This window comes from Orcinus orca, chromosome 2, assembly GCF_937001465.1.
Source record: "Orcinus orca chromosome 2, mOrcOrc1.1, whole genome shotgun sequence".
Classification (NCBI taxonomy): Eukaryota; Metazoa; Chordata; class Mammalia; order Artiodactyla; family Delphinidae; genus Orcinus; species Orcinus orca.
The window spans coordinates 55,514,425-56,667,857 of record NC_064560.1 but is presented as its reverse complement, the minus strand read 5'-3'; the positions used below and the strand labels follow the sequence as shown (position 1 = coordinate 56,667,857).

General features: G+C 46.7%; 10 protein-coding genes, 2 long non-coding RNA genes, 1 other non-coding gene and 1 pseudogene across 42 annotated transcripts; 7 read left to right on the top strand and 7 right to left on the bottom strand.

Annotated features, from left to right (window-relative positions):
- Nucleotides 1–23,814: 23,814 nt before the first annotated feature.
- LOC125963434 (uncharacterized) lies at nt 23,815–26,517 on the bottom strand. The gene is made up of 3 exons (XR_007475421.1): nt 26,410–26,517; nt 25,570–25,661; nt 23,815–24,621 (listed from the first exon to the last, which is right to left on the bottom strand). It is a non-coding gene; the product is annotated as an uncharacterized LOC125963434 (long non-coding RNA).
- Nucleotides 26,518–53,697: 27,180 nt separating this feature from the next.
- Nucleotides 53,698–99,040, bottom strand: KLF13 (KLF transcription factor 13). The gene is made up of 2 exons (XM_004278350.4): nt 98,086–99,040; nt 53,698–59,595 (listed from the first exon to the last, which is right to left on the bottom strand). Exons 1-2 carry the CDS (start codon nt 98,678–98,680, stop codon nt 59,306–59,308), a joined length of 885 nt encoding a protein of 294 aa, XP_004278398.1. The 5' UTR covers nt 98,681–99,040; the 3' UTR covers nt 53,698–59,305.
- On the top strand, nt 64,210–68,070 carry LOC117196017 (uncharacterized). The gene is made up of 2 exons (XR_007475426.1): nt 64,210–64,601; nt 66,007–68,070. It is a non-coding gene; the product is annotated as an uncharacterized LOC117196017 (long non-coding RNA).
- Nucleotides 99,041–251,352: 152,312 nt separating the features above from the next.
- TRPM1 (transient receptor potential cation channel subfamily M member 1) lies at nt 251,353–358,002 on the top strand. 6 transcript variants are annotated; one of them, XM_033402992.2, is made up of 27 exons: nt 251,353–251,437; nt 275,597–275,676; nt 284,351–284,546; nt 287,103–287,316; nt 287,945–288,069; nt 289,162–289,333; nt 293,106–293,280; nt 293,714–293,837; nt 295,197–295,269; nt 295,940–296,040; nt 303,134–303,307; nt 304,400–304,534; nt 305,280–305,330; nt 308,149–308,289; nt 309,174–309,203; nt 314,945–315,237; nt 317,643–317,871; nt 328,673–328,795; nt 329,341–329,472; nt 331,523–331,651; nt 333,991–334,242; nt 335,336–335,528; nt 337,086–337,106; nt 337,875–338,019; nt 339,482–339,684; nt 340,625–340,757; nt 355,877–358,002. In XM_033402992.2, the coding sequence occupies exons 3-27, from the start codon at nt 284,544–284,546 to the stop codon at nt 357,132–357,134; spliced, it is 4,629 nt and encodes a 1,542-aa protein (XP_033258883.2). In that variant the 5' UTR covers nt 251,353–251,437; nt 275,597–275,676; nt 284,351–284,543; the 3' UTR covers nt 357,135–358,002. The 6 variants fall into 6 exon arrangements, 5 of the variants coding, with proteins under 5 accessions (XP_033258883.2, XP_033258884.2, XP_049561618.1 ...); XM_033402993.2 differs by having other exon boundaries at nt 251,354–251,437; nt 335,336–335,510; XR_004475994.2 differs by lacking the exons at nt 251,353–251,437; nt 275,597–275,676 and adding an exon at nt 352,714–352,927 and having other exon boundaries at nt 284,410–284,546; nt 355,877–356,016.
- On the top strand, nt 309,210–314,938 carry LOC101289740 (palmitoyl-protein thioesterase ABHD10, mitochondrial-like). Its single transcript, XM_033402999.2, has one exon. It carries the CDS (start codon nt 312,706–312,708, stop codon nt 313,585–313,587), a length of 882 nt encoding a protein of 293 aa, XP_033258890.1. The 5' UTR covers nt 309,210–312,705; the 3' UTR covers nt 313,588–314,938.
- Nucleotides 358,003–367,384: 9,382 nt separating the features above from the next.
- On the top strand, nt 367,385–411,796 carry MTMR10 (myotubularin related protein 10). Of its 4 annotated transcripts, XR_004475997.2 has the most exons (17): nt 367,385–367,719; nt 368,261–368,321; nt 378,810–378,946; nt 380,732–380,804; nt 381,588–381,730; nt 388,040–388,130; nt 394,296–394,479; nt 396,421–396,508; nt 396,590–396,678; nt 399,061–399,191; nt 400,308–400,377; nt 400,974–401,044; nt 404,760–404,929; nt 406,053–406,223; nt 407,465–407,647; nt 408,731–409,425; nt 411,326–411,796. XR_004475997.2 is itself a non-coding variant. In XM_004278354.4 (16 exons), exons 1-16 carry the CDS (start codon nt 367,660–367,662, stop codon nt 409,325–409,327), a joined length of 2,319 nt encoding a protein of 772 aa, XP_004278402.1. In that variant the 5' UTR covers nt 367,386–367,659; the 3' UTR covers nt 409,328–411,796. The 4 variants fall into 4 exon arrangements, 3 of the variants coding, with proteins under 3 accessions (XP_033258903.1, XP_004278402.1, XP_033258904.1); XM_004278354.4 differs by having other exon boundaries at nt 367,386–367,719; nt 408,731–411,796; XM_033403012.2 differs by lacking the exons at nt 381,588–381,730; nt 388,040–388,130 and having other exon boundaries at nt 408,731–411,796.
- Nucleotides 411,797–413,128: 1,332 nt separating this feature from the next.
- On the bottom strand, nt 413,129–441,611 carry FAN1 (FANCD2 and FANCI associated nuclease 1). 9 transcript variants are annotated; one of them, XM_033403002.2, is made up of 14 exons: nt 441,485–441,605; nt 439,263–440,669; nt 436,594–436,734; nt 433,735–433,936; nt 431,960–432,193; nt 427,285–427,416; nt 426,543–426,651; nt 425,333–425,452; nt 421,837–422,001; nt 421,242–421,389; nt 417,502–417,605; nt 416,772–416,966; nt 416,034–416,162; nt 413,129–413,371 (listed from the first exon to the last, which is right to left on the bottom strand). In XM_033403002.2, exons 2-14 carry the CDS (start codon nt 440,515–440,517, stop codon nt 413,234–413,236), a joined length of 3,072 nt encoding a protein of 1,023 aa, XP_033258893.1. In that variant the 5' UTR covers nt 440,518–440,669; nt 441,485–441,605; the 3' UTR covers nt 413,129–413,233. The 9 variants fall into 9 exon arrangements, 8 of the variants coding, with proteins under 8 accessions (XP_033258893.1, XP_004278403.1, XP_033258892.1 ...); XM_004278355.4 differs by having other exon boundaries at nt 441,354–441,489; XM_033403001.2 differs by lacking the exon at nt 441,485–441,605 and adding an exon at nt 441,147–441,209.
- Nucleotides 441,612–452,655: 11,044 nt separating this feature from the next.
- MPHOSPH10 (M-phase phosphoprotein 10) lies at nt 452,656–468,757 on the bottom strand. Its single transcript, XM_004278356.3, has 11 exons — nt 468,599–468,757; nt 466,067–466,745; nt 465,365–465,519; nt 464,667–464,838; nt 462,450–462,591; nt 461,523–461,590; nt 459,940–460,077; nt 457,347–457,457; nt 454,492–454,599; nt 453,250–453,480; nt 452,656–452,890 (listed from the first exon to the last, which is right to left on the bottom strand). The coding sequence occupies exons 1-11, from the start codon at nt 468,685–468,687 to the stop codon at nt 452,741–452,743; spliced, it is 2,043 nt and encodes a 680-aa protein (XP_004278404.1). The 5' UTR covers nt 468,688–468,757; the 3' UTR covers nt 452,656–452,740.
- Nucleotides 468,758–469,182: 425 nt separating this feature from the next.
- MCEE (methylmalonyl-CoA epimerase) lies at nt 469,183–505,107 on the top strand. Of its 5 annotated transcripts, none has more exons than XM_049705716.1 (3): nt 469,183–469,281; nt 477,902–478,239; nt 504,264–505,106. In XM_049705716.1, the coding sequence occupies exons 1-3, from the start codon at nt 469,242–469,244 to the stop codon at nt 504,510–504,512; spliced, it is 627 nt and encodes a 208-aa protein (XP_049561673.1). In that variant the 5' UTR covers nt 469,183–469,241; the 3' UTR covers nt 504,513–505,106. The 5 variants fall into 5 exon arrangements, with proteins under 5 accessions (XP_049561673.1, XP_004278405.1, XP_049561674.1 ...); XM_004278357.3 differs by lacking the exon at nt 504,264–505,106 and adding an exon at nt 494,816–495,252; XM_049705717.1 differs by lacking the exon at nt 469,183–469,281 and adding an exon at nt 469,293–469,711.
- A 3,625-nt stretch (nt 505,108–508,732) lies between these two features.
- Nucleotides 508,733–712,878, top strand: APBA2 (amyloid beta precursor protein binding family A member 2). 7 transcript variants are annotated; one of them, XM_049705675.1, is made up of 16 exons: nt 509,422–509,627; nt 545,273–545,388; nt 586,238–586,364; nt 598,428–598,481; nt 649,569–650,559; nt 666,853–666,933; nt 667,997–668,033; nt 686,642–686,787; nt 687,520–687,555; nt 689,551–689,637; nt 695,370–695,555; nt 699,251–699,430; nt 700,288–700,500; nt 701,986–702,105; nt 708,824–708,964; nt 711,735–712,878. In XM_049705675.1, exons 5-16 carry the CDS (start codon nt 649,609–649,611, stop codon nt 711,804–711,806), a joined length of 2,250 nt encoding a protein of 749 aa, XP_049561632.1. In that variant the 5' UTR covers nt 509,422–509,627; nt 545,273–545,388; nt 586,238–586,364; nt 598,428–598,481; nt 649,569–649,608; the 3' UTR covers nt 711,807–712,878. The 7 variants fall into 7 exon arrangements, with proteins under 7 accessions (XP_049561631.1, XP_049561633.1, XP_012391644.2 ...); XM_049705674.1 differs by lacking the exons at nt 509,422–509,627; nt 586,238–586,364 and adding an exon at nt 508,733–509,215; XM_033403017.2 differs by lacking the exon at nt 586,238–586,364.
- Nucleotides 523,892–524,207, top strand: LOC117196020 (NADH dehydrogenase [ubiquinone] 1 alpha subcomplex subunit 1-like; annotated as a pseudogene).
- Nucleotides 712,879–713,812: 934 nt separating the features above from the next.
- ENTREP2 (endosomal transmembrane epsin interactor 2) lies at nt 713,813–1,077,195 on the bottom strand. 4 transcript variants are annotated; one of them, XM_004278359.3, is made up of 11 exons: nt 1,076,826–1,077,195; nt 887,489–887,545; nt 813,696–813,806; nt 779,155–779,289; nt 745,635–745,742; nt 736,653–736,813; nt 735,982–736,117; nt 729,418–729,493; nt 719,639–719,860; nt 717,893–717,967; nt 713,813–716,825 (listed from the first exon to the last, which is right to left on the bottom strand). In XM_004278359.3, the coding sequence occupies exons 1-11, from the start codon at nt 1,077,042–1,077,044 to the stop codon at nt 716,503–716,505; spliced, it is 1,623 nt and encodes a 540-aa protein (XP_004278407.1). In that variant the 5' UTR covers nt 1,077,045–1,077,195; the 3' UTR covers nt 713,813–716,502. The 4 variants fall into 4 exon arrangements, with proteins under 4 accessions (XP_004278407.1, XP_049561654.1, XP_049561653.1 ...); XM_049705697.1 differs by lacking the exon at nt 1,076,826–1,077,195 and adding an exon at nt 1,069,998–1,070,151; XM_049705696.1 differs by lacking the exon at nt 779,155–779,289.
- On the bottom strand, nt 815,935–817,541 carry NSMCE3 (NSE3 homolog, SMC5-SMC6 complex component). Its single transcript, XM_004278360.4, has one exon. The coding sequence runs from the start codon at nt 817,419–817,421 to the stop codon at nt 816,582–816,584; it is 840 nt and encodes a 279-aa protein (XP_004278408.1). The 5' UTR covers nt 817,422–817,541; the 3' UTR covers nt 815,935–816,581.
- On the bottom strand, nt 943,799–943,905 carry LOC117196029 (U6 spliceosomal RNA). Its single transcript, XR_004476010.1, has one exon. It is a non-coding gene; the product is annotated as a U6 spliceosomal RNA (small nuclear RNA).
- Nucleotides 1,077,196–1,153,433: the final 76,238 nt, after the last annotated feature.

Genomic DNA, 1,153,433 nt, shown 5'->3' with positions numbered 1-1,153,433 from the left:
TTCATCAGGCTGCACAAGAACTATTAGAAACTGCTGTGTTTTTCACATGTGGGTCAAGAGGTCCCCTAATGTCCTTCTATGACTTTGTGGAGCCCTTTGTGGAGCGGGGTAAAGGAAGTGGATTGGGGGCACTGGGGAAAAGGAAGATGGCCAGTCCCGATGCTAGAAAGGCCGTGAGCCCCACCAGGGTGCAGGTCCTGGACGTGGGCTGCGCAGCTGCCCTGCCTGTGAGCGACCTTCCCATCCAATCTGGTCTGGCCAAACTTCCCCTTCTGGGAAGGTCGAATGTCTCTAAGTGACAGCAAGTTTCCAGAAGAATCCCAGATACTTATAAACTCCGGTGGAGTTTATTTCAGTCATTTGCTTCACACTTCCTGCATCTGCGTCACCTGGGTGTATGATTTTTTTTTAAATAATATATTGTGAAAGGAAGGCGTTTTTAAGGTTATTCTGTTAGTAGATTTTATGCTATGTTATGTTGGTATTTTACAAGCCAAGTTTAAACTGTACTATAGAAATTATTTTTATATTATTTTCAGAATATGCCACAGAGCAATATTTTGCACCCTTTTATTGCCACCGGGTTGTCTCCTTGGAGGGCTACCTTTAGGTGGAGTGGGGCTCCGCTGGCCTGTGGGGGTGAAACACTTTGTGCTGTTTGTTCAGATCCCCTCTGAAAGTGGAACAGTGTTAATGTCTCTTCTTTTTCCGTGGAAAGCTCGATTTGTTTTCTGTTCCTGGATTTGGGTACTCCATTTTTCCTCTTAAATGAATACTTTCTATTCACTAAGTTACTGTGGACTTTTTCTTCCCTATCACCACCCAGTGGCTCCAGTGGCATTCCGAAAATTTGGGATCTGTTACTTTACAAACTTCATGTTTTCCAAACCGATTTGATTTATTAATCCTGGTAGTTTACAGTCAGGAATTTAGTGCCTCAAGATAGCAGGGGACACACCTTGAGGCGTGAAATCCTCTGGGCAGCACCCACCGTCTCCGGGGGTGGGCGGGGTGGGGTCGTGGTTACGTGGCTCTCACCCCCTCCCTTAGCGACAACAAACTTATTTTGCAATTTACTCTACTTTGCAGAAATAAAATTAACGGATGAAAATATATTTCACGTTAGTGAAGAAAAAAGGGCTGTATCCATCAGTGGTGGGAAATTTGTGAAAGAAAAGAAAAGGCTTTGCCAAACCCATGTGTTCCATTCTCTGTGTTTTTTATGTTTACTAAGAGAAGTAGAGAGAAGCGCGTTTGGGAGGGTTTCTTTCTTTAGGACACGATTCGGTTTTCCTCCTTGCGGTGTGGACTTTACAGATTAAGTTCCTCGAGTACTTCTTTCTTTTTTTCTCCCGATGCTTCTAATAAATAAGGAGGAAACGTGTGCTGTGGCCGAGCGGGCCCTGCCTTGTCAGACCTCGGCCACTGGGATGCTGCCTCTGTCCAGAGTCTGGTTCTGCTGTCACCTGAGCGCAGGCACATCCGGGAAAGGGCCCCACAGTGGCTGGCACCCCTGGCACCAGGGAGCAGGCACCCCCTTCCAAAAAGCCTTAAAGCGGTGGCTCTCTGGAGACCTCCGGGTCCCACCTTGCTCTTCAGTCCTAACTATACTGTAAACTCTTTGCTGCTGGAACTGGCCCGCTCTGGTGTGGGGCTCCAGGGCGGTGAGGGGTGCCCAGCTTCATTCTTGCTTCAGCCACGTCCCCACGTCCACTCTCCAGCGAGGGTCCAGTGGGTCTGCTGACATGGGGGTGTGTCCAGGGTGCTTCATCCCAGGGAGACCCAGAGGGCACTCATGACGACCAGGGGCCCCCATACTCCCCCCAGGAGGCCCGGAGGCTGCAGGGAGACCTCCTAGGCACCCCGCTTGGGAAGAGTTTCATGATTGCTCCCAGCAGTGTGTGAAATGGTCTGTTTGCAGTGATGTGGGTAGCTTTGTTTCCCCAAACCAGTCCTTCCTCCGCACTCCACCCCCAGCAGAGAAGAGAGAGGGGGCTACCCTGCACGGACCTCTCAGGAATAAGTGCGTGTGTAGTCTGTGCAGTGTCAAGATGCCGTGCTCCCGCTCTCCCCCCCACGCTGACTTAACACAGATGTCACCACAGGGACAGCGTGGAAGCCAGAATCTCCAAACAAGGTGAGCAATGTTACTATTTCCATTTATTTTGCAAAATATTTTGCTGAAATTTTCATTTTTGCTCTTTGATGCTTGAAAAAAAAAAAGGAGTCCCACCAACTCTAATTATGTATACAAAAAATGATGTCCATTGCTGATCCTTTTTTATTCCTCCAAGAGAGCATCTCAAGAACACACACACACACACACACACACACACACACACACACACACACACACACAGTTCTTTAACGTAAGATGAGGAGTACCACTGGCTTTTTAAATATAGGCTGAATATGTTCAAGACCAAAGCAACCCATTATTTTAAAGAGGCTAAATTAGTGGAGCCAGCTCCTTACAAAGAGCACTCCCACCCCTGTACTTCTCCAACCTCTGCCCCAGGCACACAGGCCTGCCTCAGGGCCTTTGCACATGCCCTTTGGCCTGGAATGTCCTCCCCCCCCCACACACACACACCCTCAGCCACGTGGCTCACCCGTCACTACCTGCCAGTCACTACCTGTTCCAGTGTCACCTCTCAAGGAGACCCTCCCTGACTTCTTTATTTAATAAGCCAACACATCCCACCCTCCCCACGGCCTCCCTGTACGTGTTCCTCTTGTGCATTGATCACCATCTGAGCGCCGCATGTGAATTATTCATTCATTGTATGCCTCCCTCCAGCCCCCACAGAATGTAAACTCCACTCAGGCAGGAATTTTGGTATGTTTTGCTGTACTCCTGGTGCCTACAACAGCGCCTGACACATATTAGGTGGTGGATAAATACTTGTTGAAAAAAGAGAATGAAATCAATAATTTGATAGCTATTAAGAGGCCTAAAAATATCGGTTTCAGCCTTTATCAAATCAAGATTCTACTCTTACCCCTAAATGGGGAGAATTGTAGCTAATACAGCAGCCTGGCTACTTCTCCAGCCTGTGGTTCACAGCAGTCAGATGTGGCAGTGAGCACCAGACCTGATGGTGGCAGGTCTCCCCAGTAAATGCCCGCCCCGGGGCCCTCCCTCACAGTGGTGTCACAGGGACTCCACTGTCTACAGAGGGCCCTCTGGGAAAGGCTGAGGTGGGGACAGTTTCCTCCAGGGCAGCTCTCGTGATCACGCCCCCTCCATGAGGTCATCATGGGCCTGGACCATTCTGGAGAGTCCCTTATAATGGGTCCTTAGGACGCTGTGCCTTTGCAGTGGCTCCAGGGAGACAGGCCTTCCTTCCTAGAGCAAACTCGGTGGCCGCCAATGACCCAGCCCAGAAAAGGGAGTCACCGCTAGCAGGACCCGTTCTTGTGTCACCAAAAGCAGGCCTTCAGGGAAGGGGAGCTGGTCACACAGGTGAGAGGGGACTGCATTGACCAAGTTGGAGGCCCCCGGTCACCCCCTCAGTCATGGGTGGGTGTGTGCTGCAGGGGCAGAGCCTGGACATCACAGAGCCAAACAACACAGCGTCCTCAGCCCCGGGCACCTGGAGACCCTCCAGCCCACCAAAGGGGGAGGGACGCTTCCTCCTCTGGACTTCCTGCCCTTGTGGGATGACCTTCCCAACTACCTAACCTTGCTCCTTACTTCTAGGTCATTTGGCCAAATGTGTTTTCCTCTAAGAGTTGTTGGCAAAACACTGTTACATGCTTCTTATAGGACCCTTGTCCTACTGTGGCCTGGTTAAAAGCCTTTGTCCTTCTCTTCATCCCCTTCCGTGGTTTTTTTTTTTTTTTTGCGGTACGCGGGCCTCTCACTGTTGTGGCCTCTCCTGTTGCGGAGCACAGGCTCCGGACGCACAGGCTCAGCGGCCATGGCTCACGGGCCCAGCTGCTCCGCGGCATGTGGGATCTTCCCGGACCGGGGCACGAACCCGTGTCCCCTGCATCGGCAGGCAGACTCTCAACCACGCGCCACCAGGGAAGCCCCCCTTCCGTGGCTTTGATATCATTTCTCTGGATGCCATGTTTTAGGGTCCCCCATTTGGGGAGGGGGATATGAGCTCCCTCGTAGCACCCCCCAGCAGACAGTGAGTGGGCCCACACGTGTGTGTCCCTTTGCTTGAACTGCCAAATAAACAAGGTCCCTTTCATTGCTGCCCTGACCGACAGTGGGGGAGAGGACAGGCTTTCCAGGGCTATCCCCTTTGCCCTCGCATACTTTTCTCCAAGGCAGGAGCCCTGCGGCCTGTCCAGAGCTTTCCACTTGCCGGTAATGGAATCCAAACACCTGCCTTGGGGTGATGACTTGGCAGGTAGGTGGGAGCAAGCAGTTTGTCTCCACTAACTTATGATCAGAACTAGTAAAGCCACCGTGAGCAGGGTTGGAGATGGGCCGTGGCAGAGCCAGTCACCATTCAACACCCCGAGGAAGCCCCCAGACCCTCCACCACCCACGGAGCCCTTAGAGCTGCAGGGGACTTCCCTGAGTCTGCGCTCGGAGCCTGAACCCTCAGCTTTGAGCGGTGGGTCTCATTTAACTGATGGGTGTTGAGGTGTACTTGCTTGGTTCCTTCCAACATGCATTGGCAAGTGAATGTAGTTCCTCTGTTTCTTTCCCTTTTTTTTTTTCTTTTACTGGTTCAGTTGACTGATTTGGGGATGAGATATGTTACTTTGTTTCCCCGGTTAGTTGGTACCATGGACAAAGGAAAACAGTGTGGATTGGGATTCCTTGACTGTGGCACTAATGAAGTTTAGGGCCAGATCATCCTTTTTTGTAGGGGACGGTCCTGTGTGTATTGTAAGATGTGCAGCAATGTCCTTGGCTGACCTCTACCCACTGGATGCCAGTAGCTCCCTCCCCCTAGATGTGACAATCAGAACGTCTCCAGACATCGCCAAATATCCCCAAGGTGGTGGGTGGAGGGGAAGAGTCATTGGTGTAGGTTAATTCTTCCGGCTGTCTTTCAGTCCAAAAAAGCGATAACCATTTGTTCTACTCAAGCTCTGTCCGCTGGGATGATTTCCCTTCCCCTCTGTCTTCCAGGGACACTTGACATTGGGGCTGTCATGCCCTCAGCCTGTTCTCAGCTGGAGCCAGTGCATCATGGAGAACCATCTGAAAGCACGCCTCCTTGGCCATCTGGTCACTGGGAACTTCCCAGAAGGTGTCGATTGAGGGAGAGAGGAGGCCACAAGAAAGAGGACGTGTCACAGGGTCTAAGCCATCTGTTCATGCAACTGATGTGCGCCTTCTGGGTTGTCTCAGGCTCTCACGCACCGTCTCCACGAGTTAACAGTTTGCAGCCGAGTAGACCCGACTTCTTGGGAGGGCGGGACAGATCACACCCAGTCCATGATGCACTGAGCTCAGGTCTGCAGTCCACTGATGTCCCCGTCAGCCATTCAGTCCCCACCGGGACCCAGTGGTAGCCAGGAGCTGTTTCTTGGAGATGAGAATACTCACATGCAGAGGAGGGCCTGGCTTTGTCCAGAACCCTGGCACTCTGCTCGGTGGTCTGCCCCCTGGGCTCTCTGCAGCATTGCTGTTGGTCACGAACACTGAGTGCCACTGGGTCTATTAGGAGATGAGGTCGGGGAGCCCCACTCATACCTGGTGGCCTTACAGGTTCGTTGGTAAAGGCTTTGGGAGGGCACAGCCAAATGGCCGATAGGTTGCCTTCGAAATCCAAAAAATTTCTGCAAACGTCGTCCCTCCTTTTTTAGGTATAACGACATCTCTTTCACTTTGTTGGGCTGTCCTGAAACACTCCATGGTCTCCCCGAAGCTTTGTCAAGGTGATGGGCCCCCGAATGTTTGTGGGGGGTTTTCTCCCTCTTTTGTGTGTCAGGAAGGCAGGTGTGATTTGCACGAGGATGTCAATGGTGGCTCCAGCGTGGCGTTCTGCAGGGCCTCTGCCAGCTGTGCTGTGGCAGAGAGCAGGAAGGTGGCACAAGCCCCAGGCGCCCCCAGGCATGAACAAACTGTTTCTGGTGGTCCTTGCAGATGGACAGGGAGAACCAAAGGTGCCCATCAGCGCCCACGCTGTGGAACGATAAGGGGATGCCTTAGGAACGCACTCAAGTCATTGATAGCCCCACGAATCGCTGCGATGCCCCCAGGATGAAAATTAATCACCTTTGATTTATTCTCCTGGTAGGGAGGGGAAATGCCAGGACTTTCACTTTTGTCCCATGTCTACCAAAGTAGCATCCACACCAAGGGGGGAGAGCCGACGTGGAGGCTCAGCCAGCAGCCGAGTATAACCTTTCCAACCGCGCACTGGGAACTGGGGAGATGACCACAGACCCGCCAGTGCCCTGGACACCCACACTTGGGATAAAACTCTTTTTATCCCCTGACCTCCACAAGCCCCCACTTTGACCGTGGGTCCACAGGGCTGTTTGTTTGTTTGTTTTTGCGGTACACAGGCCTCTCACTGTTGTGGCCTCTCCCGCTGCAGAGCACAGGCTCCGGACGCGCAGGCTCAGCGGCCATGGCTCACGGGCCCAGCCGCTCCGCGGCATGTGGGATCCTCCCGGACCGGGACACGAACCCACGTCCCCCGCATCGGCAGGCGGACTCTCAACCACTGCGCCACCAGGGAAGCCCCACGGGGCTGTTTTTAAGTCACCAGAAATGAGTGACAACCCAGAGCCAGTGCTGAGTACCCTGAATTGTCAGAGTGTCCCCATCCCCCATCCCCCGTGGTTAAAGGGGAAGAGTCATTTGTCAGAACACGTCTGTCTGTCTGTCCCCGCTCACAGTGGCCCTTGGGAAAGGTCTCAGGCCCCTTGGAGAAGGTCTGCAGGGGACGTGCAGTGTCAGCTGGGTGATACGGCAGGGCTTTCGCGGGCAAGCCAAGGGGCTCTAGAACCGTGAAGTGGCTCAGACCTGCCAAGTCCATCAACGGCTGTGACTCTACAGTGTGACTACTTGAGCAAGGCATTTTGCCTTCCAACCAGAAGTGATTTTTAATAACATTAATTTTAGTGAGACGTATTTTATGTACAGCCAAAGGCACAAATATCAAACATACAGTTGGGTGTGTTTTGACGGACGTCTCACCACCAGCACAGTAAACACGCAAACCCCACCCCCGACCTAGTGCGCCCCACCCCCTAAAGCAGCCCTTATCCAGACCGCTCTAGATTTGCTCTGTCCTCACAAACGTACAAAGCGAATCAAAAGATGTACTGTTTGGTGCCAGTTCTCCTTTGTTCCACAGGTTTGGGGATTCACCCATATGGGTGTGGGCATCAGTCATTTGTAAGCTTTTTATTGTAGGGCGGTATGACCGTACCACGATTTGTGTATCCATTTTCCTGTTAATGGACAGGTTACCTCCAGTTTGGGGCTATTATGAGTAAAGCCACTATGAGCCTTTGTGAACAGTTTGTGGACATAAGGTTTCATTTCTTCTGGATACATACAAAAGAAGCGAAATTGGCAGCTCACAGAATGAGTGCATAGTTCACTTTATTAGAAATTTCCAAACAGTGTTCCAAAGAGGCCGTATGGTTTTCCAATCCCACCAGCAAATGGTTTTGGTTACCTGAGACACCAGCATACCCTGTCCATCTTTTCTGGAGCCCGTGCAGTAGCCCCCATGGCCTCCCAACAACGCCCCTCCCTGGAGCAGCCCGGGTGGATGTGGACTCCCGGCGCACACAGGGTTTTACAAGCCTGCATCGGGCACGTGCGCAGAAGCGCGGGGCTGGGCAGGCCCCGTGGTGTGTTTGCACAGACCCAAGCCATCTGTCTCTCCTGCTTCCCGACCCCACCTCCTGCCCCCTTTCTCTTGGAGGCTGAGCTCCGTCTGCCCTCTGCCCTGGTCAGACTCATGCACGTGCATCTCCTTGGTTGGGTGTTTGGCTCCTGGACATCAGGACTTTGGTCTGATTTGCCTCAATGCCCAGGCGGCCCAGTCCATGGGTGTGACTGGCACTTTTTCCCTCCTTATGGAAGAGGAGCCTCCCTTTTGTGCCCAGGTGAGCCCAGCAAGAAGCCTCCCAGGGCATGGGAGTGACTATGTGCTCTGCATTTCCCAGGGAGCGGCTGGGAGCACGACACTGGGGCTCAGCTCGGCTCCAAGCGGGGATCTCTGGGTAAGGAGGACCTCTCAGGGGCTGCAGACAGCGCCATTGGCCCCAAGCTCCGTGCTTGTCCCGGACTTGCCCACAGAGGGGAAGCTGGGGGTTTCAGGGAGGCCTGTGTCCAGCAGCTGGTGGCGCTGGCCAGTCCTAGAGGTAGGGGGCCAAGAAGACTATCCTCTCTGGCCTCTTCACCTCCACCTGTCAATCACACACCCCGCACGTGGGCCCCAAAAGCAAGTCCCCGCCCCGGCCCAGGCTGCCCCCTGGGAAGACAGCATGTCCCTCCCTGCACTACATTCAGCTGTCCCTGCCCTCTGTCCCCCTCCTGTCCAAGCTGAACACACATGACTTGTACAGTGCTGTCTGCACTTTCGACCAAGGGCCAGCACCCGGACCCATTCTGGCAGGACAGGTGCCTTAGAACGAGCGCTGGGGTCGTGGCCAAGGCACTCTGGCAGAGGGATGGGGACAGTCCTGCCTTCCCAGGGCCCCCTCTACCATGGCAGAGCCCAGACATCCATCAGATCCAAATGTGTGGTCTGAATGCTTGAACTTCCAGATCCAGTAAAAACAGCGCAGTTGCTGGGATGAGGGCTCACTATGGGAACTGGGTCGGGAGTGGCCATGCCTCGTGCCTTCTGCCTCTGGAAAGCCCGGCAGGCTGAGGAGGGGGCCGGGGAGGGGAGGACAGTGAGCCCCAAGGACAAGCAAGCGACTCAGAGGACGGCATGGGTGTGAACACACAAGGGGCCAAACTGCTTCCTGCCTGTCAGTCCAAGGATTAGCTTCCACTGGGGCTCCTGTTCTTTTGGAAAATAGCTAGCCACGATCAGTGACACAAGAGGGAAAGCCACGTAATGCCCACCACAGAAGGAAGGATCCCCAGGCAGGATGGTGCAGGCCGAACCACAGCCAGGGGAGGTGAACGCAAAAGCTGATAGCTAAGTCCACTTTTGGAGCAGACAGGGTCCCCTGGGGAAGGGCTGGACCACAACGCACAGCAGGAAGAGCAGAGAGGCTGCTGCCTGCAATGCTGGAGTGAGCGCTGGACCCTCCCGGGGTGGGCACCCAGCAGGCACTGGCCGGTGGGCCAGCTCGTCTACACCGCAGGCTCCAGAGGTTTTGGGATTTGTGAGGAAGGAGAGATCTTGTTGCTGGACCCAAGAGGATGTTGTGTGGACAAGTGAATGTGGGTGAGGAGGCTGCCACCCTGAGGGGCAGCACTCAGCTGCTATTACCCATGGCTGGCCCTGGAGTCCCCCTGCTGTTTCTCCCTTCTCCACCTGGAAGCTTCTGTCTAAGGCGGACCTCGGAGATATTGCGGGGTCAGTTCCCGACCATCACAAAAAAGTGAATATCGCAATAAAGAGAGTCACATTATTTTTTTGGTTTCCCAGTGCATATAAAAGTTATGTTCCCATGCTGGAGAGGGTGTGGAGAAAAGGGAACTCTCCTACACTGTTGGTGGGAAGGTAAATTGATACAGTCATTATGGAGAACAGTATGGAGTTCTCCATACAGTATGGAGGTTCCTTAGAAAATTAAAAATAAAGTTGCCGTATGATCCAGCAATCCCACTCCTGGACATGTATCCAGAGAAAACCATAATTCGAAAAGATTCATGCACCCCTATGTTCATAGCAGCACTATTTACAACAGCCAGGTCATGGAAGCAAACTAAATGTCCATCGACAGATGAATGGGTAAAGAAGAAGTGGTATATATATACACAATGAAATATTACCAAAGGGGAAAGCGGGGAGGGATAAATTAGGAGTTTGGGGTTAACATATACACACTACTATATGTAAAATAAATAAACAACAAGGACCTACTGTATAACACAGGGAACTATACTCAATATCTTGTAATAACCTATAATGGAAAAGAATCTGAGAGAGAATATATATATGAATATATATGAGATATGATATATATATGAATATATACGAGATGAATATATATTCATACATATGAATATATGAGAGAATATATATATATGTGTATATATATAAAACACTGAGTCACTTTGTTGTACACCTGAAACTAACACAATGTTGTAATTAACTATACTTCAATTAAAAAATCATTAGGGCTTCCTTGGTGGCGCAGTGGTTGAGAGTCCGCCTGCCGATGCAGGGGACGCGGGTTTGTGCCCCGGTCCGGGAAGATCCCACATGCTGCGGAGCAGCTGGACCCGTGAGCCATGGCCGCTGGGCCCGCGTGTCCGGAGCCTGTGCTCCACGGCGGGAGAGGCCACAGCAGTGAGAGGGCCGCGTACAGCAAAAACAAACAAACAAACAAACAAACAAAAATACTTTATTGCTAAAAAATGCTAACCATAATCTGAGCCCTCAGCAATAGCAACATCAAAGATCCCTGATCACAAGTCATCATAATAATATAATAATGAAAAATTTGAAATATTGCCAGAATTACCAAAATGTGACAGAGACACTAAGCTAGCAAATGCTGTTGGGAAAACAGTGCGTATGTACTAGCTCAACAAAAAATGCAATAAAGTGCAGTGCCGTCAGAGGTCTGCTGTCCTGTGATGACCACGACACATGTCCAGTCACTGTGTCCACCCTGTGAGGTGGGCCAACAGCAGTGTTACTAACGGGATGTCAGAGCCAGAGGATGCCACATGTTCTGGTCACAACAAATACTAACGTCAAGGAAACTGTGTCTGGAGGTGTGTTTGGTTGATGGTTGGTGGCTCCTGTGCTTATAAAAAAAGGCTTTGCTGCGTTTGCAGGACTTTTGGCTTTGTCCTTAGTTAGGGTGGGCGAAGCTGCTTTTAAGTTGTAAACAGAGACCTATATTATGATAAGAAAATGCAGAGAGTTATTTTTTTTCCTTCCACTCAGTCTTGGAGGGCTTTTAATTGCTTTTTGTTTTCTGTGGATAGATTTGAAGCCTGTAAAAGAAGAAAGCTAAAGGTCCTGGGAAATGTAAATTACACTGACCCAAACCGGGGGCTAACATGACCTTTGGATCTGGGACTAACTCTTAATCTGTTGAATAATCATTTTAAACTTCTACAGTGGTAAACATATTAATCCTGCCCTTCATACGCAGCCCAGCTGGAGACTACATGTGATTTTTGTGTTTGCTTCTGGGGCAGAGGGAAGGTAACCGGCCTGCCTCTCCGGGGACAGACCAGGCCAGGGTGCATTGGAGGCACAGCCAGCCCAGCGCTGCCCCCTGGTGGCCAGGGCCGCCACGCGGGGCCTGAGGCTCCCGGGAGGCGGTGAAGGATGGTCCCCCAGGCCGAGTCTGCTCTCCTGAGATGTCAGGAGCTCCACAACAGGGTTTTCATCGTGTTGTTTCCTTTACACTGTGGGGCGGGGGAGGACACGACAAAATACTCCGCAAATTGATTTTAGTAAACCAACCAATTCTCCTTTCAAATCTAATACCTTGACCCATTGATTCTGTAGGTCTAGATTTTGCTACAGTTGGTGATCCGTGATCTGAAATATGTAACCGACTCTGGTGCACCCAACAGTAACTAAATCAGCAGTTTGGACTCAACACAACATTTTGTTTATGATGAAATAAAGCCCAGTCTCTTTGCCACCGACAACAGTTAGGGAAATGCCTAATCCATTCATTCCCTGCTGAGAAATAGAAATGAATAATGATATCAAACACATCCACTTCAAAAACAACTTGTTATTTAAAAATAATCAACTCCTTCAGTTAGATTTTTTTGATACCATGTGTTGAAAAAAATCCCTTTCTGGATGCCTCAAAGAGAGATGCAATAGATATAATCAGAAAACACTGCCTCCAGAGGAAAAATGCTTTAAAAGTGGTTTTAATGGTCTCAGGATTACAGCCCCTTTGCATATATATATATATATATATATATATATATATTTTTTTTTTTTTTTTTTTTTTTTTTTGGCTGTGTTGGGTCTTCGTTTCTGTGCAAGGGCTTTCTCTAGTTGCGGCAAGCGGGGGCCACTCTTCATCGCGGTGCGTGGGCCTCTCACTGTCGCGGCCTCTCTTGCTGGGAGCACAGGCTCCAGACGTGCAGGCTCAGTAGTTGTGGCTCACGGGCCCAGTTGCTCCGTGGCATGTGGGATCTTCCCAGACCAGGACTGGAACCTGTGTCCACTGCATTGGCAGGCAGATTCTCAACCACTGCGCCACCAGGGAAGCCCCCTTCGCATATTTTTTGAAGGCACCTCTCCATCACCAAGAATCCCCCAAAAAAGCTAGGGCCCTTTCCCACTTGGTTAATGCTTGTGATTATTCCCTGCTGCAGGGTTTGTGATTCTGGTAGCCACATGGCAGGTGCTTTGTGACCATGGATGAAAGCCATCGGGCACCCACTGCTGCGGGTGTGCTGAACCCCTGGATGCCGAATGGTGGACAGTGAAAACAGTGGGTAAGGAGAGGGCAGAGGGCCCCCGGGCAGAACGTGGCTGGGAGGAATGCTTGTGGGTGATCCCCGTCCCCCAAAAGCGGTCAGGTTAATAGTTGCAAGGATCCTTTGTCTTTGCCTTCTGTTATAGACAGAATGTTTGCATCCCCCTCAAAATTCATATGTTGAAATTCTATGCCCCAATATGATGGTTTTTAGAGGTGGCACTTTTGGGGGTGATTAGGTCATGAGGGGGGAGGCTTGTGATGTGATTAGTGTCCTTAAGGAGAGGCCAGAGAGCTGCTTCTTCCCCCCCCCCACCCACTCTGCCCTGTGGGGCACAGCAAGGAGATAGATAGCTGTCTGCAAACCCGGAAGCAGGTCTTTAACAGGAACCAGATCTGCTGGCAGCTCATCACCAGGAACACAGCCGTGGAAGGCTTCCCGGTGCCCAGACTCAACCCGGGCGCTCGGGTTCCTGAGGGCAAGGCCTATGGTCCTGCTCCCCCCACTCCCCTCCCCGCTCTCCCCCTTGGCTTGGCCTGGAGCTGAGAAAGTGCTCAGTGAACCTCTGCTGGGGGAGAAGCACAGAGAGGGTAAAGGAACCAGAAGCCCGGCCAGGGGCAGATGGAACACCTGGGGTGGGTGCCTTTCAGGAGCACTGGAGCCAAGGCCCAGGAAGCCCAGGGCGGGAGCGGGCGGGAAGGCAAGCTGGGCAGAATGAAGACCAGTAGGGCTGGGAGGACTGATGCTGGGAGAGGACCCACCAAGAGCCACCCCCCAGCAGGGCAGAGGTCCTGCAGGAAGAGGCCCGCACAACACCTCCCAGTCAGCTGCTTCGTGGAGGAAAAGTGAGCCTCAGACAGAAAGGTCTGGGTAGGGTGGGCAGATTTCAAAAGAAAAAGTAAAATACAGGATGCCCAGTTAAATTTGAATTTCTGATAAACAATGAATACAATTTTTAGTATAAGTATGTCCTGTGCAATATTGACAACATACTTACACTAAAAACAATTTTCCATTGATTTTCCATTCAAATTCAACTGGTGTAGGAGTCCATTCAGGCTACTAGAAGAGAATACCATAGCCTGGGTGGTTTATAAACAACGGGTGTTTATTTCTCACAGTTCTGGAGGCTGGGAAATCCCACCATCAAGGGGCTGGCAGATTCGTGTGTGGTGAGAGCCCACTTCCTGATTCATAGACAGCCAAATTCTCCCTGGCCTCTGCAGCCCTGGAACACGGAGGCTACTCCCTTCCAGCTGTGGGAATTTGCCTACTCAAGTCTGAGAAATAGGCCGATGGGCAGAACAGAGCAGCAGGGTCTGAGAAAGGGCTCCGAGGCCTCTGCAATGAGAGCAGCAGCAGGTGGGGAACAGCATGGATGTGGGTGTGAGGCTGGCGCATCTTGACGGCCCTGCTGGCCCCCGAGAGCAAACGCTGCCGGTGTCAGGCCCGGCAGGGCGGCCACAAGCCGGGCTCTGATGCAGCCTCCCAGAAGGAAGAGGAAATGAGTGTACGGGAGGCCTTGGCTGGGCACAGCGAGTGCCTGTGTGTGGGTGCCTATCCGTGCCTGGCAGTGTGTCTGCAGCGGGGAGGTGTCTGTGGGTCCGTCTGTGGGTCTCCTGTGCACACATCGTGCCCACGGCAGGGGAATCTTTCTTCCTCCAGAGCTGTCCCCACAATTCTGCCCACGGGGGCCTAAGGAAGGGGAAACAGGCCTGCTCTGTTGCAGGCTGAGATCCTGGTGCCACCCGTCTCTTGCTGGAAGGCGTCCTGCGGGGGTTTCCCTCTGGTCCAGGGGTGCCCGTCGCCTCCATCTGCAGCAGCCTGGGGTCCGCCATGGGCAGGGGTCACTGGGGTGGGAAGGTTTGAGGTGAGTCACTCTTAGCTCCGGCCCAGACGGCTCCTCGGGCCAAATCGGCTGCTGGCCTTGCCTTGCGGGGCAGGAGTCTGGGTTTGTCTGGAAGCCTGGGTAAATAAACAGGAAATTCCCAAGCAGCTCATGAAAATGACTTTGCATCCTGTAGGGTGAAGATGCAGAGTCTTTTGGAAAAACAGGACTCATTCACACTTTCTTCCTGGGCTCACTTTTCCCCAAAGAGATGTTTTGAGAAAGTTGTGAATGGATTTTAAACACGTATGATAGAAGGACGTGGAAAGCAGACTTAAAAGGGATGCAATCCTGATTTAGGTAAAGAAAACAGTGATGCTGGGAGTTGGGGTCTGGCCACCCATACCCCGAGGCAGCAGCTACCAGCCTGCAGAGAGCGTGTGTTGTCGGGTGTCGGGGTTGCGTGAGCCCGGACAAGGATGCCCGGGCGAGCGCTTCGACACCCATGGGAGCTGACTGTGCCCATATCAAAGTCAACATCAAAAGCAGAACCCTGCTTTCCGGCGGCAGACACGGGCCGTTGTGTGAGTGGACGACCCTAGACTGAAACCTGTGCTGTTTAGCGAGCGGTAGTTGTTTCTTTGGTTACAAGCACACCTTTGTCATTTGTCTTCCCCCGATTTTGAGTGCCTTTGCGGGACAGAATCCTCGGGGCAGAAGCACTGAGTCAGGTGCGTGCAAACACATGGCGAATGATGCTGCTGGTGCCGCGGGGCGTGGAGGTGGGCAGAGCCAGGAGTGGCCGGGCACCAGCCACGCAGCCACCAACCTCAGCCGCATACCCCAGCAGGGACCAGAGGAGCGGGGCCAGAGTGCCAGGAGAGGTGACAAGGGCCACCTGCACCCACACCACCTGGGGGGATGGTTGCTGGAGACACACTCAGCATCTGGATGAGGCTGTGCTGACGCCCACTGCTCTCTCCTCACCCAGGATCAGGCTGAGGGGACCGAAAGGGGCACGGCTTCCATCTCCCTACTGACCCGCCGGCCCGAGGAACAGGAGGCAGCCGGAGAGGGCAAGCTGCTCTGGGACTAGGGTGGGAAGAGTGGAATTCTCCTGCACTTAGAAGCTATGCACAGTCAATGTGGAGCCCAGTTCAAACGTGAAGGCTCAGCCTTGGTCTTTTTCCCCTTGAGATCTGGTTCATCCTTCCCAAAGTTGGCCCCATGACTGACCCTGTCTTCTGTGTCTCACATTCTATACCCCTGCCTAGGCCAAGCCACCCAGGACGGGCGGGTGGCCACGAATGGGATTCCTAGGCCATTGGGGTCTGAGACCCATCTGCAGAGCTAGAAGGTAGCGGAAGCTTCCAGCCAGGACCCAGAGTGCCCTCTGCTGTCTCGGGGTCTGTGGGTGGGCTCCTCCCGAATAGTTACCCACCAGGGTTCTTGGCCTCCTTAATCTATAGAAATTGATAAGAGGCCACACAAGGAATTCAGGCAAGGCTTTGCTGGGACCCTTGCTGCAGCAGTGGGGAGCGGGAACAAGTAATAGGTGTCCTTACTTGCTCAGGGGTGGTGGGGGAAGGGCTGGCTCCTTATATGGGGTGAGGGTAGAGGGGTGTGTCCAGGGGTTGGGCCGGAGGGTTGGCTTAGGTGGTCTGCCCACCCCTTTGGTGGTGTTGTGTGCAGGGGGCATGCACAGTGCCCTGCTTTTGCTCCTCAGAAGTGGCGGTTGGGTTTTTTGGTCTCTTTGTATCTTGTTGTCCATAATTTGGCCCAACTGCACATGCATGCAGTTATTTTTAGTCCCTTATAGTTTCTTTGCATTTTGTTGCTTGAGGAGACATTTGTCGCAAGTATTGCAACAAAGGGTGCCAGGTCCCAGGTCCCAGCCTGTCTCCCAGTGACTCAGGCCAAGCTCCCTCCACTCCTGAATTCACTGCTGGGTGTGGGCTGGTGCCACAGACAGAGCCTGGGTCTGACACACTGTGTGGTATAGCAGCCCCATTCCGATACTGGGGGGTTCAGGCCCCACGTGGATAATCAGACCCTTCATCTGGGCCCCTCCACCCAGGGTTCTGTCTTCACAGGGCACTGTCTGGAGGCCGCTTAGAGAGGACACGATGACAGCTCTTGGACCTCACGAAGACGCTGCTGTTTCCCACCCTGTGGACCTGAAACCTCCTCCTACACAACAGGAGTCTCTGGTCACATTTGAAGAGCGAGGGGTTGGATGGAGGAACAATCTGCTCCTTTAGAACTTGCAAACATTCATACAGAGGATGTCCTCTGACCAAGATGGAATCAGACTAGACCTCAATGCCGAAAACACAACAGGAAAATCTATAAACACTGGAAATTACACAACGCACTTCTAAATAATCTATGCATCAAAGAGGAAGTCTCACATGAAAATTTAAAATACATGGAAATGAATGAAAATCGTGATGGTTAATTTTATGCATCACTCTGACTGGGCCACAGGATGCTCCTATCTCTGGTTAAATGTTACTTCTGAATGTATCTGCTAGGGTGTTTTCGGAAGAGATTAATAGCATTTGAATTGGGACACTGAGCAAAGCAGATGGTCCTCCCCAATTTGGGTGGGCATCATAGAACAAAGAGGCAGAGGAAGATTGGATTGGCTCTCCACCTGACTGCGTGAGCTAGGGTGTTGATCTCTTCCTGCCTTCCGTGCTGCTGGTCCCCAGACCTTCAGCCTTGGACTAGAGCTCTCAGCTCTTGGACCTTTAAACTACTTTACCAACTTTCCTGGCTCTCTAACTTATAGATGGGTGATCATTGAACTTCTCGGCCTTTGTAATTGCACGAGTCAATACTTTACAACAAATCTCTCCCTATGTGTGTGTGTGTGTGTGTGTGTGTGTGTGTGTGAGAGAGAGAGAGAGAATATATTTTTTAGATGTGATTAATATTTAAATCAGTAGACTTTGAGTACAGCAGATTACCCTCCATAATATGGGTGGGCCTCATCCAATCAGTTGAAGGCCCTTTTGTTGTTGAGATGTCACACCATATACAAAAATTAACTCACAATGAATCATAGAACTAAATGAAACACCTAAGACTATAAAACTCTCAGAAGAAAATAGAAATAAATCTTCATTACCTTGGGTTAGGCTAGATATGACACCAAAAGCAGAGACAACAAAAGAAAAACATAAATTGGACTTTATCAAAATTAAATAATTTTATGCTCCAAAGGATACGAAAAAGTAAGAAGACAACCCACAGCATGGGAGGGAAAAAAACTGCACATAGTATATCTGATAAGGGACTTGCATTTAGAATACATAAAGAATTATGACATCTCAACAGCAAAATTCAAATAACCCAGTTAAAAATGGGCAAAGGATCGGAATAGATATTTCAACAAAGAAGACATAAAAAGATGCTCAACATCATTAACCATTAGGGAAATACAAATCAAATCCACAATTAGATATCACCTCACACTTACTAGACTAGATCTGACTAGAGTGAAAGTCAGATCACGACAAGCGTCGGCAAGGATGTGGAGACATCAGAGCCCTCATACACTGCTGGCATGAATGTAAAATGACGCCGCCACTTTGTAAAATAGTCCGGCAGTTTTTTAAATGGTTAAGGATACTTTTAAATGGCTCAACAATTCCACTCCTAGGTCTATTCCCAAAACATATGCCGACACAAATACTTATACACTGATGTTCATAACAGCCTTATTCATAGTAGGCAGGCAAACTAAATGTCCATCAACTGAAGAATGGATAAATAAAATCTGGTATATCCATACAATAGAACATTATTTGGCAATAAAAATAAAGTACCGATACAGGCTGCGAAATCAGCAGCAGTGATTCTGAATCAACTCCCACTTCTCCTTACAACACTGTAAAGCTTTGTTCAGAAACATCCATTGTCATGTGAACTTTCCTCTCTCTCTCTTTTTTTTTTTTTTTTTTTTTTGCGGTACGCCGGCCTCTCACTGTTGTGGCCTCTCCCGTCGCGGAGCACAGGCTCCGGACGCACAGGCTCAGCGGCCATGACTCACGGGCCCAGCCGCTCCGCGGCATGTGGGATCTTCCCGGACCGGGGCACGAACCCGTGTCCCCTGCATCGGCAGGCGGACTCTCAACCACTGCGCCACCAGGGAAGCCCCCCTCACTTTTTCTAATGGAAGAGTTTATTTAGGGACCAGGAGCCTTTTGGGGGGATGGGTGAGTGGGTGGAGTAGAGGGAACGCCAAGACAGATGCCGCTTCCCGGGTGCCCTGGACTGGGTTTGAGCTCTTAGCGTTGAGAGTGAGGGCAGGAGCTGAGGAATAGAAGTTTCTGGAGCAATCTAGAAAAATGTCTGAGCCATGGGGTTATAGCCAGAGGTCACCTAACCTTTGAGGACAAAGTCTTGGAGGTCAGACTGGGACCCAGGAGGAGTTCTGCTTGGTCCAGGTGGCAAAGTGTGACTTAGAACTGATGGACCCCATCAGTCTTTCCACTGCTATGGGAAGACAGGCCATTTTCTGCAGAGCTCTATGTCCTTGGCAACGGAGCGGGGTGCGTGTGCATGCGTGTGTGTGTGTGTGTGTGTGTGTGTGTGTGCTCGCGCACAGTGTCTTCATAATTTGGGTATAATTTAGGTATAAGAAGGACTTGCCTATTATTTCATGGTCATAGGCTGGTGACCCGTGAGCCATATCTACATCAAATTTTAATTTTAATTTTTTTTTGGCCGTGCCGCGTAGCATGCGGGATCTTAGTTCCCCAATCAGGGATCGAACCTGTGCTCCCTGCGGTGGAAGCGTGGAGTCAACCACTGGACCGCCGGGGAAGTCCCTCAAATTTTATTTTTAAAAAGACCACTTTCCTTCCCAGCATTCAAGAAATATTTATAAAAAAGGTTTATATATTGGGTCATCAAGAAAACCTCAATAAATACCAAACGGTAGAAAGTGTACAGAAGTCCTAAAACCTCAGTGCAATAAATGTTCAAGTTAATAACTACAGTTTAGTCTATAAAATGCACTGTGTACAAATCATATCTCAACCTTAAAAATCTACCCACTTGAAACTGAAAATTAAAACCCTTTCCTAAATAAATGTTGGGTCACAGAAGAAATGGAAACTGCAACTAACATAGACTGGAATGATGAGAAAACTGCCCAGCCAAACTCCCAGGACGTGGCCACCGCCTGCTCTCATCACCAAGTGAGAAGCAATGAATAGAAAAGAGAAATATGATGTGAGGACTGTATTTTTAAAGGCACGCACAAGGATAAAAACAAAAGTAAATGAGTTAGAAGAGAAAAAAAATTGAGTCTTGGTAAATAATATGAAGGCCTATTCTAAGAACAGATTCATCCTGCAGACCAGGGCGTAGGGACCGGCATCCTCCTCTCAGCTGTGGGCCTCCAGCTGGGGCTCTCGAAGCCCCATCCCTTTCTGCAACTGCTCCGGGGTCAGCTGGGGTCCTTTGAGGTTGAGTGTAAATGAGAACACCCTGGACTGGGCCCCGTGGGACAGAAGTCCCAGATACCAGTTTGTCCCCCTTACTAAGTCAGCCTAATTAATTAAATTCGTCCTGTCTAATTTAACTGCCTAGTAACTCTGGATAACCAGCCTGGGTCATTTGTTCTTTGCAGAGCTCACCTCCTGAATTCTGTTCCCTCCAGTGTAAGGGCACAGAATGAGGGAACAGAGTGGCCCCACAGATCCTGGCAGACTGTGACACCCCTCCTCCATCCCCCACCCTCCCCCCTGCCCACCCCCAGTCTAGCCTAGGTGGCTCTGGCCAAAGAAGGGTTTCTGTCCTTGTAGAATGCCTCCTGGGGGCAGGTGGGGGCTGGGGGGGGAGCGTCTTCCAAACACCGCCCCCTGCTGAGCCCCAGGGGAATGTGTTTCGAAGATTCAAGAGCAAAATAAATGTCCTTGTGAAGCCACTAAGTTGGGGGATGGTTTGCTACACGACCACAGTGACTGGGAAAGTGCACGGATGTGGACATTGAAGATGAGTACAGTCTGAATCTCCTGCTGTGTGAAGATGTAAGTGCCTTGGACTGACGCATTTATGCTTCAAAAAAAAAACCGTTGCTGTTGGGATGACAGTTTATACCCCCGATACGATGTACGTACAGTGGCTGGGGAAGAGCCTGGCGCACAGCAGGTGCTCAAGCAGTGAACTGGAGCGGCCATCGCCATCGTCACCTGCGCCTCTCCCAGTGCAGGTAAGTACTCAGCAAGTGCTATTACGTGGGAATGAGCTGCCCCATCGCTGGAGCCACTGAAAAGACATCACGCTAGCGTCCCTTGCTTTTTCTTTCAGCCATGCACCTCTTTCTATTAAAGGCTGGTCTTTGCAAACTGGTCTCCAGCCAGCTTCCAGGTTTAAAAATAGGTTCTGGGTGAAGCTGAGGCTGGTGCGCTGGCTAGTGGGGGGGAGGGGGGCGTGCTAGGGGAGGGGAGCTGCTCGGTGGGGCCAGGGCTGCCGGGGGAGGGAGTCCGCAGAGGGCCGGGGGGGGTACGGGGACACGGGGGGCGCGGGGGCGGGGGCGCCAGGGGGCCTGGGGGCGCGGGGGGCGCACGGGGGCGGAGGCGCGCGGGCAGGGGGCACGGGCGTCTCCCAGTCGGCCCGCAGACGCCGCCTCCCTGGCACTTAACCGCCACCTCGGCGCCGCGCTCTCTCTGACTCGCGCTTTTCGTTTGCTCCGCGGGGCGTTTCCGGGACCGGAGAGGTCGGCGAGGTCAGCGCAGGCCCCTGGCTGCCTCTGCCTGAGGGCGGCCGCGTGTGCCACAGAAGGGGCGACTGAGCGAGCGGCGAGGTTCAGAGTATCCCCAGGCGTCTGCACCCCCAGCCTGCGCCCACAAAGCCGGCAGCGGGGCGGGAGGAGGCGTCTGAGTGCCTTTGACTCGCCCAGTGGCGTAAGGCATCGACAGTTCTGCTGAAGTGGAGTCGGTGCGCAGGTGAAACTCCCTGGGCGCCAGGGGCCAGGATGGACCCCGCCTGCCCTCCAGGAGCCCCCGGTCTGTCGGGAGGCAGGCGAGCACAGACGTGGTTCCCAGATGAAGCTACAAGCGCAGGCTGCCGGAGAGTCCAGGCTGGGGTCCGCACGCTGGGAAATGTCTTCCAGGAGCCACAATCCGAAACGGTGTGAAGGGATTGGTATGACCGCACCCATCCAAGAGGGCAGCGAGGCCCCACGGCAGGAACAGGACAGAAAGGCCAGGGACAGCAAAGATCCAGGGGAGAGGATTCTGGAGGGTGCTCGGTTTGGTTAGAGTTTACGGGCGAGGGGACGTTGGGTGGGCAAGATTAACTGGCATCGACCATTAAGACCTTAGCTCATATCAGCACCCCATCAGCCAGCCAGGAATATTTGATAGCGAAGAAGGAAGGCAGGGGTGCAAATCCCGAGAGACTGAAAGGATGAGCAGACTGGGGCCATCTCAGAGCAAAGCAGGGGCTTGTATTGGCCAAGAGACTGTTAAGGTGTATTCGTCAGGAGCCCTATGCCGCAGCAACAAACAGCCCCAGATCTTAGAGTCCGAGCACGGCAAAGGTTTATTTCTCACACACTTCAGATCTGCGCAACTCTTGGAGACACGATCAACCAAGTGGCAGGTGGCCCTCCAAGCTGCACCCATGCTGTGGCTCTGTCTCCGCTCGAGACCTCCTATCTGGTCATCGTGTACAGAAGAGGGAGAGTCTTGGAGAATCATGCCTCCCCCTGGATGTCACAGACAGCATTCCACTTACAGTGCATGGCCACACCAGTCACGTGACCCCTGACTGTGAGGGACTTAATAATGTCACTTCCCAAGGAACTGGAAGCAGAGGGAAACCAGGTAGGTTCAGCACCAGAGTCTCCGTCCAAAGGGCCTGAGAGCCCCAAGGACCAACTCTGCCTACACTCTGTTTTGGCAGGAAGCTGTCTCGCTCCCCAAGGCCTGTCTGAGTCATCTGTCAGCGGCATAAGTACACAACCTTCTGATTGGCTTGTTGGATGTCACATTAACAAAGTTTTGTGTAAAGTCCCTAGGATTAGCTGAATCCACCCTCAGACAGACCACCCCTCTCCTCTCCGGGTGAGGTCCCTGCTGGAAACACAAGCACCAGGATAGGATGGTGAGCAACGAATTTAGCAGGGGCGTACACTGCAGAGGTTCACGGCTGTCTGCCCGACTTCCTCTTCCCTCCTGCCCTCACAGGAGTGGGCACATGACCCCGGACTGGCCAAGCTCTGCCTCCCTGGCACAGGGGTACGTCTGGACTGGGAATACAAGCAAGGGGACCAATCAGAGTGGCCTCAAGGGCTTGAGTTCTTTTCTGTGAGGCTCTGGCTTGTCTGAATGGAGCTATTGATGGTCAGCTCGCCACTCTGACCATGAGGAGGAGCTGGCCCCAGGAAGAATTGAAAAGGGTGGGGGAAAAATAGAATTACAGAGAGAGAGCGAGAGAAAGAGAGGTTGACATAGTGACTAGGGATGCAATGTGAGCTCCTCGATCCAGCTATGCCTGAAGCTAGTAATGCAGTTACACAGCCAATTAAATTCCTCTTTTTGTTTAAGCAAGTTTGAACTGTACCTTCAAGCAATTACAAATGAAAAAAAAAAATCCTTATACAATTACTCAATGGCCTTTGGCCCCAAACCCTAACACAGAATCTTCTTAGCTGGGCTGTACTGCTAGGATCCCTGCTTCTGCTGAAGCTAGGGTCCTAGGGCCCTCCTTTTCCCTAAGGCCAAGCTGTTAGTGAACAAAGCAAGTTACGTGGCCTGGGTGTGGGAGCAGGAAAGGCCCAGGCCTTCCTACTGGGGCTGTGTTTATCCTGGGGATGTCCCGCTCATGCCCAATCTCCCTCTTTCTCTTCAGTGTCATGTCCTGTGGTTCCAGGAGTCAGGACCTGATGGAAGTGGGGTGCCCCCAGGACAGCTAGAGAGCCCCAGCTCTTCGGATATAGGGGGCACAAAGGCCAGCTGAGCAAGTCGCCTCTTCTCCCCCAGGGGAAGCACCTGGGGACCAGTACCCCACAGCAAGGTCGGTGGCTGGCGAGGGACAGGGTTTGGGGAGCAGAGACCCTTTCCAGTGATCGGGTGGAGGAGTTCCCAGAAGGTCACGGGAGATCACAGCCACCCACATGCGGGCTCGTGGGCTCGGAGCTCGCACAACTTCTGTCTCAGGCTTCGTTCCAGGCCTATGGGATCCCGCTCCTCTGACCCATTCTTTCCACAACCGCCCTTTGCACAAGGCTCTGAAGTCTGGTGGCCTGTCCTGGCTGCCTCAGACCTGCAGCCTTAGCCCCCAGCCCCTGCAGAAGACCAGGTTCCAAGACCTAACCATGGAGCCCAAGGTCTAGGAGGTACAGTGGCCAGATACAGGACACTTTTGCAACACTAGGGCCATGCTGATACTAAAAATGTATTCGTTGTTTATTTGAAATTCAAGCATAACTGGACGGCCTATATTTTTATTTGCTAAGCGTGGCAACAGTAGTGGGAGGAAGCCCCGGCAGGGAGCGGGGCTGAGGTAGAAAAGGATCCCAGGCTTGCCTCCTGCCAGCTCTGTTTCCCCAGGCTGCACCCCGGCCTGCCCCCACCCCACAGATACTCGGGCTCTGAAGCAGCCCTTAGGCCAGCATCACTCTCCCTTACATGGGGAGCTGGAGATAGCTGCAGGGGCACCCAGAGCAAACCCCAGCATGAAGGAAGACAGCTGCCCCACCGACATCCCCCGCCCCGGTCACCTGCCGGGCCCCTCTGACAGGCAGATCCTCTTCCATGGGGGCGACAGCCCTGGGCCATGACCGTGTGAAACCTCACAGCAGCCCTAGGGGTATTAAATGGCTGAGTGTATCTCTAACCTGGCCCAGTGACTGTGTTTCCGTGGAGCTGGGGCTCTCTAGCAATCCTGGGGGCACCCCACTTCCATCAGGTCCTGACTCCTGGAATCTTGCCCTTGTCCACAGTCCATGTCAGGACCCAGGGGGGAACCAGCACCTCACGGATGGCTGGGAACCAGGGCTGGTAACCACACGTCTGGCTGAGCTGGGCAGGGCAGCCTGCACTCTGCGGCCCCCGTACTGCGCCTCTTCATGGTTGCTTAATCCACCGCAGCAGGCTTGAGTCAGTGGTCCCTGCGATGGGACCTGAGCTCTGGGAGGGTGGCGGCTGGATATCTAGTTCCATCACTGCCTGCAGAGCCCTGTAAGAATGTGTCCATCACAAAGGGCTCCGTGAACACTCTCCCAGACGGGCATCACTGTCACCTGGTGTGGAATAAAGGGGCGTCTCAGCCACGAGGAGGGCGCAGCAACCCTGGGCCACGCTTCTCTGAACCAGCCTCTTGGGTCCCTACCCCTGCGCCCGCGCACACACGGGGCCGCACCTGGGTGAACTGACACCTCGCCCACCTTTAACTCCTCCTGCCCTCTGCGGTGGGTGGGGCTGCCGGGCCTCTGGTCCTCATGGGAATTCGTGGGAATTAGTAAGAAGCACCTCTGCCCTGAGCACCTCCTTTCCTGCGAGGTGTGATAAACGGGCTCCTCCGAGCTGTGAACGGAGCTGGCCGTGCTTCCATCATTATCACCATCACCCATATTTAGAGGAAATGGGGGCTCGCTCGGAGGGGTGGTGAGTGCCGTATGTTGCCACGTGGACACCTGTCTTTGGGGACGTGGCCTCGAGTTCCTCCTACCTGGACGCCCCTCCTCAAACACTTGGCCCCCTAGGAAACCCCAAGTCTGGCGTAGCACTCCGAGACCTGCCATGTGGGCAGGGCCAAACCTTCCTGCCCTCAGGCCCAAAGCGTGCGCACCCCTGACTGCGTGGAGTGCAGGTGCCCGGGGACTGGGTGCGGGACTCTGGGGCCCCACAAACACAACTCCTTCCTTTTCAGTGCCTGCCAAGCATCAACTGTGACCCACTGATGTGTTGGACACAGCTCGGTGCAAGGCAGCCAGCAGAAGACGGAGCAGATCGCACACTGAGTACATCACGCTTAGGGTGAGTGACGTTGTTTCCTAAAATTTGCATCAGTTACAGATACACATATATGTTTGTGTGCGAGCATCTATACAGAAAATGCGTGTGTATCACAGGTGGGGTGAATGTGGGGTGAGTGTTTTTTCTGAAAATTGTCTCCATTAGAGATAAATGTTTGTATTTTGTATACACATGTACACACATTATACACCCATGCGTATATACACGTGTACCGTCGTGTGTGTATGGGGTTGCCATGTGAATTGCATCGTCTCCCGTGAGCCACAGCCAACGAAGTTGGAGAAACTCTTTTGTATTCTGTTTACTTAAAGAGAAAGAAAAACAAGTCAAAGTTCCCTTGACTTCTCAGGAAACAGGCAGCACATGCTTTTAGTGCAGGCTCTGAAGGTTAAGGGGGGAAGCCTGTGTCCCCAGCCGCCACAGGCACTGGAAGGCATGTTGGCGTCGCCCGTGGACATCCAGGAAAGCACTTGGACCTAGGAGGCAGGAAACCTTGGCTCCGAGACCGTGGCCGATACTCCAGCTTCCTGGATCCTCCATGTTTCTTACCTGCCTGTGTCTTGACGCTGATTTGAGCCTAAGCATGGTATCACACGTGAAGGTCCTTACCTGTGGCCCTAAGGAGACCCTCCTTCCTTCTCATTCTCACAAGCAGAGGTTTTTAACTTGCAGAGAAAACCCAAGTCATCCCCGACATGCACTACAGTGACAAAGGCCTCTTAGAACCAACCCCACCCCCCTTGCACGCAACTCACAAAGGAACAAGACAGAAACTTAAAATAAGCAACAACAACACACACGGAACCCGCCCAGTCCCTCAGCCAGCGAGCGTAAGATACACACAGGAAGGAAGTGGCTGGGGGATTCAAAGAGGCCGAGCTGCGATGTCTCAGGAAAGGAATATTTTCCAACCAGCCTGCCCCATCTGTGGTTGGGAACAAGGTTTCAGACGTAGCCTTGTCCAGTGCCCCCTCCTGGACCCCCCACTGGCAGTCTAGACACAACAGTGAGGCCAGATCCACACAGGAAGGCACCCAGCGGGCCCAGCAAACCTGTTCCCACTGGTCCTCGGGCAGGCAGGCGTGGGCGGCTGCGCAGTCTGAAGGGCTGAGGGAAGACCTCCAAGGAGCTGGTTTCTCCGTGTGCTCCCTGCGACTGACTCACCCACAAACCTGTTTTTGATTTCTCATCAAAACCAGCTTCAGGCCCCGACAGGTCCAGCCCCCTGGAGGGTGTCACTCCCTAGCAGAATCCCTTCGACACCCCTGCGACCCGGGAGGGCACCCCTGCAGGACCCGGCTCTGAGCCTGTCCTGCCTCTGCCACCGCCCACCCAGGTCCGGGCTCAGTGGGTGACCAGCACCCTATTTGTCTATTCTCTTTGTTCTCTGCCCTTCCTCTCTGCCTTCCATCCGAGAGCCCATTCCCATCCCCAGCGCCCAGCTCAAGGCCACTTCCTCTGCGCACCCTCCCTGACTCTCCCTTGCTTGGACCAATCTGGCGTTTTACCATCACGGCAGCCGTACGTCCAGCTGTGTGAGCCTGAGCAGGTTGATGAACTAACTCCCTGAGCCTCCTTCCCCGTCTGTAGGACGGGGATAATCAAGTTGCCAGCTGGGGCGAGATCATGGCAGCAAGGCACTGAGCCTGTGAGTGGTGCCCCAGGGCTCCATCAATGTCAGGTCCAGCAGTCATGAGGATAACTGGCCTTCCATCCTCCGGCAGGCGTAATCTCTCTGCAGTAGGACTCATTGGCCCTCCCTCCATTTTCCCTTAGTGCCTATAGAATCGTCCCTGCATACAGCAGGTGCTCAAAAAAGAAAGGTGAGGGGCAGTGTCTCCTAGCTGTCTGGGTCCTGGAGACCCTGCAGGGCGGGAGGCAGCTAAGAGCCGGAGGGTGGCAAACAGCACCCCTTGTGGGAGGGGCAGGAGCAGCTGGGGTGGCCACACCTCAGCTGCTGGGGGCCAACGTCCACTGCCTGGCGCCCGAGACATTGGTCAGCGCCGGCCCTCCTCCAACCAGGCAGGGACCACGCTGCGTCCATACCCAGGGCTTGGGAAGACCTCGCAGGTTGAGCACCCAGTGTGGGTGTGCCTCTGAGTTGACGTTCCCTGGGCCCCTTGAAGTTTCTAGAATCCAAGCCCCCAGGCTGGATGGGCATCCCCACCCCTGACCTTCAGCAGGAAGAAACCAAGCACACTCGCCCACAGAGGCCAGAGCTGACCAGGTGCCTGCAGGGTCAGAGGCTGGCTTCTCCTTTTCCTCCTCCAGAGGCCAGCGAAGGAAGGAATATGAAAGGCTGGCGTTCCGGGGCCCTGCAGTGGGCTCAGGCAGAGGGTGATGGTGTTGAGGTCACTTCGAATTTCCAGGTGGAGGCTCTGTTCCTCAAGTTAAAACAAACACTTTGTTCTTGAGAATTTCAGGACAGAGAATTGTTGAGGGTTTCTGGCTTTAACCAAATGAATGGGCTGTTCTCAGGCCTGTGAAATAGAGAGGCCCGAAGGACCAAGGCCGAGAGGGTGCCAGGACCTGAGCAGACCAGCAAGGCTGGCCTTGGACCTTTTGGCCCAGCACCAGGGCCCGAGAAGAGGGGTGAAAGAAGGGTTTTGGAGGGGAGTCTCAGTGGGGTGGACCCAGGGGATCATGTTTCCCTGGTGATCAAAGGTGAGGACCTAGTCACCCCACTGGGCACGAGCCACAGCCCAGGGCCTGAAATCTAGAGTCGTGCTGGGGCTCACCCGGCCCTCCCATCGAGCGGCTTCTCGGCCCCGGTTCTTCTGGACGTCACGCAGGGTCCCCTGATCCACTAGCTCTCCTCTCTCCCCTGTAATCTCCTCTCTCCTCTGGCTTCCTCCCTCCCCAGCTCCTGCCTGAGAAAAGAGGCAGCAGAGAGAAATTCTGAGACCTCTGCCTGCCTGCCCTGTGCTCAGAACCTTCTCTCCTGGCCCATCTGGGGTACAGTGCACCCTCCATGGGTACACCTGGGATGGAGTTGCAGATTTACCGGGTTTACCCTCCCTCCCGAAACTACCAACACAACCAGACAAACTTGTGAACAACAGGACATCAGGTGAGGAAGGATGGCAGTCCCTGGGAGGTGGGAAACAGATGGGTGAGTCCTGTGATGGCCTGCTCCCTTCCTGAGAGGTTTATGGGCTACAGAGCAGACAGGGGGGTTCCTGGACAAACAGAGAAGGCTCCCCAAGTTCAAGAGATGGAGCTGGACATCCAGGGAGATAAAGGCAATTAGGGTCTTCAGGACAGAGGACCCCTAAGGAGACTGCTGCCAGGAGAGAGCCCTGGTGATCTGCTGAGGGTTCCCCGGGGCACTCACATGCGTCTGTGAAGAGCGCCGTAAGTGGGGAGAGACTAGTGCCCGGTGCCCACATGGGGCTCCACCAGCCAGACCAGAACCTCAGATTCACTGAGTATCGGGATAGGGCTCAGGGGTTAACCCAGACTCTTCAGTCTGGACTGAGCACAGCTCCAAACTCACCCAACAAATCACAAAAGCAAGACCAGAAACAATCAAACAATTTCTAAGTAACTTACTTGTATCTCAGAAAAAAACTCAAGAATATTTCTCAGAATACAAAAATATCAAGCCTCCAACCTGGTAAAATCCACAACACCTGGCATCCAATTAAAATGGACTTGCTATGGACTTCCCTGGTGGCGCAGTGGTTAAAAGACTGCCTGCCAATGCAGGGGACACGGGTTCGATCCCTGGTCCAAGAAGATCCCACATGCCACAGAGCAACTAAGCCCGTGCACCACAACTACTGAGCCCGCGTGCCTAGAGCTCGTGTTCTGCAACAAGAGAAGCCCCCGCTCACCACAACTAGAGAAAGTGCAGCAATGAAGACTCAACACAGCCAAAAAATAAATAAAATTTTTTTAAAAATGGACTTGCCAAAAAACAATTAAAAATTAAAAAAATAAATAGATAAACCAAGGGAAAAAATGTAAAAACAAACAAACAAAAAATAGAATGACCTTGCCTACGAAGAAGCAGGAAAACACGTTCCTAAGGAGGAGAGCTGGGCCTGATCGGCTGGCCAGAGCGGCTTGTGTGGGTCTCCCGTTGCAGAGCACAGGCTCCAGACACGCAGGCTCAGCAGCCATGGCTCACGGGCCCAGCCGCTCCGCACCATGTGGGATCTTCCCGGACCGGGGCACGAACCCATGTCCCCTGCATCGGCAGGCGGACTCTCAACCACTGCGCCACCAGGGAAGCCCCCTATAATATGTTTTGAAACCAGGAAGTGTGAGGTTTCCAGCTTTGTTTTTCTTTCTCAATAGTGTTTTGGCTATTCAGGGCCCTTAGAGATTCCAAAGGAATCTTAGTATGTTTTTTTTTTCTATTTCTGAAAAATATGCCATTAACATTTTGATAGTGAGTGCATTAATCTGTAGATTGCTTTGAGTAATATGGACATATTAGCAATATTAAGTCTTCTAATTCATGAACACAGGATGTCTTTCCATTTATTTATGCCTTTAATTTCTTTCAGCAGTGTTTTGTAGTTTTCAGTGTACAGTCTTTCATCTTCTTGGTTAGGTTTATTCCTAAGTATTTTATTATTTTTGATGCATTGGAAATAGTATTGTTTTCTTAATTTCCTTTCAAGGTTGCTCACTGTTAGTGTATAGAAATGCAACTGATCTGTGTGTGTTGGTTTTGTATCCTGCCACTTTGCTGTATTCATTTATTTTATTAGGTCTAACAGGGTTGGGGTTTGTGTGTGTGTGTGTGTGTGTGTGTGTGTGTAGTATCTTTTTTTTTTTTTTTATAAATTTATTTATTTATTTATTTGGCTGTGTCGGGTCTTCGTTGCTGTGCACAGGCTTTCTCTAGTTGCGGTGAGCATTGCGGTGCACGCGGGCTTCTCATTGCTGTGGCCCCTCCCATTTTGGAGCACGGGCTCCAGGCATGCAGGCCTCAGTAGTTGAGGCATGCGGGCTTCAGTAGTTGTGGAGCACGGGCTCAGTTGCTCCGCGGCATGTGGGATCCTCCCGGACCAGGGCTCAAACCCATGTCCCCTGCACTGGCAGGCGGATTCTCAACCACCGAGCCACCAGGGAAGTCCCTGTGTGTAGTATCTTTAGCGTTTTCTACATATAAGATCATGTCATCTGCAAATAAAGATAATTTTACTTCTTCCTTTCCAATTTGGATGCCTTTTATTTCTTTTTCTTGCCCAGTTTCCCTAGCTAGAACCTCCAGTACAATGTTGAATAAATGTGACAGAAGTAGTCTTGTTCCTCATCTGAGGGGGAAGCATCCAGTCTTTCACTAAGTATGATGCTAGCTGCGGCAGTTTCACAGATGCCTTTATTGGGTGGAGGCAGGTCCCTTCTGCTCTTAGTTTGTGAGTATTTTTATCATGCAGGGGTGTTGGATTTTGGCAAATGATTTTTGAAATGTTCATGTGATTTTTGTTTTTTATTCAACTGACCTATTGTATTATATAAATTTTCAGATGCTAAATCAGCCCTGCGTCTCTGGATAGTTTCTTGGTCATGATACGTAGTTCTTTTTATTTGTGGCTGGATTTGGTTTGCTCTTATTTTCTGGAGGACTTTTGCATCCATATTCATAAAAGATATTAGTCTATCAGTTTCTTTTCTTGTGATGTCCTGTCTGGTTTTGGTACAAGGATAATACTGAACTCATAATAAATTGGAAAGTGTTCCCTCCTCTTCTATTTTTTAAAGTGTGTGAAGAATTGGTATTAATTCTCCTTTAAATGTTTGCAAGGTGCTAGGGTCTGAATGTTTGTGCCCCCCCCACCCAGTTCACATGTTGGAATCCTTACTCCCCATGTAATGATGTTAGAAGGTGGGGACTTTGAGGGGTGCGTAGGTCATGAGGATGGGGCCCTCATCAGTGGGAAAGTTTATACAAGAGGACCCACAAAGAATCCTCGCCCCTTCCACCATGTGAAGATACAATGAGAAGTCTGCAACCTGGAAGAGGGCCCTCACCCAACCATGCTGGCACCCCAGTCTCAGACTTCCAGCCTTCAACTATGATAAATAAATTTCTGTTGTTTATAAACCACCCAGCCTGTGGTATTTTGCTGTGGTAGCCTGAACAGTTTAGGACTGTAGAATTCAGCACTGAAGCAATCTGGGCGTGGGATTTTCTTCATGGGTAGTTTATATTATTATTATTGTTATTATTAATTTAATCTCTTTCTTATAGTTATATTCAGATGATCTATTTCTTCTTGAGTCAGTTTTGGTAATTGGTGTCTTTCTAGGAATTTGTCGATTTCATCTAATTTACCTAATTTGTTGACATACAGTCGTTCATAGTATTCCTTTATAATCCTTTTTATTTCCATAAAGTTGGTAGTACTGTCCCCTCTTTCATTTCTGATTGTAGTAATTTGAATCTTCTCTCCTTTTTGTTCTTAGTCAATCTAGCTAAAGGTTTGTCAATTTTGTTGATCTTTTCAAAGAACCAGCTTTTGGTTTCACTGAATTTGTCTATTGTTTTTATATTCTCTGTTTCATTAATTTCTGTTCTGGTCTTTATTTATTTTCTTCCTTCTGCCCACTCTAGGTTTATTTCACTCTCCTTTTTTCAGTGTTTTTAGATGGAAGGTTAGATGACTGATTTAGAGGTCTTTCTTCTTTCTTAATATAGGCATTTAAAGCTATCAATGTTCCTCTAAGCACTGCTTAAGCTGAATCCTCATAGTTTCTGAGCTCCTCTTAGACACATTTTGGACATCCTGGATGATGCCACACAACTCTTAACTTTCTCTCATGTTTTTCATCTTTTTGTCTTTTTGCCCTAGTCTGGGAAGTTCCTTTGACTCTATTTTCCAGCCCTTCTCCTGATATTTGTTTTGTTTTGACAATCATATTTTTAATCTCTCTGAACTTTTTCTTGTTCCCTGATTTTTCCTTTCTCTAGCTTCCTGTTCTTGTTTTGTGAATGCAATGCCTCCTCAAATATCTCTGAGATGTTAATTATGATTTTTAAGTTCTGCTCATTGCCTTTATTATCTCTATCTTCCCAGGACAGCTGTTACTTGGTTCATCCAGGTCCTTCTCTCACGGCGACTGTTTTCCTTGGTTGCCAGTTTGCATGTACAGAGGAGAGACAGACTGAGGCGTGCGGACAGCGGGCAAAGCTCTCCTCTGCTGTCTGGGTCTGTTTCCTCAGCTGGCCTCGCCCCTTCCTGGGAAGGCTGGCTCCAGTTCTGTCCACAGAGTGACTCATAGCCGGCAGCCTTCAGTGGAGGGTGCTGGACCTCCTCACCCCACAGAGACCTGGTGAATGAGGGTGGTACTAAGCCTGCTTCCAAGGTCACTTCCGAAGGCAAACCCAGCACTGCTAGCCACGTGGTGGAGCCTGGGTTCAAGGCAAGCAGAGTGCTCACCCCACTGTTCTGTGGACAATTCCCTCCACCAACGCTCCCCTCCCCCCCTCCCCCCCCCAGCAAAGCCCCTGGCCCATCCTGTTCACAAACTGCAGACTCTGAGCTCACAGCCTCTCCGGGTGCTGGGAGGGTAGCATCTCTACCCAAGCTGCCTCTTGTACACATACTGAGCTGCAGTCTCCTCCTCCTTGGTTTATACATCAGTATAATCATGCCTGTTTTTTATTTTCTGGAAGTATATCTGTCAGGAGTCCTCCCACCCTCTTCTCGTATCTGCTTGGCATTGTGCTAAGTTGCCATTTCCAGGGGGGTTGGAGAGGGGAGGGAAGTAAAAGGGTGCTCAGTCTGCCCCTGGACACCTGAGCTGGCTCAGTTCTCTCATGTGTCTGTAAGTCCCAGACACATGCCATTGTCACCATAGTCATGATAACAGGGCTGTGTGTAGGAGGCCTCATCCCTGACAAGACCAGAGTCATCCCACAGTAAACAGCCTGAGCTTAGCTACGGTGCTCCAGTGCAGTGAGATCACGTATAACCATTGGCTGACGTGTTGTGCGAGAACTGTAATTGACTCCAAATGCTCTGAGAGGGGTGTAGCGGTTAGGACTGTCTTTAGCTGTGGGTGAAAGATACCCTAAAACAACAGTGACTTAAACAAGACAGAAGTTACTCCACGTGGGAGGAGGAAGGTCTGCTAGGGAGGGTGCGGCATGTTGAGGCTCAGGCTCCACCCCTCCCAGGCTCGGCTGTGTGCGGCTTCCATTCCCAAGATTACCTCATGGTCCATGGTGACTGCTCCAGCTCCAGCCATCATGTGTACATTCCTGCCAGCAGAAGGAGAAAGAGGGATGAAGGGCTTGCCCACTCTTTTTAAAACTACTTCCTGGAAAATAAAATAAAAAGAAATAAAAATTAAAAACTATTTCCTGGAATAGAAGTTCCTCATGGTGCTGCCACTCACACTCCATTGGCCAGAACTGGTCCAGCTAGCAGTGTGCCACGCTCAAAACCAAGGGTACCACTATTAAGGGAGGAGAAGATATGATGGGGCCCGCTGAGGGAGCCCAGGCAGGCACCACGTACCTCCCCAGCAGTCTGCGTGTCCTGGGTACTCGGGAATAGCCACTGTCCATGGCTCAGGTGGTCTGGTCGCTCCTCACCTCCTTTGCTATGGTCTGAGCATTGTGTCCCCCCAGTGTTGGGAATCTGTACACTCAGTGCAATGGTGTGTTGGTGGGTGCTTAGGTCATGAAGGTGGAGCCTTCCTTAGAGATTATTCATTCGAGATTATAAGAGACCCAGAGCTCCTTAGCCTCTCCATTCCGCCTCGTGAGGACACAGTGAGAAGTCTGCCACCCAGAAGAGGGCCCTCACCCAACCCTACAGATACCCTGATCTGAGACTTCCAGCCATCAGACAGTGAGAAATATATTTCTTTCTTTTTTTTTTTTTTAACGTCTTTATTGGGGTATAATTGCTTCACAATGTTAGTTTCTACTTTATAACAAAGGGAATCAGCTATACATATGAGAAATACATTTCTGTTGTTCGTAAACCACCCAGTCTGTGGTACTTTGTTACAGCAGCCGGAATGCATGATGACACCCTTTTCTGGGCCTCCCATTCTCTGTCTAGAGACAAGAATTCTGGGCCCAGAGTTTTCGTTCCATTACTTGCCGGGCACCCAGTTTCATTGTAGCCTTGGCTTTGAATTCGTCACCCAGCCTTACCAAGCCCGGAGTGAAGGATCTTCCCCAGGGTGGTTACTGGCAGAAGAAGCACTAAAAGAATCAGGGACTTCTGTGTCCCCAGACGTCATGGGGGACATGACTGTTGGAGTTGGCAACAGCGCTGTGCAGAGAAAGCAAACGGAAAACAGCCTGCAGCCGCCCTTCCTCCCGTCCTTGGGTCCTTTGCGCTGCGCCTCGGTTCTGCTGGAAGCAGCTGGGCTTCCAGGGCCCTGAGAAAGAAGGGACAGTTCACGGGGATCCTGGCCCAACCCCCCGGCCCGAACCCCCAGTGCAAACTTTTCCCAAAGTAGCTTCCCCACATTTCGTGTCCCATGTTCGGATGAAGCCTCAGACACCGGCGTGGGCTGGGCCAGAGCAGCTTCCTCCTCCCGGGAAGACCTGCCCCATAGAGAATTCCAGACTACAAGCTGTCTGGTGCCTGAATCCCCAGCTCTACCCTGAGCTTCCTGACGTCGGGGAACAGCTCCCCATCCACGGTGGCAGTCGGGAACTTGTGCTCACTGGCGGGAGGAGGGGAGCGCTGGGTCCTGCCTGGTTGGGGGATGGGGGCTGGATTCAGCCCCCTCTCCTCCTGCATTGAGCCTTCACACCTCCCCTGACTGGAGCTGCCTTTCCAGGGCCTTTGTCCTCTGGGTCCACCTGGGGTACCTGGGCCCAAAGTCTCGGCCCAGCATCACCTCCATGGCCAGTGATCCCCGCCCCCTGCACACTTTTAAGCAGCACCTCTGTGGGGCAGGTCCTGGCCTGGCTCCCTGTCTCACCTCAACCTCTTCCTCTCAGAGGATGGCAGAGGCCTGCCTCCCTGCTCTGGGGTCTCTTCCGTGGAGAGGCCAAGGGCCTGCCCAGGGTCCAGAGTTTGGGGACAGGCAGAGCCAGGAGGGGAACCGCATCTTGGTCCTTCTCTGCCCTGCCTGCCGGCTTCAAGCAAGACGGTCCTGAGGGTGCCTCCAGGAAACTGCCCACGCAGAGAGCTCCAGGTTGCATCCTGGATGTACGGCATCCTCCCCGCTATGGCGGACACCAGTGCCGCTCTCCCGTCTCCCACCCCTCCTCTGGGGCAAATCGCATTTTCCAATCAGCAGATCTCCTACAGAGCAGGCTCTTCTTGCACCCAGGCTTGGCCCTCCTCCTGCACAGAGGTGGGGCTGTGTTCCCTGCTCCTGATCCGGGCAGGGTGCCACCTCGGGGTAAGTGAGGCCAGGTCACAAAGGATGAGATGGTCTCTACCTGCCTCTCTTGGGACCGTCCCCTTTGAAAGGCAGCCTCCCTGCTGTGAGGAAACCAAAGCTGCCCCGAGGCCATCTGGAGCCTCCTCGTGACCGTCCCAGAGGCACGTGAGGTGGTGACTCTTCAGATGACTCCAGCCCTGAGCCTGGTGTCCCCTCCCACCGCGGCCGCTGACGTCACCCTCCTTGCTGGGTTTGATGTGGAAACTCGGCTTCTGCGCACCAGTGCCAAATCAAATCTCGGAGACAGAGTTCAGGTGAAGTAGAAAAGAACAGCTTTACTGCTTTGCCAGGCAAAGGGGGGACACGGTGGGCTCGTGCCTTCAAAACTGTGTGTCCCAAGCCCAGGGGGATTTGATGAGTCTTAGAGCAATGGTTCAAGGGAGGGGTTGCTGACAAGGAACAGGGTGTGTGCAGGGCCTGCACTCCTTTAACCTGGCCTCAGGTGGTCTCCTGATGTGTTTCTGTGGTTCTCGAGTTTATCAAACTGTGACCTCCTCTCTGGAATGAAGAATGCTTCATCAGATAGTTAACATCTTCCTTTTGTTGGGGTTTAAGTCTGCAGAAGAGCTCAAAGATATTGTTACGTGTATCCCTTGAGGGGGACCCAGGACCCTTTCCCAAGGCTGCGCTGCTGCTTCTTGGTTATTTCTCCCTTGTCTCTGCATCCCCTCCCTTCCCTGATTAGCAACCGTTTGAATCTGCCCTTTGGAACTCACGGAAGGTCATGGGGGCTGGAGCCTATTCCCTACAAACAAGAAACAGGGGACACAGAAAGGCTTCCATGCCCAGGAACCCCACAGGGTCCTGCTATGTTAAATGTTCTTTTCCAAATCCTGACCTTCAACATCCAGGAGCACAATAAAATGATCTAAGCTGCTGCATTTGGGGGTAACTCGTCATCACCAGCAGCAGTAACAGAAATGGCATCTTTCTCTTACAGAAACGTAACATCTCTTGCTCTCTGGTTACATCTTCCTGCCCACCCACCATGCCCCCCACCCCAGAATCACATGTGGCCATGTGACTAGCTTTGGACAATCAGCCTGAGTGGAAATAATGTGTGACCGCATTTAATTGCTGGCCTTGACTCTGTCCCTCTTCTGAAGGCACGAGTGACAGTGCCATCTCTGTGGGTCACATCGAACATGCAACAGGAACAAAACCCAAGCCTTTTATTTTCAACTGCTGAGATTTGGGGGTCATTTGTTACTATGCCATATCATGTCCTGACCGATACACACTGTGTTCTGAACACTGTGCCTGGCTCAGAGGAGCTCGTTGCTTACGGTCTGAACACCTGCATGAGGACAGCAGTGTCCAGTGTCCTGTCCCCCACCTGTCCCATCTCACAGCTCTCACATCAGACTCAGGGAAGCCACTCTCAACTCAGAGCTCGCCCATTTCCACTTTTCCACCGCCAGCAGAACATGCTGCTGGGCTCACCCCAGCTCCAGTCCGGCCCCCAGAGGCAGCGGCCTGAGGCACAGGGCCCTCTGGGTTCAGGGAGCAGAGTGGCCTAAGAAACCAGAGGAAGGATGGAGACCTGGGAGCCTGACAACTGAGGTCAGGTTCCTGCAGTGCCCTCCAGCGGTGTGGCCAAGGGCAAGTCCTCCACCTCCAAGCCTCAGTTTTCTCATTTGTAAAATGGGCACGATAATGTCAGTGTGTCAGTCTATAACAGAACACCCCAGTGTACACAGGGTGTTATACGATACCATGTTATGCATAGAGTGACTTATAAACATTTATTTCTCACAGTTCTGGAGACTGGAAGTCCAAGATCGAGATCCTGGCAGATTCAGTGTGTGATGAAAGCCCCCTTTTTGGTTCACAGACAGGTGTCTTCACTGGTGAAAGGGGCGAGGGCTCCACCTTCATGACCTTATCACCTCCCAGGGGCCCCACCTCCTCATACTTTCATATTGAGGGTTAGAATTTCAACATATGAATTTAGAGAGGACACAAACACTCAGTCCAGAGTACATAGCCTTTCCCTCCCAGGGTATTAGGAGGATTAAATTCCCCTGGGAAGGCCTCGCCCAGGCCCCTGCACTGGGCGGCACCCAGCCAGTCCTGGTCCCCGCTCCCGAGGGAGAGGTGTGGGCCCCAGCCAGCTGCCCTCAGAGCAGGCGGCCCATCAGTCCTTACCTCCTGGAGCCCATGCCCTGCTTCACTCAGGCAGCCTGGATGGGCCGCCTGGTGCGGGTGAGCAGAGCTCTCAAATAGCTCTTCTTCCCTGCAGTGACGGGGAGGTCAGTAAGGTGATGGCAGCGGCACGCTGTCAGGTGCTCAGGCCCAAATCTCATCTTCCCTCTTTCTCTCACAGGCCACGTCCACCAAACCCAGCCATTGGTCCCTCCACAGTGTGGCCGGCATCCAACCACTGTCAGTCACACACACACACACACACACACACACACACACACCACTTACCCTGCTCCAGGACCCGCCTCCTGCCTGGTCTTCCTGACTAACCCCACCCCCCTTCACCCTGCACACAGCAGAGTGAGCCAGTTTAAACCCACGTTGGGGCTCCTGGCATGTTTCCCAACATCAAGCCGTTCTTCAATGCTCAGCGGATGACTGGATGTCCTGCAAATTTGTTAGGGAACTGTTGACGGAAACCACCTGCCATGGCCAGGCCCGCTTGCCTGACTTGTCTCACAACAGGTCATGAGCACGGTGCTGCCACCGGGAGGAATTTGGGAGGGCCCAAAAGAGGGAGGAGACAACCAACCTCCCAGAGTCCTTTGTGCTGGAATCCATCTTGGCTGAGAGATGCGCGCACCACCAGGAAGGACCCTGAATCACCAAATATGGGCCACGCAAGATGATTGGCCAGAGACAACCCGGAAACTAACCCCATCACCATGAAACCCGAGACTGCGAGCCACGTGGAGAGCAGTCCTCCTGGGTTCCCTTACCCTCTGCTCTCTGCCCGGGCGCCCCTTCCCAATGAAGTCTCCTGCTTTGTCAGCACGTGTCTCCTCGGACAATTCAATTCCGAGTGCTCGACAAGAGTCCACTCTCAGGCCCTGGAAGGGGTCTTCCTGCAACAAATTTACTTCCATTCTGACGTCATCTACCGGGAGAAGCACAAGATCCCACAGGTTAGGGGCTCACTCCCACAGGAGAGCCCCCACTGCAGACTCCAGTCCCAAGCCCAGGCTGTCATCTGTGCTTCTGACCACCTGGCTGTAAATTGGAGGTTCCCAAGACCCACTCTTCAGGTTCAATTAATGTGCTAGAGCAGCTCACGGAACTCAGAGGAACATCTACCTACAAGCACCAGCTTAATATAACTGGTGTATAAAGGCTACAGATGACGAGGTACATCGGGCAAGGGTCTGAGTGCAGAAGCTTCTGTCCCCATGGAACTGGGGTGCATCACAACCTGGTCTGTGGACATGCTCACCAACCCCTGAGCTCATCCCATCTGCTCGTTCATGAGTTTTTATGGAACTTAATCTGCAGCCCCAACTCCCTTGGGCGGGGTTGGGGGGCGGTCAGCGGATGGGGCTGAAACTTCCAACCTTCATTAGCATAAACTCCTGCTCAGGAGGGATCCTTAGGAAGAACAGAAGACGCTCTTATCACTTGGGAAATTCCAAGGGTTTAGGAGCTCTGCTCTAGGAATCAGGGACAGGATCAGATACATTACTTGTTATCCCACAGGGCCCGTCCCCCTCTGCCCTCCTCCCACCCACACGCCAGGGTCCTCCACCTCCTGAGCTTGCCTTTGCCCTTCTCTGCCTGGAAACTCTGCCCGGGTATCTGCCAGGCTCCCTAGCTCACCTTGTTCAGGTCCTTGTTTAAAGGTCACCTGTTGAAGGAAGCCTTCCTGATCAGCCCCTTGACAGCTGCAGAGCCCCTCCACTCGGGGACCCCTTCCCTCCATCATTGTTTTCTATTCATCCCGGTCACCACCTGACACATGTGCTTAGGTGTTTACTGCCCCTCCCCCAATTAAAATACCAGCATGAAAGTGAAGGAGGCCCTCACGCCAGCGATGCCTGGGAGAAAATGTACGTGAGGACGCCCCTTTCCCATGCAGGAGCGCCAGGCAGAGGGAGGGGAGGGTGAGGACGGCCTGCGAGAGTAGGACCAGCCCTGGCAGCTTACTGCGAACTGCTCACTGCGGCCTCTGTGGGTCCAGGCCACACTGATGCAAGCCTGGGGGTCCGAGTCACCCTCCCCATGGGCAGCAGAGTGGAACGAAAGGGGTCACTAAAGCTGCGAAGGTCATCCAGGAAAAGGGCCTTGGAGAGGACGAGACACTGAGGTGTGAGGCCCAGAGCCAGGCTCTCAGCTCATCCCTGCCTGGCGGGCTGGCCAGGCCAGGCCTGAGGCCTGAAGAGCTCCTGGGCCGCAGGACCCTGCCTCACAGTGGCCGGTGCCTCTCGGCCGTGTGGCAAGCCCACCGCAGCCCCCCAACCCAGGCCAGCCAGCTGTGACTCAGAGCGCACCCGTTGTCAGGCATCCAGTCCACACACAGCGGTTAGCGCAGTTTTCAGCACCTTGGACCCGGTCTGGGAATAAAGGGAGTAGGCCTGGGCCTGGAGCCAGAGCAGTGGGTGTCCAGGATCCCCTGGGGCTAGCCCAGCACCTGCACAGGCCCGATTCTCTGGTGGTTTGGCACAGTGCGGACTCCAGAAAATGCAGGGTTGCAGGTACCCCGCCAGGTGAGTTTTCCTCCCCAGGCCCAGCTCCTCAGGAGCTGCTGGGCTGAGGACCCCTTTCCATTTCCAGAGGGAGCCCTGACCCGCAGAGGATTGGGTAAGCACAGCGGCCGAAGGGCTTGCTGCCACCTCCTGCAGGGCAGCCTGCACACAGGAAGGGACACACAGGATGCTTGGGCCAGGGTGGGGCTGAGCCTCCCCCAGCAGTGTCTCTGGGGAAACCTCCCTGAAGATGCAGCCCTGCTCAGCCGGGTGGATCAAAGGGCCAAGTGAGCGAGCATCTTGTAGGCACCGGGGCTGGCCCTGCGCTTCCCGGACCTGGCTTCAGCACCCTTCCTCCCACGGGGAGCCTGTTGCTGCCCTGGGCAGGAGGGGACATGGCCGCTGTGGCGAGGTCCCGTCCTCCTGCTTCGCAGCTTCCTAAGCCTTGGCTTCCTGCCTGGTCTCTCCAGGGCCTGGGGACCTCGGGCTACTGACCTGGCGCTGCGACCCCTGGGCAAAGGTGGCTCGGAGGGGCTTGGGCTGGGCCCAGGGGACGTGGAGCAGGTATGACCTTGCTCCAGGGGTATTCCTGGTACCTTTGTGGGAACGGGGGAAGCAGCACCCAGCACGTCCCCAGAACAGGCGCTGGATGGGAGCCAGGATGCGGGCTGGCCCTGCAGCCGGCAGCTCCCTGCTGTCCATCCCACCTCCCGGCCGCACACACCAATGGCAGCGGCTGGCTTTGTGTTGGGTGTTTCTCCCCCTCCCCATGTCACATGTCCACGAGCCCATGTTTGGTCATTCTTGCCCACGCAGCCCTGAGGCTTGTTCCCTCGGGGAGATGGCCGTGCCTCTAGGATTGGGCTCCCACACTTGTAGGGGCGGGAGGCATGGAAAACAACATCGTTACCACCCCACCAGAGCACGACGTGCTTCTTGGTGGGACCTGTCCAGGCAAAGGCCTTATTTTGGCAAATCACCGGGTAGCCATCGGAGCGGAGCCCAAGCGCAGACGTGTGTGCGGCAGGCTCCTTATTAGGTTAATTAGGACCCCGCGGCCCCGATACTGCACAAAACTAAGATGATCTCGGCACTAGCCGAGACGGCAGATCCAAGGTGGTGTTTTCCTTGGGAGGAGTCTTGCCAAAAGTCCTCCTGAGGCAGGAGGGAGACAGACGGAAGAGGGGGTGGGGACCCCAGGAAGAGCCGAGGAGTCTGCAGACCCCACACTGGCCCCCAAACTCTGCCCCCCACTTCCTCATCTGTAAAGTTCATCCCTTTACATGTATGATGTGCCAGGAACTGCTGGCCACTGGGTTTGGTCCATAATAAAGCGGCTAATCAAATCGGCTTCAAGCTGTACACAGATTAGCTCATTTAATCCTGGCAACAAACCTGTCCTTTTTTCAGATGGAGAAACCGAGGTCCTAGGATGTCAGTGACTGCCTAGCTGTCAGAGCCAGGAACCCAGAAGTAGCCCCTGCCCTAAAGGGGAACCAGGCCCAGGAATGTTCCAGAACAGACAAGGGTGTGGGATGTGGGATGTGGCCCACAGGGCGGCCCCAGCGCCCCTCCCTGGAGGGCCGGGCTCTCAGCCGGCAGCCACCGTGGCGTCCCCAAGGGAGGGGAGGCGCCACGCCTTGGGCCCTGCTCATTAGGCCGGGCAGGCCCATGGGCGTGGTCGCAGCTCGCTTGGTTCCTGTCTGGTAATTACACTGGGCGTGGCCTGGACCCAGTGCCGGGTGGCCTACCTGCCCACCAAGCACACCTCTGCCCCACCTGACCTCACGGCCCTGGCTTCCCTCAACACCCTCCCCGACCCTGGGCAATTTGTCAATTTCAATCCCTGTGGGAAACGAACCCAGGGCTGTCCCTGCAGCAGTGTCAAAGGAAAAACATGGACTGGAGGAAGGAGGAGGCCCAGTGAGCTCCCCCCCTCCACCGCCCGCCACCCGGTGGTGCGGGGGCAGGGGGAGGGGGAAGGGTGACACTGGCCAAGTGAGCCCAGAAGCCTGTTTTCTCAATCCGTCAAGGATGCTTCCAACACGTTCCTTATTCATACGTGCACTCAGTGAACATGTATTCTTCACTTACTCTTGTATCAGACACTGTCCCAGGCACCAAGGAGGCATCTCCTGGACACTCAACAGTCTTATGGAGGAGACAAGGAACATCAAACCAAAAAAAAGAAATGGCAGTGAGGAGAGAAGGAAAAGAGGATGCAGGGTCCTTCAGCCTTGGGGGTCAGGGGGCTCTGCGGAGGAGAGGAAAGATGAGAAGGAGCTGGTGGGCCCAAGGTCGGGGAGACCTCCAGCGGCACGGACTCTGGGCGGGAGCCCTCCGTGGCTTGAGGAACAGACCGGAGGCCAGAGAGGCTGGATGGCCATGGTGGGGGGGGCGGGGGGCAAGCAGGAAGAGCAGACGGCCAGAGAGGGCGGCAGGGCCAGCGTGCAGAGCTGGGGTTTATCCTGAGTGTGATGGAAAAGCATTGGTGGGATTAAGCAGGAGTGACATTTTTGAATAGCGCCTCTGGCTGCGGTGGGGATAGACTTGGGACAAAGCCACAGTGGACAGATGGCGGGTCGTGGGGCAGCCCAGATCAGCCTGGGCCTGATGCTGAAAACTTAGCCTCTGTGCACCAGTGCCGAATTGAATCTCGGAGACAGAGTTTGGGGTGAAGTAGAAAAGAATAGCTTTATTGCTGGGCTAGGCAAAGGGGGACACAGTGGGCTGGTGCCTCAAAAACTGTGTGTCCCCACCCAGAGGGATTTGGTGAGGAGTTTTATAGCAGGGGTTCAAGGGTGGGGTTGCTGATAAGGATCAGGGTGGGTGCAGGGCCTCCTTTAATCTGGCCTCAGGTGGTCTCCTCCCTTGTCTCTGTATCCCATCCTTTCCCTGATTAGAAACTGTTCGAATCTGCCCTTTGGGACTCAGGGAAGGTCATGGAGGCTGGAGTCTATTCCCTACAAACAAGAAACAGGGGACACAGAAAGGTTTCTGTGCCCAGGAGCCCACAGGGTCCTGCTCAGTTTCAGGACCCTCCTCAGCCCCCATGTGCCAGAGCAGTGAGTGGAATTCTCTTCACTCCATTCCAATTCTATGGGAGATTTTTTTCTATCCTCAAAGGGTACGTGTTATGAACAAAATGGAGAGTTTATTTAAAATTTTTTAAATATTCGGTTGAACAGAGTCACAGGTATAAAGGCCTAGTTCTTCCTTGAGCTTTTAAATTCAAGTTATGTTCTCATTTTACATGTAAGCTTGGCAAATTTGAGCCATCATTTTGCGGGGGAGGGGCTTTGATTTGTGTTTGCCCATCCACATATTTTGTTAATTAAACCCCTTTAAACACATTGCATTACATCTGTACATTTAATTTTTAATTTGATGTTTTAGTATTTCAATATCCTCAATAACAAAAACCCCTCTCAAGTACTATTTTATAAATCTAATACGTTAAGTGCAGTGACTCACATTTTCTGAGTGTTTCAATATTGCATAAGAACTTAGATTTCAAGTTAAAAATGTCAAGACTAAATTACTCAATTATGTCCTTAAATTCTAATTCCAAGGCTGGCCAGACCAGATCATCTTAAATATGAAAGCTGCAAAAAGACCAAATGCATCTGCTTAACAATGTTAAAACTGTGGGTTAGCTTCTTGTCGACATTTGGATGGACAATTCTACAGTTTTGTCATCCAAAACAATATCAGAGTTACCTTTGCAAGGAATGTTGGGTTGCGTTCTTGGCTGCCAGAATGTTTAATGTCCGGAGAGGCCCTGCCCGGTGCCCACCTGCCCGCAGGCTGTGCGAGTTTGCTCTGCCATTCTCTTCTCCCATCCTGGAGAGGGTGAGTCCTCCCAGTTAAGTCCCTAGACACGGATGACCCATCACCTAATTCCTGCCTCTATTCACAGAAGTTTGCAGTCTCCACCTTGGGGGCTCCACACTTAACTGGTCCAGGTACCCCTTCACTCAGTTCTGGATTCCTTTTCAGCTCTTCCTCTCCGTCAGCAGAGCCAGCAGGTGTTGAAAATGCATCTGGCTCTCTCTCTCCCAACCCAGTGACACAGGACTGTGGCTGCTTGGCCACATGGGGCACTGTGCCCCAGACATCTTCTCCTAACCAGAGTGTACGGGCCTCAAGCAGGCTGTGCTGCCCACTAGCCCCAGCCCACCCCAGCCAGATGTCTGGCAGCATAGACAGGACAACAGGCGTGTCCCAGCACCCCCAGGTGTCCAGAGTACCCATGTGTGTGGAAAGCAAGTCTCACCCACCAGCCATGGGCACCCGCCCAGAGCCAGCCTCCAGGCAACAACCTCACCCACCGAGCCGGCCCAGTGCATTCAAAGACAAACAATAACAAGTGTTGGCAAGGATGTGGCATAATTGGAATTCTCATACACTGCTGGTGGAAGTGGAAAATGGTGCAGATGGCAACAGTATGGCAATTCCTCAAATGGCTAAACATGGATTTAGCTATGACCCAGCGATTCCACTCCTAGGTGTAGTCCCAAAAGAAATGGACACATGTTCACACAAAAACTTGTACACAGATGCTCATAGACGCATCATTCACCATAGCCCAAAGGTAGAAACAACCCAAATGTCTGTCAATTGATGAATGGATTAAAAAAAAAGTGGTATGTACATACAATTATTATTATTCAGCCATAAAAAGGAATGAAGAACTGATACATGTTAGAACATGGATGAACCTTGAATACATTTTGTTAAGTGTAAGAAGCTAAACACAGAAGGCCATATATATTTATATATTTTTTAAATTAATTAATTAATTAATTTTTGGCTGCATTGGGTCTTCGTTGCTGCGCGTGGGCTTTCTCTAGTTGCGGCGAGCAGGGGCTGCTCTTCATTGCTGTGTGCGGGCTTCTCATTGCGGTGGCTTCTCTTGTTGCAGAGCACAGGCTCTAGGTGCACGGCCTTCAGTAGTTGTGGCATGTGGGCTTCAGTAGTTGTGCCTCCTGGGCTCTAGAGCGTCTCAGTAGTTGTGGTGCATGGGCTTAGCTGCTCCACGGCACGTGGGATCTTCCTGGACCAGGGCTCGAACCTGTGTCCTCTGCATTGGCAGGCAGATTCTTAACCCCTGTGCCACCAGGGAAGTCCCCTGGGCCCTCTCTTTAGACAGGTTCAGGGAAGGCCAGTCTCTTGAGCATTGAGTGGAGGCTTGCACGGCGTGAGGTCAGAAAGTGTGAAGGCCCCGGGCAGGCCCACTTGCTGTGTCGCCAGAAACTGCAGGGGGCGCCCAGGCAAAGCCCTGGGAGCGAGGCAGGTGCCAGGTCAGGCGGGGTCCAGCGCTGCCGTGAGTGGGAAGGGGGTCATCTGCAGGTTCTCATCGGAAAAGGACCTGTCCCTCTGCCTCTGGATGTGCGAGACTCCCCGGTCTGTATGTGGCCTGTCAATGACTCTTGGCCCAGGCCCAACCTGACCCATGTCTGGGGCCCGTGCAGAGCCCGTACTGTTGAAATGACCAGACTCTTCTTTGAATTTCCAAAACATCGCCTGCCCAAGCCACTCTGCTTTGTGGCCCGTGTACGGGTCCTCCCCAAGATATCCCTGGGGGTCCTCTGGACACTATGGCCCCAAGGGGCTCCAGAATGGAGGAAGGCCCCTCACGGGATGAAGCAGAGCATCAACGGCCCCAAAGGACAGGCATCAGGGGGTGGAAGAGATAGTGCGTCTGGGACACCCTGCAGGCCTCGGCGGGGAGCTGGGCACCACTTGAGCTGGTGGAGCCCAGGGGATTGTGGTCCAGGGAAGCCAGGACCAGGGAAGCCTGGGCGATTCTGGTTACAAAGAGCTGGTGGGGTCGTGGGGAGAGGGCTGGGGCCTCGGTCAGGACCGACGGGCAGCCAGTCACGTGGCCTGCTGAGCCTCAGAACCACCCCCTCTCCCGCCCCCGGAAGCATGGTCTCCTTCCCTCTCTCGGGGATTCTCTTCAGCATTAGATGAGCTCCTGTGAGTAAAAGCACCTTGAAATTACAAAGTGCAAAGAACAACGCAAGAGAGGGTTACCGTCATTATTACCCAAGACTATGGCATCGTTTTTCTATCATATAATTAGTGTGTGTGTGTGGTGTGTGTTCTGGAGTGGCTTCAACATATCCTCAGAGCCAGAAGGCTGAGAGACATTGAGGGGGTTAGAAATACAAGCTGCAGGAGCACCCGCCTGCAGTCCGGAGGGTTGGGGGCGGCGGGACTAGGCCGCCCGCCCTGTCCAGGAAGTGGGCGGGGCGAGGGAGGCCGGGGGCTGGGCGCTCCGGGGTGGGAGGGGACACCGGGCGCGGGCGGGGATGCGGTGGGCGGTGGAGACGCAGCGCCGGGGGTGTCTCCCCGGGAGCCCCGCGGAGCTGCGAGGGCAGAGCCTCGGGAGCTTGCCGCGGAGACCGGCGGTCCGGCTCGCAGGGAGCGCCCTGCTGTCACCGGTGCCGACTGTTCCACACCCGCCCGCACACGCGGGAATCCCGAGCCTTCCTGGTTTCTCCAGAAAACCCCTCTGGGAGCAGATCGTGAATTCCAGGAACTTCCTGAAGGCTTGGGAAGCGAGAGAGGCCCCCCGCCCCTCCCTCCCAGCCCTTTTCTCACTCCGTCCCTTCCACTAGGAGCCCCTGCCGGCCTGGACAGGGCAGTGACCCACGGCCCCCCTCCGCACAGCCCCCCATAGAGTTCCTCCACAGCCCCACCCCATAGTCCCATCTCCCAGCCCCAGAGCCCCTCCACCCCCTTCACAGCCGCCGCAACCCCCAAAGCCCCCACCTGGTAGAGAAGGCTCATCGTGCCTGTTTCAGCAGCCCGGTAAGGGTCAGGGCAGGTGCTTCTGGCTGAGGGACCGTGGGCACTGCCTGGGGACAGGGATGCCAGGAGAGGCTGGAAGACCACCCAGTGTGGCCGGGGTCTCAGAGGAGCATGAGATTTGAGTAAAGAAGGCTGTTCCAGCTCAGGGAGCAGATCAGGAGGAAAGGGAAGATAAATCCAAGGACAATGCAGAAGGACAGAAAAAGTGTAAGGAGACGTCAGGGGTACAGAAGGTTGCTTCAGTAAGTCTACCTTCAACTAGTATGAAACAAAAAAGGAGAGAACATGGAGGGAGGAAAGTTAGCAATAAACTAAAAGAAGAAAACATTTCCAGTCCTAAAGAGTCTTCAGACGGAATGGTCTACGGAATGCAGGATGAAGGAAAAATGACCTGCCCTTAGAAATATCTGCATGAAAGTCCGGGACAACAGTGTAAGAAAAGGTTGAAAGATTCCAAAGAGGGTCAAAGCAAAATGTTCGCTGCAAAGGAGTGAGAATCACACTGGCACCAGACTTCCTGTGGGTAGCAATGGGTGTTACGAAGACAGTAATTTTGAACCTAGTTTTCCATACGGGCAGACCTCGGAGAGACTGAGGGTTCAGACCAGACCACCGCAGTAAAGCAAATACTGCAATAAAGTGAGTCACACAAATTTTGGGGCTTCCCAATGTATATAAAACTTACGTTTATACTGTAGTCTATTAAGTGTGTGATAGCATTGTCTTAGTTAAAAATACTTTATTGCTAAAAAATGCTGTCCTCTGGCAACACAGTGTTGCCACAGACCTTCAACTTGTAAAAGACAAAATATCTTCGAGGTGCAATAAAGCGAGGTCTGCCTGTACTTGGCCAAATTATCAGTCACGTATGGGACAGAATGAAGATATTTTCACACCTTCAAGGATTCAATAAAACACACACCTCCCATGCATTCTTTCTTGGACAGTTACTTGATGTTTTTCAGCAAAATGAGAAAGAAAACTAAGAGAAAAACATGTTATTTGGACTCTAGAATGACCCTCCTGGGGGCGGTAAGGGGAGTCTCAGGGTTGACAGCTCTGCAGGCGGGAGCAGGGAGCGGGCTGGGGAGAAGCTTTGGGAACAAAGAAATTGAGGCTCTGGGAGAGGCACTTGATTAGTTTACTAACAAGAAGGAAGAAAGGAATTTAAAAGCTACAGGGAAAAACATGTATACTACAAATGAAGTTTCAAATGTAAGGCAAACTAAAATGAGATAGGATTTTAAGCTACTGAGGGAGTGTGTTCACCCAACTGGCCCTGGATGCTAAAAATATCTTCCTGGAGTGGTCCGAAGTGAGGGTGACTGTAGGTTCACAGAGAAGACTTAGCCTTCATATCAGGAAGTCCATTAATCACAAGACCCAAGGACGGATAAGCATTCCACTGAGGCTTCGGGGAATAACCAGCAAGATATTTAAAAACAGAAATGATAAAAAAAAAGGACTAGCCCTGGAGTGGTGGAACTTTGCGGGGGGAAGGTCAGGGGTGGGAGGGGGAGGAAAGAGACATTTTATCACTGCGTTTCGGGGGGAATTATTTGGTTGTTTAATCTTGTTCATACGTATTACTTTGATTAAAATTCGTAAATGTCAAACATGAAACCCGTGATCAAATTACTTCCAAAGTCCACAAAGTTCATGACTGGACAATCCCTATAGTAAACACAGTTCGCTGTTTTACTTTGTAAAGTATTTTCATTGGCACTTTCTCAATTAGTTTTACAACCCATGTATACAGAGCATGCATCCTTTACCCTATTGTATACAAGAAGGGGAAAAAAACCAGTTTCAAATATTTACCTAAGGGCACGGTGCCAGCGGGGGCAGCGTGGGTGGGTGGCCGAAGAATAACAATAATTATAACAGTTCCCCACCCCTACCCCCCAAGTGGATGCTTCCAGGTACCAGAGCAGGTAACTGGGACCCCTCCCTGCACTCAGGGCCACATCCCTCTGTAGTCTCAGATCAATGAATCTTTCTCTTGTTTCAGAGGCTTCCCAGCAAAGAGCTCGGCCCCCTCCTCCCCTCCGGCCAGAGCAGTTCTATTTTTATTTCTGGTCATTGCATATGGCTTATGTCCCAGCCGGTGACTGTGCTCTGGGTGCCAGGCTCCTTGGCAGCGGCCCTAATTCGGGAGCAGAGATCTACCCAGTGCAGGGACAGCCTGCAGGCCTGCCTGGAGGAGCCCAGATGATTCACGCCAGCCCCATCCTTGGACGATGTAAAATTGTCCAGCGTTTCACACCTGAAGCAAATATGGAGAAAGAGACAACCCCGGAGGTCCCACTACCTAGTTCTAATCCTAAGTAAATGCTATGTTAAAGGTACTGGTGAAAGCCTCTTGGGCGTTTCTGAGCCACCCCACCCTGTCCTCCCTGCATCCTCTGTACTCCTGGCCAGTGGGTACCGATGCTCGAGGAACAGGGTCATTGCTCCACGTGTTTCCCGGCTCTACAAGCACGATGCTATGGAAGCCTTCCTGTTTGCAGCTTGCTTTCTTTGTGCAGCACCGTTTTTGGATATCGTAAGGGTAATGCCCTCAGTTCTGCATGGCGCCATTGCACGGATGTGCAGGCAGCCATTGGGCATGTCCTTTCTCACGTGGGCGCACATGGGGGCCTTTGGGCGTGTCCGGGTTTTGCTCTCCCCGAAGGCACTGCCATGAATGCTGGTGGACACCTCCTGGGGGTGGGGATGGGATGCTCCCCAGCTTAGCTTGGGCAAGCTTTTAGCCTCACACAAGTGCTATTGTGATTTTAATTCCAAACATTATACCTGAGTTTTGAAAATTCAGAGAATTAACCAAAATAAGTAGGCAAAAATAATCTATTTTTCACTACCTAAAAACTGCTTGACTTTTATGTCTTTTACCAGTATTTTTTCTGTGCATATAAATATGTAATTACAATTATATAGCTGTAGAGAACATTTTTTTAAAAGTTTTTTTAAAAATTTATTTAATTAATTTATTTATTTTTGGCTGCATTGGGTCTTTGTTGCTGCGCGCGGGCTTTCTCTAGTTGCGGTGAGCGGGGGCTCGTTGCGGTGCGTGTGCTTCTTATTGCGGTGGCTTCTCTTGTTGTGGAGCACGGGCTCTAGGCACCTGGGCTTCAGGAGTTGTGGCTCCTGGGCTCTAGAGCGCAGGCTCAGTAGTTGTGGCGTACGGGCTTAGTTGCTCCACGGCATGTGGGATCTTCCCAGACCAGGGCTCGAACCCGTGTCCCCTGCTGGCAGGTGGATTCTTAACCACTGCACCACAGGGAAGCCCTAGAGAACATTTTTTAAAATTAAAATGTGTGGAATTCCCTGGCAGTCCAGTGGTTAGGACTCTGTGCTTTCACTGCCAAGGGCCCCGGTTCAATCCATGGTCGGGGAACTAAGATTCCACAAGCCGAGTGACGCAGCCAAAAAAAAAAGAAAAAAAAAGTCGTTTTATTTTGCATGTTGTTTTATAACCTGCCTTTTCACTTAATAATACAGTGAATATTGGGCATATTGGACATCACATAGCTCATTTAACTAACCCCCTATTCCTATTGATACTATTTTAAACATTTTGGTAATTTTAACAGATAACTTTAACTTTTTTATTATTTATTATTATTCATTTTTATTTATTATTGTTATTTATTATTATTTAATATTTGCTGCATTCATAATATATGTAATGGAAGTGTGAGTTTCGACCCCCACCCCAGTGAGGGCTCATCATGGCCGACGCTTGCTGTGTGTGCCTCCCCAGCCCGTGTACCCCACCGCCGAGAATTTGAGGGGTGCACTTCCACTGCAGTCAAAGGCCACACACTAGCAGCTTTGTTCTCAGAGTGGACGGTTCACATAAGAAATTCCCCAGACTGTGGCTGGGAGAGAGCTGCGGAGCCCTGGATGAGCCACCCTCCAGGCTGGGTCCACACAGTTAACACTCTGGAACGTGCTTACGGTTAGAAAGAGCAGGACAAGCGAGGGGAGTAGCTTCCGCTCATCAGGGCCCGAGCTCAGTACCTATTTTCCCGAAGGAGTAATGGATCACTAAGCAGTAGCCCTTGTGTGACTTGTGCATGTGTTGACAACACTTCCTGGGAGGTCCAAGGGGAAGCCTGTTGATTATGCAAATCATATTGGTATTCATTGTTGGTACTCACCCAGGACTCCAGTGGAATTCACAAATAACTCGTTGCCCCACTGTTTGATGCTGGGGATGGAAGACACTGTGACGGGGGCAGGGGCTATAGGCTAAGCCCAGAGCACCACTTCTCTGGGCCTCTCTCTCCCGTGAATGTGGGTGACCACGATGTGAAACTAACAAGGGCCCTGTGCTTCCGGCACCGTCTCCATCAACACCTGCCGGTCCTGGGGCCGCTGCTGCAGGTTGTCTGTTCCACGAGGCTGCAGCCGGGTGCTGTCACTGGGTCAAGATGCTTTCCACTTGGAAAGCCTTCGGAGTGGTGCTAATGGCTGAAAGTTTATCATAGATAGAGGGGGCTTGACTGGGGGCACTGAGCCACCCACGTCCCCAGAATAAGTTACACAGTCTAACCTGTTACTCAAGGCCCTCTGCCGCGAGCCCAGCTCACCGAAGGCCAGCCCACACCCCAACAGGACTGCCAAGGCCATGGGGAGATAGTTGCCGATTTCCCCTTGAAAAATACTGCAGCCCCCCCTTTGCCTCCTGATCAGGCTCCCCTGCAGAAGGCAGATCCTTGCCACCCCCCTCCCCGCCCCCCGCAGCGGGGCGCTCACGGCCTGCGGGCCAGTGCCATGCGATGGGAAATGCTCAGCCAGCCTCTGCCCTCTGGGAGGACACGCCCTGCACCAGATGCCACCCCACTACCTGTGCAAAGGCAGCTCACTGGTCATCCCCATCACGGGAGACCTGAAGCAGGCCAGGCTGGCCCGGCAGGGGTCTCCCCCTTATTCGGTAATAGGGGTCTGTCCCAGCCGGGAGCAGCACATGCCCACTGTCAGCTCTGGTCAGGGACTTGCTGTCGTCCTGCTGGCCTGCTGGCTGTTTTGAATTCTGTTAACCAATACATTGCCCAGTGCACCCCACGCCTCTGTGCAAACTCTCCCCGCGCCCTCAGCTCTGCACCTAACTGCCTTCAGTTTGACCTTTTAATCTGACACCTGGTCACTGCCCAGGGCTGAGGTCCTGTCTCCACAGACCCTCCCCCACACTGCTTACGTGCTCTGTTTGTGGACACGCACGAGTAAATCTGCTTTTCAAGCACCGGGAAAACCTATTGTTTATTTTCTTCCTTCTACACCACTGGGGGCCTCTCTGGGTCTCTACGGATCCCAGGTTCCTGAAATGGAGGCTTCCTGAACGCCAGGCACCACCCCCATCTTTTGGAAAGGAACCCCAGCAGAGCCCTCGACCTCTTTCAAACCTTTGCCGTGACATCAGGACGAATGGCTGTTTTTTCCCCATCAATGTTTTTGAAGCTTTTGGGCTCTCAGCACACAATTATTTATGGAAGCGGCTCCATCTCGCGTGCTGCTGTCCGGGGAGTTCTGAGCAACCAGGAACCGTCTCCAAGAAGGCGCAATCACGGCCGTCCTGGGAACACGCTCCCACCAAGACCGGGCTGGCTCCACACGTCTCGGCACCAGAAAGACTTTTGTTTGAAAACGTATGCTTGTTTCCCTGACAGTTCAGTGTGTGCCGGGGGCCATTCCCTTCCCACCCCTCCTCCTCGTCTGTAACGCAGAAAACAAGCTCTCATCAGGAAACGCCTGCCGGTGTGGATGGAGCTTTAGGAAAAAGCATCTCTCGTCCACTGCAAGGCCTTCCGTTGTTGCTATTTTACGTTTCTTCATGGTTTTCACGTAGCCTATGTATGAAGAGGTGATGAGAATCACAGTCCTGGGTCTGTGCCTGGTAGAGCTGCGACCGTGGGGCGGAAGCACAGCCGTGGTCCGGGCCCTCTCCCTGCCCTGCCCGTCTCGGACAGGCCCTGCTTCGGAGAGCGGCTGGGGCAGTTCATGACCATGGGAGATTTCAGTGGACTCTGGCATCAACGGATGCTGTCCCTCCCCCCAGATCCCGGGGACCCCTGGCCCTGTCTCCACAGTGCCAGCCTGACCCCCGTGGCAGAGCAGTTCGGGGTCAGTCTCCAAGGCTGACCTGGGGGACCTAGGTGGGCTGCATCTAGGGCATTTTCTGGACAAGTGCTATGCCCTGCACGGGAACCTGCCTTTCTTTTCAGCGCTCCTGGGGATTAAGGCTGATAAGCTTTCTGTGGGGTGGGAGGGGGAATGTGATGATCCGAGGGCCCCGGGGTAGAGCCAGAAGAGCACTGACCCCCTGCAAAGCCTTCTCCCTCTCCCAGTGTTAAGGCCTGCCAGTTCCAGGCTGGTGTGCGCCCCTCAGCCAACCACATCCAACTGCCTGAGCTGGGTCATTTCAGTTCCCTCCCCTCCCAGAGCCTCTCCAACGCCCATCAAAGGACCGGCTCTGGCAAATAATGAATCATAAATTTTATTTCAAAATGTAAACGTCACTAAACATGCATACACGTTAAAACAATAAAATTTACAATTTAGTTAATTTTTTTTTTTTGCATAGGACATCATTACAATATAGAATCTATGCCTTACAAAATACATACAAAGTTTTATCCGAGCAAGCCAAGGCCAGATTGGGAACTGTACAACTGTAATACTTCACTGTAGTGATCCAGGAAAGACGAAACATGGCCTTCGGAAGCATGGTGTGGTGCTGGTTAAAAAAAACAACAAAGAAAGTTCCTATGGAAAAGGAAAACGTGTGCTCGATGGAAATGGTCTTGGACCCCTGGATTCTACCTTGGGATTTTGGCAAACAATTCCAGAGAAGCTCCATCGATGGCTTTGGGAGGAGGAGGGGCCCCTTGTGCAGAGACCCGGCGTGCACCCGGCCCACCCACACAGCAACTCCCGGCCCCGTGGGAGCCACAGCGGCCCGCGCCCGACAACCCACAGCTGCTCGGGAGAGCGACGCCTCCAGCCCGCAGGGTCCTCGGCACTTGGCACAAGGGACTCTCCAAGGTGAGGCGAGGGAGCGAAGCCTCCCACCCACACCCAGACAGGCACCCTGACCCAGGAATGGACGCCTCCCCCCAGGTGTCTGAGCCACACTGGGAAGTGGCCCCCTGCTCCATGGAAGGCAGGCTGGGGAGGGAGGCATCTGGCCTCAGACAGGCGGCCCTGGGCTGAGTGGGAGAGACGGCCTTCACCCAGACCTGTGGTTGCCGGGCAGGCATTCAGCTTGGTTTCCAAACGAGCACGTGCAGCAGCCTGTCGCCATGTCACTAGGAAGACGTCCCGAGCCCTGAGAGAAAGCTGCTTACGCGGCCCCGCCGACCCCCATGCATCCTGTGTCCCCCACAGGGAGTGCATGATGCGCAGGGCAAGGGAAGCCACTTTCTCCCATCCTGTTCATCTTTAAATAAAAGGAGTAAGGTTTTAAAGCTGCATGAGAAGGGGAGAGGCTGGGTGGGGTCGGGGGAACACTGCAAGTCCAATACCTCGATGGGGGTCAGTAGAAACCAAGTGTGGCCCCAGGCTCACGCCTCCCACCGAGTCCAACTCTTCTAACTGATGAGAGACAGAGTAGCAGGTGGGGGAAGGGCCTCTCCCTAAACGGTGTTCAGGCATTAATCAGTAGTAAGTTGGACTGTGCATCCGAATTCTGGTACAAAATTCTCTGGGATGTGTCTGGGACAAACCTTTGAAAACTCAGCCTCAGAATCGGGAAAATCAGTTACAGGACCTGGCTTTTCCCAGGGTGATCCTGAATTCAAAAAGGGTCAGCCCACACCCTTGATTTTAGCTTTGGAAAATATGGTCACCAGAATCGCACGTGGAATCTTTGGACAGAAAGATGTGGGTGACCTGCAAAGCATTTCTTACCGGCTACAACGTGATGGATATAACAGGCCCTTCAAACCTTCCAGCACTCAGTCTTTAAATGACTTTGGAAAAAGGGTTTGAAAAAAAAAAAAGTGATAGCTGTCAGAAGTCAAAAACATCAGGTAGCCTTGTAAACACAGCCGAAACCAGGAGTTGAGAAATGAGGGGACGCTATTGCTCAGATCACGCTTCCCTGTTCGGTGGCCCTCTCGTTTGCTGAGCTCTAGGGGCGAGTCCCTGGGGCGTGCGTGGACGCTGGCAGCCACCTTAGCACCTGCTTCTGGCAAGAAAAGCGGCCAGTCTTCTGGAGACACTGGGCTGGGGGGAGGGGAGGAGACTTGGAGACCCCGCTTCTGCCGCACTTCACTTGGACCCCAGAAAGCCACCAGCCCTGTCTGTGTGTCCCCAGAGGAGGGCTGGGGGCCACCTGTGGCCCAGCTGTCTGTCCCCACCTCCGAATCACCTTCCCTGGTCTGAGCTGTGACCCAGGGCATGGGGAGGTCTGGGGACCCCAGTGCTGCTGAAGTTTGCACCTGGAGGCTGCACCCTGGCGAATCCTGCACCTGCCCGGATGCGTGGCCTCAGAATAAAGGGGGATCGTCGTGCACCCCGAGTGCCGTGGGTGGGGTGCAGCAGGATGTAGGTAGGGCACCTCCAGGACCACATTCCCATCGAGGGCATCACTGCCCATTCCTACATAGCACCCAACAGGAGAGGACCCCAGGGCCCTTCGTGGAAGGGGCTGCGTTTTTCCCGATGGCTGTAGAATAGGGTAGGTGTATGGGGAGCTGACAACCCTAACATGGCTGACGCAAAGAGGGCTTCCTTGTTCGGGACATGGGCTGAACACCAGCCCCCTGCTTGAGTCCAGGGTCACTTGTAGGCCTTTTTGGAGGGAAACTCTCCCTTCACTCAGGCAACCTTTGTTTTGAGATCTCTGCCCCCTTGGCCTTGCAAGCACTGGAGTCGGCCACAAAAGAAAGGTTTGAGTTTTCGCTACTGTTTCTAGGAGTCCTGGGGGTTCCTCACTCACACTGAAGCCAGCAAGCATGGCCATAAACCAGAAAAATGAAAGACCCTGAAACAAACCCAGGCCGGGAAGACAATTCTACATCTTAGAAAAAAATACAGGCTGTTCAGCAGGGTCGCCAACCGTGTAACTGCTTTCCGTGGGGGTCTGAGCGAGTGCGGCCTTCCGGGGCCTGCCACCGCACGTTTCTTTTCCACACGCACTCCACGTGTCGCGATGATGAGATGCTAGCAAGAGCCCATTCGAACTTAGCCTGAGATACATGGATTTTTCCCACCCTTCAAGTGAGATGAATTTTAGCCCCAGATGAGTCAGGTTGCCTGCTGGCTGGAACCCCAGGCCGAGTGCTTGGGGCTGCCGGGCGGGAGTTCCCTCCAGGTGACCCGAGGCAGAAGTACGGTGGCCTGTCTCCCGACCAGGCCCACTTCAGAAGGACCGCAACCTGCCATCAGACGAGAACTACTTTGGGAACGAAGACACACTCATCTGCCGAAAAGAGCCAACGCCTGCATATTTCTGTTTTAAGGCAATGTCACCCTTCCATCTATCAGACGGAACAGCCCTGGGTCACTTAGAGGAAACATTAAATTAAATTAAGTGCTCTCTTTGGAAACAGCAAACGCCCGCTCTCCCTCCCCCACCCCCCCACCCCGCCTCTAAAACAAACCACTCTTCTTTTATTCCACGATGACTGGGTTTAGAGTCCTTTTGCCCCCTTCCTATATGCAGAGAGCAGGGGGGTCAGAAACCCTTGTTGCTCCGCGATGCTGCGGGCAGGTCACAGGAAGCGCGGCCCCTCGGGGCACGTGGCTTCTCCCTGCCTTCAGGGACCCGTGCGGGGCGAGCACACCAAAGGACTTTGGAATAAAATTCCTGAACCTGGAATGTGAGTTCCTGAGACATGAAGTGTATTCGGAGTGTGGCGTTCTCTGCCCCACCCAGAAACAACTTTGGGAGGGACCTCCGAGGGCCCTTCCGGGCCTCACTTTGGAACCGGGCGTGAAGAGCTCTCACCCCAGGTGCTCAGGGCGCGGCTCCGTCCAGGTGGCCAGCACGTCCCGTTCTCTCTCCTGGACCAAATGCGAGCAGGGCTGTCACACAACCCAACGAGAGCCAGGGTGGGGCCACCCCCTCACCCCACGCCATTCCCGCCTGGTTCCCACCCATAGCAAGAGCAACGCTCCCGCACAGCTCAGGAGCTACCACGCTACTCAGAAGCCACCACCACACCACTGGCTGATCCCAGCTGACACACAGCAGAGTTAGAGATGGCAACCAGAGCGCTGCAGACAGCAGCCTGCCTGCCCCTGGCTGCTAGGGACGGAGGGTGCCCATCTGCTCTGGAGCCGCCCAGGGGCTACGAGCACCAGCTGGGCCTGGGTCTCCGGGGTTCCTCTGTGCTGCATCCCTCACCGTGACTGGCTCGGGGTGGAAGCAGAATGACCACAACCAAGGCACTCTGGGCTCAGGGAAGCCCCTCTACGGCCCTCTGAGGTCCCAAGGATCATCCCTCCTCATCGAAATGAACAGAGGTCTCTGCAAGATACCCCAAGTCCTTCCCAAACCCACACTCCCTGCCCCAACACACACACACACACACACACACACACACACTCACACTCACACTCACACACACTGTCCTGGGGACTTGTATTTACAGGCCCCGACTCCCTGGAGGAAGGGAAGGGAGGTGACTGGGCAGGTGGTGGCTTCAGCTCTCCACTGAGGAGTGCGCTGGAGCCCGGCCTGACCCACCTGCCCAGGTCAGAGCTCCGGGAGAGACGTCCCCGGCTCTCTGCCCGCCCCCGTCAGCACGGAAAGGCTGGCGGTGGGGCCCTGCACCCTACTGCCCCACAGGCCGGGGCCTCCCAGGTAGGAGGGGAAGGGAGGAGTCCAGGGGACACAGGGCTCATGGAGAAGCTGAGGGTTCGCTAATTCTGAGCTGGGGACACGGTGGGTCTGAAAAAAGCGTTTCCCACAACTTCCGTCCGGTGTTCCCCAGGGAGGCAAGAGAATGCACGTTCTCCGACTGCATTTCCCATGACATCCGCCTCGCCACCCCCCAACGTTCCAAGTCACAATGTTCCGGTCTCTTGCTACGGAACAGTCTCTGTGAAGAGCCGAGCGCGGCCACAGCAAGCCACACACACAGAGCGTCTGGCCGGGTGGCCCCGCTTTACCCATCGTGTCAAACAAAGGCATCCCAAGAGCAGGGCCGGTCGGGGAGAATGTGGGAACTGGACGCACCAATGACACCTTCGGACACCCTTGTAGGAGGCCAGTCAGAAAACGTGGTGTAATAGTGGAAGGTCCTGGGGCCTTCTGTGGGGACACAGCAGCGGGCGGGGGCCCTGGCCGTGTGGACATCAGATGGTGCGGCCGGCTGCCCAACACGGGTTTGCATCTCTGCTTCCGGCGCTCCGAGGGGGACCTGGGCAGGGTCCCGGAGGCGAGGACCCCTACAGTCTCCCTGGGGAGTCCTCCCCTTACCCATCACGGCTTAAGGCGTCCCTCTGAGCCGTCTGCATTCTGAGCCCACTGCCAGCTGGGGCGAGGCTGAAGCTGGGCAGGGGGCAGGAAGAGGGAGCCGCGGGCCCTGCTTAGGGGGTCTGCCCTGAAAGCACAAGGTCGGTGACCACGGCTCCAAACTAACCGACCGGCCTATCCGCCGCCTGCGCTGAGCTTCACCTGCACTGCCTTGCCCCCAGTGTGTGCCCAAACCTAAAAGGAAATTCCAGAGTGCAAATCTATGTACAGAGTAAGGCGGCAGGAAGGGGGTGTCCTCACTGACCTCGTGGAACATGTCCATCCCTGAGAAAGGGGGGTTCAACACCGCTGAATCACCTTCGTGGGTATGTCTCTTGTGCAATCGTGGATGGTGTTTTTTGGAATTTTTTCGTTGATTTTTTACAAATTTGACACCTGAGGTGAAGAAAATCGTTTTTTTTGTTGTCATTGACTTCATAAAGTTCTCTCTCTTCTGATTACAAAAGGAAACGACACGGAATCACGGGAGGAAGTGAGAGCATCTGCTCATGGCTATGGTAAGGAGGAGGGGCCGCGGGGCTGGGCGGGGCCTAGGGTGGGCGTGGCAAGGAAGGGCGTGGCTTGCCGCGGGCCCCGCCCCCCACCCCGCCCCGCCGCCGGCGCTCAGGGCGAGCTGGCCGGGCTGATGGTGGGGCTGCTGGCGTCCGAGCGGCTGTAGTCGCTGAGTGAGCCGGTCCGCGAGCCCCCGCCGCGCCGCTGCAGCATCCCTGGGTGGAAGTTGGCGTGGCGGCGCGCGTGCTTGGTCAGGTGGTCGCTGCGCATGAAGCGCTTGTCGCAGATGGGGCAGCTGAACTTCTTCTCGCCCGTGTGCGTGCGGTAGTGCCGCGCCAGCTCGTCAGAGCGCGCGAACTTCTTGTTGCAGTCCTGCCAGCTGCAGGCGAAGGGGCGCTCCCCTGTGGGCGACACGGCAGAGGGAGGGTCAGTCACAGCCCACACCCAAGCCTGCCCCTCCCTCCCTGCGCACCTCCCTCGGTGCCCCGTCTCTGACAGCCTCGGCGACAAATCCTTCAGGGTACAGGTGTGGGTGCCAGCGCCCTCCTGTCCGCAGGGTGGATGTAAGCAGACATCTCCCGAGAGGAAATGGCAGCATGCCAGGTGCTGCGGCCCCCTCAAGTACCCGGCACGGCGTGCCACGCAACACCCTCTGCAGGGTCAGCTGTCCCTAGGCGGTGGCGGGGAGCACAGGCCGGTCCCTGGGCTCTAAGAAGGGAAACTAGGAGGAGAGGGTGGAGGGGTCAGGGAGAGCTCGCAGGCCTGCAACTTTGGCCACACCACCCTGGCCCCACCAGGAGCCCTACTCCAGAGGCCCCAAGCCCTGCAGGGCCTGCAGACAATTTGCTGACGCCAGCGCCCAGCCACCATTCAGATGGTCCACAGTCTCCTCATCTGTAACATGAATGGGTCAGGATGGACTATTTCCAGGGCCTGACAGTCTGTGACCGAGATGTCTGTTTACCGCAACAGGCTCCAACTAGAGTCTGCAGCTCCTCCTCTCAGAGATCTTCCAACATGGCCAACAGGCAGCACAGGAGGCTGCGGGGTGACACCTAGCAGGGGGAGGTAAGGAAGGCTGGCTACGGTCAGCACCTCGTCCCTCCCTCCCATCCCCTGCTCAGGGCAAGGGGCAGGCCAGCCTTTACCCAGGCAAACTCTGAACCACGCACACACACAAAAGACATCAGTTGCACAGGGAGAACCAGCAGGGGGTTCTAGCACCCCAGAATGCAGCCCTCTGGCACTGGGGCTGGCCACACCGTACATTTTCCTGCCCCGTTTCTCCCCCTCCCTCCCGGACTCTGGCCCTGAAGCTGAGAGCCAGCCCTTGAAGCTGGTCCACCAGTGCCTCAGCAGAGGAAATCGACACCGCCCACTCCAAATGAGCCCATCAACCTTAAATATAAACAGACACCCAAAGATGGCCAGACATCCAAGGAAAAACCAGTGGCATGAAAGGGAAAGGCCAAGAGCAACAAAACCACTGACTCCAGAGGAAAAAAGAGTAAAGCCGGGAAACAGAAGAGAATATTAAGCTAAAAATTCTAATTAGCATTCTCAAAGAAATTTCAGATAAAATTTTATGCATAAAGCAAACAGGATAAAAAGGAAGTTCAGAGAACAAAAAATAGTGTTTAGAAGTTGAGAGTGTTGCTGCCCAAACAAAAATTCCATAGAAAAGCTGGAAACGTACTCAAGGAAATATCCCAGAAAAAGAGAACCAAAAAAACAGCTCTAGAAAACGTGAATGCTGCAGTGTTCTCTGTCTCCTAGCAATGCTGAGGCTGAGAGCTGTGTGTGGCTCTGTTTGCTCTCCTTATTGATTTTCTGTTATGGGGGGGCAGGGTGGGGCGGGGTGGTTTCACAATCAAGCAAGAGAGCAAACCATCACTTCCCATCTGTTACCAACAGTACGAGCTAGACGTTCAGCGTCACGGAACCAATCCTGTGGGTACGACATCTAACTAACAGAAGACACTGAGGAAAAGAACAAAAAAATGGAGAAGAGGAAATTACCAAAGAAACAATAGAACAGTATCTGTCAGAGTAAAAAAAGGAGACAGGAAACTAACATGGAAAGGGTTATTAGCACAGAGGTGGGCCGAGGAGTGAGGAAAGGCTCCTGCTGTGAGAATACCTGCAGTGTCAGAACACTAGGTAACAAGAGATCCCAAAACTTACTGGAGAGAAAGGGGAGAAGCAGGTCGTCCGGGAGGGAGCAAGGCTGCGACACACACCAGACTTCTCGTAAGTTACACTAGCTGCTAGATGACAGAGAAACACAGCCTCCCAAGTTTACCTTGCACACTCTAGCAAAATTAAGAAGAAACTGAGAAGCCAGGGAAGTAAGCGAACAATGAAGGGTCATCCCAGGACAAGAGTGAGGGAGACTTGGTGGGCCACTGGAGCTGTGGGCCAGGAATCACAGAGGGAGGGTTACAAGAAGAAAGGGAGTTCCATGTACCATAGAGCATGATCAAGAGGCTGAACACATTTCAGGACACGGCCAAGGCACATACTATTCTTTGGTTAAAGGGAAAAAAGAGAGGCAATTAGTAACTCCAGGAAAAATAGAAGACATGTAAGAAAATTGTCTAAATTAGAAGCAAACTAAAATGCCACATGATTACGAGCAACGAAGGAAGAGCTCGGAGCCAAACACTGTTTTAGGGGCTTTTTGTGTATTATTTGTCCTTCACAACAACCCCATGAGGTGGCAGAAGGGAATGCAGTTCCAAACAGAGGCCCTGGCATACGGAAGCAACATTCACACAGTCGTGATCATGTGAACCCCAGCACTACTTGTCAGTGTTTAGAAACGATCTTATAGACAAAGCCCATACCACTGATTCGTGGCCCCAGGAGAGAATGTGGGTTTAAGGGAGAGGTAGGAATACACCCATGTGCAGTCAAAGGAAATCTCTAAATGAGGTTAAAAGCTATAAGGATAACCAACAAAAGAATTAAAAACAATCATATAACCATCAATTCGGAAGGAGGTGGGGGAGGGGTAGGAATGAGGTAATTCCTTGAATTTCAGGGTAGGGAGGTAACGGATGGCATCTAAAGTTGATAAAATGAGAAACAGTAATAAAATCATACAGTTTTATTTATGGCAGTAACCACCGAGACAACTAAAATCAGAGCAGTATTGATCTCTAGAGAATAAGGCTGGACTGGGAAGAGGATTTTTTTGCTGCTGCAAACTCTTTTGTGTTATGTGTCTTTTAAAAAAATCATATGCATTTATGTCTTTGATAACAATAAAAAGGAATGCAGAAAAGTAATTCTTTAAATATCTAGCCCAACACCAAGTCAGAATTTTAAAACTGTTAATCGGTTCTGGGGGCGGGGGGAAGAATCAATACAAAGTTTGAGAAATACCGCACACTAATCCCACCCTAGGAGATTCACAGCGCAGTTATCATTTAAGTGTTTGGAAAGGTCCAGCACGAAATACAGTGGCGTCCTTTCACGTGACCGGCGCTGCACTCAAGACTTTGGTGCACCAGGTCCAACAGATGAGGCTCAGCTCCTCTCTCCGTGGTGTACTGATGCGTGGCCTCAGACAAAGGCCTCACTGCCTGCAGGGGGGGGTAAATAGTGGCCCCACCAAAGATACGTCCAAGTCCTGACCCCTGGAACCTGTCAATGTGACCTTATTTGGGAAAAAGGTCTTTGCAGATACAATTAAGGTAGGGATCATGAGATGAGATCACAAACATTAGAAGAAAAGGGGGAAGGACTCCAGGGAGTGATGTACCCGTAAGCCAGGGGACTCGGAGTCTGGGGCAGCCACCAGACACTGGGAGGGGGGACTAACGCTGCCAACACTTTGACTTCACACTTCAGCGCTCCAAAACAGTGAGAGAGCATACTTCTGTTGTTCTAAGCCACCCAGTTTGTGGTTAATTGGTTACAAAAGCCACAGGAAATGAACACAGTGCCCCATCCTCACAGTGGGGTCCACGTGGGGACTCTACAGGGTTGCACACAACCAGCCCTTGGCACTGCGCCTGGTACAGGCCCAGTGCTTACTCCCGAGATGTTATTTTTGCTCTTATCTATTATTCTTGTCAACTAGGTCTCCTCGGATTTGGGCCTGCCGGGAGGGGCAGGGGGTGGGGGTGCTGGGCACAGAACCAACCCAAAGCCACACTCAGCCTTGCTTCCTAATGAACCCTGTGTCCTCACTGGGAGGCTTGTCCTTTTCAGGGTCCTTCTGCTGCAACCCTGGGAGGCGCGTTAGATGTATATAATTAGAGACGGGATGCATGACCCCAGGGCGGCAGCGAAAGGCAGCATCCAACAGGATGGGATGTTGGTGCCCGGCAGCCCGGTGGCGGGTGGGGAAAGCCCAGCATCACTACTCGGCCGGCACGCAGCCCTTGGCCTACTGGGGCATCAGCAGCACGACACTTTTATGGAGCACAAAAGCAGTGCCCAGCCCTGGGAACGTGGGTGTGATGTCGACAGACAGGGCTCTCCCTGGTCCGTCCTCTATTCTTCTGTCAGCCCGTTCCAGGTGGCCAATAAGCTGGTCCACAGACAGACGGATAAAGCGTTCAGAAGTTATGATGCAGGCTGGCGAGGAGCACCACCGGCTTTCGCTTGGTTGGCCTCTGAGTGGTGACATTCAAGCGGCACCGGGGAGGCTGACCAGGGTCAGCGGGAGAACTGCGAACGGATGGGGCAAAGGCAGCCTGTACAGGGGGACAGAGACCAGAGACCTCCACAACAGCACTGCTCACCCTTTTAGTAAGGAACCCGGGGAGCTTTTGTTCACCTGGGTTATGCCCATTGACATTTATCATAGAAATTAAAACAAAAACATTTAAACTCAAGCACATATTCCAGTAGCTGTCAGAAGGATGATGTCATCACACATCATGCAGCCTCTGGAACATTCCACTGTATTCTTTTGAGAAAATAAAGGACAAATAATGCTATTGTTGAGAAAATAGTTCTGACCTCAACTGGAGGGTCCGGAGTCCCTGCAGGTGTCTCTGGGCCTCACTTTGAAAACCGCCACTGCCGCTCAGGGACTCACCCCAGGTGGCACGTGGCTGAGCTGAGCTAGGGGAGGGGCGGTTGCACCCAGAGCGGGGCAGGGGCCAGCAGGTCCGGGACCGGCGGGGCGTGCACCCGTGCACCAAACAAAGCCGAGCCTCTTCCTGGCCAGGCTCAAGTTCCGCACCTGCCTCCTCCTGGGATGCGACCGGGAAACAGCAGCGGTACCGCGGGGCTGCCACTGGAGGGAGCTAGGCCCAGCGCACAAGGGACCCAGACCCCAGACCCCTGAAGGGGGCCCAGGCCTCCTGCAGCCTCCCTGGAGCCTAAGCCTGGGGTGCGCACAGGTCGCTCTGCCCGTCCCCCCCCTTCAGAAGCCAGGAGGGCGGCAGGTGTGTGGGCGTAGGGGGCACTGGGACAGGATGGCGAGAGGGCCTAGTGAGGGAAGGAGGAAGGGGGCTGGATGCACAGGGAGGAGGGAGGGCCAGGGTCACTGTAGGCGGCGCTGGGGACCCGGGGGCTGGAGGGTGGGTACCCGCCAGTAGGTGCTAGGCCCCAAGGAGCCAGGACTGAGGGGTGTGGGTAACGGTGGGGGCAGGTCGAAGACCTGCTGGTGCTGGTCGTTGGGGGCGCAGTGTGGGGAGGAGCTGGGGCGCCGGGCCTGGGGGTATGTAGTGGCGGGAGGTGGATAGTTGGGGGCGGGCACAGGCAGGTAGCGGGTCGTGCGGGCGGGCCGGGGGCAGGCAGGGCGGGGGTTACATAAATGTTCCCTGGCACCCTGCGAGGCGGCCGAGAGCAGTTGCCTCATCTTATCAGGGAACAGGGCGTCCCACACTCTTGCCCAAGCCGCAAGCCTGGGCGGGAACAGTATGTTCTCTCCGAGAAGCCACAAGAGGCTCCTCGCGGAGCCACCCCCCTTGGCCCCGCCCCAGGCCCGCCCCCCGCAGGTGCAGCTGGGCTCACTAGTGCGCATGCTCCGGCTCAGACCGCCTCCTGCTCGCCCTCCGTCAAGGGCGTGTTCCCCGTGACCTCCCTCGCCCCAGCCAGCCTCGGCCAAACTGCCAGCCTCCACGGGGTGAAGGGAGGTGCTGGCTCCAACAGCACCTACAAAAAAGACCATCGTGGCTCTTTTCTGTCTGTGAGCCTCTGGTGGGCAGTCAGGGGCGGGGAGTTGGGGCGTGTGTGTGCCCTGAGCCAGGACCAGAGCAACATCTGCAGAACAGGGCCCCTTCTGGGCAGTGAGTGCCGGGCTCTACTGGCCCGGGCTCGGGGAAGCCTGGCTGAGCTTCCCTCCGTGGAAGGGAGAAGTGGGGGAGAGGCATCTCTGACCAGGGGCCCTGGGACAGAAAAGCAGATGGTGCAGGGGTACCCAGGCCTGCAAGAGCAGAACTCAGTGAGCACAAGGCATCTGTGCAGGTGTGTGTCTGGGGGGATGATGGTGAGAGGCAGGGCTGGTCCAGAGAGTCAGAGGGTGGCACGGGGAGAGGCCTCCACAGAGAAACAGCTGCTCCCGGGCTCCCAGGCCCCAGCTACTCGCTGCTAGCAAGAGGCCTGTCATTCATCAATGGATAGCTCCAATCTGTGGTCGCCAGCATAGGGCTGCTTCCAGCTCCCAACCTCAAAACGGCCACGTTCTTCACTCCTGGGAGGCCCGCTCTCCCTCCCACTCTGAGGCATCTCGGCAGATGGCCGACCACTGGGGCCGACCAACCACCAGCCTCTAAGGAAAGCCAAGCTGGTTGGGGTCAGCAGAAAGGCCTGTCCTCCGAGGGGGAGGCTGACTTTCCTATTTTCTTTAGGACATTCGACTACTCTGCCGGTGGTTTACAGACCCACATGGAGCCGACACACAGATGCCCCATCTCCTGGGAAGTCCAGGCTGCAAGCTCTTACCCACCATTGTACAGGTGAGGGAGGTGAGGCCCAGGAAAGAGAGTTGCCACTCAGTGGGGTCCCCCTCACCCTAGGACTCAGCAGGCAGAAGAGGCGATTTTGGCATGGAAGCAGCCTCTGCAGGGGTCAGCGCCTGCCCCTCCCCGACTCCTGCACTCCTACTCATTTGTCATGGCCGCATCTCACAGTAACGGTGAGGGTTAAGTGGGAGAACACACAGGTGCTCAGAGGAGATATGCTGTTATCACTGGTGGGGCTCCTGGGAGCGTCCCCAGCCAGACACCAGCCAGTGCTCATCTCTGCTGAAACAGCCTGGCCCTGGCCTTGCCCCTGCCCTGGGTGCTCTCCTCCACCGCTGCTGTGGTGCACGCGTGTGGCTCATCACACGCTCCTGTGTACTCTCGCACATGCCAGGGCTGGCAGGACATGAAAGGAGGCGGCACCTGGCTGGAGACTGCTACACACAGCCTGGGGGCACGGGTTAAACAAGAAAATCCGCCTTATGCAGATGCGTGTGTCTCCACGTTTGTACAATGGATGCAGGTGTATTTTTAAAAGTAGACATTTTGGGTTGTTGCTTTGCCTTGCTTTGTTTTGGAATAGGATAACTTGATCCTAAAATTCATTCAGAAAAACAAACACAGAGAAACAGCCAGAAAAATGCTGAAGAAGAAGAATGAGGTGGGGGGACTGGACCACCAGATACAACATGCCGTTGCACAAGCTGCTGACCGGCAGTGGAGCACAGCGGAAATGCCTGGACCAGATTCTAAGATCATAGGAACTGTGTAGCAGAAAGCAGTGACACCTAAGGCAAGGCAGAAGGGCAGTGTCCAAAAATGTCTTAGGACAACTAGGTAACAACCAGTCCATGCTTCACACCTTAAACCAGGCTAAGTTCTGAAGGGGTCGAAGATTTAAATGGGAAAAGTGAAACCACAGATGTTCTAGGGGAAAACCTGAGAACATTCCTTTAAAATGCTAAGATAGAAGTTCTTTCTACGAATCAAAGTCTAAAACCCATAAGTGAAAAGATTGATAAATTTGACAACAAAGTATAAAATATGTCTCCACAGAGAAAGTCACAAGGAAAGGCAAAAAAATAAATAACAAACTGAGAAAAATATATCTGCAGCTCTTGTTACAAAGGGCTAATCTCCAATACAGGAAGAGTTCACAGAAATTAAAAGGAAAACATAATACTCAATAGAAAAATAGGCAAGGGCTGTGGCTGACAGTTCATAAACAGGAGGTACAATGACTCCTGAACATCTGACAAGATGCTCAACATCGCCCATCAGGAGACAAATATAAATGAACCCCCAGAGACACCTGACTTTTCACCTGTCAGGGCGCTGAGACGGTGGGAACAGGTACTCCCACACTTTGCTGATGGAAGTACAAACTGCCACAATGTCTACGGAGGCTGACTTGGCAATAACTATCCAAGTGACAGATGTGCGTATCCTCTGAACTCACAACTCGGGGGAGCTATCTTACAGACACACCTGCACGCCTGCAAGATGGGATGTGTGCCTGACTACGCGGGGCGGTGCAGCAAAAGCCTCAAAACAATTCATGCCCTTCCAGGGCCCGTTACCTAAATTGAACAGACACCCGTAAGACACAATCCTGTGAAGAAGGAGTGGAACACGTTCTGAACTGAGACGGAAAGGTCTCTGAGGGACAGCGCTGAGTGAGAAAAGCAAGGTCCTGAGCAGAACGCGCGGTCAGGAGGCTGAGTACTGCGTGCACACCCATGCACGTCTGCCTGTGTCTGCAGAGGTGCTCTGGGGGGGCATCTGAGAACCTGGAGCCGAGGATGGTGGGGGCAGAGAGCTGAGCGCACAGAGGGCAAGGGGGACTTGGAGAACTTTCCTTGGGAGATGACTTAAACCCCCGGATTTTGAAACACACAGTGCATTTACCTATTCAAAAAATTAAAAACAAATCTGTAGCAAACTAGGAAACAGTAGCCACAAATAACACAAATTGAAAAGCGGGTGTTAAATGAACAACGCTCGCATTCCTGGCCAGGCTGTTTCCACAGCACATCCCAAATCCCACTGCCACAGATACCAGTCCAAGGGCTCCCCTTAGAACCTGGCAGGGGGGTGGGCCTGAGAGCATGAGAAACTCAGGAACAGCAATTAAGTCCAATCTACTTTTCTAGAAAGAGTTCCCAGGGCAGGACCCCAGGGCTCCAGAGCCCCTGGTCCCACTGCAAACGGGGTTGGAAGGCATTCCCTTATAAAGAGTTTGACAGACCTGGCCTGACTTAAAAGACCACGGTGACGCATTCTAACAACAGCAGACCCAGGGCTGTAATCATGCACTGGAGGTCCCCCAGGCTCCTGTCATAAAAGTCGCTCTGTTCACCCTCCCACAACTGACTGACCCTTTGGAACCAGCCCAGGTGGACGGGGCAGGCGCCAGCTGCCACCCTTCCTCCCCTTGCAGCCCAGGCGAATTCACCCCACTGTCAGGACGCAGACCCCAAATTCCAGGCAGGAGAATCGGTGTCCTCGGCCAGAGCTCGGTGAAGAGGTAGGAACTGGGGGTCCTGTTCAGGCTACTGGGAAAGGGTTTCCTCTCGGACCATAAAAAGCCAGGATGAGGGCAGGGTGTGCGCGGGGCAGGGGGAGCGGGCACAGCGTGGAAGAGCCTCTGGGGCCTTGTGGGACTGGGACATCGGGGGTGGCATAGTCACCGGCGGCCACACAGAGAGGTCCGAAGAGACTCACACCGGAGCCAGACCGCAGGCCAAGCCCCTGGCCAACCTGGCCACCCCCGCCCCAAAGAAGCCGACTCTTCAAGGTCAGCCGGGGCCCCTGGGAGAGGGCCTGGTCCGGTGGGCCACGCGACCCCCTTCCTGTGCCACTCACCACGGACACAGCAGCGCCCCGCTCTCACCCGCTTCTCCACACAGCCTGTGCAACCACTCTGGCCCCACTTCCTCTTCCTGGGCCCCCTCCCCCAGCCCTCAGTTCCTCGCCGCTGTGCCTGCCGGGTAGGCCTGGATGGCAGGGACCCCACGGCGCACAGGCGTGTACTCTCGAGGTGCGCTACTTGGGACCCCACCCACCCCAAGACGCAGGCAGGGGTCAGGACGGACCATCTCAGAGACGGGAACTGAGGTCGAAAGTCAGAGTGACCTCCCCCAGCTCACACAAGGCGTGGCTGGCCCGCGTCCAGCTTTCCTCCTTTCCCACCGTGGACCGGGCTCGGCTGTGGCCAGCTGCCCATGCTGACCTCGGCCACAACGTCCCAGGTGAGAGCAGGAGAGGAAACCCTGGAGGCCACTGGCCCATCACCCAGATGGGGCCCAGAGGCCGGCACCTGCCGCCGAGACCACCCTCCCCACTCATCCCAGAATGCCCCCCCCGGCTCCCCAGGGAGGAGCCAGCAGCCCCCAAGCCTGGGCAGGGGTGTCCCTGCCTGCACCCAACGTGTGCCAAGTGCCGGGCGGCTCTCTCCTGAGAGGCTGGCCTGTCTGCAAGGACTGGGCGCCCAGAGGCAGCACCCTCAAAACCAGAGCCCGGCACCCCGCCTCCAGGCCCAGCACCTACACCTGGCCTGTTCCAGGTACAAGAAGCAAGCCCTGTCTCCCTCAGGGAAAGAGTCACGAGGCTCAAACAAACAGAGCCAAACGATGGGCTTTTCAGAGTTGACTTCATAAAGCAAATAAATCAGAATAAAAATAAATAAGCCACTATACTATAGTCCTAAAATGCCTTTGGTTTTTGAGGGAGCTGATGCAAAAAAAAAAAACCTCAGTCACTGACCTACTTTTGCTACAACAGTTGAAGATGCAGAAGACCTACCCCAGACACCCAGGAAGGAGCCCAGGAAAGCTCCCGGGCCCCACCCTCAGCAGCCCAGGTCACCAGATCCACCAGTGCCCGGCTAGCCTCGGCCACTTGGAGCAGTTTACACCCAGTTTTGTTTGTGGAGAGCAGATGCTGGAGCAGTAGGCCGGAGGCCTTGCCCTGCAGCAAATCTGGGTGCTGTTCCGTGCATCCCGGGCTGCACACACGGCGCAGGGGGGCCACCCACCACCCCGCGCTCTCTCCACCTGAAGAGATCCGCACTGCCCACTTTGACGGGGAACAGCACTCTCGGGGGCCTTCCAGATCAGGGGACAAAGGCCGGCCCCTCCCCTGTCACAGGCCTGGCTAGGGCCTGCCCTTCTCCTCACATCCTACCTGGTCCTCCACCTGTGCTTATGCCCTCCTCCGGCCCAGCCTGGAGCAGATGTCCAAGGGAGCTGACCCTGGGGACACGGGCCAGGAAGGAAAGCAGAAGCCATTCTGAAATCCTCACCCCTGCAGTGCCCCCAGAAACCTCAGGGCTGGAGCGACCCCTTCCTCTACAGGTTCGCAGGGGACTAATGCCTAGGGAGGGCCAGTGAAAGCTTCCTCCTCCCCCCGGGACCCCGAGATGGTGCTCCTTGGAGTCGCCCCCAAGGTCACCGGAACCAGGTTTCACGTGCTGGGTGGGGCGGGTGAGCATGGAGCCGGCCGGCTGTCTCTCTGATGTTCTCGCAAACCACAGGCTGGGGTCCACTTACACACGCAGTTCCATTCCCACGGGCCAACCAGGAACACAGACCACAGAGCGGCTGAGCCCCACTGTCCTGTGCACATGGGAGACACACGTGCTGCAGAGCTATAACTGCAGGAAGGGCGCACGGTTATCTTGGGTGATCTAGGGAAGACGGGACTCACACACGTCCTTTCTGAATTCCTATAGTTTTCAACTGCACTGTTTTTTGCAGTCAGAAAGAATGCAATACACCAGTGACGTATACATACGCGTCCATACATATCTATATACGTATACAGATATTACAGACTTCTGTTACAGAATAACAGTCTCACTAAACTCCAGCTCAGCTGAATGGGCCTGCTTCCATGGAAGCCAGCACCCCTGGCCTCTGCTGAGGGAGCAGCGCTCATTTACACGCACGGGCGCACATGCTTGCAAAGGTCAAAAGGACCACATGCCAGGAATTTCAGAAAGGTGTTTTCCCTGTGCTTGCTAAGGGTTACAAAACACATTGGAAAATTTCCGTTCCCAAGGTCCCCTTTCAAATGGCAATAAGAAAATACCAATGGTTTCTGCCAGCAGGTGGCCAGCAGCCACTCCAGAAAAGGGCTCTGGAGTCTGGCTCTGTGTCACACACACACACACACACACACACACACACACACACACACACACACACACACACACACACACACACACACACACACACACACACACACGACTGGCTCACAACCCCATGCTTCTCCTAAAGGGACATGCAGGGAGAGGCATATCGGCTCCCACCCCAAAAGCTTCCAGATCCCGGACTACTACCCACAAGGGACTTTCTCCAGGTGATTGAACGCCCTGAGCGACTCGTGAGCTGAACCCAAAGAACAGACACATGTTTCCACTTCTTTCCTCTCTGTTTGATGGTCACTTCACTAAGTGCCTCCAGAGAGAAGTTGCGAGCATCTTCCCCGAGCTGAGGGGAGCGACTCGGTCAAGGCCCCGGCCCCCTTGACTGCAGTCTTGGGGGGAACATCCCCTGCCCGGGAATCTGTGATCTGCTGCACACTAGCCCTGGCAGCCGCTGACAGCCTGGGAGGGACATTTCAGGCCTTTCAGGCTATCTCATCAGAGATTTTCTCAAACACCCCAGAAAGGCAAGGACATGAGTCTGGAATCCAAAACTAAAGATCCAGGTTTATTGACTTGATAAAAATGTTCTTCACGTGAGGCTGATCAAAAGCAAAGGGAACTCGTGTCGAAAATATATAAAGAACTCTTAAATCTCAACAGTAAGTGAACATTTGATTGTAGCACTGAACAAAAGACCCAAACTCAACTGAAGATGTACAGATGGCAAACACCATGTGAAAAACGCTCAATATCATTTACCATCAAGGAAATGCAGGTAAAACCATGAAATGGCACTACACACAAGTGAGAGTGGCTAGAATCCAAAAAACTGACCGTGCTGAACGCTGGTGGAGTAGCTGAAACTCTCATTTGCTGCTGGCGACAATGCAATGTGGGACAGTCATTTTATAAGACGGTTTGACAGTTTCTCATGAGGTTAAACACAGACTCACTAGACAAGGCAGCAATCCCACCCTAGGCATTCGCCACGGGAAAAGACCCTTTATTCACAATCGGCCAACACTGGAAGTCGGCATTTTCTGCAGGTGAGTGGATGAACACGAGCTGCATCCACACAGCGGAGCACAATTCAACCATAAAAAGAAAGGAACCACTGATTCCTGCACACACAGACGGATGCACCTTAAATGCGTCTTGCGAAGTCGAAAAAGCTAGACCCCAAAATCTGTACCTTGTGTGACTATTCAGATGACCTCACACCACAGGTAAAAACCAAGGACAGAACACACACCAGGGGTTCTAGGGGTTGAAGGATTGGGAAGTGGTTGACCACACAGGGGCATTTTTAGGGCGATGGAACTGTTGTGCCTGGTGCTGGGATGGTGGATACAAGACCCTGCATTTGTCAAAACCCATAAGCTGTACTTCACCATGAATGCGCTTGAATATTTGCAAATGTTTAGTCTGTAAAGGCGGCTGGGGATCCCGGGATGGAAGGCAGACTGGGACGGCAGACTCTGGCCCTATTACAAACACATGGCATGGCCTCCGGGGGTGGGGGATTGGGCAGGGACAAGGAGCCGTCAGGAGGAACTGCACTTGAACAAAGCTCTAGCTTCTCACGAGAGAATCCAGGGTAGACCATCCCCGAAATGCTTCACACGTATGCTGGGGCTGAACAAACAGGTGAACGCACGGTGGGTGGTGGGAGCCTGTGTCTCGCTGTTGGAGAGGGTGGTTATAGCTGAACCAGGGGGAGGCCAGTGAGCCCTTCCTGGGGGGCTGCCCTGGTGTCTGAGATGTCATGAACTCATGAGACAGTGTGAACCCATGCTTAGACCCGAGTGCACACAGAGGGATAAATGAGTAACGGTATAAAGGCTACGACTCATCCATGTTTCCTGGCTCTGTCCACCGGGAAGGGCTAGAAGCAGCAATACCCTGGGAGCAAGGAGCACCACAGCACCCAGATCTTGGTTTCTAAATACCACTTTCCAGTAGAAGGAAACAGGGATCTGTGGAGGAATGGCTCATTCTAGGACTAGAGCCGGAAACACACAAGACCAGCCTGAAGCAGCTTGTGAGGCCAGAAAGTGAGGAAGTGCACAGAAGCCAACATGTGGGGGGCAGCTCCAAGGGACACAGGAGCTAACCTGACCCAGTCCCTGCCCAAGGCTGGAACGTTTGAGCAACAAAGTAAGTATCAGCAGTAAGTCACGTGGGTACCACTCTCCTACTGATACGAAGTGATGAGAAGAGCACTTCACCTCTGTGGTAGTTTCCCCCCAAAGCCATAAACCCAGTCTCACCCCAAGACAAACACAAGAGAAATACAAATTGAGGGACATTCTACACAATCCCTGGCTACCATCTCTCACAACTGTCAAGGTCAGGGGAAACAGGAAAGTCTGGGAACCTGTCCCAGCCAAGAGAAGCCTAAAGAGAGCTGACAGCTATAGTTCAAATAGTGAACTATGGAAAACCCATTGCACTCACATTTTGTGATCATGACAGCAGTGACCATGTGGCTTATTTCTGAGCAATAAGTCAGTACTTCTTAGATACTGCAAAGGGCGGGCTAGTACAGTGCCACTTGGGTAAAAAAGCAAATGCTGGTGAAAGTAAGTGATTTCCGAGGTTCCTCAGATGTGTTAGCACTGGCTCACACAGTGGCCACCTTTGCCAGCCAGACACTTCCCTGCTCAACACTTGCCCATTCCAAGGACAAATGTGTAGGAGCTGCTTGGCGACTGTGGCAGAAACAGCTAAGTGCCCACTGGCCCAGCACCCACTGTCCGGGTCTTCTTTTTCTTTCTTTTTGTTTTTTGTTTTTTGTTTTTTTTGTATTTTAGAGTCTTCTCTTTCCAGACAACATGACTTTAGCTTTTGCAGCAGCATTGCACCAGGTTAAAATGCTTCCTGCCCGACTCCCTTGCAGCTATGATGGGCCTTGAAAACTGATTCTGGCCAATGAGTTCTGGATGAACCACGAGGTGTATTTTCATGATGAGGGGGGCTATATCAACTCTGCTTTTCATGCTTCCTCAGGGCACGTCCTCCCCACCCAGAGCCAGTCCCCCCTGCCTAGGTGAGTCCTCCCAGCCCGGAGTGAGTTCCAACGTTGCAGGACCAGCAGAGTCATGCGATCACCACCCTCTGGGGCAGCCCTCTCCTCTCCCCACAAAGTTGCCTTCTTGTTTGCCCTAAGAAGACTGCTGGCTGGGTGGGGCTCTGGCTGTCCTTCCTGGATAACATCTCTAGACAAAAGGAGGGCCCTGGCTGGTGGGCTGGACAACACAGCCCGAGAGGCAGCAGTGGCACCTGCGATGGGAAGGGGCTTTCCCTCCCAGCACTGCGGCAGGTACACCCCCAGGCAGCTCCCGGCTTCTGGGCAGCACTCTGAGTCACCACCGACCATCAGACATCTGAGAAGAGCCTCTGACGTGGGCGGGCGGGCCAGAGCGCCAAACAGGCCAGCAGAAAGAGGCAGCCCAGGGGATGCAGAGGGGCGGAGATGAAACTTCCAGAGCTGTCACTCATGCTCAGAGGTAAGATATGGTGTCTGTGAAGCAAGAACAGGATGCTCCTTAAAGAGAGGAGACCCAGAAACTGGGTCTGAAAGCAAGGACACAGCAGGGGGATACGGCAGAGACTCAAATCTCAATCTCAGGGTTGCAAAGAGAACACTGAGAAAGTCTCACAGAAAAAGAGTTAAAGACAAATAAATGGATGACAAGAGAGCAAAAGTAAGAAAATGGAAGGATCCAGGTAAAGGAGCCCAGAGAGCCCAAGGACACAGAGGTGGGCCGTCATCCAGGGCGGGCAATGACGAGGCCACATTCAGGACCGGAACCTGGGCCAGGCAGCCCCGATTGAGACCACGCCCACAGTTCCAAGGAGAGAGGAGCACATCAGGTACCGAGGTCAGGAGTCAGGTGGCCGTGTCCTGGGAGCTGCCTGCTCCCCGTGATGCGGCTCTGACGGTGGGTGGGCATAGGGACAGGCGGGGGACCCTCTCCACTCCCCAGCTCCGTGGTCCCCGGTGGGGGGAGGAGCGTGCTTTGGGCTTCGACTGTCTTTATTCCACGTTACTCGGCGCTACTCTAGCCTGAGACACGTTAGACTTTGGTTTCCGAATGGGGGCGCTCTGACACGTTAGGGGGTGTCCGGCGTCCCCTGCAGAGAACGGAGGGCGGCGGGGCTGCGGGGTGCTGCTCGCAGGCTCTGCTCTCTTGTCCAGCAGGCCTGGCCAGGAGGCCACCCTGCTCGCTGGACCTTACCCTTCCCCCGGTCCCCGAGGCCCACTCGCTGCTCCCCAGGCTGGGCTTTGGTCAGTGGCTCCGGGCCTGCCCTCTTGAGGCCAGGGTGGTGGCCTGCAGGCCGGGCTGGGGCCCTGGGCCCCGGTTGGGGAGCGGGCCTGGCCGAGCCAAGCGCCACGTTGGACCCCAGACTCTCCACGTCTCCTTGGCCCTGGAGGCTGGGGAGTTGCAGCCTCCAGGGGTCCGAGAGCCAGGAAGGGCCATGGGGGAGTGGGAGCGTTCCCAGAAACAGCCTGGTTTCTGTTTAAAAGGAGAAACAGAAGAGTCCTCCTTCTCTTCCTCACGTCCGTGCCCCAAGGGTGTAGGGTCCCCGCTGAGAGGGCCTGGGGGTCCCCGCGGCAGGCCCCGGGCCGCCCCCACTCCCGGCCAGATGGCTGTGGGAACTCTGGCCACAGACACCGCCGCCCCCCTTCCTGGCGCTATTCTTGGTGTGTGTCTCCCTTTGGGGGGAGGGCGAGGGTGGAAATGATCAGAAGCTAAAATTAGCAAACGGCGAACAATTGAGGCCAGGAATCTGAGGTCGGCTGAGGATAACGATTTGTTTTCTGTGGCCCTGAGGTGGTTTGAGCAATAAAGGGAATTGAAAATGAAAACAAATCTGGAAGCTGCCCAACCCCTGCCAGGACCAGGCCAGACACGGGGCAGCTCGGGGTGGGCCAGCCAGATGGCAGGGACTCTGCCCAGCAGGGCCCCTCCCGGGGCTCCCCTCCTCCCTCCCACGGGGACTTCCTGCTGCCGCCCTTCGAGCGGGCCTTCTCCCCCACGGCCTTGGTGACTTCCCTGGCACTAGCCTGGCTGACTTCTTCTCCCGTGGAGGCGCGGGGGGGTGGGGCGGGGGCGGCGGGTGTGGGCGGCGGGCCTCAGCGGGTGTAAACCCCCCGTGGTTGTGTCGTGAAGCCAGGCCTCCGAGCTCCTGCCTAGTTCCACGGGGACTCGCCTTTTCACCTGACCCAGTAAAACTGTCTGGGGACAGACCCGGAACTCAGGCCCAACGAGGGTCTCGCCAGGTCACACGGCGGAGTGAGGCGGGGGGGAGGCAGAGGCCCTGAGCACACAGGGCGTGGCTAGGAGGCGGGCACTTTGACTCCCGACCGCCCCCAGGGGGGCCGGCCGCACGGTGGCCGCAGATGGACAAAGGGAGGGCAGCCGGCTCATCGGCACTAGGCGGTCAGGGAGCTGCACTCCCCTAGAGGTCGCACCCAGCGGTCCTGGGACCTGGAAGCAACGTCCCCCTTCCTTCTAAGGGCACTCGGCTTGGCCCTTCGATGCACAGCCTTTGCTAAAGCCCCCAGGGGCCTGGAACGCAGAGGCCACGAGGAGGCCCTGGCCCCGAGGATGGGGCTTCGTCCCCAAGACACAGCGACTGCCCTCGGAGACCCTTCCACGGGGCCAGCCCAGGGCCAGGAGCTGGAGCCACCGTGTGTGACTCCATTGTCACACGTGCACTCATCTCAGTCACCGAAGCTGCCGCAGGGTGCATGCCAGCCCACACCTAGCCAGGAGGGCCCAGACCCACACTCCCCCGGGAGGGGGGGGGCCGGCCAAGGCTGCATTTACATCTCCAGAAGCGCTGACCAGGGCCTGGCCGGCCACCGCCCTGGCCACCAGAGCCATATGTTCAGAGCAGAGAGCCAGGGGGTCTTGAGGGGTGGAATCGGAGTCCAGGCAGAGAGTCCCCGGCGGACGCCAGCGCTGAGGAGAGATGGAAAGCTCTGGGCGTGGCCTGAGCCCCAGAGATGAGCAAAGCTTCTGCGGCCGCCTTCCCAGGGCCAAGAGACAGTGGCGTCTGAGGCCAAACCACACGCCCTCCAGCCCTGAGGGCCGGGAGGTGCGGTGTACGACAGGGCAGTCTGAGCGTCCTGGGGTAAAGAGCGGGTCTGGGGCCTTCCCAGCCAGCCAAGTCCTGCAAAGCCCTTTGTCGACTTAAGAAAAATATATATGCACAACGCGAGAGCTCCAAGTTAAGCTGTATTTGGGGCAAAATGAAGACTGCAGCCCAGGAGACAGCGTTTCAGATAGCTCTGAGAAACTGCTCCGAGGAGGGGAGGGGAGGGGAGAGGAGGGGCCAGGATACACAGGAATTTTGCAACAAAGAGCAGGTAATTGGGAACGTCAAAAAGTTTTGTTAAATAAAGAAAACCAGGTATCTCAAGTTAAGGAATTTAGCGCTTTTCTGGGTGTGGGAAGACGCTGGGCTCACTGAAATCCTTCCTTTGATGTGCACCTCAGCTATCTGGGGCCTGTATTTTCACATCCTGAGTTTCCTCAGGGCTCACCGCAGGGAGTGGCTGCAGTCTGATGACTGCTAGAAGGCAGGTATTCTTTTCAGCCCTGAGTTTTCTCAGGGCTCACCGGCTCTCCTTGGAGAGTTGCAATCATTGGTGACTGTGACATCCTTTGTTTATTGATATGGCAGGAAATATTCCATTTATAAATATTCCATTCCATTTATAAATATTCCATTTATCACCCTGGACACCTAACAACACCCTTCCTGCCAGGGTGCCGGCTGGGTGCTCTCACACACATTCTTCCTTTCTAGAAGGCAATTTGCCCCGAAATGCACATTCCCTTGCTGGCTCCCAGGACAATCACAAGGACAAGCCCAACCTGGGTGACAGAAGAGCAAGTCACAGGAGGTGTCACAGCTCCTCAACCCAGGGCCCGGTTAGGACACCAGGGATGAACAGATGAGGACGCACTGGGCAACCGTGAAAGGCCAGGTCCAAGAGCCAGTAGGCACTTTGGAGATGTGACCATGACAGAACGTTACAGTGAGTGGGAAAGGGCCAAACGTAAAATGACCGTGTGGGACGATACCACGTTTAATGTTAAAATAGACACGGGCTGACCTGTTAACGTAGTAGCTCGTGGGATTAAAGTTATTGCTTTTCCTCCTTGTTAAGTTTTCTCTCAATACTTTCCTGTCTCCCAAATCCTTTCACGAACATGCTTGACTTTTTAAATCAGAAATAAAAACAAATGCAATGCACTGAAATTGCAGTCTTCCAGTAAAGTCAACTTCTTACGAGAAATAGGAACACTCTCACATCTAACCTGGTCCCAGAGCACCAAGAGCGAGTCATAACATGGGTGGAGCACACATTTTCCAACTGTTGATGGGACCCAACTCAGAAGCTGCCACCCGGTCCAGGGATGGTGGATTTGGGTCATCTGAAAAGGCATGTCATTGCCAGGGACACTATGGAGCTCTCCGCGTGGCTGTCCACCCTCCTGGTGTCCTTAGTCTTGCCATCACTATTCATGTTCTTGCAGAAAGGTCCTCAAAGCTGGGCTCCCCACCAGCACCCTGGCTTCTGGCCCGGCTTGCGGGGCATCTCAGAACCTGGTGGGCCTCGCCTGTTGCACTGGCCCGGACCACCCCTGAGGCCCTCCTAGAAGGCTGTCCCCACACCAAAGCCACCCTGTGGGCCCCCTGAAGTCAGCCAGGAGGCTTCTTTACACGTCCAACTGCTTTCTCTAAACACGAGTGGGTGAAGACAGGACCTAAGGGGGGCACTCTGCCTGAAACCTCACATACATCCCCCGAGACCTGTAATGAGATGAAGCTCACAGACGTCCACGCGTGGAAGAGCCTGGGCCACCTATGGGACGACCCTCCCCCACACTAGGATCACTGGGTCCCCATGCCCACTCCCCGCTGTGACTCAGGCAGACCCTTCCCCTCTGGCCTGCAACTTGCATACCGGCTTCAAAACAGAGGCCACAGGCCAGACCACTCTGAAAGCTCGGGGACCCTGGGACCCTCTGAAGGGCTTCACACAGTAGGGAAGAGCCACACCATCCAGAGGAACGGCCACAACTCCCGTGACGGCTTCTCCCAGGACTTGGTGGCTTCGGCAACTCCCCTAGTGCTCCTGGTTCATCCAAGGCCACACGGCCGACTGCTGATTCTGCCGCCGGCTTTATGGGATTCTAGGGACGCTCGACCTTGTCTGCTTTAGTTAATTCACACCCAACCTCACACGGGCTGAGAGGCGCCGGAAGCTGTGACCCGCAGGGAGCCCCACAGGCCCAAGACAGGGTCGGGAAGCAGCCTGGAGGGACTGAAGCCCCCTCCTGCCACCCGCGCTTCTGACTCCCATCCTCCCGCTGGGCCCCCATCTCCTCCTCAGCCACCTGGTGGGCACCCCCGCAGGCTCACGCGGCAAGAGGCCAGGGCAAGCATCAGAGGGGAGGTGGCTAACCAGGGCTGACAGGCTGACACCGGCCAGGCCCAGAGACGGGGTCCAGGGCTGGGCAAGCACAAGGCAAGCACACCCGAAATCCCCGGCCCCCTGGACGACGGCCGCTCAACCGACCGGAGGGCTACTCCTCCCACCGCGGCCCCACGGGCACACACTTCCCACGGGGGCCGGGCAGGAGCTGCTCTGGGAACAGAGTGCCCGGGTCAAGACCGTGGGTGGGTCCCTGAAGAGCTCGGGGCAGCAGCACTTCCATGGGTCCCGGGACGCCCCCAGTGGAATGACAGTCGCACAGTGTGATGCTACAAAGCCCCTGTGGGTGGGCGGTAGGCCCCCACTCCCCCCAACAGCTGCACTTCAGTTCCAGACAGAACACAGGCCTCCACAAACAGCCCACGGTGGCCACCACGGCTGCAAAGCAGAGCCCAAGGCGTGGAGGCTGGCGAGCAGTCATGTCTGGACAGGTGGCTGTGCGGCTGTGACCTCGCGACCAGGCCCGGGTGCCAGGAGGGCTTCCGGGGCTGAACACTGGTGAACTGTCCCCCAAGGGTGAGGACAGGGCCAAGCAACTGCTCTGGGAGGTACAACTGGGTGCCACATAATCTCTCTTTTTTGAGCTTTTCTGAAATTTCCCAAATCATTTACAGTTAACGTATCATTTTCAATAACGTGTGCACGTGTGCCATGCGTGGCCCTCCTCCTCCCAGAGAGCACTAGGGCTGGGCTGACACAGCCAGACCCTTGGGTTCTGCTGTCACTTTAGCGCAAAGCCAAGTCGGAGAGGGTAGCAGGGGCCACCAGCCACTCCGGTGTGCTTCGCCGAATCCTCTTCTCTTCCCTCGCGTGGGCAGCCTGACATCCTGCCAAGTCCTGTGCGCTTTTCTTCACTTTCCTCACCAGCAGAGAAACCCAGGGTTTGGGTCTTGCCTTCAGAAGTAGACAAGGGGTGCCCAGCAAGAGGAGGAGGAAGCCACCAGAGCCGAGGCTGACCGCGGGGAGCCGTCAGGAAAGCCGGGCTGCAAGCACTCGAGCATGAGAAGGGCTGCTAGGAACACACCTTCCCTCCTCCTGGGCGGGGGCTGTGCATTCCCCCAAAGATGCCCATGGAGGGGAGGGGCACACATGCAGTCCTGAGGCCCAGAAGCCGGGGGACACGAAGAGCACCATGACACCCACTTCTCCTTTCTTCTTCCCCTGGCCTCCTGAGTCATGCCGCTCCGCCCCCCCTTCTCTCCCCTCCCTTGGTGCCCCCAGCCAGACCCTGCTGGTAAGGAGCCCGCACAGGACTCCCCTTCCCACCATCCCTCACGACCCCTGGATGCCCACAGTCTGGGCCTGGCTCTCATCACCAAGGCAACATCCCTCCAGCCCAGACCTGCCTCCAGAGGGGCCCCTCTGACTTGCCCTTTGCCCCCCACCCCCCAGTGGCTGGGCGGTGCCTCTCTGCTCCCACCCCCTAGCCCCCCTCCCTTACAGGAAACTGGCTCGTAGCTTTGGAAAGACCCCCCCCTTCCCCTCTCCCCACCCACAAGCACCAAGAATGGCGCTTCTCAAACCTCCGCCAGTCCAGCGTGGCCTCGGCACAGGAGCCAGCACTCTGGTGACCCAGGTCTCCCAAGTGGTCCCCAGGCTCGGCTGCAGGAGCCTTCTCCTCGGGAGCCTTGGTGCTGCCAGAGAAGCTCTGGGGGGATGCCTGTGATGCCAGGGAGACACAGCCCCAGCTCTGTGCCTCTCTGAGCGGTTTCTTAGCCCCCAGGCACTCCCACCTCCTGAGTGTGGCCCCACCACAGCCCTGGCTGAAGGCCAACGGGCAGGGCCCCTGCCCTGCCGGCCACCCAACCCGCTGCTCCTGTAGGTACCTCCCCGATGGCAGGGGCTGTGGCGCGGTGGGCGGGGAAGCCGGCGCCGCAGGGCCACCAGCCCACCTATGGACTGACCACATGGGCCGACGACCGGGGGCCCGGGACATCCTTGTCTGGGAACTGAAAGGTTCGGAGAACAGGTGATGCTTTCATTTCTTCTTCAATTGAAGGTGATGCCTTTGAAAGAGGAGGCATGGAAGTGAGCCGCTGTGACAATGTGGGCATCACCTCATGGGAGCCCCTCCCTAGAGCAGAGGCTGGGGTGAGGGTGGCAGGGTTCACCCCTGGCCTGGAAGCCCCCGAGGCCGAGGTCCAGGTAGGAAGAGGGAGAAGGAAGAGGTGGCAGTGGGGCTCCAGCAGGACCGGGCCCGGGGAGATGAGTGGAGCCAGGCTGCAGCTGGGGAAGGTGGCCCAGGGGTGACCGAATGTGGACGGTGGCATGGGGAGGAGTCCTGAGCACGTCCATCTTACTTCTCACCAAGGGGTTGGGGACCAGCCCGGGAGGAAAGGCAGCTGGTGCTAAGGAGGCGCTCTGAGCTGAGAGAGGGAGGGAGAGAGAGAGGGGGAGAGAGGGGGAGAGAGAGAGAGAGAGAGAGAGAGAGAGAGAGAGAGAGAGAGAGAGAGAGAGAGAGAGAGAGAGAGAGGGAGGGAGAGAGAGAGTGTGTGTGTGTGTGTGTGTGTGTGTGTGTGTGGCGGCGGGGTGGGGTGGGGTCAGGAAAAGGAAGAGGATACTTTCTGCAACCACAGATGGGTGATCTTCACAGAAGCAGTGGAGCCCAGCTCATCGACCTGGTGTCCTGTGTGGAAGGTCGGGTTCCTGTGGGGACACACAGGCTGGAGGCTCACCCGGGTGCTGGGCGGCGGGGGCCTTTGCCAGGACTGGGGCTTGTGGGCACACTCGGGGGCTCGGGACGGCACAAGGAAAGCCTGTCCTCCGACGCCCTTCCCCTAGAACTGGGATCAGAGTCGGTGACCACTGACTTCACCCACAGGGTAGGAGAGGCGACGAGCCAGTGGGGGCTGAGGCCCACCCAGGAGGGCTCCCGGTCATACATGGGAAGGTACGGATAAAACACGGAGACCTGCCACCAGCCAGCTGAGCGGGTGCCCTGGGTCAGCGGTGTCCTGTGTTGGGAGGCGCCCACCCGCACCTGCTGCAGGGACTCAGCTCGGCCTCACAGCAGCGACAACCCCAGACCAGGTGGGTGCTGCCCAGCGGGGACATCAGGCCCCCCACTGTCGCCGGTGAAGGGGCGGGGGCAGCAGGAGCGGCTCAGCTCTCCGCCTTTTGAGACCCCACCCACTCCTCACCCTCACTCAGTGCCTCCTTTCACCCCAGGGTGCCCTCACCAAACGCTGTGCACAGGGCCCCACGGTGGGAGAGGCGCAGGCCTCCCAGGCCCAGGGCAGCTCACAGGGACAGGGCCGCATGGCGCTGGCCGTGCAACACCAAGTCCTCTAGGGACAGAAATGCCAGCCACAGGCAGGGTCTCGGCGGCACTCAGGGGACCGTGAAGAACCCCCCACCGTCCCCTGCCCCAGCACTGTCCAGGCACCCCACAAACACAGCTGCACACGCAGGTCCGTGTGGGCCACTGGCCAGGCCAGCCCCCAGCCCTGGCCCTGTCACCTTGACCCGCAGCCCTTCTCTCTCCTCGACAGCCCAGTGCTCCTGGGCCGGGCTGCAGCGGGGGCCGGGACCTCAACGCCCGGGAGCGTGTGGCCTCACGTGCCTCCTGGCTGGCCGACCCTGCCCCCTGGTGTGGCCCGGGTCGCATCACTGCCTCCTCGACCACAAGCCTGTGAAAGGCCCAAGAGGAAGCACCTGCCCCAGACCACAGGCCCCAACTCCCCGGCCTGGCCCCAAGCGTCGGGGCACCCAGCCTGCGGCCTCGGGCGCTGGACCTCGGCCCGCCGTGTAGAGGCAGGACCCTGCCCCAGCCTTGGGGCAGCCGGCACTATCCTCCAGGAGCGCAGAGGGGCCCTGACCACAGCCCCTCCCGCCCCACCCCTGCCGGCCATCCTGCCGGCTCCTTACTGCCCTGGAATCCACTGAGATGTGCTGACAGAAAGGTTCTACTGCTTTTAGGGAAAAAAATCTGTAAGCCTCAGAACCAGGACTCATTCTCCACATTCTTAGGACAGATCCTGTGACCCCGGCGTTTGGCCTCAAGGAGGAGTGTTGAAGGACAGCCCAGGCCTCCCGGAGCTCTCCCTTCTAACGGGTGGAAACATGCCCCTCAGGCCAGGCTCCGGAGCAGGGGGTGACCCCCCCATGAGCCAGGCCCACATCGGTGGGGCAGGGGCAGGCCACCCCAAATACCAAGCACCCAGCTGCGGCCAGTTCCCAGCCTGCTCCCAGCGGCCCAGCTGGACTTACGGGACACGTCTGTGCTACGGCCCCGGCCTGAAAATGGGGGCGAGGGCAGTGAAGAAGACGCTCAGGAAACCACTCTGCTGACCCCCAGCCCCGGGGCAGGAGTGGGGGGGGTGTGGACCAGATGTCAGGACAAACCGGGTTCCCCGTTTGCACAGGAGGGAGGGGCGCGAGGCCTGCCTCTGGGGCAGGAGTAACAGGCTCCGACCTGACCTCGCAGGCACCAGGCACAGTGGGCAAGGAGGGGCCCCTGAGGGACAACTCTGCCCCCAAGGAAGATGGAAAAGCAGACGGAACCTGGACCAAGAGATGCCAGTCCCGGCCTGGGAGCCAAGGCGCCCTCGGGCCATCCGCCCCAGGCTTTGCAAGACTCCATCCTCCAAGGGGTCAGCAGCGGCCACCGTTGGAGCCTGCAAACCAGAGAGCATCCCATGACCTGGCTGGCCGGCTCTTAACAGCTCTGGGCCATGTGAGCAAAAAACCCTCCCTGGTCATTTCCTGTGCTTGGAAATCGTACCCTAACACATGAATCCCGGTCGGCATCACTGCGGCCCAGAGTGCTGCCGGCACAGGTGGGCACATGTGAGGGCAGAAGCGCCTTCCCGCTGTGGTCCCCACACAAGGCTGGACCCCATTCGCGCCTCCTTGCCTTCTCAAGCAGGTGAGCATCCTGAGGGCAGGAGTGGGGAGGGGCTCAGGTGTCGCTGGGCGTGGCAGGGCAGGGTGAGGCCTTGCAGGTACAAAGCTACGGGAGTGCTGGGTGCGCCGGGGCTCAGGGGTCTCTCCACACTGAGGGCCGGGTCACTCCAGCCCACACGAGCAGGGGAGGAACACAGGTCCTCAGCACCCTCCTCCGTCCGAGCAAACCCCTGGAACAGCCCCTGCCCCGCTGGGGCACTCACAAATGTCCTCTGAAACGAGATGCCAGGACAGAGGAAGGACGGCCACGCTGGTGCCCAGGTGTCACCTCAGGATACAGGCCCTCAGCTCTCATACTCCTTCAATGTCGTCCCGTCAGACCACACAGGAAGCATCTTAATGCCAAACGCACTTATGCGAGGGTGAAAACCTAGCAGGAAAGGGGCACGAACTGTGGTTCCACAGCTGAAAAGCCAGCCTCAGGAGTGCTTTCATGCTTCCCTCTAGGAAACAATTCTCGTATCTGAAAACATAAAGCTGTGGCCCAAAAAAGAGAGAAGAAAGGGGGAATAAATCCACAGACGGCCCGAAGCTCCTGAGAGCAACTACCCCTGCAAACAAGAGGTGGGAAGCTACTGAGACCAGCAGCCCAGGAGGCCGTCAAACAGCGCCTGTCAGTCCTGAGCGGGATCCCCTGGCCCCGGGGACGGTGCCCTCTACCTGAAGGGGCCGCTTCCACTGCAAACAAGATCTCTAGCCTTCCGACCGAAGAGGCTGCCAGTCACGAAAGCCTCCCCAAGGTGGGCACCCCTCCCAACGACGGCCGGCTTCTGGAAGCCCCACCCAGAGTGCCCCATCCATCCGGGTGGGGTCATCTGGCAGGAATGGCATAGCCACTCATCACCATGAGACGGCAGAGACCAGTGACGCCCAGCAGAGAGGAGGTGGAGGGCACCACCCCTACTTCTACCCCAGGCCGCGGGCACACCCAGAGCTGCTCTGGGGATAGGGGCCTGGGCTGTCACCTCAAGGTTCCAGTTCAGGGACTTCCCTGGCGGCACAGTGGTTAAGAATCCTCCTGCCAACACAGGGGACATGGGTTCGAGCCCTGGTCTGGGAAGATCCCACAGGCCTCGGAGCAACTAAGCCCCACAAGCTGTGCGCCACAACTACTGAGTCTGCGCTCTAGAGCCCACAAGCCACAACTACTGTGGCCCGCACACCTAGAGCCCATGCTCCACAACAAGAGAAGCCACTCCAATGAGAAGCCCGCGCACTGCAACGAAGAGTAGCCCCTGTTCGCTGCAACTAGGCAAAGCCCGCGCGCAGCAACGAAGACCCAACACAGCCAAAAATTAATTAATTAATTTAAAAAAAAAGGTTCCAGTTCAGCGGCTTCTGTCTTTAAAGAGTGTGGCCAGGGCCAAGCGGCTGGTACCTGGTAACAAATGAGGCTCACCTGCATGGGCACCACTCCCTAGCCTAAGCACAGCCTCTGGGCAGCAGGCTTCCATAGCAACAGGCCTTGGGAGCCACACTGTCTGCACTGCCTTTCTGTGGCCCAGGATAGACTGGCACTTGCCAGGCAGGAGCTGAGGCTGGGACACAGCTCACCCACATGCAGAGCCACAGGGCAGCTCCAGGAGGCCCTGAGACATGAGCTGGCACCTGCTTCAAAAAAGTAGTTCTGAATCATCTGTTTCTTTCCAAAAGAGAAGTCAGCAAAACTGTCCATTCTGAAATTCTGCTCCCACAGGTTAAACAGACACACACACTCATATACACACATGCACACAACACACACTACACATACACCACACACAAACACACACCTCCCAATGGGTGCCTTACACACAGTCTCAGAGGACAGAGGTCAGCGTGCCCAGCCTGCTTCACAGCTGAGAACCTGGAACCAGGCTCCCTCTGTTCTCCCTCCAAGGCCAGGCATCCTCAGCAATGCTGTACTTTGCCTCTGTTTAAATGACTGTGCACAATCAGACAAAAAGGCCTTTCTCTGATAAAAACAAAACACCGAGAGGCTCCTGACCAAGGTTACTAAGACACAGCACACGTGGAGTCAAGCTTCCATGAGCCCGGGATGAGGCACAGCAACAGCACGGGACTCTAAGTCCAAAGTCCAGACGGTCAGGACTTACAAAGGGCACAGGGCACCAGGCACCAGACAGAACCTCTGACACCCTGCCCCGGTGACCCCAACAGACCCCTCCGCAGGGAACTGCTTCCCACGCAGCTACCCGCGTGGGGTCGACAGGGAGGCCGGAGTGGGGGCCCAGGGGGCAGCCCTGTCTGTGCCGAGGGTAGGGAGCCAAGGGGCCTGCACACCCCCCGTGAAGACGGGCCCCTGGACACAAACCTGCCGTGCCTCTGCAGACGGCCTCCTGGGTCGGCTCCACTCATGGTAAAATCGGTGAGGTCAGCTTTCTTGCAGACTCACCTGGCACCTCCTCGGTGGGGACAGACGCCTCTGCAGGAGCTAATTCACAGGTGGATGGAGCAGGGCAGCCCAAGGCAGCCCCAGGTAAAGGGCAAGGCCTGCCGCCAAGTCTCACCCACAGAGAGGTGCTCCCGTCCTGGCCCGGACCCTCTCAGGCACTCCCACTGAGATGGGACACCAGCCCAGCCACCGACGAGAGCAGTTACAGCTTAACATCAAACACCAAAGTGTCACCTTGTACCAAGGTATAAACTAGTTCATACCGTGGCCTCCCAGGAGGACCTGGCATGTGGTGGGGAGGGCGTTGCTTGGGCTCAGACAGACTTCTGGGCGCTTGTTATGGGGCTCTGAACACCCTGAGATGAGAGAGGCATCTCCCCAAAACTCGACGGAGCGTCATCAACCTCCAAGCCCACACAATCCCGGGGCAGTGTTTACGCAAGCACTCCCGCGCCGGGATCCTGCCAGCGCCCCGGCCTGCAACCGTGCCAGCTGTCAGCAGTGGGGGCCCTTTGTGCCACCCCCGCCCTGCCACGCCAGGGCCTCTCCACAGCTGAAAAGAAAATGCCCATGAATCACTGCAAGAAACATGCCTCCTGTAAAGGGAATATAAACGTTTATTAAGAAATTCTAGGAACCAGGTCAGGCATCTTGGTATCTTAGTCACTCCAGCTAATTAAAGAAAAAAAAAATCAAAATAGAAGCCCATCCTAGGAACATGAGACAACGAGAGCTTCTCTTGCCACAAGTACTTTGAGCCGCGGCTCAGCCGGTTGCCAAGGGGACCCAGTGTTTACCTCTCCCTCTGCTGTGTAGGAGGATGCTGACCTACCAGGAACAGCTAGGCCACTGCCTCTAACACCCCACAGGAAGGGCCGCCAGGGTGTCCCCAGGGGCCCAGACGACGGAGGAGGAAGCCACAGCCCCACCCCAGACCTCTGCCCATCGGTCTCCGGTCTCCGGGGCTGAGCCAGGCCACAGAACAAAGGAGAGGCGTCTCCAGGCCTCCCCAGCCTCCTGGGCCCTGCTCCCCAGCACAGGGACCCTCCCCTGTGCCGAGGACTGGAAACCCCTGAGGGCAGGTTAAAAATGTGCTTAGACCCCAGGTGTGAGGAGAGGAGGAGGGAGCGGGGTGGAGGGAGAAGGGGAGGAGGAAATGTGAGGACCAGGCTGCACCCTCCACTGGGCAGCCACAGAGCTCGGCTCAGACCCCCATGCCAGGCTGCTGGCCCCGATCGAGGGCACAATGGCCCCAGAACAAGTACCCCACTGAGGCCTGGGAATTCACAACCTCCAGCTCGACTCCAGGATGCCCGCTCCACCCTAAGGCCAGCGCTGCCCCTATAGCCTCAGCTGGACACACACTGCGCCTTCCTCCTGGCTCCTGCAGGGCAAGCCTCGGCATGACAAGCCCCCTGCCTGCCGCAGCAGGAGCCACCTGGCCAGAGGCCTCCCGATGGGCTTCCTTCCACAGAAACAACTGTCCTGAGCTTTGGTACGCATGCCCGCACACACACACGTGCACACACGTGTCTGCCTCCCGAGGCCCCGTGCAGTGCTGAACACGTGACGGGAGGAGCTGAATATGGGAAGGAGTTAAAACACTTGGTTCGTAAGTCAGGGAGACGAGCAGGGAAAGGGAGAGAAAGGGTGACGTTTTCCAAAGGCTAAAGTGAGTGAACTTAAGACTGACGCAACCTGTCCAAAGCAGGATGCTAGCACGGAACACCCAGCCCAGTATCAGGGAAGGACAGCTTCAAATCAGCACCTGTAAGAAGCCAAGGCTGAATTTCCTGCAAACCCCAGAGGCCTGCCAGTAACTTAGGGCAACCACCCTGATCGCCAATACGACATCACGAGGCCTATGCTGTGAACGCTCGGGGCCCCACCTCGAAGAGGGCTCGGAGAAAATACTAAAAGACATTTCATCATCATAAAAGATGGCATCCTGCAAAGGCCCTCAGACTCTCCCAGGGGAATACCCCCAGTGCCTTAGGCCAAGCAACAAGGCAACTTTATTTTTGAAAATTTTCTGGCTGTGCCGCACAGCATGTGGGATCTTACTTCCCCAACCAGGGATCGAACCCATGCCCCCTGCAATGGAAGTGCAGAGCCCTAACCACTGGACTGCCAGGGAATTCCCAAGGCAACTTTTGAAAACAGGATTTGCCATGCAAGCCGCCCAGAGAGGGCACTCTGGAAAAGACAAGGAAACCTGGGGAACCACCCTTGGCACCCAGGGCTGCAGGAGCTGGAGTCCCTGGGGGCCTCCTAACGCCACAACGCCTGTGCTCAGTGACAAAAATGGCAACTGATGAACAAACATGGGGAAATCCTTCCAGAGTGGGACTCGGGTAAGACCTCAGTGATGGGTGGAGGGGACCTGTGGACGGCGTCTACACCGCCTGAGCCCCACTGCCCTGCCATGCTCACTCAGCATGCCCAGTGGGAAAGGACCACCCACAGCCAGTGGGCAAACCAGAGTGGCCGGTTGGGGATGGAGGACAATGGTTAGAAGTTAGGGAAGCACGTGGGACTGCCCATCACGCAGTGATAGTATCAGTGGCAACTACGTGACTCATTCCCACTCACTGTCCCTCCTCCAGTGAAAACCTGTGAGGTTTGTTGCGGATAAGGGAGCACCCACGGTGCCAACCCCCCACCTCCCAGACCCTCTCCCTGATCTCAGACTTGGTTTTGAGCAACTCAGCCAGCCAAAGGCCCAGGCAAAATACCACTCCCCACCAAAGACACGCCTGGGCCCCTGGGGCCCCGCTCCGCCCCTCCTAGTGGGCTGAGGCTCGTGTGCGCCTTTTCTGGTTCCTCTCTTTCCCAACACTTTCTTGCAAAAACCTCTAGTTTTGATCTGCCATTAACTGTAGCTTCTTCCTCTGGCCCCCAAACAAGTTCTCTATCCTTTTTTTTTTTTTTTTTTTTAGTGAGCATTTATACAACAAAAGTGAGTTAAAAACAAGTGAAAAGCTCAGAGAAGGAATTTACAGGAGAAGGAAATTCCTGTACTGCTCCCACTGGAGGAGAATGACCTTGGGTCAACTTAACCCAAGGGCATGAGGAGCCCCATCCGGGCCCCAGGTCCCTGCCTGGCTGCCCAGCCAGCACCCTGCTGGGGCCCCTCCCCGGGTGGGGGCAGGAAGCCCCCTGAGCTCCTGAGACCGCTTCACCCTCTTTCACACCTGAGCTTCCTTCCCACTGGCCACGTCTGCAGGACAAAGGCCGGCGCCAGAAGCCCCTTCCGAGGCAGGAGCCTGACACAGGCAGAGCCACGCGCTCTCTGGTGAGTGACTGCCAACTAGCAAAGCTCTGCCACCACGCGCCCTGGGCTCTGGCTCCAGGAGCCAGGCCTGGGCCCTGTGCTCCGGGACCACGGGTCGCCCATCTGTGCAGGCAGGCCACGCCCCTGTGGCAGCAGCGCAGGGACATTTAAACTGAGGCATCAAGTCTCAGCACTTTTCCGAACAGGTCACCTTGGGACAGACTGGCCAATGGCCACAGAGTGCGGCCAAGTTCCTGGTTAGCAAGTGTTTTTTGCGTGATGAACTTCAAAAAAGGAGAACAATAAACAGATCCCCACCTCCACCCCCCGCACACACATCACAGTTAAAACCTGGAGCGTGCCCCGTGCTGTGCGTTCAGAACAATGTCAGCGCAGATGCCGCTCTGGGCCAGGCCGCCCGCACCACACACACGAGGCCCATGGCAAACGGGGAGGATGCCCCAGCCCACCCGGCTCAGCAGGGGACCGGGAGCAGGTGGAGGACACGGCAGAGCCCAGCCACCAGAGGAGCGAGGGGACGCAGCCCCCTCACTGCAGGGTCTCTACGCTGAGGGGGGAGGGTGGGCCCCGACGTGTAAAACTGAGCGTGGAACTGGGAGTCACAGGTCCCACAGAAACACGCTCCAGGCTCGGATGCTCAGGCCAGCCACAACACACAGGGTACCGCGCGCGCGCGCGCGTGCGTGCGTGGCAGAACTCGGGGTTGGGTGAGGAGTCCTTCTGTCCTACGTTAAGTGCCTCGTGTCAAATCACTGCCTGCAGGGTAGAAAGTTAGAGTTCCAGCCTCCATTGTATTGGCCCAGGGCAGTGGCCAAGGCCTTCTGAGCCCAGTGCTCGGCTCTGGGGGCCTCTGTCCCCACTGCCCCATCCCAGCCACACCGCAGCAGCTGCTTCTGACCCGCCAGGCTAGGCGAACACTCAGAAGGTTGTTCCCATCTTGACGGGACACTGACTTCTCAAGAAAATAATCCCATTTGGGGCTGTGAAAGGAAAGGAAAACAGGCTCAGGTGTGTGGACTTAGATCCGTATTTGGGTTTTTTCTGGAAAGCATGTTGAGACCCACCAGGAAATTAAGTGTGTCACCGGCTGCAGGCCCCGCCCGCCCAGGCCTGGGAGACAGGTCACCAGCAGGCACAGAGCCGAGGTGTGGGTGGGCTGACTGAGAAGAACATGCCCACGAACACCTCCTGAGCTGCTCCAAATACCATCTGGAAACATCTGATCCAACGTAAAATCAGGGGATCCGGTTTGTTTGGGGGAAGGAGCTCCTAAGACTCTCCTGAGCTGCACTTTTACTTTAAAAAGACTTCCAACAACAAACCTGAAAAACCCAGCACCTGTCCAGTCAAGGACATTGGAGGATGAACAGAAGCCTGGCAGGTGGACTGGGCAGAAGGGGCTAAATAAAGGTGAGCAGACGGCACCCCAGCACGGTACCTGGCTCCGCGAAGGACCAGCAGCACCCTACCCTGGCCCTCTGGAAAGCCACGGTCTCAGAGTGTCACTTACTGTCAAAAAAGAACAGCCCTGTACAGCAGAGAAGCCTGGCAGACACCCCTTCACCCGCGATCCAGCACTGTGGTGCACAGAGGGCCCAGCATCACCTGCGTTGTAGTTTTGACCAAAGATTGTTTAAAGTGGATCTAATCATGAGGAAACAATGAGACCAATGCAGATTGTGGGATCGTTCCATACGTCAACTGGCCTGGATCCCTGAAATGCCAATGCACCAAAGACCAAAAGATGGGGGGGCACACTAGTGTCTCTTAGTGTCAGATTGAGGGATACTAAAGAATTAGGACAACCAAATGCAATGTGTGATTAACCGCATCCCGGCTCCTGTATGGGCCACCTGGGAGGGTCACTAGAGAAGCTCAATATGGACTGTATGTTAGATAACGTGTAATATTTAGAGAGATGAGAGGCAGGGGAGGGAGAAAACATAATATTTAGAGAGGGAAGGTGGGAAAGAGGGAAGAAAGGATTTTTTAAAAGGGTGACAGAATATTAACTAATGACTCGAGAAGAAGAGTATTTGAATGTTCATCCTACAACCCCTTAACGTTTCAGAAGTAATGAGAATTACCTGGAGACAGGCACGCGGGCACACCCACACCCCGAAGCCGGGGAGGCTCCACCCTCATCTGCTGTGCAACCTCCAGCATATTTCTTAACCCATCTGAGCCTGAGTGTCCTTATCTAAAAACTAGTAATAATTGCAGTGCCTGTTCCATAGGGTCCTTGTGAAGATGAAACAGTGTACTGGAAAGTACTGCAAAGGGAAGGCCCAGCCCCTGGCAAGCCACGTGGATGTGCACGACACAGCGTGAGCACTGAGTGCGTCATTCTACAAGTTTTTATTTTAAAAACTATTTTTACTGCCTTCTTAGGGCACAAACCAGACACACCTTAACAGTGCCCTGAGAGCTCCAGATCTCTGTTGGGAAGGTCAGGTGTCACGGAGCGCAGGCCCCGGGCACGGCAGGGAGGACCTTGCAGCCTCTGCAGATGCCCTGGGTCTGCTCCAGTGCTGTGGGGTTTTGTGGGGTTTCTCAAGTTATATATTTAAACACACATGCGTGCGTGTGAATAACCCTTTGGTTTGCTTCCTCCCTTGCTTTTAGGCACCAGCAACGTATCTTACCCTTGCCCTTTTGATATGCCACGTCTAGGAATCAAACAACCACCGGGATTCAGGATTCAGCCTGTCAGAGCAGGCAGGCCCTGAGAGCGTGGGGGCCGCCACGAGTGGACTCAGCAGCACCTTCTCTGAAGGGGCAGAGCCCCCAACCCTGTTGGTTCCAGAGGCTTGAAGCCACACACACAGGGCCTCTGGCTAAGTGAAGCGTGGTCCTAATCAGATGCTCACACAGGAGGGAGGGCCTCAAATCCGCTTTCAGCCAGGGGAGCGGGGAGCAAATGGCATCACATCGGTGCCCCCCACACCCGCCCAGTGCAGGCCATGCCAGGAGGCCGCCGGGGGCACACCTGACTGCGGCAGGGGCTGCGGGCCACCGGGTAAGCTGAGTCAGGATGGCAGGACAGCCGGTCGTGAGGGATGCAAGAGTAACAATGGTTTTGTTGAGTTTGTTTCAAATGTTCTCAATATGATGCTTTCACGTGTACAAAAGGAGAACTGGGAGAAGTTTAAAAAAAAAAAAAAAAAAAAGTCAGCCAGAGACACAGCAGGAAACTTAGCACCGGGGAGACCAAGATCTGTCAGCCTGTTTCCTTTCAAAACATAATGTGTCCTTTAAGTCAACAGAGTAGCTCTACCACACATTTAAATGCTGCCTATGCCCCCGTCACTACCACCACCAGGTCTCAATCCCACACGAACGCCAGCTGGACACCAGGACACGCACCAGAGTCTACTGCTGCATGGCTTCTAACAGCACACAAACAAGAAGAGCAGCGCAGCTGTGCTTCCAGCAGGTAAGAGACTGGGTAAGTGACAATACAGCCACACAGCCGCACCCTGGAGTACTATGCAGCCAGGAAAAAGAACGAAGCTGCCTCACTGAGCAAATACACAGGACAAAAGCCTCGGTGGAATGTGTTTGGTGGATCCTACATGTGTGTTTTTAAATCACCTACTCCATGGATGCACGTGCTTGCGTGTATACACAAAAGTCCATTAGAAGGGTCTGGAAAGGGATGCACCAGTAAAGGGCAACAGTGGTTAGCTGGGGGAGGGGAGGGTTGCACATTCTGTCTACACACTTCTGCACTGTTTGAAGAGTTTCACAACTAGGCCCACTGGCAGCCTGCGACTGTGGGCGAGCAGGGGCGGGAGCTGCTGGCCTGGCCGTGTCCTAGACAAAGTGCTGGCCTTCTGCCAGCTTGGTTTGCTCTGGGCGAAGGAGATCCTGGCCAGCCACCCTCCACTCTGACAGGCTGCCTTTCCAACGCAGCTGCCCAGGGGAGCACCTGCCAGGGGTCCGGGCGGGCAGTGTGCTTGGAAACCATGTTCTAAAGCCAGAGTTTGGGTTGGGGGAGGGGACCTAAATCCTTGCCCCAGTAATCTCACTGGGGATCAAATCCCTCGTTCAGTGGGTCAGGGTAAATTTCAAAGAAATCCTGCCCCAAATTATCACAGGAAATGGCTGAGACAGTGAAGTCTCACTCTACTTTCCACCCCACCCCACACAGGGCCAGGTGGCTAGGAACATCTCTCTGGGGCTGCAGGAGGGAGGGGCTGTGTCCAGCACAGTGCCCACCTTCCTGGCCAGGCCCCCAGAGCTGCTGAGACGGGCCCAGCCCAGGGTGCAAGGAGAGGTTTTCGCCACTAGCGCTGGAGGGAAAACAGGGCACAGAGGCATTGTGAAAACAATCCTTTGTGGGAACAAATAGGTAGGAATGTATTTGTGATATGTCTGCCTAGAAAGACTGCGGCCACTCTGCTTGGTGCTCACCAAGCACCCCCTGCCCCCCGCCCCATCCTGGACAACAGGCAGGAACCTCCTCCAACATGTGCGACCTGGACAGCTGCAGGGGGCGGGGGGGGGAGTCTGCCCTCAGAGGGGTCCAGAGCTTCCCTTCTCTAAGTCCTTGAATTTTCAAATCAGAGCCCTTCAGCCTCCAAGAAAATCTGTTCCTGGTCTAGGCAGTCCCCAAAGCGAGTCTTAGCAAACCTCCCAGGTCTGGGCTGGGAAGCTACGAACAAGCAAATAACAAGGGGCTCAAGTTGCAAAGACGTTTGTGTCTCTGTTTTGTTTTATCATGAGCTTGCTATAACATCAACAGTTACCTAAATGTGACAGAGGGTCATGAGTTCCTAGGATGACCATTGGGGGACCACACAGCCACAGAGCTAACCAGGACAAGCAGCAGCTCTTTGCGTGCAGTCGGTTAGGGGTGGGGGTGGGAGATCAGAGCAGAGCCAGGAAGCCCAGGTGCCCCCAGAGTCAAAGATGCCCCTAGGGGACTTCCCTAGCAGCCCAGAGATTGAGACTTCACCTTCCAATGCAGGGGGTGAGGGTTCAATTCCTGGTTGGGGAGCTAAGATCCCACATGCTCCGCAGCCAAAAAAAACAAAACATAGAACAGAAGCAATACCGTAGCAAATTCAATAAAGACTTTAAAAATGGTCCACATCAAAAAAAAAAAAAAAAAAAACCATGACCCTAGGAACTCTCAAAGTAATTTCACGTACACACATCCTCGTTTCCCGCACACCTTCCAGGTGGTCAAGGGAGACATCACCAAGCTGCAGGGAGACCTGGGAACCAGTCCCTGGTCACAAAGCTAGGCAGAGCAAGGTGCCAACTGCCTCCTTGGCTACAGGTCATTTTGGTATTCACTCCCCACCATACAATCGCTATGGGAGTAGGGGGGGTCCCTAATGAAAGGCCTGGCATGACCTGAGCCACTGCCTGCAGAGACCACCCCTCCCACCACAGAACACTCTGGGAGCCCACAAACCAGGGGCTGTTGCTCGGGTCTTCCCAGGGTCACCTCTCGGTCACCCCCTGCAGCCAACTTGCCTTTCCTCTCCCTTCTGTGGGCTACCTCTGTCCCCTCTATGAACACCAGTGACTTATGCTCTGCACACCTGGGCTTAGCCTGGAAATAGGCTTCCTGGAGGTGCCCTGGACCAGAGGTAGATTCTTGGTTCATAAGCAGATTCACCTGGGGGACCCCTTAAACTGCAGTCAACATCTGGTACCTGGAAATCTGCATTTCCGAAGGCCCCAAGGGAACCCTGTGCACTCCTGACTTGGAGGTCTACAACTGCTCTGGAGGTGGGGCTCCAGAGTTTCTGCACACCTGGAGGTTGGGGCCGGCTTCCTGCTCTAAGAACAGACACAGTACTTTGCAGGCAAAGTACGGATCCATCCTCTTCTGGCTGCCTTGGGCTTACAGGCACCCCAGAGAGGCTGGCTTCCACCCCACTGTGAAGGCGCGGGTTCCCAGCGCCCCTGACTCAAGCATCTAGCCATCCTGCCCTGTGCTGCGCAGGGCACATGGACCCTGGACCAGGGGGGCTGAGGCAACCCGGAAGGCATCCCCCGGCGGAGGCCCGGGCGAGCCCCGCCCCGGGCCAGTCCCTCCGCAATTCGCGAAGCTGGCTACCGGGTGCTGCCGGGTGGAAGGCCACAGTAAAAGAGGCTGCAGAAAGGTTTTCCAATCAAGTTCCCTACCCAGTACTGGCCTCGCCTCAACGAGGTACTCAACCCCAGCCGCACCCCAAACCCTGGCCCCGCCCGGGTACTCGGGGTCCACCAGGCTCCAAACCTCGCTTCGCCCCTCCCCCACGACCACACCCACTCTTGCAGTAACGTCCCCACCCCCCTCATGAGTCCACACAGCCCGAACTCTGACTCAGACAGCCTAGAAACGGCCCGCCTTCACCCGCGACCCCACCACCTGCCACGTGGTTTGAGCGGCCACAGCGTGGGACCAGAAATGCGGGGACAGCCTCGGGGGGGAAGAGGTCGTGAGATCCACGGTACCTGACACCCGCAGACCTTGGGCCGACTCAGTTCCAAATGTACCGGGAGAAACAGCCTTTCAGCTCTAGGTTCTTGAAGACTACTGCGGTTTTTAAATCAGTCATGTAATCAGTTTGTGAGTTATTTTACAAATGAGAAGATGAAACCTTTGATCACGAAGTTAATAGTATAAAGGCTTAAAAACTGTCCCAAAGGTGGAAGACCTAAGTGTCCAGAAGAGTTCGCGTAAGCTCAGATGAAATACACGATTCTTTAAACCAAACTGGGAAAGAAAGGTTGTTTACCCATTAAAAGGTTGTTTCCACTTTTGTGTTTAAAAAACAAAAAACCACCACAGAGGAATCAATGACAAAGTCCCGGACTCGCGCGAAGGGAAATGCTGCCCTGGGGTCGGGGGCGGGCGGCGGTCCGCGGATCCCAGGCTGCCGGCTCCGGCCGCCCGCCCCCGTGCAGGTGCTGCCTGCCCGCATCCGGCCCCGGCAGGTGAGAGCACGGCGGGGAGGAGGGCGGCGCAGACCCACGGGCAGGAGGCAGGGCGCTCCTTTCGAGAGAAAGCGCAGCGGGCCCCACGAGCCCCTCGGGTCCGGCGCGCCCCCGCCGGCCGGATGGGCGGGGCTCCCACAAAGAGCCGCGAGAGAGGACCCGGGACCGCCCCCCGCGTCGGCCGCCGCTGGCTCTGGTTTCGACAAATTAAACCTTAGAGCGCTGGAAAAATTACAGGAAGAGAAGAGCGAAGAATGTGCCGAGTGGCTGGAGGCAGCCCTGTCCCCGCGTGAACTCCGCCCGCCGCGCGCCCGGGCCGGCCCCTCCCCACCCGAGCGCGCGCCCGGCCGGCGGGGGAGGGGCCGGGCGAGGACACCCCTCCCCCGCGGCTCCCGGGCCGCCCACCTCCCCCGGCCGCAACCGCGGCCCCCACCCAGCTAGCCGGCACCTGCCCTTGCGCCCCCCGGCCTGGGCGGGGTCCCCGCCTCCGGCCCCGGCCCTGATGACGACAATCGCCCCCGCGGCCCCGCCCGAGCGCGCCCGGGGAGGGGGCGTGCCCGGCGGGGGCGCGGTCGCCGGGCGGGCGCCGGCTCCCAGCGCCGGGACCCGCCTCGCGCGGTGCGCGGGGTGTCGCACGCAGCCCCAAGCGGCTCGGACAGGGGCGAGGCCCCTACCGTTCCCGGCCCGACCTCCCCTCGCTACCCGCCGGCGGCTCCGGGGGCGTGGCCGGGCAACTCGCACTGGCCCCGGGCCGCCCCACTGACCTGTGTGAGTTCTCAGGTGCGCCTTGAGGTGCGAGGATTTCCCGTAAACTTTCTCGCAGCCCGCGTAGTGGCACTTGTGCTTTCTCTGCGGGGACTCGAGGTCGGCGCGACTTCGACCCCGCCGGCCCCTTTGTCTGAGGCCGGGCTCGCCGCTCCCCGCGGGCCCCGGCTCTCGCTCCGGCTCCAGCCCCGCCTCGGGCTCGGGCTCGGGCTCGGGCTCGCTCCACGCCGGGCTGAGGGGCGCGGCCGCCGCGCCACTGGCGCCGGGGGAGGTGGGCTCGGAGGCGGGTGGTGGCGCGGGCGGCAGGCGGCAGGGGGTCCTCGCCTTCCGGGCCGCGGCGCCCTCTCTGCGCTCCGCGGGGGCGGGCGCTGGCGCTTGTTGGTTAAGGTCCGCCAGGATCCGCGCCACTACGAAGAGCGAGGCGCTGTCCTTGCCGTCGCGGCGCTCTTCGACGCGGGGCAGCGTGGCGGCGACAGCGGCCGCGCCCTCGGGTCCGGGCTGCGGCCCCTCCCGCGGCCCGTGCACAACCGCGCGGCTCGACATGGACACGAGGCACTCGGCGGCGAAGTGGTCCACATAGGCGGCGGCTGCCATGCTGCGGGCTCCGGCCGGCGGGCGGGCGGCACTGCTGGTCGCTGCGAGTCGTCAGCGGCGCATCCGCACCCACGGCCTCCGGAGAGCTGGCGGGGGGCGGGGGCGCGGCGCGCCCTCTCCGCGGGCTGGGCTGGGCGCGCAGCCGCCTCTGCCGTCACCCGCGCGGCTCCGCGTCTGCGAGGCGCCCGCCTGGCTGGGCACCGAAGAGTGAGCGCATGGGGGGCGCGGGCGAGTTGGGTCCCCGCGGGGCGTCAGGGGAGGCCTGCCCTAAGGATGCCGAGTGGCGACGTTAGGGACGACCGCGCCAAGTCGCGGCCGCAGCCTCGCCGCGCATTGTGGCAGGCGGGACAGCCGCCGCGCGCGCCGCGGCTCGGTGTGGGCGGCCCGGCCCCGGGGGTGGGCGGGGCCGGGGCCACATCTGGACCCGACGTCAGCCCCCAGCCACATCCTGGCGGCGCAGGTTACAGGCGGCGGCGGCGGCAGCGGAGAGCTGCGCACGCGGAGGGGGCGGGGATTCCGGAGCGCGCATCGGCGGGATGGAGCGGTCACGCGCCCACGCCTGGGGAGGAGGCGTGGCCGAGGACAAGGGCGGACGCCATTGGCCCTCAGGTTCGCGGCAGGGCCAATCCGTACAGAGAGAGGCGCCCACCCGGCCTCGGGGCGTGCGCGTGCCGATGGGCGTGCCCCCTTGGCCGGCGGGAGGAGGGGCGGAAATTGGAGCCCGGAGCCGGGCACGCTGACGCACGACGTCCGAGGGCGGCGGGCTGGGGCGGGGCCGCGCCCCCTCCTTTCTGCGGCGGGGACCCCGCGGGGTATTTTCCTGTCGGAGCTTTTGTACCGTGACAGCCTTGAACCCCGGCGCGGAGACGAGCGCTCTGAAGGGCGCCCCTTTGTCCCTCTAGCCCCGCCTGTGCTGGGCGCGGTGGAGAGCTCGCCTTGCGGGGCTCGCCTCCGCTTCTCCCTTTCCTCTCCGGAGTGAGGTGCCCGGCGAGGAGGCGTGTCCGCTCCAGCCGGCGCGGAACAACCTCGCCGCACCCCGCCGAAGCCGGGTTCTTGGGCGGCCTCGCCGCGAGAAAGATCGCTCGCCCTCTGCACGCTCCTCCCCTGCTGAGTCCGGCGCTCGGCCCTGCCCGGCCGGGAGCGGGGTCTCGGGTGGGGAGCGGCCACTCCCGCCGGAGGGACCCGGAGCTCCCCGACCGTCCGGCGGCCGGGGATCGAGCCGCGCCGCGCTGCCCTTGAGCCCGGGTCATCCGGAGCCCGGCTGGCCCCAAGCTGGTGGTTAGCCTGGCAGCACGGGTGATGTGTCCACCGCGTCTTGCGTTCGCAGGAGTGAACTACGTGCCGGGGCGTCGGCGCCGCCGCTTAGGGAACGCAGGGCCCCTTCCTCCGCCTCCCCTCCCCAGGCCCGCTGCCAACTTTTCCCGGCTGCCCCTCTCCCACCTCGGCCTGGGAGGCTTCAAAAGCCACCGGCTGCGAGGGCCCCGCCCACCGCGCCTCACCCACCCACTGTCGGGCCTGGCGGAGGAAATGCTCCCTGCCCCGCCCCGCCCACTTGCCCTTGGCCCTCACCGGCGCCCTCACCCTCACTCTTCTCTAGGCCCCGCCCCCCCGCCGTTCTGCTACAGGCCTAGGCCATCACCATAGAGGGTAGAGACCGGAACCGATCGCAGCAAGCCCCTGACCCGGGGAGACTGGCCGGCGTCTGCAGCTCTTAATGGACGTTCAAACATGTCAGCTGCCCGCGGGGAGCCTGGAGAGGGAGGGCAGCCCAGGCACTGGATCCCTGCGGACCGGAGAAGAGGGGTGGGTGGGACAAAGTCATTCTGCGCACAAAATTAATAGCAGCCATTCTCACAGAATTAATTTGGGGCCTGGGTAGAAAAATCTCTTTCCAGGTCACTAAGGAGGAACGGAGACAGGCATTCTACGTTGCATGTCATGGTGACCTGTAAACTGGTGTGGACGTTTGGGCGCCCTGGGTATCTGTGACTAAAACCCTAAAGTTCCTTCTCACTGGTGGAGTCCGTGCCCCCGGGAAGACCACACGGCATGCTATTTGGGGGGGGGGGGCTCTGTACCAGACAGCTGGGTCAGGTTCCTCTAAGATGGTCTCCTATTGGCAGGAAGTAGTCATTCTTCTCCCAGGCAGATTGTGTTGATGACATTTAAGAGATTTGTGTTCTGACCAAATAATGATTCAGAATGTTCCTGCAGTCTCACCACATGTCACAATCAGTCACTTCATTAAGGATGGAGCTGGCCCTACGTTGACTTACCAGCCACCCATCCCCTCCCCATCCCTCTCCAGCCAGCAGTATTCTGCCCAAGTCTTCGAGGTACCACATCTCTCCACTTTCTCCATGATCCCTCAGGACACCCCAGCCTAGGACACACACCTAGGAGTAGGCACCCTTCTAGACATTAGGCTTTGACCATTGACAAGACACCTGCCCTGGGTGAGGGGAGGCAGGCCTGGGTCAAGGGTCATCTGCACTGACACATACCTCACGCCCCATCCACAGCCTGAAACAGCCCACAGGCCTCCGCCTGGATGCAGCCTCCCTGAGGATTTTGGCTGTGCCCCTGTGGCATTCTGGAGGCAAAACTCAGCCCCTTGGTTTATTTCTCAGGCCTTTAATGATTGTTCATGGGGACTTCCCTGGTGGTCCAGTGGTTAAGACTCCACGCTGCCAATGCAGGGGGCCCGGGTTCGATATCTGGTCAGGGAGCTAGAGCCCACATGCATGCCGCAACTAAGGAGCCCGCCTGCTGCAACTAAGACCCGGTGCGACCAAATAAATGAATAAATGTTTTACAAAATAAAATAAAATAAATAAATGATTGTTTATGGAAGGAGGCCCCAGGGCCCAGCAGACTACCCCAATCCCACATGGGAGTATCTTCCAGATACATATAGTTGTCTTCCCCAGAGGAAAATCTCACCATAGCCACGGGCCCGTGTTTTCCTTGCTTAAGAGGATTTTGACAGAGGTGGCTTCTGTACGTATGAGGTGGGTGAGGATCTAGTGTCAGATGGAAGGAACAGGATAAACAAAAGCAGGGTAGGGAGGATCAGCCCAGAGAAAGTGAATGGGGATGTGTCTGGAGTGAAGAGGCTGGACTGGAAAGGGGGCTGAGGTTTCCGCTGGAGGTGGTGGATTGACAGTATGTGTTGACTCTGACTTTTGGAGCCTCCTGACACAGGAGTAAGTTTGCTTGCTCTAAGGCAGAAATTGGCAAGAATGGGGCAAGCAAGGGAAGAAGTAACTGCAACAGGGTTGTTGAAGCTAAAATACTCAGCAGTCCTGAGAAAACGAAATCTTGAAATGGTAGCCAGGAAGGAAAACCAAGAACAAACTCTGGAGTCCCCCGAAGGTTCACCAATGGATGGCACTAGGCACCTCTGGATGCAGGCGTGAATGGAGGCTAAGATAATAGCTGGCATAAAGTCTGCTTAAGAAGCGCCCAGATCCTCTCACCAGATCTGTGCTGCCTTCCCCATCCTGATAAAAGACTAGATGTCTGTCATCTAAAGAAGGTAAAAGGACACATCTTGGGCCGAGAGATACCATTCACAATTAAGGGCAGAGGTTCCATAATAGGAACAGAGGGGTTAAATGAACCTATAGGTGTTAGATGCTGAGAACATGCCCCATCCCCTCTTCTGGGTTTTCAGAATGGCCGCAGCCAGGAGGCTGAAAGGGTCTTTCCTGGGGCATTAGACCAGGCTGAGGGGAACACCTAAACTTTCTGACACCTGTGGTTGCCCAAGGGAGCAGCCAGACCACCCTAGAGGGAAGGGCGCAAGTAATGAGCCCCAACGTGTGCAGAGCTTCTAATCGGGGTGTCACAGGCAGCCGAAGCTGACCCAGCATCTCAGGAAAGCCTGTGTCATGAAACCTAAAGCCCAATAGATTTTTTTAAATCAACTTGGAGGAAACAGAGACTATGCAGAGAGAAGTACATGGCAACGTAGTCATCAATAATGTCATCAGAGAAAATATGGCAACCCATGAAGCGAGGCCACATATAAAGAAACATTCGGAGAACAAACAAAAAGTGTTCTTGGAAATTTAAAGTAGCAGAAATGAAAAAAAAAAAACCCTCCAGAGAGGGATTGGAAGATAAAGTTGAGGAAATCTCTATGAAAGAAGAACAAAAGGAACCCCAAAAATGGGAAGCAGGAGAGAAAAAAATAAAGGGGGACCATCCAGAAAGTCCATCGATCAAATAATAGGAACCCCAAAAGAGTGATCAGAGAAACACGGGTGGCAGGGGGTGGAAGTGGGGGGAATCATCATTTAATTCATCCTTAAAAAAATCTCTAAAACTCAGGGGCATGCACTGAAAGGGCCCACAGGGAGCTCAACGGGAAAAAATAGTTCTACCCCAAGGCACATCACTGTTGAAGTTCAGAATAATGGGGACCAAAGTGTCCTGACATTAGAAGTAGGTCACACAGAGATGGTCAGGAGCCAGAAGGTGAGAGGCAAAGCCTTGAGAATCTAAAGGAAAATTATTCTCCAGTCTTTACCCAGTGAAAATATTAACCAAGTACTTTGAGATGAATTAGATCTGAAAACTTTTACCCATGGGTTCTTTCTCATGGTAGGATGCTACCAGAGATAATTCTTCACCAAAATAAAGAAGCCAATGGAGAAAGAGGGAGGCATGTGATCCAGGAAGGAGGCATTCAATGCAGAAGGGAGGGGAGGGGTGCAGAGGGCCACCAGGCCAGGCTGGAGCAGGTCAAATGCTCCATGGACACTTCTTCAGGAGGTGAAATAGACAGGATCCCTGTACCCATCAGGAGAAGCTGGGCCCAAAGTACAAACCACCTGCAAATCTCAAAGTTTTTTTTCTGGACTTCCCTGGTGGCGCAGTGGTTGAGAGCCCGCCTGCCGATGCAGGGGACACGGGTTCGTGCCCCGATCCGGGAAGATCCCACATGCTGCGGAGCGGCTGGGGCTGAGATCCATGGCCGCTGAGACTGCGTGTCCGGAGCCTGTGCCCTGCAACGGGAGAGGCCACAGCAGTGAGAGGCCCGCGTACCGCAAAAAAAAAAGGTTTTTTTCTGGCCGTGCTACACATCCATCGTGAGTTGCCTGGGGACGCCCAGGTCGATGGAGCAGCCTCTGTCTAGAACATGCCGGTCGCCATGGTAGAGGGACCCAGAGGTGTCCCTCATGCTTTCTTTCACACAAGATACACTGTCCCTCTCCCCAGGTGGGAAAACTTTTAAATCCTGACCTAGGGGCCAGAGACAGGGAAATCGGAGATGAGAAGGAAAACAGGGATTCGAGGCCAAGGGAGGTAGCATCCTGCTCGAGATCGAGGACCTCTGTAGGCGGCTCCACCCCACTCCCAGCTCCAATACACAATCTCAACATTCAGTGATGGAGAGGGACAGAATGACACAACAAACAGCCCAATTCAGAAAGGGGAGGAGGGGGAGATCCCAGCAGACAGTGTCCATTAGCAATTCTGAGACCCTGCTGGGGGGATTTTGCCCCTCATCCTGGAGTGACTGGGTGAATAGTCCCAGTCTCATTCCCTGGGAGTCCCAGCCACCCAATTGTTCTACGGGCCCTGCTCCACCTTGCGGGGTTCCTCCTCCACCATCATCCTCCTTGGCTGTATGTTGCGGGAGAGGGGTCATGGGAATATGCCCTCCTTGGAGGCTGAGCGGTTTCCCCAGCCCACTTTCAGCCTGTAGAAGGTTAGAGATGAAGGGTCATCTTAGGGAGATGAAGGGTCATCTTAGGTTCCAGCCACAAACTGTATTAGTGCTTGTACATGGTTTATTTTGCCCTACTATTTCCTCAACACTCTAGTTAATGTCTTACCTAATCTGTTCGATTCCAGCTTGCTTCATTGTCAGTGGCCACTCTCAAGGGCCTCACAAGACATATTTGTCTCAACTGAATTGCAGCTTCTTTCAGCCTCTTGGTCTTTGATGGTAGAGGAACACCCTCAAGTCTCTTTAGTCTCTGAAACTTCTAAGTTATCCCAGGTGACAATGTATCCCACGTTCTACCGCTGGCTATGTGATGACCATCCTTCCAACCTCCACAATCAGTGTCCTCACTGCCCACTGGACCAGCCTTTATGCCAATGTCACATGCCTTGTTTTCCATTGCAGCCATGCCCCACTCCTGGTTACCATTTTCTGTACCAGTCAGGAGCAGCTAAGTTATGCTTCAGTAACAAATAGTTCCAAAACCCAGTGGCTTCAAATACCATAAGTTTAGTTCTTAGTACCTGGAGGGTTGGCTGAGCACTCTGCTCTGTGGCGTGATCATTCCCACCCCAGCATCCAGATGGACAGAGCAATCCCTCTCTGGAACACTGACAGTCACCACAGCAGAGGGAAGAAGGAAGGTCTGGCAATTAAATGCTTGGCCCAGAAATGACGCACATCGCTTGTGCTCTTAGCTAGTCACATGGACCATCCTGCCCACAGGGAGCCAGGGGCAGCCCCACGATGTCCCCAGAAGGCAAGGAGCTGAGCTGTGCCAAAAGCGTTAATGGTTTACACGAAACCTGATGTGACCTGAGAGGCTATTGAGAAAACTAGCCAAGAGTTTGGGGATGGATTAATGGTAAGGAGATAGAAAACTAAGCAAACGGAAGATAATCAAGAGCTCCAGAGAGAACAAAAGAAAGTCCATTGTCACTGACCACTTGGTTCAGCTGCAGAGAGTATTTCCATAATGATCATTGTAAACAAGGAACATTGATCTAATGGAGGAACCAGGCCCCCAGAGATGTCCACGTGGGCAGAGGCGGTGGGAGGAAAGGGAGCCAAGTCCACACCTACATCTCGGAGATCAACCAACATCACCCCAGACCAAAACCTTGGGAGGCGGCAGTGTGATTGTGTGTGATGGCAGAATTCCACTGTGGCCCCCCACCTCCCCACCCCTGGTGTCCACACCTCCTCCCAGTCAGCCCAACACCAGCCCAGGTGTTTCTGTGAAGGGCTTTTGCAGATGTGAATTCAGTGCCACATCAGTTGACCTTAAGATGGGGAAGATTATCTGAGTGGGCCTGACCCAATCACATGAGCCCTTTCATCTGGGTCTAGGGTTGGAGACAGGGAGGTCAGGGAGATTGGAAGCAGGAGTGGGGTTTGAGGCACGGGAGATTCTCTGTTGCTGGCTTTGAAGGTAGAAGGGCCTCATGGCAAGGAACATGGGGGGCTGGGAGTGGCCTCCAGCTGACAGCAGACTGTCAGGAACAGAGGACCTCAGTCCTACAACCACAAAGAACAGAATCCTGCCACAGCCACCTGAGCTTGGAACAGGGCCTCAGGCCCCAGAGGAGAACATGGGCTCAGGCAATACCTTGGTTTTGGCCTGAGACAGAAAACCCAGCTGCACCATGCCCAGACTTCTGACCTACAGAACCGCAGGTCATAAATGTGTGTTTCCAGCTAAGCTTGCAGCAATTTATTATGCAGCAAAAGGAAACAAATGCATATACCGTTTGAGTTGTGGAAACGATCAGGTAAAAGAGGCAAGTAGGATTGTCCCTGGGGAGGGGGAAGGAGGGAAGGGAAGGGATTAGAGATGGTTATGTTTCCTAACCTTGCAGCTTTAAGCTATCTGCATGTAGAACTTTGATGTAAGGAAAAACTAAAATTGAAAGATCATGTCAGAGACTACCAGCCTCCCAATTACTTTCAATGGAATGTTTGTGTCCTCCCCAGATTCATATGTTGAAACCTAACACCCAATGATGCTATTAGGAGGTGGGCCTTTGTGAGGTGATTAGGTCATAAGGGTGGGACCCTCATGAATGGGATTAGTGTCCCTATAAAGGACCCCCACAGAGCTCCCTCACCCCTTCTGCGTGTGGGGACATAGTGAGAAGACAGCCACCTATGAACCAGGTCCTCATCAGACATCGAACATGCTTGGTACCTTGATCTTGGACTTCCAGCCTCCAGAGCTGTGAGAAATAAGTATTTGCTGTTTATAAGCCGCCCAGTCTATGGTTCTGTTACAGCAGCCCAAACGGACTAAGACATCAACAAAATCCATCGCCTCTTTCCACAGCAGTGAGCAACCATACTTCCCACACACCTGTGCAGTTAGGTGTGACCAGGTAATTAGGTCCCCAGGGCAGGACTATGAGCAGAGGGGCTGTGCGTTTTTAAGAGAGTGAATCTCTCTCCTGCATCTTCTCGTTTCCTTTCTGCTTGCTGGATGCTTATGTAAACAAAGCCCTAGGGGATGATGGAGTCACAAAATAGAGGAGGCTGGAACCCAGAAATCTGGCCCAGGGTGCTCGCAGATGGTCACTGTGTTTGAGCCATAATAATCCAGGGCCTACCTGTTACTGCAGCTTAGCCTACTTTCACTAATACAAAGGAGGGAGGGGGTGGAGGGGATGGAAGGAAAACAACAGAAGAAGGCACATGAGGAGAGGGCTTGGTGGCATGTGGAGTGAGGTCTGTGCTTTGTGCTATAGTGTTCTTCTCTGGGGCTGGCTTCCTGGTGGCAGCCAGGGTTGCCAGCTCTGGGCATCATCCTTCCTCCTTCCCAGGGAGTCACTGATGGCTTGCCATGCTAATAGGAGAACAAGCCATTCTCTGTTGTATGACATGGGGGTGGAGCAGAAAACCTTTTCCACGTCCTGTCTCCCAGTGGTCCTGGAGTGCAGAATAATTCATCAGGGTCCAAATGATGAAAGCCAGCTTCACATCTGGTGCACGTTTACATGGGGAAAGATTAAAACCAGAAATGCTTCTGAGACCCAGCCATCCAAAGACTTAAGAGATATTTACAGGGTCGGCAACACATGTATGAGGGAAGCATGTTAAAATGATGGATAGTCCCTTCCAGGTTTGCTGGAGCAGATGGCTCCCACTCCTGAGCTCAAGTGACGTGGGACCCCCCCCCCCCCCACTTCACGATGATCTGGGAGGGTCTCTGGTCTCAATGGTAATTGTCTGTTCTTTTGTGAACCGCCTCCTCTGCCCCGACAATAAACCCCTAGTAGTCTGCCATTCGTAACTCGTAATCCCCTCCCTGGTGGATGCTCTGGGCCAGATGTTGCATTTTATCCTTTGGAGTTGACTCTCAGATTCTTTCCCAGCACCGGTCAAGGACAATAAGTCCCAACCTTCAGGTAACGCTTCATAGCTCCCCTGACACGTTGACACACGTGGAAAAGGCACAAGAAAGGGGCCACTCCTTCCCACTCGACAGGTGAGAAAACCGAGCCTCAGTCAGGCAGAGAGAATTCCCCAAGGCCATACCTAGCAAGATGCAGAGGACGGGTTCTTTGGCCTCGCCATGGTGCCTGCATCCCCAACCTCTGGGAAGCTAGCTAATGAATGTGGGGATTTATCAGATCCATTAAATAAGAGCCAGGTTAGTCCATTCTGGGCTCTCATGGGGATCCTGTCTAATAAGTATTCCCGTTAATGGGAATGGGTGGATTTGCCATGAACGATGTAGGATAAAGACTCTAATTCTTGGCTGTTTGCATGTAGGACTTAGTGAAGAACTGAAGGATGATTGACAGGACACAAGGCAAGCAGTATTCTTCTTGTCAGTGATGAAGGGAGTTAGAAAGTGGGGCTGGGTCATGCCCAGTCAGGTGGGCACTTCGGTTTGGGCACCGGGGGTGTGCGGTCACCTTCCGGATCACATCCTCGTGCATTCACTTGGTTTTCTGGGCTTGGGCTTCCTATGTAGGATGGTACATTGAGAGAGTCAGTAGCTATTAGACCTGATTTTACAGTTCAACTAGTGGATTTAAAATTTTTTCCAAATGTAGTATGAGTTGGTTCTTTCTACTCGAGGCTCTTTGAACCGGAGCTTTCTGACTTGGGATTTGGTCTTTGGTATGAAACTTCTTTCGCATGTAAAGCAGAGAACTGCACAACCAGGGCTATTGATGTTCCAGGGAGAAAAAAAAAAAAAAGTAATGTTTTCCCCCAAGGAAAAGGAAAGGAGAAGTTGAAAATGAATTAGTTTTAATCACATTTCAGGTAACTTGAGAGCAGCCAAGAGGCTGCCATCTCTAACCAGAAGTCATTTCCTGAAAGTCCAGAAATAGTTCCCACTGCAACGGCTGACGGAGGCCCTTTGAGTGGTTTGCATTGGCTCTGGTGGGTCACCAGGAGGCAAGTCCTCCAAAGGCTCCTCTCCAAGGGGACAAGGATGCCCCTGGCTCTGGGCTAGCCACTGGACAGTGCTCTGTGACATTCAGTGCCTCGGGGCATGCAGCCCCTCAGGAAATGGGTCCTCAGTGAATGTGCCGTGTCCTTGAAGTCTCCCCTTAAAGACCTTTATCCACCCACGTGTCATTATGAAGCAGTAACTCCCAGGCTGGGAGAGCCTGACTCAGGGACTGCAGCCCAGACTCCTGGGTGGGGAGAGGGAGGGAGCCAGGCTCATCTGAACCTTCCCAGTGATGCACACAATTCTACCTACAGTTTCAGCCTGCCTGGGACACAGTGGCAAATGGGAGGGACCTGGGGATCCCCTGAGGCTGCCAAGCTAAAGGGGAGCTCACTCTTCAAGTCAGAAATTGTTGCAATAGCACAAGGCAGTTTAAAATATTGTTGCAGTTTTTAAAAATGGCTGCAAACCTTTTGATAATGCTCGCATTGACTCTGGGCAGCTGGCGACTGCTTCAACCCATAGAGCCCCGCGCAAGGGGAGTGGTGTGACCTCTGGTCCTAAAAGGCAGCAGCCTCCCCAGGCTGTCCTGCAGTGCACCCATCACAGGCTCCCTCTTGGAGCCCTGAGCTTCCATGTAAGACTTGCAACCACCCTGATCTGGAAGCCAGCCTGTGGGTGAAGAAGCATCTTGCAGCTGTTTCTCAGGTCTTGCCACCTCCAGACCTCCCAGCTGAGGCCCAAGTATCAGTGGAGCAGAAATAAACCATCCCTTCTGGGCCCCCGTCAAAATTCCTGATCCACAGAACAATGGTTGTTGCTCTAGGCTATTACATTTAGGGTTAAACCAAGAAATGACTGACCTAGTCTGGATCAAAGAAAAGGGATGTCTTTTGATCCTGGGGAGGGAGAGACCAAGATGGTGGGCTTGGGTCTGAGGTCTGGACTCTACGTGTGAGCTGAGGGATTTTCAAGGGACTTGACCTATTCTGTTTGACTTAGAGACTGACTTGAGACTCCCCTCACGGCTCAGGGAGAGACCCCAAGTGGCGAGACCCTCAGACCCTCCTCTGAGAGGCTGGGTGGAGACTGTTATGGGGACCCATCTCCATGACACACCTCTATCTGGCACATGACCCATTTGGGGTCTTTGCAGCAGCCTCGTCTTCAGGAAGGTGATTGGGACTATGGCTGTCCCAGGCCTAGCCCCTGTGACACACTCTAAAACTCCAGGCTTCAAAAGCATCCTTTTTTTAAAAAAAAAATTATTTTATTTATTTATTTACTTGGTTGCCCCGGGTCTTAGTTGCCGCCGGCAGGCTCCTTAGTTGCGGCATGCATGTGGAATCTAGTTCCCTGACCAGGGATTGAACCCAGGTCCCCTGCATTGGGAGCTTGACTGTGCCACCAGGGAAGTCCCTTCAATAGCATCCTTACTGTAACATTATTTAATTTGAAAAATATTCAAAAGCTTAAAAAGTAAAAATTGTTATTAATCTCCATTCTCTCCAGGAAATGAATCCCTTCTTTGTTCTTTTCTGTCATCTTTTCCATCTAGAGACCAGTTTTCTCTATTTACTCATTGTGACAATCATTGTTAATTGTTTCCTGTCTTACTCTGCTACTGCTGCATAACAAAGTGCCCCGCGACTCAGTGGCTCAAGATAGCAATAAACATTTACTATCACTCACAGTTTCTATGGATTTGGAAGTGGCTAAGCTGGGGGGATTCTCGCTTGGGGGCTTTCTCACAAGATTATAGTCCTGACGTCAGCTGGGACTACAGTCATCTAAAGCAGGGGTCCCCAACCCCCAGGCCACAGACAAGTACAGGTCCACGGCCTGTTAGGAACCGGGCTTCACAGTAGGAAGTGAGAGGCAGGTGAGTGAGCGAAGCTTCATCTGCCTCTCCCTATGACTCCCCATGACTCGCATTACCTCCAGAACCATCCCTGCCACCCGCCATCCATGAAAAAATTGTCTTCCACGAAACCAGTCCCTGGCGCCAAAACATTTGGGGACCACTGATCTAAAGGCCTAATGGGGGCTGGAGAATCTGCCTCAACATGGTTCACTCACAGGGCTGGCAAGTCGGTCCTGGCTATCCACTGGGCGCTCAGACAGGGCCGTGGGGCTGGGCCCATGGACCCTCTCCAAAGTGGGTCCGGTGGGCTGGCTTCCAAGAGCGAGTGTCCCAAGAGATGGAGATGGAAGGGCACAGCATTTTTTTTTTTTTTTTTTTTTTGCAGTACGTGGGCCTCTCACTGTCGTGGCCTCTCCCGTTGTGGAACACAGGCTCCGGACGCGCAGGCTCAGCGGCCATGGCTCACGGGACCAGCCGCTCCGCGACACGTGGGATCCTCCCGGACCGGGGCACGAACCCGTGTCCCCTGCATCGGCAGGCGGACTCTCAACCACTGCGCCACCAGGGAAGCCCTGGGCACAGCATTTTAAAAACCTGGCACCCAGAAGTCACATGGCAGTACTTACTTCCACAGTACTCTCTGGGCTGGGGCAGTCACAAGGTTCCCTGCTTCAGGGAGGACACCTCTTGATGGGCGAGTAGCAAGTTTCTAGAAGAGTGTATGGGATGGGATGTATTTCTGTGGCATTCTTTAGGAAATAAAACCTGCCATAGGGAGTGAGGGTGCCAGAGGCCTTTCCATGCAGAAGTGGGATGGTGTCTAATTCTACAGCAGTTCATAAGGACATTGGGGAGGTCTGAAAAGCCACAGCCCTATCTCCCTTCCCTCCTCCCGGGAAACCGAAGCTCTTTTTGAGAAAAAGAGGTGTTATTTTCTTTTAAAGATAAACTATAATTTTATGTGTCAAGGTGAGATACGTCTCCACTTCAAACTGTGGTCACTGTGGAATCTGGCCCCAGCGGGAGAGAGGCTCCAGCAGTCCGACGGTGAGTTCCTGAGATGGTACCCAAGGCCACTTCCCAGAGGGAATGCTGAGAAAGCCCCCCACAGAGCCCTGCTGCACCCTGGATGTGTCTCCCAGGGCCTTTGCAGGAGAGACAGGAGAAAATGTAATCTCTGGTCTTCCCAGCCTCCCTCGGAGGATCCCAATGGGATCTTAGGGGGCCCATGGAGATATGGCATCCCAGAAACCCCAGGACAGGGAGAGGTGGACCCTTGTCACCTTCTGCTAGCCGTGTGTGCCGGGGCTTCCTGTGGGAAGGCCTGGAGGGATAAGGCCTGGGGAAGCACGACAGTGGGACATGTGGACAGCAGAGCTGCCTGGCCGTCCTCTGGGTCCTTCCTTCTGTGGGCACTGCGGCTGCTTCTCTCCACCTGCTGTGCACAGAGTCTCCAGGGAACAGAGCCCCAGGAGGAGGCCTGATGGATGGAGGGACAGTCCTGCTGGTGGGTGGTTCACACAGCAGGCCTCCTGAGGGCCCTGGTCAGCAGGGCAGCTGCCCCACTGAGTATCTCGGATCCACCCTGCTGCAGGGGGAGCATGGGGAGAAGCGTGTAGCTGGAGCCAGGGGGCTTCCTAGATGCAGCCAGCAGAGGGGGAGGGGGGGTCTGGTTTGGAGACCCAGCTGGACCACCTCTACCACCTGGCGTCCGCATCCTAAAGTCAGAAGCATCCTCCTCCATCAGAGGATAAACACCCCAGTGTTAGAAAGGGCTCCAGATGATGCCCCACCCATGGGAGACAGCCACCAGTGGTAGCAGAAGGGGCAGGAGGGCAGGGTGTGGGTGGAACCACGCCTGGACTGTCCCAGACACCCTCAAACTCGGGGGCACCACAGAGGGTCAAATGGCTCTTGCTTTTCTCCCCAACACTTTACTTTGAAAGTTTTCACCCTGAAAGAGGAATGCATCGAACACCCTTTATGCAGATTCACCAGTTGTTGAGTTTTTGCCATGCTTCCCTTTATTTCTCTTTCCGTATATCTTTCTGTATCTATTTTTTCCTGAATTGTTTGAAAGTATGTTGTTAACATCATGACACCTTACTCCTAAATATTTCCAAAAATGAGGACTTGCTCCTTGAGAAGCCACAAAGCCATCATTGCATCTAAGAGGTTCATCGTCCTTTTATGACAGTTACATAATATGCAAACCATATTTAAATTTTTTGCAAAGGCTTTTAAGCTCTTTTTCTAGCCACACATCTCTTCTTTATCAATCAAACTGAGAAAGCCACACTCTCACTCAAACACGCCCTACCTTAGGTATCTCTACGGAGCCTGCCCACCTTGACACTGGGTGGGGGGTGGTGAGGGAGTCACCAGGGACCAGGATATCTCACTGTCCCCCTGCTATCCTGGTCTGGCCCTGAAGGGATGGAGCTGAGCCCTGACAAAGGCACCATGGGTTTTCCTGCCTTTAAGCGGCTTGGTCTTTAGACCAAGGCTTTAGACTGTAGACCTGGGCTATCTCAAGCCACAGGGCTGCCCTCAGGCCCCCAGGCATCTGTAGCCTTGTCCCCACCTGGTCACCATCTCACGCCTTCTTATAAAGATAGAGAAGAACACCCATCCCCTCCCTCAAACTGCCTTCCAGAAGGAAGGGGATTATGTCTGGAAGAAATCACTAGTCTACATTTGTCCACTCACAGATGACACCAAGCACTATTCTCTGGTCCCCACCATGGCCCCATGGTATGGGCTGAATATTTGTGTTCCCCTCAATCCATTTGTTGGAGCTCCAACCCCCAATGTATTAAGAGATGGGAGGTAATTAGGTTTAGAGGAGGTCATGAGTAGGACCCCCATGATGGGATTAGTGCCCTTATCAGGAGTGGAAGAGACACCAGAGCTTCTTCTCTCCACCCAGTAAGGACACAGCAAGAAGCTGGTTGTCTGCAAGCCAGGAAGAGAGTTCTCACCAGATATTGAATCTGTCGGCATCTTGATCTTGGATTCCCAGCCTCCAGAACTTTGAGAAGTACATGTCTGTTGTCTGAGTCACCCAGCCTACAGGATTTTGTTACAGCAACCAGAGCTGACTGAGGCAGCCTGTGAGGAGGGGATAACTTTCCCACTGCACAGGGGAAGCCCTCTCTGAGAGGCGTAGGGGCCATACCAAGTCACACCCAGGGCCTAGGTTGCAGCCCTGTCCGGATTCCAAGCCCAGCTGATCAGTTGGAAATGCTTTGGGCTGCAAGTAACAGAACCCAGTCAACAGTCTCTTAAATAAACAGGGATCTCCCATCAGAAGATGACAGGGCTGGAGAAGTGCTCAGGGTGCCCATGGGGGCCCAGCATCTTCTCCCTACCCCTTCACCATCTTTAAATGTTGGCGTTTTGCTCTAGAAACACTGGCCACAGCTCCAGGTCTGCAACTGGAGCTAGAAGCTGAATCGGGGGGCTGGGGGGAAACACAGAAGAACACGACCTATACCCTCTGTAAGAAGCAGCAGCTTTCCCAGAAGACTTCTGCTTTATCTTAGCTCACCATGCCAGTCTCTGAGTAGATTGATGAAGCAATTCTCTGGGGCATGTCCCGTGTCGCCTCACCCCCCAACCCACCCAGCACCTGTTAACAGAGCCTGCTTTCTGACTCGGGGTGTTTGCCAAGTCGGGACTGTCCAGGAAGTCATTGAAATTCACAGTGCCCTGTAAGGTTTCATAGGATCCCTAGCAAGTGAGCATGCTCTGGTGTGTGGTGTTTGTTTTCCTAGTGGGAAGGGGCAGAAGACGGGGTGTTTCTAATTCCATACCTCTGGCCCATCTCTAAAATGTTCCAGGGTTTTCAAGGTGAGGGTTGATGGCCTGTTTGTTGGAGGGATTTTCAAGTGCGCCATGGGCTTGGTCAAGGTGGCAGTGACCCCACGGAGCCTCCTTGCAGGCGGGAAGGGGGATCCCCTGGAGGTCCTTCTTCCTCCAGCCATGCATCATGGCTCTACCTTCTCCTGCTAAGATAAATGATGTCACACAGGATCACTGTAAAGTGGTTGGCCCTGGCAAGGGCTCAGTTCCTGGTCCAGTGGCCAGGCTGCCCTAAATGCCGCCCTTGCACTGTGACACTGAGTCTTGGGGTGACCAGGCCCCTCCCAATACTCCCACTTAGCCAGCCAGCCCTCTCTCCTCCAGGCCCAGCCTACCTGCAGCCTCTCCTTACAGCCTCCCCCCAACATGCCTCCTTTTTCGCCTGTGCTCCTCTCTGGCCCCCATTTCTCCTCCTGAGGCCCGGGCTCAGCCCTAACTTCCCCAGCTGATGAGAGTTATCTTGCCCGTGGCCGCACCTTTTTGTCATTAGCTGTGCTGGGCTCAGGCCTTCACAGGGGGCTGTGCTCCTGGGCTCCTCCAGCAGGACCCCCCACCTGCCCCCCCGGGGATCATAGGCACCCTCCACCTTCCTTGGGCCTCTGGTCAGTTTTGGACTTTGGGAAGTCCCAGAAGGAAATCACAGGGAGAGAGGAGGAGGGGCCCTCCCCTGGGGTCACCCTTGGGAGCAGGTCATGGCTTTGAAGGCACCCCTTTCCACTCAGCTGTTTCCCGGTTCCAGGTACTGCCTGCCTGCCCCATGAGGACCCTGGATGGTAATGGCCCCTCGCCTGCTCTTACTTCCCCGAGGGGATGCCCTGTCCCTGTGATTTCCCTACTTGCTAGCATCCTTGTCAAGGCCACATGCGCTCCCCCAGGCATGTGGGCGCATTTGCATCTGTGGCCAGCCCGACCCTTGCCCCTCCAGGTTAGCTGGAAACACATACAGGGTTAAATGTTTCTCCCGAAAGCCGGGGTAACTGCAGTGTTCCCCACTGGAATACAGTTGTAAAGTGGATCTAGTTCCACAAATACTGGCTGATTGTAGGTATTGAGGTGTGGCTTCTGGGCTTAGTACCCAGGGCACCAGATCGCAGATGCTCACAGCCAGGACAGGAGGCCCTGAGTCAGGAGAAGGCAGCCGAGCTCTGGGGAGCCTCCGGGAGGAGTTTCCAGGGAAGGTGAGGCATGTGCAGGGGGCTGGGTGGGTGGGCTACCGGGTTTGCGGGTCCACCAAGGAAGAGAGGGTGTTGGGGTGCAATGGCAAAGGCAGCCCAGGACCAATGAGGCGTGCTCAGGGGCCGGGAAGTCTGACCGGCTGGAGAAGAGCCCTCCGAGAGGCAGGTGCCGCCTGCTGATGGCAGGGCCCTAGGAGCTTGTCAAGGGCAGAGGGTCATATGTTGGGGAGTCCCCGACACAGGCAGGGGCCCACGAGGGGCTCCAAGGGGAGTGCACAGGTTGGCCGAGGCAGCTGGATGCCCTAAGGAAGGATTGGGTAAGGGAGGAAGGGAGAAGCTTCAGATGTTCAGGAAAGAAAAAGAGGAGGAGGGGCCTGAAGACTTGGGGCAGCTGAGAGGATCATATGTTGAGGAGCTGGGTCCGCGGCTCTGCTGTGTGACACTGGGCTGGCTAGTGAACCTCTCTGAGCCTGCTTCCCCAGCTAAAAAAGCTGCTTTGTGGGTGGGGCATCAAATAATGCAATGCTCCAGGGGCTTCCCTGGTGGCGCAGTGGTTGAGAGTCCGCCTGCCCATGCAGGGGACACGGGTTCGTGCCCCGGTCGGGGAAGATCCCACATGCTGCGGAGCGGCTGGGCCCGTGAGCCGTGGCCGCTGAGCCTGCGCGTCCGGAGTCTGCGCTCCGCAACGGGAGAGGCCACAGCAGTGAGAGGCCCGCGTACTGCAAAAAAAAAAAAAAAAATGCAATGCTCCAGCCTGGGTGTGGCACCCACCACGTAGCAGGTGCGTGTCCCCAGGCAGTGGTTTTCCCTCCTTCGAGTCTAGTGTCACTGTTGGTGACCTGGAGACCTCACTTCACCAGGCAAGGTCAGCCCCTCCCCCGGCCCCGGGCCTCTGGGTCTGACCCGGGCCGTGTCCCTTGCAAGGGCCGTGCTCGCCCCGCGGAGCCCGGAGGCCCCTGGGCGGCGGCTCAGGGAGCAGACGCAGGCAGCTGCTGCTGGCCCCGCAATGTGGCTTTTGTCAGCCGGGGTGGCTGTGGAGCTCAGGATGACCTGGGCTGGGGAACAATTCCCCAGGCTCGCCCGAGCACGGCTGCAAGCTCTCAACAAAGCCATTGGGCGTGGGGCGCAGTGCGGCCTTGGGCCCCACTTTTGTGATGCAGATGTGGCAGGAGGGGCCCAGCCTGCTCCCCCAGCCAGCCCCATCCCAGCCACTTTGTGATGCAGATGCAGCAAGGCCTCCGGCACTTGCAGGGCGTTCCTGCCTGTCCCCACCACCCTCCCCAGCCAGGCTTAATGACTGTTACCCGGCACTGGCCTGGCCCGGCCCTGGCCCTCCGGGACTCTCAGTTCAGCAGGAGATGCCAGGACCAGAGAAAAGAAGTGGAGGCAGAGGACCACCTTGAATTGCACAACCAGCTGGGAAGGATGAGACCAGGCTCCTACGTGCAGACGGCACTCAGGCCACGCTGGCCAGGCCAGAGGACAGCGTCTGGGGTGGACAGCCTCGTAGGCAGAGGTACAGCAAGTGCCAAGGCCCCGATGTGGCTGGCCAGCTGCAGGAGGAGACTGGCTGGTGGGAGGAAGGCTCCTCCCTGGACTCCTGGGCTTCTGAAGGAAAGGGCCTGATCCCCACACAGTCGGGCACCCTTCCGGCCCCACCACACATTAGCCTGGAGGGTGAGTTAGCAATTTCTCTGAGCCTTTGTTTCGTCGTCTGGAAAACGAGGATAGGAGTAGCCTCTATCACAGGGTTCTGTTGAAATGAAATTAGATAATCCAGAAAAAATATTGAGTTCAGTGCCCAGCACATAACAGGTACGCAATGGCTGATAGCGATGGACAGACATTTGGCAATATTTATCAAACTTAGAGATGCATACACCCATTTCCCTATAATGCTACTTCTAGGAATTTATCCTACAAATGTCCTCACATGTACAAAATGACACACATTCAAGGTTATTCTTCACAGATCTGTTTGCAGCAGCCAGAGATTGGAAATGACCCAACTGTCCATCTCCAGGGGTTGGTCACGTGGATTATGACCTGTCCACTCATGTAACAGTCCTCTTTTTCTGGGTGGGCGGGGGGGAGCGGCCTGTGGCGTGGCTTGAGGGATTTTAGTTCCTGGACCAGGGATTGAACCTGGGCCCGGGCAGTGAAAGCACCGAGTCCTAACCACTGGACCGCCAGGGAATTCCCATTAACAGTCCTCTTCAGCTGAAACAAGAATGAGCATGCCCTTGTGTACTGGTACAGGGGACCTGATCGCACAGGAGCTGCAAGGGGTAAACATGGCCCTGCGCAACAAAGTCAGTGCCCTAGGAAAGGAGTGAGGCCCAGCATCCCAGGGGCCTGGGGTCCACTGGCCCGGGGAGGGGGAGGGTGTGCCAGGAAGGGTGGCATGCAGGGCCAGGGTAGTGGACACACACACGCCTGGAGGTAGAGATTCTCTCCTGCAGAAAGGAACTGTCTTGGGGCAAGGTGGTGGCTCACAACACTGTGGGGATGGGGTGATGCAACCGGCCACCATGGCAACAACAGGCAGTTGTAATTTTCAGAAGGTGGGCAGTGCCCCGAGCACAGCAAGAAGCTACAGGCCCCCAGCAGGACTGCCTCTGGGAGGTGCCTTAGTCACCCTGGGTGTGCACGTGGCCACAGCAGTGTGACTCCCCGTCTGTAAAATGAGGATCTGACCCGTGAGGCCTCTGCACCTCGGGGCCTGGGAGGAGAGATGGAGGGAAAGGCTGGGAGCATGCGGTAGAGCAGGCACAGGGCTCCACTGATGCAAAGGCTGTTAGCCTCCCACGGCCGGCCAAGAGGGACGGCCTCATCCCTTTTCTGTTCCCTGTCGCCCTCATCAGAGAGGGCTGCGTGCACCCCTAAATTTCTGTCACCAAAGCATCTTCCAGATAAGTTAATTACGACTAGAGAAAAGAAAGAAGGCAGACTGCGTTTCCTTTGGGCACGGGGCTTCCCAGCCATGCTGCCCACAGGGGCTGCTGCCTGAACCCAGGAGTGAGTCCCCGCCAGTCCGTCCACCTGCTTTCCAAGCCCCTTGCCCCCACCCGAGCCCTTCCAGTCTTTTTTATCAGGTTTATTTATTTTTTGCAGTGCACACGGGCTTTCTCTAGTTGCCGTGAGCCAGGGCTACCCTTCTTTGCTCTACGCGGGCTTCTCATTGTGGTGGCTTCTCTTGTTGTGGAGCACGGGCTCCAAGCACACGGGCTTCAGTAGTTGTGGCGCACGGGCTTAGTTGCTCTGTGCCGTGTGGGATCTTCCCAGACCAGGGCTCAAACCCATGTCCCCTGCATTGGCAGGTGGATTCTTAACCACTGCGCCACCAGAGGAGTCCAACCCTTCCAGCTTTGAACCTGCTTGCAAAGTCATCCTACCACCCCTGGCTCCCCAGGAAGGCCCCATCCCACCCCGACTGCTGGTCTCGCCCCTTGGCCTGAAGTCAATCTCCCTTGGGACAACACCAGCTATGAGGGAGGTGAGGGTGGGGGTCTGATTCTGGTGCTCAGCATCTCCCAGGCCTGACCCTTCTGGGAAGGACTGAAGGGGATCTCTGACCTCTGGACGTGGCGACCCCGGTCCAGTGGGCAGCCCTTCCTTTGTCCACATGGGACCAGGACACACAGGGCTCTTTCCACTGTGGAGACACCGTGTAGATGGATACAGGGGCAGGAACAGGCAAGGATATTGGGGGTGTCCTGTCTGCTTCCCTCCTCCTGCAGGTTCTCCAGGGGGTGCCCTGCCCCCTCCGCCCCTGCCTGGTTAGACCAGGCTGGCTCCAGGCATCGGCCTCCCTGTCCCTGCTTCTCCATGGCTGTCTCACTGACACCCCACAACCTGGGCATCAGCCCTGTCAAGAGCCTCTACCCTTACACCCCAGCCTGCTCCACTCACACAGGCACCAGGGGCTGGAATGAGGAGGGGCTTAGAGTGCCAGCTCTGTCCTGGGGTGGCAGGGAGGGTGGGGCACAGCTGGCGTGCAACAGCTACTACGCTTATCACGAATAACGGGGAAAATCCACGCAATGTTCTAGGTCAAATTACATCTTGTGCAGACGGATTTGCAGGACGCCCTCTTGGGTCTTATTCACTCTCAGCTGGCGGGGGGATGGGTCTGGAGACACCCCTCCCCCAAGGTGTGAACTGATGCTCCTTTGTCTTTCACAGACATCTGTGCTAGTAGTGTGTGATCCCCATCACCACGGGAATAGTTTTATCTTCTGCAGAGGGAGTTTTTGGGGGGAGAGTGGTTTGAATGGCAAGGCTTTGGAGGAGCCTGAGGTCCTCTGCCCCTCCCTCTCCCCCAGGTGGAGTCAGACCCCGACGCCCCTCTCCCAGCCAGGTGGGCCCTGGTGAGGCTCGGGGCTCTGGGCTGTTGGCATCACCGCTGCCGGGGTAGGGGTGATTCCTGCGGGCTTGGCTTGGGGTCAGGGCTGCCCACAGTCGTGTTTGGGGTGTGATCCCTTTACGCTGTACAAGCACAAAATCATCCCCCCATAGTCTTGAACTAACCAAGAAGATCTGCCCCAGCCAAATGACAGAAATACTGTGAGAAGCGAAGCATCTGTCATTTAGAGATAAGAGTCTATTTTAGGTTGAACCTGTTTAAAGATTATGTTCCTTTCATTCGAAATGCCACCTGGCAGTGCCAGCCTACGGGCACTTTGCAGCTTTGGGGACGAGTGTTCGATCTCTCCGGGCCTCAGTGGCCCTGTCTGAGAGTCCAGGGGCTGGGCTCAGACCCTCACCTTCCACCTGGGCCCTGAGGGCATAGACACCTGCCCCTTCCCGCCCAGGCCCTGAGGACAAGAGATGCTCCACCCCAAGGCCCTGAGAGCAAGAGGCACCCCCCCACCCCCGCCAGGCCCTGAGGGCATGCTGGCTTCTCTAGACAATGGCTGTGGGGCGCAAACAGGGTGCCAGAGGTTCCCTCCCTGCTATGAGAGTGGAAGCCCGGGGAACCTACAGCAACAAGGTCCAGAAACAAGCATGCTCGTCTCATCTCTGGGCCAGGGACCAAGCAGGGACCGCCCTGAGGCCTGTGCTCCTACTGCCCCCTGCCTTCCCAGCACAGGCCCCAGTGACTCCTTCCAGGGGTCTCCACGGCACAGATGACAACACTGGCTCTGAGAGGCGGCCTGGGCCTCCCGTTCCCACTTCCAACCTGCTGGCCTCACCCCCTTCCCCTGGCCCGCAGCTTCTCCATGGCCACACCCCAGGGAGGACCTAGGGAATCCCGTTCTGCAGAAGCTCATCCCGGAGCTGGACCCTTGCTGGGTCAGGGAGGGATGAGGGACCCTCCAGCCTGGCCTGGACAGATGGCACACCTGGGCGTATGTTTCTGCTCTGGGGCCTTCTCTGCCCACACCCTCTCCCAGCGACCCGCACACTGGGGCTGCTTCTGTTCATTTGCCCTCCGGCCTTCCTCCCAGGCTGTCACTTCTTCAGCAGAGGGCTCATGGCATCCGGAGAGGGCGTGCCTGCTCCCTCCGTCCCCCAGTATCCCTGCCCCGCCCCCAGGCACACAGAAAAGTCTGGACTGGTCAGGGGATGGATTTCCCCAATCCAGAAGCATCTCTCCACTTACCTCACCTTGATTAGGGGGGTCGCTATGGTGTTGGGGGTGTAGGGGGGGCCCTCAGGGCTGGGGCCTTTCTCTACTGGTCTGGGAAAGTCTGTCTCAGCCACCAGTCCCATGTAATCATCCACAGAACTGAAATGAGTTAAACTCTTTGGGAGAGGCAGGCCCAGGTAGAAAGGCCTTTTTTTGCATTTTTTAAAAAGCCTGATAAAAATCCAATCCAATAAACATCTGAGGGTGCTGCTTCTTCAATTAAGTTTGACATGTTACGATGTCATTCGAAAAGTAGAACCGAAACAGACGTCCCCCTGCATTTCTTTCCTAAACATTTCAGTGAATGAAAAGCCATTTTCTTGTGAGGTCTTTTATGGAGAACGCTGGGCTCTGGACCCTCCCTCCAGAAGGCCTGATCTGATGGGGACGCACTCAGGCCTGATAAGATCTCAGGCAGTGGGTCTGGTCCTATTAAGGCCCTGCGGACTCATCTCCAGCAGGCAGGGGACAGTCGGTGCCCACTGAACCAGGGACAGCTCTTTTTCTCAGATCCAGGACAAGTTTCTCAGGCATGACGCATCTCCCCTCCCCTTGAATGCTCTACTCAAAGAGGACAGCCAGGCAAGTGGGGAGGGGGACAATGTGGGTAGCTCACCAGCACTGCCCTTGACCTCTAAGGGAAGAAATGAGGAGGGGTCTTCCCTCCCAGGGTGCTCCCGAGAGCCGGGCTGGCTGGACATCCAGGCCCCGGCTGTGACCCGGCACCCAGACCTGCCCCACACGGGTAGGACACCGACTAGGGCGGGACGGGAGCAGAGCAGGCACTGTCCCCGCTGGGCACACACTTCACCCACACCCGGCCTTGTCATTGAGGAACCCTCACAGTCAGCGCTCTCCCCGGTCCAGAGGGGAGAAAACCCGGGGCCCGAGGAGACCTCCGCCTCTGCCCCAGTGCCAGCTCTGGAAACTCAGACCTCTCCTGAGACCCCAGCCAGGCCCGGCCAGTGCTGTGGAGTCAGCATTGAGGGCCTCCAAGAACCAAATTTTTTTTTTTTTAAAAGAGATGAAAATAGACTTGCCAACTTGTTTGTTTTTCATTTTTGGCCGCGCGGCTTGTGGGGGTCTTAGCTCCCCAACCAGGGATCGAACCCAACCCCTCGGCAGTGAAACACGAAATCCTAACCACTATGTGGCCAGGGAATTCCCTGCCAACTTCTTATGTTGTCAATTAAAGGCGTTATGGCAAAAACAGCCTCTACCTACCATGAAGATTTCATTGAAAAAGAATGTTTTTACATCTGAAAAAAATATTTAAAAAAATAGATACATTCAGCTTTATACAAATTGACCAGGCTGCCCTCGTTTTCTCATTTTACCTGAGACCAGGGGGCTCTGAGTCGGCCTGGCGGGGTGGCTTGGTGGTGCCAGGGCACCGTGCAGGCCCTGCTAGCTGGGGACGGACAGCCAGGTCTCTGCTGAGGTTGCCCACTCCCCGGACACAGCCCTCCAGGGTCCCAGGGGTCCTGGGAAGCAGCGAGGCCAGCCCAGGTGTTTTCTGGACAGCATCTGGCCTGGGGCTCGGAGGACTGAGCAGGGCGCATCCTCCCTCCCCAGCCTGGCATCTCTGGCCTCCAGGGCTGGCACTGCCGGCCGGCCAGGGCTGCCCCAAACACGCGGCCTGTGCTCTGAGCCAGCTGCCAAACAAAGGAGCACTGTGAGCCTCCGCCTGGCGGGTGAGCACATGACGGCAGAGGGTGGGCGGTGGGCTGGACGGCTGCGCCCCGCCGCCTTCCTCCTGGCCAGGGCTCCCCGTCCTTGCATCTGACCCCACAAAGCAGGAGCCCGGCCAGACAGGGTTTGGGGGGTTGCGGGGACAGAAGAAAACACAGAGTTGTTATACCCTAGGGGAGGCCTCTCGTCCAGGGTCTTTGAGCTGGGGTCCTCCTGGGGCCTGCCCAGCACCTGGGCCTGGACTTCATCCCAGCCTTGTCCTTTGCCCTCTGTCACCGACACCTTCTCCAAGAGAGGACCTCAGGGTCCAGCATCCTCAGAGCCATGGCCCCGGGCAAGGGTGCACTGTGGGCCCGAGCCTGCCCCCAGCCCAGGGCCCCCGACACTCATCCTCCCTTCCCAGGGCATGGGGTCTCTGACATGGGGCCCCCAGCCTGTGCCACACTTGGCAGCCAGGAAGAAAACAGAGCCCCAGCGCCCCAGCTGTGACCCCAGGAGTGCGGCTTCCACACGAAACAGAGAAGAGCAAGACCGCTCTGCCCACGTCTGCCGACTCCTGCAGGGAGCCCCCAGATCTGCTCGGGGCTCTCACCATCTGAAAAACAAACCAACCCCAAATACCCCGACCAAAAAGCAGAGGGTCTTCCAGACCCCAGCGTGTGCACGTCCACCACGGCATCCCTCTCCTTCCCAAACTCCGAATGACAAGGGAACGGTTGGTGTATTGAAACATCTTCTACACCATGGAATATTCCACTGTTGAAAAAATACTTACAAAAGACCCCAAACCAATATGAAAAGCATAGAGACCCCAGCTATTTCTCTGAAGACCCCATCTTGGTGAAGGGACCATCACCCTCCTCCTGGCCTAGAAACTCCCCAGGGTCCTCCCTCCCCTTGTTTTCTGCATCCCTCTGTCACATACCATATGGGGGCCAGTGCCCCCCTCAGAGCCCCAAGAGGACCCTGTTCCAGAGTCCTCCTCCAGCTGGGCCCCTCCCCAAGGTGGACACGCCCACCCAGAGGCCACACCCCTTGAAAGCAGAACCTGGGACCTGCAAGTTCCCTGCCAATTGTCCCCACCTGCTTCCCGGGCTTTCGAGAGTAGGTGCGAAGGGAGCAGGTGGGCTGGCCAGGCTGCTTCCCTGGGCCGACCTGGGCATCTAGGACACTCCCTTTGGGCCTGGCCTGGTGGTTGTATGTCAAGGTGAGTGGATAGAAGGTATTTCATCAATGGTGTGTCCGGCTTGACTGGTCACTTTCCCACGCTGGGACGCTGGGCAGCTGGCCTCGCTCAGTGCTCTGCCCGGCAGGCATGCAGGACACCTTGGCCAGTGGCTTTCAGATCGGTCCCCTCCCTGGGCACTGCTGCCTGAGCTGTGGGTTGCACTCGCCAGCCCTCCTCCCCTGATGCTGACATGAGGCCAGACCTTGCTCCTTCCAGAGGCTCTGCGCACAGAAGGAGCAGCTCCAGCCTGGATACTTGGGGCCGGATCCCGCCCCTGCACCCACCTCCTCCCTCCCCATGCACCCTGGGCACGTTGACCCCATGCCCTTGCACGCAGTCCTCCAGGTTTTAGAAGTGACCTCCCTCTTGGTCCCCCACTCTCTTCTCCCCACTCCTGGAGAGCACAGGGGCTGCCTACCCATCCAATTTGAGGCCAATTTTGATTCGGGTTCCCCTCTTCTCCCCGATGATTTGGGGATCAGTCCTGAGGGTTATGGCCAGCCTTCCTAACCCTCATCCCCTTTCCTGTCCTGCCAATAAGATGGGAGCACAAGTCTGATGGGAGTCCCCGGGGAAGGCTTCCTCTCTGATAAGCTAGCCTCACCGATGTTGCCATGTCGGGATGTCACCTCTTTTACCAGCTGAGGGTGAAGCTATACCTTGAGGAGGGTCGAGCCTGGCATAAGGTGGCCATGGCTGTCCTTGCCTCTCCCTGGACTTCCTGCCACGAAGTGGTCATCTCCGGACTCTCTGTCCAGCTTGAGCCTGGGTCTTTGTCACTTGCAGCCCAATGCACGCCCTGCAGGTAGCCCTGCCCCCTCCCAGGATCAGCCCCTCATGTGGTGTTCAGCCCTCACAGTACATCCCTGAGGGCAAAGGTCATCTCTTGCCCATTGCCACGCCATGCCCTCACCCACCCCTGCCCCCGCGTGCTGGCTGCAGGCCAGACGCCTCCAGCGGTGTTCGAAAGACTTTGCTGGGACAACACGTTTCTTGTAAAAATGTCCACGGGTGAACCTGCCTGTTTTGTTGGGCAACATCCTCAAGATCCATGTGGTATTAGATTTCTGAGCTGGGAAAACATTTCTCTCTCCCTAGAGATTAATTAGCAGCTTCTATTACAGGCCTGCAGTCTCTATGCACAGTTCCAAAATCTAAATATTTCTGAAAACCAAAATTTTTCCTGTAAATTAGTGGCTGACTCATTTGGTGGCAAAACCTGCCCTGGTCAGATATAAGGATTGTCCAAGTCTTAGAGTGAATATTTACCCATTTCACCGCAGAAACATAAATGCACTTGATAACGCGTTGCTGCCTTGAGTCTTGTAAGGGTGTTGACGTGCAGTATATGCACTTTATTCCTGGTCTAAAATGCAAATGTTCTGAATTCAGAAAAACCTCTTCCCCCAAGGGCTTCTGGTAAGGACTCAACGGACTGTGGTAAATAGCAGGAACTTTGTAACATGTTTATTTTCCTTTTTTGCCCTGGCTGCCAAGAAGGTCAGATTTAAATAATTAAACTTATTCACAACAATTAACCTTTGTCTAAAGTTTCTTAGTAGAATTATCCTGTCTTCTTATAACTTGCCTTTAAAAAATGATCTGTGCCATACAGCTTTCTTGAATTTGTGAATTTGATTTGAACTTTACCTGCGTCACATTATCATCATTTAAGCAAAATGAGTATAAACTTATCACAAATGAGTGAATCCAGAGGACAGAGGGGCCCTAAGTGTCCCTGTCTGCCATCCTGCCACCTGGGGGGTAGAGATGGGGGTGGGGCTGACACGATTATGGATCGTGTCTCCGTGCCTCGCTGCACGCCCAGGGGAAACAAGAGGCACTCCCCTGCCACCCCTGTGACCTCCATCCTGGTGGCTTTTCAGTCAGTGCATCCACTCTTGACAAACAACCAGCCACCACCCAGATGCAGGGACAGCCCACTTCAAGTCAGTGCTGATAACTCGCTTGCCCGTTTGCATCGTTGACAGACTTCTCCCCAGTTCTTCCATCAGATCCATCTTACTAGAAAACCTCAACAATAATGTCTGCACAAGTCATACATAGGGAGTCAATTTTAATATAAAATTATTTGTGAGGATATATAGAGGATAGAGTACATATGCTTATTATAATAATAAGGGTGACAATTGCTAAATGATGAGGATTATGGGTGATTCTTTTATTTTTCTGACTTGCCATTCTGAATTTTCAACGATGAATAAGTATTACTTTTGTAATAACAATAAAGAATACAAGTTTGTCCTTAATCCCCTTTGCAAATACTATTACAGAGCAGTTTCTCAGGGCATGGCAACATTTTTCTAACCAAAAGCTTCACTGGATCTTCATAAGACACTTCCATGTGGATAAGCCAGAAATTTATCTTAAAATGCAATCCAACTGCACAAAAATTACTCCAGTTGGATTTCTGACTCTGTCTCCTTCCCTGGGTAACATTTAAAAAGCTATTTAGAGCTTTGTCTACATGACATCAAAGCAGTCAGATAAGTCAATCATTCCAGTAGAAATAAACAGATTTTCACTTCTAAATATGACAGAGCGCTGGCAGCAGCCTAGCCCTCCTGCTGCAAATAAGTTGAAAACTGGGGAAAAAACCCCAAAACCAAAAAATATATAAAACGACTGTTTGCAGACATTGGACAACAGGCAGTGAGGGAATGTGGTCCCTCAGAGAAGCTAAACAAACACCACGAACCCATAATCTACCTGGCTTCTTGCCTGCTGGCATTTACTGGAGCCCAGCGCAGAGAGGAGACCCCAGCAGAGAACAGCAGCCCCATTGAGCTGAGGAGACAAAGACTGGAGTTTGGGGAGGCTCAGGAAGCTGGAATTTGTGAGGTAGAGGTCTGCATGGAGAGATCCAGGCAGAAAAGGAATTCAGAAATCTGCACAGCATCCTTCTGTGTCTGTGGATGGGCACCACTGTGGACCTGCACAAGGGGGGATGGGCTGGACCAAGACAAGCACAAGATGCTGAAGGTATCACAGTCCTGAGTGCTCACTGGGTGGGAGGTGCTCCAGTTCAGACCAGCCAGAGCGGGTAGTCCTCACTGAATCCTGCATTATTTCAACAAAGACCCCAGAAAGGCCACACCTTAAGAATAAGGCTGAACAATGGAAAACAGTATGGAGGTTCCTCAAAAAACTAAAAATAGAGCGGCCATATGATCCAGCAAACCCAATCCTGGGCATATATATCCAGACAAAACTGTAATTCAAAAAGATCCACGCAGGGCTTCCCTGGTGGCGCAGTGGTTGAGAGTCTGCCTGCCAATGCAGGGGAGACGGGTTCGAGCCCTGGTCTGGGAGGATCCCGCGTGCCGTGGGGCAACTGGGCCCATGAGCCACAACTACTGAGCCTGCGTGTCTGGAGCCTGTGCTCCGCAACAGGAGAGGCCATGATAGTGAGAGGCCCGTGCAGCGCGATGAAGGGTGGCCCCTGCTTGCCACAATTAGAGAAAGCCCTCGCACAGAAACGAAGACCCAACACAGCAAAATAAATAAATAAATTAAAACAAAAAAAAGATCCATGCACCCCTATGTTCACGGCAGCACTATTCACAATAGCCAAGACATGGAAACAACGTAAATGTCCATTGACAGAGGAATGGATAAAGAAGATGTGGAACATATATACAATGGAATATTACTCAGCCATAAAAAAGAAGGAAATAATGCCATTTGCAGCAACTTGGATGGACCTAGAGATTATCATACTAAGTGAAGTAAGTCAGACAGAGGAAGATGAATATCATATGATATCACTTATATGTGGAATCTAAAAAATGATACAAATGAACTTATCTATGAAACAGAAAGAGAATCATGGGCATACAGCACAGACTTGTGGTTGCCAAGGGGGAGGGGTTTGGGGGAGGGATGGAGTGGGAGGTTGGGATAAGCAGATGCAAACTCTTATATATAGACTGGATAAACAACAAGGTCCTGCTGTATAGCACAGGGAACTGTATTCAATATCCTGTGATAAACCATAATGGAAAAGAATATAAAAAAGAATATATATGTATATGTACATGTGTGTATATATATATATATATATATGTATAACTGAATCACTTTGCTGTACAGCAGAAATTAACACAACATTGTAAACCAACTAGGCTTCAATAAAACAACAACAAAAAAATAGGGTTAAGATGGCCATAGATAAGGTTTAACAAAGTTTCCAGACATATTTTGAGAGGTTCAAATTGATCCACAGAGGAATTAAGTGCTTGTCAGAACAAAATGCAACACTCTGTAAGTGAAGACAATGAAATCCAGACTTTAACAGTATAATATTCTCAAGTCCAGCATTCAATAAAAATTTCTGGACATGCCAAAAATGGTAGAGAAATGTAACCCATACCAAAATGTAACCCATACCAAACTCAAATAAATTCTTGACCAAAACATCGTATTCAAAATGCTAAATGTAAAGACAGATGAAAAACTCTTGAAAGCAGCCAGAGAAAAATGACACAAGTCAAGGCACAGGGGTTTGAATGACAGTGGATTTCTTATCAAAAACCATGGAAGATAGAAGATCATGGCACAACATTTTTAAAGTACTGAAAAAACAAACAAATGAACAAACACCTCAACACTGTCCCCCAAGATTCTATACCCAGTGAAAATATCCTACAGGAATGAAGGTGAAATAAAGACATTGTAAGATAAAGAAAAACCAAGAAAATGTGTTGCCAGTAGACCTGCCCTAGAAAATATTCTAAAAAACGTTTTTAGATGTGAGGGAAATGATGCCAGAGGGAAACTGGGAACTTCAGGAACTAAGGAAGTACAGAGTGGCAAATATCTGAGTAGACATAACAGGCTACTTTTATCCCCTTAAATTCTGAAAGTACAAAGCGTAACACTGTCAGATGGGATTTTCCATGTATGTAAATATAATGTATATGACAACTACAGTGTAGAGGAGGATATGGAGACTAACGCATGCTAAGATTTAAAAATTTCTCTTGAAGTGATAAAATATGAACTCTATGTAGATTTTGAAAAGTTAAGAATGTGTATTGTAATACGTAGTGCAACCACTTTTTTTAAAGTACAAAGAGTAAAAAACTCAAGAATTAAAATGGAATACTAAAGAATATTTATTTATTTTTAAGAATCAATTTTATTTATTTTTGGTTGCATTGGGTCTTCATTGCTGCACACAGGTTTTCTCTAGTTGTGGCGAGCGGGGGCTACTCTTCAATGTGGTGTGGGGGCTTCTCATTGCGGTGGCTTCTCTTGTTGTGGAGCACGGGCTCTAGGCGCGTGGACTTCAGTAGTTGTGGCACACAGGCTCAGCAGTTGTGGTTCACGGGCTTAGTTGCTCCATGGCATGTGGGATCTTCCCGGACCAGGGATCGAACCCATGTCCTCTGCATTGGCAGGCTGATTCTTAACCACTGCGCCACCAGGGAAGTCCCACTAAAGAATATTTAAATAATCTAAATGAAAGAAGAAAAAAGGGAAATACCAGAACAAAAAATAATGGGAAGAAACAGAAAATAAATAATGAAATGGTGAACTATATCCAAATGAGTCAAAAATTACTTTAAATGTAAATGATGTAAACACAGAAATTAAAAGAGGTTATCAAAATGGAATAAAAAACAAGAACCCTTGTTTTTTATATGCAGTTTGTAATAAACCCAAAGGTAGGGATTCAGTAAATGTTTAGTAGAATTCACCAATGAAACTCTCTGGATCTGGAGATCCTTTTTCAAAAAAATTTAACTGCAAATTCCATTTTTTCAAATGACAAAACCCGGGTTCTGATAGTTTGTAGTTTTCAAAGGCTTGATTCATTTCATCTAAGTTATCAAATTTATTTGCATAGAGTTGTTCATAGAATTCCCTTATTGTCTTTTTAATATCTGTGGGGTGTGTCATGATATCCCCTCTCTAAGTACTGATGTAGGTAATTTGTACTTTCTTTTTTCTTTGTCAATCTGGCTTGCAGCTAATTAATTTTATTGAGCTTTTCAAATAACAATTTTTCTGTTCTACACAACCCCTTACAGTTGGGATTTTGATAGAGATTGTGATGAACCTGAAGATCAATTTGGAGAGTACTGCTATCTTAATAATATCGTCTTCCAGTCAATGAACATGTGATATCTCCCCACTTATTCAGGTCTTCTTTAATTTCTTTCAATGATGTTTTGTAGTTTTTAGTGAAAAAGTACTGCACTTGGATTGTTAAAATTAATCCTAAGTATTTTATTTTTTTGATGCAATCATAAGTTGAATTGCTTTATTAATTTCATTTTCAGATTGCTCATTGCTAGTGTATAAGAATGCAATTGATTTTCTATATCAATCTTGTATCCTGCAACCTTGTTGAGATCATTTGTTAGTTGTGAGAGTTTTTTTTTTTTTTTAGTGGATTCTTTATGATTTTCTGAATACTAGATCATGCCATATGCAAATAGAGATAGTTTTACTTCTTCCTTATCAATCTGGATGTCTTTTATTTCTTTTTCTTGCCTAATTCCCCTGGCTAGAAGCTCCAGCATAATGTTAAATAGAAGTGGTCAGAGTAGACATCCTTCTGCTCTTCATCTTAGGAGGAAAGCATTCAGTCTTCCATAATTAAATGTGACGTTTGCTGTGGGTTTTTCACAGATGCTCTTTGTTAGTTGAGAATGTTCCTTATGTTCCTAGTCTGTTGAGTGTGTTTTTTTTAAGTTATGAAAGAGTGTTGAATTTTATCAAATGATTTTTCTCCATCTTTTGAGATGTCCATGTGGTTTTGTCTTTTATTCTATTAATATAGTTTGTTACTATATTATTATTTATTAATACATGTTATTTTCATATGTTGAACCAATCTTGCATTCCTGGGATAAATACTACTTTGTCGTGGTGTATAATTCTTTTTACATTTTGCTACCTTTGGCTTTTTAGTATTTTGTTAAGAATTTTTGCATCTATATTCCTGAGGGATATTGGTCTCTATTTTTCTTTTCCAATAATACTTCTGGTTTTGGCAGGTGAGAATTCTACCACTGAACCACCAATGCTGTCTCTGGTTTTGGAATCAGGGTAATCTTGGCCTTATAGAATGAGTTGGGAAGTGTGCCCACCCCTTCTAATTTATGGACATGTATGTGAAGGATTCCTACTAATTTTCTTTAAACATTTGGTAGAATTCATCACTGAAGCCATGTAGTTCTAGGTTCTTCTTCGTGGGAAGTTTTGTGATTACTATTCAATCTCTTCACTTGTTATACGTATGTCTATTCAGATTTTCTATTTCTTCTTGAGTTGTTTTCAATAGTTTGTGTCTTTCTAGAAGCTTGTCCATTTCACCTAGATTATTTAATTTGTTGGCGTGCAGTTGTTCATAGTATTCCCTTATAACCCTTTCTATTTCTGAATAGAAATTCCATTTCAGTAGTAATATCTCCTCTTTTATTTCTAATTTAGTCATTTAATTCCTCTTTCTATCTTTCTTTTTATGGGGGACAACTGGCCTATTTAAAAGTTTGATAATTTTGTTGATATTTTCAAAGAATTTAACTTGTGGTTTCACTGATTTTCTGTATTGTTTTTCTTACTCTCTATTTAATTTATTTCAGCTCTAATCTTTATTATATCCTTCCTCTGCCTGATTTGTGTTTAGTTATCTCCACTTTTTCTAGTTTCTTAAGGTGGAAGTTTAGGTTCTTATTTGACATCTTTCTTTTTTTTAAATATAGGTACTTACAGCTATAAATTTCCCTCTAAGCTGTGATTTCATGACATCCATAAGTTTTGGTATAATTTGCTTTCATTTGATTCATCTCAAAGTATTTTCTAATCTCCTTTGTGATTTCTTTTTGGACCCTTTGGTTATTTAAGAGTGTTTTGCTTTGTTTCCATATATTTGCACATGTATCAAATTTTCTTCCAAATGATTTTTGGAAAATGTGCAAAGGCAATTCCATGAAAAAAAGTAGGTTTTTGAACAAATAATAATGTAACGATTGGGCATTCATGTACAAAAATAAACCTCAATCTAACCTTTGCATGTTGTAAAAAATGTATTCAAAGTTGATCATAAATCTAAATGTAAAACTATAAGCTTTTTAGAAGTAAATATAGCAGAGAGTTCTTAGACATGACATCAAAAGCATAATCTACTTAAAAAATGTAAACTGGAGTTCACCAAAAGTTAACACTTTTACTCTACATAAGGTACTATTAAAATAATGAAAAGGCAAGCTACAGACTTAGAGATAATATTTGTAAGTGACAGATCTGACATATATCCAGAATATATAAAGCAATCCCTCAAACTCAACACTAAGAAACAACCCGGTTTTTTTAACTGAGCAATACCAAGTGTGGGTGAGGATGCAGTCATTGCTGGTGGGACTGTAAAGTGGTTCAGCCACAGTCTAGCAGGTTCATATATATTTAAGTATTTACATTTACTATATGACCCAGCAATCCCACTCCTAAGAATTTTCCCTGGAGAAGTAAAAACTTAGGTTTACGCCTGTACACAAAATGTTACAGCAGCTCTTTTCTTAATCACCCAAAACTGGAAACAACCAAATATACTTCAGTGGATGAATGGATAAGCATTCTTACAATGGAATACTTCCCAGCAATAAAAAGGCCAGATTACAGATACATGCAACCACATTGATGAACCACAAAGGTATTAATCTGGGGGAAAGAAGCCAGTGCAAACAAGTTACATACTGTGTGATTCTATTTATATGACATTCTAGAAATGACAAAAATATGTGGCAGGAGCACAGACTAGGGGTTTCCTAGATTTAGGTGTGGGCAGAGATTCTGACCACAGAAGGCAGCATAAAGGAATCTGGGGGGACGTGAAACTGTTCTGTATCCTGGAGGTGGTGGTTAAGCGAATCTACACATGTATTAACACGCACAGGACTGTACTCCAAGAAAAGAAAAGATCGTTTTACTGTGTGTTAGTGTTAACAATATAAATCTGAAAAACAAATACTGGATGGTCTTAACAGAAGATGAAACGTGCAGAAGAAAAGGTAGTGAGCTTGAAGACCAGAAACTACCCTGAAGCACAGAGAGAAAAACAGCTGAGGGACATGAACACACTCACCTGTACGGCAATATCAGGGAGTGAAAGTTACCTCTAATTGGAATCCTCAGAGAGGGCGTGGGCAGATAAGATATATGAAGAAATAGTGATGGAAAATGTTCCCCATTTAATGAAAAATATAAACACACAAATCTAAAGCATGCAATGGAACCTAAGAAGAATCAATACGAAGAAAATCACAGCAAAGGTCATTTCATTCAAATCACTAAAAAGGTGTGATGAGAAAATCTTAAAATCGACCAGGAGTAAAAGACACATTATGTACAGAGAACAAAGTTAATAATGCACATGAGAAACAATGCAGGGCAGAAGACAGTCAAATGAATGTCTTTAAAGTGCTCGGGGCCAGGGAAGTGTTAATGTTTTGGCGTAGAACAAATTTCTTCAGAAGAGAGTTGACAGTTTACAACAATAATATCAATGTGTTATGAGATTTATTACTTATGTAGAAGTAATGTATCTGATAACAAAGGATGGAAGGGGGAGATGAAAGTCCATGATTTTAAGGTTTACATCTTATTTGAGCAAGTAGAATATTACTTGAAAAGTTAACAATGGACATTATAAATCTAAAGTCACTAGTAAAAGGATAAAGATAATAGGTATAGTTAATGAGCCAATAGAAGAGATTAAATGGAATAGTTAGAAATACAAATCTAAAAAAAGGAAAGAAAAAACGAACAGGTGGACAAAAAGAAGACAATAGCAAGATGGAGAATTTAAAGCCAACCGTAACTATAATTTTAAAGAAGAAACTAAATTAAAAGGCAGAGAGGGCTTCCCTGGTGGCGCAGTGGTTGAGAGTCCGCCTGTCGATGCAGGGGACACGGGTTCGTGCCCCGGTCCGGGAAGATCCCACATGCTGCGGAGCAGCTGGGCCCGTGAGCCATGGCCGCTGAGCCTGCGCGTCCGGAGCCTGTGCTCCGCAACGGGAGAGGCCACAACAGTGAGAGGCCCGCGTACTGCAGGAAAAGAAAAAAAAAAAAAAAAAAAAAGGCAGAGAATGTTGTACTGAATTTTTAAAAAGACCCAAATAATATTGTTATCTATAAGAGATATACTTTTAATATAAACTCCAGAGAGGTAAACAGTGAAAGGATGGAAAAATACGTATTATGCAAACACTAATCATAGGTAATTTGAATTGCTTCCTTAATACCAGATAAGGTAGACTTCAGAAAATTAGTACCAGATAAGGAAGAACATTTCGTATTAATAAAGATATCCATTCATCAAAAAGACATAATCATCTACTATGGATGAACTGTGTCCCACCCCCAATATATACATTGAAGCCTTAACCCCCAATGTGACTATATCAGGAGATTGTCTTTAGGGGGCAATTAAGTTTCAGTGAGGTCATAAGGGTGGAGCCCTAATCCAATAGGACCTTATAAGAAGGGGAAGAGACCAGAACTCTGTCTCTGTCTGGCACATAAAGAGCCTAGGGGAAGACTACCAAGGAGAGAGACTTTGCCAGAAACCAAACCCTGTTGAACCTTATCTAGCCTCCAGACTTTCTAGCCTCCAGAATTAATGTCTGTTGTTTAAGCCACCCAGTCTATGATATTTATGACGCAGGCCCAGCCAACTAAGGCAGCATCTTAAATGCATATGCACATAATAAGAGAGCTTCAAAACACACCAGGCAAAAATGCATGGAACTGAAAAGAGAGATAGACAAGCCTCTTATTATAGTGGGAGATTTCAACACAAGATGCCCAGAAAAGCATTAAGGATACAGAAGACTTGAACAGTGCTATTGACCTACTTGGCCTAATTGACCTTTAATCACACAACTGTAGAAGGCACGTTATTTTCATGTGCACAAGTGGCATTCACCAAACAGGCCATGTGTTGGGTCATAAACCAGATCTCAGTACACTTAAAAGGGTTGGGAAAAGTACAGTAGTACAGTACTCTGACCACAGTGAAATTCAACTGGAAATCAATGGCCTGAAGGTGTCTGGATAATCACCACATACTTGTAAGTTACACAAGATACTCCTAAAAATTCCATGGGTCAAAGAAGAAATAACAGGGAGGATTAGAAAGTCTTTTGGACGGTATGATAGTGAAAACACAACCTATCAAAAATCTCAGGATACAGTTAAATAGTGTTTTGAGGGAAACTGAGGGCTTTAAATTCTTGTATTAGAAAGGAGACAGGTGGGTGACACCTGTATCCATGACACTTTGGGAGGGGGCAAAGATGACACAGGATGGGCCATGTGGCAGAGTGAGGGGTTAGGCATGGGGTCCTGAGCAAACAGAGGGAACCAGACAGGTGAGTCAGTGCCTGGTGGGGGGCTGGGGGGTTGGGGCCTGAGCCCCTTGAGTCTGAAGATGGAATCATGCTTTCTGGAGTTCACTGCCACCCAAATGCCCAGAGAAGCCGACGGGCAGTTTGGCTGGTGCTGGCAGAGGAGGCTGGAGCTGACGGGGGTGGGGTTTGGTGGGTGGCTGAGACCTGGTGGTGCAGGGGCTCAGACACCTAGCCAGCCCAAGTCTGTCTGAAGCCTCACAGCCTCCTTCCTGGAACTGACTGCCTGGGCTTTCGCATCCCATCTCTCTGAGCGGGGGCAGGCCGGGCTGCTGTTCTGACCTTGCAGTGAAATCTGAATAATTGATGCTCCAGTCTAATGTTTCACCCAATTGTCATAAGGCAAGAAACACAAGCCCAGTGTGCAGGGAACAGGGCCCAGGACAAAGGCCGTTTTCATCGCCCCCGTTCCCCGGCCTCAGGTCTGGGGGGGGCGGGGGCGTTTCTCCCCAGCACATGATCTGTGACAGGCGTCCTGTGTTCTCTCACCTCCCGGGGGAGCAGAGGGAGGGATGATTGGGGAGGAGGCTCCCCAAGGACAGCGGAGCGGGACTGACTCCCTGCCCCCACCCCCTCCTGGCATGTGTCATCCGGAGCGTGTGCCCAGCTGTTGCTGGCTACCCGCTTGGCACCGCCTTCTCTGCTCAGAGCTGCTGCACGGCTGGCCCTACAAACACAGAGCTCTCACCCAAACAAACAGCGTAGATGGGGCCCCAGGGGCCTGCGGGCTCTGCGTGCTGGGCGGCGGGTACACGGGGAAGGGGGTGGGGAGGACGTCCTAAGGACTCCCTGAGCTCCAGGCAGAGTCCAACCCTGTCTGGATTTCTGGCACTGGGGGGCTACGTATCATCTGTCACACCCTGAGGGAAACACCCACAGTCGATGAACTACAAACACACAGTTCCGTGAGCAGGGAGTAGGTGACAGTCAGACCGCTTCTGAGTAGGCACCCACTGCCGTGACAGCATGTCTGGGCGGGAGCGGGGGTTGCATGGGGGTGTCGACGCCAATCTGGTCACCGTTGGAGCTGCAGGAACAGGACTGGTGGGGTGGGATGCGGCTGGCTTTCCTGCAAGGTTTCCCAAATCAGTCATCCGTACTGTCCTGGAATGGCCCAGGAATCCTTGGTGAGCTCGAGTGAAGCCCACTCTCCCCAGGTGAAGAGCACTGGGCCCTGGAGTCATTTTCGTAGGTTTGGGGCTCAGAGAATTAAGAGGGTCCACACCTTTTCCAGACGAAGAAGGGAACATCCTGGAAAGAAGATGAGGTTCTCGGGCCAGGTGTGGGGACCTTGCTGGCGGCATCTGGCAGCTTGCAGACCGAGCCTGGGTTTCTGGTGGTGAGAATGGGCATGGGACTTGAAGATTGCGGGGCAGAGCTGAGAGCAGGCCCAGCGCAGAACCAAAGCGCAGGCCCTTTGTTCAAAAAGGCACGAGGGCTTCCCTGGTGGCGCAGTGGTTGAGAGTCCGCCTGCCGATGCGGGGGACGCGGGTTCGTGTCCCGGTCCGCGAAGATCCCACATGCCACGGAGCGGCTGGGCCCGTGAGCCATGGCCGCTGAGCCTGCGCGTCCAGAGTCTGCGCTCCGCAGCGGGAGAGGCCACAGCAGTGAGAGGCCCGCGTACCGCAAAAAAAAAAAAAAAAAAAAAAAAAAAAAAGGCACGGGACGGGGTAGGGGGGAGCGTTATCCTTTCTTCCAGGTCTCTCAACCCGTCATGGGTTTTTAACATTTTCTCTTTACTATTGTACTCCTTTGGACTTTGCACTCTTGGAGTGAGTGCAGACCCTCAGGGCTGCCCAGGCAGGCTCTGCCCTGCACATCTGTGTGTGGGGTGTGTGTGCCTGACCCTCCCCGTACCCCATCCGGGCCCCCCAGAGAGTGGGCAGCTGAGAACCCCCACTGACTTCCCTTACAAAATGCAGATTCAAGGATAAAACTATGAAGAATTTCAAGGGACTTCCCTGGTGGTGCAGTTGTTAAGAATCCGCCTGCCAAGGCAGGGGACACGGGTTCGAGCCCTGGTCCAGGAAGATCCCACATGCTGCGGAGCAACTAAGCCCGTGCGCCACGACTACTGCGCCTGCGCTCTAGAGCCCGTGAGCCACAGCTATTGAGCCCACGTGCCACAACTACTGAAGCCCACACGCCTAGAGGCCGTGCTCTGCAACAAGAGAAGCCACCACGATGAGAAGCCCGCGCACCGCAACGAAGAGTGGCCCCCGCTCACCGCAACTAGAGAAAGCCCGCACACAGCAGCAACAAAGACCAAACGCAGCCAAAAATAAAAATAAATAAATAAAATAATTGGAATCTTCTTAAAACAATAAAAGAATTTCTAAAGGGTGACTGCAGAGCCTTAAATCCTAAGCATGGCCCCTTCTGAGCGCTGGGCCTGTGCAGAGGTGGCACCCTCCCAGCTGGCTGTGTCTGCTGGGGCCTTTCTAAGACTAAGAGTGCTGGGCGCCCTGCTTGGGAGGCTGCTGGGTCTGGGTCAAGCCTTCACCCCAGGCAGCCCGAGGCAGCCACACCAGCGTGGAGAGTCAAGTCCACACCAGCGTGGAGAGTCAAGTTCAAGGCGGAGGGAAAGCCGTGCTGAACTGGAAACGGGATGGGAGCACACACCAGGGAGCTCTGTCCAGATCCTTTCTGGAGAGCCCCCATCCCACAGACCCCCTGGGAAAACAACCACCCAAGATGATGGCCCCCGGGGCCAAAGACCTGCTGACACAGTGGGTACAGAAGCCAGCCCCCTTCCCCGTCTGGGGCAGTTGCAGAGGCCCCAGGGTGACTGTAGGGCCTGCTGAGGCCTCAGGTGCCATGACATCCTGGGTCCTTCACCCCTCTGCCCAGTCCTGCCCTCTTCCCTTCTTTACACTTTCGGGGTACGTCTCCCAGTAAGAAGACTTTACATGGGATCACTTGCCAATGCCTGGCACAGATGGCTCGGGCGCAGGCGGTGGGTGGAACAAGCCACAGCCCAGGGGCCGCAGCCTTTTCACCAAGGGTGAGCCAAGACGCAGTCCAGGGAACGGGACCTGCTGGCTGCCTGGGAGGGGTGTGAGGGACACAGGGGCAGGGGGCAGGCTGCTCTGAGACCACTGGTTGTGGAAGAGAGACATGACAGACCAATTCAGCCCGAAACGTGAAGGCCAGCGGGCCTCCCTGGAGCATCTCAGGAATTCTGATCTGGTGGGTGGTGAGGTTTGGGGGATAAAGGAGAGGATGAATGAGGCTCAGGAGTTCCTCCTACGAGTGGTGGAGCTCTCGGCCTTGGAGCGAGACTTCTGCAAGGTCAGGGCTGTGGCGGGAGAGGTCTGGGTACATACAGAGGAGAACCTGAACTGCAGATCCCTTGAGCACGCAGGACTGTGTGAGCGATCCCTCCCTTGCAGGAGGAAGTGCTCACCCCCACTCCCATCCTGCTAGAGGCCCACCCCGCCTGGCAGGTGTCTCACCAGACAATGGCTCCCTGGGGACCTACCTCCACCCTCCCTCCCTCTGGCAACCTGACTGCAGCATTAAATCCCAGTGCAGCCCGACTGGGGAGGCGTGGACCTGCTGAGGGAGGGGAGAATTTGTTAATTTTAGTTTTTTTATTGTGGTAAAACACACATATAGCATAAAGTTACCATCTTAACCACCTTGAAGTGTAAAATTCAGCCGTGTGAAGTACATTCACACTGCTGTGAAACTATCATTACCATCCTCTCCAGAACCCCTTTCATCTTGCAAAACGGAACCTCTGTCTCCATGAAACACAGGCCCCTCATTGCCCTCCCCATCCCCACCCGCCCCCACCCCCCACCCCCCACCCCCACCCCCCGTCCGCAGCTCCAGGAAACCACCGTCTACTTTCCGCTATAAATTCGACTGCTCTGGGGACCTCACATAAGTGGAATCATCCATTGTTTGTCCTTTCATGTCTGGCTTATCTCTGCTAAGCATAATGTCTTCCAGGTTCATCCGTGTTGGAGCAGGTGTCAGAATGGGCGGGGAGGGGCTTTATGCCAAAGTCATGTAGGCTCAGGTGGGACCTGGCAGGACTGGGTCCTGAGGATGCAGGGGTGAGGAGGGCAGAACGCGGATAAGGAGAGCCGTCCATGCGGGTACACTGAGATTCGCACTTCGTGCCCTAGCAAGGACCCCAGGAGACAGTGCTACACTGTGCCCTGGGATGGCTCCTGGAAGGCGTGGAGGGAAGACGGCTCACATGGCTCTGCGCATGGGACCAAAGGCTCAGAGTGAGGCTGGAAAACCCAGGAGGGGCTGACAGACCCAAAGTGACAAGCAGGGCGCTGGTGAGGGGCACAGCGCATTGCTGTGTGCATTCCCTGTGGGTCAGGGCTGGTGGTGGAAGTTGCTGCAGGGACCCCACAGCGATGGGAACGAGAGGGTCTCAGTGGAACAGAGGACAGATGGTGGGGTCAGAAGCAAGGGGAAGGCAGTGACCTCAGTGACTCCAAGATCAGAGCAGCAGCTGGGGGCCTGCCGAGCAGGACCCACAGAGGCGAGCGGGATGGGCAGTCAACGAGGGTACTGCTTAATTTATAGAGTAAGTAACACTGGGGATGGACAATCAGGGGGCCGGGAGCAGCCACACCACGATGCCTGAGCCAGTAGTCAGACCTGGAGCCCAGCCTGAAGGACAGGCCAGCTCTGTGCAGGAGGCCCTGCCACCCCACAGCAGGTGTAGGCAGTGGCGACTCCCGGTCTTTCACTGGGGGACCACGCCCAGGAGGAGGGGAACACGGGAGACTTTTTAGGACTGTTGGACACAGGCTCCGAATTGATACTAACGAATGGAGACTGGGGGGGCTCACCACGGCCCCCTTGTGGGGAGGAGCAGGTGGGGTCAGGGCTCAGGTCAGGCTCCCGGCGGTCCCCTGCGTCGTTTCCCCACATCCTGATCGGATCGTTGAGATGCAGCTTCTTGGTGGTCAGCAGAACCTCCATGTGGGTTCCTTAATCTCGCGGGCAAGAGCTATCAGAGTGGGGAGGGCCAAGGGGAAGCGTCTGAAACCGCCCCCTCCCCTGGCCAGGATAGGAGATCAAAAATAGTACCACGTCCCAAGGGGGATGGCAGAGATGAGTGCCACTCTCGAAAAAATCCAGTAATTCAGGGGTGGTGGCCCCTGTCATATCCCCATTAGTTCACAGGTGTGGAGCTACAAAAAACTAGATCTATGATGGTAGATTATCACGAAGTTATGGACTAAGTTGTGTCCCCCCCCATCCCCACCCCCAACTTCCTATGTTGGAGCCCTAACCACCCACGTGACTGTGTTTGGAGATGCGCCCTTTAAGGAGGGAGTCAAGGTCGAACGAGGACTGGTATTTTTTTTTTTTTAAAGATGTCGGGGGTAGGAGTTTATTAATTAATTTATTTATTTTTGCTGTGTTGGGTCTTCGTTTCTGTGCGAGGGCTTTCTCTAGTTGTGGCAAGCGGGGGCCACTCTTCATCGTGGTGCACGGGCCTCTCACTATCGCGGCCTCTCTTTTTGCGGAGCACAGGCTCCAGACACTCAGGCTCAGTAGTTGTGGCTCACGGGCCTAGTTGCTCCGCGGCATGTGGGATCCTCCCAGACCAGGGCTCGAACCCGTGTCCCCTGCATTAGCAGGCAGATTCTCAACCACTGCGCCACCAGGGAAGCCCCTGGTATTTTTATAAGAGGAAAAGACACCAGTGATTTCTCTCCCTCTGCGCATACTCAGAGCAGGGCCATGCAGGGACCCAGTGAGAAGGCAGCTGTCTACAACCCAAGGAGCCTCAGGGGAAACCAACCCCAACAGCACCTTAAACTTGGACTTCCAGCCTCCAGAATGAGAGAAAACAAATTTCTCTTGTTTAAGCCGAGAGTCTGTGCTGTTCCGTTAGAGCAGCCCAAGCTTTCTATTCCATGAAAGCCCAACTTCTTTAAGCAGCAGCAGGTCAGAGGACCGGTCTAGCATAGAGATGAACACTGTTCAAGTGCCTGGGAATGTGGTCCTTTCCATCCCTGCGAGAAGAGGCTCAGAAACACTTTGCATTTGTGTTGGGTGGACAGCAGCACACATTTATCCAAAGGGGCCTGGGCTGTCTGGTCATCTCATGAACGGACTATTCATGTACACTGAGTTCTTCTTACAAACGGCTTGTCCTCCAAGCTCATCACAAATAGAGTCCGTTGTTTTTGGCTAATCTAAAAAACGGATAAAAATCACTCATGCCGGGGGTGGGTGGGAGTTGGCAGAGGGGGGAGGCGTGCTGGGACTGCAGGAAGGGCGAAGGGGTCCAGGCAGTCTGCTCACTAGAGGCAGCGACGGGAAAGCATCCCCAGGTCGGGAGAGAGGAAGGGGTGCTGGAGATGGTCCCCGTGTGAGGGCCTGAACACACAGCACCAGTGGCAGGCGGCGGGGAGGCCTGTCTGGCAGGGGAGCAGGGGCCTGGTTACAGATGGGAACACTTTGCAGATCCACCAGGCAGACCCCAGGGGGACTGGGGACAGATTTGGATGGGGAAGCATTGAACGTGATAGCTGGGCCGAGCCCCACGCTCTTACAGCCAGTAGAAATGGGGCCCCGCCTGTGTGGGCCCCAGAGCCTGATCTCGGAGCACCGGCCCCACGCGGAGGGTCCCTATAGGACTCAGCTTGTACAGTGGCAACCAGGACCCATGCCAGGCGCCCCATGAGAGCACAGCCTGGAGCTCATTGCTGACGCTGAGACGTTCCTGAGGTCCCAGGACCTGTGCTCTGTTGGGCCCCTCTGTCATCAGCCTGGCTTTGTCCCTGCTGCCTATAAATGCGCAGATGGGAACTGCAGCCCCTCTCCTCCACAAGCCCTCACGTGACAAGCCCCAAGCAGCGTGGATGTGATGGATGGGCTGGGCCCACACAGCCTCAGACACTCACGCTGAGCATTCCCGCCCGGCCCCGCCCAGGTCTCCCAGCCTCCTTGCCCCACCTGTTTGTGGCCTGGGCCTTCGGGAGTGGGGGGACCAGCCTCTCCTTCACCGCCCTCCCCCACCACTCTGCAGGTGGCTCAGAGCAGCTAGGAGCCTGGCAGCCTGGGACTCATCAAGCCATGGCATCTTCCGGTGGGGAATTCCAGAGCCAGACATTAGGATAATGAAACTGTTTCTACCTTGTTCCTTTGGGAACGAAGCAGGAGGTGCGACGAGCATGGGGTGCGGTGAAGTGGCTGGCCCTGCGGGGAGCCCACCCACCTGCCTCAGCCTCCAGGCCTCAGGGCTCTGAGAAGCAGGGGTGATGAGGCTGACCGAGGAGGAGTTCCTCCACCACTCCTTCTCCACCTGCTCTGGGACCCTGTCCCCGAATGGGCCCCCCCGACAGGAGGTGCCCGGGGAGAAGGGATCGCAGTGCATTCACATCACCTGTGGCTGTGGCAGCCCCGGGGGCGACGTGGCCGTTGGTCCTCTGCACCCCACCTGCGACGCTCTTGGGATCCCCTCTCGCGTGTGCCCCCACTTCCTGCCAGGCCTCTAGCTGCCACCCCACCTCATAAGGTGCAGTGAGGATAGGATGAGAAACCCATCCAGCCCTCTTAAACCCCACCTGTGAGGGCACTGGGAAGGCCTGGCCTCCTGTCTAGTGGGGTCCTTGGGGCCTCGTGGCCACCAGGGGCCAAGAGAGACCAAGGAGGCAGTGGCTGACGGAGGGCAGTTCTAAACGCTCGGCAGCCCTGCAAGGGGAGGGCTCCAGGCCCCAGCGCCCCTGGACCAGGCCCTGCACCCAGGATGCCTTTCTGTTGTTTGTTTTAGAGGGAGATCTTTTGAAATTTAGAGTAAACATTAAAAGAATGAATAGATGCATGTTTCCTTAATGTCAGCTTTTACTCTTTTTGTTTTGCAAATTTCTTAATTTAATTTAATTTTGTTTTGGCCGCTCTGCACAGCTTGCAGGATCTCAGTTCCTCAACCAGGGATTGAACCTGGGCCATGGCAGTGAAAGCGCTGAATCCTAACAACGAGACCACCAGGGAACTCCCGGCTTTTACTCTTTCACACATTGGCGTCGAGTTCATTTTATCCAAAAGATTCAGGGGTTCTGCCCAGCATTTTCTCTGTAGTGTCCTGGACACTTAAGGCTCAGAGTGGCCACATCCTGGAAAGATGTCCCAGACCACCGGGGCAACGAGCCCACGTGGCCTGAGCAGCCCTGGGAAGAACAGCCCGAGGGAGGAGGGAGAGCCCCGGGTGGGAGGGATGCCTCACACACCCCAGGTTTGCAGGGGAGGCTCCCTGTCCCGGGTGGCCCTGGAGACAGAATTAGGGTCTCTGGGGGGAGTAGCAGGGCCTTTGCATCTGCACGAAGGGCAGGGCTGAGGCCCACAGATGCACAAGGGACACAGGACCGGCAGCAGAGAAGGGTGACCCTCATGGGTCCCCAGTCCAGCGGTCAGGGCAGCGGGGGAGGGTCCTCTCCTCCCTCCGAGAGCACATGATTCGGGACTGTGGGGTCACCTCGCCCACCACCCTTCTAAGGTATCCAGATTCTATCAGGCCTGGGAGGCAGTTCCCGCTCTGGAGGCTGAGGATGGGGTCTGGGTCTGGGTCCAAATCCCTGTTCCTTGGCTGACCGGCCTCAGGAGCTGGACGGACGCTGGGGTAACTTCTGCAAACTGAAGCTTCCTGGTTTAGAAAATGGGATCAGGATCCGCACGTACACCCCAGGGTTTCGTGAGGAGGAAGCAGGATAACAAAACCATGGCTCTCAGCCACTGCCTGGAGGAGGGCTCTGTCTGAGCAGAGCTGCCGGGCCCGGGAGCCCAGCCGGAGGCCTGGCCAAAGAGGTGCGGCCCGGGCAGGCTTCGCAGTGCAGCACGGCACAGCGCTTGGGCTCCGAGGGACCGTCTGACGGGGTTGCAGCTTGCGGTGAGGGGGCAGGGCAGGGCCTGCATGTCCTCCCAGAGCAGAGGGAGCTCCAGGGCGTCCGCAGAGCCTCCTCCAGACTGGTCCTGAACCCCAAAGGGTGTCCTTCCTTCGGCGGGGAGCTGCGTGAGGCCCCTCTGCGTGCACACAGGTTCCTAGACAGAGCCAAAGCTCTGGCCGCCACATGTGGCTCTGAGCTCCCCCACCAGTGAGGGCAGGGCCTGGGGCCGTGGGGCATGTCTGGAAGCTACCAGAGTGAGCTGGTGTCCAGAGCTCAGGAGGGAAGGGGCCCTGGGGCAGGATGCACGGGACTCCTGACCCCCCGGCCACACCCAGGCGGGCGGCCTCACCGTCCGGATCCTGCCTGGACTTCTACCAAAAGCCACACCCTCCCAAGCACTGCGGTTTAATTTTAATTTTTCTTTCCATTGCCAGGAACAGCCCAGCCCTCTGCGGAGGTCTCCTGAGACTGCCCTTTACGGCGGCAAGTGCAAAGTCCTCGGCCTGGCAGCCAGCTCTCTTACCGGAACCTGGGCCTGCCCAGCTCTGCCAAACCGAATGGGCTGCAGCTCCTGGAAGGCAGAGCCCCGGTGCGGGCAGATCACAGGTGCGGCTCCAGCCTCTCGAGCCGTGCCCACCGCTATGGAGTCCGCAGGGCCTGTAGGCCGTTTCATCCTCCAAACTGGCCTTGGTATTGTTAGTAGCTCCATTTTGCAGTTGGGGTTTCTGAAGCTGAAGCAGAAAACTAGGAAGGCTGGAGCTGGGATTGAAACCTGGACCACCAGGGCCATGCTGGCGGGTGAAGCCGGTGAGCAGCCCACCAGTTCCTTGTTCTCAGGCCAGCCCGGCCACATCTGGGCCTCCTGACTGAGCTTTATGACCTGGAGGTCGACGCGCCTGTGTTTGCAGCTCTTCACCCTCCCACCCCCCACGGCAGATGCCAGGGCCAGGCAGGCGGTAATGCTTTAATATCCTTGAATCAGACCATCACCAGGAGGAGCCGGTCCAGGCCTCAGCCTTGTGCCGTCACAGAGGGCAAAGCATCTGGTCCATTCTAGAACCTTCTTGCCTGCCTCTTTCCCATGACCCCAAGGCCTGCGTCAGTTCCAGCCCCGCCCAGGGGGACACCTCAGACAGCCATCTGCTGCGTGCACAGCTTTTGCCCCTGTGCTGAACCGTCAGCCTGAGACGTGCCTCGACCTCAGCCAGGTCACAAGTTCATTTTCTCAGCAGCCTGCTCTCCCAAGAAGTAAGGACCTTTGAGTTCTTAAATGTGCTCTATTTCTGAAGATCGACTCGCAAGACTTAAATGGTTTTAGTGTCTTCTGGGAGAGCTAAACCAGCTTCCAGCCCGCACCAAGTTCACATCCCAACAGAAGACCCCTGCCCCGTGAGGAGTCCACTAACAACCACCCTGGAGCTTTCCAGCACCGCTGGGTGGGAACTCAGACTCATCTTGCGATTTCGAGAGTGCCCGGCCCTGTTCTGACCGTGCACGGGAATACAAGGGCACAGGTCATCTACAGCCAGGAGGAGAGAATGTCAACGTGAAATCAAGGGCCACTGAGTTAAACTGACAGCCGTTGTGCCGGGTGGTCTGTGGGCTCTATTCCTGCCCGTGGTGCCCCCTCAGTGTTTCAAGGGAACTACAACTCCCAGACGCCCTTGCAGCCATTTTGGGTTAGGAGCTGCCAATGGGAGGCCCTGGAAGGTGACAAAGTGGGAGGCAGACAGGAGCCGGCTTGCTGCTGGCTGCAGCTCCGATGGTGGCGGTGGGTGATGCTTCCTTGCAGTGACCTTGACAGTGGCCCCAGGAGCTTGAGCCACAGAGATGATGGGGGCTGGGGGTCACTGCTCAGGGGCCGAGGTGGCACCTCCAGAAGCTCAAATCCAGGTGCTGGGCAGGAGCAGCTTCCGGATTTCCGAGTGACACACGCTCGTCACCTATTTGCTCCTCTGGCCTTTCCAACACCTTCGTCACCAATTCCCACCACTAAATCCCTTCTGCTGAAAATAACTGGAGTGGTTTCTGTTTTCCGGGCTGGAAATGAACTGGCGGTGGAGCTGTCTGCTGGTTAAGTGCTTCCAGGTCTGGACATGAAGCCAGCTCTTTTCTGGCTCTCCCAGCTGTCTCCACACCTCAAGCCAGTCCTCTTTCCTGTCGCCCCTGCCTGGGCCCTGAGCCGTCTCCTCTCCCCACCCCCGCATGGGGCCCTGGGTCAGGGGAGGAACATGCTGTGCTTGGGGACAGTCTGGGACTGCCTTCCTCAGTCATTCCGAGGCTGAGGCTCCAGTGTTTATTCTTGTCCAGCTTCCCGGGAATTCTAGAGTTCTCCCGACTTCAGCATCATTATTCCAGTCTTCTTTCGAGGATCTCTGAGCCCTAGTTTCTAGGGAATCCCACGTCCATCCCCTGCTCAGGCTCCTCTTCCCCAGCTCTCCCTTCCCCCTTCTCCCTTACAGCTGACTTCTGATTAAAATACCAAGATTGGGGGCTTCCCTGCTGGCGCAGTGGTTGAGAGTCCGCCTGCCGATGCAGGGGACGTGGGTTCGTGCCCCGGTCTGGGAGGATCCCACAAGCCGCGGAGCGGCTGGGCCCGTGAGCCGTGGCCGCTGAGCCTGCGCGTCCGGAGCCTGTGCTCCGCAACGGGAGAGGCCACAACAGTGAGAGGCCCGTGTACCGCAAAAAAAAAAAAAGCCAAGATTGCAGTGTGGCCCTGAGAGCGGCCCCTTGGTCTCATGGAGGACAGAGTTCTCTGGAAGGTGGCGTGGAGATGAGTCACCTTTTTCACGTTCCCAGAGGACACCACCTGACAGACCGCAATGTCTCTGCTGCACAGAGTCCACCTCCCCAAACAATTCTCTATTATTCTCGGGATTCCGTGAGCCGCAACAGTCACCTAGCCTTGACTGGGATCGCCGTTTTTGACAGTGTTCACTTGGCAGTGGGGCTGAGCTGGCAGGGCCAAGAAGGCTTGCCCACCGCTCAGCTCTTGGTGGTCTCCACGTGGCCTGTCTGCGTGGGTAGGGCTTCCTCACAGCATGGCAGCCTCGGGGTGGCCCAGCTTCTCAGGTGGTGTGAAAAGGTGTGTGTGTGCCCTGGCAAGGGCAGGGGAGGGTGCTGAGGGAGAGGGCAGGATTGCAGGTGAAGCGTAAAGGTGTCATTTCCTCAGCTTATGATCCAGCATCGGGGCCCACACTGCAGTCTCGGGGGCCCAACTAATGCACATGCCTGGGACAGCGCTCTCTGAGCTTCCCCATGGGCTCCTGTGCACCATTACATGTCTGGCAGGAGCAGTGGGGCCCAGAAGGTGACCAGCAAGCGAGACAGTGCCCTGGAGGGGAGGAGGCCACAGGGACAACAGCCGCAGGAGGTGACAAAGACTTTCTCCCCGACCAAAGCCCAGCCAGCCGCTCTGACTGGGCTTTAACTGTGGCCCATAGAAACTGCAGACTCTCAGCACAGGTTTGTTTTTTTTGTTTGTTTGTTTGTGGTTTTTTTGTGGTACGCGGGCCTCTCACTGCTGTGGCCTCTCCCGTTGCGGAGCACAGGCTCTGGACGCGCAGGCTCAGCGGCCATGGCTCACGGGCCCAGCCACTCCGTGGCATGTGGGATCTTCCCGGACCGGGACACGAACCCGTGTCCCCTGCATCGGCAGGCGGACTCTCAACCACTGCGCCACCGGGGAAGCCCTCTCAGCACAGTTTTGTCTGCTCTCCCCACCGTCACACACACTAAGAGACTTGACCAAACCTCAGCTCAAGGCTGCAAGCCTAGGATGAGACCTCAAGTTCCTGCCTGAGAAAACTCAGTGCCCCCAGGAGAATCGGTCTGTCCCGGTCAAACCCTGGTGATAGACAGAGAGGCCCCTACCCGCTGTGAGAGCAGTTACTTCACAATGATTGTCTCTGCCCTTTGAGATGTCCACCTCCCACCACCCAGGACTTTCCCCTCCAGGATGTGGGAGCTGTCTCTCGAGAATGCAAACGTTCAGGAAGTCACCTCACCCTGCCAGCCCTCTGTCTGGGAGGGTAAGCGTCCCATTCGGTGGGTGGGCACCTTGCTCTAACTTGCACCGCTGCCTCTAGTCCTAAAGACACAAGAAATTCCTTTCTCGCCCGGAGATGCACCAGCTAACAAACCCAGTGGCCTGGGCCCTTGCCCCAACACACTCCAGCCTTTAAAAAATCTGCCCTTCGTTTCTCCGAAGTTGAGTTCCCTTTGCACTGGGCCCTCTTGCCTTCTGCAATAGTTATTCCTGAACAAAGCCTACCCCCCGCCTTGGCTTTGGCTGGGTCTGGCTTTGCTTATCTTTGCCAGGGGTGGGGGGAGTGAGGGGTGCTGGGGTCTCACTCTCACTGTTCCCTGCACGCATCCTGTGGGTGTCCGCTGCTCCCCTCTTTAAGTAGTCTCTGCAAGGATTGGTGACACATAAAAGAATGTTGCTTTGTCACGGGTGACGGTCACGGAACTGAAGGCGACGCGATGGGCGTGCTGGTGGGATGGGCGCTTTCCTGGCACAGGCCAGGGAAGCGCAGCGAGGCCCAGGGCGCAGTGCCCTCGTGCTCTTACAAAATGCTCCTGGAATTAAAATGCAATTTTTCCTTTTCCTTTTTTTTTTTTTTTTCGCAGAGAGAAAACTTTTTCAGGACCGGACTCCACCCCTCCAGGCCTGAATCTGTCATGAAGCAGGCGTTTGATAAGAGTCTCCTGAACTGGCATGGTTTTCCCGGGTCTGTAGCTCGGGGCGTGAGTTTAGATCAGGGCCACCTTCACGCACGCACGGCAGCCGGACTCGGGGCCAAGCTGCTGGAGACCTGGGTGGGCAAGCCCCCTCCCCTCACCACCTCTGACCCCCAGGCTTCAGACTGAAGGTGTCCAGTGGAGAGGGGACCTGGGGCAGAGGGCAGGGAGTCAATCCGATCAAACTCGGCCGGGAACCTGGGGGGCCACCACTCTTGGGGACTGTAAGCTTAAATGACTGTGGACATGAGATGTTAATATGGAAACATAAATGCCAACCCCACCAGAGTGAGCCTCTGTGGTGGGGGGAGCATAGACAGCTCAGGGGAGGGAAGGCCCCCGGGTGCGTGTGCGTGCGTGTGTGTGCGCCCCTGTGCACGTGTGTGCATTTCCGTGTATGTTCATGTTGGGGTGTGCGCGGTGCAGCTTCTGCATGGTGGGTGGCCACCAGGTCTCAGGGGTCTGGGCAGGGCTGAGAAAGGAGCGGTACCTGCAGGCATTGGCCTTGGGAACGGGGACAGCTGTTCTGGCATCACTGAGAGGTCAGAAGGTGACACGAGGGGCCCTGGGGGCTGGGGTCTTCTGGTGCCTGGCTCTTCCCTGGGAGGCTGGGGTTCACCTCCTGGTCCTGACAGAGGCTGGGCCCTCAACACGCCTGCAGCACCCACCCCCACCCCAGTGTCCCCGATTCCTGAAACGTTGTCTCCTGCAGAGAACAGAGTGGATCCAAGCCTGGGGTGGAGGGTGGTAGTGGGCAGGGGGATGAACCAGAAGGCCTCCTTCTGGAAGGAGGGGAGCCAGTGCTGGGCCTGTGATCGGCAGCCCGGCCTGGTGACCCCAACAACCTATAGATCCCCAGGATAAAAGATGGGGGGCCCTACCACCGATGACGAGCACAAAAAAGGGGCCTCTGCGGACGTGCCAGCAGCTCCTTCCCAGACCTTCTGTCTTCTGGGGCACCCTCTGCAGCCGCCTCTGTCCACCTCCCCACCAGCAGGGTCTGTCCTGTCTCCTGGGGGCCCAGTTCTGCTCTCAAGAGTAGCGGCCTCGGGTCCCCAGTGCACCCAGGCGCCCCGTGGTGAAAGGTCAGCAGCACCCCTGGGGCTGCCCTGCCGCCCACCCCTCTCCGGCCTCAGCCAGAGGACAGAGCCCACGTCCCGTGGTCCACACTCTTCCCCATCAGGCGGGGGTCTTTGGGGACTTGAAAAGCGGTACCACCCTGGCAAACCTTCTCTCCTCGCCTTTAAGGTAAACAAAACTGCCACGCGCGCAGCGATATGAAGGCTGAAGCCTCGGGCCCAACTGCAGCTGTTTTTCTCTTCTTGTGGTTTCTCCTTGGGGTTAAGCAATGTTTCATTTCTCGGCATAACGACCAACCCAGGCCTCTCTCCGCAGTATCAACACGTCTGATGGGTGGGGGGACTGGGGGGCTGGGAGGGGGCTCCGTGCCAGCCCTTGGGTCCCTGGGCTCCGTCCTGGCCTGTTCATAGCGAAGGAATGAGAGACCCCAGTGTCCTCCTAAGGCACTGGGCAGAGGGGGAGGCTGCTGAGCAGGGTTCTAGAAAGATTAAGACATGGTGAACGCCAATCACAGCGGCCAGCGCTCTCGGGAGAGACATTTATCACCTACTGCATGGTACCAGCGTCTCCGTTAGAGAAGGCACCCTGGCTCTGGGCTGGCACCCCCTTTCCTCGACCAGGCTGGGCTGCCCAGGGCCCCCATTCCGGTTTCCTGGAAATCAGCCCTGCCCTGTTTCCTCTTCTCATCCCTCACCGCACGCCCGGCCCCGGGGGGCCCCCAGGGAGGCAGGCCCTCCAGGTGTCAGGTGCTCACCACCTGTGGACTCATTTCTGAGACTGCGGAGGTCACCACAGGGCGGCTGGAAGTTGTGGAGAGGGCCCAGCACCCAGGGCTGATGAGCTTCCCGGCACCCTTCGAGGGCTTCCCTGCACACCTGCATCCATGCCGGCCCTCAGGGGCTCCCACACCAGGAGAGGGTGTCCTCTTTGCCCGGGAGGCAGCTCCTGACCTCGACCCAGGCCTTCCTGCCGGCTCCCTGGGGCTGCCCTACCCACCCCGCAGGTCTCCAGGGTTCTCTAGGTCTTCCAGCTCCGCGACCAGACCTCTCCCTGCCTGGCTGTGGCCCCAGGGCCACACTGCGATGGACCCCAGCATCCTGGCCCACGCCAGGTGTTGTTCAGGGTGGCTGTGCTCTGAGTGATTCCACTTTCCTAGCTCTCCCTACAGTGGGCGGCCCTGGGAACCTAACCACAGTCTCTGGGGAGTCTTTGGCCTCCTGATAGAAGCAGAGCCACGCAGCTGGACAGCCCCATCCCCTCCCTGACTCCTCGATTGTGGGCCCGATCTGGAGTCCTCGCTGGTGGGAGAGACAGGCCTGGAGGATGCTCTGAAAGAGGGAGCCTGGACCACTGCCACAGCAACCTGCCGGGGCCTCCTGCTACGAGGCAAACAGCTTCCCTAAGCCTCTGCCAGGTTGTCTGCCTCTCGCAGGGGATGCATTCCTGACTGCTCAGAGCACCTGGAGTGCAGAGGAGGGGGCCAGCATCCTCTGACCCCTGCTCCCCTGTTCCCATGGCCTCAAGAGTGCAAGTTCCTCAGCGAGGGTGCACGCAACCCACCGGCTGTGATCTGAGCGGTGTCTTCTCTGAGCCTGTGCGGGCCTCCAGAAGCCCCTTTGCCACTCTCTCCCTGTCAACCCCTCTGGCCCAGAGTCTGCAAAGAGGGAGAGAGAAGGTGGGGTCTGGTGGGTCTGCAGCAGTCAGCTGGGCTGGAGTCTTCAGTATCAGTTCTTTGTAACCAGCCAGGGTGCAGAGCACTTCCTGAAATGTGCGGTTCTCCTCCCCCAGTGTCACATAGGGTCACCCACAGGACTTGTTTCCCTGCGGTGCTCTGAGACCCCACCCTAGTGCTCTGTCCAGGACAGGGCGCCCCTGCTGGAGGCCTGGGGACTGTACAAGGGGCTCCCTGAAGCTGCCACCACAAGCTCGGGACCTCACAGCCCCCTTCTCCCTCCTTCTCAAAGCCCAGAGTTTCTGGGTCTCACTCCTCAGGGTCTTCTTCTGCATCCTAAGCCTACAGCTAAATTTAAGCCTCAAGCTGCCACATGCAGGGTTCCTGAAGGTAGCCATGGGACGGGGCCCAGAGAGAGGCTGCCCGGGAGCCCAGGTGCTGCCCCAGTAGAACGCCCGACCAGCCGGGGAGGGTCTGCTGGGAAGACGCCACCTGGGCCATCATCTTCCATCCCACCCGTGACTGGGAGATGGAACCAGAGGAGAGAACAGCTCAGAAACCTGCTACAACAGTGGGGTTTCGGTTCAGCCAGCGTTTGGGGAACCTCGGCTCCGTGCCAGGACAGTGGCGCCAAGAGGAACGGGAGCCAGATGCCACGGGACAGAACTGATTCCTAGATCTCCAGCCTGCCTGAGGGCAGGGGGAAGTTCTGGAGGCCTGGAGAGGGCGGGAAGCTGTGCTGGGTGGGGGGAGGGAGAAGGAGCGGTGCAGAAAGGGTGGCTGCAGCTCGGAGGGTGCAGGGCAGGAATCTGAGCATTACGTCGTATAAAGGAACCCTTTCAGGTCCCCAGCCGAGGGTGACAGGCACAGGCCAGAGGTCCGGGAAGATTTCACCAGTGGTGCTGGCAGCATTTGAAGGCGGGATTGCCATGGCCTTCTAGGGGGATTCACGTGGGCCTTTCTGAGTGAAGGAGTCAATGTGGGGTAAGTGAAGAGATCCTGGGAGGACAGTCACCTTATAAGTAGAAATGCAGTCCCCGGTTCTCGACCTCGCTGGGTGAGGGATGCCGCCAACACTATAGAATGAGCTGCGGGATAAACATTTCCACAGTCCCCAAGGTCTTCGTGCTTAGGCCAGGTTTTCTAGAGCAAGAGAAATTCTGCAAACAAAAAAAAAAAGCCTATGCACGATTTAGGTCTTTTGTAAATAACCAATTCTAGCTGGCTTTACACAAAAAGAGGAACTTAAGGCAAGAAAGTCACACTGGAGTTTCTAAGAGCCCAAGGGCAGGGTGCGGCAGCCTCGGGAACCTCGGCCTGGGGCATCTCGGGATACAGGGTCTCCTCACCCCTTCAGAGGGGCTCTCTCTGCAGGGCGTGGTCTGCCCAGACCCCACTGTACAAAATGACGGCCCCCAGATCTCCCTCAAGTTTACGTCTCTGCAAAATGAGCTGGGGTCTCCTGGGGCCAGTTCCATCCTCCCGAGGAGGGGCTCTGGTGGTCCTGGCTTGGGTCTGGCTCCTGTCTCCTGGGCCAATCAGTGGGGCTGGTGTGGTGGCAAAGTCACACCGGGGACACTACTGTCTTTACAAGCAGAACTATTTTACCCCCCAAACAAAATCCTACCTGAAACTAAATATGCCGGGGGCATCCCTGGTGACGGCAGGCAGAGGGCACCAGGGCGCTCAGCGTCTGCTGTGCTCACCTCCTTCCCTCCATGAACCCCAAACAAACCTTCAGAGCCCATTTGAGAAATAAACAGGTCTTCCCTCCCTCAACACAGAGCTTACTCTCCTCCCCCAGGCTGCTGTCACCTCTCCTCCTCAACAGTGCACACCTCCTGGGTCCCAGGGGGTACCCCAGCCTCCCCGGGGGTCTGCTCTGGGTGGCAAATGGAGGGGCTGGTGGTGAGCAGGGTCAAGGATGTGCCTAGCACGCTGGCTGATGGCTCCTCCATCCCTGCCCCTTCCAGAAGCCTCCTTCTGCCTGGACTCCTGCAAGGCCTAGGGGCCCAGAGCTTGCCCCTCCCTGGGCCAGCTGCACAGACCACAGTCAGGGGTCCCCTGGTTTCCCACCGCCACTGGCCCATGCAGGTCCTCTCATGAACCAGCAGTCTGACGGAGGAAACAACTTGCAGAGAAGCGAAAGGAAAATAAGGCAAACGGTACCAGCTCTTCTGCTATGTGTCAGGTCACTTACATTATCCAATGAATCCCTACAATAACGCACATCTTTATGAACGACTAGACCAGAGCCTGGAGCAGATCAAGTCCCCAAGGTCGCATAGCTGGTAGATGGCTGAGCAGATGCTCACGACTCTAAAGCCCTCACTTCCTGCAGTACCGCGTCCGGAGTGGCATGAGCTGTCCGTGCCCAGTGGAGACCCGGAGCCCTGGGTCCCATCCACAGTCACCTCGTGCACACGGTGAGTGCGTCGTCCGGATTAGTTGACTCTAACCATGTCTCTCCCTGCTTGGAATCCTACAAGAGCCCCCGTGCTGTGCAAACATGCCGCACGCCTAGGTAGGGAGGTTGGGCCGCTGTCTGCCACATCTGTGCTGCTCGTCAAGAGCCTGCCTACAGCTTCACAGATGAGTCAGTTCTGCACGTGACACACCCGTCCTGCCCGGTGCCTTGCACTGCGCTCATCCTTCTCCCCCACCCCGATGAATGAACTCCCCCAAGACCATACTTCCTGGCATCTCCAGACACCTGCAGCTCCCTCTTCCCAGAGGGCCCTTCCCTCTCTGCAACCACGGCTGCACCCTCAGTCCCCTGAGCTTGCTGTGCTATCCGGGCCTGTTACAGGCCAAATGGGCTGTGATGGACTGAATTGTTTCCTCCCCCCAAATTCAGAGGTTGAGGTCCCAACCCCCAGTACCTCAGAATGTGATCGTATTTAGACATGGGGCCTTTAAAGAAGAAATTAAGGTTAAATGAGGTCACCACAGTGGGCCTTATCCAATCTGACCAGCGTCCTTATGAAAAGGAGAGATTAGGACACAGACACGTGCAGAGGGACGACCACGTGAGGACACGGGGAGGAGATGGGCCATCTTCTCCAAGAAGCCAAGAAAACCAACCCTGCTGACACTTTACTCTTGGACTTCCGGCCTCCAAAATTGTGACAAAATTAATTTCTGTTGTTTAATTCACCGAGTCTGCAGCCCTGGCAGACTCATCCTACACAGAGAGGTGTTTAGAAGGTCTGTGTGCAGGGCCCCGGGCACACAGGGTGGGGAGGGGCTCTGGGCCCAGTCTCAGAGAAGGCGGTGGAAACTGTTCAAACACGGGTGGGTAGGGGGTTGCTCGGGGTGCCTGGGAAAATTGTGTCACCCTTCTTGGCCTCAACACTGCTCATCTCACAGAGCTGGGGTCACATCCAAGACAATGCCGGGGAAAGCCCTGCAAAGTCTGCAAATCACCTTTCAAACGTTCGTTCCTCTTTCTCCTGTTACAGCAACCGCCCAAGTTAGCAAAATGCACAGAATACGACCCCGAAACACAAGAGGTGGCCGGTGCCCTGATTCGTGAGTCCTGCAAAGACACGTGTCACGGCTGCCACTCCTCGGGGTCACACCAGCGGGGGGCCCTCCTGACTCTTCAGACCCAGCGGCAGAGCTGCTCTGCTCCCCCGGCGAGCCTGGGCGCCTGCAGTGGGCCAGGCAAAGGGCGCACAGAGACCACCAAGATCTGGTCCTACCCCCAGAGGGACTCTGGCTTGGAAGGCATCTAGGGTGATCAGCCTTCTGGTTTGCTGGGACTGAGAGGGTTCCTGGGGCTCAGGACTTCTGAAAGAAAGTGCCAGGCAAATGCATAGAAAACTCCAGAAGCAGCTGGCCTGGAAGAATGGTGAGCAGCCTGCTGAAGACATAGCTTTGGCACCAGCAGGAACCCACATCTCTGGGGCCGGTGTTGTCCTGAGGATGCCCTGCAGGCGTGTGTGTTGCTGCTTCTCCTACGAGCGCAGGGGTCCAGAGGTGGGCGTGGGAGGGGACTCCTCAAAGTGTAACACCAAATAACCCCCTCGCCGAGTGCTTGCTGCCCACCCCTGCAACTTGCAGCATCATTGGTTTGCTAGCCTCGGTCCCCGGGGGGGTGGGGCAACCCTCCCCGAGTACAGAAGACCAGAGTCCCACTGAGTGGGCAGTGGAGACTGACACCGGCTGTGTTGGAATCCTCAGGCTCCTTCACCAACAGGCGAAGAAGGGGGACCTTCTACTGCCTGGAGTTATCCATCCTGATCCCAAGGGGAGGCTGGGAGCTGCTACGCACAGAGGCAGGAAGAACTGGTCTGGGAGTCACGGGAGGCTCTGGGGCGCCTCTCAGGGCCCCCTGTCCAACCGTAGAGTCAGGCAGAAGGTCCAACCACAACCAAAGCGGGAGACAAGCCTTCCCAGCTGAAGCTGAGTGAGCCCCCAGGTGAAGGGCTCCATCAGCTGCGGTGTGGACCTGGGCGGCCCTGGAGCCTGGGGGGTCCTGGCCACCAAAGGGCCTCAGGACTAGTTATGGAAACGAAAACCAGCTGCCATGGGACATGCTCTTTCTTGTTTGCTGTGTATAGACTATTTTCCGTCCTCCTTTTCCTAGTTTTAAAATTTTGGTAAACTTTTTATTGAACTATAACATAAATACAGAAAAGTACACAAACACCAAGTGTACAGCCAGGGGCACACAGGTGAAGACATCTGTGTATCCACACCCAGATCAAGACACGAATGTGGGGGAGGGATAAATTAGGAGTTTGGGATTAACAGATACGCACTACCGTATATAAAATAGATAAACAAGGATCTACTGCATAGTACAGAGAACTACACTCAGTATTTTGTAATAACCTATAAGGGAAAGAATCTGAAAAAAAATAGATATATGTGTATGTATAACTGAATCACTTTGCTATACACCTGAAACCAACACAACATTGTAAATCAACTATACTTCAATAAAAATCAATTAATTAGTTTAAAAAAGACAGAACATGGCCAGCACCCAGACGCTTCCCTGAGGGCCCACTCCCCAAAAGGTAACTACTGCTACCAAAGGGTTTTGCCTATTTTGAACTTCATATGCATGAACTCGTGCAGTCTATACTCTAAGGTAGGAGCTGGCTTTCACTCAACTCAGTGTGTATAAGATTCATCGACGTTGTGTGTCGTATGTAGATTGCCCACACTGCTTGCTGTGAAGGTTCTTTTTGTGCAGATACAAGCATTTGCTTATCTCTTCTACTGGTGTTGGTTATTTGGGTGGTTTCCCGTGTTTGGTTATTGCCAAGTGCTGCTTACATGTCTTTTGGTGACATACATAAGCGTTTCTGTTGCATACGTTCCTAGGAGTGGAGCTGCTGGGTGGTAGGTGTGTCTGTACTCAGCTTCGGTGATAAACACCTGTTTTCCAAAGTGATGATGCCAAGTTCTACTCCTCCCAGGAGTGTGTGAGCTCTGCTTTTTCCAGACCCTCCGCAATGCTCAGGAATCTGCCTTTTTCATTCTAGCCTGTTTGATGTGCGGGTGTTTATTTGTTTTTGTTTTTTTTTTTTCACTTCTCTCTCTCTTCTTTCTTGCACAGCTTTATTGAGATATAATGTATCCATTTAAAGTATCCAATTAAATAGATTTTAGTTTCTTCGTACAGTTATACAGTCACCACCACAATTTTAGAACATTATCGTCACCCCAAAAGAAGTCCCAAACCCTTTAGCTATCACCCCCAACATCCTATGCCTCCCAGTGCCTGGCAACCACGAATCTATTTTGTCTCTATAGACTTGCCTATTCTGGACATTTCCTATAAAAAGAATTATATAATATGTGGTCTTTTGTGACTAGTTTCTTTCAATTAGCTTGGTATTTTCAAGGTTCATCCATGCTATATCATGTATTAGTACTTAATTTCTTTTTATGGCCAAGAAATATTCCATTGCATGCGTAGACTGCGTTTTGTTTATCCAGTCACCATTTTCAAACATTTGAGCTGTGCCCACTTTTTGACTCTTATGGATAAAGCTGCTCGAAATTCATATGCAAATTGTTGTGTAGACATATATTTTTGTTTCTCTTGGGTAGATACTGAAGAGCAGAATTGCTGGGTCAAAGGGTAACTCTATATTTAACTTTTGAGGAACTTCCAGACTCTTTTCCAAAGTGTCTGCATCATTTAGCATTCCCACTGGCAAGGTATATGAGTTCTGATTTCTCTGCATTCCCACCAGACATCCTCATGTGTGAAGGGGCATTTCTTTTGGTTTTGATGTTTTATTTTTTTAAAATAATACTCTTTCTTTCTTTCTTTCTTTTGATGTTGGAGTTTATTAATTAATTAATTTATTTTTGCTGTGCTGGGTCTTCGTTTCTGTGCGAGGGCTTTCTCTAGTTGTGGCAAGTGGGGGCCACTCTTCATTGCGGTGCACGGGCCTCTCACTATCACGGCCTCTCTTGTTGTGGAGCACAGGCTGCAGACACGCAGGCTCCGTAGTTGTGGCTCACGGGCCTAGTTGCTCTATGGCATGTGGGATCTTCCCAGACCAGGGCTCGAACCCATGTCCCCTGCACTGGTAGGCAGATTCTTAACCACTGCACCACTAGGGAAGCCCTGCTGTTTTCATTGGTGTTTCCTTGACGACTTGTGAAGTTGAGCACTTTCTCATATGTTTATTGGCCACTAGGACACACTCTTGTAAAATGCACCCCCCCAAGCCTTCAACCACTTTTCCCTGTTGGATCGTCTGCCATCTTCTGTTGATTTCTAGGAGTTCTTTATGTCTTCTGGCTATGAGTCTTTCGTCAAATATATGTGTTGCAAACATCTTCTCACAGCTGTGACTTGCCTTTTCACTCTCTCATGGAATCTTTTGAACAGAAGTTCTTCATTTTAATATAGTCAGCCTGCTTTATCCATTTCCCCTTCCTTTCTTCCCTTCCTCCTCATCTTCTTCTTCATCTTCATCTTCCTCTTTGTAATCTCTTCAGGGAACTGCCATGCCCCCAGTCCTTGTAGACATCCATTTTACCATATGACCAAGCACCGTGGCACTGTCCGATTCCAAGCCTAACTTTCAATGGTGCTCCTCCCAGGCAGCCCTGGGCAATGACTGAGTACCACCAATATGGTGCGATGAAGTGTTCCATTGTCCACCTGCAGTGAGCCCATCCCTGTATTCAAGCTCAAACAGGTGACTAACCCCATCACAGACCCCACTTGGAGGGCTTGGCTGAATCAGCCTGGGTACAGTCAGAAAAACGGAAACCACTCTAGGTAGTTGCCACAGAGGAAAGTAAGACGAAGAACTGGTTACAAAGGCGTGGAAGGACGGAAGCGTGAAAGGGAGAAAGAGAGGACCAGCAAACCCAAGGCAGAAGGGATGGTATCAGGTATAAAAAGCACTAGTACCGCAGCCACAATATTTGTTTTTGAACTGAACTTGACTCCTACGATGGAATCTCTTTAGCTCCTATATACCTGAAAATTTACCAATAACTCTTGGGAATTCTTTCCACAGTAAGAGCATTCTTAACCAATGAACGTGCTCACAGCAAACACGTGAAAAGATTTCCCTCTGAAGTTTCTCCATCCTTTAATATGCCGAGCATCCCCCAGCTCTGGCATCCCCCAGATGATGGCAAGAAGCAAAAATCATGCCTCACAATGTGACAGATGGCACACACCGCCTTCAAAAAGTAGTTAAGGGTGATGTTCAATTACGAAGGAGTGGAGTTGTGGGTGGCGAAAGGAGCCAGATTTGTTCTGTCTGAGAGAAGATGCTGGGTGTAAGTTTCACCGGCCTGGTGAGCTGCAGTGCGTCCAGTTACAGAACCACATGCCAGGCACTTAGCTGTCTTGGGGTGACTACGTGTGCTGTTTTGAACAGCTCTAGGCAAAGTGAATAGATTCAATGTTATTATCTCCAGTTTGGTTCACAGTGAGAGTACAAGGGGCTGAAACAGTGACAGAAAAAAACAAATATGTCTAACAGACATGTATTAGGAAGCCACATTCATGAAATAATCTATGGTTTCAAATCATTCAATATTCTATGCAATGAATATGACCACTAGAGCAGGGGTCTGGGTAGCAGGAGCCAAAACACTTCCGTTTGGACATCACACTCACACTGCTCTGTGAAAGGAAGCTGCAAGGACTCAGTGTGCTTCTAGACACTACAGTCTTGGATGTGGAGCCAGAAATATGGCAGAATATATACTTGTAGAAATTAGAATTTTTAAAAAACACATTGCTTTGTTTGCTAAAAAATTAGAATTTAAAAACAATTTAAAAGAAGCACTAATACCCTCAGTCTAGAGCCCAGAGCTTGCACCTTCTGTTGCCCTACTGGAGAGGCTGGGGCTGGGGGAGAAGCTGGGGCTAGGGGAGAAGCAGGGGCTTGGGGAGAAGCTGGGGCTGGTGGGAGAAACTGGAGCTGGGGGAGAAGCAGGGGCTGGGGGAGAAGCTGGGGCTGGGGGAGAAGCTGGGGCTGGGGGGAGAAGCTGGGGCTTGGGGAGAAGCAGGGGCTGGGGGAGAAGCTGGGGCTGGGGGGAGAAGCTGGGGCTTGGGGAGAAGCAGGGGCTGGGGGAGAAGCTGGGGCTTGGGGAGAAGCTGGGGCTGGGGGAGAAGCTGGGGCTTGGGGAGAAGCTGGGGCTGGGGGAGAAGCTGGGGACGTTGGTCCTGGGTCTGGGTGGAGGCCCCTTCATGGCCAGGGCTGCAATTCCTGTGAAGGTGCTGCCTCTGCCAGGGGTCCTGGGGTCCATAATCACCTGACCACTGCTGCTACTACTGCTGTCCTATCCAAGCAGACACTTCCTCTTCCCTCTTGCCTCTGAGCTCCAGCTGGGCCTCCTAGAAGGACCAACACAGATGCAGTGGGCATGGAGCCCAGGGCAGAGCTCAGAACACACTTGCCAGCACTGCCCACCTGTGCCCATGGGTCCGCTCTCAGCTGCGTGAAGTGCTGCTCTCCGGAGGGGCTGGGGCGCCATCCACACCCCTCTACGTGGTGCCTTAGCTCATCCTCTGTGTGGGGTTCATGGACAGCTTTCTGCGGAAGGCTTTGCTAAGCACACAACACTGCAGTGCCTTGAGGCTGCTGGTTTCTGCACATCTTCCTCACTGGAGACAGTTTCCTGAGGGCAGAGGATGTACCCTATTTGCACCTGGGCCGTAAACCTTGTGTTTGTTGAATGAATGATTGAATCCGGAATGAAGGAATGAGAGGTCTGCGCTTGGGAAAACTGGAGGTAGGTTGGGGTTTCTTTTTTCTCTGCATAGTATCTTCTTTCCATACTCCCAAGATCATAGATTCCCCAGCACAGCCCTCCCTGCCCCAGTGTGTCCTCCACGTCTGGACCTGCGCCTGGTATTTGAGGATGTGTGATTGGCACTGTGTTGTCAAGGGGCTATTCCTGAGCCTTGTGGCATAAAACACAGCTGGCTATTTCTAGCCAGGACTATTTATAGAGAATTTATGGAAAATAGTTATTTGTTTGAACAAATTTGGAAAATTCGGGTTTAAGCACCTTAAACATGATTTTTTACTCTCTGAGATTTTCTCAGTATTTTAATACGCTGATGTGACACTCCAGGAAGGGCACAAGTTAGCTGACACTCCAGGAAGGGCACAAGTTAGCTTCAAACTTGTGTAATCAAAAAAAAAAAAACACAACCCTTCATTTTAGGAATATCTAAGCAGAGTTTGGTAGTTGGTAAAAATCTGACTTTATTTTTATTCTTTTAATTTAATTTTTATTTTGTATTAGTTTATAGTTGATTTATAGTTGATTTACAATGCTGTGTTAGTTTCAGGTGTACAGAAAAGTGATTCAGTTATATGTATACATGTATCTATTCTTTTTCAGATTCCTTTCCCATATGGGTTATTACAGAATATTGAGTAGAGTTCCCTGTGCTATTCGGTAGGTCCTTGTTTTTTATCTATTTTATATACAGTAGTGTGTATATGTTAATCCCAAACTCCTAATTTATCCCTCCCCCCCCTTCCCCTTTGGTAGCCATAAGTTTGTTTTCTAAGTCTGTGAGTCTATTTCTGTTTTGTAAATAAGTTCATTTGTATCATATTTTAGATTCCACATATAAGTGATATCGTATGATATTTGTCTTTCTCTTTCTGACTTACTTCACTTAGTATGATAATATCTAGGTCCATCCACGTTGCTGCAAATGGCATTCTTGCTTTCTTTTTGTTATGACTGAGTAATATTCCATTGTATTGGGTTGGCCAAAAAGTTCATTCAAGTTTTTCCATAACATCTTATGGAAAAACCCAAACGAGATTTTTGGTCAACCCAATATATATATACTACATCTTCTTTACCCATTCATCTGTTGATGGACATTTAGGTTGCTTCCATGTCCTGGCTATTGTAAATAGTGCTACTATCGATGCATTGAGGTGCATAGATCATTTTGAATTATGTTTTTCTCCAGATATGTGCTCAGGAATAGGACTGCAGGATCATAAGTGGTTCTATTTTTAGATTTTTAAGAAACCTCCAGGGACTTCCCTGGTGGCGCAGTGGTTAAGAATCCACCTGCCAGTACAAGGGACAGGGGTTCGAGCCCTGGTCTGGGAAGATCCCACATGCCACGGAGCAACTAAGCCAGTGCGCGACAACTACTGAGCCTGTGCCCTAGAGCCTGCGAGCCACAACTACTGAAGCTTGGGCACCTATAGCCCATGCTTCACGACAAGAGAAGCCACTGCAATGAGAAGCCCGTGCACCTCAACCAAGAGTAGCCCCCACTCGCCACAACTAGAAAAAGCCCGCACACAGCAATGAAGACCCAACGCAGCCCAAAATAAATAAATAAATAAATAAATTTATAAAAACACAACCCCCCCAAAAAAAACTTATTAAAAAAAAAAAAGAAACCTCCGTACTGTTCTCCATAGTGGCTGCACCAATTTACATTCCCACCAACAGTGTAGGAGGGCTCCCTTCTCTACACACCCTCTCCAGCATTTATTGTAATCTGACTTTAAATATATTTATTTTGAAAACTCTTCGAATAGACAACATGTGCACACGGTATGCAATTCAATAGACACAAACAGAATATTATCCAGCCATAAAAAAAGAAGGAAATCTTGTCATTTGTGACAACACGGAGGGACCTTAAGGGCATTATGCTAAGTAAAGTAAGTCACACAGAGAAAGATGAATGCCTTATGATCTCATACGTGAAATCTAAAAAAAAAACCCCAAACAAACTAAATTCATAGAAACAGAGAACAGATTGGTGGTTGGCAGAGGCAGGGTGCGGGGTGTGTGTAAAATGGGTGAAGGGAGTCAAAAGGTACAGCTTCACTTATAACATGAATAAATCCTGGGGGTGTAATGTAAAGCATGGTGACTATAGTTGGTAATGCTGTGGTGTGTATTTGAAAGTTGCTAAGAGACTAGATCTTGAAAGTTTTCATCACAAGAAAAAAGTTGTAACTACGTATAGTGATGGATGTTATCTAGACTCGTGGTGATCATTTTGTGATATATACAAATATCGAATCATTATGTTGTTCACCTGAAACTAATATAATGTTATATGCCAATTATATCTCAGTTTTTTGGGGTTTTTTTTATATCTCAGTTTTGAAATAAAGAGAAAAAAAAATAGACTGTTTCTAAAACAGTACGGAGAGAAACCCACATCTCAGGACTGGCTCCATGAGCCTGAGACTTGAGGTTGTCTATTGCCACGGGGCCCAACTTCTGCTCCAAGGGAGCAGGTTGCATGGTCCTCTCTCTCAGGATCTGAGATGGGTGTGGGTGCAGGTGGCCACCCTGCCGTCGTGGCCCCAGGCTGCCTGAGTGGCCTCGGTCCTGGGCATGGGATGGAGCTGAGAACTGGAGAACGAGGCCCGGACCTTGGAGGTACTGGACACACCAGTCGTTGCAGGAAAAGAGGGAAGCGAAGGCCATTGCCTGGTGCTCACTTCTTGGCGTCCTCTAAGCTCTGTCTCACCGGATACGCACAGAAGGAGCACACTCAGATGTGTCAGCGCCGCAGCCCCACAGGTGCAGTGTTGGCCAGAATCAGAGGGAAGAAGCACCGCCACCCAAATGAGGACCAATGGGTCCAGCATCCGGACCTCGGAACCCGCACACTGGGCTCTGCTGGATTTCACAACTACATCCATTCAGGGGGTGGACAGGCCACACGAGACCTTCCAGAAGGGGACAGTACAGCAAAGACTGTATTGAAAGACGGACGTGCCTTTGGACCAAGGCCTCTACCAATTTAGGGCTGGGAAGCTGCAAACACCTCGGGTTGCGGGGCCTGATGGTGCTGCTGGAGAACTGATCACAACCGGCAAGGAGAGACAGGAGAGTGCCTGCCGGCCCCTGGAACTAGATCGAACACAGGAGCCTGGCTCAGAGCTGGCCATGCAGGCTTGGGGTGGGGAGAAAAAGGGTGTGGGTGTTTCTGGGTCACTTACCATCAGACCCCTCACATGGGAAGGCAGGGACGCACACCCAGTTAGAAGCCTTGCAGTAGCCCAGGACTTGGAGTGGAGACTGCCCACCATAATTTCCTTCTCTCCTGGCTGGTGGATCACAGGGCAGACGCTGTCATTGCTTTTTTACTGCATGGGGAGTTTGGCAGACCCAACACGAATGGGGCACTTTGAGGGGTCACCCCTGACCTGCCAAGATTTGGGGGAGGGTGGTTCTAGACAGCTTTGGTTGTGGTATCATTTATTTATCACCGTATAATAAACCACCTCGAAACAGCATAAAATTAAAAGTATTGGTAATTTTGCTGCTGAATCTGGGACTTCTGTCCCAGGGCTTCTGCCAGTAGCTGCCTGTGGGAACGCCAAGTCTTCCAGTTTTTCTAGTCAGTCTAGAAAACCAATTTTCTTAAATATGGAAACTTCTCACTTTTAGCTAATTTTAAAACTACAGGGGCTACACAAGAGCAGCCCAGGGGCAGCCAGCTTGTGCCTCTGCCTTGCCTTGCAAGGTCAATTTGGAATGGCCCAGGGCAGGTAAGGCATTCCAGAAGCTTCTCTACTCAGCACACTGTTTGGTGCCTTGCCTGGGGTGTTCAGAGCCAGGCGTGGGTGAAAGGTGAAGTGGTGAAGGAGTGAGGAGAAAGGCTTCCCAGAGAGACCCCACTTGTTTTCTTGAGATCCAGGCAGTGGCTGAAGGCAGGAAGGTGGAGGATTACTGAAGACCATCTTCACCTCCTTAGTCTGACCTCCCTCTGGTCCTAAAACTACATTCTCTAGATGCTATCTCTTTCCCTCCAAAGCAAAAGGGAGCATGCACTAAGATTTAGCAACCCCTCACACTCTAGTGAGAATAATATCTCCACACTGCATCTGACCATGAGTAGGTAGTGAAGTTGTGTAGCAAAGAGGGAAGAATGCTGTCTGAGAAGGGCCAAGGGAGCTTCAGTGAACAGACAGTGTGGAGCCCAGAAAGGAAGATGCAAGATGAACCGTTCGACAATATTCCTTTTACAAGGACACAATTGAATTTTACATTTTTATGGGGTGAACCAACAGCCCCCCATCATTGGTCTATTAAAGTCCTAACCCCCAGGATCTCAGAATGTGATTGTATTTGGAGATTGGGACTTTAAAGAGGTAATTAAGGTGAAACAAAGTCACTCAGGTGAGCCCTTATCTCCTGTGACTAGTGTCCTTGTAAGAAAAGGAGATTAGAACACAGACGTAGAGGGAAGACCATGTGAGGGTTCAGGGAGGAGGTGCTCGCCTGCATTCTAAGGAGAGAGAAGCAGAACACAGCCCTGCTAGCACCGTGATGTTGCACAACTTAAAAGTTGAGTGTTATGTTTTATGTGGTGGACAAATTTGAGGACTTAAGCCGGGGACCCAGCATTTCAGATAATCTAAGGAACTGCTCCAAAGAGGCAGGGGCAGGAGGTGGGGTGGAAACCAGGATGTATAGGAGTTTTTGCAACAAAGACCAAGTCTCAGAACATCAAAAGATTACTGTTAATTAAAGAAAACCAGCATCTCAAGCTAAGGAATTTAGTGCTTGTCTGTGTGTGGGAAGATGCAAGAGTCTGGGCTCACTGACATCATTCCTTTGATGTGCACCTCAGCTCTCTGGGGCCAGTATCCTCTGCTTTCTCATCCTGAACCCCCTCAGGGTGCACTGTTAGGGGTGGCTGCAGTTTCTGATGGTTTGATGGTGGGCATTCTCTTTCCATCCTGAGTTCCCTCAGGGCTCAGCATCTGGGTGGCTATAATGTGATGGCTTGATGGCTGCAACATCGTGTGTCCATTGATACAGCAGGTGGTATTTTTCACTCACAGCCTTTTGCACCCACTGGCTAGATTCCCACATTGTAACAATAGGGCTTCACTCCTTTGGAGGACATATCGCATGGTCTCACTGAATCAAAATTCTCCCAAGGAAGGGTCATATTCTAAAAAATTGGTGTTGCCAACATGCGTGTGCTCTGACAGCAGTTCTGAGGGAAGAGCTCAGCACCCCGAACCTGAATCTCTCTCACCTAACCGCAGGTAAGGGACATTTGTCTTTTCCTGACCATGACCCAAATCTCCTCCTGCACCGGCAGGGAGTGCCCCATGGTGGGAGTTTGGTGGGAGGTGACTTCTGAAGCCAAAGTAGCAAGACCGTCCTTCCTCACAAGCCCACCCACCCAGCAGGGCACACGGGCCTGTGACCCGGGGGACGCTCCCGCATGAGGCCTGGGCTCCCCGTGAGAGGCGACATCATGAAGGGATGCCTAGACTTGGTACCCAGCCGGGCAGTGGGCTGCCCCAGATGGTAGGGCAGCAGCACCACCCTGACTGGCCCGGTCTGCAGTTCGGCTGCGCACGTGTGCCTACTCCACGCTCCCTTGGTTCCTGGGTGTTTTCCAAGCTTGGTTCTGCAGCCTTGCTTCCTGGTGTCCTTCTAGTAAAGGCCCTTTCTGCTGAGTCATGCCAGTTGTTCTGCGTTGCCTGCTGCCAGGCTCTAGCTATTGGTCTGGTGCCCAGGAGGGGAGGTGGGGCTGGTCCCCCGGAAGCTGGCATGATCTTAAAAGGCACTTGTGTGGTGCATGCAGTCTTCAAGCAACGGACGGGGACTCTGTCTTCGGCGAGTGGGAGCGAAACCCGAGGGAGCCCTGGAGGAGTTCAGGGGACTCTGGGGGCTCCAGGCTGTCCAGTCCCAATCTCCCCATCCCAGTTGTCAGCCCCTGCCCTTTCTGATCTGGGCCTTGATGTTTGCTGGCCTGTGCAGGAAGGAGACGAATTATACACCAAAGTAGCTGCTGAACCTGCCTAGTACAGACCTGGGGGTTTATCTGAGGGGCCAAAAGTGTAAGCAGGTTAGAGAGATCCACTGATATGAGAGCATTTGGCCATCACACAGAACTCAACATCCTGGAATGCGTCCTAGAATGATTCCTTCTGGAATGGCTCTGGGAAGCTTGAGAAAAGCAGTGAATGGCCTAGTTTTTAAAGAGAATGGCAGTGGGAAAGCAATGCCAGAACTTGCAAAGCAGACTGTGGAGGAAAGATCAAATCTCAGGGAAGGAGCCTGCAAGACCACAGACATAGAAAACAATCTTGGGGTTACCGAAGGGGAAAGGTGGGAAGGGATAACATAGGTGTATGGGATTAACAGATACACACTACTATGCATAAAATAGATAAGCAACAAGGACCTACGGTATAGCACAGGGAACTATATTCAATATCTTGTAATAACCTATAAAGGAAAAGAATCTGAAAAAGAATATATATATATATATATATATATATATATAATGAAATCACTTTGCTGTACATCTAAAACTAACACAACATTGTAAGTCAACTATACTTCAATAAAAAACCAAACTAAACAAAAAAGAATTGGTCAACTCTATGAGACTGGAAAACCCAGTATCTGACTCTGCTCCTTGGAAGGTCTGGAGGACACTTACCAAGATGGTAAGGAATTCACTGGTGGGGGGAGGTGCTGGCCACATTAAGAAGCTCGGTGGAGGCTGTCTTCGGCAGGGCAGCCAGGGCTGGTGGTAGGAGGTGTGATCACAGAACAGGGCTCCTAGAAGCAGTGGGGGTGACAGACCCCTGGAACAGCAAGGACCAGCAGCAGCCCGTAACTGCAGCACTTGTTTCTTCAAGTGGGTGTGATGACCATAATTATTATAATGGGCTACAAGGTCAGAATGAGGGGGAAGGGGGTGACGTTCTACTTTCAGAGGTCCATGCAATGGAGATGGCTTATAGCACAAGGTGTTCCTAGGGGCAAAACAGACGGGCAACCATCTAAGGTACTGCTGAACAGGCATAATCAAAAGTGTCAAAAATGGATTCACAAAAAAATGTCTATCAGCTGGATAAAGAAAATGTGGCATATCCATACACAGAAATATTATTTGACCATAAAAAGGAATGTCACACTGTCACATGCTACACAATGGGAAAGACACCTGTCATGAAAGGTTGCATATTGTATAATTCCATTTGTATCAAATGCCCAGTATTCTGGCAAATACAGAGAGAAGTAGGTTAATCATTGCTGGGGGTGGTAAAGGGGGTGAACTGAGTCTGTCTGCCAACAGGTACAGGGTTTCTTCCAGGGGTGATGGAAATGTTCTGGAATCAGATAGTGGCAATGGTTGCACAACCTTGTGAATTACTAAAAACCACTAAGTTGTACACTTTAAAACAGTGACTTGGATGTTGTATGGATTATATCTCAAGAAGAAAAGAGATGTATTCACAGAAGGCTATGGAAAGTCATGGTCTTCTGCCCATTTTCCAGACCTGAGCTGGTTTTCACATATAGACCCCATCAACTGAAGAGTAGGCTGAGTCCCACAGTGAGTGTAGACAGCAGTGATTCCTTCAGTCCTTCTCTGAAAGGGCCTGTGGCCGTCTCTTTGGGAACTGCGTCCTGGGAAAGGGGATTAACCAGGTTTGCAAGGGTGGTGGGATATGGTCCGGGGTGATACTGCTACTTGTAGTGCCATCAGGCCCTCCTGTTAGGGTGAGGGCACATGGGAGTTAGGTAACGAATGGATTCCTGCTCAAATCCATCACAGTGTGTTCCCTGGGCCCAGGGAACCGTCTGCTAATGTCCCGAGTTCTTGAATGTTTGACTAGAATGAACTCACTCAACAGTGAGCAGAACCCACAAATTGTTCCTTGTCCTGTAGAATAGGGGCTATGTGGGAAGGCCAAGTGGCAGCCCTGGAACTGGCCCCCTCTAGGTAAGATACTAATTCAGAGACAATACTACATTGGGGGTGAGGTGGAAAGGAGGATTATCAGAGAGTAGTGCCACTCAAAAACTTCAAGGTGGTGGCGCCCATCACCACCCCAGTTTAATTCACTAGTGTTTAATTTAATTGACTAGAATTTAAATCACTAGTATCTTCCCTGCAAAGACCACCCAGGTCAGGTGGGTGACAGTGGGCTACCACAAACTGACCATGCAATAGTCCAACTGCAGCCACTGTCCCCTATTGGAGTTTCTTTATTAAACCAGATTAATATAGCCTTCACTCCACGGCCCGTAGCTATTGACCTGATGAATTTCATCTTTTCCATACCCATCAGAAGGAGGACCAACTCGTATTCACGTGTGGTGAACAAAAGTAAACACTAGTTTCAGGGGTAGGATGTAATGATTCAACATATGTATATATTATCAAATAATCACCATGGTAAGTTAGTTAACATCCGTCATCACACAGAGTTACCAATTTTTTTTCTTGTGATGAGAACTTTTAAGATCTACTCTCTTAACAATTTTCAAATACACCACACAGCGTGATTAACTACAGTCACCATGCAGTACATCATATCCCCAGGACTTACTTATTTCGTAACTGGAATTTTGTACTTTTTGACCCCCTTCACCCATCTCACCCACCATTTCACACTTCACCCATGAATTCTTAATATATAAAAATCTGAACTCAATATGTTTATGCTCCACCCAGCAGAACAAGGACCTTGGACACTTGAACTACATGTAACTCATGCTTGACATGTGTGTTTTCCTGTCTAGAACTTTAATTCTATTCTGATTTCCCCAATCCCACCAGGTATTATTCACACTGCTGGTAAAACCAATGGTTGTATTTATTTACCCTTACATGTCCTTTCTTCCACCTCAAGCCTCCATCTGAGATCTCTTTCATTCTCTTGAAATACATTTTTCAGAACTCCCTTCAATAAGAGTCATCTGGTAATAAACTCCATGAGTCTTTTTTTTTTTTTTTTTTTTGTGTACGCGGGCCTCTCACTGTTGTGGTCTCTCCCGTTACGGAGCACAGGCTCCGGACACGCCGGCCCAGCAACCATGGCTCACGGGCCCAGCCGCTCCGCGGCATGTGGGATCTTCCCGGACCGGGGCACGAACCCGTGTCGCCTGAATCGGCAGACGGACTCTCAATCACTGCACCACCAAGGAAGCCCTCACCTTCATTTTTGAAAGATTTTTCCCCTGAGTAGAAAATAATTAGTTTAGACAATTGTCCTATGAAATTCTTTTTCCAGAGTAAATCTTACATAGTTGTCCAAAAAGTAAGGCAGAGACAGAGAGACAGAGACAGAGACAGAGAGACAGAGAGCGTGCTCCTGGTTGAAGCAGGGATGGGAGGTCCAGAACCTTCTTTGCTCAACCTGCCCCTCATCTCAATCAGCCTTGAGCACCTCCTGGAAATGCCAGAGAGCCCCAGGATACAGTTTGCAAATTATTAACCTAAAAACTTACAAATCAACATAAACTCTCCATTGCTTAGACACTAAGAAAATCCAAAGGCCAGCACTGGTTGTGTCCATCCTGCCCTGTTCAGGGAAAAGACTCCCTGCATCTGAGGCAGGGGCTCTTCTGACTTGAAGAAGCATTGTGCTGTGGGGCATAAATGAATTCTTACATCCGTGGCAACCACAGGGGGCCATGAAGGTTGCACACTACTCAAAGGCTTCCTTCTGAGGAGGCAAGTGGGTGTGAAGTCTAGTGCATGACCTACTCTTCTGACTGGTCCTGGATTAGATTAGGTCCCCTCTCTTCTAATTCACATGAAGGTTCTATACAAGCCAACCGTGGCCCTATGACCAGGATGAAATGTCATGATCACCACTCCTGCCTTTCTGAGCTCAGGGCCCATACTCACTGGGCGCTATAGACTTCACTGTAATTCTGACCCCGGGAAGGGGTGCCCTGGGTGGGGAACATAAGTGTTCAGACCTAGAAGGGAAACTTCCCATGCGCAAGTGAATTGGTGTCTGACTTATAGCCTTTATGTGTGCATGTGGGTGGGGGTGGGAGATTGACATCCCTGGACCCAGCAGGATTCCAGGAACTGAGGACCAGCCTTTGGCCCTGAAACCCCTGGAAGGCCCTTGGGAAATGCACCCAGGCCTTCAGTCGAGGTCTCCCGCCCATCCTGGTATCAGTGTGCCCTCCACTGCTGGCTGGGAGCCAGTCTTAACTTCCTGTCCACCCCATCTTCCACTGACCCAGTGATAAAGCCTGGGATGAAACCCAGCCAACCAAAGAACGAGGCCGCCAGCAGCGTCTAATGCTCCCCTGGTCCCCGGGCCTGTGGTGATGGGAAAACACACATTGTTTGGGGGCGTTGCGGATACAGTACAGATTATTTTTAGCAAATTGTTCTGACTTAGTGAAAAACCTGAAAGATAGTGTTGATAATCATCCTTATTTTGGTGCCACAGATGGCACTGCTATAATTAGCTGCTTGTTTCTGGGTGATTCTGCTGTTCCCATGAGAAGACACCTTGGCTGGTGCAGAAATACATCCCTGAAGGTTGTCTTTATTTTTCAGTTTGGGGCTTGATCTTTCACTCTTGACCCTTAAGTATTAACAACACTTGTGAGAAAAAGTAAATTATTCACACGTCTCTGAAGCTAATATTAGCCTGAGCAAAAATGAGAGGGTTGGGACCTCTTTGTTATCTGATCCTAGTGACAACTGGGAATTATGCCCTGCTGCCTGCCCTCCTCCTCTGAGGTACTTCCTGGGCCCCCAGCCAAGCCAGGCTCCTTTACCTCCTTCCACCCTGCACTCTCTTTCATATCAGCGTTTGTCATTTGTAATTGCAGATTTATCTGTGAGGTACTTGGACTAATGCCTGTCCCCTCCGCAGGACCATAAGCTCCACAGGGAAGAGACTGGAGCTCTGTGTGCTGTTCCCAGAGCCTAGGACGGGGACATCAGTGAAATGCCACTGCCAGAGTCAGGAGCGTGGGGAACCCACAGCCCCCAGCTCTCTTCACTGTCCCCCACCTGTGGGCTCACGGCACGGGCCTCTCTGTGCAGTGACAAGCAGTTAACAGAGCCACCCATCTTCGGGCAGAGGCATCATGGGATTTTCATGTGGAATGTGAATAAGATAAGGCTGAAAAGGGTGAAGCAGATGTGAGCTGATGATCCTACTACAGCAAGTCCCCTACATACGAACAAGTTCCCATCCGAGAGCGCATTCGTAAGTCCAATTTGTTCGTAAGTCCAACAAAGTTAGCCTAGGTATCCACCTCACACAATCGGCTATATAGTATTGTACTATAATAGGTTTATAATACTTTTCACACAAATAATACATAAAAAACAAGCCAACACAAAAAATACAGAAAACATTTTTAATCTTACAGTACAGTACCTTGAAAAGTACAGTGGTATGGTACAGCAGCTGGCATACGGGGGCACGTTTGCAACTTTGAAAGTTCGAAACTTGAAGGTTCGTATGTAGGGGACTTACTGTATTAAAATGAGGTATGGGGCAGGGGGAGAAAGAGAATTGGAATTCCAGTAAGAGCGTCAGTTTCCTGGGAGCTGGTGTCTCTTTCAAGAGCTGGTCACAGCCACAGCCCGATCCTTCACAGATCTTTCTCTGGCAACAGGCCTCTGTCTTTTGCTAACTCCTTTCATAACCATTGCACCCTGAGTTGGGGTCAGCACCATTGTCTAAAGCAGGATCAGTGTAAGCAAGTAATAGATTTTCTCGAGAACATCTTATGAGATGAATCATCTGAACCTTTCCCTTTCCCCTGCCTAGTAGGAAGGATGGGCACTTTCCTCTGGATATGGTGGTCCTGCTTTGGCATTGCCTTCAATCCCATACATTTATTAAGAAGCATCATAGTGTCCAGTGCGGAACCATGACTAACTCTTAGGCAACCCACATGGTAGCAAAACTGTGATGTGGTAAAACCAGTTTCTGGAAAGCACAGAGCCTCCCATACAGCAGGTATCCAATCAGTGCATCTCCCATTACCGTCCGTGGAAGCAACCTCTAAGACAGCGCTCAGGATCGTGCCCCCTGGTGCTCATACCCTCATGCAGAATCCTCCCACACCGTGCCAGGGCCAATAGAACAGGGCAGAAGTGATGGTGTGACATTAGGTCATAAAAGGCACTGCAGCTTCCTCTGTGGTTGAGCACTCTGTCTGTCTCTGTCTCTGTGTCTCTGTCTCTGTGTCTCTCTCTGGGATCACTTGCTCTTGGAGAAGCCAGGCTGTGAGCAGCCCTTTGGAGATGCCCACGTGGTGAGGAGCTGAGGCCTCCCGCCAGCAGCCCCTTGAGCGAGCAGATCCTCCAGCACCAGTCAAGCCTCCAGAGATCACTGCCAGGGCAACCTCATGAGGGTACTTGAACTACAACACCCAGGGGGCTGCTCCCAGATTCCTCACCCTCAGAACCTGTGTGCCATAATGCTGTTCAGGTGTGTGGTCATCGTTTGTCACACAGAGAAGGTAACTCATACACTAGCCGACTGCGCCTCTGTCTCCTGGCTCTGCTGAGTCAGCTGGGAGCTCCGTTGTCTCTTAGCAGTGTACCCACCTTCCTTCTCCCCACTTCTCTCTCCTCACCAGCCGCCCCCTCCCACTATAGCTCTCTGACCCTGGCTCAGCATTGACCATGACAGAGGGAAGGTCAAGGATCCAGGGAAACCAGGGAACCTTATGGTCCTGACCCCTGGCCTGAGAAGGAAACTTGACCTTGCTCCCCTCTCCACACATGGCTCAGCCCCATTTCCTAACTCTTCCCAACACTGGAACTCTTCTCCCCTGCATCCTTCTCATCTCACTGCAGGGGAGCCATGTCACCACTTACTTTCTTCAAACTGCCTGAGGACCATCACTCTCCTTGTCCAGTCCTGACCTCTTCCCTGCGTCCCAGCACCAGTGGCCCGTATTCCTCGAAGGCAATATTCCACCAACAAATCCAACTGCCGTAATTTGATGAGAGCTCCTGCAGAAAAGGGAAGGGAAGGTCTCCCACTGGCTGCTCAGGTCCGGGACTGCTCTACCCTGGGCACCGAGCAGACAGAGACCACTTCCATTGGATAAATGTCCCAATTTCCCAGTCTCCTGCACCCTCCTGCTGCTGACCCCTCCCCACTCCTGTCCCCACACCCGGTTCTGTAACACACCAGCTAAGACAGTGGGCCAGCTATGGGAGCCTCCTTCTCCTTTTCGGATTAAATTTTCTTTTCTTTTTTTCTTAATTTTTTGGCCACGCCACGTGGCATGCGGGTTCTAGTTCCCTGACCAGGGATCGAACCCGCACCGTCTGCAGTGGAAGCGCAGAGTCTTAACCACCGGACCACCAGGGAAGTCCCAAGTTTTCAAGTCCCAGTTTTGAAAAACTGATCCCCACGTGTAGTGCACAGTCCGAATAGTTTAGGCTCGTGATGAAATGCAGCTGTCCTTTGCCTCTCTCTCATCCCATAGTCCCACTCCCTAGGGACCACGGCTTTTCTTCTTTTTTATTTGCTTCTGAAAAAATGATATGTGCTTTTAAAAAATGTATTATACCTTGAAATTGTTTTTGACTCTCTATTATAATTGTGGAGGATTTGACACTTGTACTCCACTGTGCTCCCACTTTCCTCCCTTACCCATCATCCTAACGTATCTTTAGATCATAATTTTTGCTTAAATTAATAGTCAGTGTTTACATTACCAGGACTATTGCTCATTGCAGAGCCAAACAGCATATGACCAGTATGTTCCTTTCTTATAATCCGCCCCTCCCACCACACTGGAGGTAAGTGCCTCCTTTCATTATTTTCAATGTCCTGATGGCTAACTTTCCCCCAAATGCTTCCATATTTCTGTCAAACTCCTATCAACTGTTGTTTCAAACGCTCTCACACATCAGGTAATCTAGCAGCTCTTCCTTCCCTGGAGGCCTCCCTCCCAGGCCGTCTGACTTGGTGCTCAGATCTGAACAGTTGCTCTCTTGGTCTGTGGTACAAACTATTACCTTGGGGCTTCTCTTGGCCTCTCTGTTGAGCTAGGTGCCCTACTTCCTGTGCCCCATGTCCTCCTCTTTCTTGGTTTACATGCTTGTTTTGCTGGAGCACATCCTCTAGTATCTCTCTAAGAAAGGATATACAGAAAGTAAAAATGTAAAGATGTTGCACACCTAGCAATACTTTTATACTCCCTCATCCTTGAAAGATAATTTGACTAGATGTAGAAATCTAGGTTGAAAATACTTTAAAAATTTCAAAGGCATCATTGTATTGTCTGTATCTTCCACCGTTGTGAAGTCTAATGCCATTGTAATACTTAAACCTTTGTGTGTATCAAGCTGTACCCGCCCCGCTCCCAACCTACCAGTTTGTAGGATTTTCCCTTTATTCCTGATGTTTCAGGTTTCATAATAACACAGCGTGGTGTGGAATTTTAAGAGCTCCTGGTCCTGGCACTTGATGAGCTCTCTCTAGCTGGAGGCTCCCACCCTTCAGTTGGCAATTTTCTTGTATTGTTTCTTTGCAAATGTCTCTCCTTTGTTTTCTCTGTTCTCTCCTTTTGCAACTCCAATTAGTAGGACACTGAATCGTCTGGACCAACCTTCTAGCTGTCTTTTTTTCCTTATTGTCAATCTCTGTCTTTTTCTAGAGGTTTCCTCCACCCTACCTTCTACCCCATCTATTAGGAATCCTCTTTCATGGGCTTTGATGACCCCTTCCTTACAGAATATTGATCTTGTCTCTTGGATGCAAATATCCTTGAAAATATTATGATAGTTTCATTAAGAGCTTCTCTTCTGCTGCCTTCTCTCTAATTCCTCTGAGTGCATTTTTTCTGTTTGCTTCATGCTGGCAGGTTCATTCACATATTCAGGGATCCTGGGCAACCTGTTCATAGTCAAGAGAGCAACACTAAAGTGCTCTTTGAAGATTTGTTGGGAGGAGGGAGTTTTAAGCTGGTGGGTAAAGCAGATTTCTTTGTTGAGCAACCTCATAGGTAAGCATTTGCAGGTCTCTTCTCTAGGGACATGTGCCCTCCCTGGAGTGCAGAGGTCATGCTGCTCTCTTCCTGGGGTAGAGTTGGGAAGGTGCTTTTGTGAGTGCTCTTAGTGTGAATTCTTTCTTCTTATACCCCAGCTCTTTTCAGTCCAGAATCCCAGCCCACCTTCTTCTGTCCCTGGGGTCCCTGAGCCCAGAGCCACCCTTCTCCAATTTCTCCAAAGAACAAACTTCCAGGTTTGTCTGGAGGTTGCAGTGGAGGAACACTGGGGTCCCACTGGCTTCCTAGACAGAGTTTGGATCAACTCCTTTTCTTGCCTTGACCACCCCTATGTCATCCCACCTCCTGTAGAGCCAGCTGCATCCCCCTGCCCAGGCTCCTGGGTTCCAGAGTGGACGAGTGGAAGGGCCTGATTCTTGGCAGTAGACCCCACCCCCACCCCCGTAGGTGCTCAGGTCCCAGCGTCCTCCTCTCGGCCCCACCTCTCTCGCATGTCAATCTACTCATCAGGAAAATGGACGTAACTGTGGTTCCCTCCCCCGAGGTTGCTGCGAGGTAGAAATGAGGTCACGGTGGTACCATCACCACGATGGCAGCCCCTTGGGCAAGCTCTGTTCCCCAGTGCACATTCTGTTTTTCCCACACAGGCCCAGGAAGAGGAGCCACACCCAGGGATGATGTGGAGTACTCGAGCTGAGTGCACCGAGCCAGGGAACGCTGTCCCCTCCACACATCCCGCCCCTGCCCATCCACGCAGCTGAGTGTGCCAAGAAAGGATGCTGCACTGGCTGTTTCACAGCCTCCCCAAAGGCTGCTGTCGGCCCCCTCCCTCCATACCCACGGACAGAAACACGCGCAAATGCAAAATAACAACGGTAATAACGTGAGCCGGCAGCTGAGACCTGTACGGCTAATGACAGTTTGAAAGAAGGATGAGCGGGCTCTAGGCCATCTACCCACCTACTTTTCAAATTACCTTCTCCAACCTTCGAAATGATGTCTGACTTTAGTAGGAAAAATGTGTGTGTTCACCACGCAAGGGAAGGTGAGCCTCGCAGAGCAGCCCTTGCTCTGTGCTTTTGGCGGTTTAACCTGTCTGCTGCAGAAGGCCCCTGGAAGAGGGCGGGCCCAGGGGGCGGCAGCAGGAAATGCTGAGGGGTTGTCGCAGGGCCTGGGCCTGCTGCTGTGACCCAGGTTGGCCCACCTCCTACCCCTCGCCAGGGCTGTCGGGGCAGGAAGCCTTGCCTGGAGCCTCCGATGCCTGGAGGTCTGGCCAGACACATGGACAGGCCCATCTCATTCCCACAGCTGTGCCCCTCGAATAGCATGTGGTCACGGTGGGTACACATATTTCAAATGTATTACAGAAAAGCCATTAAGCTTTGGGGTGGTTCATTTAACGACCTGGATATTGTCAGATGCTAATTTAGGAAAATACAAGCTTAATGTACATCGTGTGGTAGAAGAAAAGCATTTGTTAGTTGCAGTGTCCTTCTCCTAAGGGGAAGGTGTGGTGGGTCTGAGACAGGCTGGGACCTGGGACCTGGGACCCTTTGCTTCAGTGCTTGCACCTGGACAAGCGTCTGTCTCCTTTACAAACAAAATACAAAGAAACTATAAGGGACTAAAAATAACTGCATGCATGCGCAGTTGGGGCAAATTCTGGACAACAACATACAAAAAGACCAAAAACCCAACTGCCACTTCTGAAGGGTCAGGAGCAAAAGCAGGGCACTGCATATGCTCCCTGCACACACCACCACCAAGGGGATGGGCAGACCACCTAAGCCAACCCTCCAACCTGAGCCCTGGACCCGCCCCTACCCTCACCCCATATAAGGAACCAGCTCGCCCCGCTTCGGGGAGCGGACAAGCAAGGGAGCATGTTGTTTGTCCTCGCTCCCCACTGCTGCAACAGGGGCCCCAGTAAGGCCTTGCCTGAATTTTTGTCTGACCTCTGATCAATTTCTATTGATTAAGCAGGCCAAGAACCCTGGTCGGTAGCAGGTCTTTGCTCCCCAGCCAGGGGAATGAGTGGGGGAAGAAGGAGAAGTGGGGTGAGAGGGTGGAAATCTAAGGGAAGGTCCCTGAAGCCACTGGGACCCTGCCTAGGGTGAGAGGAAAGGGAGCTGCAGGGAAGGGCACCTTCTGGAAGGGATTCCTGGGCTGACTTGCTGCACCCTGGGGATGCAGAGTCCTCATGAGCACTCTTATGAATTAATTCCTGGAGGGGCAGGGAGTGGAAAAAGGCCGAATCCTGTTCTGAGTTGGCCCCATAAGAGCCCCACACTCAGGGTGCTGCCTCCGTCTCAGAGCTCCACCTGTGAAGTGGACAGCAGCCTTCCTGGCATATCAGTATGAACCCACTTTGCATCTCAAGTGGACCCTGGCTCTGGCCATCAGATCTGGGGACCCAGGAGCGATGCTCCAGGTAACTGCTGGGGTTTGGGCTGGTAAGAAAATAAGTCAATTGCAAAAGTGTCTGCAAGTCTGGCCGGTCCTTCCTGCTGGGGCTCTGACTGTGCTGTGTGTTGCCTTTCCAGGGCAGGTGATATGGACACCCGCCCCCCACCCCTCACCCCATCCCCCACACCCCACCCCAGCAGCAAGGCAGACCCCACTTCCGGCCCACAGCAGACAATAGGGGAGCTGGGGCAGGCGGCCTCCCAAAGGCAAGGCTTTGATGGATAAAAATCTGAAAACGCACTTCATGCCAGAGTGAAACTTTAAAACAAGATGAAGGAGAAGAGAGTGGGAAACGGGTCTCCCACCACCTACCCCAGACCCCAGACCCCTTCTGTAGATGCCTTAGTCCTTTCAGGCTGCTGTAACAGAGTGCAGAGACTGGGTGGCTGAGAAACCATAGCATTTTATCTCACACAGCTCTGGAGGCAGGAGATCAGGGTGTCAGTGTGCTTGGGATCTGGTGAGGGCTCTCTTCCAATGGCAGATGGTGGCCTTTTCTGTGTCCTCGTGTTGTGGAAAGAGAGTGAGAGAGCTCTCTGGAGCCCCTTTTATAAGGGCACTAATCCCATTCATGAGAGCTCCACCCTCATGACCTAATCACCTCCCATCAGCCCCACCTCATAATAGCATCGTCACAGTGGTGGTTTAGGATTTCAATATATGAATTTGGGTGGAGAACAAACATTTAGCCTGTAACACCAATAAACATCAGAGGAACCCATGACACCAGTTTCCATGTTTTATGTATCCTTCCAGGAATTAATTTCTATGCTTCTACACACAGACACACACACACAGACACACACACACACACACAAATGAAAGGATTCTACACACACTCTCTCTAGCTTCCTCTTTTTCATGAAGTATACTGTTATATACTTTGAGGGTTGCTATATATCATAGACCTACATACACACCTTTTTAAAAACATGACTGATAATTCCATATTAGGGATGTGCTATAATTTAATTAATATTATTATTGCTAGTATTTAGGTTGTTTCCACCCTTTTACAATCATAAGCAATGCTCCCATGAGCCTTGTGATAAACATCCTTGCACATGCATGTGAGAACACATACAGGACAAAGTCCGAAAATGGGATTGCTGGGCTGGAGCACACACATGTCTGTGGTTCTGACACACGTGCCCAAATCCCCCACAGGGTTTGTCCTTCTGGCGCAGTGGTTATCAAATGTTCTCAAACTTGGCCAATCTGATTTAGGTCTAAAGTAAGTTTCCACAGATGTTTCAGCCTGCATCTCTCTTACTGTAAGTGAGATTAAGCCTCTTTTCAAATGTTTAGAAGCATTTTCCTTTCCTGCGAAGGATTTCTATCCATTTTCCAATTCAGTTCTTGGGTGTTTTCCTTACTGATTTATAGCAGCCCTGTGCCTGTGACATAAATCGCATATATTATTATGCAGATGATACTGTTTTCATATCATAGACATAAAGATACCTTGTTGTTTTAATGACTGCATGATAATTCCATTTTAGGGATGGGCCATAATTTTATTCTCAGTAGATCTTTTGTCTTTTTACTTTAATCAGATGCTTTCTGCCAGGCAGAAATATTTGGTTTTTATCTGGTATCAATTATGCTATTTATGGCCTGGGGTTTTGTAACATAAGCCTCCAGTCCTGGGAGCCCCTTTTAAGGCATCGTGGTGGCCAATGCATCTCCATGAAGCAGTGTCCCCAAGATGAGAAAGTTGCCACCTAAAAAGGTGTCTGACCCACATGGCAGTGTCCCCAGACACGGCCCCACCCCCTCCCATCACAAGTGTGACCCTCTCAGAGCAGGGGCCCGGGGCCAGCTTCAAGCACTCCTGCAGCCAGGGAGGAAAGGCCCAAGGCAGAGTTTTGGGTGGGAGGCCAGGTGGGGGGGGTCCCACACACTCTTCTCCAAGGCTGGAAGTGCCCGAGGCTGCCCCAGCTTCCTGCCGCCTGGTCTTTCCTGCCCAGCTTTCTTCATCCTGGAGAAACACGGTCCCCTGGGCCATCTTTGGCCCACGGGACACTGCCAAACATAGCAGTGAGCGGCTACTTTGTGCCAGGACCTGCCCTCCGGGTTGGGACTATGCTGCCCGCTGCGGAGGTCAGAGCTGCCCAGAACCCCAGGAGGGAAAGCCAACCAGAGGCAGGAGGCAGCAGGTGAGGCAGGACTCGAGGACCAGAGCCGGGGCTGCTTCCCATCGCGGACTTGGTGCGGAGACCCTGCCAAGCCGAGCGGGACGCCCCCGCACCCCCGGGGGGCAGTGCCCGCCCAGGACCCCAGCGACCCTGACGCCTTCGGGGCACCGGCCAGGCTCTGCGGGCTGGCGGGCTAGGGCTCCGGTTCTGACTTAACGCTGATTCTCGGTTTTCTCATCTATAAAAAGCGGGTGATGCTACGGCAGCCCCTGACGTCGGTGAGGAGTGACCCACGCGAATCCTCGGATCAGTGAGCGCTGCTCAGTGAGTGTAGATGGAGGGCCGCGAGCTGGGGCCACCCACCGGCCCAGTCAGGCACCACACACACGTACACACTCACTCATCCGGAATCACATGTCCCTGGCATTTTACTATGTAATCCTTACTGCAATGCTTCGCAGATGGGGTACATCTCAGTCACAGATTTTAGCACGCCCTGCACCTCCAGGATTTACCTGGACCACAAGGTCCCGATACGCCCCCTCTCCTGGGGGATGCTGTAGGATTTGGAGTAAAAAGTCAAATCGCACCTGTTAGCCCCGGAAAGGTGAGTCCCTCGCCCCGCTCCCAGAGGTGGTGGCAGGCATAGGTATATCAGGTACTTGACAAATGCTGGCTTCCTTGGGACTGCCACTGCTTTCCCTGCAGAACCGCCCAACTGCATAGGATGCTGGAGTGCTCGTGCAGTGACCACCGTGTTCGCTGGGAGGCGGGGTGGGAGCGGGCTGGGGCTGCCCCACAGGTGTCCCGCCAATCTCTCTGAGGCCCCAGCAAAGAGTTTTGCATTTAGAAGGTCAGGAAATGGTCCTTCTCACTGGGCTGCCTTGAATTATTTCAGCTGCACCAAGGTATTTCAAAGTCAGACCAAATAAACATTTGCATCTAAAAAAGGCAAAACAGGGTCATTTGAAATAGAGAAGAAAGCTTTCCCGTATCCGGAGGGTGAGGCCAGACTTTCCAGAGAAGCTGTGCTGGGTTTGCTTTGGTTTTGTGTGTTTGCCAAGGCACGGAGCTCCTCTTGATTCAGGAGGAAAGTATTTTCTTTTAAATAAAATGTGAGCCGACCTAAGTTTCCTTCCCTGATTTGCTCAGTGGCTACCCCGGCCCCCTGCAGCTGTCGGGACCGAATATTTAAAGGGTTTGCTTTTCCTGAGACGGCAACCATGACCCACTGGGCGTTATCAAGCAGTCAGGCCAGGACGAGGAGGAAGGGCTGCTCCCAGGCTCCCACTCGGCATCCCCCGCACGGGGTCAGACGCGACCCTCACCTGCCTCCTCCCTCTTCACGTTGGGCCCCGTGCCCAGGAGACACAGCCCCTCTTTTCCTGAAGAGTCTGGACCGAAACCAGTGTGGGAATCACCTTTATTTCTTTTCTTCTAGCAATTATTCCCGCCCTCCCCCGGCTTAAACGCATCTTCTCAGTTAAACCTGAAGGGAGGGGACGTCTGCTACTACGTTCCGTGTGCTGCCTCCATCCCCACCCGCCGTAGCATTTCCACCAATCGCCGAGCTCCTGGATGGCAACAGGGACAGAACACACCCTGGCCTCACCTGAGGTACAGATGCTCTCACACAGGTAGGTGCTGGCGTCTAAGCAGTCCACCCTCTGACCCTCACAGCATTCCTGTCTCAGAGGAGCGTCTAGACAGACCCCGGCCCCTCCCTCTCCTCCCTCTCCTCCAGGACCCCTTGCTCATTCATTCATTCAACCCTGCAGACACTGGGCTCAAGACGGCTCATTCATCACATCCAGGTACGTCCCCCTCCTCAGATCCTGTGAAACAGCAGAATAAATATAAAAACAAATACTTAGAAGCCCTGGAAAACTAGAAAAAGCACCGCCGGCAGACCAAGATGTGAGGGAATTTCCAGAAGAGAGAAAGCAGATGAGGTCAGATTAGTGGTGAAACCCAACATCGCCGAGGACCCACAAGGCTGGACCCCCGTCTGGAAGTGAGGGCGCAGCGGCCGCGGAGAAGCAGCCAGACACGGACATCTATGGGGAGAGTTACCTGAAGGGCCACCCAGGCAGCTGAGCCGGTGCCCCGCTTGCCCCTGGGATAAAGTCAGAGGGCAGCTTTAAAACACAACCGGGACCTGCAAGAGGCACCCCAGAGAGAGAGCAGGGCCGCTGCCCCATAACTGCAGTAAGATGAGACAGTATCCCCAAATCAGAGGCCCGTGGAGGCGCTCTGCCCTTGCACATCCCCGCCCGGTGTCAGGGGTGCAGGCTTGCTGTGACCGGAGTGGACAGTCCCTTACAGAGGGGATGTTTACTTGTGCGATCCATCAAGACCACAGTCCTCACACACGCTATGTTCACGACCCTCTTGCCAGCTTAAAAAGGCTTGAGGGCCCCGTAGAGGTTTTACTTCTCTGGAGCAAACTTATTGATATTTACTGTAATAGAAGTGAAAATGAAGGAAAATTTTAAATATTTATGCATGTATTTAAACATGGTAATGAAGCCATCACACATGAACACAGATAACGTTTCTGAAAATAGCTCTTTTTCTAAAAATAGTTTTTTTAGTAAGAAGAGTGACACTGTTTTATATTTTTGTAAATCTCGCCAATGTCTGGCTTAACGGACAGCTGGATTTTCATATGTGTTTCTGATTTCAATCTGTTATGACACTGGAAAACTGCTGAACACTCATGAGAGAAAAATGTCTTTGTATTCCTATTAAATAGTTCTGAGTCTGTGGACCCCCCCGAAAGAGTCTCAGGAACCCTCGGAGGTCCACAGACCACACTTTGAGAACCACTGTCCTGAGACTCACTTACAAATGGGATGACGACCAAGAGTCCCCACACATTTGAAGAAGATTCTCTTGTGATGAATTCTTTCAATTCCTCTAAAAAGTATTAACTCACGTAGGCAGGTAAGTAAGTAGAGGTGATGGGTACTTAGATGGATGAACAAGGACTGAGCAGGCAGAGCTCTGGGTCACGAGGCTTCTCCGGGGTCCCCTGCGTGGCACCCAGGAGTGGGTGGGGGGTGGACCCTGGAGGAGGGGCGCCGCCCAGAGCCAGGCCCTGACATCTGGCATCGCTACTCTCCTTCCTTCTCTGCGATTCGCTCCAGCAGGTCCTGGAGCCCAAGTCCTCCCAGCAGATACAGTCAGTCGGTGAACCGTGATCTCATCGAAAGATGCACAGCTTTCGGGAGGGTCCAGGATCGATGAACCTAGATTAGTGGGAAGAGCGGCCCTAGGCGCTGTTGGGGGAAAGAGGGCTGGCTGACAGAAGGCCGGGGGTGGGGGTCAGGCACAAGGAGGGTGCGGCATCCTGAGCCCTGGACCCCTTAGACCTAGAAGGCAGATGCACCTTTCACCCATTTCAACCTTTCCTCCAGGGCTGGCCTAGGGCCCGGGAAGGAGGCAGGGGGGCGGTCTCCGGCCTCCGTCTTCCTCCCGCTCACCCCGCCTCCTCCCCCCTCCCGCCCCTCCCAATCCTCCTCCCCTTCTCCTCTCCCTTCCTCTTCCTTTCTTTCTCCCCCCCTGCGGCCCACTTGCTCCCGTCCTTCCCCTCCCCTCCCCCTCCTGTCCCTCCCCACCCTCCTCCGGCCCCCCTCCTTTATCCTCCTCTCCCCTCCCCCGTTCCCCTCCCGCGGCTCCGGCTCTCCGCCCCCCCTCCCCGGCGGCAGAGGCGGGCGGGGCGGCCCCGGGTTCGGGCATCGCCTGGCGGCTCGCACCTGCTCGGCGGCCGCGTGGATCTCCGCGGGCGGGCTGGCGGGAAAGTGGGTCAGCGCGGGGCCGCGGCGGCTGCTGCTGTGCTTGGGGGACGCCCGGGGACCGGAGGCCTCTGCCGGGAGAGAGCGGGAGGCGGCCGCGTGCGACGCCGAGGATACGGGGCCGCTGCGCCCCTTCCGCCCCGGAGTGCGCGCGGGGCCGGTGGAGTGCGACGGCCGCCGCAGCCGCCTCCCTCCGCGGTGCCTGGCCCGCAGCGTCCAGCACGCCCTCATGTCTTCCGACCCTGCCGGTCCTAGGGCCCCCGCTCCGGGACGTGGTCCCCGCCACCCCACCCTGCCCCCTAGTGCCAGCCCCGGGCCTGCGCAGCCTGGAGCCCAGCCCTGGAGCGCTCTCCCGTGAGCATCTCTCCGACGCCCCCAGACCCTGGCTCTTCCGCCCGGGTGTTCTGGGCCTGGGTCTGCCCCCCGGGAAGCCCCCGAGAGCACCGATGCCAGGCGGCCCTCTCGTCTCTCCTCCCCGGGCGGTCCTCCTGCCCGTAGCCCCGCAGAGCGCTGCCCAGCCGCCAGCACCCCGGCAGCCCTGGTGCGGCTGCCCCGTAGGCTGTGCCCCTGGCCCCGCTGCAGATCCAGGTCACTGTCTTGGGGCAAGGACCGGTCACGGGACCGTGGAGGTGACCCGGCCCTCCAGCCAGCAGACCCCGGGTCTACCCCCAGCAATCTCCCACCCTCGGCAAACAGGCAGTGTCAAGGCCCTGCTGCGTCCTTGTAGGGCCGCCTGGTCCTGTACTCCCCGTGAACTACGCAGGTAGGCCTCGGGGCTCTACCGTCTCCTAACACACTCTGAGCTCTCCCACCTTGGAGCTCCTCCTGGAGTCCTGGAAAGCCCTACCTACCCCTTGGTCACCTGACCAATGGGTCACATTAGCCCAGAACCTTCCCAAAGCCTCTCACCAGAATGCTGTTCCTTCCCCAGGTTTGCATCCTCTCCCACAGTTTGCATCCTTCAGTAACCATGTGGGTCCAGGAGGCTGGCTTCTGAACGCCCAGTGGAGCTGAGCTGGAAGGGTCAGGGTCTGCCACAGGCTCCTGGTGTGAGAAGACTTTGCTGTGGGAAGCCTGCATTAACCGCATCACCGAGATCGTGCCTGTCCTCTGTATTCAGCACCCGGCCACGGTCGAGACTGGGAAGACCCCTCATTAGTCTGGACCCAGGTCCCTGGAGCTCACCCGACTGGCCAACATTTGGTACCTCCCCTCCCACCCCAGGCTCTTAGGGCTGACATTAGCTCACGAGCCCTCCGCAAGTCCACGTAAAGGGACAGTTGGACACTTGGAAGCCGCCCACCCACACCAGGAGGGGTGAGGGCAGGGGGAAGGTGTGGGAAGAAAGAGAGTTGAGACAGGAAACTGGTTAAAAAACATTCTTCAGCACCTGGAGAAGCTCTAGTAAAGCAGTCAGGGGCTGCTCTGCTGGGCATCCGGGCTTCAGGTCAGCCAGCGCTGCAGTTGAGGGCCCACCCCGTCCCCTTCCTAGCTCTCCCTGTGGGGAAGGGGGGGCAGACGTGTTCCCCAGACTGCGCCAGGCAGGCCCTCAGCCAGGTCGACCAAGCATGGGTGCTCCAGAGTGAAAAGGACCTCAAACCCATCGGGCCCCAGACTCCCAAGCTCCTCACCCTCCCACCTGCAGACCCTTTGTTTTGAAAACTTTCACATGTTAAATAAATGGCAGTTAAATAGGAAAGAATCTGCATAACTTCTGACTGTGACCCTTACGGAGTTGGGCGGAGGGGATGCATCCACAGATTACACACAGGCAGATTACACACCCGCAGGGCTGGATTTGAACACCCGGTTTGCCACAAGAGCTGCCAGTTCATGCCACTTCCTACCCTTGGCGACAATGCGGCCTCAGAGCCCTAGCCCTGCCAGCTGGCTCTCAGGCGCTAGGACTTCAGACAAATCATCAAAACAAACGCAGAGCCTTGCGGATCTCTCGGTAAACACCATTCAGGAAAAGCCAGGCGGGCCCTGGCCATTTGGTTACAAGAAAGATTTCGATTCAGTTTAGCTTTGTTTTTGTTTGACTTTTTGGTCACAGGCTTGGTTATCACCTTTGGGAATCTTCCTTCCCATAAACTCCGGCGGAGTTCTGAGGTTCAGAAGTTCTCAGGGAAACCGACACTGGTTAATAAGGCTTGGAAGGGGCTTTTTTCATGAAGTAATCCTCCTTTAATGTCTATTTACAGCTGGGCTCCACGTAGCAACAACCTCTGATTAAATGCCCAGTGTATCCTGGGGCAAGAGACGAATAATTGCAGTGCTTCATTTTCCCATGTGAAGATTAATGAAAGCTTTGCTCATTTTGTTAGTGTGGGAAAGAGGCAATGTTGGTATCTGGGCTTGAAAACTTTTCGGTATTGCTGTCCTGACACAGTGTGGTGCAGTGTGGGTTCTCCCTGTCATGGTTACTATACACCTTTGAGAACAGAACAAGCTTTTGGTGCCAGACCGTACGGTGGGGCATGGAAAGAGGTGTTCCCAGCCTGCCTTATATGTAATGTTACACACTTACGTGGCAGAACATATTTCTTTCCCAAACACTAGATAAGTAATACACTCCATAAATGAAGATCATTTGTCATTAAAGATCTCAGCATTACTAATGTCTTAGACCTGCCACAAGGCTTTTCTCAAGCAAGAGAAGAAAATATGCCTACCTGTATAGCTTCTCATGGAACTTTCCTGCTCCGACCATGTGGGGGGGGATGGAAATGGCCTGATCTAGGAGTCAGAAGTCTGTTCAGGGATGAATTTGGCTATGACCTGCCTGCATTACGCTGCTGTGGAAGTCACTGTCCTTCTCTGGGTCTCAACTGCATTATATGTTAATAGAAGAGTAATCTCCCTTCCTTCCTCCCTCCTTCCCTTCCCTTCCTTCTTTTCCTTTTTTCTTTTTTTATTATGGAAATTTTCCATTTCAAACATAACCAAAAGTAGAGAGAATAGTAAGATGAGCCCTCATGTACCCCTCACCAGCTTCAGCAGTTACCATCACAGAAACCACCTTGTTTCATCTTTGCTTCCATTCACCCCACCCCCAGCTTATTTTGAAACAAATCCCTAAACATCAGTAATTTCATCCGTAAACATTTCAGAATTATATGACCTATCTATTGCTGCTGTCGAGTTGCTTGAAACAGCAATACTCTATTACGTCAAGATGCTGTGGGTTGACAGTTTGGGCTGGGACCAGCTGGACAGTTCTTCTGTTGGTTCTGTCTGGCTGTCTCACGTGAATGCATTTAACTGGTGACTTGGCTGTAGCCAGCCAGTCTTTGATGGCCTTGTCTGGCAGCTGGTCAGGGTGCCTCCGTTGTCTACAAGGCCCCTCCAGCAGGCTAGCTCAGGCTTGCTGTCATGGTGGCAGCGTTTCATGAGTTTCCAGTGGCAAGAGAAGGCAAGCCCCAAGGAACAGCTACTTTCCAAGTCTCTGCTGGTGCCATGTTTGCTAATGTCCCATTTGCCACAAGTCGTGTAGCCCAGCCCAGAATCAACATGGGAGGGGGAGAGAAATGTACAAGGACATAGAAGCAGGGAGAGTAATTCACTGGGGGCTATTACTGCAGCAATCTACCTTAGGGATATATTCCTCAAACATAAGCCCTCCCCCCTTTAACATAACCACAATTCCATTATCAAAGCTTACCAAATTAACTGCAAATCTTTAATATGGACGGTATCCACTGTATCTAGATTCCCCCATTGTCACATAAATGTGGAGAAATGGGAATCTTTGTGCAGCCACAGTGGGAAACAGAATAAAACGGGGGTCAGTATTGTTTGTGTGTAACCGTTAAGTTTTATATGAGTGTATCCACTCTTTTACAGTGTGAAATATATTTCTTTATCATCAAATAAGTTCTAGAAACCTTGGATTGGTTAATCCCAAAGGCTCCTTTGGGCACCAAGATTCTGCAGTTGTGTGTGCAATGTTTACAGAAACATGCCCGTGGCTTTAGGAACAAGCCCATCTCTTCCAATGGTGAGGTTCTCAGGCAGCTCACCTTCCCTGGCGCTCACTGTCTCTAGGGCAGGGGACAGTGAAAGCGACAAGATCTGAAGAGTGCTGCTTTCTGCTATGATGATCCTTTCTGGCCAGTGGTTTTATCGTAGCATCTGGGTACATCTGCTTCCAGAAGTTCCCTCGCCTTCTGCTGATCCAGAGCTGCTACTGAAGCTACCGTCTGAGCATCTCCAGAAAGCCCTGGGTGCCCAGCAGGGTCCACCCTCAGAAACCCCACTGGAGCTCTGCAGTGTCCTACTGACTCATCTGAGGTCTTTTTGGGATTCTGCAGGGCTACGCTGGCTAGGCCAAATCATTCAGGGAGGCTGAGTCACTTCCATGGGAGTATCTGCACATGGGACCCTCAAAACCCTTAAAGCACAAGGGCTGCCTGACCCCACACCCTTGCCTTACTTGCACCAGATGTGTCGGGAGACCAGGACACCCAAGGAGGAACTGGAAGGGGCTCAGCCTTCGTGCTTTCCTGTGGTTGGTTCAGGGTGGGCACGTGACCCGGAGGCCCAGGAGAGGAGCGTTTCCAGGAGAGGTTTCCCTCTGTCATGAGACAAGTGCACCACTTCCTTCCTGCTGGGGTCCTGGGGAGTGTGGAGTGTTGAGGATGCGGCCCCTGTGATCCATGGAGGAGAATTTGGACTATGCTGGGTGGGCCAGGGAGATGATGGGGAAGGCATGGCAGAGCCTCGGCAGTCACCCACAATCTCTCTCTCAAGCTTCTCGTGAAGGGCCTCCCCCACCGACACCACCCACAACCAGATGCTCTGAGCCTTGCAGCCAGTGGTGTCTGGCTGAGAGTCTCCTGCTCTTTGTTTGTGGAAGAGACACAGGCAGGGACCACGTGGGAGGTCTCTGGTAGGCCCCATGTGTTCCCGTGTTCCCACTTCGGGAGCTCCAAAAGTTGGTGGGCTTTGGTGCCTGCCTGGCACAGGTGCAGAGGAAGGATGCCCCATCCACTGCAGACCCATCGCAGTGGGAGTGAGCAAGGGTGGTGGCAGGCTGCACATTTTGTAATAAGCAAAGGGGAAGGGGCTCTCCAGAAACCAGGGCAGTTGTAACACTTCCAAGGACCTCCGGCTTTGGTCTGAGTAAGCACACCCCATTGTGATTTTATTGTCATTTGTTGTCACTTGAGCAGTCCCTTTAAGATTTCACCAACTTTAATTCTCTCAGGTGCTGTCATCTGTGCAGTAATACGGCTCGAGTACTCGCAAGTTCAGTTGAAATATACAATTTTCTCAGATGCAATATAGGAATTATTCTCTAAAATGTAACCGCACTATCTTAGGTCTGAACAGCCATTTAGCCAGGGCGGATCCGGATTCTGTGGGGTCTGAAGATTATATACTTGTGAGCCTCCTTTATGAGTTAAATGTTGCAAATACAAAATTAGGTATAGAAGTGAATATTTAGAATGAGAAAATAAATCACAACTAATTAGAAACTTTAAAGTGCTGAAAAATGCCACAAACCCTGTAAATCCAGAAATATAACATAACACTAAAAAAAATTAACTTCCTGACATAATTATATAATACTTGTTTTTCTGCATTTTTGGCTAGACTCTGATCACCTTTTTATAATCACCTTCTTACTGTATAATCACCTTCTTTTGTCATTTTTTAAATAAGGTGTATAAAAGACAATTTTTTGATGGCACAGGGGTCAGCAAACCTTTCCTGTAAAGGACCTAACAGTAAATATATTAGGCTTCATGGCCATGGGGTCTCTGTCACAGCTACTCAGCTCTGCCACTGCAGCATGAAAGCAGCCCTGGATGATGTGCAAACAAACAAGCATGGCTATGTTCTAATAAAACTTTATTTACAAAAACAGATGCCAACCTGGGAAGTGACATCAGCGAGATGGTAGACTAGGAAGCCACAGACACGATGACTCAACAACAATATATAGTCCATAAAGTCCTTACGAGGACTCCAGAAACCGGTTAAGAGGTCACAACATCCCAGGAAACTGAAAGCTAAGAAGAGCTGCACTGAAACAGGTAAGAAAAGCCATTTCATTTAAACCGCATCAGCCCTTCCCCCAAGCAGGCACAGCTCACCATCAGGAGAAAGTGTCCAACTCCCAGCTTCTCCCTTGAGAGGAAAAGAGTGGAACATACATCCAACATTCCAGCTTCTCAGTGGGCTGCCCAAGAGACTGGTTTCTGTCTTGCCTGTCCCAGAGTGTGGACGCCTGGGGGCCACTGAAAACAACAGAGATCTCATGGCTTGTGGTGACACCAGAGTGCCTCCCCTACCACACACAGACACTAACACAGCTTGCTGTGATCAGGAGAAAGTGCCTAGCTCATGGCTTCTCCCTTGGGAGGGAAAGAGGACAATGAAACAAGGGTCCGACATTCCAGCTTTTGGGGGGGGCGCTGCCCAAGGAACTGGTTTCCGTTTTTCCTGACTCAGAGCACTGATGGAACTAGCAGACCTTAGATGCCTGGGGCCGCAGAGAACAAAAGAAAGCTCAGTGGCTTGATGCAGCGCCAGAGAACTTGTAGTACTACAAGCAGACACCAGAGGGAGCTAAAGACTACAAGCTCCTGAGAAAGAAATCAGCAAACCTGTCTAGTTAGGAAATTACACAAACCCAGAGAGAACACATCCCCACAAAAGGTGTGAGAGGCCCTCAGAAGCTCTAGCCAGGCTTATTGGTGAAGGTCTTCCCCTGTACAAAGCCAGTCCATAAAGACTTGGAAGAGTGACTTTTTCAATTGCACAAAAGACAACAAAAAGTATCAAGAAATCAGAAAGAAGAAATAGGAAAACATGGCCCAACCAAAGGGACAAAATAAATCTCCAAAACCAAACTTAAAGAAACAGAGATCTATTAATTACCTGAAAAAAATCCAAATAATGATCTTAAAAAGAACACAAATAGACAGCTAAACAAAATCAGAAAAACAATGCATGAACAAAATGAGGATATCAATAAAGAGAAGCTATTAAAAGGAGCCAAACAGAATTTCCAGAACTGAAGAATATAATAACTGAATTGCAAAAGTCACTGGAGGGGATCAACAACAGACTTGGTCAAGCAGAAGAAAGAATTAGCAAACTCTAAGACAGGTCATTTGAAATTATTGAGTCAGGGGAACAAAAAGAAAAAAGAATGAAGAAAAGTGAACAAGCCTAAGGAACATATGCAACACCATCAAGTGGTCCAATATTCACATTATGAAAGTCCCAGAAGGAAAAGAGGGGAAAGGGCAGAAAGATTATTTAAAGAAACAATGGCCAAAAACTTCCTACATCTGAGGAAGGAAATGAACATCCAAATTCAAACATCTCAAAAGACTCCAACGAGGATAAGTCCAAAGATGTCCACACAAGACACATTATAATCAAACTGTTAAAAGTCAGAGACATAGAGAGAATCTTTTGGGCCTCTCACTGCTGTGGCCTCTCCCGTTGCAGAGCACAGGCTCCGGACGCGCAGGCTCAGCGGCCATGGCTCACGGGCCTAGCCACTCTGCGGCATGTGGTATCTTCCCGGACTGGGACACGAACCCATGTCCCCTGCATCAGCAGGCGGACTCTCAACCACTGTGCCACCAGGGAAGCCCAGAGAGAGAATCTTGAAAGCAGCAAGAGGGACTCATCACACACAAGGGAGCTCCTAAAAAATTATCAACAGATTTCTCAGCAGAAATATTACAGCCAGATGGGAGTGGGATGACATATTCAAAGTGCTGAAAAAGAAAAACCTGCCAACAAAGAATACTATATCAGGAAAAACTTTCCTTCAAAAATGAAGGAAAAATAAAAACTTTGCTGGATAAACAAAAGCTGAAGGAGTTCATCACCACTAGAGCTGCCTTACAAGAAATGCTAAAGGGAGTCCTCCAAGATGAAACAAAAGGATACTAGATAGCAACACAAAAGCATACAAAATTATAAAGCTCTCTGCTAAAGGAAAGTATATAAACAAATACAGAAGTATGTAATACTATAATGGTGGTGTGTAAATTACTTTTAATTCAGTTGTAGATTTTAAAAGATAAAGGCATAAAAAATAACTATCACAATAAAACTTGTCAATGGATTCAAAATATAAAAAGATGTAATTTGTGACATCTATAACATAAAGCAAGAGGGAGAGATGTAAAGAAGTAGAGTTTTTGTGTGCGATTGAAGTTAAGTTGTTATCAGTTTGAAACAGATTGTTGTTACTATAAGATGTTTTATGTAATCCGCATCACAAACACAAAGAAAACACCTATAGAAGATGCATGAAAGAGAATGAGAAAGGGATCCAAGCATGCCACTATAAGAAATCAACAAAACATAATAGGAAGTTAGCTATAAGACATACAGAAAACTATGAAAAAATGGCATTAGTAAATCCATTGATGTCAGTAACTAATTTAAATGTAAATGGATTAAACTGCCCAATCAAGAGAATGGCCGAATGGATTAAAAAACAAGATCCAGTTATATTGTCTACATAAGACTCACTTGATATGAGGACATACATAGGCTGAAAGTGAAAGGATGGAAAAAGATATTCCATCCAATAGTAACCAAAAGAGAGCAGGATTGGCCATACTTATATAAGACTAAATAGAATTTAAGTCAAAACTATCACTAGAGATAAAAAGACATTATTTAATGATAAAAGGGTTAATTCATCAAAAGATATAACAATTATAAACATATATGCATCTAACAGCAGAACACCCAAATACACAAAGCTAACACTGACAGAATTAAAGAGAGAAACAGACAGTAACACAATATTAGTAGGCGATTTCAGGACCCCACTTTTATTAATGAATAGATCAACCAAACAAAAGCTCATTAAGGAAATACTTGAACAGTACTTTAGACAAATTAGAGCTAGCAGACATATACAGAACACCCCCACTCAACAATAACAGAATACACATTCTTCTCAAGTGAAAGTGGAACATTCTCCAAGAAAGATCACATGCTAGGTCACAAACCAAGTCTTAACAAATTTAGGAAGATTGAAATCATACCAAGTGTCTTTCCAACCACCACAGAATAAAACTAGAATTCAAAAGCAGGAAGATAAATAGAAAATTCACAAATATGTGGAAATTTAAAAACACACTCTTGAACAACCAATGTGTCATAGAATAATTCACAAGAGAAATTAGAAAGTTAGAAATCCCTTGAGACAAATGAAAATGAAAACACAACATACCTAAACTTTTGGGATGCAGCAAAAGCAATACTAAGAAGGAAGTTTATAGTCGTAAAATGCCTATATTAAAGGAGAAGAAAGATCTTACATCAACAACTTAATTTTAAACCACAAGGAAAAAAAGAAGAAGAACAAACTAGACCCAAAGTCCCAAAGTTAGCAGAAGGAAAGGAATAATAAAGATTAGAGATGAAATAAATGAAATAGAGAATAAAAACATAGAAAAAAAATTGAGTTGATTTTTGAAAAGACCACAAAATTGATAAACCCTTAGCTAGACTAAGAAAAAGAGAGCGAGAAGACTCAAATAACAAATTTCAGAAATGAGAGGAGATATTACAACTGATGCCACAGAAATAAAAAGGATTATGAGACTATTATGAACAATTATATACCAACTAGTTGGATAACCTGGAAGAAAGTGCTAACTTGCAGACACAAGCAATCTACTGACATGGAGTCATGAAGAAATAAAAAATCTGAATAGAGTTATAACTAGTAAGGAGATTGAATCAGTAATCAAACACCAACAAAGAAATGTCCTGGATCAGATGGCTTCCCTGGTAAAAGAGTAAAGAAGAATTTACACCAATCTCTCTCAAACAAACACTTCCAAAACTCAAAGAGGACAAAACACATCCAAAATCATTTTACAAGGCCAGCATTAAGAGAACTACAAATCAATATACCTGATGAATATTGATACAAAAATCCTCAACAAAATACTAGTAAACTGAATTCAACAGCACATTAAAAGGAATATACACCATGACCAAGTAGGATTTGTCCCTGGGATGCAATACGGTCCAACATATGAACATCAATTAATGCATACACAACATTAACAGAATAAAGGACAAAAATCGCTCAATCATCTTGACTGATGCAGACAAAGCATTTGACAAAAAGAATAAAAAACAAAATAAAATTAGAAAGATAAAAAAATATATTAGGAAAAATAAAAATAGAATTGAAACAACTGCAACAAGGTAAAATAAAACCACAAAAGAAAAAATGGGAGGGGGAACAAGCAAAAAGGAGAGAACAATAAGAAAGTATAAAGAATAAAATAAAATTAGAAAAGTAAAAGATTTATTAGAAAAAATAAAAATATAAATGAATCAACAACAATGAATCAACAGGGTAAAACAATCTAAAAGAAAAAAAGAAAAAAAAAAAAGGTCCTGGCTATGGGGGGCAGAGTTTAGCAGGGCTGGAACTTAGGCAGCGGTGGGGTTTAGGGTGGGGTGGAGCTTAGGTGGGGCAACTTTCAAGCGTGGGGCGGGGCCTCTGCTTAGGACCTGCGTGGAAGGGGAGAGACAGCACATCCAAAGGGGGGCCTCTGGAGTGTGGAGTTCCAGAGTTTGGAGGTAAGGCCCTGGGTGAGGGTGTGGGGCGGGGCTTGGGTTCTTTATAACAGGAGGGAGGCTCTGAGGGCAGAGGATCAGGCCCGGGAGCCCAATAGGCTCCCTGGTGCCTAAGTGGACAGGGAAAGCATTGGCCGCGTTCCCTTCCATTCCTCCATGCCTTTCCCTCACCGTCTCCCCCAGGGTCTCCCCTGTCCCCGCTGGACCCCTAACTGTGGTGGGTCCCACTGGGTGTAGGAACTCCTCCCTTCGCCCAGCCACCCCTCAGGGACTCCAGTCCCATCCTGCCTCCACTTCTCCTCCCCCTCATTCCCCCCACACCCCACGTCCTTCCTACCTGGTCGCAGGGTGCTCCCCTTAGGTGTCCGTGGTCCCCCACCAGTGCCTGGTAGGGGGCCTAGTTGTGCAAAGACGTGAAACGTCCTCCTAGACCATCATCTTGACTCCGCCCCCATTTCACTATTTCGGTGGTGAATGTTTCCTACTGTTTCAACTGGAGTCATTGGACATTGTCAGGAGGAGATACATCTGAGACAAAAACATAATCTGATACTATGTGACATATAAAGAGTGTAACTTCACACAGATGTCCCCGCAGATTGTAATAGTGCTTGCTACAAGTATGCCCTGTGTGCACAGAACTTATGATACACGCCTGGCTTGCAGAGACGGGTGGCTGGGAGAGGCGGGGGTCTCAGTGGACACTTGCGATGACTTGCCTGCTCCGTCTGGGCTGGGGACTCAGGCAGGAGGACTCCACATCCTTGGATCTGCTACACCCAATTCTCCACCCTCAAGCCTCCTGCTTGCCCTGAGCTGGCCTTTCCCCAGGGCCAGGCTGGGCGGCCCTTCCCCTCTGCTCACCTGGAAGGAGCCAGCTCCTGTCCTCTTTCTTGTCCACTCAGAGGGGTGGAGGGAGGCGCCTACAGCAGGCAGCCCCCACAAACCACCTTCTGGGGGTTCAAGTCCTCTCTTGTGGATTTCATGAGGCGGAGAGTCCCAACGGACCTGTGGGTGGTGGTGAGGGTTGGAGAAGCTCAGGTGAGCAGCAATGGAAGGGATACCAGGCAGCCTGGAACCCCAGCCAGGAGGGCTCAGCTCCCACTGCCCCCCTGGCCTGACAGAAGTATGCCTGGATGAGCTCACAATCCCTTTGAACAGCCGAGTTCTCCCTGAACATCTTTTTGATCCATATCTTGGGGTGATTTCTCCTCCTTGGGGGACTCACAGAGAGGAAATGGTATGAAGAGCCAGCAACCTGGGCACCCACGGTACCTCGTGGAGGCTTGGTTTTCTGGAAGCAGCGAGGGCCCTCAGTGGTGTTAGGGTGTTAGCGCAAGGTAAGGACAGAGAAGCCATGCCCCTCCTGGGCCTCTGGGTCAGGTTTGTGTGGTACCTTTGAGGTGGGCTCTGAGCCCCCTGCTCCCTGAATCCAAGTCTCCTGCACCCAGCTTCCTATGGAAACTCACCGAGGCAGAGAAACTCACTGCTGGGGCCCTTAAGCCTGCGGGGTTCCATCCCTTTGGTGGGATCGAGGGCTTCGGGGGATCGAGGTGCTCTGTCTCCCACCCACACCCTGCCCATCTTGTGGGGGCCTGAGCAGCAGGCAGATGGGGCCGTGTCTTCCTAACCCCTGAGCCGGCCATTCAGGGCACCTCTGTCCAAAGCAGCCGTTACAGTCAGGGGGCTTTCGTCCCTCTGGGCAGGCGGTCGGAGCAGCTGGGGCCGCACGGAGCCCTGCTTCCGGCCACGGAGGCGGAGGGGAGGACCAGGCACCGGACTTTCTCTCCCTCCCTGCATCTGCCCTGGGACCACCACAGTGTTAAGGGAGCTCGGGTCCCATCACCACGCTGGCTGCTATTATGGAAAAGGAGGTTTGCAGTGGGGGCGGCAGGGGGTGACTTGCACTGCACACTGTCACAAACCAGGCCGTTGATGAGCAGTGGCCCTGGTGTGTTCTGTGACAGGATGAGGCCCTCGGGGTGCTCCCCAAAAATCCCCGGTAGACTCCAAGCGCCCCGAGGGCAGGGTGGGTTTTAAGTCTCTCTTGCTCATCTTTGTTTCTCGGATACCCAGTGGGCCCTTAAGAAGCGTTTGTCGACTGACTCTATGTTATTCTGGACACAAGGTAGAATTTGTTGTAAAAGATGAGTTAAGCGTACTTACTTCATTCCTACGTGGCCATTTCTGCTGTTAGTGGGTTCTGGAATCCAGCTCTTACATAATTTAATGTCTGGTCAAGAGGAAAAGACTCACAACCCGCAGTCTTTAGGTGATGAGCTTCTCCCGAGGGCCAAAGTCCCCGTAACCGGTGAGCCCAGGCCACATCTCCATCCTGGGCCAGGTGACAGTCTTCCAGGCCACCTCCCTTCTCCTGTCCAAAGGAGAAGCCAGGCAAGGACCCTGCCAGGGGCCGGGGCTGCAAGGATTTGCAGGGGGTGTGAGTATATGGAAGGTCTGAGAGCCAGCAGGGTCTTCATGGGTGGGCCCACGATGAACAGGCTGACAGATGTCCCTTTCTAGGGTCGTATGAAAGCTGTGTGGTCGGGAGGGGGCCATCCTGAGAGCTAGGGAGGTGACAAGACTCCAGGCAGGCTGGTGGCCTGGCTCTGCCTCTCTCTGGATAGGTGACACTAGCAAGTTGTTCAGTTGCACTGGGCCTTTGTTTTCTCATGTGTAGAATGGGGATAATAATAGTGTGTACTTCGTAGCCTTACGGCAAGGTTTGAATAAATGAATTCATATATGTAAAATGCTTCAGCAGTGCCTGATCCGTGATGGGCATGATGTCAGTGCTGGCTTTGCTCTCTGGCAGAAGACGTCAACCCCCAGCCAGTGGCGCCACATTTCTGATGGGTAGCCAGCGTCGCGTCACACTGCTCACGGCTGGACAGACCCATGGGTGACTGACCCAGAGTGACAGGGCCCAAACCCAAACTTTGGGAGTCATCTCTGACCCACAGGTGAGCCTCAGAGGTGGTGGAGCGTTGGGGAAAGTGGGAGAGGGCAAGAGAGGCGGCGGGACAGCTCCCAGCCAGCCTTCCTGAAGGTTCCGCTGTGCGCCAGTGAGGAGCGGCTGGGAGGTTGCCCACCGCATCAGACACAGTCCAGACAGCACTCAGCCCAGAACCCGTGTGTGGGAGGGAGGGTGTGGGGCCTGGGCGGTGGGGGGTGGGGGTGGGGGGAGCCCTGGGCTAGAGCCAGGATGCAGGCCAGGGAAATGAGGATGGGGCAGAGTGACATCACTGGGCCTCCCTGCTGGGGGGGACCCCTGGTTCTGAAGGGGATGGGGACTCAGGTGGCAGGGACAGCACTGCCTGGGCTGAGCCCATATGAGAAGTGGCCCTGGACACGCAGCCGGGCGGCAGGGGCTGGTGACACAGCAGCCGGGCTCTGAAACATTCCCATTATATGACACAGAGCAGGTCATATCAGCACAGATCGAGGTTGACAGATTTAGGAAGTCAGAGGGTCCAACCTGCTGCTCCTGGGAGCGGAAGCCGAGGCCCAGGCGAAAGCACCCAGCAGGGCCCGACCTGCAGAGACTCGGAGGGGCTGGAGGACGTCCCCTGGACGTGGACTGGCCTCTTTGCTGCGTCAGGTCCATTCCCAGGCCTCTTCTTCCACCAGGAGGCTCTGCATGAACTCTTTCCAGTTGAAATACTGGCTGGTTCTTGCAGGCAAGAAACCTCCAGGGCTGAGTCTGACTGTTGTCAGAAAGTGGCTGACAGGCCCCACCTGCTGGCGACAGGCGTGGGGAGGGGAGGCCCTCGGTGACTTGGAGACTCGGTGACTCGCAGCACCGGCCTGCCAGGCTGATAGCTGGAGCCGGGGGTGGTCGTGAGCAGGGCACCTCCTCACCCAGAGCTCCGTGGGCCCATTGCTTCTTCCCCTTCAAATCCCCTCTTACATAAATGAACTTATCTACAAAACAGAAACAGACTCACAGACATAAAGAACAGACTTGTGGTTGCCAAGGGGGAAAGGGAGTGGGGGAGGGATGGATTGGGAGTTTGGGATTAGCAGATGCAAACTAGTATATAAAGGGTGGATGAACAACAAGGTCCTCCTGTATAGCACAGGGAACTATATTCAATATCCCTGTGATAAACATAATGGAAGAGAATATGCAAAAGAAAATATATATGTATGACTGAATCACTTTGCCGTACAGCAGAAATTAACACTACATTGTCAATCAACTATACTTCAATAAAATAAATTTTAAAAATAAATCTCCTTATTTCACTCATTACAGAAGCCACACACACATTCACATACCTGGACACAAATGTAAAAGAGAAACCAAGGCCAATTTTTGCTCCACGTTAACTGCTGGTAAGTTATGAACTTCCTTAATGGAAAGAAAACTCTGAGAAGCCGCGAGCTTGTGTTTTGCTTCTGACTGTTTCTAGGTGAGCGTGATGCAGTGGAAGAGGCCCAGGGAAGTGGGCGGGTGGGATGGGCGGGGGTCGGGCCCCCACTCTGGTCAGAGCCACCAGACTGCCACCTGGTGCTCGGGGTCTTGGCCAGCAAAGGGGAGGGGGCTGCTGGCAGCCGATGACATTCCCTCCACAGTTTCTGCCCCGGACCCTGTACCCACCTCCCCAGGGCCAGGAGCCCGAGGCGGCCGGTTAGAGAGCTGTCCTAAACCCAGCAGCTCTCCCAGCCCTCCAGGCCAGGGGAGCCCAGCACCCACGACGACGAGCTGGGACTAGGATGTCACAGACGTGGGTCTGGAGCAAGCAGGGTGGGGCGTGAGGGATGAGAAAGGCAGAGGCTGGCCGTGGAGGGGAGGCTGAGGCCCAGTCCCCCCTCACTTGGAGTAGCTTTACAGAAGAAGCTTCTGGGCAAGGCTGTGTTCAGGGCGTGGATGCCCAGAGTCCCCCTCCTCTTGTAACTCAGGAAATCATGCAGGAGCTGGGGAGAATCCCCCATCCAGGGGAGGCCCCCCCCGGCTGTTTCCTGAGGACGCCAGGCAGGCAGGCTGACACCTGGGTTTTCTCTGCTGGAGGAGTTTTTACAGCTGAGACAGGAGCTGGTGTCTTGGCCCAAAGGTCGGGGTCTAGAGGAAGAGATGGAAAGGGGTGCGTGGTGACTGGGAGGCAGAGACGAGCTGGGAGAGTGAGGCGGATGGGAAAGGGGTCTTCCTTCAGTGTGGCCATGAGACACAATGCCAGCTCCCGGCCCTCCGTGAGGACGGCAGGAAAACACGCCCGCCCGCCCATTGCTCAGTATGAGAGTGTAGAGATGGGATAAAGTACAGAGAATGACTTCAAAGGTGCAGGGCGAGCCCTGAGGTCACCCCTGGGTGGCTCCCCACATCTCGATGGTGTTTAAAATGCTCGTGAGAAGTCCCTGGACCCTTGAAGGCCACTTGCGTGCACTCCAGAAGCAGGTGCATTTTTCCAGGCTAAAGAGAAGTAAGTTCAATGAGAGGCTGGGCCCTCGAGGGGACCACTCGAGCAGCATCACGGTGGTTGATGTAGGAGCAGGAGATGAATCCCGAGGACCTGCTAACCGAGGGGGGTGGGGGGGGATCATATTATCACTTGCATCTCTGGCTCATTTCAAGATTCCCTCTTTGCCTTTGTCTTTCAACAGGTTGATTGTGATGTGTCTTTGCATGGGTTTCTTTGAGTTTATCCTATTTGGAACTTACTGAGTTTCTTGGATTTATATATTTTCTTTCATCATCTAGTCTTCAAATGTGCTGATTCTTTCTTTTCCCTGCTCAAAATTCATTTTATATCTCTCTAGTGAAATTTTCATTTCAGTTATTATATTTTTCAGCTCCAGAATTTCTTTTCGGATCCTTTTTATAATTTCTATCTCTTTATCTCTTTGGATCCTTTTTATAATTTCTATCTCTTTATCAATACACTCATTTTGTTCATATGTTGTTTTCCTGTCTTTGTGCATTTATTTCTTCCTTTAGTTCTTTGAGCACCTTTAAAGTCTTCACCTAGTTAGTTCACCATCTGGACTTACTCAGGGACAGTTTACATTGATTTATTTTGTTCCTTTTGATGATCCATACTTTCCTGTTTCTTTGTAAACCTTGTGACTTCTTTTGTTCAAAAGTAGACACTTTGTTCTTATAATGTGGTAAATCTAGAAATCAATACCTCCCCCTTCTCCAGGGTGTGTGTGTGTGTGTGTGTGTGTGTGTGTGTGTGTGTGTGTATTTTATTGTTGTAGGGTATCTCTTTGCTGGGAATTAGCCCCAGATAAAAGCTTAAGATTTTCTCAAGTCTTTTCTGAGATTGTGCCTTCCCCTGCACGTGCATGGTGACTTTCTAACACCCATATGCAGTTGTTTTTGAATGTTCTAATCCTTAAATTTCTGGATCCCAAAGGGGAAAAAGAGAAAAGAAGAAAAAATCAAATTCTGATCCTTTAAATTCCGTGGAAACCGCATCAGCTGGTGGGGGTGGAAACAAAAGCAATCAAAGGCAGGCGTCAGCCATCAGAACACAGAACCCTGAAATTTAGAAGACAAAGTCTTTATTGCCCACCTGGGCGCCGGCAAGCCACATCAGGAATTTGGGCACAGTGGCCTGCCACAGGCCTGGGGGGTGGGGGAACGGGTAGCTGATACCCACACTGAAGGCTGAAATTAGCCACAGTTTACCAGCCAAGCTTTCCCTGGGAGCCCCACATGTTCAGATAGACTCCAGGGTGTTGTCCCAGACTAGTCGTTTCAGAACTGTTTCTGCTAGCACAATTGTCAACTAGGGGAGAGATGGGTTCTTGGTGCTCCCTACTCTACCATCTTCCTCGAATTCATTTGAGTTTTTTTTTTAATAACTTCTATTTCTTTGGCTTCGATTTTCCACTTTTTATTTGTTTCAAGAGAATTTGTAATTAATTGTGAAATCATTTTTATGGTGGTTGCCGTAAAATCTTTGTCAAATAAATCCAACATCTGATTCATCTCAGTGTGCGCCTCAGTTGATTGCTTTTCTCATTTAAATTGCAATTTTCTTGGTGGTTAGTGTGATGTGTATTTTCTGTTGTAGCCTCAACATTTTGGCTATTATGTTAAGGAACTCTGGGTCCTATTTCGAGTTTTTATCTTAGTAGGCCGTCACCCTGTTTAGGTTTAGTAATGCAGGTATGACCTACTTTTGTGGGCTGTGTTCTAATGACAATCAAAATTTCCAAGTCTTTGTCATGCATCATGCTTTTTTTAGTCTGTTTGGTTTATCTCATGCAACTGGGGCTCCTACTGGTCCCTACTGGTGATCCTTGAGAAGGAAGAAGGAAATTCCTCAGACCAGACTCCCTGGTGCCTCTAGGTGGGGGAGGGTAGTCTCCAGCCCACAGGGCAGAGTGCTTCCTGGGCTAGGCGTTTGGAGTGGCAGGAGAGCAGTTCCCTTAACCTGGATTCCCCCTAGATAGTGCTGCCCACTGCCCATCTGTCTCAGTCTCAGGGGCACACGAAGACTTCCCAACCAGCCACTTGTTAGGGTGGCTTCTCTGGCCTTATGCCGCCTGGCTGCATGCTGTCCAGGTGTGAGAGGGGAGTCCTGGACCTGGCAGGGAAGAGGGTCACTTCATCTGACTGCTTACTGACCACAGAGCTTCTGATCAACCCCCCTCGCCAGTCCTGCTGGGCTTGCCTGGTGTGGCTGGTGGGACTTCCATTCAAACAAGGGGAGGAAAGATTCCACCTGGGCCATTTCCTGTTGCTAGATTGGTGGTCAGGAAACACTGGTCCTAGGTCATTTTTTTCATTAGGGTGGGGGGGGTTATATGATATCCCACCTCCATGTTGTTCGTCCAGTCCTGGGGCCCCTGACCAGTTTGCCTTCATCGTACAGCTGTTCAGAGTTCTTGTTTGATTGTCTTTCGTGTTATTTCCAGGACTTATGATTGTATTTCATAGGGAAGAGTAGAAAGAGACAAGTATAAATCATCTTGTCTGGACAAGAAGTCTGGGTCTGATGATTGCTATAAGCTACTAAGTTTTGGGGTAATTTGTTGCATATCCAGAGTAACTGGGACACTCTTTAAGAAAAAAAAAATCAACATGTCACACTTTTGTAAATTGAGTCAACAAAAGCATGTGAACGTGTGGCTAGAGCCCTTCCCAGGACCTTGGGAGTGTCCTGGACAAGTGAGGGTGTTACCAACCAGGGCCCTTGGCCCCCTTAATCAATAGAAATTGATCAGAGACCAGACAAGAAATTCAGGCAAGTCTTTCCTGGGACCCCTGCTGCAGCAGGGGGGAGTGAGAACAAACAACACATTCCCTTGCTGGCTCCCCGAAAGGGGCCGGTGGGGGGTGGGTGGGGGGGATGAGCTGGTTCCTTATATGGGGTAAAGGGTAGGGGCGGGTCTAGGGGTTGGGCTGGAGAGGGGGGCTTAGGTGGTTTGCCCACCCTTTGGTGGTGGTGTGTGCACGGGGCATGCACGCTACCCTGTTTTTTCACCCTACACCGTGTTTCTGCTCCCGGCTCTTCAGAAGTGGCAGTTGGGTTTTTGGTTTTTGTATGTTGTCGTCCAGAATTTGTCCCAACTGCACATACACGCAGTTATTTTTACTTTTGATCAATTTACTTATTTTATTTATTTATTTTTGACTGTGTTGGGTGTTCGTTGCTGCACGCGGGCTTTCTCTAGTTGAGGCGAGCGGGGTCTATTCTTTGTTGCAGTGCGTGGGCTTATTGCCGTGGCTTCTCATTGCAGAGCACGGGCTCTAGGCTCGCGGGCTTCAGTAGTTGCAGCACGCGGGCTCAGTAGTTGTGGCTCACAGGCTCTAGAGCACAGGCTCAGTAGTTGCAGCACACGGGCTTAGTTGCTCCACGGCATGTGGGATCTTCCCAGACCAGGGATCGAACCCGTGTCCCCTGCATTGGCAGGTGGATTCTCAACTACTGCGCCACCAGGGAAGCCCCATGCACACAGTTATTTTCAGTCCCTTATAGTTTCTTTGTATTTTGTTGCTGGAGGAGAGGTGTGTCCAGGTGCAAGCACTGCAGCAAAGGGTCCAAGGTCCCAGCCTGTCTCATTTGGTTCTGGATGGGAAGTTCCACCAGCTTCCTGGGGGACCACTGTCTGCCCCTAATCTTTGAAGAGCAGCAGTGGGCCATTCTCCCCAGGGCCCTTGTGAGGATGTATAGGTAATATATAGGGGGGTCCTCGGCACATGCAATGTAATGATGCTTGACAAGTTATTGCCCTCACCTTTGCTCTGTGCAGTTTTTAAGTCTCTCAGTTACATTTGTAATTAAGTATTTTATGTATGGAGTACATTTTGAGACTCTCAGGTAATTCCCTACTTGCTCTAGGCAGGCAGAAGGGGAGAGGAAGAAATGAAGAAAGACACAACAAAAAGGAAGTAGGGCATTTATCAGGAAGGCAAAGGAGTCCCTCCCCCAACCCCATCCCTAGCAGACCTTCCTTTACATCTCATTGGACGGAAAGGATTCTCCCACATCACCCTGCAAGGGAAGTGGGCACATGCTGCCCCAAACAAAGCTCCATGCTGTGTGTACAAAGAGGAGGAGAAAGACTAGGAAAGTCCTTAGCAGTGTTTGTGTAGTTGGCTTTGACAGCTTCCCTCAGGGCCTAATGACTCAGTCAGTCCCGAATCCTCATGGCCAAGGTGTCATGTAGCATGTCATGTAGCATGCCTGCTACTCAAGCATGGTCGAAGGACCAGCGGCATGAACATCCCCAGGAGTTTATTGGGAATTGAGTGTGCAGATCCCCGGGATAATACATGCGCATTACAGACTGATGTGAGCTGGTCCACCTCATTTTTTCTATTCTGAAGGACATCGTGGGGAGGTCATGCCATCCTGGGTTCCACACAGATCTCAAATTGGAAGCCCCCAGCTCTGGCTGTCCTGGTCATCTAGAGTCAACAGGGCTTCCGATGATCCCCATCTGAATCTGCCTTGTTGGGGCAGTAGAGTGTAGATGGTATGGTATAGGAACTAGGTGAAGACAGCGGGTGTAGATGGTAGGGTACAGGCAGTAGGTGTAGACAGTGGGGTGTCACTGTGGAGGCCAACAGAGTGGAATAAATGCTGAGAACACGGATAGGGTGCTAATGCTGGGCTGCATACTTTACTGTCATCACATTTGCAGCTCATGATTATAAGCATAATTATTAATAATTCAATAATAAATGAATTGTTCCCCTTTATGTAACCAGCTGAATAAGCTTGTTTGCTAAAAAAGAGACAACAGGCCCCCAATGGAGTCACTTGTGCTAAGCTCCCATTGAGACAGGCTGGGACTTGGGACCTGGGACCCTTTGCTGCAGTGCTGCAATGCTTGCACCTGGACAAACACCTCCTCAAGCAACAAAATACAAACTATAAAGAACAAAAAAATAACTACATGCATGCACAGTTGGGGCGAATTATGGACAAGATACAAAAAGACCAAAAAGCCAGCTGCCGCTTCTGAAGAGCCCAGAGCAAAAGCAGGGGGTCAGGAGCAAAAGCAGGGTACTGTGCGTGCCCCCTGCACACACCACCACCAAAGGGGTGGTCAGACCACCTAAGCCACCCCTGGACACACCCCTACCCTCACCCCATATAAGGAACAAGCTTGCCCCCTTCAGGGAACAAGCAAGGGAACCTGTTGCTAGTTCTCACCCCACCCCCCCACCCCCTTCTGCAGGAGGGGCCCCAATAAAGCCTTGCTTGAATTTCTTGTCTGGCGTCTGACCAGTTTCTATTGATTAATGAGGCCAAGAACTCTGGCTGGTAACACTGTCACCAAAACAAGACTTAATACCTAACTTAATTACAGTTTCAACTTCTCCCAGGAGTGGAATCTTAAACTAGTCCATCAGAAATTACCCGGCTGGAAATGTAAGGTAGATAGCTAGTGGGAAGCAGCTGCATAGCACAGGGAGATCAGCTCAGTGCTTTGTGACCACCTAGAGGGGTAGGATAGGGAGGGTGGGACGGATATGCAAGAGGGAGGGGATATGGGGATATTCATATGCATATAGCTGACTCACTTTGTTATACAGCAGAAACTAACACAACATTGTCAAGCAATTATACTCCAATAAAGATGCTAAAAAAAAAAAAAGAAAGAAAGAAATCACCTGGTTGGTACTAGCGAGGTCATCATCAGCCTGCTGGACCCCTGTCCCCCCCCTCCAAAAGAAGGTGACTTTGCCACAAACAATCCACTCTTTGCTGGTAACTTCCTTGTCCCGCCCCCTTCTGCCTATAAAAATCTTTCATTTTGTACAGGGAGCTCCATTCTGTCTGCTAGATGGGATGCTGCCCCGATTTATGAATTGTTGAACAAAGCCAGTTAGGTCTTTAAAATTTCCTCAGTTGACTTTGTTTTTTAACAGAACGTTGTGTGTAATTGGAAAGCTGGCGCATTGCGCAAGGTAATATTGGTGGAGACTGCAGCCCAGCACTGCTTCCAGGAAGAGGGTAATTACTCTCTCTTTGTTCTCAATGCCAACCTGAAAAATCTGTGGGGCTCATTGATGACTATACGATTTCAGACCCAGGTATCCCTCTTCTAGGTCCTCAGTGTCACCCCCAATAACATCCCAATGCGCTGAGTGAGGGGCCCAGCTCAAGGATTGGAACTCGCTGGCCGTCTGCTGGCCGTGGTCCAGGGTCCTTCTTGGGACAGTGTGAGCACGGCCTGCGGAGCATCAGTGCCGGCCCCCAGCCCGATTAAGCTCTGGAGCGGAGACCTACAGCTCGGTCCCTGGACCTCTCCAAACCTCTCCACGTGGGGGCACAATCCCACCCGCGGCTCTGACTACTCCGGAGGGGCAGGCAGGGCTTGCAGGACTGGCCCACTGCACAGCGTCCCCAAGTCTAGGACCAGTCACGGCATCCGCTCAGAGGATGGCCACCTCTGCTTCTCCTTGGGACACTTGCAGCCATGTTTCTTTTCTCTCTTTCTCTCTGGATTTTATGCCTTCACAAATGTGATAACATTTCTAAAGTTCCGAGTTGGTGAGGTTTAAGATATTTGCAGACACGCTTCAAAAAACCAGTGCTTAAAGAAACTGGAGTTCGTCCAGGTCGTGGCTTCGGTCAAATGCTCATCTCGAGAAACCCAGATTTTATTTGCCCATCTGATAAGAAAAACAATGGGCAATCTCTAGGTCCGTCCATGTTGCTGCAAATGACATTATTTCATTCTTTTTTATGGCTGAGTAGTATTCCATTGTGTATATATATACCACATCTTCTTTATCCATTCCTCTGTCGATGGACACTTAGGTTGCTTCCATGTCTTGGCTATTGTGACTAGTGCTGCTATGAACATTGGGGTGCATGTATCTTTTCAAATTCTGGTTTTCTCCAGATATACGCCCAGGAGTGGGATTGCTGGTGAAGTGATAAATTAGGAGATTGGGATTAACATATACACACTACTATATATAAAATAAATAACTAACAAGGACCTACTGTATAGCACAGGGAACTCTACTCAATATTCTGTAATAACCTGTATGGGAAAATAATCTGAGAAAGAGTGGATATATGTGTAGGTATAACTGAACCACTTTGCTGCACACCTGAAACTAACAGAACATTGTAAATCAACTATACTCCAATAAAAATTAAAAAAAAATAAAAAACAACAACAAAACACAATGGGCAATATGTCAACAGCCAGATTTTTTAAGGAGTTTGTTCAAATTATACTGTCTTAAAAATGAGCTTTTCTGCTCTCTTATTAATGGAGAGGACACAATTATTAGGACCTTGCACAGTTAAAAGTGGGTGTCTTCATGGATTTTGCATACAAACATGTGTGTGTGTGTGTGTGTGTGTGTGTTAACTATGCAGCCCTCAGGAAGGAGCAGGGACCATTCAGTCACTGCAAGTATCACCAGGCAGCATGATGGCCCTGAACTTCCTTACTCGGTGGGACCCTCAGCTCCTTCCTGGCACCCATGAGACCCCCCAGAGACATGGACCACCTTTCAGACTCTCTGTCCATTTCCCAGCACATCAGGGACTCAGCAAACTCTCATTGAGGGCAGAGATGAAGAGAAGGACTGGTTTCTATTTGTCAAAAACAAATTCTGGGGCAGTACATTCGCTGCATCAAAGTCACCCCGACCGGGAGGGCCATGCACACAGAGGTGGGTTTTCCCTGGGGCAAGAGAAGCTCAGACTCAGGCCCCTCACTTTTATGGCCCCTGCCAAGGCCCTGTACCTACTTCTGCCCTTGTAAGTTTGTAATAGTTTCTTCAAGAGGTTGCCCCAAATTGTACAAGCTTTGGGCCTTGCTAAACGCAGACATGCCCTTATAGATGCACCTAGAAACACAGGGAAGGGAGGCTGTGAACCTGCCGGGATCCAATTGGCTGCAGACCGGATTCCACTGAAAGTGGCTGCTGGGGTCCCACCCACTGCGGTCCTCTGCCTCAGTGTGGGCGGGGAAGACGGAGCACCTTGACAATGGCACCCTGCAGCACCCCTATCTGTGGGTGAGACAGTGAGAAAAGCAGGTGATATGGGTTGGCCTAGAACAACTCCACTACAGCAAACAGGTTCCCAAAGCCCCTGTCCGGGACCTTCCTGTCCCACCATGTGCCCACCAGGACTAACAGCTGCCTTGTCATCTTGTTCCCTCCATGAAAAAGGAGGGGTTTGTCCACAATGCTTTCCATGCTTTGTGGCAACAGATGATAAATGAAAACATCAGCCTTGTGGATTAGTATGGGCAGGAAAATATGATGTGGTGTGTGGCACGGCATGGCATGATGTCTGGTGTATGGTGTGGTCTATAATATAGTATGGTGTGGTATGGTGTGATATGTGAAATGACATGACATTCTTTTTTTGTTTGTTTGTTTTTTGCAGTACGCGGGCCTCTCACTGTTGTGGCCTCTCCCATTGCGGAGCACAGGCTCCAGACGCGCAGGCTCAGCGGCCATGGCTCACGGGTCCAGCCGCTCCGCGGCGTGTGGGATCCTCCCGGACCGGGGCACGAACCCGCGTCCCCTGCATCGGCAGGCGGCCTCTCAACCACTGCGCCACCAGGGAAGCCCCGACATGACATTCTTGAACTCGGAGTTTTTAGGGTGTTGGTGATATCAGCCCACGTAGCCTTTCCTCTGGGATTCACCTCTGGTGCTCGTCGACCCTGGAATCCAGAGTGACAAGAGGGGTCTGCCTACACTGCCCACCCTGCCCCTGGGTCTTCTGTCAGATGGTGTTATGAGTTGGAAGGTGTCCCCTCCAAAATTCCTCTGTGGAAGTTCTCATGTTACCCCAGGATCTCAGAATGTGACCTCCTTTAGTAGGAGGGTCTTTGCAGAGGTAGTCAAGTTAAAACAAGGATGTCATTTTACCCTCACAGCCACCCGTTGGGCCCATGAGAGGATGAGGGGCCCCAGCTCAGAGTTCTGTCCACAGCTTCGCCTCCGCTGCTCCCAGGGGTCTCTCAGCCCCCTTTGCTTCCTTTCCTGTCTCATTCATAAGAGTCAGCCCTGCCCACACTATATCGTCATTGGCTCCAGGGACACTCTTAAATTCACCTTGCTCTTCCCCATTGCTTTCCCACCCATACCCAGCAAATGTGCTCAGGCCTTTGCAAATGTCAGACACTCAACAAATGGATGTTGGAAACAGCAGAATGGGTGACCGTGGCCCCCATTTGTCACCGTAAAACCTCAATCACGGCAGCCAGACCTCAGGCCTTACGTGACGGAGTTTCCTGCAGTTTACAAGGGACTGAGGGCCGCTAGGGCTTTTGCAGCTGTGGGAAATAAACACGCCCAAAGTCCCACGGCCGCCACGTGGCCGGGCCAGCACTGAGCCCAGATCTCCCGGCACGGAGCAGGCAGTCTCGGGGAGAGGGCAGGGCCACCTGTCTTGTCCTGCGATACAGGGGCAGATGGGGGGCCAGATGGGCCATAGAGAGGACAAAAGCCACCCCGGGCTGCTCTCCCAATACAGGTGATCACCCCAGCTTCTGTGTACGGGCTCAGCTCCGGCCTGGCTCCACAGGCTTGCCTTTAATCCTGATTTAGGACGCTTCCTAATGCAGGACGCTTAAGCCCGGGAATGGGGCAGGAGTAATAACATTTGGGCTTAGTGTGAAGTTAATTCTTTCCACTCTTTGGGGTCTGGAGATCGCGGAGAGCGTGGGTTTCTCAGGCACATGTAAGGACATGAGCTCTCCCGGGCTCTGTGTTTGCAGTAGGTTCCCACCCAGTCTGCTCCCACCCGGGGAGGAGCCCTCCTCCCCACAACCTTGACCTTTCTTTGGGTGCTGCTATGAGGAGACATTTTTCTTCATTGGCCCCAAACAGCAAAGCCTTTCTGTGTCCTGATAAACCAGGGGGCACACTTTTAAGAGGCAGACGAGTCTATAGAAAGAGGGGGAAGGAAGGAGAGAGACGGAGAGGCAGAAAGAGAAAACAGCAGAGAGATAGAAGGACAGAGAGAGGAAGAGATTTACACACACAGTCAGGGCAAACATAATGTTCTTAGTGAAAACCAGAGGCTCCTGCAGCCCTGACACCCAGACTTGATGAATAGATGAAGATACAGCTGAGTGCCAGGCCCACCTAGAGCAGACATTACTGATCCATTGCAGAGTTCTTTATTCCTGGCTTGTTTCAGGTGTCTTCCAACCCAGAGACCCGGCAACCACAACCCTATATATTTGGCAAGAAACTCTATCAGAGCAGTCATTTTATTCTGTATTTGGTAAATATTTATTTTTTTGGAGGTGGGGGGAAAGTCTGTGAATGGGAGTCTTTTTTTTTTTTAATTGAAGTATAGTTGGTTTACTATAGGATGTGTTAATTTCTGGTGTACAGCAAAGCGATTCAGTTATATGTACCTATATATTCTTTTTCATATTCTTTTCCATTATAGGTTATTACAAGATACTGAATATAGTTCCCTGTGCTATACAGTAGGACCTTGTTGTCTATTTTATATATAGTAGTTTGTATTTGTTAATCCCAAACTCCTAATTTATCCCTCCCTCCCTTTCCACTTTGGTAACCATAAGCTTGTTTTCTATGTCTGTGAGTCTGTTTCTATTTGGTAAATAAGTTCATTTGTATCATTTTTTTTTAGATTTCACATATAAGTGATACCATATGATATTTGTCTTCTTCTGTCTGACTTACTTCACTTAGTATGATAATCTCTAGGCCCATCCATGTTGCTGCAAATGGCATTATTTCATCCCTTTTTATGGCTGTGTAGTATTCCATTGTATATATGTACCACATCTTCTTTATCCATTTATCTGTTGATGGACATTTAGGCTGTTTCCATATCTTGGCTATTGTAAATAATGCTTCTATGAACATTGGGGTCCATGTATCTTTTTGAACTAGTTTTCTCTGGGGATATGCCCAAGAGTGGGATTGCTGGATAACACAGCAACTCTAGTTTTAGTTTCTTCAGGAACCTCCATACTGTTCTCCATAGTGGCTGCACCAATTTACATTCCCACCAACAGAGCAGGAGGGTTCCCTTTTCTCCACACCCTCTCCAGCATTTATTGTTTGTAGACTCTTTAATGATGGCCTTTCTGACTGCTGTGAGGTGAGACCTCATTGTGGTTTGGATTTGCATTTCTCTAATAATTAGCGATGTTGAGCATCTTTTCATGTGCCTGTTTGGCATTCTGTAGGTCTTCTTTGGAGAAATGTCTACTTAGGTCTTCTGCATTCCTGGTAAATATTTACATTTACTGTCCCACTGGCAGAAGGTAAGCTCCTTCGGGGTGGGGATCTTGTCTTTAGGAATGAAACTGACCTAGAAGTTTCTAAACAGTGGATGATGTCAATCATTAGGGCTCATTCTTTCTGAATCAACCCCTCCTGCTCCCACTCCAAGTTCAGCAGCTCTGCCCACAGAGTCCTGGAGCTGAAAGATGGACCCCCCCCCTCCCCCTGCCTGCAACCACCAGGGAAATATCCAGATTTCCTTCATCAGTGACTCATGGCAAAATCTCCCCAGTGAGCTGGGGTGAGAGCCTCCCGGTGTCACCGGGAGACAGGTTTGCAGGCAGGGAAAGTGTCAGAGGGGGAAGGAGGGAGGGAAAAACTCATGTTTCCACAGATGCAGCTGTGGGATCGGTCCTTCTGTACCAAGTACAGGTTTGATTCTCTTCAGACCAGTGTTAGCGTAAAATAACTTTATTGTTGAACGCTAAGAGTCTAAAGGTAGTAGGATTGTATCTGGTATGTGTGTTAAATCATTAATAATCAGAGCTTTTGATTAACCAGAACTCCCAATTGGGATGGCTAGTGAGGATTGATTCGGCAACTATGCCTCTAACTGCACCTGAGAACTTCAAAATCATCCATCCCCCTTTTTTTTTTTTTTTTTTTTTTTTTTTTTTTGCGGTACGCGGGCCTCTCACTGTTGTGGCCTCTCCTATTGCAGAGCACAGGTTCCGGACGCGCAGGCTCAGCGGTCATGGCTCACGAGCCCAGCCACTCTGTAGCATGTGGGATCTTCCCGGACCGGGGCACGAACCCACGTCCCCTGCATCAGCAGGCAGACTCTCAATCACTGCGCCACCAGAGAAGCCCTCGTCCATCCCCTTTAACCACCAGACAAGGTCCCTTACACCAGGTGGCCTCCATTCAAATTCCTTCTGCCTCAAGCCTGTTTTTTTTTTCCCCCATTCCATCTCAGCTGAGAACTCAATTAGCACCTGTCAGATCAGTAAACACAGGATGTTGCAGCCATCAAGCCATCACATTATAGCCACCCGGAAGGTGAGCCTTGAGGGAGCTCAGGATGGAAATAGGATGCCCACCATCTAGCAGTCAGACACTGCAGTCACCCCCAACGGTGCACCCGAGGGGCTTCAGGATGAGAAAACGCAGGATACTGGCCCCAGATAGCTGAGGTGCACATCAAAGGAATGATTTCAGTGAGCCCAAATTCTTGCATCTTCCCACACATAGAAAAGCCCTAAATTCCTTAACTTGAGATATCTGGTTTTCTTTAATTAACAGTAATCTTTTGATGTTCCAGCTACCTGATTCTGTTGCAAAAACTCCTATATATCCTGGTTCCCCACTTTGGAACAGTTTCTCAGAGTTATCTGAGATGCTGCGTCCCGGGCTTAGGTCCTCAGATTTGTCCACCAAATAAAACTTAACTCTCAACTTTCAGGTTGTGCATTGTTTTTCAGTCAACACAGCTTAGGGATAAACTGTTACTTTTAACTCTAAATAAACATGTTACACATCATCCCCTTTTCTTATCTGCCTGAGCTCACCTAGAACAAACATGATTAGGAGTCATTTCTGTCTTTACCTCCTTGATTGTAGGGCTGGGATGCGGGCGTTGCTTCCTGATGCCACAGACAGATCGGACAGTTGCCTCTCTCTTCAGCCAGCCTTTGGGAAACTCCACCCAAACTCCACGTCTTTGCTGCTCCAGGGTTACTTGGAACATTCCGGGGTATCACTGAGCTATTCAAACTCAGCAGCCTGCCCACAGCCCCTACCTCTTCACCATCCCAGCCTTCTATTTTGCAAACAACACAAGGGAAGGATGTCAGCGGGTCAGTGTTGACACTTTGGAGACCAGTCGTGGAGAACAGGCAGCAGCCAATGCTGTGCTCGATGGCTCCAAAGTAGATGTGCAGGACCCGGCAGGCGGCCGCCCTCACTGCCCCTTCATAAAGAGTGTGACTGTCCCTCATAAAGATACCCCATCCTCTTATCCAGACACACTGTTCCAGACACCATGACCTAACCTATGCGTGTCCAGCTGGCCGAGCTGAAAGCAGGCAGCTGCTCCCTGACCACCTGGGCTGGGAAAGGGAGGGTCCAACCCCTCGGCCTCCTGAGCAGGGACCAGAGCCTCCAGGAGGGCACCCTTCTCAACACATGGATGGGAGTGGATAGAGAACAAAACCCCACAATTGTCCCCCCATGGCTGCTGAGTGTACTTCCACGTCCCCGGAACTTCACCGGCCTGGGGAGGTATAAATTGGGAGTTTGGGTTTAGAAGATACAAACTACTATATATAAAATAAACAACAAGGACTTACTGTATAGCCCAGGGAACAACTATATTCAATAGCTTGTAATGACCTATAATGGAAAAGAATCTGAAAAAGAATATATGTGTGTGTGTATGTGTGTGTGTGTGTGTGTGTGTGTGCATGCGTGTATAACTGAATCCCTTTGCTGTACACCTGAAACGAATACAACTTTGTAACTCAAATATACTTCAATTAAAAAAACCAAAGAAACATGAAAAAAACGAGACCCAAATGTTCAACCAAAGGCAAGGATGCGGGGTCCGGAGAAACAAATCACGGGTCATGTGATGGACAGATTCTGACGGACAGTCCCCTCACTGCTCAGACCTGTGGGGCTGTCAGTCAGGATGCTTCCCTGAGCAGCTGCCCCTTCGCCCACATGGGGATTCCAGGCTCAGAGGCCACGGTCTGGCTGCTGTGCCAAGGACAAGGCGAGGAAGAGAGATGGGGAGAGAAGATGTGATCAGGGGAGCGTGGAGGCTCCTCCTCCATCGTCCTTCTCGCCTGCTTCCTTCAACTAGAAGAAATGTGCCACACGCAGGGCGCACCCCTTCCTTTTCCTTGAAAGCAAGAGAAACTACCATTTAAGCAAAAGAGGAAGCAGCCGGGCATCTTGGAGCGGGTTTTGTTTGTTCTTCAGACACTCTGCTCAGTAGTGGCCCTGGAAGGAAGTTGAACAAAGGAGGCGCCGTCACGAGGGGGAAGGCTTCGGGAAAGGTGGGCGGCAAATTGGATGGGGGCCGAGAAGGACATGGGAGAAAAAAGACTTTAAACCCTGACCCCTTCTCTCAAAAAAGAAAAGTACGTTAAAAAAAAGTGCAATGTATAATCCTATACGTATATAATTATTTTTCATGACATAAATAATACCGTAACATGCTCTATTTGTATAAAATCAAGCAACACACAAAAAAGCAAAAATCCACCTTAATTATCCTCCCCACGTGGGTGCCCCAGTCCCCCTCCCTGGACCTGCTCCTCTCAGCTGCTTTTTGGCCTCTTGCCGTACATTCAGGGCCGACAGACGGTGTGTAAACACATGGGAGGATGCAGTCTGGGAAGACAGTATCAAACACTTGTCCTGTATCCACTTAAAACTGTAGCTGGGATGTCTTTCCATAGCCCCACCTCACTCTGCAGCACCTGCCTACTATCTCAGAGTATGGATGTACCATCGTCTACTTACCAACCCCCTACCAATAAATACCTAAGTAGTTTGCAGGTTCAGTGAGAACCAGCAATGTTTCAATGAGAATTTTACTCACAGCTTTGTGTCCACGTGTGCACGTCTCTTGGCGGTAGATGGCCAAGAAGTGGATTTTGAATATTCATAGAAGCGGCCATTTGCTTTCCGTACCAAGTAAATTTCTTTGCCCATTTAAGTTTTTTTCTTCTCCAGAAATTTTTCTTTTTTCGGTACGCGGGCGTCTCACTGTTGTGGCGTCTCCCGTTGCGGAGCACAGCCTCCGGACACGCAGGCTTAGCGGCCATGGTTCACGGGCCAAGCCGCTCCGCAGCATGTGGGATCTTCCCGGACCGGGGCACGAACCCGCGTCCCCTGCATCAGCAGGTGGACTCTCAACCACTGCGCCACCAGGCAAGCCCTGCAGAAATTTTATAAAAGAAAATAAGTAGCACCTGAAATCTCAAAACTCTGAGATAATAAACATTACCATTTTTTATACATACACACGCGCACACACAAAGACACCCACATCTACATGAGTGGGCCTCACCAGCATGCATTATTATAAAAAACTTAAGTGTAAGGTCGGATCTTAACAAACGGCACCGCGAAACAGAGGAAAGCTTCAAGTGAGCTTTATTAGGGAGCGCTCCCGGGCGAGGTTCACTGGTCCGAAAGGGGCCCGAGAAGTCGCACCCGGGCGAGGGTTGGGCAAGACTTTATAGGGGAAGAAGGGAAAGGGGTGTGGTGAATCTGGGAGGGCGCAGGGTATTCCTTATTTGGTGGTCTTTTCGGGTATCCTGGGGAACCGTTAGTCCTGCCCCTCGAAAGGCGGGAAGGCTGGGCCGGGTTCAAAGTCCCCAGGTCAGTTCCTGGAACTGGGTGGTCCGGAGAATTTCGGTCTGATGCAACCTGTGAATCTGATTGTGTTCACCTGCCTCGGGCCAGTTGGCCTTACATTAAGTACTCTTTGAATGCAGTCATTTTCCTTTTGACTTTCTCTCTCTTTCAACTCCCCACCTCCCTCAGGCACTGATCTTTTTAATCTAATATGGACTTCTGGTTAAACATGGTGGACTGAAAATATGCATTAACCTCTGCTCCCTCCCCAAACCCCACTAAAATGACAGTAAATGGATGACAAAGGCATTATCCCTAAAAGACAAAGAGATCAGCAGAATACCGGACAGCACTCGAGAAATGCCCAGGACATTTGGGAAGCTGGAAAGCAGCTGGGTTGACCGCTATCCTTGATTCAGCAGGGCTGGGGGAGCTGAAACCTAGCTGCCTTCAGTGGGAGGCCCACAGCTGATTTGCCCCTGATGACCCCAGACATTTCAATATTGAGGGGCATCTGAAATCCTTTGGGAAAATATGAAATCAGAAGCAGTTTTAAGTCAGCCCAAAAAGCAATTTAATCTCCAGGGGGTCTCCTTCACCCCTCAAGTGACTTCCCTCCCCTCTCCTGGTAGGAGATGAAGTTGCTGTCTGCTGGGGTTGAATCATAAGGCCCGTGGATGTGGGAACCCCATGCACAGCCCAGGGAATGAATTCCACTCTAGACACAGGGCACAAGTGGACGCGAAATGCTTGGGACCACTCCTCCCCGGGAAACTTAACAGCCAAGCTTATCCTCCCAAGTCAGAGGCTGGGGGGTTTCTCTCTGCAAGAATTACTTTATAGAAAAGATACACAGATGCTGGTGTTACCAAGGCTGTTGCCCCAGAATCACACCCCTGCCTTCCCTCAGACGGAAACCAATTACTCTTATCTAAGTTTTGGGAGAAAGCTACAAAAAGAAAAAAACAAGAACTGGTTAGAACCAACTAGGCCCAAGATAGAAGGAGACTTGACATCCAGGGGACGTTGAGCCTCATTACATGTGCATTGTAATTCATTAGCTAAATGATACACCCATCAGCCCTTGACTGTTGACAGTTGCCATGACAACAACCAGAAATTCCCCTACAAGGGGAGTTGCCTCAGTTCCGGGACCAAACCACAACCGTGTTCTCAGATAACTCATGAATATTCCTCAAACTCTTTCCAAATCCCTCCCTTTTACCCCAACCCTCCTATAGATTTGATGCCTCCCACCCACCCCCCCTCCCCCACAATTGGGTTGAGCAGTTGATTTGCGAACTAGGTTCCCACTTCTCCATCCTTTGACCATTGAATAAAGCTTGTGCTATTCCAGTCTCAGCATCAGTTTCATCACTGGCTGCATGAATCTGATCAGAAAAAGAAGATAAGGGATGGCGAAGATGAGGGATCTTGGCCCGGCCTAGGATCCCAGTGTGGGTTCAGTCGACCAATTTGGTAACACTAGCAAGTCCCAAATACCAGGTCCACGCCAGCCCCCTCTTCACTGAACTCAGCAGTCAGGCATGCTCTCCAAGCTCTTATTCCTAAAAAGAACATTTGAGAAGAGCCCATCACAGGAAGAACAGAAACCAAACCAAATCAAATGAAAAAGAACTCAGAAGAAACAGAAGCAAGGCAAGGAGCAGGAGAAAAAAAATTTCTTTTAATACAATATCTTCAGAGAGACAAGTGAGTATTGCATCTGTGGTACCAGATGTTATTTTTTAAATGTAATTTATTTATTTATTTCTGGCCGCACTGCATGGTTTGCAGGATCTTAGTTCCCTGACCAGGGATCAAACCTGTGCCCTCTGCAGTGGAAGCATGGAGTCCTAACCACTGGACCACCAAGGAATTCCCCAAAAGTGTAATTTAGGGAGTGAACAACAGCTCTTGGAAATTAATAACTCAATAGCTAAATTCAATTTTAAGGATGGCAGGAAAAGCTGGGGACATTTCCAGAAGATAGGATCGAAAGACAAAGTGAAGGACGTTAGGAGATAAAAAGATTAAAAAAAAAAATCAGAGCATCAATCTAGAAGGCCCAACATCTGAAGAATAGGAGGTCCAGAAAGAAAAAGCAGAGAAAATGAGGGAATGGGGGGGGGCGGTGGGAATTCAAGAAATAATAATTGTGTGGCTGGACCACACTGGCTGCAATTTGCCACCTCCCCTTTCTGCATGACTGAGCTGTAGCCTACTCACAAGGAATGCACCCAAACCAGATAAGTTCCCTGCCATCTTGTACCCTTGCCTCCATGTGATAGGAAATTGAAGAATGCCTTTTTGCTGATGCAGAGATGGTTAATGCTGCTCAAGGAATAATGGTCAAGAGACCCTGGGGGTAGGGAAAAATCCTGGCTCCTTTCAGACTAGATGTGCTTCTCCCTTAGTAGTCAGATTCTGTATTTAGCTTTGGCCCCTTTAAATTCCCCTGTACCCCTTTCCATGGTGCATTGTGTAACAGGGAATGCTTCCAGATCCCTGTCTGCCCATCCTACCTGTATGTAAATTACATGCAATAAACTTCATAATTGTACTGTATGGAGTGCCTGCTTTTTTTTTTTTTTTTTGGCTGCCTTGGGTCTTCGTTGCTGCACGCGGGCTTTCTCTAGTTGTGGTGAGCGGGGGCTGCTCTTCATTGCAGACCATGGGCTTCTCACTGTGGTGGCTTCTCTTGTTGCAGAGCACGGGCTCTAGGTGTGTGGGTTTCAGTACTTGTGGCGCATGGGCTCAGTAGTTGTGGCTCGCAGGCTCTAGAGCGCAGGCTTAGTAGTTGCGGCGCACGGGCTTAGTTGCTACGAGGCATGTGGGATCTTCCCGGACCAGGGCACGAACCTGTGTCCCCTGCATTGGCAGGTGGATTCTTAATCACTGCGCCACCAGGAAAGTCTCGTCTGCTTTGTTTTTTGGTCTCAAAGTTCTTTCTCAGTTCTGAGGATATTATTCAATATCCTTTGAACAATAACGTTTCCTAGAACTGAATAACATGATTTTCCAGATTGAATGAGCCCATTGTTTCCTCCATAATTTTTTAAAAAAATACCATACCAAGGTACATCATACTGAGATTTCAGTACACAGGAGATAAAGTAATAACCTCCAAATAGGAAAAAGAAAATCACATTCAAAAGATCATGAATCTTTTGGCAAGGTACTTCTCAACAGAACATTGGGAGCTAAATATAATGGAGCAATGCCCTCAGTATTTTGAGGAAAATGATTTCCAGGCTAACATTTTATACCCAGCCACAGTATCAACCAGATATGAAGGTAGAATAAAAACATTTTCAGTTAGGCAATATCTCAAAAAATTATACCTCATATATCCTTTAACAAAAAGCTATTGAGCACCAAGTGAGGAGGCAAACCAAGAAAGAGGAAAACATGGGCTCTAGGAAGCATGATCTCACACAGGAACAAAGTGGAGGGACAGAGCGCCTGAGTGCCAGCCCAGAATGAACAGGCAATTGACACAGGATGTACATAAAAGGCCGTGTCGCCAGGTTAACAGGGGAGAAAGCGCATACCCAGGGCTCAGAGGAAGGAGCTGTGACCCAAGGGGCTGGGCCTTTGTTCTGATCTTGCTTCCAGACCCTGGAGTTTGGGTTCCGCCCTCTGGAGGCTCAGCCTGCAGCTGTGGGCTGTCTGCCCCGCTTTGCCCATTTCTGCTCTGCCCACCCAAATCCCTCCCATGTGACCACCCTTTGCAGCCATCACTTTCTCAAAGTGGATTTACTTTCAATCGCCATTTGCTAAATCTGCCCCCTCTAAACCTTGGGGGGAATGTAGGGATTAAGCCTGATTACAGATGTTATAGAAGGGCCTGCCTGGGAGCACCGGAGCGGGAGTGGCTGGAACTGGCACCCGCTCCGCCTGGGCTGTCCCAGCTGCCCCGCGGGGGCTCCAGGCTCTGGATCCCTTTGCCCGGCCGTGCAGGGCCACCACGGGGGCTGTGCCTCCACCCATCCAGGGATGCGGGAGGCATGCTCATGGGTTCCTTGAAGAAGACGAGCAGCTCCTTCAAAAGGGGTTCACTCAAGAGCTCCACGTCGGGGTCACAGAAGGTGAGTGAGCCGGAGGGCAGCCTGCGCGCAGGGGGACCACAGGACGGGGGATGTGGGTTTCCTGCTGTACCGCTTTGCAGCGCCCACAGAGGATGGGGATGGGGGCCCACGTCTAAAGCTTCTGCATCAGAACCACTTCTCGGGAGGGGGCCTCACACTTCCTGCCACTGTACCCGACACCCATACCCTCTAGGCCTGCCCCACCTTGCACACGCTCCCCACGGCACACGGGGAGGCGCTGGGAGTGTGAGCCGTGCAAGTGTGGAGTCTCACACCGTGATGCTGCCCCCTTAGCTCTTGCTGTCATGCCTCCCATTTCACCTTCATTCTTCATCACATGTTTGTGCGAGAATCATGTGGACTTGGGGAACCCTCAAGTGACCATCAGAGACACCTCAGAGGCCCCGGGAAGGGCTAGGTGGCTCCCAGGACTCAGAGCAGGCTGAGGGGAAGGGGCTGTGAAGCCCCCGTCCCTGGGCCCCGGACAGGGCCTTGCAAAGAGGTGTGCTGATTTGAACACCTACATGTGCTTTTCCCAGGTGGCCGGACTGGGGGCCCTGGGCACCCAGGGCTGCCTTAAATACCCTCTGAGTGCAGGGGGCCTGGACAGGCCACCACCTCACCCTGCTGCCCTGACTACCACTCAGAGGGGTGGTGAGATCCAGCCAGGGGCCCAGCCTGGGCCACCCTGGAGGCCTCTGGACACCTCCTTATCTCCCCAGGCTCAGGGGGGATCTCTGCTTCTTCTGGGGGGTGCCCACTGAGGGCAGAGGTAGGGGAGGCAGCGGAGGTGCTCGAAGTGCACGAGCAGGGGCACACCCTGTGTGGGCAGAGGGGACAAATTTCTCCCACGAGCTCTCACTAGCACCACGTGCAGGTGGTGCTCCAGGAGCTGGGACCCGAGCCGGGAAAGGTCACTCACCTGGGCTGGAAGCCGAGGGGTCACCACACAGCTCACCAGGCTTCAGAGTCCCAGCTGTAACTGGGTGGGCAGGTGTGGGCAAGTCTCTCACATCCCATGAGCCTGAAAATACAAACGGAACAAATGAAAGGCTTTCTTTTTTTAATAAAGAGTTAAAACTGCTTCAGAAATAGGAAGGACCCATCCCTGGGGGGCTCCGTGGGGCATCTATCTGCTTTTGTGCATGTATGAGTCAGCGTTCTTTTTAGGGACAGCGCACACCCATGTCTTGTGCAAATCAAAATCTGCAAACCCACCGCAGCACTTGGCAGGAACCAGAGACTCAGGTGCAGCCTGGGGCCACGTGACCCCCTCCTCCCTAAACCAACCCGTCCACACAGCTCTTGATGATAAAGTCTGAAAAGGAGCGGGCTTTTGTTTTTCTTGAAAGTGACGTCTCCTGTTGACCTGTGCCAGGTGTTCTGCCTCATGCTGGTGATGGCATGGGAGCTGGGGAGGCCCCAAGTTGTAATAGGCGGGTTCTGGGCACAGGAATTCGACAAGATGGGAGGGGGGGGAAGCACTTAAATTTTGCTCAAGACTGAAAAACAGCACCTCACTTATATACACACACTCACGACCTTTGCTGCAGGACTATACACTGCCAGTTACAAGTCTAAGAACAAAGATCTCCGCCACGGCCCCCCACCCCACTTCCGAGGAGACAAACTCCTCGAAAAGCAGAGAAAGTCTTAATGGCATCCTTTGCCCCGTTTATAACAGCCCTCAAGCTGAGAAGCAAAATTGCTGATAGAAAAGTGAATGACGACACCTATGGCTTTGAAGGAAGCTGCTCTTTAAGGCGGGGCCAGGAAACAGCCACAAAGTCACACAGGCAGAAAGCGCACGGTGCTCATTCTGCTCTCTCACATACTTGGCCCTACTTTGACATCACTAGCTTGCTGCCAGTTCCCTATTTCCTAACCAGAAGCCACATCCCTCTGCCCAGTGTTCACTGAAACACACTAGCTGTCCCCATGGGAAAAAAACCAACACAAGGTACAGCGTGTACAAGCCTCCCTGGGGTCATCTCGGCCGGACCTCTCATTGTCAAAGGCAGATCTGACCCTTTGTCCACGTCTGGTCAGCTCTTCCCGCCTCTGAGGCTCTTCCTTTGCTCTTAGACAGACAGGGATGGCCAGCGTGCAGTCCCGGGGCCATGAACAAAACCCAGTGGACTTTGGAGCCCCTGGAGCTCCATCCTCAGCTCCATCCTCAGAAGGTCCCCCTTCCAGAAAAAGCCTCGAGTATTTATGTGGGAGATAGAAAATGTGCCTGTGATTCTTTGTCTTCACTTTGATCCCTGTCTACATTTTATTTAGCTAAAAGATGCAGACAACGTTTAGAGCCCACAGCCAAGGTCCTAAAGACAACTAAATAATAGTACAGCCCATCAATTATACCCTAGAGTCGACCTTGAAAAATTGTGGCTCCTGTACTCAAGGAAACGTACCCAAATGCTCGTGTCAGCATCGCGTGCTGCAGAAAATCAGAGAGAACCAAACGATCCATCTAGGAGAGTGAGGATCAGCCCCTGTTTATTCAAACAATGGAATACTCTACAACTCTTGAAATGAATAAGCAAGCCACTTGTCTCGACATGGATGCATTGAATAAAAAAGCGAACCCTGAAAGTGCACTCTTTACAGAAATTCTAGAACACAGGAAAATTCCACATAAATCCATATATTTCTTCAGGGTGGAGGTGGTTAGCTGTATCTGTAATGTACTCTCTCTCTCCCCCTCCTTCCTTCCCTCCGTCCTTTTAAAGCGGAAAAAAAAAAAAATACGAAGCACATATGGAAAGTCAAAGCATCTGTAACAGGACTGTGGGTCCTCACTTATCTGTTGTATTAGTCATGTCTCTGATTTTGAAATCAAAGGCATGTTTTCATGAGTTTTAAAAACTGTTCTAATACTTTTAAAGGAGGCCACGGGGAGAGTGAGGGTAAACCCAAGTGTCCTGACCTGGGGCTGCCCCAGCTGACCCCACAGAAGATGAATTCTGAGTGATGACAAAGCACATTACAAAGTCAGGCTGAGAAGGGACTCCTGTAAACTCGCCCTGAGTTTTCTGAGCTTCCTTCTTCCGGTCAGTGTGCTTTGCTGGCCCCCTAGCTTCAGGCTGGGGTCACGGCCATCGGTGTCACCTCCTGCAGCCCCGCCACCCCTCCCCGCGGAGCAGCAGCGGCAGGAGGTGTGTGTCCAGGTCAGGGACAGGGCTCCTACCTCAATAACCTTTGGCACTAGGACCAGATCCAGCTCCCCAACCTTTGGCACTAGGACCAGATCCAGCTCCTCGTGCCAACCCCACTTCTCAGAGGGCCTTGCTGGAACCTAGGGTGTCATGTACACCCACATAGCCTGCATCTGGAATCCACTTGAATGCAGAATTCCACACGTAAATCCAAAACAATCCCCATTCTGGAGCGGGAGGGGACCCCGGCTCCCCACTCCTTGGTAAAGGCCCTGAAGGTACCAGACCCATCCCAAACTCACCCGTCCCTCTACGGCTTCCCCGTCACACACAGAGCAAAAACTGAAATCTGAGGGTGGTGAACGGCCACTTGTGGTCTTGTTAAATTTTCAATCCATTATAGACCGGTACCTTCATAGAATGCAATAAAAATGAATTACTAAAAAATGAAATTTTACAAAGATATACAAAACTGAAGCCTTAAGGTTTGTAAAAAAGTTATTAAATTTAACAAACGTCCATTGATTCCTTCAAATTGCTGACCGACGCTGCTCTCGCCTTCTGCCCTAATGGTCTGCAGCCCATGCTGGGAGCACAGTTTGAGTCCAAGTGTCCAGGAGACCACACGTTCCATTTAATCCCCGCCCCCACCCCGGGGAGCAGGGACTCTGGTCCCCTTTCAGGCTGAGAAAGAGTCGCAGAGCGGAGCCGAGCCAGGGGAGCCTCAAGCCGGCCCCGTCTTTCCCCAGGCGCTGCGGTGCCTGACCCGCCAGCCTCTGAGCTGGACAGGGGGGCTTGGGGGGGCTCCCGGGCCGAGGAACAGGCCCCAGACCCCGTGCCCACACCTGAGCAGAGTTCCCCAGGCAGCAGGCAACCTGTGGGAGAAGGGGCACAGGGCCTGGGTGAGGTAGGGGTGCCACAGGGGGCCCCAGCCTGCGGAGAAGCCAGCCAGCCAGCAGATGCTCCCTTCACCCACGTGACGATGGGTATTCCTGGGGACAGTGTGTCCAGCGCGTCTCTGGGGCCAGTCGGTTTGCCCCACCTGCCGGCAGGTCTCAGCTTCTCCTTTGCTTGGATTCCTCCCTGTTGTGCAGCCCCTACCTTTAGCCCAGGGGCAGAAAGATCACGGGTCTGGTTCTTCCACTCTGAGAGGCCCAGACCAGGTCGGGGAGGGGGGAGGAGGGCAGGGAATGGGCTTTGGGGTCACTGGCTCAAAGGACACTGCCCCCTGCAGGACCAGAGAAGGGGCGAGGGAAGGAACTGCCAGGGAGACAGGGAGACACGAGACCAGAGGTGGTGGGTTGGGCTGCGGGCTCTGTGTTTGAGGAGGTTGGCGGGGAGGACGATGGAGGAGAAGCAGGTCTGAAGCTGCCTGGTAGCACCCAGGGGCTCAGGGCTGATGCTGCGTCCAGGCTGGGCTGAGGGGCACCCCTGGGCTGCTCAGGAGTCGAGACCTGGCCAGAGCCCCCCGTGGCTGCTGCATCATGCATCTAGCCCCTCCCCCCCGCCGTGACTGCTGCATCGTCCATCTAGCCTGCAGCTCTTGCTTCCGGCAAATACTCAGGGGGAGCTGCGTGACCCTGGGCAGGTTCTGCCCCTACCCCGCCCCAGGGTAAAGGGGATGCCAGGGGGAGAGACCCTTGGAAGGCGGCCCTGTGAATTCCGTGGAGGACTGTGGCCAGGAGAGTCGGGAAACATTCGGTTGTTTTGTTCAGTCAGCCTGAGGGTGAAGGACAGGCATCGCAGGCTTGAGTAAAAATCTCTGATGCGTTGGGAGTGGCTGTACGTAACGAGATGTCCTCTTGCTTCAGAACCCCCGGGGGACCCTCTAAAGCCTAACACCAAGTAAACCCTGGAGACAGCAGCCCCAGGGCGTGCTGAGCCCCAAACTAGAGGGACCACAGAGTCCCCTGTTAGAGATTCACAGCGCACACCAGCATATTAAAGGTTCTGATAAGTCTTGCAAGAAAGAAACTTCCATTTAACTCAACATGCCCTACAGAAACCATTTTCACGTCACTATTTTTGGAGCCCAGGCCTGAAACACCATGCTAGGCTACAGGAAAGGCAGGAGTTGGCTCCTGGGGGTGAAATACAGAATCCCCCTCACTCCTGATTCCTGCACAACCTTCATCCACCCAGGCCCCGGGGTGCGGCCGTCATGGAATGCCGAAATGTTTGTGAAAGAAAGGAGGAGAAGAAAAAGATTTTGCCACCAAAAGTCACTATCGAAATGTTGAAGTTCACCAGCAGAATATTTTTAAGTTGTAGCTGACACACTTGGCAGGATGTCAGAAGGAAAGAGGATTTGAAAGGTGCACACAACTGGCCACTGCAGCCACTGCACCCCGAGGGCTCCGTGCGGCTCCCAGTTCACGCGCAAAGGCGCGAAGACAGCATCCGGTTCTCAGACCCCCTCCAGTTACACACAGCAAGTGATTGCTGAATGCCTTGCAAAAACTCGGTTTCTTAAAAACAGCCAGAGACCCTCCCTCCTTAATCTGATCTGGAATGCTGTTTTCTCAGGGATTTACATGACGTCACTGGGGGATGCAGCCAGACGGGGCTCCTCAGAGACCAGGGTAACTCTTTTGGCTGCGGGCAGTTCTGAAAGCCACCTTCTCTCACCCACCCCCAACCCCAAAGCCATCAGGGGTCTCTGGTCTTGCTCTGTCCATTCCTGTGTTTCCCAGTGTCACCCAGAGAGTCCCCGAAAGCCACAGTGGCACCCCAGGCAGCCAGCAACCTGGAAGTTTTCATGTCCTCCGGAGTGGGCCAGAGCCCTGGTGGGAGGGTCTCTCCCAGCTCCTCTCTGGCTCCTCTTTTCCTTCTCCTTCACCCCAGGTTTTGCATCCTGCCTGGTCTCCCCAGCCCTCACCCAGGTCCCAGCACCTGCCCCCTTCCACCCTCAGGTCCCTCCCAGGCAGAATGGTGATGCTTGTGGTTAGGCTGATCCAGTGTTTTCCCAGCATCCTGACGTGTGACATTTTCCTGTAAAGGGTCCAGCCGTATCTCAGCCCTCGGGGTGTGCATGTGCGGGGTGTGGGAGCTTGTTCTATTTCTAGGTGTGGTGTACAGGGAATCTGCGGGCTGCCCAGGGCCACGGCAGACCCCTGGTGTTCAACCCCGGGTGCCCGGCTCCTAGCAAGCCCTGGAGGTGATCAGGCCACCCAGCCGTTTTATAGCCGGCAGAACTGAGGCCACCCTGGGCGCTGTCTGCATGCTGGTCAACCAGACAGCCGCACCCCTGCTCCTCAAAGGTTTCTGGGGGAGGACTAAATACAATTGCTCCCGGAGGTGGCACGATGAGCATCCTGGAACAGCATCAAGCCAATGGGAGCTCTCCTTCTCTGGCCTGGATGCCGGGCTTCTGTAACTTGCAGGAGGACAACACCCACCAGCTGCTCTTTCATCTTTCTGTTCTCCCATGGGGGAGGGGCAAGCTTCCCCCATTCCCAGAACAAGGCCACTCCTGCATGGTGAGAGGCCCACAGGCACCTGACAGCCCCTCTTGGCTGACTCGTTTGTTCCTGGGGACTTCGATCTCCATGATGGAGAAGGAGCCTTCCCCCCTACGCCACGTGGGGCGCCGCTCAGTCAGAGCAGCCACCCCGAGGTCCACAGCTGGAGGGTTTTCCTGGGACCTCATCGCTCACCCCAGGCTTATTAGCACAATTTCATTCTTTCATCTGCGTTTCAAAAGGTCCAGAGGCCAGGGCCCTGCTGTCCTTAGGCCTATGGTTCTGATCCATTTCATTGGAAGATCTTTGAATGGGAAAGTCATCTTGTGGCTTTGTCCCTTCGTGAGACCCCTGGGCTTAGCCTGACCTGTCTCCCTTCCATCCAAAGACACACTGAGCAGCTCTTGGGGAAGGCTGAGGATGCAGTGGCAGCCCTGGTGACCTCCGACCCTCCCCTTGCTCCCTGGTCCGTGTTGCATTTCTTCCATTGCACACAGCAGATCAGAAGCCACAAACCAGGGCTTCCCTGGTGGCACAACGGTTAAGAATCTGCCTGTCAATGCAGGGGACACAGGTTTGAGCCCTGGGCCAGGAAGATCCCACATGCCGCGGAGCAACTAAGCCCGTGCGCCACAACCGCTGAGCCTGAGCTCTAGAGCCTGCGAGCCGCAACGACTGAAGCCTGCACGCCTAGAGCCCGTGCTCCGCAACAAGAGAAGCCACTGCAGTGAGGGGCTGCGAGCCATGGCAAGGAGTGGCCCCACTCGCCGTAACTAGAGAAAACCCACGCGCAGCAACGAAGACCCAATGCAGCCAAAAATAAATAAATATATTTTAAAAAAAAAGAAGCCACAAACCAAGCCCTTCACCAAACCTGCCATCCCTAGAAGGCAGCTCAGCTGCCCCCCACCTCCCTGGGGCCTCGGCTCTCTTCAAAATTCCCTCCCCAGGAGTTTTTCGGCAGCTAAGCAAATTCATGGCTTCTCCACATCAAGTCCATCTGTGTCTTGGGACACGCTTCCTCTTGTGAATGCAAGTAAATGTCTGGAAAAGGTGCGACTGACCCTGAGAGGTATCACACCATCTAACAGTGGGCTTTGCTGACATCCTTGATCATCAGCTCTGGGGCAACACCAGCACCCAATCTGAGAGCAGGCTGGAGTGCTAGAAAAGAGCCAGGGGGAGGGGGGAGGCCCCAGTCCAAATCCCAGTTTTGCTGTTTGGCCACAGGGAAGCCACTCAACCCCTGTGGGCTTCAGTTTCCTCATCAGTAAGATGAGTTGGTTCTGCATGTACCTTTTCACTAGAAAATTCCTTCCTTTCTACATGTTTTATGCCATGAAAAACGAAAAAAACCCAAACAAACTTGTAACAGGTCACAGGTTTAATTTTTAGAACACTGGCTGACAGGCAAACCAAATCCCATGATGATCCGCTAGGAAGTTGTTGGTAGAAATGTGACATGGTTCTTTGTTCTCTGCAAACCCACCGTGGTGTTTTAGTAAAGCCAGGTGCCCGCCATCATTCCCCAGCAAGCACATCTGAGCCCTGCTGCATGCTGTGGGGTTCCTCTTGGAGCTCAGGGGCCACTGATGGCAAATCAGAAAACACCACCACTGTCAGGGGCAGACATCCGGCAGAGTCAGCCTGAAGATGTGCACCACGAAGGGCCGGAACATGAGGACAGGGGCTGCAATTCTTCGTTGGTCCCAGGGAAGGAGACATTGAGCAGAGGTCAAGGAGGGGAGGGAAGGAGCCATCCAGACGCCTGTAGGAAGAGCATTCAGGCAGAGGGAACAGCCAGTGCAAAGGTCCTGGAGCAGGAGGGTGTCTGGTGAGTTGGAGGAGAGTGGAGAGGGAAAGAACTGGGGTGGGGGGCGTGGGGAGCAGCAGGAAACAGAGAAGGCCCTGGAGGCCCTCAGCTCTGGAGGCCACCGCACAGAAATTTACTGCAGTTGGCTTTTACCTGTTATGAAGGGTTTTGATTCAATAGTAAAAGGGAGATTGTCCAGGAAGGCTGAGATTTGGGATTTGTTGCAGGGGGGAGAGGTTGAGCTAATTGTCTCTGGATTAGACTGGATTTCCCTTGCCACAGGCTTGGAAGAAATGCTGGCTTGAACAATGCAGTGCTTCAGATGCTTTCTAATTTTACCTGATGCTGTGACATGTATTTCACGGTGGAAGACAGTCCCTGTGTTCATAGGGCAAGCATGACAGGGGCTGGCAGGGTGAGGGGAAACACACAGGGTAACAGAGCCAACGTCGCAGTGGCTGGGGCGTCCTGCTCCCCTGAAACCCCAGAGTCCACGTCAGCGCCTTCCCGGCCCCCTGCTGCCCGTCCCCCTCACCCCACATGCAGAGGAAGCAGCACAAGCCCCCCCCCCCGCCCTCCCTGAGCTAAAGCCCACCAGCCACATTTTGCTTTGCTCCTACACGCTCAGACTGAAAAGTATACGCAGGTGGAATCATCTTTACTCAAACAGGATTACATAATTCTCATCACTGCAACTTTAGTGGTCCATTTACTCTTTCAGGGAGCATCCCTATAAACCAGTAGATTTAGAGCTAACTCTCTCGCATTTCTGGGTACCTGTAATGAGGACTTTCTTTCCCCCCCGCCCCTTCCCTGCCCACGTAGCTATGCATGTGTAACACGGCTTCATTATCACTGTGCTCCAATGAGCAGGCAGTAGAGTCTGTGCACATAGAATGTGTACACATATCTTGGGTTTTTGTCAGTGTTTGCTTCTAAAGATGGGATCAAAATTAACACGTTTCTCTGTATTTTGGGACATAGATGATTTAAGATTCTTGAAACCAGGCCAATCCCTTCATTTGAGGAAACCGAGGCCCAGAAAGGGGTGACCTGCTAGACTTGAATGGGCCTCCCTTGCCCCGCAAGACCCTGTCCCCCTCCCCCCTCCCCCCTCAGCGCTTCTGCCCACATGGCGCCCCGCGGCTCCGCCCACTGGTCCTGCGGTCTGAGGGCCTTGCACGCGCTGCTCCCTCCCCCGGGCTTCCTCCCCCGGGCTGCCCTCCCCAGATGCCTCACTCATTCACTCCTTCAGGCCACCCCGTCTGCAGCAGCCACCCCCCTTAATTTTCCCTCTTTACATGACGGATCCGCTTGTTTATTCATGCTCAGTCTGACTAGAGTAACAGCTCCAGAGAGCAGAGCTCCGTCCACCTTGGTGTCCCAGCTCCGCAAAACTGCAGCCCGAGTGAGTGAGAGGGTTTCCTTGGGCCTGGAGGGCCCTGTCGGGGACGAGCCCGCCGTGGGGTCAGCGTTTCCCTTGTGCTCCTTGGCATTCTTTTCCTTCATTTCCTTTCTGCAGCCAGATTCCCACCATCCGCCTCTCCAGCCCCTCTGTGGTTAGAGAGACTCTCTGGTACCAAAAGCGAACAAAATACATCTGCACTTGAATCCCCCTGCCCACTGCGAGGTGTTCGAACTATAGATGCCAGAGGTCTCCCCTGGGAGGGGTGCTGCAGCCAGCCACGCCTCCTTCCCTAGGGTCTCCTATCCCCCCAGGCCCTCGGAAGAAAATGCGCTTTTTAACACCGGTAGTCGTGGTTAATAGCAAAGGGGGTCTCTCTGGCTGGAGATCTGAGGGGCGCTCATTTTGCTGGGTAGCCGGTGGCCGTTCTAATACAGAATTAGGGCTCGTTGGGTAGTAACAAAGAAATTGACTCTACCTGGCTGGTTACCAACTGGGACCGGGCAAGTCCCAAACGCCACCGAAGTGCTGGGTCAGCCAGCTGAGCGCGGTGTCGTGGCGGATGGCCTTAGGCTTGGCCGAGAAGCCCCCGCTGCATCCTCCGCTGGTCCTGCGGATGCGCTAAGCGCGCCTTTCTGCTCTTGGACCCTGCGGATGCGTCTGTAGCCTCGGCAGAACCCGGTGCGCTTTTCTTGGGTTCCTGGAGCGGCTCCTCAGGGCCGTGGGAAAGGGCGCGGGACATCCTGGCGAGATGGAGGCCCCTCGCTGGGAGGTCAGAGGTAGAGGAGCCGCTCTGGGGCCACGGAGACCGTGGGAGGAAGGGTGTGCGCTCAAGGGGCCAGGCAGCCCTGGGGGTCATGGACTCGCCTGCAGCCCGCCCCCTTGGGCTGCAGGATCCCCAACAATCCCGAGACAGGGGGCTGAGGGTGACTTTCAAGGGTAATCCGCGTAATGGCCCAGGAAGTGGGGTGGCAGCTGGTGCGGCTAATGCTCCTTAATATCTGCTTTCATGTGATTAATGGCTGTGGATAAATCCTTGAACCCGGCAAAGCGGGCCGACGGCTAAGCCTGGCCGAGAGCATCACTTTGGGTTATGTTGGGAGCGGGGAGTATTTCAGCGATTTAACATTTTAACGCAACGGTTTGAGGACAGTAGCCATTTCTATTTAGTAGAAATACTAAAAGCCAAATAATAAAAGAGGTGAGGACCTGAACTCATGGAGAGGGCAGAAGGGACAGGAGGGAGTCTGCTGCTGGGGCTTGAAAACGGCCGGAGCCCCAAGTGCCTTTTCACTGCTCCTCCCGCGGGGCTCGCGTGTCTCCTGCTGCCCCTGGACCACTCTAGGCTGCACCAGTGATAACACCACGAGTGTTCTGCCACTATATCGTCTACGCATCTTTTCTCAGTATGTGGTCCCATCTGCTTCTCACCAGGGGTAAACAGCAGGATCAGTGCAGACAGGTCAGGTGCCAGGAGGGGCATTAGTCAGGTCCACAGATGCACCAGGCATTAACCCTTCAGTTGCCAGTTCATGGAGAGGTGCCCAGGGTCCCAGGGGAGGCACTAGGGCACCTGGGCAGCTCTGGGCAATGGCTATTTCCTGACCTATATGGAGGCATCCTGATATTTTCCCATCTGGAAGTGCATCCCTGCTGAAGACCAGCCCTGCCTGTAACATGGAGGAGGCAGGTGCTTGCTTCCCAAATTACAGGTGAGAAAACTGAGGCTCAGAGAGCTCTGGAACCTGCAAATGTCCCCACCAGAGCCAAGCACTGGCTGAATTCGACATGTTCTTTCCCCTCTGCCAAGTTGGCCTGCTGCTGGAACTGAGGGTCATTGCCCCAAGGCGGCTCTCCCTCATTCTCCAATGTTCCATAACCTCTGGGCCAGGAGAGGCACAACACACAGGTGTCAGATGTCCCCGCCCACCTGTCCTCAGGGGAGGAGCCCTTGTCTCTCTCCCAAGAACAGCGGGCTGCGCGGAGACAGCTGCCTCTGCCTGGGGCACCCAGCGGCTGCTCTCCCTGAGCGCACCCTCCCTCCTCATCCTTCCTGGTTCTCGGTGGTGGTGGGGGAGGGGCATTCCTGCGGCACCTCTTCACTCCCCACAAGCAGCCAATTTCCATGCCAGCGTCTAGGGCCGCCCTCAGAGCGACCACAGACAGCTGACAGATACCCGGGCTCTCCTGAGCATGTGCTAAAGTTGTAAGTCAGCATTGTTCTTTATACCCGTGACTTTTACCCTATACACCCAACCTCCATTCCCATTTATAAGACCCCGCTGATCAATGGTATGAGGTTGAGCCATTGACAAATTGCCATTTGTATGGGTCAAAACCAGCCAACCAGCAGCAATATTCTGTTCTTTCAGGGAGTTGTCAAATTAGAGCCAGCTAGAGCTCTGTGGAGGTCAGGTGGGCTCTGGAGGCGGCCAGGTGGGGGCAGCAGAGAGCTGAGCCGGCACAGCCAGGGTCCACAGGTGGGGCTGGGGCCAGAGCCAGGGCCAGAGAATGATCTGTCAGGGGCCCACCAGATGACCCAAAGTGAGAGGGCCACACTGCCTGGGAGCCCTTGGCTGGACAGAGCTGGAGGGTGAGCACAAGGGTGGCACCGTTACTGGGGCCTTGCACCAGCCGCTCGGGATAGGCCCTCCTGCCCAGTGTAGGCCAGCTCACCTGCAAAGCCCCCCTCCCCATCCTACCCCCACTCCCTGACCCCAGTCCACAGTGGAGAGATGACCTGGCCAAGAGCAGCGCCACACAAGGCTGGGGAGGCTGACCCACACACAGCTCCCGGTGACTGAGACCCTGAGCCCAGTTTGGGCTTGTGTGTTTCCCGCAGGATTCCTTTCCACTCCTGCTGGTGCCCAAGGAAGCCCCACGCGAGCGACATGGGGGCCTCAACACTGGACGCAGCCTCCTTTGGTTTGAAGCCAGAGGGGCTTTTGTCAGGATTGGCTACAAGATTTGCTGGGTCCAGTGCAAAAGAAAAACACTGGCTTTTTGTTCAAAACTGATTCGAATTTCAAGACATCAGGAGCAGAGCATAAGACCAAGGGCAGAGTCCTTCTGCGGGCAGGTTGGGGTCACAGGTTGGGGTTCATTGTATTTGTATGGGTCTATTTTGGGGCTCTCTATTCTGTTCCATTGATCTATTTGTCTATTTTTTTCTGCACTAATACCACACTATCTTAATTATTGGAGCTTTATAGTAAGACTTGAAGTCAGTCCTCTGGCTTTTTTCTTGTTCAGTTTTGTGTTAGCTATTCTGATCTTTTGCCTTTCCATATATACTTTAGAATCAGTTTGTCAATATCCAAAACATACCTTACTTTGGGGGATTTTTAATTTCTCACCGTTAGTTATGACGTTAGCTGTAGAGTTTCTGTAAGTTATCTTTATTAAGTTGAGAAAGTTTTCCTCTGTTCCTAGTTGTTAAGAGTTTTTATGATTTACAGATATTGGATTTTGTCAAATGTATTTACTGCATCTGTTGATATAATCATGTGATTTTTCCTTCTTAACTTGTTGATGTGATGGATGACACGAATGTTGAGCATGAAGGAAGGTATCCTTGAATACCTGGAATAAATCCCACTTAGTCATGATGTTTAACTGTTTTTATACATTATTGGATTCAAGTTGCTAATATTTTGCTGAGGAATTTTTCATCTATTTTCATGAGAGAAATATTGCTGTAATTTTCTTGTAATGTCTTTGTCTAGTTTGGGGATTAGGATGATGCTGGCCTTGTAGAATAAGTTAGAAAGTGCTCCCTTTGCTTCTATTTTCTGGAAGAGATTGTAGAGAACTGATATAGTTTCTTCCTTAAATGTGTTGTATAAATCACTAGTGAACTCATCTAGTTTCCTGGTGCTTTCTGTATTGGTAGCTTATTAACTACTGGCTCAGTTTTTTAGTAGATATGAACCTATTCAGGTTATCTATTTCTCCTGTGTGAGTTTTGATAGATGGTATCATTCAAGGAATTGATTCATTTCATCTAGGTTATCAAATTTGTGTACATAAAGTTGTTCACAGTATTCTTTTATTACCCTTTGAATGTCCATGAGGTCAGTAGTGATAGCTTCTCTTTGATAATGATATTAATAACCATGTCTTCTTTTTTCTTGGTTAGCCTGGCTAGAGGTTTATCAATGTTATTAATCTTTTCAAAAAGTTAGCTTTTGGTTTCATTTATTTTCTCTGTTGATTCTGTGTTTTTCATTTCATTGATGTCTGCTCAGATTTTTATTATTTCTTTTCTTGTGCTTGTATTAGATTTAATTTGTTCTTCTTTCTCTAGTCTCCTAAGGCAGAAGCTTAGCCTGTTAATTTTAGGTATTCCTTCTTTTTAGTAAATGCATCAAGGCTATATATTTCCACCTAAGCACTACTTTTGCTGCATCCCACAAATTTTGATTAGATGTTTTTACCTCAAAATATTTTAAAATTTCTTTTGAGATTTCTTCTTTGACCCATGTGTTATTTAGAAGTGTGTTATTTAATCTCTGAATATTTGGGGATTTTCCAGCTATGTTTCTATTACTTATCTCTAGTTTAATTCCATTGTGGTCTGAGAACATATTTCGTCTGATTGCTAGTCCTTTCAATTTGTTGAGGTGTGTTTTACATCCCCAGATGTGGTCTATCTTGGTGAATGTTCCACGTGAGTTTGAGAAGAATGTATAATCTGCTGTTGTTGGGTGAAGTATTCTATAAATGACAACTAGGTCCAGTTTACTGATGGTGCTATTCAGCTCAACTATATCCTTATTGATTGTCTGCCTATTGGATCTGTAAATTATTTATAGAGGTCTGCTGAAGTGGATTAGTCTATTTCACCTTGCAGTTCTATCCGTTTTGCCTCACTTATTTTGACTCTCTGTTGTTAGGTGCACAGTCATTAAGAATTGTTATGTCTTCCTGGAGAATTTTCCTCTTTACACGATGTATTGCCCTTTTTATCTCTGATAAATTTCCTTTTCCTGAAGTCTGCTTTGTCTGGAATTAATATAGCCAGTCCAGCTTCCTTTTGATCTGTGCTAGCATGGTAGAGTCTTTCCTCACATTTTTACTTTTTGATTTTTTATGTTTAAGGTGGGTTTCATGTAGACCTAATATAGTTGTGCCTTGTTTTTATTATACATTCTGACATTTCTGTCTTTTAATTGGTGGGTTTAGACCAACCACTTTTAAAGTGATTATTAATATAGTCAGATTAATATCTACCATATTAGTAACTCTTTTCTATTAATTGCATTTGTCCTTCTTTGTTTTTAAAACTTTCCCTCTTTTTCTTCCTTCTCTGGTATTAATTGATCATTTTATATGATTCAATTTTCTCTCATCTCTTAACTTATCAATTATACTTCTTTATAAAATTTTTAAGCAGTTGCCCTAAAGTTTGCAATATACATTTGCAACTAATCTAAGTCCACTTTAATAACACTGTGTCACTTCATGGGTAGTGGGTAATATAACAGAGTATTCCCATTTCCTGTCTTCTATTCCTTATAACATTCTGTCATTCATTTCTCTTACCTATAAGCTATAATCACCCAATACATTGTTACTATTATTTTAAAATAGTTAGCTATTAGATTAATTGATAATAAAAATAAAAAGGTTTATTTTACTTTCATGTATACCTTCTCTAACATTCTTCCTTTCTTTATGTAGATCTGAGTTTCTGACCCATATCTTTTTCTTCACCTGAAGAATTTCTTCTAGCATTTTTTTCTACTGGTGACAAATTCCCTCAATTTTTTGTCTGAGAGAGTATTTATTTCTCTATTTCTATAGGATAATTTCTCTGGATACAGAATTCTAGGTTATTGGGGTTTTTTTCAGTACTTTATTTCACTCCATTCTCTTCTTGCTTGCATGGTTTCTGATGTGATTCTGATATAATTCTTATCCTTCTTCCTCTATAGGTAAGGTGTTTTTTTATTCTCTTGCTTCTGTCAAGATTTTCTCTTTGTCTTTGGTTTTCTGCTGTTTGAATATGATATGGCTAGGTGCTGATTTTTTGATATTTATTGTGCTTGGCGTTCTCCAAGTTTCCTGGATCTGTGGTTTGAGGTCTGTCATTAATTTTAGAAAATGCTCAGCCATTATTACCTCAAATATTTCTTCTGCTCCTTTTTTTCTTCTCCCTCTGGTATTCCCATTATGTATCTGGTATTCCTTTTGTAATTGTTCTATAGTTCTTAGATATTATATTTCTTTTTTTTCATTCTTTTTCCTCTTTGCATTTCAGTTTTGGAAGTTTCTATTGATATCTTCAAACTCACTGATTCTTTTCTCAGCCATGTTCAGTCTACTGGTGAGCCCATCAAAGGCATTGTTCATTGCTGTTAAAGTGCTTTTGATTTGATTTGATTTCCTTTTGATTCTTTTTTAGAGTTTCCATCTCTCTGCTTACATTACCCCTCTTTTTGCATGTTGTTCTTTTTTTTCCACTAGAGCCCTTAGTATGTAATCATAATTATTTTAAATTCCTAGTCTGCTGATTCCAAAATCTCTGCTGTATCTGAGTCCAGTTCTGTTGTTTGTGTTGTCTCTTCAGACTGTTTTTCCTTGTCTGCTAGCTTGCTGTGTAATTTTTTGTTGAAAGCCAGACATGTTATATTGGATAATAAGAACTGAGGTAAATATAACTTTAGTTTGACGGTTTATATTTATCTGGCTAGGAGTTACACTGTGTTTACTGTTTACTGTATCTGTAGGTGTCTAAGGCTTTACTTTCCTCTAGTGTCTTTCTTTTTTTGCTCTCCCTGTTGTCTTTGAGTTCCCTTGAAACTCCTTAGAGTCTGAGCCTTGCGGTTCACTCGGCTGTAACCCTATTATTATATAGGAGCCATGTTGTGGTGGTAAGGTATGAGGGGCAGAGAAGCATCCTATCAACCTAAGATCAGGTCTCAGTCTTTTAGTGAGCCTGTGCCCCTGGGCTCTGACCTTCACAAGTGCTTCTCAGCGTTTTTTCTCCTACTTACACGAGAGAAGAAGACTGGAGGGGTTTGGAGTTGGGTATTTTCCTTTCCCCACATCGTTTAGGTTCTGACTAAGTAGTTTCCCTTGAGGGCAGATGGGGAACAGAAGGCCCCAGGCATGTTTCAAAATGGATATGTTTCCTCTCCTGCTGCCAGAAGCATGGGGAGATTTTTCTCTGATCTTCACCATGAGAGCCTCATGGGGGTTCCTGGAGGTAATACTCACAAAATTGGGGGGGCCTCCTAAGACTGGGCCCCCTGGAGTTTTTAACTCTCAAGCTGGTCCAGTCTGCTTCCAGCAATTTGTCAATTACAGTTTAAGGTTTCCTAGCCTTTCCTGGGTGGTGGAGAGGGCAAGCTGGGGGACATGGGGGAGTCTGAAGTTGCATGTGTCAAATAAATTTGAACCAGGTCATCTCTGAGAGTCTGTGCACTTTGGATCAGTGACCCTACCTGCATAGATTTCATAATGGATGAAACTACCGGTAAATCATTCCCCCCAGCCATCCAAACTTAGCCTCAGAGCTTTTGCCCTTAGAGATGAGACTGTTTAGCTAAATTTATCTCTGGTCACTTTCATGGCTTTAGAAGGCTGTGATTCTCTGTACTTTCCTGTCTCTCCAGTTTTCTGGGTGTTACTTCCTATGACCTTGATTCTCTTATGGATTTAAGAAGATTTTTCTTGTTGTAAGAGTGGGAGTGATTGGGACTTCCCTGGTGGCACAGTGGTTAAGAATCCGCCTGCCATTGCAGGGGACATGGGTTCGATCCCTGGTCTGGGAAGATCCCACATGCCACAGAACAACTAAGCCCGTGCGCCGCAACTACTGAGCCTGTGCTCTAGAGCCTGTGAGCCACAACTACTGAGCCATCAGGCCACAACTACTGAAGCCCGTGTGCCTAGAGCCTATGCTCTGCTACAAGAGAAGCCACCACAATGAGAAGCCTGTGCACTGCAACAAAGAGTAGCTCCCACTCGCTGCAACTAGAGAAAGCCCATGTGCAGCAACAAAGACCCAATGCAGCCAAAAATAAAACATTAAAAAAGAAAAAAGAGTGATGACTTTCAACATCTTTACATATCCAAGCAGAAAACAGAAGTAATTTTCAAGTATTTAAATTCTGTATCTATTTTAAATCCCATGCGATATTACTGTTATTATTTTATATAATTGTTATCCATGTAAATGTACACACACATGTACTATTTTCATTGTTCTTTATTCCTTTCTGCTCCATACTTCCATCTGTGATATTTTTAGCTCTCTCTGAAGAAAGCCCTTTGTAATTCTTTTAATATGTGCTTGTTATCTATAAGCCCTCTGTTATTCTTTGCCTGAAAAAGATTATATTTTCTTTTCATTGTTGAAGGATATTTTTCTGGGCATAAAATTCTAGGTTGGCAATTGTTTCCTCTCAGCACTCCGAATAGATCATTTCATTCTCTTCTGACTTTCTTTATTTCTGTGGAGAAATCAGCTGCCTTTTTTAGTAGCTATCTGCTCTGTTGAAGCTAATCTGATTTTTTCTCTGCAAACTCTTAAGGCTTTCTCTTTGGTTTTCAGCAATTTCGCTATAGTATGTCTAGATACACATTTCTCTGTATTTATTCTGCTTGGAGTTTATTGGGATTCACAAGTTGTGGATTAATATCTTTCATCAGTTTGGAAAATTCTCCGCCACTATCTTTTCAGATGTTGTTTCTACTCTGTTTTTCTCTACTCCTTCTGGGATTCCATATAAACACTGTGAGAACTTTTTTATTGAATTCTCTGTCTTTTATCCTTTCTTCTATGTTTTCCTTACTTTTCTCTCTCCTACTCCATTCTGAATAATTTCTTTTGATTTGGCTTCCAATGCATTACTTCTCCCTTTAGTTGGTCTAATATATTGTTAATCCAATCCATAGATTCTTAACTCCAGTTACTAAATTTTTCAGTTCTAAAATTTCTAGTTGGCTGCCTTTCTAAGCTGTTAAGGTATTTTTTATCGTTTTACACTTTCTGCAAAAATTTTAAACTTTGTCTTGATCATGTAAGGATTATTGCATTAAAGTCTGTATCTGGTAATTCATGGAACCCCTGGAGTTCTTTTCTATTGTCTGTTGTTTCTTCTGGTTCTTTTTCATGTTGTCATGTATCCCAAAGTGTCTGCTTATGTTTGGCTGTGTGTCAAATAAATTATATTTGAGAAATCATTTGTAGAAATAATTTGAGGCTTAGGATGATGCTATTTTCTTTCAGAGAGGATTTTCTTTCTTTCTTTTTTTTTTTTTTTTTGCGGTATGCGGGCCTCCCACTGCTGTGGCCTCTCCCGCTGCGGAGCACAGGCTCCGAACGCGCAGGCCCAGCGGCCACGGCTCACGGGCCCAGCCGCTCTGCGGCATGTGGGATCCTCGCGGCATGTGGGATCCTCCCAGACCAGGGCACAAACCCGCGTCCCCCGTATCGGCAGGCAGACTCTCAACAACTGCGCCACCAGGGAAGCCCAAAAAGGAAGGAAATTCTGACACATGCTACAACACAGATGAGCCTTGAGGATATTATGCTAAGTGAAATAAGCCAGATACAAAAAGAAAAATATTGTGTGATTCCACTTAAATGAGGTACCAGAGCCCTCAAAGTCATAGAGACAGAAGGTAGAATAGAAATTGCCAGGGGGTATGGGGGAGGGGAGAGTGAGTGAAAAAGTTCTGGAGTTGGATAGTGGTGATGGTTACACAACAAGTGAAAGTACTTAATGCCATGAAACTGTACACTCTAAAATAGTTAAAATTATAATTTTTATGTTGTATATAGTTTACCACAATAAAAAAGTTTTAAGTTAATTAATTTAGAGTGTTTTATAGGTGTGTAAAAAAATGTTGGCTGTTATTAGCTATTCTGAGATGGGGACAAAGAGGAGGAGCAGATGATATTTCATCATTAAAGAGCCTCGGGGCTGTTTGGACATGTCATGGAGAAGCCACCCACTTCTCCTGTTTCCAGGTTAGAGTCTAGCCCATCCCCTGCAGTTTCCCAGACTACTAGGTCAGGCAACTTCCCACTTCCCCATGCCCCACGATGACCTGACACTAGGGCCATGGTTTCCAGAGTGGCAGAGCAGAACCCTCAGAAATATTTCCATTTCTAAACCTATACTCACATTTACTTGCACACACGTAAAAATCTTTATGTTAAATGCCCTGGCCAGCAGGGCATTTAACACTCAGGGGAATACCTACCAGGCCCATGGGGACTCCTGGGCTATGATGATGTCCCGCCTGGGGTCGGGGAGCTCACATCTGGCAGGGACCATCGGCCTGTGCACAATCGTTCCCATCCAAGGCGGAATGGAAGATGCTAGGGAGCCAAGGACAGCACAGCCCCCAGGCTGGACCATCCAGGAAAGAGTGCGTCCTGCTGGAGATGCTGCCCCCGCGTAGAGCCTGGCACAGAAAGTGGGGCCCACTCTTCACAACATGCTGGATAAAACGTCAAAGTCCAGGAAAGAGGAGGGAAGAAGGGCGGTCTGTAGATCCCTGCAGGGAAAGGGCAGAGTCAGCTGGTTTGATGGGGGTGAGAGCAGGACCACAGAGGTGGGTTTGCACAGAATGCTGAGCACAACCAGTGGTCCTGCAGAGTGCCCTCCAGTGGCCACAGGACAGTCACCAGAGCACCCTCTGTCCCTGGCTGTCTCCAGGTCCTGTCTGGCAGGGGGCTCAGGGGGCAGATCCTGGAGTCTGAGAGGGCAGGAGTCCGCCTCCTCTTCCCCATGATTTAGCTGGGACACTTCTGTCAGGTACCATTCCCTAACTGGAGGTGGGTGAAAGTGTGTCACAGTGGGAGTGATTCGGACAGAACCCACATTGGGAGTTGATCCCACCTCACCAAAGCCAAGGGAGGTTTCAATAGGGACCATCAGCCTCCCATCTCCATGGACCTCAGGGAGGCAGTTTGCTTCAATACAGAACAGTCATCAGCCCCTCAGACGGTTAAGCTCCTGGTACCTGAGGGTGAGGCTTCCCAAACCCTTCCTTGTGACACTTTGGATCTGAGAGACATTTGCTGGTACTTCAGAAGAAAAGGGGGGATTCAGGGTCAAACTAGTTTGGGAAATGCTGGGTTACCTAAAAGCAAAGAGGTTTCTTCATTGTAGGACTTGTCAGAGCCTTTCACATCCTAACATGTGAATCTCTAAGAGGAAAATACAGTATGCAGAGTGGCCCCAGTTAGTTCACATGGGATCATTTTTTGAGAACATCCAAGCTCTGAGGAGCCCAGTTTAGAAATTTAGAGATTTTATTTTATTTTATTTCTGGGCAGGCTCAATTCTCTAAGAGCAGCATCTCTGAGTTAGGAGCCCCTCAGAGCAGATGACATTCCTCTTCATCCCAGTGACTTAAAAAAAAAAAAGTTTAATTGGTACCTTGGGAGGAGGGAACTGGGCATGACGGGAAGGAGAAACCTCAGCTAACGAAGTTTCCCAGCACTAGGGGAAATTTGGGACTCGTTGCTAACAATCTCTTTAGCCAGCGTGTTTGTCATTTGCTTGCTTTCTGAATCAACTGGGAAAGAAATGACCTGAAAAAGGTAGAATGATTCAGCCCTGAGAAAGAAGGAAATCCTGCCCCCCCCTTTTTTTTGACAACTCAGATGGACCTTGAGGGCATTATACTAAGTGAACTAAGTCAGACAGAGAAAGACAAATACTGTATTATATCACTTATACATGGATTCTTTAAAAGTTAAGCTTTTTTAGGCTCTCAGAGAAACAGTGATGATTACTAGGGGCTAGGTGGTGGGGAAAATGGGGAGAAGCTGGTCGAAGGGTACAAAGTTTCAGTTTAAGATGAACAAATGTGAGTATCTAATGAACAGCATGGTGATGATAGTAAAATACTGTGTCATACACCTGCATGTTAGGAAGAGAGTAGATCTTAAATGTTCTCACCACAAGAAAAGAAATGGTGACAGGGTGGAGATGGTAGCTAATACTATGGTGGTAAACATTTTGCAGTTTATCAATGTATCAGATCGACCCTAGTACACCTAAAACTTACACAATGTTGTGTGTCAATCATATCTCAATAAAGCTGGAAAAAAAATAAATGTAATATGAGACCTTGGAACAGAAAAAGAACATTAGATAAAAAACTAAGGAAATCTGAATAAAGCATAATCTTTAGTTAGTAATAATATGTCAATGTTGGCTTATTAACAATATACCATAGTATATATGCTACCATAGTAATGTATACCACATATGCACATTTATATCATAGTATAAATGGACCATAATAGTATGCTAATATTATTAGAAGAGTACAGGGGAGACGGAAACTCTCTATACTGTCTTCTCAATTTTTCTGTAAATCTAAAACTGTTTTTAAAAATAAAGTCTATTAAAAATTTTTTTTTTGAAGTAGAATGCTAGAATCTTTCCTGCTGTTTCCAGAACTGGCCCTTACCCACTGTAGCTCTGTGCTCTCACACTGGCCACCTCCCTCCAGAGCAGTCCTGCCTGCTCAGAGACTTCAGGAGACTTTTTTTCAAGAGATTACAAATCAAAGACTTGTTCCTAATTAAAATAAGATTCAAGCGACAAGAGTACTCAATGCCCAGAACATTTTGTTTAAAGCTTTACTGAGATTTACAGGATGTTCCTAAATTTTTGTTTTGGTGCTTTTTTTTTTTTCATTGGTTATTGCAACAAAATTGGGTAAAATCCAAATTTTAGTAGCTGTGAAGCGTCACTCAGAAGAGATGAGGCTGGTAGGAGATTATCTTGAACACCATTACGAGCTCTCCCTTTCCAATGAGACGTGAGGTGTGAGACAAATAACTTATGCTAAAAGGATCACTGGGAGATAAAAGGGGAACCTGGAGCTTCAGGAAGCCAGCTGTGCCTTCTCACAGATGGGTCCTGAAAGGTGCCTCAGAACACGGACACCCGTGACAAAGGAGAGCCCTGTGTGTAGAACGTGTCTGTGCTCTGAGGCATCTTTCAGGGCCCATCTGTGAGAAGGCACAGCTGGCTTCCTGAAGCTCCAGCTTCTCCTTTTATCTCCCAGAGATTCTGTGCTGATGCAGGCCGCTGCTATATACAAAGTCAGACAGAGGCAAAATGACTTCTTGTATGGTTCCTGCCCAAAGCTCTCCTCAGAAACACAGACATCTCAAAGGAAGACAAGGTCACACTGACTTCCACATAATTGGACCCACATTTTGGGAGACTCGCCATCACTCCAGAGTGAAGATTAAAGAAGTATTAGCCACGGCGTTTGGAATTTTGAATAAGTGCCCTCCTCGCTCCCACCAGAGGGCAGAAGATTACATTCAGACGTGTAGCGACTCCAACACTGTGATGCGGTGGGGCTTCTTACACGTGGGTGGTGGGCTTGCAGATGAACCAGATGTCAGGAACTTGGTAAGAAAGAAAACCAGCTAGGAAAATGCTCACTCCTTGGCACTTCCAGAAGCTCCAGCCTTGACCAGGCCAGCCCGCAGCAGCAGAAGGCACATTCCCTCTTTGCCCAGACTGGCCACCCCAGATCCTGACATTCACACCGTTGTGAGACTCCTACAAAGCTTTGAGACAGTTGGTCATTTCCACCGCAAAATCACCGGCTTTCTTTTCACTGTAGAGATTATTCTGGAAACTAAAATGTAGTCAACGTTTGGCAGGGTTTTTCTGCCCATGGACTTGTGATCCCAGGACACTTCATCTGCCAACATTACAACATAACCCACTGAGAAGCCAAAAATAAATAAATAAAAGAGAAGAGAAAAAGAAAAAATGAAAAGAAAGCTCCCGTGATCAAACAGGAAGCGGTTGTCCACTTGGGATCCTCCCGTTGGTCCTTCCATGGGAGGCTCTCTGGGCCTGTGTCCTGCACTGCAGAGTGGCCGGCACTCCAGCTTCCGCCAGCCTGGAGCTGCGTGCAGAGGAGGAGGGCGATGCGAAAAGGCTGCTGCCAATATTCAGCTACTGACCAGCCAGGCATCCTTTGGAGAGTGACCGACACATTTTGGCCAACTTGGTCCTTGAGGTTCACCGGGAAGACCCTCTGCCTGTCAGACAGAGAGAGGGGAGCTTCCCAGGCCTGCAGACCAAATGTTTGAGGATCTTCTTTCCCCCAAGTGGCAAAAGTTACCTTGTTCTTTGGGCAGTCGGTGGAGGATTTCCAGAGCAGTGGAGGCAAAGTTTATGATGATCAAAGGCATTGATGGGCCTATGAGTCTCTGCTTGATCTAGTTATCCATTTATTTATTTATTTATTTATTTATTTATTATTATTATTATTTTTTGCGGTACGTGGGCCTCTCACTGTTGTGGCCTCTCCCGTTGCGGAGCACAGGCTCTGGACGCGCAGACTCAGTGGCCATGGCTCACGGGCCCAGCCGCTCAGCAGCATGTAGGATCTTCCCGGACCGGGGCACGAACCCATGTCCCCTGCATCGGCAGGCGGACTCTCAACCACTGCGCCACCAGGGAAGCCCTATTTATTTTTATGATTATCCTTGATCACAACACCAAAGATTTTCATTTCTGCTCTAGCCTTCCTCATGTGTAGAGGCATTGTTGGATGAAACATGAGTTTAATTTACAAAGCAAATGTATTTGTTTAATATATCTATCACTTTAGCTTCTTTATTTCGGAGATTCTGCTGATGGAGTCACTCACAAGTCAACACCATCTGGTTTTAAACTTTATGTAAAAAATTCAGAAATATGGAAAGTGGATGCTCACCCCTGCAGCCGATCCCAGGAGTAGTATAGTTTGCCACACAGATATAAGTCCTACCTCAAATGAGACTTTGAGAAGGAAGGTATTTGGAACAGGGCCTCCAGGTCAGGATTCACAAACCTTTTGCTTGGCCAGTGCTGGCCCGAGCCCTTGGCACTCCCCTGGGCTCTCCTACCTGCCCTCACGTCCCAGCCTGGTCTTCTCCTTTCCCTCCCTCCCCATCACCTGTCCTAGCCTGGGATCCATGCTCCAGTCCACAGGGCCTGCTGGCCTGCCTGCAGACCTCCTGTATCCCACCTCCAGCTCTTTGCCTAAAGCGCCTCCTTTCAAATCTGCCACCTGGACTTGCACCCAAACTACATGCCCAGATGAAGCAACCCCCCCTTCTTTTAACAAGTTCTCTCTCCTTTCATATTTTCCTGTGGCTTGGCAAGTGTGATTAGAAAGAATCCCATGGCCTGCCTTGTATTCCAGTGTGTCGGTGTCAGTGCCATCTCCCCCATTAGCCTGTGAACCTTGGGAGCCATGTCTGAGCCATTCCCACTGCACAGCATAGAAGAGGCTATGTCAGTGGTGAATTGAGTCAAGTGGACAGAAAATAGCAAGGAAGCAAGAGGCCAAGGCTAGTAAGTAAAGTTAAGAGACGTATGTGACAAACTGGGGGAAATTATCTGCCACTTTATCATAGTCACAAGCTTGCCATCTTTAATATATATGAACAAGATTTAAACACAGAGGAAAGAACCCTATAAAATGACCAGGGGATGTGGAAAGTTCACAGAAACAGAATGCAGGCGGCCCTTAAACATGGAAAGATGCCCAGACTTACTCATACTAATATAAATGCACATTAAAACTACACCGAGGGCTTCCCTGGTGGCGCAGTGGTTAAGAATCCGCCTACCAACGCAGGGGACATGGGTTCGAGCCCTGGTCTGGGAAGATCCCACATGCCGCGGAGCAACTAAGCCCATGCGCCACAACTACTGAGCCCACGTGCCACAACTACTGAAGCCTGCGCGCCTAGAGCCTGTACTCCGCAACAAGAGAAGCCACTGCAATGAGAAGCCCACGCAACGAAGAGTAGCCCCCACTGGCCTCAAAAAGAGAAAGCCCGAGCACAGCAATGAAGATCCAATGCAGCCAAAAATAAATAAATAAAAATAATTTAAAAAAAACTACATTGACCTACAGACATCTAGTAGAATACTCCACCCAACAGCAAGAGAATACACATTCTTCTCAAGTTCACATGGAACATTCACCAGGATAGACTATATGCTAAGCCTATGTAAGTTTAAAAGGATTGAAATCATACAAAGTATGTTCTCAACCACAGTGGAATTAAATTAGAAATCAATGACAGAGAGAAATATGAGAAATTCACAAACATGTGGACCTTAAACTATATACTCCTAAGCAACCAGTGGGCTAAAGATGTCACATGAAAAATTAGAAACTACTTTAAGATGAAGAAAAGTGAAAGCACAACATACTAAAACTTATGGGATGCAGCTAAAGCAGTGCTCGGGGGAAACTGATAGCTGTGGACACCTATATTAATAATGAAAGACCTCAAACCAATAATCCAACCTTCAGCTTTGGAAAACTAGAAAAAGAAGAGCAAACTAAACCTGAATCAAGTAGAAGAAAGGAAATAAGACTAGAGTAGAAAGAAATAAAATACAGAATAGAAAAAACAGTTGAAGAAATCAATGAAACCAAAAGTTGGTTTTTTGAAAAGATCAACAAAATTGATAAATCAGCTAGACTAACCAAGAAAAAAGGGAGAAGACTCAAGTTAGTAAAATCAAGAATGAAAGACAGGATACCACTACTGCTTTTCTAGAAATAAAAAGGATTTTAAGGGAATACCATGAACAGCTACATGCCAACAAATAAAAAACCCAGATGTAATGGACAAATTCCTGAAAAGACACAAATTATTGAAACTGGCTCAAGAAGAAATAGAAATATCTGAATAGATCTATAAAAAGTAAAGAGATTGAACTATTAATTTTAAAATTTCCCACAAAGAAAACCCCAGGCTCAGATGGTTTCGCTTGTAAATTCCACCAAACTTGTAAAGAAGAATTAATACCAATCTTTCACCAGCTCTTACAGAAAATAGAAGAGAGAGGACATTCCCCAAGTCATTCTATGAAGCCAGGATTACCCTGATACAAAAACCAGACAAGAGCATCACAAGAAAAGAAAACTATAGACCAAAACTCTACTGAGACACCATTTCTGAATAAGATTGGCAAAAAACCCAAAAGTTTAACAGCACATTGTGTAGACAAGGCTGCAGGGAAACAGAACTCTCGTAAAATGCTGGTGGAAATGCAAGATGGTACAACCTCCATGAAGGGGAATTTTGCAATATTAGCAAAATTACATGTGCATTTACCCTTAATCCCGGTAATCTCACTGTTACGAAACTAGAGATGACTGGCAAAATGCAAAAGGAACGTGACAAGGCTTTTTGTTGCTATGTGATTTCTAAAGACCAAAACCCACCTAAGTGTCCATCTGGTTGCATCAATTTTTCATCCATTCACTCAAGGATCTGGGCTACGCAGCTACAAAAAGAAATGCGATACGGCTAAGCAATCCCCAGGAAAAGTGGAGAAGTGCAAAAAAAGCAAGGTGGCAATAAGTGTGTAAAGTCCTCTACCATTTCTGTGAAAAAGATACATGTATCTATATAGACACAGAATTAATATTATATACTAATACTCAAAAGCAGACAGATTAAAACAAAAAAAATGTTTTAAAGTTTAATCTTGGGGAGATACTAAAGTTTACTACGGGGGAGATAGAAATAGTAGCCAGACACTTCCAAATAAATCTTGTTTGCAGTTTTGACTTGGGAACTGTTTATATTATATATTTATATATACATAAACTTCATAGTTCTGACTACTGAAAAGACCTAGAAACAATTCAATTCAGAAGCGGATACTGGTTTCTAAATACCACTTCCCACTAAAAAGAACCATGGCTCCTTGGAGGAATAGCCAAGTCCAGGTCTAGGGGAAGAAATGTACAAGATGAGCCCGATAGCAAGGAACTTCTCAGATGCTCCTGGTGTCATGCCAGAAGGATTCAGGAGCCCATGTGAAATTGGGACAATTCACAACAGTAAGGAAACAGTAAAGGAAATTAGTGTTGTGGATTGAAACGCATCAAGTATGTTTCAAGTTCAACGCATGAACTATGAATTCACAGCTGACACTCTGGAAAAAGAAACATGTTAGTCACCTTGGGAGGGTGCCAGGGAACAAACTCATTACTCTGGAAATGGAAACCTTTTCCCTGCCTTTCCTGTGTGAACGGTGTTAACCGACGTAGTCAGGGGAAGCTTCTTGTAGATGAATTCTACAAGAATAGAATAAACGAGGCTAATAAACAAGACAGGGATGGTGGAATGACGTCACCATCTTGCAAGTCCTAGTGATGTCCAGGCTGTAGACCATCGCCATCAAGGTCCGCTGACCTCACAGAAGGGAGAAAAGCGACATTAGGTGGAAGGACAGACACCACCCGTGAATCTTGCCAGGAAGTCCTCCCTGGACCGGAACAGGCTTTGAGATCTCACTGTTGGTAGGGAAATGCAGGGGACAGAGGACCAAGAGAAAAACATCATGGGCTTGTCTCCGATTCTCCTTGGAGGGAACCCAAACCAAGACCCCCCCAGACAGAGTGTGGGCGCTGCCTCCACCCGGGGCGCCCCTGCCGCCTTCTCAGGGGTCCACACTGCAGGGACGCACGGTCACTGTCCCCATTCCCCTCACCAGCTGTGACCCTGTGACCACAGGCAAGCTGCTCACTTCCTCAGAGCCTCAGTGTCCTCATTCTTCACCCAGGAGAAGAAGTACGCCCACCTCTGAGGCTGGGTGACGACTGAGTGGATTAATTCACAGACTGCAGACCTGGTACCACGTAACTACCTGCCCAGTGCTTCTTTCCTGTCGCTGGTCTTGGTGCCGTTGTCATTGGCTCGGACGGCTCCCTGGACACGTAATAATCCTCACACACGAAGAGCCCGTCCACAGCTCTAGAACGTCGTTCCCAAGCACCTTGCCGTACAAGGAAGAGACCCCCCAAGAATGGGGATGCTGCCCAGGATCCCCTGCCCCCTGCAGCCCTGGCTCAGAGCCTGCCAACAGGAATATAATGGGAGCCACAGCAGTGAGCCCCAAGAGGTCTTCGCAAATCTTCTAGTAGTCACTTTTTTAAAAAGTAAATGGAAGCAGGTGAAAAAAAATAATAATACATTTTATTCAGAAAAAAATCAGATTGCAAATTTTTTTTATAGAGAAAAAATCACATATATTTTTATTAACATAACCTGTTAGCATATTATATTCCTTTCTGGTCCTTTTTCCTCAAAGTATATTTTTACAGTTAGAGTCAAACAGTACATAAAATTGACTCCTACTTTCCTCCTAGGATGAATCATATTGAAATTTAACATATTGAAATAAAATATATTAAAATACTAATGATATATATTTAAAATAATACATTATTTTCAACCCCAAACATCCAAAATATCATTTCAACATGTAATCAGTAAAAAATATTATCACCAGTCTTGGCCATCCCATGTTTTTTATGCTCAGAGCACATCTCAGTGTGCACCGGCTGCATTTCAAGTGCTTGGTCACCAGGCAGACGGGGCTCAGGCCACCATGTTGCATGTGGCAGTCCCAGGGTGCCGGCCCCAGGAAGGAAGGGTGCTGGCTTGCAGAGGTCTGGGGATCGCATTCTCTCTGTGTTATCTGACCCTGAGAAGGGGTCTATGTGACCATTAACAGTCGTGTTCACTGGCTGGAGAGGCACTTACTGGCCAGCTGGGATGGGGCTGTCCTTGGCACTGACCACGTGGCTTCATGCTTTGTAGCCATGGTGGGGTCCCTCCCGTGGGGCCTCCCTGGCTGCTCCCAGTCTGATTCCTGATGTCCCAGGAATGCCCTGCATCAATAATTCTGCCTTGGCCATGCAGTCAGACCTACAGCCACTTACAGCATCCCCTCTGCCCCCGAGGGACTCCTGCTAAAAGCCGTGAGTCTATCAGGCCTGCAGAGCCATCAACAGTTTATAAGGCAGACAACTCTGCTGCCGGGCCAGAGCAGTGGCTGGGCAGGCGGACACTGCCAGGCTCACCCCCAGGCTGTGCACCTGCAAAGCACGGTGGAAGTCACACTTCATCCCCCGCAACCCCCATGCACCCACTCTGCTGGGGCAAGGTTGTCAACCTTTGGTGGGCACAGACCTGAGAGAAGCTGCTGAAAGCAAAGGATGGACCCCCTCCCTAGAAAATGGCCCAGCCCCCCTGCCCAATCCTGCATCCACGTCCAGAATTCAGAGGCTCCCCGAGCCCCTGGGCATCCCCCCGGTGTGGGTACGAACTCCTGCAGCTTGCGGTGGGGACTGGTCCCAGGCTCAGGCTGCAGCCCCTGGGCTCTATGGGATGAACACGACAGCCGGGGCCAGTCAATCTCCTCCCCGCTTCACAGGCTCTCTGGGCAAGCAGCCACGTGACTCACATGAGCCTCAGTCTCCTCATCTGTAAAGTGGGAACTGCCCTAACGGCCCTTGGGTCCAACCTGTCTGCACCTCTGTCCCTTCCTGTGATGAGGGAGGCAGCCCAGGCCGAGGAGACTTACAGGTGGGAGGCTGGGGTGGGTGACTCCCCTGCGTGGAGGGTCATGTAAGGGAGAATTTCAGGGTTTGGATTTCTTCTTTCCTGTCAGGCTGAGAAAGCTCACTGATCACTGGCTTAACCATGCGTTATAGCAAACCCCAAAAGCTCTCCTTAGGGCGGTTTTGGGGGGACTATGGATACAGGTCACTCGGGCTGCTGATGGAGTAGGGACCGTGGGTCTTAGGGGCGCCTAGACAAGGATGACAGTCACATGGGGCTCACGCTGCCCTCGCACTGGAGTTCACCTCAACCTCTGGTCCAGCTTCAGATGATCTGAAAAGGATTAGTGATGATTAGTGCCATGTGCTGCCTTCCCACAGCTCCCCAGGGCTGGGCACCGCCCGCCTGATGAGGGGCTTCTGAAAGAACCATTTTGTCCAATTGTCTCAATTATGCAAATAGTGCTGACATTTCTAGCTGAAGGGCTGGTTGGGGGAGGGTCACTTCAAAGGGAAAGCTCTCGCTCCCCTCCCCTCCCCCCAGATCCCAAGGCTGCTTTTGTGGGATCCCCCATTGAGCAGCCTGGCGTGGGTTTGGCCGTGGTTTCCTTTCCAGGCCTGGGAGCAAGGTCACGAGACCGTAGCCTCATGGGGATCATGAGGGATCAGCATAGGGGCTCACATGCTCTTCCTGCGGATGTTTCCTCTTAAAGGGTGGGCCCTCCTCAGCCATCCTCCTGCTTGGCCAGAGGAGGAGGCCGAAGGAGGCCGGCTGCACCCTCTCCACCCCGCTGCTGCGGCAGGTAAGCTCCGATGTGGGTAAGCTCAGGCTGGCTGGACAAGGTCATGTGGGAATGACCAACGAATCCATGCTCCCTGAGGGGACAGGCCCCTTGTAGCTGACCATCACCAGGCTTCAGCACCTAAATGCAGGTGCCGGGGGTCTGCTGAGAAGCCCCCAGCTCCAGGGCTCAGCGTCCTGGCCTCTCAGTCCCTAGCACCTCCACCCTTGCTTCCCGGAGAATGTGAGTCTTCCCGAGAGCCTCCGAGAGCGCTGAAGTTCCTGGCGTTTATCAGCCAATATTTTAACCGTTAGTTAAATCCTCAGGGGAAAGACTGATTCGGCTGTGAAGAGAGGTGGAGATTCCTTCTCACTGCCATGGGTAGTGGGAGCTGGTTTGTGGAAGGCAGTTCCGCAGTAGGTGCCCAAGTCCAACAGTTTCATGTCTAGGGATCCATCCTAAGGCAATAATCCTAAAGGAGTAATGTAAATATAAGACAACATTCTAGAGCGTCGTTCGCTACAGTCAGACATAGGAAACAATCCAAATGCCCCAAATCGAGGATTGGGCACGTAAATCATGGTCTATCCACAGGATGAAATGTAATGTAGTCACTTTTTAAATGACAGAGAGGAATGCATAACGACAATGTAGGATGATCACATGTCTCATTACACACATACACACAGACACGTCTAATCTATTTATAGGAAAAAGCCGAGGAATACATTGAAATGTTAGCCAATATTTTAGATGGAGGCTGTATGCGTGATGTTTATTTATTCCTTTGTACATTTCTTTTTCCTTTACTTTAACAATATTCTATAACAAATACATTTTCCTTTTGTTACCAGAAGTTGTATCTTTTTTTTTTTTTTTAACCTTAGCAAATATAAGCAGAAATAGTGGGGATGTGGGAAAGGATGAAAATATTCACGGGAATTGTTCCTGGTTGACCAGGGATAGGAGATGAGAATAAAACAGGGGAGAGAGGTCGGGAGAAAAAAGACAAGACAAATTTGCTCTGTCTGAATCAAGTATTTAGGGAGGAATTAAGAAGGGAGATAGGCCTCTCTGGGAGTGGACTTGAATAATATGGGCTTGATTTTTGGGAAGGGTTGTCTTTGGGAATGTTCGCCAAATTACATTTTGCAAACCATCACGCAGCAGTTTTAATTCGTGGCGTTTGCAGTGATATTTGTAGCATAAAGTGGTCGCTCCCTGCCGTGTATTTTATGCCCCAGAAACTATAATTGGAAACATCAATGAATGTTGAGGGTGTTCCTGTCATTGTTTATGTTTTATTGGTTATTTTCCAGGAAAAGTCTGGGATGTTGTTTGGTTTGGCTCTTTGCAACCTCCTTTATTTGCTTTGCAAAGTTGATAAGTACAAGACACAGAATGACGCTCCGGGATCTTAAGTGGTTAGTCGTCATTCTGAACTAAGTGAAAACAAAACAGACTTTCTATTAACTTACAATCCTCTCAACTTGGAGCGTTAGGTATTTTTAGAAAATTCTCTTTTGCTTTGTTTGAAAATGTTTTCAAGATGTCCTATAATTCTGTATGTGTGTGTGTGTGTGTGTGTGTGTGTGTGTGTGTGTGTGTGTGTGTAAGTTCTGGACCTGGGAACATAGAAGCCCTCAACCAGGGGACTAATTGCACCTAGTCTCTGACCTAGAGATTAATGGGGTTCAACATCTTAACACCTCCATTAAAAAGACAGTCTCTGATTCACTGTTATAGAGCAGAAACTAACACAACATTGTAAAACAGTTATACTCCAGTAAAGATGTTAAAAAAAACAAAAAGAGTCACCAGGGATACGTTGAGACATAGAAGGATCTTACCTGCCCCTCTTTCTCTAGCTTTAATGTTAGACTCAGCAGTCAGTGAATGAATGACAGCATCCGTTGGGAGCAACCAGGGTCCAGGAAACGGCTGGTGCACACGTCACACACAGCAGCAAGTTTCCTAGGCTCCCATAGAAAGCACCTACTAGAATTTATCTTTCCGTTTTCCAGAAACTGTGTCTTCAATTGCTATCCAAGGAGGGGGGAAGAATGCATTTATTATGCTAGAGATGCTTAAAGAAAACTAGCTAATGTCAGCCCACAGAACTCCCGTCCGCAGCTGCTGGGGCCTTCTTGTTGCTGGGTGCCTCCCCGCCACTGCTTCTGGCTGTCACCCCCCTGGTCTGCCTTCTCCATGAACGTGGGGAGGACAGAGTGTCCCATTTCTGTTCCCCAAGGGTTGGTCATGCTTGATATGCCCCAAGGTAAAGGTAATGCTGGATTAGCGGATGGCCTCTCTCCATGGACCATGGCCTCTGTGGAGACAGGGCATCAGAGCGGGCAAATTCATCAGGCATGGTGAGGTAGAAAGCATGCCGGCCAGAGAGCATGACAACAGCATCCTATTTTGTTTGTTACTCGTTGTAAAAGTGATATATGAATCTGTAAAGTTGTACAACCATGTGGAAGAGCCAAGTATAGGTCCTGCTTCACACACTTCTCCTAATCCACTCCCCACTGCTGACCACGCTTGGTGGTTTGATGTCTGTCATTCTGGACTAGGGCTGCCCGATCACCTGGGGCACAGATATCATTTTACATTGTAGAGCAGCTGCATCCAAAAGAGGTGAAGCAATGTCAAAATAAGTGAAATTAATATAAAAACATATTTAACTCAATATATCCCCAATATGATCATTTCAAGATGTAGCCAACATAAAAAGCACATTAGTGAGATACTTTGTGTCGTTTTTTGAATACAAAGTCTTCAAAATCCAGCCAAACATCTTTTCTTTTTGAGGTCTAATGTTAGACATAGCAAATGGTAGTTTGCTGTTTTAAACTCACAGCGCATCTCAACTCAGACCGGGCTGGATTTCAGATGCCCAATAAGCCACACGTAGCCAATGGCTACCACGTCGGATTCCAGACGTTTACATCTCAAGGTTGGTTCTCGCACAGCTGGATGGTACCAGAAAGGTCTTACTACAACTTTTTTTCGGTTCATAATAGAGACAGTTACACTTTAGAACTTAGAGTTCTATTTTAGTCTTTTTAATAAGTGCATGATACGGTCCATCGTAATGGGTTCAACCAGTCCCCGATGTAGATGAATAAAAAATTGGTGCTTTCCAGTTTTTCACTCAGTTCAAAAGATACTGCAACGAACACCCATATATGGCCTTGTACACGTCAAGGTATTTCCAGATAACAGGTCCCTGGAAGCGGGTGTGCTGGTCAAAGGGTGTGTGACTGGACTGACAGATGCTGTCCCACTCCCTTCCAAAGACGTGCTGCCAGAGGTCTGCGAGAGGGACGCCGGCTCTCAGCCAAACTGGCCACCCACTGGCCTTGGGATTTGGACCTCAGTCCCCTTAAAACCGAAGTAAAACCTAAGGGTTGGCCTAAACACTCCTGAGTTCCTGAATGCCCAGCTCCGTGGCTGTCATGGTGGTGGTTCCAGCCCATCCGTTTGGCGCGTAGAGTGGTATGTGGGTGAGAGGTGCCCGTGTCACCTTCAGCAGGGCTGGCTTGGAGGGCAGGTGAGCAAACAAGCTCCGCACCACCTTGACTGAGGTCAGAAGACAACACTCAGCGAAGACCCTAACTCTGTTATTTGTACAATTACGATTACACTAATTCTTATTGATACGGGATCACGTATTAAGTGTTGTCACAGCGAAGAGGCAGCGGGGCAAGGGACAGCCCAGGCACGCAGTCTTCTCAGCTGCCAGCCTCGGGCATGCCTCCTGAGGGCATGGCATCCCGTACCCTTCCCCACCCCGGGGGCCCCAGTTCACACCACAGTCCCTGAGGGAATAGGAGTGCTGGCTACCCAGGAGCCGACACCTCACAGGTCTACGGGCTGGGTCTGTGTTCACGCATGCCACCCATGCTCTGGGCATCCTCACAGGTCCCGAGAACCCTGGGAGAGGAAGCCCGGGGGACAGGAACCTGGAGGGGTTTGAAGGACTGAAAGCACCCCTGAAAAGGAGAGGGCATCCCCCACCGGGGCCAGGTGGGCACAGGGGGACTGGCCTGGTCCTGCCACCCTCTCTTCCATGGGCACAGGACTGCACCCTCCCCACCACTGAAAACCAGATCGTGATCTCAGGCAACTACAGGGAGTCCCTGTTAACAGCACCTTCCCGACTCACCTGCCCTTCTAAGCAAGTTGTCCGGGTGATGCTGGCCAAGCCAGGAAGGGGCACTGGGGAGGGACCCCCAAGATCCCTGTTTTCATCCCCAGGCTCCCAGGCAACCAGGGAGGGGCTGGTGAATGGGAGGAAGGGAAGCTTGAACCAAGCATCCATCCCCTGCTACGTGATTCTTTTTCTCTCTCCTCCTTTTGTTTATTCTTTTAAAATATTTTATCATGAAATACAGTATTTATAAGAAGTGTATATCTGCATAGAGTTTAAAGAAGAATAACAAAGCAAGTCTTGTGTATTACCACTCGGACCCCCCTGGTTCTCCTCTCCTGTCCCACAAACACCCTGACTTTTGTGATGCTCACCCCTTTACTTTTCTTTTCTCTCTTGTTTTGCTTTGAGGTTGACATGGTTTTAAGTTTAAAAAATAATTTATTGAGATGAAATTCATATAACATCAAATTAACCACTTTAAACTGAACAGCTCAGTGGTATTTAGTACATTCACAATGTTGTGCCGTCTCCACCACCTCTATCTAGCTGATCAGAACATTTCCATCACTACAAATTAAAATGCTGAACCCATTAAGTGACTTCTTCCCATTCCCGTTTCCCCCACCCTCTTGGAAACCACCAGTTTGTGTTCTGTCTCTATGGATTTATCTATTCTAGTTAATCATTAATCTAAGTGGAATCATAAGGTGAATTACTGTGTCTGGCTTCTCTCCCTCAACATAACATTTTCAAGGTTCATGCACATTGTAGCCTGTATCAGTACTTCGTTCCTTTTTGTGGCTGAATACTAATCCCATTGTATGTATGTACCACAGTTGGCTTATCCATTCATTTCCTGAATGGCTTTTGAGCCATTTCCACCTTTTGGTTATTGTGAATAGTGCTACTCCGAACACGAGTGTACATGTACTTCTTTGAGTACCTGTTTTCAATTCTTTGGGGTATCTACCTAGCAGTGAAACCACTGGGTCATATGGTAATTCTACATTTAACTTTTTAAGGAACTGCCAACCTCTTTTCCAAAGCAGCCGTATCATTTTAACGTTTCTACCAGCAATGTATGAGGGTTCCAATTTCTCCACATACTTGACAATACTAATTACAGTTGACCCTTGAACAATGTGGGGGGTTAGAGGTGCCAACCCCCCAGCACAGTCGAAAATCCACATACTGCTATCTCTGCCTCAAAAACAAAGACATTGATAAATGATTCACCCAAGGGCAGGAAATGAAGAAGTCTGGCTAGAATCAGGACTCAAACCCTAGTTCTTTTGATTCCACACATTATGATCTACAATCAGACACAAACTTTTCCCCACATGCAGTTAAAGATCTGTAAAGTGAAAATACAGATACTGTATTCATTGAGAAAATCCTCACGTAAGTGGACCCGTGCAGTTCAAACCAGTGTTGTTCAATGGTCAGCTATACTTCCTTTTGTTTTGGGAAGCTCTTTTATTATGGCCATCCTGGTAGGGGTGAAATGGTACTTAATGGTTTTGATTTGCACTTCCCTGATGACTAGTGATGTTGAGCATCTTTTCATGTGTTTGGCCATTTGTACATCTGCCTTGGATAAATATCTATTCAAGTCCTTCACCCATTTTTAAAATTGGATTGTTTCTCTTTTTGTTTTTGAGTTGTGAGACATTTTTTTTTTTTTTTTTTTTTTTTTTTTGCGGTACGCGGGCCTCTCACTGCTGTGGCCTCTCCCGTTGCGGAGCACAGGCTCCGGACACGCAGGCTCAGCGGCCATGGCTCACGGGCCCAGCCGCTCCGCGGCATGCGGGATCTTCCCGGATCGGGGCACGAACCCGTGTCCCCTGCATCGGCAGGCGGTCTCTCAACCACTGCGTCACCAGGGAAGCCCGTGAGACTTTTTAATATGTTCTGGATACTAGACCCTTGCCAAATATATGATTTGCAAATATTTTTCTCTCATTCTGTAGGTTGTCTTTCACTCTCTTGATAGTGTCCTTTGAAGCACAAACATTTAAATTTTGATGAAATCCAGTTTATCTATTTCTTCAATTATTGTATTATACCAAAAGCATGAGTCTATGAATCCGTTGCTAAAACCAAGGTCGTGAAGATTTACCCCTATGTTTTTTTCTAAGAGTGTGATGGTTTTAGCTCTTACATTTAGGACTGGTCTGTTTTGAGTTAATTTTTGTATATAGTATGAGATAGGAGTCCAAATCCATCCTTTTCCATATGGATATCCAATTTTCCCAGCACCATTTGTTGAAAAGACTTTCCTTTTTGCTGGACTTGCAGTGACCATCCTCCAGGCCAGCAGTCCCTAGCCTCTTTGTGTCACAGGAACCCAGGGTGGCTCTCAGGCCCGTCTCCGCCCCCGTCCCCATGCCCCCAGGAACGTGCCTTCTGGGTTGTGAGCCCAGGTCCACGCAACATGGACCTCACCACTGCCATCCAGCAGCCATGTGGCCAGCAGGAGGGTCAGCCTGCCAGGGTCACTAGCCACTGTTGTGGGCCAGGTGCCAGCCATGTTGGAGTCTGAGGGAGAAGGACCAACGCGCCCTCTATAGGCACTCCTCAGAATACGCTCCCCTGATTTGAACTGCATGGGAGAAATTTGATAAGAACTCTACGATCAAAAAGCATGACTATATATAAGGCCTGGCACTGCCCTACATGCTGGCATGTCATTGTCAACCCTCACACAACCACCCAGGGGACTCCCAGCCCCAGGACTCTGAGCTGATCAGAAATGACCTTTGCACAATATTGCAAGGTCACAAAGCAAGCAACAACACAGCCTGCCTTTAAAATACTGATATTGTGTTCACCAAGGATTTTTTTTGCATTGATTTTATTTTTTTAATGTTGTGTGAAATGTTATTTACCTTAATCACTGAATTTGCGGTGCCCCAACATGAGTGCCTGACTGGCCTCACCCTAACCCCGGCCCCTGCCCATCAGCCGAGAAAGGTCCAAGAGCATTTCACCCACTCAGCAGATTCTGAGTGAGCCCGGATTTCTTCCCCGGGGTCCAGAGGCAGGCCTACCCTCAGAAGCATATCCTCTGACCTGTCTCTCCTACACTGGAACATGCAGTTCCTTGAGAGGAAAGACAAACGGAGGGGCAGGAAGCTGAGCGCAGCACGGGCAGTGGGGCTCAAAAGCTTGTTAAAATACAGAGTCCTCGGCCCCAATTCTGCTTCCAGGGCCTGGAGTGGAGCCCGGATATCTGCAGGTTTTTTTTTTTAACATCTTTATTAGAGTTATATCCGACATAAGCAGATGTCATAAGTAGATATCATATGCATAAGCTGATGTGAGTTGGTCCCACGAGGCCTTCATTCCAGGATATCAATGCTGTGTTAGCTTCTGCTTTATAACAAAGTGAATCAGTTATACATATACATATGTCTCCATATCTCTTCCCTCTTGCGTCTCCCTCCCACCCTCCCTATCCCACCCCTCTAGGTGGTCACAAAGCACCAAGCTGATCTCCCTGTGCTATGCGGCTGCTTCCCACTAGCCATCTATTTTATGTTTGGTCGTGTATATATGTCCATGCCACTCTCTCACTTCGTCCCAGCTTACCCTTCCCCCTCCCCGTGTCCTCAAGTCCATTCTCTACATCTACGTCTTTACTCCCGTCTTGCCCCTAGGTTTTTCATGACCATTTTTTCTTTTTTTTTTTTTTAGATTCCATATATATGTGTTAGCATACGGTATTTGTTTTTCTCTTTCTGACTTACTCACTCTGTATGACAGACTCTAGGTCCATCCACCTCACTACAAATAACTCAATTTTGTTTCTTTTTATGGCTGAGTAATATTCCATTGTATATATGTGCCACATCTTCTTTATCCATTCATCTGTTGATGGACACTTAGGTTGCTTCCATGTCCTGGCTATTGTAAATAGAGCTGCAATGAACATTTTGGTACATGACTCTTTTTGAATTATGGTTTTCTCAGGGTATATGCCCAGTAGTGGGATTGCTGGGTCGTATGGTAGTTCTACTTTAAGTTTTTTAAGGACCCTCCGTACTGTTCTCCATAGTGGTTGTATCAATTTACATCCCCACCAACAGTGCAAGAGTGTTCCCTTTTCTCCACACCCTCTCCAGCATTTATTGTTTGTAGATTTTTTGATGATGGCCATTCTGACCGGTGTGAGATGATATCTCATTGTAGTTTTGATTTTCTGCCGTTTTTTAATTTTTATTTTCAATTGTGGTCAAGTACACATAACGTAAAATTTAGCATTGTAACTGTTTTTCAGGGTACAGTTCGTTGGCATTAGGTACATTCACATTGCTGTGCAACCACCACTACCATCCATTTCCAGAGCTTTTTCATCTTCCCAAACTGAAACTCTGCCCCCATTAAACACTAACTTCCCATTTCCCCTCCCCCAGCCCCTGGCAGCCACCTTTCTACTTTCTGTCTCTCTGAATTAGACAACTGTAGGGACCTCATATAAGTGAAATTAGACAGTATTTGTCCTTTTGTGACTGGTTTATTTCACTTCACATAAAGTCCTCAAGGTTCATGCATAGTGTAGCTGGTGTCAGAATTTCCTTCCTTTTTTAAGGCTAAATAATATTCCCTTGTATGGATAGACCACACTTCCATCCACTGATAGACACTTGGGTGGCATCCTCCTTTTAGCTATTGTGAATCACGCTGCTATGAACATGGCTGTACAAATATCTCTTCAAGACCCTGCTTTCAATTCTTTTGGGTATATACTCAGGGGTGGAATTACTGGGTCATATGATAATTCTGTATTTAATTTAATTCTATATTTAAATTTTGAGGAACCATCACACTGTTTCCCACAGCAAACGCACCATTTTTAAATCCTACCAATAGTGCACAAGTGTTCCAATTTCTCCATGTCCTCACCAACACTTGTTATTTTCTGGGTTTTTTTTTTTTTCTTTTGATAGTAGCCATCCAAATGCTGTAAACTGGTATCTCACTGTGCATTTCTCTAATGATTAGTGATGCTGAGTATGTTTTCATGTACCTGTTGGCCGTTCGTATATCTTCTTTGGAAAATGTTTATTCAAGTCCTTTGCCCTATTTATTTAGTTATTTATTTAGTTAGTTATATTTTGGCTGCATTTGGTCTTCATTGCTGTGCGCAGGCTTTCTCTAGTTGCGGCGAGTGGGGGCTACTCTCCATTGCAGTGTACAGGCTTCCCATTGAGGTGGCTTCTCTTGTTGCGGAGCATGGGCTCTAGGCATGTGGGCTTCAGTAGTTGTGGCTCGCGGGCTCTAGAGTGCAGGCTCAGTAGTTGTGGTGCACAGGTTTAGTTTCTCCGTGGCACATGGGATCTTCCCAGACCAGGGCTCGAACCCGTGTCCCCTGCATTGGCAGGTAGATTCTTAACCACTATGCCACCAGGGAAGTCCCTTTTGCCCTTTTTTAAATCAGGTTGTTTATTTTTGTTGTTGTTGAGTTGTAGGAGTTCTTTATATATTCTGGATATTAATCCCTTATCAGATATATGATGTGTAAATATTTCCTCACATCCCATAATTGCCAAATATCTGCATCTTTAACAACCTCCCCCATAATACACTTTAAGGAACACTGGCCCAGACTCTGAGGACACCTTTCCAGAAGCAAGTTTCTGGGCCAGGTTGTACGTAGGGGCAGGGGAAGGTACCATCAGGAGGGCTGGCTCCACTCAGCACCTGCTAACCCATTCCAGGAGAGGGGTGGACCCTGGCCTGAATACACACTACCTAGATACGGGTCTCTGGCTCTGGAAGAAGAAGGCTGTAAGGGTGGCGCAGGTTCTGGTGCTCAGAAATTGGTGGCTTCCCCCATTCACAGAACAAGGCATGTCCCAGGGCACGACCTCATTCAAAAGTGTGATCCCAAAAAGCAGGGGTTGTCCCTGAGTCCATCCTATGATGGGGAAGGAAGACCACCCACAGCTGTAAAGCACAGCTTGTGTTGAGGAGTGTCTGCCTGGCTTAGCTTTGTGCAACCCTGTAAATGGGGAGCAGAGACATCTGACCCCCAGGCAGGGGTGTGACCTGCAGGAGCTCTCTGCTCAGATTCCAGACCTGGGGCTAAAATGATGGGGCGGGGTCTCCCTGAAGGGCCACAGTGGGGAGTCGCAGCCAAACCACCCAGAAGCGACCTGCTGGACCTGGGGCCAGGGCCTCCTACAGTGGTGGGGTGAGAGAGTAGAGTGTGGGGCGGGAAGGAAGGATTGTGGGTTTTAATCCTCTGTGCACGTGAAGATGGGTGGTTTGTGCCAGCGCTCTGGAGAGCTCCCAGGCACGTAGGTGCTGCCCCAGGTGGGGCCTGCAGGTGCCCCCAGCGGCCAGGCAAGGGCAGGGCGGGGTGTGTGGTGACCCACTGCCCCCTGCAGCTCTGCAGGACATCAGTCAGAGTCCCCACGTCCCCAGGGCGGTCCAGAGCAGCCGGAAGTCAAGGTTTTCACAAAGGACTCTCCCTCTCGGTTAATAACAACAGCTAATTCTTCTCTTAATACAAGGTCAAACCAAGTCCACGTGTGGGCCAAGTGCAGCTGTGGGATGAGAGCATGAGGCGTCTGCTCTAAATAGACACATGAAGACAGCGGTTTCTTTCAGCTAAATTGGTCCACAAATCAGTCATTCCACTGTGGCATTTGCTGTTAATTTTGGCCCACGAAACAGGGCTGCTGAGTAAACAGAGACTCGCCCAGCAGCAAACCAGCTCTTAGGTTCCCAAACCACTTCCTGAGGCCGAGGCCCGGCTGCCCTGTTGCCTCGGTCCCACCCTCCCCTCCCCAGCTCCCCTGTCCCCCCATCCCAGCCCTGCCTTCTCCAGGGTGTCCCCCTGCAGCCTGCCCTACCCTCCTGCACCCTCCCCAGAGGCCCCTCCCCGTCTACGTGGACATGTTCCAGAACGTCCTGGTGCCCCTGCTTCCTGGGGGACCTCTCCCGGGGGTGAGGCTGGCTGTCTACACTTCCTCAGGCCTTTGCCCTAAAGCCGCATAAAAATCCAGAGGACGATCGAGCATCCTGTGTCCACCCCCCGGATCGTACAAAGGTTACCTCGGTCATGTTTGTAGCAGATACTTCCTTCTTTTTTTCCTTTCTTTAAGCAAACAAACAGGGCTTCCCTGGTGGCGCAGTGGTTGAGAGTCCGCCTGCCGATGCAGGGGACGCGGGTTCGTGCTCTGGTCTGGGAAGATCCCACATGCCGCGGAGCGGCTGGGCCCGTGAGCCATGGCCGCTGAGCCTGCGCGTCCGGAGCCTGTGCTCCGCAACGGGAGAGGCCACAGCAGTGAGAGGCCCACGTACCGCAAAACAAACAAACAAGCTGTCAGGGCCCGTTCCCACGCCCATCAGCCCACTCCTCTCTCACTTCCCTCCCACACCTTCCGGCCCATCGTGGGCACACGGTCCCTGGTAGACAGCACTCCGAGGCCCCCGAGACGCTGTGTCTGTCCTCCGCCTCCCCGGCCTTGCATCCTCAGCCCCCTCCACTGCTCCTGGGGGCTCAGGGCCACCGCCTTCCTCTCTTCTTCCTGCAGTCTCTCCATCAGCAAGCAATCCCAGTGACTCTCACTGTCTAGCATTATCTAGATATCGCCTGTGCGCTGAGTCCCATTCGTGCCACCAGCTGCTACACGACACCTCTGCCCTCCCTGCAGGTCCAGTGGGCGCCTGGAGCCTACAGTGTCCACTGCTGGGAGCTGGCTCTCCTCCTCAGGCTGGGCCTGCGTGGCCCCCTCCACAAATCACACCACCAGCCGCCCGCTCCGCCAGCCAGAAACCCAGGGTCGTGCTTGGGCTCCTCCCCTCCCTCCATCCTCACGGGCAGCAGGTCCCTTCCCCGCCTGCCAGCCACACCGAGTATCTCCTGTCCGCCCACCCACTCCCAGCCTAGCCCCGGCCTCCAACCTCTCTGGCCTGGACAACACTCCGGTCTTCCCACGGGTGCCCTGCCCCCCTTTGCCCATATATAATCCAGTCTCACCAGCTCATGTCACTCCCTGCTCACCAGTCACTGTGGCCTAAAGGCCCTGCAGAATGAGCCCCACCTGCCTCCCCAGTCACCAGTTATTCCACATTCCCAGCCCAAGCCCCTCAGCCATCCCCCCAACCCCGCAGCTCTTCCCACTACACACTGTTCCCTCAGTACACACTGTTCCCTCCCCCTAGAATTCTCTGCCAGTCTTTCCGTTCTCAGTTGAAATGTGGAACGTGTTTGGCAAAGACTTCCCAATGCAACAAGGCCCCGGCCCCATGTGCACACCCCGTACTCTTTCGTACCCTCTTCTCTTGTCCTTTCCTACTGTTCCCCAATCTGCAGTGCTCTGGCTTATTTGCTGCCTTGTTCGTTGGCCATGAGCTGTTACCTGACAGCAATGGAAGCCTGGCTCACCTCCACCCCAGCCGGTGGCCCTGCACGCAGCCTCACACTGGCCACACAACGGGCCCCGACAGAACACCGGGTGTACGAAGATACGGCAGGTTGGTCTGTGCCTGCTCTTGCCTTACCAAGAGAAGCCCCCACTCAAACGCTCCTCTTGTGCTGGGTCCTCTCCTGCCGCTCCACAGCCCAGCCCCCTCCTACTCAGATGCGGGGTGGCACAAGGCATCTGCCCTCTCCCCCCAAACCCCGTTCCCTCGCCTTTCTGCTCCTTGGTACCACCCCTCCCCCTCCGCTCTCCAAACCTGTCCTCACTGTACTGCTTGCCACCTGCTGCTCCACCCAGCCCACCACGCCCCGGCCCCAAGCGTCTTCCACCCACCTCTCCAAATCCTGCCCACCCTTTGAGACTTAACTCCCTGCACTTACCCACCCCCTGAACTCCCAGCCCCTGGTGGTCTCTGAACCACCAGTTGAAGCCTTGCTGACACACCACCTGTTTCTGTTTGCATCTTACTACCCTGTGATAGAAATGCAGTCGTCCCCCCTCATCCGTGATTTTGTTTTCTGCAGTTTCAGTTACTTGAGATCAACCCAGTCTGAAAATATTAAATGGAAAACTTTAGAAATAAACAAGTCTTGAGTTGCCATGCTGTTCTGAGTAGCAGGATGAAATCTCACGCTGTCCTGACCCATCCCATCCAGCAACTCCAGCCAAGGATGTGGTCTGATGCTGACATCCAGCCACAGACACCATCACGGCTGCATGATCCAGGGTCACCTGGAGCAGGCGATCCTCCTTCTGACTTGTGGTCGGAAGGTCCTTAGCAGCCTAATGCTATGTCGCAGTGTCTGTGTCATTCACCTCACTGCATCTCATCGCATAGGCATTTTATCATCTCACGTCATCATCAGAAGAAGGGTGAGTACACCACAGGAAGATATTTTGAGGGAGAGAAGGCACGTTCACATAACTTTCATTACAATATATCGTTATAATTGTTCTATTTTATTTTTACTTATCGTTGTTAATCTCTTACTGTGTCTAATTTAAAAATTAAGCTTTATCATAGGTATGTATGCATAGGAAAAAACATAGTATATACAGAATTCGGTACCATCTGGGTTTTGGGCATCCACGGGGGGTCTTGGAACGTATGAGGATTTCCATTTAAATGTAGTATTTCCCAAATATTGTACAAGTGTTATCCCAGCCGAAGCTCAGAAGTATGCAAGGCAGTGCCCCCTTCAGAGCAGGGAAAGTCTCAGCTCAGTGGAGTGGGCAGTGCCCCCGCGGTCCCTCACTCAGCCTCGTGCACTGTCTCGGTTGGGATCCTAATCCCCAGGGCAGATGTTCCCGTTATCTTGCCCCCAAACCCAGGTTGGACCATCCCTGCATGGCTGGGACTGGGGCCAGGACTCTCTATGGAGCCACAAAAGCGGCCTCGGGTCCTTGACATGCCCTCGTTGGGGAGGGCCTCTGTGACCCTGGGCTGTCACTGCCACTCTCCCAGGAGACAAGGGAGCCCCCAAGATCAGCATTGCTGCCAGGTGGGTGGGGTCAGCCACTAGACACCTCGGGTCACAGGTCAAAGGTTGCACCGTGATGCTCCCCCTGGCAGCTGCAGGAGAGAGCCCAGGATGGGGGGGGGTGTGTGTCTAGTGGCTGTGGGTAGCCCACTGTGGTTTCTCCAAGATCTGACTCTGCCCGGCCACTCCATGTGCCTGTCCACCCACCCTGCCACAAGCCCGGGACACACACGCATTGTGTGCACAGCACATAATACACAGCACACGCGCCATGTGCATAATACACAAACACACACCACACACACACCCATCACACGTGTACCCACATCACACCACGCACGAATGCATCACACAGGTATACACACATCACACATCAAGCCGGGCCTCAAGGAGGTGCAGGAAAGGATGCTGGCTCCCCAGTGAGGTGGGCAGGGATTTCCCCCTCCGCTCCAGGAAGCCAGCCCTGCTGCCTGCGCGCTTCAGCACGTGCTGTGTCCACCCCTCACCTGACATTTCCAGGCGGTGGACGGAGCTTGCACTGAAGTGTTTCTCTGGGAAGTCCCCACAGCACTCAGCACCTTGCACAAGAGACATCTTCAACAAAGGGATACAGATGAATTGGGGTTCAGCAAATGAAAAAAGACACCACTTTATGATGAGAGTTGCGGGACTACGGAGAACATTTTTCTTTAAAAAAAATTGTTTTATTTTACTTTTTCACTTCAGGCAACAGTTTTCCATTTTGAAATAGGTAGTACGTTTACATCATTCAGATTTTTAAAGGGAAAAACGTAGATCCACAACTGCAAACTGCACACAGATGTTTGTGGCATCTTTATTCATAACCGCCAAAACTCAGAAGCAACCACCTTCAGAGGGTGGATGGGTAAATAAACTGTGGCACATCCAGACAATGGAATATTATTCAGCACTAAAAAAAAAGTGTTATCACCCATAGAAAGGCGTGGAGGAAGCTTAAATGCATTAAAGCTAAGTGAAAGAAGCCAATCTGAAAAGGCTTCATACTGGATGAGTCCAACTACATGACATTCTGGAAAAGGTGAAACTACAGAGACAATAAAAAGCTCAGTGGTTGCCGGGGGTTAGGACGGAGGGAGGGAGGGATGAATAGGTGGAGCACAGAGGATTTTTAGGGCAGTGAAAATACTTTGTATGATATTATAATGATGGCTAAATGTCATTATAATTTGTCCAACCCATAGAATGTATGATGCCAAGAGTGAAGTAACGTATACTATGGACTTCGGGTGATGGTGATGTGTCAGTGTAAGTTTGACCTTGGTAATAAGTGCACCATGCTGGTGGAGAATGTTGATAATGAGGGAGGGTCAGGGAGTATGTGGGAAATCTGTACCTCCCCCTCAATTTTGTTGTGAAACTAGAACTGCTCTAAAAAAAATAAAGTGTTTATTTAGTCTTTTTTTTTTAATTGGAGTATAGTTGATTTACAACGTTGTGTTAGTTTCAGGTGTACAGCAAAGTGATTCTATATATAATACATATATATAATATATTAATATATAGAATATATATAATATATTAATATATATATAATATATATATATTATATATTCTTTTTTTTTTTTTTGGGCAGTGCCATGCAGCTTGCAAGATCTTAGTTCTCTGACCAGGGATTGAACCCCGGCCCAGGCAGTGAAAGCGCCGAGTCCTAACCCCTGGATCACCAGGGAATTCCCATGTATTCTTTTTCAATTTATTTTCCTTTATAGGTTATTACAAGATATCGAGTATAGTTCCCTGTGCCATACAGTAGGTCCTTGTTGGTTATCTATTTTATATATAGTAGTGTGTTTATGGTCATCCAAAACTCCAAATTTATCCCTCCCCCCGCTTTCCCCTTTGGTAACCATAAATTTGCTTTCTATGTCTGTGAGTCTGTTTCTGTTCTGTAAATAAGTTCATTTGTATAATTTTTTTAGATTCCACATATAAGCGATCTCATATGATATTTGTCTTTCTCTGTCTGGCTTACTTAACTTAGTATGATAAAAACATTAAGTCTTTTAAAAATTGAGAAAGGCGGGTTTCCCTGGTGGTGCAGTGGTTAAGAACCGCCTGCCAGTACAGGGGACATGGGTTCGATCCCTGGTCGGGGAAGATCCCACATGCCGCGGAGCAACTAAGCCCGTGCGCCACAACTACCAAGCCTGCGCTCTAGAGCCCACGAGCCACAACTACTGAGCCTGTGCTCCAACACCACAGAAACCTGCGTGCCTAGAGCCCGTGCTCCGCAGCAAGAGAAGCCACCACAAGAGAAGCCTGCGCACTGCAACGAAGACCCAACGCAGCCAAAAATAAATAAATAAATAAATCTAAAAAAAAAAAAAAAAAATTGAGAAAGGCACCCAGGCTATGGGCATCTCCTTCCCACCCAGGTCCCCGAGGCCTCAAGAGCTCCCCCTGGGGGAACGAGTGTCAGCTGCTCCTGGGGGGATCCTTCCCAGTATGTGGTGCCTATTTTCCAGCAAGTGTACTTGCATATTTACATTTCTCCCCTCTAACAGAATGATGATACTCTAGAAATTAACCCATGACGTGCTTTTTCACTTGCTATAGCTCAGTGATCTTTTTCTATTGACAGAGAACGTCTGATTCTTTTTTTTTTTTTTAGAGTTTCAGAAAATTGACAACTGTTCTATGATTCAGGTAACAATCCCCTACTGATAAACAGCAGGTGACTCCAAGCCTTTTGATATCATAAGCAGTGACGCAGTAAATAACCCTGGACATGCGTCATTTGTTCAGGCATATCTGTAGAATAAAATCCTAAAAATGGCACGTCAAAAGGTATAAGCTTCATAATTGTGACAAATTATTGCCAAATTACCCTCGATGGAGAATGTACCTATTTCCAGCCCCAGCAGTGGTGTTATATGAATACGTATTTCCTCACAACCTCCAATATTTTTTTTTCTTGGAAAATACTTTAATTCTCCCAAAGAGCCATTCCAAAAAAAAAAAAAACCAAAATACATGAAGGAGAGATATACACTAAGATAGAAAAAACTTAGTAGCTACGTAGGACATCAAAAACTGATCCATTCTAGAAGATGCTACATTAAGTCCTTTTTAAAATGATTAATATAATACCTTTTAAATAATTCAGAGATAAAAGTTCCAATTTTAAAAAGAAGAGGACAAATCAGATAGGATAGTTAGAACTTACGGGGTGATTTCACCAATTAGACAAAAGAAAAAATTGTCCAGTCTTCCTGCAGTCATCAGAGGCCTGCTCAACAGGTGAACATGAACATCTGCTCAGAGATACTCAGGATATTGGTCAAATTAATAGAAACAAAGCATTCACATAGTAAAGAAAATATATCACTAAGATCGAAGACTGGATATGCTTATGCTAATTGGCTTTCACCATGTATTTTCTTCACTAACAGCCACTTCTCATGGATATAGTTTGTAATCATAACAATAAATTATTTTATAAAACAACAAATCCCAATTGCATGTTAATATTGTTCAACTCCTCTTAGAATGGTTCACTTAGGAAATGTCCAAGTATATAATCGTGCTGTCAGACCTCAGAGTGACCTGAAAATTCTTCCCGTCACACTCATCCCAGGAACCCTTTGCCTTTTGCCTTTTTGTCTTAATATATCATTATCATGTTATAGTGAATATTGCTATTTAATTTTCCATAAATAAACATTCTAAACTTTTGTATATGATATGAGAATAGTTTTCTGGTTGGCAAGAAAATAGTAATAGTAATTTTGCTCAAAAATATAGGTGCTTATAATCAAACAATGGGATTTATGGTACACACTTCAAAAATGCTGAAGATCAAAGAGTATAGCAACTGTGAATATACTTAAGGATTATCATTTAGTTAGTTTATATTATTCTACCAGTTCAATATACAAATTGTAACCTTCTAATTGCTAGTTCCAAAGACTCACATTGGACATAAAGAATCTTCAACAGCTGTCAAAATTCTCTACTTTTTCTTTCCTATAAATGTCTCAATTGGGAAAGAGAAACACAAAAAGAACTATATGGTTTTCATTAAAATAGGAAAAATAGAAATTAGGGAACACTGCATCCTTTACAGCATCCTGGGTCCCTAGAATCCTCGTGGAAATACACAGTTGCCAGTGATACTAACCAAACAGAATGACGGTTTTTTCCAGGGATAAGTAGCACCTACTTTATACTTCTGGAAGGAGGGGAGTGTTATAGCTTCTTGACTTCTCCCACTGCTTGAGATTCTGGAAAGGGTTTGCCAACTACCTGATATATGTATACAAGGTACATCTAGCATGGAGGAATTTACTGAGAGGTAGGTGAGTTATAGGTCAAATCTCAAGCTTCCCTGAGCATTTGTCCAGAACTAGGCCCCAGACTTCCTGGAAGGCTCCCTCAACATATGTTCAACCACACTTGTATTTGGGAGGTTCTTATATTGAACATGGTCTAAGGACCACAGTTACAAATCCATTTCTCCACAGTCTACTCCTTGATCCTTAATGAGTTATTTAGCCAGTAACCATGAGGTATATATTTTTGTATATTTTGTAACTGGGGATCATAAATCCCCAGACATATATAGGTATGATTTTATGGAACACAATCTGTTCTTTTTGAGCATCATCATGGACTTAGGGTTTTTTACAGATTCAACTAGTTCTAGTTATTATAATCATGGTCTTCTTTTTCATATTTAAATTATCAAAATTCAGTCAATAAAAGGTCTTTGAAGTTGGCATCTTTGTCAGTACTTCTAAACATCTTGGAAAGTATTCTTGCTTTCTCACAACAATAATATATTCTAGACCAGTCTTATTTATTCTGGCTGCAAACATAAATGCAGTGTTCTCCAAACAATTCTGGCTCATTTTAGTTGACAATAGTATCTGCAGAAGGCCAACAAACAAGATATTTAAACTCAGAGAGCCTTAGTTTCCTCTCTACAATGAGTATTTTAGAACACACTGAGCACGCTGAAAATGTTTTCTAAATACTATTACCCATTATACAGAACCAGGGCTCCTTGGAGAAATGGCTCACTTTAAGCCTGGGTGAAGAAGTGAACAAGACAGGCATATAGTATCTTGTAACAGAAAGAAAATAAGTACTCAAAACAATGTGCTACCTAGAAAAAAATTTAACAAAAGAAGTGATTCAGTGTACAAAAGACTTGTACACTTGAAATTATAAAACATTGTTGAAAGAAATTAAAGTAAGAAGATTTAAACAAATGGAAAGATAGCCTATGTTCACAAATTGAAATGCTTAACATAATTAAAATGGCAATATTCCCCAAACTGATGAAGTGATTCAGCACAATCCCCATCTAAATCCTAGCTGCTTTTTTTTTCCTCCCAGAAATCAACAAGCAGAGCCTCATATTCATATGGAAATACAAGGGACCCAGGAAAACCAAAACAATCTTGCTCCCTCTGCTATATTTTGGAAGAGTTTGAGAAAGATAGGTGTTAGCTCTTCTCTAAAAGTTTGATAGTATTTGCCTGTGAAGCCATCTGGTCCTGGACTTTTGTTTGTTGGAAGATTTTTAACACAATTTCAATTTCAGTGTTTGTGATTGGTCTGTTCATATTTTCTATTTCTTCCTGGTTCACTCTTGGAGGGTTGTGCTTTTCTAAGAATTTGTGCATTTCTTCCAAGTTGTCCATTTTATTGGCATAGAGTTGCTTGTAGTAATCTCTCATGAACCTTTGTATTTCTGCAGTGTCAGTTGTTACTTCTTTTTCATTTCTAATTCTATTGATTTGAGTCTTCTCCCTTTTTTTCTTGATGAGTCTGGCTAATGTTTTATCAATTTTGTTTATCTTCTCAAAGAACCAGCTTTTAGTTTTATTGATCTTTACTATTGTTTCCTTCATTTCTTTTTCATTTATTTCTGATCTGATCTTTATGATTTCTTTCTTTCTGCTAACTTTGGGTTTTTTTGTTCTTCTTTCTCTAATTGCTTTAGGTGTGAGGTTAGGCAGTTTATTTGAGATGTTTCATGTTTCTTGAGGTAGGACTGCATTGCTATAAACTTCCCTCTTAGAACTGCTTTTGCTGCATCCCATAGGTTTTGGATTGTTGTGTTATCATTGTCATTTGTTTCTAGGTATTTTTTTATTTCTTCAGTGATCTCTTGGTTATTTAGTAGTGCATTGTTTAGCCTCCATGTGTTTGTATTTTTTACAGATTTTTTTCCTGTAACTGATATCTAGTCTCATAGTGTTGTGGTTGGAAAAGATACTTGATACAATTTCAATTTTCTTAAATTTACAAAGGCTTGATTGGTGACCCAAGATATGATCTATCCTGGAGAATGTTCCATGAGCACTTGAGAAGAAAGTGTATTCTGTTGCTTTTGGATGGAATGTCCTATAAATATCAATTAAGTCCATCTTGTTTAATGTGTCATTTAAGGCTTGTGTTTCCTTATTTATTTTCATTTTGGGTGATCTGTCCACTGGTGAAAGTGGGGTGTTACAGTTCCCTACTATTATTGTGTTACTGTCGATTTCTCCTTTTATGGCTGTTAGCATTAGCCTTATGTATTGAGGTTCTCCTCTGTTGGGTGCATAAATATTTACAATTGTTATATTTTCTTCTTGGATTGATCCCTTGATCATTATGTAGTGTCCTTCTTTGTCTCCTGTAATAGTCTTTATTTTAAAGTCTATTTTGTCTGATATGGGAACTGCTACGCCTGCTTTCTTTTGATTTCCATTTGCATGGAATATCTTTTTCCATCCCCTCACTTTCAATATGCATGTGTCTTTAGGTCTGAAGTGGGTCTCTTGTAGACAGCAAATATATGGGTCTTGTTTTTGTATCCATTCAGCCAGTCTATGTCTGTTGGTTGGAGCATTTAATTCATTTACATTTAAGGTAGTTATTGATATGTATGCTCCTATTACCATTTTCTTAATTGTTTTGAGTTTGTTTTTGTAGGTCTTTTCCTTCTCTTGTGTTTCCTGACAAGAGAAGTTCCTTTAACATTTGTTGTAAAGCTGGTTTGGTGCTGCTGAATTCCCTTAGCTTTTGCTTGTCTGTAAAGGTTTTAATTTCTCTAACAAAACTGAATGAGATCCTTGCTGGGTAGAGTCATCTTGGTAGTAGGTTTTTCCCTTTCATCACTTTAAATATGTCCTGCCAGTCCCTTCTGGCTTGCAGAGTTTCTGCTGAAAGATCAGCTCTTAACATTATGGGGACTCCCTTGTGCGTTACTGTTGTTTTTCCCTTGCTGCTTTTAATATGTTTTCTTTGTGTTTAATTTTTGAAAGTTTGATAAATATGTGTCTTGGCATGTTTCTCCTTGGATTTATCCTGTATGGGACTCTCTGCGCTTCCTGGACTTGACTATCTCCTTTCCCATATTAGGGAAGTTTTCAACTATAATCTCTTCAAATATTTTCTCAGACCCTTTTTTTTTCTCTTCTTCTTCTGGGACCCCTATAATTCGAATGTTGGTGCCTTTAATGTTGTCCCAGAGGTCTCTGAGACTGTCTCAATTCTTTTCATTCTTTTTTCTTTATTCTGTTTTGTGGTAGTTATTTCCACTATTTTATTGTCCAGGTCACTTATCCGTTCTTCTGCCTCAGTTATTCTGCTATTGATTCCTTCTAGTAAATTTTTAATTTCATTTATTGTGTTGTTCATCATTGTTTGTTTGCTCTTTAGTTCTTCTAGATCCTTGTTAAATGTTTCTTGTATTTTCTCCATTCTGTTTCCAAGATTTTGGATCATCTTTACTATCATTACTCTGAATTCTTTTTCAGGTAGGTTGCCTATTTTGTCTTCATTTGTTTGGTCTGGTGGGTTTTTACCTTGCTCCTTCATCTGCTGTGTATTTCTCTGTCTTCTCATTTTGCTTAACTTACTGTGTTTGGGGTCTCCTTTTTGCAGGCTGCAGGTTCGTATTTCCCGTTGCTTTTGGTGTCTGCCCCCAGTGGGTAAGTTTGGTTCAGTGGTTTGTGTAGTCTTCCTGGTGGAGGGGACTGGTTCCTGTGTTCTGGTGGATGAGGCTGGATCTTGTCTTTCTGGTGGGCAGGACTGCGTCCAGTGGTGTGTTTTGGGGTGTTTGTGAACTTATTATGATTTTAGGCTGCCTCTCTGCTAACGGGTGGGGTTGTGTTCCTGTCTTGCTAGTTGCTTGGTATAGGGTGCCCATCACTGTAGCTTGCTGGTTGTTGAGTGGAGCTGGGTGCTGGTGTTGAGATGGAGATCTCTGGGAGAGCTTTCCCTGTTTGATATTACGTGGGGCTGAGAGGTGTCTGGTGGACCAATGTCCTGAACTCGGCGCTCCCACCTCAGAGGCTCAGCCCTGAGACCAGTCTGGAGCACCAAGACCCTGTCAGCCACTTGGCTCAGAAGAAAAGGGAGAAAAAGAAAGAAAGAGAGAAAGAGAGAAAGAGAGAGAGAGAGAGAGAGAGAGAGAGAGAAAGAAAGAGAGGAAGGAAGGAAGGAAGGAAGGAAGGAAGGAAGGAAGGAACGAAGGAAGAAAGAAAGAAAGAAAGAAAGAAAGAAAGGTATTAAAATACAAAATAAAAAAAATTAAGAATAAAAAAATTAAAAAGTATTTAAAAAAAGAAAGAAGAGAGCAACCAAACCAAAAAACAAATCCACCAATGATAACAAGTGCTAAAAACTATACTAAAAAAACAAAAACAAAAAACCGGACAGACAGAACCCTAGGACAAATGGTAAAAGTAAAGTTATACAGACAAAATCATACAAAGAAGCATACACATACACACTCACAAAAAGAGAAAAAGGAAAAAATACATATTTTTCTTTTAAAATAAAGGAAGAGGGCAACCAAATCAATAAACAAATCTACCAGTGATAATAAGCTCTAAATACTAAACTAAAATAAACATAAAACCAAAAACAAATTAGATGCAGAAAGCAAACCCCAAGTCTATAGTTGCTCCCAAAGTCCACCGCCTCAATTTTGGGATGATTCGTTGTCTATACAGGTATTCCAGAGATGCAGGGTACATCAAGTTGATTGTGGAGATTTAATCCGCTGCTCCTGAGGCTGCTGGGAGAAATTTCCCTTTCTCTTCTTTGTTCGCACAGCTCCTGGGGTTCAGCTTTGGATTTGGCCCTGCCTCTGCATGTAGGTCGTCTGAGGGCATCTTTTGGGAAGTCTGAGGTCTTCTGCCAGTGTTCAGTAGGTGTTCTATAGGAATTGTTCCACATGTAGGTATACTTCTGATGTATTTGTGGGGAGAAAGGTGATCTCCACCTCTTACTCCTCCGCCATCTTGAAGGTCCTTCTGCTGATATTATCAGTGTTGGGTGGGGATGAAGCGACAATCTGCCAAAATCTGAACCATCCTTGCCAGGTTTGGGGTTTCTGTAGAGATGTTACCTCTACCAGGTCTGACTGCCATAGCGCAGGAAAATAGTGCAGTCATTCCTCCTAGCGTAGAATGTACTTCAGAAGAAGATGTTTAAGGGGTCACTGGCCCCTCGCTGTCTCCCTGGAGGCAGCCCTACAACAGTTGCCGCAGTCAGAGCACCACCCCGAGGTGGGGTACATCAAGCCTGCCCTCAGCTCTCGGATCCCACCTCCAATATTTTTAATTCTAAAAATAACATTCAGTGAATCTGAGCACCAGTTAGAAAAATTACCTGTAAATTAATTAATTAATAAAAAATGACTATGGTGTGTGGGGAGCCTGAAAGTCTGGAGAAGATGGGGTCTTGAGAGCAAATCAAAGACCTGACCCTAGACTGGCCGACTTTGTCAGCTTCTCCGGTAACTCACGTCCACACCAGGCTCCGTGGGGCACTGGCTTACTCCAGGGGCATCATTGTTCTCCCTTTGCAGACTCTGACTAGCATACAAAACCCAGGTTGTAGCCCTATGGAAACCATGAATACATACTTCTGAGCCATTTCTCTTAAAAGAAACCAGAGCTAAGATCCTGAAAGACTTGTGTCCACCATTCTTGGACGTGTCTATTCAGATGTTTTGGACAGACTTCCTGTTACTACTCATTTTATAAAAGCAAAAGAATGAACTCTGAAGATGGCTTGGGAATATCTTGGTCTAATTTCCACTTTTTTTCTCTTCCAGGGACAGAAATCTTGGATAGAAAAAACCTTTTGCAAACGAGAATGTATCTTTGTAATTCCCAGCACTAAAGATCCTAACAGGTAAGTTGGAAGCCATAATTAAGACATTATTCAAACTTGCACTTCTCTGCCAGTTGCCAGCAACTATTCTGGTGTTTGGGGGAGGGAGAGAAGAAGTCAAGGACAGCTAGAACTTATGCCCCATGTGAGTCATTAACCAGGGAGTCACCTGGGCTATAAGTTCCTCTGTCAAGATGCAGACAGCCTCAGGGGAGAGGCGCTGTCCTCCATTCACTCATGTGAGTTTTCACAAGCAGATGGGCCCACACTTTCCTTTTAGACTTAGTGAGATCAAGGAGCTGAGGGCTTTAGACAGATTTCCAGGGTATCTTCTGGCCTTTTTGTTAGAGTTCCTAATGTTATAACACACTGGGAAGAGAAGGGCAAACTAAACCTGAAAGAAAGAAAAGGGAGGAAATAATAGAGAATAGAATGGGAGTTAATGAAATAGAAAATCTTAAAACGATAGAGAAAAATCAATGAAATCAAAAGCTGTTTCTTGGAAAAGAGCCACAAAATTGACAAACCTTTAGCTAGATTGATGAAGAAAGAGAGAAGACTTAATTCTAAATCTAAAATCTTAATTCTAGAATCAGAAATGAAGAGACATTGCTACCAATCTTACAGAAATAGAAGTGAGTGTAAAGGAACACTATGACCTGTATACCAATGACAATAAATTAGATAACTTAGATGAAATGGACAAATTCCTAGAAAGACACAAACTGCCAAAATGATTCAAGAAGAAATACATAATCTGAAGAAACCTATAAGAAGTGAAGAGGCAGGATTAGTCATCAAAAATTACCTACAGGGGCTTCCCTGGTGGCACAGTGGTTGAGAGTCCGCCTGCTGATGCAGGGGACATGGGTTCGTGCCCCAGTCCGGGAGGATCCCACATGCTGCGGAGCGGCTGGGCCCGTGAGCCATGGCCGCTGGGCCTGCACGTCCGGAGCCTGTGCTCCGCAACGGGAGAGGCCACAACAGTGAGAGGCCCACGTACCACCAAAAAAAAAAAAAAAAAAAAATTACCTACAAAGAAAAGCTTAGGTCCAGAGGGCTTCACAGTTGAATTTTACCAAATATTTAAAGAAGAACTGATACCAATTCTTCCCAAGCTCTTTCAAAAAATAGAAGATGAGAGAGCACTTCCCAACTCATTTTATGAGGCCAGTACTACCTTGATATTAAAACCAGACAAAGACAGCACAAGAAAGGGCAATTACAGATTAATATCTCTTGTGAATATGGATGCAGAAATCTTGAACAAATACTATCAAACCAAATCCAAAAACATATAAAAAGAATTACACATCATAACCAACTGGGATTTATCCCAGGAATGCAAGGTTGTTTTCACAGCAGAAAATCAATTAATGCAACACATCAAATTCATAGAATAAAAAACAAAAATCACATGATCACCTCAACTGACACCAAGAAAGTGTTTGACAAAATCCAACACCTTTTTACGATTTAAAAAAAAAACAGAAAACTAGGACTAGAAGAGAACTTTCTCAACCTGATAAAGAGCTTCTGTGAAAAATCCACGGCTAACATCATACTTAGTGGTGAAAGATCGGATGCTTGCCCCTAACATCAGAGACAAGACAAGGATGTTCAGTCTTACCACTTCTATTAAAATTTTACTAGAGGTTCTAACCAAGGCAATTAGGTAAGAGAAAGAAATAAAAGGCACCCGTATTGGAAAGGAAGAAATAAAACTATTTCTATCAGCAGATGACATAATCTTGTATATAGAAAATCCTAAGGAATCACTAAAAAACTATTATAACTACTAAAGAAGTTCAGCAAGTTTGCAGCATACAAAATCAATATACAAAAATCATATATATTTCTATAAGCTTGCAATGAACAATATGAAAATGAAACTAACAGAACAATTCCATACACAATAGTATCAAAAAGAATTAGACACTTAGGGATAAACTTAACAAAAGAATTACAAAATTTATATCTGAGGGGCTTCTCTGGTGGTCCAGTGGTTAGGACTCACTGCTGTGGGCCCAGGCTCAATCACTGGTTGGAGAACTAAGATCCCACAAGCTGCGTGGCACGACCAAAAAAAAATAATAATAACAAAACTTATATCTGAAAACTATAAAACATTGTTGAAAGAAATTAATGACAATCTAAATAATTGGGAAAACATTCCATGTTCATGGATTGGAAGACTTAACATAGTTAAGATGGCAATATTCCCAAAATGACCTACAGATTCAAAGCAATCTCTATCAGAATTCCAGCTGACTTCTTTCTAGAAATTGACAAACTGATTGATATGGAATTGCAAGGGACACAGGATAGCCAAAATAATCTAATAAAAAAAGAACAAAGTAGGAGGACTCACTTTACATGATTTCAAAACTTACTACAGACCTACGCTAATCAAAGTAGTATGGTACTGGAGTAAGGGTAGACATACAGACCAATGGAATAGAACTGAGAGTCCAGAAAGAAACCCATTCATCTATAACCAACTGATATTTCAGCAAGGTTGCCTAAACCAATGGGGAAAGATTAGTCTCTTCATCAAATGGTGCTGAACACCTGGACATCAAAGGAATGGATTTAAGTCCCTACATAACACGATATAAAAAAATTAACTCAAAATCGATCAAATATCAGATGTCAGAGATAAAACTATAAAACTCTTAAACAAAAACATAGGAGTAAATCTTCATGACCTTGGATTTGGCAAATAATTCTTTGAAATGACACCAAAAGTATGAGCAGCAAAAGCAGCAAAACAAATATTCTTTCTTTCTTTCTTTCCTTTTCTTTCTTTCTTTCTTTCTTTACATCTTTATTGGAGTATAATTGCTTTACAATGGTGTGTTAGTTTCTGCTTTATAACAAAGTGAATCAGTTATACATATACATATGTTCCCATATCTCTTCCCTCTTGTGTCTCCCTCCCTATCCCACCCTCCAGGCGGTCACAAAGCACCAAGCTGATCTCCCTGTGCTATGTGGCTGCTTCCCACTAGCTATCTACCTTATGTTTGGTAGTGTATATATGTCCATGCCTCTCTCTCGCTTTGTCACAGCTTACCCTTACCCCTCCCCATATACTCAAGTCCATTCTCTAGTAGGTCTGTGTCTTTATTCCTGTCTTACCCCTAGGTTCTTCATGACATTTTTTTCCCCTTAAATTCCATATATATGTGTTAGCATATGGTATTTGTCTTTCTTTTTCTGAATTACTTCACTCTGTATGACAGACTCTAGGTCTATCCACCTCATTACAAACAGCTCAATTTTGTTTCTTTTTATGGCTGAGTAATATTCCATTGTATATATGTGCCACATCTTCTTTATCCATTCAGCTGTGGATGGACCCTTAGGTTGCTTCCATGTCCTGGCTATTGTAAATAGAGCTGCAATGAACATTTTGGTACCTGACTCTTTTTGAATTATGGTTTTCTCAGGGTATATGTCCAGTAGTGGGATTACTAGGTCATATGGTAGTTCTATTTGTAGTTTTTTAAGGACCCTCCGTACTGTTCTCCATAGTGGCTGTATCAATTTACATCCCCACCAACAGTGCAAGAGCGTTCCCTTTGCTCCACACCCTCTCCAGCATTTATTGTTTCTAGATTTTTTGATGATGGCCATTCTGACTGGTGTGAGATGATATCTCATTGTAGTTTTGATTTGCATTTCTCTAATGATTAATGAAGTTGAGCATTCTTTCATGTGTTTGTTGGCAGTCTGTATGTCTTCTTTGGAGAAATGTCTATTTAGGTCTTCTGCCCATTTTTGGATTGGGTTGTTTGTTTTTTTGTTATTGAGCTGCATGAGCTGCTTATAAATTTTGGAGATTAATCCTTTGTCAGTTGCTTCATTTGCAAATATTTTCTCCCATTGATTTGAGTCTTCTCCCTTTTCTTCTTGATGAGTCTGGCTAATGGTTTATTAATTTTGTTTATCTTCTCAAAGAACCAGCTTTTAGTTTTATTGATCTTTGCTATCGTTTCCTTCGTTTCTTTTTCATTTATTTCTGATCTGATTTTTATGATTTCATTCCTTCTGCTAACTTTTGGGGAGTTTTTGTTCTTCTTTCTCTAATTGCTTTAGGTGCAAGGGTAGGTTGTTTATTCGAGATGTTTCCTGTTTCTTAAGGTAGGATTGTATTGCTATAAACTTCCCTCTTAGAACTGCTTTTGCTGCATCCCATAGATTTTGGGTTGTCGTGTCTCCATTGTCATTTGTTTCTAGATATTTTTTTATTTCCTCTTGATTTCTTCAGTGATCACTTCGTTATTAAGTAGTGTATTGTTTAGCCTCCATGTGTTTGTATTTTTTACAGATCCTTTCCTGTAATTGATATCTAGTCTCATAGCGTTGTGGTCGGAAAAGATACTTGAAACTATTTCAATTTTCTTAAATTTACCAAGGCTTGACTTGTGACCCAAGATATGATCTATCCTGGAGAATGTTCCATGAGCACTTGAGAAAAATGTGTATTCTGCTGTTTTTGGATGGAATGTCCTATAAATATCAATTAAGTCCATCTTGTTTAATGTATCATTTAAAGCTTGTGTTTCCTTATTTATTTTCATTTTGGATGATCTGTCCATTGGTGAAAGTGGGGTGTTAAAGTCCCCTACTATGAATGTGTTACTGTCGATTTCCCCTTTTATGGCTATTAGTATTTGCCATATGTATTGAGGTGCTCCTATGTTGGGTGCATAAATATTTACAATTGTTATATCTTCTTCTTGGATCGATCCCTTGATCATTATGTAGTGTCATTCTTTGTCTCTTCTAATATTCTTTATTTTAAAGTCTATTTTGTCTGATATGAGAATTGCTACTCCAGCTTTCTTTTGTTTTCCATTTGCATGAAATATCTTTTTCCATTCCCTTACTTTCAGTCTGTATGTGTCTCTAGGTCTGAAGTGGGTCTCTTGTAGACAGCAAATATATGGGTCTTGTTTTTGTATCCATTCAGCCAATCTGTGTCTTTTGGTGGGAGCATTTAGTCCATTTACATTTAAGGTAATTATCGATATGCATGTTCCTATTCCCATTTTCTTAATTGTTTTGGGTTCGTTATTGTAGGTCTTTCCCTTCTCTTGTGTTTCTTGCCTAGAGAAGTTCCTTTAGCAGTTGCTGTAAAGCTGGTTTGGTGGTGCTGAACTCTCTCAGCTTTTGCTTGTTTGTAAAGGTTTTAATTTCTCCATCAAATCTGAATGAGATCCTTGCTGGGTAGAGTAATCTTGGTTGTAGGTTTTTCTCCTTCATCACCATAAATATGTCCTGCCAGTCCCTTCTGGCTTGCAGAGTTTCTGCTGAAAGATCAGCTCTTAACATTATGGGGATTCCCTTGTGTGTTATTGTTGTTTTTCCCTTGATGCTTTTAATATGTTTTCTTTGTGTTTAAGTTTTGAAAGTTTGATTAATATGTGTCTTGGCATATTTCTCCTTGGATTTATCCTATATGGGACTCTCTGTGCTTCCTGGACTTGATTAATTATTTCCTTTCCCATATTAAGGAAGTTTTCAACTATAATCTCTTCAAATATTTCCTCAGTCCCTTTCTTTTTCTCTTCTTCTTCTGGAACCCCTATAATTCGAATGTTGGTGTGTTTAATGTTGTCCCAGAGGTCTCTCAGACTATCCTCAGTTCTTTTCATTCTTTTTTCTTTATTCTGCTCTGCAGTAGTTATTTCCACTATTTTATCTTCCAGGTCACTTATCCGTTCTTCTGCCTCAGTTATTCTGCTATTGATCCCATCTAGAGTAATTTTAATTTCATTTATTGTGTTGTTCATCATTGTTTGTTTGCTCTTTAGTTCTTCTAGGTCCTTGTTAAATGTTTCTTGCATTTTGTCTATTCTATTTCCACAGTTTTGGATCAGCTTTACTATCATTATTCTGCATTCTTTTTCAGGTAGACTGCCTATTTCCTCTTCACTTGTTAGGTCTGGTGGGTTTTTATCTTGCTCCTTCATCTGCTGTGTGTTTTTCTGTCTTCTCATTTTGCTTATCTTACTGTGTTTGGGGTCTCCTTTTTGCAGGCTGCAGGTTCGTAGTTCCCGTTGGTTTTGGTGTCTGTCCGCAGTGGCTAAGGTTGGTTCAGTGGGTTGCGTAGGCTTCCTGGTGGAGGGGACTAGTGCCTGTGTTCTTGTGGATAAGGCTGGATCTTGTCTTTCTGGTGGGCAGGTCCACGTCTGGTGGTGTGTTTTTGGGTGTCTGTGGACTTATTATGATTTTAGGCAGCCTCTCTGCTAATGGGTGGGGTTGTGTTCCTGTCTTGCTAGTTGTTTGGCATAGGGTGTCCAGCACTGTAGCTTGCTGGTCGTTGAGTGAAGCTGGGTGCTGGTGTTGAGATGGAGATCTCTGGGAGATTTTTGCCGTTTGATATTATGTGGAGCTGGGAGGTCTCTTGTGGACCAGTGTCCTGAAGTTGGCTCTCCCCCCTCAGAGGCACAGCACTGACTCCTGACTGCAGCACCAAGAGCCTTTCATCCACACAGCTCAGAATAAAAGGGAGAAAAAGTAGAAAGAAAGAATTAGTAGAAGAAGAAAGAAAGAAAGAAAGAAGGGAGGGAGGGAGGGAGGGAGGGAGGAAGGAAGGAGGGAGGGAAGGAAGGAAAAAAAGAAGATAAAGTAAAATAAAGTAAGATAAAATATAATAAAGTTATTAAAATTAAAAGATAATTATTAAGAAAAAAGAAAACGGATGGTTAGAACCCTAGGACAAATGGTGGAAGCAAAGCTATAGACATACTCTCACACAGAAGCATACACATACACACTCACAAAAAGAGGAAAAGGGGAAAAAATCATAAATCTTGCTCTCAAAGTCCACCTCCTCAATTGGGGATGATTCGTTGTCTATTCCTGTATTCCACAGATGCAGGGTACATCAAGTTGATTGTGGAGCTTTAATCCGCTGCTTCTGAGGCTACTGGGAGAGATTTCCCTTTCTCGTCTTTGTTCTCATAGCTCCCAGGGCCTCAGCTTTGGATTTGGCCCCGCCTCTGCGTGTAGGTCGCTGGAAGGCGTCTGTTCTTCGCTCAGACAGGACGGGGTTAAAGGAGCCGCTGCTTCCGGGGCTCTGGCTCACTCAGGCCGGGTGGGGGGGGGGAGGGAGGGGCACGTAGTGCGAGGCGAGCGTGCGAGGGTAGTGCGTGGCGAGCCTCCGAGGGAGGGGCACGGAGTGCGGGGTGGACCTGCGGCGGCAGAGGCCGGCGTGACGTTGCACCAGCCTGAGGCGCGCCGTGCGTTCTTCTGGGGGAGTTGTTCCTGGATCCCGGGACCCTGGCAGTGGCGGGCTGCACAGGCTCCCCGGAAGCGGAGTGTGGATAGTGACCTGTGCTCGCACACAGGCTTGGTGGCGGCAGCAGCAGCCTTAGCGTCTCCTGCCCGTCTCTGGGGCCCGCGGTTTTAGCCGCGGCTCGCGCCCGTCTCTGGAGCTCCTTTAAGCACCGCTCTGAATCCCCTCTCCTCGCGCACCAGGAAACAAAGAGGGAAGAAAAAGTCTCTTGCCTCTTCGGCAGGTCCAGACTTTTCCCCGGAGTCCCTCCCGGCTAGCCGTGGCGCACTAACCGCCTGCAGGCTGTGCTCACGCCGCCAACCCCAGTCCTCTCCCTGCGCTCCAACCGAAGCTGGAGCCTCAGCTCCCAGCCCCGCCCGCCCCGGCGGGTGAGCAGACAAGCCTCTCGGGCTGGTGAGTGCCGGTCGGCCCTGGTCCTCTGTGCGGGAATCTCCCCGCTTTGCCCTCCGCACCCCTGTTGCTGTGCTCTCCTCCGCGGCACCGAAGCTTTCCCCCTGCGCCACCCGCAGTCTCTGCCCGCGAAGGGGCTTCCTAGTGTGTGGATACCTTTCCTCCTCCTCGGCTCCCTCCCACTGGTGCAGGTCCCGTCCCTATCCTTTTGTCTCTGTTTATTCTGTTTTCTTTTGCCCTACCCAGGTACGTGGGGGGTTTCTTGCCTTTTGGGAGGTCTGAGGTCTTCCGCCAGCGTTCAGTAGGTGTTCTGTAGGAGTTGTTCCACGTGCAGATGTATTTCTGGTGTATCTGTGGGGAGGAAGGTGATCTCCGCGTCTTACCCTGCCGCCATCTTCCCGGAAGCCCCCCTCTTCTGAATAACTAGGCTTTAAAATGCTTAGGCCCTGGATTCTACCTCACCCAGTTTCTGACTAAAACTGAAGTGGATTTAGCCCCTACCTGGCTTCCGAATAACTAGGCTTTAAAATGCTTAGGCCCTGGATTCTACCTCAGCCAGTTTCTGACTAAAACTGAAGTAAATATACTTTCAATGTTACTTGTGTAGAGAAATGTTTTACATTTCTCCAGCAACAGAATAATCCAATAATATTGAAAAATCATTGCAGGTCAACTCTGCATGGGGGAGCGTGATTGTCCTTTGTCACAGAATATTCAGTGATTGATGGCCATAGTCATGTTGTCAGGACACCAGAAAGACTAAAAATGTGTTCAGTAGGGAAGGGCAACCATCCAATGTGTTTAGAATAGTCTGGTATTTATACTTTTCTGGTATGGAAATAGATATGCATTGATTATCTGGAAAAGGACATCATAAGTGGCATTTCTGTCTCCAGTAAAGCTGGATAAGGAAGGTGTTAGGCTGCTTCTGTTCAGGTTAACTCATCTTAAGGAGGAAAATGTTATAGAAAGACTGAGCTTTGCCTTTGTTTTCAGGTGTTGCTGTGGCCAGCTCACCAACCAGCATATCCCCCCTCTGCCGAGTGTAACAGCCAGCAAAAATGGAGAGGAGAACAAGCAGGTGGAGACTCAGCCCGAAAAATGGTCTGTTGGCAAGCACACCCAGAGCTACCCAACAGATTCCTACGGGATTCTCGAATTCCAGGGTGGCGGATACTCCAATAAAGCCATGGTAAGAGGGGCCTTGGGAAGGGATGCCACTGAGCCGCAGCTTCCACCAGAGGCCCCGCCTCCCGGACTGCAGACACCTGGGTCTTCTTTCAGGGGTGTGGCTCTATCTTCCTAGAGTTTTCAATGCAAAGACAGAAAATATATCCACACAGTCGAGTTTTTAGCCATGAGATTTGGAAACTGGGCACTATGATAGAGAACACGGAGTATCCTTTAAATCCGTACCAAGATTGTGAATTCATACATCACAGTCCAGCCCCACTCTACAAAGATACCACCCCATCTCCAGTGATGAGAGACGAATTATGTTGTTTGTTTTTTAGGGTTGTTTGGGACTTTGTTTTGTTTTTTCTCACAGTGGACATTTACCACCCCCCTTACATGGGTTAGGAGTTTCTGGAAATATTTCCCTCTGAAGTCCACACACAGCCTCTCTGGGCTTGCATTCAGCTGGCCCAAGAAGACGGAGGCCTTTCACATTTGCATGTAAACAGGGAATGCCCTCTGCCTTTCTCATGAGCCCTGCCAAGAGGGGAGGCGTCAGCACTGTGATCCCTTTCAGCTCATTCTGAATAATGCTCTCACGTGCCCAGTGAGACCATTTTTGCAATTTCATTCTATTTCACTGGCCCAACATCATTGTTCAAATAAAATTCAGTTGTGTTCCAAAGACCACAACGTAAGGTCTTCTGGAAGGGCACCCTGCCTACTGGCCTGGACACAAAGAGGCTGTTCACAGGGGCCAAGGCATCTGCTCATTAACCTCTTCTTCACCTTGAGGGGAAGGTCCAGCCCCGAGGTTGGCTGTTGATCCCCATTCCCAGCACCCACTCCCTCCTCATCGTCCTGGCCAACCTCTGGATCCACATTCTAGCTGAGCCAGCTATGGAATTTTTAAAAAAATTTTTTATTGGAGTATAGTTGATTTACACTATTGCGTTAGTTTCTGCTGTACAGAAAAGTGAATCAGTTATACACAGACATACATCCACTCTTTTTAAGATTCTTTTCCCATATAGTCATTACAGAGTGTTGAGTAGAGTTCCCTGTGCTATGCAGTAGGTCCTTATTATCAATAGTTATCTATTTTTTATATAGTAGTGTGTGTATGTAAATCCCAATCTTCCAATTTATCCCTCCCCCGCCTTTCCCCCCTGGTAGCCATAAGTTTGTTTTCTACGCCTGTGACTCTATTTCTGTAAATAAGTCCATTTGTACCATTTTTTTTAGATTCCACATATAAGTGATGTCATATGATATGTGTCTTTCTCTGTCTGACTTATTTCACGCAGTATGACAATCTCTAGGTCCATCCATGTTGCTGCAAATGGCATTTTTTCATTCTTTTTTATGGCTGAGTAATATTCCACGTATGTATATGCATGTGTGTGTGTGTGTGTGTGTGTGTGTACCACATCTTCTTTATCCATTCATCTGTTCACAGCAGACAGGTTGTTTCCATGTCTTGGCTACTGTAAATAGTGCTACAATGAACTTTGGGGTGCATGTATCTTTCCAGCTTTGGAATTGATGCTTTCAAGATTAGGGTTGCCATTGGATAAAGTGAACAATATTCTATTTTGGAACATGTTTGCTTTTGATTGCATCTAAAGTGTATATAATTTCAGGTAATTCTGAACTGTGATTTACCTGTGATTTACATAGCCCAACAATGACTAATTGTTAAGAAGTTTTACCTAAAAGTACATAAATTCATAAGTTGCTCTAAATTTTGTGTAAACCTGGCAGGTATATTTCCTAGAAGTTTCAAAAGAGCAAAAAGTATCCAGAGATAAAATCAAACAGGAGTAATTTCTGTGTTCCTAAGAATGCTAGACACATTGAAGAAGTATTTCAAATTTTGTTTAGAACTATAAATGGTCTTTGCTTTCAAATTTTAAAATGTTTCCTTTAAACTCCAGTTTTATTTTCTACAAATATGTTTCTACAAATTTCCTACGAATTTGTTAATTTGGAGACATTTGCGCATATATGCATGTGTGTGACTGCACATAATTTTTGATGAACTCATTAAATAACTAAAATAAGTCTTTGCTAATATTACTGTATTTCATTATTGGAAATTTTCAGGATTCCTTTTACTCTCAGTATTAACTATTGTCATTATAGAAGTTCTGATACGATGAAAATTAGCTGGGAACTTTGATAAAATAAATCATCCTAAGGCAATGAAAAAAAAAGATTAAGGTTGCTAGGTAAAATATAAGACCCCCAGATATATTTGAATTTCAGTTAAATAACGGATGAATTTTTAGTATAAATGCATCCCAAATATTGCAGGAGCCATAATTATACTAAAACATTGTGCATATAAAATTCAAGTTTACCTGTGCATTCTCTATTTTTATTTGCTATATCTGGGAACCCTCCAGAGTTCCCTTCCATCGTTTGGCCACAGACTCACACAGAGGGCCCCAGAACCCCATGGGAGAGAAAGCCAGGCGGCTGTTGCTTGGACAGGAACAGTAGCCTTGTTCCGCGTGACACAAGAGTCAAATCGAAGAACGAGTGTTGAGGGTCACACCCTCTTTTGCAGTATATCCGGGTCTCCTATGACACGAAGCCAGACTCACTGCTTCATCTCATGGTGAGAGACTGGCAGCTGGAACTCCCCAAGCTCTTAATATCCGTGCACGGAGGCCTCCAGAACTTTGAGATGCAGCCCAAGCTGAAGCAGGTCTTTGGGAAAGGTCTGATCAAGGCTGCTGTGACCACTGGGGCCTGGATCTTCACTGGGGGCATCAGCACAGGTAAGTGCAGGTTGTATCCCTTGCTGCAAATGTACAAACCCAGAGCTCATCGTGGTTCCCAAAGAGCTTTTGGATAATTATCATTAAAAACCAGAAGATACTGCATTCTGATAATATTTATGGCAGAATGAAATCTTTATTCGGTAGCTCGTTTTTATTTCAGTATGATCATGATAATGGTCAACATTTCTGGCACCTACTATGTGTCATTCCTTGAAGTGAGCCCTGTACAAGCCTCATTTTCACTGAGGCCCCTGACAATCCTTTCCCGATCACATGAGGGAGGTCACCAAGGCCCAGAGAGGTTGAGGAACATGGCAGGCCATCTGACTCTCAACTTTAGCTGAACGCAGCCAAGGCCTGCCAGAGAGACCCCTCATACTTCCATCCTTAGGTCTTGGAAACTTGTAAAGACAATTCCTGCACAGTTGCTTTGGTTTTGGTTTTGGTTTTCCCTTTTCTAGGAGCTAATGCAGGATGACTAGCTATTATGAGCTCAGACTTTCAGTGTCTTAACCCTGTTCTGTAGGAAATGTGGAGTGGTTCAGAGCTGGGGTCCCTGAAGTTCATGAATAGTGGTTTGATGGGAGGTAAGGGGCCTACAGATATGACTTATGGCCTCTCACAGGTGTCATCAGCCACGTGGGGGATGCCTTGAAAGACCACTCCTCCAAGTCCAGAGGCCGGGTTTGTGCTATAGGAATTGCTCCCTGGGGCATCGTGGAGAATAAAGAAGATCTGGTTGGAAGGGATGTAAGTATTTTCTCCCCGGAAATGGGCAATTTTCAAAAATCAAAGTCTTTGTTTTAACTAGATTTCACCTGCAGGTGTAGGAGATAATAAAGCAAGGTCCCATATAGCCTTTATCTTTTCCCCAAAAGTAAAAACTTGCAAAACTATGATACAAGATCAAAACCAGGATAATTGATGTCAGTCTAGTCAAGATGCAGAACATCTGCTAGGAGCCCTCATGTTGCCCTTTTCATTCATTCGTTTTTTTATTGAAGTATAGTTGATTTACCATGTTGTGTTAATTTCTGCTGTTGCATATATATATGCGTATATATATGTATATATACGCATATATATACACACATATACATTGTATACGTGTGTGTATATATATATACACACACACACATTGTTTTTTTTCATATTCTTTTCCATTATGGTTTATCATAGGACACTGAATATACTTCCCTGTGCTATACCGTAAGACCTTGTTGTTTCATGTTGCCCTTCAATATCCATACCCGATTCCCTCCTGCTTCCACTCCTGCCTTAACCCCGGGAGCCACTCATCTGCCCTTCATCCTACAGTTGTATCATTTCAAGAATGTTATGTAAATGGGATCGTACAGTATGTAACCTTTGAGGGCTGGCTTTTTACTTGCCACTTAATTCTCTGGAAATCCATCCAAATGGTTGCATGTATCAACAGTTTACTCCTTTTTATTGTTGAGTGGGGTCCCACCGTATGGATGTACCATTTATCTGTTGAAGCCTATCTGGGTTGTTTCCAGTTTGGCTACTGCAAATGAAGCTGCCATAAACTTTTGTGTACAGGATTTTGTATTAATGTAAGTTTTCCTCTCCTGCAGTAAGTGCCCGGGAGTGTACTTGCTGGGTCATCATGATCTGTTGGGTTGTCATGATCTAAAATAATTTTTTCTAATTTGATATAAAACTTTACAGAAAAAATCCTTCAATAGAGAGGCTAGGGAAGAGAGAGTAGGTTGAAGTGCACAATTAGGTGAAGCTGTCGCTCCACATCCATATATTCTTGCTTCCCCTGTCTTACTGTCCAAGTTTTGCAGCTCTGACTTGTGCTGTGTATTTCGTCAGGTGACACGGGTGTACCAGACTATGTCCAACCCCCTGAGTAAGCTGTCTGTGCTCAACAACTCGCACACACACTTCATCCTGGCTGACAATGGCACCCTGGGCAAGTATGGTGCCGAGGTGATGCTGAGAAGGCAGCTGGAGAAGCACATCTCTCTGCAGAAGATCAACACAAGTAAGTTCTGGCCACGGCCACTGGGCTGCCGCTGCTGCCCTGAAAACCAGGCTGGAAGAGAGAGCACCCGAGGGTATTTAGAGCCTTCACCTTGACTCTTCTGTGACCATCAGGAGATGACTTAGCAAGACCCTTTCCCTTAGCCACCTACCAAGTCACTGAGCTGGGCTGTGATGCTTTGTCTCAAGTTCACGAGGAGAGTGGACCCGAGAAACAGCCCCACAGCCGTTTTCACGGTGGTGGCATCTCCCGCCACGTTGCCAGTGGTTTTCATTCCTTATAATGATTATAGTTAGTTTTTTAAATTTTATTGGAGTATAGCTGATTTATAATGAATGCTGTGTTAATTTCTTCTGTACAGCAAAGTGACTAAGTTATACATATATATATTCTTTTTCACATTCTTTCCATTATGTTTTATTCCAGGATATCGAATATAGTTCCCTGTGCTATACTGTAGGACCTTGTTGTTTATCCATCCTATTGATAATGGTTTGCCTCTGCTAATCCCAAACTTTTTAAATGTCTGAACAGGAAACACATTGGTCACTCAAAGGCTTGGTATGATTCCTTCTATCAACTACATGCTCTGAGTTCATTAAATTAAATATCTCAGTAGCTCTGGGTCTCTCACCAGAGATGGGCCAGGTGGGGAGGCCTCTGGAGAGGCCTGCAGGAGCTGGCTGCTCCCAACAGGGCGCCCCCCACCCCATGCTGGTCCAGGAGGATGCTGAGGTCAAGCTAGAGAGAAAGGAATGGACCTCAGTCAGATGAAACGATCATAACAACTGGTTAGAATTAAAATAGCTGGTGTCACCTCTTGGGGCACTGAGTTCATAACTCAGTGATTCTTACTGTCAAGCAATTGCTGAATGATCTTAAAGAGTATTTTGTTGTAACCATTACTGGTAAGATTGCGAAAGACAGTCTAGGCCTGGGAAATGGTCATTTTAAAGCATAATTAAAGGGTCTGTGAGACTGCCACGTGGTTAGAATGACGGTCTGCCATGACAAGTGGTGGGTTTCTGGGTATCAGCTCCCTGGCTGATGGTTCGCACATTTTCACTGTCTTGGCCGTGTGCGCGTTCACACCGACCAGCCTCCCCTGGCCGTGTGACCTGTGGGCTTCCCTTTGTCATCCTTTGCCTAGGGTTCTGAGTGGGGCAGGGACAGCAAAGGGGTGCTCAGTTGTCACCTCCCACGGCACGGAGTTTCAGGGGTCCAGCCTGAACCACGAAGAACCAGTTCTCCTCTGTTTCTAGAAAAGAAGGTGATTTGGCCACCAGAGTCCCGAAGATCTCAAATGTCAAGCCTTGCTGGGGTTGGGAATCTCAAGGGCAGGGTCCATGTCATCTTGGTCTATTTCTCCAGCATCTCTTGGCCAGGCGCCTGCCTGGCACAAAGCAGACCGTCAACGCATAGCTGCTGAAATGAACCTAACTGAGATTATTCTGGTAGGAGATGGCAGAGTTGTTCAAAATATTTAAGAGCTCCTGACTGTAGAAATGCATCGTGGAAGCAAACCAGAAACTCTGAATTTCCCCACTTGAAGTTCTTAGACCTTCTCCTAACTGTGCTGGCAGATTTTATCCAAAGGCCTTCAGAATTGTGAGACCAAGGACACATCTCCTATTCACCATCTATTAATGTTGATCAAATAACTCCCATCACAACTAACGGACACCTGGTGAAACATGCTCAGAATATAATCTGTTTTAGCCAGTTTGGGGTAAAATTATGAAATAGGCAAGTTTGTCTTGATGCCAAAATATTGGCTCTCTGTACACCGATGCCGAAATAGATATGGAAAGAGTTTTGGAGGAGAATTGAAAGAGTAGCTTTATTCTTTGCCAGGCAAAGAGGAAACACAGCGGGCTAGTGCCTCAAGAACTGTGCCCCCTTCCTGGGGAATAGGGAGAGGTTTTATAGCCCAGGGCTTGTGGTCGGGGGTAGGTGATAAGGCTCAAAGTAATGAAGATCTTGCATTTCTTTTCTTCTGCAAATTTACAGCCAAAGCGGTTGTCAGGCAGCTCAGCAACCAGGTCTAGTGTCCCTGAAGTTATTGGCCCATGATCTTCTTTCTGAAATGAAGAGTGCTACAAGGGAGTGTAGGGGGAGAAGAAATGCCAAGTGCAGAGTGCAATTCACATGGAGTCAGAGAGTAATTATTTTTATGAAGGATAAGTCTAGCTACAAGTGTTTGTTAGTAGTAACAGCTAAAAAAATAACCAAGATCACTTAACTCTTTCAGGCCTGTTTATGCTGTTTCCCCAGCCTGTTCATTGTTTCTTTGTTTTCCTTTTCTATCAGAAAAGTCTTATTTCTATGTTGGCTGCAACAGCCTCTGCTGCTCCTTCGCTCCCACTATCTCCCCCTGCCCTGGAATCCTGGGTTCTTGGGATGCTCTTGCCACCTCCTGCTTCCCAGAGCCCTCCCTTCGGGTTCTGCCACCAAAAGTCAGCTTGTCCTACCGTGTTCCCAAAGAGTCCTGTCATCTCATAGAGACAGAGGGAGGACTCTGGGTACAAGGTATTAACTGGTGGGCTAATGATGGTCTACAGATTTGCCCTCCTGGATAACTCACTGCCTATTCCAGCCCCTGGAGGCTGAATCAACACCTACTACGACACTGCATATTTACACACCACTTGAGGTTGACAAGGACCTTGATAGCTGAACAGTTTCTTATACTTTATATCTATTGCTCTTTTAGGAGGTAGAGGAGGCCCTGTGGTGATTCACCTGTTACGGATGGTTCCCTGCTCTTCAGGGTGGCCTGGTGATTGGCCCCATGTCATAAGGCTAATACTTGTGAGGCCAGGCATTGAACGGAGTTCTCCTATCGCTGGTCCAGACACCTTTTGCTGTGTCATTCTTGAAGGGACAGCCATCCAGGGTGGGAACTTCACCTGGGGCAAGGCAGCAGGGAGGTATTCTTTTAGCAAGAAGAGCCTCCCGTGTTTCTCACATCTCACCTTGAAGTAGTCCGTAAGCCAGTTGAGTGATACATGGAGTTGAACCACATGTTTTGGAAAGTTTGTAATTTAAAGGCTCTGCTTCTTCCAGTAAGGCTATAATATGGGGTTTGAATAAAAGAATGTAAACAGTCATCACATCCTGAGTTCCTTCAAGTCTCCTGGTGAACACTAACTCCATATAAGCATACTTCCAGGCCTAAAGGTTTTCCTCTTCACCATGTTTCAGGAATTAGAGTGAGTGCTCTTGAGACAGGCTGGGACCTGGGACTCTTTGCTGGGACCTGGGACCCTTTGCTGCAGTGCTACAATGCTTGCACATGGACACACCTCTCCAGGAGCAACAAAATACTAAGAAACTGTATGGGACTGAAAATAACTGCTTTCATGCGGGCAGTTGGGGCAAATTCTGGACCTAAAAGATACAAAGAGACCAAAAAATCCCACAGCCACTTTTGAAGAGCCTGGAGCAAAAACAGGGTGTCCGGAGCAAAAACAGGGTACTGCGCATGCCCCCTGCACACAACACACCTAAGCCACCCCTCCAGCCTGACCCATGGACACGCCCCCCTCACCCCATATAAGGAACAAGCTTGCCCCCCCTCGGGGAGCAAGGGAGCCTGTTGTTTGTTCCCACTTCCCGCTGCTGCAGCAGGTGCCCCAATAAAGCCTTGCCTGAATTTCTTGTCTGGCTTCTGGTCAATTTCTATTGATTGGGGAAGGCCAAGAACCCTGGTCGGTAACTCTTGGATGGGGCCATGACCGTGGTCTGAAGGTGGATGTGGTGTGTGTTGCAGGACTGGGGCAGGGTGTGCCCGTCGTGGGCCTCGTGGTGGAAGGGGGCCCGAACGTGGTTTCCATGGTCCTGGAGTATCTCCGAGAAGAGCCTCCGGTCCCCGTGGTGGTCTGCGACGGCAGTGGCCGGGCCTCGGACATCCTGTCTTTTGCACACAAGTACTCTGAAGAAGGAGGGTAAGATTTCTGATATGTTACAAAAGGTGGGGTTTTGAATGCCTTCTTGTTAGGCCCAGAGGAAATCGTGATCCATCTAGCTGTTCCAAAAATGTAAAAGAAGGAAGACTTACTAGCCCTCCTCTCCCACTTCCCAAGGTCAGCAAGTGAGGGAACTCTGAGGAGCGTGGTGTTTCTTACGGATTCTTTCTCAGGAGGGAAAATGCTCTCTCCCAACTGCATTTTCCCTTGTAAGTTTTTCAACAAGCCTGGAATTTAGGACAAGTGTGAACACAGTTTTTGACTATAGTCCTTTTGGGTCTGCTATCCTGGGATATCCTCCAATGATAAAGTTTCAAATCAAAGGTACCAGACGGGCATAGAGATGTCTGATTTATTCACGTACAGATTTCACCTGTGTTGTTTTCTTCTCTTTCCCGTTTCCTTCGAACAGGATAATCAATGACTCCCTCAGAGACCAGCTTCTAGTTACCATTCAGAAAACATTTAATTACAACAAGACACAATCGCATCAGCTCTTTGCGATGATCATGGAGTGCATGAAAAAGAAAGAACTTGTAAGTGTCTTGAGTTGACTTCCCAAGTGCTCCACAGAGAGAATTATGTTTCCTTTCTAATTCTGCCCATGTGTGCAGGATGGAGTAGTTCCTATTTCCATTCACCCTTTTCCAAGAGGCATTTTACAGATCCTGACCCAACTGGTGGTTCTGTCCATGTGCGGGAAGCAGGCTAAGCATAGGCAGATTCTCTTCGGAAGAGGGACACGGGTGCTTCAGATCTTGTAAATGTCAGGGCACTTCAGGCCACATCCCACAATTCTGAGGCTCATGATATCAATCAGATTCAAAGCATCAAGGAGTGACATGTGCCATGCTTTCAGGTGTACTTACAAAATTCTACCAAATACACTCATTTTCTCCCACTCTTTGCCTCCTTAGTTACGCTTATAAGGAAGAGGCACTCTTGTCGCACAGAAGACAGCCTCTTCGAAATTCTAAATCTACAGGTTTCCTACAGATATATCAAATCTGAGTAGAGATGACTTTGTCATCTTCAGGAGCCATTTAGATATTGACATGTACATCCTGCATGAGCTCCCTCAGCTCCAGATGGGGTAAAGAATAAAATATGATCCAGGCAAGGATTCAAAATCAGGACGAGCAATGCTGTTCTCTCTGAATCAGAAGCACCTGGTGCAAAATCATGTTGCTCTCGGGATTGCTGCATTAGCGTCAGACTCTGTGGTCCTTTTTATTTATTTAGTCATTCATTTATTTTAATATCTTTATTGGAGTATAATTGCTTTAGTGTTGTGTTAGTTTCTGCTGTATAACAAAGTGAATCAGCTATATGTATACATATATCCCCATATCCCCTCCCTCTTGCGTCTCCCTCCCACCTTCCCTATCCCACCGCTCTCGGTGATCACAAAGCACTGAGCTGATCTCCCTGTGCTATGCAGCTGCTTCCCACTAGCTATCTGTTTTACATTTGGTAGTGTATATATGTCCATGCTCCTGTCTCACTTTGTCCCAGCTAATCCTCGCCCCTCCCCATGTCCTCAAGTCCATTCTCTACGTCTGTGTCTTTATTCCTGTCCTGCCTCTAGGTTCATCAGAACCATTATTTTTTAGATTCCATATATATGTGTTAGCATATGGTATTTGTTTTTCTCTTTCTGACTTACTTCGCTCTGAATGACAGACTCTCGGTCCATCCACCTCACTACAAATAACTCAATTTCATTTCTTTTTATGGCTGAGTAATATTCCATTGTATACATGTGCCACATCTTCTTTATCCATTCATCTGTCATGCCAGATCTTGTTTGTGGTCCTTTTTAAGCAACTCCCCAATTCTCCCTCTTGTTTTCCACTTTGCTTTACTCAGTCTTTTCACGATTAATCTGTTTTCAGGTCACTGTGTTTAGAATGGGTTCCGAGGGTCAGCAAGACATCGAAATGGCAATTTTAACCGCCCTGCTGAAAGGTGAGCTCTCAGGAAACAGCCACTCCTGTCCTTTCGTGCTGGCCTCCCCGGAGCTCTGCTTGTGGCTGGGAAACCCCTCCCCCCTCCTCCCGCCGGGAACTGTGTCTGCTGGGGATGGAACCCCGAGCCCGTCAGGCTGCCTAGAAATTATCTCAGGATAAAGCCGTGGTAAAACGATCGGGCTCGAAATGGGTTTCTTGGGAGGGGGACTTTTCTTGACGGGCCAATGGACCATGATGGGCTGAAGTCAAGAACCAGTTTCTGTCTGTAACTAGCTCATTACAGGTTTGAACTCACAGAGGGTAAGCGTGAAATTATTTTTCATTTGCGATCCCTGCATCTCGCAGTGCTCTGTCCAGTTTCCCCGGCCCACTCCTAACGACAGCTGCCACCTGGCTGCGCATGGGGTCACCTCTCTGCTCCACTGGGAAGGGGAGGGGGCTGGAGGAAAGGGGCGGGGGTCACCATCAGGCTGGCTGCTTGGTAGTGCTGAGCTGGTCCTCGGCTTTGGGGCCTGAGTGATCCCTCAGGGGCCAGAGAAAAGGCAGCCGTGCTTATTTCCAGGCTGATGCTGAGCCAGCCTGGGGAAGCCTGTGTTCCCCACCCAGCCCCTGTCACCCCCAGGCGACCCAGGCATGGAGTGAGTAGTGCCCCGTCTCTTGCCTTCCAGGCACAAATGCATCGGCTCGGGACCAGCTGAGCTTGGCGCTGGCCTGGAACCGCGTGGACATAGCTCGGAGCCAGATCTTCGTCTTTGGGCCCCGCTGGCCGGTGAAACTAAGTGTTTTTCAATTCATACCATTTGTCATGACTTTGTACAGAGGATGCATTAATATGTTCTCCCTTGTGTCGTGGATCTCAGGAAGTTATCTGGGCTTTCTGATGACCCGATGTCTAATCTTTAGGATTATTAGGAAATGTTGCTGTTTCATTTCAAAGAACCAGCAAGAAGAGCTCCTAGCACTAACTTCAGATTCAAACCAGTGCTCTTGAAGAAAGAGCACTAAATATTTTATCATTGCTGGTGAACATGGGTTTTTACCCTTTTAAAGAAAAAGAAGAAAGAAAATAGCTCATTAAAATGAAATACAATGATTGCATTGAAAGCATTAATTTTTCAAATTATGTTCCATGAAACCCCGGAGGCCTAGGGGACTCTGTGAGTGTGACCTTTGTGTATAGTCTTTGGGATGTGGGGTGTGTGTGTGTGATTTGGTGTATTGTGTGTGTGTATCTGTGTGTAGCACGTGTGTAGGTTGTTAAATGTGTGTGTGGATGTGTGGTGTGTGATTGTGCTATGGTTTACCGTGCATGTGGTGTATGTCCGTGGGATCTGTGTGTGTGTGTGGTTGTACGTGGGTGTGGTGTGGTGTGTGTGGGGTGATGAGCAGCTTTTAGCCTCCCACTCCTTCAATCAAAGCAGCTTCTTTACAGACTTGTGGTTGCCAAGGGGGAGGGGTGTGGGGAGGGATGGATTGGGAGGTTGGGATTAGCAGATGCCAACTATTATATATAGAATGGATGGACAACAAGGTCCTACTGTATAGCAAGGGGAACTATATTCAATATCCTGGGGTAAACCATAATGGAAAAGAATATGAAAAAGAGTGTGTGTGTATATATATATATATATATATATATATATATATATATATATATATGTTTATAACTGTATAGCAGAAATTACCATTGTAAGTCAACTATACTTCAATTTTTAAAAATTATTTTTTTAAAAAAAGCAGCTTCTTGGATGGGTTTTGTAGATTGGGACTCAGGGTAAATTTTTGTTTGCAGAACAGGCTCTGCTGCTTCAAAAGGAGTTTGGAATATCTAGAGGGTTCATGTTGGACTTTAAAAACCATATTTCTCAAAACCGGCCTGGTATATCCCTGCAAAAGGCATTTCATTTTTCACACTCACCCTTTATTTAATTAGCGTGAAGAATTTAAGGAATCAGATGAGTGTATTAAAGGAATAAGATACAGGGTTGGGGGGTGTGGTTTGTGCCTGTTGTTTACTGAACTACGCAAATTAAGAAGAATAGCACAACACCTTAAATATTTTAATTCCTTTTGAATCTCCTGGTTTTAACACTCTTGGTAAAGGACTTGAGAGCAAAGTGAATTGCTCCATGAATGGTTATGAGGCAGCTTGCTGTGGCAGAGAATCTAAGAGATTCCAGAAAGGATTGCAAAAAAGGGCTCTGTCATGAGCTCCCAAGACCAGCTACTCAGTAAGAGGGATCCCGGCTTTTGTTTGCTTTTTTTTCTTTTCGAGCGGCAGCTTTCTGAGGACGAGGTCCTGAGTCAGCCACACAGAGAGGGCCAGGCTTTCAAGATTACAGAAAGGACCTGACCCAGGGAACGGGCCACACACGCAGGCCCTACCTGGCCTGAAGCAACGGCCTTCGTCCGTCTTCTTGTTACAAAAGCAATAAGTAATTTCCAGAAAGCGTAGAAAATACAGACAGGCAAGATGAAAGAAACAATCACTCATGACTGCCCCCCATAGAAAAATTCAGCAATACCATGTGTGTTTTATGATTTCATTTTTTCACTCTTATGTTGGCATTAAATATTCTCCAACCTCCTTTTTCATGTCGCTTAGTGTTTTTTGCTTTCTGTTATCCAGTGGACGCATAAGTAAGGTTTGAAAAGCAAATAACAGAGCAGAGTACCATGAAAAACAGAGCCCTCACACCCCACCTCCCACAGGCACTCAACTGTCCCCGTGTTCTGTTTTCCTGACGGTGGCCTCTGTTCGTTGACATAACACGTTTTATCACTTTCTCGATTAATCACGTGTAGATGTGTCTTTCAATTCTCCACTTGGAAAGAGAAGGCAGTAGCTCGCTTGCCCTGCCTGCTTTGCCCCTCCTGCGTTTGATGGCTGTATGTTTAATTCTCTTATTGGTTATCATGATAGCTTTGAAACATCAACTTGCTTCATCAACGTTAGGCTCCCACGTTGTAAAGTGAGGAAATTAGTGGCTCTACACATCACCTTCCTTTCCCTACACCGTCAATGTTCCTACTTGGGTCAACCTCATCTTCTACATGATGGAGATGGTTGATGTTTACACCTCGTTCTGTAATCCTCACTCAGGTCTGTTTATGTCTCACTCTTTAATCATCACATTTTCATAGTGGTCCTTTTTATTTTTATTTTTTTACCTGGATTTTTATTTTTATTTTTTAAGTGGGTATTTGCTTCCAGTTCTTGACTGAGAACAATGAATTATGTTGCTGTGTACATTTATGGGCAGGTCTTATGTGGACGTATGTTTCCATTTCTCTTCAGTCGATAGCTAGGAATGGATTTGCCAGGTACATGGAAAATGTATGTTTACCTTTTTAAGAAACTGCGTGTCTGTTTTCCAAGGCAGCTGTAGCATTTTGTCCCTCAATAAAGGAGGGACAAGCTTCAAATAAATTTCTAATATAATTCTTATTTAAGACATGCATATTTTTTCTTTTTTAAAAAATTGAAGTATAGTTGATTTACAATGTTGTGTTAGTTTCAGGTGTACAGCACATATATAATTCAGTTATTATGTATATAATCTTTTTCAGATTCTTATCCATTAGAGCTTATTATAAGATATTGAATCTCGTTCCCTGTGCTATACAGTAGGTCCTCATTGTTTATATTTTTTAATTGAGATATAATTGACGTATGATGTATTAGTTTCAGGTGTACAAAGATTCGATATTTGTATAAATTATGAAATGATCACTACAATAAGTCTAGTGAACATCCATCACCACACACAGTTACAGTGTTTTCTCTTGTAATAAGAACTTTTAAGATCTACTCTCTTAGCACCTTTCAAATACACAATACAGTATTATTAGCTGTAGTCACCATGCTGTACATTGCATCCCAAGACATTTATTGTATAACTGGATGTTTGTATCTTTTCACTATCTTCATCCACTTCACCCACCCCCACCCCGCATACTAGGCCTTTATGTTGATTCTAAAAATGGAGAAAACAGAAGACTTTACTGTGATTCTGTACGGATTGTTCACTGCTGAACCTAACATTATGGCTGAACTCAAAGAGAAAGAAAGGTAGCCCTGGGTCAATCACCTGGGCCACACAAAGGAAAATACAACAAGCATCAAGGTTTCTACAGTCCATCCATTGTTTAAAATTATGGGACCTTTGAGTTTCCTTCATATTTGGACCATGACTTATTTGAATAGCTAGATGTTTGCTTTCCCTTGCATTTCCAAATTGATTCTCTTTTTTCTTCATAGCATATGCCTCACATCATTAAGATGATCTATTCTTTTAATTATTACTGTCCACTGAGTGCAGTTCCCTTTCTTCTTGTAGAATCTTTCAAAGCCTCGTGTTTCTCTGGATGCTCTCAAAGTTTGCTGTGCAGCTGACCACATCAGACACCCCTGCAGTGTGTTGTCAGACAGGCTCAGTTCTTCCCACATTCCACGTCTTCCTCTCTCTCAGATTTCTTTTTCATTTCGCTGCAGTAGATCTTCAAGTAATTTTTTTCATGAACATGTGTGGGAAGATAACCATTCTCTGTCTTTACACGTCTGAAAACACTCTGCCACACACCAGGCTCATGGTTGCCATGTGATCCTCCTCCAATTAAGATGAACCACTGTCTTTTCTCAGATGTAGTTTGAGGTCTGCTCTTTATCTTCAGTGTTTAGAAATTTCAGAAGGACATGTGTTCTATTTCAAACAAATGAGAATGAAATGTACAGAGACAGCAAACTCAAGGACTCATATGGCCACTCATGTGCCATTCATTCTGCTTGGCTGTCAGAGGCCCCTTTATGATAAAGACCTAAGTCTTTCCCCAGCTCTGTGAAATTTTCTTCTACCGCTTCTTTGAGTATTTCAGCCTTCATTTTCTCTCTTTCTCTTCCTCTGGAATTCCTATAAGTTAAGCAAATGTTGGTCCCCTTGGCCTGATCCTCCATTTTATCATTTCTGTCTCTCTATCATTTTGCTGTGGGTTTTTGGAAATCGCAACTTTTTCCTTAGCATTTTTTTGTGCTATTTTTTAAAATGTAGGCAATCCTTTTTTTTTTTTTTTTTTTTTTTTGCGGTACGCAGGCCTCTCACTGTTGTGGCCTCTCCCGTTGCGGAGCACAGGCTCCAGACGCACAGGCTCAGCGGCCATGACTCACGGGCCCAGCCGCTCCGCGGCATGTGGGATCTTCCTGGACCGGGGCACAAACCCGTGTCCCCTGCATCGGCAGGTGGACTCTCAACCACTGCGCCACCGGGGAAGCCCAGGCAATCCTATTTTTGATGTCTGAGAAAGCTTTCTTGTTTTCTGATGCTTCCATTTTCATGTCAGCCTGTTTTCATCTCATGAATGCAATATCTGAGGATACAAACTGTACTTTTTTTAAGTCCTCTCCTGTTCCCTGCATTATCTCTATTTTCTCCCTGGTCAGCTGTTACCATTGTTCATTTTGTCCTTTTCTGTTGCAGGTCCTTGCTTGCCTATCCCCATTTCAGAGTGAGGGATGGGACAGAATAATTAGTAGAAGGAGCCTATTTTACAAATAGGTTTTTCTCCTCCCTGGGAGGACTGACCAAGAGTTCCCCATTTAGGAGGGGGTTGTCTACTGAACAGCTTTTCTTTGTTCTCTGCAGATTGGAGCAGGCTGGTGTGGCGCTGGACCTCCCTATGCAGGCCCTCCCTTTTCTTTTTTTAACATCTTTATTGGAGTATAATTGCTTTACAATGGTGTGTTAGCTTCTGCTTTATAACAAAGTGAATCAGCTATACATATACATATATCCCCATATTGCCTCCCTCTTGCGTCTCCCTCCCACCCTCCCCATCCCACCCCTCTAAGTGGTCACAAAACACCGAGCTAATCTCTCTGTGCTACGCAGCTGCTTCCCACTAGCAATCTATTTTATATTTGGTAGTGTATATATGTCAATGCCACTCTCACTTTGTCCCAGCTTACCCTTCCCCCCCCCATGTCCTCAAGTCCATTCTCTACATCTGCATCTTTATTCCTGTCTTGTCCCTAGGTTCTTCATAATCTTTTTTTTTTTTTTAGATTCCATATATATGGTTAGCATACGGTATTTGTTTTTCTCTTTCTGGCTGACTTCACTCTGTATGACAGACTCTAGGTCCATCCACTTCACTACAAATAACTCAATTTTGTTTCTTTTTATGGCTGAGTAATATTCCATTTGTATATATGTGCCACATCTTCTTTATCCATTCATCTGTCGATGGACACTTAAGTTGCTTCCATGTCCTGGCTATTGTAAATAGAGCTGCAGTGAACATTGTGGTACATGACTCTTTCTGAATTATGGTTTTCTCAGGGTATATGCCCAGTAGTGGGATTGCTGGGTCATATGGTAGTTCTATTTTTAGTTTTTCAAGGAACCTCCATACTGTTCTCCAAATTGGCTGTATCAATTTACATTCCCACCAACAGTGCAAGGACCCGCCCAATTCTTCAGCAGACATTCTTCCGGGTTCTGCCTGGGGTGAAGCCCAGGAGTAGAGTTGCTCTGCACCTACCCACTGGGGAGGGGGCGTGACATACGAGAGGGGATGGGTGGTCTCCTGCTCTGTAGACAGTCCTTTACTAATCACCATGCTTTCTACCCACCATTTACTCTCCCTCTTTGGAAATCTGGTCCCACCTCCACTATTACCCCCACATTACTCATCCTGGGCTTCAGCTGCCTCACCACAGCTTTAACTACCCAACAGCATTTCCAGAAACATCTTAATGGCTCTGGTCTGCCTCTTCTCCCTGAAATGAATTTTTCTTTTCCATAGTCCTCTGTTTCCTGCTATCATTTCCATGGGAAGAGAGGGAAAGCAGGAAACACGAGATCAAGACCACAACCTGGAACCAAAAGTCCTTCTTTGTCTCCCCCACAATCAAGTATACGGTCTCTCAGGTCTTCCTTTAATAGTTGAAGTTCTCCATCAACTATGTGCCTATGACTCTGTAGTCTTTCTAGAATTCTTTTTTTTTTCAATTTATTTATTTAATATATTTATTTTTGGCTGCGTTGGGTCTTCACTGCTGCCCATGGGCTTTCTCTCGTTGCGGCGAGCGGGGGCCACTCTTCGTTGTGGTGTGCGGGCTTCTCATTGTGGTGGCTTCTCTTTAATGCAGAGCACGGGCTCTAGGCGCACGGGCTCTAGGCGCACGGGCTTCAGTAGTTGTGGCACCCAGGCTCAGTAGTTGTGGCTCACAGGTTCTAGAGCGCAGGCTCAGTAGCTGTGGCACATAGGCTTAGTCGCTCCGTGGCATGTGGGATCTTCCCGGACCAGGGCTCAAACCCGTGTCCCCTGCATTGGCAGGTGGGTTCTTAACCACTGCACCACCAGGGAAGCCCTGACCCCTTCACAATTGTCTTCTCTGGTCTTCATCAGCTGTCACAGACACTTCTCTTTGGCGCCTTTAAACTTACCTCTCAGCACCCTTTCCTTCGGGCAAAAACACGCTCAGTCAAAACTTCAGCCACTTTAAGTACATGAGTGCACTTCATCAAGCATATAAGTAACAGACGGTCACGAAATCAGGAGCTTCTCCATCAGGCAGCCAGGCCTGCAACAGCTGAGTATGTGTGCGTGTGTGTAGTCACAAGTATGTGTGCCTGCGTGCATGTCTGTGCATGGGTGCTCATGTTTGCACAAGTGTGTGTGCATGTGTATCTGTGTGTGCACCTGTGTGTGCATGTGCACCTGTATGTGGGTGCATGTGTACCTATGTATGTGCATGTGTGTGCGAGCGTGTGCATGTAGAGGGGAGGGGTGGTCTGTGCACTTGTCCTGGGACATGGGTTGGCTTTAATCCCTTTCCCAACTCTGCCTGCTGTGGACTGCAGCCCCTGGGAAGCCTGGCCCCCCCAACGGATAGCAAGGCCATGGAGAAGGAGAAGAAGCCACCCACAGGGACCACCAAGGGGGGCAGAGGAAAAGGAAAAGGCAAGAAGAAAGGGAAGGTGAAAGAGGAGGTGGAGGAAGAAACTGACCCCCGGAAGCTCGAGCTGCTGAACTGGGTACGTGGGACGTGTCTGCTCCCGTTTCCCAGGCTCCTGGGGACCTTGGAGCCAGTCACCCTCCTCCAGGGAAGGGGGCAGTTCTTGCTGCCTCTGCCGCAGCCCCACCCGGGGCCCCGAGCCCAGGAGGCAGTGATGAAGCATTGATGGGACAGTGTCAGTATTTCAAGTGGCTGGCAGGATGTCACAAACGCCAAATGGTCCTGCTTTGGGGGAGAATGAAGTCACTCACAGGGGAGGCCCGGGCCACCTTGCCCCCCAGTGCCTTTCTCCGCCTGCAGACATTTGGATGTTTGTTGCGTGGAAACACGGGAAACAAATCAATCGTGAATAAATGCAGCTCAGGGACAAAAGATGGAGCCTGTGATAGGGATGCATGGGTAACTGCAGTCGGCTGGGCTGGGAGGCTGAGACACGCAGCACCTGTGGTTCTGGCCTTGCTGCTGTCAGGACACAGCAAGACAGGGCGCTGGGCCTCTGCGGTGCCCTGTGAATGGCATCATCGCAGTCACTCACCCTGGTGGCCCGTGGCATGCCCACAGGGGGTAGTTCTCAGTTAAGGAAACATTCTCCCCAGCAAAACCTCACGTTACATTGAACGCCGCAGGTTCCACCATTGTTGAAGGGTAGAGACACAAATGATAACTAATAGTAGATAAAATGTTACAGTCTACCACCTCAAAAAAACATTGTATATGGAGATCCGAGCTTGGAGACTCAAGCACTGATTGCAGTTTTATTTTGAATTTCCTTCTCATGTTTACATTACAAGAAAAGCTAATCAACTCTATTTTAATTTTTTTAAAAAACCTGATAACTAGAGAGCCACCAGTTTGGCTGTCATTTTGAACATTTTTCACTTTGTGTTAAATGTATCCATCTGTGATGCTTTGATATGACACCTAGGGACAAACTGAGAAGGAAGGAGGGGGCAATGGGGCATGTTTACTCAGGACAAAAGGTAAAGAGAGCCTTGTTCAGGATGCTCTGGGTCTGGGGGCCTGAAGAGGCTTTCTGAGAGCTTCCAGGGTCCCCTGCCCAGTGTCCCTGTCCCTGCTGAGGCACTCACGCCCCTCTCCGGGGCTCGCACAGGTGAACGCTCTGGAGCAGGCCATGTTGGACGCGCTGGTCTTAGATCGAGTAGACTTTGTGAAGCTCCTGATTGAAAATGGAGTCAACATGCAGCATTTTCTCACCATCCCGAGGCTGGAAGAGCTTTATAACACCGTGAGTGGTCCAGGAGGAGGGAGGGCGGAGGGGAGCTAGCCCTGGGGGTGCAAGAATGCACTTGGAGGAGCATCCCCATCAGAACACGGCTTCAGCGGGAGGTCCATCATTTAAGGACGACTGCTCTCACCTGACACGCGGGCTCGGTGGATGGTCCCATCTTCACCCACCGCCACCATGCTAGCCAGCACCCCCGTCTGTAGCATTAACTCAGGGGTGGTGCACAAGGACAAGTTTATACAAAGAGTCCAGCCCCCGGAGTCATTAGCAGAGTGAAAAGATCCCGGGGTGAGCAGTCATTTGTTCCTGGGGACTCCCACGTTTTAAGAGGCTTCAGTGAAAAATGGAAAACTGAGTTTGCACAGCAAGGAGCTCCTGATATTAGAATGAAAGTGTTTGGATGAAATCCTCTTGGCTTTTATTATTACCATGTGAATTTTGAGAATGTACATTTCCTTCCCCATTCTAAAATTTTAAGTAGCACAAGTGGTCCTGGGTGGTTGCTTGCTGAAGCTTGATGAACTGTTAAGAAAATATAGTACGTCCTAAGATGCTCTTTAAAATAATTCAATAAAAGGTATTTAACATATTTTTGAACATGTGGGATACTTCTTACCCATGACCAGTCCTAGTCCTGTCTTGTAAAAGACACAGGACTTCATTAATTCTATAAAGTAGAGTTGGATTTTACTCCAAAAGTTGAACAGAAAAACATATTTAATATGGCTGAATGTTTCTCTTTCAGAGACTGGGTCCACCGAACACACTTCATTTGCTGGTGAGGGATGTAAAAAAGGTCAGTCTGCTCTTTCATAGTCCTTTACCTGTTGACGTCTTTTAATGAGACCTTTTTTTTTAACATCTTTATTGGAGTATAATTGCTTTACAATGGTGTGTTAGTTTCTGCTTTATAACAAAGTGAATCAGTTATACATATACATATGTTCCCACATCTCTTCCCTCCTGTGTCTCCCTCCCTCCCACCCTCCCTATCCCACCCCTCCAGGCGGTCACAAAGCACCGAGCTGATCTCCCTGTGCTATGCGGCTGCTTCCCACTAACTATCTATTTTACATTTGGTAGTTTATATATGTCCATGCCACTCTCTCACTTTGTCACAGCTTACCCTCCCCCCTCCCCGTGTCCTCAAGTCCATTCTCTAGCAGGTCTGTCTGTGTCTTAATGAGACGTGTTTTAAAGCAATTTTTAAAATTTCCAAATGTGTTGTCATCTTATTGGAGGCATAAGAAGTCATGAATTCCTCTCTCCATGAAAAGAGTTTACTTTTAAAAAATGTCATCTTCTTTAAATGAAATGTTCATCCCACACACAATGGGCTTGCGCTGAATGACTGTTTGACGGTGGGTTGGCCCCCTCACCAAGGCAGGAGCGCCAGCCAAGGGGTGGGCTCCTCACTGCTGCCCAGAACCCCCACGCTCTGCGTGTTTCAGATCTGCCCCTCATCCCTTCACGGTGCCTCTTTCCAGAAGTCCCAGCAGGATGGGCCTCATGTCATTCTGTGTGTCCTGTGCAGCAGTTCTTGGTTCTTTCTGTCTCCTCTTTAGTAAGTGATAGATGCTTTCCCCCATCCCCAGCGCTGCTAATGCCTTAGAGTCTGCCTTCTTGTAGGATCCCGTCCACTCCCTGTTCTGTCCTGGTGTTTCTTGGGTCCTGTCACCACAGCCTGGAGGGTCAGACCAGGTTAACGCAGAGCAATTCATTCGGCCAGAATGCAGTCCCTGGCATGCAGAGTGCAGGACGTGTACTCATGTTCTGAGCAGAAGGAAGTAACGCAAAGGAGAGAAGAAGGCCTTCAGCCAGAGTCCCAGATAGGCTGGTCAGACCTCATACAAATATCTAATTTTGCTAATGTGAGAATTTGGCTTTTACTATGCACACTCATTGGATCAGAGCAGAATCAGTGGATCTGGGAACCAAGAGAGACCAGCAAGTGCACTTGTTTCCCACTTTCACAGATTTCTTAGATTCAGAAGCACTAACATTCAAAAGCCACAGCTACTCAAGTGTAGACCCAACCACGTCTCTCCTAAGTGGCTTCCATCATCCTCCTCCCACCCTCCCCAGACACAGGCCGCCCCCACTTAAAACCTCCACGTCTCATGAAATTCAAGCTCCTGCTAAGAAACTTGCACCCACTGGGCCTAACACATACCCACCACACGTGTTCTGTCCCAGGGCCGTGCCCGTCTCACATCTGCAGTGCTCTCCCCCCTCGACCCCTACAGCCCCTGTTCTGCCCACTCCTACCTCCACAGGAAGCCCTTTCTCACCCTCCCACCTGCCCACCCTAGCAGAGCGGGGGCCTGAACATGCTGCTGCATCGGGACTGCGGGTGGCTTGGCCCTTTTTCCCCAAAAGAGCAAGCTCCCCAAGGCAGGGCTGTATCTCCTTATCCCCTCATATGGAATCCCCGACTTGGTCAAGGATCACGGTAGGGGCTGAACAGACTTGCAATGGCTGAGTGAAGGATTCAGTCCTCATGTACAGGGAGGACATTTGGAAGGTGTAGCCTCCATGGGACGGACCCCAGGTTTCTACCATCATTTCAGCCATAGGAAATTAACCAAGCAGGAAACAGCACATAGCAAAACATCCTTATAATGGACCAGTCAGCTCTGCCTCCTGGATAAGCCAACTGCCCTCTGGCGTGAATGACCGACTTACAGATGCATTGATGCCCCTCTGCACTCCTCCCCTCCACCCACACGCTACCTTTATCTCAACACAGCCTCTTCCGTTCTGCTGCAGGACTCTGCCCCTTCACCGACTCCCGGGCACATCAGATAGTTTGCAGTGTTTGTGTTCTTACTGAAATCTGAGGGGTCCCCCAGAAAGTCACAGGGCACCATGTGGAGCTTTCCCTAGAAAGTTCCCGGCCCCAGGGATATTCTGTCCGCCCACTGTCTTCCACAGAGTCCTCCTGCCTGCCACGCTGCTCATTCCCTCCTTCTGCAGAAAATCTGGACGCCAGCCCCCCGAAACTGGATTATCCCCTGCAAGCAGCTGTCAAAGCACCTTCTCAACAAAATGAATCTGGTCTTTGCACCAGCTACACCATCTTTCCTTTATGTATTTTTTCCTTAATCAATATTTTTTTATCAAAGCATAGTTGATTTACAATGTTGTGTTAATTTCTGCTGTACAGCATGATCAGTTATACATTTATATACATTTTTAATATTCTTTTTCATGGAAGGATAGTTCATAATGTTGGGTTAATTCCTGCTGTACAGCAAAGTGATTCAATTATACATATATACATTCTTTATATATATATTCTTTTCTTTCCCTTATGTTTAAATGCACATTACAGGCCATTCTGTCCGAGCTCATGGACAAGCCCAGGCCTCTCCCCTCCAGCCTCATGGGCTTCTAATGCTTCTCATTGGGAAGTCTAACCCATTTTCTGGAACATGGTTTACCCCCTTATCTCCCACAATCCTATGGAAACAGACTGAAGATTGTTTAATGCCCCGTTGGTACCACCAACTTTCACGTCGTAGGCAGGAATGACCATGATGCCGAGGTGTTGCCGAAGTCCACGCTGTGGGTCCCTTCTCGCAGGGCCTGAGACACAGCTTCTTTTCTTACAGGGCAACCTTCCACCCGATTACCACATCAGCCTCATAGACATTGGGCTCGTGCTGGAGTACCTCATGGGGGGCGCCTACCGCTGCAACTACACAAGGAAGGGCTTCCGGACCCTTTACAACAACCTGTTTGGACCCAAGAGGGTAGGACTCAGCGAACACGTGGTGTTCTGTGGTTCCCGGAATCACATGTGGTTCCTTGCTAGCCTTTCTAATAACTCAGCCGCTTCAAAGCCGAACTCATCACCCCATCCCCCAGCACACCTGCCCGTCCTCCCGCAGTGGCTCTCGGTGGGAGGTCTCAGCATGCCTCCAGACGCCCAGGCTTCACCACGCACCTTCTTCCCTCAGCTCGTGGGGCCGCACAGCCCAGCACTTGCCCCTGCCCCATCCTTTGTTCGCAATAGCCTTCTTCCCAGGCTCCCTTGTCTCTGCCCTCTCCCATCCATCCTGCCGCTGGACCCGCCCCAGTTCTCCAAAACGAGGGACCCAACAGTGCACTCCCTGCTCAGAAATTCCCAAGGATCCCCAGCGCCTGACGAAGCACTGTCAAGCTCATGATCACAGCATCTAAGAGTCTCCCTAGCCATCCCCACCGTGTTGTGGGCAACCATGTACCACTGCCAGAATCAAACTCTACTACTGTGTCTGCGGCATCTTCCCCTGTCAAAACCCCACGTGTGCCGCAAGCCCAATTCACGTGTGAGATCTCCCATGAAGCCCTCGCCTCGCCCGCACTCAGAGCTCCATAGCTCTGTGTCTCCTCTGTGGGTGAACTTCTCTGGTTCTACCTGGGATGCGGGTCCCATGTCTGCACATCTCTCTCCTCACCTGACCTGGGCTGACAGAAGCAGAGGTTCCATATTAAAGCATTTCCTTTCCTTGGGTTTGTCCTTAACTGTTAACGATACCAAGTACTTTTTAATCTATTATTATTGCTACTAAAGATATTACTAATGTACAACCCCCAGTATCATAACATCAGTTATCTGATTCCATTCATTTTTTTCTCCCCTTTCATTATGCAGCCTAAAGCTCTCAAACTTCTGGGAATGGAAGTAAGTAGGACTTGTTTCCAATGGCTTTATGATATTGTGGTTAAGTGTGTGGAGCCCTCTTCGTTTTGTATTTAACATAAAATTGCACAAGTTTGTTTTCCATGAATAAATCCACTACACCACACACCAAAATTTATTTGGATGATTTAGTCAAATTATGTAAAAAAAGATCACAGACATGTTTCAAAAGGTAAAAGCCACCCCATTCATTTTTATCAAAATCAAGAACAAGTCAAGCACATCCATTATTGTTGGCATCATTAACCCCACTGGTTTTTAAAAGTGTTCTGGGAATTTTACCACGTGAAAAAATAAATAAAGGAAGGATACTTTAAAAAGGGGGAAAATTATCATTGGCAAAAAAATTTGGTTTCTAGAAAACCCAGACGCATTGACAAAGTTTCCTCATAATAGGACAAAAGTATCCAGAAATAACCTTAACGAGGAAACTCAAGAACAAAGCACTAGGACTTCGCTGGTGTGCAGTGGTTAAGAATCCTCCTGCCAATGCAGGGGACATGGGTTTGAGCCCTGGTCCAGGAAGATCCCACATGCGGTGGAGCAACTAAGCCACAGCTACTGAGCCTGTGCTCTAGAGCCCACAAGCCACAACTAAAGCCCGCGCACCTAGAGCCCGTGCTCTGCAACAAGAGAGGCCACTGCAATGAGAAGCCTGTGCACCTCAATGAAGACCCAACGCAGCCCAAAAAAATAATTAATTAATTTTAAAAAAAGCACTAGACATGAAAATATATAAATGAGTGAAAGAAATATCATAACACAGAATATTAAGACTGTCTATTGTAAAGACTCTTCTCAAATTCATGATTCAAATAGCATCCCAATTTCTGTATGGATACAGGGTAGGTTTTGATTCTGTGTTCACAGTTGACACCGACCTTCAGCGTAACTAGAAGGGTTATGATATGCAGCTTTCCGTAAGTCCATGCTCTCTTAGGTTGGTTGCATCATGTTGGCTTTATCTGTTGGGTGAAGGTTTGGTGGAACTCTCCTGTAAAATAGCCTGGTCCCAGTCCTGTGTTTTAGGGGCATATTTTTCACTGCCTTTATAATAATTTTCATAACATGAGTTCATGGAGCTTTTCTATTTTCTAGAGTCAGCTTTGGTCAATTATATTTTCCTAGCAAACAATTTACTTCTAGACTTGCAAGTACTTTGGTATAAACCTTTACATAGTATTCTAATTTTTTCAATATCTTTAGCTGTGTACCATTTCTTGTTCCAATTTTTTTATATTTATATCTTCTCCCTTTTTTTCTTAACCGTACTTGCCTTCAGATTTGATTGGTATTTTTGCTTTATTAAGCAACTTTCTTTTTTCTGTTTTCTATTTTATTAATATATTTTATTCATTCCTTCCATATACTTTATATGGAATTACTGTATTATTTTTATTGACTCAATTTGAAAGCGAAGTTTGCCCATTTTCTTTTTTAAAAAATTTTTATTTTAATTAATTAGTTTAAAGGAATCAATCTATACCGACAGATTGTTAAGGCACTGGGATAGATGGGGAAGATTATTTGGGAGTGTATGAGAAAGAGGCCCTTCCCAAGGGACTCCAAATTATACCATATTTATAGTGTTCACATCATTTTTTTTTTTTTTTGGCCATGCCATGTGGAATGTGGGATCTTAGTTTCCCAACCAGGGATGGAACCTGTGCCCCCTGAAGTGGGAGCGTGAAGTCTTAACCACTGGACTGCCAGAGAAGTCCCTGCCTATTTTCAGTCTTTCCTGTATGCCAATAAATGCATAAAGAGTATAAATTTTTTCTCTGAGCATTGTTTTCATGGTATCCCACAGGTTTGGGTAAGTAGAACTTTCATTGCAATTCATTTCTAAACAGTTTATACTTTCCTCATTAATCCACAAGTTATTTATAAGTGTATTTAAAATTTTCCAGATACAGAATTTTGTTATTGTTGTTATCCTACTCTTGTTGATTTTTAATTTTATTCTTTGAGTGTATACTACATGATTTCTGATATCTGGAATTTGTTGATATAGAAAATCTCAAAAGAATTAGGGAATAATGCCAGGTGGAATTTTGTTAATGATTCATGTGTGTTAGAAACAAATGTGTACTCCCGGCTTGTTGGGTACAATACATATACGTCTTTGTCAGATCAAACTTGGTAATGTTATTGTTCAATTTGCTTCTATCTGTACTAATTTTTTCAAGTTGATTTCTAAGTGAGGGGTGTTTAGAGGCTCTTACTGTGATTGTGGATGGGTCAGTTTCTTTTTAACTTCCAGTTCATATCTTTTGTTATTTTATTGGGTTGTTTCTTTTTCTTGTTGTTTTGTGGCTGTTCTTGCATTTTAGGGAAATTAATCCCTTGTTGGTTATATTCTTTCTCTAGCAATCTTAAAATTACTTTAACAGAATTTGCATACAACTAGTATTTTAACAATACAATGTATTATTGAAAGATAGGCTTAAAAGGGTTTCTGTTTTACAGCCTTTCATTAGTCCTTAGTGGATTTTTATTTGACTGGATATATTCTTGAAAATAAAGCTATGTTTATTTTTTAATTTCCATAATGTCAATTTTTAACCTATATAGACCAACCTTCCTAAATGACCGAAACTGTAGTTTTACTGGGACAAATTAGAAAATTTGAACAAAAACACTTTTAAAATTCATTAATTAATTAATTTATTTTTGGCTGTATTGGGTGTTCATTGCTGGGCACGGGCTTCCTCTAGTTGAGGCGAGTGGGGCCTACTCTTCGTTGCGGTGTGCGGGCTTCTCATTGCGGTGGCTTCTCTTGTTGTGGAGCATGGGCTCTAGGTGCATGGGCTTCAGTAGTTGTGGCACATGGGCTTAGTTGCTCCGCAGCATGTGGGATCTTCCTGGCCCAGGGATCGAACCCATGTCCCCTGCATTGGCAGGCAGATTCTTAACTAATGTGCCACCAGGAAAGTCCCTGAACAAAAACATTTCAATCTAAGGCAAGATACCATAGTTTCAATTAAAATGTCAGACAACTCATTATAAGGTTATAAAACTTGGGTTAGTCATGAACAACATGTGATAGGAATTGGAGAGCCAGTCTCCCCCCTCACCCCCACCCTGCCCAGCCACTCCAGCCGTGTGTATGTGGGCAAATTATTCAGACTTTGGGTCACAACTTCCTCATCTGATGGAATGGAAGACATTCACAACCTCTCAGAGTCAGTATAAGAATAAAAGTGGATCATTGACAAGAAAGCTGTTTGCAAAAGAGCAAATACCCATTTCTGTCATTCTACTGGGTACTGAAGCCCTAGCCTGGAGTAGTCTGAGCCCCATATATTTCCATGACACTCCTGTGTTTCAACCCCAATTCTCCCAGTCATGACAGACATTCCTTTAGGGTCCTTCTCCGTTTTCAGAATCATCCCTCACAATCCCTTTAGGAAATGGGAAATGTTGACCATGTTTCAACCCCAATTCTCCCAGTCATGGGAGACCCTCCATTTATAGCACATCCATGAAAAGACAAAGCTCATTCAAAATGGAGCACTTGTGGGACCTCCCTGGTGGCGCAGTGGTTAAGAATCCGCCTGCCGGGGTACCTTGTCATAGGTGGGGCTGGATGGCCGTCTCCTTCGGCTTCCACTGTGGGCTCAGCACATTACTTGCACCGAAGGCCGAGCCGGCACCACAGTGGCTCCCAGCTTGCAGACAAAAGACATCAACCTCTTTCCTTAGTCGACCAGATCTTCCAAACCTGGCTCATAAAAGGCTAAAAGGCAAAAGTCCAGGAATTATCTTCATCCCTGGCTATATTAATATGAATGGTACAAAAGCATTGGCAATTGAGGAGTTTTGCAAATCTCTAGGTCACGCCTGTATAAGCTTTGATTACTCAGGAGTTGGAAATTCAGATGGTAACTTAGAAGAATGCACAGTGGGAAAATGGAGAAAAGATGTTCTTTCTATAATTGATGACTTAGCTGAAGGACCACAGATACTAGCTGGATCTAGCCTCGGTGGATGGCTTATGCTTCATGCTGCAATCACACGGCCACAAAAGGTTGTTGCTCTTATTGGCATAGCGACAGCTGTGGATGGCCTAGTGACACAGTTTAATCAGCTTCCTGTTGAGGCAAAAAAGGAAATAGAGATGAAAGGTGTGTGGTCCATGCCATCAAAATACAGTGAAGGAGGAGTTTATCGCATTCAGTACAGTGTCATTAAAGAAGCAGAGCACCACTGCTTGTTACATAGTCCTATTCCTGTGAACTGCCCTATAAGATTGCTCCACGGCATGAAGGATGACATTGTATCATGGCATATGTCCATGCAGGTTGCTGACCGAGTAGTCAGCACAGATGTAGATGTCTTCCTCCGAAAGAATAGTGATCACTGAATGAAGGAAAAAGTGGACATTCAACTTCTGGTTTACACTATTGATGACTTAATTGATAAGCTTTCAACTGTAGTTAACTAGAATCACAGTTTTAGTTGGAATGTAAAGTAATGGATCCAGAAGATGGAAGAGGGATAACAGATGAAGGACCCTGATACTTAGAAGGTTTTTTTCTCTTATCTCTACCTTGTAAATATCATGTGCGTATTTAATGATGTATTTGCACAAGTGATTCAGATTGTGAAGAAAGAGCCAGCTGCTGTTTGAAAAATTTTCTCCTTCCTTCAATCCTTGACTTTTTTCATTAAAATATTTCCTATTTTTTTATTCAAGAGATGTTTACCTTCTAATGCTTATGTTAACTGTGCCAGCTCTTACTTAGAATTGCTAATAAAACTTGATTTTTTTGTTTTCTGTTTGGTATCATTGTATATGGAGATTTGCAAAATTATTTCTGATTTTAAAATGCAGTTTACAAAATATAGGAAAATGTTTATTGAAATAAATCTAAAATGACTAGAGAAATGTCTGAAACATAATAAAGTTCAAAATAAAGCTATTACTTTATATATTAAAAAAAATAAGAAGAATCTGCCTGCCAATGCAGGGGACACGGGTTCGAGCCCTGGGCCAGGAAGATCCCAGATGCCGTGGAACAACTAAGCCCAGGCACCACAACTACTGAAGCCTGCGGGCCTAGAGCCCCTGCTCCGCAGCAAGAGAAGCCACCGCAATGAAAAGCCTGCTCACCGCAACAAAGAGTAGACCCCGCTCACGGCAACTAGAGAAAGCGTGCAGCAACAAAGACCCAACACAGCCAAAAATAAATAAATAAATAAATTATAATTTTAAAAAACGGAACGCTTGCTTCCTTAAACCATTAGTAGGGAAACAAGACATTTTTCTCCATCCCCTTTTACATTTTTCCCAATAATCTCCAGTTCAGCGGTATCTGGCAAACGAGTGTTGGTACTTGAAGACTCCCCTGAGGAAATAAGCTACAGGCTTTATCTCTCCCATGGGGTGATTTGGATTGAAGTGTTTTCTTTGTTTTAGTTTTGCAGCATCTCTTCAATTTTTAGAGGCTTCTGGGGAAAAAAAACCCTGCCAACCCAGGCGTATAAACTCTTCAAACAGTAGTATGCCTTTTCAGCTCATTTGGTCTTCGATGGTTTACTTCTCATAATAAACATGTGCATCTTTTCAAAAGAATTAGTACACTGGTTGGAAACCGCAGATGTACTTAGAATTCTCTTTATTCCCTTGGAGGGAGAGGTTTCCCTTTTTCCAGTTGTCTTGAAACCCTTTGTTGCACGTTTATGGCAGAACCATGGCAAAGGTGCTTCTCTCCCCTCAGGATGATGAGCCTCCAGCCAAAGGGAAGAAAAAGAAGAAGAAGAAAAAGGAGGAGGAGTTGGACATCGATGTGGACGACCCCGCCGTGAGTCGATTCCAGTACCCCTTCCACGAGCTGATGGTGTGGGCCGTGCTGATGAAGCGCCAAAAAATGGCGGTCTTCCTCTGGCAGCGGGGGGAGGAGAGCATGGCGAAGGCCCTGGTGGCCTGCAAGCTCTACAAGTCGATGGCCCACGAGTCCTCCGAGAGCGAGCTGGTGGACGACATCTCCCAGGACCTGGACAACAACTCAAAGTGAGTGTCCAGAGGGAATTTAAGGACCAGGAGACACTATGGTCCTGAGCACTGTCCCTTTGCTGGGAAGGGTGGCAAATGTATCTCTCACTTAAGTACAATTACCTTTAAAGCTTGTTCATCAAGTGCTTTGTCCATTATGTCAGCATTTTTCCTTCTGTCTCTCTGAGGCGTTTCTGGACTCGCATTGTTTTTGTTGACTGCCTTCTGGTGCAAACTATGGAAACCCAATTTTAATCAATATATGTTTTTTGTTGAAATATAGTTGATTTACAATGTTGTGGTAATGTCTGCTGTACAGCAAAGTGACTCAGTTATACATATACATATATATACATATATATATAGATACACATTTTTTAATATTCTTTTCCATTATGGTTTATCACAGGATATTGAATATAGTTCCCTGTGCTATGCAGTAGGACCTTGTTTATCCATTCTATATATGAAATCTTACCCCAACTTCCCTCCCCCTTGGCAACCACCGGTCTGTTCTCTATGTCCATGATTCTGTTTCTGGGAAACACAATTTTAGTGCAAAGACAATGAGACCAATTTTCATAAGGAAACAACCTTAGTGAACCTGTGCCCTTGGACTTGACCTTCACAAGTACCTCTGGATTTCCCCCCCTTAGGACGGCTACAGGGGGCTGGAGTTGGGTATTTCCCTCCCTCTAGTTCAGTTAGGCTCTGATAAAACACCAATAGGTTAAGCTCTGGTTAGCCAGTTTCCCCCGAGGGCAGGCCTTGTTATGAAGAATAGAGTGCTCTGGGCATAGTTCAGAATGGACCCTTTCCCCTCTCCCAGATGGCAGCATGAAAGGATTCTTCCCCCATCTTCTCTGTGAGAACTTGGTGGGGCTCCTGGAGGTAAAACTCACGAAAATGTGGATACTTCTCTAAGCCTGGGCCATCCGGAGCTATTAACTTGCAGACTTGTCCTCACGGGGCCTCCAGAAATTCATCAATTACAGTTCAGGTTTTCCAACCTGGCGCTGGTTCCCCGGGTTTGTGCTCCATTAAGTTGTGATTCTCAGTATCTGCCTTCTGTCTTTCCAGTTTGGTGGACAGCAATTTGCCCTGTGACCTCAATTCTCTGATGAATTTAGAAAAGTCGTGGATTTTGAGTTTGTTGAGCTTTTGTACTTTTTATTAGGACAGAGTGGCAACTTCCAAGTCCCTTACGTGTGGAACCAGAAACCGGAAGTCCCCGTGCAACTTTACAGACGTGTGAACTTGAATTGTACACAGGCCCCTCTGCCAACATGTAATATCTTTGTTTTGTGAAGCACCCTGCTTATCTTTCGGACTGGATTTCTAAAATCACTAGCTGACTTCTAAACATCAGGTGTTCAAGACTCTTACAAATAGGGAGGCGTTCCCCTGCCTCCATCTGTTGGCAAGCCCTGTCCCTCTGCTTCCTAGAGGACCCTTGTGGTGACCCCCTGCAGCCCGTGGGGCCTGAGGCCAGAAGATACTGCAGAGTCTGCGTCTCCATCCCCCACAAGTAATGCCTCCCTTTTTCATCCTTCCACTCAGAACTGGCATCAAATCTTCTATAAAATGGAGAAACAAAAGCAAAGAAAGGTGATCCCTATAGGACTGTACCTTAATCACATCGATGCCACACAAAAAGTTGAAGGAACAAGAAGTGTTCATGACTATCATTAAATCCTCGCATCAGGGTCATGTGGAAAGGGAATACATCTTATGTTCACAAATCACCTGTGTCCCCTTCTCCATCCGCCACTTGGTTCCCATCACTCCCCCTCCCCCACCTCCAGCAATTGGTCCTCTCTGCTCTGGGTCCCCGTGGCAACTATACCTTGTCTCCTTCACAGCACTGAGAGCGCTCTTGTAATCCATGTGTCACTGAAGTATTACACTCATACAGGAGAAGACACGTGTGCAAAACATGCAGCTTGGTGACTGTTCACAAACCCAACACACAACTTTGACCAGCTCCCTCAAGAAACAGGACCCTACCTGTGCCACCAGCCCTCCTGGAGGCCTTTTCAATGTCCACCTCTCCCCTGCACCAAGGATGAACACTGTTCTGACTTCCAGTCCCACAGGCGCTGTTTTCAAACTCTCATTTGCCATCTTTTCCATCTGCATCCCTGTTCCGTGAATGCCTGAGGGAAGGGGCTTTGTCTTTGCTCTGTCCCTGGGGCCTGAGGGGCAGACTTGGGCTCCACCTAAAGCGCCATCTACAGCAAGAGCAGTCAGCCCCTGACATGGCTAAGCACGGCCCCTGGCCGTCCCCTCTGGGGACATCCCCTGGAGCTCCCAGAGGACAGGGAGTCACAGACTCTGTGTCCTGTGGCTCCACGACATCCCCGCGGACACAGCTCTCGAATGAAGAGCACGTGACCACCCTGCTCCCATTTCTGTCTCTGCAGAGACTTTGGCCAGCTTGCTGTGGAGCTCTTGGACCAGTCCTACAAGCATGACGAGCAGATCGCCATGAAACTGCTGACCTACGAGCTGAAAAACTGGAGCAACTCGACCTGCCTCAAACTGGCTGTCGCAGCCAAACATCGGGACTTCATCGCCCACACCTGCAGCCAGATGCTGCTGACTGACATGTGGATGGGAAGGCTGCGGATGAGGAAGAACCCTGGCCTGAAGGTATGCGTGACGTGGTCGGTAAGCACAGTATAGTGACAAGTGCCACCCGTGAGCTCTGACTCCCTGCCTGGCTGAGCTAAGCACTTGCTGTGGTTTATACATCCATGACTCTGAACAACCCCAGGAAGGAGACGCCATGGCAATCCTTGTCTTACAGGAGAACCGGAAGCTTCAAGATTAAGGGATAGGATCTGAGCTGCAAGGCATGGGTCTGGCTCCTGAATCCACGTGGTCTAACGCCAGAGCCTGACCTGCAGCATGAGTGGCTTACAGGCTTGGAGTCCACCCTAACTAGCCATGCATCCCTGGACCAGCCACCCGCCACTATAGTGGACACCGGAGCTCTATTTCTATAGATGCCCTTATAACTCTGAAATTGTCTGATATCGTTTTGTTTTACTTTTTAAAAACTTTTACTGAAATATAGTTGATTTACAAGGTTGTGTTAGTTTCAGGTGTACAGCAAAGTGATTCAGTTATATATATATATATATATATATATATATATATATATTCTTTTTTTTACATTCTCTTCCATTATAGGTTATCACAAGGTATTGAGCAGAGTTCCCTGTGCTATACAGGAGGTCCTTGTTGGTTATCTATTTTATATATAGTAGTTTGTGCCTGTTAATCCCAAACTCTTAATTTATCCCTCCCCCTCTTCCCCTTTGGTGGCCACAAGTTTGTTTTCTATGTCTGTAAGTCTATTTCTGTTTTGTAAATAAGTTCATTTGTATCCTTTCTTTAGATTCCACATATAAGCGATATCATATGATATTTGTCTCTCTCTGACTTACTTCACTTAGTATGACAATCTCTAGATCCATCCATGTTGCTGTAAATGGCATTATTTCATTCCTTTTTTATGGCTGAATAATATTCCATTGTGTTTATACACCACATCTTCTCTATCCGTTCATCTGTCAATGGACACTTAGGTTGCTGTCTGATATCATTTTAATTGGCAATGTTTTCATTCTATGGGGTTTATGAGAGAATATGAAGCTATGAAAGTGTCTGAAAAGGATTTAGGGGATAGAAAATTGTACTGAGACCAAATCCCAGCTCTGCTGTTTACTACTGTTAACGACTAGGTTATCTTAAGGAGAGATTCTAACCTTCAGATAACCTACTCTGTGATGGCAATATTATACTGAGCTCATGGGATTGCTATGAGGATAAAGAAAAGACCATATATGTTATCCTGGGCATCAGGGTTCTGACATACAGAAGGCACTTCGTTTCTTAAAAATATGTTGGAAACTGGGGCTTCCCTGGTGGCACAGTGGTTGAGAGTCCGCCTGCCGATGCAGGGGACACGGGTTCGTGCCCCGGTCCGAGAAGATCCCACATGCCGCGGAGCGGCTAGGCCCGTGAGCCATGGCCGCTGAGCCTGCGCGTCCGGAGCCTGTGCTCCACAACGGGAGTGGCCACAACAGTGAGAGGCCCGCGTACCGCGAAGAAAAAAAAAAAATGTTAGAAACAGTTCTCAAAGCTTTCTGAGATGCTTTTCCTGGGTTATAATCCTCAAATTTGACTTGAATAAAAATTTCCATTTCTTTCTTTAAAAAAAAATATAAATGTCATGCCTAATTGCCCAATTATACACAATGCACTAAGCTGATATTATACATAAGTTTGGATATTAATAAATAGTTTTTAGAATATCAAGAATAATGAGAAGATCTTGAAGATTTTTTTTTAAAAAGAGCAGGTTTCCTACAAAGTGATGAACATCAGGTTGGCATCAGACTTTCCGTTAATAATACTGAAACCTAGAAGGCACTGAAACAAGGCCTTCATAGTTCTGAGAGGATTTGGAACCTGGATTTTTTTTTTTTTTTTTTTTACCCAGTCCAGCTATTTTAAACATGAGGATAGGATATCTATTTAAGATAGACAAAGATTCAAGTTATATACTTTCTACTTACTCCTTCAGAAAAAGTACTTCAGCAGGCATTCCATTGAAAGAAGCGTTCAAAATTGCAAGAACACAGGTGATGTGGAATGCAAGAAACAAGCCCCAGTTTTTAAAAATCCCCGTATGAAAAAGCAGTTGGATGAAATGAGTGCAAAGAGTCAGTGATATGCAAGAAGAAAGTACACAGAAGAATGGAAATGATTCCAACAAATAGATGCAGTGACTAAGATGCTATAAAGGGTCAGGGGTATGGGTTAGGGAAACAAAAAGAGTTCATAATCATTAATGAGAAAATAGAAGTAGAATCAAATACCAGGGAAAACAAAAAAAACTGCACACAAAAGTTAAGGCTCGGTTATGATTTAAATGAAAATTTGGTACGATTTTTGAGTGATAGAAGGTAAAAAAGACCATTTGACCTTTGATACCATGATCAGGTTTCTCTAGTAGCACCAGAATTCTACATTAAAATTGCAATCACAGCACGCCATGTGACTGTACAGTAGACAGTATTTTATACGGTAATAAAAATGTAAATGCTTTTTATTGATCTTCAGTTTTTTAGAATAATCCAATAGACAGAGTATTGAAGACCTAAATATAAATCCTAAATATAATACAAAGGTTATCAAGTATGAAACTACGAAAGTAAAGGTACAGCTAAGAAAAGTTGGCTGGTGGGAAGGGGAAGAGAGAGGGGTAAACAGCATAATATCCCCATGTTGTAAAGTGGGGAATCAGAACTGTCAAGAGTTGTTGAAACAAGAGGTGAAGATTCCAGTTTATTGTGTAAAGTTACAAAGGTAACTTCATAGGAACTGAAAATACCGATGTGGTTGTTAAAAATGGGAGCAGAGGGGAAGGAGATAAATTAAGATAAAGTCTCATCTAAAATAGATATTTAGATGACTAAGATAGTACTTAAATTAACAAAGAAATAGCAACATAAGATATTGCCTATGTTGCTAAAAGTATGAAAGTATCCATAACAGCTAAAACTAGAAATAGAAGCAAGTGTCTCAAACTAGAATTCAAAAATTTCTCTTGAAGACAAATGATATGAAACTATATATTTAAAAAAACACACTGAGAACCTGAGTACATCAACCAGAATAACCAACATCAAGACACACTTTAATAAAGTTATTGGATTTTAATGAAAAAAAGAATTATTTGAGCTTCTAGGCAAAAAAAAAAAAAAAAAAATCAAGTGACTTCTAAGGGAAAAAAATTCAATTATCATCAGACTTTCAATAGCAACCATTTATGTCAGAAAAAAAAAATGGTGTGTATCATATAAAAATACTCCCAGAAAGAAAATTGAGGCAAAGATTTTATATCTAGCAAAAGTGATGGTCAAATATAAAGGGTACACATGACATGTTGCCAACAGGCAAGAACTCAGGGAAATATTGTTCCTATGAGCACTTTCTGAAGAATCTATTAGAGAAAGAATCTCCAACAACCAAAATAACCAGAGAGGCATCAGCAACAGGGCTGATAGCATCAGATACATATTTACTTGTAGTGTTAAAACTAAGTGACAGTTAAGTGGGAGAGAAAATAGTATATAACAGCTATATGTTCTGATAATATAGATATAATAGAACCATTTAAAAATGAGAGGAGGGACTTCCCTGGTGGCGCAGTGGATAAGAATCCGCCTGCCAATGCAGCGGACATGGGTTCGAGCCCTGGTCTGGGAAGATCCCACATGCCATGGAGCAACTAAGCCCGTGCACCACAACTACTGAAGCTGCGCTCTAGAGCCCTCCAGCCACAACTACTGAGCCTGCGCGCCTAGAGCCTGTGCTCCGCAACAAGATAAGCCACAGCAAGGAGAAGCCCACACATCTCAACGAAGAGCAGCCCCTGCTCGCTGCAACTAGAGAAAGCCCGTGCGCAGCAACGAAGACCCAACACAGCCAAAAATAAATAAAATTACATATTTTAAAAAAATAAAATCAAATAAAAAAATAAAAATGAGAGGAGAATGGGGAGCACCTGTACAAAAAAAAGTGTAACTTTTCAGTAATCATAATTGATAGTGGTAGTATTAACATCATTATTCTGAAACTATTAAGTTAAAGCAACTGATTAACAGTGAGATATTTTAATTCTGTCACCCCCCTCTGTCCTTGAGAACTAGGACTTGGTGTGGAAGAAAAGGAAACACAGATGTAATCTGGAAGAGGATAAGCAAAAAAGCCTATAGTACTTAATTGGAAGCATCAATATGAATTCATTCCAGCTCTGGCCAATGAAAAGCCTAGAAACAAAGACCTACCCAAAAGCATGAACAGTCCTAGTGCCCAGGCTGTGGCCTTGAAATATCATTTCCCATTCACTGAAGCCAGAACTTCTTGGAGATATGGTTGATTCCAGGTCTGTAGCAGGATATGTACAAGATGAGCCCAGAATAGTTGACACACCAGTTGTTAAAGAAGCTATCAAGGACCCCTAGGGTCAGATCAGGGGGACCCAGGAGCAAACATGAAGAGGCTTCCACTGGCCAAACGAACAGGACAGTTTGACCTTCAATACTATTACTAATAGTAATGAATAGCAAATATCTTTAAATCCATGAGTTCATAACAATATTTTTAAGTAAACATATACACTAATAAAGAACTATCAGGAAGAAAAATTAAGAAAACAGTCATTCCATATACAGTTGTATCAAAAAGAATAAAACACCTAGAAATAAATTTAACCAAGAAGGTGAAAACCTGTATATTGAAAACTATGAGATATTCATGAAAGTAATTGAAGAAGACACAAATAAATGGAAAGATATTCCATGCTCAAGGATTAGAAGAATTAATATTGTTAAAAAGTCCATGCTACCCAAAGCAATATACAGATTTAATGCAATCCCTATTAAAATTCCAATAGCAGTTTTCACAGAAATAGAACAAGCAATCCTAAAGTTTAGGTGGATCCAAAAAGTTTCCCAATAGCCAAAGCAGTTTTGAGAAAGAAGAACAAAGCTGGAGGCTTCATGCTTCCTGATTTCAAACCTTATTACAAAGCTATTGTAATTAAAACAATGGAAACAGGAACATAGATCAATGGAAAAAAATAGAGAGCCCAGAAATAAACCCATGCATATATGGTCAATAAATTTATGACAAAGAAGCCAAGAATATACAATAGGGAAAGGATAGTCTCTTCAATAAATCATGTTGGGAAAATTGGACAGCCACGTGCAATGAAACTGAACCACTGTTTTATACCATACCCCCAAATTAACACAAAATGGATTAAATACTTGAACATAAGACCTAAAACCATAAAACTCCTTGAAGAAAACATAAGCCCTTGACACGGTGATGATTTTTTTTAATCTGACACCAAAAGCAAAGGCAACAAAAGCAAAAATAAACAAGTGGGACTACATCAGACTAAAAAGCTTCTGCACAGCCAACGAAATCATCAACAAAGTGAAAAGGCAGCGTACTGAATGAGAGAAAATAGTTGCAATTGTATGTCTGATAAGGGGCTAATATCCAAGATATATAAAGAACTCATACAATTTAAAAGCAGAAAACAAAACAAACCAACAATCCAATTAAATAACGGGCAGAAGATCTGAATAGACGTTTTTCCAAAGAAGACATACAGGTGGCCAACAAGCACATGAAAATATACTCAACATCACAAATCATCAGGGAAATACAAATCAAAACCACAATGAGATATCACCTCACACCTGTCAGAATGGCCATCATCAAAAAGGCAAGAAATAAGAAGTTTTGGCAAGGATGTGGAGAAAAGGAAACGCTGGTGCATTGTTGGTGGGAATGTTGGTGGGTGTTCAGCCACTATGGAAAACAGTATGAAGGTTCCTCAAAAAATTAAAAATAGAACTACCATATGACCCAACAATTCCACAACTGAGTATTTATCCAAAGAAAACAACACTAACTTGAAAAGATATCTGCACCCTAGGTTCATTGCAGCATTATTTACAATGACCAAGACATGGAAACAACTTAAGTGTGCATTGATGGATGAATGGATAAAAAATTGTGATATATATGTACATATATATGTATGCAATGATATATATACACACAATGGAATATTATTATATATACACCGTGTATATTTTATACTTTTATATATATATATACACATATATAAAATGGAATATTATTCAGCCATAGAAAAGAAGGAAATCTTGCCATTTGCGAGGTGGATGGACCTCGAGGGCGTTGTGCTAAGTGAAATAAGTCAGACAGAGAAAGACAAATACGTGATGATCTCTTTTACATGTGAAAACTAAAAAAACCAAAAAGCAAGTTCACAGACACAGAGAACAGATTGGTTGTTGACAGAGGCAGGGGTGAGGATGGAGTGGGAGAAATGGGTGAACTGGTTTTTATTTTTTTAGCTTAACTAAATTGAATATAATAAAAATAACCCACAATGAGATAGCACTACACACCCACTAGAAAAGCTAAAATTAAAAGACTGACCATACCAAGTGTTGGCAAGCATGTGGAAGAACTATAACTCTTCTACACTGCTGGTGGGAATACGAAATAGTTAAAAAAAGAAAAATTAGTTACCTTCAGCAGCTGATAGGAAATCAATCCATTATCTTGAAAACAGGTACATACAGGGGAAAGAATCAAGCTTTTATCCTGCATTTTCTGTATGAACTGAACCACTGGGTAACCACTGAGTAGATGAGGGAAACATCTCTTTGTAAAATTATTCCAGCCAAGAAATGGAAACCAAATGATAGCATTAGAACAGCACCAATTTTCAACCCCAGTGAGTTGATGAATTGACATCAACTGCTGCTAACATCACCAAAAGAGAAACGGTATACTTTTTTTTTTTTTTTTTTGTGGTACGCGGGCCTCTCACTGTTGTGGCCTCTCCCGTTGCGGAGCACAGGCTCGGGATGCGCAGGCCCAGCGGCCTTGGCTCACGGGCCTAGCCGCTCCGCAGCATGTGGGATCTTCCTGGACCAGGGCACAAACCCACGTCCCCTGCATCGGCAGGCGGACTCTCAACCACTGCGCCACCAGGGAAGCCCAAGATAAACGGTATACTTTTTAATGAAAGAACATGCCATCTACAGTCTTGCCATAGGGCTCAAACCTGGGTCTGTTTTTGTTTCATAGATATGTTCATTTGTGTCGTATTTTAGATTCCACGTGTAAGTGATATATTGTATTTGTCTTTCTCTGTCTGACTTACTTTGCTTAGTATGATAATCTCTAGGTCCATCCAGGTTGCTGCAAATGGCACTATTTCATTCTTTTTTATGGCTGAGTAGTAGTCCATTGTATATATGTACCACGTCTTCTTCATCTAGTCATCTGTCGATGGACATTTAGGTTGTTTTCATGTCTTGGCTATTGTAAATAGTGCTTCTATGAACATTGGGATGCATGCATCTTTTTGAATTATTGTTTTGTCTGGATATATGCCCAGGAGTGGGATTGCTACATCATATGGCAACTCTATTTTTAGTAACCTTCATACTGAACATATCTACAAAGCAGAAACAGACTCACAGACATAGAGGACAGACTTGTGGTTGCCAAGGGGGAGGAGAGGTGGGGGAGGGAAGGATTGGGAGTTTGGGATTAGCAGATGCAAACTAGTATATATAGGATGGATAAACAACAAGACCCTACTGTATAGCACAGGGAATTATATTCAATATCCTGTGATAAACCATAATGGAAAAGAATATGAAAAAGAATATATATAACTGAGTCACTTTGCTGTGCAGCAGACATTCAACACGACATTGTAAATCAACCCTACTTCAATAAAATTTACAAAACAGCCTGGGTCTGGTCCAGCCTCTGCATCCAGCTGCCAAGTGGCAGGAGAAAACAAGGGCAGAGGAGCATCCCCAAATCCACTCCGTGATGAAGTCTACAGGTCCAAATGTTCTATCTCTTCAACCCATAAACAACCAGGAAACATATATTTTAAAAAGCAATTTTTAAACATGCCAGAATTTTAAAGAGCAAGATGAAACTATAGAATCTATAGCAGTGCTGTCCAACAGAAATAAAATGCAAGCCACATATGTCACTTTAAATTTTCTAGTTAAGAAAGTAAAATTTTTAATAGTTACAAGAAGTTTTTTAAGTACATTGTAAAAAGTAAAAAGGAAGCAGTTGAAATTAATTTTAATAATATATTTATTTAAACCAGTATATACAAAATATTATCATTTCAACATGTTTTTGAAAGGAAAAAAATCACTAATGAGATAGTCTATATGCTTTTTTTTGTACTAAGTCTTTGAAATCCAGTGGGTATTTTTCTATCATTTCCTTCTTTACCTAATGCTACTTTTAGATATAATGTCTACCCAAAGGTATAAATATTTGTAAACATCAGACTTCCTCCCAAGCATTTTTTTTTTTTTTTTTTTTTTTTGGCGGTACGCGGGCCTCTCACTGTTGTGGCCTCTCCCGTTGCGGAGCACAGGCTCCGGACGCACAGGCTCAGCAGCCATGGCTCACGGGCCCAGCCGCTCCGCGGCATGTGGGATCTTACCGGACCGGGACACGAACCCGTGTCCCCTACATCAGCAGGTGGACTCTCAACCACTGCGCCACCAGGGAAGCCCCCTTCCAAGCATTTTTAATTCACAACATAAATATATAATTATTTTAAAGCAGGGATGGTTTGTTCTTTTTTTAATTCTTTGAATAGGTCATAAGGACATGCACATATTAAAAATTAAAACTATTTTAAAGTATAAGTGACAAGTCTCCTTCCCAACTCCTGTCCCCCATATGGCTTGTTCTACCCATTGGCAACCACTGATATTTGTTTCTTATGTATATTTCCATATATAAAGCTACTATGAATAAATATTCTTTCTTTCCTTTTTTTCATGATGAAGTAAATATTCTTTTTTTTTTTTTTCCTTTTCACAAGGGTTGGCATCATTATTGTTTTGTACCTTCCTTTTTCACTTCCTCTGGGACACAGAATATTCCTTCATTCTTACCCGCTTCCCCAGTTCTCCTTCACGGTCGATGGCCACAGTTTATGACCAGTCCCCAGTGAGGCCATGGAGGTCACTCCTGCCTGGGGGTGCTACACTCACTGCCACCATGAGTGCTCTTGGACACATACTGTATCTCACTTATCTGCTGTATAAATGTCCAGAAGGGGAATTGGTGGCCCCGTGGGGATATGCACTTGCAATCTTGATAGCTGTCACTCTGTGGAGGTGTCCACCTATAGTGTAGGGAATGTCTTGTTTTCCCACAATTCCACCAATACAGTGTGTGAGCAAACATTCCAATCTAATGGTAAAAAATGAGATCTCTGTGTAGTTTCTTTGAATGTCTCTTATTATGAGTGAGGACAAGCCCATTTTCCTCTCAGTACAAATGTCCCTAAGTTCACTGCCTTTGCCCATTTTTCTGCTGGGTTGTTAGAATTTTTCTTCTTGACTTCTAGAAGATCCTTTCTAATTAGAAAGATTAGCCCTTTGCCTGTCACATGAGCTGCAAATATGTTTTCCCAGAAGTTATTTTTTACTTTGGTTAAGGCATGTTTTCATTGTGCAGAAGTTTGTGATTTTTTTTCAGTATCAAAGATATTGATCTTTATTTTGATTGCTTCTTGATTTGGGAGCCTAATTAGAAAGGCCTTCTCCTACTCTCCATTTATGAAAGAATTTTCATGTGGTGATTGTTAGTTGTTTTATCTTCTGTCTGTGCCCCCTCCCTTTTTTTTCTTTCACAAAATATTTGAGCTAGATGCAATTTATTCTGGTGTATGTGTGAGATACGAATCCAACCTAATTATTTTCTAGATGATCACCCAGTTTCTCAATACAGTTTATTAAATAGTCATCTCTACTCCTCCCATTGGAGGTGGTGTTTGTATCACAAATTAATTGCCTATGTGTAGTTGACTCTTTTTCTGGACCTTCCATTCTGCTCTATTGTTTGGTCTCTTCGTGCATCTGTACCACTTTGTTTTAATTATTGGTGCTTTATAATATAATTTTTAGTATATGGTAGAAATAACCCTTTTGTGTTACTCTTTTTTTTGAGATTTTTTTTTTTTGATGTGGATCATTTTTAAAGTCTTTATTGAATTTGTTACAATATTGCTTCTCTTTTATGTTTTGGTTTCTTGGCCGTGAGGCATGTGGGATCTTAGCTCCCCAACCAGAGATCAAACCCACAGCCCCTGCACTGGAAGGCGAAGTCTTAACCACTGGACCGCCAGGGATGTCCCCCTTTTGTGTTATTCTTAATAATGGATTGCTGAGGGGAAACTTCAAAAAATTAGCATTGAACATTGGGGACAGAGTTCCGTATTGGAGACACACCGCATGGCACTGACAAAAATGTCAAGGGTTTCCATCTATAAGCTAGGCCATCCTTTTGCTGTCTAGGCAGAGCCCAAGTAAGTCCTACATTCATGAGTCACGTTTGTCTTCCAACTCTTGGTCCATATATTCACATTTACATCTAAGTTATTCCTATATAAAATATTTTTGGTCTACTTCACTAGAGGTATCATTTTATTTATTTATTTATTTTTACTTACTATATTTTACTTTAAAAAATTGCCTGCTTTGAAACACTATTGCAAGATCTTCGCTTTTTAAGTCAGGATTCCACACAATACTGCTTGCTATTCATCTAGAAAAATTTGGTGGATGACCTTAAATTTCTCAGTGTCTGCAATTCTATCAACATAGCAAACAGAATAAGCCACAGACCGTCAGAGCAGAGATAGACCTGTTCCAGGGCTGCTAGATTACTGATTAATGCTGAAGATCATAATTTAAAATTTTTTGCCTATACTGGGAAAATTTTTAAGAATTACCATAGCTTAAAAATCCACTTTTCTCATCATACCTAGGTTATCATGGGGATTCTTCTCCCCCCGACCATCTTGTTTTTGGAATTTCGCACCTGTGATGACTTCTCATATCAAACATCCAAGGAAAATGAAGACGGCAAAGAAAAAGAGGAGGAGAATATGGTCAGTGATACCCTTGATTCTAAAAGTATCCATCAACTCTCATTTTCAAAATAGTTGTGATTTCTCTCGCCGTGAATTTAGAAACTGCAAGAATTGCGGACATTTTTATAATCCTTGATTTTTTTTAACATCTTTATTGGAGTATAATTGCTTTACAATGGTGTGTTAGTTTCTGCTGTATAACAAAGTGAATCAGCTATACATATACATATATCCCCACATCTCCTCCCTCTTGCGTGTCCCTCCCACCCACCCCCATCCCACCCCTCTAGGTGGTCACAAAGCACCGAGCTGATCTCCCTGTGCCATGCAGCAGCTTCCCACTAGCTATCTATTTTACATCTGGTAGTGTATATATGTCCATGCCACTCTCTCACTTCATCTCAGCTTACCCTTCCCCCTCTCCGTGTCCTCAAGTCCATTCTCTATGTCTGCGTCTTTTATATCCTTGATTTTTGAGGCACCTGTCTGTTAAATATGGTGCTGGAGTCCAGGGCGTTTCCCATCTGGCAGCCTGCTTGCCACGTGCTTTGCTCTGTTTCCAGGATGCGAATGCAGACACTGGCTCAAGAAAGGGGGACGAGGAGAATGAACAAAAAAAGCAAAGAAGTGTTCCCATCGGGACCAAGATCTGTGAATTCTACAACGCTCCTATTGTCAAGTTCTGGTTTTACACGGTAAGTTCCCCGCCCTTAGCCTTCACCATTTAGCATGTTTTAGACATGTCAGAATCAAGAAAATTGTCAAGGGCTTAAAAAAAGTGTTTTTTTAAAAAAATCAATGGATTAAAATTAATTATGAAAACAGAAGTGGGACTAACTCAGAATCTTCAGCTAAAATTGGATCTAGATAGATATCTTGTCATATATTTATACATAGGAATGTGGCCATCCTAGCCCCAAATACACCATTTCATAAAGCAAAATAGTCATATTCTATTTGCTCAAGATGAAGGATTTTTCAAATGTCTTTAGTAATACAAACTTAGGGAAGTAGAGTTTTATTCCAACAATGAACAAAGATGACTAGAATTTAGAGAGCAAGCTCACAGATGTCATTTTTCAGGAGACTGACGGGGTTACTCAAAGAGTAGGGTTGAACCCAGAGCATGAAGTCCTGGAATACAGGAGCAAATCAAGGCATCTCTGCTCTCAAGTGCAGGCCACACTGACCTCGTGACCACACACTCTCCTCCAGCCCCATCAGTGGCCTCTGTCTGGACGGCTCCAGCAGAGTGGTGCACCCAGAACAAGAGTGGTCCAGCCTTATGCACGTGGATGGGCAGGAAAAGTGGGGCGAGGAGACTGGAGCAGCTTGGAAGCCTTTGGAGGAAACTGGCTCAGGTGCAGGCCATCCCAGCAGGGGTGGCAGGCATGCTGTGCTTCCTGCAACCACTGCGGTCCGGGGGAGGGACAATATTCATGAAGTCCCAAATGCCAAGCAGCAGCACACGCCTGGCACATCGTGGCACTGCAGTCCCATTAGTGACTGGGTGCGAGCAGGTGATGGGATGTGAGGGGCCAGGTCCAAAGCCATGGACAGGGTGATGGATGAGGAGGGCAGAAGGCAGAGGCAGAGCTCTGGGGCGTGGCACCCAGCGGGCTGCATGGGGACCCAGGCCAGCTATAGCCTGGACACCCAACCTTTTGGCAGCCACATCTGGCGATACCACCAAAGCCACAGCTGCCCACTTGTTCTGGTCAGAACCAGCTGAGGACCAGGAAGATACCTGGCCTCCACAGATGCGTATGTAGAGGGCAGGGCCAGGGGGCTGATGAGCCTTGGGCGTCTCCCCAGGGCCTCTAAATGCTGCCTCTGGATGTGGGGAGGGGGTCGCACATTTTATAGCTTGCCAGGGGTTCCCAGTGCAGCCCCACTTTGAGAACTCTTGCTCCAATCCTCCTGCAAAGACTAGATAGTGGATACATGGGATGCTACCTGTATCCTGGTAAAACTTAAACAATCAGGAGGGAGGCATCTTTTAAAAAAAAAAAAAAGGCTGCGAATCACAAATATTGTTGCTAGTATACACCCTCCCCCCACCTACCCAAGACTTCAGAAGGGGCCTGTACCCATGGTGCGTACAGCTTCAGAGTGAATCAACCTCGGTCATCTTCAGACCACCCTCCCTCCACCTCATAGCTCACTCCCATATCCCTCCCAACTCTACATGCCACAAGGATAGGCACCCTGCTGTGGGCACAGCACATCACAGACATATCAGGGCTGACCGAGGGGCCTCAAGACAGGTGTGTGTACCTGGGAAGACACCTCATTGTCAGCCTCCTCCCTTCGAACCTCCCACATCCGCCAGCAGTGGAAAGGTTCAAGAAGGAAATTTGCAAGGCAGGGAAGAGTCAGTAACATTTTCCAATTTCCAGGAATGTAGAGGGCACACCAGTCAACTACTAAAAGTTTCCCGACTCATCATAATTTCGTGCAACTTTATAATTTCCCCTTGAGGATGATAGTAGCAACAAATGCATCTTCATTTAGAGAATGGACTGTCAGTGCCCATATTGCACTAAAGTACAAAATGCCTCCCCATCTGCCTCAAAGTCCTCTGCCTGCACTGGTGATGTGAGTGGAAGTTTTCCTCTAAAGGATTCAGTGCATCTGGAAATGAAAATTTGTTTTAGAAGATGTGTCCACTTGTAAATAGGGTTTCGAAGCTTTTTTCAGGCACATGTGACCTCCCCAGAACTGCTCACGGTTTCTGCCTTTCAGATATCTTACCTGGGTTACCTACTGCTGTTCAACTACGTCATCCTGGTGCGGATGGAGCGCTGGCCCTGCCTCCAGGAGTGGATCGTCATCTCCTACATCGTGAGCCTGGCCCTGGAGAAAATTCGGGAGGTGATGCTCCAAAGGCCTGTCCCAGCCCCACCCACCACTGACTTCAATTCAGATGTATCTTCTTTTAAAAAAAAAAAAAAAATTTTTTTTTTTTTTTTTGGCCACAGGGCGTGTAGGATCTTAGTTCCCCAACCAGGGATCGGACCCATGCCCCCTGCAGTGGAAGCACAGAGTCTTAGCCACTGGACCGCCAGGGAAGTCCCCAGATGTAGCTCCTTATTTTAAAAACGTATTGTGCAAATCCCAAGTGCCGTGGAACTTTTCTTTCGAGGTGTCACAATCCCAAGTTGATTCAGTTCCCTTGCTTGAGATTTATACACCTTCTGCTTCCAACTGAATTTGAACTTGAAAATCAAAACACAAGGCAGAATAGATGGTGTTTAGTAATAAAAATAAGTCTGAGTGCCTAGAAAAGCAGCATAAATGCTGCCAGGTACCTGAGATAAACCAATGACTCCAACTGGGTACAAATTTGGGCTCTGTTTTCTCGGAGCTGGAAGTAGAAAGGGAGATGTAGGAGATGACATTTCTCCTGTAACTCAGGACTTTGAACCACACTGTCCTCGCTCCAACCCAGAAGGGGATTCTTGTGCAAGGGGTTTATTAAAGGAGAGCTCCCAGGAGAGCAGAGAGAGGCAACAGGGTGACCAGGTCAGAAGAGGGGAAGGGGCTGAGCAAGGTGTGGCTTCAGTGGAATCTGTCCCTGGCCTAATCCTGCAGGGAACTCTGAATGTATTTAATACTGTAGAGTCTGTCCCACTTTGACCAAAGGGAACAGACTTTTGTACCCACATCAGCCAGCCATCAGCATCTCTGGGAAAGTGGCTGCAATTGCCCAGGGGGGCAGGTGGGAGCCGAACAGCGGCACCTGCAGCAGATGGGGGCTGGGCGCATCCACCTGGTGGAAGCCTCCAGTGCCTCTGGGCAGGCTGCCAGCGCAACTGCTGCAAACAGAGGGAACAGGATTTTCAAAGAAGTGTTAGAAAAGGACAGACACCATCTCTTGCAGACTCGTGTCACAGGAGACTTGAAACTAACATGTAACTTCAAGAGGGCAGTCCCTGCAGGCTGCAGAGGAAATATGGGCCAGGTCCTTTTCTTTCTAATATCACCTGCAAGTTTTAATTCTTTATAACAGCTTATAAAGGGAAAGCTTATAGCCAAGAAAAAATAAACTTGAGAAAGCACACAGCAGAACTTCATATTCTTTCTCCCACTGATAGAGAACCAATATTCTTATTTTGCAATCAGCAGTGACCCTTTCACTGAACTGAAAAATTATCACTGGTAACTTCTTCCCAGGAGAGCTAATTCGAGGCTGTCAGTCTGATGACAGCCCGAGAAACGCAGAGTGCCAAATCTAAAATGTTATAACCCATCTCCTACTACTCCTGTTTCTTTTCTAGCTGGGCTTCATTCAAACTTTGCCCACTTTACAACTGGGATTTCCCAAGTGGCCTGCCGTGCCACCTCTAGGGACACCGTGAGCTCACTGAGCATCAGCCATATACTGACACTGTTCTTTACCCCCAGTTATAGGAAAGAGGGTGGGCGGCTATCAGTCAGAGTGCACAGGTTGTTAAACTAGTGAACGCCTTCTGGGTTGGCCCATAAATAGCCACCACCCCATCCCATCTCTGGAGCCCCCAGAACCTCCCCAGAGTCTCGGTAAGTAAAGGGGTACCACTTTTAAGACCCCCACCCTGCTGCACGCCATAGCTGCGTACGTGGGGCTTGCTCTAAGTGTGCCCGTGCCTGCTGCTTGTTACATATTTTCAGGTTTACTCTGAGGAAGTGTCCCTTTAATCAGTGGTGATTTTGAAAGGGTAAGCTCTCAAGCAGGAGAAAATCAAGTTCAGCTTCCCCCTGCCTTCCCATCTCTGAGTTACAAAGCAATTTTGGCTGATAAACATTTCCCATCCCGGTTCTGCCATCTCCCCTGGGTGGACTGCCCCTCTGTGGGACCACACAGGTTTATCTCTGCTCTAGAGTTTTCCTCCTGGACTAACTCTGGAACGTGGGCTCACAGGCAAGTGTCCAGAGAATTAGAAAAGGGATCAAAAGGCAGCTACTTTAATTACAGCCAGAGGGACATAATTTAGAAGGCATTTCCTGAGAGTTTGTGAAACCCTGACTCCAGGCATACAGAGGATTTTGTGGAATTTCCCTTTCTAGATATGTTTTTCTGCCTGAGAAGATTAGTACTTAGAAGTCTTGAGCAGGAAAGGGGACCAGATGCCCTGGAATGCCGCTCCAGTCCTAATGTCCCAAGATTCTAAGAAGACAAGTCTTCCAATACCACACTCCCTTGTTTTTTGTTCTTTGGCATTTCTTTATAGATCCTCATGTCAGAACCCGGTAAACTCAGCCAGAAAATAAAAGTTTGGCTTCAGGAATATTGGAACATCACAGACCTCGTGGCCATTTCCATGTTCATGATTGGAGCCATCCTCCGCCTACAGAAGCAGCCCTACATGGGCTATGGCCGCGTGATCTACTGCGTGGATATCATCTTCTGGTACATCCGTGTCCTGGACATCTTTGGTGTCAACAAGTATCTGGGACCCTACGTGATGATGATCGGAAAGATGGTTAGTCCTGACGCCCCGTGAGTAACTACAGACACCGAGACTGTGGTTAGGACCTGAGGCCAGGCCTCCAGCATGGCTCTGTTGCATTTCATTTGACCTTTCCCTTGCAGTTGGTTTCCTACAGGAAATGTTCTTTGCTTTAAGATACCTAGTTCTTCTACATACCGACAATTTAATTAAATCCAATTGATGAACATGAGGATGAGGGCCTACTGTAGGTCCATGGATTTCTGGCAATAACCCGATACATAACCTCCTAACGTGCAGTAGAAGCCAGAGATGAAGGGGGCCCGGGGTCACCCTCCCCGACCCCTACTCCAGACAGTCTTCCAGCTCACGTGCTCTGGCATGGAGTGCACACAGGCAATTCGTGTGATGAGGTCAAGACAAATCCATGGCAACATTTACTCCAGAACAGGCCATAAAATATGAAACTAAAAATGAACCAGCAGATCATCCTTACATCACTTAAAATAGCCCAAGTGTTGGGACTGGTCCCAGAAGAAAGGAAGTCTTCCAAGCTTAGGAATAACTCTTTGTAGGGCAAGTGGTTTTGAGCAAAGGGCTATATGGTTGAGCTAATCCCAGCCAGGGCCCTCATCTTCAGGGATGTTCAAAATTAAGAATTCTATGAGGTCAGTATCCATAGTAACCAGAGCATTTCGCACTGTAACTACTCACTGTTTGTATAATGAATGAATAACAGTATGTGCTCTCAACTCATGATCTCATTACCTCCTTAGATATCTACTGCTCTTACTCCTTAGTTTCCCTCACAAATTCCTATATTTTCCATAATTGTTCCCTTTCTCCATTTGCAGTTGTAGTTACTAGAGGAATTTATTTATGGGTAACAATAGAGGAGAGGAAAGATTGAGAGCATGAGATGAGAATGGCAATGTTCTAGAATAAGGTGTATGCATTGCATGAAGTACAAGAATCAGTAGCCCATGGATGGGATGGAGGGAGGGAAAAGAAGCTTCCTCCATCCTAATTAAGCACTCATAAAGTCTTTGAGGAGCACAGTGTAATGAACCAGGTGAACTTGGCCCATGAGTCAAGACAGTAAGAGGCCCATTTCCTCTGTCCTCAGATGATTGACATGCTGTATTTTGTGGTCATCATGCTGGTGGTGTTGATGAGTTTCGGGGTAGCCCGTCAAGCCATTTTGCATCCAGATGAGGAGCCTTCTTGGAAACTGGCCCGAAACATCTTCTACATGCCCTACTGGATGATCTACGGAGAGGTGTTTGCAGACCAGATAGACCGTAAGACTAGAATTCATAGTAAGATTCTCTTCCCTGCTTCCCAAGGCAGATGATCAGTTCCAAATTAATGGAAGAGCCTGTGTTAATTTGGGAATAAAGTATTTTTTATTCTGCCATAGGCATCAAATTATTTTGTGAAGAAATCAATGCAGATTATGAAATACAGAGTTTTGAGACATCGGTCCTGTCTTCTACTCTGAGAACCACTAACTGGAATTCTGAGTCTTACATCCCTTGAGCATGTCCGACACATGAATGTAGTCCCAATGCCAACATCCTAATTTTTCTTCAACCTGAATCTTTTTCTGCCCTGAGATAGAGCTGGTAGTGTTATTTCAGTCAAATGAGATAGTGACTATTGCCATGTGCCATCCTCTTCTTCAGGCTTCAAAGCCCATTTTCCACATAGCTATCCATTTCCTCTTCACTCCTGGAGTGATATTTTTGTATTATCAACAGTATTCTGGATGTTAGCAGAGGAAATGAGCTGCAATCCTGCATGGATTTCTGGAGAATGCAGGCCCCAGCTCTGCCCAGGCTGAGCTGGTAGGTCACAGTGTCTCTTGTGTTGTAGGGAAGTGAAGTTCAAATGCTCTTATGCTATTTAACCCAGACAGTTACAGCATCACCAATGAACGAGCATCTTCAGACCTATTTTCATGTTAGTACCAATATCTTAATTTGCATGTTGTGCTCTGTCAAAAAGCACCAGGTACAATAGCATGGCTGCTGCTTCCAGTAGAAGCAGAAGCTTCTTGAGAATAGAAGGTTCTGAACATCCTTGCCTTGTAGGAAATGCAGGGTTGTTTGGTATATCTCCACTAAGTGAGACTGATAACAAGTTGCACAATGCCTTCTACCTACTGGCTTTCATCACGTGATTCAGAACACATCCTTATCATGAGTATCTCAGGGTCAATTAGCGAATGTGTTTGTAGCTTGGTAAACCAGAACATAAAAATCTAATTTGGTTTCAAAGGAATATTAGCTTCAGTAAACATACATAAATGCTAAAAGTCCCTGGATCCAGACGTAAGTTGTAATATTTTTATTTTTTTTATTAAATTGGGTAACAAGAGAAGATGAAGAGGCAAACTTGAGGCTATTTTCAGTAACACCGTGAAATGTAGGTTTTCAATTCTTGGTCTGATTATTTCATAATAATTTTGTATTTATTTGTGCTTATGATGTGTTTGTGTTGGGATACAGGGAATGCTTGATTGGTCAACCTACATGTTAAAATGATCATCTGTTAGTAGCCTCATGTCTTTTTCACAGTTTTTTTCACTAGTGAGTTTTACTATTGCTTATGACGTGGTAAAATAAATATTCATGAAATATATATATACATATATTTCCTATAATTAATAATGTGTAAAATTCTCCTAAGCAGATCACTGTTTCCAAGTGTGAATCTGTAATTCCCAACCTTGAACACTTTACATTTCTTGACAGCAAAACAGTTCTTGTGTTGTTCATCATTTGTTTGACTTTTCTCTCAACTGTCTTATTTTTTTTCTTCCTTCCCGTCAAAACTAAAAAAAAATAAAATGCTGCTTTCCAATCACTCTATAGTCTACGCCATGGAAATCAATCGTAAGTTTATGCATAATTGATGACTCTAGTCCATGAAATGTGTGTATTAATTAGTTTCTTCCTCAGCTAATTACCAATAGTCTTAATACCAGTTTCAAATATTTCTCTTGTTTTCTGGTGTCAGTACTTTTGTAAACGATAAGGAAGTGAAAAGTAAATAGACAATAAATTCATGGATATTACTTCACTAATTACTGTTGAGATCATCCTATCTTTTTCGTCAGAAAATAAGTCCCATATGATCAAAGTGGCATTTCAAATGAGCAGAGAGAGAAAAGATTCTTTTTCAAACATCACTCAGAACAGTCAGTTAATGGATTGGAGGCTAGAGGGGATCTGTACCTCCTACCTCACAATAAAATTATTTTCAAAGTTAATGTACAAATGACCAAGAAGACAACGTAAGTTAATGTTAAATAATTAGAAGACCCAATCACTTTCTAATGGATAACAGTAAAGAAACCCATAGACGCATAGATAGATGCGTCTGCTTAGAAATGAAGAACTTCTGTATATGACAAACACAACACAGAAATGACAAAATGTTTACAAATATAACAAGTTAAGAATGACTGTCTGTGAGTGCAGAAATGAGTTCCTTATCTCCTTTGTATGAATTGATATTTTTCACATGGAAAATTATTGCTTATGAAATCAGAAAAAAAACATAGTAAAAAAGAAATAGGTCCTTTAATAGCATAGGTCAGTTTATTTATTCTTTTCATTCTATGTAAAAGTCAAGTACAAAAAGACAGACTCTCGTTTCAGCTCCTTGTGGTGACAACCAGTACGATGAGGAGGGCAAGCGGCTCCCTCCCTGCATCCCGGGCGCCTGGCTCACGCCCGCCATCATGGCTTGCTACCTGCTGGTGGCCAACATCCTGCTCGTGAACTTGCTCATCGCCGTTTTCAAGTGCGTGTCACCGCTGATGACCGTATATTTGTTATTTATTATTTTACAGATTTTCAGTGTAATCTCAGAAATCTCCCAGGCTGCCCAGGATTTACATGGAATTCCACTAGGGCTTTCAAATGCGTAGAATTTTTCACAACGTTTTTTTGTTCAACAGTAATCAGCCTTCATGTATTCCTAAATCAAGAGTTGACACTTAAATACATTTAAATTCAATCTTGGTTAGTATTTTAACACTTGTGGCTTTTTTTTTTTTTTTTTTTTTTTTTTTGCGGTACGCGGGCCTCTCACCGTTGTGGCCTCTCCCGTTGCGGAGCACAGGCTCCGGACGCGCAGGCTCAGCGGCCGTGGCTCACGGGCCCAGTCACTCCGCGGCATGTGGCATCCTCCCGGACCGGGGCACGAACCCGCGTCCCCTGCATCGGCAGGCGGACTCTCAACCACTGCGCCACCAGGGAAGCCCTTGGCATGTATTTTAATCTAATGAAAATATTTTCTTAGACGAAAGTCTCCTGAGACAGAGAAGATTTATCAAACTGAGCCTTGAATTCATTATCAGAGGCACAGAAAGCAAACTTAATTTCATAGGCTGTGACAATTACTGTACTATTATATGAAATATTTTTCTTATCACTTACCAAATAGAAGATAAAATGGCCTAAGAAAGAAAAGGCTTAAAATCCACAATCAAATTTCTTGTAAAACTTGCCCCTTTTGTCATGATATGTTGAGGATGTGACCATGCTTAATAAATGTTGGAAAAATTTATTTTAGTTTCTAAGATGAAAAATATAAGGGAAAAATCCTTCACAGAAATATAGACTTTCAGAGCTGACCAGGGCATTGGAGAGAATCTGGTTACACTCCGGACTTGACAGATGAGAAAATGAAGGTTGACAGAGGTTAACTGACTTTTCTAAGGTCCCCATGTAGACAACACACCTGATCAGGATTCCAACAATTCTAGGCTTACTGCCTCCCACTGGAAACTCAAAGAAGACAAAGACTGTACCTACCCAACATCCAAAATAACGCACCTTTAATCAAAATGTTCAGTAATTAATCAACTCGGTTCCAAAAAAATGTAGTCAGCTAGTTGACTGAATTTAAAGTTTAAATACTTCAAAATGCTTAGTGGGATGGCTCATACCTTTAAATATATGAAATAAAATTTTCTGAGCAGTCAGTAGGCTGTGGTGTGGTTTTGCAAGAAAGCAGTGGGTAGCAATTTCAATACACTTAATTCTTAATTATTTATATGAGTAAGATGTCCTTGAATGTTGGTAAGCCACGCTGATAGATAAACCAAAAGACAGGTCATTCAGAGTCAGTACTAACTCGTGGAATGACCCCAAAAGGCCATTTGATCGCATAATTTCAATTCAGTGTGAGTAATTCTGATTGCCCTGGGAAATCACAATTAAAAGTAATACAACTAACTAAACATGTATTCTTTTTAAAGCAATACCTTCTTTGAAGTAAAGTCAATATCCAACCAAGTGTGGAAATTCCAGCGTTATCAGCTGATTATGACATTTCATGACCGGCCAGTCTTGCCTCCACCAATGATCATTTTAAGCCACGTCTATATAATCATTATGCGTCTCAGCCGCCACTGCAGGAAGAAAAGAGAAGGGGACCAAGACGAACAGGATCGTGGATTGAGTATGTGCAGGACTCTTTCATTTCTATCTTGGGCAAATCTAGAAAGACCATTCTAATTGGATACCTGCATGGAAATCTCCTTAAACTACTTAAATGTGTGAAAACACAGCACTCTATCCAAATGCTATTCTTTGCAGAATGCTTCTCATTTTATGCTGATTTTATTCTAGTTTTGTTCATTTATTAGTAATTCATATCACTGAAAGTCCACTCAGGAAGAGATGAGAAATTGAGACAGTTCTTGAAAATAACTTTTCTCTATAAAGCCAATGTTCCTTTCAAAATGTTTTTATACATATAGATTTATTTATTTATTTATTTTTGGCTGCGTTGGGTTCTTGTTGCTGCGCGAGGGCTTTCTCTAGTTGCGGCGGGTGGTGGTACTCTTCTTTGCGGCGCGTGGGCTTCTCATTGCGGTGGCTTCTCTTGTTGCGGAGCACGGGCTCTAGAGCACAGGCTCAGTAGTTGTGGCGTACGGGCTTAGTTGCTCCGCGGCATGTGGGATCTTCCCAGACTAGGGCTCGAACCCGTGTCCCCTGCGTTGGTAGCCAGATTATTAACCACTGCACCACCAGCGACGTCCTCAAAATGTTTTTAGTGTGTTGCATCTAAAGAGAATGGGAAAATACTCCTGTCCACTTGACTGTATCCATAAAATACATGCAAAACCTTTTCCAGAAAATCATACTTGGTTTCGCTTTCCAAATAGCTGTAATTTGGATTTTTGTGTTAAAAAGTGAGCCGTTTAGCTCCACCAGAAATATCAATATGATCGCCGCATATTACAAGGAGTCTTTGTGTGATATAACCAGTGGCGGGAGCACGGCGCTGCCTGCAAGGGGTGGGGAAGGGAGCTTGGTTAAAGGCGGGCTGTGAAATTCGAAAGGGTGCATCTACCTGGCTGGTTTCTCACGTGGCAACCGCTTCTGCCTTTGCACAGAGCTGTTTCTCAGCGACGAGGAGCTGAAGAGGCTGCACGAGTTTGAAGAGCAGTGTGTCCGGGAGCATTTCCAGGAGAAGGAGGACGAACAGCAGTCGTCCAGCGAGGAGCGCATTCGTGTCACCTGTGAGAGGTGCGTCTGGGGCGTGGCCACCGCGGGGCGCGGGGCGCAGGGCCAAAGCGTGCGGCTCCTCTGTCCTGTCTAAGGGGAATGCCAAGTCCGTTTACACATTCACTCCCAGTTCTCCTGTTGACTCAACGTTGGCTTTTGAACGTGTTCCCCACCCCCCAGAGTAGTGTGAAAGTTCCAAACGATGGTTATATATTGTATATAGAATTGAATGATGACATTTATCACAAATATTCCAGGCCAAAACCAAACCAAAACAAACAAAACCCTGATGGTTCTTGCCCGCCCCCAAAGTGGGCGCTTTTACAATACAATACATGGAGAGAACCATCAGGTGCAGGGCTGTGTAACTGCTGGGGACGTTTCTCCACGCCCTTGACATATGTTGTTGCCTTGGCCAAGTGTGGTCGGCCCCGGCTTGACCTCCTGATCCTGACTTGTGCTCTCCTTGCACCTTCCCAACACCTTTCCAACCTCTCGGAGCAGAGGTACAGGAGGGGCAGAGGCGTCTGTCTTGGGTACCCAGCAAGATCAGCATCATCAAGATGTCAGTGCTTACTACATGGGGAATGGACGGCTTGCCTGTATGGGGCAGTGAGTAAATGAGCAGAGGAGGGCAGGTCAGGGAGGAACAGAAAGGGTGATGTGTTCCATACTTTATAGTATTGCTTTTCCTGCGGCTGCAAACTGCAGAGCAACCAGCAAAGGTAGACAGGAACGATCAACCCGCACTAGAGACATTTTTTGAATCATAATTTTTGAGAACATTGGTCACTTCATAAAAGCAACTGAAGCTTGTTAAAGAGCATGAGAATTGATAAAACGTTGTTCCAAAGAGTTTAATCAACAATGCATGTAGAAGGATGAGCGTGGCGAGGGAGACATGCCTAAGGGGATTCCAGAGCATCATTCTATCCTGGAGTCTTCAGCATTAAAGTTTTCTGATACCGTGTATATCGTCTGATATATGTGTGTATATCGAGAAACATAAAAACATGGTAGGACTTCAAGAGAATATTTCAGCACATACTTCCCAATCAGGGGGCCCAGCAATTATAGCAGAATTCACGATACACCGTGAAACCTTCGTGGTGGGTGTTCAGGCCAGTGCCTCCACCTCTAGCCCTCCCGCCCTCCTAGACCTAGTCAACTTGCAATCCTACCAGCCAAACTCAAAGGTTATCTGCACCAACCTTCGGCCTTAATAAGGTATATTTTCAATAAAACTTTGGAACACTTCTTTGCTATTTTACTGGTAATTACTAACCTTTCAAGATATAATCATGATTTCCTTACGAGAAAGCTAAAGCGCCCCCATCTTGATAACCTAACTTCCACTTTCTAGGTGGACATTAACTTGAATGGAATCACAGGTGTAATTTACCATGGGTGGAAATGGTGTTCCCTCTCACCCTGCCTCCTCCCCTCCTCCCTTCCCAGAGCAGTGTTTGGATTTTTACCCTTTTTGGACCAAGGCTCCAGGGATGTGGTTGTCAGGTCGCTACCAAATTGCATTTTCCCCTTGGGGCTCCGAGCACACGTAAGAGGAATGAAAGTGCGCGGGGCGGTAAAAGCAGGCTACTTCCCGTTTGCCTTGGCCGAGCTCCCCGGGGGTGACGGGAGCACATTCCTGCCCCTCCGGTTCCCTTTGTTGACTCTTTCTTGGCTGAATCATAGGTGAACGCCAGAGACAGAAAGAGGAGGTCTGGAAAAGGGAGCTTTCCTTCACCCTTAACCAGGACCTCTGGGGAGCAAGAGATGGTGGGAGAATGGGAAGAATTAGTTATTTCTACCTAACTGTTGGCACCATGATGACTTTTTTTTTTCTTTTCTTTTGTTGAAGTATAGTTGATTTACAGTGTTGTGTTAGTTTCAGGTGTACAGCAAAGTGATTCAGTTATACATCTACATATATCCACTCTTTTTCAGATTCTTTTCCCATATAGGTTATCACAGAATATTGAGTAGAGTTCCCTGTCCTATAAAGTAGGTCCTTGTAGGTTATCTGTTTTATGTACAGTAATGTGTATATGTTAATCCCAAATTCCTAATTTATCTACTTTTTCTGTAGTCGCTTTTTTTTTTAATTGAAGTATAGTTGATCTACAATGTTTCGGGTGTACAGCAAATTGGTTCTGTTATAGTGGTTCCATCATACATATATATACATACATATATATATATAAATTCTTTTTCAGATTCTTTTCCCTCATAGGTTATTACAAGATGTCAAATATAGTTCCCTATGTTATACAGTAGGTGCTTGTCACTTATCTATTCTCTACATAATAATGTGTATCTGTTAATCCCAAATACTTAAGTTATCCCTCCCATCAGTGATTACTTTTAAAATCAAATTTTTGAGTACTCAGATGTTTCTGCCACTTCTTTAATCTTCCTTATAGATTTGCTTGCTTTCATTTTCTGTGTCACCATTTGCCATTTGATGATTTTCCTGTTCTTCTCTCAGTGGGACCAGCCCCAGCACCATGCGGACGGCAGGGTCTGGTTAGGCGTTAGCGTCTGTGATCAACACCGTTGGTGTTTTTCCCTTCCTGACCTCCCTGTGGTCCAGGCACCTTGCAAAACCTGGGCCAGTGATTTGCAAACGTGTTCACACCGGAAGTTTACATACGTGTCGTGCTCCTCCATGCAGGGTGCTTTGAGGGCTTAGGTTCAGGAACCAAATTCATGGCTTTCCCCTATTGCTTGGAAAGGTATATATAAAATTCTACCAAACTAACCATTTAATAGAATTTCAACATTTTGTAAATTACAACATTCAGTCCCTCAAGAAGAGATGTACCATGTGACTCAGTTTTTAGCTAACACAGCGCTGGTTGCAGCCGGGCATTTAACCCAAAGCCCCAGCCACCGGCCCACTCAGCTGTCTCAGGGCACCGCCCTCAGGCTTTTCCTCCCAAAACGTCCCCCCGGAGCTCCATGAATAGCACCACTGCCATCTCATTCAGCAAGACAGTCACTGGCAAAGCATTTGGAGTCCTCCCTCTTCTGCACTAACAATCCCCAAGTCGGATAACTTACCCTCACGTATAAATCATGGTCCACCCACATCTTTCCTTCTCTACCCTCAGCACCTGAGTACAAGCCAGCATCATTTTTCACTTGGGTTCCTGCAGCTGTCCCCTCAGACATCAGTCCTCGGAATTCAGTCCTGGTCTTTCAGTCCATTTTACACCAGAGAGACTCTAACCAGCCCCCACAGTCCCCATCACCAGCTCGCCTGAAAAGCCCCCTCAGTGGCTCCCACTGCTCCTGGGCCCATGAGGCCCTGCCATCCGTCCAGCCGCACCCTGGACTGTCCGCCCCTCATGCTCAGTCCTCCAGTCTTGCTGGCCCTCTTCCACCCCCTCAAAGCCACTGCTTTCTTCCTGCCGCAGGGACTTTGCACATCCTCTTCCCTCCACCTGCTCATCTTTTGGAACTCTGCCCAAATGCCAATTCCTTCTGGCAAACTTCCCTGACCGCTTCCCACCTTAGTAGACTAGGTCAGGGCTCTTGGAGTCTAAGCCCTACGAAGGCAGGGACCAGCTACAAATTCCACTCACCACGGTGTTCCCAGAGCCTGCACATGGCCACGTTAGCAGGAGCCCGATTTTTGGGAATGAATGAATGACTCCAAAGTTTGTCTCTTGATTTGAATGCAACTTTCTGTCCTGTCCTCCATGAGTTCCCTCCTGGAATATCAAATAGGAAACCAACGATGCTCCCTCTGGATTCAAAACTTTGGTTTTACTCTTAGGGATGAGGAACAACCTCAGTATGCAAATGATTCTGGTCCCTGTAAAAGGAAGGATCCTTCAGGTCAGTAAGATCAAAACAAGAGTTGGTGTTGGTACATGTTGTCTCTTTGCCCAAAGGCATAATATCAGATAAGCAAGAGGGCTGGTGCGGGGACAGCATTTACAAATAACTTCCCAGCACGACCAAGGTAGAACTGGTCAACCTAAACATTCTATTCTCGTCTCACCAGTTTAATAACTGGTAACAAGTATCCCTATCAAATTGGAGCTTGAAGCCCACCTCTGTGTCTCTCGCAAACCCACTGTCGAACACACCTTTCTTTTTGTGCTTTGGCATCCCCATCACTGGTCCACAGGTTCCAGAGCAATTGAGTTGGAAAGAATCCTTTCTGACAAAACTTTGTTAGAGATTCAGCTTCCTTTTCTCGAACAATGAGAATTATGTAATCCAGCGTGTTTACCTTTTTTCATGGCTTCAAGGAAGCTTAGCACCAAACTTAATATTTAATTATAACAAGTGTATTATTGTAAGGTTTGGGAATGTGTGGTGTATATTGCTCTCCTTATCTCCTCTACTCTTTCATATATTTTATAACATTTACATAAATTTATTTTCTATGTCTGATATTTCAAAGTATGCAGGATATAACTCATAAATCACACATTTTAAATGCAGTTGGTCCTATACTTAAGGAGCTATAGGTCGTAGAGTAGCCAAACCTATAATAGCAGGCTCTGATTCCCCCAAAACCCTCCGGGTTAAGTGGTTTCTTGTCATATTTGTGGATCTGGGTTAAGGTCTTGGGTTTCCTGTCGGCTTGATGGGAAATCAGCAGTTGATCTTGAGATCTTCTTTGGCGTCCTCTTTCCAAGTGACCAGGAAGAGAAGATTATGGTAAGAAAGACCCTGACAAGAAAGACAAGGAGAGAAACAAGACAGTAATTAGAAAAAGACCTGAAAGAAAGATCAGTCTTTGAAAGGAGGTGGTGATTCCTCTGATGGAGAGAAAGCCGTCCAAAGACACACACGTAGGGATGGAGAAGGTTGGGGAAGAGCTCACCTGAATGCCTTAATCTTATAAATGAATAAGAGTCAAGGGTGTTTGGATGATGGGGGAGGGGTGGGATGAAGTGGTGGAGTTTTGACATGCCTAGTAAATGACAATCTTGTCCCTTACCTGACTCTGAAAGCCAATTCAGAGAAAGACGCAGACATCAGACAGAGGTTAAATCTCAGCTTTATTAGTAATAAATGTTGTGCTAGAGGGTGTGGTCCAGTTCTTGCCAAATGCACACCCCAGACGTAGATGTCCCCACCCTGTGACAGGCAGCACCAGCAGCCTGCAGGCCTCCCTTCTTCCCTGCTAAGCTTACCGTTCGGCCTAGACAAAGTGAGAATCCATGCATCCTGCAGGCAGCTGGCTCCCAAAGAGAGAGAGAGAAGCATACTCATGTCCTGGTCCCCAAACTCCAGCCAGAAAATTAATTCTCTCAAGAGTAAATGAGGGACTTCCCTGGTGGCGCAGTGGTTAAGAATTCGCTGCCAAGGCAGGGGACACAGATTCGAGCCGTGGTCTAGGAAAATCCCACATGCTGCGGAGCAACTAAGCCCATGAACTACAACTACTGAGCCCACATGCCACAACTACTGAAGCCCGCACGTCTAGAGCCCGTGCTCCCCGACAAGAGAAGCCACCGCAATGAGAAGCCCATGCACCGCAACAAACGGTAGCCCCCACTCACCGCAACTAGAGAAAGCCCGCGCGCAGCAACAAAGACCCAACACAACCAAAAATAAATTTATTTTTTAAAAAAAGAGTAAATGAAAGGCTGAATCACCCAATTGACCAAATGAAACCCAAATGAAAAAAAAAAATGAAAGCAATATAAGAGACCTATGGGATAATATAAAACGTGCCAATCTATACATAATAGGGATCCTGGAAGGAGAAGAAAGAGAAAAGGGGATTGAAAATGTATTTGAAGAAATTATGGGCTCTCACATGTATTAATGTTGATTTTGTCAGGGATTGCATTCTGTGTTCTAGTGAACAGGCCCTTCCTTCTACACAAAGCAAGTGTGTGACTCCGAGTACACTAATTATTGTTATTTGTTAAATGGATCTGATTGAGCTGTAGCCAGACTGACTGATGCATCTTTACTAAAGTGCATGTGACAACACAAAAAATAAAAAAAGAATACTCTGCCTGGTAAGAGTGTTGTATGCCTGAGGCCTTGGGCCAAGCAGTATCAGTTTGGTCAAATAGTTTATGCTAACAATATGATTCATGGTGAATGCCTATATTTTCCTGGGGATCTGGAGTCTGAACAGCTGAGATAAATCATGCTGGCACTGCATGTCTACATGACTGATCCCCAGTAAAAACCCTGGACGCCAAGGCTCAGGTGAGCTCCTCTAGTTCCCTGGCTGCACATCTTATCACAAATCATTGCTCAGAGAATTAAGCACATCCACGCAACTCCCCTGGGAAAGAAGTTTTGGAAGCTTGCACCTGGTTTCTCCTGGAAATCATGCCCCACACATCTTTCCCTTTTCTCTCTTTTAATTTCTATCCTTTTACTTCAATAAACCACAGCCACAAGTGTAATAAAAATAAAAAAATAAAAAAATTATGGCTGAAAACTTCCAAAACCTAAAGAAGGAAACAGATATCCAGATACAGAAAGCAAGCACAGAAGGTCCCTAACAAGATAAACCCAAACAGACCTGCACCAAGACATATTATAATAAAAATGGCAAAAGTTAAAAATAAAGAGAGGATTCTAAAGGCAGAAAGAGAAAAACAAAGAGTTAATTACAAGGGAAACCCCATAAGGCTATCAGCTTATTTCTCTGCAGAAACGTTGCAGGCCAGAAGGGAGTGGCAAGATATATTCAAAGTCCTGAAAGGGAAAATTCTGCAACCTAGGAATACTCTACCCAGCAAGATTATCAATTAGAATAGAAGGAGAGAGAAAGAATTTCTCTGACAAGCAAAAACTAAAAGAATACAGCAATATCAAACCTGTCCTACAGGAAATATTGAAAGGTCTTCTCTAAATAGAAAAGAAGTAAGAATCTATGCGAAAGAGAAAATCACAATTAGAAAGTAAACCACTTAAGTAAGCCGGTACACAGATTAAATGAAACGCTGGAGAGAGGCCAGGAGTTTTACAGTCATGGAAAATTCCGACACGTAAGAAGAAGCAATAAGAATGGTGGAAAGGAACCCGCCCAGCAACATTACAGACTTGAAGCCAGTAGGGAGGATTTGAGTTCACCTCGAGGGAAAATGCAGTAGGAAAGTTGCTAGCCAAGAGATTGCCTGGTGGGAATAAATAACAACCCAGCTGTGACTTTGTATTCGGCCAAGTCAGTGTGGCTCCGTGACTCTCATAGGTGACCGTGACATACTATAGCCCAAGGGCAAGGATGCAGAAAATGAGTGATGCATGAGGCACAGCAACAGGGAGGTTGATGGGACCTTGCGGGTACCATGGTGATGTCAGGGTTTGCAAATGGCAGCATAAACATATTACATCGCCTCCAGCCACCATTTATTCCTGCCCAGCCCTGGAGTCCTAGTCGTGATAGATGAAGGCTTAGGGATTGTCACTACTATGTTGGAAGTTAGGGAGAGACAACCCAGGATATATCAACAAAAGCTTCACTGAGTGCCTGACCCGAGTCTGGCCAGAGTAGAGAACATAGTCAGAAAAGGCTAATGATTTAGATGATCTGAATTCTAGAAACCAAGGAGGTCTGAGGTGTGGCAATGTTGGTGTGTATAAGTGATGCAGCATAGAGGTAGAATCCCAGAGAGCTTAATATTCTTTCAGCAACTACTCAGACTTTTGCTTACTAAAAAGAATGAGGACAGAAGATTTAAGACTTGAGTCTTGTTCTTTGTTTAGTCTTTCACATATAAAAACTCCGTAAGTAAGCACAACCAGGTTCTACCCTGGCTGTTCTCTCTACAATTACTAAACTTAAAAGGCAGCCCCATATGAAGAAGCAGATGGAAATTAAAATAGCTGAATGTAGAATTTGGACAGGATGAGACAACTTTATGATCCTGAAATTAAATGACAGGGTAGGAATAGTCTTAAAACTCAATATAGGCGACCATGGGATCTTGAAACATGGATTTCGTCAAGTATGAACTGGACCTTGTTGCTCCACTAACATTAAGTTTTTGTGTTAACTTTTAACTCTATCATTAAGGAAATGTTCCCATGTAATTTATGAGATGCCTGGCAGGTAAAGGGTGATCGTTGCACATGACAAGATGACTGTACATAAAACAAGTTTTAATAACTGGCTTACCACAGAGCTCCCAACATCTATGTTCTGTTCTTAGGAAAGACACACAGGACTCTTACCTTGAGAACGTGAATTTGGACATTATATTTAATAGATCAGAGTCTATGAAAGTCCAATAAAGTTATTCCCTACATAGGCATATATTCTCTTGGAAGTCACTACAGAAGTTCCACAAATTTTATAGATTGTCGTGCCTATTATTTGAATGGAATGGAAAACATTATTCACAGTGCCTTAACAAAAATGCATTTTAGTTAAACTCCTTTCAGGTTTAGTGGTATAAGATTCAAAGTCAAAACCCCTAGGTACTAGATATACTGAGATACGGATAAAAAATATTTGAAGATTTGTAACCACCCCTACTCATATGGTCACATCATTCTATACCTGTTCAGCACCTAGAGTTCAGGGAGTACTTTCACTGAAAAGGTTTTTATTTTTTTATTTTTTATTTTTTTGCAGTATGCGGGCCTCTCACTGTTGTGGCCTCTCCCGTTGCGGAGCACAGGCTCCGGCTGCGCAGGCTCAGCGGCCATGGCTCACGGGCCCAGCCGCTCCGCAGCATGCGGGATCTTCCCGGACCGGGGCACGAACTCGTGTCCCCTGCATCCGCAGGCGGACTCTCAACCACTGCGCCATCAGGGAAGCCCACTGAAAAGGTTTTGAAACTAAACTGAAACTGAAATCACAGCCCACAGAAAGCATCCATAAAAGATAAAAAATGATAAACTGGTTTTCATCAAAATAAAAATCTTTCGCTCTACAAAAGACACTGCTAGAACAATGGAAAACAAGGTACAGACTGGGAGAAAACATATGCAAATCATACATTTGCTGTAGGACTTGGGTACAGAATATCTAAAGAACTCTCAAAACAATAATAAGGGGGAAGTGACCCAGTGAAAAATGGGCCAAAGATTAGAAGAGACACACCGGGGAAAACATAAGTTTGGCAAATAAGTATATGAATCTATGTTCAACATTATTGGTTATTAGTAAAATGCAAGTTAAAACTACGATGAGATACTTCTACACACATATTACAGTAGCTAAAATTTTTAAATATCAGTAATACCAAGTGCCAAAAATGACACTGAGTACCTGCTGGTACACATATACTGCTCATGGGAATATAAAATTCTGAAAAATGGTCTGGTAGTTTCTTTTTTTTATTGAAGTCTAATTGATTTACAATGTTGTGTTAATTTCTGCTGTACAGCAAAGAGACTCAGATATATATATATATATATACATTCTTTTTTATATTCTTTTCCATTATGGTTTATCTCAGGATATTGAATATAGTTCCCTGCACTATACAGTAAGACCTTGGTGCTTATCCATTCTATATGTAATATTATAGTTTGCATCTGCTAATCCCGCTTTGGCAACTACAAGTCTGTTTTCTATGTCTGTGAGTCTGTTTCTGCTTCAAAGATAGGTTCATTTGTGTCATATTTTAGATTCCACATATAAGTGATATCATGTGATATTTGTCTTTCTCTGTCAGATATACTTCACTTAGTATCATAATCTCTAGGTCCATCCATGTTGCTGCAAGTGGCATGATTTCATTCTTTTTATGGCTGAGTAATATTCCATTGTATACATGTACCACATCTTCTTTATGCATTCCTCTGTCGATGGACACTTAGGCTGCTTCCATGTCTTGGCTATTGTGAATAGTGCTGCTATGAACACTGGGGTGCGTGTATTTTCTTGAATTATATTTTTCTCCAGATATATGCTTAGGAGTGGGATGCTGGGTCATATGGTAGCTCTACTTTTAGTTTTTTGAGGAACCTCCATACTGTTCTCCACAGTGGCTGCACCAGTTCACATCCCCACCAGCAGTGCAGGAGGCTCCCTTTCCTCCACACCCTCTCCAGCATTGATTTGGCAGTTCCTTAGAAAGTTAAACACACGCTCATCATATGAACCACTCCTAGGTATTTATCCCAGAGAAATGAAAACTTATTGGTTCAGCCACTCTGGGAGTCAGTATGGAGTTTCCTCAAAAAATTAAAGATAGAGCTACCCTACAATCTAGCAATCCCACTTCTGGGTATTTATCCAAAGGAAATGAAAACAGGTTACCGAAGAGACATATGCACCCCATGTTTATTGCAGCATTATTCACAAGAGCCAAGATATAGAAACAACCTAAGTGATCGTCCATATCATGTAATACTACTCAGCAAGGAAAAGGAACAAACAACACATGCAACAACTTGCGTGAATGTCAAAGACATTATGCAGAAAGAAGCCAGTCTCAAAAGGTTACCTACTGTATGATTCTCTTTATTTGACATTCTCAGAAATATAAAAACTATAGGGATGAAGAACTGATCAGTGGTTGCTAGGATTAAGGGTAGGGGAGGGTGTGACAACAAAGATTTAGCACAAGGGAGTTTTGATCCTGATCATGACATTGGTTATAGAAATTTATACATGTTAATATCCATAGAACTGTACACCAAAATAAAAAATAGTCAATTTACCGTATGACAGTTTTAAAAAGAAAACATGATGTTAGAAATATGACATATTAGAAATATGTCGTTTAGATGAAATCAACTTTATTTAATGGGAAAGCCAAACAAATCGCTTTGGACCTAGAACAGTTTTTTGTTCTGTGCTGAAAAATTATTTCATTCTGTGCCTAAAGGAAAGCAGAATTAAGATGTCACAAGTTAGGGACTTCCCTGGTGGCGCAGTGGTTAAGTATCCACCTGCCAATGCAGGGGACAGGGGTTTGAGCCCTGGTCTGGGAAGATCCCACATGCCGTGCAGCAACTAAGGCCATGTGCCACAACTACTGAGCCTGTGCTCTAGAGCCCGCGAGCCACAACTACTGAAGCCCATGAGCCACAACTACTGAAGCCTATGCGCCTAGAGCCCGTGCTCCGCAACAAGAGAAGCCACTGCAATGAGAAGCCCGCACACCACAATGAAGAGTAGCCCCCACCCACCGCAACTACAGAAAGCCCATGAGCAGCAGCAATGGCCCAATGCAGCCAAAACTAAAAAATAAATTAAAAAAAAAAAAAGATGTCGCAAGTTTGGAAAGCTCATATCTCACTATGAGCTCTGTCGTAAATGATAAATTTCTCTTATATGTTTTCCTGCCATTCAGTGTGTCAATAGATATGGGGCTCTTGTCAAATTGTTTCCTACAGAGCCTCTCTTGCCCCATCTGAAATGGAAATCTCTCCTTGGATTTCCATCTACGGATGTCATGTCAAGGTTTGTGAAACATGTCTAAGTCATTGTGGGAAGTCACAGAACAAGGCTGACATGGGAGATAGTTCCTCACGCATCCTTTTTGTTAAGCATATTCCAGATCGAAGTGAACTTCACCTCAGTTTTTTTTTCTTTCTTCTTTCACACACACTCTAGAAACTCAATACGACTCCCCTTGATTTGGCATAGCTGTCTAAAATGTGCTGTCTCCACCTGGTTGCTGTTTACGACGAGCTTGAAATAGCATCTGACAATTTTTCTTAACCTAAACCACATCGTGAAGCTTTGTTTCTTCCACAGCGTCAAACTAAGGGGGTGGCAGTAGGGATGGGACATTTACGGGACACCTAAAGAGGGGTCCTACACGGAGCTTGAAAACCTATTCAACGCAGGGGGGAGGGAGGTTAGGGAGCTGTAAAGGAGACAGAATCAGATGAGTTTGAGGTTTCCTTTTTCTGTGTGAGTGGCCAGCAATGCTGTTATCTGGATTAGGTTACACAAGGAAAAAAACAGGCAGAGAATTATAAAAGATTTGAGAGGAAAGATACGTATCTATATTTTACCAGCTTATTTATTTTTAAAAGTTTGCACAGCTGCTTTAATCTCTAAATGTTGTGTTTGTTAAAGGATTTCAAGTCTGTTCCAGAGGCAATGCGGTTTTTAACACAAAAGGAATGAATCCTTGGGGCAGTAGATTTGAAGTGAGCAAGGAGACATGACATTTAACAGAGAAAACCAAGTTGGACTTGAAGTCATGGAAAATTAAGAGTGCAAAGTTCTTCTGATGGTCCCTGAAATACAGGACAGGGAACACTTAGAACCTGTTGTCGGGTTCCCTATGGTAGGGAAGCTTTTTTTTTTTTTTAATTTATTGAAGTATAGTTAATTACAAACTAACACAATGTTGTGTTGGTTTCAGGTGTATAGCAAAGCGATTCAGTTATACATACACATATATATGTTTTCCCTTATAGCTTACTACAAAATATTGAGTAGTGTTCCCTGTGCTATACAGTAGGTCCATGTTGATTATCTATTTTTTTTAAAATTAATTTTATTATTATTATTTTTGCAGTACTCAGGCCTCTCACTGTTGTGGCCTCTCCCGTTGCGGAGCACAGGCTCCGGACGCGCAGGCTCAGCGGCCATAGCTCACGGGCCTAGCCGCTCCACGGCACGTGGGATCTTCCCGGACCGGGGCACAAACCCGTGTCTCCTGCATCGGCAGGCGGACTCTGAACCACTGCGCCACCAGGGAAGCCCCTGATTATCTATTTTAAATACAGTAGTGTGCATCTGTTAATCCCAGTAGGGAAGCTTTTAAAGAAGGAAGTCACGTCTCCTCATACATGGTGAATTTGGCGAAGTTGGTCCTCCTGGTGGCAAACTTCCAGGAAGCCAGACCCTTCCTGATCAGATGATGTGATTTCCTAAGGGACATAAAAATAGTCCTCTCCCCATGAAAAGGGTTAAGAATGGAAGCCAAGGACCCTCCCACACAACGGAGCGCAGCTGTCAATGTGGCCAACAGAAGTAGAACATGTGCAAAAGCAGTTCTGGGAGAATGTAGGACAAGGTAGCTGCAGAAGCAGCAGAGTGGGGAGAGCACAGGAGATGCAGCCGGGCGGAGGGCGGAAACGGTGCAAGAAGAGCAGCAGGTAATCAGGAAGTAGAGGAGAGGAAAGCAAGCGCAGGTGAGGGATTTTAGAAGGATATGCAGAGAGGGTAGCAAAGCCATATTAGACACAGACTCGAAGCAAACTGGGTGACCTGAAAGTCTGCCTATACATTTCCACAGAAAGATAAAAGGTGGGCAAGAAGCAACAGATAACGAAAGTACAAAGTGTTTGCCTTCACCCACGGATGAGCTTGTGAACAGACCACCACACTGCAGGGTGCAGAGGGTCCAGAGGCTCTCAGTGGGAGCCAGGATCCCCTCTGCCTGGCTACCCCAGGACAAATTCAACTTTTAGAAGGTAGTCCCAGGTCCTGGACATAACTTGCTGCCTTTTAGAGTTAAATTTCATAAGCTGATGGAAAGAATTCATACTGTATGTATTCCTGAAATATAAAATATAGTCTACACCAGCAGGCTTTAGTTCAGGCAACACTATGGTCTCATAGGCTACTGCCTGATCTTCTAGGAGTTAAAAAACTCTAACAGCAGATATTTATAATCTGTCATGATCTTTCTTTCTTACAACCCCATAAGGGAATACCAATTATTAAATATAGCAAACAATTTAAAGTTACTGGTATTCTTCAGATGATTTAATGACCTCTTGTCTCTGAAGTAAACCATCTGATAATCTGAACTTAATTTTTTGTTTTTAAAATTTATTTCATTGAAGTATAGTTTACAATGTTGTGTTAATTTCTTCTTACAGCAAATTGATTCAGTTATACATATATATATATATTCTTTTCCATTATGGTTTATCCAGGATATTGGATGTAGTTCCCTGTGCTATACAGTAGGACCTTGTTGTTTATCCATCCTATATATAACAGTTTGCATCTGCTAATCCCAAACTCGCAATCCATCCCTCCCCCACCCTCCATCCCCTTTGGCAACCACAAGTCTGTTCCCTATGTCTGTTGGTCTGCTTCTCTTTCATAGATAAGTTCATTTGTGTCATAATTAGATTCCACATATAAGTGGTATCATATGGTATTCGTCTTTCTCAGTCTGATTTACTTAACTTAGTTATGATATTCTGTAGGTCCATCCATGTTGCTGTAAATGGCCTTATTTCATTCTTTTCATGGCTGAGTAATATTCCATTGTATATATATATACACCACATCTTTATCCATTCCTCTCTTGATGGACATTTAGGTTGCTTCCATGTCTTGGCTATTGTGAATAGTACTGCTGTGAACATAGGGGTCTTTTCAAATTACAGTTTTCTCTGGATATATGCCCAGGAGTGGGATTGCTGGGTCATATGGCAACTCTACGTTTAGTTTTCTGAGGACCCTCCATACTGTTCTCCATAGTGGCTGCACCAATTTACATTCCCACCAAGAGTGTAGGAGGGTTCCCTTTTCTCCACACCCTCTCCAGCATTTGTTGTTCATAGATTTTTTGATGATAGGCATTCTGACTGGCATGAGATGCTATCTCATTATAGTTTTGATTTGCATTTCTCTAATAATTAGCGATGAATCTGAACTTAATTATTAACAATTCATTTTCCGAATTCCCTGAACTTCAAATAAGGATGTTATTGTATTTATTTTGTCATGATAACCATTCATTGCTGACAGCTATACTCAAAACTCAGAAACCTAACTGCTAGTGTCTCCCTTTATCATCAGAGGCAATGTGATGTACCAGATGAGAGACCAGAGCTGGTGCCCCTGCTGGTGCCACACTCTTTGCCAGCTGTGCGTCCGTAGGCAAATTACTTACCCCCTCCGTGACTTGATTTCCTCATCTGTAAAATGGGGATGGTGATAATAGTGCCTTCTTCATAGGTCTGTTGTGAGGGTTAAACAAGCCTAGAATAGGACCTCAGTGAGTACGTATTAATGAATACATAAGGCATTTAGAGCAATGAACAGTAAATACCACCATATGCGTTAACCATATTTCTATTATTTTCTGATGCTCCTCACTGTAATTTTCAGTAGTTATATTAGGAGAGTGTGAAGTTTAAAAATATGCCCCAATCAGCCCATGATTCCCAAAAGCCTGCAAAATCATACAGCAACAATAACATTATATTTTTGGTTTTAATCCTTAGTTCATCTCAGTGAAATAAACCTACCCCTTTGTATCCGCCAGAGTTGAAAATATGTCCATGAGGTTGGAAGAAATCAACGAAAGAGAAAACTTTATGAAAACTTCCCTGCAGACTGTTGACCTTCGCCTTTCCCAACTGGAAGAACTATCTAGCAGAATGGTGAATGCGCTGGAAAACCTCGCAGGAATCGACAAGTCCGACCTGATACAGACCCGGTCCCGGGCTTCTTCTGAGTGCGATGCAACATACCTTCTAAGGCAAAGCAGCATCAACAGTGCCGATGGCTACAGCATGTACAGGTATCTTTTCAACGGGGAGGAGTTGTATGAGGATACTTCCCGCTGCATGCCACCAGGGACAGGGTTCAGGAAAAAAGTTGGTTCCTTCCGTGTGAAGGAAGAGAAGGACCAAAGAACGCACCTGGTCCCAGAGCGTCAGGGCAGCCTTCGCCTGCCACCCAGCACGAGCACGCCAGCATCCCCAGACGGTGATCGACTTGCATCAGACAACGTGAAGAGCACCTCAGAGCCGAAATTAGGTCCAGATGTTGGGATTTCAGCTGAAGATGATGAAAGGCAGGCAGACTCTAAGAGAGGAGAAACGAGCTCCCCAAGTTTCAGTCAAACAGATGTTATGCACGGACAGAACAATTCGGATTTTCAAAGCACTCAGCTAACAGTGGAAACAACTAAGATAGAAGGCACCATTTCTTATCCCCTGGAAGAAACAAAAGTGACCCGTTATTACCCTGATGAGACGTTCAGTGCTTGTAAAGCAATGAAGTCCAGAAGCTTTGTATATTCCCGGGGAAGAAAGCTGGTCGGCGGGGTTAACAAGTGGAGTGCAGCTGGGGACCAAACATGCCCCTCCACGGTTGAGCAATGGACCACAGAGTGGAGGTATCAAGTTCAAAAGATTATGCGTTCTCAGAGCACGGATATCCCTTCCCTTGGGTCTGAAACGGCAGTGCAGGCTGAGCATCAAGGGCATTTCACAGACACCGAAGGTGAAAACTGTGTTTCTGAAACAGGCCCTCAGATCTCCCGTTTGTCACTAGCTGTTACTGACAGAACTGACAAGGAAAACTTACTGTCTGTGAAAACACACCAAACTTTGGGATTCCCATCTTTAAGGTCAAAAAGTTTACACGGCCATCCTAGGAATGCTAAAGCCATTCAGGGCACCTTAGACAGATCTAGACATGCCAGCAGTGTAAGTAACTTAGCAGTTGTGTCCCGAATTACAACGGAAGACCTGCAAGTTAAGCGAGAGAAAGATTCCTCAGAAACTGAATGCTAATGAGTTTTGTTTCTTTGATTTTTCAGTCAGAACAACTGATGAGTCCCATCTTGGTCATCTAAACATCATCCATTTCTGAAATCATTTTCATTAAAAACGTTTGACAATTTGGACTTATTTAAAATTTAGAGTTTAATTTTAGTGCATTACAATTTAACATGTAATGCACTAAACTTAATGTTTTGTTAGCACATGTTAGTAAACTTAGCTTTTTTTTTTTTTTTTGCGGTACGCGGGCCTCTCACTGTTGTGGCCTCTCCCGTTGCGGAGCACAGGCTCCGGACGCGCAGGCTCAGCAGCCATGGCTTACGGGCCCAGCCGCTCCGCGGCATGTGGGATCCTCCCGGACCGGGGTACGAACCCGCGTCCCCTGCATCGGCAGGCGGACTCTCAACCACTGCGCCACCAGGGAAGCCCAAACTTAGCTTTTTTAGTTGGAGTAGGATCGATGAAAGTGATAATGCTCCAGTCACGATAAATGGCTTCATCAGTGTACAGGATCCTATGATCTCTTTATTTCTGGGGGCAACCGAATAGCCAAAGAAATGCCTTTGGGTGACACCAGTAGGTTACTTAAGGGAGTAAGCAACTATGTAAGGAAGGGAAATGAAAGACAAAGCAAACATGAAAAAAAAAGGAGGGGTGGGGGAAAAGAGCAATAGAACTATGAGGTGCAAGAAGTGAGAGTTGGAAAGGGGAGTAAACATCGCATGTTCTTTATGGGTCTGTCTCTTTTATGTGTTAATGCTTTATGTTTTAAAATTACACGATGGAAAAAAAGGCCACGATTATACCAAAGGTCACACTGTAATAGGGTAGGGTGACCAAGAGTTTTGTTAAAGTGTAAAAATAAAGTATCCCACATGAATTTTCCTGTTGTCATCTAGTCCTTGATGGCAAACACAAATTAATTGCACTTCTGTCTACACAATGGTTGGTGTAAAGCTGTGGCTAAAACCTAAAGGATACATACATGTTCAAGGTGGGAATTCTCAAGAGCTACAAAGACGATTCGTGGCTAAAAACACAAGGTGTGCTTCAACTTGTAAGTTCAAAGATACAGCATCGCCATAAACTGGCAAGGGGCAGGGGGAGGAGAGAGAGAGAGAGAGAGAGATTAATTCACTGCAGTTATGCCAAAGGTACTAATCAGAGACCACAGGAGACTTGAGAGTTTAATAGCCAGATGAGAATCCCTGAACTGAGCTGGATTTGAGACTATTTAATCAATCCTGCTACCTGTGTTATTTGACCCAAGGATAAACCCATTCCATTTGACCTCATTCCTAAATCTCTGCTTTGGGTGCCAAGAAAATTTGCAGCCCTTTGCCACAACCTAAAAAAAGCTTTCTCAGAACAAGCTGGAGAACCTCTGACAGCTCAAGAGAGCAGGTCTGAAGAAGGCAAAGCTTTTGTTTGGAATTCTCCACCTGTCCGCTCATTACACAGGCCCCTTTTGTAGGTCACTCCCACCTTGCCTCAGGTGTGGGGCCTGAGTTTATTCCCAGAAGTCTCACTGAGTCTCCTGTAGAAGTGTTGGTTGAAAGGGATGTGGTTTTTTTTCTTAAGGTATTTATCTTACAGACCCAGAATGTGTACATTCTAATGGTGGAATTTCAGAACCTATGGCAGGGACTTTTCTTGTAAACGCTGAATCATACAATATAGCTATTTATGTGCTCTACCAACTCTGTTCGACTCAAATATTAAGGGCCTATTACGCAGGGCACTAAGCCAGACTGCTTGTTATTATATTGCTATTATTCCAATATCATTCCAATTTTGCTAAATATGGAAAACTGAATATTAACTAATATCCAATCTGATCAAATCTAGCAGTATCTAATACATTAAAATAGAAACACTGCACATGTTCAAAGCACTTAGCATAGACTGTTGGTGGGAATATAAAATGGCGCAGCCACTATGGAGAACAGTATGGAGATTCCTTCCTGGGCATATATCCAGAGAAAACCATAATTTGAAAAGATACACGCACCCCAGTGTTCATAACAGCACTATTTACAATAGCCAAGACATGGACGTAACCTAAATGTCCATCGATAGACGAATGGATAAAGAAGATGTGGTATATTTATACAATGGAATATTAGCCATAAAAAAGAATGAAATAATGCCATTTTCAGCAACATGGATAGACCTAGAGATTATCATACTAAGTGAAGTAAGTTAGACAGGCAAAGACAAATACCATATGATATCACTTATATGTAGAATCTAAAAAAATGATACAAATGAACTTATTTACAAAACAGAAATAGACTCACAGACATTGAAAACAAACTTATGGGAGCCAAAGGGGCTGGAGGGATAAATTTGGAATTTGGGATTAAGAGATACACACTACTATATATAAAATAGATAAACAAGGACTTACTGTATAGCACAGGGGACTATACTTAATATCTTGTAATAACCTATAATGGAAAAGAATCTTAAAAAAAGTAGATGTATATATGTATAACCGAATCACTTTGCTGTTCATCTGAAACATTGTAAGCCAACTATACTTCAACAAAAAAATAAAAATTACTAAAAAATCATTTCGCATAGAACTGTCTTAGTAAATTAGAATTATATTTCTGTTCTATGTAAAACCTAATAAGAAACATAATGAGGGCTTTTATTCTTATATCCCATAAACTCTGTCACACTCATAAATGAGTTATGATGTGATATTTGATATAAAGTTTAAAAACTCATTTTTAAATTTCTATCAAGGGGAATTAAGAATTGAACTATCAAAAGACCTCATTATAAGTGACTCCTTTGAGACTGTATGATTGCCTACTTTCTGTACATACAACTGCATCACCACGAGGCTTCTACAGGTTTCCATAATTTAGGTTTCAAAATTTAAAAATTAAACTGTTAATGTTGTCATATAGTTATTCCATATCAAAAATGCATTTTACTGGATATAAATTGGAAATAAAGAGAAATGAAATTATTGTCTTACTATCTCCTACATAAAAAAGCAGACAAGTTTAAAGATAATTTTTATTATAAAAGATACAGGAAATCACACAAAACAAATATATGTCTTAATTATTGTCAGATGGACATCCTTTGTAACCACTACCCATTTGCATAGAATTTGCCAGCCACCCCAGAAGTTCCAAAAGTTCCTGTGTCAACCACCTTCCTCCCCACAAAAATAACCACTCTCCTTTTATAGTAAACCACTTCCTTGCTGTAAAACAATGACTCCAAAACTGGGTGGCTTGAAACACCTATTTTATTATGCTCATGGATCCTGTGGGTCAGGAATTCATACAAGGCATAGCAGGAATGTCCCTGATTTGTAGTGTCTGCTGATTTCCAAGGTGTAACTATTCCTACCCTGGCCAACACCAAGCTACTCGTGTGACGTCACTGAATGTGGATTTGGGGGAAAATGCTAACAATTTGCTGCTGTGAGCCAGTACAAACTGGCTACAGCACATCAGTGTCTCTGCTCCACAGTGTTTGAGCTGGGAAGACTCAGTGTCTGGAGGCTGGAATCATCCAGAAGCACCTTCCCTCACAGGTCTAGGAGTTGATCCTGGCTGTCAGCAGGGATCTAAATCTCAGCTAGAGTCCATCCACCAGAGCACCTGTGCATCGCCTTTCCGTGTGCCCTGGGCTTCCTCACAGTATGGCAGCCTCATAGGAATCAGTCCAGGGTTCCAAAAGTGAATGTCCCAGTGAGCAAGACAGAAATATTGTTTTTTATGACCTCGCTTCCACTGCATTCTCTTGGTCACAGGTGAGTCAGTAAGGCCAGCCCAGACTCAAGGAAGTGGGTCATATTTGGGAGGCATGTTGAAAATTTTGCAGACATGCTTTAAAATCCCCACACTTGCATTTCATTATAGCTTTATCACCTGAATGTTCCTTAGCACTATAGTTAAGCATCCCTCTTTTTTGTTTTTTAATTTGCTGATTCCCCTTCTATCCGTTTCTCCTTCTTATAGTTCATCTGTTGAAGAACGTGGGTCATTTGACTTGCAAAGTTTCCCACAGCCTAAATTTTACTGGTTGAACAGTCATATGCAGTTAGATGTGTTCCACTCTGCCTGCAAGTTGGCAGGAGCATTGAGAGGCTTGTTCAGGCTTAGGTTCGATCCTGATGGCAAGGCTACTTGGGTGTTGTTGCTTCTTTCATCGTGAGGCACATCTATGTCTACTTGCCTCTCTTTTTGTGATGTCAGTAGCTGTTCATACTCAATATCTGGATCCCTTCATTCATAGGAGGTTGAAAATTTTAATACTCGAATCCTATTATTTCTTTTTCTTTTATTATTTAGAATACTTTATAAAGAGATGATTCCTTTCACCTACTATTTGATTACGCAGTGGTATAGTTCATACTGTACAGCAGGGATAATGATTGACTTTTCCCATTCATTTGCCAGTTCTCAAGATAATGAATTGGCTTTTATCATCTTCCAAAGGTGACTGATAGATTTTTAAATATATGTATATATATATATATATATATATATATATATATACACCATTATGATCGCATGAATTGAAACATGTGATATGTTTCAATCCATTGCAATTATTATCCTTTTACATTTTCTTTCCTTGAGTACCTTAAATATGTTACTCCATTTTCTTTTTTTTTTTTTTCTGCCCACGCTGCACAGCCTGTGGGATCTTAGCTCCCCAACTAGGGATTGAACCCAGGCCCCTGGCAGTGAGAGCGCCGAGCCCTTACCACTGGACCGCCAGGGAATTCCTGTTACTCCATTTTCTTCTGACATAAAGGATTGTTTCCAAAAGGTCTGATGATAATCTAATTTTTTTTCACTTAAAAGTCATTTGTTCTTTTTGTCTAGATATCTAGATATCTAGACATCTAGACATCTAGATATCTTTTTTCTAGATATCTAGAAATTTTCATTATTTTTTCTTTAAATTCCAATAGTTTTACAAGAATATGTCTTAGTGTTGGTAATTCTGGATTGACGTTCTCACCTGCAGTGTGTTCTCTCAATGCATAGTTTCAAAGCTCTTTTTTTTAAAAATTTCAAGGAAGTTCTCTTGAATATAGTTTGCAGTATCTCGTCTGTCTCCTTATCTCCTCCCCTGCTTTTTCCACAAAGGCTCTTATTGTTTCTTCAAGGGTTGGATCTCCTTCACTTATCCTCAGTATTTGCCACTTTCTCACTAATCTTTTTTAATCTCTATTGATTTTTGAAAATTTTTTCTCCTTTTTATCTTCTGCTTCTCTTAAGGCATAACAAATTGTGTTTATTCACCCTTGGGTTTCTTTTGGTTTAGTCGTCATTTCTGAAATAATTCTTTCTCTTATTTCTAATTCTCTTCTGAATTTGTTCATTTAATTCCAAATATTCCTAATTCTGATTTACATAATTCATTCATGTCTCCTATCATTTTCTTTGTGTCTTTTAGCTCTTTGAAATGCTGGGCGTTGGTTCTGATCTGCATTGAGGGCATGTTTTTCTGATGTGCTTTTACTGTCTACAGGAGTGCTATTCAGTTCTTCTCTTTTTCATTACAATAGTTTTCTATAGGATTTGACTTCCATACTTTCCCTTGGTTATTTTTATGTGAAATTGGTTTTCTCAAACTTTTTGAAGGAGGCAGTTGTCAGGATAGTTTTTCTAACTTTGCAGAGAACCTTTTACTTTCTGGCTGCGCCATGCGGCATGCAGGATCTTAGTACCCCAACCAGGGATCGAACCTGTGCTCCCTACATTGGGAGCTTGGAGTCTTAACCACTGGACCAGCAGGGAAGTCCCAAGAGAACCTTTTTTATTTTTACAGTCTAGCATTAAAATTTTGTAAAGTCAGCTTACTTTCAGAGATTTCCTGATCCTCCATCTTTACCTGGACCCTCTCTTTCCTTTGTCTCTCATTGGCTCAATTTTGCTCCCATGCCAAGCAGTTTGTCTTCAGTGTGGGTCCCTTTCCTTGGAGGAAGCCATGGTAGGTCAATTTCAAGAGTTCCTACAGCAATATTGTTCCACCCCTCAGACCTCACCAGGAGCCCTTGCACTCTCAAACACCACTTTCTACTTCACCTGCTCTTCTCAACTTGACTGCGTGGGCCAGTAAATACCTTCTGGCTATTTGGGGATTCTTCAGATGCCTCATTGATTCCCTTTGCTGATATAACAAAGGTCTTGTAAGTACTATGGTTTGCTCCTACTTGCCTATATTTTGGAAATCATAGGGATACCATTCCATTTAGATTTGTGGTTAATGTTGTCCATGGGCCTCTGGTTTTGCTTTATAGTTCCTTTCTCTATTTTCATGGGGAGACTGAATAATTATGCTGCTATTGTCATCTTCCCAGAATTCCCCCTCAAGAAACAGATTTTTTAAATGACTTAATAGTCATCTTCCAGGACCATATACTCAGGCAATGGTATAGTTTTGTAGACATGATACTTAACCACTGTACACTACCTCTCCCACTGCTACCACCATCACCTTCTTTTATCTGGACTCTTCTGATAGCCCCCAACTAGTCTTTTTACTGAAAGTAGGGTCTAGCTGCTCATTGCTCTAAAGCTAATAAGGGGGCGAGTTGGTGGAAAGTTTGCTTGATTTCAGAGGCCAGCAACCAGGGGTTGGGGGAGAGGGCAGACTCCTGTTCAAAGGCCGACGCCCCCCCCACTGTGGGAGTGAGAGCTATAAAAGTTGAAGGAGGGGACTACATGCAGAAACAGCACAGGCAGCTCTGACAGTCATCTTGAAATTGGTCATGGGGTGGTCTGATCAGCGTCATCTTGATGGCTTTCAGTACAGTTAATCTTTAGTTCCAGGGTCGGTTTGTTCCCATTTCTCTGAGGGCAGCTCTCAGAATTGTGGCAGCTTATGTCATGGCTACAGCCTGGTCATCATGTAGTTAACTTCTTCCACCTGGTGTGGGTTTCGGTAGCTATAAGACAGCTCACAGGATATGGCTCAGAATATTATCCATAGCCCTTGAGGAGGAACTAAAGGTCCTTGACTTTGCTTAATGACTAAACTATTACTATTTTGTCCTGTTTGATTGTTTTCCTTTGCTTCTGCATTTTCTCACTTCTCTGATCGAATTTATTCTTTGACTGAAGTTTTCCTGCAGACAAAAGGCGGGCTGAAGGCATGGGGTGCATAGACCATAGTAGGGTCCTGCTCCATTTCAGTCTCACTGCTTCTACCACGCTGTACGTGTACAGCAGGGGGAGTGATTATTTTTAAATGTCAGATCACGTCATTCTCAGCTCAAAATGTTGCAGAAGCTTCTCAATTTTCAGGCCCTATGTGATCTGGCTTCTTTTTCTCTGACCTCTTCTTCCACTAGATTAGGCTGCTCTGAACACACCAGGCAGGTTCACACCTCAGGGCATTTGCACGGCTAACCCCTCTTCCTCCTGATCTCCGCCTGGCTTGCTCCCTCACTTCCTTCCATCTCTGCTCAAACGTCATCTTATCAGAAAGGCCTTCCCTGACCACACCCCATCTCCCATCGAAAAACAAAACCCTCATCTTCTTCCCATTTGTTTTTCTTCATGGCACTTGTTATATATTAATTTTTTATATCCTTCCACCTGGAGTGAAAGTGCAGGAAAGTAGAAACTTTGTCTTCTTAGTGACCCAAGTCGTTTTTAGCACAGAGTTAGCAATCAATACAAATTTGGTAACTGACTGAATGAATATATTAATTACCTAGCACCTAATAGATATTCAAGAAATGTTAGCTCTTTTTTTCCTTTTCACAGGGAAAAGGAAATGATCTGTACAGAATGCCACTATCCCCCGTGATAGAAGAACCAATACTGGAAACAGAGTCAGAAAAATAGGGGACAAAATACTGACATCAGAACCAAAGAAGGAGACAGTCAGCTATTTCGAATGTACAGAGTATCAAGGATATCAGGACTAGTGCTAGGAACTGCATTTATTCTCCCAAAATTCAGACGTTGAAGCTCTGACCCCCAATGTGACTGTATTTGGAGGTAGGGCTTTTAGGAGGTAATTAATTAAATGAGGTCATAAGTGGTGGGGTCCTAATCCAACAGGATTAATGCCTCTATAAGAAGAAACACCAGAGTGTGCTCTAATACCCTGCACCCGTCCACCACCAACCCTCCTCCCTCAGCTCTCTCCACTGTCTGCAAGCCAGGCAGAGAGCTCGCACCAGAATTCCATCTTGCCTATACTTCACCTTGGACTTCCCAGCCTCCAGAACTGTGAGAAATAAATTTCCGTTATTTAAGCCACCTAGTTTGTGGTATTTTCTTATGGCAACCCAAGCAGACTGATACAATTACATATCTGAAAAGGCCCTAAAATTCAGGGTAAGTCAGGACAAATCTGGAAATCAGAGTTTTTCCACTTTTCGACTGTATGGTCACTTATTAGAGTTGTAGATCCTAAAAAAACCTGTATGGCAAAAGCCAAATTATAGTAAGTCGTTTCAGTATAAAGATCCACATATTCCTTGAAGAGTATTTGTGGAAAAAAAATAAATTTTGTCTAGTTTTATTGAGATGTAATTGACATACATCACTGTATAAATACAGCTTAAGGTGTACAGTCTAATGGTTTGACTTGCATATATTGTGGAATGATTACCGCAATAAGTTTAGCGGGCATTCATCATCTCATGCAAATACAATAAAAAGAGAAAGAAAGAAAAAAACTCTTAGGATTTACTCTCCTAACTTTCCTATATAACAGACAGCAGTGTTAATCATATTTATCATGTTGTACATTACATCCCTAGTACTTACTTATCGCCTAACTGGAAATTTGCACCTTTTGACCACCTTCCTCCAATTCCCCTTCCTCCCATGCCCTGCCTCTGGTAACCACAAATCTGATCTTTTTCTATGAGTTTTTTTTTTAATGCATTTAATAGAGAAAACACGGACTATTCATAAAAAGGTGTTAAATGTATGTGCACAACACTATCTTTAGCATCTATAACTCAATGGGCTTAACATTTTAAAGTATGATTGTGGTTTCTGGTCAAAATGGAATCATATGGCACTCAAACAAGTTAACCAGAAAGATCAGTGGGGTTCTGGATCCAGGATAAATTATTTTCCAAAAAAACGTACCTTTTGAATCTTTGTTTAAATCCTTTAGTGTTTCCATTAGCAACACTTGTCAGTATGATTGTGATTCATATGTCCACATTGGAGCTTCCCTGTGACATTAATTATAATATGCTGGATTAGGGATTTATTCTTCAAAGCATAAGAAAAATCTAGTCTCAACTAATAGATTTACCAAAATGAAACATCACTAGCCCCCTTACCAAAGGCTGCTCCAGTTCGGAAACATGCTAAAGAGTTCAGAAATGCCCTGCGTTTGATATGCTGAAATTCGCTGGTTCTTTGCAATTAACGGGCAGATATTCGGTCCATAGCCTATTCGGTCCACACCACTAAGGCCTGACTCTTGCTGGGCTTTTGATCATTTATCTGCTCACTGGTATTTTTACACGTGAGGATAGGCACGAAAAGAAAGGAAGGTAATTTGCTTAATATCTTTTTCCACATTAAAGTTTAATAAAGAGGGTAGAAGTTAAAGTAAATGGAGGCGTCCGGGTTGCCTGGCAACGTCCTCCGTCAATAGCCTCAGCACCCCGTGGAATTCAGCAGCAGGACACCCCAGTCTCAAAGCTTTCCGCACAGACAACCGTGTGATGGGAGAAAAATCTCCCCCAGTGTCGACCTTGAAGGCACCGCGCTGACCGCCTGATCCCAGTCACTGCCGGCTGCCCCGGGCCGCCTTCCCGGTGCCCGTCCCTCACACGCTGGCCGCAGACAGCGTGACCGGCTGAGCCCAGGGTTCCAGGGTCCCCTTCCCCCGCCCCGGGCTCCTCCCGAAGAAGGAAAACGACACTGGTCGCGCGAGCTGGAGGACTAGCGAGCAGCGTCAAGGGGGTTGTCCCGGGGACAGGGGGACCGCGGGGCAGTCGGCACGGAAGCTTGAGCGAAAACCGGGGCCGCCTCCCGAGACCCCTATGACCCCCGCCGGCCGCCGTAGGTCCCTGCTGGCCGCTGTGACCCCCTCGGGCCGCCCCCCGCGGCTCCTCTGACCCCCGCGGGCCGCCGTACGTCCCCGCGGACCGTTGTGGACCCTGCCGGCCGCCATAGCAGTGCTCCCACCCCCGCCCGGACTGGCCTTTCAAGATGGCTCCCGCGCCCCGCTCCCCCCCGGCGCTCTCGCTGAGGGCCGGGCAGCGGCGCAAGGCGCCAGCCTCGCGTTCCGACTCCCGCGCGGCCTAGAGGCCGGCAGCGGCCGGCCGCCGGCCTGCGCACTCCGTCTCTCGGGGCGGGGCGGCACGCCGGGCCCCTTCCGGGGATGGGCCCGGGCTCCTCCCCGCTCGGGCGGGCGCTCAGCCGTGTCCACGCCCGTCAGCCCGCCCGGCCCGGCTGGCCGCAGACCGAGCCCGGGCGGCCGCACGGGGAACTCTCAGCCAGCGGGCGTCGGGAGGCGGTTCCCGGGCCCCGACCGGGACGGGCCGAGCCGAGCAGGCGGCGGCACCATGTTCTCGCTCAAGCCGCCCAGACCCACGTTCAGGTCCTACCTCCTGCCGCCGCCCCAGGTAAACAGCCATCTCCCCGCGGCGCCCTCTCCTCGCGTTTCCGGGGAGCCGAGCACGGGCAGGCCCAGGAGACTGCCCCGTCCCCCGTCCCCCGGACCCCGGCGCGGGGAAACCGCCTTCCCGGGAACCCCGCCGGCTCGGTGGAAACTTGCAAAACTCCGCCGCAGCCGTTCTCGGCTCCGAGACGGGACTCCAGGGAGCGATCGGAGTTAGGATTTATTTAGCCCTTCGCCTGGCGACGGTCCCCGTCGTGACCGCCGGCAGGATCGCATCGCCTGTGGGCACTTAGTGGAAGGGGTTACTTACCTGTCGTAAATGTGAACACCTGGAAGCGGCACTGGCGGTTGTAGTATTTTTATGGCCAGACTCTCAATTCCATCACGAGCAGATCCTTACAAGAGTTCGGTAAAAATGTGTAAGAATTTAAGTGGGGGGAATACGTGGCTGTCGCCTGTGTCATCACCTAGAAAATAAAATTTGCTTTTATCTCTCAGGCGGGAAAAAAGTTTTGATTTTGATTTGTTTTGCTAATGTATTTCAGACTGACGATAATATTAATTCAGAACCGAAGATTAAAAAGCTGGAGCCTGTTCTTTTGCCAGGTAAACATGAGTGTTCTAACAGATACTTTAGTAATGTGTTTTGGCCTAAGATTATTCCACCAGCTAGTACCATGTGGTTAACTTTCCTCATTTACTTTAAACTTTAGCCACTTAAAAATCTAACGACTGAGGATGGAAAAAAAAAAAAAGGATTGGTTAGAACTAAAGGACAGCAACAAAAAGTAATGATTAATTGGTGTTTGTCCTTGAAAACTTAAGCATTGTAGAAAACTGTCAAGAATACCACTACCTTATTTCCTTTTCGTCTCCTGAAATGTTCTTTTTTAAAGCGATCATGAATTGCTTAGGTGGTGAAAGGACTTTTTGCCCTTCTTGTCCATCTGCAATTTCATGCATTCATGGTTAATAATCAGATCACATTTCAATAGTATAAAAAGCGACTTTTATTATGTCTGGGTCTCTATACCAATAACAAAGCTTAGTGAACTTTGAATTACTTACTTGGCAATTGTTTTTTGAAGGTGTCAGCTGTGTTTGCAAATCTTGTTTCAATTTAGAATAGGGCTTCCCAGCAGAGACACTATAGATGTTTTGGGCCTGATAATTCTTTGTTGTAGGGTTGTCCTGTGCATTGCAGGATGTTTAGCAGCATCCCTGGCCTCTACCCCCTAGATGCCAGGAGCACCACCTCCTCTACCTCCTACTTGTGGGAACCAGAATGTCTCCAGACATTGCCAAACCCTTTTGTTAGGGGGTGGGGGGAACCCTAGGGGCAAAATTTTCCCCCTGTGGAGAAGCACTGGTTTAGAACAAAATTGAGGTTAGAAGACCTTAGAGGTAGAAGTAGGAATTGATGGTAAATTGGAGATTAGTTTTAAAGCGTATAATGCATTTATTTGATTGGTATTTTGAGTTGTATAATAATTATATAACAGCTAGGAAGTCAGTTGTTTAATCTGATTATTAGGGAAAGTAGCCAGGAAAGCCTGTTTTAAACATGAAATATAATCAAATACCAGTTTGTGTGACTACTATCAGTATTTTAAAATCTCAGTTGTTACTTAATGCTAAATCTGATAAAATGATTAGAACTCTATAGGTAGTAATTGAACAAATAGGGTAACTTAAAATTTTGTGCTTTAAAATTTTAAATATTAAGTAGGAACAAACAAATTTAAAACATAAACCTATGGTTCCCTATTATAGATGTTAACTCTTAAAATTGTTTTAAACTTTATTTGGGGAGTTAGTTATAACTATTTTCCCTTTATTTTGTTAATGCTTTTTAGCCAAACAGTATGTACTAAATAATCCTTTGTACTTGTCCTGGAAGTGAACAATAGAATTAATAAGTAACCTTTGCTCCCTGTGTGTGCTCTGTTTTGGTCTTAGTCACTCCAGGCATTTAAACAACCCAGCGGCAAACAGTGCTCTTCCTGAATGAGTGCCTGTGAGCTATTGAACTTTGGGTCCTTTTACCCTGAACAGGCCCTGTTCTTTGATTTCCCCCTTCTGATATTTGATTTGATTTGACACTAATAAACCACATGGTCTTAGCTACAAATGATAGTGCTTGATTTTCTTTAGTTAACTTCTATATTTAAGCTTTGCTTGTGAAATTGTTACAAATATCAGTAAGCTCAAAGAACTTTACATTGAGTGATTATCTTTTCTATAGAATTAACTAAAAACTTACCTTTCTGTTAAAAAGTCAGCGTTTTCTGGGGAAGTTGTAAACCCATTTCCTGACTGTCAGTGGTTTACTTGTCTTAGAAATCATAGCTAAGTCTGGATCCCCTGACCTGTGGTAGCTTTTCTTCATTGGCTCTGTGTGTGCATACGTGATGGCTTTGGCCCCCGGATTCTGTTTGCACCTAACCTATTCCTCACAGAACGTTTAGTCAATGCTAAATTAGTGTGTCTTTGCCCTCCTTCCCCACCCCTTCTGTTCTTACCTTCCCATCCTGGTCTTCCCATGCTCTTCCCGTTCTTTCTGTCAGACCCCCCCCGCCCCCCCCGTCCCCCCGCCCCCCCCCCCCCCCCCCCCCGTCATGGTCTCTGTGCCCTGCTTCACCTCTAACCTCACCAACTCCCGCCAGAACCTCTGTTGCTCCCTTTTCAGCCTGTGAAATCTGGAAGACAAGTGGAGAGTAACTGAAGCATTGGTGATCTATAAGACCTGGGCTGCACTAGGGCTTTGCCTAAGAGGGCTTCATAATATAGTTCTGGCCTTCATTATAGTCAGAAACCAAGAGAAAACTTGGCCAAGTCACCTGCGGCTTTGCACAGGCACGCGAAACAAGGAAGTAATTGTTCAGAGGTATAGTGTTGGATGTTATGCTTTGGCAAAATGCCTTGGGTTCAAGGATATCCTACTTCAGTTGCCCAAAGTTTGAACTTTTAATTCAATAAGCAGATGAAAATTGAAACACAAAATCAATTGTTTATTTGCAGTTACCAAGTGCTCTGTTGAACTTAACGAGGCTGAATTTAAAATGATCTTCAGCTTTTATTAAACAAAGAAAACAGAAGAAATTGACTAGGAATTTAATTTAGATTGTGGTTTATGTTAGTAATATTCAGCTTGTCTGGTTCATGAAACTCCTTGAGATGGAGATTGTATCTAATTCAGTTTTGTGGTACCCAGTGTCCAGCATAGTGCATCGAGATGTTGGTTGAGTGAATGACAGTGAAAGGACCCCTCAGACCACCTGCTTAAATTGTTCCCGTAGCCATGCGTGTGTGCGCACATACACAGACAAACAGACCAACTCTCAGGTTTAGGAGGAAGGGGAAAACTCTTACTTTATGCCATGTGTCTTGCTCTCTCCCAAAGCCACACTTCTCAAGAAAATTGTACCTGAGCCTAGAACTGAAATACAGTGCTCTGTCAAAGCACCTGGCCTTTGCCTAGGCTTTCTCTTCATCTTCCCGTCATTACCTGAATCTCATTCTTTGACGATTGTGTTGTGTGTGTAAAATCACCCCAGTCCTTTTGAAAAGAGGGAGAGTATGAATTCTAAACTGTGTATGTGTGTGTGTGTTCCAGCATATGTTTGTGAGAACAGGTGTTGCCACACTAAGCTTGTGTCTGTTTGGGTAGCTGCTGGGCTGGTGGATCCGTTCACTGAGTCTGTGAGCACCTCCTGGGTTCCTGGCTTCATGCTAGCTGGGAAGGTGCTGGAGGAGGAGTGGGCTTGAATTGCAGCAGGGCTGGGGCAAGCTCCATGCTGCCTGTGGACAAGGCAGAAGACTGTGACCTGGACCAGTGGTTCCCAGATTCTAGTCATGGCCTGGCTGACATCAGATCTGGATGAAGTTTTTATCAGCCCTTGGTCAAATTGAGAAAATTAAGAAAAATGCAGGTTTTTTCCATAAAGCTAAATTGATTTGCTTTAAATTCTGAGATTATGTCCTTCCAGCTTCTTTGGTGTAGATATGTTCTTCTAGTAGTAGCTGTGACTTTAAAAAAGTTTTTAAGTTAGCTCTTGTGTAGTTTCCCTGAATTATTTTTGTAGTATACCTGTTTTGTGGAATCTGAACTGGAAATCACTCCATGAAATTATTGTAATATTATAGGTACAATTTAATGAACACTCACACAGAGAACATCAGTTGTTTTATCTGCCTGGAGTCTTTCCACCATCTTCTGAGAAATGCACCCTCTCTCTTCTGACAAATTCTCCTTCCCCATCTCCACCCAGCCCGGGGTTCTCGTGTGGCCAGCAAAGATGATAGCCCACCCCCAGACTGCTAGCATGAGCACAGGTTTGCCTCTGGATGTTTTCAGATTGGTACTGAGGAAAGAGATCCTTTTCTATAGCGCCATCCGTGGCTGAAGCACCAGCAGACTTGTCCAAAAGAATGACGTCACGTGTTGACAGCGGCAGAGGCAGAACACTGAGGGAGAGTTCTGATGGTCCCATTTTCCTTGAAGTCCAGCTGACACCAGAGCCACAGAATATTTCTTTTTGCCAGGCTAGTTCCGGGCATGTTTCTTACACTTTCAACTAAGATCCTTAACTAATATATGATATAGCTTACAGGTTACTCCTCATGACAGCCCTGTCAGGAAGGTACCAGTTTATCTTCCTTTGACAGGTGAGAAAACTATACAAGTCATAGAGGTTAAGTAACTTGTCTAGTGTTGCCCAGCAAGCAAGGGCAGAGCCAGGATTAGGAGCCTGACTCCCAGGCTATGTCTTTAACCACTAAGCAGCAGGGCCTGCCTGACTGTGCTGACACCAGGGTCCAGATTTATGCTTTGGGATTGGATAGCCGGTGGGTTGGATGTTGTCCTAGAGGGAGTGCTCTAGGTGAGGTAAAAAGAGCTCTGTCCTCGGCTCTGCCCTTTCCACAGCAGACAGATTTGACCCAGCTTGACAAGCAACTTTCAAACGATTTCAGCTGCCAGAAAATGGAATGTCTCGGGAGTCAGTGGACTTCCTGTCTCTGGCCGAGCTGAGCAGAGGCTGGTGGAATGCCAACGGCTTTGTCGTGAGGGGATGAGATTTGCAGCGAGTGGGGCTCGGTGGGCTTTCTCTCTCCTCTCTCTCTCTGGGACATGATTTTTTTTTTTTAGTATTTATTTATTTATTTTGGCTGCACTGGGTCTCAGTTGCGGCACACGGTATCTTCATTGCGACATGTACACGGGATCTAGTTCCCGACCAGGGACTGAACTCGGGTCCCCTGCATTGGGAGCACAGAGTCTTACCCAGTGGACCACGAGGGAGGTCCCTGGGACGTGATCATTTTAGGGATCTGTGGGGTGGGAGGGGGATGGCCTGAAGTGCTGTGGCCACGGCCTGAGTTGATGGTTGAGTGGGTACTGACTGCTCATTCCGTACTGCTTGGTAGAGGGGGAGCAGCCGAAGAAGAGGGCTCCTGCCCTGAGTCTCAGTTCACTGGCAAGTGCTTCAGTGGAGGAGAGCCGAGGTTGTGCAGGCTTGGAGGAAGGGCACCTGAGCCGCATTTGGGGAGGGCCTGGCAGTCGGGAGAGGACTTGTGCTCTGCCCCGTGGTGCCCGCTAAGACTCAGCCTCTGTGCACAGGCGAGGGTCGGCTCGGCCCTCCCTCTTCCATCTGCAGTGCCAGCAGCACTTCCATTAGGAGATTAACTAGTAGATCGATAATGAATGCGCTGATTGTCCGAGTCTTTTGTAATCAGATCAGAAAAGGATACGACCTAGGGCCATCCGGAAAATGAAAATAGCCATTGTTGGGCAGCTGTCTTGTTTATTGCTTTTTTTTTTTTTTTTTTACATGTTCACTGTTTGGACCATTTATGTTCTACTGTCCTCTACCTCACTGTACGTCTTATTTCCTCAACTAGATTGTGAATCCCTTAAAGCAGACTGTCTCTTTCAGGTGTTTTTTGTTTTGGTTTGGTTTTTTGTAGATAGGCTTTAGAGATCCTCGTAGACTGAATTTCGTAGTATTTTAACTCTTAGATACCCTGCTTTTGAAAGACAGAAGGCCTTGTAACTGCTCCTTGGAACCATGAACGGTTTATCCAACTGCGGTGTCTTAGCATTGGGTCTGTGCCTCACCTGGACAACCTTCTTCTGAGCGTTTGGAGCTGTCCATTCCTCCAGCGCCTGTTAGAGGACCTCAGGTCACCTCCTTACTCCTGACCTTGCAGCTCCTGCTCAGAAACTCTTCGTGAATCCCCTTAAGGAAAATCCTGCTTAAACCAAAAATAAAATCCAAAGTCTGTAACCTCTGTAGTTTGCTGACACTCACCTTGCTGACCCCTTGCACTGTTTCCCAATGTTGATATCTGCTTCACTCAGACCCAGATGCCTTTTTCCTTATTCAGGCCTTTGTTTTTGTGATCATGTGTTCTCTCTGTCTTAACCCTCATCTGCCTTCAAGATTTTCCTCTGGTTTCTTCCTGAGGTCTGCACTGCTGACCTTCCTCCAGCCCCCATCGTGGGTAGCTCTTACTGGACGTGGTACTTGATTCCATGCTTTTTTGTATCATGCGTGACCCTGTGAGTACCAGGAGCGGCCTCCGATGTCTTGTGCTCATCTTGTACAGAGTTTCAGCTTCCCTTAGTAACTGTTAGGCCACTTTAATTCCTGAAGTTCGCTGCAGCTCAGGTGACACTTGGACTACCCTGGCTTTAATGTTGGAAGTCCTGCACGCCAGGAATCCCCAGTCCCAGGCTGTCTGGGATGGTCACTCACTGAATGTAAAGCCACAGACTGAGCTATGCCTTGGGCCTCTGCACATTCCGTAAGTTAGCTACTGTGTACAGTGAGGCTTTGTCTTAAACTATTTTTCAAGCTAAAATTTATGGGAAAAATTATTTTAATTCATCAAACATGTATTGACTTTCTAAATGTGTGAGGTATTATGAAAGATAATGTGACATAATTTTTGGTTCTCAGGGAGTTAAAAACTTCCCTAGCTATACCATTTAGAGACTTATTAATTTTAATTATATTTCCTTTCTTATTTATCTTTACAGATGAAAGGGTCTTGAGAAAACAAACTTTGATGATTTGTTGATTCCTTCCCAGGTTATAGTAGAACGTCTTGGCCCATCATCTTCTAATTTAGACAATTTTTTCTCTGGTGCTTTTTGCATACCCTGCACTGAAGCTCGCTTCCTGCTTTTTCTTTCGTGCGGCTCCTATCGCTTCCTGCTCGTGGTGTGCTGGCAAGTGCCCGGTGCTGAGGGTCCTCCCACATGGCTGGCAGCACACCGCCCTCCTGCCGGAAAAGCCCAGGAGGACAGTCTCTGGGAGCTTTGAAGCTTCAGTTCTAAGTTTCCTCCTCAAGGTCACTAATTTAAAATGTAGCAAGAACCGTCTGGGCGCTCTTCTGTTTCTGCATCTGTCCCCTCTGGGAAGAGGCGCTCTGAATCCCCTGTTTCTCTCCCGCCTGTGAGCTGGTTTCCCGGCCCGCAGGACTGCAGTTCGTGCCTGGCAGTAGCTGAGGACAGTTCCTACCCAGGGTTTCCGCTTTTTTTATGAAGTATGAGCAGAGAGCCGTGCTGCATGATCCATGTATTTTAGAGAATGGTTCCATGTGAACAAAATTTAGTGTCGTCAACTAAAACTCAAGCCAGGTTAACTTGGTGCTTATTTTATTACATGCTTATGATAATAAGAAGTCCCAGTTCGGCATCTCCCCGGAAATGCCCTCCTTTTCTTCTTTCCCTCCATCCCACCCTACTTCTTTCTATCCCCCAGGCCCATTTCCACTGTCCACTAAGAAAGCTATGTAACAGTTTTCCTTCAAAGACCATAACCCAGTGGGTCCCTATTTTACTGTTGTTGCTGTTGTTTCGTATATTTCTTGTCCATCTTCTTTTCTTTAGTAGTTTTATTTTTAAATAAACTTGGATTTGTAAAAGGGTACAGATAGTTAACACATACTCTTCACCCAGCTTCCCCTAATGTTACTATCTTATAACCTCGATAAATTTAGCTGAACTAAGAAACTAACAGTACTGTTAACTAAGCTGCAAGTTTTATTGACATTTCCCTAGTTTTTTCACTAATGGCCATTATTTTAGCGCCCCTGCCAGGACACCATGTCTCCCTAGTCTCCAGCCTGTGACAGTTTCTCCGTCTTTACTGATGGATGATGAATTCTTTCATCTTGGCTCCTCTATCCTTTTGAAATGTCCTCTCTCTCTTTCTCTCTCTCTCTTTCTCTCTGTCTCTGTCTCTCTTTCTCTCCCCCACCCCCATTCCCCCCTCTCTTTTTCCCTTCCCTACTTTCTGGCATTCTGGAACTATCAGAAGCTCCAGATTCAGTATGTCTTTCCTCTGCCCCAGCCCTGGAGTCAAACATTTCTCCACTGAGTCCTGGTTCATTTTATTGGAGAATGGTATTTAAATACCAAGATCTGAGTGCCGAATGTGGTTTGTTACTGGAGGCGTTTTCAGGAGACAGAGTAGAAAATGAACACATGCACAGTAAGCCATGTATGCACACACCTCCCTTTGTTTCTTTACCTCTCCATCTTTGTATATATTAAGATATACCTGAGTTTATACCGATGTCTCAGACTCTAATCTAGCCCCACAGAGTTCATTCACAGATTTGTGCTTAATTTTGCTTTTTTATGATGGAGAATGGGGAGCAGAGCAGTTAGGCCTGGATTTCAGCTTCACTTCTGCTGAGTGCTGCGGCTCATTGGTGAGAAAGGAATCTTTTGACCTGACTGTGGCAGACACATTCTGGGGGAAGGTTGTTGGTCCTCAGTGCTGCTGAGCAGGCCTCCCAAGCTCTGAGGGCATTGTACCATTGCAGGTGGAAAGTGCCTTTCCTCTGACAGGATATGCCTGAGTACTTCTTCCAAGGCTTGTTTCACATAATGTTAAGAGTTGTCACTTAAGCCACCATCTCTAGCACAGAGCTGGGCAAGCTTTTCCTGTCAAGTCCCAGACAGTAAATGTTTGAGACTTTTCAGGCCGTGAGGTCTCTGGTTGCAAGCACTTAGCTCTGCCTTTGTCCTGTGGAAGCAGTCATAGACGGTACACAAATGAATGTGCATGGATAGGTTTCAGTAAAGCTTTATTTACAAAAACCAGGGGGCTGCATCTGGGTTGGCCAAGCCCTGGACCCATTAAATGCCTTCTCCTCCTTTCATCTTTGTCACATTCTCGCTGCCTTTGTGGACTGGATATGTTACATTTGTGCCCTTGGGAAGAGAGTCGGGTTGGTGGAGAAGTGCTGCCCAAGCACGTGCATCATAAACGTGGTTGGCTGACGGCACTAGTGTGGCCATGTGTCCTGTCCCACAAGCCCTCCATCTCTTCCTTCCCACTGGTAGATTTTGCAGCTCTCTGTGCGTGTGGTAGGCGAGCAGGGGTGGCTCTGGGACAGTTTTCTGACTTCATGTGCATTCACCCGCCAGCACTTATCTCCTGACCCTCTTGGCGCGTGGCCGTGTTACGTCACTGGTTTCTGTCTGTCTGGAACCACTCCTGCTCCATTGGTGGTGCTGGTCTGGTGAACCTGGAGCAGTGAAGTGGTTCATTCACTCGGGTGTTCAGCACTCATTGACCAGGCCCCTGCCCCATGCTGAGCCTTTGCCTTGCAACTAAAATGTCAGCATCAGAGAAAAACCAGTCCATTTTTGACCCTCATGGGGCATGTGATCCTGAGGGTGAGACAGGCAGTGGTTTTGAAATACGTAGAGTATGCATAATTGCAGCTGTGGTCATTGCTGGGAATTACAGGTAAATGATGCTGTGATTGAGGGAGTTAATCTAGGCACGGAGAGTTTTTAAGGCATTCCTGAGAAAGCGATTGGGCTGAGGCAGAAGGAAAGCATATTCCAGGAAATGGGCACAGCATGTGCGAAGACCCCATGGATCTTTGCAGTCCGGCCCCTGAGAGGGACTAAAAGGCCAGTGTGGCTGGAGAGGGAGAATGAGGACAGCGGCGGGGCTCAGGGTGCGGGGGGTGGTGGGGAGGAGGGCGGGAGGCTACGTGGGGGAGGCTTGTCTGCAGAAGAGACAATTACTCCATTGGTCTGAGCCGAGAATTTGACATGGGCACGTTTGAATTTAATCCTCAGGTAAATGTTAGGGTTCTGTTCTTAAAACTCGTCTTGTACATTTAAGAACTTTGAATAAAAGTTATTTTTGCAGTTCAAATTTATTATAACATTTTATGTAAGAGAGAGGATTGTTTTGAGACTCTAGTTGCTCTCTGTGAATTGGTGGGTGTTTGGGGCTTGTCAGCAATGGTTCTGTCCATCACTATTAGAGGTGTTTGTACTGACAGAAATAGGCAAAGTAGCACAGTACCCTAACTCTTCTACCATGGACCCTAGAGAATGATTACTTAAAAATGTCCCTGGGTCTGGTTGCATTTTAGAACTTGAAATTAAGGATTAATGATGACCAAGCTTTAAATCAATTGCAGAAAATTATTCTCTTCAAAGAACATTAAAACTTTTGTTTCAGTTTCTTATATTTATTTATTTAGTCTTCCATTTTAACTCTAAAACTATATTTTAAAGTTTTATTGCCAACTAAGTTATAATGTGAGTGCAGAGGGAAATTCAATTTGTCTTTATGGAATGTATGTTAAAATAAATAGATTGCATTATTAATTTTGAGGTTAATACTGCATTGTTTCTCATACTGAATTGTCTTAGGAAGGAATCTAAGATACCGGTTTGGGAGATCAAGTCACATGTTAATAAAATACAAATACCCCATCAAGTAATACTCTGAAGGAGACAGTGCAGCTTATTTCTTCTCCAGGGCGCCTTTCGGTAAATAAATAATGAGAGACAGCATGGCATAGTAAAGAATGCAGACTCCAGCTCAACCCTTCTGGTTGAACCATCTCAGACCCTTAAGCTCTTTGTGCCTCAGTTTCTGTATTTACAAATGGAGCACGATGCCCCATTGTGACTGTTACCGATGTGAGGTCCTGGTTCAGTGTTTCTTCTTATCATCATCATGAAATCTTCCTTCTAGGTCACACAGCGACTGTTGACATTTTTGGTGTGGTTGTAGCTCACACAATGATATGTTTCTTTTTGTAAAGGAGAAATTGTCGTAAATGAAGTCAATTTTGTGAGAAAATGCATCGCATCGGACACAAGTCAATACGATTTGTGGGGAAAACTGATATGCAGTAACTTCAAAATTTCCTTTATTACGGATAATCCAATGCCATTACAGGTGTGTTTGATTTGTATGCTGTTTAATCGTATCAGGGCTTTTGACTCTGAGCAGTATGTATTATCAATATTATATAAAGCACAGATATGGGAAAATTATAATAAAATTACTAATAAGTGATTAATATAAGTTTGGGAATGTATTATATTAAAATTCAAAATAAAGTTTAAGGAGAATGTTGAGACTTGAGGAGTATAATTAGTGAGATGGTTTTAAGTCACATTGCTGTGTTTATCCTCTGTGATCTTTGCTTATATATCCTTTTCAATAAAGGAGTTATTCTTTCCTTCTAAATATTTTAACCTATCTATAAAAACAAAGGTATCCTTTTTTACTACTCATAAAGAGAAAAAATTATATAGCAAATAATTTCATAGATGCTGCACATTTTACATATTTTATAGTATCTTTAACTAGTATTTTTCCAAAAAAGTCAAATTCTCATTTCAAATTTCTAGTAGTTAGAATGAAGAAAAATATTGATAAAGTTTTTCTTTAATAACCCTCTTGCTATTTTATATTCTTACTGGAAAACAACAGTTCCATATAATTTGAGTTTTCAAAAAGTCAGTCATGGGCTTCCCTGGTGGCGCAGTGGTTGAGAGTCCACCTGCCGATGCAAGGGACACGGGTTCGTGCCCCGGTCCGGGAAGATCCCACATGCCGCGGAGCGCCTGGGCCCGTGAGCCATGGCCGCTGAGCCTGCGTGTCCGGAGCCTGTGCTCTGCAACGGGAGAGGCCACACAGTGACAGCCCCGCGTACAGAAATAAATAAATAAATAAATAAAGTCAGTCATTCGTTTGTCTAACTTAAAAATCCTGGACTTTCCCTCAACAACTATTTTCTGTTTTGATTTGTAAAGTGTTATATATACACTTTTACTCCCTAGACCTTTATTTGTAATAGTAATATTTGGATGTTAACTCTAAACTTTTGACTGAAGCACGTAACTATGGATAAGTGTATTTAAATCTATTGCAATCTGTAGGTATATTGAGACTAAATTTAAGGCATTTACAGATACCCAGTATGTAGAGACACAGCTTATTTGGCTGTAAACTTGGGTTTTTCCTTTTATTTTTGGCTTTATTTCAATCTTTGGCTCCAGATTTCACTATAATTGAGACCCATGTACCTGGAATAGCTTAAATCCAATACCACTAATAGGAAAAATAACCCAGTGTCCTACCAACAGAAGGTTAATAGCATCAACAATGTCCTTAGTCTGAAAGTGTGTATAAAAAATGGGTTTAAAAAATAAGCTGCAGTTTGACTAAAGATTTTTATTTTGAGTAGACTTTCTGCTGTAAAAAGTTATTTTCTGCTCTAAAATCTCCATTGTGAAACTCAAGCCATGATTTTACCCATTAAAATCTGATGACTTTGGAGCCCCTTTTTTATATTATTTTAGTGACAGTTTAACCAGAACTAGGTATGCAAGTGTTTGCCTGTGAAGTGATTGACAGTATAATATCACATATCCTGTATGTTATAATGACATTGTTGTATATAACTTGACCTAATTTTATTGTTTAAAGTGTGGGAAGAAAGGTGGAGAGAATGTGAACACAGTATGTGTTTCTCTCTTCCTCCCCTTACTTTCCTACTGAAGTGTGTTCTGTGATAACTATAGCCTTAGAATTGTCATAGCTGCACAGGCAAAAGCTTTTGTTCTTTTTAGAGATGGTCGTTGCAATTTCTTATCACACCTAAAAGTAAGGCTCATATTACCATCGTGAAGTTATTGGGAAAATAATTAACATGAATGTATTTTTTTATTTCAGAAATTCCATTATAGAAACCTTCTTCTTGGTGAACATGATGTCCCTTTAACATGTATTGAGCAAATAGTCACAGGTATGTTTTATTCTTCACTCAGCCCCTAAAAGCTGGTTCTACTCGGGAATTCTTGCTTGAAGAGTTACACCTCTCAAATACTTGGGCTGGAGTTTTATTTCTGTAGGTTTTTTGCTTTTTCCCTTTTTTTTTTTGAGTCCCAGGAAAATTAATCAGTAAATTATTTTTAAATGGAGATATAAAATATATGGCTTTTAAAAAATATTTATTTATTTATTTATTTATGGCTGCATTGGGTCTTAGTTGCTGCGTGCAGGCTTTCTCTAGTCGCAGTGAGCGGGGGCTAGCTACTCTTTGTTGCGGTGTGCAGGCTTCACATTGCAGTGGCTTCTCTTGTTGCGGAGCACGGGCTCTAGGTGCACGGGCTTCAGTAGTTGTGGCACGTGGGCAAAGTTGCTCCATGAAATGTGGGATCTTCCTGGACCAGGGATTGAACCTCTGTCCTCTGCATTGGCAGGCGGATTCTTAACCACTGCACCACCAGGGAAGTCCCAAAATATATGACTTTTTATATTTTCTAGTATTTGTCCTCTTTTTAATTAAAATTTTAATCATTAAATATAGATGGTGGTGGTTTTGTGCAAAGAAATATCTTTAATATCATCCAAAGCAAAGTTAAAACTGATCCCCCAAAGTTCTAGGAATTATACACAAATATGAAAGATTCTAGAGAAGCAGTACTAAGTGGTGGGTGACCTTCCGATTGTTTTCAGTAAGAATTTGTTAAAGTGTACTAAAGAGTGAATATCAAGAAAGGAATTTTTTTATTTTTTTATTTTTTAGTAAATGACCACAAAAGGAAGCAGAAAGTCCTGGGCCCAAACCAGAAGCTGAAATTTAATCCAACAGAGTTAATTATTTACTGTAAAGATTTCAGAATTGTGAGATTTCGCTTTGATGAATCAGGTCCTGAAAGTGCCAAAAAGGTAATCCTGTTAAGTTTTATCATTGGTTTTGCACTATATTTACCAGTTGCAGTTCTGTATGGAAGTTCTCATTTCTCAATTGCTCAGTTTTTTGTTTTTTGGTTTTTTTAGGGGAAGTTATTTGATATCTCCTTATGTAAAGTCAAAGCCAGGGACGTTAATAGAACTGTTTCCTTGGACTAGTTTATGACTGCTTTAAAGTATTCTATGTAATTTTTTAATCAGCTCCTAAAATATGAAAAGCTGTCATGCATATCTTTTACATTAAGACCATTACCAGCTGTTTTTTTTCTTGGTTAAAAAGATTGAAAAGATGGTGATGTATTGTAATTGAGGTTTGTAAGACTTTTAATTCAGTACCTCAGAGCTTTATCAATAAACTAAAAGCTAGACTTAGGTTACATAAGGGTTAGGTAAATGTGTAGTTATAGGAGGGGTCTAATAAATATTAGTGCTTTAGAGAAATTTTAGTGAATTAATTTGATATTCCACACAGGCGGCTAAAAGCTAGGGACTTTTTAATTGGGTTGTTTTTCCCCTGCCTTCCGGGGAATGTTTATTGCAAACTCGTGGAGTAAGATTCAAGGGCAGAAATTCCTCCTTCTTTGATTCCAGATTTTGGGTTTAGCAGAGGAGTGAAGCTGGTGGTCCTAAAGCTCCCCGGGCCAGTCTGTGGTTCAGCAAATGCAGAGAATAGTAACAGAATCTCCAGAAGCCTGCTCTCATGTATCGGGAATAGAGGAACGATGAGGGAGCTTTTGTGCCACCAAAAAGGGGTGCATTTGTTTTCCATGGTCAGTAGACTTACTGCAGTAAATTTTCTGTTGATATCAAAATGTGGCTGTCAGAAAGATCTTAAGGCAGCTGTCTTCTTATGGTTTGGTGAGGAGGTGATAGATTTATTTTTAGAACCAGAGTCAACAGTTTCTTTATAGGAGGGCAAACACGAAATGAATGTCTGAAAATGTCTGACCATTGCAGCTAGGCTATGTAGCAGAATGGTGGTGGGATCTGTGGCTAAACATTTTCAGGTAGAGTGTGTATAACTACTTTCTTCATGCTGCAGGATGGGAAATTCAGCAGATAACTTTTAAGACTACTTTTAGCCATTCAATTCTGCAGTTGGTGATTTTGGCATTTTACTAACTTGAGATGCCTATTATGTAGAAAGACTTTAGAATTAATTAGGTAGTAGACTGTGTATAAAATAGTTTAGCCAAGTTACTTTCTTGAACTCAGATGTAGTTGTAATTTCATCAGAGCATCAGGAATCTGCTTGTGAAAACGTTACCTTCAGGATGTGTATCATTTCAAGAACAGGGACACCATGGAACTTAGGAGATGGGGTTAGGACACGGTATTTTTAAAATAAGAAATTGATACAGTGGCCCAATATTCTTTTAGAAAGTTGATATCTCTCCCATTTTCTCCTCTATTTTTCAGATGACAGTATTTCAGTCATTGCAAAGCATAATTATCTGGCTCGTTCTTGCACCATCTAGAGTACTTGTTGGTCATGTTTGATGTGTGAGGCAGTGCACTAAGTTTAGTTGAGGAGATAAAGCATGAACAAATGAAAACAACAGTACAAAGTAGCAGCATAAAAGATGTTCCCACATAAATGATTAGCTTCCAAATGAATGAAACACGTAACAAGTGCTGTGGAAATTCAGAATATCCCTTCCCTGTTGTTGCTGCTGGTAAGCGCTATAGGGGGCCTCATTGAACCGTCTACTCAAAACAGGCTAGGCTGGTCCAATTTTTTATGCCCTTTCCCAAGACCAGGTTTCTGGCAAAAATTCTTTCCCCACTGTTGTAAAATATCAAAAGCAGTTACCTCAGACCCAAAAGAAATACTCTCTTTGTATTTGTACAATCATAAGGGGGGAAATACAGAAAAGAAACAGTGGCATTAAGAATATAAATGGAGAAATTTTTCCCTGATTTACATGTTTTCAAACACAAAGGGTTAAGTCATGTATGGCTGCCAAAGCTTAACGGCTTCATGAGTTAAAAACAAAAATTCTAGCACACCGTGTTATTTCAAGTGAAAGTTTTCATCTAAAATTAGGTAACAATTGGGGAATTACAGCTTGATTCTACCTCCTGGAAATTTTGAATGCTAACTTTTCTCTGGAAATGCTTTGATTTTTGTGAATTGTTTTAAAATGACCAGATGCATGTTCAGAGTTCTCTGGTGGGTAAACCATTGATTATTTTTGGAAATACTGAAAGCAGTTATATTCCTATTTGAATTAATGAAATCTCGGAATGCTAAATTGGTTCACATTTTGTTAAATATTGCTCTAAAGCCTTCTGGTAATCTAGCTGGTGTTTCCTGAGTAGTATTATGACAAAATTAGATGACATTCATCCTCATTATTCTTGGATTGTAAATAAGGATTTTTGGGAAAGGTCTATGTAAAGGAAAAAGGAATTTGGATATCTAGAATTGGACATCTGGCCTCAAAGCAACTTTGAGCCACCATTTCCTTTTGAAGAACCTTTGCTGAGGGGCAAAAGATTGTTTTTAATGATTTATCACTTACATAAAAAAATATATAAAAGATGGTAAGTGAAATATATGCCCCTTGTCTCCACTTCATTCTCAAATTAGTTGGCTCTGATGAACCACTTGTTCAGGCATAGTTTCTAGAAATAAAAATTCAACTCATCTATTTAAAGAACAAGTTGGCCTTTCCTGAATTGCCATTTTTGCCTTTAATCTGAGACTTACTCCTCGGTGGCTTTCAGACCACAGAAATACAGGAAACCAGTTTTGTTTGCCCACGTGCCAGCACTGGCTGTGTGTTAATCTTCTCCAGTGCTGTGCCCCCAGCTGGTCTGGGAGGAGAAACCACCAACCGTGGGTACTTCTGGCTTCTGTCCAGACAAGAATATCAGCCTTGGTCCAAAAATCACCTCAAAAGTAGTTTACTTTTTTTTCCTCCAATTAAATATTTACCATAATTTAATGTCTTTAATAAAGATTTTCTTCATTTTCTCTGATAGCCAGGCCAAATGAACTATTTCAGGGGCAGTTTTTAAAGATGTAGAGAGAGGTTTTTCTGAAATTTTTTTAACACTTAGGGAGTACATTGTAAAATTAGAATAATTTTACATGAAAATGAGACCTACTTTTTTAAGTCAAACTCTTAGTGATGGAATCTAGGAATGTGGGTGTAGGCTTTTTAAATAGTGTGTACAAAAAAGCTCAAGGAAGAGGACTTCTGGGAAAAAGCTCAAGGAAGAGGACTCCTGGCTTTCTTGATCTTCTCAGAGTGTCCTGCAGTGACAACAGGAATGTAACCCGGATGACACAAGTTGTGTGTACCTTTGTCAGGGTTCCTAGAGGTACCCCGTACTGAGGTTACCTGAGCTAAGTCCTACACACTTGTGGTTACACTGCTAAACAACAGCTATAGTTCAGGCTGTGTCCCCTTCCCCCCCAAAATCAACCATTGTGCAAGTGATTAAACTGAGTTGCTTTCACATTATTACAGTATTTATAGTCTTCCTTAAATGTGGATGCCATTAAATAAGCTCATTTGTTTCCTAACCTTTATAAATGTGAGATTGTGCTATTTTAAGGGCTTTTTAGAAATGGGCTACGTTGGGTTTTGCCTAGCAGATAGGCTTTGTGGCCATAAAAAACATATTCCATCATCAGTGATGTGTGCATTTCTTTTGTGTAAACAAGGCCCATGACTGCTTTCTGAATGTCTCAGAGAAAGTGATATCTAGTATTATTGAATTGGACCATTTTCCTGACTATATTAGTAACTTATTTTGTGAACTAGTATTTTTAGTGCAGCAGCTGTTAAGCACAAAGACCCTCCAGAAAGCTACTGATGAGATGGCAGAAATGCAGGGGTCTTCAGGGCTTCCTCAGATCTGTGCAGAGAGACCTCTCCTGGTCTCTTTCTCTAAATTATTAACCTGCTCTCTTCTTCCCTCACTGTAACACTGTACATCCTCTTCCCTGCTGGATTTATTTTCCCCTTTGGCACTTATCATTGTCTAATTTACTGTAGTCTTTCCTGTTTCTCTGGTTTAGTGTCTGTCTTCCCCACTAGAATGTAAGCTTAATGAGAACGGGGTTTGTGTCTGTTTGTTCACTCCCGCATCCGTAGGACTTAGGACATGGTGGCGGCTCTGTAAATACCTGTTGAAGGAAGGAGACCTGGTGCCTGCCCTTGAGTAATTGAACTTTGTGGTAGAAGTAAAACAAAGAACCTATGTCCTCCTTTTTATCCACTCTCATGACTATTGGGTGAAGACCTGGAAAGTACCGCTCCATAAGCACAGTTAACTGAAGAGATGCTTTCTATTGGAACTATTGTTATTCAGAGAGAACGGGAGGGTTTCCACAGTCAATACTGTGCAGTTGGCTCAGTCTGGGAAGGCTGGTGAGGACAGACACAGCGTGGTTGGCTAAGCAGCGGGGAAGGGTTTCTCGAGCAGAGTGTGGCCGAGGGGATGGCGAGGACTGAGTGAGACACGATATGTGCTTCTAGACCAGGGACGGCTGAGGGGTGGTGGGGAGGGCACGGGATGGCTGGTAGAGGAGAGCTGGTTTGGTGAAGAATCTAGAATAAGAAGGTTTAATTTAGTATGCAGGTATCTGGGAACCACAGCAGATTATACGGAGAACAAAGTTGTTGGTCAAAATTTGATCTTTGGAAGAGAACCCTTAAGTGTTGTTGATTTTTTTTTTTTTTTTTTTTTTTTAAGAATGTAGGGAAACCCACAAAGATGCCGTAAGGCGAGTATGGATTAAGGTTGTGACTATGATGGTGTAGAAAAATGGGACAAAAATGAAAAAGAATCTTGAGGAAAGTGCAACAAAGCTTATAAACTAAATATGGTGCCCAGAGGAACAGGAAGTGATGAGGACTTTTTCAAGGTGTAGATTTCAGTAGTTTGCTGCTGGAAGAAGTGCTTTAAAGACTGTTGAGCAGGTAGGGGATGGGAATGTAGGTCACTGTCTCCTAAATTTCCTCGGTGGGACTCTCATAGAAAGCTCTCCCATAGGCATTACATAAGTTTCAAGGAGCTTTCTTTGTTGTTGTTGTTTTTAGTCAAAACTAAAACTAATGATAACTCTGTTCTCTTGGATGTATGTTTTAATTTAGTAAGACAGGAAACATTTATTCTATAGAAGACTCTTAAAATATATTTTAAACAAGCAACTGACACATACTTACCAGTCAATAGAATTTGCATCAACCCACCCCAGACACCGCTAATTTGACGTGGACTAACAATTAACTAAACTTCTTGCTTGCTCACTGTTAAAAGTATATCATTCTGGCTTAATGCTTTTTCTTCTAAATGATGCTTAATCTTTTGAAGTAAGAACATCTATTATTCTCTCCTTGCATATGTCTTCAGTTTCTTCTGTCTTCTTTGCTCATTTAAGAGTGTTTTCTCCCATGGTCTAGTCCAGGGCTTTATGGGCACAGAGCACTATCTTTCATTCTTTCCAACAGCAGTAGAGGGTAATCGCAGCCATGTTTCCACACGTGGCCTCCTCCCGAGGCCAGGTGTATGCTAAGGTTATTCATCCTCACCGCAGCCTAGGTATTATCTTCATTGTACAGGTGCGCAGATCGAGGCTCCAAGAGATGAGTTGACTTCACACAGGTTACATGGCAGGTGCTTGGTAGAGCTGGGATTCAAGCCCTGATCTGTTGGATTCCAAAGCCCACACTTTTTCCACCATAGGCATAGTCTCAAACCATTTTATTTAAACACAGTTTTTTTGATGTACCTCTTTGAGCCGCCCATGTACTTCTGGATTTCTTACTAATTTTTTTTTGTAAGAAAAAATTGTAGCTTTTCTATTAAGTTTAGATTTTTAATGCATGAGGTAAGAACATTAAAAGTTCATACCTAACAGTAAGCCTTCCAAATTGATGGTATTAAATCATTATAGTCCATAAAAAATGAAACTTCTCTTTTTCTTTTTTTTAGGAGTGGATATGTCACTGCCTTTTTGGAGAATGCTTCATTAGTTTTCAAGTTTTGTTTATCTGAATAAAAGTACATTCCTGTTAAAATTCAACTCAGCAAACACTTACTGAATACTTAGCATGTAGTCACTAAAGATTAAACAGTGTCATGGGGCACAACAATGAATGAAATCCCTGGCATTAAGGAGCTCTTTCACACTCTAGGTCAACAGGAAAACATGGAAATAAGTCTATAATCCCTGCCCCAGATGACGCTCCCACACTCAAGGCCTTATTGTACATTTCATTTAACTAAGTGTGTTGAAATCAATTCTAAATGTAGAATTTTTCCTAGGTATGCCTTGCAATAGCTCATTATTCCCAGCCAACAGACCTCCAGCTACTCTTTGCATTTGAATATGTTGGGAAAAAATACCACAATTCAGGTAAATATGAAAATATTAACTATTGTGACTAACTTTACATTGTCTAAATTTTATTCTTATGTTTTATGAGACGCCTCCAAGTACATGAGCTTTAATGATTGTAGAATTATTAGCTTCATAACTGTTAGAGAAGTAAGCACTATATACTAAAAGAGATAACATTTGTCAGATAACATTTAAAAAGTGACGGGGAAGAACCTATAAGCAACTGTAAACATAGGCTTATGAGAATCATGTTAAGTATTTTGCCTGTAGTCACTGGCTTGTATTTTATGATGAAGGAAGATACCTCTCCCTCCCCGCCTGTTAGTTGGTAACTTGAGTTAAAGTAATCTTATCTTTTAAGAAAACTGGCAGAAAATTAAAAGATATTTGAAACTCATGATCTTTTTTGGCAAGGTGTGATTTCATGCAGAAGCTGAAATGGCTAAACTTTTTAGTGGACTTCATTAAGATTGTCAAAATATTGATTTTATATTTCTGAATAAGATTCATGAAAGGAAGATGAGCATTCATCCAAAAGACAAGTGTATTTTAAACGGTTTTTATAAAAGTGAATAGTTCTGTACACATATATGTCAGTGATGACATCACCAAGGAATATTCCAAGTGATCGTGTAATTCTGTGCATTCTTTTTATATACAAATAATTGTAATTTTGATCAACCAATTTTCTTTTTTTTTAACCTCATAAAAGGCTAGAGAAAAAGCAATGAGGTCATGTCTGACATTAGCTCCTCGTAGGTTAGTGACCACATGTCCATTTGCCTGCTGGATCATGTGCTCTCCCAGTCTTCAAGGGAGAGAGATGACTCAGCTACACGTTTATAGTGAAAGGGCCGTTCACCCCAGCCAGCATGGTCTAAAACAAATTACTAATTTTACTGGTCCTTTACATTTTGTTACCTCAGAACATATATAGTAATTTAAACAATCTGTATAATAAAAGTATATTCCAGTATCACTGTATTGTAAATTCATTAAAATGTAGGAACAATACACAGTATCTGCAGATGCATATGGTATAAGTACACTGTAAACGCCATAGAGATGATATGCAAAGGTCATAGCTTTTATCTTATGGTACTAACAGAAATGGGGTAACGAAATACTTATAATTTAATTTTTCTTATCACTGTGCAACTAATTGTAATCTAGCCTTGAACAATACAACTAATTTTTAAAGTTCATTTCTTAACATAAAGAAAATTCACTTCTCGTCCGAAAATAAAGTATTGTAGATCCGCACTAGTAGCTAGGCAAACATTCCTTTGGCGCATCTTCAGCTGCAGACCGTGATCATCAGGGTTATCCTCAACAGGACTCTCACCCAGAGATGTGAGAGAGTAACTGAGATGAAAGCTTCAAGGGGCACAAGAGTCGTAGGAGAGCCTTTGATTCCCACTTGCATTTGTTGATGATCAAAACCAATTCTGGATGATACCTTTTTCCTAGTAGATGATACCTTTTTCCAGTCCAGGGTACAGACCCATGAGTTCTGCACAATGTTCAGCAAGTACAGTGAACTTCATTATGTGTTTGGTGGCGTGATGCCTGCTTCAGTTACTTCTCACGGTTGTCTTCATCCGTTCCTCGTGGGCATCTCTGGGTTGATAGCAGTTTATTCAGTCCATAGCTTTCCTACTACTGGTTTCCTTATTCCCGTCAGTCACTTCTCTGTATCTTCTCATATGTAGCTTGTGGAGAAAATAACGATTGATAAGTAACACTTAAAATATTCAGGAACACTTTTATATTGCATCCTTCAAACTCCTCCTCCTTGACAGTCACTTCATAAACATAACACTTGGCCAAAGTTTTGTTAAGATTCCTCATAGGGTAACATCCTTTCATATCCTTCCATGCTGTTGCAGAAGCATAAACTGCACCTTTAAGAGCAAAAGAAGCCTGAAATTTCCACACACTGCAGTCAGAATTCATTAATTTGTGAGTGAAAGAGGCCCAATAATCCACTCTTGAACTTCTGGATGACACCTTGATTCATTGGCTGGATTAAAGAAGTCCTTTTTGCAGGCAGGTAGGTGACAAAGCTGTTTCCACAAATAAGATGTGAAGCTAGAGGATGTCCCCTGCAATTGTCTAAGAATCTGGCCTTAGGCCTTCTGAGGTTTTCTTTCGTGTTCGGCATCACTTGAGTGAAAAGCCAGTCATCCAGGTTCTTCTGCGAGGATCCTGAAGTATGGGGGATGCCCAGCACCCACAGGCTTCGGGACGCTCCGCACGCTGACACCGCAGGCGGCACTGGCACAGACAGGAACGACGGTTCTATTTTTGCTCTTTTAACTTGAAAGAAACCACGAGGATGCTGTTTTCACCAGTTAGCTTATTATTGGACAAATAATGTCCCAAAAATACAGATCCATCTTTGTTATAAAATTGATAAGATGTCAGATTATACTTCTGGACTAAAGAATTGAAAACCTCAGGTTACCTGCAGCCTCAGTGTTGGCAGCTCCACTGCATGACAGACACCTGCTTGCAGATGCAGTGACATAATCTCAAGGTGCAGTGTAGGCTCACAGCAGAAGATGGACATTTTCAGTGACGTTATTTTACTTCGTAATTTTATCCTTTTTTTTAAACATGGGTCTTAGTATTAGGTTTTCCTTTAGATGCTTATTTGAAAACCACTTACAGAGGACAAAATCCATTTGAAATAGTGTAGAAATTTTTAAAGTTTGTTGCTTGTCAGTTTTTTTAATATTTTCAGTGTAGCTGTAAATGGTTGTGATTGGGCCTCGTGTCTCGGGAATAGGAGTACACCAGCCTTGTGCACCGGAATCCCTGGGGGAGCTTTTAGAAAGACAGCCATGCTGGCCCCACCCCAGGCCCATAAAGTCCAAATCTCCTGTCTGAACCACTTTGTTGGCTCCGCTCTCTTGAACTTCTTAATGATCGCAGTTCTGTTTTCCCCTTCTTCACCCTTCTTTGTGACTTCTCATTTCTGCAGTGTCATCAAAGCGATAGGCTTTCTTTTCATTTGTTGACAACTTTTATTGTCTTTACTGTTGCTTGAGGCCATTCTAAATATGGAGGGGGCTAGTTAAGTGGAAACTCTAAGATCATTTCAACTTGATCTAGGATTAGACTTGTGAACTGTGTCACAGAAGATAATGACGGTCGGGAGGGCTGACCTTGTTTCATTTTCAGTTGGCTGAGGAGGGGTGTCCTAAAACCTCAGTCAGGTAACTGTCAGGGGAGCCAGATCTTCCTAAGACGACTGGCTTGGCCAGTGTGTTGCTGCAGCCCCTATTAGTAATCCACTAGTAGAGCAGGCCACAGGCATTGGGCCTCTGGGACCTTCTGAAAAGCATTAAAATTTCCAGACTTTCTAATGGCAGATTGGGTACCTGCTACACATTCCATAATAAGCTCTCACTGAAGATGTTGAGTATATCAGAAATCTGGTCCTGGTTGCTGAGAAATGGACAGGTTCTACACAAGTAAAACCTGTGAAATAGCAAACAGTACTAGATCTTGTAGTTGCTCTCACTTTGTGTTCAGAAAAATTCACCTATTGTTAGTTAGATCTTGAGACTTTATATGTTTTGCCAGAGGACCAATCTTGTAAACAGTGAGCATGTTCTCAGCCTAGCTTCCTAAGTCTGTAACCTCAGAACACTGAAAAGTATGCAGGTCTGGACTCCCAGCTAGGGCTGAGCTGCCAAGTATTTACATAGCTCTTTACAAAGTTCCAGTGTGTCTTGGTGGTGGTGGTCATTGCATGGCGGGGACCTCTGTGCAATGTTGAATAGTAATGATGGTAGCAGGTAGTGTTTCTGTTCCTGGTTCTAACAAGGATGATGTTTGCTGTGTGTTTCTGATAAGTACCCTTTATCAAGTGAAGGAAATTCCCTTTTATTCCCAATTTGATAAATTTTTCTGTATTTTATATCATGAGCACGTGTTGGACTCTTTCAAATGTTTTTCTGCACTTGCGAGGGTTTTTTCCCCTTTAATTTGGTCATATGATGAATTCCTTAGGTTTTCTAGTATTGGCTAGCTGCTGTGGTTTTTGGTGCTCTGCTACACAGCGTGTGAAATGGGAATTGCCTGGAAGTTCCACGGAGGTTCCGTGTTCTGGAGAGATCCCAAGTCCCAAGTTCCCCAGCACGTCCTCTGGTGGTTGTTACTCCAGAGCAGGCACTGAGACAGAGTGGCCCACCAGAATACGGGCTTAGAAGTGGCATTTTCATTTTTAACAAGCTCTGTTAAAATCAGAATCATCATAATTATAATTCTGATGCCACTTAAAGGATAAAATGCAAAAGTGCTAGCCTGGTACCTGAGACCCTTTATAATCTAGAGTAGCACCGTCCAGTAATGGGAATGTTCTGTCACCTGCATCGTCCAGTAGAGAAGCCACTGGCCACATGTGGCCATTGAGCACTTTAATGTGCCTGGTGCAACTGAGGAACTGATTTTAAAATCTTTGTTTAATTTAAATTTCAGTTGAAATTTAAGCAGCACGTGTGGCTGGTGGTTCCTGTCTGGTGCAGCACGGGTTGAGAGGCTAGGCCCCGTCGCGTTTCCCAGCCTCCCTTCCGCCACCTCTGGCACCCTTACTGTGCTCGCTGTAGTTCATTACTCGGTGCTGTGCCGTCCTTCCGCATGTCTTACGTCCCGCTCTGCCTAGCACGCCTGTCTCCTCCTCACCAGCCACCTGCGAGCATTTGGATTGGCTGGTTCCTCAGGACTCTGCTCAGAGCTGCTCGGGTCGGAGACCTTCCCGTCCCAGCCTGCAGCCCCAGCCACAGTGGGCTTCCCTCTCCGCCCGCATCGCTCTCGTCCACCCGGCGCGCTGTCACCAGCGCCTCAAAGAAGGGGTGAAATCTTAGCTCGCTTGTCAGTTTTCAGGCCTTAGCATGTGGTAGGTTCTCAGAAAATACCTGTTTTGCACCAGGTTTAGTAAATAGTCCACGGGAACAGGCGTGGCATGTTGAGGGGACAAAGAAGGGTTTTCACGGCTGCAGGAGGATGGGAGTTCGGCAGTAACGGGCAGGAACTTTAGTTACAGGGCAGGTCTGCGAGGGCTCTTTAAGAGAAGCTGTTTAGGTTTGCTGGATTCAGTTGGAAATGAGTATGATTGCACAGTTGGGGGCAAGGGTAGCGTCCTGAAAGCCTGATTTCAGGAATTGTGTCCTGTGGCAGCTGCAGGCTGGTCTGAGTGCAGCAGAACATCGGTCGGGCTGTCAGCTGAGAGACTGGCCGTGGTTGCAGCCTGCACAAGGAGACCCTGGGCCAGGAGAGGGATGGCGTCTGTCACCCAGATCAGGCTGCCTGTGGGGACACCTTCTTTCTCTGTGGTCACTCTGAGGCCCTCCTGAGGCTGTGCGCATGCTCCCAGCAGGTGGCCGTGCCTCTCAAGTGGAGAAGGCTCCTTGCTAAGGAAGGTCAAGTCCAGGCCCTCTGCTGAGTCTCCAGTGGACTGGCACTCTGGTGGAGGCTAAGGAATCTATGTCACCTTATCAAAGAAAAATCGTGTAGATATAGGAGACCAAGAATGTCATAGCGAGTCATACATAGAGAAGGGTTAAGAAGTAAACACTGGAAAGATGAAAGATTCGGACAGCTTGAGAATGGAGTTGATTGTTGGATGCGTTTATTTTTCCAGGCAAAATGTGGGGAGAAAACTAGCAGTGACTTGGATTTACGCCATAGCTTGGGGTAGGGAGTTGAGGGACGCTTGTGAATGGTGTCCGTAAACCGGTAGGGATAGGAGACAATTGGAAGTTAAGGAGGAAACGTGAGCAGCAGGCATCGGTCACCCTTTCAGAAGGTGGCCAGTAAAAGGGAGGGGAACTGTGTAGCGTAGTAGCGAGAGTGGTCTAGTGTGGTCACGTGAAAGCCCTTTCAAAGCCAAGTTTGCCCGTTTGTGAGTGAAGGCGTTGAAGGCAGAGCCAGCGGAAGGACAGGGTATCGAAGGTGCTGCAGGGTGGGGACGAGCTGGACGAGGACGGGACACAGTGGGCTGTCCTGCGGGGGGGCCGCCCCTTGCCCAGGACGGCCGGAAGGGGTAGGGGGGCTTTGGAGATACCTGAGACAAACAGGGAAGAGGTGCCACATTGCAGTGTGTTTGTGACAGGAGGCACAGAGAGGAGAGGGAATTTGAAGCAGAATTAATACTATTGCTTTTTCTTACAGCCAGCAAAGCTAATGGAATACCCTCAGGAGGTGGAGGCGGCGGTGGCATTGGAGTTGGGGGTGGCAGCAGCCAAAAAACTCCTCTGTTTGAAACTTACTCTGACTGGGACAGAGAAGTCAAGAGGACAGGTGCCTCCGGGTGGAGAGTTTGTTCCATTAACGAGGGCTACATGATATCCACCTGGTAAGTCCAGCTTTGACAGTGTTGTTCATGGCTGGGAGTGACTTCTTAGGAGTAATCATCAAACTCTGCTGTCATTGATAACTTTCAAGTTATGGCTAATGGAATATTTATTTTTAATAATGTTTTAATGAATATTTTGTTTTTAAAGATAAGGACTTTTTTTAAAAACATAATTGCAATGTCAATATCCATTGAAAGAAATTGATAATTCCAGTAGTATTGTCAATCATCCAGTCAGTGTTTATTTGCGTTCGTATCTTGTACGTGTCTTTTACGGTTGGTTTGTTCAGATCAGGGTCACATTGAACTTGCATGATCTGTCTCAGGCTTTTTAATCTATGATAGTCTCCTTCCATCCCTTTTTTTTACTTGCCTTTTTTTTTGTTGACAAAACTAGGTCAAATGTTCTGTGGACTTTTTCCCTTTCTAGATATTTCTGGGTTTATCACTGTGGTGTCCTTTAATGTGTTCCTCTGTCTACTGTATCTGAAATGTTAGCTAGCTCTAAGGGCTTAAATAATTACAGCTGACCTTTGAACAACACGGATTTGAACAGCGTGGGTCCACTTCCACACAGATATTTTTTTTAACGGTAAATACTACAGTACTGCAGGATCCCCGTTGGTTGAATCTGCAGGTGCGGAACCATGGGTGTGGAAGAAGCACATACCAACTATAAGTTATATGCAGATTTTCGGCTGCGCAGAGGGTCTGCACACCTAACCCTGGCATTGTTCAGGGGTCAGTTGTAATTAGATTCAGTTCCAGGTTTGAGGCAAGAATGCTTCCTCAGGTGGGCTGGGCACCCCCTGTGGCATCATGGGGGCTCCAGGCATCATTGTGACGCTGACTGACCTGTGGGCCCCACAGCAGTCAGCCTGCTCCACCCAGTGCTAAGTTCCCCTTTTATAGAATGGGTTTAGCTGCCCAAAATGGTTATTCATTAGCAGTGAGGATCATTGCCCAGATCCATTATTTATTGAGGATTGCTATTGTCATATTCCAGTTCTTTCGAACTCTTCTCTCAGCAGCTCTTTAGTACCTGAAATACAGTTTGTATGAGGAAGGCAGTATCAATGTTTACTTTTTCCCCTTTACTTAACCAGTTTTCAGAAGGAGCTGTTTCCTAGAATCCTCCAAAAGTGACCAGAAAATTGTTTTTTAATTTTTTACTTGTTTAATATTGTTTAGTATTCAGATTTGGGGGATGTTTTGTTTTAATGTCATTCAGGTCCTCCTTAGTTTTTTCAGATAAGCAGTGTTGTGAACAAAGTACGAGGACCTTCTAGGAGTGCAGTGCTGAGGAAGGGGCTTGGGAGCACACGGCTTGAGTCTTCCTCTGCCTCCCCTTGAATTTGAACTTTGTGGCCAGCGTGCATTATGTGTTGAGAAGCCTGTGACAGGGCCTGCCTCTGTCCCCTACCTGGCCGTGTGAGCAGAGGAAGGAAAAGAGATGTCTTCAGGTGCAGTGAGCTTGCCTGGTAGTAACCGCTCTCTAACCCACATCCCGGAGTCCACCTGCCTTTGGGAGATGGGAAACAGAGAAGGAGGAGATGAGAAGGGGGTGGAAGCTTCTCGGGAGATTTGTGGGCTTGGTTTGGTTTGGTGTGGTGTGCCTGGTATCTCCTACCCATAGCCTGTCGAGAGAACGATGATGGACATGTTTTTCAGAAATTGCATATGTTTGATTAATAGTCATTCTGGAAAATATTTCAGATGCTTCCTTTGGATTGTTCCCCTGCTATGAGTATAACGACTGTGTTAATTGAGCACCTCGCACGTGTTTTAGACTGAGATGTCTAGGCTCATCAGTGGCACCCACGGTGCCCACTGCACGGCCACTGAGTAGGGTGCACGTTAATTAAATGTGGGGTCTGCAGAGCACGCTTATCCTGCCTGAAGCACAGGCTCTTACATTACGATTCGTGTTTTCCTCTCCAGCCTTCCAGAGTACTTTGTAGTGCCAAGTTCTTTAGCAGACCAAGATCTAAAGATCTTCTCCCATTCTTTTGTTGGAAGAAGGATGCCAGTAAGTGATATCTGTTGGATTTCATTAATACTATTGTCCATTTTTCCACCCAGTTAAGTAAAGGCTTTACTTTTCTCCTAGTTCTGGTGCTGGAGCCACTCGAATGGCAGTGCTCTTGTGCGCACGGCCCTCATAAAAGACATGCTGCAGCAGAGGAAGATCGACCAGAGGTGAGCGGGAGACAATCCTTGGTACTTGGGCATCTTTCGTTGTCATAGCGAAGTACAGTAACCTCCTGACTAGCTAAAGATAGCTGGGAAGCACTGTGTGTTCCATACAAGAATTACTGTGGAGAAAATTGAATATATTAAAATTAACATTTAAGTTATATTAAATGTAATTTAATACTTTGGCTTATAAGACACTTGAAGGTCTTACGTTGCTGACACTTTTCTATAATGTTGCTTCTAATGAACTTTCAAAGTGCAGTGATTTCCAGTTGAGACACTTGAGGACAAATCAGATTTTTCGTGTAGTTCAACGTGTCCTAGGTCTGCCAAGTCACGATAACTAAAAGTGGTGTAATTGGCTACCGTGAGCAAGTTTGTCGTCATCTGCCGAAGTCCCCAGTGACCTCCGTGTTGGTGAAGCAGGAGGCCTTTCTCAGGCGTCCTCACACAGTGGGCACCACTGTTGGCCAGGCTCTCCCCGGGCCCCGGCTTCTGCCCCCCTCCATCTCCTGAAGCTCCTCGTCCCCGCTGCACTCCATGCCCCTGCCAGCCCGTCCTCCTGTCTCCAGGCACGACAGAGCTTGTCTCAGGCCACCTCCCCTTCCCATTCCATATTCCCTTCTGAAAGAAGTTCATCTGCATCAGTGGCTTTAGTGACTGTCAGATTTATATCTCCAACCTAAGTTGACACTTTCCACGTGGAGGTCTCAAAGTCCCTTTAAATTCATGTTCAAAACCAAACTCAAGTATGTGGGCACCACGCACCCCCTGCCCCCACCCCAACCCCAGCCTGCTCTCAGGAACCGAGGAGTCATCCTGATGCCTGTCTTTCACTTCCCTTCACGTCCAGTCCGTCGTCAGATTCTGTCCTTCACTTTTCAGAAACCTTACCCCTCTCCTTCCACCCCAGCTCCACCTCTGCCAGTGTGTTGGAGGGGCCTCATCCTTCCTCCCGTGTCTCATCCAGGACCATGCCCTGTCCCTTCTGGGCTCCGGCCGCCCTGGGGTTTTGCTGGTCTTTGGTATCTCCTGACTTTTGGCTGTGCTGCCCCCTCCTCCTGGACCACCTTCTTCATGCTAGTCAATGAGCACTCCGCACACACACAACCACACACACACACCCTGCCACACACACACACCCTGCCACACACACACACACACACACACCCATCGCTTGGTACTCGCTCGTTTTCTGCACCTGCATTCAGACATCACTTCCTTAAGATAAGCCTTCCCCTGTCTCCCAAATTAGATCTGGCCTCAAGTTACACATTCGCTATATCACTATAATTTTCTTCTTAACACTTATTTTGGTTTCTCATTGTACATGTGTGTTACAGTTTGATTACTGCCTGTCCTTACGCGACCGTGAGGTGACAGAACTGTGTCTGTTTTGCACACCATTGTTCAGCTATATTCAGCACCCAGGAAATACCTGCAATTGAATATTTATTCAATACTTGTCCAATAAATGAGGAACAAAGGAAAAGATCTTAGAAAACAGGCTCAGAGAGCCTCAGAAATTGTGTATCACAGTCTGTTATTGGGACAGCCAGGTCGTCCGTTTTTTCCACAGTGCCATAACTGACAGCCACATTTGCTGAAGCAAGTAACTATCAAGTGACCCTCAAATGACCCTTCAGTTTTCTGGAGAGGGTGACTGCAGCCCCACAGGTCCGTATTCTCTCGTGGATTTAAATTTCGCTTTAATCACATTAGTGATTAATGTCCATTCTGTCCTACCTTGTCCTGCCTTGTGGACATGTCGCTGATTAAGAGCTCCGTCAGGAGTGTTGCTATGAAAGGCAAGGCTGCAACACTGTTAACTAGAAAACCTTAGAACCGGTGGCAGTTTTAATTATTTAACTTAAGCGAAGAATAACTTTAATTCCCTTTGTTTTTTCAGCTATTCTATTCTTTGTAACTAGGACAGATTCTCTTTGTTGTCCAACCTCATCTCCACCCTTTTTCCCTCAGACACGTCACCATCGCCCCACTGGCCCTCGCTAGGTTTCTCCAACAGCCAGGCTTCTGTTCTACCACAGGATCTTTGCACTAGCAGCTCCTCTGCCTGGAACACTGTCCCCCGTCTTTGCACAGCTCCTGGCCATTTGGGCTTCAGCTCCGGTATCATCGTCACGGAGGAGCGTTTTCTCACCACGTGACCCGAGCTAACCTGCATCCACTCTGTTCCATCACCCTCAGCGTTCACCACGGCCTGTCGTCTCTCCTCTATCCCCCTCCCCCCACCAAGAGCACAGACTGCATGTCCCTCTCTCTGTCCCCAGCCCTCAGAGCAGTGCCTGGGCTCACAGCAAGCACTCAAAAAATATGTTTTGAATACATGAATGAGTAGTGACTCAAGGATTTTGTCTTTATTAGGATTTGTAATGCCATAACTAAAAGTCATCCGCAGAGGAGTGATGTCTACAAATCAGATTTGGATAAAACCTTGCCCAATATCCAAGAAATACAGACGGCTTTTGTAAAACTTAAGCAACTGTGTGTTAATGGTAACTTCATTTCTATTTTATATATATGTAAATAATGAATGGGTGATTATATGAGGCATGTCAGGAAAAGTGACATTACTTAAAAATTTAGAAATAGGTATATATTTAAGTAGAGGCTCGTTGAAATATTTGTACAAATTACTATTGTATGAGAATGTCAGGAGCTCTTAGAAAATGAAGTTTAAGCTGCTTTTAGTTTTGTAGGAAAAGTGTACCAATTAAGTCACTTTCAGATCATGAAAGGTCTGGTAGGATGCTTCTGTAAAAGTGTCTGCTCAGTAGAACAGCCTACTACCTCACAGACAAACTTACGAAGACCTTAATGTATTCAGTTATATTTTGAGATACGTGACTTGACATGAATTTCAAACAGAGCCATGTTATAATCTGTGCAGCCTCAGAGTTCCCATATGTCTGTTAGAGCAGATGCTTATGGGGTGCTTTCGATGTACCCTGGAGGGATGACTCACTTGAAAGCACCTTTGGTGTGAAGTGTGCACAGAGAGAGAGCCCCTTGTCACCAGGCGGCAGGAGTGGCGCCGGCTTGGAAGGAGAGCTGGGAGGGGGTGTGCTTAAGAAACACAGTGACTGTGTCTTTCAGCCGTCCCGTGAGCAGCATGTGGCTGAAGCGTGAGGCGAGGGGCACCTCGAGACAGGCCAGGACAGGCCCCACCAGGAAGCTGCCCCGTTTCCTGCAGGGGTCAGCCACCAAGGACATGAGAACCGGGCGCTGGCAGCAGGGAGGGAGGGAGGGGCAGGCCTACAGTGAGGAAGCTGAGGAGGGGGCCGGGGTCACCTAAGCACTTGCTTAGGGGGCGGAGGCCGGCAGACTCTCCAAGCTTTCCCTGGGAGAGCCACAGGGAAGGAGATGGAGGTCTGGGGAACGCTTTGTTTTGTTTCTTATAGAATTGTGACGTGCCTTCTTAAATGTTTTTATGACTAAATGCAAAGGCGTAACACTTTCTTAAAGCCAACTTTTAAATGTTAAAAACTGATGTATCACCTAGCTCTCAATTTGATCATGAAAAATAAGCTTAAGCTTAAGCCTGAAAGTGTTACATGCCTGTATATATGTGTGTGTGTATAATTATATATGTATCATTATATTAATTACAGAACCATTTGAAGAAACTGAAGAGAAATGGCTGTCTTCACTGGAAAATACACGGTGGTTAGAATATGTAAGGTGTGTACAATTGCTTTCCTTTTCTCTTATTTTGAAATAATTATCAAGTCACAGGAGGTGCAAAAGTATTACAGAGCCATGCACTCCTCACCAGCCCCCCGGTGGCAACGGCTTACATAAGTAGACTATGGTTATCAAACCGGGAAACGGACAGTAGTACAAACTACAGTTCTTATCCAGTCTCCCCAGTTTATACGTGCTCTCATGTGTGTTTCTGTGCAGTTTTACCGTGTGTAGATTCACGTGACCACCAGCACAGGCAGGATGCAGAGCTGCTCCGTCACCAAGGCTCCCACCCCCAGCCCCAGCATTTCCATCCCCGTCCCCTGGGAACCACTGATCTCTTCCCCGTCTCTATAGTTTGGTGATGTCAAGAATGTTATGTAAATCAACAAAGGTTAATGAATTTCCCTGATATAAAAATCAGACTGTACTCTGTTGATGAATCGTATAAATACTGAAGAAATTCCAAAAGGTTATAGAGAATATAAACATGTATCGTGAAAGATCAGATTTGCTTGACTTCACGTACTTTAAAAAATATATTCGTGGTGGAAATTTGGTTTTTAACAGTATTTTTCCATTTCTCTTTCCAGGGCATTCCTTAAACATTCAGCAGAACTTGTGTATATGCTGGAAAGCAAGCGTCTGTCTGTAGTCTTACAAGGTAATTCATTACTGACAACACTGGTCCCCCGGCCAGCCATCTTGACTGGAGATCCACACCCAAGTAATTACATGCATCTTAGCCATCTCCTACTTACTGCATGCCACCAGATAGATACACTACAGATCCCGCACATTATTAAACAGCGGCACAAAGACCTCAGACAGAACAGAAAGGAGTCAGAGTCTTTGCCCTGTGTTAAATCTGCCTTCCTGTATTATGGCAAGGGTGGGTCACATCCCTCACTGGATTCAGACAGAGTGTTAATCTCGGCGGAGCATCCTTTCTCTCTAATCTTGCTATCTTTCTGATTCATACAAATTTTAGTTGAAATGCCTCTGGCTCATGCTAGATTGTGACTTTAAAGAAACAGTTTGGTATCACGAAATGGACTGAACTGAGTAGCCAGCAATGTGAATTTTGTCTAGTGTTTGGTAGGAGTAGATGGCAATAAAAAAAAAAATCTTTCAGTTAAGCAAAGAATAATTGTATATTAAATAACTTTACAGCTAATATCATTTTTAAGCTTCCGGATAAAGTTTAATAAACCACAAGCTACCTGATTTTATAATACATTCATGCATAGTTCATGAATATGCTGTGCTACTGAAGCTTACAGAAGTATTTTTACCAACTGTCAAATTCAACTGACTTTAACAAAGTAAAGTGACAAGGCTTAGGGGGAAAAGAAGAAGAGTAAGTCACTGTTTCCAGTAATCCTTAGCTCATGCCGGCAGCGCATATGTAATTCACAGACGCATGGAGAGCCAGCCATTGAGAACCCGCACCTCTCGCAGCCAGTGGTGTTCTCATCCGTTCCAAGACGCTACTTAGCACACTTCTTCATGCATTTGTTGCCATGTAAAATACCTCAGAAGAGATACTGAGCCTGCACTTTACTAACACTTTATTTTAGAATGTGTTTTCTAAACAGTTTATTGAGGTATAGTGTACATACTATAAAATGCACCTGTTCTGAATGTGCAATTCAATACTTTTTAGTAAACGGAGTCCAGTTTTAGAAATTTTCCATCACCCCGAAAAGATTCCTTGTGTCCCAACCCCAGGCAACCACTAATCTGCTTTCTGTCTCTCTAGATTTGCTTTTTCTGGAAGTTTCATATAAATGGAATCATGTAGTATGTGGTCTTTTGCCTCTGGCTTCTTTCATTTCACATACATGTTTTTGAAGCTCGTTCACGTAGCATGTCTCAGCAGTTTGCTCCTTTTTATTTCTGAGTAGTATACCATTGTTGTAAATACCACATTTTATTTATCCATTTACTTGTTGGTGGACATTTGGATTGCTTCCACTTTCTGGCTGTTATGAATTATGCTGCTTTTAACATTCACATAAACGTCTTTGTGGGGACATCTGTTTTTCTTTATTTTGGGTAGATACCTAGAAGTAGAACTGTTGAGTTATATGGTACGTTTATGTTCAGCTTTGTAAGAAACTGCCGAAGTGTGTTCTAAAGTGACTGTACCCAATTCCCCTTCCCCTCAGCAGTGTGTGAGGGTTTGTTTCTGCACTTCATCGTGTACTGTTAGGAGTGCCGTCATTCTAGTAAGTGTGAAGTGGGAGTTCATTGCAATTTTTATGTGCATTTCCCTAATGCATACCATGTGCTGACTGGCCGTTCGTGTATTGACTTTGGTGAAATACCAAATCTTTTGTCTATTCTTCAGTTAGGTTGTTTTATTATTGAGTTCAAAGAATTCTTTACAATTCTAGATACAGGTTCTTTGTATCTTTATAAGATTTGCAAATATTTTCTCCTAGTCTGTGGTTTATCTTTTCACTTTCTTGATGACTTTTGAAGCACAAATTTTGAAATTTTGATGAAGTCCAATTTATCCATTTTTTCTTTTATGAATCATGTCTTTGGTGTTATATGTAAGAACTCTTTGCCTAATTCAAGGTTATGAAGACTTTCTCCCATGTATTATTCTGTAAACATTTTATAGTTTTAGCTCTTACATTTAGGCCTATGATTCACTTTGAATGAATTTTTGTGTATGATGTGAGGTAAAGGTCAATATTCATTTTTTTTGCATGTGTGTTTATTGCATTGTCCCAGCAGCATTTATTGAAAAGACTGTTCTTTCTCTATTGACATGCCTTGGCAAAGGTCTGCTGACCGGCTCTTTATTTTTGGACTCTCAGTTTTATTCCATTAATCTGTATGTCTGTCCGTACGCCAGTACCACATTATCTTGAGTGCTGTAGCTTTAGAGTATGTTTTGAAATTAGGACATGTAAGTCCTCCAACTTTGTTTTCAAATTGTTTTGCTAATTCTAGGTCCTTTGCATTTCTGTATAACTTGTAGGATCAGCAAAAAATCCTATTGGGATTTTGATAGGAATATGTTGAACCTGTAGATTGGGGAGAATGCCATCTTAACAGTATTCAGTCTGCCAATCCATGAAATGAATATCTCCATTTATTTGGGTTTTCTCTCACGTCATGTCAGCAATGTTTTATAAGTTTTCAGTGTACAACTCTGGCACTTATTTTGTTAAATCTCCCTGTAAGTATTTTCCTTTTGATGCTATTGTGAATACAGTTGTTTTCTTAATTTCATTTTCAGGTTTTTTGTGTACTCCTTGTGATTGTGTATAGAATTCCTGCAACCTTAACTAAACTCATTCATTAGTTCTAGTAGTCGTTTGTGGATTCTTTAGGATTTTTTTTCCGTACATACACGTGTTGTCTGCAGACACAGTTATTGCTTTTTCCTCTCCAATCTGGATGCCTTTGATTTCTTTTTCCTGCCTAACTTCCCTGTGTAAGTTTCCAGGACAATGTGCAGTAGAAGTGACAAGAGCAAACGTCCTTGTCTTGTTGCCCATCTTAGGAGGAAAGCATCCAGGCTTTCACTAATAAGAATGATGTTAGTTGTAGGTTTTTGTAGATTCCTCTTATCGGGTTGATATTCCCTTCTATTCCTAGTTTGCTAAGAGTTTTTATCCAGAATGAATGTTGGATTTTCATCACACAGATGCTTTTTATTCATCTAATGAGATGATTGTGTTATTTTTGTCCTTTATTTTTTTATTACGGTGTGTTAGATGTTAAACCAACGTTGCATTCTTAGGATAAATTCTTGCATTCCTGAGATAATTTGGCTTGCTTATACTTGTTGATGACTTTTACATCTAATCATAAGGGATATTATTTGATAGTTTTCTTCTGATTTCTTTGACTGGCTTTGATATCAGAGAATTACTGGCCTCATTAAAAAGAACACCAGCTACAAAAGACGCAAGGGAAATATTTGCCACCATTTTGGATGGTGGTGGACAGTTCCATTTCTCTCATTCACCCGTGAGTCACCATATGAAGCTGTCAGTAGAAAGACTGCATGATATTTAATATCCTTGGCACAGAAATAGAATGGGCTCTGGAAAGATTTCTACCACAAATCATGTAAATGTAAAAAGTGTGAGAGAGATGCTTCTAATTATCTAGAAAACATTCAAATATAAAAAGCCACCTCCTCATTAAACATTACTTTAGTTGATCTAAATCTTGATCTAAATCTAAAAGTTTATAATGTTTTAGAGTGGCTGGGCCTGAATAAAATTTCCTAACATGGGTGATTTTGAAGGCCGCCCAGGCACAGAACACTGAAGTATATACTTTGCTTCTCCTTCCTTTCTCTCTTAGCATTTTTCTACCTACTAATCATTTTCTTTCCATCTTATTGACAGAGGAGGAGGGAAGAGACTTGAGCTGTATTGTAGCTTCTCTTGTTCAAGTGATGCTGGATCCCTATTTTAGGACAATCACTGGATTTCAGAGTCTGATACAGAAAGAGTGGGTCATGGCAGGATATCCATTCCTGGACAGATGCAACCACTTAAAGAGATCGGAGAAAGAGGTAACAAAACCTTCATGCCTATTATCAGTCCTTCAGTGTGCACAGGATAAAACCTTTCGTTATATGAAGAGATGCTCCATCCGTAAAGAGATGAGGAGACTTTTTAAATATTGCCTTCAGTACATCTTAGCTTCTTGGGCCAAGACTGACTCATGGATTAGAGTCCAAGTTGAGGTACTTATGAAGATTCTCATAACTATATAGATAAAACTCTTTAAAAGTTGCCTGTTGAATTTCTCTAAGTTGAAAACTGCTTGAAGAAATGCTGCATTAACTCTTCTGCAAGCAGACAACGAGCATGTTAGATATTTTGAAAAATCAGCTTTGGAATATCATAGTTTCTTAAAATGGGGCACGTACGTTAAGAATGGCAAGTTGAGGGGGCATCTTTGTAAGAGCTACGGGGTTGGTGGCTGCATGGGGTCCTAGTGGAGCTGTGACAGGCCCTGCAGGTGTCTTGTGGTCAGGGTGGCTCCCGAGAGCACACTTTGACTCGTGCTGTCTCATGTAAAACAGTCTCTGTCATCTGAGGAAACCTCAACAGTGAATGCTTCACTTCTGAAACGCTAGGACTCGGGGAAGCACTGGGCAGGAGGCAGTAGCTGTCACAGTGGCTGTTGTAAGCTGCTGTACTTGGGGGTGCACCACGTGACCCCGAGGCCACGCCAGCTGTTTTCTGAAACTCCGAGAAGGTTTCCGGACGCTGAGTCTGCAGGGTCCACCAAAGAGTTGTTTCTTGGTCTTGGGGTTTTGTGGTTTTTTGTTTTGTTTTAAACATTCTAAAGAATTGTTTCCAGGATCAGCTGGAACACGTGAAACAAGTATTTCACTGTCCCCCATTCACATGGCCACACCCTGCCCGTCTGTTGACTTTGCCACTTCAGCTTGGTGGACTTGGTGGGCAGAGGAGGGCTGTGATGATGTGTCTCAGACCAGCCTAGTTCTTAGGTTAGACATGGCCGTCTGATGTGCTCACGTCCCCTTCGATCAGCTTCGGAGCCAAGTGCTCAGGCCTCGCTGTTTTCTTATTAATCTCTTCCTTCATATCAGCAAGAGGTTTGGAAATAGATGTGAACACTGAAGGGCAGCATTGAGTAATCCCGTTTCAACGTGTGTCCACCAGGCTCCCGTGTTCCTGCTGTTCCTGGACGCCACGTGGCAGCTGCAGGAGCAGTGCCCAGCGGCTTTCGAGTTCTCCGAGACCTACCTGGCGGTGCTGCACGACAGCACCCGTGTGGCCCTGTTCGGCACCTTTCTCTTCAACTCCCCGCACCAGCGCGTGCAGCAGAGCTCGGTGAGTGGCGCCCGCCGTGGCCAGGGTGAACTGCTTTATTGAGATAGCATTGAAGTACAATCAGCTGTGTGTTTAAACTGTCTTAGCTACCATTTTATGCGGTCATTTCTGAAGGAATTATTTATAGATGGTTAAAAATCCAGGAACTTGAACTTGTTTCATTTTTATCAGTGAGCATTTTATGTATTTCTCTCTGATGTTTATTGTTCATAATAAGCCAACTGAAAGATGTAAATCGTTTTAACTGCTGTAAATGTCATGCTTTTGTATTTATATTTTCACATTTGGGCTGTCTGAATGGGTAATGGATAAGATCCTGTTTGAGGACATTTGTTTCCTAGGTCAGCAGAATAAAAGTTGTACAAAGCAAATTATTTTTCTTCAAGAGTCCTGTGGAGAAGAATTTGAGAGAGGAAATGTAGGCGTGACGTGAGACTGTGGTTCTCTCAGGGCGCTGCTTACTGGATGTGCTTAGACCCTCATGCCGCGTGGCAGTCACCTTTACGTTAGGACCATTGGTTTCTAGTCCCAATTCCTTGACTGAGAGGAAGAACCATGAGTAAGGAGGGTCTCAAGCCAAACTTGAAACTATCTATAGCTTCTGGTTGCCCCTGGTGGAACCTTCCGGAACCACAAGTTCTGTCTCACCCACATTTGGAGCAATGAGTATAGCCAACAAATGCTGCAGTGACCACTGAGGGAGACAGAAAGGACAGCTCTCGTGGGCCTTCAGGAAGACTTTGGTGGAAGGGGGGCTGCCCTCACAGTGAGCTGTGGGATCCTCAGGCCCGGGTCTGGGAAGGTGCTGAGCCTGGATTCCTCATCCATGAAACTGCTCCATCAAATCAGTAGTGGAGCAGACACTCTGTGAGCTGAAGCATCATGAGGAGCATCCTGAAGAAATGCGTTGTTCAGGATTGGGGGTGTGGATGCATAAGGAGATGGATTTATTCAGGCCGTGGCACCAGGGAGAACTCCATTCACGAGTCATACTCACCAACACACTCATTGCCCAGGGGCCCAGCTCCCCTCTCGGTGCAGGGGTCCACGCGCTCCTCCGTGTGAGGCGCCAGGAATGTCTGTTCTCGGGAAGCGGAGCGTGCTGCTCCAGTGGGGTTGGAGGCGCTTTAGTTCAGACAAGTTCATTTGTATGATGATGAATGACCGTCAGAAATGAATTTACTATGAGAAAATCTTAGTTTGGCATCTTTTCACAAATGTTCAAATATTTTATTTTGCAGGAATTTGCTATAAGCAAAAATATCCAATTGGGTGATGAAAAGGGTTTAAAATTCCCTTCAGTTTGGGACTGGTCTCTTCAGTTTACAGCGAAGGATTGCACCCTTTTCCACAACCCCTTTTACATTGGAAAGAGCATGCCTTGTGTACAAAACGGTTCTGTGAAGTCTTTTAAACGGACAAAGGTAAGTTACAGAAATGCACTAACACTAAAAAACCTGGTATTTGCTCACACATAACCAAAAACATCTTTTTCAGAACAGAGTATTAAAAGTCCAGTCACTTCCCCTGACAGCATTGCCAGTGTAGGTTTGGAGGGGTCATTCACTTCCTCACTCAGGTGACCCCACCCCGACTTTTTGTCTTGCTGTCTGAGGCCCACACAGCCCTGATCGTCATCTCAAGAGTCAGCAGTTGCAGCCCTGTACCCAGGGCCCTGCTCCTGAAGCCCGTCCGCTCAGCCTGTTCTAGAATCAGCAGGTCTAGCTTTTTTCTGACCAGAAATCTTAGAAACTCACACTTCAGCAAATTATACGCAGACCTTGTTTTACTGCACTTGCTTTATTGCACTTTGCAGATACTGCATTTTTTACAAATTGAAGGTTTGTGCAAACCCCGCGTTGAGTTCGTCCGTCGGTGCCATCTTTGCAGCAGCGTTTGCTCACTTTGTGTCTCTGTGCCACATTTTGGTAATTCTCACAATCCTTCAAGTTTTTTCATTATTATTAGTGATGGTGATCTTTGATCAGTGATCTTTGACATTGCTATTGAAAAAAGATAACTCACTGAGAGCTCAGATGATGGTTCACATTTTTTAGCAATAAAGTGCTTAAATTAAGGTATGTACATAGTTTTTTTAGACATAATGCTATTGCACACTTAATAGATTACAGTATATTGGAAACGTAACTTACATATGCCCTGGGAAACCAGAAACTTCGTGTGACTTGCTTTATTGCGATACTCGCTTTACTCCGGTGTCTAGAACCGAACCCACTGTATCTCTGAGGTCTGCCTATAATGAAGAGGATATATCTCCCCCCACCCCCATGCAGGCTACAGCCTAGGCAGAATCAAGGCCTAAAAGTGTTAAACTCCAGTGGAGGAGGATTGGAATAAGTATTACCAGGGAAGGAACAAAACATTCTTTAGGTTGAAATTCTACCAGTTTTTCCTAATACCGAGTTTATATTTACCATTACACTTCTACTGTCTTTCTAAAAAGGGAATCTCCAGGAAAATAATGCTAAAATCTGTCTTCTGTACAGAAAAGCTACAGCTCCACACTAAGAGGAATGCCAAGTTCCTTAAAGAATGGAATCATCAGTGACCAAGAGTTACTTCCCAGGAGAAATTCATTAATATTAAAAGTAAAGCCAGACCCCCCTGAGCAGAGCGACAGCCAGGACAGGGGTGCGGAGCAGTACTTCCGAGAGTGGTTCTCCAAGCCTGCCGACCTGCACGGGGTGATTCTGCCGCTTCTGTCCGGAATGCACATCAAACTGTGGAAACTCTGCTACTTCCGCTGGGTCCCTGAGGCCCAGATCCAGCGCGGGGGCTTCATCACGGCCTTCCACAAGGTCTCCCTGCTGGCGGACGAGGTGGACGTGCTGAGCAGGGTGCTGCGGCAGCCCCAGGGCAGCCCCCCGGAAGCCCCCTGCCCTGAGCTGGTCCAGAGCAGGGTGTACTTCCGCGCTGGCGGCCCGCACGACGCCCCGGGGACACCGGACTTCCTCTCCTCCTCGTTCCCCTTTTCCCCAGTGGGCAATCTGTGCAGACGGAGCATTTCAGGGACACCGCTAGGCAAGTTTTTAAGTGGGGCCAAAATATGGTTATCTACTGAGACACTAGCAAATGAAGACTGAGGCGGAGTGGCTTTCTGAACATCCTGAGGGAGTGAGAGACCTTCTCCTCTGAAGTAAAACTGCCGGCCGAGGCGTTTGAAGCTCTAATCGTTCTATACGTAAGAATAACAGTTGAAATTTGCACTAATACTTTAAAACATGTTGAATTATGCTTCCTTCACAATATTTTTAAAAGATAGGCATAACTTTGTTATTTATGTCCTCTTTCTATCATTCTAGGTCTGGCTCATTTTTCGATCATTTGCAGGCAGACATTCCCATGATCTTATTACTGTGGTCAAACTAATCAGGTTTTGTCTGCGACATTTGTTTTGTCTACATCCATTTTTCCAACCACCTCCTAAAGGTTCCCTGATCCTCAGTTGGATTAGCAGCCCAGAGAAGCAGACATCAGGAGAGTTAAGAAATTAGTGTTTAGTATATTTTCAAGGAGCATCCAGTAAACCCCAGTGGGCGTTAGTAGGTATTTGTGTATTTATCTGGTCACTTTCTATTATCTCTAGTTGAGCTCACCTGAGAGTTGTGTGTTCTCACACTGTAATTTATTTTAGATGACTTTGGGACCGTAGATCACTGTGTTTTAAAATCATGAGTTTCCTTAGGACTAACTTTAAAATGATATGCACTGTTGACTTTAAAAGCATTTACTATAGATAATTAAATTTAGAAGTGCCTTTGACATTAATATTAAGATATGAAGAACACAGAGTAAAACAATTTGTTTTTTAAATTAGGGTGTCAAAGTCCCACTGCACATTGGAAAGAGGCTGGTCACACTCGGCATTGTACCGACAGCCAGGAGTCCCCAGAGGCACACATCCCTCTGAAAGTCACCGAACACGGTGGGTCTGAGGCAGGGTCCAGGTCGGGGCGGCAGCATCACTGACACCCACCCGCAAAGTAGAGGCCCCGTCACAGTCCAGTGGGGAGCACTCCCGGGGCACTTTCCCTTGGAAGTCAGTGATGAGGTCTTGAGTCGGGTCACCTGAGTGCACAGTGCTTAGGAAGGGAGGACAGGAACCTAACTACGGACTTCTCTCAAAATACTGCCACTGTACAATGGTGAGAGCACCCCGCCCCACCCAACCCATGACAGGTGTTCAGAGGCACAGACAGAGGTGTGCTCTCGTCTCAAATTCCCGTTTTCAGGTTGTGTTACAAGAGCCGAGCCAAAGCTGTGGGCCAGAGCTGGAGCTTACTGTGGCCATGCTGGTCACAGCCTCCCCAACACCCCTGACTTCTGTGTAAAAGATGGATGTTTTCAACGTGGCTGTTATTTAGAGTTTCTGAAACTGCCATCTTAAGTTTAAAACACGTTTATAGTAAAGTATCTAGTTAGCTTATGTCCTTTTTTAAAACAATTTTTTTCAAAACAGTGTGTTTTACCTTTATATGTAACAAATAGATGTTTCTATTTGAATTATTTGCCTTTTAAAAATGGTTGGATAATGTCTCTGAACTTACAGGGACAGAAGTTCCTATGCAGTCTTAGGAAATCCATTGTGTGGATAAGCCCAGTGTTTTGCCAACTTGTCTAGAAAGTAAGGGCTTTCTTAGTTTATATAAATAGCACTGTTGCCATTAAACGTTTTAAAGTCCTTGATTAGAAACCAGCTCCGGTCCCCTGAAAACCCCACAGCATATCCTGCCACTGGAAGTGTAATAATTCTTCTTCCTTTTTCATTAGGCTGCTTTTTTATTATTACAAATTGTTCTAAATTTGTTCGTTTTTTGGGGTTGAGCATTTACTTCTTTATAGCTTTCTTCCCTCTCACATTTATTTTAACCCTTTTAGTAATTTTTTTTTGGTTAACTTGCAAGTTTAAAAATGATTAGGTACTATTAATACTGTTTTAAAATAGAAAATGTGCATATTTTTGTATGATAATCAAATGTAGTAAAATACAGTTTTTTGTTTTATTTTTGCTGAACAGTTGTTATATAATGATTATTGTGCTACAGTTTTATCGTGCATAATATGAAAAACAACTATTACAGCCTTGAGTCCTGGCCCCTGCAGAGCTGCCTGGCACCACTCCTGGCACGGAGGACGTGTGGGGACAGAGTCCAAATGTGGTTCTGGACGCGGACACGGAGCCTGTGCTGACAGAGGGCCACACAGGCGTCAGGCAGCTCCGGACTCGCTAGGATCGGACTTAAAGGTGTACCATGTCTTACTGTTTTGTGATGGAAACCAGTTTTAAAACCAAAAATTTCTAACTTTATTTAAGAAAGTATATTAATCTGTGCTAACAGAGGGTGAAAAGTACTCAAGGCGTCCTTCAACAAAATCTGCTTGCTGTAGCAGTAACCTCAAGCAGTAAAACTTGAGAGAAAATGAAAACCTTTGTGCCTAAAATTGACTATGACTTGGGTTAAAGTAGGATGTGCATGAAGGTGAGAGACCCTGCTTTTCAGCAGTGGTGAATGTGAAGGAAGTGTTGACTGCTAATACAATTTCCACAGGAATCACTGCCTTCGTTGTCAATACGAGTCCCCTGCAAGAACACAGAGCATCAAGAAGCGAGGGTGTTTTCTTCAGCCGTGCTTGTGTGTCGTCCACCCGACACTCTGCCTGCTGTAAAGCAAGGCAGAGATGGGTAACATTTCTAACCTCAGTGCACAGCTGGCTGTTGTCACGGCCATGTGGGTGTCCTTCCATTTAATTAATTAAAAAGCTGGGGAGCACCATTTCCTTAAGAAGGTCTTGGAACTAGTCTCTGGGAGCAGGAGCCTGGCCCGCCACGCCTTGGCCTACCGTTCTGATAAACCCCTTCCTGCGTCCACCTTCCCCAGCCCAAGGCTCTTCCAACAGTGACGGGCAGCCCTGTACCTGCACACCTTGGCGATACCGCAGGTCAGTTCCAGAGCCCCACAATAAAGCAAGGATCTCGATAAGGCAAGTCACGTGAATTTGCTGGCTTTCCAGTGCATATAAAAGTTATATTTCCACTATACTGTAGTCTTTTAAATGTGCAGTAGCATTATGTCTAAAAAAAGTGTTCTTACCTTGAAGTATTTTAAAATACTGTCCTGCTAAAATATACTAACCACCATCTGAGCCTTCAGCAAGTCATACCATAACAAATATAATGATGATGAAGAAGTTTAAAATATTGTGAGAATTACCCAAATGTGACCCTAGACCTGGAGTGAGCAAATACTGCTGGAAAAATGGTGCTGATAGACTCGCTCGACACAGGGCTGCCCCAGACCTTCGATTTATACAACGCGGTATCTGCAAAGCACAATAAAATGAGATCTGTAATGTATACAGGAAGTTGCCTCTAGTCGTTAGGGACGTTCCCAAGGAGGACGACGAAAAGGGACAACTGCCTTTGATAACAGCTGTCCCTCCCTTTGGTGACACAGGCCCAACGAGAGCAAGCACTGACAGAAATAATAAGGAAGTTAATGAGAATTTGTTTCTTAATTCCTCAAGAAATCAGAGTTTCATCTGTTTATGCCCTTCTTGGATAATCATAGAACAAGAATTTTAGCAGCCAAATGTGTAAGGGCAGTATAGAAAAACATAGATAAATTAAGGAATCTCCATTTCCAATATACTTTTTAGAAAGACACATTGTGTATGCTCCTTTTATAAAAGACACAAAGCTGTGAATCATCTCCTTTTGGGGTGGGGGTGGGGGGTTCCAGCTTTCCTATAAGTCAGATGCATCTAGCTCCTGAAACGGCCACCAAGGTTTTGACCTTTTTAAAAGTTCATTACCTGCTCTATGGAATCAGTGAGTGTCCTGAAGCCAATACCAAGGTTTGTGATACACAGACACTGTACAGTGATGAGTCCTTACACTGCCAGGTTTATTACGACAACAACAAAATTAAATAAGATGTAGTGACACTTGACGCTTCTGACGCTCTCAGATGCTCCCAAGCCCACGGCTCTCAGTTGGGGCCCCTGCTCTTGGCTCCGACTGCAGCCACATGGCAGACCTCCACGTCCGCCCCCAGCCGGTGCAGCTCATCCAGCCAGATCATCTGCTTCTGCGAAAGACGGTCACTGGGGCCCTTCACTTCCACCAGCTGGGAGACAGAAGGGTCATTCAGGTAAGCTACGGTAGTTTCCACTGACAACTATTTAGATGGCGTATCCTCTATGCTGCTGTACTTACATGTGTATAGCAACTAAACATACACATATGATATTCAATGAGAAAGTTTCCTTTTCTGTAGAAACCAGACAGTTCACAGAGAATTAGGAAATCGATTCGTAATACAGCAGTTGAAAAATAGTTTTAAAGCACACACTGCACTGTTACTCTCCTGCTTAACACGCCTCAAACACTTTGTCAGGTCTGCAATTAAACCCAAACTTCTTGCCATGACCTACAAAACTGTGTAATCTGGCGCCTGCCAACCACACCAAAGGCTTCCTCTCAGTTCGCGAGACAGACAACATCTGCCCAACCAAAGGGTAGACATTCATCACGCTTGCTGTTCCCACCGCCTAGGACACGTCTCCCTGTTCTTCACGTGTCTGACGTCTTCCGTGCTCAGCTTAAATTCATCTCTAAGAAGGGTCCTTCCTATGCACTTCTTCATGGTGTTTATCACAAGATAAAACTGCTCATTACATATCAGCTCCATGAAAGCGTAACTGTGTCAGTTTTGTCCACTGCAGATCACCAAAATTCAAAACAAAGCAATAAAAACTATCCAAAATGAAGTATAGAAAAAAATTTTTTAATGAAGAGAGCATTTCAGCAACCTAAGACTAGTTTAATTAGAGTCCCCAAAGGGAAGAAGACAGAGAAAAATATTTGAAGAAATAATGGCCAAAAATTTTTCAAATTTGATGGAAACTAAACCCAAAGATCCAAGAAGCTCAGTGAACCCCAAGCACAGAACCATAAAGAACACAACACTAAGAAACATCATAACTAAATTGCATAATCAGTGAAAAAATGAATCTCTTAAAAGCAGCCAGAATTTTTAAAAGCCAGAGGGGAAAGACTACTGATTTCTCGTTGAAAACAATACAAGCTAGATAACAGTGGCCCGATATTTTAAGGTACTGAAAAAAAACTGTCAACAGAATTCTTTGCCCAGAAAAAAATATCTTTCAAAAACAAAGACTTAAAGTCTTAAAATATCAATATATGAAACCTAAATAATTCATTACTAGCAGACCTCCATTTCCAGAAATGTTAAAGGAAGTTCTTCAGTCAAGAAGAGAATGATAGTACATGGAAATCTGGATCTATATAAAGGAATAACAAACATTAGAATTTGTATCTACATGAGTAAATATAAAGACTCAGTCAGCTGTAGAAAGCAAAAATAATGTGCCACAGGGTTTATAACATGTCGAGGTATAATGTATGAACACAGCACAAAGGCTGGGAGAGGAGATATAAAAATACACTGTTGTTATGTGCATAAAAATAGCCTGTTGTTATGTGCATGATAAATGAAGATCCCACGTGCCGTGGAGCAACTAAGCCCGTTCGCCACAACTACTGAGCCTGTGCTCTAGAGCCTGCGAGCCACAACTACTGAGCCCGAGTGCTGCAACTACTGAAGCCTTCACACCTAGAGCCCATGCTCCACAACAAGAGAAGCCACCGCAATAAGAAGCCTGCACACTACAACAAAGAGTAGCCCCCACTCGCCACAACTAGAGAAAGCCTACACGCAGCAATGAAGACCCAATGCAGCCAAAAATAAAATAAACTTATAAGTGTATCCTTTAAAAAAAAAAATAGATGACAGGTTTAAAGCCAAACGTGAATAACATGAAATATAAATGTTCCAAATACCCAATTAAAAGGCAGAGGTTGTCAAATTAGATTAAAAAGTAAGACCCAGGTAAATGCTGCCTACAAGAATATATAAGAAACTCAAATATAAAGAAAAAATATGTTAAATGTAAGAGAACAGAAAAAGTATCACATTAAACTAACCAAAAGAAAGCTGGAGTGGCTATATATCAGATCAACTTCAGAGCAAAGAACCCAGGAATAAAGGAAGGTCATTTCATAATGATAAAGAGTTCATTTCATCAAGACATGACAACCCTAGGTTTATACATCGAATAATATATGAAGCAAACATTGACATAACTGCAAGGGAGAAAGAACCAAATCCACAATTACGGTCAGAGACGCCATATGACACTGATTCATTAAAGAACAGATGAGTCTCTCAGAAAGGACTGTACCAGAGGTTTTTTTCATCTCAAAACTCAATAATAAGGAAGCCACCAGCCTGTGATGGGCAGCAGGGTGAGGCAAGGGAGGCATCCAGCCTACAACACGTGAGGAAGTGCTCACTCCTGGAGCTTAGAAAACAGCTCCCAACCATCCTGGCCTCCTGGAGCTCACACCTGCAAAATCTCCACCCTTGAGCGTGGACTTGCTGCTAACAGTGGACACGGCAAAAGCAATGGAACTTCACTGCCAAGATCAGCTGCTGAGAGACTGACTTCCGTCTTGCTCACACCCTGGCCCTTCTCACTCACCTGCTCGGATGAAATACGCTGCCATCGGGGGAGCTGCCTGCAGAGAGGCCCACATGCCAGCACCGAGGGCACCTCTGCCAACAGCCACCGAACAACCCCAGCCCTCAGTCCAGCAGCCTTCAAGGGATTCGGCCTTGTCAACCACCATGCTAGAAATGCCTAGATTGTGGCATTAAGTTGATCATTAAAGTTACCAACATGACTTTCCATTCTGGCTCAACTGACCTTAACGCGGTGACTTTGGGAGCTCCACACCACCAGGTCAGGGAGGCCCCCTCGGCAGTGTCGGAAGTCCATGGCCAGGCGCCGGCACACACCACTGAGGATGGGGCCCCCCAGGCAGGACACAAGATCCTGGACACGAAACACAGGGACAGTCAGCCCTCCCCTGGGACGGAGACCCTGAAGCCCCCCCAGTGACTGTGAGATGGGGCAGGGACTCCCATGTGTCATTCAGCAGAGATGCGTCCAGGAACACCAAGTGCCCTTCTGCTGCTTGTGCTGGGGCTCCAGGGCCAGGGGCTAAAATGCCCCCGGCAAGCTCTGGGGACCACTTCTCCTTAGGTCAGTTACCAAGCTTCTGCCCGGTCGGAAACATCCGGGGAGCAGCTAAGGAAGAGGGAATTTGGGGTAAGCACTCAGGAATGTGACAGTGATGACCCTCAGAGGCCAGCAGTCACAGGACAGGGATGGTGTCCGCCCTCCAGGGGCCACAGGCCAGGCCAAGGGAAGCTGCCAACCAAATGGGCAGAAGGCGTAAGGGAGGCTTGTTCATGCTTGTGATTGTTCCTTCAGTAACAGAGGCCTGTGGGCTGGGGTACCACACGTACACACACACACGTACGTGTGTGCGTGCATATATACCCACGCACATACACGTGCATGTAGGCATACGTGTGTGTGTTTTGTTACAGTTGCCAAAAGGACACCCTGCATCAAGGAATCCTGCCTGCAGACCGTCACCTGGGCTTGCCGAAGAGAAGCAAAGCGATCCCAGCTGACAAGGGAGGCCACCCTGCCTTCCTGGGCCTGCCACGCGGCTGCCACCCAGGCCCGCAGGCTCTCCGCGGAGGCACCGTGAATCTGTCGCAGCCGGGTCTCGATGGCCGGTGCTCTGCTGGCGAAGAAGCTGTCCGTGCAGAGGTCCAGCGGGGCCGCCTGTGTGCAGGGAAAATAAGCTCACACTGTGCCTGGGGAGGCCGGAGTCATGAGAAGAGTCAAGGTCAAATTTGGAAACTGGCCAATCTGATGAAGTTGACACATTCTTTTTCTCAAAAGACATGTAAAAATTACCTAAGTAATCTGATATAAAAGCAACTTATTACACTGGGTTTTTTAGAGTAATAATTTGCAAAAGGAGCTTTTAGGTTAAACTGGTGGAACGCTTAGCTGGCACATGTGACGAAGCATATGAGAGCACCTGGGCCCACCTGGGTGAAGCTGAAGAAACTTACACTAAAAGTTTCAAACGGAATGATTCCAGTAAAGTAGGCTTAAAGTTTAAAACTTAACATACTTACATTTTAAATTGTGTGAATCACATTTTAAAATCAAAAGCTATTCTTATGGTGGAATTAGCACCAGGATCCAAAAGAGGGGCAGGTTTCTGATGGCTGCAGAGGCGGGGCACCCAGGCGGGAGTGACTCAAGCGCGTGCAGAAGTGTCTGCTGCCTGAAAACGTGCCATGATTACCTGGTAGGCGTTTCTGAAGGCGTCTGGTATCCCGTCCATGAAGATGACATCCCATAGGAGGAGGCCGTACAGCGTGCTGAAGGTGGACCCTTCCCCGTGAATCCCTGAGACAAAGTCACACACACACAAGAAAAATCCATTTCTTCTGTTTTTTAAAAACCACTACCATATCCTACTGCCTACTCAATTTGAAGAAAATAGCAAATATTTTACATTCAAACGCAAATGCTGTTTTTGTTCCATTCCTAGGTCATTTTTTTACATTATGTTGCTTATATGCAGAAGCCTTGTTTAAAGGCAAAAAATCTTAGTAATCATGAGAAAATTCAAATGCACATTTTGGAGCTAGAGTGGAAAAACCTAAGGAACACGTTTAAAAATAAAAGCAGATTCCCTCCTCAGGCTCTGGGGGTTCCATTCGGTGGGTTCGGAGGCGGGGGCATCCCCTGAGGGGCTCTGGGGCAGGGGGCCCCTCGGCCTCACTTGGAAAAGCCCTCTGGGAAGGAGTCTGGGTGCCCTGGGAGCCTGTGCCCTCTGACCCCATTTGCCTCCTCCACCCAGTACTCCTCTGCCTCGGCCTGGACACCGTGCCCAGGGTTTCTAAGACTTGGGGTTTTACAGAAAGCTTCCGCGTCAGAGACCACCTAGTCCAGACGCCCCCTTCACCCCACATCCAGACCACACGATGGGGCGGTGACCTCAGAGGCCAGGCCCAGCCCCAGGCCGTGTGAACGGCAGAGCAGGGTCCGCAGGGCCGGAGCCTCCCGGAGAGAGCCGAGCCCCACCTGGCCCCTCAGCACACCTGACGCCTGCGCCCCCTGAACAGGCTGTGGCATCTCTCCGGCCAGTGGGCCCCAGGCATCGCACATCAGGTCAGAGGCAGCACAGGTCCCATCAAGGCCCACTGGAGGCAGCCCTGGCCCACCTCCCCGTCCAGGCTGCCCTGTGCGCCCCCTCAGCTGGCCCCTGCCCCGCAGGCCGTCCTCCGCTATCCGCTCGGGCCGCCAGCTGAAGCCTCGCCCTGGAGCCCTGCACCCTGCCGGGCCCGAGGGAGGCAAGCCTGGCTTTCCACCCTGGACAGCAGCATCCCTGAACCCTGAGCCGTCGGCGTGCGATGGTGCTGTTAAGTCCAATCATTTGGGGAGATCCTTCTGAGGAACTCTGAAAGAAACTTCCCCAGAGGGTCTGAGGTCGCCCTCACACCAAACCTTCTCCAGAGGAAAGACCCACAGCAGGGTTCTGCTCAGGTTCACTGCATCAATTTTAATAAAGGAAAAAAATATTTTATAAAAAAATTGATATTCCAGAATCGGAACTGTCCGTCTGTCTTTCAAGCTCATGGCTAAACTGAAAGCATTCGCTGCGTGCGGCTCACAGCCGGCAGCCGCCTGCCCAGGGCCTGCTCCTCCTCCCTTGACGCCGGGTTACAGGGCTCCCGCCACCGCCGCGGGGACCAATCCTGCATTCTGTTCTTTTATTCCTAACCCTCCGGGTCTCCTGTATCTCTGTCCTGACTCGCGTGTGCACTTCGTCCTCAGTAGCATCACCTTCCCGGTAAGTGATACAGACATCACACAGGTTCATCTTAACCATCACCTTGGACACGCAGCAGAGAGAGGCCCGTGTGTTACGAGGTCCCCTCCTGCGGGGTCGTTTTGTGTCCTCACTCATCTGAATGATCACATCACACGCCAGTGAAATGATGTCCTGATTTTCACATACGTGAAGACACCTGAGTGTTCTTCAACCTAGTGACCCTTCAGCACAGACATGGGGGGGTCTGACCTGGACATGTGGACCGAACCCGTGGGCCCCCTGGGAGTAACCACAGGAGCCAGGGTCTGGGGTCTGCTTCCAACATTAGGGGGGATGGCGGATGGAGGAGGGCTGGGTGAAGCAGGGGTCGCAGGGAGCTCGGCACACCTCTCTGCTTTCCCATAAAGGCATGTTCCGCAGCTTCCATGACATTAATAACAAGTTATTTTTTAAAAAAGGCTAAAGCCCCCCCCGCCCCAGTCCCTCCAAGGTAACCGCCCAGCCGCCGTCGTCGTCGCCCTGACGGGCAGCTGCAGCTTCCTCTGCGGTTCCCTCACGGTTTTTATGTTACTTTTCTATTCAGTACATTCACTAAGGACAGAGACTGACCAGTTCCTTTTACCAATTATAAGGCAAATTCTCACGGTCTTTTCTTTAGTCTGGCCTTAGACAAAGCACTGAATTTGCAGCTCCTTCTCCAAGGCCAAAATGGAAGAAAGAAAAGGGAAGAGGGCTCACGGGGACACACAGAAGCCGAGCCACCTCCAGTGGACGGAAGGGACGAGCAGACGATCTTAACACAGCTCTGTGCTGCTCTCAGGTGAGCGGGCCCACGGGTGACGACCCTGAGGACCCGGCGCAGGCCCCACACGCGTGGGCAGATGGGCGCGGCCCCTCCACTGTGTCTGGACACCGGTGCCTGGGCTGCTGACAGCACACAGGCCGTCACACACGAGTCACCACACGTCTTACTCAGGTGTTTCTCAAATGGCCAGGCCCAGCTCCCGAACGTGGACCCCTTGCCCTTGGCGTCTCCTGGCTGAGACCCGCATGCCGGGGATGTCCCCAGGATGGCCCCGGGGGCTGGGAGGGGGGCTGGGGGCTGCTCCCAGCTCTCAGAGGGGACAAAGGACACACAGGCTTGGGAGGAAGCGAGGGACAGGATCCAGGTCCGGGCCCGTCCTGGCTGGCCTGCCGCATCCCCTCCCCGGCCAGGGAGGCTTATCACCTCCCGGAGGTTCCAGTGCCTCTGCCAGCCGCGGGGTCTCTCCCTCCGGCGCCTTCACCCCCGAGCAGCAGAGACGCCGGGTGCCCTCTCCAGCCCTCCTCCCCTCCCCTCGATGGCCAGTGGGAGTCCTCAGCTCCCAGTTCCTGGAACCAGGCAGAATTAATTCCCACTTGGGCTCTACACGGTTCAGAACGGCTTCTGAGTGAAACCTACGAAGTCTGAACAAAGAGGATGCCAAGCAGCCCAGAAAGAAGAGAACCAGGGGCACCTGGTCCTGGTCCCTCTGCACATCTGGCCTGAGACACAGAGAGCATCTCATCAGCGGCTCACCCCTGAGGGGCCGCAGACCACCTGCCCTGCAGCCGTACACGCCCTTGCACACCCACACACACACACCCCCACCACACACACACAGCAGCCCGGTTCAGCGGGAACCAGCCGTGTTTCTCTCCTGCGAGGTCACGTCCATCATTCCACTCTGAGGCCTCAGCTCCCAGGAGACGCAGCAGAGCGGGCGCGGCTGGAGGGGCGGGTGATCGCACACGTCTCTTGGGAAGGAAGATGGGAAAAGCTCCAATTCTTACTGACATTTGCTCTCCTCCCTCACACGGGCTAGAGAGCTCATTTTACAAGGAATCTGACCCACAACTCTTCCAACCATGTCTCTGGTCCCAGGCGTGACGTCCTGTCAGGGCTCGGCCCTCCATCCTCTTCACGCCACCGCCCCCCCCAGACTGCCGGGTCCTCTTGGAAGTAGCCTGACCCCGGCTGCCCTCCTCTGACCGGCTGGCTATCGGCAGCATCTCGTGGTCCTCTGCCCCGTCCTGTCCCCCTGCCTGACACAAGCTCTGAGGGTAACCCGGCCTCCCTTGCTCCTCGTGTCCCCCCAGAAGGCGCCACCCTCACGGGTGGCAGGTGTGGACACTGGCTGTGGGGCGGGACACCACCCACTGTGGCCACACAGCCCCAGCGTTACCCTGGTCGAAGCCACAGCGTCTGTAATGGGCCAGTGCCAGCTCCTCCACAGAGCACAGGACGGTGGCAGGGGCGGTCCCCCCAGCCTCCAGCACGAAGACAGACTTGCCCGGCCCAGGCTGCGGGCAGAGCCGGCCCGTGACGGTCACCTGCGGTGGGGGGGGCAAGGGGAGGACCGCCATTAGCTTTCCTCCTGCTCCAGCCCTGCACACCCGGCTCTGCTACCCCAAGGACACACTGTCCTCCGCCCCCGAAAGGCCACCCATCCTCAGTGCGGTGCCAGGCCATGTGACCCGCACCTTGGTGCCCATGAGGACGCAGGTCACAGCCCGGCCCCCTGCTCTCTGGGGCCCTGACCAGGCAGGGGGACCTGGAAAGGCTGTGAGCTGCTGACTCAGGAGTTTACAGAGTCACAGCCCCTGCCGGCCCAGCCTCCCAACGCCCAGGTGAGGACGGGGGCGAGGCCAGGTCGCTGCCCACAGCAAGCCAGAGGGTCTTTGGAGTCGACAAGAAACACGTGCTGAAAACCTCTCTAAGGCTGTGTTCAGGAATAAAAACAAGAATTCATCCCAAGTGCCCCAAGAATATTTACTTACATGTTTAACGTCACCCACAGTGACTTCCGGGAGCTGACGGAAGAGGTGCGCGTACTTCTGGCAGCTGGGAGAGGCCCGCAGGCGCACGGCCCTCTGATACAGCGAGAGGCGGTGGCCTGTCCGCACGTCCGGATCCGCCAGCCCTGCTGTGATGCACTTGATGGCCTAGCAAAGAGCACGGTGCCTGTCAGCATCCTGAAGTCCCCGTGCAGCATCCCCTCGTTTCATGTGACGGGAAACCCCACTGTTAATTAATCATTCATTTTGCTAATTGTTGGTGGGCAAAGCAGCCCTTCCAGAGACAAGGACATTCCCTTAGGTCCCATGCCAAGCACAGAAGCAGCACAGACCCCGATGCAAATGTCTGGGGCACAAGCAGCCGTGCTCCAGACACTATGTCCTGGTCACACGTGTGGACACAGCCTATCTCAGCTGCCACACCCTCAGGAGACGGAGGAGGCTGGGGAGAGGGACCTGGTCCGGGATGCGCTCGGGGCACCACCCAGGGGCTCGGTATGCAGAGCAGGCACATCTAGGGCAGAAGCCCGGCCGTCTGACCACCTCCCAGTCCCAGGGAGCCTCATTTATAGGGAGAAGAATCTTAGGTTTGAAGGGGTTATGCATTTTCTAAGGTTATTCAGGGCTGGACAAATAAACAAAAATACTGAAAACTACGTGGGATACCAGTTCACACCCACTAGGATGACTGTACTCAGAAAAATGGACAATAAAAAGTGTCGGCGGGGATGTGGGAGAAATTGGAGCCCTCGTGCTTTGCTGGCAACAATGGAAAAACGATCCAAATACTGTGAAAAACGGTTCGGCAGTTCCTCACAAAGTCATACACGGAATTACCACGTGACCCAGCAACCTCACGTCCAGGTACACGCCCACCACGACTGAAAGCAGAGTTTCAAACAGATATTTGTACACAGTAGTGCTATTCACAACAGCCAAAAAGTGGGAACAACCTAAGTGTCCCTCTACAGATGGAGGATCAACACAACGTGGTCCGTTTACACAATGGAGTATTATTCAGCCTTGAAAGGGAAGGACACTGACACCTGCTACAACATGGATGAGACTTGAGGACGTTATGCTACTGAAATAAGCCAGGCACCAAAGGACAAAGATTCCATGATTCCACTTCAGAACAGGCAGATTCCTAGAGACAGAAGCAGACTAGAGGTAACCAGGAACCGGGGCAGGAGGGAACAGGAGTAACTGTTTCACAGGAGCAGAGTTTCTGTTTGGAGGATGAAAAATTTGGGGAACAGACAGTGATGATGTTTGAACAACACGGTTTTGAACTGCTCGGGTCCACATACGCACAGATTTCTTCCAATAAAGACTGCAGCACTGCACGGTCCACAGTTGGTTGGATCTGCAGACACAGGACCTCAGAAATGGAGGGCCAACTACAAAGTTATCCGTGGATTTCTGACTGTGCGGGGACAGGGGGGCTCGGCGCCCCGATCCCCGGGTTGTTCAAGGATCAGCTGTATAATTAACGCCACTGAACTGTATACCTAGAGATGGTTAAACTGCAAGTTTTCTTTGTTACATATATTTACTACAATAAAAGAATAAAAAGTTTTTAAAAAGCCCTGAAAATCAGTGAAGATCGGGCCATCAGAGCCGGGTGGTGCAGAGGACTCAAGCAGAGAACGAGGCGGGGCTGCCGCCAGCTCTGTAGCCCCGTGGGAGCCGCGCTGGCCACAGGGAGGGGCGGCTTCGGGCTCAGCCTGGCCTGGCCGGCTGGCTGCTGAGCATCTGCAGGCATGAGCCTCTGCTGGGCTGGCAGGTGCCCTCCCTGGAGACTGATGTAGAGAAGGGAAGGAACGGTGACAAAGTAACAGGGGTTATGAGCATGGCCGGGAAGATTCTTGGGAAAAGGCAAAAAGGAACCAGGGTTTTCCATCTGTCTCAAAGATAACCTCGGAGTATGAGTGAACGCTCCTATCAGCAGACCCGAGCAAGGGGAAAGTCTATCAACTCTTTGGAACCTTTATTTCAATGAAAGAGACAGGCAGCGCGCACACACCCTCTGTCCACGCTGGGTGAGGGCCACCAGAGGCCTCTCCTGCCCTGTCAGCCCGAGTCAGCGCCAGGCGGGGGCATCACACCCGCCTCCGGGAGAGGAAACAGCTCTCCCAGCTGGAAGCACTTGAGGTAACAAGGCACCTTTTCAGGTTAAGGCAGTAAAAATAGTATGTCATCGTCCACCACCGTGGTCAAATTTTCCAGCTCTCCATCATCCTGATTCACTTGACCTGCCCCTGGAGAAACAAAAGCTCCCAGAGCCGTAGTGCCCTCTGTTCAATGCAAACGTGAGGTTGGCAGGGACAGGGGACCGCAGGTGGCCACACAGAGGGCCACTGTCGCCACCTCGGGAGGCCCCGCCCCGCTGGCTGCAGCAGCTGACAGCCAACGGTGTCCTCGGACTCACAAGGTCCCCGCCACAGAGAAGGCAGAGCCTGGAAGGGAAGGCGCCCGCCCTGCTGAGTCAGACACCACGTCGCACGGTGGGAGGAACGCCTTCCATCCATCTTTCTCCCAGGAGGCCCCGGGCAACGAGTGAATACAACCACCATTTCCAAAACCACCATTTCCAAAACTGTGTGGAGGCGGACACATCTAACCCTCCAGCTCCCTCCACCCCTAGAACTTCATCCCTGAATCCTGACACGATCCTGCGGCCGACACACCCACCAACCCCACTGTCACCCCCATATTCGCGCCCCTGCTACTTCTTCTGGGGTTGGAAGAACACAGACAAAGAAGGATGTTTAAGAAATCAACGTTCTAAATCAACCATAGTCCAATATAAAATAAAAATTAAAAAAAAAAGAAACCAGGGGCTTCCCTGGTGGCACAGTGGTTAAGAATCCGCCTGCTGGTAGGTTCTCCCTGGTCTATCAGGAAATCGGCCGGCTGTATTTGCAGTGCCCCTCGCTAACTCTGCTCTTTGTTCTCAATAAACTCACTCTCATCTAAAAAAAAAACAAAAGAATCCGCCTGCCAATGCAGGGGACACAGGTTCGAGCCCTGGTCTGGGAAGATCCCTCATGCCGTGGAGCAACTAAGCCCATGTGCCACAACTACACTGCACTCTAGAGCTCACGAGCCACAGCTACTGAGCCCACGCGCCACAGCTACTGAGTCCACGTGCCTAGAGCCTGTGCTCTGCAACAAGAGAAGCCACTGCAACGAGAAGCCCACGCACCACAAGGAAGAGCGGCCCCCGCTCACCATAACTAGAGAAAGCCCACGCATAGCAACGAAGACCCAACACAGCCAAAAATTTAAAAATTAATTAATTAAAAAAAAAAGAAACCGATGTTCTAAATCAACCGTAGCCCAGTATAAAATAAAAGTTAAGAAAAAGGAAATCAACGTTCTAATTACATTTAGATTTTTAAGGTATTAACAGTTTGCTATATTTTTAAATGTATGCCAAACTGAACAAAGGCTGGGCGGCTCCGCAGCTGAGTACCGGCTCCAGGCGCTTCAGGTGCTGGTGCAAGTTGAGAGCCAGCCGGTCCCACCACCGACCTCTGCTGTCAGGACAGTACACTTTCTGGGACAAAAGGTTTTCAAGCTCCTTGACGGCTTCCTGTGGCAACAACAAGGGATGCGCATTAGACACCTACACACCAAGCGTCTGCCATTATACTGAGTAGTCAGGAAAATTGTCAAAGTATATCTATACAGCATTCCTCTCCATTCTAAAGTAAGGCTCAGGACGCGGACTGCCAAGTGGGGCCCCGGGACGTCCCTCGGGAGTGGCCTGAGCTCCGGAGGCGCCCCATGCTTCTCAGCAGGCCCCCCACCAGCTTGTGCAGCTCGGCACTCTCTGCAAACCAGGTCGGCAGCACAGGCCAGACACGGTCAGACTCTGGGCAGGAGCAGTGGCTGGGCTGCAGGCCCATGTGCATCTGGGAACCCAGCCGGTCACAGGGCCGAGGCTGTGATGGGCAGGGGTCAGGACAGGAACGAGGGGGTCTTCACCCAAACACCCCACCTCAACAGGGGGACTTTCTGGTCTAGGTTTACTGGTCACGCTTCATGTTCATCTTTGGTGGTTCCCGGATCTCTTTGAAGGATCTAACGCATCTCCCGAGAAAAAGGCACAAACCCCATAGACACACTCGCAGATTCCCCGAAGCCAACCCCACAGGGCCTCTGCGGCGGGTCCACAGACCCCTCGTGGGGGACCCACTGGCCCAGCCCTAGCACATTCTCTTTGTAAAACACCATGTTTCAATTACACAAGTGTCAACACAACAGAAGCTAACTCCAGCAATCTCACAACGTTTAATACGAGGAGGGATACGACTGAACTTCTCATTCGTGATTATAAATTATTTCCAGACCGTCCACTACTGCTGCCAGGGAAACACAAGCAGAGGTGAGGTTTCTGCCTCAGGGGTTTGGGGAGACCCTCCCTGTCACACAGGCTGCAGAGACCATCAGCGGCTCCCTGCGGAGCTCTGACCGTCACCTGGCCATCCTGGCGCACAGGCGTCAGCTCACAGCTGGCGGAACAGCAGGTCGCCCTCGGCCATCTTCCTACCGACCAGGAGATGGCAGGTGCCCACGGGAAGCAGGCCCTCGTCGCATCGCCGTGTGCTGACCAAGTACTTGGGAGAAGTCAAGAGCCAGCCCCCTTGCTAAGAGCCGGGGGCGGGGGCTTGTGCACTCACCTGGTACATGTGAAGTCTCTGCAGTATTTCAACGGTTCGGGACAAAATCCTCGTATAAACCCAACCAACGGTAAAACACCGGAGAAAGAGTGGCAGTTTCTCGTGGTATCTAGAACAAAGACGTACGCCAGCAGTTTAGCGCTTTGTTTATGTGTTGTAAGACAATCACAAGAAGTGACAGAGCAGACTGAATTCCTACCTTTTAAGAAGATATATTCGGAACACTGCCTGTCGTGGGCAGTTTTCTACACCACAAATCTACACTCTCACAGCCACCCTTCCGAGGTCCCCCAGAAAGCGGTGTGAAATGAGGGCTGGAGGTCAGCAAACGCCCGCCCTCGGGCCAGACACAGGGCTCCCACCTGATTTTATACAAACCCAGCGTATATATACAAACCAAACGTGATTTCCACGTTTCTAAATGGTTAAAATAAGTCAAAAGGAGAAAAATAGTCTGTGGCCTGTGAAAATTACATGAAACTCACATTTCGGTGTCTGCAAACACACCTGCATTGGGACAGCCCCGCCCACTCGCTGGGAGGGAGGTGGGGCACGCTCACAGCAGGACAGCAGAGGCCAGTGAGCATGTGGCTGGCAGAGCCTGACCACTGCCTAGCTGGCCCTCCACGGAAGAGGCTACCAACCTCTGTCCGACAGGAACCCAAGTTCCTTAGTTGTTCTAAGCAGTTAGAACAACTCGGCTAGACAGTAAACTTTGACAGGGACCCGAGAACCACTTCACCTCAGGGACGGGTGGCCTTTCAGTCCGTCCCAATCCTGCTTTGCACACCGAGCGAGCTCCCTGGCTTCCTCCCAGGCCCCGCTGGCCATCGCGGTGGAGATGTCGTTCAGCATGTGCGCGGCCGCTGCGTACCTGCAGGAGGCGGGGGGGGGCCAGGCCATCCAAGCTTCAGGGGTGAACGAGCACTGACACACAAAATTCCACATCCTGTCCACCACGTCTAACTCTGCTTTTGAAAATACGAGCGTTACATTTTACCTCAGTAATAATTTGACGTATTACCCGACGGGAGTGGCATAGAAAAACTCAGACAGGCTACCCAACCGGAAAGATGAAAACACTCACACCGCACTATTACATAACACATCCCGTTATATGCATGCAATACTGACCCGCGCTTCCTTTCTGACTTTTGATGCTCATTCATTCATTCAGCAATCTGGCAACCTTGTAAACAGGTAACTGACTTCAGAATTACACACAAGCGTAGGTTTGGTCATTTAATCATTGAGCCAGAGGCAGACAGAGGGATGCTGCCCGAGCTAAGAGAACTATTGGGGATTTTCAAAAATAACTTCAGGGACAGTCTTTGGGAGACGGCCATGCTGAAGTGTTATGAACACACTTCAGTGAAGAAAGACAACTTGCCAGTGCACCTGAGACATTCGCCCAATCAGTTCTCTAACGCTTCGAGGGCACAGTCATTGTGTTCTGGACTCACACTTAAAAGAAAAAGCACGCACGAGCAATATGTGCAAACACTATCACATAAGAGTAAAAGACAGATGTAGAACTGAATCACTTTGCTGCACAGCAAAAATTAACATTGTAAGTCAACTATACTGGAATAAAATAACTTTTTTAAAAAAAGAGAAAAGAAATGGCCTCTAAATATAAAAATTTGCTCATGAACGCTTCGATCTAACTCTCTTTTTTTGTTGTTGTTGTTTTTTGTTGTTTTTACGATACGCGGGCCTCTCACTGTTGTGGCCTCTCCTATTGCGGAGCACAGGCTCCAGACGCGCAGGCTCAGCAGCCATGGCTCACGGGCCCAGCCGCTCCACAGCATGTGGGATCTTCCCAGACTGGGGTACGAACCCGTGTCCCCTGCATCGGCAGGCAGACTCTCAACCACTGCGCCACCAGGGAAGCCCGATCTAACTCTCTTATAACGTGCAACTGGACAATTCTAAGGTCGATAAGGAAAGAGAAACAGGGAGAGGGTGCCCAGAGGTTGGCCCACCGGCAGGAGTGCCCTCCCGCCCACCTGAACCAAGCCCCCTCTTCACGAGCCCATTGAGCCCAGCGCCAGCCCCACGGTGCCGCCATCGCCGCCTGCACGGTCACCAGCCCTCCCTCCCGTCTCCCAAACCTCTCCCCCAACCCCCGCGCTGCCAAGAACAGCATCCCTCCTGCACCCCGATCTCTGTCTCCTGCCCTCTGTACACCTGGCTGAGAGCACGGCTTCCCCGCAGCCCCCCTCAAGCAGGGACAGCTCTCCTCACTCAGGGCCCAGACGGATGGAAGCATCCTCCTCCCTCCCACCTCCGCCTCCAAATCCTCCTTTCCTCCTTGAAAGCCCCCACCTCCGAAGCCCACGCCTCCTCCTTGCGGGCATCTGCCAGCGCCCCCCACCCCTGTCCCTGTCCCCTCTGCCTTGGTCTCCCTGGGTCTCCCGCCACGATGGCCACGACTTCAGAATTCTCCACCTCCTTCCTCCCTGATAACACGATTCTCCAACCTCTTCTCAGCCACCCACGTGCCCGTGGCCACTAAGACCTTCTGTCCCCAATGGACCGAGTCACCCTCAAGATGCTGACTTCGAGCATCTCCTCCACTGATCCCCGCCCCCAATCCTTCCAGCTCGTTCACTGCTGACAGCAGCTCCGCACCTTCACCAAGGCCCCACCTCCAGCACGGTCCCTGTCCCAGCCATAGCGCCTCCTGTCCTGCAGGCCCACAGACCACGCCTGGGGAAGAACACACACCGGCCACAGCCCCACCCTGGTCGGGGTGCCCTGGCCGCTCACTCCTCTGGGCCTGCACCAACTCCCCGAATCGTGCTGAAGACGATCGCAGAGCCAGGCCGGCTGGTTTCGGCACGTGCTCGCACACCTCGGCCCAGCCCTGCTCGAGGGGTCCCTAGCCTCCACCACAGCAGCCTCAACCCTGCCCACACCCCGGTCCTCCCGCAGGTGCTCCAGGGCCCAGGAGGTCCCCTCCTCCTCCTCCACCGACTGCCTCTCCCTTTCTATGGGTTTATCTGCACGTGCACGTGCACAAACACACACCCACACCCCCGAGTATCTCCTACCCTTAAGACACCAGGGAACTAGACCGCCCTGCCGCCACAGCAGGGGCTGCTTCTCCGAAGCCCATTGGAACCGACCTTCCCCTCCCTGCGCGGCTCCTGCGGTCCACCGCCCACCCCCGTGGGCCATCCCACTCGACCTCACTGCCCTTCCTCCGGGCGTTCAATCGAGCCCCATCCTGACACACCTTCTTCTCCGGGTCCTCCCACCACACACACCCCTGGTTCCCTGCCGCCGGGGGCGGCTCCTCCATGCTGCCCAACCCCTGGGCGCTGGCTGCCAAGCTCCTTCCTCCTCTTCTCCCTCAGGGATCTCATCCCCGGCCGTGTGCTGGAGACTCCAGTTCCTCCCCAGGCCGAGCTCCGTCCTGGGCTCCTGACGGCACGCCCAGTACCACACGGGGCAGCTTCAGTCATGGGCTGGGGGCATCCCCCCCGGCATCCCAGCCCCCCCCACGTCCCCCATCTCATCTGATGGCGCCACCACCCACACCAAAACTCACTCCTTTCCTCCCCAACATCTCGCACGTTCACTTCTCTACAATGCCCGCTACTGCCAGCCCAGCCAAGACCTCCATCCGGACCACCAACGCTCAATTAGTCTCCTGCCGCCCCCCCAGCCGCTACTCCACGGGACGCTTTTGTAAAACGTGCACCAGATCCCTCGCCTGCCTAAACCCCTTCCCCAGCTCCCCATCCAGCGGATATGACCCAGTCGGCTCACCGGGGCTCTGAGGCCCAGCGTCCCCTGACCTGCGGTCCTGCCCAACCTCCCCTTCACACGGCCCCTGAGGTTCCGGCCAGAGGTCAGCAAGCTCTCTCCTGCCCACGGAGCCTGGGCGCGGGCACCCAGACCCCTGCAGGACCGGCTTCTCCTCATTCTCAAGCCTCAATTCCAACCTTTCGGGGACACTCTCTGCCTCACACTATCTACACAGGACTTCTCCAGCCTGCCCCGCAGTTATCATATTATTCTGTTTTCTTTCCTGTCTTCCCCAGTAAAGCGTAACTCCACGGCGGCAAAGACCCTATCTGTTCACACTGCAACTCCACCACCTGGCACGTAATAGGTACTCAACACTCAACCCATGAGCACTGAATAAATGAGAAAAGAAAAGAAAGGATCAATTATTTCAAGTACCAAGGTGGTGGGAAAGGTTCCTCAGGCCAGGTGTCACACTACTGGTGTTGTATAATCACCCTTCCTGAAGTCACTTCAACCAGATTTCATTTCCGTGCTACAGCCCTCTGCATAACAAAAGAATGTTGACTTATTTTTAACATTTATAGGATACTACTTTCTAAAAAAAAGACATGATGGTTTATTTTTTCTCCCTAGCCTCCCCACTTTTGAACTTGTCAACCATGGTTTTGTCAACCATAGAACTGAAAAGCAGCCTCCCTTAGATACGCGGTAATGATGACAATTCTACCACTAAGACGCACTGAGCAATCCCCAGAGGCCAGGCTCTAAGCACGCTTCACATATCAGCACAGATCTGTGGGAATGTACTATTATCTCCCCATTTTGCAGATGAGTAAACTGAGGCACAGAGTAGATTCATGGTTCATTAGAGAGACCGGAACCTGGCTTCAGAGTTCTCACCAAAGAGAATAGCACCAAGTCACTAAAAACAAAGATGTAAAAGGACATGAGACGAAAGAAAGCACAGTCAGAAGAAATATTCTTACTAGAAGATTTGACTAAAAAAGTTATTCTAACTGAACACAAATAGGATATTGAATTTCCTGATAACTATGGCAAAATGGGCTAAAATCAGTTTATACTGACCCTGTTTTGATACAATAATCTCAAGAGTTTATTTTTTAAAGCACATACTAGACAACACTTAAACAACTTTCCTAAAATCAAATATCAGAATCAATTTCTGCTAAATTTGAGTCATAAACCTTAAATCAAGAATCAAAAGTGAGGACTTCCCTGGTGGCACAGTGCTTAAGAATCTGCCTGCCAATGCAGGGGACAGAGGTTTGAGCCCTGGCCCGGGAAGATTCCCACAGGCCGCGGAGCAACGAAGCCCGTGCACCACAACTGCTGAGCCTGCGCTCTAGAGCCTGTGAGCCACAATTACTGAAGCCCGTGTGCCTAGGGCCTGTGCTCTGCAACAAGAGAAGCCCGCGCACCGCAACGAACAGTAGCCCCTGCTTGCCGAAACTAGAGAAAGCCCACGTGCAGCAACAAAGACCCAACACAGACAAAAGTTTAAAAATAAATAAAATTTTTAAAACAACGATTTTGGCTATGAACTCATGTTTCTGTTGTGGATGGCAAAAAATAATAACAAAGCCTTCTACATAAATTTTAAAATACACAGATTTCATAGAGAGCAAACATGCCCTTACCTGATGAGATCCTCTCTATCCTGGAAGATTTGGGTTTTCCGACTGACGGTATACCTGGGAAACTCCATGCGGCCAAGGTTGACCAGCAGCACCGTAGAAAGCTGGCCCTGCCCACCACAGGCCGCCTCCTCCTCTTCCACCTCGTGGGTCAGTGAAAACAGCAGCAGGACCCGGGAGAACACAGCCCGGGGGTCTCTACACACTCTCAGAGACTGTCCCGCCCAGTCTTTAGCTCTGAAAAATACATGATATGGAAATAACTCTCTGGCTTTTAAGCATTTGGATGTCAGATTTCACAAATTATTTCAAGCTAAACAGCATGCATTATTCTAAGCCTGAAGCAAATCTCCCACCTCCAACTGTGGGACTTAAAGCATTTCTTAACCTCTCTGGGGCTCAGAGCCCCACCTAGGAACACGGTGAGGATTAGATGAAATTGTATCTGCAAATGATTTCACGCACTGCTTGCCTCAATAAAAGAGCAGGATAGGGTTTACGCTGGTCCTGAACATGTGAAATACCAGGAAAACTCATAAAAGTGTTATCTATTTGACACTAGCAATTCTCAACTCTTGACTCCAGTAACACTTGAGATGAAATAATAGGTATTTACGTAGAACGTCGCTACCAAAGGCTCTTGGTAAGGCGGCATGTTAAGCCCAGGGCCCTCCGGCTCCACACACGGCAGGGTTTCACTATTGACATCCGGGCCGTGTAACTCTTTCCTGGGGGTGGGATGCCCAGGCTGTGAACTAGAGGGTGCTCAGCTGCGTCCCTGGCCTCCGTTCACTAAATGCCTGTAGCACCCACTACCCACCTTAGTCAGGACAATGAAAACGACTCCAGACGATGCCGGGTGTCCCCTGGAGGGCACAGTCGCCCCCAGCTGAGAGCCACTGGTCTAGTGGAGGACCTCACACTTTCCTACCAGCCCAAAAGCCATTAAGTCAAAAGCAGAGTGGCATCCCTGGGGCGTGCAGAGATCAGTGCCACCACCACAGCCGAGAGGACACAGGGGTGGGATTCCCATCACACCACCATTTACTTGAGGACCATTCACCTACAGAGACTGCCAGAAAACACCCTCCTCCTCCATCTCCATGTAGAGTCCCAAGGAGGTCCAGGGGACCGACATTCCAAACTCCTATAAGAATAGCAGTTCAAACTGCATTTTTCTTGAATAAAAAAATATTAGAATTTGCCAAGGGCCTAGTGCCTCTCATCTCTTGCCTCCTGATTTTTCTTGGTCCTAGAAATCAGTGTGGTATCTTAAGAATTAGGAATAATAAACCAAGAAAGAATCCAGTCTTTATAATAATGGTTCACTGCCTTCTCAACCTAACTGCAGTTGAAAAAAACAATTACAATCTGAAAACACGTACCACCCATCATAAGAGTTAATATGTGCTATCAGGACTTTCCTGGTGGCGCAGTGGTTAAGAATCCACCTGCCAATGCAGGGGACATGGGTTCAAGCCCTGGTCCGGGAAGATCCCACATGCCATGGAGCAGCTAAGCCCATGTGCCACAACTACTGAGCCTGCGCTCTAGAGCCCATGAGCCACAACTACTGAGTCCTCATGCCACAACTACTGAAGCCTGTGCACCTAGAGCCCGCGCACCGCAACAAAGAGCAGCCCCCGCTCTCCGCAACTAGAGAAAGCCCACGCGCAGCAACGAAGACCCAACGCAGCTTAAAAATAAATAAAAATAAATAAATAAAATATGTGCTATCAACATTTCAAATGTTTTTACTATAACAATAGCCACGAAACCTTTTCAAAATCACTGCACCAATGCCAGGCTGATTCTTGCGCCAAGTGCAGACTGAAGGCTGTTTGGCCAATTTGAGAAACGCATTCACCAGCTGCTGCTTCTGCCCATTGGGATTCACCAAGTGGAAGGTCTTTGCCAGGGCTTTCAGTTCCGGAGCAGAAAGGAGCTCGAGCACCTCAGACAGTTCTTGCAACTCAGACTCTGAAATATTAAAAAAAAAAAAATTTTAAAAGTAGTTTTAAATAAGCTTACTGTTTTCTAGATTTATTTACTTTAAGAAGAAAATTCACATGCAAATAAAATGAAATGCTACTGTAGAAATTTTAGTTTGCCAAACTGATTGTTAAAAACTATGGAAAACAGATATTTCACAAAGGTTATAAAACAACAGAACTTCTCAAAGAAAATCTGAATGAAATAAAGACCCACATGGATAGCCACTGGTACATCGCTCACAACAGAACCTACGGCTGGGCCTCTCCAGAGCAGGTCAGAGTCTACTGTTCATCAGCTGTCCTCTCTCCACACAGGCCCGGGGCTGAGAAGACTTTCATGGGGTCACTTGCTCGGCACACATGTGTGTGTCACACTATTAGGGGACCCAGACAGCAAGCCTGACCCCCGGGATGCAGCTGAATCAGAGCTGGCTGGTCTCTGCCTTCACAGCATCCACAGCTAGGGCAGGGCCATCTGCCTCCAGGCAGCAAGTCCTCACTGGGTGTACACTGCCTGCCAGGTAGCACCCGCCCAGGGCATACAGTGAACAAGCTGCATCTGTGCCCACAGGGAGCTTATCTCCTAGCATAATAAATGTCAGGGGTGACAACTGCTACAAAGAAACACAAAGCTGGCAGCAACATGGACAGACCTAGAGATGATCATATTAAGCGAAGTAAGTCAGAAAGAGAAAGATGATTACCATATATCACTTATATGTGGAATCTAAAATATGACACAAATGAACATATCTATGAAACAGAAACAGAATCACAGACATAGGGAACAGACTTGTGGTTGCCAAGGGGGAGGGGGGTGGGAGGGATGGATTGGGAGTTTGGGATTAACAGATGCAAACTATTATATATAGGATGGATGAAAAACAAGGTCCTACTGCATAGCACGGGGAACTATATTCCATATCCTGTGATAAACCATAAGGAGAAGAATATAAAAAGAATACATATATGTATAACAATCACTTTGCTGTGCAGCAGAAATTAACACAACACTGTAAATCAACTATACTTCAATAAAATTTTTTTAAATAAATAAATAAAAGGAGGAAGAACGAACTAGGAAAAAAGAAGAAAGAAAAGCAAAGCTGGGCAAGGCAAAATGGACTGGCGGGAGGTGGCCGTATTTGACACTAGGTGGTCACGCAAGTCCCTGACAAGGTGACACGGAGCAGAGCTGGATGACATGAGGGGGTGAGCCGAGTGGGAGCAGGCACAGGCTCTGAAAGAGGGGTGCACTCAGCCAGAGCACCCAGGGAGCAGAGTGAGGGGACGGCCAGGGCTACACCCCACTGGGCTGTGCAGACCACGGTGGGACCTGGGCGGGACTGAGGGCAGCGTTAGGCCACTGGGGTTCTGCTTTTGTTGCTTAACTGTCATTTAAAGGTAAGTCAAGGCTCAGGGCTTCCCTGGTGGCGCAGTGGTTAAGAATCCACCTGCCAATGCAGGGAACACGGGTTCGAGCCCTGGTCCGGGAAGATCCCACATGCCGTAGAGCAACTAAGCCCACGAGCCACAACTACTGAGTCTGCGCTTGAGCCTGCGAGCCAACGAAGAGTAGCTCCCACTCGCCGCAACTAGAGAAAGCCCGCATGCAGCAACAAAGACCCAATGCAGCCATAAATAAATAAATAAATAAATTTATTAAAAAATAAATAAAGGTAAGTCAAGGCTCACCTGGCTTGCCTGTTACACCTGTAGATTTCTGGAACCTGCACCTAATCTTCCGGGTCAGGTGAGGACACAAGCTCTCCAGTGCCCCTGATGCCCTGATGTGAGGGAACCCGGGGTCCCGCTGCCTGATCCCTTACAAGCCCTCACATCCACGGAGCCTCCAGGCCTCTCCCCCAAGGCTCCCCACTCCCCCTAGCCAGGCCCACCACGTCACCCTAACTGCACTTACTTACTGCTCTGCACTACAAACTCTGCCGCACAGAAACCGTCTGGCTTTGGCTTTGATTCCCCTATTTCAGTCTAAACTGTGAACAACTTGAACCCAGGACTCACATCTTTCATCCTCCTTATACCCACGTTTCCAGTACAATATTGTACTCAACACATGTAGGGACCTAGTGAAAGCTACTGATGAGACCACCAAGGTTACCTCATATTCACATGGGCTTAAATCAGTGAAACAATTCCTGAGACAATCAACCTGCAAATTATAAGAGCTGCCTGTGTGTGCATGGGGGGCAAATTAAGGTTTTAGAGGCGATACTAGCTTCAAACAAACCAGCTTTGTTCCATCATAAAGATGAGAAAACTGGGTAAGATGAGTCAAGCTCCTGCTGGAAGGAGAGCCAGGAGGGATGAGTTTCCCCTGTGGACCCAGACACCCATCTATCCCTAGGTGACTTTACGGGACTAAGCCTGGGACCATCAGAACACAGCAGCAGGCAATCTTTTGTTATCCTAGGAGTCTTAACTCAGGCTGAGGATGGCTTTAACAACACATGAATAATTTGTTGTCCTAAGAAGATTCAAAACTCAATTTAAAAAGACATACACATTACTATTTACCAGGCACCAACCAGGAGATGACACCAAACTAACATCACCCTCATTTTGCAGAAACTGGATTCCCTACGTCGGATTTTCAGTTTGGTTCCCCTGGACAAACCGTACCTGTCTGCAGGAAGCCTGCATGCGTCAACTCTCTAACCACCGGGGTTAAGTCAGCGGAGATCTCTTCATATTCCAGTTTGTTCATCTTAATCCAGCCGAATTTACGTTGAAAAAGTCTGACATATAACTTCTGACCGCTAGCTGCAACAAAGTTAAGAAAAATAGTGAAAAACCTTCTATTTCTTCTCGAAAACATATACTATAATTTACTTTTGTAAACTGAGGTGAGTAAAACAGGCTGTTAGAAATACACAGAGGCTGACTCAACGGATCTTCCAAGAAAATCATTTTCTTCCTTAGGAAGACGTAACTTATTTCAAACACAGAGTCCCGTAGCGATGTCTCCTTGGCCTGTATGCCTGTCACTGCAGGACAGGAGAAGCATGAGGACGCAAAGCCAGCCCTGCCCCCCTAGTTGTGCAAGTCTTTGGAACTGAGACTCCCTTTTCTCTTCTATTATAAAAAGGAAGGGGGGGTGGGCAGTAACACCATCTTCCCAAAGTTGGTGAAAAGATTAAACACGATGAGGTATTCAATAATTAGTGTATAAACCATAAAAAAAGTTCCAAAGTTGGTAATGATTATTGGCCATTTAAAAACTTAAGACCCAGGTTCCCCACTTTCTAGCCAACATTTCTACTCCCTCAAGAGAAACCCCCCAGGGTTCCCGTTATTTTGTTCTCTCCTTTCGGTTTAATATGCTTTATTCTATTTTTGGCTGAACATCATCTGAAAAGAATTTTCCAAAAAAAGTCTAGCTTTGGTGGGGTGGCCATCTCTAAGGCAGTGATCTTCACCAAGCTATTTAATTAATCTGGTCTCAAGTTTTCCTATTACCCAAATTATCTTTAAATTTCTAACTCTAAAATGGTATGGGGACTTCCCTGGCGGTCCAGTGGTTAAGACTCCACACTTCCACTGCAGGGGGCGTGGATTCGATCCCTGGTCGGGGAACTAAGATCCTGTATGCTGCATGGCGCAGCTGAAAATTTTTAAAAATAAAATAAAATGGTATGACTGTATTTGTTACATCTTCAACATTTATTTCCCTTTTTTCTTTAAAGAGGCAAAATCGACTTGCAGTAGTTATTTTTACAACAGAGACACTGTAGATGATTCTCTGTGGAGAGCAAGCCACAAGAATCTGCAGAACTTACACTAGGAAACTGCTCCTACTTCTCAATCATACTGAAGCCAGGGGCCACCAGCTATTCAAACAATTGCTCACATGAATGCAAGCAGCACCCAACCAAAGATCTGTGACCACCCCGGATACGACAGTCAGTGGGGGTCATTCACACCCACATCGGGGGAGGCCAGTGCAAGTAGAGATGGAAGCTGTGTGGACACTTTATAAACTGTGCAAAGGGCTTCCCTGGCGGCACAGTGGTTAAGAATCCACCTGCTAATGCAGGGGACATGGGTTCGAGCCCTGGTCCAGGAGGATCCCACATGCCGCGGAGCAACTAAGCCCGTGCGCCACAACTGCTGAGCCCGCAAGCCACAACTGCTGAAGCCCACGCACCTGGAGCCTGTGCTCTTCAACAAGAGAAGCCACTGCAATGAGAAGCCCGCGCACCGCAATGAACAGTAATCCCCGCTCGCTGCAACTAGAGAAAGCCCACGCAAAGCAACGAAGACCCAATGCAACCAAAAATAAATTTATAAAAAAGAAAAAAAAATTTTTTTATTATGTTAAAAAAAAAGAACTGTGCAGAGAAGTGTCACCCACGTGTTAAAAAGTAACACAAGCAGAGCCATAGCTTCCTTGTGTGAATGTAAAACCGAAGCCTTTCTCTTAACCATTATTGGTAACACTCAGGATTTCTTTTTTTTACTCTACTGGGACTCAGGCCTGCTACTATTACTAGAGGTCAGCGTGGCCCCCAAGTAAGCTTTTCCTACTCGGGAGGTACTCAGTTGCACAGAGCCATCAAGGCCCTTTGGATGAGCAGCCATCAAGGGCCGGGGTGGGGGTGGGGGGCGCTCTTGCTCCAAACCTGCGCTATTGGCTCACAGCCACCACCGGCTGCCACGGAACTGAGGCATATTTTTAAACGTACTAATTTACAAAATTTAAAAAGAAAAAAAAGTTTTTAATGTACCAATTTAGCTTGAAAGTTTCCACTTCCTGCACACCCTGACTTTAAAAGGTAGAGTCCAGGCAACTAAAATATTGTTGGAGGAAAAAAATATGCCTGAGTATACCTTGGTTTGTTTTTTCCCTGTATTTTATTTTCACTTTTGAGGAAATGGCCTGCAAAAACAACAAAACCACCTAACAGTCAGCTTGATTACGTGCCCGAAATGCAAAGTACACTTTCCTAAATCACACTGTATGTTTTTTTTCTAATCTGGGAAAGGTTATTTTACAACCATCAAATATCCAAAAACAGGACAAAGAGCTGCTTCCAATACAACCAAAGTACAGCTTGTAAGGATGATACTGCAGAAGCAGACATCACCAGGCCCAAAAATCTTGTCTCTTTTACAGGCATATCTTTCTCTAGATGAACTCTCATTGGCCGTGGGTCCCATGAGTACTCCCAGGGGACTCCCAAAACCACACTGACTGCTTGTGGTCATGAGATTTCTGCCTATCACATCTCAGACCAAATCAGGGCAGCAAAGGGGAAACAAAGCCTCGAAAGCAAACAGGTTCAAGATACCTGATAATTGATGAAATTTAGTTATAATGCCCTTCTCGTGCTCATCAAAGAGCATCCTGTCTTCTTCATTCTCAAACACGGCTTTCAGCACCACGAGGAAACTCCGAAGGTAGTAAGGATGGTCCGGTGGTGCTGGACTTGTTACACGGGAAACATCACAGCTTGACCCCTGCTCCAAAGGAATTCGGTCAGTGCTTTCATTCTTTAAGCCACTGTCACCTTCTGGAGGAAGTGCTTGGCTGTCACTCCATATAGAAGCATCGTGTGTAGAATTATGAGATTTTGCCTCCCAATGTGACGACTGGGTTGCAGCTTGTGAAACAAAAGTCATTTTTACCTCTTCACAACCACCTGCTTCACAGTTTTCAACACCTTTATCATCTGTTCCTTTGATACTCTCCTGCTTTGCAAGATGGTCCTCTGAAGCAGACTTTAATTTATGCCCAAGAGTTAAATCTGGTGAAGGTAACACGGGAGCATTATCTGAGAAGGTGGGGGTGAGAGTTGATCTCCCACATTCCTGTGCAGCCCTTAGGCTTTCAGCTTCCATTATTGTAGAGCCTCCCACAGTATGTTCGGGAGTGCTTGGTTCCTCCAGAGAATTACAGGCAAACATGTTTTCCTTTTGAGAACTGTTCTCCAAAAGCTGATCCTGGCCTTCCATCTCTGAACACTGATCCACCAGGCTCCTCACCCCTGTGGACGAGAAACTCTGTGGACTCTGACTGGCGAATCCCTCACTCTTACCTATTGATCTTTTAGCCTTTATGTATCTTCTGGACAATTTAGATGACAGGCTCCCCAGAGGGATGACTTTCACGTTGTGATGCCTCAGCCCATCTTGATTTCTGCACACTGCGTCCCCATTACTCTTAAAATAGGGGCTGGTCTGCTGTTTTATGCCCATTTTTGCTGAGTCACTTTGGCCAGGGGTTAAGTTGATCTTTGATGGTGACGACTTCTCAGGCGCTACATCTTCTAAGGCAGTATTGGTCAAATCTACTGTGGACACATTTGAACTTAAGTCAGCATGCCCAGGGTCAGCTGGAGTGATGTCACCGTTGCTAGCACACATTTCATCAAGGTGACGGTTTAGGTCATATCTTGGCACCATTTTACTACAAATGGGGCAGGCAAGTTTAACAGGTGGTACATTGTTAAAAAACGCAGTAATAGAGTTAGATTCATTTTTTTTAGTTTTGCTGCTTGATAAACTTCGAGGTCTTTTTTTTGAGGATTTCCCTACAGACATCATGAGTATTAGAAAAGCTGGGTGTTTCAAGTAGTAAAACACAAGAAATCAGCAGGAAAAGATAGCAATGATTTACTTTTACTCCCCTGAATTGAAATGATAAAAAGTAGGATTCTATTGGACTTCATGTTATTCATTTAGTCAGTTTCTTCTCCCTACAAAATAAAACGCATGTGGATTAATAGCATTTTATGAATTCCACAACAGAGGGGGTGAGCTCTAAAACGTGCAATGGCAGAATCCCATGGGATGAGAAAAACCCTGCGCTTGGAACATAAGACCAAGGCCTACTCTCAGCTGTCCACGCGACCTCAAGTGTGTCCCTTAGCCGAGAAATGACATGGGGATAAGTTCTAAGACTTCTCTTTAAGATCGAAAATCTGCCGTTTTAAAAAGGGAACATCTGACTATGCCAGGTCCTTTTTTAAAAGCACCGCATCATTAACTTTTTCCAGGAGAGAGAATGCCTATTCCGCCCTCACAGGCCTGCACAAAGAATCGCCCAAAGTCTCGGGCATCTGTCCAATGCTTGGACGCCCCCCCGCCCCCGCCGCCCCCCGCAGCTCTGGCCGCCGAAACTAAGGCTCGGACTCAGACACGCCCGCCCTCCTCGCGGGGCCGCGACCGCACACCTGGGATGCGCACCTGGGATGTGCACCTGGGGCTCCGCCGCCGGCTCGGCTGACCTCCTCCCGCCCCCTCCCTCCCTTCCTCCCCACCTTTCCCCCCTTTCTGTCCCCGCCCCCACCCCCTCCCGGCCTCACCGCCCCGAGCCGCCAGCTCTCCCCACCTCCCGCCCAGCGCCCGCGAGCCCGGCCCGGCCGCCCCATGCGTCCTACCTGCTCCGCGCGCCAGGCATTCCCAGCCGATCCCCGCGGCTCGACCGCCACAGGCTCAGTCAGAGGAGGCTCGAGCGATCGATCGCCCCTCCCTCCCACTTTAAAGGCATCCCGGGTCCAGGGAGGCTTACCCGGTGGAGGTCAACCGAGTCTCTGCCCCTCCTACCCTCCGCACCTGGGGGAGGCGGGCCGCCGGGAACGTGGGCAGGTTGCTGGTCGGGGTGCATTTGGAGTCCGAGGAAACCGGCCTCCTGGGAGGAGACACAGGCGTGGACTCGCCTTAGCCGGAAAGCGCGTGCTGGGGTTCCCGGAGGAGATGCCGTTCGCCGCCTGAAGCAGTAAATTTAAACATAAATGTTTCCTTTGCAATAGATGCCCATAACCTCAAGAGCAAAGAAATAGATCAAGAACAAGGACCTACTGTGTAGCAGAGGGAACTATATTCAATATTATCTTGAAATAACCTATAATGGGAAAGAATCTGAAAAAGTATATATACTTTTATACTTATATATATACACATATAAAATTACTTTGCTGTACACCTGAAACATTGTAAATCAACTATACTTCAATTAAAAAATAATAAAAGAATGATAAAATGTAGTCAGGTAATTAGGGAGTGGTGAGTTTGGATATTTCTTACATTAAAATGTAGTTTTCTTTGTGTCAATATAGTTTAATATAGCCAGGTTACATAATTTAAAATAAGGGCCATGGGGCTTCCCTGGTGGCGCGGTGGTTGAGAGTCCGCCTGCCGATGCAGGGGACGCGGGTTAGTGCCCTGGTCCGGGAAGATCCCACATACCGCGGAGCGGCTGGGCCCGTGAGTCATGGCCGCTGAGCCTGCTCGTTCGGAGCCTGTGCTCCACAACGGGAGACGCTACAGCAGTGAGGGGCCCGCGTACCGCAAAAATAAATGAATAAAATAAGGGCTATGTTTAACAACGGCAAAATTACTGAAAGTTTATCAGTCAGCGCTTGAGTGCTGATGTCAGCTGGTTCCAGCACCCCCTGACGGTGACCCGGATGGAAGCTTCCTGAGCGCGGGGCGCCTGTCTATGGTCCTTTACCACCGCCTGCAGCAGCGGCCAGCACTGTGTGATTACTCCATAAATATGTGTCAAATGAATGCATGAATAAATGAGCAAACCAAAGAGAAAATGGACGTGAACAGGGAATTCATCGACAAATATGTATTGAGTGCCTCCCTCGTGCCAGGTAATGTCCTTGGCTCTGAAAATATGGCCGTGAACAGAATGAGGACTGGGGGGGAAATCCTGCCTTCATGGAGAATTCATTCTGATGGAGGAAGATAGAGAAAAAACAAAATATACGTAAATTATGTAGAGAGTTTAAAAGGCGAGTACTGATTAAATAAAATTCCTATTTTATGGCAAGATGAGAAAAATTTAAACATAAATGTTTCCTTTGCCCATTTGGGCCTCTGCATTAGTATTGTGTATTCTGCATCTGCATTAATCAGACCTCCTTAGGAGATAACATTCCTTTTTAATCTCATCAAGGGTCACAACTCCTTAGGAGAAAACCTTCCTTCTTAATCTTGTAAGGGGCCACAATGACCCATGACCACTACTCACTTGGTATAGATCTAGACTGTGTGCACTGTCAGTAATATGTCATTTAAGGTACAGCCCTGTGTCTCAAAAACTTACATAACTGTGCCTTAACCTCTAACAGGCAGAACAGTTCTCGGAGCTTTCTGAGAGGCTATTCCCGGGTTATAATCCTCAATTTGGCTCAGATAAAATTTTCTATTTCTTTTTTAGATCGACTGATTAATGTTTTCATCGACGGTGCTTTGAAGAGAAATCAAGCAGAAACATCGTGGTGGGGGGCAGGAGGGGCATTACAGTTTGAAAGAGCGGTAAGGAAAGGCCTCACTGAGAAAGTACTATCTGAGCAGACTTGAAGGAGGGAAGGCAGTGGATGTTCCAGAGAGGAGAGTTGTAGTCAGAAGAAACAACCTCAGGGAGTGTAACAGAGAGGGTGCCCCAAGGTAGAAGCTCGCCTAGCAAGTCTAAGGACACCCAGAAGGCCAGGAAGACTGGAGCAGAAGTGAAGGAAGAGAGATAGCAGAGGACAGGTCTTGTAGGGCAATGGTAGTGAACTTTTTTCTGTAAAAGGCCAGGTAGTCAATATTTTAGGCTCTGCCAGCCATAGGGTCTCTGGTCAAAGTCTGCAGTGTGCAGTGTGAAAGCAGCCATAAACAGTACATAACAAAAGAGTGTGGCTGTGTGCCAATAAAACTTTATTTACAAATAGAGTCAGCTGACCAGATTTGGTCTCTGGCTGTAGTTTGCTGACACCTGATATAAGGCCTTGTACATCATTATATGGATTTTAGCATCTGCTTTGAGTGTGTTCAGCAACATATGGTTGGGGTAGGGGAGGCAGGGAAAACAAAAGGCGAATGGAGTAATCCAAGGACGGTGGTGCCTGGGGTTAGCTGATAAAAAGTAGTTAGGAATATTACCCAGCCATGAAGAAGAATGAATTGATGACATTTGCAGCAACATGGGTGGACCTAGAGATGATCATACTAAGTGAAGTAAGCCAGACAGAGAAAGACAAATATCGCAGGATATCACTTGTATGTGGAATCTAAAAAAAAAATTATATAAATGAACTTATATACAAAACAGAACAGACTCACAGACACAGAAAACAAACTTACGGTTACCAAAGGGGAAAGAGGGAGAGGGATAAATTAGGAGTTTGGGATTAGCAGATACACACTACAAGATAGATATATATACAAAATAGATAACCAACAAGGACCTACTGTATAGCACAGGTAACGATATTCAATATTTTGTAATAATCTATAAGGGAAAAGAATCTGAAAAATATATATATATGTATAACTGAATCACTTTGCTGTTCACCTGAAACTAACACAACATTGTATATCAACTATACTTCAATAAAAAATAAAAAAAATGAAGTAGTCAGATTCTGGATACATTTAGAAGGTATAACCAACAGAATTTGCTCATGGTAGAGAATGTAAGGTATGAGAAAATTCAAGGACTGCTCTTAGGTCTTTGGCCTATCACCTGGGAGGATGAAGGGGAAAGGTTTAGAGTTCAGTTTTAGATGTGTGTCTTTGTCCATTCAGGCTGCTACGACAAAATACCACAGATTGAGTGGCTTATAAACAATGGAATTTTATGTGCCACAGTTCTGGAGGCTAGAAGTCTGAGACAGGGTATCAGCATGGTTGGCTAAAGGCCCTCTTCTGGATCCCAGACTTCTCACCATGTCCTGACATGGTGTAGTGGAAGGAGCTAGGGAGCTCTGGGGGGGGTCTAAGGACACTAATCCCATTCATGAGGGCCCCAGACTCATGGCCTAAGCAGCTCCCAAAGGCTCCATCTCCTCACACAATCCCAAAGGGCAGTAGGATTTCAACATATAAACCTGGGGAAGGGGAGAACACAAACATTCAGACCACAGCCACGTGTAAGTTTGAAATGCCAGTTAGACATTCTTGTGGCTAAAAGATACTTAAATTTATTAACTAAATCAGGCCAGGAAATATAAATTGGGGAGTCATCAGGGTCTAGATGGTATTAATTTACGGCACCAAGGAATGACTGTGGATAGAGAACTGAAAGGTCAGAAGGCTGGACACTCTGATAAGAACAGGAGGGAAGGTGAGGATGAGGCAGCAAAGGAGTCTGAGCTGCACCCAGAAAACAGGTGTGTGGTATGTGCTGAGGATCAGGGGGTGTCGGATGCAGCTAGAAGGAAAGTGAGGTGAGGTCTGCAAGCAGCCATAGATCCAGCAATGTGGATGGCACTGTTACCTGACAGAAGCCAAAGCTGTGGAATGGTGATTGCAGAGGATTCAAGAAAGAGTGGGGAGACAGGAATTGGAGACAATGTGGGGACCCATTCAGTACCCTGGAGTTTGTGTGAAGATTATTTTTGTTTATTTGTTTTTTGGTTTTTGCGGTACGCAGGCCTCTCACTGCCGTGGCCACTCCCGTTGTGGAGCACAGGCTCCGCAGCATGTGGGAATCTTCCCAGACCGGGGCACGAACCCGTGTCCCCTGCACCGGCAGGCGGACTCTCAACCACTGCGCCACCAGGGAAGCCCATGTGTGATTACTTTAAGCTGAAGACATTGGGATTCAACAGAGGCAGAAAGAAGCCTTCTAAGAGCTTCTTTTTCCTGATGGAAAGCAAAGACTTCTGGGAAATGAGGCTGCTGTGAATTCCCTCTTCAGGGTGGCTTTTATTACCAGGAAGGAAACCAGGAGTAAATTCCCTCTCTGTGGGAATTTTATGGCCAAGAAGATGGAAAGACCCCTTGCGCCTTAATTTGCAATTATTATCACATACTTTTTTTTTTTTTTTTTTTGCCGTACACGGGCCTCTCACTGTTGTGGCCTCTCCCGCTGCGGAGCACAGGCTCCGTGAGCGCAGGCTCCGTGAGCGCAGGCTCCGTGAGCGCAGGCTCAGCGGCCATGGCTCACGGGCCCAGCTGCTCCGCGGCATGTGGGATCTTCCCGGACCGGGGCACGAACACGTGTCCCGTGCATCGGCAGGCGGACTCTCAACCACTGCGCCACCAGGGAAGCCCATCACAGACTTTCTTATCTCCCATTTGCTCTTCTAGAAACCCATTTGCTTTTCCCTAACAGCCATTTCTACCCCCTTTCTTTTCCCTGCTAAATTAGGTGTATAAATCTCTAACTTTAACCACTTACCTAGCTGCTTCTTTTATAAACTACAATATGTATATGAATAATTTCTTCTGTTAATCTGTCTTTTGTCAGTTTAATTCACAGGGCCCTAGGGACTCAACCTAAGAGGGTAGAGGAAAAGGTTTTCCTCTCCAACAGCGGAAAGTATAGATGACTCTTTCAAGAGGTTTAGCAGTGAAGGAGAACAGACAGGTAGGGCAGAACTAAAGGGGGAAGTGGGGTTAAGAGTATTGTTATTTAACAAATTGTTGGAGAGGGTGTGGAGAGAAGGGAACCCTCCTACACTGTTGGTGGGAATGTAAGTTGGTGTAACCATTATGGAAAACAGTGTGGAGGTTCCTTAAAAAACTAGAGTTACGGGAATTCCTTGGTGGTCCAGTGGTTAGGACTCCGCATTTCCACTGCAGGGGGCCCAGGTTTGATCCCTGGTCTGGGAACTAAGATCCTGCATGCCCCGCAGCATGGTCAAAAATCCCATAAGCTGCATGGGGCAGCCAAAAAAAATCAAAAAACAAACCCCCAAAAACAAAAAACAAACTAAATATTGGAACTTCCCTAGTGGCGCAGTGGTTAAGAATCTGCCTGCCAATGCAGGGGACATGGGTTCAAGCCCTGGTCCAGGAAGATCTCACATGCCACAGAGCAACTAAGCCTGTGCGCCACAACTACTGAGCCTGAGCTCTAGAGCCTGCGAGCCACAACTACTGAGCTCACGTGCCACAGCTACTGAAGCCCACATGCCTAGAGCCCATGCTCTGCAACAAGAGAAGCCACTGCAATGAGAAGCCCATGCACCACAATGAAGAGTAGCCCCCGCTCGACGCAACTAAAGAAAGCCCGTGCGCAGCAACGAGGACCCAATGCAGCCAAAAATAAATAAATAAATAAATTTATAAAAAATGAAAAACTAGAATTACCATATGATCCAGCAATCCCACTCCTAGGTGTATATCCAGAGAAAACCATAATTTGAAAAGATACATGCACCCCAACGTTCACAACAGCCAAGATATGGAAACAACCTAACAATCCATTGATGGATGAATGGATAAAGAAGATGTGGTACATATATACAATGGAATACTACTCAGCCATAAAAAAAGAATGAAATAATGCCATTTGCAGCAACATGGATGGGTCTAGAGATTATCATACTAAGTGAAGTTAAGTCAGAAAGACAAATACTGTATGATATCACTTATATGTAGAATCTAAAATGTGGCACAAATGAACTTATCTAAGAAACAGAAACAGACCCACAGATATAGAGAACAGACTTGTGGTTGCCTAGTGGGAGATGGGTGGGGGAGGGAAGGACTGGGGATGTGCGATTAGCAGATACAAACTACTATATATAGGACGGATAAATAACAAGGTCCTACTCTATAGCACAGGGAACTATAGTCAATATCCTGTGATAAACCATAATAGAAAAGCATATAAAAAAAGAATGTCTATATGTGTATAACTGGGTCACTTTGCTGTACAGCAGAGATTGGCACAGCATTGGAAATCAACTATACTTCAATAAAAAAATAAAATAGAATAGAATAAAAGAAAAGAAAAGAGAATACCAAAGACAGGAGTGGAGGGGTGTAGGGAGGCAGAGAGAGAGTGTGGTCTGGAAGGGGCAATGAGCAGCAAGGGCATCTAATCCATCCACCTCCAGGCCAAATGAAGACTGGGGGAAAAACAAAACAGAAAACTGTCACCATTTGAAAAAGCTGCTGAAGAAGCCATGTCCTCGGGGGAAAAAAAAAGACAGGGAGTATTACCAGAGAAAGAGATCATTTTATAAAGTTAAAAGGGTTAGTCATGAGGAAGACATAAAAATCATAAATCGTTGTTTCTAATAACAGGGCTTCAAAATACAGGAAGCAAAAACTGACACATCAAAGGAATAGACAAATGCACAATCATAGAGATTTTAATATCTTTCTCTAATTGGTAGAATTAGACCCCCCTTCCCCCCCAAAAGTAAGGATATAGAATAACTGAACAGAACTATCAAAGTTCTGGACTCATTGAAATACAGAGCTCTATGTGTACCTGTAGAGCACATATTTTTTCCTTTTCCCAGTGGTATAAGTTTAATAATTCTGAAACTGCTTCTTATATCATCTAGAAGCAAATGAATAAATATACTGAAGACAATGGGAGTAAGATTTCTTACTGTTGGAAAAGGTGTTACAAGTACGGAAAGAATGAAACTAGAATATAATGTGCTGTGGTACTGGATTAGAATTGGAGGTATTGATATGAACCCATGCATGAAATACATCACACACACACACACAGACACACACACACAGTTTCCCGGCTCTGTCTTTTAATTGGACCTAGTAGCAACAGTAGCAGTGAGCATACCTAACACCTAGACCTTTTGTTTCAAAATACCATTCTCCACTAAGAGGAGCCAGGGTTCCTTGGAAAAATGGCCAAATCCAGGAAAAGTACAGGATAAAGCCTGGGATGTTTTGTAGCACCACAAAGGAAGGAAGTGCTCCAAGAATGATGGGGACCTATCATGACCCAGGAATCACCTTGAAGGGCCTTCCACTGTAAAGTCAGGGACAACTGGAACATCAAAAGTGATAAGAAAGGATTATAAACATTAAATAATATAGAAACCTGAGTCTATACTGATATAAATAAACGAGAAGGGAAAGTTCTTCCTTGCAGTAGAATGTCAATAGATACAGAAGAAATGATGGGAGTTAGAAAATCATCAGTGGACACTCAAATTTGTGAGTGAAAGTTTGGTGAGAAGCAGGGTATTTACAGTATCTCCATCAGTGGACACTCAAATTTGTGAGTGAAAGTTTGGTGAGGAGCAGGGTATTTACAGTATCTCCACTATAAATTACTAATTATTAAAAAGAAAAGATAACTTTATAGTGGGAAAGCCTGACATCACTTTAACAAACTAATCATTTTCCTCACCAGCTTCACTGGGACAAATGGATATCAAACCTCTGTTGACGAGATACTACAGACACATCACTGCTATGGTTTTCTCGCCAAAAATGCTAACCTGAATCTAATCATCAGAAAACAGACAAATCCAATTTTGAGGGACATTCTATAAAATAACTGGCCTGTATACTTGAAAAATGTTACAGTTAAGAAAGACAAAGGCTCAGGAACTGTTCCAGATTACTAGAAGCTAGAGATGTAACAACTAAATACGAGTGACCTTGGAATGACCCTGCACTGGGGAAAAGCACTATAAAGGATGTTATTGGGACAACTGACAAATTTGAATATGGACGGTGGATTGGATAACTGCACTGTGTCAATGTTAAATTTCCTGATTTTGGTGATTATACTGTGGTTATATATAAGTGATTATTCTTATTCTTAGGAAATACATAATGATGTATTTAGAGGTAAAGGTCCATGATGTCTTCAACTTACTCTCAAACTGTTCAGAAAAAGAAAGAATAATAAAGCCAATGGGGCTAAATTTATTGGAATTTTCCTGGAACTTTAAAATATCAAAATTTAAAGCTAATTAAGGGACCTCCCTGGTGGCACAGTGGTTAAGAATCTGCTTGACAATGCAGGGGACATGGGTTTGAGCCCAGGTCCAGGAAGATCCCACATGCTGCGGAGCAGCTAAGCCTGTGCGCCACAACTACTGAGCCTGTGCTCTAGAGCCCGCAAGCCACAACTACTGAGCCTGCAAGTCGTAACTACTGAAGCCCACACTCCTAGAGCCCGTGCTTCACAACAAGAGAAGCTACGGCAATGAGAAGCCCACACACTGCAACGAAGAGTAGCCCCTGCTTGCCGCAGCTAGAGAAAGCCCGCACACAGCAACGAAGACCCAACGCAGCCAAAAAAATTAATTAAAAGCTAATTAAAAACGATACAGAAAATAAACACATAACAAAATGCTCAATCCCATTAGTAGAGAAACATAAATTAAAACCACACAGATTCATCGTATTATTCCTACCAGAATAGCAAAAAAATTTTTAATTACCCCCAAGTGCTGACAAAGATATGATTAAGCGCAAATTTGTACAACTTTGAGAAACAATGCCACGTTATCTTTTGGACTTCCTAGCCAGCAATTCTAAAGTACCTTAGAGGCTAGAGCTTACACTAGCACTGTGATGTTCAAATGGGATTATTCATAATAGTGTAAAACTGGAAACAAATGTCTTCAAGAGAATGGTTAAATAAAACTGTAGTATGTTCATACAATACTATGCAGCAGTGAAAATGAATGAATAGGATTATGGATAAATTTGAGGGATGTCAACAGAGAAAAAGCAACCTATCGATATAATATTCTATTTTCATAAAATTCACATATTAGGAAAATTAAACAATGCATTGACTATGGATATGTGACTATATGGTAAAATACAACAAATGCAAAGGAATGATAAATGTGAAATTCAGAACTGTGGTAATTCTTTACCTCTTTACACAGACGAGTGAAGCAGACAGTGCATTGTTTTGTTTTTAGGTAAAAGGTGATTTCACAGATGTTCTATTGTGCTTCTAATTTATATAGAAAATGAAATGTATGTAAATATTCTACCAGAATACACACTTCATAAAGTTAGGAACTGTTATCTGTTTCGTTCAGTTATAACCCTGGTACCTACAATAGTGTCTGGCACAAATCAAATATTTAGAATGAATATAATCTTTATATCAAATGTGATATTAAAGCAGCAAATGGATTGATATATCTCACCCAGATGTGGGGGGAAAATGTGGAGATAAGTGACTTTACTCTGCAAGTATCAAACTTGGACAGATAAAAATGAATCATCGCTCCAGGATCAACATCTGATCCTGACAGATTATCATAAACAAATAATCATTACGAGTTTGGGATTAAAATATACACACTACTATATACAAAACAGATAACTAACAAGGACCTACTCTATAGCACAGGGAACTATACTCAGTATTTTGTAATAACCTATAATGGAAGAGAGTGTAAAAAAAGAATATATATATATATATATATATATACACACACATATACGTAACTGAATCACTTTGCTGTACATCTGAAACCAACACAACACTGTAAATGAACTATATTCCAAGAAGTTAAAAAAATAATAATCAAGGGAAAGAGAACTAAGCTAGCCATGAGTGGGAACTGGAAAACTGTTTTTTGTTTTGTTTTGTTTAAATATTTATTTATTTATATGGCTGCATCAGGTCTTAGTTGTGGCACGCGGGATCTTCGGCTGCAGCATGTGGGATCTAGTTCCCTGACTGGGATCAAACCCGGGTCCCCTGTAGGGAGCGCGGAGTCTTAGCCACTGGACCACCAGGGAAGTCCCCAAACTGTTTTTAGGAAGAAAATAGCAACTCCTAGGGTCACTCCAATCACCACTAAAAATCCTGACACTTTCACTAAGGCTAGAGGGAGACCAGGTGGTTACTCCAACTGTTTTGTTTAGAAGACAAAGGCACAGTAGGGGAGAGAACTGTGTCCTGAATAAGACCTGAAACAAATGACAGTTCAGTACTGACTGGGGCACCCTGAGGGGCCAGCTTCTTTGTCAGCAGGACCGCAGATCACAAACCTCCAGGCTCCTGACGACTGTGACTGTCCCTTCGCTATTGCTTCAGCTTCAGCTTTGTTCTCATCCTCTACCCACATAAGGCTTAAGACATTTCTACCAAGAGCATAATGTGAGGGCTTCCCTGGTGGTGCAGTGGTTGAGAACCCGCCTGCCAGTGCAGGGGACACGGGTTCGATCCCTGGTCCGCGAAGATCCCACATGCCGTGGAGCAACTAAGCCCTTGCGCCACAACTACTGAGCCTGCACTCTAGAGCCCATGAGCCACAACTACTGAGCCCATGAGCCACAACTACTGAGCCCACGTGCCACAACTACTGAAGCCTGCGCGCCTAGAGCCCGTGCTCCACAACAAGAGAAGCCACAATGAGAAGCCTGTGCACCGCAACAAAGAGTAGCCCCCGCTCGTCACAACCAGAGAAAAAGCCTGTGCACAGCAACAAAGACCCAACGCCGCCAGAAACAATAAATAAATAAAATAAAATAATAAAATAAATTTTTTAAAAAAGCATAATGTGAGACCCTGTCAGACAAAAGGTGGTCTTCCCTGGGTGGGAGGTTGAGACAGGGAGCACCCGGTGGTCGTGGAAGGCTCCAAGGACCGCCAGTCTGTCCTCCCAGCAAGCTCACCTCCTCTCACGGCCGAATCACCCCCATCCTCCTGCATCTGACGGGGACAAGACTCCCCGGCCTCCGCGAGCCTCTGCTCACATGACATGAGATCACTTCCTAAGGGGAAGAATGTAAGGCACACGCATGGAAATCCCACTGTTCTGTGAAAGGATGACAGGGCAGTGGGAGAAGAAAATCAAGGCCTCTTGAAGACACGTGAGGACCTCTGCTGTGGACAGCTGGTTGTGATGGGGTTTCCAGCATGCAGGCCCGCCCCCTCACCAGCTGGGCCTGGGGTGGGCACACCGTGGGGAGGGTCTGGGAAGAGAGGTCCCGCCACATACCCAGATGAAGGTTTGCTCTTCTCAAACATCTCCATCCATGCAAAGAAAAGTTCTCAAAAATTTTATTACAAAAAAGAACAATGACAGAATATAAGCTTACATGTTACTATTTACATTATATGCAAAATCTATTACAGCTTTAATTTATGAACAGAAATATACTGTTTTTTCTCCTTTTTCTTCTCTGTTCTCTTTGCATCATTTATTTGCATTTTTACTTGATCTTGTAATTTAGAAAAGAATGCTTGTGATGATTTTAAGGCTTTGTCTTTACCTTCATCCTGCAATTAAAAAAATACAAGTTCACGTTGTAAGATGTGCTTAAAGATGAAAAAAACCAAATGATTAGAACAGGGCATCAAAGTATAAATATGAAAAAGAACTAGACAAGAACATGAAAACTTACATCAGTTAGTGCAGAGATATTATATACATTTTACGCTGCAACAATGGTCTCACAATGTCAGGTGACCGTGAGGACCCTGCATTAGAAAGCTGGCCAGTCCCCACGGCCTCTCCCGTCCCCTTCCCTCCGCAGGTGGGCAGCGGTGGCTGGCTCGGCTACTCCGCCACCCGGATCACCTAAAGCTTGCCATCCGCTCCCCTTCCCCCTCCAGCAGCTTTCCTGCCCCATCCTCACCTTTAACAGTGAAGCTCTGCCTGTCTTGGTTAGCTGCTTTAACTTCTCAGAAGCTACTGCTTTGGTGTATTTCCCTGCTCGGTCTGGGTTGCTCTTTTCAAGAAGTCTTCTCCGCTTTTCTTTCTCCTTTATTTTCAAATGCTTTTGATATTTCTTTTTCCTCCTTTCTCGTTTCTTGTCTGTAGCTGTTTTCTCAGCAGCTGTTTTTGTATCTCCAGCTTTATTTTTCTCCTATTGAAAAACAACCACAAACACACTCATTCATCTAAACTAACAACTCGGGAAATTAGAAGAGAAGCAACTCTATGGAATGTGGCTGATGGGCTGTACACCGATGGCCAAGCGAGAAGCAGAGCATCCCTGCCTACACTCTGAAGGGCTCTGGTCACTCAGCTCTCTAAGACCCAGGATGCGTTCTCTGACGGCGACAGTTCAGTCCCAACACTCCTTCACAAAGGCAGCCTGGAGAACAGGGGTGTCAGGCTGTCCCTCCTGGAGAAGCATGGAGACCCCAGCCGGGGCTGCAGTCACCTGCCCGCAGCAGCCCAGCTCTGAGCTGCTGGCAGCCATGGGGGGCTGACGGCAGGAAACCTAGCTGGTGAGGGTCCATTTCCTCCCTTTTCTCTTCTGCTGCCAGCCCAGCCTAGCAGAGGTGGCAGAGGCTCTGAAGGGGTGAGTGTGGGTGGAGCAAAGCAAATGAGCACAAAAAAGGAGGGCCGTGCTGCCAGGTGCCAGGAGGCCGAGGCCTCGGCAGAAGCCACCATTACTGTGCAAGGCGAGAGCTCCCACGCTCACAAGGCAGGGACAGCCTGCATGTGGTATGTCCAACTCCTCCCAAGATCCAAATGCTATTACTGATAAGCATTACATGGATACAACACAAAGGGGGAAATGCTGATTAATATCAAAGGATTGCTAAATATATGCAGTTTGTTTTAAACCTAACACCTAAGCTAACAATCTCAAACTTCTAATATTCAAACTGAATTATAACAATATACTGATGTTAGATATTTACAATTAGCTTTTACAATATTTCTCAATCTGTATCTCACAATAATACCTGATTACAGAAGACTTGTATTTGAATATTCTATATTATTAATGTGATTACACTTGGAAACTGCTGAGCTATGTTAGAATAAAGACTACAAGCTCAAGGAAAACGAGCTTAAATGGAGATCTGACTAGAAACGACCAACTTATAGACAGAGATTTGAAGCTTCAACACTGGCTTCTCACCTTGACTTCCTCTGGGGCCAGGAGGGCTGCATTGCTGACACTCACTGGGGCGACCTCCTCCATGGTGACGGCTGGCAGATTCGACACAACTTTAATCTCTGGGACAGGCTAGAAAAGAGACAACACACTTAACAGGAAGTCAGAAGTGGTCCTCACATAAAATATTTAAATTGTGAACCTACTGAAATACATAATACATACAATACTTCATGGAGATTATTTCTATACTTTTTCAGGACCTGTCTGCCATATTCAAACACACGTTCTTTCATCTGTTAGTAAATCATTTCCACCTGCCATGTAGGTGTATATTCTCAAACAATCCTATCCACCGTTTAACAGAATCTATTGGTGTCTGTAAGTGTTATCTTGCCTTTGGGTATAGGAAAAAAGCTCACTATAAGAAATACAGGGAAAACGCTGCAAGGAAAGGTGCTTATTGGAACAACATGTTCCAGCAACTAAAAACAGATGTTATAAAGAGAAATATGAAATGATACTAAGTTGTTTTGGAAAATGAAGACAGTACTGAAATAAACACAACCTACAAATTATAAAAACAGGAGGAAAGAATGCAACACTAACTGAAGGGCCATTTGTTTGTCCTTTAGTTTTTTTTTTTATTCTTGAAAGAACTGCCCAAGGGATTCAGAAGTTACAATGGTTGCACCCCACTCACGGTAGTAAAAGGGCAATGGTCATGGAATACTTACACTACTGCTCTGTACACTAGTCCTGCCCATCTTGACGCAGGGACAACGGGGTCCGCAGTGGAGTAAAGGATGAAGTGGGAAAGAGTAGGTGTCCTGAGCGAACACGAGACTGAGCCCCAGGAGACAGGGCTCTGTCCCAAAGCACAGTGCTGTCCACCTCACCAGCTCATTTCCTATCACAGTCCTGCCCACGTTCCAGTTAACTAGGCAGATATGCACCCCAGGATCCTTCATAAGGAACAAAAACAAGCCCTGAAGACAACAGGGTCCTGGACTCTAAATAAGAGAAGAATGTCAGAGTGTGAAAGAAATCATCTCTTCCCCTGGACCACTGTTCATTTATTTACTGGGAGCACTGTATTCCATTCTACAATTTAAAGAGAAATACACAGAAAATGGAGACAACCCAAAAAATAACAGAAACTGATGACTGGTTAACAGTCATGGAGATGACTTGTGAAATACCAACCTGAATATGAAAAAAGCAATATCAAGAGGAAGCTAGACCAGAAATGACATTTCTGACAAGGAAAAAAATAAGAAAGGCTTTTATACTGTGGCCCAAGATTCCAAGGGATGTCTGAGGACTTCCCCATAGCCGGCTCCAGGCTGGTGTGAAAACACAGCCGCAAAAAAAAAAAAACACAACTGTGGGCTTCCCTGGTGGTGCAGTGGTTGAGAGTCCACCTGCCGATGCAGGGGACATGCGTTCGTGCCCCGTTCCGGGAGGATCCCACGTGCCGCGGAGCGGCTGGGCCCGTGAGCCATGGCCGCTGAGCCTGCGCATCCGGAGCCTGTGCTCCACAACGGGAGAGGCCACAGCAGTGAGAGGCCCGCGTACCAGAAAAAAAAAAACAAAAAAACCCCACACAACTGTGGGGCTTGAAGATGAGTAGTGAGCAATGAACCATCCACCAATGAGTGCACCTGTGCCATGGGGCTATGAGGGAGAAGGGCAGAGAGAGACGCGGGAAGAGGAGGTGTCAAACCTGAGACCCTACAGATGGAAGAGCCCGGAGGGAAGGAAGGAGACCAGGGTGGCCGGGGAGCAAACCACGGGGACCAGAGGGATGGGAAGGAGTCATGTCCCGCGGGGCCTTGTAAGCAGGGAAGGGATCGCATTCTCCACATGAGTAAGAGCTTTCCACAGCAGGACCTGCTGGCCAAGAAGGTGGAGACATCCCTCTCCTCTCTTCACCTGCTCACTATACACGGTCAGACCAAGCACTCTGAGACTCTCAAGATGGGCCCCACCACCAAAAACGTACCATCATGTAAAGGACACCAAGATTAAACAAAAACAAAGAAGCAGGTGATGACCAAATACTCACATAGGAAAAGTTACCTGACCATCAAAGGATCGGAAAGGACCTCGGAGGTCACCACCTCCTCTGTACAGACAGAACGTTAGGCAATTTGCCTACATCACGAAGCCACTGAGGGGCAGACAGACTCAGGTCTGACTCTGGACTAGCCCTTGATGCTCGACATCCCACTTCCAGACAACACAAGTGACCCCCGGGGGCACCAGGTGAGCAAGTACCAGGAGGCTGGTGCAGCATGTTCTGCAGGCTCACAGAAGTTGGTGAGCAGGAGGGAGCTGCGGAGCAGATGGGCACTGAGCTGTCTGGGCGGGAGTCGCAGAGGCAGAGGGGGAGCAGCACGCAGTGCGGAGAGCAAGGGCCCAGGAGTTAGGGCTCACCTCCCGCCCTGAAGCCTTGCTGTCCTCACCTGCAAAGTGGAAGGAGTAGTATCTGCCTCAGGTTCTGTGGGTTAAGAGTTAGTGGACATGACGGACCTAATCTGACAGGTGGCAGGTGCTCAATAACCGCCAGGTACAGACACCACACACACTCCCAAGACCATCACACAAGCAACCAGAGACCAGACAAGGAAGAAGGGTGGGAACTGAGGAGACCCTGTGGCTAAGGTCAAGGGTCTGGCAGGGACCAGCAGGGTAGAGCCAGAACTGTCATGGGACCAGACACGAGCCTTCCTCATGGGAGGCCCTGCCTGTAATTTATGGGGAATTCCCGCAGGTTTGTATCCTGAAACCAAATAAAGCACGAGTCTCACAAAAGCTCAAAGAGGAATTACAATCACATCTGCTCTGTCTGTTCACTGAGATGTAAACACACTTACCGGCTTAGGGATGAAATGGAAGTTGGAGAGGGCATCCAATTTTAAGAAGAGGGAATCCATCATCTTCTGAATTTCTACGTGCTCTGGATTTTCTTCCTCTGCTGATTTTTGCTTAGGAAATAAGTTCAATGTTATCAGACTAAGCAGCGTCACAGGCATCATAGGACAAAACACTCAAGGCCGATAAGGGTATCACCAGTTTCTCGTCGCCAGGCTTCAGCTCCAAAGAAACATTCCAAGGCAAGATCGAAGTCACCAATACCAGGGCAGCACTAGCACCCACCCAAGAAGAAACATGACGTGCACTTGAGAAGCTGTCGCAACTGTATCACTAACATTTAGAACGTACAGTTTAGTTCCCTTGATGTTTACTTCTGTCAGTTAACTAAACTACTCCCACTAGGATGGCTATTTAAAAAGAAACAAAACAGAAAATAAAAAGTATTGGCCAGGTTGTGGAAGGACCGGAACCCTTAGGCAGTGTGGTGGGAATGTAAGATGGTGCAGGCACAGTGGAAACGAGTCTGGCAGTGCCTCCAAAAGTTACACAGAGAATCACCATAGGAGCAGCAATTCCACTTTTAGGTACATGCCCAGGGGAATTAAAGCAGGTACTCAAACAAGTACATGGACACACATGTGCATAGCTGCATTATTCACGAAAGGCAGAAACAGCCCAAATGCTCATCAACCGGTGACTGGATCAGTAAATCGTGGTACACACACAACAGAATACTATTCAGCTATAAAAAAGGGGACAAATTACAGACACGTCACAATCCTGAAACATTAAGCTAAATAAAAGGCATCAGACACAAAAGGTCACAGGTTGTATGACTCCATTTACATGAAATATCTAGAGTAAGTAAATCCACAGGGAATGAATGCAGATTGGTGGCTGTCAGGGGAGGGGTGACGAAAATGTTTTTGAATTAGATACAGGTAGTGGTTGCACGACACCATGAATGCCCCTGAACTGCTCTCTTTAAAATGGTTAATTTGTTATGTGAATCTCAACTCAATTAAAAACAAGAAACAAAGCAAAAAACAAAACTAAGGAGTTAATGAAGATTTTGTAAAATTATCCAAATATTCATTTGGATTGCAGGGACAAACGTATATGTAATTTGTTAAAGATTTTTCTGATTAAATCACATTGGAAAAAATTGACAGCAGTTTTCATTCCACTAAGAAAAGGTAAATTTCACACTTCTCTTTCCCCATGCCCCAAATGCTATTCTAAGAAGCCAAAAGTTTTTGTTTGGTTACTTATTGATGAACCCATGAAAAACCACTATCACCACTACCACTCATCACTGGGAAGCAACTGGCTCTTTACCCCGGTTGCCCTAATGCCACAGCACACCCAGGTCTGTGTGTCCAGTGTCTGTCAGTGCCCCCTTCCAGCCATGCCCAAGCACATACTACTGCTTTTTACTCCTTAAACTTAACACCTGTTTTAAAATCCTAACCACGTCCTTTGCCCTCATCCCAGGTTGTATCTGTGAAACAATGCATCTGACATCCAGCATCTTCCTGACACACACAGATCTAAGGGTTAAGGTTCATTCACATGCTGTTTATCAGCACTCTGCTTATTACCTCCAGGGTAGCTGCTAAACTTCAGGAAATTCAGATCATCCTTCCTTGCCAGACTAACTCTTAATGGAATGAATGAGGCTAGGATTAGCCTAAATTGAGTCCACACTCAAAAACTTGTGAACTGGCTGCTGATGTCCAAGACAGAAATAAAATTAACATTTAAAGACCTGATACGAGCTACATAATTTCATTTTTACCTCTCATGGTTACCAAATACTTTCTGTATTTACTGAATCTCCTCATAGTAGCTGGATTTTCACTAAGCATTGACTGAGGTTGTACACATCTCCCTTCAACTACCACCTTGGGCGGCAAGGCAGCCGGGAAAAATTTTAATTCAAATCCTTCCAGTTCTTCAGCTTCACAGTGGCATTAGGGCCCTATCTGCTGTTGCTGCCTAAGTGGCATTAATTAACACAATCTGGATGGAATCTTAAATGCTCTTGCAGGATAAAAATGCCACTTCATCCCCAGGCACATACTGACCACATTCCCAGCAAATCAAATGTGAAGGAATAATTCAATTTGTCATATTGGGAATACAACATTTTTGGAAATATGACTTTGTCCTATTTAACTAAAAGTATTTTTTTTAACACTCTAAGTAAAAAGAAACAACAACCAAGAACTCACCAGACCTAAATACATGAAGGAATTCACAAATAATCTTATAAAATTTAACAACTTCTAAAGTACAAATGAGAAATGGTTTCTAAATTGTAGCATAATTGCTGAAAAGTTAATAATTAGCTGTGGAAGTATCAGGTGACCAATGAGTAACTGCAAAACAAATCCCCTCTGCCCCTGACACTCAGTGGGAACACTGCAGCCCCTCTATTCCTAGCATGCTCTGTCTCACACTAAACAAGGTGACCCCAAAGTTCAAGACTTCGGTATTTCACACATTTCGACGAGCAGGTAGAACCTGCAGAGGTGGCTCTCCACCTCTCCTCCCTGAATGACAACGGCTTCGCCTTAGCAGTGTCCTTACCTGGTTGAGTTTGATGTACTCCTGTTCATAAATTTCAGCAAGGCTCAACTTACTCTTCTCATGGTCCAGTGTTAAACGCTTTTTATACTCATATGCATCCTCTTTAGGTTTTTCTTTACGTACGACATCATCCCAAGCCTAAAATATGAAAGACACACAGAACACAAACTGACAGATAAAATCGGTAACTTCTTTTTAGGCTCCCTTAAGAATCTTCCTCTGGAGGGACTTCCCTGGTGGTGCAGTGGTTAAGAATCCGCCTGCCAGGACACAGGTTCGACCCCTGGTCAGGGAAGATCCCACATGCTGCGGATCAACTAAGCCCGTGTGCCACAACTACTGAGCCCACACTCTAGAGCCCGCAAGCCACAACTACTGAGCCCATGCGCCCAAACTACTGAAGCCCGCGGGCTTAGAGCCTGTGCTCCACAACAAGAGAAGCCACCGCAATGAAGAGTAGCCCCAGCTGGCTGCAACTAGAGAAAACCTGCGTGCAGCAACGAAGACCCAACACAGCCAAAAATAAATAAATAAATAATAAAATAAAATAAATTTTAAAAAAAAGAATCCGCCTGCCAATACAGGGGAAATGGGTTCGATCCCTGGTCTGGGAAGAACTCACATGCCACAGAGCAACTAAGCCCGTGCGCCACAAGTACTGAAGCCCACACGCCTAGAGCCTGTGCTCCACAACAAGAGAAGCCACCACAGTGAGAAGCCCGTGCGCTGCAACAAAGACCCAACGCAGCCAAAAATAAATAAATTAATTTTTTTTTAAAAAAAGAATCCTCCGCTGGAATATTATCTTTCCAGAGTAAGCAAAAGCAAACTGCAGCAAAAAGGAAATCATTTTCACCATTTGAAATGACTACTCAAGTCACAGGAAGTATTATGCAGAAAGGGCATCACTCAAGTACCCTTTTTTGTTTTAAACACGTCTCTCTCCTGGTTACCAACTTGAACTCCACAATTCCTTATCGTGGTTTGCTCAACAGTTAAGACAAGAGTTTGCTTCATTTCAACTTTAAAGATTTTCTGCATATAGTACCCATCTTTCAAACCCTTCCTATTTTAAACAAACAAACACATGTTATAAAGCCATCTCGGGACTTCCGTTGTGGTCCAGTGGTTAAGACCCCTTGCTCCCAGTGCAGGGGGCCCGGGTTCGATCCCTGTTTAGGGAACTAGATCCTGCATGCCACAACTAAGACCCAATGCAGCCAAATAAATAAATAAATAGTAAAAAAAAAAAAAAAAAAAAAAAAAAAAAGCCATCTCTTGGTGCACGTGTCACGTACCCAAGTTTTACTCTAAGTTTACAAAATAAGATCAAGTTTTAAACAAAAACTCTTTGGTCACCCCATTCTCCTCAGGCACGACACCCGTCTTTGTTGTGTGACAGCAGTGCCTCACACAACAAAGGGCAAGGACACTTCTGGTGTAGACTTAGGGCTTTTAAATGAAGAACTGATAGAACAAATATTCTATGAAAATAAAGTGTTATTCCTACTCCCAAAACATTCTTACATATTTCTAAACATTTCAGTGAATTTTGAATTAAGTTAAATTTCATTGTTACTGACCTGATCTTTTATCCTCTGCTTAATGATATCTTCTAGTTGAACAGTGGTTTCCTCTGTGATCACAGGTGCTAAAGGAAACAGGACATGTGCTCATTAGGTATATAGAAACTAAGCAGTGGTTCGAAAAGGGTGGTCCTTGAACCGCAGCATCACCCCCATCTGGGAACGTGTTAGAAATGCGAATTCTTGGGCCCACCCCACACCTCCTAAATCAGAAAGTGAGGAAGAAAAAGGGATACCTCTGTGTGTTTTAACTAGCCTTTCTGATGCTCCCTGCAATTTGAGAACCACAAAACTACAAAATACATACGGTAGCAAATGCTAACACTTTTAACCCATGCACCTGGGGACTTGCCCCCTCTTTTCCATTCTCTAGCACTAAATAAAATAGAAATTCATCATGACTTAACGGGTACAAGAAAGAATTCAATGAGGTAATCAGGGTTCTGGCTGGAATCACAATTTAATCACTGGACAATGACAGCAGGTACTGTAAGCAGATCACTAGCAGGACTGATTATGGACTATACATTAGGCATCGCTAGGATATTAGTAATTCTTGGGTGGATTAATGGTATTGTGGCTGTACAGGGGAATGTCTTAGTTCTTAGAAAAAAATAAAAGTACTCAGGACTAAAGTGTCATGATATTGGCTACTTACTTTCAAATGACTCGGGAAAAAAAGTGCACACACACAGTCACACACATAAATGGGGGGAGAAAGCCAAATATAGCCAAAACTTAACAACTGTTGAATCCAGCTGAATGGCATACATATGTCCACTGTACTGTTTTTTCAACTTTTCTATATGTTTACAAGTTTTTAAAATAAAAAGTTTGGGGAAAAGAAATATTACTCCAAATCTATGAGAACCATAGAAAAGGCACAGACACGAACAGTTGCAGGAGCCCGGTGGCCACACGCACCCATACGGATGGCGTGGTCAAAGTGCAGGGTCTCTTCTAGGAGGCTGTTCTCAGGCCGCTTCTGTGCTGTCACTTCCCCTTGAAGTTGCCAAGGTTTCTTTTCCAACAACTGTTTTTCCAAAGATGCAATTTTTTCATTCATCTAAGAGACAAAAAGAGTTACTACGTGTTTAGGGAAGAAAACTAGACTTACAGTTGAGTAAAAGCAACTAATATTTTTAATAGTGGGAGAGCAAGAAATGTACTGTTCCTGAACACAATTCTGTTTTGTCCTTGCCATCTTTTAATGATGCCAGTAGTGACCTCCTATTCCCGTCCCCTGCGGTGGGATGAGGAGAGGTGGATGACCTCTTTCCCCCACTGATTTGGAATGCCATGTTTATAATTTACTTACTTCTCCCAGCAGCATTTGGGTATATTTCTGGGCTCTGTTCTAGTCAAACGACCTATGTATTCACAAGCCACTATCAATTTTAATTATTAGAGCATTCCAAGACTAAGTAATTTTTTATTAGAACATCAATATTTGATGGAGCCTGACCCTCCTGACTCCACACCCACAATCCAAATTATGTCTTACTTCTGAAAAGGCGGCCATCTATAATGACTTCACAGTGTATAAAATGCCAGCCTTTTCAGCTACCTTACTGAATTATTGTTCCTAATAGCTTTTCAATTCATCTGCTTGGTTTTTCTAGTATTCTCTGCAAATATTAATGCTTTCACTTCAGTTTTTCTCACCTCTTATCATTTTCTTTTGTAGCTGTCCTGGCTAAATAACACTCCTACAAGAATCTTAAGTAACAGTGGAAATAGTAATAGTGGTAGTGGGAATAGTCTTATTCTTGATTTTAAAGGGATGTTTCTAGAATTCTACCATTAAGCATGATGGCATCTTTTGGCTAGATGTGTTTGTATTTCACTAGAAGTTAAAAAAAAAAATTAGGAATGGATATTGAATTTTATTAAATGTCATTTTTGACATATACGGAGGTGACCATATGGTTTTTCTCCTTAACCTATTATAACAAGTATTAAATTAATAGATTCCCTAATCCTGAATCAAGAGGATGAGGCCCACTTGGTTGTGGCAGCATTGCTCTTTCATTGAGCTATTTTGGATTTTTGCATGAATATTCATAAGTGAGACTGTGTGTGTTTTAATGTTACCTTTATCAGGTTTGGGTATTCATGTTACAATAGCTTCACAAGAAAAGTTTGGAAGCTTTACTCTTTATACATAGGAACTGATCAAACAGCACTAAATTATCTACTTCTTGAAGGTTTGATATAATTCCCCAGTAAAACTAAACCTGCTTCTCTTTTTTTTTTTTTTTTTGCAGGGGTGTGGGGAGGGAAGGACACTAACCCAAGAACAAAGTTCATATCTTCTTTCCATTTTTTTTTTTCTTCTGGGAACAATCTGACCATCACGTGTTTAACTCAGATTCTCTTTTTTTCTTGGCTGCACCATGCAGCATGTGGGATCTTAGTTCCCCAAGCAGGGATCAAACCCGCAACCCCTGCAGTGGAACTGTGGAGTCTTAACTGCTGGACCACCACGGAAGTCCCCCTAGATTCTCTTTTTAAAATGATTCTTTTGATATCCTTGGTATCTTTGGTTATTTGCCTAGTCTCACTTCGAACTGTGTGATCTAATTTTAAGATAGTTAAATGATAAAAGCCAAATATTTGGAGTCAGGCTGTACCTATTATTTTCAAATAACACTTTGTTCGCCTGAAATTGTCACAAGGAAATAATTTTTATCGACTTTGGAAGATGTGTTTGAGATGGTATTAGTTAAAATTCTGGCTACCTGGCAACTCGCAGAAGCCATCTGAGATAGGCAGTATCCTTAAAAGCAGGTGAAACAGTTACCAGGAGAGGCTCACAGGACAGCTAGTTAGGAAAAACATGCCCCAGGTATAAAGACAGCACGGAGAAAGAAAAGAAACAAGTTTTACAGACGGGCCCCAGATTGAAAGCCACAGCTTGGGAAATGCAGCATTGATTTTTGCAAATTAGTTGCTTCCCACATGGTTATCTCTATACAGGGTGCTACAGAAAGCGGCTGCAAGTTTTTTTTTTTTTTTAAGGACAGTTAAGTGTTCCACCAAAAAAACACAAAAAACAAAACAGGGTAGATTAGTTAGTAGTCTGTGATTTCCAGTCATGTCAAGCATATGAAAAAATCCCTTAAAATTCCTAATTATTACCTTTTCCTGTCTTATTTCAAAAGAGGATTTGACTTCATCAGAGTCTTTCTGTACATTTAAGACATTTGTATCTTCAGTTTCCTCATCATCTGGCAAAGCAAAGGTCACTCTTTTCAAGGTTTCTTTGTGTTGTTTACTGTCTCCACTTTCTTCAAGGTCATTATCTTCATCCCTGTAATACCAAAACACTTATGAAAGGAAACACACCACTTTCTGTTAGAAAAACAAAAAGAAACAAACTTAGTAATTTAAGTTCTTCTTTTGTAGACTTAATGCAATTAAATATTCAGAACTTCTATAGTCATTCAGTTACTAAGGAACAGAAGGAATTATTTAGGTGAAACAGAACAAAGTGTCCAATATATAGAAAACAAATTTTTCATCAATCTATAATACAAACTTATCTCACCAAAGTAACAACAGGGTATTTTTACTGACACAAAAAAACAAATCAGAGCTCCTGGTAAGAAGGGTTTGCGTGCTAGTGCCAGTGACACTTAACTGTACTAGATCATCTCTGACGTCCCTTCAAATTTGGAGACTTTCCTCTGGCTATCCTGAGGTTCTCTGATCTTAGAGAATCTACTCTCTGATCTTAGAGAATCCCAATTCTTAGGACAATCACAGCTGACAACCAGGAGTACACAAATAGGATGGGGTACCTCCAGCTTACAGTGTAAAGGATTCAAAATACTCACATCTCAGAAAAGCTTTCTTCTCCTTCTTCAGCAATTTCTTCCTCTTCACTTGAAGCCAGTTCATCACCATCATCATGGACACTTGCTATGTCTTCATCACTTTCAACTGGATCAAAGAAATCTTTGTATTTCAGGTTTCTGGAACTTTTACCTGACTAAAACATAAATACTTTTAAGACCTTAAATCAAGGATAGAAAAATACATTAAATCATGCATAAATGTGTATGCATACTATACAGGGGAAATTGGCAACTAAAAACACTACCATAAACCGTAAGAACTATTAGACCACAACAAACTGAATGGCAGTATAGATTGATTTATGACTGATTAGATAGAGCACGATATTCTTTTCTCTAAATCTTCTAACTACAATTATTTCCAAAATATCCCTGCCTAAATAAAATATACAAATGCCTTCCTTTCACTCTTATTTCTAGTGTTTCATGAAAATCCATGTTTGAGGGAAAATTCTGAATCTAACATGTGTGACTGTGATTCTGAAGCTACAAAACAAGTGTTCTGTGATAAGGAAACAATGGCTTTGGTTTAATTTTTCCAGTCTTTTTTTTTCAACTGATCTAAATATTTCACTTAAGCCCTGGTGAGTTTTGAAGTATTTTAAACCTCTTCTGGAGAAACAGAACCCCATCTAATTTGAGGAGGCAGAAAGAATGCTCTGTCCTCTCCCAAAACTTTACCTTAAGATCCTGACTTCCAAACAGTCCTCCGTCTTCATCGGAATCGACATCTTCAAAAAAATCAATATCCTCCTCCTCTTCATCACCTTTTTGTTCCTCTTCCTTTTCTATGTTTTCTAAAAAGCTCTCCATTTCAGAGAGTTTGAAGAATTTATCATCTACTATGGACTTTTCTGTTGGTTTCCTAGGCACTTTGTTTTGCACCTTGCTCTGCTGTTCCAATTTGCTGATATCAAAGTCAAGATCAGAGTTCTCATCACTGAAATCTGGGCTTTTCCTCAGATCCAATTTGCTTGTGTTTATAGCTCTCTCATCCTCTTCCGGATCATCACCACTCAGGTCTGACACTTTCTCTTCCTCCTCTTCCAAATCTTGTTCTAGGTCCTCCTCACCACCGGCCTCCATCTCTGAGGCATCCTCTTCACACTCCTGCACCTCATTCTCTGAGAGAAGACTGATGTCTTCATCTTTAATGGCTTCACTGACTGCATTCTGGAAGTACTGTAAAATTGGTTCATTCTGCAATTCCAGTTGTTGCCAAATCTGCTCATCATCAAAATTATTTATCATCAGTCTTTGTAAAGGACTTCCACGTTTCCTGTCATTCTCTAGTATTTTATTAAAGTCATAAAGTACTTTTGTTAAAGAAGTAAACTTTGATGCCAGTTCATCTTGAATGCTATTAAGGGGACAGGGAGGAGTTAAATTAGATTTATAATTATAGGTAACAATTTCACAGCACTCAGAATTTTAAAAAAAAGCCCAACTCTTGGGCAAAATCAAATTTTAAAAAAACTGAAGTATGGCTGATTTACAATATTATATTAGTTCCAGTGATTCAGTATTTTTACTGATTATACTCCATTAAAAGTTATTTCAAGATAATGGCCAAGACAATTCCATTGCTGTACAATATATTCTTGTTGCTTATCTATTTTATGCATAGTGGTTGGTATTTCTTAATCCCACACCCCTAACTTGCTCCCCCGCACAACTGGTAACTACCATTTTGTTTTCTATATCTGTAAGTCTGTTTCTGTTCTGCTATATAAATTCATTTGTATTACTTTTTAGATCCCACATGTAAGTGATAACACACAGTATTTGTCTTCCTCTGTCTGTCTGACTGACTTCACCAAGCATAATATTCTCTAGGTCCATCCAGGTTGCTGCACATGAAATGTCAATTTTAAGTATGTATAGATTCTGGCCCCCAACAGTGTATTATCTTGCCAAAGAACCACATTAGTATATAAAAGGTGTCAACCAAGTATCTGTGAATCTGCTATCTGGATTTCAGACGGGGAAACCGTGACAGATCTATTTGCCTAAAGATAGAGAGTGAATCTTAACCTTAAATTCTCAACTCTGCTAGATTACAGGCCACTCCATTCAGTCAGCCCATAGTCAACACTTGCTTTGGTAAGAGGGGTCAGAGAATACCTCTCTGAGGATGTGACATCTGAGATGATACCTATTTATAAGGAGACAGTCTTACAAAGCTGTGAAAACATGTACTCCAGGCAGAAGAAACAGCAAGAACAAATTTCCTAAGAGAAACGCACTAGTTGAGTTTGAGGAGCAGAAAAATGATTTAAATTTATGCTTTGGAAAGAAGCCTGTCGAGGAAAAGGAATGAAATTAGCGTAATCAGGAGGCTGATGCAGGCATCCGGGCAAAGGATGCAGAGCTGCGCTGGGATTACAACTGTGAATACGGTGAGAAATAATCAAATTCAGAATAGTATAGTTCGGAGAACTAACTGACAGGATTTGCTAATAACTGGATGTAGAATTGAGAAAAAGGGAGACATCAAGGAAGTAGCTTAGTTTCGTGTCTGGACTGGAAAGACAGAGGTGCTGCTCACTGTGATAGGGAAGGCAGGTGGTGAGCATGGGGAAAGGATCTCAGGGAGGGCAGAGGACAGGGAGCAAACAGAACCAACAGTTCATTTTGGATGTACTAAATCTGCGATGCTTAGAGTGTATGGCTGTAGTTTCTGTGAACCTCAAGGTCGGGTTTCAAATATAAATCTGAGAGCCATAATTTCCTAGATCTTTTCACAGTCTTTGAACAAAATACCACGAGCTCGTGCTGGGAAGGGAGACGAAAGACAGCCTTAACTCTCGAGAAGCTCAAGTCGTGAGGCAGATAGATAAGCGACAAGTTAATACTTCCAATTAAGTCTGATGAGTAAGTAAGCACTGGGTGCTCTGGGAGCACATGGAGAAAAGAGCAATCCACCCGGTGCGTCTGGCGGGGGCGGGGGGCGGTGCGGCAACTGAGGCCTCGAAACAGTAATAACCCAGTTAGTTTGATTTCAACAGCACACGACTGGGAGATCCACACTCCACAGCTCTTAACCATCTAATAAAGTGTGATAGGCTAGGGGAGCGTAAACTACCTGAAATCTGAGGAAAAGGGACCTCCCCTTCCCTTTGCCTTCCCCCTACTCTGGAACTTGCCGGGGGTCCGCAGCCCGCGTCCATGCGAGTCCTGAGCTGCACCAGAGCCCGGGCTCCGAGCACTTACGTGAGGAAGCATTCCGGGCGGTCGGTGGCTTTACCGACCTCCCTCAGGCACCGCTCCAGGGTCCGCCGACGCCACACCCGCGGGGCCATGGCTGACTGCCGCTACGAACACAGCGCCGCATGCAGAGGAGGAGAGCCGCCCGGAAACCACGCCACAAAGACGCGCCCCGCCCAACTACGGCCGCTAGCCGAAGGTTCCGCGGCAAACAGGTTCCGGATCCACCCCCAGCCACAGCCAATGGCAGCCCGAGAACTTTCACCAATGGGTGCGGGGGGCGGCCGAAGGGGGCGGGGCAGGAAACCGAAAATCGCCATTGGTCAGCTCGATGAACTTTCTCCAAACTTTTTGTTTTATATTTCTGAGGGGCCCACAGGAGGTGTCGCGTCCTCCTTTTAAGTTTCTGCTTTAGATGCACTCGGTGACTTCAATACGTTGTGTAGTAAAAGAGAGGACCCGCTCCCAACGCCCACGGGAACGCAGCACCACTTGTCACGTCCCCTAGCCTCGTCTGCCCCGCCCCCAGGATCTCGCCCCGCCCCCTAGTGTTGTCTGCCCCGCCCCTTCGGGCTCTTGTCCCGCCCCCCGCCGCGCCTTCGCCGTTCCGACGCATGTGTACGTCAGGAATTAGCTAACGCTTTCCAAGATGGCGCGTGTGCTGAAGGCGGTGATTTCGAGCGCCGTAGGTGAATACTCCGCGCTCGGGGCTGTCCGAGGGTGGGGTGTGCGGGACGGGACGCCAGGGCCAGAGGAGGCCGCTCCGTGGCCAGCGCTCCTGGGTCTGCTGCGCTCTGCCCTCGAGATGCGTTCCTTGGCCGCTGTCAGCACCTTTAGAGAGAGCCAGCCTTCCAGGCACGACTGGGTTAGCGTGGGGTTTTCCTTGTGTGTTTGCGTGTCACAGTCACCACTTCTCTGAGTGACCGCGGAGGCGAGGGCACCCGGCTAAGGGGCAGCAAGGCTGGACCAGAAGTAAATGCAGTAAATGGCAGAGGGACTGTGAGGTTGTGTTTACCGCACCCCGTGAGAGACGGGGGAGAAACCAGAGGAAGGACAAGCCTTGTGAAAACGCAGGCTGAACTCTGGGCTCGGCCAGCATCCTGCTGAGAACTCTGGAAGGTCAGTTGTGTAAAGAATACGGAAGGAGCGTTTTTTCCCACATGGCCTAAGATATTCCTTATTTTGTATAAAATCAGGGAAGAAAGCAGTAGACTGATTGGAAGGTTCCTTGAGTTTTCTACACCACCATTAGAAAAAGTAGCCTCAGGCTTCCCTGGTGGCGCAGTGGTTGAGAGTCCGCCTGCCGATGCAGGGGACACGGGTTCGTGCCCCGGCCCAGGAAGATCCCACATGCTGCGGAGCGGCTGGGCCCGTGAGCCATGGCCACTGAGCCTGCGCGTCCGGAGCCTGTGCTCCGCAACGGGATAGGCCACAACAGTGAGAGACCCGCGTACCGCAAAAAACCAAAAACCAAACCAAACCAAAACAAACAAACAAAAAAGTAGCCTCAAGTTTTCTGTCACCCCAGTCCATCTACTTTCTCCTCTTTCTCTTTTTCTTTTCTTCATCCTTCATCAGAGGGGCAACTATTTCCCTTAATCTGAAATTCCCTGTTAGGAAAGAAGTGCCGAGTGGTGACGTCTCTGAGTTACTCCTGAACGTCCGTGACAAATCCTTCAGCCGAGCACCTTAAGAAAGTGTTTAAGGGGATGAACTTTCAATAATGTTAGGTTTCTCTCCTAGAAAGAGCTGTATGTTCCCCCTATTCAAACTGACAGTTCAAGTCGTCTTTCGAAGTCCCGTCTCAAACGGAACATGTTCTTTATCAATCTCTTTAGTCTTTCTTACCAGGCACAAAATGTCTTATGCATCTATCATTGCAAGTCACCAGGACTAAGTGATGAGAACCACGCAAAATGTGCCGTAATAGTTGTAGCTGTCTCAGCTGTGGATCCGTTTAAAGAGGTGATATGTATACAGGAAAAAATATAACAATAGGCTGAGCACAACTTATTAAAAATTAATCTCTAATTAATAGGTGATACTCAAGGTTTGATAATAACATGCCCTCCTGGCCCCTCTTTCCTCTCCTTGGTAAAATACAAGGCATCATCTGAGCTCACATACCGTTGCAATAGCCCTTTTCAAAAGAACTCATAAAACAGTCATCTCATCTCTTAGAAAGCTGTCTCTTAGAAAATAGACATTGCTCATAGAACATACACTGAAGATATTAAAAACTGAGAACCAAAGAATGGTAAAGAATGTCAGAGGGATGAGAAAATTAAATATCATGGTTGCACAACATCAACTTTGTTGTCAGACAGACCTAGGCTTAAGGCCCAGCTTTGCCACTCAGTGTGACCTGCAAGGAAATTAATCAGGTCTATTTTTTTTCTCTAAGTGGGAAAAATCTGAAGTACTTACTGAACTTTTACTATTCTCTCTAATTTATGGCCATTGAGACTAATAGGCAGAGCTGGGCCACCCCATGATACACTCCTGCTTCAGAATTTGTGATCACAGTTTGTATAGGCAAGATTGTGTGGTAGCATTGTTGCGTAAAAGTAATGACAAAATTAACCTGTGCGTCTTTATTGGGAGAGGTCAGATCAGCGAGGTGTTATGCCATGGGATCTGTCCTACACCGATGAAAGATCCCAGCAGTATGGAGAATGCCTAGAGACTGGGCCATATCTGCATTGGGGGTAATAGGTTCTATAAGATATTAAAAAGAGTTTCCAAGATGAAACAACAGTCATGAGCAGTGTGGGCGAATTAGAGGGTTACTAAAGCAACTGATTTCAACTTAGAAAAATTGTAAATCAGTATTCCTGTATCAAAAAGTGAAAAGAATACTATGCTTATAATAGCTTCCAGCAGCATTATTCCATGAGGATGTCAGTAGTCACTAAATATTGAAATAGTGTCAACAATGTTCTAAAATCAGAGCCCACACGAGTAGATTTTCAAGAGTGAAAGAAGAGTAATCTCCTTGTCATAAAAAGTAGTAAGTTATGGATTGATGAAATGAAACAGTGACTACAGGAGCACTATGTGTGCCAAAACATTCTCCAAATACAAACAATTCTTTAGTTATTAAATAAGAGTTTGAACGTAAGAGCAGTACTGTGTATAGGGTAGGTGCACAATCAACTTTTTCCTTTAAAAACATAAAATGCATTAGAAGTCAGAGATGCTTACATTTATAAGCAAGTTATTGATGTAACCTTTTTAAAAGTGACAGTAATGATAATCCTTGGAACTTATAATGTACTTTGTGTCAGGCACTTTTCTAAACCTTTTGTATGTAATATTCGTTTTAGTCTCATGACAATATTATGAGGTAGGTATTATCTTCCTATATGAGAAACAGAGGCACAGAGAGGGTAAGTAACTAGCCCAAGGTACACACCAATGGTAGCGTCAAGATCTGAACCAGAGCAGTCTAGCACAAGAGCCCACATAAAGTGTGCTACCTCTTATACTTACACACAAAACCTGAAGGTGAACATATAAATAATAATTTGAATATTAGAGAAGAGGCATTTTTACATGTGTATTTTTAGAAATACTTTTATTCAGTAGTTGTTGGGGGGAAATTAAGGGGAAGGGAATATAACTTCCAAGTCATATATTTATTGCAAGAACTGAATACTAATAAAGATGCATGTTTCTTTTGTAACTTTTATGCACATCTTTGCATAAAGGAAAAGCAAAATGAAAATAGTGTATTCCAAAGGCTGGCTTTGATCTATCCTATTTTAGAGGCTTGAACCTTAGATGACTCCACTTTTTATTTCATTGTGGTTGAATATATCTAACTTAAAATTTACAGTTTTAACCATATTTAGGTATACAGGTCAGTGGCATTAAGTACCTTCATATTGTGCAACCATCATCATCTCCAGAACTTTTTCATCATTCCAAGTTGAACCTCTCTGTACCCATTCAACAATAACTCTCCCATTATCCCAAACCCTAGCCCCTGGTAACCACTATTCTACTTTCTCTCTCAGAGTGTGACTACCCTAGGTGCCTGTTATAGGTGGAATGTGTATACAATTTATATACAATGTGTATCCTTTGTGACTGGCTTGTTTCCCTTAGCTTAATGTTTTCAAGGTTCACCCATGTTGTGTTATATGTCAGAACTTCATTCCTTTTTAAGGTTGACTAATATTTCATTGTATGCGTAGACCATATTTTAGTTATCTTTTCATCTGTTGATGGATACGGGTTATTTCCACCTTTTGGCTTTTGTGAATATGCACTTAGGAAATGGGTATATAAATATCTCTTCAAATTCCTGCTTTCAGTTCTTTTGGGTATATATCCAGAGGTGGGTTGCTGGGTCAAATGGTAATTTTATGTTATGACCCCACTTTTAAGGAACATGAAACTAGCAGAAAAACAGGAGAAGCTCAGAAAAAGAAATCAGGTTAAACACACACAATTCGTTCCAGTTTGGCTTGCAAAGGATTGGCTTTGTGAAAAAAGTTAGTTTTGAAAATGTAAACTGAACCTGTTAAAGACAAGAGTGGCCAGGTTACATGACTGTGAGGATAGATCTACGATGGCGTCATATGGAAGTGGGGTAACAGAACTGTTGTCTATTTAGTAACTGCAATGAGTAAAAAATTATTCCTAATCATAGTTTTAAACAGGATGAAAATACGTGTATGGTGCCTCCGGTTGAATGCTGAAAATGAATGGGTTTCTTACCAAACTAACTTGAAGGCACTTGTGATGAATGACTTTCGAAGTATGTCTGTCTCCTCAAACCAGATGTGCAAAAATTCAAACTTAAAAACTTATTACAGGGGCCTCCCTGGTGGCGCAGCGGTTAAGAATCCGCCTGCCGACGTAGGGGACACGGGTTCGCGCCCTGGTCCGGGAGGATCCCACATGCCGCGGAGCAGGTAAGCCCGTGCGCCACAACTACTGAGCCTGTGCTCTAGAGTCCGTGAGCCACAGCAACTGAAGCCCGTGCGCCTAGAGCCCATGCTCCGCGACAAGAGAAGCCACCGTCATGAGAAGCCCGCGCACCCCCCACCCGCTGCAACTAGAGAAGCCCACGTGTAGCAAGGAAGACCCCACGCAGCGATAAATAAATAAATAAATTCATTAAAAAAACCCACTTATTACATGTTCTAAAATTAGATTATGTGAAGTCTGTACAACTTTGCAAATATACAAAAAACAGAATTGGACACTTCAATTGGGTAAACTTTATAGTATATAAATTATATCTCAATATAATATCTCAATATTTATGTTAAGAAAACCTCATTACAAATGATTATTCACATTCTATGACACTTTATGTACAAATTTAACATATAATTTCTTTAAACAGTAAGTACCCTTAATGTGTTTGAGTATAGACCCTTGCAGCTAAACCTTTTCTTACTTGGAGTCGATGTCGAGAAAGCCTGGTCTGAAATAAAAACAATCTGAATGGAAAGGAATGCAATGTTATTTTTAAGTCAAGGCACTAAAAGTATTTAGCAAGAAACAATATTGAAAGAAAGTTGAAATTAGAGTTAATCTACATCCAGATTTGGTAACATATCCATTTCTTGTACATCAGATTCCTGACGTGAGTGAAAGTCAGTTGTTCATCTTTACAATCCTGTTGTTTGTTTTTTTTAACACTTCTATTTTTAAGTATCTCATACCTTTATTCACACCTATGTATACATTGTAGTTTATTCATGGGAAGTAATCCTTTTTGGAATAGTCACGAATTACACATTATGGAGTTCAAAGTAATGTAGTTCTATTGTACTTTCTGAGAGAAACCTAAAACTGAAAAGCTGTGGATTCCTATAGTTGGGGTGCAATCTGAAATAAAAATATCTTTTAAAAGTTGGCAAAAGTCAAAGGAGAAACTAATATTTTTAAAGTTCAGTTCACAACAAATTCTTCAGCAACACAATGTTTAAAGTATCTGTAAGCATCTATATCACTGTAACCCCTTTATTCTGTTTCTTACCCCAATTTACTTGGTCTGTAGGATTTCACATTTCACTCATCGACTCCTCACTAACACTTTTTTTTGTGGGTGTAAAATAATATCTAATTGTTGTTTTGATTTGCTTTTCACTAATGGCAAATGATGTTGAATATCTCATGTGCTTTTTGGCCATTTTTATATCCTTTACCCTTCATTTTATAATTTATTTTATTTATTTATTTTTGGCTGTGTTGGGTCTTCGTTGGTGTGTGCGGGCTTTCTCTAGTTGCGGTGCGGGGGGGCTACTCTTCGTTGCAGTGCGCGGGCTTCTGATCGCAGTGGCTTCTCTTGTTATGGAGCACGGGCTCTAAGCCTGCAGGCTTCAGCAGTTGTGGCTCGCGGGCTCTAGAGCACAGGCTCAGTAGTTGTGGCTTAGTTGCTCCACGGCATGTGGGGTCTTCCCGGACCAGGGCTCAAACCTGTGTCCCCTGCATTGGCAGGAGGATTCTTAACCACTGTGCCACCAGCAAAGTCCCCTACCCTTCATTTTAAAGAAGTGGAATTATTGAATTCTCACCAGTATCACCATATTTATTTTGTCCTATTCCTAGAATATATGCTTTAGGGACCAAATAAAACCAATAAAGTGATGTTTCCTTTCACAAACTAGTTTACACTTCTAGAAGTAAGATCAACTAAAATATGGCCATAAAATCTTGATTTTTACATTATATAAAGATGTTATTATCTTTCTATTTTCCTAACATACAAAGAAGATTTTGTGTTCTGTTAAAAGGAAAAAGTATCAGTCATTCTTGTAAACTGTTCCCTCCTCTCATTTCCAAATGATAAGGAAGTTGTGGAGACAGACTGTGGTGAGGCTTCTAATAGCATGAGTTGCTTGAGCTTCCTTTTCAGTGCCAGAGTTTTTGGAATGTTCCGAAAGCAAACTGGCATAGGGTATAAAGCTTCACCTTCACTTGGACGTATTGTAATCTACTCCTTGACAATTGCCATATGTTCCATTGCTGGCAGTAGAATGCCTGCCAGAGAACCTCCCGCTGCCCCATCTCTTGTAAAGTTATCACTGGTAAGGAGAATTCAGAAATACCCAGACTCACTGTTTGATATATTCTTAAAGTTTCACAGAGCAAACAACACTAGCGTATGTATTACTCTACAGCTCGTTGACTGTATCTCCAGTTTTTTTTTTTTACTACAGATATGTTCTGTATTGAACTTTCATTGCAAATTGCACACAGAGATGCAAGGAAGGAAGGGAAGAGCAGTCTGACTGATGGTTTTGTTGGTTGTTAGCATTTTTAAAATTCACTGCCACCATGCCCTTCAAATGGTTTCTTGGTCTCCACAGAACCCTGCATGCCACTCAACCAGCAAACAGTCCCTGTGTGTCATTAACAATAAGAATGGCTGAATTTACTGTACACCTGTTACAAATGTCTTGCACTGTAGTATTATATTTTTTACATCAAATGTCTAATTTTCACAACAAACCAGCAAGGTAGATATTTAGTGGGTAGTACCAGTATTTTTTAAAAAGCTAAAATAAAATACAATAGAACAGAAAATATTAGAGCACATCACATCTAGTAAGGATTAGGTATTCTTTTTATAAAATTTGATTTCAATGGTACCTTTATGTATGTGTGTACTGGTTTGGAGTACACTTGAATTTCATGATGACACAATGAGTCCAAAGAACTGGAGTCACCAAGGAGAACACAAGACCAGGTGGGACAGTGCGTAGAGAAGAGACAGAGCTGGATGACCTTAGTGTTGGGTGTCAGCCCCCACCAGCCAGCGGGCCTCTCCCAGTGGCCAGAGCAGGACAATTGGCCTGTACACGCTCCCCTTTGCCACAGTCCAAGGAACCCTGTCCCCTCCCTGTGGAGGACAGGTGTGACAATGGAGTTGGCCTTGTGACAGTCATGCTCTAAGCAGAGACAAAGGAGCATTTATTGATTCTGAAAGAGGGAGAGTCCCCACAAGGTGATAAGAGCCACTCAGGCTGTGGGCTCTTTATCTCTTGGTAAGGAAGCATTCCAGGCCCGAGGCCCATCCTCCTGCGGCTGAGGAGACTGCCCTCCCGACAAGGTATATGGTCTTAAATCAGATCGAATAGTGCCACTTTAATTTCCCTGTTAACAAAAATTTTAGTAAAGGGGAATTAATTTTATGTTAGCTGAAGCTCTGTAATACTAGGTACTATTTAAAGTGTTATTTCATTAAGAGCTAATAACCCTTTGTTTAAAATATGTATTCTTCAATTTGCTGTTTCATACTTTTTTATTAAGTGATGTAGTTTTGCAGGATTATATTTAGACCTCGTACACGTATATAGTTTTCATTCTGGGGAGAACCTGGCTCTTAAAGTCCAGTATTTTGGGGACTGAAGAAATAGTAGTACATGGGGAGAACACATTGCAGGCTGCGTCAGTTTCCAAATGAAAGGTTTCTTCACATTAGAAGCAGTTCTGCTTCTAATCCTTCAAAATTATAAGAACAATTTAAAAAAATCGCTCAGAGGAAACTCATAAGTTTAAGTACCCTCTTGATCTTTGCTTGTTTTTCCCCCAATAATGAGATATTTTCCTTAGTTGGTAATCATCCAAATAAAGTACACATTAAAAGGTATTTATAGGGCTTCCCTGGTGGCTCAGTGGTTGAGAGTCTGCCTGCCGATGCAGGGGACACGGGTTTGTGCCCTGGTCCGGGAAGATCCCACATGCCGCGGAGCGGCTGGGCCCATGAGCCATGGCCGCTGAGCCTGCGCGTCCGGAGCCTGTGCTCCCCAACGGGACAGGCCACAACAGTGAGAGGCCCGCATACCGCAAAAAAAAAATAAAAACAAAAAAAAGGTATTTATGGTTCTAACTTCAATGAACTTACTGCAGAACGTAAGACAAAAAATTGGTTGTAGGTAGAGAAGAAAATTGCTTGCTGTCATCATTAAATGTATGTCGTTTCACCATCACATTCAAACTTACCCTTTATAAAATGCAGAGAATAGCAAATAATCCTTAATGATATGCAGCTATCCTTTAAGTGTTATTGGTAAATATAAGTTATTATGAAAAATGTCATCCTTTGTCCTGAATTTAGAAAGCTCAGAATTAGTTTTTTAATTCCAGACAGTTATTTCAGAGCAGAGTGAGTAATTCTGACATAAGTTTTTTCATTTATGTACTCTGATTTAATTTCACTAATTAAAAAGAAAAGGTATGTAAATAATTTTTACATATATGATTATATTTTGTTTTTTCAAAAATTAATTTTAGAAGGGCATCAATTCTCAGAAGAAGGATCTCAATGCCTGCTCCATTTTTCAGGGCTTTTTCCCAGACTTCAAACTCCAGTTCCAACAGTAAGAACTTTTTCCATGTCCCTGTCGTCGCATCGAGCGGCTGGTCCTGTATGGAACCTCGGTCGACTCAATCATGTCGCAGTAGCAGTGCCAGACTTGGAAAAGGCCAAGGCATTTTATAAGAATGTTCTCGGGGCCCAGGTGGGTGAGACGGTCCCTCTTCCTGAGCATGGAGTATCCGTTGTTTTTGTCAACCTGGGAAATACCAAGATGGAGCTGCTTCATCCGCTGGGAAATGACAGTCCAATTGCAGGTTTTCTGCAGAAAAACAAGGCTGGAGGAATGCATCACATCTGCATTGAGGTATTTTAATTAGTTTAATCCTTGGTATTGTAAATATCTCTTTTAAAATGTCTTTTACTTTTGAAGGCTACATATTGCCGCTGTCATCAGAAACTTCCATGAAGTTCTTTCAGGGAAATGGTAAAATTGGTTCTCTTCAAGGATGGATCTATAGATATATTCTCTTTCCCTCTAGAAAACTACAAATAATAATGAAAATATGTTTTATTGAAGTCTGGGTTCAACTATACAAAGGCCACTGAAGTTGGCCAAAACAGATTTGCGTCTTTGCTGTAGTATTTATTGACCACGTACGACCTTCCATGCAATAGGAACACGCTGCTTTCGCTGTCACAAGGCAATTAGAAGAAACAAGTGACAAGACTTTATAAAGTAAGAATTTCCATATACATGCCTATTATTATAATTATTTTCTATCTTTAAAATTCTAATAACTTGTTCCTTATTACAAAGGCAATACATTTTCAATTACTGACTGTGATTTCTCAGATCTTTTCAGTTGCATCTGCTAACAATTCCTGAAAAAAACCATGAAGTGTTAGACAAGAACATTCTCATTAGAGAGACTTTATCTGTAGATGTTCATGTTCAGATAACTGCTTTTGGAATATCAGCATTACCAATTATGCTTCAATTTAAATTATTTTGGTAGGACAAGTCTCTTGATAGAAGGAATGACATAATTCATAGTTAGGCCTCATTCCCAATCCAGGAGAGGGGGGGGGTTTGGTTCCAGCATGAACCCAAGGATTTATTCAGTTTACATTGCAAATATATTTGAGAGCCTACCGCGTGTACTCCACTGAGGGCTTGGATTCAGCAGTGAGTAAGAAAGGCATGGCCGTGCCCACGGTCAGGAGGGGCAGCTGCTTACAGTGCACTGGGATAAGCAGAATTAACGTGTCTTCTTAGTTGTGCAATGAAGGAAAGATTGATTGCTCCTGGCAGGCCAAGGAGGTGGTAAGGTATCGCAGGGCATGAGTTACAATGAATGTGAAGGAATCCCCAGGTGGACAAGGGGAGGAAGGTATTCTAGGCAGAAGGAAAGCACATAGAAAGGCATCGCGTTATCATAACTACCAGCATTGTGTCCTCTGGCAGGATACGAAATACTAGACGTGCCTTATTTAATCCTCGTAGCTACCCTTGAGGGCTATATTAACCCCATTTGACAGGTGAGTAGTTAGAATAGTTAACTTGCCTGCAGTCACATATGTAGGACATGGCAAAGGTGGGGTTCAAACCCAGGTTTGTTCTGATTCCAGGATCTGCACTGTTAGCCATGGTGCCAGATTGCCTTCATTGGATTAGCTGAGATTAAAATTTCAGGTGGGGAAGCCATAAGGTAGTAGACAAAGGAGCTAAACAAGGCCTAATATTTAACCTTTATCCCTTTTTTAGGAGGTTAATTTTGGCTGCAAGTCTTTGTTTCAGTGGACTTGAGGGCTTGTCTAAGTCTCCCCAGGATGAGAAGCAGGATCCTCAGCCCTTGCATGCACTCATCTCTCTCCCACACTGTACTGTCTGTGTTCTACATCAGAGAACCCAGGCCTTCAAAGGAAGCCACTGTGAGTTAGAAGTTCAGTTAAGTAAAAAATAGTGGAAGTTGAGTAATGTAAAAGTGAATTCAAAAGTCCAGATTAAAGGGGGGACATGAAAATGTTTGTCAGTATAAAATGAAGGTAGGTGATAGGAGGAGTTGTGAAGAGTGGTTAGTTAGCTGCTGCATTAGTGTGTCACACACCCCATCATTAGTCTCTGCTCTCTGTAAAAAATAACATGTCTTGACTGGGTAGATTTTATTTTTCTATTCTTGGTCTAAGATGAGCTGTCCCAGGCTGATGGCTGCTGTCAGTAACATACGACTTACAGGGTAGCTCCAGGCCTCACCAAAGGCAGAGAGAGAATACAGGGCAGGTATCTTCAGGGGGTGATCTCGAAACCAAACATATCACTCCTGTTCCTGTCGTTGGTTTGGTCACATGGCACACTCGACCTCAAGTGTTGTCTGTATTCAGGCACTTACATGCCTTGCTAAAACCTGGGGCCTGGTATAATTAAAAGGAGGAAATGGAAAGTGGGTACTGGAGGCCACCAGTTTATGCTAGTTGGTAATTTTTAAAAGTGGTATTGCAGGGATAGCATGACACTTTTTTCTGAATGAAGATATGCTTTAAGGTGGAGTCATTTGAGAATCATTGTCACCTGCTGTGGAAACCTGTGAAATGAAGTTGTTACCGCACGCAGGGGCTTGGTTCCCTAACTCACCAGAGAGAGCAGAATTCCTCACCGATCCTTGAACAGGAAAAACATTTTTGTTGAATGAACCTGCAGAGATTTCAGAGTTAATTATTTTACCATAGTGTAACCTAGTCTCTCCTGCTACTACAACTGAGGTCTGAAATGTCTTCCACTGGCAGTACAAAGGTGATAGAACTCGTCAGAAAATATTTCTTTGGTCATTCCAGGTTCTGTGGCCACATAATACATTATCCCTACACTTCAGGGTGTGATGACAACTATTGTATCTTGCTGGGGATTTTGTGGGTTGGGATTTTGCTGGGCAGTTCTTGCTTGGGGTCTGTCCTGCGGCTGCGGTCAAACATGGAAGTGAGGCTCAGCCGCGCCGGGTGTCCCACTCACGTGCTGGTGGCTGCTGCTGGCTGGGCGCCGGGTGTGCAGCTGGGCCTCCCAGCAGAGCACATGTGCGTGATCCCTGCAGCTCCACAAGCTGAGGGCGCTTCTCAGGACAGTCGGACTTCTTACCAGGCAGTGGCCTTGCTGACTCCTTACCGGCCAGAGTGAATGTCCAAGAAGGCCAGGTGGGACTGTGTGGCATTTCCGTCCTGGCCTCGGAAGTCCCACAGCAGCACTTCCGCTGTCTGTTGGTCATAAAGAAGTCCTCGAGGCTGACCAGATGCAGGGGGAGAGGAGAAGCTGAGAGGCTATGGCCGCGTCTTACAAGTGCTACAGCCATCCATGTAGTGATGTGTTCTAAACAGAGGGAATGTGTGTGAAACTTCTAGAAGGTCTAGAACGATTTTATTTTCAAATAGCCAGAAGTGGGAACCAGGACCATTCCCTCTGCAAGAGGAGGCAACCTGTCTAGCCTTTGTGAATAGACAGAGACTCAAGAGAGGGGTACTTGAAAGGTGGAAGGTGATAAATACACGTGTGTTTGGCTTTCCCTAGAGGAAGTTTGGAGGTCATCTTGTTCCGTCTTTTTCTTGCTGACGTGCGCACCGAGCAGCCTCAGTTGTCTGGCACAGCTGTGCTGACGTGCATGTGTGCTTCTGACCTTTCGCAGGCCTCTCCCTGAGGAGAAGTTTCTGGTATCGAATAGAACTACCCCTGCTTTCGCTAAATAACTTAGACAGCAAGGTATGTCACAGTGAAAACCTTAAAGGCCACTGAAAATATTTACTTATTCAACAAATTAGTACTGTTGTAAAAATATTTAAGTGCTTCCATGCTGGTTGGTAAATAGCTGCTGCTCTAAACCTTCTGAGTAACATCCTCCTTCCAGAAGGACCCTTCTCTAAGACCCCTCAGACATCTCCCCCCGCCACACACACACAATTCAGCAACTGAAGGCTTACTACTCAGCACAGCGGGGGTCCTCCAGGACCCTGGATAAGGTGCCTTCTGTTCTGTTTGGTTGCTGTCTTTGTCTGTTATGTTCCTGGTCGTTAAGCATTTTCAGAGTCACTGTGACTTTCACTGCATTAGGTGCCGGGATGTGTAGCTACACAAAAAAGTCCCGGTCCTCTCAGGATTGCCCACTGCTTCACGTTTTTATGTGTGCCCTGCACTTCCCACAGAGGATTAGAGGTGACTGGCCAAAACACAGCCTATGAGATACCAAAGGATAAACCTAAGTAACAGTGCGAGTTAGAACAAAGAGGAAAATGAATCAAGAGAAAACTCAAGGTAAGATTAGTGTACCCACTCGTTCTGTCAAATATTTCCTTCTAGTTGCCAAAACAAAAGGGAAATAAATACTATTAAAAACAGTCGTGGCCCCTTCCCCTTCTTCCCCTCCCTTCGTGCCATCCTGGAGACTTTAGGTAGAGCAGAGCCAAACACTAGTGCACGCTGCTGGGGAGAGCGGGGGAGCCCAGAGCGGGGTGCGGGGCCACGTAGGTTGAGGGGCCCCCGCGAGCAGAGCTGCCTGCTGTGGGAAAGCTGGAGGCTGAGTAGGGTACCCACGCGTAGGGAGCTTCCAGCTCAGGGTGTCCGAGTCTGAGCAGAGGATGCCGCCAGGTTTGGGGCGTCAGAGTGAGAAGGGCAGCAGTGCTGGGAGCCAGCCCGATTCAGGGAGTGGGGTCCCAAGCATGTTGGGAGCATAGGGTGTGAGAGCCTGAGCAGAACGTGTGCACGTGTGCATGCACGTGCAGGGGGCACCTGGCGTGGGGAGGCGGGGCCTGAGCTGTGTGTGGAGTGTGTCAATGCCGGGGGAGACGATGACTCATGGGGAGATGAAGCGAAGCGGGCTTGCGGATGGGGTGGCCGCTATGGGCAGTCAGGGCCTGAGCAGGGTGAGGAAGGTGTACACACATTGGGGCCACTCTGTGCAGGAGGGGGGGACCCAAGCAAGGTGGCGAGAACTTGAGTACGGGGAGTGGGGTGGGAGGCCCTGATGCAGGGGCCCAGGCCCAGCGAATGGGAGCTTAGGTGGGGTGAGGAAGCAACCAGATGGGGTAGGGGGAGGACACGTGGGGTGAAGCGAGCGTTGCTGAGGGAGGGGCGGCAACAGGGTAAGGACTGGTTACGGGGGAGGTGTATCAGGTGAGCGGGTATAGCTCCCCAGTGTCGGAGATGGTGGTACAAATACACAAAGGATGTTAGATTATGAAAGAAAAAAACTTTAAGGTGAGAGACTAGCCAGGTAACTTATTTCCTGCGTGCTGGGAAATGTCTGTTCTCCAATGAAGAAGAGAGAAAATTCTACTTTTTGAAAAACTCCATTCTCATTTCGGCTTTACAGTAAACCCTAGGGAATTGCTAAGGTCTACAAGTGATCTGTGTATCACGGGTTCCCAGACGTGGGGCTTTTGTAGAATGATAACATTTCCAGAGAACAAAAGAAGTGGGCAGTTTGATCAGGTTTTTTAACTTTCTCTGTTATTTAATAAGGAAAAATTTTAAAAATTCTGTCTCTTGCTAACATCATTTTGGAAAAGAAAGGGCATTTTATTACCAAGAAAAAACAGAGGAGAAGAAAAAGGAGAACTCCTCTTGGAATAAAAGAGTTCTGTCAATTAAGATATTTAGTTTTTTTAATGTTTTATTATCAACTGGTGAAAATTTCAGAGCAGCATTTGGGAAACTTTCTATATAGCCACCACCAGACCACATAGCAAGTATGGAAGCTAATGTGTGCCCTTCTGAAATAATCCCCAGGACTACACAGGAACCTTCTGAACACGATACAAAGTGAGAACAGTGTTAGGTTTGCATAATTCACTTAGTTTTTTGTTTTTTGGGAAAAGACAGTTGAAACAGAAATGTTTTATTCAGACTTTTAATTTTAACTTCTATGGATTTATATCAATTTGAAGATTAAATTCATTCATTATTGGTATCAATAAGCACTATTATAATTTTATATAAAATAAAAAGCCTATATTTTTAAGATTAATCAAAATATGCACCATTAAAAGTAGCACATTATTACTTATTCATAAATTTTGGTCACTGTGAATTACATACCTTAAGGTTTTTAAAAAGATGTTATTTAGTCCAACTTCTTGTCTTTCAACAAACAAGATTGCATTGCCAGTTTCAGATGAGGCAGCTGAGGACCAAAGAGAGTATAAGATTTACCTGAAGGTTCTGAATTCTGATTGTGACAATCCAAACATTTTTTTATGTGGAGTACTGTCACTCTTAATTTCCAAATTACAGGAGAAAATCAAAATAAATTCCCAGACACAGATACAATACCCCCTGCTGCCTGTCCCCACCCTACCATACTCCCCAAAACTGATAAGAAGTTGAAATGAATAGCCCAGATATTCACCAGTGACATTTAAGGTCTTACAGAGCTATATGATACACAATTATAATTGTACAAAGGACTATAAAAGCAGATTTTTTTAGATGCGTTATTATTGACTATGTTATTTTTATTACTTAGGGGGACAGACTTAATTTCCCAAATCAAATTACTTCGCATTTTTTCTAAGCATTCTTTATACCCTTAGAGTAGATAATGCATCTACTTTCAATTCAGAAAAATTAAAACGTTTTTATTTCATTCTTTTTATTATTGCCAAACAGCACATTAGGAGCACTCTTAGAAAATTGTTTATTTTATGGCAGTACTCTAAACAGAAGGATGGACATGATACAAGATCTTTAAAATCAAAGTCAATGATAGAAATAGTAACAGAAATAGAAATAAATGCTAGTACAATGTCAATTAGGCATTTTCCCCCAAAATCTAAGTTATTAAATCTTAGAAGTATTTCTTGGACTAAGGGATACTGAAGAAGCAGTATACTAAAAATTAAGATGCAATATCAGGGGACTTCCCTGGTGGCGCAGTGGTTAAGAATTGCCTGACAATGCAGGGGACACGGGTTCGATCCCTGGTCCGGGAAGATCCCACATGCCACAGAGCAGTTAAGCCCATGCACCACAACTACTGAGCCTGCGCTCTAGAGCCCACGAGCCACAACTACTGAGCCCGTGTGCTGCAACTACTGAAGCCCGTGCGTGCCTAGAGCTCATGCTCCACAACAAAAGAAGCCACCACAATGAGAAGCCCGTGCACTGCAACGAAGAGTAGCCCCTGTTCGCCGTAACTAGAGAAAGCCCACGCGCAGCAATGAAGACCCAATGCAGCCAAAAAAATATATGTATATAAGATGCAATATCAGAAATGTGGATATTTATAATTGAGTAGAATGTTCTATAATGAAAATATCCACGATCATATGTATAGTAGAAGTTATCAAAAGGGCACTGTGAAAACAGTCATGATTCTACTATGAAAAATTTCAAACATACAAGAAGTAGAAAAAAATGTAGTGAACTCCCATATTCCCATCACCCAGATTCAACAGTTTTCAAGGTCTTGTCACACTTTATCGTTTCTTCCTTTGTTAAACTGTTTAAAAGTAATTCACAGGTCATTTTACCTTTATGTAGTTTGTGTCTCTAAAAAATAAATAACCACAATGACGTTATCATATTGATCAAAATTGACAAAAATACATCTTTTGTCACCATGATATACACAGTTATAAATCACATTTACTAGATTGATTCACGAATGTCCTTATAGTTGATGTGTTCTAATCAGGACCCAAACAAGGTCCACTTACTACAAATGTTGTTAATCTCTTTAGGTTCTTTTTAAAAAAATATTATTAACATCTTACTAGTGCCGTACATTTGTCACAATTAATGAGTCAAATCGATATATTATTAGTAACTAAAATGTATACTTCATTCAGATTTTCTTAGTTTTTACCCAGTGTCCTCCAGTGTCCTTTTTCTGTTCCAGGATCCCATCCAGGTACCACATTACGTTTAGTTATCATGTCTTTTTAGGCTCCTCGTGCCTGTGACATTTTCTCAGACATTACTTGTTCTGGATGGCCTAGATATGTTTGAGGATTACTGGTTGGTTTTTTTTATAGAATGTCCCTCAGTTGAGATTTGTCTGATGTTTTTCTCATGATTAGACTAGGGTTATTGATTTTGGGGAGGAAGACCACAAAGGTAAAGCGCCATTCGCATTACATCATGTCAGGGGTACATACTGTCCACATGACTTATCACTGCTGATGTCGGCCTCGAGCTCCCGGCTGAAGAAGTATCATCATGTTTCTCCACTGTAAAGATACGATTTTTTTTCTTTTTCTCCGTATTATAATCTTTAGGAGGAAGTCACAGTGTGAAGCCAACACTGAAGGAATGGAGAGTTATGCTCCTTGATCATTTCGTAAATTATTTGGAATTTTTCTGTATGGAAGATTTCTCTGTTTTCCCCCATTTATTTATTCAGTCATTTATTCTTCAATCACTTATTTATTCAGTCATTTATTTTATATTAGTAATGAGTTATACACATTTATTTTATACTTTAGACTATAATCCAATACTACTTTATTTTGTTGCTCAAATTGTTCCAGCTTTGCCAGTAGGGCATTTTGGTTGACTCCTGTGTCCCTTTGACATACCCTATCTTTTTTATTTTTCCTCCCATGCTTCCTTATTTTCTGGCACTGCAAGATGCTCCAGACACATCATCTGTGTTCCCTCTGCTAATCTTGAACTGGCCATCTCCCCAAGAAGCCCTGGTTTCTTTCACTAGAGAATGGTATTAGAAACCAAGATCTGGGCTCAAGATGTGCTTGTTGCTACTGGGGTGTCATTGCTTCTAGGCCTTCTCAGCTAACAGAGCAATGACCTATGTGTGTGTATGCTGTATATATACATATATCTGTAAGCATGCCTGTATTCAACCATAACTCATAAGATGTCTGTTTGACATGCTCATGAACTCATGAGTTCATACTGATGTCTCTGACCTTAATCCATTACCACATGGACCACTCTAGCCTTCTCCCTTGCTTGTCTATAACCCCTCATTCCAATAGGGAGAAACTTGGCTCCTACCATGTGCCATCCCTTTACTTAATTGTTCAATTTCCGTATGGATATATAGTGATTGTATTAATTTCCTAGGGCTGCCATAATAAGTTACCACAAACTTGGTGGCTTAAAACAATAGAAATTTGTCCTCAGGTTCCAGAGGCCAGAGTCTAAAATCAAGAGGAAAAAATACAGAAGGAACAAAAAGACAGAATAGAGCATAAGAGAGATGTAGAACATGGTCAAAAGTTTTAGCAGAGTATACGTGGAGTCCCAGAAAGAGAGAAGAGAGAAAATAGAACAGAAGCAATCATTGAAGAAATAGTGGACAAGGACATTACCAGTCAGAGGTAAGACATCAACCCACAGATTCAAGCTCCACAACCCGGAGCAGGGCAAATACAAATGACACCACCTGAGCGCCCCACAGTCATGTTGAAAACCAAGGATAAAAGAAAATCTTAAAAGCAGTCAGAGAAAAACAAGACAACAGAAGTTATGAAATGACACAATATGTAGTGACATTTTTTAGGTACTGAAAAGAAACTGCCAATTTAGAATTCTGTCAATAAATCCAGCCAAGATGGTGTAACAGAGACCAGATTTATCCTTTAGCCTCAAAGAAAAAAATTTAGACAAAATATATGAAATAACCATTTTTGGCATTGGACATCCGGCAGCACAACACATTGATTTCTCAGAGAAAGAAAACAACCAAGGTAACCCTACAATTGCCCAGCTTACTGGCTGGAGAGAGTGTTTCCAGGCTGCAGTGCAGGAAGGGAGGATCCAAGTGAAGTTCAGCAGCCTCCCTGCATTGAGGAGGTGGGAGCAGAAAGGATGGGGAGGCCGTGGTGGCCTGAGTTTGCCGTATAAAGGACTGGAAAGGAGAGAGCTGCATGGAGAGTATTCTCCAGAGGTCAGCAATGCCTCTCAGCTCTTCATCTGAATAGTGAACCGTGCATGCGTGTGAGGATGCTGCCTGAAGCTGGGAATAGAACTCCTTGAAAGGATTAGAGGGGACAATCCTTACACAGAGGTTGAAAAAGCCATGTTCTTACCAACCATAGTGGAGAGACCTTGTAATTCATGAGACATTGGGTAGAGTATTCAGAAGAGCTTTGCATTAGTTGTGAGGAAAATTAGTCCTAGACTTTGGGCTGCTCTGATCCTTCAGTAGGTGAGTGGATAAATAAGCTGGTACATCCAGACAGTGGAATATTTTTAGCACTAAAAAGAAATGAGCTATCAAGCCATGAAAGGACATGGAGGGATCTTAAATGCATATATTACTGAGTGAAAAAAGCAGTCTGTAAAGACTGTATATTGTATGATTCCAACTATATGGCATTCTGGAAAAGGCAAAACTATGGAGACAGTGAAAAGATCAGGGGTTGTGAGGGTCAGGAGAAATGATGACTAGGCAGAGCAGAGAGGATTTTTAGGGCCGTGAAAGTACTCTGTATGATACCAAAATAATGGATACATGTCATTATACATTTGTCCAAACCCGTAGAATATACAACACCAATAGTGATCCCTAAGGTAGACTGTGCACTTTGGGTGATAACGCTGTGTCAGTGTAGGTTCATCAGTTGTAGCAAATGTACCATCTGGTGGGGGATGCTGATAATGATGGAGGCTGTGCATGCTCTTGGGGCAGGGACTGTGTGGGAACTCTCTACTTCTCAATTCTGCTGTGAACTTAAAACTGCTCGAAAAAAATAGTCTTTGGGACTTCCCTGGCGGTCCAGTGGTAAGGATTCTGTGCTTTCACTGCCAAGGGCATGGGTTCGATCCCTGGTCGGGGAACTAAGATCCTGCAAGCCACGCAGCATGGCCAAAAAAAAAAAAAAAAAAACTCTTTTAAAAAATAACATAACCCCCTGTTACCCTAGAATTCTAACCTTGATGAAAATATCCTTTAAAAATGAAAGTGAACTGAAAACATTTTTAATTAAACAAAAATGAGAAGATTATGCCCAGCAGACCTGTGCTACAAGAAATACCAAAGAAGTTCTTCAGGATGAAGGGAAATGATACTAAGTAAAAACTCAGATCTTTAGAAGAAATGAGGAGCACCAGAAATGGTAAATATGTAGGTTAAAATAATAACTTTTTTATTACCTTAAATTATGTATGAGACAACTGACAATTGAAAATTTTTAAATGCATTGTAGGGTTTATAACATAGAAGTAAAATTTATGACAGTAGTATAAAGGATGGGAGTTGAGCAAATGGAAGTATACTATTGTAAGTTTCATATATTATACATGCAATGGTAGACTCAGATAAGATCAAAATATACATTGTAAACTCTAGAGCAATCAATAAGAAAATTAAGAGATAACTAAAATATAATTAAGGAGATAAAATCAAACACTACGAAAATACATGTTTAAACAAGAGGTCAGGAGAGGAGGAACAAAGTATTAATGAGACAGAAGAAAGGTAAGATGATAGACTTCAATTTAACTATATGAGTATTACATTAAGTTTCATTGGATTAAACATTAATTAAAATGCAAATATTATGTATCTGGATTAATAAAACAAGACACATCTGAAAATGAAATTAAAGCAATTTCATTTACAATAGCATCAAAAAGAACAAAATACTAAGGAATAAATTTAACAAGAGAACTGTCAAAATTGCACTCTGAAGACTATGAAACACTGTTGAAAGAAATTAAAGAAGGCCTGAATAAATGGAAAGATATTCTATGTTCGTGGATCAGATGACTGAGTATTGTTAAGACGTCAATATTCCCTAAATTAATCTACGGTTTCAGTGCAGTTGCTATCAGATTCTCAGCTGGCATCTTTGCAGAAACGGACAAACTAATTGTAGAATTCACATGGAAATGCAAGGGATCCCAAATAGTCAAAGCAATCTTGAAAGAGAAAAACAAAGTTGGAGAATTCACACTTATTGACTTTAAAACTTACTACCATCAAAGGTAATCAAAATGGTGTGGTACCAGCATAAGGATAGAAACAGAGATCAATGGATTACTCTAGAATTAAGAGTCAGACATAAACCCTCATACTTGATTTGCAGTGAGGGTACCAACACCCTCCAGTGGGGGAAAAATAGTCTTTTCAACAAATGGCATTGGGACAACTGGATATCCACATGCAAAAGAATGTATTGAAACCCTTACCTCACACCATATGAAGATTCTTTTTATAGCTGGACACAACACAGTGACACTTGGATAGGTGAAAGGCAGAACTCTTTGTTACAGCTCCAAAAGAGAGAAGGCTGCCAGGTAGGGCACGTGGGGTTGTACTGGGGACAGGGTAACAGCAACTGGAGCTGTAGAAGGTAGCTGAGTGGGACAAGTGGAGGGGGGTTAGCTAGGTTTCATGGGCTCCCTGTAGACTAGCTAATTTGAGTAATTCTGTGGGCTCTGGGGCATAGGGACTGTACCCAGTTGTCTGGTACCTGTCTCTGCAGCAACTAAGGTGGGCACATACTGGCTCCAGGATATGAGAGCCTGATAAGGGAGGTGATTGGCATGCAGGCTTAACCAGTTGCTCCAGAATGAGAACTGACCAGCCTCTACCAGGGCCTCAAAACTGGGTTAAGACAGCATTTCAAAAAAAATCCCCCAAAGTTATATAATACCATATAAAAATTAACCAAAAATGGATCAAAGACCTAAACTTAAGAGCTAAAATATAAAACTCAGAAGAAACCATAGGTGTACATTTTCATGACCTTGGATTAGGCAATGGTTTCTTAGATATGACACCAAAAGCTCGTGATAAACAAGAAGGTTGATAAGTTCGGCTTCATCAAAATTAAAAACCTTTGTGTAACGACAACTCATAGAATGGGGGAGAATATTTGCAAATCATATATCTGATAAAGGACTTATATCCAGAATATTCAAAGAACTATTACAACTTGTCTTTATCCTTAATAATCTTTATCTGCTTGATGTGTCAGATACTGAGAGGTATGCATGCTCAGTTTGTTTTTTATTTTTCAAGGCAATACTGTTAGGTACATGAAGATTCAAGATTGTTTTATCATCTTGGTCGATTGTTTTTAGGTTGTATATGTTTTTACTTCTGTTAGTGTGTTTCATTTTAAGTTCTGTTTTATCTGATATTAATGTTGCTATATCAACTTTCTTGTGGTTAATATTTACCTGGTATATCTTTTATCCATCCCTTTACTCTTTTCTTGTGTGTGTGGTTTTCTTTAGGTCTATTCCTAGAAGACATTTATATTCTAAAAAGGAGCATATAGCTAAATTTTTTTTGTTGTTTAAGTATATCTCTCTCAATCAACAAATATATTTAAAAATTTTTATATTCGTATAATCTCATTTTATAATTCATAAATTTAACCTGTCTCCATTTATAATAACTACTAATGTACTTGAACTTTTTAACTTTTTATGGTTTTTATTTCTTTTCTCCTTTTTGCCTTCTATTGAATTGAGACACTTTTTTTTTAATTCTTTCTTCCTCTGCTATTTTAGAGATTACAAATTCTAGTTCGATTTGTTTAGTAGTTAGCCTTAATTCTTTTAACTTACAGAAAACTTCAAACACAAAAAATGACAGTAATATAATGAACTCTCATGTATCTAAACCCAATTTCAACAGTTATCAATTCATGGATAATCTTATTCCATATATACTCCCTCCATCACATTATCACACTTCCCTTTTCTTATGGTAATGTGAAGACATTTCTAGACATTATGTAATTTCATCCATAAATATTTTAGTTGTGTGTATGTGTTTATTGCATTTTTTATGTATTTATACAAATTCATAATGGCACCTAAAACAAAATTAATGGTAATCCTCTAATATCATGAAATACCTAGTAGGTATTCAAATTTGTTCTTCTATAACTTTTTATAGTGTGTTTGAATTAAAATCCCAATAATGGGCACACGTTGCTGCTGGTTGGTATATCTCCTTTGAGCCTTTTTGTTGTCATTTAGTTGTGTGTGTGTGTGTGTGTGTGCGTGTGTGTGTAAGCAGGGGTCTTGAATGATAACTTAGCTAGTTTAAAATTCTAGACTGACATAATTTTACCTCAGTACTTTGACATCACTCCCGTATCTTCTGGGTCTCTGTTCCTACTAGTAAGAATTTGTTCAGTTCAATTGTAGGGAGTTGTTGTTTTTCCCTGAGAGCTCTTCAGATATTCTCTGTATCACTGATGTTATTCAGTTTCTCTATTATATGTATAGGTATTGGTTTGTCTTTATTTATCCTGCTTTATTCTCAGGTGCACTTTTAATTTGAGGACTCAAGTCTTTCTTCAGTTATGGAAAATTATCAGTTATCTATTCAAATATTGCTGTTGTCACTCCATCTGGTCTCTCTTTCTTTAGCTCAGTTTTGCTAGAATATCTGAATCTGTCTTCCATATCTTTTAATATTGCTTTAACATATTTTTATCTATCTTCACCAGTCCCTGCTATGTACATATGCCTTCAAATGCCAGTGGAATCTTGTCCATGAACTGTCACCAAACTCTTTTGTTCAATAGGCAACACTTGAGAAGGACAAGTTATCCTCTAACCATTAAGAAGAGTCCAGATTTCCCTTCTTATAACCTAAATGTTTATTAGTAGGGGAACGATTAGGTCACCTTTCGTATTTCTATAAAGTAATTAGTTAGGACACTATGTAGTAGGTTAAAAGTTGTTGACCTATATGTACTAACATGAAAAAATTGCTAAGATATATTACATAAAAAAAGCAAATACAAATAATGCATACAGAAAGCATCATGTACCCCTGTACACATATGCAGACACACACAATGTATGTGTGTATGTGTGTGTGTGTATATATATAAACTTTAATTGATATACATGTTAGTTAGCCAGACTGCAAAGTTCAGAGCCAGCTATCAAGTTTAGAGGACACACGGTCCTCCAGAAGACCGCCGTTACTCGGTATCATCTGCAAATTTAGGGTTTTCCAAAACCACCCTCATGCTCAATAACACCCTAGAAATGCTCACAGAGCTCCCCAAAAGCTATTACGCTCATTCTTATGGTTTATTACAGAGAAATGATACAGACCAAAACAGCCAAAGGAAGAAACACAGAGGGCAGCGTCTGGGAGGGCTCTAAGTGCAAAGCTCCCATTTTCCTCAGGACACGTGACCGTTCTGGCATTGATGTGTGACAGTATGCCTTGACTATTGCCAACCAGGGAAGCTCACACAAACTGAAATGTTGAATTTTTCTTGGGGCTTTACTACTTAGGTATGGTCGATAGATTGATTGCCCACATGGTTCAACTCAGTCTCCAGATCAGCTGATACCGTGTGACCCATAGCTCCTACCTTAAATCACATGGTTTCTGGCATGGCCAGCCCCTACCCTAAGACTATGATGGCCAGCTCTACTTTAAGATCCAGATTGGTCAGCTTCTACCCTAAACAGAGACTCTCCTATCAGGTTATATAGGTTATCTCCCACAAGTCAAGGGCAAAGACACTCCTATCAAGGTTACAAAAATTATCTCCCAGAAGTCAAGGCCAGATCCCTCGTAGACAAAACCAGATTCTTTACTACTTCATACATATGTAAGGATTATAAATATATTTTAAGATTTGGAAGAGCATACATCAAACTGACGGCAGTAGTTACCTCTGGAGCAGGAAGTATTGTTAGTGGTAGTCAAGGGGTTCTTAGCTCTACCTGTATGTTTGAATTTTCATGTACTGTATAATTTTTAAATTATCTTTAAATGGAAAGACTGAATTTAGACTAACTTTGGGAAAGTGGAAAAAGAAGTCAAATTCAGTAGAATGAAATTCATTATATGCAGATACAAAAAGGGAAGCTATCAGGAATCCTACTGTTCTGAGAAAGATGAGACTAGACCAGCTATTTCAAAATAGCATGAAATGAACATCATAGTCTGGGCATGACTTTGAAATAGCTATCAGGTTTAAAAAGAAACATTGTCAGGAATGTACAAGTAGAATGTACTCTGAAGAAATTATAGTTTATTTATAGTAACATTTAGTATCCTTATCAGTGGTTTGACCAGTTTTAGAATCCAGTATGTAATCCTGGGCTCTTTGAAAGTAAGATTGTATAAATATGAACATTTGTTAAATCTATATTTGGGTACATGGGTGTTATTCTCTCTGGATTTTTTTTTATTATTGTTTGTAATGCTATTAGATCATTAAACTCCAGGGTGATGTATGACTGGCTAGGAATACAGGGATTCTTACTATCCCTTTCTATCCACTTAGTGGGCTCCAAGTCTAGGAGGATGATTTTCCAAGACAGAGGAGAATTACTCTTCCATCAGGTATTTAGAAACAGATTTGCTCCTTTCCTAGACTGCTAATAAGGATGAAGAAAATAGAAATGTTTTAGAAAAGACTTGCAAAATTATAAATGTTTGCATTTTTTTAGAATGGAGAAAAACATTTTGGTGACAGTTTAATAGTGATTTTCATGTATATGAAGTTCTAATCTCAAAAGTAATAACCAGACAGTTTGTCAGGTGAGAGGTTTGGAGATCAGGGAAGCACTCATATTTGCTGAGTACCTTCTATAAACTGTGCTCAAAGCTTCTTATCTGTTATTTTAATCTCTTGGCCATTTATATGGCAGGCCTCATGTCCCTCTTATAAATGAAGAACCCAAGGCTCTTAGGAAAAACAATTTATGCAGTATCGTCAACAATACTGCTAGACGAACATGCTATGAAGTGTAGCATACATTATTTAGGTTGTAAGAAATGTTTACTAATGGTGAAAGTTCTTAAGCATTGTGCTTGCTTACCTAGGAAAATTTAGCAACTTCTCCTTCTCTAGAAGTATTAAGCTTATTTCTGTGCTGGTTTAAGAATGGTTCTGCCCAAAGGCAGAGAGCTCGCAGTTTCTTCTAAGCCTTACGGTATTATAATTTGGTATTTTTATGATCTCAAATGTGTTCTTATTTATTTCCTTTTCTCAAGGTGGATAATATAAATGCAGCTGTGATGGATTTGAAAGACAAGAAGATTCGTATTCTAAGTGAAGAGGCCAAAATAGGAGCACACGGAAAACCAGTGATTTTTCTCCATCCTAAAGACTGTGGTGGAGTCCTTGTGGAACTGGAGCAAGTGTGACTTCTATTCTCAAGAAATTAAATTAATTGCCCTGAAAAAGCCTTATCAAAATGTGCTTTGGCATTGAGTTCTTCACTGCTTCCATCACTTAAAAGTTAAATCTAATCACAGAAAGAGATTTTTAAAAATTATATGTGTGTATATATATATATACACACACATAAAATATTTGCTAATTACTTTGGTTTTTTTCCTGATTTGGAGAAAACTTTGATTACTAAGTACTTATGGAATATTATTAAAATCATATTCATAGAAATAAATTATTCCTGTTCTAAAACGGGGTAATTGAGTACTGTGTGTGTGTGTGTGTGTGTGTGTGTGTGTGTGTGTAAGAATGGATGCACAGAGGACACCTGACAGCTGTGCATGGCTACATATCTGAGACAAAGTGATTTCTAAGGATGTTACAGAGAGTTTTTTAGAGCAAAGGTTTAAGGTTAAGGAGTTTTTACCTCAGAATTTTTGCTCTTCTGGAGCAGCTCAAGTTCCTTATGGGCCAGTATTTTGGGTGCTAGTGCTAGATGTATGAACAAGAAGTTCTGTGGAAGATTTGGTGCCTGATCTAGTGGATGCAATAGATAGATGAATTTTTTTTAAAATCAGTAAACATGGAAAGGGCAGGGAATTTGTAGTTATCTGTCAAGTACTAGGATACCACAGCAGGTCCTAGAAGAATATACAAAATGAATAGAAACCCACTGCCATGAAATTTATGGTCCAGTTGGGAAAACTACTTCATGAACTAAATGTACTTATAAAACAACATGAATGAGTTGAAAAGAAAAGGAAAGGGAAAGGAATATAGATCTCAGAGATTGTGCTTAGTTAGAGGCATATCAGGTTTTTGGTCGGACTCCCAAAGAGAAACAAGTATCAGATGAATTTCAGGGATCACAGATGTATGTATGGAATGCACAATGTATGGGAAAGTGGTTGGTCTTAAATTCATGGATGATTAGATGTTGAGTGATGAGTAGTGTGCGCACGTTGAGCTTGTGGTTATGGAAGACAGGTATAACATCTAGTTATACTTGTCGTTTAGAAGTTACAATAAAAAATTATAGCATTATCTGACATTCTCAATGCTTGTAGAGGTAATATTTAAGATAACTGTATCACGGGGGGACGGGGATAAAGGGACTTAAATGGTGGTTAAGTTTCAACATTCCACCTGAAGAGATAAATGCTACTACTAGTAGACTGTAATAAAAGTCATATGTATATTGCAATCCCTAGAGTTACCATTGAAAATATTAAACAAAGAGATATACTCATAAATATAGATAATTCAGAATGGAATATTGAAGAATGTCCAAATAACCCACTTGAAGACAGATAAGGGGAAACAGGAAAAAACAATAAAATGACAGACTTACATCCTAACATATCAATAATTACATTAAATGTAAGTAGCATTAACATTTAAAACAAGTAAGACCAGGGAATTCCCTGGTGATCCAGTGGTTAAGACTCTGTGCTTCCACTGCAAGGGACCCGGGTTCAATCTCTGGTCAGGGAACTACGATCCCACAAGCCATGTGGCGCGGCCAAAAAAATGAAATAAAAAATAAAAAGACCATGTAAAATATGCTTTGCGATCATAACTGAATCAAACTAGAAATCGATAACCGATAACAGGAAAATCTCCAAAAACTTGTAAATTAAGCAACATGCTTCTAAATAACCCATGGGTCAAAGAGGGAGTTTCAGGGAAATAACAAACATTGAGCTGAATGACAATATGTAATCTGTTTTATAAAGTTCACTTTGTGAATTTAATTCATAAATTGACAATAAAATTATCTCATAAGCAGAATAAAATTTGGTAGCAATGTTTGCAAAATATGACGTGTAGTAGATTCTATCGATAGCCTCCTAGCCTCTATTCACCATTTTCTCCCTAATAGAGTCCTGACTTTGTTAGATACCAGTGCTTAGTCCCTCTCCACACACAGATAAGGCCTCAGGTGAAGTCCCCAAGTTGGACTTACATTCCATCACCCTTCCAGTGACGGGTTCACAGTGTGTGATCTGTATCTGCACAAAGAGCGTGAATAAAGGTTTCTAGAGGCTTCTGGGAATGTTCTTTTCCACTTCTCAGTGAGAGTCATGAGAGATCAGTCTGTCCAGATGTGAACAAGCAAACAGGAACCAGAACTATGGAAAAAACACTTAGATCAGGGTGATTCTGGTTGGCAGAGCAGAGAAACAAAAAAAACCTTTTCAATGACATTTTCAAAGAAATTATTATTGTGTAACAAGTTGAATCTATTATAATGGTGGGGGTTTTTTTTTAGTTAAGAAAAAACTATTTTCACTGAAAAGTTATTTCTGAAAACTAAAAATATTTATCCACTACATCTACATAATTTTAAAACCTTTATATGGCTTTTACAAACATTAAAAACAAAACAAGCAAACTAATTACTCTTATTACAATACTTATTCAGATATTTTAATAAATGCCTTAGCCATATCTATCTACAAGACCTCATTACTGCATTTTTCTGAAAAATTCAATTTTTTTCAGTATGATAATATTTTAAAATACATGATTGCCTACGTTTTCATCAAAATTATAATTTAGAGTTTATATATTAGAAATTGTTGACATATCCAATTGACTCTTCTGTGTAGAACATTTATGTTTTTTCCTTTTAAATAGTCTTTATTATTTTTTAGAGCAGCTTTAAGTTCACAGCAATATTGAGCAGAAAGCACAGAGTTCCCATATAACCCCTGCCCCACAAATGCATATATAGCCTCCCCCACTATCAACACCCACACAAGCATGGTACATTTGTTACAGTTGATGAACTTAGACTGACATCATTATCATCAACATTCATAGTTTACCTTAGGGTTCACTCTTGGTGTTATACATTCTCTGGGTTTTGGCAAATGTAAAATGACATGTATCCATCATTACATATTATACAGAATAGCTTTGTTACCCCACAAATCCTCTGTTCTCTCTATATTCACCTTTCCCAGCAACCACTGATCTTTCTACTGTCTCCATAGTTCTGCCTTTTCCAAAATGTCCTATAATTGGAATTATGTAGTATTTAGCCTTCTTAGATTGGCTTCATTTCACTTGAGAGCTCATTTCTTTTTAGTGCTGAGTAATATTCCATCATTTGGATGTACCACAGTTAATCCATTCACCTACTGAAGGACACCTTGGTTGCTTCCACTTTTTGGCAATTATAAGTAAAACTACTGTAAACACAGTGTGCAGTTTTTTGTGTGGACATATTTTTCAGCTCATTTGGGTAAATATCAAGGATTTGTTTCATTTTGTAAGAAATTACCAAACTGTCTTCCAAAGTGGCTGCACCATTTTGCATTCCCAACAGCAACGAAAGAGAGTTCCTATTACTCTACATCCTTGCCAGTATTTGGTGTTGTCCGTGTTCTGGATGTTGGCCATTTTAATAGGTGTGTAGTGATGTCTTGCTGTTTTAATTTGCATTGCCCTGAGGACATAGGATGTGGAGCATCTTTTCATATGCTAATTTCCCATCTGTGTGTATGTATATATATATATATATATATATATATATATATATATGTATATATGTTCTTTGGTGAGGGACCAGTCATGCCTTTTTCCCATTTTTAAATTGAGTTTTTGTCGTTGTTGAGTTTTAAATGTTCTTTGTATATTTTGAACAACAATCCTTTATGTTTATCCTTTTTGTCTTTTGCTAATATTTCAGTCTGCGGCTTGTCTTCTCATTTTCTTGACATTCTCTTTCACAGAGCAGACGTTTTTAAGTTTCATAAAGTCAAACTTATCAATTCTTTCTTTAGCTTATCAGTTCTTTTTTTTTTTTTCCCATGGATCATGCCTTTGGTGTTGTATTTTAAAAATCACCACCATGACCAGTGTCACCTAGGTGTTCTCTTCTAGGAATTTTATAGTTTTACATTTAGGTCTATAGTCTATTTTGAGTTAATTTTTGTGAAGGGTACAGAATCTGTGTCTAGATTAATTTTTTTGCATGTAAATGTCCAGTTGTTCCAGCATCCTTTGCTGAAAAGATTATCTTTGCTCCATTGTATTGCCTTTCCTCTTTTGTCAAAAATCAGTTGACTGTCTTTATGTGGGTCTATTTCTAGGCTTTCTATTCTGTTTCATTGATTTGTCTGTTCTTTCACCAATATCACACTGTCTTGAGTACTATAGTTTTATAGTAAGTCTTAAAGTCAGGTAGTGTCAGTCCTATGATTTTGTTCTCCTTCAATATTGAGTTCTCTATTCTGAGTCTTTTGCCTCAGCATATAAACTTTAAAATCCCTTTGTTGATTTCCACAAAATAACTTTCTTGAATTTTGATTGGGATTGTATTGAATGTATAGATTAAGTTGGGAAGAACTGACATCTTGACAATATTTTTTCCTCTCCATGAATATGGAATATCTCTCTGTTTATTTAGGTCATCTTTGATTTCTTTCACTAGAGTTTTGTAGTTTTCTTCATATCCATCTTGTACATATTATGCTAGGTTTATACCTAAGTATTTCATTTTGGGAGGTGCTAATGTAAATGTTAATGTGTTTTTATTTTCAAATTCTACTTGTTTATTGCTGCTATAGTAAAGCAATTGACTTTTGAATATTAACCTTGTGTACGGCAGCCTTGCTATAATCATTTAGTAGTTCCAGGAGGGTTTTTTGGTCAATTCTTTTGGATTTTCTACATAGATGATTATATCATCTGTGAACAAAGACAGTTGTATTTCTTCCCTCCCAATCCGTATACCTTTTATTTCCCTTTCTTGTATAATTGCATAATTGGAATTTCCAATACAATGTTTAAAAGAAGTGGTGAGAGGGGACATCCTTGTCTCCTTCCTGATCTTAGCAGGAAAGCTTTGAGTTTCTAACCATTAAGTATGATGTTAGTGGTAAATTTTTTTGTAAATTTTTTTTATCAAGTTGAGGAACTTATGCTTTATACTTTGCTTGCTAAGATGTTTTTAAATCATGGATGAGTGAATTAATTAGTCAGGGTTCTCCAGAACCCATATATATACATGTATATACATGGTTATGGAGGCCAAGAAGTACCAAGATATTCTGTCTGCAAGGTGGAGAACCAGGAAAGACTGGTATAATTCAGCCCAAGTCCAATGGCCTGAGAATTGGGAGGCTAGTGTTATAAGTCCCAATCTGAGTGTAAAAGTTCAAGAACCAGGAGTGTGGATATCTGAGGGCAGGAGAAGACGGATGTCTCAGCTCAAGCAGAGAGAGTGAATTTTTCCTCCCTCCACCTTTTTGTTCTATTTGGGCCCTCAAAGGATTTGATAATGCCCACCCACACTGGGGAGGGTCATCTTCTTTCCTCAGTTCACCAATGCAAATATTAAGCCCTTCCAGAAACACCCTCACAGACACACTCAGAAATAATGTTTTACCAGCCAACTTAATTTGTAGTACTTATGATAAACTCTCTCTCTATTACTCTTTCATTAAAGTCTATTTTGATATTAATATAGTTACACTTGTTTTCATTTAGTTAGTCTTTGCTTGGTCAGTCCTTTTTACTATCAATTTTTTTGTTTCCAAGCAGTTTGGTTTTTTGTTTGCTTATTATTGAAGTATAGTTGATTTATGATATTGTGTTAGTTTCAGACGTACAGCAGAGTGATTCAGTTATACATATATATTCTTTTTCATTTTAGGTTATTACAAGGTATTGAATATAGTTCCCTGTGCTACACAGTAGGACCTTGTTGTTTACCTATTTTATATGTAGTGTATTCAAGCATTTTGAGCACGTGTCTTTTACAAGCAGAATATAACTAAATTTGTTTTTTTTTCTTTGTGTCCAATTTGAAAATAATTTTCAGTTGGAAAAGTACATGTGCACACACACAGACACACACACATACACACACACATGTTTATGTATCTTCCCATACTGTGGCTGAGGATCAGAGAAGTCTCCTTTACTTGAAATAGATTTCATATTTCTGTTTCCTGACGTTTTACTTTTTCAGGGTGATTTATAATAGGAGGAGGCAAATAAATCTGAACTCCATCCTCTTAATACCGGCAATGCATCTCTTACGTATTATGATTTTTAAAAGTATCTTGTGTATATAGTCATAATCTCTCATCCCTTTTTGTCCCTATTGTTGATCTTTCTTATCATAATTGCAAAAGGTTTATTTTCCTTTCAAATAATCAGTGTTGATAAACTCTTTTCAAATTACCCAGTTTGAGTGGGTCATCAACTTCCTAACAGATATATAATCGTTGTATAAATGTATTGTATCATTGAATAAATGATAAATGTTTTTCTTTTTAAACTTTATTTTCCTGCCCATAGCAGAACATTTTCATCTTTTGGGGGGGCTACTCAGCATCTTCTTAACACCTTTCCTAAGTTCCTAAGTTTGGAGGAACTTCTTATCTTTTGAGCTCATGCCTCCCCAAGGCAGAAACCAGAAACTCACATTCTCAGCCTCCCTTGCATCCAGGGCACATGCGTGTGATCAGTCAGACCCCATAAGATTTTATTCAAGGAAGGGAGCTCAAGAAGTAAGCACCATGAAACCCCTTCCAGCCGCAGTAATGGTAGACATCCAGCTTGAAATACAGAGAGCTGACATGCCCGTGACTAACAGAGGTGGCAACAGGCATCACAGGAATTCTCCTGTGTGGGGTCCTGCAGTGTTGTCTGTGCACTGCTTCTGCCATATAGCCTCAAGCACGAGCCTCTGGCCCACCTGCAGATTCCGCGATTTATCCTATGTCATTTTAATAGATTCCTTTTCTACTTGAAGTAGCCAGAAGAGGTTCTGTTGTTCCCCTCCCAGAGGATTTCACTCCCAGCTTGCTGTTCAGAGACACTCTCCCAACTGCACCAAATCAAAGCTTATTTAAATTTACCAAAGTTTTTTTTTCTTTATAAATTTATTTATTTTTGGCTGCGTTGGGTCTTCGTTCCTGCGCGCGGGCTTTCTATGGTTGCGGTGAGCAGGGGTTACTCTTGGTTACGGTGTGCGGGCTTCTCACTGTGGTGGCTTCTCTTGTTGCGGAGCACGGGCTCTAGGTATGCGGGCTTCAGTAGTTGTGGCTCGTGGGCTTAGTTGCTCTACAGCATGTGGGATCTTCGCGGACTAGGGCTCAAACCCGTGTTCCCTGCATTGGCAGGTGGATTCTTAACCACTGCACCACCAAGGAAGTCCCTACTAAAGTGTTTTATTGACTTATCTTCATTAATGTTTCTGGCATTTTATTACTTCCTCCTGGATTCACTTTTCTCCTTATATTATCCTTTAGTAATTCTTTCTGCAAAGGTGGAAAATTCTCTAAGTGTGTCTGAAAATTTCTTTGTTCCATTCTCTCTCTCAAAAGATAATTTTCCTGGGTATGGAATTCAGTGCTCAAATTACACAGGTATTTTCCTTCAGCACATTAAAGCTCTTATTCATTATCTTTGTGTACCAAAGGCTGCTAACAAGAAATCCGACGTAGTCTAATTTTTATTTATGTATAAGTAATTTGTGATGTATCTGTTTTCTCTGGCAGCTTGTCCTGTTCTTCTTTTTCTTTCTTTCTTTTTTATTTTATTTTATTTAATTTACTTTTTTGGTAGCACAGCATGTGGGATCTTAGTTCCCCAACCAGGGATCAAAGCCATGCCCCCTGCAGTGGAAGCACGGAGTCTTAACCACTGGACCGCCATGGAAGTCCCACTTGTCTCTTTTTTCTTTATCCTTGATGTGCTGAAGTTTCACTCTTTGTGTGTGTGTGTGTGTGAGAGAGAGATGAACGTGCATGCATGCACACACATCACTCTTTGCAATTTCTGTTCAACACCTTGTATATTCAGCCCATGTATTGAATTGTTAATTTCGGTAATTACTTTTTTTTATTTCCAAGTATTGAAATTGTTCTTGTAACAATTCCTTCTTTATTTCTCTGAGGTATATGTATTTTAAAGTCCTTTTCAGATGCTCTATTATCACTGTTCCCTTGGTTCTTTCATTAATTGTATTGTCTCACATTCATGGTATAAAATTTCCTCAGGTATATGCTAATTTCTGGTTCTGCACTGACCTTCCATGAGAGAATTCTCCCCAGTGTGTTCTGAGTTGTAAACTACTCCCTGCAAGCAGACAGCGAGTTGGAGGCAACACTGTGCAGCCAACATCAGACCTGGGCCTCAGCCTCCAAATGGCTACAGCCTCTCCTGCTTCTCCTGTGCATTTTCTTTCCTTTCCTTTTCTTTTTAAAGAAAAGATTTACCATTTCAAGTCCAAGGAGTTTCTCTTTTTTGACTCCAGTCTTAACTATGAATGGATTACTTTGCTTTAACAATATTTTCTACACAGGTGTTACATAGAAGGGAAAGATTTCAGCACGTGGTCAAGCTGCTCTCTTGACAGTAGCTTTTTGTCTGTTGAAACCACTAAATAGTGAGACTTCAGAGGCCAGGAGCCAAACCTGGCTGCAGACTGCCGTGGGGATGACAGTGTGGGAGCAGCATCGGGGCCTCATTTGGGCGGGGCGGTCCTCTGTCTCAGGCTGGCAGCACCGAGAGGGTCTCCTCTCCTGCCTGCTCAGCCCTCCCTGCTGGCATCTGCTGAGGTGCCTGTGATTCCTGGATCTCTGGTCAACCTCCAGGTCTCAGCTCAGTTTGTCCTGGGCCGGGGCCCCTAGCTGGGGGCGCCGTCTGCCTTCCCCAGGCCTGCTCCCTGGGAGCTCTGCGAGGCTGCCGCCCCAGGCCCCTCCACCCAGGAAGCCCCTGGCCTGTCCTTCCTCCACTGCTGCACATTGAGGCCTGGGGAGCCCCTCAGCTGGTGGTTCTCAAACTTCCACGTGCAGCAGAATCACCTGTAGGGTGTTAAAATATAGGTTTCTGGGCTCTGTCCCCAAGAAACTCCAATTCTGGAGGTCTGGGGTGAGGTCTGAGAATTTCCACTTCTAACCAGGTCAGACTGGAGAGGAACCACAATTTGAGAGTCACAGCCCCAGACAGACAGCAGGGACTGTGCTCCCCTTTCTCTCCTAGCCCCAGACCTTGCCTTTGAAGTATCAAAGCCAGGAATGTGGCCGACCTCTTCTCTGATTTTCCTGGCTTGGGGACAATACTCACAGCTAGGAATCACAGCTGGAGGGCTGAGGGAAGTCTGGGGTCACAGAATGAAAACAGCATGGATCGGCACGAAATCATCCATCCAGTTTAGTTGGTATTTTAAAGTGCTGGTCTTTTTCTCTTCAAGAAGCCATGTACATACATAACTTTAAAAATCACACTTTTTTTCTTTTTCAGTTATTCCCTCCTCCACTTGGAATAAGAGACTCTGAGAACCGGATGGGACCACAGCCACCTGGAGAACATTCATATTACACAAATCGAGGGCTTATCTTGTTAATCACTGATGCTGTACCTGCTCCTCAGCAGGAAGCTGTCCTAAGCCATCCCTTGCCGAGGGGGTTCAGATCCCTTCCAAATGCTCTCCTTGACACCCACGGTGAGCTTTCAAGACAGGTCCAGACAGCCCTCCTGGCTCCACTGTGATGGAGTTCCACAGTGGGCTCTGCCCCCTGCCTGCCCACCGGTTCCCAAACACACCCTCTCTGGCCGTGCCCAAAGCAGACCCCTCTGGAACTCTCAGGTTGGGTCCTGCAGTCCTGCCTAGATGCCCCCTTCCCCTGGGGAATTGTTATGTCCCCAGCCCCTCTGTGCTCCTGCCCCTCCAGGCTTTGATCTTGTTCATCCGGGTCCCCACGAGTCTGCCTTCATGTTGTGTCTTGGAGAACAGCATTTGGAGTCTTGGCCCGTCCCTCCCAAGAAGTCTGACCTCCGTGTGAAGAACGACCCACCTCCAACACCCTCCCCACTTGACCCAAGTTACATAATAAGGAGTGTCGAGGAGTAGCCTCACACCTGTCACAATCTGCCCACACTCTGTCCCCCACTCACATTGGTGGTGATGCCACGTCCCACTCCTTGTCATCAGACTCGCTCAAGGTACTGTCCTATGACGTCAACCCAGCTGTCTTCACTATGTCATCTACTTACCATCCATCCCTCACATACGAGCTACATCCCCACCTTACGGCCTGTACTACTTCCCCTCTATCATCTACACAACAGAGTCTCTAGAATAAAGGAGGTCTGCCCTGCGGTGAAATTTTTGTCCCCACCTTTATCAAAATGCAGTGGGTAACTTCTCTCACAAAAACAACAAACCTCTGCTTTTTTCTAGACACGCCAGCACCTGCGTGGTGGACCCCTCTTCAGAGGCCCGCCCGAGGGTGAGGCCCTTGCTCCACGTTGCTCCGTGGATACCTGTGTCCTGCAGCCCATTCTGTGTGGTCACTGAAGGTCTGAATCTGGAGGGTCAGGAGCCAGAGGATTCATAGTTATAATCATCCACCTATTGCTATAAAGCCTGAATTTGGGGGCAGAATCTACGTCCTGAAGTTGGTCAAAAAAATCAACAGTATTTACTTTGGGGGAAGGTCCTCTGCTTCCGTGGTTGGCAAAGGCATTTCCATACTACCTCCCTCTGTCTCTGTAAAGGAAAAACCTGTTAGAATGGGATATAAGTCTAACAGGTTAGAGTTCCCTCAAATTCACTCTAGTGAATTTCCCCAGTGACTTAAGTCCTGAGGGTAAAAGAATCAAAGACCTCCATGGGGGTGGTTCCATCCTGGACCTTGGGGATTTTTGAGGTCAACCCGCTCACCTGAACAGAGGAGGAAACCATACGAAGGAAGCCCCAGGTGACCTACTTGGAGCCCTGTCCTGGCTGGTGTCTTAGCTGGGGCTGGAATACAGGACCCCTGGCTCCTGGTTCAAGGCACTTCGACTGCACAGGATGAAGGGGTAAGGAAGATGAGCACAAGTGCTTGGTGTTGACGAGAGGTGAGACCCAATGAGGCTTGTGCCGAGGGGTGACTTATGGAGAGCGGTTCTGCTGACCCCACAGAGAGAGGGCATGTGTGTGTCAATCAAATCCACTAACATACTCAGGGGGGGAATGAAAGAAAAATTAACCTTCTGCCTTTTGGGAATGTCCTCCCCAGCCTATGAGGCAGAGCATTAGTCTTCTGCCCTATATAGGGAAGGTGTGCATTATTTGTAAAAACTAAGTTATGCCAAGTGCTGAGGAATTGACAGGTTTTTGGCTCCACTTTCCTGCCTTGTGGGAATTCTTGCCTAGCTGGGGAGCTTCTCTTGGCTGAAGGGGACGGGCACCAAGCCTGCAATTCAAGAATACTGCCACTAGGTGGCGACAGGGAGCAAGACCAGTGGTTCAACCCTACAGCCAGGGAGGTATCTATTGGGTTGGACAAAAAGTTTGTTTGGATTAAGATGCTATGGAAGATACCACTTTAGTGGCATCAGATGGGGTCTATTTCCTTCCCTTGGGGAAAGGGACCAGGGATTTCAGATGTCTGTTATTCTCCAAAGGGTTAAGAACCAGGGTTTTGAATGATAATTTAAAAATTTTGCTTTGGGATAGATAATAATATTATATACTTCAAAAATAGAAGAGGTAATCAGTGAAAAGTCTTCCTGTGACTCCTGCCCTAGCCACCAGTTTCCTTCCCACAGGCGACCAATATTTATGAGTTTCTTGTGATCCTTCCAGAGAGGCTGTATGATGGCACACAAGCAGGTGTATGCTCGCTCTTTTTTCCCTTTTCTGTTTTTACACACGTTGGTACATTGATCACATCTTCTGCTTTTTGTGCTTTCACTTAACAAACTATCTTGAAACTTCCATGTTAATTCATCATATGGTTCCTTGTTCTCTCCTTGTATTTCAGGGTTTGAATGTGCCCTCACGTTTTTAACAGTCCCCCAGTCAAGAATACCGAGGCTGTTTGCAGTTATTTGTGACACAATAATGCAGTGAATAACTCTGAAAAATAATATGGCTAGCTTGCACATGTGTGGTATACATGTTTAAAAACTCCTAGATGGGCTTCCCTGGTGGCACAGTGGTTAAGAATCTGCCTGTCAATGCAGGGGACACGGGTTCGAGCCCTGGTCCTGGAAGATCCCTCATGCTATGGAGCAACTAAGCCTGTGCACCACAACTACTGAGCCTGTGCTCTACAGCCCGTGAGCCACAACTACTGAGCCCGCGTGCCACAACTACTGAAGCCCTCGCTCCTAGAGCCTATGCTCTGCAACAAGAGAAGCCACTGCAATGAGAGGCCCGCCCACCACAATGAGGAGTAGCCCCCGGTTGCCGCAACTAGAGGAAACCCATGCACAGCAATGAACACCCAATACAGCCAAAAAAAAAAAACCTCCTAGAAATAGAGTTCTTAGGTCTAAGGGCTTGTACATTTGTAATTTTGATAGAAGTGATCTAATATTCCTCCATAGAAGTTGTGCTGATTTACACTTCCCAGAAGTGCTGAAGTTCGTGTTTCCCCTTGCCCTCTGGAACATATTGTGTTATTGCACTTCTGGGTCTCTAACAGGCAAAAACCATGGCATTCTAGGTATAGTGTTACTTTGCATTTATTATTCTGAATAAGGAGGACATCTTTTCAGATGTATAAAAGTCATCTGTATTTCCTTTCCTGTGAACTCTCTGCTCCTTACCTTTGTCTATTTTTTCTTTTGAGTTGTCCTTTTTTCTATTTCTAGATGCTATCGACATATTAGGGAAGTTGACTGTTGGTGAAATGAGTTGCAAATATTTTGCTTCCGGTTTGTTGTTGACTTTGCTTATGGTGGTGATTGCCAGGCAGGGATTTTTATGAAGTCAAATTTAACAATCTTTTATGTTACAGCTTTTCAGTTTCGTGGAATACGGAGAAGAGCCTTCCCTACTCCAAAATTCTCTAAAAATCCTCTGAAAAGAGATGGTTGGCTGGAGCCCGGCAGACTCAGGAGTCCTGAGTGAGGCTGGGGCGGGCCTGTGCCTTTGACCCCGTGGACTGTGAACATCAGCCACTGGGGCTCCTGTGTGCAGCGCTGGGGTCTCACCCTGTTGGTTGGCCCAGAGCTTGCCCATGGGAAGAGGGGACCACAAACAGCAAAGACAGCTTACCTCAGGGGCCAGAGGGATGGGTCAGGAACCTGCCCTTGGCCTGCTTCTGGGCTCTGCCTTTGTGGCCTTCTTTTGGCACTTGAGCTGCAAAGCTGCACTACCTGGACACACCTCTGCCCCCCTCCCACCCAACTGGAGGCCCAGGCCCTCTGGGTCACTGTGAGCTGCTGGGGCTGCCAGAGGGAGCTGGGGAGCAGGGAGGGAGACAGGCCCACAGGGCCCATTCACAGCAAGTCCACACCAAGTCTGCGCTGGTCCGGCTGGGGACTCAGCCTGTCCCAGGCCTTCTGCTCAGGGCAGCAGGATGAGGCCCACGCAGGTTTCCTCTTCCCTCTTCAGAACTGCCCCCACCGCAGTGGCACCCCAATCCAGCCAAAAGAAGAGACAACAGAAGGCAAATAATCAGGATTTGAGCGAGGGAGTCACCAGAGCCCGGCTCGGACCGACAAGGCACCCTGCGCACTACTCCAGGTGGAGCCCGCAGGTTACACGACTGTGTGGGACCGAATGAATGGCCAGAGGGGTCAAAGGTGACACCAGCGTCTCCAACATATCCTTCAGGGGGTTCCAGGGGGATTATTCCCACTGTAGGGTGGATCACCTCCTCTCCTTGGGATGTGTGTGGGGAGCTGGAAGTGGACAGGGTTTGGGTCCTCTCCGTTCAGGACTGCAAGGAGGGAAAGGGCTGGGGCGAGGCCCTGGGGGAGCGGAGGCCAGTGGTCGAGGCCAAGGCAGCACAGGACATTGGAAACGGGGTGATGGGATGGTTCCCAGGGATCTGGCATGCAACCAGCGACTGGGGGATCTGCGGCAGGTAGGCAGCAGGGGTCCTCCAGTCCGGAAGGGGCTCTCCGTGGCCGAGATCCCCCCAGGGCTTCTGGCCTAGGGCTCCCTCTCGCCACGCCTCCGCGCGGGGCCGAGCGCTCGGGCGCGGTCGCCGGGGCCCCTCCGCCGAACGCGCTCGGGAGCTCGCCAGGGGGCAGCGCGGCGCCCAGGGCAGGTGCGGGCGCAAGAAAGCCTCGCTGTCACCTGTTCCACCCGCCGGAGGATCAGACCCCAACGGCTCCCTATCCCGCAGGTCCCGGGCGCGCCCGAGAATTTGTGTGCTCCCCAGGACCCGGGGCGGTTGGGGGGCCGCGGCTTCCAGAGCTGGGCTCGGGCCCCCAGCCCCGAAGCCGGCCCCGCAGCATCCGGACCCCAGGTGCGCCCTCCTGCCCTCTGACTGTCCCGGCGCGGGCTCAGGGGAAGGGGCTGGGCACGCACGCATCTTTGTCCTCCTCCCTGTCTTCCCGCCGCGCGCTCTCGCCCGGCTGGGGACGCGGGCGAGGCCGGGGCGGGGCGGGGCGGGGCGGGGCGGGGCGCGGGCTGCCAGCCGCAGGCCGGTGCGGGGTGCACCCGCGGGCCGCGCCGCGTGCGCCGGGCAGGGGCGGCCCTGCGTGCCGTACGCCGCGTCCGGGGCGCGCCCGCTGCTATCCAGCTTCCCGGGCTCCGCAGCATCTCGGTGCGCGGCTCACAAAGAGCTGCGGCGGCGGCCCGGCGCTCGGCCTCGCTGACGGAGAGGCGGCGGCCGGCCGGAGCGGCAGTGTAACCGCGCGGCCCCGCGCCCGCACCAGGTAAGCGGGAGTCCGGGCCGCCCGACCCGCCCACGGCCGCAGTCTGAGGGCGCCCGGGCGGGAGCGGGGGGCTGGGGCGCGGGGGGCGCCGGGGGGTCGGGGGGAGCAGACTGGCGTCCCCTGGACCGGCGGGCGGGCGCGGCGGGGCCGAGCCGGCGGCTCGCGCATCCCGGGCTGGGGGTGCCGCGGCGAGGGGCGACCGGCGCGGAGCCGGGCGCGGGCCGGCGGTGGCTGCCCGCTTGGGTCCCGCCGGGCTGGCCGGGCCGTTGGAGCGTTCCGCGGCCCCGCTGGGCGCTGGCACAGAGTCCCCGTGCCAGGCGGCAACTCCCCAGTTTAGGGTCGTTTCTGGGTTCCCTGCCTCCTGGGAAGCCGAGCTCCGGTCTTCCAGCCCTCCCCGTTTTCCCTTTATAACGAGGCCCAGCTGGAGAAACTCCTCAATTAAAAATTCCACGGCCAGGTTCCCCTGGGCGGCCGGCGCGGGGCTGGGGGCGAGGCGCGGACCTGCCCCACCGTCCTAGCCCCTTCCCTTCCCACCCCTCCACCACCCCGGCCAGGCTGCTGCTGGGAGGTTGGGCTTCTGATGGTCAAGGCGAACGGCGAGCCCCCCCCGCCCCCGAGCTGGGCTGTGCGCCGGGCGGGCCTCGGTGTGCCAAAGCCGGGGACGTACTTGCCCTGGAGCCGGTGCCGGTGCCGAGGGAGGGTCTCGAGGGGCCCACCCAGCCGGGGCCTCGCGGAGCGAGGAGGCTGAGATTAGCCTGTTGGTCTCAACTTAGTATTTACTTGCAGAAGGAAGACTTGATTTTGTTCAAAGCTATTCGGATACGGCCAGGCAGGGGCCAGCCTCAGATCTGGTTAAGCGAACTCACAAATGGCCGTGGGGACGGTCAGGTACCCCAAACCGGGCATCTCCTTTGTTCCCTTCATCCTGTGGGCTGAGCTGTCCCTGACCTCTTCAGGCTCTGTCCCCTTTCTGAGAATTCCACCCCCTGCCGCCTTTGAGATAAACAGTGGGTTTAGAAATAATGACCTGAAAGCTTCGAGGGTGGGAACAGGACAGCTTTTCCTGGGGTTCACATTTGATGTGCTCTGTGGGTACCCAGCACCTGGTGGGCAGCTCCTTCCTTAGGCCTCTGGGTTAGTGGTCTTTCTGGTGAGGTGAGGTGGGGCGTCTCTCGCCTTCTTGTGGGTGGTGTCCATCCTGCAGGGGACACGGGGATTTCCCAGTCCACAGCTGCCAGGACCCCCTGCCCTGTGCCCTCACTCCTGGGGGGCTGTCCATACTGCCTCCACTTGCACTCAGGAGGGGGGCCTCCTGAGCGGAGAATGACCGCGGCTTGTAGTCTCCTGGGACTCTGGGTGGTGTCCAGGGCGAGTTGGAGCTGGCTGGGGGTCAACTTGCTGAGCGGCAGCCTCCCTGGTGGGCACCACAGGACTGGCAGAGAGACCCTTGGAGTGGTCTCCAGGCTGGGCCAGGTCTGCATGGTGGCACTAGTTGTGGGGTGCCCTGTCTCTCCAGACCTCTGCTCATGGGTTGGGGAGCAGGGTTGTGTCCCTCCCCCAGTGCCTGCCTTTCTGTCTCCAGGGTACTGGGCTTCTTTGCCTGGGAGAAGTGTGGGCTGAACCAGATGGGGTGTGTGTGTGTGAGTGTGTGTGAGTGTGTGTGAGTGTGTGTGAGTGTGTGTGTTTGTGTGTGTGTGTGTGTGTGTGTGTGTGTGTGTGTGAGCGCGTGAGAGCCGGAGTGGGCTCTGGCAGGCTGGTCAGTTTCTTACTCTTGCACCTTGCTTGCTTTCTTGAGCACCCCGGGCTCAAGCTGTGGCTTGTTAACTTGTCTGCATGACTCTCTCTTGATTACTTCTAACCCTTTTTTTTAAAAAAAAAAAAATTCGTTTCACAGGAATAATTGGTGGGGATGGATTGTGAAATGGAGGCGCATAAATAATCCAATTTGCCAACTGAGCTAAGAAATGCTGGATAAAAATAAAAGATAATTGTCAAAGACACCAGTCGTACCCCTGAAACTGAGAGGGAGTGCTAAAACACCTTGATGTTTCCTAGACACAGCTGAGGAATTCAGAGGAGAAGCACGTGTGGTGGTAGCCAGGCTTTGTTGATTGGGTGTCCCCTGCGGCCTGTTGGGGGAGGGTGGGGGCAGAGCCTGGAGGCACAAGCCCCCTCCAGGCCTCAGCGCCTCCAGGGCGCCCCGCCTTCCCATCCTTGACACACCCCCCCCCCCCCCCCCCCCCCCCCCCGCACACCTGACCCAGAACCTCAACAGGTCAGCGCCTCTGGTGACACTAGGGTCTGAAGTCGTGGAGAATCCTTTATTGTCAGGGGAGTCAGGAGGGCTAGGAGCAGGTGGGCACAGAGGCCCTGAGCTGGCCTCAAGGCCTTGCGGAACAAGTGGCAGAGAGCAGCATGCCTGCCTTGCAGCCTGGCCTTGAGAGAGTGGGCGAGAGCCTGGGCTCACGAAGCCCTGACCTTGCTGGGGTGGGGAGTGGCGTGGGCACTGACCGCCATGCGGCTCCATCCCCAACATAGGTCATGTTTGAGATGACTGCCTGCCAAGTGGGGGCTCTGGTGCCCGGTTGATGGTCGGTGGTCGGTCCCCCTAGAGGGGATTCTCTGGCCCCTTCCTCTCCCGAGACCCCGCCCACCCCCTGGGTCGGGTCCAGCAGAGCACAGGCTGAGTCAGCCGTTGTGGGCGCCGTCTTCGCTGCCTCTCCAGCAGCCAGTCCTCCGCTCTCCCTGCCCTCCTGGATGACAAGGGAGCCCAGGGAGGGCAGTGACCTCAGTGTCATGCAGCTGGGCTCTCTCTGTGGGGCTCGAGATTCCTGAGTCTGCTTGGGAACCCCGTCCGTTTTGGTGGGTGCTGTTGCTGTGTGACTTGTGATTTCTGTGCCAGCTGCAGGGCGTCCCAGGGTGGGCTGGTCTGGTGTTTGTCACTCAAGCCCGCAGTGGCTCCCCAGTGCCCACTCCATACCCACATTCCTCAGCCTGATTGTTTTTCAAGTTCCCTTCCTGACTCCCAACCATACTGTCCAGGCTCTGGTCAGGCAGACTCACTGCCCAGGCTTGCTTTGCGTTGTCCCCACTCCATCCCCACCTGCCACCTTAGCCTGGGGTCCTGTGTCCATCCTTGATCATCCCAGATGAATATGGGCTCTTTCCCTCTTATCCTTTGGTCACCAAGTTTGCCAAGCTCCTGCCTACCTCAGGGCCTTTGCACCTGCCCTTCCCCTCCCTGGCACATGCCTCCTCCAGATGTCCACCTGGCTTGCTGTCTCACTTCCTTCTCTGTCTGTACTTCCGCTCCCAGACCACCCTACATAAATTAGCATCACTTCCCCCTTTCATGTTAACCTTGCTTTGTGTTTCTTCTTAGTACCAAATACCGTTTGTTATTTATATACTTTGTTTATTCTGTCTCTTACTGCTCCAACACAGAGACTTTGTTGACCTCTGTATCCCCGGAGGAAAAATAGTGCCTGGCACCTCGTACATCCTCAGTGGTACTTGTTGGATGAATGAATGAACAAATGAATGAAATCCCAGGAGCATCATGCTTGCTTCCAGCACAAGCCTGGCACCCCGCTGCTCCCTTCCCAAGACCCAGCGCCGGAACCAAGCTGGATTCACTGCCAGAGCCTAGAACAGAGCCTTGCCCACAGTGGATAGGCAGGAGAGAGCCGTGGAATGGTGGGGGGCAGGTCAGATGTCTCATAGGCCAGAAGACAGCGTGGCCAGGAAGGCCATCCAGCCCCGGGAGTGCGCATTCTGTTCCTTCACAGAAACTCCCTTTAGGATTTTTCGGTTGTCTGGATGTTCTGCACTCGGGCTGTCCCTGCAGTCAGCTGGGTTATGGATGTGCTGGGAATGATGCCCCCTCTTTTTTTTTTTAATATTTTATTTTCTTTTTATTTATTTGTTTGGCCGCGTTGGGTCTTTGTTGCTGCATGCGGGCTTTCTCTAATTGTGTCAAGTGGGGGCTACTGTTCGTTGCAGTGCGTGGGCTTCTCATTGTGGTGGCTTCTCTTTGTTGCGGAGCACAGGCCCTAGGCGCGCGGGCTTCAGTAGTTGTGGCTCTTGGGCTCAGTAGTTGTGGCTCGCAGGCTCTAGAGTGCAGGCTCAGTAGTTGTGGTGCACGGGCTTAGTTGCTTTGCGGCATGTGGGATCTTCCCGGACCAGGGCTCAAACCCGTGTTCCCTACATTGGCAGGCGGATTCTTAACCACTGCGCCACCAGGGAAGTCTGATGCCCCACTTGGCCAGGTTCCCTTTCTCCTCCATCTGGAGGTTTCTAAACTGGTCTTTTCCCTTATGTCAGACCCGACGTCTCCAGGCTTCCGGCCGCTCTGCCTGACCCTGTTTGCCAGTCTCCCCCCACCTGATTCTCCCTGCCTGTGTTCTGGCCCTGCTGGGGAAGGCGCTCTGGTTTTATAAAGAGAAAGGCTCTGCCACTAATCCCGGAGGGCCTTGGGCGAGTCACTGGCTTCGGGAGCCTTTCTCAGCATCTGTCACATGTGCATGACAGCTCTCGCCGAGATAGTTTTGAGGTCCAGACGAGATCCAGCGTTGAACTGATTTGAGATACTGGTACGTGGTGACCAGAGCTTTGTGCGGTGCTGGTGGCCCTAGGCCTGCTGTGGCTTCTCCTATTCTACTGAGAGTTCGAAGGGTCAGCTCTGCTAGGTTCACGCACAACCTAGTGAGAGAACGTAGTGCTTCCTGGAGTGTAAAGTGCCATTCTGGTGTAAGGGGCTGCACCTGTGCTTTTGCGTCTAAAGGATCAAAATTAAGAAAGAAAAAATACGGGGTTGAGATGCCGGCGTCTCCTGACCACAGAGATGTTTGCATCTTGTGGTTTTTCTGAAAACGGCAGCACGCTGGCATTCGAAGGTGGTTTTGGATGGAGAAACAAACTGGAATTAAACACACGTCATTGGGCACTTCTGTTGCCTTCTCTCCCTCTGCATGAGCTGTTTTAAATAGTTTCCTGCCAAGCCCGAGAGACAGGTCTTCACCTGGCAGTGAGGAGGCTGAGAACCAGGCAGCTGTGACTTGCCCGAGGGGGCTGCTGTTTCAGGGCAGCGCTGGTATTGGACGGAGAGCACAAAGCCCCATGACCACCCCCCCGCCCTACTCCCCCATCTCCTCCATCCTCCCTACTCCCCCCATGTCCCACTGGGGCCCAGTTTGCATCAGATTTGTTTTTTTTTTAATTAATTAATTAATTTTTGGCTGCGTTGGGTCTTCATTGCTGCGCGTGGGCTTTTCTCGAGTTGCAGCGAGCAGGGGCTACTCTTCGTCGTGGTGTGCGGGCTTCTCATTGCGGTGGCTTCTCTTGTCGCGGAGCACAGGCTCTAGGTGAGTGGGCTTCAGTAGTTGTGGCTCACGGGCTCTAAAGCACAGGCTCAGTAGTTGTGGCGCACGGGCTTAGTTGCTCCGCGGCATGTGGGATCTTCCCGGACCAGGGCTTGAACCTGTGTTCCCTGCATCGGCAGGCGGACTGTCAACCACTGCGCCACCAGGGAAGCCCCCTCAGATTTTTTTTTAAACTGGGTGGGCGTGACTAGGACTTGTGACGACTTATATCATGGGTACAGGGGTTCATTTTCAACCTGTGCCTAGAAAATCTGATGGTGGTGACCCGTTGCCCTGAGCTCTGGTTGGCGGTTGGAGAATAATGGACATGTCACAGGTGACCCAGAGCCCTTCATGGGGACAGCAAGAGGGCTTGGGAGCTTGCCACCCAGGGCAATAGCTAACATTGTTGGTGGATTGGTAAGGTGTTTTCCTTTTTTCACTCGGAAGTACCATGGATTTTTTGCACTTCCTGCCCCTGGAATCAACTCTGAAATGTTCAGGCACTTGTTCTGGACAAATTTTAATTAGTCAACAGTCAGTGAGTAGGAGCATACTATTGGCATTTAGAATTTTCAGTTGGGAGATATACACATATATATGTATAATTGTATTTAAAAAAAATATATATATATTTATTTCTCATTGTATTGGTTTTACATTCGCAGAATGGATTCTCAAGCAAGGCAGCTCTAAATATGTGTTTCTCTGGGCTTCCCTGGTGGCGCAGTGGTTGACAGTCCACCTGCTGATGCAGGGGACACGGGTTCGTGCCCCGGTCCGGGAAGATCCCACATGCCGCGGAGCGGCTGGGCCCGTGAGCCATGGCCGCTGAGCCTGCGCGTCCGGAGCCTGTGCTCCACAACGGGAGAGGCCACAACAGTGAGAGGCCCACGTACTGCAAAAAAAAAAAAAAAAAAAAAAACCACACAAAAAATAAATATGTGTTTCTCTGAACTGTTGTGGGCCCCGCTAATTTTCATTTAAAAATGGAGTGTATAGTTTTTCCCAGTTTGTCTATCAGTTGACTTGGAAAAATCCATTGTTTCGAAACTAGGAGACCCGTTTGCTGAGTGAGCGCCTACATTAAGGATGATGGATTTCTCAGACCCCTCTGGCAGCAAGCGTGCACGTTGCTCAAATAAAACACGGTTTACGTTCCTCAGTCTTTTGGTGTTATGAGCGGGCCATGTGCTCTGACATATGTCCATGTTATCCAGAGCTGGTGACAGCTGTCAGGGGTGGGGAATCGGAAGTTCCAGAAAACCTCCAGCAGCTGGCCAGCCAGCCAGCGTGGCTGTTGGGAGTTCAAATGACTCCTTCTAAGAGGGGCACCCTCTTAGGGGCACCACCAGCTGTGGTGAGGATGGAGCGCGACCAGATGTGTGTGTGTGAGCGTTTGTTACAGTAGAGTGCCTGGGTGGTGCCAGTCACCAGGCTTGGTGTGTGTGTGTGTGTGTGTGTCCGTGTCCCCAGCTCGCCTGCCAGGCCTCAGACACCAGGTGCTACCTTGGGTCTCTGGCTGGTCCCCGCTGGTCGCAGTGAGAGCTGGTGGCTGACTGCTGGACAGTGGGTCTTGGCCCCGGGTCCCAGCCCTGCCTGCCTGGCCTTGACCGCTAGATCGTGAATCCCTGAGGCAGGCCTGACCTACGGCCCCTCCTGGACATGCCTTTATCCGTGTACGTGTGCCGTGAAGATTCTGCCTGTGACCTTTCCCTGCCCTTCGGGTGGCGGACAGGAGCGAGCCAGTGTGTGGTAGAGTGGACGTGCCGTCTGCTTCCTGCTCTTGGGGGGATATCTCTGTGCTGTTTCTTGGGTTGGAAACTCTGACAGCAAAAGCCCCTCCAGACCAAGAACTCTTGATTGTGTCTCTCCTTCGGGCTTTAAGAGATTTCAGCTTTTCAGTTAATTGCATTTCATTAAATAACGGTTTTCTTCGTGATCACAGGCTGGTTTGTGCTTAATCAGCAGTGAGGACTGTGTGGCTTCAGTGGCTGTGACCGCGCCCAGAGGCAGAGGTGCCTCTCGCTGGCATCGACTTCATGGGGGAGCTGCTGTGGGGGCCCCTGCATGTGGCATCGTGCTCCCCGCTCCTCGCTTTGGGAACCTTTGCCTTCACTCTGCGTGTGTTGCTACTCTCATGTGTCGTATAAGATGACTTGTCTAATAATGGAAATAAAGGGGCGCCAGGCACTTAAATGGCAACCCCTTCCCCACCCCAGGCATCCGCCTCCCGGCCCTCTGATCTCTTGAGTCACTGCAATGCTAGCCCCCGAGCCCCTTTGCTGGGAGCTCCATCTGTCCATCCATCCATCTGTCCGTCCATCCAACAGGTATTTCCTGAGCGCCCTCTCTGTTCCATCACTCCCAGTCCCTGTCAAGAGCTGACTGGAGTAAGGAGAGAAGAGCCGAGAGGGGGGCTGCCGTAGAATGCGGGCAGGCATCGGAGCCCAAGGCTGCCTCTGGCTCTAAAGTGCTCCCGGAGCAGCCCAGGCTGGAAGGTTTGAGCGCCCGGCATGGGGGGTGCGGGTCAGGAACCCCATCCTGGAAGAGTGAGTGGGTTTGCCCGTCCAGAGCTCAGGCCAGAAGAGCCTCCAGGCAGAAGGGCCAGCCTGGAGTGGGGGACCCGGTATGGGGGTGGAGCTGAGTGTCTGGCAGCCTGATAATGTGGTTTGGGCAGGTCAGCAGGAGATGGCGGGTCCTGACCGTCAGGGGCTTGAGCTGCCTTGGAGGTCTGGGGGAGTCTTGCTGTGGTTGGGGGCAGAGCAGGTGGGGTGACACGCACTCTACCCGCCCTTGTCCAGCTGAATCTAGGAGGTGTTTGCATCACCCAGCTTCAGGACCAGTTGGGCCGCCGGAGGGGTGGTGAAGGATGAGAAGGAGGCTGTGATGAGAACGGGGGGAGGGCGTGGGGATTGGGCGGGGGAGGTACATGGAGGGGTGCCTTGAGGCTCGAGGGGGGCTCTAGGGGGGGTGCTGCCAGGAGGCGTGGGGAGGGAGGAAGGATGGAGCCCGACACCTTCTGTGGGAGGAGGCTGCTGCCGCCACGTCCCGGCCTTGCTAGCTCGGATGTTTAATTTTACCCTTTAGAGATTTACAGGCTTTCTAGATTAAATTGCCACTATTCCTCTGTAAGAACGACAAAGTCCATGACAGACCATAAATCACATTATTAATTTGCTTACATGGAGTTAACCTCTGTGGCCCCACTGACTTACTCGGAAGGATGCAGGACGCCTGGGAGACAGGGAGGCCTCTGTCCAGTTGTCAGCGAGCGTGAAAGGCTAGAGGGACCCAGGTCGCAGTGGCCGGGCCGCCCTGCCCACCAGGTGGCCGCCCTCATCCCGTTGCCAGGGCTCCTGGTGGCTTCCTGGCCTCTGTAGGGACGGGGACCGACTTCTGCACCAGCCGTGCAGAGGGCAGGGGGCGTGGGGAAGCCGGGCTGCAGGTCAGGAGGCTGGGCTCCAGTGGCCTCTGCAGGCTGCTGAGCTCTGGGGGGTTCTTGGAGGGCTCCTCTCAGGAGCCCCGAAAGCCAAGGCACGCGAGATCCTGCCCAGTCTTCCCCTTTCAGGCTCTGGTGGGCTGTGCATCCTCCGAGTAATGATGGGTCAGAAAACATGTCTTACAGTTGCTCCCCTTTCCGGACCTATGGACAGCCTGCTCTTTGCGTTGGCACGGGTGGGGGTGGGCACCATTCCCTCTCCGTGGCCCGAGGCTCGGCCTCTGCGGGGAGCTGGCTAGGACGCTGGTGAATGCGTCTTTCACAGCTTACTGCCGTGGGCTGGAGCTGGAAACTGCCTGCTAATTGTGGGGCAGTTAGAAGTCATGATTTGTTGGGAGAAAGATGCATTTGTTGTGGTGGGGGACTCTCCCTGTGTGTTGACCTCTCTGCCTCCAAGGGCCAAGTGGCTGCTGCAGGTGGGGACGGGTGGGGATTGCGTGCTGCAGGGGGGCAGGCCTGGGGCTCACTCCCCTGACGGTTTTCATCAAACCCCGAATATTACGCTGCAGTTCGTGTTGACTGGTAGCCCAAACCGGCTTTCTTCCTTTACAGTGAAGTAGAGAAGCCAGACTCGGTGTATTTAATATCCGATATTTCATGGCAGAAAGCCAGTGGTCACGCTGGTGGCGTGGCTGCCTCTCTGTGCTCACGCGTGGTACCCACAGCCGTAGGTGGGCCGTCCCGTGCAGCCTTGATTAGCAGCTACTGCCGACTGACTCAGGAGATTCTGTAAAGTCCACATGTATTTGTAGAAATACAAAGAGAGTTTAATGTCCCAATGTAATGCTCACTTCCTTGAAGTGAAATTAGCTCTGGTTTCAAGGAAGAAAATGGAAGCATAACACATTAATTTCGGGCTGAATTGTGTCTCGCTCACCTGAGTTCCCAACTACAAAAAAGTCGTGCGTTTTCCTTATGGAAACCGTCTGCACTGACAGAGTCCTGGAGGCCGTGGTGGGTGTTCATCATCCAGAATTCACGGCAACGCATCACTCACATCCATCTGGACCTCACATCTCAGGCCCTGACACCAAAAACACGTGTTCCCCTCCCCACTGTGTGCTTCGTGGAAGATGTTCTAACAAATTACTCATCTTAAAATAAAGCACTGTCCAAGAAAAAGGCAAACAACTGAGTAGGAAAAGGGACCAAAGACATTTCACCAAAAAGAAGGCCCAGTAGCCATATGGAAAGGTCCTCAACTCCATTAGTCATCAGGGAGGGAAATGAAAAATAAATTGTAAATGTTTTAGGGTTCTCCATAGAAACAGACCATAGTGTGTGAGTGTGTGTGTGTGTGTGTGTGTGTGTGTGTGTGTGTTATATTTTTTTTGGTTTTTTTGGCTGCGCTATACGTGGCTTGCGGGATCTTAGTTCCCCGACTGGGGATTAAACCCGGGCCATGGCAGTGAAAGCACCGAGTCCTAACCACTGGACCGCCAGGGAATTCCCTATATGTGGAGATTTATTATGAGAACTCACATGATTATGGAGGCTGAGAAGTCCCCAGATCTGTGGTCAGCAGCTGGAGGCCAAGAAAGCTGGTGTGTAGTTCAGTTTGAGACTTGAAGGCCTGAGGACCCAGGGGGCCCATGGTGTGAATCCCAGCCCAAGGGCAGAAGATGAGGTGAGAGGTCCCAGCTCAACAGTGAGGCAGAAAAAGGGGCAAATCCCTCCTTCCTCCATCTGTTGTTCTGTTCACGCCCTTAGTGGGTTGGACGCCCACCCACATTGGGGAGAGTGTCTGCTTTACCGAGTCCACTGATGCAAACGCTCATCTCATCCAGAGACACACAGACACACCCAGAAATAATGTTTAATCTGGGCGCCCTGTGGCCAGTCAAGTTGACACATAAAAGTACCCACCCCAATTTGATACCGTTACACACCACCAGAAGGGCTAAAATTGAAAAGAGCAGAAACTAGGCATTGAAGAGGTTGTGGAGCGGCTAGAACTCTGATGGTTGATCGGGGTGTAAGTTTATACAGCTGCTTTAGGAAGCGGTTTTGCAGTGTCGCCTGAAGTTAAAAATGCACGTACTCTGTGACCAGCAGTCCCGCTCTGAGTGAAACTGGGTGCAGTGTGCATACGGCCACTGTCGTGGGCTGCATGGTGGCCCCTAACGATGGCAGGTCCCCATCCCTGGAACCTGTGAATGTGACCTTACATGGTGAAGCCTTTGCAGACGTGAGTTGGGACACTGAGATGAGGAGATGATCCTGGCTTATCTGGGTGGGCCTTGCATGCCATCACAAGGGTCCTTTTTTTTTTTTTTTTCGGCGCGCCCCAACCAGGGATCGAACCCGGGGCCCAGTCCTAACCAGTGGACCGCCAGGGAAGTCCCCACAAAGGTCCTTCTAAGAGAGAGGCAGAGGGAATGTAGACACAGAGGAGAAGACAGTGACCACGGAGGCAGAGATCGGAGTGATGTGGCTACAGGCAGGGAATGCCGGCAGCATCGGCAACTGGAAGAGGTGATTCTCCCCTGGAGCCTCCAGAGGGAGGGGGGCCCTGCGAACACCTAGATTTCAGCCACTGAAACTGCTTTCAGGTTCCCGGTCTCCTGAACTTGAGTTGGTGAAAGGCACGTGTTTGTGGTGATTTGCTCCAGGGGCCCCAGGAAACTAACAGAGCCCTCCAGACGCATGCACCAGAGCATCCGAAGAAGCGTGGTTGTCAAACTACAGATGACCCAAGGTCCACCAGCCGTAGACTGCTCTGTACACTGGGGCTTATCGCACATGGAAACCATCCAGCAGGCACTGCAAGTGTGTGCAGTGGCCTGGATGAGTCCTGCCACGTGCTGTTGAACCCAAAACCCAAACCCTAGAGTCCCTAGTCCCTACCGCATGGCTCCACTGATGGGAAGGGCAACAGGCAACTCTCCCATGTGGGGTGGGAAGTCAGGGTGCCCTTGGGAGATGGTGATTAGAGGGGGCACCAGGAGGGCACCCGGCTTCTGGAGGAACTGACAATGTCCCATTTATTTCTTTTGTTCTTTTTTAAGATTTTATTGATGTAAATTAAAACAATGTTGTTTTAATTTCTGCTGTTCAGCAAAGTGACTCAGTTATACATACATATTCTATTTCATATTATTTTCCATTATGGTTTGTCACAGGGATATTGAATATAGTTCCCTGTGCAATACAGTAGGACCTTGTTGTTTATCCATTCTATATGTAATAGTTTGCATCTGCTAATCCCAAACTCTCAATCCTTCCCTCTCCCACCTCCCTCCCCCTTGGCAACCACAAGTCTGTTCTCTATGTCTGTGAGTCTGTTTCTGTTTTGTAGATATGTTCATTTGTGTTGTATTTTAGATTCCACATATAAGTGATATCATGATATTTGTCTTTCTTTGATTTACTTCACTCAGTATGATAATCTCTAGGTCCATCCATGTTGCTGCAAAGACAATGTCCCATTTTTTTTTAATTAATTAATTTTATTTTATTTTATTTTTGGCTGCGTTGGGTCTTTGTTGCTGCACACGGGCTTTCTCTAGTTGCGGCGAGCAGGGGCTACTCTTCGTTGTGGTGCGTGGGCTTCTCATTGCAGTGGCTTCTCTTGTTGCGGAGCACGGGCTCTAGGCACGCGGGCTTCAGTAGTTGTGGCACGTGGGCTCAGTAGTGTGGCTCTCGGGCTCTAGAATGCAGGCTCAGTAGTTGTGGCGCATGGGCCTAGGTGCTTCGCAGCATGTGGGAGCTTCCTGGACCAGGGGTCGAACCCATGTCCCCTGCATTGGCAGGCGGATTCTTAATCACTGCACCACCAGGGAAGTCCCAATGTCCCATTCTTGATCTGTGTGAGGTTTGCCTGGGTGGGTTCCACTTTATGATAAGGAACTTTTCAGTGTCTATATTAAACTTCAATAAAAACTGAAAAAGAAAAAAAAAAGAGCAGTACAGCATCATGGAATCTTCAGGGAGAACTTTCAATTGACTGACTCATGGCTTATTTTCCTGCTGGAACAATAATATCAAAATCAAGATTACATTTAATTTAATGTGAGATGATTAAATGTGGCCATTCCACCAAGTGCTTATTAATATTCAGATACACATTGTATTTTCTAAATGAAATCAGAGTCCATAAACCCAAGTAGGATGCTGAGATCTATACACAGGTAATTGATATGGATAAGTTCTCTCCATGAGTTTTTCTTCCTGCGCAAGGGCAGAGCTGTGCACTTAAGGAAAACCAGACACAAACAGACCGAGCCCTTGAGGGTCACAGGCTCTGTGGTTTCAGGTGAGTGGGAAGCCAGAGAGCTGTAAGAAGAGATAACAGAGCGAGATGGTGTGTATGAACAGCTCCTTTGGGTCGGCCCAGAAACTGGGTGGGGATTCCGAGGGGCCCCCTGTCCGGCGCTCTCCAGGCCACCCTGCCCATCACACTGAGATCCTAGAGGTCCCTGCTGTCTGTGTCCACAGTGCCCCCTGGCAGCCTTCCCGGCCCCTCCCACCCCTCCAGTTGTGCTGGGAGACTGTCCATCAGCCGTCCAGCTTTGGGCTGGGTCCCACGTGTGGTCATTGCATCCGAGCTTGCGCACACGTGGTCTGTGTCCTGTGCCGTCTGAAATAGACAAGACCCACAGCGGTCTCCTCTGAGGTGGTCCACAGAGATGCGAGGGAGGCCGGGAGGTGACACCTGGCCTCAGTGGTCCTAGGCATGCTCCTGGCTCCACTCTGCTGGACTCCTGGCCCAGTCCTGGTGCTGGGATAGCACGGAGGCTTCAGAACGGGGGTCTGAGGATCTGAGGTCTGAGGATCAGAACGGGGGTCTGAGGGCTGTGCCTGGACAGGCGGAGGCTGGGGCCTGGGTGGCGCTGCACCCACCCTCCGGGGCCCGTGGGGAGCCAGCCTGGAGCAGTGGGCCCTGCAGCTCTGCTCAGCCTCTCCCCAGGGTCCTGTGGCTGCTGTTTGTGATATGGAGAGCACCTCTGCTTGAGCGTGTGGGGTCCCAGTACATTGTCCGTGGTTGGGATTTTAGGAGGGGGTCATATCTGTGGGTGGTGTGGTTCAGAAGTCTAGAAACGCAAATTCGCTGAGCCTAGTGAGTGCCCTCCAGCTGCACCTCCTGCAGCCTCCCTGACCGCACCGTCTGCAGTGCATCTCCCCGGCTCCCCTCTTGCGTGGCCAGTGGGTGGAGGAGGGTGTGGGCCTGGGCCGGGAGCAGCTTTGCCCTGGATGGTTAGCTAGGGAGCTGGACTTCCGCCAGGGGCCTGCCCGCCTCTTGCTGGCCTGAGGGCTGCTCCTGGCAGCCTGGCCACCCCGGGGACATCGGGACAGCTCAGAAGGAGACATTGCAGCGTGTGCAGAGGGAAGAGCCCCACGCTGGGTTCTTGCACCCTGGAAACGGGGCGGAGGAGGTTGGACCCTCAGGGAGCTTTTGATTTGTGTGAGATAAGAAGAAAGGGCCAGTTACCGGAAAGGGATTGAAGCCGGGTCACCTTTAAGGAGCTTGGAAGGAAGTGTTTGGCCTTGGTGACGGTGTCGCGATGTGGTTCGAGATTCTCCCCAGGATCGCCATCATGGCCGCGTGCTTATTCATTCCGGGAATGGCCACTGCACGCATCCACAGGTTCACTCACGGGGGCAAGGAAAAAAGGGTTGCCCATTATTCATATCAGTGGAATTTGATGGAAAGAGATAAGGCGCCTCTCTGGAGTCAATCGTTACTATGTGTCAAAGGGTTTGGAGAACATTGATTAAGGAAGCATTTTCTTTTTCTTTTTTTTTTTTTTTTTTTTGCGGTACGCGGGCCTCTCAACTGTCGTGGCCTCTCCCATCGAGGAGCACAGGCTCCGGACGCGCAGGCCCAGCGGCCATGGGTCACGGGCCCAGCCGCTCCGCGGCACGTGGGACCCTCCCGGACCGGGGCACGAACCCGCATCCCCTGCACCGGCAGGCGGACTCCCAACCACCGCGCCACCAGGGAAGCCCAAGGAAGCATTTTCTTGATTGATGAAAAATAACTCAGTTATGCTTGTCTACCCCTGCTAGAAGGTTATGCAGTGTATTTTGTAGTGTGTAATAAAAATAAAACAAAAAAGTAAAATTAAAAAAAAAAAAAAAGAAGAAGAAAGGGCCAAATGGGGCTTCTGTGGAGTGTGGCCACAAAGGGAGATTCGGGTCTGCAGGAGGTGGTCCCTGCTGGTGTTGACTAACAGAAATGAGGGGGGACGGAACTCCCCCCTCTTCAAGCGTGGGCTGTACCTGGTAACGTCCTTCCAAAGAGCACAGCCTGGAAAAGGGGAAACAGAGGAACTTGACAGTGGAGAAACCTGATAACCCCTCCTCGGCCACGGGATCCAGGTCCACCAGCAGTGATGCGTCGCCTTGATGGTGTGCCCCTGCATGGGATGTGATGGGGATGGCTCTTCAGCTCTGTGGCCTTTCTGCCCAAACCCCAAAACTTCTATCTAATCACAAGGAAGACAGCAGTTCAATGCCAGCAGAGGGGCGTTCTATCAAATACCTGAGCAGCACTCCTTAGAACAGATGAAACCGTAGTTTCACCAAACTCTGAGAATCTGTCACAGCCAAGAGAAGCCGAAGGAGACAGGATGTTTAAATAGAATGGGTGGGATCCTGGAGCAGATAAAGGACACTGGGTTAAAACCAGGGAAACGTCAATAGAACGTAACCTTGGTTAGCAGTAACACACCGATATTGGTTCATTAACTGTAACAAATGTGCGACTTGGATGTAAGATTTAATGACTGGGTAAATCAGATGTGAGGGTATTCTATGGGAACTCTGTACGATCTGCACAATTTGTTTGTAGGTCTACAACTATTTAGAAAAAAAATGTCTTTTGAAAGAAATTGGAGGGCAGTTTGAGTCCCGTCACCCCGGGGTTCCTGGCAGTGGGACCTGGGCTCAGAGCCTTGCTGTCCATCCCCCTGCCCCCGTCCAGCTCCAGACCCTTGGCTTTGTCGTCCCTGTTGGTCTTCCTTCTTTCCTCTCCACATGGAACCTGAGGGAAAGTTCAGTCCAGTATTTAGAATAGATTTTTTTAATGCCCCAGATTTCTGGGTGCTTGGAAAGAACCAGCTTCTCAGATGCAGTCTGCGTGGGTGCTGGGGGCCATCCCCAGGTGAGATAAGCCCCCCGGTAAGCTTGCGGGCACCCTGCCCAGGTTTCCTCTGTCTGACAACTCCAGAAAGCGCGCCCTGGGCCTCTGCTTCCTTCTTTTTTTTAAAAAAAATTTTTTTAAAATAAAAATTGAAGTATAGTTGAGTTACAGTGTTGTGTTAATTTCTGCTGTACAGCTCAGTGCTTTGTGACCACCTAGAGGGGTGGGATAGGGAGGGTGGGATAGGGAGGGAGACGCAAGAGGGAAGAGATATGGGAACATATGTATATGTATAACTGATTCACTTTGTTATGAAGCAGAAACTAACACACCATTGTAAAGCAATTATACTCCGATAAAGATGTTAAAAAAAAATTTCTGCTGTACAACACAGTGATTCACATATATATATATATATATATATATATATACACACACACACACACATTCTTTTCTTTATATTCTTTTCCATTATGGTTTATCACTGGGTACTGAATATAGTTCTCTGTGCTGTTCAGTAGGACCCTGTTGTTTATCCATATATAATAGTTTGCCTCTGCTAATCCCAAACTCCCACTCCACCCATCCCCCAGCTCCCTCCCCCTTGTCAACCACAAGTCTGTTCTCTATGTCCATGAGTCTGTTTCTGTTTCATAGATAAGTTCATCTGTGTCATGTTATAGATTCCACGTATAAGTGACATCATATGGTAATTGTCTTTCTGACTTATTTTGCTTAGTATGATCATCTCTAGTTGCATTCATGTTGCTGCAAATGGTATTATTCCTTTCTTTTTTATGGTATTCCTTTGTATATATGTACCACGTCTTCATTATCCATTCATCTGTCGACAGACATTTAAGTTGTTTCCATGTCTTGACTATTGTAAGTAGTGCTGCTGTGAATATTGGGGTGCATGTATCTTTTCGAATCAGAGTTTTCTCTGGGTATATGCCCAGGAATGGGATCACTGGATCATATGGTAATTCTATTTTTAGTTTTTTGAGGAACCTCCATACTGTTCTCCATAGTGGCTGTATCAATTTACATTCCCACCAACAGTGCAGGAGGGTTCCCTTTTCTCCACACCCTGTCCAGCATTTATTGTTTGTAAATTTGGGGGGATGGCCATTCTGACCTGTGTGAGGTGATACCTCATTGTAGTTTTGCTTTGCATTTCTCTCATGATTTCTGCTCCCTTCTTATGTGTTGAGGTCCTGAGACGGCTGCCCTCCCCTGATCAGCCCTGGGTCACTTCTGTGAGTGACCAGTGACCATTTTTTTAGGGGGTGACATTGCTCACAGCCGACATCATGGACCAAAGCTGATGTGTGTGTGGTTGGCAGTTCAGCCAGGAGGCAAAAGGGAGCTGAGCGTCTGTGTTTCTGGGCTGACTGAGGCTTCATGGCCAGCGCTGAGTAGGTGGTCGGGACAGCTGTGTTTCCACAGGAAGGGTGGCCTGGTGGGGACACGGGAAAACGGGTCCAGCCGGCAGCTGGAACCCTGGTTTGGGGTAATTACATCTTCTTTAACTTTTGTAATGGTCACTTCCAGTATTTTTGGAGGAGGTGCAGGATTCAGAGGAAGGAGTGAGCCCCGCAGGGGAGGAGAAGCCCAGTCAGGACCCCGTCTTGTAAATGAGCCCAAACAGTAAGGATGGAGGGTGGGAAGGGCTTGTCTGGACCCGGCCTGCCTGCCGAAGCCCCCCGCACGCTTTGCAAGATGACGTGAGTTACAGATGAGATGATCCTCGCACAGGGTTACGGTGGCATTGGGCACGTGGGAGGCGCTCGGCGTGGTGGGGCTGGTGTCTCCTGGGGGAACGGGGGACCTGCACCGAGAGGGTCAGTCAGTCACGGCCCCTCACAAGTCCCTGAGAGGAAATGATTCCTGTGGGTCTCACGGCTCATCTGGATTTTAGGACAAGATCATGTTGAACCCTATGAAACAGCTGTTTTTGTTAAGTCAGAAGTGGTCAAATATAAGCAGCGTCATACGGCTTAATGCAGTTGTTTAGTATTAAAGCAGTTTTGGGCAAGAGAGAACACTTTTTCTTTTAACAACTTTAGTTATCGCAAGCCTCCCGGTTCATTGTATTAGAAAATAGAGATCAGCAAACAGGAAACTTAGACATCCTGGATTTTTCCTGCAGTGGGGGGTGGGGGGAGGCATTGTTCACGCGGGTTCTTCTGTGTGCTTGGCACGTGCACAGCTGCCCACACGCCTCCCCCTCTGCTGCGCCGGGGGCCTCTTTCTTCGACCCGCAGCGATGGGAGTTTGTCCGTCGTGCACTGACCCATGCCCCTTGCTTGGACATTGGGCTTGTTTAGAATGTTTTTCTGCCCTGAACGATGCTGTCATAAACACCCTGTAGCTCTGTTTTTCTTTTTTCTAAAATTTATTTATTTATTTATTTATTTTTGGCTGTGTTGAGTCTTAGTTGCTGCACGCCGGCTTTCTCTAGCTGCGGTGAGCGGGGGCTATTCTTTGTTTCGGTGCACGGGCTTCTCATTGCCGTGGCTTCTCTTGTTGCGGAGCACAGGCTCTAGGCACGCGGGCTTCAGTAGTTGTGGCACGTGGGCTCAGTAGTTGTGGCTTGCGGGCTCTAGAGCACAGGCTCAGTAGTTGTGGCGCACGGGCTTAGTTGCTCCGCGGCATGTGGGATCTTCCTGGACCAGGGCTCGAACCAGTGTCCCCTGCCTTGGCAGGTGGATTCTTAACCACTGTGCCACCAGGGAAGCCTTTTTCTTTTTCAGCAGATCCCCATGATTCTTTCCTTATGGTATATTTCCAGAAGTAGAATGGCTGGGCCTAATGTGAAGGCTGCAGATAGACCTCCAGAAAGGCTCCATCGCCCACAGACCCTGTGTGAGGGGGAGGGCCTGCCTTGCTTCTCTCCCTTCCCCTTTCCTGTCCTCTGCCTCCTCCCTCCTCTCTCTCCCCAGCCCTCCCTTCTCTCTCCCTCTCTTGTCCTCCGCAGAAACATTCTCTCTCTCCTCCTCCCCTCCCTCTCCCCCTCCCCTCCCCCTGCTCCTCTCCCTCCCTCCCTGCTCCCCCATTCCTCCCCTCCCCTCCCCCTCCTTTCCCTCCCTCTCCCCCTCCCCTCCCCCTGCTCCTCCCCCTCCCTCTCCCTCCTTTGATGCTGCACCACTGAGCAGAGGTCCAGCAAACAGCATTCCAGCTGACCACCCTGGGGGGCCTCCCAGCACACAGGCTCCCTAGGGCCCCTGGTCTGGGGTTTGCTTTTGGGGTTTTGAGGGGAAACCAAGAACCCATGGGGGAGCCCGCGGGGAGCTTCAAGGCTTCCCTGTGACACACAGGCTGATCCTGAGGTGTGATAACATTCTTCTAGGGAGACATCCCTACCCTGAGAGCACCCCACCCCCATGCTGGGGGTGCTGGGGCGCTGACCCCATGGACGGGGACCTGAACCCTGGGCTCACAAGCCATTATTTATTTAAAAAATACCTTATTTCCCTGGCGATTTGGCAAATGGATTGACGCCAGGCCCTCTTCCTGAACCACCTGGGACCACCCGGTGCATGAGTCAGGCTGGTCGCCACCGTGGGGCCCTTGGCCTGGTGTCCTGTTCCCCTGACGCCGTTGGCTGTCCTGAGAATCCAGGGAGAAGCTGCTGCCAGATCCGGCGGCCCCAGGAGGGTCTTTGTCCTCCTTTCACAGAAGCAGGAGATTCGTGGATTCGCTCTGTTGAGCTGGAAGGAAGAATTTTTAAATTTCCTCCGGTTGAAAAACCTAAAATGGAACAATCTACATCAGTTCCCCCAGATTGGACTTGTAGGCAAGTACTTGGAGAAATAGACTATTTCCTATGCATGGAAGCAAAGTCTGTGGGAACCTCCTGGTAATGAATTTTAAAGTGCTTGTCTACTCAGTCTCATTCCCAAATCCTGAGAGTCTTAAAAACCAGAAGCTGGAGGCCTGAGGGGTGGGGGGAGGGGCTCCCCACTCTGAATGGTGGGGAGGGGGCAGCTGGGGAGGCCCACCCTTCTCTGCTGTGGTTCCCTTCCTCCAGGTCAGCAGCACTGTTTGTCAACAAGCGTGACCGTCTCTTCTACCCGAAGATTCTGAAATTTAGGAGTGGTTTTGAGCCCTCTTTACGTAGATGCCGTGTTCTGACATGCAGAGTTTCCACGTATTATTTCATTACCAAACAGTGAAAGAGCTCGTAATTAACATGGAGATATGCCATCTCTGTGTTTAAATATGGCCTTCTAATAGTGATCTCGTGTCTGTAGAGGAGAGAGCCATCTTCTGGCCGCAGAGCGTGGGGTCGAAGGACCCTGGCCTCGTGGGTGGGATCTGCAGCCTGTGGGCTGGGGGAGCCTGCCCCGGGCTGTGGGCTGCAGATGGGGTGTTTTGATTATTGCCGCCCCATCTTCCAGGAACCCCTTCCCCTCTGAGGTTCCCTGACACCCCATTTCTGGCCTCGTTCAGGCTCACTTTCTCCACTCACACGAGGGTGCTCAGCGGGAGGAAGCGGCAGGGCTTTCTGTGCCATCTTCAGAGCTGATGGAAGTGGAACCAGGCCAGCCGTGTCAGAATTTCGTGGGGGAGCAACTAGCAAGAAAACCCACTCTTTCCCTGTGGCACCAGAACCTCTGGTTAGAGGGATGGCCAAGAGTAGGAACGGAACGTCCACCGTGGACAGGAAGTGGCTCCCAGCATGCGGGAGATGGAGACCAAGTCCAAGGGCCCCGGATGGGAGACCAGGATGAGTGAGGTCTGATGCCAGGGGGTGGGTGGGGCTCGGTTATTTGAGAAGAGTGTATTTCCCTGATCAGCGGGACAGGAGTTCCGTTTCATTGGGGTCCTTCCTTCCAGTTTGGGATGGGTTCTGGAATGGTGGTTGTTGTTTTTTTCTTTTTTTGGCCATGCTACACGGCTTGCAGGATCTTAGTTCCCCTGGCCGGGGATTGAACCCAGGCCCCCTGCATTGAAAGCGCAGAGTCCTAACCACTGGGCCGCCAGGGAAGTCCCTGGAATTTGTATTCTAAGTGATAAAAAGGGGCAGGCGACTTTTCATGGCGGTGGGGTTAGCTTTGTCAGGTCCCCCTGACCTGGAGAGGTAGTGTCATTAAAATCCAGTAACTCAAGCAGTGCAGTATGATTAAGGACTTATTTATGTCATTGTGTTTTACTTGGAAGTTTGAAATCTGTTAAGGTGACTTTTAGGATTCTTGGTGTGGGTTGGGGACAAGCTTTGTGTGGTTGGGTTTAATACCTTCTTGTGGGCACCTCGTTTCCTGGGAATCACTGAGGAACCGCTCTTTGATTTTCAATTTTAAACGCTTATCTTCCGACAGTCGGCCTCATCCAGAGCAGAATGGGCTGCAATTACAGTCGTCCTAATGGGATGGGTTTTATTTCGAGTGAGTGGACTGCAACAGCATTTCACTTCGTTCGTATGACTGCTCACCATCGCCCATTTTTCTTTCGTTTAATGGAAAATGTGTCGCTGAAGCCTGCTTCACAGTCCTGGCCCCGTGGTGGCCTGGGCGGATCCTGGCTCAGATCTGAGGCCACCTGTGCGCATCATCGGACGGGCCAGCCGTGGCCCAGGGCGGGAGGGCGAAGGAGGGGCCTATGTGGCTTTTATTTTGCTGCATTTTGTCCAGAAACATTTCGTATGCTGGGCCGAGTGGTTTTGATTTGGCCTTCAGCGGGAGCAAGGCATAGCAGGATTTCACGGGCTTCTGTGATGGCCAGAGATGCTGGCCAGGATGCAGAGGCAGGCGGGTGCCAGGTGGGATGGAGGTGCAGGTCCCAGAGAGCCTGGCAGGGCCTGGCCATTCTCTGCAACAAAACTGTTTGCTTTCACTGACATTGGAGCGCTGGGATCAGGGTCCCACCGTCGACACGACTGCTCACCGCCTCTCCCCACAGCTGGCTCGTGAAATGTTCCAGAGTCAGAGAGTATCTGAGCTGTTTGTTGTAGTGTCTCAACTTGGGAGAGCTCAGTCACCCTTTCAGCCATAAAGTCTGCCTTTCTCCAGAGGAGTAGATGCTAGAGAAGGTGTGTTTTCTGTTTGAATCAACCCTGATGCAGCCTCGGAAGTGCCAGAAAGGGGATCTCGCCTTGACACATACAGCTGGGAACCCTTTCATTTCCAAAGTCTGTTAAAAAATCTTAATGCTTGTTAAAAAAAAATCCACTCTACCATTGGTAAAAATATCCTCTTGTGCGTTTGCAAATGATACCTCTGCCTCTCTCAGGTGCCCCGTGAGTGTGGGGTGGTGCTCCTGAATGAGGCTGGAGCCCCTGGATTTTCCGGAGCCCCCAGCCTGGCTCCTCCTGTGAGCTGCTTGTGCCGTAGAAAGGGCACCTGTCCCCGATTTTGATAAGAAGGGCCTCTGGGCTCCTCACCATTCGGAGAAGCAGTGGAGTATCTTCTCTGTCTCCCACCTCATCCTCCCGGAGTGAGTCTTGCTCCTTGTCCCTTGACAGTCATTCCACCAAAGTTATTTTTTATTTTTTTTTAAATTTTTAATTTTTAAAAATTTAAAAAAATTTTTCCGGTACGCGGGCCTCTCACTGTTGTGGCCTCTCCCGTTGCGGAGCACAGGCTCCGGATGCGCAGGCTCAACGGCCATGGCTCACGGGCCCAGCCGCTCTGCGGCATGTGGGATCTTCCCGGACTGGGGCATGAACCCGTGTCCCCTGAATCGGCGGGCGGACTCTCAACCACTGCGCCACCAGGGAAGCCCTACCAAAGTTATTTTTTAGACAGAGGCTTCTCTCTCGGTTGCCCCAGGCCCAGGGCCCCTCCACGGGGAGAGGAAACATCTGGGAACATCAGCTGATGAGACGGCTGTTGCGCCCCCCACTCTGTCTTCTGGCATCAAGGATATCTTAATTTTTTTAAGTTTTTAAAATTGTGGTAAAATACACGTAGCATGAAATGTACCACTTTAATCATTTTTATGTGTACAGTTCAGTGGTATTAAGTACAGTCACTTTGTGGTGCAACCATTACCACCATCCACCTCCAAAACTTTTTCATCTTCCCAAACTGAAACTCTGTCCGCATAAACACAAACTCCCCATTTCCCCCTCCCCCAGCCCCTGGAAACCACAATTCCACGTCTAAGTGAGATCACGTACGTAGTGTGTATTTGTCTGTCTCTGTCTTATTTCACTTGGCGTAATGCCTTCCAGGTTCATCCACAACATCACAAATGATAGGATTTCCTTCTTCTTTTATCTATCTATCTATCTATCTATCTGTCTATCTTGTTTGGCCATGCCTTGCGGCCTGCAGGATCTAAGATCCCCAACCAGGGATCGAACCCATGTCCCCTGCAGTGGAAGCGCAGAGTCCTAATCACTGGACCGCCTGGGAATTCCCTCCTTTTTTTAATACTATATAGTAATCCACTGTGTGTACGTGTGCGTGTATACGTATATGTATGTATATATGTGATATATTCTTTATCCATTCATCTGTCTATGGACCCATATTGCTTCCATATCTTTTGCGGCGAGCGGGGGCTACTCTTCGTTGCTGTGCTCGGGCTTCTCATTGCGGTGGCTTCTCTTGTTGCGGAGCACGGGCTCTAGGTGCACGGGCTTCAGTAGTTGTGGCTCGCGGGCTCTAGAGTGCAGGCTCATTAGTTGTGGCGCACCGGCTTAGTAGCTCCGCGGCATGTGGGATCTTCTCAGACCAGGGCTCGAACCCGTGTCCCCTGCATTGGCAGGCGGATTCTTAACCACTGCATCACTAGGGAAGTCCCCTGCTTCCATATCTTGGCTATTGTAAATAATGCTGTAATGAACATTTGAGTACAGATACCTCTTTGAGATAGTGATTTCATGTTTTTTTTGGATATATACCCAGAAGCAGAATTGCTGGATCATATGGTGGTTGTATTTAAAATTTTTTGAGGAACCTCCATACTGTTCTCCATAGTGGCTGCACCAATTTACATTCCCGCCAACAGAGCACGAGGGCTCCCTCTTCTCCACGTGCTCATCGTCGCTTGTTATTTGTTGTCTTTTTGGTGATGGCCATCCTAACAGGTGTGAGGTGATACTTCACTGTGGTTTTGATTGGCATTTCCCTGATGATCGGTGATGTTGAGCACCTTTTCATGTGCCTGTGGCTATTTGTATGTCTTTGGAAAAATCTGTTTAGGTCCTTAGGCCATGAAAAAAATTGTTTTTTTCAGAGTTGTATGAGTTCCTTACGTATTTAGGGGTTCCTTCTTTTTTAAGGCCGAGTCACATTCCGTTGTATGTACATGCCACATTTTGTTTATCCGTTCATCCGTTGGACATCAAGAATACGTCGTGTAGTAGAAAGAACAAAGCGGTGAGACCTCGGTCTCTGCGGTTCACAGCCTCTGTGCGTTGGCAGGTGGGGGCTGACCACACTGGTGCTCGCTCGCTTCTGCTCTCAGCAGGCGCACATGTAGCCTCCACGGGCGCCTGGGCCTGCTGCTGAGACTGGAGGGTGCAGATGGGTGTGGGAGCCAGTCCCTACCCCCAAAGAGCAGCAGGGACAGGCCAAGTGAATGACACCTCCTATGTAGGGCTTTAACAAGTTCAAAAAGAGGAAAGAGCTTGTATTCATCCTGAGGGCTACATGGTCACAGGCCACCCAAAGGATGTGCCTCTGTTCCCAGAATTGGTGGGAGATTCTCTGGCGGATGTGTTTCTCCCAGAGCCCTTCGTCAGGATGGGAGCGCCTGCCATGGCTACTGTGATCACAGTCAGCGGCACAAGAGCCCAGGAGGTCCTGCAACGTGTCGCCTCTCGTATAAGGATGTCAGTACATTTTATCTGAAGTTGATAATATATCCAGAAATAGAGGTATAAAAATATTATTTAGAGAGATGGAAATAGCCACCAGAAGAATTAAAATCTGAACTGAGGAAGAGGATTGGCAGTGGCGTGGGGAAGTTGGGGTCAGGGAATATGGCTTTTCATTAGAAGCCCCTCCAGTATGGGATTATTCAGCCTGAGTGAAAGAATCGTCTCGTTTCTTCAGGGCTTTGCGGTAGCCAATGACTGATCTGTGTAGGTACGTGGTAGATGGGGTCAGAGGTGTCTGTCCTCAGGTATGATGGCAGTCACAGTGTAAGGTGTCCAGTAGCACCAGGCAGGAAATGGGAAGAGCTCAGGGACTGGTGGGTTAACAGTGTCTGGCCCAGTAATTCCTGCTGAAACCTTAAGGGTGGGCAATAAATGAAAGAGCTGCCCCGGCAGATGTGACTTGCATCCTAACAGCAGTCTTCGATGTCTTCTGTCAGAGGCATGACGGTTGGGCCATTTCTCATCCGTGGAGACGGCTGGTGAAGGAGGTTTCAATCCAGGGCACCTGGACAGTGCTTCAGTCCTCTACAGCACACCACCCGTGTCGGTTGAGAAAGACAGTTAACAGTTTTTTTTTTTTGGTTCTGGCTTTTAAAAATATATAATTTTATTTTTTTAGTTGAAGTATAGTTGTTTTACAGTGCTGTGTTAGTTTCAGGTATACAGCACAGTGATTCAGTTATATATATAGGAGAATATATGTATCTTGGGTTGGCCAAAAAGTTCGTTCGGGAACGTACGGAAAAACCGAACGAACTTTTCGGCCAACCCAAGATACATAAATAGGAGAAATGTTTCTTCTGTATTCTGTTCTCCCACGGTTATTTTCTTATAGCCCTTGTCCCAGTGCACCACACTGATTTGTTTTCATAGATGTCAAAACCATGGCTGGTTTCCAGAACATCATCTTTGGAAATTCTATACAGCAATGAAGCAGGTTTTCTCTTGCCATTTTTATATAGTTGCGTCTATTTGAAATTTTAGTTTCATATCACATTTATCTAACAGTGTGTCCGCTCGAGATAGTTTGCATTCTATTGAATGGGCTTGATAGGAAATTATTAAAAAATTCAAATATTAGAGTTTCAAGGATCATAAGTGCTGATTTTTAAGGAATGTACCAGTTTTCATCTAAGTGATTCTTTTCCAAAAGGGAGGGTCACGAAATGGATAACCTACATTTTCTCATTTTTCAGTAAGAAGCACTGATTGTGTTTTTTAAAGAAAGAACCATAAGAATATGTGATTTTAATTTTGACTTCATATTAATACCTTCAGAAACAGGAAGTTCTCTGTGCCTGGGTTGTGCATCTTTGAGTTTCCAGGAGTTAGTGCACTGAGGCCTGATCCAGGGAGCTGGACGGTTTAGGTTCTGCTGGCTGCCTTCCCGCTCTGTCCAGGGAGACCAGATCCCAGAGGAGGACAGCAGCAATTAGGCCTTGTTGGGAAGAAAGAACACAGCCACCAGCACTGGACCGTTTTGCTTCCCCTGAACAAATAAGATAGTGCATTGCTGGCATCTGTAGCTCCCGTAGGGCCGTGTGGCAGGGGTTGGCCTGCGGGCTTGCTTGGCAGAGACAAGATGCCCACACCCAGGGCTGCTCTGCATGGTCAGGGAAGGAGTTTAATTCATTGACAGTTTAGGGGCTAATGGTATTCACTTGTTCTGTATGGAGCTGGGGATGGATTCTTTCTCTTTCTTCAATTTAATAGAGCTTTACAAATCAAAATACATCCTGCTTAAGCCATTCAGAACTGTTTCCCGTTAAAAAAAAAAACCCAAAAGGTAGCCCCTGTGATGATCCCCTCGCCCACCCCACACCATGGTGGCTTTGTGGGCAGTCTTCTCGCTGCCCCGAGCCCATCTGGACACGTTTCTGCTTCTCATCAGAAAGGGAGCTGTCACCAGTGCAGATGGGAGACTCACGTTAGCTTTAGTGATGGGAAGACGGAAATAGAAGTTTCCTTGATACCACCATGCCAAGTGAGATAATGAGGCTGCATCTTTGCTGCTAGCCGCTGAAGGCAGACATCGCTAGAGTAATTTGGATTAGTGGGAAGTTGGAACATATTGTTTTCAAAGAGATTTCAAGAGCATCGTCTTTGGAAATCCTCTACAGCTATGAAGTGATATTTCCCCCTCAATTCTACTTATATAGTAGTATCTGTTTGAATTTTTCATTGGTTATCTGTTCCCTCTAATAGTGTATTTGCCTGAGCTGTCTCGAATTCTATTAAATGGCCTTGGCATTAAATTGTCTTAAATAGTTTTTATCGCTATTTGGAAGACCCGGAAGTATTTCCAGTGTTCGTATTTGGGTCACGGAGATGCCACTTTGCATCATTTTATCCTATGTAAGGGCCAGGCTATTTCAAGGAAGGTCCAGAGAAGAGACTTGCTATTTCTGAGAATATCCGATGGATTAGGAAGCACGGATTATGCAAAGATCTGTCCTTTGCGCTTTGAAATCTGAAATGGAAAAGCTGTGCTCAGGGGCAGGGGGATTTGGAACCTGGGAGGGAGCGGGTCAGGCTCCCGGCTTCATTCAGAACCCACATCCTGCCCTACCTGGCCCAGCATCACAGCATCATGGAAGTGAAGATGCATAAAAAGCCCGAGTTCCAGCTGCCGGATCCTAACTTGGGCGGGCGTGGGTGAGGAGGCTGGGTGGCTGGTGGGTGGGGTGCTCCATCCAGCCTGGCACCCTCTGGAGGCTGATTCTCTTTATTCTGCAGATTTCCCTGGGGACTGTGGGGATGGCCTCGTTTCACCGGGGCGCCCTCATACGGTTATGGGACAGTCCCACCAGGCTGCAGGGTTGTGAGAGGATGTGCCCCTGGCCCCAGTGTCACCTGATTTTTATCCTTTGCTCCCTGGGCCTTTTGCTTGAAGGTACCTTGAGTATCTTGTGTGTGCATTTACTTCTAAAATGTGCATTAGGGACATCCCTGGTGGTCCAGTGGGTAAGACTCTGCGCTCCCAATGCAAGGGGCCCGGGTTCGATCCCTGGTCTGGGAACTAGATCCCGCGTGCACGCTGCAACTAAGAAGTCCGCATGCCGCAACTAAGAAGCCCTTATGCTGCAACTGAAAGATCCCGCATGTCGCAACGAAGATCCCATGTGACTCAACTAAGACCCGGTGCAGCCAAAATAAATAAATAAGTAAATAAATAAATATTAAAAAAAATAAAATAAAATGTGCATTAAGCGTTTTGTAAGATTTCAGAGACATAACATCCATCAGTGTATCCATTCACTCATCATTCAGCAAGTGCTTGTGGAACACCTACTGTGCACCGTGCTGCGTGGTGGCCTGGCCATGGGCTGCCATGCCCTGGGGAGATCATGTTCTGGTACTGAGCACATCCGCACTGTCCAGGGCAGGGACCACTGAGTTTTGTCCCGTGTAAATCGGATGCCTCGCACCGTGGTTTGCTGTGTTACAGGCAAGGGCAGAAGGCAAGAACTTCCAGACAGATGTGGCGGGCTCGGCCTACCTGCCCAGTGGCCGAGCTTAAAGCCCATGGGTCCACACCTCCCAAGACACCATCCCTGCCATTTGTGGGGGACGCCGAGGGGCGGGCAGGGTGGCAGGGTGATGGGCCCCGTGTGTGCAGGGTGCTGGGTCAGGTGATGGACTTACTGCAGCCGAGGAGACATCAGCCCCCACCTCGTGGGGCTTCGGTTTGCAGAATTTTAGCCGTTATCAATATTTAAAAAAATTTCTCCTGGTTGTAGCATAAAATCCCTTAGCTTCTTGCAGCGTGTTCTGAGGCTTTAATGCCATTCCGCAGATGTCCTTTCGTGATGCAAGAGGGCTTCCTGAGAAGGGGCTGGAAAGTGGTTTTCATCCAGCACTTTTGGCAGCACTGTCTGGCAGGTTAGGGTGGAAAGAGGGTGGGAGGTGGCAGGGGGGCGCTCACACCTGCTGTTTCGTGGTTTCAGATCCTGGGAAAGCTGCTCACTCCCAAGCATGGTTTATAGGAGAATCTAAATTTCCTCAAGCGACTTCTGGAAGGAAGCAGGCTTTATTTTCATTCATTAATTAGTTTGGTTTTTTAATTTAATTTTTTATTGAAGTGTAGTTGATTTACAATGTTGTGTTAGTTTTGGTGTACAGCAAAGTGATTCAGTTATACATACATGTACATATTCTTTTTCAGATCCTTTTCCATTATGGTTTATTGCAGGATATTGAATATAGTTCCCTGTGCTATACAGTAGGACCTTGTTGTTTATCTATTTTATATATAATAGTTTGTATCTTTTAATCCCAAACTCCTAATGTATACCTCCCCCACTTTCCCCTTTGGTAACCATAAGGTTGTTTTCTTTTTTAAAAAAATAGCATACAGATATCGCTACTTCTTTTTTTAAAAATTAATTAATTTTTGGCTGCATTGGGTCTTTGTTGCTGCATGCTGGCTTTCTCTAGTTGCTGGGAGTGGGGGCTACTCTTCGTTGTGGTGCACGGGCTTCTCATTGTGGTAGCTTCTCTTGTTGCGGAGCACGGACTCTAGGCCCATGGGCTCTGTGGGCTCCAGAGCGCACGGGCTTCAGTATTTGCGGCGCACGGGCTTAGTTGCTCCGCGGCATGTGGGATCTTCCTGGACCAGGGCTCGAACCCGTGTCCCCTGCATTGGCAGGCGGATTCTTAACCACTGCGCCACCAGGGAATTCCCATAAGTTTGTTTTCTATGTCTGTGGGTCTGTTTCTGTTTCATAAATAAGTTCGTTTGTGCCATATTTTAGATTCTACAAAAAAGAAGATATGAAAATGCTGTCTGCTTGATTTTTTGTCTGTGAAGGGTTTTTTGGTTTTTTTTTAACGTCTTTATTGGAGTATAATTGCTTTACAATGGTGTGTTAGTTTCTGCTTTATAACAAAGTGAGTCAGCTATACATATACATATGTTCCCATATCCCTTCCCTCTTGCGTCTCCCTCCCTCCCACCCTCCCTATCCCACCCCTCTAGGTGGTCACATAGCACCGAGCTGATCTCCCTGTGCTATGCGGCTGCTTCCCACTAGCTATCTATTTTACGTTTGGTAGTGTATATATGTCCATGCCACTCTCTCACTTTGTCCCAGCTTACCCTTCCCCCTCCCCGTGTCCTCAAGTCCATGTTCTAGTAGGTCTGTGTCTTTATTCCCGTCTTACCCCTAGGTTCTTCATGACCTTTTTTTTGTTCTTAGATTCCATATATATGTGTTAGCATATGGTGTTTGTTTTTCTCTTTCTGACTTACTTCACTCTGTATGACAGACTCTAGGTCCATCCACCTCACTACAAATAACTCAATTTCGTTTCTTTTTATGGCTGAGTAGTATTCCATTGTATATATGTGCCACATCTTCTTTATCCATTCATCCGAAGGGGTTGACATTGCAGTGGAATATTTAAGCGGGGTTGGGGCTTGGGCCATTTCGCGGTAGGGTCTCCTTTTGGAGGCCCATCATTCTTCTGAGGATGCCCCTGGCCGGCCCCTGGGATTTGATGTCCCCCAGATTTCAGGAGGGGGCTATTGTCACCAGCTGCTTCTCTTCCTGGGTGGGCACTCACGGGGCCTATGCCACCTGTGCTCCCTGCACCCCTCAGCACAACCCCCCGCTGGAGTGACCTCACTGCCCCCAGAGAGGGGTCAGGGAACGCGTCCCGCCCTGACCCTGACCACCCTCTGTGGGTGCTGCTCCAGGGGAGGATGTGCGTCTCACCCTCTTCGTCCAGGCGCTCCTGGGCCTGAGTGTGGCTTCTGCCTGCTGCTCCTGCTGTTCGTCCTCAGCAGCCGGCCCCGTCCTCCCTGGGGCGTGTGTGTGCGCACGCACACGCTCGCCACACACACACACACCCCATACACCCCCCCACACACACACACCACACACCCCCCCACACAGACACCCCATACACACACTCGCCATACACATACACACACACACACACCATACACACACCCCCACACAGACACCCCATACACACACACACACACCATACACCCCATACACACACACACCATACACACACCCCATACACACCTCATACACACATCGTACACATACATCATATACATACATGCATGCACATGCATCACACTTACATGTATCACATACCACACCATGCACCACACACACATACACGTATACCCATATCATACACATACATCATGCACACACCACACACACATACACACATGGGAACCCCTCAGTGAGTGAAACTAAATTCTCAGTTTCCCCCAGATCAACACAGCACCGCCTCCCCTCCCCTGGTCCAGTGCAGCCCTGGGCCCAGGTCCTGGCCCCCATCACCTCCTTGTGTCTGGTCCCCCCCTGCCTGCGTGTTTCTGTTTCCCCAGCCGCCCTATGCTGTGTGTGTTCTGATCCCCTCTGCCAGGGGTGACCTTCCTTCCCGAGGAGCCTCGGGCCCCTGCACTCTCCACACACGCCCCCTCCCTCTTGACCGCCGTTTCCCACTGTGGGTTTTCTCAGTGCTGACACCTCCCAGCTAGAATGTGACACCCTCAAAGGCACAGACTATGAGTTTCACCTTAATACTGCTGAATAAGAAACGCATTTTGGTAAAAGACCCAACCAGTACGCACGTATTTAATAGAGTCAAAGTGATGCCCCCTTGGCCTCCTCTCTCATCTGCATGCCGTCCACAGAGGAAGCACTGGCGGGCATTGGTGGGAGCTCTTCCGGTCTGTTCTGTTTGCCTTTGCATTCATACATGGACTTACACATGTGTATACATTGTCTAGCTGGCTTGCCGTGTCTGTAACTGGGATCTACACACACACAGACACACGCTCACAGACATGCACACATGCACATACTTCAGCTAACTTGCCGTTTTCACTCAATCCCAGGCTTGTAAGATTTCTCTCTGTCAGTACATATTGGCCTACCTCTTTAAAAAAAGTCTCAGAGTATTCCAGCCTGTGGACTCTGCCCTAATTTATTTAACCATTGTCCTATTGATGGGCACTTAGGTTGCTTCCAGTTTTTAAAAAGATTGCTGCAGTGAAAATCCCTATACTCACATCATCTCATATACATGTGACTCCTGGAAATGCAGTTGCTGGGTAAAAGGATATGCGTGTTTAAATTTTTGATAGAGAAGGCGGAATTGCTTTTCTGAAAGGCGTCACTGGGACTCCTAAAGAAATAAATTTTTTTTAAAAGGAGAAAACCAAAGAAGTTATTCACCACCAATAGCTAAATAAAGAGAGAGTGGTTCTCCCTCAGACCATGAACTGTGAAATGCCACAGCCAGGGAGAGGCAGAAGATCTAGGCAAAGGTTGACATAGTTCCTAAGGTTTTCTGTGCTGTCCCCCTCACCCCGCAAAGCAGTCCTGGGGAAAGATGAGATGAACAACCAAAAGCCTGAGAATCTACTAATGCCCCACAGTTTGGAGAGAGGAACACTGTGTGTGTGGTGGGGTTGGGGATGGATGCTCTCGGAGCCCAGTGACTCTCATTAAAGTCAGGAAAAACCTGTCCTCCAGGGGTGCTGCCCAAGGTCCGTTTGCACTGCATTCTGGGAGAATCCCTTAGTTCCATCTATCAGTTTACCCATCAGCTCCTCAATTATACCCATTCTTACATTCAGCCTTCTGAATATCAACCACCATATTTTTTTGGGGGGTGTGGTTTATCCCAGAAAGGCAAGGTTTATTCAACATTTGAAAATCAATCAACGCAATTTACCATGTTAGTAGAATAAAGGTGAAAAAAAACCGATCTTCACAATAAATGCAGATAAAGCATTGGTCAAATTCAGCACCAAGTTTTTTACTATTATGAATAAAGCTGCTATAAACACACATGTACAGGTTTTATGTGACCGTAAGTTTTCGTCTCACTTAGGTAAATATGAGAAATGGGATGGCTGGGTCTTATGATAAGTGTTTGTACAACTTTGTAGGAAGCTGCCAACATGTTTCCCAAAGTGGCTGCATCATTTTGCACCCGCATCAGCAAGGTATGTGTTACAGCTGTCGCATTTCCTCATCAGGATTTGGTTTTGTCAATGTTTTTTTTTTTTTGTTTTTTGTTTTGTTTTGTTTTTTTAAGCCCTTCTAGTAGAGGAATGTTGTTATGATTCTTTTTTTTTTAAAACATCTTTATTGGAGTATAATTGCTTTACAGTGTTAAGTTAGTTTCTGCTGTATAACAAAGTGAATCAGCTATATGCATACGTATATCCTCATATCCCCTCCCTCTTGCGTCTCCCTCCCACCCTCCTTATCCCACCTCTCTAGGTGGTCCCAAAGCACAGAGCTGATCTCCCTGTGCTATGCGGCTGCTTCCCACTAGCCATCTATTTTACATTTGGTAGTGTATATATGTCCATGCCACTCTCTCACTTCGTCCCAGCTTACCCTTCCCCCTCCCTGTGTCCTCAAGTCCATTCTGTGTGTCTGTGTCTTTATTCCTCTCCTACCCCTAGGTTCATTAGAACCATTTTTTTTTTTATAGATTCTATATATACATGTTAGCATACGGTATTTGTTTTTCTCTTTCTGACTTACTTCACTCTGTATGACAGACTCTAGGTCCATCCACCTCACTACAAATAACTCAATTTCGTTTCCTTTTATGGCTGAGTAATATTCCATTGTATATATGTGCCACATCTTCTTTATCCATTCATCTGTCGAACCACCATATTTTTTAAAATTTGGAAGCATAATTATTTCAGCAGTTTTAGGTTTACAGAAAAGTTGAGCAGAAAGTTCCCATATGGCCTGTAACCCCCATACCCCCTAATTTCCCCTGTTATTAACATCTTGTGTTAGTATGGTACATTAGTTACCACTGATGAGCCAATATTGATACACAACCGTGGGGATTTATGAGCTGCTGCAAACCTTTTTCAGGGCACACCATGTGAGTGGCTGGGCACAGGGAGGGAGGCACTGTGTCACCTGAGTCCTGCCGGACGTCACAGCAGATGGAGCCGAGGGCCTGAGCCTGACATGCACTGGGGTGGCCCCACTGGTGGCTGTTGAATGGAGGGTGGGTGGACCATTGACCAAAGACGCCCTGATTCCCAGGCAGCCACCCCTACCCACTGTGGCTGGCCTGTGGAGCAGGAGCGTGGCTGAGAAGCTGGCTGCATTTTTAGCCTCAGGGACACGTTGCGCGTGGCAGCCTGCAGCCCGTGGCAGGTGACGGGGTGGGTGGGTTCAAGGCGGTTTTGCAGCATGGGGAGCGTGCAGCTTCAGGGGCTGGCAGGCACTCAGTGTGATCTCAGCGCTCTCAGTGGCGTGCTCCATTGCTTCCCGTCCGCTGTAGCTGGTGCCTTTGACCCCAGCCTGATGCTCCATCCTCGTCTCTCAGAGTCGCTTCCCCATCTTTGCTGCTTTTTGCATTTATCCTCCCCTTTCCTTAAGGCTGGGATTGAGGCCCATGTCCTCGGCTTGCTGGCTGCAGTGGCATGTGAAGTCTCTGGAAAGCTGTGCCTTTGGCAGGCCGGGAGCCTAGAGGGAGCAAGGAGATGTGGCTGGGAATGATTGTGAAAACTGCAGAGACAAGACAGGCTGAGAAGATTGTGGTTACAGCTGGAGTTCAGGGACGCCTCTCCCAGTTGGGTTTTGAAGGATGAATAGTAGTTTGTCAGTAAGATTCTAGAGGCGTGAAAAGGGAATGGCTGAAACACTGGCCTGGAAGGTGTGAGACCCCGACAGCATTGGGTCTTGGGGGTGTGACGGGGGTAAGGCCGCAGGGATGGGCAGAACACAGACCCGGGAGCTCATGGTCCAGAGCTGATCACCGCGTGGTGCAGCACCGTGCTTCCAGACCCCACTAGCGTCCCTGGCTGTAGGTGGGGGCAGGCACGGTGTGACTTGGGCCGGGTGTCATCTGCTTGGAGGGTGGAGGGGGTCCGTGATTGGATTTAGGAGGCCCCCAGCTGGGTAGCGTGCTCTGTGGGCAGGAAGCATGGCAGGAGCCCTGCACGTCAGAGCTCAAGGACTCTTGTAAGTTAATGCGGGTCTGTGCCCTCACTGGACAGGCAGGGAGACCAGGCTGCCGGAGCTGGAGTGGGGCCTGATCCCCACATCTCAGCGCCCCTGGCATCCTCCGAGATGAGGAAACGGAGCCCCAGGAGGTTCCGGAGCCTTCACAGGCTGTAAGGGCAGAGCTAGGTCTGAGCCAAGGTCTCTCTGTGGCCCAGCTGTACGCAGAGATGCAGGTGCCGCCCCTGCCAGGGTGGCTCCCCCACGTGTCAGGGAGCAGACGGTGGCCCTTGCACACGGGGTGGCTTGTGCTGCACACCCGCACATGCACACACTCACCCTTTCTTTGACGAGACTTTGTTTAGTGCATTTTGTAAAATTCCTACCCCCACTGCACCGTGTGCAATGCACACAATTTTAAGATAACCCAGACATCACCAAGCTCTATCTTGTGTAGCATTTTGGTTTTTTTGGGAAAACAAGTTGGGGACAGAACCTTGAAGAATATGCTTCCTTTCCTGTCAGAGCAAAAGGAACCTGTAGTCTTTAAGGCCACGGGGTTTCCTGCATCTTCCTCCAAAAGGGTTAGAGAAATGCATCCCCAGGAGACCGGGGCCAGTGGCTGCTTCCTGAGTGCCCGCTGGCTTTTGGGAGTAGAGGGAGGGCTCCCCTGAAAACTTGGGGAGACTCATGATCACCTTGCCACTCTTTGATTTTCAAACTGTCGGGTGGCTCTGTGGACCCCGGGAGCTCTGATCACAGAGTCCTGAGCTGCTTTGACGTCAGGCACAGGGAGCTTTATGGAGCCTGTGGTCCGGCACTGCATCGGAGAACTTCCTTCTGCTCGTCCAGGAGCAGCCTGTGTGCTCAGCCCGCTGACTCCAGCCTGTGTCCTCTTTCATTTCAGTCTCTGGAGCATCCGAGCGTCGCTGCATCTCATCTGCATCTCGTCGGGGGAGCCGACGGCCGGGCCAGGACCGATCTGCGGATGGCCCAGGGTCCCCAGGCGCCTGCAGCTTCCCGGTGAGTAGGACCTGCGGGGTCACCACGCTGTCTGCCCTGCGTGCCTGGTCATCTGAGCATCTGCACTCACAGGCTGCCCCGGGGGCTGGGGGACAACTGGGCCCGCCCCCCTCATCTTTCTCCAGCAGAAGCTCCAATGCAGCTACGCTCACGTGTTTCACCGTTTTCTGTTTTGACAAATTGATGAGGAGAAAAGAAAGACGAGTTTGGGGCGTCCCCAGAGGACAAGCCACGCAGAGCAGACGTGGTTTCCTGTCACCCTTCTTCTCTCCTTTCAGACCCACCTTGTCCCCTTCTGCCGCTGGGGATGCTCCAATCTGAGTGGCGCTGTTGCCCGCTTCCCGCTAGGGTGCTGTTAGGCCAGATTGTGATATTAGGGGAATGCTGGCCTCATAGAATGTGTTAGGAAGTGTTCCTTCCTCTTCTAATTTCTGAAATAGATTATAGAGAATCGGTATCATTTCTTCCTTAAATGTTTGGTACAATTCAGCAGAGAAACCATCTGGGCCTGGTGATTTCTTTTGGGAAGGTTATTAATTATTGATTCAATTTTTAAGATACATATAGTTATTCTGTTTGTCTGTTTCTCCTTGTGTGAGTGAGTTTTGGTAGTACATGTCTTTTAAGGAGTTGGTCTGTTTTATCCAAATTATCAAATTTGGGGGCATGGAATTCTTTGTAGTACTCCTTTATTATTACCCTTTTAATGGGCTATTATTATCTTTTTCTGTGGGATCAGCGTTGATGACTCCTCTCTCTCTTTTGGTGTTGGTAGTTTGTGTCTTCTTTTTCTTGGCTAGCCTGGTCAGGAAAACGGATTTTGGGTTCATTGATTTTCTGTATTTCCTCTTCGTTTTCAATTTAATTGATTTATGCTCTCATTTTTATTATATTTCTTCTGCTTGTTTTAGGCTTCAGTTTCTCTTCATTTTATTTCCCAAGGTACACGCTTAGGTTATTGATTGGATATCTTTCTTCTCTTCTAATGTATACATTTAATGCTATATATTTCTAAGCACTGCTTTTGTTAAATACATTGTAGAAATTCTGACAAGTGGTACTTTTGTTTTCATTTAGTTAAAAAAACTTTTGATAGTTCCTCGTTGACCCATGTGTTGTTTAGAATTATGTTGTTTAATTTCCAGATATTTGGGGATTTCACCCATTTTCCTTTATTGATTTTTAGTTTAATTCCATTCTGCTCTGAGAATGTACTTTGAGTGATTTCAGCTTTTAAAAAACTTGTTCATGTGTGCTTTATGGCCCAAAATGTGTTCTGTCTTGGTGCTGTGGTCTGAATGTTTGTGTCCCCCCCAAACCCCGCCCCAAATTCATATGTTGAAATCGTAACTCCCAAGGTGATGGTATTAGGAGGTGGGGCCTTTGGAGGGTGACTAGGTCATGAGGGCGGCATGCTCATGAATGGGATTAGTGCCATTATGAAAGGGACCTTGCAGAGCTCCTCACCCCTTCTGCCATGTGAGGACACAACAGGAAGTCTGAGATCCAGAAAGGGGCCCTCATCTGACCAGGCTGGCCCCTGATCTCGGACTTCCAGCCTCCCGAACTGTGAGAAATAAATTTTTGTTGTTTGTATGGCACTGTAGTATTAATATTTCGTTATAGTAACCCATACGGACTAAGGCACTTGGTAACTGTTCCATGCAAGCTTGAGAAGAATGTGTATTTTGCCATTGTTGGATGGAATATTGCATGCATGTCAGTGAGACCCGGGTGATGGATAGTGCTGTCCAGGTGAACCATCCTTGCTGATTTTCTGCCTGCTTGTTCTATCAGTTACTGACAGGGGATGTTAACGTTGTCAATTATAATCGTGGATTTGTCCTTCTCTCTTTGCAGTTCTATCAGTTTTGCCTCATATATTTTGATGCTCTGTTAGGTGCATAGCCATTTACGATTGCGATCTCCTGTTGGAGAATTGAATTACGTATCATGCGGTAATGCCCCCTCTTTATCCCTGACAGTTTTCCTTATTCTAAAGTGTGCTTTGTCTGAAATGAGTATTGGTACCCCAGTTTTCTTTTTTCTTTTTTTTTTTTTTTTGCGGTAGGCGGGCCTCTGACTGCTGTGGCCTTTCCCATTGCGGAGCACAGGCTCCGGACGTGCAGGCTCAGCGGCCATGGCTCTTGGGCCCAGCCGCTCCGCGGCATGTGGGATCTTCCCGGATCGGGGCATGAACCCGCGTCTTCTGCATCGGCAGGCGGACTCTCAACCACTACGCCACCAGGGAAGCCCCTTTTTTTTTTTTAATTTTGAAATGAGATTATTGTTTGTTTATTTTTTATTGGAGTATAATTGCTTTACAATGTTATGTTAGTTTCTGCTGTACAATGAAGTGAATCAGCTATATGCATACATATATCCCCTCCCTCTTGGACCTCCTTCCCCCCCATCCCACCCATCTAGGTCATCACAGAGCACCGAGCTGAGCTCCCTGTGCTTCAGGTTCTCACTAGCTACCTATTTTATATATGGTAGTGTATTTATGTCAAACCTAATCTCCCAGTTCATCCCACCCTCCCCTTCCCCCACTGTGTCCACATGTCCATTCTCTACGTCTGCGTCTCTATTCTTGCCCTGCAAATAGGTTCATCTGTTGGTACTACAGTTTTCTTTTGGAATTAGCACGGTATATCTTTCTCCATACCTTTACTTGCAACCTAAAAGTGTCTTTATATTTTAAATGGGTTTCTTGTAGACAGCATGTAGTTGGGTCTTGTGTTTTTATCCACTCTGACAAACTCTGTCTTTTAATTGGTGCATTTAGACCATTTACATTTTAAATGATTATTGATGTATTTAGATTGATGTCAATCAATTCTTTTTTTAAATTAATTTTTATCGGAGTATAGTTGATTTACAGTGTTGTGTTAGTTTCTGCTGTACAGCAAAGTGAATCAGTTATACATATACATATATCCACTCTTTTTTAGATTCTATTCCCATGTAGGTCATTACAGAGTATTGAGTAGAGTTCCCTGTGCTATACAGTAGCTTCTTATTAGTTGTATATAGTAGTGTGTCAATTCCAATCTCCCAATTTATCCCTCCCCCCACTTACCCCTTGCTAACCATAAGTTTGTTCTGCATCTGTGACTCTATTTCTGTTTTGTAAATAAGTTCATTTGTACCATTTTTTAGATTCCACATATAAGTGGATAGCAAACTTTTCATTCACTGTCTTCTGTTCTTGCCACTTCCTTTTCTCACTTCTCTGGTTTTCATTGACCATTTTATAGGAATCAACTATATTTTTCTTAGCTTATCATTTTTAATTCTTTGAAAATTTTTTATTGTTTGACTCAGAGTTTACAATATACATTTTTAAGTAATCTAAAGTCCACCTTCAAATAACACAATACTTCTTCAGATTTAGTGCAAGTACCTTAAAACAGACTATTCCCAGTTCCTCCTTCCCGTCCGTTGGGACACTGCTGTCATTCATTTCCCTTACCCATAAGCTAGAATCATCACAATACATTGTTACTATTAGAGTTTTAAATAAACAGTCATCTTTTAGATCAAATAAGAGTAAGAAAAGTATAAGATTTTATTTTACCTTCATTTATTCCTCCTTACACACTCTTTCTTCATATAGATTCAGGTTTCCAACGTATATAGTTTTCCTTCTGTGTGAAGAAGAATCTTTTAATATTTCTTTCAGGGTATGTCTGCTGGTGACAGATTCCTTCAGTATTTGTTTGTCTGAGAAAGTATTTATTTCTCCTTCACTTTTGATAGCTAGTTTTGCTGGATATAGAAGTACAGGTTAGTGGAGGTTTTTTTTCTTTTTCTTTTAAAGCTTTGAAGATTTTCACCTATTCCCTTCTTGATTGCTTAGTTTCTCACAAGAAGTCTGATGTAATTCTTATCTTTGTTCCTTTATAGATAAAATGTTTCCCCACCTGCCTCTAGCTTATTTCTTGATTTTCTCTTTGTCTTCAGTTTGCTACAGTTTGAGTATGATATGCCTAGGTGTAGTTTTTGTTGTTGTTTTTTGTTATTGCAGTATAGGATTTACAGCGTTGTGTTAATTTCTACTGTACAGCAAGGTGATTCAGCTAAACATATGTATACATTCTTTTTCATATTCTTTTCCATTATGGTTTATCACAGGATATTGAGTATAGTTCCTTGTGCTATACAGTAGGACCTTGTTGTTTATCCATCCTATATATAATAGTTTGCATCTGCTAATCCCATGTTGTTGTTTTTTAAAGTATTTATTCTGCTTGGTGTTCCTTGAGATTCCTGGATCTGTGGTTTGATGGTGTCTGTTGTTAATTTTAGAATAAATGTTGGCCATTATTAGCTCGAATATGTTTTCTTCCTCATTATCTCTTTTGTTTCCTTTGGGTCTGCAGTTATACGTATGCTGTATCTTTCAATATTGTCCCATGGTCCTTGGATGCTCTGTTCTGTCTCTGCTTTCACCCCCACACTGGCCTTCTTTTTTATTTTGCATTTCAGTTTGGGAAGTTTCTATTGGCCTATCTTCCAGCTCCCTGATTTTCCCCTCAGCCGTGTTGAGTCTACTGATGAGCCCATCAAAGGCATTCTTCCTTTCTATTACCAGTTTTTAAAAAATTTCTAGCATCTCCTTTGGATTCTTTCTTAGACTTTCCATCGCTCTGCTCATATTACCCTTCTGTTCTTGTATGCTGTCTCCTTTTCCCATTAGAGCCCTTAGCATATGAATCATAGTTCCTTTAAATTCCCAGTCTGATAATTCCAAAGTCTGTGTCATATCTGAGTCCAGTTAGGATGCTTGCTTTATTATCTCTTTAGAATATGGGTGTTAAAAAAATTGTTTTCTTTTTGCCCTTGATGTGCTTTCTAATTTGTTGTTGAAAGTCAGATATGTTATATTGTGAAATAGGAACCGAGGTAACATGCCTTCTTGTGGGAATTTGTGTAAATCTCATTAGGAGCTGGGCTGTGTGTCGTGTCTGCTGAAGCTGTAGGTTCCAGAGGCTTCAGACTCCTCCAGTGGCCTTGGTTTGGCCTCCCCTCTGGACACTGGGCTTCCCTCAGTCCTGCTCCTCAGAGAGGGTCTGGTCTTGGAGCTCCTTCAGCTGGAATCCACTGTTATCAGACAGGAGCCCTGTTGGTGTGGTGGGAAGGTGTGGGGGAGGGCATGTGTTACCTGAAAACTGGGTTCGCCTCTTGGTGGGTTTCGAGCCAAGAGACACAAGTAAGCGGAGATCCGGAGAAAGAAGGATTTATTAGTTGCAGCAAGTAAGGAGAACACCAGGGATCTTTCCCAAAGCAGCGTCTCCCCAGCAGCAAAATTGGGGAAGTTTTAAGCTTAAGGGTACATGCATATTCATGAGGGGGCTTGAGAAGAGCAGAATTCAGCATAGAACTTCAATCAACAGAGTCCAAGCTTTAGTTGATTGAAGTCATGACGGCCAACATCATCATTCCATCCTCCACCTGGGTGGGGGCCTTAGTTTCTGCAGAACTCAAAGGCATGTTATTATGTGTATCCCCTGAGGACCCAGGACCCTGCCCCAAGGCTGCACTATTGTTTCTTGACTGTTCCTCCCTTGTCTCTGGATCCCCTCCCTTCCCTGATTAGCAACTGTTTGAACCTGCCCGATGGAACTCAGGGAAGGTCATGGGGGCTGAATGAAGCCTATTTCCTGTAATCAAGAAATGGAGGACACAGAAAGGCTTTTGTGCCCAGGAGCCCCACAGGGTCCTGTTCCCTTTCAGCAGGTTCTGAATGAATAAACTAAAAGTGATAAATAAAGAGGCAAAGCCCCTTGGTCACAGTGACAGCTAGTTTGTAGGATTTCTCTTGTGCGTTGTGGTTTTGGTGAATTTGAAGCCCAGATGAGGGAGCCTGTATCCGGGAGGCTCCGGAAGTCCGCAGTGAATGGAGGAAGTGGCCCACAGCTGCCACGGGAAATGCAAGATGATGATGGTGCTGGTGGTGGTGCTGGGGCCGTGGTCACACCGGGCAGCTGGGCGGGCCCAGCCACACAGAGGCAGGTGGGCTCTCCTGCTGTCACTTCTAAATTACTAGCTGTTTTGCCCTCTCACTGTGGATGAACCTTCCATCCCACCCCTTTCCCTATGCCTGCAGTACTTTGTTTTGGGGATCGCAACAGCGGGCCTTCCGCGCGTCAAGAAAAACAGAATCGCCCCCGTCCTCCATGTCTTGTCAGCGATCCCTCCGCCAGCATCGAGTCTCATGAACAGATTTTTAAACCGTTGCCATCCGTTCTGCTCTTAATTGCAAGTGTAAAAAATATTATTTTCCCAATTGCATCAGGGGAAGGGGAAAAATATGTATTCCTAAAGACCAGAGTTCTTGAATGAGGCAGCCTGGCTCTGCTGCCCACTCGCTAAAGATGATGTTGCTTCTTTGCTCAAATGGAAGCATTTTATAGCGGTGGTTTACTTACAGGGTAGTATTGGCCCACTTACATCTATAGAACAAGAAGTCAGGAGAAGGGAGAAAGTGGCCGATTTGCCATGGAGGCGCAAAGATCCTGTCCCCCCACCTCTCAGAGGGCCCAGCCCCCTGCTCTACCAGCAGTGTGCTGTCAGGGGTATGTCCTTGTGACCCCTCCTGCTGCTGGGGGTGTTTCCAGATGCAGGCCAAGTATCAGGGCTGTTTTCACCCTCAGAAGCTGGTGAATTCGGTCTGGGCTGGTGCTGGGCTAGTAGTGCTAACGCCAACCTAGGGGCCGGTGTCAGAGCCGTGCATCCTACCCAGAGGACGGACATGGCAGCATTTTCTGTGGTTCTGAACTGGGTTTGGGGTGACAGAGAACAGAGTGCACGTGTGCACGGCACTTGTGTGCGGAGTCTTGCGGCCGGAGGACACCAGGTCCAGCCTATTGGAGGAGGGCGTGTCCTGGCTCGGACCCCCTGTGGAGCTGACGCTGGTGTCCCCCAGAGACTTCAGAGCTGGAGGCCGCTGTCCCCACTACATCCAGTCACCTGGACTGCCAAGAAACGAGTGAGGCATAGCTTTAACTTTGCCCCCACTGTCCCTCCGAACCTGCTCCAGGGGCTACTTCTTTCCTGGCCCAAATGACCCTTCAGGGAGGCCCTGGAACTTTCTGTTGTTCTAAGTCAATAACATGTTCTCTGGTGACTTTCAATCCCAGGAAGAGTCTCATTTCAGGAATACAGGTGAGCCATCGTGGACCCTCTGGAGCTTCTCCTGTCTGGCTGGAGCCTTACCCATCTTGGGAGTGGGCAGTGGAGGGAGGGCTGTGTGTGTGCTCTTTTCCCATTGCTGTAGGAAGGGGGACCCCTTCCAGGGCCCGAGAGTGGGGTCTTGTCAAACACTCAGAAGTGAATTGTTGGGACTTCCCTGGTGGCACAGTGGTTAAGAATCCGCCTGCCAATGCAGGGGACACAGGTTCGAGCCCTGGTCCGGGAAGATCCCACATGCCGTGGAGCAACTGAGCCCATGCACCACAGCTACTGAAGCCCACGTGCCTAGAGCCCGTGCTCCACAGCGAGAGGAGCCACTGCAGTGAGAAGCCCGCTCACCGCAACAAAAAGCAGACGCCACTGGCCACAGCTAGAGAAAGCCCGGGCACAGGAACGAAGACCTAACGCAGCCATAAATAAATAAATTAATGAATTGTCTGAAGAGACACATGTGCTGACAAAGCAAGAGACTTTATTGGGAAGGGGCGCCCGGGCGGAGAGCAGTAGGGTAAGGGAACCCAGGAGGACTGCTCTCCACGTGGCTTGAAATCTCGGGTTTTATGGTGATGCGGTTAGTTTCTGGGTTGTCTCTGGCCAGTCATCTTGCCTGGCCCATATTTGGTGACTCAGGGTCCTTCCCGGTGGTGGGTGCATCTCTCAGCCAAGATGGATTCCAGTGCAAAGGACTCTGGGAGGTTGTCAGGGCATATTATGGGCTGGCATCTCTTCCCTCCTTTCAGCCCCTCCTGAATTCCCCCGGTTAGTTTTCGGTGGCAGCACCATGTTCCTTATTGGGACGTCGTGCTGTGAGACAACTCAGGCAAGCGCTTATCATTGTTCCTGGCCAAGGCGGGTGGTTTTGGTCAGTGGTTCCCTAACACCATCTCTTGCCTCTGGTGGCCAGGGTTGGGCCACGAGGGTCAGAGCATTTGGGTAAAGGGTGGTCTTATCCCTCAAGGGGCTGGGTGGCACTCTCAGGGGCCAGCAGATGTTACTTCTGCATTGTCCTCTCCAGGGGCACTTCTGTCAGAATGTCCTTCTTCTTCTTCTTCTTATTTTTTTGGCGGTACGCGGGCCTCTCACTGTTGTGGCCTCTCCCGTTGCGGAGCACAGGCTCCAGACTCGCAGGCTCAGCGGCCATGGCTCACGGGCCCAGCCGCTCCGCGGCATGTGGGATCTTCCCGGACCGGGGCACGAACCCGTGTCCCCTGCGTTGGCAGACGGACTGTCAACCACTGCGCCACCAGGGAAGCCCTGTCCTTCCTTTTTAAGACTGAATAATATTCTCTTGTATGTATAGACCACATCTTCTTTATTTATTCATCTGTTGATGGACACTTGGGTTGTTTCCACCTTCTGGCTATTGTGAATTGTGCTGCTATAAACGTGGGAATGCAGATGTCTCGTTGAGTCCCCGCTTTCAGTTCTTTTAGGTGTGTACTCACAAGTGGAATTTCTGGATCAGATGGTAGTTCTGTGTTTATTTTTTTGAGGAACTTCCATACTGTTCTCCATAGTGGCCGCACCATTTTACATTCCCACCGACAGTGCAGAAATGTTCCAATTTCTCCACATCCTCAACAACACGTGTTATTTTCTGAGGGTCATTATTATTATTATTTGCCTTGTTTCCTTGTGGCAGCCATGCTAATGGGTGAATGGGTGTAAGGTGGTAGGTACTTGCTTTGTATGGCGGCATCCACTGGCTTCACGAGATGTCTTGGAGCGGATGCAGTGTGATCTAATGCTGAAGCCATGAGTCAGCTCAAGGCAGTGGTGCATGAGTGTGGGCAGAGGCTGAGCTCTGCTGCATCTCCCTAGGAAATCTGGGCTCTCTTGTGATGCCCTGCAGGCGCAGCCAGGGTCCTGGGGTGCTGCGGGGTGCAGTTTGGAAACCACTGTCCTCGAAAATGAGCTTCAAACAAGTGAAGGATAGGAGAGAGTGACATAAAGAGTGGGGGAGGGACTTCCTTGGTGGTCCAGTGGGTAAGACTCTGTGCTCCCAATGCAGGGGGCACGGGTTCGATCCCTGGTCTGGGAACTAGATCCAACGTGCATGCCGCAACTAAGAGTCCACGTGCCCCAACTAAGACTTGGAGCAGCCAAAGTAAATAAATAAATATTTAAAAAAAAAGAGTGAGGGAAACGTAAAACACGTTGTTATGTGTGGAATTAAGATGAACTGAGGGGACTAAGTGTGGTGTAAATGGCTCCGTGCTCCATCCCTGTATTTACAGCCCTAAAAAGTGAGGAGAGACTTCGACAGAATGTAGGTAAACATTTTGGGTGGTTTTCTGGAATCGTTTAAGTGGTACTGTTAGCACTGCTATTCTGAGCAGGTTTTGTGTGTCATGTGAGATGAAGCAAATGCATAATCATGTGATCTTCCAGTTTGAGGACTCTGAGGACCAGTTTTCAATGGGGAGGAGAAAGGAGATACAGAGGAAAAATAGTGAGGAAAAGGAAACCCTTGTAATCCTGAACTTGAATGAACTTGAATGACAAGGTCAATGTGAATTCTTGAACCCACTGTGTTCCCCAGAGAGGCCTGGAAATGGTGGCCTCACCAACAGCAAGAAGATAGCCAGGCCCCTGATGGTGGTCTTGAAATACAGTTTTTTACTAAAAGAAACTAGGACTCCTTGGACAAACAGCAGATTCTGTGTCGAGAATAGGAACTGTACAAGTTGTACCTGGAACATTTTGTCAGAGCAGAGAGGAGAGGAACCATCAGACCCACTAGAATGGTATTAAAAGGACCTGGGACTTGAAGAGGCCAAAGATGGGACAATTTGAACATCAGTAAGAGGAAAAACTGCAATGTATTGAAATGCATCTAATATGCTTAAATCCATGAGTTCTTTCTTTTTTTTTTTAAATTGAAGTATAGTTGATTTACAATGTTGTGTTAGTTTCAGGTGTACAGCAAAGTGATTCAGTTTTATATATATATATATATATATATACACACACACACACACACACACACGTAAGAATATATATATTCTTTTTCAGATTCTTTTCCATTATGGTTTATTACAATATATTGAATATAGTTTCCTGTGTTATACAATAGGTCCTTGTTGTTTATCTATTTTATAAATAGTAGTGTGTATCTGCTAATCCCAAAGTCCTAATTTATCCCTCTACCCTGCTTTTCCCCTTTGGTAGCCATAAATTTGTTTTCTATGTCTGAGTCTGTTTCTGTTTTGTAAATAAGTTCATTTGTATCATTTTTTTAGATTCCACATATAAATGATATCATATGGTATTTATCTTTCTCTTTCTGACTTACTTCACTTAGTATGATAATCTCTAGGTCCATCCATGTTGCTGCAAATGGCATTATTTCATTCTTTTTTATGGCTGAGTAATATTCCACTGTATATATGTACCACATCTTCTTTATCCATTCATCTGTGGAGGGACATTTAGGTGGTTTCCATGTCTTGGCTATTGTAAATAGTGTTGCTATGAACATTGGGGTGCATGGCTCTTTTCTAATTAGAGTTTTCTCCAGTAAATCCATGAGTTCTGAATGATACCAAGGAAGACAAAATGAAACAAAAAAGCCTAATTGGTCACCTTAGGAGAATGATTATTTTTAACTTCGGTAAATAACGGGAAATACCGAATCATTTATCTTGCTTCCCTATGCCCACGCGGCACCAGTGGGCAGCCTAGTGGCAGGTGATGGGGTTTCTGTGTATAGAAGGGGTCCAGCACGTGGATGCATGAACGGACACCCTGGGTTGTGCTGATGCCAGCTGACATTGCAGAGAGGGAGGCATCCGGACCTCACGGCCTCTGGAGGAGGAAGGACGCCACGTTGCCCTGGAAGTTGTTTGCCTCCAAATTCTAATCTGAAACACATTCAGCCTCCAGATCTCACCACCAATTTGCTGGTACACAGAGGACAGGGGACAGTATTCTGCTAGGCTGTGGGGACAGTCATCAAAATCCCAGCCAAGGGAAGTGCTCTCCGACAAATGATTCGGTGTCTTCAGTGGATTGAAGGAGATGTGTAGGGCTGGGCACTCGGTGGGAAAGGTTAAGGAAAGGTGAGATGGTGATACCCCCAGAATTGGGGGTGGTCATGGGGCACATGGCAGGGGCTTTGTCTCAGAGCGGCGCGGGGGATGCCTCTGGGGCGGCCGGCACGGTCTGTCTCCTTATCTGGTTGAGGTTCCAGGGTATTTAATAGTCATTTATGCTGTTGCTGTTGTTTTGTATATGGGTTGTTTTTTTAATTGAAATACAGTTAATCTACAATGTTGTGTAAGTTTCAGGTGTACAGCACAGCGATTCAGTTATGTATGTGTGTTTTGTTTTTTTAAAAAATTAATTAATTAATTTATTTTTGGCTTGTTGGGTCTTCGTTGCTGTGTGGGCTTTTCTCTGGTTGTGGCGAGCGGGGGCTACTCTTTGTTGCTGTGCACAGGCTTCTCACTGCGGTGGCTTCTCTTGTTGCGGAACACGGGCTCCAGGTGCACGGGCTTTAGTAGTTGTGGCTCACGGGCTTAGACGCTCCACAGCATGTGGGATCTTCCCGGACCAGGGCTCGAACCTGTGTCCCCTGCATTGGCAGGTGGATTCCTAACCTCTGCGCCACCAGGGAAGCCCTGTATGTGGGTTATTTTGACAATAAAAACATTAAAAGAAGACATTTAGGAAACCGGATCACGAGGGTGAACATCCAGCCTGGTCCTGGGAGTGTGACGTATCCAGTCACTCTGACCTTCTCCCCTTCCTGCAACACACGGCTGACTGCGTCATTTCTCATATTTTCTACCTTAGACCTTTTATTGTAAACTTACCCATAAATATACTTGTGTCTTTGGTTCTGAGATTTCCAAAGGGTGTATGGAGTTGTTTTTTCATTTTTTCTGTGATTCTTATTCCATTTTCTTTCCTGTAAGGAACTGTGTTAGGTCAGGTCCTCTGAGAAGCAGGATTAGATATGTATGGATTTTGTTGGGGGAGCAGCCTGCGAGGAAGCTGGGGAAGGGGTGTCAGACAGGAGGCGGGGGGGTGGGAGGAGGCTTCAGGTGCAGCCCAAGGAAGGCAGAGCTGCCTGGAGGCACCTACGCAGGGTCCATGTCTCCCAGGGAGGGTGGGGTCTGTGTCAGGGCCTCCGCTGCGCTCAGCCCGTGGGACCTGCTGTGGCGTCTCAACCTCGTGGAGTGAGTCCCCCAACATTGATTTGGGTGGATAGCCTTTTGCTTGCAGTCAGGTTTTTCAGGAAACGCCCGTGAGTGGTGGGCGGTATGGGTGGCCGTGTTGGGATCCTGGCCAACACGGCTGGCTGGGTGGCCCCGGGGCACGTCAGGTGGCCGCACTGGGCCTCGGTTGGCTCACCTGTAGCGCAGGAATGCTGATGGACCGGTCCAGAGCACAGGGAGCAACACGGGCCCATCACATGGGGCTGGTGCTGGAGCATCTCTGTGGTGTTCTTAGCTCTCAAATGTAAATACTGCGACCAACCCAGAATTACAGGGCAAAGCTAATGGAATCAAGAACGTAAAAATTCCCTGCTCCCTCATGCAGCTCCTCGAGTTTTGGGATGTTTCAGTTCAAAGGAGACGGGCCTCCCTGACTGCTGGCAGCATCGCCAGGTGAGCTCTTGGAGGCTGTAACACGAAAGCCTTATCTCCTGCCCCTGGTCTTGGTTCCGGTTCAGGCGCCCCTCCATCTCCTGGGTGGTCCCAGTGTCTTCCAGGGAGCGCTGGTCCTGCAAACCCTCCAGATGAGCCCTTTTTGGGTGGCACTGTTGATCTCGTCTGATGGATTAGGAAACTGGGGCTCAGAGGGGGACTTTCGGGGCCACAGCTGGGAGGTGAGTGTTCAGGGCTGCAAACAGCCCACTGCATCCTGGGTGGAGGGAAGCTGGTCGCCGGTCACACGTGTGAGGCCCCCGCCATCGTGAGTCAGGGGCTTTTCCGGGGGCGCTCATCTGCTGCCCTGCCTCCTTCACCCCCTCCCTGGGCGTGGCTGCACGCCTCGCTCCATCCGTCTCTCGCTTTCCACTCCAGACCCAAAGGCCCCGCTTGGCAGGGCTCTTTATGGATCCGTCGGCCCCCTTCTGCTGGCCTCACTTGCCTGCTTGTGGGCTGTAGTGGCCCTCACGATGGGACGTTGCAGCCTGCAGCCGGCTCCCTCTGCAGGAGCTCCCCTGGGCCCCGGGACAGCCTCCCGACTAACCCTCGAATCCTGCTGCCTCCAGTCCCTCTCCACTGCGCCGCTGACTGGTCTGTCAGAGGAGTGTGTCTGACCGGGTGTTGGTACCGGCTGCCACTGCTCTCGGGATCCAGGGAAAACCTCTTGTGTTGGGGAGCACAAGCCTGGCTCCTTGTCTCACCCACCCCTGTCACCCTCCACGCTCTAGGCTTCAGTCCCCCAGAACTTTGTTTTCTGGTCCTTGAGTTTACCTCCAAACCATCGGCCATACTTACTGTGCCTTCTCCCTGGGACGCCTCCAGGTCCCGATGTCCTAACTCTTCCTTCTCCTCTGCACGTGGTGTCTACTTACAGAAACAGGACCCCGTGGCGCCCTTCCTGGTGCGAAGCCTTTCCATGTTCTCCACTTCTTGTTTGTAAGGAATAGGCTTCATTCAGCCTCCTTGACCTTCCCTGAGTTCCCAAGGGCAGCTTCAACCAGTTTCGAATCAGGGAAGGGAGGAGAGGCAGAGATAAGGGAGGAGGAGTCAAGAAACAATAGTGCAGCCTTGGAGCAGGGTCCTCGGGTCCTCCTCGAGGAATATACATAACAATGTATCTTTGAGTTCTTCTGCAGGACCCAAGGCCCCCACCCAGATGGCAGATGGTAACTTCAGGCTGAGCACAAGATGCCTGGAGCACTGCCCTGTTACCTCGCTACCAACCAATCAGAAGAAAGTCACACACCCTGCAGCCCTCACCCCAAATTTTGCCTATAAAAACTTCTCCTGGAAAACCCTCAGGGAGTTCGGGGTTTTTGAGCACAAGCCACCCTTTCTCCTTGCTTGGCCCTGCAGTAAACCTTTCTCGGCTCCAACTCTAACGTTTTGATTTATTTGGCCTCACTGTGCGTTGGGCTCACAGACTTGCGTCAGCAATGTTAACTCCTCCCCGGGAGGGCTTCCTGGGGCTAGGGGTGCCCCGTGTACCACCCCTCATAGGACAGGTCACACATCTGTTCCTTGGATGTGATGTCCCCTAGGGTGTAAGCTCTTGGCAGGCAGGACCTGTGCATTTTGTAACGTCACGTCGAGCTTCCTGTTTGAGGAGTGAATGGAAGGGCTTTAAAGTGTGTAGATCTGTGCAGGGAAGGGGCAGGAAGGAGCCTCTGCTTCACACTTAAGTTGTGAAAAAGAGATGCTAGAGAGGAACATGAGAGGGGGTTGCCGGGAGCCCCCTCCTGCAGGGGTATGGTGCGTGGAGAAAGGTCTAGGCATTGTAGCCCTGCCATGTTGCTTGCCTCCAGTAGGTTTTGGAGTTTTGTGGAGCCTGGAAGAGCGGCCAGAAGGGAGGCTGGCAGGAAGGTTGGGGTGTAAGGCCCCTGGGCTGGGGTGGAGGACCCTCCCCGCCTCTCCAGGCAAATGGTGGGCTTCCTCCTTCACTCAGACGTTGCCCTGGAGAATGGAGCCCTGTCTTAGGGCCATCTTGGGGAGCACCAAAGCCATGCAGGAAAAACGTATGGATCCACAGGGTACCTGGTAACCTTGCCATCCTGTGATTATTGAACTTGAGGAAAAGTGAAGTTTTGTTTGGAGTGGAGAGGGCCTGCAGTAAGGAGACTAGTAGAGCATGAATATTTATCTCAGTAATCAAAAGTTTAAAGCGGGAAGCAATGTAAGTAATACCTCAGAGTGTCTCGGGGTAATCTTGGCCGCTGACGGTTGTTAAAGTTTATAGTCGCATGGATCCTTGGAGCTTTCCCGAAGTATCCATGCTGGGTGATGTTGTCAGGATTGTTTTGTTGGCATGAAGGATATGGGGGCTTGATGTGAAACTTTCACACTGCAAAAAGAGGGAGAAGTGACGTTTTCAGTGTGTGGCCAGAAATCTTAAAGTAATGACCTACACTCATTGTTTTTTTGTTGTTTCGCTTTCCCCAGGAAGACTGATGGAGAAAGAGCGTTAGCTCAGAAGGTTGGTACTTTATTTACAGAGCATGTTAAATTTAACATAAGAGTCACAATGAAGAGAAGGACTCTGGGTCTACAGTGTGTAAGAAGTCTTCACCTAACACGTCTGTGTGGCTCTTTGTGTCCACACTTGGTGTGACTTGTTGCAGTAGATGGATAACAAGCTTATTACTGTTACGTGCATGGGGAGACATAGCTTCACTCTCCGTGCGTGTGTTTCTGCCTCATGAGTTTTGCTTTTTTTTAATCCACTTAATTAAGATCTTGCTTTTGTTACAGATAGGATTCTAATGTAAATAGAGTTGAATGGTTCCCCCAAGATGTCCACACCGTGGTCCTTGGAGCCTGTCAGTCTGTTTCTTTACACGGCAAAAGGGACTTTGCAGATATGACTGAGTTAAGGGGATTGAGATGGGGAGATACCATGGATTATCCCGGTGTCATCCAGGCCTGATGTAATCATGGGGTCCTTGTAAGAGGGAGGCAGGAAGAGTCAGAGGAGGTGCTACGATGATGTGCCTTTGGAAGCAGAGGTTGGAGGGATGCACTTTGCAGATGGAGGAAGGGACCACAAGCCACGCAATGGGGTGGCTTCTAGAAGCTGGAAAAGACAAGGAAACAGATTCTCCCCTAGACCCTCCAGAAGGAACCAGCCTAGTCAACACCTCATCTTTGACCCAGTGAGACACATGTAAGATGGTAAATTTATGTTGTTTTAAGTCACTGAATTTACGGTAAGTTTTTGCAGCAGCCGTAGGAGAAAGTACAACAGAGACCTACTGACTGACTGAGCTTTAAAAGGGTGTCAAGGTCAGCCAGTTGTTCTCTCCCTTCACCGCGCTTTTTTTGCTATCGTCTGTGTAGCATTCCCCTGCCTTTCGTGAAAAATGGGAGAATGTCTTGGGCACCAGATCTTCTTTTCCCTGCCTCAGTGCACTGGCACCTTTTGGGAGGTGAACGTTCTGCCTGCTGCTCTTCTGGAATGATCCACATGGGGCCATTAGTGGGAAACATCTGCTGAAATGTGTGGCAGCTCCCCGGGGAGTGATGAATAGGCACAGAAGTGTGCTCGCCCCGCTGGGGATGTGACTGCCCATCCGTCCTTGTGGGCGTGGCCAGGTGTGTGTGTGCAGGGAGCAGAGAGGATCCAGCTGTTCTTGAGGGGCGGTGCCGTCTCCCCAGAGCCATCAGGGGGTGGTCATCCTCTCATCTTTCCTGCCACCAGCCCCAGGTCCCTGGAGCTGCCACTCAGCCTCCAGGGGTGAGAAGGTGAGCTGGTTGCCCCTAGCCCGGGCTCCGCAGGCTTCTCTGCTTCTTCTGACCGGTTCTACTTCCATGGTGGGCAGCAAGGGGCCTGGTAGCCTGGCCCCATCACCAAGGATGGAACGGCTCAGCTGCACAGCCACCGTGGGACCAGACCTCCCAAGGTCTGGGATGGCTCCGGATGGCTCCGTGTCATCATAAAATCTGTCTTAAAATCAGCACTGCTTTAGCCTCAAAAAATGCACCTCCAGAGGTTAGGAAAGCTCAGTTGTAAATATCGCTGGGAGCTAATGATGGATTCATTATTCAGTATTGGGATTATACTCTAGTCCGTTTATGGGTTTTTCCTCTAAATTGCTGATTTTTTTTTTAAATTTATTTATTCATTTATTTATTTTTGGCTGTGTTGGGTCTTCGTTTCTGTGCGAGGGCTTTCTCTAGTTGTGGCAAGCGGGGGCTACTCTTCATCGTGGTGCGCGGGCCTCTCACTGTCGCGGCCTCTCTTGCTGCGGAGCACAGGCTCCAGACGCACAGAGCTCAGTATTTGTGGCTCACAGGCCCAGTTGCTCCGTGGCACGTGGGATCTTCCCAGACCAGGGCTCGAACCCGTGTCCCCTGCATTAGCAGGCAGACTCTCAACCACTGCGCCACCAGGGAAGCCCTAAATTGCTGATGTTTGAAGTGGAAGCTTTCGACGCTGACTAATGCTTCTACTCCAAGATTGGCTTTCGGGCAACTTATTTATAAATAAAGCAGCTTTTTAAGGAATACCCGCAAATTTAAACAATAATTAGTATAATGAGTCGCACAGCCAAATGAGGTGGTGGGGAGCACAGTTCTCCAGATGGGGACGTGGGAATCTGGGTCCCTGTACCCTGGGGAGAGAGACGATAGCATGGTTATTTCCACATGTAGAGTTGTCCTGGGTTCAGGGGGCATTTGTATGTGGATCCATTCGATTTTCAGAATAGCCCAGGGTTGGTTTGTGTAGAACAGAAGCCTGAGGCAGGACTTTGCCTAGTGACCCCACTCATCAGAGGGGCCGCTCACGTTTGCCCCGACCCCGGTGCTCTGTGTTGCGAGCTCTTCTGGTACTTACGTTTCTTTCTTTGCCTTAGTGGCCATTTCCCCTCCTCCGTCCCCCAGTATCCTTGTTCTCTTTGACTAGTGGGGAGATCTGATTATTTTTGAGAAAAGCATTACAGTTCTTGGAGAAGTCTGCTCTCTGTTTGGAGATGGTTGGCGTCACTCTTAAGAGGGTTTTCTGCGCTGGATAACTTCAGAACCGGGCAGATGCGGGGGTGGGGGGAATGGTCTGCCCGAGAGCACTGGGTCCCCAGTTCTGTCCCTCCAGCCCCCCAGCCGTCAGGAGCTTGTTTCTGTTTTCCAGCTGCCGCCTCTGTTCTCTTATTAGAGGCGTACGTTATAAATGCGGACACGAGCTGTACCACGTGGGCTGGGGGTCCCAGGGGGCTGCTGCAGGTTGATGATATTCATTCCGCTCGGGCGGAGGACTGAGCAGTGTGGGAATGAGACACATCACGGGGGACAGCTTGAGTCGCTCATGCCCCGTGCAGTGCTCTGAAACCTTCAGGAAAGCTGCCACACCTACAGAGGGGCGTGGGCCTGGCGTGTGTGTGCGTGTGTGTGTGCATGTGTGCAGAGAGAAGAGAGGAACGCATGTTTGCAAGGAGGACAGTGTCTAAAAGATCAGAATTCAGTAGAGACAGCAGGTCACAGCCCAAAGAGCTTCAGGGGAATCAGCGGACGTCTTGAGGGGTTTCTCACGGTGCGTGGAAAGGTGTGCACCAGCCAGACCGTGTGGATCGTGAGGAGAGGTGCCTGCCTTCCTCGGAGCCGTGCCTTTCTGTTGCTTTTCGTTGGTAGAAATGTAAATTGGTTCAGCCACTGAGGGAAACAGTATGGAGGTTCCTCAAAAAACTAAAAGGAGAATTACAATATGACCCAGCAATTCCACTCCTGGGTATTTATCCAGAGGAAATGAAAACAATAATTCATAAAGACATATGCACCCCAGTGTTCATAGAAGCATTATTGACAGTAGTCAAGATGAACACAGCCTAAGCACCCATCAGTAGATGAATGGATAAAGAAGATATGGTATATATATGTGCGTGTGCGTGTGTGTGTGTGTGTGTGTGTGTGTGTGTAGTAGAGTATTACTCTGCCATAAAAAAGAATGAAATTTTGCCATTTGCAGCAACATGGATGGGCCTGGAGGGCATTATGCTAAGCGAAATAAGTCAGACAGAGAAAGACAAGTACTTATATGTGGAATCTGAAAAATAAAACAAACTAATGAATATAACAAAAAAGAAACAGACTCACAGATACAGAGAAACTAGCGGTTACCAGTGGGGAAAGGGAAGGGAGGAGGGGCAAGATAGGGGTAGGGGGTTGAAAGGTACAAATTACTACGTGTAAAACAACCTACAAGGGTATATTGTACAGTTAAGGAAAATATAGGCATTATTTTGTAGTAACTTTAAGCAAAGTATAATCTATAAAAATATTGAATCACTATGTTGTACACCTGAAACTTATATAATATTGTATATCAACTATACCTAAATTTAAAAAAAAACTTTGAAGTTTAGGATGGTTTTAGATTTATGGAAAAGTTTCACAGATTGTACAGAGAGCCCCCATGTACCCCTCACCCAGCTTCCATATTATTATTATTATTATTTTTTTTTGCAGTACGCGGGCCTCTTACTGCCGTGGCCTCTCCCATTGCGGAGCACAGGCTCCGGACACGCAGGCTCAGCGGCCATGGCTCACGGGCCCAGCCGCTCCGCGACATGTGGGATCTTCCCGGACCGGGGCACGAACCCGTGTCCCCCGCATCGGCAGGCGGACTCTCAACCACTGCGCCACCAGGGAAGCCCTGTGGTCTTTTTTTTGATGTAGATGTTGAGGTTCATTGGGGAAGGGGAGGTAAAACTGGTCTCCTTGGTCACTTCATGACCCTGTTGCTTCCTCTGGCCTGGACGACCTGACATCTCCGTCAGCCTGGAATCCCAGCCTCCATTCGGGTTTTGTAGGCTCCAGAATTTCTGAAGAAATGAGGATTCATATGGTTGGTTCAGACTCCCACCCCCTCATCACATCACTCCCTGCCAGCATCTGTGCCTGTATCCTTTGAGCTCCTCCTGAGACTGGAAAAAATGTATCCGGCTCCAAGCCACCCCCTCCTTATTTTAGCACCAGGTGCTACCCCGGGAGCTTCCCCCTGCCCTCCAGCGCCGTTTCCTCCTCTCTACTGGATCCCTGGCTGCACGCACGTAACGGCTTTTATCTCCCATCTGAGAAAAGAGAAAAGTCTCTTGGTCCCACTTCCTCCTCCTGCTTCTGTCCTATTTTTCTGCTTTGTTTTGCTGTAGAACTTCTGGGAGGAGTTGTCTCTACTGGCTTTTTCCAGTTCCTCCCCGCCCTTTCTCTCTGAAACCCGCTCCAGTCAGACTTTCCCCCTTCCTACTGATGCGTCTACCGACTCTGCTGAAACTGCCCATCGAGGTCGCCAAGGACCTGCAAGTCCTCCTCTCCCTTGACTTGTAATTTGTCCTCTCCCTCCCCCCGGACTGCTTCTTCCCTTGGCTCCCAGGGCTCCATATGCCTGGGATTTTCTTCCCACTTTGGTCAGTCCCCCTACTGACCTCTGAGTGTCGGAGGGCCCCCGCCTCAACCTGTGGACCTCTCCTCTGCTTCATCCACACTCACACCCTGTTGACCTCACCCAGTCTCATGGCACTAAACCCATCATATGCTGAAACATCCCAAACTTATGTTTTCACTCTGACTTCTCTCCTGAATGCTAGACTTGTGTATCCAACTGCCCATGAAACATCTCCTCTTGAGGTCTAAGAGACCCCAACTCGACAGGTGCCAAGCTATCCCCCACCATCCCTCCTAACCCCTGTCTCTCGTTGTAATACATGGCAGCTCCATCCTTCCTGATGCCTGCATCATAGTCTTGGAGTCAACTTTGTTTCTTGTCTTCCTCTCAGATCCTACATCTCATCAGTCCTAGAATCCCATCCCTGGTCACCACCTGCACCGCCCCATCATCTCTCCACTGGGCTGTTGCCCTCGCCTCCAGCCTTCCCATTTCTACCCTGACCCACACCTTTCCACCCAGGTGTATCTCTATATGGCAGCCAGGTTATTGCTTTTTTTTTTTTAGTTTTATGGAGTATGGTTGATGTATAATGTTGTAGTAATTTCAGGTGTACAGCAAAGTGATTCAGTTATACATATACATGTATTCATTTTTTTTTTAGATTCTTTTCTCATAAAGGTACAACATCTACAGAATATTGAGTAGAGTTCCCTGTGCTATACAGTAGGTCCTTATTAGTTATCTATTTTATGTATAGTAGTGTGTGTGTGTTAATCCCAAGCTCCTGATTTATCCCTCCCTCCCCTTTCTCCTTTGGTAACCATAAGTTTGTTTACTGTGTCTGTAAGTCTGTTTCTGTTTTGTAAATAAGTCCACTTACATCATTTTTTAAAAATTAGATTCCACATATAAGTGATATCATATGATATTTGTCTTTCTCTGTCTGACTTACTTCACTTACTATGATAATCTCTAGGTCCATCCTTTTATTTTATTTTTAAAAAATTTAATAGAGTATAGTTGATTTACAATGACTGCTTTAAAACTTAAATCAGATCATGTCACTTTTCATTCCAGAACCCTCCAGCCTGCCCCCATCCCCCTCTCACTGAGTAAAAGCCAGAGGCCCGTCCTTGACTGTTTCTTCTCTGACTTCACTTCCTAAAACTCTGCTGCAGAAACCCACGTGGTCAGCAGCGTCACCTTCTTCCCATGTTGGTCCACACGTTCCCCTGTCCACGAGGCCTCTGCAGACGGCCCCCTGAGTACTGGTTCTAGTCCCAGCCCCACCAGGAGCAAAATCAGGCAACTTCCTGCCCCACCAGCTCCCCACGTCCTCAGGACCCCGGGTCCTTTCTAAGTATAGATTGCTTGGCCTCTGTGGGTTTCTACGTGGGGAGGGTCCCCGACTCTGGCCATCAGGGTTGCGTGCATGTAGACACTGACTGCTGGGCTTGGTTTTCTCCAGACATTTTATGTCACCACCCAAGGTATATATAAATTGTAGGTCTCAAACAGAAGTTTCAGGAAACGATTTTTACACTCATTTGAGGTGATGCATCCTGTACAGTATTGTACTTCATTTTTTTTTTTTTTTTTTTTGTGGTACGCGGGCCTCTCACTGTTGTGGCCTCTCCCGTTGCGGAGCACAGGCTCCGGACGCACAGGCTCAGCGGCCATGGCTCACGGGCCCAGCCGCTCCGTGGCATGTGGGATCTTCCCGGACCGGGGCACGAACCCGTGTCCCCTGCATCGGCAGGCGGACTCTCAACCACTGTGCCACCAGGGAAGCCCTGTACTTTATTTTTAAAATTCTGGTTGTTGCTCAACCAGTGGACCTCGTGGTCTGCCCGTGGGTCCCCTAAGTGTGTAAGCCACAGCTCTTTCCAACACTCATCATCTTACAGGTGAGAAGCCTGAGCCGCAGAGAGTTACAGGTTTAGCCAAAGTCTCATCAGTTAACTCACCGAAGAGCCAGGACTAGCACCTGGTCCTCTGATTCCTGTCCTGGCTCATTTTTTGGATCTTGTAATTAATTTTAATGATTGTCCCATTACGGCTTATTTAAATTACCCCAGGGAGGAGCATCAGCTCTATTAGAGAAGTTTTATTGTAGCTGCCCACCTGCTCTATTCAAGGAAGTGCATCTTTTGTGGAATTTCTTCTGGGTAATTAAGAGGGTCTAAGAAGCCAGTCTTATAGTCATTGATTTAACTGTAGATAACAATGAAGTTAAATTTAAAAGCTGGTTCCATCTGCAGGGGCATATGAGCGATTTAAATTAGAAAAGGTGTTCACCAAAGCACTACCTAGGTGCCTGGGGAGGCATGCCTGCCCTTGTGTGACTCTGGACCAGCTCCCATGTGGCACGCTGGGGGCAGGGGTCACCACCCCATTCCACTGGGCATGCTTAGGACAGAGCCTTGCGGGTTCTGGTTCTGTCTCTTGGCTACTTGTGTGTTGATAGGGATTCTGTGCACATCAGGGTTGGAGCAGCTCTGATCTGAGGATGATTGGTTTTTGGTTTATAGTTTTTATCATTAAGTTGGTCATCCTCAGCGACCAAGGGTTCATAGCGTTCGGTTGCCTGTTTAGGGCACCATGCTAGGTTTTAGTATAATACAGTTATGGCAGCGCTCTCTGGGGATTTGCTGTCTGGTGGGAGGGAGGGGTGAGGCACACAGCATTAATCATGGTTTTAGAAAGTGGAGGTGCTGCGGGCACCCCGAGGCAGGCAGGATTTAGATGCATGAAGGGGGAGGGGGAACTGGTAGGGAGGGCGTCATCAGCAGGAGGAACTGCGTGAAGAAAGGTGTAGAGGCAGGAGGATGCTGGATATAGTTGGGGACACCTTGCACCTGAATGGAGGCAGGTGACAGCCAGATTTTGGAAGGCCTTAAATCACATTGTAAGCTATTTGGACTTTATCCAGTGGGTCATGGGAGCCATTGTAAACTTAAAAAAAATACCTTTTTTTTACAAAGTTTTATAAATTGTGGCATGTTTAGTCCATTTGAGCTACTGTAACAAAATACCATAGACTGGGTGCTTAGAAACGACAGACATTTATTTCCCATGCTTCTGGAGGCTGGGAAGTCCAGGATCCTGGCACCAGCAGATTCGGTGTTTAGTGAGAGCTTCCTGATTTATAGGTGATGTCATCTTACGGTTGAAGGGGTGAGCTAGCTCTCTGGGGTCTCTTTTTATAAGGACACAAATCTTTATGAGGGTCAGAGCCCTCATGACCTCTCACCTTCCAAATGTCCCACCTCCTAATACTGTCACCATTGGGGATTAGGTTATCAACATAGAAAATTTGGGGGGGGACACAAACATTCAGACCATAGCCTGGTAAAAGACACGAAACATAAAATTTACCATTTTAACCATTTTTAAGGGTATAGTTCAGCAGCATTAAGTACATTCACATTGCTGGGCTATCATCACCACCATCTCTCTCCAGAATTCTTTTCCTCTTGCAAAACTGAAACTCTGTCCCCACTGAAAACTAACTCCCCATCCCCCAGCCCCACCCCCACCACTATTCTGCTTTCTCTGATTTTGACTCTCTTAGGTGCCTCATATAAATGGAATCACACAGTTGTCCTTCTGTCGCTGGCTTACTTCACTTGGCATAATGTCCTCAAGGTTCATCCACGTTGTAACAGGTGTCAGAATGTCCTTCCTTTTTGAGGCTGAATAGCATTCCATTTTATGCATATACCACATTTTGCTTATCTGTTCATCTATTAATGGACATGTGAGATGCTTCCACCTTTTGGCTATTGTGAATAATGTTGCTAAAAACATGAGTGTATGCATACCTCTTCTAGTTCCTGCTTTCATTTGTTTTGGGTATATACTCAGAAGTGGAATTGCTGGATCATAGGGTAGTTCTAGTTTCAGTTTTTTGAGGAACCTTCATACTGTTTTCCATTGCTTGCACTATTTTCCATTCCCACCACCAGTGCACAGGGTTCCAGTTTCTCCACATCCTCGCCAACACTTGTTTTCTGTTTTTTGGTTAGTAACCGTCCTAGTGGGAGTGAGGTGATATCCCCCTGTGGCTTTGATGTGCATTTCCCTGATGGTCGGGTATGTGGCATGTCTTCTCACCTGTGGGAGCACTGTGCCCTCTGAGCGGGAGTTCTGTGGTGGGGAGGTTTGGGGTGGGGGTGACATTGTCCCTGGTACTGCAGATCAAGCCCCCGACTCAAGGCTTTGATGGCCTCTGTGGGAACGTGGGGGGTCCAGGATGCCCTCCCCAAGCCCAGAGGGAGCACTGCTGGGTTTGGCCACATGCCTGTCTGCACCAAGCCCACGCCCTTTGCCCTGGGGCTGTGTTCCCGCTACTTTGGGTTGCAGTCAGAGGAGCAGGGCAGGCTAGGGGAGTATTGAAGCCGGTGCATCGCTGTGGGTGCCTCTGCAGGACTGTTGGTCATTAGTGAGGCTCCTCCTCCTGGGCACATGGGAGGACTGTGCTCCTCCACTTCCTGTGGGGTAGAGGTGACCACATGACCGCTTTGGCCAATGAAACATGAGCAGACGTAGCAGATGCTTTAAGAGCAGGTCCTTGCTCTCTCCCCAGTCACATCCATCTGAGAAGCACATGTTGAGATCGAAGTGGCTGACCTGCCCTGGAGAGTAAACCAGAGCCACAGCAGACATTGAGTCAGCAAGATAGAAACTCTTATTAGAATAGGGCACTGTGATTTAGGAGCTATTTGTTACCGCAACACAACCTAGCCTGTTCTGACTGACGTAGGAGGAACCTGAAAACTGTTTTCAGTGCAAAGATAGGTTAAGATAAAAATGTTTCATTTAGAGGTAACTCCCTATGCTCCTTGATGCCTCGAAGTACGGAACCCCTCAGATGCAGCAGAACAGTTTCCCAACAGGTAGTGGGCTGCATTTTCCTGTAGGTGAGTCCCAGACGTCAATTATCAGACGTTAATGGTTTCATTTGCCAGCAACACGGAGCTCTGGCCTGACTGCCCACAGCCCTCCCTGTGTGGGGCTGGGAGCTGGTGAGAACTCACAGAATGACTTCTGTATTTTCCAGTGTTTTGCAAATCCAGATTTAGCCAATTTAGATTTTAGGAGACAATGCCAAACTCCGTGGACCTCATTACACTTCCAAAGCAGGAGGGTCATTTTCTTTAGTAGTTATTCTCCACTGTTTTTGAAAACAGAAATGCCTTTTTAATAACAGAACATTTTCCACACCTTCCCTACTTGGCTGTAGTCATGTTTTTAGTACGATTTTGGTCATTCAGTAACTATTCCTCTAACAGATCTTCTTGTTTTAAGTTTAACTTTCTGTTTTAGAACTTCTCAGATACTTACAAAAGAAGAGAATTGTATCATTGGTCTTTGTCATGGGATTGTGTCCCTCCAAAATACATAGGTTGAAGTCCTAACCCCTGGTACCTCAGAATGTGACTGTATTTGGAGATAGAGTCTTTAGAGAGGTAGTTAGGTTATAATGAAGTCATTAGGGTGGGTCCTGATCCAATATGACTGGTATCCTTATAAGAAGAGTTTAGGACACAGACATGCACAGAGGGAAGATCATATGAAGACACAGGGAGAAGACAGCCACCTAAAAGATAAGCACAGAAACCTCAAGAGAGAGCAGCCCTGCCCACACCTAGATCTTGGACTTCTAGCCTCCAGAATTATGAAAAAATGAAATTTCCAGGCGGTGGTCCTTTGGTGTGGCAGCCCTAGCAGACTGATACAGTCCCATGCACTCTTCTCCACCTTCAGTATTTAAACAGTCTTCACGACTGCCTCTGATGTGCCAGGAGTGTGGGGCAGACAGCTGAGAATTAGAGACGGCGCCTGCCCTTGTGAAACCTACCGTCTGTGGAAATTGGAAAAGTTCACAAGGAAAAGCTGTAATTGACTATAAATACACGACATCTGTAAACCTTAGAAATCATCGCCGGAACACATAACGCAGTTGGTCTCCCAGCAGCGCCAGGCAGGTGGGTGAATTCTCCGAGCCCTTGGAGCCCTATTGTGTGCTCCTGGGACCAAGGCTTCGGGACCAAGGCTTCAGGCAGGAGATGGGTTTGTGGTGTAAGTGGAGGAAGATAGAGTGAGCAGTATGGCCTCAGTCAAGCCAAACCCGTTATGTGGATGGGATTCAGGCCACTTCGGAGCAAGCCCGGCCGGCGAGGACCAAGATGCAAACACCATTCTTACAAGATAAAGAAGTGAGGGGATGAGCAGTCACGATGAGAAGTGATTCATTTGCTTATGGATGGATTCATCCAGCATTCCTTTAAATACCAAATCCCCATGTACGTTTAAAAATACCCATTTGGCTCAGAAACAGTCGGCTGAGTGAAAGATGCCAGATACAGAAGAACACATATTGTACGGTTCCATTTATATGATGCTTCCAGAAAACGCCTAATTATAGGGAGAGAAAGCAGCTTCGTGGTTGCCTAGGGTTGGGGATGTAAGCAGGGATGGGCCAGGAGGGAGTGTTGGCTGGGGATGGTGGAGATGTTCTAAGACTGCGTTGTGGCCAGGGCTGAGCATCTGAATACATTCCCTGAAAATCGTCACCGCTTATAATAGGCAAGTTGTGTGGTATGTAAATTATACCTCGATGAAGCTGTAAAAAACACTCATTTTAGCCCTGTGGAAAATCATGGGAGTCCTCTCAGAGGAAGTAGGCTCTGAGCTGGATGTGAAGGACAGAGTGCCTTCGGGTAAGGAGAGACCACCGCAGGGAATTTCAGCTGGAGGGACACCATCCTGGGGGAGGGGGCTGGCCGGTGGCTGAGATGGAGGGAAGAAGATTGTCACAGGTGAGAGCATCAGGTCACAGAAGGGATACGCAGCAATTCTCAAACCTGGTTGCACATTCCCACCTCCTGGAGAGCGTTTCTAAAGCACAGATGCCTGGGACCCATCCCTGAGGATTTGGATATAATTGGTCTTGGGCGGATCCCAGATGTAAATTAAAAAAAATTTTTTTTAATGAAATGATAATTCGTTTCTAATTCTGTCATTTCTTTTTTCACTTCCCAGCTGGAGTGCTTCTATAGATGCCTCCTTCATCTGCTATATATATGGTTTACCAGGGGGACATTTCATAGAGAAAAGGCAGGGCAAACACGTCATTCTTTTACTTCATTTACCACTTTCAAAGATGAATGTGTTTCCTATGATCCTCCAGTACGCTTTTTAAAATTTAAACTATCATTGTGAACTCATGGGCTTGGACATATTTGATAGGTTTCAAACCCTTGCAATCATTATCCTTATTGAAGTTCAAATTGTCCTACCTTTGGCCAGTGGGAGTGTTTTCAACTTGGTCCTTGAGACCTTTGGACACACCCCTACTCAGCTTTTTTTTTTTTTTTGGCCGTGCTGTGCGGCATGCGGGATCTTATTTCCCCAACCGGGGATCGAACCTGTGCCCCTTGCAGTGGAAGTGTGGAGTCTTAACCGCTGGACTGCCAGGGAAGTCCCCCTACTCATCTTTGATAGCTTCCTTGCCTTTTGCTAATGAAGTAGTTTTATTTTTTCATCCCTCTCTCACAAGCTTGTGAGGTATGCCTTCCTTTTTCATTCTTTCAGTGGTTGTCCTAGAGGTTATGATATGCAGCCTTGACTCATAGGCTCTAGTGATTATAGAGTCATCTTTAAATCGGTACTTGAACCACTTCCTGGACAATACAGAGTCTTTACATCCAGACATCAGTATTTTTTGAAAGCTGCGCAGGAGCTCTTTGTCTCATCCAGGATTGAAAAGTCTGGATGGATGGATGAGGATGTATTGAGGACATTGACAGCTTGTAGGGGTAGAGCAAAGGCCAGACCTGAAGTCTTCAGTGAATAAGGAACAGTGTGAGTTTCTTAGTTGGTTATCAGGTTCATACTTTAAGGAACAGTTTTCTAATTCTGTTTTTGTTTGTTTGTCTGGCCTGATGTGGCTGTAGTGACATTTTCAATTTATGGATCCTTTTAGAGCTGGGAAAGAGGGATGCCCTTTTGCAGAGATGCTTATGTCAGTCAGGTGCTATAGGAATTGAAATTAACATTACTCAGCCCAGGCCTGACAGGGGGATGCCTTTAAGATTCTCAGCATGAGAGTTTGAATGTTCACAGGCCCCAACTCCTCCCCAGATGAGGGGTCTCCCCTCCGCGAGGCGCATCGTTGAGGGCCTTGGTGATGAGATGAGATGTCGTCTGGGTCTTCCATTACCATCTGACAGGTGAGGGGGTGGAGGATTGATGAGAGCCTTCCAGACATATGCTCAGAGCCGCATGGCTGGTGTCCTTGCACAGTATCTGTTGAAGATGCTGGGATGTCTGACCTGTGGCATGTCTCAGTCTTTAGATGGTTACACTCATGGTGCACTTCAGCGGGTCCTTTGGTCCTCTGTCTCCCGCACGTTGGCAGTTGTACCACTGGACCGTCAGATTCAGGTTGCAGCTCCTCTGCCGAGATTAGAGGAGGCGCACCATGTCTGTGTGTTCCTCTTTCTGCGAGTTTGAGGCACCCTGTGTGGTCCTCTGTTACGGCCGCCCTGGCAGACTAACAGCCACCAATGCTTATGTTAGTGCCTTGCTGGTCATTTCAGTCCTCGGATAGATTCCTCAGGAAGACCTCGTGAGACCAAGATCCTTAAGTCCTTGCATTTTGGTGTCAGGTTGCTCATGCCCTTCATACGTGAAAGTCAGTTTTCCCGGATAGTAAATCCTTGAATGTCTTAAATATGCTAGTACACTTTCTTCTGGAGGTAATCATTGTTGTCAGAACGTCTGATGACTGTCTCATTTTCTTATGAATGATGTGCTCTTTTGCTCTTGGAAATTCAATGGATACTCCCCCCCTCCTCTTTTTTCTTGGTGTTTGTAGTTATTTTACAGATGTGTCTTTTTTAACTTGAAGTGTAGTTGACTTACATTAACTTGACACTACATTACATTGACTTATGTTACTTATGTTAATTTCAGGTGTAGAACATAGTAATTCTATATTTTTATAGATTACACTCCATATGAAGTTATTATAAAATATTGACCATATTCCCTGTTCTGTACATTACATCCTTATAACTTATTTATTTTATACCTAGTAGTTTGTACGTCTTAAATTCCTTCACCTGTTTTTGCCCCTCTCCCCAACCCAACCCACTTCCCTCTGGTAACCTCTAGTTTGTTCTCTGTATCTGTGAGTCTGTTTCTGTTTTGTTGTATTTGTTCATCAGTTTTATTTTTAGATTCCACGTATAATCGAAAACATGCAATATTTATCTTTCCCTGCCTGACTTATTTCACTAAGTATATACTCTCCTGGTCCGTCTACATTTTTGCAAATGGCAAAATTTCATTCTTTTTTATGACTATTTGTGTGTGTATATATATATATATATTTTTTTTTTTGATGACTCGACTATTGTAAATAATGCTTCTATGAACATTGAGGTACATATGTCTTTATGAATTAGTGTTTTTATTTTCTTTGGATAAATACCGAGGAGTGGAATTGCTGGATGGTATGGTAGTTCTATTTTTTATTTTTGAGGAACCTACATACTGTTTTCCATAGTGACTTCACGAATTTACATTCCCACCAACAGTGCACGAGGGTTGCCTTTTCTCCATATCCTTGCCAACATTTGTTATTTGTGGGTTTTTTTTTTTTTTTTTTTTGCAGTACGCGGGCCTCTCACTGTTGTGGCCTCTCCTGTTGTGGAGCCCAGGCTCCGGATATGCAGGTTCAGTGGCCATGGCTCACGGGCCCACCCTCTCCGCGGCATGTGGGATCTTCCCAGACCGGGGCACGAACCCGTGTCCCCTGCATCGGCAGGCGGACTCTCAACCACTGCGCCACCAGGGAAGCCCTGTGGTCTTTTTGATGATAGCCATTCTGATGGGTGTGAGGTGATATCTCATTGTGGTTTTGATTTGCATTTCTTTGATGATTAGTAATGTTGAGCGTCTTTTCATGTGCCTGTTGGTCATCCGTATGTCTTCTTTGGAAAAATGTCTACTTAGGTCTTCTGCCCATTTTTTGATCGGGTTTTTTCACTGTTGAGTTGTATAAGCTGTTTATATATTTTGGATATTAAACCTTATTGGTCATATCATTTGCAGATATTTTTTCCCATTCATTAGGTTGTCTTTTTGTATTGTCAATGGTTTTCTTTTCTGTGCAAAACCTTTTAATTTTAATTAGGTCCCATTTGTTTATTTTTGCTTTTGTTTCCTTTGCCTTAAGAGAGAGATCCCCCCCAAAATATTGCTACGATTTAGTCAAAGAGTATTCTGCCTATGTTTTCTTCTACGAGCTTCATGGTTACCATTCTATTCTTTCATTTCTAATTTTATTTATTTGGGCCCCCTCTCTTTTTTTCTTGATGATATGGCTAAGTGTTTATCAATTTTATTTATCTTTTCAAAACACTGGCTCTTAGTTTCATTGATCTTTTCTGTTTTTTTCTATTTCTGCTCTGATCTTTATTATTTGTTTCTTTTTGCTGACTTTGGGCTTTGTTTAGTTTTCTTCTAACTCCTTTAGGTGGAAAGTTAGGGTGTTTATTTGAGATTTTTGTTGTTTCTTAAGGAAGGTATGTATTGCTATAAACGCCCCTCTTAGAACTACTTTTGCTCTGTCCAGTAGATTTTGGAAAGTTGTGTTTCTGTTTTCATTTATCTCAAGGTATTTTTAAATTTTCTCTTTGACTTCTTTGTTGACTCATTAGTTTTTTATTAGGATGTTGTTTTGTCTCCATGTGTTAGTGTTTTTCTAGTTTTCTTCCTGTAATTGATTTCTAGTTTCAAAATGTGATTGGAAAAGATGCTTGATATACTTTTAATTTTCTTATAGTTATTGAAAGTTGTTTTGTGGCCTAGCATGTGATCTATCCTGAGAAAGGTCTGTGTGCTCTTGAAAAGAATGTGTATTCTTCTATTTGGGGATGGAATGTACTGTATATATCTATTCAGTTCATCTGATCTAATGCTCATTTAAACCCACTGTTTCCTTATTGATTTTCTGTCTAGATGTTTTATCCATGGATGTAAGTGGGGTATTAAAGTCTCCTACTATTATTGTATTACTCTCAATTTCTCCCTTTATGTCTATTAATATTTGGTTTATATATTTATGTGCTCCTATATTATGTGCATATGTATTTAGGAATGTTACATCCTCTTCTCTGACTAACCCCTATATCATTATATAGTGCTCTTCTTTGTCTCTCATTATAGACTTTGTTTTAAGGTCTGTTTCATCTGATATGAGTATTGCTACCCCAGGTTTCTTTTCATTTCCATTTGTATGGAATATCTGTTTCCATCCCTTCACTTTCATTCTGTGTGTGTCTTTTGCTCTGAAGTGAGTCTCTTGTAGGCAGCATATAGATGGGTCTTTTTAATCATTCAGCCTCCCTATGTCTTTTGATTGAAGCATTTAGTCATTGACATTTAAAGTGATTATTGATACGTATGTACTTAGTGCCATTTTGTTAGTTGTTTTCTGGTTGTTTTCGTAGTTTTTCTCTGTTCTTCTTTTTTTAGTCTCTTTCCTTTTGGTTTGATGATTTTCTTTAGTTTTGTGTTTGGGTTCCTTTCTCTTTGTTCTTTGTGTCTCAGTTGGAAGTTTTTGATTTGTGGTGATCATGAGCTACATCTATATCTACTTGTACTTATATCTACTTGTTTAACCTGATAGTCATTTAAGTTCAAATACATTCTAAAAGCTGTCCATTTTTTACTACTTAACCCCCTATGTTTTATATTTTGGTGTCCTGTTTTACATCTGTCTATGTGTCCCTTAACCGTTTATCGTAATTAGGCCAGTTTAGTGGTGATGTTTAGTTTTTAGTTTTAGTTTTAGTTTTTGCTTATTGAGGCAACTCTCTCTCTCTTTCAGTTCTGAATAATAACTTTGCTGGGTAGACTAGCCTTGGTTGTAGGTTTTTTCCTCTAAGTACTTTAAACATCTCACAGCACTGGCTTCTGGCTGGTAAAGTTTCTGTTGAAAAATCAGCTGATAGCCTTAGGGGAGTTTCCTTGTATGTGACCCTTTGTTTTTCTCTGTTTTTCTTTAACTTTTGCCATTTTAATTATGGTATGTCTTGGTGTAGGTCTCTTTGGGTTCATCTATTTTAAGCCTCTCTGTGCTTCTTGGATGTGTGTTTCCTTCTTCAAGATAGGGACATTTTCATTCATAATTTCATCAAATACATTTTTTGCCCCCTTCTCTCTTCTCTTTCTAGGACCCTTATAACATTATACAAGTATATGTTTGTACACTTGATATTGTCCCAGAGGTCCCTTAAACTATCCTCATTAAAGCAATTTTTTTTCTTTTTGCCGTTCTGATTGGGTGATTTCCATTAATCTGTCTTCCAGGTCACTTAGACATTCTTCTCTGATACCTACTCTGCTGTTAATTCCTTCTAATATATTTTTCATTTCACTTATTGTATTCTTCAGCTATGGTATCTGATTGGTTCTTTTTTTATATTTTCTAGTTCTTAATTGAACTTCTCACTGTGTTCCTCTGTTCTTCTCCTGAGCTCAGTGAGCAGTTTTATGACCACTGCTTTGAATTCTTTATTAGGTAAATTACTTATCTTTGTTTCATTAGGGTTTTTCTCTGAGGTTTTATCTTATTCTTTCACCTGGAACATATTCCTCTGTCTTCTCATTTTGTTTGTCTTTATCAGTTTGTCTCTATTAAATCAGGTGAAACAGTTGTCTATCTCAGTCTTGAAGGCGTGTTATTATGGTGGACCATCCCTGTGTAGTCTGCATGTGTCCAGTGGCTTGGTGGAAGAGCTGGCACAAGTCATGTCTGTTACTGGGGTGCACTGGCGGCCATCACCCCAGAGTGGGTAGGAGTGGGTAGAGGCGGAGGGGCCAGATCCTGAGCCTGGTGTGAGCCAAGGCTTTTCACCCCGTGCAGTGGAGGTCACCCCCTTGGTGGGGGATGGGGTTGGAGCCAGAGCAGTTGGAGCCAAAGGCTGGCACCAGCTGTGTCTTCTCATGTGGCGTGGTGGTGTTTGCTGCCTTGGTGGTGAGTGGGGACGGGGTCAGAGGGGTTGGAGCCTAAGCCCTTCCTGAGCTGCTGCTTTTCTACAGTGATGGTGGTTGCGGCCTTGTTGGGGGACGTGGTCAGGCTATGAGAGGCTGGAGTTGCAGTCCAGAGTGAGCCCTGGATTTTTTCTGGTGCAATTGCCTTGGTGCCTTGGAGTGGGACCAGAGCAGGAGGGGCTGGAACCAGAACCTGCTGCAGGCTGGGGGTGGTCCTTACAGGCTGGCCAGAGCCTCAGGCAGTTTTCAGCCTGCTGCCTATGCCCTGGGACTGGGTCTCTCCATGCGCCCTTGAGCAGAGTCTCGCTTTCCTGTGGCTCTCTGGAAGGACCTATGGGTTTTTAAACCAGTCAGAGAGGCTCGTCTTCCTGATGCCAGACCCCGGGGCTGGGATGCCGAATGTGCGGTGTGACCCCTCACTCCCCAGGAAGGGTTCCCAGCCTGTGATATCCCCTCCTCTTCTTGGTTGCCCACCAGGGATATAGGTCCTGAAGAGATCACTTCTTCTCCCTCCATGCAGATTCTGTGTGTCTCTTTCTTTATATCCTTGGTTGTAGAAGATCTGTTCTGTAAATCTTCAGAGAGAGTTGCTCTATATATAGCTGTATTTTAAAAAAATATTTATTTGGCTGCATCGGGTCTTAGTTGTGGCGTGCAGGACCTTCGTTGTGGCATGCAGGGTCTTTAGTTGCGGCATGTGGGCTCTTTTAGTTGCGGCATGCATGCGGGATCTAGTTCCCTGACCAGGGATCAAACCTGGGCCCTCTGCATGGGGAGCATAGAGTCTTAACCACTGGACCACCAGGGAAGTCCCTGTAGATGTGGTTTTGATGTGTTCATGGTGGGGGGGGCAAGCTCAGATCTTCCTACTCTGCCATCTTGATCCTGCCTCTAAAATATGTCTTAATGCTGGTCATTCTGGGTCAGTATTCTCAGGTACATGGTGGGCTCTTTCAATAGGTAACTTAAAGTTTCTTAAGTTAAAGTTTTTGTTATTTGTTCTTTCCCCTTGCTTTGGTTTTCTTCTTTATGAACTCATCAATGTCCTGGATCTTCTTTGCTTACCTTCAGTAACTCACTTTCTCTAGACTTCTCTTTTACCTCTTTATTTATTTTTGGCTTTCAACACTTTCCTCTTCTTCATCAGCTTTTTTTTTTTTTTTTCGGTATGCGGGCCTCTCACTGTTGTGGCCTCTCCCGTTGTGGAGCACAGGCTCTGGACACGCAAGTTCAGTGGTCATGGCTTACGGGCCCAGCCGCTCCGTGGCATGTGGGATCTTCCTGGACCGGGGCACGAACCCGTGTCCCCTGCATCGGCAGGCGGACTGTCAACCACTGCGCCACCTGGGAAGCCCCGATCATCTATTTTTTTATGGTATTATCTGTTCTGTTTATTTGCTCTTGGGTTCCTTCTAGTTTAATCTTAATCTCTGAAATGATTGTCTTCATTTCTGATGAAAACATCTCTAATTCTTTCCTGAGTTCTATCGTCTAATTTCTGAGTATGTCTAATTTTGTGTCATGGTGTTATTTCATGCCTTTTCTTAATTTCTTTTAGTTCAATTTGGAACAAAGATTACATTTTTATCTTCTCTGTGAGCATACATTTTTTTTTTTCTTTTGTGGTACGCGGGCCTCTCACTGTTGTGGCCTCTCCCGTTGAGGAGCACAGGCTCCGGACGCACAGCCTCAGCGGCCATGGCTCATGGGCCCAACCGCTCTGCTGCATGTGGGATCTTCCCGGACTGGGGCACGAACCCATGTCCCCTGCATAGGCATGCGGACTCTCAGCCACTACGCCACCAGGGAAGCCCTGAGCATACATTTTTGACATGCTTTCATTGTCTGGAGGAATGTTATTTTGCTCCTTGCTCTCTCTCTCTCTCTCTCTCTCTTTTTTTTCTTACAATAGTCTCTTATAATGGTATTTGATGTTAGTGTTTTTCTGTTGATCTTTTTGGTGTGAAATTAGTTTTCCTGAGCTTTTGGAAGGAGACATGATTCAGGACAGCTCTTCTATATGCACAGAGCTTTCTCTTCTGTTATTTATGTGTAGTGCTACAAAAAAATATGACCTTCTGAGATTTCCTGAGCCCTGTTTCCCTTCCCTGCTTGTACTTGGCCTTCCCCTCTCCTTCATCTCTGTAATCTCTGTCCTGCTAAATTTTGATGCCACTCCCAGTGGTTTTCCTCACCATGGAAGGGAGCCCTTGTTCCAATTCAGAGAGGTCACAGCACCTTGGTCCCCACTGTAGACGATTTATCCCACTATTGCTGCAGAGAAAGTCCATCCTGGTCTCCCCACCTGGCTTTCCCGCAAACGTCAGTCGTGGCTCTTCCAGGCTCTCCTGTTGTCAGGTTTCCTGGTCACCCCGCTACTTCCCGTTTCTTTTGCAGATGTCAAGACCACACAGGTCTTGAGACTGTTAGTACTCGATTCCTACCTGCTTGTGTTTTCAGGTTTGTGGGGCAACATTGTCACCTAGTTTTGTTGTAAATGTTGTCTGTGGGTTTGGGGTTTGAATCTACAGTTGCTATGTTTGTTTTAGGTGGGCATTCAGGGAGGTTTCAAAACCCTGCTGCTGACCATGCTTCCCTCCCCACGCTCTGCCTTGAGGCTTGCTTACCGCCTGTTTTTTTTGGTACCATGCTGCCGATCACCTGACCCCTCGGAGCACATCTGTTCTTTTCTGTGGTTCTGCCAAGTTGCTAGTTCAGATCCAAACAAGCACCAGAAGGTGGATTTGGAAGGGAAGAGATGCTGTCTATGAGTTCCCGGCGGGAGTGCGTCCTGGGGGAGGCAGTATCCTCCCCAGTAGGGGAGGCAGTATCATTCCCCTACTTCTATCACAGAGGGGTGTGGTTTGGGCAAAAAAGGGAGAAAGGGAAGCAGCATGTGACAGTATGAAGCGCTGCTCTGATCCAAGTGGCTGCTCTCGACACCACAGCAAAGAAGAGGCCGTATTGGATCTGGGGGCACAGGCGCTGGGGACCCATCCACCCTGGTTCTAGCTGACGCCACTGGCTAAAGGAGTGGGTGGCCGTGTGGACACCCTGTCACCAGGCAGTGCTGTGGGGGCTTCCTTCCCACCTGCATGCTCACTCACTCTCCCGGTCTGCCTGATGGGTAGATTTCCCATGCGACCAGAAGGAAAAGACTAAACATGGCTGAAGATTGAAAGGACCAAAAGCTTACAAAATTCCAAGTGAGGGCAGGATGAGGAGCTCAGGTCTGAATCATCCCGTAGTTCCTGGAATGTTCCCACTTGGGTGTCTCAGGCAGAGTTGGGGAGAGCACAGCGCTTCCTCCCCTGGCCCATCTGGGGTGTGGTGACTGCCCAGGAAATGCCAGCATCTCTCAAGCGGGGTGAGATCAGAGGAAGCTCCTAGCGGCTTGCCTGGCTTTGTCAATCCTGAGTCTCAGAAACACAGCAGCGCTCTTCACTGCTTGTTCAAGCTGAATTGTTTTTTCAGAGCAGGCAGCTTCACTTCCCGTTTCTTCCTATGTTTCCCTTTATGTGGCAGAATAATATTAAACCCTCCCCATTATTCTGTAAAACCCAAATAATACAACACACGCTACACAGCCTGGCGTAAAACAACTACAAACGCATGTGCCGATGGTTTTGAAAGCGATACACAGATACGTGTATTTTCCGATCTCCGTTATGGCGACGGCTACTACATCTTGGGAACACGCTTTACTTTTTCTGTGTCCTAAAGTCCAGGACTACATCTTGTCACGTTTAGAGGAGCCTGCAAAACCATCCTAATGCCTTATGGTTCTAAGTCATCAGGAAGGCTGCTTTCAGAAAACTTCATACGATATGGGGGGCAGGGGGGTGGCGCCCCGCCCTCAGTGGGGAAATGCTGAGAACAGGTCTGAGATATAGTAACTCAAGTATTGGCTATTGAGGGAGTTAAAAAGAGGGGCTTGGAAAGCGTGTGGGATCAGAGGTTCTGCTTCTGGGAGAGCAGAATGTTCCCTGGAGGCCTGGTGTGAAAGGGAGGAGGGGTTAGCTGGAGGAAGGATCTCAGTGAAAGGACAGAGCATCACGGGGTAAGAATGAGAAAGACCAGAGAAGGGGGGAGGGGTGGAGGAGGAACATCTCTATCACTTAGCGAAGAAGTTAGACTTCAGAGCAGAATGGGAAGAGGGCAGGGCTGGGCTAGGACCCTGAGCAAAGCCACACAAATCCCACCCTATGTACTGCACCCCCTGCCCCAATCTCCTGCTGTTGCTGGTCCAGGCAAACCAGAGAGTCTAACTGAAATAAGTATAAATTCAAGCCAACCTAGACTCCATACAAGGTAAGGAAAATAGAAGTGAGTCACAAAATGTGCAGGCCTGTGAAAACAGTCAAGAAATAAAGGGCCACGAGTAACCTATCATTAACAAGCCATTGCAACTGTGAAAAAAGCACCATGAGTGCCTCCAAACTGGACCGCTTGATGCAAGTGGACACGGGCTAGGAGGGATGCAGTTAGCCCACCTGGCCAGGGCGTGGTCCTCCCAGCCATTCAGTTTGTCCACCAAAGTGCTGTGCTTCCCGCCCCTGAGGGGCTTACAGGAGTCAGCTTTGAAGGACCACCAGCCATTCCTTCTCAGGGCAGCCTGGCTTCTCTGGGGGTGGGGCGGAAGCTGTGAGGACTCTGACCTTGAGCTGGAACCCCGTTTCTCTCTCTCAAGTCCCCTGGGACCCCCCACCCCGGGTGTCGTCAGGCGTGTGTCCTTCGTAGGCTGCCACTTGGCAGTCTCAGGCACGACCCCCCTCGCTACCCTGGGTCAGTTCTTGGAGCAGGTCCTGTGTCGTTGGTCTGTCCATCTGTCCGTCAGATACGAGTGGACGGGCATGAGCTCTGCTGGGGTGGCCCGCCCATCCCGCCCCCAGCTGGGCCTCTGAGGGCGCTGGGCCACCCAAGGGCTCTGCCGGGCTGCGGTGTGATGCAGCCTCGGCATCTGGGGTCCCGGCTGGCGCAAGGTACCCTGCAGGCAGGAGGGGGCGGGGCAGACCTCACCCTCGCTCCTGGGGGTCTTGGGGGTCCCGGGGGTGGTAAGATATTTGCTCTTCACTCGGGAGACCACCTCTGCTCCCCAAGTAAGACAGAAAGCGAGGGGCCTTTTCCCATTAGAAACAGGGTGAACGTCTTTCCGAGGCCTCGCCTGGGAGAAGCTAGGACACGGTGTGGGGGGCACCCTGTCCTTGTGCCACTCACGGCAGGGTTTGGAGGAATCACACATGGCGCTGCAGGGCCCTGGGAGGAGGGGCACTGTGCTGGGTGACCCAGGAGGACCTGGCGTGCAGGCGGGGGAGGGGTGGGCTTGGGTGGCGGGGTGGGCAGGGATGCGGCCAGAGGTGGGCCGGGACCCACCTGCCAGTTTGGACACTTGGACGGGCCAGCGGGGCACGGGGGGCAGACGGGGTGGGGGCAGGTCTGAGACAGAGTGTAGGCGGGATGCTCTGCGACGGGGGACACAGCTCCCCAAGGCCCGGGTGACTCTTGTTGGTTTCCGGAGTGTTCAGCATTGCTGCTGGTGGGCTTCTCCTCTTGGGCAGTTGTGAAGCAGAAAACCCGTCCGGAGCCAGCCTCCCCCTACCCAGCACTACGTGTGTCCCAAGTGTGGACTCCTCTCGGTGTGGGTGCTGCCCTGCTGAGGCCTGTGGGGGGCTGGGGGCAGCTGGACGCCCCACTTCCCTGACGTCCCCCAGGTCCCGGGGGGGAGTCTGGAATTGCTGGTATCACCAGGGCTGTGCGAGTAGGTAGTGCCCTGCGAGGTACAGTCTCTCGGGGGAGGGAGGGGGGAGGGGGGCTTAGCACATGGTGAAGTGAACCCGGGGCCTCTGACCCTGCAGGTTTGGCCCCGACTGTGACTTCGAGCTGGTCACCTACCTCTGGGTCCTCAGATCCTCGGGTGTAAGACAGGTGGACAGCGGAGTTCAGAACTGATTTGCTGAGCCTTCCTTGGGTCTTCGTATCCGTCATAGAAAGAAAGGAAAGGAAGGGAGGGAGGGAGGGAGGGGGGAAGAGGGGGCGGGCAGGGGATGGAGGGAGAGGGCAAGCCAACACAACTGTAGCCTGCATAGCAGTGCCTATGTATGAGGCTAATGAAGAGAACATTTCATTGTAAAGCAACTACTATTTTAAAAACATCAAATTAAAAAAAAAAAAGAATACATTTCTGTCTGAAAGCCGCCTTGAGGTTTTCCGTAAACACCGAAACGTGAGCCGGGGTCAGAGCTATCTTTCAGAGAGAGGGAGGTGGTGCAGACATGTTTGATGTAAATTGTGCCCTGTAGCCCTCACGTTGGGTAGCATCTCCACGGACCATTTAGGCTTGCCCTGTTGCTTTTGGAGAAGTAAAAAAAAAAAAAAAATCTGATTGAGTTAAATCTAATTCCTGCTAGATTATGATTGTTGTAAGGCTTGAATGGTGGGCCTGCCTCCATACTGTAAAGAATTCGGGATTTTGTGTAAAAACCACAATGAGCACAGCCTAGGATTTTGACACAAGGCAGGATTTAGTGCAACATAATAGAGCTTTCATTCTGTTGCTCTCCGGGCTGACAAAGTCATGGTATCTCCTTGGGCCTCAGTTTCCTCATTTATTAAGACACCTGAGGTAACAGAAAACCCGTGCCATGTTGACATAAACGTTTCTTGTGTAATTGAAAAGTCCAGATGGATGGTTTCAGGCAAGGCTTGATCTAGTAGCTTGACCTCTTTTTCCTGGGTTCAATTTCCTTCTCTCAGTCTTCTCTTCTATTAGATCAGCTTCATCCTAAGGCTGGTTTAGTAAGAATATTCTGACTGTGTATATTTCTGCTTTGGCAGTAGAGGGTTTGTATTTGGTCCCAAAGTACTTGTGTCTTATTTAAAGTCTAGTCATTGGAAAAGAAACTGATAAGGATGGACCCAAACAAAGTTAAACAAAACAGCAGATTGTCATGATAAAGCAAGACTGGAAAGAGGCCTTTGACAACCATGACCACCTGAAGGACACACTGATGATGTCCTGAGAGCAGCTGCCTCCCTGGGCCTAGTGGGAGCATCGCACGCCTGCCTGCGGGGCTGGCATCCAGCCTGCTCTGGCATCCGGAAGTGTAATTAGAGACCTCAGTAATTGGCCAGCTTTGGTGATGATGCCAGGTTGGAATAACCTCTGTGGAAAAATGAAAGCTCTCATGAAATACATCTTTAAAACCAAAGGCAGCCTGGCACTTGGGTTAAGGTCCTGGCACGTACAAAGTCACAGGTGTATCAGGGAGGGGAGTACCTTGGGGAAACAGGAAGTCATCGCAGGCCGGCTGTGGGATTCACTGGAGAGCAGACCCTGCAGCAACAACAATGTCCCCCTCTTTTGGGGGGCTTGGATTACCCCAAGAAGCCTGAGGTTTGGCAGGTGTAAACACTTCAGCTTACAATTCCAGCCCCGCTACCCTCTCCCTGTGTGTTTCACAGGCATGTGTGGGGAGGGATACGCAGGGTGACCCTTGCCTGAGTCCAGCCCTACTTTGAGAGTGAAATTCATTTCCTTGTCCTCCTTTTCCAGATGAGAGGCTGTGTATTGGTGGTGTGTGTGGTGAGTCACTGGCCTGGATGACGCTGCTAGGATCCTGTTCTTAACATACAGTTTGGGGGCCTGACGTGGCGATTTAGTTTCTTGTCAGCTTTTGCCAGTACGTTATCTTCTAGCATCTCTGTTAGCATACTTTAAAAAACCCAAACCTGGCTTTCACTTTTCTCCTGGAGGCTGGTGTGGGATGTGGAAGCCCCCAACTTGTGTGGTGTAGTAAACAGGTGGCCTCCAGGAGGGGTGTCACCTCCCTGACCCATCCCCCCGCAGCCTGTGAGGGGGTGACAATGAAAAATCCGATAACAATCATGCTAGGACGAAAGAAAAGAGAATTTTATTCAAGCCAAATTGAGGATTATAAACCGGGAAACAGATTCTCAGAAGCTCTGAGAACTCCAGTGATCAGGAGTTAGAGACACAGTTTTATATACATTTTTGAGACAAAGAAATTATGTATCATATTGACAGGTTAGCACTGTGCACATGATTCAACAGAGTTGTTTTATTTTTCAATTATGCAGGTACAGACAAGCCTTTGGTCAATGTGACCCCTTGTACCCTTGTATGAGATGAAAAAGAAGTATATTAATCGTACAATTACAATATTACAATGCTGGCATCTAAAGGAAGAGGCCAACTTTTCTCAAAGGTTGATTTCATCCTCCTGCTTTGAGGAGGTCTGCTTACTCTTTCATGTACGGATAGATGCACGTTGCACATTGGGAAAGGCCTGCCACAAAGGGGGCGTGTCGTGTTTTTTAAAATTTTCTTTCTGTCTTAGTTTGATTGTCCTGCCCTAGAATATTTACGATTTTCCTCATCAGGAACCACCACACACCACATCGCTCCCAGGATGGGCTGGAGAGGCCCGGGGACAGCTCTGCACAGCTCAGCCCCTTTATCCACCAGGTAGAGGTGCCCCTGCATGACCCTCAAGGTAGAATCCTGTCTTCTCCTGGAACACTCATGATTCGGGAGAGAGTGGGCCTGGGGAATGTGTAGGAAGGGGTTTCAGAGTAGTTTAATGGGGTCCACTTAATGGGGTATAAGTGGTGCTGGGTGGCCCCTGACTTGCCCCAGGAACCTGCCTCCCTTTGGACTTACAATCTTCCTCTTGAACATGCAGCATCCTCGAAGGGCAGGAAGCTCCCGGCGGACTAGGGCTGGCTGCTGTGGGTACAAAGGGGACAAGCCAGGGGATTCTGGAATCCGGGAGTAAGGACCCTTCCTGTGAGCCAGGTGCTGTCGATGAGGCCCTGGGTGTGGAGTCCCCCTCTGAGGGGCTCCCAGAGGCTGACGAACAAGCACTTCTTGGGGCGATGAGTGCTGGGGAGAGGCAGCTGCAGGGCAGCAGGCTCTGGTGGCTTTATAACAAGAGCCATGTGTGTCTCCCTTAGTACCCGTGGACACCTCACTGAAGCCACAGGGCCATCCTGTTACCGACCAGGGTTCTTGGCTTCCTTACTCAATAGAAATTGATAAGAGACCAGACGAGAAATTCAGGCAAGGCTTTATTGGGGCTCCTGCTGCAGCAGCGGGGAGCGGGAACAAACAACAGGTTCCCTTGCTTGTTCCTTATATGGGGTGAGGGTAGGGGTGTGTCCAGGGGTCAGGCCAGAGGGGCAGCTTAGGTGTTCTGTCCGCTCCTTAGATGGTGTTGTGTGCAGGGGGCATGCGCAGTACCTGGCTTTTGCTCCCAACACCCTAGTTTTGCTCCAGCCCTTCAAGAGTGGCAGTTGGGATTTTTGGTCTCTTTGTATCTTTTTGTCCAGAATTTGCCCCAACTGCGCATGCACGTAGTTATTTTCAGTCCCATATAGTTTCTTTGTATTTTGTTTGCTTGCGGAGAGGTGTGTCCAGGTGCAAGCACTGCAGCAGAGGGTCCCAAGTCCCAGCCTGTCTCAATCCCATGACATCAGTTTACAGGAGGATGTTATTATCCCCATTTCACATCTGAGGAAACAGAGCTGCTGAGTCCTGAGCTAGCATCCACCCTCAGCCCCCCGACTTGGCGCCTCTGCCTTGATTTCCTCCAAAGGAAGGTCCACCATTGTTCTGAAAGCTGTGGAGGGACCGGGGGACCCCCATAATCCCGGGGGTCTCCTCTGTTTCTGAAGCAGAGCCCGAGGTTCAGGGTGTTGGAGGAATGGTTGTGGTCACAGCTCATGGGCAGAGAGGTGGGAGCTGAAGTCCAGTCTTGGTCTCACTGCCTTCCGCCGTCTCTGGGTCTGGGCGAGCTGCTGGGGGTGCCGTCCAGCTCCATGCTGCCTGCTGCCCCGGCTCTCCAGGACCTGTCTCGGGCTGAGCTCGAGGTGGCCACTGCAGGCAAGTTTGGGGACATCATGCCCTTTGGGCTCTTGTCTGAGCCGGGTCCTGACTGGCTGGGAGATGAGGCGACAGACAGTCAGGCATCCTGGTCCCCAGCAGCTGAGCATGGCTGTCTGGGCCCCGCCCTTCAAGGTGAGGGCGGAGCATCACTGGGGGCGGGACTTCTTCCTCACCTGCACCACCCTTGGTGCTGTCAGAGGGCCCTGATAACACACAGGGTCCCCTCCACCATTTGCATTTCTCATCACGTCTTTTTCCTCCTCTTGTCCTCGGGGTGCCAGCCGGAAAGCGTGAATAATGAGAACAAACACAAATGATCCAAATTCTCAGTGGTCATTTTCCCGACAAGTCGGGGTCAAAAAGACACTAAAGGAGTGGCTTAACCTCCTCTGTCACCTCGTCTGAGTGCTTTTTTACAAAAGGAAAGCAAGCTCGGAATATCTGAGGCATTACTGTTGCTTCAGCTGTCTCTTTATGGCAAGAAAAGTGGTTGTTTCACTTAAAATGGATTTGGACGTAGTTCTTGGAATGAGTAAATTGAGGAAAAGAGCCCGTGTGAGATTTTGGACTTAAGCCCTTAAGTATGAGGATTTAAAGTAAGTGGTCTTGCGTCGTTCTGTGGTGGTCCTTCCGGACTGGCAGAATGGGTCTGCTGGGTGTGACTGGTGTGGCTGCTTTAACTGGACCAGTTGACTCTGACCAGCCCAACTGCTTCTCAGGAGTGAGGTGTCCTTCTGCTCTCTGGGACCTGCAGGAGAGGGAGGGACGTGTTGATGACCAGATCCCGGCTTCGGGGCAGCCCTGCCACGAGGCTAGGGAGAACAGGTAAGGGGGTGGGCCACCCTGAGTGCTGCCAGCCCTCCTCACCCACACAAGACCCACCCGGGGATCTGCTGCCTGCCTCTTGGGCTCAGGCACATACTCTCTTAGCCTGAAAAAGTCTCCCTATTTTTTTTTTTTTTTTCTTTTGGCCACACGGAGTGGCATGCAGGATCTTAGTTCCCCAACCAGGGATCGAACCCGTGCCCTCTGCAGTGGAAGTGCAGAGTCTTAACCACTGGACGGCCAGGGAAGTCCCAAAGTCTCCCTATTTTAATATGTTAATAGAGCACATCCTTCGGCCCCCTCCTGCCCTACCCAGTCACAACTTCCCATGACTCTCCACCTCTTCGTTGGGGCTTTTTTAAGTTCTTTATGTCCCCAGGAGGGAGGTCATTCCTCAGTTACCCAAAAAGATGAAGTGCGTGCCTATCGCGGGTTCCTGCCTTTTACGATCCACCATTTGCGCTTATTAATCAGTGTGAGTTAATTCAAGTCTTTTGCATTAAATTTTTGTCATAAGATATTCAGCATACAAAAAGGTAAAAAGAATCATGTGATGAACACCTGTGTACCCACCACCTGCTTAAGGTGGAGAGTATTACTGTGTTGGTTATCTATTTCTGTGAAACCATTTATGCCAAAGTGTAAGTGGTGTAAAACAATAAACATTTATTATCTTCTACATAGAGTCTGTGGGTCAGGGATCTGGGAGCAGCTCAGACCCCAGGGTCAGCTCCCTGGGCTCAGGGTCAAGATGTGGGGCTGGGGCTGCAGTCATCGGGGGCTTGGAGGATCCACATGGCTGTTGGCAGGAGGCCTCAGTTCTCAGCCGTGTGGACCTCTTCATGGTACTGCTTGGGTGTCCTCACGGCATGGTGGCCAGCTTTCCTCAGAGTGAGTGATCTAAGAATAGCATATGCCTTTCGTGGTCTGTTCACTAGAGGCAAGTTACTAAGTCCAGCCCACACTTAGGGAAAGGAGAGGTAGGCTCCACCTTTTGAGGGGAATGTCCAAGAGTCTGTGGACATGTTTGAAACCATCACAATGACTAACACAGCTAGAGTCCCTCCCTGCTGGCACCCCCTTGTCTCCCACACAGAGGTACCTGTTGTGAGAGTTCGATGTTCACACTCACTACGTTTGTCAGCATACCTGCTGCGCCTGTGATTTTTGCATGTCTTGAAGCATGATGTAAATGATATCTAATTGTGTGTTTTTTCTGTAGCTTGCCTTTTTTGCTTCACCTTATGTTTGTGAGATTCATCCATAGGCAAATGTGTAGCTGTCATTCAGACCTTTTCGCTGCTGTGGGGTTCATTGTAGGAATGTGATGTAATCTGTCTGTTTAGGGGCTCCCCAGTTTCTTGCTGTTAAGGCAAGGCTGTTAGGAATATGCAGTGCGTCTCTGTGTGACCATGAGCCAGATTTGTCTAGAATATTTAGCAAGGATGGGAATTGTTGCAGGAGAGAGTACACGAGTCTTCAAATTTTCTCAAAGCAGCTAAATTTGTTTTCCAAAGTGGGTCTCCTGATGAGCACTCCTGCCAGCTGCGTGTGTGAGTCCCCCTTGTCCTATGCAGTGACACCACTTGGTATTGTCAGATTTTTTTTTAAAGATACATATATTTTTAATGCTTTTCTTTTAAAAAATTTTATTTCTGTTATTTTTGGCTGCATTGGATCTTCGTTGCTGTGCGTGGCCTTTCTCTAGTTGTGGAGGGCGGGGGCTACTCTTCGTTGCCATGCGCGGGTTTCTCATTGCGGTGGCTACTCTTGTTGCGGAGCAGGGGCTCTAGAGCGCAGGCTCAGTAGTTGTGGCGCACGGGCTTAGTTGCTCCGCGGCATGTGGGATCTTCCTGGACCAGGGCTCAAACTCATGTCCCCTGCATTGGCAGGCGGATTCTTAACCACTGAGCCACCAGGGAAGCCCTTGTCAGATGTTTTTAATGTTTGGTGGGGGAAGCGTGTCTATAAGGGGTCTTAGTTTGCATTTCTCTGTCTGCCAGTGAGGTTGAACATCTTTTCATATATATATATATTTATTTTATGTATTTATTATTCTGTGAATTACTAGTTCATGCCTTTTGCTCAATTTTTGATTTTCTTATTGATTTCTTAATGATCCTTCATTTGGTTTACATATTATAAATATCTTTCCCCATTTCTTCCTACCAGCATAATGTGGGAGCTAAGAGCATGGACTCGGGGGCAAGTGCCAGGATTAAATCCCAGCCCTAGCACTTCCTGTGTGGCCTCAATACCTTATATGAGCCTGTTTCCCCATCTGTAAAATGGGGATGATGACCACCCTCACTACCTTGCAGTAGTGCTGGGAGGATTAAAAGTTCTCACCTGTGAAGCATGAGTGCCTGTCATGGCGAGCACAGGATGGACTGAATAACCTTTACTGCACCAGGCCCTGAGTGGCCCCCCAGACTGCGTGCCTGCCCTGTCATTTTGCCCAGAGCGCTGCGTCTTCTTTTGATACGATTGGCAGGCAGTGCTTCTCTCTGGCTCCCAGTCTCCTGGATGACCCTCCCTTCAGCATCCCTGAGCTGCCTGAATAGAAAACGAAATCCCAGCCTCTCTCCAGGAGATGGCAGGGGGATTGGAAGGCATCCGGCGCCTTGCAGCAAAAATAGAAGCCTCACTTGCTTAGGAAGGAATAATAATGAGGAGAGCCAGACAGACCCAGGCTGGGAGGGTTCATCTCGACCCCCGCTTCCCTCCTGGCGTCTTTGCAGACCTGGTGGATCGCTTTCAGCCTTGGCACTGAGTTCTGGTTTTTTATACCTTAGTGTCGCACTGTCCTTTCCTTCCACAAAGCCAGGGAAGGAGTCCAGAACACAAGACTGGTTTAATATCAAGAACCACTGGAGAAACGTGTCAGGATTGCACTGTAAACACCCCTGCCACAAAGAGCAGGGGGAACCGTGCTTCTGTCCTCAGGTCACCATCTGCTGCTCAAGGTCAAGTTTATGGAGGATTAAGGCCCAGTTGAGTCAGGACACCTTTCATTGATTCAGCCCCAATGTTAATTAGCTCAACACTGTGTAAGGAGCTCCCAGGTTTATTTAGTAGAACCCCAGAGGATTTTACATAAAAGCAAACATGGAGGGACTTCCCTGGTGGTCCAGTGGTTAAGAACACACCTTCCAATGCAGGGGACGCTGGTTCAATCCCTGGTTGGGGAACTAGGATCCCACATGCCATGGGGCAACTAAGCCCGTGCACCACAACTACTGATCCCTGGTGCCTCAAATAGAGAGAAGCCCAGGCACCACAATGAAAGATCCCTCAACTAAGACCCGATGCAGCCCCCAAAAATAAATAAAAATAAAAACAAACATGGAAAAAGTAAATTAGAGATATTGAACATTATAGCTAGTTTGGGTTATAGCAAATTTCTGGGCTTTGAAACAGATGGAGGTACCCCACATCTCTGTTGCCAGCTCTGCCTTCAGGGTGGCCTCACAGGTCCCATGAGGGGAGCAAAGACCCCCTTGAAAGAGGAGTTCCTACTCAGTAAACTAATCACACAGAAAGTCTCCCTGTTGGAATCTGGAGCAGGAAGTGAGGAATCTGGGGGCAGAAGGTTAGCATCCCCAGTGGCCCGTCGCCTCCAGACTTGGAAAGCTAAACTTCCAAGAATGGAGGGTTTTGGCCATTTTAATGGTAGCGGTTTGTATGTTATCCTTAATTCAGTATTTTAAGAGCGTGTTTAGAATCCACCTTCTCAAACAAAACAATTGCTTTTTGAGACCTTTGAAGTTGGATTTGAAAGCCAGTCTGTGCCCAAAACATTTGCACAAATGAGAATCTGAAGGTTTGAACTTTTGATTCTAAAGACACAACTTCTTGCCCAGAAGGAGCGAAGTAATACAGGCAGGTGTTTATAAGTGGAGTTATTAGCATTTGAAGGCTTTCCTTGCTAGGGGACTCCGTTATTTAGAATTTAAGATTTTTACTTATAAACAGCCCATTGGTGCCCATCAATGGAGCATCTCAACTTTACCATCACTGTCTCCCAACACCGAGCCCCTTTCTTACCATGATCTGGGCTGCGTCGTCCACGTCCATCGGGCTCTGAGGACCTGGAGCCCCTCCCTGAGTTCAGCCCCTGTTTCCCCATGGTCACTGGTCTGTGGCCGGTTCTTGGGGCCCCAGTTCTTTCCGCGCCCTGTTATGACCCTGCTATACCCATCTGACATTGTCCCTGTGTGTCCCCTCAGGAAGCAGCAGACCCCCTGCCCCACAATAAACCACATATATCCCAACCTGGGGGAGCATCCGCGCCACCTCCGCAATTCCACCCTGTGGTTCCAGCCACACCTGAGGGGACACTGGGCCACCTCACTGCATCGCCTGGGGCAGCTTGGCTGAGCTGCAGAGCCAGGTCCCACAAGCCACCTCGAGTAGCGGCTTACCTGCCAGATGCTCCTTTGCCAACTGACTGTCCCCTCTGCGAGGCAGCCTGTGCAGGCGAGTCCCGTGTCCACCCGGGCTGGGCTGAGAAGACCGTGCAAGCATGAACCCTCGTTCCAAGCTTTCCCTTGCGATAGTCCCACAGATACCTGGCTCTCAGTGCTGGCTGCAGCCACCAGGCTAGGACCAGCAGGAGCCACATCTGAGCTGGCTGTGATGTGCTGATGATGTCTGCCTTTGATGCACCCTGACCATGGCCGTGGTGCTCTGCACACACCCCTCCCAGCCCCCGCTGAGGGCTTCTGCTCAGTGGGGCCCCATCTTCCATCAGGAAGTGCTTCATGGAACCTGGGATATTGCTGCTCATCAGATCATACCTGTTCTACACCACAGCTTCCCAGATATCCCCACACCTGTGTGCCCAGGGGCCAGCCCCTTACAAAGGCCAGCATTGCCCATTTAACTCAAGGAAATTCAGCCGTAGCTCTCGGGTCAGCTGGAGGAAGAAATCTGATTTTGGACAGTGGGGTGGTGGTTCTGCTGTGTGTGCCCCCGGCCGCTCTTTAAGACCGAGAGGCCAGTGCACCATCTGCAGGCAGACTTTCCGCCTCTGCTGTGGACAAGTGACCTCTGTCCCCTGCTCCTTGAACCCAGGTGCCCCTCAGGACAGCTCCCAGGACTGGGAGTCCGTGAAGCTGTGGATGTTGCCTTAACTTTGTGAGAAAATGCTTATGAAGATTGGTTCTGAGCCCTCTCCCACCAGCACTGCCCCTTCCTGGGCTCCCTGGGCAACATCTCCTGCTCTGGGTGAGGGGCCCTGTGATCTGGCTTGTCTGGGGCCATTGCCATTTTCCTGGTCCCCTTTCCCAAACCCCCTGGGCCACCGTGGAGCCTCAAGGATGTTTCTGAATCTGGGACTTCCCACTGATTCCCCTGCCATAACATCAAAGGCGCTGAGTACCTTCATCAGCAAAGCTGTAAACCACCAACTCTAAGGAATATTTGGAATCTCTGTTTATCTCCCGAGTGTCTGGAAACGTGGCACTTCAAAGGCTCTATTTGATCATAGATCCAATTTATTGCCAGAACTGTGCATGTGGGGCTTCCCTGGTGGCGCAGTGGTTGAGGGTCCGCCTGCCGATGCAGGGGACACGGGTTCGTGCCCCGGTCCGGGAAGATCCCACATGCCACGGAGCGGCTGGGCCCGTGAGCCATGGCTGCTGAGCCTGCGCGTCCGGAGCCTGTGCTCCGCAGCGGGAGAGGCCACAACAGTGAGAGGCCCGCGTACCGCCAAAAAAAAAAAAGAAATGTGCATGTGGAATAACGGGAACCCTCCAGTGGCAGTGGAGGTGGCATCCTGTGAGAAAATGAATTTCTCCCGGAACCGAACGCCAGCTGCCTCAGCAACAGTATTCGCAGGAGAACCGAACGTAGTGGTGTTTGAAGTCAGGCAGCTGAAAGGCTCTTCGTGGAAGTGTTCTCTGTGCCTGGATTCAGCTGTTGGGTCAGCGCCCAGGGCCAGGGCCTGCCTTTCGTTCTGCACTCGTTCTGAGGGCTGGGGGCCCTGGACCCTGGAGAATCCAGTTGTCAGCATGTGGGGCAGACGGAGTCTCCTGGGCTCCTGGGACTTCCTGTTTCCTGTCTCACCAGGGAAGTTGGGCTGCAGGGTAGCCTAAAAACCAACCAACCTACCTGTGAGTGGACCAGCAACTTAGACAGTGGCTTGTTCTAATCTTGTGGGGAGAGGCCTGTGTGCTTAATTTCCAGCCTGGAGGTTGATGAGGGATTATTCAAGGAGTGGCTGTGAGTTACCAGAAGATCAGGCTCTTGGATTTCTGTCTAGTCACAAGTGGCCGAGAGGGACAGAGGAGGTGACCTGGCCATGGCTGCCCCCAGAGGGGGTAGGAAGAGACCCAGGACGTGTGTTTGGTACAAAGAGGAGTGACCGGGCCACACATGGCTGAGAAGAGCCTGAATGTTCCAAACCGTATTTGAATCTCCAGGTTCATCCTGGCCTCTTGACGGCGTGGGCCTCCCGGCTGTGCCTGGCCAGGTGGCGGGTGGACTCAGAGCCAACCAGGGAGGCGACAGCGGACCCCCAAGGACTTCCTGGATCTCCCCACTCACGACTTCGTTGGACTTGTCTTTGAGATGAACCATCTATCTGGAGATGCAGGTCATCAAAAAACACAGCCCTGCTGTAGACAGTGCAAGCCAGGGGTCCCCAGAGCGGGGGAGAGGGCACCGCTGAGGGGAAAGAAAATTCATATTTTTCTTTAGAGAAAATGAAAAGTGGCACTGGGTCCAAGTGGTAGGTGACCTTGCTGTTGAGTTAAAATGCTGCTGGGAAAATGAGAGAAGACAGACATGAAAAGAATGCTAATGAATAGCGGTGGACGGGAGCCCGGAGCCCTGACTCCCCGCCATCCACAACGGGTGCTCGCGTGTAGCCTATTAATAGACACTTAAAAACCGATTCTAAATTGAGCTAAGATGTGGGCCTGTTTTCTGCTGGTGGAAGAGCCTTACGTAAGGCGCCGGGTGCCGCTGGTTGTCCTTCCAGAGTGCTTTGATGGTTGCACACCTTGGTTGGGAACCCGCGGGGAGCAGGCGGGATGTTCAGGCTCCAGGTGGACGACACTGTCCTTTTGAGCGGCTCGAAGACAGTGGGGTGGCAGGGAAGCCTGCAGACCAGCTCCGGGGTCCCCCGGGTGCTTCTGGGCCTGGAGGGGTGGGAGGTGCTGGACTTCTGGGTGGATGGGCCCCTCCACGGCCCCCGGTGTTGGGGGTGGTGGTGGCTGGAGGGCCAGGAGGGAGGGAGGGACAAGTGCGGAGGACTCCAGCCTGTGCTGGAGGCTTCCAGGCCCCTCCCTGCTGTCCTTCTTGGTCACTACTGGTCAGAGCTGGGGTGGGGGATGCCCAGGCAGGACAGTGAGCTTTCTGAGCAACCTGCTTGAGGTCACAGAGCGAATCTGGGACAGAGTGAGGAATTGAGCCCGCCCTCCCAACGCCCCGCTGCCCAGGGAAGGGTTCTTGCCACTGGGTGTGACATTTAGTATGAGCGCCAGCCTCCTGGAGGCGCTGTGGTGGTGGGGTTTGGTGGAAGAAGGGGCAGGCTGTAGATTCTGGTGACCCCAGGCAGTGTTCTAGAGGTGGGGTTTCACCTTCCCCTCCTCCTTTAAGGTGGTTCCCACTGTCCACATTTTACACATGATGGAGCCGAGGCGGACGCCATGAAGGGATTTGACAGGCAGCAGAAGCACGTACCCGTGGAAAGAAATTGAACAGCGACGCAAACATCCAGCTCCCCCTAAGTAGAGCCAAGCAGGTTACGGTGCTGTGGCTTGATCAGAATGGAAGCGCCTGCAGCCTTCTAAGGGTTAGAGCATCATTTTCCCCTTATCTATGGACCTGAGGCGTCTGCACCGGGCCAGTTTTGGGTGGCTCCCAAATTTCCTCATTAAACCCCACTGCTAGGAATGTCTGTCCAGGGAAATGAGAGCGGCTGTCGGGCTCCCTTAGAAAAGTGACAACACTGAGTCCAGAGTGGACCTTTGTGATGAAGTTGAAGCCGTTGGCTGCCAGTGCCGCTAGCAAGACCCTGTTGTCTTCCCCGAAGAATGACGCCATCCCCTATGACTTCAGACCCCAGGGCCAGATTGAAGGTGGACTTCCCAACCCGACCAGCACAGCTGTTCATGAAATGCTCCCAGTTCTTCCATTCCCAGCAGATGGGATGACGGTGGGGTTGGGGGTGGGGGAAGCGGCCATTGCCATGGTTTTGCAAGGAACCAAGAAATTCCTTTATCACTTATCCTGTCTTCAGCCATATTGGAGGGAGGAAAGGAATTTGGATGTGATATTTCAGAATCGGAAACCCCGTCCTCTTGCAGTACCCTGGGCTCCCCGTCCCTGCAGAGGGACGGGCTGGGGCTTCTCCTGCCCCTCCATGAATTCCTGATCCAACCCATGGCTCTTGCCATCCTGATGCCCTTGACTCTGGCTTTCTTCTCCAGCCCGAGTTTGCAAAGCATCCTCTGTTCAAGGGGACTGTGAAACCTAATGTCCTCTTTTCTGTTCTCTTTATAAAACTGCACCCCCCAGGAGGAAGGGTGGGCTGGGAACCTGGGCAGAGGAAACGAGAGGTGGTCTGCCTCCTCTCTGTCTCCTTTAATCCCTTTTCATCCCCCTGCAGTCCCCACACGCACACCCACCTCTTCTGAAAGTGTCCCAGAATACCGGTTCTGCCAACTAGCGGGGTCAAGCTTTGTTGTGGGAAAATACATATTCATGAGGGCTTTGAGGAGCTTCATTGAAATGCTGAGAGTCTCTGCAGCCAGAGTGATACATAAGCCATCGCTTTATTTGTCCAACACAATGTGAAGGCAATAATCGTGTGATGAATGGCTAAAGAAACATTTTAAGTATTTGTTTCGGTGTGATTTCTGATCATCTCATTAGAATTACAATCGGTTCACTTTCCCAGGTATTCAAAGCCTCTCACTCATTTAAATCTCTATGCTCTATAGGAGCACCCTTATCATTCCTGAAACCAAAGTAAATTCCTCTCTTTTCTTCTGTTTTATTCCAGAAAGATTTCATCATCAGGAGGGTTTTCGGGACCTTACCAAACCGCTAGTTTTCGGTAAGAAATAAGAGGTAACCTTGCATGGCGTGAGGTTTTGCTTCTGACGTGTGTGAAACGGGGCTGTCTTACTGGAGGGACGCTGCCCTGCGGGTGGGGCTGGGCAGCTGTCCTAGTTCTTTCCCTCCTGGGGAGCTGGGTCTGTATAATCAGTACTAATCTGAGCACAGAGCATCTGAAGCTGGGGTCTGGTTCACAGTCAAGGGCTGTTGAGCCTTGGGGCCACTGCTGGGCACTTATGTTGTGTCCACGAAAAATTAATCAGTCATTCTAAGAAAGAAATGGAACATTTTGTTCAAGCCCAATTTGAGGATTATAACCCAGGAAGCGCATCTCAGAAAGCTCTGAGAACTGTTCTGTCTGTTGCAAGTCAAGGCATAGTTATATAAGTTTCTTGAGACGGAGGGCTACACATCAAATGACTTCTTATTGACAGTTTACATGATCCAGATCTAAGCATCATTGTGACCCCTTACGAGATCAAGAAGAGTGTTATCTTTTAAGGCCTTGTCCCATTGATGCTCGGGGAGTGTTGCCTTTCATGCTTGAGCAGGTATTTCTGTGATGGGGGAGGTTTGGTCGATGCACAGTGCAGACACACAGTGCACAGTGAGGGGAGAGAGGAGGCCACAGGGCAGAGAAAATGTTTTGTTTAGATTTTTCTGGTCTTGCCATAAATATGTATTTTATTTCTCAGTTGCCCGGAAGTGATGCCTCCCCCAGGCTCCCCAGTGCACACACGACATCCCCTCCTCATTATACTATGCTTCTGTAAACCACAGTCCTCATGGTGTTACCAAACTCCGGTTCGGGTGCTCACCACTCAAAAGCCAGTCATTCGGGAGGCAAGTGTCAGTAGAAAGGAAAGGTGCAATCTGAGGAGATCGTGGACTCATGTCCAGAGACCAACTCCGAAGATTTTAATCAGCCAGGACAGTTTTTAAAGGGAAAAATGGGGGAAAGAATCTGAGTGAATCATCGAGGCAAGAGGTTGCGTTCTGCATCATTCTCCATTGTGTGCGGTCTGGCGACTCTTCAGATGTTGCCTTGCCCACGTGATCTGCCTGCAGGGCTGCTGCAGGGGTAGAGGGCTAGTTAGTCTTTTTTTTTTAAAAGATCTTTTTGATGTGGACCATTTTTAAAGTCTTCATTGAATTTGTTACAATATTGCTTCTGTTTTATGTTTTGTTTTTTTGGCTGTGAGGCATGTGGGATCTTAGCTGCCTGACCAGGGACGAAACCTGCACCCCCTGCATTGGAAGGGGAAGTCTTAACCACTGGCCTGCAAGGGAGGTCCCAGCTAGTCATTCTTTAACTACTTAATTCTTCATTCTTACTTCTTTCTATCTAGGAAAAAATTGACAGGTTAGGCAAGGCATGGTACACATTCAGGAGAGCCTAAGTCAGGAGTTAGTTTCAATTGCTTCGTGATCTCATTCCTATAATTAGGTTTTTAAGGTTTGAGGGGGACAGAAATGGGTAAACAGGAAAGGGGCAAAAGTGCTGCTTTCAGTGGATTCCATCATTTATTTGTGTAACTCCCACCAGATTCCTGTTCAGATTGAAAGTAGATACACATCACCAACAGTGCATACTGTTTGAAACCTTCCTCTATTACTGGTCTACGAGAAGTCCACCATTTTGAAGTGCCAGGATGCCGAGTAGAAGACTTTAACTCTGATTACAAAGAGCACTCTTTTTTTAAAATAATTAATTAATTAATTTATTTATTTTTGGCTGCATTGGGTCTTCATTGCTGCGCACGGGCTTTTCTCTAGTTGCGGCGAGCGGGGGCTACTCTTTATTGTGGTGCGCAGGCTTCTCATTGCGGTGGCTTTTCTTGTTGCGGAGCATGGGCTCTAGGCGCATGGGCTTAGTAGTTGTGGCACACAGGCTCAGTAGTTGTGGCTCGTGAGCTCTAGAGCACAGGCTCAGTAGTTGTGGCACATGGGCTTCGTTGCTCCGTGGCACGTGGGATCTTCCCAGACCCGGGCTTGAACCCATGTCTCCTGCATTGGCAGGTGGCTTCTTAACCACTGCGCCACCAGAGAAGCCCACAAAGAGCCCTCTTAAGCTTTACCAGGGGTGAGGGGCGGCCCCGAGTCGCTGCCACCCTGTGGGTGAAGCTGTCCTGTGGCCCTCATCCCACTGACCCACGGTGGGCTCTTGGCTTCCTCTTGCCCTGGAGGGCCTGTATGAGCAGATTTGCACAGGTCTGTAGGCCAGGTGCCAGGCAAGCACCTGGTACAGGGGAGGTTTGTAGGATATGGGTTCTGGGCTGAAGGTGCTGGCCTCTTCTTCTGGGGCCAAAGACACGCCGGTGGCTGGGTAGTAGGGAAGCTGGTGTATGGGTTGGAGTATGTCTGAAGAAGAGAACATCGTTAGGGGTTAGGAGGCCGAGCCAGGCATGGTGAGCATGATGACCAGAGCAGGTCCCAGGTTCTGGTGGATTCCATGGGTTCTTATGCATTCATGGTGTCGACTGAAAAAAAAAAAAGCACAACCTAAAGGTTAAGAATTATGTTTCATTTGGTGGACTTTCTGAGGACTTCAAGCCCAGGCACAGCATCTCAGGTAGCTCTAAGTGACTGCCCTGAAGAGGCAAGGGAGGGGGAGCCAGGACATATAGAAGTTTTTGCAACAAAATCATGTAGTCGGAACATCAAAAGATTACTCTTAACCAAAGAAAACCAGATATGTCAAGTTAAGGAATTAAGTGCTTTTCTATGTATGAGAAGATGCAAGAGTCTGGGCTCACTGAAATCATTCCTTTGATGTGCACCTCAGCTCTCTGGGGCCAGTATCCTGTGTTTTCTCATCCTAAGTTCCCTCAGGGCTCACAGCTGGGGCTATGGTAATGGCCGACGGCTTGATGGCCGCAGCATCCTTTGTTTGCTCATACTGCAGGCAACATTTTTCATCCACAGTGGGAAGGAGCATTTGCTAGTTGCATGGAGCAGCGCTGGGCAGCTGTCCAGAGTGTCGTGTGTAGGGTGGCTTTGGGACAACCAAAGGAGAGGGAAACTGCATTCCCCAACGGGGAAGCTCTGTGTGAATTCTGAGGATGATGACGACCACCAGTGGAGATGGGATACTGGAGTGTCTAGACAATGGTTCAAAGCCATCGTTTTGCCCCTGGGGTAGCAGAAGAACACAGGCCTCGCTCCTTGGAGCTGCTGAGAGATCATTGTTTTGTAAAGCAAGGCAGCTTCATTTATTCCACTCGCTAATCCAGCATCTACCCTGCGTCTGCGGTGCTAATCACTGTGTTGTGCTTGGGCAGGAATTCCCTCACGTCAAATTGGGGAGCGTTCTTGTCCCAAATGTCCTAGATGGATTCCATGGTGGCTTTGAAACCTCACACCTCAGATTGGGACTTGAACCCAGTCACACCTCGGGTGGGCCTTGAACCCACAATTTCCCAGCTGAAACTGCACACCTGGTCTCAGGACTTAAGGAGGCTCAGGTTCTTTATGTCTCGATGCAGAAAGACTTCAGCAAGAGGCAAAGTGATAGGTAAGAAGTATACTTATTAATGTAGGACGCTTGTGAAGGCTACAAGCAGACAGGCAAGAGGGCTCTGCCCTGGGAACTAAGTGGGAAAGCGGGTTTATTTAGAGAGATACACACCCCATAGACAGAGTGTGGTTCATCTCAGAAGGTGAGAGGCCCTGAAATATGGGGTGATTAGTTTTTATGGGCTGGGTAATTTCATAGCTAACGAGTGGGAAAAGAAGGGGCAGTGATTTCCAGGAATCAAACCACCACCCACTTTTCGGCCTTTTATGGTCGGCCTCAGAACTTTCATGGCCCCTGTGGATGTGTCAGTTAGCTAGTGTATTACAATGAGCATGTAACGAGGCCCAAGGTCCACCAGAAGTCGAACCTTCTGCCATCTTGGGCCTAGTCGGTTTTAACTGGTTTATGTCATGTCCTCCACGGCTCTGTCATTCTTTTAATGGTTGTGCCCTGCCCCCTCCCCCAGCTCAGCTTTGAGAGTGTGCGAGTGGGGCACAGCCACAAGGCATTTAAGGGGCATAGAACAATCAGCCCCCCTCCAAGGAAGCGGAGGGTGAAACCTCAGAGGAGTTGTATGATTTTTAATGGGTTTGGGCATAGGAATCAATGAGTATTTTTCTGAACATTTCCTCAGCTGTCAGTCTTCAAAGCTTGTGAATTTACTTTTGTGCTCTCAGCAAAGCCTTTTCCTTCCGGTTTGATTTTCCACTTAGAGTTGTAAACATACTTAAGCCTTAAATAGAGTAGATGCGTCAACCGCCCTCCGCTGCGAAAATGCTGAAGAATTTTGGGGGATTCTGGAAGGGGAGGAGATTTTTATTATAATTGACAGTAGGGATAGCTTGTGAAGGTGTTGCAGGAAGGGTGACCCCTTCCGGGGCCCGAGAGTGGGCTCTTGTCTAACACTCGCAGATGAACTGTCCGAGGAGACACACGTGCTGACAAAGCAGGAGACTTTATTGGGAAGGGGCGCCCGGGCAGAGAGCAGAGGGTAAGGGAACCCAGGAGGACTGCTCTCCACGTGGCTCGCAGTCTCAGGTTTATGGTGATGGGGTTAGTTTCCGGCTTGTCTCTGGCCAATCACTCTGACTCAGGGTCCTTCCTGGTGGTGCGTGCATCTCTCAGCCAAGATGGATTCCAGCACGAGGGTTTCTGGGAGGTTGTCAGGACATACTATGGGCTGGCGTCTCCTGCTTCCTTTCAGCCACTCCCGAATTCTCCCTTTAGTTTTCCGTGGCAGCACCGTGTTCTTTATCGGCACCTCCTGTTGTGAGACAACTCAGGCAAGCGGTTATCATCGTTCCTGGCCAAGGTGGGCGGCTTTGGTCAGCGGTTCCCTAACAGAGATGTTACTGATGGAGAAGTAGTCTCACAAATGGTGGTGAAATTCTGGCCTTCTGGGAGCCCAGGGTCTAGCAGCCACCACACTCCATCTGCTTTCTAGGGACTTTCCACCATGAAATTGGCTTCTTGAGGATTTTCTTAACGAGATTGGAATTGTCATTGCATTCTGATGGATACCATGGGGCAGTTCTGTTTGTGCCTCTAGGGTATAAGGTATTTCCTTCTTCTGAGTCCAAAAAAGACCTAGTGGAATATTTATGCATCCCAAAATATCATTAGAGTATCAAAATCAGCTGCAAATGATGAGAGGCCAAGCTCTCTTGCCAGTTGCACTCACCCATCTGCAGTGTGGCGGGACCATCATTTAAGTGAATATACTCATCAGGGTTCTCTGCAGAAAAGCATATTTCTTCTGTGAGAGAAAAGTGGCAATGAGATGGATTTTTTTTTTTTTTTTTTTTTGCGGTACGCGGGCCTCTCACTGTTGTGGCCTCTTCCATTGCGGAGCACAGGCTCTGGACGCGCAGGCTCTGGACGCGCAGGCTCAGCGGCCATGGCTTACGGGCCCAGCTGCTCCGCGGCATGTGGGATCTCCCTGGACCAGGGCACGAACCTGTGTCCCCTGCATCGGCAGGCGGACTCTCAACCACTGCGCCACCAGGGAAGCCCGAGATGGATATTTTTAACTGACAGTTTTGCCAGAATGAATCTCTGGGAGGAGAGATCTTCAGAGAGTAGAGACCTGGGTATATTTATTTTTCTACCACAAGGGAACCGTTCTGTAACTTCAGAATACTCATCCTCAGAGTGTGCCTGCTGTCCTTCCACAGGATAACTTTGTGAATATGCTTCCACTCATAGTAAAATTTGGGGGCTGTGTTCTAGTTTCTTCCCCCTGGGAGAATTAAACTCTAGGCCTCACTATTGCTATGATATCTATCCACCAGGCCCTTGATCTGTAAAATGCGTGAGTCATAATTATAGAAATTCAGTGATCATCCTGAAGGAATGTTGGAAAGATTAATAAGCTGTGTTTAAATCATGGGCAAGTCTCAGAAAATACATGAAGTTAGAAGATGTTGCATTTGTGAAAATGGCTGGCTCTTAGGATGTCAGCATGCCCTTGCACAAGTACAAACACATGCCAGTGCTGTGTAAAATCTGGCCGAGAATGGTCCTAAAACATAAGATCCTAAGAAAGACAGAGATATTCCCAGTCACCAGACAGTAAAATAAAACACGAAGTGGAGCTTCTGTAAGAGTGGGGGAGTGAGGTTCCTGATGGAAAGTGGCGGTTCAGGTTTGTGATATCTTAGTAGGAGAGACAGAATCGGATGGGTGGACAGGGTAGTGAGCCTTGTAAAAGATGCTTACCTGTCTGGGAACCCAGGTGATGGCAGAGGTGTGTTATTGACCAGGTGGGAAAGGATGCAGGACAGCGGTTGTCCATATGGGAAAAGAGCAAATGAGATCCCTACCTCACAGCATACACACAGGTCAATGCCAATAGGACTCAAGACGTAAATGAAGGGCATGATGTTAAAATACATAGAAGAGATTTTCTGTTTGCGCTTGAGGTAGGAAAAGGTAAGACATACACTTGCGCACAGACACATCATAAAAGACCATTAATATTGGCAACTTCCTTAAGGGAAGGGGCACTAAAGTTTAAAGCAAACTACTAGCTGGAATAAATATCTGTGATGCAGTCTCTGTAAGAGATTGGTATTCTGTCTGTATAAAGAACTCTTTCAGGGCTTCCCTGGTGGCGCAGTGGTTGAGAGTCCCCCTGCCGATGCAGGGGACACGGGTTCGTGTCCCGGTCTGGGAAGATCCCACGTGTTGCGGAGCGATTGGGCCCGTGAGCCATGGCCGTTGAGCCTGCGCGTCCAGAGCCTGTGCTCTGCAACAGGAGAGGCCACAACAGTGAGAGGCCCACGTAACGCAAAAAAAAAAAAAAAAAAAAAAAGGACTCTTTCAGATCAATAAGGAAAAAACAACATAATTGAAAAAAGTGGGCCAATAAGAAGAAGAAGAAGGTGTTAAGGTTTTCAAGCCTGAACAGTGTGTTCATGGCTGTTGGTGAGCTTGCTCTCTACCCCTGCTTCTCTTGTGTTTGAAAAGTTGATAAAAGAAGAGGTTCTGTTGAACGCCTCAGTGTAATTGAATGGGGTCCTACTGCTCTCCGCTTACAAAATCAGACTCACAAATGTTGGTAGAAAAAAAAAGTTGTCTTTAATCAGAATGCCGGCAATCTGGGGAGATGGTGGACTCAGTGTCCCCCAGAAACCACCTCCGAAGATTCTGCTTGGCCACGAAAGTTTTTAAAGAGGAAAAAGGGGAAGTAATCTCAGTTAATCATGGAGATGGGAGGGTCAGACTTGTCGCCCTCCCTGCCGTGTGCAGGCTTGTCAGTCCTCGTGATCTTTCTTTAGATGCCAACTTGTTCACACAGTTTGTTCACGTGATTACTGAAGGGGAAGCTGGGGAAGAGATCTGGTCATCTGTTAATTCCTCATTCTTCATTTCTACGTCTTTGATCTACGGAAAGAACTGACAGGTTAGGCAAGGTATTGTGTGATCAAAAGATTTGAAAGGTGTGCTTGGGCCGGAGATGAGTAGAGCCTGTGGGTGCCTGGTTTAAGGTTAGTGACAGTGTAGCTCTGCTAAAGTGACAAGGAAAGGGGCTTCCTGCTAAAGGTGGTTTCCTGCAAAGAACTGCTTACATCACATGTGTGCTCCACACAGCCTCACTGCTCCTGTGTCCCTCTGGCGGGGCTGTCTTGCTCCTTTGCATTGGCTAATAATCCTCTAACTCACTGTAATTGCTGACTTCCTGGGCTGACCATTTTACAGGCAGTTCTGCATTCCTCTCTTCATTGAAATGCTCAGGACTTCTTTTTTCTCCCCCAGCTTTATCGAGGTATAACTGGTCTACCAAAAACCTGCACGTCATTCATGTATACATCTTGCTGAGTTTGGACAGATGTATCCACTTGTGTGACCGTCACCACAATCTAGGCAATAAACATACCCATTGTGTCCGAAGGTTTCCTTGTATCCCTTTGTTTTTTTGTTTGTTTTGTAGTAAAAACACTTCACATGAGATCTACCTTCTTAAAAGTTTTTTTTAGAAACACAGCATCTCTTACTGTTAACTAGGTGCTGTGCTGTGTGGCATCTCTCTAGAACCGATTCATCTCGCAAACTTGACACTTTATACCCCCCTCCAATCCCCCCCATTTTATTGTCTACCTCTGTCCCATTGACTGTTTCAGATGCCCCACATAAGAGGAATAATGCAGGCTCCATCCTTCTCTGACTGATGTATTTCACTTAGCATAATGTCTTCCAGATCCCTCCATGTTGTTGCAAATGGTAAGGTCTCCTTCTTTTTAAAGGCTGGGTCCTGTTCCACTGTCTGTGTAGACTGCATTGTCTCTATCCCATCATCTGTCGGTGGACATGGGTTGTTTCCATGTCTCAGCTGAGTGAGCCAGGCTTTGCACAGTGGTCTGGCTGGGTTCCTTCAACAGCAGCGTCCGTGCAGGTGGTCTTTTCGGCGCTCTTTCTGGCTCTCTTTTCTGTGTGCTTCTCTCCATCTCGATGGACAGGGCTCACAGGCTCCCTTTTCAGAAGCTTTAGTTGGGCATTTAAGCCACATTTAAGCCTGCCCTGTGCTCTCCTGCCTGAACGCTGATCTCTTTGTGGGCTTGTTCACCCACTTGTTCTGACACTTCACCGTGTCCACCATGGATCGTCGACGCTCAGGGAACCTGTGATCGCTGTGTAGCTCTGACTTCTCACACTTTCAGAAGCTCATTTTCCTCATCTGTCAAGTGGGGACTCATGGTTTGGGGGCGTGGTCGTGAGAATGAACCACATCACAGATGGGGAGGGAGTAGCACATAAAAGCTCCCCACTGCTGTCATTTCCTTCCTTGGAGGAAGCAGAGAGCAGCCATTCCGATCTGCTTTCCAGCCTTTGTGTGTATGTTCTCAAGTACTTGGAAACGTCTGCTCTGACACCATTTATTTTTTTAAAGTTGCATGTTAGGAGAGAAAAATTTCATCAACACCTTTTTTAAAAAATGAAAAATGTGTCAAGAAAATAGCACTCCGAGCTGCCACTCTGTTGAGCCCAACATAATTTGTGTGATTAAATGAAAGGAAGTTAGCCATTTCTGTATGTAATTTTTTATTAATGATATTCAGATCCAGTTAATTATATCCAGTTCTAATTAATTACATGTGTACATTGGTCTTCTCCAACTGTGCTCTGTGGAGTCCCAGGAGATGGTCCCGAAAATAGCAGCCCACATTCAGGTCGGGCTGGGACACACTGTGTGTACTGTCCCCCTCTTGGGTCCCAGAGTGCCGTATTAAAGGCCTTGACAAGTCCTGCAAGAAAGCAACTCATTTAATTCACTTAACACATCATTTTCCAAACTTATTTTTACCATACGTGCTTCTAGATCCACCAGGAAATGCTACTTGAAGTCAGAACAGTTCTTATACCCTAGCTTGGTCTTGGACTGCTTGATACACAGCGTTTATGTTTATGGAGACATTCCTGAAGTCTCCCCGAGCAACACAGCTGGGGTCTCCCCCATTGTGACAGATTGTCCTGCAAAGAGTTGTGTTTTCATACAGTCTGTGGTTACTGCAGACTCAGCTTGGACCAGTCACGTGATCTCCTTCAGTCAGTTTACGCATCTGTAGGGAAAAATGGGGGTGGCATGCCAGCCCTTCAGGGGGGCTGTCAAGGTGAAGGTTAGTCCTTGGAAGTGCCCCCGCCACTCCTGCCTATGCCCGTCTGTGGCAGAGACCCTCATTCACAAGAAAGGCCAAGTCGTCGACCGTGTCCTGGCCTCAGGGCTCAGATCTGAGACTCAGCTCCTGGCAAGGTCCTCCTAGGAGGTGTGAAAGGGAGCACCTGACCTCCGCTTTGGTGATCAGCCTCCGGGGGATGTGTCCAGTGCTTCGGCGGCCGTGCACCCTGAGTGTTAAGGGAGGTGACGAGTGGACCCCGGGGGAAGGTGGCCCGTCAGTGTAGTCGGTTGTGCAGAAGGAGGTGACACTTGACCACACATCTCAAAAGGTGAGTGTGCTTTCCTGGGAGAGAGAAGGACGGAAGTGGGGCAGGACCGGGGTGGGGGGCCTGATGCAGGAGCCAGAGGATGAGGTAGCAGGGGCCAGACTGTCCTGTTTTTTTTTTTGTTTTTTGTTTTGTTTTGTTTTGTTTTTTGCGGTACGCGGGCCTCTCACTGCTGTGGCCTCTCCCGTTGCGGAGCATAGGCTCCGGATGTGCAGGCTCAGCAGCCATGGCTCACGGGCCCAGCCGCTCCGCGGCATGTGGGATCTTCCCGGACCGGGGCACAAACCCATGTCCCCTGCATTGGCAGGCGGACTCTCAACCACTGCGCTGCCAGGGAAGCCCCAGACTGTCCTGTTTAGGCGGACATGCAGAACGTCAGGCAGGGCTTCACCAGGGGGCTGATGCCAGAGATGAATGTGGAAGTGGGGTGCAGGGGTGAAGCCCTGAGCCCTGGTGACGCCTCGTGTGGCCCTGGGGAGAGATGATGCATTGAAGGCTGTGGGGTGGACGAGGGCCCCAAGGAGAGACCCTGGGGGAAGAGTGTGGGGAGGGTCCCTCCTGGAGAGGGAGTGGTTGGCGGGGGGCAGGAGGTGGGAACTCAGGAGAGAGAAGAACTTCTTTGAGGTGGGGAAGAATTGTTGGATCCCCGCTTCAGGAGGGGTGGAGGCGCTTTTGAGGGGTGGGTGGAAGCAGGGAGTCAGGCCGTGGTTGGGGGTGGACTCGGTGAGGAGCCGCAGGGGCCTGAAAGTGGGCAGAAACCAGGGCGGGCAGGCTCGGGACTCTCAGTGGCCATGGCCGGGTGGTGGCAGGTGGGAGACAGAGAAGGATTTTACAAATTTATTTATTTATTTTTGGCCACGTTGGGTCTTCGTTGCTGGGCGCGGGCTTTCTCTAGTTGCGGCGAGCGGGGGCTACTCTTCTTTGTGGTGCGCAGGCTTCTCACAGCAGTGGCTTGTCTTGTTGCGGAGCACAGGCTCTAGGCGCACGGGCTTCAGTAGTTGTGGCTCTTGGGCTCAGTAGTTGTGGCTCACGGGCTCTAGAGCACAGGCTCAGTAGTTGTGATGCATGGGCTTAGTTGCTCCGCGGCATGTGGGATCTCCCAGGCCAGGACTCGAACCCATGTCCCCTGAACTGGCAGGCGGATTCTTAACCACTGCGCCACCAGGAAAGTCCCAAGAGGAGGATTTTAAAAGACAAAGTGTATGTAGTCTTTTTCTTTTGCATGAAAACTGTCCAAGCAGGGCTGGGGGGGGGGCGGGGAGAGGAGAAAGGGTGTGAACAGAGGGAACAAGGTATTTTTCGGTGAGGATGGAAAATGGATGTTGGGTGTGGGTCAGGGATGTGGGGAGAAGAGGTAGGTGTGAGGTTGCAGCGAGGAGGGAGAGGGGCTTGGGCGCTGGTGGAGAGAGCTTCTGATTTTCTGGAGGGAGAAGAATCCAGGCATTTCCAGCGGTGACTCTCTTCTCTCTGGGAGGCAGCGTTAAGCTTGTGATAGCAGAAAGGAATCCCCGTGATGGAAATACATCTGGCACCTGCGTTAATCTTTTGAACGAATATCTCCAGTCGTGGCCACTGTGCTTTGGGACGGTGGATACGGTTCATCTTAGGTCGATTCTGAGAGTCGTCCCCAAGGACGACCCCCAACATTGTTTTCAGCCATGACGGTGCTGGCGTATCTGTGCGGCTTCCCCAAGTCCTGGCTGAGGAAAAGCGGTGCTCCTTGGGATGTGTGTCTGGTGTTTTTGTCGCTGCTCTGTCTTGCCAGCCCTGCTTTGGGTCCTGCAGCCCAGAGTGTGGTGGGAGAGCTCGGGAGCTGTTCCAGGCTGAGACCTGGCAGTTGCCAAAGAAAATTTACTCTCTCCTCTGATGCCGTGAGATTTCACATCAGAAAAATCAAACAGCTTTGGGGACTGATTAGCTTAGAGATAAATCCTAACTTCCTCCCCTTCCCTCAAGCCTCTGGGGGGTTGGAGTGGGTATGCAAGCCGGGCTGGAGTTTGCAGCATCCTGGCTGTGCCCAAGTTCATTGCAAGGACTCTGTCGGGCTCTGGAAGCCCCGCTGGCCTCTGTTCCTCTGTGAGGTTCTGTGTGGGCACAGGGCAGCCTGGGAGGCAGGCCCCCTTTGCCTGTGATTTCCCTTCTCTCTGCCAGCTCATTCCTCCCTCCCCTACCCCTCCCCAGCTGATCCAGAAGCAGCAGTAGCATCCCTCTTCTGCCCTGTGCCAGACAGCCGTAGAAGCAGGCTGAATCAGAGCTCCTTCAACTCTGAAGATAGATGTCCTGATTCCTGCTTTCCAGAGAGGAAGATAGGCTCGTGGACATGAGGTCTTAGACACGCAGAGCTGAGCTGGGCTCTGCCGGGCACAGTGTAGTGAGGGGAGCATGCATCATGCCTCCCCGGTGGACCCGGAGGCATCCCACCTCCTGCAGCTGTGGTTGCCCAAGGTCATTATTACTCCTCCAAGGCAGGAGGATACCCAGAGAGCCCCTGAGGCCCAGCCCTGCTTTGATGGAAGATTGCTTTGTGATGTGAAGCTTCTTTGTTCTCTCATCCAATAAAGGACTTGGGGTGGGGGGCAATGGGGAGTACTTAAGGAGTACAGGGTTCAGTTTTGCAAGATGGGGGATGGATGGGGGTGATGGTAGCATAGCAGTGTGAATGTACTTAATGAAGTATATGCGTAACAGTGGTCTAGATGGTAAGTTTTATGTAGTGTTTATTTGACCACAATTAAAAAACAAAAGAGAAAGAAACACAGCACCTATCTGGTAAACACTGACTCTTACTATGGGGACAACCAAGGAGACACTGAGCGCATATAGGTTCTCCCTATAGGGTTATTCTCCACGCTCTGAGTTTCCGCCTTCCCACCATTCTGGGACTTGGTTTCCAGGCTCTCCTGTTTATCTCCCCCAAATGTCATTGTCACTGTCTCTGTCCTTCTTCCAGTCTCGCCCAGGTGGGAGGCTGCTCTCTAGGGTGGTTTTACCAGGATGGGGTGTGTTTTGTGTACGTGTGTATGTCTCTGTGTGTATGTGTATGTGTGTGTGTATGTGTGTGTATTTGTGTGTATGTGTGTATTTGTCTCTGTGTGTATTTGTGTGTATGCGTGTGTGTATGTCTCTGTGTGTACGTGTGTATGCACGTGTGTGTGTGTATGTATGTGCGTATGTGTGTTGTGTGTGTCTCTGTGTGTATGTCTCTGTGTATGCATGTGCGTGCGTGTGTTGGGAAAGCTGGCTGATCCTCCTCCCAGATGCTGGGCTACCTAAAGTGACCCAGCCTGGGGACCCTCCCCAAGTGCCCTTCACCCCGCAGTGCACCAGGGGCTCTAGAGCAGGCACTGGGAAGCCTGACCCACAGAAGTTAGGGCAGCAGGCAGAGCCCCAGGTGGAAAGAAAAACCTTGAAAGACCTGCCCCTGCCCATAATATGGTGCCTTCTCTAGTCTCATCCCGATTGTGTCCCCTCCTTCACTATGACGGTCCACACCCTGTAACGACCAACTGGACTTATTAACAGAAATGACTGAAAGTGGGGAGGGGGAGGCTTTGGAGATTCACCTTTTTAAAGCGTTTGTTTTGAATTGCGTAGTGTGCATGTTATAGGCCATAACATATTTTAAAGAGTAGGCACTAGTAGATTTTATTCCATTTGCAATTTCAGGACAAAAAAAGCTGTATTACAATATGGTACAGTTTCTGTGAAGAGATTGTTCCCTAGTGTCTGTCATACTGGAGGCTAGTTTTCTGCCCTTCAGAACATGTTTTTGTTTTTTTATTTTTTAAATTTATTTATTGAAATATAGTTGATTTACAGTGTTGTGTTAGTTTCAGGTGTACAGCAAAGTGATTCAGCCATATATAAATATATATATATTCTTTTTCATATTCCTTTTCATTATAGGTTATTCCAAGATATCGACTGTAGTTCCCTGTGCTATACAGTAGGTCCTTGTGTTTTATCTGTTTTATATATAGAACATTTTTTTTTAAATAAGCTCTTTAGTTGAAATATAACAGACAGAAAAGTACAAACATTCTAAGTGTTTATTGCCATGAATTTTCTCAAACTGAACACATCTGGGTAACTACCACCCAGACAAGGAGGTAAAGCATCACCAGAACTCAAGAACCGCCCCCACCCCAGTGTCCCCTCCCAGCCACAACCTCCAACACCCAAAGGGAACTGAATCCTATCACCAAATATTTTTGCTAATTTTTTTAGTTTTCATAAATGAATTTCTACCACATGTACTCCTTTGTGGTAGCTTCTTTCGCTCAACGACAGTCATTCATAGTTGTTGCATGTGCAGTAGTTCCTTGATTGTCACTGTCAGATAGTTTTACATTGTCTAAATATATAAAAATGTATCCATTCTGCTTTTGCTGACATTTGGATCTTTCCCACGTTTTGGTCATCGTTGTTGCTGAGAACATTCTTACACGTTTGGTGTGCATCTGGTTGCATTTCTGTTGCGTATCTACCAGGGCTGGAATTGGTGGATCATAGGACGTGGATTATGTTTATATTTTAGTGAGCACCACCAGTCAGATTTCCCAAGTGGTTGGAACAAATACACTCACGAACCAGCAAGGCTAAGAGTTTCATTTGTTCCACATCCTTGCTAATCACTGGGTTGTCAGTCATCTTAGTTTTAATTCTGGTGGATGTAGAGTGGTTTTCTTTGGTTTTCATTTGCATTTGACTGAAGACTAATTTCAGTACCCTTTTTTGAATATTTTTATTGTTCTTTTGGATGTCTTCTTTTGCGAAGCTCCTGTCTTTTGCTCGTTTTCCTGTTGGGTTTTCTTTATCTTTGTGCTGTGTAGGATTCTTTATGTGTTCGATACTTGAGACCTTTGTTGGATGTATGTATGAAATGCAAATGTTTTCTCACACTTGTTTCTCACCTTCAGAGGTATCTTTCGATAAAGAGGAGTAGCTTATGAATCTTTGCCTTTAAGATAATTGCTTTTTGTGCTCTGTTTATGGAATCTATTTGTACCCCCAAAGCATGAAGACATTCTCCTATGTTAGCTTCTAGAAGCTTTATTGTTTGAACTTTCCCTTTTAGGTCTACAATCCACCTGGAGTCCATTTTTTATATATGGTGTGAGGTAGATGTCCCGATTCATTTTCCTCCTAATGGGTACCTGGTTAATCTGGCACCATTAATTACCCCACTGCTCTCTCTAATAAAGGTCTGATTCCATTTCTGGTGTTTGCCTACTGACAGCTCTCAAACCCCATCTCCTCCCTCTCCTTCTGCCCTACATCTGGGCAAGCTGGTAACAAAGCTTGCCCACAGCCTTGTGCGCTGCTGGTGGGAGGGTCAAACCACAGAAGCCTCAGCCCCTGTGTGCAGACTCTTCATGGCCTCGCTCCCTAACCACCAGGGCACTCCATCCCACTTTCTGTCAAGCCACTCACGCCATTTTTGGACAGGCTTTTGTTCCTGCCACGTGCTCCCCAGAAAGACCAGTATGTAAGTAATTAATCTCTTCATACCTTCTTTTTTGTAAAAATTGAAGTATAGTTGATTTACAGTGTCATGTTAGTTTCAGGTGTACAGCACAGTGATTCAGTTTTATATATATATTCTTTTTCAGATTCTTTTCCCTTATAGGTTATTACAAAATATTGAGTGTAGTTCCCTGTGCTATATAGTAGGTCCTTGTTGGTTATCTGTTTTATATATAGCAGTGTGTATATGTTAATCCCAAATTCCTAATTGATCCCCTGCCCCTGTTTCCTCTTTGGTAACAATAAGTTTGTTTTCTATGTCTGTGGGTCTGTTTTGTATCATTTGTATCATTTTTTTTGAGATTCCACATATAAGTGATATCATATCTTATTTGTCTTTCTCTGTCTGACTTGCTTCACTTAATATGACAATCTCTGTGTCTATCCATGTTGCTGCAAATGGCATTATTTCATTCTTTTTCATGGCTGAGTAATATTCTATAATATATATAATATAATATAGAATAGAATAGAATATATATGTCTCACATCTTCTTTATCCATTTATCTGTCAATGGACATTTAGGTTACTTCCATGTCTTGGCTATTGTAAATAATGCTGCTGTGAACATTGGGGTGCATGTATCTTGTCAAATTTGAGTATTCTCTGGATATATGTCCTGGAATGGGATTGCAGGATCATATGGTAACTCTGTTTTTAGTTCATATGTTGATATGTGTGTGGTGTCAACAGTCTCTACATCTGAACCAATTTTAGGTGGGGAGATAGATTCCACCTTCCATGGCATGATCACAGCACACTTCAGTGTCACTTTTTTTTTTTAAAAAATTTTTATTTATTTATTTATTTATTATTTTTGGCTGTATTGGGTCTTCGTTTCTGTGCGAGGGCTTTCTCTAGTTGCGGCAAGTGTGGGCCACTCTTCATCGCGGTGCGCGGGCCTCTCACTGTCGCGGCCTCTCTTGTTGCGGACCACAGGCTCCAGACGCGCAGGCTCAGTAGTTGTGGCTCACGGGTCCAGTTGCTTCGCGGCATGTGGGATCTTCCCAGACCAGGGCTCGAACCCGTGTCCCCTGCATTGGCAGGCAGATTCTCAACCACTGTGCCACCAGGGAAGCCCCTCAGTGTCACTTTTTTGTAAATGAAATTACTGTATGTATGTGAGTTTCTATTCAATTCCACTGTTTGTCTGTCCTGGTACCAATACCACAATACTTTAATTACTGTGCTTTTATAATAAGTGTTACTTCTGCTGATTTTAAGTTCTTCAGTTTTGTTATTCAAGATTCTCCTGCTTTGTTTGGTTCTTTGCATTTCCGTATAAAATTTGGAATCTTTCTGTCAATTTCCGTGTAGACATTTGCACATAGAACCCTGTTGAGATTTTGATGTGAGTCCTTTGAATCATAGATCTATTCAGAGGGAGGTGAAATCTTTATAATATTAGGTCTTCCCATACATGAACATGTAATTTCCCTCTCTTTTGGTCTATTTTAATTTCTCTTGATACATTTTGTAGTTTTGAATATACATCTTTTGTTAGATTTCTTCCAGGGTATTTGAGTATTGTTTTGGTGTTTCCTGTTGTTGCTATTATAAGTGGCATTTAAATTTTTTTTTCTGTTGTAATTGCTTTTCGTGGCTGTGTATAAACATGATTGTTTCTTATATATTTTCCTTGGATCCAGCAACTTTGTTAAATTCAGTTATTCTAATAATTTGCAGGTTCTTTTACATTTTTCAGATGCATAATCATGTTGACTATGAATAATGAGAGTGTATTTTTCCCTCTTTGCACTGATTGCAAACCCCACTTCAGTGATTCCCCACTTAGGGGCAGATCTTTCAGTATCTTACTTTAAGTTATGCTAATTTCTGTCAGCTTTTTGGTGAATACTCTATATGAGTCAGAACATTCCCTTTTTTTTTTGTTTGTTTGTTTGTTTTTTTTTTTCTCAGAGGGTGGATTTTTGTGGACCACCTTGTCCCCACATTCTACTCCACTGTCCCTCTTTTCTGCTACCTTTATGTTCAGAACCTTCCATCTGTTCCCTTTGTTCTCTTCTCTTACAGTACTCTGTCTCCTTCCCTATAATTATACTTATCACCCTCTAGGCAGAGATTAGTGAATTGTTCCGGTATTTCCCCTTGGGGTTGTGAGCAGCTTGTGAGCAGGGACATTGCTTCTTGGCCTCCTATCTTCTATAGCGCCTGGGTTTACAAGGATTTTGGTAAGTAGTAGTCAACTTAAATCCAAAGCTTTGAGGAGGGAGATCAGAGAAACACATTTTTTAGGACTCCCCTCTCTGGAAGCCCTTTATTAATGCAGTAGTGAAATCGGCAATTGTAGGAGAAATCTTATATAGAAAAAGTGCCGAGAAGACGTTGACCCTTTGGGTAGAACTGAGGGAGGTCACTTCCTTCCCATGTAGACCTTTGTTTAAGTTTTAAAGCTGGTAAGTATCCTGTGTGACTTTTTGTAGACTGGGGAGGTAGAAACTGGACTGTGTCTAAGGTCTAGGTAAAGCTCAAATGTGTAATGAAAGTTTAATATATATTTTGGTGTTGCATGAGGATGATGAGGGTTGGTTCTGGAGGACAGCTTCTCTTCTAGATTCTTCTTCTGTAAAATGGGTATAATAATAGCCCCTACCACATAAGGTCGTTGTGAGGATTATGTAGGTTAATTCTTACGAAGCACTTAGAGAAACAGCTGGCACGTAGTTAGCATTAAAAAAACGATTAGCTGTTATTACTCTATGGCAGTTGTTTTATGTGCAGTATCTTACTTATCCACATACTAACTCAAGGTGTTGCCCCTCAGTTTTCTGAAGCTCACGAATGTCAAATAACTGCTTTAAGATCACACAGCTATAGGAACTTCCCTGGTGGTCCAGTGGTTAAGACTCCGTGCTCCCAATGCAGGGAGCCCGGGTTCAATCCCTGGTCAGGGAACTAGATCCCACATTCCGCAACTAAAGATCCTGCACGCTGCAACTAAGACCCGGCGCAGCCAAATAAATAAATAAATATTAAAAAAAGAAAAGATCACACAGCTCTAAAGTGGCAGAATTGGAGTTTGAACTCAGTATTATTTGACTCCAAGTCTGTGTTCTTTTCATTATGCTGCCCTTTTAGAAGGACAGCAGCATGGTGAAGTTTGACATTGTTTTGAACATGAATCTCTGGATAAAATTGTTCAGTCTTGTCTTTGTGGCTCCCAGTCTTCACAGATTTTTGTTACCTGCAAACCCATGTATCAGAACCTGACTTTGTGTTAAGAATGTGATTCTCATCCGCCTAGAGCAGGGTTTTGCATCCTCAATGCTACTGATATTTTGGGCTGGATAATTCTTTGCTGTGGAGGCTGTCCTGTGCATTGTAGGATGCTTAGCAGTATCCTTGGTGTCTATGCACTAGACACCCATAGCAACTTCTCTCCACCAGGTGTGACAACCAGAAATGTCTCCAGATGTTGCCACATGTCTCCTGTGGGTCAAAATTGCCCCTGATTGAGGACCATTAAGACCAGAAGTATAAATGTAATATTCATTATGTCATCTGTCCCCAGTACGTTTGTATGTAAGAGGGGACAAGCCCTCAATGAAACAATCCTAAAGAGCAGCTATTTTCAACTTTTACCAGTCTTTCTAAGCTCAAGCAACTGCCACTGCTGCTTCCCTTGACTCTCACATCACATCATCTTCTAAGTCACTAAGAAACATTGCTCTGCCCACCCTGAATTAGCTTTCTAGGGCTGCCATAACAAAATACCACAAACTGGGTAGATTAAACAACAGAAATGAGTTTCATTACAGTTCTAGAGGCTGGAAGTCCAAGATCTGCCTGGCAGAGTTGGTTTCCTTTTGAGTATTCTTTCCTGGGCTTGCAGATAGCTGACCTCTTGCTGCCTCTTCACATAGTTGTCCCTCTGTGCATGCGTACCCCTGTGTCTCTTTGTGGGTCCAGCTTTCCTCTTCTTCTAAGGATGCCAGTCAGTTTGGATTAAGGCTCACCCTGTTGGCCATATTTTAAGTTCATCACCTCTTCAAAGGCCCTATCTCTGAATACAGTCACATTCTTAAGTACGGGGGGTGAAGGCTTCAACGTACAGAATTTGGTGGCACAGTTCAACCCGTACTCCCACCCACGGAACCCATCTGTCCATCTCGGTATCCACCCTTCTTTCCTCCAGTCTCAGAAGATGAACCATATCTCCTGCTAGTTTTAGTCACGACCAAATCCGCCTCTAAGCTCCCAATCCCCAGTCTCCTCTGAGACCTTTCTCCAGCAGTTACCTCCCACTACTCTGAAACGCCATGTCCCCTACATCTTCATCCTCTCTCTCATCACTGGATCTTTTTCTTCTCTTTTTTTTTTAATGGCTCTTTCTTCTTTGTTCAATAATATGCTCCTGTCTTCCATTCTTGGCCACGTGGCCCTGGGGTTTTTGCTCTTCTGTCTTCTTCTGTCGCGACTGTTCCCGGGGATCCAAAGGTTCTTATCTCCTCACAGAAAGAATTCAGAAATGAGACAGGGAGATCAAGAAAGTAAAGTGAGGATTTATTTAAGCAAGAATACGCTCTCAGAGGGAGAGTGGGCAGACAGGTGAGTAGCTGCCCTGGGTTTCTTTGGCAAGCCGGTTATGAGGGGCAGACAAATGAAGGGGCCAAATATTGATTGGGAAGGAGGAGCTTGGGGGTCATATTCCCTGATTTTCATCCCAGCTCCACCTTCCCAAGGGAAGGAGGGATTTCTGTCCTTATTTAGCTTTGATCGGAAGTGTCATAGCGTTGGTACATTATGGGTACTTCTTATCTGCAAGGCTAATTTTATTGTAATGAGAGCATAATGAGCAACAGGTTACATTCAGGCACAAGAGATTCCCGCCTTTCCCCACCTTTCTTTGCCTCCATGACACTTGTCAGCCCAAAATGTGTGGTTTCCTGTCAGTCTGAAGGTTCCTGCTTTTCTTCGTCTGCCCATGGCCTCCTGCTGTTTACAAGATGCGGTGATTTCCTGCCACCTGGCCCGTGACCCCCTTTCTCTGCTCATATCTAGCAACCTGCCTGCTGTAACACAACTATATTGCTTTTTTTTAAGAAATACACTTTCTTAAATAAATTTAAGAAATTTGCTATTTCCACCTTTTCACTTTCTGTTCTTTCCTTGCTTCATTTCAGTTTTGGTTTCTACCTCTACCATCCTTCATCATTATCATCAGATAAGCTCCTTTTGGCTAAATTCAGTGGAAACATTTTGGCCTCTATTTTATTTGATTTCTTTCCTAATTGATAAAGTCGAACATTCTTATTCATTTGATATCTAGATCTATATATCTATCGATCATCTGTTTATATCAAACTTGTACTTGTGTGTAGCTTAAAATCAAATGATTTGAGTCCTGTATTGAAAAGGAGCAGTCTATATGTTAACACTCTTTAGCTGCAAGCCACTGTCAATTGAAATTAATACTCTGACTTTTAGCTTTTTCATCAGTTTTTTTGTATGTACTTTTTAAACAACAAGCTTATACAAATATTTCTTGATTTTTTTCATTTTAAATGTTATTTAATACTCTTTTGCTGTTGAAGATGGGGATTTAGTCTCTTACACCCTATTCTATTTCACACAATACTTATCCTCCCTAACCTTCCCAATATTGTAATACCATAATAATTATGCTTATATTTATTTCTTACATTATTGTAACTATGTATTAATTTCCTATGACTATTTCCTTTCTTGGGAAATTTCTTGTTTTACCAGAGCCTTTATTTTGCTTGGTTTTCTATGTGCACACGCACGCACGCACGCACACACACACACACACACACACGCATGCACACACTTTCCAAGCCTCTCTCTCCCTTTCTCTTTCTCCTCTCTCCCTGTCTCCCTCCCCCTCTTGCCCCCACTTTCTCCTCACACCTCTAATCCTCCTTTCCTGTCCTCACCCTCAGATGATGACCTTGCTTCCTATTTCCCTGAGAATGTGGAAGAAATTAAAAGAGAATGTATTCACTCTCTATCACTTTGAATAAACTCTTTGCATCTGTTGTTTCTTTCTTCTCCTTCTGGTATCCCCATTATGCATATGTTACACCTTTTGTAATTATCCCATAGTTCTTGGGTTTTCTGTTCCATCATTTTCATTTGTTTTTCTCTTTGCATTTTAAGTTTGCAAGTTTCTATTAACCTTTTCAAGCTCACTGATCTTTCCTTAACTGTGTCCAGTCCATTGATAAGCCTATTAAAGGCAGTCTTCATTTCTGTTATAGTGTTTTCTATTTCGAGCATTTTCTTTTGATTTTTTTCTTTTGATTCTTTTCTAACATTCCATTTCTCTCTTTACATTACATCTCTGTTCTTGCACATTTTCCACTTTCTCCCATTATAGCCCTTAGCATATTAATCATAGTTGTTTTAAATTCTTGGTCTGATAATTTCAAAATCTCTGAGTTTCGTTCTGATGCCTGCTCTGTCTACTCAAATCATGTTTTTGTCTTTTAGTATCACTTGTAATTTTTTGTTGAAAGCTGGGCATATTTACTGGGTAAAATGAACTGAGGTGGCTACGCCTTTAACGTGAGGTTTTATGTTTATCTGGCTTGGAGTTAGGCTGTGTTTATTGTGTGCTGTAGCTATAGGCGTCACAGGTAAAATGTCCTCTGAAGTCCTTGATTTTGTCTCTCCTAGTGCCTTTGAGTTTTCCTAGAAACTTCTTCTTAAATGAGAGCTGAGATGTGCAGTTCTTTCTGTTGTATTTCTCTGTTTTATCCAGGAGCCCTGCTGATGTGCCAGTAAGGTGTCAGGGTAGGAGAAGTGTTCTATAGTTCTGTGATTAGGTATGTCTTTTAGTGAGCTGTGTCCCTAGGTTGTGACCTTCAAAACTGCTTCTCAGTTTTTTTTTTTTTTTCTCCCTTAGGTGAGACAGGAAGGATATAGGGGGCTGGAGTTGGGTATTTCCCTTGCCTCAAGTGGTTTAGGTTCCGGTAAAATAGTTTCCCTTGAGGGAAAGCCTTGTTAAGAAAAAAATGTTCTGAGCATATTTCAATATGGTTACTTTTCCCTTCTCACTGCCAGAAGTACAGGACCTTGTAGGGCTTCTGTCGGCAAATCACGTGAACGATGGGGGCATCTTAAGTGTGGGCCCTTCTGGGGTTTTTTTTTTTTTTTTTCAGAGACAAAGGAATTTATTACTCACAGCATAGCAGGCAACACAGTTATCAGCATATTTGTATTGTTTTCCCTTGCCTACAAGTCCCACTGGGCCCAGATGGACACTGTTCATTCAGTGAGCTTGCCTCACAGATGAGGAACCCATGTCCAAAGGCCTAGCACTTTTTGAAAAAACAGCAAACATTGTAGCAAGTTGCAACAAACCAGTCCCCTACACACCTGGGAGCAAGTAATTTTATCGTAGCCATGCTGCTGTTCCCTTGGTTTAATTATTTGCCTATGTGACTAGCTACAGAAACTGCTCTGTAAAAGGAGACAGGATGTCCAAAGGGACCACATTGTTTACATCATTTTTTTTGTAGTGAGAAGTTTAAGTAATATTTTAGTGTAAATCTTTTTTTTTTTTTTTAAATTTACGAATATTTCATTGTTGTAAAGTTAAAGCCATAAAAATAATCAAATGGCCTACTATCATACCGTTAGAAGAAAAAAAAAAAGGTGTTCATGAGAGTTCCATATTAGAATACAAGTTTTCCTTAGGCACCTGTTTATGTATGCTATTCTGCTCTTTACAATAAATAATTAAATTTAAAAGACTTAATTCCTCACTTATAAGACCTTATTAGTTTACAAATTACATATTGACCTATGCTAAATTTTATACCGACCCATGCTAATGAATTCAGTACGGAAAACAAAAAACACTGCACTCAAGCAAACTACATATATATATATATATATATATATATAAAACTTATATGAGAATTGCTACTCCAGCTTTCTTTTGGTTTCCATTTGCATGAAATACCTTTTTCCATCCCCTTACTTTCAGTCTGTATGTGTCTCTAGGTCTGAAGTGGGTCTCTTGTAGACAGCAAATATATGGGTCTTGTTTTTGTATCCATTCAGCCAATCTGTGTCTTTTGGTGGGAGCATTTAGTCCATTTACATTTAAGGTAATTATCGATATGTGTGTTCCCATTCCCATTTTCTTAATTGTTTTGGGTTTGTTATTGTAGGTCTTTTCCTTCTTTTGTGTTTCTTGCCTAGAGAAGTTCCTTTAGCAGTTGTTGTAGAGCTGGTTTGGTGGTGCTGAACTCTCTCAGCTTTTGCTTGTCTGTAAAGGTTTTAATTTCTCCATCAAATCTGAATGAGATCCTTGCTGGGTAGAGTAATCTTGGTTGCAGGTTTTTCTCCTTCAACACTTTCAATATGTCCTGCCACTCCCTTCTGGCTTGCAGAGTTTCTGCTGAAAGATCAGCTGTTAACCTTATGGGGATTCCCTTGTGTGTTATTTGTTGTTTTTCCCTTGCTGCTTTTAATATGTTTTCTTTGTATTTAATTTTTGACAGTTTGATTAATATGTGTCTTGGCGTATTTCTCCTTGGATTTATCCTGTATGGGACTCTCTGTGCTTCCTGGACTTGATTAACTATTTCCTTTCCCATATTAGGGAAGTTTTCAACTATAATCTCTTCAAATATTTTCTCGGTCCCTTTCTTTTTCTCTTCTTCTTCTGGAACCCCTATAATTCGAATGTTGGTGCGTTTAATGTTGTCCCAGAGGTCTCTGAGACTGTCCTCAGTTCTTTTCATTCTTTTTTCTTTATTCTGCTCTGCAGTAGTTATTTCCACTATTTTATCTTCCAGGTCACTTATCCGTTCTTCTGCCTCAGTTATTCTGCTATTGATCCCATCTAGAGTACTTTTAATTTCATTTATTGTGTTGTTCATCGTTGCTTGTTTCATCTTTAGTTCTTCTAGGTCCTTGTTAACTGATTCTTGCATTTTGTCCATTCTATTGTCCATTCTATCTCCAAGATTTCGGATCAACCTTACTATCATTATTCTGAATTCTTTTTCCGGTAGACTGCCTATTTCCTCTTCATTTGTTAGGTCTGGTGGGTTTTTATCTTGCTCCTTCATCTGCTGTGTGTTTTTCTGTCTTTTCATTTTGCTTATCTTACTGTGTTTGTGGTCTCCTTTTTTGCAGGCTGAAGGTTCGTAGTTCCTGTTGTTTTTTGTGTCTGTCCCCAGTGGCTAAGGTTGGTTCAGTGGGTTGTGTCGGCTTCCTGGTGGAGGGTACTAGTGCCTGTGTTCTGGTGGATGAGGCTGGATCTTGTCTTTCTGGTGGGCAGGTCCACGTCTGGTGGTGTGTTTTGGGGTGTCTGTAGACTTATTATGATTTTGGGCAGCCTCTCTGCTAATGGGTGGGGTTGTGTTCCTGTCTTGCTAGTTGTTTGGCATAGGATGTCCAGCACTGTAGTTTGCTGGTCGTTGAGTGAAGCTGGGTGCTGGCGTTGAGATGGAGATCTCTCGGAGATTTTTGCTGTTTGATATTATGTGCAGCTGGGAGGCCTCTTGTGGACCAGTGTCCTGAAGTTGGCTCTCCCACCTCAGAGGCACAGCACTGACTCCTGGCTGCAGCACCAAGAGCCTTTCATCCACAGGGCTCCTTAATTTGGGATGATTCGTTGACTATTCAGGTATTCCACAGATGCAGGGTATATCAAGTTGATTGTGGAGCTTTAATCCGCTGCTTCTGAGGCTGCTGGGAGAGATTTCCCTTTCTCTTCTTTGTTCTCACAGCTCCCAGGGGCTCAGCTTTGGATTTGGCCCCGCCTGTGCGTGTAGGTCGCCGGAGGGCGTCTGTTCTTTGCTCAGACAGGACGGGGTTAAAGGAGCCGCTGATTCGGAGGCTCTGGCTCACTCAGGCCGGGGGGGTAGGGAGGGTCACGGAGTGTGGGGCGGGCCTGCAGCGGCAGAGGCCGGCGTGACGTTGCAGCCTGAGGCGCGCCGTGCGTTCTCCCGGGGGAGTTGTCCCTGGATCCCGGGACCCTGGCAGTGGCGGGCTGCACAGGCTCCCCGGAAGGGCGTGTGGCTAGTGACCTGTGTTCGCACACAGGCCTCCTGGTGGCGGCAGCAGCGGCCTTAGCGTCTCATGTCTGTCTCTGGGCTCCGCACTTTTAGCCGCGGCTCGCGCCCGTCCCTGGAGCTCTCTCAAGCAGCGTTCTTAATCCCCTCTCCTCGTGCACCAGGAAACAAAGAGGGACGTAAAAGTCTCTTGCCTCTTCGGCAGGTCCAGACTTTTCCCCGGACTCTCTCCCGGCTAGCCGCGGTGCACTAACGCCCTGCAGGCTGTGTTCACGCCGCCAACCTCAGTCCTCTCCCGGCGCTCCGACAAAAGCCGGAGCCTCAGCTCCCAGTCCCGCCCGCCCCGGCGGGCGAGCAGAAAAGCCTCTCGGCTGGTGAGTTCCGGTCGGCCCGATCCTCTGCGCTGGAATCTGTCCGCTTTGCCCTCCGCACCCCTGTTGCTGTGCTCTCCTCCGCGGCTCCCAAGCTCCCCCACTCCGCCTCCCGAAGTCTCCACCCGCGAAGGGGCTTCCTAGTGTGTGGACACTTTTCCTCCTTCACAGCTCTCTCCCGCTGGTGGAGGACCCGTCCCTATCCTTTTGTCTCTGTTTAGTTTTTTCTTTTGCCCTAACCAGGTACGTGGGGGGTTCCTTGCCTTTTGGGAGGTCTGAGGTCTTCTGCCAGCGTTCAGTAGGTGCTCCGTAGGAGTTGTTCCACGCGTAGATGTATTTCTGGTGTATCTGTGGGGAGGAAGGTGATCTCCGCGTCTTACTCTTCCGCCATCTTCCCGGAAGTCTCTAGAACATTCCCTTTTATTTTTAGTTTGCTGCAAGTTTTTATCATGAGTCGGTGTTGAATTTATCAAATACTTTTTCTGCATCTCATTAAATAATCATAGAATGTTTTCCTTTTATTTCAGTAATATGTTCAGTTATATGATGGATTTTTTTAATGTTAAACCATCCTTGCATTCTGGACTAAATTCAACTGAATTGTCATATGACTTAATTTTTATATATAACTTGTTTGATTTGATAATTTTTTATAGCTTCTTTGCAACTGTGTTTAAAAGTGATTTGCCTTTAGTTTTATTTTCATATAAAACCTGACCATATTTCAAGGTCAGGTTTTGATATCAAGGTATCTGGTGGCCATTTAAAGTGTCCTCTTTTTATGTTCCCTGGAAGATTTTGGGTAATACTGGTGTTTTGTTGTTGCTGTTTGTTTTCGTTTTTGGTTTTGCTTCTGTATTTGGAAGAATTCAATTGGGAAGCCACTGGGGTCTGAAGTTATTTGAGAAGAGGAAAGAGAATTTTAAATTACAGATTCAATTTCTTTAGTAGATACATGACAACTTGGACATTTTCTTTCTTCTAGTGTCAGTTTTGCTAAATTGTGTTTCAGTTATTTGTTTATTTTGTAAAAATTGTCACAATTATTAGTGTTAAGTTGTTCATAATATCCATTATTATATTTTACAAGTGATATCCACCTTTTCATTTCTGATACTGTAATCTGTGTACTTTCCCTCTCCCTCACCTTTTATCAGTATTTATTTATTTATTTATTTGATTTTTGGCTCTGTCAGGTCTTAGTTGCGGCGCGCGGCATCTTCATTGCAGTACTTGGGCTCTTTGTTGCAGCACGCGGGCTTCTCTCTCTAGTTGTGGTACATGGGCTCAGTAGTTGCGGCATGCAGGCTTAGTTGCCCCGCGACATGTGCGATCTTAGTTCCCTGACCAGGGGTCAAACCCACATCCCCTGCATTGGAAGGCGTATTCTTTTTTTTTTTAACTTATTTTTTATTTTTACTTTTGGCTGCTTTGGGTCTTCGTTGCTGTGCGTGGGCTTTCTCTGGTTGTGGCGAGCAAGGTCTACTCTTTGTTGCGGTGCACGGGCTTCTCATTGCAGTGGCTTCTCTTGTTGCAGAGCATGGGCTCTAGACGCATGGGCTTCAGTAGTTGTGGCAGGCAGGCTCAGTAGTTGTGGCACGTGAGCTCTAGAGTGCAGGCTCAGTAGAGGTGCACAGGCTTAGTTACTGTGCAGCGTGTGGGATCTTTCCGGACCAGGGCTCGAACCCATGTCCCCTGCATTGTCAGGCAGATTCTTAACCACTGCGCCACCAGGGAAACCCCAGAAGCTGAATTCTTAACCACTGGACCACCAGGAAAGTCCCATCACCTTTTATCAGTCTTGCTAGTGATTTACATATTTAATCCCCCCACTCAATAATCAACAATTGGGTTTGCTGATTTTTCTCTACTATACATTTGTTTTCTGTTGTTTTTTTTCCCTGCCCTTATATTTCTTATTTCCTTCCTTTATCTTTATTTGGGTTTAATTTGCTGTTGTTTTCAAAGTACTTGAGAGTAAATGGATATCTAGATTATTTATTTTTCCAGCATTTCTTGTTTGCTAGTAAAGGAATTTAAGGTTGTAAATTTCCTTGTAAGCCTGCTTTAACAGTAATCTACTTTTAAAAAAAATTGTGGTAAAAAACACATAACATTAAAATTTACCATCTTAACCATTTTTAAGTGTACAGTTCAACAGTATAAACTGTCTTCACATGTTGGGAAACTTATCTCTAGGACTTTTTCATCTTGCAGACCTGAAACTCTACACCCATTAAAAAATAGCTCCCCTTTTCCCCCTTATCCCAGCCACCGGCAACCACCATTCTTTCTGTTTCTATGAATTTGACTATTTTAGATGCCCCATATGAGTGGAATTGTACAGTATTTGTTCTTTAGTGATTAACTTATCTCACTTAGCATGATGTCCTCAAAGTTCATCCATAGTGTAGCTTGGGTTAGAATTTCCTTCCTTTTTAAGACTGAATAATATTCCGTTGTAAGGATATGACACATTTTCTTTATCCATTTATCCATCGATGGACGTTTGGGTTGTTTCCCTTTTGGATATTGTGAATAGTCCAGCTATGAATATGAATGTGTAACACTATTTTTTGACATGTTGTATTTCCATTATTAACCAGTACAAAATGTTTTTGTTTTGTTTGGTTTCTTTTGCGGTACGCGGGCCTCCCACGGCTGCCGCCTCTCCCGTTGCGGAGCACAGGCTCCGGACGCACAGGCCCAGCGGCCATGGCCCACGGGCCCAGCCGCTCTGTGGCACGCGGGATCCTCCCGGACCGGGGTATGAACCCACGCCCCCAGCATCGGCAGGCAGACTCTCAACCGCTGCGCCACCAGGGAAGCCCAGTACAAAATGTTTTTAATTTTTGTATTTATGTTCTTTTGTGTTCTATTATGTTGTATATGTGGGTTATTTTGAAGTGGTTCATTTCCAAACGTCTGCATATTTTCTAATTATATTTTTGTTATTTATTTCTAGCGTAATTACACTGTAGTCAGAAACATATTCTTCGTGATTTTAACATTTTGAAATTTGTTTAGATTTGTTTTGGACTTGTCTACCATATGATTAATTTTGACAAAGTTTTCTATGTGCACTTGTGTGTAGTTCCTCAGTGCGGTAATTTTTCTCTGTTAATGAGGAAATTTTTGGTAACTATGATGTTCAGACCTTCTAATTCCATTCTGAGTTTTGTCTGCTTGTTATAAATCATTTACTGAGAGAAGTGTGTTAAAAAAGTATCCCAGTGTGATTTCAGATTTGTCTTTTTGCGATTCGGTTTTTTTCTCCCCTTATAAAGTTTGAGAATATATAACTAAGTACGTATACACTTAGAATTTAAATTTACAATTTATTCCTAGCAGGTTGCCCTTTTTTATCATGAGTTTTTTCTTTTTTCCTTTAATAATGCCTCTTTTCCTAAAGCCTACTTTGTCTAAATAGTAATATAACTACACCAACTTTCTTTTTTTAAGTAAATTTTTTACTTTAGAATAGTTTTAGATTTACAGAGAAGTTGAAAAGATCGTAGGGAGAGTGCCCATATATCCTGCACTGACTTTGCCCTGTTGCTAACATCTTACATTCACATGGTACATTTGTAGCAAGTAATGAAACAGTATCAATACATTATTATTAACCACAGTCCAAATTTCATTCAAATTTTCTTAGTTTTTACTTAATGTCCTTTTTCTGTCCCAGGATTCCATTTAAGATACCACATTAAACTTAATCTTCACATCTCTTTAGGTGCTTTTAGAGTGTGGTAGCTTCTTAGACTTACCTTGTTTTTGATGACGTTGACAGTTGAGGAGTACCGATCAGGTGTTTTATAGACTGTTGTTCAATTTAGGTTTGTCTGATATTTTTCTCCTGGTTAGACAGGGCTTATGGGCTTTTGGTCAGGAGACTGCATGGGGAAGACTGCCATTCTCGTCATATTAAATCAGGGTGCAACTGACCACTGTTGATATTAACCTTGATCACCTGGGAGTTATGCCCCATCTCCATGAGGCAGTGTCTGCACAAAGTATTAATATATGGAGGAATTCTGCATGGGAGATTTTCCTCTTCTCCCTAGTTTCTTGTTTACATCATACGAACTCAGGGATATTTATTTTATACTTCGGGTTATGCAGTACTATTTTATTTATTTTTCAGATTGTTTCAACTTTCACCCTTTTTTTTTTTTTTTTCTCTGTACGTGGGCCTCTCACCGCGGCGGCCTCTCCCGTCGCGGAGCACAGGCTCTGGACACACAGGCCCAGCGGCCATGGCTCACGGGCCCAGCCACTCCGCGGCACGTGGGATCCTCCCGGACCGGGGCACAAACCCGTGTCCCCAGCATCGGCCGGCGGACTCCCAACCACTGCGCCACCAGGGAAGCCCCACCCTTCTTTAATATATCCAAATTCAGACTCTGTTTCCCTTCTCTCCAGAAATTTGGCACCTCAAGTTCTCACTGCTTTAGTAGCTCTAAACTATAATTTCTTGTTTTCCCAGTCTCCTAAGATTGGGGGGAAAGTTCTGCTTAGTCCTGTTGCCTGGTAACCACCACTTTCTGCTTGTTTTCAACCTCTTGGCCGACCGTTTTGGCTTCCAAGGAGATTGCATTAAAATACAGAATGGATAAACAACAAGGTCCTACTGTATAGCACAGGGAACTATATTCAGTATCCTGGGATAAACCATAATGGAAAAGAATCTGAAAAAGAATGTATAAATATATGAATAAGTGAGTCACTTTGCTGTACAGCAGACATTCACACAACATTGTAAATCAACTATACTTCAATTAAAAAAATGAAACTAAGCCACGTTTGGTGTTCAAGGATTCATGACTGAAGAACAGCCCTGTCTGTCTCACTGATGTTTATGTGACTGTTACTGTTAAGGGAAAAGAAGGCCAAGGATGTCTGTTTCCAAGCGCGATTAGAGAGAGATGAGAGTTGTGCTGTCAAAGAATCAGCTGTCACGTTGTCTTATTCCTTAACTGGATGCCATAAGGCAATTACAGTGAGCGAGACCCTGGAAGATGAGTGAGGTCCCTCACTTGTGTCTTTTACAGCCTCTTTAGTAGATGAGATTTTCCCATTTTAAAAGACAGACTGTCCCCAGATCTCCTGGGGTGACGACCCCAACTGCTAGTGGGTGGCGCCCCTCCTGTCTTGTGCCTGGCTGCCACCCTGGGATCTGCACTCACCAGTTTGGTTTGCTGGTGGATCATAAGGGGAGGAGGGGCAGATGGAAATATCTTAGGACCCAGACCCTGGACAGCATTATCAGTGGGAGAGCTTATCATGCCAGGAATACATTTTGTAAGAAAAGGACTCATGGTACCTCCCTGGTGGTCAGTGGATAAGACTCCGAGCTCCCAATGCAGGGGGCCTGGGTTCAATCCCTGGTCAGGGAACTAGATTCTGCATGCCGCTACTAAAGAGTTCGCATGCTGCAACAAAGACCCGACACAGCCACGTAAATAAATATATTTTTTAAAAGGGCTCATCAGGAACTTGGGATATTATGCTAATGGGAGTTCTTTTTAAATTAATTAATTAATTTGACTGTGCAGCACTCAGTTGCAGCACTCGGGATCTTCCTTGCGTCATGCATGGGGAATCTAGTTCCCTGACCAGGGATTGAACCCGGGCCCCCTGCACTGGGAGTGCAGAGTCTCACCCACTGAACCATCAGGGAGGTCCCATCACTTATACATACATACATACATACATATATATATGTTCTTTTTCATATTCTTTTCCATTATGGTTTATCACAAGATTTTTTTTTTTTTTTTTTTTTGCGGTACGCGGGCCTCTCACTGTTGTGGTCTCTCCCGTTGCGGAGCACAGGCTCCGGACGTGCAGGCTCAGCGGCCATGGCTCACGGGCCCAGCCAGTCTGCGGCACGTGGGATCTTCCTGGACCGGGGCACGAACCCGTGTCCCCTGCATCGGCAGGCAACTCTCAACCACTGTGCCACCAGGGAAGCCCCTGTATTTTTTTAAATTAATTAATTTATGGCTGCACTGGATCTTCGTTGCTGCACACGGGTTTTCTCTTTTTGCTGCGAAGGGGGGCTACTCTTCGTTGTGGTGCGTGGGTTTCTCATTGTCGTGGCTTCTCTTGTTGTGGAGCATGGGTTATAGGTGTGCGGGCTTCAGTAGTTATGGCTCACGGGCTCTAGAACACAGGCTCAGTAGTTGCGGCGTACAGGCTTAGTTGCTCCGTGGCATGTGGGATCTTCCCAGCCTAGGGATTGAACCCATGTCTCCTGCATTGGTAGGTGAATTCTTAACCACTGTGCCACCAGGGAAGTCCCCAGGCTGTTGTATTTTTGTTACATCAGCACAAATAGACTAAGACATCATGGTTGAAATTTCTAACAGAATCTGAAAATCTATGTTTTTCAAACAGATGGACTAAAAAGAGTATGAAGAGCATGGTATATCAGTAGGCTCAGGCTGCCATACAAAATACCACAGGCTACGTGGCTTAGACAAATGAAATTTATTCTGCACAGGTCTGGAGGCTGGACATCCAAGATCAGAGTGTCAGCAGGGCTGGTTTCTTCTGAGGTCTCTCTCGACTTGCAGACGCCCACCCTCTCGCTCCCTCATTACATGGTCATCCCTCTGTGTATTTGCACGTCTGGGGTCTCTCTGTCTGTCCAGATTTATCTTCTTATGAGTACAGCTGTCAGATTGAATTAGGGCCCACATGAACAGCCTCATTTTGATTGAATTACCTCTTTAAAGGCCCTGTCTCCAAAGAGAGTCATATTCTGAGATACTGGGGGTTAGGATTTAAAGATATGAATTTGGGGGGTATACAATTCAACCCAAAACAAGCACAGGACTGAATTTTGTTTTTGTAGTCTAATCTGAAAATCTATTTGATTAGGTGTATTTAATCCAGTCATGCTGATATGTTTGGGCTATTTTTGAGATATTTGTTGGTTAATATTTTCTTATTGCTTCTGTTTTGTTGTGTGGATTGCGTTTTCTGTGTTCCTTTTGTTTTCCTCTAGTGATTTAGAAATTATTCATCCTATTCCTTTTATAGAGATAACTCAGAGATAAACTTGTATTTTTCTGTTGCCACCTGGACTTGATGAATGTGCCCTCCTTCCTTAGAAAACAAAAATATTGGCATGTTCTTACTTCCCTCTGCTTGCTGCCTCAACCTCTCCGCCCACATTGATGGTATCATTTCTAATTTTAGTCCTAGAATTCCAGATTGTTGAAATATTTTACAGTCATTAGTAATAAATTTTACTTTTTTCCTCCTCCTCATCACTGTTCCTTTTGTATTTGTGATTCCTCCTTGTAACAGTACATTCATCATTTACTTATATTCTACTTGAATGTCTGAAAGTGTTGACATCTTGACTTCTCACGTGAAGGACAGTTTGGCTGGGTATAAATTCTGACCAATGTCTTTTCCTTGGAACTTTGGAGATACTCTCCCATTGTCTTCCTGCGTCCAGTGTTGCCCATGAGAAGTGTGATGTCAATCCAATAATCTGGTTCTCGTTGCTTTGTGTGTAACCCCCACCCCTGCCTTCTGAAGCATGGAGGATTTTCTCTATCCTTGTTCTGAACGTTCACTGTGATGCGTGCAGCAGAACTGTTGGCTAGTCTCTAAAAGGCATCCTCCCTACCTTCTCTTTTCCTTGCTGACAAGACCCCCAGTGCTGTGTGACTGCCTGGCCCTAGAGATGGAGGATGGGTGGTGTGCACCTGCCAGCTGATCCTACTCTCAGACTCCTCCAGTCACCCTTGCTTGCTTGGGGCCCTTCCATCCTGGAATCTGTCATTTTGGAACAACCTTGGAGTCTCACCCACTTTCCCCAGCTGTCCTTCCACCTGGGGCTGTGGTTTCATTCTTCCGTCTGAGTCTATCTGCCTTCCTGTTCAGTGATTTGTAAAGTTTCTGACCCACCAGAGTCACCCTTCTTTTCTTATCCAGCACAGTTTTATGATTACTGTCGAGGGGGCTCACCATATCTAAAAGGGATCCTTAGGGAAGTCATTTTTAAACTCTTGGGCACATAATGATCCGAGGTGCTTCATACAAAGATAGATTTCCAGGCCCACCTCTCAGCAGGTTCTGATCCAGGAATCTGTTTGAACCGTATTTTGAGAAATAGTGGTTTCATCATTACCTTGGGTTTCTGTCTATTTCTGAGTCATTTTCAGAAAAAGTGGCTTTAGTTGCTCTGGGAAGGTGGGGAACTCCAGAGGGCTTGAGATAGATGGAAAAGGCCTTGAGGTTTATACCCAAAAGCCAATAAATGGTTTTATTTTTATAATTGCGAGACCCATCCCCTAAATTACACAGTATGTGCTCCTTTAGATGCTCTGGTGAACTAGTCTTAGCATATGGGTGGCAAGAATTTCTGAGTACAGAAGATAGGGTGAGTACATGAATGTCTGAGGAAGATCCCAAGGCTGGTGTGAGGAAGGTCTGTCACTTGTAAGAAATACCTGAATGAGGACCCTACTCCTTAGTTAGCAGGTGTGAAGGACAGCTGAGCTTGGGACAGCATAGCTGCATAGAATTCTGCCGTGCAGGCTACATTATACCTAAATTCTGAATCCCAGGATGGCCAGGGGATCACCAGGGAAGGCTGTAGGCTGTACGTAGAATGGTATCTTTTTTTTTTTTTTTTTGTGGTACGCAGGCTTCTTACTGCTGGAGCCCCTCCCGTCGTGGGGCACAGGCTCCGGACGCGCAGGCTCAGCGGCCATGGCTCACAGACCCAGCCGCTCCGCGGCATGTGGGATCTTCCCGGACCTGGGCATGAACCCGTGTCCCCTGCATCGGCAGGCGGACTCTCAACCACTGCGCCACCAGGGAAGCCCCAGAACGCTATCTTAATACCGAGGAAAGGAAGTGGTGTTAGCAGGAGGAGACTGTGGGGAGAGGCCAAAGGTATGTGGTAAAGGGGACTTCTTTGAGAAGGGCCATTGAGAGTAAGAATGCCCAACTCGTGGCGGCAGGGGAATAGGTATCATCTCCATGAGAGCAGGAACTTTGTCTTGTTTGCCTCTGCCTCCCCAGTACCCGTGGTTGGTGTGTGTGGAAGGACCAGAGTAATATCTGTGCAGCTGTGATGGGTACATTTATGTGTCAACTTGGCTAGGCTATCGTGTCCAGTCGCTCGGTCGAACACCAGTCTAGATGTTGCTGTGAAGTCGTGTTGTACACGTGATTAACATTTAAATCACATGTAAGGCAGATGACCCTCCATGATGTGGGTGGGCCTCATCCAATGGCTTGAAGGTGTTTTGAGAAAAGACTGAAGTCCCCAGAGAGGAAGCAATTCTGCCTTCAGATCCAAGGCTGCCACATCAGCTCCTGCCATAAGTCCCAGGCTGCCCTGCAAATTTCAGGCTTACCAGGATCCTGTGAACCAATCCCTTGATATAAATCTCTCCGTCTACCTCCTCCTGGTTCTCATTTTCTGAAGGAGGCTGACTAAGGCAACAGTTTCCTCATCTGATCTGGTCACCGTCCACCTGGCTGTCTCACTGACTTCTGACTCGGGACAACCTCAGATTCAGGGACGAGCCATCTGTCTCTTCATCTCTTCATCCCCAAAGTCAGCCCTCACTGTCCAGACCAAATCTGCCATCGCATTAGTGGCACCGACTGGTCCTGTTCTGTCCTCCGCGCTCTGGCTTCAGATCCCGAGCCCCGAGGTCAGGGGCCCTGGGGTGGTAGCCTGCTCCACCCCGAGGTGGGCCTCGCGGAGAGGGTGGCAACACCCACAGAGAGATGCCTGGCCACAGCATGGGCAGCGGGAACTCCGCAGCTGCCAGGACGAGATGGGGCCGTGAGGAGGTCCGACTCCCCTGATCACAGTGGGAGGGGAGTATTTCCATCTTTATCCAAGCTGTCCTGCCCAGATATGGCCTTGAAATCCTCTTTTCTGTTTCATGTTCAGGAAGGACATGTGACTGGGCGCAGGGACCAGGGGGGCCTCGGCACAGCTGTGATGACTGCATTTAGCTTCTCAGATCTGAAACCTGCGAATCTGTTTTCCCGAGAAGTCCTGGCATTTTTATCCTTGATTCCAAAGATACGACCACTGGAGGGTGGGCAGGTGGCCTGGCGTCCCATCCAATGTGGTGTTAGATGAGTGGCATCAGCCCCACCTGGGCACCTGTTAGAAAAGCACACCCTCAGCTCCACCCAGATCTCCTGACTCAGAAGCTCTGAGGGCGGGGCCCAGTGTTCTGAGCTTTAACAAGCCCTTGGGTGACTCCGGGTCTCTAAAGTGTGGGGACCACTGGGTGAAGGAGCTGTCGGATGCAAAGCTGGCCAGAGATGGCACGAGGGGACAAAAGAGCCAGGGCCTTGGGACTGAACACGGACAGACAGGGCCCTGAGTGGGACCCTAGAGCCCCCCGACCCAGGACAGCTCTTGGGTCTTTGTCCCCAGTTGGAGGCTGAGCCCAGAGGCTGCTGGCGACAACACCTCCCCCCACCTCCCCCCACCCCAAAACTGGCGCTGGCTGCACCCTCTGCGGCAGGTGATGGACCAGGCGGCTGGAGAAGTGCCCGGGGTCCTCGCCAGAGCCGGCTCCGCCCCTCATCCCTGACTCACTCTGCACAGGGGAGCCCCGCCCGCCGACTTCTCCATCACCTGGCAGCCCTGTCACCTGCCAGCCACACATCTGCTTCGCCTCCCCCTCACAGCTGCCAGCAGACAGCCTAGGTATCTTTTTGAATTTTTATCTTGAAAAGCCACAAGCAGGGACCTAATTTGTAACTACCCACAGCCTCTCCCCTCCCCAGACTTTTCTAGGGTCACGAGGTGTTACTTAGGAGACAGGGCAGCCCAGGTCTCCTGTGGGGAGGATCAGAATCATTGTGCAGACGTCAGCCAAGAGCCGGGATGACACAGCTGAGCCCAAAGGTGGTGGGGGGCAGCTCTGGAGAAGCCTGGGGAGCTGCCCGTCAGTAGACCCCCAAAACTGGGGTATGGGTGGAGCTGGCTCTTCCCCAGCAAAGGACGAGGGCCCGCCCCACTCAGGGCTAGGGAGCCTGTGTGTGGGGAGTTTGGGGGTGCAGATACCCCAGGTGCCCTCCAGAGGAGAGGCGGCCCGGCAGGTGACTGCTGCATCTTCTTCTCTTTTGCAAACTCCCCCCACTGCCCACCCCACTCAATACCCCAGAGTTCCCTGCTTCCCACAGAGGAAACGTGTAAGAAAGTTACACATAAGTAGAGTTAAATTATTTAAAATGAGCCAGGAGAAGCTGGCTATTTAAAGAAATCCCGAGGGAGATCTTTTATTCAGAAGATCATCATGTGATGGAGTATCCTGCCGTCCTGCCGTTTTTCTCCACCTCGGGAGTTTTGTTTCAGCATTTTGCGTTTCCTTTACACCCTTCCAGCAGCCATTGCTGGTGGATGTGCTGGCCCCCACCTCTGCAGAAAGTTACAGAATGTTCCGGGGGGCCGGCAGACAGCCTGGGAGAATTGCGGGAAGGATGGCGTGAATGAATGATTGTGTGACATTCAGGTTGGCCAGCGCCTGGGTGGTGCTTCCAGGGCGTTTGTTGGGACGGGGTGGGGGGCTCGCAGGAGAGGAGGGTCTACAGGTGTCCCTGTGTTCCACGAGGCGGGCAGGGAGAGACAGCTCTCCGGCCTGGCTATTTCCGGCCAGAGTTTCCTGGGACTGGGGACAAATCAGTGCCAGAGCGAGGCGGACACTTGACTGTTCTTGTTAGAGGGGCCGTTCCCCTCCCCGCCCCCATGGACCCTGCCTCCTGCATCCTGAGCCAGGTCCACACTCCAGCTGCCACCTCTGGGTGAGCTGCTGGGGCTCTGCGCTCTGGCGGTGCTGCTGGCGTGGTGACAGCTGGCTCTTGCTTTGGCAACAACCTCTGCCCCCCCCCCCCCGCGCCCTCCACTGTCTGAATGAAGCACCCGCTCTCTGTTCTGGAGTTGGTGAACCGTGGCTTCTCAAAGAGCTGTTCCCTGGGCACGTCCCTCCCCAGCCCTCCTGGGAAACTCCCTTTTCTGGCCCCAAGTGGCCTCAGCCTCAGAGGGATACTTGAGAACTAATGGGATCCCAGCTGTGGAGGGGCCGAGGCCTGACACATCTGTCCCTACGGCAAAGCATGTGGTGACACCAAGTGGCCCCTCCATGAGGATGTAACACGGCAAAGAGAGCCTGGTAGGGAAGTAGGAGAACTGGTCCCAGCCCTCATGCTGAATGGACACTTCTGAAATGAGCTGAGAGACAGAAATTCTCAGAAGAGAAATATAAACTAAAAAAAGAATACTATAGAAAATTTAGACCTGAAAATATAATATCTGAAATAAAAATTTCCCTAGATGGGGTCAAAAGCAAAATGACTATGACACAGGAGAGAATCAGTGAAATTTAAGCAGATCAATAGAAATTATCCTGAATAACAAAGAGAAATAATGACTCTAAGAAATGAGCAAAGCTTTGGGGACTTATAGAACATTATAAAATACTCCAACATTTATACCATTAGAATCCTTTAATGAAAGAAGAAAGAGCTTGTTACACAAAAATATTTGACAGTATCATGCCTGAAAACATCCCATTTTGGTGAAAGACATAAATTTACAGATTTAAGAACCTCAAAACTGCCAAGAGGATAGACCAAAAGAAAATCACACCTAGATATATCATAATCAAACTGCTGAAAACCAAAGATAAAGGAAGAGTCTTGAAAGCAGCTAAATTAAAAATGACACATTGAATATAGGAGAACAATGAGTTGAGTAGCTGTGGATTTCTCATTGGAAACCATGGAGGCCAGAGACAATGGAACATCTTTAACATTCTAAAAACAAAACAAAACAAAACTATCAACCACAAATTCTGAATTCAGTGAATAAATCCTTCAGGAATGAAGGTGAAATAAAGACATTCTCAGATGAAGGAAAACTAAAACGATTTGTTGTCAGCAAACCTGAGTTGCTAAAGAAAGTTCTTTAGGATGAAGGGAAATGATACCAAAGGGACTGGGGAGTTCAGGAATGGAGGAAGAGCAACAGAAATGAAAAAGTATCTGAGTAATTATAATAGACTATTTTTCACCTCTAAAGTTCTTTAAAATACTTATGAGGGTTTTAAGCAAACATTATGACACTGAGGGTATGTGTGTGTTAATGTATATAGATATGATACATATGACAACTATATCATAAATCCTGTGGATAAAGGGACCTATATGGTTGTAAGACTCCTCCATTTTACTTGAAGTGGCAAAATGTTAACTCAAAGTAGAACATGAAAAGATATATATGTATTATATATATATGTATACATATATGCACAATATAATATATATATTAATCAATAGAGCAAGCATTAAAAAAGATACAAAGAATTATAGCCAAAAAGATAATAGATAAATGAAATACTAAAAAAAATTTAAACAATCCAAAAGTAGGCAGGAAGTGGGAAACAGAAAAACAAGAAACAAAGGAAACAAACAGAAAAATAATAAGAGTGGACCAAATCCAACCATATCAATAAATACATTAAATATAAATGGCCTAAACACACCATTTAAAAATACACATTAATAGATTAGATTAAGAAACAAGACCTATCAGTATATGCTTTCTACAAGGAATCCACTTTAAGTATGATGACACAGAGATATTACAAATAAGAGGATGGAAAAAAGATATACCATTCAAATACTAAAGAAAGCTGGAGTGGTTATTTTAACACTGGAGAAATTCTACCTTAGAACAAGGAAATTTGCCAGGGATAAAGAGGACCACTACACATGATAAAAGGTTTTGTTCATCAAGAAGACATAAAAACCCTAAACCTGTATGCTGCTAGCAATAGAACTCCTCAGTACATAAAGCAAAAACTGATAGAACTAAATGGAGAAAAATGGTTAAATCCATAATTAGAGACTTCAACATTAACATCTCTATAGCTGATAGAACAAGTAGATAAAAAAGCAACAAAGATACAGAAAATCTGAGTAACACTATCAATGAATATGTCCTAGTGGGCAGTTATGGAACACTCTACCTCACAACAGCAAAATACACATTCTTTTTCAAGTGCACATGGGGCCTTCACCAAGATAGACCATATTCTAGGCCAAAAACCAAACCTTAACAAATTTAAAATAATCAAAATCCTGCAAAGTATGTTCTTTGACCATAATGTAATTAAACTAGAAATTGCTGATAGGAAGATATTGGGGAACATCCCCAACTATTTAGAAATTAAACAGCATATTTTTGAACAATCCATGGGTCAAAGAAGAAGTCGCAAGGGAAATTAAATATTTTTAACTGAATGAAAATGAAAATATATTAAAATTTGTGGGATGCAGCCAAAGCAGTGCTTATAGAAAAGTATATAGCATTAAATGCTCATATTAGGAAAGAAGAAAGGTCTCATCAATCTGGGCTTCCATCTTAAGAAATGGACCAATTTCTTGAAATAATTCCCAAAACTCATTCAAGAAGAATTGGAGAACCTGAATTTTTCTATTTCTATTACAGATGTGAAATTTGTGGTTAAAAAACCTTCCAAAAAAGGAAATCACAGGCCCAGATGGTTTCACTGCTGAATTCTCCGAAACATTTAAGAGAAAAATAATACCAATTCTGCACAGTCTTTTTCAGAGAATAGAAGAGGCAAGAATACTTCCATATTCACTTAATGAGGCCAGCGTTGCTCTCATATGAGGAGATAAAGATATTGCAAGTTAATTACAGGCCATATCCCTTATGAACATAGATGTAAACAAATTCTTAACAATGTATTAGCAAAGTTAATCCAGCATTGCCTAAGGACAGTACATTATGGCCAGGTGAGGATTTCCCAGGAATGCAAGGCTGCTTCAAAACTCAAGCTTCAGTCAACACGTTCCACCATGTTAACAGGGTAAAGAAGGAAAACCATGCAAGCCTCTTAACACGGGTGGAAGAAGCATTTGACAAAGTGCAATCCATTCATTATTTAAAAAAAAAAAAAAACCTCTTAGCACACAGGAATGGAAACATCTTCAACCTGAAAGAGGGTGTCTACAAAAAATTTACAGCTAAGATCATAGTAGTGGTAAAAGATTGTTTTCCACCCAAGATCAAGGACAAGGTAAGGTCTTGTGGCTCTCATCACTCCTGTTCAACACCATCCAGGACGTCCTAGCCAGTGTGCTAAGGCAAAGAAAAGAAATAAATGGCGTGTAGATTGCAAAGAAATACATAAAACCAACTCTTAATTGCAGACTACATCATCGTCTGCAAAATCCCTTGGCATCTACAAAAAGCTCCTAGAATTAATAAATGAATTTAGCAAGGTCAGTATACAACAATCAGTTATATTTCTGTATTATATCAATAAAGCAATTGTAAGAAAACATGAACATTTACAATGCACCAAAAAAAGAGAAAAGGAATATGTTTATATTTAACAAAACATGTATAAGATTTGTATGCTGAAAACTACAAATACTGATGAGAGAAATCAAAGAACACCTAAGGAAATGGAAAGATAGATCATGTTTCTGCTTTGGAAGGTTCAGTATCGTTAAGATGTTAATTCTCCCCAAATTGATGTATAGATTTGATGCACTCCTAATCAAATTCCCAGCAGGGTTAAAAAAAAAAAAGGATATCAACGAGATGATTCTAGAATTTATATGGAAAGCCAAGGAAACTTAAATAGCTTAAACAATGGTTAGAGCCAGGGTGCAAACACACCCTGATTACATGCTGGAGAATTCTCCAGAAGATGAAAAACAAGGGAACTCCTTTGAGTGGTGTACTTTGAATCCTTAGGGATTGTATCAGTTTGCTAGGGCTGCTGTAACAAAGTACCACAAACTGGGTGGCATAAAGTACAGGAATGCATCGTTTCACAGCTCTGGAGGCCAGAAGTCTGAGATAAGGTGTCAGCAGGGTTGGTTCCTTCTGGGGGTTGTGAGGGAGGGTCTGTCCTGTGTCTCTTCCCCAGCTTCTGGCATTGCCCATCTTTCCCTACCCTGTAGATTTCTGCCTTCCTCGTCACATGCGTTCTTTCTCCCTGTGTCTGTCTTCAAATTTCTCCTTTTTATAAGAACATCAGTCATATTGCGTTAGAGCCCACCCTAATGATCTTATCTTTGCTAGGTCTTCAATGACCCTACTTCCTCACAAGATCACATTCTGAGGTCCTGGGGGTTAAGGGATTCAACGTATGAATTTGTGGGAGACACAAATCAGCCCATAAATAAAATGAGATTTATTTGAAATCTTCACAGTGATGTTTGCACTTGCAAGTGACTAGAAAAATATGAAATTAGCAGGACAGCCAGCAGAAATAAATCCACTTTTCCCTGGAGTCTTGTCTGCCTTCCCTGGAGGCTGTCTGTTTCCTTGTACCAGGATGGAGCTGGTAAAGGGCACTTGGCAATGTCCCTCTTAGCACAAGGCCTTGGCATGTGCAAAAGTTGGGCCCCTTCTCAAGCATGTTGAGAAAAAGGTCAGTGATGGTAATGTTTTGTTTAATTGCCTTCTTGTCTGGACCCTTGCTTTTTTCCTAAAGGCGACTGGGAACAGGGGCTGACTTTGGTTAAGTCACCACTATCTCCAGCTGTTCTCATGGGAGAGAATTAACTTATTACTATTAGGAGTAACTAATAAGAACAGCAAATGTCTGCCATCCCAGAAGTTCCTTGGGTGCCAAATTGCTATACGTTACAGCATGAACATGGGTGACAGGTGTAGATTACATTGTGGGATGTTGAAAATACCAGCTCCTGGAGACTTGCTATTGGTAAAGGGCTGACAGCATTTAAAAATTGTATTTAAGGGACGGATCATTCCATTTTGCTCATTCTGAGAGTAGGACATGGTGGGACAGGTATCCTGGCATATCGAAAGCCCAGATGGAACAAATCATGCCCACCCAATGCCCTGGGACTCTTTCAAGGGATGCTAAGACCCCCATCCTTCCTCTGAAGAAAAGCCCGCTGACAGGTGTGGCTGCAGAGGGCTCACACTCCACGGCACTTGTCTTTTTATTTATTATTTGTCTGTAGAAATACCACACTTAGAAATGAAGAAAGGAGGGAAGTGAATAACAGTGTCCCATCACTCAAAGGCAACCCTTTGCTGGGATTTTAATGCATTTCTTCACAGTTTGTTCTGTGTTTATTTGGTTGTGAATAAATTATAACAGCACATTTTATACAATACACTCTTTGTAAATATTTTATTTGTTTTTTCTTCTTTTTGCGGTACGCAGGCCTCTCACTGTTGTGGCCCCTCCCACTGCGGAGCACAGGCTCCGGACGCGCGGGCTCAGCGGCCACGGCTCACGGGCCCAGCCGCTCCGCGGCATGTGAGATCTTCCCGGACCGGGGCACGAACCCGTGTCCCCTGCATCGGCAGGCGGACTCCCAACCACTGCGCCACCAGGGAAGCCCTGTAAATATTTTAATCACTGCATAATTGTCTTACAGATGTGCTAATAACATTGGCTTAACTGGGATCGGCTCCTGGAGATTTGGTGTGTGCTCAACATTTTTGCCGTTCTTACTGACATTTTGCAAAAAAGAAGCACACCCCTCTGTGACCCCAAGCTAGGTGGTATGGTCTTGTGTGACAGTGTTGGATGTCAGCCTGGTTTCTGAAGACTAATTTTTTAACTCTTGTAGAATTCTGAAGATTAGTTAATTTCAGAGCTCGTGGTTGTCTGTGACCTTGCAGCAAGATGCTTATTCAAGGTCTCCTGTCTGGGATGTTTGAGCTGATTGTACAGGTGTACTCCAGGACTGTTTAAACCCATATTGTGTGTAGTCAAAGCAACTGTGTTATATTTGGAAGGAAAAAAAGAATATTATCTTTACAACATGGGAGACCCAACTGGGAACAAGATTGGGGGCAGCGACAGTTCGGCCGAGTCCATAGCTCATTTGTAAGATAGCGTTTTAACGCAGCCTGTGTTGTGGCCCCTGCATCACTATGTTTCACCTTGGTCTGCTGTCTTTCAGCTCTTCTAAGAGCTGGCTAATGCTGTTTCCTCTTACAGAAGAAAAATGTGGCTTAGAATAAGGACAGTGGAACCCTTTATTGTTGACAATGAGCCTTTATTTCCCACATCTCATGAGGATGTTCCAGGAGGAGAGTGGTGAGCACCGAGGCAGGGGCTGCATTTGTATTGATTCATGAGCCGTTCTAGAATTGAGTATGGACACAGGGCCTCATTTCCTTGGATGCATAGCAGATAGTCATGCTTCTCCTGAACATTTGAATTGCTTTCCAGGTGGTCTTTTCTGAAGGATTTGTCTTTAATATGATTAATCAGAAGCAGAGGACCTCCTGGGAATGTAAATTGGTGCAGCCACTATGGAAAACAGTATGGAGAGTCCTCAAAAAATTAAAGGTAGAGTTGCCGTATGATCCTGCAATCCCAATACTGCATATATATCCAGAGAAAACTCTAATTCGAAAAGATACATGCACCCCAATGTTCATAGCAGCACTGTTTACAACAGCCAAGACATGGAAGCAACCTAAGTGTCCATCAACAGAGGAATGGATAAAGAAGATGTGGTAGATATATACAGTGGAATATTACTCAGCCATAAAAAGGAATGAAATAGTGCCATTTGCAGCAGCATGGTTGGACCTAGAGATGATCGTACTAAGTGAAGTAAATAAATCAGACAGAGAAAGGCAAATATCATATGACATCACTTATATGTGGAATCTAAAATATGACACAAATGAACTTATCCACAAAACAGAAACAGACTCACAGACATAGAGAACAGACTTGTGGTTGCCAAGAGAGAGGGGGCATGGGGGAGAGATGGATTGGGAGTTTGGGATTAACAGAGGTAAAGCATTATATATAGGATGGATAAACGACAAGGTCCTACTGTATAGCACAGGGAACTATATTCAATATCCTGTGATAAACCATAATGGAAAAGAATATAAAAAAGAATGTATATATGTGTATAATGAGTCACTTTGCTGTACACCAGAAATTAACACAGTATAAATCAAATATACTTCAATAAAATTTAAAAAGAAGTATACATAAAGAAGCAGAGTTCCTCAATATGTTTGCCGACACCCCCCTCCCCCCCACTGTCGGGGTGGTGAATGCTCTTCTGGCCACACCCCTCCTGGGCCTTTTCTGAGGACCTGGACCTTGGATTGAAAAAAAAGTTTTAAAGGGTCCTGGGTAAAAGGCCTGGAGTGAGGAAAATGGTGTAGAGCATATCCTTAGGGAAACATCAAGACATTATTTATTATACAGAAATAAAACACAGTTTGTGTGTTCAATAGGGGAAGAGTTAGATAATGTCCATTGGGCCAGGAAATATCATGTAGCCATTAAATAATACTTCATAGAGAGTTTCTACTGCATTCTCTCCCTTCAAATGTCATTTAAAATGTTCCTCAACTCCCTGTATGTAGTAGGAAAAAAAAGTGTTCATGGAAGTGAGGCCAGTGTGGGTTACTCTCTTATTTAACCCACTTCAAGCCCTGCAGGCAGGGCCATCATTTCCAGTTTCCCAGGAGGGGAAGGCCATTCATCCATTAAATATCTTGCCAAAGGCCTGACAGTAAGTGGAGGTCTGAATTTAAACAAGGACTTTCTGTCTTCATCTTTAATAGGAGGCTCTTTCTCTTACACCAAAAGTGCCCCTGTAGGTTTGATGTAATTCTGCAGACCCTTCAAAGACGCGGCTGCCCTCCGGGAGGCCACCGGGTCCTTCCATTTGTATCCACGGAAGACAGAACTGTTTGCACCATCAAACTCTGGAAAAGCCAACAACAGCCTTGTATTTAATGGGGAAAACTTTTCAAAAACTAGATCATTCACAGGGACCTGCTAAGCCCTATTGGAGGCTGAGGCAAAAAGAAAAAAGTCAGTCATACCGATCTTTATTTAACATTTTGATATTTTGTTCATTGTGGATTTTTTTCCATTAAATTTTGATTTTTTTTTTAAGTATTCCATTGAAGTCGTATCTGTTTTGATTCCTGAGTTTTTTTGGCGCCCTGTTAAATTTTGCACCCGAGGTGAGTGCCATGCCTGCCTTACCCTGGACCAGCCCTGGTTAAAAAGTAAAGGCATTTTCATTACAATTGGGAATAAGTCAGGGGTGCCTCAGCCCCACTGTCATGTAACTGTGGAAGGGCAGTACAGCCAGACAAAATGCTGGAAAAGAATAAAATTATCAACTAAAACTATTGGAATTTAAAAATGGGCTTATAATACAAAAGCAGTAGGGATTTTTTTTCTATGTACCAACAATAGTCAGATATATATGATAGGAGAGAATATCCATTCCCCATGGCTACAAAAACTAATATGTCTTAGAATCAGCTTCCTCTGACATGTCTACAGCTATGAAGAAACCCACAGTGCTGCTGACATTTAAGACTTGAATAAATGGGGAGATATTTCTTGAGTGAAAAGACTCAATGTTGTGTGTATAAAATTTCATCATTGTTGGGCAGTAGAAAATAGAGTGGGAGATGATTTTGCAGCGAGCTGGCAGCAGTGGCTTGGCCACCTGGATTTTTTTGTTGAGGCGAGAAAAGGAAGGATCCTCTATTTTTTAAGAGTGGACAGAGGTGGGTTGTCCTCGGCCAAATCTGCTTGCTTCAAGGGACAACGTGCATGCCACCTGGAGCCAGAGGAAATGTGTTCTCTCTGACATTGCCTGGGCCTGTGAGCTGCACCCCATCCCCAGCTGCAAGGAGTGCAGATTTCCCTTGAGGGTGGCCAAACATCTCGTCTTGAAGCAGGCAAATCTGGCCACTATCTGGAACCCTTTATTATCTTGAAATATTTAGCCCGTCTGAAAAGCATACATGCGGAAGGTAGGGAGCAGCTTAGTTTCCTCCCAAACGATCGCCCCAGTGGTTTTCAAATTTTGTACACATTAAAAACCTGGATGCTGGATCACGGCTCTACCAATGAACTTGGAATGTCAGGCGTGAGTACCCGTAAAATTCCCCAGGTGGTTCCAGTGTGCAGCCCAAGTATCCCAATACCCCTCCCCAAATAGACTATTCTTTTCCACATGCCTTAGGGTGACCAGCCATCCTGGTTTTAGCACTGAAAGTGCTGTGTCCTCGGAAACTGTGTTCAGTCCCAGAAAACCAGGATGGCTGGTCACCCTACATGGTAGAGACTACATTCCTACATGAACATATGTCTGTTTCTGGACTTTCTCATCTATACCATTTCTGTCTGTCCAGCAACACTACCATGCCATTTTAATTACCATGACTTTAGAGTATAGTTAAATGCTTGATAAGGCAAATTCTCCTCACAGTCTCATTTTTTAGATCTTTCCCAGCTATTTTCACAAGTTTGTTCTTCTAAATGAACATAAGAATTACTAGGTCAAGGTCTCCCCAGTATTCCACTGAGATTTTGGCTGGGACAGCCTTAAATTATAGATTACTTTGGATAAAACTCTAATTCGAAAAGATACATGCACCCCTATGTTCATAGCAGCACTGTGCACAATAGCCAAGACATGAAAACAACCTAAATGTCCATTGACAGAGGAATAGATAAAGAAGGTGTGGTACATATATACAATGGAATGTTACTCAGCCATTAAAAAACAATGAAATAATGCCATTTGCAGCAACATGGATGGACATAGATATTATCATACTAAGTGAAGTAAGTCAGAAAGAGAAAGACAAATACCATATGATATCACATATGTGGAATCTAAAATATGACACAAATGAACTTACCTATGAAACAAAAACAGACTCACGGACATAGAGAACAGACTTGTGGTTGCCAAGGGGGAGAGGGGGTGGACCAGGAGGGATGGATTGGGAGTTTGGGATTAACAGATGCAAACCATTATATATAGAATGGATAAGCAAGGTCCTGCTGTTGAATATAGCACAGGGAACTATAGTTGATATCCTGTGATGAACCATAATGGAAAAGAAAATGATAAAGAATATGTGTGCATGTGTGTGTGTGTGCATATATATATATGTATATATATGCGTGTGTATATATATATATATACATATATATATACACACACATATATATACATATATATGTATAAAACTGAATCACTTTGCTGTATAACAAAGATTAACACAACATTGTAACTCAACTATACTTCAATAAAATAAATTTTAAAATTATAGATTACTTGGGTAACATTAATAGGATCAGGATCTGCTCTATGTTACCATATACTTTAGTCCTTGAGTCTTACATTGGCCAGTAGGGTGTTGTATATAGGTGTGGGCATACACATCTAGGTGTGCGTAAGATGTTGTTCCCCCCAGATGACATAGAATTCAAAGTTAAGATAGTAAGAGATACTGTGTACCTTGGTTTATCCTTTGACAAGGATGTGAATACCTGCAGTGTGCATGGCCTGGTGTCAGACCCTGGGGAGCTACAGAGACGCTACAGAGATGGTGCCCTGCCCTCTGCAAAGAAAAGGGACCCGTGTGCTCCTGTGCAAGTAACCACTAGCCCCATTGGCCCTCCACCATCCTGGTTTCCAAGGCATAGGGATCTGGTCACACCTTAGCCAGCACATTCCATACACACTTTAGGGACCATTTTGAGGAAGGCTTTTCCTGGAGATTGTGTCCAAAAGAGTGTTTGCCAAGTGCCTTGTATCATTCCGACAGCAGGTGGCACATCTGTTGCGGTTGGCTGTACTTTGTGGGAAATCTGCTGTACAACAGTGCTTGGTACTCCTGATGCATCCTCTCTGATCAGCTGTATTTTAGGGAACACTGGACACCTTGCTCTCTACCAGGAACAGATCTCTGGAATGGGCCCGTCAGTTTCAGGGTTTGGGGATGGGGTGACTCGGGAGGACGCTCAGACCCTGCAGGGTCCATCTCAGTGACGGTTTTCCTGGTGTGGGACCACTTTCAGGAGTGTGGGCTGCTCTGGGGAAGTGATGTGGATCTTTTAGTGTCTAGCGATGCTGTGGAGACACGGCCACTTGTGAGCCTCTCACTTCCCTAGAGGACGGGAAGGGTGTTTCCATTGGTCTCCATTCCTCTAGCCGCCTGTCCCCCAGTGTCTCCCGAAGGGGCTGAAAGAGAAATCTTGTGTCACGTGCCTGCTGAAAATTGCCCAATGACGCTGCATGGTTTGTGGGATAAAATGCAGGGTCCTGGGCGGTGGGGTACAGGACCCTCCCAGTTTGGGCTTTGCGGTGGCTGGTGGTGCCGTGACCCACATCCCGTAAGCAGCAGCCACGTCCTTTGCGTCGCGTCCTGGGTGTCCCCCTTCTCCTGGTGGTCCTCCCTCTGGAGTCCCCCTTCCTGGGCCCCCACCCCATCGAGCCGTGAGGCTCAGGCTCACGTCCCGTGTCTCTCTATGGCACTCGGCCTGGATGGCTCCTGGCAAATCTGGTCAGTGCTGTCGTTTGGAGTAAGGAGGAAGCAGAGGCTTGTGTGTGCCGGGGAGGGGGGCGGACTTGAGATGGGCTTCGAGGGGCAGCGGATTTCAGTTTGAAAGGGGTAGGGCGCCTCCTCATTGGCTTCATCATGTCTTTGGAATGAAAGCTTCTCTTTTTCTTTTTGAGAGCAAATAACCTGATCTTATGACCATTTGTCTTGGTCCCTTGGGCTCCTCAATCAGTGAGCATCTTCACAAAGTCATGAGTGAGACGGCCGACAGGCACGTGAAAAGATGCTCAACATCGCTAATTATTAGAGAAATGCAAACCAAAACCACAGTGAGGTACCACCTGGCACCAGTCAGAATGGCCATCATTAAAAAGTCTACAAACAGTAAATGCTGGAAAGGGTATGGAGAAAAGGGAACCGTGTTTCACTCTTGGTGGGAATGTAAATTGGTGCAGCCACTATGGAGAACAGTATGGAGGTTCCTTAAAAAACTAAAAGTAGAATTACCATATGACTCAGCAATCCCACTACTGGGCATATACCCAGAGAAAACCATAATTCAAAAAGACACATGCACCCCAGTGTTCATTGCAGCACTATTTACAATAGCCAGGTCACGGAAGCAACCCAAATGCCCATCGACAGACAAATGGATAAAGACGATGTGGTACATATATACAATGGAACATTACTCAGCCATAAGAAAGAATGAAATAATGCCATTTGCAGCAACATGGATGGACCTAGAGATAATCATACCAAGTGAAGTAAGTCAGAGAAAGACAAATATCATATGATATCACTTATATGTGGTATCTAAAAAAAATGGTATAAATGAACTTATTTACAAAACGAAAACATACAGACAGACATAGAAAAGAAACTAATGATTATCAAAGGGGAAAGGGTGGGGGAGGGATAAATTAGGAGTTTGGGATTAAAAGATACACACTAGGGCTTCCCTGGTGGTGCGGTGGTTGAGAGTCCGCCTGCCGATGCAGGGGACATGGGTTCATGCCCCGGTCCGGGAAGATCCCACATGCCGCGGGGTGGCTGGGCCCGTAGGCCGTGGCCGCTGAGCCTGCGCTCTGTAACGGGAGAGGCCACGACGGTGAGAGGCCCGCATACCGCAAAGAAAAAAAAAAGATACATACTACTTTATATAAAATAGGTAGACAACAAGGATCTAATCTATAGTTCAGGAGACTATATTCAATATCTTATAATAACCTGTTGTGGAAAAGACTCTGAAAAAGAATATATATATAAAACTGAATTGGGCTTCCCTAGTGGCGCAGTGGTTGAGAGTCCGCCTGCCGATGCAGGGGACACGGGTTCGTGCCCCGGTCCGGGAAGATCCCACATGCTGCGGAGCGGCTGGGCCCGTGAGCCATGGCCGCTGAGCCTGTGGTCCGGAGCCTGTGCTCCGCAACGGGAGAGGCCACAGCAGTGAGAGGCCCGCGTACCGCAAAAAAAAAAAACAAAAAAAACTGACTCACTGTGCTGTACACCTAAAAGTAACACAATGTTGTAAATCCACTATACTTCAAATAAAAAGAAAAAAAAGAAAGGGAAGTCTCGAATGAGCGGGGAGTTGGGGGGAAAGCAGCAGGCGTCCTGGGGGTCGTTGGGGCCTCCTCCTCCAGCCCCGGTGTCCTCCTCTCTCTCTGGCAGGTGTGTGCGCCGGTCCTGGCACACCCGTCAGCTGGGGTGGGGGCGTCACGTCGTTTGAACAGACTCGCGTTACATCGCTCTGGTGTAAACCATGCTGGCGGGGCGTGCTTCTCGGGCTCTGACTGTCCTGTCCCCTCTTCCTCCCCACAGTGGCTGCCCGTTGGTGACAATGGCCGCGTGACTGCCCGCCATGGCCCACCGGAAGCGTCCGAACACGGCGAGCAGCATGCTGGACCACAGGGCGAGGCTGGGCCCGGAGCCCGAGAGCGAGGATGCTGAGCTGCCCCTGGAGGAGTACGTGCCCAAGGGCCTGGAGCTGGCGGCCCTGCGGCCCGAGAGCCCTGTGCCCGCCGAGCAGGGCGGCCACGACCACAGCCCCGACGGGGACTCCAGCTCCGACTACGTGAACAACACCTCCGAGGAGGAGGACTATGACGAGGGCCTCCCCGAGGAAGAGGAGGGCATCACCTACTATATCCGCTACTGCCCCGAGGACGACAGCTACCTGCAGGGCATGGACTGCAACGGGGACGGCTACCTGGCCCACGACGCGCACCACCTGGAGACGGACGAGTGCCAGGAGGCGGTGGAGGAGTGGACGGATCCGGCGGGCCCGCAACCGCACGGCCACGGGGACCAGGACAGCCCCGGCTACCGGGACGGCCGCCTCCCCACCCCAGAGGTTGAGGCCTCTATGCTGGAGGCCCAGGACCAGGAAGAGGGCGTCCACTACTGTCCCGGCGAAGAGGCCTACCAGGACTACTACCCCACTGAGGCCAACGGGAACGAGGGCAGCGCATCCCCCTACCGCCCGAGGCGCGGGGACGGGGACCTGGAGGACCAGGAAGAGGACATCGACCAGATCGTGGCTGAGATCAAGATGAGCTTGAGCACGAGCAGCATCGCCGGTGCCGGCGAGGCCAGCCCTGAGCACGCGCTGCTGCAGGCACCCGAGCCGGGGCCCGGGGGCCCCTCGGAGGCCTGCCCGCCTGCCGAGGCCCGCCGCGGCCCCAGCAGACACGAGGGCCGGCCCAAGTCCCTGAACCTGCCTCCCGAGGCCAGGCACCCCGTAGACCCCCAGAGAAGCTTCAAGACCAAGACCAGGACTCCCGAGGAGAGGCCGAAGTGGCCCCAAGAGCAGGTAGGACCCTGGCTGTCCCCAGGGAAGGGGATGGAGGGGCGCGGAGAGCAAAGGTGCTGCTGTAGCCTGTAGATCAGAACGTGTGCCTAGCTCTGCATCCCCTCAGTTATGTGTGGATGGCCCAGCCGCTCCTGTTCACCCATCAGGGGCCTTAGTTAAATGTCAAGAAAATCTGGTGGAAGGCAGACTGGCAACCAGGGCTCCCAGGAGACACCCAGCCCACCCAGAAGAGGTTGGGTCTTAGTGTGCCTGCCCTGGATCTGCTCACGTGGGGGTGGTCCCTGTGACGGTTGCCCCTCACCAGGGGGTTTCTTCAGGCTGGCCGGACTTCGGCAAGGATGCGGGGCTACTGGCGAGCGCAGGCAGCTGCGGCCGGTGGTTGGGGGTAGCCTAGCGTCGAGGGGCAGCGACCTGAGTGCATTTCACTGGGGATGGTTTTATTGGGTGACACTTCTCTGAAAGCCTGGGGGCCTTGGCATGATGGCCGATTAGCTGTAAAAAACCGTTTTGCAAATGATTATTTGAAGGTTTGACGAAGTCTTGGAGAAGAGATGTATGCTAATGAGGCCAGTGGGTTTAAGCGTAACTATTTTCTTTTAATTATAGCAAAGTGAGTGTGTATTCTAATGAACACTCTTGACAAGCTGCCTTTCAAAAAAAACTTACGTGTATATAAAAAGATGTGAATATTAGACGCATGTAAAGGAACTTGTGTTTAGCTAAATCTGTGGACAAATGAGAACGAACTGCTTTCATATTTTTTAAAGGCTTCATTAATATTATTTTTTTCCCAGAAGAGTTCATGCATTTGAGAAGTATAGATAGTGAGAGCTCGTGTTTGGGCAACAAGTCCTATCGACTCACTGTAGGTTTCTGGAACTTCCCTTTGATGCTTTTTTTTTTTAAAGATCGTTAAGCATAAATTGACTTCACTTTCGGGGTGTTCCTGTCATTTGAGGCCGTTCTGTGTGTGCTGGGGGCTCTGGGGTGTAAAGAAACTGCTGTGCGCTAGCAGATGTGGAGGGGCCCCCCAACAATAGCGGCGGCTCTGGGGTCAAGGTCTGGACTTTAGGGAACAGTACTGCTGTCCTTCTGCAGTCCTGGCAGGGCTGGACTCACCACCCTGCAGCGGCGATGGTGCCGCAGGTCAATGTGGACCACGCGAGGCAGATGACGTGCTGAGCTCACCAGGACAAGTGATGCCCGGACAAAGTTCTAGTCGAGAGAAATGATCTCTAGGGCATATGGTGGGGAGTGCACGAGACCTGATGTTGGCCTTTACTTAAACCACATGCCAGTTTGAGTGAAAATGCAGCCCTTTGGGTTGGAGGGCTGGGGGTGGATGAGGGTGGAGGTGGGGGCCCAGAGGAGGTCTGTTCTTCAGACGTGGCATTGGGTGGAAGGGCAGGTACCTTTTCTCTCCAAATAGAGTGTTTCCTTGAAACAAATGCTCTCTTCCAAGACCCCGGAAAGGCTCATTTATGCTGGTTTATTATTGCCTAGCTTTTCTGGCTTTATTCACTCATTCATTCACAAGTTAATTCCATCAAGGGGAGAGGCTGGCGATTCCCAGCTCGGGGCGGACAAGGGCCCCCGAAGAAACTGGCCTCCTCTTGAGGGCTCTGCCCTGGCTGGGTCATCATGTCTTGTAGACCCGAATGGCCCATCCAGATGAAGAACACTTTGAAATTTGATCAAGTAGAGCCGCTGGTGACAGGAACCGTCTTGAAAGCAAGATGTGCGTGCGTGCGTGCGTGCGTGTGTGTGTGTGTGTGTGTGTGTGTGTCTCTGTGTGTGTGTGTCTGTGTGTGTGTGTCTGTGTGTGTGTGTATGTGTGTCTGTGTGTAAAGAAGGAAGTTCCCTGGGAATTTTGGCAATTCCTTGCTTCAGACCACAGCCTGCCTTTCTAAAAGGAACCCCCTTCTACCCTGGGAATATCCAGGCCGTGTGGCCAGCAAAGTCCTGGCCCCCAACAGGTGCACAGGGTGCTCCTGGGTCCCACGCCAGCACCCCCAGTACTGTGCACACAGTGAAGGCTGTGGTGGAAATCACCTGAGGGAGAAATGGACAGCATCAGCCATCTAGGTGCTTAGACTGTTGGTTTGTAAAGCATGGTCCACGGCCCAGCACCACCGGCGGCAAGGACTGCCAGTGCCAAGCCTGCATTTTGTTTTGTTTTTTTAATTAGTTTTTATTGGAGTATAGTTGGTTTACAATGTTGTGTTAGTTTCTGATGTACAGCAAAGTGACTCAGTTATACATATACATATATCCACTGATTTTTACATTATTTTCCCATATCGGTCATTACAGAGTATTGAGTAGAGTTCCTTGTGCTATACAGTAGGTCCTTATTAGTTAAGGCTGCATTTTAGCAAGATGCCACATGCAGTTTGAGAAGCAATTCTTGGAGGACTCCTGTTGGAGGAGAAGTACATAGATAGCATCCCTCCTTTCTTCCCCTCATTTCAAAGCTCGAAAAGTTATGTCGTGGGTGCTTCTAAGAGTGCTGAATAGCACTTCACTCAGTCGCTGTACGGACAACAATATTACAATAGAATTAGAAAGGGGACTGTGGTTCCCACCTTCTCAGACTCTGGCACTGAGCATAAACAATGTCTCTAGCTGCCATCGTGGTCCCACGTGTGATTCTGCCATCCTGCTTTTAAAATCTGACATGTTGTAAATGTCGCTCTGTGTTGTCATATCATTTTCATGATCCTTTTTGCCAACCTTTGAAGTTCAGGCAATGGGCCATCTAATTGATTTGTCCGTACATATCCTGCCCTGGAGTGTGCAGGTTGCGGGTGGCATTTTCTTTTATATGCGAGACTATACAGACCTCTTTGTATGAGGGAGGCAGGTTTTCCTCCTTTGGATTTATTACTTGAGGATAAATTCCCAGGCTATGCATGAATGCTGACCCCATGATCCTCTTGTCTGATACTTTATTTTTCTTCTATGAATGGTTGGTGCCTTTTATCTTTTGGGGTCTCGATGCTTTTCCATTTCCTAGCAGCACTTTATGCGTGCACCACAGATGTTACTTTTTGCTGCAGATGTTTTTCTTTAGCCTCTTTTCTTTTTTTTTTTTTTTTTTTTTTTGCGGTACGCGGGCCTCTCACTGTTGTGGCCTCTCCCGTTGCAGAGCACAGGCTCCGGACGCGCAGGCTCAGCGGCCATGGTTCACGGGCCCAGCCGCTCTGCGGCATGTGGGATATTCCCGGACCGGGGCGCGAACCTGTGTCCTCTGCACCGGCAGGCGGACTCTCAACCACAGCGCCACCAGGGAAGCCCTAGCCTCTTTTCTTTTGAAAAGGCTCCAGTTTGCAGTTAGAGCTGCCCGCATGCAGCTCTGAGGAGACTGAGAGGTCTGCACAGGGGCACGCAGGTCTGGAGAACCTGAAGGAGGTGTACTTGGCGTTGTGGGAAGCTAGAGTGTGATCGTGGGGAAAAGAGGAGACCCACGTGTGAGTATTTTTATAGGAAAAAAGTTTTTTCAAATCAATGAAAGTTTATTGAGGACATTTTGGAAAATAGAGGCAAAAAATATTTTGCCCTGTGACATTGTAGAATTCCAGCATCGAGTTTTCATTTTGTAGTAGCCTACATGGGGAAAGAATCTGAAAAGGAATATATCTATAACTCAGGTGACTTTGCTGTACACCTGAAATAACACAACATGGTAAATCAACTATACTTCAATAAAAAATAAATTAATGAAAAAACAAAACAGGGCTTCCCTGGTGGCGCAGTGGTTGAGAGTCCGCCTGCCGATGCAGGGGACACGGGTTCGTGCCCCGGTCCGGGAAGATCCCACATGCCGCGGAGCGGCTGGGCCCGTGAGCCATGGCCGCTGAGCTTCCGCGTCCGGAGCCTGTGCTCCGCAATGGGAGAGGCCACAACAGTGAGAGGTCCGTGTACCGAAAAAAAAAAAAAAAAAAAAGTTTTCAAATCAAAGAGACAAATTGCCTCTCAGGATTTCCCCGAAGCATCCGCTTAGAGGTGTTCTGTAAACAAGGTGTGCCTCATCCTTATTTTTCATGGATTCGGTATTTGTGAATTTGCCTACTCACTAGAGTTTATCTGTAACCTTAAAAATCTATACCCATGGCACTTATGCAGTCCTTTTCGGACATGCACAGACAGGCAAAAAAATTGAGTCATTCAACACGCCAGTTCCCAGCTAAGTTTGAACAAGGAGATGCCCTGCCCTCTTTCAGCTCATACTATGAAAAAGTGTCCTTTTTGTGGTCCTTTTAGTGCCGTGTCTTCTGCATTTGTGTGCTTGTTACTGGTGATAGAATGACCCCCAAGTGCAGTGCTGAAGTGCTGTCTAGTGTTCCTAAGCGCAAGAAGGCTGAGACATGCCTTTTGGAGAAAAACACGTGTGTTGGGTGTTTCATTCAGGTGTGAATGACAGAGCTGTTGGCCGTGAGTTCAGTGTTCACAAGTAACAACATGGTACATTCAGAAAAAGGAAGAAGAGTTTGCCGATCTGTACCTGGGGCTGCTCCACGGAGTGCTGGAGTAACATCTACAGTGTGTGAGGGAGTGATGGAAAAGTGGCTAACTTGTGGATTTGTGAGATGACCACCCATTCAAAAACATCTTGTTATAAGGTTGAAAACCCTAACTCTGACCCTAGCCAATGAAATTGACAGTCTTGTTATCCCGGGTCAGGAAAATGTGAAACTCTTCTCAGCTACTGTTTTATTATATATACTGGATATAATTAATTCTTTGTGAGTAATACATGGTAAATAAGGTGTCTTTAAATAGAAACATACGTCGAACAAGGTCCTGTATGGATCGGTTGATGAAATGTGGGGACCAGAGGCTCGGGAAGCTCACCCTGTATTTTCTCTGGGAACGGTGGTCCAGGATCCCCTCATTCAGGGTTCACGGCAACTTTATTGAACATCACAGCCACGAACAAGGAGAGCTGACCGTATCGGGTTGGCAGATGACTTTGAGAAACTCTGCTGCAAAGCCTTCCCCTTCCTAGAGATCCCCTCCGTGCTCACGTGGGTGCTGCCTTCATCCCAGACTCCCAGCGACGAGGACTCCGCAGCCCTGCTCCGCCCGCCTCTCCCGAACACTCTGGAGCCTCGAGCCCTTTTCTCTCCCCACAGGAATACACCAACCGAAGATGCACAACCTCGGGGCAGAGGGCCAGACCATGGGACATCCCAAGACCTGTCCCCGTATGGCTCAGTCCCAGGATGGTCACCGTCAACCCACAGTGGTGGGAAAGCTGTCACCTCTGTCACCTGTGGGACGCGTGGCTTCTGAGGATTTAATGTTTCTTGTTTTGCCATTTGTGGAGAATCCCTGGGTGACGGTGGAGGTGACGCCGGTGTGGGTAGTGATGGCCAGCACCGTGCTAGGGCTTTATGTATATGATCTCAGTGCATCTTAGAGCAACTGGAAGAGGTAGGGACTAGGGTTATTCCCATTTTACAGACGAGGCCTTTGAGACCTGTGTGGGGTCAGTACCGCATCCATGGTTACACAGCATGAGGCCTGAACAGTTTGTTAGGGCAAGGCTCATACCTGTGACCCTGGGCAGCTCTAGAAGAGGTGATGCCGAGCTCAGCGAGGCGGTGAGTGTGGGTGAGTTTCCTCTGCCCTGTCATCTGTTTACTCGTTATCCGTTATCACGAGACCTGACGGGCTCTACCGTTCACGGCGAGTGTGTCCTGGCACCAGCAAGGTGACCGGCAGACACCAGACCTCCGGCCTGTAAAACTGTCGCAACGTCCTGACTTCATGAGGGCTCAGGCCATAGATGAAATCAGTCAAGTAGAGATTTTTCATGGGGCATTTTTCTTAATTTTGTTGAGCTTTGGTGACATGAAATATTGATTTTTTTTTTTTTTTTTTTTTTACATACAGCAGTTAAACAGTGCATGAGTTGGGTCCAGCCAGATGCATATTGAATATCCAGATAGAATGGCCGTTTCTGCATCTGCCAGGGTGGTCCTCTGCCGTTTGGCAGCGAGGCCGGGAGTGTGGAGGGAGGACCCCACCCGGGCTGGTGTCACAGCTTAGGAGGACCGGGCGAGTCCTCAGTGCACCTCCTGTGAAGAGGGGTGCCCCCCATGCTCCTGGGGGCACGGTAAGAGCATGTTTGTCCAGCACCAGAGATCATGGTTCCGTGGGTCTTTGGGGTGCCTGGGGTGACAGGCTCTTGTGGTCCCTGCTGTGCGTCTGTGTTTGGCAAGGACTCGCTTGTGACAGCTGTTGTGAGATCAGGTCGTCCAGAAACACCTGCTCTGTGCCCGAACTTCTTTCAGAGACTCTCTATCCTCTGCGCCTTGTAGATTCCTAGGGTTGCAGCCTTCCCTGGCCCTCCGTGCCCCTGTGGGCTGGGTACACATCAGGGCTTCAGTGATCATAGAGATGGAGGCTTCAGATTTATGTGACCACCACGTAGAACAGCTCCGCACGTCTGGAGGGCAAACCAAAGGCGTGTTTTGATTCTTTGGGGTTTTCATGATTTCTGTTTATTATCAGCCCAGCCAGTGCTTTCTAGAAAGAGCCCTCTGACAATAGAAAAAAAGAAAGACCAATACATCCTAGTCAACTTAATACAGCAGTTAGAGGGAGGTGTGATCCAGGGCCCCGAGGCCACATCACACACACACGAGTGTTCAGCGTTGCTCCCTGTGCGGGCGCCTTTGCTGTGATTGGCGTTCAGTTAAGACTTGCTTCATGCAGGACCTTTGGAGATGCTGGCAGGAATGCTGACACCAAATAGGGAGGGGGAATATTAGGGGCAGGGGCAACCTTGGTCTGCCCTGTGTAGGGGGTGATGCTCCCACTGGACTCACATGTGCCTTTTTCAGCGACGTATGAAGCAAGTATGAGCACCTGCTTTTTGTAGAGGACCCCCTGGCCCTGAGAGGCCGAGAGAAGAGCATCCTGGGGTCGCTGGTGCCCAGGTGGAAGCAGGTGTGCCAGGGACCCTGGTGCTTGCAACAGGGCCCAGGTGGGAACAGTCTGCCCAGACCTGGCCCCCAGGCCGGACCAAGCTGGAGAAAGAGCCCTCGGGCAGGTGCTGAGGACAGGGCTTGCGGGGGGTGGAGGGGGGGAGGGGTGTCCAGGAGCATGGCGGGACAGCGGAAGGTCCTCAACACCCCCGAGGCCTCCATGGAGCGCAGCTGGCCTCTGCCTTCCTGCAGCCCTGCTCCAGTTCTGCAGCCATCCCCACACCTCTGCCTGCCTGCCCGGGCATCAGTCCTGGACGTCCCTTTGCTCAGGGGGAGGGTGCATGGAAGGGTCCCCGGGCTCCTGTGCTCCTCCCCAGCCTCGTCCCCGCCCGGTGCGCCTGCTGTCACTAATTCCCGGGACCGCCCTGGAAAACGAAATCCAGGCCTCGGCATCCTCAGCCCCTCGCTTGATCTGCCCGAGCTCCCAAACTTGATTTCTTGGAGCCCATTTGCTGAGTCAGCGCAATGCCCTGATTTAATTTTTATGAAGCCTCTTGAGGACCTGTGACTAGAGGTGGCTGTTACTTTCATGGAACAGTTCATCTGGCAGGAATCTGGGCTTGCGTCAGGGCTTTTAAAATCTAGTTAAAGCGGGGCTTCTAAAACACTGTCTTTATTGTTTGGGAAAATCATGTGAAGCCCCTCCCCTAACAGTAATCTAGAAAGTTCCTTCCCTGCCCCCCTCCTCCACCCTCGAGAGAGTTGGGGCTAGTGGTTAAGAGCACAGATGGCAGAGCCAGGAAGCCTGGACCTCCCTCCGCTGCACCAGCTCCTGGTTCGGGAACGTTCTGGACATGCCACCTGGGGCTGTGGGAGCAGAGCTGATTGGGTCAGTATCTGGCAACGGATGGTGAGGGGCGTGGAGCGCTTGCCGTCAGGATGAGGGTGCGGGTCTTACATCCGTGGGGATCTCAGGAGGTGGGGGAGGCAGTCAGGTGAGGCTCTGCACGCAGCCTGGACCGTGCTGGGCCGGGCAGGGAGCAAGACGATGTCCCCATTTTCTGGGGTGACATCAAGGGAGGGACGAAGCCAGCAGGGTGAGGCAGGATGAGAGGAGGCATGGGACTGGCCAGGGACACCGTGGAGACGGGTGGGGCCTGATGGGCGGGGGTGACAGGTGGGATGGGAGCAGCTCCCCGGGTGCCCTCAGACTCTCCCCTCTCTGCAGGCCCTCTTCAGGTGCCCCCTCTCACCGCAGGGATTTCTTGGGGGGCGGTCCTCACATCCTCCTGGTGGCATCCTCAGCCCCTTTCTGCTCTGGATTCCCTGATCTGGGGGGCCGTGTGGCAGCCACACATCTCCAAGGGTGCCCTGATTTTCTCACACTCGATTCTGAATTGAAAGTTAACTGAGATCCCCGCTTTCCAGGCAGATGAGCTGGGCTCCAGACCACCGGTCTCTCTCTAATTCCAAACGCCATCCCTCCTTTACCCGGGGTTTCTGAACGTAATTCCCACTCCCCACCTCCTGGGCTGGCTGGCGTCTGCGAGCCCTCCCACGCAGTCCATGCGAACTGCACTTACGATGTGCCGGGCCCTGGGGGTGCAGAGATGAAAGAGACTTAAGCCTGCATCGAGAAGCTCATTCTAGAGGGAGACAGACACGCAGAGACTCACCATCCATCCGGGTGGGGCTGGGTGATCAGCAGAGACCCCGCTGCCCAGCCCATGAGTCCCTTGCAGGCTTCCTGGGGACGGGCTCCCGCGTGGGTGATAAGTAGAGAGGTCTCGGGACTTTGAGGGGGAGCTTTGGGAAGTCAGCTGACCAGGCGGGCTGAACGTGGAGGTCACGGGCGTCCTTAGCATGCAGTGGGGTTGGGGATTGTCACGGGGGCCAGAGCCCTGGAGGAGGACAGGTGGAAGGTGAAGGACTGGATTGAGGATGCTGATGAGAGAGGGACAGAGCAGGGCCATCAGGGGGATGGGGAAGTGGGAGGACCCTGAGCATCTCTGGTGGATGGCCAGGGCAGAGGCTCCCACGTGGGAGCACAGGGGATGAGTGGGGAGCGTCTGTAAGGGCAGGCAGGGAGGGATCTGAGGAGATGCCAGCAGGGAGAGGGTGCCCACCACGTGTGGAGCTGGGATTGCGTTGCTTTGACTCGAATTGCACTGCTTGGCCAGTGGTGTGTGTCCAGGGCAGGTTTCGGGGAAGGAGAGAGGTGGGTGGGGGACTGAGGCAGGGCGCTGCCCCACCTGCATCTCCCGTCCTCGGGCCCCTGCAGCACCGCCACCGTCCCCCACATGTGCCAGGGACTCAAGATACATCCCACAATATCAGTCAGTCACATGACATTCCCCAGGAAGTGCAGGGCTCCATGGGAGAATATATAGTAACAACTTCTGTTCAGGGAGAAAGACCACATTGCTGAGCACGAGATTCGGAGATGAAACAGCATGGTGATGGCAGTCACGGGGTTTGCACCCCAAAGCGCTCAGATAGCGGTCAATGCTAATCAGTTACTAAAAAAGACACGGCACTGTGTCTTTAATAGGAGGCTAACCAAGAATAGCTCCCAACCCTACATCAGATAATACCATGGACAGCTCAGGAAAACTGAGCACAGCTCAGAAAGGCTGAGAAGGGGGTGAGGCACAGGATGGCACCCCAGGGCCTAGCGTGGACTCCAGACCCTGCCAAGACCACAGTCAGCCTTCGCAGAAGAGAAGCTGGTCTCTCCACCTGAGCCCAAGCCAAGGCCCAGACTGCTGGAGCTGAAGGATGCTTGGATCTGGGCTTGCGGAACCTCGTTGCCCGGCTGCTCAGGTTGGTTTCAACAGCCAGCAGATGGTCCTCTTGAGAGCTGGCGGTGTGCTGTCCTTGGTGCTGAGGCACTGCCGGGTCTGCCCCACGGTTGGCCACCCTGCCGCGCTCTGGGTGCAGTCAGGCCAGCAGGTCAGCGAGCCTGCGCTAGACTTTGGCCGAGGGGTTACTTCTCAGGACAGTGCTCGGGGCACCACGTCAGGTAGGAGGGAGGTTGTTGTTCAGGGCGTTGCCTGTTTGCCCTCCTTGGTCAGTCCTCCTCTTCATTGGCCCTAACACTTGCAAACGGCCTCTGATTCTGCCTCTGGGACCCGTTGGCCCACTCTGACCTCTGGTGCAGCCCTATCCCTCCCCTCATCCTTCCCACTTCGACTTTGGATCTCACACTTCCCCTCAAAGCAGCCCTTGGTGCCGGCTGGGAGACCTCTGTTCCTGACCTTCACTTCCAGAGCTCCTGGGTCTCTGGCTGTGGAGGGGTATGCACTGACACAGACTCACCCACCCAAGTGTCTTCCTCGGAACGGCTCAGACCCAGACCACCCCACACCCACGCCAGGTCTCTGGGTACTTCTGCTGCTGCTTTCTTCTCTAGTCATTGAAAATAGATGCTCTCCCTTGCTGTCATCTATTCCCTTCTACATTCATTCATTCGTTTATTCATTCACGGGGACCCAAGTATATAAAAGATAGCATGCTGGTCACTTTTAGAAATATGAATGTTAATTTCAAGAAAGGAGGGATGGTCTAGCCATTCACCAGTCCTCAAAACCTGCTCCAGACACAAGAGTAGTGGCGGGTCAGGGTGCTTCTTGCTACATTGGATTTGCAAATCACGGGAGATGTCAGGAAGTGGAATTGCTGCCTGAGGTTTTTCTTTCCTAATATCTTATTAATATTTCATCTCCAACCCTCTTTTAAATGCCAAGAAAAATGAAATCGGATGAATTAAGCCAAAGGTTTCCAAGTCACCTAAAATATGGGCCATTTGGCCCATACTCAGAGATCATGGCCTGGTAATTTTTACAGTGTTTGCGGGAAGATTGATTTCTCTTCTGCACCACAGTTATAAGGATCAAGTTCCAAAAAAAGACTTTTACATACAAAGCACTATTGTTCAGCCCTAAACAAAAAGGAAATTGTGACACCTGCTACAACGGGGATATACCTCGAGGCCACTATGCTAAGTGAAATTAGCCAGTCACAAAAGGACAAATCCTGTATGATTCCACCCAAGTGAGGTACCTACATTAATTAAATCCATAGAGACGGAAGTGGGCTGATGGTTGCCAGGATAGGGGTGGGGGGAATGGGGGTTAGTGTTTAAAGGGGACGGAGCTTCCATTGGCGATGATGAAAAGTTCTGTGGCCGGATGGTGGTGATGATTGTACATCAGTGTGAATGAACTTAATGCCACTTAATTGTCCACTTAAAATTGGTTAAAACGATACATTTTATCGTATGTATATTTGCCACAATAAAAAAAAAAGAAGAAAGAAAAGGCTCTTGTCTCATTAACTGGCCTGAGCCAATTTGAATCATCTAAAACTAAGTCGAGCCAGTCTGAGCCCATGAAGGGGCAGAGGAGGGGTGGACGCCAGATTGTGAATCCTGCTGGGCTTGCACAGAGCTCATGCAGACCACTGGGGTATGTAAAATGGTTGCGCTCCTACCATGTTAGTATCATTAAAAGAAGAATATGGGGCTTCCCTGGTGGTGCAGTGGTTGAGAGTCCGCCTGCCGATGCAGGGGACGCGGGTTCGTGCCCCGGTCCAGGAAGATCCCACATGCCGCGGAGCGGCTGGGGCCGTGAGCCATGGCCGCTGAGCCTGCGCGTCCAGAGCCTGTGCTCCACAACGGGAGAGGCCACAGCAGTGAGAGGCCCGTGTACTGCAACAACAACAACAAAAAATGCAATCATCACCAGAGGGATAACTATGATAAGAATAAAGACTTCATCCAAGCTCTCCTCCTCCTGCAGATAAATATCACAGAGTGGCCTGAATCGTAAGAGGAATGGGAGACAAAGAACAAAATCGTCATTTTTCGGAGCCACCTATTTGTCAGGGGATGGATTGGAGGGCCTTTGAGAGGAGACCTGGAGGGCGCTGATCAGACCGTCAGTGGCCCCGTGGGTTATGCTCTCAGCTTGGCCCCACGGGAGCATCCTCAGTGTCGCTGCCCCAGCTGCCCCTCCTGAGCTGGAATGTCCGATGAGTCGGGCTGACCGATGCCTTGGAGAACAGAGCAAGAAACGACTCCTGGAGAAGACTCCTGCAGCACTTGGGGTTTCTCTGACTCGGAGTTGTGTCTGGGGGCAGATAGGACAGTCCAGCGGCTTCCTTGGCTTTGCTGTCTGTCCCTCACTGAGCTCCCCTCCATGTCACTCACGTGCTTGTCATTCAGGACAGCGCTCGGAAACATGCAGCTTTTGTTCCAGATGGTGTGAGCGGGCGTGCGCTTGTTTGCTGTTATTCCATCTGAAGCCATGTGGGGTATATTGCCAGATTTTCAGTTTAATCCAGCAGACACAATCAGAATTGACACGTGAAAAAATCCTAGCTTTAGTTTCCCTAACTAGAACCAAGATATTTATTCGAACAGTTTATTCAAATTAGTGTATTTTTCTTACAAGCAAGTCATCTCTGCCCTGAACAGCCGTCCCTGGTCCTGGCATTTTGTGACCAGCCTGTGCCATCACATCGTGCTCTGGTCTCCGGGCTCCATGGAGTGGGGTTTGGGGGGGGTCCCCACTGCATTAGCATATTTCAGGTCACATGTTTCACTCCCCCCTCCCCCCCAGCAATGGCTGTTGGGGGGTTCCAGTGGGTGGCACTGAGAACGCCCCACTACAGGTACTTGATGAGGGATGTGGCCCTCCCATCCCTGTTGGCATCTTATTTTGAGGTGTGCCTGGCTGCTGTACCATGGGGAGGGCACAGAAGGATTTAAACAGCATCTCCCTCTGAGATCCATATGGGCCTCTAACCATGTTCATTTCAGATCCTGTGTCCCCTGCTGCCAAGCACCCCACCCTGGCCCCTGAGATGAAAATTTGAGCACCAGATGGGCTCTCCCAAGGAGAAGCAGTGCAAGCCGTCCTCCTGCCTCTCTGGAAACAACCCCGGCTGTTTATTGTGAGATGCAGTTGTCATGGTGATGAGTGGTCGGAGGGAGGTAGAGAAAATGTTGGCCTGGAGGGAAGGGTCGAGCCTGTGGAAGCTTTGGGGAGAAGCTGCCCTTGTACGTGGACCTGAGACCTTGTGTTGCCTGTGGTCACCACGTGCTGTGGACCCACACTGAGTTGTCTGGGAGATGGTGTAGGGCACTGACTTCCAGGCTGGGTTCCCCTGGCCAAGCCCGAACTGTGTCCCGCAGAAGGGATACCTCTTCCATGTGCCAGAGACACCCAACACAAGGCCAGCGGCGGTCCTGGTGTTGCCGTTTCCCACTATGTATTCAGCACCTTGATGACAGTCTGTTGCCCCATGTGATGGTCCTCTTTCTGCCAGAAAAATTAGGTCCTAGCCCAATCTGTAACATTTGTAGAAGGAGTGTTATCTTAGTACTTTTGGGCTGCTAAAACAGAATACCATAAACTGGGGGACTTAGAAACAACAGACATTTACTTCTTAGTTCTGGAGGCTGGAAGTCCAAGATCAAGGCACTGGCAGATTTGGTGTCTGGTGAGAACCCACCTCCCTAAACAGCCATCTTCTTTTACATCCTCACGTGGCAGGGGGGGCGAGGGAGCTCTCTGAGATCCCCTTTATAAGGGCACGAATCCCATTCATGAGGACCCCACCCTCATGAGCTCATCTAATCCTAATCACCTCCTAACAGCCCACCTCATAATACCGTTGCCCTGGGGGTTAGGTTTCAACATATGAATTTTGGCGATGGAGGGTGGGGGACACAAATACTCAGTGTGTACTAGGTGTGGTTGACCCTGTTTTCATTTTTCAGTTGATTGGTTGGTTTCTTTGGGGTTTTTGGAGACTCCTGGTGCATGTTTGGCTCCTTGTAAGGCAGTGCAGGCCTTCAGGAAATGAAGTTTGTGAACTCAGCCTAGGGACGGTCACCCGGTTAGAAATTTCGCAAACAAGAAGGTAAAATACTGATGTGCTCTAAGTGGATCTTGAAATTGGGAGGTGTACAGGACAGCAGAGGGTTGTCTGGGGCACGTCCCACATTAGAGCCTTACTTAAGGCAGACGGGAGCACCCTTTGAGGTGAGAGACCCCTCTGGACATTACAGGAGGTTTTTCCTCGTGTGTCTTGTCCACAGCGGGAGGTGCAGAGCCAGTAGGGCTGTGGCAGGAGCCCATTAGGAGTTCGGGAAGAAGCCTGGCTCCAGTGGGACCCTGGCAGGAGTGACCCTTTCAGGCTCAGCCCTGCAGGAAGGGGCGCTGTCTGCTCAGCTCGGGTAGCATGGATCCGTGGGGGATAGATTAGACCTGAAAGGAGACGGATGGGGCCAGACCTGAAAGGAGGGCTGTGATGGGTGGAGCAGGGGACCCCAGAGCCCTTCCTCGGGACAGACCAGAACAGCGGGGCCAGATCAGGGCCCACCGGCGCCGTCTGGGGGCTCACGGGGCTTTGGGGTAGGGGCAGTCCTTTGGGCTTCCAGCAAGGAAGAGGGGACAAAGCAGACATCTGACCCTCCTGGCCCCAGCTGTGCCCTGCACCCCCTCTGCTCCGGGAAGGCCTCATTTCTTCCTGTGGGTTGAGCGAGCCCAGATTGCTCTCGGGATGTGGCACAAATCTGCCCGGTCCTTAATACCCAGCTAGCTTTGTCCACCTCCCGTCTGAGCCTCCCCTCCACTCCCACAGCCTCTGAAGCCCAGTGGTACCTGCAGTCATGGAGAGGATGCTCAGCTAGAATCCCTGGTCTGCCTGGTGCACAACCCCCCTGTTCCCTTCAGGGCTAGGACGGTGGGCCTTGGTCTTTTCATTTTTCTCTAACCCCTGCACAGAGATCTAATGAAGTCACAGACCATGACAGTGACAGTCTAGGGCAGGGAAGACACGACACATGGCTGTGCTGCCTGAGCCTGTGGGTACCTGGCCATTCCTGTCCACACCTGGAGCCTCAGTCCTCTTACCTGTAAAGCAGGAATGGGCACGTCCATCTCATATGGGAAAGGATGCGATCAATAATGTTACTTATTTATAAATATAATGTAAATATAATGTATACGTAGGTTCATAATATAAATTTATTTATTTGTAAATAAAACTTATTAATGTCATTGACATCATCATATCGTTACTGCTTGATGATTTATTTCCAGAAAGTTCTGGAACTTGACTTAAGATGCTGGCTCGCCAGAGCCTCCTTTGGGGTTTGGACAGTGATTTCAGTGCTTGGATCTGGAGAGATCTTCTGGATAGTACAGGGCACTAAGTGGAGAAAATATACCTAAACTTTAAATTTTGTTCATTGAAGTAAGAAGAATTTTGGGTTGATGTCTTCCTTAAGAGAAGACTTATGACATGTCCTTGGGGCATTTTTCCTCTAGTAGTAGACTGACTAATTTGCATTAACTAAGGAATTTAGATTTTTGAATTTGCATGGAACTAAGAATTTAAGTTTGTTAGAAATACAATTTTAACCCTTGGACACTGTTGTTGGGAATGTAAAATGGCTTAGCTGCTGTGGAAAACAGTATGGTGGTTCCTCAAAAGATAAAAAATAAAATGACCATAGGATCCTGCAGTCCTACTCCTGGGTATATATATATAAGTATATATACCCCAAGAATTGAAAGCAGGAACTCTGAGAGATATTTTTACACCGGTGTTTGTAGCAGCATTATTCACAACAGCCAAAAGGTGGACGCAACCCAGGTGTGCGTGGACTGATGAATGGATAAACAAAAGAGTGGTCTGTATAAATGGTGGAATATTATTCAGCCTTAAAATGGAAAGACATTCTGACACCTGCTACAACAGGGATGAACCTTGAGGACATTATGCTCAGTGAAGTAAACCAGTCACAAAAAGACAAATCTTGTATGACCCCACTTGTACGCGCTCCTTAGAGTACATTGATAGCGGGAACTGGTGGTCGCCGGGGGCTGGCGGTGGGGTGGGAATAGGGAGTTAGTGTTTGATGGGGACAGAGTTTCCGTTTTGTAAGATGAAAAGAGCTCTGGAGATGGATGGTGATCGTTGCATAATAATGTGAGCGTACTTAATGCCACTGAACTGTACACTTACGAATGGTTAAGATGGCAAACTTTCTGTTATATGTATTTTACCACAATTAAAAATAATAATAAACAAGAAATTAGAAAATATGATTCAAGTAACTTTTTAGAAGTATAAAAGTATACATATTATTGGCAGAAAAGTTAAATTATATCTGTATGCACACATACCTATATACACATGCATTTTACAAAATTGTATCATATTGTATCTCCAGTTTTGTGTCTTGGTTTATTTTTCTTTTTTTAAAATTTTTATTTATTTTTGTATTTTTATTTTTTCTCACGTGTGAAAACACCATCTTTGTCTTTAACTTCCCGGTTTCCAGGTTTGCAATGGTTTGGAGCAGCCGAGGAAGCAGCAGCGCTCTGATCTCAATGGCCCTGTTGACAATAACAACATTCTAGAGGTAATTTTTCCAAGGAAGAGAGTTCTGGCCCAGGGCCCTGATGTGGGAGCTGCCCACCCTGTCTTCATGGGCTCGCCCTCTCCACCATGTTCTTGTCCCACCCAGTGCCTGGGGGAGGGGGGGGTCCCATCAAGCAAAGCCCGGTGGCCCTGCAGGACGAGGAAGGGAAGGCCCTGTCCTGTTGACTCAGACCCACACCACGGTGTGCCCATGTGTTGCCTTTGGTGCGTGGGGGTCATTGGTGCTCCCTGATTTCACAGAAACTCATTCTATCCCATTATCTGACAGTCATGTTCTAAAACAGGATTACTCAAGGGTGGCGCCATTGACATTTGGGGCCAGATCCTTCTTTGTTGTGAAGGGCCGTTCTTTGCACTGCAGGGTGTTTAGACACATCCCTGGCCTCTACTCACTAGATGCTAGTAGCAGCCCTCCTCCCCCAGTTGTGACAACCAAAAATGTCTACAGAAATTGCCGTATGTCCCCTTGGGGACAAAAATCACTTGGGTTGAGAACCACAGTTCTAAACCAACAATGTGGTTTTAAAAAACAATCCCATGTAAACTTTCACTGCCGTGATGGGGAGGTTATTAGAATGAGGCCTTAAGCAAGTTATTTCCCTTTTCTGGATAACATGGTTTGGATGAGATTTTCTAACTTGGATGAAATAACTGTGGCCACCCATGCAGTGGCGTCTGGTCTCCTTCCTTGCTTTTAAAGATGTGCCTGGAAATTCTCATGCCCACCAGTTAGGGAACCACTGGGTATATTCCTTCTAGCAGTGACATGCTAATCTGGTTTTAGCTGATGGCCTTTTGTACCCCAGGTTTTCCATGAGAATTGGTTACATGTACCCCATCCAAACATCATGGCGCCGGAAAGACACTGGTTTGCTGTAAGGAGCTGACTTCTTGGGAAGACCAGTCATGATTAATTAATTATGGTAATTAATTACCATAATTAATTACCACCATTAATTATGGTAATTAATCATCTTAACCTAGATCTTATGGGCCAACTACTTAAACCTATTGTGTGTGTGTGTTTTCATATTTCCTAACAGACGAAGAAGGTGGCATCATTTCCGAGTTTTGTGGCTGGTAAGTGACTGAATTTTCTCTCTTAGGGGGCAGCTGACATATTTTTATGTCAAAGCAAATGGGACTTTGACTTTTGGTTTTCTCCCACAAAGCTTGTGTAGAAAACACACCTTCAAGGGGAAGGCAGTTCTACAATAAGGCAAGGTGCTCGGCCCCATGTCTTCAATGGGAGGGGAGAAGATCCAATTGATTAGGGAACAGGAGACCATCCCATTTAATTATACTTTCAGTAATGGCCTCACACATGACACGATGATTGAATTAATAGATTGAAATGTCTCTGTATAAGCTGCTAATTATGATCTAACACTTTTGATTAGGGTGGATATAATTGCATCCAAATTTAGACTGCTAGTTTTTTTTTTTAAAGACTCTTCATTTCCTTCCACTCTCCTGTCTCTTTTGAGGAGGTTAATATTGTATTTTAACATTCAATTAAAAAAAAAAAACAACCCAGGGCTTCCCAGGCGGCGCAGTGGTTGAGAGTCCACCTGCCGATGCAGGGGACACGGGTTCGTGCCCCGGTCTGGGAAGATCCCACATGCCGCGCAGCGGCTGGGCCCGTGAGCCATGGCCGCTGAGCCTGCGCGTCTGGAGCCTGTGCTCCGCAACGGGAGAGGCCACAACAGTGAGAGGCCCGCGTACCGCAAAAAAGAAAAAAAAAAACAACCCAGCAGATCTGTTCTGTGTCACTTTTGGTGTGGGGAGCACTCCTGCTTGGCTGTTGTCTGAAGGGCATCAGGGAACCCCCGGCAACTCCTTTAGGATGCCCTCCAACCACACGGTAAAGAGCCTCTTAAAAGTAGAATCTTTGCTTTGCCAGGAGGCTGATTCCTGCTCTTGCTAGTGGGTCACAATAAACAATGTGAAGTTTATTAATTCTTTCAATAAGCTGGTAATTGATTTTTGTGAATATTTATGCGAGCAAGGTACATTAATCTTCAGAAGTAAATGACTTTAGACTTTCGCTACCCTGGTTTTCTTTTTCAGTAAAGGACTAAAAAAACTCGGGAAACTGAAGCCCTCAAATTCCCTTTCAAGGGACTGACTGGTTTAAATCAGGCTAGCCCAACTCAAACTGGTTAAAAGTGAATTCACTGGCTCAACCCGGTTGCAACTGGTTCCACGTTATACTGGCCTGGTGTTGTTCCAGCTGGATAAAAACCAGTTTTGAACTGTCAGAACCAATATTACACAATTCCAATAGCCTTGACCCCATTTTGACCAATTCCAGTAGGCTCAGATGGATTTCGCTCAGCAGTTTACATGTGGTTTGGGGTACATTTTAGCTGGTTCAGACTGGATCACACTGGTTTTCATCAGGTCACAGTAGATGATGATGATCCCAGTCCAGCCTGCTAGTGTGGTGGTTCCAGGACCCAGGGACTGGCAGGACCCAGCATCTCCTTCATAGGGGAGGATGTGGTACATCCCAGCTCCAGTCTCCTTGGTGATCAGGATGCCAGGATGGGGCTGTGCCGGTCCACTGGTCTGGCGATGGAGGCTCTTGTGGATCCAAGAAGCTCACTTGTCTTTTGTTTTGTTTGCCTGCTCCGCGCGGCTTGCGGGATCTTAGTTCCCCGACCAGGGATTGAACCCGGGCCCCCCACAGTGAAAGTGCCGAGCCCTAACCACTGGACCTCCAGGGAAGTCCCAAAGCTCACTTTTCAACGTATTTCATGGCGCCATTTGGGCAGGACTCCCTCAAACTGTCTGGGGGGATGATTTGCACATGAAGCTCCCCTGGCTTCAATCGTCCTCACACCTGCAGGGAGGGGAGGGGGAGGGACCGGGAAGCAGAGCGTGTGCCTGGGTGCCCCGAGTCATACCGACTTCCAGAAGACTCCCCGCTCTGTACCAGCTGACTGTTCTAGACCAAATCAAAACAACTGCCTCCAACCAACCCAGACTGGCTAAGGCTGCTTGTGACCAGCTCAAACCAGTGTGGACCGCCTTACTGTAGAGTGTCCTATAGAAGAGAAGCCCTTCGACTGTTACGAAAACGTAGCGATCTTAAAGCAAACACACACCCCTTCATAGCAGAGGATTCATATTCAACAGAGACTTGAAGAACCAAAAGTCTGACTCAGGAACAGGAAGAGATAATGGTGAAACACCCTAGGATGGAATGAATGTGGGGAAACCACCCCCAAATTAGACACCTTGATCAGTTAGGAAGGCATTTCCGTGCACCTACTGGGAGCTCGTCCAAACAGGGAAGCTTGTTGTGTACAGAGGTCCAGAGGCGAGTGGCTCCTGGCTCCATGGGTTTGTGACACGGGGATCGGCCTTCTCCTCGGGTGGGTCACCTCAGCCCCAGCCAGTGTCGGTATCCTTCCGGACACCACTTCCTGTTCCGGGCAGGAAGCAGAGAAAAGGGCAAAAGTCCACACCAGCCATGGTAGAGATGGGAAAGATGGTGACTGCGTCTCGATGGAAGATGCATCTTTGCGGAGTACAAAGCTTTGGACTTCCCATGGAGGGTGCCTTGTAACCGGATGTGTCCCTCGAGGGGCCCCTGGAAGCCGTACCCATGGAGTGAGTGTAAGAGGTGTTGTCTCCTGGGACACTGGGACGGCTCCACACACCCTCCCTGATGGGCGTTTCTTACCCTCGTGCTCGAGGCGAGCCCCTGGGCGGCTGTGTGGACACTGTGTGGACTCTCGGAAGAATCCAGCCGACAGACTGTGCTTCCTGCCTTATTCCCTCTGAGGAAGCAGCCCCACGTCTGGTTGAACTTAGGAGCCCTCATGACTCTGAGTGTTTAGTTGAACCTTAAAGTCCCTGATGACTTCTTTGTCTCCCATCGGCCAGAGATGTGCCAGTGACTGCACCCTGAACCTCAGGCTTGCCTGGACCACTGGGCTTCCAGGAAGGAGGGGAGCAGGTCTGGAGAGGGGGCTGGAGGGGATATGCCCTCGGTGTCGGCCACACCCCGTCTGGCAGGCGAGCATTCCAAGTGCAGTGGAGTCTTCGGGCACGTTCAGTCCTGCGGCCCGAGGTCTCAAGGGCTGAGAAGACCCACTGTGACCTTGAGGAGGAGTGGGCCTTCTGCCAGCTCTGCACTGCGGGAAACCTTCCTGGAGCCTTGATGAGGGAGAGCCTTCAGTCCCAACTCATGCCTTACTTCACATCCTGTGTTGTTAATAATAATGAAAGATGAAAGTTAACAGTTACAGTGATGCCGTCTTCACATGTCTCAGGCGCTGGGTGTGTGCCAGTCCCTGTGCTGGGCCCTGTGCATCTCATTCACGTCAGCCTAACTCACAGGTTAGGAAGCAGTGAGGCTCCTCCGAGCCCCCACGGCTGCCAAAGCTGGCCTTGGACGCACGTCTGGGTACTTGACAGCCCGCCTTCCTTGCCGAGCTGGTTTCCCGACTCCCTAATACGCCTTCATTCAACACCATCAGTAACGGGCCAGATAGTCCTTGTCAGCGCTACTCGGGCCCGGCACGGCACTGATGCCTTAACCATGCTGACTCGGTGGCCTCCTAACAACCCCCAGGGACGGTGCTGCCACAGATGAGTAAACCGAGGCTCAGAGAGGGCGCATGGCCAGGTGGTCCCAGCACAGCCGGGATGGGAACCGGGCTGGGGTCTGAGCTCGCCGCGCCCTGCTGTACTGTCCGAGCAGCCCGCCGGGTGCAGCAGGAGTGGGGCTGCCTTCACCTGGTGAAGATGCACAGCTCCAGTTCTGGGGAGCCCACTGAGGATAACCTTCCAGATATCAGAGCTGCTGGCCCCCCTCAGGCTCGGAGTCACCAAGTCATTGAGGGAAGAGCCCCCCCGGTGACCACCGTCTGTGAGAAGACGCTGGCCCTCTCGGACCCTCTTGGTTTGGAAGGTTGACACTGCAGGGTACCTGTGGAGGGTGGACCCCTGCACAGAGCTCTCCCACCGTCCCGTGGGGAGGCATCCCAGGCGGCAAGGAGTAGCAGGAATGCCAGGATGTTCCCTTCCGCGGGCCGTGGAGGTGGCAGCGTGCGTCCACGTGGGCCAAAGGGTCACCTGCTTCTGAACGAGTATATGTGAAAGTCTAGCTTTTCTATCAAACCAGACATGTGCTTATTAAAACCCAAAGTCTGGTGCTGGTCTCGGGCAGTGGAGCCCCACAGCAGCAGCTTCAGCACCAAACAAAGGCTGATAGATGGTGTTCTGTTCCTCACACTGCTCTCCCCCTGGTCCAGCAGCCAAGGCTCCTGTGAGGTGTCCTGGACCACCCACACCCCAAGACCCTGGGCTTGTGCTCAGATGCCGCTGGTCCTCCAGTCCAGGGCCCCTTAAAGGGGTCCTTACACCCTGTTGTCTGAACCTGTCAGTGTCCCACCGTGGGTGCTGGGAGATCACGGGGGCCTCACTCCCCGACTTCCAGACCTTGGGATGCGCTCACCTCACACCTTCCCTCTCTGAGGGGTCCTCACAGTGGTGATGAAGCCACTTGGCTATATTCATACACTGGGCTTCAGACCTGAGCCTTGGTTTGCTCTTAAAGTAAGCAATTGGGGTGAACCTGTCCACATAAGACTCCTGAGTTGAAGGCAGCTCTCACCTCCTCCTTGTCAGCCCGTGACAGGGGCAGGGCTCCCGAGCCCAGAGCAGGCCTGGGTGGACACGTGGGCCCCCTGGGTCTGGGGTGCTATTGGCCGGAGGGTGGGAGTCAGAAGAGAGCGGAGCGTTCCATAGAGGGCTTAGGAAAACCAAAAAGACTCCTCCTTGTTAGAAACAAACAAAACCATGTGAGATCTTGTCTCCAGTATTCTATTTGCTCAGCATGAATAGGGCTTGGACCTGTTTTTAAATGGGAACATTTATTCACCAACAGAGGTTTGTTAAACTTTCTGTGAATAGTGCTTGGATCAATCCAAGAACCATAAGATTGAAAAATGATTTCTACCCTGGAAATCCCTGTGGTACCTTCCCCTTTTCTATCTGCACATCCCAGACCCCTAATCCCTCCCTGCAGTAGAAGCCGTTGTTAAATTTCCTGTGAATCCTGCCAGAAATTTCCTGGACATATATAAGACTATACATAGAGCTTTTTATTTATTTTTTAATATTTTATTGAAGTATAGTTGATTGTAGACCTTTTTCTTAAAATAGATACGGGCCACATGGGTCTGCACTTAGTTCTCTCACTTCTTGGTAGATTCCACTTCTTGATAGATTTCTTGGTGGAGACAACAACTATAAATTCACCTAATTATTCAAGTGGTAACACAGGAGTCAGTGACGTGGCCCTAGGATGCCCTACGATGGGGTATTAATCAGCCCCCTCTGGACTGATGGTTACATGGTTTCCACTCTGTGCAGCACTGAGCAGCCTCGTGGGTGAGTGCTTGTGATCAGGTGTGAGTTGAGTTCTTTTCTTTTCTTTTCTTTCTTCCTTTTTTTTTTTGGTTGCATTGGGTCTTTGTTGCTGTGCACAGACTTTCTCTAGTTGTGTCGGGCTAGTCTTCGTTGCGGTGCACAGGCTTCTCATTGCGGTGGCTTCTCTTGTTGTGGAGCATGGGCTCTAGGGGCTCAGGCCTCAGTAGTTGTGGCTCACGGGTTCTAGAGCGCGGGCTTCAGTAGTTGTGGCGCATGGGCATAGTTGCTCCACGGCGTGTGGGATCTTCCCGGACCAGGGCTCGAACCTGTGTCCCCTGCATTGGCAGGCAGATTCTTAACCACTGCTCCACCAGGGAAGTCCCATGGTGTGAGTTGTTTTGGAAAAGCACTTCCTGGATAGAGCGGGGTTACAGGTTAGCATCACGCCTGCTTGGATAAAGATGACCAGATTGCTTTCCCAAGAGGCAGAGAGGTCACATGGCTCTCCATCATGTGTGAGCATGTGGGTCACCTGTACTGTGTGCCATCCCCCTGTTTGCTCTTAGCCCCAGGCTGATGGGTGGAAAGAGGTATCTTGGTAGTTTCACATGCATATTTTCCATCAGAAGTGAATCCCAGGTTACCATTTTCCTATGCTTATAAGCTGTTTGTGTTTCTTTCCCTGTGCATTGCATGTTTATTTCCTTTGCCCATCCCTCTATCAGATTTTTGGTGTTTCTTATTTATTTGTGCTGTTCTTTACATATGAAGGAAATTAGCCCTTTGATTTATATTGCGAAAGTTTCCCCCAGGTTACAGTTGTCTTTTGAATTTCTTTTTGTTCTTTTTGTACATTTTAAAATTTGCTGAACATTTTATGTAGTCAAGTGTATTCATCTTTTTCCTTTGAGGTTACTGAGTTTTTGAGATTAGTATGACCTTCACAGTCCTAAGATATTTTGAAGATAAAGTTTTCTTCTAGAGCTCTTATGATTTTATTTTGAATTAATTAAATATTTGATTTATTTGGAATTTACTTTGGTATATGGATCCAGGAAAAGTTACATTGCAAATGAGACAGCTAACCAGTTGTGCCAAAGCTATTCAATGAATCTTTTTTTCCACTGGTTTGAAATGCAGCCTTCATCATACATTAAATTTGCCACATACATGTAGGGCTGTTTCTGGATCTGTTACACTGATTTGCCCACTCAGGTTCCCGAACCAGGCTGCTTGCTTTCCTGGATTTATACTGCATTTTATTCCCTGGTACAGCTAGTTCTTCCCCTTGCCACCATCATTCCTGATCACAAATTCCCTGGATCCTCTCGCGTATTTATTTTTCCATAGGAACTTTAGAATCAGTTTATCTAGGTATGCAATAAAAATTCCTATTGTTTTTTTAATTTGGCATGCCATGCATTAAATTCATCTATATAGGGGAAGTGTCAGCTTTACAATATAGAATCTTAGCCAGAAAAGGACTTATCTTTCCATTTATTCAAGCTTGTTTATCTTCATCAATACAATTTTTTTCGTAAAAATCCAACACACATGTTGTTAGTTTATTCCTTGGTGTTTTATCCCTTTTATTGCTTTTGTAAATCTTATCTCTTGTTTCGTTATTTTTTTCTAACCTATTACTATTTGTAGCTACAAAGAAAGCTATTGATTTTTTAATATATTAAATTTGGAACAGCTGCCTGAATGAATTCTTTTCTTTTTTGAGTAGATTTTTAGTTGTTTTCTTGGGTTTTTCTTGGTACACAGTCATGCCGTCTGCAAATAAGAATGATTTTTGCTGCTTCCACTCTTGTTTTCTGTTACTGTTTCCTCTTGTCTAATTGATTGGGTAGACTACAAGGAACAATGCTCTAGAATAGTGATTTCTTTTAAAATGATGCCTTTTGGGGAGATGCATCCTTTTAATTTTTTATCATAAAAAGTTTCAAACGTATACAAAAGAAGAGAGAATACTATGATGAGCTTCCTGTGTCCTCAGCTTCAGTCTCGACCTGCTCACGGCCAGTCTTGCTTCATCTACATCCCTACCCTCTCCTAGATTATTCTAAAGCAAACCTCAGATCTCACTATCCTCTTTAAATGTTTCGAATATGTATCTCTAAAAGATAGGAAGTTTGTGTTTAAAGATACTGCGATACTATTACCACAACTAAAATCAAATAATCATTTCTTTGTATCATTTAATCCCCAGGCAGTGTTTGCCTTCCCCCAGATTACAGTGTGCTTATCTGTATGAGGTCCAGACAAGGGCCATGCATTGAGATCAGCTACGTGTCCCATTCTCTTATGCGTCTTATTTTATAGGTTCTCTATCCATCTCTCTTTTTTCTCATTTACAATATTTTTGTTGCTGCTCTTGTGGAAGAATCTGTATCATTTGTTTCATGGAGTGCCCTGCAGCCTGGATTTTGCTGATTGCATCCTCCTGGGGTTGTTGCTGTAAAATGTTGGGTGTTTAGATAAAGAGGCTTGATCAGATTTAGTCTGGTTGTTTCCGGCAAAAACCCCAACAACCGTCATAGGTATTGTGTTTTTCCATCAGGCGGCACAAGCTCGTTCTTTGTTTCTCTCTTTGTAATATTAGCAACCATTAATGATCATTGTCTGGATCCAGTAATTGATTAGAGGTTGCAAAATGATGGTGTTCTAGTTCCATCCTTTCTCATTTCTTCTTGATTATCTGGAGTTTTCCTCTGCAGAGAAACTTGCCCTCGTCAAATATTCAGTTACCCAGAGTACAGTTCATATAGGAAAAGCTAGTTAACTACTTGATTCCTTCTCTTTATTTAAACAATTTTAAATTAATAAGTTTCCCTAACAGCCTCTACAGATCAGCACCATCAGGCACTCTGGGGTCGAAGCGCGGTTGGCGTGTCACACTGCGTCGTGGATGTGATCCTTATGGGTGTTGAGGTTGTCCTGTCTTTGGCCAGCGGGAGCCTCCCGAGGTTGCTTCCCGAATCCTGTCAACATGACCCCTGTCGTCTTTGGTAGCTTCCTGGCTTTCTGGTTTGACTAGATATTCCAGGCTCATCTTAAACACCTCTCGCTTCAGGACTAGGACAAGTTGTTTCTAACAGGAGCCCTGGGAACTCGTACTAAGAGACTATAATCTGCTCACTGTGGGTGCTCATTGCTCCTGATTTGGTCAGAAGGGTAAGAAATGTATCTGTGGTGGGATGGCTCCCAGTGAGTCCCACCTGCTGGTATTTGTGGCCTTGGGTAACCTCTCCCCTTGAGAGCAGGTTGGACTTATTGACTCACTTCTAGTGGACAGAATATGACAGAAGGGATGTCCTTCCCAAGATTAGGTTACCGAAAGCCTGTGACTTCTTTTCTGCTCTTTCTTGCTTGCCTACTCTGCCACGTTGTGAGTGGCTCTGTCAGATAGATGCCCACGTGGGGTCTCTGGCCAGCAGCCCTATAAGTGAACTTGGAAGTGGATCCTCTCCTATTAAGATGGCTACAGCCCTGATTGTCATGGTGACTCCAGCCTTGAGAGAGACCCTGACCAGAGGCACCCAGTTAAGCCACACCCAGATTCCCCACCCACAGAAACTGAGATAATAAATGTGTATCATTTTAGCTGCTAACTTTGGGGATAATTAATTACCCATATGTATATATAAGTAACTAATATTCTGTATATTTTTAAGATAAAATACATCATGATTCATACTGATGCTTTGCTAGCACTATAGGGTTTTTTACATTTGTATCTTCCTTTTCCTAGGTCCCAAATCCCCAGTCTCAAGGTCACCAACATAATTCTGCATTTGTTTTATTCCACTAATCATACAGCAGTCACAGAATAGCAATACCAGTGTCACCGAGGACACTGGATTACAGTATAGATACAGTAAAGATTTGTTTGCACTGACTTTTGTCTTTAGAGTATAGCTCACAAGGAGTGTACCAGCAAATCACTGCATTTGACAATCATTGGGAATGGTTCTTCTCTTTGTGATTAGGTCATAACTGGATACACATTTAGATTCATTTTTCTTTTACATCTTAGGAATTTACTTTTTAAAATTTAATCTCGTTTTATAATTATATAAAGTACTTACATGGTTCAAAAATCAAACATACAGGGCTTCCCTGGTGGCGCAGTGGCTGAGAGTCCGCCTGCCGATGCAGGGGACACGGGTTCGTGCCCCAGTCCGGGATGATCCCACGTGCCGCGGAGCGGCTGGGCCCGTGAGCCATGGCCGCTGAGCCTGCGCATCCGGAGCCTGTGCTCCGCAACGGGAGAGGCCACAACAGTGAGAGACCCGCTTACCGCAAAAAAAAAAAAAAAAAAAAAATCAAACATACATAACAGCGTATATACACAGATATTCAGTTCCTTTCCCTATTACCCCTCTCCCCTCAGTCCTTTCCTCCCACTGCAGATAAGCATTTTTGACATTTCACATACTTTTCTTACAAGCATATCTTCCCCTTTCTTGGATAATGAGTTGGGTAACCCCCGTCTCTCCATCCTGCTTTTTCAACTTAATCCTGAATCCTGGATGTGATGAGTTCCACGCTGCGCAGGGCAGGGCAGTGTGTGGAGGACTCTGCTGCTCCAGAGACCCGCCCGACCCCCGTGCAGTTGGATGTTCCCTCTGCAGGAACATTGGGGTGGTTTCCAGTTTTTTTGCTGTTACAAATAGGGCTGCAGGAAACAACCTCATGCATACGCCTTTTCCTATTTTTGCCAGTTTTTGTATTCATCCTGCTTTTTCTGGGAAGGAGTTCTCGTGGGCAGATTTATGCACTGTATCAGGTTTGGCTTTGACCTTTTTTTCCTTGACTCCCTGTTTTTGAGTCGCTTCCTCCCAGTGGTCAGTGACTTTATCTCCAGCCAGTGTCTAATGCTCCGCCCTGTGCATCCCTCAGCCCTTTCCTCAGTGATGCTGCCCCCTGCCTGCAGTCCCAGGCGTGGCCTCTCCCCGGGAGTGTCCCATGGTCTGGTTTTCAGACAGCGTCTTCTCTTTTACATCAGCCTTACAGGATCACCTTTACCCTTGCACGGCTTCTCAGAGGCACCGCCCTGGCTGTGTTGGGGCGTCTGGCTCTGGGACAGGCTGATGTGGTGGGCAAGGTATTGGGGGCAGGCAGAGCCCACTCGGGGCCAGACACCACCCCCGGGTCTGCCCAGTCTCATGTTCCTCCCTCTTGCCTCCTCTCCCTGTTCCAGGCCCTTCCCAGGCCGGCTCTTCTATGATCTGGGTGCTTCCTGGACATGGTCTCCGTGCCCCGCCTGCTCCCTGTCTGTCCTTCCCGCCCTGTCCAGTCAGGGCTATGCCCCTCCTCCCAGTGGAGTCAGGTCCCCCTCTGCCTTTTGGATCCCCAGCCCATCTGACATCTTTCCTCCCCTGTATCTTCCACGCTCCTGGCCACTGGCTTCTGAACACAGTATCCTTCCCTGCGTCTGCCCACACCCCCATGCTCACTTCCTCTGCTTCTTAACTGGGACTTGGGACTGGCTGCCTCCTTCTCTGTTCCTCCCTCACACCCCTCAACCCATATGCAAGGTCACTGCCCCATAAGCACTGGGGCACCTTTCTCCTTCCACCAGTGCTGCACAGCTGGGCATGCCTCCCTATCTAAGGCCCTTCTTTTCCTGGCCGCCCTCCACCTTCTCTGTCTGTGTGCCCTTCTTTGTCTGTTTTGCCGGTCACCTTCCACCACCTGGACAGAGAGCGTCGGAGCTCAGCAGAGCCCTGCCCCCACCCGGCTCCCTCCTCCCCTTGGTGATTCTCCCATGCCTGCAGCTTTACTTGGCACCGACATGCAGTTCCCTGGGACTCCTGAGTCCAGCTGCCCCCTGAGCTTCTTTTGGGGGGACTCCAGGCTCCTGCCACTAAACTTGCTTAGAATCCTCCCCACCCCCTAAGCTCAGAACTCTCCCAGGGTCCTCTTCTCAGTGAGTAGCAGCTGTATCCATCCAGCCCTGCAGTGAGCTCTCTAGCTCTCCATCCTTCCTCCTCCAAGCCCTCCAGGTCCTACTGATTGAACCTGCAGGGTGAATCAGTCTGTCGCTGTCTGTTCATCACCCTGTTCCACATCATCATCATCATCATCATGACCATCACCATCATTGTCATCACCATCATGATCATCATCACCATCATGATCATCACCACCACCATCACCACCATCATCATCACCATCATCACCATCACCATCATCACCACCATCACCATCATCACCATCATCACCATCATCACCATGATCATCACAATCATTATCACCACCACCATCGTCATCATTACCGTCATCACCATCATCATCATATCACCGTCATCACCATCATCATATCACCGTCATCACCATCACCATCATCACCATCATCACCATCATCACCATCATCACCATCATCACCATCATCATCACCACCATCATCACCATCATCACCATCATCACCATGATCATCACAATCATTATCACCACCACCATCGTCATCATCACCCTCTTCACCATCATCATCACCGTCATCACCATCATCATCACCATCATCACCACCATCACCATCATCACCGTCATCACCATAATCACCAGCACCATCATCATCACCTTTATCATCATCACCATCATTACCATCATCAGCAGCATCACCATTATCACCATCATTATCACCACCATCATCACCATCACCAGCACCAGCACCATCATCACCATCACCAGGACCATCATAATCACCAGCACCATCATCATCACCATTATCACCATCAGCATCATCACCATCATCACTGTCATCATCATCACCATCATCATCACTATCATTATCACCACCATCATTATCACCATCATCACCATGATCATCACCATCATTATCACCACCACCATCATCATCACCATCACCATCATCATCACCATCACCATCATCATCACCATCACCATCACCATCATCACCATCACCATCACCATCATGACCATCATCACCATCATCACCATGACCATCATCATCACCATCATCACCATGACCATCATCATCCTCATCATCACTTGCTTGCTAGGACTCCTTCAGTAGCCTCCCAGCTTTTTTCCCTCCCTCCCCTATGTTGTTCGCCTGTCTGCAGCCTGAGTTAATTTCTAAAGGCAGAGAGCTTGGGCTCCTTCCCTGACTGATACCCTGGAGCGACAGTCCTGGGTGTGGCCCCAGGATCCCCACATCTGGCCGGCACTTGCTCTGCAACCTCAGTTTATCCTAACTGCTGGCCCACCCCCTGCATCCAGCAGTTTGCACATCTCCCTGCCACCCCAGGGTCTTTGCACCTGTTCTTGCCTCAGCCTGAGAAGCTCTCTCCTCCTCTCCCTCTGTGGCTTGTTGATTCCCTTTCACCCTCCAGAGCTCAGCTCAGAGGGCAGCCGCCCCAGATCCCTCCCAAGGGCGTGCTTCCCTGCTGCTCCTCCCCAGCCACTGTGTTCTGTCTGTGCCACTCACCATGGGCCATCCTGATGCATCTATTTTGTGACTGTGGACTCCGTGTCTTTGGTCACACAGGGCCTCATGGAAAGAACTTAGAAATGCTTTGTGCCTGAGTCGGTGACTGATCTTGGGCAAAAGTCTTTGACTCCACATAGACCGTGCTTCTTTGTAAAATTAGGACACTGAGGTCTGCTTCATCAGCTTGTTGCAGGCCGGATGGAATGGAGGTTGCCCAGGAGTCTGGTATGTTGGGGTGGGGCTGCACTCGGAGGCTTTCTGGACTCACACCCACAGTTCCATCCAAGGCTGTGCCCTGGCTCCACCTTGCCACCCCCTCCAAGACCCCAGGGAGCAGCAGGCACAGCTGAATTCCACTGGCTGGAAGCCTTGTCCACCCCCCACCTTCAGGATAATCCCCCCAAAGGTGGCAGGGCCGGGGGCTCCAAGGCATGGCCCTGGGGACCTCCCACCCCTTCCCTGTTCAGAGAAGCCAGTGGGGCGTCCGGTTCTCCAACGGGTGTTTCAGACGAAGGCTTCCTCCATCGGGGAACACACTGAGCGCCTTACTTTTTCTTATCCAGGCTGTGCAGGGACATTCTGATACATGCACGTACAGGTATTGTCATGCAAAGATAGTTAATGGAGAAATCAGCCTCTGGGGAGACCGAATCTCTTTCAAACCTCTCTCTCTTCTTTTGTTGTTCTGTCTCAGCTTAGGGTTCTTTCAAGAGTTGAGCAAAATAAGGACAGTTTATACCCAAACATGCAGGGCCAGCTGCTTTAGTCTTAGAATGAAGCCGTTTGATCCTTGGTTCTGCATTTGGTGATTGGAGTTGAGAGCTGTGTCTGTGGAGCTGAAGTACCCCCTCCGCTCCCCGCCGCCCGTGCTGGCCACTACTCTCTGCGTCCTGATGCGAGTGGGGCTGGGTGGGAGTCTGAGGGGCAGGAAGGTGCTGGAGGCACTGTCTTGTGTATTGTTTCCTCTTTGAAGAAAGATCAAAGCAGGAGTGAGAAGACCCCCCTGCCCCATGGAGGGCGGCCTCTGCGGGAGTTGTAACAAAGCCCCCAGTCCCTCCCTGGCCTCTTCCCTAGGAGCAGGTGTCCACGGGTGCGCGTGGTGGACCCCACTGCCCGGGATGGGGCGCCCTTCACAACAGGAGTCTGTGCCCCCAGGTGAGCCCCAGATCTGGTGGGGACATGGGGCCAGCCTTTAGTAAGGCTACTCTGGGGCGTGGAGTGAGACAGAATGGTCCAGGGAGCTGACCAAGGCCCCCCTGGGGAACTGGCAAGGGGAGCATTAGAAGACAGAGGCCTCAGAAGGTCTACCCTCACCCCTAGGGATGGGGGGGGCACGGAGTGTCATGTGACCCCCCCCACCCCACAGACAGGGCATGGGGACACTTGCTGAGGACCAGGCCCTGGGTGCTGGCTAGGGGTGTGCAGCGGGCGGTGACCCCAGGGCTCCTGGGACCACCTGGACTTTCCCCCAGAACAGAGTGACGCCATCTACTGGTCAGTAATGGTCACTGCAGGGAGGGCGGGTGACTCGAGAGGGTCGGGCAGGTGACCCTCTGCAAGAGATGGACCCTGGGACCATATTCACCAGGGGAGCAGATGGCATGAGATGGTAGAGACGCAAGTACCCTGCTCAGGAGCCCTGAGGGGCAGGGTGGAGGCTGCTGCCTTGTGCTAGGCGCCCTGTTCCCTCTGTTGGGCGTGGCTTCTGCCTCTCCCTGGCTGGTGACAGTCCCCGATGTGTCCACTGTGGACCACAGCTGCTGATGGACTGACAGGGAGGGGTCCCCTCCCGGTGCCTCCCCTCTCCCATTATCCCCTCCCCTCCTCTGGCACCCCTAGCCCTGCCCACCTGGGAGAAGGCTGCTCATCTGCTGAGCAACGACCAAGGTGCCTGAGATGGAAGGGACAGCCTGATTTGACCCTGGCCGTGGAGCCCCTCGAGGGTCAGCCAGCTTTCTCTCCCTTGTCGGGAGCAGAGTCCCTGGACAGCCGCCTGTCAGCCCCTGAGTGCGAAGCGGGTGCTGGCCTGTGCCTGGCAGAGGGGTTGCTCCTAAGATGAACGTGGGAGGGGAGCTCTTGTCTGCTGGAGGTCAGGTGGTTCCAAACAGGCTGCCCGGAGTGGGACCCAGTATGCGGGCATCACGTTCAGATTCCAGGTCCCCCCCCTCCGGCTTCCCTGAAGGGGCATCTCCGAGGCAGGGGAGGGGCTCTGCAGGCTCCTGGGGCTCTGCGGGTGATTCTGGGCTCGGCGGGGCTGCCTGGGTCTTCCCCTCTCCCTCCTTCCCTCCTCAAATGACTTCAGCTGTTTTTAAATGACCTGCCACCTCCCACCACCCCATCAGGTACGGGAGGTTCTGGGTGTTGGGTGATGGTGGAGGCTGTCACCCAGCATGTGGCTGCTTTGGGTCTGGTCCCGGCTCTGTCGCTTATATCTGCGTGACACCCCCCCCCCCCGCCCCCCGCCCCCCGCCCCATCCCTTTGCCCTCGGAGCCTTTTGAGCTGGATGCAAACGAAAGCTAGAATTCATCAATTAAGGCTTTGCATTTTATATGCTTTTAGCATGTAGGAAACTCTGACTTCTAATCTTATCTTTGCAAAAACCCTGTCAAGATAGAAATCAGGAATCCTCTCCCCTCCACCCATTTTGCTGGCGAGGAAATTGAGAGAAAAACAATTAGACGGCTGTCCCCAGGGCACAAAGTCTGGTCCATGGTCCAGCAGGGCTGGTGGAGGAGCCCAGACTCGGCCGGGTCTCTGGACCCCCAGCCCGGCTCCGTGTGTCCCCTTAGAGCTGACCCTGCTCCCCTGCAGACATCTGGGACCTGCGAGGATGTCACTTGATCATAACACCCAGAAAACACATCCCTTGTCACTGTCCCCCATCCCATCATTTGGGTCTCGCTTATCTGTTGCTCCTAAGATGAGCCTTTTCCATCATCAGATCCAGACAGTGTCAGTGTCTCTTCACCCTGGGTTTGGCTTCCTGCACACTGGTTCTCAGCCTCTGAAAAGACCTTGCTTCTGAGTTGGCTTTGTTTACGCGACTCTAGGTGTTCAGAGACAGGGCACCTCCCTGCCTGGCCCCCCTTGCTGTCCCAGCACCCAGGACATGGCCTGGCCCTCAGCGCGGATGGGTGGCAGGGGGCGGGGGTGCCTTCCCTGTGCTGCAGAGTTGGGGGGGCGGGTGCCCGTGCTGCTTTCATTACTAAAGTACTTGGGGAGCCCTTCTCTGTGCCTGGCCCACTGCTAAGCCCTGGCCCTGCCTCCCTGCGCCCTGGGCCCTGGGGCGAGCTGGTGCCCAGGCCAGAGGCCTGGGGAGTCACTGGTTCTGTATCGGCGCCCTGTCCCGGGTGGCTCTTCCTGTCTTGGGTTGTCCGAGAGGCTGAGCACAGCCGCAGGCTCCCCTGTTGCTCCCCCAGCAGGGGGGTCTAGAAGCGGGCACAGAGCAGGGCTGCCTTGCAGCTGCCTGCAGCCATGATCACACCCTCTTGGCCTCAATGCTGCCTTGAAGCGTGACTCTCTTCAGTCTGGGTTGGGCTTGTGGTGATGACGGTGCTTTGTGACCTTGATAATTTGAAGTACCTGCCCCACAGAAATCATTTCTTCCTGCTCTGCCCCAGAAAGGGCACGTTGTATCTGCGAGCCCAGCTACAGAAAAATAGGATGGGAAACCCTCGATTTGAACATTCATCGGGGGACATTGTGACTTTCTTGGGTTGCCTTTTTAAACACTGAAAGGGTGAGATTATAAACCTGCCAGGAGCTAGGTCCCCACCAGACCCTCCAGCCCCTCTCCCCACACTCCCCACCCCTCCCCCTCCCCGCCTGGAGCCCAAAGCCCACTTCCCCAAGGCTGCGGAGCGCTTTGACCTCCTCCAGATCCAGCAGGTCAGCTGCTTGCAAAGAGCCTTCCCACAGAGACGGATATGATGGGGAGACCACGCTGAGGGGGCTGTGAGCCCAGCGGGGACCCCCCTGAGCTGGTTGTCACCTGAGAACGAAGGTGCGGCTTCACTGACGCGACCCCAGGCCGACACTGGATCTGGGGCAGGTGTCTACACTTACTCTCTGAAATGTTCCTTCTCTTGAAACCTCAGGAGAAGATATGTATCTGGGGTGCCTGCAGGAAACCTGTACGTTATGCTTTCACTCGAACAAACCAGCTCCGTGGGCTGGAGGTGGGGGAGAGGAAGGGTCCTGGAGGGGAGGGATGGGGTGGCAGGTGATCCTCAGGCCCCAGGTGGGGACCCCACTGCTGCAGAGGAAGGTGGAAGGAGGGCTGGTCAGATGCCCACCGCACAGGACGTGGGTGTGTCTGGGAGCAGAGGTGATGCTCCGTCCAGGACACACAGGAGGGGCAGCAGGAAGTGCAGGAGGATGGAGAAAGGTATGAAATAGCCGTGCACAGATGGGGAGGGAGCGCTTCCTAGAGGAGCCCGTTAAGGTTGCCAAGGAGTTCTGAGGGCGTCCAGGGCCATGAATTTGTAATGGAACCACTTCGGCTTGCTGGGGACTTTTTCCAGCCAGAGGAAGCCTGGGTAGAGTTTTGCTAAATCTCCAGGGCAGGCAGACAGGATGTGAGTGAGGAAGCTGAGGGCTCGGGGCAGGTGGTTTTGAACTGGTGGATAGTGACGTCCACTCTGGGTGAGTGGGTGGTGTCAGAAACAGTGGTTGAAGGTGAGACTGCAGAACACTGGTGGAGGGAAGGGTCAGGAGGGGACTGCTGGTCCTGAGGGCTTCGGGATGCAGTATAGCCAGCCCTGTGGACACTGGCATGGCTTCGGGTAGCCTAGCTCAGGAAGGAGGGGAGCCTGAGAGCCAGGGCCATGGTCCTCAAAAGAAGGGCTCTGGCTGGAGGTGGGCAGTGAGAGGGAAGAGGCAGGGAAGTGAAAAACGTGGTCGTGGGCCTGCGAGCAGGGCTGAGCAATGGCCTCCAGGTTGGCAGACTGTGGACTCGGCCACATCCTTTGGCCACCAGTTGCGTGTGTGAAGCTTGGCGGGGGTGCAGCCGGTTTGCTCACACACACGCTGCCTGGGCCTGCTTTGGTGCTCCAGATGCTGAGGTGACTAGTTGCAAAGAGATAGCAAAGCCTAAGATCTTTGTCGTCTGGCCTTTTACAGAAAAGGTTTACTGGCTCCTACCTAGAGGGGCCTGTCCAGGAGACAGGAGCCACTAGCCACGTGTGGCTGTTGACATGTCAGCTAATTAGGATTGCATACAAATTTTAAATTCAGTTTCTTTGTTGCACTAGCCAACATGTTCAAGTTCTCAAAAGCCACATGAGGCCAGTGGTTCTCGTATTAAACAGCTCAGAGATGGAATGTTCCGGATCATGCTGTTGGCACCTCAGGTCTCAAGACAGCTGATGGAACAGGGACCACGTCACCCAGCCTGGACCTGGGGTGCATGGCATGGGAGGAGCCGGACAGGCCTTGTGAGGGGTCTGCAGGCTCGCGGGAGCCCCAGGGCACAGAACTGGAGCGCGGTGGGCAGTTCCCATCACCGTCCGGAGTCGCCGCGGGCTCTGGGGCAGGCATGGAAATGTTGGGGAAAGGGCGCCTCTGGGGTTGCAGCACACGGTTGTCCCCTCGGAGGCCCAGGTGCCTTCAGTGACAGCTGCCTGGCTCCGGAATTATCCTCCTGACACCACGGGTGCAGGGTTTCCTGGCCGGGTGTTGATCTGTGCAGTTACTTGTACGGTGCGCTGTCGGTAACGGGGGCAGGAGCCCCGCCCCCCCACTGCCTGCAGACGGGACAACCGTTCAGCCTCCTCCTGTGGCCCCTGGCCCCGCTGCCTTGCCCTTGTCGTCCAGGGCTGAGAACTGTGCCCCCTTCAGTTCCAGGGCCCTGTGAGCCAGAAGACCTCATCGACGGGATCATCTTTGCTGCCAACTACCTGGGCTCCACCCAGCTGCTCTCGGAGCGGAACCCGTCCAAAAACATCAGAATGATGCAGGCACAGGAGGCCGTCAGCCGGGTCAAGGTAGGGGCAGCCCAGGAGCGCCCGGGTTCCCTGCAGGGAGCGCTGGAGCGGGATGGGTGACACGGCCCGCTGTCCTGCGCTGACCCCACAGCCCTGTGCACGAGAGTGGGAATGTCTGAGGTGCCTGTCGGGGCCGAGGGAGAGTTTGCCTCGGATGAGAGGACGCCGGCTGGGGACAGAGAGGCTCCATAATGAGGAACTGCCACTGGGCCCCCAGGACACGTGATTTTTAAAATGTAATGTTCCGAAGCATTCTAGTCACGTGTTTGTATAGAGCCTCTCATCCCATTTTGACTGTCTCTATATCTTTACTGCCAAAGGACTTGCAGAAAGGGAAGCAAAAAAAATCATACGTTTTATTTAAATCTATGACCTCAAGAAAAACTCTGACGCACTTGCAGCTCTCGGTGCCCGTCATTCGGATCACCTGGGTTTGAAGGGTGGGTGCAGCTGGGCAGGGGGAGGATAGGACCAAGTCAGCAAAGCTGATGGGGTCAGGAGGGAGGGACGATGGTCTGAGGAGGTGCCCCTCTGGGCAGTCGGGGGTCTCCCTGCGGGGTGAGGAAGGATGTCAGCCCTCCCTCCCCCATCCTCACTGTACTCTGACCTCCTCGACGGAGGGGGAGGGGCTCCAGGCATGAGCCCCGCGTGGTAGTCGGGAGAGGGCAAAGCAACCTGTCCTTCCTTCGCTTTGCGTCCACCTGTTTTTCTTTTCTCTTTCACGCTGCTCAGAGGATGCAAAAGGCTGCTAAAATCAAGAAGAAAGCGGTGTGTAGGATGTGGGGTTTGCTTGTGTTTCTGTGGCATGTCCTGTGCAGGGGGAGGGGGCTGGGGGAAGCCCCAGGAACAGAGACGCTGTGGCAGATGGGTTTTTCTCTTCCTTTGGTAGGTCAATGCTAGACTGTTGAATGAAATCACAGACACTTTTTTTCTTTAAGCCGCCCACTTACGGAAGCATTTAATCGTTGCCCTTTTTTTCATTTTTCTTTTTTAGAGTCTCCATGAGCTAGAGCATGGTTACTGCCGTGATGTGGCCGTTTTGTGTAGACGTTTTTAAATGCGGCATTTGATGCGACCATGTGATGCGTTCAGTGCCTAGGGCCCCTGTACAGAATTAATTAAATCGCTCTGACATTTAGACTCATTAAGTTTAATTTACTGAATCGGGATGATGAGAAATGCAGTCTGCCCAAGGGATGCTTTCTCTATTGAGAAGTTTCTGGAGCATGGGCAGACTTTTAAAAATCTCGGGTCGACCTTCAGTTGTTTGCTCATCAACCTGGTTGTTTAGTAAATGCTGGGCACGTTTTAACTGGAAGTATCCAGTGCTCTGTGTCTGAGGGGCTGTCCTGGCACTGGATTTTGCTTGGGCAGAAGGAGAGCTAGTCCTCTGTGCCCGCCTGGAACACCAGGTTCCGGCAGTGCGGCCAGAGGACCCTGCCCGGGGTCTCCCCTCCCGCTGCAGTGAGGCCTCCCTCCCTGTGATGCTTGCTCTTTGCCCAGCGGCCTCTCCTGGGATGCCTTCAGCTGCGGGCAAGGAAGGAACTCACGCATCTCCCTCTGCCCAAGCCACCTTGTGCTGGGTGTCTCCAGGCACAATGGAACGAGCCTGGCTTTGCAGACCTGCAGTGGGGTGTGCTTTCCCCAAGGCGATGGCCCCCACCCACAGTCACCCCGTGCCCCCCTGACAGCTGGAGCAGGACAGTGCAGACCACAGCCTGCTCCTTGGGTCTATAGTCCAGAGAGCTCAGAGGGGTCGGTGTAGGCAGACCAGACCTTGGTGCCAGCCAGGGCCAGCGGTTACCTCCATGAAGAATTGTTCCTTCTCTCGGCCAGGAAGATGCTCAGGGTCATTGCCAAGGGCCCCTTCACTGATCTGCCCGCAGCTGGCCAGGCAAACAATGATAAGAGGGTCTCCATGAGGGACCAGCGTCCCCGGCATAGAGTCCCCACCCCAGGGATTTGCTGGTGACTGTAGGGCTAGGGACCCCCATCCACAGGTGACTACAAAGTGACCAGAAAGGAGTATTTATCTCGGTGGAGAAACCCAAGAACTCTCATGTCACTGCCACTGCACAGTAGTATTTAGGATCCCCTGTGACAGGCTGTCCCAGTTTAGGGCAGACCCCGAGCAGTGCATTCAGCTTCCAGAACATTCTTTTGCACATTGCTCCAGCCGTATGATGGGTGTACCCGGGAGATGACAAAACGGGCATCTGTGGGCTGGCTTCTCCAGTGTCCTGTGAGGGCAGCGCCCCGTCTGGTTGAGGTCTTGCTTCCCTAGGGTTTTTGGAAGCTGGACCGATGCTGCTGGGGGTTGACATGACTGTGGCTTTAAACTAGAAGAAAATGCAGATATGCTAATCCATCTTCTTGGAAGAATTCCTTCCCCTTTACCTGGGGATACTTGGAATCCCAAATCCAAGAAATGTAGCTCTAATCCACAGACCCTGTGTAGCCGCCGTGTTCCGGAAGGGTGGGCAGGCGGCTGCAGTCTGGATGCTGCGACACGACCCCCCAGCGTCCAGCCCCCTCCGGGCTCAGCCTCCTGGAAGCCGTCCCCCTCCCACTCCTGTGCCAAGTGCCCTGAGCGAGCTCACTCAGCTGGGATGTGCTGGGGAGGCCTGTGTTTAGACTCCCATGGCTGCCTCTGCTAGGAGCTTCTCCCTCTAGGGGCGCTCAGGGTCCTTCGTGAGATTGTCAGGCCTTTGTTTGAGTTAGTTTTTTTAAAGGTTTGTAACAGTCTCCACCATCCTTTCTTAGAATTCTGAGGGGGATGCTCAGACGCTCACCGAAGTGGACCTCTTCATCTCCACCCAGAGGATCAAGGTGTTAAACGCAGACACACAGGTGAGCTTCGGAAGACGGCGCTTTAAAATCGTGCGCAGGAGCTCCCAGGAGAGCCAGGTCGAGCTGCAGACCCCCTCTGCGGGGGTGACATGGCGTCCCCGGGACAGCCCCCCCCGGCCCCTGCTGTGAAACGTAGAGCAAGCTGGGGGTGGGCAGCAGCCTCGGGCCTAGTGGGGTGAAGCTGGCGATCAGGTGTGCACAGCACCAGGGATGAAATAGAGACACCATGAAGGGGAGCCGGGTAGCGGGGGGAGGGCGTGTGCTCACCATCGGGATTCTGGAACGGCCCTCTCGAGGCCTATGCGTGCGGGGCTGGGAGATGGAGCTGGAGGGTGGAGATCCCGGTGGCCCTCCGCACGCCCCCCCCCCGCCCCGCCCTGCCCCAGCCCCAGCGGCGGCACTCCAGAGGGGAGGGTCCTACGATTTCCTGCCTGTAAACCACGTGCCCAGCTCGTGTCTGACCTCAGTTCTTCTCGTCTTCCTGTGCCTGGATCCGTGCACAAGCCTGCCATTGTGGGGAGACAGGCGAGCAGACACAGGAGCCAGGTGGAGGGGGCTGGGAGCTGGATGTGGGCAGGGGCACGGGTGGATGAGCTTTGCAGTACAGGAGGGAGGGAGGTGGCCGAGGACAGAGATGGGGAAGGGCCCCACTCGTTCTGGGGATGGGTGAGGCCGGCCAGACGCTGGGGTGACGGCCCCTTACTTCTTGCTGTTGGCAAGTGGTCCATATCGCGACGCTGAGCATGTGGGCAGCCAGTTCCCCAGGACCCTCTGCCCGATGGTGTCACATCCAGCAGTGACCTTGTCAGACTCAGTTACAATGTCAGAAATGCAAACTGGTGATTTTCTCTTCCGTTCTGCTTCCAAGTTTTACTGTCTAAAGTGCTTCTGGGCAGAAGAGCTTCTTTTTTTCTTTTCCCCTCTTTTTTTCTCTCCCTTTTCACTGTGGACTCCCAGATTTTTTTTTTTTTAAACTTGTGTTATAATCCCTTACCATCGTTATTCTCTTGGGTGCTCAAATCACCCAGATCTGGCCAGGGCCTTCCCACTGGGCCCTGTGCCGTCCTGGCAGTCTGCCCGTGGTCTCGGAACACGTTCCTGAGACAATGAGATGTTCTCCGCCCTCCTTGCACTCCCTGCCCGACACCTGGAACCGGCCATTCTTCAAGGAGCCGTGGTTCCTGTCCATGGGGAGGGAGGCACAGAAGCAGAGACCTGGGTTGCTGGCTCTGCCCATCATTGCTGGGGGGCCGTGGATCCTGGGCCCTAAAGATGAACCGAGCTGGACAGTATCTGTTTTTAAAAGCCAGGAGTTCATACACGTGCCTCCTATTTGAGACCAGCTCCAGAGGGTCCTGCTCACCTGCCCCCTACTCCGTACGCACCCTGGTCCCACAGTGTAGATCGTGGCTCCTGACTCCCTCAGTGTGTTTTCTCGCTTGGTCTCTCCTGGGGTGGACCATGCCCATCGCTGGGCTGCTGGGAGGAGCACAGCTTGGCTCTCAGGTAGTGGATGAGCTGGCTGTCACCCCTCAGGACCCAGTGGGTGGGAAGACCTGACATGTGGGGACAGAGGAGGCTGCAGGGCGTGTCTTGGAGTCGGAGTGGCACCGTGATGTGGCTCCTGCCGTGGCTCCCTCCCAGCCCCCGTGCCCTGCTGTCCGGCCACCGTCTTGGCCCTCTGATCTTTGTGTCCAGCTGCCCTGTCCCCCGTGGGGCCTTGAACTTGGCGAGAACTGAGGGAGCCGCCCAACCAGGTCAGGCGTAGGACACTTCACAGCCTCGGGCTTTGTTTCCTGATCTTTCGTGGGCAAACTGTCTGGATTAGATCCTCCCTCCCGCCCCCCCAGCCCTCATCCACCCACCTGTCAGGGTCCCCGAGGCCACCCCAGGTTCCATAAGTTGATAAGAGGCCTCAAGGGATTCAGCATATAGTTGTACTCAAGGCTGTGATTTACTACGGCACCAGGATACAGAGCAAAACCAGCGAAGGAGAAGATGCCTGGGGCTGAGCCCAGGGAAACCCAGGGTCCTCGCCTGATGGGGTCACGCAGGATGAGCTGAACTTCCCAGCCGCGAGCTGCGACGGCACGTGTGAGACGTGGGCCATTGGTAAGCTCGAGAGCGTCAGCGCCCAAGGTCTTTACTGGGGGCTGGTCACATAGGCACCTGTGCTGTCTGCCATGCATCAAAGTCCCAGGCTTCTGAAAGCAAGCGGGGCTCAGGCTGGAGCACGCTGCTTGCCCAAATGCCTCAGGCAAGGTGAGCCAGTCTTATCATGTCGGGTGGCATGTCGGGAACCCTCCTGAAATCCAGGTTCCCAGACGGGCCGAAGGCCACCTGCGGGCAGGCTTTCTGCGGACAGTGTCAGGCCTGTTCTGTCAGCCCTTCTCTGATGCTCCTGCATCAGCGGAGACTGGAAACTGGGCCTATCCCTGTGAACTTGAGGACTTGGACAAGTTTCCGGACATCTCGGAGCCCTGTTGATTCTCAGAGGAGAGCCCGGCGCCGGGCCCCTTGAAGGACAGATGAGGCGACTCAGAGCAGGGCGCACACATGCCAGCCCCTTCCCCTCACTCCTCCCTTCCCTCCTCTGGGTCTTTGGTGTCTGAACAGGGCCCGGGGACAGGGCGTCCGTTCCCAAGAGTGGGCAGAGCCAGAAGCCACAATTTCCTTTGCTTTGCTTGTTCAAGGTCGGTCCTTAACACACGTGGGCTTTCCATCCCGCCAGCCGCAGCATCGTGGCCAAGTCACGCACAGCCGCTGCCCAGACCAGCATCTGTTGGCTGGTGCTCACCTCCCGGCTACAGAGCAGGGCTGTGCTGTGGTTTTGACCATCTGTCTGTGCTGGCTCTTGGCCCTGTTGTGTTCTTCCTGAAGCTTTGCTTTCGCCACGTCGCTTCTTGGGTTCTCTCCAAGAGTCCTGACTGCCACCGTAGACCTCCTGGCATCTTCTCCTTCTCCCACATGCTGTTCCCTGCCCACATCCTCTGCGGAGGGCTGGCTGAGCCCCCATAGTCACAGCTCCTGCCCTGGGGAGCCTCTGGTGGCTGCTGGAGGTGCCCGTGCCTCCCCGGGTCTCTGTGGACAGGAATGTTTCAGAACCACAAAGCAGGAGACCTCGGGGTTTTCAGCCTATGTGGGCTGCCCCAGGGACGTGCTACTGATGACTGGGATCTGGTGTGGAGGAGGATGTGCCCCTGATCTCCAGCGGGTCAGGTGTCCTGGGGAAGCCCGAGGCTCCCTAGGGCTCAGGTTCGGGGCCACTGGGTTGGCCGAGCTGTGCCAGGCCAGGGGAAGGGCAAAGTGAGGACGGCATCCAGGACCACCAGGACAGGGTCCTCGACGGGCAGCATCTCGCTGGAGGTCCCGGGCAGGAGGCAAGCTGGTCATGGTCCTTCTTATTGCCCCTCCAGTGGTCTTTGAAGTTCAACTTTAAGAGTCCTCCCCCTTCTCTGGTTGAGCTTCACCTCTGCTCGTCGGAGGTATTTAAAGAGTGTTTTCATTTCCCATTTTCCAGCGGAAAGCCCCCGTCGCTCTGTCCCATCGGGCTCTCCTCACTGTGGCAGTTTGCGGCGTGGTCGGTGCCCAGCATCTTGCTCTCTCATTGTTCATCTCCTCCTCCCGGCGTTCCTGTGCATCCTCACAGCCGGGTCTCCCCACGTGGGGAGTCCTCGTTCTTCAGGGGAAGCAGCTCCCTCCTGGGTCTGCTCCCCACCAGCAGGGAGAGTCTGCTCCCCCGTCCGTGCCCACCCACCTCCTCTGCGGAGCCTGGTGGGGAGTGAGGGCTGGTGGCCTCATCCTGCATCTGCTTTGCAGGGAGCAGGTCTCCTGTGGGTTGGTAAGCAAAGCCCTACCATTGATGGGGCCCTGTCCCCCTCGCATGAAGGGGCCCTGGGGGAGAGAGAGAACTCGGGGTGTTTGCACACACGGTTGAGAACTAGATCTGGTGGGATTGCTCTCTGTTCTCTTCCATGATGGAAACGTCAATGACTTTTCTTGCTGGAGTACAGCGGGTGTCTGGGTCATTGCTCGTAGCGTTCTTGACTGGGAGGTCAGGGCTGGTGGGAGAAGCAGAGGTGCCCGGCTCCCGAGGAGCCCCCATCTCACTGGGAAGATGGGACACACCTGGTTCCCTGTGTGCTCAAGAGAAAATGCTGGCCGCCCTGAATAAGACAGGCCGGGTTCCCTGTCTACACACCCTGGAACCTCGGAACTGGCCTTGGGGAGAGGGAAGGTCATGCAGGGTTAGCTGGGGGTGGAGGGTGGACGGTGCTTCCTAAAGATGAACTAACTGAGCACTGGCCCCTGCAGGCTTTGGGGTCACCGAGAGCGAGGAGAACAGGAGCTGGGAAGGTGGGTCAGAAAGGTTCCATGAGCCGTGGCCTGGCTGTCTGGCCGAGGTGTCTGGGGAAGCCTGGCCAGTCGTGGGCACTGTGGATCGTTTGAGAGTTTGCTCCGAGGTCGCTGAGGATGAACTGGAAGTGTGGTGGTAGGAAACTGGTTTGACTGTAAAATAAGAAATGTTAGCAGAGAAGCTGGGAGGCAGGAACAGATGCAGAGACTGTGGGAACTCGAGTGGCCGGTTGGGGCAGGAAGGGGACGAGGCCACGTGGCGGGCGGCCTTGTCTGGGAGGAAGCGGGCTCTGCTACTGACAGGTGCTCGGAGATGGGGAGAAGCTCATTTCTGACACCTGGGGGTTGAGTCAGGTGTTTCTGAAAGTGGCTGGAGATCAAGAGATGCTGAAGAGCCACCTCCACTGTCCCCTTTCCAGCGGCCCCTCCCGGAAGGGGGTTCTTGTGGTTATAAACCGCAGCCCCCCACCCCGAGCTGGCCAGAAAACACAGCAGCTCCAGGAAGTGTGCAGAAGTGGCTTCTGTGACGAAGACGGGCTGCAGAGGTTGCAGAAATGCCCCATTTTCTTTTCTGGAAAGAGGACAAAGGCCTAAAGGACCAGCTGATTAGTTTCTCAGAGCCTCTGTGTGCAGCCTTGTTAGGTAGGGGCCCCGGGAATGATGCTTGGTAGAGATTTCTGCCAGATGACAAAAGCCATCGAGAGGGATGGGCCCGCCAGGCCCCGGGGGGATTGAAAGACTGCGGAGACCCATCCATCAGAGTCAGGCGGGCTGCCTCGGGAGCCCCTGCCCAGGCCCATGCTGCTTGAGCTCCTGGGACGAGCTCAGCCCTGGGAAACACTGGCTCTGGAGCCTTCCTCCTCTGCTTGGCAGGAAGTCTGAGCCAGGCTTGCAGGGAGAGGCGCCTTCTCCAGAGCCACAGATGGCCTCCGATCGGGTGGGGACGGGCCTCAGCTGCTGCCCCTCCTCCACAGGACCGGGAGCCCCACCCAGCATCATGCCCCCACGAGCATCATTTTGGAAGCTGCAGGGCTAAGGTGAAGGCACATCACCTTGACTGGGAATCACCGCCCTAAAATGCTCTGTTCGCTGGGGCAGTGGCTCTCTACCCTGGAGACTCTGTCCCTCAGGGCAGATCTGGCCACAGCTGGAGATCTTTGTGGTCGTCACAACTTGGGACGGAGGAGATGCCACTGGCATCTAGTGGGTGGAGGCTAGGGATGCTGCTAAACGTCCTACTGTGCCCAGGACACCCTCACAGTATGGAATGGTCCAGCCCCAAACGTCAGGAGTGTCGAGACTGAGAGCCCCCAAACTTGGGTGTTTTTTAGGGCTTGTTCCCTGTAACGCAGGCCCTCTCATGCCTCTCCCGCCAGGAGACCATGATGGACCACGCCCTTCGCACCATCTCCTACATCGCGGACATTGGGAACATCGTGGTGCTGATGGCCAGGCGCCGCATGCCGCGCTCAGCCTCCCAGGACTGCATCGAGACCACCCCCGGGGCCCAGGAGGGGAAGAAGCAGTATAAGATGATCTGCCACGTGTTTGAGTCCGAGGATGTAAGTAAATGCTCGGGCGTGATGTTCCCCTCCCGACGGCCCAGGCCCCATGGGCTCTGTGGTCCCAGGAAAGCACATATAGAATGGGGATTCTGTGCCCCATCATGGACGCTTCCAGTGGAAGTGATGATTCTTCTAACACTCTGAGTTTGCAGAGACCATGAACACAGCTCTGTTTCGCTTCATGAAATAAGTTTTTCAGGAGCTGTTTGCAAATGGAACCGTACTTAAATATGCTGAGGAGCTCTTTGACAAGGTCCTTTAACAAAACCTTGTTCTCCCCAAATAAAGTAGCCCTTGACTAACTTTTCTGTTGAGATGCACGCCCCACACTCCAGGGTTGCAAATGGGGAAGCGCCTCTGCTTTTGCTCATGGCCATTTCAGGCCATAAGAAGTTGGAAAATCCAGTGCACCCTTGGACAACATGGGTTTGAACTTCGAGGGCCCACTTACCCATGGACCTTTGTCAGTAGTAGATGCCACAGCGCTACACCGTCCGCCTTGGTTGACTCCGCGATCATGAACCGCGGACACGGAGGAATTGCGGGTACGGAGGGCTGACTGTAAGTTAGACACAGATTTTTTATAGACTGTACAGAGGGTCACAGCCCCTAATCCCCATTTTGTTCACGGGTCAACTGTAATTCTGACGTTTAATACCGCAGACTTGCTAAGAGACCATAAGCCCTTTGACTCCTTCCTTGGATGGGATGAGAGCATCTTTCTGAGCCTGGAAGAGGGAGAAAGGGACCGGGGAAGGGAGCTGCAGGGCAGGAGGTGAGCGGGGTCTCTGGGCTGCCCCCCCAGGGCAGGTCTGATTCAGGATCACCCAGGGGGCAGCAGCTGAGCTGTTCTTGGGGCTGTTGCCAGAGCAGGATTTTAAAAAATTCTCTCTCCTCCACGGATGCTTGGAAAGGGCGTTCTCGGTTACCAAGGGCCTTGAGGGCGTGTCAGGGACCCGGAGCAGTGGGGAAGGGTCCCAGTGTTTTCATGTTTGAATGCAGGGTGGGTGGAGGCAGTGACCTTTTTGCTGAGAAATTGAAGTCACCTACAAGTGCTCTGAAGCAATGACACATTTATAGGAGAGGAAATTTACATACAGACTCACCAGTGCACACACGTGTTCCTTTCACCATTATACAGATGTCTGTGGACACCTGCATGGGAATTTTTGTTTGGCTCATGGCTCGAGGAGTCTCTGAAACCCGGCCTGGGGGCATGTGATGGGCCCTGGAGAAGGGCTGTGGTGATGGGCAGGGGAGGCAAGAAACAGGCCAAGTGGCAGGGGGTGAACAGTCTGCTGGCTCGGGGAGCAGGAAGGGGCTCTGAGGTGCCCACCGTGCCCTGGGTGCTGCTGTGGCCTGGGTTTCTCTATTCCGTGGGAGAGAAGGCTGAGAGCACAGGTGGGGGCGGGGCTCCAGGTGGTCCTTGAAGGCACATGGGAAGGATGGGCTGGGAGGGGCGTGAGGGGATGCAGCAGCCATCCTGAGAGTCGGGCCCTGATGGTGGCCCCATGCGGGTCCGACTGCTGCTGGGGTGAGTGGAGGATCCAAGGGTCCAGTGAGAACAGAGGGGGACACCTGGAGAAAATGGAAGGTGGCCCTAAGGACCCTGGTGGCCCTCTCAGAGTTTCCGTTTCCCTTCTGTAAAGTGGAGGGCAGTGCAGGTGAGCCGAAGAAGTGAAAGGGCTGGGGGGGCAGGGCAGCCTCCCTCGCTATTCGCCCACCTGCAGGAGGCCCCCTCTGAGTCCCAGCCTCCAATGCCAGCCCCTCGGGGAGGCCCCCGTGACGCTCCCTACCTTTCTGGGCTCACAGCCTTGGCTGTGACCTGGGGGCAGGGGCGATTCTCCATGACTGGCCCCAGCTCAGGTGGCAGGGATGCCAGGACGCAGGGCAGATGGGGGATGGGAGACTGCAGCCAGCCGCTGGTGGGAAGACGCCGAGGTTCCCGGACTGTGCCCCATGGAGCCCAGGCATGGACCACCTTGCCCTCCCAGGTGCTCCCCCAGGTGATGGGCGCCTACCAGGCAGAGCTCAGAGGGGAGGCTCAGGGCAGTGGGCAGTGGGCAGGGGGAACGAAGTGATGCTCTCACACCCCCTTCCCAGCCACGGGACCCCAGTCAGAGGAAGATGGACCCAGAGGCCTGGGGGCAGCTGGTGTCAGCAAGCCTGAGACCCCGGGGGGGCAGGGCACATCCAGGCCTCCGGGTGGCCCTCGGCCCTCCACCCTCCATCCTGGGACCAGCCTCCTCCTGGAGGCCCCATTGGATCCTCAGCTTGGCCTGAGCCTCGGGCCAGGCGCCCTCCAGGACCTGCCACCGCGGGGCTCCCTCCACCGTCTCCATACACATCTGGGCCAGTGGCGCCACCTGGTGGTCCCGGGGCTCCGTGCCTGTGGCTGGTTCTCCCTCTGAGCAGAGCCGCCAGACTGCCAGGACACTGCTCCTGGGGGCGGGCAGGGCTTGGTCCTGCCTAGTGGACCCGGGCTTCGCTCCTGCAGACCGTTCGGGGCCCAATTTGGGAGGGCCGTCTGGTCTAGAATCTAAGGGCTCCGAGCTCTCCCTCTGTTATGCAGCCCAGCCCGCTTTCTTCAAAGGCTTATTCATTTGCAGCCCGAGAATCATGCAGCGTGTAGAGCAAGAATGGGATTCAGGCCGAACCCCTCAATTCCACGTGTTTTCAGGCCCTGTTGACCCGAGGTTTGCTGAGGGGTCCCACTGCTCTCCCCTGGCTGCCTGGCTGCCAGGGTGCTTGACGTGGCCCAGGAACTGGGTCCTTAGCCCTCACTTCCCATGGTCCTTTATCTGCACACCGGCAGGTGGCATGTAAGCTTTGACAGTGACTGTTCAAAGTCCAGGCTTCTGCAGTATCAGATACAGTCCAGTCCATAGAAGTGGTCCTGTTGAAGTAGAAAGAAGTGATTTGCTCCACGATTTGCCCTGTGCTGGTGTCCCCAGGGCCGCATGCTTCTCGTTGGCCTCAGCCTGACACGTCCACACGCCCCACGAGAGCAGCTGGACACACATCCTGCCCGCACCACCCCCCCGCAGCTGGACTGGGTCCTGTTGCTCCAGAGAAGTAAATACTGGGTGGGTGACTGACAGTCTCTGTGACGTTCCCCAGAGGATGCACCCCCCAGTCAGTGTTTGGAATAGGATGGGTGGGGGACTGCCCTGGCGGTCCAGTGGTTAGGAGTCCACGCTTCCACTGCACAGGGCATGGAACTAAGATCCCGCATGGGCCAAGTAAATATATTTATTTAATAAATATTAATTTAATTTTAAATAAATTAATTTAATTTTAAATAAATTAATTTAAATTTCATTAATTTAATAACAATTAACAAATATTTAAATAAATAAAACACACTTGTTAAAGAAAAAACGATGGGTGAAAAGAAAATATAGTACAGTCGCCAGTGAATACAATGAAACTATGATCATTAGCAAATAATTCATAATTTCCCCAGATGTTATTGGAAACTGTGCTTTGTCTTAGGATGTCTGGGATGTAAGGGAGCTCGGGTGGGGGCAGGCAGGGCACCAGCAGCAGAAGGGCTCCCCCGACAGAGACCCGGGCCACGGTCTCTCTGTGGCTCCTCAGAGCCCAGGCAGGGGCCCCCGTGCAGGCTGTGCCGTGGTCCCCCCTCGGGGCCCGTGCGCCTGCCCGTCTCCATTGGGCGCCCCTCCCCACAGGCTCAGCTCATTGCCCAGTCCATTGGCCAGGCCTTCAGCGTGGCCTACCAGGAGTTCCTGCGGGCCAACGGCATCAACCCCGAGGACCTGAGCCAGAAGGAGTACAGCGACATCATCAACACCCAGGAGATGTACAACGACGACCTCATCCACTTCTCCAACTCGGAGAACTGCAAAGAGGTGGGTGCCCGGGGCGGGGGGCACAGCTGGCAGGCGGGGCGGGGTCGAGCCTTCCTGGTGTGTGGCCCCTGCCTTCGCAGCGAGCACTTGTGTGGGAAATGCGGTGCTGTTGTAGGGAAGAAGCTGCTGACGGTCAGTCTTAAAATGACCTTGAAAATGTGCCTTTTCATGCTGCTATTAGATGTGGGCTCAGCCCCTCGAGGTGTTTCTGGAAAGCGTGCGGGAGGCATCTTGAAAACGGGGAACTTGGGGCTCTGCCCAGGGTGCTGGGAAGCCGCCCGTAGTGAAGCCTTGGCAGGTTCCGGTGGGTTTGCTCAGGGGTCTCTAGAAAGTTCTTCAGAGAAGAGGAGCAAATCCCTGGGGGTGGCCTGTACCCTAACTGCTTGGGAATGAGTGAATGATCCTGGCTTGTTGCTGAATGGATGAATGACAGGCAGCTTTCTGTGAGTGACCCGTGAGGCAGAGAGGAAATAGAAGGACTTTTCCAGACAAGAGCGCCGGCCGGGCTGGGTGTGCATCTGGACTCTGAGAACACGTCCCTCTAGCCTCCGTGTGTTTGGGGGGAGGGGTGGGTGCGGGAGCCGGGACACTGGGGCCGAGCTTGGGGCTAGAGGAGGGGGTCTGTGCTCCTGGTCCCCAGGATGGTTGGGTGGGTCCCAGGAGGCCTTGGGAGCCACAGCTGGACGAGGCCAGGGAGACAGCAGGCTGGCCGCGAGGAGGTGGCCTCGGTTCTGAGGGCAGGACAGGCACCTGGTCCGGGTCGGCTGGTCCTTCCGGGATGCTGGGCAGAGGCCCAGCCCCCAGCCCCCAGCCCCCATCTCAGGTGGGCCTCTCTTACCCTACCCATTTCCTTGCAGCTGCAGCTGGAGAAGCACAAGGGTGAGATCCTGGGTGTGGTGGTGGTGGAGTCGGGCTGGGGCTCCATCCTGCCCACCGTGATCCTGGCCAACATGATGAATGGAGGTCCAGCTGCCCGCTCGGGGAAGCTGAGCATCGGTGACCAGATCATGTCCATCAACGGCACCAGCCTGGTGGGGCTGCCGCTCGCCACCTGTCAGGGCATCATCAAGGTGGGTGCGGGGCCCCACCTCGCTATATCCTCGCTGCTTTGTAATCCCCCCTCACCCGCCAGAATGCTGAGCCCAGAGAGACCCACCCAGTGACTTTGAACCCAAGACTGTACCACGGCCCTGACATCAGAGAGGGACCTGGGCTGCCCCAGGTGAGGGCCAAGGACCTGTAGATGTCGGGTGACCAGCTTGTCTTAGTTTGCCTGGGACTTTTCACCTGCTGGGTAAACAGGGAGGTTGGTTCCCTTGCCTGGATCTGAGCTGGGAGGCTGCTCTCACCGTCTGACCCGTGAGCCTGCAGGTTCGGGAGATGCAGACCCTCCCTAGAGAGAGTCACGCTGAGGGGACACAAACAGGTGGCCCCTGCTTGTCTGTGAGAGCCCCCCGGGCTGAAGCGTCAGGCAGCCATCCAAGGGGACCTCGGCATGGCGGTGCCTTTGCTCTGTTCAAGGGTCCAGACAGTGGCTCAGCCTACGGGGGGCCATCTGTCCCGCGGCTCATTCCCTCCAGCCCTGCTGTGGTCTCGGGGCTGGAGGATGGGCCTCTGTTCTCCCTTGTCACTCAGAGATGAAGGCCCTGTGAGGGGGCTCCTGGACCTGGGGACCCAGTCCCAGTGGGTACTGTGTAGCTAGACAGACAGACAGGCACAGAGGAGGCCTTCATCAGAGGTGCCAGAGGCTTGGCCAGCCGGGACCCTCGCTCTGAGGGCTGCAGCTCCTGGGGCAGTGTCTAACCTGGGCTGTGATGGATGGGTGTGTATGTGTGTGTGTGTGTGTGTGTGTGTGTGTGTGCGCGCGTGTGCACGTGCACACGCGCATATGCACACGTGCACAGAGGAGGAGCTCCCTGCTGCTGCAGCCACGTTCAGGCCGGGCCCCTTCCCCTCCCCCCACCCAACCCCAGGACCATGGCCGCAGCATCCACTGTCCTCTGGGGCCTGGGGCCTCCCTTGGCCTGTCTCGGCACACACACCAGAGCCTCCTGCTGACAGGTTTCTGCTCTGCCGGCTGCACCCTGTCCTCGCCCCACCCCCAGCATGAGAGTCCATCACTGGAGGATGCTTTGTTTTGAGGAAGGCACCCCCACCTTCCCAAACAGGAAGTCCTCCTGCACTCAGCATGGCCAGGGCCCCTCCTGGGCACCACCAAGGGTGACCTAGTGCACAACCCGCCTCTTGGTTGTGCACAGGGGCGCTCGGAGTCTGGCCTTGCCCCCAGGGCAGCTTTTTTTCTCCCAGGTCAAAGGGCACACCAGAGCACAGGGGCCACGGCACGCACTGCCACCTGGGATGCAGTACCCCTGCATCCGGTCAGGGTGATGCCTGCATCCACGCACAGAGGGACACCAGGGCTGAGAGGGGCCTGCCTGACTCGGTCCCCCAGCTCCCGGGGCTCTGCCCTGCCACTGGCTCACCCTCCCAGGCCCCTGAGGTTGTCCTCCCAGTGGCATCTGATACCCACTGGGCCTCCCGTTCCTGCTCCGCAGGGTCTGAAGAACCAGACACAGGTGAAGCTGAACATCGTCAGCTGCCCGCCGGTCACCACCGTCCTCATCAAGCGGCCGGACCTCAAGTACCAGCTGGGCTTCAGCGTGCAGAACGGCATCGTGAGTCCGCTTGGCAGCCTCCACCGTGCACGTGGACGGCCTGGTGCAGGGAGCTGGGGGGCAGCTCTCCGTCCCTCCAAAACCGCTCCTGTCTGAGGGGGCAGGTCCAGGCAGGGCGGGCGGGCCAGCGTGTGGTCACGGCATGGGTCCCTCCAGCCCTGCCCTCGGCACCCTCGTCCCAGTGGTGGCTGTTCTCTGCAGACCCCAGCTCTAGAGTGGAGGGAGGAGTCCTCCCACCCCTGCAGTTGGGACCCGCAGCCGATGGCAGTGTCAGAGTCACTGTGTGCAAGACACCCACCCACTCATTCATTTGTTCATTCATTCGCTCATTCACTCACCCATTCCGAGCCGTGTGTGAGGTTCCTGAGCTGTGTCAGGTGGGGCCCCAGCCACTGAGGAGGCAGGAGGGCCTCCAGGAGGAGGTGATGCTGGGCTTGAATGAGTGCTGGTCTGGCCAAAAGTCTGTGCCTGTTCCTCAGGCTGGAGTTCTTCCCTCCAGAGTTCCCACCTCCTCTCTGACCCTCTTGAGCTCTGTTTCCTGGGTCGTTTCTCCTGCAAAGGTCCCAGTGGGCAGGGAGGGATGTGGCCACAGATGGAGGACAGAAGAGGGAAGGCCGGTCACTTCCGGATTGCTTAAGCTAGCGCAGAGGGTTAAAAAGCCAAGGAAGAGATTGTGCGGTGGATGGGGGTGGTGTCAGGTTGAGGGGGAGGACGTGTGTGTCCCTCCACGGTCACAGAGGGGACACATCGGGAGAACGTTCTAGAAACAGGACTACAGATGAGACAGAATTTCCCCCGTCGCTACCTGGCGCAGGAGTGTGGAGAGTTTACACGGGGCCGGGGAGAGTCACAGGACACCTCCGTCCCCTCTGGGTTAGGGCGCACTTGCTGCTGTAACAGATGTTCTGCGGATCTCAGCCGACTGAGAGCTGATCTGTTGTTTGGGTCACAGTCCAGCGTGGGAGGGGCTTTGCACCACAGGGTCGCTCAGGGGCCCAGGCTCACCCCTCCCCAGGGCGCTCTTTGTCTGACGGGCGCAGATGTGGCTCTGGCCATTTCTGTCTGCATCCATCTGGCCAGACAGGGCTCAGTCACATGCCCCACAAACAGGGCTGGCCGGGAAGGTGGTCCAGCTGGTGCCCAAGACGAAGAAGGAAAGGGTGTGGGTGCATCTGAAGCTGACATTGGCCGTACCTTCCCAGCTCTGTGACACTGGGCAAGTCACTGAAGCTTTCTGGGCAGATTGAGAAAATCCATGCAGTACCGAGACCTCCAGGGAGGGCCCACTGGGCCCAAACTCTGCAGAGAAGAAAGGCCCCTTGGCACCATACCCAAGCACGGGGGCCCAGCCAGGCTGTCTGTACCCCCTGAGAATTTCTTTCCGGAACATGGCATCTGCCCCGGGAGTTGGCCAGTTGGTGGTCCAGCTAGCGCCACCCTGCCCGGCTGCTCTGCACACACGTGTCCGGGGCCGTGCAGGAGGTTGCCCAGGGTCCCTGCCTGCAGCTTCTATGCGCACCGTGTGGATGGGTCTGGGAGCAGCTGGGCGGGCCTTAGACCTGCCCCTGACACCCTGAGCCACCATGCAGGACCTCTCTCCCTGGGGTGGGGGCAGGTGGGTGGTAGGGAAGACTGTCAGTGACCGGCAGCCCCTGAGATGGCCCTGCTTGTGTGACCCTGAGGGCTGCCCCTGCCCTGCTGGGCAGCCTTGTGGGGCCCAGGCTGTCCCTCCTGCATGGCCCCAGGGAGCTCGCCATCTAGGTGGGCCTGGTTCATGGTCTTTGTAAGATGCAGCCCCTGTCCTGCTGCGAGCCTTGCAGGGGGATGGCGTGATGCATCAGGGCCGGCTTTCCCCTCAAGGCCAGGCTCCTGGGGGGTGGCCAAGGGCTTTGCCTGTTCTTGGGGCCCGATGCACCTCCCCCAACCACCAAAAAGCAAAATCCTTCCCCTGCAATACTCCCTCCAGCCAGTTCATTTTAATCCTCACTACAGCCTAATACGGAGCATGGGGACTGGTCAGGAAGCTGGGGCACAGAGAGGTTTAGTAACTTGCCCTGGGTCACACAGCTGGGGAGGCCGTGGGGACCGAGGTGGGGAAGGGGGAGGAGGAGACACAAGAAGGGGGGCTCTGCCTAGAGTTTTGTGGGGGCTGAATTGAAGCGAGCGGGAGAGGAAGGGGAGGCAGTGGAGAGGACAGGTGTGGGGTGGCCTGAGTGTGGCCTGGCCCTGAGCCTTCCCTCTCAGAGATGGGGGAGGGGAGGCTGGCGCGGGTGCATCCCTGGGGAGTTACAGGAGGGGTCTCTGCGGCGGGGGTGTACGGGGATGTTCCCAGGTTGGTATGAGTGGCTGGGAGACTGAGACCAGGGGGGCTTCCCAGAAGGTTTGGGGGTGTCGGGCTCAGGGTCACAGCAGATCTGGGGTCTGGAACTGGGGAAGTATTACCCCCTGATTCTGAAGGCAGCGTTGCCAGGCTGCCCTTCCCGGGCCACAGGTGTGCACACAGGGGTCCTGGTGCCGCCCACTGCTCAGTGCCTCTGCTGCTGGTCCAGGGTCCGAATCCCACGGTGTGTGCGCTTGGGGCCAGCTGTGGACGAGGAGCTGCGTGGCTCCCAGCACCACCCACCCACCAGCTGGCATCCTGCCTCTGTGAATGGGGGTGCGCGTGCTAGGGGCCAGGAGGCAGGGGCCGTGGTGGCTCCCGGGGGCTTCCCCGCCCTGAGAGCACCCGGGAGGCGGTGGCTGGAGAGCAGGTGGCGGAATGCCAGGCCAGAGGTGGTGGTTGTCGGCCCCAATGCAAACCCGCTGCCGTTTTCTGCCTGATGCCTCCAGAAACGTTGCCGGTGTCAGGTGCCTGTTTCAATGTCTGGGGTGAGCAGTTAGGTGAAGTATGTCCCAGCGCTGGGGCGTCAGGTACGTCTGGGTGTTGTCAGGAGAGAGGTGAGGGGGAGGGGCCCTCTGCATGGCTGTCAGTGTGCACACACCGGTGCGTGTGCGTGCGTGTGTGTGTGCGTGCGCGCGCGCCCTCGGGTGCGTGTGTTTGGGGGCTGCCATCCTGAGCACTGGCCCCGAGGATCTCAGTGTAGCTTGTGTTTTCTTTAAAGCAAGAGGCCCTGTGGCTGAGAAGCTGGATTACCTTGTGAAATCTGCCCCTCTCTCCCGCTTTTCTTTTGGCCCCGACTCTCTCCTAGAACTTCTGCTTTTCCTGGTTTTTTTGTTTTTTTTTTCAATTGTGGTAAAATACAATTAACGTGAAATTTACCATCTCAACCATTTTCCAGCGCGCGGTTCAGCAGCGTTAAGAACGTTGACATTGTTGTAGAACCAATCTCGAGAACTGTTTCCATCAGCAAAACTGAAAGTCTGTTCCCGCGAACACTGACTCCCCACCTCCCGCTCCCCCAGCTCCTGGTGACCAGCGTGCTACTTCCCGTCCCTGTGAAGTTGAATATGACATACTTAGGTACCTTATATGAGTAGAATCATACGGTTTTTGTCCATCTGTGACTGGCCTGTTTCACTCAGCAAAATGTCCTCAAGGTTCATCCACGTCGTAGCATGTGTAGCAGGATTTCCTTCCTTTTTAAGGCTGAATCGTGTTCCATTGTGTGGAAACGCCCCATTTTGGTTGTCCGTTCCTCCACTGATGGACACTTGGGTTGCTTCTATCTCTTGGTTACTGTGAACCGAGCTGCCGTGAACATGGGCGTGCAGGACTTCTGGTTCTCCAGTCTGTCTAGTTCCATTGCTGCAAGACTTGTAGGCCTGCTGGGGCGTCTGTCTGGGGTATCAGTCCATCTGTCTGTCAGTTCTAGGAACCGGGAAAGGCCACCATCTGGCCAGCTCTTCCTGCAAACCTGGGGCTTCCCTCACACAGCCTGTGTCTGTGCGTTGGTCTGGTTAGGGAGGGCATCCCCTGTCCCCATGCACAGATGAGGACAGGTAGCTGAAGGGACCCGCCCCAGGCTCCCTTCTGGGCAGTGGCGGGGCAGGCGTTGGCCTGCACAGCTGTCGTGGGGAGCTTGCCCTCTGCCCGTATCAGATGCTGGAGTGTGTGGTCGGCGTCAGTGGGCGAGCGCACGTGTGGACCTGAGCCATCTGTGAGCTGTGCGGGGGCTGTCCTGTTTGCATCTAGGGTCCCGGGTGTCAATAACCAAGTCACAGAGGTGCCTACAAGGCCCTGTTGTGGCCAGCCAGCCGCCTTTCCTCCCACTGGGACTGCAGGGCCCGCAGAGCCCACGGATCACGTGGGCCCCGCAGATAAGTTCCCTGCGTCCCTGGAAAAGTCTGCTGACCCCGGAGTTAGTCCTGCACAAGTGCTTTTCCCATTTTCAGCTTCATTACGCCCAAAATACAAGGCATTCGTTTGCAGACAGGCCCCAACTGAGCCAGTTAACGCTCCTTCTAAATGGACCCCTCCTCTCTGTTCCCACAACACCATGGAAGAGATCAGGATGTCCGCAGCTGGGAGACACCAGCGTTCCTCCTGAGAGGTGCACCCTGAGAAATTAGAGCAGCCCAAGGCCCTGGGTTCTGGGGGCACGCCTCGTTTCGGAAGGCCTGCCGCCCGCACGCGTGTGTACGTGCATGTGTGTTTGTGTGTGCATGTGTACAGGCGTGTGCCCACATGGCCCTCTCCTCAGCACTTTCTGCTCCCCTCCTGCCCCCTCTGCCAGCCTGGCCCCCCAGGTTCCAGCCGAGGTCCCCTGCCAGGGTCTGAGTCCATCGTCCTGGCAACCCCCTCTTAAGGTGCAAAGCTATTTTCTCCCTCTCCCTGTCCCCTTCCCCTCTTTACCTTCTGTCCCCACATCTCCACCACGAGGGAAGATGCTACCACTAGGGACTTAGGGAAACAGCACCTGCTACGGGGTGTCCCAGCTCCCATCAGGAGCACCTGGGCCCTGCCTGACACCTGCCAGGTCTTCCTGAAGCCTGGATCTTCGAAGAGCCAGTTACACTGGGCACAAAATGCCCTTAAATCATCTGGGTGGGGGGCGGAGGGGATAAAAGTTAATCCTTGATACTGACAGGTAGGCAGAGCCTTCACAGCACAGGATGGCTGCTCCCCTTACTGGAAAATGGGTGGTGGGCTCAGCCCGCTTCTCTTTCTCCACCCTGAGTCCGGTCTGGCCCAGGTGCTGCTGTAGGAGTGGCTTTGGGCTGTGACATCAGCCTGCATCTGTGTCTCCTTCTAGAAGAGAGGGGTCCTGAGGACTGGGAGGGACCTCGAGGGCTTCAGGCACCGCACTGGGATTTACACACACGTACGCACAAAGTGGATCTGGATAGACCACAAAACAGATGACAGGTGGCAGTCCTGCAGGGGTGCCAGGGCCAGCCTGGGGTCAGTGGCCTTTCAGCCTATCTCAGCCTTCGAAAGATGCCAGGCCAGTGCCGAGGGAGAGCACGGGCAGCTGGGCTGGAGGGGTCCTGTCTGGGGGTGGAGAGTCAGCCCCTAGCCAGTGGAGCAGCCCGGCCAGGGCCGGGATGGGAAGGGGCTCTGACCCAGGTAGGGGCCCCGGGCGGCGTTCGTCACAGGGCATGGAGGAGGCCTCGCAGCGTTGAGCCTCGCGGTGGGAAGGGAAGAGCACCAAGCCTGGGGGAGGCTGGCCGTCCTGCCTGCACCTGCGCCTCCTGCGGGCAGGCCAACCTTGACCTTGTAGGAGGCTGACCGGAATCATACGAGGACCCCTCAAAAGCCCTAAAAAGCTCCTGGTGGCATTTTTGGGTTGAGGAAACCGTACAGACCAAGGCCTCCGTGGGTACAACGAGGCTGTCAGGTGACGCGGGTGTCCCCCGGGCACTCGGGGGACAGGGTCCCACCAGCCTGGGCCTCTCCTCCCACCAGACTTTGGGCTTGGCCTTCCTCATTCTCAAACACGTCTGGTACAGGGCAGCCTTCAGGCAGCACGGCTGGGATACTGCTGCAAGGGGCCCAGGGTAGAGGTGCCTGGCGGACGTGGACAGGGGAGACCTCCAGTGCGGGTGTGGCGGTTCTCGGGCAGCCTCGGCCCCAGGGACGTTGCCGTCTGCCCTTGGCTGGGGGTGGATGAGAGGCCTGGCGCCCTGCCTGTTCCCTCCCGCCCCAGCCTCTCTCGCTGCAGTGCTTTCATCCCACCCCCCTCCCGTGGCTCCCACAGGGCCCCGGGGACCCCCCCGGGCGCAGCTGCCCCCCGCTCCGCTCTCCATGGGCCCTGGGGCTGCTCGCCCTCCCTGCTGTCTGCAGGGACCCACCTTCTGACACCCAATGTTTAGTGGATCTCACACACATGGGGGCTGCATCATCTCTGTCCATTTGTCGGCTGGTGAAATCACCACCTCCCCGTGCCGGGGGGAGCAGTGACCGTCTTCACTGGAAAGAGGAGCAGAGTGGCTGCTGGCGAACCTGCCAGATCGGCTTCACCTGCACACCTCCCGGCCTCCGCACCCCTGACCCAGGAACAGAGGCTCCGGGTGGCTGGGGCGGAGTGGGGGGCAGATTCCAACCAGCGAGGGCGGTGGCGGCGGGGGGGCGGACAGGTCTCCCACAGCCATTTTCAAACACATTCCAAACCGTAACCTCCCAGTTGGTGAGTCGGCAGACGGCATGTAGGAGCGTCTGCCCTGGGGCTTCATCCTGCGTGTGATTAATTCTCCTCCGTCGTTGGGGGCTGGAGGCGACTGGCGAGCGTGCCGGGGACCCTGTGCTGACCCGACCACCCTCCGCCCCCGTGTCGCTTAGATCTGCAGCCTCATGCGTGGGGGCATCGCGGAGCGGGGCGGCGTCCGCGTGGGCCACCGCATCATCGAGATCAACGGGCAGAGCGTGGTGGCCACGGCCCACGAGAAGATCGTCCAGGCGCTGTCCAACTCGGTGGGAGAGGTGAGAGGTCACTGCCCGAAGCCAGAACCGGGCTCTCGGAGCCCAGATGTTTCCATGGCCGACATCTAATCCCCGAGGGCGTGTATAAGGTGCTGGGGAAGCACCCCAGAGCAAAGCCTCCCTTCGGGGCAGAGCCTGTCCGTGCGGGGACCTGGGCACATCTGCTGGCTGGCGTGCTCCCACCCGGACCTTCCTGAGCCTCCTCCAGGGGCTGCATCAGCTGAGCACGGCTGTGTCTCCCACGGGGGAGCCTTCTGCAGGCGGGCTCTGGCACCCCCTCCTCACCCCGGGTAACTGTGGCTGATGGGATGGGGGTGGGCATTCGCAGGCCGGCCCTGCTGTGCTCCCCTCTCCCACTCTGCTGGCTGTACCCCGCCTCCTTTTCTGCTGCTTTCTGGCATCAGTGCGATGCCATGCCAGCGTGAGGGTGGACGGGGTACAGAGCGGGGAGCTCAGGAGGGAGCAGGATACCTCAGCGGGGGACGTAAGATGCTGGGAGTGGGGGTACCAGCCCAGTGCTGGGAAGGAGGCCTCCCCGGTGCGGGTGTGTGTGTGTGTAGGTGTGTGGGAAGCGGGGAGTCAGGGTGAATGGGTGAGTATCTCCCTGGGTGAAGCCTGGGTGACAGCAGCGCAGAAGGGGCAGACAGCACTGAGTGGCGGGTGACACGGGACGGCTGTGGAGGCAGGTGCTGGGCGGGGAGTTTAGGTTTGATTCTGAGGGCGGTGGGGACCCAGGGGCTGTGTGGGGCGAGGGCACGGCTTCCTCTTTGCAGGCTGGTGGGGGGAGCATGGTGCTCTTCCCTGAGGGGCCTTCAGATCATGTGCGGTCAGGACACCTTTCCTGGGGCCACGGTAACCCACTCAGTATTTTGTGAAAGTCCCAAGGCTGGGGGAGGAGGCCTGTTTCCCTGCATGGGTGGTGGCAGACAGCAGCTCTCAGGAAGGAGGAGGCCAGGTAGGCGCCATTAGCCTTCTCTTACAAATGGCTTCAAAGAAAGGAAAATCCAATTGTCCTAAGTAGACGCCTCGAGACAGCCACCCCGCTGGGGCCATCAGTCGGGCGGGGGAGCTGGGCTGGGAGCGGGAGAAATGCGTCCGACTGTCTGGACCTGAGGTGAATGGGTATCAATCAGGCTGGGCCTCAGGCCCAGGGTGTTGGAAGCCGGTCCTGGCTGGTCCTGAGAGATGAGCTTGTCTGCCTGTGTTTTCCATCATCCCTGAGCACATTTGGGAAAGGAGTCACCGATCACTAGACCTGGTGTTTTGCTGGGCCTTGGGGGTGGGTTTCAGATTGAGGAATTAGAATGAATCTGCTGATGGGAAAAGGCATCGCAGGCTGATGAAGGAGCAAACATCTAAGTGGATCAGACAGATCCTGGTGTTGGGGGCCAGGGGGGGAGCCTGGGTGACAAGAAAACGCTTCGTTCGGCCAGACTGGCCATCTGGGTTGGTCAGATAAGGCCCGAGAACGGCTTGCCCGAGGAAGGGCAGGCCTGGGGGGTTGGCTGCACGCCCCTGGGGGTGGCTGCACCTGCGGCCGCCTCTCCCTGGGCGCTGGAGGTCTGCCAGCCCACCCCCTAGAGCCACGGTCACCCACAGGGGCCTGAGCACGGCTGGGTCCCGGGCTAGCCTGCGGAGCAGAGTGCTTAAAGGAAGCAGAAGCAGAGCCCGGGGCCCAGGCGGGATTTAGGGTATGTGCCCCCCACAGTTGGCCTCTCCAGGCAGCCGTCTCTGTGCCTTGCTGGCGTACCCAGCCTCTGTGGTGCCAGGGACTGAGGTCAGGCCCCAAAGGCTCATTTGCTAACTGACCCCCAGGGGCTGGGGGGCTCCAGGCCTCCGCCCGTCGCACACGCACTTTGTGTGTGAGCCTCTGGGTCTCACGCCGAGGCAAAGCTTGCCCCTTGCAGTTTCCAAGGAGGCCTGGGCGCCCCAGCCTGCCTTCAGCTCGGTGCACAGTCAAAAGTCCAACTTTTTATGCACCTGGTGTCAGCTTGAGCTGAAGGGAAAACAGCCCTTGACCGCGTGTAAAACCCTCTGAAGACCTGGACGGGGCGCCCAGGTCACAGTCTGCGCAGTCAGGGTACGCTTTCTAAGCCGCCATTGGGGTGGTGACCACGGTGTCGACTTGAACAAATGCACAACGTGAGAGTTGTGAGTTGTTTTATTTGGGGCAAAATGAGGACTGTAGCCCAGGAGACAGCATTTCATATAGCTCTGGTAAACTGCTCCCAAGAGGCAGGGGGGAAGGTCAGTATGCATGTGATTTTGGTGAAGGGGGAGGACATGCAATGGAGCACGTATTTTTTGCAGGAGGTTCTGCAAGTCTCCTGAGGGTTACAGCTAGTCATGAGCAGCAGACGTCACCAGGAAGGATCTCGGTGCTTTTCTAGATATGAGGAGATGTAAGAATTGGGCTCATAAAATGGGCTCCTGAAAATATCTCACTATCCGAAGACCTGTTCTCCCAGTTTTCCCCAGAGCACAGAGGGCCTCATTCCTGATCTCCACCTGAACTCCTTTCAGGGGGTGTTGAAGGTCAGCAGCTGCAGTGGCACCTGCTTCAATCCTTGTAGAGGTAGATGGCAAGTGCCCAAGACAAGTGCCAATTTGTAGCTGACAGCCCACAGGTCATTCTTCCTCCCCTCTGGACGCTGGTACTTTACACAGGACACGCTCAGGGGACTTGGGCATCGCTGGCCTCGCATGCGGGGGGCGGGGGCGGGAGGCGGAGGCAGGGAGGGCTGGGTCAGCCCCTCTCTCTCATTGGCAGATCCATATGAAGACCATGCCTGCCGCCATGTTCAGGCTCCTCACAGGCCAGGAGACCCCGTTGTACATCTAGGCTGCCCGCCTGCACCCCAAGGAGTGGGAGCCGGACCCAGGACCCGACCCCTGAACCCACAGCCCACCTGATGACACTGGCTCCTCCAAAGGGCATGCCCTCACCACCCACTTTTTTTTTTTTGGACCAAAAGGGGTCTTTATCCAAGGAGAGTCACAGGAACCAGTCTTTGTAGAACAGTCACGTATTTTGCCACATTCTGAATTTTCTCATTGCGACGGACAAGGGTTTGTCTGTACGTCCGTGTGGTGTGGAGCCGTGGAGGGCGAACGTGGGTGCCCCCGGATGCGGCTGTGCGGGGAGCCCCTCGAGGACAGCGCGCTCCAGGGGGCAGCAGCGGCGTGCCCCCGCCCTCGGCTGGGGCTCGGGTTCCTGCGGGGAGGGCGCCCGACTGCCCGGATGGCTGAGTGTGGGCAGCCAGCTCTCAGGATGGGACTGGTCACTGAAGTTGGGGGACACGTGGTTGTATTTCCCGAGAAAGGAGACATCCCTGAGTTACGTAAATGGTGATATCCACAACCTCAAAACTCCACGCCTATTTAGACAACATCACCATTTTGACTTCTGACAACAAACTGCTCTTCAGACGTTAGGATCTTCCGATGACCCGTGACCACGTCTGCTGCCCGTGCCCGCCTGTCCGCTGGCCCCTGGACGCCCCCGGGCAGCCTCCCACACAGGCCGGCGGCCTCATTACAATCTCTGTCTACACACACGCATCCACACGTGAGCTTCCACCCTCGGAAACCAGACCCTCCCCGGACACCTGGAGCCTGCTATCCCCAGGGGCCTGCGCGTCCGGGTGCCGTCACCGTGAGCAGTGTTCCAGTGCGTGTAGGTCAAGTGCAGCATAGCCTAGATCCGCCCCGCAGAGCTCAGTGTTCACGATGTCATTTTGTCCGGAAGTCTCTCTCTTTGGCCCAGGCCTTGAAGATACACTGTGACTTAAGAAGCCTTACCATGCAGTAACTAAGCTCTAGGACCACTGGATGAGGGTGACCTGTGTGTTGCATGCAGCTGACCTTGGGAAGACTCGCTAATACCACTAATAAACCTGAGGTCATGATGGAAAGCTGTCCGTGTGGCTGGTTTGTTGACGGAGAAGTGGCCGCCCAGCTTTCCTCTAACTCCGCCCCTCACAGCCCGGCTCCGGGTGGGGGCCTCCCTGCCAGGTCTGAGGGCTCCAGGCACCATCCCCGCAAGACAAGCTCCTGACTAATTGGATGAGGGAGAGTGGGAGGCTCGGGCTTCTCCTGGTTCAGATGGGAATCATCTCTGGGAGAGGTGTGTGCGTGTACAGAGCAGAAAGCGGCCCACCTATAGCCTGGCTCCTTCCCTGGGGCCGCCCTGCAGCCCGTCTCACCTGATAGCAGGACTTGGCAGTGCTCCCGTCACTGACTGCGTTCTGTGGTCACCGTCCTGGTCCCGGTGTCCCCTGGCATGGGGATCTGGTCAGAAGCCCTGGGCGGTGTTCCAGCATGTTATCAAGGGACACTGGGCAAGCCGGGCCCCTTCTCTGGCCGGGATCTTAGTTCCATGCTGTGAGCCACTAGGCAGGGATGGCCCACACCCTGGGGTGAGAGCTGGAGGAAAGGGGCCTCGGCTCAGGGGGGCCCAGGGGTATGGCCCTGCAGCGCCCAGAATGAGGCAGGTGAATGGGCTCCGGAGAGGAAACCCATGGCTAGCAGATGACGGGGGGCAGGTGTCCCTTCATGTGCTACACATTTAAAAGAAAAAAAAAAAGAGAGCTTTAAGTCAAGGGCCTGCATTCCTCCCAGAAGCTGGGGGACATGTCCCACAGAGGGACAGCTGTGGGCCGGGCGCCTGCCCTCGCCCCTCACACCCCCAGGGTCTGTCTCCAGAAGGATGTTAGGGAACACAGTCAGGTGCCAGGGGTGGGTCGTGCTCCGTGGTCGGTCGTCCGGCCTGAGCCCTCGCTTGGCACCTGGTCACCAGCAGTACACACGGCTCTCGGCATCTGTCCTGATCAGACCTCAGAGACAGAGGCCAGAAATAGTTTTTATTAAAACACTGATCATTATGAAAACACCTTGAGGTACATTAAATAAATACAGCCTGCCAGTTGTACAAACAGGCTTGAAAACAATTTCCTATAAATTCTGCCTTAATAGCAGCATCTGTGGATCAATACAGCTGTGGGGGAGAAAACATCCATTCGAGATAAGCTTTCTTTTATGTGGTTTGTTACACGCATTTGTGTCATTGTCACCAGCTGAAGAAGCCCTTAAGTCCTTGTGAAGGATAAGCGCCCCCGTTTGCCATAGAGTAGGGGTCTGGAGTTCCTCCAGCCCAGTATCCTTGTGGTCCCTGGGTGGGGGTCTAATGGCAGTGCCAGACAGGCACTGGCCCTGTGCTGGCCCTCTTTTTGGTGGGGGAGGTCCAGGAGAGCACAGGCCCCGGGCCCCGTGAAGGGGGCATCCTGGGCCTTGGCTTCCAGCGCAGCCCGTGGGGACCTGCCTGCTGACGTGTTAACGAGAGCGGGGAGACCAGGGCCGAGCGGACGAGGACGCACCAGTGACGGGGGGACACTGCCTTTCCCCTTGGCCATGAGCCGACACAGCCTGGGGCTCAGGGCGCTCGATGCCGGGGCTGCTGGTTCCCAGGTGCCGCCGAGCACAGCGGGGTTGAAGGCACCCGGGCTGGGGAGTCAGACCCCGGCCCGTTGCCAGGCACCTCTCTCTTCCCGGGACCTTTCCTGGGAGCCAGGTGCCTGGGCCCTGCAGGAGCCGACGTGGGCCCTCAGAAGGTGCCAGCCCAGCGCCGTACAACTGGGTACAGTGTACTCACCCGCAAGATAGAGATGCTGTGAGGACACGTGTGCGGGCCGAGCACTCGAGAACGGCCGGCCGGTGGGCTTCAGGCCAGAGCACCTACCTGCACCCAGGGGGAGGCACAGGCTGTGGCAGGTGCTCGGAGGCAGGAGACATGGCGCCCTGCAGGGAGGGGAAGCAAAAGACACAGAGCAGCAGGCCAGGCCCCCTGGAGGTCACCCAGCCCGCGGCAGGGTAACAGTTCTGATGCCCGTGAGGTGGGGGGTGGACGCAAGGGCTGGCCTCACTCGAGAGGCAGCCTGTCTGAGACCTGCAGGCTTGGCCCTGCCGTGTGAGCCCCCAAACCTGACGTGAGCCCCCCACCCAGGTGAGACCCCTGCAGCCTGCTAAGCTCTGGTTGCCACCCCAGAGATGCCTTGATGCCGAGGCCAGGGCGCTGGGGCCATCCATGCTTTGCTGGGAGGCTTAGGGGAGGCCCCTTGGAAAAACCATCAACTTACTTTACCTGCAGAGAGATTTACTTTTGGGGACTTCAAAAGCCCTCAGTTGAGAAAAATTAGAGTAGAGATTTCCCGTTTTATAGTCTGGATAAAGTGCTCATAAATTCTCCTCTGTGATGTCTCGAGCGGAGAAGTTCTGGCTATCATCACAAGGCCTGATTTATATATTGGTCCAGCTCTCACCTCCGGACGGCAGTGACCGATGATAACATTAGGAAGCAAAGCGTTGGCAGCTGACATGGGGCTCCTCGGGGTGTCTGGCAGCCACACTCCAGGATGGCACAGGTATCCCCGTGGCTGCAGAAAGTCCTTGAGGACAGCGCTGCTCCACGACCCTGGTTGGGAAGCAGCTGCTGCTGAGGTCGCCAGAACAGGGCGGCCCAGGGGTCCAAGAAGGTCCAGGGCACCCAAGCTGCTGTGGCCGAGGCTTCTGCGCACCCAGCTCGAGGTGGGGGTGGTTCACGGAAAGGAGTGCTCGACAGGTGGCATCTTCCAAAGCAGACGTGGCGGCTGCCGCCCGGCTGGGGAAGGGGCTGCTCTGAGTCATCAGAGACCCCTTGAGGCCAGTCTGGCGAGGGCAGATGTGGGAGAACCCCGGGGGCTCGCCATGGGGCTTATTGTTACGGGGCAAATAACAAAGTGCTCTGTGCTGAGCTGGCTAAAGAGACAGTGGAGAGACAGCCAGAGAGGAAGCTGGGAAAATGCCCTGGGGCAGGGAGAGGCAGGGAGGGGTTGCCCGGGAGACAAGGTGCGGGGGGGGGGGGGGGGTGTGGGGGGTGCGGGTCCCTCAAAGCCCCTTGCCACAGGGTGGCCGGGCCCCCCTGGGGAGTCCCTCATTGTATGTTTGTTCACAGGGTGGCCCTGTCGCCCTGCGGGCGTAAGGCTGGACCCCCGCTGCCATCTGGGCTAGAATGACTTACTTTCTTAAAATTCAGCCTCTAAGAAAGGGTTGATCATTGATTCAAACTGCAAGGGGAAATGGGCTCATTGCCTGATGGACTCCTCTACCCCTTTAAACACTAAACTAAATCGGGGTGGGGGTGGGGACTGGGGTGCAGGAGAATCCTGCTCTTCCATGGCCCCGATCGTGAAGATACTTCAGTTTCTTTAGCTACATGCGTGTCCCCTGCCACTGGATCGCTGTCACGTGGCTAGTTCAAGGTGCTACCTGCCTGACGACAGGGAAGAATTCACGATGGACACGAGAGAGTCATCCACTGTATCACCGGGACAGGTAGGAAGCGTCAGCCCCCAGAAAACAGCCGATGGGGTCCCCCTGGAGGAGGGAAGGGCCTCCGCCGCTTGATCCACCCCGGGGAAGCAGCCTCTCCCCACAGGCCCAGCGTCCCCGGCAGGGACTCTGGCACCAGGTCTGTCCATGTCCACATCCAGACGGAGGCGCCTTCACAGCTGGTCCAGGACACGGGCGCTGAGGACGGCCTCCTCCATGTGGCACTCCTCGGAGGGGATGGCTGAGCGAGCGGAGCCCACCACGTGCCTCACCTCCACGGGAAGGGAGCAGCTCGAGTGTTCCAAGAACTTAGCCACCAAAACCCTGGCGTCCGCGTAGGCCTTGCTGTCCACTAAGGAGTGCAGCCGCTCTTTGGAGACTGTCTGTAAGGCCTCTGGCTTTAACCGCTGGTCCGTTTTCCAGGCATCTGGTTCCCTGGGGGGTGAAAGCTGGGGCCGACAGGCACAGGCAACCACGACAGAGTGAGACAAGGAAGCTGAAAACCAAGGGAAAATGCACCATCTGAAAACACCTGACACAAAACAGAAGGCAGCCGTCCACTAACTTCTCTGAAAAGCAAACACGGGGATGCTTGGGACAAGCTTTCCGCTGGGATTTCTGTGTTCCCCAGCTGGCCCTCACTTCGCATGTCCCCTGGCATGGCCTGGCCCCTCGCAGCCCTGAGTTCAGCCTGCAGTAACCTAGAGGGGCCGCAGCCTCCTGGAGCCGAAGGCTGGAGATGGGAGGGCAAGATTCGAAGCCGGCCAGCGAGGGAAGTGCAGGGCGGTGCAGGGGTCTCCATTCCGTGTACCTCCCTGCTGGAATTCCCGAGCTCGCAGGGGGGCTGCCCCTTCTCAGCCTTCCCCAGCTCAGTGACCTCCGCCCTTGTGGGCTGGGTGGCATTTGGAGACACGTCTGCCTTAAGAGCAGAGCTGGAGGTGGCAGAGGGGCAATGAGAGCGCCCTCCCCACGTCAAGGGCAGAGACAGCAGCCACCTCTCACGAGGCAGCAGAGTCGCCCGAAGCCCAGGGCCTTGTGCTCAATGCTCCCCAGGCCGAGGGCAGGGAGACGGAACCAGCTACCAGCGGGCCCCCGCCACTCCAGATGACCCTCCAGAGAGAGAAGCTCCGGGCGGTCAGCTGTGACCAGCTCGCCAAGCACCAGATTAAGACCCGGTTGCTCAATCTACGTTTCAAGTCACACAAGGAAACACGTTCTGGGTGGCCTGGGGTATTTCTGGTGGCAGCGAGCAAGCCTGGCAATTAAGCATGTGAAACTGTGTAAGATTCACACGGGGCCCGTCTGCCCTCCAAAGAGAATCTCATAACTACAGTGACACAGGCAGCCGTGTAGTGTTAAATCATCTGTGGCCTCTAGTACATCTGCCAAGAGAGCAGGGGAGGCAGGGCAGGCCCATCTTCCAAAGCCCAGAGATCTGGGGCATCGCGTGCCTGGGTGACCCTGGGAGGGGCTGTGTTTAGACACAAGGCAGCCGAGGACCTCTGGTCACCCCTGCCCCCCACGCTGTGGTTATCAAAGGGTTTCAGAAAAAGAGCGTCTCACCGGTTCCCCGTGCAGCCCGGGACAGTCCTGCTTCAAGGTCCTGGCTGCAGGATGGGGTGTGTGACGAGGCATCACCTTAACCAGAAAGAGAATTCAGTTAACACACAGCCGGGGAAAAGGAATTCCCGATAACACCGGAGTAACCCTCCTGAGGATAAGAAATGGATTTCAGATGCAAGAGCAGCAGAGGAACACTCCTGAATTTAAGCCAGCCGGCACCCAGGTGGCTCCCACCCGGGGCAGGTGGAGTCCCCAGGGCCCGTCACTTCCTCAGCGTGGCCCCGGGCACAGGGTAGCAGGCCAGTGCCACTGACAAACCTAGTGTCCCTCATCCCAACCCCCCTCTGCATCTGGGGGTCCGGGCCCCCAGGAAGCATGTGCACAACAGTAACTGTCATGCAGCCGAGAGGAGGCTGAGGCGACAGGGCGGTGAGTAGGATGCAGGGGTGACGACTTGTGATCAAGCCACCGCAGCTCTGCAAGTCCATCCCTAACCTGTCAGGGTTTGCAGAGCATGAACTTCACCGGGTGGGGGTGTGTGCAGTCATCAGGGAGCCCCGTTCGGGAAGTGTTGGCCCTAACGGGGCGAGAGGCATCTGAACCCGGAGTACACCAGCCGAGGGGCATCTCCAGGAGAAGGTTCTGGCAGAGGCGTCTCAGTGTGAGTTGGCAGGTGGGTGCAGGAGGGCAGGGAGAGGGATGCGGACCGAAGAGCTGCAGAAGCAAAGCCCAGCACTTCCCAGCAGGGCACCTCCGGGCAGCTGCCTGTGAGTGTTGCTGGCTCCTCACAGGGACACGGCTCTGGGGCGGGACGGGATCTAGTCTCCTTGAGGTCCAGCTGGACAAGACCCTGACCAGTCCAGGCACCACTGGCCTCCAGGTTCCTTCACTTGTGCTATGTGGACAAGTCCCCACGGCGATGGCATTGTGGCCAAGGGCTCACCGGCCTTTACTGGCACAGACCCTGCCATCCTCCCGCTCAAAAATAGCAAGCCGGGAGGAGATGGGGGTCCTCCTACTTCAGGACGTACAAGACCCCTTGGGGGGCTGGTTGAAGTGCAGATTCCTGGGCTGCCGGACGCAGGACTCTGGTGCCAGGTCCCCCGGCCTGGGAGGGCACTGGCCATGCTGACTTCATGTGGGCTACTCTGACGCAGCTCTGGGCCACACGCTGAGTGCGGCCCAGGGCACCCGTGAAGTGCCGTCGAGAACACACCCGTGTCTGCCCTGGGCGGCATCGGCTGGCGGACACCCACCTCCGCAGCGCTGTCACTGAGATGCAGCCACACCTTGCGTGGCGCTGGGTCCCACCAGACCGCTCAGCAGACACTGGCAGTTCCCACAGGTGTGTTACCCAGACTGGTCCTGGGGGGAGAGCCACCCCGGCTGACAGACAGATACAGACTGTGGGCCCTGCCTGACCCTAGGACCTTCTCGTGCCCCAGAGCTGGTGTGCAGCCCACAGGCTAACGTCGGGGCTGGCGGACCCTCCTGGAGGGCTGTCATCAGCCCAAATGTTTCCTCCTCCCTCCCGCCTTCCTGGCCAGAGCAGCAAGCCTGGTGGGAGCACAGCAGGGGCCCCAGACTGTCCGCCCCCCTTACAGGCTCTGGACATCGAGACCACATTCCCCGTGTGGCCCTGAGGCAGGGCCCAGGGCTGGACTCCACTCCCAGGGGGCACCGAGGCCTGCAGTGTCCGGGCAGAGCCAGGCACGCCCTGGGGACACGGGGCTGGGCCAGCTGTACCTGACACCCTGGAGGGGCCCCACGAGGTGGGGTCGCTGGCAGAGCGGGCCACGCGCCTGGGACCTGGCCGCGCCCGCGTGCCCTGGGGGGCGCCCTCAGGGGATGTGCGGCGCGGGTGTGCAGCGGGCAGCAGGGTGCCCGTGGGGCCGTCAGAGGGTGGGCGGCTCAGGCCCGGCGTGGCAGTGCCCTCGGGGGCCAGCAGGCTGGAGCTGTCGGCCGGCGCTGCAAGGCAAAGGACACGGCGTTAGCGCTGGTGCTGGGCAACTACCAAGCCGCCCCCACGCGGGACAGTGCCGCCCACGTGCCTGTCCGCCACCCAGGGTCCTCCCAGGGGGTGGGGGCAGCCCAGCCTCCAAACTCCAACCCTGGACAAACCCTGTCATCTTGCGGGCGTGGATATCCTGCCCAGGCTGATAGTGCTCTGTGTAGAAAGTATGGGGGGACCAGACGATCCCCCAAGAATCATTCCAGGAGGGGTACGGGTCTCCACGAGAGACTCCAAGTCAGAAACCAGCCGCGTCTCCCATCCAGGGCATCCCCTGGGGGGTCTGAAGTACAGGAAGGTGGGGGTCACGTGCTTAATGGGCAGGGCCCATGCAGAGAGAGGTCGGGGCTCTGAGGGACCCCAGGGCACCCTAGCCAGGCACCGGTGCCCACCCCACGCAGGGGGTGCAGCTTGGGCCCAGAGTCCAGCCCCTCGTCAGGCAGGTGGGGTAGCCCAGCCCTCTGAGAACCCCCCCCCCCCCCCCGCTGCAACTGTGCCAAAATGCACATCCTCAGTCCAGCCCCGCCCGGCTTGGAGGGTGGGCCTGGCCAGCAGGGTGTGAACAAGCCCCAGGGGATTCTGATGCCCCGAGTGTGAGAACCGCTGCTCTGGACCAGTCATGTCATGCCGCTTACGCTGGGCTTTACCCCTTGCTTCTCCACAGGTGGCCCCTGGGGTGGAGGCTGGACCAGAATCTGTCTAAACAGGGTCCCCAGTGGACCTGTATACACATCAGGGCTTGAGGAGCGCTGCCCTCTACCCTCTTCTCTCCCATCACCAGACCACCCCAGGGCGCCCCCCACTAAGGCTCCTCACTGCCCCCCTCCCCCCACTGAAGTAGATGTTCAAGGTGAGTGGCCCACGTGGGGAACATATGCTAAGAACCACAGCAGCCTGAACTCTTACAGTGGGGGAGGCTTTGAGATCTGTTCCTTCCTCCCCTTCCTGTGGGTCCTGGGGGCACTTCTCTGCTCCCAGGGGCCCTGCGAGCCCCACATCTGTGCACATGTCCTGTGCCCAGGGCCCACCCAGTCACCCCCAGCCCACAGCCGAGGAAACTCTGCTGAGAGAGGGCGGGGAAGAAGGTGGCAGGCCACCGAGTGGGAGCTGGCGGAAAGCGGACCCATTCCGGAGCACACGTGTTCGGCGCCCCCCTATCCCCCACTGTCTGCCGCTGCTCTCCTGAGAGATGCTTTGAGACCATCAGTCCCATGAGTCCACCTGGAACAACAAAGATGAGACAGACCTCACATCTCACATGCAAAAAAAAAAAAAAAAAAAAAATCTTCAGGACGATCAATCCTTTTCTTCTTTAAGATACCATAAGAGTAGAAGAAAATATGGGAGAATAAATCTACTGCCTTGAGGGGGTGAAAGACTTTGTAAACATGATAGAAACCATAAAGGAAAAGCTTGATAAATTTGACGAAAACATGGTAAACTTGTGTACGGCAAAGGCCTCATTAACAGGCTTCAAGAAGCAAAGCCTGAACTGGGGAAGCAAACCTGCCATAAATAGAGTCATTCTTACACATTTTCTCACTTCTCTATTTAACAAATATTTTTCTTATAAACCAAAAAAACAAAACAAAAAACAAAAACAATCAGAAATAAATAAATGCAACAGAAATAAATGGACCCAAAACAGACCTACAAGTTGATGATAGATATGTAAAAAGGTGCAGAAACTCAATCCTATGTGTGTGTCAAGTTCACCTACAAGGATGGTAAAGGTCCCCAGGAGTGACAATGTCTTGGGGTGTCACAAACACTCTTGGTGGGAACATAAACTCGCCATAAAACCCTTCCAGGACACAGTGTAGTCAATACATCCAAGTCTAAAATACACATTCCCCTGGACTCAGCAATTTCCCTCACTGGAATTTATCCCAAGGAAGTAATTGGTCAAGTGCTCAAGACCAAATGTATAAATGTAGAAAAGAAAATATACTTTCCTGTCTCCTTAGAAAACTTCAAACCTAGACATTGTCATTACTAACACTCTCAAAATCTTTTCAAAAATCACCCAGCAAGTACATTAAAAGTCTTTTGAATAATACTCATTCCTTCACATTCTTTTTGATCCCAATTCCCTCTCTCTCTCTTCCACAGCTTTACTGAGGTATAACTGATGTGCAAAACACCTGTGCCTATTTACTGTATATAATTTGATGAGACTGGACATATGTACACACCCTTGATCCCAAGTTTCTTTTTTTTTTAATTTTAATTTTTTTTTGTGGCTGCATTGGGTCTTCATTGCTGTGTGTGGGCTTTCTCTAGTTACGGAGAGTGGGGGCTACTCTTCACTGCGGTGCACGGGCTTCTCATTGGTGGCTTCTCTTGTTGCAGAGCACCGGCTCTAGGTGCATGGGCTTCAGTAGTTGTGGTGCGTGGGCTCAGTTGTTGTGGCTCGTGGGCTCTAGAGCACAGGCTCAGTAGTTGTGGCGCACGGGCTTAGCTGCTCTGTGGCATGTGGGATCTTCCCGGACCAGGGCTGGAACCCATGTACCCTGCATTGGCAGGTGGATTCTTAACCACTGCTCCACCAGGGAAGTCCCCCAAGTTTCTTAATGTCAGTGAAAATCCAGTGGTTGAGTTCCTCAAGGAAATGCAAAGAGTCATGAGTGACAAATGTGACCTAGCTCTGAATATAAGTAATTAATAGAAAACTTATAAAATTAGGACAGCATTACAGGAAAAGCTTATGGCCCAAGGCTGGTCACTCTCATTTCTGCACACCCTCCCCTCCAGGGTTGTGTCATGTGCCTACATTTTTATAGAAGTCATAATTGTGGTGGACCTCCAGGGTTTCACCTAACGGATCGAAAACATTTTTCCTAATAATGTGTGGTGACATATTCAGCTTGTGTAACACATTTTCCTGAACTCTTATTAATGGACTTCATTGTCCCCCTCAGTTTTTACTGTTATGGAAAAGGCAACAACTTGTCTGCATGCTTACTTTTCCTTTTTCTGCATTACTCCCCGGGGGTGATTCTAGAAGTATGAGCACATCTAATGGCATAAATATTTTCACGGCTCTGCATCCCAAACGCTTTGCCAAAGCAGTGGGCTGACTTACAAGCCACCAGTTAGGGCCCCCATGTCCTCATCACTATTTTGTTATTTTAACAAATAGCAAAACAATATTGTTTAAAAAAACAATAACAGAATCTCCAAAAAAACAAACAAACAAAAATTCTAGAGCTAATAAGTGCACTCAGCAAGGCTGCAGGATTCAAGGGGAACACATGAGTGAATCCCCTCCTATTGATTCAGAGTCAGTCCCATGTACTGACGATGAACACGCAGAAACCAAAGGTGTAAACCCAGTGCCATCAACAGCTGCTCCAGAGAAAAATGAAACACGAAACACACACACTAAGGAAAGCTGCCCAGGATCTGTATGCTGAAAATGATACCGTGAAACCAAAGCTCGAAAACCATGGAGACAGACTGTGTTCACGCCTCGGAAGACTCAGCTTTAGAAAGATGGCAATTCTCTAAAATATGGCACAAATGAACTTATCTATGAAACAGAAAGAGACTCACAGACATAGAGGACAGACTTGTGGTTGCCAAGGGGGAGGGGGAAGGGAGAGGGATGGACTGGGAGTTTGGGATTAGCAGATGCAAACTAGTACATATAGGATGGATAAACAACAAGGACCTACTGTATAGCACAGGGAACTATAGTCAATATCCTGTGATAAACCATAATGGAAAAGGATATATATGTATAACTGAGTCACTTTACTGTACAGCAGCAATCAACATGGCATTGTAACTCAACTCTACTTCAATAAAAAGAGAAAGATGGTGATTCTATCCAAATAGCTGTACAGGTTTAATGCCTGTCAAGATCCCAGCAAGGGAGACTTCCGTGGCAGTCCAGTGGTTAAGACTCCATGTTTCCAACGTGGGGGCCATGGGTTCGATCCCTGGTCAGGGAACTAAGATCCCACCTGCCGTATGGCCAAAACAGTGGTAAAAAAATAAATTAAAAAAATGAAACACAAATACATGGAGGCTAAACAGTGTGCTACTAAGTAACCAAGAGATCCCTGAAGAAATTAAAAAAATACATAGAAACAAATGACAACAAAAACACAATGACCCAAAACCTATGGGATGCAGCAAAAGCAATTCTAAGAGGGAAGTTTATAGCAATTCAATCTCACCTCAAGAAACAAGAAAAATCTTAAATAAACAATCTAACCCTACACCTAAAGCAACTAAAGAAAGAAGAACAAAGAAAACCCAAAGTCAGTAGAAAGAAAGAAATCATAAAGATCAGAGCAGAAATAAATGAAATAGAAACAAATAAAACAATAGCAAAGATCAATAAAACTAAAAGCTGGTTCTTTGAGAAGATAAACAAAATTGATAAACCATTAGCCAGAATCATCAAGAAAAAAAGGGAGAGGATGCAAATCAATAAAATTACAAATGAAAAAGGAGAAATCATAACTGACACTGCAGAAATACAAAGGATTATAAGAGACTACTACAAACAACTATATGCCAATAAAATGGACAACCTGGAAGAAATGGACAAATTCTTGGAAAGATACAATTTTCCAAGACTGAACCAGGAAGAATTAGAAAATATAAACACACCTCTCACAAGTAATGAAGTTGAAACTGTAATTAAAAATCTTCCAACAAACAAAAGCCCAGGACCAGATGGCTTCACAGGTGAATTCTAGCAAACATTTAGAGAAGAGCTAACACCTATCCTTTTTAAACTCTTCCAAAAAATTGCAGAGGGAAGAACACTCCCAAATTTTTTCTACAAAGCCACCATCACCCTGATACCAAACGAGAAAAAGATATCACAAAAAAAGAAAATTATAGACCAATATCACTGATGAACATAGATGCAAAATTCCTGAACAAAATACTAGCAAACAGAATCCAACAACATATTAAAAGGACTATACACCACGACCAAGTGGGATTTATGCCAGGAATGCAGGGATTCTTCAATATAGGCAAATCAATCAATATGATACACTGTATTAACAAATTAAGGAATAAAAACCATATGATCAGCTCAATAGATGCAGAAAAAGCTTTTGACAAAATTCAACACCCATTTATCTGCAGAAAATGGGCATAGAGGGAACCTACCTTAACATAATAAAGGCCATATATGACAAATCCACAGCAAACATCATACTCAATGATGAAAAACTAAAAGCATTTCCACTAAGATCAGGAACAAGACAAGGACGTCCACTCTCACCACTCTTATTCAACATAGTTTTGGAAGTCCTAGCCATGGCAATTAGAGAAGAAAAAGAAATAAAAGGGATACAAATTGGAAAAGAAGAAGTAAAACTGTCACTGTTTGCAGATGACATGATACTATACATAGAGAATCCTAAAGATGCCACTGCAAAACTATTAGAACTAATCAATGAATTTGGTAAGGCTGCAGGATACAAAATTAATGCACAGAAATCTCTGGCATTCCTATACACTAGCAACGAAAAATCAGAAAGAGAAATTAAGGAAACAATCCCATTTACCACTGCAAAAAAAAGAATAAAATACCTAGGAATAAACCTACCTAAGGGGGTGAAAGACTTGTACTTAGAAAACTATAAAACACTGATGAAAGAAATCAAAGATGACATAAACAGATGGAGAAATATACCCTGTTCTTGGACTGGAAAATACAATATTGTGAAAATGACTATACTACCCAAAGCAATCTACAGATTCAATGCAATCCCTATCAAACTACCAATGGCATTCTTCACAGAACGGGAACAAAAAACTTTACAATTTGTATGGAAACACAAAAGACCCCGAATAGCCAAAGCAATCTTGAGAAAGAAAAATGGAGCTGGAGGAATCAGGCTCCCCAACTTCAAACTATACTACAAACTACAGTAATCAAGACAGTATAGGGCCTCCCTGGTGGCACAGTGGTTGAGAGTCCACCTGCTGATGCAGGGGACACGGGTTCGTGCCCCGGTCTGGGAAGATCCCACATGCCGCAGAGCGGCTGGACCCATGAGCCATGGCCGCTGGGCCTGCGCGTCCGGAGCCTGTGCTCCGCAGCAGGAGAGGCCACAACAGTGAGAGGCCCGCATACTGCAAAAAAAAAAAAAAAAAAAAAAAAAAAAAGTACAGTACTGGCACAAAAATAGAAATATAGATCAATGGTACAGGAGAGAAAGCCCAGAGATAAACCCACGCACATATGGTCACCTAATTTACAACAAAGGGGGCAAGAACATATAATGGAGAAAAGACAGCCTCTTCAATAAGTGGTGCTGGGAAAACTGAACAGCTACATGTAAAAGAATGAAATTAGAACACTCCCTAACACCATACACAAAAATAAACTCAAAATGGATTAAAGACCTAAATGTAAAATCAGATACTATAAACCTAGGGGAAAACATAGGCAGAACACTCTTTGACATAAATCACAGCAAGATCCTTTTTGACCCATCTCCTAGAGTAATGAAAACAAAAACAAAAATAAACAAATAGGACGTAATTAAACTTAAAAGCTTTTGCACAGCGAAGGAAACCATAAACAAGACGAAAAGACAACCCTCAGAATGGGACAAAGTATTTGCAAATGAAACAACAGACAAAGGATTAATCTCCAAAATATACAAACAGCTCATGGAGCTGAATATCAAAAAACCAAACAACCCAATTAAAAAATGGGCAGAAGACCTAAATAGACATTTCTCCAAAGAAGACATACAGGTGGCCAAGAGGCACATGAAAAGATGCTCAACGTTACTAATTACTAGAGAAATGCAAATCAAAACTACAATGAGGTATCGCCTCACACTGGTCAGAATGGCCATTATCAAAAAATCTACAAACAGGGGCTTCCCTGGTGGCGCAGTGGTTGGGAGTCCGCCTGCCAATGCAGGGGACGGGTTCGTGCCCCGATCCGGGAGGATCCCACATGCCGCGGAGCGGCTGGGCCCGTGGGCCATGGCCGCTGGGCCTGCGCGTCCGGAGCCTGTGCTCCGTGGCGGGGGAGGCCACGGCGGTGAGAGGCCCACGTACTGCCAAAAAAAAAAAAAAAAAAATCTACAAACAACAAATGCTGGAGAGGGTGTGGTGAAAAGGAAACCCTCCTGCACTGTTGGTGGGAATGTAAATTGATACAGCCACAATGGAGAACAGTATGGAGATTCCTTAAAAAACTAAAAATAGAACTACACATGATCCAGCAATTCCACTACTGGGCATATACCCTGAGAAAACCATAATTCATAGAGTCATGTACCACAATGTTCATTGCAGCTCTACTTACAATAGCCAGGACATGGAAGCAACCTAAGTGTCCATCGACAGATGAATGGATAAGGAAGATGTGGCACATATATACAATGGAATATTACTCAGCCATAAAAAGAAACAAAATTGAGTTATTTGTAGTGAGGTGGATGGACCTGGAGTCTGTGATACAGAGTGAAGTAAGTCAGAAAGAGGAAAACAAATACTGTATGCTAACACATATATATGGAATCTGAAAAAAATGGTACTGATGAACCTAGAGGCAGGGCAGGAATAAAGACGCAGACATAGAGGATGGACTTGAGGTCACAGAGTGGGGAGGGGGAAGCTGGGACAAAGTGAGAGAAGCATCAACATATATACATCACCAAATGTGAAATAGTTAGCTAGTGGGAAGCAGCTGCATAGCACAGGGAGATCAGCTTGGTGCTTTGCGACCACCTAGAGGGGTGGGACAGGGAGGGTGGGAAGGAGGCTCAAAAGGGAGGGGATATGGGGACATATGTATGCATATGGCTGATTCACTTTGTTGTACAACAGAAACTAACACAGCATTGTGAAGCAATTATACTCCAATAAAGATGTATTAAAAAATTGAAAAAAATGATGTATCTTAAAAAAAAAAAAAAGCTTCCAGCAAGGTATTTTGTAGATACAGGTGAGCTGATTCAAAAATGGATATGGAAAGGCACAGGCCCTACAGTAGCTGCAACCTTGACAAAGAAGAATGAAGTGGGAGGCATTCCTTTCCTGATACTGAGGCTTATTACAGAGCGACAGCCATGAAGACAGGGTGGAATTGGCAGAGGGGCTGACACACAGATCAATGGGACAGAACAGAACAGGGACCCAGAAGCAGACCCATGCAACTATGCTTGACTGATTTTTGACAAAGGTACAAAAGCAAGAAACAGCCTGGAACAATTGGACCTATACGGGCAAAAAGAATGACCTTGACCTCAACCTCACCCCACACAGAAATTCCGTTACTACCTGCTTGGCCTGCAAGCCCCCTGCCAGAGCTTCTTGTGTGTTCCTGCCTACCCTCAGGGCTGGCCCCTCAGAATCTCTTGGTGGAGCCCAGCTAGCTGCCCAGGGTCGTGAGGCAGTGAGGAGGGCCCAGCCCTGCTGAACGCCTCCAGAGGGGCATCTCAGACACCCTGTCCATCTCCACCTGCCCCGAGGCCACAGATAGAAACGGGCCCTGGAGCCGCCATGCTGCCTGGCCTTTCTAACCATGCTTTCCTGGAGCACTGGTGGTTTGTGGGAATCACGTGGCTGGAATGGGGGCCCCGGCTGCAGGCCCTCCCCCCACCCCAAGCTTTAGAAGGCGCTGCGCCCTGGAGTAGCCTCTGGAAAGGTGGTCACTGGAGGCCACCTCTTAGACGAGCTCCTGACAGCTGCTTGGAGTCACCAAGGGAAGGGCAAGGTCACTTCCACATTCAACTGTAGCGACCCGGGGCCCCTGCCGCTCAGAGGTGGCCTCGTGAAGGATGGCCCCTCCTTATTTCTCTTAGACGTTACTTGAAGTGGGGACGGCAGCAGCACAGAGGGCCACCACGGTCACGGTCCTTTCTGGGACGCTTAGTCATCTCCCAAGGTGGCTGACTTTGGTCTCCAAATAAATGCACCCACACGAGCCTGCTGGGGACCTCAAGACGAAAGCTCCCCAGGGGCGCCCCCCCCACCCCACCCATCTGTTCCCCCTGCTGCCAAGCTTGTCTGCTTGCCTGTCACCTCGGACCACCTTCCCCACCCCGAGGTTTGTCCTGTGGCTCCCACCCCGTATTTGGGATCTGACTTCTCACACTTTTCCTGCCACGCCCTCCAGGACACAACCTCAGGCCCCTGCCCTCCAGCCTCCCCCTCCGCAGCCAGTGGGCAGGGAGCCCCCAGCTCTGGATCCCCCTGGCCCAGCCCAGCCTGGTACGATCTTGCTCTGGAAAGGGTCCATCGCAGACTGCGTCGCACTCTTCTTCAAATCCATACTCCTCGAGTGAGAGAGAAAGGGCGCTGGGGGAGGCGGACAAAGGCCCCCAGGGAAAGCAGGAGGCCTCCCAGCTCTAACCACTGGGGGCAGGGAAGGAGGACAAGTGGAACCTTCCATGTACTTAGCAGGAGAGGCTGCAGCAAATTCCCCCCCTTACAGAGGAAGAGAAGGAAAAGGGAGGAGACACAGCCTGGAAAACTACCAACTTAGTGTTTCAAAGACTGAAAAGGGTACAATTACCTTGCGTGCTGAAGCCCGCGGTGGCGTCTGGGTCCCCGGAGCCGGGCTCGGTCACTTGCGGGTCCCCACTTGGAATCTACGGGAAGAAAGAGGAGGCCGCGCGTGGGTACTCTGCTGTCTGTGGGGCACATCACAGCAGCCTCCAAACGGCAGGCTGACCCTAGAGCTTGTCTTCTAGAGACAGGTGCTCAGGTTGCAATCTTCTCCCCTAAATGTGTGGGGTGGGGGGTGGGAGGGTGAAGATGCCATTGCCAAGGCCAAAGCCCCTTCCTCGGACCTTCTGCAATGAGAATAGTGTGCCCCCGAGGGCCCACCCTGAGCCCACTCACCTTCCGCTTACGGGCACCATTTGGGGCTGGCGGAGGCCACACAGGGTCCCCCCTGTCACCAGAGGAGGTGGGACAGCCCCTGCCCTCACTTCCCACCCCCTCCTCTCTTCCCTGAAGAGTAAGCCCACGACACCAACACTCATGACACCCCAATGCTTTGGGCCGGCAGTCTGGACACAAGTGGGCACTGAACGAGCTCTGGACGCCCCAGAGCTGCACGTGCCCTGCCCTCCCTTCTGCCTTCCGCACGTGGGATCAAGAGGCTGTTCCCAAGGCCGCCCTCCCTGCCTAAGCTCTGCCGGGGTCCCAGCCGCACAGGGGGCCTATGCCGGGTAGAATGCGGGGCCCCGAGCCCAGTCACATGCCATCCCTTCCTGGTGGAGGCTGGCCGTGAAGCTCGAATGGGGTTGGACCATCATCACACTTTTGCAGCTTTCTTCTTGAACGAGAAGAAAGGCCTCGGGAATGTGAGGGGAGAGACCAGCCTCCTCTGCTGGTCAGGGATGGGGCACGTCTGCTCCCCGCTTGCCGGGCTTGCATCTGCCTCACGCGAGCGCGTCTGTCCCACTGCTGCTTTAGGGCACAGCGGCCCCTCCCAGGCCGTGCGCCTGAAGGCCATGAACCCTGTATGCACGTGTCCCTGTGCCATCTCAAAACACGATTTCTGGCCCCTTGTGGTATTTCAGAACTGCTTGCCAGTCACGAGCTGGGGGAGGCCAGGGAAGGTGAGGCGGGCCCCTGCAGCCTGGTCTGGTTCCAGCTCAGTAATTATATTTCTGCCTCCCTGGACTCCTGCCCCTTCAATCGGGTAGCGGATGGCGCCCGCCTCTCCTCCGTCAAGCGGGCTGGCGTTGCAGCAGGTGCCGGGCTGCCGCTGAGCAGCAGAGAGCTGCTCAGATGGTCCCTTGGATCCCACGTGTATGTGATACCGTCCTGCACTCAACGCGCCCTCTCTGCCAGGGAGGGGAAAGGATGGGAGAATTCACACCGCCCCACACCAATACCCTGTGTGGAAAATCTCTGTCAAGAATCTCCTGCCAAATCAAAAAAAAGGGACCATGCCCCGGAGGTTCGTTTCCTTTCATACCTCTCTTCCTGTATCTAACCCTCAACTGGACTCTTTTTTTCTTTTTTCTAGGGGTGGGTGGCAACTTCAGTCCTGAAAAAAAAGCTTCTGGTAATAAAGAAATATACATAAAACAAGAGAAATAAAACACACAGTGAGACAAGGTCAGGAGGAAATTGGATGCGTGTCATACTTTGCAGAAGCATCGCTGGCTTCCCTCTGGCGCCCGGTCAAATTTGGTTTCAAGAGGAGACAGCTCCTGGGAGCAGGAAATTGATCACCTCCGGCGAGCAGGGTGTCAAGCACTGAATTAGAATGTGGCCTCCCCTGATGTCCAAGGCCACCTTGCCGCAGCAAGGCCGCTCACTTCACAGGGCATTGTCCACGAAACACAAAGGCAGTGGAAGAGATATATTTGCAGCATAGAATTGAAGTTGAAATCCGAGTTTAGCAATAAAGGTTCGTAACACAGCTCCCGCAGGGCTGTGAAAGGAGAAGCCTCACGTATAACGGAACGTGGACGCTCCAACGCCTGCATTTATTTATTCCCAGAGGCACTATTTTGACCACTTATCGTAATTGAAAACTCAATCGGCATTTAGGCAAATAAGCCAAGTTCCCCTCATCTCCCTTTCTCCTAGGAACTTGGGGGCGAAGACGTCCTATATGGAAATTCTGCGCTATTTCTGTAATGAGTTTCCCACTCCTGGGTGAGGGCAGCTGGCTATGTCCCAGGTTTACAAAAAGCTGTTATCAGCCATCACGGAAAAGGTGCACTAAGGTTTTCGGCTCGTGTCCCAAGGCAATCTTCGAAGCTACTTCACTTACAGACTTTCAAATGTAAAGGTCATTTCATTCGAAAATATAAATAATAACTTCGAGGACTTGGGGTTGGACACACCTCTGTCACGTCCATTGCCTTTCTCACCACTTCTCGTCCCACCTGCCATATTGCCACCGAAATTCCTAAAGCACTGCTGGGCCACGTCGACCCCAAACGCCCAACTGTTCAAAGGCAGCTCTATAGTGTGGCATCCCAGGTCATGGAATCTGCACCCAAATGATTTCTGTGAACCCCCTTCCTGCCCTTCAAGCCCCCATGAGCCTCCTTGGTTCACACGCCTGGTCCCACGCAAGGTGGCCCAGCTGGTCCTTGCTCTGAAGCCCCAGAGAAGCCCATTCTCTGGTCCCTGCCCTGTGACCACAAGGAAGCGAATCCCATTGGTCTCCCGATCCTATAGCCCGTGGACTGGCGCACAGCTTCACGGGGCCCCCAGAACACACGCTGTCATTCACACAGGGGCATCAACTAGGCAAATTCTCAGCCACTTCCCTGCTGTAGAAAGAAACTCCCTCCCTGCAATCTGGCCCCAAAGCCACAATCTCAGGCCACGGGAAAGAGAACGCATCGCAACCCAAGTCAGAACGGAACCTGAATGTGGCTGAAACACGCGGGTCAAAACTAACGTGCTGGCTCAAGGGGGGGCTTTTCTTCCCAAATGAAAAATCTGTCCAGATGAGCGGTCTCTGCCGCGCACAGACCTGCACAGCCTCTGCTTGCTTTCCAAGGGGGCGGGCGTCCAAACAAGTGCAAATAGGCCATTCATATGCGTTTGTCCTAACAAGGGGGTAATTACCTCCTCCTGGCCCAGGGAGGGGGGGGGTGTGTGTCCTGCTGTAAGATGGCTGCTCGTGGCTGTCCCGTCGGGGGACTGGGGGAGGGGGGAGCTGGCAGGTGCAGCCTCCCCTCCGTGGGCGGGATGGGATCCTGGACTCCCAGACTCCCTGGGGGGTGTCTGTGGAATTGAAAAGTGCTGTCAGCCCACGGGGTCAGAGAGAATCAGCTGATGAGGTGCAGCTGCCTCCTCGGTGCTGGTGGCGGCGGGGGGCGGGGGGGTGGTGCCTGTGGCAGCCCATTTATCACAAGTGCTACCAGCCAGGTGGGCAGCCCAGGAAAGGGCGGGGGCCACGTCCTCCCGGGGATAACATTCATGCAGGGGCTTGTAAGCTGGCGGTTTCTGAGCCAACGCAAGCTAATGTGAGACAGGCCTCTGCCCTTCAAAAGTTCCTCCCCAAAATCTTTTGAAAGAAATCTCCATTTAGAGAATTCCCCATTCTTTTGGAAAATGAGGTCACGTGGGTCTTAGAACCAGTATTATCATCCTCTGATACAGTCTATTCTTCAGAAAAAAAGAGTAAAATAGTGATAAACACTAGGTGCAAGTGTCGGGGGTGCATCAGATGTCACGCCCAAAGCAGAGGCTGCTTCCCAGCACGCCGGGTCCTTGGAGGCCCGGCGAGGCCGGGAGCATCATGGGGGTTCTCGCCGGCTCCAGCTCCGCCACTCGCCACAGGGTGGCGCACACAGACCCGTGAATCATGCACGGTTCCTCTCTTCTGGACACAGAGTAACAGCTCACAGGGACGAAGGAGAGGCAGGCTGGAGCCTGCAGCTCTGTGAGGGCAAAAGGCAGGGTCGCCGTGCAGAGGGGGAGGCGGCAGGGCTCCTCGCGCCCCCAAGGTGGCCGAGGAGAGTCACACAGCCTTGTGGGCTTCCTGGGGTTTCCAGGCCCCTGGCCGCCCTGCTCGGTGTCCCTGCTGGTTACAGGGCGAGCTGCCCGTCTGCACCTGGTTCAGTCCCCTCCTGCCTTCCAGGGACCTCTCTCCCCTGGCCCTGGGGAGCCGGCTCCGCCCTCCAGCCCTGGCATATCCCCATGGTAACCCCTCCCACTCTATTCCCACCCACCCCCTCTAACTACCTCCTATCCAGCCTCTTCATCGAGCATCTTGCCAGAGCGATTTACTCCAGGCCCCAAAGGTGTCCTTGGAGCAGCCGCAGTGGGGACTTTGGTAGCCATGCAGATTCCCAGCAGCCCCCCGACCCTGAACTCCGGAGCCCTGGAGGTGTGCCCGGCCATCTGCATTTGATTGACAAGCCCTCCAGGGAGTCGGGATGCCCACTGGAGGCTAGAAACAGTGGTCCACACCCTTGCTTCCCCTCCTCACATCCCATCCCCTCCGCTCCCTGACGCCATCTGATCCTACCATGCCCCCCCCACCCCGCCCCGCCCCACCCATCCCCAGCAGCTGCTCCTGCCAAAGTCACTGGCAGCCTCTCAAAAGGTGAGCCAGGTGGACAGGGCTCAGTCCTTCACAGCCTCCGGGCAGCATTTGGCCCATGCCTTCCTCCCTGACCACTGGTTTCTGAGTCCAGGCTTTCCGGGACCCCACCCCATGCCCTCTCCTAGGGCCTCAACCTGTGCGGGTCTCCAGGGCTTCCGTGACCATCTTTGCAGCGAACCATGATCTCTCTAAGGCCCCGACCTCAGATCCTAGCAGCCGTGGACACTTGCTTGGATGTTCTGATGACCCTGGCACCCAGTGAGGCCCAGCGGGTGGGTCGGCCCCCCACCTCATGCTCACCCCTCCCTCAGAGCCTCTGCAGGAGCTGCTCCCTCCCCAGCAGCATCCCTGCCTCTCCTCCCTGACCTGCGTCCTGCCGCCCACAAGCCGAGGCTTCATCTCCCAGGGTCCCTGGACACACGCAGGGACCAGCATCCCTGCCCAGGGCCCTGCAGCACCCGGGGCTCCACTCAGGGCTCTGTTACCACAACAAGCGGTTTCCGTTGACAATATTGATTTGAACTGTTTTTATCATGAAGAGAAAAATAAACCCACTCCAGGAAGGCAGAATGCTTTGCTCCGCTTTAAAGGGAAAAATTTCAGAGAATTTCAGTTATTATAAGTCTAGAGATGACAGTCATGGTCACACCACTGCCTCCTTCCTCACAGCTCCATGCCTCTGTTTCTCCCGTGGACAGGAAAACAGCCAGGAGTCCCAGCCGAGTCCCTCTGCCGTGGGGGCCTGGAGAGCCTCAGGACCTCTCGGTGGGAGCAGGCCTGGAGGGAGGCCCCGGGGTGTCAGGAGCCTCTGCCTGGGCCAGGGTGGGCTGGGTGGCTGGCCGGGGCTAGGGGCTGCTGAGCAGTCCCTCCCCAGGACCCCGAGGAGAGTCTGTCGAGCCTCGTCCCTTCCCGTCACACAGCCACTGGCCTGCAGGACTCGATTGCCTTGTGGACGGCACTGTCTCTGGTCGCATCCCCTGAACGCTGAGCCCAGCACAGGGGACCCCAGGGCTGATACTCAGGGGGTGGGAACGGATGGGCCCTGCCGCCCGGCCAGCTCACCACGGGCACTTTCTCACAGGGCGACAGTGCGAGGTTGGGGCCTGCACCGCCTCCAGGCGAGGGGCTCCCGGTGGGGACACGTGTCAGGGCAGCTCCGTGGCCGCTGAGACATCACAGCGTGCCCCTGGTGCTCCGGGTCTGTGTGTGTCTCCTCTGACGGATGCGCAGGGCCCAGGAGTGGCTGCAGCCCCGTCCTGGTGCCCCTGCTCCCTTGACGGCTGCCCACCACGCCCCAACCCCTATGGTGCCCTGGGGGACACCCGCATGGCCCTACCACTCCGTCTGCACTTGGGCACCATATGGCCTTTCCCGGTGCTCACATCTCTCTGTCCTGGCTGGTGCCCCTCGATATTCAGCAATGACAATGACGAGGGCGAGGATAATAATACCAAGAAAGGGCACGTGGCTTTTGCTGAGTCAGACCCTGCCACGTGCCCAGTCCTGTCCATTACAAACATCCTGTTCCATCCGATGTGCTTGGTACTATCATGACCCCATTTCACAGATGAGGAAACTGAGGCCGCACGTCCCGAATGCCTGCCCGCTGGGATCAGGCACCTCCCTGGCTGTAGCTGCCAGGCCTCTGACAAGACCAGGAATCCAGACGAGCTCTCTCAGGTGTCCGGATGACTTTGACAGTGGCCTGTAGCTGAAACAGCCCAGAGACCCCTGCATACTCAGACCATGGCCCAACCCCACCCCGGGGGGCCTCTGCCCACGGGTCAGAGCCTGGGCCCACTCTTTCTGCACTGTGTCCCCAGCACATCTGAGGGGAGGCAAGGAAAGTCAGCACAGACATAGGGTTGGAATCCCCGCCTGACTGCCATCTCTGCAGGATCTGCTCACTGCACCTGCTGCCTCTGCTCCCCCACGACCGGGCTAAGACGACCAGCGTCCCACAGCTTTGCTGAAAGGCTGAGGGAGACGCCAGCGCAGGCAGCAGGACCGGGAACGGGGAACTGGCCTGTCGGGGTCGGGCCTCACCTGGCTGGTGGGGGTCGGGCCCACCACGGCCTCGTAGGGCGGCGGGAGCTCGGCGGGGTAGAGCAGGCCGGGGCTGTTGATGGTGACGCGGTACAAAGTGCCGAATGGGGAGGAAGCAAAGTCCAGGTGGAGGCCCCTGGAAAGGCAGAACCGCGGAACATCACTCCTTGGGTAAGGAGCCCGGACCCGTCCCGTTTCCCTCAAAGCGATCAGACCGATTCCCCGCCTGGAATGCTCGTGTTCGTGAAATAAAAGCCTCATTCATTAGGCAGTCCTCACTTTTGTTTTTTGCTGGAAACTGACACTTTCAATAAACTCTATGGCCTTTTCCATGACAAGTAAAACCATCGTACAGCTGATTCAATCTTTAACTAAATGTGACATGCTCTATTAAATGACCATAAACCGACAGCAGTATTGTGTTTTGTGAAGAGTGGAACAGGGCTGCTCCTGCCTGGCTGGGTTTCTTCTCTGATGCCCTGCAGTGAGGCCAGCGGAAACGCACGGGGCTCTGAGCCCTCCCACCTCCCCGGGCTCTGATCCAATAGGCCTTCATTCGCCTCCCCCTCTGCTCACCTTCCCTGACAAGGAGCACCTCCCCTCCCCCAGTGATGGCCTCCCATCCTTGGGCCCCAGCATAGCTCAGGGAGGTGTCCCCAGGGAAGACCCACCTGTGGGCCTCAGTGGTGGGCGTGCAGGTGTACTCCGGGGGATAATAGGGCGGAGGGGGCAGTGGAGGCACAAACTCATCAAAATCCAGGGTCTGGTGGAGGACAGTGCCATGCGGGGTCATGCAGGCCGGGCTGACGGAAGGCGCCCTTTGTGGAAGGAACTGCAAAACAGAGAGGTTCCGAGATCAGGACGGCTGCTGTGGCTCTAACGTTATGACATACGTCTTCGTTATGTCTAACGAAGGTAACTGTGCAGAAGCTTTAATGATGCACTTGGAACTCAGGTACTTAAACCCATCAGTCAAACCATGACGGCTAAACACACATTTAAAACGGCAGCTCCGGGAGGATCACACCCCCTGCTCCGGAGCCTCAGCACGTTCGGTTCCCACGCTGCTACGCAGATGCCTGTCTTCTGAGGCAAAGCACAGTCCGGGAAGTTAGGTTCTGTTCCTGCCACTAAACCTGTCTCCTCTGATGAAGAGCTTGTGGTCAGAGGGGTGCCTGCCGCCCAGGGCTGAAGACAGCACTTCCTGGAGTGAGTTCCTGAGAAAACACCAGACTCTCAGGATGTCCCTCCCACGCCCTCCCCAACCCCTACAGTGAAATAAACTTGGGCAAAGCCACTTTGGTACTCCCTCCTTGGGGCCCTGTCATGCGCATTATGAGTGTGTTCAAGGCCCTGAGAAGGCCTGCACCAAAAAAATCCGTTAAATTGTTTAGCCCATTCATGGAACATTCCTCAAATATTTTGTGATGGGCCCCTTTGGACACACAGTATCCATCACTATTTGGCAGTTCTAGGGAATTCACACACTTTGGAAAAACACTGCTCTGAGGGAAAAGAATCCTTCATGAGCTCTAGAACATTCTGGGGGGCAACCTCAAAACAGAGAGGCCGCTTGAGCAATGTGAGGTCACATCACTTAAAATGAAGCTGTCTCTGCCTCATTTTCCATTTTTGTTCTTGGGAGGCACCACCCAATACCTGCTGCTCCTTCCATGGGCCACTGCTCTCCAGAGATGACCTGTGGCGTGGAGGTAGCCGAGGCACGGCTCCAGGTCCAGGGGACACCTCCCCAAGAGTGCCTCCAGCTGTGGACAGACCCCAGGCTACTGAACACTATGCTCTGGGGCCTCCCACTGCATGGGGGGCGGCAAGGGGTGGGTGAGAGCAGGACCCAGAGTCAACTGTCCATGGCCAAGCAAGGACAGTTCCACGAGGAAACAGTGAACTCTCCAAGCTCTGCAGGAACCTGCAGAGATCCACAAAGCGTTAATGTAAAAGATGATATTTGAATGGGCCTGAAAGAGGAAGAGGATTTCGATGAGTGGGCTCACAGAAGGGGCTCCGAGCTCAAGAAGAACAGGTGAGCTAGTGGAAGATGTGTTTACGGAGAGCAAATTTCGGTAAGGCTCTAGAAGTTACTTCCTAATTCTGGGGGCACTGGGGAGCCAGCAAGGGTGCTGGAGCTGGGCAGCAGCTCTACTGAAGCTGTGTGGTACGAAGTGCCTCGTGGCAGCAGCGGGTGCGGTGGTGGAACATTTCTGGACAAGTACGGGTGAGGTCGCGATTCTGAATACCGTCCAGTGCTATGAAATCAGCATGCTCTAGACTAATGCAGAAAGAACTGGGGGTGGGGGGGCATGTCTAAATGTGTGACACATCAGACTGCACACGTCTAAACGTGTGACACCTGCCTCCTCCACACACAGAGCACGGTCCTTGCCCCTCCAGCTGGTGTGACCCACGGTTTGTATGTTTAGCCGTCTGAGATAGGGGCGCATTCATGGCCAAGGGCGGGGTGGACGTGTCTGCCAGCCTTGACTTTGGAAAGCGGCTCGCCCTGCGGCTACTGCAGGAAGCTGAGCAGCCAGCATGAAGCCAAAGGTCCTGGAGGTCTCACGGGGGAAGATTTTGAATTAGCCTTATCAGAAATTAGAAAAATCAATAACATACTCAAGTGTGAAATGCAACAGCCAAAGCGCTTTTCTGTGGAAGATCCAATCCCACCAGGAACGCGAGAGGTGAGGAGGTCCAGGCAATCCTATTAGCAGGTTTAAATGAGTCAATGCAGTCGCACAAGGGAGGCTTTTTAAAGTCTAAACGACCGTCTCCGTTTCTGCCCTAAACTCCAATGGCCTTTCCGGGGGGGGGCATTGGCCTATGTTCGTGGAAGCGTGTCAGACTCAGCAGCATTTATCCCAGCTCCTTGGCTTCCACAGCCGGAGGCCCGCGAGTCACACCGACATCTCCCTTGACACCCCTCAATATCTGTCTGACGAGGCAGCGTCTGTATGGGAGCCCAGGGTCACCAGCTCTGGACTCTGCTCTGAGACAGGGGTGTTGAAGGTCTGCACCCTACGGTCCCAGGCTCCCTTGCAGCTGGCGTCCTGTTAGGTTCTGCCAACGGGGACGCGAGGGGGAACCTGGTGAAGAGGCGGTAGGGAGGAGGGTTCCTGTCACTGCTCCTGCCCCTATGTCCTCCAGCTCTAAGGGTGGCAGAGCTTCTGCTGTTGTCTCTGTGTAACCTCCAGGCCCTCCTTGCTCCTCTGCCTTTCACCCCCGGCTCACGAGCTCCCCGCATGAGCTATGTCGAGCTCCTTTTCTCTCCTGGGCCCCGGCCATGGGGTCCATCATGGGGTCTGGTGCCGAGGGTCCAGCAGGTGCTCTATAAGCATCCACTCCATAGGTGAACACCCGCCTCCTCACTGCCACCTCCCGGCAGCGCCCAGGTTATCTCCTCCTTGCGGAAGCATCTAAATCATCTCTCTGCCTTGGTCTTCTTCCTCCTGTGCTGCTTTAAAAAACTTTGTTTAGGGGCTTCCCTGGTGGCGCAGTGGTTAAGATTCCATGTTCCCAGTGCAGGGGGCCCGGGTTTGATCCCTGCTCAGGGAACTAGATCCCACATGCATGCCGCAACTAAGAGTTCGCATGCCACAACTAAGGAGCCCACGAGCCGCAACTAAGACCCAGCACAACCAAGCAAATAAATAAATTAATTAAATAATAATTTTTTAAAAAGCTACGTTTAATCCAATGTGATGAGGTCACTCCCTTTAAAAACTCTTTTACGAGACCTCTGCTCCCTGAATCCCACCTAGTTTCCAGCTTCTTTACCCACTAACCCGCTGATGCCCCAAATTCCTCCATCTGCCATTGGAACCAACCCCAAGTACCAAACTCAGGCTGTTCTCTCTCCCCAGATCCCGCCTCCTCTCACCCAGCAACCTCCTGGTCATCCTTCAGGACCCACAGAAATGCTTGCTGCCCACCCGCACCCTCCTCAGCCCCTCATCTGCAGGGCGACGGCCAGGCGCAGAGCCAAGCCTGCATCTGGGTGCGCTGGGGAGGAAACGCGCCCTGAAGCATCCCTTCTTTCCCAGGGGGTTGTGCTTGCCCTGGGCCACCTGTAAGAGCCCTGGTTGGTCCGTGTGGTGACAAAGGTACACCTGTGCCTGGTGAGCGAAGTGAGGTTGGTACCTGGTTGAGGTGTTCACACACCTGGCATGGGCATCATCGCCCAACCCTCGTCATCCATAAAAGAGGAGTCTGCATTTTAGACCCTGCTGGGGAGAAGCCCATCCTCAGGGGTTTGTTCCGGGAGGTAGGACCCATCTTAGGCACGTGCTATCCTTGGGAGAAAGAGCAGGATTATTGCCACAGTAAAAGTTTTCTGAATGAACCTCTTGCTGGTGAGCTGGAGCTCTCCCCCTGTGCTCCGGACCCTGGAGTGATGCCCGTCCCGGTCACCCTGCTGCTCTCTGGTCCTGCCACCCTTGGAGGAGCACGGCTGCCTCCTCAAACAGGTTCAGACCAGTTTTAGTTACTACTGTAATTTGCAATGAAATTATGAATGCAGATGGGAAAACTTGCTTGTTCCGTGAAAACCGAGTTGAAGGCTTTGGAAAGACTCGATAGCTAAGCAGGAATTGCTGCTAAGGTAGGTCCCGGCCAGGCAGTCACAACAGGGTGGAGGAGAATCGTAAAATATCCAATCCAAAGGAACTAAATTTGGAAATCATGGAGGCTGCGAGTTCCATGAACTTGATGCAGTAAACACAACCTGATACACCAAAGAGACCCATAATCAAAGAGAAGATCATGGCCCCAAACCAAGACTGGGGGACAAATGCTCATTTGCATGTTTAAAGCCAAAATAAAACGTTCATGGTATGTATCATTTTTATGACTGTCTGCTGTGGCTGGCTTTTTAGGTCAAGCAGACACCCATTACTGGTCCTGATCTGAGAGGGTTAAGTAGCACCTATGACTCAGAGACCTTCCTGCTGAACCCAGACCTCAAGGAAGGTCACTGTGGGTCAGAGGAGGGCCGGCCTCAGTGGGGAGAACTGGAGAGGGGAAGCTACAGGTGAACTTGAGTGATCTGCGGGTTCCCAGGGGGCACTACATCCCTCCCTGTCCGGCCAGCAGCCATTCCGAGCTCCGTGGGCAAGCCCACAGTAGCGTGTCTGTGACGGCCACGGTACCCTGCCTGCAGCTTCTGAAGCAGCTCTGCTTTACAAGGTGTAGGATGAGTGGAAAACATAGATGACTGTAATAAAAGATGAAGTTAACAAGTGTGTGCGAAATGGAGATGCAGGTAATAGCAGACCACATCCCCGAGGCTAGGTGGTTGGCAAGGAAGTAAGTGGGGAGGAAAATAGTTTCATGGAAAACTGAGATTACACTTAGGAAATAAAACTAAAGATACGAGATTATAGACACTTTGGAGGTAAATGCTTTCTCCACTAAACTGTATCAATAAACTGAATTTTATCATCAGATGGTCTTTTGCCACTATTTCCAAACACATTAGAGGAATTCAGCTTGATAGAGTCTGACAATAGACATAACAATTTGCATCTCACGTAGATATGCATTCATTACATGAATTCTCCCCAAACTCTTAATCATCCCAAAATGCTGGTCCACAAAAATAAGAATAAAATTATGGGTTCCTTCCACGTGGGCTAAGGCCTTTGCTATGAGTCACAGTCTGCTGATGGGTGCCCCGTGGTTCTTCCTGCATAAACTACACCCGTAAGACATTCTCTGACTTTCCAGTTCTGTGTTTTTACAGCAGAGCCTGAACTTCAAGGTACTTGGGAAGCAATGTGTATGCAGACACCCCTTCGATTTTTTTCAGGTTTTCTCCCAGCCCCTTAGAGTTGTCTGACCCACACTGATGGCAATATATTTAGTGGCCCTCTTTCACTGACTCTGTCCAGAGCACTCAATTTTGTTGTAATAGACATAACTCTTTTTGCACTCATATTTCACTGCCTCACGCGGTACTAGGACCCGCACTTAGAGTCCACATACCACTGGCCTAAACTGGTCTGGGGATAGATACAACTGTCCCTTGGAAAGCTGATGACCCAACTGCTGGGAGCATAAATGGCCCATGGGTGAACCGCAGAGGCTGCGGGGAGTGGGGGTGTGCTGTGGGCAGCAGGAAGCGCATCTCCCAGGTGGGATGGAGAACCGCAGCTGGCTGGCCAGTCACGTCAGCACAGGTTGGTCAAGAGAGTTATACTGGGGCTGCCCTGGTGGCGCAGTGGTTGAGAGTCCGCCTGCCAATGCAGGGGACGCGGGTTCGTGCCCCGGTCTGGGAAGATCCCACATGCCGTGGAGAGGCTGGGTCCGTGAGCCATGGCCGCTGAGCCTGCGCGTCCGGAGCCTGGGCTCCGCAACGGGAGAGGCCACAACAGTGAGAGGCCCGCGTACCGCAAAAAAAAAAAAAAAAAAAAAAAAGAGAGTTATAACTGTATGTACAAGGAGAACCATTTGCAGAGGCAGGAACAGAACCCAAATCAAAAACAAGCAGCAACTCAGATAGAGAAATGGCCAAATAACTGCCGTGACTTCCATCTCATGGACCACTGCAGATATTCAAACATCTCTCTTTCTGTTGACTTAGCTGGATGGCCATGATTGTTTCAGGTTATAAGATTAAGTTGTAGAGTAACATACGTGGTGTGATCCCATTTTGGCAAAAAGAGAAGGAATAAATGAAGGAAGAAAGGGAAGGAAGGAGAGAAAGATAGAGAAAAGGAGGGAGGGAGGAAAAAAGGAAGATAGACTATGTTCATATGTTTCTATAAGTCCTAAGAAATCAAGAAACAAAGGGAAGATTCACTGCAAATTGTTCTCAGGAGAATGCAGTGGGGGAGGGGAGATGATCAACTTTTTCTTTATATACCTCTATATTTTATTTGTTTCAATGATCCTATGTTACTTATTTTTTTTTTTTTCTTGCGGCATGCGGGCCTCTCACTGTTGCGGCCTCTCCCGTTGTAGAGCACAGGCTCTGGACGCGCAGGCTCAGCGGCCATGGCTCATGGGACTTGCCGCTCCGCGGCATGTGGGATCCTCCCAGACCGGGGCACGAACCCGTGTCCCCTGCATCTGCAGGCGGACTCTCAACCACTGCACCACCAGGGAAGCCCCCTATGTTACTTCTTTAATTAAAGAGTTTAACAATATGAAGTAAGAAAACTAAAGTCAACTATATCTCAATAAAGCTGGGGGAGAAAAAGACTTGTAAAAAAATTAAAAAGAGCTTCTGAGCCATCCTCAGGGATAACGTAGCTCCCAGTCCCATCCGTCAGGGCGTAACCATGACCCCCTTGGGCTGTCCCACTTCTCCAAGGACACAGCACGTGTGGGTAGGCTGGCCCAGCCCCTGACCCATGTGGTAACAGCCAACCTCCATGTGGCCGCCATGCTTTTTCAAAGCCCATTGACACATTATCTAAGTCATCCTCTCAGTGGCCGTCTGAGGACAGTAGGATGTAAACAGTCTTACTTAGAGCAGAGGAAACTGGGACAAATGGGTGGTGATGTGCCCAAGGTCAGGTGCTGCTCCCACGGGCGCCACAGTCATGGGCTCCCCGGTGGCTCTGCAGGTCAGTGGGGTAACCGGCCTTCTGAGGAGAGTAAAGCTTGGTCTGTTGCACAGTCCGTGGTCACAAAAGGAGAAGAAAACACACCAGCAGCAAACTCATAGATTTCTATTTCCAAGCCAAGGGTCTGAAGTAAACTTATTCACCGAGTATGATACTTAGCCATGAAACAGCCAGGGGTTCTAATGGCAGCTGCTGTAACTGCAGCCATACGTTACATCTGGTTGACAAAGTACATCGAGGACCACTGCCTTTACGGTCACAGCTGCGATGTCCCGATCACAAACCGGGACGTATTCCCTCCACGTATTTAAGAATCAAAATAGATCACATCTGAGTTCTCACCAGATATTTAAACAGGGCCCCTCCTGAGTGAGAAAAATGAGGTTCAGGGAGGTTCGTAGGTAAAAGCCGTGGGACCCCGACCCAGATGTAGCTGACCTCAGACCCAGGATGCCAGGCCGCTCACTTTCTACACAGAGGACTGACAATGACCTGCACATTACGTTTCACCACATACACTATCTTAGCTACGATACGCTTTCTTCTTACTTAGTTGGTAATTTGCATTTTAATTCTGAAAACCTAGGGAATGACAAACCTTCAGCATTTCCAGCCCCGTGGTTCTGTTAGTTTGGCCAAATTGGTGTGATATTTCCAGATCGAGAGTAAAATCTGCTGAGGCGACAGGAGCCCCACAGTACTTAACCTTCCATTACACGACACGCTGGAGAGAATCGCCAGCATGAGGCCTCAGCGAGCAAGGCCTGAGGTTCATCGCTGCTGAAGAACCGCTTAATTAGGTATCTTTCAGAAGACTGCCGCCTCTCGGAAAGGTCGGCCCGGTTGTGACAGCTGTGTGGATGTACACAGGGAGAACGAGGCTGCACACGATTAGAGCCAATGAATTTTTAACGCCTGGGTAATGATGCTCTCTGGCCCTGCCCCTTGAGGCACTGATGCACTGCCACGGGGTGGGTGAGAAACAACAAATCAAACAGGCTCCTATAAGAAAAACTTGCCTTTCTTTTTCATGAGATGCTTAAAACATTGGGGAGGGGAGGCAGGGCAGGTCTTGGAGGGGCCACGGGGAAGAGGGAGGGCAGGGTTCCTACCCTTAGCATGAACAGCAATGTCTTCCCATCACTTTCCCTTTATTTGCTGACTTTAGTGGTAACGTAGTGAGCAGTGGGCTGTGTTCCACTCACACAAATAACGAAGAGCCGTCATTATTTATTGAGCATGTATTAATAAGTGTGTGACCTCTGCTCTTGGCCTCATCACTCCCATGGGGACCAGCACTTCCTCTTCTCTAAGACCCTGGCCAGAGGTTCTAATGATGGCTGGCCAGTGACCTGTCGCTGGATTTTGAGCTCAGGGTTAATTAGCAAATCTGCAAAGCACAGAGGACCAGTTTTTCAGTTTGAGAAGAACTCATCTTCTAAACAATCTTCCTTTGTTTTTTTTTTATTTTTGCAGTACGCAGGCCTCTCACTGTTGTGGCGTCTCCCATTGCAGAGCACAGGCTCTGGACACGCAGGCTCAGCGGCCATGGCTCACGGGCCCAGCCGCTCCGCGGCATGTGGGATCTTCCCGGACCGGGGCACGAACCCGTGTCCCCCGCATCGGCAGGCGGACTCTCAACCACTGCGCCACCAGGGAAGCCCTGAATCTTCCTTTATTAAAAGTGAATTCTGAATAGAGCCTTGCTCTGGAGGTGCTGGGCCTAGAGGACATCTCAGGCTACAGGACTGTTGCTAAAATTACTCAGGGACACAAACCAGGGGCTATCTAGAGGCATGTGATGGTAGCTGGACCCTGTCAACAAGGAGCTCCAACAACACCTCAAATAAATACATCAGTGGCAACAAATGTGTGAGTTTTGTCTTCCAGAGGGCAGAATGGAGTGACCTCCAAGGATCTCCAAACCCCACGCGCTGTCGGGGCTTATTGTCCTTGGGGCTTCTGGATGGAAGCCAGCGGTGTCCATATACATTGGTCTCAAACTGGCTGGGGAGGAGGGGCTGGAGTCTGCCATTTTGAGTGTGCTGGGGAGGAAGGGGGACCACTCACCATCTGCAGGACGTCAGCGGAGACCATCTGCATGCAGCACATGGCTGTGGCCAGCGCACACACGATGGTGGACAGGACGTTGAGGGCACACACGCTGAAGAGCAGTTCCTGTGGGAAAAGATGCGGGAGGACGTCAGCGTCACCTTGGCAACGCAGACGGCAGGCTCCTCGGCATTGCCGTCAAGGTCCAGGATGAGGATGTTCAATTGTGGGTTTCTTTTTTCATCATCAAAACTGGCCTTTTATAGACACATTTGTTTATTCTTGGTTTCTACATGGTTGGTCAAATTACTCTTAGATACTAAGTGATGTAGTTTACAATTTTGATAATTATTAGGTAGTCACTGTCTAAGAAAATCTTCAAATTGCCAACATTTGAGTAGGTGGGCAATCTTTGTCAATTATAAAGTGTAACTGAAAATTTTGATAAGAATTCCAAGTTTTTTAAACTTCTTTTCTTGAGATAACTGTAGATTCACTTGCAGTTGTAAGAAATCATAGAGAGATCCTGGACACCCTTCCCTCAGTTTCCCCCATGGTAGCATCTTATAAAACTATAGCATGATATCATAACCATGATTGACAATGATACAGTCAAGACAGAGAACGTTTCCATCACCACAAGGATCCACCCTCCCTGCCCGTGTTGCCCTTTTATAGACACACTCACCTCTCTCTCCCTGTTCCCCACTCAATCTCCCTTTCCAGACCCCTGTCAACCACTAGTCTGGTCTCCATTTTTATAATTTTGTCATTTCAAGACTGGTTTACAACTGGAATCATAAAGCATGTAACTCTTCAGAACTGGCTATTTTCACTCAGCATAATTCCCTCAAGATTCATCCAAGTTGCTGCATGTATCAATCGTTCATCCCTTTTTATTGCTGAGTTCCATGTTTGTTCATTCTCCAGCTGATAAATAACTGGGTTGTTTTCAGTCTGGGGCTATTACAAATAAAGCCCAGGAGCATTTGTGCACAGGTCTGTGGGTGAACATGAGTTTTTATTTCGCTGGGATAAATGTCCAAAAGTACAATTGCTGGGTCATATGGTAACTGAATGTTTAGTTTCATAAGAAACTTCCTAATTGTTTTCCAGAGCAGCTGAAACATTTTACATTCCTACCAGCAATGTATGAACGATCCAGCTTCTCTGCCCCCGTGCCAGAATTTGATATCACTATTTTGTTTTAGCGATTCTGATAGGTGTGTAATGATATAGCATTGTGGTTTTAATTTTCATTTCCCTCACAGCTAATGATCTTTTCAAGTGCTCATGTGCTATCTGCTTATCCTCGTTGGTAAAGTCTCTGCTCATAACTTTTCCCATTTTCTAGCTGGACTGTTTGCCTTTTTTTCTTTTTTAACTGAGTGTTGAGAGCTCTTTGTGCATTCTAGATTCTAGTCCGTTGTCAGATATGTGGTTTGCAAATATTTTCTCCCAGTCTGCAACTTATCTTTATCTAGCCCTAGATCGTGGTGATTTTCTCTTTTTTTTTCTAAAAGCTTTTATAGTTTTACGTTTTACATTTAAATCTGTGATTCATTTTGAGTTAATTTTTGAATAAGGTGTGAGGTTTAGATTAAGGTTTATTTTTACGTTTTTCATTTTGATCTCTACATATTCATTGCTAGAATACAGAAATGTAGTTTGTATCAATATTTGTATTTATCTAGTATCCTGTGACCTCGGGATTTTCTTCCATGCTTAATTTCTTCCTTTCCAATTTGTATGCCTTTCATTTCCTTTTCTTGCCTATTAGCACTAGCTAGAATTTCAAGTATCATGAATAAGAATAAGATGAATAAGACGCCGAGATGAGATATCTTTGTCTTATGCTCTCAGAGGGTTCACTCATAGCATTTTAACTATCCAAATACAATTCATTCTTCTTTAGATAATTTACTGTCAAATCCATGCCAGGAACAGAAAAAAAAATAACCACGATTCACAAAAATGACCAAACATTTAGAATAATTATATGTCCTTCAATATACATACTCATATGCTACTCACACAATAAATGCAGAAAATACTGTAAATACTCCAAAAATTATTAGGAAAAATGGATCTTTCACCAGAAAGACCATGGTATTAATGAGGTTAGTTTCAATTTTCTAATCAAGCGGTTGACAAATCCTCAAGACGAGGTGGGACATACTCATTGTATTTCCTCGTTAACATGAATTGTACATGCACTGTGAATGTTTCAAATGATGGTCTAGTCTGGGAGCATGCACAGGTCTTGCTCATGGATACTTGAACCCATGTGTTCTAATCAACAGCATCCTTTAAGAAAGTTCCCCAATCTTCTGTAGGCTGCTGTGACTACAGAAGTCTTTGCCCAACCCCCTTCCTCAGAACCTGCTCATTTGTTCTCAAGACTGCCTATAAGATAGCCAGAAAGGGTGTGATTATGATAATATTACAGAGGACAAAGTTAACCTACCATGCAAATGTGAATACAGAGAACAGAGTCATGTTTTGGAGATTTGTTAGGTGGAACTGAAGCAAGTCTCAGCTTAGGGCTAATTATTCTCCACTCCTGAGGTCAGAGTGTTCTGAGAACCCTGAACAAATGTGGGAAGAGCTGCTACTCCCAAATCTGAGTACTGGACACTGTAACCTCTAATCCTTTTCTCAGATTCAAATAGTTTCTTCATGTGCGTCGGCTAATCAGCATTCAACTGAATACTCCAGGGGGCCCCTCTGAAGATCCCAGGGTTCTCTCCCCTCCAGTATCCTGTCCTCGGTCTCCCTAAGACCCTCAGCTCTGTCAGCTCAACTCAGGGAGTCTGCAGGGATCCCCCTGAGTTCCCCATCCTGCACTGTCCCCTGGAGACTCTCCCCTCATCGGCTGACCATATTTCAAGGATCACTGTCCTTCACTGTCTGATGTTCAATGTCTTCGTATTTTGTCAGGTTTTTGTTGCTGTTCTTGTTTCAGGTGGGCGTTTAAATCCAGTCCCTGTAACTCTGTCTTGACCAGAAGCTCTTGGTGGCTCTTAGGCTCATCTAAGTATCCTCTGTAACATTCTTAGGGCCACCTCAAGTGTCCTCTATGAAGTTGCTAAAGACGGAGTAGGATGGGAGCTCAATTGTGGGAAACGGCAGGCACAGATGGGGTTGGGAAGAAGCTACGGTGTTTGGATTTTATTTTGTAGGCAATGGGATACTTCTGAAGATGTTTGATGTTGGGAAAGAGATAACGCAACCTGTTTTCACAAATGATAGAGAGACCTTTTGCAGAACCTGGGACATAGTTGGTGCTGACCGTTGAAGTGAATGCCCTTCTGAAAGTAACATTAATTTTGAATATAGTCTCATTTGCAACCAAGTAAAACTACTAACAAAAAATAAACACAAATCATAACCTTTTGTTTGAATAAGCGTCACGAGGCAAACACTGCTTTATGTCTCACGGAGCATATTCACTGGAATCACACACCAAAAAGACTTCTTTTCTTCTTCTTCTAGCTGTTTAAATGCATGGCTTTTTTGCTAGATGACTACACACCTGGAATTGTGTCTATGTGTTTCTTCAGAATTCTCTTTCTGGCTTAAATAATGCCTTTACCTCTGCCCTTTGATGGGCAAGCACTGAAATCCAAGTTCTATAAAATCTCTTTACAAGGTCATTCAAAATGGCAAGCGTGAGGACAAGGTGGGTCTTGCATAGTGTATCCTGAGTTTTGCTGCTGGTCACTCTGCATACTTCCTCGAATACAATTAAGGAAATCATGTCTATAATGAATCAAGTATAAAACAAAAACAAAAGGAGATACTTAGGGAAACCTACGAATGATAAATTCTTTAAAAATTCTCTCCAAGACGAGTAAATTCCGAATATTAACAACACAACAGAGAAAGGTGACAGCCAGGAGAAATTACGCATTAAGAAACATACAAAATTTAGGATTTTGATTCCCCTGTTTGTTGAAAATATTATTGTCCAGAGGACAAAGGGTCTTATATTCATTACTATTAGCTAATTCACCAGTTTTTTTTTTTTAACATGTTTTTGTTTCTTTGAATAAAAAAGAGATTCCAGAGGAGACTGTTATCAGGCAAGGTATAATGAAGGAAGATGAGGAAAGGCTCATAGCGTAAAAAATAAGCGATGAAACCCATGGCTAACAATAACTGTACATGTGTTATAATTACAAGGGATGGGGTTGGGCTTTATCAGAATTATCCTCTGGAAGCTTCCCAATTACTTGACACAGTAATCACTATCTTAGGGAGTCTTTCATGGCAACAACTGGAGTTCAGTAATGGAAACACAGGATGTTAGGAAAGGTCAGTGGACGTGGTGCAGAGCCTGACGAAAGAAACCACGCCTGTCATTATCTTCTCTGTCCAAGGTGGGAAAGGCCAAGTCAAGAACTTGGGTATGCCCTGATCACTCTTCACCCAGACCACTTCCTGGGGTTGAGTTTGCAACAGGCATCCTGGAGGAAGGAGGTAACATGTCCACTGGACAAAGTGGAGGCTCACTACAAAGGCAGCAGATTCTCCAGGCTCAGTGTCCCCTTTCTGTAATGCCCACCACATGTGCGGGCATCCATGAGGGGCCTTTGTATCTTTCCCTGAGACTTGAGGGGCATGAAGAACTGACACAGCATGAAGCTCTGGCCACTGCTTTTGCCATGAGTGAGAAAGTCCTTTGTCTCTGAACGAGGAGTCTCATGTCTTCTGCCAGAGAAGTAGCAGCAAATTCTAACAGGTGCAGCAAATTCTAACAGGTGCAGCAAATTCTAACAGGCTAGTTTGTTAGCTTGAAAGCAAGTAAAATCTCAGACCCTGCACAATTCCTGACAGCATGTTTCCCTCTTCAACAAGAGCAGAGACCAGTCTTCTGCTATTCTTTACAGTAGACTATCTCATCAAAATAGGGGTCTGATAAATATATGTTTGAAAAACGTATGGGATATTTCATTATTCTTTTCTAAATTTTCAGTTTAGACTAGAAGGAAATAACAGGCTTAATTTCCAAATTTCCAACCACACGCCAGAAAAATTTACCATCACCTTGAAATAATGTTTTTTTTCAGAGTCTTACATCAAGATTCTGCGAAAACTCTTGGTCATATGATCAGTGTGTGTGTGTGTGTGTGTGTGTGTGTGTGTGTGTGTGTGTGTGTAAAATCTGTGACTTCCATTTTTCATAAAATTTCTCAAGGGATGAGCCCATCCTGGAACAGATCACATGCCATTTGGCATTTAATTTGTCTCTAGAAAGCAGTTCTTTGTGGGGCTGGCTGGAATACTGATCCTACAAAAGGAGCTAAAATTAGGCTGTCACATGGAGAAGGTAAGTGATTCATGGGGGAATCTGTGAAAGTTGTAATTTCAAGACACAAACATTCTACCTGGAATCCCTATACGTTTAAGAATTTTTAGCCTTGCTCTGGCCTCTCATGTACCATCAACAACACAAATGCTACTACAAGAGGCCAGGTTTGCTCCTCACACAATGTGTGCTATTTGTTCAAAGGCACTTTTAACTTTGAGCAAAGATCCATGAGGAAATTTACACACTCCACAATGGTGCACAACTGCACCTTATTTGGGAATTCAAAACCTATCCTCTGCCCTCTGAAGTAATAGCTTTTAGCCTTTAGCTGAAGAACGTAGACTGCCTAATTATAATATGTATAAACAACTATAACTCATAGACTATTTTCTTACAGTTCTATCAAGTTTGAAGATCAAGGAAACTATTTGCCACTTTTCCAGTATTCAAGGATGAGTATTCAGGCAAAAAATATGTTTCTTTGGTGTGTGTGCAGGGGTGGAGGGGATGTACACACACACATATATTTTAATCTTTTTAAAATTCCCTTTAGATTTATTTTTTGATCCAGTGGGTTGTTCAAGAGTATGTTATTCAGTTTCCATATATTTGTGAATTTTTCCAGTTTTTTGCTGTCATTGATTTCTAGTTTCATTTCATTGTGGTCAGAAAAGACACTTGGGGCTTCCCTGGTGGCGCAGCAGTTGAGAGTCCGCCTGCCAATGCAGGGGACACGGGTTCGTGCCCTGGTCTGGGAAGATCCCACATGCCGCGGAGCGGCTGGGCCTGTGAGCCATGGCTGCTGAGCCTGCGCGTCCGGAGCCTGTGCTCCGCAACGGGAGAGGCCACAACAGTGAGAGGCCCACGTACCGAAAAAAAAAAAAGAAAAAAAAAAAGAAAAGACACTTAGTAGATTTCAATCACCTTAAATTTGTTAACACTTGTTTTGTGACCTAACATGTGATCTATTCTGGAGAATGCTCTGTGTGCACTTGAGAAGAATGTGTATTCTTCTGCTGTTGGGTGAAAAGTTCTGTATGTCTAAGTCTGCTGGGCTCATTTTGTTCTAGTCCACTATTTCTGTATTGATTTTCTGTCTGGATGTTCTATTCATTATCGAAAGTGGATTATTGGAGTCTCTTACTATTACTGTATTACTAATTTATCCTTTCAAACCTGTCAATATTTGTTTTATACACTTAGGTGCTCTGATGTTGAGTGCATATATATTTACAATTGCTTTATCTTCCTGTTGAATTGACCCTTTTATCATTATGTCATTACCATCTTTGTCTGTAGAGACAGTTTCTGACTTAAAGTCTACTTTGTCTGATATAAATATGGCCACTCCTGCTCTCTTTTGGTTTCCATCTGCATGAAATAGCTTTTCCATCCCTTCACTTGCAGCCTACGTGTGTCCTTGAATCTGAGTGTTTTTGTAGACAGTACACAATTGGATCTTGGTTTTTGGTTTAATACCCATTCAGCCACTCTGTATCTTTTTATTGAGGATTTTGTCTTTTTACATTAATTACTGATACAGTAGGATTTACTATTGCCATTTTAACTGTTTTCTGTTTGTCTTGTAGTACTATTTTCTCTCTTCCTGTCTTCCTTTGTGTTGCATCCTTTCGTTTTTCTTGTTTCTGTATTGATAGGTCTTGATTCCTTTCTCTTTTTCTTTTGTTTAATTTTATAGTATTTTCTTTCTGGTTACCACGGGTATTCCATAAAATATAGTTATAACAGTTTTTTATATATATACACATATTAATATACATATTTCCTATAAATTCTAGATTTCTAAAAACTCACTGTGATCCTAATTAGCCTCTAGCTTTAAAATAAGATCAAACAAAGAATTACCCTATATTTATGTGAATTTTAAAAATAAGTTTTGTCAAGAGATTTTTGAAAGAGAAGGGTCCCGCACACATCAAAATGTATTATAAATCTACAATAACAGAATAGTATGACATTGATAAGGAACAGAAGAGAGTCCAGATATAGATCCTTAAAATAATGAAAAAAGTGGCACATTACATAACTTGTGTTGGGATAACTGACTATTTTTAAAAAACGAAAAGACAAATCTACATGTGAAAAAAAGAAGAGAGGAAAATTCTTCCTTGTGAACGTAAATGCAAAAATCCTGAGCAAAATACTGGCAAAGTTAAATTAGATAGCGTATTAGAAACACATTATGAGCGAGTTTGGTTTATTCCTGTGTTACAAGAATGTTCTAACATAAAATAATCTAATGGAATTCATCACATTAAATGAGAAAAACCATATGATAATCTATTAAGATTAGATGTCAAAACAGCAGTTGATATGTCAACACTAGTTTAAAAGCTCCTAATAAACTAGAAATAGGAGAACTCCCTTAACTTAAAAAACTCTACAGAAAATACCAGGAAGGAGATGGAGATGGTGGCCATTATCACTTCTATCCAACGCTGTACAGCAGGTCACGGCCGTTAAACTGAGAAGACATTAAACAGAAGTAAACTGGAGGAGAGATCAAGATGGCAGAACAGAAGGATGTGGTGCTCACCTCCTCCCACAGATATGTCAAAAGTACATCTACACGTGGAACAATCCTCACAGAAAACCTACTGAACGCTGGCAGAAGGTCTCATACGTTGTTCATGAATTCCATATTTGCGAATTCACCTACTTGCTAAAATTTATTTCTAACCCCCCAAATCAAAACCCGTGGCACTTCTGGGGTCATTCGAGGTCATGTGTGGAGCAGCAAAAAATCTGAGTTGCCTGATGGGCATATTCTCAGCTGAAGTTGAACCAGGCAACCTCTGCCTTCTCATGTAACTCATACTATAAACAAGTGTCCTTTTCCAGGTCTATTTACATGTGTCAGATAAGCTTTGCAGAAGCATGAGTTACAGTGCTGTTGGCCTCAAGTCAACAATAAGCACACATAAAGCAAGGTCTGTACTGACTAGTTGATAAAAATGTTGTGACCAGAGGCTCGCAGGCTCCTCACCTTGTATTTCCCCTGGGAGCAATGATCCTGTATTCACTAATCCAGTGTTGCTGCAGCTTCACAGAAATAACTACTTCAAATAAAGAGAATCAAGTGTATTTGTTAAACAAGATCTAAAAGGCACAAACCGTAAAGGAAAAGATTGATAAAATCAGCTATACTGAAATGTTAAAACTTCTATATGAAAAAAGACACCATAAAAAAAGAAAAAAAGGTCTACAGACTGAGGAAATATTTGTAATATGCACAGTCAAGAAAGGATTAGTATTTGGAATATATAAGAAATCTCAAAAAATAAACAGACAAGCCAATATGCAAATAGCAAAAGATATGAACAGGTAACCCAAGGATGAAGTAACACGATGGTTCTTAACATGAGACTGTGTTTCTCCTCCTTGTGGTCAGGGGATGCGTGTAACTCACTTAATGAGGTACCATGTTCCTCCCCTCACAATGGCAGAAGGAGAAAGCTTGGTGAGGACCTGGGAAATGCAAATCCTGATGGAGAGCCGGTGGCGAGCACGTTAGCACAACCTCTTTGCAGAACAACTTGGCGATTCACAATAAAGTAGAAGATGCCTAAGGCCCGGGACCCAGCAATTCCACTCCTAGGAATGTCTCCTGGAGAAATGCTCACACAGGTGCCCAGGGAGACATATACAAGGATATGCAGAGCAACGCTGCTGGTGATACAAATGTCTTTGAAGGCATCCAGATCTCCATCCACAGGGGAAAGGGAAAATAAATGCTGGTCCATCCACACAATGGAAGACTGTGTAGCAGGGGAAACAGACCAGAGACCTGCCACCAAACAGACGACTGTCACCAAATGTCCCCTGAAAGGAGGGAGTTAAAGGTGAATCCGTACAAAAAGAATAAACACCATCTGCGTGAATCTGAGACCAGGCAAAAACTAACCTCACTGTTTAGGGACACAAATATATGATGAACAGCAAAGGTGCAGGGGACATGAGATGCAGCGGGGGAGGGGGAGGGGAGAGGCACTTCCACTGAGCTGATGATGCTTTCTTGTCTAACTCACATGATTGACACACGGGGGTTCACTGTGTCACTTTTCAGACCATTCTGTGTATCTTAAATATTGCCTAGAAAGAAATGTTCACAATAAGTCCAGACAGTGCATCTGCTAAAAAGAAAGAGCCCCATCTGTACATCAACGCACGCACCACCACCTCTATCAGCTGGTCCCCGCAGTACACAGCAGGCACACTCAGTGGCTGAAGAAAAGGTAATGAGTCATCTCTGTGCAGGGAAAAGCAAACCCACAATGAACACGCCAAACCAGCAGCAGCAGGGAGCAGCTAGCACCCCAGGTACAAAGGAGGGAGCCAGGTTCCTAGGACCCAGCAGAAATAGAGCCCAGAGAGGGGTCCCTCCACCAGAGCAGGTAAAAACTCAGCCTGCGAGAGGAGGAGGCTGGAAACAGATGGCCTGACCTCTCTTTCCATCCTCCCATCTCCTGCTGGTGCCTCTCACTGGGCGAACCCAACCAGATGCAGAGAGAAGAGAGTCTGGTGATGCAGAATGCAGAGACCAGCTTGAGGGGCCAAAGCGAGGCCAGACAAAGGAGGACAGGAAAAGGAGGGGGGAGGGGGAAGAGAAATAACCAATTATCAATACCTAGCATAGCTATCTATCAACTATCTCTATGATTAATTGAATAAAGCAAAGTTGCTAATACAGTATTAATAAAGCTCCTGGTTTAGGTTAAATTTTTTACATATATAAATGCATTTTTTGTAGGAAAAAGTCTAGAAGAGAATGTATTCATTGCAGGATTATCTATCTATATACCTGTCTATCTATGTATCTATCTACTTATCTATGATCCATCAATTATCTATCGATTTAGTTTTTAAAACTTTCGCAATGGTCAGTTATTGCTTTTATAATGGAAAATATTCAGTAAGCTTCTTTTTCCGTCCATGGAGTGTTGAGGAAAAGCCCTAAGGTTTATTGTATAAAATTCTCAGAATAACTGTGGGAATCTGTCATAAGTCTCGACATTCAGGATCAGTCTTAATGCTACAAGTTTTCTCAAATAAATGCCAAGTAACATAAAAATAGGTGACGGCGGGGGGTGGGGAACCCAGATGACAAAATTTTAAACCAATCTTCCAGGCAAGAGAACTTTTCTCGGCTATGATCAGTTTCGGTTGTTTTATCCACCAATATAGCAACTCTACAACAAATGCTTTGAAAAAAAATAAAATGCCAGGGGAGGGATAGATTGGGAGTATGGGACTGACCTATACACACTGCTGTATATAAAACAGATAACCAACAAGGACCTGTTGTATAGCACAGGGAACTCTGCTCAATACTTTGTAATAACCTAAATGGGAAAAGAACTTGAAAAAGAATAAATACGTGTATACGTATAACTGAATCACTTTGCTGTACACCTGAAATTTACATAACATTGTTAATCAACTATACTCCAATATAAAATAAAAATTAAAAAAACAAAACAAAACAAAAAAACAGAGAAAAACCAGAGACCAGTGGTTTGTTACTGGCTCCTGGAGCTGGCGCTGAAGTTGGGACGAGAAAACCAAGGCAGCGGGAAGCTGCCAACCGTGGACACGGCCTCAGACACAGCCAAGGGTTATGAAATGAGCGTCTGTCAAATCCACGTGATGGGGGTGGAAGTTTGGCCTGTTCCCGACATCATACCTAGTTCTGAAAAGGTTCCATTGGCAACATCAACATGCTAGGCCAGCGGCCAGGGGCAGGTACATTCCTCCACCCAGGGCAGGGGTGCAGCCCCTGGGGTCAGGAGCTGCCCACTCTGGTGCGTCCTGGGCAGGCCCTGCAGGAGGCGCTGGGCAGGGAGCACCGCCTCCACGTGGTCACACAGGGGACCGGGATGCCCAGGAGGGCGGGGCTTAACATCCACACGGTTCCTGGAGAGCCCCAGAGCGGGGGCCGTCAGTGAAGGGTGCTGACCGCTGTCAAGACGAGAGGGGCAGGGGGGACCCTCTGAATAAGGGGAAGGACAGGGCGGAGCTGACCGCACAGGAAACCAACCACACGTCTACATGGAGACCAGCACACCGCCTACACGGAGACCATCGCAGGGCAGACCCATGCCCGACAGAAGAAGCTGCTTCCCTCATCCCTTCATCTGCCAATGCCCAGAGGGACAGGACCTGAGAGGGACAGGATGGACATGTCCCAGACCTCGGCCCACAGGTGAGGGGCAGAAGAGGAAAGAGGGACCAGGCCCCCCTCACAGGAATGGGGCATCCAAACTGCATGTGGAGGGAAGCTCTGAATGAGACCAAATTCTGTGTCCGGACCTGGACGCAACCAGAAAGTCAGAGGGGCAGCCCGAGCTGCATCATTTAAGGAAGGAGATTCTGCCGGCACCTCGGAGGCAGTGACGCCTAAGGACTCAGTCACCGGAAGGAGCTCTGCGAGGCGGGGGACCCAACACCCCCGGGGGCAGAGCGGGTGATCAGGTACTGCTAGAGTGACTTACGTGCTCCTACTTCAAATAACAATGCCCCAAGAGGTGTTCTGTTTCCCTGTGGAATGATTTAGAACCTACTGCAGAGCACAGGCAACTCTCCTCACTACTCTGTAACGAAGAATCTAAAAACAAAGCGGATACATGTATATGTACAACTGAATCACTTCGCTGTACAGCAGAGACTAACACAACACTGTAAATCAACTATATGCCAATAAAAACTCATTTTAAAAAAATTGAAAGAAAAAACCAACAACTTTCGACACTATGTTGTATGCTTATTGGAAAGCCATTTAGAATCTTTTTTTGTGTTAAAACACTCCTGTCATCTATAAGCCTGAATGCTAAGGTCTAGAAACCAGTACTGACCACGGTGGACAAGGTCCTCGAGGGTGCCTGTGGGGCACATTTCCGTGAACCTCAGTTGACTTCAATTACTGGGCTTCATGTCCTACTGCAAAATAAATTCCCCAGGACATAAAGAGCAGAAACAACCCCTAATGTACCTCTTTTGCCTAGGAATTGAGGGCCAGTTAGATTTGAGCCTGCTTAAAGGAAAATCTCAGCCTTGAAGGAATCAGTTAGTTGACAGGATAAATCCACACAGTCACAAGGCTATCAATTTAGCTTTGATTATGCAAGACAGTCACTGTTAGAGTCCTCTGTCTGGGTAAGCGCCGTATTAATCCAGCATCCACTTGGCACCACTGTCCTTTAAGGCCAGGAAGGACAGCTACACGGTCATCAGGGCACCTGGAGGGGGTGCATCTGAACAGAGGGAGGTCAGCCAGCGAGGACGCTGTGGGAAAGGAGGACCCAGACTGCAGGAACTGTCCAGGGGTCCAGACCCCTGAGGAGGGGCACTGGGGTCTCATCCGGCACAGGCCAGCAGGGATGGATGCAGAGATACATCCGTCTCTGGAGTAGGAGCCCCATTCCTGAGGCTTGGCGAGCAGAGCCTGGGGCGACGGGAGGATGGGGCGGGGAGGGCGGGGGAGGACCAGAGAGCATCACAGGAACACAGACTCCTATTCTTGCTCCACGGCGATACCATCCATGCCGTTGGTGAAGCCAAAATCCTAGCGTCATCCTTGGTTCCACAGGTTCTGCACACCCCACGTCCAAGCCCTCCGTGGCGTCTGTCAGTGCAGCTGCCAAGCTCACCTGGAATCTGTCCTCTGCCCTGGCCGCGCCTGTCTGCCCTGGACTGGGTGGTGGCCTCCCCAGTCCCCAGTGGCCACTCCTGCCCGTTGGCAGTGCACGCTCCAAGAGCTGCAGGGTCCCTTCTTCCTCCCAGCTTATTGGGATGTCCACGCAGCTGATGAGATCTCTGCTCCTTCCCTGGCCTTCCGCCCCCTCCCGCCCCGTTCCTGCCTCGCCACCAGGACAGTGCTCTCCCGTTCTCTCTAAGCACCAGCTCCACCTCGTCCAGCTCTGGCCCTGGGGACACTGGCCTGCCTCTCTAACTTCCAGCTCCCAGGCTTGGGCAAGTGGCCGGGAAGGTGGCAGAGCAGGAGGGTCCAGGAGAATGCTGGATGCCGGGACTGCTGTAGACCGAGTTCGTCAGCAGGCACCAACCCTGTTCAGTCCCTCAGCCTCTACATGACCATGATAGAAGATGGCACTGAAGCCCCCCGCCCCCAAATCTCCCTGATCTTCTTTCCATCACTTCCTGTTCACACCACACAAAAGATCCATGGACTGGAAGCCTCCAGCCCCGCTCTCTTCCTGCTGGGTGTGTGGCTTTGAGAGTCTTCTCATTGTTCCGTGGCCTGTTACATCTGTGAGGTGTGGACTGGCCCAGATTTGAAACTGAAGTAGGTCAACTCCTAGGGGTTGGCAAAGGGAACCCGCCTGGGAGAGCTTCTGCCAGGCGTGTGCAAAGCTGAATGTAAAGTTTAATTAGCTCACTATGGGGGGTTCTGGAATGCAGAGGAGGAAGTTACCAGCCTCAGAGAAGGTTGGGTACCATTCATTTTGCTGTCTTCTGTGACTGGTTATCACGTTTGCCTTTATTTCAGTCAATTCAGAAATGCACCCATAATGTTCATTTCTGGGGACAAACACGACCCAAATGAGTAAGTTATTTATCTATAAACATTATGAAGCATTTTCAGGTATTTAACAGTTGTAATAACTACCTGTATTTATATTAATTACTTTCAAATGTTAACTACATTTTTAATTGCTTTAAAATAGGTCTTAGAATCTCTTCTTAGCAAGTACACAATTGATTATAGCTACTTGTAAGTGAAAACTCTACAGTTAAAATTACTCTCTTGGGGGCTTCCCTGGTGACGCAGTGGTTAAGAATCCACCTGCCAACGCAGGGGACACGGGTTCGAGCCCTGATCCAGGAAGATCCCACATGCCTCGGAGCAACTAAGCCTCTGTGCCACAACTACTGAGTCTGCGCTCTACAGCCTGCGATCCACAACTACTGAGCCCGCGTGCCACAACTACTCAAGCCCACGAGCCTAGAGCCTGTGCTGCGCAGCAAGAGAAGCCACCACAAAGAGAAGCCCTCGCACCGCAACGAAGAGCAGCCCCCGCTTGCCTCAACCAGAGAAAAGCCTGCGTGCAGCAACAAAGACCCAATGCAGCCAAAATAAAATAATAAAATAAATACATTTATAAAAAAAGTAAAAACAAAGTAACTTTAATAATACATTAAAAAAATTACTCTCTTGATAGACAAAAAAAAAGAAAAGAAAATCCTGCTCTTTCATTTTGATGAATGTGGGAATATTTAAGATTCAAGAAAATGTCGTAGACCTTATTGCAAGCATTGTTTTGAAAGATAAGAAAATATCAACCCTGGAAGAAAAATGTGCAAATGAGGGGCTTGTTCAGATTGCTATTTCCTAAATGAAAGACACCTGCAGGTCTGACTGGCTTACAGGCACTGGCCCTGAGTTTCAGGACGCGCCCTCATCACTAGGTGATGCCCCTGGGTCACATCATTTGCAGGTCAGTGTTGATTTCGTACCATCTTTTTCCATGTATCAAAGGACAGTTTACTCCTTGCGTGACAGAATGGAACTGAAGGTAACTTCACTGGTGTTTTACTCAGCTGGCAAGAAAGGGACAAATTCCCCTTTCCCGAGAGTCTGTCAAAACTAGAAACACCTAACACAGGAGCCACAAAACTTCATCACCACCTTGTAAAGCAAGACCTTCCTTTCACAGACTGGTTCACAGGCAGAACACACACCATGCTGCAGCCCTTCACCTGGCCTGCTGATAAAGGGAATGTATGCCTCCGAAAAGTTCTGTTCAAGGAACTAATTCCTCCTCACATATGTAATACATGAATTTGTGGTTCATCGATTTTCTAAGAATTTTTTTAAAAGACAGTGAACATAGTTTAATTTTGGTGATTCAGAAGGTAACCGTTTTCTCGCTGGGCTTAAGCTTGTTCCGAGCATGTGTGTCCACTGCCCTGTGGCTAAGCCGTGGTCCTGGGAAGCATGCCTACGTGTCCACTGCAGATGGCAGTGGGAGCCGGGCCATGAAGCCCACTCCACCATTATGACCTGCGTGACCTTGGGAAGTGGTCTCATTTCACAGTGCCTCAGTGTCCTCATCTGTAAAATGGGAATGATGGTATCTACCTCTCACAGGGTTGTGAAGGAGAAATTAGTTCACAGATGTGAAGGGCTCAGAGCAATGCTCAGCACACAGCGAGGTTCGATAAACATCACCTATGGTCATGATGTATGGCCAGTCACCTGAGGACCTCCATCTGTTCAAAAACACCAGAGAATGAATTCAGCAGAGGACTTTTAGGCCTTATGCACGAATGCTTAAGGAAAATAGCCCCAGGAATGATTAGATGACCAGAATGCCCTTTGGTGGTCTAAACAAATTTTATATCGTTGTTCCCACCGTTCAATTAATGGGAGAAAAGAATTCTGATGTCCGCCCTCCTTTTCCTATCCTGCTGTTTTTCTGCTTCCTGAAAGTTCTGTCCACCACTACTTGTTTTAACACCCCCTCCCCGCCAGAGGTTAAATGTGAGTGAAAGTGGTTTGATTAAAAACCAGGCAGAGGGCTTCCCTGAAGGCGCTGTGGTTGAGAGTCCGCCTGCCGATGCAGGGGACACGGGTTTGTGCCCCGGTCCGGGAAGATCCCACATGCCGCGGAGCGGCTGGGCCCGTGAGCCATGGCCAGTGAGCCTGCGAGTCCGGAGCCTGTGCTCCACAACGGGAGAGGCCACAACAGTGAGAGGTCCGCGTACCATAAAAAAAAAAAAAAAAAGATGATCAAGTCTGTATACCAAAAATTATAACAGTTTTCTTGAAAAATGCCACAGAATGCTAAATAAATAGAAAGATACACCAAAAATTATCATTCTCAGCAAACTAACCTAAAAATGCAATGCAGTTACAATGAATGGCTGTGTGTGTGTGTGTGTGTGTGTGTGTGTTTGTGGTGGGGGGAAGGGAGATGGGGAAGGGGTGGGGGAGGGGGAGAGGGTCCACAAAGGGCCAAGAATAGCCAAGACAATTTTGAAGAACAAAGTGGAGGCTTATCCTACCAAAAACAAGACTAACAAAGAAACAGTATTTAATATAACGTGCTATTGACCAGGAGTCAAGCCATATACCAAAGCAAAAGAGACCCCAGAAATAGATGCCTTCAGACATAGAAACTGGACATATGGCCATAAAACTAAATGAACACAGACCTGTGCTGTAATAACTGAGGTTTATCTATCTGTGAAAAACAAAATAAAATTAGATCCGTATCTCATACCACATGCACAATTAAGCCTCAGGTAGATTAATGAACTACCTGTGAAAAGCAAAGTTTTAAAACTTATGGGAAAAAAATCCAGGATATTTGTATAACCTCAGGATGGGAAAATATTTCTCTTTTTTTAAAGGTTCTTGGGGATCCCCAGGGGATCACATTAAAAAATATATATTTATTTACTTGGCTACGCTGCTTCATCATTGCGGCACACGGGATCTTCGCTGAGTCATGCAGGATCTTTAGTTGTGGCATGCGGGATCTAGTTCCCCAACCAGGAATGGAACCCAGGACCCCTGCATTGGGAGTGTGGAGTCTTAACCACTAGACCACCAGGGAAGTCCTGGAAAATATTTCTTAAACACAACACAGAAAGGGCACATCAGACAGGAAATGAATTTGCATCAAAACTGAAAACTTCTCTCTGACAAATGACATCCCGAACAAAACTAAACGACAAGTCACAGAGTGCATGAGATTTTTATGACAAAGGTCATCGTTCAGAATCAAGAACAAAGAACCCAAAAGGAAAACAGACAAAATAGGCAATTCACTGATGAGAAACGTAAATAGCCAAGATATTGACAATATGTGACAAGTCGAGAAGAATCTATGTCAAGAAGTCTTGGCAAGGATGTGGCCGGAGCAAGAGCACCTCTTCCACTGGCAGTGAGAATGTGAGTCTGCATTACCCCTTCGTAGAGAAATGGGAAATGTTTTGCAAAAGGGCAGATGCACTTTCATTTCATCCTGGCAAGTATGCCCGCAGAGAAGATGGAGCACAAGAGCCCATGCTGAGGAGGGCGTGACGGTTCTTTCTAGTACTGTTGCAACAGTAAAAAAATTGGAAACAACTTATATCCATTAACATGAGACAGATAAGCAAGTTGTGGAAAAGCTACATACATTCAAGCTACATACATATCCATGCAGATCAACATCAAAGAGCATGATGGTGGGTGAAAATAGAAAACTGCTTATGGTACCGATTATGTTAAATTTTATGTAAAATTTTAGTGAATTATGCAAGCATTTAGGGGAAAGGCAAAATCAATCTCAGGATCGTGGCTGTGCCTGGACACCCTCTAATTTCAGACATAGAGAGGGAGCCATGGCCAGTGTCTCAGTGGGGTCTGTAAAAATATATAAAATTGCAATAATATGGTTCTTGTTTTTTAAAAAGATAGAAGCAAACTTTGTAAACATGATGAAACTGGACAAATATGGGTGGGATTTGCTACATTACTCTCAGACTTTCCAGTCTGTTGACCTGGTTCCTCTTGCAGGGTGGATACGCCAGGAGGTGAACGGGGCCAGGCCTGCCAAAGGCATCGCTGTTTGCACAGAAACGACCCTGAGCCTGTGGCCGCACCGTCCCGTGTCTTCCTACGCGGATCCCATTGGTGGTGGAGAAAGCACCAGATCTGGCATTCAAGACGGAAATCTGGGTCCACCACCAGTTACGAGACTGTAGCTCTGACACTGCATGTCCTGGAGTCATGTTCTCGCCTCTAAAGTGTCAATGATAAAGTCTGCCTCGCAGACCTCGCTGGGGCTGGGGTCATGGTGGGGAAAACAGCGTGATGGATCTAAAAGGCCCTGCACTTGGGGACCTAGAGATGATCCTTCTAAGTGAAGTAAGCCAGACAGAGGAAGACAAATATCATATGATATCACTTACATGTGGAATCTAAAAATATGATACAAATGAACTTATTTACAAAACAGAAACAGACACACAGACACAGAAAACAAATTTATGGTCACCAAAGGGGAAAGGTGGGGGGGGGGATAGATTAGGAGTATAGCATTAGCATATACACACTACTGTATATAAAACAGATAAACAACAAGGACCTACTGCATAGCACAGGGAGCTATACTCAGTATCTTGTAATAACCTATAAGGGAAAAGAATCTGAAAAGGAATACAGATATATGTTTACATACTGAGTCACTGTGTTGTACACCTGAAACTTACACAACATTGTCAATCAACTATACTTTGATTAAAAAATAAAAATGTAAATAAATAAATAAAAAGGCTGTGCAAAGCGGGTCACAAAGGATGGCTCCCAGAAAAGCCAAACTGGGGCCAAATGTAAAAGAACACTTAGGTATCACTCCTCTGCTAAGTCGTTTATCTCGCAATAATTCTGCTCCCTCAGCCGAAGGCTCTGTCCTGTGGTCCCTCTCATCTTGGGCATCTCCGTGAAGGCCTGGGGATATTAAGCCACTCCAAACGATTTTGCTCAGCTCTGCTATGATTATCTTATGCCTTCCTCAAGTTTCCATAACCAGTGCTTATTGATTTTTGAATCAAGTCAAATCCCTAAACGGATCTTTGAATTCCTGCACTGGCCCATCTCCATCTTTCTGGTCTTTGCTTTTATCCCTTTTTTTAACTGTCACTCATCTGTCACAAAGACGGTTAACAGCTTGAGGTATAATTGACGTATGACAAAATGCACATACTTTAAGCACAGAATTTGATGAGTTTTGACACACGTATACACCTGTGTAGCCATCACCACAATCAAGCGAGTGAACCTATCCACGGCCCCCAGTTGCCTCTGGCTCCTTTGTTACAAGTAGTTCTGTGCTCTCACTTTCTCTTCTGCCGGTTTTATGCATTCTCTCAAATGGCCTCATCATTCAATTATTACTGAAAATTTTTCCATCCCACGTATTTTCCTCCTAATACCCTCCTCCTCCCAGCATCCCTGTGCTAATTTAGAGCCCGGAAAATAACTACATGCTTTAGAAATAACCTCTAATCTCCAGGAGTGGGCTCTGTGCTGTCTCTCCAGTCTGTATATGGAAATCAACAGCCTGCTATCTGCCTCCCCCTACCAAAAAGGCAATGGGACTCCTCCTGAAGGCCCTGGCTTTGTTTGGGGACTAGAGTGAAAATCAGTTCTATTATTACTCGTCCTGGGACCATCCCAGACCAAACAATGTGTTGCTGGCCCTCATCATAACCCTCCTCTCAGACCCTGACATCGAGACTGTGCTAGCCTCGTGGAGATCCTGCAGCCGAGGGGGGAGGGCCGTGGACCACCTCCTTGTGGGTCCTTATCTGAATGTGCCGAAGACTGCGGGTCCTCGTGTGAGGGGGGTCCGCCCGTGTGGCCCAGCACCAGGCCCTGCAGGCCCCCCAGGAAGCTGCCTTTCACTGGCTACATCACAGCACGTCCCCTGGTGATGGCTTTAGGGTGTCCACTTGGGGAGGGTCCAGGGCAGCAGTCTGGGAGGAAGCTGTGTTTGCACAGTGTGTTGCCTTAGACCTTAAAAATGTCCGCTGTCCATTTCAAATAATGAGAGGGTTCCTGCCTATGCGATGACGGGGGTCTGTAGCACTCTTTTCCCAACTGGAATCCCCTTGGCACCATAATCGATCCCACAGCTGCCCCACCCGCCACCTTGACCCCCCAGTCCCCAGGGCACACTCTCAAGGTAGAGGATGGCTGCCAGTGACTTCCTAGAAGGCCTCATGCAGCTCACTCGGAAGCTGGGCCCCTCTTTCTTTACTCTGGTCTTACATGCAACATATATGGCAGAAGTTACAGAGGGTTCCAGAAAGGACTGGTTGGTACTCTTCCTTGACGTCCAGTGTGATACAGGCTTTCCCCTACTGTGGCTTGACTGGATTAAGGGAGGCCCACATAGCTGGTAAAACATCACTTCTGGGTGCATCTGTGAGGGTGTCCTGGAAGGGATCAGCAGTTCAATCAGTAGACGGAGTAAAGGAGACACCCAGTGTGGGTGGGCATCACCCAATCTGCTGAGGGTCCTCGTAGAGCAAACACGCAGAGGAAGGGAAAATTTGTTCTCTCTGCTTGAGCTGGAAAGTCCTTCTCCTCCTGTCCTTGGACATTGTCACTGCTGGTTCCTGAGCTTTCAGACTCAGAACAGGACTTACATCCTATGTCCTCCCCATTCTCAGGCCTTGGGACTTGGACTGAGTTATATAACCCGCTTTCCTGGTTCTCCAGCTCACGGACAGCAGATCCTGGGGCTTCTGGGCCGCCATAACCACATGAGCCAATTCCCATAATAAATCTCTCTCTCTCTCTGTATATATACACATTTTCTTTTTTGCAAGAGATAGTTTATTAACGCATGCCATGCACATTGCATGCGACAAGCCTAAACCAGAAGTAACTAAAGATGGTGGCTCAGAATCCCAGCTTCTGTAGCATCTTCAGCAAAGGACAATGAAGTCGTAGAGAAATGATAGGACGAAGGAGGGCAGTTTTAAGCTTCCAAAGTTGGCAAACTGTGTTGGGAAATATACGGAAGGAAAGTGATGGAGTAAGGTTTTTTTAAAAAGAGGAATCTATTTCATGCAAGTTCTTTAGAGAAAGATACACTGAAAAGTCGAAAAACAATGACTTTTTGCTGAATACATTATTACGATGGCTTTTTACTAGGTGACATGCTGAGAAGAAAACTGACTAATTCAATGGGAATTTATAGAAATATGTCATCCAACTGGTTATGCTGTCTTAGGCAAGATACTCAGCCTCCAAGACTCATTTTCCTAATAGCAAAATGAATGGTGAATTTCTTGCTAAATATTCCACAAACCAATTTTTATCTTTGGAGCACAAAGATTTTATGAAAATGGGTGATGCTACCGTCTGAGATCACCAATCATACCCTTCGTGCTTTTCCACTGGAATCTAGAATAGATTGTGTTTTCCCATTGGAATCTGGAATAGGAGATGTATAGAGATATTTTCTGTTGGTTCTTTTCCCCTGGAAAACCCCAACTAAGACAGCTTTTTTAGAGGTCTTCAGACATTTCAGTTAGAATCAGAGGTATGTATATGGCCAAGCACTGTGTCATGTCACCACTGTACCCAGAGCTGTGTGTGTGTTTGGTATCGTTCAGCAAGAGAATCCAAATGTGTTTTCCTATCTTCCCACTTCCTCGGTTTCTTAGATGTCCCCAATTCTTTTCTTATAGCTAACCCACCCCATCACCTCTGCATACATAACATTTTATTCATCACTCCACTCAGCAAAATAATGACTCTCCCTTAGGATGGAGCAGAGGATTGAAAAATGCTTTTATAATTTAACACTTTAATTTCCTGTCACAGTGGAAATAGTGCACTACCCTGTAATTGTCTGTTTCACTTGTGACTTTCCTCCGCCAGACCTGGAGGGCAGACTCTACCTCTTTTTATCTCTGGACACCCAATGTCCAACCCAGGCACAGAAGAGGTGCTCAAAACAGTGACTGAATTAAAAACCCTCATTGAGGGACTTCCCTGGTGGCAGCAGTGGTTAAGAATCTGCCTGCCAATGCAGGGGACATGGGTTCGAGCCCTGATCCAGGAAGATCCCACATGCCTCGGAGCAACTAAGCCCACGCGCCACAATTACTGAGCCTGCGCTCTAGAGTCCGTGAGCTACAACTACTGAGCCCATGTGCCACAACTACTGAGCCCACACGCCACAACTACTGAAACCCGCATGCCTAGAGCCTGTGCTCCGCAGCAAGAGAAGCCACTGCAACGAGAAGCCTGTGCACCACAATGAAAGAGTAGCCCCTGCTCACTGCAACTAGAGAAAAGCCCGCGCTCAGCAACGAAGACCCAACGCAGCCAAAAATAAATATTAATTAATTAATTACTTTTAATAAAAAGAATAGAAAACTATCAAAAACTTAAAAAAAAAAACCCTCACTGATTTCAGAGACGGTTCCAGAGTGTCGCCCGGGGCCCGACCCCTCTCTGTGAGCCACTGTGAGCCAAAGAGATTCGGTTCCTGCCTCCGTGGGGCTTACGGTCTGGATAGGGCATGCTTACAATCCGTGGTCACTGTCATGTGAAGATAAAGTACAAGGAGCTGTGAGAACTTAGGATGAGGGTGCTGGTCTAGCCTGAGGGCTGGAGGAACACTGACGGCCGGAGGATGAGGAAAAATGAGCCCATCGCAGTGGAGAGGAAGAGCCTTCCAGACACGGAGAGATTCGTGTGCCAAGACCCCAGAGCACGGAGCATCCTGCGTGTGTCCTGGAGGCTAAGGAGGCCAGGGCAGCTGTGGGAAGGGGACAGGCAAGAGTGTCACAAACTGAGGCCAGACAGACTCTGTGAGACGTGCTCCGAGATGTAGGTCTTTGCCCTGAAAGCAAGTGCGACCTCATGGGATGTGCAGCGTTAATGTCAGTGTGAGGTGGTGGGACAGCGGCCAGGGAGGGTGGCGGGAGGGAGAGGGAGGTTGGGACCCCTCCGTGGTCCCACTGCAGGGGTGCTGGGATGACTAATTTTGTGTGTCAATTTGGCTGCCCTGTGGTGCCCAGGGATGTGGTCAAACATCATTCTGGATGTTTCTATGAGAGTGTTTTGGGGTGAGCTTCACATTCATAGCAGTGACCCTGAGTAAAACAGAGTGTCTTCCAAATGGGGGTAGGGGTCATCCAACCAGGTGAAGGCCTGACCTCCCCCGAGGAGGAGGGATCCTGCTGCAGACAGAGATGGGCTTTGGACTTGAACTCAGTTCTTCCCTGATGTTCATCCTGCTGCCCACCCTGCATATTCTGGACTTGTCAGCCTTGTAATCATGTCAGTCAATTCTTTAAATATATCTCTCTCTCATATGTACGCACAGACGCACGCGTGAGCACACACACACACACACACACACACACACACACGTCTTATTGGTTCTCTTTCTCTGGAGAACCCTGACTAATACAGGGGAGAAGATCTGAAATCGTCATTTTGGAGAGTTGAGGAGAGAGATGGGCAGGGGAAGGCAGCACAGGTGCTGCACAGGGTGGAGCGCCAGGTGAGGCAGGTGCCAGGTGAGGCAGGTGCTCACGGTGTAAGGTGCTCAGCCACAGGCCTCACGACGCGGCCCACTGGTCTTGCTGGGTGCAGATGAGGAGGGAATGTGGACAGTTTGGTTCATCCAGGGAGTGGGCGCCAGCAGAGAGGGGCTAGGAACAGAGTGGTGGGGCTTTTGGACACTGGTCCATGTGTCCTTGAAGGCATGGATCTGGTCCCTGGGCAGGGAGAAGGATGGACTCGCATGGTGGAGTCCGGCTGAGGCTGGGGAGAAGGCCTGGGGGAGAGGAGGCCGGACAAGAAGGCTGCAGGAGCCCAGGCTGGGGCCATCAGCTGGGTCATCCCGCCAGGCCATCCTGGAGGTGGCAGGGCTCAGGGAAACGATCTTGGAGTGTGTGGTGGTGCTCGTGTGGAGGACATGGGATCTGGAGACTTGGGGTTAAGAGAGGGAGATGCCAGAGCTCTGCAGGGACGAGCGCCCGGAATGCTGTGGCTCTTCCCTGCAAAGAGGAGGAGACGGGGATAAAACCGCCCGGCGGAGGGACAAAGGCGAGGTGCTGGCCCCACAGGAAGTGCCCTTATCCCGAGCAGGGCAGTGAGTGGCCCGTCCTGGGCCTGCCTGCTCCACACCTGGCCCTTCGTGTACAGATGGCAGCCCACCCACCCATCCTGGGGGGCGGGCAGTGCTGAGGGACTGCGAGAGGCAACCAGCCCAACGAGGCTGCCCGCACAGGGACTGCTACAAATACATCCCTAGGAATACTTCTATGTCAACATCTGAGTCTCCCGGACCTGGTTTTAACTGAGCAGGTACAGATAAGTCGCAGGCCTCTTGGGTGGAACCTCTGTTCTGTAGGATTATTCTAAATATGCCATACAGACTTGGGGCTGCAGACATCCCACAAGACTCAGTATCACAACCACACAGGGGAGAGCGATGCCACCAAAATCAGAGGGTGGGCAGGCAGGCTTCCGGTGGCTTTGGGAACCAAGGGCAGAGATGCCATTCAGGAATGTGGTCGGCATCCCCACCCTATCACGGGGGCGAGGTGGGGGGAAGCCTTGCCAGAGCTAAATTGTGCTCGATCTCTCTGCACATTCCCTTACAGGGACCCCATGACTGCTAAGTGGGAGATCGGGAATTTCACATCCTTCTCATCTCTGTCTGGATTCCACTTGGCCAGAGGGACCCGTGAGCCGCCCCCTTGGGGATCCAGGGGTGAGAAGAAAGCTGTATAGAGATATGACCGTCTGTCTTGCTCTGTGTGGCTGCCCACTTCAGAAAATGGGAAGGTCCCTTCTAGCAGGGGGTGTGTGTGTGTGTGTGTGTGTGTGTGTGTATTGTTTCACACTGCCAGTCAATGCTGTGAGTTTTGTCACAAAATATTAGTGTTCACTTATTCTCAGAACCATTTTTATTTCTTCAGCATGGTTAAAAACTTACTCAAGATTAAATGATTTTTTTCAGGTCCCTAGGTATTTAGGAAATTGTCTTGCTGGGATTTTTTTCCCTTTAACTCCCTTAGAGACAAAGAAAAGGATCTTCAAGAGAAGATAAGGAAGCATATAAACTCAATAACTGATTGATTTCTTGGGAAGCTTTTATCTCCTTGTCCACTGATAAAGTTTCTTTAGGTAATTTGCTTTACTACGGCTCAATAAATTAAACCAGGTACTTGAAGCAAACAACCAAACGAAAAAAGATCTTTAACTCTGTTTTGAATTAGAATTACATCATTATAATAAAACCATAATGATATTCTGGGATATAGCAAAGAATGAAAGTTGGGATGGATATATTATCAACACATGACGAAGCATATTCCATCAACTAACAATTCCAATTTGTGTAATCTTTTAAAAATTCTATTAATACTGATCAGAAAGTATGTCACAATCTTATGCTGGGTTTGACTTGGCAAAGACAACCATTAAACTACCAAAACATCTTTTTATCATTTATTTTGTCAATCTTCCAAAAGCCTAGACATTATCTTATCAGGAAAGGGGACCTCCTTTGGTCGCAATTCCCACCACTGTCCAGTGCTTTGGGAAAGCGGATGCTGAAATCCTAATTTTGAGGCCACCCTCTTTATGGACTTCATAATGGGATGCCCCCCAGCCAGGTTCCATCATCAGGGAGCAGGCACTTGAGTCTTGGAGAACTGAGACTCTCCAAGGAGACCTGCCCGTCAGCACACGCGCTCAGGGACCCAGGAGGAGCCATCTGACCCCCTCTGGGCTGCTGCCTGCTCAGCCACATGCTAGGCAACAGGATGCCCCATCCGTCCAGTTCTACAATTCTGAGGATCCCTGCACTGCACGATGGGGTTCTGGGTCCCCTCTATGCCCTTTGCCCTTTCCCCTGCCCTCACCCTGTCAGGGTGGAGCAGCAAACCTGGGCATGGCAGGAGGCATTATGTTTGAGAGATGCTGGTCTGCCCCCAGGATCCAGGATTCGATGCGGCTGGGGAAAGCTAAAAAGAGATCCAGGGAAGAGGGCTCAGAGCCCCCAGACACCCGAAGATAATCTGAGGGACAAGTGAGGCAGCATCCCCACCATCTTCTGGGTTCCAGTTAGACTCCTTATCAGCCAGGAAGAAGACCAGTTTCTGCTTGTTTTCCCTGACGGTGGATTACGCCTGCACAACCTTCCAGATATCGGGAGCGGTGGCGGGGGAGGGTGGTGTGAAGGTCAGGAAGAAATCAGACCAATCTCATTAAGTCACCATCAGTTAATTCAAACACACCTCAAATCAACAGAGTGTTGATTCCCAAACCAATTATACGGGATTTCCTGGGCACAAACTGAGTTCATTAGATACAAAGTATGAATAATCCATCATCTAATATGGAAATTTAGGCAGGGAACGTCACTAATCAGATACCTAGAGCCTCAAGTCAGACATTAAAGGACCAACAAACCCACTCTAATTGCTGATCAAAACAGCAGGCAAGGGAAACTAATCAAAGTGACATGCCCGTTCGTGCCTTTCCTCCGGCTCCCAAGGAAATGTGCTCCGCGGAGGAGCAGGCCTGCCCTTCCCCACGTGCCTCCTGCCACCCCCATGCGTTCCGAGAGTTTCAACATGGAGAAGCCACCCCAGGTTTCTTCAGAGTGGGTGAGTCACCGAGCACAAGCTGGCTTGCATGACTTTAGGCATAATGAGCATATTAAAAATGACTGCACAGTGCACACTACTGTGTATAAAATAGATAAACAACACGCTCTACTGTATAGCACAGGGAACTATATTCAATATCCTGTAATAAACCATAATGGAAAAGAATATGAAAAAGAAGATATATATATGTACAACTGAATCACTTTGCTGTACAGCAGAAATTAACATAACATTGTAAACCAAGTATACGTCAATTAAAAAAAGAGTGCACGACTAATTACAAGAAAACTAGAGAATGTGGTACTTGGATCTACATGAATCTCAGAGGAAGAAGTACCTATATTTATGAAAAGGAAGTACAAAACCTTAATTACGCTAAAGCCTATTTAAATAGAGCATGATGCTTGATAGGGGTTAGGACTTGCCTCTAGTGCTTTGAAGTATCCATGGACCTCAGAAAAGATCTAAGAAAGGGATAAAATACATGGAAACTCCCCCCCCACCCCCGTGTAATTAACTAGCTACAGACATCCTTGGGGGAAGGCTGGGACCAAACTGGGAAGGTGGTGGCTCAGTCTAAGATCTAAAAGTAGAGACACAAAGGCTCAAGAAATAAACGACAAAGAAACAGACTGAGAGGTGAGCTGCCCAAACCCGAGATCACGTCAGAAGCAGAGCACAAAGATAACAGTCACTGCAGAGAACAAGGCGAGGAGGAGAGGCTTTAGGAAAATGGAGCAAAGTGAGGTGGAAAAGAAAGAGTTGTAAAAACTAGAGAAAAAAATGATAGTGATGAAAGGTCAGAGTGGTCCAAGGAAGGCACAGTTACCCTCAAACTAAGAGAACAGAAAAAAAAATTCAAATGCATAGTTCAAGAAAGTTTTTCTGAAATAAAGCAAGATGCAAACTCACAGGCTGAAAGGTGCACTGTGGACCATGGAAATTTGAGGAGAACTGATCAGTGTCAAGACATATCATAGTGAAACTAATGGACTTGATCATTTAAAAACACCATTGACATAGGACCAAAACCATGTTGCCTTGTATCGGACAGGCTGGGCTAGGTTACGCTGTGGTAACAAACATCCCCCAAGTCTCAGTGGGTTAAGACAACAGAGGTTTATTTCTCATTCATGCCATGTGTCCATTGTGGGTACTTGTGGGTGAGTTATGGGGTCTCTGCCCATGGTAGGGACCCAGGCTGATGGTGCAGCCAACACATGATTTACCAGTTACTGTGCCAGAGGGAAAGAGAGCCCCGGAGAATCTCACACCACAGGTACACACTCGGCCTTGGAAAAGTGATCCATGTATGTTCCACTCACGTGGCTCCAGGCACCCAAAAGGGCACTAGGACTAGGTCTAGGGGAACTTGGAGAGTTAAAAATATTTTTAAACAACACTGATGACTACCACATACCAAAAAAGGAGAGAGCATTATGCTGATATAAGATCTTTCTCTACAGCAATATTCGATGTCAAAAGAGAATGACACACCATCTATAAACCCCTAGGGGGTAAATGTGCTCCTCAAAAATTCTATACCAGGGAAATCATTATGGATAATACCTCCCAGGTCTGCTTAGGATGCAGACAGCTAAAAGAGCATTCACCCCACCATTAGAAAAAAAATAAGACACTGGACACTCTGCAAATTCACATCTTAAGTTGATCCCATCTGACAGCTAAGGTCGCAGGGCAACCAGCTAATCCAAATGCCAAGGAAAGACAGACACCTCTACGGAGAGATAGGAGGACGGGCTTACCTGGGGCCAATGCTGTCAAACAAGTTCTAGTGGAAAAGGTGGACCAGAGCATACAGGGAACTTAGCAGAGAGATGGAAGCTACATGCAAGAATCAAATGGAAATGCTAGAAATGAAAAGCACAGTCACAGAAACCACAGGGTCACCAGAAGACTCAACAGAGCTGAGGAAAGACTTACCATGTGGGGTTGATTTTGGGGAATGCAAGGCTGGTTCACCATTCAAAGAAAGACAAATATCATATGATATTGCTTATATGTGGAATGTAAAAAAAACGATACAGATAAACTCATATGCAAAAGAGAAATAAACTCACAGACATAGAAAGCAAACTTATGATTACCAAAAGGGAAGAGGGGGAGGGATAAATTAGGAGTTTGGGATTAACATATACACACTACTCTATATAAAATAGATAACCAACAAGGTCCTACTGTATAGCACAGGGGGCTATACTTAATATCTTGTAATAACCTATAATGGAAAATAATCTGAAAAAGAATAGATATAGATATATATGTATGCATAAGCAAATCACTCTGCTGTACACCTGAAACTAACATAACATTGTAAATCAACTATACTTCAATTAAAAAAAAAACAAAACGTGATTCACCGCATTAGCAGAATAAAGAAGACAAAGTATATGAACATCTAAGTAGACGCAGAAGGTACTTTGACAAAACCAACATCCACCATGATAAAAACTCTCAGAAAACTAGGAATAGTAGGCAACTTCCACAACCAGATGGTGTACGTCTATAAAAAACTCAGAGCTAACAACACATGTAATCCCTAGAATCAGGAACAAGGCAAGCATGTACGCTCTCACTACTTCTATCTGACACTGCTGAAGATTCTAGTCAGTGCAATAGGCAAGGAAGAAGAATCAGAGGCAACCAGATGGGAAAAGAAGATGTAAGATGGCATCTTTCTGGTAATCAATAGCACATGATTGCCGCCATAGAAAATCCAAAAGAATCTATAAAAGAGCTACCAGAACTAGTAGGTAAGTTTAGCAAATCACAGGATACAAGCTCAGTCACAAAAATCAAATTTCTATATATAAATGAACAAAAGACAATTTAAAAAAAAATTAAGTACCATTAAAAGAGCACCTGTACACATTAAATACTCTAAGCATACACATTATAAAATATGTTATGCTCTATATACTAAAAACTACACAACACTGATGGAAAAAAAGAAACACTGATGAAATCAAAGAAGACCTAAATAAGTGGAGAGCTAAACCATGAATATATCCGTTCTCTCCAAGTTGATGTATACATTCAGTGCAATCTCAACCAAAATTCCAGCAGGATTTCTGTAGAAATTGAAATGTTGATTCCACAATTTATACGGAAATACAAAGGAACTAGGATAACCAAGACAATTTTGGAAAACAAAAAAGTTAGAGGACAGCAGTAAACAAGCTCTTACTTCTAAGAGTCCCTTGTCTTCCTGATCTTGGATGAATCTCAGCTCCCCCCAGAGCCATTGCTCCCTTTCCAGGCCCTCGGCTGGGGGGCAGGGGCAGGCTGGTCACTGCTGCTCTTTTTTTAAATTTAATATTTTATTTTATGCTGGAGTATAGTTGATTTATAATGCTGTTTTCATTTCAGGTGTACGGCAAAGTGCTTCAGTTATACATATATCCATTTGTTTTCAGATTCTTTTCCCATATAGGTTATTATAGAATATTGCGTAGGGTTCCCTGTGCTATACAGTAGGTTCTTGTTGATTATCTATTTCATCTATTTTATGATTATTTTATATATATAATGTTTATATGTTAATCCCAAAGTCCTCATTTATACCCCCCATCCCACATTTCCCCTTTGCTAACCATAGGTTTGTTTTCTATGTCTGTGAGTCTGTTTCTGTTTTGTAAAGAAGTTCACTTGTATCATATTTTTAAAGATTCCACATATAAGTGATATCATATTATACTTGTCTTTCTCTGACTTACTCCACTCAGTATGATAATCTCTAGGTCTATCCATGTTGCTGCAAATGGCATTATTTCATTCTTTTTTTATGGCTGAGTAATATTCTGTTGTATATATGTACCACATCTTCTTTATTCATTCATGTATCAATGGACATTTAGGTTGCTTCCATGTCTTGGCTACTGTAAATAGTGCTGCTATGAACATAGGGGTGCATGTATCTTTTCAAATTATGGTTTTCTCCAGATATATGCCCTAGGAGTGGGATTGCTGGGTCATATGGTAGTTCTATTTTTAGTTATTTAAGGAACCTCCATACTGTTCTCCATAGTAGCTGCACCAATTTACATTCCCCCCAGCAGTGTAGGTTCCCTTTTCTCCACACACTCTCCAGCACTTATTATGTATAGACTTTTTGATGATGGCCATTCTGACTGATATGAGGTGATACCTCATTGTAGTTTTGATTTGCATTTCTCTAATGATTAGTGATGTTGAGCATCTTTTCATGTGCTTTTTGGCCACCTGTATGTCTTCTTTGGAGAAATGTGTATTTAGATCTTCTGCCCAGTTTTTGATGGGGTTGTTTGTTTTTTGATATTGAGCTGCACGAGCTGTGTGTATATTTTGGAAATTAATCCCTTGTTGGTCTCTTCGTTTGCAAACTGCTGCTCTTTCCACCTCAGTCATAAATCCTACCTCCTCTGGGCCTCACGCCACCAGCACTACCTCTACTTACATTTTGGAAACAAATTCATTGAGAAGTTTGGTGCAGTCTTTCTTTTCCTTCAACTCTTACCATTGTCCCAGGCAACGCGAACGTCCATGGGGATGAGCCATTCAACGAGGCTCCCAGCTTGGCTGGGACATCTTCAGTGTCCTTCACTCCATTCCATTCAAGCCGCCCTATCCCTCATGGCCTTCTCGTCAGGGCACCAGCACAGTGGACGAGGGTGGACAGCAAGCTCCCCCAGGCCCGGCTGCATTCTTGGAGGGAGCGTTGTTGACCCCACACCATCCTCACTGTTCAAGCCAAGGTCACCTCCTCAGGGGCTGGAGGGGGCCCCTGAGTGCAGCGTTAGAAACTCCAGGCCTTGGGGGAGCAGGCCAGAGACCTCCAATCCATCCACCGGGGAGAGGGGTGTGACCTGATCACTTCACCGCATCTGCACACCCAGGCAGTCTGCAGCATTGTAAGATGCCCTGGGGGTGTGCCAGCTTCTTCGGGGTGGGGGGGATTGCACTGTCATTATAATGACCTATTGTCTTATGACGTTTTTTAAATATGGAAAGAAACAGTGCCCGGGCTGAGCAGAAGACTTAGGAATAGGCAGAATGAGATCAGAGTGAGCACGGCCGACGCTGGTGGGATGACGCTGAGCATTCCCAGGAGCTATTAAGGTAGAAGCCGTGGCCATACTCAACAGGAGACGGCAAGGAACACCCTGTGACCAAGAGGATGGGCCCTTGATTGCTGCCTTCTGGCTTCCTCCAACCCCCTGGATCAGTCGCTCTGGTGGGCTGCTGGGACCAATGAGCAGGGACCATCCCCTCTGTGAAACAGGGAGGTGCTGGGGGCCTCAGGCACAACCTCTATCTCTGTAGCCACTGCTCGTTTGCCAGCCAGCTTCCCAGGGCACTGGAGTTCACAGGGAGTTCCCCAGACCTGCTGGTTCACCATTGCCAGTATTTGAAATGACACCCATGGAGGACGAACCACAGGCCCCCGTTCCAGACGGCGACACTGCTCTCCATTCTCCCAGGTGCCAGCGTGGCTCTCTGGAGCCTCCAGATCCCCACACACTGCAACCCTTGCACACGTATGTACTACAGGGCTCCCTGTATACCGTAAATACCATTTTACCACCCACCAAGAGCTGCTTGGACCGTAGCTGCATCTTTCAAAAAATGTTCAGCAGTTTAGTTTCAGGGAAAAGAGAAGAATTGGGTTCATTGTTCATACACGTTTTTAAGCGGCCAATGTTAATTTTCAGGAGTAGGAAAAACTTGTAGGAAGAAAAAGAGAGAAGCGATATAAACAATTTTCCATGTCATTAAAGAGAAATCAGATGCTGTACATAAGAATAGATTGCCATGGGAGACTATAAAATTTCTTGCTCCAAATATCTTTAAAAAGGCAAAATAAGTACCCATCTGTTCCCTGATGATGGAATAGCAAAAATGTTGGCTCAGCCATAAAAAGGAACAAAATAATGCCATTTGCAGCAACATGGATGGACCTAGAGATCGTCATACTAAGTGAAATAAGTCAGACAGACAAATATATGACATCACTTATATGTGGAACCTAAAATATGACACAGATGAACCTATCTATGAAACAGAAACAGACTCACAGGCATAGAGAACAGACTGGTGGTTGCCTAGGGGGAGGAGGGTGGAAGAGGGAAGGATTGGGAGTTTGGGGTTGTCAGAGGTGAACCCTAAACTCCCAATCCTTATATATAGGATGGATAAACAACAAGGTCCTACTGTATAGCACAGAGAACTATATCCAATTTCCTGGGATAAACCACAATGGAAAAGAATATAGTAAAAGAATGTATGTATAACTGAGTCACTTTGCTGTACAGCAGTAATTAACACAACATTGTAAATCAACTATACTTCAGTTAAAAAAATGTTGGAGGGACTTCCCTGGTGGCACAGTGGTCGAGCATCCACCTGCCAGTGCAGGGGACACAGGTTCGAGCCCTGGTCCGGGAAGATCCCAGATGCCACGGAGCAACTAAGCCCATGTGGCACAACTACTGAGCCTGAGCTCTAGAGCCCACACACCACAGCTACTGAGCCCGCGAGCCACAACTACTGAGCCCACGAGCCACAACTACTGAAGCCCGTGTGCCTAGAGCCCGAGCTCCGCAACAAGAGAAGCCACCACAGTGAGAAGCTCAAGCACCGCAACAAAGAGTAGTTCCCACTCGCAGCAACTAGAGAAAGCCTGCATGCAGCAACAAAGACCCAGAGCAGCCAAAAGTAAATAAATTAAAAAAAAATGTTGGAAAAGCAGTGGCACGTGTCACATCCACATCTGCAACAACCTCTTTTAACATGTTCAGCCCTGCTTCGCAGATGTGGGAGTCAGAGAGTGAAATGGTGGAAATGGAAAACCCAGAAAGTGAAACCTTTAAAGTGGAAATCTCTAATGGTTTAAAACGCTCTCTGGAAAGATACTCCCTGCTGCATGTGACCCAGCTGGATGAACTAAGAACTGAAAGGAACGCAGTTAATAAAACCTTCCTATGAGATGTCGAGACGTCGCAAGGATGGGATGGGAGGTGGAAGCAGTGGAGCCTGGGTCACCTTTAAGGTCAGCCGCACGGTGTTGCAGTCCTCCCTCAGCGGGTTCAGCTTCAATGTCTCTCCAAGGTTGCTGCAGCCCGACGACTGATGCTGCATCTCACAGCAGACACACACCTCGACGCTGTCGAACTTAATCTAGACAGGAGTACACAGAGCTCACGGTTAAAACCGGGCACGTGCTTGAGCTACACACACGCTTAAGAACACCATGTGACAAGCATCTCATCTCGTTTTCTTTAAATAATAAAGCCAAGACGATTTTTTTAATAGACAAAAGACATCAGAAACACTATTAGGAATTATTTAAAATTTCTATTTTAAAAGCAATTAATAAAAAAATAAATTTGAAGAAATCTAAGCTATAAAGTTACAGAAAATTACATGAAGTTGAGCATGGAGACATTATCACATGTCTGTGATAACATACACTCTGTTCCCACGGTCAGCAGCTCCTGTCTCCCTTCATGGCCTAGCAAACTCCTACTCATCCGTCAAGACCCAACTCCAGCGCCATCCCTGAGGCCTTGTCTGGTTTCCCTCTCGGGAGCTGCTTGCTTCTCCCCTGCTGAAGACTCACTTTTTCAGCAGCAGTGACTCGTGTCTGTGTGCCCCCGAGGGCAGCTGCCACATCTTAACCATTACAATGTTCACAATGCCCAGGAGGTGTGGGCCTTCAATAAGAGCTGAATGAATAAAAACACCTGGGAAAATGAAAGACTATGGAAAGAAAAAATGCAGTTCAAGTGTTTTTAAAAGCCTGGACCCCAGGAGGAGAGCCACAGAGCACACCTGAGCCGGACCTGCAGCTTGAAGTGGACCTGCCCTGACCTGGTTGCAGGAATGAGAGAGAAATCACTACACTGCACACGCACACAGTTGTCCCCACCCATCTCCAGTCCCGGTCGGTTTGTCACACACGCACCCAACTGTTCACAGCCTTGGGCTTCTGGAAAAGTGAACTAAAAGAGGGACAGCTATAGGTCAAGGGCATCGTCCATGGCCAAATTTTCATCTATTTTAAACCTCTAGATAGTTTATCCTTTATCTATTTTATGCCTCATCTTTGCTCTTTTCATTCAGTCTTCTCAAATAATTTATAAATCACTACACGTGTGAGTGAGTGGGGGGGACCTCGTGTGTCCAGGACTGCTCGTTAGCGATTCTCCAAATCTGCGCGCAGGCCTTGGGGGCAGGACGGGAGGCAGGGGGAGGAGGGCGGTGTCCGCACAAACCACTGTCCCCTGCCACAGCCACCCACCTACGGCAGGAGGGGCTGCGAAAGCTGCCTTTAGAGATGCTCATGTTTTTAGAGATGTCTCCAGGCTCCAGGGCTGAAGCCCGGCTAAAGGAGCCGTACAACACTCCGGGAAATAGTGCAGCCCACACCTGACCCCGCACCCAGCCCTGGAGGTCCACAGGGCCCGCTGCCCACCAGCGTCAGGGCCGCCGTTGGTAGAGAGGCATGGGCCAGACCAAGGTGAACGGCCGTGGCTCTCTGGCCACTGAAATCTCCACGGTCATGTCATTGGCAATGTTTATTTCTGGTCTCAAAAAACTGGAAAAGAAGGGTTATGATTCTCGAGGCCAAGTTTTAAAAGGTAATGAGGGAAAAGGTAAAACTGTTAAAAGGTAAAACAAAGGTTAAAAAAAAAAGGTCAAAGTTCACCTCAGGTGCCCCTGCCCATTGGGGGTTCTGAGGTCCCCAGCCTTGGGTGCCGGGTGGACCCTGGCCATCAGAGCTGGGCATGTGCTCAGGGAGAAGACCACTCTGCCTCAGAGCATACTGGACCTGAGGTGCATGGGAGGGGAGCTGGGGCGGCACCACCCAGAACGGAGGCCGGAAGGAGGCCGGTGGACAGGCTCTCTCCTTGTCAAACTCTGCCCAGGCTCCCCCGAGCCCTCTTCCCCACAAGGCCTCAACCATGGCCTATAAGGCCTGAAAACACAAACAAGCTCTAACAGCTCAAGGCAACATCCCTACAGGACTTGACCCCCCCCCCAGAAGTGCCTGCCTGAGAAAGCCCAAGGCTGCCAGGAGAACCGGCTGCTTTTTCCAGCCTCGGGAGAGGGCCCATGTCCCAGCCTGTGTGGGAGGGGAGCCTGTCTCCGGTGACTGCCAGCAGCTGGCACAGACAGCGGGCATCTTCGCATGGACCCTGCTAACCCGTTGTGATTTTCCACTTCCCTGACTCTACTGAGGCCCCACTCCCCCCCACCCCCACTCCCTCATCCTTCCTTTAACACGCCTGGTCACCTCTGTGCAAACTGAAGTCGAGTTCAAGCACACACTCGACTCTCCTCCCAACTGCCACATTCTACTTCTAATGAAAACCTGTCCTCACCACTTTGAGGTAGAGCTCTGTCCATCTTTGACAAGGCCCAGCTCTGGGGAGCTGAGGCTACTGATTTCCCCCTGAGGCAGCCTGGGGCAGGGGCCTATTCTTGGCCTTCTCCCGAGGTGTCTTACACACCCGCCCTCAGCCCACTGTTTAAGGCACTGAGATTTACAACAAGAGTGAACAGGGGCTTCCCTGGTGGCGCAGTGGCTGAGAATCTGCCTGCCAATGCAGGGGAGATGGGTTCGTGCCCCAGTCCGGGAAGATCCCACATGCCTCGGAGCGGCTGGGCCCGTGAGCCATGGCCGCTGAGCCTGCGCGTCCGGAGCCTGTGCTCCGCAACGGGAGAGGCCACAACAGTGAGAGGCCCGCCTACCGCAAAAAAACAAAAACAAAAAAACACAAAATTAAACTATAGTGTTCAGAGGTGCATGCATAGCTGGTACAATTGTTTAGAAAATTAAAGATGTGAATATCATAAAGATTAGCATAGTGATTATCTTTGGGGGGGTGGAGAGGCAGTGAACTGGGAGTACATAAGGAGGGCTTTGGGATGCTGGGGACACTTTATTTCTAGACTTCAGTGGAGGTCACATGGTTATTTGACTCTTGATGAATTGCTAAGCTACATATTTTTGTTTTGTGCACTTTCCTATATGTGTTTTGTGTTTCTCAACAGAAAAAGTTAAAAACGGATGGGCTTGCTTGAAAGTAAATGAAATGTAAAACTTAAATTCGGAAAAGAATGAAAACAAAATAATAGAAAACAGAAAAAAAGAAATTTAACAAACATAAAAAGTGAAACTAATGGAATAGACATAAAGGTATTAGGACGAATAAAGCCTAATGATGATTCTTGAACAGACCAAAAAAAAATAATAATAATAATGCAAATCCTTGGTAGGATTGATTTTTGAAAAAGAAAGCCAAAGTAAACAACACTAGGAATGAGAAAGGAGATTTAACTATAAATATAGTAGAGATTAAAAGAATATGGGCGGCTCTACAGCCATAAATTTGAAAATCTAGAGGACATGGATAATTTCCTAGCAAAATAAAACTATGATACTGAGTCCATAAGATGCAGTAAACATAAAGATCAATAACCATAAGAGATTGGAAAGTCCAATATGGCATTTCAGGCTGAGTTCACTCTGACCTTTAATGAAAAGATAATTCCTACCTTTTAAAACAATTTCAGACCAAGAAACAAGGAAGAAAACACCACAGTTACCTTATAAAGCTAGCAAAGCCTTACCAGCAATTCTGAAAAGAAAAAACAAAAGCTCCCCACCCCCACTAACAAACCAAAAGGCCAATTTCTCCTTTCAATTAAAAAAAAAAAAAAAAACCCCACAAATATTCTAAGCAAAAAACTGGCTAATTGAATCCAATGCTATATTAAAGGAATTCTATTCCATGGCTGTATTAAAAAGGAATCTTGAATGAGAACTATACAACCCAAGTCAAAATGCCTTAAACAAGAAAGGGAATTTGTAGATTCATAAAACCAAAACCAGAGTCCAAGGTTTGGAACTCAGGTATGGTGGCAGCCAGGTACTGAAATGGTCTCGGTGCTGTCTTTCTCAGTCTCTGGCTACCCTTTCCTTAGGGTTGGCTCTGTACTCAGAAAGCGTCTCCTGAAAACACGTCCAGAACCTGGAAGCTTAGCAGCCTCACTGGTCAATGTGTGCATTCCGATTGCTGCAGCCCCAGGCCTGGCTGGCCACATAGCAAAGGGAGAAGTAAAACTTTGTTCTGTTAAACATTTTGTATTTACTTGTTTCCAAAGCCTAGGTTACCCTGAAAAATACCCAAGGTTCATTTTAGAAACAGAATTCTAGAACAGTGGTAAATCTATTAAGAAAATTTGTTCCATCAACAAATCAAAAGAGAAAAATCATGCGATCCTATAAATAAATATCATAAGACCACTGCATAAAATTTAGCAGGCGTTCATAATAAAAACTGTAAGTCAATTAAGAATATGAGAAAACAACTTAAGTTTGACAAGGCTTTTATCAAGCAAATGTCAAAAGCAAACATCATTTGAACTGGAGAAGTACTGGAGGCAATGCCACTAAGATCAGGAATGAGACAGTTATCCACACCCATGACCACAATTCTACACAATTGTTTTAGAAACTCTAGCTAATTTAATAAAATAAGAAAATACTGTAAGCTGTGTAAATATTGGAGAAGATGGAATTATCTTTCTTCTCAAATGTGGTTGAATATCTAAAAGAATCTAAGAGACTATACTAAAAATGACGGGAATTAAAGAGTATTTGTTACACTGGTTATAATAAATATGATACTAGTAACAACCAATTTAAAAAAATGCTAGTAACAACCAATTAAAAATTTTAAAAAACAATTAAAAAAATATGATACTAGTAACAACCAATTAAAAAAAGAAAAAAATACTCTATTTAAAGTAATAACAAATATAGGATACTTAGAAATTAAACACGACAATTTAATGACCTACGTGAAGCTATGTATAAAATGCTATTAAATGGCAAAAACTCAGGTACAGGAGATGTGGGTCATTTTATCTGGCTGCCCGCTACCACTGAGCCTTCCTCCCAGTTTGAGGAATCTCTTCGTTACGAGTCTTCCACTTTTACCGGAAAGGCTTCCCCAGGCGGCCTTGCAGCGAGAGAGCAGGCAGACGCCCCAGACTCCCCCCCATGGGACATGACAAGCCTGCAGGAGACTCTAGGTGGGAGCTTGGGATGCAAAGAGGCTTGCACTGAACCGGCTCCACTCTGGCCCTGCAAGTAGCAGACATGTGCTCCTTCCAGAAGGGCAGGATCTGGGGTTCTGAGGGCAGCGTCCAGAGCCCACAGTCAGCGGGGTCAGCCACAAGCCCAGGGGTGATGACAGGGTCCCCCTCACAGCAAGCAGTTCCTTGGTGTGATTTTGGACATCACTCCTTTCCTGGCGTTGTAGTCCCCAAACTTGATTTCTGGCCATTCTGGAGACTCTGAGCTATTGAGGGTCCTATAATAATTCCTTCAGGAGGAAAATAGCTCCAGTTGGTTTCTTCACAACTTAGAACCCGGACTGATACATATGGCCTGTATCCGTGGAGGGCACAATCGGCTCCCAAGTAGAAATCTGTGACATCCTGAAAATGCTGGTCCTTCCCAGGGATGCACAGGTGCGCGGGTACCCAAGCAGAGTCCCAGTGGAGTGGATAGAACTGGGCAAAAGTATTTTAAAGACTATTTGGAATAATAAATGTGCAAGAATTATCCCCCCCAAACTGGAAAAGAATGATAGGAGGAGTGGATGCCTTAACAGACATTAAATTAATTATCCAGATGCTATTATCAAAATACTAAGGTAACAGCTTAAAAATAGACTAAGAGTTCGATAGGATAGAATAGTTTCAGAAATTAGACTGATAATCTACAGGAATCCAGTATATGAGAAGCATTTCAATGCAGTAGGAAAAAGATAGTTTGCTAATAAAGGGTGCTGGCATAATAGGCTGTTCATCTACAGTTGTCTCAAAAACATAAAAAGATAAATTTTTTTTTTGTTTTTATTGATGTAGAGTTGATTTACGTTACGTTAATTTCTGTTGTACAGCAAAGCGGCTCAGTTACACATATATATTCTTTTTCATATTCTTTTCCATTACGGTTTATCACAGGATATTGACTATAGTTTCCAGTGCTATACAGTAGGACCTTGTTGTTTATCCATCCTATATATAATAGCTTGCATCTGCTAACCCCAAACTCCCAATCCCTTCCTCCCCTGGCCCCCTCCCACCTGGCAACCACCAGTCTGTTATCTATGAGTCTGTTCTGTTGATATGCTCATTTGTGCTCTATTTCAGACTCCACATATAAGTGGTATCATGTGATATTGTCTTTCTCCTTCTGACTTATTTCACTTAGTAAGATAATCTCTAGGTCCATCCACGTTGCTGCGAATGGCATTATTTCATTCTTTTTTATGGCTAATATTCCGTTGTATACATGTACCACTGGATATATATATATCTTCTTTATCCATTCATCTGTCGATGGACATTTAGGTTGTTTCCATGTCTTGGCTATTGTAAGTAGTGCTGCTATGAATACTGGGGTACATATATCTCTTCGAATTATAGTTTTCTCTGGGTATATGCCCAGGAGTGGGATTGCTGGATCATATGGCAACTCTCTTTTTAGTTTTTTGAGGACCCTCCATACTGTTCTCCATCGTGGCTGCACCAATTTACATTCCCACCAACCGTGTGGGAGGGTTCCCTTTTCTCCACACCCTCTCCAGCATTTATTATTTGTAGACTTTTTGATGATAGCTATTCTGCCCGGTGTTAGATGATACCTCATTGTAGTTTTGATTAGCATTTCTCTAACAATTAGTTACACTGAGAATATTTTCATGTGCCCGTTGGCCATCTGTATGTCTTTAAAGATAAAATATATTTGACTGATCATCTAAATTAAAACAATAAAAATACAGGAATATATAAAAGAATGGTTGCAGAAACATGGATGTGTGGAGTCCTTTGAAAAGCAAATCAAGGGTCTCAGAATCTGTGAAGTCTCAAAACAAAAGACAGACCCGGACAAAGCATGGGGGACAACTGGCCAATGAGGCCTGGGGCCGAACAGTCAGAACACACACGTTTCCCACTGAGGCCCCCAAGCTTCTAGGCTGTGGGTCTGGAGCTCCCGGATATATTTTCAGGAGCTGGGCAAAGAGTTAATATCCCTAACAGCATTAGGAATGAGAAAGGTGACATAAATACAAGAGCAGGGGGGATTAAAAATGAGAAGAAAATGCTGGGACTAACTGTGCCAGTAAATTTGAATACCTAGAAAAAATACAGGTGACCCTTGAACAATGTGGGGGTTTGGGGTGATGACCTCTGTGCAGCCCCAAATCCGTGTATAACTTTATAGTCGTCACCCCCAATTCTGGGCAGCCTTCTCTGCCACTCCGGAGGGACTGAACCCCCCTGAAACTCAAGTTTCCTGCTCCCCACGCACATTTCTCCCAGAGCACTGGTCCTCCTGCAGGGCACTTTACTCAACTGCCACCCCATCAAAGTGACAGGGCACAGTCCCAGGACAAGGGCCGCCTTTTCCCTCTGCATCCCCCGGGGCTATGCAGGGCCTGCATGGGGTGGCTGCTCCCAGCCAGCTCGGAAATAAACCGATAGATGAAGAATGATACGAAGGAAGATGGATGCAAAAGTGTCACTTTGGTTAATCCCATTGGCTCTTAAAGGCTTCAAGGAGGTTTTGTAATCATTATGTTTTCTATTTTCTGTATTTTGTGATGCTTTGACATCTTGGAGCCTTGTTCATCCTGGAGGGAGTGCCTTTCCAGGGCTGGCTAGTTCCTGGATAGGGAACAGCTGGCCTAGGAGCCTGCCTTTCATGTGAACTGCAAAGCCAGCACCCACACCCCAGCCACCTCCTTTATCTCTCACACTCCAAGCCAGTAGTCCCCCACCCTAAACACCCCAGGGCCAGGGACCTAACAACTAGGGACAACCCTCAGGACCGAGTCTGCTGGCTCTATTCAAACCAGCCGATCCTAAGCTTGCTCTGAGCACCTACCCTGCCTCCCCCATTCCTTCCATGAAAACCACAATAAAGGCTCATGCCCATACCTTCCCTTTGCTCCGTCTGTCTCCTGACTGGCCCTGGTGCTTCCCCGTGTGGCCCTGCCTGGCCTGGGCTGCCCCCTCTTCTTAGAAACTGTGAATAACACACTCTTCTTTCAAGGCAGCTGTTTCCGTGTCTGTCATCCGGCCGTACCTGGTTAAAACAAATCCTGGGTATATTCCAAAACAGGCTTGCAACTTAAAAGCATGATAAATCCTTCTCCAACCACCTGTTACCCTAATTCATCTCATCCTTAAGTATATTTTCAATAAACACCTGTACTTCAAATGTATTAATGCGTATCCTAGAGTGAATCTCGGGGGTATGGAATACGTATCAAGCATTACTCCTAACACTCAAGATCACAGGATGTAATAGAAAATGTTCTTCTGTAAAATATGCAGTTATTCAAATTTCTCCATCACAATGGGAAGAGTAAAAATCAACGTATTTCTCCAGTCTTTCCCTCAGATGACTTCTGCATTTCGCTTTTATCACTATAGTTTGTTCTGTAGTAAAATGGCAAACATACACACCCATCTGCAGGAGAGTAAAGCTAACGCAGGGGTGTGCTGGGTGCGGATGCACCCGGCTGGACCTCTGGGCGTGTGCTGTGACCGGAAACTCCAGCCAGGACGGGAGCAGGACAGGCAGCCCAGCTGCAAGCTTCCGTGTGATGGGAAGGCCACTCCTCGGCCCCAGCACCCTGGACCCTTCTGGTGTGCTGCCCGCCACCCCTCTGAACCCCCCCAACCCCCCGACTCGGGGCGAGTCCTGGGCACCTTGGGAGCGGAAGGCCAGGCTGATGAGTGCTAATCACTGGGCAGGGAGGCTGCCCCCAGACCTCTCAGCAGCCAGGCCCCAGCCCTTGGTCCACTGACTTTGAAGCTGTGTCTCACTTCGCCTCGGAACCCTTTATTCTGAGAAAAGGGGAAATAGAGCTTTGGTTACATAGAGACTGGACACCAGGTAGCCTGGTGGTCAGCCTGACTCCTGGCACTTACTGGGTGTTGTGGGCTGGGTGCTGGCACAGGGGCCCGGGCGTGTGATGCTCCAGCACTGCCCAGCCTGACACTAGGGGAGGAGGGTCCCAAGGCCAGGTTTGACCAGCTTTCCTCTCTGTGGCTTCAGGGAGGCCAGGGCCCCAAAAGTTCCCATTAGGCTTGTTCTTCGGAGTCTTTCCAAACTCATTACAATTTAAATTTCCACCTCTAAACTGACGTTGTTTTTGTCCCTACGTTGCTTTCATTATGTTATTTCACTCTGTCAAGGAAGCCTGATGGTGATGACTGACCAATGTTTCTGAATTCCACTCTCTACATCACTAAAGTGCGTTAGGATATGGGCACGCTGCTGATGAAAGCAAAGAGCTGCTCCATTCTCTTTCATTGAACTTTGGAACGTGTATCACAGGGTCAATGCGAACATCCATTAACAAAATTCCCTTAAAACCCCAAATCTGTTGAGAATCTAGGGTTTTGTGTGTTTTTTTTTTAATTGTGTGTGTGTATAAAACATTTAAGGAAAAAAGATATCTAATTCCAGAGATACAACTTTTATTATAGAAATCATAATATTAAGCTTTTAAATCTTCCCTGACCTTTTAGGGAAAAAAACAGTACCTGCTTTTTATTTATATCATCAGATATTTTACCTTTATTTTGGTCTTCATTTTGTCAGAGTCTGTTTGCTAATTTAGCTGTTGCCTCTGCAACAGATGCTCAAATTATCTGTAGAATAAATGTAACAGAGGCATAGACTTTTAATGTTTCATCATGTGAGTGCCACTGCGAGAGAGACAGAGAGAGACAAAGACAAACAGAGACAGACAGAGAGACAGAGACAGAGGGACAGAGACACAGAGAGAGACAGAGATAGAGAGACAGAGAGAATCGGTCTAAAGAGTGTAGAATCTGAAGGTTGCCATTGTAACATTCCTGCCAGGGAGCCAGCGGTTATCTTCATAGGACACAGCAACAATTTCTACAGACTTGGGAGTTTTTACAAGACCTTTTTGTTCAAATGACACTCTCAAGGACGGCAGAAGTTGGTAAATTATGACTGTTCACATCAGCCTCCCTGTTGATCAGGGAAACGAGACGGCTATTCTTGAGATGTCCCAGTCACAGGAGAGGCGTGGAACTGGTTGGATGCAGATGCCTCTTCTGGACCAGCGGGGGTGGGGCCTTCACCTCCTCCCTGCCTTTTGTTAATGATATAGAGTCATGTTTCTTTAGGCCAGACTCTGAAATGTCATTAGTTAGCACTGTAATCAAAGCAGAGCCCGACTTGGCTGGCGGAAATGGAGAAAGGGCTGGTTAACAGGAAAATGAGACGCATTTAGCATTTTTCTTCCAGAGAGACCCAAGCAGGGATGTGTTGCAGCAGCAGTGTTTGGAATAACAGAAACATCGCCAAGGACCTAAATGAGGTTCTGGGGTCAAGTTAACTTGGGAAATAGTGTCTTAGAAAATGAAATGGCCCCTCTCCTGCGTGGTTTCTCAGCCTGTAATCTTCCCCTGCCTGTCGCCACCCTCACGGGAGGGGACTAAGTTGCCGGACGCACAGGCTCAGCGGCCATGGCCCACGGGCCCAGCCGCTCCGCGGCATGTGGGATCTTCCCGGACCGGGGCACGAACCCGTATCCCCTGCATCGGCAGGCGGACTCTCAACCACTGCGCCACCAGGGAAGCCCTCCCCCTCCTTCTTTTTAAAATAACATCCATCATGTCTTCCACGCCGAACACTCCAAAGAGCCCACCGGGAGAACTGGGGAAGGAGGAATTGTGGGGGGCTGCTTCCCCTCCAGGCCCCCAGCTTTGGGGGGCGACTGCAGGGCTGCCGGCTCCCTCAGGTTCAGCAACCCCCCACCAAATCACTCTGTTTCCAGACACAAATGCCTGTCCACTAGTATTTGTTCATCCTAAAACATAACAAAGCCATCCACCAAGAAAGAAAGTTTTTACTAGTTTACTAGCAAAAACTAGTAAACTGGTAAACCAGTTTACTAGTTTTCTCCTTTCCGAGAGGGGAGGTGCCCTACCCACCCCACCTTGCCCCGCCCTCCATCTTCTACAGCCGGACTCCTAGCTCGGCATCTCGGCGCCCACGCCTTTCTTCCTGGTGAGCCTGCTGCTCCGACAATGGGCATCTAGGGGCTCTGGGGGACGCAGACACCAGTGTGGCTGGTGCTCCCGTCAGGTGAGCCACTAACACCCTCAAGAACGGCCAGTTTCAATCACCACTTTTTCTTCTGGAGACGACACTTCTGGCGGATACTAGAGGCCCGCTAACTGTGACACTGGCCCAGTCAGCCCGGCTCAGCAGGTGCCTCTGGGGCCAGGGTGAGGGCTAGGGGACAGAGGGTCACCTGAGAGGCTGGCCTTGGACCCCCAGCTCCCTCCCCAGGCCTCCCCCACTTCGGCATCTCCGCAAGAGAAAGGCGGGTGCTCTGGGGAGGGTGGAGAAGAGGATTCATCACGTCTGACACCGGCGCACTCCCAGCTCCCACCCTGCTCTGTCCCCCCGGACACACGCAGCGCCACTCAGAAGGCAAGAGAAAAACCCTACGTGTGTGGATACCTGGGGGGTCTCTCGAGGAGTGCCAGGTGATGTATGGGGGTCCACGTTGTCGGGAGAGATGACGTTAACCTCCCAGTTCTTGCTACATTTCCGTGAGCAGTCATGGGAGGCAGGGCAGCGAATCGACCCTGCCCACGGCTTTCACCCAAATTTACGTACACGGACGAGGCAACATTATACAACGGGTAGCTGGAGACTGGAGAGATGCGAAGAGGTCCCGAAGTGGCCCAGCCATGAAGTCACATGGATGAAACCACCAGAGGGCTTCCCGAGGCAGGTGTCAGGTCCAGCGGAGAGAAATCCCAGGGTCTGAGTCCTTCCAAGTCCCCGGAGACCAGAGGGACACTCAGCCTGGGCTGAGGCTGCCAGCTCTGCGCCCCGCATGCCCCTGGGCTTCCATCTCTCAAACTCCGGTTACCCTCGGACCTGAAGCCCCCCTCCCCAGGGAGCTTCCCTGCATCACTCAGGCCCCAGCCCACCTGTCACCTGCTCAGAGAAGACTAGGCCACCTCGGCACATCTCCTTGCTCCTTTCCTTGTAGCCCTTCCTGTTACCTGACTCTCCTGTTGGCTCGTCTGTCACCCACCTCTCTGCCTAGAACATGAGCCACACACGGAATGCAGAGCCAGCACTTGTCTGACTTGTCATTGCCACATCCCTGGCACCCGGAACATTCCAGACGTGTGGCTCTGCCTTTGTGTGAAAATGTATCACCCAATGAATGCAAGTACACAGGACAGATACGTATTTGTATGCAACCACCATTGGCTTACTGTAAACATATCAATTTTTATTTTGCTGAGAATGTCTTCTTTGCTAGGGAACTTTGTGGTCTGGAGCCAGGCTGCTGCGTTAGCCATGAAATCTGTTTACTGATGATAATGGCAAATTCACATGCAGGTGAATTAAAAAAGAATTGTGTTACTGCAAAGGGAACAGTTCTGTGTCATCACAACAAACGACAAAGAACAGTCAGACGCTAACTTCCTTGTGAAGCCCAGAGAGGCCGACTCTTCTTGACCCACGATTAGTAGAATAAAACCTACACCTTTCAGCAACAATGGAAACCTGGAAGGAGAGGGTGGCCGAGGAGACCCCGAGTGGGCCTGTGTACTTTCAGCTAAGTTTCCTTTCATCTTTAAAGCCACGCGTTCCCAACAGCCCCAGCCAAAGGCTGTGTCCTCTCCTAATTTATTATTCATCACAATGAAGCTAAATCAGGGTTGCCCTGGTTACGGTGGGGCTCCTCTGAGGGCTGTGGCTTCCTAATTAGTGTTGGCTTGGTTACTGGATGCCTTCCATTTGGAGATTAGAGGGCCGGTAATAAATGCAGCTGTAAGTATCAAGAAAAAATTCTAACAGGCTCTGGAAAGAATGAGACAGTCATAAAATCAAGGCCCTCCTCCAAAATACACCATTGAGGATCTCCACCTGAGGTCCTGATGAACTCAGCAATAAGAAATAAAATAACTGGCTCATAAAAATAGTAGATGACTTTTAAAAAACAATAACTGAATTGTGAAACTATTAATTAGATGACTTTGGCTAACCGAATTGGGCTGTCACACACAGAATGTTCAATTTGCAATAAAGACCCTGCTCAGACCAGCATTCAGCAAATGTTCTCTGAGTTCCTGCCATGGCCTTGTTCTGGATCCTGGGAGGAGGAGGAGTCCTGGGGCGCTTGGAGGACTTGCGGGAGGGAAGATGACAAGGAATGTGACCTAAGAACAGAGTTTCCAGAAAGAAAGAGACAGTGGTGCCTTGAGTGGGCAGGAAGCAGACTTGGAGGGTCAGAATTCAGCCTGGGTCTCTTCTCAGAAGCCCAGCGCCTCACCCCTCTGACATCAGGCTGAGATAAGGGTTACTTGGCTGCAGGAATCCGAAACGTGTTTGTGAGCATCTGGGGATGCGTGCCCTGTGTCTGGAGCCTGGTCTTCAAGTTGCCTGGAGTTCGGGTGGGGCCGCTACAAGGCAGTGAAAGTGACAAAGGGCACATTTAGGGTGAGGGGTCTGAGATGCTTCCCCCATATCTACACTCAAAAGGGACATGCGGGGCATGAGGGGTCCTAGAATTCATTTGTACCCCAAGAAGTCCCTAGAAGAGATAAGAGAACCCCAAGCAGCTAGATCTGGAGGTGAGGCCCTGGAGAGGACCTCAGATGTCAGCAGCTGATGCCAGTGCAGGCCAGAGAGGGCTCGGAGGACAGCACAGAGCAAGCGCCACCCCGCCCACCCTCATTGCTGTGATGCTCAGTCTGGCCCCCCAGACCCAGATGCCACCAGGGACAGAAAAAGAGAAGACGGAGAGGGGAGAAGTGCTGAAGGGCTGAATGCTTTCTGGAACGAGATAATGTTAACCCTGGAGAGACTGTTTGCAGCTGATAAGAGACTAAATCACTGTGTAGTGATAAGGGTCAAGGTTATTTTTCCTAAATCAGTAGAGACAGGCCAAGTCAAGGGGAGTATAAAAAATGAAGAATGCATTTCTGCAGTTCTAAGGCACCCTGTAAAAATTTAAACACACCATATAAAATACAAGTCAGTAGGATTGAGACCAAACATCTCTCACAAGCATAAATATAAATAGGCTAAACTTACCAATTAAAGGAAAAAAGAAACCTTTAAAATATGAAGTTAAGTGAAATCAGCCAGACACAAAAAGACAAATATTGTATGATTTCACTCCTGTGAGATCCCTAGAGTAGTCAAACATCATAGAGACAGAAAGTAGGTGGTGGTTTCCAGGGGCTGGGGGAGGGGAGAATGGGAAGTTATTGTTTAATGGGACAGAGTTTCTGTTTGGGACGATGAAGAAGTTCTGGAAATGGATGGTGGTGATGGCTGTACAACACCAACAATGTGAATATATTTGATGCCACTGAATTATACAATTAAAAATAGTTAAAATGGAAAATTTCATGTTATGTGTATTTTACCACAATAGAAAAAAGACTCCTACCTTTGCAAGCTAATTAATATGCTGTTTAATTATTAACTCCTAAGTATAATCAAGAAAAAAATTCAAGATATATAAATTACCATTGATATAATAGATAAAACCTTGCTTACAGAGGAACGTAAGTTATAAAAATATTACAAAATATTTATGAAAGAATACTATGAAGTATTTATACTCATGACTTTAAAAATGATTCAAAGTCCAAAGAGATCATAAATATGAAAAAATGCAAAACCTGCCAAATAACTAAATATCCTTCAAACATCACCAGTCTCGCATAATTTGACTGATGAAACTTTTCAAAGGGTCACGGAACAGATGGTTCTGTTCTCATAGTCTTTATACCATTACAGAACATAAAAAAGGAAAGAACGCTTCTCTGTCTTCCAAACCCACTACTATAGTGATTGATCCTGTTTACGGGCTATGGTTTTTTATTCCCTCCTTCCTCTCCCTTTTCTTTTAGTAGGATACTTGTGTGGTTGCCATATATTGTCTTTTCATCTTGCTCATCCTTAACATGGAAGTTCTGGCCATACTGTAGCTTTTCTTTGCTATTATAAGAAAAATCTCTAAACATGGAAATTAAACAACTCACTTCTAAATAATCTATGGATCACAGAGGAAGATTCAAAAAACTTTAAAAACACATAGAACTGAATGAAAATAAAACATATCAAAATATGTGGGACATAGCTAAAGCAATAGGAGGAAAATTTATAGCACTCTATACTACATAAGAAACTAGGAAAGATCTCAAATCAATAACCTAATTTCTACCTCAAGAAACTAGAAAAAGAAGAGCAAAATCAACCCAAAGCAAGCAGAAGGAAGGAAATCATAAGGAGCAGAAATAAATGAAGTTGAAAACAGAAATATAATTGAGAAAATTGATGGAAAAGGAACTAGTTCTTTGACAAGAAGAAATTGACAAACCTCTAGCAAGAAAAAAGATAAAGGACACATATTACCAATATCAGAAAGAAACAGGAGATATCTCTATGGACTCTGCAGACATTAAAATTGTGGTAAGGGAATAATATGAACTCTACACATATAAACTTGAAATTTAAATGAAATGAATCAGCTTCTTGAAAATCACAACTACCACAACTCACCCACAGGAAATAGATAATTTGAATAGCCTTATAACTATTAAGGGAGTTAAGTTGATAATTTTAAATCTTCCCCAAAAGAAATCTCCAAGCCTAGATGGTCTCACTGGAAAATTCTATCAAATGCTTAAAGAAGGGCTTCCCTGGTGGCACAGTGGTTGAGAGTCCGCCTGCCGATGCAGGGGACACGGGTTCGTGCCCTGGTCCGGGAAGATCCCATGTGCTGCAGAGCGGCTGGGCCCGTGAGCCATGGCCGCTGAGCCTGCGCGTCGGGAGCCTGTGCTCCGCAACAGGAGAGGCCACAGCAGTGAGAGGCCTGCGTACGACAAAAAAAAAAACAAAACCAAACCAAACAAACAAACAAAAACAACAAATGCTTAAAGAAGAATTAGCACCAATTCTACACAATTTCTTCCAAAAAGAAGAAAAATTTTCCAATTTATTTTATTAAGCTATTATTACCTTGATGCAAAAACCAGACAAAGACAATTCATAAAAGAAAACAACAGACTGATATCTCTCACGAACTTAGATGCAAAATATCCCCAACAAAATATTAGGAAACTGAATCCAAGAATGTGCAAAAATGATTGTAAACCATGCCCAAGAAATATCTATTCTAGGTATGTAAAACTGGTTAGCATTAGAAAATCAATCAATGTAATCTACCATATCAACAAGGTAAAGAAGAAAAATCTTGTGATCATATCAATTGACAAGGAAAAAACATTTGACAGAATCCAAAACCTATTAATTTAAAAACTTCCCAGAAAGTTAGGAATAGAAGGGAATGATCTCATTTTGAAAAAAAAATATATATATATACACACACACAAAAGAGAAGGAAAATATATACAAAAATCCTATGACTAATGTCACACTCACTGTGGAAGGCTAAATGCTTTCCCTTTAAGACTGGGAACAAGCAAACATGTCCACTCTCACCACATTCATTCATCATAGTACTAAATGTTCTAGCTAGTAAAATAAGGCAAGGAAGTGAAATAAAATGCACATAAATTGGAAGCAAATTCCAAGGAATTTATCCAAAAACTAGAACAAATAAGTGAATTCAGCAAGGTCACAGGATACAAAATCAACATACAGAAATCAATCACATTTCCATATGGTAACAATAAACATGCAGAAACTGAAATTAAAAACAAATGTCATTTACAATCACTCCAAAGACAACAAAATATTTAAGTATACATTTAACAAAACATGCACAGGATCTGTATGCAGAAAATTATGAAATGCTGATGAAAAAAATCAAAGAAGATCTAAATAAATAGAGATATACCATGTTCATGGATTGGAAGACTCAACATAGAAAGATGTTAATTCTCTCCAAATTGCTATAGAGAATTAATGTAATTCCTAGTAAAACCTCAGCAAGATTTTTTTGGAGCCGGAGACAACATATTTTAAAATTTACATGGAAAGGTACAACCTGTAGAACAGCTAAAACAAATTTGACTAAAAAAAATAATAAAGTGGGATGAATCACTCTACCCAACATTAAAGCTTACTATATAGATACAGTAACCAAGACAGAGGTATTGGCAGGCAGTGTGCCCACTAACACACAGATCAATGGAACAGAACAGAAAACACAGAAATAAACCCACACAAATATCCTCAACTGAATTTTTCACATATGTGCCAAAACAATTCAATGGAGGAAGGAATGTCCAGAGCAGACAATCATTGGCAAAATAAGGAACCATGACTTAAACCCCATACTTAATATAAAAATTGACCCAAATGGGACTTAAACATAAGATGTAAAACTATAAAACTTTTAGGAAAAAAATATGGGAGAAAAATGTTCAAGATCTAGTGCTAGGCAAATAGTTCTTAGTCTTGACACCAAAATCATCATTTATGAAAGGAAAAAAATGATAAATTGAACCTCACTGAAGTTAAAAACTTATATTCTTTGAAGAGGTTGACAAGACAAATCACAGACAGGGAGAAAATGCTTGCAAGTCACATATCTGAAAAAGGACTAGTATCTAGAGTATATGAAGAAATCTCAACACACAGCAAAGAAGTCAATTAGAAGACAGGTAAAACACATGAACATTTATTTCTCCAAAATGTGTATGCAGATGGCAATGAAGCACATGAAAAGATGTTCAACATCATTAGCCATCAGGGAAATGCAAAATGAAACCATGACATATGACTACATATCTCTGAGAATGACTAAAAACAAATATATTGACAACACCAAATGCTGATGAAGATGTAGAGAAACTGGATCACTCATACATTGTTTTGGTTTTTTTTTTAGTTTTTATCATATACCTTTTATTCTTTGCATTTTTATTCTTTTTTTTAACATCTTTATTGGAGTATAATTGCTTTACAATGGTGTGTTAGTTTCTGCTTTATAACAAAGTGAATCAGCTATATATATACATATATCTGCATTTCTCCTCCCTCTTGTGTCTCCCTCCCACCCTCCCTATCCCACCCCTCTAGGTGGTCACACAGCACTGAGCTGATCTCCCTGTGCTATGCACTGCTTCCCACTAGCTATCTATTTTACATTTGGTACTGTATATATGCCCATGCCACTCTCTCACTTCGTCCCAGCTTACCCTTCCCCCTCCCTGTGTCCTCAAGTCCATTCTCTATGTCTGCATCTTTGTTCCTGTCCTGCCCCTAGGTTCATCATAACCTTTTTTTTTTTTGAGATTCTATAAATATGTGTTAGCATACACTATTTGTTTTTCTCTTTCTGACTTCACTCTGTATGACAGACTCTAGGTACATCCACCTCACTACAAATAATTGGTTTACAATGGTGTGTTACTTTCTGCTGTATAACAAAGTAAATCAGCTATACATATACATATATCCCCATATCTCCTCCCTCTTGTGTCTCCCTCCCACCCTCCATATCCCACCCCGCTAGGTGGTCACAAAGCACCGAGCTGATCTCCCTGTGCTATGCGGCTGCTTCCCACTAGCTATCTATTTTACATTTGGTTGTGTATATATATCCATGCCATTCTCTCACTTTGTCCCAGCTTACCCTTCCCCCTCCCCGTGTCCTCAAGTCCATTCTCTACGTCTGCATCTTTGTTCCTGTCCTGCGCCTAGGTTCTTCAGAACCTTTTTTTTTTTTTTAGATTTCATATATATGTGTTAGCATATAGTATTTGTTTTTCTCTTTCTTACTTCACTCTGTATGATAGACTCTAGGTCCATCCACCTCACTACAAAAAATTGCTTTACATTGTGTTAGTTTCTGTTGTATAACAAAGTGAATCAGCTATATGTATACATATACCCCCGTGTCTCTTCCCTCTTGCACCTCCCTCCCACCTCCCTATCCCACCCCTCTAGGTGGTCACAAAGCACCGAGCTGATCTCCCTGTGCTATGCAGCTGCTTCCCACTAGCTATCTGTTTTACACTTGGTAGTGTATGTATGTCCATGCCAATCTCTCACTTCGTCCCAGCTCCCCCTTCCCCTCCCCGTGGATCACTCATACACTGTTGATAAAAATGTAAAATATATGGGAGTGTGGCTGTTGCCACCCTGGAAAAGTCTCTCATAAAACTAAACATATAGTTATAATATGGCAATTGTATTCTTGGATATTCATCCCAGAGAAATGAAAACTTATGTTCACATAAAAACATGTACATGGGGTTTCCCTGGTGGCGCAGTGGTTGAGCGTCTGCCTGCCAATGCAGGGGACGCGGGTTCGTGCCCCAGTCCGGGAAGATCCCACATGCTGTGGAGCGGCTGGGCCCGTGAGCCACAACTACTGAGCCTGCGCGTCTGGAGCTTGTGCTCCGCAACAAGAGAGGCCGCGGCAGTGAGGCCCGCGCACCGCGATGAAGAGTGGCCCCCGCTCGCCGCAACTAGAGAAAGCCCACGCACAGAAAAGAAGACCCAGCACAGCCAAAAATAAATAAATAAATGAAATTTAAAAAAAAAAACAAAAAAAAAAAACATGTACATGAATGTTCATAGCAGCCTTATCCATAATAGACAAAACCAGAGTTTGCCCAGGTGTCCTTTAAAAGGTAAATGGTTAGACATGCTGTAATCTGTGTGGACCATGGAATACTACCCAGCAACGAAAAGGAACAGACCACTGATGTACACAGCGCCTTGGATGAACCTCCATGGAATGAGGCTGAATGAAAGCAGCCAATTCCAAATGGTAACATACTGGATGATTCCATTTATATACCATTTTGGAAGTGACACTTTTTTAAAGAAATAGTGGGCAGATTAGGGGTCACCAGGAGTTAAGAATGCGGCAAAAGGGAAGTGGGTGTGGTTATAAAAAGGTCAGCATGAGGGATCCTTGCGGTGTTGAAATACTCCAGTGTCCTGACTGTGCTGGTGGATACGCAAACCTACACAGGTGACAAAACTGCATAAAACTCAATACATCCACTCTCACACCCATACAGACAAATGAATATAAGTAAAAATGGGGAAACAGAAATGAGATGGGTTGATTTATGGTTACCAAGGGGGAAAGGAGGGAGGGATAAATTGGGAGATTGGAATTGACATATACACACTACTATGTATAAAATAGATAACTAATAAGAACCTACTGTATAGCACAGGGAACTCTACTCAACACTCTGTAATGACCTATAAGGGACTAGAATCTAAAAAAGAGTGGATATATGTATATGCATAGCTGATTCACTTTGCTGCACAGCAGAAATGAACACAACATTGTAAATCAACTATACTCCAATAAAAATGTATTAAAAAAACAAAAGCAAGCATTCAGAGAACAAAAATAAATAAATAAGATGGGCTGATTGTATCAATGTTAATATTGTGGTTGTGATATGTTACCATTGGGGGAAATTCGACAAAGCATACAGCAGATCTCTCTCTATTATTTCTTTTTTTCTTTTTTTAAAGGTTTCTTTATTATTTATTTATTTATGGCTGCATTGGGTCTTCGTTGCTGTGCGAGGGCTTCTCACTGCGGTGGCCTCTCCCACTGCAGAGCACGGACTCTAGGCGTGCGGGCCTCAGTAGCTGTGTCTCGTGGGCCCTAGAGCGCAGGCTCAGCAGCTGTGGCGCACGGGCCTAGCTGTTCACGGCACGTGGGATCTCCCCAGACCCGGGCTCGAACCCGTGTCCCCTGCATTGGCAGGCCAACTCCCAACCACTGCGCCTCCAGGGAAGCCCCTCCCTGTATTATTTCTAACAACTTAATGTGATCCACAAATTTCTCCATAAAAATTTTCTGATTAAAAACATTTTAAAACTCTATATTAATGCTAACTTTCTTCTGTTTCTATTCTAGAAACAAAGAATTTGTGAGTGACATTTCTATAGGTGATCATTGTGGAGTAGCATTAAATACAAAACAAGTCTTTGTATCCATTTTAAGAGGGTTTTGAGAAGAGATTTTTTCAGATGCAATATGTAGAATGTAAAAGCAAGGAATTTGTGGGATTCTGGTTTATATAAATTATCTGGTTGATACAGACAGACTTTCACTCTGCCCATTTCTAAAATAAAAGGATTAACCATGGACAAATTGTAAATGGCATTCTTTTTTTTTGGCTGTTGGGTCTTTGTTGCTGCGTGCGGGCTTTCTCTAGTTGCGGAGAGCAGGGGCTATTCTTCGTTGTGGTGCATGGGCTTCTGAATGTGGTGGCTTCCCTTGTTGTGGAGCACAGGCTCTAGGCGCGCAGGCTTCACTGGTTGTGGCACGTGGGCGCAGTAGTTGTGCCTTGTGGGCTTAGTAGTTGTGGCTTGGGGGCTCTAGAGTGCAGGCTCAGTAGTTGTGGCGCACTGGCTTCCTTGCTCTGTGGCATGTGGGATCTTCTTGGACGAGGGCTCAAACCTGTGTCCCCTGCATTGGCAGGCGGATTCTTAACCACTGGACCACCAGGAATTCTATGTGTTCATTCCACTGTAATCTTCGATTTACTCATTTATTATCCACCATGAAAAGTGTTAATGTAGAAAAAGAAACAAGTGGAAGTTGATATATAATTTGCTCCTTTCTCTAGCCTCTCATGTATTCTTTTGGTCTAAATTGGAAGGCATTTGTGAATTTCCTCTTAACCACCAGGTTTAGCCATACTTTAAACCAAAACATTTAATTTTCTTTCCTTTGTAACAACTTGAGAGGTGACTGGGGTTGGGGATGGAATGAAAATGTGGATAACTGCATAACCCTTTTTGAATGACAAATTCCTACAAAAACACTGGATGCCTGACTCAATTATAAACTGTAAAAATGATTTACTATCCAAAGTAAGTAAATTTGGGACTGACCTATTGTTTTGAATCAACTCCATCACTGTTTCCTGAAGTTTACCATGAGTAATCGAGAGCTGAGAGAATCACTCTAAACAGTTTAAATAAAGGTCGAGATGATTTTTCCAAGTGCCTTAAATTACATGAGAAGTAACAACTCAGAGGCAGGTGCACACACACAGAAAGGCATAAGCCCTGTGATGATGCCCACTGTCGAGTAGCATCAAATACAAAACAAGTGTATGACCAGCATCCTGGGGCTGGTGGATCATGAGACTCTTGCTAATACTTTTGTCCTGACTCCAAGGATAACATTTGAGTCAGGGTGCAGTACACTTTTGGTATTTACATATGGGAGAAGAGATCTGCCTTTCTTTCATCACTCATTCAGCAACTATTTTTTCCTCCTTTCTCCCTCTCTCCTTCCTTCCTCCATCCCTCCCTCCCTCCCTCCTTTCTCCCTCCCTTCTTCTTTCCTCCCTTTTCCCTTCCTTCTTCCCTTTCTTCCTCCCTCCCTTCCTTCCATCCATCCTTCCTTCCTTCCTTCCTTCCTCCCTCCCTCCCACCCTCCCTCTCTCTCTCTCTCTCTCTCTCTCACACACACACACACACACACACACACACACAGAGACACACTCACACACACAAAGGAACATGAGCAAAGGGGACAATGAAATAGCCTGGCTGGGGTGGGATGGAGTATGCAGGATGGGGGAAGTCACAAAAGATGAGGGTGTACAGGTAAAGAAAAAATGGTATGTTAACGGATGGACAAGAGGAAAATACATCAAATGAGAAAACTCCAGTACAGAGGTGTGCTGGTAAAAGTTTAACAACTGACTCTTCAGAACAAAACTGCATACATATATGTATATATATAAACTAATTATAAATGTTAATAACACAAAGGATGTGTATCAAGTAATTAACAGTAACAAAAATACAAAAATCTACATCCTACACATCATTCTAAGTATACTCTACATACTTACACAACTACATGTTATTCACCTAGAACTTCAGTGTGACTTGCTATTTCTTTTTTAAAAACAGCTTTACTGAGATACGTCACATATCATACAATTTACCCATTGAAAATGTACAATTAAATGGTGTTTAGTATATTCACAGATATGTGCAACCATCATCAGGGTCAATTGGAGATATTTATCACCTCGAAGAGAAACCCCACACCCTTTAACTATCATTCCCCTTCTCCCTTCCTCCAGCCCAAGACAATCATTAATATACTTTCTGTCTCTATAGAGTTTCTGGTTCTGAACTTTCATATGAAGAAAATCATACAAGATGTAACCTTTTAAGTCTGGGTACTTTCACGTAGCATAATATTTTCAAGGTTCACACGTGTTATAGCATGTATCAGTATTTCATTCTTTTTTTATGTCTGAAAATATTCTGTAGTATGGATAGACCACATTTTGCTCATCCATTCATCTGCTGATGGACATCTGGGATGTTTCCACCTTTTGAGTATTATGAACAATGTGCAATAAACATTTACGTATTTATCCACATTTTTGTGTGGATATATATTTTCATTTCTCTTAGGTATTTACCTAGGAATGGAACTGCTAGGTCATACAGTAACTCTACGTTTAATCACTGAGGAACTGCCAGACTCTTCCAAAGCAGCTGCACCATTTTACATTCCCACCAAGCAATGCACGAGGGTTCTAATTTCTCCACATCCTTCCAACATTTGCTGTTATCTCTTTGATCTCAACCATCCTAGTGGGTGTGAAGCAGTTTTGTGGTTTTGATTTGCTTTTCCCAGATGACTAATGATATCAAGCATCTTTTCATGGGCTTGTTGGCCATTTGTATACTTCCTTGGAGAAAGGTCCGTTAGATCCTTTGCCCATTTTTTTAAAAAATAAATTTATTTTATTTATTTTTTGCTGTGTTTGGGCCTTCGTTTCTGTGCGATGGCTTTCTCCAGTTGTGGCGAGTGGGGGCCACTCTTCTTCGCGGTGCGCGGGCCTCTCACTGTCGTGGCCTCTCGTTGAGGAGCGCAGGCTCCAGAGGCGCAGGCTCAGTAATTGTGGCTCACGGGCCCAGCTGCTCCACGGCATGTGGGATCCTCCCAGGCCGGGGCTTGAACCCATGTCCCCTGCACTGTCAGGCAGACTCTCAACCACTGCGCCACCAGGGAAGCCCCTCCTTTGCCCACTTTAAAATTTTTTTTTTTTTAAATTATTGAACGATAAAAGTTCTTTATATATTCTAAAAACATGTCCCTTATCAGGTACATGATTTGCAAATATTTTACCCCATTTTGTGGACTTTCTTTTCACTTTCTTGATAGTGTTCTTTGAAACACAAAATATTTAATTTTAGTGAAGTCTAACTCATCTATTCTTTTTCCTGATGTTTATAAGGTCACATCTAAGGGTTCTCTGTAATCCAATGTTATGAAGATTTACCCTTATGTTTACTTCTAAGAGTTTTAAAGTTTTAGCTCTTACATTTTAGGTCTTTGATCTAATTTAGTAAATTTTTGTATATGGTGTGTGGTAAGGGTCCAATTTCACTCTCTTGCATATATCTATCCAGTCTTCCCAGCACCATATGTTGAAAAGACTATTTTCCCCACTGAATGCTCTTGGCACCCTTATTAAAAGTCAGACCATAAATGTTTGGGTTTATTTCTAGACTCTCAATTCTATTCCATTCATCTATATGTCTATCCTTAGGCCAGAACCACACTGTCTTGATTCCCATCGCTTTGCAGTGAGTTTTGAAGTCAAAAAGTGTGAGTCCTCCTATTTCTTCTTTTTCATGATTGTTTTGGCTATTCTGGGTCCCTTGCAATCCCATATGAATTTCAGAATTAGCTTGCCAATTTCTACAAAGACATCAACTTAGATTCTGATGGGGATACCTTTGAATCAGCAGATCAGTTCGGGGAGTATTGTGATATAGACTGAATGTTTGTGTCCCCTCAAAATTCATATGCTGAAATCTAACCCCCAATGTGATGGTATTAGGAGGTTGGGCCCTTGGGAGGTGATTAGGTCATGAGGGTGGAGCCCTCATGAATGGGATTAGTGTCCTTATAAAAGAGACCCCAGAGAACTCCCTTATCCTTTCCACCACGTGAGGACAAAGCAAGAAGATGGCCATCTATGAACAAGAAAGCAAGCTCTCACAAGACACCAAATCTGCCAGCATCTTCATCTTGGAACGCCCAGCCTCCTGAACTGTGAGAAATAAATTTCTACTATTTATAAGCAACCCAGTCTATGGTATTCTGTTTTAGCAGCCCCAAAGGACTAAGGCAGTTAACAATGTTAAGCCTTCCAATCCATGAACATGGGATACTTCCCCAATTATTTAGATATTCTTTCAACAATACTTTCATTGTTTTCAGAGTATAAGTTTTGCATTTCTTTTGTTAAATTTATTACTAAATATTTTATTCTTTCTGATGCTATTGAAACTTGAAATTTTCTTATTTTCTTATTTTCATTTTCAGATTATTCATTGTTTGGGCTTAAAAATATAATAGATTTTTTGTGTTTTGATCTTGGCCCTGCAACCTTGCTAGCTTTATTAGTTCTAATGATGTTTTAGCAGATTCCTTAGGATTTTCTATATACAAGATCATCTCATCTGTGAATTGGGGTAGTTTTACCTCTTCCTTTCCAATCTGGACGTCTTTGATTTCTTTTTCTTGCCTGGCCAGAACCTCCAGTACCATGTGAATAGAATTGGCAGGAATGGACCATCTTCTCTTGTTCCCAGTCTTAGACAGAAAGCATCCAGTCTTTCACCATTAAATATAATGTTAGCTGGGGTTTGTTCAGATATCTTTTGTCAGGTTAAGGGAGTTATCCTGTATTCCTAGTTTGTTGAGTGTTTTCGTCATGAAAGAGTATTAGATTTTGAAATTCCTTTTTCTGCATCTATTGGGATGATGTGATTTTTTTTGCTTATATTCTACTGATAGAACATATTACTTTAATTGATTTTTGGATGTTAAGTCAACCTTGCATCCCTGGCATAAATCCCACTTGGTTATGATGTATAACTCTTTTTATATGTTGCCTGACTCAGCTTGCTAGTATTTGGTTGAGAACTTATACATCCATATTCATAAGAGGCGGTGGTCTGTAGTTTTCTTTCCTTGTGGTGTCTTAGTCTGGTTTTAGTACAGAGTAGTACTGGCCTCACAAAATAAATTGGGAAGTGTTCCTTCCTCTTCTATATTTTTGGAAAAGATTGTGAATAATTGGTATTAATTATTCTGTAAATTTTTGGTAGAATTCATCTGTGAAACCATCTGGGCCTGCGCTACTCTTGTGGGCAGTTTTTTCTCTTCACTTGTTATAGATCTATTCAGATTGTCTATTTCTTCTTGAGTCAATTTCAGTAGTTTGTGTTTTTCTAGAATTTGTCTATTTCATCTAAGTTATCTAATTTGTTAGTTTAACTGCTTATAGTATTTTCTTATAATTTTTTATATCTATAAGGTTGGTAGCCCCCCTTTAATTTCTGATTTTATTAATTTAAATCTTTCCTATTTTTTCTCAGTCAAGCTATCTAAAGTTTTGTCAGTTTTGTTGATCTTTTCAAAGAACAAGCATTTGGTTTCATTGATTTTCAACTATTGTTTTTCTATTCCCTATTTCATTAATTTCTGCTCAATCTTAATTATTATTTCCTTACTTCAACTTGCTTTAGGTTTAGTTTGCCCTTCTTTTTCCAGTGCTTTAAGTTGGAAGGTTATGTAGTGTTTTGATATCTCTCTTCTTTTTTAGCATAGGTATTTAGTTATAAATTTCCCTCTAAGCACTGTGTTAGAGTGCATCCCATAAGTTTTGGTATATTATGCCTTAATTTTCATTCATATACAGGTATTTTCTGATTCCCTATTAATTTCTTCCTTGACCTGATTATTAAGGAGTGTTACTTAATTTCCACATCTTTGTGAGTTTTCCAACTTTTTTTGCTATTGGTTTTTAATTTCATTCCATCATAGAGAATATATTTTGCATTACTTCTGTCTTTTAAAATTTTATTTAGGTCTGTTTTACAGCCAAGCATATGTTCTGCCCTGGAGAATGTTTCATATGTGCTTGAGAAGAATACAGTCTGTTGTTGTTGGGTGGAGTGTCCTATGGATGTCTGTTAGGTCTGTAGTGTTGCTCAAGTCTTCTACTTTCTGGTTGATTTGATCTTCTGTCTATTTGTTCTATCCATTACTGAAGGTGTGGTATCGAAGTCTCCAGTTATTACTGTTGAATTGCATACTTCTCCCTTCACTGATGTCAATTTTTGCTTCAGGTATTTTGGTGCTGTGTTATTTTGGCACTTATATGTTTAAAACCATTATATCCTCCTGATGGGAAGAACTTTAAAAAAAATCATTTTAAAATGTACATCTTTATCTGTAGCAAAATTTTGACTTCTTATTTCTTCAAAAATCATTATCTATTTTTATTATTCAAACAAATCAGCCCACAAATAAATGCTTGATTGGAATTTTTGTATACGTTAACCAGTAAAGTGAAAGTAAAAAAACAAAGCTCTATCTTGGAACATGACTCAAAATGAGCAACTTCTTTGCTTTTAGATAGTGGAAGAATATGTCTTCAATTTTTTTGTGCTATGTACAGTGTCATGGCTATGGCCCTCCTGGATTCTTCGAAAAGCCCTTTGCTAATTCCTATACGAAAAAGGGTTGCATTCTGGCTCCCCCTGCCAGAAATCCCACATCAGACTTGAGAGGCACACAGGGAGCTGAGAGCAAGCTCTTCAATCAGAAATGTAAACAGATAAGGAAGAAGGAGGTGGTGATGTGCTTTCCATCAAAACACCCGCCCAGGTGTCAGATCTCCTGAGGCCACCCTCATTCTGGGGAGCTACATACCCCCAGGAAGCCTAGGCAGAGACTAGAAGGATGTCCAATTAGTGGTCAGGTCACACTCACAGCAAGATAGCCCAGCTTTCCAGAAAACAAGAATAAATCACACTGTCCCTGCGATGTGACGCATCTATTTACAAAGGATTTAAGGTCAGGAACACACGGGTGTGATCGTGGGCAAGCACAATATAAATCACATGATTGTTTGCTTACAGGGAAAGATACCTCTCCCAGTTACATGCTTGATGTGGTTGGAGAGGAAGAGCTCACATGTCCTACAAAACTGGACGCTGTTTTCACACCCCTTTGTTGTGACACATAAGCTATGGTTTAGGTTCCTTGAGATTCTTCTCTATACAGGAAAGTGTTCCCCATGTAGCCAAAGACTGATTTTGACCAAGAAGAAACAAGACATATTCTTTACCTCCATCGTCCAGTGCTTCTCATCCTTTCCTCTTTTAACCATTAATTCTAAAGTGCTACGAAAAACAGAAATTTAATGATATCCTAATGGTTAAGAGCAAGGTTAGAATCTGATGCCAGCACCTGCCAGCTGCATGACTTTGGAAAAGTTCCTTAACTCTCAAGGCCTCAGTTTCCTTACCTGTTAGTGGGGATAAAATAGTACCTGTCTCTCAGTCATGGCTGTCAGGAGTAAATGAACGAACGCATGTGATGTGCTCAGAACAGTGCCTTGTACACAGCAAGTGCTCAAAGAAGTTTGCAGTCCTCACCATCATCATCATCACGCAGCAGTTAGCATTAGTTTGGCATAAAAATATTAAAGAGCACATTTCCATCTCATGTTTGAACATATATCAAAATGAACTAAATATATAACTTTCATGAAATTTTCCACCTAAATTTCTAATTCTTGGCAATACGAAGTAGGACAAATATTTTAATTCACTCCATACTGAAACACAGCAGGACCCTATGGGGCCTGTCCAGGACCACCTCCCCCTCTGCCCAAATACCCTCCGCCTGCCTTCTGTCTGCAGAAGAACTTTGGTCAAAGAATAAATTTAATCAGAGAAGTGAGAAAATGCAGGAGCAAAGGAAAACAGTCAAACAAGACCAAATAATAATAGTTTAGTCATTAAGCAAAGTCAAGGACCTTTAGTTCCTCCTTAAGGGATATAGATAATATTCTGAGCCATATCCTGTGAGCTGTCTTGTAGGTACTGAAACCCACACCAGGTAGAAGAAGTTAACTACATGAGGACCAGACTGTAGCCATGACATAAGCTGCCACAATTCTGAGAACTGTCCTCAAGGAAATGGGAATAATCCGACCCTGGAACGGAAGATTAACTGTACTGAAAACAATCAAGATGACACTGGTCAGACCACTGATGACCAATTTCAAGATGACTGTCAGAGCTGACTGTGCTGTTTCTGCATGTGGCCCCCTCCCTCAGCCTATAAAAGCTCTTGTCCCCTGATCAGCAGGGTTGAATTGGCCTTTGGACATGAGTCCCCTTCTCCCCCAGTTGCCAGCCTCCAAAATAAAGCAAACTTTCCTTTCCACCAACCTTGCCTCTCAAGTATTGGCTTTTGAGTGGTGAGCAGCCAGACCCAACTTTCGGCAACAATACTACGGTGAAGGAGGATATATTTGTTTCCTTTATAATAAAATTATTACCCAACTATATTAAAATTAAAAACAAGGACAAGAATGCATGTTCACTGTGGCCGTGCCTGTGACAACAAAACAATGGAGATGGCCAGACCGCCTCTCAGTGCAGGTAAATACAGTGACTATGGGGAAATACACACAGCCGCCAGAAGAATGAGGGGCTCCCTGAATATACTTCCATGGTAATGTCTCAAGATAATATCACTGAGCAGGGAAAACGCCACAGAAAAAAAGTATACGGTATAAGCATGTTTAAAAATAAAACTGTATGTTTGTGAATGTACAACACGCACACCCACATGTACGTAAACATATATGCATATACGAGGGTCTGAACACATCTCATCCTAAAGGGATCACAGGTGTGATGGGAGTGGCAGGCAGACAGTGAGAGGGGAGAAGTCCAGTTTTATTCCAATTCATGTTTCACCTGCATCTTTTCCAATGAGAATCTATTATTTCATATTAAAAAAAAAGGAAACAACAAAAAAGCACCTTTTCCGTTAAAACAATGTACTTATCAACACACGATGCATTATATTATATTGATCTGCATCTGAAAAGCATTCTGTTAGGCTTTCATTTTAAAAACACTGTAAGAATGTGAAAGTAAATCCCAAACTTCTGCAGGATGAATTGAAAGAATTAGGTCATAACTGAAAACAGATTTTTAAACAAATTTTTGATGCTGTGCAATATTTCATTGTACCAGCAGTCGTAAATTAAACAAAACACGATGTGGCATTTAAAAAGACATTTGAAAACGCATAATGGTTTTAATTGTCATTAACCTAAAACGGCATGTTTACTTAAAACCCCCAGATAATGTTTTACCTTCCTCTAGGGCTCTTAGGAAAAGAACGGCTGGGATACACTCGCTGATTCACTCACAGGCCAGGATAGCACCCAGCCCTGGATGTGGCCTTGTTCCTTGTGGGGTTCTGCCAAGTAGGGAATGATGGGAAATGCCAGTACTCGGAGGAAAACTGACGGGATGCCAAGAGAACTACAGCAGCTGGGAGCCTCTCCGATAAGGGGATGGGGGGAGGCCCTTCCCTGGAGGTACCGACACCAGCTGGGACCTGGGATCCTTTGCTACAGTGCTTGCACCTGGACAAACGTCTCTTTGAGCAACAAAATATAAAGAAACTATATGGGACTAAAAATAACTGCGTGCATGTGCAGCTGGGGTAAATTCTGGACAACAAGATACAAAGAGACCAACAAGCCCAATTGTCACTTCTGAAGGGACAGGCGCAAAAGCCCATGTAAGGAGACAGTTCACCAGCCTCTCAGGGAGCGAGTTAGCAATGGAACTTATTATTTGTTCTCCCTTCCCCTGCTGCAGCAGGGGCCCCAATAAAGCTTGCCTGAATTCCTTGTCTGGCCTCTGATCGATTTTGATTAAGGAGGCCAAGAACCCTGGTCAATAACTGTACCACCTACTCTGGAATCCCACAACAGGAGCAAAAGCCACTCAGTATTTGTTGAGTTATGAATGTGCACAAAGGGTCATCTTCTCTGCCATGTTTATTTTAGCAAAAGACTTGAAACATCCCTAACTGATCCTTCATTAAGTGGTGGTTAAACAAATTATCATCCATCCATCCATCCGTCTGTCTGTCCATCTATCCATCCATCCATTTATCCATCCATCCATCCATCCAACCGTCCATCCGTCCATCTACCCAGGGCTCTCTATTTAACAGCTGGAAAGGGCTCCAAGGGCTGATGTACAAATGTCACCAAGCCACAGGGGTGGCTGACAAAAGGGATGTGAATAACGGTAGGCAGAAGAGACATGTGTGTAAGAATGGTAACACAACACTAATATGCACAGAAAATATCTGGCTACCAAAAGCTTTCTGAAGGGGATGCTAGGAGTGTGGAATTGAAAAGAGACCTCATAATTATAATAATTTATATATAATAAATTATTATGTATAATAAAAATTAGTTAACTTTTAATTATGCAGAGGAAAAAGACACACAGATATGGAAATGTACTAGATACACTAAAGAAAAACAAAAACTGCACTGAAGGATTTATAAAAATAATTTGGATAAAACCAAAGCATGCACAGTGTGCCTGAAAGAGAAAACATGATGTTGTCAACGTGTCCATTCTCCACCAAATTAATCTACAATTTTAATATGATTCCCATTGAAATTTCAAATTGATTCCTTTGAGTCTTGAAAAAAAAAATTTCAAAACTCATCTGGAAGACTAAACTTCTAAAAACAGGCAAGAACTTTTTTAAGAAGTAGATTCAAGTCTGGGATGGGGGTGGGGTAGGGCTTGCCCTACCAGTTATAAAAATATAGAGTTAAGGTAATACAAGTGGTGCTGTTCTGTGTATAGCACAGGGGATATAGCCAACATTTTATAATAACTGCAAATGGAGTATAATCTGTAAAAACATTGAGTCATTATGTTGTATAGCTGAAACTAATATAATACTGTAAATCAACTACACTTCAATTTCTTAAAAAAAGGTAGTATTGTTCTGGAATATGAATAAACAGACATGGGAATGGAACAGAATGAAAAGTCCAGAGATAGGCAAACAGTCACATCTGTATGTGTGTGTGCATACCTATGATAATGCGGTCAGAGTAGATACCGGCTCTCTTATTATTATTTTTTTTTTTTGTGGTACGTTGGTCTCTCACTGCTGTGGCCTCTCCCGTTGCGGAGCACAGGCTCCGGATGCGCAGGCTCAGCGGCCATGGCTCACGGGCCCAGCCGCTCCGCGGCATGTGGTATCTTCCCAGACCGGGGCACGAACCCGTGTCCCCTGCATCGGCAGGCGGACTCTCAACCACTGCGCCACCAGGGAAGTCCCCGGCTCTCTTTTTGACTATCCAGCATACATTCCTGCCTTCCTTCCCTCAACCCTTCCTAACACTACCTTAGTTTGGAGGATTATCTCTTGGATTCCACTGGTGGGACAGCTAAGCAGATTTTTTCTTACCCTGGCCAATCAAAATGCTCCCGCCCTGGACTCTGACTCTAGGACCAACGGACAAAGAGGTTAAGAACCACGGGAACTGTTCACTCCTGCAGAACTGCATCCTGAGGAATTCAGGGTTCCCACTGCAGACCCCCACTCTGGGTCAGGTTTTTGCAGCCACAGAAGCTCTTTTGGAACCAGCCAGTTTCCAGGCTTAATCTCTAACCCCTTGGATATTCAATAGGTCCCACCATCTCTCTAATATATGGCCTTTGGCTTTGTCAGTTTTTGTAACTTGCTACCAAAGGACTCAATGTTCAGGTGGCATTTCATATCATCAGGGAAGTATTAGGTTACTCAGGTAATAGTTTTAGGAAAGCTAGCTACCCATTTTAGAGGAAAAGGTTAAATTCATCAAATAAATTCAAGGATATTAAAGAGTTAATTATAAAAAAAAAAAGCACACCAGGGGAAATTATTGGGGTAACATGATCTTAGGAAGGAAAAGGTCTTTTTATTGGTTCCAAGGTAAGACCACGAAGGAAAACTTTAACAGCTTTGAATACACAAAAATTAAAAATTTTTCTATGTGAAAAATGAAGGGCAAATAACAATCCAGAAATATATCTGACCATATAAGCTGCAAGACTCAAAACCATAATATACAAAGAGCTCTTGCAAATAAATAACTGTTAAATCTAAAAATGGGTAAAGGTCCCAGTCAAATCACAGAAGAAAAAGATATAAACGGTGCATATATAAATATATAAAATATATGTAATATGTAAATAAAAAATTGCATATAATTATATATAATTACATCTTTCCCATCCTTTCATGCAGCATACAGTATAGGGAAACAGGGTCTGAGATTAATACCAGGAGAAGTCAACCTTTCAAGACTGGGCATTTGCCTTTCTTTTGGATCTGGACCTCCAGCCACTTTCACTTCTTGTCACCCCAGTCACTCTGTCTTGGAAAATTGGAATCAGAGAAAAAAATGGCTAATCCTGTGTAGGTTGCCAGATTTTACCATATTCACCACATTTAGTACTTAGGAAAAGAGAGGCTACCAAGTTACGAACAGAAGTTAGCAAGTCGCCCTTTCTGTTGGTGATGGGGCTCCAGGTTGTGTCAGTTCTTGGTAGTCCTGGGGAAATACTGCACTACAGCGAGGATACTCTGTGTATATCATATTGGGATGAAATATGATCAGTGTGAGCTCGCCCACACTGAACAGAAAATAACAAGACTAAGCTCTCAGTTTTGGGGACTCAGTAGGTGTTTCAGCACTCATCACCTTACACTAGACTTGCTGGCCTTGGTAGATGAGGAATGTAAAGGGCAGCAGCTCCCCTTTGAACCCGATGGCATGGCTACAAGAAACGTAGGCACTGCCCTGCTACAGAAAAGCTTCAGGTAGTTCAGCATAGCCCCTGACCTCTCAGAAATCATGGCCACAGGTTGGCAAGTACATGGGCAGCTATGAGGGGCATGGCTCTAAAGGTAGCCTTGTGCCTTCTCTAAGTTAAAGAAACAAACACCAGCACCCCCATACCCAGCAGCCAGGGTCACATCAGGGGTCACACTGCACCTGTACTGAACGTCATGGGACACGCTCTGATTTCTGCACCAGCCACATGCATATGTTACCGAAGCAGGAGCCAAGTTATGATAAGGAATGATGGTTACATTCAACAAACCAAAATGACCCCCTACCATGTCCATAGCACACCATCTACGGTTTTCCTAGATTGAAAAGACAGTTCTCTTTTTTAACTGAAAAATGAGAACTAAATTGTTTGGATGCACTCATTATCAAGCTTATATGTATCTCGGCACTTAAAATCGACTTACAAAATCGATTTTTAAAAATTCAGTGGAGACAAAAATCAATGCAACAAATATTAAAATAAAATCGTTACTAAAGACATTTATTTTAAAATAGCATTACACTAATATACTATTAGTAACTGACTTATGAGTAGAACCAGTTTTAATTTAGGAGAATTTAAAAAAGTGAATCAACGTTAATTCCTTAACACTAAAACATCAGAATACATCCAAGGATACAATAAAATTATTTTTGAAATCACTTTCATTCAAAATCAAAGCCTATGCCCTTTATCAAAAGGTCTGCATTTCATTACTCACCAACTGACAGCCTTCCAGGGAGTTGACTAGCTGAGCGTTCTGACAGGAGAGAATTGAACCAGCCAAATTCAGCATTACACATACTGCAGAGAGCAGCATGAAAAAGGTAATCTGGAAACAAACCAAACAAGAAATTGATTATTCACTTGGAGAGACTCGAAGGAAAAATTATTTGGCTTTCAAAAAGCTTTCAGATGATCCAGTAATTATATGAATAACATTTCTATGTTTTCAAGGAAAGTATTATTAAAATTTCAAATTCATATTACCTTAAATCAAATAAAAAAGGTAAAGTCTCTGAAAAGCCATAGCCAGCAACCATGATTTTATTTGAAATATACTGTAAAATATTTTAGAAGCTAAACTTGAAAATACTATGCATTCTACAGTCTCAAAATAGTGTTATATAGTCTCAGAAATAACAAGTAATAAATTACTAAAAAGAAATCAAGTGAAAGATGTTTATTTATTAGAATGTCTTTAAGTTTATTTCTTTTAATTTTTGTTATGGAAAATTTCATACATATGCAAAACCAGAGAAAACAGTATAACAACGCCCCGCATACCCATCTCCCAGCCTGTAAATGTACTCCATATTTATTGAAAAAAATCTTCATGTAAGTGGACTATGCAGTTCAAACCTGTGTTGTTCAAGGGTCAACTGTATATATTATTCATATATTAAACATTATATTGTATTAACTAGACAATGGCACAATAGCCACAAACTCTTGACACCTCTGGGAAGGGTGAAAAGATACAAGGGCTTGATCTGGTCTGTAATGTTTTCCACTTTAAAATTTGAAACAAAATGGAAATCTACCGATGGTAAATTATTAACATCTCTACAAGAAAAGTGTGGGGAAAACATGTGCCTCAGATATAACTGACACTGCATAGTGCGTAATGATATTTTCTGCCCCATACAGATGAAAATCCCAGCATGAGAACACCCCAGAGGGGAAAGCGGTCATTGAGTAAGCAGAAAGCTTAGCCAGGAGGTAATTCATACACTGAAATAAATGCAAACCAAGAAATGCCTTTAAGGACCAACTATATTCACTGATAAAATAAATGCAAATTCCAGTTCAACAGAATAAAGTAAAACCCAGTCATCTAACCCATTGCTCCAACACCACCACATACCCACCAGATTCTTCTAGATGACTCTAGTCCAGGGTTGATCAATCCACATTTTTCTTTTTTTAAGTATTTACCTCATTTCATGATTAATTTGCAGTACCTTCCCCCCGAACAATCATACTTATTCACCTGCTGAATAATTAACAGTTGAACTTCTGTATATAAACAGCATTTTGCCAGAGGCTATGGAGAAATACAATGAAAGGCCACTATACCAGCTTTTCTTCAGGCTCATTTAATCCATACAACTAACTATGATATAATTATTGTTTTTCCCATTTTACACATAAAGAAATTGAGATTAAGGGAGCTTAAAACGTATGCCAAATCACCATGTTGCCATAGCATGAGCCGTAATTTGAATTCAGTCTATCAGACAACCTCGAAACCCCATATGCTATTCACTACACTACAGAGACCTCTCCAACCTGGGGTAGATCTTACTTTCTGCTCTTACTGTTTACATGGGCTCTACTCACCATAAACCATGAGTTATGTTTTTCCATAAAACCATACAACAGAGTCAGACTAGAATAGTCGTATTTTTGAACCAGTAATTCCAATTCGAGGAATGATTTAGAACAAGATAATGAAAGAAAACCTTAAAAAAATTTTTTTAACTGCTCCAGACCAAGAATAAACAAATTTAAACAAATTTTAAGGAACAAAGTAACAACTAAAATCCCCCACAGCCCCGGACTGTGCCAAGATCTCTAGGTATACTTCCCTATCTAATTATCACACTACCACACACAACAACATGCATCATCAACCCATTTTACACGTGAGGAAAGGTCTGTATACAACCTAACCTGCTTAAATTCCTACAGCCAGTTATGCAGAGGGAGGCTCTGATCCCACGTAGTCTGATTCTCAAGTAGGTATGGTTAATCATTAACACTTTTCTGTGACCCACAGAAAGAAATATATTTTACATCATGATCCAATATGCACACACACATAAAAATAGAGCAACTTCCACAAAACACTATTTACCTGAATGATACGTGGTAAAAATTTTCTTTTGTTAAGATGCTGTTTTTCAGTAATGAAATCTTCTCATGACTTACAGTTAAAATAAGTGCACAATGCTTACTTGCTTCAAAAATACAGTGTTTATTATAACTATAGTAAAAAAACCAAAAAAAACAAAACCCCCCCAAAAAAAAACCCAGAAAAAAAAGGAACTAAATGGTCAGCCACATAAAAACTTATCTGGAAAAAATACAATGCATACATTGCTTAGAATGACTCATAACACTTATACACATGGGAAATATGTTTTTAAAATGGCTATGCTAAGATAAATAGAGATATAGGCAGTTACATTTTAGTTTTCAACTTATAGACTTTTATTTTTCCTTACAGAGTTGAGCAGTCCAGAGGCCAGACAAGAGCCACTTCGTTTTATTTCTCTGGTATGAAAGCAACTTACTGAGGTGTTCTTTCTTTTAAATGTCTATTTCCATAACATGGTACAAAACTTTCCAATTCGCTTTATAAAGCTAGCAAGATTTTTATACCAATAAAAAAAATACAGACAGTAAGACAAACCAAAACAAAATAAATCATCCCCTAATATTTTTATAAATGAAAATTCGGAACCAAAGTGACTTATAATATCACAAGAAGAAAAGATTGCAAACACATCCTAAAACTATTACACACATTTACGGGTTACAGCAAGATGCTCCCTCCCACCCCCAGCCCTTCCCCAGGGTCTCTCCGAGTCTGTCTCAGGTTTCAAGAGGAAGGGGCTGGGGTTGGGGCCGTGCCCCCGGTCTGGGGTCTGGCCCTGGCCTCCTCCTCCGCCAAAGCCTCACAGTACTGCGCCGGCCAGTCCTTGGGATCCTGATTGTGGACTTTGGCCACGAACTTGAGCACCTTCATCTTGCTGGTCTCCAGGTTGGTGCGGGGGCCCCACTGGAGCTCGTAGTCCACGGGGTCCGTGTGCGGGATGCGCCGGTACTCCAAGTACCGCTGCCGCACGAAGTCCTCGGTGATGAGCTTCTTCGGGTCCCCGAAGATGAGGTGCTTCTTGGTGGGGTGCACCCCGAGGCGCCGCAGGAAGTCCCAGACCTCGGTCTCCTTGATGCTGTTGCCCTTCATGAAGATAAGCCCCAGCACGATCATGAGCAGCCCGGTGGTGGGAGTGCCCTGGTCGCCGCGCATCTCCGCGTCCTCCTCCACCGGCTCCAGTGTGTTTACCAGGATGTAGGTGTTACTCCGGGGCTCCAGCTCCACCAGCCGGTACCCGAACACGTACTCCAGGCGCTCGGCCGCCCGCCGCAGCAGCTCCGGGAGCACGTCCTTGTAGTCCCCGACCACGTGCCGCAGGATGTCGGTGCGACGGATCGGGATCTTCCTCTGGTCCTTGATCAGCAGGAACTGCACCAGCTCCGCCACCTTCAGCTCCAGCTGCTTCTGCGACCGCGGCCCCGGCGCGGGGGGAGCCTCGGCCCGCCGGCCGCCCTGCGACGCGGCGCCGCCTGGCCCGCGGGACGTGCTCGGGGCCTCCTCGCCGCCGCTGCCCAGCTCGGCCTGGGTGCCGGCGCGGCCCCGGCTCTTCGGCTTTTGCGACATGTCGCGGCGGCGGGTCCCGCGCTACGCGGACACCCCGTAACTAGCGGCTGAGGGGATGAGGGTCTGCGCGCAGCTCCTCCTGGCGGCCCTGGGCGGGGCCGGAGAGGGCGCGGTTGCGTCACAGAGGCTGCGCGCTGCGTCAGGGGGCTGCGCGGTTGCGTCACGGAGGCTGCGCGCTACGTCATCGAGGCCGCGCCGTGTCTGGGGGGTCGGTCTGGTTTGGCCGGCGGTTGCGCGGTGGCGGCGTCTCCGCGCAACCCTGCGGGTCCCAGCCGTGTGTTTTATTAGAATTAAGTGTCGTCCTTACGAAACCCTGAAGATAGAGAACAGGAAGCAAAGGTCCTGAGCGAGTGTGCGGCTCAGCGCAGGACCGCACAGCTCAGACCAGATCCGTAGAAAGTGAGTATCGAGAGCTCTGAAATCGGGACTGTTTGTAGGTGGAGGAGACTCCCAGGAAGAACGTGGGAGAAAAATAAGGCTAAGAGCGTGGAAGGGAAGTAAAAGCATTTCTTTCCCCACAAAACTGGGCATAAAAAGGATAAAAGACCCTGAGGACTAGTTTGCCGTCGCCAGCCGCACCCCCCTCCAACCATTTCCTACCAGTAACTTTCTCTAAAGCCCCTGAGTCTGTTTAGAAAGAATGGTAAAGGCAGCCTTGCCTCGCAAGCAGGGCTTTCCCCATCTTTTCACCATTTTAGCATTGATACTCTGTGCATAATAAACTCCAGCCGGACAGCTGCGTCAAAGCCATCCCAGAAAGCACATTTTAGTTAGGTCCGGTGAGTTTATCTTTTGGAAAGCACATGCTCATGGAAATTGCCTGGGCCCACACCACAATTTTTGCAGAAATGGCTAAGAGAACGCTACCAACAGAGAAACGTGCTCTTTCAAGAGATTACCGTTTAATTTTGGGCATCCCTGATCAAGAATTGCAATCATGTGAATCTCTTAAATGTCTTAATATATCAGCCTTAGGACTCAATGAGAAAGAAATGAGAAAGAAAAGAGAACCCAAGGGTATCATCCCTCATAATCTGTGACGTGCACTTTATATAAATAGATACATTTTTAAATTGTGCAACTCTAATAGCCAATGTGAGTCATTCCATTAACTCATACCATTTGCAGTCTGCTGCCATTACTTCCACAGAGCTCAGCAAATGTGTTCCTTTTGTATTAACTTACTTGCAAAGAAGAAACTGAATTTACCTCTCTTTTTTTAAAAAATATATTTTATTTACTTATTTTTGGCTACATTGGGTCTTCGATGTGGTGAGCGGGCTTTCTCTAGTTGCGGTGAGAGGAGGCCACTCTTCATTGTGGTGTGCAGGCTTCTCACTGCAGTGGCTTCTCGTTGCACAGCACGGGCTCTAGGCACGTGGGCTCCAGTAGTTGTGGCACGTGTGCTCATTAGTTGTGGTGCACGGGCTTAGTTGCTCCACGGCATGTGGGATCTTCCCGAACCAGGGCTCAAACCCGTGTACCCTGCATTGGCAGGCGGATTCTTAACCACTGCGCCACCAGGGAAGCCCCCTCATTGTAGTTCTGATTTGCATTTCTCTGATGATTAGTGATGTTATGCATCTTTTCATGTGCCTCTTGGCCATCTGTATGTCTTCTTTGGGGAAATGTCTATTTAGGTCTTCTGTCCATTTTTTGATTGGGTTATTTGTTTTTTTAATACTGAGCTGCATGAGCTGTTTGCATATTTTGGAGATTAATCCTTTGTCCATTGATTCGTTTGCAATTATTTTCTCCCATTCTGAGGGTTGCCTTTTCGTCTTATTTATGGTTTCTTTTGCTGTGCAGAACTTTTAAGGTTCATTAGGTACCATTTGTTTGTTTTTATTTCCATTACTCTAGAAGGTGGATCAAAAAAGATCTTGCTGTGATTTACATCAAGGAGTGTTTTTCCTATGTTTTCCTCTAACAGTTTTATAGTGTCCGGTCTTACATTTAGGTCTTTTAGTCCATTTTTAGTTTATTTTTGTGTATGGTGTTAGGGAGTGTTCTAATTTCGTTCTTTCACAGGTAGCTGTCCAGTTTTCCCAGCACCACTTATGATGAGACTCTCTTTTCTCCATTGTATATTCTTGTCTCCTTTGTCATAGATTAGTTGACCATAGGTGCATGGGTTTATCTCCGGGCTTTCCATCCTATTCCATTGATCTATGTTTCTGTTTTTGTGCCAGTTCCATACTGTCTTGACTACTGTAGCTTTGTAGTATAGTCTGAAGTCAGGGAGCCTGATTCCTCCAGCTCCATTTTTTTTCTCAAGATCGCTTTGGCTATTTGGGGTCTTCTTCTCCATACAAATTTACACATCCAACATATTAGGACAGCAAAACAAACAAAACTGAGCTAAACTAAGCAAGTGCTGGGGAGGATACAGAACAACTGCTAGTGGGATGTAAACATCACTCAGATAAACAGTTTGGCAACATCTTACAAAGTTAAAGTTACATTTACATCTGACCCAGCAACCCTACTCCAAGGTATTTCACTGAAAAAAATAAAAATTTACATCCATACAAAAACATACACACAAGTGTCTATAGGAGCTTTATTCATAATCACCAAAAGTGGAAATAAAGCAGTATTTTAATGGGTTAAGAGATAAAGCAGCTGTGTTACATCCATACAAATGAATAGCACCCAGCAATAAAAAGGAACACAATTACTTATAGGTACAGCAGCATGGCTGAGTCAAATGCATCATGCTAAACTCGTGAAACCAGTCTCAAGAGAGTACGTTTTGCATGAGTCCATGTAGATGACCTTCTGGAAGAGGAAAAACTACAAGAATGGAGAACAGATCATTTGTTTCCAAGGATTAGCAGTGGGGTCAAAGACTTGACCATTGCAATGTGATGATCACGGGGCCCAGGAACAAGTGTCAGGACTGCCAAGCAGTGTGGCGGGTACGCTGTGGGCTGCTGTCACAACCAGGGCCAGTGATCCTTTGGGACGGGAAGTGGTACCCAGCCTGGGGCAAGTGGGGTGGGTACAGGCCAATCGTGGGAGGCCCAGTGCTCAGGGAGCCTAAGCATTCAGTGGAGGGAGTAAACTGGAGTCGGGGTGACCCGGAAAATCTCCAGGACTACAGCAATCCTTGGTGATGGAAGCTGGGGACAGAGCACGTGGCGCTTTCCAAATACAGGGGCTTAGGGCATGAGCTTGCTCACTTGAATATTAAAGGAAATGGTGATCCTGTATGGCTGGAAGACTTAAGACACCAAGATAGTCACATTTACCGAGAAGAAAGAGGTATCTTATTTCAAGGGAAAAGCTAAATATAACCAGTGTAGAAGACCATGTGACAATGTCTTCTTAATTAACTTTTAGAATTCAGCACATTTCTAAAAAGATAGACTTTTCTTTCTGATCACACTAAGCCAATTTTTAATACTTGTCTGATATTTTTTTCCCAAGAGGAAGTTCTATCAAAGGACCTGAGACCGACAGAAAAGAAATTGGCAAATATTCTTTTTTATTTTTAAGTTCATTTGCCAAGAACCCAGCTGTTTAAAGCAGTAGTTCTCTCTAGCTTTCTGTAACTAAATGAGAACATTAAATTTCAAATGTATCTCTCTCCTAAAGCCATACAGGGTACCCTATCCTTTCTTCTATACAAAAAATATAGGATGATTACTTGCTCAGACAGAATGAAAATTTGAACAGCCACCTTGTAAAAATTAATAATATATGATTTTCAGCTAACATATAAAAATACTCAAAGTTGAATAAAATAAAAGTCAAGGGACTTCCCTGGTGGTCCAGTGGGTAAGACTCCACGCTCCCAATGCAGGGGGGCCCAGGTTCGATCCCTGGTCGGGGAATTAAATCTCACATGCATGCTACAACTAAGACCTGGTGCAGCCTAAATAAATAAATAAATACTTAAATAAATACATAAAATTTTTTTAAAAAAGAAAATACTTATAAAAACAAGTCAAATAAAATACTTGAATATTTAAATAATCTGAACATACTGGTCACTCCCATTACCGTTATCATAAATATCACTTGACAGTGAAAAATTAATATTAATAAGCTGGGTAGTTTGTAGATGAGACATTTAGACACAGATTCTTCCCACTGGTGTTTATAATCCAGCTTTGGGTGAAATATAAATATAGCAAAAAAACATAAAAGGAAGAAATCATATTCAGGGAGAAAACAACTTCCCTATTGCTATAGACTGAACTGTGTCCTCCCAAAATTCTTACGTTGAAGTTCTAACCCCCAATGTGACTGCATCTGAAGATAGGGCTTTCAGGAGGTAAATTAAGGGTAGATGAGTCATAGGGTGAGGTCCTAACCTGGTAGGATTTGTGGCCTTTACACAGAGGGTAAGAGCAAGAGAGTATGGCCTCTCCACGGGCACCCAAAGACAGGCCATGTGGTGACTCGGCCAGAAAGCAGCAAGTCAGGAAGCGGGCTCTCGCCAGAACCTGACCAGAACTTCGAGACAATCCACATCTGTTGTTAAGCCACCCCGTCTGTGGTGTTTTGCCATGGTCGCCCCAGCTGACCAAGACATCTACTAAGGAGTTTTTATTTATCCTATTTTAGAATAATACGTTTGGTTAAATGTCAACTAATGAGTGATAATGTTTTTACATATTTCTGTGACTTTTCTGGGAGACAAACAGTTGAAAATTATGTAAGTTTCTTTCCCCAAGATCCCTGTCTACAGATCACTTCTTTTATATACACTGTAACCTCAACAATTACCACCACCACCCCGAACAAAAATTTGGACCCTCTGATGCTTGTTTAACACGGGGTGACTTGTTTTGACACTTTTTCTAAACTCACTCCTGGTAAAGGCTGGTCACAGACAAAGCAGAGAACTCTTCAAGTCTCAGCCTCAAAAGCTCAGTGACATTACCTCAGGCAGGTCAGTGTCACTCAAAAAGCATGGTCTGGGGCCCAGCTGTCACCCCTCGCCCACTGGCTGACCCAGTGGGATCACCTCCTTTCTCTCTGACCCCGTGTCCTCTTCAATAACATGGGGATCAGAGCTTTCCTGGGGTCAGTGGGAAGGTGAAAGACACAAACATAAAGCGCCTGGGGCAGTTCCTGGCACAGAGTAGGAAGCGATTTCTAGAATGATTGACAGTGTTACAATAGCAGAAAATGCACTCGGAGAGTAGTCATGGATTCGAGCCTGGTTCCCAGAGTAATTTCTTTAAAGAATGTCTTCAGCTCTTGTCTCCCAAAGCCTGCTCACATGTTGTGGGACTGTCAACACCGTCACGGTAATTGCCGCCATGGCCCGAGGTCCCCTCCCGCCCTTCCTCACATAGGTAGCATCACACAAAGAGCACAGGCTCCAGACCAGGACTCTCTGGGTCCAAACCTCTGTGCCTCAGTTGACTCACCAATAAAAGCTGTTTGATAGGAATGCCTATCACACAGGATAACGTGAAGAGTTTAAAATGGTACCCATTGAGCCCTCTGTATAGCCTGGTACAGGTGGTCCTCTGTGGATGTCCACCTGGCCTCTGCGGGTGACCGAGGTGCAAAGCCCCCCCCCACCCCGCTCGGGTTCCCTCCCAGGTCTGCTCCGTGGAATGCAGGCCCACAAGCCCCAGCTCCTCGTGAAACCTACAGGGCAGACGGCTCAAGAGATCAACCAAAAAAGGAAAACAGAGGCACAGCGTTCTCTCTGAACTGAGAGGGGCCTTGGGGACAGAAATAAGTGGCAAAACAGGAGGTCCCAAAGGCTCCTGACTCCTGCCCTGCCCTCATCTTCCAAGGTAGCCGTGAGACAGAAGGCAAGCTGGCAGCGTCCTGAGAATTCTCACCTGCAAGTCACTCTAGGGAAATCCCTTTGGAATACAGGCTCATATCGTGCATGTATGAGCTCCACAAAGGAAGAAGGGCCAGGATGGAGGGCCGGGCCAGTGCTTGTGGGGTGGGACCTGCCCGGCTTGCCCAAGGGGACAGTGCTTGAGTTTCTGGGAGGAAAATAAGACCCCGGGGCCTTCGCAGCGGCGGCCTCGGTGTTTTGGTCTCCCCACCCTCTCCTGGGGGTAGAAACCAGGCTGGTGGAGAGCCACAAATTAGTCAGCATGCAGGAGCCCAGGAGCACAGGCCAGAGCATTGCGACAGAGCGCTGCCAGGTGCACCTCCAACAGATACGCTCCTGCGACATCACAGGTAAACACACAGGACCAGAAAAACTGCGAAACAGCCTGACAACTGACCAGAAAACAGACACCAAGAAACGTAAGCTCCCAGAGCACCACACGGAACCCCAGATCCTAATCAGAACATCAATCCAACACCGGGAGGACTGGAGCTGATACACGGGGAGACAAGAGTCAGAACTGAGGAAGCCAATTACAGGGTGAGAATTAGACCCGCACCGTCATCACACAGCTAATAAACAACTTGGAAAGTGAGGAACCGAGCAGATGTGAGTGACAATCTCAGTAACACCGGGGGTAAAGTGTGAGATCGCCACCTTAACTGTGTGGAGGAAGAAAGAGAGAGGTGATAAAACAACGAACAGGGTCTGGGGGGCACTGGCAGTATTCTCCCTTCACTCTAGGAACTAGCGTGTCTTTTTGGGAAGGAGAACCAACCTCAAGTTTAGAAGTAACTTTGGTCTCACATCAGTGCTGCTTCTGTTAATTTCAAATAAAAACAACTGTTTAAAACCTAGACAGTGTCATTCCCTAGTAGCTTCTGTCTTTTACCAGCATATGCATCCAGGGATTTCTCAATTTATAGACACTGAATAGGAAAGACTGACCATTTCTGGGTGGTATCAATACAACTCTGTTAATTGCTTTTGCTGTTGTCATTTTCTGTTGTGCTTAGTTTATTAGAAATGTGCATGGGTTTAATATTTTTTAATGTCATCATTAATGTAAAAGGAAGACAATCCACTCAATGTTCCTTCGATAAACATATCTGTTGAACACTGTAAAGCTGTGAGCCAGACGAAGAGCTCGCCCAGCTGCAGGTAAGATCAGGGAAGCTGGCAGATTCGGGAAGACAGAGGCTAATCCAAACGCAATTCATTCTGGAAATGCAAGCGCGATTTAACATTAGGAAATACAGTCCATCACATGCGTAGAGCTGAGGAGAAAAATAACACGAGCATCTCAGGGATGCAGAAAAGCTATGCGATTCAGCATCTGTTCATATGAAAAACACTCAATAAAATAGGAATTGAGGGAAAGGATGAGTCTATCCCAACATGATAGAAGATATATGTACATTTACAACATAAACCTCAGCTCGAAAACCAGCATCTTAATGAACACAGGAGAACGTGAGGCTTTTCTGCTCTAGTCTGCAGCAAGACAAGGGCACCCTCCATGTCCATGACTCTTCAGCACCGAGTTCGAGGGATTCACCCATTATTTAGACAAGAGAAATAAACTGAAGGCATAAAGACTGAGAAAGAAGAGGTTAAATTATCCTTATTTGTAGCTCATGTGCTTATACATGTGGAAAGTCACGAGTCCTTGTGCCAAACAAGCACACACACACACACACACACACACACACAAACAGGAAGAAAACTTAGTTTTAAAAAACAGCTTGTAAAATAAATACACAAAATCAATAATGTTCATTCACACCAAAGACAGCAGTTGGAACACATAGCTGAAGACCACATTTACAATAGCAAAATAGGTAAATAAGTACTATCACTGGAGACTTGAAAAGAAATGTCTAAAGCCTGTATAAACAAAACTGTGAAACACTCAGGAAGAAAAAGGAAGTCTGAATAAGTGGAAAGATATGCCATGTTCCTGCACAAGAAGATTCAACATCACATAGATGTCGATTCTCTCAAAGTTAATCTACAAATTCAATATCATATCAATTTAAAAATCACATCATTGTTTCCTAAAGCCAGGCAAATTGATTATACAGTTCATTTAGCAGAACAACCAAGCCAGAATTGCTAATGAAACCTTAGCAAAGCAGAACAACAAGGAAGGCTAACCATACCAGATACTATAGTGTATTATAAAACCTCTATTATCAAAACAGCATAGTGATGGTGTATGGATTCACAGACCAATGGAAGAGAATCTAAATATCCAGAAATAGACCCTTTGTCTATGGAAATCTAGTATATGATAAAGTTGCCATTTAAAATCACTGGGGGAGGACTTCCCTGGTGGCTCAGTGGTTAAGAATCCGCCTGCCAGTGCAGGGGACACAGGTTTGAGCCTGGGTCTGGGAAGATCCCACATGCCACGGAGCAACTAAGCCTGTGCGCCACAACTACTAAGCCTACGTGCCACAACTACTGAAGCCCGCGTGCCTAGAGCCCAGGCTCCCCAACAAGAGAAGCCACCACAATGAGAAGCCCGCACACCGCAAGAAGAGTAGACCCTGTTCGCCCCAACTAGAGAAAGCCCATGAGCAGCAACGCAGACCCAGCACAGCCAAAAATAAATAAATAAAAAATTTTTTAAAATAAAAAGAATTGTTTAAAAAAAATCACTGGGGGAAAAACGGACTTTTTAATAAGTGGTATTGATATAACCAGGTAGCCACATAGAAAAAGAAAAATATACATCTGTTTTGCACAAATTATATCAGGATTAATTCCAAATAGGTCAGGAACTTGAGAGAGGGAGAGATCCCATTTAATATTAGAAGAGAACAAAGAGTTCTTCCCTCTATGACCTACAAATTGAGAAACTGCACTATTACTCACACTCCAAAGCAATAGAGAGAAGACTGATACATTTAACTACATAAAATAAAAATCTTTACATGTCAAAACCCCACCAGAAGTAAATAAAAAAGACAAATGATACATTAGGGAGTAGGGTGTAACTTGCATCACAGACAAAAGCGTAACAGCCCTCCGTATAAAGAGGACAATGCAGCTGTAAGAAGGATAGGAAATATCTCTGTACAGAGACCAACCCCCAGGATATACCTTAAGTTACAAACCAAGGACCAGGACAGTAGGACAGTGCGTGTAGCACGCACATATACAGGCAGTGTGCGGAGAGTGCACATGCTCGCTTATCATTTTTAAATGAAAGCATAGGGACTTCCCTGGTGGTGCAATGGTTAAGACTCTGAGCTCCCAATGCAGGGGGCCCAGTTCAATCCCTGGTCAGGAAACTAGATCCCACATGCATGCTGCAACTAAGAGTTCACATGCCACAATTAAGGAGCTGGCGAGCCACAACTAAAGGAGCCTGCGAAGCCGCAACTAAGGAGCCCACTTGCTGCAACTAAGAAGCCCACTTGCTGCAACTAAGACCCGGTGCAACCAAATAAATAACATAAATAAATAAATATTTAAAAAAACAACAAAAAAGCGAAAGCATAAAGCCAAAACCTACGAGTGGTTGCTCTGGGGTGGGGGTGAGGGTGGCAGTGGCGGGGGGCAGGGGCATGGAGACATAGAAACAGAATAAACGGGACAGGGATGACAACTAGAATCCTCCAAAAATCCTTTGTTGTACAGATTTGACTCTGTAACAGTAAATCATAAAATGAAATTCAATCAAAACATCTCTAAAATCAGAACAAAATGAAACAGACCAGTATACTGGGTTGGCAGCTTAACTACAGAGAATGGTTTTAAAAAGACCGTAAAATAAGTAATTTCACTGTATCTCTCTAGGAGTGTACATCCTGAGAGATAATCAAGGGATATGTGGGTGCTACAGCCCATCTGGTCCAGCAAGAAAAGATAAGAGAGAGAGATTTAAGTGACATAACAACCAAATACAAAAAGACAGAGGGACACAGACAGATACAGTTAGAGAAATCGGAACATTGCATAGTTGATGATAAAACAAATCACTGGTATTTATTGGGTGTGTTATTGGCATTGCGGCTATTTAATTTTCTTTCAGAGATACATACATACTTCAGTGTTTTGAATGAAATAATATGATGCTCAGGATTGCTTGAATAATCCAAGGGAGAAACGGTAGGGGATAGTGGGGAAAGAATGGCCAGGAGTTGTTGTAGCTGAGTGATGGGTGCACAAAGGTTCAATGCATATTATATTCTTTACCCATGCATATGTTTGTGCATATTATTAATTATGCCTGTGTCTGTGCATAATTATCCACAATTAAACATTTTTAAAAAACATGAAAAATGAAGGTTCAGATCTCAGCTCTGCTAGTCAGTCATGTAGCCAAGTTTTTAGAATGTCCTATGTTTTGGGAACCACAGTTCCTTCATTTTTAAAAGAGGGCTCTTAAATTGAAGTCAGAAGGCAAATTAACAACATAACCAAGGCCCATCATGGAGAAGAACTGAACTAAGGCTAGTTATTTTTTATATTTATATGAACAAAAAACAAATAAATACATAAGTATAATTCTGCCAAATTACTAAGAACATTTTACTTAACACAAAACCAAAGTAAGATTGCAAATGATGCTTTCAAGGGGAAACAAAGAATTGAGCATTTCAGTTTCATAATTACACAAAATAGCAATGCTATAATAGGACTAAATTGATGCCCAAATGTATCTCTCAATTATTGCCAAACTCAAATACCAGATGCAATGCACTAATTCTGAGTAACATCCATAGAACTACATACAGCTATTACCATAAATAATATTAAATTTGTGGGACCACAGATGCTATGCTAAGTCTGATGTGCCTAAAACTTTGCTGACATATTCTGCCCTATTGTTTCATAAAAAACCACAGTAATCAGATTAGGTTAATTATCAAGCCACAGACAAAAGAGTCTTCCTTTTAAAATACCCGGGTAAACAGAATAATTTAAAATGAAGAAATATTTTAATAAAAATAGACAGGGACAGACCTCAAAGCATTAAGGAACTAGATCTGTACACTCTTGGGGTTTACATTCAAAGACTCAATCAAATTTAAACTCATCACTTATGCAAAACGGAACACGAATCTCCCATTAAAATTATCATAACTGCTGGCTTGTTAAAACACTCAAGTGTATTACACATACCAGAGGAAAATTCAATATTATATCATTCCAATAATGTTTCTCTTTTAATGCAGAAAACATGGGGTTCGACCATAAAGCAATGGGAGATGCTACAGATTCATGCAAAATTTCCTTTCCTGTTTTAGAGGGCAACCACTCAAGGAGGCAGCAGGTGTCACAGCAGCAAAGTCCAGAACTGCCACACCTGTGACAGGTATGGGATGGCGAGAAGGAGGAGTCCAGCCTGATCCACAGAAAAGACCCGAGGTTGATGTCTGGTGAATAAAGGGGACCAGGCCAGGCGTCCTCCTGTGATGCTGCTGTGGGTGTGGCTTTTTCACCGTGGGAGGGCAAGTAATTTTAAAACCATGTGAACTCACCTCCCAGCTGCCTTCTTTTGAAAACAGGCTCTCGCTGGGTTTATCAATCGCCCACCCAAACCTGGCTCTCACAGTTAGCACATAACTCCTGATTTCAGGTGTAAATTTTCATAGTTTCCAGACAGCTGTTCATACATTGATGGCAAGTTCTCCACACACTTGGAGTAATGATGCCTTCCTGTCAGTTGGCTCAGTGTGAGAGATGCAAACCAGCAAAGATTAGGGGGAAACCAGTGTCTGGATGCTCGCTCCACACATCTACTGTCACACAGCCCTTTCCTCTGCAAAACTGATACCAAGAGAAGCCAATTTGCTAAGAATCACAGGTAAAATTAAAACCTAAAATTTAACCATATGCCCCCTAAAATACCTATTCTATTTTTTGTTAAAGCTATGAAAAATAATTATTCCTCACTTCTACATTCGAGCTGCATCCTCAAACTGAGGGAGAATCCTGCAGGAAGGTGCTAGAGTGTAAGCAGCTTTGGGCAAGAAAGAGCTCTCTGCAGGAGGCCCCTTTGTCTTGTCACCAGCCTTAAACCAGGCACCCCCAGGCTCTACTCATCTCCGGCCCAAGCACACCTTTCAAATCTTGGTAACCTGTCGGTTCTTCCCGTAGATCAAAGACGTAGAAATGAAGAATAAGTAATTAACCGATGACCAGATCTCTTCCCTAGCTTCCCCTTCAGTAATCACGTGAACAGAACAAACTGTGTGAACAGGATAGCATCACGAGGATTGACAAGCCTGCACACGGTGGGGAGGGTGATGGGTCTGACGCCCCCCCCCCATGTCTACGATTAACTGAGATTACTTCCTTTTTTCCCTTTAAAACTTGCATGGCCGAGCAGAATCTTCGGAGGTGGTTTTGGGGGACACTGAGTCCACCATCTCCCCAGATTGCCAGCATTCTGATTAAAGACAACTTTCCGTTCTACCAACACCTGCCCCTCTTGAGTATTGACTTTTGAGTGGTGAGCAGCTGGACCTTATTCAGTAACAAGAGAGCTTCTCATTGCTCCCATGGTCACTGAACATATCTGAAAACAGTAACAGCAGCCTCCTTTCTTTTCCTTTCACATGAATGGAAAGAGGAGGTTGTGTGGGGGTTTTCCACACCCGCAACCAGTTCTCCAACTCTCAGACGCCAACTGGGTGTCCCACAATTCCAGTCAATTCTGACACTAACGAACCAGAGTTCGTGTGAGCTCCAGGGTTCAGGGCTCAGCCCCACACCACTGCCCCCACCTCGGAAGTTAGTCCTGAGACCTGGGGCCACCTGTACTTCTGGCTCCAAATCAGGGGTTCCCATAACCCCTGCTGAGGTTCAGTAATTTGCTAGAATGGCTCACAAAACCAGGAAAACAATGCCTCCTGCTTTATTATAAAGGATACAGCTCAGAACAGCGAAATGGAAGAAACACATGACAAGGTGTGGAGGGCCTTGGTGGGCGGCACAGAGCTTCCATGCCCTCTGTGGGTGCGCCACCCTCCCAACACTGCCACGTGTTGACCAACCCCATTATTTAGGTTTTTTTTAATGGAGGCATGATTGATTAAATCACTGGCCATTGGTGACCGAACTCAATCTCCAGCTCCTCTGCTGTCCCAGGAGGCTGGGGTCTGGGGCTGAAAGTTCCAATCCTCTAATAATAGCTTGGTCTTTCTGGGACAGCCCCCATCCTGAAGCTGTTTAGAGGACCCCAGCCAAGAGTCATCTCATTAGCAGACAGAAGTCACTCATCACTCAGGAGACTGGAAAGGTTTTACTCAGTGCCAGGCACAGTGAACAAAGAACAAATGCATATATTTATTATACTGCACAGGTCTCCCAAGTTGTTTCAACCCTCAGGTTTCTCCTTAGAGACTAGTGGAGAGAGACTAGTAGAAAATCTGGGCCAAACCCTCCTTCAAAGCACTAACTAGTTTTTTTAAACAAGAAGCTCAGACAGCTCTAGTCTCCTCTGCAGTAAGACAAGGATGTTTAGGTTGAGTGAATTACAAGATCACCAACTGTTGAAAAACTTTCTGAATTCCCAGCTATCCAAACTAATTCCTGCCATGCATTTGACAGGGGAGCATGGGAAGGGCACTTCCTGACCCCATGCCCCTCTGGCCTTCCTGTTATACCTAAGGGGGGGATTAAAAGGCTAAGACACATGTATGAAAGCACAGGGCCACGGCCCATAGGAGCCTGAAATCACAGAATGCTTTCCCCCAGCCCCATAAACCTCCCCACGATATTAACATGGCTCCAGTACACTTAGGGTGGATTTTAGCTGAAAGAGCTTGCAAGACACAAGGAGCGGTCCTTAGGGAAGTCCAAGCCCAAGGGAAACAGATGACTCTGAAGCCTCTGGCACCTCCAGCAAGAACAAACATCAAACAGAAACCAAATCCCAGCCCTGTAAACATAAAATCTCACATTTACGGCCTACTGACCTCAGCTCTTACTACCCAATACACTATGTTAGTTTTTCAACAGAAAATTACACAGCAAGAAAAAAGTCTAAAGAGACAGAGCAAACAACAGAACCAGATTCAGAAATGGAAGTGATTTTGGAATTATTAGATGGGATATTTAAAATAACTATGATTCCTATGCTAAGGGCTGTGATGGGAAAAGTGAACAACAAGCAAGAACAGATGGGTAATGTAAGAAGAGGATGGAAACTCAGAAGGAATCCAAGGAAATACTAAAAATCAAAAACACTAACAGAAATGAAGCATGTTTTTGATGGGCTCATTAATAGTCTGGACACAGCAAGGAAGGAATTAGTGAGCTTGAAGACAGATCAATAGCAACGTCCCAAACTGAAATGCAAAAAAAAAAAAAAAAAGAAGAAGAAGAAAGAAAAACAGAAAACAGAAGATCCAAGACCTGTGGGACAATTAGAAAGGTATAATATATACATCACACCAAAAGGAGAAGAAAGAGAGAATGGAACAGAAGAAATATCTAAAGTGATAATGACTGAGAACTTTCAAATTTAATGACAGACCTCAAACCACAAATCAAGAAAGCTGAGAGAACACAGAGCAGGAAAAGTCCCCCCAAATCTGCACTTAGATATATCATATTCAACCTGCAGAAAACCAAAAACCAGGAACAAATCTTGCAAGAAGCCAGACAAAAAAATTACACCTGCCTTGTAGAGCAACAAAGGTAAGAATTACAGTGGACTTTTTGTCAGGAAAGCAAGTAGGAAGAGATGGAGTGACCATTTAAAGGGGTTAAAGAAAAATCCCACCAACCTAGAATTCTGTATCTGGCAAAATTATCCTTCAAAAGTGAAGGAGAAGACTTCCCTGGTGGCGCAGTGGTTAAGAATCCACCTGCCAATGCAGGAGACACGGGTTCAAGCCCTGGTCCGGGAAGATCCCACATGCCGCCGAGCAACTAAGCCCATGCACCACAACTACTGAGCCTGCGCTCTAGAGCCCACGAGCCACAGCTACTGAGCTCGCATACTACAACTACTGAAGCCTGAACGCCTAGAGCCCGTTCTCCACAACAAGAGAAGCCACCGCAATGAGAAGCCTGCACAGTGCAGGAAGAGTGGCCCCTGCTCGCCGCAACTAGAGAAAGCCCGCGTGCAGCAACGAAGACCCAACACAGCCAAAAATAAATAAATAAATTTATTTTAAAAAAACGTGAAGTAAAGGCTTTTTTGGTGTTTGTTTCTCCAAGAAATAAAAATGGAGGGAATTTATCTCCAGCAGACCCGACCTGAAAAAAATGTTAAAAGAAATTCTTTGGGGAGAAGGAAAATGAAATAGGTCAGAAACTCAGATTTACATGAAGAAAGGAAGAGCACTGAAGGAGAAATAAGGGAAAGCAAAATAAATTCTTTTACTTTTCATATGTTTAATTCATCAAAAGGATAACTCTCTCTTTAAATAACAGTAACAATGTGTTGGGTGATTATAGCTTATGTATAAATGCAATGATTGATAGCAGTGTCACAAGGGAGAAAAGAAATTGGCAACACTGTTATAAGGCCCCTGTAGTAGGTGTGAATCAGTATAATGTTATTTGAAGGTGAATACAGATCAGTTTAAAATGCATGTTGGAAACTCTAATCAACTATACGCCAATTTTAAAAAATAACAAAAAAATTAAAAAATAAAATGTATATTGGAAACTCTAGAGCAACCACTGAAAAAACCTGTAAGAGAAGTATAATTCTTATGCTAAAAGAGGAGATAAAATGGAATCATGCTCAATTAAAACCAGAGAAGGCAGGAAAAGATATGGGAAAAAAAAAAGAATAAATGAAAATAATAGAAAAATGTTACAAACATGGTAGATATTGGATCATGTTAGTTAGATATGTATCTAACTGTGTCAATTCAACTATATCAATAACCACATTTAAATGAGAATGACCCAAACACCCCAATTAAAAGACAGAGACTGTCAGAGTGGATACAAAAGCAGAGTCAACTATATGTGGTCTACAAGAAACCCACTTTAAATATAGAGACTCAGGTAGATTAAAAGAAACGGGACGGAGAAAGTTATATCATGCTATGGTAATCAAAAGAAAGCTGGAAGATCAAGAATTAGCTTCAGACAAAACAGACTTCAGAACAAGGAAGATTATCAGGGAAAAAGAGGAGCATTACTTAATGATATAAAGGTCATTCTCCAAGAAGACAGCATAGTCTTTAGTGTGTTTGCATCTAACAACAGAGGGTCAGAATAAACGAGGCAAAACCTGATAGAATTGAGAGGAAAAATACACAAACCAACTATGATAGCTGAAGACTTCAACATCCTCTTTCAGTAACTGACAAACCAAGCCAGCAGAAAGTCAGTAAGGATAGAGTTCAACCGGACAGCACGAACAGTCTATTTGACCTAACTGATCTACAGACGACTTCATCCAAAACAGTAGAACCCAGGTTCTTCTTAAGCTCACATGGAACATCCACCGAGACAGACCACATTCTGGGCTAAAGAACACACATGGACACATTTAAAGGTGTAGAAATCATCAAAGTATGATCTTGGATCATAGTGGAATTAAATGAGAAATCAGTAACAGAAAAACAGCTGGAAAATGCTCAAATATTTGTATATTTAAGAACACAATTCTAAATATTATATGGTTTAAAGAAGTCTCAATTAAAATATATTTTGAACTAAATGAAAATACAGCTTGTCAAAATTTGTCATGTGCAGCTAAAACAGTGTTTATGGGGAATTTATAGCATTAAATGCATATAATAGAAAAGATGAAAGATCTAAGTATCAATAATCTAAGCTTGCACCGTAGGAAACTGGAGAAACAAGAGCAATTTAAGCCTAAAGCGAACAGAAGAAAGGAAACAATAAAAATTGGGGCATAAATCAATGAAATTGAAAATAGGAAAACAGAGACTTGAAGACGATATTGTTAAGAGAAGGAAAAAGACAAGCCACAGACTATAAGAAAATATGTGTCAAACACGCCTCATAAAGGACTTTTATCTGAAATGTATGAAGAAATTTAAAACTTGACAATAAGAAAAAAACCCGATTTCAAACATGAGCAAAAATCTGAACAAACCTATCATCAAAGAAGATACATGGAAGGCAAGTAAGCATATGAAATAATGCTAGACATTACTGGTCATTACGGAATTGCAAATTGAAACAATAATAAGATACCACGGCACACCTATAACAATGGTTAAGATCCAAAAACTGACAGTGCAAATTGCTGCAGACCAACAGGAACTCTCATGTGTTGCTGGTGGGGATGCCAAATGGTACAGCCACTTGGGAAGACAGTTTCGATGTTTCTTACAAAACTAGACAAAGTCTTACAATATGATCCAGCAACCACACTCCTAGGAATCTACCCAACTGATTTGAAAATGTCTGCACATGAATGTTTAAGCCAGCTTTATTCATAATTGCTAAAAACTGAAAGCAACCAAGATATCTATCAATAGGTGAATGGATAAACAGAAACTGTGACACATCTACACAATGGAACATTATTTGGCAGGAAAACGAACAATCAAGCCACAAAACATACGAATGAATCCTAAATGCATACTGTTAAGTGAAAGAAGCATGAAAAAATACATACTGTGTACTATGGTCTGAATGTTTGTCTTGCCCAAATTCATATGTTGACATCCTAACCCCCAAAGGTGAGGATACTAGTGGGTGGGGCCTTTGGGAGGTACTTAAATTATGAGGTGGAGTCCTCATGAGTGGGGTCAGCCTCATAAAAGAGGCTCCAGAGAGACTCCTCACCCTTTGGCCACGTTAGGACACAAGAAGTCTGTGTCCTGAAGCAGAGCCTTCACTCAACCATACTGGATCCTGGATCTCTGACCTTCAGCCTCGAGTGTGAGAAATAAATTTCTGTTGTTTATAAGCCACCCGGTCTGTGGTATTTTGTGAGAGCAGCCTGAACAGACTAAGACACTGATTCCAATTACATGACATTCTGGAAAAGACAGAGAACTTTAGCAACAGTGAAAGGATGAGTAATTACCATGAGTTTGCAGGGAGCGGGGGTGGGGGTGTGTTGAATAGGTTAATGAGCACGAGGGATTCTTAGGGAAGGTGAAACTATTCTCTGGATACTGTAATTGTGGATACAGGACACTACACGTTTGTCACACTCCACTAAACGGTACAGCACAAAGTACGGACCTTAATGTATGCAAAATTTTTAAAGTTTTTAGGAAGTAAGAGGATTCCAGGATGCAATGCAGAATGTGGCAAAACAATCTGTTTTATAAAAATAAGAAGCAACCTCACTGAAAGGGATGGGAGGGAGGGGAGCTGCCCTGAGTAACCCTGGAGACGAGTGAAGTCTGTAAAACTAGAGGCAAAGGAAACGGCATGTCATCTGAGTTCTAGTTCGCAGAGTTGCTTCCCAGGGGGTATGGTCTACAGTCCTGATACCACTGCACATGTGTCCTGGCACCGACAAATCAGTAAACAGATGGTGGGCGGTGAGAGCCTGGCTTCTCACTGCTGGGGTGGAGGCGAGGGGTGCGGAAACTAAGATGACCCCCGTGGTCATGGATTAGAGTTGGGGAATCACTGTGGACTCATGTTTAGCTTAATATAGATACCAAGGGGTACATATTGCAAGATAATAGATATCTGGACTTCATCCCAGTTCCTGGCACAGAGCTCCTAAAACACCTGTAATTTCCTAAGTGATAAGAATGACAGGATCATCTTCTGTTATATTTGATTTCTGTCCCCACTTCCTGAAACAAATCCAGAGCATAAAGGTGAAAGGAGTGACTTTTGTTATTTCATAACAAGCCCCTTTCCATCACACCTGAGTTGATGTTAAAGCGATGACTTCTGGAAAGTCCCTAAGGATGGGGGCTGGTTGCCAGAGGAGGTTTGGGATTTTCAGCCCCATCCCGTGACCTCCAGGGAAGGGAGAGGGGCTGGAGGTCAAATCACCAATGACCAGTGATTTGGTCAATCATGCCTTCGTAATGAGGCCTCCAAAAACCCCTCACCAAAGGTTGTGGAGAGCTCCGGGTTGGTGCACCCGTGGTGGTGCCGGCAGGGAGGTGCAGAAGACAGCACGCAAGTTCTATGCCTTTCCCCCACACCTCGCCCTCTGCATCTTTCCCATCCGGCTGTTCCTGAGTTGTATCCTTTTATGATACACTGGTAATCCAGTAATTAAACGGTTTTCCTGAGTTCTGTGAGCCTTTCTGGCAAATTATTAAACCCGAAGAGGGGTCGTGGGAACCCCCAGTTTGTAGCCAGTTGGGCAGAAGTTGCAGGTAACCCACGGACCCACCCTTGCCATTGGCATCGGAAGTGAGGGGCAGTCTTGTGGGACTGAGTCCTTAACCTGTGGGATCTGATGCTAACCCCAGGCAGTTAGTGTCAGAATTGGACTTAATCATAGGACACCCCGTGGTGTCGGGACAGCTGGAGAATTGGTTGGTGTGGGGTAAACCCCACACATTTGGTGACCAGAAGTGAAGTATTGAGAGCAAAGAGAAAAGAGTTTTCCTTTCACAATCAGAAATGTTTATAGGTCTGTATATATACATGTAAGGGTATGCATATGTATATTTCCATGCTCTTGTAACAGGGAAGAACAAATCTGACCCCATATTAGATCTGTTTCTTTTACTTTAACCTTTGTATTCTATAGCTTTTGCTTCCTTAAGAATGTTGCCTATAGCCTGAAATATACAGGAGAGCCTATTCTCAGGGCTCTGACCTTTAAGAGTCCATTCATATAGAGATAAAAAGGTGCAGAACAGAGAATAGCATTTGTCTTGTTGGAGGTTTACAGGAACATCGTGACCTGACCTACGTGGAAAGCTGCAAGAAAAAATGGATCCCGACACCCAGAAGTTTGCAGCAACCAACCACGCCCCTCCCTCACCTGGCCTTTAAAAATGCTTTGCTGAAACCCTTTGAGGAGTCTGGGGTGTTTTGGGCAAGAGCCACCTGTCTCCTTGCAGGTCCCTGCAATAAACCCTTCTCTGTTCCAAACTCCGACTGCTTAGTTTGTTTGGCCTCACTGTGCAACAGGCACGCAAACTTGTATTTGGTAACATTCTGTCAGCTGAGAGGACCGAGAGGCAAAGTCTCTGAGAAGCAACTGACACGTCTCATACCTGGATTTTGGTTTCTAATACTATTCTCCAATCACCAGAACCACAGCTCCTTAGAGAAACTGCTGATTCTAGGACTGGGGCAAGAAACATGTAAGATGAGCCTGGGGTATTTCGTAGTGACAGAAATAAGAAAGTCACACACACACAAATAACCTCACATGGGTGTGGGTGTGACAAAGGGACACAGGAGCCCACTGGAACAATTTTAGCAACATGATAAAATAGTACTGGTCCATAACCCAAAGTGTAAAATAAATGTCCATGAGTTCATACCCATATAAATGAACAACTGAACAGGTAAATAGCTGGAAGAGAAGAGACAAATCCCCCATGCAGAAGAATTCCAAATAATTCATGTAGATAATTCATGAATAGAGCTCCTCCCTCCCTAAGTGAGGGCTGTGTGCAGTAATGTCCTTCCAAAGAGGACAGGACAAAAATGGAGAAGGAAACGGGGAATTTCATGGTGCAGAAACCTGCCGATGGCTCCCCCAGCCGGGGGTCAAGGTCAATATCAACAGTCATAAGTCAGGCTGACAGTGTGTGTCCTTGATAGGATGGGATGAGAATGGCATTTTCCCTCTGTTTCTTTCTCTCCAAAACCCATAACCCCAGTCTAATCATGAGAAAGACATCAGACTCCTCCCAGGAGAGATCACCCTACCTGACCAGAATGCCTCAAAACTGTTAAGGTCATTAGAAACCGGGCAAGACTGAGGTCACAGTCAAAGTTGCCTAAGGAGACACCCTGACTAACATAATGTGGGGTCCCGACTGGAAGAGGAAGGACATTAGGGAAAAACCCGGCAAATCTGAATAAGCTATGGACTTTAATGAATTATGTGTCAATACTGGCTCATTAATAATAAAAAATGTACAGTGCTAATGTAAGATGTTACCAACAGGGGAACTACAGGAATTCTTTATACTGTCTTTGCAACTTTTCGGCAAATCTAAAACTGTTCTGAAAGATCAAGTTTATCTTAATAATCCAAACAGCAGTCATGAAGCATGAATATCTCAGACAGTCACACCCTGCCTTGTTGCCAGTTGCTTTTATGAACAAACAGATGCCGGTCACTCCAGGACCCCGGGGCTGGCTCAGGGGCTGTGCCCTCACGACACACGGGGTGCAAAGGTGAGCCGCCTGCCCTGGATTCAGTCCCTGAGTGAAATTAACTTACAGGTGGTATGAGTTTCAGGCTGTGGGGATGGGGGCTTAACACTTGCTTGCTGACGTGGGGAGGAAGAATCTTAGAGCACGATTCTCAGAAGGGCCGGGAGGGCTTCCCACGGGCCGCAGGCAGCAGGCTGATCACTGGCCGCCAGCACCCCAGGTGGTGGGAAAGCACTCGGACACCCACGAGGGACCCGAGAGGACGGCCAGGTGCGCTGGCATCACCCCTCACGGCCTTGTTGTGACGGCCACAGTGCAATACAGACGGGGCTGGGAATTGGAGTCGGAAAACCTGTCTGGGTTCTTCTGGAAGCACCGGTGAGTCACTGGTGCAGGTGCTACAGCGTGGAGCTCCGGCTCCACTCCCTGCACACTTCTGGGGGCCGGCTTTCCAGTGTGGTTTACAAGAGAGGGTCTCACCTCCCTGCACCAGAGGCTCCCTTGGGAGGTCTCAACACGTCCCAACAACTGGGCACACCTGGCATCAATGCCCACACTCACCAGTGATGGGACGGCCACTCGCCTTGAGGACTCCATTCACCCACACTAACTCCACTCAGCCAGAGAAAAGAGCACCAAAGCTTAGAGACCCCCAGAGCTGATAGTCCGGGCTTCTTGGGAGAATGGAAGGGGTCTGATAGACCAAGAGTCCGGTTTTCCCAGGCACCACACCTGTGGCATTCACTTACCTGTGTAACTGGGATGTCGGCATCACCCCCAAACCATAATCAAATGTTCTCTATGAAATTCTCCAACACCGTAATAGCTGTCTTCTTCTACTGTAATTAGGTGACTATACAAAGCTAAATGGCATGTTGGAAAAACCAACTAGAAAAATAAATAGATATCGTTCATATCTGAACACTAAAGCATAAATAATAAATGTTAATAATTTAGACATACAATGAGATAAAGTGCACTGCTGATTCGGGCAAAAATGCTGACAATTAAAACAAAATGTAGAGCTTCCCTGGTGGCGCAGTGGATGAGAATCCGCCTGCCAATACAGGGGACATGGGTCTGATCCCTGGTCCGGGAAGATTCCCACATGCTGCGGAGCAACTAAGCCCGTGCACCACAACTACTGAGCCTGCACTCTAGGGCCCGCGAGCCACAACTATTGAGCCCACGTGCCACAACTCCTGAAGCCCACACGCCTACAGCCCGTGCTTTGCAACAAGAGAAGCCACCGCAATGAGTAGCCCCCCGTTCATCGCAACTAGAGAAAGCCCGTGTGCAGCAATGAAGACCCAACGCAGCCAAAAATTAAAAAAAAATAAAATAAAAACTACCTTAGTAAAATTTACACCAATACCAGCTAATGTAAGAGGTCAGAGAAAATCACTGGATTTCTCATCCCGTCTTCAAAGAAATAACTGAAAACAAGAAATTTCAAAAGGGAAGATGGAACAAAATGAGGAAATTATGACTCCAATGTAATTCTATAGCCATAATCTTGCATGTAAATAATGAATTTGAAATGCAAAATCTGTGGTTTACCTCTAGATCACTGACACAGGTGATTTATACTGGCTAGTTACAGGTAGCTTCTAATGGATGTCAACACTGACTATTTTTAAATAGGAAAAAAAAAAGAGTAAATGCTCATTTGGCCGAAGCGCTTTGAGACGGTTTCTCCTGAAGGGAGGATGAGGAGTTGTGTGGCTTCTCAAGCCCTTTTGGCCTGTGATGCTGTGATAAGCAGACAGCCGCGGCGAGAGGCAGGGCTGCTCGTGGCCAGACCACACACAACAACGCTGCTCTTTCTGCCGTCTTTAGGAAACCAAGCTGCCACATTTTCTAAAAACGTAATACTTGGACTTTGAGTCTTTTCAAAATGCATTCTACTTAGTGCACAGGGTGCGAGGTAGGGTTCACTGCTAGAAGATGGGAGAAGGTCTAAAAAGGTGCCTCTCAGGAAACTGACCCTAAGAAGCAGTAAGAGCCTGATGAGACCAGGGGCAGGGGTGGGGGGGGGGGGGTGACAAGATATAATGCCGGTCACTGGAGGCCCCAGAAACCAGAAGAGGCCAGGACAGTGGTCACAGTCTGTCTTCAGAACAGAACTAGAATGGATTTCAGGAAAGCCACCAGAAGCAGGAAAAAGAAGTCTAACCTCTGAGCTGAGAGTAGGGGGTCCATGCTGGGGCCCGTGAGGACCCTTAGAAGAGGTTCCTGCAAATTGAGCCCTGGGCCTGGGAGGCAGCCTGGCTGACAGTGCAGAGGCGTCCAGCCCCTGGCCTGAGACAAGGCACGTGGGGGTGGCCTGCCTCCTTCGGGGACACCTCACTCCCTCTGCTGACTCCCCTGTGGATGGCCAGGGCCCCTGGCCTCTGGGGTGGGGGGCAGTGGGGAGCCTACAGGCACCAGTATCCATTTCCCTCTAGCAGTGATGACCCTCTTTCCTGATTTGTATGACTTTTTAGTAATAACATTTTCCCCACAGCTTTGCCCATTTTCTCTTATTCCCCAAGAAAAAAACAAGAAAAATATTGGTTTTCAGAGGTTATCTTATGCTATGGGTTGAATTATGTCACCCTAAAATTCTCAGGTGGACGTCCTAACCCCCAGTTCCTCTGACTTGTTTGGAAATAGGGTCTTTGCAGACGTTGTTAATTAAGCTGAGGTCACCCTGGAGGAGGGTGGGGCCTAAGCCCATATGATTGGTGTCCTTACGAAAAGGGGACATTTGGACACAGACAGACCTGCACACAGAGAGACTGCCATGAGAAGATGGAGGCAGGGATGGGGGGATGCGTCTAAAGGCCAAGAATGCCAACGATGCCAGCAAACCCCCAGAAGCTGGGGAGGGGCCTGGACCAGATTCTCCCTCAGGACCCTCAGAAGGAATCAAGCCTCCCGATACCTTGATATTGGACTTCTAGCTTCCAGAACCCTGAGGTTCTATTTCTGCTACTTAAGCCCCACAGTTTGTGGCTTTGTTATGGGAGCCCCGCCCAGCAAGCTAACACAGCCTGTAATGTTACCTTTAGGTTTCCACAGATGTTCCAACAACTTCCCTGGGGCGCGATAACCCAGAAAACGAGTGAGAAGGCCCTGGGGGCCCCGGCACTGTCACACTTCAAAGCACCTGTGCAGTACTCACAGGGCCCCCAGGCCGCCTACTAGAGCTACATGACTGTTGCTGGTAAGCCCAGAGCTGAACACGGTCCACTGCAGACAATGCTTCTCTCAAGATGGTAAGACTTTTACAGCCGCTTCCCTTCTCATAGCAACCAATTCTGAAAGGCATGATTTTGTACTTAGAGGATGCTAAGGGCTGGTTATACAGTCTGTGCTATTATGTTCAGCATTTGAACAAAATATTAAATATTAAAATAGAGCTTTAAGTTGAATTTCGATTGAGTTTATTAAGATACTTTCATGTTGACATTCTGTACTAAATTAGAGATGGCTTCTTCTCCCACTGAGAAGTGGAGACTCATTCCCATCCTCCTGCATAGGGGCTGGCCTTTGTGATTTGCTTGATCAAAATGGGACCTAATGAAACTTAAAAGCTTTTGCACAGCAAAGGAAACCATAAACAAAACAAAAAGACAACCCACAGAATGGGAGAAAATATTTGCAAACAAAGCAACCGACAACAGATTAATCTCCAAAATATACAAACAGCTCATGCAGCTCAATATCAAAAAACAAACAACCCAATCAAAACATGGGAAGAAGATCTAAATAGACATTTTTCCAAAGAAGACATACAGATGGCCAAAAATCACATGAAAAGATATTCAACGTTGCTAATTATTAGAGAAATGCAAATCATAACTACAATAAGGTATCACCTCACACCAGTCAGAATGGCCAACATGAAAAAATCTACAAACAATAAATGCTGGAGAGGGTGTGGAGAAAAGGGAACCCTCCTACACTGTTGGTGGGAATGTAAATTGCTACAGCCACTACGGAGAACAGTATGGAGGTTCCCTAAAAAACTAAAAGTAGAGGTGCGATATGATCCTACAATTCCACTCCTGGGCATATAGGCAGAGAAAACCATAATTCAAAAAGACACATGCACCCCAGTGTTCACAGCAGCACTATTTACAACAGCCAAGACATGAAAGCAACCTAAATGTCCACCGACAGATGGATAAGGAAGATGTGTATATATACAGTGGAATATTACTCAGCCATAAAAAAGAATTAAATAATACCATTTGCAGCAACATGGTTGGACCTACAGATGATCATACGAAGTGAAGTCAGACAAAGACAAATATCATATGGTATCACTTATATGTGGAATTTAAAAAGTTGATACAAATGAACTTATTTACAAAACAGAAACAGACTTACAGACATAGAAAACAAACCTATGGTTACCAAGGGGAAAGGTGGGGGCAGAGGGATAAATTAGGAGGTTGGGATTAACATGTACAAACTACTATGTATAAAATAGATAATCCACAAGGACCTACTGTAGAGCACAGGGAACTTTACTCGATATTCTGTAATAACCTATATGGGAGAAGAATCTGAAAAAGAATGGATACATGCATACGTATAACTGAATCACTTTGCTGTACTCCTGAAACAAACACAATATTGTAAATCAACTATACCCCAATACAAAATAAAAATTAAGTTAAAAAAAAAAGAGACTGTGACACAGTGACACTCTGGGACACAGCTGGCAGCTTCTTCCTGAGTCTCCCAGGATGCCCGCTCAGGGGGAAGCCAGCCTCTGTAAAATGAGCCATTGCCATGAGCTCGCCATGCTCTGAGGAGGCCCAATCAGCCAAACGGAAAGGCCGTGGGAAGAGAGAAAAGGGTCAGCCCCTAGCTGTGCCCCCAACCCCAGCCTGGCCACCGCACACGTGTCAGCGCAGGAAACTTTTGGATATTCCAGCCCCAACAGACAGGACATGAAAAGGAACCAGGGAACCAGCCGATAGCCAGAACCCAGTCCCCAAACATAGGGCCCCGTCCAGACATCCCAGAGCACCCAGCCGCCTGGCATGGCTCCAGCTCTGATGAGACATCTCCGCTGTGCCCCGCCTAAATCCTTCACTTCCAAAATCATGAACAGCATAAATGGGTGGTTGCTTAATGCCACTCCATTTCAAGGTGGCTTACAGGGCAGCAGCAGATACCCGGAACACCCTTTCTGTGAAGTAGGTTTTCTTTCCAGACGCTCATGGATTTAGGTGGGTTTATCCGGAGGCTCAAGTGTAACTGAGATTCCATTAAAAATGCTTTTTAACAAACAAGTGCGACGAATCTATCTCCCCACAACACAGGACTGCACTGTCTCTGTCAGAGCACATCTTAGAGGGTGAGGTGGCCCAGGAAAATATGCATCTCATGTTCATACTCTCTAACAGCCACCCAACTGAAACAGAGACTAAGACAGGGGAGAAGTAGCAAAGTGCACCCCACCTCCAATGCAGTGCTCAGAAATTTCAACAAAAACGAAGTCAGCTCTGATTTCAAGAAGGCATCAGACATGCCAATGAGAATATGGCCGAAGATCACGGAAACATGGGTTCTTGTAGCTCAGCAGGGCCCCAGGTCACCCACCCCGGCCAGAGGTCCCCTCACAGCCCCACCTGACCCGAGAGGTGTCCCCATCGTGTCTCTTGGAGAAACTGCCCGCCCCAGCTGCCCGCCTGCCAGGCTTCAGAGGCCAAACATCTTCCTCTCCTACAAATCTTCCTCGCTGGACTGGAAACCCTTTCCCACTGTCACACTTGTGCAAACTGTGACTTCACAAGCAATGATATTTGGATGTGTGGTCTGTGCTTTGTAGATAACCTGCACTAAATAGTTTTCAAATGAACAAGGAAACCACCATTAACATGCTTTAACATTAAAAAGCAAACGATTAAGCCCTAAGAACAACCTGAGCCTGGGTGCCCTTGGAGGGGCCCTTGCTCCCGAGCACGGCTGCACCGTCTGCTTGGACCTCGTGTCGAGCCTCTGCATTCCTGTTTCCACAAAGATATCCCACAGCTGGTTCCCAGCAGGACGTTATTCAGAGTTAGGTCTGCAGATGCCAAAGCCTGTGAGAAAAATGTCTGGATGGTGCCAACCCAGTGCCAGACCAGCCCCATCCCCAGCAGCACCCACATCCCCCCACAGATGATAAACTGAGGCACAGACAGAGCGGTGAGCTCCCTGAGACTCCTGGTGATCAGTGAGAGAGTGGGGATTCTGACCAGGCAGCCTGCAGACTGTTCACACGCGGGACGCTGTGTTGACTTTGAGCAAATCATTCAGCCTCTTGGAAGGCATTCTCCTGCATGGACTCCCTGAGCGGTCAGGCACACACGTGGGAAGCATCTCTCGGTGCTTGTGCAAAGGGAGTGCCAGAGGATCGGGCATGCCGATACCGCCCCGTCTACTGCTCTTACTGTGCCCAGCGCTGCCTGGACCCCACAGGGACGGGGCCAGCACTGCTAGGTGCGGGCAAGGTGGCACCAAAGCCACTGGCCCAGGGCTGTTTAGAGAGATCGGAGAGCGATGCCACAGCCCCTCTGGAGATAAGGAGTGCGGGGAAGGGTGGTCTGATATGGGACGGGGCTTAGAACGGGAGACAGACCAGGAAACCTGGCTGGCAGAGACTGAGCAGGTGGAGGGCACTGGCCCCCAGCTCGGGGCGACGAGCACAAACATGGGGCCCAGAGGTGGGGGCGGTGAGCAGCTTCTGCAAGAAACTGGTCCCCATCTCATCGGTTATCCCCGAGGCTCAGCCCACGCCCCCAACCACTCAGCTCACGCCCTTTATTTTATGTTTTTAAAATTTATTTTATTGAACTGTAGTTGATTTGTGTTCATTTCTGCTCTACAGCAAAGTGATTCAGTTATATATATATTATATATATGTGATATATATAATATATATGTATAAAACATATACATAACACTCTTTTTCATATTCTTCTCCATTATGGTTTATCACAGGATATTGAATATAGTTCCCTATGCTATACAGCAGGACCTTGTTGTTCATCCATTCTATATATACTAGTTTGCATCTGCTAATCGCAAACTCCCGATCCTTCCCTCTCCCACCCCCCTCCCCCTTGGCAACTACAAGTCTGTTCTTTACGTCTGTGAGTCTGTTTCTGTTTCGTAGATAAGTTCATCGGAAGTCACGCCCTTTAAATACCTGCTCACCACATGCACTAAGCAACAAGAGTACATGCCTTTTCTTTCCATAAAAATGTTATGCTGGCTTCTTTAATTGCAGTATAAGGGTTTTCTTTTCTAAATACCATCTTCCAAACAAAACAATTGTGAGAGGCGGAGTCAGTGTTTAAAACTGAGTTGGTAGAATGATTGATTGATTCCGAACACACAAATTTTCAGGTGACCAGCTGGGCACCGCAGCCTGGGCCGCCCTGTCTTCCACATCTGGGACCAAAGGAGCACCTGGCCCACAGAGGTCTTTATGTCAGTGTTTTCAAGGCCTTTGAAGGTGCTGCCAACCTCTGCGGGAATGGGCCTATTCCTAATTCACCGGCTCCATCATGTGTAAGCCTCAGTAACTGGGGCTGCATCTCTGATTTATTACAATGATGCTCAGGTGCCTGGCACTAGATGAGGCTCCCGGCGGCCGCCCAGAGTGCCCACCCCTCAACCCAGCTCCCATGTAGACAGGAAGGGGCTGGTGCGTATCAACATCCGGGAGACCTGGCCTTCCGAGAGGTTATTGGCACAGGGCAAAGGAGAAAAGTAAAGCGAAAACCAAGAGGAAACATAAGAACAGGTTCTGATGTCTTGCGGGGTGGAGTGGAACAAGTAAATAGGACTTCACGGGACAGACCGAATGTGTTGGGAGAGCCCCTCCGAGGACAGGGGATGCCCCAGGATGGGCCTGTGGCTGTGACCTGGGGGCGATCTCGGAGGTGAAGGCATAAAGTGAATCATGCCCTGTAACACGCACAGCCCTTCCTCTGCCATATGTCCTGATAATATTTCAATCATTAGATCTGAACTAAATTCAGATTTAATTTACCAAATAATGTTATAATGAGAACGGCAGCGGCGCCCAGCAGCACTCCAATTTATGCATAACTTCAAGTTAAGTAACATCTTTTGACTTGCAGAGAAAGATGTCTAATTAGGAAGATTTTCAGATATAAAGAACTGTCATTGTCAAGCATGTACTGTCATCATGATAAAGTCACACATTCACACAGGGAAACATTAGCCTGTAATAAACGGGCCGTGTACAATGAGGTCCCGGATCCCCCAAAAATGGAACGTGGCAGCGAAGGTGCTGGCACAGGGACCAGCTCAGTCCTTCCTTGATGTCATTGGCTGTGGCCATCCCTTTGCCTTTAGATGTAGCCACAAGATGAATATTTTTGCCGTAAAAGATTATTTTTTATTGCATTTTATTGTGTAGTAGTTTTCTAGCTGGGTATAGTCTGAATGAGAATTTATATTAGGATAAGATATTTAAGATTTTCTTTAAGCACTGGTGTTTAACAGTCTCTCTTAAGGGTGGCTTCAAGGTTACTCAAGAGAAAATTATTAAGAAGTCTGTCAATCAGATACAATCACAGTGACCAGAGGAAGATAGTACAATAACCATAATTCTGCAACCCTACCCAAAATGAGGGTAAAATCACCCTATATGAAAACCAATACACATACTAGGTTTTGTGGTAGCATGAAGAAATGCCTCATGAAGTCAGCCTGGAGGGTCAGGGAAGAGGTCTCAGTGGGTTCTGTGGGATGAATAGGAGTTCAAATACATGCACTGCAGGTGTGGGCCTCTTGTCCAGCTGAGCTGAGCAGGACAAGGCTGTCTGGCACCGTGTGGCTAGAATGTGGGCGCTGGGGGTGCACCTGCCAGGGAGAGCAGAACAAGTCTGGGGGGGGCTTGGCAAAGGCTTTGCAAAAGTGGCCTGGCCAGAGCTGGAGAACGAGCTACTGTCACTTCCGCAATGTACCACAGAGGCTGACACGTGCCGGGTGCCACCCAGACACCGTGCCTGCCCTCTTAGGAGTCCAAGGCAGTGGGCAGAGAGGCGAGGAAGCAAAGACACTGCCCCCTGTGACAGGCGCTATGGAGGAGACAAACAGGGGACTTGATAGGGAGTCGTGGAGGCCTTATATGGAGGAGCAGATGGCACCTGGGCCTGCAGCCTGCATGAAAGGAGCCAGGAAAAACATTCCAAGCATAAAGGGAGATCTTGGAAAGTTCCAGAAATTGTCAGGAGGCCCAAGGGGCTGTTGCACAGGGCATCACTGGACGAAGTCATTAGCTTAGGCAAAGCACTGCAGGCCAAGGAGAGAAGTGGGACTTTCTTCCACAATATGATGAGAAACCAGTGAAAGGTTTCAGAAGACATAATGATAGGAGCCCATTTTCATCCTTAAAGAAGCACGCTGGTCAGGCGCCCAAGCTCACAGGAAGGTTTAGCAAGTAGAAGAGGTCTCCCCTTCCTCTAGATCATGCAGCGGACTCCGGCCTTCACCCCTCGGCCAGGGCCCTCCTGCAGGACAGGAGGTTCCTGATTATGCCTGCTGTGGAGATTAGGATGGCGGCTGGAACAAGAGAGGCAGAGAAGAGAGGATGCTGATACCTTGTAAAGAAAGACCTGGTGAGACTGGATGTGCATGTGTGGGGGGGTGAGGGAAAGGGATTGTTATGTGTTCCCTGCACCTTACTTACATCATCTTTAAGGCCCTAACGATGTAAGCTTTCAGTTCTATGCAAGCACTTCACACAGCAGGTTTTCCATCGTGCTTGTGCCACATTTTCCAACCCAATCCTCTATGGATGGACTCTGGGTTGTTTTTGGTCTTTTGCATCACATATAATGTTGCCATGAGGCATCATTTCAGCCCGCCTGCAGGATCAGCCCCAGAACTGGGATTCCTGAGGCAAAGGGTAGATTAATCTATAGTTGGTTTAGTACTGCCAAACCATCCTCCTGGGAACTGTGCCATTTCACACTCCTATCGGCAAAGTCTGAAATGGCCTGTTTCCCCACAGCCTCATCAAAAGTTATGTTGTCCGACTTGTGGATTTCTGCCCAGTCCGATAGCTGAAACGTGGTATCTCAGTGTTGTTTTAATCACATTTCTGTTATCACCGGTGAGGTTCACAATGTTTTCATGCAGTTAAGGCCATTTGATTCTCTTTCTCTGTGAATTCTGTCCACATCCGTTTTTCTTTTGGATACGTTTGGTTCTTTCCTTATCAATGTCTATGAAGTAGAAACATTTGTGGTCTGAGTTAGAAATATTTTCCAAGTTTGATGTTTTGCTTTTCAGTGGGCTTGCTTTTTAAAATGATTTACTTAGCGGCACAAAAGATTTTCACTTTTATGTTGTCACATTAAAAAAAAAGATTTTCTTATAGCTGCACAGAATACCATTTGAATTGGTGGAAAGGAATTTGGCCCAGATTTAGAAAGATCTCTAAATGTATTGTTAAGTGCGGAAGGCAAAGGGGCAAATAAGCACGCTCCTTTTTGTGTAAGAAAGAAGAGAAAATGGGAATCTATGACCTATTTGCTTTTATTTTCATAAAGAAACTGTGTCAACTTGGCTAGGCGATAGCACCCAGTTGTTTGGCCAAACACCAGTCTAGATGTTGCTGTGAAGGTATTATTTAGATGTGATTAACAGTAAAATCAGTGGACTCTGAGTAGAGCAGATGACCCTCCAAATGTGGGTGGGCCCTCACCCAATCAGTTGAAGTCCATAAGCGGAAAGACCCAGGTTCCCCAAAGTAGAAGCCATGTTCCCGAGACTGTAACATAGAAACCATGACGGAGTGTCTAGCCTGCTGCTCTGCGGAATTTGGTCTCAAAACGCATCATCAACTCTTTCTACGGATTTTGGACTTGCCAGGCCCCACAATCGCATAAGACAATTTCTCAAAATAAATCTGAGTATACCTATATACGCCTACAGATAGACAGATACATACTTACGCACATACACATACATTCGTATATGTATATACAGACACGATTGATTCTATTTCTCTGGATTCGACTCACACGGGAATACTAGGAGGGTTCCACAAGAAATGAATAAAGTAACTGCATGTAGGAGGGGCAGGGAAGGGCCAGCTAGGACAAGGTGCAAGTGGGAATTCTCAGTTTAGACCTTGTTCTCCTCAGAAATTCTGAACCATGTAAATATGTTACCTACTCAAAACAGAAAATAAAATTGAGGGCAAAGCCCACTTTTAGATATAAACTAAATTCTATGCTACCTAAATTGAGGAATAAAGGTTATTTGTTTTATATAAATGTAAGATACAAAAAAGGAATTAACCAGGTTTATTCAAAAGATGAATTCCTGAAGAAGACAATTTTTTAAAGCACTGAGACAAAATTCTTTCAAACGTGACACTATATACCGTATTTTAAAATACACAATATCCTAAGACTCAGAGGAACCTGAGGTTGGAGAAGAGTGGCAGCCAGGATGGGGTGGAATGGTTGCCGGGGCCTAGAGGACCCACGTTGCGGGGGGAAGGCAGGCGCGTGCCTCCTTTTCTGCACCAGGGTCCCACCTACCACGGAGGCACACTGGCCTCCTCAAGCGCAGGAGACCCCAGGCCCCAGGAACACTCAGTGGGGTCATCTCTGGACCACCGAGGCCCATGAAGCCCCCTCACCCAGAGTGACACCCTTGTGACACCCCCTCAGGTTTCCACCTCCTGTCCTGCTCACCCTCCCAGCCCCGGACACCTGCTTCCTTGTCCTGGACTCTGCTTTTGAGGTAACCTGAAAAGAACTCCAGTGTGGAGAGTTCTCTTGTTACTGAACGCAAGTAGGCGTGCCCGATGTGCTGAGGCCAAACAAACGGAAACATCAGCGTTTGGAGCAGAGACAGGTTTATTACAGGACCAAGCAAGGACATGGGTGGCTCATGCTCCCCCAAAAAAACCAAATTCCCTGAAGAGTTTCAGCAAAGCATTTTTAAAGACCAGGTGAGGGGGGGCATGGTTGGGTGTTACAAACGAATTGGTTACAAACTAATTGGTGTCGGAATCCTTTGTCCTTGCAGCTGTCCACACAGGTTAGGTCACAGCGTTCCTGTAAACCTCCAACGAGACAAATGTTATTCTTTGTTCTGCAACTTTTAATCCCTATATGAATAGACTCTTAAAGGTCAGAGCCTTGAGAATGCACTATTATGTATATTTCAGGGTACAGGCAACATGCTTTTATAAAAGGTGCAAAGTCAGCATGACTAAGCACAGGAAAAGGAACAGATCTAATATGGAATCAGGTTTGTTCTTCCCTATTACACTCTGGAATGAAGCAGATACTAAGGAATTGAGGCCCCTACTCACTCATACCCCAGGCGTACAAGCTGGTTGTGTCCACCTCCTGCCAGTGAGGCCACATCCTTCAGTTGAGGCCACTGCCCAAGAAACATCCCCTAGTGAGGCAGAATAGCAATAATAACAGTAGCAGACCTTTATGTTGATCTAAGCACCTTACCATTAACAATTTTAATTCTCACCACAACCCTGTGAATTATTATTATTGTTCTTGTTTTCCAAAGAGAAAAGCTGAGGCACAGAGGAAGCAACTACATTTCGAAGGTTTGCCAGCAAACAGCAGAGGCAAGGTTCACATGCGAGCCGGCAAGCCCCAGAGTTTGTGTTCCTAAGGCAGACGCCGTCCCACACAAGGAATGCCAAGATGAGGGCTTCAGAGGACCTGGGCACCAGAAATCAAGGAGGAGAACAGGAGCCAGCAAAGGCAGGGGAGAAGCCGACTGCAAAGAACAGAACCAGGCAGAAGCCTGCGACAGAAGCTGAGGAAAGAGGCCAGCAAGACACAGGAATGGTCACCAGCTCCTAATGAAACACTCCAAGCGGGAGAGTCTGGGAAACGTCTCTGCCACTGCCCTGCCCCCAGCCCCCCAAGGGCCTGGACTGAAATCCAGTCTGCGCTCTGCTCCCTAAGCCAGGGACCTGTTGTTTCTTCCCAGGGCTCCTTGGAGAGACGACAGATGTAGGGACAGAATCAGTGGGTGGGGCCTTTGGTTCCCATTTTCTCCATAACTTAATCCTACAGAAAGGTTCCATGAAAGGCATCTTCATTTAGCTTCACACAGACCTTTCTGTGACTTCCAAACTCATTATTTCACTTTCCTCTCATCCTCTGTGAAACCAAGAAGACTGATGGTGATATTACTTCGTTTTTCCTTAAGAGATGATATAAACTTCAGAAAATGCTCCAAGTTAGAAGTCATTCATTTCAGAGATTCTCAGCCATACACAAAAGCTAAAGCCAAACTCCAAACGGGACAAGTCGCACCTTCAGTGAAAATTCTGGTCAAATCTTGTCTTTCCCAGCTTATCTGGGCATAAACTGGAATGTTAAGCCACAGGCCAAGCATTAAAACTAGAGCTTCTGATTTACTTCTAATTTGATCTGTACCTAGTTATTTATTAAAATAAATTCACAGAAAAGTATGAATTCACTTCAGAATGGCCTCACACACACCACCATCTCAAATGCCCTTGAAATGCCCCCAGTTAAATATAACCTGAAACTGATCTTCCTTGTTCTTGGACTTTTAAAACAAGGAATAATTTCTCATCTTATACATGATTTCTTAATTTTTCAGGTTAGGTCAGTTTTCTCCTTTTTTCTATATGAGGGTGTTATTTCATTTTACACACACACACACACACACACACACACACACAGAAATAGGACTTCTTAAAGTGAATCAAAAATAAGATGTCCTGCTACAATAAAGTCATTCTTACCTAACAAATCATGGACAAAGGAGAGCGCTAGGAAGTGGACAAATGGTGTCGTCATTGAAAAAGATAAGAGTGAACCGGAACTAGGCGTCCCTGTGATTGGGCAGCACCTAGAGGGGCTTAGTAGGGGTCACCGCTGGCTGGTGAAGATAAGCGTGGGCTGAGTGACGCACAGTCCTCTCACCCACAGGACCGAGGCAGTGTAGACGCAGTACACCTGGTGGCAAAGGCCCGCTAGCAAATTTCTCTCTTGCACTAGAGCCTTGACAAGAGAATTCTCCCTGGAGACCAAGCTTCCTGGTCACCATCACTGATGTCTGGCGGGAGGCATGGAGTCAGGCTGAACAACGGACAGGGGACACAGTCCGAGACTGTAACAAGGAAGAACAAACCTGATTCCATACTGGATTTGTTCTACTGCTTGCGCTTAGTCATGCAGGCTCTGAACCTTTGTGAAAGAATGTTGCCTGTAGCCTGAAATATACAGGAGAGCCTATTCTCAGGGCTCTGACCTTTAAGAGTCCATTCACATAGGGATAAAAAGTTGCAGAACAGAGAAGAACATTTGTCTTGTTGGAGGTTTACAGAACATCATGACATGACCTATGTGGACAGCTGCAAGAACGAAGGATTCCGACACTAAGAAGTTCTCAACACAACCTCGCCCCTCCCTCACCGAGCCTTTAAAAGTGCTTTGCTGAAACCCTGTGAGAGTTCGAGCTTTTTGGGACACAAGCCACAAATCCTCTTACTTGGCCCTGCAATAAATCTTTCTCTGCTCCGAATTCTGACATTTCCGTATTGTTTGGCCTCACTGCGTCAGGCACGAGAACTTGCATTCAGTAAGCAGACAAATGGGAAATATTGTTACATTACTGAATCAGGGTCCAAGAGGTTGGGGGGTTTAACTGAGAGAGAGGAAATTTATAGGGGATAAATGTACAACCTTGCACTTGAGTTCCCAAAAGAATCAGCTTTAAATTCCTAAATACATTTATTTGGTCCAAAATATTTTAGCATGCCTTCAAGGGTGCAGCAATAAATAAAACCAGTAAGTGACCTTCATGGGGTGAGAGGGCAAGAGGCTAAATAAACCATGTAGGGTATTAAAAGGTGGTCCGGGGGAAAGTGAAACAGGGGAGGGGTCTGGGAGGCAGAGCAGCAATTTTAAGCAGGATTGGCCTCACTGAAATATTGACATTTGTGCAAAGAACTGAAGATGAGGGAGCAGCGCTGCAGCTACCTAGGGAAGAATCTTCCAGACTTAGGGAATGCTGAGGGGCTCAGGGGTGAAGGAGGAAAGTACACAAACTTGGGGATCTCTGGCTTTATTCTAGGGGAATGGGGAATCTTTGGAGAGTTTCCAATATGGGGGTAACAAATGTGACATCAGCTTTGAAAGATCCTTGTGGTCTAAAGCAGCTCAGTGGAAATGGTGTTCCGTGGCTTCTGTAACAGACCTGTGACTTTGCAGAACCTTGATAAAAACCCAGCCCGACAGGAAGATGGGAAAGGCAGTGTGTGAGGGAGGGGCCTGCAGGGTGTGTGATCAGCTCATGCGCAAGTGCACAGTTCTCGGATTGACTGGCATCAAGGTGAAGCTACAAGCAGCACCCATCTTCCGGTTTCAACCAGTCTAGGGTCCATGTGCTCGGGGTCAGCAGTTTTCATCGGGTAGGGGTCTGCTTCCTGTAACAACAGCTTAGGAATGCGTGTCAGGCTTTTGTCTGTATCTTTCAGGGAACTGGGAGTTCGGGGACTCTGCTGTGTGGCTGGTTTATAGACCAAATGGTTCCCAGTTTCCCGGCCCAAAAGCTACTCTTTGTTTCTCCATCCTCACGTGTCCTAATCAGTCCCTCTGGAGCAGCCCTTTGAGACTCAGGGGAGGCCTGGGAGACTAAAGCAAAGACTTTTACTTCAAGGACAGGGTCTCAAGCCTTGTACTCGGCTTCAAATCCCCTTGTCTTTGATACTCCTCAGTCTTGACAGGAGCAGGTTTAGGAGAAGAAAGGGAATAACATTTTGCATAAGAGAGGTTAATCCTATAGTAGGCAGAGGAACTTGGTTTTAGGGGGATTCAGTTTCAAATTCACATAAGACGTGCTTTCAGCCACAGGGTGTCACATGAGTAAAATAGCATAGCTCGAGTCTGGCACGAGGTAGGTAGGTACCTAAGTAAAAAAAAAAAGAATGAAATAATGCCATTTGCAGCAACATGGATGGACCTAGAGCTTATCATACTAAGCGAAGCAAGTCAGAAAGAGAAAGACAAACACCGTATGATATCACTTACATGTGGAATCTAAAATACAATACAAATCAACACATCTACAAAACAGAAAGAGACTCACAGACATAGAGAACAGACTTGTGGTTGCCAAGTGGGGGGCGGGGGAGGGAAGGATTGGGAGTTTGGGGTTAGCAGATGCAAACTATTATATAAAGAGTGGATAAACAACAAGGTCCTACTGTAGAGAACAGGGAACTGTATTCAATATCCTGAGATAAACCATAATGAAAAAGAAACTGAAGAAGAGTCTATATATATGTATAACTGATTCACTTTGCTATACAGAAGAAATTAATACAACATTGTAAATCGACTATATTTCTATAAATTTTAAAAAATGTAATTTTAACTAAAAAAAAAAAAGAAAAGTGAGGGGCAGGGAAGCATGGGGAAGGGAAGAAGGCTGGTGGATACTGAACACGGGAAAAGCTTCTGTACTGGTGGTTGGATTGTGTCCCGCCAAAAGGTACGTCCACATCTTAAGCTCCCAGACCTATAAATGTCACCTCAATTGGAAATAGGATCTTTGCAGATATAACCAAGTTAAGGACCTTGAGATGAGAGGCTCCTGGATTCAGGTGGCACCTAAACCCACAGACTGGATTCCCTATAAGAGAAAGGATCAGCAGACGGCACACACAGACACAGAGATGACGCAGAGGGCAAGGCCACATGGAGACAGAGGCAGAGACTGAAGGAATGTGTCTCCAAGCCAAGGGATGCCAAAGACTGCCCATCCCTGCACCAGAACTAGGGCAAGGAAGCGTCCGTCCCCAGAGCCTCCAGAAGACCCAACCCCGATCTTGGACTTCCGGCCTCTAGAACCGTGAGGAAAGACATTTCTGCTGTTTTATCACGTCTGTGGTCATTTGTGATAGCAGCCCTAGGAAACAAACACAGCTTTTGTGTGGAAAAAGCAGCCTCCTGAGTTACGGTTTCCTTCCCATAAATCCGATTTTAGGCCCTGCTTCCCAACCCAATCACGCAGCTGGGAGGTCTCAGGCACCCCAAGCTCCCACTCCCCTCAGCTACCAGAGGCCCATCTACCTGAAAAGAGGAAAATTCTGTTTTGAAAAAATTTCCTTGAGGATTCCATATGAAAAGGTAGTCAGAATGAGAGAAAACAGATAAACTCCCTAAGGGCCCACACACCAGCTTCCTGAGGGAGGGAGAACCTTCTGTCCTAGAGAGTGAGGCACTGGGTGAAGACAGGTATAAGGAAGACAATCAAAGAGCCAGGGTGGTGAGACAGGTGCAGAGGTGAGATGCAGGGAGAGATTTTGTAACAGGAAGGAGCAAATCTGACTCCACATTGGATGGTTTCTTTTACTTTAACCTCTGTATTGTATTGCTTTTGCTTCCAGTTAAGAATGTTGCCTATAGCCTGAAATAGGAGAGCCCATTCTCAAGGCTCTGACCTTTAAGTGTTTAACAGTTTTCCATTCATATGGAGACAAAAAGTTGCAGAATAGAGAATAACATTTGTCTTGTTGGAGGAATGTGGTAACCTGACCTATGTGGGCAGCTGCAAGAACAAAGGATTCCAGCCAAGAAGCCTGCAGCAACCAACCCCGCCCCTCCCTCACCTTGCCTTTAAAAGTGCTTTGCTGAAACCCTTTGGGGAGTTTGAGGCTTCTTAGAGCATGAGCCACCCGTTCTCCTTGCATAGCCCTGCAATAAACCTTTCTCTGCTCTAAACTCTGATGTTTTGGCTCGTTCGGCCTCACAGTGCATCAGGTACATGAACTTGCACTTGGTAAGAAGACGACCTAAAAATTCATGCTGCAAAAAAGTGACAGTCCCTCAGACACAAGCCATCCTGGTTCTTGTAATAAAATTGCAAACTTAAAGAGACATCATGGGAAACATATCAATTTTGCAACTGTTTTTAGGATTTTTCAAGTGGATAAAGAGATTTCCATGGCACTCTATGAGAACAATTAGTTGAGGAGGTCTACAAAGTTCCTCATGAAGTTTCAAACCAGGGCTATTTTTACTGTCCTACACAGAAACCCATTTTGTTCGTAATTTATGACTTCTGATTAGAATTATACTTGTTTGTCTCTCTGATCCTTCCTAATAGACTATAAGCTGCTTGATGCTGAGATTTGACTTAGCTGATCTTTGAACCCAAGCAATAAGTAACATGGACCCTCCAAGGGCTGGGATAGCAACATGTATCTGCCGAGAGGTAGTTGCCAATCAGTAGATTAAGGTAGGTTACGGGACAGGAATAGAAATAGAAGAATTTGCATTGGGGGTTAGAGTAATAGAAAACCAGGTCTGAAACCCAGAAAATCAGAAAGAGGTGGTATTAACAAAGGGATCCCAGAGTCAGGGAACAGAGCCAAGATATGGGGGCTGGGGAGGAAGGATGGGCTGGGGATGGAGGATGACACTAAGTTCTAACTATTTCCTGTAATAGCTCGGGCCAGAGAGCAGCTGGAAAACACCCAAGTTCCTGGATGCGTCTCCTTCTAATTCTTTAAAACGCATCAAGCTGTTATCATTTCCAGGCTTCTGTGCCTCTGCCCCTTGGCATTCTGTGGCTGCCTCTGAGCACGCTTCACGCCTGGAATTATTTGTTGGTTGATATACTCGTCTTCTGTCTGGCCTCCCCAGCTGCCCATCCCAGTGTGATCTGACCCTTCTTGTTCATCGTTGCATTTTAACACCTACGTCTCGCCCAGAGGCGCCTCCAATGAAAATACCGGTGTGCCAAACAAATAAACGTGGTCCATTTCACAGGCAAACCCCTGCATGCTTACCCTGACTAACGTCTCACCCGATACAAAAACCCACTTCTTAATCATATTGAATTAGGGAGGGAAAATAATACAATTATATATAAATCTAAAGACAAGATGGGAAAAATGCCTCCTGTAAGTTAAATGGGGTAAATAAAAGTGTAATCGTCAGGTTTTTTTCTTTCCATATAATTGTTAACTAACAATTCGGATCAACTACTTCAACATTAGCTAACAAGATCATTCAGAACCTTAGACAGCACCCCTCCTGAGCCAGGTGGACTGGCTGGGGCTGCTCTCCTCCAGCAGCGGCTGCTTTCCCGGGGCCTTCCCAGAAGTTCATCAGGCTCGAATTGGTCAGCACAACTCCCTCTGCCCTGCAAAACCTGCTCCCACCAGGAAACGCCAGAAGCGTGTGCTCTTTCCCTCATGGTTCACAAAAAACAAAATCCTACCATACATTCCCATATTAAAGTAGAATAAGGAGATTTGGTTTTATACCCACACAACTGCAAATACAGAACACGAGTCATACTGTGAGATCCAGATTAACATACCTACTGAAATACACAGAACAGTTTAATCAGGAAAGTTACAAGCTCTATGGCATACAAATTGGCATCCATCATGAATACATGAGTTTTTGACTTTTTATATTATGCGCACGGGGCTTATTGGCATAGCAAACTGGCAAACAGGAATGTAAACTAATAATACAAATAATAACAAATTGGAAACATCCCAAGCTGCCAGATACAGGAAGAAGGCACTGTTTTAACTTCCTAGAGTATGAAAAACTTACAGTGATAACAATTAGTTCACAGCAAGGCAAGAGGGGAGGAAATAGCACACCAATGCAGAATAAATTAATATGAACTGTTTTCCATTTTCTGCAGACACTGAAGACCATCTTATCTCTGACGAGAGACATCTCTATTTATGGCTTCCCCACATTTGGAAATACAAACACTACCAACCAAGCTATAAATTATTTATTAACTCACACAACTTTTCAAATTGAGACTAAACTAATTTATTCATTTTACAAAATCAGGTGTGAAGATATATTGTCCATAGTTGATGGATTAAGAAATTAATATTTAAGTATATTATTTTAGGTTATGGATGTAACCAACCGTGAAAGTAAAGATAGCATACAGCAGCATTAAAAGATAGTTATCTATCAAATAAAGCATCAATGAGCAAAGAGGATAAGTCAAGAAATGATAACACAGTCATATATTACGTGGTGACATGGTAATACCCACCAGAAAAATTAATATCAAATTATTAAAATTTCAGCCCCCGAGGAGCAGAGGCAGCAGAGGCAGAGGAGGCGAAGAGGAAAGTGACCTCACTGTTAGCGCTTCTGGACCAGATTCTCCACCCTTTTTCTTACTGAGTTATCTGCCTTTGACTTATTAACCTGTCGTTATTTGAAATATTCTGCCCACTCATCTTTTCTTGACACACATCTTCACCCCATCTGTGGCTCACTTTTTACCTTTACGGTATTTTTCTGAAGCACAGAACTTTGTCAGTTTTAACATTTTCCTTCATGGTATATCTTTTCTTTATGCTTTTGGTCTTGTTTTACTTTTTAAATTTAGGTCTTTAATTCATATGGAATTTACTCTCAAGTTTTGTGCGAGGCAGGGTCTCCCATCGTTCTGTATCATTTTTTTGCATGGATATCCAGCAGGACACATGGCTTTTATTGAATGGTCATCCATCCTTGTCCAGCCAATGTAAATAACATCATTTCTGAGATACATCAGATCCAATATTCATGGGTGTGTGTCTGGGCTCTTTATTCTGTTCCACTGATCTATTTGATTTTCCCTATACTAAAACCATACCGTTTTAATTACAGTGGCTTTATAATAAATCTCAATATCTGGTAGAGTGAGTCCTACCTGCTAGATCTACTTCAAAAATAGATTGGCTATTCATGGATCTTTTACTGTCCTGTATGAATTTTGGGAGCACCTAATTAAGTTTCACAAAAAATCCCTCCGAGATTTTGATAAGAATTGCTCTTATATCATAGGTTAATTTAGAAGGACTTCCATCTTTATGACATCAACTGTCCCTGGCTAGAATATGCTCTTTTCATTTCAACAGGATTTGTATGTCCCTCAATAAAGGTTTTATTAAATTTAGTCATAGCTTTGAATTAAATTTCTGAATTACAATTTTCAAATGGTTTACGCTATTACACCTGAATGCGTTTTGTTTTGTAATTTGATGATATCTTCTTGTTGGTTCTAATAGTCTGGAAGTTTTCATGGATTTTCTATGTAGATAACCAAACAGTAAATAAATAGAGATAATTATGTTTTTTCCTTTCTAATTCCTCTGCTTCTAATTTGTTTTTTGTTTTTTTTTTTTGGTACGTGGGCCTCTCACTGCTGCGGCCTCTCCTGTTGGGGAGCACAGGCTCCAGACACGCAGGCCCAGCAGCCATGGTCCACGGGCCCAGCCGCTCTGCGGCACGTGGGATCCTCCCGGACCGGGGCACGAACCCGTGTCCCCTGCATCAGCAGGTGGACCCTCAACCACTGAGCCACTAGGAAAGACCCCTCTGCTTGTAATTTATGCTTTTCTTGTCTAATTTCATTGGCTAGAGTCACCAGGACAAAATGAATAGGAGTGATGACAGCAGTCATTCCTGTATTGTTCCCTATTTAATTTCAAACATTTAAAAAATTTAATTTACCACATGCTATAGGTTTCTGGTAGATGATGCTTTAACAGGTAAAAGGAGTTCCTTTCTATCCGAGTTTTTATATTATGAATTTGAATAAATGCTTTTGTAGCATTTATTGAGAAAAATCATATGGCTTGCCATCTTTACTTTTTTAATGTTGGAAGTTGATAGATTTTAAAAGTTAATCCAATCTTTCTTTCTGACATAAACTATATTTAAGTGATAATGCATTTTAATATAAATTCCTACAATTTGCTATAATTTTTTTGGCCATCTGTGCTCATCAGTGAAATTGGCTTATAATTTTTTCCCTCTACTTTCCTTCTCTAGTTTAGCTATTACGTTCAACCAGATTAATAAAATAACTTGAGTAGTTTCCCCCTCTATTTTTTTTTAAACCATCTTTTTTGGAGTATAACTGCTTTAAAATGGTGTGTTAGTTTCTGCTGTATAATAAAGTGAATCAGCTATACATATACATATATCCCCATATCTCCTTCCTCTTGCCTCTCTCTCCCACCCCTCTAGGTGGACACAAAGCACCAAGCTGATCTCCCTCTCTTATGCAGCTGCTTCCCACTAGCTACCTATTTTACGTTTGGTAGTGTATACATGTCCATGCCGTTCTCTCACTTCGTCCCAGCTTACCCTTCCCCCTCCCCATGTCCTCAAGTTCATTCTATACGTCTGGGTCTTTATTCCTGTCCTGCCCCTAGGTTGTTCAGAACCATTTTTTTTTTTTTTTTAGATTCCATATGTATGTGTTAGCATATGGCATTTTTCTCTTTCTGACTTACTTCACTCTGTACGACAGTCTCTAGGGTCCATCTACCTCACTACAAATAACTCAACTTCATTTCTTTTTATGGCTGAGTAATATTCCATTGTATATATGTGCCACATCTTCTTTACCCATTCATCTGTCAATGGGCATTTAGGTTGCTTCCATGAACTGGCTATTGTAAACAGTGCTGCAATGAACATTGGGGTGCATGTGTCTTTTTGAATTATGGTTTTAAAATATGGTACATGCCCAGGAGTGGGATTGCTGGGTCATATGGTAATTCTATTTTTAGTTTATTAAGGAACCTCCATAATGTTCTCCATAGTGGCTGTATCAATGTACATTGCCACCAACAGTGCAAGAGGGCTCCCTTTTCTCCACACCCTCTCCAGCATTTGTTGTTTGTAGATTTTCTGATGATGCCCATTCTAACTGGTGTGAAGTGATACGTCACTGTAGTTTTGATTTGCATTTCTCTAATAATTAGTGATGTTGAGCAGCTTTTCATGTGCCTCTTGGCCATCTGTATGTCTTCTTTGAAGAAATGTCTATTTAGGTCTTCTGCCCATTTTTGGATTGGGTTTTTTTTTTTTTTAACATTGAGCTACATGAGCTGTTTATATATTTTGGAGATTAATCCTTTGTTCATTGATTCGTTTGCAAATATTTTCTCCCATTCTGAGGGCTGTCTTTTTGTCTTGTTTTTAGTTTCCTTTGCTGTGCAAAAGCTTTTAAGTTTCATTAGGTCCCATTTGTTTATTTATTTATTTTTATTTCCATTACTCTAGGAGGTGGGTCAAAAAAGATCTTGCTGTGATTTATATCAAAGAGTGTCCTTCCTATGTTTTCCTCTAACAGTTTTACAGTGTCCAGTCTTACATTTAGGTCTTTAATCCATTTTGAGTGTTTTTTTGTGTACGGTGTTAGGGAGTGTTCTAATTTCATTCTTTTACATGTACCTGTCCAGTTTTCCCAGCACCACTTACTGAAGAGACTGTCTTTTCTCCATTGTATATCCTTGCCTCCCTTGTCATAGATTAGTTGACCATAGGTGCGTGGGTTTATCTCTGGACTTTCTATCCTGCTCCATTGATCTATATTTCTGTTTTTGTGCCAGTACCATATTGTCTTGATTACTGTAGCTTTGTAGTATAGTCTGAAGTCAGGGAGTCTGATTCCTCCAGCTCCATTTTTTTCCCTCAAGACTACTTTGGCTATTCAGGGTCTTTTGTATCTCCATACAAACTTTAAATTTTTTTTGTTCTAGTTCTGTAAAAATGTCACTGGTAATTTGATAGGGATTGCATAGAATGTAGATTGCTTTGGGTAGTATAGTAATTTTCACAATATTGATTCTTCCAATCCAAGAAAATGGTATATCTCTCCATCTGTTTGTGTCCTCTATGATTTCTATCATCAGTGTCTTATAGGTTTCTGAGTACAGGTCTTTCACCTCCTTAGGTAGGTTTATTCCTAGGTATTTTATTCTTTTTGTTGCAGTGGTAAATAGGAGTGTTGCCTTAATTTCTCTTACAGATTTTTCATCATTAGTGTATAGGAATGCAAGAGGTTTCTGTGCATTAATTTTGTATCCTGTTACTTTACCAAATTCATTGATTAGCTCTAGTAGTTTTCTGGTATCATCTTTAGGATTCTCTATGTATATAGTATCATGTCATCTGCAAACAGTCACAGTTTTACTTCTTTCCGATTTGGATTCCTTTTATTTCTTTTCCTTCTCTGATTGCTGTGGCTAAAACTTCCAAAATTATGTTGAATAACAGCAGTTAGAGTGGGCAACCTTGTATTGTTCCTCATCTTAGACGATATGGTTTCAGTTTTTAACCATTGAGAACGATGTTGGCTGTGGGTTTGTCATATATGGCCTTTATTATGTTGAGGTAGGTTTGCTCTATGCCCACTTTCTGGAGACTTTTTATCATAAATGGGTGTTGAATTTTGTCAAAAGCTTTTTCTGCATCTATTGAGATAATCATATGGTTTTTATTATTCAATTTGTTAATATGGCGTATCACATTGATTGATTTGCGTATATTGAAGAATCCTTACATTCCTGGGATAAACCCCACTTGATCATGGTGTATGATCCTTTTAATGTGCTGTTGGATTTTGTTTGCTAGTATTTTGTTGAGGACTTTTGTATGTATGTTCATCAGTGATATTGGCCTGTAGTTTTCTTTTTTTGTGACATCTTTGTCTGGGTTTGGTATCAGGTTGATGGTGGCCTCGTAGAATGAGTTTGGGAGTGTTCCTCCCTCTTCTATATTTTGGAAGAGTTTGAGAAGGATAGGTGTTAGCTCTTCTCTAAATGTTTGATAGAATTCGCCTGTGAAGCCATCTGGTCCTGGGCTTGTTGTTTTCAGATGGAATGTCCTATAAATATCAATTAAGTCTATCTTGTTTAATGTGTCATTTAAAGCCTGTGTTTCCTTATTTATTTTCATTTTGGATATCTGTCCATTGGTGAAAGTGGGGTGTTAAAGTCCCCCACTATGATTGTGTTACTGTCGATTTCCCCTTTTATATAAAGGCTGTTAGCATTTGCCTTATGTATTGATGTGCTCCTATGATGGGTACATAAGTATTTACAATTGTTATATCTTCTTCTTGGATTGGGTCCTTCATCATTATGTAGTGTCCTTCTTTGTCTCTTGTAATAGTCTTTATTTTAAAGTCTATTTTGTCTGATATGAGAATTGCTACTCCAGCTTTCTTTTGATTTCCATTGGCATGGAATATCTTTTTGCATCCCCTCACTTTCATTCTGTATGTGTCTCTAGGTCTGAAGTGGGTCTCTTGTAGACAGCATATATACGGGTCTTGTTTTTGTATCCATTCAGCCAGTCTATGTCTTTTGGTTGGAGCTTTTAATCCATTTACATTTGAGGTAATTATCGATATGTATGTTCTTATTACCACTTTCTTAATTGTTTTGGGTTTGTTATTGTAGGTCTTTTCCTTCTCTTGTGTTTCCTGCCTAGAGAAGTTCCTTTAGCATTTGTTGTAAAGCTGGTTTGGTGGTGCTGAATTCTCTTAACTTTTGCTTGTCTGTAAAGGTTTTAATTTCCCCGTCAAACCTGAATAAGATCCTTGCTGGGTACAGTAATCTTGGTTGTAGTTTTTTCCCTTTCATCACTATAAATATGTCCTGCCACTTCCTTCTGGCTTGCAGAGTTTCTGCTGAAAGATCAGCTTTTAACCTTATGGGGATTCCCTTGTATGTTATTTGTTGCTTTTCCCTTGCTGCTTTAAATATGTTTACTTTGCATTTAACTTTTGATAGTTTGATTAATATGTGTCTTGGCGTGTTTCTCCTTGGATTTATCCTGAATGGCACTCTCTGTGCTTCTTGGACTTGATTATTTCCTTTCCCATGTTAGGGAATTTTTCAACTATAGTCTCTTCAAATATTTTCTCAGTACCTTTCTTTTTCTCTTCTTCTTTTGGAACCCCTATAATTCAAATGTTGGTGCATTTAATGTTGTCCCAGAGGTCTCTGAGACTGTTCTCAAGTCTTTTCTTTCTTTTTTCTTTATTCTGCTCTGAGGTAGTTATTTCCACTATTTTATCTTCCAGGTCATTTACCTGTTCTTCTGCCTCAGTTATTCTATTGATCCCATCTAGAGAATTTTAAATTTCATTTATTGTTGTTGTTCTTCATTGTTTGTTTGCTCTTCAGTTCTTCTAGGTCCTTGTTAAAGGTTTCTTGTATTTTCTCCATTCTATTTCCAAGATTTTGGATCATCTTTACTGTCATTACTCTGAATTTCTGTTCAGGTAGATTGCCTATTTCCTCTTCATTTGTTTGGTCTGTTGGGTTTTTACCTTGCTCCTTCATCTGCTGTGTATTTCTCTGTCTTCTCATTCTGCTTAACTTACTGTGTTTGGGGTCTCCTTTTTGCAGGCTACAGGTTCGTAGTTCCTGTTGTTTTTGGTGTCTGCCCCCAGTGGGTGAGGCTGGTTCAGTGGGCTGTGTAGGCTTCCTGGTGGAGGGGACTGGTGCCTGTGTTCTGGTGGGTGGGGCTGGATCTTGTCTTTCTGGTGGGCAGGGCCACATCCAGTGGTGTCTTTTGGGGCGTCTGTGACCTTATTATGATTTTAGGCAGCCTCTCTGCTAATGGGTGGGTTGTGTTCCTGTCTTGCTAGTTGTTTGGCATGGGGTGCCCAGCACTGGAGCTTGCTGGCTGTGGGGTGGAGCTGGGTTGAGACAGAGACTGAGACAGAGATCTCTGGGAGAGCTCTCCCAACTGATATTCTGTGGGGCTGGGCAGTCTCTGGTGGTCCAATGTCCTGAAGTTGGCTCTCCCACCTCAGAGGCTCAGGCCTGACACCAGGCCAGAGCACCAAGACCCTGTCAGCCACATGGCTCACAAGAAAAAGGAGAAAAGAAAGAAAGAAAGAAAAAGCTATTAAAATTTAAAAAATAAAAATAATAATAAAAAAAGAAGAGAGCAACCAAACCAATAAACAAATCCACCAATGATAAGAAGTGCTAAAAACTATACTAAGATAAACATAAAAATCAAAAACAAATCAGTTGCAGACAGCAAATCCCAAGCCTACAGTTGCTCCCGAAGTCCACTGCCTCAGTTTTGGGATGATTCGTTGTCTGTTCAGGTATCCCACAGAGGAAGGGTGCATCAAGTTGATTGTGGGGATTTAATCCGCTGCTCCTGAGGCTGCTGGGAGAGATTTCCCTTTCTCTTCTTTGTTCGCACAGCTCCTGGGGTTCAGCTTTGGTTTTGGTCCCACCTCTGCATGTAGGTCACCCTCAGGCAACTGTTCTCGCCCAGACAGGACGGCGTTAAAGCAATTGCTGATTGGGGGCTCTTGCTCATTCAGGCTGGGTGGAGGGAGGGGTACAGTAGTTCTAACTGGAATGCAGGGCGAGCCTGCATGACCTTACAACAGCCTGAGGTGCGCTATGTGTTCTCCCAGGGAACTTGTCCCTGGATCATGGGACCCTGGCGGTGGCAGGCTGCACAGGCTCCTGGGGGTGTGTGGATAGTGACCTGTGCTTGCACACAGGCTTCTTGGTGGCTGCGGCACAGCGTTAGCATTTCATGCCCGTCTCTGGGGTCTGAGCTGATAGCTGCGGCTTGCGCCCGTCTCTGTAAGCTTGTTTAGGCGGTGCTTTGAATCCCCTCTCCTTGCGCATCCCGAAACAATGGTCTCTTGCCTCTTAGGCAGTTCCAGAATTCTTCCCGGACTTCCTCCCAGCTAGCTGTGGCACACTAGCCCCCTTCAGGCTGTGTTCAAGCAGCCAACCCTCTCCCTGGGATCTGACCTCCGAAGCCGGAGCCTCAGCTCCCAGCCCTCTCCCACCCCTGCAGGTGAGCAGACAAGCCTCTCGGGCTGGTGAGTGCTGGTCAGCAGCGATCCTCTGTGCAGGAATCTCTCCGCTTTGCCCTCTGCACACAGGTTGCTGCGCTCTCCTCTGTGGCTCTGACGCCCCCCCCCCAACCCCCATCTCTGCCAGTGAAGGGGCTTCCTAGTGTGTGGAAACTTTTCCTTCTTCACAGCTCCCTCCCAGCGGTGCAGGTCCGGTCCCTATTCTTTTGTCTCTGATTTTTCTTTTTTCTTTTGCTCTACCCAGGTACATGGGGAGTTTCTTGCCTTTTGGGAAGTCTGAGGTCTTCTGCCGGCGTTCAGTAGGTGTTCTGTAGGAGCTGCTCCACATGTAGATGTATTTTTGATGTATCTGTGGGAAAGGTGATCTCCACGTCTTACTCCTCGGCCGTCTTGAAGGCCTCCCCCCCCCGCAGTTTTATATATCTATTCTTTTTCAGATTCTTTTCCCTTATAGGTTGTTACAGAATATTGAGTATAGTTCCCTGTGCTATACAGTAGGTCCTTGTTGGTTATCCATTTTGTATATAGTAGTGTGTATTTGTTAATCCCATAGCATTTTTTAAGTATTAAAAATATATCATTTAGTTCCCTCATTTACAAAAACGGCAAAAAGAAAAAAAAAGAAAGTCTCCTGCGGATTGATGCATTTGCTGGTGTGAGTACTTCAGAAAAAAAAAGATGAGACGAAACACTGCACCCAAAAGAGAACAGGTCACAAAGAGCACAGGCACACCGGCCATGAGCTCCCGGTACCTGCCAGGTGCTGAGAGGTGCCCCGGAAGGGTCCTGTCTGCAGAGGCTGTTTGTCTGTACGTGTCTGTGTGTAAGCACACGTGTGTGTATGTGTGTGGTTATGCACTGTGCATGCATGTGTATATATCAGTATGTATGGGAATGTGTGTGTTGTTTGTATGTATGTACGGTTCTGCACGTGAGGGTGTATAGATGTAAACAAGTGAATGCCCACAGCACTGACCATTATATGCTCCCCAGAGCCAGTACCTCGTTTAGTTGTTACAACGACCCCCTGTAATCTAAATACCATGGCCACAGTGCAGTCACTGGTCTTTGAGGCAGGTTCTGTCATTTTCCGTATCACACAGGTGAGTGAACTGAGCCTCATGGGGATGGAGTCACTCATCCAAGGCAGGAGCTCCTATGATCCTGATGTTATGGTGGGGAGACTGGGGTGTAGAGGTTCAGAGATTTGCTGAAGGTCATACAGTGAATAAGAAACGGAGCCTGTGCTCTTAACCACATTATTATGCTTCCCAGTAAGTAAAGCTCACCTTCCTTTCAGGAACGTGATAAAAAGACACACATACGTGTATTATATACACACATAACTTTAAATAAGACCTTTCTATCGTAAGGGAATGGGGGTGTGTTTAGGACATCAGGGGAAAAAGGGTTAACTTTAAAATAAATATTATGCTGAAATCAGAAGAAATCCTTGGGAATTTTCTATAAGTATTTCCCAGTGATAAAGGGACATTGCTTCTATGAAACAGGAGCAGACTGCAATGATAGGAAAGGAAGGGATGAGAATAGCTGATGACCAGAAGGAAACACACCAAGATAAGAGGCTGCACAGAAAAAGAGACATACCAAGTGAAAATCTGCACTGAAAATAGTAAAGAGCAGGCTGGATACGGAAAAGAGAAATCAAAGTTGTTAACAATATTTAAAACATCTGCTGTAGAGTAGCATTTAAGTTTCCTTCCAATTTTGCTAGATTTTTCTGCTTGTGCTCCAGACCCACTGTGCACCCTTTACTGCTGCCTGGGGACTGGGCTCCCCTGTTCTCCAGGGGGTTCAGACAGAGAGGCACTGAGGGGAGGGCGGTGGGGAGGGGAGACAGGTGAGATTCTTATTCCCTCTGCTGGACCACGTGACCTGGCAGTGCCCGCCTTCTACCCAAGGCCACGCCTCTCCTCAGGGGGTCCTTTCCTAGGAACTCCCTGCTCTCTCCAGGCCCCAGTGCACTGCCCTCCCTCTACCCTACAGGCCTAGGAGCTGGTGCTGGCCCTAAGGCCTCTGCTTCCCCCGCTGGCTTCTTTCAGCCATGCCCTCCCCTTTGTAAACAGTCTCCTTTTTAAACTTTACCCACTCTGATTACAGGCAGATGCCCTTTTATTGTACTTCGCAGATACTGCGTTTTGTACAAATTGAAGGTCTGAGGCAACCCTGTGTCGAGCAAGTCCACTGGCACCATTTTTCTAACAGTATTTGCTCACTTCATGTCTCTGTGTCACATTTTGGTAATTCTCACAATATTTCAAACCTTTTCACTCTTATTATACTTGTTCTGGTGGTCTGTGATCGGTGATCTTTGATTCTACTATTGCAAAAAGATGACGACTCACTGAAGGGTCAGATGATTGTGAGCCTTTTTTAACAATAAAGTATTTTTTAATTAAGGGATGTACATTGTTTTCTTTAGACATAATGCTATTGCACACTTAGACTACGGTATAATGTAAACATAACTTTTATATGCACTGGGAAACAAAAAAAAAACTGTGTGATTTGCTTTACTGCAATTTTTGATTTATTACAGTGGTCTGGAACCAAACCCACACTATCTCCTAGGCCTGGCTGTATGTGATCTGTTTCCTGCTGGACCCTCAAGGATGCAGAGGATGTAGAGCTCCAGGCATCCCCAGGAGAGAGTCCCTTATCTGTTTTATAAACTGTGGTTCTGGGTAATAATTTGAGTTTTTTAAGAGTTCCACTTGCTTAAAAAATAAAGTTTAAAAACAACGGATGAAGCTAAACTTGAGAAAGCCAAAGAAATTAAAAAGGGATAGACATGAAAAGAAAAAGAAAAAAATGACCAATAATACGTTTCCAGAGAAGACCTGAAAACAAATAAACAAATAATCCTGTTCTCATTACAGAATGAAACTCACATTGGCTTCAGAACTTTCCTCAAATTACTAATGCCAGAAAAAATGGTTACTCGGGAATTCTGCATCAAGTCCAACTGCTCTTGTGTGGGAAGGAACAGATGGCTACTCTGGCTGACACATGGTCTGAGGAATATATATCCCCGTGTACCCAACCGAAAAAGATGGACAAAAATTCGGAGGACAGGCTGAAGTCAGTCCTTAGACGATCAACAGGGGAGTGAAACCACCAGGGAAATAAATAAGGGAAGGTTACACAGCCCGAGCTCTAAATATAAAATGGAAACGTGAAGAGGGTCTTAGATGCACAGAATCAAAAATGCTAACATTCATCTTCTGCAAGGAGAAAATGTGATAATCCACTTCTTTGGTAGGTATAACTTACCTACACTGAAATATTCTCTAGTTCTCCAGTGGGGGTGTGTGGAGTGCTAGGGGTGCCCTGGGCCAGGTGCGGGGTCTGCAGGCCAGGCATCTGCAGAGGCTCGTGGGCAGGCCTACTGATGGGGTGCCCCTGATGCCCTCTGAGAGCCCTGGCTCTGTTCTCCCAGCCCCCGCCCCCTCCCAGGTTGTGCAGGACCCCTCAGTATCCTGACTGGGCCAGAATGAAGGGGGCCTCTTTGGCAGCATCCCCCATGGCTGGGGAAGCTGGTGGCTCACCCGCACGCTCCACTTTCCCTTGGGGGAGACATCGTGGGCTGAGACGGTTCTCTGGGCCCTGAGCCATGCTGCCTTGGGGGAGGGGTGGAGCAGGTAAAGGGAACCTGGTCCTCTTATGGTCTTCAGTGCATCCCATCTCAGATAGCGTTTGTTCCAACAGTGTCCTGGGACTTCTCTGCTGGAGTCCCAGAACACAAAGGTACTCTCTTCTGTGGGCGACTGTCAAAAATTGGCGTTCTTTGGGGGAAGATGGTAGAAAACCCCTATTCTGCCCTACTGATGACGTCACCCCAGGAAGGACTTCTTAATGAAAGATACCCACACCCATGCACAAAAATTAACCATAGTGAAAGGAATTGATAAGGAAAGGTGACCGTAAAAAAAGTGAGATGGTAAGTCAAAACCTGGAAGGGGATATTTTCACATGTTTAAAAAAGAAACAACCTCCAAAAGATGTAATATAAAGAACTACTATGAATAGTAAGAAAAAGATTAAACAATAAAAATGGGTAAAACAGATAAACTCACATACTATGGAACAGGAACCACAATGGCCAGTAAAGACTAAAAGTTGGCCTGTTTCATCAGGAATAAGATAAATGCAAACTGAGACCATGAAGACTCTGTTACACCCACCAGATCAGCAAACTTAACATCAGGCCCTATGAAGTTCTAGAACAAATGTGGAACACTGCTGGACATCGACATTATACAAATGCTTTGGGAAAACCATTTGACGTCATTCCATAAAAATGAAAATATTCATCCTGGTGACCACTGATTCTAGGCTCTTACACCAGTGGAACCCTCACCCACGTACACAAGGAGACTGGTATTAAAACATTCATAGAAGCTCTGTTCATAATAGCAGAAAAGTTATATAAATGCCCACTTGTCCACTAAAGGAGAACAGGCAAATACACTGTGATGTATCATATATTCACATGATGGAATACTGTACCATTAATTACAAAGATAATTCATCTAGAGCTACATGCACAAACATGGATGAACCCACAACCGCATGAATGAAAAAAAGCGAGTCATAGAGGAATACAGGTTGTGATTCCATCTACGTAAAGTTCAAAAACAAATAAAAATAATGCGTTATTTAGGGACACGCTCATCTGTGGCAAAAGAATGATGAACGTGAAATCCCTGCTCTGAAGAGAAGCAGGAGATGAGATGGGGAAGAGTCCAGAGGGAGGCCCCAGCCTGGGTGACTCACATTTCTTATGTTGGTTTCAAAGTTATGCTTCACAACTTTACACACATTCCACTGTATCTGTCATATATTCATGTTTAATAACATTTTATTTTAATAAATATTTCATCATTTAAAATTGAACAAAGAGCTATATTTTAAATGCAACTGTATCAAATATAAAAGTAAAGTAAAGTAAAGCACACTGAAAGCAGTGTTTTTAGAAAAAACACAGCATAAAAATCGGAAGTGCCAATAAAAATGTAAAAACAGAAAGATAAAAAGAATAACAAATACTTCACAAATAAATAAAAGATTTCACAATAAGTAATTACCCTAGTTTAAGCAGACTGATTTGCATGAGAGTCATACCTACAAAAATAGAGAAATTAAAGTAAAAATGATAGGCAAAGATTCAGGCAAATTTGAACAAAAGGAAAAGAAGGTTGGTGCTTTAATTTTAGATGAAGCAGAATTCACAACAATAAAACACTAAATTGGGACAAGACCACTTTATATTAGTAAATGCTGTGATCCACGAATAATGAACACTAGTATGTTTAAGAATATAAAATCCAAACGGAGCAAAAAGTGATGGAAATAGGAGGCTGAGAGAAACAGAGCTGTAGTGGAAGATATTCATGTGGATCATGAAGCAAAAAGCCGTTTGTAGAAAAAGATGAGATGAACCTGACAGTGGCTGGGTGGGGTGGGGGCAGAGCCCTGCGGTGTTTCTCAGTCCTGTCCCTGCATTTTCCAGTTTTCTATAGCAGGGCGGGGGCAGGGGGCACTGCCTCGACCTGTGTTTGGAGAGGACACCACACATATAAGAAAGGCAGATAATTTCTTCCTTCCTCCTAAAGTCAATCTGCAAATAATCAATGCAACTGATTTTTAAAAACCTAAGTGTCCATCATCGGATGAATGGATAAAGAAGATGTGGCACATATATACAATGGAATATTACTCAGCCATAAAAAGAAACGAAATTGAGCTATTTGTAATGAGGTGGATGGACCTAGGGTCTGTCATACAGAGTGAAGTAAGTCAGAAAGAAAGACAAATACGGTATGCTAACACATATATATGGAATTTAAGAAAAAAAAATATCAGGAAGAACCTAGGGGAAAGACAGGAATAAAGACACAGACCTACTAGAGAATGAACTTGAGGATATGAGGAGGGGGAAGGGTAAGCTGTGACAAAGCGAGAGAGTGGCATGGACATATATACACTACCAAACGTAAGGTAGATAGCTAGTGGGAAGCAGCCGCATAGCACAGGAGATCAGCTCGTTGCTTTGTGACCACCTGGAGGGGTGGGATAGGGAGGGCGGGCAGGAGGGAGATGAAAGAGGGAAGAGATATGGGAACATATGTATATGTATAACTGATTCACTTTGTTATAAAGCAGAAACTAACACACCATTGTAAAGCAATTATACTCCAATAAAGATGTAAAAACAAAAACAAAAAACTTCTGAGAGTCATTAGCTAACACTGCATATATAGTGCTATTTGAGATCAACTTCAATCCATTCTTCCACCAATTGTTGAACCACACAAAGTGAAGAGCAAAACAAATTAGAAACCTCTGAGTTTTCTTTTCATTCCCAATCAGAATCTTTGTATTTTGATACAAATTGAAACCTATAGTGATTTGATTCAATGTACATAAAAATCAGGGTAAAACATGGATGTTCCAGTATTACCATCACTTACTCTACAGGATAAAATTATTCAGGGATCAGAGATAAAGCCCATGAGTAATATTCTTCATTAAAAGAGGTTGGACATTTGAAAGAAAATCTGATAACTAATAGCCTATAAGTAACAATTTTTTAAAGCTGGGTAGGTAGAGGCAGTTCCTCAGAATTGCATATTAAATTCACTTTCAATTAGTATGGTTCAGCATTTTATTCTTATGATTTATATGCTTGGTAATACTTTTAAAATTAACTGTGCTGCACACAGACACACCACATACGTCTCAGCCATAATAATTTTTCTAATGCTATATCTTTATAACAGTAATTGCCTTCTTTCTGAAAGAATATGCATTTGGAATCTAGTGACACTTCATTTATTACTTTTCTTATATTAGAGCTACCTCAGCGTATTAGACTTTTTTTTTTCCCTTAACGACTTTTTTCTATTAGGAGACCGTGAAGACCCCAGGGAAAAGGAAGTCCATTAGGGGAAGGAGACACTTTAGAGGCGCAGGAATATCTAAGGTGGACATCAGACAGTTCTTGTCAAGAAGGGACTGGACAGGACATCCTCCATTTCCTGTGAGTTACAGATGCTTTTGACACACCTCTATAAACAGAAGTCTCATCACTAATACAGTGAGTTAAATCACCAACACAGCAATTAAGCACAGGAAGGACGTCGCCAGCCACTGCACCTGCCCCTCTCAGCTGGGGAGTCACCCTGTCCCGCAGACCACCCTGCTTAAACCACTTGGACCAGGAGACAGAAGGTCCTCTGGCCCCAACACCAGACTCCCTTTTCCAGACCATAAGCATCAGACGATGAGGCCAGCACTGGGGCAAAGTGAGCGTCCAGGAGTCCTTTACTTAAGTACCAGCAGGAAGCACTCTAAGAAGCTGCCCCAAGGACCCGCAGGGCTGCTCGGGGAAGTCACCATCTCCTGATGCCGGAAGTGTTTCCGCACAGGCCAGGGACAATGTGAACGCGAGAGAGAAGTGCTGTCCCTTTCTCCCCAAAGCTTCTATGGTGGAATTGACTCCTGGACCCTTGGACCTTGTACTTTTCTTGCTTCTTGGATTTTGTTTACGTTATTCCGCGGGCCGGCAAGGACCCCACTCTCTGATCCACCTGCCCAAACTCCACCCGTTCGACACCTACGCTGAGTTGCATCCTTACTGTAAGATGAATCAGTCTTTCCCCACCTCAGCCCTTGTGGAAGTAGCAGGACATGAGGAAAAGAGCCGACCCTTTGAAAGCAAACAGACCTGGATTTCTCTACCCCAGCTTCTGAGAGGACTACCCCTGTGACTGCGGCCAAGCACACATCGCTGTGGAAGGGATGCTCTGTTCGTCGCTGGTAACAGTGAGCACCCATTCTGCACGGCTGCCATGCCTGGATGCACAGAAAGGGCTGGGAGCACCATCTTCCTTTCATCTTTCTAAACAAACTTCATATACAATCATTCCTTAACTTACTAAGTTCTAACTTGCAACTATTCCCTATTACATTAATATTTTATTGCTATTTCTATTTTTCCAATTCCTATCAAGTCCTCATCTACACTAATCTTGTTTTTGATTAACGTTTTTTTACTGGAAAATAGTTGATTTACAATGTTGTGTTAGTTTCAGGTGTACAGCAAAGTGAGTCAGTTATACATACACATGTATCCACTCTTTTTTAGATTCTATTCCCATAGAGGTCATTACACAGTATGGAATAGAGTTCCCTGTGCTATTCAGTAGGTCCTTATTAGTTACCTATTCTGTATATAGAAGGCAAGACCATTACCTTGTGCTTCTTTGTGTCCAACTCCTCACACAGTCTCCATGTCTTGCATGATGTATTTTAGTGCAACCACAGGCTCTAAGCCTCATCGCTTGATGGTTCTGAAACCTACTGTGTGCTGACCATGTCCTTTATGTGTCCAGGCAGACACAATAAAGAACTGGCTACAAGTCAGAATCAGCCCAAGGTTACACATATAAAGGTCATCTACTTAAGGGCACCAGGAGACACGTAACCAAGCCTCAGCAGTGAAGCAAACTCGGCTCTTCTGGAAACATCTATAAAGGTGCCCACAACTGGAGCTACTAAGGGGTTTATCATAATCAAGACATTGACCATGGACTGAGGGTCCAGCTTTCTACAGCTCCCCTCACGGTACATTAACCAATGGACATGGGTTACAAGTACACCACCCAAGCCGTAGGTAAAGATACACATAGAAAGTGTCTAGGACTCCATCCAAGGCAGGCACGGGGACACCTGCCGATGGTGGCCCACCCTCCACGAGATCCTGAGCTCCCCAAGACGGCCCGTGTCCTCAGCGCCCTTCCAACAGACCTCGCCGCTCTCTGGTCTCTGCCCTCTTGGGAGAAAGTAACATTCCCCAGGCTGGGCTACAGGACAATTCACTCTTTCTGAGAAGATTCTCAACAGTCATTCAGAGGTAACAACCAGGGAAAAGCCTATTTAAATTGTTTCCAGGTGCAATTCGATGCATTAAATTCATTATGCTTTCAAGCACACAACTACCTTACCAGGTTATCTCTGTCTACCTTGTTTTTAATCTTCCTGTCCAAGCTCATGATCTCTTGCAAAAAGCAAGTTTTATTACATTTTCATTTAAGAATGTGTCTGGTGCATTTCTCCAAAGAAGACATACAGATGGCCAAGAGGCACGTGAAAAGATGCTCATAATCGCTGATTTCTAGAGAAATGCAAATCAAACTACACACTGGTCAGAATGGCCATCATTAAAAAGTCTACAAATAAAAAATGCTGGAGAGGGTGTGGAGAAAAGGGAATCCTCCTATACTGTTGGTGGGAATGTAAGTTGGTGCAGCCAGCTGAAAAAAATGGAAAAAATTATGGCTGTTTCTTAAAAAAACAAAAAATAGAGCTACCATATGATCCAGCAATCCCACTCCTGGGCATATATCTGGACAAAACTATAATTTGAAAAGATACACATACCCAAATGTTCATAGCAGCACTATTCACAATAGCCAAGACATGGAAGCAACCTAAGTGTCCATCCACAGATGAATGAATAAAGAATATGTGGTATATATACACAATGGAATACTACTAAGCCATAAAAAAGAATGCCATTTGCAGCTACATGGATGGACCTAGAGATTATCATACTAATCAAAGTAAGTCAGAAAGAGAAAGACAAATACCATATGATATCAATTGTATGTGGAATCTAAAATATGACACAAATGAATCTATCTACAAAACAGAAACAGACTCACAGACATACAGAACAGACTTGTGCTTGCCAAGGGGAAGGGGGGTGGGGAGAGAAGGATTGGGAGTTTGGGAATAGCAGATGCAAACTATTATGTACAGGATGGATAAACAACAAGGTCCTACTGTATAGCACAGAGAACTATATTCAATATCCTGTAATAAACCATAATGGAAAAGAAAAAAAGAATGAGATGGATCAAAATTAAGGAATTTATACTGAAAAGTGATTTAAGTAAATATCAACAAATGTCATGTTGTAATAAAAATGAGTATTTTTTTCAATGACCACTTCTAATTTCACTTGGCCTTGAGTGGTTTCATTATGCTATAATTTAATTAGTCCATTTCAGTCTCAATTTTCTGGTTAGACATGTTCCCCTGATTAAATTTAATACTATTAGTAAATTTAAAGACAAGTGTATTAGTCTATTTTCATAATTAAGATAGGGGGCTTTAGATACTTCAGCTGCTGTATTAGCAGCATAAAATATTGCCTTATAAATACGGGTATACCCTAATTCCTTCTCGTCCTCAGCACTAACAAATGAAGCCTTCATCTTTAATGTGATCAAGCAAAATACATTCTTTTGAATGTATTCAAGAGGTCATGATCTTGACTGTGAGAAACCCCCATAGTGGATTTATAACGAATTTTCTGAATAAATAATGACTGCCAATACATTTACATTAAACATATTAACCTTTAACTCACCTAAAATTTTAAATAGCGTATTAAAGTTATATTTGTGCTCAATTCAACGGGCTTGAAAGAAAGCCCTACAGGTTTCCTACATCTCATATTAAAGGTTAAAGTGATTCATACATTTTTTTCCACAAAATATGGCCAAACATACAAACCTGAAGGGAGACCAGGACTGAATTTCTGATGTGCACATCAGGAAACATTTTTGCTAGTACAAAAATTCAAAAATACGTAAAAAAAGAAGCTGATATATGCAGCGTAAGATTTTAAGCTTCCTTACATTGGACAATGATCGCCATAGCAATGAAGAGAGAGAAAAACCCTCATCCAGGCGGAAGTTCGTTCATCATTCCCTTCCAATTCCTTGCCTTTGCATGTGTCATTAAATATTGCAGTTGAAAATAACAAAAAACCAGAATCCAAGCAGAATAGAAAGGCAATCAAAAAAGGCAATTTTTCTTTTTCATTAGTTGCCTGAAGGTATCCAACAAAATAGACACTATGGTAAGAATCAGTGATTTACACCTGAGTATAAATATATAGGAACTAATTATCAGACCCCTATTACTATCACTTCTGGTCTGGCTCCAGCGAATTAGGTTCCAATGGACAGGAAATGTTCTGGCCAGTGCACAGCAGAGTCGGGAGCTCAGTAAGGCTCCTGGCGCCACACACCGGACTCCCCAGGGCTAGAAGCGTCCCTGCAGCTGAAGAAGCTCCCAAACACCTGCTGGAATGAATGCAAAACTAGGGAAGCCCCCATCTGGAGAAAACAAAATATGAAAGAAAAAAAAGTCCTCCATTTGGCAGCTTCGAATGGAAAGGAAACCATGAAATAATTAACTGGACGTGAGAGTGTTTTATTTGGTCTGATCGCAAGCGCAGTGAGTCTCCATCTGAGGCGTTAATAAGGAAGTTGGACGACGCCTCAGTCAGTAAAGAAGGAGGTTTGTTGTTGTTGAATTTAAAGGACTCGAGGAAGACGGCAGCCCAGCGAGGAGGGCAGAGCCCACGGGCCAGGCGGCTTGAGCTGGTGTCAGCCGCTGTGGATGCCCCACACTGTCCCAGGTCCCATCCCTCCTCCTGGTGTAAGGCGGGATGACAACAGAGGTGCCCCCGGCATCAGGAGAACGTCGGGGCAAGAACACTCGGAAAAGGCCAGGCACGTGGTGTGTTCTACATCCGCGCATGTCAGTACGGAAGCCAAACGGAGATGATGCAATGGCCCTGGAGCAATGGTTTTCCACGTGCCTCGGGGGGTTCAGCAGGATGGAGAAGCGCCAGAAGCTCAGAAACACATCACCTGGGGGACAGCTGAGCGCTGCCACCGACCAGCTGCACGACCCTGAGCGTGACTAACCCTGGCAGCCCTCACATCATAGAGCGGCACTTAGGAGAGCGTCTGGACCACAGAGGGTGATGGATGGGTGTCAGCAATCGTGGCTGTGATCATCATCAGCATCACCATGTGTCCGGGACACACACGGCCTGAGACACTGCTGACCTTCACCGTGGACACTGCCGACGGAGACGGAGGGAAGGCAGCTTCACCTGGGGGAATAAAGTCAGGTGCGCCCTCCCCAGCTGCTCACCTCCCCAGCAGCCTGCACCAGATCCTGCCTGTCCACCTGGAGCTCCCCTTTCACAGATCCCAAAGACGGCCTTGGCCTTGTGGGGCAGGCCCAGCCGGGCGGGGGAGTAGGAACTGCTGCCCACCCCAAACAAGAAGACAGGAGACACCCAGCAACCAGCCACCAGCTACCTCCGCTCGTCCACATGGTCCTTCTTCTGTAAGTACGAACAGGAAACCAAAGATGCCACACGTCTGAGGAACACTAATATCATGAATAAGGACCTAAAGGAGTCAAGAGCAACTGGCCAGTAGGGGGAGCTGAGAACACGGGGAGGCAGGAAATCTGATGAACAAAATTCGAATTAATATTAGGAGGCGACGGCGCCCCTACAGCGCATGCTTCCTAAACTGCGAACACACTGCTGAGAAAAAGCAGCAATTAGAGAACAACAGAGGATTCTTTGAAAGCAACACAGGTGTCGTCAAAATGAAAAATTCAGCAGGCGGGTCAAGCAGTAGCATGGATGTGGCTGAGGCCCAAACTAGTCATCTAGAAAATAAAACAAGAAATATCCCAGCAAGTACAGAAAAAGAACATGTTAAGAATTCTATGGCATCAGTTTATCTGACTGCAGCAGGGAGTATATCCTTCTACCTACTCTGAATAGCATAAACTCGAGAAGGCTGAGAAATACACAGGAGAGATATAATCAATAATTAATGAAAGAAATTCCCCTGGAAAACTTTTCTTGAAATATCCAATAGACAAACAATTAGCTCTATTACAACACTTCACTACCGTGTGTTGTAACCAGATATAAAATCAACACACAATTGTCTTTCCAGAAATTATAAGAGAAAACATATTCCCATCTCTCAACATTATAGATGTAATTTTCCTAGAATGCAATCACAATCAAAGTCAAATCATTATCAGCTGAGAACTTTACAAACTGATTTTAAAATTTACTGAAGAGAAAAGGCACAGAAGTAGCCAAGAAAATTATGAAAAAAATCAAAGAGCAATTTATTATAAAGCTAGACTAATTAAAATATTGTAGTATCGGCTTAGAAATGGACCAACAGATTCATGAAATAGGGATTAATAAACACACCCATGTCCATAGCAGTGGGGAGGGGACACTTCAAATGCGAGGAGAAATATTGAACATTCAAAAAATGGTGTTGGGGCTTCCCTGGTGGCGCAGTGGTTGGGAGTCTGCCTGCCGATGCAGGGGACACGGGTTCGTGCCCCCGTCTGGGAAGATCCCACATGCCACGGAGCGGCTGAGCCCGTGAGCCATGGCCGCTGAGCCTGCGTGTCCGGAGCTTGTGCTCCGCAACGGGAGAGGCCACAATAGTGAGAGGCCCCTGTACCGCAAAAAAAAAAAAAAAAGCTAACAATTCTGTATTTTTTTTAAAAAGGCATTTCATCAAAAATTAAAAGACAAAGACAAACAACAGACTGGGATAAAATATTAGTCACCTGAAATGGAAAATAATTGCTATATTAAGAAATCCCACAAATTAATGACAAACAGTCTTACAGAAAAATAGACAGAAGATGTAAACAAGCACGTCACAGAAAAATTCAAACGGGCAGTGAAATCTTGTTATTTGTTTCCTTTCTGTCTCATCTATTCATCGTCTAATTTCTCCTTTATTTTCTGTCTTCTTTTGGATGAACTGGGTACTTTTTACGACTCCATTTTATTTCCTTTGTTAGTTCATTAGCCAAGTCTTTAAAAAAATTTTTTTTAATGTTGGTGGTTGTGTTTGGGCTTATAGTATATATATTCACCTTATCACAGCTCACCACAGAGCTTAAGAGCCTTACACTGTATATACTTCTATCTTCCTGCATTTACACATTTTTTCCATATATATGTTATAAATTCCATAGTATCTTGGTGTGCTTTTCTTCATACTTCCTGTTCTTTGTGCACATTGAGCTTCTCAGATCTGTGGGCTCATAGTTTTATCCAATTTTGAAAAAACATTTCAGTATTATTTCCTCAAATAGTTTCTTCCTGTCCATCCCCACTATTTTAGGTACCCATTTCACGGATATGAGGCTTCTTGAAATTTCCCCACACAGCTCACTAATGATTTTTCCATTTTTCACAAAATTCTTTTTTCTCTGTGTCCTACATTTTGGAATAATTTCTAGTGCAATGCCTTCGAGTTCACTAACCCTTTCTTATCTCTGATCTAATCTGTTGTTCATCTTGTCCAATGAATTTTTTTCTCCCACTGTAGTTCACTGGAAGTTCAACTGGTCTTCTTTATACTGTCTCTACTTTTAAACATCTGCAATACAGTTATAACAACTGTTTTAATATCTTTGTCAGCTATTTCTAACATCCAGGTCAGTTTTGTATCGGTTTCAATTGGTTAATTTGTCTCATGTGTCAGGTTGCATCTTCCTGTTTCTCTGCGTGCCTAGTAATCCGATTATGCGTGCTGTCTTGGGCGGATAATTTTGTATTCCTATGAACATTCTTGAACTTTGCTCTGGGACATGTATACATTACTTGGAAATGGTTTGATTCTTCTGGATCTAGCTCTCAAGATGTGTCAGACAGGACTGGAGCAGCATGGAGCCCGGAGCTTATTATTCCCCATAACGGAAGCAAGATTCTGCTGAGTATTCTACCTGCTGTCCCAATGAATCATGAGGTTTTCCAGCCTGGGCGGTGGGAAAGCCCTGCTTCTGGTGCCTGGTGCGGCTCCTTCTAAGCCTCTCATTGGTTCTTTCCTGGCCTCACCTGCAAGAGCTGATCAGTAACAGCCGAATACTGGGAAGGGATCATCTGTGGGTCTCCAGGACTTCTGTAAGCTCTCAGGCACTTGTCCTGAAAGCTCTACCCACCCTGAAGTCCCGGCCCCTCAGCGTGTTCTCCTTAACTCAGCTAGTGTGCCAGGCTCTGCCCAGACTCCCCCTACCTGTGCTGCAGCCTGGGGACCCTTCTCACAGCTGGACACGGGCAATCTTAGGACTTACCATGGATGGTGGGGCATCAAGGTAGAAGGAATACACTGTTGAATCGGGCCAAGGTTAGTGACATGGGCCCACCAAGCAGAGATTCTGGCATTCAACGTCTTAGCTGGAGGAATTAGGAAGGATTCTCGCTGTTTGTTTGGCTCAAATACGAACCCCAAGGTGGGCTGCACTAAGTGAAGTTGAAATGCCAGACCTTCTAGGTATATCCTCGAGGGAAGAACTTAAAGGCTGGGGGAGACTGGAATGACAGAGTGCACTCTTCACGTAAGACCTGCTCACCCGTCCCGGAGGATCCCGGGAACACAGCTTCCACCACGGCGTAGAGAATAAATCTGTGACGGGAGCCCCAGCACACTTGAGGAGCCCTGAGGGACTCTCCTCTGTAGATCAGAAACTGCAGTAGACATGCCTGTGCTGCCATCAAACTAGGATCCCCAAGTGCATGAGGATTCTGGGATCCCAGGGCGGCAGGGGCCGAGTGGCGGTACTTCATCACCAAAGACCAGGTGGGTGTGGTTAGGGTGATGGGCAGTGGGGCCAGAGCAGCGGTTCGAAGAGTCTGACTCACAGAGATGCTTGGTGTTGGCTCATAGAGGTTCTGCCTCTCAGACTGAACCCTAACCGATATACGTTCCCATCGGGGTTGATAAAATTTAGCAATAAAAGTAAACCACTATCTGAATAAACCAAAAAGTCAGACTCCTCAACCACTATAACATAAAACACAAACAGTACTAAACACATCGCTCTATAGGGCACTCTGATTCCTACAGATTAGTACTTTTCAAAATATGTCTACTTTGCTCTTAAAAAACTATACTAAATAAACTGTAATTTGTTACATATAAAAATAAATTCTAAACATGTTTTCAAGCCCGTGGTTATTAGTTTCTCAATAGTATTAGTTATCACAAATAATCTAGTGGCCAGGTCAGAACTACCCATTCAAGTTTTTTTTTAAGTGTACAGTAGTCCCCCCTTATCTGCAGGGAATACATTCCAAGGCCCCCAGTGGATGCCTGAAATGGCAGAGAGTACGGAACCCTGTATATATCAATATGTACCCGTGATAAAAAAACTTAATTCGTAAGTTAGACCCAGTAAGAGATTAACAATAATAATAATAAAACAGAATAATTATAAAAATAGACTGTAATAAAATTTATGTGAATGTGGTCTCTCTCTCTCAAATATCTTATTGTACAAATGTAATGCCTTTTCCATCTTAACTAAGTGCTTATAGTGTACTATGGCCATACCTTTTGCAGTTGAGGAGTGACAGCAAAACTAGCATAAATTTCTTTCTCCTTCTTCACAATTTCACATATAGAAGGTTTGTTCTCACTGTAGATCTTGGCAAACTCAGCGTACGAGTTTTCCTTCCTTATTAAGTCTAGCACTTTTACAGCTTCTCTCTGGTGTATCCAGATTGCCAGCATAACTACCCTTGAGCTTTGGGGCCTTTATTAAGTAAAATAAGGGTCACTTGAATACAGCACCGAGATACTGCGACAGTCGCTCCGATAACCCAGATGGCTACTGAGTGACTAACAGGTGGGACCCACTGGACAAAGGGACGATTCACATTCCAGGGGGGTTGGAGTGGGATGGCATGGGTTTCACCACAATACTCAGAACAGAAAGAAACTGAAAACTTATGAATTGTGTTTTTTTTTAATTTAAAAAAAATTTATTTTACTTATTTATTTTTGGCTGCGTTGGGTTTTCGTTGCTGTGCGCTGGCTTTCTTTAGCTACGGCAAGTGGGGGCTCCTCTTCGCTGGGGTGAGCGGGCTTCTCACTGCGGTGGCTTCTCTTATTGCAGAGCACGGGCTCTAGGCACGCAGGCTTCAGCAGTTGTGGCTCGCGGGCTCTAGAGTGCAGGCTCAGTAGTTGTGGCGCACAGGCTGAGTTGATCCACGGCATGTGGGATCTTCCCGGACCAGGGATCGAACCCGTGCCCCCTGCGTTGGCAGGCGGATTCTTAACCACTGCGCCACCAGGGAAGCCCTTAGGAATTGTTTATTTCTGGAATTTTCCGTTTAATATCTTCAGACTGCAGCTGAGGGTGGGTAACTGAAACCGTGTAAAGTGGGACCGTGGATGGTGGGAGGGGGCTCCTGTACTACCTGTGATCATGTGTGAGACTGTTTCCAATACTGATCTATGTATAAGCAATCACAAGACATGCCACTGAATCTTTCAAAAACATGAGCTAATCAGAGCTATACAATCTGAATCTTAATTGGCATCTAGTGTAATGTAGAACCTTTTATAGTTTGATGTAAGGAAGACAATTATCTCAATCACAGGAGACACTTAGCACATAGAAAAAAATGAAGGAAAAAAAAATGTGAACATACGTATTCTCTACTGGCGTAGCGCCTGCCTTGTTTCAGAATTTGGAAAGGCTCTTAGAAAATACGATGGTGAGAATGTCACAGCATCTCCCTCCTCATCCCCTCACATCACAGGCCCCAGCTGGAAAGGGCGGCCTCCTTCCTGCCCCCATCAGCCAGCCTGCTGCCCCCACCTTGTCCTCTTTCCCAACGCAAGTCCCTCCACCACCCACAACACATCAAGTCGCTCTGGCCTGAAGCTTACACCCCCTCCCTCACCTCACTCTGTCTGACGGGCTCAGAGTGAGGCAGAGAAAGGAGGCCCAGCAGGGCTGTGACGGGTCCACACTCACCAGCCCGTCGGAGGAGAGATACGGTCAACCGACAGAGGGCAGCCCCCGCAGCCCCACATCAGCGTCACTCCTGGCCTCCCCCAGCCAGCCTGCGAGGCTCTTCCAACACCTCGAGGGGCAGACACCTCCCTTCAGAGAGGGCAACTTGCTCTGGTGGTCATTTGCAGGGGTGGGGCGTGTCGTGTCCCCCTGGAAATGAACCAGAACTCACAGTGGCCTCTTCAGTTTTATGCCTCAGGAAGATGGAAACATACCATTAGAGTAAAGGATAAAACTGGAGCTTGATATAAAATAACTATTTATCAGAGAAACACACATCAAAACTGCAATGAGATTATTACCTCATGCCCATTGGACTGGCTATTGTCAAAAAGGCAAGAAATAATAAATGCTGGAGAGGATGTGGAGAAAAGGGAGCCCTCCTACACTGTTGGTGGAAATGTAAATTGGTGCAGCCACTATGGAGAACAGTATGGAGGTTCCTCAAAAAATTAATAATAGAACTACCATACGACCCAGCAATCCCACTGCTGGGCATATATCTGAAGAAAAAGAAAACACTAATTTGAAAAGACACATGCACCCCGATGTTCACTGCAGCACTATTTACAATAGCCAAGACATGGAAACAACCTAAGTGTCCATCAACAGAGGAATGGATAAAGAAGATGTGGTACATATATACAATAGACTATTACTCAGCCATAAAAAAGGTAAAATCTTGCCAATTGTGACAACATGGATGGACCTTGAGGGTTTTATGCTAAGTGAAGTAAGTCACACAGGGAAAGACAAATACTGTATCATTTCACTTGTATGTAGAATCTTAAAAACAAACAAAACACAAAATAAACGAACATACCAAAGCAACCAAAAACAAACACGTAGATAACAGAGAACAGAATAGTGGTTGCCAGAGGGGAAAGGGGCTCAGTGGAGGAGTGATGGATAGAAACTGGATATTTGGTGATGAGCACACTGCAGCGTACACAGATGTAGAAATATAAGGCTGTACACATGAAACTTATATGATGTTATAAACCAATGTCACCTCAATAAAAAATAATTCTCAAAAAAAAGGAATTATTTAAATCAAGACTTCAAGCCATTCTAGCTGTGAGACCCTAGGCAAGATATTTACCTTTCTAAGTCTTCCTTTTCTTCTGGAAAATGGGGATAAAAACAGTAGCTTACTCACAAGGATACTGTGTGGATAAGCTCAGCAGATCCCGTGCAGGGCTTAGCACGAAGGAAACGCCCAGCACGTGGTTCCTGTTAACAGTAGTTTGCAGGTGGGCCCTACATGTTGTGGAACAGGATGAGGGGCTTGGACGCAGACGCTCGGAGGAGGCTGGGGGGAAGGAGGGCTTCCAGGAAGCAGCGAGAAGCGAGCCCTAATGAGTGGAAGGGCAGGGCAGAGGCCAGAGGGGTCGGGGAGGACCTGTCAGTCGAGGCCCACACCACACGCCGGCAGTCCAGAGGGTCCAGGTGTCAGGGTGAGGCTGGGAAGGGAGGAAAACTAAGGCCACATCAACGCTCACAGTTCAGAGAGTGAGTTTTCTGCAAACGAATCAAAAGTTGTATCATCCTGGTCAACAGACAGAAGAGTGTCCTTACAGCAGAGACACCCAGCTCTCCGCCAAGACTCTGTCCCCACTCCACAACGTGGGCCGTCTCTGGGAGGGACCCGTCCAGGGAGGGACCACCTTTTTCAGCTTCCTTCCCAACCAGACACGCTTCGGGCCCCGTGACGAGCCCTCCCCACTGGTGTGACGTGCAAGCATGAGTGTCCCTTTCAGGCCAAGGAAGTCAAGGAGCACGTGTTTCTCCTTCCTCTCCCCCCTTCACTGAAATGCAGGGGACCCCACGGGCCTGGGGAGTGCAGGGCCACTGGTGGAAGCAAGCGGGGTCTTTGAATCTGGTGTGGGGGGAGCAGCCGCTGCCTGGAAGGCCCGCCTGGATGGGAGCAGGAAGCAGATGTTCACGGCGTTAAGACACGAAGTCTGGGGTCTGACAGCAGCTGGTGTCACCCTAACCGACCCCTTACCTCCCTGACTAAGCAAAGCAGCCAGTTGAGCTGGGGGAGCCCTTCCTCCTCGTCTACCTGGAGAGCTGCTGGGCTGCGCGGAGCTGGGGGGTGAGCCCCTGGAAAGCTCGGCTGCAGGGGCTCCCGCTGGGGCCACCCTCCTTGGGCGAGGCCCCGAGACCCACCCTACTGCTGCGGGCACCCCCCCACCCCAAGGACACACCTGCGCCACCTGCACAAGGAGTCCTGACCCCTCGGCAGGCATGAGCACGTGCATCCTTCGCGGTAAGATGCCCAGTCCTGAGAAGCTCCGTCCCAGGGTAGGGCTGGGGCAGGCGTGCGGTGGCCGGGGGACGGGTGCCCTTTCTCCCATCCCACGCACCCACCCGAAGGAGGGCGGCTTCCCTCTGTTCAGACGCCAGGCTGAGGGCCTACTCTCTCTGCCCTGCAGGGTGGGGGTAGGTCAGGAGGGATGGGCAGGTTGTCCCCGTTTCCCTGAAGGGGACCCACGGCCCAGTGTCTGCCGCCATTTGCCCCTGCACAGAAGAGTCAGTGTCTCAATACACAAGCCGTGATTTACTTTAAAATAATCCAGCAAGGGGCTTAGATGAAACAGCACCAGTCAATGTTGATACCATTGAGGACGGATAGGGGTACACGGGGTTCACTATACTAGTCTCTCTACTCTGGTGAATATTTGAAAATGTCAATATAAAAAAATTTTAAGGAAATTTCTCAGTGTTTTGTACAAGAGGAGGCCCCCTGAATTAAACTACCCCTCTCTCCCAGTGCCTTTTCAGGATGTCATGATTCCCCTCACGAAGGAGGAGGTGTTTACAACAGACAAGATTTGTGGGTTTTTTCTATTTCCATTAATATTTAGTATGTCATTATCTCCAAGTCTAATCACTTAAAGAAGAGATTTTAAATAATTGATTACTACCTAAGAGGAAAAAATCCATGCCGTCTTTTTCATTATCCATCAAAACCCAGAAAACCTCTCCGTATAGTCCTGACGTGGACACATAAATATATTAATGCACATGCTGAGAAGAACACACATACAAATCAATAGACATAAATTCACCCTGGGTACTTTCAGATGGAAAAACCATCATCCTCTTTCCACCCCCCGTGTGGCGTCTTCCTCCCCAGCATGAGGCCTGACCCCATAAGACAGGGCTCCAGGGGCACCCTTTTCTTCCTTCTTCCAAAGAAACATCTATGCAAAGAAATACCAATACCTCATAGAGTTTCACAGTCTCCAAAACACACAGAAAGCTAACATTTCTCGAACTCGGATGAGCTACGTCCTATTGTGTGATCACCCGTAAGCATATGCATGTGCACGATCGTGTTTATCAGTCTAGAGAAAACGCTTGCATCTGCACTTATTAAAATGCCTCTGTTGGTGGCATGTCCTCCAAGAGGGCACAACACCGAAAAACAGAAAGAGGATGGCCCGTGAGCGCCCGTGGAGGGGGCAGCAGGACACCCATGGTCAAGACGAACGCGCCTTGAAAGCACTCACACCTCCGCGGGCAGAGCCCTGCTCCATGGCCGCATGGGGATGCGGGTGCCACTTACCACGAGGGACAGGGGCCTCTTCCAGGAGACGACGCCAATAAGTCCTGACAGCAGCACCTGGAACAGAGGGAGCAGGGGGTGAGGAGCCTCCCAGGACTTTTCTAGAGCACAGCACGCAGGCAGGAGCGGGTCATGGTGGTGGGTCTGTCCCTCCCGACAGTCACACCTGCAGCCACCACGCGGGGCCAGAGTGACCAGCTCGCAGGGATGCCGAGAGCAGATGCGCTTTCTGAACGAGCCTCCCACCCACTCCCGGGCCCTCAGCCTTATCCCCCCAGGTCCTGAGAGATACTTGCTGTGTGATTTAACATCACAGACAGCACTGAACACACTACTTTGGGGAAGGCGGTGCTGTCCCCACTCACAGGTCACCCGCAACCTGCCCAGTGGCCTGAAGGCTCCCTCTGTTCTCCCACACCTGGGACCCCCCCCAGCCCCTACAGGGGTCTCCCCTTCACTCTCACCCCACCCAGGAGGCTCCCTCGCTGTCCACACTGGCTCTAAGCTGCCCGCCCCGGCCCAGGCCAGCCCTGCCCGACCCCTGGCCCCCGCCCCGCCGAGCGTGTCCCCCCAGAACCTCCCCAGCAGTGCCCCCTCCGCCCTGGCTCCCCTGTCGCCCTTTGTCTGCCAACTCCCAGGAGAACCACCCTCGGCTCCTGGCACACCCTTCTTCCGGGCTGCCCCCCAAGCCCACGTCAGACCCATGTTTGCTGATCCCCATATTCCCAGTCTCCTTGTGTCCAGGCAGGGCCACTGGACCACAGAGACACAGCTGCACCCCATGCCCACTGCCCACCGCAATCTGCCTTCAGAGGGGTCGCTGGATGCAACAGACAAGGGCCGTTACCACCTTGACTTTCCACAGTGGGCCTGGGCCAGGCAGTCCAGGGCCAGGCTGGAGGGGCCAGGCTGCACTTCCCCTGGGATTCCAAAAGGATCGACCCCAGACCCGGAGCAGAACACGCAACTGAACAGACCCACAAGGTCCCGTTGGTGACAGAGCCCAGTTCACCCTCCAGCACCTCTGCACTGAGCAGGACCGAGTCTTAGACCCTGCAGCCTCCACCCACCCAGTGCCGTGCTGGTCTCAGATGTCCAACAACACCCGGACCAGTTGTCTTTATATGAAAGGCTTTAAACCTTATTCACACACACACACACACACACACACACACACACACACACACACACACACACACACACACACACACCCACACACACTTAACAGAAAAGAATGAATGGAAGAGCTTCCGCATGCTCTGCTCCCCAGCCTGTCACATCTACCTTCTCTCTTCAGGGCACGTACCTCTTCCGAACGCAGCCAGTGCTGCAAATGTTAGACAACCGTTTTCCTACCTCCCGAGTCTCTTCTCTCCGTGATGCTGCCCAGCTCCAGCTGCAGCCGTCACAGAAACCCTGGGTGCTGTTCCCCACCCCCCTGCCCCACGGTCTCCGAGGCCAAGTCTCCGTCATTCTTCTCCACGTGCCTCTAAAGCCGCCCTCTCCCCTTCTGCACCCAACACTCCACCCATCAGGACACCCTCTCTGGTGTCGAATTCTTCCTCCTCAATGGACACACGACTTCCCCCTAGTCATTTTCCGTTGGACTGAGCTGCCATTTCTCCTAAGGATAGGCTGTCGGGACTCTCACCATCACCTCATGCTGGAGAGCGCACACCCTGACCTCTTCTCTCCACCTCCAAACCTTCTTGTGGAGAATCCAAAACTTCTGCCAACTCCGCCATCAACATCTGAGCTCCTGGCGCGTTCAGGAGCCGCAGTCGTGAAGCTGGGTTGGCTCTTCCTCTCGACACCTCTCCTCCCCCTCTGCTTGCCCTCGCTCTCATGATTTACCTGCCTGGACGGGGTGCTCTGCCACTCACTCACCTCTGCCCCTCCACTGGAACTGCGCTGGACACCTGTCAGGTGAATGTCACCTCCCTGGACGGGCAACCAGACCCACACAAATCCGGTCCCTGCTTTCCCACCAGCACCGCCCTAAGTGACCCTCCACTCATGTCCTGGCCACTTTGGGCACCAAAGCCACTGCATTTCTCAAACACGAGCCCTGGAACGGAACCCCTGCAGGCTGTCTTCCCTCCATACTCAGCACTCCCCTCCTGTCACCGCCCACCTCCTGGCCCCCTGCCTCAGCCCCACCCCTTTCTCTTCCTTCAGATGATGGCCAAGCTCTGGGGGCTGAGCTCTGACCCCACCATCCGCCTAGGATGGGGCTTCCACAGTGTCCTCTGTCTGCCCTTCACACCAACACTGGCCACGCCCAGACTGAGGCTGGAGAGAGGATGAGAGTTCTCAGACTATCTCCCAGAAGATGTCCACTTACGCTCTGCCTTCTCCTTCTCATTTCTACCAGATGAAATTTCACCCATCCTTCCAGACGTGGCCCAACGCCTCCTCACCCAAGAAGGGCCTAGGAATTCGAGGGAACATGGGGCCCCACTGAACTCCCAAACCACCCCAGACCTCTCAAGTCCTCTCTGATACGCACAGACAGAACTCCTTCATCTTCTAAGCTGAAGCTGCTGAAACTATCAAGTCTCGGGCTTCCCTGGTGGCGCAGTGGTTGAGAGTCTGCCTGCCAATGCAGGGGACATGGGTTCGAGCCCTGGTCTGGGAAGATCCCACATGCCACGGAGCGGCTGGGCCCGTGAGCCACAAATACTGAGCCTGCGCGTCTGGAGCCTGTGCTCCGCAGCAAGAGAGGCCGCGATAGTGAGAGGCCCGCGCACCGCGATGAAGAGTGGCCCCCGCTTGCCACAACTAGAGAAAGCCCTCGCACAGAAACGAAGACCCAACACAGCCAAAAATAAATAAATGAATAAATAAATTAAAAAAAAAAAACTATCAAGTCTCTACAATGACCAGGCCACTTACAACAGGGATTTTACTGGACCTCCGAAGAGCAGGGGTTTCTAAACACAAAGGAAGTTAACAGCACTTATCTTAGGCCACAGTAAAAATTCTTGACATTTCCCATCTTCATCATGAAGTTATAATTCCACAAATCCCCTCAAATAATTTTACTTCCAACAAACATGGACTATTTGCTTCTTGAAGATAATTTACATTTCTAAATATCAATAATAACTATAATTGGGAATGGGTCCAAGTCCCCTATACGAAGGCAAAGAATAAAACCATCAAACGCAATGAGGCATGGAGATCCCAACCTTGTATAATGTCTTCCCCTTGAGTGTGAGGAGGATGTGCTATTCCGTGACCCTCCCCAGGGACAGCATCTTGAAATGATGTTGCCCTGGCAACACCTGGACTGCAGCCTTGTGGGACCCTGGCCAGTTGACCCTACTAAGCCATGTTCAGACTTATGACCCAAGAAATCTGTGAGATGGTAAATGGGTGTTGTGTTAAGCTGCAAAGTTTGCAGAAATCTGCTCTGCAGAAATAGAAAACAAATTGTCAGGGACTGAACGTCTGTGTCCCCCCCAAACCCATATGGTGAAGCCCCAACCCTCAATGTGGTGGTATTTGGAGGCAGGACCTTCAGGAGGTGCTTAGGGTTAGATTAGGTTGTGAAGGTGGGGCCCTCATGATGGGATGGTGACCTTATAGGAAGAGAAGGAGAGAGAGATCTCTCTCTCCACATGTACACACCATGGAAAGGCCACATGAGGACACACAGAAGTGAGCTGTCTACAAGCCAAGAAGAGGGCCCTCCCCAAAACCTGACCATGGCAGCATCCTGATTGCAGACTTTCAGCCTCCAGAACTTCAAGGAAACACATTTCTGTTTAATCGGCCCAGTCTATGTTAATTTTTTAAATTTAATATTTATTTTATATTGGAGTATAGTTGATTTACAATGTTGTGTTAGTTCCAGGTATACAGCAAAGTGATTCAGTTATACATATACACGTCCATTCTTTTTCAGATTTTTTTCCCATATACATTATTATAGAATATCGATAGCGCCCCCTGTGCTTTACAGTAGGTCCTTGTTGATTATCTATTTTATATATAGTAGTATGTGTATATTAATTACAAATTCCTAATTTATACCTCCCCCACCTTTCCCCTTTGGTAACCATAAGTTTGTTTTCAATATCTATAAGTCTGTTTCTGTTTTGTAAATAAGTTCATTTGTATCGTTTTTTTTAGATTCCACATATAAGTGATATCATATGATATCTGTCTTTCTCTCTCAGACTTATTTCACTCAGTAGGACAATCTCCAGGTCCACCCATGTTTCTGCAAATGGCATTATTTCTACGATATTTTGTTACTGCAGCCTAAGCTTACTAATACACTAACACATCCAGAGTGGGATGCTGGATTTTTGTTCCTAAATATCCCCTCTCCCTCCACGTCTGCTCTCAGGCAGAGCTGACTTCTCTGCCTCTGGTACAGAAACACCAGCACCAGCTCTAACAAGGGTGACTACGTTAGAGTGGAGGAGACTTTCAAAGACCAGATGCTGGGCTCCTCCTCCCTGAGGGTGCCTGCTCCCATCCCCATGGCAACCAGGGGAGGGGACCATATCCCTGCTCTGAAAAGACAGGGACTTAGGTTGAACTGCTGTTTGCTCCATCCTAGCAACAAGCCAGGACGATGTTGCATGTTCTGCCATATCGGTAATTCTGCAGGCTTACTTTGTACCACTCCTGTGAGGAACGGGGTCCTGCATCTAGCTGGCCAGTGAAATTATATCTCAAGTACCCTCTGTCCTGTTTAATTTGCCAGGATTGTTATTCAAAGTCGGCAGTTTACAAAGACATTGAAGTGGGTCAGAGAAGAGGAACAGACAATTCAGTAGTTGTGAAAGAAAAGCCAAAAAGAACAGGAAAGGCATGATGCTGCCCAGAGAGGAGGGTTAACTTTCCCAGCACCTGTGAGTTGCTGTGAGGACGCCAAGTGGCTCTTTTCTCCACTTCCCCACCCAGCCTACAGAGATGCAAGAGATAAAATTAGAAACGAGAAAGAGCTTCCTGCTGTTGGGAGCAATGAGAGGGGATAAGAGACTGCGGGGAAGTAACAGCATCTTTACAGCAGAAGTCCTTGCCTTTGATTGGTGCTGCCCCTGTACTCCGAGGCCCGGAATAAATCAGTCCTTTAAATCTTATCTCTGAGACTGAAAAGATATTTCACTGACTAAAATCAGGAACTTTCTTCAGATCTTCCAATATGGTTCAAAGGCAAACAGTAATGCAACATTTCGGGTAGTGAAGCAACTGCTTCCAGAATGCAGACTTGAAAACCAATTAAATTATTTCACAAAATATATGGCCGGCTGCCCCATAGCTACAGTGGTACCAGTTTACCACTAAAAAGCCAGCATGCACGTGTCTGGAGAAAGACCTGCTGTTGCAATAAGGGCACAGATAGTACTCTGAGCTGCTCAGAATGAAAGACATCTGTGGGTCCCCACCTTCCAAACCTTCCGGATTGCAGGCCTGCGCTACGTGGGCCTCATGGAGTAGGTGATCCTCCTACTTTATCCCACCTCCATTTTCTTCTCTTTCAGCCTGGTTTTCTTTGTCTGGGTCTCCCCGGGGCCACATGGCCAGGTTCCATCAGGTGTGAAGGCCCTCAGCCTCCTGAGTCCATCTCGGCTCCCGTCTGGGAAAGAGACACCTCTGCAGCCTTCCCATCCCACCCATGCCTGTGCCTCCTTCCCTCAGCACATTTCCTGCTCCCAACCGTTCGCTTTCTCTGCATATCAGTGCATCAAACTCAGAACATCCACAAGGAAAGCCACTCTCCTCAAAGGACCTTCTCCACAATAGAAAAAGAACTCTGCAGCTTTCATTTGCTTTTCATATAGTAGCAAAGCTATAAATCGATGACAAAGTTGCCCCATGAAAGAAAAAAAAGTAAAATCATATAAATGTTATAAATAACTCAGAGCTGAGATACACGCCACCTGTTCTACTGCAATGTGTGTTTCCTTGATGCAAATTAGCTCACGTACGCTGGGTACCAAACTCATGTGCCCTGGCTCTGCCCTGTAATATGTAGGCTTCTCCAGTGCTGTTTACTCTGAAATTAGGGTAGTTTCTAGACCTGACACTGGATTTTGTTATTTGATGAGTAATGTCACACATATATTATTATACTTTTAAAAATAAGTTGATTTTAAAATGTTTTAAAATAATTAGTTTCCTTTGTAATCCTGTATATTTTATTTCATGCACTTAAAAACCTCATTCTGAGAGGGACCCCAAAGACCTCACCAGACTGCTCTACCAGAAGTTAGGAACCCTTGATTTAGAAATCCTTGATTCAGTGCAGATCTTTTAATGGCAAATTCCCCTTTTTTGTTTATCTGTAAATTTCTTACTTCACCTCATGCTTGAAGAGTAGTTTTGCTGGATATACAATCCTAAGTGGACAGTTTCTTCTCTCAAGAGCTTGAAGATATTATTCTACTTTCTGGTTTCCACTGTTGCCATCAAGAAGTTGGCTGTTGTTAAACTGCTGTTCCTTGAGGGGTGTTGCTCACTCTTTAAAGACTTTTAAGATTGTCTCCTTGCCCTTGGTGTTCTGAAGTTTCTGCATGATATGTCTACGTGTGCATTTCTTTTTCTTTATCCTCTTTGAGATGGACTGTGCTCCTGAATCTGTAAATTTATATTTTTCATTAGTTCTGGAAATTTTTAGCCAGCACTTCTTCAAATATTTTCTCTCCTACATCCTCTCTGTCGGGGACCCCCATAGCCACATGCTGATCCTTCCTACTTCATCCTCCAAATCCCTTAGTTCTTCTTTCACATCGGCCACACCCGTGCCACTCAGTATTTCATTCTGAATATTTTCTTCAGGTGTATTTTCCAGATGACTAATTTTCCCTATTAATCAGCTGTTGAACATTTGCATTTGTTTAGAAAAATTCAATTGTTATATTTTAGGTATTTAGAAGTTCTATTTTTACCTTTCCCCAAATACAGCTATTTGTTTCAGATAGTTTCTTGTTGTATGCTCATCTTCAGGATTCTGCCCATAATTACTTTAACTGTTTCACGTTCAGAGGTTCTCGAGTCCAAGGGGGTAGTGAAAGGAAGGTGTCTAAGTCTGTCCTTCATTGTTTCTGTTGACCCCCACTCACTGCAGCTGGCTTTCTTTGATGCCTGCATTCTTGGAAGTCTTTTGTTGTGAATACAGCACTTGATCTTCATCAGTGAGTTTCTATGGACCCCAAATGGAGCAATTTTTCCCAATAGAGTTCTGCCAGTAACCAGGGAGCATCCAGGATTCGTTAACACTATGGTCTCCAGGGACCTCATGGCACAGCATGGAGACCTCAGGATGAGCCCTCCTGGCCAACCTCGCTGTGCAGGGGGCAACCAGGCTCAGGGCAACCTCCCTGCAGCCATGCACTGCTCTGACCGCTCCCTGCTCCCTGGACTCCAGCCACCTGCCACCGTGTGGTGTGTGTGTGTGTGTGTGTGTGTGTATTTGCAGATGAGGTGGGGGGCCTCAGAGGCCTGCAGTACCTCAAGAAGCATGTCCTTTGTCCAAAACCAAGGCATAGGCAGATCGGTGTCTGGTGAGGCCCACTTCCTGGTCCATAGACAGTGGTCCTTCCACTGTGTCCTCACTTGTGGAAAGGGTGAGGGAGCTCCTGGAGTCTCTCCTATAAGGGCACTAATCCCATTCATGCGGACTCCACCCTCATGACCTAATCCCCTCGCAAAGGCTCTACTCCAAATACCATCACACTGGGGACTAGGATTTGACGAGTGAATTTTAGGGGGACACAAACGTTCAATCTACAGCATCCAGGATGTCACAGGTGATTTTCTAATGTATAATATAAGTTACAAATATTAGTATATTTTTATATTGGTTTATATTACTTTAATTTTTTTTTTTTTTTTTTGCAGTACGCAGGCCTCTCACTGTTGTGGCCTCTCCCGTTGCGGAGCACAGGCTCCGGACGCGCAGGCTCAGCAGCCATGGCTCACGGGCCCAGCCGCTCCACGGCATGTGGGATCTTCCCGGACCAGGGCATGAACCCGTGTCCCCTGCATCAGCAGGCGGACTCTCAACCACTGCACCACCAGGGAAGCCCTATTACTTTAATTTTATATTAATTTATACTAGTAATATAAATTACTAATGTGGTATGCAAAATATAAATTACTACAGTTGATTCCCTCTCAAATCAAAAAGCTAAATGTACCTATTAGCACTAAGAAATTGGGAAAGTGGCCAACAGCTACAGGCAAATTCTTCACAAACTTCAAAGCACAGAGATTTCCGACACTATTTAATTTTTCTCTGAGCACAGAGGGAGAAAACAAGGAAACTTTCCAAATTTTTTTTACAAATGTCAGCATAACAATTACAAACCTGTAAAATATCAAAAGAGTAGAAAATAGACCAATTTTACTTATAAACAGAGGAACATCAATTTTTAAATAAAATGGTAGAAAATAGAATTTAGCAGTACATTTAGAAGGATAAAGAACAAGACAAGGGGTTCATGTCAGGAATGAAAAGATGGTTCACTAAGAGGAAATGTAGTAATAAAATTAATCATTAATATGATAAAAGTGAAAAATATGGTAATTCAGTAGATGTAGAAAAGGCATTTGATAAAATTCAATCTCCATTTTTTACAAAAAAAAAAGTTCTTCATTTAATAAGATAAAGATGCCCACAATCACCACTTATATTTAAAATTCTTCTGAAAATACTAGTGTGGTGTGCAGACCAGTGAGAGGGTCCCAACGACCTCCACCTCTGGTGTACGCCTTCTACAGGATCCCCTCCCCTTGAGGATGGGAGGGGCTGTGAACCTGATGGATTTCGATCTCCTTGGGCTGAGGTTACACTATGTGACAAGGGTGAAAGGATTTTGCAGCCATACTTGGGTTCCAAATCAGTTTGAGTTAACTCCCTTAAGTCAATCCAAGGGAGTTTCTCCTGGGTGGGCCTGACCTCATCAAGCAAGCCCTCTGGGTCTCGGCCCTTCCTGGGTCAAAGATTTGAAGCACGTGGGAGATTCTGCACTGGCCTTGCAGAGTGCGCTGCCCTGTCGTGTTGTGGGAGGGCTTCTCCATCCCACAGCTTGCAAGAAAACCACGAGAACGAGTTCTGCCCACACCCTAGGGAGTGTGGAAGCGGATCTTTCCCTGGTCAGGTCACCAGATGAGGCTGCATCGAGCCTCACCTTGATCTTAGCCTTCAGACCCCGAGTGGGGACCCAGCCCAAATGCTCCAGACTCCTGACCCACGGAAACTGTGACATAATAAATCTGTGCTGTTTTAAGCTTCTATGCTTGTGGTAATTTGCTCTGTAGCAACAGAAAACGAATATGAGTACTGGAAAGGGGGGCAAAATTACTACTACTTGAAAACGATATACTTATCAAACTAGAAAACCCAAGGGAATTGATAGAAAAGAAAAGAAAAAGAAACCATAAGAGGATTCAGTAAACCATCTGGTTAGAAAAGTAACATATGAAGAAAGTATATTACGATCAATACTCACATTTATTGAGCACTGACTGTATACCAGACACTTACCAAGGTTTTATACTTTACCTCTTTGTATCCTGACAACCCTGAAAGGCATGTGTGATCTTTGTGCCCTACTGCACAGATGAGAAAAGTAAAGTACCAAGAGGTTAAGTGACTCACCCCATTCTAATGTCAGGATATAAACTCATGAACTACAGAAAAAATAGCTTTCACATAGGCATGTAAGAAAAGCCCGGTTAGAAAAGACGATAAAATTAAGGAAAGATTATTCCATTTGTAACAGCAAGCAAAAAGGTAGACTGTCTTAGAATAAACAGACTAATGTGAAATGAATGAAAGCACTATCAAGAAAATCTCAAACATCTACTGAAATCATAAAATACTTCATTATTAGATGGAAAAAGATTCATTTCTTTAAATAGAAGGACGAAGCAATACCTAAATCCCATGCAATTCTCATTCACATACTAAAAAGGGGAAAAGAAAACCTATCCAATCAAAAGTGTTGGGACAACTGATTAGACACTTGGAAAGAAATAAAGCTTAATCTTTACCTCACTTTTTGTACCAAAAAAAATTCCAGGGGAACCAAGAAGTAAATCAAACCATGAACACCCTAGAAGAACATGGCAGAATCTTGAAAGAATCTTTAGAAGTCAGCCTTTTGAGCCACGACACAGAATCAAGGGTCCTAATAGAAAAGATGAATGAATTAAATATTTGTTTCTAAAAAGCACCTGCATGTGATGAACAGAATCTTGGTTCTCAGTCCTAGGGCCTCCCTGTATAAGAAGTACGAGGGTCTGACATGTGACATGGTAGCCTCTGGACAGAGTGGGCACAGTGCCATCCCCACCCAATGTTGGCCTTGGCCATGGGAGGTGGGCGTGGCCGCCAACCCAAGGCACCCCGGGGGTATCACGTGTTGCCCCTCGCCCTCTGCGCTCCTGCCTCCCGGCCCACAGAAAGACACAGCCCCATCAGCCTGGGCCCCAGAATGGACACATGGCACAGACCTAAACCCAACCAGGAGCCTCCAGCCCAAAGTGCGGGCCCCAGTGGCCTGCAAACCCAGAGGAGAAGATAAAGGTAGGCTACTGGCAACTACTGACCTTTGGGTGCTTCTTTATGTAGTCATGGCAAGAGCCAATGAACATATATTTATGTTTAAAAAGAACATAAAATCAGAGACCAACTGCACGGGGGAATAATATTTATAATACACTCAATAAACAAAGGGGTGATTGTCTCAGTTCACAAAGAATTCATATACATTCATAAGAAAAAGGAACCACTCAATAGAAAAAAGTGACTAAGGATTCGGAATAGGAAGTTCACATTTTTAATGGACAGTAAGCATATAAAGGGATGCTTAAACCTACTCCGATTTTTTAAAAGCAAGCCAGAAGAGGAATATTTTTATCAATCAGACTGTAAATGTGTTTTGGTGGAGTTTGATAAAAACCCAGTGGCGGCAAGGGGCAGGGGGAAGGTTCCTCTCGAACATTATGGGTGTTGGTATAAATTGAGGCAGCCTGCCTTGGGGGCAAGTTCATAAACCTCCCAAATTAGAAACTGCACATACTCATACTCAGTGATGGGAGTTTAGCCTACGATGTGCTACCACAGGTACACCACACTGTTTACTGCAAAAAGCTGTAACCAGTGGGTAATAATAAAGGGCTAGTTAAATAAACTTTGATATTTACATATAACGTGAATATACGCATTATGACATTTGAGGTAGATCTGCTTGTGCTGTTGTGGAACGGTCTCAAAGATAAATAACTGACAAGACACAGCCTGGTGTGCAGAAAATGAATCCCATTTGTGTAAACAGAAAGGAACGGGTGCTGGTGCACACAGAAATGTTTCTCTGGAAGGAAATACAAGAAACTTAATGATGGGAAACTAGATTGGGAAGGGGGCAAAAGGATGCTCGCTTTTATGTGTGTAACCTTCAGTAATACTAATCTTTAATCCCCGTGTGTATTATGTGATGAATATTTTAAACTAAGCATACAGTTTGAGCCTGTAATTCCTCTTCTAAGAATTCCAGATATTAATCAAAGTGTTATTTATCATTTTGAAAATGGGGAACAACCTGGATTTTCGGCAAGAGGGAACTGCTTATCTTTCAGATCCTTCCCAATTGCTGCCGTTGAGTCTCGTTATGGAAAAATATTTAGGGCCATTTGGAAAAGTTCACACTACATAAAAGGAAAAGAAGAAAAGGAAAAGCAGGCTACAACATGGTTGGGAGGGGGGATAATTCCCCTTCTATAAGTAGATAAATACAAATGCCGACACGCAAAAACACAAAGAAACTAGCACGGAACCCGAAGACGCCTCTGATTACCTCCCGAGAGTGGGATTTTAACACCCTCCGTGAAACCTTCTACTTCCCACGTTTTATACAGAAGACAGAAAGCACTTTATTGAGACTCAGGCTAACATGGCTGGTTCTGCCTTCTCAGGGGGCGGGGGCATACCTGAGAAACTGGGAGATCACCCCCTGCCATGCCCCCTTCCCCAGGTGGGAGTCCAGCGCTTGCATTGTTGGGCCCTTTGCTTCACAACAGACATCAACGGACTCTGCAGACTTACGGCTGCAAAGCTGAATAAAGGGGGCAAGAAACCAGAACCCCAGCTCTTGGCTGGGGGTCTGACACTGACCCACAAGTGTGTGTGGGGAGCAGGAAGGCCTGGTCTCCCCAGAGATGCGCCAGCCAGGTGGCCATGGGCAGTTCCATGTGGGTTGCCCCTCTGTGATGAACAATGATAAAAAGTTTAAGACATACATGTGACTCTCAAAGATGGATCCCAACCAGCACCCAAATGTATGCAGGACCCTCCTGACCCCCTTCTTTCTCTCAGTCCAAGTGGGAAAGAAAGCACAACACGAAGTGGGCAGTTACATGGCCCAGTCTGGAAAAGAATATTCTATAAACCATTTACAAATCATGTTGATTCTCTTCTTTTAGGAGTCTCCTCTTTACACAACAATAAAAACAATGTATTTGTTGATACAGAACATTAATTCCATTAAAATCGCATTACGTGTAATGAAAAGCTATCAGAGTATAATTATGCAAGCGAATTCACAGATCCACATCAACTTTTAAATCCACTGGAACGACAACAGGAAGTGAGCCTGTCTGGTAGACAAATTGCTCCTTCATTTCCAGATGATTATGAATAAAGACCACTGCACTAATGTTAGAAACCACACGCTGTTTATGCAAACTCCAAAATCTAGGACTGTGCCTTCAAGGTGCCTTTGCCTGGGTTTCCCAGGGCTGTTCTGCTCTCAGTGCCTGAGGCTGTGCTCCTGAATCCTGAGTCTTCTGAGTCAATCCCACCCCAAAGCACGCTTCCTTCTTGGAATTCCTGCCCCTGGAGCCAGGGGGCTGGGCCCTAAAGGACCCCCTGAATTCCTGGACATTCACGGTTGCCCCTCGGAGGGCCCTCTGTCGCCCAGACCCGCAGGCTGCCGGCCCATTCGCCCCACCTGGGCCGGATGTCCCCCGCAGGTGTCCCCCTCTCCGGCCCTCTGCCCTCACACCAGCCCTGGCCTTCCTCGCTGCCCAGGCCACACCAGAGACCTGGGTGCCAAAAGAGTCTCCTGTCCTGGAACTTGGTGAGGTCCCGGGAGGAGGACAGGGGAGGAAGGGGCATGGGGACTTGATTCCTGCAAGAGGTCACCAGGAGTGCTCCTTATGCCGCTCCCATGGGTGTGTGAGGACCACCCCCGCTGATGACCGTCCAGCTGATCCCGTCCCTGGGATCCCAGTGAGGCCCCTGGCCCTCATTCACGGCCCGTGTCCACCCACAGGTTAGACGCTTCTAGGACCCCACACAGAGGCTGGGGGACTAGACAGCTGTCCTATGCTGATGCCATGTAGGGAAGGCGCCGGACAGATGCAGTGACCTCCCCAAGAGCGGGCAGTAGGGCTGGCACCCCATAAGAGCCATTTCCATCCCCACTGCTACTGCCCCTTCCTGCGACTGGCCCTGAGTCCCCCTCCAGAACTCTCACGTCTGGTCAGCAGTGGCCTTGGGGTCGCCAAGTCCAGGGAATCTCCTTCAATTCTCATGGTCCCACTCCTGCCTTTCCAGAACACCCTCCTGCCTTGGCTGCCCCCATCAGATCCCCGCAGCCACCCCTTAATAGGGGCTCCCTCACTCCCTCCCCTCCCCTCCTCCCCCCTGCACACACCGTCTTTCCTGGGAGAGCTCGCTTTCTCCTGCCCTTTGCATCTAAACCCCTTCTCCCGGCCTCTCTTCCTTGAGGGCCTCCTGGAAAGTGCTGGAGCGGGTCTGACTCAGTGTGGCCCATGGCCCTATTGCACCCCCGCAGCCAATGGAGACATCCCTGCCCCGCCAGAGGTCCGCCGTGCACACAGGTGTGCAGGTCAGAAACCCAGACTTACCCGCTTCCCTCCATCCCCCACCTCACTCTCAAATCCCATCCAAGGCACGTGCATCCTACTGTCCAACCCACACTGGACCCCGCTCCCAGCTCCACCCACACCTGCTATCTGGTTGTCTCTTCTCACCTTGAAACCATACCCTGTACCTCGCACACTTGAGGCGCATGAGGGAGAAACAAAACGATTCACCCAGACCTCCAAGCTTGTTTGGCAGCAACCTTAGATACGGGAACAAGCCGACTGAGCATCGCGCAGGCGCACTGAGGGACCAGAGTGATCGGCAGCGAACATTAGAGTCAGAGGCTGAACCACAGCCCCGCCCCCGCCATGTAACACAGAGAACCCCTGGAATTCACCACTGCGACCCATGAAGAGGCATGAAGGACAGTCGTGCATGTGCAGGGCGCTCTCCAAACTTCCCCTCACCTTCCACCCATGGTTTCCGAGTTCCTCCCCGCCCCCTCCCCAGGTCAACGTCAACAATCAGTGTCACACTAGGAAGATCAGGGGGACACAGAGCTGCTCATCGCCTCCTGTCTCCCTGCAGGGCCGCCTGCAATAAAGCTTGTTCTCTCTGCAGAAGATGCCTGCCTGGTATCTGGCCTTCCCTGGACAACGAGCCCACCTGTGGTTCCAACTGGACCCACGGTGACAGCCCTCAGCGGATCTCCCTGCCCCACTCCTGGCGGCACCTCTAACCTTTGTTCCACGGGGAAGAATCATCTTAAATGCAAATCCAACCAAGCCACTCTCCCCAACTCTTCCTGTCAGTGGCTTTCTTCTGCCCTCAGGGTAAGTCCCCAAGCTTCAGGCTCAGAGGGTCCCTGCCCACCTGTCCTGCCTCCTCCAGGCCCCTCCACCACGGTGAGTCCCTCTGTCTCCCCCTCCCCTCTACAGCTAATCACCCGGAATGCGGAGCCCCCTGGGGACCCCGGCACTGGGACATCAGCACCCACACTCCCATCGATGGGCTGACCTTCCTGCTGCAGCAGGTGCTGGGGACAAAGGGCACGTCTTCCATAAATGGTCACGCTGACCCGGGGCCTGGTCTCCCAGTGTGCATACAAGCGGTGTGTCCTGAAGGCTCTGTCTCTAGACCGACAGCCCCGCCCACCTCAAGGTACCCTTCTCACCTGGGCCCCTCCGGTCCTGCAGCCAGCTGAGGGAGCATGGCCCTGGGGAGCAGTGTTCTGACTTCTCCCCTTTATTTTATTGTACAACAAAAGCAATGCAAGTTCAATGTATAAAAAATTAGGAAAGTCAGACAAACGAAAGGAGGAACATGAAACCATGGATCTCTCATTACTTCTACAACTTCTGTTAGATTGAATTCTATTGGATTCTATTGAAATAGATTTCGATAAAAATAGAGTCAGAGTGTTGTCAATAATCTCCCCTCATTATAATATATAATGTATCATGATCATGACATGACACCTGGTAAGTATTTATTTACAACACTTTAATGGCTGAATGGTATTCCATTGTATGAAAACACCACCATGTACTTAAAGAGTCATTTATTGCCTTATAAATATTTGCAATCACAAACATTACGAGTAAAGTTTTTTGAACAGGCATGTAAATATATGAATACTTAATTTTTTCTGATCTAAGTGATTCCTTTTTTGAAATTATGCAGAAATGGCCAATATCTCTTATTGACCTATTCTTTTGCAAACTGTCATGCACTATAAATTGTGTACAGTTAAAATATATCTGTATGTTTATATATATTCTAAGTGATTCTTTTACATGATTTGAAAAGCCAACTTGCTTCCTAGAGAGGCCACCACTTACAGTTGTTTGGGTTGTTTCTTCTAGTATTTACTTTCAAATTTCTCAGCTTGATGCTGTGACTGACATCTGACTGTGAAAGTTGAGGATTTTCACCTCCCCGGCAATCCACGCACACACCAGACACAGCCAAATCCACACACATCTTGCTCTTTCCCGATTCCAATGCACTAACAGCCCAACACAGTATTTGGTGTTTACGTTATAATGGCTTTGTAAATATTATCCATAACTGAGCCACTAGGAGTACTGTAATTACAGTGCCTTTAAAAAATCATATTACAGGGGCTTCCCTGGTGGCGCAGTGGTTGAGAGTCCGCCTGCCGATTCAGGCGACACGGGTTCGTGCCCCGGTCCGGGAAGATCCCACATGCCGCGGAGCGGCTGGGCCCGTGAGCCATGGCCGCTGGGCCTGCATGTCCGGAGCCTGTGCTCCGCAACGGGAGAGGCCACAACGGTGAGAGGCCCACGTACCACAAAAAAAAAAAAAAAAAAAAAAAAAAATCATATTACAATATTTAATTGGGGCTAACCACCTCATTTTTCATTTCATCTTCTATACATCCATCATAAATCATCCCAAGCCTAGGGAGGGTGGGAGGGAGGGAGACGCAAGAGGGAAGAGATATGGGAACATATGTATATGTATAAATGATTCACTTTGTTATAAAGCAGAAACTAACACACCATTGTAAAGCAATTATACCCCAATAAAGATGTTAAAAAATAATAAAATAAAATAAAATACTAAGCCATAGCCAACTAAAAAAAAAAAAAAAAAAAAAAATCATCCCAAGCCCTCTGCAGACCTGAGTGTCTTCTTGCTGTGTCTGAGCATATCAAGTGCTCCGTCCACTCAGGTTTCCTTGGGTGTGTCCCTTGTGGGGCCCTCCAGCCCTGCTCCCCTGTATCTGGCCATCCTACTGGCCTGGTACACCCAGCTCCCGGGGACTTGCCTTCATCTGGGATTCCCCTCTGCCTCTCTCCTGGGCTGCAGCCACTGTTTCCTTGATCCCGTGTTTTCCTCTCTCTCATTTTTCTCCCCATTTTTTTTGACAGACCATATCTTCCAATAATTCTCAGAGAAAGGATCCAGAGCAGGTAAAACTTCCGAGACCCTGCATGTCTGATACGTAGAGACAGAAAGTCTAAGTTGTAGATGACCTTCCCTCAGCACTTTTTAGGCGGTGATTTAATACGTTTTGACTTCGTGTGGCTGCTGAGGAGTCTGAGTCATTCATCAGCAAACATTTACCAGGCACTGTTCTAGGCCCAGGGAGGTCGGCTGTGAAAGAAGGGGACCCCCAGTGCCTCCCTCACAGAGCTGGCACCCTAGGGAGCAGGGGAAGGGGAGACAAAGGATGAGTGAAACCATGTGGTTGTGTTAGACAGGGACACAGAAGATGAAAGACAAGACCAGGAGAGGGGGAACCCAGGAGATGGAAAATCCTGGGGTGATGGATCCCAACAGGAAGGACGGACATGGAGGGCAGGAGGGAACATAGGAAACTACCCAGAGGCGGGAGGGTCTTTGTTTTCATTTACCAGGTGAAGTACTGGGTCCTTAGTCTGAATCTGCAACCTCATACCTTTCCCTTCTGGAAATATTTCTGGTATTATTATTTTATAAGGATTCTCTCCCCTTCATTTCCTTTGGTCTTCACTATTCCTATGTCTCTTCTCTGGCTCACCCTCGCATGCCTTTTCATCCCCGTTTCCAAGTTCCTGGTCTTTTTTGTCCAGGTTTATGAGAGATTTCCTCAACTTTATCTTTCAGCCCTTCTGATGATTTTCTTAACTTCTTTAATTTTGAAAATTTTCCAATAGTTACAGAAGCAGAAACGATAAGAAAATCCAATCCACCTCCTTAACCCATCACTTAGATGAACGACTTTGCCGTATTTGCTTCATCTCTTTTTCTTTGCTTTTTAAAATAAATTACATACATCGTGATATTCCACCCCTAAATCTTCTAATAGGCATATCTAAAAATTAAGGATATTTTTCTATATTACCACAAAGCCATCAATACATCTACAAATTACTAATAATTAATATCTTGGTATTATCAGTAAAGCTCAATCCTTCTTCAAATTTCCCAGATTGCCTCCAGAATAACTTCTTACAGTTGATTTCTTCAACCTTGGTTCTAATAGCTAGTAATTAGGAAGGTATACATATATGGTTTTCATTTCTGCTGTGTAGCTTTAAATTTTCAGTTTGTTCTTTAACCCACATGGCTCTGGTTTTCAGTCAAGAGTAAACAGTACTGACATGATACTATACATAGAGAATCCTAAAGATGCTACCAGAAAACTACTAGAGCTAATCAATGAATTTGGTAAAGTAGCAGGATACAAAATTAATGCACAGAAATCTCTGGCATTCCTATATACTAATGATGAAAAATCTTAAAGTGAAGTCAAGAAAATACTCCCATTTACCATTGCAACAAAAAGAATAAAATATCTAGGAATAAACCTACCTAAGGAGACAAAAGACCTGTATGCAGAAAGTTATAAGACACTGATGAAAGAAATTAAAGATGATACAAATAGATGGAGAGATATACCATGTTCGTGGATTGGAAGAATCAACATTGTGAAAATGACTCTACTACCCAAAGCAATCTATAGATTCAATGCAATCCCTATCAAACTACCAATGGCATTTTTCACAGAGCTAGAACAAAAAAATTCACAATTTGTATGGAAACACAAAAGACCTCGAATAGCCAAAGCAATCTTGAGAACGAAAAACAGAGATGGAGGAATCAGGCTCCCTGACTTCAGACTATACTACAAAGCTACAGTAATCAAGACAGTATGGTATTGGCACAAAAACAGAATGACAGATCAATGGAACAGTATAGAAAGCCCAGAGATAAACCCACACACATATGGACACCTTATCTTTGATAAAGGAGGCAGGAATGTACAGTGGAGAAAGGACAGCCTCTTCAATAAGTGGTGCTGGGAAAACTGGACAGGTACATGTAAAAGTATGAGATTAGACCACTCCCTAACACCATACACAAAAATAAGCTCAAAATGGATTAAAGACCTAAATGTAAGGCCAGAAACTATCAAACTCTTAGAGGAAAACGTAGGCAGAACACTCTATGACATAAATCACAGCAAGATCCTTTCTGACCCACCTCCTAGAGAAATGGAAATAAAAACAAAAATAAACAAATGGGACCTAATGAAACTTCAAAGCTTTTGCACAGCAAAGGAAACCATAAACAAGACCAAAAGACAACCCTCAGAATGGGAGAAAATATTTGCAAATGAAGCAACTGACAAAGGACTAATCTCCAAAATTTATAAGCAGCTCATGCAGCTCAATAACAAAAATACAAACAACCCCATCCAAAAATGGGCAGAAGACCTAAATAGACATTTCTCCAAAGAAGATATACAGACTGCCAACAAACACATGAAAGAATGCTCAACATCATTAATCATTAGAGAAATGCAAATCAAAACTACAATGAGATAATCATCTCACACCAGTCAGAATGGCCATCATCAAAAAATCTAGAAACAATAAATGCTGGAGAGGGTGGGGAGAAAAGGGAACACTCTTGCACTGCTGGTGGGAATGTGAATTGGTACAGCCACTATGCAGAACAGTATGGAGGTTCCTTAAAAAACTACAAATAGAACTACCATATGACCCAGCAATCCCACTACTGGGCATATACCCTGAGAAAACCATAATTCAAAAACAGTCATGTACCAAAATGTTCATTGCAGCTCTATTTACAATAGCCCGGAGATGGAAACAACCTAAGTGCTCATCATCGGATGAATGGATAAAGAAGATATAGCACATATATACAATGGAATATTACTCAGCCATAAAAAGAAACGAACTTGAGCTATTTGTAATGAGGTGGATAGACCTAGAGTCTGTCATACAGAATGAAGTAAGTCAGAAAGAAAAAGACAAATACCGTATGCTAACACATATATATGGAATTTAAGGGAAAAAAATGTCATAAAGAACCTAGAGGTAAGACGGGAATAAAGACACAGACCTACTGGAGAACGCACTTGAGGATATGGGGAGGGGGAAGGATGAGCTGTGACAGGGCGAGAGAGAGGCATGGACATATATACACTACCAAACGTAAGGTAGATAGCTAGTGGGAAGCAGCCGCATGGCACAGGGATATCGGCTCGGTGCTTTGTGACCGCCTGGTGGGGTGGGATAGGGAGGGTGGGAGCGAGGGAGACGCAAGAGGGAAGAGATATGGGAACATATGTATATGTATAACTGATTCACTTTGTTATAAAGCAGAAACTAACACACCATTGTAAAGCAATTATACTCCAATAAAGATGTTAAAAATAAATAAATAAAAAGAGTAAACAGTATTTGTTAAAGCCTCTACAGAGTAGATAAGTTTTCTGTTTTTTGCCATCTTCATCATTTTTAATTGTAGAAGTCAGTAGCATTAGTTAGAATTGTGATGTTGTACAACCGTCATTACTACTTTTTCCAAAATATTTCATCATCTCAAACAGAAACTCTGAAACATTACATTTGGTGAATTTTCACATAATATACAATGTGTAGCCAAAATCCAGATTGGGATATAAAATGTTTCCAGCTTCCAACCGGCTCCCTTATGCTCTTCTCTGGTTAATGCCTTCCCAGAGGTAACACCAGTCTGACCTCTATCACTGTGGATTAATTTTGCCTGAAAGTTAATTAATATAAGTGGAACCAAACTATGTATTAGGCTTCTTTCACTCAACACTGCCCATGAGATTCATCCATATCGTTGCATGAATCAGTAGTTTGTTCTTTTTTTATTGCTATATAGTATTCCATTATATGAACATATCACAATTTATTTTTCTTCTCCATTCATTCTCCTATGAATGGACATTTGGGTTTTTTCCAGTTTGGGGTTATCAGAAATAAAGCCTCAGACTCATGGTCATAGAGAACAGACTTGTGGTTGCCAAGGGGAAGGGGGTTGGGGGGAGGGATGGAGTGGGAGGTTATAAGCAGATGTAGCAGATGTAAGCTATTATATACGGAATGGATAAGCAACAAGGTCTTACTGTGTAGCACAGGGAACTACATTCAATATCCTATGATAAACCATAATGGAAAAAAATATAAAAAAGAATGTATAATATATATAACTGAATCACTCTGACGCACAGCAGAAATCAACACAACACCGTAAATCAAATATACTTCAACAAAAAATTTAAAGATAAGAAATAAAACCACTGTGAACATGACTATGTAAGTCTTTCAGTGAAAATGGATTCTCCTTTTCCTTGGCCATTGTATTAGTCTTCTAGGGCTACTGTAACAAAGTACACAGACTTAAGCAACAGAAATTTATCTTCTCGCAGTTCTGGAGGCTGGAAGTCCCAGATCAAGGTGTCGGCAGGGTTGGTCCCTTCTAAGGCCTCTCTCCTGGGCTTGGAGAGACACGCCAACTTCTCTCCGTGTCTTCACAGGCTCTGTGTCCTAATCTCCTCTTCTGATAAAAACACCAGTTATGTTGGATTAGAGTCCACCCTAATGACCTCATTTAACCTTAAATCCCTCTTCAAAAACCCTGTCTCCAAATACAGTCACATCCTGAGGTACTGGGAGTGAGGTCTTTAATATATGAACTTGGGGGAACACAATTCAGCCCACAACAGGCACGTACGTGGGACTGACATCACTTGGTCACAGGATGAGCATGTGTTTACTTTTTGTTTTTAATAGATCTTTATTGGAGTATAATTGCTTCACAATACCGTGTTAGTTTCTGCTGTATAACAAAGTGAATCAGCCATATGTATATGTATATCCCCATATCCCCTCCCTCTTGCGTCTCCCTCCCACCCTCCCTATCCCACCCCTCCAGGTGGTCACGAAGCACCAAGCTGATCTCCCTGTGCTATGCGGCTGCTTCCCACTAGCTGTCTATTTTACATTTGGTAGTGTATATATGTCGATGCTATTCTCACACTTCAGCCGAGCTCCTCCCTCCCAGGCCGTGTCCTCAAGTCCATTCTCTATGTCTGCGTCTTTATTCCTGCCCTGCAACTAGGTTCATCAGTACCATTTTTCTTTTTTTTTTTTTACATTCCATATATATGTGCTAGCATACGGTATTTGTTTTTCTCTTTCTGACTTACTTCACTCTGCATGACAGACTCTAGGTCCATCCACCTCACTACAGATAACTCAATATCGTTTCTTTTTATGGCTGAGTAATAGCCCATGGTATATATATGCCACATCTTCTTTATCCATTCATCTGTCAATGGACATTCAGGTTGCTTCTGTGTCTTGGCTATTGTAAGTAGTGCTGCCATGAACACTGTGGTACATGTCTCTTTTTGAATTATGGTTTTCTCAAAGTAGATAAGGTTTTAACACAATTATATGGTTTTCTCAAAGTAGATAAGGTTTTAACACAATTATGCTATCTGTCCATCACTCTATCACACTTCTCCTTCTTTGTTAACATAGTTTGGGATTTTAGATCCAAACTGTAATTATATTTTTATGTTATATTCAATGTCTTTTGATAATAACTTTTTTCACAGGTTCAGAGATAACGAGTTTCAGTCTCCACGTCAGTCCCACGGTCACCAACCCCAGCTGCTGACACTCTAGTTCAAATTGTTGAAACCATTTTTCTCCCAAGGAGGTTTGACGACCTGGAGGCCACCAAGGCATCACGCTGCCTGGAGAATCTTTTCACGTGCTTACTGAACACACGCAAGTCCACTTCTGTGAAACGCCTGCTGAAGCATTTTGTCCATTTTCTTATTGAGTTTTGTGGCTTTTTTCTACTGATTTGTGGGAGTTCATTACACAAAGTCACAATCAGTTATGTGTACTGCAAATATCTTCTGCCACTTGTCTTTTTACTTTCTTTATGTCTTTCAATTTTAAAAAAAACCTTTAATTTAAAGGTAGTTATATCTTTCAAACATTTTTTTGGTTTTGGTATTTTTGTGTCTTGTTTGAAAAAAAAAGTCTCCTAATTCTGTGATGGAAAAGCATTGTCTTGCAGTTTTCATATTACGCTAAAAGTTTTAACGTCTAGCCCTTTAAACTACCTGAAACTGATTATCCCATATAGATAACCAGTCGTTCCAGCACCATTAATGGTGGACTGCCTCCCCTCTGTGCCTGATTGGCCAGAGCGATCTCCACCAGACAGCACAGTCTCACATCTGTTTCAAGGTTAGGTTTTACCTACTGATGGGTCTACTCCTGTACCTAAGCTTAATTTCTCTAACTTTAGAATGAGTCTTGCTTGATACCTGCTATCATAAATCCCCCAAACGTCTTCAGGAATCTCCTGACTTCTATTGGCCAATAGTTCTTTCATATAATTTTATAATTAGGTTGTTAAATCCCAGCTCCCCCCCCACCCCTCCACACAAAAAAAGATCCTGTTGGGAATTGTAATGGACTAAATTGCATTATAAATTCAATCTAATTTGGGAAAAAAAAATCATCTTCACATACTGAGTCTGCCTAGCTCTATAAATATGGTATATTTCTCCATTTATTTAGGTCTTCTTTAATGTCCATCAATAAAGTTTTATAACTTTCTGCATACAAGTTTCAGACATCTTTTGTTAGGTGTATTTCTAAGGTTCGTTATTTTTGTGCTATTGTAAATGATACCCTTCTAAAAATTACATTTGTCTGTTGCTGAAGTATAAAGACAGAATTGGATTTTGGTATATTAATCTTCTAGCTAACTGCCTTGCTAAACTCTTTTTCTAATACTATAGTTTATAAATGTTCTGACTTTAAAGGGAGTACCTAGGAATTTGTCCATTGTATCTGAACTGTCAAATAGACATGGTTTTGTCAACTTTTTGATCTCTTCTGTATCTGTAATTACATCCCCCTTTTCATTCACAGTAGTGGTTATTTGTGTCTTATTTTTGTCCTTGCCCATTCATACCGTATTTGTCTATTTTGTTAAGACTTTTTACAGAACCACCTTTTGGCCTTGTAGATTCTCTTTGTGGTAGCTTTGTTTTCTATTTCATTAATTTCTGTTCTGAACTTTGCTTTTTTTGAATTTATTTATTCTCTAAGTTAACTTGAGCACTCAGTTCATCCGTTTCCAGCCTCTATTCTAAGTACTTAAGGCTATTAATTTTCATTATAATTTCTTCTTTGACTAATGAGTTATTAAAATGTTTTTTAAATTTCCAAATACGTTGGCACCACTTATCTTTTAATTATTGATTTCTAACTTTATTATGGTCAGAAAATGTGATCTCTTTGGATCTATCAATAATTGTTATGTGTTGAAATTTCCTTCCTTTCATGGCAAGATTGGTCAATTTCTCTCTCCAGTTTGATATCTTTTTCTTTATATACTCTGCAGTTATTTTATTAAAGTATATAAGCATAGAATTGTATCTGCCTGGTATATATGTAATGGCCCTCTCCCTAACAATGCTTTTTAACTTAAAGTCTATTTTGTCTGATATTAAAATAGCTCTGCTGGGTTAATATCAGGATAGCTTATTTTTTTATATCCTTTTACTTTCAACCTTTCCACTTCTGTGTGTTGAAGGTATGTCTCTTGAAGGCGCATGTAACTGAGTTTTGATCTTCAATCTGATCTGACAATGTACGTCTTTTAACAAGTAAGTTTACTCCGTTTACATGTATTGAGATTATTGAAATATTTGGATTTGTTTCTGTCTTTAAAAAAAATTATTTGCCTCACTTTTTGTATATTTTTCATCTCCTCTCTTGCCTTTTATTTTGGGTTGAAATTTTTCTTATTTCATTTATTTATTTCTACCAATTTAGAATTTAGAGTCTATTTTTTTTTCTTTTAGTGATTTCACCCTGAAATTTTACCACCCATATTTAACAAGGTCTAAAATTAAACAACAAATGAACTATCCTTTCCAGTTTCTGGAAGCCATGTTTTCTTCCAGGTTAGTGAGGACTGAATTCCTGAAATTCTCATCTGAATACTACGACTCTGTTTTGATTCTTCTAGATTCTGCTCTTTTCCCTGTTCTGCAATATAATTCACAGACCACACTGTTGGATCTTTTCTCTTTACTTATTTATTAACAAGATGAAAGATAAATGAACTCGTTATGAGCACACTGACTTGGTCCTGCTTTTTGTTTACTCATCTGGTAGCATAGCCCCTTCTTGGATCTATTATCTCAATGTAGGTTTACGTCCATAACGCCTAGCGAATTATGAGCTTATGAAAGGCATTTACCTGATGGAGCAGATTATTTTTCAAGTGATAGTTTCAAGAAACTGTTTCTCTGGATTTTTGATCCAAAGCCCTACACAAGAATCAACAACTTCCAAAATATTAATACACTGTGACCAGGGTTCACCAATCACAGCCCCTCACACAGTACTTTGCTTACATACTATCTCTTACCCTCTTCCTGCCAAACTCTGTCACAGCTTTTAAAACTCTGCCTACACTTCCTAAAACAATGAAGGCCCCAGGACATGTGGAAGTGGGAGACAGAGCACTTGGCTGGCTTCACAGCGTAGAACCATAAGGACAACAGATTTTCACAATGATTATCTCACCAAGCATCAAGTGTGAGGTGCACATTGTTCCCCTTCTTACAGACAGAGAAACCAAGTCTCCAAGATGTGAAATAACCTGTTCCAGGAAACAGATCTAGCAAACTGTAAAGTCAGCCCTGAGAAGCCTAACCAATTTCATGAAAGAGTCAACAGTGAGGAGACACAAAGCTGTACCAAAGAAGTGATTCCACACTGAAGTAAGACTGTTTTAAGTTTCCAGGCCTACCTGCAATCATCTGAGTAAAGAAAAGAAACTTTCATGTAGGTAAAATATATAAGTAGTATATATTCTCTAGCAGATATAACTTATGGCTATTTTCCATATAAATCGTCTCAAATCAAGATTTGATTCTAACAGCTCTAATTCTAAAAAGAAGAGTCATGAACAGGAGTAAAAAGACCCCTGCATTCACTGCTTCTGCAACTGCATTTTCTGCAAAACTCTGCAGTTCTATTTTTAACATTTGATTACAACATCAACAGAGCTATATTCCATAAAAGTAATTATATTTTGCTCAGCAAAAAATCAGAACAGAATAACATGTGGCATACTAACAACTGTCAGAATAGAAGCAATTTAGAACATTTTGGGATAATGATTGGGATCATTTTTCAGGATTTACAGCGCACACGTTTCAACGGCATGCTACCATGGGGCCTACTGCAATGCTTAAGTTATGCACTACACAAACCAAAAATGCACAGAGAGCCCAGTATTTTATCAAAACATTAATAACAGCACTCGAGAAACCTAAGCTTTTATCACACACTTCCTACTCACCAGCTCTCTCCATGTATAAAAAGCAGCATTTAACTTAAAGTACTTTCCTTTTCTTTAAGGGCTTTCTCTAAAGGTCTGTGAAGTGGAATTGCTCAACTAACACAGGAAAGGCAAACAGGTGGCAACCCCCTCCCATGTCTAAGTGAGACCATGCTTATCTGTCGCAGCACCGCTCCTGGCTGAGGGTACATGCGACCTCAGGATCCTCCCCGACACAGTATGCCAGGCACCGTAACTCAGAGCTCGTGTTGGTAGGTCACATCTCCCCTACATGAAGGTCCTAGACAAACAGGCTAGGGTAGTTAGGGGGATGCAATTATGTTTGATTCATGCCTCTAAGCGCAGGTCATGGTTGCACAGGTCTTCCAGGTAGAATGGAGTGATTAGTAGCACATCAGTGTTCTCATCAAGAACAACCAGAAAAGTGAGACAAAATATGGGAACCAACTCCTTGGAAGCAGCTGAGAGCAATGAAATTCAGAGAAGCTAAAGGAAGGAGAGACCCTCCCTCCTGGAGGGGAGCCAGCCTCTGCAGCTTCCTTTATCCTAGAGACTTTGCGCAATTCCAGGCACAAGCAGGAGCCCGAGAACCCTGGCATGGCTTCAGGTGGAGACTTGGGGTCCAAACACAGAGCTGGCTTTCCCCTCGGGACATTTTTCAAATTCTGAGGGCAAAATATATAAATCTTAACAAAAAGCCACTGAAAGCACAGTGAAGACAAAGATTGTAATTTGGAAACCCCAGAGAGAAGGGCTGTAAAGAATACAAAAGACTCTCCTCTGGAAACCCTAAAAGGCCAGAGCTCAGAAGAACAAGACGCAGCTCACCTGGGCTGCAGACCAGCTCTGACACAGCAGATCCTGGCTGGGTGAAGGCGATGGCCACCAGGTAATGAAATCAGCCGACCGACTTCGAAACAATTACTATGTCCAGAAAAACAGGGAAAAATATGAACAAAATAAATGAGAAGAAGAATTTACCAGATAATTACAGTCTTTAAAAATATCGGGGACTTCCCTGGTGGTCCAGTGGTTAGGGCTCCATGCTTCCACTGAAGGGGGCATGGGTTCGATCCCTGGTCAGGGAACTAAGATCCCACATGCCATGTGGCATGGCCAAAAAATAATTTAAAAAAAATTTTTTTTAATCAAAGAGGAAAATATAGAACTAAAAAACCAATATCCAAAATCAGTAACTCAAAAGAAGGGTTTGACAGCAAATTAGACACAACAGGAGACAGGACTAGTTAACTAGAAGACAGGTCAATTAAAACAAATACCCAAACTAAAACAGAAAGAGAAAATTAATTAAAAAGAGTATCAGATAGAAGTAGGACATAATGCAAGGCCTAACGTGTGTGATTCAAGTCCCAGAAAGAGAAAAAGAGAATAGGGTGGAAGAGAGAATGGCCGAGAATTTTCCAAAACAATTAAAATATCAAATCACAAATTATTCAAGAAGCTTTTCAAAGCCAAGCTGGCTTATTACAGAGAGAGAGAGAGAGAGAGAGGTTACATAAAGAGTAAATCTGAAAAGCAGTAAAGGGTGGATTTAGACCACATACACGCTACTTTCAAAGAAGTAACAAAAAGACTGAAAGTCAATTTCTAACAGAAATGATGAAACCACCTTTAAAGTCCTGAAAGAAAATAACTGCCAACCTGGAATTCTATAACCAAGAAAACATCATTCAAAAATTGAAGATGAAGTTAAGACTTCTTCAGACAATCAAAGCAGAATTTGTCACCAGCAAACCTGCACTAGGAAAAGCAAAAGGAAAACGATCCAGAGGGAAGCCCAGATACGCAGGAAGGAATAAAGACTGATGAAAGGGATGAATGAATAGTGACTGCAACCAAACTTTGGAAGCTCTGAAAGAGACAGAGAGGTGGTACTGATTTAGCAGAACTGAGAACAAGGGATCCCAGAGCAGCAGCAGCGGAGAAAACAGAACAACCTGTGTACATCTCAGAACCCCCAGAAGGTTCAGGCACAGGCCTCACCGAGGACCTCTGGAACTGGGGCTGAACTGATGCAGACAGTTCCAGGGGTCTGGGGGCTGGTCGAGGAAATAGATAGACTAAAAGGAGCAGTAACATACAACAAGCTTTACTTTATCAGGTGGCCCCTGGCTGCATGAGACGCGAAGTCCCTCGGCATGACCCCATTCAGGGGCTTAAGGCCAGGGGACACCATCCAGAAGGGAGGAGAGTGAGGCTGGAGGTAGAGGAGTGTTGGAGAGGGGCTTGCACCTTCAGACGGGGTCACTCAGCAGCACGGTGGGGAGTCTCTGGGTCAGAGAGGTCCGAAGGGCAGCTGCGGCTTGGGGTCTTATAACCATAAGGCCTGATCTTATCAATGGGCAGCAGAAGCTGGGGGAGGTTTTGCAGAGTATGCAAAGCAGGAAGGTTCTAAATGCTAAAAAAAAAAAAAAGGAAAAGAAAACAAATTCTGCTTATTCAGGTCATTGTGTAAAATAACTGAATGTGGGGACTTCCCTGGTGGCGCAGTGGTTAAGAATCTACCTGCCAATGCAGGGGACACAGGTTCGAACCCTGGTCCGGGAAGATACCACATGCTGCGGAGCAACTAAGCCCGTGCACCACAGCTACTGAGCCTGCGCTCTAGAGCCCGCAAGCCACAATTACTGAAGCCTGTGCGCCTAGAGCCTGTGCTCCGCAACAAGAGAAGCCACTGCAATGAGAAGCCCTCGCACCACAATGAAGAGTAGCCCCCACTTGCCACAACTAGAGAAAGCCTGTGTGCAGCGACGAAGACCCAACGTAGCCAAAAATAAATAAATAAATTTATTTTAAAAAAGAAATAACTGGATGTGTAAAAATTTGAGTTTGGAACCAGCAAGCTTTCGACTGAACAGGTCTCAACCCACGGTGAAGAAATAAATAACCTAGGGCCCAATGCACAGAGGCCATCTTTGGCCATTTATATAACAATTGAGAAGGGGGGTTGCTGAAATAAGAAAGGAAAATTGGGCAAACCACTTGAAAAAATTTAAATCCCTAGATTCCCCTCCCTTTACTCCACCAGAATTCTAGAGGTTTCTTCCCTGAAAAGGCTAAAACAAAAGATCTGTGGTGTGGGGACTGAGCACCTCCAATTCACATGGTAGCAGAGTGAGCCAAGAGAAGGCATGTTGAGGCCATGCCCTCTGCCACTGCAGCATCTTATTAGATGAAACACAGGATGTGCTCCATGACAATGAGGATTCAGAGCCAGAATGAGGAAGACTTGAGATCCAGAAAAATGGGCAAATAGGATTCCAAATATCACAGCAAAGGGAGTGTCCAGGATGACCACTGTGCAGCAGGCTTAGAGAGTCATCAACCCAAGAGAAAAGAGTGAGGAATCTGAGAAGAAAAACGGAACAGAGAGATTATCTGCTGGAGCTGACTTTGTGCAAAACTGTACTGAGAGGCTACGGCAAGAGAACGATTAAGAAAATGAAAAAGCAAGGCAAGTGTCAACTTCAGGAAAACAAAAAGTTAGCTAGGCAACAATTGTAATACACTACACAGCTTTGCTGTGCATAATATTTGCATATGCATGGTAATGTAAACCCAAACACTGACTAAACTAAATTTGTAACATACCCACTCTGGAGGGTGAGGAAAGGGAAGCAGAGGGGACAGTGAGGTAAAAAGCTAAAAATCTTCACTGCCATAATGATGCCTAAACTGATGAATCGAAGAGCGCAGGATCTGCATCCCATGTAGAAATGTGGAGATGTGATGTCCAGAATAAAACCTAAAAAATCAGAAGTAATTGCCTCAGGGCAGGTTAGGGCAAGGAACTGCTGGGCTTTCCTATTGTTATTTGACTTTTAAAACTATGTCCTTATTTTATTAGGCAACATAAAAATTAATTTTAAAAAGAGACATGAATATTTTTCTTTTTAGTAATATAAAACTTGAATTATTAATTTCAAACCACAAGTAATACCAGCATCTCTAATGCCTGTGAGAAAACAGCTGATCCTTTTACTTTTTTTTTAAATTTGAAAGCGTTTAAACTATCCTGTTATGCCAAAACTCCAAAATCTCCCCATTTTTCATGGTACCATGGGGAAATACAATCTGATGTTTCTACCCACAAAACACCAAAGAGATTAAGATCAGTTAATTTCTTCAATGATTATTTCATGATCAATGAACTCTAAGTACTGGACAGCAGCCAACATCATTCCAGATGCTGACGGTGGAGCCCCAGAAAATAACTCAAAACGAGGACCTGCCAGCTGAATGGCTCTGAGCAAGTGACTGCTCACCCAGGGTAAGGACCCCACGGACCTTCTCTCCAGCCTTTCAAGGGGTTTTAACCACCCTGAGAGGGGATGCTGGGGCCGAGCTAAAGTCCCTGAATTACAGAGAGAAAAGAAGTGTTAAATTCTTGGATCTGAAATAAAGGGAAAGCAGAGTATAATCCAGGAGTTTAGGGTGGATAAAGCTGGCAAGTTTGTATATTAAATGAGGGAAGAATAAGAAAGATCGCTGGTGGCCATAAGGCCGAAGAACTCTAGAGGGCAATCATGTTGAGAGCTGCAGGCTCCTGCCTGTGCAAGGAAAATCCCCCACCCACCACCATCTCCCATACAAAGTCATCAGTACATTTGTTTTTAGATGCTTCAGAAAAGATGCTTTTGTAGGGCTAGACTGGGGTGGAGGGAAGGTGACAAGGACTCACAAACGTTTTGAGTGTCAGATTTGGATAAGACAGGGCAGTGCCGAGACAGCCCCTGAGGGTAGGGATTTGGGACAATGGAGCCCGTAACCTGCAGAAATTAGAAGAAAGTTTGGGGAGGGCTTGGGACATCTTGGCCAAAAGAACTGATACAGGTGCCAGCCAATTATACCAGATCTTGCGGGCGGGGGGAGCTGGAAGGAATCTGAGATACATAATCAAATGAAAAATTCTGTGGTAGATGAGAGGGTTTCAGACTGTTTTCCACAGAAGACTATCAATAGTTTCTCAAGGCACACATATAAATCAATGAGGTCTGAAAACATGACATAGTATATATATCCCTCTCACAAAGAGTCACAGGGTACATCAGCACAACAAATACATAATATACACAATAATACATAGCACAGGAAACAGTTCAACCCTGAATAACTGGGCCTTCTCCAAATGTGACCTTGGAATCTTTTTTTAATTCAAAATACACATTTAACATCGTGCATAACCAGTCTTGCACTGCACACACTATATAGGGAATGCTGGCATAGGAAATTATAGTGGGAATTCAGAGAGAGATAAGGTGAAGTGTTTTTTCTTTTCAAAATTGAATACCCTTTCTCTATGTAAATAATATACACTCATGTTGCTAAATTTAGATAATATGAAAAAGCATACAGAGGAAAAAATAGAATTTACCCATACTACCGCACACAGAGATAAACCAATGGCAACATGTAAAGCATATTTATACCTCGACTTGTTTCGATTCACAAAGTTCATTTGATTTTTTTTTTTTTATAAAGACTTCGCTCAGAGTACACAGTTTTTCATTTAGAAATATATTGTGGACATCTATGGACACCAATCCTCCAATGATGGGCTGTCTCATTCTTCTCATTCTACTGCACATTCTATTTCTACCATCAAAACCCACCAGATAACATATTTCCAAATATCTCTGATGATGACTACACCTTTATTAATAGTTTTAAATCCTCTTTATTCTGTTTAGAATTGTACTGCATTCGGTTTGATCTTATAATGATAGCCCTACTTTCTTTTTCCTGGCCCTTGTGAGATAATAGCTCTTCGCAGATGCTTTGGTCTGTTATTTTAAGCATGTTTTTGGTCAATAGCATCTATCTGAATTTTGCTTTTTGTCCCAATCCAAAGCACTGTCTTTTACTAGGGGAATTTAAGCAACTTGCATTTATTGGGATAGCTGACAATCTGATGTTTCCCCCTGCTATCTTATTTTTATGCTTGTTTATTATTTTTTTATCTTCTGTTTTTCTAACTTTCCTGTCTTTTGCTATTTTGGCCAACTTTTCTATTTGTTTATTTCCTTGTTCTAATCATTTGAAAATTACACATTTCTTTTCTATTCAAATTTTTAAATACCTACTTGAAAATACATACCTACATGTATATCAATGGCACATATACTTATAGGCTCTATGCAAGATGGCAAGATTTTCTACTCCACCTGACCTCCCAGATTTTATTAAACAACCACAACTACTCAAACTTAATTTTATATTTTATTTGTTTAATTGCTTACTGCTGCATTATTCATACCAATGTGTCTCATCTTTTGACATCTTTTATTGATAACTTCTTTTTTCATTTGGCTTACGCATGTCAAGTAATTTCTTCTTTCAGAAATGGAAAGCAGAGACTATGAATCTATTGTATTTCCAAAGGTAACTATTATTTGCCCATTTATCTGAATAAGCTTAGAAATTTTGCGTATAGAAAGCCTACAGCAACCTAGCTTAATAGTCTTATTCCTTCTAAAACATAAATGTTGCTGCATCACCTCCTAGCATTGGGTTTTTGGTTTTTTAAATTATTATTTATTCTATTTATTGAACTATAGTTGATTTACAATGCTGTGTTAATTACTGCTGTACTGGGTTTTGAGGGTTAGAACCTAGTATCAGTGTGATTCTCTTTCCTGTGAAAGTGGATGGTTTTTTCTTATCTCATGCTTATCTTTTGTTTTTTTAATCACTGATTCAGAAAATATCAAAACTGAAATACCTACTATCTGCCCACCCAGTGTCTGGCATCTACTCTCCATGTCCCTTAGCTTTTCTCTCCCAACTCCCCCATCTTTATCCCAAAGGAATCCTCCTTTGGTCTAACTCACTCATCCAGGTCTGCTCATGGGAACATTTTCATGTCCTGTCTGCAGACACTGCATTTCACGCCCTTCTTCTGCAATGTGACTTCCTTTTAGATCTTGCTGAGGTCATGAGTCAGAGCTGGTATGAAGTTTCCTTCCACATCTCTATTTCACTGTATGCCACTGAGCCCAGAGGCTTCCTGACATTAGTACATGATATGCCCTAAATACTAATACTTGCTTCAAAACGCCCTGCGTCTGAGCACCAAGCAGTCGGGGTGATTCCAGGAGGAGAGGCCACGCCTGTCACACAGAAGCACAGGAGAACCATGGCGTCAGGACCAGCCCCAGGGCTCTGGCGGCTGCTGCCCTGGGAGTGAGCAGCCTGGGAGGCCGAAGAAACCTGTGGACGTGCAGCGCCCAGGAGGGACGGCAGGATGGACCCTCACACTGCGGCGGGGCTTTGTTTCTTGTTCTTTGACCCTGTGTGATTCATTTGGTTACACTGAAAGCAAACTCGGCTTTTCTGCTGTACTATTCCAAGTATCTCTATGTCTCTATAAGCACTCTGTGTGATATTAACCGTGGTTCTTCCCATGTTTCCATTCTTTTTAGGCCTAAATCATTATCCCGCAGCTACTTTGAAATAAATGTGAGCAAAGCACTTTCCCTACCCCCCAGTCATGAGACTCCCAGGGTCGGGGGCTGGGGACGGAAAGGCAGACCACCTGAGCCCTGACCTTCAGACTGTCTAATTGGGGGTTCCTGAGATGGGGCCCAATCGATCTGTTTCTCCGGCTGCTGTAACCAATCACCACAAACCTAGAGGCTGAAAACACACAAGCGAATCACCGCACCATTCTGGAGGCGTGGAGTCCAAAACGGGGCAGTGGGGGCCGCCTGCCTTCCAGAGGCTGCAGGGGAGAATCCGCACTCGGCTCATCCAGCTTCGGGGGTCACCCGCTCCCACCTCTGCTCCCATCCTCACCCCCCTCCCTCTTTCCCCTCTAAGGACCCTTGTGATGACACTGCCCGCCCCGCCGATACTCCAGGATAAACCTCCCCGTTTCAAAATCCATAACTTACTCGCGTCTGCAGAGCTTCTTCTGCCGTGTCAGGTAACGTTCTCACAGGTTCTAGGGATCAGGACAGGACACCATGGGGGGTAGGGGCGTCGTTCTGCCCACACACCCAGGGATCTGAACGCTTCACAAGAACCAACAGAACACAGAGCGAGAAGCACCACACCGTCACTGGAACCTGTTCTTTCAGGACACTCTCTGAGCCCTCTTCACCTTAGAAGGGCAAAACTGACACCATGATGAACAAACGGATCGTAATATAAGCAGAATACTCCCTGGCTGTTTATTCAGGTAAAATACTGCAATATGCACCTAGCCTACTTATTATAAGAATTAACTTTTAAGTGAGATATCAAATGAGAAAAAAGACATGTTTAAGAGTCAGTGGAAGATGCAAACTATTACATATAGGATGGATAAACAACAAGGTCCTACTGTATAGCACAGGGGACTATATTCAACAACCTGGAATAAACTATAATGGAAAAAAATATTATATATGTGTGTATATATGTGTATAGCTGAGTCATTTTGCTGTACAGCAGAAAATATACTTCAATTTTAAAAATTAAAAAAAAAGAGTCAGTGGAGTAAAATAATAATCAAACCAAAAACCTGGGCTGTGTGTGATGTTTGTAGGGTCACTAGAAGTCCTTTCCACAATGAAATCAAGATAAGCCCCCGTGGTGAGCCCTGCGCATTCCTTCTCAGGGCTTTCACACTAAACTTTAGACAGCTGGCCTCTCGTACGCTCAGAAAATATACTTCCATTTTCACTTTTTCATTTCTCTTAAGCTGTTTTACCAAAAGGAAAAAAGTGAAATTTCTGAACTGTTGAACATGTTATTAGGAAATAGAATTTTCAATAGCCAGGTTCTCAGTCCATGCCCGTATTCCAAATGTGTCACTATTTATTATAAACAGCACACAGAATTGACAGATTTTATAACGTGGGAGTTTCCTGGGCTGCCATTCATCAGCTGATATAAAAGTTAGTGTAATGAAAATGTCAAGAAACAGCATCACATTTAGAAACCATGAAACACAAAAATGGAGCTGTCAGTCATCCTGAACGCTCGCCAAATAAAAAGTTTTAAAGAGAGTCATGGGTCATCAGAACCACATGCCACAACTTCCACTGCACAGAGATGCACCAGGATTATGAAAAGAATCTAAGATCTGTCAGGTGGCTGGTCACACCAGCTCACACCAAATTTGCTCTCAACGGGCACGCCCGGATCTATTTTCACGTTAACTGCCAAAACAATCGTCTCCTCTCCCCTGTGCTTGCTCTGTTAAGGTTTACTTTTTGGATGTGGGTTCCTATGTGAAATCTGGGATTTTATATTTGTATGTAGATTCTATATCACATTTAACCCATTAAAAATGTCACCTTCTTTGGTTTCAGCCCTTCCTCCCCTCTGTCCCGATTCTGTCAAGAACTGGTGGGAGGGAAGAAGCAGTTTGTGGTTGAAACCGACAGACAGCAATGATCTGAAACTGTATTTCCTGAGAAGTAAGCAAGGAATCAGCTACAGAATGCCAACAGGCCTCAGCGATACCCAAGCCCAGCCCAGGTGAGGGCACCTCCATGACTGCAGCTGAGGGGTGAGGGAAGGAGACCCAATGAAAAGAGCCAGAATGAGGGGGTCACGCAAATCAGCCGGGCTGCATGAGGCGCTCATGCCTGACATAAGGCCAGAACACCCACCTGCACAGACTCTCAAGTCCTACTTAGCCCATACTTCCTCTGGCTCATGGACCCCAACCACCATGGACACACTGTCTCTGAGGAGAAATGGATTCCGAGGGAAAAGGCTGGGAAAGGAAGAGGTGGGAAAGTGTTGACCACTCCAACAGGGCCCCAAGCTGGCTCAGGAGTTGGCAAGGAAGCCATAGAGATTCACAGAGATGGATGTGGCTCCCCAGGCCAAGGACGGGGCAGATGAAGGTCAGGGCCAGCAACATGGTCCCTCAGGTCCCTAGATCAAGTGATGGTGAGGCCAACCAACTAGACCTCCAGATGACCTCGACAACACAGAACAGAGGGAGAAGCAGAGGGTGAGTCAGAGATCCTGACTCCATCTCCCCATTGACAGAAGGCTCCGTCCACCATGCACATCTCCATTCATATGTCACCTGCTCAGGGAGAGGTCTTCACTGAGCCCCAGTCCAAAGCACAGCCCTGGCCCTTACCTACTGCACTGCAATTTCATCTCCTTCTCAACACCTGTCACCATATGAAATGGTTTGCTTATTTATCACCTGTCTCCCTTCTCCAGAATGTAAGCCCACCAGGCAAAGACCTGGTCTGTCTTGTCCAACACTGCATCTCCAGCTCCCAGCACAGGGCCTGGCTCACAGAGCAGGCACTCAGATCATTGTGGATGCATGGATGCATGGATGGACGGATGGAAGGGTGGATGGATGGATAGATGGGTGGATGGATAGATGGATGAGTGGATGGATGGAAGAGTGGATGGGTGGTTAGATGGATGGAAGTGTGGATGGATGAAAGGGTGGATGGGTGGGTGGGTGGGTGGGTGAATGGATGGATGGATGGATGGGTGAATGGATGGATGGATGGATGGATGGATGGATGGATGGATGGGTGGATGGATGGATGGATGGATGGATGGATGGATGGATGGATGGATGGATGGATGGGTGGGTGGGTGGGTGGGTGGATGGGTGGGTGGGTGGATGGGTGGGTGGGTGGGTGGGTGGATGGGTGGATGGATGGAAGGGTGGATGGATGGATGGAAGGGTGGAAGGATGGATGGAAGGGTGGAAGGATGGATGGAAGGGTGGATGGGTGGAAGGGTGGATGGGTGGAAGGGTGGATGGGTGGAAGGGTGGATGGGTGGAAGGGTGGATGGGTGGAAAGGTGGATGGATGGAAGGGTGGATGGATGGAAGGGTGGATGGATGGATGGAAGGGTGGATGGATGGATGAGTGGATGGATGGAAGGGTAGATGGATGGAAGGGTGGATGGATGGATGAGTGGATGGATGGAAGGGTGGATGGGTGGGTAGATGGATGGAAGGGTAGATGGATGGATGGGTAGATGGGTAGATGGATGGATGGGTAGATGGATGGAAGGGTGGATGCGTAGATGGATAGATGGACGGATGGATGAAAGGGTGGATGGGTGAGTAGATGGATGGAAGGGTGATGGATGGATGGACGTGTGTGTGAGTAGATGTATGGGTGGATGGGCGGGTGGATGAGGGAGTGAGGGAGGAAGGAAGGATCACTCTGCACAACCGGGCCTGATCTGACCAGGCTTTAATGATCCTGGAGGTCAGCACCTCCTGCAAAATAGCCAAGGACCCACTCTGAGTCTTGGGAAACGAAACGAGCAGTGTCTGATGACTCTGTGCTAGGGGACGCCAGGGCTGCTGCCCTGTTCCTGGTCTTATTGGCACTGCTCCTAGGAGCTCCCACCCTCCCCAAGTCCTTCCAGTAACTCCCTTTTTGCTTGAATCAGGCAGAGTTGGCTTCTTCTGTCTGTCCCCCGAGCACAACAACTGTGCCACGGCTCTCGCACGGGTTTCCATTTTGAATTTCAGTTGCTCACCTGTCCTGCCTAGGATGCTCTGCCCCCGGGTCTCCTCTCCCCCCACGCCTCTTCACCACCCTGGTCTCTTCTTAAACCTCATTTCCCCTAGGAGGTTCTCCCTAAAAACTGCTCTAGTGTCATCGTCCTCATCTGTACTTCCTTACACCTGGGTGAGGGGGTCTCTGCCTGACCCTCTCCCCCTCAAACGTAAACTCCACTAGAGCCAGGACCCCTAGGCCCTGGCACAAACAGCAGGCCTCGGGGACAGCTGCTGACCAAGGCTGCAGGAATCACCACAGCAAGGCCCCGTGCAAATGGGCTGGAAAGAGCACAGGGGGCCCGCCCCATCCCGGCCTCACCCTCCCCGCCTCCTGCACTCCCAGCTGCCAGCCGCAGCACCTGCAGGCCCTCATCCACACTGCTGGGAGGAGCCCCCAGGCATCCCTGCGGGCCTGGACTCAGGCCACTCCACTGCTGGTCCAGCACTGACCTCCTGCCTCCCACCCCCCACCCCCGCTACAAACCAGGCTCAGTCACGCCCCCAGCTCCCCAGGCCAGGCCCCCTGGGTGGTGGCACCTCCAGCCCTCCAACTGTTGGAACCCCCCGGCCCCAGCACTGGTGGCTGTGTCCTCCCCAACATCATCCTGGTGCGTGTCTCTCTCCCCCTCAGAACTGGGCCTTTGGGTGCATTTGCATGGCAGTGAGTGACCAGAATCTAATCATGAAATTAATTCCTGCCTCGGAAGGATCACAGCTGCCCCTTTCCCCTTTGATGTTCATTTCTTCTTTGAACTAATGATCAAAGATCTCCTTTGCCCTTAGAAGTCCTAAATGCCAGTGATCATGGACCCATGCTTCTCTCTTCAGGCTGCTCACATTCATTCACATATCCACAGAGGCCAATTGGTATAAATCTTCTTCCCTGTCACATAGTTAAAAGCGCATTCTTCCAATCAAGAGGAAATAATTCCCAGGAGGCTCCTTTTCTGACAATGCGGCTCCTGATAAGTGGAGAGAGGGTTCCCCCATCACGTGTTGGAAGGCAGACCCCCGAGCCCAATCCCAGGAAGAGAAGCCTCCCTCAGTTTTCCTTCTTTTCCTTCTCTTCCACTGCTTGTCCCCCGGGGGAGACCCCCGTGACTCCCAAGGAAGTCTTCCACTGGAAAATCTGGGGACCCCTACACTGAAGGACGTACCGCTCCCTTCTGGCCCTGAGGCCTGTACATCCTCCTTCCCTAAACAGAACCCCCTTAACTTTTCATAAAGAATCAAAAAAGGTGATCCATTTACCTAACGACTCAGAGCCACCAGTCCTGTCACTGAAGCCCCACACCCGGCTGTATCTGTCATCGTAAGACTTATCACTACCAGGCATTATACTGTAGATTGCTTCGCTGGTCGGTTTACTCTCTGCCTGTCCTAGAGAATGCGAGCAACGGCCCCTGGAAAGAGATGCCTAGAGGACCTGCTGAAGGAACTGATGAACACGTGGCTGCCATGGCTCCGCGAGCACAGCACTTCTCGTGTCTTGGTTTTAGGGATTCAAGAATCCCCTGCCGTCTTTGACGTCCATGGGCTTCCGTGACTGCAGAACCCAGCAACCCATGGGCAAATGTCCATGTACTTCATTGTTTCTGCTTCAAAAGAGACTGGTGATCTGGGACGGGCCTGGTATTATCATGAAAGCTTTTAGAAAGACCCGTTTCCCCGACACAGAGGTCTCTGTGGTCAATTGTTCCCTGGTTCTTCCCTAACAGGGCTCACATGAGACGCTGTATAATCACTGGGCATTTGTGTGATGAGAACCACATTCTGGCCTTTTATCCACATGCCCCCACCTGTTCAGTACCCCATGTGAACCCAAAGCTGTGCCACGGATCATAAGTCAGGTTCAACGTCCCTGAGAGGACCCCAGGCTGTCAGTTACAGGCACCCAGATGCACAGAGACACATCCACACGCTGCGAGCAAACAGCTAAGAAGACAAGAGTCCTGCTTCAGTGGGCTCGACCTGAAGCATCAGTGACCGAATTACTTCCATAGCATTGCAAGGCCTCAAGTGGGACGAGCCGTGTCTCACACCACAAAAAAGGTTTGTGTTGCAGATGAACTTTTCACAGTGGGATTCTGGTATAAGATCAACACGACAGCACGGCAGACATGGGCCAGCTGTCACGAGACTCCAAGACTGGGTTTCTCAAAGTGGGAGTTCATGGCGTCCAGGGAATCTCAGATGTGACTAAGGTTGAGAAACTGCTCTCAACTCGGGGACACTTTTGTTTCCTGCCGCCACACTTGAGATGTGGCCTGTGGCATCTAGGGGACTGAACGGCTGGTTTTATTTTACTCTTCCCTACTTTCTCCCTATTTGCTCCTCCCTGCTTGACAAACCTGTGTTTTCTCCTTTCAGCGACTTCCCCCCTTTTTCCTTTTGAGGGGAGATGGTCTTTGACATTTGCGGGGATTACTTTACTCATTTGTTTAACATATCCTGACCAGCAAGCCCACTCCTGAATACGTACCCTAGAGAAATGGACACGTGTTCACAGAAAAACTTGTACACTAATGTTTATAGCAACTCTATTCCTGATTGTCCAAAAAAAAAAAGACTGGAAACAACCCAAATGTCTTTCCATGGATGAGTGGACAAACAGGTACATTCATACAATGGGATACTACTCAGTAAACAAAGAAAGGAACTATTTATACAGTAACAATCTGGATAGACCTCCAAGGCTCTATGCTGAGCAAATGAATCCAATCTCAGAAGCTTACATGCTGTATGAGTCCATTTACATGACTGTCTGTGAGAGACAAAACTACAGGGATAAAGAGATCAGTGGTTGCCAGCACCTAGCGGTTGGGGGAGGTTCGTCTATACAGGATAAGCATGAGGGTGTTTTCTGGGGTGATGGAACGATTCTGTATTCCAGCACATGTAAGACATGCATGTGTCAAAATTCAGGGAACTGTAAGCCCCATGTGTTAAAATTCATTGAACTATACAGTCAATTTTACTGTATAGTAATTTAAGAATTAAAACTATTTTAAAAATCAAAGATACTTCTTCACGGGAAAAAAAAAGATCACTGAACACAATCTTTTAAAAATAGTCTATGGAATCTAATTAAGCCAGGAGCCATAATCCACTAGTGTTGTATCTTCAAGCCAGCAAAACCGTGAACTCAGAGATCTGTAGCCCGTCTGCTCACTCGAAAGTTCCAGGGTGGGAGTGAACTTGCCAATTCCAAGTCCTCGAAGAGAGAGGAATAATGCAAATTTCAAGGAAGGACACCCCAGCTCCTCAAAAGCCCACAGACGCAGCCAGACCCAGATTTGGGTACATCAACTTGGCACTCCCAGGAAAAAGCAAAAAGCACGGTGTCCCAAGGTAGCGCATCCTGGATGGTGCTTGGGGCAAGTTTCCAGTACTGCTTGTTTAACTTTTATGTTTGTCAATATCATCGTTTTCTTTCTTTCTTTTTTTTCAGATGATAAAAATTACCCAAGCCTTCAGAGCATCTTTATAGGATAGTTTTAGAAATTGTCCTTTGGTTCTGATCAAGCTACCTTACAGGAGGAGAGGAAGGGCAGACATAAAAATAAGGTGCTCACTCAGCTTCTTTCAAGATAATGTGGTTTTTAAAAAATATATATGTGTTATAAAACACTTTGTTATTGATGAGGCAACCAATGTAGTAGACAGGACAATGGTAACAAAGCTAGATCCAGGCCCTGGGCTAAGAACACTCAGGTTCATGGAACCGGTCCAGCTGGTCATCTCACTCAGAGTGAGAGCATGTGAATTTCCCACCATTCCATGGGACAGGAGTTCAGATGCTGCAGGTCTCGCCACCTGTCATTTTCTGTTCATGCACAGGAATCACACTGTAAAACACCTGACCTTCACGTGGAGAAGAAACACGTCCCTGTTTGATTCACGTGTCACATACTCAAATCATCTTTTCTATGTCAGCAGTATCCCACGGGTCTTGTCTATGTGCATCTGCACAGGCAGAGAACCACCGCGGTCATCGCGAGGAAGTGCGGGCAGATAGCCTCCAGGGGACAAGGACTTGGGGTCAGCAGCTTTTAAACTTTGAGAGAATTTTATTCTCCAGAGAAACTCCTATGCGGAATCCAATATTTAAAACAGGTGTTTTGTTAGCAGAGATTTTATAAGTTCAAATTTTAAATATTTATTATAGATTCAATCAAGAGAACACTGAGACTGGAAAATGGGATTATACAGGACAGCCAAAGTCACATCAGCCCAGGAAGATAATTGACTTCTAAGTTTAATTTTGGTTGCCCAGTATAGAGAAAATTTTGAAAACAGATCGGTTTTACTTGACAATATTAGGATGCTCTTAAATTAAATGAATCCAGAAGTTAGAGTCAAAATACAAGGAAACAATGATTTCAATGCTGAATTGTTAAACTGAACCAGTGCATGGCTTATCCACTAGTTTAAGTAATAATTACTTGGTAGAAAATATTTTTCAAACATATTTGTAACATTATGAGATGGATTTCCCATAATGTTATATTTTAAAACATACTACTTCAGTACATACCGAATCTTGAGACAAAATTTCAGTCAAATTTACCTTGTTTTCCCTGCTGACTGTAAAGCTTTCCAAGGACTCAGAAGGCTGGAAGGGAGTAAACTGACAGGATCTGGGGGCCAGGCATATAAAAAAAATCACTAAAACCTTGTTTTAATCTTGAGTTGTCTTTCATATTCTGCTTCATTAACTGTCCCAAACTGAAGCCCAGGAAGATATCCCTGGCTTGTCCTGCAAGTTCTCAGCATCTCCAATCCATGCAAGAGGTCAGTGGGAAATCAGCTCATTGAAAGAAACTGGGGGCTCTTTCCAGTCCACGATGAGTTCTCAAAGCCTGACATCTGTGGGGGACTGTCAAACTTTCTTTCCTGAGCATGTGAGCCAAAGGCCCAGATTTAAGAAACAAACCATAATTGCAGTGTTTTTGCAACTCACTGTACAATATAAAAATTAAATAAGTAAGTGTTAAAATTACTAAAATAAACTGATTATTTGGATTCTAAGAGGAGATGAGTAACCAGTTCTAAACACAAAAATAAATAAATGTTGAAGGATGTCCTACAGACACAGTCTTCTGTATCAGGTGGCCTGTTTTGAATAACTGAGCACTTTACATAACATTCCAGCTCTAATTTCTTTTATTATTCAAAATTCTGGAGCTAGATTTAGAGTTTGGATAATTAATAAGATCACCCCTTCCTCTTGTTCCTGATTATCACTCATCAGGGTCCTGTTTGTACTTCTCTTGCCGACTGTAATCATTTATTTGAACCAGTGGCTCATCAGCTCTTCATTAGTGCCTGTAGGTTAGATAAAATGTGCTTGGATTTCCAAAATAACTGCAAATCACATTGGTGTTGACAGCAAAGAGGTGAATTCCCAGAATATTTTCAAATAAGACAGTTCCCCGCAAGACCATGGCTCTTGAGTGAGAAAAGTGGTGTCCTCCTGAGTGACCGAGAACTCACCCTCCAATCCAGCCCTGAACATCTACCCTAAAAACACTCCCGTGGCCACAACTCCTGGGCGTCATCTTAGCCCCAGCCTCAGCATGCGGGAACATGTCAGTTACTCAAGTAGGAACAAGGAGTGAAAGTCAACAAGAATTCAATACAAAATTTAAAAGCCAGAGTCCCCTAGCTAGCAAGTCGAAAATACAGCTGCCAAGGCCCCATCCTGGAGAGTCAAACTCAGAAGCTCTAAGAGCAGAGCTGGACACCGGGATCAGTACAGCCTTGAACACAGCAGACCTGGCTCCAAACCCTGATCTGGCCTTGAGCATCTGTGTAGATGTACACATAACAAGCTAAACTTGGTGTTTTCATCTTTGAAAAGGGAGATGACAGGAATTCCCTGGTGGTGCAGTGGTTAAGAATCCACCTGCCAATGCAGGGGACATGGATTTGATCCCTGGTCTGGGAAGATCCCACATGCTGCAGAGCAACTAAGCCCATGTGCCACAACTACTGAGCCTGCGCTCTAGAGCCCGCGAGCCACGACTACTGAGCCCACGTGCCGCAACTACTGAGCCCACACACTCTAGGGCCCACGGGCTGCAACTGCTGAGCCCACGTGTTGCAGCTACTGAAGCCTGTGCACCTAGAGCCCACGCTCCACAACAAGAGAAGCCACCACAATAGAAGCCTGTGCACCACAATGAAGAGTAGCCCCCCTTGCTGCAACTAGAGAAAGTCCACACGCAGCAACAAAGACCCAATGCAGCCAAAAAATAAATAAATAAGTAAATAAAGGGAAACAGCCCACAGCCCCATGGGCAGCAGTGAGATTACAGACGTAATGAAGGGGAGAGCCTCACAGTCCCATCCCTACGACGGCCCCCCCTTATAAAGATCACAGAGGCAACCCGCCTACAGGGGAGAACGGACTTGGAAGATTCAAATGCATTTCATGAGACAGAGGAACAGGCCAAACAGCACCATGAGGAGGCAACCAGACACACCCAGAATGTGGGTCTACAGGTCAACTGACCTCTTCAATGAATTGCTGTCACCAAAATAAAAAATGGGGGACTTTATTCGAGGAAAGGGATTTAATGAGCCAGAGAAATAAGATACAAATAAGTAAGGGGGGACTGAAACCTAGATTGAACGCTGTGAGGCTGGGCTACAGTTGGAAATATCAGTATGAACAAACTCAGTTTAGCTTAAGAGAGACAGACACAGACTGATAGACATAGATAAACACAGAAATACAGAAATGTTACATCTGGGTTAATATACGTACAGTCATCCCTCATCGTTTGCGGATTCCATATCTGCAAATTCACTCACCCCCTAAACTTTATTTGTAACCCCCAAATCAAGACTCAAGGTGCTTTCATAGCCACTTGCAGCCCCACATGTGCACAGAGCATCAGATAATTTGAATTGCCCGATGCACAAGGTCCCAGCCGAGGTCAAACAAGGCTCTGCCTTTGTGTTTCAGCTCACGCTGTAAACAAGTGTCCTTTTCACCATCTACTTAGTGCCATGGTTTTTGCATTTTTTGTTGGTGATTTCATTGTTCAAACGGCCCCCAAGCATAGTTCGGAAGGGCCATCTAGTGTCCTAAGTGCAAGAAGGCTGTGATGGAGGCTTCCCTGGTGGCGCAGTGGTTGACAGTCTGCCTGCAGATGCAGGGGACGCAGGTTTGTGCCCCGGTCCGGGAAGATCTCACAAGCCGTGGAGCGGCTGGGCCCATGAGCCATGGCCGCTGAGCCTGCACTCCACAATGGGAGAGGCCACAACAGGGAGAGGCCCGCATACCAAAAAAAAAAAAAAAAAAAAAAAAAAAGAAGGCTGTGATGTGCCTTACAGAGAAAATGCGTGTGTCATTTAGGCCTGGGTCACAGTGCTGTGGGCTGTGAGTTCAATGTTAATTCTCCAGGTGCAACCCCATTGAACTAAATTTTATCTACACCTTGTACACTTGAGAGCTAAAAAGACCATTAACGTGGGAGTAATAATGGGTCAAAATTTACAAAATAAAGTACTGTTTTGATATGGGAGTTGATAAAAAAATGAATCAACAATACACGTTAAATAAGATGCCTTTAAACAGAAACACACATAACACATGGTTATGTATTGATCGGTTGACAAAAATGTTGTGGCCATGGTCTCAGGAACCTAACCCTGAATTTCCCCCAGAAGCAATGGTTCAGAGTTTACCAATCCAGTGTTCAGGGCAGCTTTATAAAACAAAACTATCCCAAATACTGAGAACTGACTATACATTTATTTCCTAGTTCTGTCCCCTAAGATGGCCTAGAAGCAATGATACCTCATTAGTAACTAGCACCCAGACTGTGGTTTCTAATGCCCCTCTCCAGAAAAAGGATAAATGGCTGATAACAGGGCTGGGGCAGGGAAAATGTAAGATGCGCCTGAAGCATCTTGTAGTGGTAGAAAATAAGGAAATGCTAAAAATAAGGGTGGGGGGGGGGAGTTGATGGGAAAGCACTGTGTTAAAGAGACACAGGAGCCAAGTGGCTAAAGAAAGAACAATTTGAGCAACAAAGTAAACAACCACAGTATTGAATTATAACATAAGAAATAAGATAAATATCCGAGTCCATATTGATATCTCAAATGACTGAATAAATACATTTACACAATGAATACATAAGTTTAATAAGTAAATATGTTTATTCAGAAGTGACAAATCTTCCTTAAAGAAGAATTCCAAATAAAAATTGTAAAAGAAAGACGGGAACTAGGAAGTCACCACCAGAACTGCACAGTGATGATTGCCGAGGCCAAGATCCGCTCAAGAATGCTCGTCAGTGGTCGAAACTTTAAGGAGAAACAGGAACTTACATTGCCTCAAAGTATCTCCCCCAGAATATTTATTCATTACTGTGGTTTTAACATATGTCCACAAATTTCTTCACCAGGTCCTCCTGGAAGGACCTCTAGGAGGTGGAGCTTAACCCTCCCCCATCCAGTGTAGCCTGGATTTGGTTACTGGCTCCTAATGACTAGAGTTCGGGGAGGGGAAGGATGGTGACTCTGCAGTGGAGAAAACTGCACCACCTTGACCAGGGGATCAAGAGAGACGGACACAGACTGATAACATCACCAGCAATAAGTCAGACGTCGATAGCATCATATGAGGCAATGAGAAGAGTACCTCACCTCTGTGGTATTTTTCCCTCCACCCATAACCCCATCCTGATAATGAGCAAACATCAGACAAACCCACATTGAGGGACGTTCTACAAAATGCCTGACCAGTATTCTTCAAAAGTGTCAAGGTCATGAGAAACAAGGAAAGGCTGAGGAAATATCCTAGATTAGAGGGGTCAAAAGAGACATGATGATTAAATGATGCATGTACCCAGGACTGGATCCTGGAACAAAAATGGTCATCAGTGGGAAAACTAGTGAAATCCAAATAAAGTCTGTAGATTAGCTGATAGCAATGTTAATGTTTACTTTTCACCAATTTATCATGGTTTTGTGAGATGGTAACCTTGGGGGCAGCTGGGTGAAGTGTTTGGGAACTCTGCCCTGATATATGAACAATTCTCCTTAGGGCAGCAAAGGTACGGTCCACCTTGGAGTTTGGTTCTATGCTGAATAACAAGCACACAATCATTTGCCAAAAATGAGGTCAGCTGGTTTTCAAATTTTAGAATCTATTTATAGACAAGCACGAGAGCTGAAATACCATTCAAAGCAAAGGCCCGGGTGACAGCAGTTGGGAGGTAAAGGGACAGGTGAGGGAGGCCAGACTTCCTCTCTCACCCAAGAGATCCTGTCCTAAGACAGTGCACCACGTTAGAGAAGTTTAAATTCACGATTTAAAGTCATAAAATCATCACGAGAAGAAATATAAATTATAAACAAGAGAAAACATGAGGTCAGAGCGGGGGACCCATAGAGACAGTCGAGGTCCATACATCCCTGTGGCCACCAGACACGTGAACAGGTAGTGAAAGTCAGAGTGACCAGAGAAACACAGGTCAAGGATCATTTTACACTCATCTCACTGGGAACAATCTTTGAACTCTGACAATGCTCAGGGCTGGAGAGAGCAAGGATCTGTAAGATCAAGACACAGGAGGATTGAGTGGGGAGGGAGGGAGAATGTAAACAGAGGGATTGCTCTGAAAAAGAGTTGAGCGTTACCTGCTAGCATTGACCGTCCACACACCTTATGCCCAGGGTCTGACTCTTGGGTTTATAACCCAGAAGAAAACTCTTGAACATGTGCACCAGAAATGAGAATGAGAATGTTCACAACAGCAACAACCTGCAAACGGCTCAAATGTCCATCCATGGGGAGCAGGTGATGTTGTCACAGCACAGTCAAAATGTGTAATTACAGCACTCACAAAACACAAAGGAACTTTAACAAAATACTATTAAGTGGAAAAAGGTTAGTCCAAAAAGATGAAATACAGAGTGGTACTCTTTTTAAAAAGGTAAAAACAACCAAAGTAAAAACATACTTTTCAGCATATATAGATACAATAAGATTATATAAAAAGGAAAGTGAGGGAATTAGATAAGATTCAGGCAGTGCGTTAACCTGAGTGGGGAGAAGCAGGGGGTTAAATGGGTCCTATTGTGAAGGACCCATTTTGACTGCAGTGGTGGGTTTTATAAGTACTTCTTATGTTTCTAAAAATAATAACGAATTTAATAAGGTTGGCCATGCATGCAATGGTGAGAGAGTGTGTATGAATAAAAGGATTAGGGTTGGACCCATTTTGTATGCTTGAAGTCCACTTTATTTTTAAAAATAATATATCAAAAAGAGCAATGTAAGCATATGATTTACATTCATGCAGGCAACAAGCAAAGGAACTAAAACCTGACCCTGAGAACCAGAAATAGGACTGGGGCTGCAAGAATAAGGCGAGAAACTTTGACTTTCCATTTTATGCTCTTCAGTATTTAGGATGCCACCGTAGTGCTTTTCAATCATAGTAAATATATCTAATCCCTTACACGTGGAAGACTCTAAGGGCTGTGCGTGACGTGGCTATGCCCTTGGTGGCAGAGTCCTTGGACCAGTCAGTGCCCAGAGGAGGATGCGATTTCCCCAGGCTTCACACACTGCTGCTCTAACACCGCAAAACCCAAGGAGCACGAGATAAAGGCCAACCGTTGATAAGAATTAAAAACAGAAATAAAATTTATGAATGTTGATCTGGCACCTAGGTCTGTCTTGAGCCGCAAGAACCTCAGTGCACATATCCTTTCAAATTTCCGGATATTACAAAACGTCCTGACTGAGTGAGATGTCAACCGGAAGTAGCTACCCTGCCCCGTGAGAGGGTCAACGGGAGTTGGTGCAAAATGACCAAAGTGAGCTCTGCCACCTAATTCTACCTGAGGCCTCACTTACCATCTGCCCTGCCTTCCCCATGGGATGTTACGAACGGGGTCAAAGGAGACAAAGATGCTGACAGCCATGTAGATAGCAGAGCAGCACAGGCTGGGGGCTAGAGGTCTGACATCACGGGGTCAGCGGGCTGGTGTCTCCTGAGGCCTCTCCCCTTGCCTGGCAGACGGCTGTCCTCTCCATGTCCTCCGATGGTCTCCCTCTGTATGTGTGTCCTAATCTCTTCTTCTCTTAAGGACACCAGTCAGATTACATTAAGGCTGACTCTGATGATCTCATTCTTCCTTAATTATCTCCTTAAAGACCCTATCTGGAAATTCAGTCCTGTTCTGAAGGTATGGGGTGTTATGCTTTCAACATATGAACTTTTACAGGGATACAACTCAGCCCATAACACTGTATAAATGCTGTATGACTGTGATTTTTATAATTTCATGTGTGGTAACTATACCAGCAGGTTGAGACACATATACGTTCGTGTGTGTGTATCTATGTCTGCACACACACATAAAACATTCTCTTCCTACCTCCCCACAGAAATTAATTTCTAAGGTCCTGTTTCATGCCACATAATACTGACCTTGAACTCAATAGATTTCCAAGGAATTTTTACCTTGCAGACAGTTTGGATTTGTGGCTATAACACCCCTTAAAAGCCATTGTTCTCATTTCTGTTGGTGTGTCTAATTCCCTGAGAAGGTATCATAACACTATGGGATTATTTTATGCCACAATTTTTTTATTGTGGTAAAATTTACACACAGTGAAATTCACAGACCACAAGAATACAATTATGTATAAGGTTTGACAAATACATACACCCTGTAACTAACATCCCGATCAAGAAAGGAGCGTTTCCGCCACCCCGGGAAGTTCTCCTGTGCCCTTCCCAGTTTTACCCTCATAGGCAACCACTGTTGCTGGGATTTCTACCACCATTGATGAGCTTTGCCTGTTTTTGAACTTCCTACAATGAAATCATAAAACATCCTAGTTCTGGGCTTCCCTGGTGGCGCAGTGGTTGAGAGTCCGCCTGCCGATGCAGGGGACACGGGTTCGTGTCCTGGTCCGGGAAGATCCCACATGCCGCGGAGCGGCTGGGCCTGTGAGCCATGGCCGCTGAGCCTGCGCGTCCGGAGCCTGTGCTCCACAACGGGAGAGGCCACAACAGTGAGAGGCCCGCGTACCGCAAAAAAAAAACAAAAAAAACACTCTAGTTCTTAAAAACTGATTTCTGAACACATCTTCCCCCACCGCATTAAATAATTGTTATAGCTGTGACGTAATTTCCTTTTCTTGTTTTAACACCTGGTGCAGCTAACATGCATGTCACTTTGCACAGAGTACTATATGTACTGAGAACACTTCTACCCTGCCTACAACAGAATATTATGCATTAATCATAAAATTTTCTGAAGTAACCTCAAGTTAACGTTTCACCTATATAATCATACCACCACTTTCGAACATTAACATGTTGAAAAAGATCACCCCCAAGTTTCCAAGTCTGACTGGAGAAGAGTACAAAACTGGGACAAGTGGTGTCACCATAAATATCCAGTTTCCAAAAAATAACTCAGCTGCCATTTTTCACATCCCTGTTCCCCAGCCACACCAAGTCACCCAGGCCTGTCACTATGGGGCAGGGCGGCCCTGGACACAAGGGCTCTCCCTGCCTGCTCCCCTCCACCATCCTCAGAGCCCCCATCACTGCTCCCTACCCCCCGTCTTCCTGAACCCCACACCCCTCTCCTCCAGGGTCGGCTCCATCCCTTCCCACGTCCCTCAGCCTCTCTGCTGCGCCCTTCCACCCATCAGCACACAGACCGTCTCCCCATCCAAAAAACTAACCTTCCCCTGGTTCCTCAAATAATTAAACACAGGATTACCATGTGACCCAGCAACTCCACTCCTAGGTATATACCCAAGGGCAGTGGAAGCAGGGTCTTGGAAAGGTATTCGTCCACCCATGTCCCTTGCAGCATTATCCATCACAGCTAAACTGTGGATGCCTCCCAAGTGTCCATCGACGGATAAATGGCTAAACAAAATGTGGTCTATCCATACAGCAGAATATTATTCCGCCTTAAAAAGGAAGGGAACACTGACACCTGCTACAGCGTGGATGAATCTTAAGGACATTATCCCCGGTGAGATAAGCGAGACACAAAAGGACAAGCATTAAATGAGTCCGCTTGTATGAGGCCCCTAGAACAGTCAAATTCCAAGAGACAGAAAGTAAAACGGTAGTTGCCGGGGGCTGGGGGGAGGGGAGAATGGAGAGTTAGTGTTTAACAGGTGCAGAGCGTCTGTTTGGGACGATGAAAAGAGTGCTGTGGGTGCATGCTGGTGGCCCACACTAAGTGACTCATAACCCAACTGCCCAAGCCAACGGACCACTCTCAGAAATCAGTAGAATTTGATGCTGTTTAGCCAGTTCCACAGCTGCAAACCCACTGCTGCCTTGGCTCTTCCCCGCGATCCCTGAGAGACAGTTGTGTGTGGGTGTGTGGGTGTGAACACACTTTATAAATAAGACACGCATTTATCAATACACACGTGTGTATCCCATGCTCGCACAGCTGTTTGTGGGCCATCTGCTCCCACTGCCAGGCACCGTGCCGGTCAGTGTTCACAAGAGACCATCTCATCGAGTCCCCCAAATCATCCTATGTTGCTTCCTGACTCTCCCACCATCCCCAGTGATTCTTCCTTGCTTTCTTTCCTGGCAGTGTCACATGATGGTCCCTCGGGGTTCTGTCCCTCGCTATCTTCCCAGGAGAGCAGGGGAGCTCAGGCACCCTCTTGGCCCCCTGCTCTTTCTGTGGCAATGGCTCCAAGGCTCCCTCTCCAGTCTGGGCCTCTGCTGAGCTCCGGACACTCTCACCATGTGCTCATCCCACTTACACATGGATCCCCCCCCGGACTCTCAAACTCGACACAGACAACACCAACACCATTCCCTCTCCAACATCTGTGTTCCTCGTTCTAAAAACCTCTCTTGTCTCACAGTTGTTCATTTGACTCAAAATCTCAGTGGTTTATAGGAATAACAATCCATTTCCCACCTCCCGATCAGTCCCCGGGGATTGCAGTGGCTCAGGTTCACGCTGTCCTCCCTCCAGGACGAGACTGGGGGAGTGGCCACTCCCGCCATGTGGTTCATCACTAAACGAGGACAAGAGAGGGTGAGCCAGGCGCTGGCTCCCGGGGCTCCCGCTCAGAAATGATGGAGCCTCATCCTCGGGACCGGCCACCCTTACCCCTCTGGGAAGAGTCCTCGGCTCCCTCAGGCACAAGATGCTCTGTATTTTCTCCACAGTGAAGCCTCCAGCACATCTATGGGAAGGCAGGACCCAGCCAGAAGTCCCTGGGTCAGATCATTTTTGCCTCAAATTCCATTCATTCACTCGTATTTATTGAGAACCAAGCAGCAGTGTTGAAGGGACCAGGGACACACCAAGGAAAAAGACAAAGATCCCTGCCCTCAGGGAGCGCACATCTGGGCAGGAAGCGACAAAGCAATGGACATGATAAATAAGTTATATGGTATGTCAGGAGCTACAGGGAAAGCAGGGAAGAGCTGAGTGAGGTGAGGGGGATCAGGACACCCACGGCGCAGGGGACGGGGCACACAGAGCTCAGTAGACGGTGAATGTCACACTGTAGAGATTGTTGTTCATGGAAATACATTAGACTTACAAACAGCTACTGACACACGAGGTCATCAAGATACAGATTTTATCTTTTCATCTCAACCTTGACAACCTGTGATAATGGAAGCGCACACGGCAAGAAAAAACTCCCCGTCTGGGTCCTGATGGAAGAGTTTGCACCTGGTGATCACCCCATCTCCCCAGTGCGGATCCACTGTCAAGAAAGGGGCAGGGGGCTTCCCAGGTGGCGCAGTGGTTGGGAGTCCGCCTACCGATGCAGGGAACGCGGGTTCGTGCCCCGGTCCGGGAAGATCCCACATGCTGCGGAGCGGCTGGGCCCGTGAGCCATGGCCGCTGAGCCTGGGCGTCCGGAGCCTGTGCTCCACAACGGGAGAGGCCACAGCAGTGAGAGGCCCGCGTACCACAAAAAAAAAAAAAGAAGAAAGGGGCAGGATGCGTTCAGAATAGGATGCATCCATGTCTCCAGGTAAACCTTATATAAATCAGATAAACCCTGTGAACGTTGGCGTGGGGAGATGACTGTCCAAACCAGGTACGGGGGGCCCCCCTGGGGCATTGGGTAAAGGCCAGTAGCTGCCCCAACAAGCCCCCCACTAACCTGGAAGGCTGTGCTCTACCAGCTGTGAAAAACAACCCCTGGAACCCAGCCCTGATTAGAATGTTTCTTCTTGAAAAAATCATATTTCATTTGTAATATCAAAGACAGGGAACTCTGGGCCACGGTCAGCAGCGGGTTCTTCTCGAGAGAACTGGTTCTTCTCAGCAGTTTGTCCTGATTTTCAGCAAAACAGGCCCCGGTGGCGACACAGGTGTGCACTCACAGGACGGCACAGTCAGGGAACCAGCCTGGGTCCAGGCCAGACAGAAACCATGGGTGGTGACCAACCCCCTCTCCCCAGCAGCCCTTTCAAACCAGGGCAGCATCTGGGAGGAGACACACCTCGCATTCTCATCCACTTAGGAACAGAGTGTAGACATAGGTCCTGGCAACTGGGAGGCCCCACCGCACTTCTGCGCCTAAAGGGGGCAGAGGTTCTGGTGGCCTTTACAGCTGTCGCTGTTTCCACGGTCGTCCCTCAGGGGCGGCTGCTCACCAGCCCCCCTGTGCTACACAGGTCAGAGCGAAGGGGTCCCCAGCAGCCACTGTCGTGGGCATCCTGCAGACACGGCCGAGGCCACCAGTGCACACAGGGGAGCCGAGGTTCTGACCAGCTCTCCCCCGGACCAAGACCTTCTCCCTGTGCTGGGGTCTCAAGCATGCCCACCGCATTCCCAGACACCAGAAACGCAGGGAAGCAGCTCTGCCCTGGGAATGAGTGAGTTAGGAAGAACCAAGGAGCAGGACCAAGTCGACATCTGTCAGACCCTCAAAGCAGCCTCGGGGCGCTTCCCTGGTGGCGCAGTGGTTGAGGGTCTGCCTGCCAATGCAGGGGACACGGGTTCGGGCCCTGGTCTGGGAGGATCCCACATGCCGCGGAGCAACTGGGCCCATGAGCCATGGCCGCTGAGCCTGCGCATACGGAGCCTGTGCTCCGCAGAGAACAGGAGAGGCAGCGATAGTGAGAGGCCCGCACACCGCGATGAAGAGTGGCCCCCACTTGCCGCAACTAGAGAAGGCCCTCGCACAGAAGCGAGGATCCGACACAGCCATAAATAAATTAATTAATTAAAAAAAAAAAAACAGCCTCGGGGCAAGGCCACGGCTCTGATGGGTGTTCCTCACTCAATGACGGCTGGATGACCAGGTGTGGAATGCATGACCTAACGCCAACCCTTGAGTGAAGACGACTAGAGAGGCAACACATCTCTGAAAAGAGGACACGTGGTCCTGTACTGACCACTCCTAGGCCGAGACCTTGACTCTAGAGAAGGGAGGGACCGTAGCACCAACAAGGTTGAAGTACGGATGTGCTGGACCTCTAAGACCATGCAAGACAAAGCTGTGGACCGATGCTGACCGCCCCCCCCCCCCCGCCTCCATCCTCACAGAGGACCCATCTGCTTGGGAGCCAATGCGTCCAACAAGCACTGCTTTCCCAGACCACCAGCCCACCTTCGCCTGGGGTGGCTGTGTGACCCCGTTCTGGCTAAAGAGATGCATGTGGAAGTCTGCTATGGGGCGCTTTGAAGACTTTTTCTTCCCTGAAACAGGTGCTTTCTGTTTCCAGGTCTCGCTGCCCAGCAGACATATGATGGGGATAGGAGGTCACGCTGCTGTAACCCCGAGACCAGAAGCGTGGGGCAGAGCCCAATGCTGAAAGTGGCAGGCAGAGAGAGGAAGAGCCTGGGTCCCCAGTGGCTCCATGAGATGGGGAGAGGGTAGGATCAGCCTTTTCTTTACAGTTCATATTGTTTCACTTCCGTCTTCCTTCTCTATGGCTGCTGTGACAAATTACCGCAAAGTCAGCAGCTCAAAGCTACACAAATTTGTCATCTTACAGTTCTGTAGGTTAGAAGCCAGACACAGGTCTCACTAGGCCGAAATCAAGGTGCCAGTAGGGCTGCGTCCTTTTTGGAGGCTCTGGGATGAATCCATTTCCTGGCCTTTTCCAGCTTCTTCCCACACTCCTTGGCTCACAGCCCCTTCCTCCATCCGCAAAGCCAGCTGTGTGGTCTCTCTCTGACCCCTCACCGTAGCCACATCTCCTTGCAGCTCTCCTCTTCTGTCTCCCTCTTCCACTTAGAAGGACGCTGGGCTCAGCCAGATAAGGCCGGGCAACCTGTCTTCTCAAGGTCAGCTGATTAGCAACTTTAACTCCATCCACACCCCCTTTGCCGCGTAACCTGAAAGGTCCCCAGGATTAAGATGTGCACGCCTGTCGGGGGTGGTGGTGGTGGTGGCTATTATTCTGCCAACCACAAATTCTTACAATAAGCAGAAACTCCTTCTGTAACTGGAAACACAAGTCAAATAATTTAAAATTATTTTTTAGGTTCCACATATCAGTGGAAACACAGAATTTGTCTGACTTATTTCATTTAGCACAATACCCTCCATATCCATCCATGTTGTTACTACAAATGGCAAAACTTCATTCTTTTTTATGGCTGAGTAGTATTCCATTGTAGGTACATACCACATCTTCTTTATCCATTCCTCTGTCGTTGGACATTTAGGTTGCTTCCATGTCCTGGCTACTGTAAATAGTGCTGCAATGAACATTGGGGTGAATATGTCCTTTCGAATTATGGGTTTTCTTTGGATACATGTCCCGGAGTGGGACTGCTGGATCATTTGGCAACTCTATTTTTAGTTTTTCAAGGAACCTCCATACTGTTTTCCATCGTGGCTGCACCAATTTACATTCCCACCAACAGTGCACGAGGGTTCCCTTTTCTCCACATCCTTGTCAACACTGGTTATTTCTTGCCTTTTTGACAATAGCCGTTCTGTTAGGTGTGAGGTGATATCTCATTGTTGGGATCATGATCCAACAAATTAGAAAAGTAATCCAACTTTTGAAGCACATTGAATCAAGTAAGCCATCGAAGATTTCCACAGAGAAAAGAAGCCGTTCTGTGGCTGGATGAGGCTAAAACACATCTAAGCACCTGTGCTACCCAAAAGACATGCCTCCCCCTCGCCAGACGCATGGTGAGGGGAGCTCTGAGCAGCACACGGCTTCATGATTTACCAGGCTGAGGTCCCCTCACTACCACCCACTTCCCATTCCATCCAAAAAGTATCCAGGGGGCTTTCCTGGTGGCTCAGTGGTTAAGAACCCACCTGCCAATGCAGGGGACACGGGTTCGAGCCCTGGTCCCAGAAGATCCCACATGCTGCGGAGCAACTAAGCCCGGGCGCCACAACTACTGAGCATGTACCCTAGAGCCTGCGAGCCACAACTACTGCAGCCTGCGCGCCTAAAGCCCGTGCTCGGCAACAAGACAAGCCACCACAATGAGAAGCCCGCGCACCGCAACAAAGAGTAGCCCCCGCTCGCCACAACTAGAGAAAGCCCACATGCAGCAACGAAGACCCAATGCGGCCAAAAAATAAATTAAAAAAAAAACAAACAAACTCATCCAGGTTCTTGAATAACTTTTTAGTTTCTTAAAAATAAGGCTAATGTAACTTCCAATTATTTAATTTTTCCATTTAATAAATATAGTAACAAGGTCCTTTCCTTTCTTTCTTTTATTGAGTTATAGTTGACCTACAATATTATACGTTTCAGGTGTGCAAAAACATGGAACACTTCACGAATTTTCATCTCATCCTTGCACAGAAGCCATGCTAATAATCTCAGTATCGTTCCAATTTTGGTACAGGTGCTGCTGAAGTGATCACAAGACCCTTTTCTTTCTAATTTTAAGCTACCAGGTGTGCTTGTAAAAACACTGGCCTGCAGGTGGATCGTTTTTCTGTCTGGACACAAGCCCTCCTTAAAACAGCACAAAGGGAGGAAAAGACATCCCTCGTGAACAGCGGGGGCTTGCAAGACGTGAAGTGAAGATACACAGTGGACATTCAGGAGTCCCTGTGGCTGGCACCCGTCAGCCCTTCAGCCCTGACGTAGGGATGCTCCTGATACGGAATTCACCTCCTTCAGGAACCTCAGAATCGGTACCTGGGCACCAAGCAGGGCAGCTCTGACTGCCTGCTGTGGAAAGTCAGCCTGGGTCACAAAGTCCACTCTGTACTGTACCCTAAATGGCATTACTGACTCTTTCCGCCAGTGCCCTGGCATTGAGCATTGATACGACCAACGTAATCGTATGCGTGATGCTCACGGGCAGGCAGAGAAACCATCAACAAATGAAAGTGTTCATCTCAAGAACCAAAAGAATGCAGAGCTCTATCTTTTCGAATCAGTGATGAAACAGTTCACATGCAAGCTTCTGAAAACTCTTTCCCATGATAAATTTTACGTTGCCTCAGTAAAGCTGAAAATGAGACGGCTCAACAGGAAGATCAGAGTTAATCTCGCTTTCTCCATCTGCTTCTCTAGGTAACTCACACTATTTGAAATTAGCTTTGGAAAAAGAAATCTGAAAACATCTTTGAAGATAGAAGATACACAAATACAACGTGGGTTTTCCAGAGATGATGACCTAGGGACACTTAACTCCAAGAACACCATCCCCTTGTCCTCCCCCACCCCCAAGGCCCCTGAGGCCAGCTGCAGACTGCACCCTCCCTGCTGGTCAGTAAAGGAGAGCCTGGCCTCAAGGAGCTCAAGGCAGCAGACCCTCCAAGCCCCCCAAACGCGTGCACCTGGTCTCTGATTCTGAGGCTCCCTAGATAGAACAACACACCTGCTGGAAATTTTGCGGAAACACTCCTTCATTTAAAAACAAACACTGTTCATTTAGGAAATGGCTCAAAAGAGATGAGACGATGTTATTACGGTCACTGCAGGATGGGCCAGATGAGAACGAGAACCGGATATTAAAGCGTAGTTGCCGAACTGGGCTTTTCCTTTCATCTAGGAAACTGATCTACCCCAACCAGAGGGGTCTGACTGAAGATGAGAAAGGAAAACACTGAGGTCCGGGGAAGCAGGGCAGCCTTCGCACAGGTCTGGAGTCCCTTGTGACATCTGAACGAGGATCAGAGGGGCAGGCAGCAGGTTGCAACGGCCTCCATGAAGGGACACATGTGAGCAGAGGCCCTGGGGAGGCCCGAGAGGGTGGCCCACCTCTGGGGACATGGAAGACTGCAGCACTTGCTGGACATGGGAGAAGCGGGGGAAGGAGACTGACCGGTGAGATGCACACAAACACCGACAGCTCTCTACGTTCATGACATGCTGAACGTGGGTAATGACCCCTTATTTATTCTATAGAACAGACACTCAGCGGCGTAAGTTACCAGTATGTCACTCATCCTCAAGGACCACTAAAAGCACAGAAGATGAAAAATGACGAAAACTTTACTATTAGAGAAGAAAACAGATCTCATGCCCATAGCTACACTTTGAACCCATTACCAAAATGATGTGCTGACTTCAGACTCAAGACCTTTATTTACTATTTTTACCATCCTCAAAGATTCTGTATCACTTTATGGTTTAAGTGGCCAAACACTTTGTAGATTATTACACATAAGGAGGAGAGTTCTTCCTCTTTTTTTTTTTTTTTTTTTGCAGTACACGGGCATTCCCCTGTTGTGGCCTGTCCCGTTGCGGAGCACAGGCTCCGGACGCGCAGGCTCAGCGGCCATGGCTCACGGGCCCAGCCGCTCCGCGGCATGTGGGATCTTCCCGGACCGGGGCACAAACCCACGTCCCCTGCATCGGCAGGCGGACTCTCAACCACCGCGCCACCAGGGAAGCCCTAAAAAGCGTTTCTTGAAAAAAACAGATAAGTTCTAGAATGTGAAATGCCTGTTTTTTTATATTGTTACCTTGGCTCCTTTGAAATGCGTATTTTCTAGCTTCATCTTGTAGACTTTCCAACAGAGACAACTCTCAAATAACTCCCTGAACCCAGACTGGAAGGGTTTAATACACATTTCATTTACACCAACTCACACACATGTAGTGGCTTAAGGCTGTTGCTGGCTGTTTGCTTTTCAGCAGCCCTGAGTCAGGAGCTGATGGACCCACACTGCCCCAACGCCCACTTCCACGCAGGCAATATGGGCATGCGGGTGGCGGGAAACCCCAGGCGGCAGGGATTTTGAGCAACAAGTAACCAGAAAAGGTAACACAAGACCCTCAGCTGCCAGGAGCCTTGGAAACCCCAGGGAGGGGCCCTCCTGCCACCCTGTGACACAACCAACTTTGGCTAAGAAGACGCTGAACCTGGAACACAGATGACCTTTGTGCTCTAACATTTCATTTTTCTAAGTGGACTCTGACATCAGGGTCCCTCACGCTGCACCAAAGGAAAGTCCTACCTGCCTCGGCTTCAGAAAGCAGATCCTAAGAAGGAAGGAGATCCTGCTGCTGCTCGGAGGGCGTCTGTCCATCCTCCAGACGTGGGTGCCACTCCCCAAGCTCCCCACCTCCTCTTCTTTCCTTAAACACTTCACTACCGGGAGCTATCACCTCTCAACTATAGAACCATTTCGTTCATCTAAAGGAATGTATTTAAGGGGTGCCTCACATAACAGTCAAAGACAAACCCCCAAAGCAAGCAGGGGGTAAGACGACGGGGCAGTCATGCCCCATGAGAAGTGGAGGCAGCTGGAAGTGGGAGCGGCAGGAAGGGCGGGGGGGGGGTGGCAGGAAGGGTACGAAGGACCTAAAGCCAGGGGCCGGGTCAGGCTGGAGGAGCAGCAGGAAAAGGGAGCAGAAATGGGTGGAACAGCCGAGAGGGGCCAAAAGGAAATTAACTGGACGACAAAGACCCAAACAATGAGCCGACAGGAAAGGAACCAGGCCCCACCCCCCTTCCTCCCACCCTTGTGACAGTCAGCAGGGGTACTGCCCACACACAACAGAAGGATAGGATCAGAAATAACCCGGGGTTTTTTTTTTTTTGTTTGTTTGTTTTTTTGTTTTTATTTTTTGCGGTACGCGGGCCTCTCACTGTCGTGGCCTCTCCCGTTGCGGGGCACAGGCTCCGGACGCGCAGGCTCAGCGGCCATGGCTCACGGGCCCAGCCGCTCCACAGCATGTGGGATCTTGCCGGACCGGGCCATGAACCCGCGTCCCCTGCATCGGCAGGCAGACTCTCAACCACTGCGCCACCAGGGAAGCCCTATCCCGGGTTTTAAATGCCAGGTCAATGCTACACCAAGGGACCCCTGAGAAGACAGCCACGGTCACCAGCTGTCACCAGACAGGACAGTGCAGGAACAGAAAACTTAGCAATATCCCCAAAGGCAGAGGTCACAGTGCTTTCATGTCCAGCCGACACTCTCATAACTGTGTCCTCAGACTGGGGGTGGGCATGGAGGGGTCACTGCAGTTCAAGTCTATTCACAAACCTCCTTTGTCTTCGGAGGGACTAAAAACACACATTGACCTAACTGAGAGGTTAACCATGGGTGTCTGGCCCTGACTTCAAAACACAGGGAACACTCAGTCCTGCTGAGTGGAATCTTTGCAAGGGTCCATGGACTCCACCTCTGGGAAGCAGACACCCAGGGAGGGGACTAGTGGCTCTGTCCCAGGGCCACACAGAAGGGACAGGCCTTGGCCGATGCTCCAGGCCGCCTTTGTGTCCAGTTTTGACAGTAATACATCCTCCAGGAAGGACGTGGCGAAAGCACAGAAAAGAATAAAGGAAATAATATCCATCACCCCCTGGAGATAACCACTGCTCACGTTTTGACCTGGTTGCATTCAGGCGTTTTTTTTTTCCTGCACACATACATTGTGCAAAATTGGAATTCTACTGTAGCAGGAATCTTGTTGTGTTTGTTTAACATAACATGAGGATTCCCCCAGGCCACTGAATATTCTTTGAAAATACGCTTTTAATGGCCATATAATTTAGAAATGACTACTGTAACCATTCTGCTATTGCTAGCGATTCAGGTGGCTTCCAATTTCCAACTAAGATAAATAAAGCCACAGTGAGTATCTTCACACATACATTTTATTGATATCCCTGATTTTAGTATAAACCCTTCAAAAGAGGATGACTGAGTCAAAGGGTATAAACATTTGTTTCCCACAAGATTACACCCATTGACATTGCCACCAGTGGGTATGAGAGTATCTATCCTCCTATATGCTGGCCCACACTGAGGATAAATATTTGAAAGACCTTTCACCAGTTTGGTGGAAAAGAAAAGAAAGAAGGAAGGAAGGAAGGGAGGGAGGAAGGGAAGAGAAATGTTTTAATTTGCATTTCTCTGATTACTTATGGGGTTCATCACTTTTCTGTTTATTTACCTTTCATATTTCTTCAGGGACATGCCGACTAGAGTTTGTTGCAGACTTTTTCCATCTGATGGTAATGTGTTCCTATTGATTTATGACTGCTTTTAGTATAATAAGGATGGATTGGCAGGTAGACAGTGTTATGTCCTGACTTGCCGATTCTGGTGATGTACACAGGATGCTAATGCACTTGTGGTCAGCTGTTTCAATCTTTCCCTTATTATGTCTTCCACGCAAGTAGAGTGTCATGGTCCTTCAGCTGGGAATCCAACCCCAGCTCCCCCACTGTGTGTCCTTCTCTTTGCCTCAATTTCCTTGATTGCAAAAGGAAGATAATGAGAGTGCATTCACTACATGAGGTCAGTACGTGGCAGACAATCTGGTAGCTGGCCCTGAACGACCCGCCTCCTGGTGTTCACACGGAACCCCTTCAGGTCCATCCTGAGGAGTGCCCAGGGGCCTGCCCACAGCCGCCGAGTGAGCTCGGAACCCAGGTCCCCCTGCCCTCCCCGGGCAGCACCTCGAGATGACGCAGACCCGGCTGATACCTTCACTGCACCCTGGGAGACCCTGACCCGAGGACCCGGACAAGCCGTGCCTGGATTCTGACCCACAGAAACTGTGATGTACGAGCATTGGTTGTTTTCAGCTGCTAAGTCTAGGGGTGGTTTTCTATGCAGCAGGAGATAACTAACACATGATACATGGAAAGTACTCAGAAGAGTGCCTGTGGCAGATTGCAAAATAGTCTAGCGCACGGCCACTCCTCCCGTGAAAAGATGGAGTCCTTCTCCCCGCCTGGAGCTGGGCTTGACTGTTAACTTGCTTGGACCAAGAAAGCAGAGGCACAGGTGAGGCAGAGACCTGAAAGGCACCTGCATACCAGGGCTTGCCCTCTTGCTACTCTCAGAACCTACCACCACCCTGCGAAGGAGCCCCCCCTGCAGGGCTGAGACCACATGGCCAAGTGACCCCTGATGTGCCCCCAGCTGACAACCAGCCCCACTAGACGTGCAGGAGGCCATCCCTGCAGACCCCTGAGTGGGCCCAACCAGAGAGCCACCCGGCTACACCCAGCACACATTCCCAACCCAACTCACGGGCTGAATGAGTCGCTACTGGGAAGTTCCGGGGTGGTGTGTCACGCAGCACTCGCTGACTGACAGAGCTGCCATTCTCATTACCACTACTGTTATTCTCTTGGGATCAATTATGCGGCCACTCATATTTCTTAGCAGTGCATTTATGCTTTTACTTTATCCACTGGAAACTTACTGTGGTATATGATGCTAGGTTTCATATATTAGAATCTAGAGGATTGTAGGATATCATTTCCATTCATCACTTCTATTTGTATACTAGCAAACCCTGAACCAATACCATATGAGCTCTGTTTTAATTTGGGCCAGGATATTATTATATGCTCTTCTGCTGGGGCACGCCAGGACAAACTCTCATTAATCCAACTGCAGGGAAGGTGTCAGAGAAGAACAGGGATATGAATCTAGGACCAGCAGGTGGAAGAGGTGCAGACAGTTGCCGTTACCTGAGGGAGGACCCCAAGGCACTGTCCTCTGAAATCAACACTAAACCCATTCCAAGTCTCTCCATCAGTCAGTGGTCAAACCCCACAAGCTCTCTCCATGGGCAACACCAGGCACTGTAGGGGGATGGGGGCAGGGTGCAGGCAGAGATGGCACAAGGCCTGCTCTCCATGCTCACAACCTTATGGGGGGACAGTCCCACACAAAACCTCTGCAGATCGCATTTCAAATACACATAAACACAAACTAACACAATACAAGCAACGTAATGGCTAAGGGGAGCTTAGGAGTCCCTGAGGTCAATCATGGAAGACTTCCTGGAGGAGGGTTTTCAGATTTTGAGGCACAGGATTTAGCAAAGAGAGGGTGTGTGCAAAGGCAGCAAGCAGGAAGGAATAACTCATGTACAGTGAGCAGATTTCTATGGTTAGAGCAGAAAGTCTGAACAGATACACTAAGAAGTGAGTTTGATGAAGAGATAAGAATCAATTTGATTGGGGGATCATTCAACGTTACGTCTTCAAAACAAGTAAGCAAACAATGTTTTGTTAGGTAACATGGGAAGAGACTATAGGTGGAGCGCTGACCCCTCTGCTATTGAAACAGTCTGTCATGGACACAGCGTCCCCAAACCATTCCAAGACCTGCCTTCTCCAGAACTCTTAGGAAGTGGCAAGAGAGGGATCTCAAAGGGCAGAAGGGTCATAGTGCAACTTCCAGAAGCAGAGATGCAAGAGGCCAGCACGCCTGGCTGTCCATGTCCAGTCACTGATTCTTAGCGGAGGGCAGCCGTGGGTAGGCTAAGAAACTGACTTCTTGGCTTCTTTACATTGTGGTGAATATCAGCTCTGATCCTAAAAGTTTAGAAATTAAAACGTGAAAATGAGTGGAGCCCTGATCTACAGGACCTGCTCACGGCCCTGAGGTCAGTAAGGGCACAAACCCTTCCCCGGTCTTTCATCCCTGGCAGACCTCCCACCTTGGGAAGCAGTTGTACCATTCAAGACAGTGGCCCCGGCCCCGAGGCTTTGCGGGAAATCTGCACCAGAACTGACTCAGGCACTCGGGGCAGAGGCGCCAAAGGGGTCAGAGCGAGCCCTGAGCCCTGATTAACGCCCGTCCTGTGGGTGCTGACACCAGGGCCCAATTCTGCTGCCGTGTGCTTCACTGCACCTGCTCTTATGTATCCCTGTGACTGTACTCAGGGGTTAGGAGCAGAGGTTGTTCTGGCCAAGCTCCCCTCCTCTCTTCGTGTCCCCACGGACCCTCGTCCCCTCCCCAGCAATCAGCAAGAGGCTGTTGTACCTGTCGCCCACACAGGTACACCTGAGAGATGCCCCAGGGGCTCCTCAGAACCCAGATCTGCAGTCTGACCTTGTTTCCCACCAACGTGGACCACACAAACCCTGAACTCCATGCAGCAAGTTGGCGGCCAGACGGGAACCTCTCGCCCGTAACCTGTGGGTGGAGTGGTGGCTTCCCCACACCTGAAGGAAGCGGGTGTCTGGTCTCAGCCCCAAAGTGTAGGCCCTGAGCCCGGAGTCGGAGCCGCGGGCACCACAGAGCAGGACAGCAATCCGAGCCCACCCAAGCCTCTGCCCAGCCTTGGAGGCGTCCCCAGGAGTGAGCCAAGGCTATGGTCACCCCTCCTCTGGACCCCAGGTCTGCCCAACTTCTCCCAGTGCCGTAATGTTTAAACGATCAGAGCTAGGAATACACTTTCATGTAAAAAGGGCAAACTCCCTACTGAGGGTGACAACTATGTAATACAATGTTTTCTCTGCCTCATACTCTTGTTCACTTTGTCTTGATTCTTAAGGAAAACACCCCTTTTCTTTCATGCAGCAGTATGTTTTTTTCTTAGACGCCACAGTACTTCTTCTCAGTTTGCTCTTCCTCAAAGAGCCTCGTCCAGACCCGCGCTTACTATACCCAGAGTTGTGGATTTTCAAAGATGTCTGCACTTACACTTTCCCAGGTGCAGGGCCAGGGCACCCATGGCCTCTGTCTCTGGTACATTCGATCGACAGGGGTCCCAAGAAACCGCCGTCTCCACCACTCGCTGTGCGGTGCACAGCCAGCCTCCACCCACAGCTGTTCTTCTGGCCAACCCAGGAGTTTGCTCAGCATGTAAGCTCGAAACAAACTAGAATGATGGGGAGGGAGGGACATGCTACGCTGGGGTGACAGCCCCATAAAATTGTTGCTGCAACATTCCCTAGGCGAGAACAGTGAGCCCCCATCATCCTCCCGGAGGCCAGGCGCGCTGTGCCAGGGGGTGAAGGGAGCTGGGCAGGACCGCCGGCCTCATTAGGTACTCTTCACTGTTACTATAAGCAACAGTCATTTCTTAAGTTTTCATAGGTACCGTATGTTAATCAAACTAGAAGTCATACATTAGGGTATGTGAGGATTATCATGATGACCAAGGACTTATCACCCCGAAAAGAATGGCGTTCAGACCGGTTAAGGGAGGTGGGTGGAGTGGCGAGGCCAGGAGGTGGTGAAGCCAGGGTCCCACGGAGACTTAGCTTTCCCGAGTGACTCACCCCCGCACCTGTGCAGCAAGGCTCTCGGCCCAGGAAGGTGACGGGCCCCCTGCCCTCGCTCTGTGCTGGGGAGTCCAACCTTTGTGCGGTGTCTTCTGTTAACACAATTGTCAATTCAGTCCCTGGATTGGCACAAATACCATCAGAGCCACGTTAATATGTGACCAGCCTTCATCAAAAGTTGTAAAGTGATCTACTTTCCAATCTTAAGTATAAATACCTAAAGACAATGGCTTCAGACTAACCGTTCAATTCCAAAAAATAGGAAACCATCCACGTGTCAGTTGCAATTCTTAAATTAGCATGTCTAACTAGAGTCAAGTCATTGACATATTTGAGATATTTAGCAATTACCAAAAGACTGTCAGGTTTCTTCTAAGCTAAAATCTCTACACACTCACTGGAAAACTACAGACGCTGGCTGACCACCAGGTGAGGAGCGAACGTCCAAGCCACCAGCCTCACTTTCTCAATTAATAAGCACTCGGTGGTGAATAACACCTAGAAGTTAAGTCTTCTTAGGAGCCCTAAATTGACAAGAAATAAAGCTACTCAGCTTTTCAATTATTTTCTGATCTCCTTCTAGCTTTCATTTAATGGAAAAACTTGTCAAGTTACAACTTTATGTGCCTCGATCTACAGCATTTATTTTCTACAAATGGGATTTTCTCAAGACAATAACTATACTGACAACACTAGGCTGATTGCAAGAAATGTGTTTTTACCTATTTTCATGAATGTTGGACATGCCTGATGCTGTCCTATTTTGTAAATTTACTGCCTTGTATTGTCACAGAAAACCCCGCTGACTATCCTTTATTTCCCATTGTATAAATGACAACTTTTATTTAATTCAACTGTCACATAACTTTGTTAGCCAAATATAGTAGTTGAGACTGTGCTCCAAGTCAAGGCTTATACCAGTATCAAAAAACTCAGAAAACATGAGTTGGTTCCCCACCACCAATTTTTTTTAAATTAATTTATTTATTTTTGGCCGCGTTGGGTCTTCGTTGCTGCGTGCGGGCTTTCTCTAGTTGCGGTGAGCGGGGGCTACTCTTTGTTGCAGTGCGCGGGCTTCTCATTGCAGTGGCTTCTCTTGTTGCGGAGCACGGTTTCTAGGCATGCGGGCTTCAGTAGTTGTGGTACACGGTCTCAGTAGCTGTGGCTTGCGGGCTCTAGAGCGCAGGCTCAGTAGTTGTGGTGCACGGGCTTACTTGCTCCTCAGCATGTGGGATCTTCCCAGACCAGGGCTCAAACCCATGTCCTCTGTGTTGGCAGGAGGATTCCTAACCACTGCACCGCCAGGGAAGTCCCCCCCGCCCAAAATTTTTGATGATCCAAAAGTATACCAATATTTTACCCCAAATGAACTAACTATTCATTTGCTGGGGTTTTTTTTAATTGTAGTAAAGTACATAGAACACAAAATGTACCATCTTAATCATTTTTAGGTTACGGTTCAGGGGTGTTAAGTCCATTCACATTACAATCTCCAGAATGCTTTTCATCTTGTAAAACTGAAACTCTGTCTCCTTTAAAGAACAACTTCCCATCCCCTCCCCCTCCACCACCCACCCGCCCCGCCCCCCCCCCGCCCCCCGTCCCCGCAGCCCCTGGCAGCCACCAGTGTGGCTTTCTGTGTCTGAATTCGACTCCTCTAGGTACCTCGTGTAAATGGAATTGTACAGTATTTACCCATTTGTGATTGGTTTCAGTTAGCACAACGTCCTCAAGGTTCATCCAAGCTGGAACATGTGCCAGAATTCCCTTCCTTTTTAAAGGCTGAATAACATTCCATTGTTTGTAAAGACTGCATTTTGTTTACCCATTCATCTGCTGATGGACACTTGGGTTGCTTCCACCGTTTGTTATTGTGAATAATGCTGCTATGAACATGGGTGTGCAAATAAATATCTCTTCGAGTCTCTGCTTTCAATTCTCTTGGGTGTATACTCAGAATTGGAATTGCCGGCTCATATGGTAATTCTGTAATATTTTAAGGCGCCCATGCTGTTTTTCATTTGGTATTCTTAATAATACAACTGGATAGAGGGCAAGTGATGGCCAAGTGACTAGTGTACTCAGCGAGTTCTTGGGACCACTAAGAGTTCCATCACTACCTTTTTAGCAAAGCAACCCTTTTCTTTGGGGTGTGACCCCTTGTGTCCCAAATGCAGGCAGGCATTGGGCAAATGGTGGCTGCAGGCTATCATGGTAAAAAAGAAATTCCAACCAATTAGAACCCTTCACAATAAAACAGATACAGGATTCTAATAGATATATAGTTTCTAATCTTCTTTGATAGTTTTTTAAAATAATGAAGCGTAGAAAATTCTGGTTAAAAGTGATAACTTGACCTTCTCCACCTCTATTCTGCCCCAAAACCTCACAGGCACAGAGCCCCAGGGACAGAAGATGGGGAAGTGTGACCCTGGGTAAGAGGATCCAACACATGTTTAAAGCCTAAACACAGACACGAGAGGGTGAGCTGGCAGCTGTGGGGGGGTGGGAGGGGTAGCTGGAGGCACGGGCTGACCCCTTGCAGAGTTCAGGAGGCTGTGGGGTCTGAGTCACCAGGAATCTGGAAGGCAGGCTTCAGGGTGCCCACCGGGCTGAGGGCATGTGTAGAAATAGGGATGTGTCCCTGAGCGCCCAGGGCTGAGAGGAAGGCTGGGCGCAGGGACTGACCTTCAGCAGGCTGGAGGAGGCTGCTTGGGGGATGGGAGTGTTCCAAAACAGGGTTGTGGTGCTGGTCACCCACCTGCATTATTTACGAAAAATCATTGAGATGGACACTTACAATGAATCAGTGGTGTAGCCTGTAAATCGTATCTGAACCAAACTTTAAAATAGATCGATAACCACAAATATATACATGATCAAAACACTGAGACACCATCGACTGACAAATTTTAGATTTTTTTTCCTGCTACCCAGTGAACAATGAGTCAGAGAACAAGACAAAGTCAGTTATAAAAATGAAGAAATGATAACTGTACATGATCTAGCAATCCCACTTCTGGGTATACACCCCAAGGAATTGAAAGCAGGGACTTGAAAAGATATTTGAACACCCACGTTTATAGCAGCATTTTATTCACAACAGCTGAAGGCCAGAAACAACCCAAGTGTCCATCAACAGATGAATGGATAAGCCAAGTATGGTCTATGCATACAACGGCATATTTTTCAGCCTTAAAGAGGAAGGAAATGCTGACGTGCTACAGCGTGGATGAACCTGCGGGACACCATGTTGAGTGAAACACACCAGTCACAAAAGAACTAATACTGTTTGATCCCATTTCTTTGAGGTCCCCGGAGCAATCAAATTCATAGAGATGGAAAGTCCAATGGTGGTTCCCCGGGACTGGAGGGAGGGGAGAATGGGATGTGAGTGTTTAATGGGTGCAGGGTGTCAGTTCTGCAAGATGAGAAAGGCCTGGAAAGATAATGGCTGCACAGCTATGTGAATGTAGTGTTTTTTAATTGTTATTATTTTTATTGGCGTATGGTTGCTTTACAATGTTGTGTTAGCCTCCACTGCACAACAAAATGAATCAGCCATATACATACAGGTATTCCCTCCCATTTAGGTCACCACAGTGCATTACATAGAGTTCCCTGTGCTATATAGTAGGTTCCCATCAGTTGTCTATTTTATGCAGATGGAGAGGTATACCAATTTCTTGGATTGGAAGAATCAATATTGTGAAAATGACTACACTACCCAAAGCAATCTACAGATTCAGTGCAATCCCTATCAAATTACCAATGGCATTTTTCACAGAACTAGAACAAAAATTTTATGATTTGTATGGAAACACAAAAGACCCCGAATAGCCAAAGCAGTCTTGAGAAAGAAAAACGGAGCTGGAGGAGTCAGGGCCCCTGACTTCAGACTGTACTACAAAGCTACAGTAATCAAGACAGTATGGGATTGGCATAAAAACAGAAATATAGATCAGTGAATGTAGTTTTTTAAAAAATTTTTCTTGAGGTATAGCTGATTTACAAAGTTATGTTAACTTCTGCTGTACAGCAAAGTGATTGTTTTATATATTATGTGTATATATATATATATATATATGTATATATACTTTTTCATACTCTTCTCCATTATGGTTTATCACAGGATATTGAATATAGTTCCCTGTGCTACACAGTAGGACCTTGTTGTTCATCCATCCTATATGTAATACTTTGCATCTGCTAATTCCAAACTCCCAGTCCTTCCCTCCCCTACCTCCCTCCCCCTTGGCAACCAGAAGTCAGTCCTCTATGTCTGTGAGTCTGTTTCTGTTTCGTAGATAAGTTCCTTTGTGTAGTGTTTTAGATTCCACATATAAGTGATATCATATGGTATTTGTCTTACTCTGTCTGACTTACTTCACTTAGTATAATCATATCTAGGTCCATCCAACAATGTGAACGTACTTAATGCCACTGAGCTGTGCACTTAAAAATGGTTAAGATGGTGAATTTCATGTTAAAGATACTTTACCACCATAAAAAATAATAAAAATGTCATTTTTTTCCATAAAACTGGAATAAAAGCAAACGAGGAAAAGACCTGAAGCAGTTCGCTGGGGCTGGGGTGTGCATGCCCGGGGTGGGAGGGGCAGCTGTTTTCATTATCAGCCTGTCAACACTGTTTGACTTGAACTCTGTTGTGCACTAGACGGATTTTTTAATATTAATTTAAAAACATAACGGGGAGCAGCGGAAATGAAAAGAAAAGCAAACTGAGGAAGCTGCACGCCAATAAGCCCGGTGTCAATCACGGGCGGACGAGAGGGGATTATCCAAGCAGAAGGCTCCTGTGTACTCAGGAAGAAGTGTCAGGCCAGACCCATCTTGCTTTGCCTTTTAATAAGGTCAAGAGATCGGGGGATCAGAGGAATGCTAAGGAGATAAGGGTCTTTATTTCAGCAAGATGTTAACACATGGCCGGAGCAGCCCCCCAGTGCATGGCCTTGGAGAGATGTAGGCGGGGGTCCCGGGCCCCGAGTAAAGCCCTGGCCTGGCCTGGACAGTGGACAGGAACAGGTTCAAGAACATGGGGGATACGACATCAGCCTGCGCTCTGAAGGGCCGCACCCCAAACCAAGATGAGATCATCTCAACAGTCTAGAATGCTAACTTTTAAAGCGAACAGAGGAATTCAGCAGTGTTGCAAATGCTCCGCATTTTGATACCAAAATTCGTAAAATGCCACGAGCAGCAGACCACCGACAAAGGAAGAAAGCGTGGGGTTCTGGGTGGCCACCAGCTCCCCCGAAGGCAGCGGGCTAGGCAGCTAGCAGCTGCCCATACCACAGCGGAAACAGTCACCGGCTGTCACCCCGCCCTGCCGTGTCCAGGAGGATAAGACATCCAGAAAGCGCCAGACGAAAAGCGGGTGACAAGCCTCTGGATGTGCAAGGAGAACAAAAAGCCTTGCAGGGAACGGGGTGCAGAAGTGCATTCTCCACTTGAAGGATTTGACGTGGAAAGGGGAGTAAGGAGTGTTCCCAGCTGTGCAGGAAGAAGCAGGAAAGGAGAGTCACTGCAAAGTCAGATTTGGGTCAGTTATCTCGGCCTGACCACGGGGCTCCCCGTCACTGGCTCCAGGAGACGAGGTACTCCCAAATCAGAAATATCCCGGATGGTACCCTGCGTGCTGCAGACGGGTGATTTAACTGAGCTATAAAAACCTAATATCCCACAACGTAAGAAGAACAGCAGCAATAAAAGGAAACACTGACATTTATTCGGTTTTTACCACAGCCAGGCAATGCTGAGTACACGCTCGTTGCATCCTCACTCTGTAATTCTTTGATATCTCAATTTTATGATCCATTATAAATATCATCAACAAACTAAAAAGAAATGAAGGTATTTGGTATAATCATGAGTTCTTCAGGATGACAGTCATATCTAAATGATTTTTAAATTCTTTAAATTTAAAAGGAAAATTTTATCTGTTTAAAACAAAAACGAATTGCCTAATACTAACACCTAATTAGTATTAACACCAAACAGCCTTCCCCTTTTAGAGACATCAGTGGTACACCTAACAATTTTCAGAGTCAGAAAGTTCTCATGGAAGTAGGTGTTTCCTTTGTTTGTTTGTTTGTTTGTTTGTGACGTAGGATCTGAGATCACTGACACTAGATTAGGCCAGGCCTGGATGTGCCCGATGTTGATGAAATGCTAGGTCCATCCATTTATCCAACAAATATTTACCGAGTGTCAGGTGCTGTTCTACGTGCTGGAGAGTTGGCTGTAAAAGAGACAGATGTGGGTGGTCACCAAGAAACTAGGAGAAACAGGTACTAAAGATGCAGGAGGAAACAGACAAGAGAGCTCACAGAGTGAAGAATGCAATACAGGGGGCAGGGCAGCCGCTGAGGGCTCCTTTAGGCTGGGTGCTGGGGAAGGGGAGCTCTGAGAAGGAGGTGGGGGATTGGTGACACCACTGGAGGGATGCACGGGTCGGCTGTATAGGTTCTGGAGCTACTGAGGCGGGAGAGGGAGATTCTTCCGACAAGTGGGAAGAATCTGGCTTGAGGGTCAGGAAAATCAACATGAGCTGAGTGGGGAAAAGTCTCCCAGGACCACAGGACACGCTGAGAGTTTATGCAGGGTAGTGAGGAGGTTGGTTTATGTCTCTGCTGCTGGGCATAGAAGTGTGCAGAAGGGCAGGAAATACAGTGAAAGGAATAGCAAGGAAGGTGCAAAGGATGGAGAGGGGCGGGGGCAGCAGGGTGTGTCTGGCAGGCAGAGCCGAGGGGCGGAGTGAAGGAAAAGGAGGAATCAAGATGCCTCATAGGACACTGATTGATTTGCATATATTGAAGAATCCTCCCATTCCTGGGATAAACCCCATTTGATCATGATGTATGACCCTTTAATGTGCTGTTGGATTCTGTTGCTAGTGTTTTGTTGAGGATTTTTGCATCTATGTTCATCAGTGATATTGGCCTGTAGTTTTCCTTTTTTGTGACATCTTTCTCTGGTTTTGGTATCAGGGTGATGGTGGATGTGATACACCATATTAACAAACTGAAGGAGAAAAACCATATGATAATCTCAATAGATGCAGAGAAAGCTTTCGACAAAATTCAACACCCATTTATAAAAACTCTCCAGAAAGTAGGCATAGAGGGAAACTACCTCAACATAATTAAGGCCATATACGACAAACCCACAGCCAACATTGATCTCAATAGCGAAAAACTGAAACCATTTCCTCTAAGATCAGGAACAAGACAAGGTTGCCTGCTCTCACCACTGTTATTCAACATAGTTTTGGAAGTTGTAGCCATGGCAATCAGAGAAGAAAAAGAAATAAAAGGAATCCAAATCAGAAAAGAAGTAAAACTGTCACTGTTTGCAGATGACATGATACTATACATAGAGAATCCTAAAGATGCTACCAGAAAACCACTAGAGCTAATCAATGAATTTGTAAAGTAGCAGGATACAAAATTAATGCACAGAAATCTCTGGCATTCCTATACACTAACGATGAAAAATCTGAAAGAGATTAAGGAAACACTTCCATTTACCACTGCAACAAACCTACCTCCTTAGGTAGGTTTATCCTTAGGGATAAACCTACCTCCTTAGGTAGGTTTATCCTTAGGGATAAACCTACCTCCTTAGGTAGGTTTATCCTTAGGGATAAACCTACCTCCTTAGGTAGGTTTATCCTTAGGGATAAACCTACCTAAGGAGACAAAAGACCTGTATGCAGAAAACTATAACACACTGATGAAAGAAATTAAAGACGATACAAACACAGATGGAGAGATATACCATGTTCTTTGATTGGTAGAATCAACATTGCAAAAATGACTCTACTACCCAAAGCAATCTACAGATTCAATGCAATCCCTATCAAACTACCAATGGCATTTTTCACAGAACTAGAACAAAAAATTTCACAACTTGTATGGAAATACAAAAGACTCAGAATAGTCAAAGCAATCTTGAGAAAGAAAAACAAAGCTGGAGGAATTAGGCTCCTGGACTTCAGACTATACTACAAAGCTACAGTAGTCAAGACAGTATGGTACTGGCACAAAAACAGAAATATAGATCAATGGAACAGGATAGAAAGCCCAGTGATAAACCCACACGCATATGGTCACCTTATCTTTGATAAAGGAGGCAGGAATATACAATGGAGAAAAGACAGCCTCTTCACAAATGGTGCTGGGAAAACTGGACAGCTGCATGTAAAAGAATGAAATTAGGGCTTCCCCAGTGGCGCAGTGGTTGAGAGTCCACCTGCCGATGCAGGGGACACGGGTTCGTGCCCCGGTCCAGGAAGATCCCACATGCCGCGGAGCGGTTGGGCCTGTGAGCCGTGGCCGCTGAGCCTGCGCGTCCGGAGCCTGTGCTCTGCAACGGGAGAGGCCACAACAGTGAAAGGCCCGTGTACCGCAAAAAAAAAAAAAAAAAAGAATGAAATTAGAATACTCCCTAACACCATACGCAAAACTAAACTCAAAATGGATTAAAGACCTAAATGTAAGGCCAGACACTATCAAACTCTTAGAGGAAAACATAGGCAGAACACTCTATGACATAAATCACAGCAAGATCCTTTTTGACCCACCTCCTAGAGAAATGGAAATAAAAACAAAAATAAACAAATGGGACCTAATGAAACTTAAAAGCTTTTGCACAGCAAGGGAAACCATAAACAATACGAAAGGACAACCCTCAGAATGGGAGAAAATATTTGCAAACAAAGCAACTGACAAAGGATTAATCTCCAAAATTTACAAGCAGCTCATGCAGCTCAATGTCAAAAAACAAACAACCCCATGCAAAAATGGGCAGAAGACCTAAATAAATATTTCTCCAAAGAAGATATACATATTGCCAACTAACACATGAAAGGATGCTCAACATCACTAATCATTAGAGAAATGCAAATCAAAACTACAATGAGGTATCACCTCACACAGGTCAGAATGGCCATCATCAAAAAATCTACAAACAATAAGTGCTGGAGAGGGTGTGGAGAAAAGGGAACCCTCTTGCACTGTTGGTGGGAATGTAAATTGTTACAGCCACTATGGAGAACTGTATGGAGGTTCCTTAAAAAACTAAAAATAGAACTACCACACGAGCTAGCAATCCCACTACTGGACATATACCCTGAGAAAAACATAATTCAAAAAGAGTCATGTACCACAATGTTCACTGCAGCACTACTTACAATAGCGAGGACACGAAAGCAACCTAAGTGTCTGTCGACGGATGAAAGGATAAAGAAGATGTGGCACATATGTACAGTGGACTATTACTCAGCCATAAAAAGAAACGAAATTGAGTTATCTGTAGTGAGGTGGATGGACCTAGAGTCTGTCATACAGTGTGAAGTAAGTCAGAAAGTGAAAAACAAATACCGTATGTTAACACATATATATGGAATCCAAAAAATAAAAAGTTCTGATGAACCTAGGGGCAGGACAGGAATAAAGACGCAGATGTAGAGAACGGACTTGAGGACATGGTGAGGGGGAAGGGTAAGCTGGGACGAAGTGAGAGCGTGGCATGGACATATATACACTACCAAATGTAAAATAGCTAGTGGGAAGCAGCTGCATAGCAAAGGAAGATCAGCTCCGTGCTTTGTGACCACCTAGAGGGGTGGGATAGGGAGGGTGGGAGGGAGACGCAACAGGGAGGGGATATGGGGATGTATGTATACATATAGCTGACTCACTTTGTTATACAGCAGAAACTAACACAACATTGTAAAGCAACTATACTCCAATAAAAATGTTTAAAAAATAATAAAATAAAATATAATGGATAACCAACAAAGACCTCGGCTCAATATTATGTAACAACCTAAATGGGAAAAGAATTTTAAAAAGAACAGATATGTGTATATGCGTAACTGAATCACTTTGCCGTACACCTGAAACTAACTCAACATTGTAAATCAACTGTACTGTACTCCATTATAAAATAAAAAGTAAATAAATAAATACACTGTGGGGTGGAAGATGCCCCATAGGTTTCTGACATGAGCCACAGACAGGTGTAAAAGCCATTCTTTGGAGATGTGCCCAGGGAGTTTCCCACCCAACGTTCAAATCCAAGCGGTTGCCAAAACGGTAACTGCCAGACTTGTGGCCGGTGCATCTCTTGCTACTCAGGGACAGGTTGTGGCAAAACATCACTGTCGCCCTCAGAGACCAGAACAAAGTATGATCCTGCTTGCAGGGAGGCGGCTTGGCTAAAATGCTAAGGAAAGGACCACCGAGGCTTCCTGTCCCAGTTACAGGCTTCCTGTCCCCTGAGGCTGGGTCAGAGGGATTAAACGCAGGGTTCGCAGCGTGAAACAATCACATCATCCTGCTTTCATCATGTCGTTCCTTATAGGACCAGGATCATTACCCTTAAGATTTAAAGTTGAACTGCCAGGCACAGAACCGTCCGGCTCTGCTCCCTCCCAGAGGCCCATTCTGCAGTGACTCACTCGCTTTTAAATGCACTGTTTCTTCCTCCCTTACACCCCACATTCAGGACACCCACACCCCACTGCCCTTCTCCACTCTCCACTGGACAAACCCCATCCATCTACCACACTCGGCTCAAGCACGCCTCCTCCTTGAAGCCTCTTCCGATTGCTCCTGCTTACAGCCATTCACCGGCATCCGGATGTTGAACCACTGCCTCGAGACCCCACACTGCTCTAGACCCCCATCACTCCTTCTCCTGAGGACAGATGGCGTGTGCTGCTCCAAATGCAACGATCAGCACTGCCTTGCTTTTATCCCCCAAAGGACCTAGAATAGTGTTTCCAGCACCAGGAGCAAAACCCCTTCCAACTACTGATGGATTGGTGAGTTTACAAAATTGTGAAGCCATGAATATTTCTAAATGTATAGTGAACATATTATAATTGAGAAACTCCAACCTGGCAAACATTCGTTTCACAAGCTGATCCTTGAGGTGGGGTCTGATGTGCAGTGCTGGACCACCAATCACGCTCAAAAGTGAGTGATTAATAGAAGGGAAGACAGATAAACAATCCGACTGGATATTTGCAGAGTTGATTATATTAATTAGCAAAGCTTCAACTGTGTCTGAAGTTTTTTTCTCTATTGTTTGGAATGCATTTTTATTAAACTTTGAACATTATTTTAAAATACAGTCCTAATCATTAACCAACAAATAGATCATTTGCTTACAGTCAGATGACGATTAACTCTGTTTTGAAACTGTTGAATATGTAAAGATTTTCTTATATAACCCTAGTTCAGGACTCCAGCAACTGTGAGGCTATACCAAAAAAAGTGCAAATATCAATTTTTTAAAAATTTCTTCTAGTTTAAGGTCATACCTCTCATAGGACCTGCACAAAGGCCATTTCAGCAACCCTGCTTGGCCGAAGGCTGGGAAACATTTTTTCCCCCAGGCTCAAGCCAGGATGGGGCTGACACCGGAGCTGGGTAAGGGGGGGGGCGGTGTCCAGGGTGGCCACCCTCCCATCCTGACAGTCTCCTTCCCAGAAATTCTGACACCTGCCACAACATGGACAAACCTTGAGGACATCATGCTAAGTGAAACAACCAGTCACAGAAGAGCAAATACTGTCTGATTCCACTTATACGAGGTCCCCAGAGGAGTCAAATTCCTAAAGACAGAAAGTCGATGCTGGGTGCCAGGGGCTGAGGGAGAGGCGGGTAGGGAGTTAGTGATTCATGGGGACAGAGTTGCAGTTTTGCAAGATGAAAAGTTAGGCGGACGGATGGTGGTTGACGGCTGCAGAGCAATGTGAATGTACTTAATGCCACTGAACTGTAAACTTAAAAATGGTGAAGATGGTCAATTTTTCTTATGTGTATTTTACCAAAATTAAAAGTAAAAAAAAAGTCTTCTTCCAGCCCCAAAGGCTGGCTTCGATTCAAACCTCCCAGGAGGAACCCAGCAGGGCCCCTGCTTAGACCCCAGCTGCAGTGAGGAATGCTCGTGGAAACATTGCCACCTCTGTATTTCTGTCCACGCTTGAATTCTCTTTACCACCATGGGAGTACTTTGCTCTCCTTTTCCAAAATCAACGCCCATGGGTACTCAGAAGGAAGAGCTAAAACCACTGATTTTCTACAAGCAAGCAGCAGGGGGGTGGTATTACGTATGTTCAACACAGCTTTAGAAAGTGTAGAATGGATTTCTTTAAATCGCCAGGAGCCTAAGAGCAAAGAACTGATGCTGAATTAAATAACGCTTCACAAACACACCGTAGAAAATCACAACATGCTCGTAATACTGGCAGAATAGGGCAAAGCTGACTGAGGAGGGGGAGCCCGCGTCCCCCACGTTTGCTGCGTTTCTGGTACCCAATTCGCCGTAAGTGCAGCCTCCCTGGGCCCATGTGTCCTGTTCCCAGGATACACGCTGCCTGTGAGCAGGGCGGGCATGTTCTCAGGCCTCACCCCAGGGCAAACTTCCCCTCAACTCACCACCTCCCTCTCTCACACACAGCCCCATCCCTGCAGGCCAACCCAGGGGTGGTACATCCCTGTCACTGTCCCCTCCCCTCATCACGGCTGACACTGCCAGTCAATCATGTCACAGCCCAGATGCACCTCAAAAATCCTTCTCAATCCTTCCAGAAACTGCCGGAAGCCACAATCAACTGATGGGCATCGGCAGGTGATGGAGGCACCTGAACAGTCCTGAGAGTGGCCAGCCAGCCAGAGAGAGTGCCTTCCAGGTGTCTGAGATGAGACAACCCCTCAGAGATGCTGAACAATGCCTTCCTTTGACCCTCTTCCTAGATTAGCTCATTGCTTAATTGCTAGTTAATGCTCATTGCTTGATACCAGGTCACCATTACAAATTGCTCCGGTTCATCCAGTCCTTTGACAAATATCATGTTTTGTTCTACATCAGCAACCACTGCTAGGTATGGCCTTACAGGGTCCTAAAAGACTGGCTACGGGTCTTTGGTTCCACACGGGGCACGCGGGCAGACACAGGTGATCCCAGGGCTGCGCGGCTCCCCAAACCCAGCCATGTGGACCCACTGGGCAGTGTGTCCGCACTTTGTCCTCCAGCGCCTTCTTCTGAAAAAGCGAGCGTCTGCCCCAGCCACCCGAGGCTCAGCATCGCAGGGAGGGCAGGGCGCCCGGGGGCCAGATGTGAGTTCGGGGACCCTCTCCATCCCTCGAGCTGAGCGCCCCGGGAGGCACTTCCAGGCAGGGACGGAAGTGGACACGGCGCACAGGGGGACAGGCGCCCCCGTGGGAGCCCCGAAGGGCGGGGCCGGGAGGATGAAGAGACGGAGGCGCGTGCAGCCGGGAGGAGATCCCAACCCAGGAGCGAGGGGAGGGAGGGCCACAGTCACTTAATCCTGCGCATCCCCCCCCAGGAGCTTGGAACCCCGCTATTAACACTTCAGAGAACAAGGTTCTCCTGACAGCACGGCTGGCCTAGTCTCCCTCTCCGGGGACCGCTTAACTGCTGAAGCCCTAGCCCTAACCTCGTTGTCTAATGTCAGTGGTAACAATTCAGCAGAGGATAGAAGAGGAGGAAGATGCCAAACCCACCTTAAAAATGCTTTAGACTAGGCAGCGCTGCCTTCAGAGTGTGTCTATGTGTGCATACAGCCATGTACACACGCATGCACACTTACACAGACATACACAAATACACACATGCACATTAGATGCACGCTTACACATACACACACCGATATACACTTACACACAAATATATATACACACAAATACAAATATATACTTACACACGTGTACCAAAAATGCACTTACACACACACACACTTACACACATATCCAACATATACAGACATGTACAGACATATAAAATACACATATACATACACGTGCACACATGTACACACATATACGCATGCACACATACATACCAGACTCCTCTTTTCTCTAGCTCTTAAAGATTTCAGGGTTAAGCTTACAAGCACCTACATTTGATGACTAGAGAGGGAATGAAAATGCATTATAAATATCTGCTGAAGGAGGACAGGTAGCAACTGGCGGGTGGGTACCCTTGGTCCCTGATTTGGGTGGGGGGGAAGGAGGGCAGGGGTGAGGGCTGGGGGCAGGAGGAGGAGGGAGCAGGACAGCCCACCAGCACCCACCCCCGCCTTCTATGCCCAGCACTGCAGCTGGTGTCCCCGTTGGACAGGACAGGCTTTGCTCCCCACTTCCACCTGGGCAACAAGCATCCCCACAGGTGTGTGCGGCCCCTCCCCCCCACCTGCGGTGTGACTGAGTCAGGGGAGCCTCCCTGGGCAGCTGGAACATGCCCTCTTCTGCAGCTGAACAGCAGCATCTCTTTCCCTGGGAAATCCATAAAACGTGAAACAGAGTAAGTGAACATCATCAAACGGGGAAGCATTCCTTTCGGTGAACTTCCAGAGCTGCTGCAAGTCTGCACTGCTGGGCACACTCCCCTCCTGGCCCCGCCACCTGCCCGAGAAGGACAAATGAGCCACAAATGAGCCAGGTCCTGTGTGTGCAGAGTACCGGGCGCAGACAGGGAGGGCCACTGCACTCAGGAAGGCGTCCCCTCTCCGCCTCAAGGTTCCAAAGCCCTCGCTCAGGGGGGCAAGGAAGTGCCCTTCAAAGATAAGGTCACCGAGGGGGCCCATGGCAGCCAGTGAGCATCCCCAGTAGAAGGGGCCCAGCTGCCTTTCCCTTAGCTGTTCTGTGAGAATTCAGACCCCGTGCAACCAGATCTTCCAATTTGTGTGTGTGTGTGTGTGTGTGTGTGTGTGGTACGCGGGCCTCTCACTGCTGGGGCCTCTCCCGCTGCGGAGCACAGGCTCCAGACGCGCAGGCTCAGCGGCCATGGCTCACAGGCCCAGCCGCTCTGCGGCATGTGGGATCCTCCCGGACCAGGGCACGAACCCATGTCCCCTGCGTCGGCAGGCAGACTCTCAACCACAGCGCCACCAGGGAAGCCCCAGATCTTCCAATTTTGCCAAAGGATTTGTGATCCATATTTTACTGTGAACTCTCCCAAGTTTTAAATGTTAGCAAACAAACATTTGGAAACACTGCATGAGCTAAATAAAACATATCTGGGGGCGGGCAGCCACCCGCGGGCCTTGGTTTCCTGTGACCTCTGAACTAAAGGACATCTTTCAGGGTTCAGGGTGAACATGAAAATATGAGTTAAAAAAAAGAAATACTGAATTGTCAGAAAAGACGTCTATCCTGATTTATGCTCTGTCAGTACTCAGCAAGAAAGCCAGGGTCACAGGCACCACTGGCTTCAGTTCACAGCAGGAACGGAAATTCCCACCTGAGGCTCACAGCAGATGGACCTCAGGGCCAGAGCCCAGCCCCCAGCTCTGTCCCCCTGGCTGAGCCTGGTGACCTAGCTCTCACTCATGACAATCAGAAAAGCTCAAGGCCAGGAGGCCCAACAGGCTCTGGGAGGCTCCATGCAGCCCTAAGAATGGTGAGCATGTCTGTGACGGGTCCACAGCCTCATCAGATTCTCAAAGGGGCCCCAGACCCTGGAAAGGGCTCCTGCCCTCGCAACCCCCTCCTCTAACAGATGAGGAAACTGAGGTCTGAGTGGTTCTAGGCAGCACAGTCAGGACCAAACGCAGGGCTCCCCTCCCACGCCAAGACTGGGTCTCGGGAATTTCCCTGGCGGTCCAGTGGTTAAGACTTCGCCTTCCAATGCAGGGGGTTCGATCTCTGGTTGGGGAGCTAAGATCCCACATGGCTTTCAGCCAAAAAACCAAGACATAAAACAGTAGCAATATTGTAGAAATTCAATAAAGACTTAAAAAAAAAAAAAAGATCCACATCAAAAAAGAAAAAAAATCTTAAAAAAAAAGGAGTGGGTCTCGGATGAAACACGGACAACCTTTAAACATCCACCAGGGGCCTGGGTATCATTTGGGCCGTAAAGAACAATGCTACCAATGCTAAAGTCCATGAACGCTCATTCCTCTCATTCGCCCTAGTCACGGGTATGCCGTGGGCTATGACAGACATTGAAGCAAAGGCCCACGTCCCAGCACCCACCCCAGGGCCTCACCCAAACTTACAGGGAAAGTCCAAACCACCAAGCTTGGAGCTGGCAGGTGAGCAGAGAGGCTACAGATGATTCTGGGAAACCGGCAAGGATAAACCATCTAAGCTGTTTCTGTTCCCTTGATGTTGGGCCTTGGGTCACGATCACCTGGATCCTCAAGCAGCAGAGCCTCGGCCATGTATGGTGGGAGCTCCCACTCCCCTCCCAGTGCCCTAAGGCTCAGATGCAAAGGGTTGGCTGTGCATGGCCACCAGCACTACGGCCAGCCCTGTCCTCACAGCCCCCAGATGGTTGGGAGTCTCGTGACCAGCAGTCCTAGGATCATGCCAGCTGCAAGCACTGCGCCCGCCCTGAGACAGATGGCCCAGGTCCAGCCCGCCAGAGACTCACCCACTGCAGGGGCACCACCCTCAAAGGCCGGTCAGTGCCAAGGTTGGCCACCCTGGTGAACTCAGGCAGGCTGGGGCCACCCCCCGCTCTATCTCCTTGCAGTGGGCTCCTTCCTTCCTTCCCTGCAACCTGGCCACCAAGACTCCCCTCCTGAAGGGATGTCCCCTTGTCCTGAAGCATCCGCCCCTTCCCATCAGGTCCTCACGTCCTGCGGGATCTTTCTTTAATTCCATGAGAGGTCAATGCAGCAGCCAGAGCACCGACGGACTGGTTACCAGGAGCTGCACGGCGGCCAGGTTGCCCAGCATCTTTATGACTTGCCCGCCAGGAAGAGATACGTGGGAAGGTACAAGGCAACCAGGAAGCTGCCCGGAAAGCACAGGATTCAGCACCACGACAGGCTGGGCAGCCTGATGCTGCCACTGCTAGCCCAGCATGGCTGGTGCTCCATCGTCCAGAAAGGCTACGTCTGGCTGGTCGGGGTAGCCCGCCTAGGCCAGGGCTCCAGAGACAACAGCCCACAGAGATTAGTCCCCTGGAAGAAACAAACGTTCATCTCAAGTTAAAAGACAAATGATTACATTTCAGCTCCGTGGTTCTGTCCAATCTTTCTGGTCATCTCTCCCTGACAATCTAGACATCCTGACCGCCGTGGGTGGGCGTGGGTAACCTTAAACCTCCTCCGCCACACGGTTCAAGGCCGTCTCTCAGAGGGTCATCTCCGTGGACACCTCGCCTCATTCATTCCATGTCAATTCTTCCTCGTTTCACCCTGAGAAGGAAACCCCATGTTCCCGTTGCGGAGGCACGTCCTCATTATTATCCTGCAGAAACCTGTGTGCCCCACGTTGTACAATGCAAACAGAGTCTGGCCCTCCACCAAGAGCACGGGTTCACACCAAAACACACGCAGCATGGAACAGACAGGCACGAGCCAAGGAAGCCACAGACAAAACGAAGAGGCACCCTACCAAATGGGAGAAAGTATTGGCAAACCATGCACCTGAAAGGGGCTAGTACCCAAAATATATAAAGAATGCATACAACTCAATACCAAAACCCCCCAAACAATCCAATTTTTAAAATGGGCAGAAGATCTGAATAGACATTTTCCTGGAAGAAATGCAGGTGGCCAAACAGACGCATGAAAAGATGCTCAACATCGCTATTCATCAGGGAATTGCAAATCAAAAGCACAATGAGATATCACCTCACACCTGTCAGAATGGCTGCCATCAAAAAGACAAGAGATAACAAGTATTGGTGACGATATGGAGAAAAGGGAACTGTTGGTGGGAATGTGGACTGGTGAAGCCACTATGGAAAACAGTAGGGAGGTTCCTCAAAAAATTAAAAGTAGAACTATCATATGATCCAGCAATTCCACTTTAGTGTATATACCCAAAGAAAACAAAAACACTAACTTGAAAAGATATATGCAGCCCCATGTTCACTCCAGCATTATTTACAACAGCCGAAACAACCTACATGTCCATTAATGCAGAGGTCCCTAACCCCCAGGCCACGGACAATACTGCACAGTAGGAGGTGAGCGGCAGGCAACCTAGCGAAGCTTCATCTGTATTTATAGCTGCTTCCCATCGCTCGCATTACCGCCTGAGCTCTGCCTCCTGTCAGATCAGCGGTGGCATTAGATTCTCATAGGAGCTCGAACACTTCTGTGAACTGTGCATGTGAGGGATTTAGGTTGCGCACTCCTTATGAGAATCTAATGCCTGATGATCTGAGGTGGAGCTGAGGCAGTGATGCTGGCACAGGGAAGTGGCTGCAAATACAGATTATCATTAGCAGAGAGGTTTGACTGCACAGAGACCATAATAAATCAATTGCTTGCAGACTCATATCAAAACCCTATTAGTGAGATGCAAGTGAAAGCAAGCTCAGGGCTCCCATTGATTCTGCATTATGGTGAGTTGTATAATTATTTCATTATATATTACAATGTAGTAATAATAGAAATAAAGTGCACAATAAATGTAATGCAGTTGAATCATCCCAAAACCGTTCCCCATGCCGGTCCGTGGAAAAATTCTCTTCCACGAAACCAGTCCCTGGTGCCAAAAATGTTGGGGACCACTACATTAATGGATGAATGGATAAAGAAACACACACACACACACACACATATATATAAAACACACACACACATACAATAGAATATTATTCAATATTACTCAGCCTTAAAAAAGAAAGCAAGCTTGCCATTTGTGACAGCACGGATAGACCTTGAGGGTATTATACTAAATTAAGTAAGTCAGACAGAGAAAGATAAATACTGTATGATATCACTTATACGTGGAATTTAAAATAAAAAAACAAAACAAACAACAAAACGAGTTTATAGATACAGAGAACAGATTGGTGGTTGCCAGAGGTGAGGGTTGAGGAAGTTTGGTGAGATGAGTGAAGAGGGTAAAAATGTACAACTTCCAGTTATAAAATAAGTAAGTCCTGGGGAGGTGATGGACAGCATGGTGACTACAGTTGATAATGCTGTATTGTGTATATGAAAATAGCTAAGAAAGTAGATCATAAAAGTTCTCGTCACAAGAAAAAAATGTGTGACGATGTGCGGTGATGGATGTTAACTAGACTTGGGTTGGTCACTGTATTTCACAATAAATACAAATATCGAGTCATCATGTTGTTCACCTGAAACTAATATAATGTTACCTGTCAATTACACCACAATAAATATAATTAATTATTTTAAAGAAACAACAGAGAGGCAGAGTGGGGTGGGGGCAACAGGCATGGTCTGGGGCCCTGTGTCGCCTGCACGATGTTGACAGTAACTCCGTTCCTGAGGACTTGCTGGGGACAGACAAGGCTCCTGGGCCAGCGCAGGTTACAGCAGGCGCAGGACCTTGTAAGCTCTGCGTTTTACTGTGATCACCACCAAGCCGAGCAGGAGAGGCACACACCAGGCTCTTCCTTCCACACAGGCTGGGCTCTGTGATGACAGCGCTGCTGGAAGATGCTCCCCTCAGCTCCCGTGACAACCTCCTGCAACCCCAGACATGGACTGGGATGCAAAGGGACTATCCACCCCCAGCTCTGCGGACAGCAGTCAACCCTGAACCAAGGCAGCCAGCAAAACAAGACCTGGTGGCAAGAGAGACACCACCAGGACAGAGAGAGGGGACCCCTCTGTTCCCCAGAGTGGACACGAGACCATCGCAGGAGTCCTGAGAGACAAGATGTTACTGTGGCTGCTGGTCCTGGTGTCCACTCCCCCAGTCAACCATTCAACCTGGGCAGGCATGCCTTCTGTCTCCAGGGAAACTGGACCCAGTGGGGAAAGACGACTGGTCCATGGCAACAGGCATCTGATTTCATTTCTCAGTGATGCCCCTGCCAAGGGTGGCATCTGTATCCTGATCACATTGATATCTATCCATGAGATAATAGTCTATTAAGGAATACTCACAGACAAGACAATCATATTTGGGGAAAATGTGACAGATGGTCAAATGAAAACAAATGCAAACTTACACAGTGTCAAGGGGCAACAGTCTGAAATCTAGAGACATGATACATACATAGAAATTTTAGAAAGCAGATTACACTGTTCAAGATGCATCTTTAGCTCTGTAATTTTTATAACTACAATTGGAAATTCTTTTTGTCCTCAGAATAATGAAACTGGTTATTTACATAATAGGTATGAGAGTTTGAAAAAGCGTATTGTGTATTTTATTATAGGCTTAGTTTCAGAAACCACTGTAAAGTTGACCTCCCACCCAAAGAAAAAAAGTCTATGTTCACGTTTGTTAGGATTCATGGGGAGGGGGGTGGTTAGCTGACTCCTTCTTACTTTCAGAAGGCATTCTGGGCTAAAACATCAGAAGGAAATGTCACGACAACAATAAATAGGTCAGACATTGGCCCTACTCTCCGAGAGCACATCCAGGCAAAGGGCGGTATGTGAGAGCTCGTTTCTTCACACCTTCACCAGCAATGGGTTTTACCATCCTTTAACTCTTTTTTGATTCAATAGACAAAATATATCAATACTAACATAACACTAGCAGCTGATACTTATTCATAATGATCCAGGCATAGCATTAAACAAAATTCTGCATAAATTTTCTCATTTAACCCTCACAACAGTCCAAAGAGTCAGGAATTATTATGCTTATTTTACGGGTGAGAAAACTGAAGCTTGGAAAATTAAAGCAACATGCCCCAAACCACATGCTGAAGATTGCCAGGGATGACATGAACTTAAGTATCTAATTCCAAAGTCCAGGCTACCTGAACAACAAAAAAGTCATCTTGTCATCAATTTCTCTGACTTAATTACTAGTGAGGTTTTTTAACAGGACTCAAACCATGTTTCTTATGTTTATCGACCTTTTATATTTGTTCTTTTTTGAAACTGCACATTCATTATCTTTTTACTGATTTTTCTACTGGAATATTCTCTTTTTTTCTTATTGATTTGTTAAACTCAACACTTATCAAATACTTTAATACATTTCCTACCAGGGGCAAATTTTTTTCTGAGCTTTCTGTCTCTAGTTTTAGTGAAGGGCCAGTAATGCATTTTAATAGCTAGCTGGAAACATCTCCCCTCATTCCTTTTCCTTTATAAAAATTTCCTCGAATACAGCTTTTCTATTTCTTCCTTGGATACTAGTCCGTTTTGGATTTTACTTCTTAAGAAAACGTGATGGCATCTTTTCATAGAAAAACATCTGTTTCAATATGATGTTCAAATATATTAGAGGTGCACAAACATTTCTTATTTTAAATGCTTACCTCTGCATTACCTATCCCTCTTGTTCAATATAATTTTCTTTGTTTTTCTGCTTTGGGGGAAGAAGATTATTCTTATCACATGATTCTTTATCTTATTGGTCTTTTCCAAGAATGAGCTCTTAGGTTTCTTCATCAGTTCTACTCTTTTTATGTTTCCTAATTTTTCATCTCCAATTTTTTATCTTTATTCCCTCCAATTTTTATTTGGACGTGGATTATTGCTTTTTTTTCTAGTTTACTTGAGTGGAATGTCCAGTTCATCTAAAAAATTTTTTCCTGCTTAACAATAAAAGTACCAAAACTATACATTTTCCTATGATCATGCATATTTGATAGAGTATTACCGTTATGTCCTTTTTGAAATTTTTCACTCAATATTTGGTTCTTCTTATTTCTGTGCATTTTTATACTTAGGCTACAAATGAAGGCTTCCTAAAACAGTATTACTGTTTTGTGCACTTTATATATAAGATATCAAGCTATATTTTAAGAGTTTTGATTTCCCCCCTTATCCGAGGGTTATTTGGCCTAGTAGATGTTTTTATTTATTCATTTTTATTTGTTTCTTTGCCGTTTTTAAAAATGACGATTTTTTAACCTATCCCTTTATTAAATTCTAGCTTTACAGAATGGTGGTCATAGATCCATCATTTCTACATTTTAGAATAAGCTGATGTTTTCCTTAAGACCTAGAATATAATCAATGTTTTAAATGATTCATCAATACTTGAAATAAATAGTATTTTCTGGTGGAACAGAATATTGGTTATAAAACTATTAAAGTGTCCTTTTATATCATTAAATTATTTCATATCTTTATTCATTTTGCCTTACTCTCAAAAACAGAAATGAGCAACTCTGAGACGACAACTGTGATTTTTGTCAATTTCTCACTGTATTTTTCTCAGTTTTCATTTTATGTATTTTGAGGTTGTATTTTTAGTAAATGATCAGGGCAATTTTATCTTCATTGTAGCACTTTCCTTTCGTTACCATAAGATGACCTTACTCATTCTTTTTGATGCCTTCTGCCTTGATTTAATATTGTTTCTTTTCATCTGGACCTGTCCTGTACATCTTTGTCCATTTTTTAACCTTTCCTGGTCCCTTTGTTTTACCCATGCTGTTTTTTAAAAGTTTATGACACAGTTGTATTCTCTGAGTAAATCTTTGTTAATGGGGGCGTTTCAGCTGTTTACTGTAGGAAGATCCACTACATCTGATCTAGCTATCTTCCTTCCGTCATCCTGAGTACCTGACTTTTGAACTTCCCTCGACTTGTGGTTTGTAACACACCCCGCCCTTCCTGTTCACCTCTCCCCAGCTCCCGGGAGCCTGGGAGCATCCTGGCTACTGTCCTGAGAGCTGGTGCTTCATTCCCCCTCCACGCGGCAGCCCAAGCCCAGCCCGCAACACAAGCTTGGCCACAAAGATGCTCTCAGGACCTCCATTCTGGAGCAGAGTGGATCTGGGTGCTTGTTACGCAGAGATGTTCATTTTGTAAAAAAACACATTGAGCTGCGCACCTAACAATTTGTGTAATATGTTAGACTTCAATAAAAAGTTCAAAAAAATAAGGCCTGGGGACAGAATCTGTTGCTAGGAGACAAAGAAACCAGGATTCTGGCTTTGGTTATTAGCTCTCAGAGCTCAGAGGATGGGTATACACTGAAAGCTATGAAATGTTTCTGGGAATTTTAGTACTAGAGAAACACCAAGCCTGGTCAACAATGATCTCAGATGACCCTACACCTGCCAAGCAACCCCAGGGCCACAGGATGGGGCTGTGACAGTCGCTGCCCTGCAGGGACATCCTGCCCATCTCTGATGTGGGAGGTGGCAGTGGTCCAGAAGGTCTCCTTGCAGATCAGACCCAGGTGCCTGCAAACCATGTCCAGACCCTGAGCTGGGGGAGACACAAGCCTGTGCCCTCTTGGGGAGGACAGGATTAGGGTTCAAGTCATGCAGGCATGGGCATTCCTAAAGTCTCCCTGGGAAGAACAGGGTATGTGGACCTGAACAGCGGAAAGGTGGGACCTGCTTTAAACACTTGCTTCTACCACGCTGGACAATTACTGTTCTGTGGGTCACATTCTGCTTCCCTCCAGGGAGCACTGCCCAAGAGAAAGGCAAGCATCAGGTGTAATTTAAAATTTCTTAGAAACCACATTAAAAAGAAATTAATCATATGTCTCCCCAACTCAAGCCATCCAAAATATTATTTCAACATGTAAACAAGATAGAAAATTATTAACAAACTATTATACACTGTTTGATGGACACCACGTCTTTGAAATCCAGTGGGTGTTTCACAAACACAACATAGCTCAATCTGCACCTGCTACAACATCACTTTTAGGGGTTCATCCCAAGGAAATAACCAGACAAGTATCGAAAAAGGTATATACAAGAATGGCCATGACTGAAAAAGCAAAAAGCTGTGAGATCTTCTGAGTACCGCTCACACCCCTCGGGAAGCCCAAGTGGCCTGGTAAATGCAACGCTCAGTGCCTCCTCCCCCTCCCCTCTTCGTTTGCTCTGCTGAGTCCAGGCCAGTTGGGTGCTCTGCTCCATGGCCCCCTCCCCTCTGCTAGGAGATGGGAGACCAGGACCCACACCCATTTACCAAGTTCCCCCTCCTTCCACCAAGCCCCCTTCCTCTGCCCATCAAGCCTCATGGCCTCCCTGCCCTGGCTGAGGACCTGCCCACTCTGAGAGGGAAGAATCCCCTTAGGGCTGCACACCTGCTGACTTCTTGGTGTGTGTTGTGTTTCCATCCTTTTACTCCAGCTGCGTGGGGCCCCAAATCCTGTGTTTCTGGAATGCTCCTGTGAGATGCAGACACCCCCAGTCTATGGACCATGCTTCCAGGGCCCTTAGCACCTAAGGGCTCTGTCTGAATTAAACAGAATTAATTAATCTAAAAACACTCGTAAAGCATAAAGATTAAAAATATTCAACTGTATGCTTAACATGCCCCAACTTTCAAGCAGATGCAAGATTCATGCATAAGATGGACTAGTTACACACAAAAATAAGGAAACCACATGTTCCCTCCACAGCTGAGCCTAGAGTGAATTAGTCCTGAAATCACCACACCCACTTATAATCTGATGAAAATTCTGGAACATTGCTAAGGCATAAAGATTAAAAATAACAATTTTTTAATTATTAAAAATTATAAAATTATTAAAATATTAAATTATATGCCTAACAGGTCCTGGACACTCTGGGGTTGAAGGCGAGGAGAAGGCCACAGATAAAAGGGCAGCACCTGAATCTCCCCTTAAAATCACAGAACTTAGTCCTTGACAGCCCTGTCCTTGTTAGGACGGCTACCGTTCTCCTCTGACTTGATGAATGAGCAGGTCCCGCACCTTCTGCCCCCACATACAGCTGAACATTGCATTTTTAAATTCTATTTAACTAATAGACTTAGAGTAGTTTGGAATTCACAGCAAAAATCAAGCAAAAATACAGAGAGTTCCCACATACCCCTCCCCCTACACACCCAGTCTCCCCCGTCATCAGCATCTCCCACCCGAGGGGCACATGGGTACACTGGATGACCCTGCACTGACACATCATCATCATCACTCCAGGTCCACAGTTTACATTAGGGTTCCCTCTTGGTACATTCTATGGAATTCAACAAATAAATACTGACATTTTAGTATCCACCATTATAGTATCACACAGAAGAGTTTCACTGCTCTAAAAAACCCCCATACCCCACCTATTCATCCCGCCCTCCCTCCCTCCCTCCCTTCAAATCCCTGGGCAACCACCGATCTTACTGTTTCCATAGTTTCGCTTTCTCTGGAATGTCATATGTTTAGAATCATACCGTATGTACCTTTTCAGATTGCCTTTAGTAATTTGAATCAAAGATTGCATTTAAGGTTCCAAGTCTTTTCATGGCTTAACAACTTATTTCTCTTTACTGCTAAATAATATTCCATTGTCAGGATGGAAGCAACCAAGGCCATCTTGGTTGCTTCCAGGTTTGGGTAATTATGAGTACAGTTGCTATCAGCATTTGCGTGCAGGTTTTTGCTTGGAAATAAGTTTTCAGTTCATTTGGGTAAATACCAAGGAGCACGACTGCAGGATCATGTGGTAAGTGTATGCAAGGTTTTGTAAGAGACTGCCAAACTGCCTTCCACAGTGCTGCACCACTTTGCATTTCCATCACCAATAAACAAGAGTCCTGTTGCTTCCGCATCCTCGTCAGCATTTGGTGTTAGCAGTATTTTGGATTTTGGCCGTAACAGATGTGTAGTGGTATCTCATTGTTGTTTTCATTTGTAATTCCTTAATGAAATATGAAATTTTTACTAACGCTTACTTTCCATCTGTGTATCTTCTTTGGCAAGGTGTCTGTTCAGGTACTCTGCCCATTTTTCAATCAGGTTGTTCATTTTCTAATTGTCGAGTTTTAAGAGTTCTTTGTCTACTCTGGATAACAGTCCTTTACCAGATATAACTTCTGCAAATATTTTCTGTCTGTGGCTTGTCTTCTCATCCACTTGACAGTGCCTTTCGCAGAGCAGAAGTTTTCAATTTTAATGAAGTCCAGCTTATCATTTCTCTCACATATCATGCCTTTGGTGTTCTATTTAAAGAGTCATTTCCAAACCAAAGGTCATTTAGATTTTCTCCTCTATGTTATCCACTATAAATGTTATCTTTATGTTTTATATTTAGGTTCATGATCCATTTTTAATTTTTGTGAAGAGTTTGCACGTGGCTGTCCAGTTGTTACAGCACCATTTGTTGAAAGCACTATCTGTTCTCCACTGAGTCAGCTTTGCTTTGCTGTCAGTTGATTACGTTTGTATGAGTCTGTTTCTAGGCTATCCATTCTGTTCCAATGATCTGTGTGTCTATTATTTTGCCAATAGTACACCGTCTTGATTATCATAGCTTTATAGTGAGCCTTGAAGTCAGGTAGTGTCAGTCTTCTAACTTGGTTTTACTCCTTCATTATTATGTTGGCTTCTCTGGGTATTTGTCTTTCTATGTAAGCTTTAGAGGAAGTTTGTTGATATATACAAAATACCTTGGGTGCACAGTGATTCAGGGTGTGTGTGTGTGTGTGTGTGTGTGTGTGTGTGTGTGTGTGTGTGTGTGTGTGTGTGTGTGTGTGTGTGTGTGTGTGTGTGTGTTTATATATATATATTTACATAGGGTTGGCCAAAAAGTTCCTTTGGTTTTTAAGTAAAAATAAAAGACACATTTTTCAAAAAGACTTTTATGTCCAGGAGTCCCACTGGGTCCTGCTTGATTTCAGTAGGTCAGATCCAGGCATTTTACATGCACTTATTCTCCCAGCAAAACCGAGTGCTAACCCTGACACTGTTCTACAGGCAGGGAACAGGTTCAGAGAGCCATGTGGCTGACAGGATAATGGTGCTCCAGCTGGGTGTCAGGCCTGAGCCTCTGAGGTGGGAGAGCCGAGTTCAGGATATTGGACCACCAGAGACCTCCTGGCTCCACGTAATATCAAATGGCGAAAGATCTCCCAGAGATCTCCCTCTCAATGCTAAGACCCAGCTCCACTCAACAACCAGCAAGCTCCAGTGCTGGACACCCCATGCCAAACAAGTAGCAAGACAGGAACACAACCCCACCCATTAGGAGAGAGGCTGCCTAAAATCATAGTAAGATCACAGACACCCCAAAACACACCATTGGACACAGTCCTGCCCACCAGAAAGACAAGATCCAGCCTCATCCACCAGAACACAGGCACTAGTCCCCTCCACCAGGAAGCCTACATAACCCATTGAACCAACCTTACCCACTGGAGGCAGACACCAAAAACAACGGGAACTATGAACATGCAGCCTGTGAAAAGGAGACCCCAAACACAGTAAGTTAAGCAAAATGAGAAGACAGAGAAATACGCAGCAGATGAAGGAGCAAGGTAAAAACCCACCAGACCTAACAAATGAAGAGGAAATAGGCAGTCTACCTGAAAAAGAATTCAGAATAATGATGATAAATATGATCCAAAATCTTGGAAAGAGAATGGAGAAAATACAAGAAACCTTTAACAAGGACCTAGAAGAACTAAAGAGCAAACAAACTGAACAACACAATAAATGAAATTAAAAATTCTCTAGAAGGAATCAATAGTAGAATAACTGAGGCAGAAGAACAGATAAGTGAGTTGGAAGATAAAATAGTGGAAATAACTAAATCAGAGCAGAATAAAGAAAAAAGAATGAAAAGAACTGAGGACAGTCTCAGAGACCTCTGGGACAACGTTAAACGCACCAACATTCGAATTATAGGGGTCTCAGAAGAAGAGAAAAAGAAACGGACTGAGGAAATATTTGAAGAGATTATAGTTGAAAACTTCCCTAACATGGGAAAGGAAATAGTCAATCAAGTTGAGGAAGCGCAGAGAGTCCCATACAGGATAAATCCAAGGAGAAGCACGCCAAGACACATATTAATCAAACTATCAAAAATTAAATGCAAAGAAAAAATATTAAAAGCAGCAAGGGAAAAATAACATACAAGGGAATCCCCATAAGGTTAACAGCTGATCTTTCAGAAGAAAAACTGTCACTGCAAGCCTCAGAATGGAAGAAAATATTTGCAAATGAAGCAACAAAGGATTAATCTACAAAATTTACAAGCAGCTCATGCAGCTCAATATTAAAAATACAAACAACCCAATCCAAAAATGGGCAGAAGACCTAAATAGACATTTCTCCAAAGAAGATATACAGATTGCCAACAAACACATGAAAGGATGCCCAACATCACTAATCATTAGAGAAATGCAAATCAAAACTACAATGAGGGATCACCTCACATCGGTCAGAATAGCCATCATCAAAAAATCTACAAACAATAAATGCTGTAGAGGGTGTGGAGAAAAGGTAACCCTCTTGCACTCTTGGTGGGAATGTAAATTGATACAGCCACTATAGAGAACAGTATGGAGGTTCCTTAAAAAACTAAAAATAGAACTCTTATACAACCTAGCAATTCCACTACTGGGCATATACCCTGAGAAAACCATAATTCAAAAAGAGTCATGTACCACAATGTTCATTGCAGCTCTATTTACAATAGCCAGAACATGGAAGCAACCTAAGTGTCCACTGACAGATGAATGGACAAAGAAGATGTGACACGTATATACAATGGAGTATTACTCAGTCATAAAAAGAAACGAAATTGAGTTATCTGTAGTGAGGTGGATGGACCTAGAGTCTGTCATACGAGTGAAGTAAGTCAGAAAGAGAAAAACCAAATACTGGATGCTAACACGTATGTATGGAATCTAAAAAAACAAAACAAAACAAAACAAAAGGTTCTGAAGAACCTAGGGGCAGGTTTAACATGTTAAATGGGTATTCTTCTGATGGAACGAAACATATCAACTTCCTCTTTCAACTGGAAAAAAAATTAGTTAAATCATCTAGTACTCTCTTGTACTATTTCATCAAAGCTCAGTATTTCAAACTTAAATTTTTTACAATCAAAGAGCAAGGCCAAAGCTGTTAAAGCACCCTATTCATCTGGTACAATACTTTTATTTCTACTGTTGGTTTGAATTTTGTTTGTTGTGGGTTTCTGGGTGGGCAGGGGCTGTTAAAATTCTCAGGCAGGGAAAAGAATCTCACGCAAGCTACACCAGACTCACATTTATCACATGTAATGTATTTAATTCTCAAACCTTTCATTCAATTGTACCAGAATACATTAAAATGTATTCTTGAATAAATATCTATGGATGCAAATGCTTAATACTAAAATTAGGTTGGGGGAGGGATAAATTAGTAGTTTGGGATTAAAATATACATACTACCATATATAAAATAAACAACATACTACCATATATAAAATAAACAAACATAAGTTCTCTTTCATAGAACTGCAGTCATGGATGGAGAGGTACCATTCAGGTGTGTAGCATAGGGAACTGTACTCAATATCTTGTAATAACCTATGATGGAAAAGAATCTAAAAAGGAATACATATATAGATATATCTATATATCTATATCTCTATATAACTGAATCACTCTGCTGTACAATGGAAACTAACACAGCATTATAAATCAACTATATTTCAATAAAAAAATTTTAAGAGACAAAAATAAAATAAAATTATGTCAATTCTCCTCTAATACATCTATAAATAAAACACAAATCCAATCAAAGATCCTAACAGTTTCTCACAGAACCCGACACACTGATTAAAAAAGTTCATGGGTGGACTTCCCTGGCGGTCCAGTGGTTAAGACGCCGCACTTTCATTGCAGGGGGCACGGGTTTGATCCCTGATCAGGAACTAAGATCCCACATGCCACGTGGCGTGGCCAGAAAAAAAAATTCATGGGTAAAATATTTAAGAATAAAATTTTTTAATTAAAGAAATACAAGAAAATTGCCCTAAGAAAAACCTCAACTTATTATAAGGCTACCAGTGTCAGAACTCACAAAGAGACCAAAGCCAAAATAGAAATTCCATAAACAGATCGACATACACAGTCCCAAAATCCTGGGGTAACTGGCCATGGGTTAAAAAACAATAACTAAAACAATTCTACTTCATACTACACATAAAAGTAAACATGTAGATTATAGATGAGCATGTAAAAACTTTTTTAACTTTTAGAAGAAATTATAAGAAAATTTCTCTATAATATTAGCATATGGAAATACTTCTTAAATAAGACAAAAATCACTTAAGAAAATTTTTACATATTTACATCAAAATTTAAACTTCTTATGGCAAGTGACAGTCTAGAGTCTAGGATAAGGTATTTCTAACATATTATTTGAAAAGTATCCACAATCTATAGAGATCCTGTAAATTGGTAGGAAAAAGCAAACACACTAACAGGAAAATTAACAAGGGACAGGAATAGGTAATTTAATGAAGAAGAAATCCCCATAGCAAATAACATAAAAATAAACACAAACTCATTAAACTCAGGAAATACAAGCTAAAACAGTGATACACACCCTGAGGCAGATTTACTACAAAGCTAATGAAGTGTAAGCTTCATGACCCCCTCACTCATGTGGGCCCTTTACAAGGCCCTGGCTTCCCATGGTATTCACACAGTCATAGGCTTTTGCAAACTTTGTAAAAGTAATTGTTCATGGATGTTTTGGAATCTAATAAAGAGGAAGTTAAACTGGTTTGGGATACACTGATGTGATTCGAAGTCATGTTGGTATAATTAGATTGTCACTACCCTTCCCCAGGAGGACTGGTGAACAGTGACACTTCTGCTGCCCTGTGCCAGTTCACCCCACGCAGTGAAATGCAGCCTGGGACCAGAGGTCCAGCCACTATAAAACATGCTACAAAGCACTTACCGCAGATGGACAAGGAAGCATCTTAAAATTAATCTCTGGACAAGTAAACTTGAAATGATCTAAAATTTTACCATTCCTACATGAAAGAAACTTCATGGACGTGTCTAAACTACAGTAATCTAAATATGCTGAAATAAACTTTTCTAGATTATTAGGGGGGAAAAAACACTGTAAGGAATGATGTCAGCAAAAATATCAAACTAAGGAGATGCAAAATTCTACCTCTCAATAAAAGCAATGGAAAAACTGTCATAATCAACTTTTTTAGGAATTCTGAAAATTATCAAAGGTTTACAGCAACACAGGAAGTGTTTATTCAAAGAAAAATGGCTAAATCTCAGTAAGAACAGTGAGCTCTGTGTGGTTTTTTTTACTACAGCCCCATCCCCCATTCCCCAGCAGTACCCTTGAAAATAACAGCCCACAGTCATAGTATCAGAGGGAGCAGAATGGGCCTCTTTCACAAAGAAATGTCATTATTTCTTTTAACCCGTCTGGTGGCTCCCTGGAAGACCAGATCAAAAGGCTTATTTTTATTTTATCTGACTAGGAATTCTCCCAGTGCTAAAGTTACTACTCAGGGATATTTGTTGAAAACATTTCCAGGCAAATGTTTTATTCACTATTGCCTGGGGTAATACAAAACAGTCTGGGCAAACAATACCCTAATCAGAAAGCTGAGGATGAAAGACTGGGGAATGAGAGGCCCAGAAGAGCTTTGAAAAGTTCTGAAGTATTCTTGGGAACCTAAAAGTCCACGCACGTGCAGAGCTGCGCCCATGCTCCAGAAAGGCCCGAGAAGGCACTAAGCTCTCACCTCTGGCTGACCTTGAGCTCTACACAAGCCACCTGGCTGATTATGAACAGGCCCCGACATGCACACACAGCCTCCTGGCAAAGACAGGGACATTTTTGTGTTGCAGACGTTTAAGGAAACGTCTAATCATTAGCAGACCACCAAGCTCTCAGAACAGAGACTGCAGCGGCCACAAACAACAAAGAATACAGACTTCACAAAATTAGCTCAGAAAAGTTACCAACAAAGAACAACTCCAAGGAACAGAAACAACAAAGCCTGGAGTGAGGGGAGAACATGGTTTCCAGAGTTATGACATAATAATAGGCAATATGTCCACTTTTCAATGAACAAAATAAGGCATACAAAGAAACAGGAAAATATGGCCCAACACAGGAAGAAACAGCAATCGAAAGACACTGTCTCTGAGGAAGCATAGACACTTGGACTTACTGGACAAAGATATCATTTTTTTTTTTAAAGATTTTTTTCTTTTTTGATGTGGACCATTTTTAAAGTCTTTATTGAATTTGTTACAATATTGCTTCTTTTTCGTGTTTTTTGGTTTTTATGGCCTCAAGGTATGTGGGATCTTAGCTCCCCGACCAGGGATCAAACCTGCACCCCATGCATTGGAAGGCAAAGTCTTAACCAAAGGACCACGAAGGAAGTCCCTGGACAAAGACTTTAAATAAGCTTTTAAGTGTTAAAGAACTAAAGGAAACCATGACTGAAGAACTACAGGAGAGCAGCAGAATAATGTTTCACCAAATAGAGAATACAATAAAGAGACAGAAATTAAACTAGAAAAAATAATAGAAACTTTGGAACTGAAAAGCATACTAACTAAAATTAACATTTCTCTATAGGGGCTCAACAACAAATTTTAGCAGGAAGAGGAAAGAATCAGTGAACCTGAAGATAGATCAATTAAGATTGTCCAGGCTTGGGGGGGAAAAAAAAAAAAAGAAGAAGAAGAAGAAAAATGAACAGAGCCTCAGAGACCTGTGGGTGCCACCACAGTGCTCCACATACACATTTTGGGGATCTCAGAAGCACAGGAGAGAGAAGGGGCACAGAGAATATTTGAAGAAACAATGGCCTAAAACATTTCATATCTAATGAAAAGCATTGATCTACACATATCCAAGAAGCTCAGGTAGGATAAACTCAAACACTCACCTAGATACGTCATAATCAAAGTGGCAAAAGCCAAAGAGAGAATCATGAACACAGCAAAAGAGGAGCAACTCATCACGTGGAATCAACCCTCAGTAAGATGAAAGGCCCATATCTCATCAGAAACCATGGAGACCAGCAAGGCAATGGGATGACATTCAAATTGCTGACAAAAAGCTGTCAATGAAAAATTCTATCCACCAAAACTGTAGTTCAAAAATGAGGGAGACATTGAGACATCCCCAGATCAACAAAAACTCGAAGTTCATAGCTGCCCTACAAGAAATGCCAAAGGGAGTCCTTCAGGCAGAAGTGACAGGACACTAAGTAGTAACTTGAGTCTATGTGAAGAAGTAGTGGCCATCACTAGGGGTAATTACACAGGTAAATACAAAACACAATATAAATGCATTTTTGTTTGTCACTTCTTTTTTTCTATCTTATGTAAACCACGTCTACATGAAGCAATGATTACAGCTCTATGCTGATGAGCACACAATGTATAAAGATACAATTTGTGACAACAGCAGAAAGAGAAGAATGGAGCAAGGTTTCTGTACACAATTAAGCTGGTATTAATAATAACTGTTTTGTTATAACTTAAAATGCTAACTGTAATCTCCAGGGCAACCACTAAGTAAACAACTCAAAATATATAGTAAAAGAAATGATAAGGGAATGAAAATGGTACACTATTAAATAGTTATTTACCCACAAGAGAAGACAGTAATTGAGGAGCAAAAAAGACTTAAAACATAGAAAACAAACAGCAAATGGCAGAAGTGAATTTTTTCTTATCAGTAATTACATATTATGTAAATGGATTAACTGCTCCCCCAAAAAGCAAGGATTTGGCATAACAAACTAGAAAACATGATCGAACTACCCCTACATGGAGCCCTGCAAGAGACCTACTTTAGATTTAGATTTAGGTTGAAAGTAAAAGGGCAGAAAAAGATATTCCATATAAATAGGAACCAAAGGAGACCTAGAGTGTATATACTAACATCAGACCAAATAGACTTTAAGACAAAAATGCTATGATAGACAAAGAACACTATACAATAATATGAAGGTCAACCCATCAAGAAGATATAAGAATTATAAATATACGTAACAACAGAGACCTTAAAATACACGAAGCAAAAACTGACAGAATCCAAGGAAGAAAAAGACAATTCAACAATAATAGATGGAGACTTCAATATCTCAATTTCAATAATGGATAGAAAAACTAGACAGAATATCAAGCAAGGAAAGAGAATATCTAAACAAGACTATAAACCAACTCGACTTCATAGATACAACAGCAGAATACACCTTCAAGTTCATACAGGACATTCATCAGGATAGAACATATGTTGGGTCATAAAACAAGTCTCTACACATTTTTTAATTGTATATTATATTTTTGATGTTGACCATTTTTTCAAAGTCTTTACTGAATTTTTTACAATATTGCTTCTGTTTTATTTTTTGTTTTTTTGGCCGTAAGCCATGTGGGATCTTAGCTCTCTGACCAGGGGTCAAACTCACACCCCCTACATCAGAAGGCGAAGTCTTAACCACTGGACTACCCATGGAAGTCCCCAAGTCTCTACACCTTTTTAAAGATTCAAATCATGCGAGATATGTTCTCTGACCATAATAATTTTTTAAAAAAAGAGGGAAATTTAGAAAACTTCCAAATATGTGCAAATTAAACAACACACTCCAACCTAAGGCAAATAAAGGCATTAGACAGGTCAATATACCTTGTGAATATAGAGGTAAAACTCCTCAACAAAATATTAGCAAATCTAATCCAAGAGCATATGAAAAGGATTATTCACCATAACCAAGTGGCATTTACTACAGAAACATAAGGTTGCCTTAACATGAAAATCAGTCAATATAATACACCATATTAATAGAATAAAACACAAAACCTACATGATGAACAGATGTACAAAAAGCATTTGACAGATTTCAACATTCTTTCAAGATAAAAACACTCAATAAACTAAAAATAGAAAGGAACTTCCTCAAGCTGATACAGGGCATCTATGAAAAACCAACAGCTCATATATACACTAACAAACGTAAGGTAGATAGCTAGTGGGAAGCAGCTGCATAGCACAGGGATATCAGCTCGGTGCTTTGTGACCGCCTGGAGGGGTGGGATAGGGAGGGTGGGAGGGAGGGAGACGCAAGAGGGAAGAGATATGGGAACATATGTATATGTATAACTGATTCACTTTGTTATACAGCAGAAACTAACACACCATTGTAAAGCAATTATACCCCAATAAAGATGTTTAAAAAAAAAAAAAACAGCTAACATCATACTTAATGGGGAAAGACTGAAAGCTTCCCCCTAAGATCAGGAATAGACAAGGATGTCCACTGTCACCACTTATACTAAACATTGTATTGGAGGTTCTAGCCAGGGCAAGGAAGTTCTAAATAAAAAAATTATATAAAATACATCCAGTGTAGAAAAGAAGTAAAATTACCACTGGAGTCAAATGATATGATCATATATATAGAAAACCCTAAAGAATCCACTCACACACACACACAAACCAAACGTATTACTGCTTATAATAAACAAGTTCAGCAAGGTTAGAGGAAAAACTTCAAAAATCAAAAATCAGTTGTTCTTCTATACACTAACAATGAACAATATGAAAATGAAATTAAGAAAACAATTGCATTTACAATAGTAGCAAAAGAATAAATTTAACCGAAGATGTGTAAGACTTGTACACTGAAAACCATAAGACATTGTTGAAAGAAATTAAAGATGACAAATAAACGTAAAGATAGCCATGTACACAAATTCAATGCAATCCATATCAAAATCCTAATTAAATACTTTGCAAAAATTGACAAACTAATCCTACAATTCATATGGAAATTCTAGGGACCCAGACTAGCCAAACTATCTCAAAAAGGAACTACAAAGTTGGAAGACTCACACTTTCTGATTTCAAAACTTACGATAATGCTACAGTAATCAAGACAGTGCAGTACTGGCATAAAGGTAACTAAACGGATCAATGGAATAGAACTGAGAGTCCAGAAATAAACTTATACAATTTGTGGGTGATACTGATTTTCAGCAAGGGTGCCAGGACCATTCAATGGGGAAAGAACAATATTTTCCAAAAACTGTGCTAGGACAACTAGATATCCACAAGAAAGGAATGAAGATGGACCCTGTCTTATGCCATAAACAAAAATTAACTCTAAATGTTTCAAAGGCCTATATTTAAGAGATACAACTACCACAACTAAGACCCAACGGAGCCAATAAATAAATAAATAAATATATTTTTTTAAAAAAGAGCTACAACTACAAAACTCCTAGAAGAAAACATAAGTATAAATCTGCATGACTATGGAATAAGCAACAGTTTCTTGGATAGGACACCAAACGCACATATGACCTAAGAAAAATCAGATAAACTGGACCTCATCAAAAGTTAAAACTTTTGTGCATCAAAGGATACTATTTTTGTTAATGAAGTATAGTTCGTTTACAATATCATGTAAGTTTCAGGTATACAGCACAGCGATTCAGTTTTATTTATATACTCATATATATATATATATATATATATATATATATATATACACATTCTTTTCCCTTATAGGTTATTACATAATATTATTTCCTGAGCTATACAGTAGGTCCTTGTTGTTTACCTATTTTATCCATAGTAGTGTGTGTGTGTTAATCCCAGTCTCCTAATGTATCCCTCCCCCCACCCACCAAAGGATACTATTTAGAAAATAAAAAGACAACCCACAGAATTAGAGAAGATATTTACAATATTTACAAATCATATTGGGTCTGATAAGGGTCTAGTATCCAGAATATATAAAGGACTCGTACAGGTCAACAATAAGAAGAGAAATAACCCAATTAGAAAATGGGCGAAGAATCTGAATAGAGGGGGCTTCCCTGGTGGCGAAGTGGTTGAGAGTCTACCTGCCGACGCAGGGGACATGGGTTCATGCCCCGGTCCAGGAGGATCTCACATGCCACAGAGCGGCTGGGCCCGTGAGCCATGGCCGCTGAGCCTGTGCGTCCGGAGCCTGTGCTCCGCAACGGGAGAGGCCACAACAGTGAGAGGTTCGCGTACCGCAAAAAAAAAAAAAGAATCTGAATAGACATTTCTCCAAAGAAGATATTCAAGTGGCCAATAAGCACATGAAAAGAGGCTCAACATCATTAACCATTGGAGAAATACAAATCAAAGCCACAAGATACCAATTCACACAAACAAACAAACGAAAAAGGAAAACAAGTGTTGGAGAGGCCATGGAGAAACTGGAACCCTCATCCCTTCCTGGTGGGAATGTAAAATGAGGCAGCTGCTTTAAAAAGCAGCCTGGAAGTTTCTAAAAATGTTAAACATAGAATTAAACTCAGCAATTCTACCCCTTGGTATGTTAGATAGATAGATTAGAGAACTGAAAAGGTATGTTTTATGTTCACACAAAATCTGGTACACTAATGTTCATAGCAGCATTATTCATAATAGCAAAAAAGTGGAAACCACCCAAATGTCCATCAACTGGTAAATGGTTAAACAAAATGTGATAGAGCCACATAACAGAATACCATTTGTCATTAAAAGGATGGAAGTACTGTTTCACGCTGTAACGTGGATAAACCTTGAAAACATGATGCTAAGTAACAGAAGCCAAACACAGAAGGCACATATTGTATGATTCCAGTTAAATGAAATGTCCAGAATAGGCAAACCCATCGGGACAGAAAGCAGGTTACTGGTTGTTAGTGGCTGAGGGGAGGGGGAAATTGGAGGTGACTGCTAATAGGTTTGGGATTTCTTTGGGGGGTTATGGAAATGTTCTGGAATTAGTGTGATGGTTGCACAACACTGAAATATACTGAAAACCACTGAATTGTACACTTTAAAAATGGTGAATTTTAGGTTATGTGAATAATATGTCTATAATAAAAAAATAAAAATAATAAAATCATTTTAATCAGCAATGCCAAAGGAAAAAAACCTAAGTATCTTTTGAGAATCTAGGGAAAATGAAATGACAAAATCGTTGTCAGGAATAGGCAGTCAAGGAGTATGTGGCAACATAACGTAGAAAAAGAGTATTACAGAGGTGTGTCAGGCAAGTCTTTAACTTTTTAAAATGTGCTTTTTCTAGATCGTATGATCTATCTGGTACATTTTAAAGCATTTGTGGTGACTTATTTTCTCATTCTAAATAAATATCCACTTTCATGTCTAAATTTGTATTTGCAATTTTGTATTCTTTCTGTTAAAAGAACTGTAAAAGTTGGGTCCCACGAAACCTGGAGAGGAAGTCAGAAAATAATAACTCTTCTTGCCCCCAAATAGGAGTTCAAACTGACCTAAACAACTGGAAAAGCAATTTGGGAATTTTAGTGGCACTAAGGTGCCCATTCCCTGACCCGAGAATTCTTCTGGGTGTGGGCTGTGCCGACACGTTTGCGCCTGAGCACAGGGACACAAGGGGACATTCCACTCCCTGCCGCCGCGGGGTAAAGGCGGGTCATGAGAAACATGCTGCATGGTCATCACAGCACAGCACAGACAACTGGGATCTATTCTCCAAGGGAATCACAAACAGGCAGTAAATGAACCTGCACCACCGGAAGGATGTGAGAAACCACACAAGATGCTCCAAGCATGTTTCAGAATGACACACAGTTAATACCACTTGTGTGATTTTTTTAAAAAACACACGTGCAAGCTTTGTATGTTTATTCTGCAGATACAGAAATGAAGTAAAAAGGAAGGTTTTCTTTGGTTATGAAAGGAACAAGATAGGCTGGGGGAAGATACAAGAGAGACTATAACTGTATCTATGATGTTTTCGTTCTTTAAAAACATTGTGAAGAACTGATGCAAATACTTCAAAGCTTAGGCATCTAATTCTGCATTGTGCAAATACACATATTCTTTGGCTCACTCTCTGACCTTTTCTGTCTGAAGCTCGGTTGAGAACACTGACCTGAGCGGAAGAAATACTTGAATCTTAACATATTTGTCAACCAAGAGCGGGAAAAACAGGCAAGAGCAATTCAGGAAATGCTAAGTAAAATAATGATACGTTAACAGTTTTCATCTATCAAACTGGAAGCGTTGGCGGCTCCAGTTTGATAGATGGCCACGGGAGAGGCCATGACAGTGAGAGGCCCGCGTACCGCAAAAAAAATAAAATAAAAAAGTCACCCTCTTTTCATCCGCACTGAGATTTTCTTTTTAAATCCCTCTTTAAACACTTCCTTTTGTGTGATATCTTAACCTTAAGTACTGAACCTTAAAGAAAAGCTGTTTTCCACTCATTGCTTTTAGATTCACTCTCCCTGACCTTTGAAAATGGCAAAAGAAAGAAATGGGGTCACATGCTTTAAACGCCCAAGCAGCAAAGGGACCAAGTGACAAATCCAGTTAGAATACCCAGCCCCAAGAACCCTAAAGCCATATGCCACAGACCCCTCAGCCTAATGAACCACTATGTTGAACATCAAAATGTAACAACACTAAAAGTTCAAGTGCTCTCTTTGAAAAGGAGTAGGAAAACCCTAAAACTCCACAGAACCTAGTTTGCAAAACCGCGGATCTGCATTCCCATCAAGAAGCAGCAAACAGACGCAGGATCTTTCCCTCTACAAAAGCCAGGCCTCCTCTACCTTGTCCACGGAGGAGGGGGACATACACCGGGTGTGATGCACATATGGTGCAATACTACTGGGGAGATGGGTGACACAGCTCAAGGCCTGGGGGGGTGAACAGGAGGTTCTCACTGCAGCAAGACTTTTACAGTATTTGCTCAGAAATGGTGAGTATTTGCTCCAGCTTAGAGGTACTCCCTCTGGACGCTGCCTGTCTGTCCACATCCCACAAGAGCATCCCAACCCGAATGCAAACCCTCAGCTTAACGGACAACACCCATCAGCAGGAGCATCTCCAAGTCCACGTCCTGGTCTCTGAGGTCTGGAGGCACAGAGATTTGGGGCACATTCATGTAATCAATAGATATTAATGAAGGGCCTGATTGGTGGCCAGCACCGGTCCAGACCATGGGTGGACAAAACAAATAACAATCTCCCCTTGTGGGGCTGACAGTCTATACGAGAGACGTCCTAAGTAAGCACCTAAGGAGGTGATGAGTGCTCCAGGGGAAAAGCAGAGACCAAATAAGGGGACCAGGGGTGATGGGGGGAGGCCTAGGTTTCCGTTTTCATTTTTTCTATTGTGCTAAAAGAACACATAATGTAAAATTTACCATCTTAACCATTTTTAAGTGTATAGTTCAGTAGTTAAGCACATTGACACTGTTGTGCTATGAATCTCTAGAACTTTCTCATCTTGTGAAACTGAAACCCTGGACCCACTTCCCCACCCCCGCCCTGGCAACCGACACTCCACCTTCTGTCTCTATGAATCTGACTGCTCTGGGCGCTTCGCGTAAGTGGCATCATACAGTGTTTGCCTCTGTGCCTGGCTTATTTCATGTAGCAAAATGTCCCCAATCTGTGTTGCAGAATATGTCAGAAGGTCCTTCCTTTTGAAGGCTGCATACTATTCCACTCTACGGACAGATCACAGTTTCTTCATCCATTCGTTCTATCTGTCCATGGACACTTAGGTGGCTTCCACTGAGCACTGTAAACAGTGTTGCCATGAACGTGGGTGTGTGGGTGTCTCTTCAAGATCCTGTTTTCAGGGAAGGTCTAGTTTTAAACAGGGCAGTCAAGGTGGTTCTCATTGAGAAGGTGGCATCTGAGGAAAGACTTGAAGGTGATGAGAGAGAGGGGGCCATGCACCGTCTGGGGGCAGGGGGAGTGGACAGGTCATGACCAAGGCTCTCAGCTGGGAGCCTCCTGGTGCAGTGGGAGGACCAGTAAGAGGGCTGAGAGGCTACACGGGTAGGGGTGGGGGATGGGGGAGAGAGATGGAGACAGAGATAGAGAGAGAGAGAGACAGAGAGCGGGAAGAGGAGACTCGAGGTCAGAGCGGGCTGACCACGCAGAGGGAAAGGGGGACAGACTGATGTCCACGTTAAAAGAGGTTGCAGGCGGGGTGGAGAGGTACTGCAGTCATCAGACGAAGATGACCATGGCTCAGACCTGCAGGGGCAGCAGAAGAAAGAGGCAGACAATCACCTTCAGGTGGACTTTACGTTCCCATTAACAGGGGGATGTGGGGGTCAGGGTCAGGTCCCAGGTGCGCGGCCTGGAAAGAGTGGAGCTGCCCGCAGCTGGGGCAGGAAGCCTTCCCAGGGGGCGGGGCGGGTAGACACCCAGCCCGGGCTGCCCACCGATGTCCCTGTCACTGACCCGCCCCCCCTCCTGCCCCCTCCCCAGGCCCTTCCCCCTTCTCTCCTTGCATGGCCTCTGTGGCTCCGTGCCACCTTCAGTGGAGGTGACAGTCCCCACTGTTAAACTATTTCCAGGCACTCTCTCATCAGTAGCTCTGCACCCGCACCCACATTTTCAGAGCAGCTCCCACAGACGTCCGTGAGCGCAAAATCACCTACTTTCTAAAGACGGATGTCTTCAAAGCCCAGGGCTGTTCGGGCCAGAGTGCATTAAGAGAGTAAGGAATGGAGATTGAGAAAATTAGTTATGGACACAGCAGACGGCTAAAGATCTTCACAGGCAATGTCATTCCCCACCCCCCGCAAGACATCCCCTTGTACTTTCCCTGTCCAGGTAAAGGGACAGGATGCCACCATCTCAGCAAGGCCCCACTGTCCTCATTTCCCATGAAAGAACAACCTTCAGTAGAATCGCAAGGTCAGCATGAAAAGCCAGGTTAAAGGCTTACTTTAGAATTTTGGAAAGAAAAGTTGTGACACCCATTCAAGGAATTCTAGGAATTCACAATTAAAGGATTTCTTAAAGTTCTGAGTAATCACGATGCAACCTACTCAGCCATCCTACAAATCCTGACTAAGGGGCAGGACACGCGGACAGTGCAGGGGCCAGGATGGGTGGCACCTGAGTCCTGAGCTTCAGCCCACACCTCCTGGTGGGAGACAGGAGACTCCACAAGCTCACAGTAAACCTGGCTGTGGGGTACGTTTATACTGAGCTTCAACAGTGATGCTTAAAATCGTTTACAGTATTACATGCAACAGTGATAAAGGAGACAGTCACCAAACCGTGACCCTGAGACATGGCAGACAACAGCGACCCAGTGGAGGAATCGGAACACAGCAGGTCAAGACTGACTCTGAGCTGAGGATGCTCCGGTCACGGCCCAAGAAGGGCACGGAGCCAAGAAAGGCCGCACGCGGGACTCGCCCTTCAGGCCAGCACGCACAGGTGAGGGCACAGGCGACACCGCAGGGCCACCCACCCTCCTCGCTCTGCCAACCGACGACTTACAAAGTCAACTACGAAGGAGGTCTTGGAGACAGAAAGGCTGGGCCCGCTCCTTACGCAGCACAGGAAAGAGTGAAAATAACATACTCGCATCCTCATCCTGATGCTGATGCTGCCACTGATGAGGTAGTGACGTCCACTATGAGTCTCAGTCTCAGAAACCAGCCCCCAATGAGTCAGTTGCCTGGTCTGTGATGGTGGTTGGGTAAAGCCTGGGCTGCGTTAACCTGATGAGGATTTCACATTCCAGAAGACCTCCTTCCCAAGAGCTCTCATTTCATATATAAATATATACACATACATATATATATGTATTGTTTTAATTTGACTCTAACATTAAAATTTACCTTGAAGGCGACCTGCTTGGAGAAGGAGCTCATCGACAGAGTCTGACTTCCCTCCCCCACTCCCCTCCACCTCTCCCTGTGCAGGGGGGTGGGAGGGGACAAGGAGGGGGCCCTGCAGCTGCCCCTGGAGCCGCCCCGGGATGGCCCCGTCCCTGACAGAGGTTTGGGGGCAGGGAAGTGAGTGATCTGAGGGGCGAGAAATGGTTAAAAACTCAGGGTGACAGGCTATCAGGTCCAGAACTCTTGGCCTCATAGTATTTCTAGTGATTGCCATTCAAGATATCCATATATGTTGGACTTGCAATCTGAGAAGAAAAACAACAAAATACCTTGTTTGACTTTGTGGATATATTAATTGGAGAAATGTGATGGTTCTTAATTACTAAATCTATGTTGTAATACCATGTTTTTCATTAAACACATCAGACTGAATCTCATGGGTTTTCATTTCAGCTCTAAACCCCAGTTCACGTCCTTTCTTCACAGCCTTGCTTTCTTCATCATCGATTTACTGGGCACCTACTACGTGCCAGCCACTGTTCCAGGCACTGCAGATACAGCAGAAAACAAAACAGACAGAATCCCTGCCTTTGCAGAAGAGGAGCAAACAAAAAACAGTAACCAAAAATAATAAACAATACCCCCAAATAGTAAACAACCACAGCAACACATGGGTTCTGTAGCGCCTTAAACCACTGAAGTTGACAGTCTCACAGTCCTGGAGGCTGAAGACCGAGATCAAGGCGTCTCCAGGGTTGGTTCCTTCTGAGGGCTGGGAGGGAGCGTCTGCTCCAGGCTTCTCTCCATGACTTACAGGTGGCTATATCCTCCCTCTGCCTTCCCATCATCTTCCCCGTGTGGGTCTGTATCCAAATTTCCCGTTTATAAGGACACCAGTCAGACTGGATTAGGGCCACCCCAAGGATCTCATTCTACCTTGATTACTTCTGCAAAGACTCTACCTCCAAATAATGGCATATTCTGAGGTGCTGGGGGTTAGGACTTCAACATATGAATCGGTGGGACACAATTCAACCATAACAACAGGAAACAAAAGTCACCCTAAGAAAAAGAGAGGCATTCAGACAACCATGGACATGTGGTCCCCTCTCAGCATCCATTCCTTCCCCCACCACCCACAAAAATGAAACAGCCGTACTGAGGACAGACCCACCCAGCTCCGGGAGCTCCCTCACAGGTGCAAGCCAATCACCATAAACTCTTCCCCCGGCCAGAGCATTGGACGTGGGATGGACATACTCTAGGGCCTGAGCAAAGGTGGATTCAGGGCAGTCCTTGACCACTGTGACGGTCAGGGAGTAGGCCACAGCCTAAGTTGGCCCACTTAACAGAAAGTCTAAAACGCTTGCTCAGACAGGGCGGTGTGAAGGTGTGAGGCCTGGAACTGTTGCAGCCATTTTGCCGCTGCGAGGCCAAAGCTGAGCCTCAGAGGAGGACAGAACCAAGAGAACAGCAGAGAAAAAGAATCTAATCTCTGATTAATACACCCACTTGAAGCTCATCCTGCCTGCAGAGATCCACAAAGCCAGGGCGACAGGAATGCCAGGAAAATCTGATATAAAACTATCAACACAAAGCTTTTACTGGTGAACTTAATCACATTTAAAATAGAGAACTCACCACTCTCACTAGTATTCAGGGGATAGCTCTGTCCACTCACACTGGCGAAAAAGTGAAGGAGTAATAATACTAAGTGCTCATGAGCATATGGATAAAAAGTAACTCTCAGATGCAGGCATGGATGTGTAAATCAGCATGGACCGTACAAAAATGACCCCCTTCTGCCTCCCTCCCTCCTGCTTCATCAGAAGATGCCTACACCCTAATGCCCTGCGACTATGCAAAAGAGACCCTGAAAAGGTGATAAAGGTGAGGGATCTTGAGATGCGACGACCACCTTGGACTATCTGGGTGAGAGGATCCATCTAATCCCACAAGCCACGAGAGCCCTTAGGAGCAGAGAACTTTTCCCGTTGGACTCAAGGTTGAGGCAGGAGAGATGTGAGAAGCCACTGCTGCTGGCTGTGCAGACAGAGTTGGAGGCCACTAGCCAATGAATGTGGTGGCCTCCAGAGGCTGGGAATGACTTCGGCTGACAGCCAGCAGGGAGAAAAGGATCTCAGTCCTACAAACGCCAGAAACGGAATTCTGCCAGCAATCGGAACTGCTGGAGTAAGGAAATGGATTCCCCCCAGGGGTCTCCAGGAAGGAGCACAGCCTGCCCAGGCCTTGACCGTAACCCGGTGAGACATGCCACGGGATTGCTACGGAACAGTGAGACCATAAACCTGAGTTGTTTTAAGCCACTAAACGTGTGGCAATTGATGCAGCGGCCCGAGAAAACACAGACAGCTGCCTGGAAAAGCAGCACATCCGAAGCCAGCACAGCCAAGGAGGGGCATCCCCTGCAGCAAGTGCCCACCCAGGTGTACACCCTACAGCAAGTGCTCCCGCCACCACTGGTGGGACTGTCCTACACCTGTGGAGGCACCAGCCACTGAGGGCTCTTAGGCACTTGAAAGGCAGTTAGTACAACTGAGGAACTGCAGTTTTTTTTTTTTTTTTTTTTTTGGTACGCCGGCCTCTCACTGTTGTAACCTCTCCCGTCGCAGAGCACAGGCTCCGGATGCACAGGCTCAGCGGCCATGGCTCACGGGCCCAGCCGCTCCATGGCATGTGGGATCTTCCTGGACCGGGGTACGAACCCGTGTCTCCTGGATCGGCAGGCGGACTCTCAACCACTGCACCACCAGGGAAGCCCCTGTAGTCTTAATATAGTTAGTCTAAATTAACTTAGACTGTAACCATCACAGGTGATGCGTGGTTCCTCCACTGGATGGCAGTGCCCACAGCAGAGATTCTCTAACACTGCTGCACATTAAAATTTCCTGGGGAGATTTTTAAACGCTGATGCCCAGGCTGCGTGCCAGACCAATGACATAGAATACCTGGGGGTGGGAGCGAGACACATCAGCATTTTTTTAACTCTCCGGGGATTCCAATATACAGGCAAGTCTGAGACCCAGTGCCCCAGGGAGACACCCCACAGGAGCACACGTGGTCAGATACAAGGATGGTGGCTGAAACCCCCCCCCTGCCCCCGCCTTGTAATAAATACTAAACGGAAAACTGTAAGGTTCCCATTCATGCAATGGAATATTAAGTACACGGCATTCAAAGTAAACGATGAGATCTACACGTATCACCATGGGTAAGTCTAGAAAGCAGCGTTGACTAAAACGAAGTAGAGGGAACACCACTGACAATAAAATACCATTTATGTGAATTTTAAAAATACACCAAACAATGATACATGTTGATTATAGACACACAGAACTGATATCAAGTTCAAGATAGCAGCACCTGCTGAGGAAGGAGAAAGCAGGGGCTGGGGGTCATGTACAAAGGGAGCTTCAGTTGCATGTGAATTTACTTCATTTTAAAAGATTTGAAGCAATTACAGCAAAATATTATTTGTTACAACTGGATGTTAGGACCCAAGTGCATATTATATATATTTTCTCTACACTCTTCTGGTGCATTAAATTTTCCATCATCACAAAAAAGAGGACGGAGGAGTAGATCCCATGGTGGGCAGCACAGGGGATGGTGTTTCTCTGGCGGGGGAGGGTGGGGGTGGGGCGGTTGGCTGGACTGTATTATCTAGAGGGAAAGAAACTAATTCCTAGTGTTCCTTCAAGTGGAGAACCAATTCTCTTCAAGAATTTAAGGACTAAAGCAATTATGAGCCCTTCTTAGAGAAAAAAAAACTACTGGATAACAAAATCTGGCCATGCACAAGTCAACCAAAATAAGGGAGCTAGGGATGCCCTTGGTAAAGGAAGCAACTTCGGAGGATAGAGGCTGTGGTGCGGGGCTGCTGGGGAGCACCAAATGCCCTCAAATATGGGATGATGGTGAAATGCTGCAGCCAGTGGGGGTGCAGAGGAGAATACAAACGTTACTAGCCCTGCCCTAAAAACGCAAAGATCTAACTAGCAAAAAACAAGCTGAGAAAGGGGAAATAACAGTGTTAATATGTATCAGATACAGCCTATAAATTATAATACTAACTCCACCTTCAAAATAACTCTGTGACAAAGATACTGTTACTACTTCCATCTTACCAAGGAGGGAAATGAGTCACAGTGAGGATTCACGATCTGCCCAAGGTCAAGCAGGCAGTGCACTTGGGCAAGTGCCCGAGGGGCTTGCACCCAAGCTGTCTGGGTGCAAGTGTTAACCCCTGTGCTACACTGTTCCCTGAAATTCAGTGTGCGTCTGCTGATTCCCTCTGCAGTGGTATTCAAGAGACAGTGTGCAAATCTGAACTTCTAGTTTTTAACTTCTAGTTAGAAAAAGAATGACTGGATAAACAACAAGGTCCTACTGCGTAGCGCAGGGAACTATATTCAATATCCTGTAATAAACCATAATGGAAAAGAATATGAAAAAATATATATATGTATTGGGTTGACCAAAAAGTTCGTTTGGGTTTTTCGTAACATCTTACGGAAAAACCCCAACGAACTTTTTGGCCAGCCCAATATAATTGTATCACTTTGAAGCAGAAATTAACACAACACTGTAGGTCAACTATACTTCAATAAAATAATTTTTTAAAAAAATATTTAACTGATATAGTGTTAAAAATTTTTAATATAAAGAAATAAAAAAAAATGACCCCAACCACTAAAGATTTCTCATAACCTTTTCTACTGGACTGTAAAGCATATTCATATTCTATTTCCTGTTAAATTAAAGCAAAACCAAATTTACATTTTAATATTCATCCTTAAAGTAAAACATACAATACAGAACTCTCTATACCCATCCCCTCTGCTTACATCCATGAACAGAGGGATGCCTGAAACACTGCTCCCCAGGCATCATGGGTAGGCTTGTTCTTGAAGGCGGCATTTTGCATGTGTGGGTTTTTTTTTTTTTTTTTTTTTTAATTTTTGCGGTACGCGGGCCTCTCACTGTTGTGGCCTCTCCCTTTTGCGGAGCACAGGCTCCGGACACACAGGCTCAGCGGCCATGTCTCACGGGCGCAGCCGCTCCGCGGCATGTGGGACCCTCCCGGACCGGGGCACGAACCCACGTCCCCTGCATCGGCAGGCGGACTCCCAACCACTGCGCCACCAGGGAAGCCCCATGTGTGGGTTTTTTTCCTTTATTTTCTTATACCTTTCTGTATGGCTTGAATGTTTGATAATGGGTATTTATCATTTTTCACAACAAAGTTATTCTCAATACAATTTCCACTTAATGATACTTTGAAAAGACCAAGTAAAAAACACCAGGCAACGTGCCTCCTGTAGAAACAGAAGGAAAAGGAGGAGCATATGGACATTAAGAGGAAGAACATTCCTCCAAAAATAATCACAGGATCAGAAAGGTCTTTCAAAGACTGGCATCCTGCATGCACTGCAGGCACACAGCACCCTGTGAGCCCAGGGCTCCTTCGAAGGAGACGAAAGACTGTGCTCAGAAGGCACCGGATAAAAGAGCAGGCATGCCACGGAGACTAAAAATATAAGTTCAGGAGAAGAGTCCACAAAGAAGGAAATACAGATCAGAACTTACACCCTGCAAAACCAAACCACTGGTAGAGGGAAAAGCTTTGGAAATTCTATCAGACTGCAAAAACAAAAAGAACGCCACTTGACAAAAGACTCCTGTAGTGAGACAAAACAGGAGATGTCACAGAATATGAGAACAAAATGTGTAGAAAAAAGGTGTTTCACGATGAGCTGCTATTTTCCAAAAAAATACAACTGTGGTACAAAAGCAGACAATTATTTTATGGAAGAAAATCTCTCTCCACAAGCATGTATTATAGATACTGCCTGAAATGCTCTCTAGGCTGTATAAAGGGACCAGTTTGTCTTACCATGTCAAGAAAACATGTCGGTACATTTACTTGGAGCATCACATTTCTTGGTATCTAAAATAATAGACACTTACCATTGCAACAAAAAGAATAAAATATCTAGGAATAAACCTACATAAGGAGACAAAAGACCTCTATGCAGAAAATTATAAGACACTGATGAAAGAAATTAAAGATGATACAAATAGATGGAGAGATATACCATGTTCTTGAATTGGAAGAATCAACATTGTTGATGACTTTACAACATTGAAAATGACTCTACTACCCAAAGCAATCTACAGATTCAATGCAATCCCTATCAAACTACCAATGGCATTTTTCACAAAACTAGAACAAAAAATTTCACAATTTGTATGGAAACACAAAAGACCCTGAATAACCAAAGCAATCTTGAGAACGAAAAATGGAGCTGGAGGAATCAGGCTCCCTGACTTCAGACTACACTATAAAGCTACAGTAATCAAGACAGTATGGTACTGGCACAAAAAAAGAAAGATAGATCAATGGAACAGGATAGAAAGCCCAGAGATAAACCCACACACATATGGTCACCTTATCTTTGATAAAGGAGGCAGGGATGTCCAGTGGAGAAAGGACAGCCTCTTCAATAAGTGGTGCTGGAAAAACTGGACAGGTACATGTAAAAGTATGAGATTAGATCACTCCCTAACACCATACACAAAAATAAGCTCAAAATGGATGAAAGACCTAAATGTAAGGCCAGAAACTATCAAACTCTTAGAGAAAAACATAGGCAGAACACTCTATGACATAAATCACAGCAAGATCCTTTCTGACCCACCTCCTAGAGAAATGGAAATAAAAACAAAAATAAACAAATGGGACCTAATGAAACTTCAAAGCTTTTGCACAGCAAAGGAAACCATAAACAAGACCAAAAGACAACCCTCAGAATGGGAGAAAATATTTGCAAATGAAGCAACTGACAAAGGACTAATCTCCAAAATTTATAAGCAGCTCAGTAACAGAAAAACAAACAACCCAATCCAAAAATGGGCAGAAGACCTAAATAGACATTTCTCCAAAGAAGATATACAGACTGCCAACAAACACATGAAAGAGTGCTCAACATCATTAATCATTAGAGAAATGCAAATCAAAACTACAATGAGATATCATCTCACACCAGTCAGAATGGCCATCATCAAAAAATCTAGAAACAATAAATGCTGGAGAGGGTGTGGAGAAAAGAGAACACTCTTGCACTGCTGGTGGGAATGTGAATTGGTACAGCCACTATGGAGAACATTATGGAGGTTCCTTAAAAAACTACAAATAGAACTACCATATGACCCAGCAATCCCACTACTGGGCATATACCCTGAGAAAACCATAATTCAAAAAGAGTCGTGTACCAAAATGTTCATTGCAGCTCTATTTACAATAGCTCAGAGATGGAAACAACCTAAGTGTCCATCATCGGATGAATGGATAAAGAAGATGTGGCACATATATACAATGGAATATTACTCAGCCATAAAAAGAAATGAAATTGAGCTATTTGTAATGTGGTGGATGGACCTAGAGTCTGTCATACAGAGTGAAGTAAGTCAGAAAGAGAAAGACACATACCATATGCTAAAACATATATATGGAATTTAAGAAAAAAAATGTCATGAAGAACCTAGGGGTAAGACAGGAATAAAGACACAGACCTACTAGAGAATGGACTTGAGGATATGGGGAGGGGGAAGGGTAATCTGTGACAAAGCGAGAGAGTGACATGGACATATATACACTACCAAACGTAAAATAGATAGCTAGTGGGAAGCAGCTGCATAGCACAGGGATATCAGCTCAGTGCTCTGTGACCACGTAGAGCGGTGGAATAGGGAGGGTGGGAGGGAGGGAAACGCAAGAGGGAAGAGATATGGGAACATATGTATATGTATAACTGATTCACTTTGTTATAAAGCAGAAACTAACACACCATTGTAAAGCAATTATACTCCAATAAAGATGTAAAAAAAAAAAGAAAGAAAAATATTGAATCACAAAAAATAAATAAATAAAATAATAGACACTATTCCTTCCCTCCCTCCCTCCCTCCCTCCCTCTCTCTCTCACACACACACACACACACACACAGACACACACACACACACACTCACACTCGAGATAAGAAGGTCCCTTTAAGCTAAACAGGAGCTCAAATATAACTTGAGGATTGTCAGTAAACATAACTCCATCACATGAATAAAAATGAATAGCTTTAAAAAAAACAGTGGTGATGTGATGGCAGCAAGATGGTGGAATGGTTGTCTATAATCATTCCACACAGAACATCGATTTTGACCCACCACCCACGGACAAGAGTACCTTTGTGGGAGTCCAGGAATCCAGCAGAGTCCAACACAGCATTGAAGCAAAAAATCCAAGAGCAGAGGCACTGAAGAGAGTAATAGGAACAGTTTCACTTTGCCCGTGTCACCCTCCACAAGGCGGCAGTGCTCGGTGCCAATGAAGGCCCCTCAGCCTGCAATGTCTTCAGGAGGGAAAATTAGAGTTTGAGAGGGCTCCTGGCTTCCCCAGCTCTGCAGGACACGGCCCTAGAGGCCCACTCCTTTCTTGCCCTGCCCAGAATACTGAGGTCATCTGCTCTTAGTACCTGCCCTGGCTTTGCGGGATTGAGAGATGGCAGACAATCTTAAAAACTCCCCACCAAGGGGCTTCCCTGGTGGCGCAGTGGTTGAGAGTCCGCCTGCCGATGCAGGGGACATGGATTCTTTCCCAGGTCTGGGAGAATCCCACATGCCGCGGAGCGGCTAGGCCCGTGAGCCATGGCCGCTGAGCCTGTGCGTCCTGAGCCTGTGCTCCGCAGCGGGAGAGGCCACAGCAGTGAGAAGCCCATGTACCGCAAAAAAAAAACCAAAAAACAACTCCCCGCCAAGAAGGAACAAAAAGTATGGAGGAGGCATACCCATAGAAAAGGTCTGAGAAAGCCTCAGAATCCCTAGCTGGACTGACTGGTGAAGCTATTTCTCCCCCAAAGTCAGTCAGTAAAGACCAGAGGAGGTGACTGCTTCTTCAAATGCAGGAACAGGACAAGGATACCCACTCTCCCCACTTCTATTCAACACAGTACTGGAAGTCCTAGCCACAGCAATCAGACAAGAAAAAGAAATAAAAGGCATCCAAATCAGAAAGGAAGAAGTAAAACTGTCTGTTTGCAGATGATATGATCTTACAAATTAAAAATTCTAAAAACTCCACCAAAAAAACTGTTAGAACTAATAAATTCAGTAAAGCTGCAGGATACAAAATCAATATACAGAAATCAGTTTTGTTTCTGTACACTTAACAATGAATTATCTAAAGAAGAAATTAAGAAAACAATCCCATTTAAAAGAGAATATATATATATATATATGAGTAAATTTAACAAAGGAGGCAAAAGACCTGTACAATGATAATGATAAGACACTGATGAAAGAAACTGAAGAAGGAACACATAAACTAAAAGATATTTCACGTTCATGAATTGAAAGAATCAATACTGTTAAAATGTCCAAACTACCCAAAGTGATGTACAAATTTAATGCAAATTCCCAATCAAATGCCCTGTCAAATTCCCAATGGGATTTATCATAAAAATGGAAATAACAATCCTAAAATTTTTGTGGAATCATAAAAGACCCTGAATAACTAATGTAAACCTGAGAAAAAAGACAAAACTGGGGCATCACACTTCCTAATTTCAAACTCTATTACAAAGCTACAGTAATCAAAACAGTATGGCATTGGCATTAAAACAGACACACAGACAAATGGAACAGAATAAACAGCCCATAAATAAACCCACACATATATGGCCAACTAATCTTAGACAAGGATGCCAAGAACACACAACAGGGAAGGGACAGTCTCTTCAAAAAGTGGTGCTAGGTAAACTTGATATCCACATGCAAAAGAATAAAACTGTTCCCCTATCTTACACCACTCACAAAAACTTACTACATATAAACTAAAGACTTAAATGTAAGACCTGAAACTAAGAAAATTTTAGAAGAAAACATAAGGAAAAAGCTCTTTGAGATTGGTCCTGGCAATAATTTTTTGGAAATGACACTAAAAGCACTGACAACAAAAGCAATAACAAAGAAGTGAGACTACATCAAACTAAAAAGCTCCTATACAGCAAAAGAAACAATCAACAAAATTAAAAAGCAAACTGCGAAATAGGAGAAAACATTTGCAAACCATATACCGGATAAGGGATTAATATCTAAAATATACAAGGAACTCACACAACTCAATAGCAAAACAACAACAAATAATCCAATTTAAAAATGAGCAAAGGACTGAATAGACATTTTCCCAAAAAAGAGATACAAATGGTCAACAAGTACATGAAAAGGTGCTCAACATCACTCATCATCAGGGAAATTCAAACCAAAACCACAATGAGATATCACCTTATGCTTGTTAAAATGGCTTCATGAAAAAGACAAGAGATAACAAGTGTTGGTGAGGATGTGGAGAAAAGGGCACCCTTGTGCACTGCTGGTGGGAATGTAAATTGGAACAACCATCATGGGAATGATTGTGGAGGCTCCTCAAAACATTAAAAATACAACTACCATATGATCCAGGAATCCCACTTCTGGTTATTTATCTGAAGGAAACAAAATCAATGTCGAAGAGATATTTGTACTCCCATGTTCACTGCAGCATTACTCACAATAGCCACAACATGGAAACAACCTATATGTTCAGCAACAGAGGAACTGATAAAGAAAATGTGTGTGTGCACCCACACACCACACAATGGAATATTATTCAGCCATAAAAGAAGGAAACCCTGCCATTGCGACAACATGGATAAACCTAGAAGACATTATGCTAAGTGCAATAAACCAGATAGAGAAAGAAAAATACTGTATATGATCTCACTCATATGTGGAATCTTAAAAAAAGATTTTTTTTAAAATTTCAACTGATAGAAACAGAGAGAATGGTGATTTCCAAGATGTAAAAACATCTTCCCATTTCCCCTAGAGGGTAGGGGAAACGGGAAGATGTTGGTCAAAGTGTGCAAACTTTCAGTTATAAGATGAATAAGTTCTGGGCATGGTGACTATAGTTAATAATATTGTACTGTACACTTTAAATTCACTAAAGAAGTATATCTTAAGCATTCTCACCACAAAATTTAAAAAGGCAACCCTGTGAGGTGATGGACGTGCTATTTAATTGTGGTAGCCACTTCACAATGTATACATATATCAAGTCTTCACATCGTACACTTTAAATAGATACAACTTTATTTGTCAATTATACCCTAACAAAGGCGGAAAAAACAACGGCAAAGTCCAAAATATATAAACTGAAGATAATTCTGGTATTATCTGAAATATTAAATATTATAAATAAAATAATATAGAATAGAAATAATCTCAAAAAAGATGACAAACAGATGTATACTTTACAAGTATTAGCTAAAGCTGACAAAAGTAAATAATCTTTTATTTGGATAATTAGAGAGCAAAATGACCATCAAACAGCCATTCAACTCTGTGATGTAAGACCTATGAACTCACTTCCCACTTTCATCCTTCCAGAATTATTTACATTACTATTAATACTATAATGGCCAACAAAAAAACAATGCAATTCCAAGCCTGGCAAGTTGACCCTGTATTAAATTTACCCATCAATTCTACACAAACCTCCCATGTTTCCTATGAAAAAAGAGATTTTTCATAAAAAAATAAGAGTCATCCACATACAACTTAAACCTAAAAAACAGCATTGAAATATTTTAAATTTGAAAAGCCTATTGTAGAAATCTACAAGAATAAGTGAGTTCAGCAGGGTTGCAGAATACAAGATCAATACACAAGATGCAGCTGAATTTCTATATATTAATAACAAGTACTCAGAAACTTAAATTTAAAAACAACATTATTCAAAAATTGTGAAATAAACAGGGGTAAGTCTGACAAAAGATGTGTAAGACCTGTACACTAAAAACTAAAAAACACCTTTGAAAGAAATTTAAGACCTCAATTAAAGACCTATATAAATGAAGGGGTCTAATGTGTTCATAAGACATAAAACTCCATATTGTTACAACATCAATTCTCCCCAAATTGATCAGTAGAAGTGATTTTTCAACACGGGGTGACTTTGTCCCTCCAGGAGATATCTGCAACGTCTGGAGACATTATTAGTTGTTGTAACTTGTGAGCAGGGGATAGTTCTGCTATCTAGTGAGCAAAGGCCAGGGATGCTGCTAAACAACCTGCAATGCAGAGGACAGCTCTCATAACAAAGCATTATCCCAGCCCCAAATGTCAACAGTGCCCATGCCAAGATTGAGAAAATACTGATCTATAGATTTAATGCAATTCCAAAATCCCAGCAGGCTTCATTATAAAACTGAAACACTGAATCTGAAATTCACATGAAAATCCAAAGGATATAGAACAGCTAAGACAGCTCTGAAAAATAAGATCAAAGTTGGAAAATTAATACATCCTGATTTCAAGGTTTGATATAAAAGTTACCGTATGTTGAGAGAGAATTCTCCATGTATTTCTACAGTCTGGGCTTTCTGAGCAATCAGCATGGGAATAACACAGTGAGAGGGTGATGTGAATGTCTTGAAAGCCAGAGAGAGATTTAGAGAGATTTAGAGACTCATCTCCCCTGTAGCCATTTGCTTATATTCCAGTGTAATAAACCTGGGAGAGAAAGAACAGAGATGCCAGCCACCCTACATGAATCCACAGCTCCTCTCCTAGGGTGCAGCTCCCCCATACTTATGGGGAACAGCTGGGACTCACCATGCCGCCCCCCAGGGGAACTGACACAAGATGCACTATGAGTAATAAAACGTTTGTTCTTGGCTCCAGAGACCTCATTTCCACACACACACACACACACACACACACATGGGTTTTCGGGAATTTTTTAACACAATAATCAAGGCAGTGCGGTGTTAGCATCAAGATAGACAAATAGACCAATGGAGCATTGCAAAACTAGACCCACAAATACAGGGACAAAAAATGTTGACAAACATACGAAAGCAATTCTGTTGAGAAAAGCCAGTCTTTTCAACAAATGGTGCTTGAAAATTGGATCTCCTTATGGAAAAAAATGAAATAAACTTCAGTGTTTATCTCATACTACAAAAAAAAGAGTTAATTTCAAATGACTCACAGACTTCAATGTACTATAAAATTTGCATCAAAAGAACAAGAGAAAATCTTTGTGACCTTGGATCTGGCAAAGATTTCTTAGATACAATACCAAAGCATGAATCATAAAAGAAAAAATTGAAAAACTGGACTTCATAAATATGTTTAATGTTTTGTTTTTTAAAAGTCTTAGTGTCCAAGACACTGTTAAGAGAATGAAAAGACAAGCCATACAGTAGAAGAAAATAATTGCAAAGCATATATATTGCACAGGATTTGTACCCAAAATATATAAAGAACTCAGAAAATTTAATAAAAAGAGGTATGACAGCACAAGCAGCAGAGTAAGGACCAATGAAAAGTCTCTCCACCATAAAAGCAATGAAAAACTTGCTTTTTCATGGCCAAAAAAAGTCAGAATCAACTTTTCCAGAACTTTAAAAATAAATAAGAGGCTTGCAGCAATCTAGTGAGTATTTATTAAAGAAAAACAGCTATATCTCAGTAAAAACAATGAGCATTTGCGGCATTTTAGCTTGCCCTATTCCCATCCTACCTCCCAAGCTCCACTGTAGCCCTGAAACTAACAGCCCACAATCATGGTGCATACCAGCAGTCAGGCAAAGCACAGCAGAAGCTGCCTCAAAGCCCCATTCCCAGAGAACTGTCACAACGTGACCTCTCTGCTCGTTCTCTGGAAGAACCCACTCAGAAGGCTGTCTTTATTTGACCTGATTCAGAGCCCACTCAGCACGAAAAGTCTTTTCCCTGGGAATATTTGTGGGAAACAATGGAAGAAAACTTAATAATCACAGCTAGCTACTAGAAGCAATGGATAACAAAGGGGCACAAAATAGGCTGACAAAAAAGCTTAACGGAAAAAGCCGTGGAACGAGATGTCCATTAGGCCTTGGAAAAGCTCCAACATACTCCTGAAAATCTAGAAAGCCACAGCATGAAAAGGGTTAGGCACGAGCCAGGGACTGTGCACGTGCTCAGGAAAGGCCTGAGAAAGCCCTAAGCACTTGTCTCTGACTGACCTTGAGGTTCTGTGCAAGCAGGAAGTGAATGGAGCTGTAAGCTAACTGGTTGCGTGTAGAAAGTATGGCTCAATATCTACACACAGCCCTTCTGTAAAGACCTCTACGACTCTAACTCATTCCAGGTATTTAGGAAATTTCTGTCTGATCATTGGTTGACCCCTAAGCTAACTGAGCAGAGAATTCAGTAGTGACACATGACAAAGAATACTAACTTTACAGAATCAGTTTAAATCACTGAACAAGCAACAATAACAAATAAACCAGGAAGGGGGAATGACCAAATATCCAGAGTTGCCACATTGTATTATTTAGAATGTCAAATTTTCAACAAAAGATTATGAGGCATACAAGTAAACAAGAAAACATAATCCACATACAGCGGAGAAATACAGTAATCAATAGAAACTTCCTGAGGAAGCCTAGATGTTGGACATACTAAATAAAGACTTTAAATAAGCTATTTTAAACATGTTCAAAGAATGTTGTCGCACCAAATAGAGGATATCAATGAAGACATAAAAATAATAGAAAGAATGAAATGGAAATTCTGTAGTTAAAAAAGTACAATAATTTAAAAACTTCCTAGAGGAAATCAACTGCAGATTTGAAAAGGCAGAAAAAAAAATGAGTGAACTTACAGATAGGTCAATTAAAATCATGCAGTCTGAGGAAGAGAAGAAAAAAGAATGAAGGAAAAGGAACACAGCCTCAGCCTCAGAAATCTATAAGACATCATCAAACATACCAAGACACATATAATGGGAGTCTCAGAAGGAAAGGAGAGACAAAAAAGGGCAGAATGGATATCTGAAGAAATAATGGCTCAAAGTTTCTATGAAAAACATTAAATAGGAGGTATAGCATCCAAGAAGTTCAACAAATGCCAAATAATATGAACTCAAAGACAAGCACACCTAGACAAAGCATAAAAAGGTTGTTGAAGGACAAAGACAATGAGAATATGAAAAGCAGCAAGTGAGAAGCAACTGATCATGGACAAGAGAGCCTCAATAAGACTAGCAGTTAATTTCTTATCAGAAGGCAATGAGATGAAATATTCAAAGTGCTGAAAGAAAAACTCTCAGCCAAGAATTTTATATACAAAAAAATTATCATTCAATAAGGCGAAATTAAGAAGTTCCCAGGTAAACTAAAACTGAGGTAGTCTGTCACTAGCACACTTGCCCTACAAGATATACTCAAAGGAATCCATTAGGCAGAAATGAAAGAACACTAGATAGGTAACTAAAATCCACATGAAGAAAAAAAAGCACCCGTAAGGTAACTACATAGGTAAATATTAAAAATGGTATAAATTTTTGTTTGTAACTCTTTTCAACAATCTGATATAAAAGACATCTACATAAAGCAACAATTAAATAACTCTGTTGATGTAGTTCACAACAGATAAAGATGTAATTACATAACAGGAACAGAAAAAATGATGGGTAAGGAATAGGGACACATAAAAGCAAAAATTCTGTAAGCTATTGTAATTAAATTTACTTGAACTAGATTCCTATAAATTGTTCATTTCAATCTCCAGTGCAACCACTATAAAATAACTTGAAAATGTAGTAAAAGACAAGGGAATAAAATGACACACCGGAAAATATGCATTTAATGCAAAAGGCGGCAGTAATGGATGAACCAAGAAAAAAAGAAGACATAAGACATATAGAAAACAAACAGCAAAATAACAGATATAAATACTACCTTACTAGTAATTACATTAAATGTAAATGGATTAAACACTCAAATTTTAAAAGGAAGACATTGATAGAACAGATTTTTTTTAAATAACGCAATCCAACTATAAGCTATCTCTAAGGGAAACACTTTAGATTCAAATACACATATTGATTGAAAGTAAAAGGATGGAAAAAGATATACCATGCAAACAGTAACCAAAAGGGATCTGAAGTGGCAACACTAATATCAGACAAAATAGACTTTGAGAGAAAAGATATTACTGGAGACCCCAAAAAATTTAATAATGATAAAACTATCACTCTAACTAGAAGATATAACAATTGTAAATATATGTGCACCTAAAAACAGAGCCCCAAGATATATAAAGCAAAAGGTGGAAGAATTTAACATAGAAATAGATAATTTGACAATAACAGTTCCAGCGTTTCCACCTTGAAAATGGATAGAATATCTAGACAAAATATCCACAAGAAGATAGCAAACTTGAACAACTCTGTGAACCAACTCAACCTAACAGACACCTATAGAACACCCCATTCAACAAAAGCAGAATATATTCTTCTGAAGGGCATATGGGACATTCTCCAGTATAGACCACATGTTATGCCCTAAAACAAATCTGTGTAAATTTGAAAGGACTGAAATCATATAGAGTATGCTCTCTGACCACAATGAAATGAAATTAGAAATCAATAATGGAAGGAAAACTAGAAAATTCACAAATATGTAAAAATAAAACAACCCACTACTAAATAATCAATAGGTCAAAGAAAAAAATCTCAAGAGAAATTGGGGGAGGGGGGGCCCAAGATGATGGCTTAGGAAGATCCTGAACTTACCTCCTCCCACAGACACACCAAATCTACAGCTACACATGGATCACTTCTTTCTGAAAAAGTTCTGAAAACTAGATGAACTGCTTCTCCACAACAGATAAAAGGGCCAAACTGAGACAAGTAGGAAAGGTAGAGATATGGTCTTGCAAAAATCCCACCCCTGGTGCAGCAGTGTACAATAGGGAGGGGTCTCACCACTCCAGCACTTCTCCCGGAAAATCGAGGGGTTTGTGCCCCACATCAGGCACCCGAACCCCTGGGATCTGCATGAGAGAGACAAGCACCCCAGATGTCTGCTCAGTAAACCAACAAGGGACCAAGTGCTATAGAAAACTGAGATTCCCCCTTTAAAGGGCGTGCATGCAATCTCACTCACCCCAAGGCCTAGCAAAAAAAAAGCAGTTTGAAAAGCGCTTAGACTATACGTGAAGAACACTAATTCTGCTAATCTAAAAGCATACACTGGAAGGGCAGGGGTCGGCTGAAATTCTTCTTGGAGACAGAGGTGCTGATGGACACTGTTATTCCACTTTCCACCTACCCTGCCAGCACAGGCGAGCGAGATTGAAGGCAGCACCACCTCTCTACCTCACTAAGACAGGCAGGGGTGAGTGTTGGTAGCACTATCCCACTGCCTTGCTAAAGCCCGAGAGTGTGGGCAGGTGCAGAATTCCCCCACTCCCCGGTTGGGGAAGGTGAGCAAAAGTGGCCATGGCATTCTCTGTTCCCAACCTAAAGCCAACATGTGCACAATGGCAAGGCACTGTCCCAATGCACTGCTGAAACGCGGGGGCACGTGTAGTCAAGATGTTTTCTCATTGCCTTGCTGAAGCCAGGGAACATGTCCTGCCCTCTGCACTCTTAGGCTGCCTTGCTAAAGCCAGTGGGCCCATGCAATCCACACAGGGGGCACCCCTTGACCACCTGGCTCTGGTGGCCAAGGGGACTGGCGTTACTGGGCTCCAGGGGGCTGTAACAATCAGAAAGACAGTTCTCGACAGGCCACCCCCACCACAAGGCACTGCAAAGGCAGTGGACTGAAACACAACCCCAGTCTTCTTATGAAAGGCCTGTTTAGTCAGCCTGGAGCTTTCCCCTGAGGCTTCAGATTTCCCACACATCTGGAGGCTAAGGAGGCACTCCCAGGGCACATAAGTAGGGAGACATCACTCTTGCACATACCTCTGGCCTCACTACAGATCAACAAAACCACCCAGAAAGGAATTATTGCACTCATCTGGAGACCGGATTTTCGCAACTGTCACTGAGGGGACACTTCCAGATCTCCTAGACTGGAGGCCAGAAGGGATTATGACCACGGCCCCACAGGGGCCGTGTATGTATTTTCATACTTTAAAAGCTGCTGCCTGAGGGTGTGACTCCCAGTCAGCCTGAAACTAGGTGACAAATAAGATTCCTCCCCTTGGAACACTGACAAATCTTGGCACACCCTCAACACAGGGAATATCAAGAACAAACCAGGCAATTTAGACAATCACAAAGGTACTAGAGACAACCAAAAGCTAGGACAAGGTGGAACAAGAAGGTTCATCATCTAAGCGAGGCCACGCCTTCAAGGCTGAGAGAGGTAGCTGTTTCCTTTAATACAAAGACACAAACACATGAGGAGACAGAGAAACATGTTCCAAATGAAAAAACAAGATAAAACCTCAGGAAGAGACCTAATGATATGGAGATAAGTAATCTACCTGATAATGGAAACTAATGGCCATAAAGATGCTCAACAAACTCAGGAGAAGAATGGATGAAACAGCGAGAACTTCAAAAGAGATTGAGGGCTTCCCTGGTGGCGCAGTGGTTGGGAGTCCGCCTGCCGATGCAGGGGACACGGGTTCGTGCCCCGGTCCAGGAAGATCCCACATGCCGCGGAGCGGCTGCGCCCGTGAGCCATGGCCGCTGAGTCTGCACATCCGGAGGCTGTTGCCCCGCAATGGGAGAGGCCACAACAGTGAGAGGCCCGTGTACCGCAAAAAAAAAAAAAAAAAAAAAAAGAGATTGAAAATATAAGAAAGTACCAAACAGAAGTCACGGAGCTGAAGAACACAATAGCTGAACTGAGAAATATAAGAGCAGCCTGGATAAAGGACAGCTCAGCAAGCTGGAAGACAAAGCAATGGAACTCACCCAGAAAGAGCAGCAAAAAGAAAAAAAGAATTAAAAAGAAAAAAGAAAATTTAAGGGACCTGTAGGGCATCAAGCAGAATAACATTTGCATTAGAGGGAGTCCCAGAAGGAGAAGAGAGAGAGAAAGGGCCACAAGATTTATTTTAAGAAATAACAGCTCAACCCTTTCCTAACCTAGGAAGGAAATAGACATCCAGGTCCAGGTAGCCCAGAGAGTTCCACGATGAACGCAAAGAGAGCCACACCAGGACACATTATAAAAAATGTCAAATGTCAAAGTTAGAGAGAATCTTAAAAGCAGCAAGAGAAAAACAAACTGTTACATACAAGGGCACCTCCATAAGACTATCAGCAGATTTCTCAGCAGAAACTCTGCAGGCCAGAAAAGAATAGCGTGATATATTCAGATCTGAAAGGGAAAAAGCTTCCAATGAAGAATACTCTTCTTGGCAAGGTTATAATTCAGGATTGAAGAACAGATAAAGAGCTTTCCAGACAAGCAAGAGTTTAAGGAGTTCAATACCAAACAAAAAAATACCAATACAAAAAACATTGGTTCAATACAAAAAGCACTGACAAGATTTCCTTAAGCTAAAAAGAAATGGCACTAATTAATAACAATAAATGAAACCTCATTACAAAAGGTAAATATATAGTAAAGGCGTAAGATTAATCTTAGCTATTATGAAGGTTGTTAAAGGACAAAAGTAGTAAAACTAAAACTAAAATAATTCGTTAAGGGGTACAAAAAATAGACATAAAATGTGACATCTGTGAAAATGAATAACAGAAACCCTCATTCAAAATGGAGTCAGGAAGTCCTGAAGCGGGGGATCTCCCACACATATCACTCATCACAGTGTACTTTACATGCCCCAGTAGGAAGAAGCTTACTTTACACACCCCAGCAGGAAGAAGGAAGATTTTCTCCTTGTCCAGCAACAACCCAGCCAATAAGAAATTGCCACAACCCCAAACTCTGCTCTCCTCCAATGAACTTTCCTTCAGAACAGCCCCTCCCAACTGCCCCCTTTCCTCTCCTTTGTTCTCCAGACTTACCTATGGTTTGCCATAGTTTGCATATCCTGAATTGCAATTCCTCTGCTATTCCCAAATAAACTCGATTTTGCTGGCCAAACTGCTTACCTTTTTGTTTTAAAGGCTGACACATCAAAAACATAAAATATGAAGGGGAGGAGTAAAAATATAGAATTTTGGAATGCATTCAAATTTAAGTTCCTATCAACTTAGACTATTATATACATAGGATGATACATATGTGAACCCCACGTTAACAACAAAGCAAAAACTTATAGTAAATACACAAAAGAAAATTATAAAAGACTAAACATAAAACTAAAAGTCATCAATCCACACGGCAAGAGCAAAAGAGAAGAAGAATGGAACAGAGAGGAACTACAAAAACAGCCAGAAAACAAGAGACTGCCTACAAGAGACTCACCCAGAAGTAAGGACATACACAGACTGAAAATGAAGAGATAACAAAGGATATTTCATGCAAATGGCAACAAAAAGAAAGCTGGCATGGCTTTATTCATATCAGACAAATAAAACTTTAAAAAAAAAGGCTAATAAAAGACAAAGAGGGAAACTATACAATGACAAAGGGGTCAACCCAGCAAGAAATATGACATTTATAAATATATGTACCCAACATCAGAGCACCTAAATATATGAAGCGAATAGTAACAGACCTAAAAGGAAAAATTGACAGCAAACAATAATAGGAGGGGACTTTAACGCTCCATTTATATCAATGAATAGATGATCTAGATAGAAAGTCATTAAGAAAGCATAGGCCATAAACAACACATTAGACCAGATAGACTTAATAGATACCTACAGAACATTAAATGCAGAAGTAGCAGAATAAAAATTCTCCTCAAGTTCACATGGAACATTCTTCAGGATAGATCACATGTTAGACCACAAAACAAGACTCAATAAATTCAAGAAGATGGAAATCATATTAAGTATCTCTACTGGCCAAAATGGTATGAAACTAGAAATCAATTACAAGAAGAAAACTGGAAAAACTACAAATACATGGAGATTAAACAACACGTTACTGAACAACTACTAGGTCAAAGGAGAAATCAAAAACTACCTAGAGACAAATGAAAACAGAAACATGACATACAAAAATCTATGGGATGCAGCAAAAATGGTTCTAAGAGGGAAGTTCATACCCATACAGGCCTACCTCAGAAAACAAGAAAAGTATCAAATAAACAACTTTACATTTTAAAGAACTAGAAAAAGAAGAACAAATGAAGCCTGAAATTAGTAGCAGAAAGTAAATAATAAAGATCGGAGCAAAAATAGAACTAAAAAAACAATAGGAAGAAGAAACACTTCCAAATTCATTTTACAGGGCTAGCATTACCATGGCAACAAAACCAGAAAAGGACAACACACACAAAAAAGAAAATTACAGGCCAATATCTCTGATGAACACAGATGTAAAAATCATCAACAAAATAACTAGCAAACCAAATTCAACAATACATTAAAAGAATCATACACCATAATCAAGTGGGATTTACTCCAGGGAGGTAAGAATGGTTCAACACCCTCAAATCAATCAATGTGACACATAACATTAACAAAATGAAGAATAAAAATCATATGATTATCTCAATAGGTACAGAAAAAGAATCTGACAATATTCAACATCCATTTATTATAAAAACTCTAAACAAAGTGGATATAGAGGAAATGTACCTTAACATAATGAGGGCCTATATGACAAACTCACAGCTGATATCATACCCAATGGTGAAAAGCTGAAAGCCTTCCCTTAAGATCAGGACCAAGACAAGGATGCCCACTCTCCCCACTTTTATTCAACATAGTATCAGAAGTCCTAGACTCAGCAATTAGGCAAGAAAAATAAATAAATGGTAAACAAATTGAAAAGGAGGAAGTAAAGCTGTCACTATTTGCAGACGACATGATAATATATATAGAAAAACCTTAAAGGGCTTCCCTGGTGGCACAGTGGTTGAGAGTCCGCCTGCCGATGCAGGGGACACGGGTTCATGCCCCGGTCCGGGAGGATCCCACATGCCGCAGAGCGGCTGGGCCCGTGAGCCATGGCCGCTGAGCCTGCGCATCCAGAGCCTGTGCTCCACAAAAAAAAAAAAAAAAAAAAAACTTAAAGACCACACACACACACACACACACACACACACACACACACACACACACACACAAACTGTTAAAATATCTGAATCTAGTAACATTGCAGGGTATAAAATTATATACAGAAATCTGTTGCATTTAAACACACTAACAGCAAACTATCAGAAAGAGAAATTAAGAAAATCCCATTTACAACTGTATCCAAAAGAATAAAATTACCTAGGAATAAATTTAACCAAGGAGGTGAAAGACCTATACACTAAGAACTATAAGATACTGATGAAAGAAACTGAGGAAGGCACAAATAAATGGAAAGATATTCCATGCTCATTTTAATATTGTTAAAATGTCCACATTCCCCAAAGCAATCTACAGATTCAATGCAATCCCTATCAAAATTCCAATGGCATTTTTCACAGAACTAGAACAAATAATCCTAAAATTTGTATGAAACTACAAAAGAAGAGGCAAAACAATCTTGAGAAAGAACAAAACTGGAGGTACCATGCTCCCTTTCAAGCTATACTACAAAGCTAAGTAATCAAAACAGTACAGTACTGTAATAAAAACAGATACATAGATCAATGGAACAGAATAGAGAGCCCAGAAATAAACCCACACATACATGGTCAATTAATTTATGACAAAAGAGGCAAGAATATACAATGGGGAAAGGACAGTCTCTTCAGTAAATGGTGCTGAGAATATTTGACAGCTACATACAAAAGATTGAAACTGGACCACTATCTTACACCATATACAAAAAATTAGCTCGGGCTTCCCTGGTGGCGCAGTGGTTGAGAGTCCGCCTGCTGATGCAGGGGCCATAGGTTTGTGTCCCGGTCCGGTAAGATCCCACGTGCCGCGGAGCGGCTCGGCCCGTGAGCCATGGCCGCTGAGCCTGTGCGTCCGGGGCCTGTGCTCCACAACGGGAGAGGCCACAACAGTGAGAGGCCTGCGTACCACAAAAAAAAAAACATGTATGGACCTAGACTGTATTATGCTAAATGAAATACGTCAGACAGAGAAAGACAAATACCACATGATTCCACTTATGTGTGTAATCTGAAAAACAAAACAAAACCCAGACTCGTAGATACAGAGAACACATAATGGTTGCCGGAGGTGAGGACGTTGGAGGAGAGGGGTTGGAATGGGTGAAGAGGATCAGGAAGTACAAACTTCCAGTAATAAAATAAATAAGTCATGGGGATATAACGTGCAGCATGGGGAATATATAATAACATTGTATTAACTTTGTATGCATGTATGCATAGTAACTAGACTTATAGAGTGGATTATTTCACAACATACAAATACTGAATCACTAATATAATATTGTATGTCAATTATATGTATGTATGTTATATATATATGTGGAAATTGGAAAATGCTTTCATATGGATGAAAACAAAACCATAGCATACCAAAATTTATGGAATGTAGCAAAAACAGTGCTTAGTGGTAAATTTAGAGCTATAAGTGCTTATATTAAAAAAGGAGAAAAATCTCAAGTCAACCTAACCTTCTACTTTAAGAAACTAGGAAAAGATCCAACTAAAGCAAACAAAGTAAAGAAACAGTAAGACTTAGAGTGGAAATAAACAGAAAATTTTTTTAAGTAGAGAAAATCAATGAAACCAGAATTTGGTTCTTTTAAAAGATCACATTTTAAAATTGAAAAACCTTTAGATACACTGACCAAATAGAGAGGACGAGGGAGGGATAAAGAGAAAGAGAAAGAGGACTCAAATTATTAATGTCAAAAATTAAAAGTGAGCATATTACTACTGATCTTACAGAAATAAAAGAATTACATGGGAATACTACAAACAACTGTATGCCAAAAAGTTAGACAACACAGATGAAATGGATAAATTCCTACAAAGTTACAAACTACAGAAACTGATTAAAAAGAATAGAAATTTTGAATACACTTATAATAAGAAAAGAGATTGAGTTAACAATCAAAAACCTTTGTTTAAAATAGGCCCAGAATCAGATGGCTTCACTGGAGACTTCTACAAAACATTAAAGAAGAATTAACATCAATCCTTGACAAACTCTTCCAAAAATTAAAGAGGGAATAGTTTTCAACTCATTCTGTGAGACTAATATTAGTCTGATACCAAAATCCACAAAGACATCACAAGAAAACTACATAACAATATTCCCTATAAATAAGACTGAAAACACTCTCAACAACGTATCAGCATATCAAATCCAGCAACATACAGCAGGATTATGCACCATGACCAACTAGAATATATCTCAGGAATGAAAAGTTGATTTAACATACAAAAATCAGTCAATATAACACAAAATATTAATTAAAAACAGGGGAAGGAAATGGTATGGTTATCTCAATATACACAGTAAAAGCCTTTGTAAAAAACCAACTTTTCATGATTTAAAAGGAAAAACAAAACAAAACCTCAACTACTAAGAAACAGAAAGGAATTTCATCAACCTGATAAAGGGCATCTACAAAGAACCTACAGGCTACTTTAGACTGAAAGCTTCCCCATTAAGATCAAGACCAAGACAAGGATATCTGTTCTTACCACTTACTCTTTTCTATTCAACATTATACTGGTGGTGCCAGCCAGGGTAATTAGGCAAGAAAGTGAAATAAAAGGCAACCCAATTGGAAAAGAAGAATTAAAACTATATTTTCAGATGACATGATCTTCTAGATATAAAGATCTTCAGGAATCCACAAAAATATTACTAGAGCTAATAAATGAGTACAGCAAGGTTGTGAGATACAGAAATCAATAAACAAAAATCAATTGTATCTCTGTACATGTACAACGAACAATCCAAAAATAAATTTCAGAAAATAATTCTGTTTACAACACCATAAAAAATAAAAAAGGAATAAATCTTTAGCAAAAGAAGTACAAGATGTGTACACTAAAAACTACAAAATATCATTGAAGTAAATTAAAGAGTATTTAAATAAAAGGAAAGACAGCCTTTACTCCTGGACTAGAGAACAGTGGTCTCCAACTTTTTTGGCACCAGGGACTGGTTTCACGGAAAACAATTTTTCCACGGACCGGGCCGGGGCGGAGGGATGGTTCACGTGGTAACACAAGTGATGGGGAGCGGCAGATGAAGCTTTGCTCACTCAACCGCCACTCACCTCCTGCTGTGCAGTCCACTTCCTAACAGGCCACGGACCGGTACCGGTCTGTGGCCCGGGGGTTGGGGACCCCTGGTTTAGATGGTGATACTCCCCAAACTGATCTAAAAATTCAATACAATCCCAGCTAGACTTTTTGCAGAATTGGATAATATGGATCCTACAATTAATATGGAAATGCTAGGGATAAGAATAGCAGGATTCACATTTCCTGATTTTAAAACTCACTACAAAGCTACAGTAATCAACACAGTGTCATACTGGTATAAGGATAGATAAATCAATGGAAAAGACCTGAGAGTCCAGAACTAAACCTATACATTTATTGTCAATTGATTTTCAACAATAGTGCCAAGAAAATTCAATATGGAAAAAAACAGCCTTTTCCACAAACAGTGGAATAGCTCCATGCAAAAGAATAAAACTGAACCCCTATTTCACACTATATATAAAACCTAAGTCAAAATGGATCAAAGACCTACATATAAGAGCGGAAACTATAAAAGTCTTAGAAGAAAACATGGATAAAACCCTTCATGATGTTGGATTAATGGTTTCTTAGATGGACACCAAATACAAGCAACCAAAGAAAAAAAAGATATTTAACCTCATCAAAATTAAAACTTTTCTTGTTCAATGGACACTATAAGAAAGTATAAAGACAATGCACAGAATTAGAGAAAATATTTACAAAGCATATATCTGATAAGGGTGTAGTATCCAGAATATATAAAGAACTCTTATAACTCAATAATACAAGACAAGAATACAAGGTGTGTTCTTCCCCAAGAGAACACACGGTGCGCCTCAGGCTGGTGCAACATCACTCCAGCCTCTGCCGCCGCAGGATCACCCTGCATCCGAACCCCTCCCTCCCCCCGGCCTGAGTGAGCCAGAGCCCCTGAATCAGCTGCTCTTTTAACCCTGTCCTGTCTGAGTGAAAAACAGACGCCCTCAGGCAACCTACACACAGAGGCGGGTTCAAATACAAAGCTGAACCCCAGGAGCTGTGCGAACAAAGAAGAGAAAGGGAAATTTCTCCCAGCAGCCTCAGGAGCAGAGGATTAAATCTCCACAGTCAACCCCATGTACCTTGCATCTGTGTAATACCTGAATACACAACGAATCATCCCAAATTGAGGAGGTGAACTTTGGGAGCAAAGGTATATTCTTATCACTTTTTCTCTTTTTGTGAGTGTGTATGTGTATGCTTCTGTGTGTGATTTTGTCTGTAGAGCTTTGCTTTTACCATTTGTCCTAGGGTTCTGCCTGTCCATTTTTTTGTTGTTTTATTACTTTAAAAAATATTTTCTTAATAATTATTTTTTATTTTAATAACCTTATTTTATTTTACTTCATTTTATTTTATCTTCCTTCTATTTTTTCTACCTTTTATTCTGAGCCATGTGGATGAAAGGCTCTTGGTACTCCAGCCAGGCGTCAGGGCTGTGCCTCTGAAGTGGGAGAGCCAACTTCAGGACACTGGTCCACAAGAGACCTCCCAGCTCCACGTAATATCAAATGGCGAAAATCTCCCACAGATCTCCTTCTCAACACCAAGACCCAGCTTCACTCAACGACCAGCAAGCAACAGTGCTGGACACCCTATGCCAAACAAATAGCATGACAGGAACACAACCCCACCCATTAGCAGAGAGGCTGCCTAAAATCATAATAAGGCCACAGACACACCCAAACACACCACCAGACGTGGACCTGCCCACCAGAAAGACAAGATCCAGCCTCATCCACCAGAACACAGGCGCTAGTCCCCTCAACCAGGAAGCCTACACAACCCACTGAACCAACCTTAGCCACTGGGGACAGACACCAAAAACAAGGGGAACTATGAACCTGCAGCCTGTGAAAAGGAGAATCCAAACACAGTAAGTTAAGCAAAATGGCAAGACAAAAAAACACATAGCAGATGAAGGAGCAAGGCAAAAACCCACCAGACCAAACAAATGAAGAGGAAATAGGCAGTCTACCTGAAAAAGAATTCAGAATAATGATAGTAAAGATGATCCAAAATCTTGGAAATAGAATAGAGAAAATACAAGAAACGCTTAACAAGGACCTAGAAGAACTAAAGACCAAACAACCAGTGATGAACAACACAATAAATGAAATTTAAAATTCTCCAGAAGGGATCAAGAGCAGAATACCTGAGGCAGAAGAATGGATAAGTGACCTGGAAGATAAAAGAGTGAAAATAACTACTGCAGAGCAGAATAAAGAAAAAAGAATGAAAAGAATTGAGGACATTCTCAGAGACCTCTGGGACAACATTCAACGCACCAACATTCGAATTACAGGGGTCCCAGAAGAAGAGAAAAAGAAAGGGACTGAGAAAATATTTGAAGAGATTACAGTTGAAAACTTCCCTAATATGGGAAAGGAAATAGTTAATCAATTCCAGGTAGCACAGAGAGTCCCATACAGGATAAATCCAAGGAGAAACATGCCAAGACACATATTAATCAAACTATCAAAAATTAAATACAAAGAAAAAATATTAAATGCAGCAAGGGAAAAACAACAAGTAACACACAAGGGAATCCCCATAATGTAAAGAGCTGATCTTTCAGCAGAAACTCTGCAAGCCAGCAGGGAGTGGCAGGACATACATAAAGTGATGAAGGAGAAAAACCTACAACCAAGATTACTCTACCCAGCAAGGATCTCACTGAGATTTGACGGAGAAATTAAAACCTTTACAGACAAGCAAAAGCTAAGAGAATACAGCACCACCAAACGAGCTATACAACAAGTGCTAAAGGAACTTCTCTAGGCAGGAAACACAAGAGAGGGAAAAGACCTACAATAACAAACCCAAAACAATTAAGAAAATGGTAATAGGAACATATATATTGATAATTACCTTAAATGTAAATGGATTAAATGCCCTAACCAAAAGACACAGACTGGATGAATGGATACAAAAACAAGACCCATATATATGATGTCTACAAGGGACCCACTTCAGACCCAGGGACACATACAGACAGAAAGTGAGGGGATGGAAAAAGATATTCCATGCAAATGGAAACCAAAAGAAAGCTGGAGTAGCAATTCTCATATCAGACAAAATAGACTTTAAAATAAAGACTGTTACAAGAGACAAAGGACACTACACAATGAACAAGGGATTGATCCAAGAAGAAGATATAACAATTGTAAATATTTATGCACCCAACATAGAAGCACCTCAATACATAAGGCAAATACTAACAGCCATAAAAGGGGAAATCAACAATAACACAATCATAGTAGGGGACTTTAACACCCCACTTTCACCAATGGACAGATCATCCAAAATGAAAATAAATAAGGAAACACAAGCTTTAAATGATACATTAAACAAGATGGACTTAGTTGATATTTATAGGACATTCCATCCAAAAACAACAGAACACACATTCTTCTCAAGTGCTCATGGAACATTCTCCAGGATAGATCATAGCTTGGGTCACAAATCAAGCCTTGGTAAATTTAACAAAATTGAAATTGTATCAAGTATCTTTTCCAACCACAATGCTATGAGACTAGATATCAATTACAGGAAAAGATCTGTAAAAAATATGAACACATGGTGGCTAAACAACACACTACTTAATAACCAAGAAATCACTGAAGAAATCAAAGAGGAAATCAAAAAAATACACAGAAACAAATGACAGTGAAAACAAGACAACCAAAAAACTACGGGATGCAGCAAAAGCAGTTCTAAGAGAGAAGTTTATAGCAATACAATCCTACCTTAACAAGAAACATCTCGAATAAACAACCTAACCTTACACCTAAAGCAATTAGAGAAAGAAGAACAAAAAATCCCCAAAGTTAGCAGAAGGAAAGAAATCATAAAGATCAGATCAGAAATAAATGAAAAAGAGATGAAGGAAACGTTAGCAAAGATTAATAAAACTAAAAGCTGCTTCTTTGAGAAGATAATCAAAATTGATAAACCATTAGCCAGACTCATCAAGAAAAAAAGGGAGAAGACTCAAATGAATAGAATTAGAAATGAAAACGGAGAAGTAACAACTGACAGTGCAGAAATACAAAGGATCATGAGAGATTACTACAAGCAACTATATGCCAATAAAATGGACAACCTGGAAGAAATAGACAAATTCTTAGAAATGCACAACCTTCCAAGACTGAGCCAGGAAGAAATAGAAAATATGAACAGACCAATCACAAGCACTGAAATTGAAACTGTGATTAAAAATCTTCCAACAAACAAAAGCCCAGGACCAGACAGCTTCACAGCAGAATTCTATCAAATATTTACAGAAGAGCTAACACCTACCCTTCTCAAACTCTTCCAAAATATAGAACAGGGAGGATAACTCCCAAACTCATTCTACGAGGCCACCATTACCCTGATACCAAAACCAGACAAAGATGTCACAAAAAAAGAAAACTACACGCCAATATCCCTGATGAACACAGATGCAAAAATCCTCAACGAAATACTAGCAAACAGAATCCAACAGCACATTAAAAAAGATCATACACTATGATGAAGTGGGGTTTATCCCAGGAATGCAAGGATTCTTCAATATACACAAATCAATAAACGTGATACACCATATTAACAAATTGAAGGAGAAAACCCATATGATCCTCTCAAAAGATACAGAGAAAGCTTTCAACAAAATTCAACACCCATTTATGATAAAAACCCTCCAGAAAGTAGGCATAGAGGGAACTTTCCTCAACATAATAAAGGTCATATATGACAAACCCACAGCCAATATCGTCCTCAATGGTGAAAACCTGAAACCATTTCCACTAAGATCAGGAGCAAGACAAGGTTGCCCACTCTCACCACTCTTATTCAACACAGTTTTGGAAGTTTTAGCCACAGCAATCAGAGAAGAAAAGAAAAAAAATGAATCCAAATCAGAAAAGAAGAAGTAAAACTGTCACTGTTTGCAGATGACATGATACTATACATATAGAATCCAAAGATGCTACCAGAAAACTACTAGAGCTAATCAATGAATTTGGCAAAGTAGCAGGATACAAAATTAATGCACAGAAATCCCTGGCATTCCTATACACTAATGATGCAAAATCTGAAAGAGAAATTAAGGAAACACTCCCATTTACCATCGCAACAAAAAGAATAAAATACCCAGGAATAAACCTACCTAAGGAGACAAAAGACCTCTATACAGAAAATTATAAAACACTGATGAAAGAAATTAAAGATGGTACAAACAGATGGAGAGATATACCATGTTCTTGGTTTGGAAGAATCAACATTATGAAAATGACTCTACTACCCAAAGCAATCTACAGATTCAATGCAATCGCTATCAAACTACCAATGGCATTTTTCACAGAACTAGAACAAAAAATTTCACAATTTGTATGGAAACACAAAAGACCCCAAATAGCCAAAGCAATCTTGAGAATGAAAAACGGAGCTGGAGGAATCAGGCTCCCTGACTTCAGACTATAGTACAAAGCTACAGTAATCAAGACAGTATGGTACTGGCACAAAAATAGAAATATAGATCAATGGAATAGGATAGAAAGCCCAGAGATAAACTCACGCACAAATGGTCACCATATTTTTGATAAAGGAGGCAAGAATATATAGTGGAGAAAAGACAGCCTCTTCAATAAGTGGTACATGTAAAAGTATGAGATTAGAACACTCCCTAACACCATACACAAAAATAAACTCAAAATGGATTAAAGACCTAAATGTAAGGCCAGACACTATCAAACTCATAGAGGAAAACATAGGCAGAACACTCTATGACATAAATCACAGCAAGATCCTTTTTGACTCACCTCCTACAGAAATGGAAATAAAAACAAAAATAAACAAATGGGACCTAATGAAACTTCAGTGCTTTTGCACAGCAAGGGAAACCATAATCAAGACGAAAAGACAACCCTCAGAATAGGAGAAAATATTTGCAAATGAAGCGACTGACAGAGGATTAATCTCCAAAATTTACAAGCAGCTCATGCAGCTCAATATCAAAAATACAAACAACCCAATCCAAAAATGGGCAGAAGACCTAAATAGACATTTCTCCAAAGAAGATATACAGATTGCCAACAAACACATGAAAGGATGCCCAACATCCATTAAAGAAATGCCAATCAAAACTACAATGAGATATCATCTCACACCGGCCAGAATGGCCATCATCACAAAGTCTACAAACAATAAGTGCTGGAGAGGGTGTGGAGAAAAGGGAACCCTCTTGCACTGTTGGTGGGAATATAAATTGATACAGCCACTATGGAGAACAGTATGGAGGTTCCTGAAAAAACTACAAATAGAACTACCATATGACCCAGCAATCCCACTACTGGGTATATACCCTGAGAAAAACTAATTCAAAAAGAGTCATGTACCAAAATGTTCATTTCAGCTCTATTTACAATAGCCAGGACATGGAACAAACCTAAGTGTCCATCAACAGATGAATGGATAAAGAAGATGTGGTACATATATACAATGGAATATTACTCAGCCATAAAAAGAAACGAAATTGAGTTATTTGTAGTGAGGTGGATGGACCTAGATTCTGTCATACAGAGTGAAGTAAGTCAGAAAGAGAAAAACAAATACCGTATGCTAACACATATATATGGAATCTAAGGGAAAAAAAAAAGGTCATGAAGAACCTAGGGGCAAGATAGGAATAAAGACACATACCTTGGCTTCCCTGGTGGTGCAGTGGTTGAGAGTCTGCCTGCCGATGCAGCGGACATGGGTTCGTGCCCCGGTCCGGGAAGATCCCACATGCCGCGGAGCGGCTGGGCCCGTGAGCCATGGCCGCTGAGCCTGCGTGTCCGGAGCCTGTGCTCCTCAATGGGAGAGGCCACAACAGTGAGAGGCCCACGTACCACAAAAAAAAAAACAAAGACACATACCTTCTAGAGAATGGACCTGAGGATATGAAGAGGGGGAAGGGTAAGCTGTGACGAAGTGAGAGAGTGGCATAGACATATATACACTACCAAACACAAAATAGATATCTAGTGGGAAGCAGTCGCATAGCACAGGGAGATCAGCTTGGTGCTTTGTGACCACCTGGAGGGGTGGGATAGGGAGCGTGGGAGGGAGGGAGACGCAAGAGGGAAGAGATATGGGAACATATATATATGTATAACTGATTCACTTTGTTATAAAGCAGAAACTAACACATTATTGTAAAGCAATTATACTCCAATAAAGATGTTAAAAAAAAAAGACAACCCAATTGAAAAATGAGCAAAGTACCTGAATAGATATATCTCTAAAGAAGATATTCAAATGATCAATAAGCGCACAAAAAGATTCTCAAAATCTTTAGTCATTAGGGAAAAGCAAATCAAAACCACAATGAGATACTATTTCACAACCCCTGGGAGAGCTAAAATCAAGAAACTGCAAAATACAAGTGTTGGTGAAGATGTGGAGAAACTGGAGCCCAAAACAGTGCTAGTGGACATGTAAAATCATGCAGCCACTTTGGAAAACAGTTTGGCAGTTCCTCAAAATGTTCAACACAGAATTACCTATGACCCAGCAATTCCACTCCTAGGCAAACATCCAAGAGAACTGAAAACATATGTTCACTCAAAAACTTGTACATAAATATTCATAGCAGCATTAGTCATGGTGGCCAAACAATGGAAGCAGCCCAAATGCCCATCACCTGATGGATGGATAAACAAATGTGGTATATCACTACAATGCAATCTGTTACATGCTACAACTTGGGTGAACCTTGAAAACATTTTGCTAAGTGTAAGAAACCAGACACAAGAGGCCACAACGAAGATGTCCTTTAATAGGTAAAGATAAACTGTGCTGTATCCATCCAACAGAATACTACTAGGCAATTGAAATGGATAAGCTACTGCCACATGCAACAACATGGATGAATCTCAGAGGCATTATTATACTGAGTACAAGAGGCCAGTCTCAAAAGGTTACATACTGCGTGACTCCATTTAAGTGACATTCTCAAAAAGACAAAACTGTCGTGATGGAGAACACATCTGTGGTTAGCAGGGGTTGGAGTGGGGGAGAGGGTGTGAATATAAAGGAGCCACATGAGATAAGGGCGCTTTTTCAGGTAATGGAACTGTTCTCTATCTGATTTTGATGGTGGTTATAGGAATCTATACATGCGTTGAAGTTCATTGAACTGTACACCCAGCCAGGAAATAAAAACGAAAACGTAACCACAAACAGAAAATAAAGAAACAGGAATAAGTCCCTAACATGCACATTCTTTTTTTTGTTTGTTTTTTTTGGCTGCACTGTGGCATGTGGGATCTTAGTTCCCTGACCAGGGATGGAACCCACGCCCCATGGAATGTAAGTGCAGAGTCTTAGCAACTGGATCACCAGGGAATTCCACCATGCACATTCTTTAGTATTTAATTGGAAGAAATGTTCGCAACTCAAAAAAGAACAGGTTTGAGACTTATTTCAAAAATGAGCTAATCCATTAAGTATGTATTAAATCCAAACGTTTCCAATGGGTAGATGTAATACGCTATAGCAGGCAAAAGGTGCAGGCTATATATTGAAGTACAAGAATTAACTGTTGAAGTGTGGGTGAAAAAAGTAAAATTAAAATTCCATGTATATGACATAATGCTAAGCTTGGGGAAAAAAGCCTTCCTATATGGACTGAACTGAAAAGCCCTTGCAAACATTTCAGTCACCTGATAAAAGAAAACTAAAAAAGAAAAACTAGGGTCACAACTCCACACTATGATAGTGAAAATGTCCCTCTTCCTAAAATCAAGCACTCCCCTCAAGCTTCTAGAAGATGGTGTTTCTCTTAGGTAGCCTCTGTCTGTCCAAATCACCCTGCCCAACCCCACTGACAAATTCCTGGCTTCAAGACAAGCCCCCTCCCCCAGACGGCTACCTCTAACTGCCTCCTGAGCAGACACTTGAGAGCAGCCAGGTAGCAAGCCCCTCCCCTCTCCCAATGTCCCAGCATGTCACCCCACACCCGTCTTGTGCCACCCCATTTTTCTAACGTTGCCAGAGGACCACGTCTGCTCCCACGCTCCCATCCTCTCGTCCATCATTCCCATCTGGCTGTATCACCTTATCTTCCTCAAAACCTGTCCTGCAATAGTCACCAACCATCTCCACGCTGTGGGACCCAAGGGATGCATTTCTGTTCTCTTTGCCCAACTTCTCAAATGTCATCAACCCAGCTGAACGCACATTCCCATTTTCTGCTCTCAGCCTCTTTTACACCCCATTCTCCTGGTGTCTCCTGCTCTGGCCACTCTGTTGGCCGCTTTTGCTGACTCAGCCTGCTCCCCTGGGCTTCTCGATATTACAGTGTTTCAGGTTCCAGGCAAAGCCCCTCATTTCTCTGCACTCTCCCCTTTGTGGCCCACCTCTCCTGCTCCCAGTGCCACCTTTATGCCTCTGCTCAGTTTGTTTCAGGATGTTTTCTAATCAGTCTGAGATCTGAGTAAATGTTGCAATAAAATGAGGGTTGCATTAAAAAGAGGGAAAACGAGCTTGAGAAGTACTGCTTCACATGACCCTCTCCTCAATGAAACAAGTAGAAAAACAAATACGTCTAAAACATTCTTAGAAAAATAAAGCAGTCAACCAGTTCTCTGCCCTCTTTCACCCAGGTATTTGGCAAAACTTGCAACCTTCTTCTCATCCGCTCTTACTGAAATTTAGTCCTCTGTGAAATGAAAGACAGAACTTACTATGGTCATCCCTCAGTATCTGCGGGGGGTTGGTTCCAGGATGCTGTTCGGCCACCAAAGCTTGCAGATGCTCAAGTCCCTTATATAAAAGAGCACAGTACAGCTGGCCCTCCGTGTCCATAGATGGGGAACACCTCCCTCGCTTCCTCACCAGGGTGCAGAATCAGAGGAGTGCCGATAAGAGGGCTCTGCAGACCCACCAGTTTTACCACCTGAGTTCTTTGTGGGCCGTGGAAAAGCTGACGAAAGCTGTGATGCTCTCCTCAGAAAAATGAACACACACACAAGACACAAGCTTCTGTGCACAACTTCAAGGGTCCACGCGCTCAAGCTCGTTCCCTGACCCACAGACTCAAGCTCAACACCCTGGACTGTGGATTCCTGGGGGCTCCCCTAGACTCACACAGACCTCCACCCTATCAAGTTCACCGCTAAGACTACAAGAAACGAGGCCCAACGAGAACGATCGTGCACCACATAACCAAGACCTCTCTGACACGTCCTGCAGGGACCATGCCATCCATTCACTGAGTCCAGGTTTACTGAGCTCATCTTACATCCCAGGTGCTCTTCTAGTTGAAGAAGACAGACTCCAGGACCCTTGTCCTCAGGGAGCAGACATCCTAGTGAAGGAGTATTCTTGATCTTGGGTGGTTAGTGGTATCACTTGACAGCCTTTGAGATTCCATTCCATAAAAAATCCCGTCAAGATGTGTAAAGCATCTCTAAGTCCTTCAAAATAAGCTATCGTCTCAATGTTAAGGGTTGACTGAGAAGAAGAAATAAAAAAAAAAAAAAGATGAGCTGGCAGAGCAGCTGCATATCCTTCTAAACTAATGAAGGGATGCTCATCCTCCCAGATGCCCACTCCCAGCAGAAATCTAGCCTCCATCACCAAGCGAGAGTCGCACATTTCTGCCACAGTCACAGGCATCTGGTACGATGGCCTCGTGCCACTGCAAAGACAATAGGCCAGTTTCAAATGGTAAAGGAACCCAAAACTAAAGACGTAAAATCAGAGACCCTAGAATGAGCCAAGTGATACTTCCTCAGCAAACATCTCCTGATGGCAAATCAAGCACAAAGGTCTCATTAACAAAGAACTGTAATTCTAGACAGTGGGAGAATTAGTTCCACAATGAAAGGCTATATGCCAAAGCTCTTGTTTAATTCATTTAATTATAGGTCTCTGCATTTGAAAATTATATTCTTGTGTTTCAGATAGCCCCCAAAAATGAAATGACTAAACTCCATCAGTAAGAGAACGGTTACATAGATGATGTTTTATAAAACAGAGTAATATGCAACCATTAAAAATAACTGGGTACACACTACTATATAAAATAGATAACTAATAAGGACCTATTGTGTAGCACAGGGAACTCTACTCAGTACTCTGTAATGACCTATATGGGAAAAGAATCTAAAAAGGAGTGGATATACGTCTATGTATAACTGATTCACCTTGCTGTACAGCAGAAAGTAACACAACATTATAAATCAACTATACTCCAATTTAAAAGAAAACTGGGTAAACCCCTATTACAGTTGACCCTTGAACAACGTGGCAGTTAGGGGCACTGACCCTTCATGGAAGTCCTTGTATAACTTTATATCAGCCCTCCGTATCTGCTGGTCCGCATCCTCGGGTTCAGACAACCATGGATCGTGTAGTGCTGTATTACTGAAAAGAGTCCACATATAAGTAGACACACAGTTCAAACCCATAGTGTTCAAGGGTCAGCTGTACATTACTCAAGTGACGTGTATTGTTTTATCTGCCTAAAACTCTATTCTTCTCATAAATTCTCCTTCATCCCTTATGATTCTACCTGGAACTTGCAAATCATAGGGCCGCTGTGATTCATCCTGGGATAGGAATCACAGCATGAAAAAATAATCTATTAGTCTCCCTTAGGACTTTCCCACCTGGAAAACAATTATGGGGCTGTGAGCACATGAGCTTACAGGAGCTCCGAGTGGCAGAAATCCACATAAAGGGTGTGTGCATGTGTGTGTGTGTGTGTGTGTGTGTGTGTGTGTGTGTGTGCGTGTGTGTGCGTGTGTGTGCCATCCCAGTATAAACATAGGATGACTGCCCTTACACAGGTTTTAATAGTGTGGGAGGCAAAGACAGAGGAAATGCTCCTCCTTTATGAAATTCAAAAGAAATTTTAGGATTATCAGTGATATTTTTCTTCCTCTTTAATATGTTTCAAATTAGAGGAAAGGCACCAGTGTACCACTGTCAAGACCCCAAGCTGCATTCCGTAACTCCACTTAGGCGTCGGTTATTTGGAACTGAAAACATTTTTCCAGAGAAACCATGCTACAAACAGCTGAGGTTAGAGCCCAAGCCAAATCCATAAATGCTTACTTAAACCATCATTTACTTTGGGAAAACTACATTTGTTAAAGTCCTTCCTATGTGCCAGACATTACGTCCTCCAAAAACATTAACTCATGTATTTCTCGAAACAATCACGGATGGGGTTTTACTTCCTAAAATGAGCATCTGTGAAGCATGAGGTAACAGGCCCCCTGGAGCTCCAGGTGATGGGTCTTCACTTCATTTCCGCCATAAACTCACCCACAACTGGGACGCTCCCCGGGGTGGGGGGCACGGTAGATAGAGCAGAGCTCCCCTCCAGTGGAGACCAGGCTCCCAACATGTATCCTGGATCCTGGGCCTCCGCTGGTTTCCTATGACCCTCCTCTCTACTATCTGTACAAACGCACACCACCATTAAGCCCTGCCCTGCCTCCCCCTCCAGCCACCCTCCACTCCCTCCTTCCTGTCTCCCCAATCCCACCCCTCTCCGCATCCTAGCCTCTCTCGTGCCATCCAGCTTCTGCCCCAGCTGCTCGGGCCCTCAGTCCTTTCCTTGCCAAACCCAGTGGATGGATGCATTGTGGTCCTCAGATGCTCTGGCCTGTCTGCAGCATGGGCACTGCCGTCACACCTCCCCTGCCTCCTGCAACACCTCTCTCCTCTTCTCCCAGTCCTGGGACCACTCCCCCATCTCCTGCTCTCATTTCTCTCCTAGTTCTCCTTAGGACACCGCTGGTTCCTGGAGTCCCGTCCTCGGCCATGAGTTCCCATCACACATGCTCTTCTTGGGTAACTGCATCTATTTCCAGAGCCTGAGCTCCCCAGCACGGAGACAAAGAATCCCAGATCTTTATCTAGGGACCTGCCAAGAAAGATCCATCAGGATCAGGAGTCAGTTGCCTCAGCCCTAAAGACCCCAGGCTGAAATCAAATCCCTTTTCCACCTGCCTCCCGGCTCTGATCCCGTCCCACTTCAGGAAGGCCACACACCATCGGCATCTCAGTCTTCAGGCTTGCAAGTACTATCATGCACATTCTCCCATTCAATCCCCATGAAAACCTGTGGACAGGCAGGACAGGCATCGTGTTCCAAGGGTTCCCGGGATTTGTTTTTATCAGGCCCGGTTAGACATGCAGACGCAAAATGCCTCTCACAAGGAAAGAGCTTTGAACTCAGTTTTCTAGAAACAGGAGGCACAACAGACCACGCAGGGCCACACAGGGAGGCACCAGTGTCGGTCAGGAGGCAGAGGGATGGGAAGCAAGGCCTTTATTGTGGACTCTGCAGGACGGAAAGGGTGAGGCAGGGTGAGGGGATTAGCCTGGGCTGATTTTGATAATTGCAGAGTGCTCCGGGGGTAGAGGCTGTCCCGAGTTGTCTAGTACCCGGCCCTGGGGTGGATACAGCAGCTGGACAGGCAGACAGGGGTCCGGAATGTCAGAGCCCCGTAGAGGAGGGGGTTGGGAACACGCACTCGGGACTGGCTGGTCTGGCTTTAAAAGCCCCGCTTGCAGAGGAGTTATTTGCCATCTCTAGGAACTAGCTAGTCCTGGGAGGGGCAGTCTCTCCAAGGTCGCAAGATGTCAAAGCATCAAAATATAGAAAATAAAAAGGCATGATTAAGACACACTGAAACCCTGTCTTACAGGGAACATCCTAAAAAGTGGTTCACTTTTTTTTAGGTCATTTATTTTTCTTAATTAATTTTTATTGGAGTAGAGTTGCTTGAGGTTCACTGATCTGACCAAGTTCAAATGGGCTGATAAAAATTCTACCTTAGAGTTTATACAGCATTTACATACATTAGATACGTTCATTTTTTAATTGAAGTATAGTTGATCTACAATGCTGTGTTAATCTCTGCTGTATGGCAAAGTGATTCAGTTATCCATGTATATATATTCTTTTTTATATTCTTTTCCATTATGGTTTATCACAGGATACTGAATATAGTTCCCTGTGCTATACAGTAGGACCTTGTTGTTTATCCATATATAATATTTTGCATCTGCTAATCCCAAACTCGCAATCCATCCCTCCCCCATCCCCTCTCCCTTGGCAACCACAAGTCTGTTCTCTATGTCCATGAGTCTGTTTCTGTTTCACAGATAAATTCATTTGTGTCATATTTTAGATTCCACACATAAGTGATATCATATGGTATTTGTCTTTCTCTTTCTGACTTAATTCAGTTAGTATGATCATCTCTAGGTCTATCAATGTTGCTACAAATGCATTATTTCATTCTTTTTTATGGCTGAGTAATATTCCGTCGTATATGTGTACCACATCTTCTTTATCCATTCCTCTGCTGATGGACACTTAGGTTGTTTCCACGTTTTGGACATTAGCTCTGTTTAGATCTCACAAGAACTCGAGAGCATGGCAGCTTTATGACCCTTCTGCTTCTGAGGGGAACAGAGCTCAGAGGTTGACGCAGTTTTCCCTACATCCCCGACTAAGGAAAGGCGGGACTGAACCTAAGCCAGGCCTTCCCTTCCAGCCTTTGCATGAGGGCCTTGCCACACAGCCTCCCAGACCCCAGGCCCCATCAGAAGCCCCGGGGTGTATTAGGCATCTCTCAGTTATGACAGTGTCAGCAGGGGTTGCCTTTCCCGCTGTCATCTCCCACACTCAGATATGCTGAAGACACCTCTGTGGGGATAATATGCTTCAGATCATGCATTTTTATTCCAGAACAAGGCTTCAGATTCAGTCTGGAGCTGTGTTCTCATCCAGGGAACAGGACTGAACAACACACTACTCCCTGAGCCCAGCCCCACAGCAGTGGTTTCTGGGGGGTAGGGGTGGGGGACTGTGGGGACCCAGAGGGGTCTTCATATGACCATGCTGTTCCTGGCATTTGGGGAACAGTGTCCAGGCCAGAATGGTGACCATCCTTCAATACAAGAGGTACTAACCTTTAAATATTAATGTGGGTGAAAACATCAGTTTATATAACAATCTCAACCCAAAACTCGCTTCCACAATTAAACCCAAGGTGCTTTCCACTGTTCTACACACTGGAGTTGCCCAGGAATGCAACCCCTACCAGGTCAGTCGAGGGAACTGTAGTGTTACCAAGAGCTGGGCACCCTTTGGGCAAATCCTATCATTGGTGACAGCACCTCATCCTGGCTGCAGGGGCAGCTGTCACATCCATGGTGACCGTAAGCATAGGTGCAAGGACGTGGTCATTCATTATGTGTCTTAGTGGGGGCTGTCCTAAGCAGCAAATATGTATTATTTTATTGAAATGGACTTTCATTTATTTTTATACTACATTTAGGGCTTTATCATGCTTTTTGGAAATCATAAGTGAGACTATATTAGGCTTTCTACGACTCCCATTTGGGGAGATAACAAAAATATTGTAACAATGGGCAGTGGAGTTGGATGGGGTTTGGACCACCTGCAGCCTTTCCTCTGGGTCCCACCCTGGATCCTGTTAGCATTTCAGAGCTCAAATGCAGATCCATCTCCAAAATGGCTCTCCACATAGGTCTGGGATCAGCGACAGAGAAAGAAAAGAGAAGAGAGAACTGCATTCCTTTATTCCTCCTCTCTGTATCCTGAGCACACTTGTCCCTGTGCACATTCTCTGCCCCCAACTGGCTGCATCTTATCATCCTCTAAGTTTTCTTACTTCCTGCAATGGCTCTTTATCACGCCTGCCTTTGCAGATTCTTTGCTTATGCCTGACTCTCCTTGAGGAGATGGGGACACAGTACGGAGGGGAGCAGGCAGGTTTTTTTATTTTTATTTTATATAGGAGTATATAGTTGATGAACAGTGTTGTATTAGTCTCAGGTGTACAGCAAAGTGATTCAGTTATACATATACCTATAATCATTCTTTTGCAAATTCTTTTCCCATTTAGGCTATTACAGAGTATTAAGTAGAGTTCCCTGTGCTATACAGTAGGTCCTTATTAATTATGTATTTTATATATAGTAGTGTATATATGTCGATCATAATCTCCCCATTTGTCCCTCCACCTCACCTTTCCCCTTTGGTAACCATAAGTTTGTTTTCTAAGTCTGTGAGTCTGTTTCTGTTTTGTAAATAAGTTCATTTGTACCATTTTTTTTGATTCTGCATATAAATGATATCTCACTTCACTTAGTATGATAATCTCCAGGTCCATCCATGTTGCTGCAAATGGCATTATTTCATTCTTTTAATGGCTGAGTAATATTCCATTGTATGTATATACCACATCTTCTTTGTCCATTCATCTGTCAATGTTCATTTAGGTTGCTTCCATGTCCTGGCTATTGTAAATAGTGCTCCAGTGAAAACTGGGGTGCATGTATCTTTTCGAAGTATGGTTTTCTCTGGATATATGCCCAGGAGTGAGATGGCTGGATCATATGGCAATTCTAGTTTTAGTTTTTTAAGGAACCTCCATACTGTTCTCCATAGTAGTTGCACCAATTTACATTCCCACCAACAGTGTAGGAGGGTTCCCTTTTCCAGGAACAGGCAGTTTTATCCACCCATGCAGGAAACATTTTAAATGCCTAGTATCTTTTTCACCAGAACTCCTCACAGACATTCCAGACTCTGAAATCGACCATGAAATGTAAAATAATTCAGATTTTCACATTAAAAGCGTTTAATACTTGGAAAATGGGCAGGTGTGGATTAACAGCCATCTTCCACCTTGAGGAGGGCCTGGGAGGTCAGGCAGACTCCTGGCTCAGAGCTCAAGAAACTTGAAAGAAAAAAAGCAAAGCTGACTTGGGAAGAGCCAAACCCAGGGGAAGGATGGTTGAAGGCTCAAAAGCCTGCCTGAAACCTTCCGTTTTTAATGTTTATCCTATATTATGGACAGCAGTTTTGAACTTCTATCGCTACACTGTAACTTAAACATTTTATTCAGAAAACATCACTGGTAAACAAAAAGCTCAAGAAGTGAACTTGGTTTACTAAAACTGGCGAGTACATTTTAAATATGCTCTGCAAGGATAAAATGCAGTTAACACAAGAAGGAGAGGGTGTTTCTAACATGGGGTATTCACCACTGAGACGCACGATAAAAAAAAAAAACCTGCTTGATGATTTAGGCATCTCTTCAGAATCACAGGCATAAAACACGACCATACCTTCCCACTGGCAGACACACAAAACCAGAGCCTCCCAAACACTTGCTGTAGCAGCTCCAACACCAGCTGTTCCAGCAAGTTCTGCGAGAAGCTGCAGTCACAGACGGCCCTGGTCACTCATGTGCCAAACAGCAGCCTCTTCCAACCCAAAGCTAATGTCTCACGTTAACAAGTGGGCTGAGCAAATTAAATGAGCTAAACCAGTGCTTAGCCTGAGTTTCAACTTCTACAACTTTCTGTACATGCTGTACAGTCGTCCCTTGGTATCCGCAGGGGGTTGGTTCCAGGACCCCCATGGATACCAAGTCTCTCATATAAAATGGCACAGTATTTGCACAGAACCTACACCCATCCTCCCACACACTTTACTTGTTTTGAACTTGATGAATTGAACTTTATTTTTTTTACTGAAGTACAGTTGATTTACAATGTTGTGTTAATTACTGCCGTACAGCAATGTGACTCAGCTATACATATATATATTCTTTTTCATATTCTTTTCCGTCATGATTTATGACAAGATACTGAATATAGTTCCCTGTACTATACAGTAGGACCTTGTTGCTTATCCATCCTATATATACCAGTTTGCATCTGCTAATTCCAAACTCCCAATCCATCCCTCTCCCACCCCCAACCCCCTTGGCAACCACCAATCTATTCTCTATGTCTGTTTCTGCTTCATAGGTAAGTTCATTTGTGTCATATCTTAGATTCCACATATAAGTGATACCATATGGTATTTGTCTTTCTCTTTCTGACTTACTTAGCTTAGTATGATCATCTCTAGGTCCATCCATGTCTCTGCAAATTGCACAATTTCATTCCTTTTTATGGCTGAGTAATATTCCATTGTATATATGTACCACATCTTCTTTATCCATTCCTCTGTTAATGGACATTTAAGCTGTTTCCACGTCCTGGCTACTGTAAATAGTGCCACAATGAACACTGGGGTGCATGTATCTTTTTGAATTACGGTTTCCTCCAGGTATATGCCCAGAAGTGAGATTGCTGGGTCATATGGTAATTCTATTTTTAGTTTTTTTAAGGAACCTCCATACTGTTCTCCCTAGTGGCTGTATCAATTTACATTCCCACCAACAGTGAAAGAGGGTTCCCCTTTCTCCACACCCTCTCCAGCATTTATTGTTAGTGGATTTTTTTTTTCCTGCGGTACGCGGGCCTCTCACTGTTGTGGCCTCTCCCGTTGCGGAGCACAGGCTCCAGACACACAGGCTCAGCGGCCATGGCTCATGGGCCCAGCCGCTCCGCGGCATGTGGGATCTTCCCAGACCAGGGCACGAACCCGTGTCCCCTGCATCAGCAGGCGGACTCTCAACCACTGCGCCACCAGTGTAGCCCCTGTTAGTGGATTTTTTGATGATGGCCATTCTGACTAGTGTGAGGTGATACCTCGTTGTAGTTTTGATTTGCATTTCTCTAATACAGACTTACATCATTTTAACGAAAAAGTAGAGACTGGAATTTATCCCTACTAGATTTCAAAACCTACAAAATCCAAGATCTTCCCAAGAATTAAAAGCAATTCTCAGATTAACATACTTATCAAATAAATAAATTCCATTGGTATTTCAAAGAAAATGAAGAAAAGACATTAAACAGAAGGACAGAGATTACAGCCAAGATTCTCAACTATCCCCCAAAACTGGGTGGCATATTCACCACCCAAAGACGGCAGACCCCTCCATGCTACTCTGGTCTCTGCTGGAGCAAAAGGAGGGGAGCATGCACTGAGCACCTGTTCTGTGCCCTGTAGACAGACTATTTCACTGAATTCTCCAACTTGGGGTTTCCCACAGGGCAGGCTCCTCATCACCACTCTGCAGGGGCAGAAACTGAGGCTGGGCAACTCGCCCACGGCTGCCCAGGCAGGAAGCGCCAGGCGGGTCTAGTGAGGCCTCCATCCTCTTCCGGGGCACCATGTCCATCTGCCCCTAAATCCACAGCATATCAAACTTCAACTCCAGAAGAATTCCAACCAACCTATGTTTTTCTCCTACCATAAAAAGTATGCATTTTGGTTATAGTAAGTAAGTATACACTTTAAATATAACAGATGCTGTGACCCTAAAGAAGGGCTCTGGGCTGCAGATGTACTTGTAACCAGTGGGAAGAGAGAAGCAGTAGCCAGAGAAGTGACCACGAAATGGTTGCTGGACCAGAGTCAGGGACAAGAGATACCTCTTTAATGTTTTCCAAATGAAATACTTCTCAGCCTACGCCTGTCAATCTGGTGGGAAACTCAATTTCCCCATGTCGTGTAAGAATCCCAGGGTGGATTACGCAGCCCAGAAAAATGTGGGGAAAGGTCCATGACAGTCATCACTGAGCCTCTCATATTCCAGATCCATATGGTCCATCCCAAAGGCACTGATGGTGGCAAGGATTCTGTCTCCAGACATCTACAGCCATCCACACTGTGGAATTTATACCCCAGTAAATAAGAAGAGTCTGGCATTTCTCCCTGAGAGAAAGGGAACTTCCCACTCTGGCTGACCAAGGCTCAATGCTCTCCGTGAGGGGCAGGAGAAGGGAAAGACCACCCCTGCCTCAGGAATGCGCCAGGAGCAGGCGTGGCCCAAGCAAAGAAAGCAGGTCCACATTTGGGTCTGTTTTAAATTGTGCTTTGCCAGGACCCCAGGAGGCCCCAGGACTCAGGCACTAGAGAAGATGCATCAGGCTGAACTGCACACCGCTGCCCATACTGGACCACATGTGACCCACAAAAAGGGCAACTTCTTAGATTCAGCCCAAGACCACACAGTACAGGTGGCCCTGGGCTGGTGTGGTCTTTTCCAATAAGGAACATGTGGGGATGTTTGAGCCAACCCAGCTCTGACTCCAATCTTCCTCTCACAATCCTAAATACTGAGAATCGACTCCTTGCTGGGGCCTTTGAGAGGATGGATAGGCCCATAACTAAAAAGAGTTCTGTGGCAACATTGGGTTAGACTTTATAAATGTGGCTCAAATTACCAGGCAGCCCACTGGTTAGGACCCTGCGCTTCCACTGCAGGGAGCACGGGTTCGATCCCTGGTGTGGGAACTAAGATCCCACATGCTGCGGGGCTCGGCCAAAAAAAAAAAAAAAAAAAGTTATATAAATGTGGCTCACGCATCCCAAAACCCGTAAATAGAAGACTGAGCTGCCAGGATATTATGATGACGGTTTTGTACTTAACTCTTTTATTTACATGCCTTCTTGTTCTGAAAAATATTTCAGGGGTTTTATTTCACCGTGACAAAAGGGTTGCTTTAGCCACAGTACAGAAGGAAAGGATAAAGAAGTATACTACTTTTTTTTTTTTTTTTTTTTGTGGTACGCGGGCCTCTCACTGTTGTGGCCTCTCCCATTGAGGAGCACAGGCTCTGGACGCGCAGACTCAGCGGCCGTGGCTCACGGGCCCAGCCGCTCCGCGGCATGTGGGATCTTCCCGGACCGGGGCACAAACCCGCATCCCCTGCATCAGCAGGCGGACTCTCAACCACTGCGCCACCAGGGAAGCCCTAACAGTCACTTTTTAAATTGATTTTATTAAGGTTTTTAAATTGTGGTAAAATATAGTACATAACATAAAATCTACCATCTTAACAATTCTTTTTAAAAAATTTATTTTATTGAAGTAGAGTTGATTTACAATGACGTGTTAATTTCTGCTGTACAGCAAAGTGACTCAGTTATACGTATATGTATTCTTTTTCATATTCTTTTCCATTATGGTTTACCACAAGATATTGAATACAGTTCCCTGTGCTATACAGTAGGACCTTGTTTATCTATCCTGTATATAAATAGTTTGCATCTGCTTAACAACTCTTAAGTATTCAGGTCTGTGGCATTAAGTACATTCATATTGTTTGTAGCCATCACCACTCTCCAGTCACAGAACTCTCTTCATCCTACAAAACTGAAACTCTGAACCCATCAGACACTAGCACCCCACGCCCCCTCCTCCCAGCCCCTGCCACCCATTGTCCTACTCTCTGTCTCTATGGATTTGACTAGTCTAGGGCCCTCCACCATATAAATGAAGTCATACAGTATTTGTCTTTTCGTCTCTGGCCTATTTCACTTTACATAATGTCCTCAAAGGTCATCTACGTTGTAGCAGACTTCTGCGTTCCCTTCCATTTTTTTAAGGCTGAATACTATTCCATTGTATGTATAGACCACAGTTTGTTAGCCATTCATCCATCGATGGACACTTGGGCTGCTTCCACTTTTTGGCTACTGTGAATCATCCTACTTTGAACGTGGATGGGCAAATATCTCTTCGAGTCCCTGTTTTCACTTCTTTTGGGTGTATACACACCCAGAGTAACTTCTTACTTTTAAAGACACCCTCTACACTGAGTCAGTCATATGTGGTTTACAATAGGAATCCGGCACAAGCTGAACGAAAAACGACTGTGTCAACTAAAGCAGCACGTACACCAGGGGGCTCCCACCGTGCCTGTGAACCAGACGTTGACCCCTGCTCCCGGGACACACCTCCGGGGCTCACACCTCCTGGGACACACCTCCGGGGGCTCTCACACCTCCTGGGACACACCTCCGGGGGCTCTCACACCTCCTGGGACACACCACCGGGGGCCCACACCGCAGCTGACACAGGTCATGACCTCAGTTCTAACATACGACATAATTTGGTCTTAGGAACTTGGTGAGATAGTTTCCATTTTTCCCTTCAAAGTTACCTAGTGGGGAAAAAAATGCTGTCTTTGACTTTTTTTTGCAGAATTTAAAATTTAGCTACCAATTTAAAATTTAGAAGCCAATGACACATTTCAGGCTTAGAAAAGACACCAAAAATTTCCCCCAAAGAACTTTGCTCAAACCTGCAATCTCTCTTTAAATTTCATAATGAAGGTGACCAACAAGGTTGGCTTGATTCTACTACCAAAATAGTCTCAAATTTTCTATCCTCTTTCTTTGTTCTTTTTTTAAATTAAATTATTATTCATATTTTCTGTAAATAAGTGTTTATTTTTTAAAACATTTTTTATTTTTTTAAATTATTTATTTTATTTTTTATCTTTTTGGCTGTGTTGGGTCTTTGTTGCTGCGTGTGGGCTTTCTCTAGTTGTGGAAGCGGGGACTACTCTTCATTGCAGTGCATGGGCTTCTCATTATTGTGCCTTGTCTTTGTTGTGGAGCACGGGCTCTAGGTGTGCGGTCTTCAGTAGTTGTGGCATAAGGGCTCAGTAGTTTTGGGCTCTAGAGCGCAGGCTCCGTAGTTGTGGTGCACGGGTTTAGCTGCTCCACAGCATGTGGGACCTTCCCAGACCAGGGCTCAAACCCGTATCCCCTGCATTGGCAGGTGGATTCTTAACCACTGCGCCACCAGGGAAGTCCCAATAAGTGTTAACTTTAACTAGAGGTGTTTACAAAACACATTCTCTTAAATATAACTTGTAAATATTTTTATTTTATTATATATTTATTTTGTATAAATTTACTTTATTAAAATATTTCTACTCTGCATAATTTTATTCTACACACTTAAATGTGAAAAATTGATCCAGGGCCCTTTAAGGAACTCATTAATTTTATAAAATACAGTAATACTGCAGAAGGATGACTCAGAACATTCTCCAAGCCAGATAAATAGATACTAGAGTAAGGATATTTGCACATTCAGTATTAAATGGCACACAGAACAAAATAATCCATGGCTAGTTCAAATTCAAATTCATAGAGACAGAATGTAGAATGGTGGTTGCCAGGGGCTGGGGGGAGGGGAGGGTAAGGAGTTGTTGTTTAGCAGATATGGAGTTTCAGTTTTGCAAGATGAAAAGTGTTCTGGAGGTTGGCTGTACAACAACGTGAATGTGATTAACACTACTGGACTGTGCACTTAAAGGTTAAGATGGTAAATTTTATGTTATGTGTATTTTACCACAATTTTTAATTTTTTCAAATTAAAAAAAAAATCATAGTTTTTGCATAACTAATGCTAGGCAGGACTGGCAGCTGGTCAGCAGGAGAAGACTGCTCACAATTACTCATAACTCCACAGGCAAGAAGCAGAGATCCTGGTTAGAGTAAGGTGTTAACGTCCACTTCGGAGAAGAAGGGGTGCAGCTCTGAATTCAGTCCTGGATTTCCTTAAGTGTAACAGTGACATTTACTTACACTTAACAGTCCTGATGCTAAGGTGCCTCACGCAATCAACGTCAAATAAATCTGCTACCTGCTAAGCAGATGTGTAGACTGAGAAAGAGCTGTGGCTGGCTGTGTATGCATAAACGTAACCAGGCATGAAAGGTACTGGTTCCTAGTGACACGTGTCTACACTGGTGGTACCAGGTGGTTGAATGTGAGCTTAAATTTGAATACCTAACTGGCCCTTCGAATTTCTTCAAAAACAGTCCCTATGATATATAACTAAAGCTAAATATTATCCTGTGGACAGAAGGTTGCCTTTCACACATCTAAGATGTACAACTAAAATAAGCAACAGCTGCCCAATCTTGTGGGTAGATCATAAAATGTTCAAAGTTGGGACCGGTTGATGAAATTGACGGATGCACTGGGACACTTCTCTGTCCAAAGTTCCAGCTGACTTTCCAGAGCAGCTGTTTAATTTCCACAGATACATAATGCAATTATGGAAAAAGGCGAATTCAGAGATTAACCAAAGAGGGAATGCAGGCATCTCATAATTTTCAGTATGCCTTGAAATTATGCTGTCAATCCTAAAACTGTGCAAGAGGTCAAGAACAAGAGTATGGAATATAAAAAGTATCCTGATAAAGGCTGCCAACACAACCATCGTGGGCCAAAAGAGATAACAGAAAAAATTATACTATGAATGATAGGAGAGTTTAAGACTCAAACTTTGTGACAGTGAAGAAGAAAACAGAATGAAGTGAGGGGATAAATGCAGCTACCATTGGTTAGCTATTTTATGGAAGCGACATTTATTATAGTGTTTCTTTTCTCCAAAAAGATGCTGCTTAACAGAGGGTGGTCTTTATAAGAGAAGGTATGTCATTGGTTTTACGCTATGGTCATTTACTATGTGGTGAGCCCAGTCACTTTTGCCATAATGAAGAACAGTTTGTTGCTGAAGGCCACACTGTCTCTCACTTTTTTATTATTAATGTGATGCAAACTCTTCTGATGAAGCGAGAATACAGACTTTTTTTTAAAATCAATCAAATATGGACACTGTAAAGTCAACCTCTAGTACTACTAATAAACAACTGTCTAACTGAAAACTGTTACTCCTAAGCAGATCCTAAGCATTGTTTAACATGTTTAAGATTGGTGTCATTGACCACGCTTACCTGAGAAGAAAACACGTGATCAATTTAGGAAAACACTGAAAGTACACGTAATAACTCTGCATCACTACTAGACATTTAAATTTCACAAAGACAAACGAACTGGGAGCAGGAACCAAATTTGGAGTAAAGATAACAGAGGCAAAGGAAGGTGAAGGACCAGATATAAGTGGCAGACTGGTGAAGAGGAGGTAGATCTCACCAAATACATGGCCAAGGGTGCTGTCACTTCATGAAAACAGCAGAAGAAGGTGTGATGGAGCTATGAAACTATGATTAACCTATCTAGAAACACAGATAATAATAAAACTAGAAGACAGAAAAGAGGAAATTTTTAATAATAAAAAGCAATGGAGCAAGAGATAAAGAGCATTCAAGAGAAAGTCATTCGGAAGACAGGTAAAGAGGGTCCAACATATATATAACTGGAGTTCTCAGCAAAAAGAAACACTAAAAATTATAATTCCTGGGTTCACTAAAAACTATAATTCCTGAAGTTAAAAAAAAAAGATTTAAAACTAGGTATCAACTCAATTTTTTAAATGGGTAAAGTACTTGATTAGACATTTCTCCAACGAAGATATACAAATGGCCAAACAACATGAAAAGAGAGTCAACATCATTAACCATCAGGGAAATGCAAATTGAAGCCACAATGAGGTATCACCTCAAACCCATTAGAATGACTACAATAAATAAATAAATAAATAAGTAAATAACAAGTGTTGGCAAGGATGGGGAGACCTGGAATCCTGTGCACTGCACATGGGAATGTGACATGGTGCAGCCACTGTGGAAGTTGCATGGCTGTTCCTCAAAAAAATTGAAAAGAGAATTACCATATTACCCAGCAATTCCACTTGTGGGTATACACCCAAAAGAACTGAAAGGAGGGACTCAAAGAGATACCTGTACATCCATGTTCACAGCAGTATTATTCTCAACAGCCAAAAGGTAGAAACAACCCAAGTGTCCACTGATTGATGAACAGATAAACAAAATGTGATCTATGCATACAATGGAATATTATTCAGCCTTAAAGAGGAAGGAAATTCTGACACCTGCTACAACGTGGATGAACCTTGAGAACATGATGCTAAGTGAAATAAGCCAGTAACAAAAATACAAATACTGTATGATTCCATTTATATGAGGTCCCTAGGAGAGTTAAATTCATAGAGACACAAAGCAGAATGGTGGTTGCCAGAGGCTGAGGGGGAGGAAGGAACAGGAAGTTGTATAGAACTTCAGGTTTGTAAAATGAAAAAGTCCTGGAGATTGGTTGCACAGCCATGTGAATATACTTAACAAGACTGAAATGTACACTTAGAAATGGTTAGGATGATACATTTTATATTATGTATATTTAACCACAATTTTTAAAAACTAAATTAAACTACATATCAAAAGAGCACATCATGTAGCTAAACACAGACACACACACACAAACATACATGCAGCAGACTAGCCACACTAAGACATATTCCAGCAAAATCATTAAGGAAGAAAGGATAATGGTACTACAGAAGCACAAAAAGTTACCTCCAACACTTTTATACTTTCTTTGGGAAAAAAAACTGTACCTTGATGCAAGTAAGAAAAGAGTTGTATTTTTCATTGTAGGAGGTACATAAATGGGGATTTATTATATTACCCTCTATGCTCATCTGCATGCTTGAAATATTTGATCACACATTCACACCTATTGGCTCCCATAACTGAAAAGGTCAGAGATTAATGCTGTCTTCAGGACAAGTTTGAACCAGGAACTCAATGTCACCAGAGTCCCAATTTTTTCTCTACCTTCTGCTTTGAAGTCTCATCCTGGGCCCCACAAAGAAATCCTCAAGCTTTTCTTTTATGGTGACTAAGTATCTGTGGTGGTTCCCAGTCTCAAACCACCATTCCATAGCAAGCCAGAGCATTTCTTCTAGAAATTCCATTTAGGTCCTGGAATTCACTCTCTCACATTGACTGAAGTTGGGTTCCTGAAGCAATTGCTATGACAAGACAGTGGGTACAATGATGAGTTTAAACTTACTAGGACCCACTCAAGGAGTCAGAAGTGGGGTCAACCCTAAGAATGGAAAAGGGAAACGGAGATGAACAAAGGAGAAACGGATTCCGTGAGGCACCTGCAGCATCTCTGACAGGGACCGTTGTCCTTGTGGTAGCTTCTCAGCTTCACAGACACTAGCCCTCTGCTGACCCCTCTGGGACCCCCAGACATGATCAGACACACCTGTGTTTGCTGTGAGGCCATACGAGGCCCCTGCTTTGCTACACATATATAGTAGGATTCATATAAAAAGCACAAGGTCCTTTAGAGATAGGACAACTTTTATAATACTCACCTGAGGAAGACAAAACAAATTAGAAATAATTTTCCCTCACTTCCTCCTAATCCTGACCAAGAAAAAAAATGAAGGGAAAGCCAGCACATAATTAAAATAGAGTTGATAGTCAATGAACAAGTCCTACTCAAAGATGAGAGAGGCTGAAAACTTCCCCTGGGTACTCACTCCATGAATACTCATTCATCTACTGCAAAAGCAACTCATCAATAATTTAACTCACTTAAGAAAGGATCTTTCCCATTATTTTATCTGGATGCTATCTTATCGTGATGTTTGGAAGTCTGACAGTTACCAAAGCAGATAAAAATACTAATGCTCTAAATGCTAAGATGATCATTAATAATACATTTGGACTGAAGCTTTCTTGATGACTTTTGCTTCCTTGTTCTTGCCATAAATTAGCTTTTTTAAAAAAAGCTAAAATCTAAAGCATTTGCAGGACTCTAAAACCACCAGAATGTAAGTGAACTAAGTCTGAGCAAGACAAATATATGATATCACTTGTATGTGGAATCTAAAAAATGATACAAATTAACTTATTTACAAAACAGAAATAGACACACAGACACAGAAAAACAAACTTACGGTTACCAAAGGGGAAAGAGGGGGAGGAAAATACTAGGAGTTTGGGATTAGCAGATACACACTACTATACATAAATAGATAACCAACAAGGACCTACTGTATAGCACAGGGAACTATAGTCAATATCTTATAATAACCTATAATGGAAAATAATTTGCAAAAGAACGGATTTATACACATGTATAACTGAATTACTTCTGTACACCTGAAACTAACACAACACTGTAAATCAACTATACTTCAATAAAAATAATAATAGTAATAATAAAAACCCACTAGAATGTAAGCACACTCTATTTATTTTTTTATTGGTAATATTATTTTTATTTATTTATTTATTTTAGGCTGTGCTGTGCAGTTTGGGGACTCCCAGCATTGCTTGATCACCCCTCCTACATCTGGACAATGTCCCCAAGGTAGAAGCAAGATCCTGCTGTGCAGGATCTAGTTCCCCGACCAGGGATCAAACCTGGCCCCCCTGCACTGGGAGCCCAGGGTCTTAACCACTGGACCTCCAGAGAAGTCCCAGCACACTCTAATTTAAAACAAAATTCATCACCAAAAGTTAACCCACCTAATAGTGATGTTCTTCGTGCTCATTTATCTTTCTCCAAGGCCCGACTGACAACAGACTCATTCATTCATTCAGGCGGCAAACATTTACTAAGTGTCTTACACATTCTGGAAGGGATCTGAAACACCACACTTCCTGAGCCCTTTTTCACAGATGAGGAAAATCAGGTCAAAGAGTGTAAGTGATCTGCCCACAGGCACGGAGCTAATAAACACGAGAAGTCACAGAAGCAATCACGTGTCCTCAACTCCGCCTGATGCCCTGGCTGTCCTGGCACGCCTCCTCCCTTGTGCCTCCAACTCGGTCCTCCTCCCGACAGACAACACTACTATAGGAGGTGTTACTATAGGAGGCGTCTGTCTCCAGTTTGGGGACTCCCAGCATTGCTTGATCACCCCTCCTACATCTGGACAATGCCCCCAAGGTAGAAGCAAGACCTCATCCAGCCCCCTTGCAGTTGGGCCTCAGGCTTGTGACTCAGCTTTGCCATCGGTGGGCACAGCGGGGAGGCAGCAGTGGCTGGTGGAGCTGCTGGCACTCGATCCCCAGCAAGCACGGTGTCTGTGCTGAGTGGTGGTCACAGAGCTGTCTTCACTTGTCACAGCCCAGCGCAGTGCTCCTGGCACTGGTCCTGGCTACATGGACTTCTGCGAAATTGGCTACAAAAACGGACTCTGTTTTTTGCAGCTAAGAACCCTGACTGCTATTCCACCTATGTACTCAATTATCCAAATGCTCAGCAGATATGCCTCAGAGCTATATTCAAAGTAAAGGGAGCCTCTGCTCGGAACTTCACTATGCATCCCCAGTTCTCACCTACCTACCCAAGTCACAAACTTTAAAAAATATAAATGCTTCTTTTCTATAAAAAAGACAATGATGGAAGGAGAGAATGGGCTTGTGCCAAAATGTTCCTGTAGGCATATTTGGGGAACCTGTACTTCTTTGCTTTATCGAACAACCTTTATTCATCCTTTTATAAACAAAATGTCCCATTCATAATTGCAAAAACATTTTCCTTCGGTGCAACAAGTTTTTTTGTTCACATTTTCAATAAACTTATATAGATCAAAAACAGACAGAGGGGGACTTCCCTGGTGGTCCCGTGGTTAAGATTTCACCTTCCAATGCAGGGGGTGTGGGTCCAATACCTGGTCGGGGAGCTAAGATCCCACATGTCTCATGGTCGTAAAAACAAAAAATAAACCAGAAGCAATACTGTAACAAATTCAATACAGAGGGCTTCCCTGGTGGCACAGTGGTTGAGAGTCCGCCTGCCGATGCAGGGGACACGGGTTCGTGCCCCGGTCTGGGAAGATCCCACATGCCGCGGAGCAGCTGGGCCCGTGAGCCATGGCCACTGAGGCTGTGCGTCCGGAGCCTGTGCTCCGCAACGGGAGAGGCCACAGCAGTGAGAGGCCCGCAAACGGCAAAAAAAAAAAAAAAAAAAAAAAAAAATTCAATACAGACTTTAAAAATGGTCCACATAAAAAAAATCTTAAAAAACAAAACAGTACATGTACTTTTAGCAATATGTACTGAATTGTCAAATGCCTCCTTACTTTAAAGAAAAAACATTCAGAAGATGGCACAGTGAAAACCAATACCAAATATCTTTCCCCCCAAATTTAACAACACAGCAAAGCTGGGCCCAAGCCGCCATCCGAGCTGCACAGCAAGTCCCCACAGCTCCGGCGCTGCCCTCCTTGGAAGCAGGAAGCAAGCGAGAAGGAAGTTAATAAAATCCTGAACAACCTCACCAACAGCCACCAACTTCAGAGAATAGCGGAAGGGAAACAGCTGATGCAACCTTCAGAGAATAAGGAGAATTTCCCCCAACACTTCTGTGTCATCCCAGAAATAGAAAAAAAATACTGCGACTCCCACAGAGAGGAAAGCAAGACACTCTTTCCAAGGGTTACAGCAGGGAAATGTTTAAAAATGACATTGCAAAAGGAATCGTCTTCTCAACTGGACAGGATGGAGGGGGGAAGGCAAAGATGTCTAAGGGCCTTCATTTCCTCGTCTGTCTAAGATAGGGCCTAAAACTGGTAAACCCAGAAAGAGTCTTCAACTTGGTATTTAAAGTTAAAATGTAACAACAATAACAACAAAAACAACACAAAAACTAAAAATAAGAATATAAGAAACAAAACTCAGGAAATAGAAAATGTGATAATTTTTTCATTTTCATAGCAAGCAAACAACAGATATAATTTAAGAATTGCTAAACCATGAAGGAGAAGGTTATATCTAATAAATACACAGATTTAGACCAGTAACCACTGTAAAACCTAAAAGGAGACTAATGCACCTGGAGAAACACCACAAATATACACTCAGGTAACAAAAAAGGAGGAAAAATGCAATTAAAAAATGAACGATATGGCAGCCAGGGTGATAGAATTCGGACCCAATGTATCTGTTTTATCCCCAAATGCAAGTGACACAGAATTAGGGTGACTGGCAAATGATAGGTTGCATCTGGTAAGCACAAGAGAAAAGAGAAAGAGAAAGAAAATGAGAAAGAAAAAAAAAAAAAAGAAAGAACCAAGGGGGAAGGAGCACCATCACATTTTAACACATAGTGAATCGAAGTCCATCCATTAATTCATTGAACAAATGCACATCAACTGTGTACAGGTTCTCACAGGCCAGGCTTTACAGGCAGAGTAGTGTACAGAACCTTCGTCTTTATGCGGTTTCAATTTTAGTGAGACAGACAAACAAACAGAAATTAACAAAAATTAATTTCAGGTAATATTAAGTGCTCTGAAGGAAAATAAAAATCGGGATAAGAGAGTGGAAAGAGGATGGTCAGGGAAGGCCTCTAGGAGGAGGTGATGACAGAGCAGACCCCAGCGAAGGGTTTGGGGCTTTCCCACTTACTTGCTAGGTTTATGAACCATGCAGCCTGTTCTTGGGGCAATTTGCAAAATCTGCCTCAATCTAAAATGCACGGACCCCTCCACCTAGAAATCTGTTGGCTAGGAAATTCCCTATGAAGGTGCTTACCCAAGTCAGCATATACTTTCAAAGTAAGTTTTAACAGGAATGGAAATCACCAAAGTGTCAGATCAATAGGCGTTTATTAAATAAATGATGTTCTAGTTATTCAATAGAGCACCACGAAGATTTAACAAGAAGTACGCTGAAAACCACAGAGCCACATCGTTCAGTGACAGTAGAAGGCTGAGAACAGGGCACAGGGTATCTCCCCTTCTGACTCACCCAGGGACCAAAAGACGTCCTCTTCCTTGGAACACCTCTGGGGAAGGGAAGGAGACTTCAACCTCTCATTCTGTACCTTTCTGAGTCCCTTGAATTTTCTAACAAGATGCTGTACGCTTCCTGTTTGTCCTGTAAACACCCACAGCAGTTATCTGGGCTGTGGATACAACACATGTGACAGCTGGGGCTGTGTGACAGCTTCTCCCCAGAGAAAGAACTGAGGTTGCCATAGAGGCGTGTTTCCTCTTCTGGGAGTCTTTATATTCTCAAAAACTAATGATAGTTTTTAAGTAGAAAAGATTTAAGGAGAAAAGCACTCTAACAACAAAAGACGAAATGGTGCTAAAATACTCCCATTCTCTTGATTATATGAAAGCCTGCAAAATCCTACCGCAGAGCCCAGGCAGTGAACACTGCTCTACGTAAAGGCAGCCCTTCCCCACTGTTCACAGGACCCCTACCCCAGTGATCCGGCCCCCGACGTTCAGATCCCCCACCCAGCCCCGTTGGCACGTGCCAACCAGTTCAGACCTGGGAGAGAAGAGCTGTGGGCCAGGCCCTCCCGATGACCCTCCGAGGGCAGCCACTTCTTCCCCCGCCCCCCGCACCCCTCCCTGTCCCCTCTTTCCAGAGCTCAGCAGGACCTGGGTCTCCCTGAGCAAATCAGACACATCTCTGGTGATACACCGAACAATTCTTTATCCACCACCGCTCTGCCCACACCCTCCACTGCAGCCCCCAAATCTTCTGCACGTGTGCGATAGCTTCTCCCCAAAGAAAGAATCAAAATTCCCCAAGAACAGAGACAATAAGTATTTCCCAACTCATGGGTTTATTCAGTATTTTCATCACCAGAAAACGTCAGGAACCAGTTTTTCCATGAGTGGTGAGAACAAAACTTTACACTGAGCCTTGCCTGCAAGATCACTCGGGGTAACCCCCCAACCCCCCCCCCCGGCTGACTCGTTCGTGCAGGTGTCTGGCGCCCTGACCTCCTCAGATTTTCCTGTCTCCATCATGATCTCCTCCTCCATTCAAGGGTTTCTCCCCTGAAGGGTTCTCTCCCCTGGCTTCAGCCCTACGCGGTCTCTACATACACAGACACCTGTAGCACCGAGAACGTTCAGAAGTTCACCACTCCAAGTGTGACTCGGGGGGTCGGGCTGTCGTAAGGCGAGGACTGGAGCAGCCATCTCAGGCCCAGAGCCTCTGTCCCATGACAAAGGGATGGACACTCTGTCCCTGGACACCTGGCTGTGCATGATACACCGTGTGGCCTTTCAAATGTGTCCACATGCAAATAACCCATGAAGAGCTAGCTTCACTCACTTACAAAGAACACAAAAGTACAAGACGAGTCTTTCTACTGCTTGCGTGATGTGAGTTCTAGGCGGCTCCTCATGTCCAAACCTGGCAGTCCCTCCCCTCCCCCCCATGCCCCACCCTTGCGTTGAGGGAGGGTCCCCAGCCAGGCTCCCTGCATCCTGTATGGTGCCCCCACTGGGCTCCCGAGGGCTCTTTCAGGCCAACAGACTCAGATCAACACCACCTTCGGTGACCCTGACTTTGACTCGCAGGGAGCTGGGGTGGGATTTTGGTTTCTTGCTCTGAAAGCTCAGAGCCAGATGCAAACGGATCCACCCCATTCCTGGCCACTGGCTTCGCAGAAGGGGTGGCAAAGGGTAGAGCAAGAGTGAGACCCGCTCCCATCCCCGGCCCCTCTCCCCACCTCCAAGCCCTCCCTGCATCGATGCAATGAAGCGACCCGTTCCAGACTCTAGCCGGGATAAAGCAGCTGCCCCGGAGCGACCCAGGTCTCCATGTGACACAGGGGAGGAGGGGCTGGCAGGACTTCTGGACGCCCAGACCCACTCGACAGTCCACTCGACAGGCGGTGTGCAGGGCTCACTCGGGACCGAGGGGGAATACATCACTCCTTGTTGAAGGGTCTGCAACGTGAGTCCACCTCAGTGACCCTGCTCCACTGCCAGGACCCTGGGGCAGGAGCCGGGCCCTCTGCAAGCTCCCCTGGGCGGCCGGGTTCCCACGCTACCCCCTTGCCAGAGCACCGGGGTCTCAGACCTGCCCCGATGCCCAGAAACCTGTGCCCACTGCTCTCATTTACCTTAGAAGGTTACGCTGTTTACATTCTCCAGTAAGCTTAATGAGTAAAATGACCATTTTCTATGTATTTACCAACATATAGCAGAATCTGGCTTGGAAACAGACTCAGATCCAGTCCCCACTGTCCACAAATGAGAAAAGCAATGCTCAGAGGTGAAGAATTAGCCAAGTCTTTCTTCAGTCAGTCCACAGACTTTTTCTTAATTATTTAAAAAAAATGTTTAATTGAAGTATAGTTGATTTATAATGTGTTAGTCTCTGGTGTACAGCACAGTGATCCTGTTTATATATATATAATATATATATAAGTAATATTTTTCAGATTCTCTTCCATTATAGGTTATTTTAAGATACTGAGTAGAGCTCCCTGTGCTATACAGAAGCTCCTGTTCTTTACCTAATTTATACACAGTAGTGTGTATCCACTAAACCCAAACTCCTAATTTACCTAGTTCTTAAAGGCTGGGTTGGTCCAAACTGCTGGGTCCACCACCCCAGAACTCATGTGACCTTTCACATATGCATTTTTCAAGATGACTCTGGACAAGGTGTGAAGGGCAGACGGGGGGACAAGAGTGGAAGTGAGAAGCCAGGTAGGGGCCATGGGAATGATCTGGAAAAGAGATACACATGGGGGACAGGCATAGATACTTGAGAGGAAGAGTCAACAGGACTCGGGGACCGACAAGACGTGGGTTAGCTGCTTTGAGGAACCGGGTGGGTGTTGAGTGGGGAGTGGTGAAAGCACCCCCGAGACCCAGGAAAAGACACCTGCATGGAGGGAGGATGAGGAACTTGGGTGGGGACTCCTGAATTTGGTGCTGAGACTCGTCCAAGTGGAGATGGGAAGGGGGCAGTGCGTGTCTCAGAGGAGGGAGAGAACGGTCTCAAGTGCGAAGAACTCTGTGAGTGAACCAGGCGCCCACTGGTGCAGGGAGAGAGGAGCCCCCCTGAGAGGTGTAGCCCACCCGGGCGCATGCCCATCCTGCAGGGTCAGCCCCGCCCTCGGCGAGTCTGTGGCAGAGGTGGACCTCAGGGGACAAGGCAATGTCACCAACCCCGGCGAGCGGACCACTGGCCCTGCTGCCTCTGCCCCAACCTCATCGCATCTTGGGCGGTGGCCCTGAGGATCCTGAGCCTGGGCCATGGTCTGCACAGCGCCCACTGCGGATGCTCTGACCTATCATCTCATCTAGGGGCGTCTCTCTGCCTCCATCCACTGAGGGGCCCTCACTCCGAGCTTCCTTTGACATGCCTCACATGTACACAGAAACCTCCAGACGTCTTTATCCCACACACAGGCCACGGGAAATCTCGGGCCCAATCATTTAGATGAGGGGTCAGCAAACAGTGGTCCGTGGGTCAAACCTGGCCTGCTGTGTTTTTGTGAACAAAGTTTTGTTGGGGCACAACGACACCCATTCACCTACGAAGTGGGTAGGGCTGCTTTCACACTGCAGTGGCAGAGTGGAGTCCTTGCAATGGAGATCACCCCGCCCACAAGGCCTGAAACACCTACTGCCCTGGACAGAAAGGTTTCCTACCCTGGTCTAGACACTTCCTTCCTCAGCGATGCCTTGTGGCTCCTGCATCAGACTGGAAAGCATGAAGGGTGAAAGGGCTCCAGCAGCCCTCCGAGAGGTGGGGGTCTCATCCACCCACCTGGAGCCCGCCATGTGCAGTGGGGTGAGATGCCAATGTACCGTGTCCCTTCTCGGGGACCCTTTCTCTTTAATTTCAAAAAGAGTCTTTTAATTGTTCAAAATTGCACAAAACAACATCACACCATGGTAATACTGAGTCACTGGGGTTACTCTACAATAGATGCACGGCATACCGTTTCCAGAAACAAGAAATCAAAGGGCGCTCGGGTAAAGGGATGGGGTGGGGGTGGGGGGAACAATGGGACCAGGTGATGGGCTCCAAAGTAACTAAACGTGATGTTTCCACAGCAAAATACACTATAAAACAACAAACCAGAGGCCAGAGGGAGCCAGTAGGGGGCAGGGGGTGCAGAGGCTGGGGTCTCCGTAGCCACAGCTGCGTCTCCAGGGCAGAGAAAGGGGCTTTGAAAAGATTGGCCGCTCAGGGACCCAAGTAGCCTCTTCGCTCCAGCTTCTCAGGGTTCTTCTCTTACCCCCAGAGGGCTTTCTGCCTCCCCTTCCTGACGGCGTCCTGCTAGATGGAAAAACCCTTCCATCCTCCGTTTACCAACACAGTGCTTAAGACTAAAACAATCTTCAGGCCTTTAAGCTTTGCTCTCAGTAGATAAAGGAGAGCTCCCGGCACTGAAAGATTCCTTTTCTCTCGTAAAAAAGCCTGGTTTTCATGACTGTTGTCTCTCCAGAGACTCAAGGAAGTCAGTGTTGGGACTCAAAGCTGAGGAATGAGTTCTCTGTTCTCTTACCCTAAAGCCATGAATGTCCTCGAATGAATGGGTGAAAGAGCTGCAGGGTAATATGATTTACAGGAAGTTTAAAAATGGGTCCCTTTAAATTCTCAGAAATATTGTTCTTGCAATAACTAGAGTGAGGGCCAGAAAGTTGACACCAGGCAGTGGAAAGAGGGGTGCAATGCAACTTGGGGAGCTAGCCCAGGATGCAAGGGAGGCAGTTCTGCCATCCAGTCCCAGATCGTGTGAGCTGCTCCCCCTGAAGTTCTCTGCCAAGGCAGCTAATCTGGGTGCCAGAGAAGAAAAACAAGATCACTGAAAGATGTGAAAAAAATTTAAGCTCAGTTAACGGTGAAGGAACCGGAGGGAAGATTCTGGATCAGTGTATATGTGAGAGAAGGTTTTGGAGATGAGACCCCAGACCACAGGTCCCAAGGGCAAAAGCAAGACATGGGACCCAAAGAGCAAGTGACTACAGTCTGTCTGCAGAACTACAGATGGGCCTCAGACCCCCAGACCCCCTGCTCTCAACCCAGACTTACAGCACTGGTGTCTGCTCTCAGGCAGAAACCAAAAGAATGCTGTACGCACCAAAGAAACGAGCTTTCTGCCTCGTCTGCTTCCAAAGCGAGAATTCACACCCCAGAGCAGATGCTCTCTCAAGCACATGGGAGGAGAGTTCCCACCCAACATCCAAAGGTGAAGCTGCCAGGTGACCTGCTTTGCCCACACCTAGACAGAGCGAGGTCAAGCCCCTGTTCAATGGGTAGGACAGGAAAGCAAGGAAAACATGCTATGAATCAACTAGTCCCTCAATGATAAACCCCAAAGGACACCAAGAACAGCCAGACCATTAGGGATAATCAAAACCACAGAAGAGGCAGATTCAGAAGAAAAAAATAGAAAAACGCTAGAGGAAACAATTCGAGAATAAGAAGAAACCTTCTTGACTTAATTAGTACCCTCAGGCAGAAATGGAAAATAATGCAAACAGAAAATAAGAGGAATATTAAGAAAAATTAGCAGAAAAGATGAAAGACAGCATCACAATCTTAATTATGGTTACTGTATCAATACAGGGTTCATCTCCCCCGGGTGGTTACCAAGCTGTGCTGGTGTCCAGAGAGGCTTGGAACAAGGGTGCAGACAGTTAGCCAAATCAGAATGAAATGCAGAAACTTGCAACTGATGTTGACCCATGCTGGAGTCCCAAACAGAGCAGGGGAGACCTACACCACTTTGTCAGATGGTTTATAGAAAGTGTTTGCACCTGTTCTCTAGGTTTTTGTTTTTGAACCTGGTAGCCTCGTTTTGGCTCTGTAATCAGAAGGATAGAAAAGACCCCGCCTCAGATGAGACAGTTGGTCTCAAACACCTTGGGCTTCACAATTCAAAGTGCATCCTGTGTGGCAGAGGAAGGCCCCTGGGTGGGGGCGGGGGGGGGGAATCCAACTTCTGTGATATCTGCTTCCCTTGCCTTTCAGAAAAGCCTTGGGATTGACATGTACACATTACTACACTTAAAATGGATAACCAACAAGGACCTACTATAGCACAGGGGACTCTGCTCAATATTATATAACAACCTAAATGGGAAAAGAATTTGAAAAAGAAGAGATATGTGTGTTTGTATAACTAAATCACTTTGCTGTACACCTGGAACTAATACAACATTGTTAATCAACTATGTTCCAATATAAAAAAATTAAAAGAAAAGCAAAGGCTTACTCAAGTGCAGCCTGCAGACCCCCAGGGAGTCCTTTCCATTGGCCAACCCTGTCTCTGCTGCAATTATTTTTTAAAATTTCAACACCTGATCCAGAAGCTGAAGCTGAAACTGAAGAAATCTCTCAGAGGATAAAGTAAAAAGTAGTGGCATGGCAAATAGGAGAGAAAAGTTAGGATGCCCAGAAGATCAACCCAGGAGGTCAAACAGCCAACAAACAGAAGTTCCGAGAAAATAGAAATAAGGAAATAATCAAAGAAAAATATTTCCAGTATCAAAGAAGGGACACACTGAGTGCCTACGTCCCTTCACGAAATACTGTGAATCAGGACACCAAGAGTCAAGAGTAGACCCTAGAAGCTTCCAGAAAGGAAAAACAGGCTAGGTCACCAACGGAAGAAGATGAATCAACACAGGATCAGACCTCTCGTCAGTGACATCTGATATAAAGACAATGGCGCACCTGCCACCAAAGAAGTAACAACAGGGGACTTCCCTGGCGGTCCAGTGGTTAAGACTTCGCCTTCCCATGCAGAGGGTGCAGGTTCAATCCCTGGTCAGGGAGCTAAGAGCCCACATGCCTCCCAGCCAGAAAACCAAAACATAAAACAGAAGCAATATTGTAACAAATTCAATAAAGACTCTAAAACTGGTCCACATCCAAAAAAAAAATCTTATAAAAAAAAAGTAACAACAGAAAGGTTGAAAATATTTAACTCCAAGGAATGGGGAAGGCGGGAGCTAAGGATTCGATTTAGCACTTCGATTTGCACCATTCCATGCTGCTTTAATTTCCATGAAATTAAGTCAATAATACTTTTATCATCATCATCACAATCACCATCAAAAAACAGAGAGAGAGACATTGCGTGCTTTCACCAGAATATGTGATATCACGGCTCTTTCTCTTAAGCTCTGATTTTATGCGTCTCACCTGAGAGGCACACCATCTGGACCACAGGTGTAATTCTTGAAGTCACCGGGCAGGTGCCTTGCTCAGGGGCTTTCTGGCTTTTTGTTTCATTTTCTTTTGGTTTTTGTTATTCTTTATACAGAAAAAAGATAAAGCATCATATATATATACACACACATATACACACATATATGTATTATATTTACACATTCTCTTTTTTCGAAGAGAAAGTCAATCTTCAGAAGCTATTTACCACTAGGTATGACAGACTCCAGCTCTCTTAATCCACTCACACCTCTTGGGTGTTACTTCCTCATCTTGAAAAGGGTCAGCTCTGAGCCTCACAAGCTGCCTCGGCACCAAAAGGCAATGACAAGCATGGAGAGAGGCCCTGGGGACACCAACGCTGAATTTAATGAATTGGCAGGTGAAAAGCAGATGCTTTGACTTTTTCTGAGACTGGGTCAAACGTTAGTTCCTACAAAGGCAGTGTCCCTTAGTGAACAGTTGTAAAGAGCTGTGGGGGGTATAATTGAAAAAAAAAGATGTATTCTTTTTAAATCACAAGATTCTGATGAGTATATGCTCTTTATTATACGTATTATACTTAATATACATATATAGTATATGCTGCTTATTAACATGTTAAACAGGGACCATTCTCAGAGTCCTTTCAAATTCTGAGGGTTCCAAAAATGTATTTCAAAATCGCTATTTGTATCACTATCAAAGCCATTAGCTACAATTTCTCATTACAGATGAGAAACAATACTCATCATTACGTCGCATCAATGTTTTTCAAAAAAAAATTTGCTTTTTCATGAAGTCCTAAATTCTCTATACTTTTTCTGTAAAAGGATGAGCTGAAATTTTAAGGGTTTATCTTCGAACAATTAAGTTGCTTGTCTCTGTGATAGATAATTACGTAATAGGCTCTGGTAGCTGCTGATGCAAAAGAAGTAGTTTGTTTACATTTATCATGTACTTGACTGAAGGCATCCCCCTCCCCACAAAATGCCAGTATCCCCAATTCCCGTGGTCTCCACCTCACTGTACTGCACCCTTTAAGTGAAATAGGACACTTTCATCGTCACTTGGATGCAAAGGAGGTAAGAGCAGGCCATAATGATCAGCTGAAGCTATCAAGGTTAGATGGGTAAAGTGCCTAAATGCAGAAACAGAATTCAGGCAGGCTTGAGCCTGGGCATGTCTCGGACAGTGGGCCCGGAAATCTCACCTTCCCTAGGAATTGTACCTGGTCGCTGGAAAGGAAGGTCTCAGGGCTGCACTTGGTCAGCACACAGGCAGGCGTGCCTCCAGAAAAGAGAACAGGAGGCATTACACATATGGCCCCTGTGGGGAAGGTAAAAGGAGTTCTCCCAGGACCAGAGGGTCCTCACTTCATCAGGCAAACGTCTCAGCAGAGGGTGTGGTCCTGCAGGCTGGAAGGCAGCCCTGTCACAGCCGCCTCTGCATCTTCCCTGCGGCCCACCATCTCTCCTTCCATCACTGTCACCCCAATGCCAGCTCTGCAAGAGCAAAGTGCTCGCATGTGGTTTGAACTCATCAACAAATATGGAAATAATACAGAGTCGTCTTAAGAACCCATCACCAGCTTTATTATATTTTCCTGACTCTGCAATAAGACCCTAGGATACACTACTTTTTGAACTTTTCAAGATTCAAATTCAAACTTATCCAATAAAAGACTGAAATCTGAAGCAAAAAAAAGTTCTCCCTCACATACTCAAATTATGTAGACTATATAATGTTCAAAGTCTGTTTTCTTTTGAACTCATCTTTCAGAATGAATCAGGGACACAGAAAAGTTCCAAAGGTTTCATCCTGCGGGGTTTGCAGGATAGGAGGTGAGGGGGTGGCCAAACTAAGGGATGAGAAATTACAAAGAAACCATTTGGCTTGAAGGAGAAGGCTAGCAATGATATCTATCATTCAATTGGGTGTGCTAACAGAAAATTCAGATTTCAATCGATTGTCAAAGATGAAAATATAACTATTAGGAGAATGGAGATGCACAGGAGAAGGGGTTTGGGGAATGGAATAAAAATCAAAATGGGCAGAAAATCTAAATATTTCTTCAAAGAAGACATACAGATGGCCAAAAAGCACATGAAAAGATGCTCAACATCACTAATTATTAGAGAAATAAAAATCAAAACCACAATGGGGTACCACCTCACACTGCTCAGAATGGCCATCATTAAAAAGTCTACAAATAACAAATGCTGTAGAGGGTGTGGAGAAAAGGGAACCCTCTTGCACTGTTGGTGGGAATGTAAACTGCTACAGCCACTACGGAGAACAGTATGGAGGTTTCTTAAAAAACTAAAAATAGAATTACCATATGACCCAGCAATCCCACTCCTGCACATATACCCAGAGGAAACTATAATTCGAAAAGATACATGTACCCCAATGGTCATTGCAGCACTATTTACAGTAGCTAGGACACGGAAGCAACCTATATGTCCATCACCAGAGGAAAGGATAAAGAAGATGTGGTACATATATACAATGGAATATCACTCAGCCATAAAAAAGAATAAAATAATGCCACTTGCAGCAACATGGATGGACCTAGAGATTATCATACTAAGTGAAGTGAGTCAGACACAGAAAGGCAAATATACAATATCGCTTATATGTGGAATCTAAAAAAAGGGTACAAATGAACTTATTTACAAAACAGAAGCAAAGCCACGGATGTAGAAAACAAACTTATGGTTACCAGGGGATAAGGAGGGGAAGGATAAATTAGGAGATTGGGATTGACATATACACACTACTATATATAAAACAGGTAATAAGAACCTGCTGTATAGCACAGGGAACTCTACTCAATACACTGTAATGGCCTATATGGGAAAAGAATCTAAAAAAAAAGAGTGCATATATGTATATGTATAACTGATGCACTTTGCTGTATACCTGAAACTAACACATCATTGTAAATCAACTATACTCCAATAAAAAAAATTTTTAAAAAGCAGCTTGAAAAGAGATATGTGTACACCCGTGTTCATAGCAGCATTATTCACAATAAGCCAAAAGGTGGAAGCAACCGAAGTGTCCATCAACAGAAGAATGGAAAAACAAAATATGGTCTATCCATACAACAGAATATTATTCAGCCTTCAAAAGGAAGAAAATCCTGATGTGTGCTATCACATGGATGAATCTTGAACATATTATGCAAAGTGAAATAAGCCAATCACAAAGGAAATACAACTGTATGATTCCATTACAGGAGTTGCCTGAAATAGCCAAATTCACACAGACAGGAAGTAGAAAGGTGGCTGCCAGGGGCTGGAGGTGGGGAAATGAGGAGTCATTGTTTAATAGGGACAGAGGTTCAGTTTTACAAAAGTTCTGGAGAGGATGGTGGTGACGGTTGCACAATCGTATCAATGTTCTTAATGCCACAGACCTGTATGCTTAAAATGGTTAAAATCATAAATTTTATGTTATGTGTATTTTACCACAATTTTAAAAATACATATTTTTTTAAAAAATTAATTTTATCAATCCAGCAAAAAGAAAACAGTAAAGTATAATAATAAAGTCAAAAGGAATGACTAAATCTATCACACATCTTAATAAATGGGAATGGCCTAAATTCCTTGAGCTGTCTAACTTAGAACAAATCTTTCCTATGCTAGTCCGCAGAAAAATACGGAGAGCTCACCAATTTATGTTACAAAGCCAGCACAACATAACAAGGTTTAATAAAGATAGTGTATGCTTGTGTACATGTGTGAACGCACAAACTCCAGACCAATTTTGTATGTGGCTATGGAAGCAAACATCTTAATATTACAGCACATGGATTCTAACAATACGTTAAAAGAGTAAGTGATAAGGATGACTCCAGAAAGCCAAGGATAATTCAACATTAGGAAATCAATCAACATCCTTCAGTACGTCAATTACTTAAAGAGAAAAACCAAGAGATTACATAAACAGATGACACCTGAAAAGTTCAGCAGTCATTCCTTGTAAGAATTCTGAACAGGAAACTACGTAAGTTTGACTTTTAAATTCCTAATTTGAATACTGGACTAGAGAGCAGGTGAGGGAAATATTTACAAAGAACATTCTGGGGACAACTGGCAAAATTTGAATATGGACTGTGGATAGTGTTGGATCGATGTTAATTTCCTCACTTTTACGGTGGCTTCATGTTTATGTAATGCCTATTTAGGAAATATACACTGGAGTATTTAGGGGCAAAGGGGCATGCAACGTACTCTCCCGTGATTCAGAAAATATATGTAGATGGAGGTATCAATCAGTCGACCAATTGATTGTTCAGGGGGTTTGGGGGTCTGGAAACGACAAAATGAAAGGGGCAAAATGTTAATAATTGGTGAATCTGGGTTAAGGATATATGGCATTCTTTGTACTTTTTTGCAACTTTTCTCCAAGTTTGAAATTACAGCAAAATTTAAGTCATCAAAATTACCTACCTAATAAGAAATAAAAGCAATGAAACTAAAGCTTTTCCCAGTAAATTCAAGAGCAAGACATGAATGCTTCCTTTCACAGTACCATTAAAACTGAAGATTCCGATTAATGCAATAAGGACAGGAGTAAGCAGCATACGACAAATATTGAGATATGAAAACACTGAATATAAAGAAACAATTATTTATAGATGATATGGATGTAGAAATGGAAAGCACAAGACATTTACTTTAAAAAGTAGAATAAATAATTTCAAAATAAGAGAGAAAAGTCAACAGTTTCTCTGTATAGGAGCAGTAAGTCCTGGAGAAGGGGAAATTTCAACGACAACACAAACACACACCACAAAAGCACATTTGACAAGAAAGGTACAGCAGCCATAGGACAGAGGGTTAGAACACTTCACCTGCTCAAATATTTAACATTCATATTAAAAACGTTAATCACTGAAGCAAACTACAAAGATCCAACATTACATTGTATCACGAATAAGCAAGAATATATGAATCCTACCTTGCCTGGTACCAAGAGTGAGGCCTCAGACATAGAGAACAGACCTGTGGTTGCCAACGGGGAGGGGGATAGGGGAGGGAAGGATTGGGAGTTTGGGGTTAGCAGATGCAAACTACTATACATAGGATGGATAAACAACAAGGTCCTACTGTATATATAGCACAGGGAACTATATTCAATATTCTGTAATAAACCAAAATGAAAAAGAATGTGTATATGTGGAAAACTGAATCACTTTGCTGTACAGCAGAAATTAACACAACACTGTAAGTCAGCTACACTTCAATTTAAAAAGAGAGAGAGAGAGAGAGAGAGGCCTGCTTTCTTTTTATTTGAATTTGCCCGGTGTATCTTTTCCAGTCCTTTTATTTTTGGCCTTTCTAAATCTCTTCATTTTAACTCTATCTCCAGATCTTGCTTTGTTAAGTCAACCTGAAAAACTTTTTAAACTAGGTGAATTAAGCCCATTTATATAATGTTAGTACAGTCTGTATGTGTGGCATCAGCTTTGCAGATTTTTAGCCTTATATTTATAACACTGACGCACAAACTCAGTCTTTTTGTCCGTGGGCTGCAGTCTACTTGCTTCTCTCTCTGTGTTTCTGTAGGTACGTAGGAAGGATTTGGTTCTAGTTGCTCCTTTTATATTACTACCTTATATAACTCCCTTAGCACCCTCCACTTTTGGATATTATTACCTCCCTCCTATGAGCAATAATGTAATTAGCTAGTAATTGCTTCTCCCCCGCCCCCCGTCTCCCCACCCCCACCCCCGCCACCTGCTCTTCCTAAAGCATCCATTTTAGTCACCAGTATTCAATCTGCTGTTAATCTGTATGGTCTTCAATAAACTTAACCTTCCACTTCTTGCTTTGTCAGTTTCCAGAGACATTTTTCCAGCCTAGCTCACCCCAATGTGCCAATTAAGGAGCTGATTCTACTTCTCCCTCATCTCCTTCCATTTATTTTTCTAGCTGTACGGTTCCACATAACCCAAACGTCTAATGCTATGTATTACTCTGCCTCCCTTATTGCTATCTTTGAGTTTTAATTCTACAGTGAAACCTAGTCATTGTTCATCACTAGACCTTATGAAAAGCTTCACCATCATTGAACAGTTTTCTGAAGCTCACTCTCTAGTAAACAACTATGAAAGGGCTCACTAGGGGGAACAGTCCCAGAGTTCTTGCAAATTCATAACCCTCTCTCTGTTTCTGCTTTGTAAATAAGTTCATTTGTATCATTTTTTTTTGATTCCTAGAAGTGATATCATGATATTTGTCTTTCTCTGACTTCACTTAAAGAATCTGAAAAAGAATGGATACATATATAACTGAATCACTTTGTTGTACATCTGAAACTCACACAACATTGTAAATCAACTCTACCCCAATACAAAATAAAAAATTAAATTTAATGAAACAAAACTCTATGTCTCTGGCCTTTATATTTAAAGGACAATTCTCTGAAGACAGGATGCTTGGCTCACAAAGGAAGCAGATTAAAAGCACTGAGGTTTTATCCCAGGTGGAGGAAGCACACACCACCCTGTGTCTCCCACTGATTGCAGCCGTGGACCTGATGGGATGCAGAGAATAGACCACTGGGAAACTCAGAGCAAAACAGCAGGCAGATGGGTGGAGAGCGCTGGAACTCCAGTTACTACCACAGTGGCAGAGGGTTGTCATTGCTCCCTCTTGAGCATGCATACCCCAGCCAAAATGCAACACGGCCCAAAACCCACAATTGAGCATGCGGGCAGACAGACAGGGCCCGGGAGAAGCCCCCGAGCTCTGGCTCAAGGATTTGGAAATCGGCTCCCTAGTGCCCAAAGAGAGTGAGCAAATCCCCAGTGTTTTTGCTTCTGGGTTTCTCTCTGCAGCACTCTCACACCCCAGCACCCAAGCAACACCACAGCAGAAACAGGAGCTGGCAACGCACAGAAGACCCTTCCCCTTTGCCTGCTCCAGAGGAGGGGCTTGGTCCCAAGAGGGCGGGACAAAGCCTTGTTGCTGGTTCTCTCGCTTTGTCCCCCCACTGCACGGCCCCTAAGCAAGACAAGGTAAAGCCCTAGCATTCTTTTGTTTATTTTTATTTTTATTTCCATTATTCTAGGATGTGGGTCAAAAAATATCTTGCTGTGATTTACGTCAAAGAGTGTTCTTCCTATGTTTTCCTCTAAGTTTTATAGTGTCCGGTCTTACAAAAGGGACCTAATGAAACTTAACAGCTTTTGCACAGCAAAGAAAACCATAAACAAGACAAAAATACAACCCTCAGAATGGGAGAAAATTTTTGCAAATGAAGCAACAAAGGGTTAATCTCCAAAATATAAAAACAGCTCATGCAGCTCAATAACAAAAAAACAAACAACCCAATCAAAAAATGGAAGACCAAAACAGACATTTCTCCAAAGAAGACATACAGATGGCCAAGAGGCACATGAAGAGATGCTCAACATCACTAATAATTAGAGAAATGCAAACCAAAACTACAATGAGGTATCACCTCACACCAGTCAGAATGGCAATCATCAAAAAATCTACAAACAATAAATGCTGGAGAGGGTGTGGAGAAAAGGGAACCCTCTTGCACTGTTGGTGGGAATGTAAACTGACACAGCCACTGTGGAGAACAGTATGGAAGTTCCTTAAAAAACTAAAAACAGAACTACCATATGACCCAGCAATCCCACTCCTGAGCATATACCCAGAGAAAACCATTAATCAAAAAGACACATGCACCCCAATGTTCATTGCAGCACTGTTTACAACAGCCAGGATATGGAAGCACCTAAATGCCCATCGACAGACGAATGGATAAAGAAGATGTGGTACATATATACAATGGAATATTACTCAGCCATAAAAAGGAACGAAATTGGGTCATTTGTAGAGATGCGGATGGACCTAGAGACTGTCAAACAGAGTGAAGTAAGTCAGAAAGAGAAAAACAAATATCGTGTATTAACGCATCTATGTGGAATCCAGAAAAATCATACAGGTGAACCCGTTTGCAAGGCAGAAAGAGACACAGATGTAGAGAACAAATGTATGGACACCAAGGGGGGAAAGGAGGGGGTGGGATGAATTGGGAGATTGGGATTGACATATATAGATAACTAATGAGAAGCTGCTGTATAGCACAGGGAACTCCACTTCGCTGCACGGCAGGAGCTAACACAACATTGTAAAACAACTATACCCCAATAAAAAAAAAAGTCACGCATTACTCCTAAAAAAAAATCTTTTAAAATAAACTTAATATTTACTTGAAAAAAAAAAAAAAACAAGCCCTAGCATTCTTGGAGGACTGGATAAGAGAAGCCCCAGGGAAACAGAAAACATCAGGAAGATCACAGAGGGAGGAACTGCGGGAGGTGATCCCTGAAATTTGTTTATGAACTAGTGGGCTCATCCCTGAGGTGAAGACACGACCCTAAACAGAATCCTTTCTTGTTTTTTTAATTTTTATTGGAGTAGAGTTGATTTACAGTGTTGTGTTAGTTTCAGGTGTACCGCAAAGTGAATCAGTTATACATAGACATATATCCACTCTTTTCTAGATTCTTTTCCCACATAGGCCATGACAGAATATTGAGTAGAGTTCCCTGTGCTATACAGAACTACAGGATAGATCACCATCCCAGAACCAGACTGGCCACTGGGCGTTGTATGTGCAGGACAGGCTGAAAACTACTACAAGGACTTTGAAAACTGGACTGACATCAGAATGACAATCCACAGAAGGCTGGGCTCCACATGGTCTAAATCGGAGAGAATGGATAGCCTGTTAACATAAAAATAGCAACATTCTTTTTTAAAAAATTTTATTGAAATATAGTTGATTTACAATGTTGTGTTAATTTCTACTGTACAGCAAAGTGATTCAGTTATACATATATAAATATCTATTCTTTTTCAGATTCTTTTCCATTATGGTTTATCACAGGATATTGAATACAGTTCCCTGTGCTATACAGTATGACCTTGTTGTTTATCTATTCTATATATAATAGTTTGCATCTGCTAATCCCAAACTCCCACTCCATCCCTCCCCCGCCCCCTCTCCCTTGGCAACCACAAGTCTGTCCTCTATGTCTGTGAGTCTATTTCATTGATAAGTTCATTTGTGTCATAAAAAATAGCAACATTCTTAATTGCATTTAAACAATGTACAGAGACTCACAACATAATATTCAAAATGTCCAGGATATAATCCAAAGTTACTCAGCCTACAAAGAATTAGGATCAACTCCCAGGGGAAAACACAATCATTGATAGATCTTGGAATGATCAAAGACTTTAAAGCAGTGAAGATAAAAATGTTCCAGTAAGTAAGAGCGAACGTTTTGGGAATGAATGAAAAGCTACAAAAACTAAAAGGAAAAAAAAAAACGAGTTGATATGAAAGGAAACCCATGGAAAGTTTTAAAACTGAAAAACAGAATAACCAAAGTAAAAATTTCACTGGGTGAGTTTAATAGCAGAATGGAGATGAAAGGAGAAAAAGTCAGTCAACTCACATGGGAACAACAATTTAAATTACCATGGGCTGCTCATCAGAGAATACGGAAGACAGAAGGAATTGAAAGAACATCTTGCACCTCCATTCTGCTTTTCATTCATTTCCAAGAACGCATAACCCAAGAGTGGCCATGAGGATAAACCGGAAGGACCCAGGTTCAGGGTCATCCTATGGAATAATAAGGCTTATACTCTTTAAGACCATGGAAAACACAAAGGAAGACTGAAAAGCGCAAAGAGAAATGAGACACGCATATTCCTGGATAGGATCCTGGGCCAGAAAGGGGAAAGGAACACTATTTGGACAGTTGGTGAAATTGCAATGGAGTCTATGAATCGGGTGACAGTGTTCTTTCAATGTTGATTTCCTAGTCTGGAGGAGTTTGTGCTGGTAATACAGAACAGTATCCTCGAGTGGCGGTGATATACTCTGAAATTATTAGGGGTGATGGGGCATCACGTCTGCAGCCTGCTCCCAAAAAGGTCAAGAAAAAAACTAATGATAATGGATTTTTTTTTCCGCCACTGAGGAAGACAGACAGGGTACACAAGTGCAAGCCATGGGGCAAATACAGTAAAACGGTTACAATCAGGGAACTTAACTGAAGGGATACAGCACAGGAGTTCTCAGTTCTGTTCTAAAACTTTTCTACAAGTTGGAAATTTCAACTTTTTCCCCCCAAAATTTACTTTTTAAAATATTGCTTTGGGCTTCCCTGGTGGCGCAGTGGTTGAGAATCTGCCTGCTAATGCAGGGGACACGGGTTCAAGCCCTGGTCTGGGAGGATCCCACATGCCGCGGAACAACTAGGCCCATGAGCCACAACTACTGAGCCTGCGCGTCTGGAGCCTGTGCTCCGCAACAAGAGAGGCCGCGATAGTGAGTGGCCCCCGCTTGCCACAACTAGAGAAAGCCCTAGCACAGAAACGAAGACCCAACACAGCAAAAATAAATTAATTAATTAATAAACTCCTACCCCCAACATCTTAAAAAAATAATAATAAAATATTGCTTCACCTTTTCTAGCAAAGAATTTATTTGGCTATGAGAATTCCAATGCACAATACAAATGACTAGGACTTTTTATCTGGATGCCCAAAGGATTTTTTCCTTATCTTTAACATTCATTATTTTACAGGGATATATCTCAATGTTGATTATTCTGCATTGATTTCCCACCCACCCACCCCCAGTTACATGGTAGACACTTTAGGTCTTCTTTTATTTTTAGGAGAGTTTTCTTGCATTATAGTTCTAAATATTTATTTTATTCCATTGCTTTATTCTTCCTGTCTTAGACACTCTAATTGTATATATACATATATGAGATCTCTTTTGCCTGTCTCCTATACTTTCTAATTCACTCTATCCCTTTCTTTATTGGCTATTGTTTTCATTTTTCTCCTTTTCATCCTGTATTTTTACTCCTGTGCTGTCTATGGAAACCATTTGCTTTTGTGTTCCTTCTGGACACAATTTAGCCTTCCTTCCTAAAATTCATTTTTTCCTAATTCTTTCCTGACATCAATCTGTTCTCATTTCATAATTTTCTGTTACCTAGCCATATCCTTTGTCGTTTCTAAATTTCTGCTGGATGTTACTCTTTCAAATTGTTTTTTCTTTTAGCTTATCTTGAAATATTAGTTTATGATTTTTCTGGTGTGCTCTCATTTTCTGTAGCACCATTATGTTCATTTTCATCATTTTCCTTTGAATCTATTTTGCATAAAGTTACCTAATGTTCCATTTTTTGTTCCCCATGTATGAATGAGGTGGATTTTCCCGATGTGAGAAGAGAAAGCTCCTAAAGAAGGGAGGATGGGCTAGGACAGCTTTCCCAGCCGGGCTCTATGGATCTGTAAAGAACTCAAGTGTGAGATCTCTACGTATCCACTTATTTGTTTCTCAGAGTTAAATCCAGAACCCTCATAAAGCTCACTCCCACCCTGGCCCTTTGCTCCAGCTCTAGACCCCCGAAGTCCTTAATTTCCAAGACCACACTCTCTGCTCGGGGTCTTCTCTTTTGCTGCTGGAGCAGTTTCTGAGATCTCTTTCCCCCGACCTGCACCGTCTGAACCTCCCCTGCCTTGCCGTCTGTGTACCCGTCCTGCTCAGTTTGGTTTATGTTTCCAGTCATTCAGCTCAGGGTAAGGCTCTGACCTTCTAGGAGAAAAGACTCACTGTGCATTTGTCGGATGCTCCCAGGCTTGTGCTCCATGTCCCTGCACGGCTACTGTTCTCACCCACAACCAGAAGCCCCAGAGCACCTCTCCGGCGCCCACCCACTTTGCCGCTTGAGTAACTCGTGGTGATTTTGGTTCCCACAGCCTGTCAACAGCTCCCGTTCACTGCCCACCACCCACGCCCCGCCTCCCCTGCTGTTCATCTGCAGCTCCGGCTGCTGCTGGTGGACTGGCTACACCGTCTATGTCCTGACCTGTGGGCGTCTCCCATCTTTCATCAACCTGTCCTCACTCAGCTTTTTCTAGGATGATCTTAGAAACTGGTTTACTTTTCAAAAGCAGTTTAGGGGAGACTGAAAATCTGTCCCCATGAACGCATCCCCATAAAAGATTTTTCTGAAAGGTATAAAGACAAAGGACAAAGAAGTGAAGATGCAAACCATGTTCCTGAATTGGAAGTTTTCATATGATAAAACTGTCAGTACTTCCAAAATTGATCCATCAATGTAATGCAATTGCAATCCAAATCCTAAGAGGGTTGGGCTTCCCTGGTGGCACAGTGGTTTAGAATCCGCCTGCTAATGCAGGGGACACGGGTTCAAGCCCTGGTCCGGGAAGATCCCACATGCCGCGGAGCAACTGAGCCCGTGTGCCACAACTACTAAGCCTGTTCTCTAGAGCCCGCAAGCCACAACTACTGAGCCCACGTGCCACAACTACTGAGCCTGTGCTCTAGAGCCCACAAGCCACAACTACTGAGCCTGCACTGTAGAGCCCACAAGCCACAACTACTGAGCCCGTGCGCCAAAACTACTGAGCCCACGCTCCTAGAGCCTGTGCTCCGCAACAAACCACTGCAATACGAAGCCCGTGCACCCCGCTTGCCACAACTAGAGAAAGCCCGTGCACAACAACGGAGACCCAATGCAGCCAAAAAATAAAATAAATTTTTTAAAAATCCTAAGAGGGTATTACTGGAAACTACTAATTTATGAGTAATAAACACAGATATTTTAAAGTTAATACAGAAGAAGAGCCAAGGCACCTTTGAAAAAGAAAACAGTATGGAGGGACCTGCCTGACCAAACAGCAAAACTCACCAGGATGTTGCCTTAATCAGAAGTATGCGGTATTGACCCTAAAACAATGAAGAGAGTAAAGCTGTCATGGGATGTGACGTACAGCATGGCGACTATAGTTAACAACAATCCTGTACTGCATGTTTCGAAGCTGCTAAGAGACTAAATCCTAAAAGTTCTCGTCCCAAGAAAAAAGAATTTTGTCAACTACGATATATATGGTGATGAATATGTAAGTAGACTTATTGCATAAGTAGACTTATTGTGATCATTTTGCAATACATACAAGTATCGGATCATTATGTTGTACACTTGAAACTAGTATAATATTCTGTGTCAATTACATCTCAATGAAAAAAAATAAAAGAGAGTAAAGCTGAATAGAATCCAAAACATAAGCATAGGTACATAGGAACTTTGCAAGCAAATAAAGTTAGGCCCTTTTTTCATACCATATGCAAAACAAATTCTGGATGATGTAAAATTTGAATGTAAAAAATAAAATAAAAACATTAGAAGGAAACGTAAAGGAATGTTTGTGTGACCTCTGTAATGACAACCATCTTAACTAAGAAAACAGCCCTCACACTGCAGAAGAGAAAACTAACAGATTTGACTACATAAAAAGTTTTAAAATTTTATATATGGTAAAAGACACCAAAAATTAAGCCACATGAGAAATGAAAAACTGCAAGAAAACATTTGCAACATATGAGAGAAATAACCATGGAAAGTCAGATCAAGTGAAAACAATGAAATATGTTTTTCTTCATCAGAGGAATAAAATGTTAAGGAATGCTAACAGCCTGGGCTGGTAAGAGGGTGGCAAAAGGGCACCCTGGTGTCATGCTTCTGTGGGCAGGGATGACTGCAACCTTTCGTGGAATTAATCTGGCAATATCTAATGAAATTCCAAATTTGAATACCCTCCGACAAGCCATTCCACTTTGGGGAATTTATGCTCAGAAAACAAGCACTGGTCTCTAAGGCTAGATAAGCAGCATTGTTTATAGAGACACAGAACTGACACAGAGTATTCTCAGCAGGAAAAGAACTGAATAAATTATAAAAATTCATACTATGGACCCTTATGCAGTCATTAAAAATAATGGGAATAATAAGAATAATAAATTATGGCTGGGAATATTTATTATACACGAAATAAAAGAAAAAAAAGAAGCCACGGAGTAAGGTGTGTAGTATGACCTCTTGTAAAGATTATTTAAAAGAAAAGAGACATATTCCACACATATACATAAATCCTAATATTTTTGTGATTGTAAAGGAAAGTATGGAAAGGTCACATGAAACAACACCATCAATGCAGGTTACCTGTGGGTACAGAATTGGGATGGAAGAAGGCACTGTCGCCATTTTCTTTATACCCTTTTGTGTTTTCAGTTATTGCAACAAGCATCTGTTGCTTTTGGAGTACAGTGTTGCTTTTAAAGGAAAAAAAAATACATACGCACACGTGCATAAACAGTCAGCTCCTAAGGGCTATGTCTGGCTATGTCTTTATCAACACGGGTAACTGGCAATGTGGATAATTCCCAGGGTACTTATTTGTCGCTGATGTCCTGGGCATGAAGAGAACTTCAAAGAAAAAGAATGAGGCTGGTCTATCAAAGGATACCTACTCAAGACCTCCACTAGTGCCAGAGGCAGCAATGCAGATTTCCTTCCCCTCCCCTTTAATTCCATTTTTAATATTTTTTATTATATATACTAACCTGTTTAGTCGATTCTCTGATATAAGGTTCACTTTAAAAAAAAAAAACTGAATTCGATGATCATTTAAAAAAACACACACAGCCCTGGTAGTCTTCTAAACTGTCCATATAGATCATCATCTCTCAAAACGGGCCAAGCATTTATCCCCTGGGGAAGTCAGCCCACCCCTAATTTCCAACTGGATGGCAGGGACCCCGAACAGGACCACCATTTGCAGGTGGTTCTCAAGTCACTGAAACAGCAGCTGCTCCCTGGCCAGACCTGCCGCCCCTTCCCGTTTCCAACCTTGCCAAGGACCCCCCCAGCCCTGTCCCCGATCCTCAGACTTCCTCAATTTCCCTAATTTCATGCCTCCCCAAAGTGCTCTTGAATCATCACCTTTCTACACATATTTTGTGCTTTTCCTAAGAAACAGGTGTGTCCTCCCTGTGGAGGCTCTACCTTTGACCCTTTACACCTGCTCTATTGCACCACCCCACCCCCCATCAGCCTCTGCCTGGGGGGCAATTAAGTCTAATGGCTAGGACTGTGGCCTCACAAGTCAGAGCAACTAAGTGCAAACCTGCGTCTTCATTGATGTCCTGCTCCTAGGTTCATCAGAACCATTTTTTTTTTAGATTCCATATATATGCGTTAGCATACAGTATTTGTTTTTCTCTTTCCAACTTACTTCACTCTGTATGACAGACTCTAGGTCCATCCACCTCAGGGAGATCAGCTCGGTGCTTTTTAACCCCCAGAGGGGTGGGACAGGGAGGGTGGGAGGGAGGCGCAAGAGGGAGGGGATATGGGGATATATGTATACAGACAGCTGATTCCCTTTGTTGTACAGCACAAACTAACACAACATTGTAAAGCAATTATACTGGAAAAAAGATGTTAAAAAAAAAAAGTGCAAACCTGACATTGGCCAGGTGTGACCTTGGGCAGGCATGAAGGTTAATTTTATGTATCCACTTGACTAGACGAAGGGGTGCCCAGATAGACAGGAAAACATCATTTGGGGGTGTGTCTGAGAGGGTGTCTCTAGAAGAGATTAGCACTGAAATCAGCAGACTGAGTAAAGAAGGTCACCTTTATCCACGCAGATGGGCCTCATCCAAGCCAGTGAGGGCCTGAGTAGGACAAAAAGGCGGAACAAGGGCAGATTCACTCTCTCTGAGCTGGGACATCCATCTGCTCCTGCCCTCGGCCATCAGCACCCCGGGTCCTCAGGCTTTGGGGCCAGGCTGGGAATTACACCACGGGCCCTCCAGTTCCTGGGCCTTTGGACTTGGACTGAATTATACCAGCAGCGTGCCTGGGTCTCCAGCTTGCTCATATGTATTTATTGGTTCTCTTTTTCTGGAGAACCCTGACTAATACAGCAAGTTCCTTAATCCCTCTTCACCTCAGTGGACCCTGCAGAAGCTGCCAGGACATCTCAGGGCTTAGGCCTAGCCCTGGAGACAGCCTTAGTTCTGCTGCATCCCACTGGCTAAGGCCAGTCAGAGGTCCAGTCCAAGCTCAAGTGCAGGGAACTGTGCAAGAGCAGGGGCGCCAGGGGCCACAGACGAAATGTGCTATCGCAGCACGAAAAACACCCAGCTTAACGCCTGGCACACAGTATGTGCTCAATAAATGTAAGCCATTTTCTTGGGTATTGTTTTTTCTTCAATAAAGGAAAATTATTCTTACAATGGTTCTTCACCATGGACACACCACAGAGAAGGCCTAGCAACCTAGAGAGTGCTAAAGAGCCCACACCTCTTATTTCAGGAAATGCAGAGGAAACACAGGGCAGCCCTAAACCACGCAGAACAGATTTTGGTGTAAAGCCGGCCATCTTAGTCACCATTCGTAAAAGAAAACTATCCTTGCAAAGTGGTTTCCAGGTCCAGGCAGGCAGGCACATCCATGGCAAGGGGCCAGTGTTAGCGCCGAAAGCCACGCCAACATGCAGACCTGTCCCAACATCACTGGAACCAACCACCATGTCTGCAAAGGGCAGAGGTCATATGTAAAAAATGGTATATACTGTTTGGAAAGAAGTGTAAAGGTGCATGTGGTAGATTCAGTTTCAAGAAAGAAAACTAGCACATGAAACAGTGGGTGTAAAGAGGCGGGGAGCAGGACGTGGACGGAGAGCAGAATCTACAACCTCTAAAACGTAAGCAGAGAATGTTGTTCACTGTTGTCCCCAGAGCCTAGAGGCACGTCTGCACACAGCAGACACGTGTGGAATTATTCTGAATCGCAGGAAGTTAGGACTAATAGGTTATAGCTGTGGAAAGGAATAACCATGAATCACCCAAACTGAATCCATGGATTACATATTTATTTAACTCTTTAGACTAAAATGCAGTGAATGTACATTTTTCACATAAACAGCTTTTCTACCGTTTTTGACGAGTGTTCTCCCTTTTAAGTTTATTATTAAAAGGCAGCTCTTTTTCCATGCCCTTTGAAAGTGCCAAAGCCACATAGCTAGGACTAGGCGGAGAAGCAGAGGCCCAGGGAGAAGCCAGGAAGAGAAGCTCATTTACCAGTCTGCCACCTGTAGGCCGCTCCAGCAGACACAAACTCGCGCCCACTAGACAGACCACATGGAAACAATGCATACTAAATCATGCTAAAAACTGAGCTACAGAGGTAGGAAGACTATACAGGGGCCCGTTTTAATCATGATTTCTGAGTCTTGCTTCCAAACCCCTGTCTTTGATTAGAACACTGCGAGCTATGGCCTAATTACCTATAGCTGATGTCCTAATCAGCTCTCAAAGACTCACCCCTGGTCTGAAATAAGCTTTGAAAATTAATACCCCCATTAGGATGAACCACCATACCTGTATCGATCAGGGTGTCACAGAGTCAGTTCTGCTCAGATCTCATTTTACCAGCCGGGCATCGGACTTAGAGAACAAAGGCCATTACAAAAGAACAACAACAACAAAAAGCGAAGCTGGACAGAATTTTTAAATTTCAAAACTCAACAACAAATAGCAAACATTCGTTACAAAGGCTTGGTTTGGATTTCTGGAGATGGAACTTAAACACACTGGGTTTACAGTTTAAACCTATAAGATGTACTCCGGCACCAGAAACCAAATGTAGTTACAGATGTCAAGAGTTCACAGAACAAGTGCCTCTCTTTATAAAGACTATCTGCTCTGCATCGATTATTACCGTTTCCATATGTCCGTTCTTTACTAATACAGGAAAATACAACTTCAATCAAAAAATACCCCCCAAAATTAACTCTTGGAGACAATCATTTCCTTTAATGGGATTTCCTGGTGGTTTTGCTCCTATGGAGGTTTGTCAGCCACTGGATTCTCTAATTTGGGGGTCAAAATCCTGAAAATCGGTCACCCTCGCGGCGACGAAGCTCACTGAACACGCCCCCCGACGCCGCCAGCACTCGCTCGCCCAGGCCCGCCGCCCGCTGAGCTCGCCGGCCCGTTCCCGCCAAACGCGGGACGCGCCAAGTCCTGGACGCCAAGCGGGTGGGCGGCCAAAGCGGGTCCGGCCGGTTCCCGCCGCCTCGACTGACCCGCGACCCGACGCGACGCGCCCTGCTCCCCAGTGCCCGGCCAGAGCCGCCGCGGAGGCCCCGCGCACAGAGCCGCGGCCCGGCACCAGGCTCGCACCCCTGCTCCCGCCTCGCTCAGGGCCGCCCAGCCCGCCCGGCGGGTCTCCAGCCTCCGGGAAGCCGGGGGCCCCAGGGCGCAGCCGCCCGCCTCGGAGCGCGCCCGCCGCCCACCCTCACCCGAAGGCCCCTCGGGTGGCCGCGGGCGCCTGGCTTCTGCTTCCTCGAAGAAAAGTTACTCCGGGACCAGCGCGATGGGAAAGGGAAAGCCACGCTCCCAGGGCGGCGAGCGGTGAGTCGGGTCCCCGGAGTTATCCTGCCCGAGTTTTGAACCGCACCCCGGGCTGCGGCAGCTCGCCCGGGCGCTTGAGCCCCGAACCTGGCGCCCGCGGGTTGGTGGGCTCGCCCCCCCGTAGCCCCGTGCGCGCCCGACGCCGACACTCACCGAGAAGCCGGCCCAGAAGGGGCAGGAGTGGCGGACGCGGGCCGAGGTGGTGAGCGCCAGCGCAGCGAAGCTGACGGCCACGATGAGGCATCCGAGCGCCATCTGCGTGGCCCCGAGCGCCAGCACGATGCGAGAGCGGCCCGGGCACTCGCGCAGGCGGGACAGGCTGCGGGGCAGCGCGGCGGGGCGCGGCGCGCGGAGACCGCCGGCCGGAGGCATAGCGCCCGCACGCCTCTCCTGCTCCCGTCCGGCCCCGCGCGCCGCCCCTCCTCACCGAGGGTCCGAGGCAAGTTGCTTCAGCTGCGGGGTTGGCCTCCCCGCGAGCCGCGGGGGCTGCGACGGCAGCGCGCTGGGAGCGGGCCGGGCCGGGCGGGGAGCCGGGCACCCGCAGCCCCCGCCGGTGCCCGCGCCCATTGCCGCCGCCGCCGCTCAGCAGGGCCGCCCGCCGGCCGCGCCGCGCTGCGCCCTCTCCCGCCCGCCCGGCGCGCTCCCCAGCTCAGGCGCGGGAGCGAGCCGCCGCCGCCGCCTCTGTCCCCGGGCGCGAGCCCCGCCGCCGCGCGCGGGGCCGGGGCCGGGGCCGGGGCCGGGCCCGGAGCTCCAGCTGGGCCCGAGCGGGGCGGGAACGGGCTGGCACAGGTGTGGTCCCAGTGGCTGGGCCTCGGCGCTCGCGCCCCTCGCCGCGGAGGGGAGTGGGGATCGCGGGCGCTTGAAGGGCGAGGGCGGCAGGCGGAGCCCCGGGCCAGCGGCGGGTAAGGGGCCTGGGAGCCGGGCCCGCGGCCCGGCCGCGCCACAGGGGGCGAGCCGCCGCCTAGCCTGGGGCAGGCCCGGGGCGCCGGAGGGGCGTGCGTGGCGGGGCGGGGGTCGGGAGGATGTGAATTCCGAGCGCTCCGTCCCAGGTGTGGCGAGCAGGAGCCGCTCTCGAATGCGGAATTCCAAGATCCAGAATTTCTGCAGTTCCAGAATTTCTCAAGGCACCACTGAGAACTCGGCCCTGGAGGGCTCGGCATTTAGAATATTCTCAGCTCACGAACGGATGTCTCTTGCCCACCTTCCATTTGCAGGGCTTTTGATACAAGTAAAAAGTTGGGGCTGAAAACAAATTGCACAAAACGAATTTAAATGAACTGTATCATGAAGGACCTACGAAATCGTCTCTACTCCCTTTTGCCCGTATTAGGTTTTAAACACCTGACTGTTGGCTTCCTTAGGGTACCAAGAAAGCTTGGAAGTTTTGTCACAATTCACCTTGTGGCCCTGTTGATGTGACCACTTTAAGACTGCCAGTGTTGAAAAGGCTTGTGTTGACATGAGAGGCCCACGAGTGTCAGGCGACCTAAGGAGGTTAGACACAAAGAGGCAACGTTCACAGTAATAATAGTGGGAAATGGTGGGTCAGTCTTACACAGCCTCAAGGCGGGACTGAGGGAGTCCGCCTGTTGATCTGGATCGGCGACACTGCAGCGTCTCGCCCCAAAATATTTCAGTTGCTGTGATGGAAAATTACATCTTTAGAAGAGATACTGATTCCTTTGGGGCTGATGAGCCTCTATTAAAATGCAAATTCCTCTTGAAGGGGCAGTAGCTCAAGCCTTTATCAATCAACACCTGAGCAGGGATGGGATTTATTTTCCAATTCAAAGGGATGGCCCAAGGATGAACAGGTGTGGGAATTCCACAGGTGAAGTGGCTGACCTCAGAACGCTGGCCTGTGGCCAAAGCTACTCCTCCTGCAGTTCTTACCTGTAACAGGACTGAGCCTCTGACTGGCATGGTTCTGAGCACTGGAGTACAAATTGAAATTTCCTGGAGACATTCTCTATCTAGAAATGCGCAGGCCAGCACTTTTTAAGGGCTTGGAATTATACCAAACAAGATCCTGGACTGCCAGGAAGTTAGGTTCTCACTGTAGTCAACTCACTCATTCATTCATTTATTCATTCCTCCAACAAAAGATCACAAAGGGCCCTCTAAGCACTGGGCCCCCTTTTAGGCTGTCAGAGAACATGGGTGAACAGAACAGCCAACCCCTTGCCTTCCAGGGGCAAGGTGAGAAACAGATAACAAGCATAACAAATAAGTAAGTTACATAGAGTTTTTTGACATTATGTAGTATTTTTAAAAATATGTTAAACACTCACCGTGTACCAGACACTGAGGGTGTAAGGATGAGCAGAAGCAGACCAGCTTCCTGTACTCAGAGACCTTTCAGTGTAGTGGGGAGACCAGCAGCATATGGATAATTGCTCCAAGGCCAATTGCAAATGGTTCAGTGTTACGGAGAATTCTACACGGTGCCAAAAAACAGATGATAAGGAGCTTTGGAAAGAGCTTTCTGACCACAGTATAGAAAATGGATTAAGGGATCCCCAAGGGAATGTAGAGAGATGAGATGCTGTTGCTGTCATGGAGGCAAGAGGTGACAGTGTTTTGGATTAACGTGGAGAATTGGATGGATTTGAGGCTGTATGGCAGGTGTCAGTGGTGAATTAAACATGGACTAAAAATATAGGGGGCCGCCAGTTGACACACCATGGGAAGAGTGACCAAGTGTTGGAAACCTCCAGTGAACTCCCATTTACGTATTAGATGTGCTTCCAAAATATATGTGAATCAATTCCTTCTATTTATAAATGACATGGAAAAAGCTCCAGGCAGCGCAGCAGGGGATTTTGGTGTAGGTGGGTTAGGATAGGGATCTACCTCCTTGGTGAAATTTGATTTGGGGGCTGACGGAGAGACTGATCTAGAAATTTAAATTACTTTGCTCTTTTAAAAATCAATTCTGTATTTTAGAAAATCTTAAAGTTCTGTCGTATTAAATGCAATAAATAATTAAGGTGAGTCAATTTCCTAGAAGTGAATCATAAAGAAAGGAAGGAGGGAGGAGGGGAAAGGGGAGGAGAAAAATAGGGAGGGTAGGAGCTGGCAACTCCTTGGCCCTCTTTGCTCCTCAGTGCTTTTCTCTTGTGAAAGGTTGTAGTAATACATGTCCTAGTGTTATGGGAGATTCCTGGAGACCCCTGGAACCACCTTATAGCAACTTTTTCTTCTCCCTAAATCAGATAAGACTAATAGACCATTGTTCTTTTTTAAAAAATTTTATTGAAATATAGTTGATTTACAATGTTTTGTTAATTTTTGCTGTACAGCAAAGTGACTCAGTTATACATATATATGTATATATTCTTTTTCATATTCTTTTCCATTATTGTTTATCACAGGATATTGAATATAGTTCCCTGTGCTATATAGTGGGACCTTGTTATTTATCCATTCTGTATGTAATAGTTTGCATCTGCTAATCCCAAACTCCCAATTCATCCCTCCCCCACCCCCCTTCCCCTTGGCAACCACAAGTCTGTTCTCTATGTCTGTGAGTCTGTTTCTGTTTCATAGATATGTTGATTTGTGTGGTATTTTAGATTCCACCTGTAAGTGATATTACATGGTATTTGTCTTTCTCTTCCTGACTTACTTCTCTTAGTATGATAATCTCTAGGTCCATCCATGTTGCTGCAAATGGCATTATTTTATCCTTTTTAATGGCTGAGTAATATTCTATTTTATATATATATATATATATGTATATGTGTGTGTATATATATATATATATATATATATATATATATACCACATCTTCTTTATCCATTCATCTGTCAATGGACATTTAGGTTGTTTCCATGTCTTGGCTATTGTAAACAGTGCTGCTATGAACATCGGGCTGCACGTATCTTTTCGAATTGTAGTTTTGTCTGGGTATTTGCCCGGGAGTGGGATTACAGGATCATATGGTAGCTCTCTTTTTAGTTTTTTGAGGAACCTCCATACTGTTTTCCATAGTGGCACCCACCAACAGTGTAGGAGGGCTCCCTTTTCTCCACACCCTCTCCAGCATTTATTATTTGTAGACTTTTTTTTTTTTGGCGGTACGCAGGCCTCTCACTGTTGTGGCCTCTCCCGCTGCAGAGCAACAGGCTCTGGACGCGCAGGCTCAGCGGCAATGGGTCACGGGCCCAGCCGCTCCGCGGCATGTGGGATCTTCCCGGACTGGGGCATGAACCCGTGTCCCCCGCATCGGCAGGCGGACTCTCAACCACTGCGCCACCCAGGAAGCCCTATTTGTAGACTTTTTAATTATGGCCATTCTGTCCAGTGTGAGGTGGTGCCTCATTGTAGTTTTGATTTGTATTTCGCCAATAATTAGTGATGATTAATGGGGAGCAGCTTTTCATGTGCCTGTTGGCCATCTGTATGTCCTCTTTGGAGAAATATCTGTTTAGGTCTTCTGCCCATTTGTCGATTGGGTTGTTTGGTTTTTTACTATTGAATTGTATGAGCTGTTTGTATATTTTGGAAATTAAGCCCTTATCGGTCGTATCATTTGCAAATATTTTCTCCCAGTCCGTAGGTTGTCTCATTATTTTGTTTATGGTTTCCTTTGCTCTGCAAAAGCTTATAAATTTGACTGGGTCCCATTTGTTTATTTTTGCTTTTATTTCTATTGCCTTGGGAGACTGACCTAAGAAAACATTTATGTCAGAGACTGTTTTGCCTATGTTCTCTTCTAGGAGTTTTCTGGTATCTTGTCTTATGTTTAAATCTTTAAACCATTTTGAGTTTATTTTTGTGTACACTGTAGGGGAGCATTCTAACTTCATTGATTTACATGCAGCTGTCCAATTTTCCCAGCACCACTTGCTGAAGAGACTGTCTTTTCCCCATTGCATATTCTTGCCTCCTTTGTCGAAGATAAATTGTCCATAGGTGTGTGGGTTTATTTCTGGGCTCTCCTTTCTGTTCCATTGATCCATATTTCTGTTTTTGTGCCAATACCATGCTGTTTTGATTACTGTAGCTTTGTAGTATTGTGAGACCATTGTTCTTAAGCAAAGAAGGTGGCTGAGCTTTTTGTGAAAGGCAAGCCTCACGCCTTCTTGCACAAAGGGGAGATAAGTAATTCTGATGCCTCCCTTACAGGCCCCTTGTTCCAGATTCCTGCTCTTTTCAACATATACCTCTCCATAAATGGATGAGAAATGAACTTGTCCCTTTGTGTCTCCTATAAGACAGAAGAAATTTGTACTTGGATCTCACAATCCCTACCTCTGGAAAAGTAATAATCAGCAGAGAACTCCTCTTCCAGGAACAGCAGGCTAGCGAATTCTCCTGCTGAAGACAACTAAGAAGCCAAATGAAATATTTTTTAAATATGTTTTTTTAAAGCATCAAAGAATTATGGGGATAATGAGAGAATACCAGGCCAAGATCTAGGAGGAATCCAGAGAGTTATGCAGCACTTGGACAGCTTCTGCCCTGAGCACTTGCATTCTGGCTCTGGCAACCACACAGGGTTAGAAAGATGCGTTTTGAGTCCAGGTCCCTCCAAGGGTGGGAACCCAGGAAGCCAGTCCCCTGCTTTGTGATGGGCCCCCAGATGGCTGTGCCTGGGGATTAAGGGAGTAAGCCAGCCTTCTCTCTGGTTGCAGGTGCCCAGAAATCCCAAACTCGAAATTTGAATTAAAGTAATTCTGCATTGCTGAAGCCTCTAGGAGCTGACAAAAGCAACTGAAAATCGTCTCTGGAGAAAAATAACACCAAAATAACATCATCCTAGGCCTCAAATTATTTCTAAAAATAACATTTTAAAGAGTCACTTTCCTTTAACTTCTTCACTATGATAAAGGACATTTATGAAAAACCCACACCTAGCATCATACTCAGGGTGAAAGACTGACAGCTTTTCCACAAAATCAGGAATGAGATAAGGGTGTTCATATTCACCACTGCTATTCAACATTATACTAGAAATTCTGACTAGAGCAATCAGACAAGAAAAAGAAAGAAGAGGCATACAAACTGGAAAGGAAGAACTAAAATTGTCTCTGTTCACAGATGATATTATCCTATATTTATAGAAAATCCTCAAAGAATCCACAAGAAAGCTACTAGAGGTGATAAATTCAGCCAAGTTGCAGGATACAAGATCAACGCACAGAAGTTAGTCATTTGTTTATATACCAGCAAAAAACAACCTGAGGAGAACATTAATAAAGCAATTCCATTTACAATACATGTAAAAGGATAACATACCTGGGAATAAATTTACCCAAGGAGGTGAAAGATTTGTATACCAAAAATTATAGAACATTGCTGAAAGAAATTAAAGAAGACCTAAATAAATGGAAAGACACCATGTTCATGGATAGGAGGACTTAATATCAAGACATCAATACCCAAAACACTCTACAGATTCAATGTAATCCCTGTCAAAACTTAGATTTTTTTTTTTTTGCAGAAATGGAAAAGCCAATCCTCAAATTCTTCTGGAATTGCAGTGGGCCCCAAATAGCCAAACAGTCTTGAAAAAGAAGAATAGAGTTGGAAGACTCACACTTCTGGATTTCAAAACTTACTATAAAGCTACAGTAATCAAAGCAGTGTGGTAGAGGCATAAGGATAGACAGACCATTAGAATAGAATTGAGGGTCCAGAAATAAATCCATCCATTGAACACCAGTCGAGTTTTGACAAGGCTGCCATTCAATGGAGAAAGAATAGTCTCTTCAACAGATGGAGCTGAGACAACTGGATTTTCACAGGCAAAAGAAGGAAGTTGGACCCCAGCCTCACACCATGTACGAAAATTAACTCAAAATGGATCAAAGACCTAAATATAAGAGTGGAAACCATAAAGCTCTTAGAAGAAAAAATAGGTATAAATATTCATGATCTTGGATATGACTGTGGATTCTCAGCTATGACACCAAAACCATGAGCAACTAAAGAAAACCTAGATAAATTGTACTTCATCAAAATTAAAAATTTTTGTTCATCAAAGAATACTATCAAGAAAGCAAAGGGACTTCCCTGGTGGTGCAGTGGTTAAGAACCTGCCTGTCAATGCAGGGGACCCAGGTTCGATCCCTGGTCTGGGAAGATCCCACATGCCGCGGAGCAACTAAGCCCGTGCTCCACAAGTACTGAGCCTGCACTCTAGAGCCCACAAGCCACAACTGCTGAGCCCACGTGCCACAACTACTGAAGCCCACATGCCTAGAGCCCATGCTCCACAACAAGAGAAGCCACTGCAATGAGAAGCCTGCACACTGCAACAAAGAGTAGCCCCCGCTCACTGCAACTAGAGGAAGCCCATGCACAGCAATGAAGACACAACACAGCCAGGAAAAAAAAAAAAAAAGAAAGCAATAGACAAACTATAGAATGGGAGGGAATATTTGCAAATTATATAGCTGATAAGGATTTAATATCCAGAATGTATAAATAACTCCCACAACTCAAAAACAAAAAGACAAACAACCCAATTTTTAAATTGACAAATATCCGAAATAGACATTTCTCCAAAGAAAATATGTAAGTGGCCAATAATCACATGAAAAGATGTTCAACACCACTAATTAGAGAAATGCAAATCAAAACCACAGTGTAATACCACTTGGCATCCATTAGGATGGCTATTAACCAAAACAAAACAAACAGAAAATAGCCAAGTGTCATTGAGAATATGGAGAAATTGAAACCCTTGTGTGCTGCTGATGGGAATGTCAAAGGGTGCAGCCACTGTGGAAAACAGTATGGAAGTGCCTCAAGAAAATTAAACATAAAATTACTATACCCAGCAAACCCACTTGTAAGTATATACCACAAAGAATTGAAAGCAGGGACTCAGAGAGATATCTGTACTACTATCTCCTGAACCTTGAGGACATCATGCTGAGTAAAATAAGCCAGTCAACAAAGAGACAAATATTCTATGACTCCAATTATATGAGGTGCCTGGTGTAGTCAAATTTATAGAGACAGAAAGTAGAATGGTGGTTGCCGGGGGTGGGGGGAGGACAGATGAGGAGTTAGTATTTAATGGGTGCAGGGTTTCAATTAGGGAAGGTGAAAAAGTTCTGCAGATGGATGGCGGTGATGGTTGTACAGCAATGCGAATGTGTTAGGTATATTATACCACAATATGAAAAAACACAATGAAATACCACTTCACACCACTAGGATGACTATAATAAAAAATTAAAAATGAAAAAACCCTGCAAATCACAAGAGTTGGCAAGGACATGGAGAATTTGGAACCCTTGTTCATTGCTAGTGGGAATATAAATTTATCACATGACCCAGTAATTCCACTTTTGGTGTAGAATTGAAAAACAGTGACTTGAACTTGTTCCCCAGTACCCTCTGTTCATCACCAACAGCTCTGGAGCACGTTTGTTCAGATAACTGTAACTGGAGGGGTGAAAACATTACAGGCGTCTCTGGGCTTTGATAAGAGAATAACTCATGTATGAAAACTTTGACTTGTCTCTGTTCATTGGGTTATAAAATGTCTATCTCATTATCACCTGGGAATAAATTTAACCAGGGAGGTGAAAGATTTATTCACTGAAAATTACAAAACATGGCTGAAAGAAATTAAAGAAAACATAAATGGTTGGAAAGACACTGTGTTCATGGATAGGAAGACTTAATATTAACATGTTAATACCTAAAATGTTCCACACTTAAATAAAATAATTAAAGTACAATTTAGTACAGAGAAGGAAGAAATCTAATTTTGACAGGCCTTGAAGCACTCATAAAACCTCATAGTTTCTGTGATGAGATTTAAATTAGATCGCAAATAGATAAAAGTATTTTGCAAACATAAAAGCACTTTGTGAATGCTGGGTGATGTTATTCCATCAGTAATGAGTTCCTTATAAACAGGAACACAGTTTCATTCATGCTTTCAATCCCTTAATGTACCTGGCATAGTCCTTAGCAGATTGTAGTATTTAATTACTATTTATTTCAATTGAATTCTCTATCCTAAACTCTATGTTAAAGTTAAATTTTTTATATATAGAAAGGATAAAAAACAAGGTCCTACTGTATACCACAGGGAACTATATAGTCAATATCCTGTGATAAACCATAATGGAAAAGAATATAAAAATGTATATATGTATAACTGACTTTTCTCTACAGCAGAGATTAACACAACATTGTAAATCATTTATACTTCAATTAAAAATGAAAAAAATGTAAAGATAAAATAAGTAGATCCAAAGTTAAGTCTTTAAGACTTCTGAGCTACTGACTAGAATTTTGTGAGAAGCCCCTGAGAAATAAACGATGTTGGATTACTCAGGAAAGGCAATGAGGCTAAGAAGTAGGTTCCACTTAAATTAACTCAACCAGCACCATTAAGTCAGGTTATTAGAAACATATATTGTAATGATTTCGTTAGAATAAGCAGTTATTCATATTCACACACACTGACTCAAACAAAATTATGCATGAAAGAAATGTTTTGCCTTCAGGGAAAATGTATCAAAATTACAAGTCAAGCCACATGAGATTTGGTAATTCTCAACCATCAACTGAACAGAAAATAATGGAGTGAAATTTGTCATTTGGTTTTGAAGGATGAGAGTCACCTTCAACGAGAACTCCTTGAATAGCTTTTTTATTGTTTAAGTATGAAACAAAAGTAAAGCACTTTGCTCATGGATAAATGGGAAGTCCCTGGAAAAATAAACATCAGGGCTCACTGATCTTCATTGTCAATTACGTCATTGGCCCCACTTTTCACAGTGCAGATATAATTCTCAGGGGATAGTTGGCCTTTCTCATGCAAGTAAGCTGTATGCTCAGTGACAGCTCAGACCATCCAGCAAACCCCACTTCTCTCTCTGCTCTCCCAGACATGTTCCCCAGCCCTCCGCTCCAGCAAGGCACTGGCCTCTGCTTTTTTAGCTTCTGGACATTAGTGGGCCATTCCTGCTGAGAATGACCTACTTCATCACCTATGCAAACTGTATCTCTAAATTCTTTCTCACATCTAAAAGGCAGGCAGGCCAGCAGAGTAGTTAGGGCATTGGTGCCTTAAATTCTGGTGTCATACGGCCTTGGTCCAAACCCCAGCTCCATCACTTCCTACGTAATGTAATAACAGTACCTGCCATATAAGCTTCTTGTGAGAATTCCATGATTTAATTCATCTAGAGTACTTAGAACAGCACTACCATACAGCATACACTAAGTGCCCATTATTCTTCTGTGATCGTGACACCATCCTGTATGAAAGCAGTCCTGTTGGGTTCAGCTGATCCTGGCCCAAATCAGCAGAACAAGTTAGGTCAGAAAAGACCAAAACGTAAGTTAGATGCATAGGATATGAAACCAGAAGGTGAAGTTAGGTTAGGACCCAAATGCCAAACCAAACCAAAATAGGAGGAAGGGTAAGCTTTAACACCATTGGTAGACAGAGAAGAGTACAGATGTCCAGCAGAGGTGACTTGGTATCTGGAAGCCACCTTCCAGGACACTGTAGGGAAAAACAAACTAAGCTGTTTCCTCAAATACAGTATAGTAACTTTAAGGAGAGAATTCACAGTATTTCTTTGGATTTCCCACAGTTCTCAGAATAGTGCCTTATTAGAATAAAGCTATAGTAAGTATCTTTTGTTTGATATTGATACAGCTTTCTTAATTTATATTTTTCCTGATGTCATCCATCTATTCTAAAATATTATTAGTGGTATATGTGCAAAGCATTGTCCTAAACATGTAAAGATCAATAAGACTCAGTGCCAGACATCATATTTATTTTTTTAATTTTTTTTTGCGGTACGTGGGCCTCTCACTGTTGTGGCCTCTCCCGTTGCAGAGCACAGGCTCCGGACGTGCAGGCTCAGCGGCCATGGCTCACAGGCCCAGCCGCTCCGCGACACGTGGGATCTTCCCAGACCGGGGCACGAACCCGTGTCCCCTGCATCAGTAGGTGGACTCTCAACCACTGCGCCACCAGGGAAGCCCTCATATTTCTTATGGATTAATTTCTATCTAGAATTCAAAAGGCATTATTGTAAGGCCTTTATTAGTTCTACTCTTCCAACTATACAATATTCCGATAACTTTAGGATAAATGGACAAAGTAATGAAACTTCAGAAATCATTGAGTGATTTAAATGTGGGATCCAGACCAAAACCTCTTCCTAGGAAGTTCCAGACTTGATTATAATGATCCCCCTAACCTGGAAAGGTGGTAGAAGTCCCTTTTCTACTCTTGCAGAATGCCTTCTTGTTCGGGGCAGGGGGGGTCATTCTTTGTTCTAGTAAGGCCTTCAACTGATTGGATGAGGGCCAGCTGCCTTATGGAGGAGAATCTGTTTTGCTCAAAGTCCACTGATTTAAATGTTAATATCTTTCAAAAAATACCTTCAAAGAAACATACAAAATGATTTTTTATCACATATCTGGGCACTATGGCCCAGCCAAGGTGACCAGAAAATTAACCATCACAATGATGAAGTCAAAAAATACCTAAACAGGGACTTCCCTGGTGGTCCAGTGGTTAAGACTCTGTGCTTCCCATGTAGGGGGTGTAGGTTTAATCCCTGGTCAGGGAACTAAGATCTCACATGCCACATGGCAAAAAGAAAAAAAAAAGAACTAAACAAATGGAGAGACACACTGTGTTCGTGGATTGGAAGATGCAACATAGTAAAGATGTCAGTTCTTTCTGAATTTCCCTATAGGTTTAATGAAATTCATGTCAAAATCCCAGCAAGGCTTTTTTTAGACTTAATTTTAGATTTGTGTGAAAAAGCACAGGCCCTAGAATAGCTAAAATAATCTTGAAAAAAAAGAGTAAAGTGGGAAGGATCACTGTACTCAATACTGAAACTTACTATAGAGATATAATAGTCAAGATATTGTGGTTAGGGCAGAGGGATAAACACATTGAACAGTGGAACTGAATAGAGAACTCAGAATAGACCCAAAACGATATGTCCAATTGATTGTTAAGATAGATGTACAAGCAATTCAATGAAGAAGGAGGGATAGGCTTTTCAACACATGGTGTTGGAGCAATTATCTATAAGCAAAAAAAGTGAACTCCATGGGCTTCCCTGGTGGCGCAGTGGTTGAGAGTCTGCCTGCCGATGCAGGGGACGCAGGTTCGTGCCCTGGTCCGGGAAGATCCCACATGCTGCGGAGTGGCTGGGCCCGTGAGCCATTGCCGCTGGGCCTGCGCGTCTGGAGCCTGTGCTCCGCGACGGGAGAGGCCACGGCAGTGAGAGGCCCGCGTACCGCAAACAAACAAACAAACAAAAAAAAGTGAACTCCAGCTTAACTTCACACTTTATACAAAAGTTAACTAAAAATGGATCACGGGATTAAATGTAAAACAGAAAAAGAATAAAAAGATTTCAGAAATAAAGGCTATGCTAGAAAAAGTTACAAGAGTGAGTAAATACAATAACCTGAGAGAAATAACCTGAGAGAAATAACCTGAGAGAAATAAAAGGTAAAAAGGAAGATGAAATTTAAATCATTGGGACTTCCCTGGAAGTCCGGTGGTTAAGATTCTGGGCTTCCAATGCAGGGGGCACGGGTTTGATCCCTGGTCGGGGAGCTAAGATCCCACATGCCACGTGGTGTGGCCAAGAAAATAATAATAATTAAATCATAAATAAAATAGGTAAGAAAAGATTTGTGAGAAAGCATATACTGAACAGTATTAAAGAAGATCGAACATATGGCTGAAAGGAGCTCCTGAAAAAGGAAACTAAAGCAAGGGAACAACACAAATATTAAAAACTATAATTCAAGAAAATAATACTAAAAAAAAGACTTGAAATTGCATATGGAAAGAGTACACTCTGTGCAAGAGACTATCAAACCAGTATGGTCATTACCAAGACATATTGTAGTAAAATTACTGAACTCTAAAGAAAAAGGAGATATCCTTTGGGTATTGAGGCAAAAAGAGCAAGTGGCTCTTAAAGGAAATAATATATTTAACAATAATGCATTATGCCAGAAAATCAATGAAGAAGCATTTCTAAGATAGTCAAAAGTAAAGAAAACGTCACCCAAAGATTTTATATCCAGAAACTGAACTTCAAGTATAAAGCTCACATATAAACTATGATCAGTGTGCAAGAACTCATGGAATATTGTCCCATGAGCCCTTGATGAAGAATCTTATTCGTTCATGAACCTCGAACAAACAAAATAACTAGAGAAACTTTAACATAAGTACAGGCTGAAGAGCAATAAATATAAATTTCCTTTTAGAACTAAGACTAAATGAGGACCCTACCTCATAACAGATATAAAAATTAACTCAAAAATGCATCAAAGGGCTAAATATTAAAACTATGAAACTCTTTGAAGAAAACATAGCTATAAATCTATGTGACCTTGATTTAGGCAATGGTTTCTTAGCAATGACAAGCACGAGCACCAAAGAAAGAACAGATAAACTGGATTTTATCAAAATTAAAAATTGTCTTCAAAAGACATTATCAAGAAAATGAAAAGACAGTCTATGGAAAGGTAGAAAATATTTACAAATCACATATCTTATAAGAGTCTAGTATTCCAGAATACATATTCTTTTAAACTCTTGCAATTCAACAAAACAAATAACCCTATTAAAAATGGGCAAAGGGGGCTTCCCTGGTGGCACAGTGGTTGAGAGTCCGCCTGCCAATGCAGGGGACACGGGTTCGTGCCCTGGTCCAGGAAGATCCCACATGCCGCGGAGCGGCTGGGCCCGTAAGCCATGGCTGCTGAGCCTGCGCGTCTGGAGCCTGTGCTCTGCAACGGGAGAGGCCACCACAGTGACAGGCCCGCCTACAGCAAAAAAAAAAAAAAAATGGGCAAAGAATCTGAATTGACAATTCTGCAAAGAACATATAGAAATGGCCAATAAGCACGTGAAAAGATGTTCCACATCACCAGTTGTTAGGGAAATGCAAATCAAAACCACAATGAGATACCACTTCACAGCCACTAAAAGGGCTGTTATTACAACGATGACGAGAGCAGGTATTGGCGGGATGTGGAGAAAATGGACACTTTGGATGTGCTGGTGGGAATATAAATGGTGCATCCACTTTGGAAAACCATTTGGCAGTTTCTCAACGTGCCCAGCTTAAGTTACCACAGGACTCAGAGATTCCACTCATAGGTAAATACCCAAGAGAATTGAGAACATATTTTCACACAAAAACTTGTACATGAGCGTTGATAGCAGTATTATTCATAGTCACCCAAAAATGATAACAGCCTGTGTATCTCCAACTGATGAACAGGCAAAATATGGTGCATCCAAACAATGAAATGTTTTCAGCCATAAAGAGGAATGAAGTAGTGAAAAATGCTATAAGATAGATGAACTTTGAAAACATTATATGAAAGAAGCCAATCACAGAGGACCACATAATTGTATCATTCCATTGATATGAAATGTCCAGAAGAGGCAAATCCATGGAGACAGAAAATAGATTAGTGGTTTCCAGGGGCCTGGGGAAGGAGGAATAGGAGTTTCTCCTAATGGGGACAGGTTTCTTTTTCAGGGGATGAAATATACTAAAATTAGGTCGTGGTAATGGTTGCATTCTGCTGTGAACACACTAAAAACTACTGAATTGCACACTTTAAAAGGGTGAATTTTGTGCTATGTGAATTATATTTTAATAAAGCTGTTCTATTTCAAAAGACCAAATGAGTGTTAAAAGAAAAAGTGTAGTATGTACTGGTTATGTGCTCCACTATAAACTGAATGTTGTGAACCTCCAAAATTCATATGCTGAAACCTAATCCCCAATATGATGATATTTGGAGGTGAGCCTTTGGGAGGTGATTAAGTCATGAGGGTGGAGTCCTCATGAATGGGATTAGTGCCCTAATAACAGAGACCCCAGAGAGCTCCCTCGCCTCTTCTGCCACGTGAGGACACAGGAGGAAGATGGTCATCTATGAACTAGGTAGCAAGCCCTCACCAGACACTGAGTCTTCTGGCACCTTGATCTTGGAATTCCCAGCCTCTGGAACTGTGAGGAATAAGTGTCTGTGTTTATAAGCCACCCAGTCTGTAGTCTTCTGTCATAGCAGCCTGAATAGACTAAGACATGCTCTGACAACGTAGCTATAATACGACTATTTTTTAAAACTGGGGTTGAATGGGAAGAGCAAATGCAAAAGCTTTAACTGTGTCCAGTAATTAATTGGTTGCAGTAGGATTTGCATTATTATTATGAGACTCTTTGCACATAATACCAGATTAAGCAAATGAGGAATTATGGGACATTCTAATTCTATCATTTTTTGTGTCCTTGAGAACTAGGATTCTCAGTGTAGAGAAAAGCAGTTAGAGATGCAATATAGTTGTTAGATAAAATTCCTGCAGTCCAGAATTTGAATTGGAAATAACAGTATGAATTTATGAACTATTTTGTCTATCTGTGTAGCTTACTCTGTGTGTGTGCGTGTTTCTCTTCATTCTGTCCCCTGAAAAAGCCTAGAAACAATGACCAACCCATTCGCAATGAATATCCCTAGTGCACTGATTATGGTCTTAAAATACCAGTTCTCAATAAAAGAATTGGCTGATCCCAGGTTTGGGATCATACCAGATAGCAAAAAGCCATGAGAGATTATTAGAGTAATGGCAAAAGGAATCAGAGCTGACTTCAGAAGTTTTTACTTGCTAACAATGGGAAATTTTGAGTGTCAATTAGGATGCTCATTGCAATGCATTGGAACTTATCAAATATGTTTAAATCCATAGGTTCATGATGATATTTTTTAAAAACTAATTGGTTGCTCTCAGAGGATGATAGGGAAATAACTCATAATCTTAAAAACTGGCAAATAACAAGAAAATTATCAGGCATTTATCCTGTCTTTCTTATATAAAATGTACCCTTGGGTAATCAGATAGTAGGTGAGGGGAAGTATCATTGTATAATATATCAATTATTACTGACAAGTGATCATTGAAAAAAATATTGAATTAAGATATCGCCACTTTGCATCCCACAATGAATTAATAGATACAGGAATTGAGCACCAACAGCTGCTGACATCAAAAAAAGAGTGAGGGCTTCCCTGGTGGCGCAGTGGTTGAGAGTCCGCCTGCCGATGCAGGAGACACGGGTTTGTGCCCCGGTCCGGGAAGACACCACATGCCGCGGAGCAGCTGGGCCCGTGAGCCATGGCTGCTGAGCCTGTGCGTCCGGAGCCTGTAACGGGAGAGGCCACAACAGTGAGAGGCCCGTGTACCGCAAAAAAAAAAAAAAAAAAAAAAAAAAAAAGAGTGAAAACCAGACATGATGGTCCTCCTGATGGAAGGACACATCATTTGTATCTTGTGAAAGGGATTGAGCCTGACTCCAATCCAGTCTTTGGATCCAGCTGCCAATTGACAGGACACCCAGAAGGCAGAGTAACATATTGAATTGTACCATGAGAATGCAGTCAGCAAAAGCCAGACTGTCAGATAGTCCAGGTTCCTCCACAGATAAATTGTAGGGAAAAGAGAAGGATGGTGGGAAACCTGGAGATTGAGACTTGAAAGACATTACAAAATTTTTAATGGGCAAGACTAGCCTGTAGTGTCTAGGGAGAGATGCTTGAATGTTAAAACTACAAAGAAGTGAAAGGAAGTGATGACTACAAGTCAGAAAGTAGTTACTTTGGAGGAGGAAGAAGGGGTTATCTTCAGGATGGGGCAGGTGGGGGGAACTCTGGTGTCGTTTGTGGTTAATTTCTTCACCCGGGGGCATGGTTACAAGGCCACTCACCTTATAATAACTTACCCAGCTCTACACTTGATGTGTGTGGATTTCTGTATCTGTTTTCCCTTCCCTTCCCTCCCCCACCCGAAGCATGTTTATTTACATGAGATGGAAAACCTCACATTCTTGGCTTGTCAAGTTCGTCATGACCTTCCTGTACCATGACTTTTGTGCCTGTATTGGAGAGAGAGAGTGAATTTTTAAACAACTCCATTTTGTATCTGACATCCTTGAACGAAGATGTATGTGCTGCTCTCCTGCGATGTGCCTCTGTGCATCTTCATTCATCCTGGAAAAGGGGCTGCGTGTCATCTGCCAGATGCTTCTTGACAAGCAAACCCTTCATAGAACGAAAGGAAGCCACGGCTGGGAACACCTCCTTCAGCCCCGCCCCCCGCCGCCCTGCCCCACCTCTGCAGTCTTGTAGATGCTAACACACACTGTGTGCTGTGCCGCGGATTTATAGCTATTTGGATGTCGACTCTTTTTTAAAAAATTTTATTGAAGTAGAGTTGATTTACAATGTTGTGTTAATTTCTGCTGTACAGCAAAGTGACTCAGTTATACACATATATATATATATATATTCTTTTCATATTCTTTTCCATTGTGGTTTATCACAGGATATTGAATGTAGTTCCCTGTGCCATACAGTAGGACCTTGCTGTTTATCCATCCTATATATAGTATTTTGCATCCGCTAATCCCAAACTCCCACTCCATCCCTCCCCCATATTCCCTCCCCCTTGGTGACCACAAGTCTCTTCTCTATATCTGTGATCTGGATGTCAACCCTTTATTCCTCCCAGACTTAATCTGCAGCAGATTTGTCAAAACAGGCAGCTGTGAAGCAGAGTGGAAAAAGCAATAAGTTTGGAATCCAAACACATGGCCCAGCCGGCCACCCCTCCCTGCCCTATGACCAGGGCCAGGCCACGTGCCATTCCTGCCTCCATCACCTCATCTGGAAGGTGGGGGTGACTCATGGGGTTTGAGGCTTCAGTGAAGAGACGAGCATAAAAGCAACTTGTAACCTCAGCCGTGGAATGTCTGCTTCACTCTTCCACACTTTCAATGAATTTCTTTCTCTGTCAGTACCTATGACTCTACAATGGGTCGCATTATAACTCTGCCCATCAAACACAAAAAAATGGCCCAAAGAGCTTGACGCCTTTGCAGCAAGACCACTGGGAAGCCGAGGATTGAGAGGAAGAGCCTTGGGATGTGAAGAGTCAGAGCCATCCGGCCCAGATTGTCAGGCGGGTCCCTCCTGAGGAGCCTGGGGTTCACGGCCAGCGGCCACGGCTGCCTCAGGGCCAGGAAGAGGAAGCCAGCCTCTGACCCCACCCACTTCTTCCGGAGCTGTTCTGCGTCATCCAATCTATTTCTTGGTACCCTGTGTACGGGTTCATTCTACAGGTTTTGAAAAGAACACAAAACAGAACAGAAACATAGCCATTCTAATTCTCATTTTACAGATGAGTATAAAGACCTAGGAAAGCTTAGAGACTTCTCCGGCATCTTCCAATAAGTGACAGGCACAACTGTGGCCAGAATGTAGTTCTTCCAGATTCCAGGCCAGCATCCTTCCCACCAGGTCCCTCTCCGTGGTGCCTCAAGGCTCTATCTTGCCCTCACGGACAAGAAATTGAACGGGCAGCTGGGCCACCAGGGGTGGCTGTTCCCTGCACAAGGACACCCTGCCCAAGGACGCCCCATCAAGGGGGCTCGGTGAACCGAGTGGGTCTAATTCACCCCCACTCACCAGGCCAGGCACCCTGGCCTGGCGCTTGTCCCTTTCTCATTTTCTGCTTGGCACCAAGGTGCCTTGCATACTGGCCTCAGGCCTGGCCACCAGTGTGACCAGCTCTGTGTGCCACAGCCCTCCTGCTTTGCTCCTCGGACCACTTTCAAGGTGTCCTTCCATCCAGCCTGCAGCTGATGTGTGGCCATGCAGACAGGTGAGTTTTGGATGAAACACATCAATAGAATTGTGAAGCCAGGTCACTTTTCCAACAGGCGGTGTCCTTGAAATACTGGTAGGACTGGAAACTGTAATAGCATGTCCCGGCCACTAGGGTACCATTTAGGAAATTACATCCTCAGTAAAATTTAGTAAATTATGGTTGTCGTTTAGTAAAAGTAGGCTACTCTTTGGTAAATTAGTGTTTCAGGGCAGTGGAATCATTTACTGTACAGCATAGTATCCAAGTGACCTAAAATCCTTAATGCTCCTTCCAGATGAGCCTGTACAAAGGAGAAAGCTTCCATGTCGGAAAAAAATACTCAGTTTAATTATAATTCATGGAGAAGGGAGAAACCAAGGGTCCTTGGAGGTCAGAGGGTCCCCCTGTGTTCTTTAAGGAAGACAGCTCAAAGCACAGTAACTGTACGTGTAAATGTCTCCAGAATGGATCCAAGATGCTAAGCCTTCCACAGCCTCACAACTTCCAGGAAAAATTAATTTGGGGGGAGGAAAGAAGGAAGGAAGGGAAATTTTTCATGATTGATATAATGGGTTATTTAAAGATGTAACACAAAAGGCTTTTAAGGGATCCAAATATTCATAAACATGCTGATAGGATGACTGTGCTTTACAAACGCTCTAACATAAATTATTGTTAATATGCAAATAACACCCCAGAGGACCTATAATTTGATTCTCCTCAGAATTTTAACAAACTGCTGTGTCAATTAGCTATGAATACTGTCTCCATTAATCTTATACATTAATTAAACCTTCAAACGTTACTGTCATTTATCTTTTGCCAGTCTCCCGTCAGTCATTATTAAATACAACTTCTCATTTCTTTCTTCTTAAAAAACATCGCTTTTGGGCTTCCCTGGTGGCGCAGTGGTTGAGAGTCCGCCTGCTGATGCAGGGGACACGGGTTCGTGCCCCGGTCTGGGAAGATCCCACATGCTGCGAAGCGGCTGGGCCCATGAGCCATGGCCGCTGAGCCTGCGTGTCTGGAGCCTGTGCTCCGCAATGGGAGAGGCCACAACAGTGAGAGGCCCGCGTACCGCAAAAAAAAAAAAAAAAAAAAACGGTTTTTTTCTTAAATCTTTCCAAAACTGTGTAACATACTAAAAGAGTTGAGAAAAATCTGTCTTTGCTAAAAGATGCCCATTGCAAGTCGATTCCTTCGAAAATAATTAATTTTCTTGAAATCAATGCCTAACTCATTTTTCAGTCTTCTTTGAAAAGATTCACTTAATTTTAGAAGACTCTTGTAAGGAGAACTTCTTTCCTGTCTTCATGTCCCCAGAAGGGCTGTATGGCATGCACAGTTCAGGTTTGTCTACTTCTTTGCTCCTCCCCATAAGAGAGGAGTGAGTTACTTGGTTAGTGATTGGACCACATTACCTGTAGGACAGTGATGCCCATCTCACCTGCTATGCATTGAATTGTGTCTCCAAAGAGGGTATGTTGATGTCCTAAACCCTGGTACCTGTGAATGTGACCTTATTTTCAAATAGGGCCTTTGCAGAGGTAGTCAAGTTAAGATGAGGTCATTAGGGTAGACCCTGATCCAATGTGACTGGTGTCCTTATAAGACCAAGAGAAGAAACACAGATGCACCTACAAGCCAAGTGGTGCCCAGGACTGCTGGCAAACACCAGCAGCTGGAAGAGGCAAAGAAGGATCTTCCCCTACAGGTTGCATAGGGAGCAGAGTCCTGCCAACACTTTGACCTTGGACTCTTGCCTCCAGAACTGTGAGAGCATAAATGTCTGTTGTTTCCAGCCACCCGGTTTGCAGTACTTTGTTACAGTGACCCTAGGAGACCAACATGCCACCCTTGTTCCCTCTGCCTCTTGGATCTGTTTGCACCCAGCACGGTGACGGCCTGCTCCAGCCACATCTGATCTTTCTGATACAGCTCTCACCTGTTGCAAAACTAGGAAAATCAGGGTCATGAAGTGCTAAAAGTCTAGGTTGTGGGAGAAGGGTCCCTGCCCTCTCTCTAATCCACACCTGTCACTTACCAGAGGTGCTCCAAAACTTTGCTTCACTTTGTTCCTTGTGTCCATTTGCAGATGCTTATAACGGGGAGGCAGCTGCTGCTAGGCTGTGACATGCTCCCCATTTGTGTCTCCCTGCACACCCTGTGCTGGTTCACAAGTTTGTGTCAGCCCCAAATCCACCCGCTAGGCTCTGCTCTGCATGGTGGGTACGTTCCAGGGTTTCCTGCCTTCTTCATCCAAGTCCTGCCATCTCTCGAGTAACTTCAACATCCTCATGACAGCCCACCCAGCAGCCTTGACCTCTCACCTCCTGCAAAGCCTCACCTCCGTGTTCTGCTCCACTGCATCTCAGCCGCCCCCCTCCTGGAAGCACACCCAGATTTTGCCTTCACCAGAAGCAGCTCTCCACCAAGATAATGACCATGAAACCCATCCCCTCCCTGAAGTTTCCAGCTTGATCACTCAACCGTGACCACCCTTGGACCACTGGTTCTCCTGTGGATTCTCTCCCATCTGTCCAGGCCCCTCCACTCTGCACAGTAGCAAACATGTCATATTTGGTCAGGTCACTCTGAGCATGTCAATCTTCTTCTTAAAAAGTAAATCATAAAAAAGTATATAGAGATGGAGAGCAGAACAATGGTCACCAGGTTAGGGAGGGGATGATGGTGGGTGTGGCTACAAAGAGGTACCACAAGGAAGCCTTGTGGTGATGGGACAGTCTCTTGATTGAGGTGATTACATGAGTTTCCCTCAAGTGATTTTTTTTTATATTTCTTTAATGATTAGACTGGGGCAATATGTTTTTGGGGAGAAAGACCACAGAGGTAAAGCATCATTCTCAGCACATCTTACCAAGGGGACATACTATCAATAAGACCCATCACTGTTGATGTTGACCTTGATGACCTGGCTGAGGGAGTGTTTGTCAGATTTCTTTCCTGTGAAGTGACTGTTTCCCTCTCCCATGCTGTGCTCTTCCGAAGGAAGCCACCACACACAGCCCACAATTAGGAGTGAGAAGTTATGTCCCTCTCCTTAAGGGCTGGGTATCTACATAAATTACTTGGAATTCTGCCCGGGAGATTTGTATCTTCTCTGCTATTTACTTATTTATTCAATCATTTATATAAATGTGGACTCATGAATATTCATTTTGTGGTCTGTATACTACTTAATTTTCTTGCTCAGATTGTTCCAACTTGAGCCACTGGGGGCTCTTCTGTTGGCTCCTGTGTCCCTAGGACAGACCTTCATCACGGTGGGTGTTTGGGTTTTTTGAGCACTTCCTTACTTTCTGGACCACAAGATGCTCCTAGCTCATCTCATATATTTCAAGCCTGAGTCCTGGATTTAGCCATTCTCTGGGGAGCCCAGGTCCCTTCTATTGAAGAATGGTATTAGAAACCAAGGTCCGGACAGTAGGCATGCTCATTGCTGCTGCGGAGTCACTGCTTATAGGCCCTCAGCTCACAGAGCAAGGAAATGCGTGTGTGTATACTAACCTGTGTACATACACATATCTATAAGTATTTCTATATGTAACCATCTCTAACTGTATTAAGATAAACATGAGGTCTCCAGTTCTAATCCATTACCACATGGATCCCTCTAGCTACTGCCCTTGCTTATCTGTAACCTCTCACTCCTACAGTGAGAAACCTAACTTCTACCATGTACTTCATTAATCATTTAATTCCAGGAAACCTGTACAGTGGTTTCAGAATTGTTCACTCATACCCACACGGGGAACAACTCTGTTAGCTAGAGTACAGCACTTGTGCATGGTTCTTTGTGCCTTTAGTCTTAGAGACTCCATTCATTTCCAAAGTTACTTAGGTCAGCACTTTATTCCCTACCCTCTTCTGTGAACTTGTTTCATACATTTGTTTTATATTTAGATTCTTTTGACACATTATGCATTTCATCCTAGGACCCCTAACCTCCTAAATTTTTTTTTAATTTGCGTAATTAAGGTTTACTCTCTGTGCTGTAAAGTTCTTGGGTTTTACCAATGTTTGTCTTCATCATTATAGTATTATACAGAGTAGTTTCACCACTCCAAAAAAATCCCCTGTGCCTCACCTGTTCAATCGTCCCTCAGACTCCTAAATTTCTGGCAACCACTAACTGTATAGTTTTGCTTCTTACAGAATGTCATATAATTGGAATCATACAGAATGTGGCTTCTTTCACTTAACACTATGCATTTAAGATTCATCCATATCTTTTTGTGGCTTGACTCCTTCTAATTGCTGAAGATACTCCATTGTCTGGTTGTACTACAGTCTGTTCATCCACTCTCCCACTGAAGGACATCTAGGTTGCTTCCAGTTATTGGCTATTATGAATAAAGGTGCTCTAAACATTTGCGTGCAGGTTTTTGTGTGGACATAAGTTTTCAGATTAGTTGGGTGATACCCGGGAGTGTGATTGCTGGATCCTATGGTAAGACTATGTTTCATTTTGTAATAACCTGTCAAACTGTCTTCCAAAGTGGCTGTATTTGGGTGTTGCATTCCAACCCAGCATGGAATGAGAGTTCTTGTTGCTCCACATCCTCTCTAGGAATTGGTGTTGTCAGTTCTTTGGATTTTAGCTGTTCTAGTAGGTATTGTATGTAGTGGTATCTCATTGTTTTGATTTTCAGTTCCCTGATAACAACTGATGTGCTACAGGTTAATTATTCTAAAATCATCCCTGTGGGCAGATACCCCCCCCATTATTTAAGTGACTTACAACTAATAACCATATTGATTCAAATATTGATTCAGCCAGTTACTGAAGGGAACATTTTGCAGCTACTTTTGCTTGGACTGTTCAACAGTTTATTACATGGTTTAAAGTTGGTATTCTATATTTTTTATTGAAGGATAGTTGATTTACAATATTGCGTTAATTTCTGCTATACAGCAGAGTGATCCAGTTTTATTTATATATATATATATATATAAATTATGGCTTATCACAGGATATTGAATATAGTTCCCTGTGCTATACAGTAGGACCTTGTTGTTTATCCATCCTATATATATAAGAGTTTGCATCTGCTAATCACAAACTCCCAATCCATCCCTCCCTCACTCCCCCTCCCCCTTGGCAACCACCAGTATGTTCTCTATGTCTGAGTCTGTTTCATAGATAGGTTCATTTGTGTCATATTTTAGATTCCACATATAAGTGATATCAGATGGTATTTGTCTTTTTCTGACTTCACTTAGTAGGATAATCTCTAGTTACATCCATGTTGCTGCAAATGGGATTATTTCATTCTTTTTAATGGCTGAGTAACAGTCCATTGTATATATATATATATATACCACATTTCTTTATCCATTCATCAGTCCATGGACATTTAGGTTGTTTCCATGTCTTGGCTATTGTGAATAGCACTGCTATGAACATAGGGGTGCGTGTATCTTTTTGAATTACAGTTTTGTCTGTATGCATGCCCAGGAGTGGGAATGCAGGATCATATGGTAGCTCTATTTTTAGTTTTTTGAGAAACGTCCATACTGTTTTTCATCATGGATGCACCAGTAAAGTTGGTATTCTGTAACTGCATTACAGAGATATTTTTATCACCAAGATTATATGTGTTTTAAAATTTTCAAACCAAAATGACTGAATATATGGTAAAAATTTGAGGCTTCAATGATCTATTCATCCATTGCTGAAGTGACTAAAATCTTAACTCTGCAAAGTTACTCCCCGTCCCATCTCCATACACGAATGTTCATCCTTTCAGAACCCGCTGATAGCAAGTCCATCATTTTTCATAAGTGGATTTTGAACCACCTACTCATTAAATTATGCAACCCTGAACATAATCAGCAACATGCTTCCCAAGACTCGTCAGGGAGGACACCCTCAAAGGCACTGCTGCTGGACACGCAAGAAACTTAGGTAAGAGAAACAATAGTAATGCGGCATTACTTGAAGGCTACATTGACCATCCACTCATTTAGACACATAAGGACAGAAATGGATTAGAATTGATTGTCACAATGACAATGCCCTAAAAAACAGACCATGAGGTCGTGCTTCCCAGATCCTCAGAGCTTTCCTGGTCCATCCAGGCTTGGAGCCCTGGTGGTTGAGATTTTCATTTGGTTCTTACAGCTGATAGAGCAAACTTCAGGAAGCAGAAGTAGAGGAGGAAAGATCATGAAATTAGGTACTGGATGACTGGGCCCAGCACCTAATACCAGAGCTTCCTTGGGCAAGTCACTCACGCTCTAGAAGCCTGTTTCTGAGTGTGAAAATCAGAAAGTAACTGCGTTATAACCTCTGCTTTGTCAGGATTCAGTGAATACTACATACAGAAAACAGCACCGTCGTCTGACAGTCTCGCAGCCTGAGGGAGCACAGAGATGTGCTTTGTTTGTCCTGCTCCGTGATACATTGTTTGAAAGCTGGAGTCAACCTTTTCAAATTGGGAAATTTCATGTATAGCTGAGATTGCTGGCTTCTTTTAAAATCGTTAATGGACCTCACAACTCCTGGGCCTACATTTCCCAGAGCTGAGTAGCAGCCTTGCCCTTTAGACAGAGCGTAAGCCCTCCAGAGCACCTGTACAATTATAAGTTGTTGTTGTTGTTATTCTTGGAGAGAACTTAGGGCAGACTTCCTAAAACCTAAGAGGCCACTGGACCTACATCTTGCTCAGAGTAAAGCTGAGAGTGGTCTCTCCAATGAGAGAAGGCACAGCTCAGTTGGTTGAGCTGAATCATTTTGTGCTCCGTTGTTCCACGTCTCTGCTCTGAGCATGCTCGGCGTGAACACCACTTTTTAGGCAACACACTCTGACGTCAGGCAAGATGCTTGAACAAATTCCACAGCCAAGCAACCCACCTTGTTAACATTGTTCCTAAGGCAATGGTATTGCATGGGCTGCTATGTTGTTCTGCTCATACCTTTCCATGCTCCTGCCACCTTTCTTTCTCTGGGTTTGTCCAAATTGGAACTGTTGGCAGTGTCCACATGCCCATGGTCAGCTCTGTCTTCTGTGAGTCCCTGATATGGTCTAGAATGCCATTCACGTCCAGCTCAAATTTCACTTCCATCTTTATCGCTTTGTGTTTCTTCGTTGCGCTTTCATCTTTGTTGGCCAATTCTTTCTTTTGATTATCCATTTTCGTAAAGTGCCAATGATGAGTGGGCTGATCACTGAGAAGCAAGGAGGCACCACAACTGCACACTTTGCTGCCAGTGCATGAGCTGAATGATCTGCTGGAATCAGGAGGTTCGCCCAGCAGTTGGGGTTTTCACAGCTCTCTGGGGGATTCTGACTCTCGGTCAAGTGTGAGATCCACTGGAATAGGTGATAGAACAGAGAGAAGAAACTCCAAAGGCAACTTCTGAACGAGGGAGGCTCCAGCTGAGAGCCTGGGTGGTAGCTATTCTCTGCCCAGGGCTGGCTTAAAAAAGCAAAAACAAAAACAACTCTGTCAAACACAAAGCAAAAAGACCACAAAAGCCCTTCTTAAACTCTGATTAACGTGCAACTCTGATTTTTTTTTTCCCGCAGGACCCAATTGACAACCTAAAAATTAAATATTTCTATATGGCAAGATTTCTCACCAAAAATTAAGATGAGCAACAGGAGAGAAGATACTTGTAGTTACAATAGGGGGAAAAGATCACTATCCTGAATACGCAAAGAACTCACAGAGAAAACTTAATAGAAAACTAGATAAAGGATGTGAGTGGGCATTTCACAGAAAGAAGAAATACTGGCTAATTCTGAATGGAGAGGTAAGCAGTTGTGTTAGTAACGAAGTAATGCAGTCATGGCAACAGGATAGGCTTCTTGCCTGTCAGAAGGCAAAATAATTTTTTAGGGCTGATAACATCCAGTATTAGAGTTTCAGAAAATTGGGTGAATGGGCCACATTCTGACACTGTTGGTGAGAATATAAATTGGTACAATTTTTGGTTCTGTCAATTTGATAATCTTTTAAAACTTAAAAATGCACATTCTTTGTGAACCAGAAAAAAAAAAATTTCCACAAGACATGCACCACAATATATTTTAAAGAAATCAGCTATTACACAGTTTAATTTCAATAAGATACCTTCTTATTCATAACATATTATATCAAGTAATTCTCAATTTACTTTCAGAGTAATTGTGTCATAAATCCCTGAGGTCATGGTGCCTCTCACCCAGGGAATTATTATATCTAGCAATAACAAAAAGCATTGAAAAGGAGTAACCTACTCAGAACATTTCAAATATTTTGAAATTCAATGTGGAATTTAAGCTGAGTGTTTTTATTGCTTTTGGTGTCGTAACAGAGAGCTATTTTCCCAGGGGAAAAAAAAAAAAAAGCTTTGGTCCCCTATTACATCCAGTCCATTCTAAAGAAGCCAATTAGAGGAGAGAAAGGAGTGTGGTGAGTGGGGTAGAGGGGGTCCTGGAGCAGAGAAGGAGACAGTCCCTACTAGTGGGTAAGAAAGGCGGGCAGTGGCCATGCCCTGTGCACTCTGGGCTCACTACACAGGGGACACGCGCCGTGGTGTTTATAGGGAAATTCAAAGGCAGGCGAACCCCAACCACTCCCAGAAATGTGCAGAGAATGTTTTGGGGTTTTTTAACATTATTTATTTATTTGGCTGCACTGGGTCTTAGTTGCGGCACGTGGGATCTTTAGTTGCGGCATGCAGGATCTTAGTTGTGGCATGCGGGATCTTAGTTGCTGTGAGTGAAGTCTTAGTTGCAGTAGCGGGATCTAGTTCCCCAACCAGGGATCAACCCCAGGTCCCCTGCATTGGGAGCGTGGAGGCTTAACCACTGGAACGCCAGGGAAGTCCCCTGGCTTTTTTATAGACTCACTTTCTGTAAGCTGCTACCTGGTTATCCAGTGGTATAGCTCATATAGGAAAGACAGGAAAATGTTGGATTCTTTCCTTTGATTTCCCAGTTTTCAAGATAAAAGACTTGGTGCCCTAACATCTGAAGGTGATCAATTCTTTTTGTCTTAATATTACTATTAATTCATGGATTTAACATATTTGATGGATTTCAATCCGTTTCAATGATTATCCTTTGTAAAGCTTAAATGGCTCAATCTTGGGCCAATCTTTGCCTCTTCAAGTTGGCACCTAGGTCCCTATGATCTGACTCTCCTGGTCCTCGACAGCTTCTCTGCCGTCTGGTGTCACAAGATGTTCCAGCCTCATCTTGTATGTTTCCTGCTCCAGCCCTCAAATCAATTATTTTGAAGCCCTTGTTTCTTTTGCTAAGAAGTAGTATTTCAATGCCATAGAATGGGTCTATGCTGTTTTGGCAGACATTTCTGGGCTGTTTTGGCAGACAGGGTTAGAAAAACAAAGTAAATAAATAAAATACCTCTTGAGTTCATATTTATATTAGTCAGGGTTCTCCAGAGAAACAGAACGAATTGGAGAGATATAGATAGATATGTTTGTGTGTGTGTGTGTGTGTGTGTGTGTGTGGTGTGTGTAGATAAAGATAGATAGATAGATAGATAGATAGATAGATAGATGGATAGGCAGATAGGAAGGAAAGAAATTGGCTCACAAGATCACATGATTCTGAAGGCTGAGAAGTCTCTATCTCCAGCCAGCTGGAGACCCAGGAGAACTGATGGTATAAGTTCCACCCTGTGATTTATGTTATAGACTCCACACATGGGAGGAAGGGAGCTCAGGGTCTTCTACTCCACTATCTTGTCTTCTGCCTCTAAGAAGGAAATTGTTAAAGATGATATTTATGAGTCCCACCACACACCTGCAGATTCATAACTTCTTAGAATGGGGAGCTGATCACAAAGGGATTTGTATTCACTTTAAAGCTTCAGAAAAACATGTTTAGGTAAGTAGTTACCTTCCAGTTTCCCATCAGGATCAGATGAGCCGTATTAAGAAATAACATCACCTGTTCCCTGCCCACAGAGTCTGTTTATTCCTCCTGTGAGAGAATCAGTGTTGTACTAATTAAGTGCTCCAGGTGATTCTAAGGTGAGGCCAGGGTTAAATACGTGAGCTCTTGGTATATTTGTGAGAGTTAAGCCCAAGTTTTAGTTCAAGGAGAAGCAACAGTGTCTGTTCTGAGTTTGGAAGAGTGTCAGTGCATCCCACATACTTCATTGTAGTGGAGTTTTTGGACATCTATGAGGAAAGAATGTGTGTAGACAACAAAGGGAAACCTCAGTGTGGTCTCCATGTAAGACCTGATTATTCCTGAATCTCTCCTGAGACCAAGCGTGGGAGAAGTTGGCCTTTTCAGCATTTCAAGGTCCTTCTCCCTGTGGGTGAAGTGGGAGCAGGTGAGAAAGCTGTGCTGACACCTTTGAAGGTATTCAGTATATTCTCAAGATGCTGTTGTGATTCCTCCACATAATACTGGTGAGAAAACAACCCAGAGCAGGAGGAAGAAGAGGAGGAAATGGCGGTTTCTCAGGTAACTGTCCTGTCCTGGGTCAGAGGCTCTGTTTGCTTTTCCTCCTGATATGTCTTGGATTGAGAACCTGCAAAATTTTAATTATCTCCTTTTGATCTTTCTGCCTCGTGAGGTTGTTTTCAAGTACTTATTTTTTCTTTTATTCTTATGACCCTCAGGATCAGCCTTTTAGAATAATTCTCTGTTATTTCCCAGAGCCTTATTTTGGTAGTCGACCTCCTTGTTTCCTATAGAGTCTGAAGAATTCTCACCATGATTTAGTGACATCCAAGTATTGAAAATATTCCCTTTGTGAGCGATTAACACAGAAATTCATTGACATCCAAGATTCCTATAGGGATGTGGTTGGGTTTTGGGCTCCTAGGGTAGAATGAGAAAATGTAGTTATTCTCTCACATCTGGATGCAGGGTCAGCTTTTTGGATAGGATTAAGAAAATGCATGTATAGTTAGGATGACCTTAGTGATCTTGAAGTTCTCAGACTTCTGGAAAAAATTAAGAAAGTAGCAGAGTCTTTTCCCTATATTGATAAGAATGCTTTACTATTTTTTTTTTTTTTTTTTTTTTTTGGGTACGCGGGCCTCTCACTGTTGTGGCCTCTCCCGTTGCGGAGCACAGGCTCCGGACGCACAGGCTCAGCGTCCATGGCTCACGGGCCCAGCCGCTCTGTGGCATGTGGGATCTTCCCAGACCAGGTCACGAACCCACGTCCCCTGCATCGGCAGGCAGACTCTCAACCACTGCGCCACCAGGGAGGCCCTGTCTTACTATTTAAATGCACTATTTGGAATACAGAACATGGAAGGAATATAAGGATTAAAATTTTCATAAAACTGGCCTTTAAAAAAAACTTTATTGATGTATAGTTGATTTACAATGTTGTGTTAGTTTCTGGTGTACAGCAAAGTGATTCAGCTATATGTATATACACATTCTTTTTATTTTTAATATTCTTTTCCATATGGTTTATCATAGGGTATTGAATATAGCTCCCTGTCCTATACAGTAGGACCTTGTTGTTTATCCATTCCATGTATAACGGTTTGCATCTGCTAATCCCAAACTTCTAATCCACCCCTCCTCCAAGCCCCTCCCCCTTGGCAACCATAAGTATGTTCTCTATGTCTGTGAGTCTCTTTCTGTTTCATAGATAAGTTTATTTAGGTCATATTTTAGATTCCACATATAAGTGGTATCATGGTATTTGTCTTTCTCTTTCTGATTTACTGCACTTAGTATGTAATCTCTAGTTGCATCCATGTTACTGCAAAGGGCATTATTTCATTATTTTTATGACTGAGTAATATTCCATTCTATATATGTACCACGTCTCTTTATCCATTCATCTGTCAATGGACATTTAAGTTATTTGCATGTCTTGGCTATTGTAAATAGTGCTGTTATGACCATAGGGGTACATGTATCAGTGTCTTTTGGATTATAGTTTTGTCTGGATATATGCCCAGGAATGGGATTACAGGGTTATATGGTAGCTCTATTTTTAGTATTTTTAAGGAACCTCCATGCTGTTCTCCATAGTGACTGTACCAACTTACATTCTCACCAACAGTATAGGAGGGTTCCTTCTTTTCCACACCCTCTCCAGCATTTGTTATTTGTAGACTTTTTAATGATGGCCATTCTGATTCGTTAGTGTGAGGTGGTACCTCACTGTAGTTTTGATTTGCATTTCTCTAATAATTAGTGATGGGGAGCATCTTTTCATGTGCCTTTTGGCCATCTGTATTTCTTCTTTGGAAAAATGTTTATTTAGGTCTTCTGCCCATTTTCTTTTTTTTTTTTTTTTTTTGCATTACGCGGGCCTCTCACTGTTGTGGCCTCTCCCGTTGCGAAGCACAGGCTCTGGACGCGCAGGCTCAGCGGCCATGGCTCACGGGCCCAGCCGCTCCGCGGCATGTGGGATCCTCCCAGACCGGGGCACGAACCCGTGTCCCCTGCATCGGCAGGCGGACTCTCAACCACTGCGCCACCAGGGAAGCCCTGCCCATTTTCTGATTGGGTTGCTTTTTTGTTGTTGAGTTGTATAAGCTGTTTATATATTTTGGAAGTTAAGCCCTTGTCGGTCTCATCATTTGCAAATATGTTCTCCCACTCCTTAGGTTGTCTTTTCGTTTTGTTTATGGTTTCTTTTGCTGTGCAAAAGCTTATAAGTTAGATTAGGTCCCTTTTGTTTATTTTTATTTCCATGCTTTCTTTTTTATGATGTGTTTCCCCCAAATTAGTTAATTTCACTTTTTTTTAACCTATATTTCATGACTGTAAATGATAATTTTCAACTCAGTACACTTAAGACAATGTGGTGTTGAATTCAAATCTGACTTTTCCATGTCTATTGCCAATAAAATATGTGATTGTTTATTATTACCCCTACTGTGTACCTGATTTATCAATATTATTTGTCTTCTTGGTTAATGACCAGTGTTTGTTTTATTATGACTTGGTGAGTAGTTATGGAAATAATCTTAATCTCTTATCTATTGTTTAATGAATTTATTATTTTTATGAGAAAATTTTGAATTAAAAGTATTTTTTTTAAGTTTTTTACACTTCTATTTTGGGTATTTAATTTTTAATTATGAGAAACGTATCACAATATATATCATCGTCACCATTTTTAACTGTACAGTTCAGTGCATTAATTATATTCACGTGATTGTGCCATCCATCTCTGGATAGTTTCACCTTGAAAAATTGACTGAATACTCGTTAAACAAACACTTCCCCATTTGCCTCTACTCCAAGCCTCTGTCAACTAACATTCCACTTTTTAAAATGAGGTTAACTACATTAAGTTGCTCACATAAGGGAAATACTATACTTTCTGTCCCTTTGTGACTATTACATATCACAACATAATGTCTTCAAGATTTATTCATGTTGTATCATGTGACAAGATCTGTTTCTTTTTCAAACTTGAATAATAATACACTGTATGTATATGCTACATTTTTCTTTAACCATTCTTTTATGCATGAATATTGGGCTGTTTCCTCTGTTACTGATTTTGTGAGTAATGCTCCAGTGTAGCTGAGTGTGAAAATGTCTCTAACAGATCCTCCTTTGAAGTTCTTTATATACATACCCAGAAGTGGGAGAACTGGATCATATCATAATTTTATGTTTAATATTTTGAGAAAACTCCATATTGTTTTTTATGCTTGTTATATACTTTTTTATGTTTCCTTGAACAGTAAATAAGGATCCTAATTTCTCCATATCCTTGCCAACATTTGCCATATAAATATATCATAGATATATACATAGATACATAGATACATATATAGATACATACATAGATACATAGATACATAATATACATAGATGCATAATATAATATAGATAGAATAAAGATAGAATATAATATATAAAATATATGTGTAGTGGTCATCCTAATCACTATGAGGTGATACCTCATTGTGGGTTTTTTATTTCTCTAATAATAACTTATTTTGAGCATCTTTCACGTTTCTGTTTTTATTTGCATATCTTATTTGAATTAATGTCTGTTTAATTCTCAGCCCATACATTATGGTACTTGTTTTTTGAAGTCGTTGTGTTCTAGGAGTTATTTATGTATTCTTCACTCTGCTTCCTTATCAGATATTTGCTTTGCAGAATTTTCTTTTCTTCCACAGGTTGCCTTTTCACCACATTGATTGTTTCCTCTAATGTGTACGAGTTTTTCATGTGATGTAATCCTTTTCAATTCCACTGCTTTTGTGGCTTGAGCTTTAATTTCATATCCAAAAAATCACTACCAAATCAAATGGCATAAAACTTTTCCCCTATGTTTTCTTCTAGGAGATTTATAGTTATATGTTCGTATTTCAATCTTCAATCCTTTTTGAGTTAACATTTGTATGCGGTATTAGTTAAGGGTCCAACATCAGTCTGTCACATGTAAACATCCAATTTTTCCAGCTCCATTTCTGTATGAGACTATCCATTTCCATTTGCTTGTGATAGGCACCCTGGTTGATGATGATTTGACCATAAACATGAGAGCTTCTATCTGTGCTCTCTATGTTGATCCATTATTTTGTTTCTGTCTGAGGGTTTGTACTACCCTTTTTTTTGACAACTGTTGCTTTGTAGTATGTTTTAAAATCAGGACATGTCATGCCTCCAACGTTCTACTTTCTTTACCAGGTTATTCAGTATTTTATGATATTCCACGTACATTTTAGAAGGAACTTTTCTATTTTTGCCTAAATTGTCATTGGAATTTTTTTTTCAGTACACGGGCCTCTGACTGTTGTGGCCTGTCCCGTTGTGGAGCACAGGCTCCGGACGCGCAGGCTCAGCGGCCGTGGCTCACGGGCCCAGCCACTCCGTGGCATGTGGGATCCTCCCGGACCACGAACCCATGTCCCCTGCATTGGCAGGCAGACTCTCAACTACTGCACCACCAGGGAAGCCCTGTCATTGGAATTTTGAAAGAGAATGTTCTGATTCTACAGATCCCTTGAATAGTATTGACAGTTCATGATATAAGTATTCCTATCCAAGAGCATGGAATGCGTGTCTGTTTATTTACATCTTCTCGAGTTATTTCCAGAAATATTTATAATTTTCACCATACAAGTCTCTATTTCCTTCATTACATTAGCTCCTAATATATTATTCTGTTTTAAGCTAGTGTAAATGAAAATACACTCTTAATATCTTTCTTGGATTATTTTTTGTTACTGTATAGAAACACAACTAATTTTTGTTTAATTTTGAATTTTGCTAAATTTGTTTATGATGTCTATGTTTATTTGCTTTTTAACATAGATGCTTTAAGTTTTTCTGTGTAAGATTTTGTCATCTGTAAACAGAAGTATTTTACTCTTTCCTTTCTGGTTTGGATGCCTTTTTTTCTTTGCATGATCATTTTGATTAGGCAATCCAGTACTGTGTTGAATCCAAGTGATAAGAGTATGAATTCTTACCATTTTCTGAAATATAGAGAAAAAGCTTTGTCTTCTACTATTGAGTATACTGATAACTGTGGCCTTTTTGTATGATTTTTATTACATTCTGATAGTTTTCATTAATTCCTATTTTTAGTGTTTTTAACATGAAAAAGTCCTGAATTGTCTATTTATCTGCATCATTTGATATGTAGTGTGACCTTAATTCTTTGTATGTGCTCTTAATATATTTTTTAAATTTCCATTTGTTGAAATACTTTTGAATTCTACAAATAATTCTGAATTTTATTGGTGTACAATCCTTAAACGTGCTTCTGAATTCATTTTTCTAGTATTTTATTGAGGACTTTTGTGTCAGTATTCAGCACAGTTATTGGCTTGTAGTTTTTTTCTTTTCTTTTTAAATTTGTAGTATCTTTGTCTTTGATATTGGGTAATGTTGGCCTCATAGAAAGTGTGATAATTTCTCTCCTCTTCACACTTTCGAAATATTTGTTGAGAATTGGTGCTAATTTTTCTCGAAATGTTGCTGGAATTATCCAGTTAATTCATCTGGTTCATAGATTTTCTTTGTTGGGAATTCTTTAAAATTAGTATTTTGTCTGCTTAATAGTTGTAGGTTTGGCTCTTTGATGGGGCTAATCGCAGACTCTGGAAGGTCTCATGCCAAGGAATACTTCCCAGAACTTCTGCTGCCAGTGTCCTTGTCCTCATGGTGAGACAGAGCCACCCCCCGCCTCTGCAGGAGGCCCTCCAACACTAGCAGAAGGAACTCAGGAAGGAAATTTACACACAGTGGCTGCTAACAGAAGGACTTCAAAAGAGACTTCCGGGAAGATGGCGGAAGAGTAAGACGCGGAGATCACCTTCCTCCCCACAGATACACCAGAAATACATCTACGCGTGGAACAACTCCTGCGGAGCACCTACTGAACGCTGGCAGAAGACCTCAGACCTCCCAAAAGGCAAGGAACCCCCCACGTACCTGGTTAGGGCAAAAGAAAAAACTAAACAGAGACAAAAGGATAGGGACGGGTCCTGCACCAGCGGGAGAGAGCTGTGAAGGAGGAAAAGTGTCCACACACTAGGAAGCCCCTTCGCGGGTGGAGACTTCGGGAGGCGGAGTGGGGGAGCTTGGGAGCCGCGGAGGAGAGCACAGCAACAGGGGTGCGGAGGGCAAAGCAGAGAGATTGCAGCACAGAGGATCAGGGCCGACCGGCACTCACCAGCCGAGAGGCTTGTCTGCTCGCCCGCCGGGGCGGGCGGGACTGGGAGCTGAGGCTCCGGCTTTTGTCGGAGCGCCGGGAGAGGACTGAGGTTGGCGGCGTGAACACAGCCTGCAGGGCGTTAGTGCACCGCGGCTAGCCGGGAGAGAGTCCGGGGAGGGGTCTGGACCTGCCGAAGAGGCAAGAGACTTTTACGTCCCTCTTTGTTTCCTGGTGCACGAGGAGAGGGGATTAAGAACGCTGCTTGAGAGAGCTCCAGGGACGGGCGAAGCCGCGGCTAAAAGTGCGGAGCCCAGAGACAGACATGAGACGCTAAGGCCGCTGCTGCCGCCACCAGGAGGCCTGTGTGCAAACACAGGTCACTAGCCACATGCCCTTCCGGGGAGCCTGTGCAGCCCGCCACTGCCAGGGTCCCGGGATCCAGGGACAACTCCCCCGGGAGAACGCACGGCGCGCCTCAGGCTGCAACGTCACGCCGGCCTCTCCCGCCGCAGGCCCGCCCCGCACTCCGTGACCCTCCCTATCCCCCGGCCTGAGTGAGCCAGAGCCTCCGAATCAGCGGCTCCTTTAACCCCGTCCTGTCTGAGCAAAGAACAGACGCCCTCCGGCGACCTACACGCACAGGCGGGGCCAAATCCAAAGCTGAGCCCCTGGGAACTGTGAGAACAAAGAAGAGAAAGGGAAATCTCTCCCAGCAGCCTCAGAAGCAGCGGATTAAAGCTCCACAATCAACTTGATATACCCTGCATCTGTGGAATACCTGAATAGACAACGAATCATCCCAAATTAAGGAGCCCTGTGGATGAAAGGCTTTTGGTGCTGCAGCCAGGAGTCAGTGCTGTGCCTCTGAGGTGGGAGAGCCAACTTCAGGACACTGGTCCACAAGAGGCCTCCCAGCTGCACATAATATCAAACAGCAAAAATCTCCGAGAGATCTCCATCTCAAGGCCAGCACCCAGCTTCACTCAACGACCAGCAAGCTACAGTGCTGGACATCCTATGCCAAACAACTAGCAAGACAGGAACACAACCCCACCCATTAGCAGAGAGGCTGCCCAAAATCATAATAAGTCTACAGACACCCCAAAACACACCACCAGACGTGGACCTGCCCACCAGAAAGACAAGATCCAGCCTCATCCACCAGAACACAGGCACTAGTACCCTCTACCAGGAAGCCTACAGAACCCACTGAACCAACCTTAGCCACTGGGGACAGACACAAAAAACAACAGGAACTACGAACCTTCAGCCTGCAAAAAAGGAGACCCCAAACACAGTAAGATAAGCAAAATGAAAAGACAGAAAAACACACAGCAGATGAAGGAGCAAGATAAAAACCCACCAGACCTAACAAATGAAGAGGAAAAAGGCAATCCACCTGAAAAAGAATTCAGAATAATGATAGTAAGGTTGATCCGAAATCTTGGAGATAGAATGGACAATAGAATGGACAAAATGCAAGAATCAGTTAACAAGGACCTAGAAGAACTAAAGATGAAACAAGCAACGATGAACAACACAATAAATGAAATTAAAAGTACTCTAGATGGGATCAATAGCAGAATAACTGAGGCAGAAGAACGGATAAGTGACCTGGAAGATAAAATAGTGGAAATAACTACTGCAGAGCAGAATAAAGAAAAAAGAATGAAAAGAACTGAGGACAGTCTCAGAGACCTCTGGGACAACATTAAACGCACCAACATTCGAATTATAGGGGTTCCAGAAGAAGAAGAGAAAAAGAAAGGGACTGAGAAAATATTTGAAGAGATTATAGTTGAAAACTTCCCTAATATGGGAAAGGAAATAGTTAATCAAGTCCAGGAAGCACAGAGAGTCCCATACAGGATAAATCCAAGGAGAAATACGCCAAGACACATATTAATCAAACTGTCAAAAATTAAATACAAAGAAAACATATTAAAAGCAGCAAGGGAAAAACAACACATAACACACAAGGGAATCCCCATAAGGTTAACAGCTGATCTTTCAGCAGAAACTCTGCAAGCCAGAAGGGAGTGGCAGGACATATTGAAAGTGTTGAAGGAGAAAAACCTGCAACCAAGATTACTCTACCCAGGAAGGATCTCATTCAGATTTGATGGAGAAATTAAAACCTTTACAGACAAGCAAAAGCTGAGAGAGTTCAGCACCACCAAACCAGCTCTACAACAACTGCTAAAGGAACTTCTCTAGGCAAGGAACACAAAAGAAGGAAAAGACCTACAATAACGAACCCAAAACAATTAAGAAAATGGGAATAGGAACACACATATCGATAATTACCTTAAATGTAAATGGACTAAATGCTCCCACCAAAAGACACAGATTGGCTGAATGGATACAAAAACAAGACCCATATATTTGCTGTCTACAAGAGACCCACTTCAGACCTAGAGACACATACAGACTGAAAGCAAGGGGATGGAAAAAGGTATTTCATGCAAATGGAAACCAAAAGAAAGCTGGAGTAGCAATTCTCATATCAGACAAAATAGACTTTAAAACAAAGACTATTAGAAGAGACAAAGAAGGACACTACATAATGATCAAGGGATCGATCCAAGAGGAAGATATAACAATTGTAAATATTTATGCACCCAACATAGGTGCACCTCAATACATAAGGCAAATACTGACAACCATAAAAGGGGAAATCGACAGTAACACATTCATAGTAGGGGACTTTAACACCCCACTTTCACCAATGGACAGATCATCCAAAATGAAAATAAATAAGGAAACACAAGCTTTAAATGATACATTAAACGAGATGGAGTTAATTGATATTTATAGGACATTCCATCCAAAAACAACAGAATACACATTTTTCTCAAGTGCTCATGGAACATTCTCCAGGATAGATCATAGCTTGGGTCACAAATCAAGCCTTGGTAAATTTAAGAAAATTGAAATTGTATCAAGTATCTTTTCCGACCACAACGCTATGAGACTAGATATCAATTACAGGAGAAGATCTGTAAAAAATACAAACACATGTAGGCTAAACAATACACTACTTAATAACGAAGTGATCACTGAAGAAATCAAAGAGGAAATTAAAAAATACCGAGAAACAAATGACAATGGAGACACAACGACTCAAAATCTATGGGATGCAGCAAAAGCAGTTCTAAGAGGGAAGTTTATAGCAATACAATCTTACCTTAAGAAACAGGAAACATCTCGAATAAACAACCTAACCTTGCACCTAAAGCAATTAGAGAAAGAAGAACAAAAAAATCCCAAAGTTAGCAGGAGGAAAGAAATCATAAAAATCAGATCAGAAATAAATGAAAAAGAAACGAAGGAAATGATAGCAAAGATCAATAAAACTAAAAGCTGGTTCTTTGAAAGGATAAACAAAATTGATAAACCATTAGCCAGACTCATCAAGAAAAAAAGGGAAAAGACTCAAATCAATAGAATTAGAAATGAAAAAGAAGAAGTAACAACTGACACTGCAGAAATACAAAAGATCATGAGAGATTACTACAAGCAACTCTATGCCAATAAAATGGACAACCTGGAAGAAATGGACAAATTCTTAGAAAGGCACAACCTGCCAAGACTGAATCAGGAAGAAATAGAAAATATGAACAGACCAATCACAAGCACTGAAATTGAAACTGTGATTAAAAATCTTCCAACAAGCAAAAGCCCAGGACCAGATGGCTTCACAGGCGAATTCTATCAAACATTTAGAGAAGAGCTATCACCTATCCTTCTCAGACTCTTCCAAAATATAGCAGAGGGAGGACCACTCCCCAACTCATTCTACGAGGCCACCATCACCCTGATACCAAAACCAGACAAGGATGTCACAAAGAAAGAAAACTACAGGCCAATATCACTGATGAACATAGATGCAAAGATCCTCAACAAAATACTAGCAAACAGAATCCAACAGCACATTAAACGGATCATACACCATGATCAAGTGGGGTTTATTCCAGGAATGCAAGGATTCTTCAATATACGCAAATCAATCAACGTGATACACCATATTAACAAATTGAAGGAGAAAAACCATATGATCATCTCAATAGATGCAGAGAAAGCTTTTGACAAAATTCAACACCCATTTATGATAAAAACCCTGCAGAAAGTAGGCATAGAGGGAACTTTCCTCAACATAATAAAGGCCATATATGACAAACCCACAGCCAACATCGTCCTCAATGGTGAAAAACTGAAAGCATTTCCACTAAGATCAGGAACAAGACAAGGTTGCCCACTCTCACCACTCTTATTCAACATAGTTTTGGAAGTTTTAGCCACAGCAATCAGAGAAGAAAAGGAAATAAAAGGAATCCAAATCGGAAAAGAAGAAGTAAAGCTGTCACTGTTTGCAGATGACATGATACTATACATAGAGAATCCTAAAGATGCTACCAGAAAACTACTAGAGCTAATCAATGAATTTGGTAAAGTAGCAGGATACAAAATTAATGCACAGAAATCTCTGGCATTCCTATACACTAACAATGAAAAATCTGAAAGAGAAGTTAAGGAAACACTGCCATTTACCACTGCAACAAAAGGAATAAAATACCTAGCTATAAACCTACATAAGGAGACAGAAGACCTGTATGCAGAAAATTATAAGACACTGATGAAAGAAATTAAAGATGATACAAATAGATGGAGAGATATACCATGTTCTTGGATTGGAAGAATCAACATTGTGAAAATGACTCTACTACCCAAAGCAATCTACAGATTCAATGCAATCCCTATGAAACTACCACTGGCATTTTTCACAGAACTAGAACAAAAAATTTCACAATTTGTATGGAAACACAAAAGACCCCGAATAGCCAAAGCAATCTTGAGAACGAAAAATGGAGCTGGAGGAATCAGGCTTCCTAACTTCAGACTATACTACAAAGCTACAGTAATCAAGACAGTATGGTACTGGCACAAAAACAGGATGATAGATCAATGGAACAGGATAGAAAGCCCAGAGATAAACCCACGCACATATGGTCACCTTATCGTTGACAAAGGAGGCAGAAATGTACAGTGGAGAAAGGACAGCCTATTCAATAAGTGGTGCTGGGAAAACTGGACAGCTACATGTAAAAGTATGAGATTAGATCACTCCCTAACACCATACACAAAAATAAGCTCAAAATGGATGAAAGACCTAAATGTAAGGCCAGAAACTATCAAACTCTTAGAGGAAAACATAGGCAGAACACTCTATGACATAAATCACAGCAAGGTCCTTTTTGACCCACCTCCTAGAGAAATGGAAATAAAAACAAAAGTAAACAAATGGGACCTAATGAAACTTAAAAGCTTTTGCGCAGCAAAGGAAACCATAAAGAAGACCAAAAGACAACCCTCAGAATGGGAGAAAATATTTGCAAATGAAGCAACTGACAAAGGATTAATCTCCAAAATTTATAAGCAGCTCATGCAGCTTAATAACAAAAAAACAAACAACCCAACCCAAAAATGGGCAGAAGACCTAAATAGACATTTCTCCAAAGAAGATATACAGAGTGCCAACAAACACATGAAAGAATGCTCAACATCACTAATCATTAGAGAAATGCAAATCAAAACTACAATGAGATATCATCTCACACCAGTCAGAATGGCCATCATCAAAAAATCTAGAAACAATAAATGCTGGAGAGGGTGTGGAGAAAAGGGAACCCTCTTACACTGTTGGTGGGAATGTAAATTGATACAGCCACTGTGGAGAACAGTATGGAGGTTCCTTAAAAAGCTACAAATAGAACTACCATATGACCCAGCAATCCCACTACTGGGCATATACCCTGAGAAAACCATAATTCAAAAAGAGTCATGTACCAAAATGTTCATTGCAGCTCTATTTACAATAGCCCAGAGATGGAAACAACGTAAGTGTCCATCATCGGATGAATGGATAAAGAAGATGTGGCACATATATACAATGGAATATTACTCAGCCATAAAAAGAGATGAAATTGAGCTATTTGTAATGAGGTGGATAGACCTAGAGTCTGTCATACAGAGTGAAGTAAGTCAGAAAGAGAGAGACAAATACCGTATGCTAACACATATATATGGAATTTAAGAAAAAAAAAATGTCATGAAAAACCTAGGGGTGAAACAGGAATAAAGACACAGACTTACTAGAGAATGGACTTGAGGCTATGGGGAGGAGAAGGGTAAACGGTGACAAAGCGATAAAGAGGCATGGACATATATACACTACCAAACGTAAGGTAGATAGCTAGTGGGAAGCAGCCGCATAGCACAGGGAGATCAGCTCGGTGTGACCGCCTGGAGGGGTGGGATAGGGAGGGTGGGAGGGAGGGAGATGCAAGAGGGAAGAGATATGGGAATATATGTATATATATAACTGATTTATTTTGTTGTGAAGCTGAAACTAACATAGCATTGTAAAGCAATTATACTCCAATAAAGATGTTAAAAAAAAAAATAGTTGTAGGTTTGTTGTGATTTTTTTAAATTCCTTCCTGCTAAATTCTAAGTAGGCCGTATCTTTCTAGAAGTCCAATTTGTTGTTGTATAATTATTCATAGTAGCCTCCTTTAATTTCTTTTATTTCTATAGTATCATTTTTTTATCTCTGCTTTCACTTCTGATTTTAGTTGAGTCTTTTCTGTTTTATCCTTAATCTAGATAAGGGCTTATCAGTTATACATAAAATTGTGTGTATCTTCACCGAGATTACTAAGTGGAATAATTTATTATTTGGTATCTTTCAGCTATATCTTCTCATGATATCCAGGGTTTGATGCCAAAAAAGCCAGGCATAGAGGATTTATTCCAAACCATGCTGGTCAGAAAATATGAAAGCTATTGCCTTGGAAATTTAAACTTAATGAAAGACTGGGAAAGTAAGGGGTCATGTGAAGGGCTGAAAGTATGTTATTATGGACATAATCATACTGGGACAGTTTCCCATAATAAAAGCATTACTGCCAAAGGAAACCAAGGGTATAAATGAAAGTGGGAGAAACTATACTTTACGTCAATATCTTTGGCAGAAAATTATGTTTTTGTAAGCAAAGACCCACATCATTTTTTTTTACCATACACATTCTCTGAATGGAAATTTGGAAAACCTGTAAAGTCATCTAGTCTATACTGCAAATACTCATTCAGGCAATTATGAATATAGGCTTGGATTAAACATTCATTTAAACTTGTCTGAAGACAAGGGATTTTATTTTATTTTATTTATTTATTTTACATTACTTCCATTTATTCCCTGGGCCCCATGCAAATTTTTTTTCAAGACAAAAATCAATTTATTGTTTTGTTCTCATCTCCTCAAATTTAGTGCATTTTCACTTACATTCAGTGTCCAATATTTTACAGCGCTTGATTAAAAGGTACACACTCCTACATATAAAATAAAGACAAGAGATTTTAAAATGAAGAAAAACATCCCAATGTGACCAATTTGAGAGATCCTTTTGCAAGTGTTCTTAATTCCTTAACCAAGAAATATTTTCTCCATGTTCCAAAACCTGTAATGCTGATAATAATGGGAGAGTCGTTATTCAGACAGCGTTGTTCAACAGGTATCATAGTGTAGGTAATATGAAACAACTCTTCTTGGGTAGTAAAATGAGTAAGGCCTTAAGCAAGAGTTCTATCTTCAACAATCACAGGAGTGTTTATAATGGTGCAAGAAGTTATCCATGCATTGAAACTTGGAAAAACTTTGACCAAGACTCAAATCTTATGAGACGTCAGAATTCAACTTTCAGAGAACCATCTTAAAAGTAATAAATGTAGAAATGTCTTTTGTCAAAGCCGAAATCTTACTGTGTATAAGAGTGTTCATATTGGAGACAAGGCTTACAGAGGTAGTGAATACGGTAAAGTTTTTAACCAGTCTTCAAAACTTGCTCAACATCAGAGAATAGAGAGGAGCATTACAAGTGCAATAAATGTGGGAAGGGCTTTAAGCAGTCATTAAATCTAAGAAGACATAAGAAAATCCATACTGAAGGGGAATCTTACAAATGGAAAGAATGTGGTAAAGACTGTAAATTGTGTTCAAACCTTAGTCAACATCAGATAATTCATCCTGGGGAGAAACCATACAAATGTAAAGAACATGGCGAAGCCTTTACCCAGGGCTCAAATCTTAAGCAGCATCAGAGATCTTATATTGGAGAGAAACCTTACAAATGCACAGAATGTGGCAAGGCTTTTAAAAGGCATTCAAAACTTTCTGAACATCAGAGAATTTATATTGGGGAGAAACCACAGGACGGTAAAGATTGTGGCAAAGCATTTACCCAGGGCGCAAATCTTAAGCAGCATCAGATGCAGCAGAAAAGCCTTACAAATGTACAGAATGTAGCAAAGCCTTTAAAAGGCATGCACAGTTTACTCAGCATCACAGATTTCACACTGGGGAAAAACCATACAAATGTAAAAAATGTGGCAGACCTTTCTTTAATCAGCGTTCATGTCTTACTCAGCATCAGAGATCTCATACTGGAGAGAAACCTCCCAAGTGTAGCCAATATAACAAAGCCTTTAACTGGCTCTCGAAACTTTCTAGACATCAGAAAATAGGTACTAGGGAAAATCGTACAAATGTGGAGAATGGGACAAAGCCTTTAACCAGAGTTGTCACCTTGCTCGACATCAGAGTCCATGGTGGAGAGAAACCCTGCAAATGTAATAAGTGATGAAAGATGTTTGTCTTAAATACATACTTTAGGAAACACCTGAGAGTTCATAATGGAAAGAAATTTGAATGACAAAAAAAAATTAAGTCATCAAAAATAAATACTAATCCAATGCCAGAATACATAGTAGAAGCATTCAATCAATACCGCTTTTCTGGCATTACTCTAAATCAGAATATTGTAGAAAATAATCTAAAGACAAAACACTTGTAGAATTTATTTGTTGGTATTGATTACAGGATAAAGGGGATGGATGTTTGGACAAGTAAATCATTATCAATACCTTTATTTATATCAGCACTACTTGAGATTATTTGAAAACAAAAATTAATACAATTCAACTCTCAAATGACTACATGTTATGCTTTTCTTTCTAGTGTGAATGTACACTTATGTTTTTTTTTAATAGATCTTTATTGGAGTACAGTTGCTTCACAATACTGTGTTAGTTTCTGTTTTACACCAAAGTGAACCAGCCATATACAGACATATGTCCCCATATCCCCTCCCTCCTGAGCCTCTCTCCCATCCTCCCTATCCCACCCCTCTAGGTGGTCACAAAGCACCAAGCTGATCTCCCTGTGCTATGCTGCTGCTTCCCACTAGCTAACTATTACGTTCGGTAGAGTATATATGTCGACGCTACTCTCACTTCGCCCCAGCTTCCCCCTTTCACCCCGTGTCCTCAAGTCCATTCTCTATGTCTACATCTCTATTCCTGCCCTGCAACTAGGTTCATCAGTACCTTTTTTTTTTTTTTTTTTTTTTTTTTTTTTTTTTTTTTTTTGCAGTACGCGGGCCTTTCACTGTTGTGGCCTCTCCTGTTGTGGAGCACAGGCTCTGGACGCACAGGCTCAGCGGACATTGCTCACAGGCCCAGCCGCTCCGCAGCATGTGGGATCTTCCCGGACCGGGACACGAACCCGTGTCCCCTGAATCGGCAGGCGGACTCTCAACCACTGCGCCACCAGGGAAGCTCTTTTTCTAGGTTTTTTGATAATAGCCATCCGGACCGGTGTGAGGTGATACCTCATTGTAGTTTTGATTTGCATTTCTCTAATAATTAGTGATGTTGAGCATCTTATCATGTGCCTCTCGACCATCTATATGTCTTCCTTGGTGAAATGTCTATTTAGGTCTTCTGCCCTTTTTTTTTTTTTTTTTTGCGGTACGCGGGCCACTCACTGTTGTGGCCTCTCCCGTTGTGGAGCACAGGCTCCGAACGCGCAGGCTCAGAGGCCATGGCTCACGGACCCAGCCGCTCCGCGGCACATGGGATCCTCCCAGACCGGGGCACGAACCCGTGTTCCCTGCATCAGCAGGCGGACTCTCAACCACTGCGCCACCAGGGAAGCCCTTCTGCCCATTTTTTAATTGGATTGTTTTTTTTTTGATATTGAGCTCCATGAGCTGTTTGTATATTTTGGAGATTAATCCTTTGTCTGTTGTTTCATTTGCAAATATTTTCTCCCATTCGGAGGGTTGTCTTTTTGTCTTGTTTATGGTTTCCTTTGCTGTGCAAAAGCTTTTAAGTTTAATTAAGTCCCATTTGTTTATTTTTGTTTTTATTTCTGTTACTCTAGGAGGTGAGTCAAAAAAAAGATCTTGCTGTGGTTTATGTCAGTGTGTTTCCTATGTTTTCCTCTAAGAGTTTTATAGTGTCTGGTCTTACATTTAGGTCTTTAATCCATTTGGAGTTTATTTTTGTGTATGGTGTTAGGTGGTGTTCTAATTTCATTCTTTTACATGTAGCTGTCCCGTTTTCCCAGGACCACTTATTGAAGAAGCTGTCCTTTCTCCATTGTATGTTCTTGCCTCCCTTGTCGTAAATTAGGTGGCCATATGTGTGTGGGTTTATCTCTGGGCATTCTATCCTGTACCATTGATCTATATTTCTGTTTTTGTACCAGTACCATATTATCTTGATTACTGTAGCTTTGTGGTATAGTTTGTAGTCAGGGAGCCTAATTCCTCCAACTCCTTTTGCCTTTCTCAAGATTGCTTTGCCTATTCGGGGTCTTTTATGTTTCCATACGAATTGTAAAATGTTTTTGTTCTAATTCTGTGAAAAATACCATTGGTAGTTTGATAGGGATTGCATTGAATCAGTAGATTGCTTTGGGTAGTATAGTCATTTTCACAATATTGATTCTTCCAATCCAAGAACATGGTATATTTCTCCAACTGTTTATGTCATCTTTGATTTCTTTCATCAGTGTTTTATAGGTTTCTGAGTACAGGTCTCTCACCTCCTTAGGCAGGTTTATTCCTAGGTATTTTATTCTTTTTATTGTGATGGTAAATGGGATTGTTTCCTTAATTTCTCTTTGTGATTTTTTGTTATTGATGTATAGGAATGCCAGAGATTTCTGTGCATTAATTTTGTATCCTGAAACCTTACCACATTCATTGATTAGTTCCAGTAGTTTTCAGGTGGCATCTTTAGGATTTTCTATGTATAGTATTATGTCATCTGCCAACAGTGACAGTTTTACTTCTTCTTTTCAAATTTGTATTCTCTTTATTTTTTTTTTCTTCTCTGATTGCTGTGGCTAGGACTTCCAAAACTATGTTGAATAAGAGTGGTGAGAGTGGACATCCTTGTCTTATTCCTGACCTAAGTGGAAATGCTTTCAGTTTTTCACCATTGAGTATGATACCTGCTGTGTTTTTGTCGTATATGGCCTTTATTATGTTGAGGTTGTTTCCCTCTATGCCCATTTTCTGGAGAGGTTTTATCATAAGTGGGTGTTGAATTTTGTCAAAAGCTTTTTCTGCATCTATTGAGAGGATCATATGGTTTTTATTCCTTAATTTGTTAATGTGGTGTATCACATTGATTGATTTGCATATATTGAAGAATCCTTGCATACCTGGGATGAATCCCACTTGATCATGGTTTATGATCCTTTAGTGTGTTGTTGGATTCTATTTGCTCATATTCTGTTCAGGAATTTTGCATCTTATGTTCATCAGTGATATTGGTCTATAATTTTCTTTTTTTGTGATATCTTTTTCTGGTTTTGGTATCGGGGTGATGGTGGCTTCGTAGAATGAATTTGGGAGTGTTTCTCCCTATGCAATTTTTGGAAGAGTTTGAGAAGGATAGGTGTTAGCTCTTCTCTAAATGTTTGATGGAATTCTCCTGTGAAACCCTCTCGTCCTGGACTGTTGTTTGTTGGAAGATTTTTGTCTTTTTTATAAATTTATTTTATTTTTGGCTGCATTGGGTCTTTGTTGCTCTGTGCGGGCTTTCTCTATTTGCAGTGAGTGGGGGCTACTCTTCATTGCAGTGCACGGGCTTCTCATTGCAGTGGCTTCTCTTATTGTGAAGCACGGGCTCTAGGCATGCAGGCTTCAGTAGTTGTGGTGCACAGGCTCGGTATTTGTGGCTCACGGGCTCTAGAGTGTGGGCTCAGTGCACAGGCTTAGTTGTTCTTTGGCATGTGGGATCTTCGCAGACCAGGGCTTTAACCCATGTCCCCTGCATTGGCAGGCAGATTCTTAACCACTGCACCACCAGGAAAGTCTGGAAGATTTTTAATTACAGTTTCAATGTCATTGCTTGTGATAGGTCTGTTTATATTTCCTAATTCTTCCTGTTTCAGTCTTGGAAAATTGTACTTTCGAAGAATTTGTCCACTTCCTTGTGGTTGTCCGTTTTACTGGATATAGTTTTTTGTAGTAGTCTCATAATCTTTTGTATATCTGTGGTGTCAGTTGTGATTTCTCCTTTTTCATTTCTAATTTTATTGATTTGCGTCCTCTCCCTGTTTTTCTTGATGAGTCTGGCTAAGGGTTTATCAATTTTGTTTATCTTCTCAAAGAACCAGCTTTTAGTTTTATTGATCTTTACTATTGTTTTCTTCGTTTCTATTTCATTTATTTCTGCTCTGTTCTTTATGATTTCTTTTCTTTTACTGACTTCTTTGGGTTTTCTTTGTTCTTCTTTCTCTAGTTGTTTTAAGTGTAGGGTTAGATTGTTTATTTGAGATTTTTCTTGTTTCTTGAGGGGAGATTGAATTGCTATAAACTTCCCTCTTACAACTGCTTTTGCTGTGTCCCATAGGTTTGGGGTCGTTATGTTTTCATTGTCATTTGTTTCTATGTATTTTTTTTATTTCTTCTTTGATTTCTTCAGTGATCTCTGCGTTATTTAGTAGTGCACTGTTTAGCCTCCATGTATTTGTGTTTTTTTACAGTTTTTTTCCTGTAATTGATTTCCAATCTCATAGCATTGTGTTCAGAAATGATGCTTGATACGATTTCAATTTTCTTAAATTTTCCACAGCTTGATTTGTGACCCAAGATGTGGTCTATCCTGGAGAATGTTCTGTGTGCACTTGAGAAGAAAGTGTATTCTACCACTTTTGGGTGGAATATTCTATAAATATCAATTAAATCTATCTGGTCTGTTGTGTCACTTAAAGCTTGTGTTTCCTTATTTATTTTCTGTTTGGATGATCTGTCCATTGGTGTAAGTGGGGTGTTAAAGTCCCCTACTATGATTGTGTTACTGTCGATTTTTCCTTTCATGGTTAGCATTTGCCTTATGTATTTGAGGTGCTCCTGTGTTGGGCGCATAAACATTTATAATTGTTCAGTCTTCTTCTTGGATTGACCCTTTGATCATTATGTAGTGTCCTTTGTCTCTTGTAATAATCTTTATTTTAAAGTCTATTTTACTGGATACGAATATTGCTACTCCAGCTTTCTTTTGATTTCCATTTGCATGGAATGTCCTATAAAGATCAATTAAGTCCATCTTGTTTAATGTATCATTTAAAGCTTGTGTTTCCTTATTTATTTTCATTTTGGATGATCTGTCCATAGGTGAAAGTGGAGTGTTTAAGTCCCCTACTATGAATGTGTTACTGTCGATTTCCCCTTTTATGGCTGTTAGTATTTGCCTTATGTATTGAGGTGCTCCTATGTTGGGTGCATAAATATTTACAATTGTTATATCTTCTTCTTGGATCGATCCCTTGATCATTATGTAGTGTCCTTCTTTGTCTCTTTTAATAGTCCTTATTTTAAAGTCTATTTTGTCTGATATGAGAATTGCTACTCCAGCTTTCTTTTGGTTTCCATTTGCATGGAATATCTTTTTCCATCCCCTCACCTTCAGTCTGTATGTGCCCCTAGGTCTGAAGTGGGTCTCTTGTAGACAGCATATATATGGGTCTTGTTTTTGTATCCATTCAGCCAGTCTGTGTCTTTTGGTTGATGCATTTAATCCATTTACATTCAAGGTTATTATCGATATGTATGTTCCTATTACCATTTTCTTAATTGTTTTGGGTTTGTTTTTGTAGGTCTTTTTCTTCTCTTGTGTTTCCCACCTGGAGAAGTTTCTTTAGCATTTGTTGTAAAGCTGGTTTGGTGGTGCTGAATTTTCTTAGCTTTTGCTTGTCTGAAAAGCTTTTGATTTCTCCGTCAAATCTGAATGAGATCCTTGCTGGGTAGAGTAATCTTGTTTGTAGGTTTTCCTCTTTCATCACTTTTAATATATCCTGCCACTCCCTTCTGGCCTGCAGAGTTACTGCTGAAAAATCAGCTGATAACCTTATGGGGGTTCCTTTATATGTTATATTTTGTTTTTCCCTTGCTGCTTTTAATATTTTTTCTTTGAATTTAATTTTTGTTCGTTTTATTAATATATGTCTTGTTGTATTTTTCCTCGGGTTTATCCTATATGGGACTCTCTGTGTTTCCTAGACTTGGGTGACTACTTCCTTTCCCATGTTAGGGAAGTTTTCGAGTATAATCTCTTCAAATATTTTCTCAGACCCTTTCTTTTTCTCTTCTTCCTCTGGGACCCCTATAATTTGAATGTTGGTGCGTTTAGTCTTGTCCCAGAGGTCTCTGAGATTGTCTTCAATTCTTTTCATTCTCTTTTCTTTATTCTGCTCCTCAGCAGTTATTTCCACCATTTTGTCTCCCAGCTCACTTTTTCATTCTTCTGGCTCAGTTATTCTGTTATTGATTCCTTCTAGTGTATTTTTCATTTCAGTTATTGTGTTGTTCATCTCCATTTGTTTGTTCTTTAGTTCTAGATCTTTGTTAGAAAATTCTTGTGTTTTCTCAATCCGTGTCTCCATTGTATTTCTGAGATTCTGGATCATCTTTACTATCATTACTCTGAATTCTTTTTCAGGTAGATTGCCTGTTTCCTCTTAATTTATTTGGTCTTGTAGGTTTTTACCTTGCTCCTTCACCTGTAACATATTTCTTTGCTATCTGATTTTTTTTTTTTTTTTATGAGTGGCATTGTGTTCCTGTCTTACTGGTTTTTTGGCCTGAGGCTTCCAACACTGGAGTTTGTAGGCTGTTGGGTAGAGCTGGGCCTTGGTACTGAGATGAGGACCTCTGTGAGACCTCACTCTGATGAATATTCCCTGGCGTCTGAGGTTCTCTGTTAGTCCAGTGGTTCCGACACAGAGCTCGCACAACAGGAGCTTTGGCCCAACCCCCAGCTCGTGAACCAATATCCCACAAGCTGCGTGGAGTGGCAAAAAAAAAAAGAGAGAGAGAGAACAGTAACAAAATAAAAAATAAAATTAGACTAGGAAACTAACAGATATGTTAGAAAAAATATAAAAATTAAAATATAGATGAATCAACATCCGCAAGGTACAACAGTTCCACAATAGCAAGAAGGAGGAGGGAAAAGAAAAAAACAATGGGGGGCTTCCCTGGTGGCGCAGTGGTTGAGAGTCCGCCTGCCGATGTAGGGGACACGGGTTCGTGCCCTGGTCCGGGAAGATCCCACATGCCGCGGAGCGGCTGGGCCCGTGAGCCATGGCCGCTGAGCCTGCGCGTCCGGAGCCTGTGCTCCACAACAGGAGAGGCCACAGCAGTGAGAGGCCCACATACCGCAAAAAAAAAAAAGGGGGAAAAATGGGCTGTGGAGGGTGGGGCCTAAGCAAGGGCGAGGTTTGGGCAGTGGGCAAGGCCTATGCTTAGGACCCACAGGGCTGGAAAAGGCTTTGGGGGCTGTGAGGGGTGAGGCTTAGGCTCAAGGAACAGAAGGGGCGCAGGCGTGCCCCCCACCTCTGGTCTCACGGGTGAGGGATCTCAACCGGGAGCCCAGCAGGCTTCCTGGGCTCGAGCGGGTCGGGCAAATGCCCTCCTCTCCTCTCCTGCTCCTCCTGTCCCGGAGGGCCCCTCCCACCTGCCTCTCCGGATCTCCCTGGCCTCCCTCCTATGCTCCCAGGACCCACACGGCCTGGAGGGTCTTTGGAGAGCAGGGGACCAGCCTGGGAGCTCAGCAGGCTCCCCAGGCCAAGTGGGCCAGGGGATCTCCCTTTTCTCCTCTCCTGCTCCTCCCAGAGGGCCCCTCCTGCCTACCTCTCCTAATCTTCCCAGCCTCAGGGGCGTTGATCCTGTCTGGCCTCCACTTCTTCTCCCCTCTCTGTCCCCCTACATCCTACCGGTTCACTTGGGGGTTCCTCCCATCTCCTTGGGCATCAGGGTCCCCCACCAGCAGCCGGCAGGCGCCCCAGTTGTGGGGAGACGCTAACTCGGTGTCTTCCCACACCACCATCTTGACTCCACCCTCTACACTCACGTTTTTGATTGTTGATGCCTCCGAGGTAAGAGAAGTCCTTCTATATTAGGTGGCAATCGTTTATTTTTACTACCATGGGTGTTTAAAGACCCTGTAATGTAAAATGTACAATGAAAATCTAAATGGACATGATGTTTGTCATTGATTTAAATCATTCCTGTAGATCCCCGTTAGTTAAGTGTTCGGGGAATCATTCTTTGTATTAAAGACAGAACACTCTAAGTTTTAAATAGTTTTGCCAATTGCTTTTTGGGATAAAAAGATGGCAGTTCATTAAAATCCTGATAAACATTCACTGAATCAATAGATAGAAGTCATGAATATTAGTTGGCATGTTTTTTTTTTTTGGTTTGGGTTTTTTTTTTTGCGGTACGCGGGCCTCTCGCTGTTGTGGCCTCTCCCGTTGCGGAGCACAGGCTCCAGACGCGCAGGCTCCGCGGCCATGGCTCACGGGCCCAGCCGCTCCGCGGCGTGTGGGATCTTCCCGGACCGGGGCACGAACCCGTGTCCCCTGCATCGGCAGGCGGACTCTTAATGCCTGTGCCACCAGGGAAGCCCTAGTTGGCATGTTTGAAATAAACACATCTTTATCCATATCCAGAAAAGCATAGGTAAACCTTGTATTAGAGATTATAAAATTCGTGTACATCCATGTTTACTAAATAATTAGCCTCCCTTTTGTAAACCATCCAAATCATAATTCTCAGATCATTCTACCAGAAGAAAAATGCTTCTGAATGTCTGTAATCTGTATTTTGATAGAGAAACATAGGTGGATTGTTAAAGGTTTATTTAGGCTCTATGTGAACTTGTATGTTAATTAACAAAACGGAATGGTTTTTAGTATGTTAAACTTGATGTGTAATGAATGAAAATCAACTTCTCCCACATTATTTAAGCATTATTTTGGGTAACAAATAACCACAAAAAACTATCTGAGAACAGACTGAGGTGACATCTGTAGTAATCCCTTTCCTATTGGCCTTAAAGCTCAAATAATTTGAGATTGTATTTTTCATAATTTCTATATTGTATTTTTCCTCCTTTTTGTAACTACTGGCACATTGTGGTGGTTATAATAAGGATAATACAGGAGGATTGTTGAGAGCTGCCGAAGCTACTGCCTAATACTGCTTCCTCAGCAATTTTGTGTAGCCAGGCAGCCTCCAGGTGCCTTGAACTGACACCAGCCATTCGTATGAGCACGTGCACTAGAAAGCAGGATACAAACTCACACGCAAATGCAAGTTCTTGCTGTGTCTTCCCCAGTAGCCCTTGTGATCAGCAGTCTTCCAGAAACCCTGGTCCCTCCTCTCAAGTATCCTTTCAGTAAGACCCTCAGAGCTTATGAAAATCCTGCTCAATTGGTTTTAATACAACAATACACACTTAACCCTGGAAACCGTAAGAATTTCACCCACTACTACCCACTACCCACAGTACCCACTACTGTGACGCTCTCTGCCTGCATCTTGCCTTGGCCTCCATGAGTGAGCCTTCAAGGTTTGCTATTAATTATTACAGGACCTGTGAGTAATAAACTCATTTGCTTCAATTTCCCTTCTGGTCTTTTACTAAACCTGCATTCACCGTGCATTACTGAGAGCTTTATTTTTTTAAATGTTAATTTAGCAAAGTCACAAGTATAACGAAAATCCATACTTTGAGCCAATATTTTAAATTTTGACACTATATTTTTCTTTGCACACATTTCTTTACTCAGCAGATGGAACACAAACTTTTTCATGATTTTGATATACAGGGAATGCAATATGTAAATATATGGAGATATATTTAGGAGTAAGAAAACTAAGAAGGAAGAGTGTGTGTGTACACAGTATTAGAAAGAATTTAGAAATAATGGATCATAACTGGTAATTTCAAAATTGTGGATGAATTACAAACTCGACACAGATATGTAATATAAATCTATTTTGTCTACTTTACATTGAATTCATTTATTTCCATATGTCACAAGTCATGATCGAGATGCTCTCAGACCATCTTGTTTACTTGCCTGTTTATCATGAAAAATCTAGTTTATGATTTTATTTTCAAAAATTCATAAACAGTTGCTTTCATGATATGCTGAGACATTTTAAGGATGGTTTTCATTAAATTTAATGGTGTTCAGAAATTAATTTAAAGATGAGAATAACTCCCCAGTGAGCATATTAAGTTGATTTTGTTTAATTAATACATTATTACTTCTTAACTGGAGAGGAACACTAAAATGACTTTTCTTCAGTTATTGTTTCTTCCACTTCTTATAAGTAACATTATCAAAGTTATTCATTTTAGTGTGACAGTTAGATCAGGTGAAAACCTGGAGACTTCATGAGTCATGGGATTGTTTAGGCATGTGCGTGAGGTGAACAAACACACATGATGGTGATGGGTGTTTAATAGATATTGTAAAATTAGAAAAATATTCTAATTTGAGTGAGACAGAAAATGTGCAAAAGAAAGAACTGCATGAATCCTGCATGTGGAGAGAGGAGACCTGTTCTCTTGTTATACAACTGACCCTCAGAGTTTAGGAGAAAAATCTACTTGTTTCGTTTCCTGATTATTTCCAGGTTTTTTAAAAATTTAACCTCATTGTCATCCTTGCTAACCATGAGTCCCAGTCATTGTCCTTCCTTGCCTTCATTATGGACACAGAGTTCTCACTGCTTTCCTCACCCCCAGTCATCCATGCAGGGCCTGGTAGTTTCTGATGTGTACTTTCAATTTTTTCTAAAGCAATGAGAAACTTAAGTGATGAATTTGAGGTCACTTATAAGATTCAAGTGCAACGTTGCGATCACTTAATTGTGGTAAGAGTGGAGCAGCTTCAGTGGACCAGGAAGACCTGGTCCTGGACCTGGACCTGGAAGCTTCCAGGACTCAGAAAGTTAGCGCTAGGAGACGTGTGAAGACTGAGCTCTGCTCAGTACTCTGTAACAACCTAAACGGGAAAAGAATCTGAAAAAGAATAGATACATGTATATGTTATAACTGAATCACTTTGCTGTATACCCAAAACTAACACATTGTTAATCAATTATACTCCAATATAAAATAAAAATTAGAAAATAAAAAATAGACACATAAGACTTGCTGAAAATACATATGGGGAGTTCTTTCAAAATGTAGGGAGGCAAGCACAAGGGGGCTCTCTTTAATTCTCCAAGGTCCTAGGCAACTGGTGGTGGTGTGCAAATGACAGAGATGGAGACTTGCCAAATGTGCTGAATTCCTGAGAATACAGGAAATCTGATACTGTCCTCTTTATTTAAAATATTTCCTGGGAAGTACTGAGGACTGGATGCTGTTAGTAGAGATTATTACATTTTCCCAGGCTCAGATCAGTGGCAGTTGGATGGAGAGGGGTGTGGAATGAAAAACTTTGTTAACATAGTTTTAAAATGTCCTGTGGCAGACTAGATGTGGAGATGAGGAAGGATTCTGGACACTGTGATAGGCAGGTCAGCACGGCATGTGCCGTGGTTTTACAGAAACCTAGGTGCCAGGTATATACCTGCAACAAATTATATCTCCTTTAAATGAGTGGCCTTCCAGGGAAGCTGACCTGCAGATGTCAAGGACCCTTCTCACTTCCTCTCAACAGAGTGATGGTCTTATGATGAGTTCTGGGTTCTGTACCAAGCGTCACTTAGTTGGGTGAGAAGTTCACCATAAGAGGCAGTGAGCATTTCTTTTTCAAACAGTTTATTTAGTTTTTAAGCTAGAAGTTCTCAAGGTTTTCACAGCCCATTTTTTCTTTTAACGCATCTTGATTGGAGCGGAAGGACAATATTTTCAGTTGTGGTAATTGATACAATGGAGTTGGTATCAGGTTATGCTCATGTCTAACATTGGTATAAATGAAATATAAGAATCTGTGTTTTTCTGTAACTGGTAGTTTGTTTTCAGTTATACCAAGAACAGACTAATGCATATGTATAGAAAAGAAGATGTATATTTGGTGCTGTGTACACAGGGAATAGGTAGATGTTCAATGGCTGCGAAAACAAAAGGGACCTTTTTTTCACTTCTTCTCTCTGACATGGTTTACATGCAGTGTTGTGCGTGTTTTTGTTCTCTCATAACCCCAATATGTATGGTTGACACACTGTCAAGCATCAAACCACGTTCCATGCAACAAGAAGGAAGCTGTGTGAATCTGATAGGACATAGGGGTTTTGATTTGAAGCCACTCCTTTTTGATTTGGGGAACAACATCCCCCCCTGCCCTTCTCGCCCCGTATCATTGTTCAGAATTCTATCAAGTGACCACTCTAAGGAAATACATGTTCTGTAGCACAGGGAACACATGAGAAGATATTTGTGAATGGCTGATGTTACTTGCACTCTTTCACAGAGCCTGACACAAAGGATATTACAGATGGTTAAATGTTTGAATTCAGGATTGTGTGGCCAGTGCAAAAAGGAGTGGTGTGTAGGGGACTTTGGCTTCATTTGGGCCAATTACCTTTCTCTGTTGTGAGTTCTGATGTCACCCCTTGAAGGACCATCAACTGTCAGGAGAGGTTATGGTGATATTGATGATGATGACAATGATTTGTATGTCTTTGAACTTAAGGATAAAATAGTTTCTAATATAATTGTCCCAGAAAATTGTCTTTATGTTAAATTGCTTTTATTTCACTATATAAAATAGGCAGGGAAGTGACTAAATGGGTTCAAATAGTGTGACTCTGGAGGTTAAGTTTCTGTTGGTCAGGCTTAGGGAAGGACGGTGAGGGAATGCCCCGGAGAGCCGGCGAGAGCAGTGCAGGGAGCCAGCTTCTTCCTCAGCCCCGCCCAGATCTGCCCCCTCGGGAGGCTGCATCCAGGTCTATCCTCACCCTGGGTTCTCCCCTCGCTGCACAGGTTACAGGAGATCAGAGTTTGGTTGGCTGTTCCTCCCACACTTCAGTGGCAGATGCTCGCATTTTGCTGAAACCCAAAAGCGGATATGTGAGAGCAAAGACCTGTATGTTTTGGAGTCTTAATTTCTCATTAAATCCTGCATTTCAAGAGCCATCCCATCCAGTACCCTGCTTTCCATTCCTGCAAGTTCAAAAATGTAAATAAACATGTATGTTGTGAAATGATTTCCACATTCAAGCTAATTAACCTGTCATCTCACTTATTTGCATTTTTTTCCGAGAACACTTCAAATACACTCTCTTAGCAAAAGTATAATATACCCCATAACTGTTTCACCAGGCCGTACTTAGATCTCTACAATTCATTCACCCTGCCTAAGCAAATTTTTATACCATGTGACCAACATCCCCTGTCTCCCCACAGCAAGTTCCTGACAATCAAATTTCTGCTGTTTTATGAGTTGCACTTTAGTAGTTTCCACATATAATTGAGGTAATACAGTATTTTCCTTTCTGTGTTGCCTTATTCCACTTAGCATCATGTCCTTCAGGTTCATTCATGTTGTCCCAAATGGAAGGATGTTCTTTTTTTAAAGCTGACCATATATCACATTTTCTTTATGTAATTATGCTAGTCACCAGGGAAACAATAGTGAGATGCCACCTCAAATTTCTAGATGCCTAAAATTAATTAATTAATTTAAAAAAAACAAAAACAGGGCTTCCCTGGTGGCGCAGTGGTTGAGGGTCCGCCTGCCGATGCGGGGGACACGGGTTCGTGCCCTGGTCTGGGAAGATCCCACATGCCGCAGAGCGGCTGGGCCCGTGAGCCATGGCCGCTGAGCCTGCGCGTCTGGAGCCTGTGCTCCGCAACGGGAGAGGCCACAACAGTGAGAGGCCCGCGTACAGCAAAAAAAAAAAAAAAAAAAAACTGGTTACATCAAATTTTAGTGAGAACAAAGAGGAACTAAAATTACCCTGTATAGGGGCTTCCCTGGTGGCGCAGTGGTTGAGAATCTGCCTGTCAATGTAGGGTATGCGCGTTCGAGCCCTGGTCTGGGAAGATCCCACATGCCGCGGAGCAACTAGGCCCGTGAGCCACGGCTACTGAGCCTGCGCGTCTGGAGCTTGTACTGTGCAACACGAGAGGCCGCGATAGTGAGAGGCCCGCGCACCGCGATGAAGAGTGGCCCCTGCTCGCTGCAACTAGAGAAAGCCCTAGCACAGAAACGAAGACCCAACACAGCCAAAAATAAAATAAATAAATTAAAATTACCCTGTATTGCTGATGGGGGTATAAAAAAATACATCCAGTTAGGAAAACTGATTGGCTTTCACTTATAAACGTAAAACTATACGTAAAACTTTATCTACCCTATCAGAAAAAAAAGTAAACAGGACACAATGAAAACTCTGAACTTCTAAGATACCCCTCCTTTCTGTATTCCTCCAGCCATCTATAGAGATCTTCTGTTGTATGCAAATACTTTAAAAAACCAATGATAGGGAAACAGAAGAAGAGACAGAAATGTGAATCCCAGTATCTGCATCGTCATGGTTACTATGAGACTCCTAGTGCCCAAATCCCAGGGTATTATGAGGGTTAACTCCAATAATACCTGTGAGGTCCCCAAAACAGTGCACCATAATCTACTTGTAAACACATAGTAGATGCTCAATAATCGTTGCACTAATGACTATATACATGTTGTCGTTTTCCAGATAGAGACTTACTCAGAGGTTACAGCCTTTATCGGCCTTGTGTAAACTTTAAAGTGCCAGCAAAACTTGTGGTCCTTCAAGATGGTGATGGTGGTTGTTAGTGGAACCAACAGTAGTCGTGTTGAGATAAGCTGGTTGGTACAAGGGGCTGAGGTGTGGTGTGCCTGCTTTCTCTAGCGTAAGGACACTAAAAATGGGTCTCGGAGAGTAGCATCAGCGCAAGGAAGAAACCTGATAAAGATGCAATCCATGGGCCGCACTCCAAACCTGCAGAATCACAATTTCTTCAATGGGTGCTGGAAAGCTTTGTATCATAGGAAAGTTTGAGAGGCAAGATTTACATACGTGCTTATCACTCTAGGCTTACAATAAAGATGACATGGTGAGTTTTAATAAGTACTATCACCTGTGACCTCCCTCACAGATTCTGGGTGGGGGTGGTTTTTTAAATGAAGTAGAGTTAGTTGAGAGTCCGCCTGCCGATGCAGGGGACACAGGTTCGTGCCCCGGTCAGGGAAGATCCCACATGCTGCGGAGCAGCTGGGCCCGTGAGCCATGGCCACTGAGCCTGTGGGTCCGGAGCCTGTGCTCCGCAACGGGAGAGGCCACGACAGTGAGAGGCCCGCGTACCGCAAAAAATAAATAAATAAATAAAATAAAATATTGTGTTTGATTCAGGTGTGCAACATAGTTTCAGGTGAACATAATTTATATAGATTACAAATAACTTTGTTTTGATTAGGTGCTCCAGGCAATTACAGGGTGAAACCAGGGTTAATCAAGGTGGCTGTCGGGTGTATTCGTGGTGTGAGAGTTGAGTCCAGCCTTTGGTTCAAGGAAAGGTAATAGAATCTGTGTGGGCACATCAGGTTCTTGCAACCCACGTGCGCCATTGCTATAGTAGAATTAGTTGTTGACTGTGGGACAGGCGGGCCTGTGAAAACAGGGCAGGAGAAAACACGTTTTGCTTTCCCTGGAGGAGCTCATTTTTTTCTGAATCTGTCACATGACCTTTTCTGCATTTCAAGATCCTTCCACCTCTGACTGGGGGCGTAGCATGTGAAGGGGCTGGGCTGATGCCTTCAAAGAGGTACAGGTGTGACTTCTCTCCACAGTATCGCCTGAGAAAGAAACCTCAAAATGGAGGGGGAAGAGGAAGCAACGGCAGGTTCTCAAGTAAGTATTGTGACCCAGGTCAGCGGCTGTGTCACCTTTTTTTGCTGAAATACCAAGTATTTAGAACTTGCAAACATTTACTTCTGTAGCTCTGGTAGTCCTAACAAATTTGTCTTTGATATTTTTCTGTCTTTCCTAATGACAGCCATGGGTAAGTCTTCCGGATATTCCTCTCTTATATCCCAGAGACTTCTTTCTGTTTTCTCCATCCAAACTCGCTTTACAGCATAAAGAATGCCTACCGTGAATTGCTGACTTGTAAATGTTGAAAATGTTCTCTTTTTGTCAAATCAGCTTGGGGGATGTGTTGATACACAAGATTCCCACTGAATATGGGGTTGGGTCCTGAGATATCAGTGAGGAAGGAGAATGTGTAATATTTAGGTCCTGTCTGGATCCAGCATCCGTATATGTAGACTAGGATTATGAAAATGCACCAATAATGCAGATTGATATATGGTCCAGGGTAACTCAAAGTTCTGAAAAAAAACAAAAACAAAAAAACCCAGAGCTGTCAATTGCCTCAAGGAAAGACTTACTTATTTAAAGTACACAAGAATACAGGATATCAGAGTTATATGTGGCTTTAAATGTGCTTCACCCTGTTCTCATAATTAGATTAATTTTTTTTGTTTGTTTGCTTATTTGCAAAACTATCATAGCAATGATGAGTCCTGCGTGCATGGGGCAGCTGCTATCAATTTGTCCCATTATAGTTGATGCTAATTTTGTTCACTTGGCTCAGGGCCTGTCTGCCGTATTCCTTGACTGAGAAGCTAACAATTTTCCAATTATCATTAATAGGGTCTTGGAGGGATTTACTGAGAGATGTGCATAAACCATTGCATTTAATCTGAAAACTCCCCCTGTCTAGTTCATTTCCCTTTACTTGTAGATTGCTTTGGAATGGTTCTCACCTTTGTTCAGCCTTTTGTTAGTAAATGTTCTGTAAATTCCCTTTTTTTTTTTTTTCTTTTTGCGGTACGCGGGCCTCTCACTGTTGCGGCCTCTCCAGTTGTGGAGCACAGGCTCCGGCCGCGCAGGCTCAGCGGCCATGGCTCACGGGCCCAGCCGCTCCGCGGCATGTGGGATCTTCCCGGACCGGGGCACGAATCCGTGTCCCCTGCATCGGCAGGGGGACTCTCAACCACTGCGCCACCAGGGAAGCCCTATATGCCTTATTTTGAATAGAGTAGTATTTGGAGGTAGATTTGAGCATCTGCAGTTTAGAAATACTTCCTAAGTGTCTTAAAGGGGCTGTCAGGAAGTAGTATTTGGTGAAGTAACTTTCTATGACTTACAATGTCCTCTCTTCTCTGTTGAACACAGTATTGGATTGAAAATTGTAGAATTCCCAGGATGAGTCATGTTCCTTTTTTTAATAAAAAAGGTCTTGCTGTCTCGAAGGGGAACCTGGCCACTTTTTTGAACAGAGAAAAGAACCCCGGGATGTGAGGAAAAGGAGACAACAGTCATACACCCAGGTATGTGGGAATGAATGAAGCAGATAGCACAGGTATGATGTCCAAAGGTGAAGGAGGAAGCTAGGCTTTAAAATGTGGGTTGGGAAGCTCTGCTTCAATGGAAATTATTTTGAGAAGCCCAGGTTTATGTCTCTTGCTGTCACAGAGGTACATCTCCATCTCCTGTGTGAAGGTTTGGGCTAAAGAAAAGGCAAAAAAGCGAAAGGTTGTCAAAAACCCTAGGGGTAACAACATGGGTCAGAGGGAGAACTGGTCTGTGCTACAGATTGTGGTACCAGCTTCCAGCTTGCCTGAACTGTGAACTCTAGGGTGTGGGGCTCGTTGAAATGGGATTCAAGACTGGTGAGCTGGAGCCCCGCCCTGGTGAAGGGAGGAGACTGTGAGTGGAGGTTCTGGCCCTGGGCGGGGCTGGTGTGTGCCACAAGTCCTCTGTGCGCTGCTCAGCATGAGGTGGGAGACTCAGTGCGGGCGTTGTGGTGTTATTATCAAGGGTGGAGTCTGGTCAGGTGAGGGCATAGCGGTGCTGGTGTGTTGCTGGCGTGAGAGAGTGGGGGCAGGGAGAAGTGGGCAAAGACATCACACTGAGTCCTCAGGCCACGCTGCACCAGGGTGAGGTGTTCAGGGACTACGTGAGGAAAAAGCGCAAAAGGAGGTGTTGCTCTATGTGGTGTTAAAGATAAAATGATGCACATTCACAGTTTCAAGAGTTAATTTGAGCATCCTTCTACTCAGTTCCAGTAGCCTCAAATCAAAGGTGGTTAGGAGCACTTTATCTGCAAAAGCTAGGGGAGAGGTTTTTCCAGAGAAGACACCACATCAAAGCAAGGATAGTATTTGACTGTATCTTTACCAGTCACCTTGTGTTTGGAAAGCCTAGTTGGCTGTGTGTGATTGGTTGTTCTTAATTTATTTTCTCAGATTAAAGTGCCTTGACTCTGGATTAAGTTTTGTTTGCTTATTATAGGCTACCAAAGCATGAAAGTCACCTCAACCTAATGGCCTCCTTGTTTAATTACTTTAACACTGGAAACGCAGTGTTATAATGGGACATTATACTTTTCACTCATTCGCACAGTAATTTAGCAATGCTCCACATAGTGTAGAAATGCACAGTCACGTTGGTGCAAAAATTTCATGTCCCAGAACCACCCAAGATAAGCCACATGTGTACAAATCAAAGATCCACGTTCTGTGATCACAAGAGAAAAACACATGCAACTATGCAAATGCATAACCAGGGAGTGTTTCAGTAAATTCATTTTATTCATAATTACCATGGAATATGATGTCGTGTGTTTGGGAATGCAGGAAACCCATTTCTACTGGTGCGACGATATCACCTTCATATGTCATTGGTTAAGGAACGTAATCTGATAGAAAGTTTGATTTGACAATATGTATGTAAATATTCAACCATGTACATAATATTAAGTGTTTGTCTATGTGTGGATGCATATTATACAAATTCAAATATAATTTCAGTTACACATGGAAATGCATAGCAAGGAGGATATACTTGGAACTGATGGTGTTATATCTGGAGAGAAAACTTTTATTGCCTTTGGGAATGGTTAATTAATGGGCACTGTTACTTGACTTTTGTTTATATTTTACAATATTTTATAATGTTTATTATTTTATAATTAAATTCATTCCTATGCATAGTACTTTCCTATCACTGCCATCACATATGACCACACATTTAGCAGTTTAAAAAACATTCTTCAGTTCATAAGTTAGAAATCCAATTGTTTTTGCTGGGCTTTCTGTTTAGGGTCTTCCAAGGTCAAAAATCAGGGTTTCATGAGGCATAGGTTCTTATCTGCAACTTCCAGGGTAAAATCCACTTCCAGGACCATTCAGGTACTAGACAGAATCCATTTCAATCTGTGAGCCCTCTGTGGTGACACTTTGCACCCGATGTCCCTAAAGGAGAGAAGAAATATTGTATCATTGTTTAATATTTTTTTTCTCTAATCCTTTACTGTGTATTCAGTTGAAGGGATCATCACGAGTATTTTATATAAATAAGGTTATTACCTCAAGGTCTCAAATTAGAAACTATTCACAATTAAGTTATGATTTGAATGCAAATCATGGAATTAATGAATAGGAGAAAAAATGAGTGACCTTCAGTCTACCCACTGCAACTACCATCACCCCACCTCCACCCCTCTACTCCATCTTTCTCTATTCCTCTGTGACCTTTATCTCCAGAACTAATTCTTCCCCTTCTAGGCATCTTTGTTGCTCTCCCATGTCCATCCTGTGCACTTTAGACCTCCATTCCCATGAAACCTCTATCCCCTGGATTCCAGAGCTCTCAGCCCAACCCAACTCCCCCTTCTATTGCTCCCAAACCTTTTATCCTTCATATCTTCCTTCTCCCTTGCCCTTTATCCTGCCCTCATTCCAATGACTTCAGCCCATTTCTCATGTCCTGTATGTCCAGTGCCCTCAAATGTTCCAGGCATCAGTATTCACATGTCCTTGGTTTCCTCATGATCCTGCACCCATTTCCTCCAACGCTATAATTCCTGACCCTGCAATTTCCTCTGCAAGTTTTTGGAATAGTTCGAGAGAAATAGGTGTTAACTCTTCTCTAAATGTTTGGTAGAATTCACTTGTGAAGCCCTCTGCTCCTGGACTTCTGTTTGTTGGAAGTTTTTTATTTTTTAATTTTTATTTTACATTGGAGTATAGTTGATTTACAATGTTGTGTTAGTTTCAGGTGTACATCAAAGTGCTTCAGATTAATATATACATATATCTATTCTTTTTTAGATTCTTTTCCTATATAGATTATTACAGAATATTGCATAGAGTTCCCTGTGCTATACAGTAGGTCTTTGTTGATTAGCTATTTTATATATAGTAGTGTGTAAATGTTAATCCCAACCTCCTACTTTATCCCTCTCCCCGACCTTTCTCCTTTGGTAACCATAAGTTTGTTTTTGAAGTCTGTGAATCTGTTTCTGTTTTGTAAATAAGTTCATTCATATCATTAGATTCCACATATAAGTGATATCATATGGTATTTGTCTTTCTCTGTCTGACATACTTCACTTAATATGACAATTTCTAGGTCCATCTGTGTTGCTGCAAATGGTATGATTTCATTCTTTTTTATGGCTGAGTAATATTCCATTGTATATATATATTCCACATCTTCTTTATTCATTCATCTGTCGATGGACACTTAGGTTGCTTCCATGTCTTGACTGTTGTAACAGTGCTTCAGTGGACATTGGGGTGCAGGTATCTTTTCAAATTACACTTTTCTCTGGATATATGTCCAGGAATGGGATTTCTGGATCATATGGTAGCTCTATTTTTAGTTTTTTAAGGAACCTCCATACTGTTCTCCATAGTGGCTGCACCAACTAACATTCCCACCAGCAGTGTAGGAGGGTTCCTTTTTCTCCACACACTCTCTAGCATTTATTGTTTGTAGAGTTTTTGATGATAGCCATTCTGACCAGTGTGAGGTGCTATCTCATTGTACTTTTGATTTGCATTTCTCTAATTAGCAATGTTGAGCATCTTTTCATGACCTTTTTGGCCATCTGTATGTCTTCTTTGGAGAAGTGTCTATTTATATCTCCTGCCCATTTATTGATTGGGTTTTTGTTTTTTTGATATTGAGGTGGATGAGCTGATTGTATATTTTGGAGATTAATCCCTTGTCAGTCGCATCATTTGCAAATATTTTCTCCCATTCTGTGTGTTGTCTTTTTGTGTTATTTATGTTTTCCTTTGCTGTGCAGAAGCTTTTTTTTTTTTTTTACTTTTTTTTTTTTTTTTTTTTTGCAGTATGTGGGCCTCTCACTGTTGTGGCCTCTCCCGTTGCGGAGCACAGGCTCCGGACGCGCAGGCTCAGCAGCCATGGCTCACGGGCCCAGCCGCTCCGCAGCATGTGGGATCTTCCCGGACCGGGGCACGAACCCGCGTCCCCTGCATCGGCAGGCGGACTCTCAACCACTGCGCCACCAGGGAAGCCCTGTGCAGAAGCTTTTAAGTTTAATTAGGTCAAATTTGTTTATTTTTGTTTTTATTTTCTTTAGGAGGTGAATTGAAAAAGATATTGCTGCAATTTATGTCAAAGAATATTCTCCCTATGTTTTCTTCTAGGAGTTTTATTGTATTTGGTCTTACATTTAGGTCTTTAATCCATTTTGAGTTTATTTTCGTGTATGGTGTTAGGAACTGTTCTAATTTCATTCTTTTACATGTAGCTGTCCAGTTTTCCCAACCCCACTTATTGAAGAGACTGTCTTTTCTCCATTGTATATTCTTGCCTTCTTTGTCATAGATTCATTGACCATAGGTATGTGGGTTGATTTCTGGGCCTTCTATCCTGTTCCATTGATCTATAAGTCTGTCTTTGTGCCCGTACCATATTGTTTTGATTAATGTAGCTTTATTGTATACTCTGAAGTGAGGGAGCCTGATTCTGCCAGCTCCATTTTTCTTTCTCAGGATTGCTTTATCTGTTCTGGATCTTTTGTATTTCCATACAAATTTAAGATTTTTTGTTCTAGATCTGCAAAAAATGCCATTGGTAATTTGATAGGGCTTGTAATGAGTCTGTAGATTGCCTTGGGCAGTATAGTCATTTTGACAGTATTGATTCTTCCAATCCAAGAACATGGTATCTTTCCATCTGTTTGTGTAATCTTCCATTTCTTTCCTCAGCATCTTATAGTTTTTAGAATACAGGTCTTTTGCCTCCTTAGGTAAGTTTATTCCTAGGTATTTTTTTTTTGATGCAATGGTAAAAGGGATTTTTTCCTTAATTTCTCTTTCCAACCTTCTGTTGTTAGTGTATAGAAATGCAACAGATATCTATGTATTAATTCTGTATTCTCCAACTTTACCGAATTCATTAATGAACTCTAGTAGTTTTCTGGTAGCATCTTTAGGGTTTTCTATGTATAGTTCATGTCATCTTCAAACACTGAAAGTTTTACTTCTTCTTTTCCAGTTGGGATTCCTTTTATTTCTTTTTCTTCTCTGATTGCTGTGGCTAGGAATTCCAAAACTATGTTGAATAAAAGTGGCAAGAGTGGACATCCTTGTCTTGTTCCTGATCTTAGAAGAAATGCCTTCAGCTTTTCACCATTGAGTATGATGTTAGCTGTGGGTTTGTCATATAAGACCTTTATAACGTTGAGGTATGCTCCCTCTATCCCCACTTTCTAGAGTTTTTTATATTTTATTTATTTTTGGCTGTGTTGGGTCTTCGTTGCTGCGTGCAGGCTTTCTCTAGTTGCAGCGAGCAGGGGCTACTCTTCATTGTGGTGTGCGGGCTTCTCATTGCGGTGGCTTCTCTTGTTGCGGAGCACGGCCTCTAGGCATGTGGGCTTCAATAGTTGTGGCACGTGGGCTTCAATAGTTGTGGCACGTGGGCTCAGCAGTTGTGGTGCATGGGCTTAGTTGCTCCATGGCATGTGGGGTCTTCCCGGACCAGAGCTCTAACCCATGTCCCCTGCGTTGGCAGGCAGATTCTTAACCACTGTACCACCAGGGAAGTACCCTCTAGAGAGTTTTCGTCATAAATGGATGTTGAATTTTATCAACAAAAAGCTATATGTGCATCTTTTGAGATTATCATATGATTTTTATTCAATTTGTTAGTGTGGTGTATCACACTGATTGATTTGATATATTGACAAATCTTTGCATCCCTGGGGTAAATCCCACTTGATCATGGTATATGATACTTTTCATGCATTGTTGGATTTGGTTTGCTAGTATTTTGTTGAGGATTTTTGCATCTATGTTTGTCAGTGATATTGGCCTGTAATTTCCTTTATTGGGGTATCTTTGTTTGGTTTTAGTATCAGGGTGATGGTGGCCTTGTAGAATGACTTTGGAAGGCTTCCTTCCTCTGCAATTTTTTCAAATAGTTTCAGAAGGATAGGTGTTATCTCTTCTCTAAATGTTTGATAGAATTTGCCCACGAAGCCATCTGATCCTGGACTTCTGTTGTTAGGAGTTTTTTTTAATCACACTTTCAATTTCAGTACTTGTAATTAGTCTTCTTTTCAAAGAATCAGCTTTTAGTTTTATTGTTCTTTTCTATTGTTTTCTTCATCTCTATTTCACTGCTTTCTGCTCTGATCTTTATCATTTCTTTCCCTCTACTAGCTTTGGGTTTTGTTTGTTCCTGTTTCTCTAGTTGCTTTAGGTGTAAGGTTAGGTTGTTTATTTGAGATTTTTCTTGTTTCCTGAGGCAAGATTGTATCACTATAAACTTCCGTCTTAGAACTGCTTTTGTTACATCCCATAGGCTTTGGATCATTTTGTTTTCGTTTTCATGTGTCTCTAGGTATTGTTTGATTTCCCCTCTGATTTCTTCAGTGATCCATTGGTTTGTTGGTAGTATATTGTTTAGCTTCCATGTGTTTGTGTTTTTTGCAGTCTTTTTTCTTTGTAATTGATTTCTAATTTCATAACGTTGTGGTTGGAAAAGATGCTTGATAAGATTTCAATTTTTTAAAATTTATCGAGGCTCGCTTTGTGGCCCAACATGTGATCTTTCCTGGAGAATGTTCCTCATGTACTTGAAAAGAAAGTGTATTCTGCTACTTTCAGGTGGAATGTCCTATAAATATCAATTAAGTCTATCTGGTCTTAATTGTGTTCCTTGTTTATTTTCTGTCTGGATGATCTGTCCATTGGGGTAAGTGGGGTGTTAAAATCTCCCACTATTATCATGTTACTGTCGATTTCTCCTTTTATGTCTGTTAGTATTTGTCTTATATATTGAGATGCTCCTATGTTAGATGCATATATATTTACAATTGTTATATCTTCTTCTTGGATTGATCCCTTGATCATTATGTAGTGTCCTTCTTTGTGTCTGGTAACAGTCTTTAATTTCTATTTTGTCTTAAATGAGTATTGCTATGCTAGCTTTTTTTGATTTCCATTTGCCTGGAATACCTTTTTTCATCCCCTCCCTTTCAGTCTGTATGTAGCCCTAGATCTGAAGTGGGTCTCTTCTAGACAGCATATATATGGGTCTTGTTTTTGTATCCATTCAGCCAGTCTATGCCTTTCGGTTGGAGCATTTAATCCATTTACATTTAAGGTAATTATCACTATGTATGTTCTTATTGTCATTTTGTTAATTGTTTTGGATTTGTTTTTCTTGATTTTTTTTCTTCCCTTCCTCTTTTATTCTCTTCTTTTGTGAACTGATGACTAACTTTAGTGTTGCGTTTGGATTCCTTTTTCTTTTTTGTGTATCTATTGTCGATTTTCAGTTTGCAGTTACCATGAGGTTTTGATATAGCAGTCTGTCTATGAACAAGATTGTTTTAAGCTTCTGGTCTTTTAATTTCAAACATATTGCCAGTATCCTGCGTTTGTACTCTCCTCTTGTCACATTTGTTGGTTTTGATATCATATTTATGAGTGAATGATTTCCTACTATTACTGTATGTTTGCCTTTACCAGAGAGCTATCCCATTTTGTAGTTTTCTAGTTTCTAGTTGTGGCCTTTTCCACCTAGAGGAGTTCCTTTAGCATTTGTTGTAAAGCTGGTTTGGTGGTGCTAAATTCTCTTAGCTTTTACTTGTCTGTAAGCTTTTGATTTCTCCATCAAATCTGAATAAGAGCCTTGATGGGTAGAGTATTCTTGGTTGTAGGTTTTTCCCTTTAATCACTTGAAATATATCGTGCCACTCCCTTCTGGCCTGTAGTTTCTGCTGAATAATCAGCTGATAAAATTATGGGAATTCCTTTGTATGTTATTTGTTGCTTTTTCCCTTGCTGCTTTTAATATTTTCTCTTCGTCTTCAGTTATTTTCAGCTTGATTAATACATGTCTTGGCATGTTCCTCCTTGGGTTTATCCTGTATGGGACTCTCTGCACTTCCTGGACTTGTATGACTGTTTCCTTTCCCATGTTAGGGAAGTTTTCAGCTATTATCTCTTCCAATATTTTCTCAGGCCCGTTCTCTCTCTTCTCCTTCTGGGACCCTAAAGTGCAAATGTTGGTGCATTTAATGTTGTCCCAAAAGTCTCTTAAACTGTCCTCACTTCTTTTCATTCTTTTTTCTTTATTCTGTTCTGCTTCAGTGATTTCCAACATTCTGTCTTCCAGCTCAGTCATCCATTCTTCTGCCTCATTTTTTCTACTATTGATTCCTTCCAGTGTGTTTTTCATTTCAGTTAATGTATGGTTCAACTTTGTTTGTTCTTAATATCTTCTTGCTCTTTTTTAAACATTTCTTTTACTTTCTTGGTCTGTGCCTCCATTCTTTTTACAAGATCTTTGATCATCTTTACTATCATTACTCTGAATTCTTTTGGACAGATTACCTATCTCCACTTCACTTAGTTTTTCTGGGGTTTTATCTTGTTCCTTCATCTGGAACATATTCCTCTTCTGTCTCATTTTGTCTAAGTTACTGTGTTTGTGGTCTCCGTTCCACAGGCTGCCAGATTGTAGTTCCTTTTGCTTCTTTTGTCTGCCCCCTGGTGGGTGAGGTTGGTCCAGGGGCTTGTGCAGGCTTCCTGGTAGGAAGGACTGGTATCTGCCCGCCGGTGGGTGGAGCTGGGTATTGTCCCTCTGGTGGGCAGGACCATGTCAAGTTGTGTGTTTAGAGGCAGCTGTAGGCTCAGGATGACTTTAAGCCGCCTGTTTGCTGATGAGTGGGGCTATGCCCCTGCCTTGTTGGTTTTTTGGCCTGAGGCCTCCCAGCACTGGAGCTTGCAGGCTGTTGGGTGGGTCCAGGTCTTGGTGTCAAAACTGTGACCTCCAGGAGAGCTCACACCAATGAGTACTCCCTAGTACCTCCACCACTAGTGTCCTTGTCACCACAGTGAGCCACAGCTAGCCCCCACCTCCCCAGGCCACACTCCAAAACCAGCAAGTAGTTCTGGCCCAGGATCCTATGAAGTCACTGCTTTTGCCCTGAGTCCCAGTGTGCATGAGACCTTGTGTGTGCCCTCCAAGAGTGGAGTCTCTGTTTGCCTCAGGCCTGTGGAGTTCCTGCAGTCATGACCTGCTGGCCCTCAAAGCCAAATGCTTTGGGGGCTTCTCCTCCCGAGGCCAGACCCCCAGGCAGGGGAGCCTAGTGTGGGGCTGAGAACTCTCAGTCCTGTGGGAGAACCTCTGTGACTATTATTATTTTCCATTTTGTGGATTGCCCGTCTGGCCAGTATGGCATTTGATTATCTCATGAATGCACCCCTCCTACCATCTCATTGTGGTTTCTCTGTCTTTGGATGTAGAATATCTTTTTTTGTAGGTTATAGTCTTTTTTTATCAATGATTGTTTAGCAGTTAGTTGTGATTTTGGTGTTTTCATTAGCAGAGGTGAGCTCAAGTACTTCTACTCCAGATCTTGTCTCCAGCCTATCCATTGTAGATCCTAGCATTGGCACTGAAGGTGGAAGGGTGTTGTGGGTACCAAGGGAGAAGATGGAGGAGCAGGCTTCAAGGCCTATGGAGAGGACTGGCTGGAAGAGGGCAGGCATAACCTGGAAGTTTGTTTTTTTTTTTGTAACTGATTCAATGTCATTACTGGTAATTCATCGGATTATATTTTCTGTTTCTTCTTTGTTCAGTCTTGGGAGATTGTGCATTTCTAGAAATTTGTCCATTTCTTCTAGGTTGTCGATTTTATTGGCATATAATTGGTCATAGTAGCCACTTTATGCTCACTGGTATTTCTGTGGTGTCAGTTGTTACTTCTCCTTTTTCATATCTGATTTTATTGATGTGGGCCCTCTTTTTTCTTAATGAATCTAGCTAAAGGTTTATCAATTTTGTTTATCTTTTCAAAGAACAAGATCTTAGTTTCATTGATCTTTTCTATTGATTTTTAGTCTATTGATTTCTGCTTCATCATTATGTTTTTTTTACATCTTTATTGGAGTATAATTGCTTTACAATGGTGTGTTAGTTTCTGCTTTATAACAAAGTGAATCATTTATACATATACATATGTTCCCATATCTCTTCCCTCTTGCATCTCCGTCCCTCCCACCCTCCCTATCCCACCCCTCCAGGTGGTCACAAAGCACCAGACTGATCTCCCTGTGCCATGCGGCTGCTTCTCACTAGCTATCTACCTTACATTTGTTAGTGTATATATGTCCATGCCTCTCTCTTTGTCACAGCTTACCCTTCCCCCTCCCCATATCCTCAAGTCCATTCTCTAGTAAGTCTGTGTCTTTATTCCTGTCTTACCCCTAGGTTCTTGATGACATTTTTTTTCTTAAATCCCATATATATGTGTTAGCATACGGTATTTGTCTTTCTCTTTCTGACTTACTTCACTCTGAATGACAGACTCCAGGTCTATCCACCTCATTACATATAGCTCAGTTTCGTTTCTTTTTATGGCTGAGTAATATTCCACTGTATATATGAGCCACATCTTCTTTATCCATTCATCCGATGAGGGACACTTAGGTTGTTTCCATCTCCGGGCTATTGTAAATAGAGCTGCAATGAACATTTTGGTACATGACTCTTTTTGAATTATGTTTTTCTCAGGGTATATACCCAGTAGTGGGATTGCTGGGTCATATGGTAGTTCTATTTGTAGTTTTTTAAGGAACCTCCATACTGTTCTCCACAGTGGCTGTATCAATTTACATTCCCACCAACAGTGCAAGAGGGTTCCCTTTTCTCCACACCCTCTCCAGCATTTATTGTTTGTAGATTTTTTGATGATGACCATTCTGACTGGTGTGAGATGATATCTCATTGTCGTTTTGATTTGTATTTCTCTAATGATTAACGATGTTGAGCATTCTTTCATATGTTTGTTGGCAATCTGTATATCTTTGGAGAAATGTCTGTTTAGGTCTTCTGCCCATTTCTGGATTGGGTTCTTGGTTTTTTTGTTGCTGAGCTGCATGAGCTGCTTATAAATTTTGGAGATTAATCCTTTGTCAGTTGCTTCATTTGCAAATATTTTCTCCCATTCTGAGGGTTGTCTTTTCATCTTGTTTATGGTTTCCTTTGCTGTGCAAAAGCTTTGAAGTTTCATTAGGTCCCATTTGTTTATTTTTGTTTTTATTTCCATTTCTCTAGGAGGTGGGTCAAAAAGGATCTTGCTGTGATATATGTCATAGAGTGTTCTGCCTATGTTTTCCTCTAAGAGTTTGATAGTTTCTGGCCTTACATTTAGGTCTTTCATCCATTTTGAGCTTATTTTTGTGTATGGTGTTAGGGAGTGATCTAATCTCATACTTTTACATGTACCTGTCCAGTTTTCCCAGCACCACTTATTGAAGAGGCTGTCCTTTCTCCACTGTACGTTCCTGCCTCCTTTGTCAAAGATAAGGTGACCATATGTGCATGGGTTGATCTCTGGGCTTTCTATCCTGTTCCATTGATCTATCATCCTGTTTTTGTGCCAGTACCATACTGTCTTGATTACTTTAGCTTTGTAGTATAGTCTGAAGTCAGGGAACCTGATTCCTCTAGCTCCATTTTTCGTTCTCAAGATTGCTTTGGCTATTTGGGGTCTTCTGTGTTTCCATACAAATTGTGAACTTTTTTGTTCTAGCTCTGTGAAAAATGCCATTGGTAGTTTGATAGGGATTGCATTGAATCTGTAGATTGCTTTGGGTAGTAGTCATTTTCACAGTGTTGATTCTTCCAATCCAAGAACATGGTATATCTCTCCATCTATTTGTATCATCTTTAATTTCTTTCATCAGTGTCTTATCATTTTCTGCATACAGGTCTTTTGTCTCCTTAGGTAGGTTTATTCCTAGATATTTTATTCTTTTTGTTGCAATGGTAAATGGGAGTGTTTCCTTGATTTTCCTTTCAGATTTTTCATCGTTAGTGTATAGGAATGCCAGAGATTTCTGTGCATTAATTTTGTATCCTGCTACTTTACCAAATTCATTGATTAGCTCTAGTAGTTTTCTGGTAGCATCTTTAGGATTCTCTATGTATAGTATCATGTCATCTGCAAACAGTGACAGCTTTACTTCTTCTTTTCCGATTTGGATTCCTTTTATTTCCTTTTCTTCTCTGATTGCTGTGGCTAAAACTTCCAAACCTATGTTGAATAAGAGTGGTGAGAGTGGCAACCATGTCTTGTTCTTGATCTTAGTGGAAATGCTTTCAGTTTTTCACCATTGAGGATGATGTTGGCTGTGGGTTTGTCATATATGGCCTTTATTATGTTGAGGAAAGTTCCCTCTATGCCTACTTTCTGCAGGGTTTTTATCATAAATGGGTGTTGAATTTTGTCGAAAGCTTTCTCTGCATCTATTGACATGATCATATGGTTTTTCTCCTTCAGTTTGTTAATATGGTGTATCACGTTGATTGATTTGCGTATATTGAAGAATCCTTGCATTCCTGGAATAAACCCCACTTGATCATGGTGTATGATCCTTTTAATGTGCTGTTGGATTCTGTTTGCTAGTATTTTGTTGAGGATTTTTGCATCTATGTTCATCAGTGATATTGGCCTGTAGTTTTCTTTCTTTGTGACATCCTTGTCTGGTTTTGGTATCAAGGTGATGGTGGCCTCGTAGAATGAGTTTGGGAGTGTTCCTCCTTCTGCTATATTTTGGAAGAGTTTGAGAAGGATAGGTGTTAGCTCTTCTCTAAATGTTTGATAGAATTCGCCTGTGAAGCCATCTGGTCCTGGGCTTTTGTTTGTTGGAAGATTTTAAATCACAGTTTCAATTTCAGTGCTTGTGATTGGTCTGTTCATATTTTCTATTTCTTCCTGATTCAGACTTGGCAGGTTGTGCATTTCTAAGAATTTTTCCATTTCTTGCAGGTTGTCCATTTTATTGTCATAGAGTTGCTTGTAGTAATCTCTCATGATATTTAGTATTTCTGCAGTGTCAGTTGTTACTTCTCCTTTTTCATTTCTAATTCTGTTGATTTGAGTCTTGTCCCTTTTTTTCTTGATGAGTCTGGCTAATGGTTTATCAATTTTGTTTATCTTCTCAAAGAACCAGCTTTTAGTTTTATTGATCTTTGCTATCGTTTCCTTCGTTTCTTTTTCATTTATTTCTGATCTGATCTTTATGATTTCTTTCCTTCTGCTAACTTTGGGGATTTTTTTGTTCTTCTTTCTCTAATTGCTTTAGGTGCAAGGTTAGGTTATTTGAGATGTTTCCTGTTTCTTAAGGTAGGATTGTATTGCTATAAATTTCCCTCTTAGAACTGCTTTTGCTGCATCCCATAGATTTTGGGTCGTCATGTCTCCATTGTCATTTATTCCTAGGTATTTTTTATTTCCTCTTTGATTTATTCAGTGATCACTTCATTATTAAGTAGTGTATTGTTTAGCCTCCATGTGTTTGTATTTTTTTACAGATCTTTTCCTGTGATTGGTATCTAATCTCATAGCGTTGTGGTCGGAAAAGATACTTGATACAATTTCAATTTTCTTAAATTTACTAAGGCTTGATTTGTGACCCAAGCTATGATCTATCCTGGAGAATGTTCCATGAGCACTTGAGAAAAGTGTGTATTCTGTTGTTTTTGGATGGAATGTCCTATAAATATCAATTAAGTCCATCTTCTTTAATGTATCATTTAAAGCTTGTGTTTCCTTATTTATTTTCATTTTGGATGATCTGTCCATTGGTGAAAGTGGGGTGTTAAAGTCCCCTACTATGAATGTGTTACTGTCGATTTCCCCTTTTATGGCTGTTAGTATTTGCCTTATGTATTGAGGTGCTCCTGTGTTGGTGCATAAATATTTACAATTGTTATATCTTCTTCTTGGATTGATCCCTTAATCATTATGTAGTGTCCTTCTTTGTCTCTTCTTATATTCTTTATTTTAAAGTCTATTTTGTCTGATTTGAGAATTGCTACTCCAGCTTTCTTTTGGTTTCCATTTGCATGAAATATCTTTTTCCATCCCCTTATTTTCAGTCTGTATGTGTCTCTAGGTCTGAAGTGGGTCCCTTGTAGACAGCAAATATATGGGTCTTGTTTTTGTATCCTTTCAGCTAATCTGTGTCTTTTGGTGGGACCAGTTAGTCCATTTACATTTAAGGTAATTATCGATAGGTATGTTCCTATTCCCATTTTCTTAATTGTTTTGGGTTCGTTATTGTAGGTCTTTTCCTTCTCTTGTGTTTCTTGCCTAGAGAAGTTCCTTTAGCAGTTGTTGTAAAGTCTGTTTGGTGGTGCTGAACTCTCTCAGGTTTTGCTTGTCTGTAAAGGTTTTAATTTCTCCGTCAAATCTGAATGAGATCCTTGCTGGGTAGAGTAATCTTGGTTGCAGGTTTTTCTCCTTCATCACTTTAAATATGTCCTGCCACTCCCTTCTGGCTTGCAGAGCTTCTGCTGAAAGATCAGCTGTTAACCTTATGGGGTTCCCCTTGTGTGTTATTTGTTGTTTTTCCCTTGCTGTTTTTAATATGTTTTCTTTGTATTTAGTTTTTGACAGTTTGATTATTATGTGTCTTGGTGTATTTCTCCTTGGATTTATCCTGTATGGGGCTCTCTGTGGTTCCTGGACTTTATTAACTATTTCCTTTCCCATATTAGGGAAGTTTTCAACTATAATCTCTTCAAATATTTTCTCAGTCCCTTTTTTTCTTCTTCTTCTGGAACCTCTGTAATTCGAATATTGGTGTGTTTAATGTTGTCCCAGAGATCTCTGAGACTGTCCTCCATTTTTTTCATTCTTTTTTCTTTATTCTGCTCTGCAGTAGTTATTTCCACTATTTCAACTTCCAGGTCACTTATCTGTTCTTCTGCCTCAGTTATTCTGCTCTTGATCCCATCTGGAGTATTTTTAATTTCATTTATTGTGTTGTTCATCGTTATTTGTTTCATCTTTAGTTCTTCTAGGTCCTTGTTAAATGATTCTTGCATTTTTGTCTATTCTATTTCCAAGATTTTGGATCATCTTTACTATCATTATTCTGAATTCTTTTTCAGGTAGACTGCCTATTTCCTCTTCATTTGTTAGGTCTGGTGGGTTTTTGCCTTGCTCCCTCATCTGCTGTGTGTGTTTCTGTCTTCTCATTTTGCTTATCTTACTGTGTTTGGGGTCTCCTTTTTGCAGGCTGCAGGTTCGTAGTTCCCATTGTTTTTGGTGTCTGTCCCCAGTGGCTAAGGTTGGTTCAGTGGGTTGTGTAGGCTTCCTGGTTGAGGGGACTAGTGCCTGTGTTCTGGTGGATGAGGCTGCATCTTGTCTTTCTGGTGGGCAGGTCCACGTCTGGTGGTGTGTTTTGGGGTGTCTGTGGCCTTATTATGATTTTAGGCAGCCTCTCTGCTAATGGGTGGGGTTGTGTTCCTGTCTTGCTAGTTGTTTGCCATAGGGTGTCCGGCACTGTAGCTTGCTGGTCGTTGAGTGAAGCTGGGTGCTGGTGTTGAGATGGAGATCTGTGGGAGATTTTCGCCATTTGAAATTATGTGGAGCTGGGAGGTCTCTTGTGGACTAGTGTCCTGAAGTTGGCTCTCCGACCTCAGAGGCACAGCAGTGACTCCTGGCTGCAGCACCAAGAGCCTTTCATCCACACGGCTCAGAATAAAAGGGAGAAAAATTGGAAAGAAAGAATTAGAAGAAGAAAGAAAGAAAAAAGAAAGAAAGAAAGGGAGGAAGAAAGAAAGGGAGGGAGGAAGGAAGGGAGGAAGGAGGGAAGGAAGGAAAAAAAGAAAGAAGATAAAGTAAAATAAAGTAAGATAAAATATAATAAGGTTATTAAAATTAAAAAAAGAAAAAAATTTTTAAAAAAAGGTCGGATAGAATCCTAGGACAAATGGTGGAAGCAAAGCTATACAGACAAAATCTCACACAGAAGCATACGCATACACACTCACAAAAAGAGGAGAAGGGGAAAAAATCATAAATCTTGCTCTCAAAGTCCACCTCTTCAATTTGGGATGAATCGTTGTCTAAAGGAGGGAAGAAAGGAAAGAAAGAAAGTAAGAAAGAAGATAAAGTAAAATAAAATAAAGTTATTAAAA

What these genes read in the sequence shown, in the direction of transcription:
- KLF13 (XM_004278350.4), bottom strand. Translation starts at nt 98,680, where the DNA reads ATGGCAGCCGCCGCCTATGTGGACCACTTCGCCGCCGAGTGCCTCGTG. An exon ending in GCACCTGAGAACTCACACAG is followed by an intron (nt 59,596 to 98,085) that starts GTCAGTGGGGCG and finishes TGTCGCCCACAG; the next exon opens with GGGAGCGCCCCTTCGCCTGC.
- TRPM1 (XM_033402992.2), top strand. An exon ending in TTTAACCGCCCTGCTGAAAG is followed by an intron (nt 295,270 to 295,939) that starts GTGAGCTCTCAG and finishes CTTGCCTTCCAG; the next exon opens with GCACAAATGCATCGGCTCGG. An exon ending in ACCTGTTTGGACCCAAGAGG is followed by an intron (nt 308,290 to 309,173) that starts GTAGGACTCAGC and finishes TTCATTATGCAG; the next exon opens with CCTAAAGCTCTCAAACTTCT.
- LOC101289740 (XM_033402999.2), top strand. Translation starts at nt 312,706, where the DNA reads ATGAAAAGACAAAGCTCATTCAAAATGGAGCACTTGTGGGACCTCCCT.
- MTMR10 (XM_004278354.4), top strand. Translation starts at nt 367,660, where the DNA reads ATGTTCTCGCTCAAGCCGCCCAGACCCACGTTCAGGTCCTACCTCCTG. An exon ending in ATAATCCAATGCCATTACAG is followed by an intron (nt 378,947 to 380,731) that starts GTGTGTTTGATT and finishes TTTTTATTTCAG; the next exon opens with AAATTCCATTATAGAAACCT. An exon ending in TAAAGAGATCGGAGAAAGAG is followed by an intron (nt 404,930 to 406,052) that starts GTAACAAAACCT and finishes TGTGTCCACCAG; the next exon opens with GCTCCCGTGTTCCTGCTGTT.
- FAN1 (XM_033403002.2), bottom strand. Translation starts at nt 440,517, where the DNA reads ATGATGTCTGTAGGGAAATCCTCAAAAAAAAGACCTCGAAGTTTATCA. An exon ending in TAAATTTCATCAATTATCAG is followed by an intron (nt 436,735 to 439,262) that starts GTATCTTGAACC and finishes ACTTTGTTGCAG; the next exon opens with CTAGCGGTCAGAAGTTATAT. An exon ending in CTGTGGGTGACGTTAAACAT is followed by an intron (nt 421,390 to 421,836) that starts GTAAGTAAATAT and finishes CCCCCACCGCAG; the next exon opens with GTGACCGTCACGGGCCGGCT.
- MPHOSPH10 (XM_004278356.3), bottom strand. Translation starts at nt 468,687, where the DNA reads ATGGCCCCGCGGGTGTGGCGTCGGCGGACCCTGGAGCGGTGCCTGAGG. An exon ending in CGCCCGGAATGCTTCCTCAC is followed by an intron (nt 466,746 to 468,598) that starts GTAAGTGCTCGG and finishes TCCCCTTAATAG; the next exon opens with CATTCAAGATGAACTGGCAT. An exon ending in TGACCACGCCATCCGTATGG is followed by an intron (nt 461,591 to 462,449) that starts GTGCGTGTGGCC and finishes TGTTTCCTTTAG; the next exon opens with CACCTGTGATCACAGAGGAA.
- MCEE (XM_049705716.1), top strand. Translation starts at nt 469,242, where the DNA reads ATGGCGCGTGTGCTGAAGGCGGTGATTTCGAGCGCCGTAG. An exon ending in GGTGATTTCGAGCGCCGTAG is followed by an intron (nt 469,282 to 477,901) that starts GTGAATACTCCG and finishes TCCATTTTTCAG; the next exon opens with GGCTTTTTCCCAGACTTCAA. An exon ending in TGCATCACATCTGCATTGAG is followed by an intron (nt 478,240 to 504,263) that starts GTATTTTAATTA and finishes TTTCTTTTTCAG; the next exon opens with TTATTCCCTCCTCCACTTGG.
- APBA2 (XM_049705674.1), top strand. Translation starts at nt 649,609, where the DNA reads ATGGCCCACCGGAAGCGTCCGAACACGGCGAGCAGCATGCTGGACCAC. An exon ending in AGGCCGTCAGCCGGGTCAAG is followed by an intron (nt 686,788 to 687,519) that starts GTAGGGGCAGCC and finishes CACGCTGCTCAG; the next exon opens with AGGATGCAAAAGGCTGCTAA. An exon ending in ACGTGTTTGAGTCCGAGGAT is followed by an intron (nt 695,556 to 699,250) that starts GTAAGTAAATGC and finishes CCCTCCCCACAG; the next exon opens with GCTCAGCTCATTGCCCAGTC.
- NSMCE3 (XM_004278360.4), bottom strand. Translation starts at nt 817,421, where the DNA reads ATGTCGCAAAAGCCGAAGAGCCGGGGCCGCGCCGGCACCCAGGCCGAG.
- ENTREP2 (XM_004278359.3), bottom strand. Translation starts at nt 1,077,044, where the DNA reads ATGCCTCCGGCCGGCGGTCTCCGCGCGCCGCGCCCCGCCGCGCTGCCC. An exon ending in GCCCGACCCCCACCAGCCAG is followed by an intron (nt 729,494 to 735,981) that starts GTGAGGCCCGAC and finishes TTCTTCCCGTAG; the next exon opens with ATTCCAAGTGGGGACCCGCA. An exon ending in CCGGGCTGCACGGGGAACCG is followed by an intron (nt 716,826 to 717,892) that starts GTGAGACGCTCT and finishes CTTGGTTTTCAG; the next exon opens with CTTCCTTGTCTCACTCTGTC.